Source organism: Notamacropus eugenii, chromosome 5, assembly GCF_028372415.1.
Source record: "Notamacropus eugenii isolate mMacEug1 chromosome 5, mMacEug1.pri_v2, whole genome shotgun sequence".
Lineage (NCBI taxonomy): Eukaryota > Metazoa > Chordata > Mammalia > Diprotodontia > Macropodidae > Notamacropus > Notamacropus eugenii.
Genome location: NC_092876.1, coordinates 191,559,787 through 192,526,052, shown reverse-complemented (window position 1 = coordinate 192,526,052; position 966,266 = coordinate 191,559,787). Strand labels below are relative to the sequence as shown.

Genomic DNA, 966,266 nt, shown 5'->3' with positions numbered 1-966,266 from the left:
CCTGGCACTATGCTAAGTGCTGGGAATACAAAGAAAGGCAAAAAGATAGATCCCTACCCTTGAGGAGCTTGCAATCTAATGAGAGAGATAAAAATATGTACAAATTATATACAAGATATATAGGAAATAATTAACAGAGGAAAGACATAATTAAGAGAGGTTGGAAAATACTTCCTGTAAAAGGTGGGGTTTTATTTTTATTTTTTTTTAAGGGAACAAAGTTATTTATTGTCACACAGCTTTGTGTTGTTAAATTGTAGTGTACTTTACTATAAGGGGGAGCATATTTTTGATTTACAAGATGTTAATAAAAGTCCAAGTCCAAAGTTTCTTACAAGGCAATGCAAGCACTTTTCCCAATGATTGTTCATGGCTCAGCGTAAAACAAGAGGTGGGATTTTAGATGGGATTTAAAGAAAGCCAGGAGGCAAAGACGAGGAGAGAAACGTAGGGAAACAGCCAGAAAAAATGACCATAGTTAAAAAATGGAATGTCTGGTTTGTGGAACAGCCAGGAGGCCAGTGTCACTAGATAGAAGTACTGAGCTTAAGGAGATTGTAGTGGTAGGAGAGGGTTGAGTTATGAAGGGTTTTGAATGACAAACAGAGGCTTCTCTAGTTGACCCCAGAGGCTTTAGGGAGCCACTGGAGTTAATTTGATTCTTTGATCTCAGTCTTGGAGCAAAGGGGCTTTGGAGTTCTGACATTGGCTGTGTTTTCTATGAGACATGATCGAATCCTTCTCCTTTTCAGCCATATTAGTGACGATTTGGATTGACCCTGTGATACTTTTGAAAGGATTGCTAGTATAGTTAAAAATTCCACATCAGCTTTACTGAAGTCTGGGTTGTTTTTTGTTTGTTTTAAATTTTCCTTCACTCAGAAATGCTTACATGCCCCGCCTCCCATACCCAAAATGTTCTCCCTTCTCATCTCTTGGCTTCTGTGGCTCACACCAAGTTAAAATCTGACCTTCACCAGGAAGCCCTTCTAGATCCCACTTCATTCTAGAAGTTTTCCTCTCTTGATTATTTCCAATTTATCCTACATGTAGCTCATTTATATGTAGCTATTTGCATTTTTTCCCTTATTAGATTGTGAACTACTCAAAAGAAGGAACTATTTTTTTACTTTTCTTTTTATCTCTCCCCCTTAGCAAGTGCCTAACACATAGTAGATGCTTAAATAGATGTATATTACTGATTTAGCAGTATGATTTTGGCAAGTTATGGAGTTTTTTAATGTCAATTTTATTAGGTTTTGTGTGGGTTCATGGTTATAACCATACTGGTCAGATTCAACATGAATTCCTGCTCTCCCTTCCAACTCCCCAGTCTATTCTCCTCCCTAGCTGACATCATGTAGCCCTTTTTAGGTTTACAAAGCATGTCACATACATTATCTCAATTTGAGACTCCCTTGTGAGGTCAGTACTGCAGTTATCACTATCCTCATTCCACAGATGAGAAAACTGACTTGCCCATGGTCACAAAACTAGTAAAAGTCAGAAGTGAAACTCAAATCTGTGTCTTCCTGAGAATTCCATGGTATCTTTAGGAAATCTGTCGTTTCTGGGGTAGGCTTTTCACCCTCAGACTCCTAGGGGGGAAGGGGGAGCAGGAATCTTCTTACACTGAACTAGTGGAGGGCAGGGAACTAAGGGAAGGAAGCATCCCAAATCCAATAGAATTCCTCTATCACCCATTACTGATTATCAGCTCAGCCAGCCCAACAAGGCAGCTAGTATGATAGAATAATCTATTGAAACCACTTCTGGCTAGCTTGATGTTAACTGCTGGCAGGCAGCCAGCAATAATGGTATTTGAAGAAGGGGAGGAATAGTTTTCTCCCACATTTTTCAGTAACTCTAACTTTCTGTGGTCCCAAGAGCACAAGATGCCTACAAATGACTTCAATGGAATTCTTACTATTACAGCTAGGTGGTGCATGGATAGAGTACCAGTACAGGAGTCAGGGGGACCTGAGTTCAAATCTCACCTCAGACACTTGACACTCACTAGTTGTATGACCTTGGGCAAGTCACTGAACCCCAATTGCTTCATCCTGATGAATATCTGGTCACTGGATTTAGATGGCTCTGCAGAAGAAGTGAGGCTGGTGACCAGCACAGCCCTCCCTCACTCAAAAACAAAATCAAGTGCGTCATGTCATTTCTCTGATGTCATGGTCTTCTTCAACAACAAAGGACCAACACATACATCCAGTTCATTTTACAGATGAGAAACTGAGGCAAACAGAGTTAAGTGACTTGCCCAGGGTCACACAGCTATCTGAGGTCAGATTTGAACTCATGAAGAGTAATCTGATAACTAATAAAATGAAACACTAAAACTGTCCTTTTTACTGATTTACATGATCAAGGATCCACTTGCCCAAGAAACTTTCTATCCAAATTTTCTTTAATTCAATGCAATAAATGTTGATCAAATATCTAAACCTAGCTACTCACAAACACTATGAAGCACATTAAAAATAGAGACATGCACCCAACCTTGTATTTGGAAATGTTTCATTTTTAGAGACACTAAAATGAAATGCTACTTAAAACATTAAATAATAAATTGCTGCTCATTAGAAGTATTAGTTACTGCTGTTCCTGATTCTTATTACCTCCTATTACCCTCAAAAGATCAGTCAGCTGTAAGGAGACAGTCAGGATCTGCTGACCAGTTATATGAAGGATATATAGTCACAGTGTTAGAACCACAATATGGGTCTTATAAAAGGAAATATATACCACACTACTGTTTCAGCAAAGTCCCAGCCAAGCTTCACTTTACTTTCTCCTTTCTAGCTACGCCAGACCTCAGTTTCCAAACCTGGAGGAACTTTCACCCTTTGTCTCCCTTCTTTCTCCGTTTCTTCTAGCTCTCTTAGTTCTGAAACCATGAACTATAATGAAATCAAACTTGATGTTTTTCCTGGAGAAACTGTATCAATTTATTTCCTTTTGGCCTCATGAATCTTCTAATTTTTAGACCAAAGGAATCCTCTTTGGCCATCATTTGAGCTTCGCACATTATGTGGCTCACAGTAAGTGCTTAATAAATGTGTATTGACAAACTATGTCCGTTGTTTTCTCCTTTAGAATTTAAGTTTCTTAAGGGTGGTTATTGTCTTTGCTTTTGTACTTGGATCCCCAACACTTAGCACAGTTGTTGACATATAACAGATGCTTAAGAAATGTTTTTTCATTTGTTTATTCATCTTATTCAAAATATAGAGGTTGCATCAGTTAATAAAAACAAAACTTATATTAGTGTAACATTTTTGTCAGAGAGAGAGAGAGAGAGAGGTGTAAAAATTCAAGGCCCAGAAGAGGTTGATGGTCTTAAAGATGGGAGATGTATATTCTTTCCATCAGAAGATCAGAAGAACGTTGTCCTGACTCTGTGATTTTCCTACTGTGTATTTTGCCAGCAGTTAAAACTTAATATAAAAGATACTAGTATAGCTCGCAAAATGACTCGATTGGTAAAATGTTTTTAAATGAAACTCATTTAGTTGAGACTGGGAACTGTCAGTTAAAATCCTTCTGAGCATATCTATATCACAAAATCCATCAGCATGTCACAAGTTGAATCTATTTCTTTGTTCTTCTCAAGAGTCAAATAAGATTTCTACTAAGTTAGTCTCAATCAATCAATCTATCAATCAAACATTCACCAAATATTTATTAAGTGTCTATTATATGTCAGGTACTATGCCCTGGACACTAGAACTAAAAGACAAAGAAAGACATAGTCCCTATGGTCAAAGACCTTATATACTTACTGGAGGAAACAAAGTGTGTGTATACATATTCAAAATCTGAATTAAAATGAAAGTAAGTACATAATAATTTTGGTGGTGGGGAGAAAGCACTAGAAGCTGAGGTTTCAGGAAGGTTTCCTATAGAAAGTGTGTGTTCAGTTGAATAATTTAAAAGAAGTTAGGGATTCTAAGAGGCAGAGATCAGCAAGAAACACATTCTAAGCATGAGAGGTACAATCTGCACAAAAGCCCATTAACAAGAGATGGAAAGTTGTGTGTGAGGAATTTCAAATTAGCTGATTAAGGCTGGATTGGGTAAAGGGAAGTCCAGTCTAATAAGCCTTGGAAAGGTAAATACAATGCAGAAGATTATGAAGAGTTTTAAATGTCAAACAGAGGCAATAGAATTTTATTGAAGTGGAAATAGAGAACTACTAGAGTTTTCCGAGTAGGGGAATGATGTAGACAGACTTGTTCTTTACTAATATCACTTTGGCAGGGATATGGAGAATGGATTGGAGAAGGGAGACACCTAAAGCCAAGAAGGCCTATCAAGAGCCTATTGAAAGATTGAAAGTGAGAAGCATTGAGGGCCTGAACTGAGGTGAAGACTGTGAGAGTGGAGAGAGTATGATAAATGCAGAAGATGTCATGGATATGTAATTGACAAGACTTGTTATATTTGGGGAAGAGGGAGAGTAAAGAGTTGAGGATGATGGCCAACTTGAATAACTGGAAGTACAGTGGTCTTCTGACAGATATTGCTATACAAGATGGCAAAGCCCTCTTATAAAATTTTAAAAGTTTATTTCAGTAGTATGGTCTATGAATCACAAAAGCTTATCAGTCTTTGAGAATAAATAAGCTCATTTATTAGTGCTAGGGAAGACTACACACGTAAAAGTGGGCAGTTTACAATGGAATATTTTGCATGCTTCAGAACCTGATGGAAGAAAAATGGAAGAGATCTATTAATATGTATGTATATTCATTAGGACAGATGGTGAATTAAGAAAGGAGATAGCTGTAGTAGGAAAAGAGATGAATTAGGTTATTAAAAAATCATCTAGTTGATATAAAATGGAAAGTTACCGTGGAATACAATGTTTGATTTGATGAGAAGTGCAATATTCTCCAAGTCAGTTCTGAAATAATGATTTGCCTTTAGATATCACTGAATTGCAAATATTATTGCAATGAAATAAAGAAACTGAGTTTCATCCAGACAAATAATTTATTTAGAAGGCATGCAGTTGCAGAAACAAATCGAGCACTTAAAAACATTATTCTGAGGTCCATTAGATCTGTGACACACAAAAAAGTTAAGAACCCCTTAGCTAAGATGATCTTTACCCCTAATTAGGGGTAGCTGACACAAGATTATGTGATGACACAAGATTATGTTATCTTTATGAATCATTTAGAAGCACTTTTAGGTATGGCTAACTGAGTTTTACTAACTACTATTTAGCCCAAGAAACTTGCTGATGTCCTTGTAGCTTACTTTCTGCTTTATGCTGGCATCCTACTGTGATGAATGAAACACCCCAAGAGACAGTTCCTGGGTAATTAATAATCAATTTATTAATTAGACTAGCTAATAACAAATTGATAAGTAGTTTGTCTTGATAAACAAAGACACGTAATGGAGACACTGAATCCCTTAATTTTTTTTGAAAGGGAATGCCCCTGACAGGAGAAATCAATTCTGGTTGGTGGACTTTTTAAGAATGAAGTAGATTAAAAGTCTTCATCTCTTCCTGCTGAGAATGTGACTTGGTCATGAGACTCAGCTACCTCCAGCAATCTGGACAGAGGAATTCTTTTCCATCCACACCACTCTGGTTGATTTTTTCCTTCATGAACTAAGTCACCTTAAACTCCAGTGGAGAGGTGCAAGGACATGAGTTTATTTACTAAGGGTAAGAATTCACTTAGATTAGATTCTGTTTACACTGAAAATAGAAATAAATTCTCTTCGCTGGGCAGGGTCCAGACCAAAGTAGAGGAACACATTTCCTGAGGATTAGGGCAATCTCTTCTATCAGTCATGACCTTAAGAGAGTGACTGACTCACCTGTGGGGGCTGGTCCCTGAATGAGGAAATAAAAACTTAATCCTAATGAAATAATTGGTTGCTAATATATTAGCAAAATAATAATTTCTCTCACTACCCTTGGAGTAAGGAAACTTTGGAGCTGGGCTCTGTGAGGCGTACAGGTCAACTACCCCATTTCTTGGACTTGCTTGCCCTCTCCCTTAATTAGCTGTGGTGCCCTACCAAATTTATCATCACAACTATCTGACTTTGAGATCCAAGAAAGGCAGCTCTTGCTTCCTTGGGGATGACAGAGCAGTTCTGGCCAGGGTCCTGCCTCTTTATCTTTATTTCTTCCACAGTTTTTGTCTATGTTTAAATTCTACCCCTAAATCTCCTCCACACTTCCCTTTCAAAAAGAAAAGAGAGCAGTACTCTGACTTCTTTCCCCAATAGTCACCAAAGTTTACTGTGGCTGTTGCCATGGTATTGGTAATGCCAATCATACATTCCCCTCTGACTCCAACTTGGGTTGATTAACACACACACACACACACACACACACACACACACACACGATCCTTCTTCAACCCTGCAAATTTTGAAGTTGACTCACTATCAGTTAAGCTGCTTCTACATATAGTATTCTTTAAAAGATCAACCCATTTTATTTTTAATCATTTAAAACACAACAGAAATTTTTTTGGCATTGAAAAGACATAAGAACCTGCAATTTTATCAGCAGATTTCATCCATCTATTTCATCCAGATTTCTCCATCCATCACAGGCTCACCTATGAACTAAAACCAGAATGACATTATTAATCAAATATTTCTAGCCAACTTTGCTCCCCTGGTGCTCTCCCCATGCCCTACTCTTTCTGCATTGATTCTCTAACATATCTTGCAACAAAATGATTGTCAATGATTTTTGGTGAATCTTGAAGGATGGGAGAGGTGCTGCAGACCTAGAGATGAGAGAATACCTCAGTTTTCTAAAAGGAGAAGGAGGTGATGAATTCTGCAAACTATAGCCTGCTAAGATTAAGGCTAATTCCAGAAAAATCCACAGAGTATTCAACAGATAACTTGTTAGCACTTGGAAAGGGAAGCAGCAATAAAATGAAACAATTAGGATTCACCATGAACAAGTCATGCCAGACAAATTTCATTTCCTTTTTTGACAAGGTTACTAGCCTGATTGATCAAGGCCATACCATAGATATGGTATACTTGTCTTCCAAATAAGATATTTGACAAAATATCACAAAAGTACCCTTGTAGTTCAAGATGGAAAAATGTGGGCTAGATAGTAGTTTGGGATGAGTTAAAAAAAACTGTAGTCAAAGAGCATTGATTAATGTATTGGTATTGATGAGGACTAGGGGGGCGGGGTGAGACAAAGACCAGAGTATGAGGGGCAGGTCACCTGCAATGAATTCATGGACTCAAGCATTGTTGAGGTCAAGGTAAAGATTAATTATATTTTTCAGTGGCCAAGAGTTCTTAGGGAACCTGCAACCTTAGAAGGGTACAGGTAAAGTTTATGTAGGATATTCCACAGTAAGGCATGTGCCAAATATGGTAAGTGTTTTGGGGTAGAATTAGGGAGTGATTAAGGAGTGGTCACTTCTTAAAAGAACATGCACTTTTGGTATCTACTGCGCAGGTATTTTACCCAGAGTTCATCAGGAAATACCCCAAGCCGGGGGTGGGAGGGGTGGGGGGGGGAGGCAACCTGGAGGTGTGGTTTTAGGCCTGAAATGTCACTAAGTCAACTGGTGGTCGGGACTGACTAAGGGTTGCTCTAATCAATGTCTTGTTAGACAAGATAAACGTAAGGGAGTATTTGTGTATCTAAGTCTAGGATACGTAGGATTGGTCAGTGAGTAGTAAATATTGTTATGACTCAGTGCCCAGACAGTTCAGCCAGTACACAGCTGGTTCAGACTAATAAGTTCTATAGGTACAGCTGAATGCTTTAGCAGGAAGGGAGATAACGGTTGTTGCTAGGGCAGGCTGTGTCCTCGGGCTGGAGAGAAACTGCCTGAGATAGTGTTTTGAGGCTGGGGAGAAATGTGACTTTTAAAGAGAAATGTGATTTTAGAATTGAGGTCCAAGCACATGTACAGCACCCCACCAGTATCAACTGCTCTGTCACTCTACTTGTTGCTGACATTCGTCAACATTCTTATTCACTCACCTTACCCAACGCTCTTCTCAACTGGTTCCCATATGGTCTTTTTCTTTTACTCCATTCCCTATAATCATCCTTACGGATTTCAGTTTCAATCCTGATGATTGTTCTAACTCCCTTATCTCACATTTTAAAAATCCATCTCTTGTGATCTCTTTCTCTCTCTGCTGCACCTCAGCCACACACTGGGAATTACACATCCTTACTATGAAGTGAAGTGTGAAGCAACATGGTACACTGGCAATAGTACTGGGTTTTGAATCAGATAGTCTAAGTTCAGAGTTTGATTCTGTTTCTATCCATATGATATTGGACAAGTCATTTCGCCTCTCTAAGTTTCAGTTTCCTCACCTGTAGCATAAAGAGGTTGGAGTAAATGCTTTTGGACTAGATGTCTCCACATTCTAAATCTATAATCTTATGACTACTTAGAAGTCTACCACTTCCAGAAGACCTGAATTCAAAATTTTATTCTCTAATCACAATTTTCTATATTTCTACCTCTCACACTCTCTCCCTCATACTAGACCTGGTTTTAACAACTTCATTGTAATCTCTGGTCCCTCTATACTACTATATATAGCTAGTACATGCTGACTTCACTTGCAAAGACAAGTTAGCCACTTCAATAATTCACAAATTGGTTTTCTACATGCTCAACACTCCCCTTCCCCTAACCCCCATCTTCCACCATTCCTGACCTATTGTTACTTAATCCTATGTCATCTTACCCATTTAACCAAATTGTGCTCTTGCTGCTGGTTTTCTGATTGCTGGGAAAAGTAATAGAATATGGAAGAAATCTTAGAAACCATCTGGTTCAACCTGAATCTAAACAAGAATCTCCACTACAACAACTGTCAACAACTGTATTTGAAGACCTGAAGTGAGAAGGAACACAGAACTTCCCGAGGCAGTTCAGGGAGAGCTCTCATTCACAGGAAGTTCCTCCTTCCATTCAACCTAGTTTGCCTCTTTGCAATTTCTACCTGTTGTTGCTAATTCTGCCCTCTGAGGTCAAGCAGAGCACATTCATTAGAAAATTCACATGACAACCCTTCAAATAGTTGAAGACAGTTATAATTTCCCCCCAAAAGTCTTTCCTCTTCCAGACTAAATATCCTAAGTTCCTTCACTTAGTCCTCATAAAGCAAGAATGGCAGATCGATCATCATCCTACTTACTTTATTCTGGATACTTCATAGCTTATCAATGTCCTTCCTAATTGTGGTACCCAGAACTGAATATGATATGCTCACCAGGGCAAAGTACGGTAGTATTATCACATCCCTAGACCTGGACATCATGTTTCTCTTACTGTAGTCAAATGTTGCATTAGTTTTCTGGTCTAAAATTTTACACTGTTGATTCAGATCAAATTTAAGGTTCACTAAAACCTCCAGATTTTTTCCAGACAAATTGCTATTTAGCTATGTCTCTCCAATCTTGAATTTATAAAGTTCATTTTTGGAATCCAAATGTGAGACTTTCTTTACATTTCATCTTGTTCCTTTCAATTGTAGGCTTTTAAAATCTTGACTGTGTTATTTTGAGTGTGAACTATCTCTCTTAACTTCTTGTCATCTGAATCTTTATTCAAATTATTGATAAAACAGGCTGCCTTGGGATGAGTGGTTATCTATTACTGCTCATTTGCCAGTAGAGGTTGAATGCTTTATTTACTTGAATGCTTTAAAGTTAAGCCAGATAGCCACTGAGTTCCTTCCTACTTCTAGATTCTGTGTTGCTGGATCATTGAACAAAATTATCTCCGTAATGATATTTGTTATGGAGTATCATATAACTTTAAGTGTGTTTGTGAAAGGCACCTGTTTTGAAGGGATATATTAAGACTTCACTTTATAATCCTGAGTCAAATGCTTTTTAAAAATTGTCACAGAATGGACATGGTGATCTTTTGTTATTGATGTTCTGGTCTGCTATAGAAGATTGTTTACAAAACCTAGTGTGTTCACTCGTATTTTTTCAAAGTATACCCTTGATGCAAGCCTAGGTCTTTCTTATAAGGTTTTCACAGAAATGAGAAAGCAGGCATATGGGCCACTAGTACCTTCATTGCTTCTTGTTGTTGGTAATATAAAAGCACCATCTGTGACCTTTTCCATTCTTTTGGATCTTTCTTCTTTTAAAGATGTCTTAAAAACTGATTCCCAAATGTCTTTAAAATATAATCAGTTTCAGCATGGGTTTCTTTTCTGTAAATTTGGTCTGGTCCAGCTACTTTTCCTAAATTTCTCTCCTTGAATTCCTTAACTACTTCTTCACTTAGACCATTGGGTATTGGCATGGTAGAGACAAAATATCATGCCTCCACTATCTTTGCTGATGAAAACAGATCATGATGAAAATGCCAGAAGAAAGGTGCTCCCTTGGTTGGTTGTCATCCTTTTGTTTTCATTGACAAATGCCTTCAAAATAACTGGTTCCCACACCAAACTCTGCAAACCCTTTTTAAAACCAATGGCTCCTCACCCCCCATTTAGTGAGAAGATGTTACTTGTAGTCTTAGTTCCTCCTTCTCTATAATATTTTTCAAAAGAGTCCATCATCTACCATTGTTACAATTGGTTGATTTGTTAATGTTAAGCTGGGGATACATGCACCAAAGCTTTCATAATAGATAAAGCATTTAGCTATGCCCTTGTATATTTATATCCCTCACTGTGTGGGAAGTTTCCCCTAGACCTTATAGGCTTTACTCCTGAATCCTTTCCTTTCTTTACTTCTTCACTGAAGGTGGGATCTGAAGTATCTGAAGGATCTGAAGTATAATGTATCCACCAAATGATCCTAACTCTCCCCTATGGAAAGAGGAAGGAGATGAGTTCCTTAAAAAAAATCTTTTGAGGTACCATAATGCTGCTTTGATTGCAGTGGGAATCAACTCAGTGGATCATGGAGTAATGAGAGGTAGTGAAATATAAAGGAAAGAACACTTGGTATAAGGAGAACAGAGTTCTATTCTTGACTCTGATCCAGGTGCTTTAACCAAGACACTTTACCATTTTGATTTCCATTTCATCATCAACAAAATAATGATCAGAATTATTACTCTGCCTGCCTCACAGAATGACTGTGAGAATCAACTGGAGTACCATGGAAAGTGCTCAAAAAACTTACAAACTCTTGGAAATGATAGAACTAAAAGAAATGTCCTGTATTACTTAATCCTAAGACCTGGTAAGGAAACTAAGGAGCAGAGATACTGAAAGAATTGCCCCCAAGTTGTACAGCATGACAAGGCAGTGTGTAGAGGTAGGGGTTGATCAAATCAATCAGTCACCCCACTTAAATTAATTAAAAAGATACTCTAACTCTGATAACTTTATCAGTTGAGAACACCTCTGTTAAATCAATCAATCAAAGGCATTAAACTATTATGCTCTCATACATGCCTTATGGTCCATCTTTAGAACAGCAAACCAGTTTGGAACCCAGAATTTGTGGTTCTGGTGATGTAGAGGGAAAAGTAGTCCAAACAAACCCCTGAGAAGGAAAGTTATGGGAAGAACAAGATTCTCTATCTTCCCCCTACCCCTCTAGACCAGAAAACACTATGAATTTCAAAAGATCAGAGGATTTGGGTTTCTCAACAGTTGGTCCAGCAATGTCTCCAAAAGATCTGACAGCAGTGTCAGCAGTGGGAGCAAAGGGCCAATTAGACAGATTGAGGACAAGAAGCTACAAGGATCCCAGGAGAAAGCTCACTTTAGGGTGAGCTTTAAGAGGCCTCACGACAGCTCCATGAAGGAGAGAAAAAGATTTCCAACAAAAGGACTTCCAGGCACTGGTGAGTCTCCTTTGTTTCATATTCATTCAGGTCCTGCTCACTAACAATGGGTGTCCCCTGGGTCTGTCCTGGACCTTCTCTTCTTCTAAACTATTTTACTATGTGATCTTGTTAGCTCCAATAGATTCAATTATTATCTCTATGCAGATGATTCTTAGATCCATTTTTTCAGCCTTGACTCTTCTGCTCACCTCCAAACTGGAATCACTGTCAGACATCTTTAATTGGATATTCCATAGCCATCTAAATCTTAACATGTACAAAATGGAATTATCTTTCCACCCAAATCCTGCCCTCTTCCAAACTCATGTTTTTGAGCACTATCATCCTTCCAGGCTCAAAACCTAGGGGTCATCCTCAATCTCTCACTCACATCCCATATATATACATAAATCTGTGGCCAAGTCTTGAGGTTTCTACCTTCATATCATCTCTTGTATATTTTTCCTCTCCACTTACACAGCTGCCACCATAGTGTAGCTCCTTATTACTTCATATCTGGACCATTGCAACAGCCCACTGGTCTCCCTCTCTCAAGTTTTGTGGTTGTTCGGTCATGTCCAATTCTTTGTGACCTATGAACTATATAGCACACTGAGTGCTTCTATCCTCCACCATCTCCCAAAGTCCATCCAAACTCATGTTCATTGCTTCCATGACACTATCTATCCATCTCATTACTGCTATCCCCTTCTCTTTGTGACTTCAATCTTTCCCAACATTAGAGTCTTTTCGAATGAGTCCTATTATTTCATAATATGGTCAAAGTATTTAAACTTTAGATCTAGTATTTGTCCTTCTAATGAATAATCTGAATTCATTTCTTTAAGTATTGGCTGATTTGATCTCCTTGCTATCCCAGGGACTCTCAAAAGTCGTCTTCTCCATGGGGTGGAGGCAAGATGGCAGAGTAGAAAGATGCACATATGCTAGCTCTACTCCCACAGCCCATAAAATACCTGTAAAGAAAGACTCTCAACAAATTCTAGAGCAGCAGAAGCCACAGAACAACAGAGTGGAGGAGATTTCCAGCCCAGGGTGACCTGAAAGGCCACCAGAAATGCCTGTTGCACTGGAGGCAGATTGGAGCCCAGCCCAGCCTTGGCCACCAGAGGCTCTGGGAGGAGGATGAGAGCAAGCCTTGGGGCAGAATCCCCAGCTGCAGTAGCAGCATTCGCAGATCCCTCAACCCACAGGTGCCAAAGGTCAGTGAGAGAGTTTTTTCAGCTGACTGAGAAGGGAGAAGGGACTTCCCATAGCTCCTGCCTCAGGATACAACCCTCAGAGATCTTATCAGGCAGCCTGCAATAGCTTCCACAGCAGCCCCTATAGCAGCCAGCATCCATTGTTGGATTGTAAAACCCCTGGGGGCACTGAGCAGCTGATTCTTACCTCAGCCCTGTATAGAGGCCTTGCCCCCACCTAATACTCCTGAAGCGTTTGAGCAGCTGATCTTTATCTCACACTGAATGGTGGTCCTGCCCCTACAGCTTATCTGAATTTCAGATGGTAGTGCTGTATTGGCTAAACTGGAGGTGAGATGGTTGTGAAGACAAAACTCTATTACTCAGATTCTGGGCACAAAAATTTCTGCTTGCTCCCAGACCAGTGTACACACTTGATTGTACCACCTTGGAGGAACTGAGATCTTACAGACTCCCAGAGTATACCCTACTCTTGACAAAGAACCCAAAGGTCAAGTAACTGGTTGGGAAAATGCCCAAAAAAGGGGGAAAAAATAAAACTATAGAAGGTTACTTTCTTGGTGAACAGGTATCTTCTCCCATCCTTTCTGATGAGGAAGAACAATGCTTACCATCAGGGAAAGACATAAAAGTCAAGGCTTCTGTATCCCAAACATCCAAAATAAATATTCAATGGTGTCAGGCCATGAAAGAGCTCAAAAAGGATTTTGAAAATCAAGTAAGGGAGGTGGAGGAAAAATTGGGAAGAGAAATGAGAGAGATGCAAGAAAAGCATGAAAAGCAGGTCAACACCTTGCTAAAGGAGACCCAAAAAATTACTGAAGAAAATAACACCTTGAAAAATAGGCTAACTCAATTGGCAAAAGAGGTTCAAAAAGCCAATGAGGAGAAGAATGCTTTAAAAAGCAGAATTAGCCAAATGGAAAAGGAAGTTCAAAAGCTCACTGAAGAAAATAGTTCTTTCAAAATTAGAATGGAACAGATGGAGGCTAATGACTTTATGAGAAACCAAGAAATCACAAAACTCATCCAAAAGAATGAAAAAATGGAAGATAATGTAAAATATCTCATTGGAAAAACAACTGACCTGGAAAATAGATCCAGGAGAGACAATTTAAAAATTATGGGACTACCTGAAAGCCATGATCAGAAAAAAAGCCTAGACATAATCTTTCATGAAATTATCAAGGAAAACTGCCCTGACATTCTTGAACCAGGGGGCAAAATAAATATTGAAAGAATCCACTGATCACCTCCTGAAAGAGATCCAAAAAAACAAATCCTAAGAACATTGTGGCCAAATTCCAGAGTTCCCAGTCAAGGAGATAATATTGCAAGCAGTTAGAAAGAAACAATTCAAGTATTGTGGAAATACAATCAGGATAACACAAGATATAGCAGATTCTACATTAAGGAATCAAAAGGTGTGGAATATGATATTCCAGAAGTCAAAGGAACTAGGACTAAAACCAAGAATCACCTACCCAGCAAAATTGAGTATAATACTTCAGGGGAAAAAATGATCTTTCAATGAAATAGAGGAATTTCAAGCATTCGTAATGAAAAGACCAGAGCTGAAAAGAAAATTTGACTTTGAAACACAAGAATCAAGAGAAACATGAAAAGGTAAACAGCAAAGAGAAGTCATAAGGGACTTACTAAAGTTGAACTGTTTACATTCCTACATGGAAAGACAATATTTGTAACTCTTGAAGCTTTTTTCAGTATCTGGGTAGTTGGTGAGATCACACAGACACAGACACAGACACACACACACACACACACACACACACACAGAGCACAGGGTGAGTTGAATAGGATGGGATCATATCCTAAAAAAAATTAAATTAAGGGGTGAGAGAGGAGTATATTTGGAGGAAAAAGGGAGAAATGGAATGGGGCAAATTATCTCTCATAAAAGAGGCAAGTAAAAGACTTTTCAGTGGAGGGAAAAAAGGGGGAGGTGAGAGAAAAACATGAAGCTTACTCTCATCACATTCCACTAAAGGAAGGAATAAAATGCACACTCATTTTGGTATGAAAACCTATCTTACAATACAAGAAAGTGGGGGAGAAGGGGATAAGCAGGGTGGGGAGGATGATGGAAGGGAGGGCAATGGGAGGAGAGAGCAGTTAGAAGTCAACACTCTTGGGGATGGACAAGGTCAAAAGAGAGAATAGAAGCAATGGAGGGAAGGATAGGATGGAGGGAAATATAGTTAGTCTTACACAACACAACTATTATGGAAGTCGTTTGCAAAACTACACAGATATGGCCTATAATTGAATTGCTTGCCTTCCCAATGGGGATGGGTGAGGAGGGAAGGAGGAAGAGATGTTGGAACAACTGTTGAGTATTGTTCTTGCATACAACTAGGAAATAAGAAATACAGGTAATGGGGTATAGAAATTTATCTTGCCCTACAGGACAAAAGAGAAGATAGCGATAAGGGAGGGGAGGGATGTTAGAAGGGAGGGCAGACTGGTGATAGGGGTAATTAGAATGCTCAGTGTTTTGGGGTGGGAGAAGGGGAGAAATGAGGAGAAAATTTGGAACTCAAAATTTTGTAGGAATGAATGTTGGAAACTTAAATAAATAAATTTTTTTTAAAAAGTCTCCTCCAGCACCACAATTCAAAAGTATCAGTTCTGTGGCACTCAGCTTTTCTTATAGTACAACTCTCACAGCCATACATTACTACTGAAAAAACCATTGCTTTGACTTACTTGGACCTTTGTCAGCAAGGCAATATCTTCTTTTTAGTGTATGTCCAGATTTGTCATAGCTTTCCTTCCAAGGGGCAAGTGTCTTTTAATTTCATGGCTATAGTCATCATCTACAGTGATCTTTGAGCCCAAGAATATAAAATCTGACATTCATTTCTTCTCCCTCTATTTGCCAGGAAGTGATGGAACCAGTTGCCAAGATCTTAGGTTTTCTTTTTTTTTTAATGTTAAGCTTCAAGCCAACCTTTATACTCTCCTCTTTCACTCTCATTAAGAGCCTTTTTAATTTCTCTTCACTTTCTGCCTTCAGAGTGGTTATCATTTACATATCTGAGACTGTTTATACTTTTTTGGGCAACCTTATGTTTGAAGGCTTTTGATTCATCCAGCCTGGAATTTCCTGTAATATGCTCTGCATATAAGTTAAATAAATAAATCTCCCCCCCCCACTTAAATTCACCCTCCACTCAGCCTCCAAAGGTATCTTCCTAAAGCAGAAATCTAACCATATTGTTCCTCCTTCTTTCCCCTGGCTTCCTTAAAGATTTAGCTTAGATCCCAATCTCAGCTAATGCCCTACTTCTGAGATTACCTCCTATTTGCAGTGTATATCTCTAGTACATGCATAGCTGTTGGCATGGATCAGTTCCCATTAGACTGTAAGCTACTTGAGAGCAGGGATGATATTTTTACCTTTTTTTGTATTTTTGTCACTTAGCACAGGGTCTGGCACATAGTACATGCTTAATAATAAATAGCATTTATTATTATATAAATATATAAATTTATTATAAATATATATTTAATATAATATACTATATATTATATAATAATAAATTACACTAATAATATATGATATAGATATGTCATATAAATATAGAATATCTAATTTAATTTAAAATAATTATAAAATTATGTAAAATTGTATAAATATAAAAATAAATTGTATGAATAATAACCATAATAAAAATAAATAGCTAAAATAAATAATAATATTGCCTGCCTGACTCAGGAGCTGAGTTACCACATGTGCTCTAAGCTTGATTCCACTTTCATCTGGATTCTGTGTGTATTTTTGTGAATGTGACACATATGTTCTAGTGGATGGGGGAGGGGAGATGTTTATATCAAGTTTGTTCTTATGATTCAACTAAATACTTGTTTCTAAAAGTTAATTAATCCTGGATGGTTAATTGATATCATCTGAAAATGAAATTGAGGAAGCCTACTGGTGGGAGCTCATTAGTCATAGCATTAGAAACCCCACCTTGCAGAGTCCCCCAGAACCATGAGGTGAGTCATAGTAACTGCCCTCTGGTGATCTGACTTTCCAATGTGAGTGAGAGCCCCTCTGGGACTACAAGTTTAGAGGGGGTTTTGGTATGTGTGTATTCCTCCCCCACCCTCCACCTATGATTTCATTGGTTTACAGATCTCAAAGATGAGTAAACTCCTTCTACCAAAGCAGATTAACAACTAAATTCTTTAACTTATAGTCTTAGAGAGTTGCCTGGGGGCACTGGGAGGGTAAGTAAATTGTGCGGGTTACAGCCAGTATTTGGGGGAGGTGGCATTGGAAGCCAGAGCTTTCTGATCTCAAGGTTTGCTGTCTATTTACTATGCCATGCTTCCAGTCAGGAGTAATGGACCACACAATATAAAAATGGTATTAATATTTCTTTGTAAAATAATGAGATCCTATCATCTACCTTTCTATCCTTCTGTGACTAAAGTTTTTTCTCCAGCCTATGTTCAGTATTACCAGATCTTTTCTGTACAAAGCATTTTGTGATTTCTCTATTGCCTCCTCCACTGTAATTCTTATCATATTCTTTGTGTGTATATTGATATGTATGTTTTCAAGGCCTCATGCTTCATTGGGGGTTTGATTCCATTTATTATTTGTCAGTCAAATCTCAATCTAGTTATATTTTTCGTTGTAACAAATTGTCTCCTGGCCATTGTACAATCGCTTTCTTTTCATTAGCCCCTGTAACAGAGCCACAAAGCTGTCTGTTGTAATTTATGATGGATGTCAGAAATCACATCCCCAAACAGGTTCCCCACTGGGACTTTGCTCCAGGTTTAGGTTTTATTTTCACTTTATTTCATGAAGCACTTACTCCTTTGCTCACCAGTCCCTGTACTCCCTCCCCTATAGCCTTGTTTCAACCTCTTGCTTATCTCAACGATGACCATTCTCTTTTCACAGGCTCAATGGCTACACTCCCTGTCTTCAAAACACAGTTTGGCTCTCATCTTCTCCCAGAAGGTTCCAAATCAACTGAAAGAGAAATTGGATTTGTGCCAGAACCAATCAGATTAATGGTCATCCTTCTTTCCTCTTTTATCATTGTATGACAAGTATCTAATCTTGTAAGATATCACACTTTCTGTTTTGGGATCTTGTTCAAACCAGAATAGATGTTCCTTTAAGTCAGAGATCATATCTTTGATTTGTTTTGAATTTCATGTTCAGAGTGTCTAAACCAGTTCTTAACCTTTGTTATATCTTTGATCCCTTTGGCAGCCTGGGGAAGCCCATGGATCCTTTCTCAGAATAATGTTTTCAAATGCATGAAGTAAAATACCATAGGATTACAACAGGAACCACTGATGTTGAAATAGTTATAATTTTTTTGGACCCTAGGTTGAGTCGATAGAGCAGTGTTACACAGCCGACCTTTGCTGATACCTCCCCAAAAATGTATTTGAATTATTTATATTTTTAGTTAAGTTTTATGTCTATGTCATTAGAGAATCTCCATAATTTAGGAGAAATAGGAATTTGATACTATGAGGTTTGCTCCTGGCTTTAGAAGCAATGGTGGTTCACAAGTTTACAAGGTCCTAGTATTAAATTATTTGTTGTTACTGAAGCAGCAAAAATGCACCCAAGCTATCGTTCTCTAAGATAAATATGTAGTGATAGCACTTTACATATTGGTCCAAAAATAGTTCATGCCCTCCAAATGATCTCTCTTCAAGAGGGAAAAAACAGATAGGTACACAGTAAAAAATTAAAAAAAAAAAAAGATGATAGACTGCATTGAGGTTTTATATCAACTCAGAATAAGTGTGTAACATACATATATGTACGCACACAAACACTTATAGGGGCATGTAGTATGTGTGTATCTGAGTGTTTTCCAGGAAGCCAGGTATAGTCTTTTTTTATTTTTTCATTTTTTGGGGATGCAATTGGGGTTAAATTACTTGCTCAGGGTCACATAGCTAGTAAGTGTCTGAGGCTGGATTTTAATTCAGGTCCTCCTGACTCCCGAGCCAGTATGCTATCTACTGTGCCACCTACCTGCTTCTCCCCCACCAATAATCTTGAGTTATTCCTATACATTGATTTATGTCTGTGACAATCTCAAAATATTCCGGTTTTTTAAAATATCCTTTGTTTCTTTTTGCTTATTGTCTACTTGGATTTCTTAAGCCACCCAGGCTCTGGAAGCATCACTAACAATCAGGTAATTTTGCTGCCATGTTAGTGGTCCAGGCTGAAGCCCTTCATCTCCTTCCAGGAGATAGTCCTACATTTGAGGTACAACTAAAGAAAAGTGGGGAAGAAGTCATATGAGAGTAGAATGTTACGAGTCTAATCAATGTGGCAATGCCTTAAGCTTGTTCTTAAAAACCAAATCACTGAACAGAAGTTCACAATGTTTTACACAAACCTCTTTTTCTTGAATATTGAAATGTTAGTGGTAAATGATTAAGTTCCCAAATAAAAAAAAAATTTCATTAAAAAAGAAAATATTCCCCAGCTCAGAGAAAAAACAAACCCCAAAACTTTCACCATTTGCTTTGATAATCCCTGAAAATCTACAATAAAAGCTCATTCCTTCAGTTAGGAAAGAATAATGCTTTAAGTCTTATATGCTAGTACAAATAAGTTTAACATATTTTATGGTGAGCAGATTTTTGACAGCAACAGAGTGGGAGAAGATTATGAAGATGTTGGAAGTCCAAAGGAATGGAAAGAAGGTACTGGAAGAGGAGACTTAGGGTACCCACAAATAAAAAAAATAATTCCATAATCTTGCCTAGAAGCAGTCCTAGATGGAGTTACCAAGTGAATGGCTGATGTGTTTGCATATCCACTAGACAGGAAAGGGACAAATTGAACTTAAATATGTAGTACTTTATTTTTACAAAATTATTCTGGGCCAACACTATCCTAAAACCACAGAAACATATAATTATAGGAATTCAGAAGAGGCGGTTTTACATATTGGAAAAAAAGAACTGTATTTAGAACTAGAGATCCTGGTTTCAAACCCTGGCTCTCTCATTTTTTTTTCTGTGTGACCTTGGGTAAGTCATTTAATGCTTCTAGACCTGAGTTAGTCATTTGTAAAATGGGATTTTTGAACTACATGGTCTAAAAACTTGTAAGAAATAAAACACTAAACAACCTCTCCCTGGAGTATATAACACTCAACACTTAACTACTGTCATCTTTTAAAACTAGAAAGGGGATATGTTTTCATAAGGTTGTCTTTGTTTTGCTGTACGAGTATGGAAGTAGTGAATGATTCCACTTTGGCAGGTGGAGTTATCAAAGAAAAATCGTTTCTTTTACTTCAGAACTCTAGTTGGTCCTTAGAAAGTATAACTGATGATACTCTAAGAGAGGCTCCTAAGTTTGGTTGTGACCAATTATCCCAAAAGGAAAACCTGCAGAGTTGAATAGATCCTTCTGTGCTTTGGATCTTATACACATTCCCTAGGAGCTTAATTCTAGTCGTGAGAAGTGGCCTTGGTCCAATTTAATAGATCCTATAAATCTCATGGCAAAAATGATTGAGGAGAATAGACTGATCAGAACCTTCTCCATCTTGTAAGGCCTTTCATAAGTGTGGGAGAAGGATGAAAGGAACAGGTATTGAGGTTTTATGCTTTTTGTGATTTAGCAGAACTGACCATGGAGTGATATAATTGAGCAGTGAACAATCTGGCAAATCATATTGCCTAATGATCTCCAGTAGTTCATGTCAGGTCACCTTAGCTACCCAGTTCACACTAAACATTTGCTTGAAGGTAATGAAGCATTAGGTTGAAGTAAGATCCCTGACCCCGGATTCCTTAAACTCAACTGTAGACCCATTGTCAATGTAGTTCCATAATGAAAAATGGCAGTTTTGGCTATTTGTGTATTAAAGATAAGTAGCATAGCACTACAAGAAGTATTTGGATCATTTTGAGGAGTCTGCCATAATCAAGAAGTTGGAAAGCAAGGTGTTACCATAGTGCACAGAGAGGTGGCCCTAGAGTCAGGAAGTCCTGAGTTCAAATCAAGTCTCAGATACTTGTTGGTTGTGTGATCTTGGGCAAGTCACTTAACTTCTGTCTGTTTCAGTTTCCTCATCTGTAAAATGAGGATAATAATACCACCTACCTTCCAGGGTTGTTGTGAAGATCAAGTAAAATAATAATTGTAAGGCTCCTGGCACAGTACCTAGGTACATAGTAAGCATTATATGTGCTAGCTATTATTACTTTTATTATTATTAGCTATTATTTTTCCTCTGGAATTGTCCTGCCAAATTAATATGGATTCTTCACCCAGATTTCTTGATCACTTCCAAAAGAAAAGCAGATGCTTTCATTGTGTTGTGTTAAGTAGCCTGGCTTGCTGTACTCCTTTACAGGTTCTTTGCTATTGTTGTTTAGTCATTATCAGGCATGTTTGACTTTTCATGACCCCTTTTGGGATTTTCTTGGCAAAGATACTGGAGTCGTTGGCCATTTCCTTCTCCAGCTCATTTTACAGTTGAGGAAACTGAGGCAAACAGGGTCAAGTGACTCACCCAGGGTCACACAACTAGTAAGTATCTGAGGTTGGATTTGCATTCAGGTCTTCTTGATTCCAGCCCTAACACACTATTTACTACACCCTCTGTCTCCCTTGTACAGGCTCTATGATATAAGAAGCAAGTCTAGGACATCAGGTACATCTTCTATATAGCAGTTCAGTAACACCTAAGGGCACCTCCCCATTCCTATATGAGTCCCCCAGACAAGGTTTCTCCATTTTCAGAGTATTCTATGGGTCTGTATCCATTCAAAATCCTGGTTTGTGATCCTCTACCAATGTGTCTACTTCTATTAGTCAGAGAACATTGAATTCAAATCCAGGCATTTAATGAAACAGCATAGGAAGAAGCACAGCAGCAAAGCATTTCTTCCAGCGTCTTAGAACGTACATCTCACAAATACACATTAGTGAGAAGGGTCACCTTCATTGGGAACAATGTACATGAACATGGAGAGGAGTCCATGTAGACTATACCTGGAATCAGGTTGCCCTTGTGGAGGGGTATGCACAAGGAATTTGTGGGTGCAGGATGCATACTTGGAAGTCAATATTTCATGTCACCAATGCTGTAGGGACACTGATCTTCTTGTAAAGTCATCGTGCTATTCTCTGGGTTTGCTTCTCTAGCAGTCTTGCATGATACAGGGTCTATCCTGGATATATTTACTTTGTGGGATACATAGTCTTTACCTGACTTTGCTCCAAATGCTTTCACTCACCTGTATTTGCCAGGTGTAGCTGCAGAGGGCAAATGGTTGTAAAGGGCTTCTCTACTTGCAGCTTCTTGTTTTAGATAGAATCCTAAACTGGGCCGCTGTCTCTTCCTTGTGGGAGGAACAGACTTTTAGTATCAAGTTTTTCCTCCTGCAGCTATTTTTAGAAAGGAGAACACTGAGTACACCCAGTAATTGGACTGGGAGAGAAAAAAAAAAGCCTTCCTAGGGAAAAGCCCTCTCTGGCTTTTTCCTCATGAGCAAGTGGCGTCTTTGTTTCTCAGAATGGGTTTTCTTCTCTAGATGGAGATGCTGTGCCTCAGGCCTAATTCTTTGGGACACTTGAGTCAGAGTCAGTTCTGTATTCATATGAACAATATTCCAGATGAGTTGCTTATCATGTGGCCAGAATAATTTGATAACTAAGCTTTGGGAACAATAACATGTTTTGTTGTTCAGTTGTGTTTGACTCCTTGTGATCCCATTTGGGGTTTTCCTGAGAAAAATCCTGGATTGGTTTGCCATTGTCCTCTCCAGCTCATTTTACAGATGAGGAAACTGAGGCCAACAGAGTTAAGTGACTTGCCCAGGATCACACAGTTAGTGTCTGAGGTCAGATGTGAGCTCAGGAAGATGAGTCTTCTTGACTCTAGGCTTGACACTCCATCCACTGTATCACCTAACTGCCACATAGATTTTTATATTTCAGGAGAACTAAGGTATTGGTTGTTATCTACCATTGTCCAGCTTCTAGCTGTCTCCCATGTTGAAATGTTCTCTACTTCTCAGTCTATTGAAATCCATCATAACCTAGCTTAGATGCCTCTTCTGTCTTGAAACCTTCCCTGAACCATCCCCAAACCCCAGCTGAACATAATCTCTTCTTCCAATTTTTCAACTAAGTGGGGAAGGGAATAACGATTTATATATAACACCTACTACGTGCCAGGAAGTATACTAAGTATTTTACAGATATAATCTCATCTGATCCTCACAACAGTCATTAGAGGTGTTATTATCATCCCCATTTTATAGTTGAGGAAACTGAGGCCAGCAGTGGTTAAATGACTTGCCAGGAACACAGCTAGTTATACGTCTGAGGCTGGACATGAACTCAGGTTTTCTTAACTCTAAGCTCCAATGTTCTATGTACTGTACCACCTGATTACACTTATTTGCAAAGTCCTCATTTTTGCCAAATAAGAGCAAGAGCTAAGCGAGAGAGGGCAAACATGGCCACCTTAGGGAAGGATCTATGTGATTTGGGCTTCAAGTAGAATATTAGGCACTTGCAAGCTTCTTGAGGGCAGTGACTATTTTGGTTTTGCCTTTGTATCCTGAGTACCCAGTGCTGTGCCTTGCATTTACAAATCAAATTTTAAAAAGTAATTAATTGACATTCAGTAAATGTGAATTGTAGCATAAGTAGTGCATGAGCAAAGGTACGCAGGTTTGAAATACAACTGGCTCATTTGGGAGGTGATGGGGGCACTGAGTCACCTGGAATTGAATTGAGAGTAATGAGAGATAAAGGTGGGGTGGTAGCTCATCTTGTAAACACTCTTGAATGTCAGGCCAAGGAATTTGGACTTAATTATATTTTAGATAATGGTGTATCTTTAAGGTTTTTGAACAGTGAAATGAGGATGAAAGCAATGTTTAAAGAAGAAAAATCTGGTAGTACTACATTGGTGGGATTTGAACAAAGAGGTCTAAAGGTAGATGGACTTATTAGGAAGCTATTGTAATAATCCAGGCACGTAGTCATAAGGGATTGGATATAGGGCTATAGCAGCAAGTTTGGAGAAAAAGGAATGGACGTGGCATAATGCAATCTTTGATGATGTCTATGGTGACATATTTAAATATTGTTCCCAATCCCCCTTAATTCTATACCTTTCCTCTGTTGATTATTTCCCATTTATCCTGCATATAACTCACTTGCAACATAGTTGTTTGCATGTTGTCTCTTCTGCTAGATTGTGAGTCCTTGAGACTATCTTTTGCCTGTCTTTGTACCCCCATTGCTTAAAACACTGACTCCCGGCACATGCTGTTATTGTTGCTGTCATTCAGTCCTATTTGACTCCTTGTGACCCTGTGGGCCATACTCTCCATGAGGTTTTCTTGGCAAAGATACTGGAGTAATTTTCCATTTCTTTCTCTAACAGATTAAGGCAAACGAAAATTAAGTGACTTGCTCGGGGTCACACAGCTAGTAAGTGTCTGGGGCAGAATTTGAACTCAGGTCTTTCTAAATCTAGGCCTGGTACTCTATCCACTAGATTCACTAGGTGCCACCTAGCTGCCTCAACATTTATTAAGTACTTACTATGTGTAAGGCTAAAGTTCCCAAAGGCATTGACCTTGAGTTTGCAGCTCTTTTGAAATTCAAAGCTTGGAGTGGACTGGGAAGTAAGGTGCTGTGAATATAAGAAGGAAAAACAAAAAGAAAATGGAATGGCTAGTATTTTCTCAACTAGAGAAACAATGCAGTAGAATTGTTTATCCACAGGCATCAATTTAGCCTAGAAAACTATACAAAATGTAGCTGGATTATTTTTGTATCCTTCTGAACGAGTATGGGGGTCCATACTACTCTTCTTCCGATGCTGGGCACAGTGTTAACTGGAGATGAAGGGAAATTGGAAGCGAGGGAAATCTGTCTTAGGAGCATAGAGTTAGAGGTCCAAGTCTCTTATTATATTGATGAGAAATTTGAATCCAGAGAAGTTCAGCAGTTTACCCAAGGTCACCCAGATTATAAGAAACAGCCAAGATTTGAACCCAGATCCTTAGAATTTTCCATGTTATGCTGCCCCCATCTGCTCAGTGTTGAAGGTAAGCCATCACAAAAAGTGATAACCTGATTAGAACTTCCTCTTAGATCTCAAACTAGAATGAAAGAAAGGACTACAGGAAGAATCCATCTCCTGCCTGAATTCTAGCCTTTGAGGGACAGGAAATCGTGAGGAGTGCTCAACGAATACAGACTTCAGGAGAATGGGATATAGGGAAACACCACTGATGTTGTGTTGTTCCTTCTATCCACAAACAGTGACAGGCTGAAAACAGAATTGTATTGGGCTATATTTTGGCATCCAGGGCAAGCTCCATGAAACCTATAGGCAAATAAATGTTTTAAGAAAAGTTCAGAGAACAACTTTGAGCCACCAAGTCATTCTGACTATTATAAATACCCAGATTAACCTCAAAGATCCTATAAAGGGAAGATGCTATTTGATGAAAATGATGAGCTGGTTGATTTAGAAAAACATAGAAAGACTTGAACTTACGAAAGAAGATGCTATCTTCAGAGAAACAGATGACAAATGGTCTTACATATTTGCGTATGAGTGTGTATGTCTCTGTTTATAGATACCTATGTGTATGTATGTATATACCTGTGTATATATGTGTGTCTCCATGCTTGATTGTAGCCTTCTTGGGGGAGGGGGCAGTAATGAGGGGAAAAAGAGTGCACAGCAGACAACACAAGAAAACCAGCAGGGAGGCAAAGAAAAGATGGACAGCTCTGAAAACAACATGTAGTATTTATTATATAGGTTTTCTTGATATGGAAATTTACTGTTTTATATTGAATCCTCCCTTGTGGTTCTGCTGTGTACATGGCAATTTTTTTTTTCCTTTTCTCATTTTGTATTTAAGTGGAAAATAAAAAAAAAATTAGAAAGAAAAATTCAGTTGAGTGGAGGGAGACCTTAGGACATGACCACATTATATCCCTTTAGAGGCTACTGGCTGGGTTGGAAGACAAAGCCAAGGATCTCCCAGAGGGCAGCCCCTGGGGGAGGAAGCCTGTTACTTGGTAGCTTCATATTCAACAAGTAATTTTTCCAATTATGTCCCAAACTATTTTGTTTCTGTGCTGTGGAAATTTTACAAGGGCTGTCAACATCTTCTAATTTCCAATGTCCTGGGAGCAAGTCTAGTTGCCCCACACTAGTTATGGCTCTGATCTAAAGGATATTGAAAATCAAGGTACCAGGTACCAGATTTTTGTAAAATTTGGCTGCCCATTTATGGTAAGAACAAAGGACCCTTTGAAGGAGGTATGTGTAGCTGCTTGCAGATTTTTTTTAAAGCTTCTTCCATTTCTGCATCTCAATAAAATAAAACATTATCTCAAATGATAGCTCAATGGGGACTTCTGTTCCCTTTGCCAATATCTTGAATACTGTTGACAAACGGAAACTTGGGAGTACTTAGCTACTAACGCAGCACACAAGAAAATAATGCTGGAAAGACACAATTATTTTTTTTTCTAAATGTTTCTGCATACATTCCCATGAAGTATGTACTTCCTGACTCAACCAGAAGGCAAGAGCTTTTAGCTCATAAATAGTAATTGACTAATGAGTTTAAATCAATAAAATTGCTGCAGTTCAAAGGGAGAACAGGCTTCCCTGAGGGAACCAAACCTGGAGAGTAAAACTGGAGCTATTGTGTGAGATTAGATGAGTATTTTTTACTGAGAATTGAAAATTCTCCTGAGAAGGAAAGCTGTGGCAGTGAGTGGGGGGCACCAGCAGGCAGTTCAGAGAAACAGCATCAGACAAGCCCTCCAGGGGAACCTTCAAGGCTCTGCTTTGGAAGAGGCTAGAACTGAAATAACAAGCCAGTTGCAGCTCTCCAGTAAGCCAAGAGATTTAGCAGAGCCTGTCAATTTGCTCAAATGTGTGTACACTCTGTAAGCAAAGACAGGGTTGGTAAAAGCAGGGTGACAGCAGGGAAGGGTGGGTCCATGTTGGAGAAGACAGTGTTGGAGGCACAAACAGGCCTGGTGTAGTGCATGAATTTTGTGGGCGCTCCATTGTGTAACAGACATTAAATGAATTGGATTGAAGCAAGGGATTCAGGAAATTCTGAGGGGAGAATGAATGTACAAACTTAGATCATGAGGATGTGTAGCAGATATCAGTAAAGAGCTCAGCATCCAAGACACGTTAAGGAAACTGGAACTGGGCTCTTCAACTGGTAACTTACAGACAAGAAAGAGCAAAGCTGTTTTAGGCATTTGGGAAAGCTCAGCCATGCTACTTGGTCTTCCCCTCCCCCACTGAGGGAAGCTCTGAGAGCCCCCTAATGAGGCTCTTTTCAGTCAATCCTCACTATTGTCAGAGCCCCAGGATTTCAGAGCCCACTGGCTCTGCCTTGTCAACAACCTCCTCTTTCTAACTCATTCTATGGGTCAAGAATTATATGACTGAATCAGAGACAGACAGAAAGAGAAACAGAGAGACAAAGAGCCAGAGAAAGAGAGAGACAGAAAGGAGGGGATGAGGGGGAGAGAAAAAGAGACAGAGACAGAGAAGGAGAGGAAGGGGAAGAAAGAGAAAGACAGAAAAAGAGAGACAAAGAGAGATAGACGCACACATGCACACTCTCTCACACACACACACACACACACACACACGGAGAAAGAGATTTCTGAGAATTTTCAGTATTTGATGACCCTGGGCGTATTTTTTACATCATGTGATGAAACGTCATTGTGAAACTGGTATCTGGTGGGCAATGGGTTAACCCAGAGGTGGGGAACTTGCAGTCTTGAGGCCACATGTGGACTTCTAGGTCCTTGGGTGCAGCTTTTGACTGAGTCCAAGTTTTACAGAACAAATTCTTTTATTAAGGGGATTTATTCTCTGAAGTTTGAATTCAGTCAAAGGACCACATGAAGCCCTAGAAGGCTAGATGTGACCTGAAGCCACAGATTCCCCACACCTGGGTTAACCCTTGAATACAGAACTTGAAGTCCTTCTTTCCCTTCATAATGACACAGAGATCAGGACTTAGATTGAACCTAATCATATTTAAAAATATCTAAGGGACCAGACAGACATAATTCTAGCTAGTTACCCGCCTCTCTCTGAGGAGAGCAAAGTAACCTCTGGCCCCAGCCTCCTGCTTCCCCTTCTTGCAAGAATGAAAGCCTCCCCTAGAAAAGGGTAGGGAGTGAAGAGGCTACCGATGTCCATTCTGTCCCCATTCAAACCACACAATGACACCCCCATCCTACACACAGGGCCTCACCACATGTGAGGTTTTTCATTACACTAAAAATAGAATGCAAAGTAAATCACAAGAAGAAATAGTGTGGTGTAATCAATAGAATCCAGATCTTAGAGTCAGAAAGGCCCGAGTTTGAATTCTGCCTCGGATGCTGGCTAAACATAGAACTCTCTGGGCAAGTCAGGTATCTCTTCTAGAAATCAAATTTCATCATCTGAAAAATGAAAGGGTTGGATCTAAAGACCTCAATAGTCCATTTTAGCTCTAAATCTATGGTCTAATGAGTAAGAATAAGCAGTAGGCATTTTTAGCCCCCATGCTATGTGGCTGTCTGCTTCAGATATCAGCCAGGTGCACTAATCTGTTCCCCAATGAGTCATTCATCTTGTATCCAAACCACATCAAGGATATCACAGGTTAGCTTTGGTAGGAGCATCATCACTCTGAGGGATTTCCTGTCCTGTCTCATGTACCTGAGGGTAGGCAGATAGTCCTAGCAGGTTCTCAGATTCCTCCCTAAGGTTGTCTGGGGTGGACTATCTAGCAAGAACAAACTCCTTCTTTGCTGCTGTGTCTCAAGTTCCACCTGGTTGTGTTTTCATGAATCTAAACACTGCTAGTATTTCTTCCTGCCTTCCTCACATCTCTCTCTGCTCACTCCAGATTCCCTCTAGTTCTCTTCTCAAAAACCTTCTGCACTTTGGCAATATCCCTGTTTGCACACTCACATGCAGAACCCTGGGACCTCTTGCATTAAGAGGAATCTTTCTAGGCTCAAAAGCATCGTGGAAACATGGTAGTCCTATGGTGAGGTTTGTGGTGGATGAAATCTGCTACTACCATACTTTGTAAGACTTAAAGTACTACAGAATCATGAGCTATTATCATCCCACATCATTACCAGACAAAATCTAAATTCTTTAGGATGACATTCATGGCCCTCTATAATATGACTACAAACCACCTTCTTAGCCATGTTTTACACTACTCTCCCATATCTCATAGTATTGCCAAACTAAACTGCTCATGGGTCAATAGACATGCCCTATGTTTTTTTCCTCTCTCTTTACTTATGCTATTTGTTTTTTGGCCTAGAATGTGATGTCCCAATCTTTTTTAAATGAAATCCTACCCATTCTTAAAGATCCTATTCAAATGCTTTTTTTCCTCCGTGAAGCTTCTTACGATATTCCTAGACAGAAGTGAGTTGACTTGACCTCACTTATCACATACTGCCTTGTATTGAACTTAGTTGTACATGTGCATTTTCTTCTACTGTCCAATATATGGACAGTGTTTATGTCTTTCTGGGTTCCTCTAGTTTGGACTTGTAACTTCATTGTTGCAGGAAATTTCTAGTAAGAAAATTGTTTCTGATAATATAGACCATCTCTGCAGATGATTCTTAGATCTATGCATTGAACCCTTGTTTCTCTCCTGAACTCCAGGATCATCATTAGACTGTAAATTAGACTGTCTTTTGCCTCTTTTTATATGCCCAGTTCTTAGTACAGTGCGTGGCATATAACAGGCACTTAATACATGTTTATTGACTGACATGGCCAGGTGCCTATTGGACATCTCAAACTGGATATCCCATAAATATCTTGAACTCAACAGGTCCACAACTGACTCATTATCTTTTTCCCCCAAACCCTTCTTCACTCTACTGAACTTTCCTATCTCTGTTGAGGATACCACCATTTTCCCAGACTCAGAGTCTCATGGTCATATATTTCTCCTCACTTGCAAACACCTCTTATTTCCAGTCTGTAGTCAGATCTGATGTTTCTACCTTCATTGCAATAATCTCCTGGCTGATGAAGATCAGTTGCCAAAAATTTCTCCCCCCTCCAGGACGTGCTCCAGTCAGCCGTCAAAGTGATCTTCCTAAAGCACAGGTCTGGTCAGGTCATCCCCCTACTCAAAAAATTCTAGTGGCTCCTTATTAACTTCAGGATAAAATATAAAATACAAATGTTTGGTTTTTTATAGCCCTCCACAAGCTGGCCCTTTCTTCCTTTTCAATTTTCTTAGACTTCATTCCTTTTTATATACTTCTCTGTCCACCCTGATTTCCTGTTGTTTAGTTGTTTTCAGTTGTGTTCCCATTTGGGGTTTTCTTGGTGAAGATATTGAAGTAGTTTGCCATTTCCTTCTCCAATTCATTTTACAGATGAGGAAACTGAGGTCAACAGGGTCAAATGACTTGCCCAGGATCACACAGCTAGGAAGTGTTTGAAACCTCTTTTGAACTCAGGTCTTTCTGACTCCAGGCCCAGCGCTCCATTCACTAGCTGCTGGATACCAAGCAAATAAATAAAGATAGTCCTTTTGTTCTGGGTCCTCTTCCAAGCCTAGCTGAAGTTTCTTCCCACTTGGCTTGATTTGCCTTGCTTCTTTTTTCTTGTTATTAAATTGTCAGAGTAGTCACTCACAAGTTGAGTGACAGAACAAAGCTTTGGATTTTTGAATCTCTGACTAAATCTTTCTGCTGTGCCAGTAAAAAAATATACATATTAAATGGTTTACAAAGGAGCTGCAAACTGTTAATAAAGACAGTTAAACAACAAGCATTTATTAAGCACCAATTATGTGCCACCACATGAAAAGATGCTCAAACTCCTTTATAATCAGAAATGCAAATCAACACAACAATAAGGTGCAACCTCAGGCCCACCAGAATTGGAAAAATAGCATAACATGATGCAAATTTAATGTTGGGGTTTTGGCAGAGCTGAAAATGCATTGCTGGAGGGATTGCAGCCTGGCACAAACATTTTCAAGGTCCATATGACGGTAGGCATTGAGTCACAGAAGTGATCATAGATTTCAGTCTAGGACTCCATCTGAAAACATCATAAAAAGAAGAAAAGAACCTAGCTGTCTAAAAATATCTGTGGCTACTTTATTTGTAGCCACCACAATGACAACAACTGGAAACAACCTATATGTCCAACAATTAGAGCATAACTGAATAAATTATTGTTTTGTCATGCTCTGATAAATGATGGTGCTGCATTCAGTGGTAAATATGAAGGACACAGATATCTGGGGATATCTCTGCTGGGTGATGGGAACACCATTAGAAGAATAAAAACTCCAAACATGTTGACTACAAATTTTTGTTTTTAAGGTAAAAAAGAAAGAAGGAGGGAAAACTGGACTTTTCCCATCCTGTATTGGTCCAGTTGATTTTTTTGAATCAAAGGGTAGGACTTAGCATTTACCTCTGTAACTACAATGTGTTGTTTTTGTCCATAAAGGTTAAATGTGTCTACATGGTTCTGTCTAGAAGAGGCAGCTTGCAAGGAGGCAAGAACAGATATTTCTAAAATCTCTTTTTCCCACCCTTCTCCAAGGAAGACTTTGATTTCTGCCAGGACAGAAAGCCAAAGACTGGGGTAAAGATTGGCCAAGATGCTACTCAGAGAGAGGAGTAATTATATCTGTCTGCTCCCTTAAATATTGCTAGCCTAGGGGACATAATTTTTAGGTTCAAACTGCGCTCCTGATTACTATTCTTTAATCTGAAAGAAAGGTCCCAAGCTATATATCCAAGTCCCTTCCCACCAGATGCCAATTTTACAGTGAATAAACCTTTTTTTCTAATCCAAGTCTATAGCCAAATAGAAATCAGAGAAACTATACACATGAGAATATATACCAGACAATACAGATTGAATGAGGTCTTTCAGGAATGAGATAACTCAGTTCCACTGAGAGAGTTCCATATTTCACCCAAAGGGAAAATTCCACTAAGTCTTTAGTATAGTAAACTGGAGATAGGGACATTATGAGTTGGCTTCCTCCCAGACGTTTTCTCTCTCCCTTCAGAAACCTAAAAAGGGTTTGGAATAGCATGTCTTCTCTCCCAAAGTTGGGAAGCCAAAAGAACCAGGATCTCTTTTCTTTTCTGCTCTCACCAACCTCATACAGGGTTGGGGCACTGAGTAATCAAGCTCTACCAATCAGGAGAGAGTAACATAAAATTAACCCTTTAAGCCAAAGGTTATACCTCTATTAAATTTCCCCTTATTAGATTCAGTCCATTTTTCTATACTACAGAGATCTTTTTTTGGATACTAGCTGTGTTGCCTAGCTAAGTCCTCCCAGTTTTGTGTCTCTTGCAAATTTGGTAAGTATGGTGAGCAGTATGGAATATTATGGAAAAAAGAACATTGGAATCTGGAGGCCAGAGTCTGAAGTCTAGTTTTGTTGCTAATTTGCTGACTTTGGGCAAGTCACATTATATCACTTGGCTTCAGTTTCTTCATCATAGCAGTTTAGTACAGTGGAAAGAGTCTAAAAACAAAGGACCTAGGTTTACATGTCACTTCTGATGCCTAATTCCTGCACCACTTTTCTAAGGACCTCACTTTCCTGACTTTAAGATAATGGGATTGGACTAGACAGCCTTTTAGGTCCTTTCCAGTTCTAAATCTAAGATCTGTAAAATTGGGGGGTGGTGATTTCTTTTAAAAATTATTTTATTTGTTTTCAATTCCAATCACTTCCACATATCTTAGATTTTTTCCCCCTCATTCTTCCTCCCTCTCCAAGACAGCATGCAATTTTATATAGGTTCCACACATACATTCTTATTAAATACATTTTCACCTTAGTGATGTTGCATAGAAGAATTAAAATGGATGGGAGAAACCATAAAACAAAACAAAACATAACACAAGAGAAAATGGTCTGCTTCATTCTGCTATCCAGTTCCATAGCTCTTTCTCTGGATGTGGAAGGCATTTTGCCTCAAGAGGGACATGATTTTTTAAAGGTCCTTTTCAGCTTGAACAATCTATAAGCCAATCCACTTCTACTCTTAAGAAGCCTGCAGAGGTCTGTTGGAGAGAAAAAGAGGGATGGAGAGTGGAGATAGAAAGGAGAAGATAGGAGAGAGAAATCATCAGGGTTTGACTGCTCTACAAGGTAGACATTCATTTGTCCAGTGAACAGTGGAATAATTTACATTTTTTGTGAGGAAAATGAGAGCTTCTCTGACACACTTCTCTATATATTAAATGTGGATACTTATAGAGCATAAATTAAAGATCATTCAGAGGACAGAACGAGATAACGTACGTAGAATGCTCTACATTGATGTATGTCAGCCATGTATATTGTGCAATTTTGCTGCTAATAGACAAATGGCTATTTTGTTTTGCTATTATTTTTGGAAATACATACAACAGAAGGCAGGCTTTTTAAGATTGGAGAATAAGTTAGCGGGCCTTGAGCCTAATTCTGAATCAAAATGTCAAAATGGAAAGGCAGAGAGGGGTGACATTTATACATCCACATTTTTGTCTTTTTGTTAGCTAAAGTCACTAGAGGACAGATCAGGGTGAAAAGAAAATAATGCATAATGGTCTCATACCAGGTTTCTTCCCATCCTGCATATTAAACTTTTATGATTTTAGGCAGATGTCAGGAAGTCAAAGTTTTTCTCTGTAAACACACCTGGAGCCTCTAATGTAGTGGCTTTTGCTCTTTTAATAAATGAGCTTAATTATTTGGAGGTGATTCAAATAAAAAGTGTGGTCTTGCCAATTTTGTGGACACAAGTCACCAGAAGATGGCAGCAAGACACTATTACCCTGAGAGTCTACTGGATATGTATGTATGTATATATGCATGTGTGTGTGTGTGTGTGTGTATACAGTATATATATATATATATATATATGTATACGTATACATGTATATGTATGTGTATATACCTGCGTGCATATATGTGTGTATGTGTGAAGATAGATATATCTTTTAATTTTGTTTTAAATATAAAGCTTTTGCTGTTCCCCCCCCCCACTCAAAAAGACAAAATTAAGGGGCATTCCCCTTTTAGGGAATCCATAGCAGAGGAGTAATAACAAAAAAGATTCTTTTCTATGCTATCCCTGGGCCATCCTAAGGTTGGAAGAACTACTTTCTGCTGGGCTGGGAGTTGGACTGTGGGGAGTGGCAGAGGGGACAGGGCACATCTGCCTTTCTAGAAAAGAGCCTCACTGAATAAATGGGAAGGACCACAATTGTATTCAACAAGGTAAGTAGCAAACAAAATTTCTGAATTTTTCTATTTAATGCAGGCTTTAGATTGAGAACTAGCCTGAGAAGATGGGGTGTCTCAAACAAGGGCTCTCCTCTGGGATAATTGGGGTGTATAGGTGGTAGCAATTTGAGGATTTCATTTCCTCCAAGTAAGGACTTCACATGTTCCTTTTACTCATGCAGACTGAAATATGAATCTCACTGTTACGCAGAAGGGCATGAAATAGCTTCTAGTTTTAAAAATGCAAGAGCAATTCATGAAATAGAAATGAATTCATCCAGACTTAATTCACAGCAAGGTAGCATGATGTTTGTGGGAAGATTCCCTGGTTTGGGGGTTAGCTGTGTGACCTTAAGTACCTCCATTCATTTCTATGAATCTCATTTTCTTCTTCTTTAAAATGAGGGAATTGGTTTAGATGAATGGTATCTAAGGTTCCTTCTAGCTAGAATGATCTCTGATTCTATTTTCAATTAATCCCATACATAATGAGCATATGGGACCAATAGATTTCCCAAGTCATATTTTAAAGAGTAAGGCGAATCAGCTTCTAGTGACTGATAAGTGACAACCAGAGAAAGCATATCTGTAGCACACAGCTCTAATTACCAGGAGGGTACCTTGTGCCAGCAGAAGCTGCTGACTGATGAGAAGTGACTATGGGATCAATGCCAGGGCATTGTGTCTACCTGTACTTTCTCACAAGGGTGTGGTAGAGAATGGTCTGTTAAAATTGGTGAGTGCTTTGATGAGGGCCGTCTGAGAATTCTGAGGATTCCAAACAAAGACTTTCCCAAGGGAAGCTAGCTATTCACACTTCCCCAAATGCAGAAGTTTGAGGATTTCATTTCCTTCAAAATATGCCAGTGCGACTTTACACTCTTTTTTTTGCTAATGCAGATTGATGGAAGTGTGAACCTCACTATTGTATAGAAAGGCATGAAATATTCTCTAGGTTTTAAAAAAGCAGTAGCAATTTATGAAGTAGAAATGAGCTGTTCTAAGCCTAATTAACAGAAGGAAGGAATGAAAGGAGGAAAGAAGGAAGTAGGCAAGAAAGAAAGCATTAATTAGGTGCCTACTATGTGCCAGGCACAGTGGTGAGTGCTTTACAAATATTATCTCATCTGATCTTCACAACAACCCTAGGGGATAAGTGCTATTATTTTCTCCATTTTGAGGAAACTGAGGCAGACAGAAGTTAAGTGACTTGCCCAGGGTCACTCAGCTACATGTCTGAGGTCAAATTTGAATTCAAGTTTTCCTGACTCTAGGTCTAGTACTCTCTCTGGTGTACGCAGAGAATTAAATGCTAGAAAGATGTGAGAATTACTGTTAATAGTCCCCAGAGTGCAATGAGTACTTTTCTAACAGATGTAGGAAGAAACAGGATTTTTTCTGTTGGGATGCTCAGAACCTTATTCTCAGCAGCAGTGACCAAATCCTTTGGTCTCTTCTTGCAAGTAGCACATAAAGCTTTAGAGGTATTTATTTTGACTAGTTTACAAGAAGACACAAAACATTGCTCAAAGCAAACATATTTAATAAAATAGCACTGCAAGAAAAGTAGTCATGGAATCTTTCCTCCGTAAACCTGGGCCACACTGTCCCATAAATAAGAGCAAATGCAACTAGGAAACAGGTGTGGAGAGATGACCTTCCTCATATCTCTGACTTCTGCAACACTGCCATTGTCTTCAGGTGATGCTTTCACCCTGATAGAACTGCTAAGCACCAATCTCATGTTCACTGCTGGGTCCTGCTCTGCCTGACACATAGACCAGAGATCTAGAAGTGGAGGGACCTCAGAGGGAATTTATGGAGCTCTTCTGTGGTTCCAGATTCTGGCTTCAGCAAGACTCCTCAGAAGAGGAATGAAATCTGACATCTCTTTTAGCTTAGAGCCTAGAAGCTTGTTGTCGTTCAGTTGTTTCAGTTTTTGTGACTCCTTTTGGGGTTTTCTTGGCAAAGACACTGGAGTAATTTGTCATTTTATTCACCAGTTCATATTACAGATGGGAAAACTGAGGCAAAGAATGTTAAATGACTTGCCCAGGGTCACAGAGCTACTAAGTGCCTGAGACTGGACATAAACTCAAGTCTTCCTGACTCCAGAATCAGCACTCTATCCACTGTACCACCTAACTGAGGTCCAGTTTTTTCAGTGAGAAAAGGTAGCTCTTTACATACTCAATCTCAAACTAGAAAAAACCTTCAATTGCTTATCTCCCCATTGGAAAAGTTTGCAGTTCTCAGAATCTTGGCATTGTAGAGTTTTTCTTTCCACTGGAGGAGCCTGTACCTCCAAAAGCCAAGCTTTTTGGAACATAGAGGAATCAGTTGGTTAAAAAGAGCCTCTAGAATTTAACCTGTCTTCTAAAATTCCTGGTGTTTGGGGCTGAATCCCAGACAACTATCTGATGGAGCTAAAAATTCCCAAGATCCTTTGGCCTCCTACGCAAATGAGGGGAATGGGAAAGCAATGACAAAAACAAAACAAAAAACAACTCTTAGGTGGAAAAGCTGAAGCTATGATCCTCTACCTCAATCCTTAGTTCTAAATTCCTGCCTTTGTGGTGAATATGTGGCTAGTAACTAGCCTTCAAAACTGGAGGCATCCAGGCATATTCTTAGATTAGATGCTAAGAGATGGGAAGTTCAGCTGAATTCAATTCAACAAACATTTGTTGAGATAATAATAACAATAGCTAGTATTTATATAGCCCTTTAAAGTTTGCCAAGCATTTTGCCTATGTTATCTCATTTAATCTCCACAACACTGAGATATCTGAGAAGGGGGAGAGCACAGATATGTAACTTTTCCATGAAAAATTTAGGATTAAGATGATGTCTCTTTGATGTCTCTGGGGATGGAGAACAGTAATTTCAGAAAGAAAAAACTATTGGAAAAAAGAAAATCCTGAAAGATATTTATTAAGAATAGAATGCCTTGCCTAGTTAGTCAGGGTTACCTGGGGAAAGATGAGGAGTGATAAAGCGCTGACTGATTAGCTGTTAGAAGGATATAGCTTATCAACCAAGAAATCATTTGGCAATCAAATCTCTTGTGTTTCTCTCTCAGCATGAAAAAAGGTTAAGTCTACAGATCTAGTAGTTCAGTTGGGAAATTACTGTCTTGTAGCTTTCAGTTCAAACTATAGAAATTCCAAGAAACATGGCATGTGTTTTAAGAGGCCCCAGAGTGCAGAGTTTTAATGCATCTCTTATGTGAGTAGCCTGCAACAAATACAGCTTCTTTAAATATTGAACAAAAGGATCTTGCCTGTCTCTTTACAACTGCCCAAGAAGTCTTCACGAAAAGTTTCCAGCTGGGTTTAAGTCAATCTCCCATAGTGGAAGGGGTGGCTGCAGAGGTAAGGGGGAAGTTTGGGGAAAAGGAGGGGAGATAGGCAATCCATTCTTGCTAAAAGTGCCCCAAGCTTAAATGAAATAAGAATGTGGAGCATACACATCTAGAGACTGCAGTTTTGTTTCGGCATGATTATGGATGGTAAAAATTCTGTGAGCATGTGACAGCCTCATGTATGCATGCATTTTAAAGAAAAGCAAGTTCCCATTGCTTGAGACAGTGTCGCCTCATTTCGGGGATGGCAGTATTGTATCTTGTGGAAATTATTATCTACAGCATCTTTTTAATTGGTGACAGAAAAAGAGAGTGTCCTCAAGGATAGAAATAGGAAATAAAAAGCTACTGAGCAGTGAGCAGATCTAACAATGACAAAAAGTTTTTTTTTGTTCAGTCATGTTACAGTCATATCTGACTCTTTGTGACTCCATTTGGGGTTTTCTTGTCAAAGATCCTGGAGTGGTTTGCCATTTTTTTCTCCAGCTCATTTTACAGATGAGGAAACTGAGGCAAACAGGGTTAAATCAATTGCCCACGGTCTCATAACTAGTAAGTGTCTGAGGCCAGATTTGAACTCAGAAAGAGGAGCTCCATTCACCGTGCCACCTAGCTGTCCTTGACATAAACTTATTGAGAGCCAATATCTTAAGTGTTTGCGTGGCAAAAGAGATGGAGACAGGGTCCTTGCTTCTAGGAATTTACAATCTAGATGGGGAGAAAAAACATTTATATATATTATATGTATAATATATATATACACACACACATACACACATGTGTATATACGTACATAGATGTACACACATATACATATATACATAAATGTACACATAAAATAGGGTAGGACCATAGGTCACAGGATATATAGGATAGCATGATAGTGTGATGAGTAGAAGACAGAACATTGGACGTTAAAAGAGAAAGACATGGGTTCAAATCCCTCTTCTGACACTTAGTTGTTTGACCATAGAAAATCACTTACCTTCTCTCAGCCTCAATTTCCTCATCTGTAAAATGGAGACAATGATACCCATAGCATTTATCTCACAAAGGGCAGTTTGCGGTAGTGGATAGAGAGCTAACCTCTGAATCAGGAAGACCTGGGTTCCAGTTTCACCAATAACACATGCTGCCTATGGGACCTTGAGTAAATCACCTAGGTGAGCAAGGTAACTCATTAAGAATATAAGTTTTGGAATAAATGTTTATCTGCCTTAGTAGTATGAGTTTCCTGTTATAATGAAATCAGAAGTCCCTGATTTAAACACTAACTAAAAACTCCCACCTACAAAAAGGTTCTCTCTACAAAAAGGTTTCCATAAGCACAAATGAAATAACTGTGAGTAAAAAAGTTTTTCAAACTTGAAAGGTCTATGTAGGTATCAATTATTATCCAGGCTTGCTTTTCATTATTCAGCATTTTGTACTATTTCTTTGGTTTTCCTTTTGAAATTGGATTGTTGTTTTAAAAAAACCCACCACCAACAACACTGCACACATTTATAGATTACTCTCCTGTAACAAAGCAAAATAGTTAAATAGAAGTTATTTCTTCTATACAGTCACCTCACCGGAAAAGTTCATATCTGCAATAGCTCATACAATACTTCACACTGTAGCAAATCCTCCCTCCCAACTCTCTATTAAAAAAATAACAGAAATCTATTTTTCTCCTTCCAAACCCCTATACCATTGAAAAGAAAAAAAGAAAAACAAATTTCTCCTAGCAAATGTTCCTTGCCAAGCAAAACAAATTCCCTCAAAGGTTGTATATGTGCATGGATGGATGCATTCAAACATACAAGTACACACATAAATACATACATGTACACATGCACGTGCATAGTGTATGTCTCATTCCTTACCCTAAATCCATCTCCTCTTTATAGCAAGTTTCATTATCATTCCTCTGAAATCATGAATGGCCATTGTACGCCTTCCCAGTCACCAATGGAATGAAACAGGGCTGTATGCTTGTTCCTATGCATGATGTTTTCAGCCATGTTGTCAAATGCTTTCAATGAGGATGAACACGGCATCAAGGTCAGGTACCTCACTGATGGTAAATTCTTCAATTTGAAAAGGCTACAAGCCAAGACCAAAGTGGAAGGAGGGTTGGTGTATGGTTTTCTATTTGCAGATGATGGTGCACTCAGTGCAGTCTCTGAAACTGATACAACGAAGTATGGATCAGTGCTCTGCTGCTTGTGCTAATTTTGGCCTAATAATTAACACTAAGAAAATAGGTGCTCCCTCAACTACCACCATACCATCCATACGTAGCCATCAGTTACAGTAAATGGGAAAGTTTTGAATGCTGCGTTTAAATTCACTTACCTTTGTAGTGTACTTTCCAGGGACGTACACATTGACAATGAGGTTGACACACGCATTGCCAGAGCTTGCTCAGTGTTTGGGAGGCTACGGAGGAAAATATGGGACTACTTAACAAACTGTAGGCCCACAGAGCCGTTGTACTGACCTCGTTTTTGTATGCCTGTGAAACATGGACAGTCTAGCAGTGCCATGTCAGGAAATGGAATCACTTCCATTTGAGCTGTCTTAGGAAGGCTCTGAAGATCCCCTGGCAGGATAAAGTACCAGATACTGAGGTCCTTACTTGAACTAAACTGCCAAGCATTCAAACTATGCTTCAGAGAACACAGCTCTGATGGGCTGGCCATGTTGTTTGAATGCAAAGTATATGCTTGCTAAAAGACTATTTTATAGAGAACTCACATGGGGCAGGCAATCACGTGATGGTCAGAAGCAATACAAGAACACTCTCAAGGTCTCCCTCAAGAACTTTGGAATTGATTGTGTGACATGAGAGACCCTAGCACAAGACCGCTCAGCAGGGCATACCCACATCAGAAAGGGTACTGTGCTCTATGAGCAAAGCAGAATTGAGGCAGCACAAAGGAAACATAGGATATGCAAATTTAGAGTATCCACCCCAAATGTTCACGTGGACTATCTGTGCCCAACTGTGGTAGAGCATCCTGAGCTCATATTGGTCTTTATCATAATGATGTCATTTTGGCCCTCTTTGAGAACGAAGGACAACAACCAACCAACCAACCAATTTTTATAGCTTTCAAAGTTGTTTGTTTTTAAAATATATTATTATATCTTATTTTATATTTCTATTTAATATATTATATTTAATATAATTATTATTTATAAATTTATTTTAATTATAGTTAATATATTATTAAATCTTATTATAGAACTCATTCTCCTAGTTCTACTCATTTCATTTTTCATCAGTTTATGAGAGTTATCCTTAATCACTATAAAGGTTTATGGTTTGTAGGGAAAATTGAGTTCTACTTTATAATCCTTCAGAAGCCCTCTGAATATTTGTGTCCAGGTGGATGGATGTACAGTAACATCTCATTTTTCTATCATTGTCATACAATGAAACGTTCCTCTTGATTAACTTCTCTGGATAACAGAAACATGCCCCTTACCATGATGCAACTTTTGTTAAATCTAGACCTGAAATGTAAAATGTATTTCCTTTGTATTTTTAACAGCTGATCAGTGTGTGTGTCAGTGTATGGAAGACTTTATAGCCCTTTGAGAATACTTTCAAATTGCTCTATAGAGTTGTTGAATCAGTTCTCAACTCCACCAACAATGCATTAATGTCTCATTTTTCCTAGAACATTTGTCATTTTCCTTTTTTGTCCTATTAGCCAATCTAATAGGTATGGAGGTAGTATTTGAGAACTGAAATAAAGTGAAAAATAGAATGCTTCAGTCTGTATTCAAACAATTTAAGTTCTTTCTCTGGAGGTGGATGGTATGTTTCCTCATAAGTTCTTTGGGATTGTTTGTGTATCTTGTTTTCATGGTTCTGTTTACTTCAATCTGCTTGAATTCATGTTAGGTCTTTCCAAACTTCTCTGCATTCATCATTTTTGTGTGACATCTACTTTGGGAGTTCAGGGGCTATTATGAGTATTTTTGAATTTTCTGCTGTGTTCCAGAAAAGGAAGCTTTCAACAGTGAGGTATTACTATGATAGTGTGGGATAAGTTGGGCCTAACAACTAATAGGGACAGTTAGATGGCACAGTGGAAAGAGTGCTAGGCCTGAAGTCATGAAGACCTGAGTTAAAATCTGCACTCAGACACTTATCAGCTGTATGACCCTGGCCAAGTCATTTAACCTGTTTTCCTCAATTTCCTCCTCTGTAAAATGAACTTCAGCAGAAAATGGCAAACTTTCTAGTATTTTTGTCAAGAAAACCCTAAATTGGGGTCACAAAGACTCATTGCTGTTGTTTTGTTTGTCCTTCATTCTTGAAGAGAAGCAAGACATCAGGGAGGTGATGCCATGACAAGTTGGTGAATTGAATTTAAGTGAGGCAGGACTGTGCAAAGTCACCAGCCTCACTCTCTCCTCCTGAGCCATCTGGGTCCAGTGGCAAGATATAAATCAGTATGACCGAAGAAGGCTCCAGATGCAATGGGAGATCTTGGCCTTTTTAAGCTTTTTAAGTTTGCCTGAGACAATGCCCCTTCAGTGATTAAGGTGCAGTTTAAACAACTGAACACTCAAATGATTCCCAACACACTGCATGTTGGCACATAGCATACTTTGTGGGTACCATATAACTAACTGACTCACTCTGAATTTCTCCCACCAAAACTGTATATATTTCATTTTACAACTGCCTTGCGGTCAGAGATTGCTAAAAGAATCAAAACTTTTTATTCTGAATATTTGAAATTCCTAAATAAAAAAGAAAACACAGGTCTTAAACAAATCATACAGAGTTTTTGTCATAGCCTATGAAAAATGTTATTATCCTAATCTTTTTTGGTTCAGGAGATAATAATCATAGCTCATATGGCATTTTATTATCTACAAAAGCATTTTCTCCTAACAATACTTAAGGTCTAGTACTCTTGGGTTTATTCTTTTCAAGGGCAGATCCAAAGTATCTGGCTAAGAGAAATAGATAAGATTAGTAGAACTAATTCTAACCTAATTTGAAACCAAAGGGGCAGCTACATGACACAGCCCTGAAGACAGGAGGATCTGAGTTCAAATCCAACCTCAGATACTTATTAGCAGTGTGACTTTGTGTAAGTGATTTAACCCTAATTGCCTCTAAAAAAAGACAAGAAAAAAGGAGTTCTTAACCCTTTGTGTGTCATGGACCTTTTGGTGGTTTGGAGCCTATGAACTCCTCAGAATGTTTTCTAACTGTATAACATAAAATAAATAGAAATACAAAGGAAACCAATTACAATGAAATATAGTTATATTTTTAAGAGTTCAAAGATGCCAAGTTAAGCACTCCTGCTCTAAATAGATTTCTTGTTCATCCTTTATTTTTCCTGTGCCTACTTAATAAGTATTGATTGAATGAAGCTAGTAGGATCCTTTGACCCTTAATGCAGGAATTTCCAAAAGATTAGGGAGTGGCCTAAAAGATGGTGACCTTGTGGTACTGCTGGAAATCTTCTAGTACTTTTATTCTGGTTTTGGTTCATTTGGTTTATTTTTATTTTGGTTTTGGTTCATTTGGTTTATTTTGGTTAGGCAGTTCAAAGCAGAGCCTGGCACACAAGACTTCCTCAGAGATACATAGAATTCAGGACAATACAGAGACAAAAGGAAAAATGACCCATGGTCATTCTACTCTGCCACAAAGAAGTCTCACTTGACTCACTACGTCTCCCTCCTTCAATGACAAACCATTCTGTACCTATGACAGTCATCTACCTTGACAAATACAAGATCTGAAACTGTGTTTCTGCTTTTATCTGTTTCCTATAGGCTGTCTCATAGGAGGAGAAGTGCTGGTTCAGTCCTCAGCCCTATATTATCCAAAACGGGCCGTGTCTTAGTCTCATATAGTTTCATTGTACTGACTTCCTTGCTAGTCTAATGATAGTATCTTGCTCATAGCAATGTTCTAATTTACCTAAATAAATGGATAGTTTTGATGGGATACAGGAGAGAAGGGAGGGAAGGAGAAGAAAAGGAAGGAAAAAGGGAAGGAGGGAGGGAGGAGTGAAGGAGGGAAGGAAGGAAGGAAGGAAGGAAGGAAGGAAGGAACGAAGGAAGGAACGAAGGAAGGAAGGAAGGAAGGAAGGAAGGAAGGAAGGAAGGAAGGAAGGAAGGAAGGAAGGAAGGAAGGAAGGAAGGAAGGAAGAAAAGCCAGGCAACAAGCCTATAATAATTTGATTAATTCTCTTCTCTTTTTCATTCCCTTTTTGTTGGGTTTTTGTGGGAATCTGGTACATTGGGGGAACAAATCAGTGAATTTGTTGCAGGCAGCCCCCTGTGTTCTCCTGGCCTAATAAAATGGATGGGAACAGGAGGAGAAGGAGGGCCTGACCAGGTGCACCTTGGCATTAGTAAATATGGGCAGAGACAATGTAAATTTGGCAGGCTATGTAGACTTTTCCAACTTATTATCTTTGGAAGATTGTCAGAAATTACTTTTAAAAGACATTTAGGATGGAACAGTTCATTTTTTTTCTCTAAAAGACTAATTCAGTGATAAACTCTCATTAACCCAAGCTTCCTTAGGCCATCTGCCCTGTACTGTAGCCAGCCTTCTGATCTGTGCCCTGATGTGGATACTGGCACCAATGACAGGGAACAGTCCAGGTGGGTACAAATGCTGATGCTTGTGCAGAATTCTGGTTTGCTGCAAATAACATCTTAATAAAATTTCTTAGAATTTGACTATGATTCTCAGCATTCTGCTGAAATTTCTTCTGTCCTTTTCATTTGTAACATTCATGTTAGTACATTAAATTTAGTCTTTGTGGTAACTTCAGGGGAAATGTGCATGTGTGTATGTGTGTATGTGTGTATATATGTAATATATATGTGTATACATATATAATGTATACATATATGTAATATATGTGTGTATACACACACATACATACATACATATACACATACATATATATGTATATACATATACATGTCTACATGCATGTGTATACACCACAACAGCTAAGGTGTGTTTATTTAATGTAAATCCAAATTCACTTATGTAGACAGAATATGCCATAATTTGAGCCCCCAGGTTTGTTTCTTGGACAATCAAAGTTTTCCACATCATAGAGGCCTTCATTTAGGATCCCAGTCCTCTGGTTTATCACTCCCTTGAAGATGGTTACTTAACAGACTTGCCACAGAGATAAACAATCCATTGCTTCATGTAAAGAGGGAAAATGATTTCCAAGTTCCATATTCTCTTTCAAATTATATCTAATCATGCTTCTTGCCTTTTTGAGGGGTGAAAGAGGGATGAGAGTAAGGGAAAGAATTTCGAACTCAGAACTTTTAAAAATGATTGTTAAAAGTGTAATTGGGAAATATTTAATGAAATAAATAAAAATATATTTTAGAAATACATCTAACACGTAAACCAACAAGGATGAATGAATGGAGGCAGCATTTATTAAGTGCTTGCTATGTACAAAGCACTGGGGATACAAATAGAAATGTAAAACAGTCCCCCCTTTCAAGAAACTCATTCTTCATTCTAATAGGGGAACACAATGCATATGGATGGTTCAGCTGAAAGTTTGATGGAAGGTCCAGTGGTCTTTAGGGTATAGTGGCAAAGGAGAGAGCAATGTCTCTTAAAAAATAAATCCATTGATTCATCAGAACATTATGATAGCTCTTTGTAGAATGAAGGCTCCATTGAGGAAATAGCTTGTGATTATATTTTTCTGGGTGCTTAATTGTCTGTCTTAAAATGGACTGATTGACTTCCCTGGTTAATGCTTTCTGAAAGACAGAGGAAAACATCCAGGAAGTGACAGGTGACTCATCATTTTTCTATCCTTACAAATAGCTTTCTAATCTGACCTCTCCATTAAACTTCATAATAAGTGATGATGAAAGTAGCAACCCCGATCCAAATCGATATGCCCCTCATTCAGATCCATGATACCAACAACAATAATATCAACCAGCATTTGTTTCATTTTAAAGATTGCAAAGCACTTCATAAGCATTATCTCATTTGTTCCCCCACCCCCCACTATCATCAACAGGCATTTTGAGTACTTACAACGTATAGACAAACCTGATTCCCATGTATTTGGAAATTTTCTGTGGATAATTTCCACATACAGAGACTAATTGTGTGGGTGTGTGCCTGTGTGGATCTGTGTATTTCTATGTCAATAGGCGCTGGTTTATTGAGGCAGTAAATGCGCACCTTTCGTGAACATTTGCTTTGGGATGGAGGATTTGCCATCCTTCTCATAACTATCTATGATAAAATATTTTGGAACTGATTTGCCAAAAGAGCTGACCGCTTATTGTATTCCTCTGGGTGGTAGAATCCTGTGATATAATCATACTTGACATTTCCTTTCTGATAAGATGCCAAAACCTTGTTGTGGGACCCTTCCACCTCTCATTTCTCAGAGGACAGGCATGTCACTTAGTCTGGCATGGGCTTCCTTGGGGGGGACTCTAATTATTACCCATCACATGTCAAGTGGGTTGGCCCCATAGCTCTGGTAGCTGTCGCATCCTGTTTGTACAATTAAACAAGCAGGTTCAGAGGAATCCTACTCAGATCACATCCTACTTCCCTCTGGCCCCACCATTCAGCCCCCTTCCCCCCATCTCTACCCCCAATGGCTCAGACCCTGTGAAATGACAAGTTCTGCTTAGCATCTAATGAAACTGTTATTCCCTGAGGTAAGAGAGAGTAACTGCCTAAGGAAATCTGGAGAGAAAAAAGGGTGGGAGGGTTGAGAGCATTAGCATCAGGCCTGGCCCTGAGGGAAATGTAGATAAATCTGTTTGAGGCAACCCCCAGGCCACACACTCTCTCTATCCTCCTTTCCTCTAAGCACATTTATAGATAAATTCTTGTCAAAAAGCTCACTTTCAGCATACTAATTTACCCCAGGTTCCTAGCAGATTGTAATTAAATACTCCTTGGGCTTCTCTGTTCCTTCTCTTTTCTGTCTCTCTGTTTTGCTGGGCCCTTTTCTCCTCCATTTTCCATCTTACATTCTCCACTCTCTTCCTTCCCTCACCTTTCTTCCATTTTTTTCTCACTTTCAACTTCTTTTCCTCTGGCTAATCCTAGTCACGGAACCTACTCTACCTTTCACTTTCCTGAATTTTCTATCAGGTACTTTAAGACACCCTCTTGTAGTGGTCACTCAGTCATTTCTGTCAAGTCTGATTCTTCATGACCCCATTAGAAGTTTTTTGCAAAGGTACTGGAGTGGTTTGCCGTTTCCTTCTGCGGTTCATTTTATGGGTGAGAAACTGAGACAAACAGGGTTAAATGATTTGCCCAGGGTCACACAAGTTTATAAATGTCTGAGGTCAGATTTGAAATCAGGTTTTCCCGACTCCAGGCCCAGAACTCTATCCACTGCACCAAGCCGCCCCTTAAGATCCCTCCTTCAATGCCTTTTACATGCTAGTGAGATTAGGCCTAAGGATCTGAACTGGCCACCACTGGACATATGCCTGTATCTAACTTCTTCTTCTATGTCCCCCTCTTTTCACTCCTATTCAATGTGTGACTATGACATGATGATTCATTTTCTTGTGCCTTGTAGAATTGGTGCTATTAATTAATAGTCATATATAGTCTCTTTCTTTTTCCTTTCTATTTTCCAACCTTCTTTTTCTCCCCCTCTCCCTTTTTTCCATCTTCTCCCAATGTCCTTCCTTCATCTCAGTTAACTCTACACTCATCTAACCCACTCTTTACCTCACTAGTTCCTCTGTCCTAAATGTTTAGACCCTGTCATTGTCTTCCAAATGTCAACGACATTAGGCCTAGAGGTCCAGAATTAGGCCTTGATTCACTCTAGATCTGTTAAGACGATGCCCAATAAAGGAAATTCATGGAAAACAGAGTCAAGTTAACCCTGGCTAGGAGCTAACAGTTCTGTTTAGAAAGCAGGATACACCTCTCTCAGGATCACCAATGCAGAGGCCAACCAGTGGGCACAGAAGGGAAGAGCCTAGTTCCTACAAAAACATCTTCACAAAAAAATTGTCCAAGTGCTGCTTCTCTAAAGAAATCCTCAGAGGGGTGAGGATTAAAATGAGAGTGTGAGTTATGTGTCAAATTTTCTGCTGTTTATAGTCTGAAACTTGTATGGGACACTGAGATTAAATGATTTACTCAGGATTACACAGACAATATTTATCAGGGATGGGACTTGATTTTAAGTCTTGCTGTCTGCAAGGCTAGGGCTCTCTATGGACCCATGCTGCTTCTCATAATTATTCATACGAATTTACTGTTGCCCCTCAGTTGTTAATCTATGAGTCTTACATCTAACAGTCCTTTTTTAAAAACTTTTAAACATTTCTATTTAAAGTTTGAGTTCCAAATTCTAATCCTGCCTCCTTTTCCCTCTCCTTTAGACTATAAGCAATGAGATATAGGTTTTTAATGTGCAATTGTGTAAAACATTTCCTATCAGTCATTTGTACAAAAAGATTCAAAGAAAAGAAAAGAAAGAAAGAAAGTGAAAAGTAGCATGCTTCAGTCTGTATTCAAGCAATGTCGGTTCTTTCTCTGGAGGCGGATAGTATGCTTCATCATTAGTCCTTTGGGATTATCTTGGATCATTTTATTGCTGAGAAAAGCCAAGCTGATTCACAGTTCTTCATTGTATAATATTGCTGTTACTATGTACAATGTTCTCCTGGTTCTGTTCACTTTACTATGCAACAGTTCATGTAGGTCTGTCCAGGTTTTTCTGAACTTACCCTGCTTGTCATTTCTTATAGCACAATAATATCCCATTATATTCATATATTACAGCTTGTTGAACCATTCCCCAATTGATGGGCATTCCCTTGATTTCCAATGCTTAGCCACCATGAAAAGAGCTGCTATAAATATGTTTGTATAAATAGGTCCTTTTCTCTTCTGTTGGATGTCTTTGGGATATAGGCCTAGCAGTGATGGTACTGCTGGATCAAAGGGTATGCGCAGTTTCATATCCCTTTGGGCATAGTTCCAAATTGCTCTCCAGAGTGGCTGAATCAGTTCACAAATCCACCTACAATGCATTAATGTCCCAGTTTTCCCACATCCCCTCAGACATCCAAATTTTCCATTTTTTGTCATATTAGCAACTTTGATAGGTATGAGGTGATCCCTCAGAGTTGTTTTAATTTACTTTTCTCTGATCAATGGTTATTTAGAGGATTTTTCATATGACTATAGATAGCTTTAATTTCTTCATCTGAAAACTATCTGTTCATATCCCTTGATGATTTATCAGTTGAAGAATGACTTATGCTTTTGTAAATTTGAATCAGTTCTCCATGTATGTGAGAAATGAGACCTTTTTCAGAGATATCTGTTTCAAAAAAATTTCTCCAGGTTTCTGCTTTCCTTATAATTTTGGTTGCATTGGTTTTGTTTGTGCAGAAACTTATAAATTTTATATAATCAAAATGATTTATTTTACATTTTGTAATGTTTTCTATATCTTTGGTTCTAAATTTTTCTCTTATCCATAAATCTGACAGATAAAGAATTCCATGTTCTAATTTGCTTATGGTATCATCTTAATGTGTAAATCATGTACCCATTTTTACCTTATCTTGGTACACAGTGTGAGATGTTGGTCTATATACCTAGCTGTCAAATAATGAGTTGGGTTTTTTCCCCAAAAAAGCTTAGATCTTTGCATTTATCATATACTAGATTACTATGGTCATTTATTATAATGTAATTTGCACCTAATCTATTCCACTGATTCACTGCTCTATTTCTTAGTCATACCAGATTATTTTGGTAATTACTACTTTATAATGCAGTTTGAAATCTGGTATGACTAGAACACTTTCTTTTGCATTTTCTTCATTGATTCCCTTGATATCCTCAAGCTTTTGTTCTTCCAGATGAATTTTGTTATTATTTTTTCTTACTTTATAAAATAATTTTTGATACTTTGGTTGGTATGGCGCTGAATAAGTAGTTCAATTTAGGTAGAATTGTCATTTTTGTTATATTGGCTCAAACTAGCTTTGAGCAATTAATATTTTTCCAATTGTTTAGATCTGACTTTATTTGTATGAAAAGTGTTTTATAATTGTGTTCATATAATTCTCAGGTTTGTCTTGGGAGGTAGACTCCCAAGTCTTTTATATAGTCTACAGTTATTTTGAATGGAATTTCTCTTTCTATCTCTTGCTGTAGGACTTTGTTGGTAATATATAGAAATGCTGATAATTTATGTGAGTTTATTTTGTATCCTGCATCTTTGCTAAAGTTGTTAATAATTTCAAGTAGTTTTTCCTAAGTATAACATCATATCATCTGCAAAGAATGATAGTTTTGTTTCCTTATTACCTGTCCTAATTCCTTTAATTTCTTTTTCTTCTCTAATTGCCACAGTTAACATTTCTAGTACAATATTAAATAATAGAGATGATAACAGGAGTCTTTCCTTCACTCTTGATGGTATTAGAAAGGTGTCTAGCTTGTCGCCATTACAGAGAATGCTTGTTGACAGTTTTAGATAAATATTACTTATCATTTTAAGGTAAGCTCCATTTATTCCTACATTCTCCAGTGTTCTTAATAGGGATGGGTGCTGTATTTTGTCAGCATTTATTGAGATAATCATATGATTTCTGTTGGTTTTGTTATTGAAATGGCCAATTATCTTGATAGTTTTAGTTGGTTCTAATATTGAACCAATCCTGTATTCCTAGTATAAATTCCACCTGATCACAGTGTATGATCCTTGTGCTATATTGCTGTAATCTCTTTGTTAGTATTTTATTTAAAAATTTTGCCTCAACATTAGAAATTGGTCTTTTATTTTCTTTCTCTGTTTTGGCTTTTCCTGGTTTGGGTATCAGCACCACACTTGTGTCATGAAAGAAATTTGGTATGACTCCTTCTTTTCCTATTTTCCCAAGTAGTTTACATAGTATTAGAATTAATTGTTCTGTAAATGTTTGATAGAATTCATTTGTGAATCCATCTGGTCCTGAGAATTTTTTCTTAGGAAGTTCATTGATGGTTTGTTCTAGTTCTTTTTCTAAGATTGAGCTATTTAAATATTTTACTTCTTCCTCTCTTATTCTGGGTAACATATTTTTTTAGATATTCATCTTTTTTATTTAGATTGTCAAATTTATAGGCATGTAATTGGGCAAAATAGCTTCCAACAATTGTCTTAATTTCCTCTTCATTGGTGGTGAGTTCACCACTTTCATTTTTGATACTAGTAATTTGGATTTCTTTTTTCCTTTTAAAATCAAATTAACCAATGGTTTATCTATTTTATTGTTTCCCCCATAAAGCCAGCTTCTAGTTTTATTTATTAGTTCAATGGTTTTATTATTTTAATTTCATTAATCTCTCTTTGGTTTTCAAAATTTCCAATTTGGTGTTTAATTTGGGAATTTTTAAATTGTTCTTTTTCTACTTTTTTTAGTTGCATGCCCCATTCATTGATCTGCTTTTTCTCTATTTTATTGATGTAAACAATTAGTGATACAATTTTCCTCCTAAGTACCACTTTGGCTGTATCCCACAAATATTGGTATGCTGTCTCATTGTTATCATTTTCTTCAATGAATTACCATTTGTTTTTGTGATTTGTTCTTAGGATTGGAGTATTTAAATTCCAATTAATTTTTAATCTCTTTCCATTGTCTGTTATTGAATATAAGTTTTATTGTATTATGATCTGAAAAGCATATGTTTACCATTTTTGCTTTTCTATATTTGGTTGTGAGATTTTCACGTCCTAACACGTGGCCAATTTTGGTATAGGTGCAAAGTACTGCTAAGAAAAAGGTATATTCCTTTCTTTTCTCATTCAGTTTTCTCCAGAAATTTACCATATCTAACTTTTTCAGATTTCTTTTCACGTCCTTAGCTTCTCTCCTGTTTATTTTTTGGTTAGATTTATCTAGTTCTGAGAGGGGAATGTTGAGGTTCCCCACTAGAACAGTTTTATTATCTATTTCCTCCTGTAACAAATTCAACTTTTCCTTCAAAAATTTACATGCTATATCATTTGGTGCTTTCTTTGGTAGTTTCTTTCTTTTGTCTTTCCACACTGCTTTCTTTGCTTTAGCTGAAGCATAAAAGATTCTGCTTCAGCCTCTTACCTTTAACCTGTGTGTCTCTCTTTGCTTCATATGTGTTTCTTGTAAATAACATATTGTAGGATTCTGGTTTTTAACTCATTCTGCTATCTGCTTCTGTTTTATGGGTGAATTCATCCCATTCACATTTATAATTATGATAATTGTATATTTCCCTCCATGCTATTTTCTCTTTTTTATTCCCCTCTGTCTTTCTCTCCCTCCCTACTCACAAATGTTTTACTTTTGATCACTACCCTCCCCAATATACCACCCTTTATTAGTTCACCCTCCACCTTCCATTGTCTCCACCCCTTTTTATTCCCTTAAAGGATAAGATAGATTTCTATATCCAGCTGAATGTTCATGTTATTCCCTCTTCAAGCCAATTTTGATGAGAATAAGGTTTAAACTTTGCCTGCCACCCTCCACCCCCTTTCCTTCTTCTCCTCTGTTATAGTAGCTCATTCATGCTTCTTTTATATGGGATAATTTACACCCCATTCAATCTCCCCCCTCCTTCCAGTGCAATTTCTTTCTCACAATTTTATTTTATTTTGGGGGGTATCATCTCATCAAGGTCATCTTGTATCCACACCCTCTGTCTACATATATTCCTTCTAATTGCTTATAGTAATAAAGTTGTTGATAGTCACAAATATTATCTTGCCATTTAGAAATAGTTTAGCCTTATTGAATTTCTTATGTTTTCTCTTTCTTGTTTCTTTTTTACCTTTTTACGTTTCCCTTGAGTCTTGTATTTGGAGGTTAAATTTTTTATTCATATCTGGTCTTTTCATTAGAAATGCTTAAAAGTCCTCTATTTTACTAAATGTCCATTTTCCCCCATGAAAGATTATATTCAGTTTTGCTGGATGGGTGATTCTTGGTATAATCCTAACTCCTTTGTCTTCTGGTATATCATATTGCAGACCCTCCAGTTCTTTAATGTAAAAGCTGCCAAATGCTGTGTAATCCTGACTGTAGCTCCACAATGTTTGAACTGTTTCTTTTTGGCTGCTTGCAATACTTTCTCTTTGATCTGTGATATTTGACTATCATGTTCCTGAAAGTTTTCATTTGAGGATCTTTCAATTTCTATTTTGCCCTCTGGTTCTAATATATCAGGACAGTTCTCTTTGATAATTTCTTAAAAGATGTTGTCCAGGGTTTTGTTTTTATCATGGTTTTTAAGTAGTTCAAAAATTCTTATATTATCTATCCTGGATCTGTTTTCTAGGTCAGTTGTTTTTCCAATGAGAAATTTCACATTTTCTATTTTTTAAAAACTTATTTTATTTTATTATATCTTGATATATCATAGAGTTATTCATTTCCACTTGTTCAATTCTAAGGAATTATTTTCTTCAATGAGCTTTTGTACTTCCTTTTCCATTTGGCCAATTCTATTTTGTAGGGAGTTATTTTCCTTAGTAAATTTTTGTATATCTTTGCCCATGCTATTGATTCTTTCTTTATGATTCTCTTGCATTACTCTTATTTCTCTTCCCAATTTTTTTTACTTTTCTAATTTGCTTTTTAAAATCTTTTCTAAGCTCTTCCAAGAATTCTTTTTTGGGCCTGAGATCAAATTACATTTTTTTTGATGTTTCACATGTAGCCATTTTGATACTATTGTCTTCGTCTAAGTTTATGTCTTGATCCTCCCTATTGCCATAGTAACTTTCTATAATCAAGTTATTTTTTTCTCACTTCTTTCTTTCTTTTTTGGTGACTTAGTGTTGTTATGTGAGAGATGGGCTATCTGTACTGGTCCTGTACTATCCCACACTGGGGCTCTGAGTCTTACTGCTGATTTTCACTGGGCTTCAGGGCTTCGCAGGTTGCTTTCTCTGGAGGATAGGCTTCCACTCTGACTTATGCTGGGAGGTGGAGCCTCCCCATTGGCCCCCTGTGGGTGTAGGGTTTAGTTACTGGCCTTCTCCAGGGGTGGGGCCTTGCTACTGGGTTGTTATGGTAACAAAGTTTTCCTGGTGACCTTCCCTGGAGGATGGATTTTGTTGCTGTTCTGCCCCAGTGGTGGGACTTTGCTATAGGGTGGCTATGGAAACAGGACCTCTCTGCTAGCAGGCCTGGGAGGAGTAGCTTTACAATTTTGTTGCTGGTCTGTTCCAGGGGTAGGGCTCTGCTGCTGGCTTGCTATTGAAACAGGGTCTCTCCACTGGTAGGCCCCAGGCATGGGGTCTTGCTGTTGGCCAGCTCTGAGAGTAGACTCTTCCTGCCAGGCTGGTAAACTGCTTCCCTGATCCTACATTAATTCTGAAGTGGTTTTCTAGTTGTTTGGAGAGGGATTTGGGAGGACTTCAAAGGGTTCCTTCCTCACTCTGCCATCTTGGCACTTGAAATCCCTATCTAGCAATTCTAATAATGATTGTCATCAATGATCCTTCTCGAATTCTAGGTTCTTTTTAGAAGAGAGGCATTTTGTTCTCAATTGTGTACTTAAGGGGTGGTATGAATTTCTTAGGGTTACATTGTCAGACCTCCTTACAGCTAGATAGAAGAAAGTGACAACTAGAGAGTTGCATGTTCTATTGGAGGGACCCCAGTATCAAAGTTGGACCCATTGGCAGATTAGATTCTCCATGTGTGCAGGGCATTGGAGGGCGGCTAGCCCATGACTGGTCATCCTTACTATGGCCCCCATCCTTCCTTTTCTGCAGTGATGGAATCAGAGTGGCAAAAAAGAAGGCAAAGGGTATGAAGAGTCAGTTTTTAAACTGTCCACAAGAATTCATCTAATTTTTAAATATTCTAAATATGTGATTTGTCCTATCACCAACAGTAGCCATACCCCTTGAAGAACTGAATCGCATCTGTATTGACATTCTCACTAAAAATGAAATTAGAACACACACAAAGTGACTCCAAGGGTGGAAGATGTGTTGCTGGTCATGTTTGCATGTGAGAAATATGGGGATTTAGAACAAAGGCTAAGCAAAGTCACCTTGTCCTCTGAGTTGTAAAGGAAGGTGTTCATACAACCACATCAGCTGAAGCCAGTAGGTGGCAGCAGTGTACCCAGCAGGATGCCCTGGGGGGAGCTCTGGAGATAAGAGTACCCAACTGGAATACAGTAGATGAGAAGCCTGGAGAGGAGAAGGTCCCCCAGAGAGCAGAGCAGCCCAGTGACATTGGGAGAGAGACTGAGGGTGCTGCAGGGTCAAAGCTGCCTCTCCCCAACAGTGTGCTGACCTACATGTGGTCACCACATATGCAGTTTTCCACAGCAATACCCTGGCCACAAATTCCTTTTAATTCTAGTGCTTTCCCTCTGTTAATTCTTTCAATCAATGAGTTAATAAGCATGTATCGAGTGTCTACTACATGCCAGGCACTGTGCTGAGAGCCGGAGGTACAAAAAAAGACAAAAGTCGCTTATCATCTCATGGGAGAGAAAACAGGCAAACAGCCATACACAGATCAAGCTATCTTACAGGATGCCTAGGAGATAATTAACAGAGGGAAGGCACTATTTCCTATTTCTCCTGTATGTAACTTGTTTGTACATAGTTATCTGTATATTGCCCCCCTCCATTAGATCATGAATTCCTTTGGGGAGCAATTGTCTTTTGTCTTTGTGTCCTCAGCAATTTGCATAGTTCCTGACACATAGTAGGCGCTTAATATGTGCTATTGATTAAGTGAATCATGTTCTCTACATTTGAACTCCTTATATATTCACTATTCCCAATGATTGTGTATATTTGTGGGATAATATGTCCCAGTATCACAAACGTGTTTTTTTTCTACTTTTTTTCATTATCTTATTTCATCAGATACCTTTACTTTTAATTAATTTTATCCTTTTAACTAAATGGCTAAAGTAAATATACCAGCAGGTGGGGTGAGGGGTTTATCTAGACAGATGGGGGCACAGTGGATAGAGCAACAGACTTGGAGTTGGGAAGACAAACTGAAATCCAGCCTCAGAAACTTACTAGATGGGTGAACCTGGGTGAGTCATTTAATCTCTGTCTACCTCAGTTTCTTCAACTGTAAAATGGGAGTTAATACATCTAGGATAGTTGTGAGAATCAAATGAGATAATATTTGTAAATGTAATGATATAATATTGTAATTTACATTAAAAATATAAAAATGTAAATGTAATAATATTTGTAAAATGCTTATCGTGGTGCTTGACACATAGTTGCATTTAATAAATGTTTATTTCCTTCCTCCCTCCCTCCCTCTCTTCCTTCTCTCCTTCCGTCCTTCCTTCCTTCCCTCCCTCTTTTCCCCCTCCTTCTCTTTCTTCTTCCTTCCTTCCCTTTTTTCCTTCTTTTATTACTCCTTTCTTTTCCTCCTTCTTTCCTCCTTTTCCTCCTGCCTTACGTCCTCATGAGCAATGGGGGGCTATGGGTTATAATGCATAGAGTATCTTGAACTTGGGATACCTTTTCTGGGAAAAAAGGCAATGGTATGCTAGGAGCTACACACATATGACAAAAAAGTGGGCCAATTGTATAATAAGAATGAAGTATAACAGACGGGGACAACTAAGGTGTTGCCCTGGCATCCATGACAACAAAGACAATTAGTGGAAGGCATCCAGTGCATTGGGGTGATGTTTCTGTAGCATCTAAAGGAAGATATGCTCTAGAATCACTCCAGAAGAGAAGACACGGATGTGTTTGTGATGGGCACCAGCAGTGATGAAATCCGACAACTAGTCAACAACCATTTACTAAATCCTTACCGACGACCAGGCCCCATGCTTTAGGCAACAGCACGATCCCCCAAGGATCTCACCTTGCAACATGGGAGATGATGTACAAATAACTATATAAGTAAAAGATATAAATAGATCAGGTGAAAAGTTTCTCCTGAGAGAAGGCATTATTAGTAAGGGAGATTGGGAAAGGCCTCCTGCAGAAGGTGACATTCAAGCTGGGACCTTTAGGAAGCCAAGAGCTGGAGGAGGAAGGGAAGAGTATTCCAGGCCAAGGGGGCAACCAGTACAAAGGCAGGGAGAAGGGAGATGCAATAGCCTGTTCAAGGAAGTGCAGATAAACCAATGTGGCAAAGAAGAGGAGGAGAATTAGAAAGTGAAAACCAGTGGAAGTTTTTTTCAAGTATTCTAGCTGAGGAGGAGAGGAAAGAGAGTGGTTGATAATTAGCAGGGATGGTTAGGTTTGTAATGATGGGGTAAACATCAGCATCAGGGAAAAAACCAGTAGATGTGGAGAGATTGAAGATGGGAAAGAGGATGAGGACAGTCTGCTGGAGAAGATGGGAAGGGGTGAGATCAAGGAAGTAGATAGAGAGGTTTGTCTTGCAAAGAGAAGGCCACTTGTTTGTAAGAGACAGGAAAGAAGGAGGAGATAGAGAGGTTAGTTCTCTGAATGATGTCACAAGAAGGAAAAGGGGGGAACTCTCAGTAAATGGTCTCAGTTTTTTTTTCAGTGAAGCATGAGGCATGGTCCTCAGTTGAAAGAGGGGAGGGTATGCCATGGGAGTTTTGAGGAGGGATGAAAAGGTCTAGAAAAGCTGGTGAGCAGGATAATAAATCAATTAGGACATTGTCTTGTGGCAGTGAGGGCCCAGTTGAGATAGGCATGATCTGAAGTATAAGCATGTCTGCTTTAAGAAAACCCAATGTAAAAGGAAAATCCACAAAATAATTAAATATGTGGATATTATATTAATTCATAACTGTTCCTTCACTTTATAAGAGTGATCCACTATGGGATTCTTTTAAATAGAATCATAGAACTGGCAATAATTTAATCATTTTGCAGGTGAAGAAACTGATGCAATGACCTGTCCTAGTCTGAATCCAGAGTTTATGACTGTTAGCTAGAGTGTTCCCTATTGGACCACATTGTCTAGGGTACATCCCTACATTTCAAATAGGATTAAGTTGACAAAAATTCAATTTATATGCAACTTTTCTGGAACACATTTAATACACAAAGTAGATATACTTGTAACAAACAAGTGCTAACCATGAGTTCATCATTACCAATTTGCTATGAAGGCCTGTGCCTCATTACCAAACGTGGCATATAAGTTCATAAAGCTTAGTGAGAAAATTCTAGGTGCAAATGGAAAGTGGACTCATAACAATATGCTTTTTTTTTTTTTTTTTAAGCAACACAAATGGTGCCCATGTGGGTTGGGCTGGGATGTTAGACATGGCAGCTCTCCATCAATTCATAGAGCACTTGGGAGCTACTCTTTCATTCTTATTTCATTTTCAGAGTTCCAGACCTTAGAAACAATGGGATCGCCATGCCTTGTGACATTGAGGCATTTAAAATACAGCTAAACCAGACATCAGAAGGTAATTCCTGCTGAATAGACTATATTTGCTATGTGCCTTTTTTATTTTTCAGAAGATTGAGCTGTTGGTGATAATCAAACAATGTATTATGTGTGACAATTCCATCCCAGTAGGAACATGGACTCAGGAAGCTTAATCAAAAGATTTTCTTTCCCCCTTCTCAACTGTCTTTGATTCCTTAAATATAACAGACGATAGTCAGCAGGTTGAGGCACCAAAGGGCTCAAACCAGGGGTGTAGGGAACACATAAAAGTCAGACACTTCATATTGTTGTTGTGGTAACCCCTTCCCCTGAACGTACCATCCTCCAATCCCACACAATGACCGTTATATCAATTGATAGACCAAATGATCTGAAGAAGCAACATCTTGTCTAGTATTTGTTAGTAAATAAAAGATAAGTCAGGTTCTTCAGGAATTGGGCAGAAGGCTACCGGGTTCTTAAAGCAGGGTCTTTCAAAGAAACAATAGAATGGTTATATAAAAACAATCCCCCTTGCAAAAAAAGAACAACCAAGTACACATAGAAGAATTAAAGAGAAGCCTGAGAGTCCAGTTGAAGATACATTTTTCTGTTTCATGATGCTATGTCACTTTGTAACAAAATTTATTAACTTGTCCAAATGGTCAAGTCCAAAATGCACATAGACCAATGTCAAACCAGGGCATGAAAGACAGCTTATGTGGAAACTCACAGACAATGAATAGAAAGAGAATCAGGCTTAAGGCTATTCTCATCCATCAGAGTCTTGTCAGTCTGGTTAGGGACTGTAGAATAAATGTGTCTAATCACATTTTGTTAAAACAAAGGTTACAACGGTGTTCTTTGATTACACTGATGATCTGTTCTCTGCAGCTTGGGGGTTGGAGTGGCAGACTTTATCCATCCTTTCTGTCCGCTCTCCCTCTCCCTCTTTCTCTCCCTGTCTCTCTCCCTCCCTCTCTCTCTCATCTAAATGTACATGATATGTTATAGTGTGTGGCTAATTACCTGTTATTGAAAATAAACTTTACATGCATATTGAAAACATCTTTCAGATGTCTGCGCACAGCAGTGACTGGTGTAATTCTCATGGATAGAATGAATGGCAGACAGTTTAGTGAAGGCAGCCAAGGATAGATCAAACATAAATGCATTCTATATTAGACAAATACACCTGTTTCAAGCTAAGCCTGGTCTTTTGGAAATAAGCTAATTCTTTTATCCGGGACTTTTTGAAGGTGCACAGAGTTTTCTCACTGCTAGAAAACTGAGGAGCCCCAAATAATTGTTAGGTTGTGCTTTTATTTCTTCTTTATGCATAAGGAAGACAGTGAATTTTATAAACATTAGGCACTGAATACTCACATCCTCTTTGTACGTAGGACTTGGCATGAGAAAACCTACATTTAGATAGAGTTCAAGCTCTGACACTACCTCGGACAAGTCACAACCTTTCTGGGACTCAGTTTTATCATATACAAGATGGGATAATTAGGCAAGTATTATGTATTTCCCAGGTTTATTGAAGAAAGAATTTTGTTCATCTTAAAGTGCTACAAAATATGACTTATCTATCTATAATCATATGAAAAAATGCTCTAAATCACTATTGGTTAGAGAGATGCAAATCAAAACAACTCTGAGGTACCACATCACACCTATAAGATTGGCAAACATGACAGAACAAGAAAACGATAAATGCTGGAGAGGATGTGGGAGAGTTGGAACACTAATTCATTGTTGGTGGAGCTGTGAGCGCATCCAACCATTCTGGAGAGCAATTTGGAACTATGCCCAAAGGGCTACAAAAATGTGCATACCCTTTGACCCAGCAATATCGCTACTAGGACTATATCCCCAAGAGATCATAAAAATGGGAAAGGGTCCCACATGTACAAAAATATTTATAGCAGCACTCTATGTAGTTGCCAAAAACTGGAAGTCAAGGGGATGTCCATCAATTGGGGAATGGCTGAATAAATTATGGTATATGAATGTAATGGAGTACTATTGTGCCATAAGAAATGATGAACAAGAAGACTTCAGAGAGGCCTGGAAGGACTTATATGACCTGATGCTGAGTGAAAGGAGCAGAACCAGGAGAACTTTATGCACAGCAACAACCACAGTGTGTGAGAGTTTTTTCTGGTAGACTTAGATTTTTGTAATAACACAAGAACTTCTGAAAAAAAAAAATCCCAATGGTGGACCTCAAGGCAAAATGCCTTCCACACTCAGAGAGAGAAATATGGAAGTCACTCACATAATGTAGCAGATCATGTTTGTGTATGTGTATCTGTTTGTGTATCATGTTCTGATTTGTTATACGGATTCTTTCATTTATCTTAATCTGACTACATAGCATGACTATAGTGAAAATATACTCAATAGGAAAGTATATGTAGAATCTATACAGAATTGTATGCAGTCGTGGGGAGGGAGGGAGGTAGTGGGGGGTGGGTGGGGAGGGATAAAATTGCAATTGTATGGCAGTGATTGTTAAACATTAAAAAAATAAAAAAAAATAAGAAATAAAAAAAAATATGACTTATTTTTATTATAGAAAATATAGGGACTACCTGGAGTTCTTGGTCCCAGGACAGAATGACAGGCCTGTCCCTTTCTTTTCATTCTCCTCCCTGCAGCTGATTCAGATCTCTCTTGACTTCTTTTCTTCTTTTCCAGGTAATCATCCCCTGTAAGAATGGTAGCTGGTCATCATCTTCAGGGCATGTGACTCTTGTCTATGACTGAAGTATAGGAACAGATGGAGAGAGAAAATCTCCCTTGGTGGTCCAACTTTTTTCCCTGTTCCCATTAGTATAAAAACCAAAAAAAGGTTCCACAATAACCATCAACTTCAAGCTACTAGTGTGAGCTCCATGAGGGCAGGTTGATTTCATTTTCATCTTTGCATCCCTAGTACCTAGCACAGTGCTTGGCTTATAGTAGGTACTTAATCAATGCTTCTTGATTGGTTGGTGGTGAAGAAATGTTTATCCTTTCCCTTAAGTTCTCATTGGATACACCTCCACACTCCTCCAACTGTGCTATAAACAGCTCAGCTGAGATGTTGTCCTGATTTAGTGTCCTTGTTGCCCTGACCAGAGTGCAAATAGCATCCTCCTTCTGTGACCCAGTAGTGGAAGGTCCCTAAAAATGCAAAAAGAAAAACACAACAAAGTGAAAGAAAGAAAGGAAGAAGTAGGAAGGAAGGAAGAAAAAAGCGAAAAATAGTATGCTTTGGTTGGTATTCAAAAGACATCTAGCCTCCTATGACATTGTGTTTAAAATTTTTGGGTTGATATTCCTTTGGGATATTGGTTTTTAGTATTCTTTTCTTGTTTTATTTCTTCTCCCTCTATTAAAATGAAAACACTTCATCCTTTCATACTCTCTTTGGTTTAAATACATTTTCCTTTTTGTATTTCTCTTGACTCTTTTATACTTAAAAATTTCTACTCGAGTATAGTTCTTACATCAGGAATGCTTAGAAGTCATCTTTTTCTTTAATAAACCATTTTCCCAATGGATTATACTCCATTTTTCTGAATTAGTTATTCTTGGTTGTAAGTTTATATCTTTTGCCGTTTGGAATATTGTATTCCAAGATCACCTTAGGTTTTTAGTAAAAGCTACCAGATCTTTTGTAATCCTGATGTAATTCCTTAGTATTTGACCTCTCTCTTTCTGGATGCTTGTAGTACTATTTTCTATGATGGAGAAACCTCTGAATTTTCACTATAATATGACTAAGATTTTTCACTTTAGAGTTTCTTTTAGAAAGTGACTTGTGGATTCATTTTTTCACTTTGCCTTCTGGATCTAATAGATCTGGACAGTTTCCATTTATAATATCTTGAAATATGGTACCCAGGGACTTTCTTGATCATGAGTTTCAGTTTTTTCTCCTTTCCATATTTTTCTAGGACAGACATTTTTGATATGAAGTATCTTCTGTTTTCTTCTGCTTTTTCCTATCTTTTGACGTTGTGTTTAATATTTCTTGCCTCATTGAGTCATTAATTTCTGTTTGATCTATTCTAATTTTCAGTGAATATTTTGCTTAGGTAACATTTTGAGCCTCTTCTACTAAACTCTTAGTTCTTCCAAGTCTTTCCTCTAAGCCTTTAATTTTTTCTCTGGTTTGCCTATAGAGATCTTATGCCATATATAATTTTTTCAATTCTCGCTTCATTTCTTTCTAGAATTGTGATTGACACTGAGACCATGCTGGGGTGTTTTGTTTGTTTGTTTTAGGTTTTGCTTGTAGATATGATGTTCTCTTAGTTTGTGTCTTGGCATCTTGGCTTAATAATAGTTCTTTAAGTATCTTTTTATTGTTTTGGTTATTCATTTTTTCATCCTTACTTCCTGAATTGGGACTTTGTGTTAGGGGCAGGCTCTGTGCCCCTATGTAGAGAATGCTGGGGATTTTAGTCTTGTTTTGTATCTTCTGGTGTCCTGATGCTGATTTCTTAGGGTTGAATGCTATGTTCTTCAAGGATTTCAAGGGACACCTCTGGACAGGTTACTGCAATTTTCAGCATGCCCTAAGTAGTCTGTGGTAGGGTAAAGTTCGGTTGCTGCCCTTCTAGACTAAACTTTTCAGGATCCTTATTACCCTGGTTTGGGTTTGGGTGTCACAATTGTGGGCTTGCTCTTGATTGGAGCTCTAGTAGAAACTTGCTGGCTCCAGCCTCTGTCAGCTGGCTGGAAGGCTCTGCAGATTCAGGACAGAACAATAGGCTTGCCCTTGGTCTGATTTCGTTGAAATAGTTAGTTCTGGGAGAGAGCTGGGATGTCTGGCTTCCATCCACTCTGCCATTTTTGCTCACTAGTGATAATTGATCTGATTAGTTTCCAAAGTAAGAGGTGGAAAGACAAAGGAGACTGGTCCATTCACAATGACATGGTAAGAAGATTCTGTTAAGCACATTCTAGTGGATGGTGACGTCCTAGATATGGCACATTCTCCCCAAAGAATACAACAGGGCCCTGCACTGGGGGTGGCAATTTATAATCAACAAAACTCATAGTGGTCGGCACCTAATGACCCCTTTTTGTGAGTCGGCAGCCTAATGTGCCTCTGTAGCATCCTGCTTTCTATAAGATCCCCCTCAAATTGCTAAGAATTCATCTTTAAAGTGCTTGTAATCTTCTGCTGAGAGAACCACTGAATAGAGAATTGATCATACTAATCTTTCTATCACATAGGCCACCTGCTCCTTATCAAGCTCCACGGCATATAGCTGTGCGATGGAGGTTAATTGCAAAATGAGTCCAGAGAGGCCAGTCAGCTCCTGATGTCCTTTTGAAGATGGATGGTGATGCAATAGCATATTTGGGAGTCGGGAGAAGGGTACTGTAGTCATCTGCAGACAGCTAAAGTGACATGAATGGGCTGATCCTGATGATGCGAGCACCCTAGCAGTGACCTCCTATCACTCATGCAGCTGCTCCCTGGGTTGATGCATGATATACTCTAGGACTGCTAGTGAAGTCAGTGAGGAAGGAATGGAATCTATAGCACCAGTAATATTGTTATTTCTGGGGCTCTTGAATCACCCCCTAATATGTTTAGGGTAGAGACAGAGGTCATATTAGAGATGCAACCATGGGCTATTACAGAGGATCTCATCATCATTGCCTAGAACAGTGACAGACTCCCAGGTAATGGGTGCCAAGTATAGCCATAGTACACAAGATGTCCAGGACAAGGGGGAAAGACAGACACAGTTCCCTGGGCTGCTTTCCTTGAGACTGGCATTCTGGAAGAGACCCAGAAACATGCTCAAGAAAGAGAAGTCTCCTGGGGTTTGTAAGAAAGCAGCTATACCCTTCCCAAATCTTAGGGCCTAAGGTTAGCCTAACCTGAGTCAGAGCTATCTTCCAAAATGGCAGCATGGCTCTACAAGAAGAGTTGGTTTGAAACTAGTGATGGAACAAATATATGGTACTTGTTCTTTAAATCTCTCACTGGATACTGCTCCCACATTCCCACAAGGCTAGCATAACACATCTCAGTGGCAGGTTTCTTGGCTGCTGTCCTGCGTAGGCCCTCGTCATAGCCCCTGTGCAGTGTTAACAACTTGACAGAAGAAGGAAAATGGAGAAATGTGAACGAGAGATCAGGGACAGATGTTGGAACTAAACCTTATCTCTTGCTGTCTTTCTTCCACAGTGTACCTCAGTAGTCTCAGGCCACTGATACAAAGTAGTTTGGACTTTAAAAATAAACAGATTTGCCACTCTCGTGGAATGCTTTTGGCTCCCTGTTGGAATCACCTCTTGCCCTTATGCCAGCTAATTACTGCCAGGGCCCTCCTGCTGACAGATGCTGGATCTGAGTGCTGGGGAACAGAAGCCAGAGAATTCTGTGGCAGATGATTATCATTGGCAGGCCCCTTTCCCTTGTGGTTGGACAAAAGCCAAGTGTGCTAGTTTCTTTCAGGGCATAGCATAAAGTCTGGTTGCTTTTTGTGAGAACCTTCCTTCCATGTTGGAAGGAGAGGGCAGGAGCACTTGTACATCAAGGAGCTCCAAATGATCTCATCAAGGTTGCTATCCAAATATAATTTTTAAAAATAGCTTTGGTTTCTTCTGTCTTTATATCACAGTCATTTCCAGATCTCCCTCCCTACAATCTTTTCCTTGAAGCAAAGAAATGAAACCCACTAAATAAAAACAACAAATACAGCACCTGTGTCTGACAGCATATGTGACATTCCATAACCATCGTCCCCCACCTCTCTGGGGAAAAGAGGGAGATGCAGTTCCTCATCTCTCTTCTATAGCCAAGATTGGTCTTTAAAATTATACAAAATTCAGCTTTGTTTGGTTTTTCTTCCATAGACATAGTTTGTCATTATTTCTATTGTTTTCTTGATTTTGCTTACTTCACTCTGCATCACTTTGTCCAAATGTGTAATTGAAGATTTGCTCAATAAGGCAGTAATAAATTAAAATATAAAAATTATAGATTTTTAGAGTGAGAAGATCTAAATTTAGATCTTCTTACTGGACTAGACTTTTTTTAAGTGATTTTTTTTAACTAACAAGATTTGTTTTCTCCCACTCCTCCATGGAAAAGAACAAAGACAAAACCCCGGTAGCAAAGATGTATAACAAATCAGCAAAGCAAATCCCCACATTGTCTATTGGAATAGATGACCTTAGAGATTGTATATTCTAACCCTTTCATTTTATAAATAAGGAGACCATACTTCCCAAGAGGTATAACCAGTAATGCACAGACTCCACTAGTAAGTGGTGGAATCAAAACTACTTGAGGCAGAAAGAATGCTGGGCTTGGAGTCCATGGACCTGAGTTTGAATCCCAGCTCTACTGCTGACTTACCTATATGACCTTGGGTGAGTCACAGCTTCTGTGGACCTTACTGTTGTGTGTCCTTTGTTCTCAAAGAGGACCAATAATATCAGAGGGTGATGTATTGACTTGGTCATGAATTGGATTTAAGTGAAGAGGAACTGTGCCTCACTCTCTCCTCTGGAGTCATCAGAGTCCAGTGGCAAGATAAAAGTCTGATGATGGCCCATTCTGTTTGCTTTAATCCACTGGAGAAGGAAATGGCCAATCACTCCAGTATCTTTGCCAAGAAAATCCCACATACAGCATGGATGCAGTGTGATTCACAGGGTCACAAAGAGTCAGACACAACAGAACACCACCAATCAATAAGTATTCATTACTTGCCCCCTATGTGCTAGACATTGTGCCAAATGTTAGGGATACAAAGACAAAAGTGAAACAGTTCCTGTCTGCAAGGGGCTTATATTCTAACAGGCAACATGTACATTCAGGGTGACCTAAAAATCTTAATTCAGTTTAAAGGTATGAGATGATGTTTATAAGAAGCATTTAGCTCAGTGCCTGGTAGTGAGACAAAAGTCATAATAGATGCTATATAATGCTAATTTCCTTCCCTTTTCCTTATTGTTAAAATGAGGGGATTGGACTAGATGATGTTTAAGGACTCTTGCAGCACTGAAGCAGTAATATGGATATGATATAATTTTGTGGCAGTCATGGTCATGCTCCTACTAACACTAGGATAACTCAGAGCATCTGATACAGATCAGAGGAAACCTGAGTGAGCTGATTTCCATATCTTTAGTTAGTTCTCTGTTAACTGAGCACTAGATTTCATGTTATACATGGGTTTCAATGACTTCCATGAGATTTTTAATTATGTGGTTTTAAAGAATGAACATTTCTTCAAGAAAACATGCAAAATGGGCACTTTAATAACTATTGGAGATACCACCGTGGCTGTTGATATGGAGAAATAAAGAATTTCCAGGATCACTTAAGATCACAGTCTGATAGGATCAGCCACACCAAAGCGCACACGCGCACACGCACACACACAAACACACAAAAACACACAAATGTGGTCAAAAACAAAAACCAGCATCGAGAACTGACAAGTTATTGCTGTAAGAGAGTTTAATTAATCCTCAGAAAACAAGAAAAGACTTTCAGAGGAACCTGACAGCTAGAGAGGTTATTACTGATACTTGGCAGTGCAACATAGGCTTCTTGAGTTTGGAAGAAAAAGAAGACCAGTGAAAAAGAAAAGTGGCTAACATTTACTCAAAAAAAAAAAAAAGAGTTTTTGTCATGGACTAGACAATACACAGTCTGGAACACTGAAGATTTGAAAAGGGTCATTTTTACTGACAAAACTACCTTTTCATCTAAAGCTATACCAAAACCATTGTGAGTGAGCCTTTGCACCTGGGCATCTTTATCAAACTGTAAAACATCTACTCGGAAGATATTTTAGGGATCTTTTTCCCAGTGGCCTCTGCAGTCTTGTTGCCCTTGAGGTAATGATAAACTCTGAGAAATATAATTGATGTACTGAGAAGTAGAATTATTCTGGAATTAAAGAAATTCCCATATGGAGATGGAATATTGAAAGACAACCTTGCCACACATCTAGAAAGGTTAAGAAATTCATCTAAGAAATGAAGAAAAATATTCACTGCTCTGAACTCACCTGGTTTACAATAAAGGCTAGACTTGAAAGAATACACTATTACTCAAAAGTATGCTTAATATCCAGGGTCATATTAAATCATGATGGAGAATTAAAGAATATCTGTCAAAATCTCACAAACTCAGTACCATTCATGTAAAATTAGTGATTGCAGAAAAAGAACAAATTGAGTATCAAAAGGTTTTTTTTATGGATGTGGATAGCTGTAAGATTTTTTGTACCCATCATTTGTTTTCCTTTTTTGTTAATTGACATACCACTGTATTTGCTCATGCCTACAGATTATTAGATGATTTTGCAGTTAAAAGTTAATAATTGCTACCCTTAAAATAGTCCATTATTTGATTTGTTCATTTTTCTCTTCTCATCCATCTCCTGTCACTTACCCTGAACTTTTCTTTGAATTTGAAATGTATTTTCTTTATTTTAAAAAATAGATTCTACTCATATCTTTTATACCAAAAGGATTTTAGGGAAGGGAGGGAGATATTAATATATTAAAACACCAATGTAACTCATTGATGTGGTCAGTTTCATCTTTTCATGCTAATGAAAAATAAATCTGTCAAACTAGTACTCATGTTGCATTGACTAGTTCCTTTAATAGACCAATGATTTCATTGGTCTGAGTACTCCCTCCAGTGGTGTACATCACAGCCCATCTGTACCTTCTTATCCTTTGAGACTTATATCTGTGAAGACCCATAGATCCTCTAAAGTGGGGGGTAGGGAGTTCAGGCAGCATACAGGGGACCTTCCTCTTATCTCTTATCCATTGCAGAGGCACCATTTCAGAACACAGGCTATCCATTGGTTGTGCCCACTCCTGTCATGTGATTTGCCCACCTCCTTTTTTGGTCCTTCACACTTCTCTTTTGCCTGTAATTTGCCATTGGTAACATGCCCCAGCCTATAAACACTCTTTATGGGATTCTCCATGGACTTTTGGGTGATGCATAATTTTGATTCTTTGAAGATTGTGGTGTTTATTCTATAGTTCACAGCTGTATATCATCATGAGAAGAATCAGAAACATGGAATTCTGTTTCAAGGAGAAGTTGGCAATTGAAAGCATAGTGTATTTCTAGCCCCCACTACAGTCTTCTTCCTACTCGATTTTTGACCCAACCGAATGTCCAGCTATAGTATCTATTCAGGATATAGGTATTGATAGAATAGTTTGATGGGCTATCAATCCAGCTTCATAGTCATTTGTAATTCATTTGGTTTTTTCCTATGTAGACAGGCCAAACTTTTGCCTGATTACGTATCCCACAGAGGGGGTTCTACACTGGTCTAAGATATGATGCAATCAGCACAATGTCAATTATGAATAGAAGAATATGGAGGGACTCACCATCTATGGGGTTGGCATTTGCACTCCACATTAAGCATCCTCCATTACAATGACAAACAATTTTTGTGAGAACATATTTTCCTACTTTATGCCTTATTATGCCAGAACGTTGTTGAACAAAGCTGCTGCGTGTTATTCAAGTAATTTTTATAATCTTGACATCTGCATGAGTGATAGCTTGTGGGAAGAGAGCCTTTAAGTCTGAATTTTGCTCTATCAAATAAAATTCTTTACAGTCAATATGCAATAAGAACTTTGAGATCTGTACTTTTCAATCAGTTATGTAAAGACATGATCTTTGTTTTTTTTAAACAAAAGTCTTCCTTCTCATGTTTTCATCAAGGATATCCTGGATGTATTTGTAAAAGATTTTCATAATAATGTTGTAGATATGAGAAAGTAAATCTATAGAGTTCTCAGAATAGAGTTTTAAAAAATTATAATTGAAGGAAATGGTAAATTTCAGGTAAAAGTTAGTGGAATAAATAAAATTATATTTTTCCACCTACGTTGAAATCTATAGGTTAAGAACACCAATTCTATAGAGTAGATTTTTAAAAATACAAATGCAGAATATTGTATTTATCTCTACTAAAATTTATCCCATTTACTCTAGCTAACTAGGTGGCGCAGTGGACAGAGTGCTGGGTCTGGAACCAGGAAGACTTGAGTTCAAATCTAGCCTCAGACATTTACTAGCTGCTCAAGTCATTTAATCTCTGTTTGCCTCAGTTTCCTCAACTATGAAAGGAGATAATAATACCACCCACATTATAGGGTTGTTTTAAGGATCAAATAAGATGATATTTATAAAACAATTCATATAGTGCCTGGCGGATGGTACACATGATGTGAATGTTTATCCCCTTCCCCTTCCTGCACATTATTCCAGCCTATTAAGATCTTTTTGGGTACAGATTATGCAGTAAATGATCTCTTCCTCCCAGCTCCATGTCCTAGCAGTTCTCTGATCTCCTATCCTCTCCCAAGCCCATGCTTTACGTGGAGCACACTCTCTCTGTATTCATACCTATGGAATTCTTTCTCTTACTTCAAGATATAGCTCAGTTACCATCTTCTCAATGAAGCTCTTCCATCCCCTAGCTCAAATTGCTCTGTCTATCCTCAGTGGCCCTTCCCCATTAAAACCATCTGTGCAGATGGGCTAAACCAGACTGAGGGTAACCAACAGACCTTAAACCCATCAGTGAGTTGGGGGGAAGCCTACCCCAGGCATGTGAAGACTTCCCCCAGCAGAATGGGTTGATGAGAACAACTTGTTCCAATGGCCATGAAGGTAGCTGAAGTAAGTGCTCGATCAGACCTCAAAGACACCAGGGTCATCCAGTGCGTCCTGGGTCATTGCCACTCATCTTGATTTTTGTCTTGACACTGGATTTCAATGACTCTGGAAGAATGAACCTGACAACTTTGAGAAACTCTGCTTCCCTTCAATCCAATTCACATGCAAGTCAAGACATCACCCCATGATGTCATTGGTCTTCTTGAAAAAAAAAAAGGATAAACAATGAAACCTGTTTTCATATTACTTATAGCTTCTTATCTAGATGCAGGGGTGGGGAACTTGAAGCCTTGAGGTCACACGTGGCCCTCTAGATCCTCAAGTGAGGCCCTTTGACTGAATCCAAAGTTCACAGAGCAAATCCCCTTAATAACAAGATTTGTTCTGCAAAACTTGGAGTCAGTCAAAAGGCCACACCCAAGCACCTAGAAGTCCACATGTATCTTCAAGACCATAGGTTCCCCACTGATCTAGAGCTTTCCTTTGTTCTAAGCTCATTCTACCTTCTATGATACTCATTTCTCCCAAATTTTCTTTTTTTATTAACTTGACGAACATGAACAAATATGAACATTTCTATACAAAAAAATCGTATATGGAATCGTGCATCTTCATTAGGCATCAGTTATTTCTTTTCTTTCTTATTTATCTGATTTAACAACAGCAGTACAAACACTACTTGTCCATCCTCTTCTGAATTTTATTTTGCAATCTTGAATGTATTTATCATATTTATTTGTGCATGCTTTATCACATTAACAATGTTGATGCTGGGCAGCCTCTCTTCTTATTAGTTTAGTAGGAACTGTGTTGTTTTTCATCATCGAATTTCCTTCAATGCCTAGTCCTGTGCATTAAAAAGTGCAGAGTAGGTGCTCAGGAAATATTTGTAGACCTTCATGAAACTATTCAATGTCATCAAACTGGATGAGGCTCCAGTTGCCCTCTACTGTCTAGTTAATTCTTTCTCCCAAAGGAACTAAGCCGATGGTTTCATCTTCAAAGAAAAAAAAGTTTCATTTTTTAAAATATCTAAAATTATCCCCATTTGTAAATCATCCACATGAACAATTGCCCCACCCACAAATCTGCAAGCCTCAGCCAAGCTTATAGAAGCTTTACCTTTTAATTGGGTTTTTGTTTCCCCGTAATATGACCATTTGGAACAGATGGTTACAATTGCCTATAATAGGCAGCTGAACCCATCAATTAACACCAGCAGTATTTGGCAGGGTATTCAAACATCTTGCTGTGTGTTACTGAAAAAAAGTGAATACTTCAACATCAAAATGCTATGGTAGGTATTCCATAAAAGCTGGTGATGGTTTAAAATTTTAACCACAATGTAAAATCAATGCAGCCAAGTCCCAGCTCCCAAAAAAGAAATCAAAAGAGCGATTTTGTTTGGCGGTTCTTCCAGTTCAGGCAATGTTACTAATGACACAGGGAAGTAGGCTATGCTGAATTAATAATCTATTTAAAAATGATCACAGTTGCAGATGAACATATTTTACTTAAGAATTTTATCAGGGAATTTAACCTTTTAGGTCATAATGAAAGAACATTTCAAAGCATTAACTTTGTGCCAAGCACTGTGCTAAGTACTAAAGATACAAATTCAGAAGTAAGGCAGCCACTTCTCTCAAGGAGATTACCATCTAATAGGAGACAATTGATATGTGGGAGTCTACATGGTGTAAGTGGTGTCTGGAAAAGAGAATGTCTGGTGAGTCATAGGGATGATGAATTGATCAGTAGGGGCTATCAATTGATATGCCCCCAAACAAGAAACAGAAGCAACTGGGGATACACATTAGAAAGATGGATGGAAAGATGACCAGGTGGATAGAATGTGAAGCTTCTCTGTTCCAGTGACCTGAGAGAGCTACTTTATTCACACGTTCATCAGTCTAGAGAGCAGCCTTCTCCTTCTTAATCAGTCCTTCCTTCCCTTTTCATTGCAAAAACAACTGATTTGGAGAACAAATTGAGGAGAGACAATATGGAAATTGTCAGACTACCTGAAAGTCATGATTAAAAAAAAAGAATCTGGATGAAATGTTACAAGAAATTATTAAGGAAAAATGCCCTGAACTGCTAGAACAAGAAGGTAAAATAGAAACAGCAAAAAAAAAAAAAAAGGTCTACTATTTGCTACCACCTGAAAGAGATCCCAAGAGGAAATCTCACAGGAATGTCATAATCAAGTTTCAAAACTCCCAAATTAAGGAGAAAATATTACAAGCAATAAGAAAAAAAAAACTATTTAAATACTGCAGAAACACAGCCAGGATTCCACAAAACCTAGCAACTTCTATAGTAAAAGACCATAGATCTTGGAACATTTTATTTCAAACAGCAAAAGAGCTGGGGTTGTATCCAAGAATAACTTACCCAGCAAAACTGAGTCTTAATCCTGAATGAAAAAAAATGGATATTTTGATGGGGTACTTGGGTGCCTGTGCTTGGACCCCAATTCTAAAATCACATTCTCTCTAAAATCACATTTCTCTCTAGCCTCAAAATACTATCCCAGGCAGTTTTTCCCCAGCTCAAGGACAGTCTGCCCTAGCAAAACCTTTATTTCTCTTTCTGATACAATAGGCAACTGCACCTACAGAATTTATTAGTTTTAACCAACTGTGTCCTGGCTGAACTGGCTGTGCACTGGGTCATAAAGATATTCACTACTCACTGACCAATCATATGTATCCTAGACTTAGACATGCATATATTCCCTTACATTTATCTTGTCTAACAAGACATTGATGGGAGCAGCCTGAGCATTTCTCAGTTAGCCCTGACCATTAGTTGACTTAGTGACATTTCAGTTCTAAAACCACACCTCCATGTAGCCACCCCACCCCCTTAGGCTATCTCCTCATGTTTGTCCTCCATTGCCAAAGAAGACCATGCCATCAGAGAAATACTGACATGACTTGAACTTGACTTTGTTTTGAGTGAGGGAGGGCTGTGCAGGTCACCAGCCTCACTTCTTCTCCAGAGCCATCTGAATCCAGTGACCTGATATTCCTCAGGATGAATGGAGATGACCCAGGATACACTGGGAGATTTTGGGACCTTTAGGCCAAGGTCTTTGCAGGTACTCACTTAGGGTGAGGCAATGCCTATTCATTGAATAGGCCTCTAAAGCTAGTGGGGTCCAGGAGCCCTTGGCAGGGGCCCCTTGGAGTCCCAGTTTCAGAGTGCAGTAGGTTTAAGGTTTTGGGAGAGGATAGAGGTGCAGCACGGCAAGGCAGAAGAACTCTGGTAAAATACCTTCCCAGTAGATACCAAAAGTATGTGTTCCTTTAAGAACTAATCACTCCTTAATCCCTCCCTGAATCCCCTAGTTAGCATATTTGGCACATGTTTTACTATAGAATATCCTATATAAACTTTAACTGTACCCCTCTAAGTTTGTAGGTTCCCTAAGAACTCTTGCCCATTGAAAAATGTAATAAATCTTTTCCACCTTGACTTCAAGAATGCTTGAACCCACGAATTCATTCCAGGCGAGCTGCCCAGTACTCTGGTCTTTGGGGGATCTCATCCCTCCCTTCCCAACCCTCATCAATTTGTTTTTTATTTTATTTTATTTTTATTTTTATTTTTTACTTATTTATTTTTTTAAATTTAACTTTTAACATTTATTTTCACAAAATTTTGGGTTACAAATTTTCTCCCCTTTTATCCCCTCCCCCCCCCAGACCCAAGCATTCTAATTGCCCCTGTGACCAATCTGCTCTCTCTTCTATCCTCCCTCTCTGCCCTTGTCTCCGTCTTCTCTTTTGTCCTGTAGGGCCAGATAGCTTTCTTTACCCCTTAACCTGTATTTCTTATTTCCTAGTGGTAACAACATTACAGTTGATCCTAACACTTTGAGTTCCAACTTCTTTAGCTCCCTCCCTCTCCACCCCTTCCCTTTGGAGGACAAGCAATTCAATATAGGCCAAATCTGTGTAGTTTTGCAAATGATTTCCATACTAGTTGTGTTGTATAGGACTAACTATATTTCCCTCCATCCTATCCTGTCCCCCATTACTTCTATTCTCTTATGATCCTTTCCCTCCCCATGAGTGTTGACCTCAGATTGCATTCTCCTCCCCATGCCCTCCCCTCTATCCTCCCCCCGACCCTGCTTGTGCCCTTGTCCCCCACTCTCCTGTATTGTGAGATAGGTTTTCCTATCAAAATGAGTGTGCATTTTATTCTTTCCTTTAGTGGAATGTGATGAGAGTAGACCTCATGTTTTTCTCTCACCTCCCCTCTTTATCCCTCCACTAATAAGTCTTTTGCTTGCCTCTTTTATGAGAGATAATTTGCCCCATTCAATTTCTCCCTTTCTCCTCCCAATATTTCTCTCTCACTGCTTGATTTCATTTTTTTTTTTTAAGATATGATCCCATCCTCTTCAATTCACTCTGTGCACTCTGTCTCTATGTATGTGTGCGTGTGTGCATGTGTGTGTGTGTACTCCCACCCAGTACCCAGATACTGAAATGTTTCAAGAGTTACAGATATTGTCTTTCCATGTAGGAATGTAAACAGTTCAACTTTAGTAAGTCCCTTATGACTTCTCTTTGCTGTTCACCTTTTCATGGTTCTCTTCATTCTTGCGTTTGAGAGTCAAATTTTCTTTTCAGCTCTGGTCTTTTCATCAAGAAAACCTGAAAATCCTCGATTTCATTGAAAGACCATTTTTTTTCCTGAAGTATTATACTCAGTTTTGCTGGGTAGGTGATTCTTAGTTTTAGTCCTAGTTCCTTTGGCTTCTGGAATATCCTATTCCATTCCCTTTGATCCCTTAATGTAGAGGGTGCTAAATCTTGTGTTATCCTGATTGTATTTCCACAATACTTGAATTGTTTCTTTCTAGCTGCTTGCAATATTTTCTCTTTGACCTGGGAATTCTGGAATTTGGTCACAATGTTCCTAGGAGTTTCTCTTTTTGAATCTCTTTCATGCGGTGTTCTGTGGATTCCTTGAATATTTATTTTGCCCTCTGGTTCTAGAATCTCAGGGCAGTTTTCCTTGATAATTTCATGGAAGATGATGTCTAGGCTCTTCTTTTGATCATGGTTTTCAGGTAGTCCCAGAATTTTTACATTGTCTCTCCTGAATCTATTTTCCAGGTCAGTTGTTTTTCCGATAAGATATTTCACATTATCTTCCATTTTTCCAATCTTCTCGCTATGTTCTGTGATATCTGTCTTTCTCATAAAGTCCTTAGCGTCCATCTGCGCCATTCTAGTTTTGAAAGAACTATTTTCTTCAGTGAGCTTTTGAATCTCCTTTTCCATTTGGCTACTTCTGCTTTTGAAAGCATTCTTCTCCTCATTGGCTTTTTGAACCTCTTTTGCCAATTGAGTTAGGCTAGTTTTCAAGGTGTTAATTTCTTCAACATTTTTTTGGTTCTCCTTTAGCAGGGAGCTGATCTGCTTTTCATGCTTCTCTTTCATCCCTCTCATTTCTCTTCCCAGTTTTTCCTCCACCTCTCTAACTTGATTTTCAAAATTCTTTTTGAGCTCTTCCATGGCCTGAGCCCATTGGGTGGGCTGGGACACAGAATCCTTGATTTCTGTGTCTTTGTCTGATGGTAAGCATTGTTCTTCCTCATCAGAAAGGAAGGGAGGAAATGTCTGTTCTCCAAGAAAGTAGCCTTCAATAGTTTTATTTCTTTTCCCTTTTCTGGGCATTCTCCCCAGCCAGTGACTTGACCTCTGAATATTCTCCTCACACCCACCTCACCTCCTGGTCCTCCCAAAAGCCTTAGGGCTTTTGGCGGGGGCAGGGCTGCTATTCAGTGTGAGAATTAAGTTCAGGTGGTCAGGGCAGGGCAGGGCTGCCTCTCAGGCTCAGTTCCCTCAGGGGGTTTATGTACAGACCTTCCACAATGGATCCAGGCTCCCGCCCGCTTGGGGAGCCCCTGTCTGCAGCTGCCTCTCAGCTTCTATCTCCCGGGGGGGCCCGAGCCATGGGGGCACCCCACTCCCCTCTCGACCTGCCAAAGAGACTCTCTCACCAACCCCCGTCACCTGTGGGTGGAGGGGCTTGTGCCGCTGCTGGAGATCCCGTCCCCGTAGCCCGCTCGGATCTTTTCCTCACGGTGTCGCAGCCGCTGCAGGGCTGCCCTCTGCTCCCAGTCCTGGCGCCCAGTCCGCAGTGGGAAGGACCCCCCGCGAGAGGTTTGCAGGTCTCTCCGGAACAGAAGTCTCCCTCGCTCCAATATTCCGTGGCCTCTGGGTGCAGAATTCACTGTGAGTTGGTCCCCTCTAGCTGTCCTGTGGGTTGTGGGTTCGGAGCTACGTGTATGTGCGTCTTTCTACTCCGCCATCTTGGCTCCGCCCCCCCCAACCCTCATCAATTTGACAAACTGAAAGATCTTCAGGTATTTGTAACAAAAAGATCAGTCCTTCCTTCCCTTCTGAGTCCTACTAGTAAATGAACATTCATCTCAACCTATCGTGTGGAAACTTTACAATCTCCTATCCTCCCTTTCATCTTCCAGGGAGAAGGGTTTCCCTTCAGCACTCTGGTCTATTTTAGGGATCCCTCAGAATGAACACACACACACACACACACACACACATATATATATATATTAATATGTATGAGTATATATATATATATATTACCCATATCAATAAAGGTTATATAAGCACCTCTCTTTAGCATATCATTGCCTCTCTGGGGTCCTGAGGAGAAAAAGAGAATGAGAAAGGCATCATAGACTCATCTAGCAAGAAGGGGATCCAACGTTCTTTGATGAATCATTAAGGCCTGAGAACACTACAAAAAGAAGGAAATCTTGTGAGCATTCAATACAAGTAAATAAATGGTTAAGTGCATTGGTTATCTGCTGGGGAAGAGAAAAAACTTAAAAAAAGCTTAGTCACACCCCTCAAGTATCTGATGGTGTAGTAAGGAGATAAGAAACAAAAACATGACTATAATAGGGAATATTACATAATAAATATGTCAACTACAAAGCAGAGTACTTTGAGAAGTCTGAGAAAAGGTCATTACTCACAGGAAGGATCAGGGAATCTGCAGAATCACAAACCTTCAGTCGTAAAGGGGCAAAGAGGTCATTGAGGCCACCTCACAGTGCACAGAAACAGCCCTTCAGTGATAGGAAAGTTACTACCTTGCAAAGCAGTTCATTCTACTTTGGAGCAGCTCTAATCATTGGGAAATACATCCTTCCAACCTGTCAGAATCTGTAATTATAATCTCTGCAATTTCTACTGGAAACTCCTTGAGGTCAGGGACTGTCTTTTGCCTTTCTTTGTGCCTGGCACATAGTAGGTGTTTAATAAATTCTTGCTCATTGATTGCTTAGTTTGGGCCTTAAGATAGGGAAGAGTGTGTCCTTTATAGTTGAAAAACATTTTCAGGAAGAAACATGACAAAAGACCAAGTGAAGTGTAATTTCTTTTTTTAAATAAATTTTGATGGATGGCTTTTTTTTTTCATCACCATGGTTTTCCCTAGGGTCCTCTTCCCCCTCTTAGAGAGAACCAACCCTTTTAACACACAGTGATTTTTAAAGACAAAAATGAAAAAGAAGAAAAAAATCGGCAAACTGAGTAATACATTGAAAAAGTCTGAAACTGTATGTAATGAGCAGCACCTGTGGGCTGACCCTTCCGCCAAGGGCGTGGGTTGAAGGTTTCCCCTCATATCTCTTCTTTTGAGTTTCACTTATTCTTCAGAATTTTTCAGCATTTGCTTGTGTGGGTATGGTGGCTCTTTCCATTTACAATGCTACAGTCATTGTGCATATTGTTTTCTTGGTTCTTCTTTATTAAGTATATTTTTTAAAGAAAGGAGATAGGAGGAAACGCAATGCTCAGATTTAAGGACATTTGCCTCCTCCCTTTTCTACATCTCTCTATTCGCCCTGCCCTCATTGACCAGTCCTTCTTTCCCATCAAAAGTGACCTGGGTCCAAAGAGCCTGGACTACAAAAGGCCAAGCCATTCCCATTAGGCTCATTAACAAACAACCTTTTTTATTGACTTTGCTTTAGCTAATGAGAGCTAAGAGAGGACCAGACTGCTGGAGATATGGGTTACAAATGTTATGTTAAATTTCCAAAGGGAATTTTCTGTTTGTTTTACTTATTCATTCATGCATGCCTCCAGACAGACCCATCTCTTATTCTCCCCTATAGATCCTACTCTTTCTAGCCTCTGTATCTTTGCCTCAATTCCTTCCTGTGCCTCTGATCTTCTTTTCTCCACTGATCTCAATATTGCACATTCTTGAAAGGTCAACATAAGTCCCTTAAATTGCTATAAAACCTTTTGCAACATCCAACTCAATAAGAATTTATTAAAAGCCTATTACATACATTATGTTCAAGACACTATGTGGTTAGGATATAAACACAAAACAAAAAAACAATCTCTACCCTCAAGGAGGTTATTGTCTACTAGAGCAATACAATATATACACAGACAAGTAAATACACGATTACTTGAAGAGGCAGAATACATGAACAGCTAGGGGGAACCAGGGAAGGCTTAGTGTCAAAGGTGACTCCAGCTGAGTCTTGAAAGAAACCAGGGATTCTAAATAGAGATGAAGAAGAACTATGTGCCACACACTGGGGAAAGCTTGTGCACAGTCAGTGAGGTAGCGGAGATGGTAAGTGAAGTTTGAACAAGTTGGCCAGTTTGTCGGAAACACAGAGGTCTTAATGGTGGGCAATATACAATAAGTTGGAAAAGCTATTTGGAATCTTATTCTGAAAGGCTTTAAAATATGAAGCTGAGGAGTTTGTTTTTTAACATAGGGACAAAAGGGAGTCATTGACAGTTATTGAGCAAGATTATTGTGCTATTTATAAGAAGGAATGATTAGCAAAGGGAGTGGGAGGTCATTAAGGACATGGTTGCAACAACCTAGGAAAGATGTAATGAGGACATCCTCTAGCACAATCTCCTCCAATCATCCCCATTCTCGTATACATCTTTAATCCTTCTTTCGCTCCCCAACATCTGATTAAAAGCATGCTCAGGTCTCCCAAACCTGAAAAGTCTTCTCTTTGACCCTTTTACAGCAAAAGTCCAATTTCCTACCTCCCATTCACTGGTATAAGAAGACTGTAAAGGTTGGAGGTGGAGGATGGATTAGAGAGGGGAAAGATTATTTGTCAATGTCATTTTTAAAATGTGGTACCAGAAATACACACAATACTGCAGAAGTTTTCTGATCATATTAGTAGGACTCTCACCTCACACGTTCTAGAATGTCTGCCTCTCAGTGCAGCCTAAGGGCATATTTGCTATTTTGACTACCATCTTGTAGTGCTGATTGTAAAGTTCACTCAGATCTCGAGATCTTTTTCATATAAACTGTTGTCTAACCATGCCTCCCCCGTATTTGTACTTGGACCATTGTTGTTTTAAACTAAGGCACTGGATTTTTATTTTTATTAACATTTATCTTATTAGATTTGGACTAAAGGTTTTATCTATCATGAATTTTTTTGAATATCACCTCTGTCATCCAAAATGTTAGCTATTCCTTCTGGCTTCATTTCAGCTATAAATTGTATGAATATCCTATCTATGTCTTCCTCTACGTCAGAGAGAAAAGAAGTATAGTTGCCCAGGGCCAAAGGCAGAACCCTGGGATGCTCTAACAGGGACTTGTCTCTGGGATTTGGAGTCAGAGGACCTATTCTTGAATTTGAGCTCTGCTACGTTATTTATGCAACTTTGGACAAATCAATTAACCCCTTTCAATTTATTAAATGAGGTAGTTGGAGTAGATGATTTTTCTGGCTTTAAATCCTGTGTTCCTATATTAACCTCAGCTTTTGGCTTTTCTTTGGGTCCAGTCATTCAACTAGTTTTGAATTTGCCTAATATCTAGTTCACATTTCTTTTTCTTATCCATAAGCATAGCATGAGAGACTTAGTAAAATGTTTTGCAAAACTTGGAGTATGCTGTAAATATCTTTTTCCCCTCTCATTCAGTCTAGTATCCCTGACAAAAAAAAAAGGAAACAAACTTAGTCATATCCTTTTCTTGATGAAGCCATGCTAGCTCCTCTTAGTGATCACTGCTTCTAGTTCTAAACGTTTACAAACTATCCATTTAATAATATCCTAGAACTTTGCCATGAATTAATGTCAAACTTGCAGGCCTAGAGTTTGAACATTGTATTCTATTCCACTTTCTGAAAAAGGGAAACATTTGCTCATCTCTAACCCTGTAGCACCTCTCCCATTATTCACAATTTCTATAAGATTGTCAATGACTCCGCAGATACATCTGACAATTCTTTTAGTAACCTGAGATCTAGTTCATGCACGTCTGGCGATTAGAACTCATTGAGATAAGCTAGCTGCTGTCTTATTATCTCCTCACTTATCTAGGATTTCAACTTTCTTTTAACCACTTTTTTTCCCCAAGTGAGAAATTTATTCTCCTTGTAGGGGAAAACACAAACAAAAAATATTGAGTAGTTCTGCTTTTTCTCTGTCATCCATTATCAGCTTCTCATCCCTTCTTTTATCTTCCTCTTGCCCAAAATATATCTAGGAATGAGGCACTTTTGTTGTACTTGGCGATCCCTCGTTTGTATGACCAGCATTTAACACAGTCCCTCACACATAGTTAGTGCTTAGTAAATTCTTATCAACTCAGCTTTGGTTGACTCAGCTTTTTCATTGACAATTTCAGCTCATTCTGTGCTTTAGCATTTTTGGTGTTATTCTTCCAGGAATGTGTCATTTAAAACTCTTAATCCCCCATTATCATTCACGTGTCTTTTAAAAGTCAAAGTTGGTTGATGAACTGCATGTCATCATGGGATCTTCAGACAATTCCCTTTCCTACTGCTTTTATTTATGTTGTTATAATTTTATTTTTGAGAAAAGCCCCTTCCATTTGAGCTAACTTCCTCTGCAAAATTTTGGAAAATAATTTTATGATAAATTTTGGATCATGGGATGCTACCTATGAGTAGGTGGGGACCACTCTGCCTTTGCTAGTAGTTTATTCATTTTGGGGTGCCACAGTTTTAAGGTCATTGAAAAGCTGGGAATTGTCCAGAGAACATCCACCAGGATTGCAAAGTGGCCTGGAGTTGATGACAAATGAGGATCAGTTTATTTAGCCTGGAGAAAAGAAAATAGCTGTTTTCAGCCATTTGAAGGGATGTTTTGAGGAAAAGGAATCAGACTTGTTCTGTTTGGTATAGAAGGATGGAACTGGAAGCCATGGGTAAAAGTTGCAGTGTGGTGAGTGAAGGCTTAATGTCAGGAAAACCTAACCAATTTGAGTCATCCAGAAGTGCACTAGCCTATCTCAGGAAGTACTGAGCCTCTTCTTATTGGAGATCTTTGGTTAGTCTTGGAGTCAACCAACTGTCAGGTATTTTGTAATAAGGTCTCTGGGTTGGACTACATGGCCACTTAACTTCTTTCTAACTCTCAAGCTTAGTGATTCTATCTTTTCTCTAGATTCTCTGAATTATACTCCCTCAAAATCTAGGTTGCATTTTAGACTATGACTGGCTTTTATTTCTTTGTCTGTTATGAATCCTAAGAAGGAATGGCAGTTACTTTTCAAAATTCCCATAATTCCCATTTCAACAACTAATTCTTCCATGTTGATAAGAATGAAATTTGTAATACCAGTTCCTTTTGTTGCTTCCTCCATTCTTATAAGATAAAAGTATTACTAAATAAATCAAGCATTTATTAGTTGCTATATTTTTGGTAGAGAGAAAAAGGTCAAAAAGATTTCTGGATAATTGACGTCCCCCATCATTGCTATAAAGACAGCTAGATGGAACAGCAGAAAAAGTACCAGGCCTGGACTCAGGAAGACTCATACTCTTGAGTTCAAATCCAGCCTCAGACATTTATTTGCTGAGTGATCCTGGGCAAGTCACTTTACCCTGTTTATCTCATTTCCTCATCTATAAAATGAGCTGGAGAAGGAAATGGCTTTAGTATCTTTGTAAAGAAAACACCAAACAGGATCCGAGTCAAACATGACTGAAAACAACTAAACAACAATAACCACTGCTACAGCATGTTTCCATGTGATATTTATGATTCCAGCAGGGCAGCTTAAAGTTCCAAGTCTAGCTATTAGCAACATAATGGAGGTTTCTAGTGACAGGTTTTGTATTTAGACTTAAGCTACTTAATATTTTATTGGCAACATGAATGAAACAATGGCATGATTATAAAATTTTGGAAGGGATAGCCAACATATGAAAATCAAACTAACAGTTGGGAAAAATAGGATGAATCTAGTCAGAAGAATATATTTATTAATACTTAATGACAGGTTGAAAAAAACCCACCAACTGTACAAGTAGATATGACAAGAGAACAGCTTATATTAGAACTACTTCAGAAAAAAAGCAAAAAACACTTTCTATTTTTACATGACAGGATTATTTTATCTATAAAATCAGAGACTTAATAAAATTAATTGATATGATAAATGAGGTACCATGAGTTTAAAAAATCCCCCCCAGATGATCTTATTACCAAAAAAAAAAAAGCAAACTCCTGGAAATCAGTAACTACCAAACCATATGCCTATTTTCTTATCTCTGTAAAATCTTTATGAGAATGCACTTCTCAAGGGTAATCTTAATGAAAGTGTGAGAATAAAACAGACAGACTTTTTAGTAAATGATTTTCTACAGCAGGCTATAATCTTCATAGTTATACAGTTGCCTGAATAGTAGAGGCAGTATAAAATCCTGCTGGGTTTACTGTTTGCTGATTATAAAAATGTATTTGGCTCAGTAGAACAAATTCAATAAATTAAAGGCTCTTCTCTAGCAAGGTGGCTCCCATGCATGTGCTAAGATCATGGAAGGTTCCTCCATGCTTTTGGAAGGCAAAGACTAGTCTTGGTAGTTTTCAGAGTTATTTTGTTGGGCTAAAAATGAGCAAAAGGAGTGATTTATTGAAGAGAAGTCCTAAGATATGAATTCTGACCCATGTGGACCAACAATTTAGGAAAATTTTTAGGAAATTTAGGGAAAATGGTTACATACAGTTTAGAAGTGGTGTAAAAATTAGCCAAGAAATATATGATGGGAAAAGGAGGTAGACCAATCCCATTATGAAAGCAAAAGTGATAACAAATGAATAATCTGAGTACTATGCTACTGCCCATGAAATGCTGAAAGATTTTGAGGAAGGTATCTAGCATATCGGGTACCCTTCCTGGAAGACGTGGATGAGAGTAGCATGAGAGGAGAAAGTATAGAGGATTCTAAGCTTCACCTTTGGAAGGAGCACCTGTATCAAGAAGACCACAGATGCCTTGAACTAACAGACCTATAGAAACACCTGAAAATCTATGATTGACAATGTGATGTGATACATTCTTGAGCAACATTAATAGCAATAATAGTTGGCATTTATACAGTGAGTTAGGGTTTCCATAGTACTTTTCAAATATTATCTCATTTATTACCCTAGTTTTATAGATGAGGAAGTTGAGGTAGATAGAGATAAAGTCACTTTCCCAGCATCAAACAATTAGTAAGTGTCTAAGGCCAGATTTGATCTTGGGTCTTCCTGCCTCCAGGTGCAGAGCATTATCCACTGCACCATTTAGCTAGATGCCTTAATAGAAGAATAATGTTTAAACAAGCAGATAGTAATCCTGCTCTAATTTGCACATCTCAAATGTGGTATTTACTTCCACGTACTATACCATGGGGAGGACATTGGCAGGATGGAGTATGTGCAGAAGAGGCTAAGCGTGATGGTTAGGGGACTCAAAACCATAACAAATTATCGTTGTTTGAAGGAATGAGTCATCAACTTAGAGAAGAATTAGTGTATATATAACACTCTTCAAATATTTGGAGCCATCGTGGGGAAGAATTGGGCTGTCTTTTGTTAAAGAGTACCGAATTTGAGTTCACGTGCAGAAGTTTTAAGGTTTCTTAAAGTTTTAAAAAGTTTTAAGATCTCAGTTCGATGTAAGGAAAAACTAGCAATTAGGTATTTCTGAATATGGAATGGGTTACCTGGGTAGATAATGAGTTCTCCATTACTGGAGGTTTTTGAATGGATGACCACTTGTCCAGTATGTTACGGAGGCAAACAATACTTTAGGTGTCAGGATAGTTCATTTCTAGGGTCTCTTTTAACTCTAAAATTCTCTGAATCTAATTAAATGTGTCATTGTATCCTTCTCTAGGACAGCTAGGTGGTATGATGAAGAGTTCCAGGAAGACCTTGCCTCAGGCACTAGCTGTGTGACCCTGGGCAAGTCACTTAATCCTATTTGCCTTAGTTCCTCATATGTAAAATGGGCTGGAGAAGCAAATGGCAAATCACTCCAGTATCTTTGCCAAGAAAGCCACAGATGGAATCATGAAGAGTCAGACACAACCGAAATGACTGAACAACAAAAATCCTCCTCTATATTTACTGTGTATGTATATCATTCACAGCTCTTTGATAGTGCTAGGTACCAGCAAATATCTGTAGGCAACAAGTCGGAGGGAACACAGTCAAGGCTATCCCTGAAACAGGTCCCAAATTCTCCCCACCCCGGGTTACTTCTCTATTCTTTTGCCTAACTATGTGCCAATATATAGGTCCCATGGCTCTGTTGTCTCCTTCTAGCCTTGATTCTTCTATCTCCCACCATCTACCTTCTGTAGAACCCTTCTGGTGAATTTTTAGGTTCTCCTCTGCTCTTCTGAGCCATGGGAGTAGCTTGAATCCACACCTCTTCTGCTCCCTTGATTCCCTCTCCAGGAGGTGATTCATTCATCAAATACCTACTATGTACCAGGCACTGTGCTAAGTACCAGGGATACAGAGGGGAAATGAATCAGTCACAGGATCATAAGATCCTGGATTTAGACCTGGAAAGGACCCTAGAGATCATCAGGTCTAACACTTATTTTATAGAGAGGAAAAATAGTTTATATTTTATTGAAAGAATACAACATGCCCATGTACCTATTAGAAAATACAAACTATCTGCAGAATAAATACAAAGCTATTTCAAGCACTAACAACTGAGGGATCAGGAAATGACTTGTGTAGGAGATGGCTCTTGAAGGATGTAGGGATTCTAAGAGGCAGAGGTTAGGAGGGAATGCATTCCAGGCATGAAGGATAATCTGTACAAAAGTACAGCAACAGGAAATAGAATGACATGCATGAGGAGCAACAAGTAGGGCAAATTGGCTGGAATATAAACTGCTGGAGGGAGAATCATGTATAGTAAGTCAAACTGTCAAGAGATTTAAATGACAAAAAGAGGATCCTTAGGCAATAGGGAGCCATTAGAGTTTCTTGACTAGGTGAGTGATGTGGTCAGATCTGAGCATGGCCAGAACTACTATAGAACTGGGGGAGGGGATGAGAAGGGATATAATAGAAGTAAAATGATGGTGGTGACAGCAGCAAGAACATATAACCTGAGATAGGTGGTACAGAGGAGACAGTGCTGGACCTGAAGTCATGAAGATCTGAATTCAAATGCAGCCTGGATCTTACCAGCTATGTAACTCTGGGTAAGTCATTTAACTTCTTTGTGCCTCAGTTTCTTCATCTGTAAAGTGGGGATAATAATAGCACCTACCTCCCAGGGTTGTTGTGGAGATAAATGAGGCAACATATGGACAGGTTTGTAAACCTCACAGTATATAAATATATATGATGTAGTATGTAAATATATGTGTAAATGCTACCATATTACCAATGATTACTAATAATTAAATATTACTAATAATATTATTAATAATAGTAATAAAATGGTTTCTAAAGATTACACCACAGCAATTATGCATCTGATCTATTTAGACAAATAGACTGAAATGTATGGATTTTTGCCTCCTCTATATGATTCTTAAAAAAAAAAACCCCATAAGCTCCTGAAGTCATTATCAAATATAACTGCCTTCAAAGCTGCTAGGTAAGATGACTGATTAATGAAATCAGGACCTGGAATCTGGCTATAAGCATTGGCAATAGTATCCTGAGACTTGGCATAGTTTCAGTATAATCAGGCACATCTGTAAGCCTCTTTGAGACTACATTGGTTGGATGATTTTTTTCCCAACAACCTGAACTTACCCGAGTCCTGCTTGAAAACATAAAAACACCTTGGATGCCTCTTTCATATCCTGCTTTCTGAACACTTTTTGATTTTATGGAAAATGCAATGGAAAACATACACATGGTCTGCTTCTGTTAAAGCTTCTTGAAGAATAAGACCCAAGTACTGTATTTTAAAATGCCAACAAAATTTAAGAACATTTCAGGAGAGATCTATTTCAAAACTGCAATAAAAAGATACAGAGCAATGAATTCTGCTTTATATTTTTATAACTCCTACTTTGTTCAGGAAATAAATATTTCTTAGTGGATTATGCACCCTAGTATCCATTTATATTCCACTTATGTTCAAGTGAATTCTTAAAAGTCATCCATCAAGATTTCAGAGAATGATTCCAACATGTGATTTATCAATTTCAGAAGCTAGGCACTAAATATGTTCACAGGCAAGGGGGAAAAAGTCTGTTCAGTCTTAGTGCCTTTTAAACATGGGGTCCCAAGGTAATTGTAATGGCTCTACAGTAATAAGCTTCAAAGTGCTTTTTCCTTGCAGGAGAGCCAAATGGTTTTCAGCCTTCAGGAACAGAAAACACAAACTTCAAAGTGACTAGTCATTTTCAAGGGCTGAATGTAAGTCAGCTGCTGACACCAGTGTGCTGAAGCAGAGATAAAGTGAAGATTTTTCTAGGTGGAACTGTCAGTCTGGCACATTTCTTATCCACTCAAACTTCTTACATGAAAACACTTGTAGCCTTTCAAGAACACTTAACGCTTATGGACTGCTTCCTTTCATTATGCATATGGGGAAAATAGATTTGATATTTATCAAAGGTTCCTAGTGTTGTTGTTTTTTAAACATTTTATTTAAAGTTTTGAGTTCCAATTTCCATCCCTCTCTGCCTCCCTCCCTTCTCCCTCCCTGAGACAGTAAGCAATCAGATACAGGTTATACATGCACAATTATGTAAAACATTTCCGTATTAGTCATTTTGTATAAGAAGACTGGAAGAAAAGAGAAAAGAAAGAGAAAAATAGCATGCTTCAGTCTAGTCAATCAATATCAGTTCTTTCTCTGGAGGCAGATAGTATGCTTCATTTTTAGTTCTTTGAGATTGCCTTGGATCACTGTATTGCTGAGAAGAGTTAAGCTATTTACAATTCTTCATCAAACGATGTTGCTGTTACTGTGTATGAGATTCTTCTGGTTCTGTTCACTTCACTATGCATCAGTTCATGTAATTCTTTCCAGGTTTTTCTGATATCATCCTGCTTGTCATTTCTTATAGCACAATAATATTCCATCACTGTCATAGTAAAGTTTCATAACGGTTTTAAATAGCTATGTCTTGTAGGTGTTAGAAACACTCCTAAGAGGGGACCAGATTGGATGGTACCATTGTACTTCTAGAGATTGCCTTGGGTCTCAAAACTCTCAGTTCAGAGGCTTCATCACAAGGGACTCAAAGTCAAGAAGTCAAGCCTAAGATGCAGATTGCTCAGGTTATCACCTGGAAGGTTCAAGGGAAAATCTGAAAGGCCTGATCTTAGCATTGTATATAAATCATGGTGTGTATACCTAGAGCATTGTTCTCAGTTCTAGTCAACAGTTTTCTCTCTATATATCTATAAACATATACATAATATACACACATAATATATTACATATATAATACACATATTTATATTATGTATATATATATAAAATACGTATTATATATACATAATCCCCCTTTCCACTTTTACTCTCTTTCTCTCTCTATAGCTATATATATATAAAATACATAGACACATATTTATATGTGTCTATATGTAGATATACATATATATTTCTCTCTCTATATATATGTATATCTACACACACACACATACAGAGAAACTAAAAATGACCAAGGGGACTCTCTTTAAGGACAGATTAAGCACAATAGAATGCTTCAGTTTGAAAAGATAAAGGCTAGAAATAAAATCAGAATTCATAACATCATTACCATGTATGTAGAGTAGAGACTTGTTTACCAGTTTCAGTAACTGACTCACAAAAAGTTAAAGCATAGAAGCAGCTCAGTTCAATTTCTGCTTCCTCTCATGTTACAGATAAAGTAACTGAGGCCCAGAGGAGTAAAGTGAAATGCCTAAGGTCCTACAGCAAATCAGCGGTGAAACTAGGGCTAGAATTCTGGTCTCAACTCTGGATTCCACTCATGTGTGTACTGGAGCCAGCTCAAACTCAGTCTCAAGAGCTGATTATTAAATTTTCAGTCTGAGTATTTACACCTTAGAAATTGGTAATTAACACAAATCCAGACTTGATTTATTGTTTTGCTGATTGTCAAAGGCTTAAGAAAGTAATGGAGAAAATGTTAATGATGAAGATTAAACTTAGAAGTGTGCATACATTTCCCCCCCCCAATAATTTTTAAACATATATTAGCATATTACTACTGTACTTTCAACTCTACCCCAGTTCTAGAAGTATAAGGCTGTGTCACCCTTCCCCTATCACACCCCCATTTTAAAACTCAAAGAAGCCAGTATCAGGATAAAAATATGCATAGCTATGTTTAGATGATCTTCACGGTTTCACTAAATTTTAAATTCTATGATCCTATGAATATATGAAACTGACTACTTGAAGAGATTGTACAGGATAAAAAGACTCCAGGTACAGCATTCTTTTTGATAATTTCCCCAGGAGTTGAATTTAGCCCCACAAGGCTATTTTTTGTTTTGTTTTGTTTTTGAAATAAGAAAAATACCTGCCCATCTCCAGTCCCACAGCACACTTCCTTTTGGTAGCTTAGCAATTACATTTGACTTTTTTTTTCCAGTAGTTCATCCAGGCTTGAACTCAGTGAGGAAAGCTAAGTACTCTGTTACCATCACCTGTTACCATCTGATATCATCTTTGACTATCTCAGGCTCCTCCTTAGTTATTTTTATTCTGTACTCTTCTATCCTATGATCATTCTCCTTGGCACAGAAAACAGAAGCAAAATGGGAATTGAGTAGTTCATCCTTCTTTTCATTATCATCATTTAGTCAACCTTTTAACAGTTGTTCTTTTCCTTCTTGGATCCACAACATAGAATTTTTTAAAAAGATTTTTGTATTCTTAACATTCATTATCTGTCTTAGACCTTTCTCTTATTTTTTTTCATCCACATGTATGATTTATTTTGCATAGGGAACTTCCAGTGTGGAAACTGTCTTTAGAGATTCAGATATGATAACTGTTCTGCATTTTATGGTCTTCAAGAATTGCCTGGTCCCCTGAGAGATTGTGACTTTCCCAGGGTCACAAAGCCAGTATGTATCAAAGACAAAATTTGAATCTTGGTCTTCCTCACTCTCAAGACTACTCTCTAGATAATCTCTAGCCATTTTTTTGCCTCATTTCTTACCTACCCTTAATCACTGAGCGGGCATTGCCATAGACAAACTGAGACCTGGGAAAGACCTTAGCTTAAAAAAACCAAGGTCTCCCACTGTATTTAGGGGCCATCTCCAGTTGTCCTGATCTATATCTTGCTACTGGACCCAGATGGCTCTGGATGAGAGTGAGGCTGCTGAATTTGCACAGCCCGGCCTCACTTAAATCCAGTTCACTTACAATCATGACCTCACCTTCCTGATGTCATTGGTCCTCTTCTAGAATGAAGGAAAAAAGTAACAAGAAAAAAATATGATTAGCCAAAAGAAGGACTAAAGCAAATTAATAGATGTCAACACCTTAATGGATCTGGAAAAGGGAAAGTAGAAAAGAGAGGTCACTGAAATTGTGTTCCTATGGATAAAAGCAAATAAATGATTAATTTCAATTGTAACTAAGGGGTAAATTGTTCTAGTTTAGTCTTGGACTGTTAGTAGTAGATGGATTGTGCTGGATGACTGAGACAGGCTGAGAACCTGGAACTCATCTATATTCCTAAGTGGAGCTGCCTCTCAAGAGCTCTAGCTTTTTCAGTTTCTATAAATAGAGCATGGAAATATTAGTGGGAGGAACAAAGGTTTCTTGGTTTTGTGTTACTTGGGAAATTGACAGACTGGGGGAGACTAAGACTTATCCTTTGACCCTTATTTTAAAACAATATACAAAAAAACCCCCATTTTTCAATGATTGTTTTCACATCATAGTCTTTTCCATGTGCATGAAAGCTATATAGATTGAACCATCTCTTGGAACAAAGGAAAACAAAAAATGTATATGGCACATGTTTAATAATCTGTGCAGCATCCTGCCCTAGTAGACCTCTGCCTCTCTGCATGAGGAGGTAGGTAGGTTTCATTAGCTCCCCTCCTGGACTATCATTGTTCTCCAAATTCCTTTCAGTGATCTTTTCATTACATTATTATAGTTACTGAAAGTCCCTTGGACAGCATGGAGATCAAATCAGTCAATACTTAAAGAAATTAATTTAGCCTATTCCCTGTAGAAGGTCAAATACTGAAGCTGAAAGTTAAAAACTTTGGTTACATAACGAGAATTTGGATCTCATTGAAAAATACTCTGATGTTGAGAAAGATTGGAGGCAAGAGGAAAAGGAGAGAGCAGAGATGGATAGATAGTGTCATAGAAGCAATGAACATGAGCTTGGAAAGATTCTGAGACATAGTGCAGAACAGAAGGGCATATGGAGTCACATAGAGTTGGACACAACTGAACAACTGAACAAGTCAGTGTATGTTGTTCTCTTGATTCTGCTTATCTGACTCTGCATCAGCTCATATAAATTTTCCCATGTTTCTCTGAATTCCTCATATTCCTCATTTCTTAAAATTTCCACTTAATAGTAATCTGTTACATTTATTTACCAGTCTGTGCTATTTGGTAAAAAAAAAAAAAAAAGGTCCTTCTTTGAAAAAAATTATTGTTAACGTTTCTTTTTTCTTATCTTAATTTCCTGGTGTCTCCCTTTCCCCACAAAGAACCCTCCCCTGAAACAAAAATATCAGTCCAACAAAACTCACTGAGACTGGTCTGAAAGAGTATTCACCCTTTTCTCACAGGTAGTAGCCTACCTTTCTACCAAATCAAAGGAAATGTGCTTCATTATCTGTCCTCTAGGACCAAGGCTAGTCAGAGTATTTAACAAAAGGGCTTTGCTTAAGGAACATACAGGTAAAGGTCCAACAGGGCAAGACTCTTCAATTTTTTTACTCTCTCCTCACATCCCATTTATTATCAAACCTTATTCTTTCTTCATAGTGTATCTTAGATCTCCCCCTCATTCTCTATTGTTCCTGGGACTGCCTTATTCCAAGTCTTCATCATTTACAGACCTACATTAGTGCAGCAGACATCCTTATATGGCTCCTTGTTTTCAGCCCCTCCCTATTCCAGTCCTTCCTATAAAGAGATGTTAAGATAATGTTACTTGAAACCCATTTTCATCATGTCATTCTGTACCCATAGACCTACAGTAGTTCCCCAATCTTCTCAAATCCAAGTTCCTTTGTCTACTATGCAAATCTCATTAATAAACCAGTCCCTGATGTTCTATCCCTCTATAAAGATTTGCAAAGGCCTCTGGAAGCAGAGTCAGGGCTAAGGGTGGGCAAGTTAGACAGTTGCCTAGGGTATAACACAGAAAAGGGACTTTAAAAAAGTTTTTGATATATTTTGTTTTTACATGACTTTTATTTACAAATGTCCCTCCTCCCCATCACTTATGCATTGTTATTCTTTCTTATTTTGTAGGAAAGAAAAGATCTAAATAGAAAAAAGAGAAAATAAGCTATACAGCGTATTTCCACATCCTTGCCTGCAGCCTTTGACAGTGTTGATCACCTTTTGTTTGGTACTCTCTTCTCCCAAGTTTTCATGACAGTTCTCTCTCTGCTGATTCCCTTCCTACCTGTCTAACTTCTTTTCTGTCTTCTTTACTGGGTCTTCCTCCATGCCATCCCTGCTAACTCTGGGAATCTGACAAGCCTCTGTTCTAACCCTCTTCTCTTCTCTCTCCATACTCTTACAGTTGGCGATTTCATTTGCTCCCATGATTCCAATTATTCTTTCTATGCAGATGACTCTCAGACCTATTTGTTCAGTCCTAACCTTTCTGCTGATCTATTAGTCTCACATCTCTAATTGCCTACCAGACATCATGAACTGGGTGTTCAATAGATGTCTCAAATCTAACATGCCCAGAACTGAACTCATTATCTTTTCCCCTCAAACCCTCCTGTCTTCCTAACTTTCCTGTTACTGTCAAGGGTACTACTATCATTCCAGTAACTTAGGCTTGAGGACTGCCTTCATCTATGTCTAGCCACTGGACTCAGTTGGCTCCAGAAGAGAAGATGAAACTGGTGATTTTGCACAGCCCTGCCTTACTTAAATCCAATTCATTTGCATATCATAGCATCACTTCCTCAATGGCATGGTCCTCTTCAAGAACGAAGGACAACGCAGGCTATATGTCATCCTTAAGTCTTCTTTCTCACCACCCTCCCATTCAATTTGTTGTCAAGGCCTTCATACCATTTTTATCTTCAAAACGGTTCTCACAAATGTTCCCTTCTCTCCTTTGATACTGCCACTAGCCTCTTGTAGGCCCTCTTCACCTCATGCCTGGACAGCTGCAGTAGCCTACTGGTTGGTCTACAAGCCACAAATTTTTCCCCATTCCAATCCAGCCTCCACTCAGCTGTCAAACTGATTTTTCTACAGGACAGAACTGACCATATCACCCTCTAATTAATAAGTTCCAGTGGCTCCCAATTATCCCTGGGATAAAATATAAAATCCAGTGGTATTTAATTCTTCAAAACCTAACACCTTCCTCCTTCTTCAGTCTTCTTACATCTGGATCCCCTCCATGTACTCTGTGATTCAGTGATACTGGCCTCTTTGCTGTTCCTTGCACATATCACTCCATCTCCTGACTCTGGACATTTTTATTGGCTGTCCATCAAGGCCTGGAACCCTCTCCCTTCCTGTCTCTGTCTCCTCGCCACTCTGACAGTTTCACCTAAAGTCCCCCTTCTATAAGAAGACTTTCCCAGTACTCCTTACCTTAGTACCTTCCCTCTAATACTACCACCAATTTATCCTGCATATGACTTGTGCATAGTTGTTGTCTCCCCCATTAGGCTGAAAGCAGGGACAGCTTTTTGCCTTTCTGCATATCCCAAGGACTTAGGCACAGTGCTTGGCACATAGTCGGTTGCTTAATAAATGCTGACTAACTCCTACCTCAATAATTACCAGGAGCTCAGACTTTTAGTACTTCTCAATTAAGACAATCCATCAGAGGTATCAATTAGATGTGAACAAGATCTAGTCATTTCTACTCAATCAAAAGCATTAGACTGAGATATAAACAATCTAATTAATCAAGTGGAGGAGTACAGAGAACTTTGGACCATTGGATAAAATGTAGTGACATTACATTGACCAGTGCATCAGAAGTTCTCAATTTGTGCTTTACCCACTTTTGGTGACTTACATGTTTTCTCTTGCCAAAGGATATGCATGACCAAAGGTCATTGGTCCCTTGGTTCCCATGATGGGGCTGATGGGGGAAAGGAGCTGTGGCAAAAAGGATTGGCCACTAAGCCTGGGGAAACTACAATTTTTCCCTTTTTCTCTTCTTTCTCTTCTTTTTTCTATGTATTAGATTATAAGTTCCTTGGGTTCAGGGACTGTCTTTTGCTTCTTTTTGTATCCCCAGCACTTAGCAGAGTGCCTGACGTACAGTAAGTACTTAGTAAGTGTTTATTGACTGACTGATGGTATGACTTGGAATGCTGATAGCTGTCCCTTGGATACTTTAATGGGAGAGAGGCCTCCCATCACCAGAGGCCAGTCCTCACCAGAAGTGATAGTGGTGACTGCATACATACAGTAGAGAATGTATGTGTTAGACTGGGTGAGCCAGAAAATGGCTCTCCAGTCAATCATTGCCTTTTCTGTTTTGTCTCTTTCCTGAGCGTAAGATATCAAACCACAATCCTGAGCTGGATGCTCCTAGTGTGGCTTCTACCTTATGAATTCCAGAGGTCCAAAGTCTTTGAGAGATTCAGGTGCTGCTTTCCCAAAGGAAGACTGTGTTTCTCAGAGGAGAAGATGACTTCTGCCCGGCAGAATGGTGACCAGAATATATGGACCTTGAGTTAGTACCTCAGAGAGCGTGACTCTGGGCAAAAGGGAAAGGTCTGGTCAGCACTACCACAAAGTATTTCATGTTTTAAATATCATCCTCTGAGGAAAGGATATTAGGAGTGATGGGATACTATTACATGTTATAAATATTTGTCAGTGTGCATTTATTAGTCTTTTGTGTTTTGTGTTGTGAAAGAAGTAAATAACTGTCCTATACCAGATACCTACTTCTCAGTAATTGAATGACTTTCTATTCCTGGTTCCTCCCTATTGCGGAGACTCTAGACATGAACCAAATTTGAATTTTATTTAAGAGATCTTCCCTGGGATCCTGGGCTGAAGGAATAATGACCCAGACAGTATGGGAAAAAAATCATTATCCCATCTACCTAGAGATCAGGCTTCCCTAGGACTACATGAACCCAGAGCTAGAGCCCCTTTGTAGGAGAGGGGATTCTCTGGGCTGCAGTTCTTTACACCAAGACTGGTGTTAAAAAGATGAATTTTGTGTTAGGGAGTAGCATGGTATTATTAAAAGAAATGAATAGTTTCTTAGATATAATCCAATATAATTTCTTCTTCCTTTTCTACTCTGGGCCCAGCTTATTGTTCTTGTATAATACTTGCCCTAAAACTGCATGTTTTAGTCTGGACCACAAAGCATTTTTTTATTCATTCGTATTCCTCTGTATGGGTTGTTAAGAGGATGCCAGTCTCTCTTGAGTGGTCACATATCTCACCGAGGAGATTCTATAACATTCTGAGGCATGATGTATTTGGGCTGATGTCCTCCACAAACAGGAGCACTTCTCCAACAACAAGGAATTCTTCCTTAATGTGGATTCTGCGCAGGAAATTTTCATGACAGAGGGGAACACCTTTGATAAGCATAGGTCTTCTTGTTTTTAATGCCTCTCTTGATAATAATCAGGGTTGTTGAACGGAGTTACCCCTGTGGTGGAATCTGTCATGGAATTTTGTAGATCTTAGCTCATGCATGACAGATATGGTGCTAGACCTGAGCCTTTAAGGCTCATATTACCCTCCCAATGCTTTTAGAGTAACCAGTAATGGTAGCATCATGTATTCCTTACACCTTCAAGTCAATTTCATTGTTTGTGAAAGTTTAACGGTTCCCTTTTCATATTTGAATTAAGGATACCCTCCATATGTGTGTAAGTCATTCTCAACAAGATTTTTATAAAGATGGGAAAGTAGGAGTTAGTAGTTATTAGTAGCCTTTTAACCGTAATATCATCTGTTAGTTTCTCTACAGATTGCTAGTTATGGATCAGTTACAGAGTTATTTTATTTTTCTTACTTATTTATTTTCAGTGTTCCACAATCACTACCACACAACCTAGATTTTTTTCTTTCCTTCCCTCCCTCCTCCCTCCTCAAGATGGCATACAATTTTATATAGGTTCTACACATACATTCCCATTAAATACATTTTCACCATAGTCATGTTGTGTAGAAGAATTAAAATGAATGGGAGAAATCATATAACAAACCAAAATGTAATACAAAAGAAACTGACTACAGAGTTATTTTAGAAGAAGGAAATATGAACATCTGAGAAGATCTCATGTAGGAGATGGAACTTGAGCTGAACTTTGAAGGGAACTTCTTTTTCTAAGAATGGAGAGGGAACATGGAGGCAGGAAGGTAAGATGACTGAAAAAAGGAAGGTTCTCAGTCTCTTGCAGGTTAACAAGCCATTTTGCTTTGCTTGGGTCCTAATAGTTCCTGTTATTATTGACAAGTGGAAAAGAAGATGAATTTATAGTGTAGGTCAAAACAGGTAGTTTGTCAAGTTGTATATGGAAATGTGGAGGGGAAATGTTTGTGGTGCATGAACAAGGCATAACACAGCTTTTGAAAACTAGTGACCTAGGAGTTCGAGAATGCTGAAAGTGGTAAGAGAGCTAGGCTTTGAAAGGAGCTAAGGATTCTGAGGGATGCTCGTAAGAAAGGAGTACATTATAGGCATAGGATAATATTTGTTCAAAGGCAGGAGAGAGAATGCTGGGTTCAAAGAATAGTAATTAGTACAGTTTGGCTAGAATATAGCTATCATGATAAGGAAGTAACGTGAAAATAAGTCTGTATAGGTAGGCCGGAGACAGATGGGACTACTAAATAGTTTGCCATTTATCCTAGAGACGAGAGAGTCTTTGGAAGTTGATAAGCAAGAGAGTGACATGGTCAAACTTGTGCTTGGGGAAGATTCTTTTGGTGACTGCGTGCAGGTTGGATTGGAGAGAGCAGAAAGCCAAGATAGGAACGGGAATCCTCTCTCCAATATTACTGACAAGTGGTCACGTAGCCTTTACTTGAAGATAATTCACTGGAAGGGAATCCATGACCTACCAAACTGGCCCCTTTCCCCTTGGGACAGTTCTAATTGATATTTTTAATTTGACCCACCCTTAGTAAGGAAGATGAAAACCTGTCATGCCTTTAAATATCTGGACTGGGACTTTGGGGGGAATGCCCTTGTATGACATTGGAGCAAATTGATTACCCTTTCTAGGTCTCAGTTTCCTCATCATAAAAGTACTGGACTAAAGATAATCTCTAAGATCCCTTTTAGCTCTGAATCTATGATTCTTACCTGGGGAAACAGAAAGTAGAGAAGATACAGTCTCAAGGGTAGCACAATGAAGCTTCCAGTTTCCATTTGAACTGAGCAAGGGCTTTTTACCTATCATTTGTTTCATGAATAGTTTAGAACTTCGCTGACCTGGGCTACCAAGAGAAAATGCAGCTACTAACTTGAGCTGCTGCAAAACCTTTAGCAAGCAAGGAAGCAAAATCCCCCAGCTGGGCAGATCTGGAGCTCTCTAGGGAAGCTGTCCTTACTCAGGGAGACCAGAACTCTCGTGCTCTTCAGAATCATTGTCCTATACAGGTCCCTTTTGCAGGCTGCCCTTGGCTTGACTCCTCCCTGGTGAAGTCAATACCCTGTAATGTCCCTGAATGTTCAACTAGGAGACACACTGGTTTGCACAGAGAATATTCCCCTGTGGAACCCTGAAGGGCAAAGAGGCAGAACGACTTAGGGGCTGTTTCTCCCAGCATTCAGGGCCCTGCATGTTCTAAGATAAATATTTATTGAGTATGTACTATTTCCAGTGGCCACAGAGAGGAAAGGATTGTAAATACGTTCATGTGTACGTGGTCGTCAATTAGTCATACTTCAACTGGAAAACAATAATCACATATGCAGGCAGTATGAGGTTGGCATTAGTCTGAGATGTTTGCAGAGACATAAACAAATCTATTAAAATAAATATAGTGTACTACATCCTTAATCCAAAAGGGTTTGCTAAAATAAAAAGAAAATAAAGATAAGAATTCATGTATATAGAAAAAACTATTTTATATCTTATATATGTATTATATGTGTGTATATATATGTGTATGTATGTGTGTATGTATATATATGTATATACACATACATACACACAGCAAGAGCTAATATATATGGCAAGAGTCCCACCATCTCCTATTGAGTTCTCATGATGCACATTAACAGAGATGATCACCACATTGACGGCACAGATATTAAATTCTGGCAATGACAATACGCTCATGCCCTGGCAGATGGTTCTCTGCTGTTCCTGGAGGTAAATTCACAGCTCACCTGTCCTTCAGATGAATGAGCTTTACCCCCAGCAGAGAAAACCTGATAAAAGTCACCTAATATTTTAAAATCCATTGAATAATTTGTTAGAAAAAAAGGGATTTTAAGTCAAGGTTAATGATTGGTCTATTAGAGCATGTAGACCACTTTGATGGATTATGTCAAGGCATTCAACAGGTAATAATAATTAGAACTAATATTGGTAAAGTGCTGTAAGTATCACAAAAATATTTTTGTATGTTATATTCTAATTTGAGCCTCATAACAACCCTGTTACAAAAGTAATATATGTGACCCTCATTTTACTGATTGAGGTAAATGGGACTCAGGTTAAATGGCTTGTGTCTGTGTCACACAACTAGCAAATATCAGAGGATGAAGTGAATGAATGAAAAAGTATTCATTAAGCACTTACTATGCACCAAGCACTGTGTTAAACAAAAAAATCAAGATAGTTCCTACCCTCAAGTTGCTGATTCTCAAATTGGGAAGAAAACATATAAAAGAAAGTTCAGGTCTAAGGCAGATGGGAAGGATCAGAAGTCTCAAGGGTTCAGTGGTGGAGTGAGTGGTAAGGCTCAGGCACAGGGGCTCTTAACTTACATAGGTAGGTATGAGAATAGTGCCAGAATATTGGAAACTGAGCCAACTGTATAAAAATAAGAGCCATTACCCAATTGATAAATGGTTAAAGTATACAAACAGGCAGTGCTCAAAAGAGAAATCAAAGCTATCAATAGTCACATGAAAAAATGCTCTAAGTCACTGTTGGTTAGAAAAACGCAAATTAAAACAGCTCTGAGATTCTACCTCACACCTTTCAAATTGGTTAATATGACAAAACAGGAATATGACAAATGCTAAGTGAAGTGGATGTGGAAAAATTGGGATACTGATGCACTGTTGGTAGAGTTGTGAATTGTTTTGAAACTATGCCCAAAGGACTATAAAACTATACATATATTTTGCCCCAGCAATACCCCTCCTAGATCTATATCCAAAAGAGATCAAAGAAAAATGAAGAGGACCTATATGTACAAAATATTTATAGCAGGTCTTTTGTGGTGGCAAAGAATTAGAAACTGAGGGGATGCCCATCAATTGGATGATGAACAAGTTGTGGTATGTAATTGTGATGGAATACTGTTGTGCTGTAAGAAATGTTAAGCAGGATGGTTTCATAAAAAACCTGGGAAGACTTATATGAACTGATATTAAGTGAAATAAGCAGAACCAGAAAAATATTGTATATAGTAATAACAATATTGTAACATTGATCAACTATGAAAGATCTAGCTACTCTGTTGAATACAATAATCCAAGACAATTCCAAAGGACTGAAGCATCAAAATACTATCCACCTCCAAAGAGAGAACTACTGAACTCTGAGGACAGGTTGAAGCTTATTCTTTGTTTGCTTCTTTGTTTTTCTTGTTTGAAAATGTTTTGTGGGTTTTGTTTATCAATATGCCTAATATAGAAACATTTTGCATGATTTCACATCTATAGTGGGTATCCTATCTCCTGTCTTCTCAGTGGGTGAGGGAGAGGCTGGGGAAGGGAGGGAGAGAATTTGGAACTCAAAAAATTTTTTTTTTAAATGAATGTTTAAAATTTAAAAAGAAGCAGCAGAAGAAGGATAGTGCCAGGGAGACTACAAAGCATAGAGACAGGGAAGATGGTAAGGCCTGGTAGTCCTTGATCTCATTACAAGGAATGCAGTTGTTGACTTCCATCTCATCTCAGCCCTATGAGCAGCCTTGGCAAAGGGAGAAGGCAACGTGGGAGGGTGACTCTAGGGATGGCTTTTCTCTGGATTCTGGGACAACTCAGGGACAGATGAGACATAGGAGAAGTGGAGCAAGTCTAGAATTTTGTCTAATATTCCACACTTCCTTTAGTAGAAAGAACTCTTCAAATAACTCATTGGATCAGAAATGAGAGCTATTTTTAAGTGGATCCTCTTGTAGGGAAATGAGAAGTATAAATAAGAAAGAGAAACTTTGCAAGTCATTTTTAAACAATGACTATTGTCCTAAAGATACATATGACCTCAGGGATTTGGGGAACTGTAGTTCCATGACCTACTTACCAAGGCAGTCATGTAATGGATAGAGTGCTGGAGTTGGAGTCGGAAAGGTCTGTGTTCAAATCCCACCAGTGATACTTTACTATCTGTGATTGTGGGCATGCCATTTAACCTCTTTGTGACTCAGTTTTCCTATATGTAAAATAAGGATAGTAATATCTATAGGGCCTGCTCCATTGTTTTGAGGCTTAAAAGGAAGGAAGGATATAGGTATTTATTAAGCATTTAGTATGTACCAGACACAGGGCAGCTAGGTGGCACAGTGGATAGAGTACTGGGGTTGGAACTGGAAAGACTCATGTTCCTAAGTTCAAATTCGACCTCAGACACTAGCTGCGAGTGACGTAACTCTATTTGCCTCAGTTCCTTATCTATAAAACGGGCTGGAGAAGCAAATGGCAAACCACTCCAGTAACCTTACCAAGAAAACTCCAAAATGGGCTCACAAAGAGTTGGACACAACTGAAATGACTCCACAACAGAAATAACCATACTGTGCTAAGCACCAGGGATATAAATACAAGCAAAAAGCAAATCCCCAAGGAGCTTACATGTTTTTTAAATCAGAGAAAGACAAGAACTAAACTGGAAGGAGGATGAAAGCCATCTAGTCTCAGCCCTTCCACAAAAAGAGGCTCCAGGAAGAACTCTCAAAGAGGGATGGGCCTTTTGGAGGAATAGTCTATGATGAGGGGACCACAGGGTGATAGGCTGTTGTGCTCATCTTTTGTTTTCGAAGAAGACCATAACATCAGAGAAATGATGACCTCACTTGCATGTTAGAGGGTAGAGAAACCCCAAGTACTGAGGGAAACTCTTGGATGAGCCAGTATGGTGTCAAGGTGATACCCACAGGAGCCACTATGGATATGCATGCGTATTTCCAAGGTAAATTTGCAAAACATAAACTCTTTTCCTCAAAGACAAAACCAAGATATTTATTCAGATACCAGAAAGTCAATTCCACCATAGTAACATCGAAGTTTGTACACATTACCAATAGAGGGAGGATCGCCATCCCCAAGCCTTCTCTCCATCAGACCTTCCCACAAACAAGCTCCCTTAGGCAAAATGCCCCTCTCTCACTCAGGCTAGCTGCTCTGCTCTACTCTGCCTGTTGCCCATCTCTTAGTCCCACCACACTTTCTCTTCCTGTTGCACCCATTCAGCAAGCTCCTACCACCATCTGCTCCATGTGACTCAAGCTGTACGCTGGACCAAAGCTCAAAGCAGATCACATGGGCCTATTAAGGGGCAGGGATGATCTTCAAATTCCCTTGTAGCCAGTCACAGAAGGGGTGTGTGTTAGAAGTCAGAGGACATCAGGACCTGGACCAAGAACAGAATGAAGACAGGCCAGCCTTTACAGAAATAATACCTTCTCTTTCAATGGCTGTGTAGAAAGTAATTTGGTGGGAGAAAGGCCCAGTTCCCTAGAAAGCAGCAGAGGAGATAGAGATTGTGATGAGAGATACTTCATACAAAGCAAATAAGACAAAAAATGACAGTATGGAATTGTAATGCGTCCCAATGATTTTCATGAGTTTTATCAACATTATTCTGATCTACCCAGGAACTACCAAGGTTTACACATACCATATTATGCTAAAGGTAAGACTGATTTAAATCACTCTGAGAGCAAAGTTATCCCAGCATTGCAGGAAAAGAAATAAAAGTCTATGCAGCTCTAGGTGTGACCCTATAGGATGAACTGTATTTTATGAGATTCTATTTCTGTACTTGGGAAGCTAGGTGGCGCAGTGAATAGAGGGTCTGGAGACAGGAGGACTCAGCTTTCTGAGTTCAAATACAACCTGAGACACTTACTAGCTGTATGACCCTGAGTAAGCCACTTAGCCTCTGCTTGCCAGAGTGTTCTCAATTGTAAATGAGGGATTCTAATATCACCTACCTCCTAAGGTTGTTGTGAGTATCAAATGAAATAGTATTTGCAAAGTACTTAGCATAATACCCGACACATAGTGAGTGTTTAATAAATTCTTGTAATTTCTCTCCCTTCAAGATCAGACTGACCAACCTATGACATAGAGTTGTCTTGGCCCCTGCCCCTGGTCGACCTTTCTCTTACCTCCATCATGAGCAAAGCTAGAGAACATAGAACAGATTGCTCTGGTGAATGGGTGAAGCAGAGGAGAGAAGACCCACAGGGGTTGAATTTTAAAAAAACTGAGGAAGAGCTAATCTCTAACATGGATTTTGAAGTCTGTGAGTAAGATGGCAAGGGACATGTTTTGATTTACTCCAACACTCAAAGATTTGTGATTTTATGGATATGAAAACTTCCCCTCATTTCCATGCATGTTATTAACTCCACACATACAAACACATGGTGATAATAATGGTAATGATAATTAATAGTAGTAGTAATAAAAGCTTGCATTTGTAGAATGTTTTAAGGCATGCAAAAACACTTTACACATATTATTTCATTTAATCCCCACAACTACCCTATAAGATTGTGCTATCTTTATCCTCATTGTAAAGATGAACAAACTAAGGCTGAACAGAAGTTCACTAATTTATACTCTTATTAAGTGTCTGAAACAGGATTCAAACTAAGGGCTTCCTGGCTCAGTCCAATTCTGTTGCTCAAGTGCCAAACCTCAAATCTCTCTCCACTCCAGTCCATTCTCTACTCAGCTACCTACAGGGAACTTCCTAAAGCAAAAGTCTGACCATGTCTCTTCCCCTCCCCCATAAACTACAGTGGGTCCCTATTACTTTCAGGACTAAATAGAAGCTCATTTATTTAGCTTTTAAAGCCTTTGTAACTTGACCCCTTCTCACCTTTTCAATTTTCTCATATTTTCACATGCGCTGGACAATCCAGTGACCCTGGCTTCCTTGCTGATCCTCACAAGAGACACTCTAATTTCTGACCTGAGGCATTTGTACTGACTGTCCCACCGTACCTGCAATGCTCTCCTTCTTCAACTCTAACACCTGGCTTCTCTGGCCTCTTTCAAGTCTCAGCTAAAATCCTACCTTATGCAAGAAGCCTTCCCCAATCCCCCTTAATGATAGTGCCTTCCCTTTGTGATTACCTTCTATTTACCATGTATACATCTTGTACATACAGAGCTAAATGTATATGGTTTTCCCCATTAAATTGTGCCCCCTCCTTGGCAACATGGACTGTTTGTTTATTTAATTTTTCTTTGTATCCTCAGAGTTTGGACAGTGCCGGATATACGATATGCACTTCATAAATGCTTGTTGATGGTTGGCTGACTGGCTGACTGACAATATCCAGTATGTCACCTGGTTGGATGGTTTTTAAGAGTTGCTGTGGCTGAGAAATTACACTGTAGATAATTTGGTGATGAGCCTCTCCAAACACGTCCAAAGCTACTCCTCATGTGATGAACACATTTTTTAATACAGGGAATTCAAATATATTCAAAGAACTTCATTTTGAGATGCAGGTACCATGAACTGCACAGGAAACGTAATTCTGGAAGGACATTTATGATAAAAAGGAGTCTCTTCTATCAACTGCATGTCAGGATGAACTATTTTTTTTCTGGTATCTGAGTGCAACTGTTATAAATTCTTTGCCCCTCTTTACTTGTTGACCAAAGGTGGGAGAGCTGTCTAATTGGCTTGAGATTTAGCTTTGGGAGGAAGGGAAATAAGCATTCATATAGTGCCTACTATGTGCTAGGTACTGTGTTAAGCACTTTTTTTTTTTTTACAAATATTATCTCAATTTATTCTTATAACAATCCTAGGAGATTGGTGTTATTATTATTATCCCCATTTTATAGTAGGGGACATTGAGAAAAACAGAGTTTAAATGACTTATCCAGAGTGACACAGCTAGTGTCTGAGGCCAGATTTGAACTCAGATCATTCTGACTCCATACGGAGCATTTTATCCACTGTGTCACTAGCCATTTCATGGCACCAGAAACCCACCAGCAATTAGCTTTCTGATCACTTGAGAATGAGTTTGGGACTGTGAGTCAATAGATAACCTTGGTCTAGAAGGACCAGGGTGGTGAACTAAGTAACATGTTATCACATGGCTATTGTGGTATGAAAGATGGCATTGTTGGGGAGTGTAGAACAGGGACTGCACATAGGGGCATTCACTTCAGGGTTAAGCAATCACACATGCCATTTCAACTTGGATGGTTGGTGTTCCCTGATACCTTCACCAAGCTCATCAGCGTGGTTCCTTCTTATTCTACTCATAGAGTCTCATTCATAGACTAGAAATCATTTGCCCCAATTCCTCTTGGTGCCCATCATCCCTGTACTATGTATCCCAGGGGTCTCTTTGAGAGCAATTTCTAGTCATCTGTTGTGCCTTTTTGTGGTGTCTGACTAGACTATATTTCCCAAATATTTCTAAAAGGTAGACTTCTAGTTGACAGCCATCTTGTCCTGGGGATCAGAGCAGAAGTTCTTTGTGTCTCATCCTGAGCTTCACTCACCCATTCCACCTTCACTCCCAATATTCTTTAATACAGTCACATTGCTCTCTTTGCTGTTCCCAGAACAAGATACTCCATAGCCTAAACCAAGGCTTTTTCACTGACTGACCCTCTTGCCTCAAATTCTTTGTTTCCTAACATCCTAATGGGAAAAGACAGCAATTTCACTGGGAGTTGAAAAACACAGGAAATATAGAGGTAGAGGCTTTGCTGACACAAAAATGGTCACTGGGGTGGAGGTCTAGAAAAAGACAACTCATGGACCTTCTTCTAGACTTCCACCCTAGTGGCCATTTTTGTGTCAGCAATACCTCTGCTTTTATAGTTCCTGTGTTTTTTTTTCAGCTCCCAGTGAAATTGCTTCAGGAAGGTAGGTGGTGCAGTGGATAGAGCACCCATGCAGGAGTCAGGAGGACCTGAGTTCAAATCTCACCTCAGATGCTTGACACTCAGACGTTTGACACTCACTAGCTGTGTGACGTTGAGCAAGTCACTTAACCCTGCTTGCTTCATCCTGGGTCATCTCCAGTCATCCTGATGAATATCTGGTTACTGGATTTAGATGGCTCTAGAGGAAAAGTGAGGCTGGTAACCTGCACAGCCCTCCCTCCTTCAAAACAAAGTCAAGTGCAAGTCATGTCATCATTTTCCTGATGGCATAGTCTTCTTTGGCAACGAAGGAAGAACATACACACACACTCATTCTTTCAGGTGAGACCTCTCCTCTTTTTCCCTCTCCTCCTACCCTAGTTCTTGATTAGCCCTTTTTGTATATATTAATGTTCAATTAAGAAGTATTATATAAATGCTATCTTAGATAGGTTTTATTTCCACCCTTTAATAACTTTTATCTGTCTTTTTAATGTCAGATCTCTCTTTGAACAAAAAAGAAAAAAATTAAGTCAAACTCATCTGAAGCAATTGTTTATGATAATGTGTCATTCCATTGTCCCCCATTTCTCTTTCAAAAGAAGGGAGGTATTTTTCTGTCTCTTATCTCTGGGACCAATATTTGTCAATTCAATTGAATTCATTAAGAGTTCATTAAGCACCTAGTATGTTCCTGGAATTGTGGTAAGTCTGGTGGATATGGAGATAAAAATGAAGCAGTTCCTGCTTTCACAAATCTTACATTCTCCTGGAAACAGCATAGATAAGGGGCAAGATATATGCAAAATAAATATGAATTAACTTTTGGGAGGAAGCACTAAAAATGGGAGAGAGTAAGAACATTTCTCACATTGGTGGTAGTTTTTAAATTGATCCTTGAAGAGAATCAGGTAGGGGACAACCTGCATAAAGATACAGAAGCAAGAGATGTAGTGTCACATGCAAATAATGCAAATAGATTTTTTTTAGCTAGAATATATAGTTGGTGAGAGGAAGTTATTGGAATTAATCTGGCTTCATTAGATTTTTGGACTTGTTTTCATTGATTATTGCAGTCATTATGGATTGGGCAGCTAGGTGGCACAGTAGATAGAGTTCTAGGTGTGGAGTCAGGAGGACCAGAGTTCAAACCCAGTTCCAGACAATTATTAGCTGTCTGAACTCTATTTGTCTCAGTTTCTTCAAATGTAAAATGGGGACCCTGGAGGAGGAAATGGCAACATATTTCAGTATTTTTGCTAAGAAAACCTCATAAAAATGGAATCTGGAAGAGTTGGATATGACTTAACAACAATTAAGAAACAAAAGAAACAAAAAACCCCAAATCATTCTGAATATAATTCTCTTGGTTCTATTGTCTCATTCTGCATCATATTTCTACAAGGCTTTCCATATTTCTCTGAATTTTTCATAATCATTTTTTATAGTATAATAAGTGTCTCATTACATTTATATGAGATACTTTGTTGGGCTATTTTCCAGTGAATAGCCACCCGTTTTGTTTCCTTTTGTTTCTTTTTTTTTTTTTGCTGCCTTAAAGATAATACCTTGAATAAATGAATGAAAAGGTATTTATTGTATATGCCTGGAGCACTGAGTCTCATCTCTGCCTCCTAGTTTCCCCAGTCTCCCCCACGTCTCAGTTAAAGTCTCTCCTGCCAGAAGCCCTTCCCAGTCCTCCTTAATCCTGATGCTTTTTTTTCTGAAGTCATCTCCAATTTATCTATCAGTTTATCCTATATATATCTTGTTTTTGCGTAATTGTTTGCATGTTTTCTTCTCCATTAGACTATGAGCCCCTTGAGAATAGGCATCTTTTTTCTTTTCTTCGCATCTCTAGCACTTGGGTACAATGCCTGGAACATGGGTAGGAGCATAATAAATGTTGGTTGATGGATGACTGACTAATGGGAAAGGTAACATGTACAGGTGAGGGGAAGGTGTTTTGATCTGAATAACCACAAGGATAACAAATGGAGTCATAGAGTAACTGGTATTTTCCAGGAATGGTGGTTTTATTTGATTATCATTGCCAGAACTAGATTAGAAAGCTGAGTGGTGGGAGGGGATGGGTAGAGGTGAAGTTGGAAGTGGTGATATCATTGGAAGATGGCCAGAAGGATGCATGGTAAATCTGGGTTCCAGAGATTTGGAGAAGTGGAACCAATCAGGAGCTAATCCTAAAGTGGGCACTAGATTAAGGAAGCAGAGCATGAGCGAGCATGCTAGATCTTATCTAAGTATTTTGTTACTTATGGGAACTTTCTTTTATTTTAGTTGACTTCGGGATATACATCCAGTAATGTGTTGACTGGGTCAAAATGCATGGTTAGTTTAATTGTTCTGGTTATTTAGTTTTTTCAGCAGTATCTGACTTTTTGCCACCCCTTTCTGTGGTTTTCTTGGCAAGGACATTAGAGTGGTTTGGCCTTTGTTTCTCCAAATCATTTTACAGATGAGGAAACTGTGGTAAACAGGAGTAAGTGACTATCCCAGGGCCATACAATTAATGTCTGAGGCTTCATTTGAACTTGATTCTTCCTAATTCCAGGCCCATTCTATCCATGTCATTTAATTACCTTTTCTTATTTAATTCCAAATTGTTTTCCATAGTGGTGACTAATTCACAGCTACTCAGTCTATTAGTGTGCCAGTCTCCCCATAGTTACTCCAACATATACTGTTGCTTTTTTAAAATCATCTTTGCCAATTTAATGGGTGTGAGGTGAAACCTCAGGGTTGTTTTTCATTTTTTTACCATTATTATTACCATTATAAACATTCTTTCATATGGTTGATGATAGCTTACATTTCTGCTTTTGAGTACTTTTTGCTTATATTCTTTCACCATTTTATTTATAAATAATATTAGACTGGAATCTAAAGTTTACATTTGAATGAATAATGTAAAAAGTATTTATTGAGGGGCAAGCCAGGTGGTACAGTGGATAGAGCACTGGCCCTGGAGTCCAGAAGACCTGAGTTAAATCTGGCCTCAGACACTTGATACTTATTAGCTGTGAGAGCCTGGGCAAGTCACTTAACCCTGATTGCCTCAAAAAGAAAAAAGCATTTATTGAGCACTTACCATGTGTCAAGCACTGTGCTAAATGATGAGGATACAGATAGAAAAAGCAATCCTTGCTTTCTAGGGATAGCTCAGAGGGGTAGATAAGACATAAAAAGAGAATTCAACTATAAGGTGGGTGTAAAAGGCCAGAAGTCCTAAGGATTCAGTGGAGGGGCAGATGCCAAGGTCCAGGAATCCTTAGGCTGCATCAGCAGGTCAGAATACAAGGCCAGGAGACTTTAGCACACAATGGCACAATAGATGGTAATATGGCTGGGAGTTCTACTGCTCACCAGAAGGATTAGTGTTGGTGACTCCAAACTTACATACAGACAGTCTGAACAGTTGCCACTCTTTACTGCATGGATGCCCTTGGGCTTGGAAAAAGGGTAAAGGGAAGACAATGGGGGTAGGGAGGAAGGAGGATCCTTGAGGGTAGGTTTTCCTGCCATCTGGCTGCACTTGACTGAGAAGGGACAAACAATTTTCCAAGGAGTAATTGAAAGCTAAAAAATGCTCACGGTCACGGACAAAAGCGGAAAGGTTACCTACTTGGTCAGAAAGTCTTTCTTGTTGTTCTTACCATTATATTAAATAGTAAGACTAGATGAGTTTCTGATGATTTCTTCTCTGAAACGACTTTCTTAAACTCTTCAGAAATTTATAGGATAGAAAATAAAAGCAAGGTAATTATTTTCTTGTGAAAAAATGCATTTCAATTTTTTGTATTTTGAATGTGCCTTTTGACACCTCTCAGTTTATGTAAGTCTCGAATGTACCTGGCATAACTCCTGGATTCTCTAGCCCCATGGTGACGTGAATGCAGGGGTAACAAAGTTGTTAGGGAAAACATCTTTACATAAATCCAAAAATGTAGATTATTTAGGATTGGTTATGGGCCATTTTAATTCAAGTAAATAAATGGACAAATGACTGATTAAATCTAATAGATTTGAAGACATCAGAGAACTCTGTGAATTTTTGTAATTGTTTCCTCTGAGAATGAGGAATTCTTGGTACCTGACCTCTCCAAAACACTTATGGAAAACAATGCCCTAGTGTAACTATGAGCGTGTAATTAAAAGTTGTTGATACATCCAGGGATCCCCATGCAACTTTCTTTGCTCTTTTCAGGCACTAAAAGAATGGTATGAGTGTTTGCATCCTTTGATTATATGTTTGCGTGAACAAGATCTATATTATGTTTTTCCTTATGGCATAATTTAGCAGATTGCACTTTAAAGATTAATGGATTTTATATACATTATCTCATTTGATCCTCACAACTCAGGGAGGCACCATGATTATCATTATGATCTACACTTTACAGATGAGGAAACTGAAGCACAGAGTTGAAGCCACTTGCCTGAAGGAGGTTACAAAGCTGCTAAATGATAGAAGTGGGATTCAAACCTACATCTAGCCAACACCAAGTTCAGGACCATCTATTATGCCACACTGCCTCTTACCCCCTCCCAGAGATCTGGAGAAATGTAACCAAACATGACTCCAGGCACTGGAGGGAGGAAGCAGACACCAATATTTCAAGAGAACAGCACGATGGATCTTATATGGAAGTTTTTCTTTTATTTATGGGAACTTTCTTGTAAATTTTTAAGACAGTGTTTATTGCTTCATCTTCAAGAAATGGGAACAACAAAAGTGTTGAAAAGAATTGTGCATCTTTTATGGGCAGAGAGGTCTATGGCTGAAGTGAGGGGGAGAGTCTAATTTAAATGCTTTTTCACTCAAAGTTCTCTTTTTTGTCTATTTCTCTCTTTTAAAAGGATTGCTCTGCATCATTTTTCCAGTTTACTTCCTTTGGGTCCTAGTGCCTTGGAGGATTAAAGGGATAGAGACTGGCTCCACCTTTTATTGAATATGCAGCAACTGCTGAAGAGGGGGTTGGGAGAGAGATGAATAAGAAACTCAACCTGCCTCTGAATGAAACTCTGGATCTGGCCCTGCAACCCCCCAGCCTCCACCCCACTGCCTTTTAAAAAACAACACAGTCCACTGATGGAGCCCAGGAAGCAGAAAGGAGCTGGGGGCCAGCCCTCAGGGATTTTTAGCCTCTTGTGAAGTTTGACCTTTGGAGGTGCCCCAAAAAACCTACTTTGGACTCTGACTTGGAAGAGATATTTAAGTAGTTTTAGCGCTCCAGGAGAAAGTTTCCTCCAAACTTCCTAACCCTTTTAATATGCAAATGAGGGTCCCGACTGTGGCAGACCCAGAAGATACGATCTCTGAAATTTCAGAGTTTAGCAACTGATGTCCCCTTTCTTAGTGGGGGTGTTAATGTGTTTTTCCTCCGATGCTAAAGCCCAGCTGGGATGGATAGTTAATTCGCTCCAAGGATCTACCCTTTAACCCAAGAAGAATGCTGAGAAAGGTAAGCCGCCTCCCCACCCCCTCCTCTTTTGGTAGCAGTTGGTAGGAGGGAGGTGGAGAAGATTAGACCGGACTGCCCTTTAGTTCCAAGCCGCTGGCCAGATGTTTGTGCAGAAGAGAGTTGGGAGGGAGGTGGTAAGTGAGAATGCATGCAAAGGAGAGAAGACCAGAGAGGCGGAAATGATGGTGGGATGGAGGTTAAGAAACCCGGCTCTAGCAGGTGCACAATGGGCTGCGGGCTACAGCCCCTCCTCCCGAGGCTAGGAGAGCTGCCTGCCGCTCCACAGCCACAGCCTCACAAAGCTCTGGCTCTGAGGAGCCCGCCCGCCGGTTGCCTTGGGAACGGAGGCAGGGTGGGAGGGAGGAGGAAAGAAAAGGGAGTACTTTGAAACTACCAGCAGAAACTTTGTTTCCTCGCGAACTCCCTGGAACAATTTAACTGGTTGCCAGGTGACTAATGGCGCTCTCCAGGGCTGCTAAAGGCTTTGGGAATTCTTCAGCTGTGTTACAGCTCGAACCTCTAGCTGGATGAGCAGCAAAAAGGCTTCTTGGAACAATCGTCTCCCTCACCCTTAGTTAGCTCAGAGGAGACACATCCCTTTTGTGTTTGTTGGTGGATATTCATGCTTTGCACCATTTCCTGAAGGCTGCTTTACTCTACTTGGGGAAAATCTCTGGTTCTCTGGTGGAAGGTGTGAACAGCTTTTTTTTCTTTTTTTTAAGCCTTTCATTCCACAGGGATTTTTAAGCCCCTGTTAGGAGCCAAGTACTTTGCTAGGTGTGGGACTTGCCATTTTAAAGTCTTTTTATATTCTATCATCTAATTTTTCAAAGTTGCTTTATTTTTGAATATACAATAGAGGCATATTCCCAACGGAGACTTAACCATTTTTATTTGAGTTATCAGGAAGAGTGGCATATTCAAATTCTGACATTTTTCTGCTTATTGCTTAAGAGATTCCAAAATATTTAGGAAAGATCATAAGGCCAGAGGATTAAAGATGTAGAGATGGGAAAGTATTTTAGAGTTCATCAGATCCAACCACTTCATTTTACAGATAAGAAAACTGAGGTTTCAGAGAGGATGTGATCCATGTTATCTTGTAACCAGCAGTTGACAACTGCATCAAAGCCGAAAGACAAATTTTTTTTTTTACCATAGTAGATATAGTCTTAAGTGTAAATGAACTTACTAATGGTTATCATTCATTTTAGACAAATCTTGCATAAAAAAACAAATGAGGGTTTTTATGTATCCATATTTTCATCTATCCATTTGCTTGCTATAATCTTTTTAAAAAATGATGATTGAAAGTTGCAAATTATTGTTTTATTCCTTTGATATTTGTCCAGGACAAGAAGAGTCATTGTGGCAATTTGATTTAGGTTTCTTTAGGTTAAAAAAATCAGGTCAAGCTCTAGCAGGTGCACAATAGGCTTTGAGCAGCAGCCCCTCTTAAGGTGGAAGAACTTAAGTTTGTTAAAGATGCTGCCTTTGTTTTAATGAGGTACTTTCTTCACACTCCAAGTCATTTCCACCTCCCCATCCATTATCTTTAATACCATCAAGGTAGTCAGAGCTCAGACACTGCCAATCATTCTCAGAAACGTAAAACTTCTCTTTTCCCATGTCACTGTGGACCAGAAGTCCATTCTGTACATTCCTTACAGTCATATATGCATTAAAAATAATTTTGTGGTTTCTCCTTGGTCAGAAAGTTTTTGATCAAGCAGCAAAGGAACACTGATAATTGAGAATTTCTTTTATAGCCTCAGACTCCTGCCATACCTCTACCTTGTTTTATATAGTAGATACAGACTACTTAAGTATCAGGATGTAGATAGGTTCTTGAAAAGTTGTGGGAAAAGCAAGGCTTTCTAAAACCAAGTTATACTTTGAATGCAATATAAGAGAACTTTCTCATTAAAGGACTCTGATTTATCTCTTTAGTAAATGTTGATATTCACATACAGTATCAGGTTGGTTTAAAGTGAGACAGAGCTCTCTCATTCCATTTTATTTACCCCAAGCCTTCTTTCAGTTGAATTCTTAAGCTTTGGAGGGCAGTTTGCTGCATGAGAAATTGCCCTTAACTTCCTGTGCCTTCTTTCCCCTAACACCCTCCCCCCCACACTGTGTTGGTCTCCTCCTGTTATTCTCTTCCCATCCCATTAATGTCTGTGGCTTATTTGAGCCTTTGCTGTGGCCTGTGGTATTCTGCACTCGGATTATTGTTGTGGGTAAAGTACATTTTTTAATATTAACTTTAGGTTCAGAAACTCATGTGCATTGTGTTTTTCTCCAGCTAAATCATGAAGTTTTTGAGAACAGAAGGTCTTTTACCTGAAGTCTTTCATATCCTGTTCTCTGCTCCAGTTGCTCCTCAATGGATGCACTTAGGCAGAGGTCCCTCTAAATACTATTTTTCAAAAAATATTATTTAAGGAAAAACACCACACCAGGCCAATATAATGGAAAGTAGAACTAATCACTTATTGCATATACATTTATATTTCTTTATAGTTGTTCATTAATATTAGCTAATTATCTGCATTTATTATTTCCTTCTAAGATAGATGTACATTAAACCTAATATGTCCTTTTCCCAGATGGGAAAATTGAAACATAATGAATTTTTCCTAAAATAAGGCAGTTATTGGTAGAGCTCATAGATTTCTAAACATTCCTTCTTTTTCTGAAATGAAATGGTGATAAATTATCCCTAACAACTTAGCATAGTGTTTCCCACAGAGAAGGTATTTTAGTATTTGTTGGATTGAACAAAATTGAATTAGAAGAATTCTCACCCTCACCCTTGCCTTAGTCAATTAAATATTTATTGTGCTCCTATGATGTACCAGGCACTGTGCTAAATGCTGGGGATAGATATAAAAAAGACAGCCATTGCTCTCCAGGAGCTCTAACGGGAGAGGGAATAAGCATTTATATAGCACCTAGTGTGTTTCAGGCCCTGTGCAAGGCATTTAAAAAATTATCATCTCATTTGATCCTCACAACATCCTTACAAAGCAGGTGATATTATTATCTCCATTTTACAGTTGAGGCAACTGAGGCAAACAGAGGTTAAGAGAATTGCCTGGAATCACACAGTTAGTAAGTGTCTCAGGCAGGATTTGAGCACAGGACTTTCTGATTCCAGGCCCATTGACCTAACTGCAACCAGCTGCCCCCAGTCGGAGGCAAGCAGTTATGTAAAAGCAAGATGATTTCTACTCAATCAAATGTGATAATATATGTCAAGTGCTTTGCATACCTTACAGCTCTATAGCTGTGGTCAGAGCAGGTAAACCTTCTTCCCTTTCCGATCACTCTTTTGGGGGCTCAAGCCCTAACTTGATCCAAGTGATCAGAAGAAAGAAGATGAAGTTTTCGATGCAGAAAGGAGGCTCTGGCCTCTTAGACTAAGTTAGATGATGGTAAAAGTTGAGGAGACCCTAATATTAAACAAGGACTGTAAGGGGGAAAATCCAGTAATGTAGTAAAAATCTGTAGATTCCTTCTCTGTACTGACAGTGAAAATAAAATTTTAGTTTCAATGAACAGATTGTCAAGCTATATCAATACTAAGTACAATTCTTTTTCTTCTTTACTCAGAGATATAAAAGTTTAAGAGTTAATACCAAAGGCACAGTTTTCACAATCATTTAAATTAGGGTGTCATTAGTTTTAACTAGGACATATTTGTAACACTTAATTCCAACAAAATGAAACTAATAGTTTTAAAAATTATAATTGAGCTAGTATATAGTGTTAGAACTGTCAAGCTATGCTGTAAACTTCAGAGGGGAGGATTAAAACTTAGAGAAATATAAGAGTTTTGCCTATGAAGAGCTTATAGTATGTGTAGGTGTATATATGCAAATATACATAGATATACCTGTGTGTATACACACACATGTTTGTGTATATATAAAAATATACACATAGTATATACATATATGTTTATGTATGTATATATGTGCATCTATCCATACATATGTATACACATATATACACAGAGAGAAAGAGAGATACACATACACACAAAGCTTTTGGATACAGAAAGGGCGCTGGACGACATAGCGAGAATTATGGCTTCGTTATGGCTTTCCAGTTTTACTAAGAATATAATCCTGGGAAAATCAAAAGCCTTTTCCCTTATCTTTAAAAGGAGAATGTTGATCTACATGATTTCTATGGTTCTTTCCAACTCGAGCATCCTACAATTCTTTCTTCTTTTTTTTTCATTTATTTACTTTTATTTTCGTTCATTTTCTATATGTAAAGGCAAAATGGAAATTGAATTGATAAAAAAAAAGAGACAACAATTCAGAGAAGGGAGGAATGTAATTGGGGAAGGGCTGAGATCAAGCAAAATGAGGGATAGGAAAAATTTTGAAATAAAGGAACTGTGAAGGAGCAATGTGGATGAAAGGAAGTAGGGAACTATGAAAAGCAACCTTTCCCTGGAATCATGAGAAAAATGAAGACCCTTGAACTTGGAAGTTCTGTCTTACTCTCCAGTTACTGCTGCTGGCCTAACCCCATCCTCAGAGCATGCTTCAGGTTTGAGAACAGTGAGCAGAGAGAGATGAAAGCTCTGCTCTCCAGCCCGTTGCTTCCTGTTTCTTTGGCCCTCTTGGAGCTGTGGAATGATTTGAACCATATTAACCACCAGTATGGCATGAAAAGGTCTGATAAGGAATGAAATTGCAATGCCTCAAGGAGAGCGAAGCATGCATTGTTACAAGCCTCAGTCATTAATTTAGGATGGGGTAACCTGCCTGGCTGGCATTTCCAGGCTCTTGTTTAGCTACAGACATCTTCATTATTTGAGGATTCTGGAAATTAGAACCAGTCATTACTGAACACTCTCCTTGAAGAACTGAGCACGTGAAGAAACAAGCGATGATCAGAATTTGTAGCAGAGCCTGAATCTCTCAGAAACGCATGATGGCAAAGTAAGCCAAGGACTGGAAGTGCTTCCACAGGTCATCTCCCTGTAAGGAGTGGGCATGCCTCATGTTCACTTGAGTATGCAGTTCACTTAATGACATTACAGAGCCTTCAAACTTTGTGTAGCTCTAGTCAAAGTATTGTTTTTCAGCCATTCTCTGCTCTTCACTCGGGGTTTTCTTGACAGAGATATTGGAATGATTTGCCATTTTCTCCTCCAACTCATTTTATAGATGAGAAAACTGAGGCAAACAGGGTCACACAGCTAAGAGTTGAAGTCAGATTTGAATTCAGGAAAGTGAGTCTTTCTGACTTCAGGTCCAGCACTCTCCTCACTGTGCCACCTAGCAGGTGTATGGGATGTTCTGGGAGGACTAATACACTCGGCTGTGAGAACTTGCTGAGCCCTTTTCAGGGCTGCTCATCCACTTTACGTCTCCATCTTTACCAGCTCTCACTCACCTGTGGTTCCAAGAAGCTGTAGCATTCAAAGCGGCCACGCCCCAACAGGCCTCAAACCCCAGGCATGTGATGACTTCCCCCAGTGGAAGGGGTGAATGTGAACTGTTTGTTCCAGTGGCCATAAAGGCAACTGAAGCAGGCGCAGAGGCATAGAGCTCAGTCAGACATTGAAGATGCCAAGGTCGTCTACTGCATCCTAGGCCATCACCAATGGTCCTGACTTTTTGCCTTGCCACTAGTCTTTGATGACTGTGTAAGAGAGAGTGAGGGGACTGGGTGCAGCTCTGCCTCACTTAGATCCAATTTATACCAAGTAAAGATCTCAACCCTGTGATGTCAGTGGTCTTCTTTGAAAACAAGGGATGAACAGCTCTGCTGAGGGATGTAAGAGGTCTTCTGCTACTCTCTCCTCCTTTATCCCCATCTCACATGATGAGATGGCCAACCACTCTACTTGTCCATTCCATCCAGTCTCCTCCAACAGACTACCCTCTCTGCCATCCCCACCCTTTAACTTATTTTCAATTTCTCCCTCTCTATCGTTTCATTTCCTACTGCCTACAAACATGGCCATGTCTCCCCTATCCTGAGAAAAACTACAGCCCTTCCTTGATCCCATTAACTATCATCCTACATCTCTTCTGCCTGTTAGAGCAAAACTCCTCAAAAAGGCCATCTATAACAGGTACCTCTACTTTCTCTAATCTTACTCTCTTAACACCTTATATTCTTACTTTCAACCTTACGATTCTATTGAAACTGCTCCCTCTAAAGTTATTAATGGTCTCTTAGTTGCCAAATCCTTTTCTCAATCCTCTCTGTCTTTAACTTCTCTGTAGCCTTGACACTGTTGATCACTCTCTCCTCTTTCATGCTTCTCTCTAAGTTTTTAGGACAGCAGTCTCTTGAGGTTTTCCTTCTATCTATCTGACTACTCTTTCACTGGATCCTCCTCCAGATCATACCCTCTAACTAGATATCCTAAAGATTCTGTCCTGGGTCCTCCTCTCTTCCCCATTTATAATACTTCACTTGGTGATCTCATCAGCTCCCAAGCATTTAATTACCATCTCTATGCTGATGATTCTCATGTCATACCTTTCCTTATACCTCATATCTTTCCTGCTCCCATCTCTCTGCTGATCTCAAATCTCAAATCTCCACCTACCTTTCAGACAGTTCTGACTGGATGTTTAGTAGATATCTTAAACTAATTATGTCCAAAACAAAACTCATTATCTTTCCCTCTAAACCCTCCCCTTTTCTTACCTTTCTTGTTACTGTAGAAAGCAATATTATCCTTCAGGGATGGGGAACCTGTGGCCTTCAGGTCACATGTAGCCTTTTAGGTCCTCAAATGTGGGCTTTTGACTGAATTGTTTGTTCTGTGAAGTTTGGATTCAAACAAAAGGATGCACTTGAGGATCTAGAGAGCCACATGTGACCTCAAGATTGCAGGTTCCCCACCCCTGTACCTAGTTTCTGAGGCTTACAACCTAGGAGTCATTTTAGATCCTTGAGTATTTCTAACCCCGCCCCCCCATCTGATTTTACCCTACAACATCATTCAAATGTTCCCTCTTCTCTCTTCTAATACTACCACTACTCTGGTCCTCATCACCTCACACTTGGGCTATTGAAATAGCCTACTGGTGGGTCTACCTGCCTCAAGTCTCTCCCCATTCCAATCCCTCCTCCATTCAGTCAGTAAAGTGATTTTCTTAATCTGCAGGTCTGGTCATATTGCATGCACACTCCCTTCAATAAAGTTCAGGGGCTCCCTATTCCTTCCAAAATCAAATACAAAATCCTCTGTTTGGAATTCCAAGTCCTTCTTAATCTAGTTCCTCCTGCCTTTCTAATCTTTGTTACCCCTTAGTCCCCAGTGTGTACGCTTTGATCCAGTGACACTGGCTGTTCCATGAGCAAGATACTCCATTTTCTTGGCTTCAGGTACCATCTGACAACTCTCTAAGCTTGAAACACTTTTCTTCCTCTGCTCTACTGACCTCTTTGACTTTCTTTAAGTCCTAACTAAAATCTCACCTACAGGAAGCCTTTTCCAACCCTTCATAAATCCATAATTCCACAATGCCTACCTTCTGTTAACTATTTCCTATTTATACTTTATATAGCTTGCTTTGTATATGTTTGTTTGCATATTGTGTCCCCATTAAATTGTAAGCCCTTTGAGGGCAAGGGTGGTCTTTCTCATCTTTTTTTTATCCCCAGATAACACCTTAGCACAAGCTTGGCATTCTGTGGGCACATAATAAATGCTTGCTCGTTCGTTTGATTTAGGAGGTTAACTGGTAGGGTGACTGTTTGCATATAAAAGGACTGCTTAGTGCAGAGAGAATGACACTGTCCCTAAACATGTATCTAGCCTTTTGAAAGCAGAGGAACTCACCCAACTTCATTCAAGCCTCTAGAGTAGACTGAGAAGAAAGGGGATGAACTCAGCCCTTCAGTTCTACTTTTCACCTTTTTTCTTGTTCCTCTAGATTAGTGTATGGGGGCTGAGGAAGTTTCTCTCCTTTCCTTTTCAAACTTCCTCCCCCACTTCCCTATTCAGTAGTGTCATCTTGCAGTAGAAGCAGACTCTAGCATCCAGTGGAACAGGGGGTCCAAATATGGAGTCAAGAGCTGAGATCCTACTCAAGGATGGTAGACCTCAGAGTTAAGACTGATGTTGATCCAAGAATATGTGGGTTCTGCTTCTTTTCCAAAGGGCAAAGAAATACTCTAGGCTAGGATTTCAACAGAATCCAAAGTTGGAGATGGTGAAGAATACTGTGGTGACTCACCCAACCCAGGAACCGTCCTAGGGGGCCAGATTCAATGACTCACCCAGCAGAAACGCTGCAACACACAGAATCACAGTACTGAAGGCACCAGGAAAATACATCAGGGGTTCATACCAAAGGTGTAAATTGCCTTTTCCACATGTGTTCCTCATTATTTATGAACTTTCTGAGAGTCCACACTTTTTCTCATAATAGATGTATTTGTGGGAGAATCCATTTCAGATTTGGGGGGGGGGTGTTATTCTTTTCTTTTTTTCTTTTTTTTGCTGTTTTATTATTACACTATTTCAGTAAATTCCTTTACCTTGAATTAATCATATCCTTTTGCTAACTGTCAAAAGGGTAACACAATTGTAGAGTTTGCTATCTCTAGCTGGGGAATGGAGTCCCACAATCTCTAGATTTAGGCTCAACTAAAATCAAAGCCTTTGTTCAGTCATGTCTCACTCTTCATGATCCTGTATGAGGTTTTGTTGGCAGAGGTATTGGGGTAATTTGCCATTTCCTTCTCCACGGGGTTAAGACAAGTAGAGGTTAAGTGATTTGCCCAGGGTCATACAGCTAGTAAATGTCTGAGGCCAGTTTTGAACTGGAGTTGCCCTGACTCCACTGAACCACTTAGCTGCCTCCTCTGATGCCCTTTACTAGGTACAAATGGGCCACTCAGTCTGCAAGGGGTACACCCTAGTCTCTGTCATTCCTTGTTTCTCTTACTGGCTTTTCATATCCTGCAAATGTCAGAAAATTCTAGAATTTCATCATGAGGATTCAAATGAGCAAGGATTCATCCCCTGATCCACACTGCTTTTTCCCCTTTCCCCCACCCCCAGCATAGACAGTTTCTACTGTAGGACCACACAGTCTGCTTTGAAGGGTATTCTACAATCTCCCTTATGGAGTATTTGTGCAATGATCCTGTTTCACCAAGTTTTTCTTTCCCACTTATATTTCCCATGATCCAGCTCAGTCCTGTTTATTCTTTATCTCATAGTCTATTCTCAGAGCAGATGGGCAGCAATTGCTCACATTTCTTCATATGCTGTCATGTATTGTAGTCCAATGGTGTCAAGGAAATCATTGAAAAAGATGGTCTGGTCACATGTTGAGATCAAGAAATAACTACTGATGGATACCTAGCCTCTTGCTCTGGTAACCAGATGATATCAAGAGAAAGTGAGGAAGTCCTCTTCCTACTGTTAGGTGACCTCCCTGTGGTAAATTTATGGGAATATGTGGTCAAGAGGTTCACATGTGGAAGGGTTGCTATCTGCACCATGGGAGGGCTCAGGGTTATACATTGTTGGAGCAAAGAGGTACTTTTCAGTCTTCAGTGGGTTAAATCCAAAGTCTGGCTAGAGGACTGTGAAATTACCTTCAGCTATACTTTCATTACCAGTCCTTCTCACCTTATACTTATTCAGTTTTATGTTTGACTTTGTAATTGCTTTTCTTACATTTTTCCCTCTTTGAAAACTATTCTGCTCTTGACTAATCCCTGGGTGGTGGGCTATAATTTGTTACATCTCCTCTGGCAAATGCCGCCCAGTCTTCTCTGGTGAAGCTTTTTAAGGGAAATACCAAAAGATGTTACAATGACTCTTTGGACCTCACCCAACAGCTTTGCAGTGAGGGTAGTTTCAGAAACAGGTCCTTGTGTGGATCAACTAGCGTCGTCTCTGCCAGCAAAGGTGCCCACTTCTCAGAGAAATGCATAACTAATTAGTGAGGAGGAATGGTGCCAGAACTGGAAGTTTTAAAAGTCAACTTTGAAAGCCAAAGCAAAGAGTTCCCTGAAGGGCAAAACTGTATATATCCAGGCAGTTGTTTAACTGGTCAGTTATGCAAATAGGTTGGCACTGGTGCACAGGGCGTGTTGGTCTATTCAACTCCTGCTTCTATGATCCCTTTAATTAAAATATTCACCTTAGATGCACTCTTTCTAGATTGAACGGGAGAGCTAAACCTAAATATGTAAAGGATTGGGGAAAGCTTCAGGCTGCTCAGTTTTGGGATAACTAGTGAAATGCTGATCATTTTCCTGACCTAAGGAAAGCAGTGGCATTAAAAAACTTTCAAATGCACTTCATTCAAAAGCATTTATCAAAAGTAATTACTATATGACAGACTCTGTGGAAAATGCTGAAGATATAAAGACAAAAGTGAAACAGTCCCTACCCTCAAAGCCCTTACATTCTATTAAAGAAAGACACATTAAAAATATTTATTAAATTTCTACAGTGCTAAGTATTGTCAGGAATGCAAAGATGTATACAACACAGTCTATGACCTTAATCATCTTACAATATTTGAAGGTTTGAATATTTGCGGTATTTGAATATTTAAATAATAATAACAGCTAGCATTTATATAGCATGTGAAAGTTTGCAAAGGACTGCACAAACGTTCATTTGATCCTTAGAACAACCCTAGGAAGTAGGTGCTATTTTTATCCCCATTTACAGATGAGGAAACTAAGGCAAACAGAGGTCAAGTGACTTTCCTAGGGTCACACAGCCATAAGTGTGTGAGTTGGAATTTGAACTCAGGTCTTCCTGACTCCAGGTCTGGTGCTTTATCTACTATAATGCCAGCTGTTTAATAATAATAGCTACTGTTAATGAATAATAATAGCCAACCTTTGTATAGTGCTTGAAGGTTTGTAGAGTGATATATACATATATATATACACACATATACATATACACACATATAGTTGGGATAATCAAATGAGGTATTTTAACTATATAAATACATTAGTGTATGTTAAATCTCATTTGATATTAGCATATAATATATTATACTTGCTCATTTTATATTGGCATGTATAATACATACACGTGTGTATATATGTATATGCACGCATACATATTAAATCTCATTTGATTCTCATAACAACCTTATAAGGTTACAGATGCTAAAACTGAGGCCAGGAGTGTTTAACTGGTTTGCCTAAAGGTCGGACAGGATTCCAATTCAGGTTTACCTGACTCTAAGATATCATAGTTGGTAGAGTGCCAGCTTTAAAATCAAGAAGCCCTGAGCATGAATCTTGCTTTTGACACTAGCTGTGTGACCTTGGGCAAGTCAAGTCATTTAACACCTCTTTCTCTCTTTCTGTGTCTTTTTCTCTTTCTGTCTCTGTCTCTCTCCCCTCAGCAGTAAAATGGAGATAATACTTCCACCTACCTCTTGAGATACCATATGTTAAGTGCTTTGCAAACCTTATTACGTAAATGCTGGCTATTATTAACAGGCATTTATAAATCTGGAATTTCATCAATATAGGAATCTCCTTTGGGAACTCTCCTGCACTGATGCAGACTGGCAACTTGTTTATAATTTATAGTAACAGAGAGTCCAAAGGACTCTGTAGTGGATAGAGAACCAGACTTGGAGCCAGAAAGATGAGTTCAAATCCCTGGCACATACTTGCTGTGTGAACTTGGGGAAGTCACTTAACTTCTCAATCTTCTAGACCCTACTCTAAGAATACAAGTTGTAGAGAAGGCATAGACCTGCAAATGTTTCCACTTCTTGTAGTTCTCTATATTAATGAAACCACATCTCTAGTTCCTGACCTTATTCCTGTCCTTTTCATTTCCCATGAGATTATCTGCTTGGTTTCCATTCCACCATCATCTGCCTCTCCCCCCATAAACTGATCACCAGGGAGATTGCTTCAGCTTTGGTACTCATACCTCCTTATTGTCCTTAGTTGCCTCTGTCCCTCTGATGGGAGGGCTGGAGTGTAGGATCATAGAACTCCTTCCAAGTCTCCCTTTAAAGTAGGTGCAGAAGTTCAGTCAACTCTTCATTTCCCATCAGTTGCTTTGCTTAGCTTTCACTTCATCCCATCACCCCCATCCCAAGTATGCTGTACCCCAACTCCCAGCTTTTGTGTGTAGCCTTGCATTTTTAGATTTTAAGCTCCTTGAAGTTGGGGACTTTTTTCTATTTGTAGTTTCTGTGCCTGGCACTTAGTAGATGCATAATAAATGTGTATTGTATTGTATATTGTCCTACCTTAAACAGGACACGCTATTTAAGTGTCTGTCAAGTGTCCTACCTTAAATAGGACACTATTTAAGTGCACTATCTGTTGGGGCACAGAAAAGTGGTTTACCCAGAGATTTGTTGTTATCTGACTCTTCCTGCCCCTCTTTGAGGTTTTCTTGTAGTGGTTTGCCATTTCCTTCTCCAGCTCCTTTTACAGATGAGGAAACTGAGGCAGAGTGAAGTGACTTGCTCAGGGTCACATAGCTAGTAAGTGTCTGAGGCTGGATTTGATTTCAGGATGATGAGTCTTCTTGACTCCAGGCCCTGCACTCCATGCACTACACCACCCAGCTTCCTTACCTAGGGATTATACAGTGAGAAAGTGTCAGAGGCCAGGCTTGAACCCAGACCATCTTGATTCTGAGAAAGCTCTTCTATCCATTACACAATGCTGCCTATCATGGAAAAGGTACACAAATAATTATAATATGAGAAAGAACACAATATTTGAGGGCTAAGGGAGAGAGTGATGGGAGTTCTAAGGAAGAAGATATAGATCCAGTTGGGGAAATCAGAAAATGGTTCATGAAAGAGGTGGCATTTAAGTTGACCTTTAAAGGTTGACTAGGATTTCAAAGAATTCAAAAGCTTTTCTTAAACCTCTCTCTTTGCCTGTTTAGTATCGGATTATTCTCATAGTCTCCTGTGAGATTGGGATAAAGGAAGAAAATATTGGTGAAGTTTACTGAGGTCTTTCTCGATGATAAAAGTATAAGGTGGAGATTGAAATTCCCTTGGCTTTACTTCACACACCCTTTCTATTCACATGGTTTTATAGCAAAAGAAACATTGGCAGGTGCATCCCATTCACGTAAATGGCATCCTTTTGATCATCTCTGCCTTTAGCACTTTCTTGGCTGGATATTCTCCTTCTTAACCTTGAAAAATACTTCAGTGCTATGCAAAACAGCACTGTCTCATGGTACTGTGGAATGAAGGCCTCTCTTCATGGGAATATGCCACATTATCATATTAATATGCCTAACTTGGCCATATTATTTGAATTTATATAATGTAGGTAACCTAGAATCATAGAGTAGTGAAGGAGGGGAGGAGTGGAACATTCATTAAGTGTTTACTATGTGCTAAGTGCCTTATTATCTCATGTGATCCTCATAAGGATCCTGGAAGGTAGGTGCTGTTGTGATCCTGTTTTACAGTTGAGGAAACCGAGGCAGGCAGAGTTTCACAAGGTCACACAGCTAGTGTCTGAGACTGGATTTGAACTCAGATCTTCCTGACTCCAGGCACAGTGATCTATTATCCACTCTGCCATCTTTTGAAGGTAAAGCTTGTCAGGAGAAGAAAGTCTTGGGAATTTCTTCTCTAGAGAAAAGTTAATCATTGTATTATCACTATTAGTTCTGAAAAACTCAGACTGTTTTTCTAGCAAGTGTTCACAGTCATCTCTTTTAGGCTATCGACCTTAGACTCAAACAGTTATCATTTTCTGAAAGATTCATATTGCCTATGACAAATAATAAACGTTTAGGTTTACAGTTGAATTGTTGACAGATTAGAAGGAGGAAAGCTTCACAGTAAATAATATTAAGGGGTTTTCAGACTTTTGAGGACTTGATGATTCAAAGCATCAAGACAATTTTTTTCAATTGGTAAAAGATATGAGATAAGGAAATTCTGGTTTCTCATGGCCTGACCAGCAAAGACAAACTTCCAACTGTACTGTGTAGCATGAAGAGAAATAAGCAGAAAGAACTCATATGCCACTAAGTGGGAATATTTATTTAATCCAGGGGTACGGAATCTTCAACCTTGAGTCACATGTGACCTTTTAAATCTTTAAGTGCAGCCTTTTGACTGAATCCAAATTTTACAGATTTGTGATGTGAATTTGTAATTTAAATTGGTAAAGTAGAATTTGGATTCAGTCAAAAGGCTTCACTTAAGGATCTAGAAAACCACAAATGGCCTCAAGAACACAGGCTCCCCACCCCTGAATCTATCTCAGTAGGCATTTATTTAGTGGTAGGTGAGGGACTGTATTAAAATCCCTCCCCTCAAAGACATTCAACTGACAGTTTAAAATGGCAATTACCCTTTGAAAAGAACTTGTTCTTCTGAAGTTGGAGGTAGAAGAATTGGGAGTGGGGGGTTCACAATATGGAGCACCATATATATTTTCAGATTTTTAAAATGATTGATTAGTTTTGCTATTTATTTTTCCTCTTCTTCCTCTTTTTCTTTTAAGATTATTCTATAACATTACGACACAACAGAATTGAGAAGAATATAAGGGGAATTTTAAGCAATGGAAAAACAAAGGATATCAATTAAACTATTACTTTAAATGAAAAATTATGGCTGTAATCAAGGGTAGACTTGCAAACATGGGCTATTTGCCAAAAGTGTGCTTAATATCCAATGTGGTAAAAGATTGGTTGCAGGATGAAGAATTAAAGCATATGTGTTAAAATCTTGTGAACTCAATGTCCTATCATGTCAAGCAAGAACTATGGCAAGAGGAAGATACATTGCATGTTAATTATTTAAAGATATAAAACGTTGTAAAGTTTATTGTATATTAATATATTTACTTGTTTTAAAAATGAACTTATTCTATGTTCACATTCTAAAGTAGAGGAGAGTTAGTTTCCAATATGTTTTGAAGAGTGAAAAAGTTTCTCATAATGTATAAGTCTATGGTCTATGTCTTGGTATTTGATGGCTGGAAAGGTGTGATATTCGTTAGAGGATCTCAGAATTCAGGGTTAGAAGGGATCTCAGAGATCGTCTAATTCAACCTGTGTCTTAACAGGAATTGTCTCGATAACTCACCAGGTATCCAACCCAGCTTAAAGACGTTAAGTAAAGGGGAACCCAGTGGTTAGAAATTGCAAAGAAAGAGCTGTTTAGGTTTGATGTTAGGGTAAAATTTCCTATTAACTGGAGCTGTTCAAAAGAGGCAGGAGCTGCCTTGCAGTAGTGGTGGATTCTCCCTCCATGGAGGTCTTCAAACAGGGGCTAGATGACTGGTATTTTATTATGACAGGTATAAAATTCTAGTGGGAATTCTTTCTGGCTATGGGTTAGATTGGAGGGCTATTGATGTTACTTCCAGCTCTGAGATTCAGTGATTCTGTTATCCTAAAGCGACTCCCCCCACACTGTTCTTAAAAGACAGCTCTAGAAGTTAGGCCATCTTTCATTACGTGTGGTAGCCCTTCAGATACTTGAAGACAACAATCATGCCCCTCTCCCACTCTCAGTCTTCTCCAGACTCAAAATCCTTAGTCCTCCAGCCCATCCTTACATGACATGCTCTCTGGTCCCCTCCCCTTTCTGGTCTTCATGCTCTGGAAGACATCTAGTTTGTCAGTGTCTTCCCTAAATGCCCTTTCACTGACATGGATTTTCTTCAGTTTAATGCACTTAGATAGAGGAAATAAGCTGAAAATGCTTAAATGCATGATTTACAATCATAAGTCACCCAAAGATCCAATATGGAAAGTCCCTCTCGTATCCTTGAAATCTAGACAGAGGGGGAGGGGAAAGATTTCCAAGGGAAGTAATTATACCAGAGCATCATTATGTAAGTTTGTTTTGGAAGTACTGTCTAAAATAAAGCTGTGTAAATATTTGACACAGTGAAAACTTTCCTACCAGGACTTAACTGCAGACATTTTTATTTGAGTTAATTTAATGAACCAGGCTTAGAAAAAAAATGAAGAAAAAAAAGTCTTAGTTGACAGGCATCATCTATACAGGGCATATAGTTACCTGTAGCATGAAAAAAATCCACGTTCCCAAATATTCCTTCTTTCCTGGTTATTGTTTAGTGCCTCTGGAATTATTGTCCACTGATTCTCTTTTTTATGTCATACCAGTGAGATGTACGTGGGCAATTTTCTTCTTCCCCTTCTATTTTCTGTTAAAGTTTCCTCTCTCAGATCCTTAAGTCCCTAGGTAAATATATGCTTTCCGGTTTTTCCTGGGTCAACTCCATCACTAGCCAAGATCCTATCACTCCTGTAGCTTAAGCACTGATACAGAAATCTAAATCCTGTTCTCTGATCCCATTTTAGAAAATGAACTATTAAATTTCCACATCTCTCTTTAATCTCCAAAACCTCTGTGCTCATTTTGCACTGTTGATAAAAGTATCACCTGTGCCCCTGAGATCTTCAGACGAATGAATTTATATAGATTATATGTTTGTGATCAAGCAAAGACATAAAAATATAAATAGATATTAAGTAATATAAAGATATAAAATATAGGTTTGAAACTGTCAAGTCTCTTAGATTTTGTTTAGTTCAGTTTCTTCATTTGACAGATGACCAGACATACTTGGAGAGGGTAAAAGGCCAAATGTCAGTTACACCGAGTTGGGACTAGAACTGTTGTCTTTTGATTATATGATGTTCATTCCAACACACAACAACATCCTGTCATGTAAATAAATTGAAGCAGCCACTCACTGAAAATCATCTCCTTGAAGTTAACTTTCTCTATGTGGGCAGACTATTCCAGAGTTTTTAATTAGTAGCTCTTCCTGGTTGGATATGTAGAGAGGTATGAGCGTAGAGGGGATTGAAAAAGGAAGAGAGGGAGGGAGAGGATATGAATTTTTATAGCACTTACTATGTGATAGAAACTGTACTAAGCACTTTGCATATATTCTTTAATTTGAGGTGAGAGGCAAGAGGTATGGGAAAAATCAGGGCAGAGCAGTTCACAGGTAGCTAGATGGTAGAGGGGACAGAGCGCTAGGTAGGACTGGAGTTGGGAAGTTGTTCAGTCATTTCAGTTGTGTAGGACTCTCCATGACCTCGTTTGGGTTTCTTGGCAAAGATACTGGAGTGGTTTGTCATTTCCTTCTCCAGTTCATTTTATGGATGAGGAAATTGAGGCAAACAGGGTTAAGTGACTTTCTCAGGGTCACACAGTTAGAAAGTGTTGAAGGCCAGATTTGAATTAAGGAAGAGGAGTCAGTCTTCTAGACTCTAAGCATGGCATTTCATCTACCATACTACCTAGCTGCCTGAAGTTGGGGAGTTCTGAGTTCAAATCTATCCTACATACTTATTAGCTATGTGACTCTGGGTAAGTCCCCGTTTGCCTTAGTTTCCTTCACTATAGAATTGAGGACAGTAATACTATCTTTCTTGCAGGGTTGTTGGGAGGATCAAATGAAGTAATGTTTGTGAGGCATTTGGCACAGTGTCTAGCACATGGATACTCTCAGAGTAAAGAGCTGGTGTAGTGCAGAGTAGGACTGGTTTTGAAGACAGAGGCTCTGAGTTCAGATGCTAACCCTGCTGCTGACTACATGTGTGACCTTGGGCAGGTCACCCAACCTTTCTAGACTTCAATTTCCTCATTTGTAAAATGAGAGGATTGAACTGGAGAACTTTCTAAGGCGGCTCCCTAATCTGCAACTGAATATAGGAATGTTATACCCCAACTGCTTCCTTTACAGATGGACAAACTGAGGTCCAGAGAGGTTAAGTGACTTGTCCAAGATTGCACAGATAGTGATAGAGGTAGAACTTGAATCCAGACCTTCTGACTGCAAAGAGAGTAACTTAATGGCTATTTATAGTCTAGTTGGAGGTTTACATTCTCAGTTTCTACAAAATGACATTTAGTTTTCAGAACAACTTTTTAATTGGGGGAAATAATGGAAATAATATCTTTGTTGTCCCCTACTTTTCTTTTTGATGCTCATCCCTCTCTATATATCTGTATAGGAAGAATTACTAACTAAAAATCCAGGAACATTCTTCCCACATAAAGAAGGAAAGACTTCAGGGAGGCTGATTTTCAGTGAATGAATACTTCAACTTGTGAGAAAAACAGTTGTGGTAGGGTGGAATGAGCCCCAGAATCAGGAGCCCTGCATCCTGGCTCTGATCAGAGAGAGCTGTGGGATCTTTGGCCTTTTAACGTCTCAGGGCTTCAGTTTCTTTATCTGTAAGATGAAAGGGGCAGGATGCTAGAAGTTCTTTCATCCCTATTTACAATTTCTAATTTAATGCTTTGTTTCCAATTGGATAATGGTAATGTTTCCTCCAGGCTTATTAATTCACTTTTCCTATTTAAAAGGAACTCTTTGAGGGAGGGGCATATTCAGAAATTCATGTAAGGTTAAAGCAAAAGAGCAACCATAAAATGTAAAACAGTGAAAGTGAAGTTAAGCAATTTGAAAATGTGGATTTTCAATGTATTAGTCTAGGGAGATATTTTGCTAATGATAATACTTCTTTGGGAAAGCAGATGCAAGCTGAGCCTCCCTGTAATTTTGTAAGGCTGTGCTTTTGTTTGGAAGCCCAGATGCAGCCTCTTTGCTGCAGGAGGCATTGGAAATCCTGCTGTGAAGCAGGGCCTTTGTTTGAGAATAGTGAAACCTGTATTACAACACCAATGACCAAATATTGGCCCAGTCACAGTAAATTTTATAAAGGGGATCAGCTAAAGTTGCATGAGACCTCAGGGGTTTTACCAAGACGTACAGCCTAAAGAAAGAATATCATTGTGTGGAAAAGTGCTTTTTTTTATAAAAGGACAGTCTTACTGAGCGCCCCTTTATTGTTAGGTTGGATTTCCCCAAGGTAGCTAACAAAATCAAGTTTGTAAAGTCATGTCCACAGAGAATTTAGGATTAGCTGATGAAATAATAACTTTTAAATAAATATATAAAACAAATGTTAGTTATAAATAACTGCATAGAATGCACTTGTATATGTGTGTGAAAAAATATATATAATACTTAGTGTATATATGTATATGCTTTTGTGAGTGTATGTATATAAATAAATTAAATCTCAGACTCAGAAAAGGAGTTATTTCTTCAAAAAGCTTTATTTGGAAGGTCATTCCCAGGTATTATATTTTACCTCTAATAGTTGCCACTAAGCCAAAAACTCTGGCAACTGGGTGGTACAGTGAGTAGAGTGCTGGATTTGGAATCAGGAAGACCCATCCTCATGAGTTCAAATCTGACCTCAGACACTTACCACGTGTGTGGTCCTGGGCAAGTCACTCAACCCTGTTTGCCTCAGTTTCCTCATCTTAAGATGAAAAGGAAATGGCAAACTATTTCAGTCTCTGCCAAGAAAAACCCCAAAATGAGGTCATAAAGAGTCAGACATGATTGAAACGAACCAATGACAACAAAATCCAAAAACTCAGAGACCCGTAGTAAGCTAGGGACAAGCTAGGCGACAACGTAGTGTTCAGAGTGCTGGGCCTGGAGTCAGGAAAACCTGAGTTCAAATTTGACCTCAGAAACTACAGTTGTGTGACCCTGTGCAAGTCCCTTAACCTGTGTCTTAGTTTCCTTAACTGTAAAATGGGGATAATAACACCTACCTCCCAAGGTTATTGTGAGGATCAAATGAAATGATGTTTCTGATTCTATAGTATCTGGCTTGTATGAACAGTTTTCCCCTTCCTCCATTTTCAGTTTAAAGCTCTCATGAGATCTGAATGTCCTTAGGTAAACATAATTTCATAGTCTGGAATTCTACAGCTAGCCTGTTCACCCGGACCTTCTGTGCTATGAGTTGTGTGGTAGCATCATATCTGTCGTGACAATTTACAAACATCTATTGATCCTGTGCTAGGTGTTGTAGGTAGAAAGAGATAGGACATAGTTCCTGCCCTCAAAGGGTTCACAATTAAATCAGGAAGACAGGCCATATGTAGGAGTATAATGGACTTGAATCCCAGTTCTGTCACTTACTAACTGTATAGTTATTTGAACTGAGATTCCTCATCTGTAAAATGGGGATAATAATACTTGTAGTACCTATCTAATAAAGATAAAATGAATGTTTGTAAAAGGCTTTGTGAAACTGAAAATGTTTCATAAGGGAATACATTCTTAGGACCTCTTTTTGCAAGAATGTAGCAGGATAAGGGAAGATGCCCAATGTTGGCAAGGAGTGCTCTGGGATTTCACCTAATGCCAGGTAGTGGTAACCTCTCAGTAATGTCATCAAATGCCAGGTAGGGGTGATCTCTCATGGACTTGGGATCATTTTGAGGGGAAGATTAATTCTCTTGCACATGTAGCTTCTTTGACTTGAGCCTCCATTCTAGCTCAAAAACGAACTCAGGTCTAGTATTCATGTTATCACTACACTAACAGGAATCTAGGCAAACAACAGCATAAAATAAGTAAGAACAAAAGCATTTTATTGGAACAGAAATGAACATGTAAAACAATAGAACTGTTCTTAACCCCCATTGCTCTAATGAGTACTGTCCTACTGTCCTCTTCCCCAGCGTAACCCAGAGAAAACTACAGAAGCCTCTTACTTCCCACAGAGACCCAGGGGAAAGTGTTGGCAGCCTCGAGCTTGATAATGAGAGGTAATCACTCCACCTAGAATGCAGCTTTATGAAACCTCTGTCCACCATTAGCTTACCTTGGCAAGGTTGGTTTTGTTTTTTTTCAAGTAGGATTGCTCACCTCCTCATGGTTTAGCCTGTCATTTGTCACTCTATTTATGTTTGACTTCGTGGGACTCGGTTCCTGCTTCTTTCTTCTCCCATCTTCTCACTAAGACAACACCCCCTCCCCCCACTACCAGCACAGTATTTCATGGGAATTCAGAATCTTGGCTCACCTTATGGGAAGTGAAGCTTTTAAATCAATGAACTAGTGCTTGCTATATACACTATAGTGTATATAGTACACTATATAGTCTATAGTACACTAGAAAATGTTGCTTTGTTTTCATCCAACCAATTGTTGACCAAACATAACCTTTCTCTTTTTTAACCTATGCTCTTAGAACAGAGGTGATCAACACTAACCAAGGTCCCCTAGCAGCGGGGAACATTCCTGACTGCTTCCTGAACCATATTAAATTGTCATCAAGAAATATTTAGTAAAATAAATAAAAATATAATCAAATAGATAATGGAAATTTTTGTTTGGTTTGGTTTTTGCCGACATGGGCTCAGCATTATGTAAGGCTTAGTGACCTGTTTCTGTTGAGTTTAACACCCTATCTTAGGACACAAAACAGTAGAAAGGATCACATCTAGGCACAATAAAAACAACTATAATAAGTTAACATTTATATAACACTTAGTATATGCCAGGCTGTTCTAAGAACTTTACAATCGTTATCTCATTTGATCTCATTTGGACAAAAAATTATTATGAATAAAACTAGATAAATAGAAATTAGAAATAGATAAGTAGAAGTATAAAAACCCAGTGGATCTATCAAAGGGTGGTCATAGAGCATTCCAAGCAGATTCATATTGACATGGAAGATCAGATTCTATGTATAATACTTTATACCTGTCTAATACATTTCTAGACTATTGTTTAGTTCAAAAGGAGTGAGTATTGTGAGGTCAGTTCCTTAGTATTTGCAGCATAAGATAAAGAAGTATTTCCCTGTTAAGCTTTGTCTTTGAATAAAGAAAGAGAAAACACTTTAAGGAGTTCTTAACCTTTTTGTGTGTGGACCCCCTGGTAAAGTTTATAAATTCCCTTCTCAAAAGAGTGTTTTTCAATGCATAAAATAAAATAAAATACGTATGATTAAAAAGGAAACCAATTATATTGAAATATAGTTATCAAAAACAATATATTAAAAAAACCCACAAGTTTACTAACCCCAGGTTAAGAACCTCTATGACCTAAAAGGACCTCTTGGCAGTTGTCCATTTCTTATCCACTGCAGTCTCAACCCTATTCACAGTAAAGATAGTTTTAACAGCTTATTAATAAAGTAGTTAAATGCTCTAGTAGAACATTTAGTTGGGAAAATTACATAAGGTTACAGATATTGTCATTGTTTCACACAGGCATCCTTTAGCTGACCAACCCTGAAAGAGTTGGCAAAATGGTACTGTGAAGAGAACGTTATGCTTAGAGTCAAAGAGCCTGGGTTCAAATCTTGCTTCTGATGCTTCCTACCTGTGCCATGTTGGACAAGTCACTTAACCACTTGGGCTTCAGTTTACTGGTTCTTAAAATGAGGGGTTTGTACTATATGTTCTCTGCAGTTCCTCCCATAGTTAGATCAATGATCCTGTCACTTAGGAGCTTTCCATTCCACTACTGAGAATGAGAAGCTTTACCCAAACCAGCAAGTTCCTTTCTTCCAGATAGTAAAGGACCACTCTAACTGGGAGATGATAACAGAAAGCCATGGAGGGAAGAAATGGTAGCTAGAGAGAAAGTTTGTTATTTTTTCTGGTATATCATTCTTCTAGAAGGAAAATCTATAGGTGATCTAATTATGTTTAGAATTTTGTTTAAACGAAACATGGTTCATTGTTCACTCATTCTTTCATTTGTTCATTCGTTTTTCTATTTAAACACACATTTTAATGTATCAGATTCTCAAGATTCAAGTTTTTAGCCTGTGATTGGATTACTTTATATTTATTTACTAATAGAACGTTAGCTCAGGTCCAAGCAGAGAGCAAAATAGACACCCACTATCGCTACTACAAATCACTACTATTTCTATTGAACTTTAAGATTTACAAAGCACTTTTGATATATTTCTTAATTTCATTCTCATAACATATCTGTGAAGTTATATCTTATTTGCCTTATTTTACATATGAGGAAACTGATCATCAGAGAGTTTAAGAGACTGGCCCATAGCCACACAGCTAATAAGAATCAGAGATATTACTCAAATGTAGATCTCTCCTGCCTCCAGGTCTACAGCTGCTTCCCTTTCACAGTACTATAATTTCTAGTGGGATATAAATCTGTCCACCTTATCTCTATTAATATTTTTCCTTTTGAGAGAAATGGTGTCTATTAGTGATGGTAGTATTTTCATCTTTATGATTAAAAAATCATCTTTATAATGAATTATGTTGTACAATCTAGAGGGATTAGATTTTTTTCTCCCAACAGCTGTTGTAATAGCTACATGAAAGGTGGAAAAATGTAGAAAAGGGTATTAATTAGTGTATAACTGGCACTTGAGAGACTAAGACCAAGTGTTCTGAGTCTTAAAAAAAAAAGAGCTAAGGGAAAGTAGAGAGAGGAGAGGAGTAGGGAAATATATCCATTGTCAGGAGGGATAAAAGGAAATTTTAACCTTTTGGTAATTAGTATTTCCTGTTATAGTGAAGATGTTTCCTCTATAAAAGGGGCATAGTTCAAAGAGGGTTTGCAGATCAAGCTTAAGCAAAACTCCCAAGTGTGGTCCCAAACCAGATGAAAATCTAATTGGGAAATATTTAGCAAAATAAATAAAAATACAGTGTAACATAGATAATGTTAACGGGGTTTTCTAGTCACTGGTCTAGAGAAGTGGTGTTAAATTCAAATAGAAAGGTAGCATGTTGCCTTAACCACAAATTAACATTATCTACATTGTATTATATTTTTATTTATTTTGTTAAACATTTCTCAATTATATTTTCACCTAGTTTCCTCCATAGGCACTAGGGAGTTTTGCTGGTTCTTTTAGCCCAAGTTTGACCCCCTATGGAAGAGCTAGGTGGTACAGTGGATAGAGCAGTGAGACTGCAGTCAGGAAGACTCCTCTTTATGAATTCAAATCTGGCCTCGGATACTTACTAACTGTGTGAGCCTGGGCAAGTCATTTAATCCTGTTTGCCTCAGTTTCCTTATCTGTAAAAATAAGCTGGAGAAGGAAATGGCAAGCCAGTTCAGTACCTTTGCCAAGAAAATCCCAAATGGAGTCATGAAGAGTTGGGCATGACTGACCAGCAAGGGTAAAAAAATCCTCCCAAGTACCAGTGCTGATCAGACATTTAATTTCTGGGCTGCGTATTTAATGTAAAACTTGAAGATGATTCACTAAAGAGTCACAAAGATGATTGAGCAGCTAGAAATAATACCTGCTGCCTGTAAGAAATATTAACAAAATCAGGTTATTTAGTCTGGAAAAGAGAAGGCAGGATCCAGCAATGAAATTAGCAGGGGAACATGGTGTAGGGGGAAACATACTAGATGGGCCAAAGACGTTTGATGTGAATCCCAGCTCTGCTGCTTACAGGTTGTCCCTTGAACTGTCTAGCTTCAGAGAACTGTAAAAAGGAGAGAATAACCTGCTCAATATCCATCTCCCAGGTTGCTGTGAGGGACATTGACTATATAAAGGTGACCTGCTATTGTTATCTCTTCTCATCTTGTTTAATAGAATTCTCATAGAAATAGTCCTGGCTGGATGGGCTTTTCATCTATGTTTTATATTGCACTGGTGGATTAAATGATTGCTTTTTGTAATCAAATAAAATTGTTGGGATGAACACTCATCTTGGGTAGGCTCACTGTAAGCATTCTGGGTATAGGATGTCAAAGATGATAAGTGATTCATCCTGTTCCTACAATGTTTCAGTTTCTTCAGTTAGGTCTTTATATTTTGAAAGCTTTTCATTTCAAGCAGCTTAGAGATTAAGAGTATTAGATCTGTTGACATCCATTAAAAACAGTTCTTAAATTTTTATGAATCAATATTATGTCCAGGCAATTGTGGGAAACACTTTGGACTGCAATAATGTTCTAGTTCCAGTATTATTTTATTGTCGTGTGGTATATATTGAAAACATTCTTAAATTTTTATAGCTCAATATTGTGTTGGAACGATCATGGGAAACACTTTTGTTGGTGATAAAGGTCCAGGTTTAGTGTACGTTATTTGTTGAATTCTCAATATTTTGGAGCATGTAGTTGGAATACAGGGATTTATTGCCTGTTAATTTACTTAGGATAGCAAATATGATATAGAATACCAACCACTTGGTCATGTCTTTCTAAGTGTTCTGAAAGGGAAGGGAATAAACATTTATTAACTGCCTACTATGTGCTAAACATTTTCATTTGATACTCATAACAACCCTGTAAGTTGGGTGCTATTTATATCCAAATTTAACAGTTGAAGAAACTGGGGCAGTCAGAGGTTAAGTGGCTTGCCTAAGGTCATAAAACTAGTAAGAGTCTGAGACCAGATTTGCACTCAGATCTTCCTGAGTCCAGGCCCAGTGCTCTATCCATTGCTCCACCTGTTTGGGAGGTTCCAAGTTCTTGTAATCTATAGTAATACAGTAATATGTAGTATTATCCAGTAATATAGTGATATAGTTTCTAATATTTCCTTGTGAAATTTGTACAGAAGCGCAACCTTCCTGTAATTTCTGGTGGCAATGATCTGGTCTTCATTATTTTTATTCTCTCACATGTTTGATTCATTAATCAAGCAATAATTAATTTTTAAAAAATTTATCATTTTAAAGTATGGAAAATCAAGACATTGTTATCACTATTAGTAATAATAATAGCGCTCAAGAATAAGAAACATCCTTAGACTCAAGTTAGTAACCATTTTCGTGGAAGGAATTAGGAGAGAAAGTGAATTTAAATTTTAACACAGTGGAATTATATGAGATAAGCTTTCTCAGCCTATACCTATAAAATGGGAATAATCCACTGCTTGCCTTATAGGATTGTTATGAGGAAAGTACCACGTAAAATACTAGCCTGTTTAAATGGTAGAATGACTATTACTATTCCCATTTTACACGTGAGAAAACTGAGGCACTAAGAAGTTAATTGACTTGTCCAAGGTCACATAGCTAATAAATATCAATGCCAGGTCTTGAATAGGACTCCTCATGACAAGTCCACCATCCATTCTGCTACAACATATTTTCCTCTCTGCAATTATGAGTTCCTGCTTATTTTAAGGAAGAACATATGGAAAATCTATCATAAGAATTAATAAATATTGGAATGACAGTTGATCATCTCTCTGGGAGGAGGATAAATGAAGTCTAGCTTGTTGGAAGTCAATGCTCTCCCAAGATGCCTTCCAATCTCTTGCAAGTCAATTCATCATAAGCTACCAATCAATCAATAAGCATTTATTAAATGTCTACTGTGCGCCAGACACTGTGCTAAGCACTGGGGAAATCAAAAGAACAAAAGTCATTCCCTACCCTCAAAGAGCTTACAGTCTAATGGGGGAGACAATATGAAGCAAATATGTACAAATAAGCTATTCATTGGATAAATTAAAAATAATTAAAAGAGGGATCCCACTAGAATTAAGACAGGCCTGCAGGATATTGACAGCATTAACAATGGCATGCTACATCTTCCTTTGCAGTGTTTTAAGGGATATGGGTTTATTATTTTCTTCGATTTTTGCTTTCTATTACTTTGCTAGACTGGGGACTGACATCTGTAGAAAGACATCTGTTTGGCCTTTGCCCTGGAACTGCAGGCATCTCTCAGTGATAGTGCTCAGCAATGGAAAGTTCAGGGCTTTGAGACATTGCTTTTCCTTTTATAAATGTCCTCAAATCATGCTTTAAGGATGAGCCAGGGTTTTCTCATCCAATCCCCTCTGAATCAATCTATTTTTACTTGACTCTGTTGTAGGTTAAGATTTCATTCTCTCCACCCCATTTCCCTGCTCCCCCCACCCCAATTTTTTTAACATCACAGCAGATGGTTCCCAGTTCATATGCTTGCACAAAGCAAAGCTGGAACAACTCTTCCTCCTTCAATATTTATAGGCCAAGTACCTGACTTGTTACTATGCCGTCATCATCCTGCCAAACTTTCAAGAGGGGAAAGTGGGCCACCCTTGATGAGTAATGACTGGCTTGACACAGAAGGCAGGTGAGGAAGTTGTTGAGTACCTAGTTTCTCCATGCCACCTTGTATAGGCTTGAAGCTGATGAGGGAATGGAGCTTTGCTAGGAGGGCAGAGAAATGGCAAAGCCTCTCTGTAGTGCTGCCCTTAATCTCTTCTCTGGGATCTATTGACATCTTTGGAAAAGGCAGCTCTCTAAAGAGTTCCCTCTACCTTGTTTGAATATTGGCTATTGAGTCCATCACTTACTTGGATGGCACTTGAGTTATTGTTGCTGTGATTCAGACTTGTTATTTGTGTCTGATTCTTCATGATCCCACGGGCTATAGCATGTCAGGCCCTTCCGTCCTTCACTGTCTCCTGAAGTCTGTCCAAGCACATGTTCATTGGTGCCATCACACTAGTTGTCCATCTCATGCTCTGCTATACTCTTCTCCTCATGTAGTTTTCATTTATGATTTCTTGAAATATAGCTCTGGAAAACCAGGCTTTGATAAAACCCTTTGGGATTCAAATGGAACTACTTGAATCCAAATCACTCTGGCTCTCACTGATTGGCCAATAGTTCAGAGTGAATGTCAATAACAATTGTTTCTATTCCGGCCAAAAACACTGAGGACCTTCCCCCTCTCCCCCCGCCATTGATTCTTTTGTGAAGACAAACTAGGTCACCTTTTTCCTCCATTTTTACCTGTGTGCTCATCCTTCATTGCCAAAGAAGACCATGTCATCAGAGAAATAATGACATGACTTGCACTTGGCTTTGTTTTGAGTGAGGGAGGGCTGTGCAGGTCACCAGCCCCACTTCTCCTCCAGAGCCATCTGAATCCAGTGACCAGATATTCAGCAAGATGGCTGGAAGTGACCCAGGATGAGGCAGTTGGGGTTAAGTGACTTGCCCAAGGTCACACAGTTAGTGAATATCAGGTGTCTGAGGTGAGATTTGAACTCAGGTCCTCCTGACTCCTGCACTGGTGCTCTATCCACTGCACCACCTAGTTGTCCCTACATTTTTACTATAATTATGTGTTTTATATAACTATAAATATAGAACTTAGAGGACTAGCTATCTCTCCAAGAAATTAACCTTTATTAGAACCTTTGGTTTGGACTTTTTGCATATGTCTTTGAGTATGACTAAGTGTCACTTCCCTGCTAATATCTTGTGGGAACCAGGCGTAAGGAAGTGGAAGGGGAAGGAATACTCACTCTGGAGTCAAGGGACCTGGATTCAAACCCTGTCTCAGATATTACCCCTATGACTTTAGACAAGTCTTTTAGACTTGTTAACTCCGAGAATGGAGTTGAACTAACTGGCCTCTGAAATTTCTTTCGTCTCTGGATCTATGAGCCTATAAACCTGACCAGAACTAACTCACTTCAGATGTTTGCTCCATCATACTATTACTGTGAGTTCCCCGAGGGTTCAGCACACATTTTTCAAGCACTCCTTAGATTTCTCACTTGTTCCTGTCCTCTGTGTTAAAACAACCACAACCAAAACCCACTCCTGGTTATGATTCAGATGAGAAAAGACAAAGATGGAAATATATAAATATGGAAAATGCTCAATTAATTAATCTTGATGTTTTATTAATGGGTATTTCACTAAAACTAGTAACTCAATTTCATTACCAAACCTTGAGATACCAGCTGTTTTTCAGGGAAGGTTGTAAGTCATTCTTTGAAGAGAATGAAATTATAAGTAATAAGGTTCAGATAAAAGGGCCAATAATATTTGTATACAGGAAAAATACCAAATTTAATTCATTTTACCTGTATAAATATCCAGAAAAAGACATAAGGTTTGTGAGAAGGCTTTTTGTTGTTGTTTTTAGGGGTTTTGTTATTGTTTGCATTAGCCCAAAAGATTTATTTAAAAAAAATAAATTACTAGAGGCATTTGGTGGCCACAGTGGAGATAGGAAGCTGGAATCAGAGTAAAATAGATGGAAGTTCAAATCCAGCTTCAGATGTTTACTAGCTTTGTGACTCTAGGCAAGTCACTTCATCTGACTGCCTTGGTTACCCCAAGTGTAACATTAGGATAATAAGAGTGTTTACTTCTCGTTGTTGTGAGGATCAAATGAGATTTTTTTTTTAAGAAAAGTGCTTAGCACAGTGCTTGGCACATAGTAAGCAGTATATTTATTCACTTCCTTTTTTAAAGATAACACATAGATTTAATTAAATTTTAAAAATCATACTAAAATCTTCAGTATGCAAGCTGCTGCTCATCACTTGTTTCCTTGCCAGTTAGCCAATACTGTTCCAGTTAAATACAATCATTCCTTTTGTGTTTCTTTGGAAAAAACAAAATGATTTTTTTAAAGGCCAAAATCTTTATTTCCTCCTTATTATTTTAAAAGCATTTAGCATTTTCTACTGTCTATGACATTAAAATTTATTTTTAACTCCAAATAAAATGTTTATGAGATGGATACTTATTATCTATTATTGTTAGACTGACAGTAAAATTATTTGCCTAGCTTGTCCAGATCAAATCATTTGTAGCTAATTAAAAGATTTTTCTCCCTTGATTTAAAAATTAGGATATTGCCTTTTGATATAATTATGCAGTGGATTTAGAGGAAATTAGTAAAAACAAAACAAACCAAAAACACATATACATGCAACTATCCTCAAAGTATTTTACCTGACTTTTATATATCAAGATAGTGTTCACAGAAAACAAAACACTTTACCAAAGAATTGCACTTTTATCTGAGGATCATTTCACAGCCCAAAGAACTAGGTAACCCAGGATTGAAAGAAGTAGGACCAAAGGTCTCTCTCCTGGTAGATCTAACAGAAGGGATAAGGGGGAAGCCATGTTGATTTTGAGATCAGTCTTATCTTTGACGTCTATATTGTTAATAAACATTATGCTCCCTATAAGAAAGAGATTATTTGGTAAGTGCATGTGACATATATAGTTATTTCTATAAATATATAATATGAGTTTTGCTATATATCAGATGAACTTGGAAAATGGTAATTGTTTTTACTTTATAGCAAATCTAAGCTTTATTTATTTGAGTTCAAATCCCTTCTAAGTGGTCATCTGGTTTGTGCTTGAAGACTTCTTGTGTGGGGGAATGTGCTACCTCTTGAGAGGTTTTTCAACTTTTAAATAACTGAGTATTAGCAAGTTTTTTTTTACTTTAAGCTGAATCTGTCTTTCTCTAACTTCCACCTACTGGAAAAGAACTCTGAATCAGGAAGATCAGATTCAATCTCTCCAAGGCACTAAGATTCTAAATTAAAAATTAAATTATGCTCTCTATATTTACTGCATCATAAATTGCAAACCATATTATAAGCCATTTTAAATTCTCAGCAACAAAGGTTAACTTGGTTAACAAGCAAATCAGATTCCCAAGAACACACCATTTCAATATGTTCTGGTTACTGTGAGTCTTTATAAGGAGACAATGAAACAAGGAGATATTGAACTATTATTCCCATCTCTGCCTGACACCATCAATTACTAGTTAAACTTGTGTATTGTTCAGTCATGTCTGGTTCTTTGTAACCCCATTTTGGGATTTGCTTGGCAGAGATACTGGAATGGTTTGTCATTTTCTTCTCCAGCTCATTTTATAGATGAGGAACTTGCCCAGGGTCCCACAGCTACTAAAAGTGTCTGAGGCCAGATTTGAATTCATGAATCTGTCTTCCTGATTCCAAGCCCAGCCCTCTATCCAGTTTTCCACCTAGCTTCCCAAAATTTGTGTAGTGGCAGAGGTTTCCAAAGTGGGTGAAACTGCTCCTGGGGATGGTGGTGGGGTGCTGGAATGATCCAGAGGGGTGGTAGTAGTCTTGGGGAAAATTGGGGGGCATTGAATAAAAATAAGCAGATAGTGGAAATATGATGAAAGAAGAGAAGAAAATTTTGACAAACTATTTGTACATGTTTCATTTTGTTTTGTAACATTTAAGGTTGTAGTGATTACATTGTTTTCCAAATAAACACACAAAATGCAAGTTATAACTGATCAGTGATCAGGTCCCCTGACAGGTCTTAACAAGCAAGTGTTGACAGGCTAGCATGTTGTGCATTGTTGGGAAGTCCAGCATGCATCAGCAGGAATATGTGCACATAGTGACTTATTTACAATACAATACTACATGGTTACATGACACAATATTGCATCATTAAAATTTCAGTGCAGGAAAAAACCTACAAATTTACAATAAATTATTAAATTTAAGATGTATCATTTAAAAAAAGTTATGTATTTTTTGAAAGGACACAAATTTTAAAAAGTTAAAGGGTTAAAGATCTTCAGGGGAGCGCTCAGTACTTTTTTTAAAGGGGGTGATAGGCCAAATAAGTTTGGGAACCATGGTAAAGGAAATCATTCTTCTGCTCCTAAGATTGATAAAAATCTAAATGAAAAGCTAGTGACAATTTAAATGTTTTTGCTTGCCTTCCAAAGAAAGGACAACTTGAATAGAGTCTTCCATTTTAAAAAATCAGTCAACATACATTTATTAAACACCTACTAGGTATCAAGTGCCATGCTAAGTACTGAGAATACAAAGAAAGGCTGAAAAAAAAAATAGTCCCTGTTCTCAAGGAATTCAAAGTCTAATGGGGGAGATGACATGCAAGCGATTACGTACAAACAAAATATAGACAAGATGATTTGAGATAATCTGAGAGGGCAAGAACTAGCATTAAGAGTGTTTGAGAAAGACATCTTTTAGAAGGTAGAATTTTAGCTGGGACTTGCAGGAATCTTGGGAGGAAAAGAGAGATAAAGAGAAAGAGAATTCCAGAGAATGCTGAGAACATTCAGATTTTTTTCCCCAGAGGTAATCGAGTTAAGCAACTTGCCCAATATAACTTGCCCAATTTTCTAAAAATTACATACTTATTTCCCCACTTCTGTCTTAGGCTATAAATACTTGAATAGGCATTATACTTTCAATCCATTCTAGAGAGTTTATGATAAGTCCTATTTATGACAAATGGGTTATCATTATGTCCTATTTATAGATGAAAATATGGAGTCTCAGAGACACTAAATAAATTGTCAAGATCTGGTAAGTCCTAGAGGTAGGATTCCATTCTACATCATCTGTATGATGGATAACCTCCAACACTTACCAGTTAGGGAACTATGGGCAAGTCAGTTAATCTCCCTGTATCTCAGTTTCCATATCTACAAAATGAAGATGTTAATACCTATGGTAGCTGTCACATGGGAATATTATGAGATTCCCATCAGATAATGTACATAAATCGCTTTATGAACATTGAGATAATAGGTATTTGTCAACTTAAAAATAATATTAATGATAGTAATAATGTATACCATACTATATGCTGAATAGTCTTAATTTTGCTTGTTAAGGGCATATTTCCTGACTTTTCCCTATGTATTATTACTCTCTGCCCCTAAGACAAAAGGACTATGTAGGAAATTGTAGTTACATATGGATTGAACTAAAAACGTGCAAGAGCAGAATATGGCAGTTAGTAGCAATTGCAAAATGACACATTCAGGCTTAATGTCAGGTAGAAATATTGAATATCTAGAGCTGTCCCAAAATGGATCAGGTTGGCTCTCCCTCCTTGGACATCTTCAAGCAGAGGCTGTGCCTAGGGAGTGATCACTTGATGGATATGTATAGTGGGAATTTGTTTCACATGAGCTAGACTCATGACCTTTCTGAGTCTCAACTTCTAGGATTCTGTGATTGAGGTCAGCTGAAAAAAATTCTGAGACATTATCTAGTTCTGGAGTGTTTAATCTTTTTTATATCTTGGACCCTCTTCTCAGAAATATGATTTGTAAGATCATAAGGTAAAATGTATTACAACAGAAACCAATTATAATGAGATGCCATTATCAAAATGTTTAACAGCAAAACAAAACTGAAGTTCATTGACCTCAGGTTAAGAATCCCAGTCTACCTACAAGGAAGTAAAGAATATACAATATGGAGTATTTGTTATATAGGTTTTCTTGAAATGGAAATTTATTACTTTATATTTTGAATCCTCTCTTCAGCAGTGCACATGGCACTATTTTTTTTCTTTTCTTATTTTGTATTTAAATTTTAGTATTTAAGTTTGTTTCTTTTTTCTCTTCTTATTTTGTATTTAAGTTTAAAACAAAATAAATTCACAAAAAAAATGCACGTATATTTTGGACATTAAAAAAAGAGCCCCAGTCAAATCCAGCTATCTTCTTTTTAGAAAACAAAGGCCCAGAAAGGTTCGTTGATTTGCTCAGGGATTTGAAGCTACTTAGTGGTATAACCTATTTCTCTTTACTAGTACACTTTTCTGCATTACACCATGACCAACCACTTATTTTGTAAGTGATTAGATTTTTGTTTTTGTCTGCAGATGGGAATGTTGGAAGGGAACTGCAAGAAGCTGATTGAGCGTATCCAACTTAATAAAGTAGGAGAGGTCAGTTGTTTATAGTTCAGCATAATATGGCTTATGCGCTGTGTTTTTTCATTGCTTACATCCCATTAGTCAAAGAAACATCAGGCCACTTAATGTCCTTTTTCTGCTCCCCTAGGCTTTCTGTGTTTGCTTATTAAAATTACCATATACCTTACTATCACAATTTGAAATACATAAAATTGTTCACACTAGGGGACCCTACCCTACTTTAGAGTTTGGAAGGCAGTACTAATTTTTCTTTTTAATTTAAATGTTGAAAGTTTAAGAAAATATACTGTTCATAAGACTCTCAAAGTTAGTCTTTGGATCTGAGGGATGGACAAGGGAAACCAATTATCATAGTGGATGAATGCTCTTGCTAAATAATTAGATCAGGCTGTCTTCTGGAAAAGAATTTTCTTTAAATTTTTTTTTATTTTGTTATTTCCCAATTATATCAAAATTTATTTAACATTCATTTAAAAATTTTTTGAGTTTCAAATTCTCTCCCTCCCATCCCTAACTACCACTTGAGAAGGTAAGCAATAGAAAATTAATTTCTTTTTTTTTTACTCTCTGGCATCATTTCTTTTGAAAAATGTATTTATTTTTAATTTTCAACATTCACTTTCATAAGATTTTGAGATCCAAATTTTTCCCCACCTCTCTCCTTCCCCCTCCCCAAGACAGCATGTAATTTGACATAGGCTCTACATATACATTCATATTGAACCTATTTTCACATTAGTCATGTCATAAAGAATTAGAACCAATGGGAGAAACCATGAGAAAGAGGAAAATGAATTTTCAAAGTGAGTGTGAACAGTAGCATCTTTTGACTTGTTTCATCCAGTGATGGCTGAAATGTTTCCATTTGGTTGTGGGTCATCAGCCATGAGTTAGATAGGAGAGTTGCCAGGTCACTTAAGTGACTAGATCTACCCTGAGACTTATAAGTCCAGCTACATTTTAGAGATAAATGTTTAGGGAGGTTGAAGAATTCCTTTTATGGAGTGTTAGTCTTTGGTAAAGGGACAGGTGAGGTCTAGATGGACCCTTGCAGCCTTTCTGCTGTTCCCTAGTCCTGGCATCATGGAGAGAGAAGCTTGCTCACTGAGAAGGAACGTAGTCTAAGATAGCTGCCATGAGGCCTGACAGGGGTTTCAACTTTAAGCAATCAAACAGCAACAGCTGAGAGAAAAAACTGTCATATAGCCATCAGAAATGGGCTGGCTACTTTTGATGCAGACTATGAGATAGAGGCTGAGCTACACAAACATTGACTATCACTGCTAATCATCTTATGATATCTTTAGAAGGCAGAGTGTAGTACTGGAAAGCATACTGGATTTGAAGTCAAAAGATATGAATTCAAGTCTTGCCCTTGCTACTTATTATCTTTGTGACCTTGGACAAGTCACTTAACCTGAATAGACCTCAGTTTCCTTATTTATAAACTGAGGAAGTTGAACTAGATGACTGCTTCTCTTAATGTATGATCCTATAATCACACCTTTTATAATAATAATCGTTAACATCATATAAGTGAACATTATATAGGTAGTGCCATATGAGTGCTTTAAGGTTTGTAAAGCATTTTACAATTTTTAAAATCTCGTTTTGTCTTCACCACAACCCTGAGAGGTAGGTGCTATTTTTATCCCCATTTTACATATGAAGAAACTGAGGCAGGGGAGGTTAAGTAACTTGCCAAGAGTCATACAGTTATTAAGTACCTGAGGCTTATTAAGTATCATGTCTTCCTGACTCCCAATCCAGCACTCTCCACTGTACCCCTGAGAAGCCTAACCTGCAATAACACAAAAGCACTTAAATACTTTGATAAATCTGTCATCTCACTGATTTGAGCATGGATCAGAATTCAGCCATACTTTCTCATCCTGAATATTGATGTTAAAAAGACAGTATCAAGAAGAAGGTTGGGTTCAGTAGAAGAAAATGCACAATTTACCAAAGGCTTCCAAGCCCGTTCCCCTTGCAAAAGGAGAAAGGACTTGAGGTCAACAGAAAGTCAATTTACACTAACACAGTGTACATGACTCATTGTGCTAGTGAATGGCAAGGTTTGGATGTGTTACTCCACATCACAGTTCTGCCCCTTTCTAGTTCTTTACTCTGGTTCCTATTTAATTGTATTGTGCAGAAATTCCTCCTTCTCCTTTTATGACACTTGGTTCAGTCATTTGATGCCATCCAGGAACTCTTCCTCTGCATACAGGTAGCCTGCAAAAGTTGTTCTTCCGATGGTTCTTTTCCTAGGAACTCTTTCAACTCATATTCTAGGATACCTGGCTGAAATAACTTGTTTTAGAAAACCCTTTCTTTATAATGCAAATGGATACCATAAAGATTTCAAGGGTAATATTTTCAAATACATAAAAGGATAAATATCCTATTGAACTAATTAGAGCTAGCAGAGACCTTAGAAATTACTCATGCCCATCCCTTTTCCAAGGCAGAAAGAGGCCTACTGACTTTTATAAGGCTAGAAAGTGAGTTGAAACACTTTAGGACTAGAATCCAGACCTCCGGATTACCAGCCTCTAGCTGGATAGGGTTTCTTACATATAAATAGAACTCTTGGACCCAAGGTATGTGTAAGCAATTAGTGACTATCATACATTTTTCTCTCTGTCTAGCCTTTACTTAGAAACCCGACAAACGTATCTTTGGTATTCCCTACTAGCAAATGTAATTCAACTCTCCAAAGAAGTTACAGTAACAATGACTGTATGGTACCATCTGCTAATGTAATATACCACATGGTTTCCAGTGCCCTTTTGAAGGGCCAAAGCAGTTCTCTTCTGATATGGTCATTCTACTCAGTTACTGACTTTTTAAAAAAAATTCAATGAATTTTTTTATGTAGAGCCACAAAATTGGTACTCTTCCTGGTACTGTTGGAGGGAACTGGATTGTCTAATAGGATGTGTTTACTAGGTTTCTGAGAAGAGGCTAGAGAGAGAGGTATGGGATAGAGATAATCTCTTCTCTTATTGCCCCCATGTGCCTTGGGTGAAGTAGTTATGTATGTATGTAAGTAGACTTGTCCAACCAGAGGTGGGGCATCAGGAGTCCTTCATTTTTCAGAGGGCTACAGCTCAGTACAGATGCTAGAGAGTACCAGAAAAGCTGCTTAAAGAAGCCCTTCCTGATCCAGGTGAGGATATAATGCCTCTCCTTCCTACAGATGTGCTAGATTGTAAGTTGCTGAATTGCGATCTTTTGGCACCTCCTGGTAACATCTCTTTATATTCCGATTTTCTTTAGATGTCATAGGAAGGCACAAAGAATTATGAGAACTAGAGCTATGGTTTCATCTTCAAGAAAATGACACATTTTCTCTTTCCTAAAGCAACTAAGAGGTCTTTGTCTCTGACCCTTTATTCTCTTAGAGTGTCCTTCACCCTATTCCTATTCTCAGAAGTCCTTCAAAGAAAACAGGTCATCCTTACTCAAAGGACCAGAGTCTAGCAAGGGTGGGGAACTGTGGCAGCAAGCAGGGTGGGATTTGTTTGTTTGGAGTTGTTTTCCAGGCTCAGGCTAGATTGTGAGTACCTCAGAGTTCAATCTCCTTTGAACCCTGATGGTTCACAGCTGTGCTGAGTCGTGTGGGTTTCATGTCTGCTGAGTCTAAGCCAATCAGAAGCCAAATCTTCATTATATATACTGGGAGGTTAGTATTTTACTCTGGGGGTTTGCTTATGAGAAGGATCTTGTGATTACCTGGTCGAGACCCTGAGTGGCTGTATGTTCAGACTCCCGACTGCCCAGATGTATAGGTTCTCTAGATCCAGGGGTGTATATAAATTGTATAGCAGTATTGCTCTGATTCAGGCAATAGAGCCCTGTCTGTTGACTTTGATAAAGATAAAAATGTTGTTTGTTGAATAGATGGAAGACTTGGTAACTTTGGGAATGTAAAAGATAAAAAGGTATGTCTAGAAGCATTTGTTTGAATTGATCAAAGTGATTGTTGACCTCTCAAAAGTTGCCTTTCCTTTTATAAATGCAGATTTAAGAATCTGGGATAGGCGCCCCTGTGTATGTTGGGGTGCTTACTGATACAGACACCTGTGGCCTCAAGGCTACATGTGGCCTTCAAGCCCTTGGGTGCAGCCTTTTGATGGAGTCCAAGTTTTACAGAACAAATCCTTTTTATTAAGGGGATTTGTCCAGTGAAGTTTGCATTTAGTCAAAGGGCCCCACTTGAGGATCTAGAGAGTCATGTGTAGCTTTGAGGCTGCAGGTTCTCCACCCTTGGAGCTTCTCAGGGCTAGTCAGGGCATTTGATCCTCAGTTTACTTCCATGAGCCCTTGAAGCATACTATGGAAATTAGACATGCATAAGGAATGATTAGACCTCATGGGTTACCTAAAAGACACACTACCAATAATTCTTACATAGTAATTAAATCAAGATTTTTTGAGAACCTCTATTAAGCTCTTTCTTTGTTAACCTAGTTTGAGTTACTATATGTACTTGAAAGTAATACAATTGTACTTATTTAAAACCATTTATAATTCCCCTTATGTTTCTCCTTAGTTGGAACAAATTGCTGAGGCTTTGCTCTATAAGGAAAGAAACATGATCTCTGTGCCCTAGAAACTTTCATTCAAGTAGACATAATGGGGAAAAATTTTTTTTTCTTCTGAGGTTAGGTTTTCATTCTTCTAGAGTGACAAAGGGAATGGTAATTGGCTGGCTATTTTGAGAGTGAAAGAATCCACTCCTTTCCTCTAGTTCATTCTTTCAATTATCAAATACAAGTCCACGTGGGATGGTTAGCTCTTTATCTATTTTAGGCACTATGAAGTGGAAATGTATAAAGCAGAAAATCTCATTAATAAATAGTTCACATTTCCATACACCCTTAAGGTTTACAAAACACTTTCCTCATAAACACTCTGTGAGCTTGAAAATGTAAGAATATTTTTCCCATTTTACAGATAAAGAAACTAAAGGTCTGAGGTTAAAAAATTAGTGAATGTTGGAACTGGGACTCAGTTGGAGGTCCCAGACTACGTTCTTTCAACTTATGTAAGGATATGTTGTTATTGTTCAGTTGTTTTCAGTCATGTCTGACTCTTCATGACCCCATTTGTGGTTTTCTTGGTAAAAATACCAGAGTGATTTGCTATCCAGGAGGAAACTGAGACAAACTTAAGTGACTTGTCCAGGGTCACACCGCTAGTCGGTATCTGAGCCCAATTTGAACTCAAGAATATGAGGCTTCCTGACTCCAGGCATGGCATTTTATCTACCAAGTCACTTAGTTACCCTTATCACTATATAGTGGTACAGGGCCATCCCCAGTCATCTTGACTCTTGTTTTGCTACTGAACTCTGACAACTGTGGAGGAGAGAGTGAGGCTGATGACTTTGTGAAACTCTGCCTCACTTAAATCCAATTCACTTGCCACTCAAGACATCACAAGACTCACAATATAATGTCTTTGGTCCTCTTTGAGAAGGAAGGGCAAATAACAGTGTTATATGAACTGCAGTAAACTACAGTTGATGTTGTTTTCTCTAGATTATCTTAACATGAAGATAACTACCTCAAGACTTTTGAATTAGCTGCATGTACAGGATATTCCCTAATCTTACAACACTCTGTAAATTTTGGAACATCCAGAATACACTCTGAAAGCAACATGAAGTAAGATGTGCTCTTTCAGTCATGGGATCAGTCTTAGGTCAAAGGGATGTTTGAGGCTATCTAATGCAACCTCCCCATTTTACAGATACGTAAACAGAGGACAGGAAGGAAATGATTTACTCACAGTCCCCCTGGCAGTAAGGGTTTAACTGTAGGTCCTCCTGCTCCAGAGGCATCTGGGTGGTTAAGTAAATAGAGCACTGGGCCTGGAGGAGGAAAGCTTGAATTCAAATTTGACCTCAGACACTTATTAATGAATGTGACTCTAGTTATGTTTCTTAACTTCTGCCTATCTCGGTTTCCTTAATTATAAAAAATGAGGATAATAATAGCACCTGCCTCCTAGGGTTGTCATGAGGATCAAATATTTGTAAATTACTTAGCCCAGTACCTGGCACATAGTAGTCACTTAATAAACGTATATTCTCTTCTTTCCCTCTCTCCAAATCTAGCACTGTCTCCATGACATCGTGCTGATCTCCTATAATTCATTCACTTGGATAATTTCTATTTCTTCTTCTCTCTCCCTCTGGAACTGTTAATCCAATATAGATGTGATGGACAATGGCCCTAATGCATTGATACATGTCAGTTACTAAAATGGATCTGTGTTTAAAAGAAGTGTGTGTACGGGGAGGAGAGGAGGTCCATTTAATTAGAGGAAAGCTTCATGAAAGGGACTAAGATGAGCTTTGAAGGAATGAAAAGGATGGGAGAAATGTGGAACAAAGCAGTGTGTGTCGAGAGAGGAGTTAATTTATTAAAACATCTGTAAAGAGATGGTGATTCTCATTATTTTTCACAGGAGTGGTTGCTTTTCAATTATATCCTTATAAGCTTTTTAGTTTGGGTCACAAGGCTTAGTAGCCAGTTAATATACAGATGTTTAGTTGTTAAAGTGGACTTGAAATCGCCAGGAACTAAGGGTGAAGTCATTCATTTAAACTGCCTTACCATGAGATCTGAATAGGACAACTTCATACAGCCATTTGAGTTGTATGATTTTCCCTGTTCTAGATAAAAAGCTGGTATTATGGAGGAACATTTCAGTAGGTTGAGATGTAGCAGAGCTGAGTTTGAAATGCAGGTTTAGTTATGAGTGCCCTACCTCCACATGTCTTTGGACTGACTGTTCACTTTTTTTTCCCCTTCTTTTTTCCCTTCCTTCTCAGAGCTTGTCTTCCAGAGCTGTCAGTGCTCCAGATCTGGTAAGAATGGTTGAAGATTCCCCTTCCCCCAAATGATGAGCCCCTTTTCTTTTCTGTAAGTAGTATTTAGCATTTCAATCTGACAGATTCACACTTTGCTTTGGCTCCACAATTGTACCACAAAGACAATGCATGTTGGCTGGCATCTTCCTTTCTGAAGCTAGCCCTCCTCACACCATAATCTTGGAGCATAAATTAATTGCAAAGATCTTTAATGAAGACATGCTGTACCATTGTCACTGGGTTATGCTTTGATAGGTGAAGTAGATTTCTAGCTTCTTGGCTAACTGTAAATCAATTGTGTTACATTACAGGAAAATCAGTTCTGATTTATAATTTTTTTGTCCATATTATATCTGTGGAATATTGAGTTTTATAATTTTACCTTAGCATTTTAACATTTCCCCTCCCATTTTCACTTTAAAACCCTTTTAATCAATTCAGCAAGTGCCTGGCCATCAGCATTCTTCCCAGGACTCCTGAAAAGTAGACCAACCCTCATTAGGAACCCATCTTTTAGGCATCATAAGCCATGACTCTGAAAAATCAAATCTATATCCCTTTGTAGCTGTAAAGTACTACACAAATATGTCATACAATTAATGTAATTCAAGGATACAAAGGGCTCTTAGATGCCAATCAATGACCATTTTTACTAAAGATAGAATTAAAATAAATGGGAGCCCCATGCCCATAGATGTTTCTGCCAGGAAAAAGCAATAAAAACAGGCATGGAAAACCCCTCTTTGGGGAGAGACATATGGTGGCTAGAAGCCTATCAGAACAGTGTTGCTGGGGAGAGGTTGTTTGATATGATAAGGACCCCCAGGAGGATGAAAGGAAGGCATCACAGGGGCACATATGTCCACATCATTGTCAGCCTTGGGTGGTCTATCATTCTTTTCTTTTCGTGGTGCTTTGTCTTCATGGTGCTCCACTACTTTGGGATTTGTGATGATTTTGTTCTCTCCGTATATAATATTTTTCCCTCTTATTTTCATACTTTTACTACACTGGTATTTTTATGTTATTAGACAATAATCAATTTCATTTGATCTAGCATTTAAGTGACAAATCTATGTTTGGTACAAGGGACACAATGGCAAAAATGAGATAGACCACGATCTCAGTAAATACTGCTCAGTTAAATTTTTTTAATATGCTAAAGAAGCTATGATCTCATCAGTGTTGATATGCCCTCCAGCATAGAGGTCATCATTCATCCATGCCTTCCCATCCTGTTTGATACAAGTCCATGTCTTCCTAGGAATCTGCCTATCTGGCATGTGTTGGTCACTCTTGTTCACTCCCATCTTTTGTGGGTCAAGCTACTTGTCCTTTTGAGTGTAGCTTTCTTTCCACCCATTCCCTCTGCCCCTCCCATGCTGGAGGAATAGCTTTCCTTTCAAACCAGCCAAATAAGATAGCTGCTTGGCTAAGATCACTCTACATATTGTTAAAGGATAAAAAATGTAATTGTAGGCAACTTTGCTATGTTGCTCCTTGACTCCTGCCCTCCCTCTTCTATATCCTCTACCCCAAAAGTATGAAATCTATGACTATATTGTTTCCTTAACACTTACTCACATGAACATAAGCATGTAATAGAAGCTTCCACCAGGCTTCTGCTAATGGTTTCACAGAAAATGTTTACAAGTATCTGGGATTTTCTTTTTTTATGGTTTTTCAGAAGGGCAACTGATTATGAGGAAAGATTGTTTCCTGTTTTCTTTTTGGGTAAGTGGGTAATGGGAAGCCTGGTTCCACATAATCCAGAAATGCAGGGAAATGTTTCCTGAATTGGATAAATCTGGAGGTACAGGGGATCGGAACTGGACCTGTGGCCTCATGGATAAAGGGAACTCCCAGATGAAGTAACTGCCTCATAGTCTTACAAAATTGTTCGGAGAACTGAGATATTAAATGACTTATCATACATAGCATGTTCCCCTCCTACTCTTCTGGTATTCTTAAAACTTACTTCCCTGAAGCAGCTAGGTAGCACAATGGACAGAGCTCCAGCCCTGGAGTCAAAAGGGCCTGAGTTCAAGTTTGACCTCAGATTCTTACTGGCTGTGTGACCCTGGGCAAGCTGCTTAATACCTATTGCCTCCCCCAAAATAAAAATAAAATTTACTTCCCCCCACATTCTCCTGGATTCAGTGACTCTGGTCTCCTTGATGTCTCTCACATAAGATGCTCCATCCACCAACTCTGGGCACTTTCTGACTCTCCCCTATGCTTGGTTTGTAATTTTCTCCCTCCTCCTCTCTGCCTTGTGACTTCCTCAGCTTCCTTCACATCCCAGCTAAAATCCCAACGTCTTCAAGAAGCCTTTCCTGACCCATCAATGCTAGTGCTTTCTTTCTGTTGATTATCGTTAATTTATCCTATACGTGTCTGGTTTGTACACAGTTGCTTGTACATTATCTCTCCCAGGAGACTGAGCTCCTTGAGAGGAGGAACTTTTATTTTGTGGCATTTCTTGCATCCCAGCACTTAACACATTGCCTGGTACATAGTTAAATGCTAAAAAAACAAAACAAAACATGCTTGTTGACTTGTTGTCACACAGCTGGTATCAGAAGTGGGATTCGCACACAGGTCATCCTGATTTCAAGGCTGGCGCTCTCTCTCTCCAACACACTGTTAAAAATTCCATTACCTAGAACAACCTGAAGAAGTAGAAGGGGTATGCTAAAACTTTAAAAAGTGAGTTAGGCTGGGTATGTTACTATCTTCACTTATTCTTTTCTTGACAATGCCTGAAAACTCAGAGTGTGGTACTAAGGGAAGCACAGGTCCTGTAGTCAGAGACATGGATTCACACTGTGCCTCTGTCACTACTCCTGTGACCTTGGACAATTATAAAACCTAACATTCATATAGTGCTTACGATATTCCAGAAACTGCTTTAAGTATTTTATAATTTTCATCTCCTTTAATCGTCACAACACCCCTGGGAGGCAGGTGCTATTATTGTCCTCGTTTTACAGACTAAGAAACGGAGTCAAACAGAAGTTAACTGACTTGCCCAGGGCCACACAACTAGTAAGTATCTGAGACTCCCTCATATCATGCTTTGAAGCAGAGGGACCTCTGACTGTCCTCTCTTAATGTTTAGGAACTAGATCAAAACCATCTCAGAGGAAATAAACTCCATCCATTTACTTAATAAGTACACCCACTTCATTTGATCTGTATACAAACATCATCTTGGCTCCCTTAACCTGCTGGCCTCAGTTCAGAGTGTTAAACCAGCTAATCTGATTAATGAGGTGGGGGAGGAGGGAAGATGACCAGTTCGTCTGGGAGATGGAACATGCACAGTGTTTTTCAGGGCATCAGCATCCAGAGACATATTTTATTCTTGCTGATTGCCTGGCACAGAGCAGTGCACCGAACTTGTGCTCAGGCATGCACAAGGGGAAGAGGCTGCTGATCCCTGACTTGTTAACTAGATCTAACCCCAGTTGAATTGGAGCTCTGTTAGGGTCACAGCCATCCTGCTGATGGAGAGTTACCCTTATCCTGGTTGTCCTCTGTTTCTCCACAGAAAAGGTAAGTACTGTAGTTTGTCACCTAAGATAGCCCAAAGATCTGTCTATCTGTGCAAGAAGAAATGTGTTCAGAGCAATCGGCTGGACTTGAGCAACTCAGGAGTTATTTAAACCCCAAAGTTTGCTTTTTCTAGCTGATAGGGAAATCTGTTTATTACATACGACGAAAGATGGCATTAGGTGATGCCCAGACCTTACTTAGGCAGCAAGGTGGAACTTCCCCACCTTTTGGCTGGTTTTGAGGACTTGACAATTGTCATTTTTGGTTGTGTGGCCTTTCATGGATAGTTCTTTAGGAACTAAAGCCATGGGCTGATGCTTGAGCCCTCTTTCCACCCTCCATAACTCTTTCCGGAAATTTGGGATTATCAACTCAGCAGATGTTTAGAAGAGTGTTTAGGCTTCTAGAATGAATGATGTTAGGAAATTCCAGAATTTATGGTCTCTACAGATTGTGAAGGGAATTATTGGGCAAGAACAGATGTCAGGGAAGAAAATAGGAAGTCTCCAAAGCTGGGAAAGTAAGATGCTGTATCAGTCTAACATTCAAATATGTGAATCTCCTATATACAACATACAAAAATACTGAATAATTCAGCCATTTTCAATGGAATAGCCTGATGGAAGAAAAAAAAAGTTTGTTTTACTTTAAATTCTCCAAATTTAAATGTTTTAAAATAACCCATATAAGCAATATATTTGCCATTGGATTAGAAAGTACCTGGGTGAGTAGCCATTACTAGTCAGAGTGCATTTTCACTTAAATCTTTGATACCAAATGCTCATTTGGGGCTTACTAATAGGTGATGCAGTAGATAGAGTGCATGGCCTGAAGTAAGGAAAATTCATCTTCCTGAGTTCAAATCTGGCTTGAGACACTCACTAGCAGTGTGACTCTGGGTAAGTTACCTATCCCTGTTTGCCTGAGTTTCCTCATCTGTAAAATGAGCTGAAGAAGGAAATGGCAAACCATTGTAGTATCTTTGCCAAGAAAACCCCAGATGGGGTCACGAAGAATCAGACATGAATCAACGACTACACAACAAAAAATAATGCTATAGCTGAATGTTTACTGGTACTAATCAGTCATGCTAGGCAAAGTGAAGCAAAGACCTTGGTTGATTGTGTGACTTCACAGTTTAGGCTTTGAAGACCTGGTGGGTCATGAGAACTATGTAATACACTGGATCACAGGGCCTAAAATTTAGGTGAGAGAAAATGAGAAACAGGCTTGGAGAACCATGTGCCAAGGAGATAACTGCTGCTGTTACCCCAGATTCAGCAGGACTATGTTCATTTCAGCCGCATCAGCTGTGATCCTGTTAGAATCGACACTGTTTTTCCAGTATTTTAGAGGAACTCTTCAAGTGACATTAACTGGGTTTATCTTTAGAACTTGCTGTCTGCTCTAAACCAGCAAAACTCATTTCCTCAGAATTAAGACCCAATACAAGACTCTTAAAATAAATGAGTAAATGGTCTCACTTGATGCCCATCAACTGGGGAATTGTGGTACATAATTGTGATGGAATACTACCATGCTGTAAGAAATGATGAGTTCAATGATTTTGGAAAGAGTTGCATAAAATAATAAAGAGCAAAATGAACAGAACAAGAGAATATGTATACAGTAAGAGCAATATTGTTTTAAGAAAGACTTCAAGTGAATAAGTTATTTTAACTATTATAAATTCCCAAATTATCTAAAAAGGCCATATGAAGAAAGATTCTATCTGTATTTAGATAAATAGATAAACTGATAAATAGAGGTATGTCTAGAATAATTTTACATATATACTTTATATATACCTATTAATATCTCATGGTAGCCATCTCTAGGGGGGAAGAAAAAAGAAATTTCCATGATAATTATTGGAAAGGAATAGCAAGTTGTACATAGGAGATTTGTAGTTTCATGCGCAATCTTTTTAAAAATTGCACTGTTATGGGAATGCTGGTTTTAATTAAATTAAATTAAAAATAAAAATTTTTAAATGGTTTCAGAGGATCATTGCTCTAGATCTAGAAGGGACTCCAACCCTCTTATTACATCATCAAGAATACTGAGGCCCAGAGAAGTTCAGTAACTCACCCAAAGTCACACAGCTAATATGTGGCAAGTATGGAATTAGAACCTAGGCTCTCTGACTCCAGATCCAGGACTTTTTGTCCATTTACCGAGATACTCAAAAATTAATATTGAATCTACATAATTGTTTTCTGCTGCTGGCTTATTGTCCATATTTTAATTTTACACTGTGTACCTAGCAATAGAGATCAGAGGTATGGTGCATTTTATACATAAAAATGTCATGGAAATGTTTTATTTGTTGGTATACAGATAGAGGGCTGTACAACAAGTTCTACCTTTGACAGTACTGGTTATAGTAAACTGTCCTTCCACTCTGCTCAGACTAAAAGGTTATTATAGTTTCTTCAGAAAGTTTATTTCAAAGAACACAGAGATCTTGGAGAAAATTGTTTTGAACTGAAACGATCTCAGTAAGAAAACATTCATCTTGGTCAAGTGAGTGGAGATCCTTGGACAAACTATATTATCTAAATCTAAAAGGATTGTCCTGTTCAAATATTCCAGGAATTTAGGTAGGCTGAAGTTTAGAGTATGCTATAAAACAAAGAAGGAAATGAACAGCATTCATTTTTTCCCCTTCTGTGGTCTTTTTTTATAGCTTTTTATTTTCTCTATAAAAAATTTGTGTTTAGAATCATAAAAATGGAAAAAAAAAAAAACCCCAAGTTTTGAGGAATGCAAAATAGACTGGAACACAGAGGGAACAAAGTTCAGTGGAAAGTGCACCAGATTTGGTATGAGAAGACCTCAGTTCAAATCTGTGCTCTGCTACTAAGCTTCCTCTATGACCTTGGGGAAAGAAGTTCACCTCTCTAGTCTTCCATACATGTTGTCCCTCCCATTAGAATGTGGGCTCCTTGAAAGCAGGGCCTCTCTTACTTTGTGTTTTGTACCCTCAGCATGTAATAAGTGCTGAATACATTCATTCATTCCTCAGTTTTCCTTATCTGTAAAATGACTGGATTGGATTAGATGAGTTCTAAGGTCCCCTTCAGCTCAAAGTCTATCAGCTATAGCCACCCATAAATTTGGAAAATTGTTATATTTCTCTCTCTGTTTATTCAAGAAGGTTAGTATGAACTGCAAATACTGGCAGTACCATCATATTGTGTAACAGATATGGAGACATGGGGGTCCCAAATCTCAGTCCTGTTTTGGATTAGTGTTGCAGCTTTGATTGGAACTCAGATTCACTGTCTTCTCTAGATCTCTAGCCATCTGACCTTAGCTACTGGGGATGATCTTCTCTCAAGATTTATTGTGGAACCAATAATAATAATATTATCAGTGTTAGAAAGCCCTGGAGCAGTTTACTTAGGGATATGAACTATAGAATTTAATCCAAATGAGATACTGTCTATGAAGTTCATTGTAAACTTGTAGTGCTATATTAATTTCAGGAGATTTTTCAGAAAAATATGAGTAACTCTAATTCAGGGATAGTCCTTCCTAAAAGCAAGGGATAGATTTGGTATTAGTTTGAGATCCCCTCAAGACTTTTCATTGTAGAGGTAGCTTATACAATTTTCTAATTTCCCTAACATCTGGAGTCCTTCAGTTTCTTTTGAAAATTTTAAATTAAATTTTATTTTTTCAATTATCAGGGGTTTATTTTTTCTCCCTCCAATCTCCTCTCCCAAGAGAAAAAATAAAAAAGAAAAACCTGTGACAAATATCCACAGTGAAACAAAACAAATTTCCATATTGGCTGTGTCCAAAAATGCATGACTCATCGTGTGTGTTTAGGTTATCTGTGTCAGGAGGTAGGTAGCTTTCTTCATCATCTGTCCTTTTCAAACATGTTCAATCATTTCATTGATCAGAATTCTTTGAAGTCTTTCAAAATGTTTCATTTTTATAGTATTATTTTCCTAGTGTAAATTGTTCTGACTCTGCTTATTTCACCCTACCTCAGAGCATACAAGCCTTCCCAGGTTTCTCTTAAACCATCTTTTTCATTCTTTTTTATGTACAGTAGTATTACATTACATTCATATACTACAATTTGTTCAGTCGTTCTCCAATTTATGGGTACCCCATTAGTTTCCAATTCTTTAGCATTACAAAAAAAGAACTGCTATAAATATTTTTGTATATATAGGATCTTTTCCTATTTCCTTGATTTCTTTGCCATATAGGCCTAGTAGTGGTATCATTGGGTTAGAGGATATGCAGAGTTCAGTAACTTTGAGATATATTTCAAAATTGCTTTTGAGAATGTCTGGATGCAGTTTTCAGATGAAGAAATTAGAGCTATCTATAGTCATATAAAAATGCTTTAAATCATTATTGGTTAGAGAAATGCATATTAAAATAATTCTGAGGTACCATTTCATAGCTATCAGATTGATTAATATGACAGAAAAGGAAAATGGTAAATGTTGGAGATGTGGGAAAATTGGAATGTTAATGCATTGTTGGTGGGGTTGTGAACTGATCCAACCATTTTGGAGAACAATTTGAAACTATGCCCAACTGGCTATAAAACTATGTACCTTTTGATCCAATAATACCACTATTATGTCTGTATCCCAAAGAGATCATAAAAAAGGGAAAAGGATTCATGTGTACAAAAATATTTATAGCAGCTCTTTTTGTGGTGGCAAAGAATTGGAAATTGAAGGGATGCCTATCAATAGGGAAATGACTGAACAAGTTGTGATCTATGAATATGATGAAATACTATTGTTTCATAAGAAATGATGAGCAGTCAGATTTCAGAAAAACCTGGAAAGACCTACATGAACTGATACTGAGTGAAGTGAGCAGAACCAGGAGATTATTATACCCAGTAACAGCAACGTTGTGTAATGATCAACTACGATAGATAGACTTAGCTCTTCTCAGCAATGCAGTGATCCAAGACCATTCCAAAAGACTCATGATGGAAAATACTGACCACATCTAGAGAGAAAATATTATGCAGTCTATATGCAGATCAAAGCATACTATTTTCATGTTTTTTTTTTCTCATAGTTTTCCCTTTTGTTCTGATTCTTCTTTCACGACATGACTAATGTGGAAATAATGTTTAACATGATTGTATGTATATAACCTATATCAGATTGCTTGCTGTCTTGGGGAGTGGGGAGGGAAGGGAGAAAGGGAGAAAAATTTGGAACTCAAAATTTTACAAAAATGAATGTTGAAAACTATCTTTACATGTAATTGGAAAAAAATACTATTAAAAAAAGAAAAAAAGCAAGCACCTGCATGAATGTACAGCTCTATCAACAATACATCTGTGTGCCTATTTAACTATAGCCCCTAAGTCATTTTAGTCATTTTCCTATTTTTTGGTTAACTTTGCTAATCTAATGGGTATGAGATGAACCTCAAAGCTACATTAATTTTCCTTTCTCTGATTATTAGTAATTTGTGGCATTTTTATGTGGCTGTAACTAACTTGAATTTCTTCTCTTGTGAAATGCCTGTTCATATCCTTTGACTATTTGTTAATTGGGGAATGACTTTAATAATTGTTATAAATTTGTATCAGTTCCATACATATCCTGGAAAGGATACTTTTATCCAATAAGTTAACTACAAAGATTTCTTCCCAGTTAACTGTTTCCCTTGTAACCTTAGCTGAATTGAATGTTTGTGCATTTTTAACTTAATTTAACTTAAATTTTAAGTAGTTTAAATTGCCTGTTTAATCATCTGTGATCCTTCCTGTGCCTTGTTTAGTCATGAACACTCTTCCATTTATAAATCTGAAAGGCAATTTCTTCCTTGTTCCTCTAATTTGTTTATGATGTGATCTTTTATATCTAGGTCATATATCCATTTGGAATTTAGCTTGGTATATGATGTGAGATGTTAGTCTAAATGTAATTTCTTCTATACTGTTGTCCAATTTTTCCAGCAGTTGTTGCCCAATAGTAAGCCTGCCCCGACCCCCCTTCCCCCAATACCTGGAGTTTCTGCTAAGTTAATTTGTTTAAATATGTTGTATACCTAAACTATTCCATTGATCAACTTCTCTTTTTTTTTTAACCACTAGAAAATAGTTTTGATGATTAGTGCTTTGTCTGTCACTTCCTGCTGCCACCTGATTTTTAGTCCGTTCAGGTGAGAAGCAGAGCCAAACCTCTGACCACAGGTCCTTGAGTCTTTCATCTCCAGTTAAGCCCACAGTGTCCTCTGAGTGAAGGTGGCAAGGGGCTGGGCCAGGTGGCTTCCATCTGCTCCAAAAAGACTTCCCTCTGCACAGAGAATCTACTACTTTCCACTTTGGTCTGCTCTCCTACCTTCTCAAGCTGGTCTTCCACATCCTTCCTATCCTTATTATCCCCCATCTCCCCTACACACACACACACACACACACACACACACACACACACACAGAGAGAGAGAGAGAGAGAGAGAGAGAGAGAGAGAGAGAGAGAGAGAGAGAGAGAGAGAAAGAGAGAAAGAGAGATCTGTTTCATCACTGGGTAGCCCTTTAGGAGCTTGTTTTATGTATAGCTTTCCTTCTTCAGATTTAATTATCTCCTTTATTTCTACTTGTTTCATGTAATTAGGGTTTAGGAATAAAGTTATTACTTATCATTGCCCAGCATTAATCTCCGAATAGGGAAAGAAATGGCAAACCACTTCAGTATCTTTGTTAAGAAAATCCCATCAACAGTATGGTCCATGGAGTCAGGAAGGACAACTGAACAAGACCAAGCAAACAACAGTCTATAATATGTTCATGACAGGGGTGTTGCTAACCTGTCAGTGGATAGGCAGGTATGTGTCAATCTCTCATCTTTCTGTGTTTCTTGCCACTCCCCAGCTTCTTGTGGTCTGAGCTAGTCCTTCCTTCAGGGAATGACTTTTTTCCTAGCTATTCCCTCAAACTCTCCCCTTATGGAAAAACAGATTTCCTTTCAAACTAAGCTAAGGAATGAGCAGATGCCTATTTCAATAGTAATCTAGTCCACACTACTTGTTTATTTGCCTAGAGTAATCCTGGTAAATGTATTCCCTCTGCCCTGGGAAGTTGTTTGAAAAAAATAAAAAGAAATTAATAATTTTGTTTTCAGCTCAGATACCTCAGTCAGAAATCTGTCTGGAAAAAAAGAAATCTGTTTTAAAACTAATTTTCTCCTCTGCATGGTTTTGTTAATCATACTTCTCAATATTGCGTTCAAGCAATAGCACCCCTGTTTAACAGTGGTTAACAATTTTGTCACATTCTATCATATTCCCAGCTTGAAATCAAGAAAACATTTAAACACAAAAGACCAAACAAACTTTTAAGAAATAAGGGTAAGCCTCCTTTGTCATATCACCACTTACAACTTGCCAAAATTCAGCCCTGCACTACTACTCCCACTATCTACCTTCTCACATGCCACGGAATGGACCCAGAAGTCATACAATCTGATGACTGGCCATACTTAAAATTTGGGATCTAATCTCAACTGGTCCTTTACTGCAACTAGACAATCCTTCTATTACTAAATATATTTATCCCTCCCACATTGCAATTTTCCCCATTGTGGTTTCGATATATTGTGGGTCAACGGAAGAAATTAAATGAGAATTTTGGGAGCGTTTCAGACAACACATGAAGGCCAGCAGACAGAAAAAAATTTAGAAACTCAGACATGCATAATGTGTAGTATTGTATAATATCAACATATTTTATCTTTTAATACCATAATAATTCAGACTTCTTCTCTGGTATAAAGGGAGAGCCCAAAAATTTTACATGGATTTTCCAGATCATGGGGTGCCACACCCCTACCCACCCCCCTCCTCCACAATGTGAAAGGCACAATTCTCTATCTAATTCCCCACAGGTGTTCCAAGTCTTCTATTCTCCCTTGTAGTCTCCCGTAGCACCCCTCCCCATCCTCTCTTAGCTAAAGACCTTGCTTCATATGTTACTAAGAAAATCAAGGCTCCCTTTTTCTCCTCATTTCACATCCCCTTGACATTATCCTTGAACATGTCCTTTGCTCCAGTCTCTGAAGAGTAGTAGCCATGATCTCCGTCCTCAGGACCCTCTGTTTCACCAGAGAAAGTGAATCTGTCCTCAGTGGCTGGAAAACAGATGGTATCTTTGACTCCATCCTTTAGTGAAAAAGTCCTGGTAAATACAGACCTAAACAGGCAGCTCAGTGACTTAGGGCAGGGATGAGGAAGCATTCTGGTGTCAGGGATCCTGTTCTCATACATTCTTTGTCAGGGGATGAGAAAAAGGGCCATTGTTTACAGTATCCCAAGCTGACACTCAGGCAAGAAAATCAGAATTGCTTTCCTGGTCATCCATCTATAATCAGTGACCTTTCATTTCTTGGTATCAGTAAGGATAATGAATAGAAAGTTCAAGGGGGGGTGTGGTCCCTGGGTTTCCATCCTCAATGCTGTTAATTCATTTTCTTCCCATATCCGAGGAGCCCCAGAGCCTCTAAGTTGGGGGAGCTGGAGTTGGAGTTCTGCAGCCCCCCATCAGCGGCTGCCTCTTTGTCTGTCCTCCTCTGTATTCTCCTCATTTAACAAACTTGTTTTGATGGCTCCCCCTTAAGGACTCTCCCTGGTGGGAGGAAGGCTGGAGGGGGTGGAAAGATTGCAGAGGGAAAATGCATTGCACTGCCATTCCCAAGAGAACACATCTTTTTTTCAGTTAACAAAGATGTTTCACAGCATCTTTAGAGTTTAGGGATTTAGACAAAGGGGAGGGCACAGAGAGCCCTCTTTGTAACACTCTTGGCTCAAACCCCTCTGCCCATTATAAGCATTCAGCCAGGACTAAATTTCTGGACACTTGTATTTTACTGGGACTTGGAGGAAGCCAGGAAAGCCAAGAGGTGGAGGTGAGGGAGGAGAAGCCAGAGTTGCAGAGATCAGAGTCACTGGATTGCACAGGATTTGGAGAGGAGTAAGGTAACCGGAAAGGTTGGAAGGGCTTACAAAGGGCTTTAAAACATTAAGCAGAGGATTTTACATTTGATCCTGGAGGTCATCTGGAACCGCCAGAGTTTGTTGAATAGGGATGTGACATGGTCAGATCTATGCTTTAAGGAAGATCAGTTTGTCAGCTGAGTAAAGGATGAGCTGAAGTGGGGAGAGACTTGAGGCATAGAGACCAACCAAAAGTCTACTGCAATCGTCCGTCTCCGTGGCTTTGTGCCATCACATCCCCACATCTAAAATCCTCCTTTTTTCTCACCTCTGCCTCTGAGAATCCCTGGCTCCCTTCAAGACTCAGGTAAAATGCTTCCTGGTCCCTTTCTCTTTCTCCACCCCACCACCCCTACCCCTCCTATGTGCCCAAACCTTCCCTAGTAAGGTTACCTTCCGTTTACTCTGTGTATCTTGTATGTATCTGTTTATGAATGGGGGAGGGTCACTTCCACAATGTTTCTTTTTTCATACACAGAACTAAACAACTAAAAGGGCACAAGGTGGTGCGGTGGATAGAGCGTAGGGCCTGGAGTCAGGAAGACTGTCTTTGTGAATTCAGATCTGGTTTCAGACACTTACTAGCTGTGTGACCCTAGGTAAGTCACTTAGCCCTGTTTGCCTCACTTTCCTCATCTGTAAAAATGAAGTGGAGAAGGAAATGCCAAACCCCTCCAATATCTTTGCCAAGAAAACCCTAGATGGGATCACAAAGTGTCAGACATGACTGAAACAAATGAACAACAATAAAAAAAAACAAGCACAAAGCCACGATTGGGGTTAGAAGCTGGCACTGGTGAGAGTTGGGGGTGGGGCAGGGAGAAAAGAGCTGGGGCTATCAAAGGGAAAGGCAGAGTCATCATCAAAAAATATAGCCACCCCCCAGCTCTGTTCCAGGATGGGGTGTGTGGGGGACAGTGATTGTTTCTGCTTTGACCTAAGAGCAGTGAGATCCAAAGTGATTCAGAAAACCAGAGCCATAGATATAAGGGGAGGGGTAAGGGAGAGGGTTGGCAAATGGGAGGCAGGATTGCCCTCCTGCTGGGTTTGCTTTATTCCCTCTGTTTTGGCAGAAAAGGGGCAGCCTGCTGCTCCTCCCTCCTCCCACCGCTTGGACACATCAGGGACCACTTCAGCTCCAGGCAAGGGGCTCCCAAGGGCTCCACCTGCAGAGAGCTCAGCAGCTCTGCTGGGGTTCGGCTGTCCTTCGCTTCCTCATAGCAGTTTGCTTGTAATCTGTGCTTGATCCTTCTCACTTTCTTCTTGATGGGATCCTGGGAACTAACACAGATCATTCTGTGCCCAGAAGGTCCTCTTTCTTGCTCTCTTTGGTCTCAAAGGTGGCATCATAGAGGGCGTACTGGCAGTCCTTGTCTGGCAGCATCTTGACAGAGGTGGCTTAGAGGTCATCAGTTTGCTCTACCTCACCCCAGGGATCTTTCCGTCCTCCTGCAGCACAAAGTTCTTCTTGTGTTCAGTCAGGCGGAATAACACAGCCTTTTTGGTGTTCTTTTCAAAGTCTGGCACACCTACCTGTTGTTGAATGCCTTAATTACCCCATCTGAGACATTCATCCCAGGGGCTATGGTGTGGAAAAAGAGCAAGCATGTGAGTGGAGAGAGGGACACGCTGACAAAAGAACCTGTCCTTACCTCTCTTATAGACCTTGTGGAATCCCACCTCATACTCTAGTTATTTGCATATTTTTCTTGTCTCCTCTATTAAATTATAAACCAGATCATCTTCTCTACTAAATTATAAACTATCCAGTAGCAGAGGCTACTGTAACTTACTGAGTCTTTTCTCTTCTGGGGCCCGGGCACCATACATTGTAAGTAATAGACAACCAATAAAATTTGTTGACTTGTACCAGCTGGGAGGGACCGAAGGGCTATAAAATTATTGAATCATATTCTTTTTGTTGATTTGGTTTGTTTTTTTGGAGACTGAGTCTTCCTACCTTGTCTAAGCTAGAAACACGGTGGTTGATCATGGCCTGATTCCGCTTCTGACTGGCAAAGAAGCTTTGACCTACTTTGTTTCCAACTTAGGCCTCTTCCTCTCCTTAGATGACCTAGTGGCCCCTCACACCCCCTCCTTCCCATTCCCAGGAGTCACCATATTGCTATAAGACTTAGTGTGGAAAACATACCAACTTTAGCCTTATTGCAACTCAGAACTCCTGAGATCAGACAATCCACCGACCTCACCTGTCCCAGGATCAGGAATAATAAGCATACTCAACCATGCTCAACTGGAATCATATCTTAAAAGTCATAGAATGGAAAAAAACTCATAGAATGACATCTTCATCAGAGAATCACAAGAGTTGATAGTAGATCATAAGAGTTGGGAAAGAAAGGGGTAATTGCTGTTTGTGATAACTTGGAATAGTATTAAATATCATTTAACCTTGTTAGGTTCTATGGTTAAGATCACTCTATTTGTGCAGATAGTGGTTGTAGGCATAAACTAAAGGATTTGCAGAATCTCAGAGTTGGGGATGACTTCAGAGTTCATCTGATATGACCCATACTGGGACAGGAAAATCTACTACAATATTCCTGACAACTAGTCATCCAACATCCACTTGAAGGCTTCCAGGGAAGGAGAACTGTAGATTATAAATCAATCTTTCAGTAGCTCCCACGTGAGATAGCAGCCATCAGAGATAGTTTTCAGATCCACAAAGTACCCAGCAAACATGTATTACATGCTTACTATATACAGGACACTGAACTGAGAATTTTATCCACATATGTGAGGGATAGCACTATGAAATGTATGAAAGCCATCTTTGCTCATGGCCATGGGAGCTTTATAGGATGGAGCTAAAATGGAAGTAGAGCTAGTATCCTGAAAATGACCTAGAGCAACCAACCCAGCTTGACTCAACCCAATTTAAACTCAAAATCCCACTGGCAATTTACATGCCTGTTTCATGCTCTAATTTGTGAGGATACCAATAACATTATATATACCATGTTGGTTATTTATCTGGGAAAGAAGGAGGTTGGAGTAGGTAACCTCTAGGGTTCCTTCTCATTTTAGATCTGTGATCCTTTACTCCTTGTTATCTTTGTCTTAGACTATCGGGAATCAGATACTATTATCTACTAAGGCTAGTAGAAAATATACTCATTCAGGAGAACCACAAAGTGCCTCTAATTTAGAAATGATAAAAGTCAACCAGTCAACAAGCTTTTATTAAGGGCTTACTACATGCCAGGTCCTATGCTAAGTGCTGGTGATACAAAGAATAGTTGAAAAAAAAATCCCTGCATTCAAGGAGCCCCCAATCTTACCACTAAAAAGGGGAACTCAAAAAAGTTTCTTTATTCTCTATCAAGATAAAGTTTCTCTCACAACATACACTAGTCTAATAAAAAAAAAACACCGTTACATCAAAGGAAATTGGAATTCTGCAAATTCTCTGTCTAAGAGACCCATTGGCTCTAGGCAATACATGTGTATTCTGAACTGTATTCAGTCTCAGGTACCTGATATGCCTAGAAAAGTCAGATTCCTTTTTTTTACTCTTTGGCACTTTATTCCTGTACCCTGAAACTTAAATGTGTTTGCTTTTGAGCAGTCTTCCCAAAGAGGAGAAACAGAAAACCACTCAAAGGACAATATGAATCAGCTATGTGACAGCTTTTTATTTCTTACACACAAAAATGTTTACCATAAAAATTTTCTCCTAAACACATATTGACAGAAAGTTCAAACAGAATTTAGTAACATAACTCCTGTTATACTGCACCAAAAGGTTGAAACTTAGAAGGGAACAGGCACTTGATTAAGTGCCTACTATGTGCCAGTCATTGTGCTAAGTGCTTTAGAAATACAGTTTGCAAATACAAATGATTGCTTTTGACTCATTAGACTTTGAGGTCCTTGAGAGCAAAGACTGTTTTCTGGCCTTCCTTTATACATCTAGCATTTGGTTTAGTGTCTGGTATATAGTAAGTGCTTAATAAATGCTTGGTGACTAACTGAAAGATCAGAACATGAACCAGTTTGTATGTTGAATAGGAATTGTTGTACTTCACCACAGGCCTGCAGTATCTAAACAGCTCCCTCCAGGTACCTTCTGGCAAGCCAGGCCAGGGCTTAGGGCACCTCCAAACAGTGGTCATTTTTTCCAAGAAGTGTCCTAGTAGTTGGCATGTGTTCGATAGTGTAGCTTTGGGTTACTGAGAACCCACTTCTCATGTTGAGATTGATGTTCTATCAGTTGTAATTGGGCAAACAGAATAGGAGAGGCAGCCAGGGGCTCAGGCTTTCAAGGTCATTTAGTTAAACCCCATTGCTGTAACTGTATGGAAGAAAAGTTGAGATGCTTCAAGACAAGAGAATGTTGACCCCTTCCCTCCATCATGGGAAGTCCTATTACATGATGAAACCTAAAAGGTTTAAGGGAGAGAAACAGAGACATGACAGAGTCACTACCTTATTTAAAGATCTACTGAGTGATAACCTCTTCCTGCTCAATGGCCAATGAAAGGAATTGCTTCATCATCCCCAAAGCACCTGCCAGCTCTGAGCCACATACAGCTAGCTGAAAGCTTCCAGGGTCTAATCAGTCAACAAGAATTTATTAAATGCCAACTATATGCCAGGCACTGGGGATACAAGTACAAAAATGAAGCAATAGTTATTTACAAAGAATTTCCATTTTAATGGGGTGAAATAAGTGCATATTAAAATACATAGCATGAATATAATGTTAATAAATACATACACAAAGTAGTTAAATATGAGGAAGTTTGGGAGGGAGTGCACCAGCAGTTAAGAGGGATCAGGAAAGGCTTGATGTAGAACACAGTAACCAAGATACATCTAAAAGGCAGCTGGGTGGTACAGTAGATAGAGTTCTGGAAAGTCCTGAGTTCAAATCCAACCTCAAACACTTACTAGCTGTGTGACCCTGAGCAAATCACTTAACCTCTATGTCTCAGTTTCCTCAACTATAAAAATGAGGATAACAACAACTCCTACCTTATAGGGTTATTGTGAAGATCAAATGAGATAATATTTGTAAAAATTGGCACATAGTAGGCATTATTACAAGTGCTTTCTCTTCCCGTTCTCTTAAGGGAAGCATGATCTATGCGGTGGAGGTAAAAAAAATACATACATTTCAGGAATGGAAGATGGTCAGAGCAAAGGCACAAAGGCAGGAGGTAAGGGTGTAGTGAGTGAATAACAGGGAGAAGACCAGTTTGTCTAGACTGCACATTCAATGAGGTTGCAAAGATGGGTTGGTGCCAGGTTGTGTAGGGCTAAACAGTGGAGTTTATAGTTTATTCTAGAGGTGAATGAAGTCACTGGAGTTGACTGAGTAGGGGAACGAGCATACATGGTTGGTTAGAAGCAGGCAGGACAGAAGAATCCTGGTTTCCTGAGCTCTTGATTTCAGAGTTTATGTACAAAGGTGTAAAAAATATTGTAGATGCAGATAAACATGGATCCAGGCCAAATGTCATACTGTTATTTATGGATATTTTTTTCTGTTGTTCCTGTTTTTCATTGTTCCTCTGTCTTCATTCCCCAAACCTTAAGGGAAATGCAGGGTGTCCCAAAAGTCTTAGTTCTTAAACTTTTGGGATGCGCTGTATATCTGACAATGAATTAGAGAGTAAAGCAATGAAGGGTTAGTTGTTGTGATCAATTACAGAAGGTTGGATTCATCTTCTATTTAGGACAGCAAGGAAACAGCTCATTCCACCCTCTTTGGGAGTCTTTTCTGAGAATGTGAAAAACATTGTTAACTCCAAATATCTTTCTGAGGAAACTCCAAGCTAATTTGGATCATACGGATTAAAATTTCAGTTATTTCCCAGGTAGTCTGTACTTCTTTTCATTATATTGCAGTTTCTGATTAGGAAATGTGACATGATCTTTCTATAGTGTCAAGATAATTTTACCATCTTATGAAAAATGCCTTACTTCAAGGCTGTGGTATAAGTTTATGGTAGTATTTGTGCCTGTCAAGTTAGTGTGAATAATGACTCAGCTAATGGAAAGCAAACTAATAATGATGACAATCTACATTTCTAGAGTTCCAGGTTTATAAAGGACTTTTCTGACTATAATCCTGAGAAGGGGAGTATAAATCTCCTTTGTCTCCATTTTACAACTAAGGAAACTAAGGCTCAGAAAAATGAGTTGTGACTTGATCAAGACAATTCAGCAGGCTGGAAGGAAGATTCAAACCTAGGTCTCCTCCCTCCAAATCTAGCATTCTTTCTACTTCACCACTCCCTCGGATCCTTCAAAAGTTTGGAGAGATAATGGAGCCTTTTGTTTAACTCTCATGTGTTGTGAAAGAAACCGTTCACTAGAATCATAGTTCTGAAGTTGGAAGGAACCTTAAAAATCATCTGACCCAATCCCCTCATTTTCCACATCATTGATCTGAAGCAAGAAGGAACTTCAAAGGCCACCTAGTTCAACCCCCTCATATACAGAGGAAGAAACTGAGGCCCAGAGAATCTAAGAGACTCTTTCAACATCTCATAGGGAATAAGTATCATGCCAATTACTCCCATGCTAATGCGTCCCTCATTTATCATACTGACTTATCTCTATTTATTTAGACAAAAGTTTCTTAATCTGTGTTCTGTGAAGTTTTTTTTAAAAAATGTTTTTGTAACTTTATTTCAATATAATTAGTCTCCTGTACAACCCTATACATTTTATTTCATACGTTTAAAAACATGATTCTGAGAAGGAGTACAGGGCTTCATCAAACTGCCTGAAAGAGGCATGAAACCAAAAAGCCAGGATCCACTGATCCAGATAGAGGGCACAAAGAAACTTTTTTGTGACCTTTTTTGTTTTTATTATTAATTCCAAACTCTGAAGACTTCTTTAAGGCTTCTGTGTAATGTCTATGAGTATCAGTGAGATTTTCAAGGCCTTGCCGGATAGAAAGAGGGGTACGGGAAATTAATGAAATGAAGAGTACAGATGGGCCAGTTTGGGATTGCCCATTCCTTCCTATCAGCACAATCCACAGACCAGCTTCTTAAGTATTTCATGTTTGACTCTTTGGTCTCCAAAACAAACCAGCTGCCTAGGCTGAGCTACTGGTTGTGATCCACACAGGTCAGTCAGGTCATGGACTGTGAAAGAACTTCTAAGTGCCATACTCATTCATGATGTGTTGGGTCTGTTGATGATAAAGGAATAAATAAACATACATTTAACTCCTAGAAGCCCAGACTCCCAGATGGTTCATTTGATTTGACTGTAACTAGTCCATATATACTCAGATCATCAGAGTGAAAGTTCTGCTGTTCAGTAGTGTCTAATTCTTCATGACCCCATTTGGGGTTTTCTTGTCAAAGATCCTAGAGTGAGTTACCATTTACTTCTTTAGCTCATTTTACAGATGAAGAACTGAAGCAAACAAGGTTAAGTGACTTGCCCAGGGTCACACAGCTAGTAAGTGTCTAAGGTCAGGTTTGAACTCAGGGAAATGAGTTTCCTGACTTTGAATCTGGCACTCTGTCCCCTACACCACTTACTCCCCTTTTAAGATGAGGAAATTGAGGCAGGCAGAGGTTAAATGACTTGCCAGAGTCACACAGCTTACAAGTGTCTGAGAATGGATTTGAATTCAGATCGTCCTGATTCCAGGTCCAGGGCTCTATCCACTGTGCTTACTGTAAAATGAAAGGGTTGGACTAGGTGACCTATGGAGTTTCCTCTAGCTCTAAATCTGTGATCTTATGATCTAACAGGAATGAAATCATAGTTCTTGATCAAAAAAGATGGATGAGGGAGGAAGAAGGTGAAAGTTATTCCACATATATTTCACTTCACATCAGATTTAGCAAAATCTCCAACATATTTAGCACGTGCTACTCTACTCTGCTAATCTTGGTTACTTGATACCACATGAATTATCTGTGCCTTTTATTACATGACACTTTTCTTTTAAAAGAGACTAAACACTAGAGATGCTTTTCTGCCCCATACCCCTGCCCCCAACCTTGTCTCTGAAGCTTGGATAATTCAGGTGACCCTCTCTGATGGCTTCCCTAAGATGGAATGTCTAGATAGATAGAGTGTCTAGAATTAGGTATCTCCTGCACATCCTGGCCTGAGGGTGGGGGGTAAGGGTGAATTCTTTGAAAAAAAAAATACTTGGGGCATTGTGATGCCTACAGCGGAATGCTTTATTGTGGTCTGGTCAGAGAAGAAAATACTTTTCTGCAGAACAAAGTACATACTGAAATGTTCTTTTCCCAAATTGCATCTCGTGGAACTTTGAAAGGAGTGATGGGGAGGGAGAGCGGGGTAGAGGGGGAGAAACTCTTCTGTTTACAGCCTTTTGCAGTGAGGGGAAGTACAGAGCATTGGGCAATCACAACCCTTATTGAAAAGGTCACATTTTTTTGTAGAATATGTCTGTAATTCATTACTGACTCACTACACATTGAGATTTTCTAATAAATGTCTCCCCTGACAAAATTGGAAGGAACAGCAAGTGGAACGAATGAAATCACCCTCAAAACAAGGGCTACAATGAGAGGGGTGGGTGACATGCCGTCAACAGCTTCACAACCCTCTTCTTATATTTGCCTCTTCTTTCAGCTTTCAGACTAATTGTAATGATGAAGTAATTAACACTGGAAAACCTAGTCTTTCTCAATAATTTCTAGTGCTCTGTTTGAGATTCAATAATGAGTTTGCAGAGCCTGGGTGACGACAAAATCCTTGTACTGTCCTTTATTTAAAAGTCATGTGTATTAGTTAATAGGCTGTTATTCAAACTAATTATAGTATTAACCTCTTTTTTAGCCTACCTTTTCTCTTCATTTTCTTCTCTTTTGCCTTTTAAAATTTGTCTTCCAAGTGTAAACTCCAAGAATGTTTAATTTAAATATGCTAACCTCCAATGATGCATATAAGGAAACTGAGGCCCCAAAAGATGAAATGACTTGCACACAACTTCTAAAAGATCTTAATCTCCACTCTAGATCCCTGATTCTCAGGACAGGGTTCCTTACTCTTTATGCCTCTGATACTGAAGAGGAGAACCTTCATCGGGGCATTAACATTATGAAGTAGATTGTGATTCACTCTCTGGCCTTCCAGTGCTTCTTAAATTTCTTGGTCTCAGTTTCTCTTGAGGCAAAAAGCGATGACTAACAACGCCAGATGTTTGAACAATGCTGTGTGACCATTAGGTGGAAATGTGTGGATCATGTAATACAAACCAGCAACATTACAAAGATGTCTTGTTAGTGGAAAGAAGTACATCATAGGAAAAACAAAAGACAAAACTGGACAATGTTTGAGTTGAATGGAATGAGCAAGGACATGAAAACTGTTTAAGATTGGGGAAGGCTTAGTAAACTCTTCACCTAACCCTACCTCCCCCCAGGCTGGAGGATCTTTAACTAGGATCGTAGCTCTAGCACCAAATGTCATTTGGTCTAAAGGCTTAGAAAGGACAAGTGGCCTAGACAAACTCAGAAAGCAGGATTAAAACCCAAGTCCTTTGAATAACTCCAGAGCCATGTGCTCTTTCCATAGTACCACGCAACTGCCTACTACCAGAGGGTGTAGGTCTCATGGTGGCAAAAAAATCTGGAAGTTACTTCTCTGCTTATGGAGAGAAGGGGAAGCTCAGTTGTGTAGAGTTGAACTCCACACTGAGGGTCATGTAGTTCAGCTCCAATACTCACCTAGGAGGTTGGACAATTTATAGAAGCTCTCCTTACTATACTGTCCCCATGGAGCCAAAAATGAGCGATATTGGAACCATGAATGAAAGGTACAGGGAACCAGATTTCATTTGAGGGTAAGAAAGTCCTTCCTAATGATTTAAGCAGTATAGATATTGAAAACTGCTATCCTCCTGATACAGTGTAGACATTAAATGTTATCATCCTAATAATGTGGAATGGTGGAAAAAATGATGAACTTATAATAAAAAGACTTTCCTTGAATACAACTCTGCCAATCACTACTTCTATGATCTTGGACAAGACATCTTATTTCTTTGGGCCTTAGTTTCCTCGTCTATAAAGTCGAGGGGATTGGACTATATTGCTTCTAAGCCCCTTCCTGACAGTGGATAGAGCACTGGGCTTGGAGCCAGGAAGATCTGGGTTCAAATCCAGCCTCAGACACTAACTAGCTGTGTGACCCTGGGTGAGTCATTTAACCTCTGCCTGCCATACTTTCCTCATCTGTAAAATGATCTGGAGAAGGAAACTCTTCCAGTATCTTTCCCAAGAAAAACACAAATAGGGGTCACAAAGATTTGAACCGGACCCTTATGGCTAAACAATAAGACCCTTCCCAAGCCTATTATCCCAAATTTTCCATAGATTTCTAAAGTCTTTCCTTCACATTAATCCCATGAGGTAGATATTCACCTCAAATACTTAAATGGGTATTATCTCACTTATTTGCAAATAAGATGCAAATTGCATCTCATCTATGACAGTGCCTGGCACATAGCAGATGTTTAACAAATGTTTATTGACTGCTCATCTTGGGCAGTCCTTTGACTTGTTCTTCCATTAGTTGGCCATAGGAGACATCCACCCAATATGCAGGAGGTGTTCCTTACCTTTTTGTGACATCACAAGGGTCCCAGTGGAGCCCTATGGCTGTCTACCTCTTGTTCCTCCCTTTGCCATACTATCACTGTGATTTCTCTTTCTATCATACAATTCCTTGATTCTATGTTTTCTTCCTGTTCTTTGAAGTTTGTCAGTAGTTCTTATGTTTCAGGCATATTAGTTATGCGGATACCAATGAAGCATGTACAATTTGTATGTTTAGTTCCATTATATGGATTAGGAAATTGAGGCTCAGAGATGTTAAGGGATTCACCTAAGATCATACAATTAGTAGATATTAGAGCTTGGAAATGAATTCAGATCTTTTAATGCCAAAATTAAAGATATCCATTATTGGAAATGTTGAAGAAGGAGCTGATCCTACTTATCTATGACATTGGCCATAAAGTTAGATTAGATGACCTTTCAGGTTCCATACAGCTCTCAGAGTCTATGGTTCTAATAATTTTCTTAGCATACCTCACTTGAATGTTATTTGAATACATTGGAAAGTATTTGTTAAAGTATTTGTATTATTAGAGAGAATATCTCTAGAGAGAACATGGGAGTTCACCTATCAAGATACATACAAAAACTATGTGAATATAACTATAAAACACTTCATAGGAAAAGATATAACTAAATAAATGAGGAGATATTAATTGTTCCTAGTTGGGTCATTGTTGATATAATAAAAATGACAATGTAATCTAAATTAATTTACTTAACGTTGTGCCAGTAAACCTACCAAAGGATTACTTTATAGGTCATCATCTGAAAGGACAAAAAGTCAACAATCTCAAGAAAGATGATGAAATAAAAGTGGGAAGGAAGGGAATCTATCAGTATTAGATCTCAAATTCTGCTACAAAATAATTACCATTAGAACCATTTGATACCATTTCAAAAACAGCAGAGTCAATAAGTGGCACAGATTGGGTGGACAGCATGTAGCACAGTGTTTAATAAACCCAGACACTCCAGTTACTGGAAGAGGGGCTCACTAGTGAACAAAAATTACTGAAAAAACTAGAAAGCAAGATGGCAGAAATAAGGTTTAGACCAATATCATACACCATATACAAAAGATAAGCTCAAATGAAATCCAAATATATGACAGATATTAAAGGTCACATCAGAAACAAATTAGAGAGGCAAGGAAGGAAACACCTTTTCCATCTATGGATAGAGGAAGAATTCATGACCAAATGAGGAAAAGGAGGATCGCAGAAGACAAAATGGGCAAATCTGACAACATAAAATAAAAATGTTTTTCCACAAATAAAACCAATAAAGCTAAAATTCAAATAGAAGTTATTAATTGGGGGAAAATCTTTGTAGTAAGGTTTTCAGATATCTAAGATTTTTAAAGAACTGATTTAAGTACAAGAGCCATTCTTCAAAATAAAAATGGTCCATGAACAGACAAAGTAATAGGCTAAAGCTATCAATAAGCATATGAAAAGTGCTCCAAATTAATAATAATTAGGAAAATGCAAATTTAAACAACTCAGAGGTTTTACTTCAAATTTATCAGATTGGCAAGGATGATAAGAAAAGAAAATGACAGTTGTTGGACATTTTCTACCCACCATGCCATACTGCCTCTTAATATATCTATGTTGCATATTAGAAGGTCATGAAAAGTTTATTTTTAGTTAGTGATGTATAGAAAATAGAAAAGACTAAATTGTTTTCAGTGAGTTTCAGTTCCTTGAAACCTGATAATGTTCATGGAACAGGTGCTTAGAGGCAAGTTTACCAGTTAGACCAGTTTCTTAATGAATTCAAATATTACTGTTATTAAGGAAAGAAGGTAAAATAACTGAACTATTGGGATGCTTCAGGTTGAGAATGACACTCTGCAGAACTTTCTTAATCATAGTTCAGGCTTGTTATGTGGACCCAGGGAACAAAGGAACCTGCATCACTGTGTCATAAAAACATAGCTAGGAATAGGGAAGACAGGGAAGGAGAGGAGGACAGGCTTTCATGGTGGAGCAGTCCCTAAGACATATTTTTGATGTCCAAAGGGGTCCAAAGGGGAACTGAATCAACAGAGCATTTAGTCATTTTCTATGATGAGCCCAGATATTGGCTCATGTGCGAGCCAAAATCTTGAATACTGGGATGCTGAAGTGTTTTCACCAATTTATCTAGAATGTGTGGGAAAAGGAACTCAGAATGAAACATAACTTCTTTACATGCCTGTATGCTACTGAGGTAAAATGAATAATGAGGAAGAATCTATCCCTAAGAAACAAGTTAATTCTGAACTTAACATCAAATGAAATGAGCATTTCTATATACATAGTAGGACGTCTTGTACTTGAAACTATAAATGTCTCTTGAAAACACCATATTTTATTAGTTTCATTAACTTGCAGACTACTGACAGTGAGCCAATGTGTGTGCCAGGCATTGTGCTAAGTGTTTTGCAAATATTATCTCATTTGGTCCTTAGAATAGCTCTGGGAGATAGGTGCTATTATTATCCTTATTTTTTATTTGAGGAAACTAAGGTAGACAGAAGTGAAGTGACTTATCTAGGGTTCCATAGCTAGTGTCTGAGGTCAGATTTCAACTCGAGTTTTCCTTGCTTCAGGTCCTGCTGTGTATTCACTGCATCACTCAGTTGGCTAAAAGAAGAAAGTTTAGTTCAATGGTACCTTAATGCTCTGGAAGAGTTTGAACACATCCCTAAAATGTGCTTGCAAACTTTCTCAATTAAGCATCTGAAATGGGTTTTTCATCATGTTCCTATGCTTTATTTCTGTCCATGTTGCGAGTGATTGGCTCCCCCTCACCTTCCCATAGAGCATCTGCATTGATATCTTTGCCAATGGTTTTCTTAGAGAAAATGTGTCTCACTGAATGATTTTTAGCACTGACTGAAATCTGATTGGTGACTTGGTTTTTCTGTAAAATGTTAATTACAATATGGTGTTTCTTATGAAACTGCTATAGAAAGTAGGTGATTTTAAGAGGCTTCCTTGAATATCAATGGGTTATTAATCATTAGAATCCATGGGTACAGAATTGCAATTGGAAAAGCACATCAGAAGGGGATAAAGCTGTCACATAGCATCTACTCCACGCCAGACATTGCGCTAAGTGCTTTACAAATATTATCTCATTTGATCCTCACAGAAGCCTGGCAAGGTTGATGTTGTATTATTCCCATTTTACAGTTTAGGACACAGAGGCGAACAGAGGTTGTAACTTGCCCTGGGTATTACAGAGAGAAAGAGACTGTGGTCAGATTTGAACTCTGCTCTTTCTGACTCCATGCCCAGTATTCTGTACCACCTAGCTGCTTCAGAAGATGGTTGTTGTTGTTTTTTTAAATCCAGCTCATACAAAAAACACATCCCATTTACCTATCATTTATTCATTAGACCACTGACTCCCAAGTAGAGAGTTCCCTTCTCTTAAAATTTCTATTATATGTTTTATAGAAAATTTGTGTAATAGGAAATTGGGTGAATATTAGCTGAGTTAAAGTTGAGGAGTGGAATCATTTTTAAAGCAAGACTCCTGGTATCACTGAACACCTGGTATCTTGAACACAGAGAGGAGGGAAGGAAGGAAGGAAGGAAGGAAGGAAGGAAGGAAGGAAGGAAGGAAGGAAGGAAGGAAGGGAGGAAGGGAGGAAGAAGGAAGGGAGGGAAGTAACTGCATTGCCCACCTGGAGCTGGCCAGCAGCTACTACTGCTTAGAGATTACTTATGGTTGTTTCTTCTTCATTCTTGAAGAGAACCATGACGTTGGGAAGGTGATGGCATGACTTTCCAGTGAATTGATTTTAAGTGAGGCAGGACTGTGGAGAGCCATCAAACTCACTGTCTCCTCCAGAGCAATCTGGGTCCAGTGCCAGATATTGATCAGGACAACTGGAGATGGCCCCCTAAAGTATGAGCACCAGATCATGGTCTATATACACCAGCAGGTGGTTTTGTTTAAATGTTGTTCTTAGTTACAGGGAAGGCTTCAAAGTGGAGGAATGTTAAGGGGAAATGGCCGCAATAAAAAGAAAAGTCAACAAAACTTTTTTAAAAAGAGGAACTGATCTTATAGTCAGACTATGAATGAACAAAAATGAAGCTCAATGGATATGCACAGTCATTCTCCATTAGACTGTGAACTTAAGAGTCTGGTTTGTCTTTTGCCTTTCTTTGTATTCCCAGCATTTAACACAGTGCCTTCCTTGCTCATAGTAGGCAGTTAATAAATGTTTATTGGCTATCATTCAAAAACATGAATTTAACCAGTGAGTAGGCCATGGAATAATGTTTCCTCACCCCTTTTCCCAACTGAAGGAATGTTGACAAATGAAATAGACTAGTACTGAATTAAACTCTCTTAACCTAATAGAACATGAGCTTATCATTTAATTATAAGAAACAGCTTTCATAGGAAAAATCAATATCTAGTGGCTCAATCCTACACCGCACACAACTTTCAAATGAACTACAAGAAGGCTGGAAAACAAATGGCAATCCTATGTTAGGCTGTTCCTCAGCTCCTACTTGTGTCCTTCAAAAAGCCCTGATAGCTTCTGACTTTATTATTGGAGGATTTGAGCTCTGGGACTTTCCTTGTTTCCTGTGAAAAACCATTCCACTGATCTTCCTGAGAAGTATATGGATGCTCATAACTTTTTTCTCTATCTCATTTGATGACTTGTATTCTTAAATCTGCGGAATTATCATTCCTCCCTTCTTTTTCTTTGAAATACAAAATAGAGATGCTTTCATCCTCCAGCTGCATCTTGTTTTAAATTCACTAGACTTCTCAGTAGTCTATGGAACAAAGCTCTATTTACCTCTGGAATATTTGAATTTCAGATATAAAATTTACCAAGTCTGTTTGCTGAGCCAAGTATATTTTATTCATTTGTATTTTACGAGTATAACATTAAAAATGTATTTTGGTTGAATTAAATCACATTGAGTTGAAGAAGTAGAGTACTGTATATCATATTTCTTTTAAGTCTGATGATGGATTTTATTTAGACTGCCAGTCATTTCTTTTAGAAGGCTGGGAACATGGAACAATGTATAGCCGACTTGAATAGTTACTGAAGTATTTAATATTCCATATTCATGTGTACATATGTCTTAACAACAAGAATGTTGGCCTTTGAGTCAGGAATAAAGATGCAGATTCACATCCTACATGTAACACTTACTAGTTATATGACCATAGGCAGGTCACTTAACCTAGATGATAGGAACTGTCATCTAACATAGATGATGGAACTCTAACCAATAGTTCCTGCAACTCTAACCACTACCTAACACAGATAATCTGTGATCTGTGTAGAAGGAATCTCCACACCTGGAGTTACTCCATCAAAGAAAACATCGGCACATAATCTGTATTTGTGTTCATCTGTTTATTGGTAACACATAGGGTTTCTATTAGTTAGAAATAGTTTCAGTTCAAAAATCATTCTCATACCAGGGATTCTAAGATTTCTTCCTACTATAAAAATTAATGGTTACCATTTCTACTCTTTGTTCTTATTCCACTAGACTATCTTCTTCAAACAGGCTACAGAGCTTATGTTGCCACACAATCACAGAGTACTACTCGCTACTGGTATTTGCAGAGACTTGCCAGACCATCCTCTCCCATCGCTGTTTATCTTTTTATAGTCTTTTTTGTTTTTGCCCCTCCCTTCCTAAAATGATTTTTAAAAGTCTTTGACGATGAATGAACTAAATCTAAAAATACACTATGAAGTAGTCATCAAAATCATTCAATATTGGTTAAAATTATAAAAGTTGATCAATGGAGTAGAGTCGGGTACACAAGCAATCAACTACATTAGTGTAATATTTGATAAACACAAGGACACTAAATAGTAAGATAAAGACTCTATTTGGAGAAAAATTGCGGAGCAAATTCAGAAGTTACATGGCAGAAGTTAGATTTAAACCAGTCTCACACCATATCCCTTAATAGACTCCAAATGGATGCAAGACCTGGTTTTAAAATGTCATACCATAAATCATTCGTTTTCTACCTTTTCTCCAGGGGCAGAATCTTTCAGTTTAAACAAAACTTTGGCAGAAGTCTTACAGCAGAATCCTTTAAAATTATACTTTTTAATCCCTATTAATAAATAGCATAAGTTTCATTTTTCAAAATTGAGGTGTTTCAGGATTCCTTGCCACACAATTTGAGAAACACTTGCATAAATGAATTAAGAGAAAAGGAAAAACCTGTCACAGTCATAGATGGGGAAAAAGTAGTCAAAGAATTTGAGCAGGCATTCTTCAAAAGAAAAAAGACAAATGATCAACAATCACATGAAAAAATTATCCAAATCACTCATTACAAAGCAAATAAACATCTATAACTATCTGGGTGGTATAAAAAAGAAAATACTGAGTCTGGAATTGAGATTTCCTGAGTTCAAGTCCAATTTCAGACATTTAATAGCTGTATGATCCTGGGCAAGTCACTTAACCTTTATTTATGTCAATTTCCTCCACTGTAAGATAGGGATAATGGCACCTACCTCCCAGGTTTTTTTGTGACAGTTAAGTGAGATAATATTAATAAAGAGCTTTTCATGTTGTCTGGCACATAATAGATGCTTAATAAATGCTTATTCTTTCCTTCCTTCCTTGAATACCTCTGAGGCTCTGTCTTACAGCAGTCAGATTGGCAAAGACAATTCCTTACGCAAAGCAGATACTATATAATAAGACACACAATAATGTTCCAGTTTTCCCAGTAAGTTTTGTCAAATAGTGAATTCTTGCCTTAATATCTGGGATCTTTGGGTTCATCAAACACTAAGGTACTATGCTCATTTACCTCTGTATATTTATTATATACCTAATCTATTCCCATAATCAACTACTCTATTTCTTATCCAGTAACTAATTGTTTTGATCATTACTGCTTTGAAATGTAGTTTGAGATTTGGTATTGCTAGGTCCCCTTTCTTCATATTCCACCCTTCCCCCAATATTTCCTTTAGCATTTCTGATCTTTTGATCCTCCAGATGAATTTTGTTATTATTTTTTCTTGCTCTATAAAGTAATTCATTGGTATTTTGACTAATTGGCACTGAATAAGTAAATTATATATATTCCCAGTTCCCAAATAGTTTTTAACATTTGGCTTTTTTTTAAGTTTTGAGTACCAAATTCTGTTTCTCTTTTCCTCCTTCCCCTGTCTCCTCCCTGAGACAGTAAGCAACCATGTGCAATCCTGTAAAGCATTTCCATATTAGTCATTTTTTATAAGAAGACTCAAATAAAAGAAAAATGAAAAAAGAAAGTGAAAAATAGCATGCTTCAGTCTTTATTCAGAAAATACCAGTTCTTTCTCTGTAGGCAGTTAGTATGCTTTATTGTTAGTCCTTTGGATTGTCTTAGATCATTGTAATGCTGAGAATAGCTAAGTCATTCACAGTTCTTCATCGACCATTATTGCTGGTATTGTGCATGACCTTCTGGTTCCATTCTCTTTATTTTGCATCAGTTCTTGTAAATCTTTCCAGGTTTTTCTGAAATCATCCTGCTTGTCATTTCTTAGAACACAATAAGGTTCCATCATAATCATATGTAGCTTGTTTAGCCATCCCCCAATTAATGGGTATCCCTTTGATTTCCAATTCTTAGGCACCACAAAAAGAGCTGCTATAAATATTTTTGTACAGTTAGATCCTTTTCCCTTTATCATGATCTCTTTGGAATATAGACCTAACAGTGGCATTGCTGGATCAAAACATATACACAGTTTTATATTCCTTTGGGCATAGTTTCAAATGGCTCCCCAGAATGGTTGGATCAGTACACAGCTCTACCAACAGGGCATTAGTGTCCTAGTTTTCCCACATTCCCTTCCACATCCATCATTTTCTTTTATTATCATATTAGCCAATCTGATAGGCATGAAGTGATACCTCAGATACCTTGCATTTCTTTAATCAGAAGTGATTTAGAGCATTTTCATATGACAACAGATAGCTTTGATTTCTTCATCTGAAAACTTCCTGTTCATGTCCTTTATCAATTGGGGAATGACTTGAATTTTTATAAATTTGACTCAGTTTTCTACATATTTGAGAAACTAGGCCTTTATCAGAGATACTTATTATAAAATTTCCCCCCTAGTTTTTTGCTTTCTTTTTAATTTTTGTTGAATTGTATTTTTCTGTGCACAACCATTTTAATTTAATATACTCTTACATTATATAATACTATCTATACTTTCTCTGATCCTAAATTCTTCTCTTATCCTTAGATCTGATAAATAAACTATTCCATGCCTTCCTAATTTGCTTATAGTATAACCCTTTATATGTAAATCATGTACTCATTTTGACCTAATCTTGGTATGCTGTGTGAGGTGTTGATCTATACCTAGTTTCTGCCATACTGTTTTGTTTTGTTCATTTATTATGCAAAGTGGGTTGGTTAGAGGTTAGTGAAATTACAAGGTGTGGACCCAGTTGCTGCTATTTTAAAAAAGTTATCTTTTGTTTCACTACCGTACTATTGTCACCAAACCTCCAAGCTCTCAGAATTCCAGTTGGGAAGAGCAGACAATAATTACTGTTATAACATCCATCGCACATGGAAGATTTCACCTCTAGTCTTAGATATTCATCAGAACAGTCACTCCTCAGCGTGCTGGGGTTTATAAGCAGTTCGAATCCAGAAGCATCAGGATCTGGAGCTATAATGGAGAGTGAGTAATTAAGGGAGACAGAGGGTTGTTGTGGGTGATGCAAGAGCTCTGAGTCATGGGTTAGGACTGACTTTCTCATCACCTTGCTAGTTGACCTTGGGATAATCATTTATACTTCTTAAAACCTGTTCAACCACAGCCTTAGACAATTCCTAGCTGTGGTGACCCTGGACAAGTCACTTAACCTTTGTTTTCCTCAGTTTCCTTGTTTATAAAACAGGGATAATATCACCTACCTCTCAGTGTTGTTGTAAGGCTTGAATAAGATAACCTTTGCAGTGCATTGCAAATCTTAAAGTGTGTTACAAATGTTAACTGTTTCATCATCTATAAAACGAAGTCTAAATAACAGGACAATCTTCCTTACATTGAGCTAAATCTTCCTTTTACTGGTCCTGACTTTCCCCTCTGGGATGCATTGGAACAAGTCTCATTTTCTTTCCAAATGGCCAGCCTTCATCTTCCCTCTCCATCTCCATCCCACCATTTTGGTTACTCCCAGCATGTTAGAAACCATTGGGTTCCATGACACTTTCATTTGACAAAGGAGAAGGCCAAGACTCAGGGAGATTGAGGACCTGCCCAGAGCCCTATGACTTGGTTCTCCTTCATCCTATACAGACAGCCTTCTTCACTGGACCATGCAGTCCTCTGGACATAGTCCAGTCTGTCAATTCCAAAGGGGCACTCAGGATGGAAAACAGAATTGCAGATAGCCCTTGACAATATTTAATAGATACAGAAATAAGGACCCAGATAAAGAAAGTAACTTATCTAAGGTCACAGAGATAGTAAGAGACTTCTTATTATGATTTGTACAATGAGTGTGTTGTTATTATTGTAATTATTATCGTCAGTATTAACTGCTGTTGCCACATTGTTGACTCAAATTGACTGTCTGGTCCTCCAACTCTGAGGGCTTTTCTTTGTGTACTGTTTTCCAATTTTGCTTCACCTTGCCCATTCTGTACCTGCTTTCCAGTTTCCCCAACAATTTTTGACAGTGAGTTTTTATTCTAAAAACTTGGATCTTTGGGTTTATCTTAACTAGATTACTGTGGTCATTTACTATAATGTAATGTGTACCTAATCTGTTTTACTGATCTGTCACTCTATATCTTAGCCAGGACAAGATTGCTTTGATAATTACCACTTGAAATCTTGTACATTGCATTCATATAATTCTATATGTGGCAAGTAGGCTCCCAAGTATTTTATACTGTCTGCAGTTATTTTAAATGGAATTTCTCTTTCTTTGTCTTCCTGCTCAGTTCTGTCAGTAATATAGAGAAATGTTTATTTGTGTGAGTTTGTTTTTGTAATGCAAAGATCTTCCCCTTCCCATTAATAGGCCTCAGGTGAAGCCCATGAAGGGAAGCTTGATTAGGGGAGGCTTGTTTTATAGGAAGGCCCACACCTTATGTTAATTGCTAGTGAGGTGCTACACTCTGAAGTGAGGTTTTGTTTAGGGACTTACTCTTTGGAAGAAGGTTCAGGAGACTCTGGGTAGCCATCAAGAACGCCACCCCCCCCTCACTCCCCTACTTTGAAAACACAGGTGTTGTTTCTCTCTGGTAACTATGTGTGTATATAATGGTCAGATAGTTGGATCTGTTTGTTGATCTCTAATGTGTGTATTACGTACAGTCAGACAGTTAGAAGCCCTGTCTGTTGGTCTTTATTTCTCTGTTTGTATTTTCTCTTCTGGTGAATGTAATTAAAGAAGAATGTTGACTCCTCAAAGTTGCTTTCCTTTTAGAAAAGCAGATTTAAGAACCTGTACTAGCAGGCCCTTCTATGTATTCCACGGTGCTTGCTGCTACAATTTTATATCCTACAACTTTGGTAAAGTTATTTATTGTTTTGACTAGTTTTTTTAGTTGATTCCCTAGGGTTCTCTAAGTATGTCATCATATTATCTACAAAAAATGATAGTTTTTGTTTCCTCACTATTTATTCTTATTCCTTTTATTTCCTTGTCTTGTCTTATTGCTATCGCTAGAGTTTTTAGTACATATTGAATAATAATAGTGATAGTAAACATTTTTGTCTCACTTCTAAACTTATTGGAAAGGTTTCTAGTTTATTCCCATTACAGATGTACTTGTTCTTGGGTTTAGTTAGATACTATTTATCATTTTAAGAAAAGCACCATATAGTCCCATGCTTTCTAGTGTTTTTAATGGGAATGGGTGTGGCATTTTGTCAAAAGCTTTTTTCTCAATCTGTTGACATAATGATATGATTTTTGTTATTTATGGTTATTTATGCTTACAGTTTTCCTAATATTGAGCCAAGTGTGCATTCTTGGTATTAATCTAGCCTGGTCATAGTGTATGTTTTAGTGATATATTGTTATAATCTCCTTGCTAACATTTCATTTAAAATATTTGCATAAATATTCATTATGGAAATTGGTCTACAATTTTCTTTCTCTGTTTTTGCTTTTACTGGTTTGGGTATCAGCATGATCTTTGTGTTGTAAAAAGAAATTGGATAGGGTTCCTTTCCCTATTTTTTCCAAATAGCTTATATATTATTAGAATTAATTCTTAATGAAATATTTGGTAGAATTCCCTTTTAAATTCATCTGGTCCTGGATCCCCCTCCTCCCCCAGGGACCTTATTTATTGCTTCTCTGATTCCTTTTTCAAAGATAAGATTATTTAAATATCTTATTTCCTCTTCTATTAATCTTGCCAACTTATATTTTTGTAAATATGCATCTATTTCATTTAAATTGTCAGCTTTATTAATGATATTTTAGTAAAATAGCTCCTATTTTATGCTTTAATTTAATCTTCATTGGCTGTATATTCACCCCCTTTTCATTTTTTTGATACTGATAACTTAGTTTTCTTCTTTATAAAAAAAATCAAATTAACCAAATTATCTATTTTATTGTTTTCTCATAAAACCAGCTCCTCATTTTATTTATTAGTGCAGTGGTTGTTATTGAGGTTTTTCTTAAACTTTAAATCTCATTAATATCTCCTTTGATTTTCAGGATTTCTATTTTGATGTTTAATTGGAGATTTTTAATTTCTTCTTTTTCAAGTTTTTTTTTTTTTGTGGCACACCCAATTCACTAGTCTGGCCTTTCCCTTTTTTTTATTGATGTAAGCATTTAGAGATACAAATTTCCCCCAGGTACAGTTTTCACTGAAACTCCAAAATCTGCGATGTTGTCTTATTCTCATTTTCTTTAATAAAATTATAGACTTTTTATGATTTATTCTTTGACTCACTCATGGTTTAAGATTAGATTATTTAGATTCCAATTAACTTTTAATCTGCTATTCAAAGGTTCTTTATTGAAGAAAGGTTCTTTATTGATTTGGTCATTATGCCCCTCAAAAGATGAATTCAGTGTTTCTTCTTTTCTGTATGAGATTTTATGCCCTCACATGGGGCCAATTTTTTTGTCAAGGTGTCATGCACAGCTAAGAAAAATGTATGCTGTTTTCTATTCCCATTCAATATTCTCCAGAGATCTATCATGTCTAACTTTTCTAAAATTCTTTGCATTTTATTAACTTCTTTCTTATTTATTTTATGGTCCAATTTATCTCTCTCAGAAATAGATAAATCTAAGTCCCCCACTACTATAGCTTTAGTGTCTATTTCCTCCTGTAATTCATTTAATTTTTCTTTTGAGAATTTGATACTATGCCATTTGGTGCATTATATATTCAGTACTGCTATTTTTACCTCATTGTCTGTGCTACCTTTTAGCAAAATGTATCTCCTTTATCTTTTATCTTCTCTTTTAATTGGGTCTATTTTGTTTTTGTCTGAGATATTGTTTGCTACTGCTGCCTTTTTGCTCAGCTGAAGTATAATATATTCTGCTCCATACCCTTATTTTAACTCTGTTTATGTCTTTTTGTTCCAAATATATCTCTTATAAACAACATATAGTAGGATTCTGGCTTCTAATCCATTCTATCTTCTTCTGTTTGGGGGTAAATTTATTATCCCATTCATTCACCTTCACAGGTGTGATTACTAACTGTGCATTTTCCACCATCCTATTCTCTTCTGTTCTCGTCTCTCTCTCTCTCTCTCTCTCTCTCTCTCTCTTCCCACTCTGTTCCCTCCTCAAGTCTCTTTTGCTTCTCACCACTTCCTCCTTTAATCTACTCTCCCTCTCATCGCCAACCCCTTTCTCTTAACTCCTTCTGTCTTACTTCCCTTTTGGGCAAAATGAATTTCTGCACCCACAAGCATTGCCTGTTCCCCTCCCAACTTACCCCTCCATTGTAAAAAACAAAACAAAACAAAACAAAAAACTCTTCCATGTATGCCTCTTTTTTATGAGATAATTTTCCCCAAACTTTCTTTCTCTGCTCCTTCTCCTACAGCATCCCTCTTTCCTCACTTTTCCATTCTTTTTTGAGATCATCTCAAGTTAATACACTCATACCCATGCCCTCTGTCTAAGTAGACTCTTTCTAACTGCTCTAATGATAATATAATTTTTAAGGGTTATGTTTACCAATTTCCCATATAGGAATATAAACAGTTAAACCTTATTAAGTACCTTATGATTTCTCCCCTATGTTTACCTTGAGTCTTGTTTCTGAATGTCAGATTTTCTATTATCCCTGGTCTTTTCATCAGGAAAACTTAAAAGTCCTCTATTTCATTAAATTTCCATTTTTCTCATTGTGGGATTATGCTCAGCTTTGCTGGGTGATTTTTTCTTGGTTGTCATCCTAGTTCCTTGTCCTTCTGAAACATCATATTCTAAATCCTTTACTTCTTTACAATGTTGGTTTTGGGTTGTTTTAATTGTGTCCAACTCTTCATGTTCCCACTTTCAAGTTTTCTTGGCAAAAACATTGGAGTTGTTTATCATTTGCTTCTCTAGCTCATTTTACAGATGACAAACTAAGGCAAACAACATTAAGTGACTTGCCCAAGTTCAAACAGCTAGTAAGTGCCTGAGGCTGGATTTGAATTCATGAAAAATCTTCCTGATTCTAAGCCCAGCGGTCTATCTGTTGTACCCTGATAGTAGCTGCTAAATCTTGTGTGACCCTGTCTAGAGCTCCATAGTATTTAAATTCTTTCTTTCTGCCTGCTTGCAATATTCCTGGGAGTTTTCATTTTGGATTCTCTTTCAAGAGATGATAGGTGATTTCTTTTAATTTCTACATTGTCCTCTGGATCCAAGATATTTGGACAGTTTTCCTTTTGTAATGTCTTGACATATAACATCTACCCTTTCCTTTTGAATCATGGCTTTCAGGTAGTCCAATAATTCTTAAATTATTTCTCCTTTATTTATTTTCCAGGTTAGTTGTATTTCCTATTAGATATTTCACATTTTTTAAAAGTCTTTTGACTTTGTTTCTTGATGCCTTTGGAATCATTAGCTTCCACTTGACCAGTCTTAATTTTTTAGGAGTCACTATAGGTTTTGTACTTTTTAATATTTGGCCAATTCTGACTGTGAAAGAATTATTTTCTTCAGTATTTTTGATATCTTTTTAAAAAAACGATTTGGCCAATTCTGATTTTTAAGGAGTTTTTTGTTATTATTTTTGTGCTCTTTTTCCAGCCTGTTAATTCGAATTTCAAAATCTTTCTTCATTGCTCACATTTCTTTTCCCAATTTTTCCTCTATTGTTTTTATCTGAGTTTTAAAAAAATCTCTGTTTTAAAAAATACCTTTCCTTGGCTCTTCTGGGAATTCTTCTTGGGCTTGTGTCCAATATGCATTTTTCCTTTGAAGCTTTGCTTGTAGCTGTTTTCATGTTTTTGTCTTCCTCTGAGTTTGTGTCTGGAGCATCATATCAGCTTTTTATGGTCAAGGTCTTCTTTTTTGTTCTTTGCTCATTTTCCTAGCCTATTTCTTGACTTTGAACTTTATGTTAGATTTGGGCCCTGCTCCCCTCTGGAGGTACAGAGCTGGGATGATTGGCCTAAGCTTCTTACTTTTATATCCTTCTGTTGTTTTCACAGGTAGGTCTCAGGGCCTATAAATTATTTGGTGAGTGGAGAGGTATTATATATAGGAGATATTCTGAAGATAAAAATTATAAGCTTTCTACAGATTGAATATATGGGGTAAGTGAGTATGAGAAATTGAGGATAAAAACAGGGTTTTCAGCGTGGGTGACTGGGCAGATGGTTGTGTCCTTAGTCATAAAAGGGAAGTTCAAAAGAGAGATTTGTGGGAAAGATAACAATTTATGATTTGGACTTGTTGAATCTGAGATGCCTAACAGACATCTAACTGTGTCCAACTCAGGGGATAGACTAGGGCATGTTGTCAGTGAATAGGGAGGTGAGAGTTCCCTTGTATTCTGCCATGGCCAGAACACAATTGAAATCATGTTCGGTTCTGTGTGCCCTGTCTAAGGAAGGACATTGAGAAGCAGGAGAGGATAGAAAAGAGGCTGTCCAGAATGGTGAAGGGCCTCAAATTTATGCCCTATGATGATCAGTTGAAGGAATTGAGATGTTTTGCCTAGAGAAAGAATGGCTCAGGGCCTGGGAGGCATGATAGCTGTCCTCAGGTATTTGAAAGGCTAACTTTTTTGTTGCTGTCTTTTTATTTTTATCTTTATTTTTTTTCTTTTAGATTGAGTTTATCTAGCCCAAGCTAGAAGTGCAGTAGCTACCTCTACTGTTGATTAGCATGGAAGCTATCTATCTATCTGTCTGTCTATCTATTGATTTTTATAACTCTGGAGGGTATAATAAGGGGATTACAGACACATGCCACCATGTCCAGCCAAAATACTGTCATGTAGAAGAGTGATTAACTGATTCTCTTTGGCCCTAGAGCACAGAACCAGGAGAAATGATTGGGAGTTACCAATGGGAAAATGTAGACTTAACACAGCAAATATCTTAACAATGAGAATTATCCCAAAGTGGAATGGTCTGTCTCAGTAAATGTTGGTTTTTCCCCTCATTAGAGGCCTTTAAGCCATTGGTTGAGTATGTTATAATGTGGATCCTGCTTTGAGCATGAGTTGCACTAGATGACAGATTAGGTTTCTGCCAACTCTGAACTCCTGCAACTCTGCTGAAGCATCCCTTTTCCCTTTCTTCTGAGGCCTTCTAGTAGCTAAGGAATCAGGGGAAGAGAAATAGCTGTAACTAGGAGCTACAATGTTCTCTTTCTCCATTCATTTCATCCTGCCTTACATGTAGCATATACACAGACTCATGTAGACTTACTCTCATAATTCTACACTTAATCACAAACCACCTAGAGCTTATCTCACAAACCACTCTTGTGATGTATTCATGCCAACTGAAAAGGAGATAGGAATGAGAGCGCTCAGTGCTTCACTATCAGTGAAATGATAGAGAAAATAAGGGAAAATACAACATAGACGAAACCACCAGATGAGGTAAAAGAAGGCAAGGCAATAAGGTGACAAGCACTTATTAAGGGCTTACTGTGAGCCAGGCACTGAGCTGAGTACTAGGGATACAAATACAAGCCAAAGAGAGATAGTTGCTCTCCCCAAGGAGCTTACATTTAAATGGTGGAATACAACACACAAAAAAGGGGGCTTATAAGGGGGAAGAAAGGGGAAACATGTACGTGGGGGCATGGTATCAAAATCTGGAAAGTGTGAAGTAGAGCCAGAGGGGAATGTAAGTTAGCTAGCCTGGGCCCCTCTATGGAATGAATACTCTGGGAGAAACTTTAGCTGTTTAGAAGAAAATGAGAAAGAGTAGGAGTAAGTAAGCAGGTCAACAAAAGTGAGTGATCAGAACAGGAAAGGAATAAAGAAAATAAAGGAGTAGATAGATAATAGGAGAGAGAAGGAAAAGGGAGAAATAAGGAAAATGTTGAAAGAGTAGACACTGACTTTATAATATTCAATATTTTATTCTGAGATATCCTGCATTATCTTCTATTTCATAGGGGCAGCTAGATGATACAGTGGATAGAGCCCCAGGCCTGGAGTCAGGAAGACTTGAGTTCAAATCCAGCCTCAGACACTTATTAGCTGTGTGATCTCGGGCAAGTCACTCAACCTTCTTTGCCTCAATTTCCTCATCTGTAAAATGAGCTGGAGGAAATGTCAAACCACTCCAGTATCTTTGCCGAAAAAAGCTCAAACAAACAAGAAATAACCCAGATGGGGTCACAAAGAATCAGACATGACTAAAATGACCAGAAAACAAAAAAATTATTTCATATACTTCACTAGCCCAGTGCTAGGCGCAATAAAAATATTCAGGAAATATGTCCTCAATTGAATTGATTTCCACCTACCCTGCCCTTTTTTTCTAATCTAAGGAAAAAACGAAGGAGAATGACAGATAAACATTAGGTCATACGAATGGTAGATTCAGGAAATTATTACTCCGGAAGGCATAAAAAGGGGAAATCTCAGTGAAGTAAAAACACTGAAACTTTCAATGCATCGTAAGTATTAGCCAGTTAGCAATTTCTTTATATCATATGCCTGGTTAGACAAGTTTGTTTCTGGCTTATTAGTTGGTAGATAGAAGAGTCTAGAGCCCAAGAGTGACTCAGCCACTAATAATGCCCTTAGCATTCATGGCTTGGGGCCACTCATTTCTGAGATTCTGGCTTCTCCTCATGAAATTGGAGGTGGGGTGGTCTAGGTAATGTTCGTGATCCCCAGTGGAGCTAACCCTCTGTAGCTGAACGAGTCTAGAAAAGGCCAAAGGCTGAAAATTTTCATTCTGCTGTTCTCTCATTTCCCACTAGATGTCCCAGGAGGACACAACCTCACCATTCTCTAACAGCGTTGGGAACCTCACCATACTCTCCAGAGTCGTGGAAATCAATAGACAGAACACCTCTATGGTCCCAAGCGGGTTGTTCCTTCTCCTGCAAGGGCCATGTTCAGTTTGTTTTGAGTTTTGCTTTGGAAATTGTGGGCGTCAAGAATGTGAGAAAAGTCCTGTTTTCTATTCCGTGCTTGCATTATGTGGTGGCTGGTGACTAATGGATTGTTTTCTGTAACAGAGACCCAAATGAAACTTTTCAGAGAGACCAGAATAACTCCTTGACCTTTGCCTTGATGTTGGAAGCCTGACTGGAAGCTTCAGCTCTTAGGGATGATTCTTTCTCTTCTTGTCTTGCTTTCTCTGCTGTTCCCTCATCTCCACTCCCCACCCCACCAGGCTCTAACGCTTACTTTGTTAGGTTTGTGGTTATCTTTTATGTTATGTGAGTTTTTCTTTCCCAAAAAATTAAACTTATTCCTAAAAAGGAAAGCATATTACACATTTATCTATCCTAAAATGTGAAAGTTTCTTTAAAAATAAAACAAAACTACAAGTCATTGGCTTATTTCAATTACCCGTAGAACTCTAGATGGCCAGATGCTCTGTGCCCCAGTGCTGCCTTGGGCTGTGGAAAAGTAGCTGAGAAGATGCTGTGAGTTAGCTATCTGTAGCTCCTTATTATTCACCCATTAAATTCACAAGCTTCTTCACCTGATTATTTAAAGCCCTGTACAAGCTAGCTTCAACCTCACCTTTCCAGCCTTATTTCATGCTATTCTCATTTTTATTTTTTAGTATAACGAGATTACTAATGGTCCTCCTATCTAATCCTGAACTTTCTTGTCTTTGTACGTCATGGACCTGCCAGATGGCAAATGGGTAGAGTGCTGGGTGAGCCTCAAAGAAGGAGGATCTGAGTTCAAATCCAGCTTCCTGTGCTTATTAACTGTGTGACTGTGGGCAAGTCACTTAAACCTCTAATTGCTTCATTTTCTTTAATTGTAAAATGTGGATAATAAAAGCACCTACTACCTTTCAGTTGATTGTGATTGTGTCATTGTAAATGACATAACATTTGTAAAGTGCTTTTTAACACAGCACCTGCCACATAATAGGTGCTATATAAATGTTTATCCTCTTTCCTCTTTCATTCCTTTAATTATCAGTTCATTTAATAAGCATCTATTATGGTTCAGACACGGTGCTTATAGAAGGAATTGATAACTGAAGGAATGAAGGGGGGAAGGGAATAAGTATTTATCTAGTGTCTATTGTGTGCTAGGCATTGTGAAAAAGGTAAACCATCTCTGTCTTCAAGGAGCTTACCCTCTTCAGGGGCATGCCTTTGACATACTTCCTCCAATATCTACTTACTGAAATCCTTATCTGCCTTTAAGTCCTAGTTCAGGTTCTCCTTTCTGCATGAATTCTTCCCTGATCCACCCAACCAAGTTGGAAAGAACATCTTTTAGCTCTAATTTTCTTAAAGTCTTTCCTTTGCCCTAATTACATTCTACTGCTTAATCCCCTTATTGGAACACACATGGCATCCTTTCTATTAGATACATCATGGTAAGCACCATGAGGGCAGAATCGATTATTCATCTTTGGAAAACACAGGGTCGAAGGCAGTGTGTCTTCCTTGCATGTGTTTCATAGAAGCATAATAGCAATGGAATGGGCCTTGGAGTCAGAGAACGTGGGTTCCAATTCTGCTTCTCTTACTGCCTTGTGACCTTGGGCAAATCACTTAGTCTTCCTATGCCTCAATTTCTTTCCATCATCTATAAAATGAGGGGGTTGGACTTGGTGGCCATTAAGATTTTTTCCCAGTTCTAATTCTATGATTCCATAAATGGAATAATAGTTAGTTTAATTGTTCCATCCCCTATAGACACTATTTCATTGTACAATAGAATGAAGCTATTGTATGGCACTGGATAAAATGTCTCTTGGATGGAACAGCCTTTGCAAAATTGAAGCACTTGGGGATATTTAGGTGGAAAGGAACTATAAAAATAAAAAAACATTAATAAAATTTAAGTAGTCTAGTGCATATACTAATAATCTCTCCGTACCCCCTGCCCCGTTGATGTGATGGCTCTCTCTCTGGAGATAACAAAGTCTTCTGAGAGATTCGTTATTTTATCATCCTCTCAGCAGGCTTGTGCTCTAGGTAGGGAGAAGCTTCTGTTAGGCTCAAGATCTCTCAACCAATCAGCTAGAAAGCTGAGACTCAAAGGAAAAAAACTGGAGAATAGAGAAAGAAACTCACAGAGGGATGTTCAATTGACTGAGCTTTTCTTGAAGTGCTTCAGGGTCCTTTTAAAGTCATTCTGGGGTCTTTCAAAGGACCTGTAAGTTTAGATTCCCACCAGCAGTTACACAAAGCTTGCCAACCTAATTAAATAAGCCAAGAGTTCACAAACCTGCTTAGCCAAACTGCAGATCCATCCATCTTGAGTCTCTCCTGACAAATAGGGGAGGGAAAACAGTGCTCCCTTGGTTCCTGATTCCATGTGAAGTCATAAAGCTTAATTAACTTGGGTGTTTAACAACATGATGTGACAAAATGCACATCAGGAGTGGGGGAGAGGTTTGGGAAAATCGAGATAAAAACTCATTTGGTGCCCAGAGAAATTCTGAGTGGGAGCAAACAATTCCTCCAAATAACATTGAAAATAATGACTGAAGAATGCAAACTCAGGAAAGTGAGGGTAGTCATAGGGCCCTGGAAGAAAGCCCCCATGAGTCACATATTCTCAGAAATTACTCAGAAAGCAAAGCTGCCCTCATTAGTTTTGGAGGTTCCTAAAATGTATTCCTTGATGACTGTACTTATAGCTATGGATGCCATCTAAACAGTCAGTGGGATGATGAATGGTCCAGTCTGGGGAGGGTAGGAACGAAGGAGAAAGAAGCCCCTGCCTTCAGACTTTAAAGAGGTTTAAAGGGAATGAATAGGCAGAGAGAACTTTGTGCTTCATCTAATTTGTTTTAATTCAGTTCAATCCAACATACATTTATTAAATGGATCTTCCTTGCAAAGCACAGAGGTAGACAGCCTTGGAAGAGTGGGAAAAGCCCTGGATGTGGAGTCAGAAGATAGGCTCAATTGCCAATCTCCTACTTACTAGCTTGGTGAACTTGGACAAGTCCCTCCACATTTCCAGTTCTGAGTTTTCTTATCTATTAGATGAGGAAGATGGATTCAATAACCTCAACGTTTCCTTCCATTTCTCCATCTGTGGGTCCTATAATCCCAAGAATTGAAAGGATATGTTATACAATAACTGCACAAATAACTATGGTACAAAATAATACAAATGTGATTATGGTCTGGACCTAGGACTGGAAGGAGCATCAGAGGCCATCTAGTCTAACCTCCTAATTTTACAGATAAGGAAATTCAGATCCAGGGAGGTTGTGATTTGCCCAATGTCATATCCCTAGAATGCATAAGAAGTGGGATTTGAATCTGTGTGCTCAGACTCCAGAGCCAACGTTCCTCCCCCTGTATCATGTATGGAAGAGAGGTAGGAAAATAGTGCTATTCCTGGTCCAAGGTGGGAGAGGTCATTAGTCATTGTTGCCATCAGGGAAGGCTTCCTAGAATAAGTGATTTGAGCCTATAGATAGGCTCTACTTAGGTTAAGTATCTACTTAGGTAAGATAGGCTTATTCTAAGGATAGAGTAAGACTTTAAGGAGAGATGGAGTAGGTCAGGACATTCCAAGTATAGGGAAGGGTAGAAGTAAGGACTTGAAAGTTGGAAAACTTGAATCAGAAAGTTCCTAAAAAGGTAACTCTAATGTCTTGGGAAAGTAAAGGTCACAAATTTATCCCAGATAATAACAATCACCATTAGAATTTAGTCAAATTAATCCCTTAATAATAGCCGTGATTTTAATGGAGTAGAAAGCTCCTTTTACCAGGGTACACCTGTGACATTTTTAGTCTTGGAGGCTTGTGTTGGATGGAGGGAAGTGGGGGGAGGTGGGTGAGGAGGGCACTGAGAGATTAATTAATTTTCCCAGAGTCACACAACCAATATAAATCACAAGAGAGATTTGAACAAAAGTCTTTCTGATTGCAAGGCAAACCCTTTATTGACTAATCTAGCTCACTGCCTCTCAGAGATACTGATCTTTACATAGCAATACACAATTTGCAGTGTGCTTTATAGGAATCTTGTGAAACAGGTACTCCTTTGACAGATGAGGATGTTAGAGCTCAGAATGGTGAATTCACTTTCTCATGGCTCTACAGCTGGTGTCAGAGGTGAGAACTGAACCCAATTCCCCAGCTCTAAGTCAAACACTGAAAGTAAGGTGCGTTGGTGTCACCGAGAGGAGGAGGAGTCTTATTTTCCAGCTGTTTCTAACTGATTAGTCTGTTTGATTATGTTCCTGCTCCTTTCAAGGCTTTAATGAAAGGTAAAGCATTAGCCTTTTCAAGGGAACCACAAGAGTGACAGTGTCCCTGGAGAAGAAAGCCTTATAGCTTTGGAAAGTTGTATTCCAACTGGCTGCACAAACACATGGTAAACCATGGACCGAGGTGAGCCAGCTGCCAGTTGACTTGCCTTCTCCAGCCCAAACCCACTTCTACCCAGGTTATAGGGCAGTGCTTCTACATGCTCCAGTAGGTCTGTATTTGGGATAGGGTGGAATGAGGCATGGAAAAGCAGCTGAGGGTATCTGATAGGACCTTCAGGCAGAGAGGTGGACAGGTGGATGATAAAAGGAATATTGTTCCAGATTCAGAGGGTTTGGGATCAACATGATAACATATCTGCCTCGGTTTTCTCAACTGTAAAATGGGGATAATAATAGCATCCACCTTCCAGGGTCGTTGTGAGAATCAAATGAGGTAATACTTGTAAACTGGTTAGGGCAATGCCTGGCATATGGTAGGCACATAGTAAATGCTTGTTCCTTCCCTTTCCTACTTGTGTGATCTTGGACAAATTACTTAACACTAAAACTGCTCAAGTATTACCTTTTACATCGACACCCCCCCCCCCCAATTTGCCTCATATTTATTTTACATGTGCTTTTTAATGTCTATATTATATCCTCTCATATAAAGTCAGCTCCTCGAGAACAGTGACTGTTACGTTTGTGTTTTGTACTCTCCGGGCTTAGCAAATACCTAGTATGGAACAGACGCTTAATAAATGCATGCTGATTGATCAGTTGCCCAAGACCCTGAACCCATAAGTCTTGGGAATAACAAGGCCCCCCAAACCATCCACATTACTTCCACCCCCATCCCTGAAGCCATCACTGAGAGCAAAGATCTCTGTGGGGGCAAAGCTCACCTTACTCATCACCACTAATAGCAACAGTCAAGCAATTGCCACCGACAGGCACATAAACACGAGAGCCTGGTAGCACCCCAGCCCACCATTTCTGCTTCTAGCCCAGTTCTCACAACTATCAGCCAAGGAAGCAGCTCCTGTGGAGAAGGGGCTGGCCATCTTCAACAAGTGCTAACCAACTGCCACCTACAGGGCAAGCCACCCTAGCTGAACAGTATGGTATCTCGAGGGAGAGACAGGAGGCAGCCTATGCCAGGTAAATAAATCAAGTCACCACCTCCTTAACTACTGTCTCCCTTTAGGCCCTGATGGGGATAGTCTAGGACCCTGAGCCCCAATGCTTTGGGAATAGCAGTACTTCTAGATCGGTGCCTGCCGCTATCATCCTGGCAAGCAACTCTTATGGAAATGTAGCTTGACCACCACTCCTACAGGTACCACAGCTGTAGTTTACTGATGACTCAGAAAATAAAGTTCTTACCTACAACATCCTTGGTGCTATCAAATGGTTCAGCATCAGAAATTGAAATGATTTTATCAGTGGCAATTATACATTAAAGAAAAGGCATTGCCCTCTGCTTTGCACTACATGCTAAGGACCAGAGGACATCTCCATGTGATTTTAAGTAGAGACCTTCCATATGTATTGTCTCCCCCATTAGAATGTGAGTCCCTGTAGAACAGACTGTCTTACTTTTCTATTTGTATCTCCAGAACTGAGCACAGTGTTTTGCCTGTGGCAAGCATTTATAAATGCTCTTTTCATTTGTTGATCATTTGTACCTCAGTTTCTTCATCAGTAAAATGAAGGAGTTGGACTCAGTGACCCATATACATCTTCCAGATCTAAGTCAATGATTCTAATCTGCTCTGGGGAAAATCCCAGGTTTCATTCTCTAATTGCCCTGCAAATAAGAATTATGCTGTGAACAGTGTATCTTTATGTCAAAGAAGGTTCTTGGAGTTCTTTCTTGTATTTGTGGGTTTTCCCACAGACTCTGGGTGAGGGTGGGATGACACCTGCCTCAATGGAGTCACTTGACTCCTCTTGAATCCCCTGGCATCCTCTTGGATGCATCCCACAAGCAAGAGGTATTTGTCCTTCTCCTTTAAATTCCCTCTCAGGCCAAGCTGTAGAGGTCTACAACATTTCATTTTTTGTCAGTTTCCTTCTTTCTTTCTTTCTTTCTTTCTTTCTTTCTTTCTTTCTTTCTTTCTTTCTTTCTTTCTTTCTATCTTTCTATCTTCCTTCCTTCCTTTCTTCCTGCCTTCTTTCCTTCCTTCCTTCCTCCCTTTCTTTCTTTCTTTTTCTTTCTTTCTCCTTTACTGGAAGCTTTCAAATGGAGAAGCTCTTAGTGAGACCTGCCTGGGCAGACCCATTATGTAACATTTTATTCTTTCCACAAATTTTACATGAAGCTGTCAATAGTACTTGGCTAGAATTTTTTTTTCCTTCTGGATCCCTGGCCTTTTGACTCAGGGCAGAGGATTAACTTATAGAGTGGCAAATAATGCAACTTTTCACACTGAGGTAGGTGGTGGTAATTTTTGTATCACTGATAATTTTAGGTGTTGAAATATCTGCTTCAGTGCATGGAATTGGATGCATCCTTTTTGGATCTGGACTCTGTTTCCTTGACCCCTTCTTTCCTCCCAACAATTTTTTACTTTCAGTCTTGAGACTTGAGCTTTTTGGTCTTTTCAACATTTTATCATTTATTAGACATTGTAACTCAGCCCTCTTCTATAAATGTAACTCTGAAATGCCCTTAAGCCAGTGTTGGGAGTTACAGCCTCATACTAACCCTTTGGCTGTCAGGGCTAGGAATGATGGAAGAAGTCAGACTGCTTCCTGTCCACAATTGGCACTTCACCTGCTGTTTTCTTGAAATCTCAGTTCCGAGACTGAACCAACTAGTGTTCCATCTGCCAAATGCTGTCCATCACTCTTGCTGAATTCCACAGAGAGTTTGGCAAAGGGCAGGAAAAGACAGAAAGGAAATTTTCAAGGTCAAATGAAAATGTATTTCTTACCAAAAAAACCCCCAAACTACAAACCTTCACCTCTCTGTAAGATTAGTCCACATAATTGCATTTCACCAGCATATTACAGACCAATGGCTACTTTTTACATAAAATGTTTGTACTTACATTTATATCTCTTCTTTAAATGTGATTCTGTAGAACTTGCATTTGATTGATTATGAAACAGAGTACTTGAATATTGACTGAAGGACTTTAAATTTGATGGATAAGTGAATCAGGGTGGCTTACATTTATGTAGGCAGCTAGAAGCTCATGTGCATCAGAGGATCTATATCTGTGGGGTTTTAGTAATAGATAATGATGAATGAAGGGATTGGCTGAATTCTTAGGGCTGGGTCAGACATTGAAAACATCAGTCATCCTGGGCCATGACCAGTCATCTTAACTTTTGTCTAGCCACTGGACTTTGATGAGTCTAGAAAAGAGCGAGGCTGATGACTTTGCACAACTCTGCCTCATTTAAATCCTGTTCACACTCAAGTCAAGACATCACCCATCATCCACTCTTTTCTGTACCCTGACCCAACATCAAGATATCACTGGTCCTCTTTGAAAATGAAGGCTGAACAACAACAATGATGATGGTGAGAAATAGTAATCATCTTATCACAGAGGACTAGGTAAGTCTGAGACAAGTGACCATGTGGCAAGTGTTACATTCAAGTGTAATACTGGTCAATGTACTGATTAGCAAAAACAATCTGATGGAAGAAAAGCAAGGAGAGGGGCAGAAGGGAATAAGAAAGAGACATTCGAATTGTAAGACAATCTTGGAGAGAGAGATTCTTCCTGCTCCCAACCTCATTAGATGTAAGACCCACTCCTATTCTCTGTGACCCAACCAAACAGATCTTCTCTCTTATCACTGGAAAGCATCTCATTCTTTCTTTAAGATGCAGCTCATGAAAAAAAAAAAAGATGCAGCTCATGAACCATATATTACATGAAGCCTTTCTCATCCAACAACCATTAGTGCTCCAACAACCATTAGTGCTCCAACAACCATTAGTGCCCTTCCTTCCAACTATTTTGTATTTAACTTACTGTTCAGTCATTTCAGTCCTTTCTGACCCATTGTGACCCCATTTGGGATTTTCTTGGCAAAGATACTGCAATAGTTTACCATTTCCTTCTCCAGCTCATTTTACAACTGCGGCAATTTAAGGCAAACAGAGTTAAGTGACTTGCCCAGGATCACACAGCTAATAAGTGTCTGAGGCAGGATTTGAACTCAAGATAAGTCTTCCTGACTACAGGTCTGGCACTCTATCCCCTGTGCCTTTGTACTTAACTATAGTTATTCTCTTATACTTGTGCTTCATATAGTTACACATTTACTTGTCTCATCAGTTAACAGAATGTAAGCACCTTGAGGACAAAGAGTGTTTCATTTTTTTTGTCTTTGTATATTTTAAATCTCTAGAGCCTAGCATAGGGCTTGGCATACGCTAATTACTTTATAAGTGTATGCTAATCAACTTATTGATTATAGTCCTATATAACTCTGATCTAGCCTCCATTTTGTAACCAGAGAAAAATGTCTCATGGATTCGATATTACCAAGGACTACCAAATTACCAAATCTCTCATAGAGATTTCTTTCTGCCAAAAAGTCAATCATGTAAATTCAAAAGCAAACAGTCAATGACCATATACAATAACACTAAATCAAGCTTGGATCCTTCCTCAACAACAAAAAATAGACTGGTTCCCAAGTGTGAAAACTGTCATTGGAAGTAACACACATTCTTGGTTAAAGGCCTATAAGAAAACCTATGACAGGTTGAATTGTTAGGAAATAGGAGTGTTAGCCTTAAAGTCCTGTCGCAGAAATGGTAAAAAAAAAAAAAAAGACAGACTTTTTAAAAAACATATATCCTTGGGATGAAAAGGCTTTTTTAAAACAGTTCTTCCAAGGATAGTTAGTCCTCTAAGGCAAAAATGACTTACTTGCTTCAGGGAAGATTTCTGATGATCCTTTTCATGGGCAGCTCTTTGCTGTGTTTCCATGAACCCATCATCCCCTCTCACCCCTTACTTGAAAAAACATCAGCTTTGCTGCTGATGCATTAAGGGCTTTAGACTGGATGTGCTTCCCAAATTGATCAGATTCTCTGTGACTGAAATTATCAATGTCACATGTCAGTGCCAGCTGTCAAAAATCTATTCTGCACAGACTGAATTCCACTGACTTTAGAAGCTCAAGTTCATCCATACCCAAGAAGTCACTGTCCCCAGATGAACAACATGTGAAAGGAGAAGAAGCAGGACATTATAATGTGTATGGAGGGGAACTGAAGCAGCCTCAGGGACAAACCTCCATTCCGAGCATGTTTGCTAATGAGCTATTTTCAAGACAAGGTATTGTCAGAGGGAGTCCTTAAGAAAAAAATCTTAAGTAGATGAAGTCTGGGGTCTTTATGCTTTCTTTCCTTGACTCTCTGAGATGTGCCCAGCATCTCCATGCTGACTCTGGCTATTCACAACCTGTGATTGTAGACCTGTATGAAGAAATGCTCCTGGGATGCTAGCAATGCTAGATGCTAGATGGTACCCATACATGTGTTGGGAAAGGGTCTGGTTTGTATCAGAGGTGAGTCAGTAAGAAAGCATGAGTAGATATAGTCTAAGCACAAAACCAGATTCAGAGGTGGCTAGATGATATGAGTGCTGGGCCTGGAGTCAGGACTGAGTTCAAATCCAGCTTCAGATCACTAGTTGTGTCACCCTGGGCAAGTCACTTACACTGTTTGCTTTAGTTTCCTAATCTATAAAATGGGAATAATAATAGACTCTACCTTGCAAGGTTGTTCCAGGATCAAATAATAGAATAATTGGAGAGTGATTATCATAGTGCCTGGCATATAACAGGCGCTATATAAATCTTAACTACTGTTATGGTTATCCAGGAGATTAAATAACTGGTAATGATTAATAATAATAGGAATAGGAACTAGACTTGTGATTCAATGGTATAGGAAACTCCCCCAAAGGAGGAAATTTCTACAGCCAATATAGGCTGGGACCTTCTTTCCACTAATAACATAAACCACAAGCCTTTCTGTAGCACTTTTAAGGTTTGCAGAGTGGGACATAAAGTCTCTCATTTGATCTTCACAACATCCCTGGGAGACAAGTGCTGTTATTATCCCCTTTTTACAATTGATGAATAGAGGTTTTTAGGTAGCTTGCCTGATATCACACAGTTAGTGTCCGAGATCAGATTTGAACTCAGGTCTTCCTGACCAGGAAGTCCAGCATTCCATGCTGCCTAGAGCACTGAGAGGTTAACCAGGATTTTTTAACCAGGGGTCTATAAACTTGGTTTTTAAAAATATTAATGTTTGTATTTCAATATAATTGCTTTTTTTATAATCCTATATATTTTGTGAATTTAAAAACATTCTTCTGAGAATGTATTCACAGCTTTCACTGGATTGCCCAAGGGATCCATGACACAAAAAAGATTAAGAAACCCTGGGCTAAGTGACATTTCCAGGGTCACACAGCCAATGAATGTCAGAAGTGGAACTTGAATTGACTTCGAGGTCAGCTTTCTAAGAGGAAGACTTAGATTCAGGTCCTACCTGTGGCTGATACTGACTGTGCAGCTAGGGGCAAGTCATTTGTCCCCAGGCAACTCTCTAAGCCCACCTGAATGATTAAAGTGAGGCTCTTCAGTGGGAGTGCCCTGTACCATTGAAATGATAATCCTGTCCATAAAATATAAAATTAATAAGAGGCATTTATACAACACTGCAGCTGGCAAAGCTCTTTACGAGCTTATTTGAACTTCACAACCACCCTGTGAGGTAGGTAAATGTTACAGGTGTTGTTTTTCCCATTCTACAAAAGGTGGCACGATCCCAAAGTGAAAATACAAATTACTAGGAGATGCTAGCCTCAGGAGTTGGGGCAGGAATACCAGTCTGTGTTCAGGGGCGATGAGAACAAATCTAGAACCCGCTGCTTCCACTACTGCTGCTGCTACTACTACTACTACTACTGCTGCTGCTGCTGCTGCTTCTACTTTTACTACTAGTAGCTGGCATGTTTGTAGAGTTTTATGATTTGCACAGAGCTTTACATATATTACCTCATTTAAGCCTTACAGTGATCTAGTGACAGAAAGACAGGAAGATACTCTCTCTCTCTCTCTCTCTCTCTCTCTCTCTCTCTCTCTCTCTCTCTCTCTCCCCCCCCTCCCCCCCCGCTCCCCATAAAGATGCAGTACAGCTCTAAGCTTTCATGGTTTAAACCTGAACCAAGACTTTTCAAATACCTTGTATATATACCACTATGCTAACACAAAAGATACAAAGACAAACCTAGTACACAAGATATGCATGCAAATAAATACATTTAAACTACTTGAGAAGACATCATTGACAACTCAAAAGATCAGGGAAGGCTTACAGGAGGAGGTGGGGTTCTTACAGATCCCATGGAGGAGAGCCCTGAAAAGTACATATTGGACTAAATGACCTTCGATACCCTCTTCAAACTCTGAGATTCTGTGATTCTGTATCAGCTACAAATTACATAAGACTGTCATCTTATTGACATCATGGATAACAATGGCAAATGCCTTCCAGGGCAAGGACAGGTTCCCAGGGTATGCTACTGGACACTGCCTTCTTGGGTGACATTGACCCATTAATGATTCATCTAATGATTAATCTTCCACCAGTTCCATATTCAACTAACTGGGGTATCTAGGTGGTGCAGTGCATGGAGAACCAGTGCAGGACTCAGGAGGACCTCAGGAGTTCAAATCTCACCTCACACACTTGACACTCACTTGCTGTGTGACCTTGAGCAAGTCACTTAACCCCAATTGCCTCATCCTGGGTCATCTCCAGTCATCCTGATGAATATCTGGTCACTGGATTCAGATGGCTCTGGAGGAGAAGTGAGGCTGGTGACCTGCACAATCCTCCCTCACTCAATACAAAGTCAAGTGCAAGTCATGTCATTACTGCTCTGATGGCATGGTCTTCTTCGGCAACGGACAAACACACACAATTCAATTAACTATACTATTATCTAACCTATGTCTTCCCTTCTTCTCCATAAGGGTAGCAAGATTGTTAAAAATTTTCCAAAGTCCAGTGTGCTGTGTCTGCATCATTCCCCTGATCTGTCAGCCTACTAACTCACTGAGTTCCCCTATTCTAGATGAAGCCCTAACAGCTCCTATCCTCCATCACTACTTCCCTTTTGCTGGCACTCTCTGCTGTTCTCAGTTAAATGCTCAGCACCTCAAGTGTTTCCTTACTTCTGTACCTGGATTTCTTTATATAAGTTCATATCCTTAATATCCAGTGTTATTCCTCCTCTGCTTTCATTTATGCTACTCCTTTGAAAATAGTGGTATTTTTCCATCATGAGTTCTACCCCATCAAGTTTCCAAGATATGAGACCAAATTTTCTTCTTTCCTGTTAGGACTTATAGTATACCTTTATTATCCATAATTTGTACATTTGTATTGATACCTGATATTTTATTGTTTCTTGTACATTGTTCCCTATGAATGACTGGTACTCTGCTGCTATTTTCCATTTGTACCTCTTATCCTATATGGCATCTGACTTAGTAGATAGATATATGTGGGTCAATGTCTTGCGGTCTTCATTCTCAGTTTAAAGTCTCTTTATCAGATTTACAAGACTCCAGAAAAATATAGACTTACCAAAGTGAGGTGTACTCCATCCCTAACTGAGAAACTACAATTTCTACATTTCAAGCTGTGGTCTAGAAACCTAAGTCTTTTCCATAGATATTATCTTACTCATTCAATTCAACATGCATTAAATGCTCCTTTTTCAAGACTCTGCTAATTACCGTTCATACAAAGACAAAACCCAAAAAGCCCTTTTCCTTAAGGAGCTTATATTCTACTACAACATCTACATAGATGAGTATATTACAAAATAATTTGAGAAAAGATAACTAGGGGTATGAGGTAAAGCTTCATGGAGGAGATAGTACCAGAAAAAGTAAGATAGCTTTACATTAAATGAGAAGCTAACTAGGAGGCGGGGAAAGAATGGTAGAGAGCATTTGGGTAAAAATCAATGCAGGCAGAAAAAAGAAGAAATATTGTGGTCAAAGTGTACTAGGTATTACTTGAACGGAAAGAGGCTATAGATAAAGAATTCAGGAAATCCCTTATTGATGATGTAACACTTCACTTATTGGACAGACCCTCAAGCTTTCTCTGTCAAGCAGCTCATAACTTCTTGACTTATTTTAATGATTATGTCCTCCTTCCAAAGGTAAAGGAATCACAAGGGGAAATTTTTTCTAGATCTGATTCTCACCATCAGGGAGGAACTAGTTCCTGGGATGGAAATGATTGGAACCTTGGAGAGAAGAGGGATGATCACTTCATAGGATCATAGATCAGATTTAGAACTCAGATGAAGATCCCAAAGGAGTTAAGTGACTTCCCCAGTATCACAGAGACAATAAGTGACTGAGTTTTGTCTACAGAAGAATGCTACATTCTAACACCACCCTAGATTTTAGGTTCAGAGGAAGAATGGATCAGAGCCTACTCACTAAAATTCTACAGGTAACGTCAGGGCAAAGGGAAGGATAGAAAAATTTCAAATGTGAAATCTGAAGACACAAATTCCACCACATAAAAACACTTCAAGAGTTAATTGGGGTTCATCTCATTGGTTCTAATTCTCTTTTACAACATAACTAATGTGAAAATGGAAAAAAAAGTTAATAGGCCTCAGAATTCTAGCACAGAATGCTGGTGTTTTCAAGCATGCCTGTTAGACATCCCTCTCTAAGGAATTTTCCTTCCCTTGCTAATAGTGGCTATGGGGCTTCTTGGCAGGGAGTTTTGTTATGACTTGATATTTCTGATTTTGTTAATATGGTTAGTAGATAGTTTTTGCTTGCTAGATTAATGGCTCCATTCCTATTGCCTTCTCTCAGTATTTTTGAAGAAAAAATAAAAGAGCGCATGATATATTAATGAAGAGTAAATTGGAGAGATTTCAAGATTTGAAAGAAAAATGCATGAGAAAAAGAGGCTCTATCACAGAGTAAATGTTTCTTTTACAATCATAGAAAATCATTTGTAACTATCCACAGAAAAGCAAAAACAGCCAATGATCCTAACACAAATATATTTTTTTAAGGCCCCTAGCTCTTTGCCAAATGTTCTTTTTTTCTGTCATTTATTTAAGTACCCATCTGCCCAGCTAATCTGAGATGAAGTTTCCTTCAAAAATCTTTTGAGAGCACTGTGTCTATATAAACATAATGGTGGTTTTGGAGAAAGACAGATAATGACAACACTTACATAGTGCTTTCAGGTTTACAAATCTCTTTACATTTTTTCTCATTTGACCCTTACTACAACCCTGTGAGGATGAAGCTGTTATTATCCCTGTTTTGCACATGAGGAAACAGAGGCTGAGATAGTCTAAGTATCTAAAATAGGATTTGAATTAAAGTCTTCCTGACTCCCAGACCAGTGCTCTATCCTCTATACTACCCAGTCACTTGTCTGCTCAGCACAATGATGGCAAATGAGAAGCTTTCATTCTAAGATGTCCTTAACCTGTTTGTGATAATTATAATAATCATTATAGGAACAATAATAGTGGGCAGGAAGGTGGTACATTAAATAGGGCGCCAGAACTAGAGTCAGGGAGACGAGTTCAAATCCAGCCTCAAACACTTACCAGCTATGTAACCCTAGGCAAGTCACTTAAACCTGTTTGCCTCAGTTTTCTCATCTATAAAATGAGTTGGAGAAGGAAATGGCAAACCACTCCAGTATCTTTGCCAAGAAAACCCCAAATGGGGTCATGAAGAGTCAGACATGACTAATTGACTAAACAGTAATAATAGCTAGCGTTTATTAACATTTTAAGGTTTGCAAAGGCCTTTATAATTATAATTTTGTTTCATCCTAATAACAATGCTGGGAGGTAGGTGCTATTATTAAACACATTTTACATATAAGGACACTGAGGCAGACAGAGGTGCCCAAGGTGATTCAGCTAGTGTCTGAGGTCAGCTTTGAACTCAGGTTTTCTTTCAGTTTGTATTCATGTTCAGGTTGAAGATCAGTCTGTGACCTTCCATTCTGGAAGGTTCAATGTGGAAGAAAAATAAGCTGGAAAATGATTGCCTCACTTTGGGGCAGAGAAAAGGGCAGTGAAAGAAGGATAGAGGAAAGAAGAAACAAAAGAGAGAAAAGACAGAAGGCGGGATATACTCCCCAGTGCAGCAGAGTGATCTTGACTCCCTAACTGGGACAAAGGGGAATGAATGTTAGGACACCTAGGCTCCAATTTACTTTGCTGCTCTATCAGGTTAAGGTTTCCTTTATTAAATGAGAATTGTCGCACAAATGAATGAAGATTGCAAGCCAGGACCATACAAACCCCGTGACAACAGATATCCATAAATAATTCAATGCTCCCTGTTAGATATACGTTTACACCAAAAATGAAGACAGCAGAAGAAAAGAAAGGAGATGAAGTGGGGTGGGGGAAAGGAAAGGAGACCTGTGCAAATATGGCATCAGCTTGCTGAGATCAATTTTAAAAAATAGTTTGACAAAGCATCTCCAAAGTATAATAGAGAGTGCTACTCTTGGTTAAATATAGATTCTCAAAGTGTTAAAGGCCTGAAGCAAGGTTCCATCTTAGCATTAGAATATCAGTCAAGCAAAAACGTCTTCAAACTTTAGCTGGAAATGAAATCTTCTAAGTATGTTAGTGACATTATGTCAGCATGTTTTGGGGAAATTCAAAGAATACAATTAGTCTCCAACCTTCTGCTCAAAGTTTATCATCTAAAAAATACTCTTCTTCCATAGACAGATATAAGGACCTAGAAACAAAATGACATAAAACTGAGGTCGAATTAAAGTATAAATATACCTGCTTAATTCTTATGTTGAAAAATGTGTATATTTAGCTTTGGGGAATTACATAGGGGTAGAAACTTGTTCAGTAGTGTTCAAGGCATTTTTGTGTTTTAGCTTATCATCCCTGTGCCCTCCATAATCCTATATCTATGCTTCAGTTTCCGTGTGTGTGTGTGTGTGTGCGTGTTCCAATATTCTACCTCTTCTTATTGGCTCACCCACACAGCCTGAACTAACATTAATAGTTTGGGTCTTCCTCAAACATACCATGGCTTCTCTTGCTTCCATGCTCTCAGCTGACAACTTTGCCTCATGTTTCTTTGGGTGGAGTTATACTACTACTACTACTACTACCCTTACCATTATTACTGTAGCTCCAAAGCCACCAGTAAGCTAGCTGCAAATGAACAAATCAACCAGCTAACTCAAGTAATCCTTAACAAAAGCATTTACTTGAAAAGTAAAGAAGGAAAAATTATTATCCATCATTCCATCCAAAAACTTGGGGCATATTCTTCCATCACTGTACACAGTATACAAGGGGGGAGAGAGGAAGTGTGTACAAATTTAAGGTTATCATGATGGTGAGTAGCATGTATAGAGTGCCCACGTGGCCAGGACAACTTAGAACTCTAGAAATGCTAGCCTCATTGTCCTTTGTCTTTCTCCGGGAATATCTTCACAAAATGTGGCTGATGGGTGTGGCTTCTCTGTTGGATGGTTGATTCTGCTGCAAAACTGGGGTGCTATTTAATTGTTGGACCGTACCACTATTTCCCTGGTGAGCCAAGCCTTTTTGCTACTAGAATAGTGCTGCACTCTTTCAGAAAGTACCCAGAGAACCTGTACCAAGAGAACCTGAGCCTAAGATTTGCAGAATCTTCTCTAGTTCTACTCCCTTGCCTGGGACTTGAGGCATTTCTACATCTAAGCAAGTGGCAGGACAAAGAAGTGTAATTTTATTCATACTATGCTCTGAGGTCTTTTAAAAGGCTCATCTTCTTAGTTCAGGGCACTGGGTTATCTCAGTGCAAGATTTCACTCTACCTTATGGTTATTAGCCAGTGTATTATTAAACGTTCAACTCTTCTGGCTAAGCCCAAACAAGGCAGTATACTGGGTCATCTCCAGTCATCCTGATGCATATCTGGCCGCTGGACCCAGAGGGCTCTGGAGGGGAAAGTGAGGCTGATGACCTTGCACAGACCTGCCTCACTTAAATCCAATTCAGTTGCAAGTCATGTCATCATCCTGATGTCATGGTCCTCTTCAAGAATGAAGGACAAACCATAACCACACACAAACAAGGCAATATACATTTGTCTCAAAATTACAAAATATTTTTGGCTTCTGAATTTTCTAGTTATTAACTCTGAAGTTATCTTGTGGGTTATACGCAAATAAGCGTCTGAGAATCCAGGAATTGAGACAGTCTTTATCCTAGGGAAAAGCATTGTTTCTTCAGGATATTTCCTTGATGTTTTTCATATGCAAATCTCACATTTGTCTTTGTTCCTTTCAGTCAGTTCCATTACTACAGTCTAAAGATAAATCCCTCTACAAATTTAAAAATGGGGGGTTGGATTAGATAATCTCTAAAGTGACTTCCAATTTTAATATTCTGTTTTCCTAAATTCCAATTTAGGGCAGATATAAATTTTTTAGTGCTTTTCTATAAGTCTTTTGTCTTAGACCACAGAATTCCAGAGTTGAAAACATTTTTAGGTCATCTAGTCCAGCCCATACCCAACAAGCAATTGCCACTATAATACAACCATCAAGGAATTTTCCAACCTTTGCTTGAATGAGGGGGTACCCACTACCTCCTAAGAAAGCCCATTCTACTTTTGGGTATCCATAATTGGTGGGGTTTTCCCTTCATTAGACCTAAATTCACTTCTTTGCTCCTACTGCTCATTGTTCTTAGTTCTGCTTAAGAGGATAAGCAAAACAAATTTATTTCCTCTTCCACAGGATAGCCCTTCAAATACTTAACAATAGGGTGATGTTCCCCCTAAATCTCCATTTTAGATTAAATAATCCCATTTGCTTCAGTTGATCTTGGTATGGAGTAGACTTGAGGCCCCATGCTCCCTGGACTCCCCCAGTTTACCAATAATACCAGTTGCAACAAAAAATGGGGGTAGAGGAAGGGTGTTCTTTAATGTTCTGAATGAAACCTGAAATAACTTTAGAGGGCTTTTATAACAATGAAAGTATAACTGAAAAAAAATCCAACTCTGACCTTGATAATAAGGGGATTTAAAAAGTCTTCTTGTCCTATGTGATTATTGTCCCATGCTGCTAAATTTATTAATATTTTGGTACAGATGGGGCCTTTCTGTCTTTGAACTCTTTTGAATATATGCTCAGTTAGAGGAGCATATTGAAAGCTGGGTGATTTCTTTTTACTACTTTTACTACTTCTTGTGCATGTCATTGTTGGTGTGTGTCCGACTCTGCACTCCCCTCTTCAACTTCTGGTGCAACGGATCATTCAGAATCTTAGGTTCAAATAATTAATCTCTTAAATAAGACATATTTAGATAAAAGTAAAAGTAATTCTCAGGCTCATTAAAAATTGTTCACAGAAAGATAAAAGCAGATAAAAGTCAGACAAGGAGACTAAAAACAATGAACAAGGAAGTCCTCTGGGGTCTTAAGGGTCAGAAGAGCCTACTGCCTTTAGAGTATTTTAGAGCTGACTTTATAGCTTCCTTAACTAAAGAGACCACAGTGAGCTTCTAGATCAGTCCACATGAGAGCAAAGTTACTTCAAACTGCCCCAGGTTTGTTTCCTGAGTTCTTAGCTCACAACAGTCTTGACTGGTCTTGTGGGAAAATGGGGGAAACTTGTCTCTCCAGTTCCACCATTATTTTGGCCTAGAAGAGCTGTTCATAAGCTACTTTCCACTTACTCCCACCATATGTTCTTCTGTTGACCTCTAGGTTATCTACAATTTTAATTCTTCATTGATCAGTGTTCCACAATTTAGTCATATAGCGTCATTAGAAGGATATTGATATTTAAAAAGATGGGGTTTTGCTTCAGAGATCAGTTGGGATCACTGAAAGCATTGCAATTTCCCAAACGCAATCCCTCCCACTCTTTTGTTCCTTGTGCATCTGAGGAATCTGACTAAGAAATATAAATTGATGGAACAGCTCGATGAGATCTCCATCCAAGTGTATATTATAGTCTGAGCAACATGCATACTTTATCTATTGGACTTTTCCTCTGTGGATATTAAGGTCAAATTCTTAAGATGGTAGATCTCACCTACAAAAGATTTGTAGTGCTCTGGGGATTGATGTAATTAACGTCATGCCATCTGCAAATGGTAGCATCTGGAGTACCTTACCATCTGCAAAATAAATAATCCCACTTCCATTTAGACTTGGTACTGAACATCATCCATTGCATCACAAAAACTTGGGTAAGCACTTGAGTATCAGGAGAGGATTGTCCCACACAATCTCTCTCTATTTAGCCAGGCTGGACTTTTTACTACAGACTCAGGTCATTGCTGGCCATTCACTCAGAACCTTTCCAACCTAATGTGACCTGGAGGAACTGATATTTGATTTAGCAAACATAAAATTCCCACCACATGCAAAGATTAAAAAGTGAAAGTCCCTGAAAGAGCTTCCTTGAGCAGTAGACACCTGAACTGGACCATGAAAGATGGAGGACTGTAAAAGAGAGAGATCAAGAGGGTATATTCATAGCTTTCAAAAAGATATGTGTATACATACATACATACATACATATGTGTACTACATATATATGGTTTGTGCTTTATATATGCATATATATCTTAAATTAAAAATGGGACTGTATCAAATTAAATGTTTGTAACTCACTTTGCAGAGCTTAAAATACATTAGTTATTTCTTATATACATATGTACACTTGTATATACATTTATACATAGATATCTATAGAAATAGAACCTATGAATATATGTTTATATGCCCACATACACAAACACATATCTATATGTATATCTGCATATAGATGTGTTTTCTTCTCCCCATAAATTTTTCTATTAGTGAATAGTAGAAGGACAAACCTCCATTTTTTTCATTTCACTATTAATATAATGTGTATTACCTAGTCTCTGTGCAAGTTATAGAATGTTTATTTGGCTGGAAGAAAACTCAGATAGGTCTTAGTCATGGAACATTTTCCTCTTAAATTCTTAAAGTTACAAAAAGCATCAAGTTCTTTATAAATATATCTGTGCTTCATTGTAGGCTTCTTGGGGTGTGAGGAAAGGGAGGAAAAGAATAAAGTGCACACAGCAGAGAACAAAAGAAAACTTAAAAGGAAGGAAAGAAAAAATGGACAGCTCTCAACACAACACATAGTATTTATTAATAGAATTTCTTGAAATGGAAATTATTTGCTATATATTTTGAATCCTCTCTTCCCTTCTGCTATGCACATGATATGCCTTTCCCCCTCATTTAGTATTTATGTTTCAATATTGAAGTTTTGTTTCATTTTCTTTTCTTATAGTATATTTTTTGTAATAAAAAAAGGAAAGAAAAGAAAATACATTAAATCAATTTTTTTTCATCCCAGAAGACAAGCATCATGAAACCTCTCTTCTCCCCATCACACTTATGCAAAGGGTATCTTTGCCTTCCTAGATAAGCTTTCTTAATTCACTGCTAATATATAGAGGTTACTACCCCTTCTCAAATAGGGAGTCACCAGGAAAGATCGACTGCCTTCATAATGGATCTATTTCTAGTTAAATTTCCTATAGAAAGGGTCTGTTTTGTATTCTGTTTCACCTTCTTAGCCTTCAAGATTCCTGTTATAAATCTCAAATGATGGTGGATTAAGATAGTAACTCCTCTCCTAGGTAGCTGTCACATTTGTGACTAGTCTTTTATAGATGCTCTCTCCCTCCTTAATTAGCCTTAGTTTTTATTTCCTTTCAAAGCTGCCCAATTTACAGTGTGCTTGAGGGATTCCAAAATATCTTAATGCCCAGGTAAAACTAGCCTTTGTCATTTTTCGTTCTTGTTGCTTCCATTCTAGAAATAGGGAAAGGACTTGGCATTGATGGAGAGGGTCTGCGGTTACAGCAGGGTTATAGGTGCCAGTAGATCAGACACAGAGAAGTCGGCAAACAAAAGGTATAGACCAATTACTTGAGCCAGCCAGAGGGTGCGTAAGTCAGAGAGTGTACAAATATTTGTGATGAAAGCAAAGCAGTGGGTCAGAAATCAGGAGACACACAAGTGTCAAAGTCCCAAGGTGAGGAGGTGGGGAGGCTGTGAGTGGAGTCACAAAATAGGCCAGCAGTCAAAACTACAAACACAAAGCAGAAGGAGAGCTTAAAATAGAAATAACTCTTGCCTCATCCAGGAACTGTTTTATCTGCCTCCTGCTAGAACAACAAATTTTTCAGTTCCACAAGTACTACTATATATGCAAAACACCGTGTTATTTGCTGGGGATATTTAAATGGGCCTATAAGTCCTTCCACTGATGCAGACTGTAACCTGTCTGTGTCTGGCTGTCCTATGGGTTAGGTCCTCCTATTATGTGACAGCGGATCATGGAGACACCACTGGCTTCAATGGTTCAAATACCCCTCTGAGGTTCACCACCTGTATGACCTTGAGCAAGTCACTTAACTACTTGATGCCTCAGTTTCCTCATCTGTAAAACAGTGGTTGAATTAAATGGCCTCTTTGCTCATGTCTAAATCTAAATGTATTATCATATGATTCCATGAGCATCTCTTGGCCTCAGTTTGCTCACATGTAAAATGAAGGAGTTAGACTAAATGGCTCGAGTTCCCTCCCTGCTTTAGGCAGATGATACCATAATCCCATGATCTGTTGGATAACAATGAAGCACCTGGTCTGGTTATCACCACAGTTTGACACCCTTCAGAGGATTTAGAGCAGGAAGGGATCTTGAGAATCTGCTGTGTTTACACTCTTTTTTTTTAAAGGGATGAGCACACAGTTTCAAAAAGGTTAAGTTGCCCAATATCACACAGGAAGGAGAGTGAGCAGCATGGCCAGAATTCATGCCCAGGTTCTCAGATTCTAAGTCCACAACCCCTCTTCCTCCTGTATCCCTTTGAGCAAATCAAGTTCAGCTCTTGGGGCTTCCGTTCCTCATCCGTGAAATGAGAAGACTGGAATGGATCAATGTCAAGTCCTGTTTCATTGGCTAAGATACTGTCTCCAAGAGCATTATTGGACAGATAGGGGAAGGGGGAAGAGAAGAGACTGAGCACACAGTCCTATCAGTTAAGGATGGAGGAAATAGAAGGGAGAAAGGCACAAGAGGAAACCTCTCATATATGTAAACAAGGATAGATACTGGATTTGAGTCCTAAGTCAGTCAGGCAACAAGGATTTATTAATCATTGACTACTCCAGGTACTGTGTTAGGTGCTGAGGATAAAAACACAAATGCAAAGGCAACCCCTATCCTCAAAGAACTGACATTCTTTTTTTTTATTGGTTAATTTATTTTTATTTTTCAACATTAACTTCCATTAGCTTTAAATTTTCTTCCCCTCCCTCCCTCACTGGCATTCTTTTTAAATTTTTTATTTATTTTATTCTGAATTTAAGAACTAAAACAACAATTTCTATAACGTAGTAGAAGAGAAAAAAAGGATTGCATAGGAAACTGCAAATCTATTATATACAACTTGCTATTCTTTTAAAATAATTTATCGTGTAACTTAATTTTTTTCCTTCCCTCCTCCTCCCATCCTAGAGGCAGCTATCATTAGACACAAATATGTATATCTGTGTAAAATTCCTCTATATATGTAACAGTAAGCGCCCTAGCACACCCAGGATGGCTGCTAATGTGGGTTCTTAGATCTGCCTTAATAGGCAGCTATTTAAAATTATATTCACTAGTTCAAGGGATAAGTCAGCACTCTGAACTTAAGGGAAAATACAGAGAAAATATAAGCAGAGGAAAAAGACCAGCAGAAAGGGTACTACTGCCTGAATCAAAGCAGTATTGCTGTACACTTTACATACATCCATAGATCAAGAAAGCTTTTACATTTGAGCACTTGGGGAGCTCTGAACATACAATCACTCAGAGTCTCAACCAGGGAATCACAAGGCCCTTCTCATAAGTGAACCCCCAAAGCAAAATACCAACTCAGAGTATATATACACTTCTCAGAGCCAGAAAGCATCACAACCCTTGTGACTCAGTGTCTAATCAACTTAGTACCAAAAGGTGTGCAAGTCTTTCTACAAGCAAGCCTCCCCTAAGCAAGCTTCCCTTAATGGGCTCCACACGAGGCCTATTAATGGGTGGGGAAGATCTTAAATCCCATTAACACTACAACATACTTCTATTTATCAGCTCTTTCTCTGGATGCAGATAGCATCTTCCTTCATAGGTCCTCTTTGGTTAATTTGGATATTTATGATACCCAAATATAATTTATAACAGTCAAATTGACTTTAGTCCCTTGAAGTTGTTCTTAAAACAATATTGCTCTTACTATTACATTCTAATAGGGAAGTAACATATAAATAAACAGATACATAGAAGAGCAAAGAGTAGAGGGAAAAATTTTAGAAATAAGCCAGGGATTCTCATAGACAGAGGTAAGAAGGAAAGAGGTATAGGGCACAGACAGTGCAAAGTCATAGAGATGGGTCTGGAAAATTACAATAGTCTTTTGGTTGATATTCGTGCCTCAAGCCTCTTCCCACTTCAACCCATCTTCTACTCAAATTGATCTTCCTTAAAGCATAAGTCTGACTATATCACATCCCTATAAACTCCAGTGGCACCAGCTGACCTCCAGGATCAAAAGTAAAATCCTCTGTTTGGTATTCAAAGTCTTCTATAACCTAGTGCCCTGCTACATTTCCAATCTTCTTAAACCTTACTCCCACAGGCATACTCTGTGATCCAGTGACTGGCTTCCTTGTTCATCCTCAAACAAGATACTCCATCCCTATATCTGAACATTTTGACCAACTATGCCTCAGGCCTGGAATTCTCTCCCTCTTAATATCTGCCTCCTGCCTTTTCTGGTTTCCTTAAAGTCCCAGCTAAAATTCCACCTTCTATAATAAGGTGGTCTCCTTTCATGCTCATACCACCTTCTAAGATTTTCTCCAAATTTATGCTGTTTGTACACAGTTTGCTGTTCTCCTCGTTTCCTCATTAGATTGTTGAAGAAAGAGACAGAGAAAACCCTAGCTGGGGTTTCTGATTCAGTGTAGAAATCCCTTCCATTGGAGTAGTGTTAGGTGGTACAGTGGACAGAATGCTGGGTCTGAAATAGAAATCAGAAAGAAACAAGTTCAAATCCAGCCTCAGACACTTACTAGCTATGTAACCCTGGGCCAGTCACTTAGCCTTTGTCTAATTCAGTCAATTAAGAGATACTAAATTCCAGGCACTGGACTAAGTATTGGGGATGCAAATAAGAATAATCAAGATTGTCCCTGCCCTCACAATCTACTTAAAATCTAATGGGGAGAGATAACATAAAAGATAACTGAAAAGTGGGTGGGGTGGGGTGGATGGGAAGGTACCAGGCATTGGAGCATGATGGAGTCCAGTCCAAGGGAGTGCATCTAGGTAGGAGAGGAAGAAATTGGCCAGCTAGCTTGTACACATTTGTTTGCTATCTGCCCCATTAGATTGTGAGCTCCTTGAAAGCAGGGATTGTGTTTTTGTTTTTCTTAAGCACCATGACTGGCACTTAGTAGATGTTTAAAAAATGTTTGTTGACTGACTTCAAAGTGAACTTTAAAGTCCCTTCCAGTTCCAAATCCTGTGGTCCTAAGTCACTGTCACTAGATGGCAATGACAAGTAGAAACAAGAGGTCATTTCTTTCCAGAATGTTTCTGAACATGATCTGAAAGTGAGAGCAAGGGCACCTGAGAAATTGAGTTCTTGAATCCCTTCCCTAAAACAGACAAATACAAAGCCTGAGAACCTTCTAACACCAAAGTCATTCTTACCTCTACAGCGATCTGTCCCCCTTTACTAACTCTTTACCAAAGCAGAAACACCTGGAATAACACACTTCAAAAGACCCCATAGGTTTTATTGCTATAAACAAATACTTCAGTGATGCAATCCAGGGCTCAACAAATTGGAAAGCCTCCTGCTATGGGCTTAATGGGATGAGAATAGATTAAGTCTGTGAAAAGTACTTGTTAGAAATTGACAGCACAGGATTTGACATGCAGCCTGAGAACTCTGTTTGGCCACCGTCTCAAGCTTCGCTGCTTCAGAAAGAAGAAAACAATAAAACAGCATGTTCTTCTCGTCGCTTAAATCTGAAAGTCACTGTGTACACACAAGTGATACACAATGGAAAAGCATCTTCTCATCTTGTAGACATTTGTGTTTGGGGTATTGTGAACCTGAGAGCAGACAGGCAGGAATCTCCCCCTGTCTCCCCCCAAATACCATTAGCTTTGACGTGCCATATGTCATTTTGGAAGGTAATTTCCTGAGATTTGCAATTAGATCTGGGATTTGACCCATGACCTTGATGTCATGGAGTATTAATTATATTGCATGACTTACTGGGGATCGGACCCTGTAAGTCACTCAAATAGGGCCTACATTATCTGCTTTTACATCTTGTACTGTTTCCCCTGCCCACAGAATGGAATATTTGTCCTACACATTTTATCCTTTGATGATCATGAGTGAAAGTTGTGTCTTGAGATTTCTTCTAACTGTTTGGTGTGTCTTGTTCAGAGATCTGGATGCTGCCGTACCAAGAGGAAGAAGGCAGTTGGTGAAGCTTAGGCTGGCAGATTCCTACCCAACTTCATGCCATTTTTGGGAGGTGGAATACAGGGAGGGGTGGGAGGACAGTGCCTAAGGGAAGGAAGTAGTAGGAAGAGGGCTGCTGTATGTGGCACTAGGGTGGTTTGGAAGCCAGCCAGGGTGTGGCAGAGTGCAGGAGAGCAGAGACAGTGCTAGCATTGAGTCTCTGGGGTGTGTCTTCCAGTAGGGAGCAAGGTAGAATCTGGAATCCTGAGTCTGGGCTTGTGTGTTTCTGCAGTGGCCTGGGGGGCTGAATGTGGGGGCTCAGAGTCCTGGGTGTCAGCACCTTTATTGTAGACTCCTTTCTTCTGTATGGTTATCATGGCATATGTACAGGAGGAGGGCTTGTGACCTGGTGGACAGCATCTCTCATCCTCCCCTCCATGTGTGCAGGTATGTTGGGACCAATAAGAAAAGCTGTAAGATCAGATTTTTGTGTAGGATTTCTCATGTTCATCTGGAGCAGCTGACCTCCCTTATAGGCATCTGTTTCTGAAGGAAAGTGATTATTTTCCCCCCAAAACATGGACATTGTGATGTCAGGAATTATGTCAGATTCCTTTTGTATCTCTGATGGGGAATGATCAGCGAGGCAGCTAGGTAATGCAGTGAGTGGACTGAGCACTGGCCTGGAGTAAGAAAGACCTAAGTTCAAATAAGGCCTCTCTCAGACAGGTACAACTGTGAGCAAGTCACTTACCCTCAGTCTGTTGTTATTGTTCAATTGTTTTCAGTCATGTCCAACTCTTTGTGACTCCATTTGGGGTTGTCGTATCAAAGATACTGGAGAGGTTTGCCATTTTCTTCTCTCATTTTACAGATGAAGAAACTGAAGCAATCAGGGTTAAGTGACTTGCCCAGGGTCACACAGTTAATAAGTGTCTGGAATTGGATTTGAACTCAGGAAGATGAGTCTGCCTGACTCCAGGCCCATCACTCTATCCATTGCACCACCTGGTTGCCCTTGCCTTAGTTTACTCATCTGTAAATAACAGCACCTGCTTCCCAGGGTTGTTGAGAGGATCAAATGAGGTAATAATTGCAAATCATTCAGCACAGTGCCTGGCACAGAAATAAGCACTGTATAAATGTTAGCTTTTAATATTTGTAGACAGCTAGGTGGTGCAGTGATTGGAGCTCCAGGCCTGGTGTTAGGAGGACTTGAGTTCAAATCTGGCCTCAGACACTTCCTAACTGTGTGATCCTGGGTAAGTCACTTAATCCTGTTTGTTTCAGTTTCCTCATCTGTAAAATGAGCTGGAGAAGGAGATGGCAAACCACTGCAGTGTCTTCACTGAGAAAACCCATGGAGTCACAAAGAGTCTGACACAACTCAACAACAATTAATATTTGTAAATCATTTTGCAAATCTTAAAGTGCTGTGTAAATACTATTATTATTATCAGAGATTTAGAAGTAGAAGGAACTTTAGAGGTAATCTAGTCCAATCCCTTCATTTTACAGATCAGGAAACAGAGACCCTGACAACTCAAGTGACTTGACCCTGGTTACACAGAGAGTAAATGAGAGAGCCAGTCCTTTGACTCCAAAGTCTGCAGGATTTCTCCTGTTTCTTCCCAGCCATCAATTTACAAAAACTATCAGTGCATCAATAATCAATCATTTATCTGGCTAGAATTCATAAATCAAAACCTTACATGTCACCAATTCTTAGGAAATTTCATCCAACCGATATTAAATGCTAAGAAATATTTTATTGCTTGTGTTGTACAGACAGCGTAGCACAATGAGTAGAATGTTGACCTTGAAGACCTGAGTGCAAGTTTTGCCTCTGACATATACTGACTATGTTACCTTAGGCAAGTCACTCAACTACTCAGTGGCCCATGACAATTCCTTAGGACTATAAATCAAAAATTACCTGCATTGATAAAGGGAATTTCTTTACTGGGGAAGTTCCTTCTTGTTCCTGTTCCCATTTCTCATGTTTGCTCTGACATTAACATGACAAACAGAGAAACAAAAACACTTACAAGCTATCAAAATAAGTTTTTAACAACAAATTACCAACAAACTATAATTATTACAAACCCTATCAAAATTATAATTATTACAAACCTATCAAAAACTAGTGTTTGGAGTAAAGATATGTTAGTTGTTTGGAGAAGCATTTTAAGACAGAATATGACAGTGATGAAGAAAGGGAGATTTCTGATAACTTTTCAGGATCATGGGGATGGGAGGAGAGCTAATCAGGAAGCTACAATTTAAATCCAGTCTGTTTTCTAGTTGAGCCTTTGGTCAATCTCATTCTTCACACCAAGGACTGATCCACCATTGGCATGCTGAGGAAACAGAGAAAGGGGGATAAAGGACTCCTTAACTGGGTATGCTGATTCAGTATGGAAATTAGAGCACTTAGGTGGTGTTCAGTGGATAGAATGCTGAGCCTGAAGTTGTCATCAAATTTTGTCGTCAAAAAGTTGAGTTCAAATCCAGCCTCGGACACTTCCTAGCTGTTTGACTCTGGGCAAGTAATTTAACCTCTCTCTACCTCAGTCAGTGCAGCACCTACTATGTGCCAGGCACCATAATAAGCATTGAAGATACAAATAAGATAATAGTCCCTACCCTCACAACCTACTTAAAATCTAATGGGAGAAGATGAGACATAAAAGGAAGCTGAAAAGTGGGGTTTTGGGGAGGGAGAAGGTACCAGACACTGGGGTCATGATGGAGTCCAGTCCAAGGGAGTACATCTGTGTAGGAGAAGACACCAGCCAGCTAGTTTGTACATATTCATTTGCTTGCTACCTCCCCTGTTAGAATGTGAACTCCTTGAGGGCAGGGACTGCGTTTTTGTCTTTCTTTTATCCCCAGCCCCTAGCACAGTTCCTGGCATGCAGTAGGTGCTTAATAAATGTTTATTGACTCTCTGGGAGCCCTCTTTAAATGGAGACCCTAGGGGGAGTTCTTTGATCCACCTTTAGAACTCCAATCAGAAGGGCAAAGGGTACTAATGAGGGGTGAGTACCAAGGCTTGCAATATTGAAAGATGGTGAATTTCTAGATAATGAGATTCCTGAGAGTAAGATGGAACCCAATCCAAGGGAGTGCAGTTGTGTGGAAAACGAAGTTTCCTCAGTTGTAAAATGTGTATTATAATAATAGCACCTACCTATTGTTGTGGGGATCAAATAAGATAATATCCATAAAGCCCTTAGCAGAAGGCCCAGCACATAGCCGGTGTTTAATTAATGCTGGTTCGCTTCTCCTTTCAAGGTAGGCAACTTGTCTGTGATTTATGGTTTCTCAGAACACTGGGAAGTTCCATGACTTTTCCATGTTCAATGCTGAATGACTTTTTCAGTGACATGTCCCTAAGCCAGTCTATGTCTCAGGCAGAAATTACATTCAGGTTTTTCTGATTGTTAGACCCACCCCCACACTCCCAGCCACTGCAGAAACAAGCCACCTCTCTAGGACATATAAATCAACTGATACATTAATTAGAGAAAAACCATCTCTCACTAGAAATATTCTCATAGGACTCCTATCCCACATTGAATGGAATTTGAAACACTAATATAGTCTAATCTTTTTCTTTTGCAAATGAGAAACCTGAAGCCCAGAGAGCAGATATTAACAATAATAATGTCAATAACAGTATCTGTAATTAACAATAATAGTGTCATCAATAACACTAGCTATAATTATATCAACGTGAGGATTAGATTTCAAATTAGAGACCTGGGTTTGAGTTATGGCCCCATCACTTACTGGCTGGGTGGCCTGGGGCAAAACCTTTACCTTCTCCTTACCTGTGGTTTTCTCATTTAGTAATATTAGGGGGTTGTGAGGAAAGTGTTTTGTAAACTTTAAAGCACTCTGTGAATTGGAACCATTTTCATCATCACTCAGATACAGTATTTAAGTGGCAGAACATTGAATTGGATGAGATTCTCCGATTTTGCTTCCAGGGCTCATTGAATGAAAATATAATCTTATTCTAAAAAGTTTTAGCAGCCAGGTGGTGCAGTAGATAGAGTGTTAGGCCTTCAGTCAGGAAGACCTAAATTCAGATTTGGCCTCAGACACTTGTTAGGTTATGTGACCCAAGGCAAGTCACTTAATCTTGTTTGTCTCAGTTTCTCCATCTGTAAAATGAGTATAATAGCATCTATCCCCTAGTGTTGTTGCGCAGATCAAATGAAATAATTCTAAAGTATTTACTTAACACAGTGCCTGGCACATCATAAGTTCTATATAAACGTTAGGTATTATTATTATATACTAGACCAGGAGTCAGGAAGAACTGAGTTCAGATCTATCTTCATATATTTGCTAGCTGTGCCGTTCCAGGCCAATCACTTAGTCTCCCTCTGCCTCAATTTCCCCATCTGGAAAATGGAGCAAATAATAGCACCTACCTCACAGGGTTGTTATAAGGGTAAAAAGAGGTAACGTTTGTAGAATATACCTTAAAGGACTCTATAAATGCTAGCTGTTATTATTTGTGTTGAAAGGAGATTCTCCTCTCTGTAGACTGGCATATATTATAGTCAGCAAAAGCTAAAGCAGATTTTTTTTCCTCCTGGAAATCTTTGCTGAGAGGTCCAGGATTTAAACTTGTGTTGCTGTCATTATATCAAAGGTAGTTTTCAAGTGTCTAGAGCTTTCCAGTGACAATGAGGTAGGCTAGAAATTCTCCTCCCCACTCAAGGGTGAAAAGTAATAGCTAATAACTAGCATTTATGGAGTGTTCTAAGGTTGGCAAAGCACTGCAATTATTATCTCATTTGATCCTCACAAGAAACCTGTGAGGTGGGTGCTATTAGGAAATTAAGACCCAGAAGGGTTATGTAAACTCACCCAAGATCACACAGATGATATATTTTTGAGGCAGGATTTATAATCAAACGTGGATCTCTGATGAGATGGATAGGTGAGGAGTCACAGATACAACCAAATGTAGCTAATTTTGAGGGGTTCTAAGTATCGATAGCCCCCAAAGCCTTTTGAAAAGGTTGTAGGGAAATCAGTCACACCAGAGCCATTCTGTGTGAGAAAACTGTGACCTGTGTGTTAAGAAACAAAGGAGCCTGGGAAGTGCTCAGGGAGCTCAGCTCTGGTCTCCAGCATTTCTGTTGTCTTGGAGCAGAGGGGTTCCAAGTTAGAGCAACCCATGGAGGAGTTAATTAAAGAAAATGAATTAAGGTTTGGGACTAATCTTGAAACAAAGATGGTTAACTCTTTGTGGGTTTGGGGAGATGGGGATTAGTGCTATTTCTTTAAATTTCCTTAACTTCTGTTTCTTATTTGCCACGGAATAATGTTTCATGTATACGTGGAGCTCATTTTGTAGCATGCATGTTTCTTCTACTCTGCTTGGGACGTCAAAAAGAGGTGCTTTCATTGGAACAGAAAGACAGTTATCATAGATTTGAAATATTGTATTCCAACATCATTTAAGTGATTCCACTGGCTAGCTTGCGGTTAAAGTCATACAAACTACTTGCTTTCTGTCTTTCCCCTTGATTAACTCAAGACCTGAGTGTTTTCTAAGATTTTTTTTTTCAAGGTCCAATTAAGATGGTAGTCAAAGGTCACCACTGTGAGCACAGAGAGGTGTGTGGGTAATGAACAGTCATGGACAGCAAACAGCTCTTCCAGGTCTAGGTCCCACCCTTTCATAGCTGACACTTTCTAAAATTTTCACTAAAAATGGAAAGGTTTCCCAGGATGCAATTTGAAAAACACTTTCCTCCTCCTCCCCTTGGCTCTTCCACCTCTCCTACCCCCTCCTCCTTTGAAAATAAGAGAAAAAAACTGTGACTAGAATTCTAATGAGCCAGCCTCTCAATTGATGGTTTCCCTAAACCTAAGTTTAATTATTCACTGTCACTTAGCAACACTTTTGATGAGAGAAGAAAGGAGTTCCAGGGTCTTAATTCATCAGGCTGCATGGGAGTTTGGGGTATAGGAGCAGTTGAATTTCAGGACTATGTCCCTGAATTTTCATTTAGGGTTAGTGGTGAAAGTATAGCTGCTCCTCTGCCCCCTCCCCTTCCTCCAGTGGAATAATGTATACCAGGAATGGAGGTATTTGTGAAATGGGAGAAAGATTCCATATGTGGTCTGAATGAAGTTTTTATGCTTCTCTTGAAAAAGAAGGGAGACAAGAGAAGCTGGTATTCTTAGCAAAATAGAAATGATGCATGAGGAAGGGGCAATGATCTGTGGAATATCTTGGTAACTTAGATTACATAAAGGTAGGATTTTGCACACTACCACCAAGTAATATTTTTACTTGTAATAGTATTACTTACTAGTAATATTTTAGTAGAAAGGAAATTGGCTGAAAAAATGCAAGGTATCCTAAAAATCTTAGTGCAGTTTTAAGCTTATTAAAATTCTTAACCTGTTAAAGCTTAAACTTGCACTAAGACTTTTGGGACACCCTCTATTTGCCATAAATCTATCAGATAAAGGTCTAATATCCAGATTATTTAAGAAGTTGACATATAAGGATAACAATAATTACATACTCCGTAATTGAGGAATAGGCAAAGGATATGAAAATAATTTACAAAAAACTGAAGAAAAACTCTTAATGACCACATTAAATTCCATGGTAATCAGAGAAATAATTAACAATCTTCACAATAGACCCACTAAGATGGCTAAACTACCAAACCTCCCCCAAATGTAAACAAAAGTCAGTATTAACAGAGCTGTGGGGAAACAGCCATCCAAGTCCTCTAATTATTAATCGTACTTGAATACATTATTGGTAGGTCTGCAGACTGTTTGGGAGAACAATATGGCAATGTGCAGTGAGTCCCAAAACCGATCATAGCTGTCATCCAAAGTGATGCCATTTATAGAAGTCTATTAAAAAATGCTAAAAGGAATTGTTTACAAAATATAAAAAGAACCCTAGGAAATAATTCATGTCTAAGAAATTGAGAGACTGAAAAAATTAAACATGTTAATTAAGGGAATGTTATGGTGCTATAAAAAAGATAAGTATACAACAGAATGTGGAAACACCTATAGGAGATAATGCAGACCTAGAACTGTATACATATTATTTGCCACCCTATAAAAAGGAAGGAAAAGAAAGGAAGGACGAACACAGGCTGGGAATAGGTTATAAAGCCAGAAGCATTGTCTTTGATTATTTGTTGTTTAGTGGAATGATCACTTGCCTTGAAGATTGGAAGACCTAAGGTCAAATACTAAGACACTAACTCATTATATGATCCTGGGCAAATCACTCACTTAATCCTTCCTGACTTCAGTTTCCTTAGCTATTAAATAAGGGTAACAGTTCCTTCACAGGGTTGTTATGAGAAAATGTGTAAAAAACTTGCAATATATCAAAGCAATATGTAAATACTAGCTATTATCTGTTTGTTTATACCATGTTAAAGGTTATGGATTTAGTGTAAGAGCATTTTTTTGGTATGTTAATTTAGGTGTTTTTTGTTTATGGTTAAATTTATGATGAAATTTTCTTTAGAGGAATTTCTAGGCCCTAGCTTAGCAATTGGAAAATGACAAGTCCAGCCTGGTTAACTTTTGTCTTGTCTAAGAAAAGTCATAAAATCATACCTTTTCCCCACTGTTGCTTCCAACTTCTCTCTCTCTCCCTCTCTTCCTCTTTCCTCTATCTCTTACTCTCTCCCTTCCCTTCTCTCTCTCTCTCTCTCCCTCTTTCTCTCTCTCACTCCCTCATCTTGTCTCTCTCTTTCCTCCCCCTCTTTCTCTTTCCCCCCCCTCCTCTCTCTTTCTCTTTCTTCTCCCCTCTTCTCTCTCTACTTCATCTCTCTTTTCCCCTCTTCTCCTCTATGTCTCTCTCTTAAAAACTTCTGAAAGAAAAGCTATATCTGGTGTTTTCCTCCTTTTGTCTCTCTCTTTTTAAAAAATAGATTTAAGATATATTTCAACAATAACATCAATTTACAAGCCAAATTTTTCTTCTTGGCATTGAGAGAGAAGACTTACCATTACTCTGAACATTCTGCCTCAAAGTCAAAGATCCTTAAAGGAGACACTATCTCCCTAGTGTGATCTTGTCAAATGGGTATCTTTCAATGTCTTTGTCATAGAATGCCAAGTATTTTATTGTAGCATATAGTCTCTGAGACTCTTGGTAGTATCCTCTGACTCATCTAAATGCTCAGAATCTTAAAAGTCCTGGAGCTTGTCTCATTGCTACACATGGCAAAGAAATCTAGTTAATACCTTAAAAAGTAAATCAGTGATCACAAGAAGCTAGCATGGCTTTATCAAGAACAGGTCATTCCAGGCTAACTCTATTTGCTTTATTGATAAAGTTACTTGATTGAGAGATCAGGGGAATGTTGTAGACTCAGTTCACCCAGATTTCAGAAAAGAATTTGACAAAGCCTCTTACGCAATCATTTTAGGCAAAATGATGAACTGAGAGTTAGATGATTAGTGGATTCCAAACTGGTTAAATGACCATCCCCAAAGAAGTAGAGTCAATGTCAACTTCGATGGAGGCCTCTAGTGGAATACCCCAAGGACCTGTCTTTTGCACTATTCTACTTAATATTATTGTCAGTAACTTTGACAAAAGTACCATGTTCATGAAATTTTCAGTGAACCAAGAACTTAGAGGGTTAGCCCATATATTGGATGGTAGAGTCATGATCCAGAAACATGTTGGTAGGCTAGAATGTTGGGTCAAATATAATAAGATAAAATATAATAGGGATCTATCTCAAGAAAGGTCATCACTAAGTACATATATATGTATATGCATATATTTGTATATGTGTGGATGTGTATATATGTGCTATCTATATCTATTCAATATAGATAAGCTATTCTTACTATATATACCTACTATGTGCTAGACATTGTGCTAAGTACTAGAAATATGAATGCAACCAGAAAGACAGATAGTCCCCGCCCTCAGACAATTAACATCCTAATGGGTGAAGACAATACATTAAATAAAGGTTGACAGGGGAGGCAGGGGAGAAGGTACTTGAATGGGAAGATGGTTGAAGAAATCCAGAGAGTGAGGAATGCAGCCTGGAGAGGAATGAAGTCCTGGCTGCCCTGTCAGGAGCCAACTGATCAGAGAAACACCAGTAGGAGCTCAGAAGACTCTACCACAGGTCAGGCATGATATAGGTACATGTAGGCCCTATGTAAATACTTATTCTGTTCTCTTTCCCTCTCTAGTCAGTGAGACCTGACTATGTCTAATGACTCCAAAGGAGGTAAGGGAATTCAGAATAGAGTTAGAGAAGAAAGAATGAATGACAGAATAGATATATTCAGAGGCATGCTGAGGTGAAGATGAAGGTGCAGAATGGATTATTCAGTGGACAGTGTTAGTCTTGGAATCAGAAAGACCTGCATTGGAATCTTATCTCAGATACTTCCTAGTTATGTCCCTGAGAAGTCACTTAATCTCCCTCAACCTCAGTTTTCTCTTCTGTAAAATGGAGATAATAGCTTACAGGGTTGTTGTGAAGATCAAATGAGTGTTCTATAAATCTTAGCTGCTATTATTATTATGATTTTTCATTATGATTACATGAGGAAATTTCTATGAATGATGATGTGGGTTATCTTTAGTCTCTCTCTTTGGCCCTGGCTCTGGATGCCTGGGAATGACTTGTTTACAGAGCTGTGAATCTAGCCTTTTGGGCATTAACAGTAAAAGGGAATAATACTGAAATTCCTGGCAATGTGAGAACATTTGCAGTGTGTTGTTATCCATTGGATCTCAACAGATTGGGGGAGAGGGAAGGAGGGGCCAGTAAATGGGACATTGGAATCCTCAGAGTCGTGGAATGAGTTCTTGTACCGGAGCCACTCTCAGAGTAAGCCATGCAACCTTGGGGACTTTCTAGTTCCCAAATGTTCTGCAAAACATCTTAGTGGCAGGACCTATTGACATGGCCCATGGCTTACCCCATCACTGCGACAGTATTTGGACACAAACCTGATGGATAAAGCTGACCTGGTTTTGTCTCAGACAAAGACATTGCAAGTAATTTGGAGTTTGCTCCTGGCCCTTGGCCAGAGATTGCATGCAATTTAGATGTTGTTTCATTTATAGGAAGTACTGCTGGGTCCTGGAGCCGTCTGGTGGAATCTATCAAGCAATTTTAAGAAATTCCAGCAGGATGTAAAGGCTATAAGGGTGATAGTCCATCTTCAAAGTCAGTAAGTTGTCAGAAATAATTATTAATAACCAATAATTTGGAGGGAAATTCTGAACTCTCCTCTTCTAAAGTCCTTTAAAAGTTCAGTCTGTAGGAGGACGTTACTGATAAAGAGATTGAATTAACTCTCCTGGGGACCCCACCCAACCTTACAAGGAATTTAATCTAAGGTTGGGAAACCCATTGTATTCTACTCAAGCTTGGGTGGAAATAGATCCTTTTGTCTAAATAGCCCAAGGCTTCCGGTGGTCAGAGATAGTTTCTCTGTCCAAGGGTGACTTGATGTCACTTGCAGCCCCTCATTGAAAATCTACTTTTTCAACAGTATATAAACCGTGAGCCTGCCACCATAATTTTCTTTGGTCAGTTGTCTTTTGGTCAAAGAGACGACCAAATGACCATCCTTTTATTAATCATCTACCAGCCTTATAAATAAAAAGATTAAATTACCCAGCTACCATGTCTCTTGAACCTTTTTAAATGTCACAAAGTGAATGGCTACAAAAGTAAGAACTATTCTTATTGAAAGTTGGAGTGTTTTACTAAGTTGCAAAGAGGGTCTTCTAGCCCTTCTTCTCTTTCCCTTTCTCCCTCTCCCCATTAGAGTAATACTCTCCCGACTTTGGGTACCCTGGAAAGCTCCTTGATCTCTGTCTTGACAGATCTCCTAACTACCTGAGCACCTGGAGTGATCATCTCGCCTTCCCCCATTCTTTTTCCTTTTCATATCCTCTTTACCTCGGAACTAGATTGTACATGATATAACTATAGCTAGAAAACAGTAGGGGGAAAATCACGATGAGCTGACTAGACTTCACCAGATGTGCTCACTTTGGAGACATTTCCAAATCCAAAAGACAGCTGGAATCTCAGACAGTAAAATGAGAATTTTCTCATTCACTCAGTTAATCCAACAGAACATTTATTAAGACATTAAATTGGCCAAGGACTCATAGCAGAAGCTGAGTGATGCCAGGTTTTCCTCAAACTTCTAAAAAAAGCTCACTGTCCATATCTTGCATTGCCTTTCCAATGACATAAATTTGTATATGCATCAAATATTTTATAATCTGAACTTCAAGTGCCCATTCTTATATTTCTGGCCTTGTACCCTTGATTCACTGTGTGTTATTCTAATGCAATACAAAGGCATGTAACATGGAGTCATGGTGCTGTAATGCAAATTTCCCTACCTTTTGTTTGTTACAATGTTTGTTACAGTTCGCCATTGGAAAGATGGGGGCACATTTTAAAAAATTTTTTAAATTAAAACATTTAGTTGCAGATATCCATTCAACAAACATGTGAAATAATTTTTAAGTGCAAGGCAAGAAGCAATTGGTGTCATGGATAGAGGATCAGATTTGTCAAGAAGATAGGAGTTCAGGTTCTGTTTCTAACATGTACTAGCTATGTGACCCATGGACAAATAACTTCACCTCTCAAGTACTGTAATGTATATAATGGTTTCTGATTTGCATCAATGGAAAGATTTTTCCCTGAATTCACAAATCCAGACAGAAAGAAATGTATAAGACTTTGGGTCAGGGGCCATGGAAAAATATAGCCCCTGCCCTCAGGGACCTTACAATCCAAGGGTAGAGGGCAGGGGAAGGGAGAGGAGAGGACAGACACACCAGTATCTATCATAGAAAACAGAATATGTGAAGTGTCCAGAATGTTCTAAGCAAAGACCTCTGATGAATGTGAGGAGATAGAAGATATTGATCAAAACCTTGTCTATCCTCTAAATAGGGGGATTCACTTAAATAAAAGGTAATAAAACTCTTTTTATACAGCTTCATTTCTTCCTCTTCTCCCTTCCCCCCAACAATTAAATGAAAAGTCCCAGCTCAGAGTCTCTTCATTTCACAATGAAGTACCATAGAATTTCTGTGGTGATTTGCATTCTGCACTTGGTTTGATTCCGGGTCTCCAGCTGTTCTCTTCCCTCTGCCAACGTTCCCCCAGCTGTCTCTCTGTCTGGCCAGGAGCATGTAAGGCGGGGTTAGCACAAGGGAGCACATTCGATGATGTACATATGCTCATTCATTCCACAGGAAGCAGCCTTGAAGGGCTCTAAGAGACCAGTCTCTCAAGATGGGGATATTCACTGTCAGGGCTCTGCTGGTTTCCTAAAAACAAAACAAAACAAAAAACAATGGGCTGGAGTAAGTATTAGGAAGGGGTAGGAAATGTTGCTTACTAAGTTTGGAAGCTACAATATTCTCTTTTCCAGTTCAACACAACCTGGCTTTTCAGAGGCCAGGACATCTGGTGAATTAATAGGGGCCCAAAGGATCCAAATGGCACCAATGTATGAATACTGTGCATGAAAAAAAGATTGCTCTAATACACACAGTCAATTTTTCTCAGGCTTACCTTAGTTTTTGTTTTAGTGATGCTACGTAAAACTATATACTGCTGTGGAAACATAGATTACTGAACAGGTACTCCAGGCAGTCTAAAAGAATCTAAGGACTTCTGAAAGGTTCTCATTAATCCAGAGGAAATTGCTTAATGATTCAGGAGGATATGATTCATTCTAAAAAGCAGTCATAACCAGGACTAGGCAAGTGTCCCTTGCCTTGGGTACACAAAATTAAGGAGTGCTGAAAAAGATGTGAAATATCCATCTACTTGCCCATCGATTGGGGAAATGGCTAAATAAATTGTGGAACATGAATATAAAAACATATTACTCCTCTGTAAGATGATGGATGCAGTGAATACTTAGGCAATCAGTAAGTATTTATGTAGCACCTACTATGTGCTAGGCACCGTGAACTGCTTTATATAAGAAGTAAATTTGCTTTGTATAAATCTCTCATTTGATACTTATAACAACCCTGCAAGGTACTTGCTGTTATCCTCATTTTAGAGGAGAGGGGGAAACTGAGGCAAATAGTAGGTGACTTGCCATGGGATCACACAGCTAGTGAGTGTCTGAGAACTCATCTTCCTGACTCCTGACTGAAAGCTCTAGCTGTCTCTTGAACAGGGTCATAGGATTTTAGAACTGGGAGGGAACTTGGAGATTGTCTACTTTAACCTTTTCATTTTACACATGGGGAGACTGACTCACTGGGGAAATGACAAGATGGCAATTAGTGACTGAGGGGGAATTTGACTCCAGGGCTTCTAATCGAAAGGTCAGAACTCTGAAACCTCACTATTCCAGAATTTCCTTAAGGTGAAATCCAGCAAATACTTTGAGACAAGTGCCATGAGAGAGAAATGTTGTTTCAGTCCTCCTGGGCAATCCTGACTTTCCTTATTCTAAATAAAATGCCTGCCTAGCGTCCCACATTTTTAAGTGTAACTGAGAATGATCCAGGGCTCCCACACATTTTTAACTGTGACAGGAGAGCTTGCAAGATGTTATTTTAAACGCCTTCGTCTCTGTCTCTTTGAGAGAAATGAAGAAAAAAAGTCACATTGTGTTCTGAAAAATTACATGAAGATCACATTACATTTTTCTGTTCTGATTTCTAGAAATTGCTAGTGTTTAAATGACTTCCCCCGCACACACAGTCATGGTTTTATTCGCAGATCAAGGTAAATGGCTGCCTGAAAGGGTTTTGGATCCTTCAAAAAGTAAGCGGACTATGGATGTAAGCTCAAATGTGCGCTTTTCTATATATTCTACTCTTTAAATACCAGGAATTAAGGTCACTGGGAAAGTCTACTGCCAATGACCCCTGGTCATGGAGTGCTAAGTCTCTGAGTAGCACAAGAATACTGGCAGTGTTCTCCAGGGGGTTAGAGGTTTAGTTATAATGAAATTTGCATGTAACAGGATGAATTTGTGCATGTACACACAATAGTAATGTTGTTCAGTCATGTGCAACTCTTCACAACTCCTGTGGATCATACTCTCTGTGTTGGTTTTCTTATCAAGGATGTTGGAATGGTTTGCCATTTCCTTCTCCACTGGATTAAGGCAAACAGAGGTTAAGTTGCCCAGGCTCACATGGATAGTGTTGGAGGCTAGATTTGAACTTGGGTTTTCCTGACTCCAGTTCTAGCCCTCTAACCACTGAGCCATCTAGTTTCCTTCTGATTGTTGTCTTTCCTTTTGTTTCCATTGATTCTGACTCTTCTATGACCCCATTTGGGGTTTTCTTGGCAAAGATACTGGAGTGGTTTGCCATTTCCTTCTCCAGCTCATTTTACAGATGAGGAAACTGAGGTAAATAGGGTAAAATGACTTACCCAGGATCACACAGCTACTAAGTATCTGAGGTTAGATTTGAACTCAGGTCTTTCTGACTCCAGGACCAGTCTTCTATCCATTGAATTACCTAGCTGCCCTACAGTGGTAATAGCTTCCATTTATGTAGCTCATTAAGGTCTTCAGAGTTCTGTACACATATATTATGTCATTTGAGCTTCACAGTAAATTTACAAACCAATGTTACCTTGGGCAAAAAACTTAGCCTCTCTTGGCCTCAGTTTTTTCATCTGTAAATGGAGATTATCTCTATGGGCTCAGGTCTTGTATGATACACAAACAAAATATACTTGGCATTGGTTTTGTCAGACAAGGATTCTTTGAACATATTTCAGGGCAGGACTAAATAAATTCGTAAAAAAAAGAGCTGTTTCGCTAAGAAGTCTGTTCTCTCACAGTAAAATAGAAGTTCCTTGAGGATAGGAATTGTTTCATTTTTGTTTTTGTATCTTCAGAACCTAGCACCTTATGTGGAACATAGGGTGCTGAATAGGTTTGTTGAGCTGAATTGTTTAAAACAATCTTCAGGGGATTTATTAGAATTCTATAGGTGTTCTTTACAGATATAGCTGTGTTCCTTATCATAGATTAGAACCATCAGAACGATGGAAAGTGTTCTCTGCAACTCATTCCACCATGGTTCTGGAGGGCAATGATGGGACAGAGGTCCTCTCTCTGATCGAAGGACAAGAATGCTAAGACAGGTTTCCTACCCCAAACCTGGCACATAGTAAGGATTTAATAAATGCACTCTCTCCCCCCCTCCCTCTCTGTCTCTCTCTCTCTCTACCCCCCCCATGTCCTTCTGTCACTTTCTCCCTCTCTTGTCCCTCTCTTTCTCTTTTCCTCCTTCCCTCTCTCTTCTTTTCTCCCTCCCTACTGTGGCAGCAAGCACCCTGACAACATCCAGGATGGCCTACTAGCACAGGTTCTTAGATCTGCTTTTCTAAAAGGAAAGCAACTTGTGAGGGGTCAACAGTCTTCTTTAATCACATATACCAACAGAGAAAATACAAATAGAGAAATAAAGACCAACAGACAGGGCTTGTAACTGTCTGACCATAAGCAATACATACGTTACAGATCAACAGACAGGGCATCTGTCTGACCATAAGCAATACATACGTTACAGATCAACAGACAGGTCCATCTGTCTGACCATTACATACTTACATAGTTACCAGAGAGAGAAGCAGCAACATCTGGGTTTACAAAGTGGGGTGAGGGGGCCTAGTCCTTAATAACAACCCAGAGTCTCATCTGGCACATGAACCTTCTTCCAAGCCCCCTAAGCAAAACCTCATCTCCAAATATATGTACACTTTTCAGAGCCAGAGGGCATCACAACCCTCATGACCGAGTGCCTCATTAATTAGCAAAAGGTATGGGCCTTCCTACAAAACTAGCCTCCCCTCATCAAACTTCTCTTAACGGACTCCACCTGAGGCCTATTAATGGTCAGGGGAAGATCTTTAACTCACATTACATTACATTACCCTTACATTCCCCTTCTCTCCCTCCTTCCCTTCCTTTACTTCTCTCCCTCCCTCTCTACATCCCTTTCTCTTTCTCTCACTTCCTTTCTCCCCCTCTCTTCCTCCCCTCTCTCTCCTCTCCCTCTCCCTTTCCATTCCTATCTCTCCACTTCTCCATCTCCCTCTTCTTCCCTCTTCCTCCTCCCTTCCACCCCTTCTTTTCATTTACTCACTCTCTCTGGGTAGTGCAATGAAATACATTGTTCAAATTGGGAGTTAGGAAGACTTCAAGTAAAAAGTGATAAAAATAAATGAAAAACATAAAAAATAAATAAATAAAAATAATAAAGCCCCTTATTTTCTCTTTCCTCACCAACAACCTTCAGCCAAAAAAATGAAATCCAGCCTCAGACACTTGACTATGTGTGATCCTGAGCAAATTATCTAACCTCTCTCAGCCTCAGTTCCCTCAGCTATACAATGGGGATAATGACTCCTTCCCTGGATTGTGGTGAGAATAAAACAAGACAATCCTTGTAAAATGCTTTGTCGACCTTAAAGTACTCTGTAAATGTTATCTATTTATTAGTATTATTATCATCATTATCTAAGCTGCTGCATAATCTATAGTTCTTGCTAGTGATGAGATTAGAGTAATTTCATCCTCTCTGAATCCACTTCTCTAAGAAATAAGAGAATTTCAGGCTTAATTTTTTTCTAGATCACTTTCTCATCTTGTCCTGGCCTTTTCAAGTGTCTTCAAAGATATTACTTTAACCCAAAGGTTAAAGGACCTGATTCATTTGACCATATACATTCCCTTGGGAGAATAGTCCCAGAATTCACCTGAACTTTATGGGGCTCTGGACCATAGACAGCTTCCTCTGACCTGAGTTCCTTTGGTAAAAGCTGAGTTGGCATCCTACATATTGAGGGCTATTTGGGCAGCAACTGGCTTCCAAAGGGTTCCGCATAGGCTGTTACTCATTAGAGTTTGTCCTCTTGGGTTTTCTTACTTTTACTTCCATTTTGAACCTTTATTTCTGAAGCAAGGTAGTTATTTTGTAAATCTCAAAACTTCTTTATTTCCAAAAGCAATGCACTCTACTAATGGTTGAAAACTAAAATTGGGGCTCTCATCCCCATTTTTCTGTATCTTTTCTTCCCCACCCCCCTTCCCTTGAGAACTGTGAGGTTCTACAGATGACAGTATAGCTAGCAATCTCTATTAAGATTTATTATTATTGCATGAGTAGAGTCAGTTGGTTTATGGCCCAATACCCGGAGGAGCAGGGGCCCCCTCTCCAGATGATGAGCCTGTATGCACAAACAGTCTCTTTCATCACGAATGACATCTAGGGGCCACCCACAGGGATTAAACATAAGCTCTCTCATAAGAATCATCAACTGAATCATCTATTATGCTTGTCCTATGGATGTCCTTACCCCTTCTTCAGCTTGTTGCATCCTGTGGAAGGTTGTGTGGTGTTTTAATCTGTATCTAAGTCATGCAGTATTTAGCCCTTCTAAAGAAAACTCTAACTTCCATAGTGACTTCATTTTATTAATTTAACACATTTTTCCTTCTTTCAGATGATTTCCTTGACAACCACCCAATTCATTGTTGGCCTACCGTAACCACTCCTTCTGAAGCAGTTTGTTATTAGGGATAGAGTACTGAACCTGAAGTCATCAAGACCTCAGTTCTAAAGCTGACTTAGCTATTTTCTAGCTATGTCACTTCTCAGCCTCAATTTTCCTCATCTGCAAAATGGGGTAATAACAGCATCTTCCTCACATGGTTATTACAGGGATCAAAAGAAACGTATTGAAATTGCTTTGCCAACCTTCAAATGCTCTATAAAAGTTAGCTTTTCTTATTTCTTTCCCACAAATGGGCATTTAATTACATTCCAGCTTTACCATTTATTCTTGGATAGAGAAGGATTGATAGGAAATAAGGAAGTCATTAGATATAAATTGGAATCAGGAACTTGAAACATTCAAGCATTCCTCAACCCAAGTGTTTCTGGCAAGTTGACAGGACTCAAAACAATCAACAAGTATTTATTAAATATTAGGTGCTAGGTACTGAGGGCAGATACAAATATAAAGAGTGATATGGGCCCTGCCCTCAGGCAGTCTACAATCCTTCCTGGACTGTGATGGAGTAACTCCTATGTAAGGTGGAGTTGCCCCACCTCCAATCTTGGAGTCAGTTTTTCTGTCTGTGCTGCATCATTGTCCCTCTTCTGCTTTCAGTCTTGAAGAAGGAGATGGATTTCAGTTCCAGACAGTCCTGGGCAAATCTTTGGTTTCTCTTAGTTCTTAAGTACAATAAACTTCTCAGTATATTCTAGAGCAGGGATTGGTCAGCTACTATTCTGTATGGTTCCTGAACTAGTGCTTAAATACCATAATTTTATTTAAAAATATAATACCACTCTTAGGTCAGAGACTGTACAAAAATGGACAGAGCCATAGTTTGCCAACATCTGATGGACAGAGTGGTCAGTGTGGTTTGGGAAAAACTGGAATAGGGGTTCCAAGACCTGGATTAGAGTCCCAGTTCTGTTGCTAACCAATTGTTTGACCTTGGGGGAGTGATTAACCCTTGAATGCCATGTCCTCATCTCTTAAATGATAAGGAGTGTGACTAAAAGTTTTCTAATATCCCTTCTAGCTCTAGTAATACATAAGCCCTCAACATATCCTTAGGCAGCAGCAGGGAGCATAGTCTAACTTGAAACCTGGTGGTGTGTTATGATTTGTCGGATATTCCTCCCACAAAGTCTCAACAAAGATCTTCAAAATAAGCTGGGAATTCTGTTGGCACACCTTATAGTTTATTTGAATGTCATTCAGTGTTGAAGGTGAGCATATATGATAATATATAACCTGGGGCACGTATGTGCATGCACTAGAGATTTTCAGACATTATGGCAGCCTGAGGGTTATAGATTTTGAGCTGGAGAAGACCTTATAGATTTCCAGTCTAACACCCTCATTTTACAGATGGAAAACCAAGGTGTAGGGAGGGTAGGTGATCATCTCAGCTAAACATCTAGTGTGTGTCAGAGGCCAGACTTGAACCTAGGTCTTCTTGACTCTGACTACTACTATGTGATTGCCCTAAGAGAAGATAGTGGCATTTACAATGCAATTCTTGAATAGACCTTAGGATCATAGATCTTGAGCTAGAAGTGACCTCAGAGGTCATGTAGTCCAGCCACCTCATTTTGCATATGAAGAACCTGAACCCAGGCTACCCAGGTAACAAACAACATGCTACCCAAATGTGTCAAACAATCTAGATCCAAGTGGTCATCATCTACAAATCCCCAAGAGTTTCTCCTCCGTTACTCAATGAGTTCAATGCCTGGTTCATATTTTCCTCTCTACCCAAACTCCTGTCCTCATACTAGGGTACTTCTACCTACATATTGTTATTTATTTAATTACCCTAGTTTCCCAGTTTCTCAGTCTACTCAATTGCCATGACGTACTACACTCCACTTTAGTTACACAAAGAGATGGTCATACCTTTGCTCTTGCCACCACCCATCACTCACTTTCCATGTTCATGATCAAGATCTTTTCATATTCCATCTTTCTCTGTGCCTTTTGGCTGATAACCTTGTTCTTTATCCTTGTTGTGACCTCCAATTAATTCCCGATCCCTCAACTCCAACCTTTAGTTCTTTCTAAGGTCGTTACCCTTATGCAGGCTGCACTATCCTCCATTTTATAGCTCAATCCATTGGTGAGTAAGTTCGACTATACTTGAATTCCTTGCCCCCAGTCCAATTGCTGATCACACCTTGTCAAATCCAACTTGGGGTACTCTGACCATCTGCTTCCTTCCCTCCTCTTCATGTGCTCCTGAGCAGAGGTAGAGAAGAAAAATCACAAAGTTGTGCTGATTGGGTCCACTACAGATTTAAATGACCTCATCCCAACTGGACTCTAGACAGTCCTTTTACATGTCCCTAATCAATTTACTCTTTCACTCACCTAAATGTCTACTTCAAACCTTTTCATTCCTCCCCACACTTCTTCTAACACCTCCTGCTCCACCTTCTAGCTTTCAGGTGAGGACATTGTTTCACACTTCACTGAAAAACACTGAGGTCATCAATGGGCAGAGGAGTGATACAGTCTGACATATGTTTTAGAAAAATTATTTGGCAGCTGTATTGAGAATGGAATGAAGAAAGGAGAGAGACAGGGAGAGACAAAGCAGACAAGGTCAGTTCGGAGGCTACTTCAAAAGTCCTGGTGAGTCAACAAGCAATCGTAGGGTTTTCCCTATACTTTTGAATCTATTATTATGTGAGTATATTGATGAGACTTGCCATAGAGAACCATTTGTAAAAGCCTACCTAGTCCCTTTTCATACCTTCATCAAGGATGTCCTCAGCAGGTATATAGATTAGTCTCATAATAATTTTGTAAAGTTGAGTGGATAATTTTTTATAATTTCTTAGTCACTTTTTTGGGTGATAATAAAGTCTTTAATTTTTTTTCCAAGTATTTGACATCTCTTCCAGGTGGCTCAAGTAGGAAAATACATGTAGAGGACTTTACAAAACTCAAAGTGCTCTGTAAATACCATCGTCATCATTATCAGACAGAATTGATCACTTAAAATTTTTAAAATTATGTCAGGTCCAAGTAATCATATTATAGCATACATCCTATATTGTTCCTTAATTCATCTATATGATGTGGGTAAAAGGTGAGAGACAACTAGCATATAATATATATATAATATAACATATACTTCAGGGAAGTAAGTTATATTACAATGATCTACAGGTAGAATATGGGGAAACATTCTAGAATGAGTCAAAGAAATATTTCTTTTTTTTTTTCCCTGTGATGAGTCTGAAATTGTCTTGGACCCTCTAAAATAGTCTCCTTCAGCTTTTAATGCTCAATGGAAGAACAAGGCTCTATGGGACAGTTTGTCTTGAGACACCTGAACCAAGTGAAGGAATCAGTCAATTAATGAAGAGACTCTTTATGATAGTCTCCCCTCCGCCCTGCATCCCCTTCCACAAAGTTGAGAAATAAAGCTACCTTCTGAGCATCCAGATTTATTTTTGCTCTTTAGTCCATGCCTAAATATAAGGAAATGTCAGCCAACAGTTTAATACACTTCCATTAGTCATCCTCCAAATAGGGCCTCCAGAAACTTTGATTGGAAGGCTTTAAGCCTCTCAGCTTGGTCCTGTTTGGGACCATAGAGCCTCCTCTTTGCTCCCCACATACAACCCTTGTTCTGCGAAATATAATCAAATCAATACTGCCATTACTTTTGGAAAGGGCATAGCAATGAACTGCCTTCTTATTCCACTTGTCTTTTTCACTTTTCATACCACAACTCCCTTCCCTGGCTACAATTCCCTTGTGTATTGACTGCCCCATTGGAAAGTAAAGTCTCTTGCTATTATATTTATATCTCTAGCATTTAGCACAGTGATTGGCACGTAGGAAACATTTAATCAATGCTGTTCATTCATTCAATCAATATGCAGGGTGTTCCAGAAGTCTTATTGCAGCATTGAATTATTTGGGATGCCCTATGTTACAGAATATGCAGCCTTTAGCTCTTATCTGTTTCTGATTTTTTTAAAATGCTGATTATTCTATTAGCATAACTTGTGTTGTTCCACTGAATTTTCAAAAATACACTAGTCTGATATTGTCTGATATTCTAAAAAAGGCGCCACTTGATAACTGAGAATATTCTCTGACATACTGTTTCATATATACTAAAAAAAAGTCCATTGAAGGAAAGCAAAATATATCATACATTTCTTCTTATAAAACAAACCATTGATGGATGACACAAAAGTTAAAGTCATTTTTAGTAACACCAAGCCAGTGAAGTTGACCATGAAGTTGACTTTAAATGGTTTACTGTTCTCTCTGCAACCATAAAGCCTGTGGTTTCCTTTTAAGCAGTCTCTGTTCAGAAACAGTGCTTAGTAATTAATCTGGTTTTCCAGGGCATCATGGTAAAATAGTACCAGTGATCTCACATAGTTGAGAAGGTTACATTTTATTTGAACCATTTTCCAAAGCAGTAGACAATCAATCCATTTTCCCACCTGACCTCTGTACACAGGCGCTGTGTTTCCCAGAGTTAAAGGGTCATTTCTACCAACCACATTACTGGGAAGCAACTCTGTCTCTTTGTGGCTGAGCCCGGGTGCAAATCAATTTCACAAAGGATAAAGAGAAAAAATCTTTTGGAGCTTTAAGAAGATGTTCACCCTTTCTGAATGAACTGAATGAATCTCCCGAAGCTTTGAGTCTTGTACTCTTAGCAGCTGCTGCTGGCATCCTGCTGCCTGGTGTCACTGGGGACAATAATCCAGTAATGTGTCTATTATAAAGCAGACTTTAGTGTTAGTGAGCCAGGTCCTCCTCTGGACAAACTATTTTCCTGTAAGTGAAGCTGAGTATTTGGAAGGAAGAACTTACCTGATGTTTCCCTCATGGATAAGACCCTTCTCAAGGATCTTGCCTCTAATACTTCCTGTATGTGTGCTGCTAGTTAAATTATGGCTAGGTGGTGCAGTGGATAGAGTGCCGGGCCTGGAGTCAGTAGGATTCAAGTTCACATCTGGCCTCAGACACTTCCTAGCTGTGTGACCCCGGGCAAGTCACTTAAACCTGTTTGCCTCAATTTCCCCATCGGTAAAATGAGAAGGACATGGCAAACCACTCCAGTATCTTTACCAAGAAAGCCCCAGATGCAGTCCCAGAGAGATGGACACGACTGAACAACAAACTCTTGAGTGGTGGTAATTAAGGATCCCTGTACCTGCAGGTTGACTCAGTTTTTAAAATGTAATGTTATTTATTTTTAATTGAATTTTATTTATTTTGTTAAATATTTACAAATTACATTTTAATACGTTGCAGGCAGCACTGGGAAATGTTGTGGGCCACAGCTGTCCTTGGGGTCTGTGTTTTTGACATTTCTGCCCTATGTAGATGCTCGAAATTACCCTGACCTTTAGGATAGTCAGCGTTCATAAACCTTCAACAGAGCTAACCTTGCAATCCTCATTCAGTCCTGTAAACTTCACCTAAAGAAAAGCCTCTTCAAACAACTATTAGGAATTAAAGAGTAGTCTCCTTTAGAGGAAATCATTCTCTTTTTGAATTAACAGAAGGAAGAACCTGAAGACGACAAACCGTGATTTGACCACCATCATCAAAGGTACATAAGGTGGAGGCAATCTTAGCTTGTATCTTGCCTCTAAGTTAATAGTTTCCATATATGGAAGATGGAAGATTTGTCCCCCTGCATTCCATAACTGTTCATATATTATAAAAGAATATACTCAATCTTTTTTCAGTTTTTGACATCCATTCTTCTCTTCTACTGAATCTCATTTTCTTTCCATGCTTTCCTCTATCTATCCTGAATATCACGTTTGCTGTGGTATGTTGAAAGGAAAATGGATTTAAAATGAAAGAGGTTTTAACACTCCCAAATGTAGGATGATTGGGATAGCTGTTTAGTAGTGATATTCAAACTATGTAAGACAACAACAAAAGAGAATGCTCTTATGAGCTTTTAAAGGGCAGAGGGATATTTAACCATTTTGTGGAAATACAAGTAACAGACTTTTAAGCTAACTCTATTCGGCTAACTTGCAGATGCATAGTATGCACTAAAGGTTCTTATTTAGGGAAGATGTGGAAATAAATGTTAAAAAAAAAAGAAGTAGTAAAGTCTTGCTTTTATCTGAATGTATTTAAATCTACTGCCTCCCCAATGTTTTATAAAGAAAAGTGGTATGTTACTTTGATCTCTCATACTAACTCATGCTATTCAAGCTAAGGGCTTACTTATTCTACCTCCATCAAAGTACTAATCAAATATACCTACAATGAGCTGCTTCCAGCCTTGCATACGGTGGTTTCATGGTCTATTGAATTGAATTATAAAATCATAGAACCTCAGAATTGGGAGAGACTTCAGAAACCCTTCCTGGCTGAGAATCTCCATTCTAATAGTAATAAAGTAAACTGAATTAAATTGAATTGCTTTTTTGCTATTTGTTTTCTTTACGTCATAAGGGAGATGCCTGTTAAGTAACATTAAGTAACATAAAGAAATGTTAAGTAACATTTCACATTTTAAAGGATATAATAATATTTCAAAACAATATATAGATTATATCTCTTATTTTTAGATATGCAAAATTGTTGATCAGCTTTATCTATCTCAGAGACGCACACTGAGTGCTACATGAGAACAGGTATTTTTTTTATCCACTTGGTTTTTCTTGTATAGATAGTTAGGTCAAACTTCTTTGAGTGATTATGGATATCACTTAGGAAGTTCTACAGTGCTCTGAGGCGTGATATAATCTGAACAAGGCTGTGTGCAAAGGAGAGCATTTGAAGATGTTACCATACTGGACTGTGATGTCAATATTGCCCATGATGATGCCAAACACCTATGGTGAGCATATATCTTCTTTTTTATATACCTCACTTGATATTACTATTCAGAAGCACATCAAAGTTATTTGTCTCTGTTGCTTCATCTTTCAAGGGTTCATAGATAAATTTTAATTTAATCACAAGAGACAACTTGTTGGAGGAGAGCTATCATGGTGGTATTTTCATCTCCCATTTCAAATGCTTTTTCATAGTTAATAGAAATAAGCACGATGAGATTTTGTAGTCTCTACAAATGCAAGATCTTAAAGGTGTGGTTTGCTGGAGAATATCATTTTCAAAAGCCTGCTTGTTCCCTTCTCAAACCTTTATTAAGTATGTCCTTGATATGTGTGCAGGTGATTCTTATAAAGATTTCTTCAAGACAGGAAGTAGGCATATGGGTTAATAGGTTTTAAAAATATCTTCTACGTCACCTATTTTCAGTAATAACAAAGTCATTGACTTTCACCACTCTGTTTATATATCCCCTATTTCAGGTAAATTGAGAATCAGTCTGTCAGCACTCTTAAAATTGTGTCACTTCCATCCCAGCATAAACACTTCTTCGGTTTACCTGGTTTACTTTAGTTCCTTTTTCATCACTGTTTTCTTCAGTGCCTTCTCTATGTCCCCGTTTATTCCTCATTCATTGCTGGGAATTGTGGTATTAGGATCCATAATGCCATGACTCCACAGTCATTTGTGGAAAAAAAAAACTTCTTGTAAAAATATTGATAGATGGGTTCCATTTCTTTGTGGAAGTGTTCACTTGAAGGATGTTTCCTCCAAGTTTACTACTGACAGACTTTCCAGATCACAGAATCCTAAAATTGAGGAGTTCAAAGGGAACCTCAGTGACCATCTAGCTCAATCCATGCCTGAAAAAAATCCCACGTGCCCAACAAGTGGTCATCCAAATCTTTCTTGAAATTTTCCAATGAGGAGAAATCCACTATCTCCTAAGATAGGCAATTGGTTGGTCAATAAGCATTTCTTGAAACAACTATTATGTGTTAAATATTGTGCTAAATTCTGGGGATACAAAGAAAGGCAAAAGACAGCCCCAGCACTCAAGGAGTTCACAATCTAATGGGAGAGACAATATGTAAACAATTATATTACAAGTAAGTTATATATAGGATAAATTAGGGATAATAAATAGAGGGAAGGGACTAGAATTAAGAATGATTGGGAAAAGCTTCCTGTAGAAGGTAGGATTTTAGCTAGGATTGGAAGGAAGCCAGGAAAGCAGGGAGGTGGTGGGATAGGGAGAGTTCCAGGCATGGAAACTCTCAGCCAATGAAAACTCTCAGAATGTGAAAATGGAGTGTCTTGTTTGTGGAACAGCCAAGGGGCTGGTATCACTGGATGGATCATCCATTCAAGATTTGGATTGTTAGAAAATGTTTCCTTACATGAAGCCCAAGTTTGCCTCTTTATACCCACTGAACCTTGTTCTATCCTCTGGAGCCAACCAGAACAAGTTTAAAGGCTCTTTCAGTGAATAGATCTTCGGAAACTTGAATATAGCTATCATTCCCCTCTCTCCCAAGTCTTTTCTTCTCTGGGCAAAACATCCCTAATTTGTTCAACTCATGCTCACATTGTATAAACTCAAGGCCTCCATTATCCTATTCTGAACTGAAAACAATACTCTAGATATTTGATCAGGGTAGAGTATAACAAGACTATCACCCATCGTTTTTGGAAGCTATGCCACACAGCCTAAGATTGCATTAATTTTGAAGGCTGTGTAATCCCATGGTTGGCTCTTTAACAGTCCCCTAAATAATCTTTTAAATAGTCCTCTCAGACTGCCAGATCTTTTTCAGATGAACTGGTAACTAGCATCCTCCATCTTGTATTTGCAGAGGTGATTTGTTGAGTCCAAATACAAGACTTTACATCTGTTCTGATTGAATTGCTTCTTACATTTTGTCTCTTTGAATTGGATTGCTTCCCAGGTTTTCTAGAAACTTATTTTTTCACTGTTTTTTTGTTTGTATTTTAGGAGATAATATTGCTCAAGATGTCCTACCATCATTTTTTTCCATAAGGTTTTACCAACAAGTTTATATTCTAAACCATTTTTGCCCTCGTCTGCCCTTGTGCCTCTGTAATCTACACAAATCTCCTCCTTCTGTTCAATTCTTGGCCCAATCCATTTTCTCCTGCACTGTCTGTACATGATAAGTATATAAATGCACCTGTACATCTAGACTTGGCAAAGACAGCAAGAGTTTTAGCCTCTTTGAATCTTTGTATTGTGGTGATTTACTTAAATTAGTTAAATTTTCTCAGGAAATGGTGATAGACTGAATCAATCAATATCAATTCTTTCATCAGCTTCCTTTTCTAAAAAATATTCAATAGCTTATTTAAGTCAGTTGAGTTAAAGTTACCTCAGTTGGACACTATGTTTTTTCATTTATATTCTTTTTACTTGATATCAGTTTTATTCTTTGCTCTAACAAAGCAATAGTCTCAAATAGTAACAGATCAACTGTACACAGCTGATTTAGAAATAATTCCCACATCAGTGCCCAGCTGTTTGCTGTCTGTTGGAACATTTATTTATGTATTCATTCATTCATTCAGTTATTTTTTGATTGGGTTGCTTATTTGGTGTTCACCATGTTTAGTATCTCCTGATTCTCTTCTTAAAAAAATGGCACCCATAAGTACATCTTTTGGGATTATTTTGTGTAGGGAAAAATTGCACACTTCAACAGGTCTTGAGGGTATTACAATTATAATAGTATAATTATATGGTCCTTGATAGTGCCCACACTACTCCCCAAGGAAAGTAACACATTTTTTAAACCAAAGTTATTTCCTAAAATACTGTCCCTATTTCCTACCAAAAAAAAATCCAGAAGACTAACAAAATTTCTTTGAACTACAGTACATACAGTTTAATGAAAAGAGGGAGGTGTATATCCTTGGGATAAATATTGATCACTGAGTTTGACTGCCTTTTCATGTTTCCATTTACGTTATTATAATTATGTATGTTATGATTTTATTCCCTTTGCATTAGAGTATTCAAAATATTCCCTGGTTTCTTTGACCCAGTGCACTCATTGTGTCTTGGCACAACAATCTATACATTCCTGTGCCATAATTTATTGAGCCATTTCTCCAGTTTGATGGGTACTTTCTATTCCTTTGATATAACAAAAAGTCCTACTATTAATATTTTTGTACATATGGATTCTTTACCATTTTATGTCTTCGGGGGTATGAGCCTAATAATATAAATTAGGTTAAAGTGTATGCATGGTTTAATGGCTTTGAGAATATAGTTCCAAATTGCTTTCCAGAATAGCTGAGCCAATTATAGTTCCTTTCAATAGCTGGCAATCTCTGTGTAGGTCAGAAACTAGAATGCATCAGTGTGTCTGTCCTCCCACAGCCCTTTCAACAACTATACTTTTCCTTCTTTGTCATCTTTGCTAGTCTGATAGGGGAAGGTAGAGCCCCAGAATTGCTTTAATTTGTATTTCTCTAATTATTGGTGATTTGGAAAATTTTGTTTCACATGGCTATTCATGATTTGGATTTCTTCCTTTGAGAACTGCCTGTTCATAATATTTGATCATTTATCTATTGGCAAAAAAAATGGCACTCATGATATATGTGTGGGGTTTCTGTGTAGTCTTTATAGCCTTTGGCCTCTCTTGTGTCTTGTTGCTAAACCTTGCATACTTAAGAAACATAATGATAACAACTAACGTGTAGTGTTGTATTTATAAAGTGCTTTCCCCACAATTACGTACATTGGATTTTTTGGGGGGGCAATTCCAAGGCTCTGCCAACTTTATTGTGGTCATATGGTTAGGCTCCATAGAGGTAGCACCCACTCGCACCCCTCTGACTGGCCTTCCTTCACCTGATGGCCCAACTAATGCAAACCAAGAGGTACAGCTTCAAAAATAGAGTCCCTAAGGAGCCAAGGTCAAGATGCCAACACTAAGACTCTGCTACCCATTCGGCAGGCAGGCAGCCAGGAAGGGAAGGAACCAAGGATAGGCCAGCCAGGGGTCAGGGCCTGATAGGCACAGGTGTCTATCCTCATTGCCATTGTTTGCTCCTCCTTTCAAATCCCTTCTCATTTAAGCTCCAGTATGGTTTGTGGCCAGAGAAGCTGTAAGCAGAGGAGGAAGTGAAGGTAGTGGTGATATGGAGACAATGAGAAGATGAGGGTGGTCTAGAGGAACAGAGGAAAGCGAATTGAATGGTCTATCCAGGTGGCAGTTGTCCTGCTGAATGACTCCAAAAGTGGCCCTGCCTAGTGGCCAGACTGGGACACCCAGCCTGGCATAGGGGGCAGAGGTAAGGGACTACACCAAGTGCCTTAAGTTCTTGATCGTGGCAGAGAATGGCTCCCTTTTTATAAATTCCAATCAGTTCTTTATACATATTGGGTATGAGACCTTTATCAGAGAACCTAGCTGCAAAGGTTTTTCCAAGTTAACTATTTCCCTTCTAATTTTAACTGTTTGATCATGAATTCTTTCCCTATCAATAACTGTGAAAAATGTTTCCTTCCTTCCTCCCTCCTCTATTTTGCTGATAGTGTGATGTTTTATATTTAAGTCATGAATTTTGTTCACTCATTTTTTCAGTCATGTTTGACTCTTTGTGACCACATTTGGGGTTTTTTTTTTAGCAAAGATACTGGAGTGGTTTGTCATTTCCTTCTTCAGCTCATTTTTCAGGTGAAGACCAGAGGTAAATAGTGTTAGACTTGCCCAGGGTCACGTAGTTAGTAGATATCAGGTTGAATTTTAGCTCAGGTCTTCCTGACTGTAGGAATGGCACTCTGTCCACTGCATCACTTAGCTGCCCCAAGTCAGTGTATTTATTTGGAGTGTTTCTTGGTATGTGGTGCAAAATGTTGGTCTTAACCTTATTTCTGTCAGACTGTTTCAGTTTTCCCAGCGTTTTTATTGAACAAATTAATCCTTACTTCAATATTTAGATCTTTGAGTTTGCTTTATACTATAATATCTTTATTGGCTTTTGTATGTTTTACATCAGATATGTTCCACTAATTTACCTCCATTTTTTAACCAAATAGTTGTTTTTGGTTTGGGTTTTTTTTTTCTTTTTAGTGATTACTGCTTTGTAGCATAGTTTGAGATCTAATATTGTTAGACCCTTTTCTTTATCATCTTTTTTTTAATGGTATCCCTTGAGATTTTTTGTTCTTTCAGATGAATCATCTTATTATTTTTTCTAGCTTTATACAGTAATCCTTTGGTGTTTTGACTGGTATGCTACTGAATCAGTAAATTAATTTAGATATTATTGTCATTTTTATCATATTGGCTCAGCCCGTAATAATGAATGTTTTTCCAGTTATCAAAATCTGTCTATTTCTGTGAAGAGTATTTTGTACTTGTATTTATATAACAAATGTGTGTGTCTAGCAGGTAGCCCTCAAATATTTTATATACTCTGTAGGTTTTCTTCTTGTATGGAATTTTTCTCTTTCCACTGGACTTTGGTGGTAATGATTTATGGAAAAGCTAAATAATTTATGTGAAACCCACTCATTTTATAGATGAAGAAACAAATGCTGAGGCAAGCTAAATGTCTTGTATAAACACTTCACTGTGGCTAGTTAATGACTGAACCAAGATTACAAACTAGGCCAGTGATCATTATAGTCCCTCATCTAAATGTGCACATAATTTCTTTGTTATTACTGCATATTGTCTCTATGAAGCTAGCATAATTCAGGTGAAGGGAAGAAAATTAAATTTATTAATTCTTCTCAAAAGCTTTGGTGAAAAGAAAACAAAGAAAAGCCTCCCTTGCCGCTTCCACAGTATCTCCTTAAATTGGAACTTGACATTTGGGCTTCAAGAGAAAACTGTTCTCATGGTCTGCACATCTGCCAGAGAAAAATAACGGGAAATGTTAGAGCAGGGGTGTGGAATCAACTACTGGACTCTTAAGGAAAAAATACATGCTGTATCCCCACTAGACTCCAACTTTTAACAGTGCTACATGTATTAGGAAGCTAGTGAAGAGACTATATCATTATCATCTTCTTTATCATCGATCATTATCATAATAATCTTTAATAATAATAGTAATTTACTTGCTTATTGTTACCAGAAATTATAGGAAGATGATCCTGGAGGAGTCTGGATGTATTAAGCAAATTATTCAGTAAAATGATGGAAACTATAACATATCACTGCAGGCTGCAGAAATTTAGCATCAAGCAGGTATTTCCAGCATCAAGGTGGCACAGTGGATAGAGCACCGGACTTAGAATCAGGAAGACTCATCTTCGTTCAAATCCAGCATCACTCACTTCCTAGCTGTGTGATTTAACTGTTTGCCTCAGTCATTCATCTGTATAATGAACTGGAGAAGGAAATGGCAAACAAGTCCATTATCTCTGCCAAGAAATTCCCCAAATGGGGCCACAGAGTCAGACACGACTGAACAACAAAAAGTTGAAAAGACATGAGCAGGTGACTAGAATAATGAACAAGATTATTAGCTTTTATAAACTAACAGATCACAAATCTTCGTACTACAACTGTAAGCCCCATAATATCCTTGATAATTCAATAGATTGTACCAAGACCATAATATCATTACAGATAGAACCGTTGCCTATATATAACAATGATCCATAAAAATTAAGCCCCATAACATCCTTAATAATTCAATACATTGTACTGAAACCATAGTATCTTTTCAGATAGAATCATTCATTGCCAGTGCATAACAATGATCCATAAAAATTTTATAGCAATGTTATCAATAGATGTTACCATACTAATTATTCATAATCTCCAAACCACATGAAATGAAAAGCTGTCAAAATATATGGATCTAGGGGGTGGCATCATGTAGAGTTATCCCAAACATGCTTTTGTGACTGTAAAGAACATGGGTTTAGGTTCCTAATTTAGTTACAAAAAGTTGTCATTTTATTCACCTATACTATAGTCCACCATGATCCAAGAAGCTCATTATTGGAAAAATTTCATGATCCTATCAGCCTTCACATTATCACTACTCTCTGGCCCTCTGATTGAAGTGTAGAGCCATAAACTCAACACATTCCCATTTAAAGAGGGATCTCAGCTCAGTACATTTCCTCATTTCTCACATGGATACATCACTCCAGAATATTTCCAACTTCTCCACCATGCCTCCCATCAGATTCTTCTCCCTGCCCCCCACCTCCCGACTTCCTTTTGTGAGTTATCTTCCTTCATTAGATTGTAAGGCCAGGAACTATCTTTCTTTTTTTATATTTGTATTCCCAGCGTTTAGAATAGTACCTGACACATAGTATGTGCTTAATAACTGTTTATTAACTATTGATTATAGTTAACATTAAGTATAAAAGGCTAATAACAGCTTATCTTTGAGTCTCTGCTCTCTGAACCCTATCAAAACAGACAAGCTAGATAACATTGATGATGATAGTAATACTTTTATCTTTATTAATAATAATATGATAATGTAGAGTTTTAAGGTTCATAGAATGCTTTCCTCATGACAGCCCTATGAGGCAGTCTCTTGGTAGTACTATCCCACAGGTGCTTCTCAATGGAAGTAACAGATACTTCTTCTTTCTTCTCCACCACACACTATTTGTTCTTATAGATTGTCTCTTAATGAATTTAAAACAATCAGGATCCAAATCATTGGCATTTCTACATGAATTGAAAGAATGCTGGGCTTAGAACCAAAAATCAGATTTCAAACATGGCCCCAGATTTGCTAGCTGAGTATCCATAGGCAAGTCACCTGAGCTCTCTTACCCTCAGTTTACTTACTTGAAAAATGGTGGTAAGAATTCTTGGACTTTTTCCCTCACAAGAATGTTATAACTAGCTTTCTAATACTATTAGCACTTTTTAAAGGTCATATAGGGATTATTATCCCCATTTTTCAGATGAAGATGTGAATAAGGATTAATATTAAATGCCTTGTTTGTAGTCATTCGTCTAGTAAGAGGTCGAGTTGGAGCTTGAATCCAAGTCTGTTAGCTCCAGGTCCAGTGTTCTACATCCAGTTCCTCTACATCAAACTCAAATTAAATAATCAATGTCTCAAGCGTTTTGTGAACCTTAAATGCAATATAAATATCAGCTCAGTGGATAGAGTCAGAAAGCCCTGAGTTCAAATCCTGCTTCCAACACTTAGTATCTTGGGCAAGGTACTCATTCACCACCTGTCTTGGTTCCCACATCTGTAAAATGGGGATAAGAATAACTCCTCCCAGGGTTGTTGTCAGTATCAAATGCTTATAAAGCATTTTGCAAAACTTGAAGCACTATATAAATGCTATTATTTTATATATGATTATTAATTCTTAGTGTTTAGGATGTGGTCGTGAAACTTGATTTAAGACTCCATGGTCTGACATAGAGAAGGTGGGACGTGAGGAGAAAAGGGAATAAGCAGTTATATAACACCCACTATGTGCCAGGCAGAGCAGCTAGATGAGGCAGTGGACAGAGCACAGGGCCTGGAGTCAGGAAGACCTGAGTTTAAAGCCAGCCTCAGACACTTACTAGTTATGGGCAAGTCACTTAGCCCTCTTTGCCTCAATTTCCTTATCTGTAAAATGAGCAGGAGAAGGAAAAAGCAAACCACTCTAGTATCTTTGCCAAGAAAATCCCAGATGAGATCATGGAGAGACAGAAATAACTGAACAACAGCAAATATGCTAGGCATTTTACAAATAATATATCTCATTTGATCCTTACAACAACTCTGTGAGATAGGTGCTACTATTTTTCCCATGTTTACAGTTGAGGAAACTGTGGCAAATAGATGTTAAGTAACTAGTCCAGGATCACACAGGTAGTAAAATATCAGAGGCGGAATTTGAACTCAGGTCATTGTGAGTCCAGGCCCACTGCTCTATCCACTGTGTCACCATCATAGAAAAATCTTTGTGTGTAGAAGAGCCTATTCATGTCCTTTTTCCAGAGGCCTTCAACCCCAATATATTTTGCACAGCTTCCTGAATTCCCATTTCTGTGTGACTTCAGTCAGTCAGGCTGTAGAGGAAGTGATGAATGCAGTCCACCTGTGTCCTTGCCAGGCTGTTCACCAAATAATCCCACTTCCCTCATTTATTAGACTGGAGGAGTAGAGCTGCCTTTCTTAGGGCTGACTTCAGCATTTTGCCATGATTACTTGCTTATTTTCTTCAACCTTTTTGCTTTAAGTGACCTTAATATAGATTTGCTATATTAGAGAGCACACAGGAAGTGCACCTCCCTCTTAGAGTACATCCTGCCTCAGCACTTTTGGTGGGTGTTATTTCTATTGCTTTACTTTTCTCAGAAAATCCCAAGGCAGGCAAACTTGGTGAAGGGAAGCTAACACTGAGCAGATTCTTTTTGTAGGACAGGCCCCTCCGTCTAGGGCTTCTGGGCAGAGAAGCCCCAGGTGGCAGTACTGGGGGTGGAGGAGAAACCTGGCACCAATGAGGGGGCTCCAAGTTCAGCCCTGTCTTTACTTTTTCTAGCCCAGTTTTCTTTCCAGTTTTAACAGTGTTGTACCTAAGTTGTCTTTTTATGAGCCTGAGGTCCTGACATATATCAGGGATTTGGGTCACAGTTTCTAGTTATAATTAAATCAACTAATAAGCTAGCTATTAAAGTAAATAACATTCCAGTTCTTCTCACAAATCATGCTTATTTTCAGTTTTAGTCCTATTGGGTGCTGGCCAATAATTAATTAGCTCACCTGGTTTAAAACAAAAGCTGCTCATTTAACAACCTTATTATCTTCAGAGGAACGACTAGGTGGCACAGTGGATAGAGAGTCAAATCTAGACATAGGAAGATTTGTCTTCCTGAGTTCAAATCCAGCCTCAGACACTTATTAGTTGTGTGACCCTGGACAAGTCTTAACCCTGTCTGCTTCAGTTTGTTTATCTGTAAAATGTACTGGAGAAGGAAATGGCCAACCACTCCAGTATCTCCACCAAGAAAACCCTAGGTGAAGTCACAGAGAGTCAGACATGAAAATAACTGAACAACACTACCTCCAGACACACATTCTCTTGGTGCTCAATACCTGACACTATAGTTATTACTTGTAGGTGGTTTGTGGTTACTGATAGTTTTCATCCAAATGAATCTTTTTATCTAATGTCAAAGTTACTGCTATAAAAAAAAAATTGGTGTAGTTGTCCACAAAATATAGTTGAAATAAAAGTAAAAGAATGATATTGATCAATTTGCTCATTTACTAGAAATTTCCTGTAAGAAATAGCCAAAGGGGTAGTGGGTTTAGTGGACAGAGGTCCAGCCTTAGCATTAGGAAGACCTGGGCTGAAGTCTGGCCTCTTATATGTACTTGTTGAGTGACTATGAAATGAATGAACAACAAATTCATTGGCAGACTATTTCTGTTATACCCCATTCTTGGGGTAGCATAGTTGCTAGTCTGATCATTCAGAAGTACTCAAGAGGAAACTGGCAATTAGTCACCATTGGTGCCCTACCCTCTTCCTTAGCTTCTCTGCTGCACAGAGACCATCTAGGACCCATCTGTAGATGCCAGGCAGCAAAAAGACTTGCCACCACTGGGGGTGCCCTTCCAGCCCCCTTGCCTACTCTCTTTTACCTGGTCTGCTTGGCTGCTCACAGGCCTTGGATGAGGTAGGACTTGACAACTTTCTTCCTTCTTATGGGACAGAGGGCTACCTGACTTAACCATCTCCTTTGTAACTGCCTCTTAATATCTTCTAGCCCTTACTGCCTGCCCTGTCTCTATGTCCTGTGGCTCCTACCATTTTTGCCTGACTTACTTCTGTAACCTAAGGAACTCTGGGACTTGCTATTTGCTGTACTATTGAACACTGAGGACTTTGGGGCCTTCATGTGTACCCTGCAGATGAGAAGAATAAAACAGAAAAATTCCATGGCTAATGAAGGGCAATAACTGAACATCTCTCATAGAACTGGCTGAATGAAGTCTAGTGTGTATAATTCCATCTAGACCAACTCTAGTGGAAAGACTGCAGAGAGAAAATTCTGGAAGGGTAAAAAACAGGAGATATGTTGAGTGGCTACCAAAATGCTGGGCTTTCAGTGTAAAGTATATAAGATACAAGGCAAGAGGCATTTTTAGGGATGGAAAGAGTGATGCTGTGATGATGGCATTCAAGGGAAAAGTAGGACACTATCCAAGATCAGGCTTGAGTTAAATAATATTTAAGGGACAATTTGTCACATTCAGCAAGATGAATTTCCTTGAGTCTTGCTAAGCCTGGATCTGTTCCCCTCTTCTTGTTCCCCTGAACATACTTCAGTTTAATTGCTAAGTTTGATAATTTCTTCTTGATTCTCATTTTCTTTTATCTTTCTACATCATTTGACACTGTTGACTACCCTTGGCTTCTATGAACTTGTTCTCTCCTCCTTCTACCTCTCTGAAGATTTCTTCTCAGTCTCCTTTACTGAATTATTAACCATCATCTACCCCTTTAGCTTGTGTGTACTCCAAGGTTGTGTCCAGGGCCCTCTTCTTTTCTTTGTCGATAGTTTTCTATTGGTCATCCCACCTACTCCCATTGGCTAATTATCATCTCTTTGAAAAATATTCCAAAATCTATATATACAGTGCTAATCTGTCAATTGGAATCCAAACCATACCACCAACTGCCTGTTGACATTTCCACTTGGATATTCTGTGGGCATCTCAAAACAAAATCCATTCTTTCCCCCACTAAACCTATATGTCCTTAAATGTCTTCATTTTCATTGAGAGTACCATTATTCCTTCATTCATTCGTTTGTACCCTAGAGCTGTCCTTGACTCTTCCCTCTACTTCCATATCTGTTCCATCCATCCCCTTCTCTTAACAGACTCTGCCACTACCTTAATTCAAGTCCCTTCTTGCCTATAAAATTGTTATAGACTCCTAACTCTTCCTTTTCTTCCTTCTCCAATCCATATTCCACACAGCTGCCAAGATAATTATATAAGGCACAAGTCTGATCACGTCACTTCTCTATTCAAAAATCTTCAGTGGGTCTTTGTTGCTTTTTGGATAAAATAAAATACAGACCCTTCAACCTGGTGTTTAGGGCTCTTCACAATCTGGTACCTACCTATGTTATGAGTCATATTTTATACTATGTCCTTTTCCAAACTCCATTTTGAGCAAAGCTAGACCAGCAGTGTCCTGAATTTGACATTTTATCTCCTACATCCATACATTTGCACAAGCTGTCCCCCAAACCTGGAATGAAATAGCAGTTCTTTTCTCCTTCATAATCCTTGACTTTCTTTAAGGGTCAGCAGAGGGACTGCTGCCTCCTCATGCCTCCCCTCCCCCTTTCTTGTGCCAATCAGGAGCTAGCAGCTGAATCCCGCCTATCATCTGACTCTCTTGTTGCCCATGTCTTCACATAACTCTCTCACGTTGGTTTTTCCATCCTCTCCTGTTTTTATTCCCCTCCTCTGTTCTCTCCTCCTTGTCCCTGACCACTCCAGTCACCATCAGTGGCTCAGATCAGAGCATATGGGTACTATGATGGGAATCACCTTTGCCTTATGCAGTTTCTTTAAAAGTCAGCTGAACTCCCCTTTTTCTTTTACCTGTAAATCCAGTAGTCCTTATTAGTCATCCCATTGTCTTCAGTTGTTTAATCATCACTGAATTCTAACCTCTTAAGCCTTAAAAACAGTTACATGCAAGCGAAATTAAAGAACCACAACGCCCTTCAGGCTCAGTTGTTTCTCAGCCCTGTAAATGGACCTCTTAACAGTCTGTGTCTTGGGAAACTTTATTCACATATGTATTTTGTAGGTTTTTAGAATTTAAATATTCTTTCTCTGCCTCTTTTAGCTGCCAAACTGCTTATACACAAAAGGAACATCACCTCATATCCTTTACAAGGTAATTTCAACCTTTGTTTTTAGACAAAAGTCTACTTTTTACTCCTTTTTCACAGTAAGGTTACCTATATCCCATATGAAAACTGTTTCTTTGCAAACAGATTTTAAACAATTTTTTATTAAACAAAAGTTTATATTCTTCCGCTTCAGCCACCAAAGTGTTCACCTCTAAAAGGATTTTACCTTACATTTTTCATAACTTCTTTATTACAAAGTAATTTTCTGGCTCTTCAAGCAGCCACATTAGTCATCTCTTAAGGGGACAGTACCTTATCATTTTATTATATTTATTTGTGTATATGTTCTGTCTTTCCCATGGGATGTCAGTTCCAGAGGAGTTACATATTCAGTTTTAAATAGGAATTTTTACCCCTGAAATGCCCCTTGTAGATGATTGTAATTAGGGAGCTGCCCTCAGTCTGTAGTTGGTACCTAAACTATCTTCCCTAGAGTCAAATGAGTTTTGAGAAAGTCTCTGAAGAACTCAGGTCTACCAGTGGTGGCCTCTGCCCTCTTACCCCCCTCATTGAAGAACACTTTGAGATAGATCTACTTCCACCTCCCTCTCATCTTCGTATGCTGGGCCCCACTCCCATGGTACTCCCTCCCACTTTCTTCTTTAGAGGACTACAGATGCTTTCAGAAAACCGTTTAGTTTCCTGTTCTAGAACAAAGCTCCATTCACCTCCAACCTAGTTTTGACTCTGTATACATGACATAATTAGAAAGAAATTTGAGGGTTCTCTGTAAGCAAGTATCTTACAGCGTGGTATAGACCACATACATGAGCGCTGAAGGAATTCAGATAAGGCAGAAGATAATTGTGGGGTGAGGTTAGTCACTAAGTTTCATTAAATAAACAAGTTTGGAACTGAGCATCATAGAAGAAAGTATGTGTGCGGAATAGAAAGAAATTAATTTATATTCATAAAGTCCCTATTTAATGTCATCCTGAGATAAATCACTTTGTAAAGAATCACTTTTATAATGTATGAAGTTTTTCATACTGATTTTATTGAAAATGGGGAACACTTGTATTTGCAATTCCTCTAGTAAATATACCTTCCTTAAAAGAAAGATGTTATGCCTGTATACCCTAAGGAAGCATCTTCTTATATATAAACATCAAATGAGGAAGATGGGCAGCCAGGAAGGAGGTGACAGTGGGAAAAGCCATCAACACTAGGATTACTTTATCCATCTTCCCTTCCCCACAGGTCCCCTCTCAACCTTGGGCTTCCTAGAACCCATCTGGGATGACTGAGCATGGGGAAGAACTACCACCACCAGGGGAATCCTAACCTCTTGTCCTTCTTATGTCCTGTTGATAGACTGCTCACAAGAACTTGGAACAGTTTTTCTTCCCATGAGATGGAGGGCCATCTGACCCTCTTACCACCTGCCCTGCCATTGCCCCCAGAGCCTTTCCATCGGCCCTGCTGTCTCTCAGAACTGTCATCTTAACTATTTAAGTAATTGAGGACCTTTGTGCTTTGCCATACCCAGCACCACTGCATCCTTAGGACTTCTGGGCCTTTCCATTTGTCCTCCAGTTCAGCTTTTCTCTTATTATTGCCTATCTCAGTTAGAGTGTGAGTTCCGTGAAAGCAGGGACTTTTTCTATTTGTAATGCTAGTAATACATGACCCATATGAAGTACTTAAACTGTGCTTTTTTTCATTTGTCCATTTAACAAAAGCAAAATGAGCACCTGCCATGTAGAAAGTATTGTGCTCAGTGATAAGTAACACAAATATGAATACCAATAAAAGATGGACGAAATATGTTTTTTTGTAAAATGAGGTAAGTATTATAGGAGATGTAAATAAAAGATAAGGTACAATGGAGGGCTAGCCCTTGGAGTAAGAGGACTAGGTTCACATCCCAGCTCTGACACTTAACATCAGTGTGACCTTGGGTAAGTAATTTAATGTCACCAGGCCTCTATTTCCTCATCTATAAAATGAGATGGTTGGACTAGATGGTTTCTAACCAGCTCATGATCTTACTTTGGCATTCTAGGAGCCATGTAGACTAAATGCCTGCCTTCAAAGAGATTACAGTCAAGTTAGAGAGACAGATGAAGCCTTTCAATGGTATCATTCTAATTCTTCATCTTGGTATAGTGGTGACTTCTGGTTCTCAAAGGCTATGTAAGTATAGTGTGAGCATTGGAAGGTTCTACCAAGATTGAGAGTCTTTAAATATAGAATGCTAACAGATTGTGTCTGCTGTCCCAGAAGTAATTGAGCTGAATATAGAGAGGGTCATCACCCATAGATTAGCCACCACTAATAATATTTTTGGCCATGATGATCCCACAGGCATAGTAATTTACAGATAATATATACTCAATAAATATTTGTTGAATGAAGATAATATGTGTATATATATGCTGAAATGAATACTACCAAGAAGTAGAAAGAGCACAAGATATCAAAGAGACGCAAGCTCTAGTTTTTCTTCATTTATTCAAGAATTTATTAAGCGGACACTGAGGATAACAAGACAAAAATTAAACAGTATGTGTCCTCTTGTTCTGGTTGTTCATTCATGTCTGACTGTGATGCTACTTGGGATTTTCTTGGCCAAGATATTAGTGTGGTTTGCCATTTCCTTCCCTAGCTTATTTTACAGATGAGGAAACTAAGGCAAATAGGTTTAAGTGACTTGCCCAGGGTCACACAGCTGGTGAGTGTCAGAGACTGGATTTGAACTCAGGTCTTCCTGACTGTGGGCCCCTTATCCAATAAGCCATCTAGCTGCCCTTGTCCTCTAAGAACTTATATTCTTTGGAGAAGAACAACATATACTCAAATAAATACTAAAGATGTACAGAATCAATAAAAAATAACTTCAGGGATAGGGTGGGGTTAAGGAGAGACCCTAACTGATGAGGCAATCAGGATCAACCTAGTATAGATGGCAGCATTTGAGCTGAGCCTTGAAAGGAGGGAATCCTAAGACTTGCGGAGGGAGGGCATTTCAGGCATGGGGGATGGTCTGTGCAAAAAGATGGTGATGAGAGATGGAATGTCACATATAGGGATTAGCAATTTACACAAGGTTGACTGGAAGGTAGTGGATTGAACAGGATCATGAAAGGATTTAGATGTCAAACAAAGAAGATTTTACTTTATCCTAGAAGCAATAGGGAGTCATTGGAGTTTCTTGAGCAAGAGTGCCATGATCAGACCTGTACATTAAGGAATGTCAATTTAGCAGCTGAACTAATAGCATGAAACTGCTTTGTTTACCTTGGGCACCTGGCTTCAACTCTCTGAAACTCAGTTTTTTCATTTGTTATTGAAAACACAAATTATTTCACTTATGAAGTCGTGGAAGAATCAGGAAAGATTATCTAGGTTTTTTTTTTTATCCTTACCACTTGTGTTCTTGAAATACTGTATGTCCTAGATGACTGAATATTGAGTTCTCTTCTGTACCTCGTCCCAGTGGCTGATATAACATACAGAACAGATACCCACATTGTATTTCTGTGGGTCTAAGAACCAACAAGAAATCCAATCATTGTTTATTTCCAATATAGATCTCTGGGGCCAAGGCTGGCTTAGTTGGCTTTCACTCTAAAGCAAGTTCAAGGTTAAGGTCAGGTACACTTAACAGGGATCCCAGGTTGCAGGCATAAAACTAAGAACACGTTTTAAGTCACTGGAATAACAGTTAATCTTGTCTGAGAAAAAGCAACAAAAGGAAAACCATGTTCCTTAGATCATTAGAAGCGAGAGATAAGGCAGATCAAGTGAGCTTGAACAAATGTGGGAACGTGGACAGAGAGACCTGTCACTGGGCTGATGTCTGTGGACCCTGCTCAACATTTTGGGAATTGACTGATAGGATTTTGGTTGTATTTCCTCTCTGAAAACTATATTTCTGGGAACCTTCAGATTAAGTTCAAGCCTGAAGGGGGAGATAAGACAGTGAAAAGGGAGAATGAATCCATGCTTGTCAGAGCAGCTAAGGAGAATAAACAAAGCTTTTAAAAATATATATCAGAGGAAGGAAATACTAGAAAAGAGGTAATATACTAAGTAAGGGAGGAGAGTGAAACATGAGGATTGTCAAAATGGCTGAAATACCAATGAGCTTCTTTGAAGTCTCCCTTTATCAAGAAAAATAAGAAATAGCTGCTTACTGCAAGAAAAGCAGGAGGCTTCATAAGATTTCAAGATGGAAAGGACTTTAGAAATCATGTAATCTTACCCCTTCATTTACAGATGAGGAAACTGAGGCCCAGTTTCTGCGGGGTAATTTAGGCATCAATATCCATTGACAGGTAAAAACAATAGGTTTGAAGAAGTAATAGAAGCCTACAGAGAAATAATAATAGTGGCTAAAATTCATATAGTGCTTACTCTATGTGAGGGCAGCTAGGTGGCACAGGGGAGAGAACACTGGCCCTAGAGTCAGAAGGACCTGAATTCAAATGTGGCCTGATACACTAGCTGTGTGATCCTGGACAAGTCACTTAATAACCCTATTTGCCTCAATCCCTTATCTGTAAAATGAGCTGGAGAAAGAAATAACAAAGCTCTCTAGTATCTTTGCCAAGAAAACCTCCTCAAAATGGAGTCATGGAGATTGGATGTGACTGAAATGACTCAGCAATTATTGGCCAGGCACTATGCTAAATGCTTTATAATTACTGTCTCATTTGAGTTTTATAACAACCCTGGGAAAGAGATGCCGTTTTACAGATGAGGAAACTGAGGCAAAGAGAGGTTAAGTGATTTGGCCCTCACACAGCTAGTAAGTATCTGAGACTGAATTTGAAATTGGGTCTTCCTGACTCCAGGCTCAGTGGTCTAATCACCGTGCCACCTAGCTGCCCCTAAATAATATGAATGATATCTTAAGAAGCATGCATCCTGGAAGCTGATCTTCAGTAGGGTGCCCAGAGGATGTATCTTTGGCATGATTCTGTTCAAAATTTTTATCAATCATGAAAGTAAGATCTATATCAAGCTTACCAAATGTATGGATGGTGAAAAGCTGGGGGAGAGAGAGAAAAAAAAGGATGACTGATAATGTAAGGATTGGAAAGCAGATACTGACAGGCTTAAATGATGGGCTCCAAACTTTAAGATGAAAAAATGGAAAGTCTTGCATATGAATGTAAAAAAAAAATTATCTGCATAAGAACAAGATAGAGAAGATATAACTATATAATTGTTCACATGAAGAAAACCTGAAGGATTTGGCAGAGTGCAGGCCCAATTTAAGTCAACAGTGTGATGTGATAGCCTAAAAAAAGCTACTGTCATCTTAGGTTACATTAATAGAAGGAAAATATTCAGATCAAGGTAGGTGATAGTCTTCCTGTCCTGTGCCCCGGTCAGAGCATAGCTGGAGTATTGTGTTCTATTCTGGGTGCCACGTTTTAGGGAAGACACTGATAAGTGGGAAAGAGTCCAGGAGGGAGTCACTAGGATAATGAGAGACCTAGAAACTGCCATGTGAGGACTGGCTGAGGTTATTGGGGTAATTAGCTTGGAGAAGAGATGGTGAGGCCACTTTCAACTGTGATCCTATGATGCTGTGATTTGGAAAAAAATTTGGCAATCAATAACTCCAACACTGTATATTCCTAGGGAACCTGAGGTAATCAGTTTACCAACTGATAAAAATCTCAGAGACCTGGGGGAGAAAGAAATCAAAAACAAATATGTTCAGTAATTGATTTGAATGAAGACTTCCTCTCCTAAAAATGAATACTACCTCTTCTGGGGTTTGAATAACTCTAAGATGGAAGATCCCTGTCTAACCCTAGGAATGACATATTTTGTGCTGATATTTAATGGAGATTTATTCAAAAATCATGGGCTAATGAGTTCCTTCATTTCTAGAGTTAGCATTAAAAGACATGAGTTCAAATATCACTTCTTATGCTTACTTAATATGTCACTTTGGGTAAATCATTTAAAGCCTAGGTCCTTATGAACCTCAATTTCCTCATCTGTCAAATGAATCAGTTGGCATCTGAGGTCCCTTCCTGCTGTAGCCTTTTCTTTATTCAATCTTTACTCAATACAAAACAAAACCAAGAATAATCATAACATTTACTCAATAGAGCACGGAGCAGGAAGAATTAAATTGTAACAGCCCAGCCATAAACTTCAATCACACTCTTCCACCACTGGACAGAGCATCTGTTGGGGAGACTGAACATACATGGAAATCTAACATGGCATCATATGAAGAGGAAAGCAAGGTATTGTTATAACTCACACCCCTGGACAGCAGGCCTTGATGATCTGGATCTTTACAGCCAACACCATGCCTCATCTGCTAGGGAAAATCATTTGTCTATTTCTTGTCTCAATATCACAGCCCTTCTGCTTGGCAGAGCCACTTGTTCACTATCCTTGTGCTACTCAATTGAGTCTCTTTGATTGCATAGCTGTCTTTAATAGAGTGCTGAGAATGTGTTGGGCTCTTTTGATGACAATTAGTACCCTTAAGCCAAAGAAATCCCAAATTACCGTGGACCTGTGATGATATACTTTCCAGGTACCTATAGAAGGCATAGAGAATACCAAGAATTGAGAACAACAGTTGTTTCTCACCCAAAGTGAAATACTCCCTGAATACACCCTCTACTTGTTTTTGTTCATACTGGACTCTATACCAAGAACATCTTCCCTTCCCCACCTTTGCCTTTAGTAATGGGAGGTTGAGGGCAAGGAGTTCTGGTTCAGGCTAAATTTTACCCTGTCATTCATTCAATATTGAACCAATACTTGTTAACTATTATAGGCAGCTAGGTGGTGCAGTGGATAGAACCCTAGGTCTGCAGTCAGGAAGACTTTAAGAGTTCAAATTCAGCCTCAGATGCTTACTAGTTGTATGACTCTAAGCAAGATGCCTAACCTCTGTCTGCCTCAGTTTCCTCCACTGTAAAATGGGGCTTAAATATAGCACCTAAATCCCAGAGTTGTTGTGAGGATCAAATGAAATAATATTTGTGAAGCATTTAGCACAGTACCTGGCACATAGTATGTGCTTAATAAATGTGTATTTCCTTTCTTCCTAAACATCTGTCTTATGTATGATGCTGTGTTAGGACCTGTTGATTCAAAGATAAAATAGGATGCAGTCACTATTCTCAAGGAGCTCATATTTAACAAGAAAGGATATGACATATACATGAATAAGTATACAAAGTAGGGAGTCCTAGAGTCAAGTAAAAGATTCAAGCAAAGAGCTCCATGAAAATTAGAAGAGAGAAACAGAGCATTTTCAGTTGGGAAGAAAATTGGAGATGATGCAGCGCCTTCTGCCAAGCTCCTTTTCAGCTCTTTTTTGTGTACCATGTTCTCCTATTTGATGAAAAGTTCTTTGAGGGCAGGAACTATCTTTTTGCTTGTATTGTATCCCCAGTGCTTAGCACAGTGCCTAGCTCATAGTAAACACTAAATAAATGTTGCATCATTGCCTTATCTTAAAGGTGGAAATAAGGACATTGTGTTTTCTAGACTTAGGGGATGGACTAATCCAGTACCCAGAGGTGAGGGAAGGCATGTTAAGTTCTTGGAACACCAGATAGGCCTATTCTTCTTGATTATAAAATGAATGAAGAAGAACAATGTGAAATAAGGATGGAAAGTTGGGTTGGAATACCCTTGCAGAGGGCCTAGTTTAATAGACAATTGGGAACCACAGAAATTGGAGAGTGACATAGTTGAATCTGTACCCCATGAAGAATATTTGTGCAGTTGTGTGAAGAATGGAACAGAGACACAATCAGCCATCCTCAGGAAGATCATCTGGGAGACTATTCCAGTATCTAGGTCCAGGATGATAAGGGTCTGAATGAGAGTGGTGGCCATATGAGTGGAGAGAGGAATAAATGCGAGATATCTCATGGAAATAAACTTAATCAGACTTGGCAATTGATTGAAAGTGTGTGTGTGATGGAAAGAGAAGAGTAAAAAGGCTAATGTCTCTAGGAGGATGGCGATGCCAAATTCAGAAATGGGAAGGTAAAGGGAGAGTTATTATTACAAGAATTTAGTTTTGGACACGTGGAAAGGGACATGCCCATTACACACTGTGAGACATAATATTGTATTCAGGAGAGAGATTAGGGTTGAGAATTTCAATTTGGAAGACATCTGTATAGAGGTGATCACTGAATCTGTGAAAGCTGATGAAGTTACAGATGGTGACAGTATAGACATAGAGGAGGGAAGGGAGGGGGAGAAAGGAAAAGGGCCATGACAGAGTCTCGAGAGCCATCTAAACAAAGGGAATGGGATGCAAATGTAGGCAACTGCAAGGGAAAAGTTAGGTAAGCATAGAACTAAGAGATAACTGTGTCACCAAAGCCAAGAGACAAACTATTCACAAGTCATGGCCAATAGTGTCAAAAGTGACAAGAAGGTCGAAGAAAATAAGAACTGAGTAAAGGATTCAATAGGTGGTGGGGGTGAGGATAAAGGAGAGGACATTCCAGGCATTGGCAAAGAGATGGAAACATACAGTGAAGGGTAGCTGTAATCTGCTCTAGAGCATAGAGTCTATAGAAGGGAGCAACTTGGCATAGAAATGGAAATCTAGCAGCAAATTGTGGAAGGCTTGGTGACTAGGCTAAGTAGCTTTGGTATAACACTATAAATAGTAGTAGATCTTTGGAGTGTTCTGGCTAAAGAAATATATCAAAGAAATATCCATGGCCAGATTGAAGCATAAGAATGAGTCTGATGGCAATTCAAAGGACAGTTTAGAGAGAAAGCTGAAAAGCATAACCTTTAAAGCAGAGTGTTGTGTGTCCTCTGGGTAAATTCAGGTTTCTTTTGAAGCAAGGAAGTGGGTAAGTTTGTAGATGTTGAGGAGTTTGTAAATTATAGACCAGATGTGCTCAAGAGATGAGTTTGTATTCACATCATCGTGAATAATGTTACAATCAAATATAAAATATAGAGCTACTCCCTCTTTTTCTAATCAGTATTATAAAAAAAAAACCTGAGGAGAAGTAACTTCTAATCTAACAAAAAGATCGATAATATTGTCTAAGCAAGAAATTTATTAACCAAAGATTCATTATATTGGTTTGGCTTTCTTAAAAAAAAGAGAGAGTAGGCTGCTCTATAAAGAGTTTACCTTTAAATCATACTTATAAGGGGCCTTTATGTGCCTAGTACTTACAGGCCCCGAACAGAACCCAGAAAAAATACCAAATTATGCCAAATTTGCCCCTGTTGAGTCTATAGTGGGAGTTTAAAGTAGAAAGTATACCAGAACTTATGTTTGTTGTTCAACCATGTTTGATTCTTTGTGACCTCATTTGGGATTTTCTTGGCAAAGATACTAGAATGGTTTGCCATTTCCTTCTCTACTTCATTTTACAAATGAGGAAACTGAGGCAAACAGAGTTAAATGGTGTTCTCAGGGTCTCACAGCTACTAAGTGTCTGAGACCAGATTTGAACTTAGGAACATGAATCTTCCTGATTCCAAGCCCAGTGCTCTATCCGCTGCACTACCTACCTGCTCTATCAAAGCATATAAGTGCCTTCTATTCCCACCTGAATTTAAAATGTCTGACTAAAGATGAAATCCTTTTCTATAGTATACCTTTTTTATTTTGGATAGAAGGGACATATTGCCTGATTAGTGTCACTCTGTTAGGAAAAGGTTCTTGAGAGATAGGAGTTAATTTGTTTCTTATGATATGAAATAGAGTTAGATTGTTGAAGGGACATATAAATGAAATTTTATGGATAAAATAAGTTCCAATTCATTACACTGTTGTCATACTGTGAAATGGCCAGAGATGCCAATAATTTTAAGCAACAGTGTATGTAAGTACCTAGTGAAAAAACACGATTAGACCTAAATCTCATCATTATTATTATCTTAATGAGCTAGAAGGAGTAACATGCAATCCTTAAAGTCTTTCCAATTTAATTTGGCAAACTTGCCTCCTTTGTAGGAGTTATTATAAATGCCAGGGAGGACCAGAAATTATAACAGTCAACAAACAATGTTTATTGAATATTGTCATGGGTTATATAAGAAAGAGAGTATGTGCCTTTTTTTTTTCCTGTGAGAGACTTGATAGCTGATGGCTGAGAGAGAATAAACCCATAGTCAGACAATAGTTTTATACAAAGAGATATATAACAATTCACATTTCTGTGGCTCCTTGAAGTTTTAAAAGCTTTTTTTCCTCACAAACCTGTGAGCTAAGTAGTGAAAGAATTATGATCTCCATTTTACACCTACAGAAACTGACACAGTGAGTTTAAGAAGTAATAGCATTTTCAAAAGAGATACTGTCAAAAGATATTGACAAGACTTGCAAGAATGATAAGGAGGTTGTTGGTTTGGCTGAAACAAGGATTTCAAAGTGAGAAGTAGTGGATAAAGAGGTTAGTGGATACCAATTTAAAGGTCTTGGAGACAAATTTACATTTAATGAGGATTAATTAGAAATTAAGTTGACTCCTATGTTGTCCTATTTTGTAGTAATATTTACCTGTGAATATATCTAATCTCTTCCAATAGAGCAAAAGATCTTAGAGAGCAGATTTACATTTATTATTCCCCCATGGTGTTTTTTTTTTAACACAATGCTTTGCAAATAGTAGGTACTTAATAAATATTTATTGAATGAATTAATGATCTGATATGAAAAGCTAAATATTAGAGATACATATGTTAACATTTCTACCAGCCTGATTATTTTTCTTCAACAAATGTTTGGGTTTTTTTAAGCATATACCATTTTCAAGATAGTGGGACAGCAAGGTGGCTCAGTGAATAGAGCACCAGGCTTGGAGTCAAAAAGACCTGCGTTCCAATCCAGCCTCAGACACTTACTAGTTTGTGTGAACTTTCTTTGCCTCAGTTTCTCATCTGTAAAATTCGTTGGAGAAGGAAATGACAAACCTTAGAGATCAGATTAAATCCAGTCATTTAATAGATAAATAGGCTGTATTCTCTGTTTAAAAAAAGAAAATATGTGTGTATATATGTCATATATGTACACACACTATATATATATGTACATATGTACACTATATATTATGTCATATATTCAGTGTTTTTCTCTGGAGTATATGTATATGTATATATCCCTAGTTTCTTTAAAAAATGCATATTTTTTCCAACCCTCCCCCCCAGCCTTTCCCTTTCACGTCTCCTAGAGAGTCATCTTTTATAACAAAGAATTTTTCAACCTGGAAAGACTTACAGGAGCTGATGAAAGTGAAATGTACAGTTTATAAAGTAATGGCAATATTGTGCAATGATCAACTGTGAATTACTTAGCTATTTTCTGAAATACAATTGTCCAAGATAACTGAAGGATTTAGGATGAGAAATGTTGTCCATTCTCAGAGAAAGAACTGATGGTGTCTGAACACAGATTGAAATATGCAGTTTTTTTTAACTTTATTTTTCTTGAGGTTTTTTCTCTCTCTGTTTTCTTTCACAACATGTGGAAATATTTTACATGACTACACTTGTATAACTTATATCAAACTGCTTACCTTCTCAATGGGGGGAGGGCGGTAGAAAGGCAGAAAGGGAGAGAATTTAGAACTCAGTGTTTAAAAATGAAAGTTAAAAATTGTTTTTACATGCAACTGGGGAAAAATACTAAATAAATAAATTTTTTTAAAAAAGTTGTTTTGGAAGAGGAAAAAAAATCAACCAACCTGATAAACATATAAAAAGAGCCTGATGTTTTATGCAATGTTTCACACTTGTGGACACCCTCCTCTGCTAAAGAGCCAGGGAGGTATTTTCTCATATCTCCTCTTTGGGACCAAGCTAGTTCTTTGTAATTTGCAATATTCATTTTTTTATTGTATCATTGTTGTTTCTGTTTACACGGTTGTCATCGTTGTGTCTGTGGTTTTCATGGCTCTGTTTATTTCATTTTGCATCAGTTCACATAAGTCCTTCTGTGCTTCTCTGTATTCATCATGTTCATTTTTTCTTACAGCAGTTCTCTCTCTTGTCTCTTAATCTTAATTCTTGTCTTTTTCTAGCTTCATTTTCCTTACTTGAGAGTTTTGACCCTACTGTGTTTAACTACTTTATCAATGTACTCTCCTCAGCTCTTAAAAACTCTCACTCTCTTAAACCTTATGTTTCATTAGCTACTCCTCTTTTAACCTGTGTTTGTGTATTTACACAGTCTATCTGCCATACTAGGAATGGCCTCCCTTTACCTTGCTACTATTGCATTCTTAATCACCTTTTAGGGCCCAGTTCATGAAATCTTCCATAATTCCCCTCCCATGCATGCACACCTTAAAAGGGCCTCACTTTTCTCAACTTTTTCATAGTTCTGTGTTTGGACCTCTTCTCAGCACTTATTATTTTCTTTCTATCTTGGATTGTACTTATTTGTGTACATGTCATTCATCCATTAGACTATAAGCTTCTTAAGGGGTAATGATCAAGATATTTTGCCTCTTTTAGCTATAATACCTTAGCACAATGCCTAGAAACTATGAGGTACAGTGGAAAGAGAAAGGGTGGGATTTTGTAGTCAGAAGACCAGGTTTAACTCCCAGACCTGACACGTAACTTTTCTATACCTCATATTCTTCATCTATAAAATAATAGATTGGATCAGATGACATCTCAGGTCCCTTCCACCTCTAAATCTATGATCCTGTGAACACTGTCTTGAATATGTTCCTTTTCAGTTGTTTTGTCAGTCACGTCCAACTCTTCATGACCCCATTTGGGCTTTTCTTGGCAAAGATACAGGAGTAGTTCGCCATTTCCTTCTCCAACTCATTTTGCAGATGAGGAAACTGAGGCAAACAGTGTTAGGTGACTTGACCAGGGTCACACAGCTAGTAAGTGTCTGAGGCCAGATTTGAACTCAGGAAGATGAATCTTCCTGACTCCAGGCCTGGAACTTAACACATTACCTCCTAGCTGCCCCCTTGTAATTAAAGCTTTACAAAAGAGGAATGGGATGCCTCAGGAGGTAGTAGATTTTGTACTAATTGGAGGTCTTCAAGCAGAAGTCCTGAAGAAGGGATTCTTCCTCAGGCATGATTTGGATTAGAAGTCCATTGATGTACCTTTTAACTCTAAATATTGTGATTTGTTACTGTGACAGCATCTTAAAGCCTCAGTTCTGCAAACACCTGTAATACCTACCTCACGAAGTTGGGGATAAAATAAAATTTGACTGAATAAAAAAAAATAAAGAGAGACTAGGGAGTGACTAAGGGTGCAGAGGTCCCCATGAAAGTGAAAAACAGGTTCAAGAAAAGTCTATAGGTAAATGAAGAAGGAAAGGAGTTTATGATCAGTCAGGGGAATTTCAGAGTTCATGTCCAGAGGAAACTTTAGCTCAGCTCTCTTAAAAGAAACCTTTAAATGAGACTAAACGATAAGCTAGTTATGTGTTTATAGTACATCAGCCCAAGGAAAAATACAGTAAGGTGACTTTGAGTGCACAGTGAGATACATAAGATCCTTTCAGCTTTTGGAAGAAAGATATTATTTAAATACAAGTTTAAACAGTGTCTATTTTTACTATTGTTGTTGTTAAGGCAAGGAAAAAGGTCCCCCTTTATATAAAACTTTCTAGTGATTGTACCAAAAACCTGTCATTTGGGCTGGCCCACATCATTATTTGGAAGATGAGTGGAAGGGTGGGAGCATGAAAAACCCAAGAAATGAATAACTCACAGGCTACTGAATTTATTTCAATGTAATTAAATTCAACAAACATTTAGTAGGCTTCTATATGTATCTGGTTTGTCGATCCCATCTGTGAAAATGAAGTAAGAAAATGAAACTCTCCTTGCCTTCAGGAAATTTCTTGCCTTCTCTGAAATGTGAGGAAACGAGAGACATTGAGTTGTAAACTTATTGATATCGTTTTGGTTTTGCCCTTCAGATCGCCAGCACCTAGAACATAATAGATCTCCAGGTCTGGAACATAGTAGACACTTAATAATGCTTGTTGGGAAAAAAAAAATGTTTATTGGATGGATGAATGGATGGAAGAATAAATAATATACAACTGAGATGAATCATGACTTAGGACCATTACAAAATCTAGTAGTTTTACAGTTGGCAGGAATACAATAAATATTGCATGGTAGATAGATATATTCCAGGATAAAAACAAGCTCTCAGAGATGGATGTCCTAAAGGACATTCCCCTAAAATTACAAAGTTTGCTCAATGATATTCATAATAATATGAGTGACTACTCTAACCATCTGCCCTAATCTTTTACAATAGTTTTGGGAACTCAGAAGGCCTACTCAAAAGAGGCAAACTGGCCAATACTTTAGTGTTCCCTATTTTAGTGCCTTCTCAACTTGGCTTCTTCCTTATCTTTAGTCTTTAGTCTCTTTAGGCCTTACTCTGCCCACTCCACCCCACCCCATAATCTGTGATCTAGCAATACTAGCTTCCTTGCTGTTCCTTGCCCAAGGCATCCCATCTCCAGACTCAATGAGATTACCTGCAATTTACTTTGTAAAGAATTTGTATATACAAAGTTATTGGCATGTTCTCTGTTGTGGTTTGTTCTTCATTCTCAAAAAGGACCGTGGCATCAGGAAGGTGATGTGTGTAAGTTTCTTGAGGATAGGGGCCTTTTTTTTCTTTCTTTGCATCCCCAGTATTTAGTACAGTGCCTGGAACAGAGTAAGCACTTAATAAATGCCTCTTGGCTTATCTTGACTAAAAGCATCAGGGCTTTATTTGACTTGTTTTAACTTGCACAAGGAAAGGTTGAGGCTTAAGGGCTCCCTGTGGGAGGCAGAGGCTGCAAGAGATGGTAGGAGAAAGGAGGTTCAAAGATGGTCCTGTCCAAAGCTTCTCTTCAGCTTTGTTCAACCCAGCTTCCACTTTCAAGTCATACCTCCTAATTTGTGTGGGATATGGGCAGGAAATTGTCTTCTCCACCAGAGCACAGCTTGTCCACACCCCCGCCCCCCAGCACTAACCTTGGAAGCTGATGCCTCCAAAGTTGGGTGAGTGGACAACTACATAAATATGAGAAGGGCCTAAAAGCTACGGCAGCCTAACCACTGGGGTGCAACAAAGTCATCCAGGATCCCGGGTTTTATTGGGAGAAGTGAGGCTTTGTCCAGGTGCGTGTAATTGGATTTCCATCTTTGGTACTGCAAGAAAGAAGGCACAATTCATAAGGTTGTATAGGGTGTGCAAGGCTCTTTAGCGTGGAAAATTCCAGATATGGAGGGTTCTAGAAACAAGTGTCAGGAAAGTGAATGAGGGTACCTGGAGCAGGCAAGGGTACCAGAAGCCTGGGGCAAGAAGAGAGGGATCCAGAAAACTAAAGAGATTTTCTGATTGCCATATAATTCATACTAGGAAAACAAAGTGGATAAAAAAGGCATACTGCTCAGATTGTAACATCCCACCGGACAAGCAACTTGAGGAATTAGTCCATTCATATATGTATTCTCTAGCATATATACATATACATATATATATATATATACACACATATATATATATGTGTGTGTGTGTTCTCTAGTATATATATGTATATATTAATATGACATATATGTAATATATGAAGGGCCTTAATCTCTATGACAGTCAGTTTCTTCATCTATAAAAATGAAAAGTTTGGACCAGCTGACCTCTTCCAGCCATACATCTATGATCCTATAGATAGAAAGCAATTGGTCTGAATGGTATTTGAAAAATTGCATACTTTCAATGACCCCAAATAACTTAATGCTGAAAAAAAAGGTCCCTCTCTTTAAATCCAAAACTCTCCTGGTAATGTTGCATAACTATGAGTCTTGGGACATTGCAGAATCCAAACACTTTTAATGACAATTTTGTTTAATTTTAAAAAATGCCTTAAGTATTTACTATCAGCAAGGCCCTGTGGTGAGGTTACAAATATGATAAACAACTCAGTGCTATGCTGAATCAGGGATACTGAGATATGTATATGTATATATCTATGTACATATATTTATGCATATGCATATATATGTATGTATGTGTGTGTATAAATACCATTTAGAACATGACTGTGTAGGAGAAGTCAAAGAGGCAGCATGATATAATGGTAAGAGCATTAGACTCGAGTTCAGGGGAAACCTCAGTTTGAATTCCATCTGCAACGTGTACTAACTGTAGGTAAATCACTTCTCTGAGCTTCAGTTTCCTTATCTGCATTAAAAATAGATGGACCTATCCAAGGCTGAATACTCAAAAACAGAAGAAAAGAAATACTCTCTGCATGTGTGTGTGTGTGTGTATGTGTGTGTGTGTACAGAGAGGGGAGAGGGACAGAGGGAAAGCGGGGGGGGGGGGGGGGGGGGAGAGGGAGAGAGAGGGAAAGAGAGAGAGAGAGGGAGAGAAAGAGGGAGAGAGAGACAGAGAGAGAGCTGTAACCTGACTGGGATGAATGGAGCTTTTTTCCTATGGCACCACAGTTTACAGGACATTAACAGCATTTAGATGCCTTCCCCAGCACAAAAATAACTGAATTTAGAGCCTAGTTTACAAAAGTAATTAGGTAAAAGAGGAGACCAACATGTGACCTGCTTCTCCCCACCACTGCCACACCCCTTCTGTGGCCACCCCACAGGTGAGCTCCTCCCTGGGCCACACTCCCACAACCCTTTCCTAGGTGCTAGCCTCTCAAGAAGTGGCCTTATAGTATCCCAAGTTCTCCACTCATGGGGCTAGTGTCCTGGAGACTTTGTCTCTTTCTAACCTAGAGGTATCCTAGGGACTCTGCCCCTCCTCACTGAATTTGTCTTAAAAAGTTAATACAAGGACTTGTTTTGTGCTGCTCAACCTGGGCATCAAAATTGCAAGTTCACGTTCTGTGCACGTCCAAGTTACTGTTTATGGAGCATTTTGCTAAAAGCATTGCTCTACAGAGCAGAGTAAACTGCTGAAGTCCTTAGTCACTGGGTGGGGATCTGAGAGAGGAGGGGCAAAGTTAAAGAAGAAGAAATTAATCATATGAGCCCTGAGTCAGAGGTATTTAACCCATTGGGTACTAGATTAAAATGAAGTGAATTTGAGCCACCTGCTTCTACTGTGTGCCTTATATTTCAACAGGGTAGTGGCCAAGGTACATAGGAAGTATGAGGAAAACAAATCTGTTCTTTTCAGCTCTGGTCAGTTTTTATTTGCTATACTAGGGCACAGGCTCCATAAATAAACTGAGAGATAGTGATCTTAGGGAAGGGTCAGAGCTGAGACTGGATGACAGTCTTCAAGTGGACAAAGGCCTCTTTTTTACACAGAAAAACAAGAATGGTTGCTATGCATCGCTGCATAGGATGAAATAAGCAGAAACTAGCTAAAGTGACAGCTTGGGGAAGGGTCTTATTTCCAAAAATCAAAGCAGTAACTAAAAATAATATGATTTCTATAAACTTCTTATCACTGAAATCAGAAATATGTACAAGCAAGATAATTATAGAAAAGTGATCTGAGGTCAGTATGAAAAAGCATGATGAATGGTGTTATGCAATTTGTTTGGATTTTTTTTCTTATGCTCCTGTTTAAAGCATCAAGTTTGTTTTTCGAATGCCACATATGGCTGTACACACCCATACACAAATATTGTTGGTCACATGTAAAAACAGTCAGACTGCTAAATGTACCCCTTAGTATTTGCATTTTAATGGATTCTATTATAGTCTTTTGAAACAATCAGAAGTCTTTCAGTGAGAAAATATTCAATTTCCAAATAATCCTTTTTCCTTAAAATGCTTCAATACAGCAATGGATCTATGATCTCATTTCCCTCCATTGGTACAGACAGCTATTCATCCATGACTTACCAACCTGCCTGACTCTTGTCTATATGCCCCTTGAATCTTCCCCAAGTAGACATCCAACTGGAGCATGATTGTTACTGTGAATTTAAGCTCTAGACATCCAAGCAAAAATTACTCTTATTTGCAAAAGAAACAATTCCCTAGTGAAGATTAAAAAAAATACAAATGTGTATATGTAAAAACATATCCTCCAAAAAAAGACAAATAAACATACTAAATAGATCATTAATTGGACATAGAACACTGAACACTTAGTAAACTAGAACAAATTGAATTAGTGGTCAACTAAGAAATAAAAATCATGTTTGCTTTGTGCCCCTATCCCAGTCCTTCCAAAAACCACTAGCCTGGACTTTGTTCTATTTCTTTTCCTTTAAAAATATATTTTTCAATATGTATACATATATATTATTCTAGATTTTAAGTATACACATGTGTATATGGAAGCATGTACATATATGTGAATGTGTGGGCATATGTGTGTGTAAACACCTACATATACAATCTTGAAACATGCATAAATATATGCACATACATATACATATATCAATACACAAACCGTTCTAATTGTCTTGGTCTCACTCTATATCTGTATAAATCTCTGAGTACAATTCTTGTATAGTTCAAATTTAGAAGATGGGTAGGTGGTGCAGTAGGAAGTTGGTGCAGTGGATAGAGTACTGGATCTGCAATCAGGAAGACATGAGTTTAAATCCAACCTTAGACACTAATTGCATGACCCTGGGTAAGTGATCTATCCACTATCTGCCTCAGTTTCCTCATATGTAAAACAGGGGTAATAATCACACCTACCTCCATGTTGCTGTGAAGATAAAGTGGATAATATTTGTAAAGCACTGGTAACTATTAGTATTCTATTTCCATGAAGCTATCTTCCTAATATTTGAAATGAAAAGAAAATGAAGACCCTTTCCTCTTTCTTTGGTCTCTATTGGGTTTTGATCTAGCAAGCGCTATACCTGGGTCAAAATGGTATGCAACATTTAGAAACTTTTTTCTCCAAATTGCTTTTCAGAATACATACATCAACAGTCCATAAATGTGCCTATTTTCCCATAGACCTTCTATCACTTGTCATTTAGCTTTTTTATCATCTTTGCCACTCTGATGTCTTTATGTAAACAAAAATTTATAGCAACTCTTTTTGTGGTGGTAAAAACTTTATAAAGAGAATGTCTTACAATTGAGGAATGACAGTAGGTTGGGACGTGAATTTTATGGAGTACTATTGTGCTGTAAGAAATGAGAAAAGATTATTTTTAAAAGACGTGGAAAGACTTAGGTGCACTGATGCAGAGTGAAATAAGCGGAATCAGAACAATTTGTATTATAACGTCAGTATTATGAAAATGAACAATTGTGAGAACTTTTATAAGCTAATGAATAGAATGAGCAGAACAAGGGGAATCATTTATACAATAACAACAAACAACTTTGAAAGAGATAAGAACAAAATAATGTTAAAAGGATTTTTATATTTATTTTAAAAGCCCTTCTTTGGTCACTGATCATAATTCACAAAGCATTTACTTTTGACTCATTAGGCTCAAAATGCTGTTTTGTGCTAAGACAGCATACTTAGACATTTTCAAGCAAAGAGCTGTCATGTACGTACCTTCTAAAATACTTTTAAGTAAAAAAGTTTTTGGACACAGAAATATTTCTTCAGCTTCTTTACATCATTGAATGAGCATTACCCAGAAGACTTATGTGAGTGAACTACTATATACTATTATCTCAAAGTCAAAAGTAGAAGTTTTTTTTTTAAAGAATTTTTTAAGTACACCTGTTGCTATTTTAAAAGTCACAGCTATCTCACAAAGGATAAGACCGTGCAGCTATGTTCATTTCCAGACACCGCTGCCATCATTATTGTCAGCATTGCTGTTGACCATTAAGCATTCCAGAGGACAGATGATGAAATGAATTTAGAGTGCAGAGGAGACATGGATAGTTTTGTTTACAGTCATTGGGAGAATTTGCTTTGCTTGACTAAGCATATTTGTTACCAGAAATTTGTTTCTTCCCAAAGAGAGTGGGAGGGAGACAAAATAGATTTCTATTAATGCTTTTAAAATAAGAGGAGGCAAGGAGGTGCTACAGATATGAAATACTGCATGGATTTTCAGATGGATTATTTGCTTTCTTAACTTCTACTTTGCTACAAGAGACAAGGATTGATCACAATGTAACCTGTAAATGTGTATAATCTAAAAACAAAATAGACAAAACTGAGAGTGACAAAGAAAGGAAATGGAAACAAGAAAAGTACATAAATACTTGCCCAGGGTCTGTAAACAGACAATGAGGATATAAAGTCTCACTGAGGATCCAGGAGAGAAAGATCTGATGTTTTCTGTAGATGACTTAAGTCATTAAAATACTTCTGAGTGTAAAATTGGATGGGGGAAGTAGTTTGTTTCTCTCATTAGCAATTTCTAGGGAAGTAACCCAGGGTGGATAGACTGCATAGATTAACACATGCAGATTTCCTCTGGTTTTATAATTCAGATTTTCTGAGAATTGAAATAATGGCCCTCCAGAAGCAGCTTTTCACAAATACTTAGGCCCTAAAAGATCACTCTGCATGTGAATCATGATTGTTTCTGTTCTGGGTGGCCTCCACCGACCAGTTTGGGAAGCAATGATGAATTTCCCTTTTGTTTTCTTGGATTTACTACTGACTGAGAGATGAGAGTTCAGTTCTATAGGTTTTATTCAGTGGTAAATGCCTTATAGCATATTTTGTAAACAACCTGTGAGTTGTTACGACTGCACGAAATTAGATTGGACCATTCATTCCCACTATTTCACCTCCATCCCCCAACTTGTTACGTCCCCTGATTGGCTGGCTGTTAGATAATGGCCCACCAGGGAAATCTTCAATTCTGTTACGATACAGACCCCTCTGGAAGTCAACACTTTCTCTGTCTTTGTTTGCTTCTCTTTCCCCACTTCTGTACTCTCGCATCAACTCCTTTCTTGGCTCTGTTTCTTCTATAATCCAGATATGTTCTAAGTAGTATTGCAGGAAAGGACCTGGTATTCAATTTGATTTCTCTTTCTAACCATTAACTCTTTTGCTTTTGGTCCTGAGTATAGCCAGAACCACATTAAAAAGTAATTGGGAAATATTTTTAAAATAAATAAAAATACAATAGAACATAGATAATGTTGGTACGTAATTCTCTGAGACAATATGCAGCCTAAAGGGATCCTTGTATACAATTTAGTGGCTCCATCTGTATTTGAGTAAGGCATTGAAGCAAGTCTCAATAAAATAAATAGAACTTTGAATACTTGAGGAGGACTAGGAAGTCCATGGACTCTCAGGGATAGCACTCATTCAAAGCAAACATACAAATATGCTGAAAACAACTTCCGTAAATTTGAAGTATAATTTTTAGCAACTACTAAGAATACAGACATTCCTGCAAAGAGGACTGAATTCTATTCAATACATACTTACTTAGTTCCCTGTCTATGCAGAGTACTGTTCTGGATGCTGGGGATATACAATTCCTCAAGGAATTTACAGTTTAATAGGGAGATCTAATTCAAAGAAAGATGATTACAATATGCAATCCTGCATGATAAATGAATCACAGAAAGGTAAAACCAGGTGGTATGTGAGGTGCTTTCTGCTTTTTTAACATCAAACAGAGCCTTAAAATTTTAGTTTGATCTTTGCCATTCCTTTTGTCATTGTTCAATTGTGTCCAACTCTTCACGACCCCATTTGGGGTATTCTTGGCAGAGATATTGAAGTAGTTTGCCATTTCCTTCTCCAACCCATTTTATAGATGAGGAAACTGAGGCAAACAGGGTTAAATGACGTGCTCAGGGTCACAAGCTAGTGAAATGTCTGAGGCTGGATTTGAACTCAGGAAGATGAATCTTCCTTATTTCAGGACCAGTGCGCTCTCCACTGTGCCATGTAGCTGTCTCATTTCATGACCTCTTGACCAGTCAACCAGATTCTTGGTGAAGCCTCCTAAGTGTTCTCTCTCTGCTTCAATTCTCTCCCCCTTTCTATCCACTGTCCCCACAGCTTCCAGAGTGATATTCTTAAAACACAAGTTTGACTTTGGTCACTTCCTTATTCAGAAACTTGCAGTTATTCCCTATTGCCTTTAGGATCAAATGTACCCTTCTCTGTTTGGCATTTAAAGTCATCTTCAGTTTGGTCCCAGCTAACCTTTCTTTGCTTTTTACATATTTCTCTGGTGTATGAACTTGATGATGCAGCTAATCTGGCCTTCTTGCTGTTCCTAACACAGGATACTCCATCTCTCACTTCCAATCAAGGGGGAATGAAGGCCCCAGGTATTGGCTGTGTGAGTGGAAAGAAGGGGATGAATTAGAGAATTCTGAGAATTCAGAGCACCCTACTTTGTTCATGAAATAATATTTGTAAAGCTTTTTGGTGCAGCACCTGGCACATAGTAAGTACTTAATAAATACATGCTCCCTTCCCTTCTTAATAACAGAAAACTATAGTTCCATCTAGTGATGTGACCCATCAACAAAGTCCCTTTCTTTGAAATCCTACTTTCTGGTTGGAGTCAGTAGAAGGGAGGGACAATTATTCCCCCATTATGAATTTCTAGAAAGTGTCCATTGATGATTGTGATATTAAGGGAATCCTAACAAGTATAGGGTAGAAATTTAGGTTCTGCTCAGGGAGTGATGGAGAGATTCCTTACAGTGAGGAGAAGCCCTCAGGAATGCTGCCAGTCAGCTCAATTGTTGACTCCATATCCAAGAGCATGTCCAGAGAGTGTCTCATGGGACTATATTTCCTGTGAAATCTTATGGCCAAGATACTTATATGTCCATTGACATCTTTTGGCTGTACTATCTAGTTTGGAGAGGAAAAGGATTTAGGGTACAACAGAAGTAGGTCATAGCATTTCCCTTCCACCAATTACAGACTTAGGGGTAGCATTTTTTTTATGCAGTGGAGCCCTATTTTATTCATGGTCTTGAAAAGCACAATCAACAAATTAATCAATAAACACGTATTAAGTGCCTACTATGTGCCAAGCACTATGTTAAGTGCTGGGGATCCAAAAAGAAGCAAAAGACAGTCCCTGCTCTCAAGGAGGTTATAATCTAACGGGGAAGACAACTTGGGAATAAATACATACAAAACAAGTTTTATACAGGATAAATAGGAAATAATCAATAAGGAATTAAGAGGGGATTAGAAGGCTTCCAGGCAAAGAGGGGGTTTTAGTTAAGATCTGAAGGAAGTCAGAGAGGTCATTAGGTAGAATGGAGGAGGGAAAGTGTTCCAGGCATGGGGGACTGCCAAAGAAAATGCAAAAAAATATCTTTACTATGGGAAAGGCAATGTTCTGGTTTCATCATTTTCAGTTATATCTGACTCTTCATGACTCCATTTGGGTTTTCTTGGCAAAGATACTAGATTGGTTTGCCATTTCCTTCTCTAGCTCATTTTACAGATGAGGAAACTGAGGCAAATAGGGTTAAGTGAGTTGCCCAAGGTCACATAGCTAGTAAAGTCTGAGGCTGGATTTGAACTCATATCTTCCAGGCCTGGCACCCTAATCACCTCACCACCTAGCTTAATGAAAACAGTACTAAAGTGGACATCAAAGGATCTAGCATTCAGTTAAAGTTTGCTACCCACTAGCTGTGTAATCTTGGGCAAGTTACAAGTCTCCTAAACCTCAGTGTTCTCATTTTTGTAACTGGGAGTAATTAGCCTTGCCAACTTCACAAAAACTTCTGAGAGCCTTAAATGAGATAATGAAAGCACTTTGAAAAACTTTTCAGCACTATTACCATTGTGCCAATGAAAGGTATTATTAGAACCCATTTATGGCAGTAGTTTATAAAAATTCCACCTGTCATATGAGTGACTTATTAATGATGGTAACTGACATGGTTTGTTCAGACTCCGAGAGTATTTTTGAGCCTTTTTAAAGTAAGAAGCCTGAACTCAAGAAAGTTTATAATTACATAAAATTGATAGCAAGAAAATGGAGTAGTGAGTAGAAGGTCAGCCTTGTAATTGGGATGATCTGGGTTCAGGTCTGTCTCTGACAAACATTGGCTATGTGGACATATCACTGACCTTCTCGTTGTCCCAGGCAATTCTCCCAGAGAGTTCTTAACCATTGTTTTATATGTCACGGACCCCTTGGGCAGTTTGATGAAGAATATAGCTCCTTTCTTAGAATAATGTTGATCAGTTCATAAAATTAAGTACGTAGGATTACAAAGGAAACCAAAGGTTAGTGAAAGTAAAGAAGTTCACAGAAATCTGAAATCTACCTACAGGCCCCAAGTTAAGTTACAAAACAATTGAAAATTTGCTTTGGTAGAGGGAGTTCCCTATGCAAATAATATTACTTCTCTCCCTACTCACCAAAGAGAAACAAAAAAAACCGGACAGACATGTTAAAAAGGTATGTGGGGCAGTGGGGTAGAGGGAATCTTTTATTCTATTTCATCAAATAGGGACCATTGTTTACAGCCTTTCTGTTAGTGAATGTTGGTGACTTCTTACCAGGTCCTTACCAGGGCTAAACAAGGAAAGGCTGGAAAAATTGAAAGTTTTACTTTTTTTCTTTGCTTTTTTCCTTCTCTTCTGTGAGAAGTAGTGTTGTATAGTAGATAGAGTGCTGAGCTTTCATACAATCAGGAAGATCTGGGTTCAAATCTTGCCTCAGTTAGAGGAAATAGGGAAGTCACTTAACTATCAGCTTACTGTATGTTAAATGAAGGCAGTAGGGCTCAATGAAAATTATACTCTCTCCGAGGTCCTTGGACTGCATTAGACTGTAAGGTCTTTGAGGGCAGGGACTATTTTTATCTTTCCTTTTACCCCTAGATCTTAGGACAGTGCCTGGTACAGAGTAATCCCTTAATAAATACTTACTGACTTGACCTGTCACTTAATCTTGAAGCTCAAATGCAATATCTGTGTGACCTTGGGCAAGTAGTTTAACTTCCCTCAACTTCAGTTTGCTTCTCTGAAAATGAGAGAATTGGACCCCACCAGATGGCCTCACAAGTCTCCTTCCAGCTCATCGAGATTAATGATTGTACTCTCTGTATTATTGTTGTGAGGGTCTGACTTTGCATACTTCAACATGAAATATGAGAAACAATTGAGCTTGACACCAAGGGGCAATAGTATTTGCTGATTTTGCATTTGCCCCTAGTTGCTGCCCAAGCCAAATGTCTTTTGACTCAGCAGGCACTGAGAGATTTCTTGCAGATGGGGGCATCTCTAAGAAAATTACCTCCACTGTGATGTTACAGCAGCAACGCTTTTAATAATCTCAAAGCTCCAACAGAGGTGAATTTATATGATAACCTTTGCATGAGTGTCAGCAGTTGCCATTAAAGTAAAGACTGTCTGAAGCCTGGGAGATTACTTGTTCACTGAGAAGAGAAGCCTGCTCTAAAGATCTTTCCCCTCTCCCCAGCTATTCATTGCATTCAGTTTAGCATCAGAACTTTGTCACTAGCCTTATCTACTGGTCATAACAAACAGTTTTGCACAAAGTTAAAGTGTCTGTCCTACCTTCAGATAACAAATAGTCAATAGCCTGGCGGTAAGAAATTATAAAAACACAGGCAACTGAAGTCTATTTGGAGGGCACAAAAATCGAATTCCACCATGTAGACTTGGCACAGTATGGTTCCTTCCCACACTGGCTATGGTGTTTAGACACAGGGTTTCCATTAGCCATACTTCTAGGAATTTAGTGCCAGTCAACAAGCGTTTATTAAACAATAAAGATAGCTATATAATTGAAGACACACAAAGAAAAACCTTGTCTCCAACTCGTTCAAGTGAAGCATACCCGGTTCCTTTCTTTTCACAATCGGGAAACTACTTTTAAGTGTAAGGTTGCACGCAGGATCTGTGCATTCTCAGTCTTTTTATCAGTTGCAATCACTCTTCTGTGTAATATTACTTAACTGAAGTTGGGTTGGGCTGTGTGTGTGTATAAATCTTACAACTGCATTGAAATTATTTGTTTAGTATTTGAATATTGGAGCACGTATGACTAGTAGGTAGATATCTGTGGTCTTTCCATTCAAGAAACTTAATGTCTAAGTGAAGGAACAATTCCAAGTCAATAAGTGGCTATCCTTACCGATATTTGTAGATAGCTAAAATGAAGATTATTTACACAACTGATTTTTTTCTAGCAAATATTCTAAATATTTTACATCTAAATGCTACTTCATAATTTTTTACCTTGGAAAAGTAAATTCACTTTTGTGCCCCTCATTTTATCATCTTTAAATGGGGGAAGGGGTATGAATTAGCCAGTTTTCAAGGTCCCTTTCCACCAGGAGTATGCTGGTAAGTGTTTAACAACTCATTCTTCAGGTAGGAAAGTGTGTGTGGGGGGGGGGGCGCGTGTGTGTGATATAATATATACAGGCACACACACATATTAATACATATATTCATGGGACTTGTAACTTTAATCTGCATTATTAACATTTTCCCCATCACTTTCTTAAGCTTAAACAATGAACAAAATAATAAATCAGGCCTTAATTTGTCAAACTTTTGCCAGTTTCTGATACATAAATGCTCATACTGAAAATTTAACAACCAGATCCCCTGATGCAGTTCAAGCTGATTATAGCACATTCCTGATTCCAGTTCTCGCATTCTGTGATTCCAAAGGTCCTGGAAAATCTCCCTGTAACTGTCCATGAAAATACGTATTTACCCCAAATCCTCATGAATCAGGTCCTCTAGGGTTTATGACTGTTTTGTTATAGACTCTACTCCATAGATCCAAGCAAAATCCTCCCCACTGACTTCAAAGAAAATTCTAGGCCCCCAAAGAGCCATGTAGCAAGATTGTATTCATCTTCTACAATGCCATTTATAGTCATTTATGAGTGACTGTTAATTAATTACATGCTCACTTTGTAAGCAGGAAAAGCAAGAAGCTTTTAGAGAGAAACTCATTCAGAAAGAACAGTGGAAGAAGTTAAAGAGACTTTTTTCTTAAAAGTTTATTGACTCTCTTTTCTTCCCAGTGCCTTCTACCACCCAATGAGCTCTCCCTTGCAATAAATAAGTTACTGTTGTTCAGTCATGTCTGACTCTTTGTGACCCCACTTGGGGTTTTCTTGGGAAAGATACTAGAGTGATTTGCCATTTCCTTCTCCAACTCATTTTATAGATGAAGAAACTGAGGCTCAAAATTGGGTTAAGTGACTTACCCAGGTTTACACAACTAGTTAGTATCTGAGGCCAGACTTGAACTTAGGAAAATGAGCCCTCTGACTCTAGGCTGGGCCCTCTATCTGCTGTGCCACCTAGCTTCCACTAATAAGTGCAGTCAAGTAAAACAAATCCATAGGAAGTAATGAAAATTATTTGACCCTGAATTGGCTATGTCTGAAATTATATATCTCATTTTGCCACATCTATAGTCCACCCCCCGTAACCTTTTGGTCACTGAATTGAAACTGATTTGTTAAAGGACCACATTAGGCCCTTCAGTCTTTCTTATTTTATCTGAATGGGTAATGAACAATTCAAAAGAATCACCTAAACATCTTTGAATCTCCTTCTCCTTAAAAGTAATTCCTAATATTCAATTAATTCCTGTGGTTGGACAGAAAGTCTGGAAGGAAAGACCACAGATGTTATGACCTGACAATCAATTGCTCTATATCAGAGAACCCAAATTTAACATGAAGCAGTCGTCAAAGAATCTCCCACAAGACTGGAAGAGTACAGGTAGGAAGGCTAAAGAACGGCTCTTAAATCAACCTTTCAGCCTTGTGACATGAACAAAAGATGAGTGCCCAAGTGAAAATATCATCATATGCCCCATTTTCCTTTCTCTACTCCTTAACCCAGAATATTTCAATTTAATCACAATAAATATGATGATGATGATGATGATGATGATTTAATATTTGTTACTGAGCAATCAGAGATCAGTTGGTTGGAACATGCTAAGAAGACTATGGTCTGAGAGTCTCTTAAGATCTGGCTGTTTTATGACTACCAGCCATTGGACAGTCCTCTGAGCTGCCACTGCTTCTCCTCAAAATTCTTGCCCCAGAGAAAGAATTACTAGCCATAGCTCGGTTTACCACCTTGTATAATATCGTTTTGAACAAAAAAAAAAATTCATTTTGGCTCTATTTTCATCACTTTCCACAGTCTTCCACAACTCTTATATTTTGAACTCCCTTTGGCTGTCTGCAGGGAAGCACTATGTCCAAAAAGAACATAAGAAGGGAAGAAAGAAGAGTTTAAACATTTCACATCACGGGTTCTTCTTTAAGATTCCTTCCCATAAAATCATTCCTAATGGCCCCATTGAAAGTGCCTTATTTGGAGGAAGAATAATTAGAATTTCCTTAAACGTTCTACAAACCATATTCACACCACCACTGGATGACTAAGAACTAGAGGGAAAACATATGATCCATATCATTCTTTTTCATGTCCCAAAATGGATTAATTTCATCTAAAATGAAAACCAGAATATTTGCCCATGGACCAAGCATTCTTAAGCACTGAAGACACTGTTTGGCGTGAGCTGCCCTAAGCTTCAGGGCAGTATTTGTTATGAATTCCATGCTGGAGCCATCCTTTTGTGTAATAATTGTTACTGTAAAGCCTTGGTAGATATAACTTAATCTGGCTGCCTCAAATGCTGCTTATATCTGCATGTCTTAAACTGCACTCTATAGAAGAAAAGAAATCTCACAGCTTTCTTTTGTTGTTATCCCAGCTGCAGTGAGTAATTGTCAGATGTATAGAGATTTATAAGCAGCATTTGTTTCATTTAAAGAGTGGGCCTGCTGGTGACTTCTGAATGGTGGAGGTGGAAATCTGATGTCTGGGTGGTATGACTCAAAAGAGGTAATAGCTCAAAAGTCAAGCCCCAAGGTTGTGCTTTACCAGGATCCTAGTGGAAAAGCTTGGGGTCAGGAGCACACAGCCAATGATCAAAGAACTAAGAGATGTGTTGGTGTAGGAGGGAGGGAAAGAAAACCAGGTCTGACTTTAATCCTGAAATTCCCACGCTTATTCCTCTAACCCTCTGTTTCAGGGGTAGGAAGGTGGCTACAAACACCCTTCTGTATAGATATTGAGAGATGATGGATAAATGAGGTTAACAGGAAAAGAGGATAGTTTAAGCTTAAAGCCAACGAACTCCTCTCTTGGTACTCTTGATTCTCTGTGAAAAAGGAGTTCCCAAGACACGATGGACCAAATAGCTTGGGGGGTAAATGTCTTAGTCTGAATTTAGAAATGTCTGGCTTTGCAGGGTTAGTTTTTTAAATTGTTATTGTCATTGTTTGTTGTTGTTTAGACTTAACAGTCTTCCACATCACAATCTGTTTTCACTGGCTTTTCTCTAAAGCTAGATTAGGTAGGTAGGACTTTTTATTTCTCTTATTTCAGTCTTTTATTTATGTATTAAAGGCATTCACAGTCAAGGACTGATCAGAGTTAGCTTGAACCAGCTCCTGAGAGCCAATTATTAAATTTTCATTGTGAGCGTTTACACCTTGGTAACTAACTAATTCTGCAAAGCAGAACTTGATTTATTGTTTTGTTAATTGTTTAGACTTAAGAAAATTATGGAGAAAATTATTGTCATTATTAATAACACAGATTAGTTTTAGTGATGTAGATTAAACTTAAAAGTATGTTGGTGCATGTTTTTTTTTTTCCAGAGAGCCAGTTGCTAAAAGTTTCTTAACACACCCTTGTTCCACAGATGACCAATGGATGTGTTTATCATTCAAAACTTAAAAGAAATAACATTTGTCTGGATTGGGAAAGCATATGTTCAAAACTTTCCCACAGAAGCAGTGGGGTAGAGAGTAGTGGTAGATACATCCCTGTATCCCCACCCCTTTCTCCCTCCCTGGCATACCCACCACTCAATTCCCCACAGTAGAGAGGAAGGCGGGAGCATCTGTCTGCCTGGCACAGACCGACATCAAAATTCTTTAAGTTTCCCATGCTCCCTTGCCAAAAGCTGAGATAACCCTGGTGTTCTGGCCCTCTGCTGTACGTGACCTCTCCTGAAGCTTTCTCTTTTGTCTTTCCCTACAACTGTGGTTCTCTCTCAAAGAGGCCCTTGCAGTAAAAAGAAGTGAAGATAATTGGATCTCAGGGTTTCGAGCTAAAAAGCACCTTAAAGATTATCTACTAATAGTTCAGCCTCCTCATTTTATGCTTGAACGATGTGAGGCTTAAGTATTGCGGGAAACACTTTCTGCTTGTAGAGAAAGCTCTTTTCTCATAACCCCATGAAGTTTAGGCATCACTGAAGTATAGAATTTCAGTTGGAAGGGATCTAAGGGGTCATCTACTCATGCCCAAAAGATGACCTCCTCCTAAACTTACCTACCAAGGGATCATTCAGTTTTTACCTGAAGATTTCTAGGGAAGGGAGCTCATTACCTTCCAAAGCTGCCCATTACACCTCTTGATAGCTCTGAGTGGTATGAAGCTTTTCTTGACCTCAGATCCACATTTTCCCATGTATGATTTCTTCCCTTTGCTACTTTTTTTTCCCTTCTGGGGCCTACCAGAACAAGTCTCCTCTCTGTTCCCTGTGACAAGCCCTCCAAACACTTGAAAACAGCCATCATGTCCCCACTAAGTGTTCTCTTCTGCAGACTAAACGTCCCTAGTGCTTTCATTATCCCCATTTTGCTGATGAAGAAACTGAGGCTTAAAGATCTGCCCAAGACCGAACATAGGAGAAAAGAAGCTTCACATTCATGTCTACTTCATATTCAGTTACACCATGCTACCTGGTTTATGTTGACATAGAAATAGAAAGTTCAGTTCATCAGTCCCCTTGTAAGGCTCAACATGATTGAAAGGATTCTTGTGTTGTTCTATCTGTAAACACAGAGCCCTGTGCTAGTAGAACAGTAACATAAAAATGAAGGGGCCCTAGGCCTAAGAGATTGTGTGTGTTTGTCCTTTTTTGCTGAAGAAGACCATGCCATCAGAGAAATAATGGTATAACTTGCACTTGACTTTGTTTTGAGTAAGGGAGGGCTGTGCAGGTCACCAGCCTCACTTCTCCTCCAGAGGCATCTGAATACACTGACCAGATATTCATCAGGATGACTGGAGATGACCCAGGATGAGGCAATTGGGGTTAAGTGACTTGCCCAAGGTCACACAGCTAGTGAGTATCAAGTGTCTGAGGTGAGATTTGAACTCAGGTCCTCCTGACTCCTGCACTGGTACTCTATCCACCATACCACCTAACTGCCCCTAAGGCCTAAGAGATAGGAGGCAACTAGGTGCTATGGTGGATAGAATGCAAGGTCTGAAGTCAGGAGGATTCATCTTCATGAGTTCAAATCTGACCTCAGATACTCACTAGCTGTGTGACCTTGGGCAAGTCACTTCACCCTGTTTGCCTCAGTTTACTCATCAATCAAATGAGAAGGAAATGGCAAACCACTCTAGTATCTTGGCTAAGAAAACCCCAACTGGGGTCACTGAGAGTTGGACGTGACTGAAATGACTGAACAACAAAGGGCCCAAGAGTTTGCAAAGTCACCAAATGGTGCAAAGAAACTCACTTCACCACCAGCCAGGCACTATTCAGTGTTGTGCATTTTGTAGCCAAACTACAAATTCATTCCTCCAGCTGAGTTATTCATGGATTAAAGAGGCTGCTTCGATGTTTTTGGAAGAGGAAAGAACTCAGAAAACATAAATCGAGCCGATGGCCCAGGACACAGTAAGCATGAGAAGAGACATGAAACTAGAGCAGAGAGAGGAAAAGCAGAGATTTGGGAGGAAGGAAAAAGGCCAGAGACAAAGACAAAAAAAACTGACCTAAAAACTCTAGAAGTGCACGGGAGGAATTTCAAACATTGTAGGTTTGATGATTTGCTATCTGAGTTCTGCTTTAGTGCTGACCCATTCCGGGGGGGGGGGGCTGTTTTATCAGGCAAGATGAAAAAGCTCAGATTTTCAAAGGTGGTTAACTGCAGGTGCCCATTTTGCTATCTATTTGTGCTAAACATATAAATTGATGCAAATCAGCATTGCCATAACTGATGGCCCGTTAAGATGGCAGTGGCTTTTGAAGATAGAATCCATACCAAATGCAAAATGTCAAGCCATGGATACTTGATTCATAAGAGATAGTAAAATATATTGCTCTTAGACCCAACTTTGTGCTTTTTTGGCTTTTTGGTCTCTACTCTCCTTGGGTTCTATAGAAGATAGAGGCATTATAGTAGGTTCAATGCGTTAACGGAGGAGACAATTGTCAAATGTTGCTGCTGAGTTCGGTTGTGTCCGACATTCTGTGACTCCATTTGAGGTTTTCCTGGCCAAGATAATCAAGTGTTTTGTCATTTCCTTCTCCAACTCATTTTACAGATGAGGAAACTGAGGCCAACAGTTGCTCAGGATAACACTTGCCTTCAGACCTGGCACTCTTTCCACTATAGTATCTAGCTGCCCTGCTATGTGCTAGATACAATGTAAAGCACTGAAGATACATTGAAGATACCAAAAAAAAAAAAAAAAAGGCAAAAGACAGTCCCTGCTCTCAGGGAGCTCACAGGAAGGCCACATCATGCAGACAACTATGTACCAACAGGAAAGAAAACTTTCCCACCTACAAAGTGTCATGTGATTAACCAAAGGAGTTACTTATGACATTCTGTGATTATGCTATTGTCTCAGCTGGGTCACACAAGTCAGCAGCCTTTCAGAATGGCTTTACAGTGCAGCTAGGTGTCACAGATAGAGCACTGAGCCTGGAGTCTGGAGGACCTTAGTTCAAATCCAGCCTCAGACATTTGGCACTTACTAGCAGTGTGAACCTAGGCAAGTCACTTAACCCTGATTGCCTCTCAAAAAAACCAAGAACAAAACAAAACAAAAAATGAATTGTCAAGTTTATGGTTCTTGTTCTTTGGCAAACATATGACTGAGTTAGTAAGGGGCAAGGAAAATCACTCTCCTCAAAATTGTTTCTCCCATACATTTTACCAGCTACAGAGTAATGTGAATTTAAAGTTCCTTTTAAAAAATACAGATGAGATGGTAAAATCCCATCACTCTAATGACACATTCTGCAAATCTAGAGGAAAAGGGAAGAGGAGGAAAGAATAGTTTCAAACTTGGGGCACTTTAGAGGAAAGGCAGCCTTGGTGGGGGTCTCTGAAGTTGGTAGGCGTGGTAAGGGAGGAGGGTTTGGGGAGAGGAGAAATTCAGCAAGGAGGTACCAGTTACCCATGGGTGTCATGGATCTGGGAGAGGATCCAGGGAAGGGAGGTTGGGTGCCAAAGAGAGATTATCCCTGCTTTGTAATTTCACCCAGAGCTCCTTACCTTGGGCCACTTAATGTGACCCTGAAAATGATCTCTGCCCACCTTTGTGGCAGCAGAAATTACCCTAGGCTGAGCTTAGTAACTGCCTGATGCTAGGTATTCTTTGGAATGATGCCTTTTTGACTCAGAATTGACTAGACGCAAATCTTTAATCACGTGGAATTATTTTCCTAATGGTTTTCCCTCCTCACTTGGCTTGGCTTGGCTTTGTCTCTGAGAGACAAAATAAATTCAGTGTGAGACTGATTTTCATGTGTAATTTACAGAACCAGGATCCTTCATGTAGCATTATGCAAACTTTAAGTTATGATATAAATGTGAATTCTCATTATTATTACATTATCATCATCGCTTATGTACCTAAAACAACCAGTGGACTGTTAAATATATACAAGGGTTTGCTATTAGTTTAGATTCTGAAGTACAAATATAAAGGGTAGATCATTTTAGAAATTAATCAGAGAAGGCTCCTTGTAGAAGGTACATCTTGAGTTGAATCTTGGAGAGAATGTGGCATTTTTTTTCTTTTTACCTCCAAGTAAGTGTAGGAGGAGAGAGGAAAATATTTCAGGTGGAAGAAAACATAAACACAGACCCAGAGGTAGGGATAGGTATAGTTCCACTTTTGAATACACGATCAAGCCAAGATTGTCCTTGATAAGAAATTCTTTTGGGGAGTACTGAGGAAAGAAAGAGGCCTAATCAGTTCTGGGATTGTGAGGTATTAGAAGAAATGGAGTCAAGTTGTTGGAGAATTTAAAGGTGGAGAATTTAAATTTTAAAATTTAAAATTTAAAGAGAATTTAAAGAATTTAAAGATGCTGAGGCATCATAGTGTCCAATGGCACTTGAACATTCCTTTAACTTAGACTTATATTTTGTTTTGTGTTATAGTTATTTGTATGTTTGACTTCATTTCCCTTGTACATAATGTGGCTCTTAAGAGCAGAGAATGCGTCCTATTTATCACTTTATTTCCTTCAACTGAGATAATATCTGTACAGCACTCACAATGCCTGGCACATAGTAGCAATTAATAAATGTTTTGTTCCTGCCTTCTTCTCTGCATACTCTAGCATAGTGTCCAATGAGTAGTAAGGCCTTCATAAATGCTTATTAAACTAAACTGAGAAGTTTTATCGTTCTGAAAGGCAATAAAGAGCCACTGGAGGCTCTTGGGGATCTGGTGGAAGAGAATGAATTGATTTACAACAATATGGGGGTTGTAGCCAAATAACAGTAATAATAATCATTATCATTTCTATAGCACTTTAAAGTTTGCGAAGCATTATCTCATTTTAGCATTGTAATCACTCTATGACACAAAGAAATTTGCGGATGACAAGCTAGGAGATAAAGGAGGTTAGATTGACCTAGAGAGAAAAGTTTAAAGGTAGAGTAGGTATCAGAATATCATTTTTTTGTTACACAGAGTCATAGAGTGAGAACTGTTTTAGGGTTTGGAGGACTATGGGTGACATGGCCTCTAAAACAGTAAAAAAAAAAAAAAAAAAAAGGATTTTGACTGTAAAATCAAGGCTACTTGAAAGGAAGGAGAGCAGAAGGAAGAGAACCTAGTAGGGAGGTGGGGCATGGGGGAATTTTGATAGTCCATTTGCTATATGGGATTGGGATGAAATTGTAAAGAACAGAACACTGAAGCAGACAGTGTGACTGGAGAAAAATATTGAGGTTTGGTTTGCTGATTTTATGTGTTATGGCTAATAAAGATTATGAGCAGCTTTGTTTCATAAAACAAGAAGTAGTAGAAGGAAAAACACTTCTACAGATATCTTGGCAAGAAACTATAAGCAAAATTGTCCTTATAGTAATTAAGGATGAAACTGGGAGGACAATGAACAAAAGAAAAATGGAAAAGATCTGTCAATATTTCTGCAGCGATCCATTTCCACCAATAATAAGACACTTTATTTGGAGTTGCCCAGGGCTGTACAGAAAGCCTTTTCCATTCCCTCTTGGTTCTACTGCCTTCCCTAAGCTAATTATTTTGTATTTATCATATACATGACCTTTTTTGTACATATTTGTGGTTTTCCCTATTATACTGTAAACTCCTTGAGGACAGGTACTGTCTTTTGAGTCCTCAGCATTTTGCACAGTACCTAGTACATAGTAAGCTCTTAGCAAATTCTTGTTGCCTGCTTCTAGGATAAAAGGAAAACTTCTCAGCTTGATACATAAAGACCAATAATTGGGCTCTAACCTCCCTTTCCAATCTTATTTCATATTATTCAGAGTCATTCTTAACTCTTTATTCTCCCTCACCCCATATATCCAATCACTTGTCAAGTTTTGTTATTTCTCCTATCAATTATCTGTTACATCTGTCTGCATCTCTTTATTCATTTAGCTACCCCTCACCTTTAGCCCCTTACCACTACTTGCCTGGAATATTACAATAACCTACTAATTGGGCTTCCTTCCTTGACCCTCCTCTCCTCCCATACATCCTTTATGCAGCAATAAAAGTGATATTTTTTTGTGCAGATCCAATCATATCATTCAAATACAGAATCCTCTGTAATATATTTCATCCTGATTTGCACCTCCTAGGATGCCTAGCTTCCTTCAAAATTCATCTTAACTTCTTGTTCCTACATTAGACCTTTCCTGATTCTCACCCTTCAGTGCTAGCAACTCCTTGCCAAAAAAAAACCCCAAAATGAAAAACCTTGAATTTACTTGGCTTATTTGTTGTATATACTTCTATGGGTATGGGTTGTTTGTTGAGATAGAATGTATACTCTTCAAGTTAGGGATTTTTTTTTTTTGTCTTTATATCCCTAGTACTTAAAAGACAGTCTGGCATACAGTAGGTTCATAATAGATGCTTGCTGATTGATTGAATGAAAATTTTTTCTTAAGTATATGTCTTGTCACGTCATTCCTCTGCTCAGAAATCTTCAGTTGCCTACTAAGCAGAGTTCCTGCTCTGTTCAGCATTTAAGGACTTCCACAGTTTGGCGTCCTTCTACCTTTCTAGTCTTTTCTCATATTACACCCTAAGCGAACTGGAATGTCCTCCTGCTTTGGAGACTTTTTTGTTTAGACTCTTACTTCTACCTGGAATTACTCTACAAAGCCTTTCTTGATTTCATCTCTCTTCCTTATACAAATTACCTTAAACCCCACCCCCTAATTGCAATCTTTGTTCTCAGAGGTCATGTAACACTTTTTGGGGTGGGGGGGGTAGGTCTCTCATGTATTTGGCACAGATTATTAAATCATATAGTTGGTGTCTCATCTCCCTACTAGACTATAAACCTGTAGAAGGTAGGCAGCCTGTCTTGTCTAAGCTTTGCCTGTTCCCAGTCATCTAGCACACAGGGTTTAAAAAAAAGTTCCTTATATTATACTGTGTTTCTTAATCTGGGAATGCTTGGTAATATTCAAGGTAAGGGACATTATTATCTATATAAAAATCCCATGGGCCTGCCTCCCTTAGCAATGCTCTAGGCTTGGGAGTAGGTTTGGCCTTAAATGTAGGCAGAGTAACATTGGCTAGGGTACTAGGGTTTCTGACAGTTCAGTCAACTTTTTCTTTCAGGAAATTGGCAGGAAAGATAAAAGACTGACTTTTTAAAAGTGGGCTTTAAAAATGGATTTAAGGGGAGAGAAAATGTTTGTCAACTTAAAAAATTAAATTTTTTAGATGAAGTTAAATGTCTGTCTTAAATGACATGAGAGCTATTAATTCATTGTGAGAAATTTCCCCAGTAGGGTCACTGACTAATTTTTTAAAGGCTTTTATTAAGGATTAATTATAACTAACATTTAGATAGTCAATCTTACTCACAGTCCCAGCTGTATTTCCAAATTCAGTTAATCATTTTGTCCAAGTATGATCTATTTACTAATCCCATCTTTAAACATTTTATTAGATGACTGGAATGATAATGAAATGCAAATATGATTTGCTAAGAGTACATATGAACTTTGGGAACCTCTGGAGTAATTCCTTTGCCCAGATCTTAAGCAGGTTTGTCTCCTGGGGAGTTTGCAAATTTAGCAAAATCTGAAAGAAAGTGGGGGCTGGGCTTATTTTTGTGACTAATCTTTTGATCTCATGAAAACAGTAAGTTCTGTTTTCTCCGCTGAACTAGGAAGTCCTTGATTCCACTTTAAAGAGTTGGACCAATCCTTAGAAGTTGTTCAGAAAGTGTTTATTAATGTAGTTGGGGGAAATTAGAAAAAGATCTTTTTTTCCCTCGCAGCATCTGAATGTCCTTTCACAGCTAGTCCACAATGGACCCCATTTTCCAAGGAAATGCTAAAGTGACAAAAAAATAAAGATGAGGTGGTCAATGATTGGACATATTCTGATTCTAGAATTTCAAAGTCCAGTGTTCTTTCTATTTTAAATTAATGAGACTAAGACAAATAGAAAGTTGCTTATCCCCTTAACTTTTGATAGAAAATATTAATGGGCTTCTCACCTGAGGGAGGGAGAGAGGGCTGCTTTGGAATTTATTTATTGTCATTATTTTTATTATTATTTTATCATTATATTTATTATATTATGGCATTCTATTAACTGTTAATATATTATTATATCTTTTATGATATTATTACAATATATTATATATTTATATGTATAATTTATTGTTTGGATTTACTGACTCTGTGAGTCAGTATGTCAGTCAGTTAATCAGTAAGCATTTATTATGCTCTTACTATGTGCCAGACACCATGCTAAGCACTAGGGATACCAACAAAAAAAGAAAAAGGCAAAAGACAATCCCTGTCTTCACGGAGCTTGCAATCTAATGGGAAAGACAACAGACAAACAAATGTGCAAACAAGCTATGTGTATAGGATAAACAGAAAATTTAACTTAGGGAAGGCAGTAGAATTAAGAGAGATTGGAAAAGGCTTCCTGTATGACTCCACATAAGACACGTTTCCGAACCTCAAGTTTCCTCATCTCTAAAATGAATGGGTTGGACTATGCAGCTTTCAAGGCTTTTTCCAGTTCTAAATCTATGATTCATGATTGTCTGACTTGGTTTATTGTACCATTTGGTGTCACTGAGCTGTACTCATGGAATGTTACACTGGACTTCTCTCCACCTAATTTTTCAAAGCCAAGATGAGGAAAAGTCTGATGAGTGTTTTTGTACCAACCAACTTTTTAAGTTTAAAATAAACCCAGAGTTATAGAATGAAAATTATCTTTTTAAAAGCATCAGTAGGGACACAGGCAACTCTATGGTTTATATTCTTTATGGAAACTGGAGATTTACCTTTTAAAAAAATTCTAAAAACACTGGGAAGAAACTTGGGACTGCTGAGATATTTCTACTCTGTAATGAATTCTGTTTAGGAAAAAAATATACATATATACATACATATAGAAATATGTGTGTGTGTATGTGTGTGTGTGTGTGTGTGTGTGTGTGTGTCTGTGTGTGTGTGTGTGTGTGTGTGTGTGTGTGTGTGTGTGTGTGTGTATAATAAAACACTTGAGACAGGCTAAGGAAAGATGGAGATAGACTGGGAAGAGAAAAAGGTTGAAAAGGGCACTCTGTAAACCTACAGCCTGGGGAAGGCCAGAGGGCAAGTGACATGGCCAGGGAGGAACAGCTGACCCACTGCCCTCACTATTGTTTTATGGAGGACAGGAAGGTCTGTTTTTCTAAACATTATGTTGATGATTTTGAGAGGGAGGAGAGGCAACACACTTTTATTGTTTACTAAAAAGATTTGATCTTCATTACAGCCCTGTATATGTGTTGGTGTCCCCATTTTACAGATGAGGACAGTGAAGTTCAGAAAGGTTAAGTGACTTGCTCAGGGTCAACCAGTAAACATTTATTAATCACCTACTATGTGTCAGGCACTGAACTAAGGGCAGGGGATATAAAGTAAGGCAAAAAAAAAAAATGGTCCCTGCTGTCAAGGAGCTTAATAGGAGAAACACCATCCAAACAACTATGTACAAACAAGCCATATATGGGATGAATTGGAGATAACTAATAGAGGGAGGGCACTAGAATTATAAGGGATTGGAAAAAGCTTCTTGTAAAAGGGGACATACTAGCTGGGACTTGAATGATGCGAAGGGAAACCAACCCAGGCAGGACTTTTGACCTCAAATTGACTGGGCTTTTTGGTTTTGGTTTGGTGTGTTTTGGTTTTTTTAAAGTATCGTGACAGTGATTCCCAGCTGCTTGTGTTAGAGCTCAGAAAGTTGTAAACAAGCCAACAAAGCATCAGAAAGCTCTAAACAATATTCAAGCATCTTCACCCAGCATGGAGTAGAGTGCAGAACTAGTCCAGTCTCTGACTCACTTTGTGACCTTGGGTAAATCATAGAAACCCTCTTGGCTTCAGTTTCCACATCTGCCAAATGAAGGACTTGAGTGATCTGTAAAATTCGGTGATTCTTAAGAGGACTTCTAGGGAAACAAACTTTGTAAGTGCCTTTCTCTACATGATAGATTACCCTAACAAAATTAAGCTTGAGTAATATAAAACTTGGGTAAAGCACATTCCAGTGCTTTGCAAGTATCTCAGCAATTCATCTATAAACTGACAAGTCTGGGTCCCTTTTAAACAGAGTTCAGACTGACACTCATGTCCTCAGATGCCATCCTGCTCGTCATTAAGGAGCACTAATACAGATTCAGTATATAGGTTTTGATGTTATTTATTAAAATAAGATTTAGCCTGTTTTTAATTAGTGAGGATGCTAAGTAGGTGGTTCCATTAGTTCACAGGTGAAAAGTTTGAAGAATATATTAACTTCTTAGAAGTTATTGAGACACAGAGAACTGTGGGTACAGGATCATGGAGTTTGGGTCTAGAAGGGACCTCAGAGACCAACTGGCTCCTCACCTTCATTTTATAGATGAGGAAAATGAGACCTATGGAGATGAAGTAATTTGCTCAAGATCACACAAGTAATAAGTTTAAGAGGCAGGATTTGAACTCACACCGTCTGGTTCCAGAGCTTGTGCTCTTTTAACTAACTATACCATATACTGCCTGAGCTTCAGGGAAATTTGAAAATAATAGGTTGCAGATGGCCAACCATAATTCCAAAGAACCAGTCATGAGGCGTGCTACCCACTTCCTTACAGAGAGGAGATGTACCCTTTGTATAGGATGAGGCATATTTTTTTTGGACATGACCAATAGAGGAATTTGTTTTAACTATGCATATTTATTTTAAAAAGTTTTGTTTTTCTTTCAAGGGAGGGAGATGGGAGGAAGATAAAAGAGATTTTTATTCATTAAAAAAATTTTGTTTAAAAAAGAAAAAAACATTTGCGGCATTCCCTAAAACTGACATTTCATCTTGTAAAACTGGAACTTTCATTAACTTGGTTTTCCATAAAAATTTCATGTGGCTCTTTTCCTTTTCTTACAACTGCACTAGTTTATTGAAATTCATGAAAGCCAGGTGTAAAACATTAGGAAGGCAGTTTGGTACAGTGGAAAATGTGTTGGATTTGGGGTTAGAAAATGTGGATAGTAGTCCTAGCTCTGCCCTTTAGTAGATAGGTGACAATTGGCAAATTATTTAACTACAATTCCTTTATCTGCAAAATAGGGCTAATAATATTTCCACTGCCCACTTAAAGGTAGAGTACTCTTGTATATATATGAGCTATTATTTATTCAGGTGCTCCAAGAGTTCTTATTTCTTCCATGTCTTTTTGTTGTTGGAACAAAGAGAATGGTTTAAAAGTATTTAGAAAGGACGTTGATGTTGAGAACCGTGTTTGGGATTCTGCCTTGTTATTGTGAGTTGGCATTTATAGAAATCATCTTCAAAGCTTTTTTTTTTAACTTATTGGGATAGTTGGACTCTAAGGCTCAGAGAAAGTGATGTCATCCATAGGAGTGGAGTTCCTTAAACTGGGACCTACCAACCATCCCTATGCATTTGTGTGCATGTCAGTCCTGGATCTCCCAAGGCAAATTTCTGTAGTTTCTAAAAGATACAGGCCCCAAAATGTTCTCTCTGTCATTTGTATGAGTTTACTTGGCCCAAGTGAAAGAAAAGAAAAGATAATGGGCCTAATTCCCACATGTGTCGGGAGTCCTGACTAGAGTCTTAGTTAAATTTTGAATTCCTCAGACATTTGTTCTGCTATTTCTGTCTTAAATCTTCTGAACTTCAAGGTAGTAACTAATAACATTTAATTATTCTACAGCACTTCAAGGAGGTCCAGTGAAAATTGATATATAGTACTTCTGAAGTGTCTTTTAGACTCTAATAAAAATTATTATTTATGCTTTAATTAATTTAAAAATAAACTTTTAATGTTATAATGATTTCTGGATTTTAAACTCCTTAATTTCTGTTATTGAATGCCCTTGCAAAACAGATATGCAAAACCCTTTGACATAATGACTGTCTGACAATGTATTCGATATTCGGTATTGCTTATCCCCTATGTCTTCATAGAGGAGGGAGCCATGTTCATTATTTGTTCTCAGAGGTGAAGATTAGTCATTGAAATAATTAATCTGAGCCTGACTGCCTTTAATATTGTCTCCATGTTCGTTACTGTAGTAATTACACACAAATATGTATATATATATATGTGTATATATCCACATATTTCCCTTGGTTCTGATTTTTTAGCTCAGCATCAGTTCATAGAAGTCTTTCTATGTTTCCCAGAGTTCCTCATATTTATTATTTCTTATGACTTGATAACATCGTGTTGACATTCATATACTATAATTTTTTCAGCCATTCCCCATTCTCTAGGTACCTGCTTTGTCTCCAGGTTTTATTACCATGAAAATGTTGCTTTTGTTGTGTATGTATATATGCATGTACGTACATGTGTGTATATGTACATATATGTATTACATATACATGTGTGTGTACATACATGTATTTGGAATGGTCACTTTTAACAAACAAACCTTGGCTATGACTTTATAGAGGAAGTAGTGCAACCTGTAGAACAAGGACTGCTTTGAGTATCCATAACCATGAACTTCAGAAAGATGCAGAGAGATATCATTAAGTGAACACTGCCATTTGTTCCAGTTCATGAGCAGTGATATGCTGTTTCAGGACAAACTAACTATTACTTTGAAAGTGTCTGGTAGTTTACATCACTCCCAAACTAACACTTAACTAGGGTCTGAAGAGAGGATGTCAGCTCTCAGTGTAGCTATTTACCCATCTCTGGCCAGGGTATCACAAATGAAACAAGACCGTAAGAATAGTGCTTCTAAGAGTGCTCTAAACATGATTTAGAGATTACTGCTGGGGTTTCCAGCCATAGTGATTATAATAAGGAGCTGAGTCAGTATGTATTTCTTTTTACCAGCAGCAAACCATACAAATGTTTTGTTTTTTACTGTCTATTTTTCAATCATACCAATCGTTTGTAGAATGGGAATTTGGAAAATAACCAAACTGATTTCCTAGGGGAAAGGAGGTTTTGACTTTTTGAAACAATGCTTAATATTTACTAGCAGTCAGTTTAAGAGGTTCTGCATAGGATGAGGATGATCTAGTATTGACTTATGGTGAATGGTGTCTATCAATGAGGAATTGGGAGTAGGAAACCAAGTGAGTTAGATTGTTTTCCTACCTGTGTAGAGTAGAATGTTTCTGTTAAATGGAAATTATCAGATGGGAGAGATGGAAGAGAGGGGTTGGAGAAAGGATAGCAGTAATTGTCCTGTTCTCCTTTGGAAAGCCAATTCCCTTCTCCCCACTTTTAAATAGCAGTACCCGCTCTCTTCTCCTTAGTTTCTTCTCTGTCTTTTTACATCTTCCTCTTCCCCTCCCAAGTTCAGTGCAGAGGGTTAGGGATGGGCAGAGCATTGTTGGCATTGCTAAATATAGAACAAAAAGGTTTGTTTTTAATTCTGAACTTCACAAACACACAAAAAAGCGAACATTTCCATTTACAGAGTCAAAGACAAAATTCTACATAAACCATGACTTTTTATTACTAAAACTTCCTTTTTAAAAAAATGACAAAGGCACCATAATACTTTCAAAACTGTCCTGCCTGTCTGTTTCCTTTGGAATTCCTTCCTCTTCTCATCTGCACATTTTAAAAATACTTCAGTGATCTTTACAATCCATAGCAATACCTATGAATCCCAGTGATAAATGGAGTAGATTGTGTTTTTACTATTTTACCAATTTACTTTGCTTCATCAAGTGCTCCATCACTTGGACTTTCTCTCTTGTCTTTTCTTATCCTAGTTTCAGCTACTGTGGTAGATTCTTTCTTCTAATTGCTTGAATATTCATTTCATCACCAAGGGACACTATTTGATTCTGTAAAACTAGAGCTGGTAAAAGCAATTTAAGATAAACCTAAATTTAATTGTTGAACATTTCAAGTGATTGTTACTAAGTTATTTTTAATTTATTTAGATCATTTAAAATTTGAAGGTTTGAGGGGGAAAACAGATTTTTATATTACACTTACCGAATGGATTAATGTTGAGAAATAGAACTGTTGCATTACTTTAAAATTTAAATTTATGAAGATTGTTTTACTTTGAGTTTATATACTTCACACTCAACCACAGCAAGCAATATGTTGATGCAGCCGCTTTCTGTCATCTGCCTCCACCAATGGAAGGTGATCCTGGCAGATCATACCTATGTCCAGGTTCGACATGTTCCCATTCAAACTTGACCTTGTCTGTGTGTATTCTGTATTAACTAATGACGGTTCTGTATCCACTCTCATCTGGAGAAAATTCACCTTGTTTTTTCTTGCTTTTGGTGACTTTGAAGGGGAGGGGAAGGAAGGGAAAGAAGCATTTATATAGTGCCTTCTCTGTACCAGGTGCTGTATCATTCCATTTGGTTCTCACAAGCTCAGAACTAGATGTTATTATTATCTCATTTTATAGTTGGGGAAATTGAGGTAGAAAGAGGTTAATCTTTGTGTGCTTTGGATCACACAGCTAGTAATTATCAGACAGTAGTTGCCTCTGGAAAAAATATATTTGTGTGGGAGATGAACTAAAACATATTCAATAATTTTGGCCATTGCTTCATGTCCTCTCTGAAATAGTCTGGGTAGTGGGTACAGCAAACTCAACAGTTTGAAATCTGCCTTACATTGAGTTTACTTGGTTTATATAAAAACTGCTCTTTGAAGGAGGGGGGGAAGAAAATAAAGTGTATTCCAGACCATGGTCTTTAACCATACTATAGCAGATCATAAAGTTTTGGGCTGGTAATGGTATGCTTGATGAAACAAGCTGATGCCTCTATTGATAATGCAATTTTTGTTTTAGTATAATCAAGTGCCTCTGATTGAATAATGTGATTAAAGAAGAGCTTTCCCACCCATTAATGGGCCTGGGAAGATTTGTAGGAAGGCCCACACCTTTTGTTAATAAGGCACTGGTTCTCAAGGGTTGGGATGCCCTCTGGCTCTGAAAAATGTACAGTACTCTGAGGTGAGGTTTGACTTTGGGGCTTAGTTTTGGAAAAAAAAGGTTTGTGTGCCAGATGAGACTCTGGGAAGTCTCTAAGCAGTCCCCTGAATTTGAAAACTCAGATGTTAGTGCTTCTTTCTCTGGTAACTATGTATGTATGGTCAAGCATTTGGATCTGTCTGTTGATCTGTGATGTATGTCAGGCTTATATCAGACAGTTGGTAGCCGTGTCTGTTGATTTTGATTTCTCTGTATTTTCCCTGAAGTTCAGGGTGCTGACTTTCTCCCCTGAACTAAGTGAATGATACTTGTGCTTGATTAAAGTGATTATTGACCCCTCAGAAGTTGCCTTTCCTTTTAGAAAAGCAGACCAAAGAACCTGTACAGCAGGCCCTCCTGTGCATGTCTGGGTGCATTCTGTTACAATGCCCCAAGGACATCTCTCAGGGACTGAGTGTACAGCAATTACTTTCTTCTCTTTAAGCAGGTAACTTCTTTCCCATACTTCTGCTATCCATTTCACAGTTGGTAAAGACTTAAAAAGTGCCTACCCACACTGAAGAGAATATACAGTAAAGTGGGCATAGCAAACGGAAGAGCCAAGAAGTTGGACCTACTGGGTCCAGGATATACAAACATGAGATTAGGGACCAAGTTGGGACATAAGGTTAAAAAAAATGAGCTCTCATTAATGATTGTGACATAATGCAAAACATTATAAATGTGGGAATAGATGGATAGACAATGCTTTAATCAAGGGCAGCTAAATCTCTCCCTCTCTCAGAGAGTTCTTTGGACACTGCAAATGTCTGCAAATATGCACTTCAGCTCCCTCCCTGTTGTGGCATGCCAGCCAGCTGCTTAGACAGAGACAGCCAAGTTTCCTAGATTTTAGCCAATGTACTTATAGCTCTATTTTACTAACCCTAGGCTGGAAACCTTAGGGGAATATATTGTTATATTCGCAAGACTAAAAGGTTCCTTAGAGGTCATCCTATCTGAAGTCTTCATTTTCCAGATGAGGAAAGTAAGACCCAGAGAATTTAAAGTCACTCGCCCAAAGTCACATAAGTAGTAAGTGGCTCAGATAGAATTTGAACCCAGATCTTTCAGACTCAAGATCCAACATGCTATCAAACATACTGAGCTGCTTTTCTAAGGATGTCGCAAACACATGCTATTTGCTGGTACTTCTGATGAAGTTCCTTTCCTTGTGTTCCTACTCCTACACTTTCCTCTCTCTGGTGTGGTAAAGTTATAAACAGCTGCACTTAGGAGATTAAGGATGGACTTTTTGGTAGTGATCATGGCTGAGATGGTAACAAGGACAGCAGAATACCCCTGGTGTCAGGTGTTAGAAGGTGAAAAGGCTTGAGAGTCACTGACTAGAATGGTTCACAATGAAAGTGGGAACCTGATCATTTCTGAGAGGACAAGACAAAGATACTCTCCTTAGTCTCTTCTCAATGACATGGAAATCCTGACTTGTGGGGAGGTGAGGATCAGTATTTGTTTCAAAAGAAAATGAAAGAGGCAGCCAGATGGCACAGTGGGTAGAGCACCTGCCCTAGAATGAGGAGGACCTTCATTCAAATCCACCCTCAGACACTTACCTAGCTATGTAACCCTAGGCAAGTCATTTAACCTCAATTGTCTTCAAAAAAGAAAGAAAAGAAAATGAGGAAGCTCAGCAGCCCTCAGACAAGTGAAAGAATTTAAATGGTTTTTTAAAAACCCACTGGAATACTACTGTGCTGTAAGAAATGATGAGCTGGTTGATTTTAGAAAAACATGGAAAGACTCACATGAAATAATGAATAGTGAAGTAAGCAGAATCAAGAGAACATTGTATATATGCTCAAAGAATCATTATGAACAATCAAGTTATTCTGAGTACTATAAATATTCAAATCAGTTATAAAGGCCCCATAAAGTAAGATGCTATCCATATCCACAGATGGAACTGATAATAGAAGTATGCAGAATATGATTTTACATATATTTATAAATCTGTCTCAAATGGTAGCCTTCTCTAGTGCTGGGTGGGGAGGGAGGGAGATAGTTCTGAATATAAAATGTAACAAAAACAAATAAATTAAATTCAGTTTTAAAAAGAAGAAAACACTTCTTAAACGAACCTGATTTTTGACAAGTATCCAAACATGTCATCTTAATTTCATACAATCCACAATCAACTGCCCATCAAGCATTTTTTTAAAAAGCACCTACTGTACACCAGTCATTGTATTAGGTGCCAGAAATACAGAGACAGAAATTAAGCAATCATTGACCTCAAGGAGCTTACATTCTGCTGAGGGGTGTGAGGCGGACAAAACATGATCACCAATAGGGAAATATAGGATATGTACAAGATAGAAACAAAGTGATTGGACAGGGATGGAGCTAAAGAATCAAAGACTCAGGAAAGGCTTCTTGGGCAACAAGTTCAGGTTCATCTGTGGCCTCCTGAGTGACTATGACTTATGTCTTGCCACTGGACTTTGGTGACTGGAGGAGAAAGTGAGGCTGATGACTTTAAGCAGCTATGCCTCACTTAAATCCAACTCATGGACAAGTCAAGACTTCAAACTCTTCATGTCACTGGCCCTCTTTTAGAACAAAGGACCACCACCACTACCAACAACAGTTTCTTCAGTGGGCCAAGAGGTTGATGGAACTTCAGGGCCTCAGTGGAGAAAGGGGCAGGGGCTAGACAAAACCCAAAGTAGAGAGAGGGTGCTGCATGTGTCCCTTCTGTGCCGGAGCGGGGAGTGCAAAAGTGTCTAAGATGGCTACAGACCTGAATTCATTGCTATGGATTCCAAGGAAAGCTATGGAGCAACACCAAGTTAGACACAGATGACCCACTTTGAGTCCTTTATTGTGGAGTCTGTTCATGGCCAACAGAACCCTCTAAATATACTGTGAATGTAAATTGTTGTTAAATGTAGGCAGTGGCTGGAAAAAAATTTTCCGAATGAGTTTACAAAATTCACTGTAGAAAATTCACCCAAATGAGAATCTAGAATTGGGAAAGGTCAAGCAAGGAAGAGAAGAAGAAAAGAAGAGAAAGCAAAAGAGATAAACTGACCTTTAAAGAAGCACAAAGATCTTTTTACTCTTGTGGGGCCTCATTTACAGGAAGAATGAAATCATCATTCAAGGAGGCTTTTCTTGTTGTTGCTGACTCTTCATGACCCTATTTGGGGTTTTCTTGGCACATGTACTGGAGTGGTTTGCCATTTCCTTCTCCAGCTCATATTACAGATAAGGAAACTGAGGCAAAGAGGGCTAAGTGACTTTTACCCAGTGTCACACACAGCTAGTAAGTGTCTGAAGTGGGATTTGAACTCTGAAGTTGAGCCCTCCTGATTCCAAACCCAGTGCTCTGTCCATTGCCTAGGGAGATTTTACAGATGACATTATTGATGTACTTCAGGTAGTTTCAAAAACAATGTGTAGTATTGATCATATAGGTTTTTTTTTCTGAAATGGAAATTAATTGTTTTATATTGAATCCTCTCATGTTCTTCAGTATACATGAAAATGTTTTTTTTTCTTTTCTCATTTTGTATTTAAGTTTAAAATAAATTTTAAAATTACCCAAAAAGTGGCCCAGAGGCAGATGATCTTGGATAAGAAATTGTTATATCTATAAATAGCAATATCTATAATAAAGCTGCAGACTACCCCTGTCCTTGATATTTTAGTGATTTCACTGTTCTATAAAAGGCTATTTGGGTTTTTGCTTTTTATCTTATTTTGAATTACCAAAATCTGGGAGGAATATGGAATAAAGATTTAGCTAAATAAAAGATATTTATATAGATATAAAATAAAAATAAAATGGCTTTTGAAGGAAATGGCACTTAAGCTGAGCATTTGAATCTCCCAGTGTTGGCACAAGGCACAGGCTGTGTTAGCCGTCTAAGTGACTGTAGTAACAGATGATCCTCTAATTTCTTAAACAACAAACCAAAACAAGACGACCTCTCACAAGATCCTAATTAGTGCTGTTTCTATAACAGTCACAGAATTGCACAATAAATTCTGGTAACTTCAGCCAAATGCTGACCTTTACAAGGCTTTCAGGACAAGATTTGGAACTTGTCTCTTCAGGGAAAACTAGATTGTTTGGGGAAAAAAAAGATGGTAATGTCTCCTATCCAGCTTGTTTCTTTGGGATTTTTGGATTTTTGTCACTACATAGGTAGCATTTATAGAGCACTTCAAAGTTCGTGAAGCACTATACGTGTGATATCTCATTAGATCTTCATAACAATGAGGGAACTGAGGCAGACAAAGTTAGACAACTTGCCCAGAATCACACAGGTAGTGTCTGAGACTGTATATAAATTGACATCTTCCTGACTCATAGAGACCAAGATTTCATGAAGTTGCCTTAGATATATGGAGTATAAAAACATTAGCAAACCATTAATGGATACACACACATACACATATCTTAAAAATGACCCCAGTCTTTAGCACCGAGATGTACAATTTCAGTGCCTTGCTAGAGCCAGATGAGTAGTAATTGTTTATTGAAATGGAAGAATTTTCTGAGGATCAAAGTCTGAAAAGAGAGAAGGGGTTATCAAATACTTCTACTATTTAGTCTACATCCTGATTTTACAAGTCAGGTAGCAGCTCTGGTAAGAGCTTAGGAGTAGAATTCACATCTCTTCAATTCAGTCATACACGTACTATACTTAGGAAATAAAGAAAATGTAAAAAAACAAAACAAAAAACCAAAAATAGATCCCTGAGGAATTTTCAATCTAGTCAAGGAAGAAGACTGATGAAAATGACAACACTAAATAGTTCAACAAAGTACATAATTGTCAGGATGCTTAAACAGACTAACTACTGTAGGAATTCCATATGTGTGAATGAAATTGTTTTTGTGTTAAGTCTTTCCCAGTCCCCCTTAATCTCAATGCCTTCCCTTTTGAGTACCCCTAATTTATTCTGTCTACATCTTGTTTCTAATTAGTTCTTTCTATGTTGTCTCCCCCATTAGAGGGTGAACTTCTTGAGAGTAGGGACAATTTGTCTTTTGCCTTTCTTTGCATCCCCATCATTTAACAAAGTGCCTGGAACATAGTAGGTGCTTAATAAATACTATTCAACTAAATGATTGAAGTAGGTTGGTATAATAGATAGAATGCTGGACTTGTAGCCAGGAAGACCTAGGCTTCAGTCCCATCTCAGACACTCAGTAGCTTTATGACCCTAAGCACGTCCCTTTATCTGTTTAAGTCTCAGATTTCTCCTTTGTAAAATGGTAACAATACAATTGATAATAATAATAGCTGTGGTACATAATTAGCAGGGCAGCTTTAAGGATCAAATAGGTCATGCAGTTAAGGCATTTCATAACGCTCAAGGTACTATGTAAATATCGTGTTGTTTTTGAAAGAAAGAGAAATAGAATGGTGTAATAAGTAGAGTCGAACTGGGAGTCAGAAAGACCTGAATTTGAGTCCTATATCTGACATTCCTGGTTTGAGACTGAATATATATCATTTAGCCTCTTGGTGCTTCCAGACAACTCTAAGACTATTGAGTCCAACTGAGTCCCCACTCTAATAAAATCTCAGTAGCCCTGAAAGTGAGGTAGAACAGTAATATTACTGTCCCACATTTGCAAATGAGAAAACTGAAGCTCAGAAAAAATGAAAACAACTTTGCCAGGGTAACACAGCTTCAAGTGTAAGTTTTAGAACTGAGGGCATAGTCCCTGCCCTCCAGGAACTTATGGTCTATCTAGGGACACATGTTTGAGACATAAAGCAATTAGAGATCAATTAAGTAGTGAGAATACGTACCATAGGAGTTTGTGAAAGAAGTTTGGGCTGGAAGAGGCAGGTTTCATGGAGGAGGCCAGAACTGAGTTGGGCCTTGAAAGCTTTGTAGGATTAAGATAGATCAAAGAGAGATAAGACATCATTCCTCTTAAGGAGAATGAAATGAAAAAGACTTGGAAATAGAAACATGAAAGGCAATATAACTGAGAAATTGCCTAGTTACCTGAGTTTAAATGTTGCAGAGAAGAGATAAAGTAGGATAGATAGAATGAGACACATTATTGTGCAAGGGTCCTTAAGCTGGGGTCTAGGAACTTAAATTGTTTTAGAATAATTTCAATGTAATTGTTTTCCTTTATAATCCTATATATTTTATTTTACACATTCAGAAACATTCTTCTGAGAAGAGGTCTGGATATGACACCAAAAACGATTAAATAGTCCTGTTACAGAGGAACTTGAAAGCCAGATAAAGAGTCTGAAATTGATTAAGATTATTGTGCAGTTAGAAATAATGAAGTGGAATTCCCAGAAACATGGGAAGATTTGCAGGAATTGACATAGAACCAAGTAAGAAGAACCAAGAGAACAGTAACTACAATGTAAATGAATAAGACATGAAATGGAAGCCAAACTCCAGTGAGGGTTCCAGAGAGCAATAGTGATGTATGTCTACTTCCTCATGAATGGAGGTAGAAGAAGGTGGAAAGGGGTGACCCGTTTGGATAAAATATTGTTTATAATGTCAGATGTAATCATTATTATGGATAGTCTTGCTTATTTTTTTGCTTGTCACAGACTGTGGGTAGGCATGACCGTGACGGGAAGACAAAAGGGATCAATAAAATACACTGAAAATTGATTGTGTACATTTTGGAATGAGGAAGTGATATGCTATCAGTGGTAATGGCATGCCAGACTGATAGACATGAGAACAAGAAGGAAAGTGTTGGTGATAATTCTGGCATAAAGAAGATGCAGAGGACCTAAACTAGACTTATGGTGTTGGAAATGAAGGGGAGTGGATCAGTGGATCAAAAAGATGACCTGATTCAGTGAAGTGGCACCATCTTGCTCAGGGTCTAATATTGAAGGGTGAGTTTGATTTTGTTAGTACTGGTAATACCCTACCAGTTGGGTCAACCATTTTCTTGTGTGGTTGTTGCTTTAGGGGGCATCTAGGTGGTAAGGAAGACTCAGCAGACAAGTACTATCTGTGTGACCCTGGGTAAGTCATTTAACCCCATTTTCCTCAGTTCCCTCATCTGTAACATGAACTAGAGAAGGAAATGGCAAACCGCTCCAATATTTTTTACCAAGGAAACCCCAAATGGGGTCACGTAGAGTTGGACATGACTGAAAAATGACAGAACAACAATAGTTGCTATAGGTAAATCCTAATTTAATTGAAGGATTAAAGAACTAAAGAAACAGAATCAGCGTTATAAAATCTTGAGCTTTAAAGGATCTCAAAGGTCATCTTGCCCAACCTCCTCATTTTAGAGATAGGGAAACTGAGAATTAGAAAGGGAAAGCAATTTGCTTAAGATCACCCAAGGATAAATAACATCATATATTAACAAGATAGGTCAGTAAAAAGTAACTGAATCACAGGAATTGCCAGTTAAATGAGAAATTTCACTAGGATGACCATTCCAGCTTTCTTGGAGAGGCACTAAAAATAAAAATTATTTTGAGCCCACTATGGAAGAGGTGGGACCTGATGATTCAATTCACTTCAACTCAAGAAGCGTTGGCCTGGGAGCTTCCTATGTGGCAGCTTCTATAATCAATGCTGTAAGTATAAAGACAAAAGACTAACACAGTCCCTGCCTTCTAGAAACTTACTGCTCTCCATTGTACTTTGGTTCAGCGACAAGAGTTCCTTGGAACAAATTGTAATATCATATAATAATACTTATATAATATTGTTTATTGTGTTATAATGTTTAAATAATGATTTCTTAAAAAAGAAGAATGCATGTAACATCTACTGATGCCTGGAGTCATGGAGAACTGACTTCAAATCTGGCCTCAGACGTTTACTTGCTGTATGACCCTGGGCAACTCATTTAACCCTTGTTTGCCTCAGTTTCCTCATCTGCAAAATGAGGATCATTATCCTATCTCCCAAGGATTGTTGTAAGGATCAAATGAGATAACTATTGTTAAGTGTTTAGCATAGAGCCTGGCACATGGTAAGGGCTATATCAATGTTAGCTATTATTATTGTTAATTCTTAGAGTAAGCTATTGAAATAGTCAGTCAACAAGCATTTTTAAGGGCCTCCTATCTGCCAGGCACTGTTCCTTAACACTGGGAATACAAAGAGCGTCAGAAGACAATCCTGAAGGGGCTCACAGTCCAATGGGGAAGGTGAGTGAGGTACATTTTAGGGAGCGGAGATAAGAAGATTTCAGTCTTTAGAATTCGCCCCAGTAGTCCTGAGAACTTCATAAAGCTTCATATCTGATTAATATTTGCAAGGCAGTCACTACCACTGATTTCCTGTTTTCTGACAATTTTGAAAATAAGGTCAAAAGCCCCCAATAGTGTTTTAAAACATTGTGTTGCCTTAAGGGGCAGCTCTGTAATGTAACTGAGAGTCTTTTTTAAATGAAATTGCCAGTAGCCTGAAGTCACAATTTATAAACACACCAGCATTTGCCAGAAAAAGCAAAATGAAACACAAATTGTCCATGTTTTTGCTGGATGGGAACAGAAGGCTTGCCATCTGAGACAAGCTTCTGGAGCAGTCTTCACGCAGTGACAGGGTTGGGGGACGGAGGCAGTATTCCCTTCTCTGTTATCCTGCATAATGAGTTTCTTTGTTTCGTGGATTCAGATTTAAAGCTGGCAGAGGTCTTAGAGATTATTCAGCCCAACTCATTACAAGACTTTGGGACTCAGAGGGTTTATGGGTGTTGTTCACAGCCACATGGCGAGGAAGGAGCGGAGCTGAGAGTCAGACCCAGGTCCTCTGATTTCAAATCCAGGGCTTTGCACTTTCATGGGTTACAAGATGGAAAGCTTTTTAGAAATTGAGTCCAACCTCTTCATTCTGATAGGAACAGAAGCTCAGAGAGGTTAAGCAATTTGCCCTGGGTCACACAGCTAATACATAGATAGAATTTGAACCTATGTCTTTCACATTCCAAGTCCAGTGCTTTTCCCACTGTAACATACTGCCTTTTTTGTGGCTGAAGAGAGCTCTGGGATGAAGTATAGACTAGGACAACCTACAAACTGGTACCTGCCTCCATCCACTCTACATAATATAAGATGTGAGTGTGAGTGTGTGTGTGCATCTGCGCACGAGAGCACACATGTCCCAAAAGTCTCAGTACAGATCTCTCAGCACTCTTGGTCACTGGGAAAGTAGATTTTCTGTTTGACCTTAAACCCTCAATTCCCTCCCAGATGCTCCTTATAGCTGCCAACACTCTGAGTCAGTGGTTCCCCTAGATTGTGCCCACAGAACTACCTTGAACCAGTGTCTCCTTTTTTGGGGAGCAAGTGGCTTTTTGGTAAACACCCCTGTGCTATTCCTGCTCTAAAACGTCTAAATTCCTCTTTAAAAGCTTTTTCTTCTCCAGGTTTCTTCTCAAAACTGCCCCTGGGTCATCATCCTGGAGTTTCCATTCTCCTCTCCAAGCCTACTGTGAATCTTTTCATTATGTCATAGCTAAACACTTGTTAACTATTTTTAGGAACTGCTGTTGGTCTAGTACAGGAGCTGAATAATGACAAGAGCCCTGGTTTAGGAATTAAGGATCTGACCCTCAGTTTCCTCAGCTGTTACATGAGAGTGTGGACTAGATTATCTCTAGGATACTTTTCCAACTCTCAATTCTAGGATTCTGGATTACAGGATCACTCATTTTTTGAGACTTCCATCTTTACGCTGGTGATATTTCTAACACCCTCAAAGATTCCAAGGTCATTCACTGCATTCTGGGCCATCACCAGTTGTCCTGACTTTTGTCATATCACTGGACTTTGATGAATCTGGAAGAAAAAATGAGGTTGATGACTTTGTGCAGCTCTGACTCACTTAAATCCAATTCATGCATGAATTAAGATATTACCCCGTGATGTCAATGGTCCTCTCTGAAAATGAGGGACAAACAACAATTTCTAACACCCTGTTCTGAGAGTTTCCTGAGCTCCTCAATTTCTATAATCTCTGTCTTCACTCTGTTTCAGCCACCCACTAGGGCAATCATACCCTACATCTTATCATCACTTGAAAATATTCCATCTCCAATACCATTGAGAAATTATGAAGAGAACAGGTTCAGAAAAACCTGAGAAAAACTATATGAACTAATGCAGTGAGGTGAGCAGAACCAAGGGAGTAAATGATATACTTACAAAAATATCATAAAGACAAAGAAAGGCTTTGAAAGACTTAGAAACTTTGGTTAATTCAGTGACCAACCATGATTTTAGAGGACCCTTGATGAAGCATGCTACCCACCTCCTGACAGAAAGAAGTACAGATTGAGACATTATTTTCTGACATGGCTAATTCTGGAATTTGTTTTGCGTGACCATACATGTTTAGAGGTTTTGTTTTTCTTTTTTTTTTTACTCTGTGCTAGGGGGCTGGAGGGGTTGGGAGAGAGAGAAGGCAGATTTTTGTTGATAAAAAAAATCAGTTTTAAAATTTTTATCTCCAAAATCATGAACTCTGAAATGTTCTTTACTATAAGCTCTTGTTCTACTTTTCTCTTTCCTTTCCTTTTTCCAAATATGTTCTTCATTGTCATTATGACCACCAGATTTTCAATCCCTCTCTAATGGCATCATTACCTTTCTCTGGATTCACTTGCCTCTCTACCCAGTCAGTCATTTAAGGGTTATACTTTTTTCTGTCCTTGAATTCCTTTCCTTCTAGACTTTTCCGTTATTCCCAACCCTAAGCAGGTTACACAATCCACGTGGACTAAGTGATGAAACTGAGTTGAATGAATCCTCTAAAAATTCATGCTACTTCACCTCAAATGAACCCTCACTTCAGTATAGCAATCCTTTTATACAATCCTTATTTATAAATAAATCAATAAAAGCAAAAAATCAGGTTACCAGAAATGGTAGGATAAAATGAACAGAATATGTTACAATGTCTCTTAATGGAAAGGAAGTTGGGAAGAAAACAGACAATTTCTTGTACTTTTCCTCAGTCTTTGAAACAGCAGGTACAACTGGTAATACCTTCTGCTTCTCTCTTTCTCTGAGATGCCTATAGGGGTTGTTGGTCCTCTTATATCTCTCCCTCCTTTGCCACAACCCAGTCCTACATTTTCTTTCTCCTTTCACGTATTGCCCTTGCGCCACTGATTCTTTCCCTCCTTCCTTTCTGGCTGTCTCTCCAATCCTTTGTGTTTCTCTTTAAGATCTCAAGAATTTAATTCAATTCTACCTTCTGGCTCAGAAATCTCCATAGTCTCAGATTGTTTCCAGGGCTGAGGGAATTTTTATCTTTTTGAACTACAAATCCCATGATGCCCTTCATTTCTCAAAGCTCTATTATACGTGTACTATATATCTGATCCATGACACACTATCCTTCTGTTGTTCTGGCCCATCCTAGACAAACATAGATGTAAAACAAATACAATAACAAATGTATGTTAAGATAGAGAAAACAGACTGAAGACATTAACAGTTATATGCATTTCTTAGAGCACATGCTCAATAAGACGTATACTTTGTAGGAAAATATGCAGACGAATAAAGACATCCTGAGTCAGCTATAAAAGGGTAATATTAATCAAAAAGAATAAAATGCAACTAATGGAGAGAGCAATATACTAAAACATGCATTTTCTCCATTTTGGTAGCTGAAATCCTATATAATCTTCAAACTACATAGGAAAAATCTCCTGCTCTCTGGATATCTTTACTGGGAAAGAACAATCAGAAAATGTGAAGGCTGAGGTCCTAGGGAAGTGATTGTTGGCTGTTCATTTCGGCTTACTATGTGTAATTATCATTAATTCTGAGTCTGAAAAGAGGACATTTTATAAATCTGAAACAATGCAATCAATCAGAGGAGTTGCCATATTCTTTTCTCAAGCGCACTGGAAATCTTGCTGTAGCTTTGGTCAGGGGTAGCCTTGCTCCCTGCTTTTTTTGAACGTAAAATAGTGCTATCCTGACTTCTTCCAAAAGTTCATTCTTGTATCACTTTCAAGGTGAGTGAACTACACCTAGTTCTACAGATTTATTTGGAGGATCCATTAGTGAATGATCCAGTTTGTAATGGGCTTTGAAGCTTAAAACCTCTGTTTTAAGTGGCACTACCATCTGATTGTTTGTAGTACAGATAACTAAATGTGTTCTCCATCTCTAGACATCCACTTGTAAGTAAATAATTAATCACCTTTTTCTATCCTAGTCCTCTCCTTTCACCTTTAAAGTCAGCAAGAGCTTCTGTAGAGATAGGGGAACAGGACGAATGGATTAACTAAGTCTTCAGAATGATTGAATATGGTCACAACTGAAAGCCAAGTCCACCCAACTTACCGGTGTGAGTCAGTCATTTTTCAGGTTAACGCAGAGCTTGATTATGTCAAAGAGGTATGATATTGCTTTACTTGACTGGGCTATTTACTAGGAGAGGGAACCAGTCAGTCAATAAGCATTTATTAAGCACTTACTATGTGCCATATTTACTGAGTTAAGAGCAGGAAATACAGAAAGAGTCAACAGACAGCCCTTCCTCTCAAGGATCTTATAATCTAGTGGAGGAAACGGTAAGTAAACAAAATGTAAAAACAAGCTACATACAGGATAAACAGGAAATCATTAAAAAAGGGAAAGAATAAGAATTAAGAAACTGGAAAAAGCTTCCTGTACAAGATAGGATTTTAGTTAAGACTTCTAGGAAGCCAAGGAGGTAAGATGAGGAGGCAGAATTATCTAGCCATAGAGGATAGCCAGAGAAAATGCCTAGAGCCAAGAGATAGAGTATTTTGTTCATAATAGCAAGAAGACCAGGGTCATTGCACTGAAGAGCGCCAGGAGGTAAAATAAAAGAAGGCTGGAAGGAGGGGGAGGGGAAACAAACCATGAAGGTCTTTGAATGCCAGACAAAGCATTTTGTATTTGATCTTGGAGGCAATAGAGAGCCACTGGAGTTGATTGAGAAGTGGAGTAACATGGCAGAAAGTATGCTATAGGAAAATCACTTTGGTGGCTGAATGTAGGATGAATTAGACTGGAAGAGACTTAAGGCAGGCCAACCCACCAACAGCCATCCAGGTAGGAGGGGATTAGGGCCAGCATTAGAGTGGTAGCACTGTCAGAGGAGAGAAGGGGGCATATTCAGGAGGTGTTCTGAAGGCAAAATCAACAGGCCTTGGCAACAGATTAAATATGACTGGAAGGGGGGGGTGATGATCAGGGATGGGGAGGGGAGAGGTAGTGAGGAGTTGAAGAGGACACCTAAATTGCATGCCTAAGAGACTGGGAGGTTGGTGTTGCCCTCTACAATAATAGAGAAGGTTGGGGGAGGGATGGGACAAAGAAAATGAAATACTGAGTTCAAGATGTCTATTGGACATCTAGTTCAAGATATCTGGAAGGCAATTAGGGATGTGAGATTGGAGGTCAGCAGTGAAGTGGGGGCCGGATAGTGAGAATCATCAGCATAGAAATGATAATTAAGTCCATGGGAGCCAATGAGATCCCCAAGGGAAGTCACTTGGAGGGCACAAAAGACCAAGGACAGAACCAGGGAACCTAGAGTTAGAGGGGGTGATCTGGGTGAAAATCCAGCAAAGGAAACTGAGGAGTGGTCAGATAGATAGAAAAGGAGAACCAGGAAAAAGTGGTGTTCTGAAAACCTAGAGAGAAGAGAGTATTGTGGAGGAGACGGTGATCAATAGTGTCCAAAACTGCAGAGAGGTCAAGGGGAATGAGGACTGAGAAAAGACCACTGGGTTTGACAATTAACAGATCATTGGTAACTTCAGCAGAATGGTAAGATTAGGAACAAACTATGAAGTACCAATACAATAATAAGGTGCCAGAATTCATGCCAAGGGCTTAATCCATTTAGAATAGTTTAGAACAGAAGTCGGGAACCTATGGCCTTGAGGCCCCAGGTTCCCCACCCCTGGCTTAGTATATAAACTTCAGGATTGTAGGAATTGTCTTTTTCCTAGTTCTTTGTGATGCCTAATATATTTTGGGGACAGAACATTAAATAATATTATTATATTATTTAATATTTATATTGTCAAATATAATTTTATATGTATCTAGCTATAATTAAAAAAAAAGCTGATCTTGAAGGACATCATCAAGAAAATATATGATCTGGAAAGGACATGATCTGGTCATGTGAAAGGAATGAGAGATTACAGATGGGCTGTCTGAATTCTGCACTGGTATGCCATTGTGAAAAGCCCTAGATGAAAGGTGTGTTGAGTAGGACCTCTATGGAGAATCCATTCAATAACATGGGTAAAAATCAGATAGGATGAGAAAGTTTTGGAGGCTGCTTCTTCTTCTTGTTCATTGTTCATTCTCAAAGAGAGCCAATGACATCAGGAAGGCAGTATCTTGACTTGCAAGTAAATTGGATTTTAGTGAGGCAGAACTATGCAGTCATCAGTCTTATTTTCTCCTCCAGAATCATGGAAGGAATGCCTAAGTAATCAATAAATTGAAAAATACTCATTTGACAAATATGACTATGTGTCAGTCATGTGCTAAGTGCTGTGACTATAAAGACAAAAGTGAACATTCACTGTTCTCAAGGAATTTTTACTGTATTATGAGGAGGATAACATGTACACATACATATATACAAAATACATGTAAAATGAATCCAAAGAGTTGTTATTGTTCAGTTGTGCTGACTCTTTGTGAGCCCATTTTGGGGTTTTCCTGGCAAAGATCCTGGAGTGCTTTGCCATTTCCGTCCCCAGATCATTTTACAGATGAGGAAACTGAGGCAAACAAGGTTAAGTGACTTGCCCAGGGTCATAGAGCTAGTAAGCATCTGAGGCTGGATTTGAACTCATAAAGATGAATCTTCCTGACTCCAGGTCAGGTGCTCTGTGCATAACCCCTAACTGTCCTATTGGCAAAGAGAAATACTAGCAGTCAAGGAATGAATAAAGGTTTCATACAAAGGCAGTGAATCCCACCTCTATTGCTTTTATCTGCATGATCTTTGATAGATCACTTTGCCTCTCTGGGCCTCAGTTTCCTCCTCTGTATGAGGAGAGGATTGGACTTAGATGGTCTTTGAGGTCTCTTCCAATTCCTTTGTTGTTGTTCAGCTGTATTTGACTCTTCTTAACCGTGTTTAGGGTTTTCTTGGCAAAGATACTGGAGAAATTTACCATTTTCTTCTCCAGCTCATTTTTACAGATGAGGAAACTGAGGCAAACAGAGTTAAGTGACGTGCCCAGGGTCACACAGCTACTAAGTATCTGAGGTCAGATTTGAACTCAGGTCTTCCCGAACCAGGCCTGGTGTTATATCCACTGCACTACCTAACTCCCCTCAATTCCTTTCATGTAGAAGGTGAAGTTCATTCTTTATATTAATGACCACAGAGGGGAAGTAATGAATAAAAATGCTTAGAACAGGATAAGGACCAACTAAATAAAAGGGTGGTATTCCAGCATATGCTTCAATGAAGAAAGGAAGTGAATGTGATTTAGGGAAGTATGGTGGTGGTATAGTGTGATGTGCTCAGTGTGTGTGTGTGCATGTGTGTGTGCGTGTATGTCTTTCTAAAATTCAGTTTGAGAAAAATCAACAGGACAGTGCAGCAAAAAGACGGTTGATTTTGGAGTTGGCAGATTTGGGTTTGAGTTCTGGGTTGGTTGTTTATGACCTCTGAGCCTCTGTAGGGTATCTCATCTATGGTCTTGAGATGAGGTGGGTTAATAAGACAGGCTCTGTATTGCTTCCTGTTGCTGTTATTATTTTTTAACAGCATAACTGTTACAATCTTTGTTTTTTTCAGATAATAATCTGGCATGGAGGTGATAGTCTGGGTTCTTCTACTCTTGCCAGGAAAAGTAAATCACCACAAAAATCAACAGGGCTGCTGTTCTCTTGCTGGTTTCATCTCTCATCTATACTCCCTCTCCTCCGAGCCTGCCACCACTGTGGTGCAGAACCTTGTCACCTCACACCTATTGCAATAACCTGCTAGTTTGTCTCCCTGCCTTAAGTCTCTCCTGATTCCAGTTCCTCCCCCAATCAGCTGTCAGATTAATCTTCCCAATATGCAGATCTAACCATGCCACTCCCCCTTCCCCCACTGAATAAACTCCAGTGACTCCCCATTAACTCTAGGATCCAGTATAAAGCTTCCGGCTTTCAAAGCCCTTCACACTCTGGCTCCCTCTGACTTCTCTTATTCTTACAACGAATTCCCCACAATGTACTCTGCATTCCAGTGACCCTGGCCTCCTTGCTATTCCTTAAATATAACATCTCCTCCATTTTAAAGATGAGGAAACAAGGCTCATTGAGGTTAAGTGGCTTGTCCAAGCTAGTGAATCTCCGGAGGTAGGATTTAAACTGTATTCTGACTCCAAGTGCAGTATTCTTTTTCATTGTACCATGCTTCCTTTTAAGCTTATAGAACTAGGTATTTCCATCCAAGTTATTAACCAAGCCCAACTCTGTTTAGCATCTAAGATTAGATGAAATGAATGAATAAACAAATGAACAGAAAAGCATGTATTAAGTACTTACTGTGTACCAAGCACTGTGCTAAGCACTAGACTAAACAAGAAAGTCCTTTAACCTCAAGAATTTATATTCCAGTGAGGGAAGATGAAACATAAAGGGGAACTTAAAATAGAATGCCATCCTAGTGGTCTAATTTGTAAATACCTAGGAAACTATTGTGGTCTGATTCTGGACAAAATGAGCTAGAGCTTCCCTACCATAGCCCAGGGTCCCAGACCAGAATGCAGGTTCTGATGGGAACCACATGAATAGAATCGACAGAATACAGGTGACATAGTTTAGAAGGACTGGTAAGTGGTACCTGAGGTCCAGGTGGTAGGACTGTTGACCAACCTTTTTGGCACAGTTATATAAAAGGAGCAACAATGGGCAGTGTTAGTCTATCATAACAAAGAGTAAGAAAAGATTCTTGCTACTTTATAGATTTATATAGACTGATCAGAGAATTGGTCTTGTTTCCATTATACAGACAGATACCTGTGTACTTCCCATCCTAATAACTTAACAATTTTGTTTGGCCATTTTCACTTATATACTGCATGTAATTTTTTGTTTTTATAAAAAAGTTTGTCTACTTTAGAAATAACTAAAAGTGACACAGGGCAGCTAGCTGCTGTAGTACCAAGGTAGACTGCTAGGCCTGGAATCAGGAAGACTCATCTTCCTGAGTTCAAATCTGGCCTCATATGCTTACTAGCTGTGTGTCTCTGGCCTCAGTTTCCTCATCTGTGAAATGAACTGGCAAAAGAAATAGATCCTACTCCAGGATCTTTGCCAAGAAAATCCCAAACCTAAGAGTTTACAAAGAGTTGGACATAACTGAAACAACTTGAACAAAAAAAAATGGCACAGGAAACATTTCTCAGAGTAGGGGAGTAAGGGTAGGGGCAGTTTCCAAAGTCAATTCTCTTATCTCCTTGTTCTTTGAACCTTGTAATTAGCATAAATGTATCTTCTCTTTTAAATGCTAGGTTCTTATTGCCCCAAGGGCAGCCAGAGCTATTGCTCAGGGAGCCTCTACCTAGAATCCCACTCAATCTTCCCTTCCTCTCACCTCATTACTCTAGGGCATCTTTAATACATCCTGAGATTGAGGCAACATGGGTATACATAATAATGCGAAAATAATTGCCGGGTACTCTAGTAACCTGCTGTCACCTAGCCTATGGCCCATTGTGCGTATCCTAGGAGGTTCTGTGCCTTCTGGGGGTACCATGGTGTGAGAGCAGATCATTAGTGATCCCACAAAAGCTGTTCTGGACCTTTGCTTGCTGAACATGTCAAGGATTATAACCAACCTGATTTTAAAAGGGCTTCTCATTTAATTCTCCTAACAACTCTGTGAGGCAAGTAATGAAAAAGAAAACCCAGTTTTATAGGTGAGAGAATGAGGTTAAATAATTTGTCCAAAGTTACGTGGTAGAGTTGGGACCTGATTCTCTTTTTGAGAGGAGACCCGGCCTTTGAAAAAGCCTCTGACTTGGAATTAAAAGAGAGCTGTGTGATGGTGGGCAAGTCACTTAACTCATATGAGTCGGTTTTCTCATTTAGAAAATGGCAATAGATAGTATTATTAGTATACCCTCCTTGCAGAGGTTGTGAGCAAAGTACTATTTAGGCTACCACTTGGAGTTTCTCTGGTTTACCCAAATTCTGCAGTTCACACGTGGTCTGGGGAAATCTTCCAGTCCCACAGCCATCACCTAAGTTCAGCCTCTAATTATTGGTTTTTTATCTTTTATTTGCCTAGCGCTAGAGCAGAAGGTTCTTAACCTGGGGTCAGGGAACTTTTTTTTTTTTTTTACTGTTTTTATAATTGTATTTCAATTCAATTAGTATTCTTTGGAATCCTATGTATTTTATTTTATGCATTTAAAAATATTATTTTGAGAAAAGGTCTCAGATATTTTAAGACTGCTAAAGTGGTTTTCGACAAGATAAGTAACAACTTGTACCCTAAACTATTCTAGTAGTCTCTTAATTTACCTAGCCATTCCAGTCTTCATCGTTTTATATACTGAAACACAGTTATTATTGTTATTGTTTTTATTATTAACAATCTCCAGGTAAAGAAACCCTAGTGGATGAACTCCAAGGTCCCTTCTTTTTTTTTTTAATGGTATTTTATTTTTTCCAATTACATGTAAAGATAGTTATTAACATTCACTTTTTAATAAGATTTTGAGTCTGAAATTTTCTTCCTCATTCCTTCCCCTCTCTCCTCCCTAAGACAGTAAGAAATTTGACATAGATTATATATGTGCAATCATTTTCATCTTTTCTAATCCATTTTAGAAAATGCCATCATTTTCCTAAAAAAGACTTCTGATTTTTTATTCCACTTAGAAATCTTCAGTGGCTCTCTGTTGCCTACAGAATAAAGCCCAAATTACTCTTCCTGTCATTCAAGGCCCTGCCTTGGGCTCTCCCCAAGCCCTTCTTTTCATTCTTATTTCTCTTCTCTCTTAAACATACCCTACACTCCAGTCAACTTGGATTAGTCATTCCCTGAACACACTCCATACTTTCTGCTTTGGGATCTTTGGTCAAAATTACCTTTGTCTGGAATGCCCTCTTCTCTACTTGTTAAAATCCCACTTAATTGTTGAAGAATTGGGAACTGAGGGGATGGTCATCAATTAGGAAATGGCTAGATAAGTTGTGGTATGTGATTGTGATGGAATACTATTGGGCTATAAGAAATGACAAACAGGATAGTTTCAGAAAAACCTGGGAAAACTTATAAATATTGATGCAAAGTGAAATGATCAGAACTAGGAGAACATTGTATACCAAAACAGCATTATGGTAATGACATCCACTGTGAAAGATTTAACTACTACGGTCAAGATAATGATCCAAGGCAATTCCAAAGGACCCATGATGAAAAATGCTATCCACCTCCAGAGAGAGAACTGATGAACTCTGAGTGTAAAGTATGATTTTTTTTACTTTAATTTTCCTGCTTTTTTTCCAATATGACTAATATGAAAATATATATTTACATGATTTCACATGTATAATTAATATCATATTGCTTGTTTTCTTGATGCATGAGGGAAGGGTTGGTGGGAGGGAGAGAATTTGAAACTCAAAAGAAATTTTTTAAAGTTTAAAATAAATAAATGATACGTTAAAAAGAAAAATCCCACCTGTTTTGCAATTCACAACTTAAACACAACTATTCCCATGAACTTTTCCTGTGTCTCTCCCTACTTTCCAGTCATCTCTCTTGCCTTTGACTTATGTACTATTTCCCTTCTAATTAAATTTATCACATTTATCTCTATACTATCTCCCTTTGTGTCACTCTGTAAGGGCAAGCATAATTCCTTGTTCACTTCTATTTCCCTATGGTTTGATGATCCACTGAATGATTTAATAAGTAAAGAAAAGAATGGGGAAAAAATAACTGCCTGGATGGTAATAGTACAGAATTTCAGTTTTTGTGTTGCACATAGTAGGCATTTATTAAATACATATTGTATTGAATTGAATTTATCACATGGTAAGTTTTTGAGACAGGATTTGAACTCATGATGTATACAGATACTATTTTAACTCTAATCTCTATGGATGCAATCCTTAAGAAAGTCATACTAGAGATGACTGGTTTATAGAATATCTATGATCTCAGAATATTTGAACTTGTCATTACTTGCCCACTGAGGAGGAATAATATCAAAATAAGTTCATCAATTTAAAGGAGAAATTCCATTTGTATTGATTGTACTAAAATTTTTTGCCTCAAAAATTATCTCTATGCAAGTGACTTCTAAATCTATAACTCTTAGCCCCAAACTCCCTTCTGAGCTCCAGATATTCCAGATATCCCAACAACATATCAACTTCTGTTCTGTACTCTAGTATTCCAATGGATCAATGAGCTTATCAGTGTGGGTACTCTCTCCCATGGTAGAGGTTTGAGTCTACTTGCCTACTCATTCTATGCTGCTCTTATCCATATCTTCCCATAAATCCACCTAGTATGCTGGAGACTTTCTTTATATTCTCTTAATGCTGAACCCAGATGCCATTGGAACATGTGGTTTGGTTTGTCACTATATGACCAGTTGATATTATTCTGTCATACATTTCTCTGATAATATCCTTTATATCATTTCTTCTACTTAATTCCTCATTCATAATGTGCTGTAACCCATTTGTGGTCTTTGGGCATTCTTTAATTTATTGATATTTTATTGCCCCAATTACATGTTAAAACCATTGTAACATTTTTTTAAAATTTTGAGTTCCAAATTCTATCCCTCCTTCATTCCCTCCCCCTTCTCTGAGATAGAGGGCAATCTAATATAATAATCTAACATAATAAGTCTATTATTTATATGTAAGTCTATATTATTATATGATAAATATAATAACCTAATACAATAAGTTCAAACCTCTTTGGTATTCAAGGCTCTCTAATGTCCGCTATCACCCTACTTTTCCAGAGTTATATTAATACTCACCTCCATCAAATGTATTCTCTAGCCAAACTGAACTATTTTTTGCCATCCCCCTCCTTCAAATCTCCCCAAACACAATGCATGCCTGCATTCTTACCCCTCCATCCCCTTGTTCAGCCCATTCCCTATTTCTGAAATGCCTTCCCTTCCTCTCTTTGCCTAGTTTTAAATCTATCCTTAAAAGTCATATTTAAAAGACACCCATGAAGCCTTCCTGGGATGCTAATAGTTAGAAACCATCTCTTTGTTTAAGCCGTCATGTAACTTTGCTTTAACTCAGTAAGGCACATGTGCATTCTCTCCGTTGTAGCTATCTATCTCTGTTGTTTCCCTACTAAATTCAGAGGGAGCAAGAATCTTAAGCTTTGTACCCTCTCTGACATTCAGCATGGCACTCTGAACACAGTAAGTGCTTCATAAATGCTGTCTGTATTGAATTGCAGTGTGCTATTTCTGGCTGTGGGGCCAACCTTGCACTTCTTAAGTTTGTTAGAAGGTTGTTTCTTTATCTGATAAATTAATCAGTTGGACTAGATTGGTTGGTTTTTAGCCTGGGTTCTTAGGCCCCCCAAAAGATCTGTTGATAGATTTCAGGGAGTCTATGAAATTGGATGGGGGAAATATATATGTATGTACATATACATATGCTTGTGTATCCTTATTTTCACTAACCTCAAACTGAAAAGTAGCATTTCTGGCATTTTATTTATTACTTATATTTTAAAACATTGTCCTGGGAAGGGACTCTGTAGATTCCACCAATGGGGTGCATGATGGCATAAAGGTTAAGAACTCCTTGGACTAAAAGATTTGCGTTCTTACAGTCTCTTTGAGTCCTGGCTGACAAACTAATGAGTCAGTGAAGAAGAGAAAGGTCAGTTTCTTTTAATAATAGGTGTTTGGGACTTTGTTGTTCTTATTCAAGAGAAGTTCTTCAAATCACACCCAGAAATAATCACCATAGAATATTAGACATGGAAAAGATCCTAGAGATCCTTTAGTCAACTTTGTTTTATAATTAATTTTATTCATTGTATTTATTTATTATATTTATTCATTATAATGATATTTGATGTAACTTATCTAAGGTGACAGCCAGGTGACAGTTAAACACAGACAATAATCAAACTATCTTGACTCTTACTTTAATAATCCTACTGCTGTACAGGCAAACAGCCACAAAGCCACTAAGAGGCAATGTTAATTATTCGTATTGTCCAGCACCAATATGGATCTGTGTTTTGTAGTGTCTCTCCAATAATGCAGGTTGCAAACCATCATCATACTAAAGACAGACCTAGAAAGGATTTAAAGTCTATCATTTTACAGATAAAGAAACTAAAGCTTACAGAAATGAAGGACCTTGTCCAGTGTCACCTATGCCTGTCTGTGCTATGTGAGTTTCATCCATTCCTTTCACAAATCTATCACAGGGAGCCACCCAACCTGTTGGGAGTCTCCCTTGAGTTCTCTTTAGATTTCATGGAACATATGGGCTGCCCCTTAACTGTCCCTCATTCTTACCCCTTTCACTCAGTTCTCTGATGAATGTTTGTGAAATTTGTGAATTTCCTGGTTTGCAACATGCACCTGTTCACATGTCTCTAACATGCAGCTTGCTCACAGATGCTAGTTGCCTCTCCATTGCCCGTTGGGTACAATTCCTTTACTGGTCTGTGAGCCATTCTTCCATGAAGTTATAAATTACTTTTGTCTTCTGGTTTTGTTTATAGTGAAAAATGTCAAGACTGATAAAATTAATTTCTTCCAGTAGTATGTCCACGGTGTACTGTGCTAGGCACTGGGATAGAAAAAAAAAGACAGACAGGACAAGGGGTCAGGTCTCTGGAGTTTATTCTCTACTAGACAGATTGATCATGGCTCCCAAGTGCTCTTTAAAGGCAGATAAAGCAGCCCTGGAAAGAAATGAATTTATATTTTTGCATTTAAAAAAAACACTTGGCCAATCAATAAAGGTTCCAAAGAATTGTTAAAATTATAAACAATTAAGATCTCAATGATTGTTTAAAATTCAGTAGATTGCCATGTAGAAATATATTTTTTAAGTTCAAAGTGCATACCAAACTAGGTATTTGAAGATACATGTTATTTCCTTAGTTTTTGTTATTCGTGATAAACTTTTTAGATAATTTAGAATACTATGCTTCATATGTATGTGTATGAATATGTAATAGGCTTATTTACTTATTTTAGACCTTCTTTCAGGCACCTAGATGATTCCTTCCTGATTCCTCCTCAGCTGTTGTTGCCCTCTATCTCCAAAAATACCATGTATATATTTTGTATAAATTTATGTATATGCTGTTTTCTTGCAAATAATGAAACCCCTTAAGAATAATGTCTCCTCCTCTTCCTTCTTCTTTTGGCCGGTGTATCCCCAGTGCCTGGAACAGTACCTGTGCTTTAGTAGGTAATAAATGCTTTCTAATTAGATTCACTAGAATTTGTGGGATCACAAAATATATTGTGAACGATAGAGAACATTTTGCTTAGCCTCTCTGTGTTTCTCTATCTCTATTTACCTTTATTTCTATAGATATAAAAAGGATATATATTTATCTATATATCCATACACTTACATTTATCTGTATATATGCATGTGAATACACACAAGGAACCTCCATATACACTACATTCATGTACATGAATGTATTCTTTAAATACATAAATATGTATAGGCATGTGCACGTGCCTATGCATTTACACATTTGGATTTGTTATGACATGTACATGTATCTCTGTACGTATATACATGTGCATGTACACCCAATATGATTTGCCATCGCCGATCCCAGAGAAGACTCAGAACTTTGGATCAGAGAAAAACTCCAAACAAGCCTCGGTCCTTGGCCGTAGGGAAAATCCGCAGATTTAAACCTACCCACCCTTTCCTTTTCCCCAGTTGCCAAACAGGCAAAGCCGAAGGAAAGCCTGGCCGTGCTGCCTTGGCCTGGAGTGAACTCCCCCCTCAACCCCCATCCTGAAGAGTAGCTCGGGTACAAGTTAGGGGCGGTTACTATGCCAACGCGGGAGGCTGGCTCCTTTTCTCCTCCCTGCGGCCGCGAGCGCGGGGGCCACCAAATCTGAGGGCTGCCAGTTTCTTCTCCCTCCCGCTCGGCCCGGCTCTTTCTTGGGCAGCCGCCCCGCCCCCTGGCCGGCGTGGGGAGGCTCTGAGGCCCCTGATTGGTGCTAGGGCGCCCGGGCCCCGCAGGCCGCCCAGCATTCAGCTTGCAGCATTGCTTTGGAAACCCTGAGCGATAGTCCTGCGCCCGGGCTCGGGAGGGGAAAGCCAGCCCCGGCGGCGCCCGTGAGTGCCTTCGGCTGGCATGGCACCGCTTGGGACATCTTCTGCCTTCCAGAAACTGCCCTAAACGTTAAGATCGTGCCCCGGTCTGTGCGCTCTGGTGGGAGTTTCTCTGGGGGCTCTGCGAAGAGGTAAGGTTGAGCCAAGAGCGGGTAATTCATCCCTGTTCCTCCTCTCCAGGAAACTGACATGACCAGGCTGTGTCTGGGTGGCTGTAACTGACGCCTTGGGGCATGCCTCCCTTACCCATTCATGCACTTTCACTTAGACTCCGTCAGATATGGACTCTGAGGGACCGAGGAGAATTAAGACGGTTTAGATCGAAAGATAATGGACATGCTCCACCCTTCCGGCTGCTTGAAGGTGCGGTCCGGTCCTCCGGACCACCTGTTTGGGGGGCAGGCGCTTTCCATCTCCCTTTTCCCCGGTAGCCGGTAGAAGTCTTGCCGGAGCCGGGACTGAATTTGTTTGCTAGGCTGGGGAGCGTCGGCTGGCTCCGCGACTTGGTTGATTGCTTAGCTATTGTGATAAAACTTCACTCCCCAATTCAAGTGTGCGGCCATCCAGAAACTCGGGCCTGGGGTGGTGCCTGGAGGCGTGGGGGTGAGCATGAAAACTTCTCCAGATTTTCTCTAGTTGCGGCTGTTTTCTCCCCTTTGTCTTCTTAGTGGTGGGAAACTGGGAGAAGAAACAGACCACTTACTGAATAACTGGGGTCAGACGGGCCTCCCTCAGTACCGGGGACCTCAGCGGTGTCACTACTGAGATACGTGGGAGAGGTTGGCTGCTAAAGTCAATGTCCCCTCCCCCTCTCCTCAGAACTCTAGTAAGTCTGGTAAATTTCAGGAGAAAATAAGGCGGACAGGGGACATACTCTTCCTAACATCCGAAGAAACTAAGTTAGTCCAGTTTTTCTCTGTAAGATGAGAAGATTGCTATATAACCCGAAGGAAAATATCAAGCTTAACATTGCCTCCAAGGTCAGGGGGACCTCAGGTGATCTGCTGGCTGAGCAGCCACTTGACTGTGCAAAGTTAAATCGCCTGGGACCGTGCCCAGAACAAAACAAAATAAAAACCTTGCTGGTAGGAGTTAGTTTTTAACGCAATAATTTTGGAGTCAGGAAAACTTGACTTCAAAGCCTGCCTCTCAATCTTACTAGCTGTGTGTGAACTTGAAATTATAAAATCACAGCTCTCTAGAGCTGGAGGGAACCTCAGAGGTCATCCAATCCAATCCCCTCCCCTTGTTTTACAGATGAGGAAATTGAGGCTCAGCGAGATTAAGTGACTTCCTAAGGTTACAAGATGCTTCAAGCAACTCCTTCCCAGGGTTGCATCCGATTTGGTGGAAGAGAATGCTTTGATGAAGTTACTGACCCTTTGAGTATTTCACTAATCTGATTTTTTAAAAATAGTATCTGTAATTTCATCCAGATCTGGAGCTCCTGGTAAGGAGCTCCTTCTACTAATGTAGATGGGCACCTGTTTTGTGACTTCCAGTCTTAGAATTTCTTGAGAACACTGAGAAGTCAAATAACTTGCCCAAGGTCACACCACCACTGAGTCAGAAACAGGACTGGAACACAGGTCATCCTGACTCTGGGGCTCTCTATTCATTATACTGCATTTGCAGCGATGGTGACAGATGATGATAAAAATTTGAATTTATTTTCTACTTTTTCCACTACTTGGCATGCTTACATTCATGCCTTTGTCCTTTACTATGCTCAATATTTTTCTCTTCTACTTCCTTGGCACTTTATGCAATTCTGTTGTTGTCCCTTTATTCCAAACACAAAATCCATACCCATTGCCCTTCCATCCTATAGTCAGTTCCCCTCTGCTGCCCCCACCCTGCTGTCTTTCAGACATTCCCATTACATTATGCTCCACCCTCCTCCCTTTTAATTAAGTGCCCCCTATGTGTGCTGGCTGTTCCCTTCTCTGTTCTATCGTCCTTCTCTCCCCTTCCCTCCCATGAACAGTGTTGTCTCCCCCATGGCCACCCTTATTAGTCTTAGTACATCTTTCTGTATCTGCCCCTCTATAAAAATGTGTTTCCATTTTCAATCGATTTCCTATTTGCTGCCTTTGATGTCTTTCCCTCCTGCCCCCAGTTTAACTGTTCTTTGGTCCTGCTACCCACACCATGGTTTCTCTGCTTCCTCCTCCACCCCGATTACCTTTTCCCAAAAGGACCCCCCTCCCCTCAGTCCCTTTCATCTTTTTTTGCTTACTCCTCCCATGTATTCCTTTACACTGCTTACCCTGTTGCTTTATCCTAAACCACACCTTGTTTCAATATTTTCCCTACTGGTTTTTTCCTTCTCTCTGTTCTCTCCCACATATCCTAGATTCCTGGCTCTCACTAACCCCTTTCCAATCAGTCACCTATTTTCTTCCAGATATCTATTTAGGGATTTTGGTAATGCTATATGAAACAGAACATACTAAAAAAAAAAAGCCCAAGGTATTTGTTTGCAATTAACCCAGTAGTGTGGCTGTCAGGCCCCCTCTGTATCCCACCCGCCTTCCCCCCCCAAATTTTAATGCAGTATCTTTCTTCCATAGCTTAGAATTGCTTAAGTTAGGGAGAGCTAAAATTTAGCTTTGCTATGCAATAGTTCTCCCCTCCCCCCCAAAAAAGGTTATTTGTTTACCACAGTTTTAACTAATCAGCAATTTGCCATCCTCTTTTAGTTCTCTTAATTGAAATCTTGGAGGTCCCAGCTTCCACTGGGATTTCTGGGAGATAACATATGCATTTAGCCCTTTCCTGGGAGTGGGGAAATCCGAATGCCTGGTATCTCCAGGAAGCCCCAGGGGGCACAGGCTAAACTGACTGTCAATTAATCAAACTTTTCAGTTATCTGCTACTTCCTCATGGACAATATTGCCCCTTCTGGCCACTGGAAACAAAAGAGAGACAACTCTTTATTGGGCTTTACTGGGTTAGAGAGTCTCTTAGGAGGAACTGGCTATGGTAACTGAGCAAAGAAATTATAGTTTTTAAGAGGCAGCCTGGGGTAATAGACAGAGAACTAACCTCAGAGTCAGGGAGGCTTGAATTTAAATTCCGTTAATCATACGTATAGACTGGGTAACCAAAGCAAGTCATTTAAATTCTCAATAGTGCCCAAGTAACTTGAAGATTTTAAGTTATAAGCAACTGCAGATAGAGGGAGGGGCAGTGGATAGAGTTCTGGGCTCAAGTCAGGAAGACTCCTCATCCGGGGTTCAAATCCAGCCTTAGACACTTCTTAGCTCTATGACCCCCAACAGGTCATATTTAGCCCATTTGTCTCAGTTTCCTCATTTGTAAAAACAGCTGAAGAAGCAATGGCAAACCACTCTAGTATCTTTGCCAAGAAGACCCCAAATGGGGTCAAGAAGAATCAGACATAACTGAACAACATTGGACTTTCATCCAAGGGAATGTTATATGTTGAAATCATAGTTTGAGTCCATAAACAGGTGCTTTAATAGTCATTTGTTTGTTTTGGAAAATCCTTAGCATTTTGTATTAAGTCCTAGCAATTAGGTAGCATTTGATTTCCATTTTGTACTGTGACTATGGCCTTCAATAGCCCTATTCCTTTAGGAATCCTAAGATAACAACAGTAATTATCACTAGCTTTTATAAGTGTTTTAGGATTTGCAAATCACTCCTCACAACAACCATGGGAAGTAGGTGCTAGTATTATCCTCATTTTTAATGTGGGGAAACTGAGACTCAGGACAGTTATGTGATTTGATGAAGGTCACACAGCTGGTAAGCATCTAAGACTTGATTTGAATTGAGGTCTTCCAGACTCCAGATCACAGAGTGATTAAGTGATTCACCTAGGGTCACAAAGCTAGAAAGAGTCAAAGGTAGGATTTGAATCCAGGCCTTCCTGACTCCCAGTTTAAAGTTCACCTTATCACTTCACTCTGCTATCCATAGTAGGGTGATAAATGAAACCCAGTTTTCCCAGACCATTACTTTAACCTTGGAATTCAATATGTTCACTTTGTGCCATATGAGAAATAAAAACTTTTGCTTCAAGAATTCACTGAATTGAAAGATTTTTTTTGGTGCCTTTTGCTAGGTTAAAAAAACAAAAACAAAAATACAACATGGTTTTTAGGAGTGCTTTTTGAGACAAATCTTCAGACACAGGAGCACAAAATTGCAGGAGCAAAATACTCTAGAAAGAAAAAAAGGGAAAAGGATAAATTTATATTGCTTTCCATAGATAACGCACACATATTGGTGTATATATATATATACATACACACATACACATGTATATATATATATATATATATATATATATATATATATATATATATACACACACACACACACTTATACCTATACATGTGTATATATATATACACACACACACATATATACATACATGCACGTATACATATGAATAAACTTTAATTTTAAAATAAGTAATATGGAGAATTTGAATTGTATTTCTTCATTTCAGGGGATAGATATAGCTCCTTTATGCCAAACTCCTCAGTAAAACAACAGCTGTCAAAACAGGGGAGGTTATGCTTCTGCTTTATCCTCAAGCATTCATTTGATTTGGATATTGATGAAAATGAATAAACTTTAAGCACATAGGTTAAGGGTCTAGTCCAGGGCTGGGGAACCTTCGGCTTTGAGGTCACATGTGGCCCTCTAGGTCCTTGGGTATGACCTTTTGACTGAGTCCCAAGTTTTATAGAGCAAATCCTTTTATTAAGGGGATTTCTTCTGTGAAGTTTAGAGTAACTCAGAGGGCCACACTTGAGGATCTAGAAGTCCACATGTGACTGAGAGGCCACAGATTCCCCACCCCTGATCTAGTCCATTTCCTTTCCTATCACAGAGTCATGCTTGGTGTATGGACAACTCACTTAGACTTTGTATCCCAGAGAATGCTTGAGGGGTTTGGCAATAATGGAACAGAATAAAAAAAAAAAAGAAAAGGATTCTGTACCTGTCTGTATTGACAAACTGATACAGAGGAGAGATGGGAAGTCAGGAAGACTTGAGTTCAGATACTGCTTTAGATTCTGCTTAATAGCTGTGTGACTCTGGGCAAGTCATTTATGTTTTGGTTTCAGTTTTCTGTCACCTGTTAAATGGGGCTTATAATAGCGCCTACTTCTGGGGTTGTTGTAAGTATCAAATGAAATATTATTTGTAAACTTTAATGCAAACTTGTATGCAAACTGATGGTGGAAAGAACATGAATTTAGAATAAAAGGATTTCACTTCAAATTCTAAGTCTTCTGCTAGTTTGAGCCAGTCACTTCATCTCCGTGGGCCTCAGTTTCCTCAGCTATATAAAATGAAATTTGATTAAATGTCTTTAGAAGCTAGGTTGCATGGTAGATAGAGTACTAGACCTGAAGTCAGGAAGACTTGAGTTCAGTCTGGCCTGAAAAAGTAGTTATGTGATCTTGGGCAAGTCACTTAACCTCTATCTGTCTCAGTTCTTTCATCTATGAAATGGAAATCATAATAGCACTTACCTCCCAGGGATATTGTGAGGATAAAATAAGATAATATTGTATTTTGCAAACATTCAAGCATTATGTTAAATGTGAGCTATTATTATTTATGGTCCTTTATATTCTAGATCCTGAAATTCTATGAATTTAAATGAGAATGCATATATAGTGAAGCTTGCTGAAGTCATATGCAGGATTGAAAGATGGTCAGAGCTCAAAAAATTATCTAGTTCCACACCTTCACTTACTGATGGCAGCCATGACTTACAAAGTTGCCTAGTTTCTAAGTGGCAGACCCAGAATCCTGACCTAGGTTTGAATCCTCAATGCTTTTTCCAGTAGGCCACACTTCCCCATTGCCCTTCCTTAGATTCTACTTCTGTATTTCTCCTGTGACTATATTAAACGTCTCTTTCAATTTTAACATTCAGTGACTATAAATCTAAGTCAGAGAAAACTCTTGTCCCATAACCCAGGCCCCTATAAACTTCTTATGGGAAAGTTATAGATCCCTTCATAAGCAGAAACTAGACATGCTCTATGGGTAGATGGTGAAGTGAACTATTAAAGTGTGGAAACTGGATAGCACCATCCTTGAAGTCAGGACGCCTTGTTTCATATGCCAGCCCCAATATTTACTGGTTGTGTGATCTTGAACAGCTGTTCATTAATTTGAGCCTCATTTTCCTCATCTGTAAAATGGCAGTAATATACTATGTTATAGGATTTTCATGAAGGTGTTTTGTAGGCTTTTATTTTGAAAATAACAATGATCAAGCAAATGGCTACACACCTGCTATAATTTGAGTAGTGTCATAAGGTCCTAACTCCTCCCAAATTCATTCCCACTAGTCTAACTGCATCAAAATCCATTCTTATGTCGACTGAAATTTTCAGTCATTAAGATCACTGCTTTGGGTTATATTTATGGGCAATATGTATGCATCTTTCCTGGGAGAGATGGAGGAAAGAGTTAGCCTCTCCCATGAACTTATCAATACCATTAACATACTGGTACAGCTATCTTTCTTTCACAAGCTAGTTGCCTTCATTCATTCATTTATTAATAATCTATTAGACTCTGCTATGTGCATGGCCCTATGCTAAGCACTTAGGGAGAAACAGTGGCAAATTTAGGATATAAATACTAAAGTGAGACAGTCCTTACTTACAAAGAGCTCACATTCTGGGGAGATAAATATTCATGATAAATACAAACAGGATAGATACCAAATAAATATATATTGACTTGAGACAGCTTTAGAATCCCTGGATTCTTTTCTGGCCCAGCTCAAATATCATCTTCTACATGAAGCTTTTCTTGACCCCCCCCACCCCATCTGGTGGTCCTTTCCCCCAAGATTATCTTGTTTCTTTTTTTTGGTACGTATTTTATTTGTGCTCCTATGTGTACATGTAACCTCCCCCAGTTACATTATAAATTCTTTAAGCAGGGAATGTTTCACATGGGTCTTTGTATTCCTGAAAGCTGGGCACAGCACCTGGCATGTAGCAGGCATTTAATGCATTCTTTTTAATTGATTATTTAAATTTAAAGTCTTATAGGGAAGTTGACATACATGAGTTAGGGGTGCTCTTCCTTGGTACCAAAGAAGTCTGAAATTTTTATTTTATGGGGTGTTTGCAGTACCTTATTGTAAAATTTGGGTTAAGTATTTGGTCATAAGCTCTGTGTCTTTTCCTGGGCTTCTCGTGTCATCTGCAGCTTCCACAAAACTCTCCTCAAAATTCCCATTTAATTTCTTATGCTGACCCATGATATATTGAAACTGTGATGGGGAAAGTCAAGATGTAGGAGGGAAAACTGCAAATGCCTAGGAAGCAATAGGTGAGTTTGTAAGGAAGGAAGGATGATTTCTAGCTGAGAGCATCTGGGAAGATTTCATGAAGGTGGAAGCATTTGAGCAGGACTTTGAAAGATTGGAAGGATATCAACAGGCAGGCAGAGTGGTGTAGAAGAGGGAAGGGGGTATGTGGCATTTCAGAGTTAGGGAATGGCATGAGCGAAGGTGTCAAGTGGCAGAGCACTGGTTGCTATTGGAGGGTGTGTGGTATGGGAAGCCTCAAGTCACTTTGAGAGGACAAGGTCCAGAGAGTACCAATCAGGCAGTGTTTTGATGAAAGGTGGGAACAGGAAAGTTTCAAAGCAGTGAGTAGGGAGATGCTTTCAGAGGAGGAACCATGGGGTAAAGGGTGTGTGTGTCTGCCTGTGTGTGAGTGTTAAAGTAATGCTTGCTGTCGGAGGACAACATTATACGTTTCCTAATTCACTGGTCTGTAATCTTGAAACTAGAATACAATTTGGGAAAAAGCACCTTGTAGAGAAAAATCAATGCATCAACAAACAGTTAGGCTTTTAAAATAATTTTTAATTGATTTATTTTTATATTGCCTGATTTTCCCCTTAATCCTTCCCTCTACCCTCCTAGAGAACCATGTCTTAGAAAAAAAGATTTTTAAAAAGAGAAAAAAATAGCTCAATCACTGCATTGAAAGAAATCTGACATTCTATGTAACGTTTCATACCTGTGGATCTCCCACCTACGCAAAGGAATGAGGAGAGGTGTCTTTGCATAACTCATCTTTGGGGCAAAGCTTTCTGTTAGCATTTTTAAAATGCCTACTACGTGCCAGGAACTGTGGTAGGTACTAGGGATCCATATACAAAGGATAAAATAATCCTAATTGTTAAGAGCTTATATTCTGTTGAGGAAGACAAGTACATACATATATGCAGAAGAAATATAAGTAAATATAAAGAAACTGAATACAAGGGATTTTGGGAGAAAGTGCACTGGCAGTTGTGGGTCTCAGAGATGGTTTCATGTAGAAGGTGGTGCTTGAGCTGTGTTTTGAAGGAAAAGAAGGATTCTGACATGGAGCTAAGGAAGAAATTCATACCAGGTGTGAGTGGTAGACTGGACAAAGGCTTGAAACCTGGAAATGGAATGTTGTGTGTAAGAAAAAGAGAGAACCCTAGCTTGGCTGAATCTCAGCATGTAGGAGAGGGAATGATGTCTAACGAGGGTAGAAAGAGAGGTTGTGATTGTCTTTAAAAGCCAAACAGAGGAGTTTATATTTTGCCCTACATGTAATAGATAGCCGCTGGAGTATGTTGAATAGGGAGGTGACATGACCAATCTGTGATTAAGGAAAATCACACTGATATCAGTGTAGAATATGGTTTTGCCTGGAAAGATACTTGAGGCAGAGACCACTTAGGAGGCCAGATGCAATTATCTAGGTGGGAAATGATGAGTCCCTGAAGTAGCTATGTGAGTGGAGAGAAGAGGTTGAGTAGGGGTTGAATAGAGAGAGGAGTTGAAGAGATATTATAGAGGTAGAAATGAAAAGATTTGCCATTTGATTGGTTATTGGGATGAGAGAAAGTGAGACATCATAGATAATATGGAGGTTCTAAACCTGGGAGACATAATACCTAGGTTACAAAACTGTCCACATCTCAAAGAGTTTCCTCCTATTCACCTTTTAGCTGGTAAGACAGGAAGAGGTCCAGAAAATCTGTAGCTAATGAACCAGGAGTCAAAAGGCCCAAGTTCTGATCCTGGTTCCATTACTGAATATCTGTCAGTCAACAAGTATTTATTAAGTTCTTACCATATATCAGGTCTGATGGTAGGTGTTGGGAATATAGAGAAAGACAAAATAGACCCTTTCCCTCAAGAAACTCACATTCCAACTGAGGAGACAACATGTAAATAAATAGGTGAATGCTAGATACACAGAGTAAAAGGATTGGTAACCTCAGAGGGGAAACCTCTACCAGCTGGAGGGACCAGGAAAGACCTAGGGATTCCAAGAGGCAGAGGGGAAGGAGAGCATTCTAGGCATGGGGGATTACTAGTGCAAAGGAAATGCTGTAGAAAGTTCATTGTGCTGGGGGTCAGGAAATCTAGGTTCTAGTTCTGACTTTTCTATTTTTTACCTGTATGACCTTGGGCAAATTCCTTAACCTGTTTAAGTCTCAGTTTCCTTGTCTGTCCCAAATGGGTGTTGTGTGATCTCTAAAATTTTTTGTTTTGTTGGTTGTTGTTTAGTTTGAACATTCTTTGATTTTCTCTGTGATTTTGTTATCTTGTAAAATGGGAGGAGTGAGAAATCTTTCATTTTAGGAAATATGGAGGGGATCCTGTTTAGATCTGGATTGAACTAGAATGCTAGATAACTTCTGACGTTCCTTCCAATTTTGGATTCTGTGAATTCAATAGTTTCTCCCTTTAATCAATACTTAACAGCTTGTGGTCCTTCCAGGGTGTGCTTCCTTGTCCTGTAAATGAGTGCACATTGAATTTATAGATTCCTTTTCTTTAAGTATTGTGGAATCTGTGGTTTTATGTAGTGTTATGTCTTTTCTTCCTGACTATAGGGTATAGCTTCAAAAAAAGGTTTGCTGTGACCCAGCCCATGCTCAGTTAATTTGTGTGCTAGAAGTTTGTTTGTTTGATGCTATTATGGGCATCTTAAAAATCATCGTGTCCAAAATGGAACCTATCTTTGCCTCTTCCTAATTCATCTGGCCATTCAGATTTCTCTGTTTCTTTTGAGGTCACCACCATCTTTCCAGTCACCCAAGTTTTCCACCTCATTTCTATGCTGTTGGACTGGCTGGGTTTGAACTTGTTGGTGATCCCATGTTCCTTCACAAGACGTGAAATAGTAATAAGCCCAAAATTGTCTTAGAGTTTAGAGAGATGTAAAACATAGTACTATAATCAGAGAACAGTCCAATATCATGTTCTCAACCTTTCCAGCATTTCTGCATAAAACCAAACCTTGAAGTAAACAAGGAAACACATAAGGATAACCTTTGTTGTAAAGTGATCTAGCAGTCTCTGTTTTCTTGTAGTCAGAAGGTGTCTTCTTGAATCATGATGACCTTGAATGCGCATTTCCTAGAATATGCACATAAACATAAAGTCTAGAATTTAGAGATAAGATTTTTTTCAAGCAACAGATAAATCTTCGAGAATGTAGATGTCACTAACTTTTTCTCAGTTATTCTTTTAAAGAGTTTTTTATAGTAGAAAAATCTTTGGAAACCTTATCTTACTTCAAAAATAGGTGCTTCTAATCACATAATTTTGTAGTTCAGAATCAGTGATTTTGTTGATGTGGATAATCCCTGAACTGATGCAGATAATAACTCTCTTGTCACTTAGTAGATGTTCTACTAATATGCTGTGGCCAAAAACAAAAACCTTTGATCATTTTATGGCCAGTCTTATGAGGAGTTTCTCTTCATTGACATTCTCATGGATTTAAAACTGGAAGGGAATAAAGAGATGCCCTAGTTTGGTCACTCTTTTTTAACAAATGAGGAAACCAAAGCATAGCAAATGTAAGTGGTTTATACAAGGTCACACCACTATAAAATGGCAGAGCTGAGATCTGAACTCAGGGATTCTGATTTTACATCCAGAAGTCTTTCCACTGTGTTACACTATTTTCTGAGATTCAGTTGGGCTGGTCTCTTGGACAGCAGACTTGTAGTCCATTGCTGGGCTCATTTGTGAAGCCTTTCCAGGTTGTCAGACCCTGCCAAACTTATACTTTGCTTTGGACAATCTTCTGAGATTTCAGGGTCACTTCACTGCCCTACAGAAAGAAATTAGAGGAGGACTATGATGTAGGGTCTAATAAAAAGAAGAAAATTTCCTGCATTCACATTTAGGGACTACATTTTAGCCCAACAGAGATTTGTTAACTCAAACACCATTCAACAATGATTCTGAATGACATTCATACTTGAGTTACCAAATTCAATGAATGTGGGAGTTAGACTTAGCTAATTTGGAACAACATAAGCCTTTTTTTCATTTTTAAAAACTGTGGGAAAATTACGACATTAATTTTTTGATCTGTAGATTTCATTTTTTCTTTTCCACATCAGACGTTAGTATGATCAAATTAATTGTACAGCCAGTTTTTTTTTTTAATGAGATGCATGTTAAATTAATAGAATAGTTTTTTCCCCCAGAGAAGAAAAAGTAAGCTTGTGGGTTTTTTCCTTCACCATTTCATAGTGCAGCAAAACATGCAAAATAATTAATTCTCACTGTCTGATTTTCTCTAGTGTTTTTAAATATATACTGAAAGCATGAAAGAATGAACATAGTGTATTTATTTTGCCTCCTAATTACTAAACTAAAATGTACCATTAGGAATCTTTTTGTATCTCCAGCATACAAGTAGCTAGTATTATCATAAAGACTGGCTGCCATTGTATCGCCTTACCACCATTACTCATGTTACCCATGGGAGGATATAAGCTGAATAGGTTTAGAAATACAGCCATTCAAAGGAATTGTTCTTGCTCAAAAGTTCCATGAATGTTTCTGAAATAACATCCCTCCCTACTTCTCTTGAAGGAAGAGGGAAAATGGTCACATTAATGCCTGTAGCTTCAAAAATTCTGAAACCAGTTATGTTTCACAAATAGAAAAATGTTTTTAAAATGGGGAAATGTATTTTATTCTGAAAGGAATCAACTAATTTAAAGGGTAGACTGGAAAATTATGTGCAATATGCTTTGAACTAATATGTTGCATGATTTTTAGAACCTTCAGGGGCTAAATTTAACTTTTGATTTCCCAAACTTGTTCTGTGGCCCCCACATTTATAAATTATCTCATTTTACCATTAAAAAAATGTTTAGCTCTAACATCACAGGCTCTCTTTTGTTCCGCTTATCACATCCCATCATTTGCAATAGCAGGCTTGCTCCTCTCATCTTTTCCTTTGTGGATTCTTGGACTTGTGTGCTACATTTCTATGGTTAGGAAGAAAGAAATCAACACCTGGAAAGAACCTTCTAGAGGTCTCTGATCCCTGTACCTTTGCACTGGTTGTCCCCCATTTCCTCCTCACCTTTGCCTCTTGAAATCTGGTTTCTTTCAAAATTCAGGCAGGTGTCATCTTCTGCATGACATCTTTCCTGAACAGCTTCCCCAGGTGCTAGCGTCTTACCCACCCCTCCCCAAAGACCATACCTTTATTATGTACATGTTCTGTTTATATGCTTACGTTGCCACCCTCATTAGAATGCAAACTCCTCAAGAGGAGGGAATGTGTGTCATTTTTGTCTTTGTATCTGCAGTGCTTAGCATGATGCCAGCACAGTAAGCAACTCAATGTTTATTGATTGATACATGTATAGAAGAAGAGTACATCATGCCCTGTTTGTATAGTAGTGTACCAGTTTCACTTGAAAAGTAAGTGCTGATCAAAAGTAATATACCTTGAAACAAATGAAACAGCACTGAGAATGAAAAAACGTACCCTTCAAAAAAAAAAAAAAACCCCGAAGTCTCCTGAAGTCCTCACTTTTCCCAAGGCAATAAAACCCTGTAGATAGTGAAATATGCAAGGTAATCGATACCTGCTCTGCTGCCATATAGTTTATATGAATGTAAACCACATGCATATTTTATATTTCTATTTAGGACCAAGAATACAAAATCCTTTACTTAGAAAATGCCTTATAGCTGCAAAGAGTATTCAGCAAATATTTGTTGAGGCATCCACTCCATGTCTTAGGAGCTGATTGGAATATCTTCCATAGTAACAGTCAAGAATCAGTTTTTCCTGATCTATAAAGTAATTTGTCCAGTTCTTTCCCCTCCCCCCCCCCCCCCCCCCCACAGCTAGCCAACCTCATTGAGTAATATAAACTGGCACAGGAGCATTCCCAGAGATTGTGTGTTCCAGGAGATTTAGGGCAATCACAGTTTCATTTTTGTCTCTATCCCCAGTGCTTTGAACAAAGTAGTCAATGTTTGTTGAATTTTACCAGCTGACAGCAACAGTGACAATTCTGATATGAGGGGGACAGGCTAGTAGATAACATTGACAGAGGGGCAGGGCAAGGGGGTGCCATAACTGGATGACCACATTTTTGGTGACTCCTGAAAGACAGGATAGAGTAGCTTTGTTTGTTTAAGTCTGTACAATAAACTAGCTTTGTTTTTTCATTTGCATCTGGAATTAGAAATCTGTGCAGAAAGGAGGAAGGAATTTTATTAGAAGACAGAGCAAGTAACAAGTTTTCTAGATTTTCCTGGAAAACTGTCTTTGCAGAAATTTTAAGAGCTATCAAGTGACAAGTCTCATCCCTTCACACAGAGCCCCTCTGTTGCCTGGGGAGTGGGTATTTTAAAGAAAATTTTATGTTAAATAGACTGCTTTCCTGAAAGGAAGATAATGGGTATCTGTGCAGATCAGCTTGGGGAAAAGAGGACATTGTGCAAACAAGACCTGGTCCAACAAGAGGGTTCCTAGGCCCTTGTAATGCTGAATAGGAACAACTGTATCTGTCTGGTTTTTACTTCCATGTCAAGCAAAAGGATTTGGGAAACACTTTAATCATTGTTAAAAGGGGATAAAAGAAATCCCTTAAACCCAGAGCTCACTGTTTCTTCTAAACAGAAGAGTGTGGTTTTTGTTTAATTGCTGAAGGAGAAGATGCTTAAGTATTTTAGCAGTGGATTTTGCAGAAAGCTTCATGATTATGTGACCAGCTGTAAACACCCCAAGGAGGCAATTCAGTCTTTCCTTTCATTATATGAACTAATTGACTGTTTGGATTCTAGATGAAATTGTCTAGAAGCCTCTTCCTTTTTTTAAAAAAAAAATATTATTTTCTTAAGATTCTGAACTTAAACTCCAAATAAAACATTTCCATATACATAGTAGAACAGAAAAAAGAGGATTGTGTATGAAACTATGAATATCTTATATATAACTTGCTTCTTTTAAAATATAAAATAAATCCAATAGGTAACTTTTTTGGGGGGGGGAGAAGCAAGGTAGTTGGGGTTAAGTGACTTGCCCAAGGTTACACAGCTAGTAAGTGTGCCCAATGTCTGAGGCCGGCTTTGAACTCAGGTCCTCCTGACTCCAGGGCCAGGTGTTCTACTCACTGTACCACCTTTCTGCCCTAAGAGGTAACTTTCAAGGTTGTCCTCATTGACCTGCACTTCTCTCTGACCTTCCTGCTCTTCTCATCTCAATGCTTCAATGACCTTCTTTTCATTTTCTTCATTTTTAGATGACTATCCCTTCCCCCCATTTCTGCCAGATTAGAACAAAATTAAAACAAAACTCTGTAACAAATATACCTAGTCAAGCAAGCCACTAGGTGATACAGTGGTTAGAGCTGGACCTGCAGTCTGAAAGACCTGAGTTCAATTCCATCCTACTTGCTGGATCTATAACCCTGGGCAAGTCACTTAATCCTCTTTGGTTCAGTTTCTTCCTCTGTAAAATGATCTGGAGAAGGAAATGACAAACCACTCCAGTGTCTCTGCCAAGAAAATCCCAAATGGAGTCCCAGAGTCAGACAGGACTGAAACTACTGAACAGAAATAAATCAAGCAAAACAAATTCCATAGAAAAGTAGTGTCTTACTATGCATCTTAAGTCTATTGCCTCTCTGTCAGGAGGTGAATGGTATATTTGGTCATCAGACCTCTGGAATTGTGGTTGATACTTGCATCTATCCAAATCAAAGAGTTGTTTCTGTTAACTGTGGATGCTTCTTTCTAGTCAGTACCAAATTTTCGAGGCTCCCCCAAGTTAACAAGACTTAAGGCAAGAATAATTTCTCACCCTCATCTAGCTGCCTTGATGGTTCTTGAACCCTTGCCATGGCACTAAGGAAGATAAAGGGCATTTATGTAGTCATTAGCAGTAGAGTTAAAGACAGGTTATAACACAAGGAAACTGTCATTAGGATTGGAGCTTCTAGAGCTGTCTTTACAATTAACTAGCTCTGGCAAGTCACTCCCCCTTCTTGAGCCTCAGTTCTTTCATTTGTAAAATAATAGCATTGGACACATTTATTTCTGAAAGTTGTTCAATTCTGACTTCCCATATTTTTTAAAAAAATTTCATAAACCAGTGTTGTAATGCAGCTTCAATTTTGAAAGTGCCGCAGCACCTGGTGCTTCTGTCCAAGATGGGAAGAGGGTAGCAAGGCTAGATTGGCTAAAGACTGAGCTTTATCACATGTTGTTTTATAACGCATAATAAGATCCATATCCAGCCATTTTGCTGGCTGCATAGCAAGCAGCAACAATGGGAGGCTTACAAGGATGAAGTCCAAAAAATGCTTTGGTGGAAAAGGTGCAAAGTGCTGATGATTATAAACAACCCGGGGTGCTCACTGATTGGGGGGAGGGCAGTTTATTGGGGAAGTCAGACATCCTGGCTTCTGTCCCTGGCTCTCCTGCTGATAGGAGAAAGTCACTTATCCTCTCAGTGTTTCCGATTCTCCTATCATAAAGCAGGTCTAATAATTACCCCCAGCCTGTAGTAGGGTTTAGGTTTGAGTACTTGAGAGAAAATATCTGTTAGGAGAGTTTTGAGCCCCCACTGAAAGATCAAACACATGAAGAATAAGCCCCAGCCAACTGAGAGGAAAAAGGAGTGGTGAGGGAGAGAGGCATGGGAACTTAAGACTTGTACTTTTGGTTTCATAGTGCCTCAGTTTCTCCATACATACTCCCTCTCCCAACTAGTCATCCTAAAGAATGACAAAAGAGAGGGGAAGGGGAAAGGTAGTTCAGCAAAACTAACCAATACATCAACCAAATCTGCCATTTATATGTAATGTTCCCTACCCATGTTCCCACATCTGTGCAAAAAAGGGAGAGCATATCAGCGTACCACTTCTTTGGGGCTTAGCTTGGTCATTGTAATTTCATAGCATTCATTTTTCATTGTTTTGTTGTTGGAGTTCTTTCTATTTGCATCATTGTAGTTGCCACGTATGTTGTTTTTTTTGGTTCTGATTACTTTGCATCAGTTCATAGGAAAAGCTGTTGTTTTTTAAGGAGATGAAGTGCTAGGGAAAGGAAAGGTGGTACGGTGGTAGGGCAAACTGTTCTCATTGACTGGTATACTGTTAATAAAAGGATCCACATTGGGCATGAAAAATGCCAAGAGAAAGCCTTAGTTGTCCAGTAAGAGAAGAGGGATTAGAAGTTTACTGTGGTAAGGGATTGCATTTATGAAGAGGCTTGGTTTCCTTAGACCTAGAAACTGAAGAAAAGGAGTTTTTACCTTACAAAAATGAGGGAGATCCACCAAACCATAGTTCTGGCCAATGTGGGGGGAAAACCGGTTTAATATTGTTTTTTTCTGATTGTTGGTGAGTATTTAATGTATTCATTAATTTGAAGTTTATCAGGAAAATAGTTATTCAAGCATTAATTTAATTAGTCCTAAAGCATAGTAATGGATTTCTGATGAAAAAATCTAGATTATGTGACTTGTTTCACTTTAAAGCACAAGTTTGACCAGAAGCAAAAGTGACTACTTTAAAAGGTAGAATACCTTTAAAAGGTAAAAGTAGAGGGCTTGACAGTGAATCCAGTCAGAGGAAAATATATAATATAATTTTTAGAAACTGGTTGTTATTGTTATTCTGGTTGTGTCAATTCTTTATGACCCGTTTTTGGGTTTTCTTGGCAAAGATATTAGTTTATCATTTCCTTCTCCAGCTCATTTTACAGATGAGGAGACTGAGACAAACATGGCTAAGTGACTTGTCCAGAGTCACACAGCTTGTAAGTGTCTGAGGCCAGCTTTGAACTCATGAAGATGAGTCTCCTGACTCTAGACCTAGCACTCTATCTACTGTATCACCTAGCTACCCCTTAAGAAGAATATTAATTTTAATTTCTAAATATTTGCTGGAATGAGAATACTCCTTAAGACCTTATGATGGATTCAAATTGGTTTCTAAGTCCAATTTTCATAAAAATAGAAATCAGAAAAGAATTTGTATAGTTCTTATGTCTCATCCTAATATATAAAATCACAATCTAAAAGACAGATCCTTGAGGAGGTGACTATTAGTGCTACAAAAGGGTAGTCAGATCTCTTCCAAAGAACAATTTCTTCATTTCACTGAAAATTTGATGTGCAAAAATTAGATTTAAACATAGTTTTCTAGCTATGTGTATTTCTTAAAGGGAAACATACTTATGTAGGAGTCATGTTGAAATTAAAACCATGGTGATCAAGGGTCAATAATAAAGAGACTTTATTTTCACTTTGCAGAAAAAGAACACTAGGGTTTATCTGGTTTTGCTAATAAAACATCTGAAAGGTAGTATTATGGTAGATAGTGTTCTGAGTTTAGATAACAGTTTAAATGCTTTCTCTGCTACTTAATACTGGCATGATCTTGGGCAAATCCTAATTGCTCTGAGCCTCATAGTTTCTTCAACTCTCAAAGGAGAGCTGGAAACTGCAGTAGTTGCCCTCCGTAGTCACCTCCAATTCCAAAGCCTCTGACTCTGGATAACAGAACCCAATAAAGCCCAGGCGTAAAGGTTCCCTGCAAGTCAGGGTTACCAAATACAGTACACATTAATTTGTTGCTTCAGTATCTCTCCATGACATCACTGTTTCCCTTTGATATCTATTCTTCAGATCACACAAACATGTTATTTTCCCAGGAAACCCAGTTTGGTTGATTAATTGAGCTAAAGAAGTCCAAGGACAGTTTAAACACACTGGGCATTGGCTCAGTTCCCAAATGTGACTTCAGTTAAGTGTGCTCACCTCACTGTTGCTTAACTTTAATGTTTGGATGGAAGTTGTCATTCTTTTAACATATTTCATCTGTATTAAACAAATATATTTTTTTATCATGCACAGATGATAAGCCCAAGCTATATTCCAGATTGTCCCTTGTCCCACCAACAAAGAGTATGTCAATTACAGGTCTTACTCACCATTCACTTCTGTTATTGTAGGATTGGATTTCAGTGCCATAAATGCCCTGAACTCTTGAAGTGCCTCCAATCCTTAGCACAGTGCCCAGCATATAGTAGGCACTTAATGAATGCTTGTTGTCTTCACTTGACTCTAAGTAGGTGTCTTTCATTTTGCTATTTAAACCTCTCAGTTACTTTAATAGGAAATTTTTAGAATTACTTTCAGTTCCCAAGATTCTGACTAACTGCTTGATCCTTGCCATGCCTCTGGCGCCTAAAAATGAACATTTTTCGAATTTGTCAGATCTTTTTATCCCAACACAGTGTCTTCCATATAATGGACATTTATATAATGCTTGCTAAATAAATATTAATAGCATTTATATAGTACCTGTATACTGTGATAAGTGTTTTAAAAATATTATTTCATTTAACCTTCACAACAACCTTGAGAGAGAGGTGCCCTTATCATCCCTATTTAATAGTTGAGGAAATTGAGGCAAACAGAAGTTAAGTGACTTGGCCAGGGTCATTCAGCTGCCCTGAGCCTGAAACTGGATTTGAATTCAGGTCATCTAGCTCTCCAGGGCCCAACACTCCAGCCACTGTAACACTTAGCTGCCTCTAACTGGAGTCTGAATCCCCTACCTAGGATTTAGACAGCTGCTTATTAGGCAGCTCGGTGGCATAATGGATAAAATGCTGTACTCAGGAATTACGGAAGCCTGAATTTAGTCCTACCTCTGATACTTGCTAGCTGTGTGGTTTTGGGCAAATCACTTAAGTTTTCTTGGTCTCTGTCTTCTCAATTATAAAATGAAGGAATTGGCCTGTAAGGTTCCTTCTACCAGTAAATCTATGATCCCCTGTTTGGAGATAAGATAAAATATAGATTTTGGTTTTAAAATTCCCCTAAATTCCCAAAATTGAAAGATGAAAAGTCTTTGGACTTCTTTCCTCACTGACCCTTAAAATGGATATTTTCATCCACTTTTCACCTTTCTATGTATTGTCTTCCCCTTTAGAGTGGAGGGTCCCTGAGGGCAAGAACTGTCTGCCTTTTTGTTTCTCTTTCCCCAAGGGCAGTGCACTGTAAATAATGCTTGATAAACACTTGTTGACTTGAAACAGTACTTGAGTTAAGCTAACCATAACTTCTATAGTAGTTTGCAGGCATACCTCAGCAATATTACAGGTTTGCTTCCAGGACACCTCAATAAAGTGAGTCACACAAATCTTTTGGTTTCCCAGTGCATATAAAAGTTATATTTACACTCGACTATAATCTATTAAGTGTGCAATAGTATTATGCCTAAGATAACAATGTATATATCTTAATTAAAAATACTTTATTGCTAAAAAATGCTAACTGTTATCTGAGTCTTCTGTGAATTGTAATTTTTTTTTGCTGGTGGAAGGTCTTGCATCGATGCTGACGGCTGCTGATCAGGGTGGTAATGGCTGAAGATTGGGGTGGCCATGGCAATTTTAAAAAATGACAACAATGAAGTTTGCCCCTTTGACTCTTCCTTTTACTTGCACACTTAGAGGTCATTGTAGGGTTATTAATTGGCCCAATTTCTATTATTGGGTGGGGGGGAGAGAGAGAGAAGGACACTGGTTGGTGGAGCAGTCAGAATATACACAACATGTATGGATTAAAGTTGCATCTTACATGGGCACCATTTGTGGAGCCCAAAGACAATTACAATGGTAATGTCAAAGATCACTGATCATAGATCACTAAACAGATATAATAATAATGGGAAAAGTTTCAAATATTGCAAGAATTACCAGAATGTGACATAGAGAGACCATATGACATATGCTGTTAGAAAAATGGCGCCAATAGATTTACTTGATGCAGGGTTGGCACAAACCTTCAATTTGTAAAAACTACAATATCTGTGAGGCATGTAGAGCAACGTGGAATCAGCTGCAGAGTAACATGGCATCAGTTGAAGAGTAGATGCCTATTTATGTAGGCAGTGGGAGTTTCCTCGCTAGCTTCTCTCTTATATAAAGGAAATCATTGGTTCAGTTAAAAAAACAAAACAAAACCAGAAAACCAGTGTCCTGACATAATGGTTTCTGGTCATTCATGTTTATTGACCTTGCCTTCCCAACTGGACTGTAACTTCTTTGAGAGCAAGGGCCAGTTATCATACTTAGCATCATACTTAGCAGAAGCTCACTAATGCACCTGGCACATTGCAATGATAAAAATCATCAGAATTTGTTTTAGTCTGTTAACCAACTGGATGATAAAATAGAATAGAAAAACCAATAGAATAATAAAACTGAAAGACATCTTAAAGATCGTAGATTTCAAGCTTAAGGGAACCTTCGAGATCATTTTTCTCATAGCTTGCCCTAGAATCTATAGTTCAACCCACTCTATGTTATTGGTGAAGAAACTGAGGCCCATAGAGATAAAAGTTAGTGGCCATATGTCATACAAATAAAACCAGATGCTCTAATTTCAAATCCAGAGTCCCTTCTTCCTGTTACCTCCCTCTCTTCTGTAAGTGAGGCCCAGAGACATTTTATAGTGATTTACCTTAGATCACATAGCTAGTTAAACATTTAAGGGCTCTAAAAAAATTTCCCTCTCAGATTTCTGCTCTTGATCTGAAAATATTTACCAGTGTTCATAAATCTAATAAATCAGGTGATAGCCTATTAATTTTTTAAAAGTTTTTGACTTTTCCTTGAGTTGTCTTATAGAATGGATCAGTGTTATAACAATTATAAGGAGAAGCTTAAGGTAGTAGATTTTCTGGACATCCCTTGGATAAGAAATTAGGATTCTTGAGTATCCTAAACTGAGCTCTGGTTCTGCTACCATCTTTCTGTGTGACAAATCATTTTTCTTCTCTGGGCCTCGGTTGTGGGACAGACTCAACCAGTAGTGGTGTCAAACTCAAGTAGCAATGGGGGCCTCCAAATTGTATATAAAGATCCCTGCAGGCAACATATTGGTTTAGAAAACCACATGCTAACATTCTCTGTGTTCTGTTGTATTTTTATTTATTTTGTTAAGTATTTCCCAATTACATTTCATTCTGGTCCATGCCACATTCAGGGATCTAAGGCTATGTATTTGATACTAGGTAATCTTTAAAGGTCCTGTAAGGTTTGACATTCTATCATTATAGACTTACTTGGGGCCCTAACATTTTTCATGTTAGATTCTTCAAGGGAATTTATACTGAAGGCCTGGGTATAGAAGGGTTGCCTATATGGTGTATGAAGCTAAATGAATGAATGAAGAAGCATTTAAGCACCTACTCTATGTCAGTCTAGAGGCATTGTGCTATCCTTGGGGTACAAATGCAAAAGTGAAATAGTTCCTGACCTCACGGAACTTAAATTCTAATAGAAAAAGAACCACATATAGGGGAGCAGGGCCAGAGAAAGGAATTTTGGTTTGGAGAGTCATAAGGAATATGAGAACCATAAAAAATATGATTGTAGCAATCCACTTTCTAGAAGCAATTAATCAGATTACTGTTACTAGAGCAAACAAGGAGTGGAGAGGCTGGCTCCCACATTTGTACAGTAAGCTGTACATTCCTGATGTAAGGTTGGGGGGAAAGATGGGAGTATAATCTGGAGCCCAGTAGAGTATAGGATAACAAATTCGGAGCTGTAAGCAACCTGAGAGATCAGCTAGCCTAGCCTCCTTATTTTACAAATGAGGAAACTGAGTCCCAGGGAGGTTAAAATAGTAGTAAATGTTAAAGTTAGGATTTAAACCTTGGATCTCTGACCTCAGAGATACTATTTTTCTTTTCTACTGTACTATGTTGCATCCCATAATATAGCAGGTGAATCCCTCATTCACTGGACAATCTGGGTTCTAGAGTCCAAGTTTTACAGAACAAATCCTTTTCTTAATGGTATTTGTTCTGTGAAGTTTGGATTCAGTCAAAGGACTGCATTTGAGGACCTAGAGGGTCACATATGTGGCCTTGATGCTGCAGATTCCTCACCCCAGAAGACTGTTCTGTAGGATCACTATTTCGGGGCCTGAGAGACTGGGGACAATGCTGGCTAGAGCAGGGTAGATGGTCAAGATGTCCTCGTGGAACAGTCCTGTTTTCCCACTGGACTAGATTAATTAGATAACCTCTTAAGTTTCCTTCAGTGCTAAGATCTTATGGTTATGTGTTCATCCAGCACTCAAGTGTAGCCTTTAATTTCTATCTTCTCTACCTCTGATAGGGTTAAGCATATTTGACTATTCTGATTTTATCTGCTGTAGAAACTTACTGTGTTATTCCACATCATTAATCAGACCAGGTAAACAAAGCTGAACCCATTAAATGAAACCGGTGAATCCAAAATCAAATATTACCTACTGTGCAGATGAATGACATCAGCAGGGAGCTAGCTGGCAGCCTGATGGCTTCACAGCTGACTGATGGTACATCAGGAACACTTATTTTCATAGATGCCTTTGGGACAGGCATCTGTTTCTTGGTATCCCTTGTGCATATAGAAAATGAAGAGCTAAAGCTGGAAGGAACTTTAGAGGCCATTTACTCCAAACCCCTCATTTTATAGATGAGGACTCAGTGACTTGTCTTAGATTTACAGGGAGGACATGTCAGAGGCAAGATCTAAAACCAGAGCTTCTAATTCCAGAGCCAGTGCTTTTCCCACTCTACCAATCTACCTTGCCGCCATATCCTGCCATAGAATTTAGATTAATTATTGTCAGTTGAACTCTTTTAAACTGAGACCCCCAAGAAGTTACATGAGACGTCCAAGGCCAAACAGGAGGTGGCAGACACTGACTGTGTAACTATCAATAACTCAGGTAACCTCTCAACCTCAGTTTTCTCATCAGTAAAATGGGAAAGATAAAATCTACACTAATCAGCATTATATAGATTTGCTCTACTGGTATTCTTTTCATTAGCTAGTTTGCATCTTAGTTATTTGTATGGGTATGTTTTTAGATAAATTATTATCAGCAAAGCTTAATAGTCTTTTATTAAGGATGTCGTCATAGGCCAATCCAAAAGGGATATCAAATCCACAGTAGGGTAGTTTTATTCTAAGGCTATTTTCTTTTGGTTGTTTCTTGTGGCTTGACTTTTAAAAATGAATTGTACGTCTTTAATTGAAGATTCTGTAGAGGTTCTCCAAGTCTGATGACGTGTTGTGTTTTTGAAATGTAAAATTAATTACGTTGAACACAAACTTCCTGGTCTACTTCCCTAGAAACTGCCCCTTAAGCCAAAGGAAGTTGGAACTGCAAAATGATACCTGGCAAGGCCTTGCAGGGCAAAACAGCAAGAAATGAACATATCTCAGTTTTCCAAACATGTGAGTGTGATTTTTAAAGAAGGTTTTCAGAATGTCGGCATTTATAAGAGACAACCAGAGAGGACTGACATCATTTTATGTCATTCTTCACACACAAAAATTGATGAAATGGGTAGAGGTGGGATTACCAGTCTGCTCCAGTGTGGCTAAAACACAGGTAACACATTAAACATGGAGGAAATTCTAGTCCCAAGTCTGTCATAGGTCCCAGTATGCTTTTAAGTAAATTGCCCAACCTTTCTATAATAATTATCATTTATATAGATAGGACTCTAAGGTTTGCAAAGTGTTTTGCATCATTAGCTTATGCCAGATGTAGTTAGGTGTCACTGGGGGTAGAATGAGGAATTGTGAGTCAGGAAGACCTGAGTTTGAATCCTGCCTCAGACTCACTGTTGACCCTTGGAAAGTCCCCTAACCTCAAAGCCACCATTTCCTTATCTGAAAAATGGGGATAATAATAGCACCTTCCTAACAGGACTGTTGAAAGTTCAAATGAGATAGCATGTACACAGCTTAGCAAACTTTTGTGTGCTATATAAATCCCATTATTTTTGTTTAATCTGCGCCACAACCCTGTGAAGTCAGTGTCATGGTTATCTCTGTTTTATGTGTGAAGAAAAAGAGAGATTAGGTTATTTTCTCTATGTAAACATCTCAGGTAGAATTCGAACCCAGGTCTTCCTGACCTTAGGTCCAAGGCTTCATCCAAGGTCTGTGGTGCCTCTCCTCACCAGCTTCAGAAACCTTAAATTAAGGATAGGCATACTGACTTGCTCTCTGTGGACTTTAGTAGGAATTCCTATGAACGATAGGGAAAGTATTCATTGCTAAATAAATAGTATCATAAATTAAGTGTACAAGTGCTATGGTTTCATTGTATTTTTTAATCAACCTGAATAAACAAAGATTTAGTATCCATGTTGGTTAAGTGATAATATATTTCAAGTCTTAGTGCAGTTTAAAGCCATTAAAAGTTCTTTTCATTACTGAAATTCTCCATAAATAATACTCTTGAAATCATCTTTTTGGTATTCTTATAGGGCCTGGAGTCAGGAATACCTGAGTTCAAATCTGGGCTCAGACATTTATTAGCTGTGTGACCCTGAGCAAGTCACTGAACCCTGTTTGCCTCAGTTTCCTCTTCTGTAAGATGAGCTGGAGAAGGAAATGGCAAACCATTCCAGTATCTTTGTCAAGAAAAACCCAAATGGAGTCACGAAAAGTCAAACACAACTGAAATGACAACAAATTCCCATAGGGCTACCAAATCACCTTTCTTTCCCATCTTGTAAAACAATCAAGTAAGTGGCTTACACAGCCAAAGGTATGTTACTTTGTTCTTAATCTGTTGACCATTTGGGGCATCAGACATGATAAGCGAAGTCCCTTAGTCTGAAAACTGAATGAAGATCACTGAAATTGACAAACTAAAGCATTTTTGTAAGAGGAGTTCCAAAAGAGGTTGACTTCTTTTGCCCTTTTTAATTTTTCTAAGTGGTTGTTTAACTGAAATGATTTTTTCTTTTCTCTGGTGTGTAATTGTTGTTATACATTAACTTAATGCCAGGCAACAGTCAGCACCTGCAAATCACACTGGTGGTTTTTGTGTTCTGTGGCAATGGGGCAAAGTTCGGAGCCCTGATAATGTCATGCTCTGGATTCCACTCCCACGAACAACCTAACTTAGAAAATCATACCGACTACAATGTGATTTCATTAATGGCTGTGGAAAGATCTTAAAAGGTATTGTGTGTGTCTTTGTGGTTCTTTATGAATCCATTAAGTGTTTTACTTGTTTTAAGAAGTTCATGGTTAAAGAGGAATCTATGAACTTCTTGTGATAGCAACTATGGGAATGCTTAAGAAGAGATTCCTGCTCTTCTTTAACACCTTGGAAATGTCGACTTTTACCAAATTGTTTCCTAGGCTGGGGATTGCCTACTGCCACCTTTAGAAGTAATATGTCTGATATTTTTGGAAAAATGGTGAATGTTGTTTTAATTGCATTGAGGTATCGCTGCTGCTGACCTTGAACCGGTTTTATAATTTCATTTCTATCAGACTAGGCTATGAAACCTTTTCAGATGAGCAGATGGATAATAGACATTCTTAGTAAATGGAGATGAAGGCACTCAGCTGTTAAATGTGTCTGCAACAAAAAGTAAATGTGTTACAGAATTTAAGTCATTTAGAATTGTCTTCATTGGATATTTTGGTTGTGGTTAGTACTCCTGTCTCTTTTTGATGGAGTTGAGGGAAGAGAGAGATGGTGGAATTTCTGTAATCCTGATGCATTTGATTGAAGTTTGTTAACATGGTGTTAATACTCCCTGGAGAGCCATTTTACAGGAAATAAACTTTTGCACAGAAATTAAGGGAGTGAAAATTTTAAGAAGCCAAAACAAATTAAGGTTTTTGCACTGCTTTTTTGAAATCTCTGGCCTTTGTGGACAATGAATCAATGTTAACAGCATTAGGTGTGTGATTACATATATTGATATTTTACCTTAAGTAATGTCAATTTCATTTCAGAAGTTTTAACCATAATTCTCATTTAACGCAATAGTTGACCTGGGGTTTTTTCTTTCATTAGAGAAAGAATGGTTAGATAATTAAAAGTTAATAATTGGATAGATTTACATAAAAAGAAATTAATAAATGAGATTTTTCTTGTTAATAATAGCTAACATTTATATAGTGCTTAGTATACGATTATTGTCTCATTTGATCCTCGCAAGAACCCTGAAAAGGTAGGTGCTTTTACTGTCTGTTTTTCTGATGAGAAACTGAGGCAAACAGATGAAGACAAATTAAGTATTGCAACAGATTTAAGTGAATTGCTGAGGGTCACATAGCTAAAAAGTGCCTGCGGAGAGATTTTAACTCAGATCTTCCTCATTCCAGGTCCCATGTTTTGTTGATGCACTCCAACTATAGCTGTACTGCAAGCTAGTTGGCCAAGTATCATTATTATTATTAAAATTATAATGAATCATAAAATCTTTGAGTGGAAAGCTCCAAAACTTTCTACATTTTCCAGAAGTTCCCCTGGGAGATCTCTTGTCCAACACCTTGATTTTACATAAAAGGAAACTGATGTTAAAAGTGACTTAGCCAAGGTCACATGGCTGGCTAGTGTAGTGGCAGTGCTAGGATTAGAATGCATATCTCTCACCTTTCTGTCCAGTGGTCTTTCTGCTACATCTGACTGCTTTTCACTATGGTATTATCTGGCTATCTAAGTTCTTGTGCAGTGTGAATTGAGTCCTTGAGTGATAGTGTGCTCAGAACTTCCAGTGATGATTGTCAACATCACAAGTTCCAGTCTTTGTTACTGGCTCTAGAGACAGGAGACCTTCCTGATTATTCACTCCACTGGTAAACAGGGTATAGAGAAAAAAGAGGCTTCTCCCCCTTTCCACTTCATTTGAAGAGTAACCTAATGTAGGTCAGACATGTAGGTGTAAGTTTGTGCAAAGGCAGTTGAGTCATAGCAACAAAGAGACTTTTATCCACTCTTTCCCAGCAAAGGGGCTATTCTAGCCAAAATTGGGATCGATGTTCTGTCCCTTCATAAGGAAACCACTTGTTTTCCCTGAAGTAGCACATATAAGGAACCAACTATCATGCTATAAACGATGTGCTGCCATCCTCAGGATGGATTAAGGATGATTAAACTATTAAAAAACAACAAAAACAAACCTCCTATTATTTATCTCCAAGATGGGACATTTAACTTATTAATAGCCTAGTAGGGTGCTTAAGAGAACCAGGGATGGTTTAGCCTGGAGGTGAAAGATTTGGAGAAGAGAAGACATGAAAACTATCTTAAAGTACTTGGAAAAGTCACTTGGAAAAGAGAAAAGACTTGTTCTGCTTGGTCCCAGAGGACAGAACTGAGACCAATAAGTTTGGCTGAAAAGATGTAAATTTGGATTTGATGTAACATTTCCTAAACAATTTCCTAAACAATTACAATCACTTTAAAGGGAAATAGGCTTCCTTGGGAGTTGGTGGCATCCTCCTCAACGGAGGTCTTTAAAAAAGAAAAGTTGAATGACCACCTGCTGGATATGTTGTAAGGGGCATTCTTATGGTTGTACAGTTTGAACTGTCTGAACTCTAAGTTCTCTTCTATCTCTTGAGATTTGATGAAGGTGATAAGGAATGGGTAGTGTATTATAATCATTTTGCTAATACAGAATCATCTCTCCTGGCATTCTCAGTCACTGGTAGAGCCAGATCTCTAGTACCCAGGGCTCTTGGTTGTCCAGTGACTGAGTTCTAAGGATACTTCATGTTATATTTAACTCTAAAATGTCTTTATCAATATGTGACTAGTGGGGGAAGAAAATGGTCGGAGAAAAGGCACTGAAAGGTCCTTTTAGAAAAGTGGGGTTTCAAGATAATTAATGGTCTTCAGCCAGCTTGAGGATGCTCCCAAACACAAGCTCTTTAACTTTAGCAAGCATTGGATTTAGAGTTGGAGGACCTAGTTGAATCTGAGCTCTGATACTTGCTATGATCTTGGGCATTTCATTGAATTTCCTCATTCCCTTCTCACATTAGCTGTTAGGATATTCTGTTTACTGAGAGCTGTGTGCCAGTCATTTGTTCATTTGACAAAAAGATGAGTAAGAATCAGTTGTTGCCCTCAAGGAATTTATAGTCTAGTATAGGAGAGGTAAGGCCAAGTCTACTTGGCAGATTTACTTGGCAGATTACTCGGGTAATGTGTGATAAATGCCACAAGACAGGTCCAAGCAAAATGCTTAAAGCACAGGTCTGACCATGTTATTGCCCTGCTTTATAAGCTCCAGTGGATCCCAGTTATCCATCAGATCAAATCCCAACTTCTCTGGTGGGCATTTAAAGCCCTTCACAACTTGATACCCACCTACTTTCTTATACATTACCCCCTTCACAGTCTAGCTAAACTTCCTGTCTTGTCGTTCCCTCCGGCAGCTGATATTCTATTGGGGACCACAAAATGGAAGCATATGAATTAAAAAGATAAATGCAAGGTAATGAGGGGAAGGGGAAGAGAGGTTCAGAAAAATTGCATGTTGAAAGTGGCGTTTAAACTGTTGGAGAAGGCTAGGAATTCAAAACAGGGGAAAAGGAACCGTATTCCAGGAATAGCAAGAGAATAACCTTTCAAAGACATGGAAATGAGAGATTCTCTAAGGTAGCGGTTCTCACCCTTTCAGTGGTTCTTTGAGGTCAAAACTATTTTTATAGTAATTAAATTAATGACTAAGATGGTTTAATTTCTAATATGTCAAACATTGATAGCCAAACCCCACATATACATAAGCTCATTGAGGGGCAGGTCTTCAATAATTTTAAAGATTATCAGAGGGTCCTGAGGCCAAAAACGTTTGATAAGTGTTGCTTTAAGCCTGGAAATGTAGATAGGAACCAGATTGTGAAAGGCTTTAAATGCCAAACAAGAGATGTTTGTATTTGAATCTAAAGTTGTCCCCATGCCTAGCACAGTCCCAAGGAACACAGTAGGTGCTCAATAAATGCTTATTGTTTGATGGTGCAATTTTCGGATTTTATTCATTTTGTTGTTCCAGTTTGGGTGCTTAGGATAGAACATTTTTTTCTCGTGGTGTGCATTTTGGTGAAGAAGCTTTGTAACATTTTGGGGTTTGGTGCAACTAGTGCAGCATTGTCTGAAAATAGTCACATTTGAGGAATCTTATTGTAAATAGGCAATATTTTTCTTGGGATTTTATGTAAAGCATCCTCCATGGCACCAGTGGCACCTTAAGCTGAACATATATCTCCCTGTAGTCAGTAAATAAGCCGTGTGCCCTGTGGGCCCCTGGAAAATACTTCCTGGCTGACCAGTCCTGCTAGAAGATGAATGCCAGCTGTATTCATTTCAAGTGGGAATCAAAGTTGTTGATATCTGAAATCTGAACTGTATTCTGGCCAAATAATTTGTACAATGGGAAGAAAGCAATGTAATCAAGGACTTGGTAATTACCACTGCCACCCCGCCCTTGATTTCTACAATAGTGTTTTCAGCAATATTCTCATTTATAAGCTCATTAAGAGGAGGAATTGTTTTATTACTTGTATCTGAATGCATGATACCTGGAACATGGTGGGTACTTAATAGATGTTTATTAGTTGACTTTTGCCTTTGTGGAAGCCTACCTTTTATATTCTGAAAAGGAGCCATCAACCATCTATACCCTGAGATGTGAAAGGGAAAATATCCATGATAAAGATGACTTCTGCACTGATAGGGATCCAGTGGAGCCAACTGGAAAACCCAACATGTTCATTTTTTACCAGACTTGTCTTCACATAGGTATAGGGAGTTCTCCATGAGAAATTTCCGTTGCCAATAAAGATCAACACCTCATAGTCTTAGAGTTTCCTGGACCACTGAGAATTTTAGATGGCTTCTTCAAGGTCACAGAACCAGTATGTGTCAGAGAAGAGAATTGAACCCGAATCTTCTTCACTCCAAGATTGACTCTCTCTGCATTATCCTATGCTGTCTCTCCCAATATAGCTAACTTTCCTTTTTGCAGGCATCGATTACTGATTGAGCATGTGGATTTTTCAGGACTCTTATTTCTTCTCATCCCTCCTGTGCCTGCCTTTTGCTTTATACATACATACATACAGACAGACAGACAGACATACGTATATATGTATATATTTGTATCTTCACTAGAAGGAAGGTAAAGGAAAGAAACTAAATTGTAATGTTCCCAGAATCCTAGGACAGTTTGAAGCTTTTGAAGCTTTGGGAACAACCAGAATGTTAAAGCTTCATTATATCTGTGGGCTTATCTGTGTGGGTACTCCCTCCATTCTTGCACAGATTCTGTCTATACCTTCTCCTACATGATTTTGGTCCCTGTCCTCTCATATTTTCCTTTTAAAATGTTTTGCTGATGTTTTTGCTTTGTATCACTGTAATTTCCCAATAAACCCACCAAAGAAAACTTCCCTTGTAACAAATAAATATGGTCCAGCAAAGCAAATCCATTCATTGAACATGCCTTTTAAGATATGCCTCTTCCTGTACCTACTGCTGAGAGAGTAAGTGTAAATAGCAATTGTTTCTGTTTTAACCAGAAACCCTGAAGGTCTTTCCCCCTCCCTGACTGATTTTTTTTTTGAGCAGGTAAAAGAGGCCATTCTTTGCCTCATTTCTTACTTAGCCTTAATCACTGAATGGGCTTTGCCTCAGTCAAACTGAGACCTGGGAAAGACCTTAGCTTACAAAGACCATGGTCTCCCCCTGTGTCCTGGTCTATCTCCATTGTCTTGATCTATGTCTTGCCGCTGAACCCAGGTGGTTCTGAAGGAGAAAGTGAGGCTGGTGACCTTGCACAGCCTTGCCTCACTTATGTCCAGTTTACTTGTCATGGTCCTCTTTGAGAATGAAGGACAAATGACAACAACACCAATCTATCAACTTTGCATCTGCTGCTCTGCCTGGTTTCAACTCCAAGATTGCCCACCTAGGATAAGCATATCACTTCTAATCTTATCACTGTGCAGCTGTGCAGCTCGAATGATAAGCCTTGATTGATACCATCTCCCTTAGTCTCCTCTGCTCTGATTAAAGCTCTGGAGGGTGGAGTACCAAACTCCTCCCAATGCCTTCCTTTATAGAAGGCAGAGACTGGACTCAGCTCACTTCACTTTACATCTATTATTCTTCCTGGTTTTAACTCCACAGAACTATACGCCCCCCCGAAGTACCCCATGGTGTCCCATACTGTTCCCTCCTGCTTTTTTGTGTTTCCTTTTTTGTGTTATCTCTACCCCCATTAGATTTAAAGTTCATTGAGGGCAGGAATTGTCTTTTTGTTAATTGTATCTCCAGCATTTACCCCAGTACCTGGCACATGGCTTTTAATAAGTGTTTAGCGGACTGGACTGGATTGACTCCACAGAGAAAGCTTGGAATGAATGATTTGTCAGCCTGGGAGTTTAAATGACCAGAGTTCAAGTCCTTCTTCTGACATATATTGGTCCTGTGATCCCAAGGAGTGGGGAGGCAGCTCTCTAAGATTGTAAATCGAAGAGCAGTTGACAAACTGTGTAGATTGAAAGACTTTCCTCACCTAGAATTCCATAAACCAAGGAGATCACAGGTCCAGTACAATCATGAGTCCCCTCCAGCTCATTAGCTTTACTTAAGGTCTGCAGACATGTTAAAGTAACTTGTCCATTGGTTATTGTGTTGGACTCTTTGTGACCCTATTTGGGGTTTTCTTGGCAAAGATACTGGAGCAGTTTGCCATTTCTTTTTTCTGGCTCATTTTACAGATGTGGAAATGGAGGCAAATAGGCTTAAGTGACTTGCCTAAAGTCACACAGCTTCTAAGTGTAGTGAGCTTCTAAGAGTAGTGTGTCTAAGTGTCTGAGGCTGGATTTGAACTCTGGTGGTCCTGACTCCAGGCTCAGTACTCTATTCAAAACTCCACCAAGCTGCCTGTTTGTCCATGCCAAATGATTTAAATAGTTACAAATTGCCCCTAATCTCATTCCTCCTGCCCCGTGGACCTTAAATAGCCTTTACCTTTTTGTCATGTACATGAAAGATGATTCTCTGTGCCCAGGCATTCTGCAGGATTCATCGATTCTCTCAGTGTTTCTTACCTCTATTGGATTCTTGACAGTATCTTAATAATAAGTAACTAATGACTTTTATTGAAGGCAGAAAGGAGATTTAGGATTGAAGTATAAAAAGTTTAAATTCAGGTATTTGAAAATTTGGAGATTTGCAAGACTGAGAGGATGTCCAATAAGTCAGTTGTATGGGTTGGAGTGAGAGCTAGGTGGAACAATGGATGGAATGCTGGACCTGGAGTCAAGAAGACCTGAGTTCAAATCCTATTTTATACAGTTACTAGCTGTGTGACTTTGGACAAATCACTTGACTTTAATCAGACTCAGTTTTCTTATTTGTAAAATAAGGATAATAATAGTACCTACCTCATAGGGTTGTTGTAAAGATAAAAAAAAAATCTGTAAAGTATTTTGTAAACAAACCTAAAGCACTATGGAAATGCTAGCTATTTATTATTAGGAGTGATTTGGGGAGAATAAACAAGAGAAGAGTTAGACTGTGGGTGTCAGTAGGGAACTGATATTTCCTCTTAAATAACTTTAATATAACTCTTAAATAACTGTTTTTACCTCTTTAAAAAAAAGTTTGCTTTGTCTAATTATCAACAATCTGCAAGCAACCAATGTTTATGAAGTACTTTCTATGTGCAGAGGACTGTGCTATGTAGTAGGGGCAAATAAAAGAGCTTAGTTAACACAGTCCTTGTCTTCTAGGAGTTTATAGTTTGGTAACTGTATAAAGGGTCTGGTTTGTAGACAATATGAAAATATTCCATACAAGCCTTTAAGCATTCAATATCTGTTATAGAGAAATTGGTATAGTGAGATAATTGAAGGAAGAGACCATTGATGGGATAATTACAATAAAATCTTTTTCAGTGAGATCAATAAAAATGAGAGAATATTGAATAATGGAACGATGGTTATGAGATATAGAAGTCATAGAAATGGGGCATTTTAAGTAACATTACTTAATTTCAAGTAAAGTAAACAACTTTGAAGCAGTAGTAGATGTATAGAGAATGGAGAGAGAGGAGAGAGAAAAATACAGAAAAGGAAGCTAGGGAAGAGGGACAGGCAGAGAAGCAAATCCTTTCATTTAAGTTTTAGATGAGATAAGACTAGGAGATTATGTATTGATACATCTATTCAGTCCATTAACAGCTATTTATAGAGAGTGTGCTACATGTACCATATAAATTAAGTGCTTTGGAAGATATGAAAGAAATGTAAGCTCACAAGATAGTAAGGAAGAGAAATCTAATACATGAAACAATAAGTATAACAATTGAATGCTAAATTATTTGTAGTTTAATAATTTTTAAATTATTAAATTGTTAGCATCAAAGGGAAGTTGAAAAAAATTTTTGGTTATGTTTTGCTTTGAAAGTTAGTTTTGGGAAAGTGAATTAATACTGGCACAATATCACTTTATTACAATCAATAGACCTTTTTTCTTTTTAGTATTCTAAGAGTCTTTCATAGATAGTTATGAGTTAAGTAAATGAATCACTACATGGGAGACAGTAGTAGAAACAAAGGCATGATCACTGATGGACCAGTCAGCCATAGCTAAGACATACTGGCACATGTAAACTATTGGGAAATTAGAGTCCTAAGATGAAATTCTATGAGACCTCAGGAATCTACAAACTCTTGGAATATTAAAATCCTGGACAGTTCCTAGCTCCTGGATTCTGGTTCTAGACTGTTACTTTTGGTCCATTGAGAGTATCCAGGGAAGGAAGAACTCCAGTGAGATGTTTTCTGCAGCAGTAAAAGTCTCATGTGAAACCAACTCATCCTGCGCTATATCTCAGAAACTACTTTATGCTCTAAATCCTAAAATTTGTATTTTGGAAGATTAGTTCACAGAGTACTTTTCTTGCTCCTGAATCACGATAGAGGTTTGATTTGCCGAGAAAGTACATCTCTTCCTAGTGCTTGATTAGGCATTTGGGCACAGGGTATATAAAGTCTTTAGCAATTGATTAATTAATGGCTATATATGTAATTTTTTTTAATGAAATTTATAAATGTGGAGTAAGACCATCCATCCTCTCTATGAGAATCAGAGTTAATGAGGCCATTGTACTCTTTTCCTCTTTTCATAGATTTTCCATGGGGGTGAAGACGGTAGGGACTGGACAAGGGGAGAGAAGAAGTACAGTATATGTACCATATGCCAGCAACAGCAGAATTTAACTAGTTAGGAAGAGAGGATCTTGAGAGAAAGCTGCATTATATAGAAGAATGTACAAAGAATGAAGTGTGTTTCTTGGCATCTTTATGGGTTATTCTGGTTTTAGGTCATACTTAACCTTTCTTCTCACTATAAATTCGGTTCTTAAAAAATAGAAGCCACTGTTTGTAGTGGCGGTAGTGGGGAAGGCGGTGAGAAGGAGAAAGGGAGAGGGGTCTGTTCTCTGTAGTATAATTAATTTTAATGACTTGACAAGGCACAGTAGTCTTGTAATTCAATAATCCCAGTAGGGCAATGATTAAAATCTGACACAAAATGCATCCATAAATAAGAATGACAGAAGCACACCAATGTGAATGTTGGCATTAAAATCTGGTTCAGCCTACAACAGTCAGTAATGAACCATGCTTGACTTTGATCTAAAATCATTGTTTCCTAGCAGAGTTCTAAAAAGGGTCCAGGTTTTTATCTTAAGCTGATAAATTATTGGGATTTTCCCCCCCAGAAGAGACCTTCGATATCTTCTAGTTTAACTTAGTCATCTGATGGGGAAACTGTAGTATAGTGGAATAAAGTGAATTCAGCTCAGATTAGATAAAAGAGGGAAACAACAATTTGAGAGATCAAGGACAACAGTATAAGGAAAGAATGTAGGATGGGGTCCCTTTTCAGCTTTCTGACAGCCTCCTTTCCTCCTTCCCACAGTGTGGGAGTATGGGGCAGAGAATTAAATTTTTTACACTGATAATTTTTTTACCATCAGTGTCATGTATTAGATAGAAGACCTGGGTTTGAATCCCATCTCAGGCACTTAGTAGCTGGGTGGCCTTGGACAAATGACTTATCCTTCTGAGTCTCAGTTTCCTAATCTTTAAAATGGTGATGGTCATAGCCACCTTCCTCAAAGGATGCATGTGAAGAGTTTCACAAAGCCTGATATCATTATGTATATGTGAGTTATTATTACTATTAGAGATAATAGCATATAAATAGATTATATATTTTTTATATAGCAGATGACTGATACAAGGCATTTAGGCATGATATAAAGAAAAAACTTCCCAACAATCAGACTTATTCAAAAATGGAAGGGCTGCCTCATGGGTTTCCCTCACTGGAACTGTTGTTACAGTCATTCATGTCATGTCTGACTCTTCATGACTTCATTTTGGGGGTTTTTTTATTTTTGGCAAAGATCCTGGAGTAGTTTTCCATTTCCTTCTCCAGCTCGTTTTACAGATGAAGAAACTGAGGCAAATAGGATTAAATGAGTTGCCCAGAGTCAAACAGTTAGTATGTGTCTGAGGCTGAATTTGAACTCAGGTCTTCCTGACTCTAGGCCCAGAGCTCTATCCACTGCACCGCTTAGCTGCCCAGGTGTTATTATGATACCCATTTTACAGTTGAGGAAACTGAGGCAGATGGGTTAGGTGATTCACTCTACGTCACACAGCTAGTGTGTGTCTGAGCCTGGATAATTATAATAATGATAGCTAACATTTATATAGCGCCTGCTCTGTGCCAGGAGCTGTGGTAAGTACTTTTTACAATTATTATCTCATTAGATCCTCAGGACAACCCTGAGCAGTAGATGCTATTGGTATCCCCATTTTACAAATAAGAAAACTGATGCAAACAGAGATGGAGATGAAGTGACTTGCCCAGAGTCACACATTGAATAAGGATGAGACTGGATTTGAACTCAGGTATTCCTTCGTCTTCCAGGCCCAGGGCTCTGTCCCTTTGTGCAGTCTAACTTCCTGGAATGAGTCATGAGCTTTTCAAGGAGGTAGCAACTGATATTCAGTCTTAGTATGTAACTAACATCGATATAGAATACAGATATGTTCATGTACTCACACATATGTGTGTATGTATGTGTGTACGTATATGTTTGTGTGTGACAGCATCATCAGAGAACAATGATAACTGACACGTGTAAATGGTCTATGTCAATGTCTGTGTCTATTAAATGGTCTGTGTCTATCAGTATGCATCGTCATTCGCGAGGCATCGTGCTAACTTATTGCCACTTGTCTTGGCGTTTTGGCTAGCAAAAACTCTCTGAAGTAGATCCTCAACCCTGAAGAAACAATGGGGATCCCTCCCCTGGGCGGACTTGGGTCAGGAGAGCAAATTCTGCCCCAGCTTTGCTTTCTTTCAGCCATTAAACAGTCTAGACAAGCACACAGTCAGACAAATCCTTTCCAATTTCTTCTTTGGCAATTAGGTCAGCCCTGGGGGTGATGTCACCCCAGTTTCTAATCCCATTAATACTCAGGGATCCCTTTGGAAGTCCAAGGGACAGTCCATCTCTTTCCTAACCCTTTCTGCGTCTGGCATTGTGCAGCTGGGCCTGCTGGATGAGGAATTTGAAAGCTGTTTTTTTGCCTCAGGATAAAATGTTCATATAATTTACACATTTTCTTCTTAAAAGCAGACCTGTTGTGTTGATTCTTCCACCTCACAGCTTCCCACTTTCCCATTCTCATTATCTCTTTTCCTTATCCCAGCTCCTAGTGCCTCCATCCATCCCTACTCCCTCCCCTATAGTATTTTGTATTTCTATTGTGTGCCTCCCCTCTGAGATTCCCTCTGATTTTCCCAGTATATGTCTTCATCTACTTAGTAGGTTGAATGTCTCCCTCTGTAAGACCATGCACTCCTTTGAGGACAGAGACTTTTCCTCTGTCTACTTAACACAGTACCTGGCACATAATAAACATTGATGGCACAGTGGATAAAGCACCAGACCTGGAATCAGGAAGACCTAAATTTGAATCAGGCCTCAGACACTTAATAGCTGTGTGATCCTGGGCAAGTCACTTAATCCTGTTTGCCTCAGTTTCCTCATCTGTAAAATGAGCTGGAGGAGGAAATGGCAAACCACTCCAGTATCTCTGCCAAGAAAACCCCAAATGGGGTCACAGTTGGATGTAACTGAAAACAACTGAATAACAACAACAGAAATGCTTGTTGACTGACACAAACTGGCTCTGTAACCCTGGGGAAATCACTTCCCCTTTCAGCGTTCTGGACTATTTCTAAGACTATTTGTTGCAAAGATTGTGCTGACCTGCATTGGGAGAGGAAGCTTCCTCGCTGGGAGCTCCCTATACCTATGAAATCACAGGTCGGTTTTTATCCCCATACCTGTTACTTATCTGTGTTTCCCTCAATAACATGTATACTGCCAGAGGGCAGGCACTGTTTTATTTTCATCTTTACATGTATAATGCTTAAACAAAGTAGTCACTTCAGTATTGAGATAGCTGGTTGATAGAGCACTGGTTCTGGAGTCAGGAAGACTTGAGTTCAAATCTAGCCTCATGATTCTGGGCAAGTCACTTAATCACTGCCTGTAAAGGGGTGGGGTGGGTTTGATGATGCCAACTACCTCCAGGAATTGTTGTGAAGATCAAGTGAGATAATATTTATAAAAAGTGCTTATTGAGGTATCTGGCACATAGTAGGTGCTTTATAAATGCTTCTTCCCTTCCCACCTTCCACCCTCACACAGTACCTGATGGGTGATAGGAACTTAATAAATACTTGTTTCTTCCCATAATATGTTTGGTAAAATGATTGTTGAGTCAATTGTATAGTTTATAACTCTTCAGGCTTTTGTCTCCTTTCCCTCTCCTCTGCTGTATTAACTGATGACTGTTAGATTAGCCGAATATCACTTTCATTAGACAGGTCAAAGAATGCCAGAATGATCTAATAAGAAACTGTGGAAAGAGCATGAGAATGATAGACTCACATTCTCATTCTGGCTTAGCTACAAACTGAGCGATTTAGGGCAACCTTGGTAAGTCTCTTGGCCTCAGTTTCCTCATCTGTGAGATGAAGATACTGGAGCAAATTACACTGAAATTCTCTTCCAGATTTAAAATTTTGCTTCTCTTGCATACTCCATATAACATCCTTTGCTACTGAAACTTCTTCTGATTCATTAGCTTATTTAAACAGCAATCCCTAGTCCAAATTGAACCCAAAAAACCTTATCTGGTTCCATTTCAGAGAAGCCTAGGGATAGGGATTATGATTTAACTGATATGTGATAAACTCCTGGATGAGGAAATTCTGCCAAAGTGGATTGGTAATTTCTCTTCAAATTATAGATGTAGAGAGTTCCCTAAAACACTGTAAGAGTCTTTTGCTTTGAATCATACAGATAATATGTGTTATCAATGGGATTTAAACCCAGTCAGGGTTTATTGGCTTTGAGGCCAAGTCTCTGTCCATTAACCTGCACTTTCTCCCTCCCTGATTACTGAGAATTCTGTTTATTCATATGCTAGTTCAAGTCAGTTGTTGCAGTTAATGAATATGGTTTATAGATTGACTGGGAGTTCTATTACCTAAATCCTAGAGAATGGGAAGAATGTGGGGCTTTGTTTTTTTTCCCCCAGACACTCCCCACATACCCTACTCCCCCTTGGATCTCTACCTGTATCTGTAGAGAAAGTTTCTCACCAGGAGCTCCCAATACCAAGTTATAAATCCGATCACTGTTTCACCCCCAAATATTTATATAATGCATTTAGGTTTACAATGTATTTCCTTGCAGCATCTGTGAGGTAGGTAATGCAAGTATTATCTTCATTTTACAGATGAGAAAAGTGAGGCTTAAGGAGATTAAATGACTTGTCAAAGACCTTTAAGTTCTTCTCGGGGTCTGTTTCCTCACCTGTAAAATGAGAGGATTAGAATAAATGATTTCCAAAGTCCTTTCCAACTCAAAAATTCTTTGATTCTAAAATGTTGCTGGACAGAAATAGGCGAAAGCTTTGTAACTGACCTAACTGTAACTGGAATTTATGAATGTAGGTAGCTGTGATGTCCAGCACTATAATAAAATAATGTTTGACTTTAACTGTAGACTGAGAGTGTTAAGATCAGATGAGTCACTGCCAAAGAAAGGCAGAGAGGAGTGGACATAGGAGCTTATCTCCAATCATAAGAGCATAGTCTAGAGCAGGGGTGGGGATCTGAAGCCTCAAGGCCACATGTGGCTCTCTAGGTCCTCAAGTGGGGCTCTTTGAATCCAGACTTCATAGAACAAATCCTTTTATAAAGTTCTCCGGAGAGAACACCAGCACACATTTCCAAAGAAATCCTTTACTTCATAACCCTTTATGATAGTACAAATGACAGGATTTGTATCAGCCATTCAGCTAGTGGCAGCTGGGCCATGAAGCCACTCCAGATCCAGTGTTCTTTATATTGTCCCATGGCATTTCCCCAGAAAAAGGCCCTAAATCCTTTAGTTGATGAAAGGAGTTAAGTGACAAATATTAGAAGCCTTCTATTTTTAGAGTACTTAGCTAATGTTCATTGCCAAAAGTCATAGAAGCAAAGTGTAAGAGCTAGATTTCAGAGTGCCTCTACTTGTGGCAAGGTACACAGACACTCCACTGCAGGAGACCAGTAATTCTCAAAGTGTGTGTTGGAGAATAGAGGCAAGGGGGAATGGTCTCCTGGGAGGGACCATAATCCTTTTCAAGGGGTCCTCTAGGTCAAAACTATTTTCATAATAATACTACAATCTTATTTGCTATTAAAACACTCTTTCTTCCCACTACATTATCAGTGTGAGGCCAGATTTTCTTCATATATTTCAATCACAACAACAGATTGCAACAGTTTGAATGCAGAAGCAGATACTAGAATCCATCTGTCTTCTATTAAGCCAGACGTTAAAGAGGTTTGCAGAAATATGTAAAACGATGTCATTCTAACTAAATTTTTTTCTTTTGGATAAGATAGGGGGTTTTCGTTTTGAAACGTTATTTATGTTAAAGTACAGTGGTTTCATTATTGCCATTCTACATGAATTAATAAATATTTTTAAAATTTATGGGTTTCAGTTTCTAATATGGTAAATATCTATATCTATCGATCTTCTATCCCACATAAAGAAGAGCTCTTGGGGGAAGTTCTCAGTAATTTTTAAGATGAAACAAAGAATCTTGAGAACTCCTGGGATAGACCCTGGAGGTCCCCTGAAAGAACACTGTATTGGAAATCAAAGGACCTGCATTTAAATCCCAACTTTTCTTCCTATTGTCTACCTTTGTGACCCTCCTCTGGATATCAGTTTCTTCTTATGTAAAATGAGAAAGGTTGATTAGATGATCCTTAATGATCCTTCTTCCTTTAAATACTATGAGATCTTATTTATACTATACACATAAATAGTACCCTTTCGAATCTGGGAATATAGACCAACACATGTCCTTGTATTTAAGTATTCTTTTCTCTTTAACATGAAAGCTAAGTATTCCCTGTCCCTGTTCATTTTGAGAAAAGCAGTATATTGGGACGAGGGGAGGGGCAGCAGCCATATAATAGAATCCTAGTGTATCCTCTTTACCTCTTGCACTGAGAACAGTAATCAAATCAACACTAACATTTCCTCTGGAAATGACAGCCCTATTTTCTCATCTACCATCTTTGTTACTTTGTTTCTTCTCAACCCTTAACTCCCTTCCCTGGTTACCACTCTCCTCTGTGTTATCTCCCCCTTTAGAATGTAAACTTACTGAAGTGAGAGATTGTCTCGTTTTTGTATTGTATACCTACCACGTAGCACAGTGCTTGGCATTATTAATAAATAATTTCTTTATTCCTTCATAATATGAGAATCTTTTTTAAAGCAATTACTACAATAAGTGCTATTAAGAATACAAAAGAAATAAGATATGGGTTTAGCTCTTGAAGTTTAATTATGAAGATACTGCTGGGCCATCTTAAGTCATCCTGATGTATATCTGGCCATTGGACCCAGATGGCTCTGGAGGAGAAAGTGAGGCTAGTGACTTTGCACAATCCTGCCTCACTTAAATCCAATTCACTTGCGTATCATGACATCACCTCCCTGGCATTATTGGTTCCCTTTGGAACAAACAACAAACAGCAAAAACCCTTTCTTATCTAAGATAGGGAAATTTGACAATTTACCTCATTATTCTTCACTTCAACAAAGACTGATTACTAGTAGGCACTTAGTGGTTCAGTAAATAGAACACTTGACTTGAGTCAGAAAATCCTGTCTAAAACAATTAGCTGTGTGACCCTGGGCAAATCATTTAACCATTGCCTGCTTCAGCTTCCTCATCTTTAAAATAGGGATAATAATACCTACCTCCCTGTGTTGTTGGGAGGATAATATGAGATAATATTTGCAAGCCTTAAAGCACTGTGTAAAAGCTAGCTATTCTTGGGTAGCTAGATGGCTTGGTAGATAGAGTGCTAGGTCTCTAGTCAGGAAGACTTATTTTTCCTGAGTTCAGATCGGGTCTCAGACCCTTATTGGCTGTGTCACCCTGGGCAAGTCACTTAACCCTGTTTGCCTCAGTTTCTTCATCCTCCATGAGCTGGAGAAGGAAATGGCAAACCATTCTCGTATTTTTGCCAAGAAAACCCTAAATGAAATCATGAAATGTCGGACGTGACTGGACAGCAGTAAAGTTAGAGATACGAAGAGAAGAACTATTGTCTCTCTCCCTAGAGAGATTATTTTTACCAAGTTTTATCTTTTCTACCTTTACAACATCTCTTCTTTACGTTTCCTTCTCTCCACTCCCACAGACCCAGATTACACTCTAATCACTTAATGCCTGGGCTGTGAAAGTAGCCTGCTGGTCTCCCTGTCTCAACTGCCTCCCCACTCTAATCCATCCTTTATTCAGTTTTAAAAACTATTTTTCTATGGTGCAAGTCTGAAAATGTCATCTCCCTTCTCTCAATAATCTCCAGTGGCTGCCTATTACTGACAGGATCAAACAAAATTCTCAGTTTGGTATTTAAAGTCCTTCACAATCTGGCTCCTTTCTATCTTTCTCTTCTATCTTCTTAAATTTTACTTATCTCTACAGACTATGATCCAGCAATACTTACTTTCTTGAACATAATAGTAAATCTTTCAACTCATGCCTTTCCATTGACTGTCCTCTCCTGCCTGGAATTCTCTCCTTCATTACCTCTGGCTCCTGGCTTCCCTGATTTCCTTTAAGACTAAACTTAATTCACACTTTCTACAGGAACCCTTTCTTGCTTCCTCACCTCACTCCACTGCTGTTAGTAACTTCTTCCAAGGTTACCTCTCATCTTTGTTGTTGTTGTTCAGTTGTTTTTCAGTCCCATGTGACTCTTTGTGACCCCATTTGGGATTTTCTTGGCAAAGAAAGTGGTTTGTCATTTCCTTTTCAAGCTCATTATACAGAGGAGGAAACTGAGAGAAAAAGGGTTAAGTGACTTGCCCGGGGTCACACAGATTTGAACCCAGGAAGATGAGTCTTCTCGACTCCAGGCCTGGCACTATCCACTGACCAACCTGGCTTCCCTACCTTCGATCTACTCCATGTATATACAATTGTTTGCATCTTGTCTCCCCCATTACACTGTGATCTCTATGATTCTAGGGAATGTGTCTTTTCCTTTAACTACCAAATGCTTAGCACAGTACCTGGTATACATTAATCCCTTAATAGAGGCAGCTAAGTAGTGCAATGTATAGGGTTTTGGACCTGGTGTCAGACCAGAGTTCCAATCTGGCTTCAGATACTTACTAGCTCTTTGACTGAGGTAAGTCACTTAACCTCTGTTTGCCTCAGTTTCCTCAACTGTAAAACAAAGTTAATAATAGCAACTACCTCCCAGGGTTATTGTGAGAATCAAATCAGTTGATATTTGTAAAGCACTTAGCATTGTGCCAGGAATCTAGTAGGTGCTAAATAAGTGGTTGCTATTATTATTGGTAAAGGTTTTGTTAAAAATTGATAGCTGTGCTTCAGTGATCATATTCACCAGTTTTTCCACTGCCCTGATGTAGTTCACCCACATCTGCTGACTAGAACTCATTGATAGCAATTAAGGACTCCCTTATTACATTCTTCACCTTGAATTAAAATTCTCTGTCAGTCATATTTGTTTTTTCCCTCCCAACCCCAAGATCATTCTCCTTGCTATTGAAAACATAATCCAACTACAAATCAATAGTTTGGGCTTCTTTTGCCCCCATTACCCAGGCAAATTATCTATCTGGGGAAAGAGCCTTATCTTGAAATCCCCCAAGGTAGACTTTGGGAAAACCTACTCTACTGCAAGTAACTAACAACAGTTGACTGATATACTATTAGAAGAGATAACATGTATGTACATGCATGCACACACGTAGACAAAGCAGACACAAGGTGATTTTGTGATAAAGGGGCTAGAAGCTGAGGAGATGGCAAGGCTTCATGTAGAAGATGGCACTGAAGCTCTTTTGAAGGAAATGAGATTCTAAGACATGGAGGTGAATAGGCAATGGGTTACAAACAGTGAGAATGGTCAAGGCAAAAGGCACATAAATAGAAAATGGAGAATCTTGTATGAGGAACAAGTAAAAGAAAACCAAATTGTCTTGACTGAACATACATAAAGGAGAATCGTATGTAATTAGACTAGGTTGAGGCCAGGTTATGAATGGCTTTAAATGCCAAGCAGAGACATTTATATTTGCTCCTCAAGATCACAGGGAGGTACTGAATTTTAAGCAGGAGATTAATACAGTCAGATCCGAGCTTTAGGAAAATCACTTTGGCAGCTGTGTAGAGAATGGATTGGTCAGGGCCACCAATTTGGAGGCGAGTTTCATAGTTTAAGTAAGAGATGATAGCTTGAATTAGATGATAACAGTGAGTGGAGAACAGGATAGAAATAAGAGATGTAGAGTCAGAACTGAGAAGAATTGTCAATTGCTTACCTATGTAGGCTGAGGGAGAGTGAGAAGTCTGAGCACTTGGCACAGTGTTGGGCACATAGCAGGTGCTTAATAAATTTTTATTGATTGATTCAATCAAAGTTGAAAACTTGGATTACTTAAAGGATGCTGGTGCCTTTAATAGTAACAGGAAAGCTCAGAGGACAAGAGAGTTGGGAAAGAAGGAAAGATAATCAGTTCTGTTTTGGACATGCTGGGTTTGAAATTTCTACAGGTGGGATGTGTTGGAACTAACCAGCTGATGAGAGATGACTGTTAAATTTTTCATGTACACATTTATGCCTCAGAAACCCAAGGTGTAAGTGTAAATGTTGACTTGTTGTTTCATTGCTTTCTAGATTTAAGTGGATGAAATGTCAATAATATACTTGGAAGCTGGTTATGGGAGCACTTCCCCTCCCCCCCAAAAGCTACTCATTTATTAAACATTTACTAGTACACCTCAGCCTACAAAATATTCGGTTTGCAACTTTCAGTGGACAGTTAGTGAAGCCATGACAGGGGGAAGAGTATGGATTTGATAAAGAAGGCAATTTAAAAGTCTTTTAGAGTAATAATAGAAAAAAATGTAAAGATAGAATTCCTTTGCTGGGATTTCTTCAATAAACTGAGGATGTATTGCAGGACTGGAAAAGAATAAATATTCCAGATTTTAAAAAAGAGAAAGACTATGTTTGATAAACTCCTAGACAAGTGCTTGACTTAAAATTTGGCAAAATTCTCCAACGTATAAAGGATAATTAATGACCTTTTAGAAAGATAAGCCTTGATCACAAATAACATGCTTGACTTCATAAAACGTAGGTCATGTCAGACTAACGTTATTTGCTTTTTGCCATGGTTATTAGATTAGTAGAGTCAGGAAATATGCTTAAATATCAGTGAAACATTTTACAATCCCTGTCTTTTTCACACACACAAAATTCTCCTCGTTCTGCCTTTGTGTTATTTGTACCTTTGTGATATTTGTACCTAGACACAGGATTCTTCATGTCTCTGCATAACAAGTTATTTTTATGTGTAAACTAATAAATTAGGAAAAATGTGGGTTTCAGTGACCAAATAATTTTATAATTTTACATGTGATGTAAGTATATAATTATAAAATCATTTTAAAAACAATTAAATCTCGATTGCTTTAACTATATTGTGTGTTCCCATATGCTTTTCAGAATCCTCCTTAGAGCAAATGATAGTGTAGGATTATGTCTCACGGTTGCAAGTTTATTTTTTTATTCCCTTCAGGATTTCAGTAAGCATGGTACAATGAATGATACTTTATACTGTTCTCCAGAAGAATTTCATCTTTCTGTGATAGAGTCCCACAGTCAGCATTTGTGTGAAGAACAACATAGCTTCCCTGTATTTATGGCACAAAGATAGCAAATATTTTGTCTTTCATTATAATGGGAAATTGGCCATTATGGCTGCAACATATTCTGCTTAAGGATAATAATTTGATCTCTTTTGTCTTCTCAGAACCTTGTGATTAGGGGAGTATAGAGGAGGGGAGGGTTGGTGGGAATGAAGACATCTAGCCAATAGAATCTGTGAGTGGCAGACGCCTCAGTTGGACATAGAGCACTGGACTCTGAATCAGGAGACTTAAGAGGCCATCTCTCAACTCAGCTTCTTAGTTGTGGTATGGTACTGGCAATAAGAAATATTCTCTGACTTCCCATTCTTCATTTTTCTACCAATAAAATACAATGAACAAGTAAAGTTTAAAGTTGTCAGGCTTGATTGGAAATCTTAACTACTGCTGCTACTGCTATCATACTTCTCCTCCTCCTCCTCCTAAAGTCGCATTTATGGAGCATTTTAGGGTTTGCAAAATATTTTCCATATGTAAACTTACTTAATCTTCATAACAACTCTGTGGGGTTAGTGCTATTATTACTGTTTGCATTTTACATTAACAAAACTAAGGCTGAGAGAAATTAAGTACCTTGTCTAGGGTCACATAGCTAGACAGTAGCTGAGACAAGATTCTGATCTTGAAGAAAAATAGGACTTATACTTGTTTGAGGCATTTCAAGCACTAGAATTGGAATCAAGAATATCTGGGTTGGAATCCCAGAAATAACTGGTTTCCAATCAGACATTTACTATTGTACTATTATACTGGGCAGGTAGGTCACTTAGCCTCTCTGAGCCTTCATTTGTTTGCTCATCTATACTTTGGGGTTAATAATAACACCTAGCTAGGTGGTGAGATGGATAGAATATTGAACCTGGGGTCAGAAAAACCTGAGTTCAGATCTGTCCCCTGACATTTATAATGTGTGACCCTGGGCAAGTCACTTAATTCTTGTCTGACTCAGTTTCCTCAACTGTAAAATGGAGGTAGTTTTAGAACTTAACCTTCCAGAGTAGTTGGGAGAATAATGTGAGAAAACATTTGTAAAGGATTTTGCATACCAGAAACCACTGTGTAAATGCTTCTTGTTATCATTATTACTTCACAAATGAGGAAGCAGAGTCCTGGAGATAAAATGACTTGCCCTGAGTTTATACAGTTAATAAATGGTAGAGCTGAGATTGAAATCCAGGTCCTCTGATGACAAGCCTAGTGTACCTTTCCACTATACCAGGATAAAGTAAAATATCAAAGAAAATAAAATAGTTCATTGGCTAGTTTAAATAGGGCAAAATATGTATCTTTTTTTCCTTCTGGAAAAAATCAATAATATCCCAGACCCACTGAAGCAAGTGCTTTCTTGAGTGACCCAGACTAAAGCCAGTTCAATCCTCAGTGTCATGATACGTGACTGACTTTCTCCATATTCCTTGTAGGCAGTCCATCCAGAGGGCTGGGGACCTTTCTTCCAATTCTTTTCCTTTATCTTAAAAACAAACAAACAAACAAACAACCCTACCTCCCCCAAAAATACCTTATTTGTCATGGTGAAAAAATACTTTTCATTATAAAGTTTATAAAATATTTCATTATAAAGTTTATAGAATACTTCAAAGACAGAAAACATATGAGGAGATTTTTTTTGTTGGTGGTAAAACATCAAATGATTCAAAATAAAGAGGAAACACTGAACATCTTTGCCTTTTTCTGGAGGAAGACATTGTCCCAGGTAGTAACTGCTTGTTGAATAAATGGAGATAGGAAGTGATAAGGTAGTTGATAAAGATATTGTCCTGAGACTTTTGACTATGTAAAACTCTTTGAAGAGCTGACACTGAATTCAGGCCTGTTTTTAAAACTCATGCATTTATTCACAAGCCATCCAACAAACCTGTTTGGCATGTTAAGGTGATATATTCAAGGAACAAAATCAGTGCCAAGATAACTAGAATTTTTTTTTCTGGAAAGGAGGAAATGACACAAGAATAAAGCTCTTCAACCTGCCTTTCCTATAAGTTCCACATAGAAAGACGTAAGAAGCTCAAAGGCACACACACGAAAAAGGTTGTTAGAGCTAAAACCTGGTTTTCTCAATCATAAATCACAGTTGAAGTGTTGGGAAAAGAGCCAAAACATCAACTTTCCAACTGCTTTCAGTGTTTTCTCATGCATGGTTAATGAGCATTAAGGGGAAAATATACAATCAAGATTATATCTACATATATAATCATCCACTGGAGTGTGTGTGTGTGTGTGTGTGTGTGTGTGTGTGTGTGTGTGTGTGTGTGTGTGTGTGTGTGTGTACCCAGATCTAGGCTTTTTTTTTCCCCTTCCTCTTCTCTGTCAAACCATAATAGTTAAACCATAGCCCAAAGCTTTTCTCTGGATGTTACCTACACTCAAAACCAGGAATGGGATGTCAGGGAGAGAGTGGGACATCCTAGAAGAATGGGGAAACTGAGGAAAAAGCAATTCTTCTCCAAATAATGTTTCATTTAGAACCTTCACTGAGGTACAGTATGGTAAAGTGGAATTTCATATTATTGTTTACTTTCCTACCACGGCATTACGCACTCTATGTAACCTGACCTCCTCCTGTTCTTTCACCCTAGCCCCACTCTTTCCATTTCTCATGAGTCATGGCAATTTGCTGAATGAATTCTAGTGCTCATCATTGAGTCTCTTTGCCTCCTCACCAACTCGATTAGTCATGCAAATATAAAGCACTATTTTTAAAATGTCAGATATGAATGACTTACCAAAAAGAGATTTGTCACTTACCATCTCGTGAACAGTCTTCTTCTCTTCCTTAGTCAGACATTCATATTTGGAAAACAAAAAAACAAAAAAATCCCTGTAGTTTTCAGATTTGTTACTATGAATAGAAGCAAAGCAGGAGACCCTTTCCCTGATTTGTATTTCATCTCCAGCATTTTCTGATCCCAAGCAAAAGAGGATTTACATATTTTACTGTCTCTAGTAGGGGGTTGCTAACAGCAGGGAGCAGGGAAGAAGCTAAGGGAGGCAAAGTTTCTCCACAGGAAGTAGTTAGCACCTTCACCTTAAATTGAATTCAAGGAAGTTATCTCCATAGGAAACATTCAACCCACTGTCAGATTTTTTAAAAATACTGTCACATTTCTAACATGAGGTTTGGAAAGCATGAGGTCAAGGGAAAATTGAATTTCATATCCCCCTGAATGTGTTAGTAACAACTCAGGCTATTCCAAGTAACATAAGCATCCACCTACTTTACTAGTTTGAGTTTTCAAACAAAGACAGAAGCCACAACAATAGTAAAAATGTAAAAGAAGCTTTTTAAAAAAAACTTTTCAGGGAAAATTGGGGAGATAGGGAAATAGCTCACTTTCCCTGCAAGTAGACAGAGGAATGAAAGAGGAACTTGACTTCAATTTGTAAAAGTCAGTGTTGTGCCATTCTGGAAAGTAATTTGGAACTGTACTCAGAAAGTCACTAAACTCTGCATATTCTTTACTACTTTACTACTACTTAGGTATACATGCCAAAGAGATCAAAGGTAGAGGGCAAGGATCCCTATATTCAAAAATATTTATAGCACCAGTTTTAAAAAATATATAATTAATTAATTTTTAGTTTTCAATATTCTCTTCCATAAGATTTTGAGTTTTAAATTTTCTCCCCTTCCCTTTGCTCTACCTCCCTCAAGACAGCATTGTAGAAGCAATTTTTGTCATAGCGAAGAACTGGAAACAAAGGTAGATACCCATCGGCTGGGGAATGACTAAACATATTGGGGCATGTGATTGTAATGGAATGTTGTTGTGTTAAAAATGGCAAAAGGGGCAATTTAGGGAATACATGGAAAGACCTGTAGGAACTGATGCAGAGTGAAGTGAGTAGGACCAGGAGAACAGTTTTTCACAATAACAATACTGGAAAGAAAAATAACTTTGAAAGACTGAAGGACTCTGATTAGTGCAGTGACCAGTCCTGGCTCCTGAACAGCAATGGTGAAACCTGCTTCCCACTTTTGGCAAAAGGTGATTGATTGTTGGTACAGAAGGAGACGTGAATTTTCAGATAAAGTCAATGTGTAAATTTGTTTTGCTTAACTATACTTGTACAAGGGAGGTTTCTTTTTTTGAAAATAACATTTTATTTTTTTCCCCTATTACATGTAAACACAATTTTTAACATTCATTTAAAAAAATTTTTTGAGTTCCAAATTTTCTCTCTTCCCAAGGGAGGTTTCTTATGGACAGGGGAAGGACTGATCGTGGAAAATAGGGCATAGTTATAGAGAAGTGAGAAAGAAAAGGAGGAAAAGTATCAGTGAAACATTTAAAAATACACAAAGGAGCAGAAGGAAGTTCAGAAAGAGACATAAGCAAGGACAGAGTGGAGTCAAATTCCATATATATGTAAAAAAAAAATCTATATTTAATAAAGATTCACAGTTTTATGGATAATTCTTTCCCTTCTTTGTATGTGGGAATGTTTGTGTTTATGGATGTTTACAAAGTTCTGAATAAAAAAAATTGGGAGGGAAACAAACAAAATAACCAAGTCAGTGATGTTGACTTGTAACATTTGTAACATCCTGTAATACTTTCCCTCTGCATCTCAATCTTCTCTGCCCTTGTCCCCCACAGAGAAGTTGTGTAACTGTTTATTCTATCTGCCTTTCCATTAATTTTTCAGTACTAGGCATGGCTCGACTTTCCTCATGCCTAAATGTTTTCTACCATAGAGGAATGGAGTTTACAGGCTCTCTGTGACTCATCCAGAAACTAGTTGGTTTATGGTTGTTGTGTTTTCAAGGTTTTCTGCCTGCTCCACCTAGCTATCTGTGTCTCTACTGCTGCTTGTATCCTTTGAGCAGAAGGGCATCCCTGGTGTGTGATGACAAATGTGAGACTGTCTGACATCCTTGACATTCTTTAGATCACCACCTAGGACATCAGGTCTAGCCTTTCCTACTATCACTGGAGGCAACATGTTGCTGTTGTCAGTCATTTTCAGTTGTGTCCAATTCTTTGTGACCCCATTTTGGGGTTTTCTTGACAGAGATACTGGAGTGGTTTGCCATTGCCTTCTCCAGCTGATTTTACAGATGAGAAAACTGAGGCAAACAGGATACAGTGACTTTCCCAGGGTCACATAGCTAGTAAATATCTGAGGCTGGATTTGAATTCAGTAAGATGTATCTGACTCCAAACCTGATGTTCTAGCCACTGCACCATCTAGTTGCCCTGAAGGCACCACGGTGCAATTCCAAGAGTGCTGGATTTGGGAAGTTAAATGACCTGAGTTCACCATGTAGGACCTTGGGCTAAATCACTTCACCTTCCCAGGTCTCAATTTTCTTTTCCATAAAATGAAGGGGTTGGTCCTTTCCAGATCTGGGTCTGTGGTCCTGGACCAGTCAAAAGTTGAAAAGTAAAAGCTGCAACAGTAACGCAACAGTACAGCTTCAAGTTAATTGGGTTTAGTGCAACTGAGGGGACTTTCCCAAAGAGGAAAGGATTCACCAGGCTAGAAGCTGTGTGCAGGTTCAGTCAGTGTAAAGACATCAAAGAAAGTAGATCCCGCTTGAGGAGAGGGATTCCTAAGGATCTCACGTTCCCGAATGCTTCCGTCCAGTCTCCAGACATTTTTCCCCTAAGATCCCCTGGCCACTGAAATGCTTGGTAGCTCTCATTTATTCCTGCCCCCACTTGGGTCAGACTGAGCCTCAGGCGTTTTCCTCCCTCTCTGACAGCAGTTTTCCACCCCGGTCCGGATTGCTCTGGCATTTCCTCGCCTTTCTCAGCTCACTCTCGCCTCGCCCCAGGATTTCTTTGTTTTGGGTTCCAAGGCTGGTTTCCTCTGCCTTTCACCTGTGGTCCAGCTGGGTCTGGACGAGCTACTAGTTATTTATTTGTAAATGACCCGTTTGGTGCTTGGGGAGGTGGCAGTGGAAGTAGCAGTGCTATCTCACTGCACAGTGTATGCAGGCTTTGTCCTTGATCCCATTCTGGACCTTTCTGCAGTTCCCTTTTGTAGTTAATGTTGGAAGTTATTTGTATGTGAACAGGCCTTGTGGTATAGTAGAAAAAGCACTGGGAACAGAGGCAAGAGAGACCTGGGTTCCATCTTGCCTTTGAAACTTTATGGTTGTGAAGCCACTGGCAACTTACTGATGTTCTCTGAGATTCCATTTCCTCATCTGCAAAAAGTGGGTTTTTTTAATATCCTTGTGAGAACCCTTATTAGTAATCTATTTAAACCACTTCATAAACCTTAGCCCCCAGGTGGCCCAATGGATAGAGCACTGGGCATAGAATCAGGAAGTTATTGTTCAGTCGTTTCAGCATGACCCCATTTGGAGTTTTCTTGGCAAAGATACTGGAGTGGTTTTCCATTTCCTTCTCCAGCTCATTTTTACAGACAAGGAAACTGAGGTGAGACTTGCCCAGGATCACACAACTAGCCCATGTCAAAGGCTAGATTTGAACTCACAAAGATAAGTCTTCCTGATTCAAGGCTCCACACTGTATCCACCGTGCCATCTAACTGCCCCTTGGGGATGCATTTGGATATGACTGAATGGACATTTCTGGTAGTATTCCTTAGTGGGCAGGAGACAAATGGATGAGAAACTTCCTAAAATGATTGAGGATCATCCCTTCTTGAGTTGTTGGAAATTCTTTTTAGGGCACAACGGTAAAGAGACATTAATGCATACTGAGAAATGTTTGACCCTTCTTTACTTCTTTTTCCTTCGTGATATTTTACCTCTTTACCAGTATGCTTGGTCCTTTTGACCAATTTACTTTTCTCATTTGTTGGATAGGATGAGGCACACAATTTCATTAGCAACAAGGAGTTTTCTGATTACCCAATGATGCTAAAGTCCTCTGTAGAGTCCTCTGACTTTCTTCATGTTGTGCATGTATAAATAATGTCTCTTGAGGACAGGAGCACCATAATAGCACTAAACTTTAACACAGTAGACTATAAATAATGTTTGACCTGACTGAATAGCTTGACATAAATGGGTGGTGAGTAAGGGGAGCCCTAGACTTGAATGAGTTCCTGGAAACCACTTGCTTTTTTATTAATGGCATCATTCCATGCTCTCCTTGTGTGTTGCCCAAACTAGGTTTCTGTGCCAAACGTTGTAAAGGGACCTCAATGAAATAATATGTAAATGTCAGTTCTACTAAGAGAAGACATTTTAAATGAGAAAAATTTAAACCATCTCCATGCCTATTCTCACATTCTAAAACTGTAAATCTAAATGGGAAGAAGAAAAGAGATGCAGTATGCCCCCCAACTAGCCAAACCATAAATTTATTGTTGGAAGGGACCTTAGAAGTTCTCTAGAGTCTACACTCTAGAGTCTAAACTGTAGACCAAAATCCTATTTTATGAGTAAGGAAACTATGGAAATTATGACCCAGAGAGGGTATATAATCTGCCCAAATCATACATCGAGTAAGTAGCAAATCCATGTGTGACCTTGGGCATGTCTTCTTGACTTCTCTGGGCCTCATCTGTAAAATGATGGTGTTAGATTAGATGAACTCTCGTGTCTCTTCCAGTTCTAAACCTAAGGTCTTATGAACCCATATCTCCCGTTAGGTTCTTTTGATGATAAAATACTATTTCCTTTAGAGTCCCTAGGAATCATCTCATCTAATGCTTACCTGAGTATTTCCTCTCCTCTCTCAAAACCCTCCAGTTGTAGGGAATTAGGGAATCTGACCCTAATTGAGCTCCTAAACTTAACAGATGGGGGACTGTATCATTAGAAGGATAGTAATAGTGGTTTACATATCTATAGCTCTGTTGTTTACAAAAGACTTTCCTTACAATAACCCTCAGAGGTAGGTAATGTCAAATCAACAAGCATTTATTGATCATATATTATGTGCCAGGCACTTTGCTAAATACTGAGGATACAGTGAAAGACCAAACCATTGTATCTGCCTTCATGGAGCTTACAGTCTAATGGGAGAGACAAAGCACATACAACAGACAGAGAGGATGTTGTTAGTTAATTGTGTCCAACTCTTCCTGAGCCTATTTGGGATTTTCTTGGTAAAGATACTTGGGAGTGCTTTGCCATTTCCTTCTCCAGCTCATTTTATAGATGAGGAACTGAGGCAAACGGTTAAATGCCTACTGTCACACACTTAGTAAGTGTCTGAGGTCAGATTTGAACTTGGGTCTTCCTAACTCTAGGCCCAGTGCTGTATCCACTGTGCCATCTAGCTGCCCTGATATACAGGATAAACTGGATATAATCTCAGAAGGAAGGCACTAATATTAAGGAATCTTTGGGGAAGTTTTCTTATAGATATTGGTATTTTAGCTGAGTCTTGAAGGAAGCCAGGAGATAAGAGGAAGAAAATTCTAGGCATGACGCAAACCAGAGAACATTCATAGAGTTGGGTAGATGGAGTGTTATGTAAGAGGAAGGGCAAGGAGGGCAGTGTCATGATCACGGATTACATGGAGCAGACTAAGAAGAGTGAAATAGTAGGAAGCCCCCTGGGTATGGAGGACTTTAAAAACCAAACATATTGAAGAAATATATTTGATACTGGAGGTAATAGAAAGCCACTGGAGTGGATGAAATTGGACAGTGACATGATCCAAGCATCTGAGATGATGTAGGCTTTTAGCGAGGGTAGTGGCACTATCAGAAGAGAGAAGATGATGTATATGTGAGATGCTGTAAAGGTAGAATCAATGGGATTTGGTAACAGATTGGGCATGGGGGCAGGGTGAGTGAGAGTGAGGAGTCGAGGATGACACCTAAGTTGTAACCCTGGGTGACTGAGGGGATGTTGGTCATTTTGGCAGTGAGAAAAGTTTTGAAGAGGGGAAGTTTTGGGGAAAATACAGTAGGTTAAGCTTTGGACATGTTGAATTTAAGATATCTTCTCAACATCTAGGGCAGCTAGGTGGTGCAGTGGATAGATTGCCAGGCCTGGTACCAAGAAGAGTCATCTTCCTAAGTTCAAATTCAACCTCAGACACTTGCTAGGGCAATTCACTTAACCCTGTTTGCCTCAGTTTCCTCATCTATAAAAGAAGGAAATGGCAAACCACTCCAGCATCTTCACCAAGAAAACCCCAATGGAGTCACGAAGAATGGGACATGACTGAAACGAATGAACAACAACAACAGGTCTTCTGGTTTGAGCAGCCCATTAGGGTGTGAGACTGGAGATCAGAAGAGAAGTTAGAGCTCTGTAAGCAGATTTAAGAATGATATTATCTCCATGTTTACAGACGAAACTGAGACTCAGAGATGCTCAGTGACTTGCCCAGAATCTTGTGGCAAGTAAGTGTTAGGCCCAGGTTCAAATCCAAGATTTCTGACCCTAAGTCTAGTACACCATGATTTTTGATCCTTTGATGATAGAAATTTTTTATCTCTCCTCCCAGCGTCTCATTTTGTGTAATCTGTTTGAATCATATATTAAATAATCTCCTTCTTTGTCACATGGACATTAAACCTCTTACATTCATGGGTTTAAAGTTCTAAAATCAATGTTTATTTTTTTTTAAAATCTGCAATAGTTATTTTCAAAAAATTCTCCATGCCTCTAAGAAGCCTTTCTATAGTCTAAAATTCATAGCACAGTAAAATCCAACTTTCAGACAATCTACTTCTTTATATTCCCATCTAAAATTCATTCTTGTGGTTCCGTGTGTAGATTTTTCTGGCTGGTTTCCCATAACTTACAGAACTGACTACACAATTACTGATTGAATTATGGACCTCATTATTTAGAGGAGGTCAAAGGATTAGTTTTGAAAATGGAACATAGGATGTTATTCAGATATTCCAGTAAAACTACTTCTTGGCTTTTTTTTTTTTTTTTTTGGTTTCCTTCTTCAGCATTCATGATGCTAAGCAAGATAAACTGCCTAGCAAATAACTAGTGTTTCTTAAGGTAATTTGCCCTAATTAGGAACTTAGAATTTCTGAGTTTGTTTTAGTTAATCCAGCAATTGAGAAAATGATATCCTGAAAAAAATGTGGAAATTTGTAGAATTACTTGGGCACACAAATGAAGACTACCTGTTACCTTTTAAAGCTGTCTTGCTATAGACTGAGATGAGGAGAGGAGATCTCATCCCCATATCAACCTGCCTGAATTGGGTTGTCTTGTCTTGTCCCTGAGGTTCCCCTAAACATCTGCTATTAAAACTCCATTGCAGGAGGAGAACGAAGGTAGGCCCTCTTCTTGCCCTCCCCTTTGGAAATGAGCTATCTTCCAAAGTGATTGACCCCACTCACCTGTCTTTCTGAGACTACTGGTCTAAGATTCTCTTTCTGCTCTCAACGTCTAAGGTTGAGCAGGGAGATTTTGTTTCTAAAGACCATGGCCCCAAGTATACCATCTTTTCCCAAGTTGTGTTCTTCAGTGATTGCACTCCTTTCTCTATACTGTCCATCCAATCAGTCAGTCAGCATTTTTAAGCACTTAACATGGGACAGAGACCTTACGAGGTGCCAAGTGTGCAGAGAAAAAAAATGGCACAGTTGCAGCTCTCTGGAGCTTACATTTCAATGGGAGTGACATTGTATACTTGGGGGCATAGTGGATAGAGTGCCATACTTGGAGTTGCGAAGACCTGAGTAAAAATCCCACCTGAGTCACTTAATAGCTATGTGAACTGGACAAATCCTTTGCCTCTGTTGGCACTCCTATATAAAATGGAAATAATAATAACACCTCCTTCACCAGGCTGTTGTGAGGATCAAACGGAATAACATATGTAAAGGTTTTGCAAACTTTAAAATACCATATGAATGTAGTTATTGTCATTAAAGAACTGTATTCAGAATAAATACAAAATAAATACGGAGGCAGGGGTCAGTAGCAGTTGTGGAGATCAGCTTCAGAAAGCAGGACTTGAGCTGAGTCTGACTGGAAATGAAAGATTCCATGAAGCAGAAGTGAGAAAGGAGAGCATTCCTGGCATGGCAGTCTTGTCCATGTGAGATCAGCCAGTTCAAGTGTATGATAAATCTCTTACAATGAGAGAAAAATTTATGTTAAAGCTACCATTTTTCTCTTAGTTGCCCAGTTATCTTTGAATCCTCTGTTTCCACTGATTGCCATATTTAATAAGTTACCAAGTTCTGGGGATTCTTCATTGTAATAATATCTTTTGCATTTTTCACTATTCTCGTCGCCACTCCCCTCATTTGAGTCATTACTCATGGTTGGCCTGTTGCAGTTGCTTCCTAAATAGATTACCTGCCTCTACTCTTCCTCTTCCAATCTGTACTACAAAGTGTTGACTTATTACTACCGATGATGATGATGATAGCTAGTGTATATACAATACTTTATGACTTACAAAATACTTTACAAATATTATTTCATTTTATCCTCACAACTATACAGGAAGGTAGGAGCTATTATTATTTCCATTTTGAAGGTAATATGGAATATTATATATATATTATGTCTATATCTATAGGCGTTGATATAGATATAAAATATAGTATGGAGTCAAACAGAGGTTAAGTGACTTTCTCAGTGTCACATAGCTAATAAGTGTCTGAGACTGGATTTGAACTCAGGTCTTCCTGACTCTAGGTCCAGTACTGTATCCACTATACCACCTAAAATATTTTTCTTATCCTAATACCAGTTATTCATTCAGACAACATTTAATTAAGCACATTGATAAAAAAAACCATGTTACTAGGTATTGGGGAGATACAAAATTTAGATAAGAAGCCGTTTCTGCCCCTACAGCCTCATAGAGGGATGAGACCTAAGGACAGGTTGTCTTCATATATGACAGTACATTTTTAGGAGACTAGAGTAATGCAAAACAAGTGATATTTCAAAAATAGCAAGCAAAACAATTCATTCTGTTTTGCTGCAAGGTGTCCAGTGGAGGAACAAATGGCTAAATTCTGGCTTTTATTTTTTTTTAATATAGGTGGTGCCTTCTACCAAAGAACTAAGTAGACGCAATCGATGTGAACATGAGGCATCAGGAGGTGCCAGTGATAAAGGACCGGCGCATTGGGCAGCAGCTGAAAGTTGGGATGCGGATGTGAGTTATGATGCCCCCTCTCCACGTGCCTGTAGCCTTGAGAACATGACAGCAGTTCAAAATGGCTTTGAGAATAGCCCTGCTACAGCTTGTATAGTTATGGAACCAGCCGAGACCAGAACGATTATTAATTCTTCCTGTCAGAATGGGGTGTGTAAGAGCAGTAACAACAGTGATTCAGAAACCCAGGAAGATAAACTCAGCCCTTCCAAATTCATGCGTCTTTTCTCTGCCACTAGGAAGACGAGTAGCCATAATGCAGAGAGGCCCCGCTCCATGATTTTGATGGGCAATTCCTCCACCTGGAATGCTCTGTCTTCTTTTAGGAAAATGGGATCATTTAAAAAACTGAAGTCCTCGGTTCTTCAAGGCATTCAGGGTCGGGAGGACCCAAATGTCTTAAATGAAGATGCTTCTAAAAATGACTTGGGAAAACCCATTCCCAATGGTTCTGTGACAGGAGTCCAAACTAACAGGTATTCTTATGCAGGGCAATTGAATGATTTCCACAAGGCAGTGGATGGGGGGGTATCGGATTGCTCTGACCCAGAAGAAAATGATGATACCTTCCTGAGAAATACTCACAGGTCAAGGAGCATCAGGAGAGCCTATGGCATCGGCCGAATTAACTTACTGGACTCTGATAAGCATTCTGGCCCTCAGCTCTGTGCCAGGCCTCTGTCACCCATCATGCAGGAACCCCAAATCTGTGAAATTCTAGTGAAAAACTCTGAAAATAACCGTATTATCTATAGGAGAAGTAAGAGTACTGATAACTTGAACTTCCTGAGGAAAAGTTCTTTCAAGAGGAAGTCCACCTCAAACCTCACAGACCTCAAAATGACAAATGAGAAACATGAAATTCAAAGGACGTTAAGTTCTCCCTCTGACTCTGATAAAACCAGAGGGTTGGAGAGGAGGTCAAAACGCTGGAAGAGTCCAATAAGAGCCAAGGATTTTGATCGAGTTTTGAAACTTGTAAGTAACGTTGCTGACGTTGCTTGGAAGAGAGAGACTCCTAAGAGTGGGGCACCATCTCCTGGTGAGCCAAACCAAAGAATACAGCTCAATAGCCAACTCCATGACGATTACTCCCACCGTGTTTCTACCAATATGGAACAGGACCAAAAACGGTGTACATCCCCAGTATGCAATGTAGAGTCTTCCTTTACAGTAATTCCTAGCCTCAGTCCAACCATTTCTCAGGGCACTGATACAGATATTGAAACAAAGGTATCTCCTCTCAAAGCCAGAACCCCCCAGACTTCAGGAGGTGTCCGTCAGTCTGCTGACAGTTCCTCATCAAGCCCCACTGCCCTGAAAGCATTTATCAAAGACTCTGATAAACCAAAAAATACCAGCCAGTTTACGTGTGAATTGGAGCACCCTAGCACACCTCCTTGGCCTACTGCCCCCAAACCTCAGAGCCCTGTTTCAGAAAATGCCAAGTACAATATTCATTTCCGTTGTCCAAACACTCATAGCACATTGTCTCTGAGCTCAATGGAAAGTGAAGAAAAAGCAGAGGTGCCTGCCCTGAAAGGGAGAAGTCCAGTGTCCTTCCAGGAGTCAGTGAAAACGGTGTATTATGATGATGGTAATGAAGACAGTGGTATCAGCAGCCACTCACAGCTGAGCCTCAACTTAGCCATTGGTCCCGAGGAGAGGAAGGAAGAGGTAAGAAAAGAGCAGGGTTGGTTTTGGAAAATGTCACCTGACTTTTGCATGGTTGTCAGTGGTTTTACATACTGCCAGCTGGCTAACAGAGCAGCTTCCATTTGACATGAAAGAGGATTTTCTGAAGTCAGTGACTTTGTGCTGATTTTGCATCTCCAGGGACATTTATTGTGGTAACGGCATTTGCTAACTTATTTTCAAATATCAAGCTGTTTATTAGCATATTAGAGAAGTAATTCTTTGTCTCCTGTAAAATTGCTCACTGAGGAATGAAATAACTTATAGTAACATTTACCACACTCTTGATACTCTTTAAAAAATTTATTGGTCTTTTGTTTTTTTATATTACTTTTATATCTCATATGGTCTTTCCTCTCTGATTCTGAGAGCCATCCCTCATGCAAAGTAGAAAGAAAGTGGAAAAAAAAAGTCAGTTCAGCAACATTAATCAATACATCAATGAAGTCTGCTTGTGTAGGTTGTATCCTACCTTCTAAGTCTCCCACTTCTGCAAAGAAAGGAGAGATTTATATTCTCTTAGTTCTTCTTAAGGGCTGTGCTTGGTCATTATAATTATACAATATTCCAATTTTGTTTTTTGTTGCTGTTTTTTCCATTTACACTGGTGTAGTCGTGGTGTTTTCTTTTCCTGGTTCCTCCTTCAGTTGTGTCAAAATATTTAAGATATCCCATGCCTTCCTGTATTCTTCAGATTCATCATTTGGCATGGCATAGAAGTATTCGGCTTCATTCGTGTACCTCAACACACTTAGCCATTCCCCAATCAATAGTCATCTGTTTTGTTTTTACTAGTATGGAGTATTTCTATGAATATTTTGGAATATATTGGATTTTTCTTTCTATCGTTGACCTTCTTGTGGAATGTGCCCCACCATATCATCCTTTCAGTCAAAGGATACAGAACTTCAGTCACTTTCTTAACATAATTCTATCTTGCTTTCCAGAATGCTTGGATCAATTCATAGATCCACCAATAGCATTTCAGTCAACTCAACAAACATTCATTAAGCATCTACTGTGTGCCAGGTACTATGTTAAGTTGGTGGATTAGTGTGTCTTTCTTTCCACATCTTCTCTAAAAGTGATCATTCCCATCCTCAGTCGTCTTTGCTAATTTTCTGGGTGTGAGGTGAAACCTCAGAATTGTTTTAATTTGCATTTCTCTTGTTATTTGTGATTTAGAACAGTCTTTTATGTGATTGTTAATAGTTTACAATTCTTCTGAGAACTGTTCACAATTGTTGACACTAGGAAATGATTCTTGGTATCACATATTTGCTTTACTTCCCTACATATCTTTTCTATCAGATCCTTATTAGAGATATTTGATGCAGATATTTTTCCCAGTTGACTGTGTCATGTATTCACACATTTCATTTCCTCATCTTTTTTATCCTCCCATCTCTTTAGACTTATCAGATGCTATGATTTTGAGCTGAAAAGCGTTTTAATTCTTTTTCCCCAGAGAGATTAATGACATATATTGCATACAATTAAAAACCTGTCAGTTACTGGCTGAGGTTTTGGAAGAAACTTTTATAGTAATTTTGCTTATTTTGTGGTTAATGTAGAGATCACTTGTATTGTTTCAAATATCTGTCAGTTCTGCAAAATATATGTTCTTTCCAAATTCACTTTAGCCGAACAATTCAGCCCATTCTGGCAGCATCACTATCACTTTGCCAAATTGTATAATTTTCACATTGAAATAAATATGCTCAGTAATACTTCTTTATGTAGCCAAGAAACACAAAAGTGTTACCATGCATGTATACTGTATATTGTTTTTCTCTGTCACTGTAGGATCTAAGACAGGCAGGCAGGTTTCTATCATGGAAAAGACAGTCTACAAAAATGTTTTCCTTTCCATTGAATCCTAGAAATTGTTCTATTTTGTCTCATCTCTAAGGACTGTATGTGTAAATAGGGAGACCATTCTAATCAAAGGTAACTCTAGAAGACTTAAAGTCATCCCTAGGGAGTCTCTGATGGGCCAGAGAGGTTGTGAGACCAAACTGAGAAAGCCTGGTTCAGACTGCAGTCCCAAGAGAACATTGGGATTAATCTGTGCTTGCCACGAAAATGACTTGGCTTGTCAGACGTCCTCCATACTGAGGATAGCTCAAGACTTGCTAAGGCCTCCTGTGAGTTTCTTTTGGGGAATGGCCCAAGATTCACCTTGCTTATACCAAAAAGCCTCCTCAGAGTGGAAAACAGGTTTTGAACTAATTGTCACAAAGCAACCAGTGAAAATTCTGAAATGCTAGAAACCAAAGTTTACAGGTCAGTGCTGTTGCCTCCCTAATTTCTCTACATGTGAAAACTTCAAGTTAGCCAATGGGAGTAATGACCGTATTTTCTGAATCAGAAATCAGGACCATAGTCTAATAAAAGATAGTCCTTTTTACACAGTTTCATGAAAAGCACATTTCACTTTCTTGAAATTGGGAATATCTTGAAAAATCAGAGACATATTGTCCCAGTCATGGATTCCTAGAGAAATATCCCTTTATTCCCATGTTGAGTTTACTCCTAACATGGGAATTTTGACCCTCTTAATCCAGTCACCCCATTTGCATATTTCTTCATGAAAGGCTACGAAGGTGAATGGAAAGGAGACTAGGAGATCCGAATAGTAAATCTAGTTCTGCCACTCATTCACTGTTCTAGTTCCCTTAAGTCCTTTGGGGCTCAGTTTCTTTGTCTGTGAAATGAGATTAAATTGTTCCTGTCCAGCTCTAAAATCCTACAATTTTATATCTGGCTGACAGTATAGAGCTTTGTAACTTACCGTACATGCAAACTTGAGCAAGTCACTTTTATGGTCCCCAGTTTACTTCGATGTAAAACAGGGGAGTTGAACTTACAGATCTCTAAGGTCACTTTGAGGTGTAAAGCGATGATCTTCTAGTACCATGGATGTCAGTAGATAAATTCATGTTAGTCTCCTGCCACCTAGTGGGAAATTGTGTTATTAGAATAGTAATATGAATTATTTTTCACAGCTGCCTTCATTATACTGCAAATGTAGGAACCGTGATTTTAAGTTTTAATCTTGACTTTCTTCCTTATTATTATTCATGGGGCAAATCACGTATTTTTTTGCATAAGAGAAAGCATAAGACAGTCTATAATCACTAAATTTGGAACCAGTCTGAGTTCAGATACCAACCCTGGAAATTTATGATAAGTATGTGACTTTGGGAAAATCACATTATCTCTGCGGACCTTGGTTTTCTTATCTGTAAACTGAGAAGGCTGGAGTAGATCATTTATAAGGTCTCTCCTCGCTTTAAATCCATGAACCTGCTCCTAAATCTAGGAATCTTATTCACTGACAGAGAGAAACTAAACTTACAGGTGTTTTATATGCATTTAGTAGTTAACAATTCCTAAAACCCTTGGCGAATCCAAAGTATTCTAGAAATGCTGGGAATGACTCATCTCTCTCTCTGTTCTTTGGCACAGGGCAGATGTTTAGTCTTTCAGCTAAAGATTTCAAGTTTGGCGACCTATATTCATCCAGATGAGTATAGTAGCACTAGAGCTGGGTTTCATTCCTGGCTCAAACATTAAAAAAAAGTGCAATCTTGGTCAAGACAGACCCAGCCTCAGTTTCCTTACTTGTAACATGAGAGGAAAGGGCTGTTTCATTCTTTGTATTTATATCCCTACTATCTGGTACATTGTAGGCACTTAATTAATGCTTATTGATTGATGTGATGACCTCTAAGATTATTTTTGCTTTTAACATCCTTTGCCCCGTTGGCCTTGCTTACTATTGACTCAGAGACCAATGATTCTCAACACTTGTTTCCCATTATGTATCATCAGTCATCTCAGGGAACACCACAAGATTCACAAAATAATTTGGATGCATTTTAATATAAAAAGCAATTGAATCCTGCTATGAGGCAGCTTCTTATTGTACTCATTCAACAAATATTTGTTGAATACCTACTCTATTTATTCATTATTACCATGGTGGCAAGGAGGAGACAAAAGTAATAAATTGGACACTCTACCCTGAAGGAGCTTACAGCCTAGGATGTGGATGAAATATATGCACAGATAAGTATAATTCAATGCAAAATGTGGTAAATGCCTGAAGAGAAGCATGAATACAGAATTTCTGTTTTTCAGAGATCACTTTTTATCAGAGGATAAGAAAAGCTAAACTTTCTTGCAGAAAATAACATTTTATCAGGGTAGAATAAGCAAACTTTTGAGAGATGGCTATAGGGGAGCGTGTTCGAGGCAATGGGGCTGTGATGAGCAGAGGTAAGAAGAGAGAAAAGCATGAGGTGTGTTTAGATAAAAGTTTATAGTCCAGTTAGACTTGATTTCAGGATACTAGTGGAAGATAAGACTGATAAAGTGTGTGTGTGTGTTCATCCTTTGTCGCTGAAGAAGACAATGCCATCAGAGAAATGATGACATGACTTGCACTTGACTTTGTTTTGAGTGAGGGAGGGCTGTGCAGGTCACCAGCCTCACTTCTCCTCCAGAGCCATCTGAATCCAGTGACCAGATATTCATCAGGATGACTGGAGATGACCCAGGATGAGGCAATTGGGGTTAAGTGACTTGCCCAAGGTCACACAGCTAGTGAGTGTCAAGTATCTGAGGTGAGATTTAGACTCAGGTCCTCCTGACTCCTGCACTGGTACTCTATCCGCTGCACCACCTAGCTGCCCTAAGACTGGCAAAGTAAATAGGGATCAGACTATAGAGAGCCTTAAATGCCAAGCTATACTTGAGACTTTATTTGGTAGACAGTGGAAAGCCGTTGAAGTTTTTTGAACAAGAGAATGACTCATAGTCGTGCTTTAGGAAGACCAATCAGGCAGCATTGTGTAGAATAGGTTCAAGAAAGGAGAGATTAGAAGCCAGGAGACCAGACTGAAGACTCCTGCCGTATTCCAGGAAGAGATCATTCAATTCAAGAAACATTTCTTAAGTATCTTCTGCGTGCATAGGATGGTGGGAGGTTCTGGTAGAGTCAGATAAGTTTAGATAAGACATGGCTACTGCCCTCCTGGAACTTAAATGGGAATTAGAAGAATAAGAACCATGATTTATCAGTGTGGCTATATTCCCTCTGCCAATACAGATCTCAGCTCCCCTCATGCATACACACTAGTTTTCTGGTTTCCTGAATTGCTGTAGTTTAAGAAAAACATTACCACTTGATGACCAACCCCTTTGTCTCTCCAAACTTAGTATGGTTGATCCTAAGAACCTTAGATCCTAGGATTCTCTTTCCAAACATTAATAATTCCTTACCTTTGGGAGTAAATGTAGGGTGATGCCAAGGTACTTTAGATGTAAGTGAAGTCATAGCAGTAGAGGAAATAAAGGAAATGTGGTATCATTAGCTATTGTCTTTCTGATTTGATCAGTGTGCAGTTTTGGCTTCTAAGTAGATGAGATTATAATCCTATTGTAATCTGCCCTGTTGAGATCAAAGCTCATCTGAGGTACTGTCTTTAGTGTAGGGGCATGACATTTAGAAAAGACATTCAAAATGGAGGATGTCCTGAGGATAACCATTGAAAACATTGAGTTTATACTATAGTCAGGTGGGTAGTCAGTCAGCCAACTGGCATTTATGAAGGAAGTCTCCGATGTGCCAGGCACCATGCTATATTATAATACCTATATGACTTTAGGGAAGTCATGTCCCCTCTCTGGGTCTCAGTTTTCTTATTTGTAAAATGAGAGGGTTGGAATAGATGATTTGCAAGGTCACTTCCAACTTTAAGACTATGGTTTTGTGATCCTTTGTTTAATTGTTGGCAGAGGGTAAACTACCTTTATAGATATGTTATGTGCTAAGATGACAAAGGAAGATTCAGGCAGCATGTGGTAACTGTTGTCAAGAACTTAACAACTGTCATGTGGAGGAAGGATTCCACTTGTTCTGTTTAGCCCTCTCACCCCCAGAAGACAATGCTAGAAGCATCGAGTGCAAGTGGCAAAAAGGGCAGATTTAGGCTTGACACAAAGAACAACTTCCTGATAATTCAAGTTGTCCAAAGTGTAATTGACTGGCCCAGGAGAATGTGAGTTCCCCGTTACTGGAGAGTTCCGAGTAAAGACCTCCTGACTGATGTGGTGTAGAGTAAATCTGAGTGGGTCAGAACAAGTGGCGGCTGAGGTCCTTTCCAACTCTAAAGCTGTAATTTAGTCAGGCATTCAGTAGGTGTGTATTAAGTGCCCATTATACACCAGCTCTTGGGATAAAAGGTGAAAGCAGTCTGCATGTTTGGAGCATTTTGTTATCTTTTTTAGACTTTAGTTTCTCAGGCTCCGTGGCCATGGCAATGTCTAGTTTACAGGAGCTAGAGAATAACTCCCAGAATAGTTCCAAGGACCCTAGATAGTAATTCCTAGGATCATAATGACAGACAGCCCTACTGAGGCTGCGCCATGAGATAAGGGGTATCATAAGGTAATATTTACTACGCTTGCACAGAATGACAATATTGCTAAAGTTAACTTGTGAGCTTAATGTTGGCAAGATGTCCTCTTTGTCTGTTGCCCTATAAAGCAGGTGGGTACGGTCAGTGAGTGGAGAAATCCATGGAGAAAACCATGGGGAATCCAGAGGGGAATCCATGGGGGGAGCCAGGGGTAATGCATGGAGAAATGCATACATCTGCTTCGACCGGCCCCCATTGAGGCTTGAAGGATTTAGGGGAGTGTACTAGCTGTGCTTGTCTCGATTGACCCCATCGAGATGTAGGGGCAGTTGCCCCCTTCCCCCCCTCCCCTTCTCACTGGCCTCTGAAAGAAGGGTGATTAGGGAATTCTGTAGGAGTTAGTACTTCCATTATCAGGAACCTTTCTGAGAAGACTAGACTAGAATAAAGTAAAATTGTTAATCCCTCTGAAGCTGCCCTTCCTGTCTGAACAGATCAAGAGTGAACCTGTTAGAGGTTGGAGACTGAACCTTCCAGTGCCTGCTGTGTGTTATCTGTGAAACACAGTCCTTGCCCACAAAGCACTTAAGAGTATAGTTGGGAAGAGCTACTCTCATCTATAGTCATATGCAAAATAGACACAAAGTGATTTGGAGGAGAAGGAATTAGCAGCTGAGGCCAGGGATGGGGAAACCTGAAACCTTGAGATCACATGTGGCCAAAGGTTCCCCACCGCTGCCTGAGCAATCCAGAAAAGTCTCGTGTACAAATGGCCTTATTTTTATGGCTTGAATTATTTGAATAAAAAAATATAATTTCTTTGAAAACTTAAACAGAAGTTTCAGAAAGTTTCAAGAAAGTTGAAGCAAGTTTCTCCAAGAAAGTTTCATACCTTTGGTTCAGAGTTAGCAAAACCAGAAGGAACCAAAGTACGTCTAGCAATTCTCAAAGACCTTCTCTCAGAAAGATTGCCCAGGTCAGTGTCACTATAGAATTCTTTTTTTTTTAAATTAAAAAAAAATTTTTTTAAGTATACTCTTTTATTTCATGCCCTTTCTTTGGGAAACCAAAGTTTCTTTTTTCTAAAGGAACTTAATCATCTGTTCTCATGACTTCCTTTCAGAAATGTCAGTGTTTTGCAACATTTCCTATAGCTCAACCCAAGAGCAGGGTTGCATAAGACATAGGTCTCCTTTCACAGTATGGTTTACATATGATTGAAAATTAATGGACTATGTACCCAGCTTTCTTCCAGTCTATATTTTGTTTTTATTATTATTATCAGATAAAGTCACAGTCACAAAGGAAAAGGTCTGTGGAAACCTCAGTTCACCATAGGCTAACCAAGTACCTAACTCAAGTTGAAAAGAGTCATCATCTATCTTCAAGAAAAATATTTAATTACCATGAAGTATTTGATCTCTTCTGCTTCATATTTTTAAATAATGGTCTATTTGCTGCGACAATGTTCACTCGGTATTAGGGCAAGAGAGTTTCTTTTTCCAGTGGAAAAGTGAAAGGTATTTTTATTTTGGAGTGCAATAGTTATGACCTTTAAAAACACTGAATGCCAAAAACATTGAAACTGACACATTTGCACATTCAGAGAAGTAAAGGAAAGGGCTGTGGATTTGGAGCCATGGGACTTGAGTTCTAGTCTAGATCTATGTGATCTTGCACAAGTCATTTACTCATTCCAGGCTTTGTGAAAATGAGAAGTGTCACTAGAAAACCTCCAACCTCCCAGCTCCAAGTCTCTGATCCTGTGAACCCAATGGAGAGGAAATGTTTTAGAAGAACATTTTTTGTTCTCTTCTCACATTGTGCTTTACCAAGTTGTCTTCCTGGAGATGGGGACTGTATGTTGAAATGATGCTGAATCTAATTTCCTATGGGAAGCTGTGTTATAGGAGGGGATTATTTTCCTAACCAAGAGCCTAATGCCCAACTTTTTATAAGAATAATTAGCACATTTAATCAACTAGAAGTGATATACCACTAAATGGTCCGAAGTTATATGAAGTATATATAAGTCAACCTAAGTAAGAAAATCACTGTTTGCTTGCAGTCGTATTTGATGATACAATATCAGTATGCTTTGTGAAGTTCATATTGTCTTTATAAAACCTGCATTACGTTGTAGACTGGAAGGCTGAAGAAAATATTTTTTTCGGCTTGTCATTTTAAAAATTTTAGTAGTATTTTATTTTTTCTAATTACATGTAAAGACAATTTTCAACATTCATTTTTCATGAGATTTTGTGTTCCAAATTTTTCTCCCTCTCTCCCCTTCCCCTTCCCCAAGAGGGCAGACAATTTGATACAGGTTACTCATGCACAATCATGTAAAACATGATTAGTATGTTGTGAAAGAAGAAAGAGAATGAAAGGAAAAATCCAGGAAAAAAATAAAGAAATGGAAAACAGTATGCTTTGATCTGCATTCAGACTCCATCAGGCCTTTCTCTGGATGTGGATAGCATATTCCAGGAGTCTTTTGGAATTTTCTTGGATCATTGTATTGCTGAGAAGAGTTAAGTCACTCATAGGTGATCATTGTACAATATTACTGTTACTGTGTACAGTGTTCTTCAGGTTCTGCTCACTTCACTCAGCTTCGGGTCCTTTTCTCAAATTAGCCTGCTCATCATTTCTTATAGCCTAATAGTATTCCATCACAACCATCTACCACAACTTGTTCAGCCATTCCCCAGTTGATGGGCATCCCCTCAATTTCCAATTCTTTGTCACCACAAAAAGAGCTGCTATAAATATTTTTCTTCATGTAGGTTGAGAAAAATCTTAATTGTCTTCTTACACCTTAGCCTCCTCTCCTTCATACACTCTGCAATCCATTAACACCAACCTCCTTGCTGTTCCTTGGAAAGGAAATTCCATCTCCCCACTCCAAACCGTTTTTGATGGCTGTTCCCCAAGCTTGGAATGTTCTCTCTCCTCATCTGCACCTCCTGGCTTCCTTCAGGTCTCAGCTAAAGCCCCACTTTCTAAAGGAAACCTTTGCTGATGCCCCTTAATTCTCTTGCGTGCTGATTATTTCCAGTTTATCCTGTCCGTGACTTGTATATATGTGGTTGTTTACATGTTGTCTTCATCTTTAGAATGTGAGCTCCTTGAGAGCAGAAGCTATCTTTAGCCTGTCTTTGTAATCATAGTGTTTGAATTTCCTATCCCTGACAGTCACAATCTAAAACCAAATGTATGCTGACCCTGATAAACTCAACGTATGAAAAATCAGTCACCAAAATTTATACAGTTATAATTTAGTTTTAAATATCTTAATCCCCTTTATGTTACAAATATTTTAGATTTTCATGAATAGTACCACTTCTTTACTCCCACATTGGACACAACACACACCACAGCAAGTGCTGAAATGTTTAACTCTGCCAGTGACGATTTATTGACTGACAGTGGAACATTCCTCTCTGAATCAGTGACAGCACCAAAGTGGCTTTGTGTGTCCTCAAAACTCTTCTTAAAAATATCAGAAAGTTTCTAAATTCAGTCTAGCAATTAACATTATCTACTATGTGCTAGGTATTGTGCTACGTGCTAGGGACACAGAGAGGTAAAAAACAATACCTGCTGTCAAGAAGCTCATAATCTAATGGAGCAGATCTATACAAACAAGTCATATAGGACTTGTCATAACATACTAGTCATAAATAGGAAATAATTAACAGAAGGCATTAGAATTAAGAAGGACTGAGAAAGGTTTCTTGTAGAAAGGTGAGATTTTACTTGGTATTTGAAGGAAGTGGGGGAAGCCAGGAGTCAGAGATGTGAAGGGAGAGCATTCCAGGCATGGGGGATAGCCAGAGGAAATGTCTGGAGCCAAGGGATAGAATGTCTTGTTCTTGGACTAGCAGCGAGGCCAGTGTCACTGAATTGAAGAGTACATATCAGGGAGCAGGCTCCACAAAGACTGGAAAGGTAAGGGTGGGAAGGGGTAGGTTAGGAAGAGCCTTGAATGCCAGAGGATTTTTGTGTTTGATCGTGAAGGTGATGAGAGTCAGGAGGAAGGGAGTTTATTGAGTAGGAGGGTGTCATCATTTGACCTGCACTTTAGGAAAGTCACTTTGGCAGCTGAATGCAGTATGGGGGAGAGTGGGAAGAGACTTGGGGCATTTTTGCTTTAAATGTGTCCCATGTCTTTTTGCCTATTTTCAGTTCAGACTATTTTGAAACAGAGGACAGAAAAGTCAAGTTCTTATGTTCCTTGGTGTTAATAGTAGACTACAGCTTGCTTTGTAAATAAAATGATGTTGGCTTTGAATCTGACCAACCTTTGTGACAATACTAATACAAAAAACAACTTACATGGATCTCAGGGGGTTTCTTTTTGTTGACTGAATTTCATCAGGTTTAAAAAGAGGTGATAAACTTCTATGTGACTAGTAAATATTTTCCTGAAAGAAGGACAGAATGTAAAAGAAGCCAAAGGTCAGTATTTTCTTAAGAGTCTTCTTCTTTTCTATTTCTCCTTCTCAAACATCAGTAAATTTTTCTTTCTTCAACCTTTGCCTTTTCTTCCTCCTTCAACTATTCTACATGACCTTTGCTCCCTTCTTTGGGTTGTGTCTTAGACAAGTGTCTTAAACAAGCACTAGCTAAAATGTAGACTTAAAAAAACCAGTGGAGGTAATTTGAAGAGAGAAGTATAAAGATGCCATCATTCCTCATGCACTGTGTAGAAATTCAATAATAGAAATTAGATTAGAGGTTGGGGAAGAGGTTAGTTCTTAGGGATTGTCTCAACCAGTGTTGTCAAATTCAAATAGAAATGGAGACTACTAAACCATGCATAAGGATCCCTGTGGGCTGCATATTGACTTAGGATGACTACGTATTAACATCATCTATGTTTTATTGTATTTTTATTTATTTTGTTATATATCTTCCAATTACATTTTAATCTAGTTTGGGCACACTCAGGAATGTCATGGGTCCCAAGTTGCCAGTGTGCCACGTTTGGCAAGTCTGATCTACTTCAACCACTCATTTAATAATAACAATAATTCACATTTATAGTCTTCTAAGGTTTACAAAGTAATTTACATGTATTATCTCATTTAAGTGCCCAACAACCATTTGTGGGAGCTGCTATTATTGTCATTTTTTTGCAGATGAAGAAATTGAGACTTAACAAGGTTAAATGTCTCACACGGGGTCCCAGAGGTAGTAAGTGTCTAAGACAGGATTCAAACTTAGAACTTCTTGATTCCAACTGAATCATTCTGTCCATCCACTACCCCACATAGCTGCTTGAACATACCTCCACATCTCCTGCCTTCACTACCGTATCATCCTGCCAAATTCAGTTTATTTAGACCTTTTTAGAACCATATCTACTGCATTAGTAGGACCCAAATATTTGTGACAGAGCAACTGACCTTGAATCTAGGCACCCTGATAATGGGAGATGGGATTGGAGTTCAAATGTATTCAATCAGGGTCTGGAAAAGAAAGAAAGCCTGTATGTCTTTATTTTATTTTCTTTCCTCCCCTTTCATGTGGTGTAGGGGTAGGAACTCCCTTCCCATCCTGGGACCAGCTGAGATGGCTACCTTTTGCTAGTTTTGGAATGAGCGTCAAGGTTCAGAATTGTTAAGAAACTTGAGAAAATTCATTTTGTTGCTTACACTGTGTCCACAGGAGCTTTCAGGTCTTGGTGGTGTAGCAAACAATTAGCTACTTGTTTTAACAACTTTGACATTCACTTTTCAATCTCTACCAAAACCGAATCCCCCCTTTCTTATTTCCTCCTGTGCAACTACAGTCTTCTCTTCTTCACATCCTTCTGCCTTCCATGAAAAGAGCACAGTTTAAATCATTACACAGACATTCCAAAGGTTCTATGCATGTATTCAGTTAATCATCAAGCATTTATTAAGCACCTACTTCATGCCACATGCTCTGATAGGTGCTAGGGATGGAGATTTAAAGTCAAAAGCAGCAGTTCCTGTCATCAAGGACCTTCCATTTTATCAGGTGAAACAGCATGTGCACATATGTAGATAATTGACAATATATACAAAGTCATTTTTTTGCGTCAGGAATAGCAGCAGGGGAATCAGACAAAGAAGAGTCATTTGCACTGAGTTTTAAAGAAAGCTACACGTTCTAAGACATGGTGGTGAGGAAGGAGTGTATTCTACCCAGGGTGGGTGGGGTTGGGGTTGAGGAGGGGGAGGGTAACAGTGTTTGAAGAATAGCCAGTAATCTGGTGTAGTAGAAAGTAGAGTAAGTGAGGGAAGGGATATGTAATATGCTTGGAAAATCACACTGGAGCCTTATGGTGTATTATATCCTAGAATCCTGGCTATCCTATAGATATCTTAAACTCATTGTGTCCAAAATGGAACTCCTCTTTCTCCCTCAAACCCTTCCCTTTTCCTAAACTTCATATTACTACTGAGAGTGCTACCATCTTTCAAGTTACCTGGACAATCTATGTGTCATCCTCAACTTGTCACTCTTCCTACACACACACACACACACACACACACACACACACACACACACACACACACACACTCCCATATCCAATCTTGCCACATCCTGTCTTTACAACATCTCTTCTGTAGGGCGCTGCACGACTTCATCACCTCGTGCCAGGACCATTGCCATAGCTGTCAGCCTCTCCTCAGCTACCAGGGTGATCAGAGTATCAGAACAGGTCTGACCATATCACTCCCCTATTGAGTAAACTCCAGTGGCTCTTTATTATTTCCTGAATCAAATACAAAATCATCTCTTTGACTTTTAAAGCTCTTTATAACCTGATTCCTCCTTACTTTTCTAGTCTTTTTATTCCTTTCCACATAATCCATAATTCAGCAACACTGGCCCCTTTCTTCTCCCTCACCCCTTGCCCCTGCACACAACCCATTTTCCAAATGATGCCTTTTTTTTTCTATTTGTCCTTTACACTTGGAATTCTCTCTTTCATCATGTCTGCCTCCTGGCTTCCTTCCATTCTCCTCTAAAAACATACCTTGATCTCCTGATTGATGACAACACCTTTCCTCTGAGATGATCTCCAGTGTATCCTATATATATCTTGTTTGTACATAGTTGTTTGTACATGTTGTCTTCTGCATTTGTCTCTCTTTATATCCCCATTTAGCACAATGCCTAGTACATAGTAGGTGTTTAATAAATGCTTGCCAACTTTAGGTAGTAGGAAATCACTTGGAGCTTTTTGAGCAGGGGTGTGGCATGGCCATATGCTTTAGGAACATCATTTTGGTAACTATGTGGAAGATGATTTGGAGAGGGGAGAGACTGGAGGCAAAGAGACGTAATTAGGAGCAATAATCTGAGCAAGAAGGCTTAATTTTTTTTCTCCAATGACATGTAAAAACCATTTTAGACATTAAAAAAAATTTTTGATTTCTGAATTCTCTCCCTTCTTCTCTTATCTCCCCGTCCCAGACATGACCAGCAATTTGATATAGGTCATACATGTTCAGTCATGCAAAGCAGTTTGTATTGGTCATTTTGTGAAAGAAAACAGAAACAACAACAACAAAAAAAAACATGAAAAAAATAAAGTAAAAAATGCTTCAATCTGCATTCAAATTCCATCAGTTCTCTCTCTGGAGGTGGATAGCATTTTTCATTCTAAGTTCTTCAGAATCATCTTGGATCCTTGTATGTCTGAGAATAACTAGGCTATTCACAGTTGATCACTGCTCTTAGGGTGTACAATGGTCTCCTCATTCTTAGGCAAGGATTTCTGAGGGCTTGATTAGGATGGTGAATACATGAGTAGAGAGAAAGGGGTGAATTTGAGAGATATTGGGAAGGTGGAATTAACAAGATATGCCCCTTAATTGAATATTGAGAGGTAAAGGAGAGGAAAGAGCTAAATGTGTTTAAAGTTGCAAATCTGAGTGAAGAAAGACAAGAGGACCCAGGACAGAACCTTGGACTACACTTGTAGCAAGTGCTAAAAAAGCTATGACTCACCAATCATAGATCCATCAAAGGAGATTGAGGAGTAAATAGATAGATAACAGAGAAACAAGAGAGGACTGTGCTGGTAAAACTCCAGAGAGAGGTGGTCAGCAGTGTCAGCATATTGTATGAAAAATGTGAGTTAAAAAGAATGAATTTCTGATGCATTTAAATTTTCAAAAGTTGTTGAATATTTAACTTTTTAGTCATCTTCCTAAGAAATTTGACTGTAGAAAAGAAATAGCAATTAAAGTGTAAGTTCACCATACTTTCTCCAGATTTGTTTTATAATCAATTAAAATTCTAATAATAGAAGAGGACTTGGGTTCATCTACAATGGCCCCAGTCTTCCAAACTCTGAGACCAGCTCTTCATCTCCTATGCTATAATGTTCAATAAATGCTAATTGAATTCAACTGACTTTTCTAGGTACTCATTTTCCAAAAAGGTAGACCTTTTCAGTGCCTTTACTATTTTTGCATTTATAAGTAGGAGGTAACTGTAGAATATCCAGTGGTAAATATCTAATAGGTGGTTAATTATTCTGGAAATGCAACTCTGCGCACAGAGAAATCAAGGTAAGAAACTTTCAGGCTTGATACTTTTAACCCTCAAGTATTATGTAGGGGCTTGAGATCTATTAATTCTCTGAGATCTTTTGTTAACTAATTGGTATCTAATTTTGAGTTATTCATAAAGCAAAGTATACCCATAATGTAGAGCAAGACTAATCATTTTGGGATTACAGTTCTTGTGAGAATAATGCCAGTGAGGAGAAAGGCACCTTCCTTTAAGTGGCTAATCTTTGATGAGTCCAGTACAGAGTTTTTTTCCTAGACTTGAAATTACCTTCATTGTATTTTGTTCCCCAAAAAAGCACAACCATTTTCCAACTCATTCTGAACTCAATTTAAGTATATATTTAAAAAAGCCTACTAGGTTCCTAGCACTGTGCTGAATGAACTAAGGATTCTAAGCATGGCCGGACCATTTGCGCTTTTGCTAAGTGGCCCAGTTACACAATATAGGATTCATTTTTAATCTGTCCTTATGCCATTCAAGGACAATTGAAGAATGTGATGCCATTCCTATATTTTCCAATTATTTATAGAAATGGCTTAACTTTGCCTCTGCCAAGAGAGATAAAAACATTTACTGTCCAAGCATTTTTAATAAATGACTCATTACTCCTTAAACAGATGATTCAAGGCCATAGCCTCCCTGATTATAAAACTTTATTGGGTTGTTTGGATTTTTTTTTTTTTTTTGGTTTCTTGGAAATCTGAAAAAATAACACTGAAAATATTTCTACTAATAGGTAATGTTATTCACATGAGACCTAGAGGAGAGCTTTTTTTGTAATTCTAGCAACACAAACTGTTTCAATTCAGCTAGAATTCATTGAAAGCCTACTATGTGCCAACAACTATCCTCAGCAGTAGAGGTAGAAAGAAAAAAAATGAACCAGTTATAAGATCACAGAGCTAAAAAGGGTCTTAGACGCCATCTGCTCCAACCTGTTGATTTTTACAGATGAAGAATGAAAGCCTAGGTCAAATTTGCCTAAGGTCAAATAGGTAGTAAGTAACAGAAGCAGGATTTGTTGACTTCAAATCCAATATTCTCTCCACTGTACTACACCCTAAAAGAACTTACATTCTAGCTGGGGGGAACCCTATTGTAAGTATAGGTAAAATGTGTATAGATTACGTACCGAAAAGCAAAGTTCTAAAGATAAAGCAAAGGGCTCATAGCCCAAATCAGAGACGCATTTCAATTTTAGAGCACCTTCTGTGAAGTAATTTTTAAAAACCTTAGCTGGGCTTGAGATTCTTCTGTGCCTATATGCTATAAGATAAAGATATATTTCTGAAAAGGGCGGGGAGCTAGGAGGCACAGTTGATAGAATGCTGTGCCTAAAGTCAGGGAGACCTGAGTTCAAATCTAGCCTCAGACACTAGCTGTGAGACTCTGGGCAAATCACTTCACCTGCTGTTTGCCTCAGTTTCCTCATCTGTAAAATGATCCGGAGAAGGAATTGGCAAACCACTCTAGTACCTTTGCCAAGAAAACCCCAAATGGGATCATGAAAAACAACAATTTTTGAAAAGACTTGTTTAATTTGGGGTCAGTTAAGGGTCATGAGAATGGACCTGGGAAGGCTTGATAATGGGATTCATTTCTAATTCTGGATGACCCCTGATCTGAAGGGAAAGCGTTATTGATCAGGGGACCAATTTAATCAGTCATTGAATATAGTTTGACTATATTGTGAGCATAACCAGTTTGTCTTTGGGGGAACATTAATGAGCAACAGGGCCTGTTTTAGCAGAGTTTTATTAAGATTTAGTTTACTGCCCTCCTTACTCTACCTCCTTCCATCTGAATATTCTGTTAAATAAGCCTATTAAAGACTTTTGTTGTTTATTCATTTCAGTCCTAACTCTTCAGGACCAGATTTGAACTCAGGAAAAGGAGTCTTCCTGACTCCTGCACTTGCCTTGCTGCCCAATCTTAAAGACTATTCATCTCTATTGGAAAGTTGCTAGGATCCTAGGGGTAACTAAGCAGTACAGTGAGTGGATAGAATATTGGGCTTAGAGTTGGAACAACCAGAGTTCAAATGTGACCCTGGGCAAATAATTTATTCTCTATTTACCTCAGTTTTACCATCTGTGAAAATGGGGATAATAATAACATCTGTGACTCTGGGTTTTTGTGAAGATCAAATGAGATAATATTTGTAAAGCACTAAGCACAGTTTGTAGCACATAGTAGGTGCTATGTGTTAGCTCTTTTTATTATTTTTTTTTTTTATTATTATGCACTTAAAAAGTTCTGGGTTTGGGAGTCAGGAGCCTTGAGACATACGTAGTACTAGTTCTGCCACTAATTAACATTAGTCATAACCTTAAGCCAGAGATCAGCACTGAACTAAGGATTCACAACAGTTATTGTAATTCCAGTTGTACTACTTGCTGTCACAGGTCACTTAACCTCCATGAACTTTAGTTTCCTTATCTGCAAAATAGGAGCAGCCATGCCTATTGTGTCCTGGCAACCTTGTAGAATAAATTTGAGTGGGGAAAAAAAAATGAGACAGTCTATGTGAAAGTGCTTTATAAATGACACAGAGGCATTGCATTTTGTGTTTCTTCATTCACTCAAAAGTATATCCTGAGCACTTTTTTTCCTTAAAAGCATTGTGTTAAGTACTATGTTGGATATTCCTTAATGTTATCCTTAAGATACTTGTAACCTAGGATGGTACATAAAACATACACAGATAAGCTTAAGTTTAAGAGAAGAAACTTAAATATAAGAGGAGGAAAACAGAGGAAAGCGATGAACTAGACCTTAATAGAATATTTGCTCACTTGTTTATGAATGATCACCCAAATGAATTAAGCATAATGCATAGTAAAATGATAATGATTATATTATAAGTATATAAAAAAAGTGCAAAATTTTATTTGCGTTCAAGTATCATTGCCAACTGAGAGAAATCGGGGCTAATGTCATGGGAGAAATAACTCTTGAAGGATAAGATTTCCCAGGAGGCTAGGCAGAAGTTGTAGGTAGCAAGGAAGTATTCTGGGGATAGGGAATGATGGGATAAATAAAGATCCAGAAACAAAAACAAAATGTGAGGTCTGTTTTTGAAGAGAGGGTCAAGGGAACACTTATGGACAGGATGATTCCTCTCGTAGCATTCTCTGGGATAGATTGGATGAGAGAGAACAGTTACAAGACTATTGCAGTAATCCAGGTAAAAGGTAATGAAGGCCTGTGCTAGGATGAGGGGAGTATAAAAAATGGAAAGAATGGCATAGATATGGGAGAGATAGAATTGACAAGACTTGACAGACTCATCTCAAGGAGCTCACATCCTTGTGGAGGAGACATGTAAATAACAGTGCACATGCTAATATTTGTATATATACCTATGTACATATACATACATACATACACATATATCTATATCTATCTATCCATATATGTATATATATGCACATATATATAAAGAGAGAGAGGGAGAGTGTAAATGGAAGGCAATCTCAGAAAAGGCACTAGTAGCTGAGACAGATACAGAAAAACCTCCTGCTGAAGGTAGGATTTGAACTCAGTCTTGAAGGAATCCAGAGAACCAAGACAGTGGAGGTGAGAATGGAGAGCACTGCAGGCATGAGAGACAGTCACCATATAGGCAGATTTCTACCAGCATATTATCTTGGGAGTCGTTTTCTTTTTGTCTATAATAATAATATAATATAATATGATATAAAATAATGTAATATAATATAATATATTTATAGTAGTAAGTCTATTACTACTGCCATCTTGGTCCAAGCCTTTGTGTTCTCGCAGCTTCCTAACTAGTCTTTCCACTTCTAGCTTCAACCTGCTCCAGTCCGTCCCATACATGGCAGATAGTTAACCTTCCTAATTCAAAGTTTTTGATTACTTTCTTGCTTAAAAATCATCACTTGTTTTCCTGTTGCCTAAAGAATCATACTGTCACAGAATTTGAGTCAGAAGGGAACTCAGCAACCATTGGACCAACTCCGAGCTGAAAAGGAATACACTCTACCATCTAGCCTATACTTCACGACTTCATGACCTCACTACGTTATGACATAACCCATTCTAGTTTTAGAAAGCGCTGGTTGTTAGGATGTGTAGGCCTAAATTGACTTCTGTACCTCTCGCCTATTACTCTTAGTCTAAACAAAATAAATCTAAATCTCTTCCATATAGTAAACCTTAAGGTACTTGAAAACAGCTTTCATGCTCCCCCTGCCAAAAAAAAAAATTTCCCCTAGAGTAAACATCTCTACTTCTTTCAACTGATCCCCATAAAAGTGGAGCTTAAGGACCTTTGCTGTGATGGCTTCTCCTTTGTGGATGAAGTCAGGCCTATTTGCTTGAATTCATCAAAGACAGATATACTGTCTTACTATCTCCCTTCTAATCTTGGGTACTTTTAAAAATCTATTTTTGTGCTGTTTCTGTCTTGTCTTTTCTAGTCAAAAGATCATTCTGCTTGGCAGAGAAAATGAACATAATAAACGAGCGGCATTACCTCCCTCTCAGCCCCCACCCACACATTGTCCATTATCATTGCCCCATTCATGCCAAGCAGTGAGCCTATTTTTGGAGGATGTATTCCTAAGTCCCCGAATTCACCATCTTGGTACATTCTGGCACTTTTAGAAATGTGATGGCCAGAACTGAATGTAAGATGGCAGATGTGGTCTGACTGGAGCATAGGATTTCCTTCTTCTGAACATCATATTTCTATTAATTTAGCTTAAGACCACATGAAATCCCAGATCTTCTAACAGTGAAGTTTTGAAAAATTATTTTCAGTTCATAAATAGCAAAAATGTTTCCTCATTTGCATCACTTTAACTCCTCTCTCTTGTAAATATTTGCTGTTTTTCTTTACAACAATGATACATTTGGGTCACAGTTTAAGAAAGTCATTTTATATAAAAATTCATTATGTAAGTAACCTTCTAGGATGAATTATGAGTGGTTCTAGGCTTTTTGTGTGATAGCTAATCCCAGATCACTTTTCATATTTTTTTTTATTTTAAAGCAGGGGTTCTTAAAGCATTTGGAGGGTCACAGTTCCTTTTGGAGGTCTGTTGAAACCTATTTACCCCTTCTGAAGTCAAGGCAGGAATCACTTATTAATCTCCTTCTATGTGCCAGGCACTGGACTAAACAGAGTAATGTTTTAAGTGCACAAAATAAAACGCATAGCATTATACAAGAAACCAATTATATTGAAATTTAAAAAATGTATTTTTTGCTATCCAAATTCATGATTTGAATCTGTCCATGGATTCCTTTTAGGGGGTGGTCTGTGGATCCCAGGTGGAGAACCCCTGCTTTAAAGGAAGATACTAGAGTTGATGGCCAACATAAAGAGAAATCCCAGTGGACAGAGACCAGTAGAATGAAAATGAATGAGAAGAGTGTGCTAAGACTGGTCAAGCAAGAGTTAACAGGGCAGTGACTCCCTGGAGAGGCTGTTTACAAAAGTTTATGGCTTGGGTGTGAATTGGCTATTTAAGAGTGGGTCTATGCTCTCCTGAACTTCTCCCCAGAGCTGCCGGGAACCCTGTCAAAGGACCCAGCCAACCATGAGAGGAGACCTGTTTCCATTCTCAATAGGATTGTTTTAAAAGTAAAAGAGCTTTATTTTTTTTTAAGCCTCTAAAAATATGGTTGTGATCAACTGTTTGCTCTTCCAGTGTGTATGTGGACAACCCTTGCCAGTGGCAGACTCAGAGGTAGGTCGATTTGGCTTCTTTGGGGGAAAGGTTTGTTTGTTTTTCTTTGACACCCTCCAAGGAGTTCAAAGTAGAATCAAGAATGGAAGACTTTGTCACTGACATTGGATTTAGGCAGTTTTCTTTATTTCTTTTTTGTCCTGAGCCAGATAAAGTTGGCTAATGTTGATTACTTTTTGAAAATAGTTCAAGGTTCTCATTTGTCTTCCAGGCCTATCTCTTTCTGACGGGACTGAAATCGTTAGTGCTAACTGAAATCTGAGTGATTTCTTCCCTCCGTCCTTGGGTCAGAAATTAAACAGACTCTTCAGCCTAACACGTATTTTCCCAAACTAATGTTGCTATGGGCCCTAAGACCCTGCGCTGTGTATTTCCCTTTGCTGCTGTAGTCCGAGAAGTTTGCCGGAATGAGCAGCAGGTTAGGGCAGAGGCACCTGTGGGTGGACAGTGGCCGAGATTGGAGGCGCATTGCATTAAAAAGATTAATCCAATCACTGTTGCTGGTGGTATGTGATTTCCCTGCTTTGGGGAATACGTGGAATTACTGAGCTGAGATCATTTCCTGGAATGTGTTTGAGTCCTCCGGAGGATTTGTTACCTGCACAGCTAAGCTGGGCTATTGTTTTCCCAAATCCATTTCCTTATTTTTCAGCTTCAGTGAAGAAAATCTGGCTCCTTTTTGCATAAGAATAAGAAAAAAGTAAATTCATCATCCGTTTGGGCTGGCTTTGGTGGACCTTGCCCAAATCTGATCTCTGGGGCCTCTGTCTCTCCTCTCTCTCTCTCTCTCTCTCTCTCTCTCTCTCTCTCTCTTTCCATCTCTCTCTTCATCTCTCTGTCTCACTGCCTAAATGATTTAATCTTGAACCAAAATTGGTCAAAAAAAATAATTTTCAGGGAAGAAAAAGAGTTGAAATATCTACCATTTCTTAAGAACCCCCTGTTTGTCACAGTGTCTGTTGGAATAATGATATTGAATTCTGGATTGCCTTAGGACAGATACAGGCAGTGGGAGCAGTTCATACTGTTAAAGGTTAAAAGTGTTTTCTCCTCATCTTATTGTTCATAGATTTTTATTATTGTTATGAGAGGCAGTGTGTTGCAGTGCATAGAGAGCTGAATGGAGCATCCTGGAATCAAGAAGACCTAGGTTCAGATCCTGTTTTTGACACATACTGGCTGTTACCCTGAATAAGTTACCTGAACCTCTCTTTGCTCTGGGCAACTAACTCCAAGACTGTACATGGCAGAGAAAGTGTCAGCTTGCATTAGTGAAGGGAATTTCCTTTCTTGGGAGGTCCCTATAACAAAAAGTAACAAGCCCAGTCTCTTTACTATCCCTTTTCATGATATGTTAGTTCTGATGAAGTAAATACTTCCAAGTGCTTTTGAGCTTTAATATTGACCTACAAATTTCTCTTCTTCCTGCTTCAGTTTTTCCATTCTAAAAACTGGAATCTCTTTGGGAGAGATTTACCCAGGATACATTATGAATGGCAGACTGAGACAGAGCACAAAGAAAAATCAGACATTTGTTTTAATATCATTTGTTTCATTCCTGATGGTTTTAGAATCTCTGAGTTTCTCCTGCAGATTATAAGCAGATATGGCCGCTGAGAAAATGGGGTAGACTTCCATGGTCCTGGCCTTTGAATACCATTGGTTGATTTTTTAAAAAAGTTTTCTTAGTATTTTGAAGAGGAAAAAAAGCAGAAAGGTAAACTTGTAAATCCTGCTTAAGTTGCTATCTTTTCTCAGTCTGGGGCCACTCATTACTCTAAGGTAGCCAGGGCTGCTAAGTTTGGTAATTTATCACAGTTCTATCCTTTGTTTTGGGGAAACCCTGGCCTAGGGAGGGCTCCTATAAACCCTGTTCCCCTCTGTCCACCATGTAACTTACTAGCTGCTCTGTTCCCTTCCCCCATGTCCTGGGATAGATCTTGCCCTTTCATCCCTGTTTTATATCTATGGAAGTACTAGGAAGGAGGCCAGAGAGACATGTCCGTGTGGCCGGACACTTATTTAAACTCGCTGTGGACTCCCTGATCTGTCTTCCTTTCACTACTGTTGTGGCTGCCATCTCTCATTACTTCCCTTATACAGCCAACTCACACTCAGCCCTCACATTGCAGGAGATACGTCTAAGCATCATTCATTGAACAAACAATTGTTGGTTGCCTAGCCTTATGCCGAATGCTAGGAGAAATGCAATATTTCTATTACACCAGCCCCTACCTTTTTGGAGGTTACAGTCCTGTTGGAGGATGAACTAAGTACAGATAGCTGTAACATACAGTATTATATAATGAGTGCATTAGAGGGTGTGATATAAGGACATATTTCAGGTTGCTTTTCTCTAATGTGTCTATTATAATAAGGACAAGGCCTTAACTCTAGACAGAGGCAGGGGCAGGGGAAAGATTGTAGATTTTGGCATCCAAGGCCTTAGGTTGGAATGCCACCTCTGCTGCTTACCACCTGTGAGACCTTTGGTAACCCATTAATCTCTCCACAACTCCATTCCCTCATCCATAAAACGAGGGGGAATGGAATGCATAACCCCCGAGGTTCCTTATAGCTTTCAGTTTATGAATCTATGAACCTGAGACTTTGTGGAGGAGTCAGTACTTTAAAGAGAAGTAAAAATCATGTCCAGAAGCAAACCTATGAACTTTTGAATTATACAGGCCAATCTAGATTAGGGCATACTCCTCGATAATAGTTATTCTATCTCATCTTTAAAAGGATCAATTAATGTGAATGAAGTGCTTTGAATGTTTAGGAAATTATTACCTAAGAATCATAAAATATTGAACTGGAAGAAATTTTGGAGTTTATGTTTCAAATGCCTGGTTTTGCTGATGAGGAAACTGAGAGTGAGTGACTTTCTGATGTCACCCTGCTATTGAGCAACCACTGATAAATGCATTCTACAATATTGACCCTGAAGTAGCCTTGCATTCTTCTGGTCTGCACCTGTGATTTCACAGGGATAGCAATGTGGATCAGCAGCACTTCTTGCAGCAACTGGAGGTGCAGTGGATAGAGTGCTGGATCTGGAGTCAGGAAGACTTGAGTTCAAATCCAGCCTCAGAAATTTACTTTGTGACACTGGGCAAGTCACTTAACCTCTGCCTCGATTTCCTTATCTTTTAAATGGCAATAATTATAGCACCTACCTCCCATTTTGGTGAGGATCAAACGAGATAAAAATTGTAAAGTGCTTGACATCGTATATTTAGCATGTAGTAAGGACTGTATAAATGTGAATTATTATTATCGTTCTGAAATCTGTTACTTGAGTTACTTGATCATTAGGAAGTTAAGTGAGTTGCCCGGGGCTACACAACCAATGTGTGTCAGAAGTAGGACCTTGAATCCAAAGCTTTCTGACTTAAGAACAGCTCCCTATCTACTTTGCCATACTGCCAGTGCTGGGTTTAAGCTTCTTGAAAAACACCTTCAGTTTCAGAGTAGCCTATATTTTACCATAAGAAAATACCTCAGAATAGCAAAGTATTACGTTGTAAACTCATTTCCTTTACCAGCTATTTCCTTAGGCTAGTCTATTGTTCCATAAATTTAGTCTGACCACTGTAGCAGGATAAATGATGGTCCAATCAGCATCATATTAACATCAGTGCTCTTTTTTTTAAAAAAAAAACTTGTTTTTTATCACAGATATAACTGACTAGTCCTTCCAGCAAAATGACTCTAAGTTAAGTTATGGTTTTAATTCAGTCTGGAACTAAAATTGGATTGATTTATTTTAGTTTGTGTCTTAGTTAAGTCTTTACTTTCCAGTAGCAAAATAAACCAAAGGTTCCTTAAAGGAGGGTGGATGGCATAGACAGGGGGTTGGAGCTGTTGTTTCATTTTGTTTTACATTTCTCTAGACATTTAAGCTCACTTAACTTGTTCACATTTGAAAAGGTTGTTACTGATGAACAGTGGAGGAAGTCTTCCTCCCAGGATGAGGAAAAGACCGAGCCACAAAGAGTCACAAGGAGGAGATGGGGTTCTGGAAAAAGATCTCGACCTCGGCCCCTTTCTGATTATAGTCAGTTGACAAGCAGAAGCTTCTCCATTCCTGAAGACTCTGTTGCCGTGGAAACCCAAAAACTGGACTATGTGGATGGAGGAAACCAGCAGAGTGTGGCCTCCTCTGACACCTCGGACCAAAATGTTTCTTTGGATTACCCGAGAGGATGCCGAAAAAGAAGACCCATCTCTGTGATAGGAGGGGTCAGTTTCTATGGGAACAACCAGACGGAAGAAATAGAAAATCTTCTGACCCAAGTAAGATCTGATGTGCTTCTTCCAAAGTCCACAAGCCCCAGTGTTTCTTCAGCCTCCTGGCCTTTGTCTTCGAGCTCTAAAATAAACAGGATACTTCTCCTTTCTTCTCTTTTCCCCAAGTGTGATGTCAGCTGCTCTCAGTCTTTTCTTCCTGACTTTGTCTGAAGATATATTCTAATTCAAACTAACCAATCTGACCTCTGGATGCTTTTCACTAATGTACTTTCTCTCTTTGGGGTAGTAAATCGTTTATGAAGCATGTAAACAGGGAAAGTTCTGTAGTCTATGATGTAGTGATAAGTAGTTTGAATCAGAACTGGGGGAAAGTGACAAGAAATAAAGCTCTTAATGGAAGAAAAAGTTGTTCTTCAGTTTTAATATATATAGATGGAGAAATTGAAGACAGATGAGATTTTCTTTTAAAGATAGGAAATAGAATTTTCTGGAATATATTTCCTGGATCACTTCTCCAGCCATATTGCCAATTAAGTGGTTAAAATTCTACTATTGGTCCTTTTGGTGAATATCAGAAAACCATTCAGCAGGATTGGATACCCTAATTGATTAGACCTGGGCTAGGCATTGGGAGAAAGGCAGTAAATTATAAGGTATGCTCCTTCTCCTAGATGCAGGGATGGGGAACCTGCGGCCTCCAGGCCATATATGACTCTCTAGGTCCTCAAGTGCAGCCCTTTGACTGAATCCACACTTCACAGAACAAGTCCCATTAATAAAAGGGAATGAAACTTGGATTAGAGGGCCACGTGTGACCTCGAGGCTGCAAGTTCCTCACCACTGGCAGTGAACAAGGACCGACAGAGATGAAAAATTCTGAAAAGAATGTAACATTTATTTTTGTTAAGCCGATTATCTAATATCATTAATTGTGATTAACCTTGACTTGGAAACTTTAAAATTTAAATTCTTAAAATTGAGAACTTAAAAAAATAAGGTGAAAAATTTGTTTACATTGAAATCCTTAAGACATATTTAAAAGTTTTGCTCCCAAAGAGGCAACATGGAATAGTGAATAGAGGGGTCCTCTGAGGCAATAAAGCCTGAGTTCAAGTCATGCCTCTGATGTGCTAGCTGGGTGACCCTAGGCAAGCCACCTATCATCTCAGTACCCCAGGCTATTCTCTTAGACTGTAAATTCCAGAGCAGTTGCCAAGTCATGGTTCCTAGAGGGAGTTTCCCTACACCAATGAAATAATAGAACTGGTCAAGATAATACTAATTTTGAAAAAAATTTTGTATACTAGGTGGAATATTAGATAATTGGAAGCTAAGCCTACTTTAAATATATACATATATGTAGATATATACTGTATATATCTACATATGTGTATATAAATATATATGTGTGTATCTGTGTGTGTGTGTGTGTATATATATATATATATATATATATCTGCATATGTATATGTGTGTATGAGAGAGAGAGAGAAAGGGAGAGAGACAAAAAGACTGTTAGGGAGCTCAGTATTGGGGCAATGAGATGAGTTTATTTAAAAATTTTCTTTGAATTTGTCCAATTTGGGAAATTGGGAGGCAAAAAAAGGAAAGGATAAACTTGCCCTAATTTAGTGTGTATTTTAAAATCAAATTAAATATGGCAGATCTGGTTAGCAAAGACAGATTCCAATTGTTTGCTCCCATTTTAAATAGACTTCATGTCAGCAGAATTAATTTATGTGGAAGAGGAGACATGGTATTGTAAACTAGACTATCTTCCAGATAGCAGAAGAAGCTTTTTTGGTGGGGGATGGGGATGGTGGAAAGGTCCTTCTTAAAAAGGTATCTTAACTTCTTTTACTGCATTTATCTGGAGGAACATCTTGAGAAATCTACAAGCTTCCTTCATGGACTTCTCTTTTTCTGTTCTCTATAATACTTTGGCTTGGTATTACATACAATTGACAAATGTCATAGACTGTATTCATGTTTGAAGGATGATGGAATATAGGCAAATGCAGACTGTAAACAACTGAAGAAGTGAGACTTTTAAAGTGCTACTGAGACTCAGTACAAGCTGAGGTTTTTGACACCATTTGATAGAGGATGTTTGAAATCTGTAATCAGCTTCAGGGTGAGAACCTTGATCTTGGCCGTATTGTGTGAAAAGGATTACAAGAACTGTAACTTCTGAGAATCTTTGATTATAACTAATAACAACCTTTCATTTTCTTTTTGTAGCCAGTAACAAGGCCCCCAGTTCCAGCTCATCAAGTGCCACCATATAAAGCTGTTTCTGCCCGGTTACGGCCATTCACATTTTCACAAAGCACACCCATTGGGCTGGACCGAGTTGGACGCAGACGGCAGATGAGAGCATCTAATAGTAAGTTTCTTGAAGCTCTTAGAGATCATCATAGGAAACATCAGGAGGCATCTTTTTTTCAAAGTATTATGATTTTGCCTTTTATATAGCTTCACAAAAATGTAAAAAATCTTATCTGTCTAAACTTTTATATTTAAAAAAGGTGTTTTGATGATCATTTGGGTGAAATGGACTAAACATTAGACTTGGAATGAGAAGATTTAGTCAAGTTACATCAATAATGTGCTAGCCACTATGCTAAGTGCTGGTGATACAAAGAAAAATAAAAACGTTCCCTTCTCTCAGGGAACTCGCATTCTGATGGGGAAGACGATATGCCTACAACTATGTATTTTTAAGATTTCGAGTAAAAGGAAGGCAATCTCAGAGGGAAGATATAAGCACTGAGGGGGACCAGGAAAGGTTTTTTGCAAAAGGTGGTGTTTTAGTTGAGACTTAAAGCATGCCAGGGAAGACAGGAGGCAGAAAGAAGGAGGGAGGGCATTCAAGGCATGAGGTATAGCCAATGTAAAGGTGTGGATGAAGTGTCTTGATCAAGGAAAAGCAAGGAGGCCAGTGTCACTGAATCACAGTCATGGAAATAGAAAATAGAATCATAGTCGTGGAAATCATACATAGAAATAGTCAAGTATAAGATGATTGGAAAGGAAAAAAGGGCTTAGGTTAGAAAGGGCTTTAAAGTCTTATCCAGATATTTTGTTTTGTTTTTGTTTTGTTTTTTAAATCTCCCAAGTTAGAGTTGATTTCTAGAGTCAATTGATAGTTAGATAAGGGAACAGCTATCGATACCATATGTATGAAGAACTTGGCTTTAAATCAGAAAATTCTACCTTCAGTTACTTGCTTATCTTTGCCTTTGAAGCTAAGCACCATGGTATAGTGGAAAATGCACTGGGTTACAGATGATGTAGTTTTTAATCCAAACTCTTCTTTTGACTAATTTTGTGAATTTAGGTAAGTCATTTAACTTGCTGGTCCTCAGTTTCACATTCTCAGACTTGAAAGGAATCTGAGGCCATTTATTTAGCTTTCAAAAAAAATAGAAAGAATCATAGATGTAGGACTGGAAAAGAGCTTAGAAGCCACTTAGTCCAACCCCTCTCACTTTACAGATGAGGAAACTAAGGCCCATAGTGGTTAAATGACTTGCCCAAACTTAATAAATATCAAAGGTGGGATTTGACCTGATCTGCTGTACCATACTGCCTTCCTCAACCCATACTTTTATAGAAATAACCTCTTCAAAATTCAAGTCAATAAACATGAAATTATTATTAGCTTTATTATTTATTTATACATTATATTTATTTATATAAGTTTATTATTAAATTTATTATTGTTTATTATTAACTAGGTATTGAGTACTGTGTACTCTTCTCAGACCTAGAAATATAAAGATAAAAATCTCTTGACTTCAGAGAGTTTACTTTCCACTGGGGGAAAACAGTATGTATACAGATAAAGAAATACAAATTAATTTGGGGGTGAGTTGGAGTGAACGCTAAAATTTGAGAGAAGGAAGGACATCTTGTACCGTAGAAGATGGGAGTTGATCTGGACTTCTACTCCATTGATAGGGAATATCTGAGGCTGGATTTGAACTCAGGAAGTTGAGTCTTCCTGACTCCAGACCCAGTGCTTTATCCATTGTATCATTTAGCTGCCCAAGATTTATGTTTGCCTCTCTGCATTTTCTGCCACTGCTCTGTGCCCTGGTCATTTAACTTCTCTGGTCTTCTATTTTACAAACTCAGATTTGGAAGGAATTTTAGAGGCCATTTAGACCAGAATGTCATAGATCTAGAGCTGGAAAGAAATTCAGAGACCGCCTATTCCAATCTCCTTCATTTTACAGATGAGAAAACTGAGACCCAGCAAGCTGAGTGTTTACTTGGGCCTCTAGGGCCAATTAGAACTAGTCTCATCTGTCTTCCACATCGCAGCCTTTCAAATACCTAAAAACAGTCCTGCCAGGTCTTCGTCTCCAGGCTCAACATCTCCATTTCCATCAACTAATCTGTGTGGTACAGTCTTGAGATCCTTCACCATCTCTCTGCTTCTTCTGGATGTCCTCCAGTTTACTATGTCCTTCTTAAAAATGTAGAACCACAAGCAATACTCCTGGTGTGATTTAAATAAGGGAACTATTACAACCTTAATTTTGAACATAATCCCTCCCCTCATATGGCCTGTTGCGTTGGCATTCTATGTTCCCATATTGCTCCGTTGATTCATCCTGTTCTGGTCTGGATCATTTTCAAATAAACTTTTATCTAGTTGTGTCTCACCCATTTTGCCCTTGTCAAGGTGATTTTTTGAACCCATGTTAAAACTTTACATTTATCCCTATTAAATTTCATCTTAGTAGATTCAGGCCAGTTTTCTGTCTTGTCAAGATCTTTTTGGATCCTGACGCTTATATTTCTTGTCTTTTTGTTACCAGAAAATTTGAAAAGCTTGCCATTTTATGCCTTTATCCAAATTCATTGAAAAAAAAAATTAAGTAGGTCAGGGCCAAACATAGATCCGTGGCTTACTCAACTAGAGACCTTCTTCCAAGTTGATATTGAACCATTAATGCCTATTCTTTGAGCTTACCACTTCTAAACCCACCAAAGTGTGTGACTAGCCCACTTCTCTCTTTTTCCACATGAATACAGGGAAACATTGTCAAGTATTTTGCTAAAAAACTAGGTTAAATATGACTATAGCATTCCCCTGTTCTACCTGCCTTTCAAAAAAAACCTAACTAAATGTGGCATAATCTGGCCTTGATTAAGTGGTGCTGGCTCTTTCTGATCTCTGAACCTTCTCAAGAGCTTCACCAACTATTCCTTTAATAATAGATTCTATAGTTTTGCCAGGCATCAAGATTATATTCCACTGTGGGTTTTGTTCCCCCCTCTCCCTTTTTTTTTTTTTTGAAAATTGGTACATTTTCTCTCTTCTAAACCCATGGTACCACTTCTATTGTCCACAATCATTCAAAGGTCATTGATGGTAGTTCAGCAATCACATTTATCAGATTTTTGAGTACCCTTGTATGGAGATCACCTGCATCTGTTGATTTGATTCATCAAAGGCAGCCAAGTACTCACTTATCATCTTCCTATTTAGCCATTTATATTTTTCCTTCCCAGTCTAAAGATCATTCTCCTTGGCAAAAGAAACAGAAATAAAATAAGAGTTAAACAGGTCTCATCATTCATTGGCTATTATCATTATCTTCTCCCTACCAAAGAGCAATCCTACTCTTCTTAAAATCCCATTATGTCTGTGTGTGTGTGTGTGTGTGTGTGTGTGTGTGTGTGAGACAGAGACAGAGACAAAGATGCTATATGTTGGTTGCTATGAGTCGTTGATTAATACTGAGCTTGCAGTCCACTAAAGCTCCTGTATCACCATATGTATGTATGTGTGTGTGTTCATCTTTTGTTGCCAAAGAAGACCATGCCATCAGAGAAATGATGACATGATTTGCTCTTGATTTTGTTTTTGAGTGAGAGAAGGGCTATGCAGGTCACCAGCCTCACTTCTCCTCCAGAGCCATCTGAATACACTGACCAGATATTCATCAGGATGACTGGAGATGACCCAGGATGAGCCAATTGGGGTTAAGTGACTTACCCAAGGTCACACAGCTAGTGAGTGTCAAATGTCTGAGGTGAGATTTGAACTCAGGTCCTCCTGACTTCTGCGCTGGTGCTCTATCCACTGCACTACCTAGCTGCCCTCATATCACCAGAACTATTAACTGGCTATATCTCTATCATCTTGTATTTATACAGTTGATAGTTTTGAACCAATATATGGTACATTTATTCCTACCAAAATCTATCCTATTTATTCAACCCATAATCTGAACCTGCCGAGACGTTTTCTTACTGACTCTGCCACTTAGCAGGTTATTCTGCATCATGTTGTCTGCAAATTTGATAAGCAAGTTGTGTATACCTTCATCTCACTAACTGATTAAAATGCTGCTTTGCACAGGGCGAAGGGCAGATCTTCTGAGACATTTTACTAGAGATCTTCCAGATCATTGATCTATTCATTTGTATTCTTTGGGTCCAGTTATTCTTGAGTTCTGAAACTCACTTACAGTAATGATACTGTCAGAGTCAGCTTTTCTCTCCTCTCTGTCCATGAATATATCTTGAGATACTTTGTCCCATTTTGGAATTCAAGGACATATAACCACAACAATAATAGTAATAGTTATCATAATAATAACATTTATATGGCACTTTGAAGTTTGCAAAATGCTTTCCAGTGTGTGTATGTAACTCACTTTGCTGAAGGTCAAAGGATAGTTCACCATTTTTCACTGCCAAATAGGTGTTAAGTCATTATAATCACTGATGACTTTCATTAAAGTGATCTCTCATCACAACACAGGAATTTAATCTTGGACTTTCATGGATGAGCTCAGAGAACAGTATGCATCATAATGGTAATAGTGTGGTTGAAAATATTACTAAAGCTGAACTCTGGGCTAGAGGGCCTGGGCTGAAATCCTTCCTGCCTCTTGAGGGACCTTGCACAAGTCAGTTTCAATTTTTAAATGAGATGGTTGGACTGAGTGGCCCCTGAGTGTCCTTCAGGTTCTAGAACTATGATCCTATGAGAACAATAGATAATAGCCCTGGAGAGAAATGCAAGAAGCAAAGATTCCTCCCCAAGTAGTGTGAAGGGAACCACGGGCAGAGTATTTCACAGTCGGATGAAGTCACTACATCTGGTATTGGTGCTTATTTGTTTTTCTTTCTTATAAAGGAGGATTCATTCTGTAGGAGAATAGATATTTCTAAAAATGACTGTAAAATTAAAAGGCATCAATAATCTTTTTTAAAAAGAAATTTAATCTTATAAAATATACGTGAGAGTGCATATTTTTTCATAATATCATTCTCCTATGAGGAAGGGACCATGGAGGTCATGTAGTCCAACTCCCTTATTTTGCATATGAGGGTCTAAGACCCATCTATCTAAGGAGAGTTATTATATAACTTGTCCTAGGCTCCAAAGTTTTATTTGTTCAAAGTTTCTTATAAAAAATTACCTCGCCTTTCTCTTTTTTTCATGCCTTTATTCCTATATTGAAAGTAGCTTCTCTAATCCTAGGCCTCCAATTCCTGATTTTCCATTTCCTCATTTACTTAGGACTTCTTTGAGTATCTAATTTCTCTCCTCCCATCTCCATTTTCTCTACAATATATGTTATCTCTGAATAGAAATAAAACTTGAATACTATAGGCAGTACGAAGCCTGTCTAGTCATCTTTTCCTTGTTCCTTTATCATTCAGTTTCAATCTCTGAATTAAATTCAGTGATTACCTTATGTTGTAACTAGTTCTATAGAGAAGCAGACTGTCTATATATCTTTATTAGTCCAAAAAAAAAAAAAAGAAAAGAAAACCCAAACCTCAAACTATTAAACTGTGTAGAAGAGGGGCCCTGGAAAGCCGTAAATTTCTCTGTCGCAGTTTCCTCGTCTGTAAAATGCAGGAAGGTGAGAGGAGGGGATCTAATGATAGTACCTACCTTTCAGGGTTGTTATGAGGATAAAATAAATTAATATTTGTAAAATACTTTGTAAACCCTAAAGCATTATGTAAATTCTAGCAACGTTGAGACTGACGATAAGAACTGAACACAGGCAATTGCATTCCCACCTCACCTCCATCCCTATCACACAAGCAACCAGGCATTGTGTTTTAAAATTTGATATTGCTTCAATAGAGAGATAGAGATAGGGGCTAGACCCATGATTTCATTATTATAAAGACCATAGCACCATCTTTGAAAGTCTTAGAGGGTGCCTAGAGCAGTGGGGTCAAATTCATATAGAAATGGGGACCACTAAACTGTGCATAAAGAGCCCCACATATTGACTTAGGAAACCACATTTATGTTTTATTATATTTTAATCTATTTTTTTAAACATTTCCCAATTGCATTTTAAGACCACACTAAGGAATGTTATGGGTCACATATTTGACACCTCTGTTCTAGAGCACCAAGGGTTAAATGACTTGCCCAGGGTCAGATGGCCAGGATGTGTCAGAGGCAAGTCTTTAGCCCCAGATTTTACTGACTCTGAGGTCAGCTCTCTATCCACCAGACAGTTAGATGGTACAGTGGATAGAACTTTGGATCTGGAGTCAAAAAGGCCTGAGTTCAAATCAGCCTCAGACACTTACTAGCTGTGGGACCCTGGGCAAGTCATTTAACTTCCTTCTGCATCAGTTTCCTCTCCTGTAAGATGAGGATAATAGCAGCACCTGCCTCCTAGGGCTGCTGTACAGATCAAACGAGGTGATATTTGTAAAGCATTTTGCAAACCATAAGGTGCTATGTAAATGCTAAGTATGATGATGATTGATAATGATACCATTCCGTCTCTCTGTCATCAGCAGAAAATATCAGAATCTGAAATACTGAAAAAAGATGGGGAAAAAATGAGAAACCCTTTCCCTTTTGATGTGAAAACCCAGAGTGGGTGGTGTAGGTTGTGTAAACCTTTGTGTATCCCTTTTTATTCTTAGCATCATCCAAATAATTAATTGGTCTCACTGTGAAAGTTTTTTAAAATTCATTTTTCAGTCATGTCCAACTGTTGGCGACCCAGTTTTGCGGTGTTCTTGGCAAAGATACTGGAGTGGTTTGCCATTTTCTTCAGTTCATTTTACAGATGAGGAAACTGAGGGTTTAAACAATTTGACCAGGGTCACACAGCTAGTAAGGGTCTGAGGCCAGATTGGAACTCAGAAAGATGAGTCCAACACTGTATTCACTGGGCCCCTTAGCTGCCCCTGTATGAAAAGTCCTAATTAAGATAGACTCCCCCCATCCCCCAGGTCTCACACATGGTCACTTTGCCTTTAAAAAATGTTTTAAGCACAGTGGCTTTTCAAAGACCTTTCTAGTGCTGAAGAAAAATAATCCTGATTGTTAAAATTTTGGCATTCTGATTAATGGGTAGCACTCCTTTCCATATTTACAGCTTGCTTTTCTGTGGCTTGATTTTATCCTGACATACAGAGAGAGTATTGTGCATTGTTCATAGACTAAAGTTATTTTGCTGATTTAAGAACTAAATATCAGTAGGGGACCAGTGAATTATTAGCTTTAACTTACACGTGGTTGCTCCAAACTATTGGGGATGCTCTTGCACACGAAATCAGAGAAACACTTCAAGGTTAACATTTCAGGAAAGATCCAAGATATGGAAAAACAAAAAAAACAAAACAAGAGGAAAAAAGCCATTCTCCGGCTTTGAATAACTTTATGAAGACACTGCCTCAAAGATGCTTTTGCTTTCTGGAGTGAATGAAATGCAGAAAGGTATTTACTTCATTGTACCTAATTCATTTTGTTATTTCTGTCTTGTGCCTGGAAGTGATCATAGAAGTGATTGTTGCAAGGTCACATTCTTTGTGAGGTGGCGGTGACTTCTATAACTGGCAACAGGTGCATTTAAAAAATCATTTTTTAAAAAAGAATTCTACTTTTGACTTTGAAGTAATAGTATGTAATAGCTTGTTCACACTGGTCTTTTGGGTAATGCTCATTCAATAATGTAAAGAAGTTGAAGAAATATTTCTGTGTACTAAACTATTTATACGTAAAATTACATTAGAAGGTACATTCATCAGATGGCTCTTTTTCTTGAAGATGTCTAAGTATGCTGTCTTACTCTAGCCTTTGGGGGAAAGGTACCTCACGTTAGGTGAAGGAATTTTTTTCAAAGTATAAAAATATTTTTTTAAATAGCATTTTGAGTCAGATGAGTCAAAAGTAAATGGGTTGCGAACTATTGTGAATGGTCATAGTATATTCTGTGGAAAGTTGTCAATCAACAAGCATTGATTAAATGCCTCAGCTCCATCATTTAGTAGAATTAGTTAATTTCTGAAAACTTGGGGATGGGCATTTATATCTTTTCTACTAATTTTTTTTAATGAGATTGTTACTCCAAACTTGACAAACACTAACAAATGCAGGCATTTCCATATATACCAAGGACCGAAAAAAAGGATTGGACTTGAAACCATGGATCTCGATTATATATGCTTTTTTTTAAAAGAAGTGTGCTATACATTTAGCTAATTATTACATAACTATTCCGCTGTTGAAACATTCTACATACCTCCTGATATTAAGGTAATGTACTTAGGGTGCAGAATGAGACACCTTTTTCGGATGGAATGAATGCAGAAATTTGTTATGCTTGATTATGCATATTTGTTGCAAGAGTTTTGTTTTTCTTTTTCAATAGGAAGGGAGATGGAAAGGAGAGATGGGATTTTTATTGAGAAAAAAATTTGATTTAATTTAAAGCTTTTCATGGCAGATAGAACTACAAAGATAACTTTTTTCAGTGACTTGCTGCTAAGTACTGATACAGAATGAGAGATGCTGAGCAAACAGATGATAGCTGGAGTGGATGACACTTGTTTAGGATGTAACAAAAAAAGGCTGAGCTACTCTGCCTTTTATTAGTTAATTATTGTGCCATCTATTCCTAAATAGTCGCCTTATGTCTTCCAATCCAATTCAGCAAGCATTATTGAAGTCCCTATTATGTAGAAGGTGCTGTTTTAGGTGTTTGAAACAAAACAGTAGCCCCTGTCCCCAAGAGGCTTATGTTCTTTGGAAGGAAATTCAACATCAGAAAATAATTTAAAACAGGTATATGCATGGTATTAAAAACAGATACATAGAAGTTTGAGGAGAGGTAGAAAAAGGACTACCTAAATTAGGGAAGAATTTCCTAATGTAGAAAGTGCCACATGAGCTTAGTCTCAGAGAAAATCTAGGATTCCAGAAAGGAAAGATGTGTATGGCTCACATTCCTGTCATGGAGAATAGTCTGCGTGTTGGAACAGAGACAAGGGACGGCATTGCAAGTTTGGGGAACAGCAAGTAGGCTAGATTGGCTAGAACATAGACTATGTGAAGGGAGTGGGGTGAGACAAAATAAGTCTGGAAAGGTAGGCTACAGCCAATTGTGAATGGTCTTAAATACCAGTCTAAAGAGTTTATACTTTATCCAGAGTTGCACAGTGACTAAAGCTCTGGATCTAGTGGCAGGATGACTTGAATTAAAATCCAGTCTTATACACTTATAAGCCATGTGATGTTGAGCAAGTCACATAATCTCTGTCTCAGTTTCCTTCAGTATAAAATAGGGATAATAATAGCACTTATCTGTGAGGGTTGCTGTGGGGATCAAAGAAAATAAAAAATATTTGTAAAATGTTTAACATAGTGCCTGGTACAGAGTAGACACCATATAAATGCCAGTTCTTATTATATTTACTTATGGGTGTCATATTATAAGGGAGATATTGACAAATTTAACTGTGCCCAGGAGATAGTGACCAGGATGAGAAAATGATTCCAAACCATGGCACAAATGAGCTTAAGGCCACATCACTTGAGAATGCAACAGTGTAGCCTTAGAGACAGGCACCGGAACCACTTCGTGGTTATCATCGTAGTATTCTGGGGAGTGGAAGGAGGGGTTCTCACAGCATTTCTCAAACTCTAACTCCATTTCCTGTATACTGTGCTTGATATAGCTCCTCCCTTTTGTGGTGAACTGTGGTGAACGAGTATTTGGTGTTAAATTAAGGGCCTGCCTTAGCCACTCTCTGATGGTCAGATCACCTAGCTCAGATGGCTGGCATGACTAGGTGTTAATACAGTATTTCAAAACTGCTGTTTCTTTTCTCAGATGTTTAATATTTGTTGAGTGAAAGGATAAAATGATCATGGTATTGTATACACTGGAAGGTGATAGGATTATAGATTTAAAGCAAGAAGGAGCCTTCGAGGCCATTTAGTATAACTCTAATTTTACAGATGAGGAAACTGAGGTGCAAGGAGATTAAGTAATTTGCCCAAGATTATATAAGATAGTAAGTAATAGAGTGTGTGGGCTTTAATAATAATGACTTGATTTTTTTAATGTTTCATTGCTCCCTGTTGGTTATACATCACAATAATTCCTGGTTATATTGGCACAGTAGATAGAACACTGGGTGGGCTGTGAATCAGGAAAACTCAACTTCCTGAGTTCAAATCCAGCCTCAGACACTTATTAGCTCTGTGACTGTGAGCAAGTCAGCTAACCTGCTTTGCCTCATCTGTCAAATGAGCTGAAGAAGGAAATGGCAAAGTATTTGTACCAAGAAAGCCCCAAATGGGGTCAGAAGGAGTCAAAGATGACTGAAAAATGACTGAACTGAATATGTTGTACCCTTAAGAACTGAACCATCCCTTATAAGAAATAAGAATAGATAAGTGAGACAATCAGTCTTCACCACATTCTGCCCCTGTAGTCCCCCTCTCTGAAGAGGTATATGTTTCTCTGTTCTTTAGGAACAAAGTTGGTCCTTACTGTTGCTCACAATTTGCATTTCTTTTGGGGCTTCTTTTCATTTCCATTATTGTAATTATTTTGCATATTGTTCTTCTACTTGTTCTACTTATTTCACCCTGTATTAGCTCAGATTGTATTTTGATTGGCTGCAGAGAAGCTTGATGTAATAGATTTATTCTAACATGAGAGAAGGTAGTCCTGGAGGTGCAACAAATCTTTGGAGTGCTCTGCCCCAAGAAAAATTCCTTGCCTAGATGCTATCTCACTAAGTAGCTAGGGGGTATGGTGTGGGAGCAAGGGACTCTACTGAGAGAATAGGAATATTACATTCCTTGTAGCTATGGTGCTGGTCAATCTAAGTCCCATTCTACTTGGTAGCATGAGAATGAGTTGCCAAGAAGTTAATCTGGAGTCTGAGCACCACAGTTCAAATCCCACCTCTGGTACTTATTGTCTCTGTGACCAAAGTTAAGTCTGGGATTTATGTTCCTTATCTAGAAAAGCAGGGAGTAGAGATTTCTTCCAGTTCTAAATCCTGTAATTCTAGAAATAAAACTCCTGTTCTTCTAGCAGAGCCTTCAACTAGCCCAGCTACCATACTATTGTTGTTCGGTCATATATGACTCTGTGACTTTATTTGGGGTTTTCTTGAAAAAGACACTGGAGTGGTTTGCCATTTCCTTCTCTAACAGATGAGGAAACTGAATTAAGTGACTTGGCCAGGGTCCTTCAGCTAGTAAGTGTCTGAAGTCAGATTTGAACTCATGAAGATGAGTCCTTCTGACTCCATGCCTGGCCAGATGCTTTATCCCCTGTGCAACCTAGCTGCCATGCTGCAGCCCTAAGGAATAGACCAATAGCCCTAAATATATTTGAAAGGGTCAAGCTCCCTCTGTCTTAGGCAGCCAGATAGCGCATTGGATCTGCAGTCAAAAAGCCCTGAATTCAGATCTACTTCCAGATCCTTACAACAGGCTGTGTGACCCTGGGAAACTCATTTAATCTCTTAACCTGTTTCATCTTGTGAAAAATGCATATAATAACACCACCTACATCCAGTGGTTGTTGTGAGGATTAAATGAAACAATTTTTGTAAAGTACTTTGCAAATCTTAAAACAATATATATATATCTATAGATATAGATATATATCTATAGATAGATATAGATAGATAGATATATATAGATATATATATATATATATAGCTGGTGTTGCTAATTATCCAGGGAACAATTTAGGACAGTAAGACCTCTTTCCTTGTGGCAGGAAGTTTTTTTTTCTGCTTCAGCAATGGGAAGGGGAATTAGTTAGGTCATTGTAGCCACAGACTCAACTCCCCAGGCACATGGAGTGCCTGTGATGCCAATTATCCTTCTGTTGATGATCAGGAAATGACCACATGTGAAAATGTACTTACACCAGATTGTACTTAGAATAATAGAATCATGGCATTTCAGAACAGGAAGAGACCTTAGAAATCCTGTAGTGCAATCTCATGTTATATATAGTTAAGGGAAATGTTTGGAGTTCTAGCTCTCCTGGTATCTTTTTCTTCTCAGATGGTTTCAAAATACAATACATATGTAAGTGTATATGTAGGGGTGTGTGTGTGTGTGTGTGTGTGTGTGTGTGTGTGTGCTTACCTTGAAAGACAGGGCACAGAATATGATATAGGACTGCTTCCCAGAAAACAAAAGAATTAAAGTTTTACACCTATTGACTGACAATGTTCATTACAGTATCCCATGTACTTTTGGCATCTAAAAACAAAGTCCTCTCTGATTTCTAAATGTATGGCATTAATGCATAATTTGGATCTTCCCAGTCTCAGATGGGACTGATCCCTTTGCTTCATTCACACAGCGTTGCCAGCAATCAATGCTGGTATCTTCACTGTCCCTGCTGATGTAATGTAGTGCTATCTTATCCAGGGAGAGTGTCTTAATTGAGAAAATACCCAGACTCCTTTCACCCAAGCCGAAGATATCATTTCAGAGCTCTCAATAGTGATCTGATAAAATCTAGAGTTCAGTTAAAAAACAGAATCAAAGGGCTTTATTTCTCATCCCTGACGTGCTTCATGCTAGATAATGGTGTATTTCACAGCCACTTTTCTCTTTACTTGTCAGAAGAGAATTATTGAGATTATGTCTAATTTAAACCATTTTTGACTATGGAAAAACCTCCTGATTTTCTAAAAGAGCTCTTTGCCACAAGACCTTAAACCTTATAAGAATCTTATTTTGGTGCTGGAATGACATCTCTGTTTCTAGTGGAGCCTCTTAGACAGAAAAACATGCCTTCTCTACTTTCAGCCACAGAAAAAGAGAATGCTCCTGTGAGGGGATCTTACTGATCCTGTTGGTAGTTTTCTTCTTTCTTAATACGTCTGCTCTTTTACATGAACAAGACAGGAGGAAAGACATGTGGATGATCTTCTATACCTACACATGCCTACAAACTCTCAGGGTATGGTCTGAAACAACTCCTCACAATGCAGTCTCAGGATGAACCACTACGGGACTCTCTAAGCTCAGGGCTACCAGTGCCTGACCTCATTTTTTTGCACATGCACGGACACTTAAGGTATCTGTCTGCATCTCTGCTCATGTGCTAGGAAGCCTACATAATTTCATCTGTGCTTGCTCTGGAGTTTAAAATATAAACTTCTCAGCATAAACTTCATCAACTTATCTTACTAGGCATGTGACTCCATTTCCATTTAGATTCTTATCTCTTGAGCAACAGTGAGACCAGAAAGAAAGCGCTCACATTGTACATTAGTGTATTAAAATTTCTTGAATGAAGTCAGAATTTAAAAATATCAAAACTCCCAGTAACTCCAGTGCTTTCGTAGAGATCCAGAAAAGTCTCTACTTCTCCTATCTCTGTCTTCATTTGGATATTACTAGCACACCTGAGTCACTTTTAAAGAAAATCCATTTCAGTGTGGTGCTCTATTTGCAAAATTAATGAGGGGAAAAGAAATTTTCTCACCAGCATTCATCCACTCTGTCCCCTAGACTCTGGGAAAGCAGGCTTTCAGAGGATTCAATGTCAGGAGCAGCTTTGTGTCTCCAGGGGAAATTTTTCACTCTTTCCTCCTTCCTTTACTCCTCTGTCCAATCCTCTGCTTTGTATGTCTGCCTGCTATGACAGGTAGTCTATGTGGTATTAAGGCGGCCATGGCCTCCCCAGCAGCTCAGGCACTGCTGGTCCATGTCCCTGGACAGCCAAGGGAAGGGAGAAGGTCTCTGTCACAAGAAGAGTCTGACCTTTATAAGAAGTCCCATTATAAGAGGCTCAGATTCCACACTGTCCTTCTTTTGAGCATTTGGGACTTGGTGTGCCCGGTAGGTTTGTTGTAAAACCACCCACTTTTAAATGGTCCAGTCAGCATGACTTTTAAGAGTTCCAAGGAGTCTGCTTCTGGCTCACTATGTTTCCTGGCCTACGTGTGGCCTGTCCCAAGTGGGAAAATACAGAGGAATGCTGAGGGAAAGATGAGCCTGCATAAGCAAATACTACAATCCATTTGAAAACCAGCAGTGTCAGTGATAGGAAATTTTAAAAATTGATTCATTTTCTTTTCATATAGCAGATACTTCCCAACAAATACCCCTAAAACCATCCTCCCCCAATTGTATTTCTACCAAAATAGTTCAGTTTATTGGTGATTCACAGAAAGGAAGGATATATTCTTTAACTTGTATGGCATTAGAAACTGGTGGTAGGAGTTTTAAGCATTGATAATCAAAGCATTTATGAAGTTCCTACTGTGTGCCAGGAGCCATAAACAAGAAAGTAAAAGAATTAGAAAAATCTGATTTTTTTACTGCTAGAATTTAAAGTTGCTTATGGAAGAAATATTTTACAGGCGTTCTCCACTTTCATCACATTATATTTCCCAGTCCTCAACTCATCACTCTCCAGGCCATTCCACACGGCCAAATAAGTACCCACATTTTTCTTCTCACTATCTTTACTCACCTTACCCACTGTTTCTAGCAGTGTATGACAAGACTGTGGTTCCCGTGAAGTCAGAATAATATGCTTGGTTAGAAGAGATGCATTCTCCAGGAACATAAATTTATCTGCGAATGAGAAAAAACAGACGTATCCCCCCCCAATCTACTCCTACTGGTCCAACTTCCAGCCCTATAGGGATGATGCAATAGTCCTCATCCCTATGGCCCTGGAAGTTGCTTCTGCAGTTGCTAAGGCCCCCAGCTCCTCAATATTCACAGTTACTGAAGACCCAGAATTGAAAGCTTTTGCCACTAAAGGACAATCAGATGATTCACCATCAGAAACCTGTATGATTTTATCATTGGAAAAGAAGGTGCTTTGTTGCTGCACCCTAAGGACCAGGGAACTGTTCCCATCTGACTTGAGCTGAAACTTCCTATATGTTGTCTTTCCTTATTAAAATGTGAGTTCCTTGAGAGCAGAGGTTGTCTTTTCTATCCTTGTCCCAGTGCTTAGCATGTAGTAAGCATTTAGTAAATGCATTTTCATTCATTCACTGAAAGGAGCATTTACCTGAACCATGCAGAGAGGCCACAGTGAAAGACATCTCCAAAGGCTGACCTGCCTTTTTGTTTATTTTCATGCATCTCATTTTGCCACACTCAGATGATGAGGTACTTCAGTCAAATACCGTACTTATTTAGGTGAACTGAGGCATCAATCCCCTCATGGACTTTTTCTCAGCAGGAAATAACGGCAGACTTCACTGACTGAATGGGAAAAGCTATCTCCATAGCCACAGGTTTTCAAAAGCTAGTGCAGCCTGGGTTTTAGCAAATTGTCAGCATTAATATTTCATGGAAATATTTATCTTTTCACTCTGAAGCAGTACTATGAGAAGCAGTATGATTTCTGTGGGTGTTGTGTTGTTATGTACAAAAGTGCTTCAGGGTTTTTCTGAATGTGTCAGCACTGAAGAAAAATCCCTGAGCAGGAAGAGCTAAATTAATTATTACTATTGTTTTCACATGTGATAGGGGAAAAATAACAGTGAGGTGTGTAGGTCATTTTTAACATTACAAGGGGAGAAAAATAAGGGTGAGGAGATCAATATTAAAATTATTTTTAATTGTAAGCTTTTAAACACAACATAAAATTTTCATTTAAAAAATAATTACATGAAATTACAGTTTGCACATCATCATCGTCAGGACTGACTTTTTTTGTTGTTATGCCATCATGTGAAATCTTAACTTCTGCTCTTGAACTAAACACCCTTTGTTGTACTGAACTCCTGTGAAACGATACACCTGTTTTAAAGCTCTAACTCAGGCTTTAGAGTTGTTGTTAAAAATACCAAATGTGTTTTTCCAACACCACAAACCAAATCTCTCCAGAGTTGCTAAATACCTCTGATCAGCTTGTGGGAATGTGTTGTCATTTGGTATCTGTAGATTTTGCCTCATTTTGGAACTTCCTCCCTGAGGGTACCCCATGATGTCACCGGAGTCACTCAGCTCCCAGCTACACTGAACAGTGAGTGAGCTGTCAGTTTCTAAGTAGGCTCTGGCCTGGAATGCACACATAGGAACTCCAAGCAGTGAAGAAGCTATTTCTGCAGTTTCACTAGCTAAAAGCCTTTGTGATTCTCCGTGATCCTTGTAAGACTGAGGTTCATCTAGTAAAAACCGAGCAGCCCTTCTCCACATGTTGTATGTGTTTTTCAAGCAACAGGATGGTAGCCAGAGGAGAAATAGCACGCTTTTGGAGTCTGGAAAGCCTTCATATGGGTATGTGTGAGTAGAGTATGACGTATATTTGTTGTGACGTTGTTGGTTAAAATGTGTTTTCTTATAGAGGTGCATTCTGTCTTGTTTTCTTGTAGAAGTTTTTAGATTCGGCAAAGAAAACCCATCCCTCCCTGAAAATGTTTACCCTAAGTAGTGAGCAGCAAGTATTGGTGAGCATAGAGAACCAGAGGCATTGATTTTATTTAGTTTACAATATTGGTAATGTAGTAGGATGAAATAGGAGACACTAAATATCAGAACTATACAGTTTTCATTTATAGATAAAAGTTTTATTATCATGATGTTTACTGTACACTGTACAAAACCCCTTTATGCTTTTTATTGCTGAGATATAAAAATATGGTACTTGAAAACTGGAGATGTCTAAGGCTGTTGTTTAAAATTTAATTTTTAACACATTTAACATTTTCAAAAGTGATTTCATTTGTATTCAGTTATTGTAATATTCCTTTCCATCTCCTTTTCAATATCTTTAACCAGCATTATGATTAAGACCATAATTTAAATGTTGTCATAAGATATTACTGGTGGGGAATGTATTTTTTTAAACAAGATATTTTAGAATCTTGGGAAAGAAGCATTAAGCAAATTGATTCTTTTCTTTTTAACTATCTATTAGATTTCATTAAGTTCTCTCTAGTGGAAATAAGTGAGAGTTCAACATGACAACTTAAGGTCCGAATCAGGCTCTCTTGGAGGAGTCCAGTTTAAATTATATGCTTTCTTCTCCTCTTTGATTGGTCCTCTGTAGCCTGATTGATGAAAAAACACTGTCTAAGCAGTAATATATTCCATATTCACTAAGAAGTTTTCTGCTTGTCTTTATAGTTAAAATCTACATAATGGTTATAACTTGGCATTGAGATTTAAGGTTCAAATTATTTAAGTAATATGTGAATTCATTCTTAATCTAGTTTAAAAATTTATGGAGATCCCTATAAATTTCGACAGATTTATTTTTTTAAGTGGAGAAATTCACACTGTTCTTAGAATATCATATTAAATCTCTTTTTGGTTGTATCTTACCAACATCATTTGGTATGAATTTTTTAAAAAACTAAGTTACAAATAAATTTAACTTGTTAGCTGGGTCTGAGATCTTAGTTACAGAGCTTAGGAGATCTTTTATGTTTTAGAGTACTAGAAGACTATTGATTTCACTAGCTCATCTAGTCACTTTTAAGATGAAAGCTGAAAGGGTTAATTTTTTTTATCACAAGCCTGACTTACACCCAGGAAGTAGCTTCTGATTTTTCTGTCAATAGTTCTTGGCTCAATGTGTTTAACCTTGGTGTCCTAGGAGCTCCTACTGACTCATACTCAGCCAGCTCATTAAATGAATAATATAAGACTGTTCAGCACTTATGTATGGAATCTTTTTATCTGAACTGAATAGAATAGAGGGAAATGATACTGCTTCTTCTTTTTGCCAGATAAGCAGTGACCAGACTTGCTCTAAAAGACTGACTCAGTTATTGTAAGAGGTTGTGTCTCAGTGTGTGAATATGTATATGTATATATGTATGTATACATGTATTTTCTGAAAAAAAGAGATTAAAGTTCTTTGGGTATTTAAGGAAAAAGTTGACTAGTCATTTTGATTAGCAGACTCTTATCCTGATGTTTTAAAAAAATTATAGACATCTTTCATTTCTACAGGATCAACATTTCCAAATATATTCTTTTCCCCTTTTCTCCCCCTGCCCTACCCCCACCCCGGTTATAAAAGAATTTCCCCTTACAGCTCTACACACCTCTCCACTGCCTCAGCAGGAATGGAAAATCTTAAAGATAAAATAGAAATCCGTTTGCTGTTCAAATAAGGCACCAGAGTGACTTAAAAGTTCCGAGAGCTTTGGCAGAATTAAGTATCTATAACTGTAGTTTAGTATAATTGGTTTTCTTTGTAAGCCAGTGCATTTTGTTTTATGCATTTAAAAACATGATTCTTTTGCTCTTCTCAACAACCTATGGTAGGTAACAAGAATAAAAAACAGGAAGAGAAAAAAATCAGCTCAACAAAACCAGCCTGTCATTCAATTAACTTTGACAGTATGTTCAGTATTGCACACCCATAGGCCCCCACCCTTGCAAAGATTGTAGGAAAATGCATTTTCTGTATTCTTTTAGGCCAAGTTTCTTTGTCGTTATAATTTCTCACCTGTTCTTTGTTCTTAGAGTAATCGCCTCTGCTCCCTATAGGTATAGTTCCCATTTCCTTCCAGATACTTGCTCACCTGGCAAAACAAACAAAGGCTTGATGGATAAATAAATAAATAGAAGTTGCTGATGTACTTTCTATTTCTAAGGGACTGCTACTGTGGCTTCTCCTAAGAGAACGTAGGAGACACTTCATAATAAATCTTTAGTCTCTTGCTTTGTATGCCTTTAGTAAAACTGGTTGGCTCTCTAGAGTACCCTTCCCTTTTGCATGGCAAATCCTTACACATAACCCAGGGCTTCCTTTGTGTTCTAAAGAGTTCTCCCAGTGATGACTCCCCTAGGATTACCAGATGAGCTGTAATTCTTTGTTTTTATACACTGAACTTTCTCAAGGCCAGTGTATTTTAAAGACTATTGACCCTGTTGGGAACCCTATTTGGGGCAGATAACTGGCAGATATTGCTTTGGATAGTCTTCAGATTTAGAGAAAGTTATATTCCTGGAAAAACTGTCCTTGGCTGATGTGAATGTAAATTGTATCTGATTTTCTCATGGAAACAATGTTATAATAGAGTGTAACATTTTCTGCCAAGGGCCTGGTGCCTGATTGTTTATAGAAATGACCACAAATACCTTACTCATTTAACATCTAAAATTATACAATTATATTCTGTTTATAGAATGCTTTCTAAAGTGAATTCTTAAAAAAAAACTAATTTGATTTGTATTGAAGCTTTCTGGGAGATGACCTGTCATAGTTTAGGGGGAGGGCCTAAGGGACTGAAGGAAATTTTTGGAGCACTCCCAAGAGAAGGGCCTTTGTAAAACAGGAACCAAAAGGACTGCTAGGCAGGGGAAAACTCAGTTGTTTAAGAGCAGGACTTGGTAGATGAGAGGTGAGGAGGCTGTAAAGAGATAGAGGCTTATGGGCTTGATCATATCAGGAAATAGAAGGACTGGCCAGTCTGGTTTGTAAATCCCTTGAGGCTAATTGGCAGTGCTATAAACGTGAACCCCTGTTAAGTTAAAGATTAGTTGTCGGTCCATTTTACAGAGGAGTATCCTCAGGCATTTGTGTTATGTTACACACACACACACACACACACACACACACACACACACACACACGCACACACAAAATATGTGAGAGAACAAAAAAAAGACCAGATCCTGAGTAAGTTTAACTTCATACACAGAGGTCCTTAACCCTTTTTGTATCATAGACCCTTTTGGCAGTCTGGTGAAGCCTACAGACTCCTTCTCAGAGTAAATGCTTATAAATGTAAAAGACAAAATACATAGACTTGCAAAGGAAACCAGTTATATTGAAATAGAGTTATCAAATATCAAAATATAGCTTTCCGAGAATAAATCAAAACTCTCAATGGTCACATTAAATATGCTCTAAATTTCTCATTATTAGACAAATGTGAATTAAACAACTCTGAGATACTACCTCATACTTATCAGATTGGCTAACTGACAGAAAATGACAAATGCTAGAGGGGATGGATGTAGAAAAATAGGGGCACTAATGGTCTTTTGGTTTAGTTGTGAACTGGTCTGACCATTGTGAAAAACAATTTTAAACTGTACCCAAAGGGCTATAAAACTGTATATACACTTTGATCCAGTAACACCACTAACAAAGAGATCAGAGAAAAGGGAAAGGGACCTATTTGTTCAAAAATATTTTGAACAGCTCTTTTTGTGGTGGCAAAGAACTGGAAATTGAGGAATGGTTAACAAGTTGTGGTATATGATTATGAAGGAGTAAGACTGTGCGATTAGAAATGATGAGCAGAATGGTTTCAGAAAAACTTGGGAAATCTTATATTGAACTGATGAAAAGTGAAGTGAGCAGAATTAGGAGAATATTGTATACTATAATAGCAATATTCTAATAGTGATCAACTGTGAAAGACTTGGCGACTCTGATCAAGACAATGGTACAAGGAACCATTGCTCCAAACCATTGAATTCCAAAGAACTCACTGTGAAAAATTCTATCTGCTGCCAGAGAGAACTGATAAACTCTGAGTAGATATTGAAGTGTACTTTTCACTTTATTTTTCTTGGTTGTATGTATGTGGGTGGGGGTGAGAAATATAGTTTCAAAATGTATATTTAAAAAATTTAAGGACCCCAGGTTAAGAATCCCTGCTGAGTCTAACCCAAAGAGGTTGTAAACTTGATCATAAAAGTCTTCATTTCATATAAAGGGAAAAAAAAGCATTAAGGGCCTTGGTCTAAAAGTTAGGAAAAGTACAAAATTTATGAGGTAAGCTTGGGAAAAGGGCATACATGTGGTTAGATCTTGGAAAGGCTTCTCTCTCTAAGGATTGTTAGGATAGGGGACAGAGACATCAGTGATTTCATTAACTCAGGAAACTTTTGTTGAAGAAATTCCTTCCACCAATGAAGCTAAGCACCTTCTCTGCAGCTCAAGAGTCTTATGGATTTTTCCTGAGAGGTTCAATGACTTACCATGGGTCATATACCCAGTATGTGTCACAAATGGTATTTGAACCCAGGTCTAACTGACTTCCAGGTCCCTCACCATCAACTCCATTACACCACCTAAAGGCCTATCAGACACTGTTAAAAGACAATAAATGTAGGTTATGGTATTTTTTTTCACCTCTGGAATTCTTTAAGTATCATTGTTATTTTTAAAATTTGTGTTTTAAAAGATTAAATGTGAAAGGTGTTAGAGTTATTTACTGAATACAAGAGATTGTGGTATATTATATATTATTATATACTCCAAAGATGGTAATGACCAAATCACTTCATCTTTTTTGAGAACAAAACTTGATTAAGTAGATCAAATGGAGAGATTTTAAGCATTAAATTTAAATTTAAAAATGAATTTTATGACAGATTATTAAACCTTAGGAAAAGTTAGACTACTCAGAGTATGGAAGAATAATGAAGCATAGAAATTTAACAACTTATGTATGAGATCATGGAGTCTTGATAATTGAAAGGTAACGAGGTAATAGAAAGAACCTTGGACTTGAAGCCAAGAGAAACTTGGCTGACACTTTGTAGATGTGTAAATCACTTTATATCTCTGAGCCTCAGTTTTCTCTTCTCTAAAATATGAGTAATAATACCTGTAGGGCCCACCATTCTAGGTTTTTGTGAGAATCACATGAGATAATGTAGATTAGATGCTATATAAAGATCAGTTCTTATTAGAGGTAGCCAGGTGGTATCATGGATAGAGTTCTAGACTTGGAGTCAAGAAGACCTGTATTCAAATCCTGCTTCAGACTCTTACCGGCTTTGTGACTTTGTGCAAGTCACTTATCCTCTATCTGCCTCAGATTCTTCATAGGTGAAATTGGGATAATAATAGCATCTACTTCACAGGGTTGTCCTGAGGATAAAAAAAAAGACAGTATTTGTAAAATTGCTTTGTAAATCTTTGTTGTTATTGTTCAATCATTTTTCAGTTTTGTCCAACCCCCTGTGACCCCATTTGGGGTTTTCTTGGCAAAGATACTAGAATCATTTGCCATTTCCTTCTCCAGTTCATTTTACAGATGAGGAACTGAGGGAAACAGGTTGAGTGACCTGCCCAGGGTCACACAGCTGGTAAGTGTGTCACTCGCGTAAAGCAGTGCATCATTAGTGAACATGCGAGTTCCACACCTCCATTATGTTAGGAGGTGCTATTTGTTTGTTTGTTTTCCATATCTAGCTTTGTTTTAACACCTAGAGATGTTTTATACCAGTAATTTCAAACTCAGATAGAAATTGATCCCTGAGGCCACATATTGACTTAGAAAACCACAAATTAACATTATCTATATTGTGTTTTATTTATTTTGTTAAACATTTTCCAATTACATTTTAATCTGGTTAATTTGTTAACTGGAAATGAGCTTGATAACTCTGCTCTCTATACAATGTGGGATTATTTGTCCAAAAATGTTCAGTTATATCTTCTTGATTGCTATATAGTAATAACGAGTTCATATTTAAATAGTGATTTAAGGTTTGCAAAGCATGATAGATAGACAGCTAGATAGTAATAGATATATATATATATATATAGATAGATATATATATATATATATATGAACATACATATTTATGTATAGTTTCATAAGATCCTCACACAACTCTTACAGGTATGTGATATTATTTCCATTTTAGAGATGAAGAAACTGAGACTCCAGTGGGTTAAGTGACTTGCTCAAAATCACACATTATAAATGTCTGAGACAGGATTCATATGCAAATCATTTATTTTATTATGATTTATTATTTTATTATGATCATCTGCTTCACTCCCTTCCTTTACTATTCACAAAATGATTTTGTGTGTGAGTGTGGCAGTTTGTCTCTGTCTTACATGGGACCCCCATAAGAAGCATGCTGACTGTAGTTTCCAGATGAGGAAATTGAAGTACAGTGATTTCAGAGAGTACATGAATCATTCAGTAACTGTCTATTGAGGGTCTATGAGATGTCCTTTGTGTGTGTGTGTGTGTATTCGTCTTTCCTTGCCGAAGAAGACCATGTTATCAGGGAAATGATGACACGACTTGCACTTGACTTTGTTTTGAGTGAGGGAGGGCTGTTCAGGTCACCAGTCTTACTTCTCCTCCAGAACATTTGAATCCAGTGACCAGATAATCACCAGGATGACTAGAGATGATGCAAGATGAGGCAGTTGGGGTTAAGGGACTTGCCCAAGGTCACACAAGCTAGTGAGTGTCAAGTGTCTGAGATGAGATTTGAACTCAGGTCCTCCTGACTCCTGCACTGGTGCTGTATCCAGTGCACCACCTAGCTGCCCCAATACCTGTTTTACTAAAAGACAGGTTATGTATTGAGGAGTAGTTTTATACTACTAGGGTGTAGGGTGGTCTTTTTTTTTTTTTTTTTTTTTTTGCCATTGTCTAACACAAGCCTGGGGAGTAGGCACTTAACAATAAATACTTGAATAAATGAATGAGGCGTGAGTGAGTGAATATATGAATGAGTGAATAAACAGGATGGGTGCACATTGTAGAAAGTCTTAAATGCAGACAGAAGCCTTTGTACATGATCTAAGAGGGATCCACTGTAGATTTTGTTGAGAGTATTATGATGAAAGTGGTGTTTTTAGGCTGAAAAAAGAATGCAGGGTGAGTGGGAAGGGAAGTAGTAGAATCAGGGGGCTCATTGGGTGATGTTTGGGTGTCCTAGATATGAGGTAATGAGAGCTTAGATTAAGAAGTAGCAGATGGTGGGAGTAGAATGGAGAGGAAAGGGTAAATCCCAAAACATTTGATAAAAGAAGCAATAGATGAAATGGCTACAAGGAAAGAAATAGAAGGGAGTATGATTCTTAGCCTAGAAAATTGAGAAAGTGGTGGTAACCCTGACAGAAACAGTAGAGTTTGAAAGAAGATCCAGTTTATCAGAATTGGGGATGGATGAGAGAGAGGAAAGGAAGAAAAATAAGTTAAGCGCTGAACATTCTAAGTTTGTGGTGACTTGTAAGGCCTCCAAGTGAAGATGTCCTATAGTCAGGTGAAACTGCAGACACAAATAAGAAATATAGACACAATATATAGACACAAACTGGAAATATAGATTTGAGAATCATTTGTATAGAGCACTGAGGTATGGTATAGTGCTGGGGTGGGGAACCTGCAACCTTGAGGCCACTTGTGGCCCTGTAGGTCCTCAAACGTGGCCCTTTGACTGAATCCAAACTTCACAGAACAAATCCCCTTAATAAAAGGATTTGTTCTGCAAAACCTGCACCCAGTCAAAAGGCTGCACCCAAGGACTAGAAGGCCACGTGTGGCCTCAAGGCCACAGGTTTCCTTGATGTAGTAGAAAGAATGCTCAACTTGAGAGTCAAGAGACCTGAGTTCAGCTTCTGACTCTGATACTTCATCTCTATAAACTGTAGGCAAGTCACCAAAACTCACTGTGCCACAGTTCCTTAATTTGTAAAATTAGAATAGCAATACTAACTTACTTCATAATGTTGCAGTCCCTGAAAAAATTCATTTGGAAACTTCAAAGTATTGTGTAAACATGAACTGTTATTACTTGCTTGTTAAAGCCATAGGAATGAATGAGCTTGTTGAGGTATTCTAAATTTGAAAAGAACCTGGGCAAGGTAGGTGTGTGGTGGGTAGAAGAGAATTATTAATTATTGGTTGATAGAAGAGGACCAGCAAAGGAAGTAGGGAATCAGAAATACTATATAAAATATATAATTGTACTGAGAATCAAATGAACGTAAAACACTAATTTTTTAAAAAATTTAAATTAAAAAATTTTTTAAATTTGTTGAATGGTCACTACATTTAATTGATTATGTGTTAGGCACTAAGATACAAAGACAAAAATGAAAACAAGTCGCCCTCAAAGAGTTTGTGTTCTATTTAATATGCTATTATGTATAATATGTATATGATATTTAATATTTTGTTATTTGTTGCACTGGGCAGTTGTTTCTTTAAATGTAAATTCTTAGAACTATCCCCATGAACTAATAATTACAGTACTAATACTTAAAAATTGATGATGTAAGTCCTTTGAAGGAAGGCACCTGGTCTTACTTTTCTCTGTACGTATACCCCGTTTCCTAGGACAATGTCAATGTATAATCTTTTATTAAGTGCGCTTAATTCCCAGCACTAGGCTAAGCATCAGGGAGGACAAAGTGAAGCAAAACAGTCTTTATCCTTATGGAATTTAGAGCCTAATAGGGGAGACAAAATGGCAAAGAGATAAGTACATGCAAGATATCTATTGGGTAGATGGAAGATGGACACTTAATAAATGCTAATAAGTATAAGCATGAATATATATGTATATATACGTGTGTGTGTGTGTGTGTGTGTGTGTGTGTGTGTGTGTATGAGAGAGAATCCCAACATCTCAGAAGGTGGAAGGAACCTCAGACGACATGGGGTCAAACCAAGCAGCCCATGAACAGGAATGTACTGTGCAACACCCCAGCGTATTGTCTCCAACCTCTGCTTGAGAATCTCCGGTAATGGGGGACTATGACAAAAATGTTGGACTTTTCGTAGTCTCATTCTTGATTCTTCTTAATCAGAGGCATTTTCCTGATTGTATTTACATATCAGCCCAGTGAAAGTATAATGTACCACATTGGCCTATAAGAATTTGCTACTGTGGTGGAGCACCATATTTGTAACTCCTTAGAGTTACTCCTTAGAGTAATTAGGGCACCTCGAAACCATAGACCCTTTCATCTTCTCATTGGTGGTAAAACCGTAAGCTGATTTTATGATGTCCCACACAGCCATTCTGCCAACTTCTTCGCCAGATGGAGAAACAAGGAACAATGAACCACCCCACGGCTGTGTGGTGTTTGCCTTGCATGTGCAGGGTTGGAGGAGAGCAGACTTGACTCTCCTTCCTACCCTCTCACTTCCCTACATGACCTTTTCTAATGATATGTGGGCACACAATTATACAGCTATTTCTTTTTTGCTGCTGCTGAGAGTTTCCTTGGCAAGGAGCTGGGGCAGCTAGGGTGGCACAGTGGATAGAGCACTGGGCCTGGAGTCAGGAAGACCTCAGTTCAAACCTGGTGTCAGATACTTACTAGCTGTGTGTCTCTGGATAAATCACTTAACTTCTATCTACCTCAGTTTCCTCAACTGTAAAACAGGAATAATGATAACAGCACTCACCTCACAGGGTTGTTATGAGGATCAAATACAATACTATTTGTAAAGTGCTTAGCAGAGCGCCTGGCACATAGCAGGGACTTAATAAATGCTTGCTTCCTTCTTCTTCCCCTCTTTCTTCTGCTTAAGCATGAAGGTGTTAGGAGCAGATCTTCTCCCTTGCTGACACCAATGATCAACCTATGCAGAAAGGAAAAGGAATCCTATATGGTCTCTCCCTCACTGTGTATATGGCATAAGTCAAGGCCATCCATTCAGCCTGGTTCAGCAATCATAGGCACTCTTCTGTGCCCCTTTAACAAATTAATATGAGGATTTATTTTAGGTTTGTGCTATACCAGGTACAAATTCTGTGTTAGGACTTTGTGTCCATAGCTTCTAAGCATCTTCATCTGCCTTTTAGAGGGAAAAATGAGACATCTGGAGACAACATGGGCCTGTGCAATCAGCACTGTACATAGAAGTAGAGGAACCAGGTTCAAATTTTGCTCCTGATACGTTCTTCCTTTGTGACCTTGGACAAGTCATATATCTTCTCTAAATCTCAGTTTCCTTGTCACAATGAGGTATAACCTCTAAGGATGGCAAGATAACCACTAAGATCTCTTCTAGCTCCATAATCTTAAATTAATTTGGTCATTTGATTTCTTGTGATTGACATAATTATATGTGACTGCCTCTAGCTTTTTCTCCCTAAAAATTTATCTATCTACATACATATGGACTTTTCCAAAAACCAGTTTCTGTGGCGACATCCCGTAGATTAAATGGTAAAGAATGAGACCTTCTCCTGGGGAAATGGTTCTTGGAGGGAGAGAGTCACATTCAATGCTTTTACCTGTAGAAGGAGGCACAGGCTCTGATTTTTTTTCCTGAGCTTTCAAAAGGTAATATACCCTTGCTTTAACTGCTACTGAAATATGATAGGGAAAGAACTTTTGTGCCAGACAGTACAGAGCTAGGTTTACTGAAAGTTAAAAGATCCCAGCATTTTGTGCCCCCTTTACGGAGCGAGAGTGCCAAAATAGACTCCTAAACCAGGGCACTGAGAATTTTTTATAGTTGTTCTAAAGACTCAGTATGCAGAATGAGCCACACATTTTTGGACATGGCCAAAGTGGGGATTTCTTTTGCTTAACTGTGTGTATTTCTTTCAAGGCTTTCCTTTTCCTTTTCCCCCCCTTTAATGTAGGGTGGGTAGAGGAAGTGGCAAGAGGGAGAAAAAATAAATGCTTATTAATTGAAGAAATTAAAAGTAATTTAAAATAGTTACCCCATGCTCTTGAGGGTAACTATTAGGGTTTACAAACAACAATAGAGCCTCTGTTAGGTAAGACAAAACTTACTGCTTCAGTGCTTTTATTCAGGTAGATTAAATGTTTATACATATTTTCTGTCTATGAATTTATATAGGCAGCTAGGAGAATTAGTGGGTAAAGTGGTGGACTTGGAGCCAGGAAAACCTGAATTCAAATTCCACCTCAGACATGTAGTGTATTGTGACCCTGGACAAGTCATTTAACCTCTGTCTACTTTAGTTTCCTCATCTGTAAAATGGGAGTGACAGTAACACCCACTTCCAGATTTATTGTGAGTATTAGTGAGATAATACATGCATTTCACTTTGAAAATCTTAAAGTGCTACATAAATGCTAGTTATTATTGTTACCATATTATCCCCCTTCTTTGTAGAGGAGATTTTAACTGCGGCTTTGTGTCTTTCCACAGTCCATGTAGTTTACTTGGTCTAAATTCTTCATCACACACTCTCCTATCTGCGTGTGGCAAAGTGTTTTAAATTCTGGCGATGAAAATCATCCCACTGTTGTCAGTGGTGTTCACTGCTATTTTGTTAGTAAAAATCTCCACTTTTTCCATTTCTTCCCAGTTTTTTGTACTCTGAATTCCAACAACTTCAAATGTGTTTGCCTTTGAAAGTTGGTTGGGAGAATAGATGCATCCTTCTGTGAATAAAATGACTAGAAACCTGTTTTCCCGAAGAAAGCACTACATTTGGAGCAGTACCTACTACTTTCAGGGTGGGACAATACCTTAATGCCCTTCTGAAAATATCAGTGTGATTTTTCTGAATTAAAATAATGTGGAGAAAGGAGGTACGTGGAGATAACCAAGACTTGCTGAGACTGAAGTGGCCTTTTCGGTCTCCCTGTAGGATATAGGGCCTAGATCTGGTGGATGTAGCCAGAACGCCTCTCCCAGGAAGGAGGTGGAAGGAAAAGCCCAGATTAGCTGGCCCAGGTAGAACAGAGAGAGGCCAGCAGCTTGAACCAATGTAACTAAAGACTCCTGTTTTTTGTAGCAGGAAAGCTTTCGGTGGGAGTGGCCTACCTCCCGCAGTAACAAAATAGGGCACTACGCTGTGAAAGTGGGACAACCAAACATCCTGCTTCAGTCCTTTGAAGATAGCAGCAAGACTTTCTTGAAATGGTGGCGTAAGCCTAACATTAAATCTAGACCTTCTCATTTGGATTAACTCTTTGAAAATGACAGCCAGCCAGCCAGCCTCTTCCTCTCAGGTGGTACTCACTCACTACCTTTTTAATCTTGGGAAGTCTGTAACCTTTCAGTATGATCTGAATCAGAGCACAGTTTTGTTGCCTGCCAATATCTTTGCTTATTTACCTAAAGCTAAATAACATATTACTTGGAAATATTACTCTCCACATTTGGATTTCATTAGATCTATTTGGGGCTTTATCTGTCAAGCTCTCTCATATAATTTCAGGAAATTTCTTAATGCACAGAATAAACCTTTTTTATAATGTCAGATGTACTACCTGAAATGGTGCAGTTCTCACAAAAGAAAACTGTTAGCATCAGTTCATATCAGAAATTGTGACCTTTGCTTAGATACAAATCTAGCCTCAGATACTTACTAATTATGTGACCCTGGGCAAGTCACTTAAGCTCTGTTCGCCTCACTTTCCTCAACTGTAAAGTGAGGATAATAATGAAGCTACCTCAAAGGGTTTTTGTGAGGATCAAATGAGAAAATATTTGCAGAAAGAGCTTAGTTTAGTGACTGACTTTCTAAATGCTTGTTTCCTTTCCCTCCCTCCCCCTCGCCCCACAGCATCAATCAAATTTTCTTATATTTTGAGTTATAGATAAAAAAAAAACCGCAGTTTATTTTCCGTTGGTAGAAACTTCATGTATCTGATTTCATGTTATTGCTTACTTAGGTGAACCATTCATTCTTTTTTTGCAACTTTTGTTTCAGTTTCTACAGATGGAGCTACAGAGTCGTCTGTCTTAGTTGATGACAATGGAAGCGAGGAAGATTACAGTTACGAGGAGCTCTGTGAAGCCAGCCCCAGATACTTACAGCCCGGGGGAGAACAGCTAGCCATCAATGAGGTACGGTGAGGAATCTTGTTCTTTAACTGGCGAGTTCTTCTGTTTAAGATTTCAGCATCAGTTCAGAATCTTACTTTCTCCCGCACTGGTTTTTGTAATGATGACGACAAGAAGGTTTCTAAACAACTCCTGAAACAATGATACTTCATTTATCTGCCATGGCTGAGCTGTGGGGTAGATGTTATTATGCTTAGGGGAATTTTCTGGTTACCTAAAGCTTAGCCTTTGAAACACCAAAGAATGTTTTGTTTGTTTGTTTAAACAGATTCTTATGAGATTTTTCCCAAGAAATAATACATACATATTTTAAAAATTGAATGTACTTAGGGAATGGGAGGAATGAATAGAGCACTGGAATTAAAATCAGGAAGACTCAACTTCATAAGTTCAATTCTGCCCTCAGACACTTAGTAGCTGTGCAATCCTGAGCAAGTCACGTAATCCCATTTGCCTCAGTTCCCTATCTAATAATTTCAGAAAATTTCTTAATGCACAGAATAACCTTTTTTTATAATGTCAGATATTCTACCTGAAATGGGCCAGTTCTCACAAAAGAGAGCTGGAAAAGGAAATGGCCAACCACTCCAGTATCCTTGCCAAGAAAACCCCAACTGCGGTCATGAAGAGTCAGACACAGCTGAAACAACTGAACAGCAACTTTGGGGGGGAGACCCAGAGTGGACTGAATAGAATTAAATCTTTCCTTGATGATGAACAGCATTTATTGTACTGTGCATGCCCTGGTAGTACTGGGGATGATGATAATGATGATGATGATGATGACGATGATAGCTAGCATTTTATAGCACTTTAAAGTTTGTAAAGCACTTTGCAGATATTATCTCATTTTATCTTTACAACAACCCTGAAAGGTAGGTGCTATTATTACTCCATTTTACAAATCAGAGATAATACTAATAATAAACAATTATATGATGCTCTAAAGTTTACAAAGCATTTTGCACATATTATCTTATTTGATCCTTACAACTTATCCCCATTTTACAGATGATTACTGATTTTTATAACATTTTTGGTTTCTTTGCAATCAGGTTTTCGAGCTATCTTTTTTCTTTTCTTTTTTTTAAACTGCTATCTGCCAGTGCAGGTACCCCATTTTAATGTATTAGGGGTTAAAATACCAGGTGACCAAACTTATTAAAATATTGAACCGTATTCAATATATGTTAATTAATGCCTGTGGAGAACTTTTGTGAGTAAAAGGTGCACTCTTTGGTACGTTATTACACGTGGGCGTGGACTTTGTTGTATCTGTTTTGGAGCTCCAGCACCATTTTTGTTCACCTCCAGGTTTTTCATCGTGTTTAAGATAATCAGTGTCCCTAAGTCAATGAGATTTTCTGTTTGGGGATTTATGAATCCTTCAAGAGAGTATGAGAAACTCTTCCTGGTGTTATTTCTGCAATCTTCTGTAGTATAATTATCTAATGGATAGTCAGATGGACATTGCAATCCTGTTTTTGACTCCCACTGGCTCTGAACCTAGGGAAATTAATTAACTTTTTGCTGCCCTCAAGTGATTCTCTAAGACAAACTTGTGGAGCAGTTTTAAAGATCTGCATTGGTAGAGAGCAGTTTCCTTACCAGGAGTTGGTTACACCAATAAAATTACAGGTCGGGACCAAAACAAAAAAATAAGATCTCAAATCCTTTTTGTAGACCCAATCACCAATTAGGACATCTACCACAGTGGCAGATGACTTGGAAGATGTAAGAGAATTGTAGGATGTGATTCCAATACTTAGGGAACTTATAAGTGCTTTTACACTTAAATGTGTGGTTGTGTCTTCTGTTCAGCTGATCAGTGATGGCAACGTGGTCTGTGCAGAAGCTCTGTGGGATCATGTGACCATGGATGATCAGGAGCTTGGCTTCAAAGCTGGAGATGTCATCCAAGTACTGGAGGCCTCTAATAAGGACTGGTGGTGGGGCAGGAATGAGGATAAGGAAGCCTGGTTTCCTGCTAGTTTTGTCAGGGTAAGCATATACCATTTTCTATCTTTGGATGACAGAACTGGGATAATAGATTTCCAGAACTGAAAGGGACCTCAAAGGCTATCTTTTACTTCAACAAGAATTCCTCTGCAACCTATGCAACAAATGCTTATCTGACCTTTTCTTGAAGATCCTCAGTGAAGGTATACCAACCTACTTCCATATAAGGCAGCCCTTTGCCCCTTTGTATAACCCCACTTATTAGAATAGGGAAGACTTCCAGTGTAGTTGCCTGTAGCAACGGAGTCAGAATAGATATCTCTAGCCTCTTCTCATCCCACCTTTCTCCAAGGGAGACTTTCATTCCTGCTAGGAGGGGAAGCAGGAAGTTGGGGCCAGAGGTCACTCTGCTTTCCTCAGAAAGACGAGGTACTGGTTTAGAATTATATCTGCTCTTAAAAATTATTAGTCTGGGGGATATGATCAGACTCAAGCTAACTTCTAATTATTTTGTCATTATTTGGGACAAGAAGGACCCCAAGACTATATTGAGGGCTTGACCCCTTTCTGATCAAATATCAGTTGCACAATGAACACCTAGCAAATAGCAAAGAGACCCATTTGTGCAGATCATAGCAAGACAGAAATCAGAGAAGATATACATAAGAGAATATATGCCAGACAGTACTGAATGAAGGAGCTTCCCTATTGGATGTGAAGTAACTCAGCTCAACCAAGAGAGAAAATCCTAGGTCTCACTCAAAGGGAAACTCTCTGGTGGCTGTAAGTGTGGCAGTCTGGAAGAGGGAGGTGGAGACTTCCAGCTCCTCTCATGTCTTTCCAGAGTCTTTTCCTTCAGTGACCTGAAGTTGGGTTGGCCTCTTCCATCTTGGCTCTTGAAGCTGGAAGCCAGGAGCCTGAATCAACTTGAATCAACTCAAAGCTCTAAGAGTCCTGAAGAGGACTGAAGAAGGCTGCAGCTCCCCCATGGTCTCCAACTCTGCCCTGCTCCTCGCACTAGGCAGGGAATTCCTCTCCACCAACAAGGAGAGAGTCCCATACCAATGGGCTTTGGGACAGAGCTTATATTTGGAAATATTTCCTTAAATTGAGTCTAACTCTGCCCCCACTGCTCATTCTTCTGCCCTTTTGGAACAAATCGAACAAACCTAATTCACCTTGCACTTGTCTTCTTTGTTTTTTTCTCCCCTAGCAAAATTCAATTCTTAGCAATGGTGGAATTTTCTTCTGTTTGTTCTTAGCCACTCCTGAAGGACCCATAGATCTAGGGCATGAAAAGAAATTAGACTAGTAACATAGAATCTTGCACCAAGCAGGTCCTTAAAAATGTTTAAATGAATTGAGAGGTAGCATGGCATAATAAATAGAGAGCTGGCCTCAGACCCCAGGCTTCAAGTCCCACTTCTGACACACCATGGTTTTGTGACTCTGGATATCATTTGATCTCTGAATGATCCAGGCAAGTCCCCAAGACTATAAATTACAGAGAAGGAGCTAAACTATATTGGTAAAGGGAACCTCTTATATAATTGAAATCACGGGTCCAGACCCTATGCTCTATTTCTTAAGTGAACTGAATGAACTAAACTGAGTTTAAGGTAAAACTCAGAGGAGAGTAAGCCCCATCAGAAAAAATAAGAGTGATGTGAATATGAAATTCAGTGGAGGTAACTGAAGGGATCCATCAAATAAAATGTTGGAGGAATTACCTCTTAGCTTCATTAGTCCCTGTTAGTGATCAAGAGGAGATATATCTGTCACTCGGAATTTGAGAAGCACTGTAAAGATTAAAGAACATTTTGTCATATCTCATTGTTCCTAGGATTGGATACTTTCTAATTTATTTATTTTTAATAATTTATAATCCATAAAATTCATGGAATTAAATAACAACTATTAATTTAAAAAATGTAGGCAAGTAAAAAGTATAATTATACTAGAAAATGAGACACAGATACTTAGCAAGTATGTACTATGTGTAATAAATTGCTAAGGACTGACATATGATGTGGGCCTTAACTTCACACTACCACTATATTTCCCTAGACTGTAAATGCTCCTGATATTGATCATACTATCATTATAACATAGGTAAAAACAAAAAGAACTGGGGAAAACTTTGCTGAGTATAATGCTTTCTGCCAATGTTCATAAGCTATTTTCACTCTGATAGAGAAATAGAAGTTAAATGGTTCTTAGTTTTGTAATATCCTTTTCCTCTAACTCAGCTGTTCTGTTTTGATGGCAGTTACGAGTCAATCAGGAAGAACTCTCAGAGAATTCCAGCAGTACTCCAGGTGAAGAGCAAGATTCTAATGCTGGGAAGCACCGCCAGAAACATTCGGAAAACAAAGACCAGATGAGGACCAACGTTATACAAGAGATCATGAACACTGAGCGAGTGTATATCAAGCATCTCAAAGACATCTGTGAGGTAGACTAGCAGGCCCCATTGAATCTTTCAGACTTAAGTTTACATTAGGCAATTGGGCAACGTGTTGCCATAAGATTCTTGCTTTGAGGGATTGTCTCTTTTATATTGGCATTACTCATCAATCTGTCTTAGAACTAGACTCCTAAAATTACTCATAGGGTCATAGGATCATGACATTTTAAAGCCAGAAGGAACCTTAGTCATCTGCTAGTCCAACCCCTCCTTTTACAGAGATGAAGTGACTTGTTTGCCAGCTGAAATGATCCAGCTGGCCCATCTACAATCTGACTTACCTGCTGCATAAAATGCTACTTAGCTGGTATTTGACCTGCTGATGAGAAACGGTTTTTCTTTATAAATGATTGGCACATGATCAAAGAGCTTACTATAGTTATGGATTTGAGAAGGGAAAATGTAGAGAAAAATGCAGAGAAAAACAAGCCATCATAAAGTAATACAGTTACTGTGAATAAGTGGCAGAGTGAGATCTGAAACCCATGCCCTCTTGATTCCAAACCCAGGACTCCTTCCTCTTGAGTGAATGGATTCGCAATGGGCAGTATTCTTTTTAAAAACTAGTCAGTGATTTCTTAAAAATGGAATAGTTTGATTTCAAGTACCAAATGTTTGCTACCATCCACTGATGAATCTATTCATTTCACTTATTGACGGGATTCTAAATCAGTCATTAGACCACTTCCAAATAAGTAGGTATAAATGAGAATCATTTTATCTAGGAAATAATATAATATAATGGTTTTTATTACAGCACGGCATAATGAATCTTTCTTTAAAGCCTTAGCCTATTTCCCTGTTCCATATAATCCACTCAGTTACCAATTTTTTCCACTAATGGACAGGTTTTTCATTTTTTATTAGGCTTTGGAAATCTGGTCAACTTTAAGTTGAGTCTGCACAATTAAAATAATTGGTCCATATAGTGAGCTCATATCTGATCGTGTCAACCACCTTAGCTATTGATGTGGAGCACCACATTGTTAGTCCTGCAGAGACAATTCACTCATGAAAGACAGCTGAGATGATCAAGTTGGCCCATCTACAGTCTGACTTACCTTACCTGCTGCATAGAATGATACTTAGATGGTATTTGATCTGCTGATGAAAACAGTTTTTCTTTATAAATGATTGGCACATGGTTATAGAACTTACTTTAATTATAAGTTTGGGAATTGAAAATGTGGATTGCAGAGAAAAAATAAGGCATCCTAAAGAACTACAGTTAGTATATTCTTTTTTTTGAGGGGTGAAGGCAAGGCAATTGGGGTTAAGTGATTTGCCCAAGGTCACACAGCTAGTAAGTGTCAAGTGTCTGAGATCAGATTTGAATTCAGGTCCTCCTGATTCCAGGGCCTATGCCAAATTCGCTGTGCCACCTAGCTGCCCCTAATGTATTTTTTTAGGGATAAATCTTTCTTCCTTTCTTCCTTTCTTCCTTCCTTCCTTCCTTCCTTCCTTCCTTCCTTCCTTCCTTCCTTCCTTCCTTCCTTCCTTTCTTTCTTCCTTTCTTTCTTTCTTCCTTCCTTTCTTTTTTTCTTTCTTCCTTTCTTTTTTTCTTTCTTTCTTTCTTTCTTTCTTTCTTTCTTTCTTTCTTTCTTTCTTTCTTTCTTTCTTTCTTTCTTTCTTTCTTTCTTTCTTTTTCTCTCTCCCCCTCCCTCCCTCCCTTCCTTCCTTCCTCCCTCCCTCCCTCCCTCCCTTCCTCCTTCCTTCCTTCCTTCCTTCCTTCCTTCCTTCCTTCCTTCCTTCCTTCCTTCCTTCCTTCCTTCCTTCCTCAAAACCTTAAACCCAGTTCACTCTGAAGCTAATAGATTAGACCACAATAGCTCCCTGCTCTACTAGTGATATTGCTGGTCAAAGGATTTGCATGGCTTCATAGCCCTTTGGCCAGATTTCCAGATTGTTCTCCAGATACCTGCTTTCATGTTTTAATTCTCTTATTAAATGAATCAGCTAACCTCTCTAATATCTAATGTCTAGTGCCTTAGTGTCATCATTTTTAAAATGTGAAGGTGTTGACCAAAAAACTGAGGTCTTCTCCACCTCTAAAAGTCAATCTGTAACTCATGAGAGAAAGAGAAGGAAGGAAGGAAGGAAGGAAGGAAGGAAGGAAGGAAGGAAGGAAGGAAGGAAGGAAGGAAGGAAGAGGGAAGGAAGGAAGGACGCAGTTCTTTCTTAAGCTCAGACTGGACCACAGTAAGTCCCTGCCCAAGCTCCACTTAATGGCTGTATTTTGGGCCCTCCAGGCTTACAGTGAATATCAGTGGTAACTGTTTCTCTTTGGAACAGCAACCCTGAGGGTCTTCCCATCCCAGCTGGATTTGTTTTTTCTTTTTTCTAATTAAAGGGGCCATCACTTGACTCACTTCTTAAAGAGGCCTATTCACTGAATGAGAGTTACCTCACTCCAAGTGAGTACCTGAAAAGACTCTAGGCTAAAGGGCCAGGGTCTTCCATTGCATCCTGCACCATCTCCAGTCATCTTGATGAATATCTATCTGACCACTGGACCCAGATGGCTCTGGAGGAGAAAGTGAGGCTGGTGAACTTGCACAGCCCTCCCTCACTCAAATTAGTCATCTGCAAGTCATGTCATCATTTTCCCGATGTCATGGTCCTCTTCAAAAATGAAGGACAAACACAACACAAAGGATAAATATTAAATACCTGAGAAACAGTGTTGCATATAGCAGATTAAGAATTGAACTGAAAGCCAGGAAAACTTGGGTTCTAATGCTCTCCCTGACAAATATGGGCCATGTGACACTTAGGCTCTCAGTGTTCCAGGTCTTTATTCTTAAAGATCTATATTTGTGCTATAAAACAAACGATGTTGGTACGTTATGAATTTAGTGATGGAATAATTGGACATCATCTATTGGATACCCTTAGTCTTTTCATTCTTTTTGGCTGTCATGATTAGTAGTGTGTACTTGAACTGGCTCCTTAGCAAGGGAGAATATCCTATATTCTGACAAATTTTCTAGTCTGAAATAGTATTAGAAATAGAAGACTGGTGGTCTGAGCAATTCAGAGAAAGATGACAATAGAAATTGTGAGCTTCCACCCCGGAAGTCAAGCAAATTTAGGGATTTGACCTGGAACTTTTATGTTCCTTCTTAAATTATTTTCTTTGCTTTTTTTCATTTCTGTAGTTTCTTGTGGAAAATTTTTAAGAGCTCCCTAATTGAGGACATAGTATTATCATAGTAGAAACCTAGAAAAGAGATCCTGGTTTTCCCCTGAGCCCTGAAGAGGTCGAATGTTCCAAAGGGTCACTTAAATGGAAGTGCTTTTCAGACTAATCAAAAATACATTATTTCCCCTCAGGGCTATATTCGGCAGTGTCGCAAACATACAGGAATGTTCACTGTTGCACAATTGGGTACCATTTTTGGAAACATTGAAGAAATTTACAAATTCCAAAGGAAGTTCTTGAAAGATCTTGAGAAGCAGTACAATAAAGAAGAACCTCATCTGAGTGAAATAGGATCCTGCTTTCTCCAACATGTAAGTCACTCTTTAGCTAATTAATGTAAGATTAGTAGTTTGCCAAAAATTTGACTCTATCAAGAAAAAAGACCTTGTTCATTTATGCAGATGGTTATGTTTTTATGGCATCTAGCTACAGTTTTTAAAAATACAATTGTTAGTATAAGGTACAATTGTAAAAAGTACTTTTTTTGTAATCTAATGAAATATTCTGAGTTCATTAAAAATAAATAAATAAAAACCTTTCCATCTTAATGGATTCAGAGATCATAGGGTTACATTAGGAATAATTTCTGTCAAATAGAATTATGCAATGGTTACGTCCGAATATTTTCTCTAAGAAGCATGGGGTGGGTCAATATTTAATCATAAATTACTACATTTTGGTATTGGAGTCTCTTCCTTCTGCCTCATTTCAGAAAGCATCAAAAATCCTAGAGGTTTAGCTTGCCCCTGATACACAGGTGTATGATTCTTCCCTAAACTTAAAGGACATTTTATCTCTATATGAACTATAAAAATCTACTTCCGAAAACTGTTTTTAATGTACTTAAATAATTTATTATCTGGCTTATCCTTTTTTGGAGGTGGGGTAGGTGGACAATAATCTGCCCTCCCTAGCTAAAGAGTACTGTGATACTTGCTCCTCACTCCCATCTGAAAGATTTTACCTTGACAATACTTGGTCATCAATTACTATTTGAACTTTTACTTGTGTGACCTTAGGTGAGGGTCTTAATCTTTCCAGACTTCAATATGTTCAACTGAAATGAGGGAGGCTGAATTAGAATGGTTGGGTGTCAAACTCAAATAGGAACAAATCCCTACCAGTGACATATTGACTTAGAAAACCACAAATTAACATTGTCTATGTTGTATTGTATTTTAATTTATTTTGTTAAATATTTCTCAACGCCATTTTAATCTTGTTCTGGCTTTGGGTCACTCTGAACTAGACAACCTCCAAGATACCATGCAATTCCAGATCTATGGTATATGGAGGGGTCAACAGGGTAATGACCTTGGAATCAGGAAGATGATTTCAAATCCTGCCCTGAATATTTACTAATTGTGTGACTCTGGCAAATCACTTAACCTCTGTGCCTCAGTTTATTCATCTGTAAGATGATAAGGTTGGACTGAGTGACCTCCAAGGCCCTTTCCACCTCTAAAGCAAGAATGCTTTTATCCTCAGATTGGTTGTAAAATAGTTAATCAACCAACAGATTGAGCACCTCTGTGTTTTTTATGTACTGTGGGGGCTGTGTGTGTGTGTGTGTGTGTGTGTGTGTGTGTGTGTGTGTTCGTCCTTCATTTTTGAAGAAGACCATGACCATCAGAGAAATGACATGACTTGTACTTGACTTTGTTTTGAGTGAGGGTGGGCTGTGCAAGGTCACCAACCTCACTTTCTCTTCCTGAGTCATCTGGGTCCAGTGACCTGATATTCATCAGGATGATTGGAGATGGCCCAGGGTGCAATGGGAGACCTTGGCCTTTTTAGGTTGACTTTTTCAGGTACTCACTTAGAGGGTGGTAACACCCATTGAGTGAATAGGTCTCTTTAAGAAGTAGTCAGGGAATGGCCCTTTTAATGAACAAAAGAAAACATAGCTAAATCAACAGACACTAGTTACTAGTTACTAGTAATAATCATTTAATAACAATGTTAATAACAAGATAACAATAAAAATGTTACTAGTGATAATCACTCTAAGGCAGCCATTAAGTAGAGCTTGGGCAGGTCCAGCCCATAGGCTTCAGAGTGCACTGGATTTAAGGTTTTGGGAAAAGGAAGGAAGGAAAAGAAAGGAGAGGAGGAAAGACATCTAGCCAGTAAACCCCAAAGCCCCAAAGGTAGGGGAGAGGGAGACAGAAGGGAGAGGATGAGCTGAGTTACCCAGCTGGCTGGGTCCCCATTCAAGTTGCTCAGTCTACTCACAGTCTGTGCTTGTCCTTCGTTTTCGAAGGAGACCATGACATCAGAGAAATGATGACATATACTATAGCAGGTACTATGAGAGAGGAAGGTCCTTGTTCTTAAGGACTGTATAGCCTAGGTACCTATTTGCATAGAAAGATCACTTAAAATATGAAATTAAAATGTAATAATATAAATATAAAGTAATATAAATAAATGAACATATATAAAATTATAAATAATAGGTGTCAAACAAGTGGTATAAGACAATAAATAATTAAAGGGAAAGGAGCTCAATTTGGGCTGATCAGAAATTTTCAAGGGGTAGGTATTGTTGTTATTCAGTCTTTTCACTCCAGTCTGACTCCTTTTGATCCCATTTGGAGGTTTTCTTGGCAAAAATACTGAAGTGGCTTGCCATTAAGCATGCCTAGATAGGTGGAAAGATCTTCTCAAAGCTCTACAGGTAGCAAATGAGATAGTCAGGTCTTTTCATTAAATCTAGTACAGAGTTTGTTTGTTTTTTCAATAGAGAAATCTTCACCTAAATGTTTTGAGATGAGTCTTAAGAAAGACAGTGGGGATTTGAAGAGCTGGAGGGAGTGAGGGTGAGGGAGAAATAGTCAGAGTGAGTTTAATAATATAACTAGAGGCATACAGATAAGAGAGAAGACATACCATACATGACAAATCAGGAGACTGTGATAGACTAGTTTTGAGTGGAGCAAAGTCCATGTAGGGGAATAGTGGAAGAAAACACTGGAAATAGATTGAGGCAAAGTTAGGGAGACCTTCAATGGCAGATTAAACAGTTCAGACTTTATTTGGTAGATGATTAAAAGTTGTGGAATATGGGGTGGTGATCTATTGATAGCAGTATTTTAGGAAGATTAATCTGATAATGGTGTACATGATACATGAGACATTTGAGGCAGAATAAGCCTTTAGGAGGCAATTCCTTTAGGAGGCATGAAGAGATGAGGGCCTGACCTAGAATGATAACAAGGAAATAAACAGGAAGAGATGTAAAAGATATTTGAAAGTAAGAATCATCAAGGTTTGACTAGTTGACTATCAGGGGTAAAGGAGATGAGGGAATCACAGATGACCCCAAGGTTTTAAGAGTAACTTATTAGAAGAACAGTGGTACCATTGACAGAGATCAGGAAGCCAAGAGAGAAATCAATTTTTAAGGGAAAATGAAATGTTTACTTTTAGACATTCTAAGTTTTATGTGTTGGCATTGCTTTCAGATAGTAATATCCAATGGAGGTTTGGACAGATGTCAGGATAGAAGATATGGGAGTTATCATTTTAGAGGTTTATAGTATCCTACTATTTAGAATTGAAAGCATCTAGTATTTAAAATTGAAAGAATTGAAAATTTGGTAATTTTATAAATGAGAAAACTGAGACTTGGAGAAGGAAATTGGCTTGCTCCCAGCTCACACGGGTAGTAAATTAAAGAGCCATGGTTTCTTGTTAATTTTTTTCAGTTATGTCCAACTCTTCATGATCTCATCTGGAGTTTTCTCAGCAAAGATACTGGAGTAATTTGCCATTTCCTTCTCTAGCCCATTTTACAAATGAGGAAACTGAGGCCAGCAAAGTTCACTGACTTGCCTAGAGTCACACAGCCAGATAGTGTCAGAGTGTTAGATTTTGTTGGTCATATGTGGTAGGTCTTCTCTCTTACCTGTATGACTCTAGTTATATTACTAAACTCACTCCAACTATTCCTCCCTTACCCTCACGTACTCCAGCTCTTCAAATCCCTACTCTCTTACTGACACAGTCATTAAGTGTTGGATTTGAACTCACAAAGATGAGCCTTCCTGTCTCCAGATCCAGCACTTTATTCACTGTGCTATCTGGTTTAAAGGACTAGCTGTACCCACCAAAGGCATCTATGTAGTCACCTCATTCCTCAGCCATTCTGTCAAGTACCCCAGCTTTGTACTCCAATTCTACTCTTTTTTTTAACAGCAAGAAGGCTTTGCCATCTATTCTGAATACTGTAACAACCATCCTGGGGCCTGCCTGGAGCTTTCTAACCTGATGAAGCAGGGCAAATACAGGCATTTCTTTGAAGCATGCCGCCTGCTTCAGCAGATGATTGACATAGCCATTGATGGATTCCTCCTTACTCCCGTTCAGAAGATTTGCAAATACCCTCTGCAGCTAGCCGAGTTATTGAAGTACACCACTCAGGAACACAGGTGAGGAAACCTGAAAGACTGGGGAAGTTCATCAGGAAGAATCATTGATGGGTCACTTATTAGAGGCAGTGAGGGGGCTGAGTGGATAGAGTATTGGGCCTGAAATGTTGAAGGAAAATCTGGCTTCAAATCCAGCCTCAGATAATGCATTGTATAACTACTTTCCAGTGTTGTTATGAGGATCAAAAAAGCACTTGGCCCACCTTGAAAGCACTATATAAAAATCAGCTGTTATTATTATTAATTATTTTTGGCATTGTTAGATTTTGTTGGTTGTCATTGTTGTGTCATTTTGCAATACTGTCTGTGACCCCACTTGGGGTTTTCTTGGCAGAGAAACTGGAGTAGTTCTCCATTTTCTTCCCCAACTCATTTTGTAGATGAGGAAATTGAGGCAAACAGGGTTAAGTGACTTGCCCAGGGTCACACAGATAAAAGATAAGTATCTGACACTGTATTTGAACTTAGAGGAGTCTTCCTTACTCCAGGCCCAACACTCTTATCCACTGCACCAACTAGATGGCTTCAGATTTTGTTGGACCTGTGTCCAAATCCAAGGCTAATGAAAATGTCACTGCAATCCTGTTTGTACTTGAAGATCACTGTTATTTATAGGAAATACATAGAACAAGAAGAAAAGAACTTAAATTGCAAGAAGCGCTTTAGAAGTCTTTGTAGTTGTTAAACATTGTGAGGGCTGGGGATTATTACAGAAGACATGAAAGGACAGAGTAGATCAATATCATGTGGCTCAGTCTCCTGGCCCTTGCTCCTTTTCTCCTGTACTCTGAATATAGCAACGCATTCCTACGTTAATCCTTGAAGATTTTAAATTTTATTTTAATGTTAATAAACAACATTCACAACAATGTTAAGAAATAAACTAAATATGAGTAAATCTCCAAGTAAAACCCTAAAATCTAAACCACTTACAGTTTTTTAAAAAGATGTTATTTTATTTTATCAAAGCAAAAATAATACATTTATGTGTCTATTCCTAATATGTCTTTGTACTTTCAAAAAATTTCTGTTGATGTGTTTCCTTTTTACATTGCAAACATTTACTGGTTACTCCTACTTTGTATGAGGCCTCTTGAAACAAAGTAAAACAGTTAAGTAAAATTAATAATAAAGTGACCTCATCTGATAGTATGTGCAGCATTTCGCGTCTGAGCACTCCCCTCACCTCTCTATTTTTAAAAATGAAATGTATTTTCTTCCCATCCCACCCTGCCTTATTGGAAAAAAGAAAAAAGTTCTTGTAACAAATATGCATAGTCAGTATCTTTGTACTTGTGAAGATCTGTTAATCTTTTTTTCTTTAAAAATATAATTATAGGCTGTCTGTGTTCTGGTTCTGCTGACCATGTATTGCTTATGTCTCTCATGTTTCCTTATATTCTTCATTTTCATTTTATGGTGCCATAATACTTTATTATAATAATAATAATATACTATGATTTATTTGGTCATTGCCCAATTGTTACAGTTTTTTCTCTTAAAAGTTAAGAATGTTTTCATATAGCTAAGTCCTTTTCTCTTCGTAAAAAAAAAAAAGAGCTGTACTGATACAAATTAACATTTTAAATTGTAATAGTTTCTCTATATTTTCTCCCTCTTCTTCTCCCCACTCCGTAATCAATTCAGCAGCCATGTCTGCTATATTCAACACCTGTAGTCCTGTCTTTTCTCCCTTTCCCTCCCTCTCTTCCCTTATCCCATGAGAGAAGAGCATTTTATTTTCTATCCTTTGGAAACAGAATTGTATTCATATTGCATCTTAGTCTTTGCATTTAATATGATTTCAGCTGTGTTGTTTTCATCCACATTATTTTAGTTATTGTAAATACTGTTCTCCTGATTCAGCTTTCTTTACATCAGTTCACCTAAATCTTTCCAGTTTCGGTTGTGCATATTCATTGTTTCTTATGGGACAACAATATTTGCCTATAGTTACATATCAAAATTTGCTCAGCCATTTTGGAATCAAGGGCGACCCCCTCCCCCCCTTTTATTTTCAGTTGTTTTCTAGCCACAAAAAAATTCTGGTATTAATGTGTGTGTGCATGTACATATACATATATACACACATACATATATGTATGTGTGTGTGTGTGTGTATGAAACTCTTTTCATCCTTGACTTTCTTGGGTACATGCCTAATAGTAGGGTTGTTAGGCCAAAGAGCATAATCACTTTTCTTTCAAAATTCCATAACATTTTTTCACAAATGGTTGGAGCAGTTCATAATTCCACTGAAAAGGTATTTTTTTTTCTGCCATTCTAACAATATCTTTAAGATACAGTCCCAGCAAAAGGCTTATTGGGTCAGAGGGTATGAGTCATTCTTATGACTTATTGTTTATTGCAGCTTATTCTGCAAAAATTTGTACCAGTCTATAGTCCTCACAACTATCTAATAGAGAGACTATTTTCCCACAGCCCCACCAATCTTATCAGGTTTTACTCTTTTTTGTTTATAACAATCTTAATTGCAATAAACCTTACTTATCATGAATAATTGAGGTTTTATGAAGGTATAAACTATTTGTAGATAAGCAATTAAAGATATATGAAGTAGATACAGAGTCTAAGTTAGAACATATTTTTCTAATATTTAAATACCTCTGTCTGGCCACCTGAGTCTAAGCTATTCCTAGTTCAAGATGATTATGGCTGTCTTCCTGAAAAGTATCTTTCTAGCACTAGTCTGCTTTGATCCACACAGTCTAGCCTTCCTGGTTGTCTGAGAGCTTTCTGGACTCTCTGGTTCTCAACTTTTATTCCACTCCAGGCTAAATTACTGACTGAGCTTTCCTGGCTATTTAGGAAGTCCATATCTTCTGATATTCAGTTTCTGTTGAACTTTAAAATAAGCCTACCTCACACACTCTTAAAATTTGTCTTCTGTTTCTGCCTCCCCCTTGAGTCCCTGGAGTTTTCATTGTTCTTTTGGACTTAGAATCTTTTGATCCCTCTTAGAAGAGCTAAAGAGATATGTCTTGTGAACTAGTAACAGTAAATTTTTTCATGTCTATATAGAAACCACAGACATGATTATAAAAAAGGTGCTGCACCAGTAGGAACCTGAAATGGAGGACAGTTCAACACAGTGGGACATGAGTTTTACTTTGCCTCCAAGTGCTAATAATGGGTTAATTTTATTGAATCATACACATGTTTTCTCCTGGTTCTCCTGGCAAGCCACAGTACACATTTGTAAGATCATGATATTTCAGAGTTAGAGGAAACTTCAGTTGGACATGATGTCCAACTGATGTGGCTAAACAGAATTTTTGTTGGGAGGAGGAGAGTGGTCAAATGTCTGTCTTTGGTTTCCCTATCCTTATGCTTTGGCCAACAAATATAACTAGGCGTTGACAGCATAGCCTCTATGGCTGTGGTAAAAAAAAAAAAAAGTGGGAGGGGAAGGTTTGTATCTGTAGGATACTTACCTCACAAAAGCATAGTAGCTCTGGTTCTGAGGGACTATCTCTAGCAAAGCAATCAAATTAACTACTGTCCGTGCATAGTGTTGCCGGATACAAAAGAAGGGATTGACTCTTTATCTTCTCTCTAGCCAGGCTCTCCTTGAAATTAGATTTGGGTTGAAGGAGAGCTGTAATAGAATATAGCACAGTGGACTCAAGTGAGAGTTGATGTGAAAATGGCTTAAAGAACATGAAATAAGGGAAGTAGTGTGTTTATATATAGCAAGAGAAAGAGGTCAACCGCTATTTTAAAAAAATTTTAATTTGATTGATTTTCAATGAATAAAAATCTGCTTTTTTTTCTCCCTCTCTTCTCTTCCCCCAGTAGGGTGGGGGGAAAGAAAAAAAGAAAGACAAAACCATTGTCACAAAGATTCAGAATGAAACCAAACAGATTCCTCTGTTGCCTCTGTCTAAAAATATATGTCTCGGTAGTCTATCCTTGATCAAGACTGATCATGGAATTGGTTGTTGTTCTTAAATCTTTCAGAGCTGTTTGATTTTAACATGTTGTTGTCAGATATATTGTTCATTTATTTTTTTCCTTATGGAAAAAGAAAACAAAACTCATTGGTGGAAAAAAATAGGAAATTCTCAAATAAATAATAAATTGGGGGGGGGGTATTAAGGAAGTTCCTGATTGGCTAAACTTTCATTGTTTAAACTTTTCCAGAATGGCAAAGTAAAAGGAAACTATAGAAAAGATGCTTAGAAGGACGTAGTAAGTTGATAGGAGAAATTCTGGAATATCTGCTACCAAAACTGAACAGTGGAATACTTAGTCCTCAAGTGAGAAAGGGAAGAAGTACAGAAAGTAGGAAGCAAAGAAGGCAAGAAGAAGGCAGGCATTTGAAAATCTTGCCTCTGAATCACTTAGTATTGTGCAGTGTTGACTAAATTTTAAAATTCCATTTGGAAAAAAAGTGAAAACTTTCTTCTCTTAGAAGGAACTCTACTGTCATCCATGACCAAGTAACAGACCAGGCAGTTTATCTGTCAGTATCGTCAAAAAAGACTGAACTTTGCTGCTTTCTGATCTTAGGAGGGGTTTGTGGATTGAACAAATGAAGATGGTAGGGAGACATGAATCCTCTGCATTTTTATTGCTGTAGAAAAAACCCCTGGATATTTTTTGGCTGCCATTTGTCTTTTTGTTTATAATTTCCTATTTCCTTGGTCTTGGTCTCTGAGTTCTTCTGTACTCTTGCTGATTTTCACTCAGAAAAGTTATCTTGACAGCAGGGCTTGCTTTGTGTGGGAAAGGGGACTGGGATTTCCCAGGAGCTGTGCTGTTTATTGTGTTTGTAAATAGACAATGGAATCTGCTATCTAGCTCCCCCTCCTCCCCTCCACCCAACCTCCCCAGGGCTTCTAGTCCCTAGGAGGAGGCTAGGGGCTGTGTCTGTACAATCTGAAAATGTTGGAGAACATGTAAAACAGCCTGTGTGCAGACCAGAATTAAATTGCCCATTCTTCTAGGACCTATGCTCCTTCTTCATAAAATGATCTAAATGAAAAATGATACTAACTCTCCAGTATTACAAAAGGCTTTTTCCTTACAAGCCTGTGAGATGGGTCATACAAGTGTTGTTACCCATCCCCCCCCACCCCAATATTGCTGATAAGAAAGCTGAGGCTTAGGGAAGTTACCCAGATAGCAAATGTAAGAGCTGGGACTGAAACTCAGGATTCTTACGATTCTCAGATTATTGGCCTTTCCAGTCCACCATGCTGCCAAAAGAAGTGGAAACTGGTGGGGGAGAAGTCAGTTAAGTTTCATTTGTCTTGACCAGAATGCTCAAGAGACGCTGTAAATGAAGGCTTGCAAGGAGAGTCAAATGAACATTTGTATTTCTGTGCCAAACTGCAGAAAGCAATCTCATTCTTGTGGATCAGTTTATCTGTTACTTGCTGATGCTGAGTGTTGGGTTTTTCAACCCTAAAGAATTGAAGATTTTGAAAGTATTTTGCATAATTGTACAGAACTGAAAGAACAGAAAACCAAAACAAAACAGATTTTCTTTCTTGAGGAGAAAAATGCATGCTTGTTGGGAAAAAAAGCTGATTGCTGGGTGGAATTCACTTTCATTCATGTGGCTTTCTGGCTAATGAATGAATACATTTTGTGGGTGAGGAATTGGAATTACAGTCCCTCACTCAGCTCACTTAATGTCTGCAGACTATAGCCTATTCAGGACTGACCACAAAACAGAAAGCAGTAACTGTTTATTTGCCATTTCCTCCAAAGTCTCGCTGTGACTAAACCTCAGTGACTTAGGTGATTATCTTAGCAGCTGTTGTTTTTTCTTGGCATAATATTATGTTACTAAATCAACCTCCCTTTTTCAGTGATTACAACAATATAAAGGCAGCATATGAGACCATGAAGAATGTAGCATGCTTAATCAACGAGCGTAAACGCAAGTTAGAGAGTATAGACAAGATAGCACGCTGGCAAGTGTCCATTGTGGGCTGGGAGGTAAGTGCTAATCCTGCCCCCACCATTTGCCCATATCCCCTCCCCCTGTCTATTTTTCTGATGATGTACTTTATATTCTATGATTTATTCTTAATATATGGTATTCTTATGATATAAATATTTTAATAGCTTTTTATTGAGTTGTAGGAGTCAGTTGCTTTATTTGCATGAACTTTGTCCCTCTGCTCATCCTAATCATTGACTCAGTGAAAACCATAGTCTGAACTGGCAGACAGGACTTTGGAAGTGCAGAGATGTTGCTTGAGGGAAGATCAATCTGATACCCCCGGCACTGTTTTTAGACCAAACATGTTTTATCTGGCTTGGAAATTTTGAGACCGAGATGGGCGAGAATGACTTCTTGATTGGCCTTTCATTCCTGTAATGGAAATGGGCCTTCCCAACATAGCTGACAGAATCTGGGAATCACTGATAGTTAGTCTTCTGCCTAAAAGAGGTTCTGTTAATGGCAACTCTCTCAGGCATTCAGGTTCATAATGTGGGTTTCATTCCTTCCTTCCCCTCCTCTTGCCCTAAATCAAATCAGTTTCCAGGTTACCTGCAGAGCATCACTAACATTCAGGTCCCACAGGCCATCACCCTATTTCAGTGTCTTCCCTTCCCCTGCCCAACTACTCCATCTTGCACATTTCTACCAGTTTCTTTCCATTACTTCAGCAGATCTCTGATCTCATCAATGTGGGTATTTCTTCCATCGGTATAGACTGTAAACCCTCTGTGCCTGGCCAGCTTCTGTACCTCTCAGCCATGTTCTCCTGTAATTCCCCTATAGATGGTCTTCCCAGCACATTAGTGTCTTTCTTTAGATCTTTGGACATTTCATGAATAGCAGTGGAGAACACTCTCATTATATCACCAACCCATTTCCATCCCTCCATCAAACATTGCTCTAATGACATCCATTCTCCTATGTAGCTATTTGTTTATAAACAGACAATTGAGGCTTACCACTTGCCTCTCCATTGTCCTTTGGATGACCCTCAACTTTAACTTCTAGAAGACTCTGGCCTACCATTACTTTTAGCCATAAAGCAGCACCAGAAAAATATTGTTTAAAAGATGGATTTTTTTGCCAAGGATATGCTTGCCAGAATAGTCTAATGCATCCTTCCAATGGTGCCAATCCTTGTTCATATACCTTCTACTCCCATCATCTACCAAATAAAGTCCAAATCCCACTAGATTAGTAGTCGACATTTTTTACAATCTAGCCCCAACCTATCTTTCCAGTCTTAGCTCCTGCTACTCACTCTATTTTCCACCCACAAATGGATTTCTCACTTTTCCCCGAATATGCCACATTTCTCCATATTTACTCATGTTGCCTGCAGTGCCATCACCATGTGGTGCTCCACCTATCTATCCTTTAAGCCCCCTTTGAAGTGATGCTACCTTTTTCAATAAGTTTTGTCCATATTCCCTATCTTTAATGTTTGTGATCTCTCTCCTTTGTAACTCCTATAGTACTTGGTACTCCTTAGATTGTATTTTGCCCTATAGTTATTTGTATGCCTATATTATGCTTTGTCCTATATTATAAAGTCTTAGACAGCTAGAACTGTGTTCCACTTATGGTATCCCTCATAACATCGGGAATAGTGTCTTATATCTATGAATAACACAATGAATATTAATTGAATGGACAGAATTCCTAATATACCCTGATACATGGAAGTTTCAAATTGTTCAAATTTGGACTTGTGGCATTGGAAGGGACTTTAGTAGTTTTCTACAGGATACCTCCTTCCCCCAGTGCCACCATCTTTATGCAGATGAAGAATCTGAGAGAAGTTCAGAATCATAAAATCTCCAATTTGGATGGACCTCCAAGGTCATCCAACAACCACTACAACCACCACCACCATAAATATCATTTATCATAGCTCTTGAAGGCTTACCAAGTGATTTTATCATGTCAGTCCTGTGGAGTAGGTAGTGCAGATATTTTTATCCCAGTTTTACAGATGGGGTAACTTGGGCCCAGAGAAGTTAGGTGATTTATCCAGAATCACGTACTTAAGTGTTGGAGTTAGAGTTTAGATCAAATCTCTCCTCTCTAAATGTATTTCCACTATACTATTATGGATCAGGTCAAACTGTATATCCAGCACATGAATACCTTCTCCAACAGAGGGATCAAACACACATGGGCTAAACTGCAGCCCACAACACTCCCACATGGGGCCTGAATCGGACTGAAATGTAATAGGAAATGTTTAACAAAGTAAATAAAAATACAGTAAAACACTGACAATATTAATAGGTGGTTTTCTAACTTTATGTGACATGGAGGGCCTCTGTTTCTCTGTTCTACAAAATCCTCAACCAGATTTTTAACTCTAGATGAAGGGTCTTACTGTCTCAAAATCAGCCCTTCTTTTTCTTTTCTCTTCTTTCTTTCTTTTTTTTTTTTTTCAGAAAGTTGGGAATTCTTCCTTACGTTGAGCTGAAATATGTTTGTGTTCATCAGTTTTAGGTGAAGTCAGGTTAAGAAATATTCATTAAGCATCTTCTATATCTAAAGTAATGTGCTGGTTGCTGGGGAAAGTACTGTAGAATACCTCTGATTCAGGATGGGCCTAGTAGTTCAAGATTGGGATTGAAGCAAAATGAGGCACTCCTACACTGTCTAACACAGGGTGGGGAACCTGTAGCCTCAGGGCCACAAGTAGCCCTCTTGATCCTCAAGTGCAGCCCTTTGACAGAATCCAGACTTGATAGTTTCAGTCAAAGAGCCTCACTTGAGGACTTAGAGGGCCACATGTGGCCTCTAGGCTATGGTTTCCCACCCCTGATCTAAAAAGGAAGTTAAATTGGCCATAGCATGGAAAAGAAATTTCCATTCAGCAAAGGATACTGGGTTGATTCAATAAGCATAGTTTCCCTGCTTTTGCATTTGCCATAGGGGCATGGCAGCAATAAGAAAAAAGCTCCTAAACCTTCTCGGTTGGGTTTTGTACTTAGGCTACCAGGAAGCCACTTGGTGGTTCAAGCCCTAGTCTCCTGGGCCAATTAAGCCTCAAGGATGCTTGCAGTAACTTTGAAGGAACACTAAGTCTAGCCTGTGGCAGGGTCTTAAGGAAAACTAGCCCAGCTTACTTATCTACCCTTGCATAGTTGCAAAGACAAAAAAAAGAATTCACATTCTTCTAAGGGAAACGTACACAGATCAGCATTAATGCAAAATAGCTGAGGGGAGAAGAAAGTTCTAGCAATGGTGGTTATAGGGGGTGTGGGGAGGATCAGGAAAGGCTTCACTAAGGAAGCAGCACCCAAGCAAACCTTTGATAGAAGATAAGGATTCTGAGAGGGAGAGTTAAAGAGCAGTATATAACAGGCCTGAGGGACCGACAGTGCAGATAGGTGTAGTCTGGAGGAGAATGTTGTGTTTGAGGAGCAGCTGGTAGTCTGGTTTTCCTGAAACTGTACAAAGTAAAATGAGGATGGAAAGGCAGGTTGGAAGCACGTTGTGAAAGACCTGAAACATCAGGTGGAGGAGTTTCTATTTCATGCCAGGGCTTACCCCACTTTTCCTAATGAGAGGATATTTGCAAAGCTTTTTGCAGACCTTAAAGCACTGTATAAATGGTGGTTATCGTCATCGTCCTTACCATTTCTTATTATTACAGGCAGCTATGTCTGGAGTCAGACCTGAATTCAAATCTGGCCTCACATCCTTACTTGGGTGACCCTGGACAAAACATTTAACCTCTATTTGCCTCAATTTCTGCATCCGTACTATGGGGATAATAATAGCACCTACATACCAGGGTTGTTGCGAGGATCAAATGAGATAATTGTCAAGGACTTAGCACAATGCCTGGTGCATAGTGAACACAATATACATCTTAGTAATTGCTGTCATTGTAATCATTATTGTTCTCTCCCCAGATCATAGATGTAGTGCAGACAGAATGTTAAGAGGACATTTTCCAACCCCTTTCATTTGACAGGAAAGAAACGAAGGTCCAGAAGGTTAAGGGACTTGCCCAAAGATAACCAAGTAGGAAGGGACAGAGCCAGGCCTCAAACCCAGGTCTTTGGCACCAGACACTGTGGCTCTCTCTGCTGCACCACAATGCCTCACAAATAAGTACACATTACTGAAATTCAAAGAGAAGCACTTTTTAATGTCAAGGTCCATTCTAAGCAACTAGGGGAAGTAAAAATTTCACAAAATTTATATTGAATGAAATCCAAACCTCTGAAATAGCATTTTCTGCATTTTCTAAACTATGCTAGAAGTTTGCTCACCTGGCAATAAATTCATCTGGCCACATCATCTTATGAAGATTGGAAGAGTTACGTCCTGCCCTGAGGGAAGACGAATACGTAACACATAATTCTTTTGACTTTCGCTGAGTGACACATTGTTAGCCTTTACTTTTAGATTCATTGACAACTTCTATTATGGCCCCTGGTTCCTAAAACCAAGGTTTGTTTTATTTTTTTTTTTTAATTTTATGCCCTTAATGTTTACCTGGCTTAGAAAATATAGGTTTTCTTTCTTTTTTTTAAAGAAAAATTATTTATGTCTTTTATTTTTACATTGCCTCAGTTTCTCTTTATATCCTTCCCTCTCCTCCATCTCAGAGAACTGTCCCATAGAAAACCTAGGTTTTCTAAAACCCTGGTGCTCTTGTCCTGGGGTTCACAATGACCCCGCCAAGTTTAGGGGCACTCCTCTGTAATCCCTACTACTGAGCCTGGAGACTTCTTGAAATCTGAAATTTTGAGCTACAGCGGACTAAAACCACTTAGGTATCAGCACTAAGGCTGACAATGATATAATGAGTTCCTAGGAGCAGGGCCACCAGACAACCTGAAGTGAGGAACTGACTGGTCAGAAATGAAGCATTTCAAAATTCCAGTGCTGAGATCAGTAGTGGAATCAGGCCCTTCTAGTATGGGCAAGATAGGGAGAGCTAGTCTACATGCATACATATATGCACACATGAATAAATGAACAAACTAATATAAGAGAGAGATAGGTCAATGTGTACACAGATATATACATAGATAGATGCATAGATAGATAGATTTTAAAAAATGAACTCCAGATTTCCCTAACTTCCTTGAGAGTTTGTATAAGCCACCACCCAGTGCTAATTCCCATGTAATATATTAATCTAGTTCCATCTTCATCTAAAGGATTGGTGTATTTATGAATAATTCTTCCAAATAATTTAGGCTCCCTTACCATGTTTTACCATTGCATAAGAAAATAAAATACTTAAGGAAATTTCATATCTGAACAAACAAGACACAGGGAGCTTGTTCCTGTCCCCCAGGGATGTATCCTTTTGGGGATTGGCATTTCCGAGTACCAAATCCTTCACACAAGGTGGCAACCCATTGTCAATAGCCTGTCTGTCCTGTATAAACACAGTCTCAGGAGGGTGATAGGAGTGAAATGGATTAAAATCAGAAGGAAATCTTTAAATGTTTTGCCTTCATTCTAGGGGCTCAATATTTTAGACCGCAGTTCAGAACTGATCCATTCAGGAGAACTGACCAGAATCACAAAACAAGGAAAGAGCCAGCAGAGGACTTTCTTCCTCTTTGACCATCAGCTTGTGTTCTGCAAAAAGGACCTACTCAGGCGTGACATGTTGTACTACAAAGGCCGAATGGACATGGATGAGATGGAGCTGATAGACATAGAGGATGGGCGGGACAAGGACTATAATATCAATATAAAGAATGCCTTTAAAATCATCAATAAATCAACAGAGGAGGTGTATTTGTTTTGTGCCAAAAAACAAGAGGATAAAGTCAGGTGGCTTCAAGCATGTGCTGATGAAAGGAGACGAGTGAAGGAGGACAAAGAAATGGGTGAGTAGCAGAGAGCTAAGGAGTCCCCTGGGATTTTTTTCATTTTTATTTGTGTGTTTCCTTTTACCAATGTACATTATTTTTCTGCCAAATTTAACAAACAGCACGTAAAACGAGCATTTCCACGTATCAAGTAGAAGGAAAAAGAGAATTATACATGAAACTATGAATCTACTACATACAGCTTGTTTTTCCTCAAAGGTCTGTAGTAAATTCGACACATAACTATCCAAGTTCTCCTCCTTCTTTTCTTTCTGGCCTGCCTTCTCTTCTGTGCTTGTTTTAAAGCATGCTTCAGTGACCCTCTTTCATTTGTCTTTATTTTTGACAACTTGATCACTAGTGGCTCTCTCCTTAACTCTCCCCACAACTGAAAAAGAAAGAAAAGGAAGGAAGAAACGAAAGAAGGAGAAAAGGAAATAAGGAAGAAAGAAAGAAAAAGTCAGGCAAATTAAATTCTCACAATTGACTGTAACCAAAACATATGTCTCATTCTGCTCCTTGGGTCCATCACTTCCCTGTCAGGAACCAAGTGCCATGTTTCATTGTCAGCCCCCTAAAACTGTGGTTGGTTATCACAGTGAGAAAAATTCTTAAGTCTGTCAAAGTTGTTTTTCTTCACATTTTTGTTGCTATTGTTTAAGTTGTTGTCCACATTCTGCTCACTGCACACCCTGGGATTTTAAAAAAAAAGCACTTTATTTTTTTTCTTTTCTCTTACCCTTGTTTTCCCATCTCATACACTCTACCCCCACTGGCTGCAAACAGTCTTTATGAAAAACTGTTGTTGAAAGGTAGCATAGCAGAGTAAATAGAAAACTGGCCTCAATCAGAGTCAGGAAGACCTTAATTCAGGTGCTGTCCCTGATGTAGACATACAGGCTTTTTGACCTTGTGCAAGTCACTTAACCTCTTGGTCTTCTCCATGCTTTAGCCCTACCCCCGGAAGTTCTGGAGGACTGCTTAGAGGAGCATTTGTCAATCTGCTGTAGTTGAGAGAATTTCAATTATTCAATTAATAAATATTCATTAAGCACTTGCTATGTGCCAGGCATTAAAAGTACCACTCCCCTTTATGTATGACTCTCCTTTAAATGATATTTTCACAGAGCTCTTTAAAGTTTTGTTTGCTGCACAGGCAGTTTTAGACCAGACCTGTGCACTATCCCATCTCTTTCACTCATGAAGATTAGACCCTATGCATTATATATTACACTTAATGGAACATATCTTCCTTCACTGTTCCCCAGTTACTTTTCAGCCTGTCATCATTTGTCTTTCCTTTGCCTTCCAATTTTTCCAGTGTCTTTTGACTCTGAGGTGGCTGGGTTTTTTAGTCTGAAGCTGCTGTGCTAGAATGTATTTTTTTCCTGGAAGTATTCCACAGGCTTTGAGATCTGGATTTGCTGCAGGTCAAGCTCCCTCAAAAATGAAAGTACAGATCCCTAAGTGGAAACCAGCACCCCATGAGTATAGAAAAAGTCTAATTCTTCTAAGTAACTTACACAATTTGCTGGTGGGGGGCTTCTTCATTGAGGAGGAGTAAATTCAACTGGATGAATATTTATTAAGCCTCTGTGTGCCAGGCACTGGGCTAGACCCTGGAGACAGACAGACAAAATTGAAACATACTGCCAACAAAGAGCTTATACTATAATGAGGGGACACAACCCATTTAATAATAATAAATCAGATAGGGAGTAAAGGGAACAAAAGAAAGATCCAGATGAAACACTCCTGAAAATATATGAGGAATTAGAAATCCCTACTGCATGGGATGAACAGAGAAGACTTAGTGGAGGAGGAGGTACTTGAGTGCAGCATTGAAGGAAGAGAGATTCTGATAGAGCAAAATGAGGAAGGAGTTCTTTTCAGATATGAGGGAATGGATGAGTTGATGAGTAGGTGGGTGTGGGTGGGTAGATGGATGGATGAGTGGATGAATAAATGAAACAACCTTTGTACAAATGTGGTCGACTTTGCTTATAGGCGTTATTAATTCCCTCTGTCTCTCTCTTTCCAAACCAGGAATGGAAATATCAGAGTCTCAAAAGAAACTTGCTATGTTAAATGCTCAAAAACCAGTCCATGGAAAGTCAAAAGGTAAGTTATCATAAACAGATTCCAGACTCCTCAAATGTTATATTGAAAAACTATGTCATACATAATGTATATGTAGTCAGCTTTTACGTGTTTGTGTCAATGGAAGACAGTCTTAAAGATAAAAAAATGTGAAATGATAAATAATCCAAAAGAATAGATCATTTTAAAATCATCTACATTTGCCTTTGAATACACTCCTATTTTTGGATTTCACAAACTCCAACAAAGTAGCGAGGGCACACTCTGCAGAAGCCATCACTCAACAACTTCCCAGCTTCCTCCTCCTGCCGCTGGTTGCTCAGCTTCTGATTTGGTTCAGAAATTGAATGCCAACATTCTCTCTGCTCAGACTGAAGCAAGAGATACTAGGGATATAGTACAGAACACTAGGTTCAGGTGAACTGCCATTTCACTCATTTCTTTTCTGTAGTGAAGAGAAAATCTCGAAAGTTCCAGCCTTCTATGGGTTTATGGGCTATATTCTGATCCATCCCACAAGTAACAGTCTAAATAGAATTAAGTATATAAAAACAAGTCAGTGTCAAGGAATGAATTAAAGAGGCATTAATGTCTTCATACTCTCTTTGAAAACATAATAAGATTTTTTTACATTATATATAATCCACATAATACACCCTAAACAAGAATTGTATCGTATTCCCCTTAAGAGTTCATAGAGACAGTGAAGTCTCAAGGGAAGGTGGGAAAGAGGGAACAAGTATTTATTAAACACCTGCTGTATACACACCAGGCATTATGCTGAGCACTTTGCAAATATCATCTCATTTGATCCTCATAGCAACTCTGGGACATAGGTACTAGGAAAGAGCATTGATCTTGGAATTAGGAGTACTGAGTTCAAATGCCTACCAATGATGCATATTAGCTGTATGACCCTGAGCAAGTCTTGTTACCATTCTGACCTCAAATTCCTCATTTTTATAATAGGGCTAAAGATGCTTATACTGCCTATTTCATGGGGATCTTATGTGAAAGTTCTTTGTAAACATTAAACTTGCTAGAGGATTGAGACATCTTTTGTTCGTAACTATGATAATAATAATAGAAATATGAAAAAAGAATGATGACTTCCAATTGGGCAATAAAGGGGGATCAGGGAATACTTTGTATAGGATATATAATTTGTTTTGGGTCTGGAAATAAAGGAGAAGCTTTAATAGCTAAAGATGGGAATGAACCACTTCAAGCAGGAGCATAAGCAAAGAGTAGTGTGAGCTAATGTTGAACAAGTAAGTTGGTTTTAGATTTGGAATTTTTACTTTATTTGGTAAGGCTACTGCTAAAAGAACTTTTTTTTACTGTACTTGGTAAAGTCATTACTAAAGATTTTTAAGCAGACATATAACATGATTAAAGAAATTTGTTAGGAAGATTATGTGAGTGGTGATGTAAACAATGGGATTGGAGAGAGAATGGACAAGAGGGAAACAGACTTCTCAGAAAGTTTTATAAGGTGATATAGTCCTGAACGGATGCAAGCCTAAACTGGTATATTGGCAGGAGAAGTAGAGAGAATGTCAGGGGTGGGGAATGTTCCAACGTATTACAGGGTGATAAAATGGACTTAACCACTAATTGGATATAAAATGAGTAGGGGGTAAAAGTCAGCATTACCTTTTAGGTTACAAACCTAGGTAGCTGAGACAGAAATTGTGTCATTAGGAGAGAAGTTAAGGGGAGGGACAGGTTCATCGATAGAAACGATGAAGTTGGTTTTGGCCACGTTGAATCTGAGGTACCAGCAGGCCATCCACTTGGAGGTCTCTGGAATATAATTGGACTGAAGTTCTTAGTGAGCAGATGAGGTTGGAGTTAGGATTTAGGAGTTATCAGCACAGATGTGATCATTGTAGCAATGAGGATCAATGAGATTTTGGTCTTTGGTCTTTTGGTTTATAAATAATGCTTAAATGATCTTCTCCACGTTTTCCTGCTTTAGGTTATAATGGGTGTTCAGTGCCTCCCCCCCATCAAAGCTTACATCCTATTCACCAACGCCACATCACCGTACCTACCAGCATTCCTCAACAACAAGTTTTTGCTCTGGCAGAACCTAAGAGAAAGCCATCTCTTTTTTGGCATACCTTCAATAAACTCACCCCATTCAAGAAATGAAAAAAAAGTCATCTCCCTGCTGGCAAGGGTTCTATGTAGAGAAGAGACATGGTCTTTCTTTTCCTGTATTTGAAATCCCTCTTGGACCCTGTGCTAAAGATCATCGTTGCTGGGGATCAATGAAGGAGAGAGGATTTCAGCTCACCTTCTGCCAGGAACTTATTGGAGGGTAGAAGAAGGTCATGATGCACAGTCATAAGACAGCCTAGCACAATGCTTGCATTATAGGCACTTAATAATGGCTTGTTGAATTGAAAACCTCCATATTCTTTCTGCTCTGAATTGACCAGACTTAGAGGCTTGTGACATGCTCTAAAGCAAGTGGTGATTGTACCCAAACAAGCATTGCTAATGATGAGCATGTTCATTGGTGACTGGGGAAGCTGCGATTTCAAAGGTGAAGATCCAAAGGCTTGTTCTCTCAGCTCATCCCAAGGCATGACTAGCTTTGGAGGACCACTGTTACATTCCCAGTGTCATGCTTGGTTTTGAGGGAAATCATCTATAGAATTGAACTATTTCTTCTTCTTGTCATGTGTTTAGTGGGATCTTAGGGAAGCTTTAGCTTTCCACTAAGGCATCTGTTAACCTCATCTCACCTATTCACAGCTGCAGAAGAAGACCAGGGACCTTCCTGTTCATTTCTGTACCTCCAAATAATTTCCAGATGGAATTGGGAAATGGTGCACAGCCTCATTCTCTTGCAGGCTAGGAGAAAAAAAGGCTACTGTTGAATCAAATGGCAGCAATAACTTAAACTTGACTCAACTGTTTAGAAAATCCTGCTGCTTTCAAAGAAGAAAGTGAGAAGACCCAGGTCCAGTTGGGTCCATTTTCCCTCAAATTAGCTATTCTCCTGCATGCATTATAGAATTTAGCATGCAGAAATCAGTTCTTGCCCATAACTCAACCTATGAGGCTCCTTCTGCCAGTCACATATACCTGTTTTTATTATAAAAACACAAGTATTTCCATTTTTATGATGATAATATGAATGTGTAAAATATTCATGTGCTTCTTCTAGCAGTTGTTTTTCCTCCCATGCATTCCCACAAAGCAAACTCCAAAATTATACCCATTCAACTAGAAAGGTATAAAATGGCCAAGAGAAACATTCCCTTGGGCCTTCGAAATAGGTTTCAATCTTGTGCCTCAGCATTCCTTCATGAGGGTGAAATTAGATTTCTGAAGATGAATCCTTCTTGACAAAATATAAAACACAGAGAATGGTCAGTTTGGTGCATTTATCTCTTCTTTCCCCTTTTTCCAACTACAGATACATACTAATTGGTATCTGTAGATAACTGTATTAATTTTAATGAAAGTGATTTTTAAAAATATGATAGACTCTTCAAGGGTTTCATGATGCTTGTTACTTTCATTTTCTTAGCGCACTGGAGGAGAGAACCTTATGTTATATAGTTAATGCATTTGTTTTCTAAAAGTGAGTTTGTGGTGACATGTTCTTGTCAGATTGCTCAACTACTTCATAGTATACAACAGATATACTATGAGAATCAAAGCATATTGATTTAAGGATAGTTGGTCTTCCAGAATGTAGCTCTCAAAACCTCCATTTCACTAAGTCTGGCATTCCTGAAGGAGTTCAGCAGGTGGGAAAGAGCAAGCACAGGAAGATTGTATATGAGGCTTCCCTAATGGATCTTTATGATACTTGTGCAAAACTTTGATGAAAAAGCATTTGTCCACTAACTTATTGTGATACTTTTGATGACATGTCTATAGAAGCTCTCATTCACTATTTAGAATTACTGTGGTTAATGACTCTATGGCAGCCTAAGGTAGAAGCTGGTGCTAAGAAAAAGTTATCGGTAAATATCTGTGCCAGTGTGTCTAAAAAAAAAATGTACTTCAGTTTTAATTGTGTTTGTATAATTGGCCTTTTTACTAACAAGCCTTTTTTAAAGAATGTTGAATTTTGAAAACTTAATATGCCTTTGATATACCCATTAGCAATACTGTGGTGATCTGTCTATGCTAAGTGGAATGTATATTAATCAGCAGTTTTTATCAGCTTTTCCATGTTATATGGCAGAATTGCCCTGGGGTAGTCCATGGAATTACTTGATGGTGTTACATTTGTAAATGAAAATTCAGTTTTAAAAAAAGTTTTCTTTTTTAATATCAGAAGTTTAATGAACCAATATGTTGTCTCTGCAAAGCTTTAACACTTCTGTAAGAATTTTCCTGCTGCATCCAAAACACTGACTTCCAGCTTCTCTACCTCCACAGTCTTCCAAAATAGAGAATGCATGCATTTGGGGAAATAGCTTGATTGTCTAGTTTGAGTTCAAATACAGATCTGCTTCCATCTGATAAAGTTATTGTGCCAACTCAAATTCATCCCCAATAAATCTGAACAGGGTATGAATCACTTGGCTGTTTGTTTTCCCTACTGAGATATTCAGGGGTTTTCAAACACTCCCAAAGATTGGTATCTCAAAGAAGAATAAGATGGTGGTTGGCACACTTAAGCCTGGGTTTGTATGGCTTGGATTTTGAATAATATATGCTTGAGTTCTAGAAGCATTGAAAGGATCGAGTGTCCTTTTATATTTGCCAGAATCTCTTCTCTGGATGTCATGTTTTAAATGGGAGAGCAAAAAAGAAAGAAAATAAAAGTCTTAGTATAAGGATTATGTACATGAGTTTCTCCAAAAACAACCCCAGGGGGAGATTCATGGGTAACTCCTCTTTGTGTATTGTGTAGTAAGTGTTAAACGAGATTGACAAAATATTTTAATGTATTTCATTTTATACTGCTCATGAGGAACATCAGCATAGCTGCTGCGTAGTGAGTAGAGAACTGGCCTCATGAGGATCCAAAAAGACTTTGGGTTCCAGTCCTCCTGCCTCTGACACACATTGGCTACATGACTTTGGGCAAGTCACTTAACTTCTCAGTACTCTAGGTCACTCCCTAAGACTGTAGAGAAGATGCTGACCTACATTGGTCAAAGATATTTCCTCACCTGGGAGCCGCCTAGATGGATGAAGTCATAGTTATAGACTATATTATTGTTCAAGTATCTCCAGAACTCCATAGCTAGAAAATTGGGCAGGTCCTTTGATGTGACAACTTTTGGCAGAAAGAAAGGCTTAAAGTAGTATTTCAGAGTAGAAAGGAATCTTTGAGATCATTTCCACCTCCTCATTCTACTGATGAGGGATTCCAGGTCCAGAAAATTAAGTGATTTGCTGAGATAAGGAGCAAGTCAAGAACCTGAGTCAAGAACTCAGAGCTTTTGGCTTCTGCTACTTATTACTTGTATGATAAAAGACAAGTCACTTAGCCTGTCTGGGATCCATTTATCATATTCAAAATATCCAATCACCTTGCAGAAGAATACAAGCGAATGCTCAGATATTTACTGTGATTTCCAAGTCCCTAGTGAGGAAAAAAGGGGTCTTGGTGTGTGAACTGTGAACAACAACAAAAAGGTAAATATAATTTGCCAAAAAACATACATGGAGCCTCCAATAATACAGCTTGAGATTTCAGTAGCTCTGGGTTTGTTTGTTTTTTCTCCTTTCCCAACTTGGTAGCTAAAGCATTTCACTACCATAAAATGAAATTGAGTATTGAAGTGCCTTGTTAAACAGGCAAAGACAAGTTCCTCGTCTGTGGAGCAAATATTAACTCCATGTTGATTTAAAAGAGCAATACTCTTTCATATATAAAGGACTATTCTCCTTAAGTAAATTTTTCTTGTCATGAAACAGTGGCAAAACTATTGTTACATTATATTTAAAATTTTGGATATAGTATACATTATATTCAAAATTTGAAATATATTGCACATTACTGTAAATTCTGTGGTTTCTGGTACTTTAACCAAGTGGGCAATTCAGTGTATCAGCCTTTCTAATGTTCCACAATGTTAATTAACATATCAGTGGTCTCAGAGTAGAGCAGTAATTAGCTGAGGTTTAGGTCAGAATTATTATAGTTGTGTCTTGGTGGTTGGGGGATTTGGGGACAAGGGAAATAGATCTCAGCCTCACAGGGTTTTTATTACAATGATGGTTTCCATTGTCTTTAAATCCAAATATCCCCTTGTAGGTTGAAAGACAAACAGTACTATACTGAAATAGCTGGAGAAACATAACTCCCAGTTTATCAGAGTGTTTGATTAGGCACCCCTCAATCTCCAAATGTGTCAGGTGACAAACTTTTTATTATAAGATTATTCCACAAATGGCTTATAATTTCCCTTGGCTACTGATTTTTTTCTCCAAAAGGCAGTGAAGGAGGTTGCTCAGGATTGAAGAGTAAAAATAAACCATAATTAGTCTTTGCAAAAGACCACTGCTTTAATTTCTGATCCCAAGATCCTTAGGCATGACTAACACGTCAATATCATCTTTGTCCCTTTTCTAGGCATTGGCATTTGTACTGAGGAAATGCCTTCCTTGTAACTGATTTTGTAATTTAGCAACTGTCACTGTGTAAATATTAGCACTAGCTGTATGACTTGCTTCCATAGTTTGCCAAGCATTTTTTGTAACTTTTATCATGTAAATGTTAACTCGTTATTTTACATAGAAGTGATGTTGCCCATGTAAATCAAGTAACAGCTTCAAAACAGATGAATTAGCTGTTGACAGCTAAGGTATGATGTACAGAATTGCTGGAACTTGGTTATATTATTTGAGCTGAAGTGATGTATTATAAAATGTATTTCCTCTTGATGTGGTTTTATGTAAATGATTTCATTTCTTGTAAATGATGCGTGCTTACCATTTCTGTCATTTTGCTTCAGTATGGTAAAATAAAATAATTTGTAACGCTGGTTTCCAGCGATTTTAATAAGATAGAAGTTGTGACTTCTTTCAAAATACTGGGTGAAAATTTTGAAAAGTATTTCCTTGACTTTCCCAGGAACTGCTTCTTTTTCTTTTAGGCACTTCATTTGTTTACATGACTTTTCTGTATGAAGCCATAATAAATAGTCTCAGAAAGAAAGGAAAGTGAAACATGAAACTGCGAAAAAAACTTACTTAATGTGGGGAGAGGAAGAAGAAGGAAAAGAGAGGAAATAGTTCTCACATCCAGTCTTTACTTTCTATTCCTATAATCCAGACACTCATTATCTCCTAACCCAAGTCTTCTTCCATTCTTTACCTCCTCTAATCCATGTTTCTTTTGCTAAAGTATGCAGCATGCAATATTCCACTCAAAAATTTTCTGTCTCCCATTGACTACCAAATAAAAGCATAAATTCTTTAACCTGGCATTCAGAGAACACCCCAATCTGACTCCAGACTGTCTTTTAGCTTTATCTCAAATTATTCCCTTTCATGGATTCTACTTTAAAGCTAAAGTGGACTCCCATGCATCTTACCCTATCTTCATAGCTTTACTCACAACTGGAATGAGCTCTGCCTGTTTTTCATTTTTTGAAATCTCTCCTTTCAAAATCTAATTCAGGTGGCACTCAAAGCAGCTTTCCTTGATACCTCCTTCCAACTGAAAATGATGTCTCCCTCATATTTCCCACAGTTCTTTGAACCTCTTTTTGACACTAACCACATTCTATCATAGTTAACATATAAATATCCTATTTCTTCCTGTTATACGCTTCTTTTTTATATATATTTATTTATTTAACTTTTAACATTCATTTTCACAAAATTTTGGGTTCCAAATTTTCTCCCCATTTGTCCCCTCCCCCCACCCCAAAACACTGAGCATTCTAATTGCCCCTATCACCAATCTGCCCTCTCTTCTATCATCCCTCCTTTCCCTTGTCCCTATCTTCTCTTTTGTCCTGTAGGGCCAGATAACTTTCTATACCCCATTGTCTGTATTTCTAATTTCCTAGTAGCAAAAACAGTACTCGACAGTTGTTCCTAAAACTTTAAGTTCCAACTTCTCTTCCTCCCTCCCTCCCCACCCATCCCCTTTGCAAAGGCAAGCAATTCAATATAGGTCATATCTGTGTAGTTTTGCAAATGACTTCCATAATAGTCGTGTTGTGTAAGGCTAACTATATTTCCCTCCATCCTATCCTGCCCCTCATTGCTTCTATTCTCTCTTTTGATCCTGTCCCTCCCCAAGTGTTGACTTCAAATTGCTCCCTCCTCCTGTTGCTCTCCCTTCCATAATCCCCCCCGCCCCTGCTTATCCCCTTCTCCCCCACTTTCCTGTATTGTAAGATAGGTTTTCATACCAAAATGAGTGTGCATTTTATTCCTTCCTTTAGTCGAATGTGATGAGAGTAAGCTTCATGTTTTTTTCTCTCACCTCCCCTCTTTTTCCCTCCACTGAAAAGTCTTTTACTTGCCTCTTTTATGAGATAATTTGCCCCATTCCATTTCTCCCTTTCTTCTCCCAATATATTTCTCTCTCACCCCTTAATTTCATTTTTTAAGATATGATCCCATCCTATTCAATTCACTCTGTGCTCTTTGTCTGTGTGTGTGTGTGTGTGTGTGTGTGTGTGTGTGTGTAATCCCACCAACTACCCAGATACTAAAAAGTTTCAAGAGTTTCAAATATTGTCTTTCCATGTAGGAATGTAAACAGTTCAACTTTAGTAAGTCCCTTATGACTTCTCTTTGCTGTTCACCTTTTCATGCTTCTCTTCATTCCTGTGTTTGAAAGTCAGATTTTCTTTTCAGCTCTGGTCTTTTCATCAAGAATGTTTGAAAGTCCTCTGTTTCATTGAAAGACCATTTATTCCCCTGAAGTATTATACTCAGTTTTGCTGGGTAGGTGATTCTTGGTTTTAGTCCTAGTTCCTTTGACTTCTGGAATATCCTATTCCACACCCTTCGATCCCTTAATGTAGAAGCTGCTAGATCTTGTATTATCCTGATTGTATTTCCACAATACTTGAATTGTTTCTTTCTAGCTGCTTGCAATATTTTCTCCTTGACCAGGGAACTCTGGAATTTGGCTACAATGTTCCTAGGAGTTTCTCTTTTTGGATCTCTTTCAGGTGGTGATCTGTGGATTCCTTGAATACTTATTTTGCCCTCTGGTTCTAGAATCTCAGGGAAGTTTTCCTTGATAATTTCATGAAAGATGATGTCTAGGCTCTTTTTTTGATCATGGCTTTCAGGTAGTCCTATAATTTTTAAATTGTCTCTCCTGGATCTATTTTCCAGGTCAGTTGTTTTTCCAATGAGATATTTCACATTATCTTCCATTTTTTCATTCTTTTGGTTTTGTTTTGTGATTTCTTGGTTTCTCATAAAGTCATTAGCCTCCATCTGTTCCATTCTAATTTTGAAAGAACTATTTTCTTCAGTGAGCTTTTGAACCTCCTTTTCCATTTGGCTAATTCTGCTTTTGAAAGCATTCTTCTCCTCATTGGCTTTTTGACCCTCTTTTGCCAATTTGAGTTAGCCTATTTTTCAAGGTGTTATTTTCTTCAGCATTTTTTTGGGTCTCCTTTAGCAAGGTGTTGACCTGCTTTTTGTGATTGTTTTGCATCTCATTTCTCTTCCCAGTTTTTCCTCCACCTCTCTAACTTGATTTTCAAAATCCTTTTTGAGCTCTTCCATTGCCTGAGCCCATTGAATATTTATTCTGGATGTTTGGGATACAGAAGCCTTGACTTCTGAGTCTTTCCTTGATGGTAAGCCTTGCTTTTCCTCATCCGAAAGGAAGGGAGGAGATATCTGTTCACCAAGAAAGTAACCTTCTATGGTCTTATTTTTTTTTCCCTTTTCTGGGCATTTTCCCAGCCAGTGACTTGACTTCTGAGTGTCCTCTCCACACCCACCTCACCTCCAGATCCACCTAGCCAGCACTTGGCATCTGAGATTCAAATGCTGCTTCCCAGCCTCAGGGCTTTGGGCAGGGGCGGGGCTGCTATTCAGTGAGATTAAGTTCAGGTGCTCAGGTGGGGGCAGGGCCGCCACACGGGCTCAGTTCCCTCAGCGGGTTTATGCAGAGACCTTCAACAATGGATCTGAGCTCCTGCCTGCTTAGGGAGCCCCTGTCTGCTGCTGCCTCCACTGCTGCCTCCCGAGGGGTCCTGAGCCATGGAGACACCCCGCTACCCTCCCGGCGAGCCAAAAAGACTCTCTCACTCACCCCTGGCACCTGTGGGTGGAGGCCACTGGAGTTTCCATCCCTGAAGCCTGCTGGGATCTGCTCCTCTTGGTGCCCAAGGCAGGGCTGGGCTCTGCTCTGGGTCCGGTGCTCGACGGACCTTTGGTGTCTGTTTTCAGGACTCTCTGGAACAGAAATCTCCTCCACTCTGTTGTTCTGTGGCTTCCGCTGCTCCAGAATTTGTTGGGAGTTCTTCTTTACAGATATTTTACAGGTTGTGGGTTTGGAGCTAGCATATGTGTATCTTTCTACTCCTCCATCTTGGCTCCTCCCCGTTATACGCTTCTTAAGGGCAGTGATTATGTCTTACTTCCTATATCCTGAGCACCTAACATAGCATCTGAGATAATTATTTGATCAGTATTTATTGAATTGAATAAAGAAGCCAAGGTAGACATTGGATTGAGAGAACAGAGGATGATATAAGTGGGAGCTGATCAGCAGAAGGCCCTGGAACCAAAAATGAATAATGAGAATCTATCCAAAAGGGCAGGGAAGCATACTGAAGACCAGCATATTTTGACAGTCAAAGAGAAGAAAAACGTAGTAGCAACGTTTATCAGTGAGGGTAAAAAATGAAGAAAACTTCTACGGTAGATTGTACTAATAGCCAGCAGCTACATAGTACTTTAAGGTTGGCCAAGTAAACTCATCAGGTTGAAGTGAGGGAGGTGAAAGGAGAGTAGAGGAAAATGCCCATCATTCCCATAACAGTTTGCATTTTTCCAGATGCTAGTGCTTGTCTAGGGAATTGCTAATAGGCTATCTGTGCAAAAGGTTCTGCCTAATTCCTTGGGATTGATTCACTTAATTCTAAAGGTGGGAGACATAAAGATCAGTATCTCAGAAGAACTAAGTAAACTGTCCATAGTTTGCCATGAATTTGTGTAGAAGGGTGGGCTCCCACCCTGTGGTATCTTCTAGCTCATGATATTGACTTCCATTTCTAGACCACTTGGGAAAACCCTATGAAGTAGATAGTGTAAGTATTATTAGCTCCTTTTTCTCATGCAGAGAAATAATTGCCCAAAGTCATACATTATGAGAAATTCAAACCTGGGGCTTCTGACTCAGAAGCTACTGCTTTTCATATATTACTCCATATCTGACCGTCTTTAGATTTGGGTTGTTGTTATTCGGTCGTTTTCATCTCTTTATTGACCCTATTTGAGATTTTCTTGGCTAAGATTGTGGTTTGCCCTTTCCTTCTCTAGCTCATTTTATAGATGAGAAACAGAGGCAAACAGGATTATGCGACACACAACTAGAAAGTGTCTGAGGCTAGATTTCAGCTCAGGTGAATTTTCCTGACTTCAGGCCCAGCAGTCTATCCATTATACCTCCTAGCTGCCCATCACAATAAGTCCTAAGAAGTTAAAATAAATTGCCTTTCAAAAGGAAACTCTCAGAGACTAGAGAAGGTGATAAAAACAAAAGGTTCTTAAAGTCAGAGAAGGCTAGAAAGCAATTGAAGTTTTTCCCAGGGAGGTTTTGGGGACATTGGGAACTTGATATTAGGACCAGTTAGCACATACAAACATAAACATGTAAGTACATACTTATTACACATCCAAAACTTTGAGTTCATTGAGTCTAGGACAGATCAATGAAATGTTCCTTAGAGTGCATGACTGGTCATAATTCCCAAATGATTTTCTTCTTTGATAAATGGGAATTGACAAGGCAACTTGCAAATAAATGTTAAATGTGTTAAGTTTACTAAGTCTTGGCGTCTTTTTGTTAATAGGACAATTAATTCACAGGATAATAGATCTAGACTTGGAAGGGGTGTTTAGAGACCATCTAGTCCAACTCTGATTTTTCAGAAGAAACTGAGGCCAGGGGAAATTATAGGACCGTTGCCTAAGGTCACAAAGGATTTGAACTCACTGCAGAGTTAGTGCTCTTGCCAAAAATGACTAGGAGAATTTGAAAATGAGAGTGATTTGATGCCACTGTGATGTGATGCCACAAAATATTTCTGATTATGCCCAAACTTTGTAACAGGTAATCTTCCAGAAATACAGGTGTCTTGGGATAGTGGGAGTGGTGTTGGGTTATGGGAATGGATAGAGAAGTGAAGCTCTGAATCATCTACAAAAATAAGGAATGAGCCACCCTATAAAATCTCAGTTCAAAAGGAGTTCACTCCTCAACTTCATTTTATTTAATTTGAGAATATTTATATCAATGCCTCTTTGGACTTCATCAAAGACTATTTCAATATGGAAACAAATGTTCAGATGGCACATATAAGTTCAAAGAATGAATTGAGAAGATGTAATTGAAAGTAAATAAGGAAGATATAATGACTTGCCTGTTAAAAGGATGTGATTTTGTTCTCAATCAATAAACATTTATTAAGTATCTATTATGTGCTAGATATCATACAAAACTCTGGGGATTCTAAAAGAGGAGGTCCCCACCCCCAAGGAGGTCATAATCTAATGGGGGAGACAACAAATATATATCAAGCAAGCTATATACAGAATAGATAAGTAACAGAGGGAAGGTACTAGAATTAAAAGGTTTCCTATAAAAGATGGGATTTTAATTGGAACTTAAAGGATGTCAGAGAGGCCAGTAGGCAGGTGTATGACAGATAAACAGCACACAGAAGGGCTACTAGAATAGGTTTACTTGATCTAGTCAGACAGGAAAGACACTCAGACAGCTTCAAAGGGTTTAATAATCTTCCTTTATTCTAGTCTAGTTGTTTCAGAAGAGGATGGGTGATAATGGGAGGACAAACTCCTACAGCACTCCCTAATCACCTTCTTGCAGGGGCTGGCTTAAGAGGGAGGGCAACTAGCCCTATGTCTCCATGGGGTCCATTGAGACAAGCACAACTTGTACATTCCCCAAATCCCCTCAAGCCTCAGTGGGGGCCAGCTGAGGGAAACACAGATTCCCCCCCCCAAGTATTGAGGGGTGTCAGTCAAGCATTCTAACTTGTGCATTCAACCCTGAGGGTTCCCCATTCACTGACTAGTGCCCACCTGCTTTTTAGGGCATAAGACAAAGAAGGCATATTGCCAGCAATAGCCTCACAAGTTTACATTACCTCATCCCTATATCTCACTGCGTAGTCACAGTGGCTGTGTATATTATTTATCATTACATAATGCTGTACAAGCGTGGTGGAGATGTTTTGAACCATATTTGTGAGAACTCCTACTTAATACCTGGGAACAAGAGATTTTATGACTATGGATACTGGTAAACTGAACTCTAAGAAATAATAACAAAAATCTACTATGCACACTCTAAAATCCACCTTACACTAAAATCCAACTTACTTACAGTAGGGATGAGGAAGGGAAGCATTTCAGGCATGGGTACAGCCAGGAAAAATGCCTACAACCAAGAGACGTAGTGTCTTGTTCACGTCACTGAATCAAAGATTCCATGGTGGGTAACAAAGTGTAAGAAGACCAGAAAGATAGGAGAGGGGATAAGTTATGAAGGTCTTTGAATGCCAGAAGGAGCATTTTGTATTTGATTCTGGATGTGATAGGGAGGCACTAGAGTTTATTGCATAAGAAAGCGAGAGGGTAGACTTGTGCTTTAGGAAAATCACATTGGTGACTGAATGGAGGGTGGATTGGAGTGGGGAGAGACTTAAGGCAGATACACCCACCAGCAGGCTACTGCAATAGCCTAGGCAGGGGGTGATAAGGGCCTGCACTAGAGTATTAGCTGTGGTTGTTTGTCCTTCCTTCTCAAACAGTATTATGACATCAGGAAGGTGATACCATGACTTGAAAGTAAATTGGATTAAAGTGAGGGAGGGCTGTGCAAAGTCTCCTCTGGAGCTGTTTTAGTCCAGTGGCAAGATATAGATCATGATGACCGGAAATGGCCCCCTGAATATTAGTCATGTCAAAGGAAAGAAGGGGACATATTTGGAAGATGTTATTTACCATGACATGATTTTTATAGACATGATATTATCTCTACTAATGCAGAAAACCATTCTTCAGTGCCTTAGGAGATAGTCTTCCCAATTTGTTGCAGCAGAAAAAAATTCTCCCAGTGGAAAATTTCCCTCTGGTGATGTGCCTTTCCCACTGGGGCTGGCCTCTAGGCAGGACTCAAGCCTTCTCATTTGGCATAGTTTCTGCCTTAACTTGCACTGAGTTGGTTTTACCTGCAAGAACCGAGGGTCACTTACGTACCAACAAATACCAAAATAGTTTTTAGTGGAGGATAAGAATAAATTCATTAAAATTAAGCAGAAGATATAGATAAATTATTTTTTCTTGTCTTTGTTAAGAATATACTTCCTCTTCAGCCTAAATAGCCAGTTTAGGACCTAAGTAACAAAAAATGAATCCAATTCAACTCAGCTCCCACTCATTTTACAAATTATCACCACAAGGGTTAGTTTCTTACTTTGTTATTGACCTCAAAAAGATCGATGGTTTTGTTTTCAAATAAGAAAGCAGACTTATTAACTTTGGAGCAAGGAGATCAATTCAAATTCCAGCTCTGCTCCTCAGATCACACGTATGCATTCTTGCTAAGACATCCCCAAGGTTTCTGGTTTCTCATTTCAGGAAATCCCCATCTTTATAGGCACGGACCATGAAAGTTCCAGCATAAGATATAGATGTCAAATCAACCATCGAGCATTTATTACTATACCCCACCTGTAGTGTTAAATGCTAGAGATATAAAGAAAGGCAAAAACAGGCCCTGCTCACATGGAGCTCACATTCAGATGGAGGAGACAACAAACGTAAATAACGAGGTACACACAAGACATACACATAGCAGAAGGAAAGTGATCTGACGGGGAAGGCATTTGCAGTTAGAGAGGACTGGGAAAGGCCTTTTGCAAAATGTGGTACTTGAACTGAGTCTTGAAGAAACCCATAGAAATTAAGAGGCAAAGATGAAGAGGTACGGGGAGCATCCAGTGCAAAGACAAAGAAGAGTTGTATGTAGGCCAGGGTAAGTGGAAGTTTCTAGAGAAAAAAAATAGAAATGAATCAGTTTGGAGCAGAAGCAACCTACTAGTTGCCAGAGAGGCTTCAAGAATGGGATATTTTGGGACTATATCAACACCTTCTTCATTATTTCATTTGAGTATTTCTCTTCTATTCTCTGACCTTTTTCTTTTTTTGAGTAAAAAAGCTAGATTTTTAAAAAAGAAAAGAAAGTTAATCCTAGATTAGAGATGTTACCTGATTTTACCTCTGTCCCTGATTTTTGATGCTTTTACAAAACATCCTGTACTTAATCTGTTCCCTCCCCTTTCCTGGTAATATTTTCACGGGGGAATTTAGATGACAGGAAGCCTTGATTGTATTTAGCTTGATGACACATTCCTCAGTACAGACACCTGAGGATATATAGCCTGGGACACAGAGTTTCAGGTAAGTGTAGTAAGGTGGTGGTGGTGGTGGTGGGGTTTTTTTTCAATTCAGTTTTAATTTAGTCAGCTGTGTCTAGGCCCCAAAGACCACACTTCACTGCCATTGGATTTGCAAAGTGTTTGGCTTCTACAGGCTGTGGAAGGGAAGAAAGTCGTGCCTGACAGCATCCTTTAACCACTTCTAGGGAAGGAGAGGAGTCTGGGATCTAGAAGCAGAAAGGTGTGTCAGTCTTCCAAAATTCTGTTCAAGTGAGGTGGGAAAAGGGATAAGATGAATAAAGGGATACAAACCACTTTTCAGGAAAACCATTACCTTAAAATGTGCACGTTTACATTCATGGGTACACATTAATTTCCAAATTGCATTGAAACCCTAGTTCCAGATATGTAAAATAAAATATGAGAAATGGACATATAGTTAATTAGAGGGCTACGAACAAGATCTGTGGTTCCTGAAAATATTCTGGACACCTTCTCTATGATTTATGGTCTCAGAGACTAGAACACTGAAACATTAAGTGACTTGCCCAGGGTCACCCAACCAATATGTGTCAGAGGCTTGCCAACTCTCTATTTATTATACCATATTGCCACAATAGAGTCTTCCTTTTGTTGAGTAGTTTCAGTCATGTCTGATTCTTGGTGACCCTATCTGGGGTTTTCTTCACAAAGACACTAGAGTGGTTTACCATTTCCTTCTCCAGCTCATTTTACAGATGAGGAAACTGAGGCAAATAGGATTAAGTGACTTGCTCAAGGTCACACAGCTAGTAAGTGTCTGAGGCTAGATTTGAACTCAGGTCTTCCTGACCACAAGCCTCCCACTCTATCCACTGCACCGCCTTACCTGCCATAGAGTAATCCTTTCTTACAGAAGTCTTTCTCAATCTCCCTTAATGCTAGTGCCTTCCCTCTGATTATCTCTCATTTAACCTGTCTATATCCTGTGTGCACATAACTAATTGAATGTTGCCTCCACCGTTAAACTTTGATCTCTTTAAGAGCAGGAACTATTTTTTGCCTTTCTTTGTATCTCCAGCACTTAGCTCAGGTCCTGGTACATAGTGGGTGCTTCATAAATTGATTTGATGAACAACTTGTTATAGTTTATTCAGTTCCAATATTTGCAGCTGTTGGAAAAGGAAGCAAACTCCCTTCCTAGGATGTTCAGTAAACTAGGTAGGAAGTGAGCAGTGAGATCTGTCCCCAGAAAAGGGAGACATTTGGAAATCCTCATCTTAAGGTCTAAAGAGAAGGAGAGAGCTACTCAGTAAGTTCAGTAAAGGACCAGATGAATCCATGCTAGAGACAACAAAACTGGATTAAATAACATTCAGTATTTGGGGGAGGGGGAAGGAATGAGGTCAGCTACATTTCCCAACCCAGTGGACCATTTCTGGAGACTCCATCCCAGATTGTCTTGGGTAGGAGACCATCACAACTGAAGGCTCACTCATGTTTGTCAGGAAACGTCTTCAAGTCTCTTGGTTCCTGGCACCACCCACTCACCAACCACCTCAATATATTCTTGTAATTACTGTATTTGTTCCTAGGACCTTATCTTATTCTGGTTTTCAGTTCGATCTCTCATGGTAAGCATCTGGAGGGCAATAACTGTACTCTCTTAAATGTGCTCTCAACTAACCTGTACCCAGTGGATGTTCAGGGGAGTCTTGCTAATATGAACTGATTGACAAATGGCCAGCCAACCATCTTCATCCAACTCTCTGTTAAACAGTTCTGATTTCTTTGAGACAGATTAGGATTGGTCTCCAGTCCTGCCTTCTTTCACTAAGTACTCTAGAATTGAAAAATGCAACTACAAGCCTTCCTGAAGAAAGTATTGGGGATCATAAAAGGAAGACAAAGGGTTAAATTGATCCTAATTTACCCTGCAGAAAGTTCCTATCTAATTCTTTCTAGTTCTTTGGCTAAGTCTACTTATCATTCCTACCCCCAACTTCTTTTGTTAGATGTGTGAGGTATGAACAGGAAGCTTAATTCACAAGGATCCATGGGTCACTGAGGGTAAACAACAACCCTAAAATGTGAAAGGAACTATGTAGGTGCACGGATTATACTTGTGTTTCTAATTATGCTGGGTGTTGTCGGACTTTTTTTTGGGCTGGGGAATAGGGTAGCCTTAGTCTTAATTTTACACAGTTATGATTTGGGAGATCTTCGTTATTAATATAAATTTCGTAATGTCTCCTATTTTAAAAAATTTAGAAGGAAAAAGTTGACTCAAGGAAGCTGGTTGATGGACAGATATTTACCTGGTACTGTCACTCTGAGTTAGAAAACAAAGGCTGATGTGGATCATACATGAAACCTGGCTCCAAGAAACTGTAGCCCAATTTCCGGAGTGGCAAATGAGTGTGTGGTTTCAATGGGAAACATCTGTATTTCCTTTAAAAATAAAACCAAAAAAAGGGAAAGAAACAAACTTGTGTCAGAGTATGATTGTTTACATTTGACCTGTCCCTGTTGTGCTCAGCTGTTTCCACAAGGTGGAGCTGGAATCCCTCTCTAAGTAGTTGATTGAGTAAAAAATGATTTAAAATCAAAGATTTAGAGCTGCCAGGGACCTTAAAAGCCCTAAAACCCTACCTCATCACTTTAAAGAGGAGGAAACTGGGGATCAGGGAGACTAAGTGGTTGTTTTAAACTTTTAAAAGACCCAAGATCACACAGCTCTTAAGTATCTATCTTGGTCTATTGTGCCTCTAACTTCAGTGTTCTATCTCTGCACTGCGCCATGCCAGGCTCCCAGTCACTTTTCTAAAGCTGGCACTCTTCTAAAGAATACTGGTCCTGAGGCTGCAGAGGAGCAGTAAGCAGGACCCAGCAAGTGATTTCATTACGTTAGGAAAACAGTCTTCACAAAGTGGGGTTATGAGATATTGAGAGGAAGACCAGAGCCACCTTAGCAACAGCTTTGTACACATCTGTATATTTCACAAAACGTTCGAGTTGGGACTTTAGCAATCACCTATTTCAAACCTTCATTTTACAGATAAGGAAGCAGAAGGCTACAGAAATGAAATGACTTGCCCATGGTCACACAGAGATAGTTCTAAGTGGAAGAGTCAGAACTTGAATCCAATGTTTTTCCCATGTGCACCGCAATGTCATTAAATATATAGCATGAGATCTTCTGCTAAACAACTTCCTTTGGAAGACAACAATCCAAGTGCTTTTTGGAAGAAGGCTATTTTACTACATATGGGGCCCAGTCTTAAACATCACTGAGAAGGTCAAGTTTCTCTTTGCAGAAAATGATTTTCTTTCCACTTTCTATTTCCCCTCATGTCTTATTTACGCCTCAACCCCAAGGAATCTGGTTTCCTCCACAATCACCATACTGAAACTGCTCTCTTCAAGGTTGCCAATAATGTCAAATTGCTAAATCCAAAGGCCTTTTCCACTCTGCAGCATTTACACTGTACACACACACACACACACACACACACACACACACACACACACACACACACACACACACACACACACACCCTTATAACAAGGAAGGCAGATAGTAAAGGCATCCTGCAGGGGTTAAGTTGAAACTTCTCTAGCCTTTCCTCTTTAGATTTCTGAGACATTATTCATTTTTCATTTTCTTTTTACCTGTCTTACCACTCCTAAGTCTCTTTTGCTAGGTCATCATCTAAGTCTTACACAGGTGTATTAGAGAGCTCTGCCTTGGTCCCCTTCTCTCTCAGTCTCTGTCCCTCTGTATACAGTTATCCCTTCTACATTGTAGCTTTCTTCATCATAGTTTCAGTATGTTGTGGGTCGGCATAAGAAATTAAATAAGAATTTTTGGAGAGTTTTGTGGAAGCTGCAGACAACATGTGAAGGCCCTGAAAAAGTTTGGAAACAAAGAAATGCATAAAACATATCTTATAGTGTTATATAATATCAACATATTTTATCTTTTAATAATATAATAATTTAGACTTTTTCTCTGGCATGAAGAGAGAAAATTTTACACAGATTTTCCAGATGGGAGAGACACTGTGCCCTAACCCTTGTGATGTGGAAGGGATAAATGTATGTGTGTGTGTACATATATGTATATACATGCATGCACATACATATAAACATATATATTATGTATTAACTTGTTGTTTAGAGTTGTTTTTCTTTTTTGACTCTTTGCCATTTGGAGTTTTCTTGGCAAAGATATGGAAGTGGTTTGTCATTTCCTTCTCCAGCTCTTTTTACAGATGAGGAAACTGAGGCAAGCAGAGTTAGTTGACTTGCCCAGGGTCATGTACCTAATAAGTATCTGAAGTCAGATTTAAACACAGGAAGATAAGTCTTGCTGACTCCAGGTCTGGTACTCTATCCACTGTACCATCTAGCCTATACAGATACGTACACACAAATATATACATACATATATATTTTTTCTCTATTTTGATAATTTTATATATTTGTTTCCTTTTTAATCTTATATACTTTATTATATGCAGTTAAAAATATTATTCTGAAAAGGGGTCCATAGGCCTCATTGTATTGCCAAAAGGATCCGTGACACAAAATAAGTTAAGAAGCCCTGATCTAATACTAACAGTCACTGAGGGAAAGAGGTTTTCGTTTTTTATTTTGTTTTCTGGATTGGGGGCCTTCCTCTGCTACTGTGGCAGGCCAACCCTAAAGATATACTCTTTAGGACAAACTCATCTCAGTTACATCTTAACTATAAGCCACAAAATTAGCCTTGACCCTGAGCTCTTTGGGCCTTTCAAATGCCATCTGCCAAGTGAGAAGAATAAAGGCTAGAGCTGTGGTCACTGGAGAATAGGTTTTCCTCTGTGTGTAATTGTGTTTGTTTTTTTAGATCACACCTGAAGCTATGAGAATATGGTGGATATTATTGGTGGCTGGAGTCAGCATAGAAGACCTCATCTCACAGGATAGCTGTAGGCAAGGGCATCCTGGCATCCCTGGGAGTCCTGGGCATAATGGCTTACCTGGAAGGGATGGACGAGATGGAGCAAAGGGTGACAAAGGAGACGCAGGTATCCTATTCGCTTTGACAGCCATACTTCCTTGGAGCACAAGGTTTCAGGCATTCTATGAAGCCCACCACAAGAGGAGGGATGTCAGTTCTAACCCCACTTATGTTTCAGTTTGGGTTCGACACTACCTGAATCCCTCTCTATATTTCCTTTACTTTCAAAAATGGAGGAATGAAGAATGCAATATTCATTTTTCAGAATGGATAGCCATGTGATGGCTCCATAGTTTTCACTTGTTCACTTTTTGTTCAAACACATGTGGCCTCTCTTGCTGATTTAGCCCATAAAAATATACTTATTATAACCTTTTGTCAGTAGCTTGATCCTGAAATGAAGTACCTGGGCACACTTTGGGACTCTTCATACTAATCACCCCGTTAAAACCTGGGATTTTAAATATTAAATGAACCCCCAAAGAGGGGCCATAAAAATCACCTATATCTTTAATCGGGCTGATCTTCTCCCACCTTAGGTGGCACCTTAAACTTTCAAGACATGGCACTTCTGTAAGGAGTGGCCATCAACTCTCCTTTACTAACACTCAGGATCACAAGGCATTAAACATAGATCAAGTTTTATATAGCACAGTAATACTGAAAGAACTCCCACTTTCGGCTACAGAAAGACAATTTCTCCCTCTTCTGTCTGTTGGCTATCTTCTTTCCTAAAGAAACTTGTACACTTCTCTAGTCTCATAGAATTACCCTAGGTGCTTTCCCTCATAAGAAGAAAAATATCAAGGTCCCCCTCTTTCCAGTATCCAAACTCTCCCTAGGGACATGCACAGTATTTGTGACTTAGAGTAATGCCCTGGTTAGGGCTCCAATGAAGGCAAGCACCAGGTTAGATTCTTTACACTAAGACCTTATGTATACTCACTGATACTTGGCTGGCATTGTTTTCTTTTCTATAGAAGATTCTCTTCATCTTCATTCCACTGATTCAGTGTAACTGTGCCTTTACCACTCACAGATGCTTGCTGCCAATACCTCTCCATTGCTCTGAATCAGAGGTCTGTTTCTACCACTGCTTTCAGTTTGGTGGTTTTGTTTCAGTTTATTCTTGTGTGTCTTCTCCTCTTCATTAAAGTATTATAGTTAACCTAAAATGAAACAGCCAGGACCAATATGTCTCTGATCCATTTGAAGTTTTCATCTCTATGAAAATGGTGGAGTCGTGTCCCTACTACCTTAGCTGTTGCTTTCCCTTCCTAAACAAGGTCCTTCCAGAATTCTTCCTTCCAATTAAAGTGACTTTGCATACATGACACATCTAAAGTTCAACAGTAGGGAAATAGATGTTCCCCTTCACTAATCTGCAGTACTGATGGAAATGGAAGGGAAATTATGGAAATATTTTGTTTTCAATTATTTGACTACACACTGTCATAGTCCCCAAGAAAAGATTATTTCCAGTTGTACCAATGGTCTAACCATTGCTGCCTACTGCATGAAAGACCATATATAATTGCTATTCTTTTCCTACTTTTCCATAGATTCTTTGTTTTTTGCAAATAATATTTTATTTTTTTCCAATTACATGTAAAGGTAGTTTACAACATTCATTTTTAAAATAAGATTTTGAATTCCAAACTTTTCTTCCTCTCTCCCTTTATTTCCCCTTTCCCCAAGATGGCAAGCAGTCTGATACAGGTTATGCATGTGTAATCATGTTAAACATATTTCCATAGATTCTGTGTTGATGGTCCTTGGGGAAATTATTCCTTCATTTTTATAGTTATTTTATTTCTACATAGCAAAAAGAGCCTGATGAATCTTTGCTTCCATATTTCTGTATCTACATTTCTGGACTATTAGAACATGACTAGACTAAGGGATATCTGTATCTATATAGATGCACAATTACTGACCTATAGCAACACCTATAAGAAAAGTTCAATAATTAGTCCTAATGTTAAATTCCATTTAAGAGACTAACTCATTGCTAAAAGTTATGTGCTTTCTCCCCTCACACAGGTGAAATAGGACTTCCTGGGAACCCAGGGAGAGATGGCATAAATGGAGAAAAAGGAGAACAAGGTCAGAAAATTGTTTTTGCTAGTATGAAAATATTCTCACCCTGTACTCTCATTCAATGCACTTAACACAATACCTGGCACATAGTAGGCACTAATAAATACTTATTGACTATTAGGTATTTGCTATGTATAAGATTATTGTGCCGGGTACTCAAGGGAATTCAAAGAACTTTGGGACAGTCTAATTTACTACATGTGTCAGTTGGCTTTTCTTTCCTGCTTGAAGGAATAGATCTTCATTAGAGTCAATGCTATTTAAAATTCTGAGTATTTGAGTAAAAGGTTAAGAGTTGTGACTTAATCCCAGCAGTACCACTAATTTAGTTTTTCTATCTACAAAAAGAAGTTAAATAAGACTCAAAAACATTTCTGTGTACAGATTCTTACTTGCAGGATCATGTTAATTGGTGTGGCCACCATTTTTCCTCCCATCTGTATTGTGTCAGATAGAAATTCTGCTTAAATATTTCCCTTCCATCAAAGTCCAGCTCAGGTCACCTCCTTCATCAAGTTTTCCTAAAGTATTTTGTCTGAATCTCTTTTGCCCACAATTTGTCACAATATTTTTGTTGTTTCAGTCACGTCCTACTCTTTATGACCCTATTTGGGGTTTTCTTGGCAAAGATACTGAGGTGGTTTGTCATTTCCTTCTCCAATTCATTTTACAGATGAGGAAACTGAGGCAAACAGGGTTAAGTGACTTGCCCAGGATCACACACAGCCAATAAGTGTCTGAGTCAGTATCTAACCTCAGGTCTTTTACCTCCAGGCTCTGTGTACTATCGAGCCACTTAGCTATTTTTGTCACAATATACTTTTTATCATACTTCTCTATGTGTCACATCACCATATTGGTTTATTAACTCCTTAATGATAGGAATGATATCATTTTTCATCTCTACGCAGTCAATCACCCAGTCTCTCTCCCTAATCCCTAAATTTCTGAACTTAAATAGGGTGGATCTGATACTGAAGGCCTCCAAAAATGGCATTTCTCTCCCTATCTCTTTTCCTCCCCCAAGGAATCTCCAAGAATAGCTTAGATAACAGCCCATATTTGGATTTAACCAAATGGAAGTCAAAAGGTCCTTTAATCTTGTCAAGACACTCAAAGTAAAGCATGTATTTCTGTAGGACAGACTTTATTTTTACCCCTCAAAAAATATAACATGAAAACTCATGTGTCCATAAACAAAAACAGAGAACATATAAGGTACTCAAAGGACTCTCAGGTATCCTTAAATAGTATAGAAAAGTTCTAAGACATTGAATAGCCCTTCAACTCTCCTCACAGAGGAAATGAACTTAGGGTTGCCATTATGGCAACCTTTTGACATACCTCTGTATTTCTAGATTTCCATCAGTCTTCCTTCAAGAGTTATTGTGTCCTTTGCAGTTTAGACTTCCCCCATCTCCTAGAAGACCAAGTGATTTTAGATAGGAAGTTTCCTTTTTATTGGTCTTGTGCTGCCTAAATCATTGATGGTAATAGAGAAGATAGAAAGGTACAGAGCTGTTGCTCTACTCCCCAATATTAATTTTTTTCTCTACATAAAGAAGTTCTGAGTGCTCCTCTTTTTTCTCCAGGAAACAACACTGTTCAGGAGATCCCCTTTTCTCTTTCAAGGTCTTATTTTCAAATTGTTTCCGAACTCAGTTTTCCAAAGACAATCCAATCTTCTGTCAAAGGCAATTCCTTCTTTTCAGTTGTAGGTCTAGAGGATTTATGTTTATGTCGTACCTTAAGATTTGTCAAGCACTTTCTTCCCACCCTGGTGAGGCAAATAGTATGAGTACTACTCCAATTTTATAGATGAGGAAATTGAAGCTATGGAAGGTTATATGACTTACTGAGTAGTGTTATAACTAGTAAAGGTGAAAGATGAAATTGAACACATGTCTAGTTCCAAAATCTGTACTCCATTATTGCAACACTGCTTCTAAGTAGAAAAATAAGGATTCTTTTTCAAAAATTAAATGTTTCACAAATAATCCCAGTTTTTTCTTCCTCTATTTAGGAGCAGATGGAAAAGTTGAAGCAAAAGGGAACAAAGGTGAACAAGGGCAGAGAGGATGGCCTGGGAAATATGGACCAAAAGGATTTATTGGTCCCATGGGAGACAAAGGTCAAAAAGGAGAGATCGGGCTACAAGGACGAAAGGGAGCTAAAGGTGATGTGGGTCCAATTGGGCCAAAAGGGATAAAAGGTGAAGTTGGACCACTTGGAGATATTGGTTTGCCTGGCCCTGTTGGTCCTGTTGGAATGCCAGGTCCTGTAGGAGAGGTTGGTCCCATGGGACCAAGGGGTGAGCCAGGATCTCAAGGAATAAGGGGCTGGAAAGGTGATCGAGGAGAAAAGGGGAAAACTGGTGATCCCCCAGTCTTACCAAAAAGTGCTTTTACTGTGGGTCTTACTGTGTTTACCAAATTCCCCTCTTCAAATTTGCCCATCAAGTTTGATAAAATCATTTATAACAAACAGAATCATTATAATTCAAGTAATGGAAAATTCACTTGCCATTTTGATGGAGTATATTACTTTACTTACCATATCACTGTTTTCTCCAGAAATATAAATGTTTCTTTAGTTAAAAATGGGGTAAAAGTGCTATACACTAAAGATGGTTATCATGGTAATGAGGACCAGGCCTCTGGGGGCACAATCCTTGAGTTGAAGCTTGGAGATGAGGTTTGGGTTCAAGTGACTGGAGGAGAAAAGTTTAATGGCTTGTTTGCTGATGCGGATGATGACACAACATTCACAGGCTTCCTTCTATTTACAGATTAGTCAACTAGAAAAGTCCACATTTCCTACCACTTTATTGTGATGCTATGTAGTTTTGGGGTTGACACACTGATTTTTATCTTACTATCTATATCACATTAATTTTTTTCAATTAAGTTTTATTGATGTCTTGTTTTCACATCAGTCTTCCCACCTTTCCCTTTCTCACAGAGCTTCCCTTCTAATATTTAAAAAGCAGTCAACCAAAAATAATAAATGCAGCAACCATGTGTGTATGAGAGAGTACATGCAACCTTCTGCATTTTTCTCCTCCTCCACTTCTACTAAGAGGAGGGAAGTGTGTGTGTTTCAACATCTGTTCTCTCAGGCTAAGATTACTTATTATTTAATCACTCAAAGTTTGGTTGTCTTTAAGTGTTATTTTTGTTTATATTACTGAATAGGAAAGTACCACCATTAAACAAGATCAATGGGAAGCCAATGAACAAGCTTTGTAAAGCTTGGAAGTCTGTCTTCTATAAGTGCACCCAACTGTTATAAAATTTAAGGCATTTTAGCAGTGTATAAAATGTCACTGAAATGCTCATGTGGTCAAGAATGAAGTTAAGGAGAAACACAACAAACACTTTAATAGGTCAGTAATCCAACTGACAGGTTACTATGAAAAATTATTGTGGAGTATTAATAAAGATGAAAGTGATTCATGTTACTGCAATTAACAAAGAGAAAAGAGAAACCAGTGCTTTGAGGTATCCCAGGCTCATTGATAAGACTGTACCAACTTCAAAGCACACTTTTCCTGGAACATTATCATAAATAGACAGTGTTGCAGAAAGATAGAATTCCATAAAATAACCGCAAGGCTCCAGTATGTTTTAGTGATTTATCCTGTATATAACCATATATTGAATATCTAAAGGGAGGTTTCCGCAGGTCCTTTATTATCTAGGGAAAGCAGAACAAAAGTTCTTATAAGCCTTATAAGTCTCTGTCCCACTTGCAAACTGAAGCTGGAGGTGAGGGGATGTTTTCTTGCGCTAATATTGGTGAGTTTGGTCAGACATCAAAAACACCACCAATGCATCCACTGCATTCTGGGCCATCACTAGTCTTCCTGACTGCCGTTGGACTTTGCCATAGTCTTGCCATTGGACTTTGATGACACTGGAAGAGAGAGTGAAGCTGAAGATTCTGTGCAACTCTGACTCAGAAAATCAAGACATCACCCCATGAAGTCATTGGTCCTCTCCAAAAACAAAGGACCACCACCACCAACAACAACATTAGTGAGCAAGTGCGTGCTGATTTTTCAAAGAGATTTTCTCATCACAATTCAAAGAACTGATTGAATTCAAGCCTTAGCGTCTGTGGGCTTTGCTGGTTGGCAGTCTATGGGTCTGAATTGCAATAGAACTGTGGGAGCTCCAGGAGCTATCAGGAGAAAGGGGTGAGATCCTTCTGTGAGGAAAAGGCTGCATGATAGCTGCAACTGAGAGAAGAACCAGCAGGTGACAGCAGTAGTTACGCAGATGATCAAGCTAGGCAGAAGAGCCCTGAAGACCCCAACAGTCTGAAGCAAAGAGAAAGCAGGTCACAATCTGAATTCATCGTCGGATTAGCAGATTACTATAGGAAATCAAGTAACCGAATCATGGGATGGGAGTGAGGGGGAGAGTTCCCAGTGGGGATGCAGCATAGTGTACAAGTGGAGGAGGTATAATCCTTTACCATTTCTTTTTAATTGCTATTCAATTAAATGATTTGCATTAACCTAATGGCACCATTGGTTGGTCTAATGATAGAGAAGCATCCATAGGGACTCATGAGCTGTAATTTTGAATAACTGTTGGTCCCCAATCTCTTGATTCAGAGGTATATTTCAAGCATTCCCTCGTAAAAATGTGCCCCAAGTTACTAGACCTATTACCATGCTTACTGATTGTGAACATTTGATATTTATTGCTATAAGGCCTCTCAGTTCACATACTATTTATTCCCTAACTACTCTGGAGAATGGCATTAACTCTTTCATAACAGATTTATCCCAATGTAAAGGTCATGTTTCATGGGTGAACAGTGGAAATGATTCTTTCCTCTACTTAGACTAAGTCCAGGACGTTGACCTTCTTGGTAATTTTCTACTCCAACATGACACATGTATACATAGTGTGTGTGTGTGTGTGTGTGTGTGTTGCACATGTCGGTTATATGTGTCCACATGGATCTGTCCAGATGTGACATCACATCACATGAGTAGATGTTTCTAGAATCTTACCACTCACTTTTCTCTGAGGGAGATTTTGATTCCTGCTAGGAGGGAAGCAGAAGATTGGGGTCACAAGGCTGGTCAGTGTGCTCTCCTAAGAGAGGGGAAACTGTTAAAATCATATCTGTCACTCTTTCCAAACACAATTTTTGTTGTTTAATCGTGTCCCATTCTTTGTGATTCAGTTTGGGGGTTTCTTGGCAAAGATACTGGAGTGGTGTTCCATTTCCTTCTCCAGCTCATTTTATAGATGAGGAAACTGAGGCAAACAGGGTGAAGTGATTTGCCCAGGGTCACACAGTGAGTAAGTATCTGGGGTCAGATCTGAACTTAAGAAATTAAGTCTTCATTTCAAGCCTCATACTCTGTCCACTGTGTTACCTAGCTGCCCCTAAATATTGTTAGTCTAGAGAAAATAATTTTTAGGTTCAAGCTGCATTCCTGATTTTTTAAGAGAGAAGGAGCGAATAGCTATATATATCCCTGACTTGTCTTGACTCTCTTCCTGTGAATACCAGTTACACAAAGACCACACAGAGCAAATAGCTAATAAACCCATTTATCCAAACCTATAGCAAGCAGAAATCAGAGAAGTTAGACAAATGAGAATATACTGGATAATACACAGAATGAATAAGTTCTCCCACTGGTAGTGTGATATCTCAGCTCACAAGTCAGAGTCCCAGATATCACAAGGGAAATTCCCTAAGGTCTCTAGTAGGGAATCTGGGGACAGAGACATGATCTATGTTCCAGTTTCTCTACATACCAGCATCTTCCCACAGTCTTTCTCTCCCTTCAGAAACCTCTGCCTGAAGAGAACTTACAACTTCGATGTCTTAGATCTCCCTTCTCCCGAAACTCACAGAAGTTCCTTCCCAGGTCAAAGAAGAAACATAAGGTTATAGGAAGAAATAGCAATTGAGTAGAAGAGCCATAAATTTTATTAACAGGGTAGACACACAGTAAGTTTATATATAGAGAGAGACACCCGTTTGTTCCTCTTTTGAGTTCATCCCCCTCCTACTGCATATTTGTGTTTCTGCCTGTTTGAAGTATAGCCAGGGAAGGCAGATTTAGACAGGTCTTTGTTTATATCACCTCTCATTCACTGCCTTCTGTGAAGAGTTACCTGATTTCCTAGAGGAACTGAATCAAAAGAGGGGAAAGTAATGCCCCTCAAAGAGGAGATCAAAAATATTTTTTCAAAGGAGTCTAAGATCAAAAATAAAGTTGACTGCAGGAGAAGCTAACCTTCACTTTAACCATTTGTGTGTTTTTATCTTAACACCCAACTGATTCTAAGTAGCTATTTAAATAATCCATAAAAATGCCTCTGAGGCAAAGAACACCTTGTTAAGCCACCAGCCAATGTAGAGGATGCGTTTTTTGCATTGAACATTTTTGTGAAAAATGTTATGCCACTCAAAACTTAAAGAGAACCTTAAAGGAACATCTAATGGATTAAGGGAAAACACTCACCAACATCTACCTTTTTGGAAGCATCTCACTTTTCAAAAATATATAAATAAGTTGCTTTATTTAAAAAAATTTATTGTTGATTCCTTTTTGTTTTTACATCCTATTCATTTTCAGATAAATACTCTCCTTGCTCACCAAAACAATTAACAAAAATTTATTAAAGCAATTATTCTCTTCCAGGCACTATACTAAGTCCTGGGGATAGAAAATACAAGAAAAAAATTTTAGACTTGCAAAGGGCTTACATTCCAATGGGAGATGCAATATGTGAAAATCTGATCATACAGATAAATACAGAGTAAATAGATAAAAAGATAAATACAGAGTAGAGGGAAGATAACCTCAGAGGAGATGGTGCTAGGGTCTAGGACAGCGGTGCCCAAACTTATTTGGCCTATCACTCCCTCTTAAAAAAAAATTACTCAATGCTCCCCTGGAAATCTACTTTGTTTAACCCTTTAGTGTTTTTTTAAAAAAATTACATCATTTCAAAAAAAATAAAATTAAAAAAGATGCATCTTAAATTTAATAATTTATTGTAAATTTGTGAGTTTTTCCTGCATTGAAATTTTGATGATGCATGTAATGCTATAGTATTGTATTGTAAACAAGTCATTACATACACATATTCCTGCTGATGGATACTGGACTTTCTGACAACGTGCCATACACTTTCCTGCCAACACGTGCTTGTTAAGACCTCTCTGCGGACTTGACCGGTGATTGATTATAACTTGCATTTTGTGTGTGTTTATTTGGAAAATAACGTAATCACTACAACTTTAACTCTGTTACACAACAGATGAAATATGTACAAATGGTTTTTAAGAATTTTCTTATCTTCTTTCCTTATGCTTCCACCGCCCCCTTATTCTTATTCAGTGCCCCTAATTGCACCCCAGTTGCTACAACTCCCCAAATTGCTCCAGGGTCTCCCAGGGAGTGGTATCACTCACTTGGGGAACCTATGATGGGGGACTAGGGACGTCTTCTGGAAGGAGGTAGTGTTTGAACTGAGTCTTAAGAGAAGCCAAGAATTCTAAGAGTTGGAGGTTGGGAGGGAAAGCATTCCAGGCAGTAGAAACAGCCAAAATAAAGCGATGGAGATAAGAATTGGATTTTCCTGTGTGAAGAAAAATATATAGGCTAGAATGGATGGATTGAGAGCTCATGGTAGGGAACAGAATGTAAGAATACTAGAAACGTAGGAAGGAGATAGGTTGTGAAGAGCTTTAAAGACCACAGTGTGCTGGTGCTAACTCAGACCAATTTGCGAGAGCCGATTGTTAAATTTCCGAGGTGTATTTGGCACCTTGGAAATTGGTGGGCACCACAAATCAGGGTTTGGTTTATTGTTTTGTTGCTTGTCTAGACTTAGGAAAGTAACGGACGATGTGTCAATTTTGCAGATTAAAATTAAAAGTATGTGTGTATATTTTCCCCAAGAAAATGTCAAAATGTATTATTATACCTTCTGGTTAAATACCCAACAAAGGGCTTTATATTAATCCTGGAGATAACAGGGAACCATTGGAACTTATTTATCATGGTACTAACATGGTTAGACAGACATGCCTTAGGAAATCACTTTGGAAGCTGAGTCAGAGGATAGGTTGGAAAGTGGAGAGGTATGAAACAGAGATACCATTTAGAAGGCTATTACAAGGGTGGCTAGGTGGTACGGTGGATAGAGCGCAGGTCTTGGAGTCAGGAGGACCTGAGTTCAAATCTAACCTCAGACATTTGACACTTATCAGCTGTGTGACCCTGGGTTAGTCACTTAATTCTGAGAAGAAGGAAGAAGAAAAAAGCTATTGTAGTATTTGAAGGAGAGGTGATGAGGGCCTTGAATAGGGAAGCGGCTGTGAGGGAAGAGAAGGCGTCATATATAAAAGATATGTAGAGAAAGAAATTGCACAATTCTACAATGGATTGGAAATGTGGGTTGAGAGTGATGAGTCAAACAAAATTTAGATGTATAATCCCTCTGGATTGGAAGAATGTATCTCAGATGACCTGCTGATTGAAGCTGGAGAAAAATCACAAAATCATGCTGACTCGCTCCAAACAAATTTAGGTTATATCATCTCAACAAGGTTCTCATTGCAGCAAGGCAGTTCTTTTATAGCTCCCTGGTGGATTTACTGTCCCAGGTTTCACAGAGGCTTTTCCAGACCTTTTCATCCCTCTTCCAACTTCCCGTATTTTCCCTCCATGTCCATCCTTTTCCCACCCTCTTGTCTGAAAACTTTGCCTTATATTTCACTGAAAAAATGAGGCCATTTGCTGCCCTCCAGTCAGAAGGGCAGAAGGTCCTGATGAGATGTGAGTACCAAGGTCCATCCAGTCTTGCAACCTTGAACACTGTTGATCACTCTCTTCTCATTAGGTTTTGGTGACACCGTTCTCTCCTGCTTCTCCTCCAACCCATCTAACCCCTCATCAATCTCTCTTGTTAGATTCTCCTCCAGATCATGCCCATTGGTGTCCCATGAAACCTTTTTGGACCTTCTTTTCTTCTTCCTCTATATTATTTCATTTGATGATCTTATCAGCTCCTATAGATTCAATTATCATATGTATTCTCATGATTCTCACATATATTCATCCTCTCCCAATCTCTCTGCTGACCTCCTGTCTCAAATCTTCAACTGCCTTTTAGATATCTTGAACTAGATGTTCTGTAGATATTTTAAACTCAACAAATCCAAATTGAACTCATTATCTTTCCTCCCAAACCCTCCCACCTTCCAAATTTCCTTATTACGGTTGAGGGTATCACCATCTTTCTCGTTTCCCAGGCTAGCAGCGCCTAGAGGGCATTCTTGACTTCTCATGCTTTCTTACTTCCCATATCATAACACCTTTTGCATAGACCTCCCTCTCTCCTCTAGCACTGCTACCATCCTTGTGCAGGCCCTCATCACCTTACCCTTGGACTGTTGCAAGGACCATCTGGTTAGTCCCTAGCATCAATTCTCTCCCCACTCAAGTTTATCTTCCACTCAGTTGTCAAACTGATCTTCCTAAACATGAATTTTAGCCTGCAACCTCCTCTACTCACACTCCAATGGTTCCCTTCCCCTATATCAAATATAAATATGAATATAGGATGAAATATTAAATCCTCTATTTCTCTTTTAAAGCCCTAGAATATTCTCTTCCTGCCCTGTGCCCCCCATTTCTGCCTCCTGGCTTCTCCAGCTTCCTTCAAGTCCCAGCTGAAATCTACCTTCTACGAGAAGCCTTTTCTGATCTCTTTTAATGTCAAGTCCTTCTTTCTTTTGATCATCTCTAATTTATCATATATGTCCATATACATATATATATATTGCCTGTTTATTATGTTGTACATACTTGTTTGTGTGTTGTCTTCCCCATTAGAGCTCCTTGAGGGCAGGCACTTTTTGGGGGTGCCTTTTTCTGTATTCTCAGGGGTTTGTATAGTGCTTGACTCATAGAAGGTCCTCAATAAATGCTTGGTGATTAACTGATTCTCTCAAGAACAATAGGGAATTTCAGAGAGGGAAGGAAGGAGGTTGGGGGAGGTGAGGAAGAAAATGAGTTCTGTTTTAGACATGTTGAGTTTGAGAAGCCTAGGGGACATCCAGTTTAAACTACCCAACTGGTAGTTGGTATTTGCAGGAGAGACTAGTAGTGGATATATAGATGTAGGAATAATTTGAATAGTGATGATAGTTGAACCCATGAGACTCTGTAAGATCATCAATTGAAAGAGTGTAGAGGGAGAAGCGAAAAAAGCCCAAGACAGAACTTGGGAGAATACTACAGCAGTGGATGTGGACCATGGGCCAGTAAAGGAAACCAAGGAGCAGTCAGAAAGATGGAAGGTAAAGTAGGTGAGAAAAGTGTAATGGAAACCCAGAAAGGACAGAGTTTCCAGAACTTATCTAAAGAGTGTCTAGATAAGTTGAAAAGACTAAGAACTGAGAAAATACTGTCCACTTTAACAATTAAGAGATCATTGGTACTTATTTTCCTTTTCTTTTTTGACCAGCCCGTTTATTTTTTAATATTCTTTTTTTAGTTACAAATTCCTTTCCTCCTTCCAGTGCCTCTCAAGTGATATACCAATTATACATGTGCAGTTATGCAAAACATATTTCCATATTAACCAAGTAGCCAAGAAAAAAGAGGGAAAATAAAGAAAGTGACAAACAGTATCTGCACTGGCTTCATCAGTTCTCTCTGAAGGTCGATAGCATTTTCCCACAAGTCCTCCGAAATTGTCTTGGATCATTATATTGACCAGAGTAGATGACCATGGATCACCGGCGAGAGCAGTGATGAAGTTAAAAGCCAGATTGCAAAGGGCTGAGGAGTGAGGAAATAGAAGAAGGCAGTGTAGACAACTTTTTCATGGAGTTTTTTCTAAGAAAAAAAAAGAGATGGGGATTGAATGGTCTTGTCCGACCCTGCCACCTCATGTAGGGTTTACTTGGCAAAGACACCGGAGTGGTCTGCCACTGCCTTCTCCAGATCAGACCCTGTGCTGGCTGTGTGACCTTGGGCAAGTCACTGAAGCCTGGGTGCCTCAGTTTCCTCACCTGTTAAATGAGCTGTAGAAGGAAATGGCAGACCACTCCGGTATCCTTGCCAAGAAAACCCCAAGCGGGCTCATGAAGGGTGGAACACGACCGAAAGGACTAAACAGCGACGACAGACCGAGGCAGGCAGGTGAAGTGACGTGCCCAAGGTCATTCGGCCGGCAAGGGCACCAGGCTAGGGACAGGAGTCTTCCTGATTCCAGGTTCGGCATTTCGGCCGCAGCACCACCGAGGTCTTGAGGATGGAGGGAATTTGCTCATGTTCGAAGACGGTACAAAAAGTATTTTACTCTAAGCTCTTTGTTATCAGCTCGCAAATCATTTACTCTGACTTCGTAGTCTGGAAAAAGCCCTCGGAACCGAGCCAGGGATTTGTCCCATCCGCGGACAGTTGTAAGAGCAGAGGAGCTTTCCTGTCCATTTCTAACTCCGGCCACACGGGGGCGCGCAAACGCAAGCGCAGAGAAAGAGCACAGGGGTGTTTTTCTCCGCTGACGTACTGACGTCACACGTTGCGACGCGCTCCGGAGCCGGAAGTGGGCGGTGGCGCCGGCGGCGTGCGTTCCGGAGCGCGTGGGGCTGCTGTCTTGGAGACGCGGAGCTGACCGGCAGGAGGGGCCCCAGAGCCAGAGAAGCGTCTGGTCGCTCTCGGGAGGGGGCTGGCGTGCGAGGGAGCCCACCTCCTGGCCCGACATGCTGAAGGCCTGGAAGCTGTGGTGCCTGGGCCCCGGCGGCACACCGGCGGCCTTGCGGTTGCTCCGAAAGAGCCGAGGCGGCGGCGGCCTCCGCGGAGCCCGCCGGGTCAGCACCAGCTGGTCTCCGGTCGGAGCCGCCTTCAATGTCAAAGCGCAGTCCACGCGTAAGGAGCTGTTCGGCGAGCGCCGGGTGAGCGGCCCCCGGGGGCGGCCAGGGAAAAGCATCCCGTGGGGAGTCGCGTCCTGGCTCTGCCACGGGCTGGCTGTGTGACCTTGGGCAAGTCACCTCAGTGGGCCTCAAGTTTTCTCCTCCGCGCAATGGGGCTCTTCTAGCGCTAAGTCTGCTTTTAGGGCCAGCCCTCCCACAGAGCTAGTTGTTGAGGGGCTCGAGAAGGGCCATCGGTCAAGGGAGCCCCCTGCCCTCCTGATGGGAGCGACGTCTTCCCGAGCTTTTCTACCTTTTCAGGAGACCTCCTTGTTAACTCAGCTCTGGGCCCACGTGGGAAGTTGAGAGCGTCCCGAGGTGCTCTGTTGGAAGGTCACGGTGTTTGGGAGAGGGTGACCTCACACGTGGCTCCATGAGAACGATTGAGTGAAGTAACACAAGAAGGGAAAGACCACTAACTTACTGAGTATTATATAGTTATGAAGCATGATCTTCTTCACAGTGTGCTCTCTGAAGCCAGTAGAATGGGTTATTCCCATTTTCATAGATAAGGAAGCATTCAGAGAGGTGACATTTCGGGGGTCACATAACTGGTAAGTAGCCTAGTCAAGCCAGGATACAACATGTTCACAGACCATTAAATATAAGATATGTGCAAAATGAAGACAGAGTTTTGGGATTGGGGGAGAGACATTAGGAGATGGGGGGATTAGGAACGGACTCTTGAAGGAGGTGATATTTTAGCCAAAACCTAACGGATCCTAAGAGTCCAAGGGGGTAGTTGTAAAGGAGAGCATTTCGGGCATGGGGAATTACACTGATGAAAAGGCTGAGAGATGAAATATCACTTATGGGGAACAGTAGCAATCCAGTTTGGTTGGTACCGTTAATAGGATTTTTACTGATCCGGTCTCTAACCTGAGAATGCTCTGAGATGCTTTGGAGTGCCAGTAGAGTCACATAATTTAAGCAGTTTCAAGGAGGAATGTTGTCATAGCTGAAGTAAAAAAGCACAGATTATGTATGTACTTAAATCACAACTGGGGAAGGCAGGGGAGGTGGATTACAAAAAATCATTTAGTGGTTTCCCACTAAACCTTGTAAGTCCCACAATAAAACACTTCTGGAGTCAAGTCTTTGGGGATTGTGACCACTTCCCTTAATGTACAGAACCAGAGTTCTGTGACAGGAACAGGTTATACAATCTTTGATTCACTTCACTTAAGGTCCAGTGATTGTGAGTGTTGTCAAAGTTTTAATTAGTCAGTTTAAGCTGCACAGTGAGCTCTGACTTCCAAGCCAGAGAGGCAGCTCTTGAGAAAACTAAATTATTAGTATATTCATTCCACATTTCATATCGATTAATATGAAAATTAGAAATCCCTTTCTCGGTACTTAGTTCATATGACAAAGGAGTAACATCTGGAATCACATTTTAAAAGGCTTTGAGTATTTTCTCCCAGCTAGAAAACATAGAGAAGAGGGCTAGGAGAAAACCATGGGGCATGCCTACATTTTTCTGTGATTTCCTTTTCATTACTAATATTAATCTCAAGCCATCCTCTCCAAGTCCTAACCTGCTGTCTCATATTGACATTTTTGTGTAGAACTCAACCTGATGGTTTCTTGAAGGCCAGCCAGTAGAGTCCAGAGTACTAGCAGATCTTGGTTAGCTAGGAAAGGTTTGAATGTAGATCTAGTGACAGACCATAAATTGAAGAAACAGCCCAACTCATTGTGAAGAGGCTCATCATCAGTAGTCTGAGTTCTAGCTCATGAATTGTTTTAACCAGTGGAATTTTATGAATTATGTGTGTTAAGGTTGTGATATGATTTGGTGGAGGAAGGACCCTCACAAAGGATAAAATAGCATCTTTTGAGTTTGGAAGTAGGTATCTTAAGTGATTCTTGGTGGCTCAATTTGTAAGAGAGGAATTTCCAGGGAGCTTGTGAAATTAGGATAGAATAGATTCAAATAAGATGTAAATCACTGGTTAGTGAAAGACATGATTGTTGAAAAAAGTTCTTGCCAAATATTGTAAGCTTCATGGGCTTTTTATATGTTACCAAAATTTTTCCTTGCTCCTTGCATTTATCTCCAGATTCCCTTTCTTTGCTCAAATCTACTTTATCACCAATAGCCATCTGATTACTTTCTTAAATCTGGCAAATTTGTAGAGCTATGAGGATTTGGTTCTAGCCACAGCATTTTGCTGAGACGCAACAACTCTGTCAGGACTGATGGATGGATCTAGATTTCCTGAGTTATAAGGACTTCCTCTACTGAATGCAGACCTCTGCAAAGTCCTCTGAGCTTTTTCAAACTGAGGAACTCTGTTGTTTTCTCATTAGCCTTCTATTGAGATCAACCTAATTCAGTAAACCCTTGTTTACACTTTAGTTAAAATGTTGTCTGTGGATAAAGTCATCGTAATGATTGCTCATGTGCTTCTGGATTCTGAGATGCTGTGCCAACTTCAGTGCCAGTGCCAGCTTGTCCTACTTAGAAGGGATGGAGGGATGCAAGTACAGGCCCAGAGACAGATTAAATGTCTTCCTGAGTATCAGTTTAGAAAAGTTCATCACCTGCTTGGATGCAATGTGATTAACTTTTGGCTAAAGCACCACTCAGAAGACCACCTACTGGATTGTGGAGGGCATGTAACATGTACTGGAGGGATGACAGATTCAGACTAGTCTAGTTAGTGCTTTCATATTTTTTAACAAAAGCCTATTGTGTGCAGAATGTAAGGCACTGGGAAAGGTACAAGACTCAAATAAGTCAAAGTCCTTATCCTCAGGAAAAGTATAGACTACAGCAAGGGTTCCTAACCAGGAGTTCATGAAATTTTTTTTTATTTAAAAAAATTTTTTTGATATTATTTTATTTTTCCCCAGCTACATGTAAAAACAATCTTTGACATTTGTTTTTTAAAACTTTGAGTTCCAAATTCTCTCACTTCCTCCTACCTCTCTCTCTCCCCCTTCCAATGAGAAGGCAAATAATTCAATATAGGCTATAGTCATGCAAAACATATCTGTAATAGTCATGTTGTGAAAGAAAACATAGGAAAAAAGAGACCTCAAGAAAAATAAAGTTAAAAAAAGTGTGCTTCAGTCTGTATTCATATACCATCAATTCTATCTCTGGGGATGGATTGCATTTTTCATCATAAATCCTTCAGAATTGTCTTGGATTGTTGTATTGAGAGAATAGCTAAGTCATTCACAGTTGATCATCTTACATTATTGCTGTTACTTTGTACACAGTATGTTTCACTTTGCATCAACCCATACAGGTCTTTCCAGGTTTTTCGGAGAGCACCTGGCTTATCATTTCTTATAATACAAGAGTATTCCATCATAATTACATAGCACAACTTGTTCAGTCATTCCCCAATTGATGGGTATCCCTTCAATTTATAGTTCTTTACCACCAGAAAAGAGCTGCTATAAATATTTTTGTACATATTGATCCTTTTCCTTTTTGTTTTTTTTATCTCTTTGGGAATGTAGACCTTAGTAGTAGTACTGTCAGACCAAAGGGTATATACATGGTTTTATAACCCTTTGGGCACAGTTCCAAATTGCTCTACGGAGTGGTTGGATTAGTTCACAACTCTGAAAACAGTGCATTACTGTCTCATTTTTCCTACATCTGCTCCAATATTTGTCATTTACCTTTTCTGTCCTATTAAATAATCTAATGGGTATTAGGTAGTACCTCAGAATTGTTTTCATTTGCATTTTTCTAATCAGTAGTGAATTAGAATATTTTTTCATATGACTATAGACATCTGATTACTTCATCTGAAATTATATTGGTTTGATCATTTATCAATTGGGTAATAAATTTGACTCAGTTCTCTATATGTTTGAGAAATGAGGTCTTTATCAGAGAAACTTGCTTCAAATTTTTTTTTTTATAGTTAGTGTTGCCAACTGTATTTCCTTCCATCCTTTCCCCCCTGTTTATTCTCTCTCTCCTTTTACCTTGTCCCTCCTCAGAAGTGTTTTCTTCTGAGCACCCCTCCCTCAATCTGCCCTCCTTTCCATCACGCCCTCCCCCCCTTTTCTTATCTCTTTCTCCTCCTACTTTCCTGCAGGGTAAGATAGATTTCTATACCTAATTGTGTGTGTGTGTTATTCCCTCTTTCAGTCAATTCTGATGAGAGTGAGATTCACTTACGCCCCTCCTGCCCCTCCTTCCCATCCCACTGTAAAAGCTTTTTCTTGCTTCTTTTATGTGAGATAATTTACCCCATTCTACCTTTCCCTTTCTCTTTTTCCCAGTACATTCCCCTTTCATTCCTTAATTTTATTTTTTAGATATCATCCCTTCATATTCAACTCACACCTGTGCCCTTTGTCTATATATACTCCTTATAACTCTCCTAATAGTGAGAAAGGTCTTATGAGTTCTAAATATTATCTTCCAATATAGGAATGTAATCAGTTTAACTTTATTTAAGTCCCTTGTGCTTTCCCTTTGCTATTTACCTTTTTATGCTTTTCTTTTGAAAGTCAAATATTCTATTCAACTCTGATCTTTTCATCAAGAATGCTTGAAAGTCCTCTATCTCATTGAATGTCAGCTTTTCCCCCTTAAAGGATTATACTCAGTTTTGCTGGGTAGGTGATTCTTGGTTGTAATCCTAGCTCATTTGCCCTCTGGTCTTTCATATTCCAAACCCTCTGATCCTTTAATGTAGAAGGTGCTAAATTTTGTGTTATCCTGACTGTGGTTCCATAATACTTAAATTGTTTCTTTCTGGCTGCTTGCAATATTTTCTCCTTGACCTGGAAACTCTGGAATTTGGCTATAATATTCCTGGCAGTTTTCATTTTGGGATCTCTTTCAGGAGGTTAACAGTGGATTCTTTCAATTTCTGTTTTACCTTCTGGTACTAGAATCTCAGGGCAGTTATTCTTGACAAATTTCTTGAAAAATGTCTAGACTTTTTTCATCATGGTTTTCAGGTAGTCCATTAATGTTTATATTCTCTCTCCTGGATCCATTTTCCAGGTCAGTTGTTTTTATAGCAAGATACTTCACATTGGCTTCTATTTTTTCATCCTTTTGGTTTTGTTTTATTGCTTCATGATTTCTCATAGTCATTAGCTTCCATTTGCTCCATTCTAATTTTCAAGGAATTATTTTCTTCAGTGAGCTTTTGTACTTCCTTTTCCATTTGGCCTGTTCTGCTTTTTAAGGCATTCTCCTCCTTGGCTTTTTGAACCTCTTTTACCATTTGGCCTAGTCTATTTTTTAAGGTTCTATTTTCTTCAGTATTTTTTTGTGTCTCCTATTTACTCTTTTCTCATGATTTTCTTGCATCACTCTCATCTTCCCAGTTTTTCTTCTGCCTCTCTGACTTGATTTTCAAAATCCTTTTTCAGCTCTTCCATGGCCTGAGACCAATTCATATTTTTCTTGGAGGCTTTGGATGTAGGATCTTTGACTTTGCTATTTTCTTCTGAATGTGTGTTTCGATCTTCCCAGTCACCATAATAACTTTCTATTGTCAGAGTTTTTTTTCCTACTGTTTGCCCATTTTCCCAGTCTATTACTTGACTTTTAACTATTTGTTAAAGTAGGACTCTGCTTCCAGGGTTAAGGATGGCACTGTCCCAGGCTTCAGGGGTTTTGTGCAACTGATTTCAAAGATATTTCTAGGAACCTGTAAGTTTTCTGTTCTTTCAGTCTCTATGCTCTAAGGTGGTATGATCTAAGGAGAGGTGTGTTTACTTCTCTTTTGGCTGGTACTATGGTCTGTTAGTGACCACAAGCATTCTTTTCTACTCTGGAACTATGAGGAGGGTTCCCCCTCCACTGTAGCTGCAAGCTCTGATGTGCTGGGGCTTTCCTCCTTGCCTTGGGATTGCCACCCAGGACTGTGGTCCAGATATGAGTATGAGCAGTGCAACAGAGTCCTGCTAGCAAAAATCTCCTTCTAACCAGTTGTTTGACCCCCTTACTCTCTGTGGGCTGAGAGTTCTGGGAGCAGCTGCTCCCATTGCTGCTGCTGATTTAATCCTTTCCGAGGCTTGCTCCTAGTTTGCTGTAGTCTGTACTCCACTCTTACCCAGGTGGGACAGATTTTTCCAGTTCACATTCTAAGTTCTCCTTGGCGTCTGTGGGCTGAGAGGTCTGGGAACTAGTGATTCAGTTGCCCTGAGGCCTGCTCCAGGTTTTCTGGGGCTCTGGTCTGCATTAACGGGTTATCTCTCACCGTGTTGCATCAGACCTTTCCTCCTGGCCTTCCAAGTTGTCTTGGGCTGGACATTTGTTTCACTCTTTCTTTTAGCGGGTTCTGCTGCTTTGTTATTTGTTTAGAGTTATTTTTAAAGATACTTGGAAGGATTTGGGGAGAGCTCAGGAGAGTCCCTGCCTTTACTCCACCATCTTGGCTGTGTCTCTTGAAATTTTTAAAAAAATATTTTGATAGTTGTACTTTATTATAATTGGTTTCCTTTGCAATTGCATGTATTTAATTTTATGTATTTAAAAATATTTATGAGAGGTCCATAAACTTCAGACTGCTAATGATGGGGAGAGTGTGGTCTGTGACACAGAAACATCACAGGTGAAGAAACTGAGGCAAACAGGGTTAAGTGGCTTGTCCAGGGTCACAGAATTAGTGTCTGAGGTCAAATTTAAACTCAGGTCTTCATGACCCCAGGCCTGGCCCTCTATCCACTGTGCCACCTACTAGCCCCACAGAGGAAATGCAAAGAGATAATTGCAATGAATGGTGTTCCCTAATGAATGCATTAAAGAATTGCAAAAGTGTTGTATGAGGATGGAAGAGATCTAAGCTGAATGCTCATTCTTATTGGAGAGAATGGATTTTTTTCATCTTTCTAAATTTATAGATAATCCTTTAGGATTCCCAGAGAGAACTGGACTGGAAGTCAGAATTGGACTAGGTTTGAATACTCCCTTTGGCATTCTAAGTCTAACCTTGGCCATGTTACCTAACCTCTGTAAGCCTCAGTTTTCTCTTATGTAATGTGTGTAAAAATATAATACACTACTTACCTTGTTGGGTTGTAGTTAGGATTAAGTGAGATAATACATACAAAGGACATTTGTAACTCCAAAGTAATTTATAAATGCAAGCCATTTTAAAGGTCATTATTAGTAATAATGTTGCCCATGACTATTTACTATTAAACACAGTTTTTCAAACGTTTAAGAAGTTTTTGGTTTATAAAACTTTAATAGTAGAAAAGATTACTTGAATGTACTATGTCATTGTTATTTTTCAGAAGAGGAAGAGTGAGGACCGGAAGAAGAGTGGACTTGTTCTCTTTGGCCTTAGAGGGCAGAACTAGAAGCAGTGAGTGGATGCTGCAGGGTCAGGTTTAGGCTTAGTGTAAGGAAAACCTCATTGATAGGTGGGGCTCTTTAAAAGTACTATGGGCTGCTCTGGGTATTAATGGGTCCCCCATCATTTCATCATCAAATACTCATTGGGAATCTTGTAGAGGGGAGCCAGGCAAGGGTTCTCTAGCATAGGGTAATTGTTTTGATATGGGAGACATGATGATAGTGGTTATAAAGTAATGGGATGAAGCAGCTGAAAATAGGATTGTCTTTGGAAACTGAATACTGCTAAAATTTACTTCTCATATTTTAGTCATAAATTGAAAATATTCTTTGAATTTTAGGGTCTATTTGGTGTCCCAGAGCTAAGTTCTCCTGAAGGATTTCATGTTGCACAAGAAAAAGCCCTAAGACAAACTGAGTCCCTAGTAGAGAGTGCATGTGCTACACCACCTGGACCACAAACTGTGTGTATCTTTGATCAGCTGTCAGATGCCTTGTGCAAAGTAGCAGATTTGGTAAGATATATTTTAAGGCTTGAATTTTTCTCTTTAGTAATTTACTACAGGACACAAAAGTTTATCTGGAAAATTGTTTTTGAGAAAAAATATGAGCATATTCTCGGATGGTGTCCTTATGAGAATGTTTGACCTTAGTTATGCAGCTAAAAATATGTTATCAAAAGAAAAAAAATCCAGGTATTTACTCTTTTAAGGGAATTTGATATTCATCACTGCAGATTTACAAAACATCTTTAGGTCTTATTCTCATGACAGAAAGGTCATTCATTGTACAAAAATATCTGAGACAAGTTTCCTTTGTGTAAAAAATTTCCTTGTTACCTTTAAAATAAGATTCTACTTATAAAAAAGTTGACTTGCACACAATTCTTTATCAACATCTTTATAATACCTAGAAATGTAAAGTAGGTTTTTTTGAAAGTAAACGAGTGAACATTTGTGTTGTTAGAATGAAATTTTAAAATCAAATGGACATTTTTGAAATGGTTTCTTGAGCCTTTTTTATTGATGTAGACACATAAACCTTCTTTGCTTCTAATAGTGTTATTCTGACTTAGAATTTACTGGTCAAGACCAAAAAATGTGTTTAACTCTTAATTATTCCTACTTATGGAGGGAAGAAGTGGCATACAAGTCCAGAACAATGGGTCATTTCAGATTGCCTCTATTTGTTCTTGGAGTATGGTGTTTTTTTTTTCCAGTCATTTGAATGTTGCGGGTGTATCTAATGTAAGGACTTGCCTCCGTTTCATAGCATAGCCTTTTGCAAATGCTGCGAGGACCTGCTTAGGAGAGGTTCAAAAGTTGTTTAGCTTCCCCATTCTGTCTGCTTGTTAGCTCTTCCTGCTTCCTCTCATGTTAAAGTTAATATCACCTCTCTGACCAAAGTATATTTGCCTCAAGCCTCCAGGGGTTGGAAGAAATGTTTATACAATTTTTTAAAAAGATCTCCTCCTGAATTTAAAGTGAAATAGATTGTAAGCTCCTTGAGGACAGGGACAGTATTTTTGACCAACTGTAAAGGGAATCAATATTATTAAATGAATACTCCATAGTATCAATGAAACAAATGCTTCTTTCACCTAATTTGCTTATGTTAATAAAAGCTTGAAAGCAAATGTTACTTACTTTAAAATTCCCTGGAGACACTAAAGAGTTGACAGCACTGGTATTTGGTAGAGAAATTGCAACCTTAGGTTTACTGCCTACTAATGACCCCTAGTTGTTTTCCATGCTTATTTTCATAACTTTTCCCAGATGTTTGCTTTTATTTTATTGCGTTGAGGCTCATTTTGGTTCCTTTTTTCCTTATTCTTGTCTGTAGAATAAAATGTTACTTTTCAATTTTTTACCTTGTGTAAATGTCAGTTTTAAAGTATGCAAAATCTCAGAACAAATTTTGATCACCCTGATATTGTATATGATTGTTATTGAATAAAAATTTTTAAATATTTCTATTTGAAGCAGCCAGTGAGATTATCCTAGTTGTAAAAGAGTAGTTTTATTGAACTAGGTTGTTTTCCTTTTCAGTTGTGTTTGACTCTTCATGATCCCATGGAATGCCCACTTCTATCTTAAGTTTGTAATGTACAAGGGGAAATTGTTCCATTTTTCAGGAGTAATAAAACAGTGATTTTGGGGTTCAGATAATTCACTTACCTTGTTTCCCTCACCACTATTCTAAATCGACAGTTTTTTTTCTTTAATGTTAAGTATTAGTTGTGAATTGTGTGTAAGACTCAACCTTTCTGGGCCTCAGTTCCCTCATCTGTAAAATAAAAGGATTGGATTAATTTATAAGGTTTCTTCTGTTTTTAAGAGCTTTCATTCTTTATCACCTGAAGGAGGTTTCATTGACTCTTAGAATGTTCATAGTTGGTAATTAAAAATTACTTTGTAAATTTCTACTTCATTAACATTTTATGTACTTGAATGCTAAGCTGGGTTTATTGTTATCAAAAGAATGTTTGTCATGTGAATTTACATATTTATGTGCATTAAAATATAGAATTGTATCTTGTGTTGATTGTATTTTATATATTTATTGCATGTTTCATTGTCATTGACTTAACAGAGAAGAGCATAACAAAACATTTTGTAGTTATTGAGTTTTTTTGGAATGTTTCTATTAAAAGTAAAATTGTTTTTAGTCTAGTGGTTTCAATTCTTTTCACTTACTGTTTAATTGTAAGCTTTTTGAAGGAGTTAAAAATAATTTAATCAAATTCTGAATATAATCATTATAACCCTTCGTAGCATTAGGAATATGATAGAAACCCCAGGTTGGAAGTGGAGATTCAGCTATGACATGCAAAGTCCTATGTAGAAAGTACTGAGATAAGATTGGAGAAGGTGCATAACTGTACTGCTATATGAAATTTTTTGCATTGAATGTTACCGCAGATACTAATGCTTTGCAAGGTTATTTTGTGGTGCCAAATTAATAGGTGTAAATTAGTGGAGAAAAATGCATACATATGGACAGAGAGAAAGAAAAATTTGGAATACTTAATATTTTTAGAAAAATCTCTAAATATTTTTAAGTAATTTTAAAAAAATGTGATTTGAAAAGTTTTTTCTTTGGAGGAATAAGATTTTTTCTGCCAAACTGAAAATAAGCTCTGAAAATATTTTCTTTGGAGCACAGAATGCTCACTACTAGCCTTTGCTAAACCCATTTAAGAAAAACTGTCACTGGTAGAAATAGATTGGTTAAATCAAATAGAATGACACATTTTAAAATATAAATTTTTATCTGCTTTTTAATCCTGGAAAAGTTATTTTCCATCATATCCCCTCTTGGTTTCTCTTTCCCTTATATTAGGCAGATTTTGTGAAGATTGCTCATCCTGACCCTGCGTACAGAGAGGCAGCAGAAGAAGCTTGCAGAAACATTGGTACCATGGTAGAAAAGTATGTTTTATTCATATTTACTATGATATCGGGCTATACAATAACAAGAAATCATGTTAGGGAAGATTTTTTTCTTTTGTGTTGCCAACAAAAGTGTTGGACCCCATGTGTAAAGGTGTATATTAAATTTTTTATTTTGTCAAAATGATGAATTTGGGTTGCTAGGTTGTTGCTTTTATTTTACGTTATGTGCCAATAAAACACAACAAATATGTCTAAATTTCCTAAGCTTGCAATCAATTACTATAGCCAATAATGTCTGTATAGTTTTGACTTGTTTAACGTCATGTTTAGTGTCCATAAAGTATGTGTGTCAGGAGGAGTGTTAGAGTTGCTTTGGGGATCAAGAAAATTTCCCTGGTAAGGCTGACTGAGGTTGAAGGGTATTACTGGATATTATTGGTCTCTGTTGAGCCTAGTAGTAAACCACAACTGCCAAGAAGTGGATTTTCTTTAAAGTTACTTTAAAAGTAGGTTAAATGTTTTTTAAATTTTTATGCCAGCCTCCAGGTACCTTTTAACTTCATTTATAGAAAAGGATACAGTTACTATTGAAAGTCTTTAAGCACCAAGCTGCATGCCAGTTACAAAAAACCCATTTGATGCTTTAATGTTTACACAGTGCCTTCCTTGCAGTAACTCTATGATTTAGCTAATAAATGTGAAGTCAGCAAATATTTGTTGAGCACCTATGCGCAAGGCCCTGTGCTAGGAACTGGGAATATAAAGTCTAAACTAATCCCTGCCCTCAGGAAGCTTACATCCTGTGGTGATGAAACAGTTACCATTCCTGTCCTTCATGTATTTGCTATCAGAAACCATGACAGACAAATTTTTAGAACTTGCATGTTATAAAGACTTTTGCATTTTTTAAATATAAGTGAAAGAGGAAAGTGTACTAGTTACACATTAGTAGTTGAAGATGACCTTCAATACTTTGAGGTTACATTGTGGCTTGAAGGTGACTCTGGGTTCTTGAAACGTGTGTCAACAGAACACCATCCCTGGAAGGCACTGCTAAGAGTTGAGTGCAGACCAAGAAACAGGCTATTGTCAAATGATCAGCCTATCTAGTAAGGACAGGTTCATTCCCAAAGGGTTGGTTACTGGTAAGGGAAATTATATTCTTTCATATTAATGACCCATTACTAATTAGGATCCAGGCTTTTTTTATTTCCTCATTCAGAGAACAGTCCCCATAAATCAGTTTCTGAAGGATAAGGCTGATTGATGAGATTGACCTAATCCGCCTGGATCTTGGGCAAGACCCCACCCATTTGGAGACCTTACTTCTATTTAGAGTGTAAACAGAATCTAAACCAGGTGAATCCAGCTCCAAAGCCCCATGTCCTTGCACCTCTCCATTGGCATTTAGGTTAACCAAGCTCATGGAGGAGAAAACCAACCAGAGTGGTCTGGGTAGAGACAGATTGCTTTGTTCAGAATGCTGGAGGTAACTGAGTCTCATGATCAAGCCATATTCTCTGTAGGAGGAACTGAAGACTTTTAGCCCACCTCCTCATTTAAATTAATTGTTCACCAGTCAGGATTGATTGTTCATCAGGAGTATTGCCTTTCAAAAAACTATTTAAGGCATTTATTGTCTCCATTAGGGGTCCTTGATTTATGGAAAGAAACTACTGACCATCAATTTATTGATTTTTAGCTATTTGATATATATTATATAATTATTTAGCTATAATTGATATATTGATTATTAATTACCCAGAAACTCTGTCTCTTGGGCTTTTCATTCATCTTAGTGGTCTATTTAATTTTTGACTGCATCAACTCATGAAACCATGAAAAGACTAAAGAGAGATGATGTATTTTGGATATAATCAGCTGATAAAATCATGGATCTGTTGAAGTAGATGAAGATGATGTGTGTAGGCATGTAATAACCATTTTGAGATAGTAAGGACAGGGATTATTCCCATTTTACAGATGAGAAAAGCTGAGGCTCAGGTGGAATGATTTACCCAAGGCCACTTAGCTAGTAAGTGATAGGATTGGGATTCAAATTTGGATCTTCTGCCTCCAAATCCACCTTATACCATACCATATCTATTCCTGAAACAGTCATTAATATTACAGTTTGAGGTTGGAGCATGTCACTTTAGATTAGGAAAGGAAGACTTCTTGGATATGGATAGGGGTTGCTTTTTTGAATGATGGGATATTTTTAGTCTATATTGGGACTCTAACAGTAGTAAATGCCATCATTTTAGGTGTAGTACCAGATCTATATTTAGGCATGACCCTTTTCTAGCAGCTTTAAAGTCTTAATCACTTAAAATGTGCCAGAAATGGTATAGTTGGGATAGGAGGGGTATAGGTGTCTATAAAAGAGTGGAGTTGAAGGTCCATTTTTCCTTTTGAGTACTCAAAAATCTATTATTCTTTATTATTACTATAACCTTGAGTAATTAAATGCTTACAAATTTTCATTTGTTGGGCCTTAATTTTAGTTTTTATCTAGCACTGTGACTTAGCCTTTCCCTTAGTTTTACCTGAGAGGTGGTATAACATACTGCCTTCGTAGGAACTGTTAAAATCAGTGATATAAATGTGTGTAGCAAGCCATAAGGAAATTATGTTTTCCATCAAGTGGAAAAAAAAAAGACTTCAGTTAGATTTATGACAACAATGAATCTAGGTGTGGATTTTTTTTTCTTTTGAGTTGAGATCTTAGCTAAGTTCCAACTAAAACATCATCACAAATTTGTCCATTTAAATTTCTCTTAAGGCAAAAGTCAAAGATTTGCCTTTACTTACTACCTGGGTGACATCGGGCAAGTAATTTAATTTGCCCAACTTTCTGGGCTTTATTTTTCTCATCTGTAAAATAACAAGGTTGGACTAGACGGCTGTTGCTACCTACAGTTTTAGGTCCCTTTCATCTCTAAATCTGTGATCTGTAACTTTTGTTCCTTTCACATGGAGTAGAATCCCAAGAGAAGGCATCTTAATTGCTAATGTTCTTAGTTGTAATACTAAAGGGAATCCTTAGGCAGTACTATCTTGTGGAAAGAACCCCAGAGTTGAAGACTCAGAAACCTGGATTTGAGTCATAGCACAGCTAACTGACTTTGTCACCTTGGGCGAGTCACTTAATCACTCTGAGCTAGTTAACTTTTGGGGCTATGACTCAAATCCAGGTTTCTGACCTCTTAACTCTGGAGCTCTTTCCTTAATGGTATAGTGTAATGTATTCTCTACTTTAAAAGGTAGTTTTTAGGATGGCCTTTTTGTATATTGCATACACGTAAGTGTGAGCTACTATTGATATTTTTTTTTCCATAACTCTTCCTATCGCCATAATGTAGTAGTCAGTAGGATAAAATTTGTGTCTCTGCAGGCTTCCTGGCAATTGCTTTTGAGAATGGCTTTTATCTGAGGCATTAGAGAAATAATCTGGTAACCTTGAAAGGCATTAGAAAATAATTAAAGACACAGATTTGTGAAAGGGAATAAACTACCCTTCTTACCAATTGGAACCTGACCGGAATCTTATCACTTAGTTCTCTTCTCTTCAGTCAAACAGAACACATCTAGTTATTTTATGTGGCAATCCTTCAAATACTTAAAAACAACTATAGTTCTCCCTCTCGTCCCTCAATCTTCTGTCTTCCAGGCTAAACATATCCAGTTCCTTCACTTGGCAAACTGCATGGTGATATGTCCCATTACCACCCCACACCTGTTCTTGTACTCCTGTGACCCAAGAGCAGTTTTTACATTTTAAAATAAAGTTTAATTGTATTTTAAAATCTGAAAACCATGCTTAGCTTACAGGCCATTGGGTAGTCCTGCTCAATGGCATAACTTATAATTCCTTCACCATTCCAAATATTCATTAAAATCACTCACCAAATCATTCACCAAACACTGTTTACTTTCTTTTGGAGATGCTCAAAATTATCACTGTTTTTCCTAAAATATGGCATCCAGAACTGAATGATACTCAGACATAGTCAAGTTCAATAGAACAATTACTTCTCTGATTCTTGATGCTATGGCTCTCAAAATAGCCAAGAATACAATTAATTTTTTTGCCTGCCGTTTCACACTATTGACTCCTGTTGACTATTGAAACTCCAGAGCAGCTTGATGATGCAGTGGATAGAGCACCAGTGCAGGAGTCTGGAGGACTTGAGTTCAAATCTCTCCTCAGACACTTGACACTCACTAGCTGTGTGACCTTGGGCAAGTCACTTAACCCCAATTGCCTCATCCTGGGTCATCTCCAGTCATCCTGATGAATATCTGGTCACTGGATTCAGAGGCTCTGGAGGAGAAGTGAGGCTGGTGACCTGCACAGCCCTTCCTCACTCAAAACAAAGTCAAGTGCAAGTTGTCATTATTTCTCCGATGTCCTGGTCTTCTTCAGCAACGAAAGACAAACACACACATTGAAACTCCAAGATCTGAGCTGTTGTCCAGCCACACTTTCTCTTCCATCCTGCACTTTTGAAGTTGATTTTTTGAACCCCTGTTCAGAACTTTATATTATTTCTTCCCTTTTATTTTTCTCTGATTTGACCCATTATTCTAGCCTGTGCCAAAATCTTTCTAGATTCTCATTGTTGTCCAGCATTTTCACTCTCCCAGGTTCGTGACATCTGCAAATATAGTGAGCAAATGATTTATATGTTAATCCAAGGCATTGATAAAGATATTGAACAGACACAGTTATTCTCTACCCCATAGAGAAGAATGTTGAATAAAGTTGAAACTTTTATGCCTCAGTTTGGAAGGGTTGTTTATCTTAACTTTGAACTTTGACTTAAGTTCTGTAGGATGTCTATCCATGGTTATAACATTCATAGCCTAAATGAGAAAAACCTTGAGATTTATTCATGTACACTGTAGAATTGAACTTTATTCTTTGAACAATAATAAATTAAGAATTTATCTATTTATCTAATCTATTTGTTTTTCACCTATAATTTTTTTCTAGGTTAAATACAAATGTGGAATTATATCAAAGTTTGCAAAAATTATTATCAGATGAAAAACTTGTGGCTTCTCTTGATCCTGAAACCAGGTATTTGTTTGTTACCTTCTGCTTAACAGTTTGTGTGTTTGTGAATCTGTGGGGGCACCAGGAATTATTGGTAGTGGTAGTATTTACTTGGTTTTAAAATAAACTCTCATAATACCAACTATTACATCTGTAAGCAATTAGATCAATTTCCAAGGATTGAGGGGAGGGTCAAGCTCCAGCGATTGATGGAAGATTATTTGGTTTACTGTGATCAACTTAGTATTTTGAAGTTGGATGACTTAATTTCTTTTTTTTTTTTTTTTTTTTTATTTAGCTTTTAACATTCATTTTCACAAAATTTTGAGTTACAAATTTTTCCCCTTTTCTCCCCTCCCCCCCCAAACGCCAAGCATTCTAATTGCCCCTATGACCAATCTGCTCTCTCTTCTATCATCCCTCTCTGCCCTTGTCTCCATCTTCTCTTTTGTCCTGTAGGGCCAGATAGCTTTCTATACCCCTTTACCTGTATTTCTTATTTCCTAGTGGTAAGAACATTACAGTTGATCCTAACACTTTGAGTTCCAACTTCTTTAGCTCCCTCCCTCTCCACCCCTTCCCTTTGGAAGGCAAGCAATTCAATATAGGCCAAATCTGTGTAGTTTTGCAAATGACTTCCATAATAGTTGTGTTGTATAGGACTAACTATATTTCCCTCCATCCTATCCTGTCCCCCATTACTTCTATTCTCTTTTGATCCTATCCCTCCCCATGAGTGTTGACCTCAAATTGCACTCTCCTCCCCATGCCCTCCCTTCTATCATCCCCCCCCACTCTGCTTATCCCCTTATCCTCCACTTTCCTGTATTGTAAGATAGGTTTTCATACCAAGATGAGTAGGCATTTTATTCTTTCCTTTAGTGGAATGTGATGAGAGTAGACTTCATGTTTTTCTCTCACCTCCCCTCTTTATCCCTCCACTAATGAGTCTTTTGCTTGCCTCTTTTATGAGAGATAATTTGCCCCATTCAATTCTCCCTTTCTCCTCCCAATATCTTTCTCTCTCACTGCTTGATTTCATTTTTTTTTAAGATATGATCCCATCCTCTTCAATTCACTCTGTGCACTCTGTCTCTATGTGTGTGTGCGTGTGTGCATGTGTGTGTGTGTAATCCCACCCAGTACCCAGATACTGAAATGTTTCAAGAGTTACAAATATTGTCTTTCTATGTAGGAATGTAAACAGTTCAACTTTAGTAAGTCCCTTATGACTTCTCTTTGCTGTTCACCTTTTCATGGTTCTCTTCATTCTTGTGTTTGGAAGTCAAATTTTCTTTTCAGCTCTGGTCTTTTCATCAAGAATGCTTGAAAATCCTCTATTTCATTGAAAGACCAATTTTTTCCCTGAAGTATTATACTCAGTTTTGCTGGGTAGGTGATTCTTGGTTTTAGTCCTAGTTCCTTTGACTTCTGGAATATCCTATTCCATGCCCTTCGATCCCTTAATGTAGAAGCTGCTAGATCTTGTGTTATCCTGATTGTATTTCCACAATACTTGAATTGTTTCTTTCTAGCTGCTTGCAATATTTTCTCTTTCACCTGGGAGTTCTGGAATTTGGCCACAATGTTCCTAGGAGTTTCTCTTTTTGGATCTCTTTCAGGCGGTGTTCTGTGGATTCCTTGAATATTTATTTTGCCCTCTGGTTCTAGAATCTCAGGGCAGTTTTCCTTGATAATTTCATGAAAGATGATGTCTAGGCTCTTTTTCTGATCATGGCTTTCAGGTAGGCCCATAATTTTTAAATTGTCTCTCCTGGCTCTATTTTCCAGGTCAGTTGTTTTTCCAATGAGATATTTCACATTATCTTCCATTTTTTCATTCTTTTGGTTTTGTTTTGTGATTTCTTGGTTTCTCATAAAGTCATTAGCCTCCATCTGTTCCATTCTAATTTTGAAAGAACTATTTTCTTCAGTGAGCTTTTGAATCTCCTTTTCCATTTGGCTAATTCTGCTTTTGTAAGCATTCTTCTCCTCATTGGCTTTTTGAACCTCTTTTGCCAATTGAGTTAGGCTAGTTTTCAAGGTGTTATTTTCTTCAACATTTTTTTGGGTCTCCTTTAGCAGGGAGCTGATTTGCTGTTCATGCTTTGACTTCATGTCTCTCATTTCTCTTCCCAGCTTTTCCTCCACCTCTCTAACTTGATTTTCAAAATTCTTTTTGAGCTCTTCCATGGCCTGAGCCCATTGAGTGGGCTGGGACACAGAAGCCTTGATTTCTGTGTCTTTGCCTGATGGTAAGCATTGTTCTTCCTCATCAGAAAGGAAGGGAGGAAATGCCTGTTCACCAAGAAAGTAACCTTCTATAGTCTTATTTCTTTTCCCTTTTCTGGGCATTTTCCCAGCCAGTGACTTGACCTCTGAATATTTTCCTCACACCCACCTCACCTCCTGATCCTCCCAGCCAGTGTTTGGGGTCTGAGATTCAAATGCTGCTTCCAGCCTCAGGGCTTTGGGCGGGGGCAGGGCTGCTATTCAGTGTGAGATTAAATTCAGATGCTCAGGTGAGGGCAGGGCTGCCTCTCAGGCTCAGTTCCCTCAGGGAGTTTATGCACAGACCTTCAACAATGGATCCAGGCTCCTGCCTGCTTGGGGAGCCCTGGTCTGCCGCTGCCCCTCAGCTTCTGTCTCCCGAGGGGGCCCGAGCCATGGGGGCACCCCACTCCCCCCTCGACCCACCAAAGGGACTCTCTCACAGACCCCCGTCACCTGTGGGTGGAGGTACTTGTGCGGCCGCTGGAGATCCCGTCCCTGAAGCCCGCTCGGATCTGTTCCTCTCGGTGCCGCGGCCACGGCAGGGCTGTACTCAGCTCCCAGTCCCGGCGCCCAGTCCGCAGCACGAAGGACCTTTTACGAGAGGTTTGCAGGTCTCTCCGGAACAGAAATCTCCCTCGCTCCAATGTTCTGTGGCCTCTGGGTGCAGAATTCGCCGTGAGTTACTTCTTTGTAGTTGTTCTATGGGTTGTGGGTTCGGAGCTATGTGTATGTGGGTCTTTCTACTACGCCATCTTGGCTCCGCCGGATGACTTAATTTCTAAACTATATCAATGCATCGTAAGCACTTACTGTGCTTGATGCTTAGGGAGATACAAGATGATGAGTACATACCTTCCAGGGTCAAGCAGAACAAATGTACTTCTCTTTAAGTCCTGATACTTCCTCTTCTGGATTCTAACATATTTAATACTTGGATAATCTTTTAGAAAAAGTCTATGGATGGAAAAGTAGAGTTGAGGGAGCTGGCAAGAATGCTGCAACTGGAGTTAGGAGATATGGATTGAAATTCTGGCTCCAAAACTTATTAGGTGTGTGACCATAGGCAAGTCACTTAAGCCTCAGTTTTCTTATTTGTAAAGGGGGAATGATAATACTGATACTATCTGCCTCGTAGTTGTTAGAAAAGTGCTTTTTAAACTTTAAAATCCGTATAAATGTGAATTATTATTGTATGATATAGTAGAAAGCACAGTGAAATGGAAGCCATGATGCCTGAGATCTAGTCTTTGCCTACCCACATCTATATGGTTTGGAATAGATAATTTTACCTTGCTAGACTTTACTTATGTGATAGAGTTGGGTGAGATGATTTCTGAGGTCCCCTCTAGGCCTGTGATTCACTTTGTATGAAGTCAATATGCATCTTCTCAAGGAAGTAGGAGGTTATATCATATGCTCTAAGTTTGTGAATATTTACCTCCTACCTTCCTCATTCCCTTCATCTACCTTCTTTCTTCCCCATTTCTCCTTCCTTCCATCTTACTTCTTTTGGAGGCTGAGTTGAACAAAAGAAACAAAAGATAGAGTTGAGAGAGCACAACCAATTAGTGAAATCCCTCTATTTCCATTAGAAGGCTAGGACAGATTCCCTCTTATTTAATTAGATAGTTGGACTAGCTGTGACATTTGGAAGTAGAAAGGGCTTTGTCTTCCTATAGCCCTTGGCTCTTATACAGAGTAGGTATGATTCTATTTTAAATAATTTTGAGTGAACCTATGGTTGTCACTAATAAACAATAATTGGTAAGTCAATAACAGAAAATTATTTTCAAAACAATATATTTAAAGGAGTATTCAAAAGAATTATGTTATTAATAGCATAATTAGGTGAAATCATTTAGAACTATAGATGTATGTTTGATTGATTCATCACAATAATTCTACTTGATTGTAAGCTCTTTGAGGGCATATTTTTAGTTATTATTTTGTCCACCAAAGCACTCAGCAGAGGGCCTTTTTAATAGACGCTTAATAAATATCTGTTGAGTAAGTATATAAATAACTCCTTTCTGTTTTCCTGTTAGAATTCTGATGAAACCAGTGACATGTGGGAAGTAGTTTATTGTTCAATTATAACTTTAGGCTTGAGTATTGTATAACTGGGGGCAGCTAGGTGGTTAGAGTATCAGGTCAGGAGTCAGGAAGACCTGAGTTCAAATCCAGATTTAGATACTTACTAGTGGTGTGACCCTGGACAAGATACTTACCCCTGTTTGCCTGTTTTGTCATCTTTAAAATGAGCTGGAGAAGGAAATGGCAAGCCACTCCAGTATCTCTGCCAAGAAAATCCTAAAAAGGGGTCACAGAGTCAGACATGATTGAAACAAGTGAGCAACAAAAAATTATATAACTAAAATTTCACTACTTTGGTGATCAGCTATTATTACCAGCACTAAGTAAATTTCTGTTTACAAAACAGTGTTATGTGTAGTTTGCCTTTACTGGGTATTATCATTATTATTATTATTGTTTTTACTGTGAAATACATTTACCAAAATAATGGTCTAATTAAAATAACACCAGCCGTTTTAATGGTATCATTCTAAGTGTTTATAGCAACTAACTGAATTGTAACAGGATTAATCTTCATCATATGATTCTTAAATTAAAAAAAAAGAAATTACGTTGATTAAGAAATAGATGTATTTTTCATAGATTCCTTTGTTAAATTGTTTTTTTAAAAAATTGTCTAATAAAGCAATCATAGTTTGAATCTCTTTGAAGGGTCAGCAGTATATGAATACATGGGCAGTTTGGCAGTTGGATCAAATGATTAAAAGTTTTTACTTTAGGTAAAAGTTAATTAAATAGAGGTCCTCAGGTCCTGTTGTACAATTCTGATAACATGCTTCTGTTGATAAATTCATTCTTGTAGTTTAAGAAGGTACTGGTGTCACTCAAAATAGCACCTTGCTGGTACCATTAGATTTGGATTCCATTAGATGGATTCAAAGTACCTTTGATCTTTACAAACTAGGAAGCTTTTGTTATGATCAATAGGAAGTAGATTTTTGTTTCCATTCTGAATAGCTGTGGAAAGCCAGAATAGCACATCAGATGTTCAGTAACCATGATGAATTCCCCTGACATTTTGAAGTGTGCCAAGAGAAAGAGGCATCTTCCTGAGAAACTTTTCAATTGTGAAGAATAAAAGAAAAACAGCTTTCATTAGTTAAGGAGCTGGGCTTCTAGTATGGCTTCAAAGAATTTAATATTCCATGTAGCTGCTGTGATTTGAAAGAGAGACGGGAAATCTCATGTCTGGAAACAGAAATTTTGCCGAAATGCAAACCATTATTATGTTTTTGATTAGTGAATTTCAGATGGAGTTGAAATAGATGTATAAACAAGCACTTTGGTTTTCAGAGATTTGAACTTTATGGATGCTTAAAGAAACTATTAAGTATAAATCATGTAAATCATGTAATAATAAATTTTTTATTAATTTTTTTGGTTATTTAATAATTCATTACCCACTTATTAGCTTCTGTGTACAGAGACATTGAGATAGGCCCTGGCAGAGATGTTATCTTTAGATAAGACTTCATTCTTGTTACCATTATAGACTTACTAAGTTATAGCTATCACACACACCCACACACACCCACCCACCCACACCCACACCCACCCATACCCACACCCACACACCCAGGAATAGATGTGATTTTTATGGTATAGGAGGCTCCATGAGGAGGAAACTTCCTCTAGCATGAAGGTATGCATTATATTTGCAGCTCCTTGTCTTAGAGAGTTGTTCAGGGCAGAGCTTTTTAAACTTTTTTCAGTCCCTTTTCACTCGAGAAATTTTTATGTTGACTGCGAATGTATAGGTGTATAAAGTAGGTATACAAATCAAACATTCACCAATAATAAATCATAAAGAAATTTATTTTAAAACAATTCTTTGGTGCACATATAATCTTACCATTTATTAAAGAGGAAAGTAAATTTGCATAGTAATGAGATGAATATATGTGTTTATTTTTACAGAAGAATTAAATCTTGGCAGAATATTTGATATTTCAGGATGCAGAGTAATTTCGGTGTTTTTCAGAGTTGATGGATATTTTGATTTTATAGTTGTCAAGGCTGAGAGCATCGCTTTGTATAAATATGTAGTGCAAAATAACAGAAGTATATTTATGGCCTTTTCAGAAGTTGTTGGAAATTCTGTCCTAAACCTAACCCAGAATTCATTTAGCAGTTTTGTATGTACAGTAAAAACACTGCAATACATAACATACAATAATCTCAAATATGAGCCAAGGTGTTTCTGGCAGTATTCATTAATGTTGCATGGTGTGACAGCATATCCAATGCAAAATGTGCATCTTGTGTGTTCAGAACCACAGCTGCGGTGAAGTTATGTGATGCAACACGGGCAAGTCCTGCCAGAAACACTTCAGATTCATTATGTGTTTCATTTTGAATTAATTTTTGGTTGTTGTGCATTCAGAAATCTTTTACTATTGCCAAATTTTTTTGCGACCCCTACATTCAGTTATGTGACCTCATCTGGGGTCACAACTCACCGTTTAAGAAGCACTGGCCTAGAGCATCGAGAGATTAGTTAAGTGATTTGCCCAATGTTACAGTCTGTGTGCGTGAGAGGTAGGACTTGCAAGAGGTGTTCTTTCTGAAACTGACTCTCTTATCTGCTGCCTCTCTAGGACACATACATGGATTATTATTTTAAAAAGTATAATACATGCTTAGTACATAAGAAAGGTACAAAACAAAATGCGATGTAAAGTCCAGGGGAAGGAAAAGGGTGTTAGTGATGGACTCAGTGTGCAAGGAGGAGCAGGAAAGCTTTCGTGGAGGAAGTAGCATAGGGTTTTAAAGGATGGACAAACCTTTAAACCCACAAAGAGACAGAGGAAGACACTATTCCAGCCACAGGAAACCACAGAAACAAATGCATGGAGATGAAAAAGTGTGAATACTTTTGGCTCAGATTGGCTGGAATGTAGAGTCCATGACAGGAGGCAGTAGCTAAATAGATGAAGCATAGGTAGCTACCAGTTAATTGAGGTCCTTGAATCCTAGGCAAAGGGGTCTGAACCTTATTCAATAGGCAGTATGATTTTTGAGCAGGAGTGATATGACTAGTGACTGTATTTAATTATAGTGAGATTTACTATATTTACTTGCAGGATATTCCCTTCTCCTATCTCCCTATCAGGGGGCCATCTCTAGTTGTCCTGATCTATATCTTGCCAATGGATACAGATGGCATTGGAGGAGAGAGGCTGGTAACTTTGCATGGCCTTGTGTCACTTAAATCCAATTGACTTGCAAGTCATGGCATCATCTGCCTAGATATCATGGTCCTTTTGAGAATGAAGAACAACAACAATAACCATCACCACCTTCCTTTCAGTGAACTGAGAGGATATCCTTTCCTATTCTGAGATTTATAAACTTATAAACTAGGATCATAGATATAGAACTAGAAGGGATCTTAGATACCATATAGGCTACCCTCCTTACTTTAAGGTAAGGACATTGTGGCTCTAGAGGCCATGTGACTTGCTGAGGTCACAGGCTTAGGTTCAGTGCTCTTTTCATTATACCACAATGCCTTTCATTATGAATAAAAAACCCATATCAGTTATCAATATGTTTATTTGGTTTTTAAGATGCTAAAAACTGAGTGAAAAGTGGAAACTCAGTCATCCAAGTGTTTTAGCACCATCCTTAAGCCAGATGATTGATTGAATTTTGTACCTTTTTCCTTGAAGTTTAGCATCTAATAAATATGCTAGCAAGAAAATATTTTGTCCCTTTCTGAAATAACTTATGTAAAATATACTGTTCTCTGAAATAGTTGGATTACCCAAGTAGACACTGAGGACTCTTTGGAAATAACTTTCTTCTCAAGTTTCTTGAAGTATAAGAGACAGTATCTTATTTAACCTTTATCTTCCTCAGGGCTTAGCTCAGGTCACACAGGTAATAAACACATTAAAGTTAGATTTTTTTTTTGTCAAAGGGAAAGAATTATGAAAGGAAAATATTTATTAATACTTACATGTAATGAGAAAAATTTTATTTTTAGGAAAGTGGCAGAATTATTTATGTTTGATTTCGAGATAAGTGGAATCCATTTGGATGAAGAAAAGGTAAATATTATGTATTTCTATTTTGATATACTACCCTGTTTCACTACAGATTAATTAGTATCTTTGTTATAGGATCAAATTCTTTAAAGTTCTTATATTTCAGATGGTATTGTACCATACCATACCCTTTGTACTAGTTAATTCTTTAGTCTATGAAAATTGCTAAACCTTTCACTAGAATTCACTAACTTCTTCTGTAGGATTATACATATACAAATCTTATTTAAATAGCTGTCCTATAGGCCATCCTTAAAGGAATTAAGTCAACATTTGTGAGTCAGTTTTTTGTGGTTGTTAATGAAAGTAACATAGGAATAAAATATAAAAATTGATGAGCTCTTGGCCAAGGTTGGAATGCACCTAAGGAAAATGAGTAAAGAATATTTTTGCCTAGAGTTTAAAAAAAAATCTAATCAAGATGGCTTTAATATAGATGGAAAAGTACTTATATGTGTCTACTATACTATACTAAAAACTATCAAGGATAGCTAAAATGTAAGAAGACTACTAGTAGTAGAGATGCCCATGGAGTCACAAGACACTGCTTCTAAAAAAGGAGGCAGTATAAAATATGAGGCTTTGTTGTTACATAAGTGCACACAGTAGGGGAAATAGCAGTAACAAGTCTAACTAAAGATCCTAATCCACAGAAGGAAATTTGACATCGTTCTGAGACATGGTAGGAAAGGACACATGACTAGAATATGGCTTTGGAAGAATATCCTTTATTCATAAGAAACAGGTTAGGTGAAAAAAAGGGACAGACTGTAGTATCACAACATTATATATGAAGAAGATTCACCCATCTGTGAAATCTAGTTACCAGAAGAGGAAAGCATGGAGGAGAGCATTTTTATGAATATCTTCAAAGGGAGAAACAAAAGCATAAAATTGTTGTGGCATTGTACTATAGATCACCTAGATGGAAAGATGAAATAGATAAGGTAAATCTAGCATAGAGGTAGGATAGAGAAATGATGCAAAATTTCAGTTATCCAAATATGTCCTGGAATACTGTCTGCCCAGAGTAGAGCAAGGAGTAATTTCTTGGTTTGCCTATATGATTATTTCATTCTTGAACAAGTGGAAGAAACCACAAGGGAAACTTTGTTCAGGGCTAGGAGGAGCTAGTTGCTGGGGTGGAAATGATGGGAATCTTTCAAAGAGGTGACTTCTTCACTATAGATTTTATGACAGAGGTGAGGAAAGCTGGGAGTAGCCTGATATGTTCCCTAGATTTTAGGAGAGGAGGCTCCAAAACTTTTAGAAAAGGGATAAGTAGAATCCCATTGCTTAAATTCTGCAGAGAAACACAACCTGAAAGAGGGGAAGCTCTCAAAAGTGAAAGTTGCTGTACCCCTAAATTCACCTGCTGATTAGCAATGAGCCTTTTAAAATCCAGGTTGGTATTTGGACAACCAACAAATTCCATTACTTAGGCTATACCCATGTTCACAAAAATATGATAGAACATATGCACATGAAAGGGCCAAAGGAATGATCCAGACACTGAGTTCTAAGAAAATTTGTGGAAGGAGAGAACATATGCCCAGAGCCCTAGGATATTATTGATGGAATCAGGAAAAAAATGAATGATTGTTGACTCATAGTTTTGATTTTCTTGTCATCTTCCATGACTCAAGGTACAAGATTTTTGCATAGATTTGGTTTAATCACTTTTCATTTTTTTCTGCTAAAAATGAAGAGGAATTTTGGAACTGTAAGAAAAGATGTTAATTTTTCTGTATTCCTTACTGATTTTTCATTGACTAGATTGTGATTAGTTGTGTCAGATTTTAAACAAAGTGTATAAACTGAAAAGTCGAAGAATGAAAAGTGTGGAATCAATGTAAAGGATATGTTTAACTATGTATTTTCTTATGAAGTTGGCATTTCCAATGAAGAAGTACATTTTTTTGTTTTTAATATAATCTTGGCATGTTGATAGATACTGTTTTATGCCATTCAAGGGAATTTGAATGTTACAAGATTTTATCCTGAAGTTTTATTCTCTATAGATTTTAGTTTTTTTAGGCATAGCTTAAATTTTATTGCTACTCCTTATATTAAATTTAGAAAGGAGCCCAACTGATCCATAATGTTCATTTTTTGCTAAATTATTTGTGAGGAAGTCTTCAATTTAAATTTAAATTTCTGGACACTAAGAAGATATACTCTTTCAGCTATTATCATCATCAACAACAAACAGTTATTAAGTTCCTAATGTGTACAAGGTACTCTGTTAGGTGATGATGATATAAAGAGGTCTGAAACATAGTCATAGCCCCCAGGCACCTACCAATCTGATTTACATTTTATAATATTTTTTATTCTTTTTAATAATATTGCTGACCCCCTATATGTTTCTTCCCCCAAACCCCACTTCCTGAGAAGGCTCTCCCTTGTAATGTACAAGTATACAGATAAGAGAGAGAACTCAATACACTGATCATATCTAGTGGCATAGTCTTATCCTATAATCCTGTTATTCTGCTAGGAGAAATATGGCCTGATTTCTTAGCAAATAGCACCTTTTACAAAGCACTTTTAGATATATTATCCTAATGGAGCTTCAGACCATCTCTGGGAACTAGGCAGCATATTTATATTATTAACCCAATTTTACAAATGAAAATTATTTTTATTTTTTTTTTTAATTTTAAATGTTTATTTATTTATTTTTAGTTTTCAACATTCATTTCCGCAAAATTTTGAGTTCCAAATTTTCTCCCCATCTCTCCCCTCCCCCATCCCATAATGCCTTGCATTCTGATTATCCCTTCCCCCAATCTGCCCTCCCTTCTGTCACACCCTTCCCTTCTCCCCATCTTCTCTCTTTTCTTGTAGGACAAGTTAGATTCTTATACCACATTACCTGTATTTCTTATTTCCTAGTTGTATGCAAAAACATTTCTCAGCATTCGTTCCTAATACGTTGAATTCCAACTTCTCTCCCTTCCTCCCTCCCCATCCATCCCCACTGAGAAGGCAAGCCATTCAATATAGGCCATATATGTACAGTTCTGCAAAAGACTTCCATAATAGTCATGTTGTATAACACTAGCATATTTCCCTCCATCCTATCCTGCCCCCCCATTTATTCTCTTCTCTCTTTTGACCTTGTCCCTCCCCATAGGTGTTTACTTCTAATTACTCCCTTCTCCCATTTGTCCTCCCTTCTGTCATTCCCTTCACCCTATTTGTCCCTTTCTCCCCTATTTTCCTGTAGTGTAAGATAGATTTTCATACCAAATTGAATAAGGATGTTATTCCCTCCTTAAGCCAAATGTGGAGAGAGTAAGCTTCACTTTTTCTCTCTCACCTCCTCCTTTTTCTCCTCCGTTGAATAAGCTTGTTCTTGCCTTTTTTATGAGTGATAATTTGCCCCATTCCATTTCTCCCTTTCTCCTCTCAATATGTTCCTCTCTCATGCCTTAATTTTATTGTTTTAGATATTATCTCTTCTTATTCAACTTACCCTATGCTCTCTGTCTATATAATATGTGTATATACATGTATACACACATATGTATACACATATACATACATATACATATATACACATACATACATATATAGGTGTGTGTGTGTGTGTGTGTGTGTGTGTGTGTGTGTGTGTGTGTGTGTGTGTGTGTGTGTGTGTGTGTGTGTAATCCTCCAACTACCCAGAAACTGAGAAAAGTCTCAAGAGCTACAAATGTTATCTTTCCATGTAGGAATATAAACAGTTCAACTGTAGAAAGTCCTTTATGATTTCTTTTTCCTATTTACTTTTTCATGCTTCTCTTGATTCTTGTATTTGAAAGTCAAATTTTCTTTTCAAGTCTGCTCTTTTCATCAAAAATGCTTGAAAGTCCTCTATTTCATTGAAAGACCATTTTTTCCCCTGAAGTATTATACTCAGTTTTGCTGGGTAGGTGATTCTTGGTTTTAATCCTAGTTCCTTTGACTTTTGGAATATTCTGTTCCAAGCCCTTTGATCCTTTGATGTAGGAGCTACCAGATCCTGTGTTATCCTGATTGTATTTCCACAATACTGGAATTATTTCTTTCTAGCTGCTTGCAATATTTTCTCCTTGACCTGGGCACTCTTGAATTTGGCTACAATATTACTAGGAGTTTCTCTTTCTGGATCTCTTTCAGGAGGTGAGTGATGGATTCTTTCAATATTTATTTTTCCCTCTGGTTCTAGAATATCAGGGCAGTTTTCCTTGATAATTTCATGAAAGATGATATCTAGGCTCTTTTTTTGGTTATGGCTTTCAGATAGTCCCATAATTTTAAAATTGTCTCTCCTGGATCTATTTTCCAGGTCAGTTGTTTTTCCAGTGAGATATTTCACATTATCTTCTATTTTTTCATTCTTTTGGTTTTGTTTTGTAATTTCTTGGTTTCTCATAAAGTCATTAGCTTCCATCTGCTCCATTCTAATTTTTAAAGAACTATTTTCTTCAGTGAGCTTTTGAACCTCCTTTTCCATTTGGCTAATTCTGTTCTTTAAAGCATTCTTCTCCTCATTGGCTTTTTGGGCCTCTTTTGCCATTTGAGTTAGTCTATCTTTTAAGGTGTTAATTTCTTCAGCATTTTTTTGGGTTTCCTTTAGCAAGCTGTTGACTTGCTTGTCATGGTTTTCTTGCATTGCTCTCATTTCTCTTCCCAATTTTTCCTCCACCTCTCCTACTTAATTTTCAAAATCCTTTTTGAGCTCTTCCATGGCCTGAGACCATTACATATTTATTTTGAAGGTTTTGTATGCAGAAGACTTGATTTTTAGGTCTTCCTGTGAAGACCTAAATTGTTCCTCCTCACCCAAAAGGATGGAAGAAAATATCTGCCCACCAAGAAAATAACCACCTATTGTCTTATTCTTCTTCCCTTTTTTGGGCATTTCCCAGCCAATTACTTGACTTTTGATTTCTTTGTCAGGGCTCAGCTCAGGGCTGAGATTCAGCTCAGGGCTGAGATTCAGATCAGCTGCTCAGTTCCCCCAAGGGCTCTAGGAGGAGGGCTTCAAAACTGGAAGCTGACACTGCAGTGGCTGCTGCCTGAGGTGAGATGTCCAGATGGTGCTTCCCTCTCCTGGGTGAAGGAGTCCTCCCACTGTCCTTGGAAGCTATCTGTGGTGTTTGTGGGTTGAGTAATCTGGAAAGTGCTGCTACCAGTGGCTCCCTGAAGCCTATTCAGGGTCCTGTCCCTGTCAAGTCAGGCTGCACTCTGTGCATCCTGGGCTGCACTGCATGCGCTCCATGCTTCCTCAAAGATTATTTTTAAACAAGTAAAGTAACTTGCTTAAGTTCACACAGCTTATATGTGTCGACCTAGTGTATAAATTGTTGCTTGATTAACAGACTAAAGAAAAACTGAATGAATGAATAAAAAAGTATTTCAATCCCAACTGGGTCCTCATTGTGGCAAGGCAATTGTTTTACATTTCTCTAATTGACTTAGTATCCCACTTATTATACACTGGCTTTTCCAAACCTTTTCATTTCCCCTCAAATCTCCAATAATTCTCCCTCCCCCACATCAGCTGATTGAGACCAGTCACAGAGAGCTTCCTCTTTTCCCCTCTTTCTCTTCTCACAGCACACAGATGTCATGCCATGTTATTTCCTTCACCCCTATCTCACAGGAAGTAAGTAGCATGTCTCCTTACAATGCAAATCCTACATATGCAAGTGATTCCCTTCTCTTGGTGATCTCATCAGCTTTCATGGATTCAGTTATCTATAGATTGTTCTTAAATCTATTTATTCATTCCTAACCTCTTTCCTGACATCCAGATTCACATATCCAGTTGTCAATTGGACATTTCTAACTTCTTCAGTTAACATGTCCAAAACTGAATTTATCTTTACCCCCAAACTCTCTTCACTTCCAAACTTGTCTACCAAAGTAACTAATGTCCTGTCTTCTAGGCTTACAACATTGGGTCATCCTAGACTCCCCGCTTTGTCATCTCTTCCCCCATGTCCAATCTTTTGCCAAGTCCTGTTAATTTTACCTTTATAACATCTTTCATATGTGTGTCCCTCTCTTCTCTGACTCTGCCACCAACCTGGTACAGGAACTTATCACCTCATATTTGGACTATTGCAATGACTTTTTGTTTGTTTTACCTGCCACAAGTCTCCCTCCATTGCATTCTCTCATTTAACTATCCCTAAATTATATGCCTGATTATATCGGACCACCCTCGTCTTTGCCTTGCCCCCAATTCAGCAAACTCCAGCGGCTACCTGTCACCTCTAGGATCACATATAAAATCCTCTGTTTGACATTCAAAGCCATTTATAACCTGGCCTCTTTCTATCTTTCCAGTCTTCTTACACCTTACTCCTTCCCATGTGTACTGTGATTCAGTGACGCTGGCCTCCTTGTTCCTCACACAAGACACTCTGTCTCTAGACTCTTGAGCATTTCACTGATTTCCCCCTATATCTGGAATTCTCTCCCTTTTCATCAGTATTTTTTATAACAGTATTTTCTATAAATTTTCCTTAAAGCATTTTACATTTTTTTTTGAACCACAAAATGATCTAATAAATACCCTACTGTGGAAGTCCATCTAGCCTAGTATTTTGTCCTTAAAAGTGTTACTAAGGTTTTTTTTTTATAGGTATTATATTTACTCTACATGATATAATCTTCAAAATTAGAATATAACTCAGACAATAGAAATATTGATTTCATGCAAATCTTAAAACATAAAATCATTGTAAAATTTTAAGAATATTCTTATGTTCTTTTAAGAAACTCAGTATATTTTTAAATTACCATTTATTTAGACTGTAATCCACAAAAGGCCTTATTTTGTTCTATCATCTTTACTGAATTTCTTTAGAAAACTGATTTTAAATGACTAAAATTTAATCAAACTAAATTGTGTTTTATTTCTTTCATATACAGCGTAAAAGAGCAGTGGACCTTAATGTTAAGATCTTGGATTTGAGCAGCGCTTTTATTATGCAAACCCACTTTCCCAACAAAATTGACAAGCACCTCTTACCAGAGCATATCCTCTATAACTTTGCACATGATGGAGACCATGCACTAGTCAGTAGTTTACAGGCAGACTCTTCAGATGATTTGGTATGTATTTTAAAATCACACTTTAAGTTTTTAAAGTTGTTTTTAGTTCTGGCTTCATGTACTGTTTTTAAAATAATTCAGCAGTGCTATAGGAATATCTTTAAATAAAAACTTTAATGTTAGTAAACCTAATAATAGAAATAGCTAATTCTTACAAAAACCTTAAATAAAGAAAATTACTTTCCTCTTTGGGAAGCATTTATTATTGATGTTACTCATAATGTCTTCTAAGGTATAATAAATAAAAAGTTACCTTTGTTTTGCTTCTAATCTAGACTATCCCTAAAACAAAATTTTTTCCCAAGGAGAAAAACACGAAAATATATATTTTTAAATAATTATTTTATTTGTTTTTGGTGTTCTATAATCACCTCCATATATCTTAGATTTTTTTCCCTCCCTCCCTCTCTTTCTCCCCTTTCTCCCCACTTCCTCCCCGAGATGGCTTGCAGTCTTATTTAAGTTCTACATATACAGAGAAAGAACTATGGAATTGGATCACAGAATGAAGCAGACCATTTTCTTTTGTGTTGTTTTGTTTTTTTTGTTTTATGGTTTTTCCCGTTCATTTTAATTCTTCTATTCAACGTGACTGTGGTAAAATTATATTTAATACAAAAATATTTTTGAAAAATAATTTTAAAATTATGAAAAAGCACTCATTTAGAACAAAAATCCTAATTTTTCTAAAGTAAAATTAAAAAGCTTTTGTAATGGCAAATAGTCTTCATGAAAAATTAAAGGAAATTAGGGAAAGTGGAGAACTTTAGAATAATAAAAAAGTACAAAAAGTTGGATTGGGAGGTCTAAGGTATGTGATTCTCAATTAGTCTTCCTTTCTCTGCCTTCTTTTCTCTTCCTTTACTTCTAGGACATTCTGTCCCTCAAACACTGTATGAAATGCTCCACTCTTACTTCCCCTTCCCTGCCTTTTTTTCTTCTCTGTGAAACTGAATTTCTGTAGCTGAACAGCAGCTCTGGTCTTCAGTCTGAAGCTGCAAGTCCCAGGCTGATCTCTGAAACAGAGCAGCTGAACAAGTGTGAATTGCCAGTAGGGATGGGAGTTTGAGGAAGAGGATGGAGTGTATGATTGCTCCTTCAGGGAGGAACCCTCTATTAGAATCAGCTTCAGTCTTATGGATGCAGGGAAGGGAGTGAAAAGGGATGGTCTTTGCACTGAGATTCCATCCCAACCCTTTGGGTAGGGCTTATGCAGGTGTCTTGGACCATGGGGTTCAGCAGGAATCTACTTTCTTTGCCTTGTAGCCCCATGTGCTGGGCATCTAGCACAAATATCATTTCTGGAAACTAGTAGGGTAGTTGTGGCACCCAGAGAGACCATGTGGCTGAAGTATATGGAACAAAGATTACTGGACAAGCTTAGGGTTTATATAAGTCAGATTTGAGGATCAGTATAATAACTTGTAACCTATGGATCTACTTTCCTGAGACTTTCCAAATCAAAATACTTCCCCTTGGCCACCATCTTCCTTCATCTCCAATTAGAATATTAAACTCCTTTCAGTGTATGACCTCAAATACCTCTTAGTCATTTTATATACCGTTTTGGTAAGGATATAATTATATCAATCTTTAGTGCAGCTGTAGTATGATGACATTTTTCCTTTTTTTATAATTAAATAAAATTTAATGTAATGCAATTGATATTAATTACCATTTACTCTTTGAATTTAGGTACGCGAAGTGGCTTACAAGGTTTTTCTTTACCCCAATCCTGATCAGCTGAACTGTTTAGATGCGTTACTTAGCAGTAGAGATGATCTGGCAAAATTAGTGGGCTATTCTACATTTGCTCATAGAGCTCTCCAAGGAACAATAGCTAAAAGCCCAGGTAAGAAGTATATTCATCATAAGTTTCTGTGTGTATGTGTGTGTGTATGTGTGTGTTTGTGTGTATGTGTGTGTATGTGTATGTGTGTGTGCACACGCCTTTTAACTTCTAGTTTAAGTAGGCACTTGGTATGTGGTTTAGCTTGAGAAAAGGGAGGAAAAATGACTAGTCTTTCCATTGGGGAATGGATCAAAGAAAATTGTAGTGTGAATTATGTGAAAATATAATATTCTAAATCATCTCTCCAGAAGGAAGGTTAGTGCTTAGGAAGGGCTAGTGCTAAGTAAAAATCATCTGTTTCCATATTATTTTACATTCCTTAGATTCTGTATTATTTTAGATTCCTATTTTAGATTCCTTGTTGTCTTGAGGGCTTTTGGGTTTATCTTATGGTTTCTGGCTCGGGGCAGCTAGATGATGCAGTGGATAGAGCACCAGTGCAGGAGTCAGGAGGACCTGAGTTCAAATCTCACCTCAGACACTTGATACTCACTAGCTGTGTGACTTTGAGCAAGTCACTTAACCCCAATTGCCTCATCCTGGGTTGTCTCCAGTCATCCTGATGAATATCTGGTCAGTGGATTCAGATGGCTCTGGAGGAGAAGTGAGGCTGGTGACCTGCACAGCCTTCCCTCACTCAAAACAAAGTCAAGAGCAAGTCATGTCATTATTTCTCTGATGGCGTGGTCTTCTTCAGCAATGAAGGATGAGCACACAGTGGTTTCTGGCTAAAAGTAAGAATTTTAGATAATAATAAGAATTTAAATTGCTGATATTCTCAAGTTTTTCAGCATAGAAAACTTAGTAATGTCATAACTAATAACTTTTCTTTCTTATATTCCCATCTCAAACCCTACTCCCACAAACAAAAAATTATAAGAAATCTACCCTTCTTCATACTCCCAATCAGAAAAAAATCAAGAAGTATGGAACGTTATTGAGATAGAAGTTTCATCCATTTTGTAAATGATATTTCTTTTCTTTCTTTTATGGTATATCTTTATATCATTTGGCAAGAGAAAGAGGTGATGGCAAGAAGAAATAAGAATAATATGGATAGTTTAGGGAGGATATCTAGATAGAAGGATGCTGCTGCTGATTGTATTAAAAGTTCATGAGGAAGAGATTGTATTAACTTATTTGCACAGTTTTTGTCGCTTGGATTCCCATAAAGTTTTTTTTTTTTTTTGACCCCCACGTCTTCCTGTCATCCATTCTCACATTAGTTCTTTGCTAATCTAAATTTGAAGTTCTACTTTCTCATATGATATTAAGCAGTTTTGATTCCCCTAATCTCTGGGTAGTATTGGTGGTGATGATCGTTATTAAAAGGCTAATAAATCATAAGCTTAATAGGTGAAATTAAATTAAATTAATAGATTAAAAGATTAAAGGCTAATAAGTTAATAAGATCATTATTAAAGGATTAAATTAGGGAAAACTTCATATTCACGTGGTGAATCATAGAAACATAGAAACTAAGGAAGGATCGTAGACACAAAGGAAGGAAAAAGTTAGGATTCAATTTGGGTATGTTAAAAAAAAACGAAAAATTTCAGTCTATTTGAGCTGCATATCAGTTAATTACTATGTAGCTTAGTGTTAATTCTTCATGTCACTAACTATGGTAGGTTAACTTTACGTTTGTTCACAATTGTGTATAAGTCTGCACTTTGTCTTAATCTGTTATTGCTCATGCAGCATGGTTACCTGTTCACAGCTTTAAAAACTAAACAGAGGCCTATAGCTTCCACACTGGGCGGCTGAATGCTTTGGTTAGGCAATTTTAACAGTGCCCCAGAGCCCACCTTCTACCCAGTCCAACCAACAGTTCTTTCCTTCATTCCCTTTTTCTCTCTTTCTTCCTGGTCACAGTATTATTGGAGGAAGATACGGAATGATGTGGACCTCATCTTCTATAGTTTTATTTTATTCCCTTTCAGTTGGGCTCTTGCCATGGTGACCTTTTTTATTCTGTACTTATACTTCTTCCTTTTTCCTCTCCCTCACTGAAAAAGAAAGAAAATCAAATTACTTTTAACAAATATGCATAACCAAACAAAACAAACTACCGTATTATCCCTCTCCAAAAACTATTATGGCTCCATCTGTACCCTGAGTCTCTTACTTCTTTGTCAGCAGGGTGTATAGTATACTTCAAATTGAGTTCTCTGGAATCATAGTTGGTTTGTCTTAAAGTTGTTTGTCTTTACAGTAATGTTATTGTAAAAAAAATTTCTGCTTCTGCTCACTTTACTCTGTATCAGTTCTTGCAAGTCTTCCCAGGTTTCTCTGAAATCCTCCCCTTCATCATTTGTTACAATATGATAGTATTCCATTATATTTACATGCCACAACTTGTTCAACTATTCTCCCTTCCATGGAAATTAAAGTAGCTTTTCCTTTGAATGCTTAAATGTTAAAAGTTCATTTGGGACAGTATTTTTAGAGCTACAGATATAGAGAACCAGTTATGTGTGAGGAATTCTGTCCTAATGCCAAAGACAAAGAAGCTCAGGGATCTTTTGCTTAATCTTGAATTCCAGTCCCGTTTGCTTTGTCTTATTTAACTTGAATAAAAGATAGTAAAGAGGGAACAATTTACAATTACATGCTGATTTTATCTGGGTAAAAAAAGATAAAATCTTTCTGACAAGTTACATATTTTTCCCAGTGCAATACACACACGAATCCATTGCAAAAATTGTTAAATTCATATTCAGTATTAAAGATTTCTTACAAGAGCAGCCTACACAATTCTGCAGAAGTGAAGAGTATAATAGCTTATGTTTTAAGAGTACTATGTAAAAATATAGTCTGTATCAGTCTTTAATCTTGAATATTCTAGCTTGTCCTATTTATTCATATGGTTGTCTCCTCCTTGAGGGCAAGGTCTATTTTTATGTTTTTTTCTTTCTTTGTATTCCTAGCACTTAGGACAATGCCATAAATGCTTATTGATTGATTATGATTTTTCTGTTTAGGTTTTTGCTTTGTTATTGATAGGGAAATTCCCCCCCCCCCCCATTTTAGTTTTCAAGAAATCATTTCTTTTGGTGTACTAATTGTGTATAAATCAGGTTCTTTTTAATTCTAGGAAGTCATTTTTTTTTTAGAGTTTTCCTATAGCATGTCTTAAACACTTTCCAGTCATAGGTGAAATTATAATAATAGCTGACAATTATATAGTACTTTAAGGTTTGCAAAATATCTTACATATATGAAATCATTAAGCCTTACAACTAACATGTTAAATATAAATTACAGATGTCATCCTTATTTTGCAAATGAGGAAACTGAGGCTCACAGAGATTGTGACTTGCCCATGGCAATAAGTATTGGAGGTTGGATCAGAACCTAGTCCTGAACCTTCCCATTCCACTTCTTGAAATGAATAAAAAATGTAGATTCTTTTGTTTTCCACTGTTTTACTCAGTCTCAAAAAAAAAAAATTCTTACGTATTCAAGTTTAGCCATCTATAAATTTCTTTACCCAAAAAGTGTAAGTTCTGATTGTTATAATTGTAGTTTAGTAATAAAATGCTATTCCTCTAAAAAGATCATTATAATTATCCATATATACTTATTCAGTCAGCAGGGAGTAGTGACTAGAGAGCCTGTCTTGGAGTCAGAAAGGACTAATTCAGATCCTTTCTCTGATATACACCTGCACCATGTACAGTTCATTTAGTCACTTCGGCCTCTTAGTGCCGCACATAACACTTTAATATGTAAGTTGGAGAGGACTGATAAGTTGTATCTGTGGAGAGAGTTTTCACATTGGGAATTTTCTATGTCAACAAAAGAAAGGTTCAGATCCTTCCCCAAGTGACACTATTAAGTTTAGAGTACTGTGCTATGTTTGGGGATTTTTTTTTTCAAAGCTGTGTGATTTTAACACCTATGGTTAGAACATAGACTTGTATTACTATGCTGTTGAACAGTTTACTTTGGCCAAAGTTGATTAGTTCTATGAATACCTATAATATCTTTTAGAAATAACACCAGAAAGAGATATCACATTCATCATAGGGGATTGGCATGCTGAAATAGGAAATCAAAAGATAATTGGAATAACAGGCAAGTTTGGCCTTGGAGTACAGAATGAATCAAGGCAGGGACTAATAGAGTTTTGTCCCTAATGTGCTGGTCATAGCAAGCACTCTTCTTTAAACAATCCAAGAGGCAACTCTACACATGCATATCACCGGATGGTCAATACAAAAATCAGATTGATTATGTAATTTGCAGCCAAAGGTGGAGATGCTCTACATAATCAGTTAAAACAAGACCTAGAGCTGACTGTGGCCCAGATTGTGAGCTTCTTATTTCAAAATTCAGACTTACATTGAAGAAGTTAGGGAAAACCATCAGACCAGACCTTAAAGGTATGACCTAAATAATATCCCACATGAATATGAAGTGGAAGTGATCAATAGATTCAAGTGAATATATCTGATGGAGTGCCTGAAGAACTGTGGATGAAGTTGGCAGTGTTGTATAGGAGGCAGCAATGAAAAACATCCCTAAGAGCAAGAAAACAAAATGTCTGTCTGATGAAGCTTTACAAATAGCTGAGGAAAGACGGAAAGGGAAAGATTGCAGAACTTACTGTAGAATTCCAGAGAACAGCAAGGAGAGATGAGAAAGTTTTCTTAAGTGAACAATGCCAAGAAATAGAAGAAAACAATAGAATGGAAAATATGAGTGATCTCTTCAGGAAAATTAGAGATGTGAAGGGAATGTTTCATGTAAAAATGGGCATGAAAAAAGACAAAAATGATAGTCACTTTATAAAAGTAGAAAAGATTAAGAAGAGGTGGCAAGAATAGATGGAAGTATGTAAAAAAGATCTTAACATCACTGATAACTGTCAGTTATCATGTGGCTACTGATCTACAGCCAGGTATCCTAGAAAATGAAATAAAGTGAACCTTAGGGAGCATTGCTAACAATAAGGCTAGTGGAGGTGATAGAATTCATCTGAGCTTTTGAAAATCTTAAAAGATGATTCTGTTAATGCATTATAAAGTACTTAATATGCCAGCAAATTAGGAAAACTTAGTAGTGGCCAATGCATTGGAAAAGATCAGTCTACATCCCAATCCTAAGGAAAGGCAGTGCCAAGAAATGTTCAAATTATCTAGCAATTGTACTCATTTCACATGCCAGCAAGGTTATGCTTAATATTCTGCAAGCTAGGCTTTAGGAGTATATAAATGAAGAATTACCAGAAGTGCAGGCTGGTTTTCAAAGAGGCAGAGGAACTAGAGACCAAATTGCCAACATTTGCTGGATTATGGAGAAAGCAGGGGAGTTCCAGAAAAATGTTGACTTCTGCTTTATTTACTTTGCTAAAGCCTTTGACTGTGGATGACAACAAAATGTGACAAGTCTTCAAAGAGACAATATCAGACCATCTTATCTCCTGAGGAACCTGTATGTGGGCCAAGAAGTAACAATTAGAACTGATTGTGGAACATGTGATTGGTTTAAGATTGGGAAAAGGAGTATGACAAGGCTGTATATTGTCACCTTATTTATTTAACTTACATACACAGTTCAAGCATTTCAGTCATATCCAACTCTTTGTGACCCCATTTTGGGTTATCTTGGCATACATACTAGAGTGGTTTGCTATTTTCTTCTATAGTTCTTTTTACAGATGAGGAAACTGAGGTGAGCAGGATTAAGTAACTTGCCTAAGGTCAAAATTTGGACTCTGTAATGTCTTTCTTACTGCAGACCCATCACACTATCTACCGTGCCTCCTAGCTGCTGTAATTGGTACAGACCACAAGTGCTATAGGAGTTTAAAAGCCTGACAGGGAAATTGTCTTTGAAAGACTGTTGAGAAGCCTTTCATTTTACTATTGTTGTTGCCCCTATTCCTGGAGCATCATCTTGATCTGTAGAAATTCATAGTGATCAGCTTATATTCATTTAAATGTTAATCATTTTTCTATAATTATTCTTTTTTGTTGTATTTTCCAGAGATTGTAACACAGTTCCTTGAGAAATTGTCCGAGAAGCTTTCCGAAAGGTTAGTTTTTACTTCATTTTTCAAAATATATGTGTATTCATTATTATAAAATATTTAATTTGTAACAGAAGAAAAAACATGAATTATATTCATGGAGTTCTAAGAGTATTGCCATTAAAGCAAATGTGTAGGACAGCATGATTGTCCTTTTGCATACTAAAACATAGAAACGTTCTCAAGTTCATAATTTCTTTTAGTAACCCATTATGGATATGTTATCATGAATTTGCCTAAATTATTTGCCTTGAAGTTATGTTATTGGATTGCCTTACACAATGCACCCTTTACATGGTAGGTGCTCAGTAAATATTTGTGAAATTTAAGTTTTCTTTTTAGTCTACACTTCTTGTGGTGTTTACTATTTGCTCTGTGCAAAAATATTTCTTTTTATTTGTCCTAAAATAAAAGGATCATAGATTTTAAGGATGATAGATTGTAAAGCTGGAAAGGATGTTTGAAGTTATCAAAGCACCCTCACATTTTACTGATGAAAAAACTGAGGCTCATGGAGATTAAATCACATAGCTAAGATTATCTAAGATAAGGTCTTTGTGAATCCAAGTCCAGCACTCTGTGCCCAACATCATACTGCCAGCCTCTTCCCTATGTTTAGTTTTCTTTTGTGATTTAGGGAAGTAATCTCTGTTCATGATGTTACAAATTATCATAGAATTTAGAATTAGGAAGAACTGTAGAGATTATCTACTCCAGTTCTCTTATTTTACTATTGAAACAGACTGAGATCTGAAGAGGAAATTTGTCTAAAGTCATCTTGATAATAATACCTCATAGCCTAAATAGGCATAATCTTTTTAAAATGTTCATATATGGCAGCTTCCGCATCCCTTTGATCATGTTATTTACTCTTTATAGGACTATGACTAGTCTCAGTATATCTTTCTTGAGAAGCTGTGAATCCATGTTTGGGTGCATTAAGGTTTTGTCGTAAAGAAAGAATCTGTTTTATTTTTAATGATATTCAGCATTTTACTCGTCTTTTTGGTGAGAGCAGCACATTATAACAGTTTTCTTTGTAACTTTTAAGTCCCTTTACTGGATTATAATTGATAGCTTAGAGCAGGCCTGCACAACCTGTGGTCCATGGGCCACTTGCAGTATACCAAAGGATTTCGGGTGACCTGTGAAAATGTATCTCTGTTTTTCCTGGGTCATCTGAAAGCCTTTTGTGGGCTGCGGTTGTGCAGACCTGGTTTAGAGCCTGTTATCTTATAATTTGTATTACTTTTCCTGAAATAGTAATATTGCCTTATATTAACCCACACTGGAGTTCTTTCTCATAACAGTGAAAAAGGTTGTATTAATTTTGGTTTCATTTAAAAACTTTTCCTATTTTATTTATGACTAAATTTTTTTTTCTAATCATGTGTATGTATAGCTATAGATTACAATTTAGCTAGACCCTTTGTAATTTCTACTTATATTTGAGAGAGTCATCTGTGATTTGTATGGGACTTAGAATTCCAAAATGTTGACCATTCTTAACCATTGCACATTTGGAATCCTCCTGGTGATTTAAGAGGAAAAAAATCATGAGTTAATTTCTAAATTATAATCCTTTTCTGTCATAGTATTTTAATTTCATCAGTTAAAATGTATTTTAAAAATGTTTTTGATCTATTGACCTTTTTAGGTAGAGCAAAAGCAATACCGTAAATGTTTGTATTTTGTTGTGGTTTCATATTTCTGTAATTCTTATTTTGATGCTTTTACTTTTACACAGGATCACTCCAAAATGATGATTTTTAGGGAATCAGGAATAGGAGAGAATGAGGAAGAATTTGCATGGGTATTTTAATTTGTAGTGAGGTCATTCTTTTGAGTATTTGAAAAGTAATTTGCAACAAGATAGCTTTCTTCGTCAAGCAGTTACAATGACTAATGGTAAAATTACCTTACAGAACTATAAAAGATTTTGAGATGATGAAAGAGATGAAGATGAAACTAAATCCTCAGAATTCAGTAAGTTTTTTTTAATGATTGTACTATTATAATATAAGCCAGTTACCATATTACAATTTGGCTTTATTGACAAGAATGGAAAGTACCAGTCAGCATATGTAATTTGGTTGTTGGTATTTGAGTTTGATCTTTATTAAAGCTTCTGAAGGAATGTGATCAAGGTGCCTCTATCTATCATGTTTTTAAAATCTATTTTTATTCTTATCTTTTATTTTTATATATCTTTATGAAATATCTTTTTATCTTTTACTTTTACAATTTTTACAAAATTTTGCTTTATTTTTTATTTCTTTGTAAACATTTTGTAATTGAGTGTATATAAGTAATGAATTTGCTTTGTTAGATTGGCTCCCAGATATTTTCCTTCTGATGAAATTATACAGAATTCTAACTTTTGGGAATGGGACATACATATACTTCAAAGATTACCTATCCAGGGATGGTTTTTTTTCTCCTTTCAAAACTTTTTAGCTTAATTCATAATTTGAATATATTCAAGCACATTTATTTGCCATAGTAAACAAGTCATTAATTGTAAGATATGTGTAGCTTCTTCTGAATGTTCTCAAATACGGCTGTGCTTCCAGTACCAGAAGATAATGGTTTATTTCAAACCTATCTTCTGAATCAAGGTTTTCTTTAAACATGGAGGGACCTTAGTTATATGAGTGTTAATGAGATAAGGCTATGAGGTCTCTGCTACCACCTTCTGATCACATTGTATCTCATAATACTTTGAGGAAAATTGAGTTGCTTCTAAATGGATTTTTTCTTTAGCTTTTTATAAGTATTGATAAGGATGACCAATGATATTAAAATGAGTAAATTCAGTTTCTGTCTTGTGTATAGTTTATATAAATTTGTGTGTAACAGGTATGTGTTCCCATTATCAGTTTCCTAAGTTTAGTCAGGTAATCTATTGGGAAGCATTTATAAAATGCCTGTTATATGACAGGAATACAAGCACAAAATTAAACTGTCTCTACCCTCAAAGGGCTGACAGGGGAACATACAAAGTGATTGCAAGCTAAGTTCTGGTTGTGAGGTTTCTGGTTCCTGGGGAGGAGAAGGGGGAGGAATTGGGAAAGGCTTTCTGTAAGAGAGGTTGCCCTAATAGAGTTTTGAAGGAAACGGGGGATTCCAAGAGGCAGAAGTAAAGTGGAAGTGCCTTCTAGGCACGGGGGACAAATAACACAAAGGCACAAGAGGCTGGAGAGGGGAACAGTGAGAAGGCTGGTGTGGGTGGGCTTATGTTCATTGAAGAGACCATGACATCAGAGAAATGATGACTTTGTTTTGAGTGAGGGAGGGCTGTGGAAAGGTCACCAGCCTCACTTTCTCCTCCTGAGCCATCTGGATTCAGTGATCAGATATTCATCAGGAGGACTGGAGACAGCTCAGGATGCAGTGGGAGACCTTGGCCTTTTTAGGTTAAGGCCTTTTCAGATACTCACTTAGAGGGAAGTATTGCCCATTTAGAGAATAGGCCTTTTAAAGAAGAAGTCAAGGAATGGCCCTTTTAATAAGCAAAAGAAAACATAACTAAATCAAGCTGAAAGGGAAATGGAAACAGTTACTATTGATAATCACTTTAAGCCAGGAGGGTTCAGAAAACAGTCATTAAGTGGAACTTGGGCAGGGACCTATTGTCCAATCTTCGGGGTAAGGGGAGTAATAGAGCTTAAGGTTTCAAAGGTAGACTGGGGGCAGATGATGAGAGGCGTTAAGACCTAAACAGATGAGTTTCAGTTTGATCTTAGAGATGATACGGAGGTTTGGAGTTTATGAATATGAGAGTGACATGGTCAGATCTGTGTTATTTTGAATATCCATGGCATCTTTGTAGACAATGGAGGTGAGTGGGGAGGTAGGAAAAACCAGGTTAGAGGCTATTGGAATGCCCTAGCCATGAAATGATGAGAGTATGCACCCAGTTGATGTGTGAATAGTGAGAAGGCAAGTGTAGATGAAAAATATTGTGAGGTAAAAATGGCAGTATTTCATTATAACTGGTAATTATGTAACACTTTGAGGTTTGCAAAACACTTACAAATATTATCTCATTTTTATCTTCACAATAACCCTGGAAAATAGAAGCTATTATTATCCCTAATTTACAGATGAAGAAATTTAGGCAGAAAGAAGTCAAGTGACTTGCCCAGGGTCATGCAGCTAAGTGTGTGTCTGAGGCTTGAACTCAGGTTTTCCTGATTCCGCTGCACATCACGAACCTATTCATATTTGGCAGCTGACTGAATACATGGGGTGAAGGATAATGCCAAGGATGCAAACATAGATCATTGGTTTGTATGCTCTTACCTTTGCTAGAAATAGAGATTCTAAGAAGTGTGAGTTCCCTTTTTAAGTTTGGGGAAAAGGTAATGAGTTAAGTTATTGAAGATGCAAATAATAAAAATTTTTGATCTCACAGTATTGAAAAGTTGAATCCTTCTATTGTAGACACTGATGCCTTGGGATCATCCTTATTACAGTGGTGCCATTCGTGCAGAGAGGTAAGTTTTCTGAATTTACAGCAATATCATGAAATAGAATAAACGCTACTTACTGTTCAGTCATATCTGCTTGTCTGGAAGAGCAAAGTTGACATGGTAGTTTGGTCTACTTTTGGTCATCTTATTATAAAGAAAATACTTTATATTTAAATATGAGTTACTGCTCCTTATTTGCAGGCCTGAATGTAATAGGGACCACGGTAGAAATTGATATTTCAATTTATCTGTTAGGACAGATAACATTTATGTTTCCCATTCATCCTCTACATGGGGTCTCCTCAGTTTTTGGACACCTTTCTGTAGGTCCCTTGACATTATGTGATTAGGTTTGAATCATTTGGTCTGCCTACCTTCCTCTTTCCTACCTACCTTCACTCTTTCTACATGGCCTATCCTGTTTGTGCTCATACATGTTTCTGTTGTTGTCTTTTAAGCTGCCTTATCTGTGCAGCCCTTGTTAGGTAAGTTCCAGCTTATGCCTACCAGACTTCTCTCTGTTATCCTTTTTGTGTGATCCACACTTGTTCTATGACTCCTTGCCAAGTAATCTCACCAGAATAGTGTTAATGTTAAAAAAAAAAGGCACTCTAAAAATGAACTACTTTTAGTTTTTGTGACAGATAGCAAAAGACTCTCTCCTTTGTTTCAGGGAGAAGCTTGGGGTCATTTAAAGTGATAGTTTCCCAGAGGCAATCCAGACGGTTTTCTTCCTACCCAATTTTGGAATCAATTTTTCATTGTATATTTGCATTGCCTATCCAGGATATATGTATTGGTGAAGCAGATGTTGCAATATTTGGACATTTCTGTTACCCAGTTCTAGTTTTTCATTGTCTTTCTTCAGTGCCTGTCCAAAGTACATATATTGGTGGATCAGCCCTGTGGATATTTGAAAGAGAAAAAACTGTTAGAAAAATTTTTAGAACTTTTTACCTCTGAAAAAGTACACAAGAAAATAACAGTAACTACTGAGCCATATGCCTCTTCTCCCATTGCTATGAAATTTATATGAGATTAATCTAGAAACACTGAGGACTTTCGTTGGGAATATGAGAAGGAAGTACACTTTTATAAACAAATACATAGTGATTCAAAAGAATGGATAGTAGGCTAGTATGGGGGAAAAAAAGACTGAATTGGAGCAAGAGGACCTGAATTCAGATCATTGTTCTGCCATTTAATAGTAGTGTGTGGTCTTGGACAATCCATTTAACTTCTCTTGGTCTCAGTTTCCTTATCTATGAAATTAAGGGATTAGATTAGGTTATCTTTAAATGTATGATTCTGTGGACTACAGTAAAGGAAAAAGATCCATTTTTCAAACACTGTATGCATTTGGTTGACAACCTATAGCAAATGTACCAAAAATTTGTATAACAGAGGGTTATGGTAAATACCTTTGCTTAGTAGAGAAACTGGTTTGTTTTAATGGTTACTTGACATTTGTGTGGCAACATAGATTCTTAGTGAAATCAGTATGGAAACAAGATTTTTTTTTTTAAACCATACTGCCCCTCCAAAATTTCACTTGAGAGTATTCTCCATGATGCTATTTTGTTATATTCTTTTCTTTATTTCTTTGGCCATTTATGGTGAAGATTGAAAAGGCTTTCTTTTTCTGAGTACTGTTTTCTAAATTGGTCAGTAGGTGGCATTCTGAGCTCATGTCCTGAATAGATCATTCACTTGGTTAATGGACATTCCTTTTGCTGTTTGCTGTCTCCATTATGTCATTGTTCTGAAAATCCAAATCTAATTCCAAGCTTGCTGCTCTCAATAGTAGCATTGTTTAGCTTTAAAATAATAATATGTCAGTCAGATTTTTTATATGCAGGGCATAAGTTCAAATTCTCTAAGTATCTTTATACATATACATTTACCAGAAAACCCTGAGGACAGATATCTTTGTGTGTTTTTTATGTCTTATTTGGAAAAGTAATTATAGAAGGCATCTAGACAATTTAGTGACAATAAACACTGAATTCTGGAATACATTATAATTCTAAAAAGAAGTTATTTAGCATGTATGTTTTGTTGAGACAGCTTTATCCACAGTGTAGTATACAAAATTTTATAGATAGTGGCATTTTAAGTAGTTATAAAGCTACTGGACAATCTATAATAGGGTACAAAGTAATTGTGATTTCTGTTAGAGAAAGTTTCTGTTGCCTTTATGATGTTTTAAAAAAATGTTCATTTTAATAAAACAAAAATTATTAGTGTAACTAAAAGTAATATATAGGTTAGATACGTATGTTTTCCACATCAAGGGCCAATGTGGTATGGTGACTCTGGCCTTGGAAGGCCTAGGTTTAAGTCCTACCTCTGACACACACTGTGAACATGGATCAGTTACCTATGCTTTAGTACCCAAGGCATTTATCTTAGACTATGAATTACAAACTAGTTGTTAAAGTAACCTCAACTTTAAGGGCTTCCCCCACCTGTTTTGCCTCATTTTAAGATTTATATAGTATCCTTAAACTCATTTATTAAATGTTGCTTTTTTTCCCCACCATGCATATTCCCTAGACGAGAGTTTAGTAAATGTTCAACTGTTTACATACTCTTCGTAGAGTAGATATTTAATCAATTATTGAATTTAATTAAATTGAATCTTAATGCTGTGGTGATCTCTAAATACATTGTGAATTGTACTTAAATTTTTTTTACTTTTTTGGTATATTAAACCATGAATCCATATTACTTACAGATTTTTTTTAAAGTATCTATTACATTTGATATGGTAATACCAATACTCTTGTTTCTGAACTTCTTTCTTCCCTCTGTATATTTTTCAAATGTTTCATTGATGCTTTTTTCTTTATGTCATCGTCCATTACAGTAATGTTTCATACGTTGCGTTGAGCACTTAATTATAGAGAGGCAGATTGTAGTAGAGCATTGGTCGTGGAGCTAGAAAAACCTAATTTTGAATCTTTCCCCAAACACCAGCTGGTTGACCAGGGTCAATTAACCTTATTCTTTGGACTTGAATTACATCATCTGTACAGTAATGGAGTTTGGATTCATGATCTCCGAGGTGACTTCAAGGTCTAAATCTATGATCCTTGGATCCCATGATATTCTGCCTTGTGTTATCGATCACTGCTGTGAAATGTGTTAGCTCTGTCTTCCAAACTAGATTATCAGCTAGAAGGCAGGGTATTGACTTATACTTCTCTTTTCCTTGAGGTGCCTACTGCAGCACTAAGAATGTAGTAAATATTCCAGAAGTATTTGTGGATTAGTGATGACCTGAGAGATCTTGTGGTGTGCTAGAGAGAGCAATGGTCTTGTGGTCTGGAGAACTGGATTTCAGTCCCTGCTTTATTCATTGCTAGCTGGATGAATGTGAGCAAGTCATTGACGTTTTGGAACCTCATTTTTCTAATATGCAAAATGGACAAATTAATACTTGTATTACAACCTCACAGCATTCTTATGAGTAAAGAAAGTACTTTGAAAATTGTAGAGCATGTCATAACTGATTTATTATATATTCTGTATATATTTTTTTAAAGTTGTATCAAAGTTGAATCAATGCAAATTGTCTTTTAAATGTATTGGGGAAATTTTGTTATTTAAAGGAATCCTTTACTGAATCCTTTTAAAACTAAATAATCAACTCTCAACTTGTCATTTTTGTAAATCCAAATTTTCATCTGCTTTAATAGTTGAAAGTAAAAGGGCTTTAGAACCCTTTATAGCTTTGAAATTTTAGAAGGAAAAGCTGAAACCTCTCTTATAGATACTCTGTGTTCTAAGAAAAGATTGGACTAGAATATCACTCTATACTCAGACCTGAACTGAGGTGTGGTATGTGTAAATAAAAAAATAAATAAATTCTTTCTAGGGGTTTCAAAATATATCTTAGGAAGTTTAAAAGTTTGATTGGGGGAGGTCATTAAATAATACTGATTGACATATTGGAAGGTATTAATAGTAAAGAAGAAAAAAATACAAAGTAAATTAGCTTGATTTGGAGGGGGGGGTACATTAGTGAAACAAAAAAAACCTTTTTTATCCCCTCTAGATTTATCTACTCTTAGGTGAAGACTGAAATGTGCTTTCTGACAAGTAATGAAAAATATAAGGGGTTTTTCTTGAATTGATTTGTAAATTTCCACCAGCAGTGCAGATTGCAGCCCATCCATGGCTGCCCATCCTGTGCAGCTATTATCCATTTTCTTCCATAAACAAGTTTCACAGCCATGGTGGTGTAGAGGGTGGACCCAGTGTGTTATTAAGATGCCTTCTTCACTTTCCTCTGACATCATGAGGGGATGAATAGGAGAGAGAGAAAGAAAGAGAGAGAGAGAGAGAGAGAGAGAGAGGAGAGAGAGAGAGAGAGTGTGTGTGGCTATCCAGTTATTATCTCTGTGCCTCATCATATGACCAGATCATCTTCTCTTCCTGTTATGCTTTTCTTTATTGACATCTTTTACTTCTATTCTTCTTTGAAGTTCTCTGCTCCTTCTCACAATGTACCTCTATGTTTCTCATTGTGTGATTTTTTTTAATTGGACCTGTGATTTCATCAGTATAAAAGTCTCCCAGTAAAGAATTCCTTTTACCTATGCTAATAAACTTTTCTGCAACTTACAGTTTTAAAAAGTTGCCTGGGACACTATAAAGTTAAATGGTTTGCCCCATAAAGTATGGGCCACACAGCCAATACTTATCAGGACTAGGGCTTAAACCGACAGCTTTCAATTCATATCTCATTACCATATAGCTAGGTAGAATATCGGTGTTGAAGAGACCTGGCCTTTGTTTCAAGAGGAAGCCTGGGATCCATAAAGGAGCTTTGTAGTTTCTTGATCCAGCCTTTCCTCTTCCTATTCAAATTCAGATCCAACTTGTCCTTCTGTACTCTGTCCCAGATCTGTATAATGATGAACAAGCTTTATGAGTTGTCCAAATGAATGTCATCATCTGGGCAAAGAGATTTTTTCATCCATTTGGTCTTTTCTTGGGTGGCTAATCAGGCCAAACTCTTTTGAGGGGTTATATACAGTATTCTTAGATTTAGTGTGACCAGCATAATATAACTCACAAACAGGAGCCTCTGGAATAGATATGATTTGGAACAAAGTTCATTATTACTTGTTGAGCTTATTAAAAAAAAATAACAGAATGTTAATATTTCTTTAGTACTCCAACTTTAAGACAACCGGTGTTTTTCTCTTGAAACACTTTTTTATATTGTTATCTACTTTCTGAAATTTTAATAATCATTGACCTTATTTGATCTTGGTAAAATTATTATTTAAAAGGCTAATATATCTTTATGCCTTTAATTTCTTAGCACATCCTAATTTTCATAGATGAAGTTGATTTCAGTGAACATTAGTGCCTCCAGGAAAGCTAAAGTTCTACTAACATAATGATATTTTGTGAACAGACGCCATAATTCCTGAACACATTTATATTCATGATCATTTTTCATTCTGTTTCCTTTCTTAATGCTTGTTTTCATTATTTAGTTTTGCTTGGAATGAATTTCAATAGACTGGATTTTGTCTATTTTTCTGTTATATACCATAAGTGCATTAGCTGAAAAATTGTCATTAAGTTCATTTTGTCTCTATGCTGGTAAAATAATAATTTTATTTTATTTGAGTAGCATCATACACATATGGAATAGAACTACTGTACATGTGAAATCATTCAAAATTAAAAAAAAATTTTCACTGATCTCAAGGTACCTTCAGAGGAAATAATTATAGCCATCACAGAATGACTTACCCTTGGCTTCTGTTGCGGATTTAAGAGTATTGTTTGATCTATGTTGTTTAATGTTGCTGTATTTACAATGGATATACAGAGAGTCAGATTGTCTGGCTGTTTTAAGCAGTTCTTACAAGGGCTTCTATCTGTTCTTAATGCAGTCATCATAGTACAGGGTCTGGACCTCAGTTTTAATATTTTCTGAAGCTCCATTTTGTCCTTTTTGCATAAGGGTAATCAAGTTCTGAGAAAGTGATTTGCCCTGTGTATTTACAAATCATGATGCAAATTTATTTATAATTGGAAATAGGTGTCAAATCTTACAAAAGTGGAAGGTCAGTCATACTGATTTGCTGTGGTGTGTTGTTTTGTATGCAGTAGACCTTCTAGATTCTCCCTTTACTACTGTCACTCCGGAATATTCCTCTTTTGAGGTTCATTCAGTCTAAATCACCAAATTGTGATCTATAACTGTTACCTACCTGAGCCCTTCCTCAGTTACTGCAGTGTTTGGTTAGCAGTCTTTCTTTCCTCCCCAACTCCTACCCTTGTACTAGGGGATTTTAACATATATATATATATATATATATATCAATATGTCCTCAAACACCTTATGTTCCATGACTTCCACTCTACCTCATGTAGATGCGCAGATGATCATACCCTTGTTCTTGCCATTCACAAGTATTCCATTTCCATGAAATCCGAAATTCCTTCATCTAATCATAATCTATTTTCCTAACTCCTAAGCCTGTTTATCCTTTTCATCGCTTTCATTTGCTTCACCTCTCAGTTCTTTTCTAGGTCAACATCCCTGCACTGGCTACATTCTTCTTCCTTTCCCATCTTAACTACTTGATGAATTCAGTTCCCCATTGTCCACTTCTCAAGTCCCTTGCCCCATATCTTATCACTGATCTTTCCCTGCTAAGCTCAAGCCTTGGATTACTCCCACCATCTCTTGCCTTTGCTCCTACTTGTACAGCTGAACAAAGCAGGAGAAAATCATGAATAGTATCTACCATATAAATTCATGTGACATAATCTCAACTGAATCCCTCACTTAAGCAAGGCAGTTCTCTTTGTTATTTGTTATTTCACTCACTACAGTGGCTTCAGTCAGGCAATCAACATATATTTATTAAGTACTTATTATGTACCAGGCACTTTTCTAATCATTGGGAGTACAAATACAAGTAGAAAGACAGTCATTGCCCTCAAAGAGCTTACATCCTAATGGGGGAAGACTATAAAAGGAAGCTAAAAGCAGGGGAGAGAAGGGAGACAAAAGTACTAGGTACTTGGGCATGGTAAAAATAAAATATGACAGGTCTGGGTACAGTCCTCAGGTTCTCAAATGGATGGTCTAGGGAGAGCCATCCAATCAGAAGGAGAGGCCACAAGGGCAGAGGAAAGAATATTTTCAATGTGTGAATTCCAGGTCAAGATTGATTTTCAGAATGAAGAGGTTTCTGGGGCATGGTATGCAAAGTCTAGCATGGTAAAGGAGTATAACCTGAAGAGAAGTAAGCCCAAATCTTTTCTTCTCTCCCCAGACACCCTAATGTTTGAACATCCCATGATGCCTCCCTCTCTAATCCTTTTAGCTGAGAACTTTGCCTCTTATTTCACTGAAAAAAATTGTGACTTTGCTGAGAGTTCCTTCTCTACTCCTTCTCATCTCACATCATACAGATGTCATCAGTCACTATCTCCTTCTTCATCCCTGACTCACATGTAGATGTGTACCTTTTTCTTAACAGGGCAAAAACCATAAGCACAAGTGATCCTGTTTTGTCCTGTGCTTTCCAACAGATTGCCTTCTGTATTATTCATCTTCACATATTTACTTTCATTTTCCCTCTGTCTGCTCGCTACTTTTATACTATCTACAAACATCCATTTCTTTTTTTATGTTCAGAAAGCCCTCCCTTGATCTGTCTATCCTTGGTAGCTACTGTCTAATAACTTTCCTTCCTTTTTTTTGTTAAATTCCTGTAGTGCTAGTGTAATATTCACAGTGCCTATAGTGGCTATGAATATGCCAGCACAGTTCTGAATCACAAAATATAACAGACTCTCCTCATGGAAGACAGAACCAAAACATTTATTCAAACACCAGAAAGCTGAATCCCAACAACAGAAAACCAAATCCATCATAGCCACAAAGAAATCCAGCATAGTAACCAAGAAGTCTATACACATTATCAAGCCTTCCCCCAAACAGGCTTCCCTGAGCAAAATGCCCTTCTCTCACTCACAGCCAACTGCTTGCTTTCTCTGTCCTTCCTAGCTCTGACTAATCTGACCAACTTCCTCTTAGCTCTGCCTCTTCCTGTTCTACCCTTTCTGCTCCATCCCTTCCTGCTCTACCTGTTCAGCATGCTCTTCTCACCACAGTCTTCATGTGACTCAAACTCATGTGACTTTGGCTTCTGTGTGTCTTAAGCAGGTCACATAGCCCTATTAATGGATGAGAAAGATCTTCCCATTCCATTAAAAATACATTAATAATACAACTCCTTGAGAAAGACATTTATACTTTCCTTTTACTCTCTTCTTAACTCTCCATACTCTGGCTTTTGACTCTCCAACTGAAACTGCTCTCTCTAAAGTTGCCAAATCTAATGGCCTTTTCTCAATCCTCATCCCATTTGACCTCTGTGTAGCCTTTGACACTATGTAAGCATAAGCAAGGTGTAATTTTTGTTTCTTTTTTCTGGAGTTCAGTTTTCTAGGCTCAGGCTAAATTGTGAACATCTGAAGGATTAATATCCTTTGAACCCTGATAATTCACAGCTGTGCTGAGTCAAGTAGATTTTGTGCCTTCTGGCTCTGAGCCTATCAGGGGCTGAATCTTTGTTATATATTCTGGGAGGTTGGCATTTTGCTTTGGGGTCTCACTCATGAGAAGAGCCATTTGATTCCCTGGATTGTACTCTGGGTAGCCATTTGTTAAGAGCCCTCCAGCTACTCAGATGTTGGTACTCTCTTGGTCTGGTGGTGTATGTAGGTAGTTATATTATTCTGTTTAGACAGTTGGAGCTCTGTCTATTGAATTTTTTCTTGGACTACTTATCTGTACTTATCTGTCTGTTAATTAAAGTGAGATTGTTGATCCCTTTAAAGCTGTCTTTTCTTTAGAAAAACAGATCAAAGAACCTGTGCTAGCAGCCCACCCTGTGTGCTGGTGTGGTTGCTAATACACACTGTCAATCAATGTCTTTTCATTGATATTCTTTTCTCCCTGGTTTTCCATAATGCTGTTTCCTGGTTTTCTTCTTATCTGTCTCAAGACCCTTACATCTCCTTTTGTAGATGTTCATCTAAACTACCCTCACTAACCATGAGTATCCCTGAAGGCTCTGTCTTGGGCCCCTTTCTCCCTCTGTACTATTTCAGTTGGTGCATTCTTTAGCTCCCTTGGATTTAGTTACCTCTGTGATGATTCTCAGCACAACTATTAGCCTTCCTCCCAAACTCTTCCTCTTCCAAATTTCCCAGTTACTGTGGAGAGCACTACTGTCATCCCAGGCATCCAGGCTCACAACTTAAATGTCATCCTTCACTCTCTCTCTCTCTCCCCCCTTCCATATCTGAACCATTGCCAAGTCCTGTTGATTCTACCTTTGTAACATCTCTCATATGACCTCATGTCACCTTCTGTCTGCTGCCACTGCCGCTACTCTGGGGCAGGCCTTTATTACCTTACTCTTGAACTATTGCAGTAACCTTCTGGTTTGTCTCCCTGTCTCAAGCCTATCCCTATTTCAGTCCATTCTCCACTCAGTGGTTATCACAGTGACCTTCCTAAATAGCAGATCTATATTTACCCCTTTAAGCAGGTAATTCCAGTGGCTCCTTCTTGCCACCAGGATTAAATATAAACTCCCCTGTCTTTATTTATGTACTAGCTTTATGTACTGACCTTTACATAACACTTGGAAGTTTACAAACTTTAACCATACATTATCTGATTTCATTTTCACAACAATCCTCTGAGAAAGGCAGGGCAGGTATTATTATTATCCCCACATTACAGAAAAGGAAATAAAAACAATATAGTATAGTGTGTATAGAAGTTTTGAATACTAATGAACTCTTTGATCCTTTGTATATTTGAAAACAGGTTAGGAATCTGGAGCTCAAAAAGCTCAATTTATTTATCTAAGGTTGCACTACTATTTTGTAAGTGGAAGAAGTGGGATCAAAACAAAAGCCCTCTGATTCAAAAAAAACCTTTATAGCCCAGAGCTTAAGACCAAATGTAATAAATTAAAATGTATAGGGTAAATGTAAAGTGAAAGTTGGGTTAAAGAAATTCAGCTTAAAGAGAATGTAAGGATAGAGGCACAGTGAAAAAATGATTTAAAATGTTACAAGAGTTTTAGTGGACTATATACTTAATATGAATCAACAATCTGATATAACTGCCAAGAAAAGCAATACAGTCTTTGACCGGATTAATTTATGTGTTCAGGTATAATGAGGTGATAGTCCTACTATATCCTGCCTTAGAACCCATCTGGAAAATTGTCTCCATTTCTGGTACTTCAATTTAGAGAGACAATGCAAAGCTGAAGAATGTTCATAGGGAGTCATTTTGGATAATAAAAAGTTTTGCAACTAGCCTGGAAAAGGCAACCCTTAATGGAGAACATGATAACTGTCTTTAAGTATTGAGATTCAGACTTATTCTCTTTGACCTCAACAGTCAGAAACCAGAATAGCAGCTGGATATTTGCACATAGGCAAATTTAAGTTTAATTCAGAGAAAAACTTAATAACAATTAAAGCTATTCAAAAGCTGAAGGCGTTGCCTTGGAGGTAGTGGGTTCTCTCTCCCTTGTGGCATTTTGATAAAGGGTTTCTGGTCAATTGTGGGATATTTTGTAGAAAATATTTTTGTTCAGGTATTGGTTGGATTAGATGACCTTTCCACTTCCACATTGTCTTTTATCTCTGATTCCTAGTCTGTAGTACTATGGCAACTAATGTAGTACTATGTAAACTAATCATCATGTATAACAATAGCTTTAATGTAGATGTAAAGGGTAAAGGAAGCTGGCATCTCTTGACCTCCTATGTGAGCTGGACAAAGAAGGATTGAAAACACCTGTCACCACCCTGTTACAGGCCCTCATCACTTCACATTTGGACTAATGTAATAACCTGCTAGTGGGTCTGCCTGTCACAAGTTTTCCCCACTCCGGTCCATTTTCCATTCAGCCACTAAGGTGATTTTTCTGAAGTGCAGGTTTAACTACGTCACTCTCCTGCTCAGTAAGCTTCAGTGTCTCCTTGTTACCTCCAGGATCAAATACAAAATCCTCTGTTTGACATTGAAATTCCTTCATAACCTCGCCTCCATCCCAGTCCCTACCTTTCCAGTCTTCTTACATCTAGCTCCTCATCATACTCTTTGATCCAGCGACACTGGCTTCCTTGCTCTTCCTCAAACGAGGTACTCTTTCTCTTGACTTCAGGCATTTTCACTGGCTGTTCCTCCATGCCTGTAATTCACTTCCTCCTCATCTCTGCCTACTGGCTTCCTTTAAGTCCCAGTATGTTCTACAGGAAGCTTTCCCTTTTTTAATAAGTTTCTATTTTTACTATATTTATAGGGCAACCAGGTGGCGCAGTGTATAGAGCGCTTAAACTGGAGTCTGGAGGCCCGGAGAGCAAATCAGGCCCCAAACATTTACTAGTTGTGTGACTCTGGGCAAATCACTTAATCTTTTTTGTCTCACTTTTCTTGTCTGTAAAAAGAACTAGAGAAAGAAATGGCAAACCACTCCAGTATCTTTGCCAAGAAAACCCCAAATGAGGTCACAAAGAGTTGGACATGACTAATTTACTCAACAAGAACAAATATCTTGTTTGTACGTATCTATTTGCTTGTGTCTTCCCCATTAGATTGTGAACTCCTTGAGGATAAGTGCTATCTTTTGCTTTTTTTGGTATCCCCAAGAGTTAGCACAGTTCCTAGTATGTTTCTAATAAGTGCTCAATAAATGTTCATTGACTGACAAGGCATATACATACACACATATAGAATTTTTTGTAGATATTCATCAGACTTAATAAGGATATGAGTACAGACAGGAAAAAGGGAAATGAGATATAACAGGTAGAGTAGATTAGAGTAAGGAATAATCAAAAGCAAAACAAGCTTTGGAATATTGATCATAAAGGGTGATTAAAAAGAGAGAAAGTATAAGAATTAAAGATCAGAGTCTGGGTTTGGAAATTAGAGGGGAAATTCAAAAAGAGTAGGAACAAATCATATAGAGATTATTAGTGGGAATCACTTTCTCCACCTACTTAATCTTTGCAAAGAGGGAGACAGGATGAAAAGAGAAAAAACTCTTAAGTTATTGTGATAAAGAGAAACATGCAACTAATAGTCTTAACAGTGATTGTGATTAGTATGTTTACCCATAAAATGGAAGAGGGTAGCAGAATGGATTAGAAAGCACAATCAACAATATATTGTTTATAAGAAGTACCTTCAAATCAAAGTATTCACAGAGTTAAATTGAGGGACAAGAGTAGAATTTATGATGTTTCAGCAGTAACTAAAAAAAGGCAAACCAATAAACTGGACACTCACATAAGAATTAAGGGAAATTACCAAGTTTCCAAAAATCAAAAATGAAAAAAACATTTCACAGTAAATGAAAATGAAGGAAATCGTTAGAAACCTATATGTGATTATATTATAAAATATAACTGAAATTGATAAATATTTATAAAAATAAAAATATACAAATAGATTAAGAAATAGGAAATTTAACCTAATATCAGAAAAAGAAATTAGATAAATGATTAATAAAAGTCATTAAAAAAATACCAACACCAAATGAATTTCATAGGTGAATTCTGTCAACAATTCCAATATTAGATAAATTATTTGCAAAAATAGGAAAAGGAAGGATGCTCCAAATTTCTTTGATACAGGTATTATCTTGATAACTAAACTAGTGAGAGAAAAAAATCTATAGATGAATATCCCTAATGAATATCACTGCTAAATTGTCCTCTAAAATGTTAGCAAAGAGGTTACAATGACATGTTGAAATGATTACACACTGTGCCTAATTGGATTTATACTAAAGTTCATTATTAGAAACGGTATGCGTAATAGGCCACCATTTCTGTGGGCTTTTAAAATTAATTTTATTTCTTTGTTTTTAGTTTTCTACATTTACCTTCTATAAGATTTTGAATTCTAAATTTTCTCCCCCTTTTTCCACTTCCTCCTCCCCAAGACAGCATGCAATCTGATATAAGCTGTACATGTACAGTCTAGACTACCATTTTGTAATGACAAGAATTATAAGAATTATATGACTATATCAAGATGCGGAAGAGGCTTTTAACAAAATTCAACTCCTCTTTATGTTAAGCACTAAAAAAAAAAATCACAAATAAATCGATCGTTTCTTAATGTGATAAATAGTATTTGTCTGAAAGCAAGAATTAATATTATATATCTGTAATGAAGAATCACTAGAGGTCATTCTAGTAAAATTTGAAATAAATCAAAGCTACTGACTTTTATGATATAATCCTAGACTATGAATGATAGCAATAAGACAAAAAGAAATTGATGGAAGAGCATAAATAAAAATAAGATTATAATTTTTTGCAGATGACCTTTTGACATATTTCAAGAATCTTAGAGAATCCATTAAAAAAATTGAGAGAACATCTTCAGTAAAATAGCAGAATATAAAATAAATCCACTGCCTTTCTGTATTCTTCTAAAAAAGAATAACAAGAAGGCATAGGAAAAAATGACTTTCTTTCAAAATGCCTACAAAATGTATAAACTGTCTGGTAGTTTAGTTACAATTCAGGATGCACACAGAAATTATGCTAATTCAGCTATGAAAGTTGCTTTACAGAAATAAAGGCATACCTAAATAATGAGTATTAACTGCTCTTGGTTAGACTTTGCCAATTAAAAAAACTGAAAGTACTTGAAAAATTAATTTACAGATTCAGTGCCATACCAATCAACTACCAAAGGATTACTTTATAGAATCAGAAAAAAAAAAATGACCATTCATCTGGAGAAATAAATTGTCAGGAATACCAATAGGAAACAATGAAAATATATTGTGATGAAAGTCAGTACTGTGACTAACAGTACCATACCTCAAACTCTACTATAAAGGAGTAATCATCAAAATTGTTAAAGAAAAAGAAATGGATTAAGCTCAAAGTATCCAGAAACAATTGAACATAGTACAGGATTTGATAAATGCAAGGACTCCATATATTGGGATAAGGAGTCACAGTTTGACAAAAACTAGAATAAAATCTGGCAGAAATTAGGTTTAAACATAATTTAAACATCTCACTATATACCATAGTAAGTTTCAAACAGACATAAGATCTAGGCACAAAACTTCCTCTTCCAAAGAAATTAAAGGATCAAAGAAGGGAGGAGATTTTCACACCTATGAGATAGAGAAAATCCCAGAAGATAAAATGGACATTTTTGCTTAAATAAAATTGAAAAGTTTCTGTACAAACAAAGTCAATTTTTGCAGCAAATTTGTATGATGAAGATATGATATCCAAAATGTAGAAAATTGATGCACAAAATTCATGCCCTAATAAATCATCAAAGATGGGACCAAGCAGTTCTTAAAAGAGGAGTTATCAGCAACCATATAAAAAAAGTACTTCAAATGACCTATAATAGGAGGAATACAAATGAAAGTGACCGATGTTTCACCTCATTGTATCTATACATTAAATTGGCAAACATGACAAATGGAAAATCTAATAAAAACATTAAGTTTTTGACTGACAGAGCTACTCCAACACACTGTTGGTGAAGCTATGATGTAGTCCAGCTATTCTAGAAAGCATTTTGGCTCCATCCACCAGAATCATTCAACTATGCAAACCTGTTGACCCACAAATACCACTCTTAAGCATATACCCCAAAGTCATCACAGAATGCAAGGATCCATGTGTATAAAATATTTATAAAAATACTTTTTTGTTGTGGCAAGGACTTCGAAATCAAGTAGCTGCTCCTTAGTTGAGAAATGTATGAATAAAATGTGGTATACATGATGTTAATGGAAATGTTATTATAAGAAATGTTGAAAGAGAATTAAAAAAAGATTTAGATAATCCTATGAGGACTTCTGTGAACTAATACAGGATGAAGTGTACAGAATCAGGTAAACAATTTACCCAATGCCTATAGCCTTTTAAAGAAACATAACTTTAAAAGACTCAAAAGCTATAATGAACCCAATGACAAATTATGACTAGAATGCGGATGATGATTCATGCTTCACATGATTTATAAAGAGGTGGTAAATTATAATTGTTCAGTAACACTTTTTCAGACACAGCTAATGTGTGAAATTATTCTGGGTGACTATGCTTATTGGGGGAGTTTTTTTTTTTCCTGTGAAAGGAGGATAACAGAATAAATGATATTGATGGTGATACTTTAAAAAAAAAAGGAAAAGAAAGAAAACTTAACCAGTGACAGTTGATCTTAAAGAAATATGTTCTTTATTCCTAATACTATATAATTGCAAGAAAGGTTAATACAGTTTCCCAAAACACTCATTTCTTTTATCTTTGTATTACCTTTATTTAACTAGATTAAAAATAACTTTCTCTATGTCTTTTAAGAATATAGGTTAAAAATGCAGTTAATTCAATTGAGCAGGAGAAGGAAATTCAGTAACTGTACAAAAAAACAAATTATATAAAACAAGTTTATAGTATTGTATATAACCTTTTTTGCTGTTTTTTGCATAATGAAACATTCTTTTTTGTTGATTTTGTTATTATATTCATGACAGAAAAACTTTAAATATAAGAAGCTATGGAGATTTGGGGTATTTTTGAGGAGTTAATCCACCTCTTTGTCTCAATGAATTTCTTAGTCACCGTAGATGATTCTTCTGTAGGTCTTGAGCATTTAATCTTGCTTTTTTTTACACTGGTACCATCAGTTGAACTTTTCAGATTTTCTAAGATTTCTTTGTTATTATGATTATTTTATGTGTTTTTACTGCTAATAACAAAAGCATAAGTAGGACAATAAGAGTGTTGTAGGTTAGAGAAAGTCGGGACACCCAACTTATGGTCAAGCCTCTCTTAGCAAGTAAATTCTGAATGCTAACAAATCACTTCACCTTTCTGGACATCAGTTTCTTTTAGGGCTAGGTTGAACTAGGTAAATTCTAAGCCTTCTTCATCATCAGTTTATCGAAGAAAGGTAAATGTTATTTCAATTTTTTAAATTTAAAGACCTTTTCAACCTATATTTCCAGCTTTCTTTGACATTACTCTCTATCACGCACTCTGTAGTCTAGCCAAACTGGCCATCTTGTTCCTCACCCCGTGGCATTCCATCTTTCTTATCTGGGCCTTTGCTTTGGATTTATACATTTCTTTTGTATATATTTTGTAAATGTCATATATTCATATTTTGTTTACCCCAATAGAATGTTTGTAGTTTTTGTTTCATTTTTGTCTTCCTATCCCAAGGCCCAGCCTACTGCCTAGCACATAGTAGGCACTTATTAAATGCTTGTTTTTTTTATTATTCTTGAGTATTTCCATTGAAATTTCTTTGTTGGTACTTGAAGCAGTCTGAAGCACTATATATATATATAATGTGTATGTATGTATGCATGTATATGTATGTATACATGTATGCATACATACACACATACTAGAAAGTGAACTTTCATAATTTTCCTGACAAATTGAGATTAATTTTGTCATTATGTAGAGTGAGAGGATATAAGAGTAATTTGCATTTGGTTCTGGATTATATTAGAGTAAGTACTTGTGGTATACAATATTCAGAACACTGTCAACTCAGTATGTGTTATTGATGAGAACAGCCCCAGGTTTATTAGGCAGTTGATTAGAACATTTTTATTAGGCCAAGTCTCAGAAGCTCTGATGGAACAAAACCAGTGACAGCTGATCGTAAAGAAATACGTTCTTTATTCCTAGTACTATATAATTACAAGAAAGGTAAATACAGTTTCCCCAAACCACTCATTTCTTTTATCTTTGTATTACCTTTATTTAACTAGATTAAATAGTGACTTTCTCTGTGTCTTTTGAGAATATAGATTTCAAAATGTCAACCAACTATTAACATTTCAATTATACTTAGACAATTGTTTCAAATGCCAAAAATTTTTGCTTTTTCCTTTGATAGAGTTTAAAATAGTTTCTTTGGCAGTATAGTCACATACTTTGCTCTTTTCCTCTCTGTAATTTGTTCTTAGTCCACACATGTCCTCTGTCAAGTCTTACTCATTCAGTGATGAGCCTTTCTATAAGCATTTGCCTTTGGTGGATGTGTTTTTTATTCTACTTGTTATAACTTATTGAGTAGGATAAGGTTCCAGGGGTGGGCAACCTGCAGCCTCGAGGGCATATGTGGCCCTCTCGGTCCTCAATTGCAACTTAATTCAAACTTTGCAGAACAAATACCCTTAATAAAAAGATTTGTTCTGTGAAGTTTGGATTCAGTCAGAGGGCTGCACTTGAGGACCTAGAGAACCACATATGGTCTCAAGATTGCAGGTTCCCCACTCCTGGAGACTAAAGACTATATTTACCTGCAATTTCAGCCTGTATTCATTGTTCATGTTTAATCATATTTAATATTTGCAGTAAGACTTCTCTACTTTAGACCAAAACTCTGCTCATCAAAATCAGTCCAGAATTAAACTAATCATCTATAATGGGATTTAAAAATCTTACCTGCCGATTAATAGACCTCAGGTGGGGATATTGAGGGAGGCTTGTTTTGTATGGGGGCCCACACCTTTTCCTGATTGCTGGTGAAGCACTCGGTCACCAGGGGTAGTACCCTCTGGCTCTGAAAAGAGTATATATATTCTGAGGTGAGGTTTTACTTTGGGGCTTAGTTTTTGGAAGAAGGTTTGTGTGCCAGATGAGACTCTGGGCAGCCGTTTTAAGAAGTCCTCGGCTTTGAAAACTCAGATGTTGGTGCTTCTCTTTCTGGGAATGATGTATGTATTGCCTATTATCAAACAGTTGGAAACGCTGTCTGTTGGTCCTGCGTGTAGTTTCTCTGTTGATATATGTGTTTGATTAAAGTGATTGTTGATCCCTCAAAAGTTGCTTTCCTTTTAGAAAAGCAGATCTAAGAACTTGTGCAACAGGCCCTTCTATGTATGTGAGGGTGCTTACTGCTACATCATCCTTCCCCTGCTATAACCTTTCTATATCAAAGTAGTTCTACTGACTTTTCCTTATTTTTATTATTAGTGGTAGTACCACTATCCCAGTCTTTCAAGATTGAAAATCCAGAGCCATCTGTGCTGGCCCTCTCTCTTATTTTCCATGATCAATGAATTACCAAGAAGCCCTTTTGACTCTGCCTCAGTAATCAGAAGTCAATAGCAGTAAACATTTATCGAGCTCCTACTATGTTCAACACTGTGCTAAGCACTGGAAATACAAATAAGAAAAACATAGACAGCCTCTGCCTTCAAGGAGCTTGCCAAAGCTGATATAATCTCTCAGGATGAGTTTCATGGTGAAGAGTTTCTTGGGAGCATGATAGTAGAGTCCAGTGATTAGGACTGGTTGGAAATGAAGAGTTGGCTGGTCTTTCCTTTTTAAATTGAGGCTTTGGGAGGAGTCCTTTGCTGTACCTTCTAGCGCTCCACTTAGACAGGCGGAGGGTATTGGAAAAAGTCTGAGTATCAAAGCTGATATAATCTCTAAGGATGAATTTCCTGGTGAAGAGGTTTCCTGGGAGCCTGATGATGGTGAATTCCACCCCAGGGAATGTAGTTGATATATCTCTAACAAAACCTTGACAGCTTTTTTATTCTTACCCAAGTTATTAGAAAGTAGAGTGCTGATTGCATGGAGCAACGATATATATTAGTCATGGAGTTCTGATCTTAAGAGCACGGAATGTATTCTCTAATGACCTTTGTTATGTTGGGAGGAGCAACATATTTTGGACATATCCTCTTGTTTGGGACGTTGTAACATAAACTGTCTTTGACCGTATTCTTGGAGGAGGATGAAAGCATGAGACTAGGTAGTCAACGTTGCTTTTCCAGTGGGCTTGGATGGGGCACCAACTGGGTTGTGTTTCACCTTTGGCACAGTACAGATGTATATTCTTACCATTCTTTGGCAGAATTACTTGTAGACTATGCTTTTATTTGTCTCCACTTGTAAATGTCGAAGAAATATTCTGTTTGTAGCTTTAAACATATTCATTAATAAACAATTATGAAATGCCTGCTCCAAAGTACAGTATAGTACTGTGGTAGGTTCTAGGGATAAAATGATACAGAAGACATAGTCTGCACCCTCAAGAAGACTTTTTGTGATGTATCAGTACTATTAGTGATTGGCCATTATTAGTATTGTTCACAGAACTTAGACTGCTCAAAAACAGCAGACTCTTTCTAAATTGAGTATGAGTTAAGAGTTTCTCCTTTAAAAATATTTAACTTGATACCAATCTTCATCATTTCAGTGTGTCATTTTTGCCTGATTTCTGAAACCAACAGAACCTTAACCCTTACAGTCTTGGTTGGTTATTGGATGTTGGCATCGCTGTAACTGCACATGGTTCCATTTTTTTAACTTTCATGGAAAGAGGAGAATGTTGTTCTGGTTTGGGTTGGAGTGAATGGCTTCTGAGGTCTCTTCCAGCCCAGAGATTCTGTGATTCTATATACCACACTTTGTTTTAAATAAGTTTATCTGAGGAGAAACTCGCGTAAAGTGTCAGACTTAAACAGCATTTCAGAAAGTTGCCACCTTAAACCATGACTGCAATTTATCCTTTACTTTTTCTGATTATTTGCATCCAAATGTACAAAGCCAGGATTTTACAAAGGAACACATTTACTATACTTTCAGATCTTCAATTTCCAAGTAAAATCCTTTTTTTCTTAACCCTGAGTTGTTTATTAAATAGTGCCTGATGAGGACATGTGTTGCTGTCTACTGTCTGCTTCAATAAATGTTTTTTTAGATTCTGATTTTGCATATTGTATTAGATTGGCATCTGTGCACCTTACCTAGCTTTCAGGGAAATAAAACAAAGAGTGAGGTTAGTTGTCCTGAATATGTCCTGAATATTCAATCAAGATGTTAGTTATTTTTATACTTAAAACATTTTAAATTCTACTTTTTAAAAATGAATTCTTGAAGATTCCTTTGATCTCTTCTTCTCTATGTCTTTTTCATACACACACACGCACACACACTCACGTGCCCAATTTAAAGCTCTGAGACAGTTATTATTTAATTATAGCATTGTACAGTTATTATATACTTCTCATTATTCTCTTTGGTAAGAACTTACCAAAAATTTAATGTTAACTTTTAATTTTTATATTTTCTGGTCAGGTTCAAGTTCTTAGTAGATAAATGATTTTTAAGAAATTTCTCTTGAATAGTTCTTTTAAATTCTCTGAGATTTTGACAGAACTTCACAATGTAGGATAAAAGGCTTTCAAAAGATATGCAGATATTAAAAAAATAAGTTTTTTTAAATAGTATTTTTTAAAATTACACGTAAAAAATAGTTTCCACCTTTTATTTTTGTAAGAGTTTGAATTCCAAATTTTTCTCCCTCTCTTCTTTCCCTTCCTTCTCCCCAAGAGAGCAAGCAGTCTGATATAGGTTATACATGTACAGTCATGTTAAACATATTCTCATATTGTGTTTGTCCTTTGTTCTCGAAGAAGACGATGACATCAAGATGTTGATTTGACTTACAGTTGACTTGATTTGAGTGAGAGAGGGCTGTGAAACGTGACCAGCCTTACTTTCTTCTCCTGAGACATCTGGGTCCAGTGGCCTGATATTCATCAGGACGACTGGAGGTGGCCCAGGATACAGTGTGAGACCCTGGCCCTTTCAGGGTAAGGTCATATCACATTTTCACTTTGAGTGAGATACTCACATTCAATGAATAGGCTTCTTTAAGTTGCTCTAGGGATGGCCCCTTAGGAATGTTGTGAAAGAAGAATCTGAACAAAAGGGGATAACCACAAGAAAGAAAAAACAACAAAAAAGTGAAAATAATATGTTTCACTCTGCATTCAGATGTCATAGTTCTTTCTCTGGATATGATTAGCATTTTCCATCAGGAGTCTTTTGAAATTGGCTTGGATTATTGTATTGCTGAGAAGAGCTAAGTTGATCACAGTTGATTATCACACAGTATTGCTGTTAACTGTGTACAATGTTCTCCTGGTTCTGCTCACTTCACTCAGCATCAGCTTATGTAACTCTTTCCAAGTTTTTCTGAAAGCCACCTGCTCATCATTTCTTATAGAACATTAGTATTCTATTGCATTCATATCCCACAACTTGTTCAGCCATTCCCCAGGTGAAGGGCATCCCCTCAGTTTCTAGTTGTTTGCCACCACAAAAAAGAGCTGCTGTAAATATTTTTATACATGTAGGTCTTTTTCCCTTTTTTATGATTTCCTTGGGATACAGATCTAGTAGTGGTATTGCTGGATCAAAGAGTATGCAAAGTTTTATAGGCCATTTGGCAACAAATAAATATTTGATATTTCTTTATCTGTAAAATAAATGGGTTAGACTAGTGGCCTTCAATTTTCTTTTAACTTAGATCTATGTAAAACATGGGGGAAGATTGCTAGACATGATTTTAGCCTACTGTGCTCTTCTGTCAGTCAGACCTCATCTAGAGAATTGTTTTCAGTTCTGGGAACCATATTTTAGGAAGGAAAGATGGAGTTATAAATTGAAGGAAAGGAAATGATCATTCATTAAACATCTGCTATGTGCCAGTTATTGTGCTAAGCACTTTACGGATATCTCAAATTATCCTGAGAGGTAGGTAGGTGTTATAATTATCCCCATTTTACAGTTGAGGAAACTGAGACAGATCTTCATGACTTGAGACCCTTTATTCTATCCACTGTGTCACCTAGCTTCCTAGGAGATTGCGAAGTTAGAAAGTATCTAGAAAATGACAAAGAGAAGATGGCAGAGTAAAAAGACTCACATACTCTAGCTCTTCCCCCATAGCCCATAAAATACCTGTAAAAAGTGGCTCTCAACAAATTCTAAAGCAGCAGAAGCCACAGAATGGCAGAGTGAAAGAAATTTCCAGCCCAAGGTAGCCTGGAAGGCCGATAGGAAAGGTCTATCTCACAGGTCATGGAGCGGAGCAGAGCCCAGCCTTGGCTTTGCGGTATTGGGAGGAACAGGACCCGAACAGGCCTTGGGGGCAAAATTCCCCAGCAACAGCGACTGTTCTCAGATCCCTCAACTCACAAACACCAAAGACAACTTCAGAGGTCAGTGAGAAAGCTTTTTCAACTAGGTGAGAAGGGAGCAGGGTCCTCCCCTAGCTCCGGCCCCAGGCAGCGACAGTGGAGGCAGCAGCAGTAGCAGTAGTGGTGGCAGCAGCATCCATTTGTGGAGCCCTCAGTCTAAAGCCCCTGGGACAGTTGAGCTACTGATCTGGGTCTCAGCCCTGAGTAGCAGCCCTGCCCTCCATCCAAAGCCCCTGGGGGAATTGAGTAGATGATATGAATCTCAGCCGCCAGGGCCAGGCAGGGAGTGAGGAGGAGTGCTGGCATGGCGGAACTGGAGGTGATTGTGGAGAGGGAATTCTACTACTTGCAGATTCTGGGCAGAAAAGTTTTTGGTTCCTTCCTGACGGTGCACAGGCCAGGAGAGGAGTAAACTCCTGTCCCTTGATGGTGCCACCTTGGAGGAACTGAGAACTTACAGGTCCCCAGAGAATACCCTCCTCTTGACAGAGGACTCAAAAATCAAATAACTGGCTGGGAAAATGTCCCCAAAAGGGAAGAATATAGGTTACTTTATTGGTGAACAGGTATTTTCTTCCATCCTTTTGAATGAGGAAAAACAATGCATACCTTCAGAGGAAGTCAAGGTTTCCAAAACCTCCAAAATAAATATGCAATGGTCTTAGGCCATGGAAGAGAGCTCAGAAAGGATTCTGAAAATCAAATAAGAGAGGTGGGGGAAAAATTGGGAAGAGAAATGAAAGTGATGCAAGAAAACCATGAAAAGAAGTCAACAGCTTGCTAAAGGAGACCCCAAAAAATGCTGAAGAAACACCTTTAAAAATAGGCTAACTGAATTGGCAAAAGAGGTCCAAAAAAGCCAATGAGGAGAATGCTTTAAAAAGCAGAGTTAGCCAAATAGAAAAGGAAAGTCAAAAGCTGACTGAAGAAAATAGTTCTTTAAAAATTAGAATGGAGCAGATGGAAGCTATTTTTTTAATTGGTATCTTTAGCTTTTTATAAAAATTAATTTTATTTATTTTCAGTGTTCTACAGTCACTACCATATAACTTAGATTTTTTTCCCCTCGCTGAGACAGCATACAATTTTATATAGTTTCTACACATACATTCCTATTAAATACATTTTTGCCATAGTCATGCTGCATAGAAGAACTAAAATAAATGGGAGAAATCATATAACAAACCTAAACGTAATACACACAAAAAAATGATCTGCTACATCCTGCAATTGAATTCCATAGTTCTTTCTCTGGATGTGGAAGGCATTTTGCCTTAAAAGACCATTGGGAATTTTTTTAAGTCCTTGCATTGCAATGAAGTTACAAGTCTACCAGAAAAAATCTCTCGCACACTGTGGTTGTTGCTGTGCACAAAGTTCTCCTGGTTCTGGTCCTTTCGCTCAGCATCAGATCATATAAGTCTCTCCAGGTGGATGGAAGCTAATGACTTTATGAGAAACCAAGAAGTTACAAAACAAAACCAAAAGAGTGAAAAAGTAGAAGATAAAGTGAAATATCTCATTGGAAAAACAACTGACCTGGAAACTAAATCCAGGAGAGACAATTTTAAAAAATTATGGGACTACCTGAAAACCATAATAAAAAAAAGTGCCTAGATATCATCTTTCATGAAATTATCAAGGAAAACTGTCCTGATATTCTAGAACCAGAGGGCAAAATATATATTGAAAGAATCTGCCGATCACCTCCTAAAGAGATCCAAAAAGAGAAACCCCTAGGAATATTGTAGCCAAATTCTAGAATTCCCAGGTCAAGAAAATATTGCAGGCAGCTAGAAGGAAATAATTCCAGTATTGTGGAAATACAATCAGGATAACACAGGATCTGGCAGCTTCTACATTAAGAGACTGAGGGACTTGGAATAGGATATTACAGAAGTCAAAGGAACTGGGATTAAAACCAAGAATCATCTGCCCACCAAAACTGAGTGTAATACTTAAGGGAAAAAAATGGTCATTCATTGAAATAGAGGACTTTCAAGCATTCTTGATAAAAAGACCAGAATTGAAAAGAAAATATGACTTTCAAACACAAGAATTAAGAGAAGCATGAAAAGGTAAACAGGAAAGAGAAATCATAAGGGACTTACTAAAGTTGAGCTGTTTATATTCCTACATGGAAAGATAATATTTGTAGCTCTTGAGACTTTTCTCAGTATTTGGGTAGTTGGAGGGATTACACACACACACACACACACACACACACACACACACACACAGAGCACAGGGTGAGTGGAATGGGAAGGGATCATATCTAAAAAATAAAATTAAGGAGTGAGAAAGGAATATGTTGGAAGGAGAAAGGGAGAAATGGAATGAAGCAAATTATCTCATAAAAGAGGCAAGAAAAAACTTTTTCAATAGAGGGGTAAAGGGGGTAGGTGAGAGGGAAAAAGCAAAACTTAGTCTTATCACATTTGGCTCAAGGAAGGAATGACATGCTCACTCAATTTGGTACAAAAACCTATCTTACACTACAGGAAAGTAGGGGAGAAGAGTATAAACAGGGTTAGGGGGATGATGGAAGGGAGGGCAAATGAGAGGAGGGAGCAATTGGAAGTAAACACACTTGGGGAGGGACAAGGTCAAAAGAGAGAATAGAAGAAATGGTCAGGATAGGATGGAGGGAAATATAGTTAGTCTTACACAACATCACTATTGTGGAAGTCATTTGCAAAGCTATACATATTATGTAGCCTATATTGAATTGCTTGCCTTCTCAGTGGGGGTGGATGGAGAGGGAGGAAGGAAGAGAAGTTGAAACTCAAAGTTTTAGGAACAAATATTGAGAATTGTTTTTGGCATACAACTGAGAAATAAAAAATACAGGTAATGAGATTTATCTTGCCCTATAAGACAAGAGAGAAGATGAGGATAAGGGAAGGGATGGGTGTTGGAAGGGAGGGCAAATTGGTGGAAGGTGTAATCAGAATCCTCTGCGTTTTGGGGTGGAGTGAGGGGAGAGATGGGGAGAAAATTTGGAACACAAAATTTTGTGGAAATGAATGTTGAAAATTAAAAGTAAATAAACATTAAAAAATGAAAAGGACAAAGAATTTTGTAGAGTCTTAAATCTGTGCCTTGTAAAGATAAATTGAAGGAATTGGGATTGTTTAACCTGGGGTGGGAGTCATGATAGTTGTCTTCAAATATTTGAATGGCTGTCATGTATAAAAGGGATTAGAATTATTTGATTTAATGGTAAGGACAGAACTATGAGGAAAGGTTGCAATAGTCCCATTTTAGCTTAATATCTTAAAAAAATACCTTCCTTATAATTAGAGCTATTCAAAAATGGAAAAGGTTGACTTGAGAGGTTATGAGTTTCCCCCTTTGGAAATCTTCAGGTAAAGTTTGGGTGACTATTTGCTGGGTATGTTGGGATAGAGACTGTTTTTCCATTGTGAGATATATTAGATGGTCTCTGAGGGTGATGTAGGTGACCAACCAGAAAACTGTTGTCTAGGCATGAGGTGATGAGAGCCTGTCCCTGGGTATTGGCAGTGTCCCAGAAAGATGATGGCATACAGAAGTGATGTTACAAAAGTAAAATTAATAGGTCTCAGCAACAAACTGCATATAGGGATTGAGAGAAATTGAGGGGTTGATGATTACCTCTAAATTGTGAGCCTGAGTAACTGGGAAGGTGATGGTATCTACTACACTAATTGGAAAGTTAGGAAGAGGGGAAAGTTTGGGAAGAGTTTAGTTTCAGGCATGTGGTGTGCTATCTATGAGTTACCTAGTTCAAAAGTACAAAGCAGTTGGAAATTCCTCATGAAAGAGATTAGGGCTAAATAAATAGATCAGAGAACCATCTGTATACAGGTTAATAATTGAATCTATGAAAACTGATGAGATTCCTATAAAATAGTGTAAAGAAAAAAGAGGGCCTAGGACAGAGACTTGAAGGACATTTATAGTTTGTAGGTGTAATTTGGATGAAGATCCAGCAAATCACATTGAGAAAGAGCAGAATCATAAGAGAACTAGGAGAGCAGCATACTAAAAGCCCAGAAAGCAAAGTGCAGTGTGAAACAATGCAGAGCGGTCAAAAAGTTTGAAGATTGAGGAAAAACCATTAAATTTGACAGTTACAGTATCACTGATTACTATGGTAAGAGTGATGAGGTCTGCAGAAAGCTAAGAAGACAGTGAGAGGAAAGGAAATGGAAGCACAGTACATACAAGGGAGGAGAGATGGGGGATGATAGCTAGCAGGATGACCTAGTAAGACGCATATCAACATGGCCTGATCCTGTGAAGGATTTTGAGGACAGGAGAAACATGAGTGTGTAGGCAATAGATAATCATCCAGTAGGCTGAAAGAGATTGAAAATAAATGGAGTGAGAATGCCAAAAACCTGCTGGAGAATACATAAAAATGACATGGAATCACTTGTTCATATAAAATATACATTCTGTCGAAGTTAATATGTTATAGTCAGTTGAAAGATATGATTTCTAAGAAATCAGTTCTTGTGATTTCCTTGGCAAGGGAAAGACCACCTCTTCATGTGAGATGAGTTAGAGGACGAGATAGTGACAATGCATATGAGTGATGTGAGATGAGGAGAATGAGATAAGAGAAAAATATTGACAAGGGGCTTCAATTTTTTTTCAGTAAAACATGAGGCAAGATTCTCAACTAAGAGAACAGGGAAAGAGGGCACCATCGGAGGCTTGAGGAGGAATGAAAAAGTTTGGAAAAGGCACTATAGAGAGTAGGATAGTGAATTGATTGTGGAGATATGAAAGGATTACCTTGCTTCTGTGAGGGTCCAATTGAGATTATCTAACATGATTTTTATAATAGATCAAACCAGGACAGTTTTATTATTTTTCTCCTGATTCATTCAGAATTCATGAGTAGCTACAGAGGCACCAGATGGTGAGAGTAATCTAAGTCTAGTGCTTGGAGATAGGCTAAGGGGACAAAAGACTTGAAAGAAGAGGACAGTATGAAGTTGAACTGGGGAAAGAAGAATGTGACATGGAGTGGGTGTGGGAAGTGGGAAGTGGAAGACTGTGTTGGAGTTAAAGTTGTGCTGGAGCCAGCTAAAATTGACCTATAAGATCCCTTTGTTAAATTTTCAGTGTAAGCATTTTACAACTCAGAAATAGGCAAATGCTACAATTGAGAGCTTGATTTATTATTTTGTTGATTGTCTGGACTTAAGAAAGTAATGGAGAAAATGTTAATGATGTGGATAAACTTAGAAGTGTGTCATATTTCTTTCTCTCTCATATATGTATATATCATGTATATTTGCATTATGTATATTTATATTGGGAGAGAGACAGAGAGAGAGAGAGAGAGAGAGAGAGAGAGAGAGAGAGAGAGAGAGAGAGAGAGAGAGATGTTAAACATTTACCAGCATACCAGTGAGTAGAATGATTGGAAATCATGGTTAGGATGAAGAACAGAGTTTGGGATTGGTAGGCAGAGGTGGGGTGGCAATAGATTGTGATCAGATAAGGGAATTTTAGCGTTCATAAACATGAAAGTTGAACACTTGCAGGTTGAGGGTAAGATAAAAAATGTATGATTATCTCTGTGTATATCTGAAATGAGGCGGAGTAGTAGATTATGAGAAATGAGTACGTTGAGGAATTGGGAAGTTAAGGTGTTTGAGGGAGTATCAGTATGCCTGTTGAAGTCCTTTAATGCAAGGACAAGAGTTGAGGAAGAAAGAAAGATTGTGAATTAGGCACTGAGCTCCAGGAGAAAAGGAGAATGTTATGGAGGATGGTTAATAATGGCTACCAGAATCTTGATTGGGTGATAAATGTATATTGAGTGAATCTCAAAGAAGGAATTTTTCCTGAGTGATAGAGAAAGAGAGTCTGGAAGAGGGCATGGGGTGCTGAAAAGAACTTTACAGAAGATACAAGGTTGTTTTCAAGAAAAATCCTCTAATTCACCTTTAAAAAAACTTTTTGGTAGCAAGAGTAAACAACTTTTTTTTTTCTGAATAAAGGTGATTGAGTTGTAAATAGGGTTTCAGAAAATCAGAAGAATTGCTTTCTTAGAAGTCGTGTCTTTCAACTGAATATGACGTATTAACTTCAACAGAATGCATGTTAACATGCAACATATGCTACCAAATTCAGCATTTGTACCGCAGGTAGGCAGCGAGGCCTGGGATTAGGGTATTTGAAAGGATATTTTGAATAAACTGAGGGTATTAGTAGAACTGAAGGCCTTCAGTTTAGTAGTGCATTTCTCTCACACCTCTTCACATCTTAAATAGATTTTATAATTTGTAAAAATAAAACATAATAGAGTCATAATGAATTTTAAAATAATTCACTAGTCAAGTTGATAACTGGAATTAATCATATATACTTTAAATCATAGATTAATTTATAATTGGGAGAGAATTAAATATACTTATTATGATGACTTTTTGTTCTGTCTTTTTTAAAATAATAATAACTTACATTTATTTATTGGTAACGTAATTATCAGTGTTTTCTTCCTGACAATCCTATGAAATGAGTACTTCAGGGATTATTATCCCTGCTTTGAAACTGAGGAAACAGACCTCAGAGACATTAAGTGATTTGCCTGTTGTCACCTAGCATTGTGGTAGAATCGAAATTCAGTCCAAAATTGTTTTACTTTTTAAGTCATTCATTCTTACCGCAATGTGTCTTGAATATGACATCATACTTAGAGTTTCTTTGAAGATTTTGAAGTTTGCTATTCTAAAACCTAGGGTTACAGGCTTGTTTCTAAGATCATCTAAGATGATCTTCCAAAACTCCCATCTTTTCCACGTCATCAGCTATGTAGTAGTGAGCTTTTGTAACATAATTCACTGGGCCAGGGGAAAAATAATGACTTTTAAGAAGCCAGCCTTACAAGATTATATTATATATTGGTAATGTGTATTTAAATTTATTTAGCACTTTTTTAAAAGACATTTGAACTCTGGTAATCTCTTAACAGAGGTTGTATATGGTCATCTTTTAAGTCCACTAATATTTTAACTTTAGCTGCTCTCTGCTGATAAGATAACATTCTGAGATGTTTATATGAATTATTCATAGTGCTAAATTGGACTTAATAGTTTTTAAAACTCTTTTCTTCTTGCAGGTATAATATTGAACCCAGTTTATATTGCCCATTTTTCTCGCTTGGTGCATGTATGGAAGGTCTGAATTTACTATTCCGTCAGCTCTTAGGAATCTCTCTCTATGTGGAACAGCCAGAAAAAGGAGAAGTGTGGTGTGAAGATGTCCGAAAACTGGTAAGCTGCCCATAGTACATAAGCTGAGTGTTTTTAATTGCAGCCTCTAGTCTGGCAGTTAAATTGGTAGCAGTGGCTGCACTGCCGCCTTCACCTGCCCTCACCTTTCCATCTGCTCTCCATCTGACTGCTATTCTGTCCCTGTAGCCCTACTATATGGGTTGTTTGTCTTTATTAAATTCCAAATCTTTGATTACGAATTTTAATGGGAGGATCTGATTAAAAATGTCCTAAAGCAGAGTATCAAAAAAAGATCTCCGAAAAAAAATTCTTTTTTTGAACAAAGGAAAAGGAAAATTAAAATATGTTATAAAATGCCAATCTAGGAGGATGTACATCATTGCTTTCTGTTTCTTCGTTACTTTTTAATCTTTCATAATTTTCAGGAAATCATCAGAATATCTTGTTACAAATCATTTTTCTGTCTTCCTTTCTTTTGCATTTTTTAAAAAGATTTTTAAACCATTCTCTGATCATGTAAATCCTATCTACTGGTTATTGCTCATTGAGGCAGAGAATGCAAGATTATTGGTCTAGAGCTGGAAGTGGCCCCAGAGGCCATTTAGTTCAACCTCCTAATTTTACAAATGAGGAAACTGAGGTCTCAATTGAACAATTTTCTAGTGACTTCTGTATTTCTTTTTATCTAGTGTTTTATCTTGCTTGAAATAAGCATTTTTATATACCTCCCCCCTTGTTCTTTCTAGTATTTATCTGCTCACTTCCTATCATTAAATCTTTTTTACCTACTTTTGGAGCCCTCGTATCCATTCTGCATTTTTTTTTATGATTTAGTTAACTTTAGCTAACTTGGTAAAAGTGGGAAGTGGGGAAGAGAATGAGAAATTTGGAGGAAGTGTGCTCCATCTGTGTAGTCACCAAAATTATATTCCTGAAGCTGATAAATTTCCTATGCCAGTTTGAAGGATACGTTTTAAAATAAAATGGGCAAGCAAGATGTTTTCCACACAGAAAAGAGAAGGCAGAATGGAGTCATACTCACCTCTCCTCTTGCTTTCTGTCTCCTCTCCCTGCCTTCCCACGCAGGGTTATGGTAGAGTATTCTCATCAGTGATATAAGGGGGACCTAGAAGCTATATTTGCTTACCATTGAATAACACTTAAGAGTTTACTTGGGAAATTATAGCCACATTCTAAGATTTGAAAGGAGCTGATAGTACCACAACACTTGAGAAATTGCAGAGCCATAGCCCTTCTACAATGCCTAGTGAAGGGTAAGTAGGTAAAAGAGAATAGAGTGTTTAGAAATGACCACAAATAGGTGGGATGTCAGATTTTCTTATCTTCTGTTACAAATCCCCAAGCCTAAAAAAGTATATGTGTTTTTATAGAGGAATAGAAGCAAAGGCTTCTGTTTGTGGTTATGCATTTCTAATGCATTCCTAGTTTTGGTATAAGAAGCGTTTGATGTAAAAGTTTTAGATTCCTTTCTTCACTGTTATATTTGAAACTTCTTTCAGGCTGTGGTTCATGAGACTGAGGGACTTTTGGGATACATCTACTGTGACTTCTTTCAGCGGGCAGACAAACCACATCAGGTAATGTGCTGCTTAGAAGACTAGTTCTCCAAGAACTAACTAGTAGTAAGCTGTCAACTCCATGAGAGGTAGAACTCAATGGCATCATGACTTTAAAAAGATGTAATTCAGAAATAAAATTAATTTTTAAATAGATCGTTTAAGTTAGGATTAAGAATAACTGGACTTAGTTAAATATTTTCCTGTGTATCATTTATCTAGGTATAAATTTCATTGAAATCTGTTAAAAATGATAAAAAATATATCCATTTGAAAACTTTCATTGGCCATTTCAATGGGGTAAATTCTGGATATTTCTTGGTTTCTTTTGGTAGAGTACCATACTTAGTAAAAAGTCAGGCAGCTCCTTCAGTAGTTGTTGCTGAACAAAAATGGAATACCAAGCAGGCAGGCTAATGATGTCACTTTTCTTTCATATAGCACTATATACTTTTCATAACTCTTCAATTATTTCACTTGATCCTCATGGCAACCTTTTAAAGTAGGTGGGGCAAATATTTTTATTGTTGTCATTCACTCATTTCAGTCATGTCTGACTCTTCATGATGCTGTCTGGGGTTTTCTTGGTAAAGGTACTGGAGTGGTTTCCTTCTCTAGTTCATTTAACAGATGAGGAAACTGAGGCCAACAACGTTAAATGACTTAGTGTCTGAGGCCACATTTGAACTCAGACAGATGAGTCTTCTTGACTGTAGGTCCAGTACTTTATGCTGTATCTCTTTGCTGCCCAGGACAAATAATATTGTCCCCATTTTTCAAAAGTGAGTTGTACAAGGTCATGAGGATAGTTAGTAGTGGACCTGGAGCTAGAAATCAAATCTTTTGTATCCCACCTAATCATTTCATGATGGCATGCCTGCATGGATTCTGGATAATGGACAATGTTCTTGTGCTTTCCCAGTCACCAGTGGAGTGAAGCAGGTATGTGTCCTTGCTCCCATGCTTTTTTTAACGTGATGTTTTCAGTGATGTTGTCAGACACTTTTAATGAGGATGAAAACAACATCAAGGTCAACTACTGCACTGACAGTAAATTATTTAATCTGAAAATGCTCCATACAAGCCAAGACTAAGGTGGAGGGAGAATTGGTGCATGATTCTTTGTTTGCATATGATTGTATAGTTAATGCAGCCTCTGAAACTGAGATGCAACAAAGCATGAATTAATTTTCTGCTGCTTGTGTTAATTTTGGCCTAATGACTAACACCAAGAAAATAGAGGTTTTCTATCAATCAGCACCACACCATCCATAAATGGAACCATTGGTTACAGCAAATGGAGAAATTCTGACTGTTGTGAATAAGTTTACTTGCCTTGACAGTACACTTTCCAGCATAGTACATATTGATAATATGTACACATTGCCAGAGCTAGCTCAGTGTTTGACAGGCTGCAAAGGAAAGTGTGGGAGAGAAGAGGTATTAGACTGCCAATTCAACTGAAGGTCTGCAGAGTGGTTGTGCTGACCTTGTTGTTGTATGCTTGTGAAATCTGTACATTATACCAGCACCATGCCAGGAAACAGAACTGCTTCCATTTGAATTGTCTTAAAAACAGTCTAAAGATCACCTGGCAAGATAAGGTATCAGACACTAAGGTCTTTTCTTGATCTGAACTGACAAGCATTCAAACTCTACTGCAGCCACTTTAAGACTCTTTTATAAAGAACTCATACAAGGCAGGCGCTCACATGGTGATTAGAAGAAGTGATACAAGGACACTCTTAAGATCTCTCTGATGAACTCTGGAATTGATTATTAGACATGGGAGACACTGGCACAGGATCAACCAGTATGATATGCTTGTATCAAAGAAGGCGCTATGTTCTGTGAGCAAGGCAGAATTGTGATAGCTCAAAAGAAACATGAGATATGCAAATTTGGAGACATTTTCATTCTAGATGTTCATGTGGACCAATTTTAACCTACCTGGGTTAGAGTCTTCCAAGCTTATATTAGTATGATTAGCCACAGCTGGACACACTGTACATGGACAATGTGATGTCATTTTGTTCCTCTTTGATCACAAAGGACAAACAACATCCTGGCAAAGATACTGGAGTGGTTTTTTATTTCCTTCTCCAGCTCATTTTACAGACGAGGAAACTGAAACAAACAGGGATAAGTGATTTGCCCAAGGTTACACACCTAGGAAATGTCTGAGGCCAGAATTGAACTCGGACTCCACACCTGGCACTCTATCCACTGTGCCATCTAGCTGCTCCAACAAAATAAGTTTCATAGATGTGCATTCCATTTTTAAAAATTTCTTAATAGATGGTAGGTGTGATGAATAGGTATAATGAAATGAGTTAGATAATGATGAATAATTTGTTGGTGTGATATACCTTTTTCAATTTTTCTATGCTATATTTGCATTTCAAAATAAAATTCTCCCATTTAGAATTTCAGGGAGTGTACTAGCTGCCAGTAATGGCTTTAACTGAATCATCTTCTGAATTGTTTTTCTGTTGGGAAAAAAGAAACATTCTGTCAAATGCAAATTCATTTTTTGAACTTTTTTTCTGCTTATATTTGTTTTTGCTTCCTTCACTTTCTAGGAAGTAGGAGCTGTTTTATTTTTTGTTTTTTAAACCAACAGTGCTGAGCACAGAGTAGACATTCATATGGTTGTGAATTGGATTTAAGATTGAAAACTTTTGCTAGCATACATCAATACTTTCTCATTCCTTTTAAACATTAGGAATTTAAGAGGAGTAAAAAAATTTTTTTAATGAAAATTGTATAGTAGATAAAAAGGCAAATTCTAGTTGTGTTAAAAATGAGATTTTAGGCACTTGCCTTTGATATAGTTTTATGTTGATAAATCCCTTTGACTTTTTCTTTTACTGAACCTTATTTCTTTCTTTCTGCTTCTGATTATGAAGGACTGTCATTTTACAATCCGTGGGGGAAGATTAAAAGAAAATGGGGAATATCAGCTTCCAGTAGTAGTTCTTATGCTGAACCTTCCTCATTCAACAAGTATCACACCACCTTTATTAACTCCTGGAATGCTGGAGAATCTTTTTCATGAAATGGGACATGCCATGCATTCTATGCTGGGACGTACTCGTTATCAACATGTTACAGGTGAGATGCTAAGAGTTTTATTTAGTACTTTATATTTTCAGTAAATTTTATTTGAAAAGGAAAGCCCTTACTTTAGAAAAAAAAAATGTTCGTTTCATAGCCCTTTGTGCTCATTTCATTGACCATGCCTCTTACTTTTCTATTTCTATTCTTATCTTAGTAAATTTCTCTGCTTAACTCTCTTTTGTTTCTCTCCTCTAGCTATGTAGCCTTTTACTTCACCCATGTACTTCATCCATGGATAATAAATGATATTTTCATGGAGAATTATTCTTTTGAATGGTCTTTGCTTATGTAAATATTCTTATTTATATTTGAGTGTGAATGAATGTGTGTTCTATTAAAGTTTTTTTGAATTGGGTATATGGAAGAAAGACAGGACTACTGAATAGGGTCAAGATCATGAATGTGATTAGCTGTTTATGAATTGTGATGATAATCAGTTTTGCTTGTGATCAAGTTAGCAAGTTCCTCTCTATAAGTTATGGAATTGTGATTTATCATGCAAAACATGCATTTGATATTTGACAAATCACTGAGGCAGATTTATTAATTTTAAGATAATTTTATGTCAGTAACTATAATAACAGTAATGAAAGTCAGAATGGTATGTACATAGAAGGCTAGCCTTACAGTTAGGAGGTCTGGTACCTCTGATATATACTGGCTCTGTGACCATGGCTAGAGGAGACAGAGGATTTGCTGATTTGTGTCTGCTGTGGCTCTGTGCCTAGTCATCATCTTCACTGTTATTATAGTTTTTGTTGTAGAGTGTGTGTGTGTGTGTGTGTGTTTAAGGATGGCCTCTAGCATCCTGGGTGTACCCCACTGCGGTGAACCTGTGGGAAAATATAGATAAGAGCCAGGTGGGATTGGTAGGCATTGATTGGTTTTGATCTGCATTGTTGAGGAGCACTCCAAAATGTTGTGTTTAAGTATGTATTTGTGTGCATTTAGATAGACCCAGAAGATGTATACATACCCATATATATATGTAGACATACACACATACATATATAAACACAGAGAAAATTCATTGTTTCCTTTCTGTGGTTACATGTATGTATGTATCTATCAACACGTGTGTGTGCGTGTATATATATATATACGTATTTATGTAGATGTGCTCATACACAGACATATGCTCTATGTCTTTGAGGGTGAGGGGGTGTGATTCCTCATGCAAATCAATAGATCAAATGCCTCTAGCAGCCTTAGGATGTTTGCTGGGGTGCAGAGAAATCAGATGACTTACTGTTGCTGTCCGAGCTGCTATGGAGCAGAACTTGAACCTCAGTCTTTTTTTTTCCCCTCCGTATTTATTTATTTATTTTCAGTTTTCAACAATCACTTCCATAAGTTTTAAATTTTCTCCCTTTCCCTCCCCAAGACAGCATTCAATATTATATGGGCTCTACACATAGATTCTTATTAAACACATTTTCACATTAGTCATGTTGCATAGAAGAATTAAAATGAGTGGAAGAAACCAAACTAAACAAAATCAAACATAACAAAAGAGAAAATAGTCTGCTTCATTCTATGTTTCTACTCCATAGTTCTTTCTCTGGATGTGGATGGCATTTTGTATCATGAGTCCTTTGGAAATGTTTTAGGTCCTTGCATTGCAGGACTAAGTCTATCAAAGACAGGCCTCCCATACTGTGGCTGTAAGTGTGTACAATGTTCTGGCTCTGCTCACTGCACTCAGCATCAGTTCTTCTAAGTCTGTCCAGTTATTTCTGAAGTTCACTTTGAATCTGAGTCTTCAGATTTCAAAGCTAATTCTGCTGTGCGCTGTGCTATACTGCCTTCTAATGGAACAACAATTAATAATTTGTATCAACAACTGACATATAGCACTTGAAAGTTTTCAGAGTGCTTTACAAAGTTATCTCATTTAAGCCTCATGAGCATAGATGTTTTCTTTAAAAGCTACTTTAAAAGAAAAGTCACTTTGTTGCTTTGTCCATCAGTTCCTTTATCTGAAATGTGGACAATAATACTTGAATCGCCTACTTCTCAGGGTGATTTTGAGGAAAGTGCCCGGTAAACCTTTAAGAATGATAATAGGTTATAATTTAGTTCCCCAAACGTGTGTTAACAGAAGAGTAAAATCAGGCTCAGGGAAAATGGTCTGCCACTTAAGCTTCTCTCTAACTTTCAGAGTTGGGATTGATGTGAATGGGAGTTCCTAGGGGAAGCTCAGGCTTGCAGCTATGGTTCCCCTGGGTTTCCTCCTTTGTAAAGTAAACTGGTCTCTAAAGTCTCTCCCAGCTCTAAACATTGTGTGATTTTTTTTTTCCCTATTGCTGGCCAAGGTCCTGCAGCCCCAATTTCAAACCCTGATTGCAGGCTCATAGTGGGTGGTGGTTCCCCCACAGTGGTGTATTGTAAACAGATGGTCTCTGCCTTGGAGTGAATCTGGAAGCAGAGGAGCTTTTACTGATGACAAAAATAAAACAAAAAACCAAGGGTGTGTTAAATTAAAATTAAATTCTTATAACATTTGCTTATTTTAAAGAATATGTAGTTATATTGATGTTTTATTACTATGCGTTGACTTCTTTAAAAAAGAAAATAAGTTGGGTCAGTGTGAATTTACAACAAAGGAAGGAATAGAAACCATGTTTGAGAATGGAATCCTGTGAATTTTAAGTGAAAATTTTTACTTTAATTGTAATAGCATCTGAATTTGATATATTTAGTACATGAACAGCTTGAATGCAGACAAGTTTGCTTTTAGAGAGTATGAGCAATTTTTTTTATAAGGTACCTTACCCAGCTGTGCAAACGTTTTCTTTCACTTTTTGATTTGAAGTAAAATGCATAGGATTATAATAATGTTTTTTTGCCAATTTGTGCAATTATTTTATAGAAGTAAAATATTGATTTAATGAATTAAAGCTTATAGTTCATCAAAAGTCCAAATAAAGTTTTAGAAGTTCTCTTAAAATAACATTTGTTACCTTAAATTATGCCAATTGTTATTTTATTTCAGGGACAAGATGCCCCACTGATTTTGCTGAAGTTCCTTCTATCTTGATGGAGTACTTTGCAAGTGATTATAGAGTGGTTAACCAGTTTGCAAAACATTATCAGACTGGCCAGGTAGGGAAAAAAAATGTACTTGTTATAACTCTTTATTTTGTAATTAAACTGAACTTAGGTAAAGTTATGAATTTTTCAAAGGAAATTATTCATTTTTCCTTTCACTCACATCATGATGGAGGTAGGAGAAACCTTAACCATTTTGTGAGGAAAATTTACTTTTCATCTTCTAAAGGCCAGTGCCCAACAGTGTAGAATGTTAAAGGGGAGGTGTACAGCAAAGTTCCCAAATCTAGTTATGGTGTGGGAATGTGCTTTTGCACCTTCTGGAAATCCTAATAAAATTAAGAAAGAAGGGAGCATAATATGGGAGGGAGAGTTATGGTGACAACTGGCTTATGATGTTACCAGGAGATACACATTTGCCATTTAAGAGCTCACAAATTAGGCAAATTTTTCCAGCATTTCTTGAATACACTGAAATAGCCACAAACTGCCAAAACTGTCTATTTAAATAGTGTACAATTTGTGTGCTGTGAATTTCATCTTGTTATTGAATTCCAGTATAATTGTGAAGCTATAGTCCTATGAGAAAAATATAATAAGCTCTTTAGTGAGGAGAGATTTGTTAAGGTTGCTGTTATTGTAATATGCTCAGTATTGTGGCACCTGTAGTAAAGGTGTAGTAGTTTGAGAAATTTTTAGTACTTTCCAACACTATAATTACCCCTTGACTTTTGTGCTTATATCCTTTCCCTCAGAACATGGAAATATAGTTCATACAATTTAGCTTCCTCTTTGTTTTACTAGCGTACTTACAGTGTCTTGTAGAATTGAACAGCAGTATTTCATTTCACTAGGTATCATTCTTTTCTCTAAATGATATTTTATATCTACCTCACAGAGTTGTAATGATCAAACAAAATTTTTTATATGTTTGTGTATACATGTTGATTGGAAGTTTAAATTATTCATATATATATACGCACATACTTACATACATACCTACATATATACACACATGTGTTTATCAAATTGCTGTTGATTATAGCAGTTTCCTGAAAAATTCCTCCAATTCAGGATTAAAATCCTATAATATAAAATAATTTGCTTGATTGTCCATAACAGTAGTTATTAAAGGACCAAAAAATACTTGACCTTCATCTTTTTGACTTGTTGAGGTAATCAGTCAGTGAGCATTTATTAAACTCTTATTATGTGCCAGGCACTGTGCTAATCTCTGGGGAAACAGAAGGAAAACAATCTCTGTCTTCAACGAGCCTTCATTCTAATGGAATGCATCAATATGTGCATAATTAATACAAAATGAAAGAAGGTAGTTTTTGGGAGAGAGAGCATTATTAGTTGTTGGAGATCAGGAAAACCTTCATGTAGACTGTCGTTCTTAAGCTCAGTTTTAAGGACGACCAGAAATGCCTAGAGGCACAAGTGAGGAGAGAGTGCAGTATACTGCAGAGCATAGGAGATAGCTAGTATAGAGACACAGAGATGGGAGAAATAGCATCATATGTTTAGAACAGCAAATAGGCCAGTGTGACTAGATTGCCGAGTACATGAAGGGAAATAATGCCATTGTTGTAACCATTTTCAGGTCAAGCTGAAACATCTGTTAAATCATTGAATAACTAATTTGACTGAGTCTAAAAATCAACTTGTTTTGGGAAGTTTCTTGAGGTAACTAGATTTAACAGGGCATTTACTGGTGTTAGGTCAGTGCTATATGAGTGTTAGTTGTTGTTACTACATTCTGTATTCTAGCCAAACTGGATTGTGAGGCATTGCTTGAATTTGATCTACTGTTTTCTGTGTTTGTGTTTTCCTGTGTCTTTCATATAGCTTCTCTTCCTTAAAGCCTTAGCCCAGGTACTACCTTCTCCATGAAGCTATTATATACCTATGAAGTGCTAAGCACTGTACTGCTAAATGCTAGATATAGTGTATAGGGGGCCAGACTTGGAATTAGGAAGATCTGGTCTTCTGTCCTGGCTCACACACTTCTTTGATACTGAGAGAAGACCCTTATAATCTCAGGGCCTCAGTTTCTTTATCTGTAAAATGAGAGAGTTGGGCTAGATAACCTCTGAGGTCCCTTCCAATTTTAATCTGTGATCTCGTTATCTCTGATCCTATATGTTTTCTCCTTCCTCAGATTTTCTAAAAAAACTCTTCATTCCTACAGCAACATACCTTGTATTGTACTTTTCTGTGTATGTTTTGTTTCCTTTCTTCTAGATCAGAAATAATACATATAGATTTTTTCATTTTTGTCTCCCCACTACCCTATATAATGTATTATTGCATTTATTGGGCACTTATTATTTGTTGACTTGATTTGAATTTTGTAGAAATGGGTAGCTTCTATTTTTGTTTTTTAAAAAGGTATATATGGAAATCTAGAAACTTGAGGTTTGCAGCACAGGGAAAATTTTGGATTAGGTTATTAACAAGAGAAATTAAAGTAGTACTGTTGTGGGAATATACTATAGTTTATCCAGATAGAAACTATGATGCTTTCCTAGTCAGTTTCAAAGCTTTTTCGGGGACAAGCAGTAGTAATATTTGTAGGTCTTATAATAGCAGACATCTATATGATCCCCTACAATTTACAAATTTTTTTTCATATATTTTCTCATTTGATCCTCAGAGCAGCTCTTTGAGATTATATAAGATGGATATTTTATCTTTTATATATTTTGAAATCACACTTCATAATTTCCTTTGATGAAATCTTCATCTCTCAAAAGCTAAATGAAGCAACAAAAATAACTTACCCTCGCCTTAATTTTTAGCAGAGAGATAAGAAAATAATCTTAGGGTTTTGGAAGTAATAAGCACCACTGACAAATATGATAATAATAGAATAAATCAAGAGAACAATGGCATGGTCAAACTCCAGTAAGTGCTCTCTGTCCTTGACCTTAGGAACATAGATTTCAGAAAGTTCAGAGCAAAGATAATTGTATTCAATAGGTAGCAACTTCAAAGAGATGGGAGACTTTTACAAAGACATTGTGAGTTTATAATTATTATGAAATGAAAATAAAATGAATCAGTAAGCATTTATTAAGTACCTCCCATGTGTGAAGAACTGTGCATTGTGTTGGGGATATAAAGATAAGGGGGGAAATCGCCAGTATGGCTACACAAATGTTTTCCTGATGATCTTAGGTTTAAAAGATCTTATACAAAAGATGGAAAGAAGAATTAATAACCAAGATTTAAGTTCCAAAGAGCATTGTGAACCTTTGAGAAAAAAATATCAGGGAAGCTAAGGCCTGAAATGGACTGAGCTTTATAAAAAATAGTAGAGAAAACAAAAGAGCTTTCAAAACTGTTTAGAACTGCAAGGATTATTTTGCTTGGGAAAAGTGATGTAATATTACAGGACTAGTCAACTTCGGTTTTACTGCTTACTTTCTATCTTCAGCAAGAAAAATGGCCTTTAAACTAGAAAGTGTAGAACAAGCACTATTAGGAGAAATGCAGCCCATATTAGATGAGGAGATAGGAAGAGAGGACCAATTTGCTCAAAATGAGTCCATGTCTCCATTTTTTTGATGTTTAATCATGTCCGACTCTTTGTGACCCCATTTGGGGTGTTCTTGGCAAAGATACTGGAGTGATTTGCCATTTCTTTCTCCAGCTCATTTTACAAATGAAGAGCTGAGGCAAACTGAGTTCAAGTGATTTTAGCCGTTAAATGTCTGAGGTTGAATTTGAACTTGAGTCTTCCTGATTCCAAATTCAGTGCTATATCCACTGTGCTACCTAGTTGCCATGTCTTTATAGCTGTATGAATTAGCAAATTTCAAGAGAAATTATAGTGAGTGAAAAAGATGCTAGAAAAACATGAGCAAATATTTCAATTTTCAATAAAATAAATAAAATAAACAAACTTGACATCAGTCCTCCACAAAATCCCATAATAGATTATTAAATGGCATTTAAAAAACAATGTTGAAATTATTTGGAGCCAAGTGTAATTTCATTAAGGACAAGTTTTGCTAAACTATGATAATGTTTACCAAGTCGTTAGTACTTGGAATGAAATAGACATAATGAATCTTAATTTTAGCAATATTTTACTAAATTTCCTGTGCTGTCCTTGTTGGATGATAAAATTTGGACCAGATATTTGTATTAGATAGATTCACAGCTGAGTGAACAGCCATGTAAAAGAATGTTGTTTCATGGATTAGCGTTAGCCTACATGGTGATATTTAATGGAACACCACAGAGCACTTGGCCTTGTTCTGTTCATCATTTTTTTTTTCAATGATTTGTGTGGCAATGCAAAAAAGTATGCTTATTAGTTTAACATGTAACACAAAACTAGGAACAGCAACTAATACTGTAAATGACAGAATCTGAATTCAGTCATATTGACAGGTTTGAAACTATAAGATTAAATTTTACACCATTTTCTTTTATGCAAAATCTTACATTTAAATAAAAAGAAAAATCAACCGCATGGGTATAAGTCAGCAGCTTTATAACACTTAATGTGAAAAGCAAATCTGAAGACTTTAGTAAACAACAAGCATAATTAAAATTAGCCAATTAGTCTGAAGAGCTATATTAAGCTATATTAAAAAGGTTAACTCATTCTTAGACTATGTTCATAGAAAGGTGATATCCAGATATGGAAAATAATAGTCCCAATGTAGTTTGCACTACTCCAACTATATCTTTGAATATTCTGTTCAATCCTGTGGTTTAAGATAAGTATTATTAAATTCCACTAATGCCTTCATTGTACCTCATTTTGTTGTTCAAGTTACCTTTATTTCACAAAGGCTACACTCATAAAGTATACTATCTGGAAGATCCTACCAGGCCAGAAGGGCTTTAAGTACTAACCTGTTGGTAGACTCTGTGTCTGTTGTTTGGGGACTAGCCTAAGTTCAAAGAGTTCATTAAGTTCATTAATGAATTAGCTATAGAGTGATAAATAATTTGTTCCCACAAACTCTTGAAGACCATCGAGTAACTTCTAGAGAAGTTGTAATCTGTGTTGGAGAATGTAGTGACCACACCATTAAAATTACAGATCCTTTGGAGTAAAATATCAGTAAGTTAGAGACTATGTAGAAGAGAGATGCCAAGATGATTAATGACTTGGGAATGTTATAGTATAGGAATAGTAAAAAGAATCTGAATTCATTTTGACTGGAAAGAGATTAAGATATGATAGCTCTCTTGAAATATTTAAAGGCTGTTATGTGGAAGAAGGTCCAAAGAATGGAAATATAATCAGATTTCATTTCACCAAAAGAAAAAATTTATAAGCAATTAGGATTATTCCACAGTGGAATGAGCCTTTAGTGCAGATTGGAAGTTTTCAGTCAGAAATTGTATCATCTGTCAGGGACATTAAAGAACATATTCCTGCATTGGGTAGGAGTTTAGATTAATTGACCTTTTACAAATTGGATGAGAACTTAGTTCTGTGATCCTATTTTTTAATATCTTTCCTACAATGCCCGACAGTGTTTTGAATGTAATTATTATTAACTGATTGAACATGTAGCTTGTTTGAAAAATAGTGAATCTTAGATCATGTCATGACTATAAAGCCACAATCTAAACTATGTCATGAGAAAGAGCTCTTTATTCTTGAACATTTCAGCATAAGATTCAGTGAGTTGAGAAATAATTCAACCTTGGCTCACATGAGTTCTTAATCTTTTTGTGTGTCATGGATTCCTTTACTATAAATAAAGCCTTTGGCCCCTTTTTGGATACATGTTTTTATTTTTTTTTTTTTTTTTTTTTTTTTTTTTGCAGCTGTAAGAAAAGGTTATTATTGGAGAGGAGAGTTCCTGAATCTCTAACAGAAATTATGGGTCAAACACAAAATGGGCTCTTCCTGCACTAAATTCACACAAACTAGTGGCCTCCTCTCAGGGACAGCGCAGATATAAGTGGAGAAAGTAAAAAGAAAAACCCTTTCAGAATGTGATTCTTCTATGACTGAGGAACTGCAGTCTATAATAAAACTCATGCAAAAGAGGCACTCAGAAGGATGAGTGTCTGAATCTGGCTTGTTCTACACTGTTGGGCTCTGTGCCCAGGCTACGGACTGTCTTTCTTTATGAAGGTGCACTGAAAGCCACATCCTCAATGATCACTGAGGGAGGAAATGCTGAAGGTAAGCCTTTTAGAAGGAGATGGAGCAGGTGTGGAATCATCAGGAATCTTCTCTGTCTCTTGGGATGCCCTGTGGAATAGTCTTCCTCAGCTTCCTCTGGGGACCTGAGCAACTGTCCGTCTAAGGATGTGTTCACCTTTGCAGGGTGATGGAGCCTTTGGCACTAAGGGGCTGCTGGGGAACAGGCTTGCAGAAGTCAAAGGCCAGGACCCGCTGGGGTTCTGACAAGCATCTGCTTGAGTACTCCCAGAGAGGGTGAGGCTCCGCTTCCCGGGCTTCCCTAAAGTCCAGTGAGTGCTTAATCATATCATCCATAATGTGAACATCAAAGCCTTCACAGCTGCCACATGGGCTTCGGATCCGCCACAGGTCCTTGAACTCCACCACCACCATGTGCAAGGAGGCAGCTTGTGGCAATACTGTGATGTTGTTAGCAAGGTGTTCAGTCACAGCTGTCCTTGCATACCAGAAGTACAGGTTGTGCCATGGCAACAGACTTGTTGTGAAGAAAGGTTCCCCAAGAAGAATAGAGATCTTTCTACCACCCAAATCTGCAGAGGTGAGGAGTTCAGGTCGCTTCTCTATTATGCTAATTTTATCTTCTAGGTGATTAGCCTTAAAAATTTTTCTCATCAGTCGATGTGACACTGCTGAGTTCTCTACTGTGAATACCTGCTCTGCTCCCACACAGTGAGCCAGTATTGGAAGCAGGCTGCCATCACTAATGCAGAGACAAACACTGTCTGCCTTCAATACCTTCTTCAGTGCTTGGGTGTAGTGTTCTCTTCTGTCTGGGTCATTGAGTTCTCCAAATCGTGGCCGGTTCCAGAGCAAATGGGCCTGACATTCACAGACTGGACGCTCTTCGTGGAAGTTACTCTTGCTTCTTGCAATCCTGGTTTTATGAAGGTTGTACCACACACAGTAATCATCACGGTGAGCAGTCAGATAGAGGGATTCACCCTGGACCACTGGCTCCTCGTTTGGCAGAAAATAGACACACTGCATCCAATGATCTCGCCACTGGATATTTTTAGGGTCTGAATGCACCCAGTAAGGTGCCATACTGCACTTTATTTTCCCATCAGGATCCATATCAATATCCCACCATGACAGGACCACCTGTGCTCTGCCAGACACTAGAGGCTCCAACTGCACTGTGTGATAGGTGGGTGAGCTGTTCACTTGCTTGCTGAAGTCCACACTAAACATTGTCAGTACATTACTGAGGACAGTGAAGTCACCCCATGGCATCTGGTTCAGCTGAATATCATAGACCGATGGAGCCCCAGGGCAATTCTCCATTTCTGAGGGAGCAACAATAATTTTCTCAGCATTGTCTGTCTGGATATGAATAGGAAACAACTTATTCCAGGACCACATTCTTCTAGATTCCACCAGCTGGGCATATACAGTTGCCCTGTGAGGCACTGCCTCACAGTTTTCCTCGACAAGATTCTTGTGAGCATGCTCATAGGAGGGCAAGGCACCTTCCCCTATCAGCTCTGTATCAAACAGCTCAGTGACCAGGATGTTTGCATAGCACTGCATGTCACCACCTGGCCCCACAACGACTTCGGTAGAATGTTTATTAATGATCTTAATCTTCTCACTGAAGCCATTTTTCTCCACAATCTTCACAGCAGCATCAGCCATAGGTTTGAAAACCTCAATGGCATAGCAGAAATCAGCCCCAGCACTAACTGCCATCATTGACAGAAGTCCGGTACCAGTTCCAATGTCCAGGACTATCGCTGGCTGTCCTCTTTCTTTCACCCTCTTCACAGCAGCCCGGATGCCCTGATAATATTTCACATTTCTGTCTTTATCATGCAGCATGTCTGCATAGGATGATCTTGCAATCTCCTGGTGATAATCGTAGTGCTCATCCTCCTCCAGCCACTCCACGGAGCCTGTTGTTGGGTTCGCTCGCCCACAGAAGACCTTCATGGTGCCAATTAGACCATCTGGTTTTTAGTGCAGAAAAAAGAGCTCTCTTGAGTTGATTTTAGCAGAGGAACTCGTGCTTTGGTCCACTTATCAGAAACCGTCCTCGCGACCCGCCGCGGCCACCGCCGCCAGCGCCATCTTCTCCCCGCAACCAGCCGGCCCAGGAGCACGTGTCGGGGGGGCGGGGTAAGGGCTCGTAGAGCGATACATGTTTTTAAATACCTAAATTAAAATACATAGGATTATAGAGGGAACCAGTTATATTAATAATGAAGTTATCAGATATTTAAAAAAGCAAGTTCACAGCCTTTGGCTAAGAAACCTTGGCTTGGATGAAGGAACTTAATTAGTCTGTTAGTACTTACAAAAAGAAGAGTAACACGAATATACCTCCGTATTGCAAATGTTCCAATGTTAACATTACAACTGGCTTAAAGAGGTGTGAAAAATGTATTAGATTACCAGTACAGTGTTGACTTTTCAAATATTGTTCCTTAAGTTTACAATCCTGAATACTATAGGAAATAGGCCTGAAAGGATATATACTATGCTTCTGAAGACATTTATTTCACAAAATAAAACCATTTACATTTTGACAGCTATTTTAGAATAGTGAAATTTTGACTTAAGAAAATTTTTATGTTTTTAGTAATGAATTTGGATCTGATTTTCTGCTCTTGAGTTGTGAAATATAAGAAGTTCTTTCTCGTGCTTTTATTGCTGAACTTTTCTGTTTTTCTTCTTGCCAAAGATTTGGTTTTCTGCCTTGGGTTTGTGAAATTAGGCCTAAGGCTTCTATTGCTTATTAAGTTTAAATTACTTCAAGGTTACTTACAGGCTTGTTATGAATTTTCTTCTGTCAGTCTGTCTGAGAGATTATGAATAGAAATTGGAGATAAAACTTGTGTTATGACTAGAACCAAATAAGTTTGGGCATGTTTGTGTAAGTTTAGTATATTTATCATACTGCAGTTTTTAATGCTTCCCTATGGTGTGTGGGTGCTTACTAGCAGCCTGTATTAGGTGCAGATGTGAAGATTATTAGATATTTTATCACATGTATTAAAATATTTTCTAATTTTTAAAAACATATACTACCAAAATCTGATTTAATTCTCAGTTATGATTGCTTCATTGAGTCATTTGTTGGGTAGTCCCATTATACTTTGGTACTTCTAAGGTTCCTTTCATCTAAGGATCTCAAAACACTTAGTTTACTAATTTATAAAACATCCTTGGGAAATAGGTATGTGGCAAGTAGTGTTATGTTCATTTTACACATGGAGACACTGAGGCGATGCTCTGCTCAGCCAAACAAACCCGCTGTGGCTTGGCAAAATTAGTTATTTAGTTTTGTTGATGATTTGCTTGAATCACTGGCCAAGACAAACTACTGACTGATTTTGTCACACTGCAGTCCAGTTGGTTTTCCCTATGTGGACAAGGGCTTTGATTTAATTCATTTGCATTCACCAAATGCCAGTGTAGAAGTCAGATTAAACAGCAGGGCTACTGACTTCCAGTTCAGGCTCCATTCCCTTGGAATCCTGTGCTTCATGCCCTTGCAGTGTTTTCTTATTTGTATTTGACTACATCCCAACAAGTCTTACCTTAATTTCACCATGTTCCTTGGGAAGGTCTGTCGTTTGAATTTTTGGCTTTAGGAAGATTTGGAGTATTACCATACCTGGGATTTCTACCAGGCAATGTCTTAAAACATCGACAACCTTTTTATATAATAAGTATCTAATGACTTTAATAGAGTGATCTTCAGAGTAAAGTGCTTGGTTTCTAAGAATTTAATGCCAAATTTTCAACACAGTTGGATTGTACAGCTGAAATTCTGAAAGGAAAATTAATAGTTATCACATTTACATTTAGCTGAAACTTTGCAAATTAACGTTCAGTGATCCTAAGTAGATATTGCATTGATTTTACTTAATGAAAAGTTGACCGAAGTATTTGTTTCCTTTCACTATTTTTTCCTTTCACATTTTTCATGCAACCTTTCTCTCAATGGAAAAGACTCTCCACTTTGCTATTTTTGTGTGTGTGTGTTTTGTAAGAATAAGCAAGTTGTTCTTGTTACTATCCATTGCATATGTTTACCCTGGAAAAAAAGTAGACTGAAAAAGTACAGCTTCCTTTCTTTAGAAAATTAAATAGGGTATGTCAGAGGCTGTGACTTGAATTTCAGCTACAAGGTGCAAATACATGATTGTGTTGGCGGAGAAAGTGATTAAATTCTGTGCCATCAGTTTTTGTTTTATAACTAGGAATGCTTTAAGTTAGTGAGACAGATTGAGTAAGTAAAAACTTACACAGATAATTGCTTCTTAGTCTGTGAGAGCCTGGAATAGAGGCATTCATGGCTTCACTTAGTTACTGGCAGCAAACCACTATAGCTTTTCAGAGTCGTAGTTCACTCAGTTACATAAAAATGAGAATGGTGCTATTTTTTAACCTTTCCCTTCTCAGCCTTGCTGATTATGTTTATATACACGTTTTGGGCTTCGTACAGTTGGGTACTTTGGAAAATTAATCAATCAGTGTCATTTATTCAAGTCCCTACTCCGAGCCATGCTTTGTGTTAGATGTTTGAGATGGAGAAAAGAAAGAGTATTATTATTATTGCTGTTGTTGGGTCAAAACAAATCCACTTTCACATCTCCAAATTCCCATTGGACATCTTGAACTGGATGTCCTATAGACATCTTTAACTCAAAATATCCTAAACTAAACTCATTATCTTTTCCCTCAAATTCTTCCCTCATTCTGACTTTTCCCTATTATTGTCAAGGATACCACCATTCTCCCCATCACCCACATTCACATCCTAGTGTCATCCTCACTTTCTCACCCCATATCTATTGTATACCTTAAGCCCCTGCAAAGCTTAGCAATACAGAAAAGGGAGAGCAGTCCCCATGGTGTATGAAAAGGACAGTTGTAGATATGATCAAACTGGGAAGGGTCTTTTCATAAAGTTTTGCTTGACTTCACAGAATTTTAACTTAGGTTGCTGAATGAATTTGTGAAATGAATTAGTAGCATTGGCCAAGACAGAATGCAGTTGGTAGAAAAGTGCAGTAACAAGACTGTGGAGCCTGGTTAGTCTTAGGTTTGTTAAAATTAACTTGATTTTTTTTCCCCTTTTGGACACTCTTATCATTTAGAACAGTAGAAATTATTTTGGTTAGGTAAATTCAAGAAACTGCAGATTATTACATCAAAACATGAATTAAGAACCATATCTGTTGATTGACTTTTTAATATGTAACTATTGAGTCCAAAGTTCTCCCTTAGCCTTATTTGTGCATAACACTGAAAACACTAATTGGAAACAGTTCATTTAGGTGTTTTAGCTAATAAATTACTTTAAAATTCACACACTACCAATACCATAAAGAGAAAGAAAGGGGGGAAATGATTATGATAATGACCTTCAGAAAGTTTAATCTTGAATCAGATTTTTCCATTATCACATATATTTCCAAACCTAGGTGACTGTGCTCAACTCTGTACATTTTAAAGAAGTGACACAATGTTGAAAAAAACACATTATAAGAAATAGTAGAGTGTCCTATAGGAAGAAGACATCTGGAATTCTGAAATTAGAGAAGCAAAGAATAAAAGTGATTAGGCCTATTAAAGGTAATAGAGGACTTCAAAAGGGGAGGTGGGTGTTAAGAGTACAGCAGAAGGAAGTAAAACAAGAAGGGAAGAAAAAAGAGAAGGAAATCAGGGAGGAGCCAAGATGGCGGAGTGAAAGCAACGACTCACCTAAGCTCCTGGAAAAACTCCTCTGGATATCTCTGGGGGGAGAGTGTGACCAGACTTTGGAGGTGTAGAATCCAGTGGGTGACGGACTTTGACAGATTCGGAGCCCAGGCTGGACAGGAGGGTCCATGGGAGGGATCTGTTCCGCGGGGGTAAGACCCCGGCGCACAGCGCAGCGCGGTCAGCGCGGCAGGGCGGAGGGGACCAGAGGAGCCCGAGAGTGGCGGGCGAGACCAGCGGAGCAGGAGATAAGCCAGGCCGAGCCGGTGAGAGCCGCTGAGTGCCAGACATCAGCGCAGCAGCCCTTGAAATCTTCAGCCTGAAGATGGACTTCGGTGGGTCACTACTTGAACTTCCAGGAACTGGGATGGCAGAGTGATCAGTAAGTGCTCTCTCCTCCCCCCTGATGACCGTGAGGGAACCATAAAATTCTTCCCCAGATTAATCCTGGATCAGCGGGAACAGCAGAAGGGGGCGGGTGGTCTCATAACACCAGAGGCTGGAAAAATGGCAAGGGGGGATTCTTCCTACTGTGGCGGAGGCGATCTGGAGGGACAGACGACCCAGGGCAGAGAAAATTCGCACTGAGACCCAGGCAAGCCTCAGAGCCGGGAGATGAGCCCCAGGAGGGGCGGGAACACGCGTTAGCTTCTAGGCGTGCCCCAGCCCTCCAGGGGAAAAGGGAAGACAATAGGGAAGCTGGGATCACCATCCCCTGACCTTGCCTTTGCCTCAAGTCAGCTGAGGAGATATCCTGAGACCAGACCACCCCTCCCACACACCTAACAAGCTAACTCCAGGGTTGATCGGGGAAACAAAAAACAAAAGCCTGCTTTTAGCCTAGACACACATCAGCTCAACTTAAAGATCTGTACCTTCTGACTGAAAGAACCAAAAGCTACAACACTCAGCCAACATCATGAATCGGAAAAAGCAGACGAAAAGTGAAAAAACCATAGAATCTTTCTATGGGGATAAGGACCAAAAGAGAAGGAAATCTAACAGCAATTGAAGATAAAATTATCTACTGATCAAAGTTGTTTATCAGTTTTAATAAAAAGCCATATGTCTTTAAAATAAGGAGTATAGAATGTATGGGCGTAATTTAGATCACAGGGGAAAGAAATACATGTAGGTCTGATGGAGGCATCCCTACTTACTACCTGAGTGCAGTCTACCTAAAAGGCAAATTAAGAGCTTGAGTGATAAATAAACTAGAAGAATTGGGAGCTGTCTAAGGGAGTTCACCCTAAGTGTCTAGATTGGTTGCTGTTATTGGCAGCATAATTTAGTATATTGTGAGAAAAGAAGACCTAAACTTTAGAGAGAGACAGTGTCCTGAGTTACCCTAATATAGTCAGTCAATCTATAAACATTTATATGTTCCTACTCTGTCTTAGATTTAGGAGCCATGTATGTTTAGTGAGCATAGGAACTGCCTTTTACCTCTCTTTGTATCCCCAGCATTTAGCACAGGTACATAATAAAGGTTTATTAATTGATTGATTACTATGTGCCAGGCTCTGTGCTAACAATATGAAGAACAGCAAAAGACAGTTCCTGCCCTCAAGGAGTTTAGAGTCTAATGGGAGAGATACCATGAAAACAACTACGTACAAAAGAGCTAGATGGAGGATAAATTGAAAATAATCAGCAGAGGTAAGGAACTAGAATTAAATTGGAAAGACATCTGTAGAAGGTAGGATTTTAGTTGGAACTTGAAGGAAGGCAGAGAATCCAGGAGACAGAGATGGAGGGATGAGAGCATTCCAAGCATGAGAGACAGCTTAGTGAAAATGCCAGGAGATGGGGGGGTTTCTTGTTTGAAGAACAGCAAGGAAGCCAATAAGGTGTACAAAGTATAAGAAAACTATACCTCACTTTATTCCTCCTTTTGGAGTTATACAGATGTTTAAATTTCTTTTGTCTGTAGCATTTACATTTAAAAGGCTGCCCAAATCTAGGAATATAGTTAGCTTTTTAGAATGTCATTCATGGGTGCAAATATTTTTCCCTTACTTTTCTTTGTATTTGTTTTTATCCTTCCTTGTCTTATTACTGATGCATAATCCTGTGTAGTTAAGACAGAATTTTCTTAAAACAAGATTTGTCTCTCTTCTTGACTACTCAATGTTTTATTTTCGATGTGGGAGCTTTGTTGCTTGACAGTCACATATTTGGATTTCTTTCTGTTAGTGGCCTGTGCATTCCAGTAATTTTCCTCTATTTCATATTTTTTTCATAATGTTCTTTTGGAAGACTAATGATTTTTACTTTAACATTTTGAGCTCTATTTTCTATATCAGTCATTTCAGATAATAGATACCTGAAGTGTTCTTTCATTTTCATCATTGGATTTTTTTGTTGATTTTTCTCATCATAGCGTTGAATTTTTGAGTTTCATTTCTTCCATTTTTTTTCTGGGTGTCCCCTGTTTTGCTAAGGTTTTCCTACTTTCATTCCAGGCCCTAAATTTTCCTTTTGAATTTTTCATTAACTCTGTCTTCTTATCTTTTCCTTCCTATTCTGTTTTCTTGGTTCCTAGTTATAGTTATTTAAGAATTCTCTTGTTTTGGAGTTTTATTCAAGGGTTCCTCCATTTCATAGTGTTGATTCATTTTACTAGAAAGTTTTCTTTGTTGCTCATTACTTTATTCTGTCTGCTATTTTTTCTCCCATGTGTCCTTTTAGGATTTCTTTTCTTTCTGGGGGTTTTTCCCTCTGTGTTTATTTTTAGTCTGTTTAGTATAATTCTATCTATTTTGGTATGGTTGAAGAACAACTAGGCTTACATACAACCTATCACTCTCTTTTCTCACAGCTTTAAGAAAATCATCACCTCCTAGCAATTATCCACTAACCTCAGTCTTCATTAAAGTTTTGACTGTATATATTGCCATATACTGGCAATAACTGTGGGGGCATCCATTCAAGAGATTAGCTAAGTCTAGGAGATTTGCTTAATTGGGGCATTTACTCCAGAAAAAGAGTTAGGAGTTCAAATAGCTGAAAGTGAAACCCTTAGACTTATTTGGGGTTGTGTTGTGGTTGGGTATCCAGGTAAGCAGGTGGTTAGCAGTTGATAATCTGGAAAGTCAGGTGCTTGTATCTGAGACCCAGCCATAGAGGAATGGGATTCAAGAAACAGTCCCTGGACAGATCTGAAATGGGACAAAAAAAAATAAGACAAGACCTTTGTTCTTCGGGAATATCAAGTACCAAGATTAATGCAAAGCTTTTAGTAGTTAGAAGCTAGGCATACATGGTCAGATAGGACAGAATTGGGAGAAAAAAAACGAAAAAGCCTGACTTCCTGCAGTATCTTTAGAGAATCTTCTCTTTCCTCTGCCTGTGAGCAGGATTGATCCCAAAGCCTAAGGCAGGACTGAATTTGCCAGTGTAGTTTAAGTGATCCCAACTGAGGTTACTAGACATATTTCAAGACTGGAAGCCATGCTGATCATCAAACTTTAAATAAGGATTTTAATGATATTTTGTCAGTGAATCAGTGATAAACAGATTGATGGGTAGTTCATCCCAAACCTTTTTTCATTTGCTTTTTAACCTCAGGGGTTCAAGTTATACTATTTACGTTACATTTGAAATGTGAAGACTTATGGTATGACATAATTCTTTTACTTCATTTTATTCATAAAGCATCACCAAAAAGTATTAAGATCAGGACCAGTCCTGTCTAGATAGGAAACTCCAGATGAAAGACTCAGTATCTGATGACCAGTTCTTCTTAAAGTGTGCAAAAACGTTTTCTAGAAGTGAGTGAATTGTCAAGCTTTATGAAATATCAGAGGCAGAGAAAAACATGCTCATTCAGCTTGTATTGAAGTGCCTTAGATCAGTTTCCCAACTCTCTTCCATGGAACCCCAGTGTTCTCTACAGTATGAGAGAAGAGTATAACTTCTATGAAGACATTTTTATGCTAACCATATTTTCTCCTCTACAATACTAAGTATAAAAATATATATATCAGCAACATTTACATGCAACAATATTTTCATTATGAAAATGGCTTTTCTGAATTTTGTTTTAAAATTTCTCTGACACGCTTTTTATCCCAAATATATTCCTTATTCTTTGACTCCCCAGACCAGCCATTATGGATTCTGTCAATATATTTCCAAATCCCCATAATTTTCTATGGCCACATAAGTCTAGGAAACATTGTTCTAGATGCTAACAGATAATTTTTATACCCACAATGCATCTTTTTTCTAAAATAATGTGACTTAGGAGATAAACATCTGTGGGGGGGTTAAGGTATTACACTGTTTTGAACCTTGTCCTCCTTTTAGAATATCACAGAGTAGAAGAAACCACTTAAGAAGGCATTTCCATATTCTTGTGGATTGGTGTGCTGGTACTATTGGCATAGAGAGAACGTTGGCCATCCATGAGCCCTATTATCTAAACATCTAGAAAAATACATACAGATAACAGAATAATAAAACCTGAGGAGCATAAACATATCCAAAGTAAGTGCCTGTTAATGGAAAGTAGTGATTCATGGAGAATAGTAATGTGACTTCCATATTCAGGTAGTGTGATGATGACAACTTAAGCCATCAGCTTTCTTATCTTTTATGAAAAGGTTTTGTGGTGAATGTTCGATTTCCAGATATATTTCAGTGATGAGGAACTGATTTGGTCGTTGAAGATTACAGAGTCATAATCACAGAATATTCAGCTTGAAAGGACTTAGTCTAAACTCACTCATATTACACTTGGGGAAAACTAGGGCCCTAATAGATAAATGATTTGTTTATAGTCATACAGCTTGATAGTGGCAGAACACAGAAAGGACCTCATGTTCTGACTCATTGTTCAGTATTATATGCTGCTTTGAGGAAACATCAGATTTTTTCAACTCTTAAATAACTCTGAGACTGCTTTTGATGCCATAGAATTCATATTACTGTATAAAAAATCTTTTGTAAATGAGAAAAAAGGACAATTTAAAAATAGTTGGTATAGCAATATGTCAATTATTTGTGAGGAAGAAATTTGGAAATCGTTGGATAATAGCATTCCCTTCCTTGGAACAGGAAAATTAAGACTGATGTAGAATCAGATAGGTAGGTGGCCCAATGGATTGAGTGCTGGGCTTGGAGCCAGGAAGACCTGAGTTCAAATGTGGCCTCATACACTTACTAGCTGTGTGTCCTTGGACAAGTCACTTTAGCCCTCTTTGCCTCAGTTCCTCATCTATAAAATAAGCTGGACAGGAAAATGGTAAACCACTCCAATCTCTTTGCTTAGAAAATCCCAAATGGGATCATGAGTCAGACATGACTGAAATGACACAACAAAATCAGCATTGAACTAAGCATTGAAAAGTAAGTAGATAAGTGATACTTCCCCAAGGTAGTCAGATATTTTTGCCATACTTATGAGAGTCCTTCATGGTTGTTAGAATTTGGAGATTCTGAAGAATGTGGAAAAGGTTGGAAGAAGGCCCTCAGCCTTACTGTTATGTTATTTAGCGTTTCATCCCTCTACCTTCAAAATACAGCCTCCAAGATAATGTGTTATAATAATGAAGGGATTTACTATGCAATTGTTATGAAATACAAAGAACATTAAATTTGGGAGACTTGATTTCAAATCCTAGCTATGCTGCTTTTTAACTTCATGACCTCAAGAAAGTCTTATCCTTTTCAAACCTCAGTCTCCTTAACATTAGAAGGAGGGGATTGCATTCTGAAATCTCTAAGGCCTCTCCCAGCTCTCCATTTTTAGATTTTGTAACATTAATACCATGTTTAGCTATAGGAGGAATTTATGAGTAACACCTGAGAATCTCTTTGTATTCTGGCTGGCCTGGCTTCTCATTTGATACTGATAAGTGAAGTATTTAAAATGGAGTAACCATGACCATCTTGATTAGGCCCATTGATCAACTTCACCCATTTTAAGCTAGGCCCCGTGCTCTATTGATGTTATTTTCCCTCTCTAGTAAAGGAGGTCCATTTGAGTCAGGGGAATTCATCCTCTTAAACCCTTTTTTTTTTGGTTCAGTTCAATTGAATTAGTTAGGACATGTTGACTTATTTGAAGTCAACCACTTAATTTGTAGGGTAGGAGTTCAATGATAGTCTGGTATGACTATTTCCCTTGCAAGAAGAGTGGATGCTTAGGTTTGCAGGGATGAGTAGAATGCTATCTCTGCCAGAATATTGTTACCTAAAGTAAAATTATTTAGTTACATCTCTTTTTTATGGCTTTGTTCTTTTACTGTTTACTTTTACTGTTACTTACTGTAGAGTAGCCTAGATAGCGGTCATGCCTTGTATACAGACTTTATTGCTCATTGCCCCAAATCAGAATCGACTATATTATTTACTCACTTTACTCACCTTTTTCTTGGCATGGATCACATGCTGCATGTATGTGGATGATACAAACTTTTTTTTTTTTTTTAAAGCTCATAACCTCAGGCTTTCCTTATGGTACCTTTTTTTCCTAACAGTTAAAACTTTTAATATTATTTTTTTACTATTATAAGACCTGTACAGATGGCTATATCTGAAAGCTGTGTTGTATTAGTTTGAAATCACTTCAACACATTATAAAATATAAATCTTAAGTTTAGGAGACTAATAAAAAACATATGTGCTATTCTGTAGACATTACTACTTTTGACATTCTAGTAGGAATTGAGTTATTTGATTACTAAGACTGATCAGTAAAATAATATTTACAGAAGAATATGTTGACTGATAAACAATTTTTCTTACTTTAATATAAATTTTAAACACTAATATTCAAGATTTCACCTGCAAGCATGATCCCTTTTTCAACCTCTATTAGTTTATATACAAACTAAAAAGAAGAGAACAGTTTCTATAAAATTTAGGGTGTTATTTGTGTTACTTTACAATGGAAGATGTTATCTACAGAATGAAAATAATACTGTTTTCCATTCCTGGAGTCATAGTACATTTCCAAATTCCACTGAGCTATCCAACAATTAAACTATGTAGAAATAGCATGTCTTTGTTTAACCTGAAAGATTAACCTGATTTAAACTGGGTGATCTCTGCTATACAAAGGCACTTGCCTCTTTGCTTCCATGTAATGGTGATGTAATAATTTATTAATTTGACATTTGTTCCACCCTACAGTGATCTCTTTGTCTTTTATTAGTTACTTTACTACTCATTTGACCCTTATTCCCTGCCATGTATTATTGAATAATTTTTCATTTATATTATATATATAAGGTTTTCTACCTCAACCAAAGTAGTTAGCTTGTTAAAGGTGAGAGTGACAGGCTATGTACTCTTCTTATACTCCCTATAGTACCCTAAAAGTAAATCTTTTAGCTGTTTATAATTGTTTCTGCACGCATTTTTTTTTTTTTGCTTCTTTCCTTATATTGTCTGCTTCAGATTAAGCAGCAGGAAAATAAGAATTATACCTATTTTAACAATAATGCTTAACAGGGAATACTTGGTATGTAGACTCTGATGTTAGTTGTTATTTTATAGGTTTGAACTTTTAAGGCAGTTCTTTTAAAGATACTGTGTTTATAGTTGTGGTAGCTATCTCTGTGTGAAAATAGATAACTACTTGAATCCAGTGAAAGGATATCTCTAATGGATAAAAGAGAAAAAGTGTACTCGTTCCAGTCTATTTTTTTCTATTAAAATTATTATAACTCATCAATTAACTGCTCAAGTCATCATACTTTGATACAAACTTAAGATGCAATATAGGGCAAGATCGAAAGAGAGAGCCATTTAGGTACCAATGATTGCTCCTAGTTCTGCCTGCTGGATCTTTCCCCTCTGCTATGTTATAGTCCTTCTAATACTTGAAGATATGCATGTTCTACCCCTAAGTATTCTTCTAGCTGCATTCCCAGTTCCTTCAGTGATCTATAGTCCCTTTACCACTCTGGTTATCTTCTACTAAAACTGTTTCACCTTCTCAGTGTCCTTCCTAAAATGAATAGCTTAGAATTGAAGACAGTTATACTGCAGATGTGGGTCTGAGGAGAGGACAGTATGACTATAGCCTCCCTTAGTTTAGATGCTATTTCTATTAAAGCAACCTAAGATTGCATTCCTTGGCTGTCTACTATATGACACTGTTAACATATAATGAAGTTCAAATAAAGGCCTCAGATCCTCTTCACTTGAAATACTATCTAACTATAATCCCCATCTTGTATTTTTGCATTTATTTTTGAACCCAAATTTGGATTTTACCTTTGAAATTTAAATAATTTTTAGTGATATTAGTTATAGTATTGATGATAAGTTACCATTACCAAAGTAACATTTTGCTATTAATCCTTTCCTATTTTCTTATGAATTCTTTTGATCATTCTCTAAAAAATAGTCAAGTTATTCTTTACACTGTTGTTTATTTATGGTATTCCTGTATTTGTAGCACCCAATGCTGCACTGAGACATGTGGTTTCTGGTTTTTCCTAACAAATTTTCATTGTTTTGTCTGTGTCTTCAAGTGGCATTGATGGTACCTTTAATTTTTTTCTTCCTATCCCTTCTCCTCTACTGTACTTCCATATTAATACTGGTTGCCATCATTTATGGTTTTCTTCAAGTTCTAGTGTGCTTTCCTGCAATTTTTACTTAATATCCTGTGAAAACATCAATAATTGACTTATCAGTCTTGTTTATTTCTTATTTTAAGCATAGTTGTCCAAAACAATACCTTTTTATGTTGGTAAAATGATGTGAAATATTAAATAAATGCTAAAGGATTGACATCAATTAACTTGGAAGTTGTTGGTTTTTTTGTTTCAGTTGTATATAACTCTTTGTAACCCCATTTGGAGTTGTCTTGGTAGAGATACTGGAGTGGTTGGCCATTTCCTTCTCCAGCTCATTTTACAGATAAGGAACGGGGTTAAGTAACTTTCCCAGAGTCACATTGGTAGTAGACTAGATTTGAACTCGGAAAGATGAGTCTTTTTGACTTCACTCATGTCTGGTACTCTAAGCACAGTGCCACCTAGCAGGTATAGTTTGGAGATATGTCTTCAACTTTGTCATCTTGTCAACAGAATTATTTAAAAATCATAATTATTTTTAAAGTACAAAATTTTGTTATACAGACTAGATAAGCAAAATATGCTTTCTCAAATCAGTAATTAGTTTATTTCTGAGGATAAACATAACTTATTTAACCTGTTCCAGCATAGAGAATGAATCTTTATTATTATCTTCCTTCCACATGAAGGAAGCCATTAACTATATTAGATCATAAATATGATCCAGTATATGGACCAGTAAATATGCACTTTCATTCTTTCAGGCTGAAAGATAAGAGCTCATTACTATAGTTATTTGAAATTTCAACAGCTCAATTTCAAGTATGATTGTCATTCCCAATTCTAACTTTACTTCTTTGCATTTTGACATTTTAGTCCTACCACAGTTGTATCTATGTGCTTTAAAAAATGATGACACAATGTTTAAATGGACTTCATAAATGATAAAAGAATAATTCTGTATTTATTTACCTTTGAGATTGTAAATGAATTTTTAAAAAGTGTTCCTGAACGTATATACTTCCATTTGACAAATTGCCCCTTTTGGAAGTTAAGTGGAGTGTCTTCAATCTTGTCACCTTGTCACCTGAATTATTTAAAAGTCATAATTAGTTTTGAATTATAAAATTTCATTATGCATGTTATTTCATATGATATATTTTTTAGTTGCTGACTCAATTACAGTGTTGTGAGTATGTTCCTCAACAAGTTACTCAGTACTTAACGATATTTTTTTTTTCAAGGCACTGCCAAAAAATATGGTGTCTCGACTTTGTGAATCCAAAAAGATCTGTGCTGCTGCTGATATGCAACTTCAGGTTTGTATTATATGCCTTTATTCTATGGTTAGTCAGAGTAGTTCTCTAAAATAAACACAAACTTCAGGTTTGCCAATGCTGCACATTTATTAGAATAACATTTAAAATTGTAAGACATGTTTCATCCTAATTAAAGGAACCTTACAGAAATTGACATGTTCATTTCTTACAATGCCCTCATTAAAGAAATTATAAGTAAAATTATTCTTATTTTCACTTTGAAAAACCAAAACATATAAAAGGCAAAAACTCCTTCAAATCATTTTTTTTATTAGTGGCAGGGATAAAAATCAAATTCCATGATTTATCTCCTAAACCTTTTACCTATTTTTATAAATATTAAACATGGAAATTAAACAAAAATTAACATTATTTTCAGGCAGTAAACCAACAGTAAACACTTACTTGAAGTCTGGAAAATTGAGGGAAATACACTTACGTTCTATCATGTTCTCATTAAACCAGGTTGAACATTTACAATTTGGGGTATTTGATGAAGTTTTACTTTTAATATGGAAGTCTATTATCTAGGCATAGTCTCAGTGTCCTCATTTTAAAAGTTCTAGCCGGTGGCATAAACATCTTTATGTAGTTTCCTATTTTTTCCCCAAGACTAGTCCCCAGAGTATAAAGACAGTATAAAGAAATCAACCCTGCTTTTGTTGCATCTTAAATTTTATTTCAGAAATGAAAATGTCTAAGATACATAGAAATAAAAATTAACAGTTTTTTATTTTAAATTTAAACTTTTGTCTGTATGAAATATCCTTTACCTTCTTGTGATGGACTCTTTTGCCAGTCTGATGAAACCTATGGACTCCTTATCAAGATAATATTTTTTTAATGTATAAAATAAAATACATAAGTTACAAAGGAAATCAATTAATATTGCAACATATTTATCAAAATATTTTTTAAAACAAGTTCGTAGACCTCAGATTTAAGAATCCTTGTTGTATATAGAAACAGTATAAGATAAAAATGAATTGTTAAGGACTTTTAAATAGTTTAAAAAGAAAAAACATTTTATGACTGATGACTCTGTCTTTGCCATTATCCATCTGTGGGGATGCTGTCTTCTCAAAGCCCACATTGTGGTTTTCTCTTCTTGAACAAATGTTTTAATATTTTCTTTTAAAAAGGAAAACCATTCTAAAAACTCTTTGCCAGCATATTTTCTTATGCCCAGCTTTTGTATTACACCACAGAAGCTTGTACAGTGAAGCCAAAACAAAGTTGAGAAAGAATAGCCTTATTTCAAGTTTCTAAGAAGTGGGTTTAGAAACAGATTAAACTTTTTTTGAAATTGTTAGCATGCTTTATTTTTTAAACAATGCATTGTTTTAAAATGATCTTTTGCAAGTTTGCAGTCCTGAGATGCATTTAGCATTTCCTTTCCAAATGCAGTCTTTCTATGATATTGAATACAGAATAAGCTATTTAATATCCATGTCATACAGAATAACTTTCTACCAACTTGAAGCATTAGTGTGCCCAATTTATCTTACAGGCCTAATTAGGCTCTGTACTTTTTATTTGGTGTTTATGTGCTTCAATATAAAGTATAATCTTCCTTGAGATATGATACAATTTGCAGTTTTGAGCGTATATATTTAAAGATAATGTCTTTGTCCTTGCCATTTTATCAGCTGAAATGTTTGAGTGATAGTTATTTTTTCAAGTATGGTATAATTTCCGTTATTCATTTCCTTTCATTTGATGTATTTTTCAGTTTCTCAAAAGTATAGGTTGTCCATATATTTATACATGAAGAGCTTTGAATTTACATCATTTATTCTTTAAATGAATTATGTGTTAATTATATTCGGATTATATTTTGAATCTATTGATTTGTACCAATCTTTTGAAAATACTGTGGCAATATGGTGGGTTTACAGAGGTATTTAATGTTTCTGGGATTGGTGAGGCAGTTGTCCTTGCCCTCAGAGGTCTGCTATGCATTGTTCATTCCAACCTTGCTAACATTTGAGACAAGCATGCTTAAAGTACAACACATTATAATAGATTACACAGGTCTTGAAGCTATTAAATGAATTGTAGATACTATGTGGAACCTAGGACCAGTCCAAAAGAATTATCTGTTTATAAGAGCCATGGCTTCTCTGGGAAGATATATTCTCCAGGTTACAGCTGTTATCTAGTCTGAAAATTTCATTTTGTAGAAGAAGAAACTGGGGCCCATGATATTAAATGATTGTCCTCAGTTAAACAGTTGGCCAAGATTTGAACCTAGGTTCTCTCTTTCCACTTCATCATATTATAGAAGAGAGAATCAAAAAGTTTACATTGAACTATACAGTAGCCATTAGACAAAGTCAGTATTTATATTTAGGAAGTGTATTTTAGCTGGTGAAAGCTCAAATTTAGTTTAGACCCATAATCCTATATCTAGATGAAGCCAGAAGCCAGGGGTTATTTAGAATTTTTATTTTATCCATACTAATCCTGTGCCTTTCAAGTTAACAGCTGCACATTCTCTACAAATTCCAGATCTATCTCGGCTAGATAAGGGTCTTAAGCACAATATTTTTATGACAGAATTTCCTTTTAGAATACAAGATAGACTCTTCTACTTCCTTGCCTTAGTGCTACTCTGAGGTTGATAAGATATTTCAGTAAAGAGCATGTTTTCCCAGTTCCAATTTTAAATCTGAAGTGCAGTTTCACAAAGCTCTGAAAACATCAATGTTAATTTTCTTGGGAATATACTTGCCCTTTCTCTACTCTTTAATTATGTTTTAATTACATATATCCTGCCCCTGCTTCTATATTCAGAAGTGGTCATTTCCTTTCTGGCCATCCAATTAAACCAGAATTCTTAGGCAAGTACCTGCTTCCCATGTGACCTTCTAATACTAAGTGCTATTGCACTATTTGCCTTTCTTTGCAGTCTCTTCAACAACTACATCACAATCCTTTGTAACATCTGAAAACTGGACACTACATTGCACCTCTTTCACCTCACTTTCCTGTATTGTCTTTTGACACTGACCACATCAGATGTCTTATTTTAAAAATACTCGAATTCCAGGAAGAAATTTTACAGGCTTTTGCTATGTCCCTTAAGGTCCACAAGCCATAGCTCTGTTTTTGTACACTTTCAAGTACTTAAATATTGGCAAACCTCCAATCTTGTGGTTTAAAATTTATTTTGATATAGTGTATATAAAGAGAATTATAATATTCAAGTTTTGTAATTTATAAAACTGCTAATCTTGAGAAGACTGATAGTGTTACCTTAATCATTAACATAGTACTTATATTTAGCAACATCTATGCACTTATATTTGTGTAGATATTTTCAAATGTTATTTAATTTTTTTTTTTATTCTGCTATCTTTTATAATTTGGTAAACCACAGCTTAAATGTCAGAACTATATGCCAAAGCCAAATATATGTTTTTCTCTGTCTAGGTCTTCTATGCAACTTTGGATCAAATCTACCATGGAAAGCATCCCTTAAAGAGGTCAACCACAGAAATTTTAAAGGAAACACAGGAGAAATTTTATGGGCTCCCATATGTACCAAACACTGTGAGTGCTAGACTTTAATATTACACTTTAAAGGTCTGGAATTTTATTATTAGGACTTGAGCAGAGTGGGTAGGCTGTCATCACCTTCTGCCCCACAAAATCTGAAATCCTTGGATTTCTGGTGGAAATTTTCACTACTGAGGACTCTTAATGGAAAATGTATAGCTCATTTATAAAATTTAGCATTTCCAAAACTTCATGGCAATTCTAAAAAGTCTTTCTGTTTCCTTTATGAATATGTTTGCTTGACTTACTGTAAGACTGACAAAAATTAATCACTAGAGATAATTTGTGTTTTTCTCTTTCATTTCTATTCATTTATTCATGACAGGTAATGAAAAAAGTAGTTCATTACTGATGAAAAGATGAATGGCTTGATCAAGTCCTAATTTTTGTTATTAGTAGTAAGGGATCTTTTTTTTTTTTTTAAACTGTGCCACCTGGCTCTGACCCAATTAGTTGTGTGATTTTTGGGTAAGTCTCTTAACCTCCTGGAAGGCCTCAGTTTCTTTATCTATAAGAGGGGAAGAATTAGATAACCTTTTCCATCTCTTTTATGTCTTGGAGTCTGTTTGGTAACGTTGGATATTGGAATGGATTTTTGTAAGCAAGGTTTAGTAAGATTAGTTTTTAAGTTAATCTGTAAGAGGGGTAGAATTAGATAACCTTTTCCATCTCTTTTATGTCTTGGAGTCTGTTTGGTAACGTTGGATATTGGAATGGATTTTGTAAGCAAGGTTTAGTAAGATTAGTTTTTAAGTTACGCAGTAGTTATTGTGCCTAAAATGTATTAAAATTTATATTGGATCCCAACAATTAGACATTTCATGATGAAGAAAGATTTTATATGAGATATCCATCTTAAATCTTACCTAAAGAGATTTAGTTTTCATCCTAATTCACATAACATTTCTGTACTCAAGAAGTTTAAAGTTTGGTGTGGGAAATCCAACATATATAGAAATAAACATACAAAAATTAAATATAGTATATGCCCTTGATGCCATCCCTTTCCTTCTTGTCCATCAAATTTCTCCCACAGTGATCTCCACTAATCTTCAGTCTTTTTCTATTAACTTCTTCTCTGCTATCTACAGATATTCCCAAGTCTCTCTTTCCTGAAAAAAATCACAGTAGACTCTACCTTTTCAAAGTATCATTTTTTATTTCTCTCTCCTCTCTCAGTCACACTGTTAGGAAAAAATCGATCTGCATATATTTATTATCTTAACTTCCTTTCTCATTTCTCAATCCTTTGTAATCTGACTTCTGCTCTCATAATTCAACTGAAACTGATTTTCTCTAGTTACTTATTATTTTTTAATTGACAAATCCAATGGATTTTTCCCCATTCTTATCCTTCTTAAACTCTTTGCAGCGCTTGACACATTTGGCCACCCTTTTTTCCTGGTTACGTGCTCGTGCGCGTGCGCGTGTGTGTGTATGTGTGTCTGATTTTTCTTGTTTGTTCTTCTCCTCCCTGTCAGGTTGTTGCCTAATTTCAAGTCTCCTTTAATGGATCATCATCCATATAATGCCCTATGGCTATTGTTGTCTCTCGTTTCTCTTTCCTGGGTCTGCTTCTCTCCTTTCAGCTCTCCTGGGACCTTCTTATTTACTCTTATACACACACATACATAAATATATATATAATATTACATAAGTATATAATATTATGTGTGTGTATAACATATATATAGTCATAGACTCTGTCCAGAGCTTCAAACCCACCTCATCATCTGCCTTGTAAATACTTTAAACTAGATGTCCCATAAGGATCTGAGATGCTTCAAATAATTCATTTTCTTTCTTTTTAAACACACACCTCTTTTGAACTTTCGTCTTTTTTGTTAAGGGCACCAACCCTTCTGTTCACTCATGTTTACAACCTTTATGTGTGACTTTCACTCTTCACTCTCATTTACTTCATATATCTAGACAGTTGTCAGATTTCTGCCTCCATAGTGTCTCTCCTGTCTGTCCCATTCTCTCTGCTGTCATAACTGCCACCTTAGTTCGGATCCTCATCACCTCCTACCTGGATTACTGTAATAGTCTTCCTAGTTGGTCTTCATGCCAAAGCTTTTCTCACTTTAATCTAAACTCTGTACAGTTACCAAAGTGATCTTCCTAAAACTCAGGTTGACACATATCACACTCCTGCTCAGTAAACTTCAGTGACTCCTTATTGCTTCTACGATAAGATTAAAGCCATATACAAAAATATAAACATAAATATTTGTTGATTGGTTGAGAGTGAAGGAGTAGCACAGAGTAGCAGATGTCTTTTGAACTGCTTTGGTGTCCCCACAGTATTAGATGATACAGAAGAAGGCTTCCAGTACATTTGACAAATCCTGATGGAAGATTTAAGGAAGCACGTGTAAGTGACATGCAGGATTAGAAGGCATGACTGTGTTTTGATCTCATGCCAGTGAGATTATGGATTAAGATATTTATGCATACTATATTGACATACTTTTCTGGGATGAGATACGTACATACGTACATACATACATACATACATACATACATATACATATATATCTTACAGGGCCTAACATAACTTTATAGGTTATTAAATTCAATTCTTTCATATTGCATATGAGGAGGATTGCATAATAGGGAGCCTCTGGACTTTATTGAGCAGGGGGTGACATGTCCAGACCTATACTTTAAGAAGGTCATTTTCACAGCTGAGTGGAGAATGGACTAGAGCAAGGAGAGACTTCAAGCAGGGAAGCCAACTAGCAGACTATTAAATAGTCCATATTTAGAAGTGATGAAGCCCTGTGCCAGATAAGTGGCAGTGTCAGAGGAGAGAAGGGGATTTATACAAATGATACTAGAGAAACCAAGTTCTTAGCTATGTTTCATCTCTAAACTTAATTGGCATTTAATGTTTTCTTGTTGCCATGTACAGTTTAATTCTTATTATATATACTTACCTTTGCTCTGATCCCTACAACAAAACAGAAGTTAAAGATAAAACAACTTCAGAAGTCTATATGGTCTAGGATACCAAGGAGAGAGAAAGAGACAGAGACAGAGTCAGAAAACACAGGAACTGACATTCGTTGACCCTAAACTTACTAATTACCCTTCCTTACTTCCACGCAACTAGACTGTCCTAGCAGACCCAAGGATATAATACAAGCTTACATTAAAACCCACTTTTACACTCTGGTTCCCCCTCCTTCTTTCCAGTGCTAAAGGTACCCTAGCTGTGGAAGTTTACTCAGGACTCAATAGCTAGTTTGTCCACAACCTTATAGGAGCAAAAGCCAGTGGAGGACTGTAATCCCAGGGTTGCAAAGCTCCAGCCTTTCAATGTCAGGGAAAGCAGTCTCTGAACTGCTGTTTCCAGCAAGTTCTGAACTGCATCTGTTGGGCCAGAAAACAGGAAAAAAGGGAATAAGGCAGATCACCAGGAGAAGACCCTGTACCTATGGGAAACTGTGTAGCATTCGACCAAGCCTAAGGGAAGAGCACAGCACAGCTGGGGCCAGTTCTGACCACCCAGAAAGTCTTTTTGGGGCAGAAACCAGGCTGGTGAACAGTGAATTGCCCAGTATGGGCAGTTCTCCATAGAAACCACAATCAGTGTGGAGTTCAAAGTGAGGATAAGAAAAATTAGGCAGAGATGGAGAATATGGCTCCAGATCTTGTAAATGAGTTCAGGTATCTGTGAATATATCCTATAAAACAATGGGAAATGATACAACACTTATTGAAGCAAAGAAACTTTTTTTAATTTAAAAACTTGAAACCATAACATGCTGTTCCTGATTGGTTTAAAAGAAAAATGAAAATTATGAGAGCAGAATTTGTGTCCTGCACAGCAAAAATAATGAACAAAATAGAAAAACTTAAATCTAAAAACAAGCTTCACCAAAGAAACAGAAGAGAGAACAATAATTCGGGAATACAAATACACAGAAAAGAAAGACATCCTAAAAGGAGAAAAGAAGAAAAACAAACATTAGAAAAAAATGCCTATTATGCAAACAAAACATGGATATGGAACACGAGATGCATGAACCTAAGGATCATAGGACTCCCAGAAGAACCTAACAGAACAAAAAAACCTTAACACCATAATGAAAAAAACAATAAAAGAGCACTTCCCAGAACTTCTCAATATAAAAATATGAAATTCCAATTGAAAGGACTTACAGATTGCCTCCAGGATAACACCCAAAGCTACAAACTCCAAGACATATAGTAGTTAAATCATAGCAATTCAAATCTAAGTCCAAAACATAAATGAATAAATGACAAAAGCTCGACTTCAGTAATAAAGAAGAGTTTGAAAGATTTTTAGAAAGAAAATCAGAACTGAAAAGACTGTTTGCCTCTTGAACACCCCAAACAATAGAATGTAGGAGGAATGAATATTGTAGTAGGCAAGGAAAGTAATAGCAACATAGTGACAACAAAGGAGACTTCTTTCTAAATGTGCACAAGGAGACAGGTAAAGGAGGAAATCTGATAGAGATAACAATGAAGAGATAAACAGGGGCATTATGGACAGAACCTGGTGACACCCTATCAACATGTGAACACTTCTTTTGTAGAGCTATATTACAACATGAGAGGGGGAGAGGGCATCTGGGAGATAGAGTGATGTGCCCAGGGCAAATCAAGGGCTAACAATCAAGTGAAGAGCCCACAGGGGGAGTAGGTGAGGAAGAGGGGGGAAAGATTGAAAAGAGGAGGAAAGGAAGGAGGCCTTACTTTGGAGGTAGGAGGGATTCCACTGATGAATGCTGCTATGGGTAAAGGGACCTACACTATATGAGGCCTGACGGTTCTGGTGCCTGAAAAATCTGTGTGTCCTGGGAAGGGGTAGAATTGGAACCCCTTGAAGCAACTGGTACCAGAAAAAGTTGGTGAGCATTAACTTATTGAAGAGAATTCCAGACAGATGCAGAAAAATAAAGTCAATAAGAGAGGACATAGATGGAGGACAGGGGGAACATGGCACTACTGGGGAACGACATCCTCTCTGACAACTGCAATAATTGGTATTATTCTGAGAGTTAGGCGCAGTGGAAAGGAGGAAACCATGAGATATGCCTTACAAGGCAGTGACAGAAAGTTCCTAGAGTGCAAAGTGTAGAATGGATACCTTGTAAGATTTGATTATTTGAAGGATACAGAGAAAGGAAAGAGTATGGAAGTCATGAATCAGAGGATGAAGGGCTAAAGTAAAGAGAAAAAGATGAAGCAATTGAAAGAAATCTTTTTTTGAAAGGGGCACAAAAATTAAATAAAAAAGGTAATGTAAAAGACTACCTGAAGGGAAAAAGAGGAAGGAGAAATCTGTCTACTGAGAAGAAAAAAGGAGTGGGGGGGGGGGGAGGAGAAGAAATATATAACAAGTTAAAAGCAGGAAAGAGAAACTAATAAACAAAACCCTAAAGGGAAAGAGTAGCAAATGAGAAGAACGGATTAGGGATAAGAAGAGAGCCAGTGGTAACAGGGCCACCTTTTAAAAAAAAAAAATTAACTAAAGGGAAATAATACTGTGTTTACAGCAGAAGAAGGGAAACTCAATGGTTGAAAAAAATAATTTTAGATATAGATGGAGGAAAATATAAATAAACCTCATATCTTTAGATGTAAATGAATTAATTCAATAAAATGAAAAACAATGATAAATTGGATTGTAAAATGTCCTACAATCTGTTGCTTACAAGAAATACAATTAAAAAAAGACATACACAAAATAAAACTGAGGGTATAGAAAAATATTGACTGCGTCAAGTTAATCCAGAAAAGCAGGAATTGCCATCATGCTGTCTGATATAGCAAAAATATACCTCCATATGTCTCTGAAGGTCGAGGTGAGGAAGTGAGCGGCAGATGGATCCATGGGATTCTATGATGTAAGAAACAGAAAACATAAATTAAAATTTTTTTTAATTAAAAAAGACGTCAAGCACAGTGGCACAAAGGATTCAAGGAGGGAAATATCACTCATAAGGGTGGGATTTGTAATCAAGGAAAGCTTCATGAGGAAGTTGGCAGCTGATCATAACCTTGGTGGAGTAGAGAGAAATGGACAGAGAGAGAGAAGAGAGCAAAAGAAAGAAAAGGAAAATCCTTTCCTGGCATGCTAGATAGCAAATTCAAATGCACAGGAGTAGGAGGATGCAGGTAGGTGGGGCAGTGGATAGAGATTTAGACCTGGAGTGTGGAAGACCTGAATTCAAATCCAGCCTCAGATTCTTACTATCTGTGTTATCTTAAGCAAGTCACTTAAACTTCTCTTGGTTTCAGTTTCCATAATAATAGCATCTGCCTCCCAGGGTTATGAGGATCAAATAAGATACTTGTAAAACTCTTTGCAAAATTTAAAAGTGATTATATATGAGCTCAGTCCAATCTAACTGGAGTTTAAAGTACATGGAGAGGAGTATATAATATGAAATAAAGCTAAAATCTAGGTTGGAGCCATATTTTAGAGGTTCTTGAATATCTGATGACTAAGGAATTTTTATTTGATTCACATTAGTTAGTAGGACACCACTGAATGCTTAAGGGCATGGCATAGGTAGAGTTGTTACATTACTAACATTATTTTGGTAGTGGTATGAAGACTGAATTGGGTAGGAGAGGCTGGAAAACTGGTCAGGAGATCATTACCAGATCTTTAGTCCAGGGAAACTGGACCTCTGGTTTCTTCACTCCCTAGAACTCTTCTTTTCTCCAGCTTTTTTCTATCCTATGGTATTCCTGTACTCTCTGTCCCCAACCCTCCACTATTCCTCTGGGAATTCTATTAAGTGTCTGTTGACTGCCCTATCATTCCATTTAGCATCCCTATGACTTCATTGATCAAAACACTTTCTTTGGCTGTCATTTTCTTGTGTGTTCTCTCTGCCATTAGAAGTAAGCTTTTTGAGGGTACCGATTCTTTCTGCTTTTATATTTCAGTCTCTAAGAGATGCTTAGCACAGTGCTTGGTTCTGTTTGTTAACTACCTATAAATGGATTTCATTCATTTGTTAAATTACATTGTTAGTAGTGAGATTTGTAAAGGCAGAGTCTGTCCCGGGTCTGTCCCCGGGACCTTCGAGTGAGAATCTCCCTTCGGTGGGCACCGCTTCGGACGTCTCCGGACCTACCCCGGGGGACACGGCGGCAGGCAATAATCAGGCAATGCGCAGGAGGTTCATAGCTTTATTGCATGGAGGAGTCCCCCGAGCAGTTCAGGGCGTTGTCTTATATAGGGAGGTTCTTCCGGGCTGCCATCCTAACCCGCCCCGAGGGCGAGGCCTACCACCCGATTGGATCCAGCCCACCCGACCAATCCTGTGGGCTCACAACTCCTCTATGGGAGCCGTGTCTCCCTTGGATTGGTGGGCTGCCACTCCCGGGGAGGCCCCTATCCGCCCAGGCGCCTAGGACCGACCCCCGTCAACTCCCCCTTTTTGTTTTATTATAAGGACATCCGCCTTTACCTGCTCTAGGACCCTCTTCCAAAGTTTTATCGTGCAAGAAATAAGGCAGGGAAGCAGCACACACAAGAGTATTACTATCACAACCATTCCAGCAGCAACCCCAATGGTATGCAGAAATGTGGTAAAATCTAATCTGGAAATCCAGTCAGGAAATGTCCCATGTTGTTTCTCCAAGTCCCTCTTATATATCTCAGTTACATTCCTAATCTGTCTTACAATGTCATCTAGGTGCTCTATATAGACCTCTAGATTTCTGTGGTCCTGCAATAGCCGGATCGCATCGTCCAGCTCCTGGCTGGCGTTCAGTCTGAGCGCCGTCATGCACAGGGGCCGTGCCAGCCCGACGTGACATGGGAGTCCCTCCAATATGGCGTTTACTCGTAGGAGTGTCGAGATCGCCTGTACAGCATCAGTCAGCGCACTGAGCTCTAGGGCTACCCGCCTGTTAATTTGCTGTTGCAGTGCCCATGCCCGAGCGGACGTTGCCATGAAATCTGACAGGTCGGCAGCCATCATGTGGACCTGCCGCTGCATGGCAGAGATTTCCACCTGCTCTAAAAGGCTAGCCACTAACCCTACCATATCTATGGCGGATATTTCCAAGCCCCTCTTCTCCCTGACCATCACAGCCCTAAGGAAATCAGAGTCGGCAAATGCCTCATCGGACCCAACAGGGAGAAAGGTAACTGGGGGAATGGATAGAAGTATGACAAAGGTGGTATTGGAATGTACATCATTGGGCGTCAAGGTGTTAGAGAGGGTCCCATTGGAGCAGGATACATTGTATTTGCCCCCTGTCTGAGTAATGTTCCCTTCCCTACAGATTAGAAACATATCAGTCCTTTTCAGGGTCTGGACTGCAAGGGAGAAACGATTGCAGTGTCCAGAGACCTGACCCTCGTGGCAGGTAAATCCTTTCTTCATGATGAGGTCCCACCGTTGGGAGCGGATGGTGTCATTGTCCGTCAGCGGCCCACTATTGTCTGTCATGTGGGTGATGTTTCCAAAGGCCGCTGCCATTTTCCAGAGATGGCTTTGGATGACTACGCTCCCATTTCTCGCCAGGACGTGGGGCACTGGAGCTGCATAATACGGTCCTGGCGCTCCATCCATGAAGTAGATCTGCTGGGTGTCGTTCCACTGCTGTCCCATTACTGCATGCCCTGTGAAACAAACTTGCATACCAATGAACATATTGGGTGTAGGCACGCAAGGGGGTAGAGGGGAGTAGGGGATCTTTCCACTGGGTAGAAAGCTAGATTGAAGCTGTCAGCAGCAGTGTCTGCGGTTGTGATGAGGGCTGCTTCCTCTCTGGGCAGCAAGGTTAAAGCTGTCAGCAGCAGGCTCAGGTGGTGTATGATCCCTCTCCGGGGTCTCCGGGCTCTCCGACATCGGTTCCCACTTACGGATCCTTCTAATGGGAATCCACGCATGACCTTTTCCTATGGAGACACAAACATACCCTGGACCCCATATTAGTATCTTATATGGACCTTTCCATTTCCCTGAGGCCATATCCTTTACCATGGCCCATGTGTCTTTATATCCAGCCTGGGTATTACTTTCCTTGCGGGGTTGTCTTGGAAAAGTCACAAAATGTCTCATAGCTGGAGTAGTATGTGCGCTTTTTGAGACAGCTGTATCAAGCTCTGATTGTATTAGGCCTCTTGATCTTAGCTCTGATTGTATTAGGCCTCTTGATCTTAGCTCTGATTGTATTAGGCCTCTTGATCTTAGCTCTGATTGTATTAGGCCTCTTGATCTTAGCTCTGATTGTATTAGGCGACCTTTTCCCCTTCTTTGTTTAGCGAGGATCGCCTTCAAGGTAAGATTGATAAGAATGCATACTGGCTCTTTACTTAGGTATAGCTGCTGCCAGGTGCTTACAAATGCTTCATTAACATCTGTAAGGAACCTGACTTTTCCAGATTTTTTCTTTATAACAAACACAGGAGCATTCCAGGGTGCTAATTGCTCCTTAACCAATAGTTGTAATGCCTGGAGTTTTTCTGAAGTCAGAGACCATTGCTCCACCCAAATCGGGGTGTCTGACTTCCAATTCAAGGGTGGGGACTCCAGTACAACAGCAATGGCCCTTACTAAAAATTTGATAGCTTCATCCCGAGGCGGCTCATAATGTCCCTTTTTGGAGCTTGTGGACAATTGGAAGGCTTGGAAGGCGGAAGTTAGTGTTGCCACCAGTTTTGGGTCTGCTCCACCGCCCTCATCCAGACACTTATCAACTATTTCATCTACAGAGGGGTCTGCGGGCAGGGTGGAGAGTATTCCCCTCGACTTAGTGAGTCCCTCCTTGAACAGCTGAACTATGAGTTGCGATGAGGGACCTCCCTTCCCAAACCTTTTCCATACCGCTTCCTGCACCCTAGTCATAAATTCCAATGCTGATTCACTCTGTCTCTGCCTTAGGTGACTTATAAGGGTTTGAGTGCGCGCTGCAAGGGCATCTAGAGCCTTCATGGCTACTTCCTGGACAGCTCGAATTATAGGTTCAGGGAGGGCTAACTGCTGTTGGAACTCGGCATAGTCTCCAAACCCTGTGAGCTGATTAATGGTGTTCTCTACATCATTGGGGTGATTGGCTTCTGCATAAATCTTCGCTTGTCTGTTCCAGTAGGCCTTCCAGGCAGTAAACACAGCGGGATCTAGCACTGCCATCATAATCTCATTCCAATCTCCCGGGAGCCAAGCGGCCACGGAGACGGAAGAGCCCAGTAATTGCTTTACATATGCCGACCCTGCGCCATACTTTGCTACTGCGTCTTTCAAATCCTTTAAAAACTTATATGGAGTGGGATGGTGGGTACGTTGTATGGTACCGTCTTGTTGGGTCTGCTGGAACACCGGGAAGGCAAGGGCGTGTCCCGGCCTCCCGGTCCACTCCTCAAAATCAACTTCCTCCCCCTCCTCCGCCGCCTTCAGCAACGCGGCTTGTAGCCGAGAGTGGGCACGGGGATTTCCAGCCGCTGGTTTCGGTTCCTCTAGGGACTTTCCAGCTGCCGGGGGGTGTCTGCGACAGCAAGCACAAGCGCCCTGACACTCGGACGGCAGGGGATTTGTCTGCTTTCGTTTTTGAGAGAGATCTAGCTCCTTATCTGTCTCTTTTGGGGGGGCAGCGCTACAATGTCTCATGTCCTCCCAGGGGTAGAGCGGGAGCGGTAGCGCACCCTCCTCCCCCCAAGGGGGCTCCTTCTCCCCCACCTCGGACCCGCATAGAGAGGGGCCAATCTGTGTACTTATGGCTTGTTCTAAAGGAGGAGGTGAAGGCTGGAGTGCGGAGCTAACCGTGGCATATATAACAAAATCTCTGGAGCTCAGGAATTGAGGATCCTCTTTTTGGTAGGAAGCCATCTGCTGTCCTACTACCCTCCACTTATCATGATCCAAGCCTGTGTGAGCCAACCACAGGGAGACTGTTAGAATTTTCTGCACCCACTGTCTACAATCCTTTATGTGTATTTTTATTCCCACCTGCTTACATATCTTGTACACTTGGCAGGCGAGAACTCCTGCATCCTCCGGTTCCATTCCCTTGGAAATCTGAGAGCCCATGTTTCCTCTAGATAGCCCCGACTATCTAGGTTGCCTGACTCTTCTACCCTTAACTGGGTAGGGTTATACTCACCTCACTCGGCGGGGGCTGCAGTCCCTGTTCAGGCTCCAGCTGTCCCGGGTCTGTCCCCGGGACCTTCGAGTGAGAATCTCCCTTCGGTGGGCACCGCTTCGGACGTCTCCGGACCTACCCCGGGGGACACGGTGGCAGGCAATAATCAGGCAATGCGCAGGAGGTTCATAGCTTTATTGCATGGAGGAGTCCCCCGAGCAGTTCAGGGCGTTGTCTTATATAGGGAGGTTCTTCCGGGCTGCCATCCTAACCCGCCCCGAGGGCGAGGCCTACCACCCGATTGGATCCAGCCCACCCGACCAATCCCGTGGGCTCACAACTCCTCTATGGGAACCGTGTCTCCCTCGGATTGGTGGGCTGCCACTCCCGGGGAGGCCCCTATCCGCCCAGGCGCCTAGGACCGACCCCTGTCAAGAGTCCACTGGGAGAAACCATGAAATGCCAAGATTTTATTCTGGGTGACTGAGAAGATATTGGTGCCATTAAGAGTAAAAGAGAAGCTAGGAACAAATAGTGGTTTGTAAGGAAAATGAACAGTTTTCTTCAATATGTTGATTTTGAGGTATCAGCGAAACACCAGATTGTCCTTCCAGACTCTGAGATTTAGGATGACGCTAGAGAGAGGCAGGATGACAGTTAAACTATAGCTTCTTTACCAGCTTTGTAGGTCACATGTTCTGCCCCTCAAACATTATTTCTGAAATTCCTACATTTCCTCAGTGTAGTTCTCCCAGTTCTATAGTTTGGAAAGGGAATTGATGGAAGACAGAATGGAGTCTGTCTCCATCTCCAAGGCCACTTCCTCACCAAAATAGCTCTTTCATCTCATTGGCTGGGGGGAGGGTGTGTGTGTGTGTGTGTGTGTGTGTGTGTGTGTGTGTGTGTGTGTGTCTTTTGCACAAGTCTTCTTTGAAGACATTTCTTTCCTAAGGTACTGGCTTTCTCAAATTCAAAGTAAAGTCAACTGTCATATATATGTTTGTGTTTATTGTAGTATTTCAACAAATCCCTTAACATTAGAGACCCTCCTTCTCTGGATTCATTTACAATTTTTTGTGCATACTAGCACTACATGCAGTTTTGGTCTTTTTTCCTTTCTTCTTACTCTATGACCAGAAGTCCTAGAGAGATGAAAACTTTTATTTTCAAGCAGCCCCAGAAAAGATTGTACTCTGCTTGAGTTGTAATTTATCTTATTTACCATGTAGTGGGCAGCTAGGTGGCACAGTAGTGCCCTGTAGAGAGTCTTCCTGAGTTCCAGTGGGGCCTCAGATACTTTCTGTGTAACCCTGTTTACCTCAGCTTCCTTTTCCTGGAAAGGGAAATGGCAAACTACTCCAGTTTCTTTGCCAAGAAAACCCCAAATGGGGTTACAAAGAGTTAGATACGCATGAAAAGTGACTGAATGACAAAAAGTGTCAGTATCGACTTTATTTTAGGAGCCTAATTCTTTGTATCTTTGAATCTCTTAAATAATTTCTATTATCTACCTAAAAATTATAGAGAATTTATTTTGTGTAGTGTTTTAAAATAAGAATATAAATTTTCAAATTGTATTTTACTTTTGCTATGCCATTTATCAGATGGTCTCAACAGTTGTAAATACTTACATTTTTGTAGTATGAGTAATGCATCTCTGAAATAATGTTAGAACAGAACCCCTGATAGTCAGGTAGAGCTTTCCTTTCTCCTATAAAGTATTTCAAACTAATTGGGTATTCTTCCTATTTTAATATTTGTCAGGGAATGAGATTTATAGTCTTACTGGCACAAGGAAGGTTTTTTGTTGTTGTTGTTGTTGTTTTTTGTTTGTTTTTTTGCTTTTCAAATGTTTCCCCTTAAATAGAAAACTAACTTTGGTCTGGCTAAAGATCTCAATTATTTTTATGTTTTTGATGTTGCTAGGCAAATGTGATATTAAACCAACCAATACTTATTTGTGTTTATCTCATCTTAAATACAAAGAGCATATGGTGCATATCTAGAAACACCTAAGTGGTTAATTGCATGTAAAATTCCTTTCCTCTTTGCCAGCATAAACAACTGATAAAATATTTACATTCTCTGTCATGCTGAATTTATTTATGACTTTGTAACTAAAACACAGAAGTGTTATAAATTGAAACTTTAATCTTTTGATTGAGTCATTTTCTAAGAATTTAAATAGTTTCAGTTTGTCTGACAGCTGCAGCTTTAGATTCATTGATTTAAAGCATGCGGAAATTTTATCACTGCTTTCGTTTTGTTTTTATACCAAGTCCTTTAATTCCAGTCAACACCTTAGGTTTTGTTTTCATTTTGAAGTCTAGTGTACTACATTTAAAAAGAAAAAAAGTGGTTTGTCATCATTCTCTTCCTAGCTTATAACTCCTTTGGCCTCTGGAGATTATAAGGGACCTTCACACATCTTGCAGAATGACAGAGATAAGTTAGGTACAATTGTAGAAAGTTTTCTTTATGCCCGTAAAATTTCACCTTGTGACACACGAATTTTAGACTTTTTAGTTTATTTTTTAAAAAATTATTATTCCCTATGTCAGACTGTATGCTTTTTATATGTGAAGAATGTATAAAAAAATGCAGAGTAATAAGATTTGCTATAGAACTTACATGAGACTTGAGTTTGGTGAAAAATCACCTATCTATTTGATGACAAAAATAGTCTTCCTTACAAGGTTATCCAGTTCCAGGGACACTGAAGGCAACATTATTAAATAGCATTGGCCTTCAAGTCAGAAAACCTGAGTTCAAGTCCCAGCTTTTCCACTTATCCCTGTTTAATCATGTGCTCTTTACAAAATCTTCAGTTCTCATCTCAGCACAGTTTTTCTCATCTATAAAATGAGAATAGCAGTGCTTGTACTACCTCCCGCTCTCAGTTGGTTTTTAAAAAGTTTTTTGTGAGCCTTAAAACACTATATAAATGTGATGTTATTTCATTTCTTAGCTTCAGCCTGGTAGAAGAGAGACAACTAAGTTGTGCAGTGGATAGAGCTGTAGCCCTGGAGTCAGGAGGACCGGAGTTCAAATCTGGCTTCTGACATTTTCTAGCTGTGATCCTGGGCAAGTCACTTGACTCCAATTGCCTCACCCATCCCCAAAACAAACAAAAAACAGTAGTTTTTCTCATCTATAAAATGAGGAGAGCAACACCTGTACTACCTCTCTCACTGAGCTGTTTTTTTAAAAATGTTTTGTGAGGCTTAAGACACTATATAAATGTGGCATTATTTCATTTCTTAGCATCAGCCTGGTAAAGTGGAGAAGGTGCAAGACTTGGAATTAGAGTACCTGGACTTGAATACAGACTCTGCCATTTACATGTTATGTGTGATTCTCTGCGTGTATGACATCTCCCCATGTCTCAGTTTTCTTATCTGTAAAATGGGAGTACAAATACCTTTATTATTTTCTTCTCAAGGTAGTTATGAGGAAGTATTTTATGAGTTATGAGGAAGTATTTTTAGTTATGAGGAAAGTATTTTATAAATCTTAAGCCACTATATAAGTGGCTATATAAGAACTATTATTATCAAGGAGCTTAGAGTATTTATACCATTATCTCTTCAGCTAAGTAGTGCAGTGGAGAGAGTGCTGAGCCTGGAGTCAGCAAAACTCGTCTTTCTGAGTTCAAATCTGGCCTCAGACACTTACTAGTGTGACCCTGAGCAAGTCACTTAAATCTTAGTTTTCTCATCTGTGAAATGAGTTAGAAACTGACAAACCACTTTAGTATCTTTGCCAAGAAAACTCCAGTGGTGTCATGAAGGATCAGACACAACTAAAAGGACTGAGCAGTCATTATCTCTATTTAAAGATATAGTCAGGTCCTGAGATTCTTACTAACCCTTTCTTCCCCTACTACTCTCACTCCATTACCAAATAGGATAACTCATTTAATCATAACAGTTTTAACAGTTACCATCTGGTTACAACACAGTTCTAAATAATCACACTGGAGACCACTTAAGAGCCTTACTCTGTATAAACTAGAGATGAGATGAATGCTATATTTATATTGGCTTTATTTCACAAATACTACCCTTGATCCTTTATTTGAATTGCATAACAAGTGGTCTGTAGATATTGTAAATAGTCAAATGATGATTCTGGGTTTGGGAACCTTATTTCCATCTCTGGAGAGATTTCTTTATATTGAAGCGTTAAAACACCTTTAGCACTGCAGAGATTTCTTTAAAGACAGAGTTTTTAATCAGAATACTATGAAATTTAACAAGTAAAGGTAGTTCTCCATCATCCTTCTTGGTGAGAAAACTAAAACCTCCTGAAATGAAATGATTTGTTCAAGGTCAAATTTTGTTGTTCAATCGTTAAGTTATGTCTAACTCTTCATGACTCCGTGGACCATGAAATTTTCTTGGCAGAGATACTGGAGTGCTTTGTCATTTCCTTCTCCAGTAGATTTAGACAAACCAAGGCTGTGATTTGTCCAGGGTCGCACAGCTATTAAATGTCTAAGACCAGATTTGAACTCAGGTCTTACTGACTCTAAGCCCAGCACTCTATCCATGGAGCCACCTAGCTGCCTCCTCGAGGTCAAACAGCTGGTCATAATTCTATGAAATAAATGTTTGAACTAGTCAGCATTCATATATTTATGTTTAGGTGAATACTTTTAATCCTCTTATCTGTTTCAAGGATATTTACATTTAATAATATATTAAAAAAAACAGGAATATGCCCTTTTAAAATATTGGGTAGTTTTTACATGTTGTTGTGATCAGTAAGATAGGAAAGCAAGATTAGTATTGACAGTTACTCAAAATTCAGTACTCCAAACATGAGAACAGCTCAGTTTTCCAATCCTCTTCCTATCTCTGTCAGAAATTTAAGCAGTTAAAGAAGATTGTTAACCCCTCAATTGGGAAGTATTTAAATAAATTGTGGTACATAAATATACAAATGGTGAATGTGAAGAATTAAGAGAAACACAAAAATTATATGAACTGACAAAAGGTGAAGTAGCAGAACCAGAAAACAATATATTCAATAACTAGACAGTGTGAGTGAGTAGAACAACAACACAAACTGAACAGTATGGTAATTATGATGGCCAGGCTTGGCCCCAAAAGTCTAAGGGGAATATGTATCTGTGAAGAATACCCTGTGAAGAAGTAGGAGAGTATGGGTGTTGAACATTGCATCTACTGTCAGTCCCAGTTGGTGTATTGGTCAGTTTGGTGAAACTTTTTCCTCTCTTTTTTATTCTTTGTTATGAGGGATGGCTCCCTGTGTAGGGGAGGAAAGGATAGAGAGATAGATTGTATTTGGGAATAAAAATGGTGTAAAAAGAAAAGATATTAATAAAAATATTTGAAAAGAAGATTTGCCATTCTGGGACTCTGGTAGTATTATATTTATAGCTATCTCATGTTAGACATGACTATTACTGAAGCTACAATACCTCTTGCAGCATTAGCAGTCTTCACAGTACAGTGCTAGTTGCAGATAGTCCTTTAGGAGAGGGAATTTAACTGAGAACTTTCCAAGGTAATTACTGACCCCATAAAAGCAACAGTGTTTTGATAGTGGATTGGGGTAATCAAAAAATAGGGGGCTGGAGGACTTTGGAAGTGTTAGACTCACAGACAAGATCCATAATTTCATTGGTGAAAGTACTTCCTAGACTAAATGCAGATTCCCATCCTGTTGTGCCTTAGTTGATAGTGTTCTTTAGTTGTTGTGATGAACAACAATTCACCAGATGACCGTTAGTCAACTGAGCTCAGCAGGTTCTTAGATGGCAGGCATACCAGTTATCAGTGAGCCCTCACCTAAAAGCCTTTCTAACTTGCTAGAACCTGCTGGAACGTGTGATTTTCCGATATTAATTGTGAGATCCCAAGGTCACCCTTAATACACAGTCCCACATATTGATATAGTTAATTTTTAAACCTGAGTGCTATGTTTTATTTTAATTACCAGTACACACACACACACAAACATGTCTATGTATGTGTGTGTGGGTGTATGTGTGTGTATGGCATTAAGTTGGAAAAAGATTAAATGAAAATTAACAGATGATCCTGAAAGATAGAGAGACTATAACAATGTAAAGGTAGGGCTAACTTAAGAAAATGTATTCATGTGAGGAAATCTAGTAAATACAGGCAAAGCAAAGTGTCTTTGAAGGATATACATTCTTGTTGGGAGACAGAATATATGACCAACATATCAGGTGGAAAATCAGCATTTTTTCAATCTGAGTAGATGCTTGAAATCAAGTTAAGTTATTGAGAGAAAGTTTGTGGAATAGAATAGTTTTCAACAAGTTTTGAAAGGTGACATATATAGGTTTTTAAAAGTAAGATATCCAAGGGGAAAGTAGTAGAAAATTCAAAATACAGAATTAGAAATGAATGACTTCTGTACAAAATATAGGTGGTTTGTCTGTATTTACATATGGGAAAGAGAAACAAAGTTGGTAAAATATGGGTAGAAGACAGTTGATAAAAAAACTTTAAAGGCTGTATTGATGTAAGATTGAATAAAATACTCAGAAGTCCAGCACAGACAATTCTTTAAATAGGGGAGTTACTCTATGAAAATGGTATTTGTGGAAAATTATTACAACACTTTTGATAATTGGAAATGGACTAATAAAAGGTCAATGAAGGAGAAAATCAGATAGAACCTCTCAGAGTCTTCAAGATGCCCCTTTAAACAAATAGAGATCAAGGTTTGGTTTTGTTTTTCCACAGAGGCTGTTTTTAGTTATTTGCTTGACCACCAGGGGTTCTTCCTGAGAAAGCTGGCTAATTTCTTGCACTATTAGGGGCTTTCTGAAACTTTGGTGCCATTTATATACCTATGTTTATAAAGTATATGTATTAATCAATTGTAAACAAGATCACCCAGTAAATTACCTTTTTTAATATTCATTGTCTTCAGATTTCAGACTTGTGGATCATGTAGTTGTTCTTGTCACATGTGTGTTTTTGTGTCTAAAGGCAGCTTTGAAATAGTTTGGTGATTCATAGAGAATGAAGAATGAATCAGACTGTCATAGAACATTTAGAAAGATTCTGACACTTAAACCAATAATCAAGAAGTATTTTAAATGATTTATACAATTATTGTAATAACTTTTTTCCACTCAAGCCAAACTGCAGTTTGAACAACCATTTCATAGTACTAATTTCATTAAATGAAAGCAGTGAATGTCTGTAAGTCAAGTCATAGTTTATATTTGTTCCATAACCACTTTTCTCAACTAGTTTTCCCTCTCAAAACATGGTATAGCCTTCTAAAAAGCTTAAGCTGAATCTTTTCTTAAAGGTAGGATTCAGATGAACACAGAGATAAAAAATATATTGAAAAGAATACAATGCTTTCATGCATGTGTTAATTATCAAGAAAAGTACAATGTCCAAAAGAAGTAGGATAATTCTAGATTGAAGTCATTAGTTGCAACAAGAGAAGTCAGATTTGTTGTTATTTAAGTTGGGATATTAAGAAAGAATGGATCTTGAGATCAGTGTGGTGGTTCACTTCAAAGTCAAGCTGTGGTTAGATATGAATTTGAGGCTTTAGAAACTGAATTCTAACCCTGACTAATAATTTTTCATTGCTGATCTTAAGAATTCCCAAAGTACTAATTTTTAGAACTATTTTAAAGATCTCTAATCACTTATTATTAAACTACTTTATTCTTGAAATAGATTGTTGCCTTTCTTTTTAGGAAGTGGTACAAACAATGATTGATGTGCATTACTCAGGCTTATAATAGTCTCTTTTGCAATGATTATGTGAACATTAAAACATACTAACTGACCTTCTTGAATATGATAAAATTAGCTACATGAGGCCAGCAAGACCAGGAAAACACATTATTTTGATAACACATACTTTATAAATGTTTTAAGTTCAAGCCTGTCCTCCTGTATTCAGCGCACTAATGTATAAAAAAACCACGTGGGCTCATTTTTTTCCACTGTGCAGGTCAGAAGTGTCAAACATGTCTAACAACACTCTCAACAGTGGCCCAAACCAGATCAAAATATAATTGGAAAATATTTAACAAAATAAAAATTCAATAAAATATAAGTAACATTACCTTTTTTTCAGGGCTCTTAAGAGCTCCCTCTTGCTCACCCAGCACAGACTAACTTCTCTAGGGCACATGGCCCAGGAGGGCATCCCTCCTCCATCTGTGCTGGGACCTGCTCTGCCGCTACAGCTCAGTCTTAGCCGGTTCCCAAGCGCCTCATCCCCTACTGTCATTGTTCCATAATCTCTTCAGGTTCCTAATGCCAAACCCTGCCCTGCCCAGGAGCCCAGTCATATAAGGTAAATATTCTGGGTTCACTTGGGAGCTACACAGGGGCAGCTTGGGTGCTTCTACCCCTTCCTAGATGCTGACAAAACCCTCTCAACCTTTTTAATAACATTACATTTTTAAACTGTCAGTATGTGCAGGGATTCTTAGGTTTGGATTAGTGGCCTCCATTTCTATTTGAACCCCTGGGACCCACTGTATGAAGTCATTGTGCTTCAAAATTCAGTTTTCTTATTTTCTCCTAAATAATAGTCAGACTTTCTTGTCATAGAGCATAAGGTCATAGATTTAGGTGTAGATCATGTCATTGGATTTATACTTACACATGCTTATTTCTCATGCCTCTTATCATTTAAGTTCCACTTCCTACATGAAGACTTTGAGTTACATAATAAAGGCTAAAAACTCATAATTAGTTATTAGGTACATCAGTTCCTATCACTGCTCTCATAGTTTCATGAGAAAAGTAGTCTTATCTAAGTTTTTTATTTGCATCTACAAGTTCCCTTAATAAATGCTTGTTGAATTGGATTTATTGAATTAATAGTAATGCCATTATCTCTCCCAAAACATGAAATAGGTTTCTATAAATATGTACATAGTTTATAGAAATACTGGTTAAAAGAATCAAGTGTATCTTGGAATTACTTGTATAATTTTATATTTTGTTTAGTTTTTTTGTCTATTGACACCAATGATATTGAACTCTGGATTTTAATAGCCAGACCTAATGATCTTTTCTCAATCCTCATCCCTCTTGACTTCTTTATAACCTTTGACATTGCCAATCACCCTCTTTTCCTAGATATTCTTTCTTCTCCAGCTTTTTGCAGCACAGCTCATTCTTGGTTCTCTTTTTACCTGCTTATCTGACTACTCTTTCAGAGGCTCTTTTGCTGGATCTTTTTCCAGATTATGCCCATTAACTGTGTCCCCAACAGTCTTTCCTTCATCTTTTTCTCCTTCTATACTATCTCACTTGGTAATCTCATCTGCTCCCATTGTCTATAGCTTCTCCAACTGCCTATTGGACATCTCGAATATGTCAAGATCTTCAACTAGCATGCCCCAAACAACTTTCCTATTACTATCAAAGACATTACCTCCAGCCATCCAAGGTCACAACTTGGATATTATCCTTAACACTCTTTACTCTGTCAACCCCATGTCCAGTTGGTTGCCATACTGTTGATTTTACCTTCATATAACATCTCTGACCCTTTCTGTTCTGTAATATTGCTATTCCCCTGGTGCAAGCCCTCGTCACCTCTATTCCTGTATGTGCTTCTGTAGTGGTCTGCTAGATAGCTACTGTGCTTCAAGTTTCTCCCCTCTTCAGTCCATCCTTTTCAGTAATACTTAGGTGCTGTTTAATACACTGCACCTGCATATTAAAAATGGTGGTGATGATTTATATTGCCTAGCTTACTTGGTTACATTAGGGACTCTTCAAGACTGCTTAGGTTTTCCATAGATTTCAACCAAAGTTCTATAAGATTTTTTTTCCTTGCTAATAGAAATGGGGAAGGAGAAGAGGAGGAACACTGTTGCATGAGGAATTTTAGAAATTTTTCAGACAAGATAATCAGGCAAGATTGATGATATGTTGATAGAAAACAGGCAACTTTAATAATTTCATTGGATCAGTTACATATCTTATTTATGTCAGTTATACTGTACAAAACACAGGCTGTAACATGACTTGCAAATGACATATTAGTATAAGCCCTGGGCTACAGAATCTGCAGCTATTTAATAAACTTTTGGGATGTCTTCATGAAACTTATAGAAAAGGTTATGTTCCTAAAGTTAAAGGTGTTTTAGCCTTCTTCATTAACTTAGTTGTATCTTACCAACAATATAGCCTTTAGAGAGATATATTTCCTAATTGTGTATGTCTAGGCAACTTTAAGGGAAAGTTAATAGCTAGGATTTAAAAATTAAATTGAAGACATCTTTCAGCACAGAAATTAGAAAATGAGTTTGAAATGCAAGAGCTTTCCAAGCTAAGGAAGTTAAGAAAGTACTGTTTTTTAAGTTATTAGGTGAATATTTTTTCTAAATCAACTTAAGAAGTTACTCTTCCCTTTATCAAAGATCATAAGTTATCATACTACAAAGAGAATATGAGAACTAATGACTTATATTTTACTCCAGTTATTAATTTTTATTTTTGCCTTCTTTCAAACATTAGAATCATTTACCAGATTACCTATAGTTCTCCCCCCTCCATTGAAATCTGCTTTATTACACACACACACACACACACACACACACACACACACACACACACACACACACACACACACTCTCTAAATCCAACTGAGAAAGTTGTAGTATTTGGAAAATATATTCAGCATTCCTTTTATTTTAAAATATATGTCGTGACTTGATCTTGTAAATCCTTAATAAATAGATCCTTAATAAATAATAATAACCTTATTTAAAAGTTACTTTATCACTAATTTCAGAAGTTAAGAACCATATCACATATAGTCAGCTCATTTGCATTTTTTAGTTTATGTATTTAAATGTTAGTCTTAGTAATTATTAAAACTAGGGACAGAATAACATATATATTGCTTGTTAAAGTTTTTCTAAGATTTTTATTATCATCCCTACCCTAAAGCACTATTTCCATGCCTTATTATGGCGAATGAGTGACTTATTCTTTTACACTTTTCCTACCATGGGAAATCTTCAGACAGATTCTGCCAGTCTAAAAATATTCTCAGTTGAAAACCATGCATCCTTACTCCCAGAGAAGTTAGTCAACATTTTTAAGTGCTTAGTCTCTTCTTGGTACTGTGCTAAATATTGGAGATGCAAGGAGAGGCAAAAATCATCCCTGTCTTCAAGGAGAATATAATCTAATGGGAGAGAAAACATTTAAGATAACTAAATTCAAACAAGATATATACAGAGTAAACATAAAGTAATCCGATGGGGGAAGGCACTAGTCTTCCTAAGTTCAGAGAGGTTTGTGACCAGAAAATCAGTTAACAGGCGATGTGCTTTTTTGGGGGAGGGGGGACATAGAAACCCACAAAACACCAAAAACTCAAGCTGGCCCTAAACTTTGTGTGACCAATTTCTACTTCCACAGTATTATTGAGAAATTGCGAAGAAATACACTCTTTTTCCTCCCAAATTTTTTAATTGTTTTCAGTTTTCAGCAATCACTTCCATAACTTCCAAATTTTCTCCCCTTTCCTCCCTTCTCCTTCCCTAAGACAATATGCAGTCTTATATGGGGGTTTTACACATGCGTTCCTGTTAAACACATTCACATTAGTCTTGTTGCATAGAAAAATTAAAACCGATGGGAGAAACCATTAGGAAAAACAAAACCAAACATAACAAAGGAGAAAATAGTCACTTCATTTTGCATTCCAACTCCATAGTTCTTTCTCTGGATGTGCATGACATTTTGCATCATGAGTCCTTTGGAAATGTTTTAGGTCCTTACATTGCTGTGAATGGCTAAGTTTATCAAAAACAGTCCTTGCACACTGTGGCTGTTACTGTGTATAATGTTCTCCTGGATCTATTCACTTCACTCAGCATCCATTCATGTAAGTCTTTCCAGGTTTTTCTGAAGTCCTCCTGTTCTTCATTTTTTATAGCACAATAGTATTCCATTACATTCATATACCACAACTTGTTCAGCCATTCCCCTATTGATGGACATCTTCTCAATTTCCAGTTCTTGGCCATCACAAAAAAGAGGTGCTATAAATACTTTCATACATGTGGGTCCCTTTCCCGTTTTTATGATCTCTTTGGGATACAGCCCTACAAGTGATATTACTGGGTCAAAGGACATACCCATTTTTATAGCCCTTTTGACATAGTTCCAAACTGCTCTCCAGAATGGCTGTATCAGCTCACAGCTCCACCAGCAGTGAATTAGTGTTCCAGCTCTCCCACATCTTCTCCAAAATTTTATCATTTTCCTTTTTTGTCATGTTACCTAATCTGATAGGTGTAATGTGGTAGCTCAGAGTTGTTTTGATTTGCATTTCTCTAATCAATAGTGATTTAGAGCATTTTTTCATATGACTGTACATATCTTTAATTTCTTCCTTTGAAAACTGCCTGTTTGTATCCTTTGACCATTTATCAGTTGGGGGAAGGAAATATACTCTTGATAGACCATCTGTAAAAAAATAATTTAACTTGGGATATTCTTAATATGCATCCTTTGCCAGATGACCAGTAGTAAGTTGACACATTATGGCAGGAATTCTATCAAATTTGCATTCTATCTTCTGGCTAAGCTGAAAACATAAGAAAGTTGTAGTAAAATAGAAGGGTAGCTCATAGTTAGTTTTTCCTTATAGAGGTGAATAAAAAAGTTGAGTGAGTTGCTTTCACATGTGTTTTGAAAGGTCTTAAAGTATTCATGATGAATATAAGCACTCCACTACAGAGTTAACTGCGGCTTACACACCATTATCTGTAGCATAAGCTAAAGAAGTAGAAACAATTTCATGAGGAATTTGATAAGATCCTCCATACTAGGTCAGCCATACACCTTGATAGTCTCAGGGCCTTCAATGGAAAATTGAGCACAGGGGAATACAACTGAAAACCATGTTGAGAGTGCGCAGTTTGTGGTTTGGAAATGAAAGATGCCAAAAAGGTTTGAAGATTACTGAAAAATCTCATCATTTATATATGTCACAAATACTTTTTAAAAGAAGTGAGTTGGAGAGAAGTTGGAGCTCAAAGTTTTAAAAATGAATGTTAATTGTTCTTACATGCAACTGGGAAATAAGATATACAGGTAATGGGGTATAGAAATCTATCTTGCCCTACAGGAAAATAAAGGGGATGAGAATTAGAGAAGGAAGAGGTATGATAGAAGAGAGGACAGATTAGAGGAAGCGGTAATCACAGTGCACTCTGTCGTGGGTTGGGCAGAGGGGAGAAAAGGAAAAAAAATTTGGAATTCAGAATCTTGTGGAAGTGAATGTTGAAAACTAACAATAAATAAATAAAATGAAAGGACTTTTCAAAAAAAAAAAATGAGTCAGAAGAAGCCAGACATGGAGAACACTGAACAACATCATAAAAACAAAATCAGCTGTGTATTATTAACTGTCAGGGAACAAATAGTTACTGGCATAGACCTATCCTTGTCAGTTTCTGTAAGTGTATGCAGTCCTGTTGGCATGGTAGAACAGAAGTCAAAATAGATATCAAAGGAGAACAAAAAAGAGGTATGAGAAGAAAGTGCTATACTGTTGCACCAGCTCTGACCTGACTTGTTTAAGTAAGCTGTTGACTGTGGAAGATGGAAAATTGGACATTTAGAGATGTTTAACCAAATGCCAAGTAGTCACAATAATGCAAAAGCCAGAGGGGCTTAGAAGAGTCTCCTTTTCAAACAAAGAGACATAGCAGCCAAGCTAGCTCTGACTTGGTGCGTCAGTTGTTTTGCAGAATGCCAAAAGGGTAACTGAGGCCCACAACTAGTATTACCTCACAAAACCACACAAAGCCATTGAGGCAGAAAATGAGCCTGCAGAGAACTTGGCTGGAGCTCTGAGTCAGATCGTTCCACATACCTGCTTCTCAATAGCTTAGGGAAGATCTTGATGGTGCTACATTGTCTTCTTGTCAGACTGGTCCCTTCTGTGCTTTGAGTCTTAAGTGACAAATCATCTCATTTAAAGGCTTCCAGAAAGGCCTTCCTGAGCAAAAATATTTCCTCTGCTACTCCCCTGGTGGATCTGTGGGGTTGACATGTATATCTAAAGAGTACTCTGTTTTTATGAAAATGTCTCTGGAAGAGAAATTTTTAATGTGTTTGTCAGTCATTAATAGCATGGGGGAGATTCTTTTCTTTTGTGATTGTTTTACACTGTGACAATTATCTGAAAAATTATAAACTACACCTTGATGAAGGGAAGGAAAAGTTTAAAACATAAAGTACAGAATTAGAAAGGCCTCCCTTCTAATTTGGAAGGGCACTTAAAGGGACTGAAAGGAAGGTGACATGGGCAAACAATGCTTCATTCCCAACCCAGCCTAATACTGTCTGTGCTTTGTATTGTGCTAATTTTTTTCTTTTCATACTAATATCTCTTTCCTTACTGTAATGACCCATCAACAATTATTAAATGTCTACTATGTGCCAAAGTAATTGATGGTATAAACAAACTATTTACTTTTTTGATGCTCCATTAAGCCTCATGCCTGGTAAATATTACTACTAACTGCACAAAGGGAAATTGTCAGGTTGTCAGAATGATTTTTATCATTAGTTTGAGTACTCTCTTTGAGACAGTCTGCATACTTCTGCCTTTCTCTTAGAGAAAGTCCATTAATAAACATTTATAGCTTCTTTAATTTTTGTGATCTGGAGCTTACTAGTATTTGAAATACATAGAGAAAAGGACATGACACTCTTGAAAAATGTCCACATTGTGCAGAGCATTGTTGCCTTTGAAAATAGAACATTGGCTTTCCCTATTACTCCTTGAATAAGTATTTTCAGATAAAAATACTTGTTTTCTATCTTATGTTCCTATATATTTGCACAGGGATGGTTATAATTAAGTAGGAGAATTGAAGGTATTAGGTGTAAACATAGTAATGCTACTTAAAACTTTGTTTTTGAGCTAAGTAATTTGAAATCAAAATGTATTTTTCAAACTGAGAACATGGAAACATAATATAGCTGTTACTGAGGATGTTCTTTATACGAAGTAAATTCTCTCTGGACAGATTTCCAAGTAGAGTTTCTAATTTTTGGCAAGGTGGTGATATTCAAAACTAAAAATCAATATTAACTAAAGTAAAAATCAAGTTTCTGAGCCCATCATTAAAATTTGTCTGGTATTCCATGGATGTTTATTTTTTAGTAAAATTCCAGTAGAGTCTTTTGTTAAGAAATCTAACCTAAGCATAGGGAACAGTGTAAAAGTAAAGTAAACAGTGTAAAAGTAAAGGCACAGTGGCAAAAAAAAAAAAAAATCTCCCTCTACTTCTCCACTTCATTATCATCACTAACATTTATATAACATCTACTATGTGCCAGACACTGTGCTAAGCACTTTACAATTATTATCTTAATCTGATTTTCACAAAAACCCTGGGAGATAGATGCTGTTATTATCTCCATATTACAAATGAGGAAACTGAGATGGACAGATTTGCCCAGAGTCACACAGACAGCAAGTGTCTGAGGCAGAATTTGAACTCAGGTTTTCTGGACTGCAGACCCAAAGGCTATATCCACTGCTGCACCACTTAGCTGCCCATAAAAACAAACAAATAAATAACAGCAACAAAATCAAACTTTAAAAAGAGCATTTCAGTATTCACAACGGAACACAAAAAGAAGATTCTATGTAAAACCATAAATGTCTATTTCATTTAACTTACTTTTTAAAAAATTATATCATAAATTCAGCATTTCTTTTTTCCAAAACGGTCCTGTTTGTCATTGTGGTCCTCTGAAGTACTTTATGCTTTTCTCTCTACATTTGCAGTGACCCTCTTTTTTTTCTTCTTGCATCACTATTGCTAACCTAACTTCTTTGAAATAAAGGTTACACTGGCCCTCTTTTTTTGCGTCACTATTGCTAAGCCAACCCCTCTTAATTCTAGTACTTTTTCTCTCTTAGTTATTTCCTACTTATCAAACTGTGTATTGTTTGTACATTTTGGTTTATTATTTCTCTCATTAGATTGTGAGCATCTTGAAGATAGGGACTGTCTTTTGCCTCTTTTTTTTATCTCTTTTCTTGAAGGGCAAGGTGGATTTCTATACCTCATTACCTGTACTTCTTATTTCCCACTTATGTGCAATAACAATTCGCAACATTTGTTTCTAATACTTTGAATTCCAACTTCTCTCTCTTCCTCCCTCCCCACCCATCCCCACTATGAAGGCAAACAATTCAGTACAGGCTATGATGTGTCATTTTGCACAAGACTTCCATAATAGCCATATTGTGTAAGACTAACTATCCTCCATCCTACCCTGTCCCCCATTTATTCTATTCTCTCATTTGATCTTGTCCCTTCCCCAAAGTGTTTACTTCTAATTACTCCCTTCTCCCATTTGCCATTCCTTCTATTATCCCCCTCACTTTACTTGTCTTCTTCTCCCCTCCTTCCTTGTAGTGTAGGCTAGATTTTCATACCATATTGAGTGAGCATGTTATTCCCTTCTTAAACCATATGTGACGAGAGTAAGCTTCACTTTTCCCCTCTCACCTCCTCCCTTTTCTCCTCCATTGAAAAAGATTTTTCTTGTCTCTTTTATGAGTGATAGTTTGCCCCATTCCATTTCTGCCTTTCTTCTCCCAATATATTCCTCTCTCACCCTTAATTTTATTTTTTATAGATATCATTCCTTCAACTTGTGCTGTGTGTGTGTGTGTGTGTGTGTGTGTGTATAATCCCTATACCTACCCAAATACTGAGAAATGTCTCAAGAATTACACATATTATCTTTTCATGTAGGAATGTAAACAGTTCAGCTTTAGAAAGTCCTTTATGATTTCTCTTTCCTGTTTACCTTTTCATGCTTCTCTTGATCTTGTGTTTGAAAGTCAAATTTTTCTCTTCAGTTCTGGTCTTTTCATCAAGAATGCTTGAAAGTCCTCTATATCATTAAATGACCATTTTTCCCCCTGAAGTATTATACTCAGTTTTGGTGGGTAGATGATTCTTGGTTTTAATCCCAGTTCCTTTGACTTCTGGAATATCCTGTTCCAAGGCCTTTGATCCTTTAATGTAGAAGATGCCAGATCTGTGTTATCCTGATTGTATTTCCATAATACTGGAATTGTTTCTTCCTAGCTGCTTGCAATATTTTCTCCTTGACCTGGGAACTCTGAAATTTGGCCACAATATTCGTAGGAGTTTCTCTTTTTGGGTCTCTTTCAGGAGGTGATCAGTGGATTCTTTCAATATTGATTTTGCCCTCTGGTTCTAGAATATCAGGCAGTTTTCCCTGATAATCTCATGAAAGATAATGTCTAGGCTCTTTTTTTGATCATGACTTTCAGATAGTCCCATAATTTTAAAATTGTCTCTCCTGGATCTATTTTCCAGGTCAGTTGTTTTTCCAGTGAGATATTTCACATTATCTTATATTTTTTCATTCCTTTGGGTTTTGCAACTTCTTGGTTTATCATATAGTCATTAGCTTCCCTGAACTCCACTCTCATTTTTAAAGAACTATTTTCTTCAGTGAGTTTTTGTACCTCCTTTTCCATTAGGCTAATTCTGTTCTCTGCAGCCTTTTTCTTCTCATTGGCTTTTTGGACCTCTTTTTTCCAATTGAGTTAGCCTATTTTTAAAGGTGTTATTTTCCTCAACATTTTTTGGGTCTCTTTTAGCAAGCTGCTGATTCACTTTTCAAGCTCTTCCATGGCCTGGGCCCACTGTATATTCATTTTGGAGGTACTGGATGCAAAAGTCTTGACTTCCTCTGACAGTATGACAGCTTTATTCTTCCTCATCCTAAAGGATGGAAGGAAATACCTGTTCACCAAGAAAGTAACGTTCTTTGGTCTTATTTTTTTTCCCTTTTTTGGGCATTTTCCCAGCCAGTTACTTGACTTCTGAATCCTTTGTCAAGAGGAGGGTCCTGGTGCTCCTCCTTCCCCCAGTACCATGTTCAGGGCTGAGATTCAGATCAGCTGCTCAACTCCCCCAGAGGCTTTATGCTCCAACAATGGGACAATGGATGCTGGCTGCTGCCTGCCTGCTGTGGCCAGAAGCTTTGGATGCCCTGCCCCTGCTGCCTCCCTGGGCCAGGGCCAGGGATGAACTCTGCTCCCTGACCTTTGGCACCTATGGGTTGAGGGATCTGCAAACAGCAGCTGCTTCCAAGGATTTCATCCCCTAAACCTGCTCCTCCCAGAGTCACGAGGCCAAGGCTGGGCTGGGCTCTGCTCCACATCCAGTGTGACAGACCTTTCCCTTTGGCCTTCCAGGTCACCCTGGACTGGAAATCTCCTCCACTCCATCTTTCTATGGCTTCTGCTGCTCTAGAATTTGTTCAAAGTCTTTCTTTACAGGTATTTTATGGGCTATGGGGGAAGAGCTAAAATATGTACATCTTTCTACTCTGCCATCTTGGCTCTGCTCCCCCAAGTAATTTTTAATGTTTTAATTTCCTCCTTATTAGAGGTGAGTTCACCCTTTTCATTTTTGACATTGGTAATTTGGTTTTCTTCTTTCTTTATCAATTTTATTGATTTTTTTCATAAAACCAATTCTTAGCTTTATTTTTTAGTTCAATAATTTTCTTAACTTCAATTTTATTCTCTCCTTTGGTTTTCAGTATTTCTAATTTGGCATTTACTTGGGGATTTTCAATTTTTTCAGCTGCATGCCCAGTTCATTGATCTCTTCTTTCTCTATTTTATTCATGTAGGCATTCAATGATAGAAAACTTCCCCTAAGAACCTCTTTTACAGTATCTCATAAGTTTTGATAGGTTGTCTCATTGTTGTGATTCTCTTGAATGAAGTTGTTGATTGTTTCTATAATTTGTTGTTTAACCCCCTCATTCTTTAGGATTAGATTATTTTGTTTCCAATTAATTTTTGGTCTATGTTTCCATGGCCTTTTGTTACAAATAATTTTTATTGCATTATGATCTGAGAAGGATGCATTGACTCTCTCTGCCTTTCTTCACTGGATTGTGAGGTTTTTATGCCTAGTACATGGTCAGTTTTTGTATATGTGCCATGTACCACTGAGAAAAAATGTATATTCCTTTCTATCCCCATTCAGTTTTCTCCAGAGATCTATCATATCTATCTTTTCCAGAGTTTTATTCATCTCCTTAACTTCTTTTTTGTTTATTTTGAGGTGAGATTTATCAAGTTCAGAGAGGGGGAGGCTGAGGTCCCCCACTAGTATAGTTTTGCTCTCTATTTCTTCCTGTAACTCCCTTAACTTCTCCTCTAAGAACTTGGGTGCTATACCACTTGGTACATATATGTTTAGTAATGATACTGCTTCATTGTCTATGGTGCCTTTTAGCAGGATATAGTTTCCTTCCTTATCTCTTTTGATTAGATCTATTTTTGCTTGCTTTGTCTGAGATTAGGATTGCTACTCCTGCTTTTTTTACATCAATTGAAGTATAATATATTCTTTTCCTTGTGTATCCCCCTGTTTCAAATGTGTTTCTTGTCAACAGCATATTGTTGGATTATGGTTTTTGATTCATTCTGCTCTCTCCCTCCATTTCATGGGAAAGTTCATGCTATTCGCATTCACAGTTATGATTACTATCCGGGTCTTTCCCTCCATCCTCCTCTCCCCTGTTTATGCTTTTAGTTCTTCCTTCCTTTCCACAATAGAGTTGTAATTTTTGACCACTCCCTCCCTCAGTCTTCCCTCCCTTCTTTCAATCGCCCTTCCTTTTACTCCCCTTTTTCTTTACTACTTCTTCCCTCCTTTTTAGCCTCCCCTCCCTTTTCTTTGCCCTTTTCCCTCCTACTGCTATAGAGGTAGTTAGATTTGTATACTTAACTGAGTTTGTTGTTCCCTCCTTGAACCAAATCAGATGAGAGTAAATCTCAAACAATGCTCATCTCCCTCTCCTCTTTCCCTCTACTGTCATGTTTTTGTGCCTCTTCCTGTGATGTAATTTACCTTTATCTGCCTCCTCCTTTTCACATTTCCCATTACAATCTCTTTGCAACCTTAAATCACATTTTTATCATCACATCACTTTATTTATACCCACTCCCTCTGTCTATGTATATCCGTTTTAAATATCATAATAAATATATAATTCTGAAGATTAACAAGTATCATCTTCCCTTATAGGGAAGTAAACAGTTTGCCCATATTGAATAACAAGTGTTTTTTTCCCCCTGTTTACATTTTTATGCTTCTCTTGAGACTTGTGTTTGAAAATTAAATTTACTGTTGAGCTCTGGCTTTTTCATCAGGAAGGTCTGGAAATCTCTTATTTCATTAAATGTCTATCTCCTTGCCTGAAATATTATGCTCAGTTTTGCTGGGTAATTGATCCTTGGTTGTAGTCCCAGTTCCTTTCCCTTAAAGGATATCATATTCCATTACCTCTGATCTTTTAATGTAAAAGCTTCAAGGACCTGTGTGATCCTGACTGTAGTTGCTCAGTACTTGAATTGCTTCTGTCTGGTTGCTTGAAGTATTTTCTCCTTCATTTGATAGTTCTGGAATTTGGCAGCAGTATTCCTTGGTGTTTTCAGTTTGGGATCTCTTTCAGGAGGTGATCAGTGTACTCTTTGAAAGATTATTTTGCCTCCTGGATCTAGGACCTCTGGGCAGTTTTCCTTGATGATTTCTTCTTTTCCTCATGGCTTTCTGGTAGACCAATAATTCTTAGATTTTCTCTCCTGTATCTATTTTCCAGGTCAGTTGTTTTTCCAATGAGATACTTTACACTTTCTTCTATCTTTCATTCTTTAGATTCTGATTGACTGATTCTTGATATCTTAAAGACTCATTAGTTTCTACTTGCCCAATTCTAATTTTTAATAGTTTGTTTTCTTCAGTTACCTTTTGCATCTCCTTTTCAGTTTGCCCAATTGTTCCTTTTAAGAAGTTATTTTCTCCAGTTAGGTTTTGCACTTCCTTTCCCATTTGTCCAGTTTTCCCAGTTATGTTTTGTGCTTCCCTTTCCATTTGTCCCATTTTCCTTTCAGATTCTTCCTGAATTTCTTTTTTTCATATTTTTAAGACCATTGGTCACTTTTTCTTCTACTTCTCTAATTTGGCTTTTAAAATCCTTCTTGAGCTCTTCCAAGAATGCTCTTTGGGCTTGAGACCAGTTCATATTTCCTTCTGAAGTTTCAGATGGAAGTACAGTCTCAATGCTGCCCTCTTTGGTGTTTGTGTTTTGGTCCTTGTCCCCATAGAAAGATTCTGTGCCTTTTCTTTTCTGATTTGCTTCTTGCTCATGATGATCACCCTTTTTCCAGGTTTTTAAAATGAATCTCTGCTTCTAAGGCGTAGGGGGCTCTGTCCCACAGTTCTGGTGCGTAGGACTTGAGGCTTTGTGTATTGTGGCCTCTTTTTCTTTCAGCTAGAAGCTAAAGTGCTACAGCTTACCTGGTGCTGAGCTGGCTGGTGTGCCAAGGCAGAGGCTAGGTGAAGTCTTTCTGAGTTTCCCTGGATTTACCTTAGAGCACACTAAGTGTGGGGGAGGGGTAGTCTGGCCATAGGAGGTCTTCTCTCCTGAGCTAGAGCATAGGCAAGCTCAGTGGTCACTGAACTCCATCAGCGCGAGTGTCTTCCCAACACCCCTACCTGTGCTGAGGCATGCCTGGGGTCCTGGTGTTGGCACTTATGGGCTCCACACTCCTGGAACTCAGGATCTCCTCCTGGTTAGCTGAGGTGGGGCTGTCTGGGGCAGCTCCAGTCCTGCACTGGTCCCCTTTAGCCACAGCAGGAGGAACCCCCCCTCCTTTGCAATTTTCCTATCCTCACAGGCTAAAAAACTGTTTACCCCTTTGGCTGATCCCACTGTTCCAGGATGCTTCCTGGGGAAATATTCTCTGGGTTTTTCAAGGTCGACAAGGGCAGGGGGATATCATTTACAGATCACTCTGCCATCTTGGCTTCCAGAAGTTCAAGTTGGTGACTTACAGACATTTTATCTGCCAGCTGATAATCTCAGGAGCGGCTGCTACAGTTACTTGGGGTTCTGCATTTCTCTTTCACTCAGTTCTGCTGGATTCCCATCCTGGGCTGGATACATTTGAGAATCCACAGTGCTGCTTCAGACCGCCCAGGGCTTCCTACTCGGCCTTGCTATGACAGGGTCTGCTTTGGTACAGCCCGTGTACTGTGCGCTCCTCCATCCCCATGCAACAGATCCTTCCTATTGACCTTCTAGTCCGTCCTCGATTGTAAATCTGCTACACTCTGTCTCATATTGGATTCTGCCACTCTAAAATTTGTTCAGATTCTTTTTTTAGAGGTATCTGAAGGAGTTTGTTTTAGAGCTTAGATGAGTACTTGCTCTCACTCTGCCATCTTGGCTCTGCTATTAGTGTTTTCAAAAAACCAACTTTTGAGTTTTGTTATCAATTCTGTTGTCTTCTTCCAATTTATCTCTTCTTCCTTTAATTTTCAGGATTTTATCTTTTGTACATTATAATCTTTTATCGTATGTTTATTTTGTATTAGTTACACATTTGTTTATATATCATATTCCCAGTGCTAGTTTGTAATAATCTATATGTATGTTAGGACCATGTTTGAATTATCTTTGTATGTCCTCCTCTGCAAAGCGTGTTACTTTGCACAGAGTGATACTTAATATCAAGTTATTTAATGAATCAGCAAATTATACTACCCAGAAAGTATTAAACAAACAAACAAAAATGAGCTGGAAACCTAGACATAAAATAAGATGAGATACTTAACTTCTTCCTGCTCTACTATCTCACAATAAGTTACACCAATTATCAGAAGCATAGTTATCAACAAGTGGAATTTTATGAGCTTGCACAACAAAGTGAGCCAGTTGCTTACGGTTTTGGCAGTTGAAGAAGTCTATAATCCTATATCAACATGCTCTAGGCAAACCTTGCATATCCCCAAACTGGGAGGCTGAAAATAAAAAAGTACCATACCTGCTATTTTGTACTAGTAATCAAACAAGTATAAAAATGTGTCAGCAAAGCCATTGTATTTTTTTAATAGACAAAAAAGCCTGCCGTCCAATTAAAAGTCTCTGTAGCACAGTAATACTTAGTGAAGCCCTTTTGGATGGCAGTGATGATATTATGGAATTTAGAAAGGAAGTGGATGTGATCTCCATCCTCAAGCAATTTACAATCTGACCATGGCTTTTAAAAACATTGCTAGGAAAGGGGACAATATAGGATATTGGAATCTTAGAGTTAGAAGGAACTTTCTAGTCTAAATCCCTTGTTTTCAGATGAAGAACCTGGAGCTGGGAGAAGTAATTTATAGTAGTAGAGCTTATCCTCATTCACACTGCCTATGACCGTTAAGAGTATGAAGAATTATAGAGATGACAAAAGAAGTTAGCATGAAGGACCAAAGGTGGGAATAGCAAAGTCTCAATGGCAGTTATATTGCTTTTGCTGACTATCTGACCAAGAGAAGATCAATGATATGGAAATAGGAAGTCTGTGAGGAAATGGAAAAAGGGCCGGGTCTCCCTTTCTCTGTAAATTTTTGCCACTGTGATTTAAAACCAAGATGATACCCATAAGTCAAGGCAAGGCAGCCAACATTTATTAAATGTTTATGTTTCAGACACTGTATTAAGCACTTAGGATACAAATGTAAGCACCTCACCCTCAATTAATTTCTATTCCAATGGGGGAAGGCAGCATACAAGGGAACTTAAAAGCTGTGGGGAGACATGGGCTGCTTCTCAAATGGATGTTCCAGGAGGAGCTCACACGTGGCAGAACAGGACCAGCATAAGCCAGGGATGTTCTAGGTGAGATTGAAGATGAGATCTAGAGATAGAGTAAATTCACAAGTCCAGCTAGGGGAGAATTGAAGGTTGGCAGACCTAACACAACCTCCCCTCTCCCCCAAATGGAGGTCCCAGGAGGAACTCACTAATGGGAGAAGTATATTGTTAAAATTGCCTTCCTTACATAAGTAAGTTTTGTTGCCTTCTGTAAGGAAGGGTTATGAAGCGAAGTTACTTTGAAGGGTTTGTTGTTCTTGTTGTTGTTGTTGTTTTTAGCACAAACCAAATACCACTCTCCAAGTGGGCTGATTTTCTCAGCCATCATGTCCCAAAGGTTTATTTTATAGTTGTGTAAGACGATGATGAAGGAATTTGAGATTTGGACTACATAACCTTTCACTTATCTTCCACTTTGGAAAGGCTTGTTCATAATGTTGAGATTCTAGTGACTTTTTTTTTTGTTTTAACCAGAACCATGATTTCATCAGTACAGGGAGTTGGAAGTTAAGGACTTCATCTATGGGCACATATCAAAACCTTCTCTGACATAGTCTTAGAGTTATCTGGGGTTCTGAGAGATTCCTTCCTTACGCTCATGCCACATGGTCTGTGTCAGGGGCAGTACTGCCTCCTCTTGTGAAAATAGAAGGAAAACAGAAGTCCTTTTTTGCCATCTTTTAGAACATGCCTTTTTTGGAGTTAGACTCACAAATTGTCTCTAAAATGAAAAGTCAAAACTTCTCTCCAACCAATGGACAGAGAAGAAAAATTCTATATATTATTAAATTATTATTCTTCATGAATGAAATAGTTAACATTAACATGGACTAACAATCTGTGTTATTAATAATAACTGACAGTCATATGGTACCTTATGAGCTGGTTGCAAAGTGCTTAATGTACATTATCTCATTTGATCCTTGCAACAATCCCATGAGTAAGTATTACAGGTATTCTTAACCCCATTTTTCAGATGAAGAAGTGGAGAAAGACTTAATGGCAGTTATATTACTTTTGCTGGTCTTATTTTAGAGAGCCTTATTTGAAAAAGAACAGACTTTTAGGCTTTAATTCCCTATAAATATATCAAGTCCTCCAAATAGTGGTATCATATAAATGTAATTCATTTACCACAGGCTTAGTATGTGGAGAGATGTGTGATACAAAATCTAAACCTATAATTAAGCCTTTAGTCATAACAGTGTGCCTTCTCCTGGACTATGTATACGCTTGGTAGGTTATTAGGAAAAGACAGCTGCCCTGGCAGTTCAGGAAGTGGGCCTATCTCAATATTATATACACCCTAAAAGTCTCTTACTGCAGTTCTGAAAAGATCTCATCTTTAATGCTCTGTTTATTTGGGACCTCAGCTACAGACTTATGAATTTAAGTCACTTTAAAATTTCATAGCACAAATCAAATGCAGTTCTTGAAGTGTGACAAAATAAAATGGTATTCAGCTCAAAACCAAACAAAATTAAAACTCCCTGCCCTGTGCTGCAGAGGCAGCCAGACTAGTTTTGGCATATTACCAAGGACAAAAGTTACAAAGAAGAGCCCTGAAACAAAGTGGTATGTTAGAACATCAGAGATTTATAATCCAGGATACAGCTAAACAGATCGATCAGTTGATTCTTTAGTGTTACATTTAGTAAGAACTATAAAGTCATGTGCCAGTTCAAAAAATAATATCAACATCCCAACTAAATTGCTGTGTGACGAATTTGCCAAAGTCCCAAAGATTTCAAATAATATTTGATAATGTAATTTCAGTACTGCAAAAGAACTAGCATAGCAACTTCGAGTCTATTATAGTGGAATTTTATCTGTAGCATTTTCTAAGCTATTGGGTTCAGGGTTGTTTGTCCTTTGTTTCAAAGAGGACCAATGTTGTCACAGGGTCTTGACTTGTATGAGAATTGAATTTATGTAAGTTAGAACAGCACAAAGTAATCTTTGAGTTCAGGGTTAAAGGGCGTTTGGATTGTACCAGTGTTCAAGCACTTTCCTTCTGCCCCTACCTCACCTATGAAACGGTCATGATGGTACTTTCCTTACCGGCAGAGGCAGCTGGTGGCTCAGTGGGTAGAACACTAGGCCTAGAATCAAGAAGACCTGAGTTCAAATCTGGCCTGAAACTTTTGTAGTTGTGTGACCCTGGGCAAATCATTTAACTTCTGTTTGTTTCAGTTTCCTGAAGCGCAAAATGGGGATAATAATAGCTCTTATCTCCTAGGAGCATTGTGAGGATCAAATGAGATAATATCTGTAAAGTGTTTAGCACAACTGCTGGCACATAGTAGACACTGCTTATCTCTCCTTCCTCCCCTTGACTGGCTTCACAAGGTTATGAGGAAAAGATTTGATTAACTTTAAAGCTCCAGATGCATATGAGTTACTGCTCCTGTCACCCTTATGTTATGGATTGCCAACTGCAGTTGCCACATAACTCTTGCATATGCACCATCTCTAAGCACCACGCTGGACCACCTCCTCCTTGTTCTTACCTCATGACACATTTAGTTACAACCTATTTCTCTAAATCAAGGCAAATAAACAAACTCAGATACATGGTACAAGACTCTATCCAAGGCAGTAAAGTATGGAGAATGGTGAGCCATAAGTTCTGAGTTTTGTCCCTCTGCTTTGAGAAAGTGATTCTCCATTTGTTAAATAGAGAAAATCTATTGATGTAAATCGGTATTCTTTGTGAAGGTAATCTGTGGTTTTATATCACTTTACTATCCACAAATGAGAAAGGAAGGGCACTCCTTAGGCAGAAAAAGGAAGACCTTGGTTCTCTTCTTTCAGAAAATCTAGATAAGATGTCAGGTACAGAACATGTAGGAGAGAGGTTTTCTTTACATATAGAAGAATTCATGAATGTGTCTTTGGTGTGCTTTTATTTTTATAATCCCATTTTTTTTGTTATGTTGTTACAGGGAGTAGGCTTGTGTAGTTATACTTAGAGAGGGTTACTGCTATTAATAAATCAGAATGTAGGTGTTTCCAGCTTTTGTGTTTAGAAAAAGAATAGTTTTTAGTGAAAGAATTCTCAAATAGAATGTATATTTTTGTATGAAATATATATTCTCATCAAGTAAATCCTTTTTTTAGCAAAGATGATATATTTAATATATATTCAAAGTTTGAATTTATTTATTGAAATATTGAATTTATTTTTTGAAATAAATTTATTGAAACTTAATTTGACATATACTATAAGCATTGAAATATAGAAACAAATCAAAAGAAAGGAATACTGAACAGCATAACAAAAAAGAAAATTATTATATGAGATCCTACATGTTTTATGACACAATAACATTCTATTAGATAACATAATTTTTTCCAACCATTCCACAAACATCAAAAATTTGGTTTTAGCTTTTTGTGTTTCAGTTAATGTTGCTGAATTTTTAAAAATAATCTTATTTATTGATAGATTTGTTGCTATCCATCAGCTCATTGATATAGTACTAGTAGGGAGACTTTTGAGTCAAAGGTTATGCTTATTTTTACGATCCTTTTATCAGCTCTATATTTATTTCTAAAAAGTTTGAAGCTGTTTTTTAGTTCTGCCAGCAATCTAGATTACTTGCCTATTTTTAAAATACATAACCACATCATCTTTTAATTATCTCTGTTAATTTGATGGGTATCAGAATCTCAGACTTATTTTTGTTTTGTTCCACTTTTTTTATGTTTGTAGAATCGATGCAGGTATTATTCCACTTCTGCAGATTATTGCCCATTCATGCCTTCTTATATATTCAACTGCTATCTGATTCTTGACCATCCAAGACTTTATGTACAAGTGTGATTATGTAGATACCAGCAGAAAATGTGGGCTGCTCATCCATAATCTTTCCCTATCATTCTGGAATTTACCCATTCTCTCTTATATGATATTAGTATCCCATTTCAAGGCATATTGTCAGTTTTTTACTCTGAAGATTATTGCAAAGACTTATACTCTCATTATCTAGAAATTGTTTTGTGTTCAGTTCTAGGCATCACATTTTAGTAAAGATAAAGTGAAAGCGTATCTAGAAGTTAACTAGGAAAGTGAAGGGCCTTGAATTCATACTAGTTCATTGAAGGAATTGGAAATGTTTAATCTAGAGAAGAGCTTTGGGGAATCATGATAACTGCCTTCAATTTTTAAAAAACTATACAGGACTTTTTATTTTTAAGAATACTACATATCAAGACTAAGATTAGACTTTTTTGGCCAGGCTTTAGAGGACAGCGCTAGGAACAGTGTTTGAAAACTGCAGAGACCCAAATTTGGGCTTGATTTCTAGAAAAAACTTCCTAGGGTAAGTTTTATATATATATATAAAATAGTTTACAAAGCACTTCACAACAGCCCTTTGATACAGGTAGCATGAGTATCATTATCTCCATATAACAGATAGGAAATTAAGACTCAGAAAAGTAAAGTATTTGGCATAGTCATATGGCTTATATAGGTGGCAGAGCCAGGACTACCAACCCAAACACATCATATGACTCAAATCCAGTGATTTTCCCATGGCACCATGTTACCTCCCCAATTGTGCTCTATATATGGTGAAACCTAATTAGATTTCAGTTCCTTTAGCCTCTGATAGGAAGCTGAGGTGAATAAATTTGAGGAGAATAAGGTAGCTTTTTTACTGTCTTACCCCTGACAAAGAAGAGTTGGTTGTCAGGACATTAGAATTTGACCCTCCCTAGAAAATTTCAATCCCAGATCACTGTTTTTTGTATTAGTAGTAACTCTGCTCAATTTCACTTACTTTCTCTTAAGTGGTGCTGTTTATATAATTTAAATGTGGCAAAAGCAGAGGAAGTATTAGAATAAGATGAATTAATCCACATGAGAAATGACTCAGTATTAAATATTGAAACTATGTTAAGCTAAATATTTTATCATTTTTATAGATCCATATTAAAATAAGGAATGTAGACATTTCATCTATTCCATATAAATAAAGTCATGAAATAAAAATTTTCAGAATTATGTTAAATTTATTTAGTCAAAAAAATTAACAGTGAATATTTAGGAAAAAATAACTATCTGTAAAAGATCAAATTCTGTATTTACATGATATAAAAGAAGTCCTTTAGAACAGAAAAGGTTAAAAAACATTAATTATAGTGATTGACTTTTCCCTCTACGGTACAATTTAGAATAGCAGCATTTGTTGGAGGTTTTTATTTAAATACTTCCATTTTCTTTTTAGTACTTTGTAATCTCAAACATGGTACTATTTTTTTCTCTCCATTGCAGGCCTGGCAACTGAGATTCAGTCACCTTGTAGGATATGGTGCCAAGTACTACTCCTACCTCATGTCTAGGGCAGTAGCCTCCATGGTTTGGAAAGAGTGTTTTATGCAGGACCCATTTAGCAGGTAAGAGAAAATGTATCACTACACATGTATAACCTATATCAAACCATTTGCCTTCTCAAGAGGGAGGGGAGGGAGAGAGAGAATTTGAAACTCAAAGTTTTAAACATGAATGTTGAAAATTATTTTTACATGTAACTGGGGGAAAAAATGAAATAATAAAATTTTTAAAAAAGAAAGAAAAATGCATCAAGCATCAGTATCCTCAGTTATAAAGACTCTACTTGTCTGGAGGTCTCACTTTGGACAACCTTGGTCATAAAGAATTAAGTCCCAAACTTGGGAGTGGGTCTTCTTACTGACAAATAACTATTACAAGTTAGTACAGTAACTATTACAGTGCAGTTTATGGCATTTAAGAGACTGAATGACTTATAGGATTCCTCATTCATATCATTATTGCATAAAATCTGGTAGCTTATGGGAATCATTAGGACACACTGGCAGCAGAGCAAAGTGACAGTTAATAGCACATGGAAGAGGCAGAAGAACAGCAAAAAAAACAGAACAAAACTCTGTAAAGTTAGAGTCATCTGGGCAATTCAGCATATGTAACAGCAGACAGCTTTCATTCACCAATAGACCTGTGAATCACTGTGTTTGTACTGCATAGTATATGGTACTTGGTCATGATAAAGACCCAAAGGCATCTATTGAAGGTGAAATTGCATCCAGTATACTTTGTTTAGAATTCCTATCATAGTAAATTCTTAAGGTAGGAGTTTTGCTCTTCAAAATATGAACTTCATTTCTATGGAAAATTAACTTACCTCATTCTCTGGTAATTATGGATGAATGAGGACTTCCACTTAATTTTGGAAATTAAATTTCAGTGACTGTAGTGCTAGCCAAAAGGAAGCTCAGCACAACTCCTTCCTACTTTTCTTTATGAAGTTGTATACTGCCCTCCCTCTGCGTCTTCTCTGCAATTTGGTGCTAGTTTGAAGTTAGTTAACCCACAGAGCATTGAACTTGGGGTCAAGAGGCCTGGTTATGAATCCCATCTCTTACCTTTACTAGCTGGTTGAACTTGAGCAAGTCACTTAATAGCTTTATCTTCCTTACCTGTAAAATGGGGACAGTAATACTAGCTGGCATTTTATGTAGCACTTTACAAATATTTTCTCAATCCTCACAAGAACTGGGGAGGTAGGTGCTATTATTATCCTTCATTTTGTATTATGCTAAGTGCTTTACAAATATTATTTCAATTGATCCTCACAACGAACCTTGTGAAATAAGTACTACTGAAGTCCTCATGTTGTAGTTGAAGAAACTGAGGCAAACAGGTTAAATAATTTACCTAGGGTCACATAGCTACTGAGTGTCTGAGGCCAGATTTGAATTCAGGTCTTCCTGACTCCAAGCTCACATACTCTTATCTGCTGTGCCACTTAGCTACCCATCGCCTTACTACAGTATGCTGCTCTTTACATAACTGCATAATTTTGTCAGTTTTGCACATTTCTATTTGGGGTTCTTAGGGATAGAGCTGTGGTACCATTAAGCTTAGCTAAGGAGATAGGTACCAGGTAGCTAAGTAGATGGATACCTAGAGTTGGGAAATACCAGTCCCATTTTCCAGAAAATGTTGAAAAAATACCAGATAGAGTAAAACATTAGGAAAGAGATTTTCTTTTGATGATGAGAATTGACCACCCAGCGATGATTTCTTTTTTTAACCAAAGCTTGTAATGTACCACGTTAGAGGTGATCTTCTTTCATCACAATGATACTGAAGCATACAATGGGTTTCCAAGAGAGAAAGGGAAGGCAGTAACAAAAGGTGGGAAGGTTTAAGAAAACATTTTTGCCTAAGACTAGTGGTCTTACTTTTAAGTTCTCCCTTTAAACAGTCTTAAGGTTGCACCTGAAGAGGAATTGACCACAGTTACAGCATACCACAGTTATGACCTAGTACCATAACCATTGCTAATGTTCTTAAAATTCCTAGCTTCTTTCAAAGCTCAGTTCAAATACAACCTCCTCCATAAGGCCTTTCCAGATTCAGTTACTAATCCTTCCCCCTTACTCCTACCAATTGCTTTATATTTCTTTTGTGTATATTTTGCATAGATCTACATGTATACTTGTTATCTACCCCTTAGAATGTAAGCTTCTTTAGGGCAGGGATAATTTGATTATTGTCCTCGCATGCTTACATTCTAGCTTAGTATCTGGCACAGAATAGCTGCTTAATAAATTCTTTTGTTTGATTGTTTAAAATGTATTATTTCCCTGTTAAGTATTCCTTCCTAGAGGAACTTTCTGATCTCCTACAATAACATATTTCCTAACTGCCTTAAGTGGGGGGAAGGAAGAGAAGGAAGAAGAGGAAATTTGGATAGTGCTTTACAGTTTTCAAAACATTTTTTGTTTTGATTATTTCACTTAATTCTCACAACTTATCAGGTGGCAAGGGAGGTCCAGTTACAGATAAGAAAACTGAGGCTCAGAGAAGTGTCAGTGGCAGATCTGGAAATCAAATGGAAGTTTTCTGATTCCTAAACTAGGAATCTTTGTTACATTACACCACATTTTTCTCAGAGAATTCACTGCAACTTCAGATTGTGTTTTCTTCCACATTCCATGACCCTTTATCCAAATTCATTGACCAAAACTTTTTTTAATGTATTACACGAACTTGATTTAACATAATGTTAAAATGTGTTCATGGTTTGCCACCAGCATGTTTATTTTCTATATACTCCTTTGCAGACTGCAACCAGATGTCTTGTTTGTCTCATTTTGTTATTTTCAAAGCATTTAAAGCCATAATTTGACTACAAAAGATAAACTTTTGGAGATGCAACTCAAAACAGCTGGGAGATATCCTTTTGATATAAAATAGGGAGAAGAAAATTTTCTAATCTAAAGAAAGAGGTTACTAAAATTTGCCTTCCAGTGAATATGTGCTGTTCCTTTGCTGATGCTTATTCTGTTTCTCTCTGATATGATGCTTAGCTACATGCTTATTAATAGTGTCAAACTAAGTGCTTTTGTAATACATATATAATGTGAATATGTGGTCTCATCAGAAACACAACACACTACCACATTTCAAGTTTGGAGTTCCAAGAGTCTTTATTGCCTCTGTTGTTCCCAAAGGCCACAAGCTAGGTAAGTGAAGAACTACATCCAGCAAAGAGCTTGTGGGAGATTTGACCAGGAAAGGCAATGGAAGCTCAAGCCCAATAGTCCTAGGTGCATCCCCAGTATTTCCTGAACTGTACTTCTGCTGCTGTCACTAACTGCAAATGCATATCTCTCCATTACCTGCTGAAAGCTGCAACTTTTTTCTCCTCCTACCTCCTCCATGCCTTAGCCTGTCCTCCCTTCAGGGCCTTCTCACAAGCCCAGAATGTTCTTCCCCTTTACCTCAGCCTCTTAGAATCCCCTGTTCTCTTTAAGGCAAGGGTTCTTAACCATTTTTGTTTTGGGCCCCTGTGGTACCCTGGTTAAGCCTATGGATTCCTCTCAGAATTATATTCTTAAATGTACAAAATGCAAAGTACTGCAGAGAAGACTAATCATAGTGAATTACTATCGTTAAGTTATTTAAGAAACAAAACAAGTTCATTAGCTCCAGCATAAGAACCTTGCCTTAAGTGTTACATCTTTTCAAGTCTTGTCCTTTTTACCTTAATTGTTAGTATTTGCCCACATCCCACAATGACTTTGTATTTACTCTGTATATATTTGAGATATATTTACTTTTGTATGTATCATTTTTTATAGTAAAATATAAGCCTTTTGAAAGTTAAGACCTGTTCCATTTTTTTATTTATATTGCCAGGGTCCAAGACAATGCCTGGCATAGTGTAGACTTTTAAGAGATGATTGTTGAATTAACAAAAAGTTGCTAGAATATGTATCTTGTAAGTCTTGCCACACTCTGTCCTTGTTGCCTAACTTGAGTAGAACTTTATGACTGGGGGCCTTGCTTTACAGACCACTTAGCCTATAAGGCTAAATAAATGTTAAAATATTACACTGAAGGCATTGGTTTTAAAAGTTAACAAAGTGAATCAAGCAGTTCAGTTTTGCTTTTTCAACTCTGTCATTCAGAGTCCTTAACCTCACTCCACCCCCCCCACCCCCACCCCCTTACAAAACAAGGTGATTATTGGCTCTCCTTTGAACCACATTTTCATTAACTGGAAGAATTTTCATCTCTAAGAATTTTACGAACACAGATTCATACCTTTTTAAAGGATATATTGTATTATGTGGAAGTTTGTAGTTTGTTGTATTTTTCCTTTTGATGGTGCATCCTCCATTACAGTCATAGTGTGGAGGGGACCTATGTTCTCAAAGGCAATGCAAGCGGAGCAAAGTTCCTGCAGATACCACCAAGCTAGAAAGGGTTCTGAGTATCTACCTAACAATCATATTTCTATCGTGGCCAGGTTCAGGGAGGCTCATTACAAGAAGGTTACCTGGTGAATTTTTTGGCCATAACAAGTCATAACAGCACCTATTAAGACATGGAGTGGTTGCGATCTACATTGATAGAGTAATTAAAAGTCTGTTGTCAATTGAATGTTATTCATGAAAGATAATGCATGGCAGACAAAATAAATTTTTAATATGTACTGCATTTGGATTTATTTATTTTGATATAATTGAAAATCTGAATTGGATTTTTAGAAACGGGAAAAGAATGAAGACAGGAATTGTCTCAAGGTGTCTCAAAGTAAATATTACTTGTCAGTTCATTTGGGAAACTTGAGACAGCTGTGACTGGAAACTGAACATGTTACAAATGCAGGTGGCTGTAACCTTATTTGTCTGTCCCTCCAGGGCTATGGGGGAACGCTATCGAAGGGAGATGCTGGCGCATGGTGGTGGCAAAGAGCCCATGCTCATGGTTCAAGGTAAAATAAAATTAAGATTATTTCATTTCCTTGATCTTTTCCTTTTTAAATAAGTTTATACATTTTGGCAGGCCATCAACACTTGGGATTCCATTGAACTAAAAATCTTATAACCTATTCTTAGGTCAAATCTTTCACTTAATCAAGGTTTCAGAGTTGTTTGACATCAATTGAGTTTATACACAATTGGAATTATTATGGTAGGGCTTTAACATACAAAAAAAAAGAAGAAAACAATATCACTAGTCAAGAGTTGTGTTTTATAACTTGTGCTAGATTTTATCTAAAGACAGAAAGCAAGGTCATATTGCAATTCTTTTAAAAATTAGAAAAAGTTTATATGAAGTATCTTATGGAGAGTGATTTTATAAATATGTTTGTAACTGACCTTGTACCACCATCATGAATACCTGTTTTCTTCACCCATCTTTTTTTTTTCTAAAATTACTAATGATTTTGTTGGGTGCTTTGTTCTTTATGTACAGGCTATATAAAAGCCCAATTAAACTTTTTTCTCCCTTGGATTGAAAGAGGCATATTAAACTTATGTGCATGACTGTTAGTAGTATTCATTTAGATGCTAGGAAAAAACTCATTTTTTTTCTCTCAATTTCACTACCATTTAGGAAACCGTATTGAATTTTTGCAAAATTGTGTGTGATTTAAAAATATACATGCTTAAGACTCAACTATTCCAGCGGATCTGTGATCTAATCAACTTTGGTGCAGCCTGTCTATGCCTGCCCCTGTGTAACACTTTTCTGTATCCTCTCAGAAGTGTGCTACTGGGAGCCCATCCAATATGCTGGACCTTCCTGGCTTTCTAGTGATGTTACAAGAATATGAGTAGAGTACTTGCTATCCTTGGGGCTGTTCACTGCCATCCTTTTCCCTCACAATATAGAACCAGCATATTTTCTCTTCTCATCATATGTTTACCGTATGACATCTTTTATTCCTGTTCTTCAAAGTTCCCCACTGATAATATTGTACAGAGTGCTCATACCCATATCCCTCTCCTTTACCCTCTTTGTGATAGCGATTTTCAGTTCTTTGGAAACAATTATGTCCCATGTTTTGCTATCATACAATGAAATATACAATTTGAAAAATGGTGATTTAGAATCCAGTAGTTCACACGGGCTTGTTAAACAAAAAAGCTCTTTGTTTGCAATATATTTTTATAGCAAAAGCTTTAATATTGCATGTTTGTCAGAAATCCCTCAACACTAAATTATACTGTTTCCCCATTGGAAATTTAGAACATAATTAAAACTTCTTATGGCATACTATAATGCTTACTTTGACTTTAAATTTGCTATTTTTACAATAATACATTGAGAACTAGAGCTTCAGTCTTAAGTCTTATAAATTATGTTGCTTAAAATTAGCTGTTATTGCCCTAATGTGTTGTAAAATCTCTCACGATAATCACTCTGAATGTCTTATTTGTCAGTTATAGAATATAGAAATAGCAGAGTATATAGTATATAGAAATATAAATAGCAATAAAATTGAAGGCACATTCCAATTTCATCTATATCTTTTCTAATTTGAATGCCATTCTAAAAATCTCCTTATAATTATACTTGTTTTTCTTCTAATACTATTCACTTTTAGACTGTGAGATGGAGTTTAGTTTAAAATGTAGTGGCCCTTGCAACTTTTTTTACTTCTGACTCTCTGCCTCTCTCGCCTTGATCCCTTCCCTAAGGCACTATTAATTATAATAGATAATTAAGTTTCTGTGCCTTTGAATCCCTCGAGGTTTTTTGGTTTGTTTAAGTGCACTGACTCTTATTCTGTTGAAATCAAGTCAATGCAGCTCTGAGAAAATTATTTCAGTAGGTAGATTCTCAGTTTGTTCCCATTGAACTTGTAGCATTTCTTGCACAGCATCAGAAGTGATATTCTACAAGCCAGATAATGAGTTATGTTACCTCTGCTGTAATCTTAACTTTAATGCTCATTTGTGTTTCTGCTTGGGTAAATAACATAAGCTCTTTGTGAACTGAGTATTTCCTCTTATAAAATTTTTAAGAAGTTTTAGTATGAATGGAATAATTTTAAAAATAATTCTTATCATCATATCAAGCAAAATATAACTTTTTGCTTTTTTCCACCTTTTGGAGAAACTTTTTTCTGCTACTTGTAATAAGTGAAAATTTTAATTTGCCAACTACCATTACTCTACACCAGATCAGATTGCTTTATGTGCAAATTATATGTATTTTGTAGTATTTGACATTTTTTTCTGATGATTAGATAAGTTGTAAGGATTAGATTTGGTTATCCCTTAGCACATGTATTTGTGGTTTTTCCAAAGTATTTTAGACATTTTTAGCATGTTAAAGTGGAATCCTTTCTCTAATGCTGTGTGATATTGGGCTTGTTATTTTAAACTTCCCTGTAACATGAACTTAATCTTGCTAATTAGAATATTCATGAGGAATTAATTAATGGTATATGTTACTAAGTTTACATTTAGGAAGTTCTCAATAATTTACTAAGTGCTTTCTTCACAACTTTGTTAGATGAGTAATAAGCAATTATTTTTATCTCCATTTTTACAGAAGGAAACAGAAAGGTGGTAAGTTGACCAAAGTTGTTTAGCTAAGAAATGACAGAGCTCAGACGTGAACTCTTAACTTGTGATTCCAAGTACTTGTTCTTTCTTGTACTTCGTGCAGTCTTAATGCTTATTAGATAGGTGCCAAATAGCAATAGCATCTGTCTGTTTCCTTATTGCCACCTCCCTTGTCCCATCTCCAGAAATAGATCTGCCTGCCACTTTCACTGTGAATGCTTCCTCCATAGTTAACAAATTTGCTTATCATCTGAAACCTTTTCCTTTTTCACTGCCACCATTTTCTGGTTCTCACTGAGACTTGGTTTCTTTCTGATCACACTGCTACCCTTCTAGTATTGGTTGCACTTTCACTTACAGGCAGCAACTTCCTAGTCATGGTGGAGTAATCAGAATACTCTTGGCTTCCCACAGACCCTTCCAGACTGCCTTGCTACAACTAACCCTTTGAGGTTCATTTAAACCTAATCAAGAGACTGGTTGCTGTTACCTCCTGATTCCTAGGAAACTGTTCCTCAGTGATTTCGGTGCTTAACTCACAGTCTTTCTCTTGGCCCAGTTACTGCTCTCACACTAGGACACTAAAACATGTATATTAATACTCCCTCAAATACCTTAACTTAACCCAGGGGTGGGAAACCTGTAGCCTTAAGGTCACAGTTGGCCTTCTAGGTGCTCAGGTGTGGCCCTTTGACTGAATCCAAACTTCACAAAACAAATTGTTCAGTCAAAGACTGAACTTTGACTGAAAAGTTAAAGACACTTCAGGATCTACAGGCGAATTTGTGTGTGGCCTTGAGGCCACAGGTTCCCCACCCCTGAACCAGTTCCTCAATCTATTTAATTCCTATGGCCTATTCCTTAACAATACCTCAACTACATTTAGAGATAATCTTGATCTTTGCCTCCTAATGTTATACTTCCATGGTTGCGAATTCCAAAATTCCTTTAGTCATGATTTTTTTTCATTCTGTCTTTTCCTCTGTTCTCACCTGTGTCTTCAATGTGATACCCAAAGCAGCTGCTATGAATATGCATATGTATTTCCAGGGTTGAATTGCAGAATATAACAAACTCTTCCTTAAAGATGAAACCAAGATATTTATCCAGATACCAGAAAGCCAGTTCTACCATGGTAGCTAAGAAGTTTATACACCTCACCAATCCAGGGAGCACCCTACATTCCCAAACCTTCTCTCTGTTCCGCCACAAACAAGCCCCTCTAGGGAGAATTCCTCCCTCTCCCTCTCTCTGTCACATTAGCTGCTCTGCCTCAGCTCTGCCTTGCTCTCTCCCAATTCTGCCTCATTCTCACTTCCTGCTCCACCCTTTTTGCAAGTGCCTCCCACCATGGAATCCATGTGACTCGGGCTCCATCACAGCAGTCAGCTGGGCCTGAGCTCAAAGCTGGTCACATAGGCCTTTTAATGAGTGGGAAAGATCTTCCCATTCCATTAACATTACACCACCCTAACTCTTCTTTATCCTTAAAGTAACCTCCAGTCCCTCCTCTTTCACAACTGGATGGTATGTTGGATAGAGCACTGGGCCTCGAGTCAAGATGATTAGTTGAGATCCAGGTTTAAACATTACTATCTGTGTGACCCTTGACAAGTCAACTTCTTGTTGTTTGCTCATTCTCAGTTGTGTCCAGCTCTTCATGACTGCATTTGTGGTTTTCTTGGCAAAGATACTGGAGTGATTTGCTATTTCCTTGTCCATCTCATTTTTCAGATGAGGAAACTGAGGCAAAGAGGGTTTAAATAACTTACAGCTAGTAAGTGTCTGATGCCAGATTTGAACTCAGGAAGATGAGTCTTCCTGACTTCAGGTCTGGTCTCACTTAATCTTTATCTGCCTCATTTTCGTCAATTGGAAAATGGAGAAATTAATAGCATCTGCCTCACAAAGTTATTGTGAGAATCAAATGAGATAATACTTGTAAAAATACTTAGGATGTTGCCTGACACACAGTAGTACTTAAATATTTATATACCTTTCCCTCTTTCCCAAGGTTCACCCCTTCATTGGCTACAATCTCCTCCCTTACCTATCTCAAACCTTTGGTGAATCTGTTGAAGTTTACACTATCCTCTATACCAGTGGTGTCAAACTCTAATAGAAACATATCCCTGCAGCCCACTGGAGTTTTGTGGACTTCGTGAGTTTGACACCTTTGCTCTGTACTCATATCTCTTGCCCCTTTATGCTGTATTACTGATCATGGCTTGCCAGGTCCCAACCTTGGATTACTCCTACCATCAGCCACTTTTACTCCTGTTCATGAGTTGCTAAAGAGAAATAGAGAATATTGGGAAACATGCTGATTGAATCCACTGTAAATTCATGTTACATCATCTGAGTGATGTCCTCATGGATGCAAGGCAGTCCTTTTGCACTGCCCTAATCAATCAGTTTAACATCTCACAACATTGGCTATTCTAAACCTTTATATCCCTTCTCAAGCTTCGAATTATGCCCCTTCTCACAACTCCTCAGTTGAGGACATTGCCTTCTACCTAACTGAAAAAAATAGAGGCTATTCACTGAGAGCTCCCTTTTCTCTTCATTTCATCTAACTTGAATATTTTCCCCCACTGTTTTCTCCTTCATCTTTTCAGAAGAGTTAAGCCTTTTCTCTCTATAGTGTATCACTTAGTGATCTCATTGGTTCCTCTGGGTTTAATTATCATCTCTGTACAGATTCATCTCAGATCGTTTTATCCAGCCATATCTTTCTCCTGACCTTTCTGTCTCTCATTAATTGTAAAGGGTACCACCATCCTCCCAATTATCTGGGGTTATCATACTTGACTCCTTACTCTTATTCATGGGATATATATTCATATCTTGAAGTCTTACTATTTCTACCTTTACATCTCTCCTCTCTTTCCCCTTCTCTTCATTTACACAGCCATCACTGTGATATAGGCTCTCATCACCTAGACTGTTACAGTAGCCTTCTGGATTATTTCCCTGCCTCATGTCTTTGCACACTAGCACATTCTTTACTCAGCTGCACCTCATCTAAAAAAATCTCCCTGTTACCTCCAGGATCAAGTATGAAATCCTTTCTTTACTTTTTAAAAACCTTCACAAGTTGGCTTCTTCCTACCTCGTTAGTCTTCTTATACTTTCATTTCCTACATGTTCTCTTTGATTCAGCAATATTAACCATCTCTCTGTTCCTCTAACTGGACATGTTATCTCCAGATTCTATGCCTTTTCACTAGCCTTTCCTGTGCCTGGAATGTTCACCCTCATTCCTACCCCCAGCCCCAGTTTCCATGGCTTCCTTTAAAACTTAGCTCAAATCCCACCTTAGACAACAAGGCTTTTCTGGTTTCTCCAACTGCTAAGGCCTTCTTTCTAAGATTACCTCCCAGTTTTATTCTTCATGGTATCCCAAAAGTCTTAGGGCAGTTTGAAACTGTTAAAGTTGTTTATATTTTGTATGTAGGTAGGTGCTTTTGTTTTACATTTCTTTGTTTTCCCTGTACTTAGCATAATGCTTGGCCCATAATATGGACTTAATAAATGCTTGTTGATAATGAGATGATAACATCTAAGTACTTAAGTGAAAAGTCAATTGAATTGCCCAGGAAATAAATAACTAAGCAATAGTATAGTATTGCTTAGAAGAGAATTTTAGAAAAATTAGATATGATAGATCCCTAATCATTAAGAACGGAAAGGAGTATGCATATTTTTTAGCTGCTCATGGCAGCATTGCAAATAATTGACTATGTACTGGGGCAAAAGAACTTAATGAGAAAATGCAAAAAAGCAGAAATATCAAATGCAATTTGTACTGACCAGAAATACCCTAAAAATTATAATCAATAAATATTCTTTGAGAAAAGGAGTCAAATGTGAATAGAAAATAAATCATCTGATCTTACAGAATCATTGGTCAGAGAACAGATCACAAAGACAATAAATGATTTCATCAAACAAAATGATAACAATAAGACAACTTGTTGAAATTTTGGGGATATAGCCAAAGCAGCCCTAAGGGGAAATTTTATATCTCTTTCAGCAGCAAAAGAGAGATCTGTGAGTGCTAATTAAAAAAGCAACAAATCAAAAACACCAAAATATAAATTCTGAAAATTAGAAAAGATATTACAAAATTGAAAGTCAAAAAAACCTCCCCTCATTGAATTAAGCTTAAAAAAACTGACTAATTATATAAATCATTAACCAATCTGAGTAAAAAGAGAGAAAACTCAAACTTCAGATATCTGAACTGAAAAAATTTTAAATGAAGAAGAAATAAAGGAAGTTATTTTAAAATTTATATGCAATATGCCTTGAAAACTAATAACAAAAAATTCACAAAAAATGTAAAATACCCAGATTAGGAGAATAAGAAACAGAAAATACAAACAACTCAATCTCAGAAAAAAGAAATTGAACAGACCATAAATGAACTCTCAAAAGAAAAAATGACCAGATTTAAAAGAAATTCTATCATATATTTAAAGAACAATTCCAATACCACACAAACTGCAAAAAATAGGAAGAGAAGAGAATCTGGCAAACTCCTGCAAAACCAGGGAGAAACAAAGCAGAGATAGAAAATAAAAGTTCCAGGAGGAGTTACTCAATCAGAAACTTAGAAAGGTGGAAGCTGTTTCCAGTGTGTGAAGGAAGTAACACATAAAAGTGAAAATTAAGGTGGGAAAAGTTAAAGGAGGATAAGGTTCTATAGTCCAGAGGAAGTCAGGAATAGGCCCTTGCAGAGGGTAGATTCATAGTAAGTGAACTTGCAGGTTGTGTATAAGTGTGGGGGGTGGGGAGTGATGAGAGAAAGAGAGGGAGGGAGAGAGGGAGGGAGGGGAGGGAGAGGAATAGGTTATTCTAGGACAAAGGAGGCCCCAGGCACTGAGGGAAGTTTCAAGATGAAACTTGATTGAAGTTTATCTACTGGTTCTTTATCTACTGCCTATAAACATGACCATGTCTCTCCCATCCTTAAAAAAACCCCTACTTGATTCTTGTGTCCCTGCTAACTGTCATCCCTTTTCTCTTCTGCCTTTTGTGGCTAGCCTCCTTGAGAAGGCTGTCTACCATAGGCACCTCTACTTCTTCTCTTCTTTCTCTCTTCTTACCTCTACAATCTGGCTTCCAGTCTCATCATTCAACCATAGTTATTCTTTCCAAAGTTAACAGTGATCTCTAAATTGTCAGATGCCATGGCCTTTTCTCAGTCCTCATCCATTTTTGACCTCTTTGCCTCTTTTGACACTGTTGATCAACTTCTCCTTAGGTTTTCAGGATGCCATTTTCTCCTGATTCTCCCCTTCCTGATCATTCTTCAGTCTCCTTCGTTGAATCTCTATCCAGTTTGTTCCCCCTAAGCAAGGGTGCCCTACAAGGTTCTATCCTTACTCTTCTCTTCTCCCTCTATGTTTATTTGGTGATTTCATCAGTTCCCATGAATTTCTCATCTTTATTCTGATGATTCTCAGATCTACCTATCTTGCCCTAATCTCTCTGCTAACCTGCAATCTCACATTTCCAACTGCCTTTCAGACATTTTGATATGCATGTCCTGTAGACATTCTTAAACTCAATATGTTATGTTGCCAAGGCAATAATCATGGCACCAAAGGTGATTGAATATGCCAGTGTAGTGCTGAATTGCAAAGTGTAACAGATTCTCTCTATAGAAAGCAGAAGAAAAACATTTATTTAGACACCAGAAAGCCACATCCATCATAATAACCAAGAAATCTGTACAGATTAGCACTGCAGGGGACAATGCCATTCCCAACCTTGCCCCCTCCCTTCCCACAAGCAAATACTCGCAACACTAATTGTGTCTGCCTCTGTCCTCTCTCCTCTGCCCTAACTGCTCTCACCAACTTCCTCCCAGCTCTGCTCCATCCTTCCTGTTTCATCTGTTCGACAAACTCCTCCTACCACATGTGACGTAGGCTTTCATGTGATTTAAACAGGTCACAAGGGCCTAATAACAGGTGGGAAAGATCCATTAAGCAAAACTGCATTAACAGTACAGATGTCCAAAACTGAATACATTATTCCCAACCCCTCCCAAATCCTTCCCTCTCTCCTACTGTTACTATCCAGGACTCTACTATCCTTCCAGTCCCCCAGACTTGCAACCTAGGTATCATTCTTGACTCCTCACCATAAAACTTACCCTCCATATCCAATCTGTTGCCAAGGCCTGTCTATTTAACCTTTGCAACATCTCTTCAATGTACCTCCTTCTCTCTTTGATACTGCCGCCACCCAAGACTCTAGTGCAAGCCATCGTCTCCTCACACCTGGACAACTGCAATATCCTTTTGGTGGATCTACCTGCTGTAAGTCTGTCTCCGCCCTAGTGTTTCCATTCAACTACCAAAGTAATTTTCCTAAAGCCCTTTATAACATAGCCATCTCCTCTTTTCAGTTTTCTTACATACTAAACCACCTTTCCCCTTCCTTCTGTTAATTCATTTGCTGTTTATCCTGTATATAACCTATTTGTACAAAAATTTACTTGCATGCTGTTTCCCCTATTAGGTTATCAGCTCCATAGGGGCAGGGAATTATCTTTTGCCTTTCTTTGTATCCCCAGCATTTTGCTTAGTGCATGGCATATAATAAGCAGCCATTACATACTTATTAACTTAGTGCTTTGTGTAAGGTAATGTAATACAATTTGTGTCTTATAAGAAGCATTCATCTATTAATAAATATAGCTTGAAAGGAGCATGCGTGGTATAGCAGAAAGAGCAATAGAAGTAGTTGAAGTTAGAAAACAGGGATCCAAATAATTTCTTCTCATTGGGCTTCATTTTCTTCATCTGTGAAATGAGATGGGAGCTCATGATATTTGTGATTCCCGTGGAGGACTCTCATTCTATGAATAAATGCTTCTGGATTGGTCAGATATTTTAATACTCTCAATGAGAGGATAACAAAAGCACAGTTCAAGCTTTAGGTGTGGTTGCAAGAAACATTTATGTACTGTGGAACAGACACTAGCAGGAGGTTTGTTGGACTTGAGAAGAGGCTCGGACTGCATTTGTAGTTCTCTGGGAATACTAGTTGTCAAACATAAAATTGATTTAAAGCCAAATAGCTTCTTTGTGCTTAAGTGAACTTTGCTGGATGACCTTAGGCAAGTCATTAAATCACCAAGGTTCTTGACAGTGTAGAATCTATGACTGTTTTATCCCTGCTATTCTCCAAGACATAAAATTGCAAATTCATTCATTCTGGACCTTTTCTCAAGGTCAGAAAAGCTTTTAAGTCTTTTTGTTTCTCCAAGCAACAGTTATTTCTTATTTCAGGAGGTTCAAAACTCACTGAAGAAAATAGTTCTTTAAAAATAAGAGTGGCGTTCAAGGAAGCTAATGACTATATGATAAACCAAGAAGTTGCAAAACCCAAAGGAATGAAAAAATATAAGATAATGTGAAATATCTCACTGGAAAAACAACTGACCTGGAAAATAGATCCAGGAGAGACAATTTTAAAATTATGGGACTATCTGAAAGTCATGATCAAAAAAAGAGCCTAGACATTATCTTTCATGAGATTATCAAGGAAAACTGCCTGATATTCTAGAACCAGAGGGCAAAATCAATATTGAAAGAATCCACTGATCACCTCCTGAAAGAGACCCAAAAAGAGAAACTCCTACGAATATTGTGGCCAAATTTCAGAGTTCCCAGGTCAAGGAGAAAATATTGCAAGCAGCTAGAAAGAAACAATTCCAGTATTATGGAAATACAATCAGGATAACACAGATCTGGCATCTTCTACATTAAAGGATCAAAGGCCTTGGAATAGGATATTCCAGAAGTCAAAGGAACTGGGATTAAAACCAGGAATCACCTACCCACCAAAACTGAGTATAATACTTCAGGGGGAAAAATGGTCATTCAGTTATATAGAGGACTTGCAAACATTCTTGATGAAAAGACCAGAACTGAAGAGAAAATTTGACTTTCAAACACAAGATCAAGAGAAGCATGAAAAGGTAAACAGGAAAGAGAAATCATAAAGGACTTTCTAAAGCTGAACTGTTTACATTCCTACATGGAAAGATAATATTTGCAACTCTTGAGACTTTTCTCAGTATTTGGATAGGTGTAGGGATTATACACACACACACACACACACACACACACACACACACACATACATACATATAGACAGAGAGCACAGGTTGAGTTGAATTAGAAGGGGTGATATCTATAAAAAAAATAAAATTAAGCTTGAGAGAGGAATATATTGGGAGGAGAAAGGGAGAAATGGAATGGGGCAAATAATCACTCATAAAAGAGAAAAGAAAAATCTTTTTCAATGGAAGAGAAAAGGGAGGAAGTGAGAGGGAAGAAGTGAAGCTTACTCTCGTCACATATGGCATATAACTGGGAAATAAGAACTACAGGGAATGGAGTATAGAAATCTATCTTGCCCTACAAGAAAAGAGAGAAGATAGGGATAAGGGAAGGGTGGGGTGTGATAGAAGGGAGGTCACATTGAGGGGAAGGGGTAATCAGAATGCAAGGTATTGTGGGTTGGGGGAATGGAAAAATAGGGAGAAAAATTGGAACTCAAAATTTTGTGGAAATGAATGTTGTAATTATAAATAAATAAATAAAGATCATTATTACCATCTTTTTTTCCCTGTATCACATTTATTTCCAAATAATCTCTCCCTGCCTCAGAACTCTCCTCTATAACAAAGACCAAAATAAGAAAGAGAGGGAAAAGAAAAGGCAATTTGACAGTACTAATTAATACACCAATTTCTGACATTATATGCAGTGTTCAACACTCAAGTCTCCTCTTCCCTGCAAAGAGTGGAGGAGTCACATTTTCTCCAGCACCAAGCTTGGATTATTATAATTACATAGTATTCACTTTGAAGAAATGTTTTTGTTATTGCTAATGCTCAGGAGAAAAAGCCTATGGAATTATGCTCTGTGGGTGATTCCTTTCCCTGTGGTAATTCTGCCTCTGGCCAGGAAAATCTATCCCCATGAAGTGGCTGTGGCATTTGGCTTTAAATTCCAGATCTTCAAACTATTCAATAATTCTCTAGTTTACATTTATCCCATACCTACCTTTAACAGGTTTTTCAAAAGTAGAAAAACAAACTGAACAAAAGCAAACAACCTGGAATGTTGCCAAACACTTCTTAAAAAACCTAAAATCCATTTTCCTTTCTGGACACCAACAGTTTCTTAAAACATTTAGGGAAAGAAAGGAACAAGTATTTATTAAGAGCCATTAAGGAACTGTGCTAAGCAGTTTATAAATATTTACCCCACTTAATCCTCAAAACAACCCTTTGAAGTGGGTGCCATTATTATTTTCATTTTCTAGTTGAGGAAACTGAGGCTGGATTTGTACTCAAATCTTTTTGACTCCAGGTCCAGTTCTCTATCTTTTGTACCTGATTTTCCTCATAAGAAGTAAGGCATGATTTAATTCCAGTTTATTTCAGCAAGTATTTATTTAGCCTTTGCTGTATATAAGACTGTATTAGATGTAGTGAGGACATAAAAATGTAAAACAAATCAGACCCCAAACTTAAAGTGTCTGCAGTCTAGTAGCTGGTCATCAAGAAGGAAAAGGAATGAAAAATACAAACTACTAGATGGCGGAGTAGAAAGACGCACATACACATAGATCCGAACCCACAACCCATAGAACATCTGTATAAAGTAACTCACGGCGAATTCTGGAGCAGTGAGGCCACAGAACAGTGGAGCGAAGGAGATTTCTGTTCCAGAGGGACCTGCAAACCTCTCGCAAAAGGTCCGTTGCGCTACGGACGCGGAGCCCAGCCCAGCCCTGCCGCGCCCGCAGCACCGAGAGGAACAGATCCGAGCAGGCTTCAGGGACGGGATCTCCAGCAGCTGCACACGTCCCTCCACCCACAGGTGACAGGGGTCGGTGAGAGGGTCTCTTTGGCGGGTCGAGAGGGGAGTGGGGTGCCCCCATAACTCAGGCCCCCTCGGGAGGCAGAAGCTGAGGCAGTGGCAGACCAGGGCTCCCCAAGCAGGCAGGAGCCTGGATCCATTGTTGAAGGTCTCTGCATAAACCCCCTGAGGGAACTGAGCCTGAGAGGCGGCCCTGCCCCAACCTGAGCACCTGAACTTAATCTCACACTGAATAGCAGCCCTGCCCCTGCCAAAGCCCCGAGGCTCGGGAGCAGCATTTGAATCTCAGTCACCAGGCTCTGGCTGGGAGGATCAGGAGGCGAGGTGGGTGTGAGGAGAATATTCAGAGGTCAAGTCACTGGCTGGGAAAATGCCCAGAATAGGGAAAAGAAATAAGACTATAGAAGGTTACTTTCTTGGTGAACAGGCATTTCCTCCCTTCCTTTCTGATGAGGAAGAACAATGCTTACCATCAGGGAAAGGCACAGAAGTCAAGGCTTCTGTGTCCCAGCCCACCCAATGGGCTCAGGCCATGGAAGAGCTCAAAAAGAATTTTGAAAATCAAGTTAGAGAGGTGGAGGAAAAGCTGGGAAGAGAAATGAGAGACATGAAGTCAAAGCATGAACAGCAGGTCAGCACCCTGCTAAAGGAGACCCAAAAAAAATGCTGAAGAAAATAACACCTTGAAAAATAGGCTAACTCAGTTGGCAAAAGAGGTTCAAAAAGCCAATGAGGAGAAGAATGCTTTCAAAAGCAGAAGTAGCCAAATGGAAAAGGAGATTCAAAAGCTTACTGAAGAAAATAGTTCTTTCAAAATTAGAATGGAACAGATGGAGGCTAATGACTTTATGAGAAACCAAGAAATCACAAAACAAAACCAAAAGAATGAAAAAATGGAAGATAATGTGAAATATCTCATTGGAAAAACAACTGACCTGGAAAATAGATCCAGGAGAGACAATTTAAAAATTATGGGACTACCTGAAAGCCATGATCAAAAAAAGAGCCTAGACATCATCTTTCATGAAATTATCAAGGAAAACTGCCCTGAGATTCTAGAACCAGAGGGCAAAATAAATATTCAGGGAATCCGCAGAACACCGCATGAAAGAGATCCAAAAAGAGAAACTCCTAGGAACATTGTGGCCAAATTCCAGAGTTCCCAGGTCAAGGAGAAAATATGGCAAGCAGCTAGAAAGAAACAATTCAAGTATTGTGGAAATACAATCAGGATAACACAAGATCTAGCAGCTTCTACATTAAGGGATCGAAGGGCATGGAATAGGATATTCCAGAAGTCAAAGGAACTAGGACTAAAACCAAGAATCACCTACCCAGCAAAACTGAGTATAATACTTCAGGGGAAAAATTGGTCTTTCAATGAAATAGAGGATTTTCAAGCATTCTTGATGAAAAGACCAGAGCTGAAGAGAAAATTTGACTTTCAAACACAAGGATGAAGAGAAGCATGAAAAGGTAAACAACAAAGAGAAGTCATAAGGGACTTACTAAAGTTGAACTGTTCACATTCGTACATGGAAAGACAATATTTGTAACTCTTGAAACTTTTCAGTATCTGGGTAGTGGGTGGGATTACACACACACACATGCACACACGCGCACACATATAGAGACAGAGTACACAGAGTGAATTGAAGAGGATGGGATCATATCTTTAAAAAAAATGAAATTAAGGGGTGAGAGAGAAATATATTGGGAGGAGAAAGGGAGAAATGGAATGGGGCAAATTATCTCTCATAAAAGAGGCAAGCAAAAGACTTATTAGTGGAGGGATAAAGAGGGGAGGTGAGAGAAAAACATGAAGTTTACTCTCATTACATTCCACTAAAGGAAAGAATAAAATGCACACTTATTTTGGTATGAAAACCTATCTTACAGTACAGGAAAGTGGGGGATAAGGGGATAAGCAGGGTGGGGGGGATGATGGAAGGGAGGGCATTGGGAGGAGGGAGCAATTGGAGGTCAACACTCATGGGGAGGGACAGGATCAAAAGAGAGAATAGAAGCAATGGGGGGCAGGATAGGATGGAGGGAATTATAGTTAGTCTTATACAACACAACTATTATGGAAGTCATTTGCAAAACTACACAGATTTGGCCTATATTGAATTCCTTGCCTTCCAAAGGGAAGGGGTGGGGAGGGAGGGAGGTAAAGAAGTTGGAACTCAAAGTGTTAGAATCAACTGTCGAGTAATGTTCTTGCCACTAGGAAATAAGAAATACAGGTAAAGGGGTATAGAAAGTTATCTGGCCCTACAGGACAAAAGAGAAGATGGAGACAAGGGCAGAGAGGGATGATAGAAGAGAGAGCAGATTGGGCATAGGGGCAATTAGAATGCTTGGTGTTTGGGGGGGGGCAGGGTATAAAAGGGGAGAAAATTTGTAACCCCAAATTTTGTTAAAATGAATGGTAAAAGTTAAATAAATAAATTTAAAAAAAAAAGAAAAATACAAACTAAATCTAGTTTAAGTTAGAATGCATATATATTAGAGATTAAATAGGAATGAAAAACTTCTTCAAGTAAAGGATCACTGGAGCACTAGGATCGAAGTAGTGGCTGAGCTGGTTCTTGAAGGAAGGGAAGGATTTCCTGAGACAGATGTGAAAGGAGTCTGTCCCACAGATGACGTTTGCTACCTACAGAGTCACAAAGATACTAGAGAGAAGACTGACATTAGCAGATGACTAATAGCATAGTGCAGAGCTGGATATGTTTTAATTCAGTTTAACATGTATTTCATAATCTTATACTGTGTACAAGGCACTGTTCTAGATTCTGTGGCTACAGAAACAAAACTGAAATAGTCTCTGCCTTCAAGAAGCTTAGATTACTTGGGAGTAAACAGATGTGTCTCATACAATTAGGGAATGAAGTGAGTAAAGGAAAAATTAGAAAAAAATGCTCTAGGAATATTTGATAAGGAAGAGAACACAAAGACTGTGGAGAAAAGGCTTTATGAATGAATTTTTAAAAGAAGGAAAGTAAATCATCTGAAATGCAGAAGCGGGGGGAGGTTAGTTTTGAGTCTGAGGCTTGGGAGCAGAGAAGAATCATGCAAAGTCAAAACAGTGGGGAGAGAGCCAGTAGAAAGAGAAATTGGCTATGAAAGAAAGATCTGATCCTTGAAGAAGGAAGGCTGTGGCAGCAGTAGGCAGCAGTAGGTAAAGGCCCTAGCCTTGGCAAGAGGGAGAGTTATCTCCTCCTTTGAGACCAGAGGGAACAGAAGACAGATGAAATTAGAGATTTTTTTTTAAGCATTCTGGGGGAGATAAGTAGTCTTTAAACAAAAGCTTCTTTTTTACTTTTTGCATTCATTTTATGTGATTTATTATAATAATTTTATCATTGGTCATTCGTCATGGTTAAATTACTCTTCTATCAGGAGAGGAAACTACAAACTTGGAGAGTTAATCATTGACAAAAATACAAATTTCAATTTCCTTTCCAGGCACATAGATTCTACCCTAGTTTATATGCTTATCACCTCTTGCCTTCACTACTCTAATAGCTTTCTAAGAGATCTCTCTGTCTCTAGTCTCTCTCCTTTTTACTACATCCTCCACAGAGCTGCCAGAGATTTGACCATAGTACAAAAAGCTTTAACGTTTTCTATTGCCTCTAGAATTCAAAAAACGTCCTTTGTCTGGCATTTGAAGCCCTTCACATTCTGACTCCAACAAATCTTTCCAGACTAATTGTACATTACTCCCCTTAAGATCCTTACTTTCTAGCCAAATTGGCCTACTTGCTTAGCCTTGTGTACCTCATTCCATCTCCTGCCTCTGCCCTTGCATAGCATGTTTCCCATGTCAACAATGACTTCCTCCATCATCCCTACCTTGTAGAAACCATAGTTCTTATCAAAGTATAGCTGAAGTCGAGAGCTTAGAGAAGGTGTTTGCTCATTTCCCTAGTTGTTCCCTAGTTGTCTTCTCCCAGTCCTGAAATTACTTTGCATTACTCTGCATATGTTTGGTATATATTTACCTATGTTCATTTTGTTTCTGCTCCACTACCCCCACCCTAATGCAATGTAAGTTCTTTGAGGGAATGGACCATTTCATTTTGGTCTTTGTATCCCTAGTTCCTAGCACTGTGCTTGGCAAACAGTGGTCACTCAGTAAATTGAATCAAATATGAAAAATAGCTCTTTTCTAATGACTATAAGCCACAGGGTGAGAATGGGGAATTAGTTCATTTCCATCACCACCATTTTTACTGTGGGAACAACGGAGTAGCACAACAGTCCCTGAATTAGTCTGAGTACAATGGGGTGCATGCTGAATTATGAACAAGCTGAACTAGAATCCAAATGGAATTGAGATGAACCTAAAACACCAAGAAACCCAGAATTACTCCAACCACATAGAGTCTCATTGAATAGATCAAGTGAATCTGCCATTCTTGTCTTCTAGAATTCAATCCTTCTTAGTGTATAACTCGCCTTTTGTTTTAGAGCTAGTTTTTACTTCAGATTTAAAGAAACAGAGGCATCTTTCATTGCTTTGTTTTCTTTTTACTTTTATGGCACTTATAAACTCTGTCTTGATTTAAGTTAGTTGTGGACTTGTCTTAACCTACACTGCACATTTTTTAAAGGCAGAAACTATGACCATGCCTCATCTATAGTAGCACCGTGTACTTATATAATGTTGTCAGCAAAGATTTGCTACATTGAATTCAATTGAATTTTTCATCTATGAGCCACACAATTTCACATCAAGTTTCCACTTATATTAAAACTTCCCTAATGTCAGTAGAATATCTTGTATTTTTTTTTTTGTTCCCTTTAAGATTTTACAGTAAAACTATAGTTAAGTTTTAGTCATATTTGGACATTGTGGTTCTGATTAAGACATTCCCACCCTAGCCAAATGAGTATGACACACTAGTTCACTTTTCTATTTATGCCTCTGGTTATGGCATTCCTTATGTTCTCACCCTTCAACTTTTGAACAAAGGATTTTATTGGGAAGGGGAAAGGTTAAAGTCCAAGATGTTAGCATTCCAAGAGGTCATTTTAAAATGTCAAGCAATTTTGTTGCTACAGTCTTTTTCTTTTTTAAGGAAAAAAAAGTTTGTTATCAAAAGCAGTCAAGAAATAGTGGAAGAAAGTAATAACTTGTCAAAGTTTCACCTAAAACCAGTCATCAAGATAACAGCACTGAGAAACATTGCCAAAAGCAATACTAACAGAATTCTCAAGAATAAGCTGCTTTCTACTCAACTGCTTATTATCACTCTCAAGTTCTTCCAGTTATAAAAATGCTACTATATATCTCTGGAAAGCTTTGTAATTTTCAAAGCATGTTCACATATCCCATGACTCTTTTTAGCTTTGCTTTTAGTGTTCTTATATGAACCCCTACATAATCTCTTTATACTTTAGTTACTGTAACGAATCTCTGGTTGTCAGGGATGCAGAACACACCTCATCTACACCATCGAGTCCTTTGTGCTTCTTGTTCATGTATTCCTGTAATTGCTCCACACGCAGCTTTCATTGTGTCTCTGGGGATTGTGTACATAGCTGTAGAGTACTTGAACTTGCTATCACTCTCATAACTGAGCATTACTTTTTTGGATGATCTCTTTAATAACTCTTTCCTTGTGCAGTTGTGCTCATTGTCCATGCAACATGTCCATTCAAGACATATGTACCAATCAAACTGCATGTCATAGTCTGGTCAGCAAACATTCTTTTAAAAAAAAAAATTCTGAACTTAAAAAACCCCAATGAAAATGGGCATTCCATATACAAAGTAGGTCAGAAGAAGAAGATTGTGCCTAAACATACCAATCTCTGTTACATCCAGTTTGCTCTTCATGTACGTCATAAATTGAGCATCCAAGTTTTAAAGTTGTCCTATTTGTTTGGCTTTGTTTGCTTCTGAACTTCGTTTTGTTCACTTCTGGGCACTTGAAAAAAAATTTCAATAACCTTCTTTTCTCTTTTGTCAACCTCTTGGATAACCCCTGTCTCTACTACCTCACTGAAAAAAGAAAAAGAAAACCCTTATAGCAAATATGTACAGTCTAGCAAAACAAATTCTCACATTGGCCACCTTTAAAAATGTATTCTTCATTCTGCACTTTGAATTAATCCATCACCTCTCTGTCAAGAGTTGTAGCTTGCATCATCATTGATTCCCTGGAAGGGTGGTTGCTCATTGCATTGAACAGAGATCTTAAGTCTTTATACACTGTTGTCCAGGGTCACACAGCTAGCAGTCAGTGTCTGAGGCCAGATTTGAACTCAAGGAGATGAATCTTCCTACCTTCAAGCCCAGCATACTGCAGTAGTCTTTTCTAATTGGAAAAATTTGCTCAGTCATTATACTGCTCTTTATTGTTTTTGATAACCTTTCCTTCCTTTATTTTTTATTTTCTTTGCCTCTTTATATAATAGTTTATAAAAGAAGACATTCTCAGCAACTAGCAATTTTTTTACTCTGAAATAATTTCGTAAGTATATAGAATCATAATGAGTAAATATGACATGTGGTATTGCTTTCCATAAAATGGAAGCAATTTAGTCATCAGTCATTAGCCTTTTAAATTTAGAAATGAAGCAAGAAAAAGATTGAATGTGCTAAAAAGATAACAGTGTATAGATAAAAAATGTTTATAGGAGATTTTGCAAAGATTTTTTGGAGGTCTAAGTTTTCTTGGTGTAACTAAAAGACACCATGTCATATGCATCCGAATTAAATTCAACAAACACTTATTAAACACTGTCAGGCTGCTGAAGATACAAATGCAAAAATGAAGCAGTTCCTACCCTCTGGGACTTTAAATTTTCCCAGAAGAATAGAGCAGGTATGCAGGTTAGTAAGGACAAAGTACTCCAATGTCTCTCAAGAGGAAGAGAGTACTAATAGCTCTGGAAATTAAAAAAGACTTCAGGTAGGAGGTAGCACCTGAGCTATCCTTTGAAGAAAGCTAGGGATCCTAGCAGGGAGCTAGAATGCAAAGGGAGTGTCTTCCAAACATGGGGGATCACCTCTAGTCAGTGTGTACATTTATTAAATACCTTCTGTGTTCCAAATATAAATACGAAGACAAAATTAGTTTCTGCCCTTAAATAGCTTACATTCTCTTTAGGAAAACATGTACATAAGTACGCTTGTACAAAATAAATATAAATTGATGGGCAGAGAGGGAAGCATTAGAAACTAGAAGGATTAGAAAAGGCTTCATGCTTGAGCTTCATCTTGAAGGAAACTAGAAATTCTGTGAGGTAGAGGTGAGGTGGGAGAGCTTCCCAGGAATGGTAGACAGACAGCGCAGAGACATGAAGATGGAGTATTATGTGTGTGGGACCATAAGAAGACCAATCTAATTAGACTAAGGAGTATGTAAAGAGGAATAACGTGTAATAAAGCTGGGAAGAGGAAGAGGATAGGTTGTAAAGACTTTTAAATGCCCAAGAGGAGTTTATATTTGATCCAAGTGATAATAAAGAGCCACTGAAGTTTATGGAATAAGGGAGTGATATCATCAGACCTGCACTTAAGGAAAATTACTTTGGAAGCTGTATGTAGAATGGATTGAAATGGAATTGGGGGGAGGGGGAATCTTGAGATGATTGTTGAACATTCAGTTCAGAATATTCAATAAGCAGTTGATGCTGGACTGAAGCTCAGTAGAGAAATTAGGGATGGATATATTTAGATCTGGAAGTCATCCGCTTAGAAATAATAATTAAATCCATGGGAACTATTGAGGTCAGGTGAAGTATAGAAGGAGGCAAAAAGGCCCAGGACACCCTTAAGATACATTCACAGTTAGGCCATTGTGATATAAATGAGTAATAAAGGGAACAGAATGAATTCAGATGGAGATAGCATGAGAACCAAGAGAAAACTGTCACAAAAACCCAGAGAGGAAGTCCAGTATTCTTTCACCAAGGGTGATGTCATTGGTCTTCTTCCAAAACAAAGAACAAACAACAACTCCTTTGTGCAAAGCTGACCAATCAGTGAGGCCACCAATTTGAACAGGGCAAGGGATCAGTAGTAAAGTTCAAAAATAGGTTCTAGATCCTGGTCCAGGATTTATTTTAGAATTAACCTGAACTATTTTGGATTGTTGGAGCAAATACAAGACGAAGTGGCTTGAAAAAAGATGGTGGTGATCTAGCATCAGCATCTTTTTTTAAAAAATTTATTTATTTAACTTTTAACATTCATTTTCACAAAATTTTGGGTTCGAAATTTTCTCCCCATTTCTCCCCTCCCCCTACCCCAGAACACCGAGCATTCTAATTGCCCCTATCACCAATCTGCCCTCTCTTCTATCATCCCTCTCTGCCCTTGTCCCCATCTTCTCTTTTGTCCTGTAGGGCCAAATAACTTTCTATACCCCTTTACCTGTATTTCTTATTTCCTAGTAGCAAGAACAGTACTCAACAGTTGTTCCTAAAACTTTGAGTTCCAACTTCTCTTCATCCCTCCCTCCCCACCCCTTCCCTTTGGAAGGCAAGCAATTCAATGTAGGCCATATCTGTGTAGTTTTGCAAATGACTTCCATAATAGTTGTGTTGTATAAGACTAACTATATTTCCCTCCATCCTATCCTGCCCCCCATTGCTTCTATTCTGTCTTTTGATCCTGTCCCTCCCCATGAGTGTTGACCTCCAATTGCTCCCTCCTCCCAATGCCCTCCCTTCCATCATCCCCCCCCACCCTGCTTATCCCCTTATCCCCCACTTTCCTGTACTGTAAGATAGGTTTTCATACCAAAATGAGTGTGCATTTTATTCCTTCCTTTAGTCAAATGTGATGAGAGTAAACTTCATGTTTTTTTCTCACCTCCCCTCTTTTTCCCTCCACTAAAGTCTTTTGCCTGCCTCTTTTAGGAGAGATAATTTGCCCCATTCCATTTCTCCCTTTCTCCTCCCAATATATTTCTCTCTCACCCCTTAATTTCATTTTTTTAAGATATGATCCCATCCTCTTCAATTCACTCTGTGCACTCTGTCTCTGTGTGTGTGTGTGCATGTGCATGTATGTGTGTGTGTAATCCCACCCACTACCCAGATACTGAAAAGTTTCAAGAGTTACAAATATTGTCTTTCCATGTAGGAATGTAAACAGTTCAGTCCCTTATGACTTCTCTTTGCTGTTTACCTTTTCATGCTTCTCTTCATTCCTGTGTTTGAAAGTCAAATTTTCTTTTTAGCTCTGGTCTTTTCATCAAGAATGCTTGAAAGTCCTCTGTTTCATTGAAAGACCATTTTTTCCCCTGAAGTATTATACTCAGTTTTGCTGGGTAGGTGATTCTTGGTTTTAGTCCTAGTTCCTTTGACTTCTGGAATATCCTATTCCATGCCCTTTGATCCCTTAATGTAGAAGCTGCTAGATCTTGTGTTATCCTGATTGTATTTCCACAATACTTGAATTGTTTCTTTCTAGCTGCTTGCCATATTTTCTCCTTGACCTGGGAACTCTGGAATTTGTTCCTAGGAGTTTCTCTTTTTGGATCTCTTTCAGGCAGTGATCAGTGGATTCCTTGAATACTTATTTTGCCCTCTGGTTGTAGAATCTCAGGGCAGTTTTCCTTGATAATTTCATGAAGGATGATGTCTAGGCTCTCTTTTTGATCATGGCTTTCAGGTAGTCCCATAATTTTTAAATTGTCTCTCCTGGATCTATTTTCCAGGTCAGTTGTTTTTCCAATGAGATATTTCACATTATCTTCCATTTTTTCATTCTTTTGGTTTTGTTTTGTGATTTCTTGGTTTCTCATAAAGTCATTAGCCTCCATCTGTTCCATTCTAATTTTGAAAGAACTATTTTCTTCAGTGAGCTTTTGAACCTCCTTTTCCATTTGGCTAATTCTGCTTTTGAAAGCATTCTTCTCCTCATTGGCCTTTTGACCCTCTTTTGCCAATTGAGTTAGCCTATTTTTCAAGGTATTATTTTCTTCAGCATTTTTTTGGGTCTCCTTTAGCAAGGTGTTGACCTGCTTTTCATGATTTTTTTGCGTCTCTCTCATTTCTCTTCCCAGTTTTTCCTCCACCTCTCTAACTTGATTTTCAAAATCCTTTTTGAGCTCTTCCATGGCCTGAGCCCATTGGGTGCGCTGGGATACAGAAGCCTTGATTTCTATGTCTTTCCCTGATGGTAAGCATTGTTCTTCCTCATCTGAAAGGAAGGGAGGAAATATCTGTTCACCAAGAAAGTAACCTTCTGTCGTCTTATTTTTTTTCCCTTTTCTGGGCATTTTCCCAGCCAGGGACTTGACTTCTGAGTGTCCTCTTCACACCCAGTTGGCCTCCAGATCTGCCCAGCCAGGGCTTGAGGTCTGAGATTCAAATGCTGCTTCCCAGCCTCAGGGCTTTGGGCGGCAGCGGAGCTGCTATTCAGTGAGATTAAGTTCAGGTGCTCAGGTCGGGGCAGGTTCGGGGCAAGGCCGCCACATGGGACTCAGTTCCCTCAGGGGGTTTATGCAGAGACCTTCAACAATGGATCTGGGCTCCTGCCTGCTTGGGAAGCCCTTGTCCGCGCGGCCCCCTCTGCTGCCTCCTGAGGGGGCCTGAGTTATGGGGACACCCCACTCCCCTCTCGACCAGCCAAAGAGACCCTCTCACCGACCCTTGTCACCTGTGGGTGGAGGGACCTGGGCGTCCACTGGAGATTCTGTCCCTGAAGCCTGCTGGGATCTGCTCCTTTTGGTGCTGTGCGGCCAAGGCAGGGCTGGGCTCTGCTCCGGGTCTGGTGCGTGATGGACCTTTTGTGTCAGGTTTTCAGGGCTCTCTGGAACAGTAATCTCCTCCACTCTGTTGTTCTGTGGCTTCTGCTACTCCCAAATTTGTTGGGAGTTCTTTTTTACAGATATTTTACGGGCTGTGGGTTTGGAGCTAGCGTATGTGAATCTTTCTACTCTACCATCTTCTAGCATCTGCATCTTAACTGAATAACCCCTTTTACTCTATAACTTAGCTTGGAGAAACTCATGCAGCTTGGGCTAAAATTGGCATCAGCCCATCAGTCTTGGCATGTTGTCAAAGAAGCATACTTATTATTGTGTGATACCAGGGTACTACTTGGCCAGGTGCACATCAGACACCTGGGGGTCTGTAAGCAAGAGGAAATGCAAAGATTATAAAGTAAAGGGGCTTACCACCCAAGGCTAATACTCCCAGAACTCCTAAATATGAAGGCCAAGATAGTTCCTACCTTCAGGAAGCTTGTATTTGAATGAAAAGACTATACACATAGGAGTGTGGTAGCCAGGGAAGGGTCTTGAAAATTACTATGATGAGTTGAGCCTGAGGGAAGTAGGTTAACATACCCTATCTAAGGGTTAATTTGTTCATGGTTTCTGAACTTGGGGGATGGAGAGATTGTCAAGAAGATTCCTGAGAAGGAAGGAATGAAATGAAGCATGACTGGGATCTTCTTGATATAGTGGACCAAGAGAAACAGTTGTTCATCCACACTGTGGGGCCTCACTGCAGCAGTGCTAGAGATCAAAGTGGTAAGGCTATTCCTAGGCTATTATAAAAATGATGAGGCAGGCCAAGAAATATAAGACTCATTAAGGAATCAGAACTTTCTCCTGGACTTGGTGGAATGCAAAGGATATGGACCAGGGGAGAGATTCTAGGAACCTGTTTGTAAATTGGAGATGGGGCTGGGAGGGGAGGGTATGTCCTACGAGAACTAGACTCTATCTTGCATAGTGGCTCCCTTGTGGTGGAGAATGGTATCTCCTACTGCTCAGTCATAACTCTTTCCCATGAAGAAAATGAAGGAGCATAATGTAATCATCAGGTTTAAAGGTCACAGATGCACTCCCCTTGTTCAGTATAATAAAGTATTTGTAAATTGTTGACTTAAGCTCTTTTTGATCACCTTACTTCTTTGAACCTAACCTGGGCCTGTTTTCTAGCTTGTTCTTTGCTGTTTTTTTGCTCTATGTTGTCCCCAAATAACATCTCTTACCCTGTTTTCCATTTCATTCTTGCTATTCCATTAACTAACCTTTCTGCCTTGTCTAGTTTACATTTTGCTTCAGGTCTCTACCAAACTAAGATATCCTTTCTATGAACTTTATTAGCTCAAGCTGGGTGGGATATTATTTGTACAGTATAGCTATGCCAGCAGTCAGCTAGCAATAATTCCTACCTATCACCAAAGGAATAATTGACATTTGTAGAAAGAAAACTAAATAAACAGTCATTGTTTGAGATGACTAACTGGATTAATTTTCGGTATTGTCAGAATGTGTTCTGAGTGACTTGAAAAGGAGGCATCATGTTAAGGACATTTATGGTCTTAAAAATTGACAGAGAAATATTTTAACTTCATATATTTCCTTTTTCTTCCTTGGGGCTCAAAAAGGCCTCAACAAAATTTCTGCATCTTGGTATGTAGTTTCCCCTCGTTTTTTTGTTTTTGTAGATGGTAAATGCAAACTAGATAGTGTTGAGATGTTATCTTCATATTAAAAAAAAAAACTATCCTGCATTGGATTATCTATGCAAAAGTTTAAATGAAAATCAGGAGTCTGATTTGGAGTGATTATTTTTTGGATTTGGAGTGATTATGTTTACTTTGAAAATATATCCCTTTGCTTTTTAAAAAATTTCTAATGAGTGTAATTTTCAACAAGGTGTATAAGCATTAACATATGACCGGTGATGCTTGCTGCCTCAGCCAATATCTGCATCTCCCTGGGAGTGTTGAGGCCCAGGAATAAATAAATACTGAAATAAATGCTATAACATGCCTAGAGAATTTGTGCATTGTGCATAATGGGATGTAGCATTACATTTACAAGTAAGTTATGAGAATTCCTTCATTCTCCTCCTTCTGTCCCCTCCAACCCATTCCTTAAAAACTTATTAGACATTTAAGGATAAAACTATTAGAAATACCATGCCAAATAGAACGGTACTGTTAGAAGCAGATAATTGAGACTAGGTTACATTTTGCTGCAAAATAGATGCACTTTTCATTACTTAATATGTTACCTTTTCCAAACCTCACCTTTCTCATTGTCTCAATTTAATGGAAAATTAAATCTGCATTTCCAGTTTCAAACAAAATTAAATCTGTATCTTCAGTTTCAAACACACTCAGCTCATTGTATTTTGTAATTGATTATAATGATTAGGGATTTTGATTCACTTTATATATGTCTTCATGATAGAAATATTTTCCAAGTGTTTTGAGGGCCAAAATATTTTTGGTACACATAAAACAGATGCAGCAAGCAAAATACTTTGTGTAATGGCCTTGGTTTTAAGATAACTTCGATTAACACACGTACATGCATACACATACACACACGTTTGTCCTTCCCCAGAAGACATGATAGTGTATCATTTTGGTTGACAGCATGTCATCTTTTACTCATAGTATCTCTGATACATGTTTAGTTCCCAACCATTCAGTCCCATTCACCCTAGGATCTTTGCTGCTTACCTCATTGCTGTTCGCCATTATTTGGTCCTAAGTGTTCCTGTCCTCCTTATCTAGGGACAGCTAGGTGGTATAGTGGATAGAACACCAGTACAGGAGTCAGGAGGACCTGAGTTCAAATCTCACCTCAGACACTTGACACTCACTAGCTGTATGACCTTGGGCAAGTCACCTAACCCCAGTTGCCTCATCTGAATCCAGTGACCAGATATTCATCATGTCTGGTCACTGGATTCAGATGGCTCTGGAAGAGAAGTGAGACTGGTGATCTGCACAGCCCTCTCTCACTCAAAACAAAGTCAAGTGCAAGTCATGTCATTATTTCTTTGAGGGCATGGTCTTCTTTGGCAAGGAAGAACAAACACACACACACACACACACACACACACACACACACACTTTCTTATCTAAGAACCCTCTTAATCACTTTGAAGAAGCTTACAATTTATATTCTTTCTTTAAAATGTTATTCAAGATTTTTGTATTAGTGTCACATTTATTTCCAAATATATCTCTCCCCTCTACCCAATGTTACAAAAAAAAAAATGTAAAAAGAAAGGAAAAAAAATTCAGTTCAACCAACCAACCCATTAGCCAAGTGTGGCACCACATGTAGTATTCTACCCCTTTTGCCCCCCTTTGTAGAGTTGAGAGGGAGTTGCATTTTTCTCAGTTCTAGCATTGTTAGAGGACTTTAGGTGTTGCCAAGTGCTTTGTAAATATTACCTCAGTTTATCCTCAAAACAACCCTTGGGAAGCTGTTGCTGTTGCTATCTTCATTTTAAAGATGACGAAATTGAGACAGATTAAGTGACTGGTCAGTGTCACATAACTAGTGATTGTAGGAGGTACAAGTTGACCTCAGGTCTTCCTGACCGGAGGGTCAATACTCTTTCCCTGGGCCACCTAAGTATTAAGCTTTGTCATTTTAATGCTGTTGCTTAGTGCTTATTGATATCGTTTAGCTTCTTTTTTTGTTATTGTACTTTCTGTTTACATTGCTCTAGTCGTTGTTCATGTTGTTTTCCCAGTACTATTTACTTAACTTTGCATCAGTGCATACATGTCCTGCCATGTTTCTATGAATTTTTCATAATCATTTTTACATTACAGTTAATACCACTACATTCATACGCCATAGCTTGTGTAGCCATTTTCCATTTGATGGGCTTCTGTTGTTTTCAGCTCTTTGTCACTACAAAAAAAAGATCTGCCGTGAATTTAGATATAGATATGTTTGATTATGGGAGCTTTCTTTCTTTGGCTAGTGAGGTTGTATGCCTAGCAGTAGGATCCCTGAGTTAAAAGGGTGTGAATTTTTTTTTTTAGCATCATTACAATTTTTTTTTTCCCAGAATGATTATACCAGTTCATAATAGCTTCCTTTCTTTACACAGCTCTTCCAGCATCGACTATTTCTATCTTTTGTCATCTTTGTTAATTTCTGGCCAAAAGAAGAGGACTCAGAGTTGTTTTAGTTTGCATTTCTTTCATTACTAGTTATTTGGAACAATGTTTCATATGGTTGTTAATAGCTTGTAATTCTTTTAAGATTTATTTTTTCATATCCCCTGAACAATTAAGCCATTGGGCAATGTCTCTTAGTCTTATATGTTTGTATTCATTTCAGCATACCCTATATACCAAGCCCTTATCAGAGATATTTGATGCAAATATTTTTCCCCCAATCAACAATTTCTCTTCTTAGCTGATGTTCTTTTCTTTAAGTTAAAGAAATCCATATGCTTTTCAAGTGTGGTCATTATCATTCGTCTTTCATTCTCAACGAGGACCAATAATATCATGGGATGATGTCTTGACTAGTGAGTGAATTGGATTTAAGTGAAGCAAAGCTGCACGAAGTTGTCAGCCTCACTCTCTCCAGTTTGTCTGAGGCCTATGGTAAGGGCAAAGAATACAGGCTAATATCCTGAGTACTCTACAAGTATCTTTTAAAAGAAAGACTTCAGCAGATTAGGTCTGCCCCTTGTGTCTGACCTATAAATGTTGCTTTGAGCAAACGTGGATGGATTGTGATGTGCATCACTGGATTTAGAAGTGTTCAAATTCATTTGAGTATATTAGTAATAAGTTTTGTACAAGCTATTCTATTTTTGGGTTATGCTATGTAACTTCTTGTGACTCAATTTATTTTTTCCCTTGTGAATTTATATACTTTGCTATGTGGAGAATAAAAGTTTAATATTGACATTGTTTTGTTGTCTATAGTTGCTTTAAGTATAGTTTAATTTCCTTGTTTATATTGTGAGTTTTTGTTTTTGCTTCATCATCTAACAAGATAATTGACAGCTTTAAAAATTCACCGAACACATATTAATTTTGATCCAGTCTAATTTTTTTCCTATGCATATTTTTGCTTTTTGTATGTTTCTTGTAGACAACAGTATAGAGTTTTGTTTTCCTTTTCAATCTCTCACTTCTTTTAATTTTAGTGCAGTGTTTAATCCATTCACATTTAAAGTTGGAGAGTTAAGTTCATATTTTCCTCTGTGTTTCTAATTTTGTTTTGTTTTTCTCCTTAATTAGGTGTTCCCCCCTTCTTTTAAGTCAGTATTTTGTACCTGTGATTGCTTTTGTTTAATCTACTTTAGGGCAACCCTTCCTCCACAAGGAATTCTCTCCTACAGGGTCTTTTCCCCTACCTTTAACTAACCCCCTTCACTTTGGTCAACCCCTTTCCTAGTTTTGGAGTTTTACTTATATTCTACATTTCTTTTTATTTTATTGTTATCTAATTCTTTCCACATTTCCCTCTTATTTTTCCCTCTCAGTTAAATGGTTAATTCATAGTCTCCTCTTTTCTTATTGCCTTCAACTTCCTTTGGTTTTTTTTAGCTTGTCTTTGACTTTTTTAAAAGAGGATATTTTCATCTTCATCTTTTCGTTAATTCTCTTTTCTGTCTGTTCTGAACTGTTTCTTTGTTCATTTGGTTTGTATTATATTCATAGTTTTATATTGTGTTTTATTTGTACTTGATTTAAAGCTTCTAAAATACCAAACTAAAATTTCCTCTTCTAACTAATTTTTGTTATTTCCTTTATAGATTTTTCCATCACCTTTTTCTTCCTCTTTTACCTCACTCTTAGTATCAGTTCATGGGGGACATAATGAAGAGAAAAGCAGTGCCCCATAATAAAAATTCCTCCATGTCTCAAATAGTGTGGTCCTCTCCTACTCCTGACTCTCCTCATGATTGTTTTATTTGCAGTTTGCCATAAAATCACCCCTCTCTGGTTCTACACTCTCTCACCCTTCTGAATGCCAGTTACCTCAGAAATTCCAATTTCCTTCTCCTGAGGCATGATGTTGTCCATGGAGCATAACAGTCTGAGAAAGTGTTCTTCCTTATGCCCTATCTCCCTGCATAATGAACCCCAGTGTAAGATCCCCATCTCCCATTACAGAATACACCTCTTCACCCATGACAGTTCTCTTCAGTCAGACACAGTCTCCTTATTAGATTGAGACTACCCTCTTTCTTTCTCCTTGTTTCAGTCCTTCCTGTTGGCACTTCATTCATTCTCTAGTAGCCTTCTTCTTCCTGAGAGACTTCGAAAATAGATCTATATTACACTTTCCCTTCTGCTTTTAGGTTTCCTCCAGTTCTGTAATTTAATGTCATAAAATATGTTACAATATACACAAAATAATATCACAAAATACAGTGATTCATTTGTAGGAATGTTTGTGGAGCTGGATCTGTAGTATTTCAATCCTATTCCTCTACTGTCACTTCTGTATCTTTAAATTCAACTTTTTAAAAAATGTATCCCCTTGTGTACTTTTAAAAAAGAAAATTCTCTTAACTGACCTTCTGTATTTTACTAAATCAATTGATGTCTTTTTCTTTCTAGTTTTTTTTTGTAGTCTAGTGATTGGATAATTTATTTCCTTATTTATTTTTATTGATGCTTGTATTTACCTCTTGTGGTGTTGTTGTTTGACGTGTTTGCATGTCAATAATCTGCCTGTACTTTTGTGTTTCTTGTTTTTGCTTTTGCCACAAATCTTCAGTCTCATTTATCGAATGACCATCTTTTTTCATTGATGATTAGGGTCAGGTTTGCAGCGTGTGGATGAATTTTTAGGTTGCAACTTGAGCTTCTTTGCTTGTCAAAAGATATTACAGAACCCACAGAACGGCTAGGAGGGACCAACCCACGGTGAATTCTGCACCCAGAGGCCACGGAATATTGGAGCAAGGGAGATTTCTGTTCCGGAGAGACCTGCAAACCTCTCGCGGGGGGTCCTTCGCGCTGTGGACTGGGCGCCGGGACTGGGAGCTGAGTGAAGCCCTGCTGCGACCTCGGCACCAAGAGGAAGAGATCCGAGCGGGCTTCGGGGACGAGATATCCTGCGGCCACGTGGGTCCCCCCTCCCACAGAGGGACCTGCAAACCTCTCGCAAAAGGTCCGTGGCGCTGCAGACGCAGAGCCCAGCCCAGAACTGCGGCGGCCGTGGCTCCGAGAGGTACAGATCCGAGCAGGCTTTAGGGACGGGATCTCCAGCGGTGGCACAAGCCCCCCCCCCCCCCCCCCCCCCCCCCCCCCCTCACAGGTGACGAGAGTCGGTGAGAGAGTCTCTTTGGCGGGTCGAGAGGGGAGTGGGGTGCCCCCATGGCTCGGGCCCCCCCGGGAGATAGAAGCTGAGAGGCGGCTGCAGACAGGGGCTCCCCAAGCGGGCAGGAGCCTGGATCCATTGTGGAAGGTCTGTGCATAAACCCCCTGAGGGAACTGGGCCTGAGAGGCGGCCCTGCCCCAACCTGACCGTCTGAACTTAATTCTCACACTGAATAGCAGCCCTGCCCCCGCCAAAAGCCCTAAGGCGGGAAGCAGCATTTGAATCTCAGTCCCCAAACGCTGGCTGGGAAGACCGGGAGGCGAGGTGGGTGTGAGGAGAATATTCAGAGGTCAAGCCACTGGCTGGGGAGAATGCCCAGAAAAGGGAAAAGAAATAAAACTATTGAAGGGTACTTTCTCGGAGAAAAAACACTTCCTCCCTTCCTTTCTGACGAGGAAGAACAATGCTTACCATCAGGCAAAGACACAGAAATCAAGGCTTCTGTGTCCCAGCCCACCCAATGGGCTCAGGCCATGGAAGAGCTCAAAAAGAATTTTGAAAATCAAGTTAGAGAGGTGGAGGAAAAACTGGGAAGAGAAATGAGAGGGATGAAAGAGAAGCATGAAAAGCAGATCAGCTCCCTGCTAAAGGAGAACCAAAAACATGTTGAAGAAATTAACACCTTGAAAACTAGCGTAACTCAATTGGCAAAAGAGGTTCAAAAGGCCAATGAGGAGAAGAATGCTTTCAAAAGCAGAATTAGCCAAATGGAAAAAGAGATTCAAAAGCTCACTGAAGAAAATAGATCCTTCAAAACTGGAATGGTACAGATGGACACTAAGGACTTTATGAAAAAGACAGATATCACAGAACATAGCGTGAATATTCGAAAAATGGAAGATAATGTGAAATATCTCATTGGAAAAACAACTGACCTGGAAAATAGAATCAGGAGAGACAATGTAAAAATTCTGGGACTACCTGAAAACCATGATCAAAAGAAGAGCCTAGACATCATCTTCCATGAAATTATCAAGGAAAACTGCCCTGAGATTCTAGAACCAGAGGGCAAAATAAATATTCAAGGAATCCGCAGAACACCGCATGAAAGAGATCCAAAAAGAGAAACTCCTAGGAACATTGTGGCCAAATTCCAGAACTCCCAGGTGAAAGAGAAAATATTGCAAGCAGCTAGAAAGAAACAATTCAAGTATTGTGGAAATACAATCAGGATAACACAAGATCTAGCACCCTCTACATTAAGGGATTGAAGGCAATGGAATAGGATATTCCAGAAGTCAAAGGAACTAGGACTAAAACCAAGAATCACCTACCCAGCAAAACTGAGTATAATACTTCAGGAGAAAAAATGGTCTTTCAATGAAATAGAGGATTTTCAAATTTTCTTGATGAAAAGACCAGAGCTGAAAAGAAAATTTGACTTTCAAACACAAGAATGAAGAGAACCATGAAAAGGCGAACAGCAAAGAGAAGTCATAAGGGACTTACTAAAGTTGAACTGTTTACATTCCTGCATGGAAAGACAATATTTGTAACTCTTGAAACATTTCAGTATCTGGGTACTGGGTGGGAGTACACACACACACACATGCACACACGCACACATACATAGAGACAGAATACACAGAGTGAATTGAAGAGGATGGGATGATATCTTTAAAAAAAAAAATGAAATCAAGCAGTGAGAGAGAAATATTGGGAGGAGAAAGGGAGAAGTTGAATGGGGCAAATTATCTCTCATAAAAGAGGCAAGCAAAAGACTTATTAGTGGAGGGATAAAGAGGGGAGACAAGAGAAAAACATGAGGTCTACTCTCATCATATTCCACTAAAGGAAAGAATAAAATGCACACTCATTTTGATAGGAAAACCTATCTCATAATACAGGAGAGTGGGGGACAGGGGCACAAGCAGGGTGCGGGGGAGGATGGAGGGGAGCGCATGGAGAGGAGAATGCAATCCAAGGTCGACACTCACAGGGAGGGAAAGGATCATAAGAGAATAGAAGTAATGGGGGTCAGGATAGGATGGAGGGAAATATAATTAGTCCTATACAACACAACTAGTATGGTAATCATTTGCAAAACTACACAGATTTGGCCTATATTGAATTGTTTGCCTTCCAAAGGGAAGGGGTGGGGAGGGAGGGAGGTAAAGAAGTTGGAACTCAGAGTTTTAGGATCAAATGTAATGTTCTTACCACTGGGAAATAAGAAATACAGGTTAAGGGGTCAAGAAAGCTATCTGGCCCTACAGGACAAAAGAGAAGACAGAGACAAGGGCAGAGAGGGAGGATAGAAGAGAGAGTAGATTGGTCACAGGGGCAATTAGAATGCTTGGGTTTGGGGGGGGGAGGGGATAAAAGGGGAGAAAATTTGTAACCCAAAATTTTGTGAAAATAAATGTTAAAAGTTACATTAAAAAAAAAAAAAGATATTACAGCTTTCCCTTCCGATGAGTTCAGAATAATCTTGCATTATTTGAGTTTACTTTCTCTTATATTTAAATTTCTTTTACCTGGTTGCTTATAGAATTTGTTGTTTGTCGTTGGAATTGTTAGATTTAACCACTACACATATTTCTTGGGATTTGAAGCAATTTAGTTCAATTTAGTAAACATTTATTAAGTGTCTACTGTGTTCCAGGCACTGTACTAAGCTCTGGGGATTCCAATGAAGAAAAAGAGACAGCCTTTGCCCTCAAGAAGCTTACAATCTAATGGGGGAAAATAACACACAAAAGGAAGCTGAAAAGAGAAATGGAGAAAGTGAAGTGAGGGGTTATATTTTCCCTGGAGTCGATGCCCAGCAGAGCACCTGATGGAAAATAGAGTTATCAGGAAGGTTGTGAATCCTCTGTAAAGTGAAGCTTTGGGAAGGATTTAGTACTCTCCCCTCCAGTCAGAGGGGATGGGCGACTGAGAGTGAGTTCAGAAAGTGCAGAGTTTCAAAACCTGAGTCATTCTTCATGGTGATCAGCTTATTCTAGGTGGATGGGGCTTTCAGAAATGAGGAGGGCATGTTGTTCATTGGAATTGAAGCCAAGCTGAGTAGCTGCTGAAAATGGAGTTACCAAGAAAGTTGTGAACCCTTTGTAAAGGAAGACTTTAGGATAGCATAGGGCTTTTGTTTTGGAGGCAATCAGGATTCTTTCAATTAGCACTTTATTTTATGAAGCTCTTAGCAGTTTTCTTGTATTATTTCTTACATTATTGTGCTTAGGTTTTTTGAATTGTCATTGTAATTCTGGGAGGCCTCCGATCCTTGGGTTTTCTCTGCACATTCCGTCTTCCAGACCAAGGTATTTTGCTTATATAGAAATCACATGTTCTTTTAATATTATTATTATATTTTGCTTCTTTTTTTCAGACTGTCTTTCACTTTGGTATATTTGTTTTCTGAAGTCCAATTCTCTCTTCTTACTTGCTTCTTTGAAGACAGTCCTGTAGTTTCAAGTTTTCTTATTCTTTAAATTATTTCCATCATGCAAGCCATTCCACCCATTTATTCTATCTGTCATAGTTTGATTTTTCTCTTAATCCATCCTGTGATGATTCCATGCCCTTTTGGAAAATCACTGTGTTTTTTATGTTCCATTAGGCAAGTGCTGATTCAATTTTTATTGTCTTTAAATATTTGTTTTGAGAAGTTGGTAATCTTTTGGATGTTTTAACATTCATCTTCCCTTCTAATTCCAGTATCTTCTCTCTTGATGTAACTGTTTATACTCTAGGTTTTTTTCCATTGAATTTTCTTCCTTATATTACTTTGTCTTCCACTTTCTTAATCTTCCCCTTTTATAATGGGATTTTCCCCCAGGGCTGGAACCCAGTGCTATCTCTGCCTCCTTCTGTACTGGGGAATTTTCACCAACCTTGGCCCTGGCTCCAAGTAGATTCTGAAGAGATAAGACTGGTCCACACTTGTGGTTATACCAGGCTTCAAGTAAAGAAAACTAGAATCCATTCAGACCCAGTCCTACTCAAGTTTGCACCATTCATTAGTCCTCTGGCTATCCTAAGTTAGCATCCTCAGCTTTTTGCAGTGTTGGGGGGAAAATAAAGTTTTTATTCCAGGCAGAGCTTCTGTAGCCTTGGGAGTTCCCAAACTAGATGCTGCCCTAGGTAGAAGGGAAGTTCCCCCTCCCCAATTCCTCCAGGTGGCAGGGCATAATCAGTGTTCACCACATGTTGTAATAGGATGAGGAAGGGCAAGAGAGACTGCAGTAGCAGGGAAATCTCTGATTAGTTTCCAAAGCACAAGCCTGTGAGTTGATTTGTGTGTCCTTCTAAAGTATAGAAGCTCATAGGAGTTGGGTACTGAGAAAGAGCATTAAAGTTTGGTGTTTTCCACTACTCATCCATAAAACTGTTATCCCATTTGGAGTTCCTACTTTCTTGTCCTGTGGATATAACTGTAATGGTTCTACCTCTGGCATATAATTCCACTCCTTTTTGGCAGAGAGGGTAGTCTGGAAGTTAATGGGGACTCGAGAAAATTCTAGTCATTTCATCTTGTTGGTTCCATGACCTGGCCGTCCCTACTATGCCTTTTTCCCCTGCCTTCAAGATAACGTGCTTTTTGACAGTGACTTGCTAGAGATCATGCTTGCTGCCTTACTTTATTCAAAGAACTTTGGAGATTTTTTTTATTTGATCACAAATACAAATTTAAAGTTTGCTCTTAGTCATACCAAGATAATATCTTTGAAAGCCCTTCAAATAATCTTACTCCAGCCTAACTTTCCATGCTTATTGCACATTGCTACATTGTCCACATACTCTCCACTCCAGGCAAACTGACACACTTGTTTTGGTGCCTTTGTGGAGTCTCTTCTCCATGCTGGAAATGCACTTTCCCCTCACCTGTGCATCTTAGAATCTTCAATTTCAAAGTTCATCCCAGGTACCATTTCCTGAGGAAAGATATACCCGGTTTCCCCCTAGTTGTTGCCCTCCTCTCCAAATTAACATGTCTGTATGTAAGTGTTTGCATGATCTATCACTACCTCTCCCCACCAGAAGAATGTCAACTCCTTTAAGACAAGGAGCTGTTTTTTAATTCGTCTTTGTGTCAGCTGCATCTAACATAACACCTTATACAAATTAGGTACTTTATAAATGCTTTTTAGGTTGAGATGGATTGGATTAGGCTGATTTCCTGCCGACACACTTGTAAGGTGATGTTTCTTAGAGTATCATAGCAGGTTTTAATACCAGAGCATCCTCTTTGTTGGATGAAGAAGCATTTTTCTACTATTTATGTGGTAGTTATGACACCGAGTCCTGTGTTTGGCGTGGCTTCAGTATTACAGCACTGTTTCAGTACTACATATAATGGCAACACAGAATAATAGCCAAGTAAATGAAATTTCTAGCTTGTTTAGTTATTTACCTAATTTAGACTTTGAAATAGCTCAGAGCTCTTTAAAAGAATAAAATGGGAGAGAGCACCTGTGTTCTCAAAGTTAAGACCTCCCTTTTAGAAATGTACTGATTTTGTTGAGAGGGTGTGTATATGTTTAGTGTATGGGTGTGGGTATAAGTTTATTTAAGAAAGACATTGAGCTTCAAAAGAAAAATGTTTTGTGATCCAGAATGTAATTTTAAATGGAAATTACTCAATCCCACAATGAAATTAAAATAAACTAATATATAAATGGAGAACACGTGTGTGTTTGTGTATATTCTCTCTTTCTGTTTCCCTCTCTCTCTCTCCTGTCTCTCTCTCACTGGATCAACATTTATGCTAAGTGTTCCAGATCTTTCATTTAGGAAATCCTAACCTCAGCCACAAGGAGATTACCTTACTTAAGGACAACTAACTCAGTCTAGATAGACTGTGATAGTAAAGGTACCTGTGTGGGAAGGAATGTCATTTTCAGGCAGATTATCTGATTTTCCTGATTATTACATGTGATAGAAGATCCTTGGTAACTATCTTTATTAAAAGTATGGGTAACCCAGCATTCTAAATAAGGAAAAAACTTCAAAGAAGAGATGAGCCATATAATTGCCTTAGGCTTGGGAGTGACACATACCTGGAATGAGAATACTGATTTCATAAAATTCACTCAAGAGTTTTACCTACTTCCAGGCTTGTCTTTGTGAATTCAATTTGAAATCAGTCTGATCTCAGCTTGGCATATATGACTACTTTAACTTATAAAATGCTCTTTAAAGATACTGGTGGCTATAATGGAGGGAATTCCAAAGTGAATCTAGTTAGAATGAAGAGTTTTTTCAGGTGCAGAGAGCTCTTCATTATCTGAGAAGGGGAGCTTTCTTATTTATCTGTTTGTACCCCAGTGTTTAACACAGTAATTCGCACATAGCAAGTGATTAATAGATTTTTTTCCATTCATCTATGGTAAAGAAAGATCAGGACATCAAGTTACTTCACTTCTGAGCCTATTTGCCCGTATATAAAGGGATGATGTAATATTTGCCTTGCCAACCTCATTGGGTTGCTGTGAGGATGAAATGAAAGCACTTTCTGCTTTGTAAATCATTTATAAAACATACACATAAAGTATGATATGTTATCATAACACAGTAGACTAGCGCATTTTGAGGCTTTGGTTTTCCAAAATCTTTGCTCCCTCGTTGTTTATGAGGTCAGGAGCTTGAGCCAGAAGTTAGGAAGGTGCATTCCTAAGACAAGAAAAGAGCCAAAAGATAGAATAGCAGGAAGTGGATGTCAGTAGGCCCCATGGAGTCTCAAGTGCAGCTCCAGTTTGTCCTAGATGGTGTTGCTGCTGCAGTAGCAGCAACTGCTCTGACTCTTACTAACCCTATCTGAGTGCTCTAGTTTGCTTTGCCTCAGCCCTCGCCTGACGCTGAGGTCTTGCCACAGGCATAGAATGTTTTCCCTCCTCACTTCATCAGCCTCTAAGAATCCCTGGCTCCCTTTAAAGCTCAGACACTGACAGGAGATCTTTCTAGAGTCCCTTGTTTATTGGGTTCACCCATCCAAAAAGTAAGATTTGTTTTTTGGCTTTTTGTGTTTTTTTTTTTTTTTACTGTTTTTTGTGGGTCAGGTAGTGGCACAGTAGAGAGAGCACCTGGCCTGGAGTCAGGAGGAACCAAATTCATATCTGACTTCAAACATTTAACCCTGTTGGTATCAGGTTCCTCATCTGCAAAATGAGCTGGAGAAGGAAATGGCAAACAGTTCTAGAATCTTTGCCAAGAAAATCCAAAATGGGATCTTGAAGAATTGGACACAACTGAAATGACTGAACAGTAAAATCATACTTTTTTATGAAGAGGCCCAATGGCATAGTAGATAGAGACCCTTCCTTAGAGTCAGGAAGACCCAGGTTCAAGTCTTCCCTCTGACACTTAATGGCTTTGTGACTCTGGGCACATTATTTAACCTCTCAGGCAGTCCGTTAACACTTTGAGTTGCAATCTACATTAGTAGAAGGACTTTCCTATCCCAAGTTTCCTATGCTAGTCTCATTCAGCAGTTTGTATATGTTCCTATGTACACCCTTTTTCTCTCAAAGTAGAATGCAGTAAATCTCCTTGAGAGCAAAGACTGATGATGAGAAGGTGTGTTTTGTTTTTGTCTTCCCAGTCCCTCACACAGTAACTAGTACATGCTAGGCTTTTAATAAGTGCTCGTTGAATTGAACTATATAAGTGTGAGGTTTTTTCATTTCCCTTTCTAGCCTGCCTTTTAGAGAAGTTGCTCAGCCATTGCAGCCCCTGTGCTGAAGATCCTCCCTTCTGGGTGGTAACAGGACTAATCCACGTAGTTAAACTTTATTCTGAGTGTGAAGTTCAACAACAAAAAGGATGGTGATAATAGAGAGGCTTTCTTAAGATTTTTTTCTTGTAAATCTTTTAAATAGAATCAATTACTATTTCCAGAATAGTTCCCATGAAAATGTGTATTCTTCTCTTTATACTGAAACTACCTCCTTGAAGCCTCCAAAGTTGCCCCCTGTTTTCTAGTACCTTAGAGCTTGCTGAACAAATCTCCGTTTGTCTTCACCCTTCATGATTTTATCAATTGAGATTGTATTAGTTGTCAACTGTCATTTTCTTTTTCAAAAGCACCTGAAGAGGCCTAGTTATTTTAGCCTGTTTTCATCCTGAAGCCATTCTAGCCTCTTGGTCATATATTTGAGTTCTGGCATTTCCCCAGCTCCATTAAGTCACTTGAGTTGTGACAAACAAAACTTCACACCACTACCGGAAATACCATGGTTTTGGATAAGGTCAAGGGGATGCTTCCTATTTTATTGGTAGTATCAAATTTTTGTTTCATGGAATAAAACAACAGTATAAATCTGCCTTGCTTATTAGCATTTTAACTTGTATTTACCTTACATAGTAATCAAAGAATCTTGGAATTGGAAGAGACCTTAGAGGTCATCTAACCAAACCTTTCTATGCTATCACTTAACAAGTGGTTATCTCAGACCCTCCTCTTTCTCTTGGCCCCTCTGCCCCACCCCCACCCCCACCCCCAAAAGTTGTCATCTCATCTTTGAACACTTCCAAGCATTAGGGTACGTACTACTTAATAGATAGGCCATTCCATTGTGAGATAGTTATAATTATTGAAAGATTCCTCCTTACAGTTATCCCAAAAATGGCTTGGTCTGTCTTTGGAGTCAAACAGAATAAATCCAATTCTTCTTCTACTTGAAAGCTCTTTGAATATTTGAAGACAGGCATTATCTCTCATTGACTTCTTTTCCTTAAACTAAATATCGCCTATTTTTTCCACCTCTACTGATATGATGGAAGTGTTATCTACCAAAACACAGAAGAAGCTACACTTGATTTCCTAGTTATTTTAGGGGATCATCTTAACACAACTCCTCATGTCGTGCCACATACAAATAGTAAACAGTCTTTGGTATTGATGATGTTGCCCATGGCACTGGCACATGACAGGCAAATTGAGTGAATGAAACCATAGAAGTGTTCCTGGTAATTTCAGTTAATAATTTCAACTCAGCTTAGCAGACACTTACTTAACACCAACCATGTATGAGGCTCACCTTTATATGAGGTATCCCAAAAGTCTTAGTGCAGTTTTAAACTATTAAAGTTTTATTAATGAATTTATTTAAAAAATTTAATAACTAATTTATTTAACGTTTTGGTATATGTTTGGATATACAACTGAGGCAGTATAACCCTGAATCAATCTCTAGAGCTTTAGATAGTTTAGACCTTGCTTTAATCCTGGGTTTTTACCAGCTTTAACGTAAAATCCTTAATTTAACATTTTTAATACGAAGCTTTAGTAGCTTAAAGCTTCATTAAAACTCTTGGGACACCCTATATAGTGTTTTCCTCCTAGCAGTCCATCATGGTTAGTACTAGTGTTACTCTTCTTATTTTGAAGATGAGGAAAACAGAAGGCCAGAAGTGATTTGCTCCTGTTAAACAACTAGTCACATATTGGAGCTAGGATTTGGATTTGATCCAGTCTCTTCTCTCGAGGTTTCCTAGTATAGCATCCATAAAACTTTAAAGTTTAAAGAGTCTTCTCTTCTTCCAACTTCTTTAAAGGAGGGAATGGTAGTTTCTTTGTTTTGTTTTACCTGTTATATCCCTAGCACCTCATGTAGAACCTAGCAAACTGCTTTTTAATCCTTGCGTAATTTGTCTCTGCTTTCATTATAGTCATTAGTATGGTACCAGTGTTTACCTGAGCAGAGGTCATTGATGTAACTGAACCACTTCCATTTGGTTACCCAGGCAGAGTTCACTGTTAAATTTGGGGCTCGAAGTAGTGCCAGTTAAGGTATCAAAAAAAAAAAAAAATTCCCCTCCTTCTCAAGAAAACCTAAAACTGCCTTATTTCTTTTATTTGTTTCCTTTTAGCTAAATAGCAAATCTGTGGACAAAATATTCATTTCCTAATTTTTCTAGTCTTAGTGATACAGAAAGCCTTCTCACCTCAAGAACTGATAAAACCTGGGGATAAGTCATAATCATTATCAGGATCCAAACAAGAAAGGTCTGACTACCTAAGGCCCTAAAGATTGATTCAGAGCCATACACATGACAGCTGCCAAACACTGGGCCTCATTTGTATATTCAAACCCATACTCAGAAGGTTAAATAAATTCATATTTACAAATGTGTTGCTATCTAAATGTGAGCCCTGTGAGATTATATGTTGCAGAATTGGAGAGGGTGAAATTAAAAACCATGAGAAATTTGAAGTGTTATCACCTTGTTACCTATATTGAACCTCATTCCTGGGTTGGAGAGAATATTTTCCTGGTGATACCATTGAAGTATGCATAGTTAGAAGACCCTTGAACATGTAAGGACTTCTGTAAGTGAAGCATTAGCACAGATACCTGGAGGGCACTCAGAAAACATCTTAAGTACAAATCTATTAGCTGCCAACGTTCAAGTTGAAGCCATAGCAAGAACCCTGCAGCAACAGCTTTGTTGAGCTCCCACCGTCTGCCTGGCTCTCTACTGTGTAATCCAGAACACCCTCAACTCATGTTTTTCCAAAAGTACCTGTCTGAATGTTGTCCTGTTCCACATACTAGCTTGTTAATACTAGCTTGTACTCCTTTTCAGCAAAAGCTTTCCCTTTATCTCCATCCTTCATGGCCTGTAAATACTGCTTTGTTGACTACTTATAGAATGAACTCTGTAACATTGATTTAATTGGGTAGTACACCTGAAATTAAAAATTGTAAAGTTGTACTGGCATGAATGACAGTGATTTAAGCAGTGTCTTTATGACATACATAAAGAAAAGTTTAAGAAGGGTATGAGAAGGTGCATGTGGCATTGGAAATCAGCTTGACTTACTTTTCCCACTTCACCATTTGTGACACATCAAGGATCAGTTGATTCCCTAATAACAAAAAAATGAAAAGTGAACTGTCTTCCAAGGTGTCAAGTTCTCATACTCCCTTTTCTGTAACTTAATCTCTATTTTAAGTTGACAGACATTGCAAAAAAAAGCTTAAAATTCTTTGAATATCATCATTTGTTTTGGTCAGCCCTCAAACACTTGCCCTGACACCTCAGAGTTATGAAAATTGCATAATTTGAACAAAATGAGCAGACTACAAAATGTATTAATTCACAAAATTTTTTGATTAACCCGGTTACCACTCAGGTAAAATGGGGAGAGAAATAGAGGAAATCCTCAGTCTTTCCACTCCCTTTGCTTTGTATACTGTTCACTTCCTTATATTAGGTAAATAAATAACCATCCTCATTTGTTGTGGTATTTCCTTCTTTTGAGTTAGTATTTCAAGATAAGCATAGTACAGTTTTGTCTTTCTGTGTACTTGCTATTAATAGTTTCTGCATGTTTGCAAAGTAGTTTTCTTCAGCTCTCAGGATTATGGATAGAGGGAGTTTCTTCTTCCTATTTTTAATGATTTCAACAGTTGAATCTTTTTTAATCTCCATTCACTGTGGAATCCAACATCTGCATAATTTCTGAGTTTTTCTTCCAAAACAGAGAGTCTTTAGCCATATTTAATAAAGCTCCAAAGCCAAAAAAAACATTGTCAACTAGATCAGGGCCTACAGATTCCTTTTTACCACCCTCCCACATAAAAATCAGCTTTATTTTTCATATTTTTAATACTTTGTAAGCATTGAGTTTTTCTTTTAATTCATGAACTGTCTTTAATTCACAAATCTCATGTTGATTCTTGCAGAACATATTTAAATCTAATTAAAGTCAGAATACTGTGAGAACAGAGCAAGGACTTTCTCCCAATTGCCTCAAGTCTTGAGGTATTTTCTTGCTGGGTTTTTTGTTTTTATGAACCATCATCTTTAACCATTATGTTACATGCACAATCATAACTAAGCTGAGCCAGTTGGCTTTAGCTAGACTATATTAAAAGGAGACAACAAAAGTATTTTTCTTTCATTGTGCCTACTATTATTATCATTCTCTGAGAAAAAAGAATAGTTTGAAGACATGTAAAACTGGAGAAGGAGGTGCTTTAGGTGTGTCTGTGGAAGAGGGTAGGGTAAGGTCATATTTATGTTGGCAGTTTGGTGAGTTGAAAATGAGCCACTTCAAAGAAACACTAAGGTTATACTTAACAGTAAGGGTTAGCTCTGAATGAACTAGATTTAACTCATGACAATTCCTGAAACTAGTCATTTCACCATAAAAATATTTCAGATATTAAAAGGAAGAAAAACAGGCTAACAAGTCAATGTGTCTTGTTATAGTGCAACAGCTAAAAATAACTTATGCCCTCATGCTGCCACAGAAAACATGTTTTCTCTGTAAAAAGTATAATGGGTTATCTACTACTAATTGAAGTACCAAATTCCAGTCCTTTTTGTTTTTTCTCTTTTCAAAAGTCTTTCTGACTTATAATCAGACCAAGTTTGCCTGGTTATGTATTCAAAGCATGTGTTTTAATTTACTATTTATACATTTACCTATTTTAATTAGAAAGTATCAAATCATCAATGATAGCTGGGCTAGCATGACTGGGCTAGCAAATTTGCTTCTTTAGAAATTATTTGTCCTGTAAGAAAATGGAATTCTAAATGTTATTGTCTGAAATGAGTCAAGTAGAACTTACATCAAAAGGAAGATTTTTGGATAGCTCTAAAATCCAAATGAGAATGTTTGCCTCAGGAGGTAGCAGGTTCCTCTCACTTTTGAGTCTTTTAGCAAAAATAGTTTTCGGTATTTTTCATACTTATTTATAATTCTTACAAAATTTTGAGTATGTAATAGAAGAGTGAGAGGTGGCCTTTTTTTCCCTGTAACAATGTTGGATGTTCTGTTATATAGTCTACCCTTGTAGTTTAATGCCGTTAAGGATCTGGTTCAAACCTTGAAGTGTTCTTGGCCTTCTGGAATTTGGGTGTGGCAACAGGGTTAATTTCTTGAATCATTCTCCAAAGGATGAGTGGAGAGAAAACAATAGTCTCATCTTTTGTGAAGCTTCCGTCCGCCCATCCCTCCATCTGTCCCCAATCAGTAAAAACTTTTCCCCACTCATACCTCACATATCAGTTTGATTTTTGAATCCCTCTAATGTGCTTGTTGTATCAAATAATATATTTATAAAGAGCTTAGCACACTGCCTAGCACATAATAGGCACTATATAAATGCTCTATTCCCTTCCCTTTCTAGGTATTACTATGTATAGATATAGTCTATATATTTTTCCTCCCCATACTCATAAGTTCCATCAGGGCAGGGTATGTTGCTTCCAAGAATTTTGTATCTTTCCCATCACATAGCAAGATACTAGCCAAAGATAATTATAGATTCACTGAAATGAATTATTGGTGAATTGCAACCTGGAAGAAAATTTTTAATGGCAGACTCAATGCTTAACTGATAATATATGAAATGTCATAAACTATAAATCCTAAACCTTAGCAAAATTAGTTGAAAAATCTATAGAGTAGTATAGAGTAATGTCAACAGATTATGATATTTCCAAATATAATAGTAATAACAGTAGAGTACCACATTTGGGCCTTTGAGTATTCTTGCCAGAAATGCCAATCCAAATGTTAAAGTAGAAACCAGAAATGTAAGAAAAAACAGTTCATAACCTTGCAGTGTTAAAGGGAGATGGGGGTATAGTAGATAGAGGACTGGGCCTGGAGTCATGAAGACCTGAGTTCAAATATGGTTTCAGCTACTTACTAGCTTTGTGATCCTGGGCAGGTCATTTCACCTCTGTTTGCTTTGCTTTCCTCAAAATAAAATGATGATCATATAGCGCCTACCTCACAGGATTGTTGTGAGGATCAAATGAGATAATATTTGTAAAAGGTGCTGAGCACAGTGCCTGACACATAGTAGGCACTGTATTAATGCTTATTCTCTTTTCTTTCCCCTTTTCCTTTCACAAGACTGGACAACCTCTAAGTTTGATCTGATCTATAATATAATGATTCAGTTCCTAAAAATTTCATGATATTTTTTTACATAAATAGATAAAAATATAGATTACCTCATGAACATTTTCCCTTTTATTCTTTCAGGTATGCTTCAAAAGTGTCTCTCCATTGAAGATTTTGTTGGTGCTCTCGTTTCAGACTTGGATATGGACTTTGAAACATACTTTATGGACTCTTGAATGATGTGGAAATATCCTGTTTATTTTCATACAAAATCATGTGGTTTAATAACTACATTGGAAATGGCCTAGCTTTGAAAACTTGTTTCTTATTTTCAGTGTTCATTTTTATTACATAACAGCTTCTGTAAACCCTTATTAGAACTTGGAATAAATAGTTTGACCTATAATGAATAGTGACACTGACTTTCATCTTGATTGGCAAATTTCACAGACAAACATAAATCTTAGTCTGTTTGAAGCTTCTGCTGTGTAACAAGAATAAATACAAACAATCTTTAAACATGCAGCTGTTAAATTTAAGATGTGGGCATTTCCTTGGCATATGTCTTTAGTACAGTAGTGCTGTCCCATTGATCTTTAATTGTTTAAATTGGTGAGCTTAATTAAGAACAAAACTTTTTAAATAGTGACTTAGACACAATTTTACTACTCTGTGGGAGGATTACACATGTAATTTTCTCAAAAGTTGGCTAATCCATTGTACCATACATCTAAAACGTACTCTTGAAAGTTCATTAATCATACAGCAACAAAGAAAGTGAGTTGTGGTTTTCAAATCAAGTGGAATGCTTTTTGTTTTTTTTTAAGTTGGGTACAGTAACTTAACATTTGTATTTTCAGACATGTCAAAGAATAAACCAAGTCAGGATGGTAATTTTAATACATAATTTCCTGTTGAGTTTATATTAGTAATTATCTTTTAATTATTGGTCCTCTTGGCTTTGAGAAGTCTCTGAAAATGACAGATGTTCAAAGAACAGAATGTAGAGTATGACTTTAATTTATTGTTTTAAAGTTGTAAAGTAGTTTATACTGAAATACAAAATTAAAGTACATTCTTTACAACTTAGAAGCTTACAGAAACATTTTTGCTTAGAATTCAGTGGAAAGACTTGAAGTTTAATAATGATAATAATAAATAGCATTTAATATTAGTATTAATAGTATTCTAAGATTTGCAAAGTGACGTGTATATTATGTCTTTAACCAGTGTGGTAGGTAGGTGCTGTTGTTGTCTCTACTTTATACCTGAGAAACCTGAAACAGAAGTATTGACTTGTGCTGGGTCACACAGCTAAGTGTCTGGGGCCATATTTGAACTCAGGTCTTTCTGATTCCAGGTCCAGGGCTCTATCTCCTGTGCCACCTAGCTGCCATCTAATAAGGTCACTGAAAGTGTGTAAACAGTATGGATGCCCATATGTAAAGATACCACAGATGCTATGTTAAGTTGTAATTAAATAGGAAGTGAGACTGACAAGATAATCTTTTATAGCCTTTCACAAATCAGTCTTAGAGTGAGCACGCCCCTCAAAGGTCATCTAGTCCAACCTATATGTGATTAAGAAAGCCTTCCACTGTATCGCTGACAAGAGGCCATCCACTCTGTACCTCAAGACATCCACTGAAGGGAACTCAGTACATCCTAAAGCAATCCATTCCATATTTGGACCATATCTTTAGGGGAGCTTTCCCTTATATTAAGCCAAAATCTTCACTCCTTCAACTTCCATTCGCTGCTCCCCATTCTTCTTTTGGGACTAAACAGAATAAATGTAATCTTTCTTACACGTGCTAACCCTTCACATCCTTGGAACCAGAGCATATTAAAGCTGTAAAAGGTAAAGCAAAACAAGCCTAATCCCTCTTCCACCTTTAGTAATTCCTTACTTATTGAGGACAGCAATCATACCCCTTTTTAAATCTTTTCCTCTCTAGGCTAAAATATTACCATTTTCTTCAACCAAGCCTTGTTGTGCATGATCTCCAGTCCTCTCACTTTTTGCAGTCATTATTCTAGACACACTCCAGTTAGTCAATGTTCTTTCTAAAATGTGGTCCTCAGAGCTAAACACTTTAATCCAGATGCTGATACTATGAAAGTATAGATTAGGGTTAGAATCGATTATTTTACTTTTTGCAACAAGTATCCAACTTAATGAGCACTTAATAAATGTTGATTAATTAATTGACCAGACCACATTCTTTGTCCTTAGTTCTGGATATTATAATATTAATGCAGTCTAAGAGTCTATTAATATTTTGGCTGCTGTCTCATACTTTTTATTCATGTTAACCATGTGGTCCACTGAAACCCCTAGGTCTGTTTTCTGTTAACTGTTGTCCAACCATACCACTTCCATACTCTACTTCTGTAATTGTTTTTCTTCAGTCAAAGTGTATAATTTTCTGTTTATCCATAGTAAATTTCATGTTCTTAAATTAAACTTGCAGTATCTTTGGATCCTGATTCTATCAGCCAATGTGTTGCCTGTTCATCTTACCTTTATATAATCTTCAGTTTTGATAAACATACCATCTGTGCCCTTCATCCAAGTCACTGAAAAAAATATATTGAGTAGCACAAAACCAAGAAAAGATCCCCTGAAAGACTACACTAGAGATCACGGTCAGAGTTGACATTGATAATCCTTTCGGTCTGGTTATCCAGCTACTTCTGAATCCATCTAGCTATACCATGGCCCAACTTGTATGTACATCTTGTTCACAAGGATATAGCATAAGGTACTCTGTCAAGGGTTTTGTGGAAATTCAGGTATACTATGCCTATCACATTCTCTTGATCTCACATTCTGGTATCCCTGTCACAAAAGGAAATATGGTTAGTCAGACATAATTGGTAGTAGGCAGATAGGTGGCATGCTGGATAGTCAGTAAGCACTGACTTAAGTTCCTGCTATGTCCCAGGCGCTGTGCTATGCTCTAGAGACATAAGAATAGCAAAAAAAAAAAAAAAAAAACAACGAAAACAAAACCAGCCCCTGCCCTCAAGGTACAATCTAATGGAGGCACACAATACATAAAAAGAAGCTGAAAAGGGGTAGGAGAGAAGAGGGAGAGTACTTGCCCAAGGAGAGGCATGATTAAGTCCTGCAGCCAGGTGAGAAATGATGAGAAATGAGTCCCCTTGATAAATAGAAGATCTGAGAAAAGTTTTCCACCCTATACCCTTTCGAATCAGAAGGAGGGAGAGGCCCAATGGGGAGGGACTACCGAGATACGAGTTTCAAAGTTGATGTACTCTTACAGGAAGATGAGTTTCTGGGATACAGTAATGAAGTCCAAGTGAGCAGCCAAGTGGGTATGAATATAGCTTTGGACCTAGAGTAGTTGAAACCCAGCCTCAGACATTTTTCCCTTCCTTCCTTCCTTCCTTCCTTCCTTCCTTCCTTCCTTCCTTCCTTCCTTCCTTCCTTCCTTCCTCCCTTCCTTCCTTCCTTTTCTTTCTCCCCTCCCTCTTCTCTTTTTGGAGGTTTTTTGATAGGATGGCTTTGCAGGGGAAAAAAAAACACCCCACTATTTTGCCAATTCAAATTGGGTTTTTCCTCCACTGTCTCTTGCTATTTTATGAGGCAATATTACTTATAATCTTCCACCATCATTCTCTGTAAGATTTTACAAACAAGTTTATAATCTAAGTCAGTTTTACCCTCTGGCTACTCTCCTCTTGGCAAGTAGATCAAGAGTTTGTTAAGAAGATTTTTAGGCTATTTTGGTCTCTCTTTATGGCAATTGATCCACATCAGTTCAGACCTAAGTTGTTTTTCTTACAAGTCATGTGTCTTCCTCCTCCTCCTCCTTGTTTACCTCTACTTACCTCTCCTTTTCCACTCTTCCTCATTTTCCTCCTCCTCTTCCTCCTATCTTCATATTCATATTGGTCTTGATCTTCTAACAAGTCAGTAGTCTGTACACACACAACTAATTCAGTAATGACTACTGTATCAGTAACAAGGCACTTTCTGATTATTTTTCTTGGAGTATAAGCCCAGTGGTAGAGTTCCTGAGTCAAAGAACAGAGTGAGTTTAGTCATTTTGGGGGGTATAATTTATGGACCACTTCACAGCTCCACTGACAGGGCATCAACATGTATGTCTTCCCACAGCCTCTCCAACACAGATTATTCCCATTTTTGTCATCTTTGTCAGTATACCTGGTATGAGGTTAGACCTCAGTATTGTTTTAATTCTCTTTGCTCATACTATTCATGATTTGGAACATTTTCACGTGGCCATTTGTAGTTTGCAAATATTCTTTTGTTCCTGTCCTTTGATCTTTTCTCTATTAGAGCATGACTCTTGGCCATGCTAATTTGTGTCAGTTCCCTATATATCTTAGATATTTGACCTTTCTTGGTGATATTTGATGTGGATCTTTTCCCTGTTTTATGATTTGTCTTCTTATTCTACATTAATTGATTCTATTTATGTAAAATTTTTAAGAATTTATTATATAGTTGTCTACTTTGTTTTATGTAATCTTTTCTATCCTTCCCCTTACCTGATCTTATTCTCTTCCATTTTTTCTTTTTATGATATGACCTTTTCAATTTTTTTTTTTCAGTTCAGGTGGCATATCCATTTTGAGCTTATACTAGTTCAAAGTACAAGTTGTTGACTTGAGCCTAATTTATGCTAAGTTGTTTTCCGGTTTCCCCATGAATTTTTGTCCAAAAGGGAATCTTTTCCCCAGTCATTTATATTCTTATGTTCATCGAATGGCAGACTCTGTTTTTAGTTGTTTGTTTCTTTTTCATCTAGTAGCAAGTTTCTATGATCTACTATTATCTAACTAATACCCAATGGTTTTGATGACTGCGGCTTTATATGTACTTACTTTTAAAGCGTAATAGCTGGTAACTGTTTATGCACATTTTTTTTCATAGATAGAAGAAGCACAATGGAATGGGAAAGCATGCTGATTTGTGTTCTCAACCATGCATAAGGGAAGCTCGATCATACAGCCACCGTTTCCTGGGTGGCAGCTTGCTTGATTGAGCAGGGATAATCAAAGAGAAATTAAAATAACTTCTGGAAGGCAAAACTTCCAGAGCCAAACCTCAAAAGTAAGAGAAAATACCAGAGCATTAAAACCCTGAAAGCTTCACCTGAATGTCACTACCTAGGCAGAACACAATACACTAAAAGACCCAAGTATAAAGTGGAAAGTGTCAACTAGGTCCTTCAGGAGCCATGTGGCCCTGCTAAGAAATGGTAGAATATGATAGCAGATAGACACTGACCAAATTCGTGGGCCTTCCTCAGAGACCAAGTAACTTGTTTAACGAAGGCCTTTGGAGGCTCATAAGAGCATAGGACTTAGAGCTTTGGGGCCTTTTGATAGCATTTAGTCTCACTGCCTCATTCTATTCATGAAGTTCAATAGAGGTTTGTTGTTCTAGTCATTTCAATCATGTCCACCTCTTTGTGGGATTTTCTTTCACATTTGGGATTTTCTTGGGAGAGATATTGGAGTGGTTTGCCATTTTCTTCTTCACCTCATTGTACTTGCCCATGGTCCGAGAACCTAGGTTCAAATTATGACTTCAATATTTATCTGTGTAACCTTAGGCAAGCCTTTACCTCTAAGAGGGTAACTAGGTGGTGCCTTAGATAGAGTGCCAGGCCAGAAGACTCATCTTCCCGAGTTCAAATCTGGCCTCAGACACTTACTAGCTGTGTGTTCCTGGTCAAGTTGCTTAACCTGCCTGCCTCACTTTCCTTATCTGTAAACTATTGATAGTAATAGCACTTACTTCCCAGGATTGTTGCAAGAATCAAATAGGTTAGAGGTGTGAAGAGTCCTGCAAATCTTAAAGCACCATATAAATGCTAGCTATTTTCTATTAGTTTCTGTTCTATTTCTATTCTTCTAATAGTTTTCTATTAGAATAGACTTTTCTATTCTATTTCTATTTTCTGTAGAAATATTTTCTATATTTCTAATATATTAATACTAGAAATAATATTTCTATTAATATTTTCTATTATGTTCTATTTTCTAATAGGAAATTAATATTTTCTATTAATATTAATCTATTAGTGATTATAAGGGTTTTTTTGTAAACTGTTTGTTTGTTAAACAATACTATCTATGCCCATGCAAACACATGATCGTCTCAGGATTCTAAGTACCCCTTTACAATTTAGGTTTAAAAGAAAAAAATTATTGAACAAAATTTTAAAACACAGTTGACTCCCAAAAGGTATTCTTCTACTTGCCAAAATTTCAGATGTGTTGGGGTGTAAGCTCAGTTCTCACATGAACGGTTTCGGGCAGGTAAAAATGAGGGCTTCTTGATTGCGAGCTCTCATGAGGCCCCCCAGGGAACAGCTGGGAATTGAGTAGTGAGACTCCAGCTTTCTTGTTTCTCCATCTCTTCTCAGTGGAAACTTGCTGGGGAGAGCATCCCACCCTTGAGATTGGTCCGTGGTCTGAGCACACCTTTTTGTTGATTAGCTAGGGGCTGAGAGCATGCACGGTATCCACGGGCAGACTATGCGGCTGAGAGAGCTTAAGTGGGGGCAGGAAAGCCTGAGGGGGGTCCCTCCCAGGGAGTCCCTCCCCTCTTCCGCCCCGATTCTCTCGCTGTATGATCCTTGCTCCTTAAAAGAGGAGGGGGGTTTCTTTCTCCTGGGGAAGAACTCGCCTGCATATGGACATGTAACTAAGATCCTGAATAAAGCCTAACCCTTGTTTGACTCTGGAAAGTCTCTTCTCTTCATACGTTTATCTGGCTGGCCACCGAAGACCTGGACTAAGGTAAGAAGACTTGGGCAGCCCACGGCAATTAGGCCAGGACACAGATGAACATATTAAACACAACAAGGAAAAGAAAAAAAATCTTTCTTCCTAATTAATGGAAGTTGGGGAACAGAAAACATACTGCTGGCTTCTTGGGAAATTTAGTATTATAGCTACATGTTACATATACTGAGAAAACACAAATGCTAGTCAGGGAAGGCTTCTTGGAGGAGGTCTTTTTTTAACTTCCCATGCAGTTGTAACAATGGAGTGAAGGAGGGCTGTGCCCTTGTTCCCATGTTCTTCAGCATGATGTTTTCTGTGATGTTGTCAGATGCCTTCAACTAGGACAAAAATGGCATCAATCTTAGCTTCCGTAATGGTAAGCTATTTAACTTGAAAAGGCTACAAGCCAAGACCAAAGTGAAGGGGGAATGGATATGCAACTTTTTGTTTGCAGATGATTTTGCACTCAGTGCAGCTTCTGAGGCCCAGATGCAATAGGGTATGGCTCATTTCTCTGCTGCCTGTCCTAATTTTGGCTTGCCAACACCAAGAAAACAAGTTCTCCACCAGCCAGCAACACACCATCCATACATTATCTGTTGACCTCCCCTCTTCTCTCAACCAGTTCATTCTCTTTTTCCTCAGTGAGTTCAATACCTAGCTCATAATCTTTTTCTTCTCCCCAACTTCTGCTCTACTACTAAGGGACATCAACACATATATTGATGACCCCCTCAAACATGCTAACTTCCCAGTTCCTCTATCCAATTTCTATAACCTACTCTTCCACTCTACCTCAGCTACACATAGCTACATATGATAATAATATTCATGATTATGTCCCACAAGTGTCCAACTCCCATGTTCATGAATTCCAAAATTCTTTTGTTAGTTCATAATCTTTTATCATCTTTTCATATACCTTACAACCACTAACCCTGTTTTTTATCCATGTTGTTCCCTACATTCTCTGTCTTTGTTCTTTCCCCAGCCATAACCCTTGCACTAATTACACTCTCCTTCTTTTCCTTTCTGATTTCTCCTTGACCTTTCTCTAGTCATTGACACTGTCAGTCAACTTCTTGATATTCTTTCCTTTCTAGGTTTTCATGACACTGCTCTCTCGGTCTTTCTTTCAATTGCCTAATCACATCTTCCCACTTATCATTTCTGGTTCTTCATTCAGATCACACCCACTGTAACCATAGCCCCATGATCATTTCTATATAACTGATTTCCAGATCTATATATCCAGCCCTCTAGACTCTCCCCAGAGCACCAGCTTAGCATCACTAATTGTCCTTTGGAAATCTTGAACTATATATCCCGTAGGCCTCACAAATTCAGCATGTCCAAACAGAACTTACTATCTTTTCCCACAAACTATCTTCTGTTCCCAACTTACTATTAAATGTTGAAGACACTTCCTCCCAGACACACAGGCATGTAAGCTCAGAATTATCCTCAACTCCTTACTTTCATTTATCCCACATTCCCAATTTGTTGTCAAGTCTTATTGATTCTCTTCTGTATGTCCTCTTGTCTTCATTCACACAGCTACCACTGAAGTTCAGGCTTTCATCGCCTCACTTCTGCACTATTGAAATAGTCCTCTAATGGCCACAGATATCCTTTTACTCCAGGAATATCAATCAATGAGTCAACAAACATTTATTAGATATTACTATATGTCAAGCATGGCCGTGAAAAAGGCACAACAAACGTGGTCCCTGCCCTCAAAAAGTTTACATTCTAATAAGGGAGACAAAAGGAAAGTAACTACATACATGAAATATACAGGATGGCCCCAAAATCTTGGTGCCATTTTAAGCTTTAGGTAGCTAGTTAGCACAGTGGATAGAGCTCCAGACCTGGAGTCAGGAAGATTCACCTTCCTGAGTTCAGATCTGGCCTCAGACCCTTACTAGCTGTCTGACCCTGGGAAAATCACTTAACTGTTTGCCTCAGTTTCCTCATCTGTAAAATGAGCTAGAGAAAGAAATAGCAGATCATTCCAGTATCTTTTCCAAGAAAATGCCAAATGGGGTCACAGCGAGTTGGATACAACTAAAACAACTAAATGGCAACAAAACTTTAGTAGCTTAAATAAGTTGCTGGGCCTAAAGTTAGGAAGACCTGAATTCAAATATTTAATAGTCTTTCAGTTTAAAATTCAATTTAGTCTTTCAAAATAGTTCTTGTGTGTTAGTCCTTCATCCATCATGGCATGGTCTTCTTCGACAATGAAGGACAAACACAATCCTGTGAGTAGATGGAGCTGGCTGAATGCTAGCTAGGTAACTCACCTCCACCTCTCCTGTCTGACTCCCCCTCCCCTTCCTTCTCCTCTCCAAGGGAAGGCAAACTTGGATGGCCAAAAGATGCCCAGTTGACTTGGGTTTTATCGGCTCTGTGTGGGATGGCTCGGATCCCTACTTAAATTAATTACTCAGAGGCCTCTCAAAGTGATGACAGAAAGATTTATTCGATTCTCAAGAAGCGGGGCAATCCCTGTACCAGTTCACCTGGAGCAGGAAAAGCCAAAAACAAAGGAGAAGCAGTGATATTTGTAGACTCTAATGCAAGACCCACCTCCCTCCACTAACCATTATCCTCATTGGCTGAGAATATGATCTTACATTCTAGATGCGAAATCTAACCAATCCCTTTTGAAATGAAGACATCGAAGAATTATGTAAATTTCATCCAATCATTGAGACCCTAATGTTCTACACAGTTTTATATCCTTATATGGAATTATTCCACTCTAAAAATATTGTAACCTTGAGCCTCTCGGTCTTACCTCACCCCTGGGAGAAGAATTACAATCTGAGAAGTCTTCACTAAACCTATTCCACTCAGTTCCTTTCCTGTTTCCTCTCCTGTCCTCTCGTCCGTTCTCCTGTCCCCTGTCCTGTTCTCTCTCAAAACCTTAAACCTACTGCTCTCTGAAACTGGGACTCCACTGGGGCCCTGCCTGATAACTCCTCTGGACACTCCTAGCTTGAAAATGATTATCAATTGTAACTGTTGCTGTTTCCCTCTCAGTCTGATGTCTTTCTTTTCTTGACCCCATTAAAGGGGCCATGCTCTGGTTTCTTCTTAAATGGGCTATTCACTGAATGGGCATTGCCTCACCCTAAGTGACTGCCTGCAAAGACCTTGACCTACAGGGCCCATGATCTCTCAGTGCATCCTGGGTCATCTCCAGTCATCCTGATGAATATCTGGTCACTGGATTCAGATGGCTCTGGAGGAGAAGTGAGGCTAGTGACCTGCACAGCCTTCCCTCCCTCAAAACAAAGTCAAGTGCAAGTCATGTCATCATTTCTCTGATGGCATGGTCTTCTTCAACAACAAAGGACAGACACAAAGTTTTTCAAAAAGTTATTAAATAAAGCTTAAATCTGCACTAAGATTTTAGGGCTTCCCTGTACATATAATGCAAATGGAAGGCACTAGCAGTGGAAGGAAGGGGAATGGGAAGGGAACAAGAATTTATTAAGTGCCTACCATGTGTCAGGCACTATGCTAAGCACTTTGCAAATATTATCTCCTTTGATTCTTACAACAACCCTCCTAGGCATGTACTGTTATGGTCCTATTTCACAGTTGAGCCACCTGAGGCAAACAAGTGATTTGCCCCATGATTACATAGCTACTATTTTCTGAGTTGGATTTGAATTCAGCTCTTCCTGATTCCAGGCCCAATAATCTATTCGCTGCTTCACCTACCTAAGCTAAAATGGGAAAGGTCACCTGCAGAAGGTAGAATTTGAGTTGAATCTTGAAGGCCAGGGAGCCAGAGAATAGATATGGAGAGAGGGAATTGACTGTCATGTGCAAGGAATATCAAAGCCAGTGACAGTGAACCATGAGGTACATAGAACTGAATAAAGTATGAGAAGATAGGAAAGGACTGGGGTTATGGAGGACTGTAAAAGCCAGAGGTTTTTAATTTGTTTCTTGAGATAATGGGGAACTGCTGGAGCGTATTGAGTAGGGAGTGACATGGTCAATCCTGCACATTAGAAAAGTCCACTTTGAGTGGAGGCTGGATTGGAGTGGGGAGGGACTTGAGGCAGGGAAACCAACCAGCAAAGGCTATTGCAGTAGTCCACACATGAGGGCATGAAGGTGACTATTAGTTGAGCAAAGATGTTGTGAGATGTTGTAAAGGTTAGAAATAACAAGGCTGTACAACAAACAGATTGGTGATGTTTGGTGAGCACAAAGGAGTAACTGATGATGAGGCCGAGATTGGAAGTCTGGGCAACATAGGAGTTTGGTGCTCTCCACAGTAGTAGGAAAGTTGAAAATAGGGCAGAATTGGGGGGAAAGATAACTTTGAAACATCTGCCAGACTTCCAGCTTCCCAGGTGCTAATTTTCCTAAAAAGCAGGTCTGACAATGCCACATCCCCCCACCCCACACACACACATTCTAGAATTGATTTGAATAACTCCTTGTTACCTCTAGATTATGTTTGGCATTTAAGAGCTCTTTACAAACTGGCCCCTTCCTACCTTTCTAATTCCCTCCCACTCCATACCTCCTTTTTCTCTTCTATAAAGGGAGTTAGACTAGACAATTTCCAATATTCTTTCTAGCTTTAATGGTCCAAAATTCTTCATGGATGGATTGGATTATCTGCTGAGTGTGAAGTGGTTTTTCTGTGGGAGTGAAAAATTATCAATCTTTAGTTCATTAAAAAAAACAAAGATCCAAGTGTCTCCAATGATTTTATAATGAGATCCAAAGAAACCAACTCTGGGAGACCTGCAAAACTCACTACACAGTACAGATTTCAGTAAAAAAACAACAACAAAAAACTATTGTGGCCACCTAGCCTCCTGTGTCACATATAGCACACAGTGGGTTTCTTCTTTGCAATGTGATTTGGGAAACTGAAGCAGCCATCTAGTGAGAAGGAATGCTGGAGTGATGAGCACAGCTAGGTAGCACAACAAAAATAGAACACTTAGCCTGGAATTTAAAGGCTTGAATTCAAATCCCACCTCAACACTCTGTGACCCAGGGCAAGTCACTGAACCTCTGTCTGCCTCAGTTTCCTCATCTATAAAATGAGGATGATAATAATAGTACCTGCCTCCGAGGGTGGTTTTGAGGATGAAATGGAATGTTTCATAAACCTGAAAGCTCTATGTAAATGCTAGCCATTATTATGTAGGAGGTGCGTGAAGGAAACTGGGAAGAACTATACCATTTTGAAAACCTGAGCCCATTCTCCCTACTTTCCTTGACTGATCAAGACCTTCTTTCCTCTAGGGAAGAACCATTATTACTATGAGGGGGACAAAAAAACCAAGGGGGACAAAAACCAAGATCCAAGGCCCTGGAACCTGGAAAGAAGGATTAATCTATATGCAGAGATCCAGAGAGAGGTGATGATGATGATGTAGAAGTCTCTGAGAAGTGGGGGTGGGGAGGAGGGGCCAGCAGATATTTCTGAAGAAAGAATGTGCATTGGAAGGAAACCAGAAGTGCCCACAGTGCCTAAAAATGCACCAGCTGTCCTGGCTTTTCTATCTAATTGAGACAAAGAATGCCCAATCCCAAACCAGGATTGCAGCAGAGTAAGCATGAGGCTGCCTGATTCCCACAGATGGGCTTGTCCAACCACCCTGAGAGATCTCTGTTTCCTGAGGTAACCTTTCATGGCATGGTAAACATTGGTGCATGTTCCAGGCAAATTTGTTTAATCTTTTTCTTCGGGGAGGGGGTGGGGTGAGGGGAGAAGGTAGGCTCTCCATTTTCTGTAAGGAATTTTAAAACCAAGTTTGCATAATCACGGAATGATAGGCTGGAAAGGGACTTTCAGAGTTCATCCAGTCTCTCCCCTGCCTGGAGGCTGGGCCACACCCAAAACACCCAGACAGATGAGCATCTCTTCTATTTTTAAAGACCTTCTGAGAAGGAGGTACTACAGCCTTTTTTTTTTTTTTTACTTTTTCTTCTTCAGTAATCCAGTATTTAACACCCTTTACTAATGAGAAATGCTCCCCTTACTTATGGGAAATGCTTTCATCTGCCCCTCACTGATGGGAAATGCTTCCATGTGCCCAAACTGATCCTCCAGTGTACTTCCAACCGTTCACCAAGTGGTGAAGAATTCACTGCTTCTTATTTAGAAACAAAAAGTCTGTTTATTCTTTTCTACAGGTTGAATGACTCTGTGTCTTTTAACTTGTCTTTCTAGGCCAGAGTCTTCCTCCTTCATTGTGGGGCATGAGGCTGATAATGGAATTGTTGTTTCCCACATGCTTTTCAACCAATTTAAAAATTTTGACCTCTTATAAATCAATAAATCTTTGACCTTTCTGAACTTTGGTTTCCTTGTCTGTACGTTGAGGTTTTTTACACTGTTTACTTGGCAGGATTGGTAGGGTAAGGTAAGGAAGGAGTTTGTAAACCAGTAAACATTTTCTTACTAGGGGCTATTATAGTCATTTCCCAAGTTCATCTCTACCAAGTTCTTCTCTAGGTAGCAAAGGCCCAAGGGAAAGGGAAGGCAAGCCTTTTTCTGTCAGATTAATACTGGGTCTCCCACCCACAGCAATCCTTTATCCCTAGCCCCAGGAAACAAACAGGAAGGAAGGAAGGAAGGAAGGAAGGAAGGAAGGAGGGAGGGAGGGAAGGAAAGAAGGAAGGAGAAAAGAAAGTTTTAAGATCATCTTGAATTCTATGTCTAGTAACCCTATATGAGGGGCAGCTAGATAGTGCAGTGGATAGAGTGCCAGACCTGGAGTCAAGAAGCCCTGAGTTCAAATGTGGCCTCAGACACTAGCTTTGTGACCCTTGGCAAGTCACTTAACCCTGTATGCCTTAGTTCCCTTATCTGTAAAATGAGTTGTAGAAGGAAATGGCAAACTACTCTAGTATCTTTGACAAGAAAACACTCCAAAAAAGGATCAGAAAGAGTCAGATACTACTGAAATGACTGAACAACAACAACAAACCTAATGGGCTGGCTGATTCAAGCTTTTTCTTTTTCTTTTTTTTTTTTTATGGGAAAGATTTATTTTATTTTATTTTTTTTTGCATTGTATTTTTTTTAATTTAACTTTTAACATTCATTTTCACAAAATTTTGGGTTCCACATTTTCTCCCCTTTTGTCCCCTCCCCCCCCAAAACACTGAGCATTCTATTTGCCCCTATCACCAATCTGCTCTCTCTTCTATCATCCCTCTCTGCCCTTGTCCCCATCTTCTCTTTTGTCCTGTAGGGCCAGATAATTTTCTATACCCCTTTATGTGTATTTCTTATCTCCTAGTGGCAAGAACAGTACTCGACAGTTGTTCCTAAAACTTTGAGTTCCAACTTCTTTACCTCCCTCCCTCCCCACCCCTTCCCTTTGGAAGGCAGGCAATTCAATATAGGCCAAATCTGTGTAGTTTTGCAAATGACTTCCATAATAGTCGTGTTGTATAAGACTAACTATATTTCCCTCCATCCTATCCTGTCCCCCATTACTTCTATTCTCTCTTTTGATCCTGTCCCTCCCCATGAGTGTTGACCTCAAATTGCCCCCTCCTCCCCATGCTCTCCCTTCCATCATCCCCCCCACCCTGCTTATCCCCTTATCCCCCACTTTCCTGTATTGTAAGATAGGTTTTCATACCAAAATGAGTGTGCATTTTATTGCTTCCTTTAGTGGAATGTAATGAGAGTAAACTTCATGTTTTTCTCTCACCTCCCCTCTTTATCCCTCCACTAATAAGTCTTTTGCTTGCCTCTTTTATGAGAGATAATTTGCCCCATTCCATTTCTCCCTTTCTCCTCCCATATATTTCTCTCTCACTGCTTGATTTCATTTTTTTTTTTTTAAGATATGATCCCATCCTATTCAATTCACTCTGCGCACTCTGTCTCTATGAGTGTGTGCGTGTGCATGTGTGTGTGTAATCCCACCCACTACCCAGATACTGAAAAGTTTCAAGAGTTACAAATATTGTCTTTCCATGTAGGAATGTAAACAGTTCAACTTTAGTAAGTCCCTTATGACTTCTCTTTGCTGTTTACCTTTTCATGCTTCTCTTCATTCTTGTGTTGGAAAGTCAAATTTTCTTTTCAGCTCTGGTCTTTTCATCAAGAATGCTTGAAAATCCTCTATTTCATTGAAAGACCAATTTTTCCCCTGAAGTATTATACTCAGTTTTGCTGGGTAGGTGATTCTTGGTTTTAGTCCTAGTTCCTTTGACTTCTGGAATATCCTATTCCATGCCCTTCGATCCCTTAATGTAGAAGCTGCTAGATCTTGTGTTATCCTGATTGTATTTCCACAATACTTGAATTGTTTCTTTCTAGCTGCTTGGAATATTTTCTCCTTGACCAGGAAACTCTGGAATTTGGCCACAATGTTCCTAGGAGTTTCTCTTTTTGGATCTCTTTCAGGAGGTGATTGGTGGATTCTTTCAATATTTATTTTGCCCCCTGGTTCTAGAATCTCAGGGCAGTTTTCCTTTATAATTTCATGAAAGATGATGTCTAGGCTCTTTTTTTGATCAAGGCTTTCAGGTATTCCTATAATTTTTAAATTGTCTCTCCTGGATCTATTTTCTAGGTCAGTTGTTTTTCCAGTGAGATATTTCACATTATCTTCCATTTTTTCATTCTTTTGGTTTTGTTTTGTGATTTCTTGGTTTCTCATAAAGTCATTAGCCTCCATCTGTTCCATTCTAATTTTGAAAGAACTATTTTCTTCAGTGAGCTTTTGGACCTCCTTTTCCATTTGGCTAATTCTGCTTTTGAAAGCATTATTCTCCTCATTGGCTTTTTGAACCTCTTTTGCCAATTGAGTTAGCCTATTTTTCAAGGTGTTATTTTCTTCAGCATTTTTTTGGGTCTCCTTTAGCAGGGTGCTGACCTACTGTTCATGCTTTGACTGCATGTCTCTCATTTCTCTTCCCAGCTTTTCCTCCACCTCTCTAACTTGATTTTCAAAATTCTTTTTGAGCTCTTCCATGGCCTGAGCCCATTGAGTGGGCTGGGATACAGAAGCCTTGACTTCTGTGTCTTTCCCTGATGGTAAGCATTGTTCTTCCTCATCAGAAAGGAAAGGAGGAAATGCCTGTTCACCAAGAAAGTAAACTTCTATAGTTTTATTTCTTTTCCCTTTTCTGGGCATTTTCCCAGCTAGTGACTTGACTTCTGAATATTCTCTTCACCCCCACTTCGCCTCCTGATCCTCCCAGCCAGCGCTTGGGGTCTGAGATTCAAATGCTGTTTCCCAGCCTCAGGGCTTTGGGCAGGGGCAGGGCCACCTCTGGGGCTCAGTTCCCTCAGGGGGTTTATGCAGAGACCTTCAACAATGGATCCAGGCTCCTGCCTGCTTGGGGAGCCCAGGTGTGCTGCCACCTCCACTGCTGCCTTCCGAGGGGGCCTGAGTTATGGGGGCACCCCACTCCCCTCTCGACCTGCCAAAGAGACCCTCTCACCGACCCCTGTCACCTGTGGGTGGAGGGACCCGTGCGGCCGCTGGAGATTCCATCCCCGAAGCCCGCTCGGATCCGCTCCTCTCAGCACCACGCAGCGACTGCAGGGCTGGGCTGGACTCCGTGTCAGCAGTGCAACGGACCTTTTGCGAGAGGTTTGCAGGGCTCTCTGGAACAGAAATCTCCTCCACTCCACCGTTCTGTGGCCTCTGCTGCTCCAGAATTCGCCGGGAGTTCTTTTTTACAGATGTTCTATGTACTGTGGGTTCGGAGCTATGTGTATGTGCGTCTTTCTGCTCCGCCATCTTGGCTCTGCCCCCAAGCTTTTTCATCCATTAAAAAAAATCCACTAGTTTTGTAAGTACCTTAGGCTGGTTAATCCTCTAACATCTTCCATTAAATAATTTTACCTACTCATATTCCTCTCTCTTCTAGCTACCATGTCTCATAATCTTCTCTTAATCTAATACTTCCCCAATTCCTGTCATCCAGAACTACACATGAAGAAGCACTTTCCTTCCTCCTATTCTCACATTCATATTTAACTTAGTCCTCTAATCTGCCTTCCTCTCTCTGCCTTAATACTAGCCCCTTGTACTAGGTCCTTTGGAACACTCCTTCGTAGATCTTTTTTCTCAATATTTCTCCTCTTTCCTCATAGTAGCTCAAGCCTGACTTGCCCCAAGAACACCATGCCTTCCACAACCACCATTCCTTTTCTTCCCTATTTATGAGGTCAAAAGGAGTTCCCTCCTCGATCCTGGTAGCCACTTCCAAGTCTATGCCCTACTACTAGAAATTAGCAACTCTCCTCTTTGAAAGTTCATGCTCTCTAATTACACCACCTGATGGGGTTCAGACTCTGTGAGCCTCCTTGACCTCCCCTTGAATCTTCCCACTTAATCTGGCCTTTCTTACTCAAATCTAATCTTCCCATTTGTTCGGGCAGTCTTTGGAAGCTCATCAAGATCTGTATTCATTCCCATACAGTCCCTATCAAGATCTCTGGATTGCCCCACCTGCTTCCCACCCAAACCCTCCATTGTCTGATATCTCCTGATAGCCTCCAACTGTTTCCAGCCTTTGACCCTCCTTGGATTCCCTCCTTGGGCTTCTCCTCAAGACCCTTCCTAAACCCCTCCTCCCATCACCCTGGACTACCAGATCACCCCCTGCCCCCTGCCCCCAGATCCCTCCTATACTCTTTTCTGTATTTAAGTTCCATCTTGCCTCCATGCAGGCGCTCAGATTCATTCCAGCTCAGACTCTGTCTAGCTGGGATTCTATCTGGCCCGCTTGTGAATACAAGTGTTACAAATGCTTAGGTTCCTTAAGAGGCAACCCAAGATGGCGAATCTTTAATAAACTTTGTTTTCTTTGGCTTTAAGAAGGCTTGAGTCGTGTTCATTCGAGCATGACCTGGACTGTCAGTATCTTGGTGTCCACGATCACCTCTCAACCTCATCATACCCACTGCATCCTTACCACTGTGATTTACTGATCTCCAGTGTACCTTCCCACTTACCCTTGGGACCCACTTCAGTCTCCCTCTTCTCTTCCATAATATCTGATCTCCTCAATTGGAGGTAATTTCTCCTTTCTCAGCTCTTTCATAACTCTGAAAGTCTTAGGATATCAGTTAGAAAGCATTTGTTGTTAAGTGCTTAGTATATGCTAAAGGGGGTAGGAGTATTCAGGGAAGAGTAGTACTTCTTGTGTGAGGCCTGCTGAGCCCTTTTCAGGGCTAATTTCTACTTTTGATGTCCACCTGATCCACCCAACTCTCACCTGTGACTCCAAGAAGCTGTAGTATATGGAACAATCACACCATGGAAAACCATTTTGGCAGAGAGGCTAAATCAGGTTGAGAGTAACCAAGGAGTCTCAAATCCATTGGTCAGTAAGGGGAATGTCCAGCCCAATCATGTGAAGACTTTCCTTGGCAGAGCAGGCAGATGAGAACAATGTGTTCCAACAGCAATAAAGGCAATTGAGGTGGGTTCTGTGGAGTGCTTAAAGCTTGATTAAGAATTTAATGATGTCATGGTAATTCACCTCATCCTTGGCCATTGACAGTTGTTTTGACTTTTGTCTTGCCACTGGACTCTGATGACTGTGGAAGAGAGAGTGAGGCTGATGACTTCACACAACTTTGTCTCACTTAAATCAAAAGATGTCACCCATACCATTTTACCATTTTGACCTACCTCAAAGTCCTGTGGTGACAGGCAAGTGATGACACAGCAGGTGCAGATACACTGGAAGCTGTCACAACCCTACACAGGCAGCCCAGGCCATGGGATCATCTCACTGGACTGAAGCAGCAGTGGGATTCAGCAGCCCCTTGGGTGTCTGAGCAGCCCTTTTAAAGAACCGCACTGCTCATTCCCTGGGGTGAGGAAGGGGCCAGAATAAATGCCCTAAAAATTTTCTGTTTCACAGACAAATCACCTGGTCTGATTACCAAGGCAGGCAGGAAGCTGACCTCAAGACCATAACACAAAAAAAAAAACCCACAAAAACTTTTAAGAAGAATCTACTCACCACTGGTATATGGAATGTATGCATGCTAATGGACAACAAAAAATCCAATAGACTTGAAAGATGAAGAGCTCTTGTGAGAGAACTTAGCAGATGTCACTTCCAAAGAGCAGCCCTGAATGAAACAAGACTGACAGATGAGGCCCAGCTTATCAAAATCTGAGCTGGATACACGTTTTCCTGGAGTAGCCTCAGTGATGGAGAGTGCTGTGAAGCTAGTGTAGGTTTTGCAATCAGAACTAATTTAGTCAACAAACTTGTTTGCCTCCCAAAAAGAGTGAAAGGCTCATTACAATGTGATTGCAGGAAAGCACCATGTGATTGGTGCATGTGCTCTCACCATAATGAACCCTGATGAGGTCAAAGAAAAATTTTATGAAGACCTGGAGATTCTCATTATCAATGTACTGAAAAAGATTATCATGAAACACCAAGTGGGTGCTGGGGAATAGTGGGAGATAAAGTTGATCTTTCCATTGACCACAAATGCACCAATTAATGCTCATTAACTCAAAAATTTCCTAATCTAATTATAATCTGTTGTCATTCTAAGATCACTCTGTTCTTTTTCCTCCAAGTGACCTCCGATTCTCCTACTCCTTAGTTCTTTCCTAGGCCATTTCCTCTATTCTATATTGCATTTCCCTTCTTGCCCCTGTGCTGAATCAGCTCAACTCCACCCTATCCTCTTCTCTCGAGTCCTTTGCCCCTTAATCCTATCACCAATCTTTCCCTGCAAGCCTCAGCCTTGGATTACTCCCACTGTCTTTGCCCCTACTCGTGCTATTGAAAGAAACTACAGAAAATCATGAAAGTGACTGGGTCCACTACAAATTTATGTTACATAATCCCAACTGGGCAATCTCTGTAGCAAGGCAATCCTTTTGCACCTCCCTAATCAGTTCATTATTCAAACCCCTTTTCCAAATATTTTCATTTGTTCTCAAACCTCCTGTGATCCCTCCACCCACCCACCCTCCCTCTCAGCTAAGAAACTTGCCTCATATAAGTGTCACCAAGAGGCCCTTCTTCTCTCTTCCTCAGCTGACATTACGAGATCCTTTCTCCCTCATGAAGAGAGAGCCAAGTCAAACCCCTCTACATGCACATGTGATCACATGCCACCACATCTTCTCGAAGAGCTAGTGTTCCCACTCTCTCACCTTCAGACTCTCCTTGTCTAGTGACTACTTCGTGAATGCCTGCCTACATGTATACCCATATCTCCCTTCACTTGATCTATCCCTCCTTCCTAGCTATTGTTCTCTTGTCCTTTTTCATGGAGAGGCATAAGATGATTACCCCATTCCTTGAGGTCATCTATAACTGATGCCTTTCATTCATTTCCTCTCTCTCTTAAGTCTGCAGTCTGCCTTCTAACCTCAGCATTCAGTGGAAACAGCTTTCTCCAAAGTTACCGATGATCTCTTTTCTCTTTGCTCCGATATATGTTTGAATTCAAAGTGAGTCTTGACAGCGATGCACCAGAAATTATTATTTTTGACACCAAAATAGTCACTTGCAATACCTGCTTTTTGTGACAAAGTACAGAAGGCTTGGTCATGAAAGTCCTTGAGAACTAGAGAGAAATACCATTGCAAACTCTAAGTCACATTACAGCCATAATTTTTTTCCCCGTCTTTATTGTAATATTACACAGTGCAACTGCTACATGACAAACTAGTGTAGCATAGAAATAAGAGCAAACCTAACCAACCAATGAGAAATAGAAAGGAAAGGAGGAAGGGGGAACATGAGGTGACAGGGAGGCATGGTGGGGGAGAGAAACAGAGACAGAACAAGCGAGCCACAAATCTACGAATTGTCACACAGGTAACCTCACAGGTAACCGTTAAAATTTGGTAATCAAATCTACATCATTGGCCTTATTCAAACAATATTTTCCTGTAGTGTGATTTAACTTTTACATAACAAAAATCAAGTTAAATTAGCAGTAGAAATTTAAAACATTAAAATCCAAAGATTTGACTGATACAATAGCATATCTGATTAAACAACCTGAAAAAATAAAAATTGATCAGGAATTTTTATAAAAATGAGTTGCAAATTAAAAATTGTATGCAAATAGGCAACTTTGTAGTTACACAGTGTTTTATTTAAAAAGGCATTAAAACCAACAAAAAAAGTTTATAAATATTTTAAAGAAGGGTAATATTTTTTCCAGAAGTTTTTTGAAAATCCATTTGCTTAACTTAGATAAAAGAATTTCCAAAGAAATTTGCATTTCTTCAAAATGCAAAAGATTCCCATGATTACAATCCATAAAGAGTAGCATACTTAATTGAGGGATATCTGTGACAAATGTTATAGTATGATAAGGCAAAGTTAAGGTTCTGAGTTTACTTGTAAGTGTAACAGCATCACATTGTAGCTTAAAACACAGAAAAATAAAATACAACAGAGTGGTGAAAGCTGCATGGCCCCAACCAAAAAGAAAATAGTTACTGTTGGTGTCCCCAACACAACCGTTGCCAGCAATGGTTTTTGCTTTGAGAAAAATCTGATTCCCAAGACCAAGTGGCAGAAATATCAACAATCTGCGGAATTATATAAATAAAAAAGACTGTGAAGGCTTATGACAAGTTTGTTTAAATTGTTTCTTGCCTCCTTGAGTTTATGCTTGTTTACACGTGTAAATTACATTTAAATTCATCTCAGGCTACTCATTTTTCAAAGTTTATTTTATATACAATTACCAATGATCTCTTAATCACCACATCTAATGTCCTTTTCTCACTACTCGTCCTTCTTGAATTCTCTGCCTTCTTTGACACTGTTGATCACAACTTCCCTTCAATACTTTTTTTCCACTAAATTTTCATGCACTGCTTTTTCTTAGTCCTCCTTGCTACTTCTCAGTCTCTTTTGCTGGATCTTTATCCAGTTCCTATCTACTACACTTGGGTATCCCCCAAAGTTCTGTTCTGGGCCATCTTCTCCCTTTATTTTATTTTGTTAACAATCACATCAACTCTCAAGGATTCAGTTATCTCTAGGCAGATGATTCTCAGATCTACTTATCCAGCCCTACCCTTCTCCCCTGACCTCCAGTCTCACATCTCCAACTGCCTTTTAGGCCTCTTTAACAGGATGTCCCATTGTCATCTAAATTTCATCATGTCCAAAACTGGATTCATTGTCTTCCCTACCCACCCCCTTTCCCCTGCCACTAAGCCCTCCCCTCTTCCTAGTTTTCCTATTAGTATTTCCTAGCACCACTATCTCCCCAGTCGCCCAGGCTCACCACCTAGGTGTCATCCTCTGTTACTTAGTCTTTCTCACCTTCCATATCCAATATGGTGGCAAGGCCTGTAGATTTTCTCCTGGTAACATCTCTCACATATGTCTCTTTCTCTTTTATGACATTGCCACCACCCAGGCCCTCAACACCTCACACCTGAACTACTCCAGTGGCCTGATGGTTGTCTCTCTGCTTCCAATTTCTCCTCAGTCCAGTCCATCTTCTGGCTGTCAAATGTATCTTTCTAAAATATAGGTCTAACCATGTTACTCCCTTCTTTAATCAACCCCAGCAGCTCCCTATTATTACCAGGATCAAATATGAAATCTTCTGTTTTAGCTTTTGAAGACCTTTATGACCTGACCCTCTTCCTGTTTTTTAAGTCTCCTTACACCTTACTCTGTGATCCAGTGGTACTGTCCTCCTTTCTGTCACTTGAACACAAGACTTCGTTCTCTCATCATACTCTAGGCCTTTTCACTGACTGTCTGTTCTTCATACTTGGAATATTCTCCCTCCTCATCTTTACCTCCTGGTTTCCCTGGCTTCCTTTAAGTCTCAGTTAAAATTCCATCTTCTATAAGAAGTCTTCCCCATTCCCCTTACCTTTACTCTATGATAATTTCCAGTTTATCTTATATGTATCATGTTTGTACATAGTTGTTTGTATGTATGTTGTCTCTGTCATTAGATTGTGATCTTCTTAAAGGCAGGATCTGTTTTTTGCTTTTCTTTGTGCTTAACACAGTGCTTGACATATAGGCATTTAGTAAATGCTTGTTGACTTGATTTGGAAAGGTAGGTTGAGCATTAGATTTATTCTGACATAGGACTGTGTTCCTGGACAAATAATACTTATGGTTCCACCCCTACCCTCACATACCAACCAATGATCTTTCCTTCCAAGAGGAATCCTGTAGACCTATGATGAACCCAGGGCTGGATTGAAATAGGACTGACCAAGGGGAGAAAAGATGTGAATGAAGGCAAAGATTGGGAGGTGGGCAGAGAAAGACTTACTTCATGAAAGGATTCCTATGAATTTTATTACTTTGTTTTAAAGTTCACAGCAGTATGCATGAGTCCCTCCAAAGACATTTTTCTTCATTGTGTATGACTTCCTGGGTGTCTTTTTCAAATCTCAATACCAGCAAGTTATACAGTCTTAAAGGTTACCTGGTAACTTGCCTTGGAAAGTTAAGAAGGAGAAAAAAAAAGTGCAACCAGAGGATTCCTCCCTAAGAAAATGAAATTAGAGGAGAGGTTTAATAAGTAGTCTGTACAAGATATTGCAATTTATGGGATTCGAAAGCCTCCAGGTACAATTATGTTTCATTTCTGTATGGCTGCGTCACCTGCGTTGACTGTTTTAATCTCCCAAATGAAGAACGGAATGTGCTCCTTCTCCAGGCTGTCAGATTTGTGTATTTCCTAAGAAAGCTTCATTGTCCCTTAGTTACCAGCCAACACCATGCTCCACAATAAAGGCCATTTTGAAGTGTTGGACAAGAAAAGAGCAGCTTGTAATCAATAGCAGACTTTTAAATAAAGGTCATAATAAAGGCCTTGTCTCTGAAGATAATGGCAAACCAAATTGTCTTGTTGGCCCTTGTCTCTGGATGAGTATGATGGGAATTTGGGAGTGCTGATATGTCTGCAAATTCTGTGGCATTTTTGAATACTTGTCTGCCAAAACAAGAGGTTGATTTAGAGATGCTGCCTTCTTAGGCCTTCTTCTTTTTAATCTCAGGTTAGAAAACACTGTTCATAGCTTAGGGATGCTTCAACTAATCAGTTAACAAAGAAGTTAAAGACGTTGTCCCTATCCCTCCAGAGCTTTCCCACGTAGTTGGATAAATCAAACAAAATTAACATAAATCAAAGGAGACAATGATCTGATTTGAATTATAAATAGATGACTATAACTCATATTACATGAGTTACTATTGTACTCTTATTATTTTTTCTATGAAGATTGATTATGAATGTATAGAGTTTATTTTGCAATCAAATAAAATAATGCAGTAGTCTTTATGATGCTTGGACGTTGCTTACAAAAGGCAAATAGTTCATTACTTGTACACAACCAGACTAAAATTTCTTTCTTCCCGTCTTGTTAAGACACATCTATTACTTAGGGTCTATATTTTAAATAATCAAGAAACTATGAATGTACACTTCCCCCAGTGACGTATAAGGTCCTTAAGGGCAGGGGCTTTTTTTTCTCCTTTCTTTTTATCCTGAGCATTTAGTACAGTGACTGGCATGGAGTAAGAGCTTAATAAATACCTGTTGATTTATGTAGATGTCAACCCTTCCCATTTTGTTATGACTAACAAAAATCCATCACTCAGTGGCCAGCTTTCTTATGAGAAGACTTGGAGCTTAGCTATACTAGTCCTGAAATGATCAACAATCCACTGCCAGTTCCATACTTGATGCATTTCTAGTTGAGGAGGACTTGCCAGAACTTGGGCTCACTCCACTGGTATATAGTCTATATAGCCTTTGAGGACTCAGGGTCACAGCTCCACTACAATGGAACATAAATGTAGCATATTAGGGAGGTAAATTCAGTGTTTATAATGAATATAAATGGCAAAAATGTGCCACGGTATTCGTCATCCCCACAATACATGTACACACTCACACACACACACACACACACACACACACACAGAGTGAAAAAGTTCTAAGTAAAAATGGTGCACACCATGCCACGTGTCATGGAGAGAGCCTGGCATGAGATGTCAAGTTTAGAATAATGTGTGACATCAAATTTCCCTACTGGGTATTTAGAACCACCCTTAATAACTGACTAGTGGATCTGTGTAGAGGTCATTGTGTCCAAGACTCCACCAAATCCCTCCAGGGATGGATATATTACAGTTTCATTGACACCATGGAAACCACTCCCTCTTCTGCTATGATTCTGGAAGGCTTGGTACAAGCTGTTCCCAGGCTCTCAGAGCTCTGCATGACTTGCTAGCTGTGATTACTATGGTGGTATCATTGAAAGAGCGGTCTGTTCATAACACATAGTGGTAACCACTACAATAGTGCAGCTGAAATATTTGCCCCCACCCCCACCCCTCTAAAGGCTTGTAAAGGCCAGTAGAAGAGAACTGAAGCCAGAATTAACCAGTATTTTACAAAATCATAGAATCTCAGAATTGGAAGTGACCTTGGAGGTCATCTGGTCCAAACCATACTGAGCAAGAGTCCCTTTACATGGTTCCTACCAATTGGGACTTGAACTTTTTCTTGAATGTCTCTAGTGAGATGGGATCCACTGTGTCCCAGGGAGGCACACTCCATGTTTGCATAGCTTTAATTATCACCTTGTTGGTTTTTTTCTTGCTTGCATCAAGCCTAAATCAAGTTCTTTGCAAATTCTTCCCATTTTACCTAGTTCAGTCTTCTCAGAGAAAGAAGAACATGTCTAATCCCTGCTAACATAAATATCCTTCATGTCCTTGAAGGTTGCTCTCATTTCCCACTTAAATTCCCCATGCCCTTTAACCTATCCTTGTATGACGTGGTCTCCAATCTCAGCATTTTGGTCACCTTCCTCTGGAGGTTTTTGCCAATGTCCCCTTTCGCCATCATAGGGATTGGTAGAATTGAGAACGTGATTAGTCTTATGAACTGAGTTCAGGGAGAGGGTACAGATGGCTCTCCTTACCTTTGGTACTGTCTGAAGGTGATTTGTGTCTTAGCCCCACCCTAAAACAGGGGTCAGCCTTCAAATCAGCCCAGGGAATCCACTTAATAAACTAGAAAATTAACTGTAAAAGAGCTATGGTGAGATTTTTTTCAACCTGTACTCTCCTTGGATATTCTTAATTTGCATTTACCCTCACAGAGTAGGTCCTCAGGGAATGGCTGCTAATTCAGGGTCTGTACTGTTAAAACAATATAGCTTGCAAGCCCCTAACAATCAGCCAGTAGACATAATTCGCTCTTGGAAAAGGCATTTACTAAGATGACAGTAATTACAAAACATTCCTTTCATAAATCTGGGGTTCATTCCCCCACAAATAAACACAGCATCTGTGGAAAGTGAGTACAAACTTAAGAGTGGAATAGTAGTAAAGCAACTCTTCTTGATTCCATTAATTCTGTTAATTATTTCCTATTTATCCTATAGAGAGTTTGTTTGGTATATATTTGTTTGCACATTGTGTCTCCCATTAGCATGTGGACTTCCTGAGGACAGGGGTTGTGTTTATACCTCTTTTTGTTTACCCAGTGCTTAGCATAGTTTTTGTTGTTTTTGTTGTTTTTTTATTTAAGGGGCCATCCCTTGACCCACTTCTGGAAGAGGCCTATTCACTAAATGGAAGTCATCTCACTCTAAGTGAGAACCTGAAAAGACTTTAGCTTAAAAGGGCCAGGGTCTCCCATTGCATCCTGGCCCATCTCTAGTTGTCCTGATGAATATCTGGCCACTGGACCCAGATGGCTCAGGAGAAGAAAGTGAGGCTGGTGACCTTCAAGCCCTCCCTAACTCAAATCAAAGTCAACTGCAAGTCATGTCATCATCTCCCTGATATCATGGTCCTCTTGGAGAATGAAGGACAAACACAGCAACATAAGCACAAAGGAGACATTTAATAAATGCTGATTAATCAGTTGATATGGCCAAGGCAATTCACTGCTCTGCCATCACAAGGCCTCAATGTCCTTTCACTCCTTTCACATAAAACTGTACCATAAAATTGAGTGCAGCATCTCTGATGATAAGTTGTTCATCTGGGCAATTTCTCTAAAGCTTAAGTTTTGATTGCTAGGGCTAACTCTCTTTTGAACATACTGGCTCTCTTCTCTGCTACCGCAGGTAACACTTCTTAGAGCTACTTCTAGCCTCAATTGACTATCCCTGTATCCATGTATTCTGGATTGTGTGTCTCTGCATCCTCAACTATGACTCTTCAAATACTGGAGGGACACCTCCCAGGCAAATAATTCCACTTCTAAATGTCCAATAGAGGGGAGAAAAGAGGAATTGTAGCCCCCCACACACACACTCCCAGGATCTCTTCCATAGAAAGCTCCTGGTCTTTATACCCACAAACTGTTGACTTCTCAAACTGCTGGTTGGCTAGCTTTTTTATATAGATTTATGGGACATGTCTGTTACCTTTAATCAATGGCCAAGTCTTTCTAATCCTCTCAAGTTTTTTGGCATTTCTTCATACCTTGTTGTTGCCATGCAAATAAACTCGAGAGCAAGACCAAAAAAGGCTGTATGGAGTTGTTCAAGATGATGACCTTCATACTATTCCTCCCCAACAAACAAAATTGTTGTACTGCCTACATACGCCCCTTCCAGCCAACCACCAGGCTGCCTCCAGAGAAATGAGCATATGCCAAGCATCACCTAGGGTATGTCCATTTTGGATACAGATCCACAGAGGTTTGGGTCTTACATGTCTATTACTTTTCTAATTACTAAGTTAATTGTCATACACACTCTGTGTGTGTGTGTGTGTGTGTGTGTGTATGTGTATCTCATAACACAGAAAGCAGAAACCTGGAAAACTGGAGGTTCTGCAGGCAGAAAATAATTCTAACCTAAAGATCCATTTTAAGTTTGGCATAGCACCGAATAATTAGATAATCTGATATTTATCTAGTTAATTTATCAGTGTAGATGGCCAAGAGGATTATTTCAACTAAAAGAATCATTTCAAGTCTTGACTTTTATCATCATAGCTTTAGGGGGAGGGAATTAACCAACACTGATAAACACATGAGAGAGTAAGTTAAAGCTCTTCAGACAGTTAGAGGGGATAGGCAACAGAAAGAGTCAGGGGGAAAAACCACATAAATAAAAGTAACCAAAGAATTATAGATCAGCAATGGTGAAAGAACACAGTATTTGGGATTGTGGTGGACTTGTGCCTTAGCCAAATGAGCCTGGAGGGACTGTGAATGAGCCAATCTAGGCTCAGACAGAGTTGGGATACATGAGCTAAAATGCTAGGAGAGTTTTCCAGTTGTAGCTTTATTCTAAATGAGCAAGACTGGCTTTGCTAATGAAATTATTTTCTGTGAAAATGCTGCTCAACCAAAAGGCACAGAGTTGTAGCTTAATGTACTAAAACCCTGTGATTATCAAACATATTTAAGGAGGTAAAGGTAAGCTTTGGGTTCCCCTTTCCCCCTTTTTAACATGGTAGACTTGACATTTTCATACCATTTCTAATTTCAGTTTGGGACCTGGAAGAGGGCCATAAGCTGAATATAAGTGACTGCTATCCCCTTTGCTCTTTGCCAAAGCAAGCTCCTGGCCCCCTTTTAATCTGAGCTAAAAGCTCAGCTTTTCACTGAAGTCTTCTCTGACTGTCCCCTTTATGTGCCAGTCACTCTGTTAGCTGCAGTTTCATGGGATTATAGATTTCAAGCTAGAAAGCAACTTCAAAGATCATTTAGATTATATCTTCATTTTATAGATGATGAAACTGAGCTATAAGAAAGCGAGGGGATTTACTGTTCCAAATTGGATGTCTCAGAGCTATCTCAACATTAACCACGTCCCCTAAACTATCCCTTCTTCCTAACTTCCTTCTTTTGGACCAAGGCATCATCATCCTTCCAAGGTCCCAGATTCATAACTTTGGCACTATTGTCTACTCCTGATTCTCCCTTGCCCCATATATTCCATCAATTGCCAAATCTTATTATTTATAGTGCCACAACATCTCTTACATCCCCCCTCTTCTCTCACACACCTAAGCTACCACCTTATTACCTCTATCCTAGGTGACTGCTACACTCTCTTATTTGGTCTTCTTGCATCAAGTCTCTCCCCATTCCAAACCATCTTCCTCATTGCTGTCAAAGTAATTTTCCTAAATCACAGATTCAACCCTTGACTCCGCTATTAAACCACCTCCAGCTCAAGTACCACCTTCTCTATGAAGGCTTTTCTTGATGCCCTCAGTTACTAACATCTTCCTCCCAAACTACCTTGTTATCATTTATTTTCTATATGTTTGTATTTATTCACTATATATTTATACACATATATGTATATTACACATACATATATACTAATAAATAAATAACATATATGTATATTTTGTTGTTGTTCGGTTGTGTCCAAGTCTTTGTGATCCCTGATCCATAACACACCAGGCCCTTCTATACTTCCCTGTCTCTCAAAGTCTATCCAAACTCATATGTGTTGCTTCCATGATACTATCTATCCATCTTATCCTCTGCGGTCCCCTTCTTTTGCCTTCATTCTTTCCCAACTTCAGGGTCTTTTCCAAAGGGTCTTGTCTTTTCATTATGTAACCAAAGTATTTAGGTTTCAGCTTCAGCATGAATAGCCTGAATTAATTTCTTTAAGTATTGACTAATTTGATCTCCTTGCTGTCCAAGAGACTGTCAAAAATCTTCTCCAGTACAACTCAAAAGCAGTGATTCTGCGGCACTCAGCTTTGCTTATAGTCCAACCCTTGCGGCCATACTGGAAAAACTACAGCTTTGACTATGCAGACCTTTGACAACAAGATGATGTCTTCGCTTTTTAGTATGCTGTTCAGATGTGCTATAGCTTTTCTTCCAAGGAGCAAGTGTCTTTTAATTTCATGACTACTGTCACCATCTGCAGTGATCTTTGAGCCCAAGAATATAAAATCTGACACTACTTCCATTTATTCTCCCTCTCTTTGCCAAGAAGTCATGGAACCAGTTGCCATGACCCTAGTTTTTTTGATGTTAAACTTCAAGACATCTTTTACAATCTCCTCATTCACCTTCATCAAGAGGCTTCTTAATTCCCCTTCACTTTCTGCTATCAATATGGTATCATCTGCATATCTGAGATTGTTAATATTTCTCCTAACAACATTAATTCTAGCCTTTGAGTCATCCAGCTTGGTATTTCACGCAACATACTCTGCATATAAGTTAAATAAATAAAGTGACAATATGCAGCTTTGTCATATCCTTTTCCAATCTTAGACTAATCAGTTGTTTCATTTTTGGTTTTACTGTTGCTTCCTGACCCCGTCCTCAGAAGACAAGTAAGAGATCTGGTATCCTGAAGTAGATTTTTTTCTGAAACTCTCTTGCTTTCCCCCATAATCCACTAAGTGTTGACAATGTAGTCTCGAGTTCCTCTGCCTTAGTTCACATATTACTACAGAAGCCTAATTTGCACAATGTTAAACAGTTTTTCAGCAATTTGAGCATTCTTTGGCATTGCCCTTCTTTAGGATTGAGATGCAAACAGATCTTTTCCAATCCATCGGCCACTGTTGAGTTTTCCAAACTTGCTGCCATGTTGACTGCAGCACTTTTAACAGCATCATCTTTTAGGATTTTAAATAGCTTAGCTGGAATCCCATTACCTCCACTATCCTTATTGTTAGCAATACTTCCTAAGCCTCAGTTGACTTCATTCTCCAGGATATATGACTCTAGATCAATAACCACACCATCATGGTTATTGGTGATGTTAAGATCTTTCTTGCAGACTTCTGTGTATTCTTAAACTATTACTTCTGTTAAATCCCTACTATTTTTTGTCTTTTATCATGCCTGTTTTTGTGTGAGACATTCCCTAGGTATCTCTAATTTTTTTGAAGTGATCTCTTGTCTTTTTCATTATATGGTTTTCTTCTATTTCTTGCATTGTTTGTTTAAGAAAACCTTGTTTTCTCTCCTTGCTAGTTTCTGAAATTCTGCATTCAGGTGGGTATGGCCTTCCTTTTCTTTATTACCTTTTGCTTCCCTTCTTTCCTCAACTATTTGTAAAGTCTTGTCAGCCATTTTGCTTTCTAGCTCTTTTTTTTCTTTGGAATTGTTTGTTGTTGCTGCCTCTTGTACAATATTATCAACCTCTATCTATAGTTCTTCAAACATTCTATCTACTAGATCTAATCCCTTAAACCTATTTATCACTTCCACTTCATATTCATAAAAGGTGTTATTTGGATTATACCTATAAGGTCTGATGGTATTTCCTATTTTATTGGTAAGGGAATTTGAAGATCTTCTCAGCCCCTTAATAGACCCATGTAACCTGCTTTGAGCTTTGGCCCAGCCCACAGTTTGAGTCACATAAAGCCCATGGTGGGAGGAGCTTGCAGAATGGGTGGAGCTGGAAGGGTGCAGCAGAAAGAGAGATTGAGGTGGAGCTGAGAGAGAGAGGAGGCAGAATAGAGCAGAGGAGCTAGCAAGAGTGAGAGAGGGAGTGATTTGCCTCAAGGAGCTTGTTTGTGGGGAGGCCTGATGGAGGGAAGACTTAGGGATGGCTGTGCTCCCTGCATTGATAATATGTATAGATTTCTTGGTTGCTATGATGGATTTGGCTTTCTGATGTTTAAATAAATGTCTTGGTTTTGTCTTTGAGGAAGAGAGTTTATATTTTGTGAATTTACCCTGGAAATACTCATGCATATCTATAGTCACTGCTGTGGGTATCACATTGGTGTTACACCTGCTTTCTTCAATTTAAGTCTGAATGTTGCCATAACAAGCTCATGATCAAGCTACAGTCAGTTCTAGATCTTTTTTTAACTGTCTGTATAGAGCTTTTCCACCTTTGGCTGCAAAATAAATAATCAGTCTGATTTTGATATTAACCAACTGATGATGTACATGAATAAAGTCACCTTTTAGGTTATTGAAAAAACTGAAAGTTAAAAAGTTAGAAACTCACTACTAGGATCAGTGAGTTATCTTGACAAAGCTCTGTTAGTCTCTGCCCTGCTTCATTTTGTACTCCAAGGCCAAAATTATCTGATATTTCAATTATCTTTTGATTTCTTTTGTTAGCATTCCAGTCCCCTGTGATGAATGTGACATCTCTTTTTGTGTTATTCCTAGAAGTTGTTGTAGGTCTTCATAGAATTAATCAATTTTGACTTTTTCAACATCAGTGATTGTATTACTGTGATCTTGAATGATTTGTCTTGGATTTGGAGAGATATCCTTCTGTCATTTCTGAGATTGTACTCCATGATGGCTTTCCTCACCTTTTTATTGACCATGAGGGCTACTCCATTCTTCTAAGGAATTCTTGCCCACAGTGGTATATGTAGTGATCATCTGAGTTAAATTCACCCATTCCCATCCATTTAAGTTCATGGACACCCAATATGTCAATATTTAGTCTCTCCATCTCCTGTGTGACCACATCCAGTTTACCTTGGTTCATAGAGTTTTCATTCCAGATTCCTGAGCAATATTGATCTTTATAGCTTCGGATTTTCCTTTCATCCCTAGATGCCTCCACAGCTGAGCTTGCTTTTGGCTTTGGCCCAGCCTTTTCATTGGCATTGGAGCTACTTGTAGTTGTCTACTCTTCCCCAGTAGCATGTTGGACACCTTCCAACATTATCTTCTGATGTCATAACTTTTATCATTTTAATACTTTCCATGGGGTTTTCTTGGCAAAGATATCAGAGTGGTTTGCCATTTCCCTTTCCAGCTCATTTTACAGATGAGGAAACAGAGGCAACCAGGGTTAAGTGACTTGCCCAGGATCACAGAGCTAGTAAGCATCTGAGATTGGATTTGAACTTCTTGATTCTATCCACTGTGCCACCTAGCTGCCCATGTATATATACACATACATACATACATATACACACATGCACTAATTTTCCCATCCATTAGAATATAAGCACCTTTCCAGTGGGAAATGTTTTATTCTTTGTTCTTGTGTCCCCATCACTTACCTAACCCAGGGTAGGCACATGCTAGGCATTTAATAAATGTTTGCTTGATTAATCAAAGGCACACAGGTTATAAGTGTCAGAGGGGGAATTTCAATCTAGATTCTCTGACTCCAAACCCAGTGCTCTTGCCACGCTTCCATCTTATCTCTGGAGTTGTGCTGGCTCTATTTGTCACTTGGTATAGAGGCAGAGGGCCTTCTGCTTGTCTTCTCCTAACCACTCTGATTAGATTACAAACTCCTTGAGGACAGGGCCTATCTCAGAGTACTACAATTGCCCAAAGACCTTTATGTGACTTATTAGGAGAGTGACCTGGAGCCAGGCACAGAAAGACCTCTGTTACTGGGAGCCCATGATAGTTGCACTACCTCTCTCTCATCATTGTTGCAAGGCAAGCATTTTGCAGGCTGTAAATCCCAATGTAAACATGAATTGTTCTTCTGTAAACCCATCGAGTCCCACAGGAAGTTCTCTAGCTCTACAGGTACTCAGCCAAGCAATGCCCTTGAGTGACTCATGGCCTTTTCTCAGGGAAGTATGCACATACCCTGGCCACCCCTCTCAGCCAGAGTGGAGCCCCATTGTCTCTCAGACAGACCAATGGGGTGGGTTGATGTTGCATCACCAATGATCATCTATCAAAGGCTTTGCCTTTGCAAACTTGCAGTCCTGGGGAATACAGAACAAACCGCTGTCTTTCATGTGGTCTCTGGCAAAGTCTCAGCCTGTCAGGGAAGGGTTAGCTGAGAATGTGTGGGCAGAACCAACGCTGTTGTTGGAACCAGAGTGTAGAGTTTCCTGACCTTTGAACAATTTTTTTTCCCCTTAACTATTCCCATTCTAGCCACAGTTTTTCTCCTCCCAGAACTCTTCATGGCTTTGGAGCTGTCAGGTCATTTGCTTAGAAGCTGCTAACCTGGCCAGTCTTCATTTAGACTCCTGCACTTTTCACTATATTCACTTTCCACAAACCTCTGCCTTTTAAGAGGTCTCAAGAATTTCCAAACATCACTTGACAAAATAGCTTATAAATTTTATGAATCCTGAAAGAAAAGCATTTCAGGAGAGGCTCTGGGGAAGTCCCATCAATCATGAGTGAAAATGCTGAGACATTTATTGGACTAGAGGCCCCTTGTTATTTATTAACCTTTAGGGCCATTTACCAGGGTTTAGGCAAAAGTCATTATGGGCATGTGGTAAGAGACCTCTTGCCCCAGTCCTTGATAGAATCCATCACATAACCTTTTTCCAATTCAAAATTTTTCATCACAATTGTTTCCCACTTCTTAAAAGGCTGGAGAGTCTGATTTTGGATTGTAGCAGGACTGGCAGATGGAAATGCCCTAGACTAATATGTGAAATGAGAATGTGAAAGAAAGCTGGGTTGACCATGATATAGGTCCATGGTGGAGGTGCTAGTGCTGATTCCTTCAGCAACTATTGTCTACTGTGACTTTCCTGTCACTAAAGTTTTTATTGGTGCTGAGGAGAATGTGATCCATTAGAGGGGAAGAGGCTAAGGTACCATATACAATAGTTTGGTGTGCTGCCCTACATGGCACATGCTATAGGTTGCTAGCTCATTAGCTTCCCTGTTTGTGGAGAAGCAGCATTTGGGGAGTAGAAGCACAGTGGGTAAGATATGTGGGTGAATTTCCACATTCTGGGCTAAGGAACCAGCTGAGAATTCAGAACTGGGGAACTCACTGTCCAAGTGGGAGATATTGACACTTGTCTATCTGTGGGATTGTGACAAGGGTCCAGGGAAACAAGTGAGCCTCTGATGCTTGATGGGCAAGAAGTCTCCTTAAGGGTGACCCTGGATTTCTATCCTGAGCCACTCTACAGGCTACATTATTTTCCTATTATACCCCCAGAAGACTAGCATCCTTGGTCTCTACTTTAGAGCTTTGTCTGTGATGTAACTATCATAGGATTATAGGTAGAGAATAACAAGAAACCTTAGAAATCACCTTGTTCAGCTCCCTCATTTTACCAACGAGTAAGTGGAGGACCAGAGATTAAGTAATGCCTAAGTTCATGTCAGTAGTTGGAAGGAATTTCTTGGTTTACTCCATTATGAAATGCTTAGTCCAATGTAGTTTACAGTTGAGTGAGGAGTCTTTTTTGGGGGAGAATAGTTTTGGAGCTAATTAGCCTTTATCCTTGCTCTTCAATCTTTTACTCTAATATGGCAAAATTCTTGTTCTAGCTAGGATTAGAACCCAGGTACCTCTGATTCCAAATCTAGTCCTCTTTTCCACTTTATTACTCTTCCTCTCAGGGGATACTCAAATCATTCCTGATTATAACCTATTTGTCCTTTCTTTAGCTATTTCCCATCAACCTCTGGCTATATTACTTCTTCATACAGTCCCATAACTGACCTGACCCTTTCCCTTGGCATGCTTTGAGCTAGAAGCAATCCTTTTATCTTATTCATCATTTGCTTAACCAAATTTATTATTTTTAAAATTTTCCCTCCATCTCTCCTCCAAAACCAACCCCTTCAGGGCCTTTGCCGTTCTGGCTACTTTTCTTCCACATCCCTGTACTTCATCAGAATCTTTCTGGTGTCAGAGAACCCCAAACTCCACATAAGGTTCAGTTGTGGTCTCCTTAGGCTCATCAAGAGAAGGGCTCTCACTTCCGTGGCCTATGACTTGGTGCCTCAGCTATGCAATTTGGAATTACATGGGTTTTGTGTGGTGGCTGCTGCTGTATCGCATTGCAAACTTGTATATAATTTGCTGGCCCTTGTTCATTCCCCTTAGATCTCTTTGACTGTTCGTATTTTCCAAATGTTCTATCTCCTTCCCATTAATTGCTGTGTTTGAAATTCTTCTTCACCTCTGCATCATGGCTTGGATTTTTTCCTTGTTGGTTCTCACTTTACCTCATTGCACTTTAATTTCCACCTTTCTTGGTATTTGTACCCTGTGTTCATTCTTGAGGAGATGGCTGACTTATTTAGTGAACAGCTGCCCTCTTCTCTTGACAAGAAGTAGGGGAGTTAAGAAGGCCCTGGAACATGGAGATGCTAACCTCTCCTCAACTTAATAATATCATGCCACATCGAGAAGCTGAGCCACAACTAGACATTTTTGCTCTTAGGGCAAGTGGCGGCTTGGTGGGGTGGCTTGGCTTACCCTGATTGCAGTTGCCAAAGGGTGAAAGCACTCTCTGGTCCCTAGGTTTCTAAGCTGCTGGAGATGAATAACAACTGCCTAGATGATTCTGCTGCCTTGGAGGCAGGGCAGTTGGGAGGAGTGAACCTTGCTACAGTGCTCTTGTTGTTGTTCAGTCTTTTTCAGTCATGTCTGACTCTTCGTGACCCCATTTGGAGTTTTCTTGGCAAAGATACTGGAAGGGTTTGCCATTTCCTTCTCTAGTTCATTTTATAATTGAGGAAACTGGGGCAAACAGGGTGAAGTGACTTGGCCAGGGTCACATAGCTAGTAAGTATCTGAGGCCAGATTTGAACTCACAAAGATAAATCTTCCTGATTCCAAGTCTGGAGTTCTATTCACTTTGTCACTTTGCCCAACAGATACCCTTGAAATGTCTGATCCTGACTGTACTGTTCTAGTTAAAGTTCTATTTATGAGTAAGCTAGACCCATGATGGAAACTATTGTAAGGGTTAGGAGAGAGGATCTGTGTCAAAAGGTTTGGGACACTGGGATTGCTTAACTAAGCATAGTGGCTAAATTTCAAGTTCAACAAACCCTAGTTCAAACTCTGTCTCAGACATTTACTAACTAGCCTGTTTCCTCATCTATAAAATGGGCATAATAATTGCACTCACCTCACAAGATTGTTGTGAGGATAAAATGAGACAATGTACAAAGCACTTTGCAAACCTTAACATGTGCTGTAAATATGATCTATTCTTTAATAATCTTCTTCCTAATTTCAAAGAATTACAATATTCAGAATAGTGTCCAGGCGTTTCCGATCCCCATTAATAACAGCGCAAAATAAAAAGAAGCTTAAATAATAGAGGAAGGGAACACAAACTAAAGAAATATTCCATAAGATTAAGGATCAATAAACAGCAGGATGATTTTTGGAGTGAATAATTTTCCTATACAATCTTTAAAGATAATGGAGAGAGATTTGTCCATTCAGAAGGGGCCATACCCAGCCCCAAAACATTCAGTTCTATAAAATACATATCAAGTTCCTACCATGGGTAAGGTTTGCTATAGAAACTGTCATTCCTTAAGATAGTCAGGCTTGAAATATAAAATGAGGACCTCATATGAAATCTCTGGATCATCTCTTTTTTCTAGGACTCAAATATTTGTCTGGCCCTGTTTCCCTGGGGCTGTTCTGGTTTGGGATATGGTATTCCTATTTTTCCCAGGCCCCAGCAAATACTTGATGTCCTTAAAGTCCTCTATTACTTATCATGGTACGTCTCCCCAGCTTCTCACTTCAAAAACTGGTAAAGCTGATTCCTGCTTCTCAGGTACCCTTCCCTCTACCTCTTCAAGTTTTAGGGACAACTTTGACAACTTTGTCAAAGGAGTACTCTTCCTTTCCTTTGATTCACAGGACTGATAGAAGGGGCTGGCCTTTTTTAATCCTCCCTCTTCATGCTGCCTGGGCTTTCTCATAAATAGACCTATTATTCCTGTTTCTAGAATCTTACTTATGCAGCAGTCTGTGACTCAGGTCATATGTCCCAGAAAGGTTCCTAAGAAACTTGAAAATTAACTGACTTGTCCATGACTAATAACTCCCAAAGGTAGGATTTGAACCCAGGGTTTGCTGACTCCACATTCAACATTCTAGCCATGACATACTGCCTTTGTCCATAAAGAGTGAGAGAGGGTCAAATTGTCTCAGTGGATTGACATCAGGTTAAGAACTGGGAGGATGAAGGCTACTTGTATTTATATGGTCTCTCTGGGTATAGGTGAGTGATAGAGAAGGGGCATTGCCTGACCATGGCCCAGCTTCTGTTTCTCCTCTATGTTAAAAGGCATAGTCCTGGTTAGTGAAGACTCCCTTCCCCACATGGGCTTGTTATGAATAACTGATGTTTGTAAGGCACTGAGCAGAAATACCAAGCAAGCATGTTATTCTTAGGTAATCATAAATCTGCCATCAGATAAACTGGGGTAACCAGTCCGACTTTTCCTTAAATAACCCAAAGTCTCTGCATAATAAATGAGGCCTCTTGAATTGCTGACAGTGATGTATGGAGGAAAGGTTAGCTCAGCCTTCATTAGGCTACAGAAGTGGTACAGATCCTGTTTGTTAGGAGAGTTTCTACTTTTCCCCAGATGATGCAGCATCAACACTTTGAAGGGGTTGAAGAGGACTGAGGTGCTTTAAAAAAGGAAAGTGTAAAGACAAACCATGGTGCTAAATTCAAATCTCAGCTGTGCTAATTATTGCCTGAGTGGCACTGGGCAAACCATTGAACATCTCTGAACCTCAGTCTTCTCCTCTGAAAAATGACAGAATGGGACTAGATGACATCTACGTTCCATTCCATCTCTCAATCCTATTCTCCTATGATCCCTGCACCATAAAAAAAATGACAAATGTGAGGAATATAAAGAGATATAGAGTGATTCATCCCAAAAGAATGGAAAGAAAGTGCTCCCTGGGAGGAGATACAAAGTTGAGAGATACGAGGCATAAACAATTTACTATGGGAAATGGTAAGGGGTAAAGGGAAGACATGGGTAAGCCTCCCACTGGACTCTGTCCTGCTCAAAGTGTTACATTTAGTGGGTACACATTTAAGAAGGGCAGTAATGAGTGTGCTGATGAAGGTGATGAGGAGGAGCATCAGCGGTGCAGAAGCAGCAGCAGTAATAGTAGGCAATATTTATATAGCACTTTTTATTTATTTTATTTCATTTCTTTTGTTAAGTATTTCCAACTGCATGTGATTTTTTTAAACAATCATTTAAAAATTCCAAATTCTCTTCCTCCGTGCTTTTGTGCCCCTCCACCCTCCTTGAGAAAGCAAGCAATTTCTATTGATTATATTACATTATTATATTGACTATATTATGTGAATGTATTATATTGATTATAAATGTGAGGTCATGCAAATGTCCATATTTGCCATGTTGTAAAAGAAAACACAGAAAAAATGAAGCAAGAAAATCAAGTTTTGTTTGTTTTTTTAACATGCTTCAATCTGTATTCGAAATTCATCAGTTCTCTCTCTGGAGGTTGCTAACATTTTTCATCATATGTTTTGGAATTGTCTTGGATCACTATCTTGATCAGAGTAGCTAATTCCTTCACAGTTAATCATCTCTACAATCTTGATGTTACTGTGGACAATGTTCTCTTGGTTTTGCTCACTTTCCTTTTCATGAATTTGTGTAAGTCTTCCCAAGATTTTCTGAAAATATTTTGCTCCCATTTTTTACAGCACAATAGTATTCCATCATAATCGTATACTACAATTTGTTTAGCCATTCCCCAATTGATGGGCAGCCCCTCAATTTCTAATTCTTTGCCACCAAAAAAAGAGCTGCTATAAATATTTCTGTACAAATAGGTCCTTTTCCTTTTTCTTTGATCTGTTTGGGATACAGACCTAATAGTGGTATTGCTAGGTCAAAGCAAGTTTTATAGCTCTTTGGGTGTAGTTCCACATTTTTCCCCAGAATGGTTGAACTAGTTTATACAATCACCAACAATGCATTAGTGTCTCAGTTTTTCCACATCCCCTCTGCCATTTGTCATTTTCTTTATCTGTCATGTTAGCCAGTCTAATAGATGCGAGGAGATATCAGAGTTGTTTTAAATTGCATGTCTGTAGTCAGTAGTGATTTAGAATATTTTTTTCATGTGACTTTTGATAGCTTTAATTTCTTATTAATTTTTTTTTTGGTATTTAATATTTGATTTTTTGGCTATTACATGCAAAAACAAATTTTAACTTTGTTTTTTAAAATTTTTGATTTCCAAATTCTTTCCTTGCCTTTTCCCCAGTCTCCATCAAAAAGGCAAGCCATTTGAGATACGTCATACGTGTATGGTCATGCAAAGCTCATTTCCAAATTAGTAATGTGAAAGAAAAAGTAGACAAAAAACCCAAGAAAAATGAAGTTAAGAAAGTATGCCTCAGTATGTGTTCATACTCCATCAGTTTCTTCCTCTAAAGATGGACAGTATTTTTCATCATAAGTCCTTTGGAATTATTTTGAATCATTTTATTGATGAGAATAGCAAAGTCATTCACAGCTGATCGTTATACAATATTGCTGTTACGATGTTCTTTGGGTTCTGCTTATTTCACTTTGAATCAATTAGTGTCTTTCTAGATTTTTTTCTAAGAGCTGTCCTTACAGCACAATAGTATTCCATCATAATCATACACCACAACTTGTTCAGCCATTCCCCAATTCTTGGATATCCCCTCAATTTCTGACTTTTTGCCACCACTAAAAGAACTGCTATAAATATTTTAGTACCAATAAGTCCTTTTCTTTTTTGTTTTTTATATTTTTGGGATATAGACTAGTAATGGTATTGCTGGGTCAAAGGGTATGTATAGTTTCATGGTCCTTGGGGCATAATTCCAAATTGCTCTTTAAAATGGTTGAACTAGTTCAGAACTCCACCAACATTAGTATTTCAAATTTCTTACATCCCTATCAACATTTGTCATTTTCCTTTTCTGTAATATTAAACAATCTGATAGGTATGGGATGGTACTTCAGAGTTGTTTTAATTTGCATTTCTCTAATCAATAGTCATTTAGAGCAGTTTATCCTATGACTGTAGAGAGCTCTGATTACTTCATCTGAAAACTGCCTGTTCATATCCTTTAACCATTTATCAATTGGGAAATGGTTCTTATTTTTATAAATTTGAGACAATTCTCAATATACTTGAAAAATGAGGCCTTTATCAGAGAAACGTTTTTCACAGTTCATTACTGAATATTTCCTTCCATTGTCTTTTTCTCTCTGTTTATTTTACTCTCATTTTCCCTTTCTGTCCTTAAAAGTGTTTTGCTTCTGGCTACTACCTCTTCCAATCCACCCTCCCTTCTATTGGCCCCCTTTCCTTCTCTTATCTTGTTCCCCTCCTATTTTCCTGCCAGGTAAGATAGATTTCTATATACCCAACTGAATGTTTGTGTTATTCCTTCTTTGAGCTAATTTTGATACGAGTAAGGTTCATGTGGTCCCTGCCTTTTCCCATATTTCTCCCTCTTCTGTAAAATCTCTTTCATGCCTTTTTATGTGAGGTAACATTCCATTCTACTTTTCCCTTTCCCTGTCTCCCAATGCAATCCTCTTTCTCACCCTTTTATTATTTTTTGAGAATCATCTCATCATATTCAACCCACACCTATGCCTTCTGTCTATGTATACTCCTAACATAATAATGAGCAAGTTTTTAGGAGTTACAAGTATTATCTTTGCATGTAGGATTGGAAACAGTTTAACCTTACTAAATCCCTTATGATTTCTCTTCCCTAATTTACCCTTTTATACTTCTCTTGAGTCTTGTATTTGAAAGTCAGATTTTCTATTCAGCTCTGGTCTTTTCATCAGGAATGCCTGAAAGTCTTCTTTCATTGAATGTCCATTTTTTGCTCCTTTGCCCTGTGGAATATATTCCAAGTCTTCCTATCCTTTAATGTAGAAGCTGCTTAATATTGTGTTATCCTGACTGTGGCCCACAATATTTAAATTGTTTCTTTCTAACTGCTTGCAATATTTTCTCCTTGATCTAAGAGCTCTGGAATTTGGCTATAATATTCCTGGGAATTTTCATTTTTGGATTTTTTTTTAGGAGGTGATCAGTGGATTCTTTCAATTACTATTTTACACTGGTTTTAGAATATCAGGGCAGTTTAATTTCTTGAAAGATGATGTCTAGGTTCTTTTTTTGATCATGGTTTTTAGGTATTCCAATAATTCTTAAATTGTCTCTCATGGATCTATTTTCTAGGTCAGTTGTTTTTCCGAAGAGATATTTCACATTTTCTTCTATTTTTTTGTTCTTTTGATTTTGTTTTATTGTTTTTTGATGTCTCATAAAGTCATTAGCTTCCACTTGTCTAATTCTAATTTTTAAGCAATTACTTTCTTCACTGAAATTTTGTACTTCCTTTTCTGTTTGGCCAATTCTACTTTTAAAGGAGTTCTTTTCTTCAGTAAATTTTGTACCTCTTTTCTCATGTAGTTAATTATGCATTTTAAGGAGGTTTTCTCTTCATTGGATTTTTGTATCCTTTTATCATTTAGCCTATTCTTTTTTTAATGCATTATTTTCCTCAGTGTTTTCTGTGCTTCTAACAGAAGCTGTTGTTGCCAAGCTGTTGACTTGTTTTTTCATTATTTTCTTGCGTCACTCTCATTTCTTTCCCTATTTTTTCTTCTACCTCTCTTACTCAGTTTTTAACATCCATTTCGCCCTCTTCTATGAGTTCTTCTTGGACCTGAGACCAATTCACATTTTAATTTGAGGCTTTGGATGTAGCAGTGTTGACTTTGTTTTCTTCCGCTGAATTTGTGTTTTAATTGTCCTCACTATAGTAACTTTCTATAGTCAAGTTCTTTTTGCTGTTATTGTTTGCTCATTTTTCTAGCCTATTTCTCAACTTTTAATTTGGTGTTAAAGTTGGGCTCTGCTCCTGGGGTGGAGAGGATGCTGTCCCAAGTTTCAGGATTTTTATGCACCTTTTTTCAGAGCTGGTTCTGAGGGTCTGTGAGTTTTCAGTTCTTCCAAGGTGGTATGATGTAAGGAGAGATGAGTTTACTACTCTCCTGGCCTGTACTGTGATCTGTGAGTGACCACAGATACTTTTTTCTGTTCTGAGACTGTGACCCCAGAACTGTGACCAAGATCCATATTTGGACAATGTAACAGAGTCCTGCCTCCAGTGCCAGCAAAGGGAACCTTGTAATCTCCATCTGACCAGTTGTCTGACCCCCTTACTATCTGTGGGCTGAGAGCTCCAGAAAGCACTGCTGCTGTGCTGATTCAGTGACCCCCAAGGCCTGCTGCTGAGTTGCTGGGTCTCAGCCTATGCTGGCTTAGCCTGCATTGGATGGACCCACTCTAACCTATGTGAGATAGATCTTTCCTGTTGACCTCTTAAGTTGTCTTGTGCTGGAAAATTGTCTCACTTCATTTTTTTTGTGGGTTTTGCCACTCCAGAATCATTCTTGAGGTGCTAAATTGTTTGGAGGGGAATTTGGGAGAACTCAGGCAAGTCCCACCTTTTCTTTACCATCTTGGCTCTGTCCATTTCTTCTTTCTTTTTTTTTTTAAAAATCAAATTAGCCAATGGTTTATCTATTTTATTGAGTTTTTCCCTCATAAAGTCAGTCCCTAGTTTTATTTATTAGTTCAGTTTTTTTTACTTTCAATTTTATTAATCTCTCCTTTGATTTTCAGAATTTTCATTCTGACATTTATTTAGGGATTTTTAATTTGTTCTTTCTCTAGGTTTTTTTAGTTACATGCCCAATCCATTGATCAGGTCCTTCTCTCTTCTATTGACATATGCATTTAGAGATATATATTTTCCCCTAAGTACTGCTTTGAATGCATCCCATGAATTTTTGAATGTTGTCTCATTGCTGTCATTCTCTTTAATGAAATTATCGACTTCCTATGACTTGTTATCTGACACACTCATCCCTTAGCATTAAATGATTTTGTTTCCAATTAATTTTTAATCTTTGCATCGTAGCTCTTTACTAAATGTAATTTTATTGCATTATGGTCTGAAAAGGATAAATTTAATATTTCTACTTTCCTGCACTTGGATGTGAGGTTTTTGTGCCCTAATACAAGATCCATTTTTGTGAAAGTTCCCTGTGTATCTGAGAAAAAAAGTATACTCCTTTCTATTACCATTCAGTTTTCTCCAGAGATCTATTGCATCTCACTTTTCTAAGATTTTATTCATCTCCTTGACTTCTTTCTTATTTATTTTATGGTTAGATTTATTTAGATGTGAGAATGGAAAGTTGAAGTCCCCTACTAGTATAGTTTTATTGTCTACTTCTTCTGGTAATGCAATGACCATTTCCTTTAAAAATGTGTTTGCTACACTGTTTGGTACATACATGTTTGGACTAATATTACTTCATTGTCCCTTGAGCAAAATGCAAGTTCCCTTCTTAAGTTTCCAAAGATTTTTACAAATATTATCTCATTTGATTCTCATGATAACTGTGGAAGGTGGATACTACTATTATCTTCATTTTATAGATGAAGAAATCAAGGCTGAAATTACGTGACTTTGCCCAAGGTCACACAGCTAATAAGTATCTGAGATTAGATTCAAACTTAAGACTTCCTGAGTCTGTGCTCTCTCCAGTGTACCATCTAACTCTGTGTGCGTGTGCACACACACATATGTACATATATAGTCTATATGTACAAATCTTACTTATCTATACATTATACAAATACAGTTACTTTCTGTATATAGTGACAATTAATATATCTATACACTATGTCTTTTTGTTTTTGCTTTTTCTTTGTACTACTTGGTAGAATTTTTTCTATATTTCTTTATATACATCATTTTTAATGGTGCATAAAATCACAGGACTTAGAACTAGAAGGCATCTTGGAGGTCATCTAATCTAATTTGTCAAATGTGAAACTGAGGCCCAGACTTGCCTAAGACTATATAGGTTACATAAATGTACATATATGCATATATATGTATATATACTATATGTACGTGTGTGTACATACATATATGTATGTATGTACACACACACACACATGCTCTTGTGTTCAGTCTTTTTCAGTTATGTCCAATTCTCCATGACCCCGTTTAGGGTATTCTTGGCAAAGATATCGGAGTGGGTCACATAGCCAAGACTACTTTGAATTCAGATCTTCCTGATTCTAGAACCAGAGTTCTATCAGTGGCAGTTGGAAGCTACTGGAATTGGTTGAATAGGGGAGTCACACAGTCAGCTTTGTGCTTAAAGAATTTACTTTGACATATACATATACACATGTATATAAACATATGTGTATACGTGTGTCTAGGTGGCATAATGGATAGCATGTTGGACCTATAATCAGGAAGACTCATCTCCCTGAGTTCAGATCTGGCCTTAGACACTTGTGATCCAGGGCAAATCATTTCACCCAGTTTGCCTCAGTTTCCTCATCTGTAAAATGAGTTGGAGAAGGAAATGGCAAACCACTCCAGTATCTTTGCAAGGAAACCCCAAGTGAACGATGAAGAATCGGGCATGACCAAGATGACTGAATAGCAATAACACATAGTTGTACTTGTTTGCTTTATACTTCTGTTGTATATGTTGACAATTGTTCTTGATGTCCCTTCCCCCAATTAGAATGTAAACTCCTTATCATAGGATCACAGATTTAGAGCTGGAAGGGAACTGAGGGAGCATTGAGTCTACCCTCCTACTCCCATTTAACAGATGAGGAAAGGGAAACTGAGAAGGAGAAGTTGTTTGCCTGGGGTCACTAGTGTCTGGAGGAGGAATTCTAACTTTGGGGTCCTTAACTCTAAGTCTAATACTCCATCCCTTGTGCCACCTAACTCAATAGTCAATAAACATTTATTAAGTTCCTACTATGTGCCAGGTAGGGACTGTGCTAAGCTTTGAGGATGCAAAGAAAGCCAGAAGACCCTGCTCTCAAGGAGCTCCCAGTGTAATGGGGAGATAACATGCAAACAGTTATGTACAGTGTGAAAGTTTAATTGGAGATAATCAAAAGGGATTTTAATTAGGACTTGAAAGGTTTGTTTCATTCTTTGTACCTGAATCTTTATCACCTAGTACAGTACCTGGGACATAGTAAGCACTTAATACATTCTTGTTGATTGATTGGTTGTTGATTTGGGGTGAAGGAACTGGACCTGTGATTTCTTTAGTATCAGGGATTGTCTGGTGAAGAAACTCTTCCAGTCTGCACTTGCTCTGAAATTTAGGATTCTAGGAGCATCTAGAGATTAAGTGACTTCTTTAGGGTCCTACAACCAACTATGTGTATGTATGTATATAAATAATATGTATTATATGTATATGTGTGTATGTACATGTATATTTATACACACATATTTTTTATATATGCACATATATGTGTGCATGTGTATTGTGTTTATCTGTGGAGAGAGACATGTAAAAGGACAAAAAAAAAGAAATAAAATCAGGGTCTTTTAAAGTTTGAAGGGTAAGACCATATTAATGCAGCCCCCAGAAGGGATGAGACTCAAAATCTTAACAATCAGTAGCATAAAAATAAGTTATTATTATTATTAGGGTATAGTCTTCAAATTACAAATACCTCCCATGATTTGGTGAATCTCCAGATTTCAGAATCTCACAGGACAGCTCACTCAGTAAGCATAAGCATTCTCTTCAATCCTTATTGATAGTGTCAGTAAAAGCAAAAATATTCACCCAGGGTTAGGGTGGGGTAAGGAAGGGAAGGTGAGAGAAAGGGAGGCAATCTGGAGAAACAAATGATGGGGCAACCCCTCAACTTTCCATAAATAACTGGCCTGCCAGAAGCCACGGAAAGGAGAACCTCCATGTGCCCTTTGTCATCTCCCACCTCTGCACATACTACGGTATCCAAAGTTTCTTCCTAATCCCATCATTCACCAAGGATGTTAAGAGCAGGCTCAGCAGGCAAATCCACTGCTATTATCCATCCTCCCCCACCCGCCATCATGAGGCAATGTCTCTGCTGCTTTGGGATGGCCAAAGGAGGTTTGGCCAACTCGTGTCTAAACTAAATATGGATTAAACTGCCCCCTGGCAGCACAGAGTGCCCATTGTGAGCCTTTGTTATGCTGTACACAAACCTGCTCTCCAACACACACACACACACACACACACACACACACACACACACGGCTTTCACTAAGACCTCTTTGTTTCGACTGAAAAATGAAGCACTGTCTGCAAAGGAATGTTCTGCAGGTAGTAATCTAAACTTCAGTCCCCCAAGTCGGGGAGAGGGAGGATTAATTGAACACACACAGGGGCTGTTGCTTGGAGGGACTTCATAGGAATGCAAACTTTAGGCCCTCAAAGCACCCACAACAAAGGGGGAATTCTTCCTATCTCCACCTCATGCTAAGATGATTGGTATCAGATGAATCACGCCATCCTACCTGCTCAAAAGAGATGGGCTGCCCCCACTTCAAGGGCACCAGGAGGGCAGAAGGGCTCCCCTGGGCTGCTGTTCTATACTGCTAATGAGATGTCATGGCCTAATTTGTGTTTGGGTTTGGGAGTGATAAGTGACACAGCTGAGACTTCTTTCTGTTTGGGGGTGATTCTCAAGGGGACCTCACTGACACTGGCACCTTTAACTCTTTGTGGGTCCTTTCCCTGGGCCCCCTCTATCCCTTCCCCAAATATATGAGTGTTCTCCCCCTATACCTGAAATGAAGATTATGTATCTATGCTGGAAAGAACCCCAGAAGTCATCTAGTCTAAACTACTCATTTTTCAGATTAGAAAACTGAGGTCCAGGGACAAGTTAAGTGATTTGCCCAGTCATGAAAGCAGTAAGAATCATAAATGGCATTTGAACCCTACACCTCTGACCTATGTTCCTTGCTCCTGCTGCCTTATATACAATTTTCATCTTCTTATCTATATCTGTGTATATGTTGTATTTCTATCCCTCCCCTACTGAGCAATAGAATGGAAGCCTCTTGTAGGCAGGGACTGCTAAATTTTATTTTTTTGTATTTCAGTACTTTGTACATGGCAGACATTTAACCTGAATTGTAATAGGGAGTGGACTGAGACCAGAGTTCTGGACCTAGACTCCCCAGAGGTGTTGGTGGCAAAGATTCCAGAAACTTCTTCAGCTGGGGGCCTGAGCAGGGAACCAAACCTTGTCTGTTACCCACAAAATTTCTCATGTAGTAGTGGAGGTGGCGATAAAAGGAGTGGTATTAAAATCACAAGGCTGGAGGTAGCATCTCAGCTCTGACACCAGTGGTGTGATCCCGAGCAAGACACATTTTTTCTGAGCCTCAGTGTCCTCATCTGTAAAATGGTGTTAAAGTAGTTCCACACCCTCACAGGATGGTGTAAGGACTGTAAACCTTAAAGTTCTATAGGAGCATGGCTAGTATTATTTCCTGATGTATCACAAATAATTTTTTAAAAATCTGGCTTCTAACCAAACTTTGAATGGGCCTTCTACTCCCCTCTCAGTACTTCTCGAGCTAAAATTTGTTGCCCCTGTGTAGACTGTCTCCCTGTGGTAGTGGGGAAAGGAACTAGGGGGATGAAGTAGCTCTCTGCTCCCTTCAGTGGAGCCCCTTGTTTCCTCGTTCTTACTGAGGGCTACTAACCTCTCTCTGACCTTGTCTTCTAGGACCTGTGCTGCTCCTTCCACATTCGTCTGACTTCTGTTCATCAAGAGACCAAGAGTCCACCTTCAAGGTGCTGCTGGCTTGATCTGAGTGACTAGCTGTGGGAATGAACTAGAGTTGCCCTAACCCAGGGGGGTGGGGGTGGGTGAGTCTATTGGGGGTGAGTTCTTTGACCTCTCTTTGTGGGCCATATTCACAGACCTAACGTCCTGACCATCAAGACATAGCCTGGCTGCTGCTTAATGTACTTATTCCTTTTCCTGTGGCACATCAGGAAAACCCCAAGTCCTGGAGCCAGAAGCCCTGGGATCATTTCTAACCCTGCCTAGTTATGTGGCATGGGATAGTTGATGAATCTATCAGATTGTTAGTTTCTTCATCTGCAAAATGTCACTAACATAAAGACAGCTAGGTGGTATAGTGGATAGAGTACTACACCTGGAGTCAGAAAGAACCAAGTTCAAACCCTGCCTCAGATACTAGTTGTATGACCCTGGGTAAGTCACTTTATGTCAGCCTCACCCAATTTCCTCTTCTGTAAAATGGGGATAATTATAGCACCTACTTTGTAAGATTTCTTTGAAGATAAAATGAGATATTTATGAAGGGCTTCACATACCTAAGATGTGTTTGTCCTTTGTTGCCAAAGAAGACTATGCCATCAGAGAAATAATGACATGACTTGCACTTGACTTTGATTTGAGTGAGGGAGGGCTGTGCAGGTCACCAGCCTCACTTCTCCTCCAGAGCCATCTGAATCCAGTGACCAGATATTCATCAGGATGACTGGAGATGACCCAGGATGAGGCAATTGGGGTTAAGTGACTTGCCCAAGGTCACACAGCTAGGGAGTGTCAAGTATTTGAGGTGAGATTTGAACTCAGGTCCTCCTGACTCCTGCACTGGTGCTCTATCTGCTGCACCATCTAGCTGCCCCTCCACATATCTAAAAGCTCTATCTAAATGCTAGATGTTATTATTATTCCTATTACCATTATTATTATGTACTTCTCAGGGTAGTCTGAGGAGAGTGCTGAGAAAATCTTAAAGTCTTGTGAAATATGAATTATCATGGCCTGCTTTGCTTTGTTGTTCACAATCTGAAGTGTTCTATGATTACTGTCTAGCTTTTGGGTCAACACTGTTAGCTGTTGTCTTTCCATCTGGACATTATTTTATGATTTAAAAACTTATATGAACAATAAAATGAGATATCTCTCTATCTATCGATATATTATCAACACATCATCAACACATCTGTACCTGAAAGGGACAGTCAAATATAAGCAGGCCCATGCTTAGTTTTGCTCCCATGAGTGACCCAGTTTTCTAAATATCCCAACCTTATAGAATTTCAGACTTTGAAAGGATCTCAGAGTCCTTCTATTCTACCTTTTCAACTCATACTTGAAAAAGAATCTTTCTACCACATTTCTGATGAGTGAGCATCCAGACGTCTGATGAGGAAGAACCCACAACCTCCCTGGGCAGCCACTTCCCCTGGGGATACCATTAGTTATTAAGAAGTTCTTCTTCAGTGGAACCTAAATTGACCTCTGACATCCATCCATTTTTCCCAGTCCTGCTGGGAACCAAGCAGAAGTCTGATTCCTTTTCCAGGTGAGAGGCCTTCAAATACCTCAAATGAAGGCATATCATGTCCTGAGACTTCTCTCCATTCCAGACTAATCTCATCCTATGACTAGTAATCAGTTTCTGGTCTCTAATCATGACCATCAGACAACAGAAATAAGTTGATGTCCACTTGGAAAACATTCCCAGTTCCTCCAGCTGATCTGAGTATGGCATCAACTTGAAGTCCTTCACTATTCTATTTATCCTCTTCAGGTTAAATGTGTTCTGAGCAGGGCACAGTCCAGTAGGAGGATCAGCTATGTCTTCTCTTTACCTTCTCTAGTTTCCCATAATGAATTGCTTATGTACCATGTCTTTGAACTCCATGAGAAGTCTTTGTAACTCCACCAGTACCTAGCACAATGAATGCTCTGAATGAGATGGACATTTAGTAGATGCTTACTGAAAGAAGCTGAATGGGATTTCTCATAGTGTTCAGGAAATGAATATAGCCATACTCTATCCTATACCCAACATCTCCTACTCCAGAACTCAGCAACAACTTCAGTATCATGGGGGTTGGGCTAGTGAGAATGGGGGAAGACATCCACATCCGTGAGTGCCCTTGACAGGGCTAGAAAGAAAAATTGTACAGAAAAAGAAATAGGCAGAGAGGGAGGGAAAAGAAATAAAGAGAGTAGGAGAAATATGAAAAGAAAGGGTGGAGATTGGAGGAGTGTCAGCCATATCAATCATTATTACTTCAAGTCCTGTTCAGTGGCCTCTGTGCCAGATGTTACCCTCTCTTCCTTCCCCTTATCCTTCCTTATGATCTGGTAAAATCCTGTTTGATTTAAGCTATGTTCCCCACCTGAGGGCTCATCTGACTACTTATCTTCTTTCCTCTCCCTTCCTCCAATCCAGGTGTTTTCCTAACCTGTTGAGATAATTATCTGAAAAAGGCATCTCAGCAAAGGAGAGATGAGCCCAAATGGAAATCTTTCTAGACTAATAATTCCTCTCTGGTGATCAGTTTCTGTGATCATCACCAGAAGACCATATAATAAATCAATGTACACTTGAAAAATGGGTCTGTTTCTCAGGACTCAGGATTGGATTGGGATTCATTTCATCTTCTCTCCATAAACCAGCTCCTTTTCCTGAATCACTCTGCTCTGTTGATGGCATCACCATTCTCCCAGTCACTCTGGCTGGAAAACTTGGATCCTTTCCCTTTCTTTACACATCCAAGAGACAACTAATTGTCAAGATTCTACATCTGTAGAATCTCTTCAAAGCATCCATTCCCAGAGTCACTACCCTAGCTCAGGGGCATCATTACTTCTTACTTTGGCTATATAGTATCTAAATTATTCTCTTAACCTCCAGTCTCTCCTGGCTATAATCCGTTCTGCATTCTGCCACTAGATTAATCTTTGTAATACTCAGCTCTGAACATGTTTCTTCCCTATTCCAAAATTCTTAGTGATTCCATATTGGCTCTGGAAGCAAGGTGTCCGAATGAATAAAGTACTAGACCTGGAGTTAGGAAAGCCTGAGTTCAAATCCAGCCTTAGGTAATTACTCCTTGTATGACCCTGGGAAAATTATGAACTTCTTTCTGCCTCAATTTCCTCATCTGTAAAGTGGGGATAATAATAGCACCAAGGTTTTTGTGAGGATAAAATGACATAATATTTATAAAGTGCTTTGTAAACCTTAAAGTGTTGTGTAAATGCAAGTTATTATTATCACCTCTTTATCTTGACACAAACTAGCCCCAATACACACTTCTCACAAACTATTTCCTTATAGGTGTTCCATTAAGTAGGTTTTCAGTTGTGTCTGACTCTTCATGACCCCATTTGGGGTTTTCTTGGCAAAGATGTTGGAATGGTCTGCCATTTCCTTCTCCAGCTCATTTCACAGATGAGCAAACTGGAATAAACAAGGGTAAGTGACTTGTCCGGGGTCACAAAGCCAGTAAGTGTCTGCTGCTATTTGTCCTTCTTTCTCGAAGAGAACCATGACATCAGGGAGGTGATGCCATAACATGCAAGTGAATTGGACCTACATGAGGGAGGGCTCAGGAGGCTGGATGCGAACTCAGGTCTTCCTGACTCCAGTCCCATGGCTCTATCCACTGTACCCTAGTACCCTAGCTACCCTCCATAGGTTCTCTATAGTTTATACTGCTGCAAGAGTGAGCTACTACTCACCTGATGCCTAAATTTCCCCCCTCCATTCTAAACCAATTCAAGAATCAACCAAGAATCAATCAATAAGAATATATTAAATACCTACTTTGTACTAGGTACCCTGCTAGGCACTGGGAATACAGAGTCAAAAAATAAACAATCTTTTTTCTCAATGAGCTTGTATTCTAAAGGAGAGAAAACCTAAACATTTAAAACATACAGAATACACACGTGGAAAGTAAACACAAAATAATATGACAGATTTAAGGCAAGTAGCGAGGGAAGGCACGAACAGTTGGGAGCATTGTGTGCTTCTTGAGTCTTATCTTGGAAGAAAGTTAGGGGTTCTATATGAGCTACAGGGGAAGAAGGAATGTATTCTAGGCATAGGGGGCAACCAGTGCAAAGGCACAGAGGTGGGAGATTGAGGAACAGACAGAAGGCCAATTTGACTATACCATAGGCTACAGGACAGGACCCTCATTGGCCAGTCCTCCGTTGCATATAAACAGAATGGTTTGAGGAGGGTGAGTGTACTAACAAGCAGAAGGGATCAGGAAAAAGCTTCCCTCAGAAGGAAGTATATAATGAATTAAGCCAAGGATCCTAAGAGATGGAGGTGAGGAGAGAATGAATTCCAACCATAAGGGACAAAAAACTTATGCAAAGGCAAAGAGGAAGGAGACAGAATATCAAGTCTAGAGAATGGGGATTGTGGTGAAATGGAAAGTGTTCTCTGTTTGGAATTATGCGTTTGAATTCTGACTGTTTTATTGCCGGTGTGATGGTGAGCAGAGCAGCTAGGTCTCTAGCAGCAGGGGATAGAGGGCCAGGCCTGGAGTCAGGAAGATCTGAATTCAAATCTGACCTCAGACACTTACTAGCTGTATGACCCTGGGCAAGTCACCTAACCCTGTTTGCCTCAGTTTCCTCATCTGTAAAATGAGCTAGAGAAAGCAATGACAAACTACGACAGTATTTTTGCCCAGAAAATCCCAAATGGCGCATGAAGAGTCAGACACAACTGAACAACAACAAACACGTTATATGAAAGATCACTTTCAACTTAGGGGACCAGGAAAAGTCTAATGGGGGTGTTGGTGTTTGAACTGGGCTTAAAGAATAAGCAAAATTCTAATAGGCAGAAATAGAGAAAAGACATTAAGAATGGCTTTGTATTTTTATATTCAACTTCCTGTATTTATTAGTCTTTAGTGGTAATTATTGGTAGAAAATTCTATAAAACTAATATGTAGCCATACACCATGCATCAAAATCCTTGTCACACATAAATTGACCATAACAGACCCTGCTCAAGAATCTTCAGTGGCTCCCTTATACTTCTTGGATCAAGAACAAGTTTAACATTGAAAACCATTTACAGGCTGACTCTCACCTGACTTCATTCTTGCTTCATATTATTCCCCTCCAATCACTCTCTATTCCAGCCAAACTGGCCCATCTAGGATTGTAGATTTGGAGCTGGAAGGGAGCTTAGAGGGGCTTCAATTCTAGTCCCCCCATCTTAAGATGAGGCATCAAGGCCCAGAGAGGTTGAGGAACTTGCCTACAATTATGTGGTTGTTCATTTGTTTCAGTCATGTCTGACTCTTCATGACTCCATGTGGGTCTGAGCTAGGCAGCTCAGAGGATAGAGCACCAGGCCCAGGCAGGAAGACTCATCTTCCTGAGTTCAAATCTGGCCTCAGACACTTACTGGCTGTGTGACCCTGAGCAAGTCACTTCGCTCTGTTCGCCTCAATTTCTTCATCTGTAAAATGAGCTGGAGAAGAAAACGGCAAACCACTCCAGTATATTTGCCAAGAAAACCCCAAATGGGATCATGGGACATGACTGAAAATGACTGAACAACAAACAACAGGCATTTATTAAGAACTTACCATGTTCCAGGGCTTTCCTAAGAGCTTAGGATAAGTCAACAAGCATTTATTAAACACCTACTGTGTGGCAGCAATTACTGGCTGAGAGCTGGAGAAAGAAAAAAGAAACAGAAATAATGCTTCAACTTATGCTAATTGGGGAGGTAAATATATGCATACATATATATACAAGATAAATTCAGAATAGATATGGAATAACTTTAGAAGTGAAGGTACTTGCAGCCAGGGGGAACCAGAAAGACCCCTTGCAGAAGGTAACATTAGAGCTGAGTCTTTGAGAAAGCCACGGTTTCTAGGAGGTGAGGAGGGAGGACATTCCCAGCCTGGAGGACAGCTATTGAAAAGGGACAGAGAGGGTAGATAGGGTGTCACGTCGGAGCTAGAGTACATCAGGATAACTGGACCTTAGTTCATGGTTTCCAGGCCATGCTTTTCTCAGAGCCACTCTAGATGGTCAGTTCCATTTGGGTATGGTCCCACGTGAGATCAAGATCTAGTTTGGAGAAGTTCTGGGAAGTTTAACATGTTTTTGTCTGGAGGGGTTGGGTGTGTGGATGGGAAGTGGAGCTAGCTCTCATCTGGAGGAGAACCCAGAATGTCAGATATTGTTCTGTCTCTTACTTAGGTTTGGCCGTATGAAAGAATTTGTGAACTGATTTGGGGGTCACCTCAGGACAAGACATTCTGAGACTGCTCCCTACTGGAATCCCTTCTCCAAATCTCTCTAAGATTTTCCTCATTTAATTCCAAGCACCCCAAAGGTGAAAATTTTGTTTGTTGTTTACTCTAAGGGGTACTTTAAGGGGTCACAAGACTCCTGGAGGCACTGAGAGACTTCTGACAGCCTGTCCTGGAACCTCAAAGCAGAAGGAGTCAGATAGTAAGTATCAGAATATACTCACTGACGTCCCCCAGCTTTGTTACCCACTTCTCAGCACCACACCTTAGCCTTTAAGCTCCTCGGTAGAAAAATGAAACTGAGAGGATGGGAGAGAGGACCTGTTTCTTCTTCCTTGTCTTTAACATTCTGCTAAGGGTTAAAGTTTGCCCACTGGCCTTTCTGGTAAACTCCCTGTCTTTGAGGTAAATTCAGCCCTCTCCAGCTAACAGTCTTAATAAACAGCAGCCACAGTCAATGATTCATCCTAATCTTTGCCTGGAGCACAGGTGATACAAGAGGCTCCCTCTGGGGTGCTAATGACAAATGGAGCCAGTGAAATGGCAGCTTCTGCCATTCCCTCCTGGGTGAGCTCTCTCCCCTCCCTTCGCTACTGCTTTTGCCTCAAGATTGTACCTAATTTCCTTCTCAAACGTCTCTTTTTTCTAATGTCACCATGGCTGCTGATGGCACCACTATACACTCTCTCCTTGGACTCTCTTTCTTGCTTTCCATATCCATTCAGTTACCAAAACCCTGTCAATTTCACCTTGGAAATCTCTCACCTCCCTCAGTCAGTCAATCAACAAACAATTATGTCTTATTACTTTTATTATTATTATTTATTGTTACTGTTCAGTTGTTTTTTAGTCATGTCTGACTCTGTGACCCCATTTGGGGTTTTCTTGGCAAAAGTACTGAGGTGGTTCACCATTTCTTTTTCCAGTCATTTTACAGATAAGTAAACTGAGACAAACAGGGTGAAGTGATTTGCTCAGGGTCACACAGCTAGTAAGTGTCTCGGGCTGAATTCCTAACTCCAGGCTTGGTGCTCTATCCACTTTGCCACTCAGCTGACCTATCTTAGGTCATAATTCTAGCTTAATTTGTCTTTCCATTTTCCAAGCTCATTACGAGCTCTCCTCCCTCAGTGCATTTCCTCATCCTGTTCCTTGTGTCTAAAATGTCACACTCTTCCTGTCTCCCTCCCTGCTTCTTTGTTTATTAAGCTTTTGTTCATCCTTTAAAATGTGTCTTCTTGAAGTCTTCTTCGCCTCTCCCGGTCAGTATTGGCATCCTATTGTAATTTAAAAAAACAAACAAACTTCTAATGTGATATTATGTATTCAAGTCATTTGTTTTGTTGTCAATTAAGTGCAATATAATTAAAGCCAGTTAAATTAAAACATATTTAAATATTTATATTTAATTATTTAATAAATATTTAAATAAAACACAAATTTTTAATAAATGCTACTATGTGTAAGACCCTGTGCCAGGTTATGGGAATGCAAAGACAGAAAGCAAATACGTCTGACCTTCTCTGTCCTCATCTCTGCCTCTTGGCTTCCCTTGGCTTCCTTCAAGACTCCACTCAAACCCCACCTTCCACAGGAGTCCTTACCCGGGCTCCCTGCTGCTAATGCCTTTCCTCCTTCCATCGTACACTTTATCAATTTTATATGTACCCAGTTATTTATATGTTGTCTCCATTAGAATATAAGCTTGCCAAGGTCAGGAATCATGTTTTAGCCTTTCTTTTTATCCCCAGCTCTTAGTATAATGCATGGCATGAACTAAGTGCTTAGTAAATGCTTGTTAACTGATTGAAGGAGAGTGAAGACAGTAGGATCTGAAGTCTAGACCTGGAAGGAGCCTAAGAGGCCATTTAATCCAAGCCCTTCCTTTTACAGATAAACAACAATAACAACAACAATTTAGTACTAGTACTACTACTACAAAGTGAAGCCCATGGAGGTAAAATGACTCGTCTACACTTACACAGATAGTAAACATCAGAAATGAGATTGAAAGTCATACATATGAACATCTCAGTGCTCCCTGAAGGGAATCACCTAATACTCCCCGACTCTTTTTTGGACCAGATTCTTCTTCTGCTGGCTACTATGAATGATCACCATCATTGGTGGAGGTCAATACACAATGGTCAGTAATCCCAATTAGGTTAGGATTCTCTTCAATCTCTTTGGATTGTTTTTCTTCTTAAAGCTTTTATTTCATTAAAAAAAAAAATAAACAAATTTCAGAACTGTTTGAATGACCTGACCCAAAGATTAGCCATTAAATTAATGCGATCCTGAAAGAGGAGTCTCTGACAGAGTATCCCGCAAATGTGATCTTGTTCCTGTGCTGTTCAACAATGTTATCAATTCAAAGGAATGTCATGGTTATCATAAAACTGGCAAGGTGAAGTCATGGTTGACACAAAGCTGGAAAGGGGAAGCAATTTGCTGTATGACAAGATGAGTATATGCAAAGACCTAAACAGGTGAGACTAGCAGTTTGGACTATTATAGGAAACCTTAATAGGAATAAATGCAAGGTCCTATGTTTGGGTCCAAAAAATCAGCCACACAGGTACATGATACAGGACAGTGTTCAGTGATCAGCAGAGGACTTTATATTTTATCTTAGAGACAACAGGCAAGCCAATGGAATTTATTGAGGAGAGTGATATTATCAGATCTACTCTCAAGATAGATCTTTCTGGCAGCTAAGGGGAATCTAGACTGGAGCAGGCAGAGATGTGAGTCAGGAAGACCAATTATGGGACTAAGCATTGTAAAACTTACTCCAGGTAAGAGGGGATGAAATTCTGAACCAAGATGATGACTCTGTGAGTATAGAGAAGTGGGCTGGATTCAAAAAATGTTGAGGAGGTAGAAATAGCAAGCTCTGGCAACTGATTGGATAAGTGGGATGAAGAAGAATGAGGAGTTAAGAATAAAGCATAGCTGGAACATGGGAGATGAAGGATGGTGATGACTAACAGAAATGAGGAAGTTAGAAGGGGGTAAATTTTGGGAGGAAAGATGAGGTCTCTTTTGGCCATGTTGTATTTGAGATGTTTATAGGTCAGGAATATATCTTACATAAACTTTCTATCTCATTGTACATCTAGTACATTGCTCTGTTGTAGCAAGCATTTAATAAATGCTGGTTGGATAAATGATTTATTTTAAATTTTTTTTTGTTTTTACATTAGTCATGATGTAAAGAAGAATTAGAAGTAATGGGAGGAACCACAAGAAAGAAGAAACAAAACAACGAAAGACAAGGAGAGCAAACAGTTTGCTCCCATCTACATTCAGTCTCCAAAGTTCTTTCGGTGGATGTGGAGAGCATTTTGCATCATGAGTCCTTTGGAGTTGCCTTAGGTCCTTGCCTTTCTGAGAAGAGTGAAGTCTATCAAATTCAGTCATCAATTACATGACATTTAATTCCTTTTATTTTCTTTCTCGTCATATTGTTGTAATCATCATGTGGATTGTTTTCCTTCTGCTTTCTTCACTCTGCCTCAATTCGTATAAATCTTTCCTATTTCTCTGAATTCATCATAATCAACTTTTTTATGGTAAAGTCATTTTCAACTACATGCCAAATCATAATTTGTTTATCCATTCCAAAATTGATGTCATACAAAAAATGACTACTGTTTTTTCAGAGATGGTTTAATTTTTTTTTTAGAGGCAACCAAGGTTACATGATTTGCCTAGGGTCACACAATTAGTAAGCATCTGAGGTTGGATTTGAAGTCAGGTCCTCTTGACTCCAGGACTGGTGCTCTATCCTCTGCATCCCCCTCCCCAAATAACTACTTTTAAGGAGACCAATGCTTATTGCAAATTACAATGAGGACAGGGGTTACTAATTGCCTCAGTGCCTATATGTCATACAGGGGATACTAGTTAAGTCTTTGTTGAATGAATGAATGAATGGATTTGTATATGTACATTCTAATATGTTTATTTTAAAAAGTTTCATTATTTTATACACAGCCCTGAGGAGTCAATGAGAGGGTCTGTTTTTGAGAGATAGTTTTATCTCAATAGCCTGAAGACAGCCCAGGACCTGGGCATTTTCCGAATCATTTTCCTTCCTGTTCATGGCATTACACTTGACTGTGTGCAGTAGAAATTAAGCAGACTCAGGCCCTGACTTTTAGCGCTAATAATAATGAGGACTGAGACACTAAGAGCTTTCATTAATTAAACAAATCCATGAAGTACTGATTCATCAAATAGCAAATATTCATTAAGTGCAGGACATTAGGCTCAGTGCTAAGGATACAGCTATAATTATGCCTCTGAGAGTCAGGGTGGTACAGTTGGGAAGCTAGAGTACTAGACCTAGAGTCAGGAGATTTGGGTTCAAATTCTACCTCAAACACCTGTTTTGTGTGTGTCACTTAAATGTGCTAATTGCTAAGGATCCAAAAGAAGTAAAAAATAGTCACGCCCCTGCAGTAGCTTACCTGTAATAGAATCTAACATATTTGTGTATAGTATTATTTCATTAATATAGTGTTATAAGCTATAATATTAATATAGAAATGTATACTATATAATAAAATTTATTATATATTATAAATGTAAAATCTTACCAACAAATCAATATATAACGTAACAAAATATAATATAACATAAAATAGTTGCTACTTCTTTTATAAGAGGCAATGAATCACTGTTGTCATCAATCAGTAAGCATTTATTAAAAATCTAAGCTTTTCAGTCAGTGTACTTGTTGCCTTTGTGATATGTATAAGACAAGAGTGAGTGCATTTAGTTGGATGGGGACCAGTGAGAAGGTCTGAGAGTAATATACTAACATGGAATTTCTGGTTGTGTTTGTTTGAAAGATATAAAGGAAGGAATGTAGACAAGATTAGAAAGGAAGGAGAAAACTGGGGGAAATTTTTTTATAGAGGACTTTGTCAAATTTACAAGAATATGAGTCATTCCCTAATTGATAAATGGTCAAAAAATATATAGACAATTTTTTGATAAAAGAATCAAAGCTATATTTCATCATATGAAAAAATGCTCTAAATCTTTTTTGATTAGGGAAATACAAGTTAAAATGATTTTGAGATATAATCTCGCACCTCTCAGATCAGCTTGAATGATAGAAGGGAAAAATGACAAATGTTGGAGGGGATGTGAAAAAATTGGAATGCTGTTGGTGGAATTGTGAACTGATCCAACCATTTTGGAGTGCAATCTGGTATTATGCTCAAAGAGTTATAAAACTGTCTATAGTCTTTGACCCAACAATACCACTGTTAGGTCTTTTCCCCAAGGTGTAATCAAGGGAAAGGGAAAAGAACCTATATTTTCTAAAGTATTTATAGCAGCTCTTTTTTTTGGTGACAAAGAACTGGAAATGATGGAGATGCCCATTGATTAGGTAATGGCTGAACATATTGTGGTATATGATTGTGAAGGAATATTATTGCACTGTAAGAAATAATGAGCTGGTTAATTTTAGAAAAATATGGAAAGAAGTATGAAATAACGAAAAGTGAAATGAGCAGAGCAAAGAGAACATTGGATACGGTAACAGCAATATTGTTCAAAGAGTAATGTGAATGACTAAGCTTTTCTGAGTATTATGAATATTTAAATCAACTACAAAGGACCTATAAAGGAAGATGGTATCCACCTCCAGAGAAAGAATTGATAATCAGAAGTATATACAGTACGGTTTTACATTGTGTAGGGGTGTGTGTGTATAATACACACACACACACACACACACACACACATCTGTGACAAATGGTAGCATTCTCTAGTACAGGGTAGGGAGGGAGGCAGGGAGGCAGTTCAGAACTTAAAATATAACAAAAAAATTTAATTAAAAAAAAGAAATATATGGAGGAAGGAGCTTGGGGGGCTGGGACTGAATGGCTAAGGAGTGAACTCCACCTGGAAGCAGCAATATCTTTGGGCAGGTTGTAAAGGAGATGCTTGGGCTGAATGGTGTCTGAGGCCCCTTCCAACTGACATTCTGTGATTCAAATGTCTTCAGAGACACTTGAGATATCAGAAAGATATGGCAAGCATTTCTGGCTAAAACATCTATCAGGCTGGCGATGTCTTCTAATATTCAGCTTTGCCTTTGTCACACATCTTGGAGTCATTTTCTGGGAAGAAGGCGTGCTGAGGCCTTGAATGAATGAGATGCTCTCTGTGAGGAAAATGTGGAACAAGTGAGGCTAAAGGAATCTTGCAGGGCCCTGGGTTATTGAAAAAAGGCCAAGTGGTCACCCAGTGACTTCAATCGGTGTAAACAGCTAATCTCCAAAATCAGAGGTCTCTTACCTCCTTTGTCCTTCAGCACGTTGATTTTCTTCAGAAGAGTCCAGATTCGGAACTCAGCTCTGCTGTCATTGGTTGTACTGATTACAGTCTCTGACAGGATACAAGCCCTGCTTTCTTGTGAAGGGGAAGGCCTGACTCAGGTCTAGCTTTGAAGTGATGTTGCTTCTATGAGCCTAGGATGCCTCAGCCAGCGGTGGGGAACCACATGTGACCCTCTAGGTCCTCAAGTGCGGCCCTTTGATTGAATCCATGCTGAACAAGTCCCTGGCTCTAATCTGTGGGGTTAAAGGCAAGAGAAGAGGGCACCAAGCCTTCCGATTTAGAAGGATGGCCAGGAGGCTGCATGTTGAAGCGGGCTGAGGGATGGTGCTTGTACCATTTGGTGGAGGGAGGACTAGCATTTATTATATACCTATTTGACTCTATGCTAGATGCTTTACAAATATTATCACATCTTATCCTCAAGTGCATACTTAGTACAGTACCAGGCATATAGTTATTCAGTTTCAGTTGCATTCAATTCTTTATGACCCCATTTGGGGTTTTCTTGGCAAAGATACTGAAACGGTTCTGTTTCCTTCTACAGCTCATTTTACAGATGAGGAAACAGACAAATAGGGTTAAGTGATTTGTCCAGGGCCACACAGCTAATAGGTATCTGAGGCCAGATTTGAACTGAGGTCTTCCTAATTCCAGGCCCAACACTCTATCCAGTGCTCCCCCTCGCTCCCCTGGCACAGAGTAAGCACTTAATAAACATTGATTGAAGTTGGTGCCATTATTATCCCCACTTTATTGAGGAAACTGACATACAGAAGTTAAATAACTTGCTTAGAGTGGCATAACTAACAAATGTCTGAGGCTGGATTTGAACTCGAATCTTCCTTACTTTAGGTCCTGTGGTTTATCTACTGTATCACAAAAACTACTACTCCTTTCTCTTTCCCTTCCCTTCCCTTCCCTTCCCTTCCCTTCCCTTCCCTTCCCTTCCCTTCCCTTCCCTTCCCTTCCCTTCCCTTCCCTTCCCTTCCCTTCCCTTCCCTTCCCTTCCTTTCCCTTCCCTTCCCTTCCTTTCCCTCAAACCTTAAAACTAATGCACTTTGAAGCTCATACATTGGAGGATACCAGGTCCATGCCTAAGGACTGGCTTCTGGACCCTCCTGATTTAATACTGATTATCAGTAGTAACTGTTGCTGTTTCCCTCCCAGAATGATGTCATTTTTTTCTATGCTGCACTAAAGGGGTCATTCCCTGGCTACTTCTTAAAGAGGCTTATTCACTGAATGGCTGTTACCTCACCCTAAGTGAGTTGCTGAATAGACCTTGGACTAAAGGGGCCAAGGTCTCTTATTTGCATCCTGGGTCATCTCCAGTCATCCTGAGGAATATCAGGTCACCGGATTCAGAGGCTCTGGAGGAGAAGTGAGGCTGGTGACCTGCACAGGCCTCCTTCACTCAAAACAAAGTCACGTGCAAGTCATGTCATCATTTCTCTGATGGCATGGTCTTCTTCAGCAATGAAGGATGAACACAACAGCTTCATATAATCCTAAAGTTGGATTGGACTCTCAAGGTCATCTAATCCAAGCCTTCTCTAAGGCATCAATCCTCTCTACTACTCTACTTGTCTCTTTCTGGAGACTGTACCTATGATTTCGTCGGTATAGGGAACTCCTACTGAGGAGATTCCCTTTACCAAAGCACTGAGGGTTTAAAGGAGTTGTTCGTGGTCACTCAGCCTGCATGCGTCAGAGGCAGGGCTTAAACTCAAGTCTTCCTGATCTTGAGGCCAGCTATGCAAGACTACTTCTCAGCTGGTTTCCATTACACATTCAAAACAATCTGGAAATATAATAATTCTGCATAATTAACTTCACCCGATATGTATTTATCGTTATGTTTTCTTTAAAAGAAATCTTATTTTAAGGAAATGACCCTATTTAATGGTTACCTGGCTTTGTACCCACACAGGCACAATGGATAGAGTGGTGGACCTGGACTCAGGAAGACCTGAGTTCAAATTCAGCCTCAGACACTCACTTGTGTGACCTTAGGCAAACACTTAAACTCTGCTTGCTTCAGGCTCCTCATCTCTGAAATGGGGATAATAATGGCGCCTACCTTCTAGGGTTGTTGTAAGGATCAAATGAGATCGTAATTGTAAAATGCTTAGCACAGTTACTGGCCCATAATGAATACTATATAAATGTCACCTCTTAGCTATCATTATTATTATTTCTCTTACTAGCTTAGCCACTTATATTCTCCTTCTCTTCTGACCTGTCTTCCCACAAGATGTACAGTGATGGTCTACACTCCACCCAGGTCTTATATAAATCAGTACTTTTTACTGATTGCCATTCTCCCCATGCCTCGAATGCTCTCACTCCTTACTCTGTTTCTTAAAATCCCCAGTTTCCTTCAAAACTTAGCTCAAGCTCTGCCTTCTACATGATGCCTTCCCTGATTCATACCCCCAACCATGGAAATCCTGGAAACATCAGATTCTGTCTTGTTTTGGTCTCCCTAAAGGACTCTTTATTCCTTTGCAAGCACTCAGGCTTACAAGATATGAAAAAAAGGTTTTATTTAAACAGCAAAAACACCAAAAAAGACACATAGTGAGCCCATACAGTCAAGAAACCTCTCACATTCCCCATCAGGAAAGCTCTCAGGGACACTAAAAATTTCAACGTCCCTCTCTGTATCTATGTAGTCCAAATGACTCACAGTACCACAGTACAAAGCGTGTGTGGGGGGGGGGGGAGTGGGGGGTGTGAGGTGGAGGGTTGTATATGTTGCTCCATAGTATTTTTGGTTGTGTTGGTTATCCTTTCTCCACCCTAGCTCCTTGCAGAAGAGGCCTCATTTGAAACTCTGTCTCCTTGCCTCTTTTTCTCATGAAGGCTTGGTGTATGCAAGACAGGAATGAGGGGAAGAGAGGCACAGTTCATCTCTCTTGATCTAACCAGACCCTACTTCCAAGTCCAAGCAGCATGCTTGCTCTCCCCCTCTTTCTCTGTTAAGCTTTCAGCACCTCCATTTGACACTTGGTCTTCCAGTGGATGTCATTCCTTGAAGGGATGAGATGGATACATAGGCCTCTCACTCCCTATCTCCAGCATGTGATCTGAGGGTTCATTTGTAGTTTGTGTTCCCTCTTCTATTCAGAAGCATGTGCCCAGGAGGTAGCATAGAGGCTTACCTGTATTCATGATCACTACAAAGGAAATCATAGGTTGCTTGATTTTTGTCCTTTTTCTCAAAGAGGACTCAAATGACATCACCATGTTGGGGTCAAGGTACAATATGTCTGTTTGTGACTGATCAGACCAATATAACCTTGAAAGGCTTTACCATGGGTTGAGTACAAATAGTCCAAATGAGCACTGGGAACAGATTCTTCCTTCTGGTACAGTTTGCCCTAGATGACCCCTAAGAGGTCCTTTCCCCATCTGAGATGCAATGATTCTATGATTGGGAGCATTCCCTTTATTGTTCTGATAGTGGGGGCTATGGTTTGTGAGCTGGAGCCCCATTCCAGAATATATACACCTGATATCCAGCAGTGGTCAATCCAGAGGGTGCAACATATGAGTAAAATGCCCTGGAAACCAACATCACCAGAGCTGTTCCTGTCACCATCATGGTCTGAACCTTCAAGGAATCTAGCAGTTTGGAAACTTTAATAAAATAATCTTGTCAGAGAGAAGTCATGTGACATGATGGAATTAGAAAGTGAACCTGAGTCAGGAATCAGGAAGTCAAGTCAAGTCAAGGAGTATGTATTAAACTCCTTCTGTGTGTCAGGCACTGTGCTAAGCACGAGGGAAAACAAAGAAAAGAAAAAACAGTCCCTACCTCAGAGCTTATACTCTAATAGGGAGACAGCAGGCAAACAGCTATCTATAGGATAAATTAGAGATCATGTCAGAAGCCTGGCACTAGCATTAAAGGTGACTGAAAAAGTCTTCTTGTAGAGGAGACTTGAAGGAAGCCAGGAAAGTCAGAAAGAAGATGAAGAGGGAGAGAAATCAGTGCATTTGGGGACAATCAGTGAAACTACAGAGAGTTGGGAGATATAGTGTCACATTCAAGGAATAGCAAGGAGACCAGTGTCATTGGATTGTAGAGGACATGGAGAGAAGTAAAGTGTAAGAGCACTAGAAAGGTGAAAACGGGCCAGATTATGGAGGATCCTAGGGGGAAGAGGGACCTATTGGAGTTTATTGAATGGAGGAGTGACATGACAAGGTCAGACCTGTACTTTAGGAAGATCCCTTTAATAACTGAATGGAGAATGGACTGAAGTAGAGAGAGACTCGAGGCAGGAGACCAATCAGATGACAACAATCTACAATTGGACTGAGGAGGTACTGCATCAAGATGGTGGCAGTGTCAGAGGGAAGAAGGGGGCTTATAGGAGAGATCAGTCAGTTAATTCAACAGATATTTATTAAGTTTTTACTGTTTGCCAGGAACTATACTAAACTCTGAGAATACAAATAAAAGGAGAAAGGCAAGGAGATTACATTCTAATGAGGAAAATCAACACATAAAAGGAAGCTGACAGAGAAGAGGTCCTCAACTCAGGGGACTGATAAGGAAAGCCCTGTGTGAAGAGGAGTGGATACAAAGTTTGGTTATAGTGGGATGGGAAATTGAGATTGAAAAGTTGGGGAGTACAAGTCTTGCCTTGACCTGGGCCTTTTGATAAGTCACTTGATCTCATACAACTTTCTTACACTATGAATTGTACAACAGTGGTTGAGTTGCATTGGTGAGGGAGATTCTCTTTTGGGGAGCTCCCTCCCCCAATTAAATCATCATGAATTTTTTCCCCTTCATTTCTTCCTCTTGCTTCTATCTCCTCCCACCTTCCCCCAAATCCTTCTAGATTGAATGGTCTGGGGAGAATTGGAATCAATTTAATATCTTCAAATTCATGAAGTGGTCTCAAATACATGGCAGCATTGACTGAGGGACCCAAAGCTCCTAAACCTGAAGCGGACAGAGTGCCAAGACAGTATTTCAGAGATTTTATTTCATTTATACTGTCAACAAAGAACAGAAGCCTAAGAGGAAAATCCCTCTGCTGAGCTCTGCCTGGAGTTAACTTCAACCCCAACCCACCGTACAGAACACAGCCATTCCAGTCTTAAGTAGGGATGACTGGTTAATGCCATGAGAAAGTTTCTTAAGTTCAGAGCTCAGTGTATACACTGACTAATAATTTGATTTCTAAACAGTGGAAGCTGCTTGTGGAGACCACCCATGTTTCCACAGAAAAGCTGTTGCCTGCCTGATTGGTTCTGAAATGAAGGTTCTCTTAGCTGAATTTCATCCCTTGGCTTCTTTCCCCTGTTTCAAAAAGCAGGCCAAAATGAAATAAATGTGGATGTCAGGGGCAGTTTAAGAGATGTTATGATACAGTTTCTTCATGATCTTGAGGGGAACCGAGCTCACTAACTGTGGTCCAATTGTGGCTAAATGGGCACTATCATTGACGTACCAGCTAATGACGCTGCAAACCAAAGACCCTGTTCGTAGCATTTATAGAGCTATATAATGGTAACCTGTCACCATATACTAAATTTTACCAAGACCAACTAAGAATTAAAGACAATTTGCCTACTTAAAAGCTCATAGGTCACCACTGGGTTTCAGGATGGCAGAATGAACCACCAATGGAATTTCAAAGTGTATCTAGGTGTCATCAGTATAGAAATCCATCTATCAACAAGTGTTTCTTGAGCACCTACTTTAAGAATAACAATAATAACTGACATTTATTTACTATTTTAAAGTTTGCAGAATGCACTTACATATTTTATCCAGGCTCTGTCACTTACAACCTGTATACTTAATCTGTCTCGGCCTTAGTTTCTTCATCTATAAGAATAATGGTCCTGTGATCTCATTTAAGCCTCACATGAACTCACATGAAAATACTGCAAGTATTTTTAATTCTTGATGTTCAGATAAGGAAACAAGGCTTGGAGGGACTATTAAATGACTTGCTCATGATTTTAACTAGGCAGAGGCAGGATTGACCTAACTCTTCCTAACTCCAAGTTCATCACTTTATTTCACTATGTGCCTCCCTATGTGCCCAGCACTGTGCCAAGGGTATCCAGCGATACCCTGTAAGTACTGTCTAACACATGATTTCTACTTTCAAGGGAATTATTAGTTGGTTGGAGAAAATTAAACGTGAAATATGTGGTGTTGGCCCTAAGTAGAAGAAAGATGGTCAGTGTATGCTGGAAAGGTGGAGAGAAGACACATAATGACCTTGAAGGATGGGTAGATTTTAGAAACATGCAAACAAAGCACAAGGCACTACTGGTAGGGGAAGAATATTTGGGGGAAGAGAGGCAGACAGTAGGAACAAAGGGCATAGAGAGAGGAAATGAGTGTGTGTGTGTGTGTGTGTGTGTATGTGTGTGTGTGTGCACATATTGAGGTTGACAACCTGACTCTGCCATCCCAGAGTGATACTGTAGAAAGAGCAGTCACTATGGAGTTAGAAAACTTAGGGTTCAAATCCTGAACTTGGGAAAATTATTTGAGACCCTTTACCATCCAATCTGGTTCTGACCAACCTTCCAGTTTTATTTCCCTTTGCTTGCTGTCACATGTGCTATGCTCCAGCTCAACTCTTCTGGTTGCTTCTTGATCTCATCCTCCATGTTTCCTTCCTCGTTGCATTTGAACAAGCTCTATCATCCCCAGAATGTGGCTCTGTTGAAATCCTCTTTCTTCAAGGCGCAGATCAAGTCCATTTTTCCACTATGATGTCTCTCCTCATTCCTTCACCTTAAAGCAATTTCTCCTTTCCTATAGTTTTAGAGCTCTTCCTTTAGACCTCCTCTTTGCCCTTATTATTTTTATCTTGTTATCACACTTTTTTGTGTATATCATATAATCTCTATTATGCAGGGTACCATAAATGTGCAGTTCTAAGTTGCTAAAGCTTAAATTAAGGTTGCACTAAAATTTTTAGGTTACTCTGTATTGTAAGCATCTTGAAGGGAGGGATCATGTTTTTCACATCAGTGCCTAGATTATTAGCTGTGTGACTCTGGGTAAGTCACTCAATTTTGTTTGCCTCAGTTCCTCATCTGTAAAATAAACTGAAAAAGAAAATGGCAAACTATTACAGTATCTTCACCAAAAAAACCCTAACAACTCAAACAGGGTCACAAAGAGTCAGATGCAACTGACTTCCCCAGTGCCTAACAAGGTAATAGGTATTTAATAAATATTTTTAAGTTGATTAGAGAATACCCTTGTGAAATTGTGAATACACAGCTGAACCATAGAGAGAATACAGAATCCCACTTTAGAAGATTTGTTGACCATAAAAAAGCATTTGATATGCTAGACAAAAAAGCCATCTTAAACATTTCTACAAGGAGTCCCCAATACACATATCAAAATCATACAAGATTCTTTTAAAGACATAACAACAGAGATAATTTTGATGACCTATGATTACTGATATCCAATGAGGCATACAAGAAGAAGACATATATGCTTGCCAAAGGTGTTAGCTACTGCCATGGGGCAGATTCAGGGCATTTCCCCATAGAGAGTAAAGTCATTTAGATATTCCTGTTTTCACATGACATTGTACTGATCATATAAAACCCCAAGAAACTGCGAAGACTCCTTAAAAGATCCACAAGCACTCAAAAGTATTTGGCTTAACTATCCCTAGGAAAAACCAAATGGATGAATAGTGCCTCTTATTAAGATTATGACAAGAATTTAGATGGATAACCTATAAAGCTCACTTCCATGGACAATGAGCTGTGTTCAAAATGGAATGCAAACAGGAGTGTAAATTGGATTTTAGCTGAGAATTTGCAGAGATCTTTTAATGTCCTCAAGCTTCTCTATGAAAAAAGGTCCATATTTTTAACACAAATATTCTTCTCATGATGTTGTATGGCTACAAGTCATAATATGCTCGAATTTCTGAAGAACTAAACTTGAGGCTCACCCAAAGGGCAATGACAGTATGCCATGATGAAAGGTACAAGCCATGGCATGTTGAAAATGAAGTCATGAAGTAGTGTGAGGTAAAGGATGCCATTGATAGGACTAGATGATGAGAAAAAAGAATGAAAAGGTCATATCACAAGAAGGCATGGATGGCTCACATGCCTTGTTGATAATAATCACCTAACATCAGGAGAGCTTGAGGAAGAACCCCACGCATCACTTTGAGTGGACCCCTTGTGGCAGATTTATGGGCAAACATTCCAGGATGGCATGAACAGGATGGAGTACCCAAACTGATGAGATCACAGGTCTGTTATGGTCATGAAGAATATCCTTATTTTTCTTTATAGTATGTAGAGGGAGGAAAAAATATTGCATCCAGCTAAAAATGCATGCATGGTGAAATGTAGAGTAAAAGATTTGAACTCAATGGACTTGAGTTTCAACATTGACTCACCTTTGTAAGCCTCAGCTTCTTCATCTATAAATGAAGGGTTTGGACGACATGACCCCAAGGGTACCTTTCAATTCTAAATCTATTACCCTAAGAACTACATATCTTTCCCCTTCCAGCTTTAAATCTTATCATTCCATGAAAAGACTTCTTCATTGGACACACAAATAAGAACAATTTAAGTAGCAATTTTATTCACAAATAAAAAAAAAGCATCACACAACTATTTATACAAGAAAACTATAACTTAGAGAATATTTTTTTAAAAAGTCTCAAATGCAAAAAAAAAAAGCAATGATGCAAACTAAATTTCATTCAAGCTGACTCCCTTAAAATGTCAGTGGATGTCTTCTACTGGCACAGACCACAGTGCTTGACCTAAGCAACATAAACCATAGCAATTCAAAGTAGAAAAATCTAGTTTTAAAAAAATATGTACAATTTACATTAAGAGGGAAGGGGGAAATCCTGTGCTTTAATTCAGTAATCTCAATAGACACTTCATTCTTTGAATGAATTTCATACATAATAATGTTCAGGGGTATACTAGTAAATGTTTAACAACCAGCTCTCCAAAACAAAAAAAAAGTATGCATGACTCTCTTTTAAGTTTAATTTGCATTATCAACATATCCTCCATTGATTTATTAAGTCTAGATAGATAATCAACAAAACAATAAATCAAACCCTAAATTTTAGCATTTGCTGATTTCCAAGGTGTAAATGCTGACTCTGAAAATTTAATAATTAGCTCTTGAAAACTGGTTCAAACTGACTCCAGCATACCCCCAATCTCTTGAACTAAAATGATCACACTGACTGTAAAGTCCAACAGGCTACATGCTTTAAATTACGAATTATCTGAGTTCCTTGGCACACATATGCTGAAAGGTCAACCTGTTGACTGCTATGCAACATTCCAATAATATCTTTAGGAATCTGAAGTGTGCACTGCCTTTCTCTAAAATATTAACCAAGTTTAGAGGGTCAGCAGAACATTATCGTATACTTCTTCAGCACGTGGTAATGAAATGGCCTTGCATTTCTCTACTGATCAGAAGTGATGTTTTGAGATCCAAGGCCAAAATTTCATTTTCACATCATCAAGTATTCTTTTACAAGTGTCTGTCTTTGAAGTCAGTATGAGTTCTTCACGTGGAAAAATAATACTGAGAGTACACAAGGGTGTTTTTAAAAAGCAAACCATTCCACTACTCTTTTATCCTAACAAAAGTAGCAGAGCGTAGGGAGAAAAATATTGGATTGGGAATCAGATGACCTGCCCTCTGCTCTTGCCTATGTCACTGGTTAGCCATGCAACTAACCTTGGGACTCAGTTTCCTCAACCATAAAATAAAAAGGTTGGATCAAGATGATTCTAAAGTTCTTTCTATCTTTAAATCTCCAAGGAGATGGAAAACAATTGGAATCAATTACACGTATGTTATGAGTTAGAGTAAGTCATTCAAATGGATGCTCCTTACTATACTTTCTTGGAGACTTTCTCTTTGTTGACCTAAATGCAGTAAGACTGGCTTGTGGTGAGACTAACTACATTTTCAAAAATATTTATAAAGAATCTGTGGAAATTGTCCATGAAAAAGGTTTTCCTGAAGGTGATTTTTCATAAAGGTGTTCACATGAGTAAAATGAGCTTAGACTTTGATGAATTTCATAATATCCCCAAAGCGTAGTTGGTTTAACATGAAAACCAAGTTTCTTCTTATGACTGTGCTAATAGTGTTCCTGTTAACTTTTGATTAGCAAAGTGTCCTGCACAATAATGCATACTGGAATTTCTTTTTAGTGGTATAATGTTTTTCTTAACGCTGCAATGTACAAGATTGTTCTGATGCAAATATTTGACTTAACTGATAGTAAAGTTTATGCTTAAAAAAATTCAATTCTGTTTGCTCACGTGGTAGACATGGAAGATTGTAGACTATGAGAAACCATGTAATTTCCTTTTTCAGCTGGAAGGAAGTGAGGTAATGAGATGGGGGAAAAAAAACAAGACAAGCTAACAAAATGTACCTCAGACCTTACACTGACTGGACAGAGGTAAGGGAAGAGGACACACTACATTTTCCACTGTTATCTAACCACAGTGTACAAAAAGGGAGGGGAAAAATCTAATTGAAAAGATTTAAGGCTTTAAAAGGCATGGTGGGATAAATGAATGTCAGTTTTAAACCTTAAATATATAAAAGGACTGGAAAAAAAAGGGACAATGCTGATGAGATAAAGATCAATGTTTAAAAAGTGCAAACACGGCCAAGAGTTAACAAGAGGAATTGGTTAAAAGACACAGGGCAAACTTGATTGTGTAGGCTCTAGCAGTGAGAAGGGGAGCCCTTTTTAACTTTTCCTCAGTCACAGGAAAAGAGAAAGAACTTTAAAAACATACTAGGCACATTTCTTTTTCACCCTGACAGGGCTATTTTTTCCCCAAGCAAATCACTTCAGAGTATTCAGTGCACAAATTCAGAGGCAATAGGGGATGGAGTGAACATCTTTATGACTGTCCTATGCTCCTACAGGCAGGTAGTAATTCTGATGAGGGCAGGAAGAGGCTTTAGAACCATAACATACTGGTACTGGTCAAGACCCCCTTCTAATGTAATTACATACTGCCAGCCTTGAATACTCTTCTGGTTTTAATGTACTGCGGAGTTTTGTCAAAGGCTACTAACGAATTCTCTACTCTAATGCTGGATGAACCTGCTATGTTACAGCTTATTAAACCTTCAATACGAAAGGCACTATTTTTAATAAAAGCTCTTTATCCTAGAAATACTGTTTAACTATGATATAGATATTTCTGAGCATTGGAAGCTCAGCCTTGGAAACATGTAACAATAAAAATCTTCCTCATCAATACATACGTGTGTGTATTGTCTGTTGTACCCAAAGATGATCTACTGATGGTAAGGTGTGTGCATTGTTACTTTTTTGTTTTTTGACAGTAACGGTGATAGATGACATTGAGACATCCACTCTCTTGTGCACTCTCCATTATAACCAAGAGCATACATTTATCAGTTTCCTGGTTACTACTGGGGATGCAGTCTATGTATCTTTGTGAGATGCTGACCAACTTGGGTAGAGATCACCCTAAGCCTTTGACCTCATTAACACTTTAACCACTGGGCTAGGGAGCTTAGATTATCAAAAAAGGACGTTTGACCCAGCAGAAGAACTTACTTTTGAGTTCCTTCTACATCAAAACTAAACACTCCGATGTCTAGTATGAAACAAAATGTGGATGTCCACAAATACCTCATGTCTTCAGTCTCATGCAGCCACTTGGCGGAGCAATATAAGTCCTAACTCAATTCTGTTTCCAGTTACATGGACATAATCTCTTTAGCTTCAAGCTCAGTCCTTCAGTCTTTTCAGTCACACATGTAGCATGGAAACTGCTTGTTTGGAAGAGATACAAAATACCATGAATCTGCCTTTAGTCTTTTCTCAAGTTATGCCCTGGGGTTTCAGCTCCCAGCTGGTCTGGCTCAGACACAATTGACTGAAAGACTTGAAATATGGCCAGTTCAATTCAGCTTTGTTAGAAACCATCCAAGGTCCAGACTGAGTTCGGTTCCCCAGTGTTAGCAGAGTGGCATTAGGGTTATGTACACTTCCATTCCTGGTAGAAAAGAGTCCTTTAGGCTTCCTAAAATTGCAACAGAAGAAAAAAAAGTTTATTAAATGCAAACTAAAGGAAATGCAAGGTAGATCATAGACTCAGGAAGGGCAATTTCATTTTCAAATGTCCCTTGTGCTAAAGTTTTGTGCTGTTGTCTTTTAACCAATTCCTCTTGTTAACTTTTGGCCATGTTTGCACTTTTTAAACATTGATTTTTATCTCATCAGCATTATCCCATTTTTTCCCCAGTCCTTTTATATATTTAAGGTTTAAAGCTGACATTCATTTATCCCACCATGCCTGTATGAACAAAAGGACCGCTGCTAGTTCTCTGATGTTGGATGACATAGCTTCAAACAGTGAGCAGTATAGAAGTCTAGGAACATAGCGAACATTTTCAGAGCTACAGAAGCACATCTAATATTTGCAAACTCTATTACTTCATACACAGTGAGAGATAGGTGTGGATTTTCTCTCTCCCTCCAAACAAATGACATGAGCCATATTGCATAAATTCATAGACTCTCTAGTCTAGTTGTCTGGTCGAGGTGACAAAAACATTAATAACAAGAGCTAGTATTTACAGCGTTCAAAGATTCACAAAGTGTTTTACAAATATTATCTCATTTTATCTTCACAACAAACCTGGGAGATGGATGCTACTATTATCCCCACTTTACAAAAGAGGACACTAAAGCAGATAGAGATGAAGTGACTTGTCCAGGGTCACACAACTAAGCATCTGAGGCAGGATTTGCCCTCTGGTCTTCCTGACTACATCCAGTGCTCTAACCTTGCCTCCTTACTACTTCTACTAAGCCACCTAGGGGGTAACATTGCAAATAGATGGTACTTATCATTCCTGTTTGCTGACCCTTAAAGTATTTAGGTCGTATTGGAGGGAGGAAGGGTTATACATTGTTTATTCTCCATAGAAATAGAAAGGAGTCTGTGTATAATGCCTTGACAGACTGGCTGGAAGATACCACCATCAATTAAGCAACAGAAGAAAGTCTGCAGATAGCTGTGGGGGATGAGAAGCCTTTTTTTTCTTTTTTCCAATTGTCTCATGGGAATATGCACAATCAGCCTCTGACAGATTTTCCTAGCAGGAAGGAACCTCTGACCTCCTGAGGGCAGTTTGAGGAATAGGCACTTTAGTCAGAAAGAAAGTATTATATATGGCCTTCTCAAAATAGGACACTGACTTCCGGAAATCACAAAGCAAGGCCAAAAGGAAAAGCATACCATAAAAAAAAAAATCAAACATACTAACTGCATTAGGTATAGTAAAACGACCTGAGTTCAGATACTGCTAATGTGGAATCTAGGATGGTTCAGGCAAGACTTAGGCTGAACATCACCTTCTCTTCAATCTATAAAGAGACCTGCTGACAAAATAATAGTGTGAACGAGAATGAGAGGAAAATAGAAATAGGTGTTTTCCAAGTACTGGGGGTTATCCTGAAATAGCTGGTTTTCTTAAGTAATTAAAGTTATTGACAGGGTGATTACAAGCCAGTCTGATCTGCTTATTAAGGTAAATCCTTAGAGGTATATACTAGCAACACTGGTAGATTAAGTTACCATAGGTATGTGAATGAATAAAAATAATAGTAAACATTTATAGAAGGCTTCAAGGTTTGCAGTTGTCTTTACAAATATCATTTCATCTTGTCCTCAGAAGAACCCTAAGAAGTAGGTGTTAGTGTTATGCCTATTTTACAGATGAGGAAACTGAGAGGGAGAAGGGTTAAGTCACTTGTCTAGAATCACACAACTATTAAATGTCTGGGGAAGAATTTGAATTTAGGCTTTCCTGGCTTCAGGTCCAGGACTCTGTCTAGTCCATCACCTGTGAAAGTAATAATTGATCATATGGGAGGAAAAAGGAAAAGATGAAATATTACCTATCATTCTGATTTTCAATTGATTCATATAAATTAATAAATTTGATAACCAAGTCAACAACCCTGACTTTCTCTGAAATTAGCACAAATCAGTGAGGTTTTACATCTTTAATATTTTCAAAAGATTTTTCATTGGCTTGGGGGGGGGGGGGGACTCCATCCCCTGACACAGAACTCCCTCGAAACTGTATCAGATGATTTGCTTGCCACAAAAGACAAGTCCCTAGGTGGTGATGAGCCTCTGGGCACTCAGCTGGCCTGATCTGGAGGGGGTCCATCTGTTAGACGGTCTGTTCTACTCAAGGCCTTTTCTGTTTGATAAGACTTGCCAAGGTTTGTGCTCCCTTAGAGATCTGGGGGTCACTTTTCACTCCGGGATGAGGTGCTGGAGGAAGAGCTTAGAGAAGGAAGTTTACTCTGCAAATAAATTCAGCCTCCAGTAATTTGGATTTTAAAGAGCTTAACTGGGCTTGACTGGAATATACTATATAAAGAGAAAATAATTTGCTCACTATATTAACCACGGTAAGCAAGATTCCAAAGTGTATGCCTAGCCCATTTAAGGGAAGGATGTTTAAGAACTTTTTTATATTGTTTGAATGCTAATGGGTACTATTAAATACAAATGAGGTGTGGGTTTTTCTGGTCGTAAAGGGAAACTCATTATGATCACAATAATCCCATTACCATAGATAAATGAGGTTTGCCTTGACTATTCTTTTTTGATTTCTTCAAAAGCAAATGAGGAAAAGAAAATGTGTGATTTTCTAAGGCCTCTGAATCAAACCTGGTGGGGGGGGGGGCGGGGAAATGCAAAAAATGCAGCTCTTCCTTATTGTGCCTCGGTTGGTACCTTTCATCCTATTAGCTATCCATGCATCTTGTCAATCTACCAGTCAATCAACAAATATTAACAAAAGGTTTCTATCTGTAAGGCACTACATAAGTAAACCTTAAAGGAACAGATGGGTCTGGAACAGTATTGAGAAGACCAGCATACTTAGATCTTCATGGAGAAGAAATACTCTGGTAGGCCTTTATCAGGCAACATGCCACAGTGGAATAGAATGCTAGACTTTGGATTGGGAAGACCTCAGTTGGAATCACATCTCAGACACTTGCTACCTGAATAACCCTGGACAAGTCATTTAAAAACTCTTTGTGACTCAGTTCCCTCAGCTATAAAATGAAGGCATTGGATTAGATGACTTGAGGTCCTTTCTAGCTTTAAGTCTATGATCTTAAAATATTTACAAATTACATGTAAAAGCCTTTTCATTAATAATACTTATTACCTGACTAATAAAATATTTATACATAAGATATAATGTTATCATTACAATCAGGTCTATTATTGTTGAAAGTTACGTCCTCTAGTACTAATTCCCAGAAGCAGCTAGGTGGCACAGAGAGCTAGATCTGGAGTCAGGAAGATGTAAGTTCGAATCTATCCCCAGAAACTTACTGGCTGTGTAATCCTGAGCAAGTCACTTAACCTCTATCTACCTCAGTTTCCTCAAATGTAAATGGGGATAATAATAGCAAGCATCTACCTCAAAGAGTTATTGTGATGATCAAATAAGATAATATTTGTAAAGTGATTAGCACAGTGGTTGGCACATCATAGCCAGTGAATAAATTTTTCCTTCCTTCCAACCTCCCTCCCTCTTTTTTCCCTCCCTCCCTCTCTCCTTCCCTCCCTTCCTTCCTTATTTCCTTCTTTCCTTCCTTCTTTCCTTGTTTTGATAATTTTCTTATTTTAGTAGGGGTAAATTAAAACAAAAAAACAGTGCCCCATTAATTGCATAGTATAAGAGTAATATTATAAACTAATTAAAAAAGACCTTGACAATCACAAAGGCTATGCCATTCTTTCATACCATCACCAGGAAAATAACATGAAAGAAAAAGGAGACAAGAAGCTCATACAGAGAGGACTTTTCACTGAAATATGTCCTTTCTGGAATCCTTATAGAATTAAGTCGAGGTTAGAACATGGAGAGTCCCCACAAATATTACCTCAAAATATCTGAGGAAAGGCCATGAAATGATTGATAACTAATAACTTCATATACTGTCAACACACTTGGTTAAAAAAAAAAAAGCTCAGCTTTTTAAGTTCTATTTAAGTTCTACGGGTAGCATATACTTGTTCTAATTATTCAGTCTCTTCCATAACAATGGTTGACAAAGGGAATAACTAAAACCTGTCAATAGAAAAATCATAGACTGATAGAATTTAGGGCTGGGAGGGATTTTAGAGAACATCCAGGTGAAACCCTTTATTTCATAGCTTAAGGAACAAGGGCCCAATGATTTGTTCATTGCCATACCATCAACTAGTTAAAAAGAATCACTAATGGAGATTCAATATATTGAAGGTAATTTTAATAACTAAAAATTCGGCTGATGGAAACTGAAAGAGTTGCAATTAGAATTGTAGGATTTAGAGATGTAGGGGATGTTAAAGACCTTCCATCTAGGTCAGTCTTCTCATTTTATAGACTAGGAAATTGAGGCTAATAACTTGACCAAGGTCATACTGATAGTAAACAAAATAGCTAGAATTCAAAACATAGGAATTTTGATTTTAAGTCCTCCTGGTATGCTAATATAGTATAGTTATTATGCAAATTTAATTTTTGAGTATCATGACTCGATATCAAAAGCCTGGAAAAAATATTTACATATGTCACACAGGGTCTTTTTTTTCTCTCTAAAAAATGCATGTTAGATGGGATGCTGAGTACCCTTTTGGATTATCGTGTGCTGCTTGTTCTCAGTAGCTGGATTCTCTCAAAACACACATTTGGTGAATACAGGGAAGGCATTATATAAACAGGCTCAAGTGGCCACTGGGTATAACTCAGAGAATGTGGGATGAACTCACTTTCTGGCCCCACTCCCTTCTCTGGCTCCCAGCTGGGGGAAAGGGCTCATCTGTTCTCTTCCACCAATGTGCTGATCATTCAAAGGCCATTCAAAGACACACTTTTTCCCACCCAGTAAAGGAACATACACACATACACACACACGTTATTCTAATTCATAAACTATTTTCATTCAGCAAATATTGATTAAATGCACTAGAATCAAAGGCTTTAGATCCAAAAGAGATGTTAAGGGATCATCTAGTTTGATTTACTCTTTTCACTCTTTATGCAGGACCCAAAGTGCTTTATCTGCAGTATCTCATTGGAGCATGTTATAAAATTGTTATCCCCATTTTACAGCAAGGAAACTGAGGCTCAGGCATTAACCAGTCAGATCATGGAGCTGCTAACAAGAGGAGGTTGTATTCAACCTCAAACCTTCTGGACTCTAATCCCAAAGTATTCTGTAATCAGTACTCTACCCCCACCCTACCTCAAAATACTAGATAACACATTAGCCTCTTAGTACAATCAGAGCCCTATTTATGACCAATACAGGATTTTCCAGTTTGAAATAGGATTTTAGTAATGAAGGGCTAATCACTGAGGTTATAGAATACATTATGAATTTTTTTTATGAATTTTTGTATACAGGAATTTAATATACTCAGAACCCTTCCAGAAGCCAATTCCCATTAACCATTTTTTTTTAAAGAAGCAGAATATTAAATTTCTCATCAAGTGTACTCTAATATCTGAGTAAACACCATTTCCCAATTACTAACCCAGGACCAGAGTTTTCATTTCAAGGTCGATGCAGATGCTAAGTAAGCACTGATATTTATCATCTTCTCTTACCTGGAGGGAAGGTTGGGGGACCATATTCATGGTATCCTCATTCTCTTGCTCCAGTTGGTTTCTAAAAGATAAAGTCTCCTGAGTTAGTGGTGGGTCTGTTGGGGTGTTTTGTTGAGACCACTCAGTAGTTTCTGCCAAATTTTCAGGATGAGGTGGAAGTGGAGCCACTGAACCCACCAGGTCCTGGCTACTGTTTGAATCCAAAGTGGCTGAGTTTTCAGTTTCCAGGTTGAGTGAATTTCTCTCTCCTCCATTCAGTTCCAAGTAAGATTCAGAGAGAGAGAGTGTGTCACTGCAAATGGGATTCTGCATGAGCGGCCAGGCATCTGAAAGCTCGCCGCAGGTAGAGTGGGAAATGGAACCAAAGAATGTTGGAAGCATTTCTCCCACTGAACTTGCATTCCTGAGAGGGCAACAAAGCAAAAGTAAAATTAAATTTAAAAAGGAACATCAGTAAAAACTGAATGGAGAAAACTTATAAAAGATTGATGTCCAGAGACATGGGCCCAATGATTACCAAACTCTTCGAAGAACCTGTTTACAGCTCTCTGAACTGCAATGTTATGCTGCCTGCTGTCCTAATTTACTTGTCTCACTAATTTAAGCTAAAGTAGTTCATTTGCTTTAAAACAGATCAGTTGACCAATCAGTGGAGTAACAAACATTTCTGAAATGCCTACTATGTGTAAGGCACTGTACTAGGACCTGGGGATAAATGAAAAAGCCCCTGCCCTCAAGGTGCTTATGTTCTATTGGATGTCCATAAAAACATCCAAACCAGATAATCACCTGAAAAATCCTTTTCCAATAAAAACATATCTGTGCTTAATTCAAAGTCTTGCATAGGGATTAAGTGCATTCACTTGGTAGAAATCATAAAGGTACAATGGAAAAGTGCAAGCGGAAGGTAAAAGCTAGAAAGAGTGCTGGATTGTAAAGCAGCTCTAAGGGAATTTGCCTAATATGGGGACATTTCACAGAAAAGTCATTAGTACGTTACACATAACTTCTCTTCTTAAATTCAGCATATGAAGACAGGTCTATTTTGGTACTGGTAAGTCAATCAATTCATTGCTTGTCCTTGGAGATGTGAAATACCATGAATGCCTAAACTCACCTTTCGTGAAGGGTGGTCCTGGAGTGGAGAGCACAGCCCCGAGTGCCATGATCCATGCTACAGGTCTCATCACAGCACAAGGAGGGAATCAAGTGAACTGGCCCTATGAGGAATATAAGGGTTTTAAAAATGGGTCATGACTAATGTGGAAATATGTTTAATATGCTTGTACATGTATAGCCTATATCAGATTGTTGTCTTGGGGAGAGGGGAGGGAAGGGAGAAAAAAATTTGAAAACTAAAATAAATAAATAAAATGTAAAGGTAAAATAAAATGAAATAGGATTGTGAGATTGCTTCAGGTGAGTCCCATTGCAACATCACTCAGTTCAACAACTCAACGTGCACTTCTTAGGGCAGTGGGGCGGCAACAGCAAAATACACATAGGAAGTTTGAAAGGGATTCAATATGGACTCAAGAAAGTAAATACTAAAGATATACAGCACAATACAAAACAATTTCAAGAAGGAGAGAGGGTTAATAATTGGAAGGATCAAGAAAGGCAGCAAGGGATTTTATGTGGTAGAGGATTAGAAGGGAGTGCATTCCAGATATAGGAAACTCCATATACAAAGGCATAATCACAAGAGATGAACTGTCACGTATGGAAAATAACCTTAAAAATTTGGTTTTATTTTTTCTAGGATTTTTTCCTTCCCCTCCCCACCATCAGTTCAAAATGTACGTGCAACCCTGAGTCTAGGCGGCAAGCCAAAATTGGGCCCCTCCCCAACCACAAGATACGGCTTTTTATTTCCCAGTCTTTGCACAGGCTGGCTACCATGTTTGAAATGTGCTTCCCTTGCCTCGGTCTCTTAGAACTCCTAGCTCCCTTGCAAGAAATGTTTAAGGGCCACTCAATTTCCCAGATTTTTCCTGATTCTTTTACAATTAATTATCAGTGAACATGTATTTCAATGAAACATAAACTCCTTGAGTGTTGGGACTGTCTTGCTTTTGCTTTGGAATCTGTAGCACTGAGCACAAAGTATGACACATAGCAGGCCCTTAATAAATAATTCTTGGTTTACTGACTTATTTGGTTCTTACAATAGTAGTTGTTTTCTTTAAAACAACTTTAACCATTGAGAATCAAATGCAGACTTGTGTACCCTGCTAAGGCTGCCACCCACTATTTCTTTACCTCATCAGAGCATTTAGAAAAGGCAGTGGTTCTTGAACTTTTTGGTCCCAGGAGCCCTTTGTACTCTTACAAATTATTGAGGACCCCTGAAAGAGCTTTAATTTATATGGCTTATATCTATATTTATTAGAAATTAAAATGTGTTAGTATTACTATGAAAATAATTTTGACCTTGAAGATTCCCTTGATAAGAATCTTAGAAGATACTCAAGGGTCCCCAGACTACGCTTTTGAGAACCAGTGGATAGGAGATAGGGACTTCACCTGTAGTTTCATCATTATAGGGAATTTCCAGGTAAAGAAACTACCCCTATCAATACAAGCTGGTGCCTTCTCTGCACAAATGCTAGGACATGATTTGCTCAGGGTCTCACAATGATCACATATCAAAGGTGGGACTTAAACCCAGGTTTTGAGGCCATCTCTCTATCCATCTTGCCTTTCTGCCTCCACGTAGAGTGGTCACCTGCACATATAGTGTTGTGGCACTGACATCAGGCTATCCCTGAGTCTACCTGCCATTCATTCATACATTTGGTCATTGTATAAAAATAACTGAGCATATGCTCATTGTAATACCAGACACCACAGAATATAAACAAAATTCCTAGCTTTATGTGCAGCATGCATTTATTAAACTCATTGTCTTGTACTGAAGATAATTGCATTTAATTTCCATTTGTGAGCAAATGAATAATCTTCTTGTAGGAAGAAACTGAAATATTTAGAAAAGTCATTTCCTCACATTTTCAGCTTTATGCATATAATTTTGTTGTGCACAAGTACATTCTGTAAACTTTGTTCTCTCATGAACTTCAAATAGCTCTTTTAATTCTGTGCATCACATTCTGAATCCTAGATGAGAGCCCATAAAAAGACTTTTCATTTATTCCTCTGATTGAAGCAAAACTCAATCTTTTGTAAAAACTCAAAATGCTTGAACTACCAGCCCCTTGGGTTATCTCCTTGTCATGAATATGATTTTGGAGACCTATATCCTTTTTCTAGGCTCCTTTTGGTTGCCTCAGTTGGTATTACTGATAACTACCATTGATACAGTGATTAGAACTCTTGGGAGAAAACATTTTTATGTGGAGACTTCTAAAAATCATTTGATTTCTTCAAGGTTTTCTAGGATGAAGGCTCATGCACACAGTTCCTGGATTCAAGGCCAACAGATCTCACATATCAATTTAACTGTCAACAAATGAACTCTCACAACTACTTCATAAGGAAGGCAGGAAACAAACACTTGTCTAAACAGGCAGGGTGTCAGGTTGTTTAAATGAAAGCTCTATTGACCCCAAGCAATGAAGAGGAACTCGCCCAGACATTCTAGGGTTTTAATGAGGTGACAATTTTCTTTTAACACTTAAAATCAGAACCAAACCATCAGAGGGGAAGGAAGGATAATATGACAATATCATTTTTAACTAGGAGTTAAAGTAGAGCATCTCAGATCCTAGGTAAATGTACCCAATTCCTTCTGTTCCCACTTCCTTTGGTTTATTCTTATTCCTCTAATATGCTCGTAATGAGGCCTTACTTACCACAAGTCTGTGCCGAATCTTGATGGCATTGACAACAAGTTCTGTGAGGATATTCATTAAGCCGAGGTCTGTCAAAACATGACAGCTCCGACCCGTTGTACTGAATGTCCTGTGATCTCATAGACCCTGTTGGTAAAGAGGGAAGAAGGAGAATGCATCAAGCTAACTCTTTGTTTCTGCACTTTCCTTTATGAAGCATAAATTAACATGAAAATGTGGAAAATTCAAAAATAACCTCTTCTAGTTTTTTAAGATGAGAGATCTAGCACTTTTAATTACTGGTAGGTTTAATCTTAAAATGAGATCATTAAACATGGAAAACCATTTGTCAAGGAATCTAGAGAAGTTGGTAGGACTCTCAGGTTACAAAGAATTTCAATGTTCTTTTTTATCTGGTGGCATTAAGATGTTTCGTACTTGTCAACATTTCTATAAAAATGCCATTCATTCTGAACCTCCCCCTTCTCCCTGTCGTCGGGCCTCCCTCAGACTAAAAGACTATAGGGTTTATTTTCATTAATCTCCGATTACTTTAACAGCTCGTTGGTTCTCATTTTAGGCAGGTTTCCTGTCAAACTCTTTAATAGCCCTGGTGATAATTCACTTCTCCAGTTTCTTACTTAGAAACAGAAATAAAGACTTACAGCGGGGCTTCTTCTCCATGAACTGCCTCTTACAGTAGATAACACAAAGGATGAGCAGGGCCAAGAGAACAGTGGCAAGCGCACTACAGATCACAGCTGCCAGAGCCGTGTCTCGTGGACTGGAGGTGGTAGATGGGATCTTCACAAGGTTTACTTTGGTTGTACCTGAAACAGAGATGAAAGATCATCAGTATTAAGTATCATAACAAGTAGAACAATGAAAGTAACTCTATGGTGCCTAATCATACTACTGATCCTCTGCTGTGGTCAGAGCACATTTGAAACACTGGATTCACTTATTGGTGCCACATGTGAAGAAGGGCATGCATAAGCTAGAACCCAATCAGATAGAAAGAGACCAAGATGGCAAATGGCCTCAGGATAACGCCACCTGAGGATTGCTTGAAGGAACCAGAGATATTCAGCCTCGAGAAGACTCAGGGAAGCACATAATAATGTGCTGTTGGGAGTCAAAAGACCTCAGTTCTAACCCCAGCATGTCCTTTGCTAACTATGTGGCCTTGAACAAGTCATTTGATGTCTCTAGCCTTTACTTTCTTCATCTATAAAGTGGGTATGTTGTATAAGAAAACTCTAAGTTCTCTTCAGCTTTGTAGCTATTGTCCAAATTATATGAGGGGCTGCCACACAGAAGGAGGGCCTTCTCTGAAGTGCCTTCTAGCTCTGAGACTACGTGATTCTGAGATTAACCATTGAAAGCAATGTATGAATAAAAAGGAAGACTATATATTTCCAAGTGTACCTCATATACAATAAAGTTAAAAAAGGGAAAAAACCTTCCTGTCATATTTTGCAGGACATGCTGAGAGAAACACACATTTTAAAACCAGAATAAATTAAAATTCTTGGATCATTCTTGATCCCAGAGAGCAACTGAATGAGTTAAATATCCCAACTGCTACACTGGTCAGTTACAGGAATGCCTCCACTTGCTGAATTTTGGAGAAAAGACTGTCATAGCATAGAATGATCAACATAATAAAACCCAAGTAAACAATATTATCAAGTAAAAGAAACTGTTTCTAGCACAGCTAAGAAACATCTATATTCCTCCATAGTCTATCTTGTACTATATTTATTTCTGGATGTCATTCCTCTACCTGACTATGAGAATAGATTGTAAATTCTTTGAGGATTTATGGTGTAGGTGACACCAAAACTCTACTAAACATAACTTTACATTGTTTGCTGAGTGAACTTTGGGAAAGTTATGAGAAGGAAGGAAACAAGCGTTTGAAGGACAAAAATAAGCAACTTCTATGTGCCTGTTACTGTGCTAAACACTTTACACATTTTATCTCATTTGATCCTCACAACAACCCTGGGAGGCAGATGTTACTATTATCCTCATTTTAGATAGGAGGAAACTGAGGCAGAGGTTAAGTGATTAGCCCAGGATCACACAGCTAGGAAGTGTCTGAAGCTAGATTTCAACTCAGTTCTGCCTGACTCTAAATCCAGTACTCTTATTTACTGGATCATCTAACCACCTCTAGCAGCTGTCATAGTCAATTCACTGTAGAGGTGTTTAACAGAGAATTTCTAAGAATTCTATAACATGGAGTTTGCTATTACTTTCAGTACCTTAATTTAGATACTCTTCCATTCATGTGTGATGGACAAAACAGATTTTTTTTTAAGGACCAGAAGAGATCACTTCCTTTAATGCTTATTTAATGAGTTCATCTACTTCAATTTCCTCTTTTCCAACAATATTAATGAATGATGAAAATATATTGGGCTTTTTTACCTTTGAAATGTATTTAAACTAAGGAATTAAATCTGTTTTTTAAAATGGGCAAATGCTCTGGTTCTGTTCATTCGTGCCATATAGAGGATCTCAAAATGTTATAGCTAGAAAGAATCTTAAAGATTGAGTTCAGTTCTTTACTTTATTGAAGAGGATCCAAGGACTTGGATGATTTTGTTGTTCAGTTGTTTCACTTGGGTCCAACTCTTTGTGACCCTATTTGAGGATGTCTTGGCAGGGATACTGGAGTTGTTTGCCATTTCCTTCTCTTGCTCATTTTATAGATGAAGAAACTGAGGCAAACAAGGTTAAGCAATTTGCTCAGGGTCACACAGCTAGTAAGTGCCTGAGGCCATATTTGAACTCAGGTATCCTTGATTGCAGGCTCAGTGCTCTATCCACCATGCTACCTAAAGTCATATCAAGCTGGTAGAAAAGCTCAGACCAGGGCCTAGCCCTCTTGATTCTTGGCCTGCTATTCTACATAACATTGGGCTAATTCCACAGGTGAAACATAAGAGACAAGGCCATTTCATTAGTTCAGACTTGATAGGATCAATACTTCAACAAGTATTTATTAAGCTCCTACTATGTGCCAGGCACTGTACTAAAGGTTGGGGAATACAGATAGAAAGAATGAAAAAATCCCTACTCACCAGCAGCTTTTATTTTCATAGAAGAGACACACACATAAGTAAATATAGATACAAATATAGATATAGATATGAATAGGGACTGGACCTGTGATTTCACTGGGGAACACTCTATGGAAGTCGTAATCTAGTCTTCAATCTTAGTCTTAGTTACCTAGAACTGAGAGAGATTGTGACTTACCTACCCAGTGTCAGATGACTGGTACATGTCCAAGGCAGGACTGGACCTCAAGTCTTCCTGGCCCTGAGGCCAGGTCTATGCACTATGCCACACTGCCTCTTGTATGTATGTAAGTATATACAGAATAAGTATAAAGAAAATAAACGCAAAGATAATTTGGGAGGAATGGTGCTAGTGGTAAACTAAGAAAGGCTTCATCAAGAAGGCTGATCTTGATAAAACAAAGAGATTCTGTGAATCAGAAGTGAGGAGCAAATTCATTCTAGGCACAGAAATTGGCCAATGCAAAGTTCCAGAGATGGGAGCTGGAGTGTCACAGATGAAGAACATGAAGAAAATGTGAGACACAGTCAGTTGACTGGATGGTAGAGTATGGGAGAAGGGTAATGGACAATGAAGCTGAAAAGACAGGTTTGGGCCAGGTTGTGAAGGGCTTTCCTGGAGGTCTGGAGGACTTAGGGAGTAACTGGTGGCTATAGAATAGGGAAGTCACATGGCCAGATACAAATATTAAGGAAAAATGCTTTGGACTCAATAGGATGGATTGGGGTAAGGAGTAGCTTGGAGTGGGGAGACCCATTGGGAGGCTGTTGCAATAGTCCAGGTGAGGGGTGATTTGGGCTGTGTGAAAAGAGAGAGGGTGTCATATAAGAAATGTGGTGGAGGTAGAAACAGCAAGATTTGGCATTTAGATATGAATGAGGGATAGTGGGGGTGGGGAATCAAGAAAATGCCAATCAGACCGGAAGGATGGCCTCACCTTTGAGTGAAGTGGGGATGTTTGGAAGAGGGAAGGGTTTGGGGTGGGGGGCAGATAATAACTTATATTTTGGACATTTTGAGATGTCCAGGCAATTGATACAGTGAGATTGAAGCTCAAAGGGTGGTAGTGGATTAGGGTTAGGGCTGGATACATAGATATACGAGTTTTCTAAATAGAGATGAAAAACTCAAGCTCAGGTAACTAAGCTGCTGGGATTTTTTCATTCTTTCTATCTGTATTCCCCAGCCTTTACTACAGTGCCTGGCACATAGTAGGGGCTTAATAAATGCTTGTTGAAATATTGATCCTATCAAGTCTGAACTAATGAAATGGCCTTGTCTCTTATGTTTCACCTGTGGAATTAGCCCAATGTTATGTAGAATAGCAGGCCAAGAATCAAGAGGGCTAGGCCCTGGTCTGAGCTTGAGCTTGAGCTTGAGGTAACTAAGGGCCTTGACGTTTAGAACCTAAATATTTATTTCCCAAGATCTGATGTCTCTTACTGTGGTAGAAAGGAACTGGAATGACAGTGATTCCTAGAATAATCCAGGCAAATCTCACTTGGGTATCCACAGTAACGCTGCTAACAAGTATTTTAAATAGCATTTACTTCCAAGTATGCCTTGTGTTTACAAATGCATTTTATCACTTAAAACCCTGTGGAAATCTCATCATCAATAAAAAAAACTTACTAAATGCTTATCTTTGTATGGTGCAAATTGATCAGGCATTGTCCCTGACCTCTCAGAGATAGAAATCTATAACAGCTTATGTCAGTGTAGACAGATGAATAAAAAGATATATAGACATTGTGGCAGCTGCGCAAGGGAAATGAAATGACAACCAAAATTTACATCCAATTAAAACAAATTCTATTATGGGGTTGAAAATGAATGGGGAAATGTGAAAGTGTTACAAATGGTGCTTGGTAGGGTTTAGTGAACTCTCACTCCGGCTGGATGAAAGTAAATTCTACTCCAGATTAATTAGTTATCTTTCCCAAGAAAACAAAATATCTTAGAAATAGCTGGTTTGGGGGAAAATAATTGGGTATTTTTTATATTGTTAGTTGTCAAACTCAAGGTCAGTAATCAATTATGTCCTAGTTATCAATTGTTTACCAAGCATTTATGAAGTTTTGACGATGGGCCAGGTACTATGTTGAGTGATAGAGATATAATTAAAAAATGAGACAGTCTCTGGCCCCAAGGAGCTTATATTGTACAGGGGTAGACACGGTATTAATTCTCATTCTAAGATCACTGATCGTCTGTAATGAATTCAGTAAGACTGAAATTAAGTGGAACACAATGGGAATGGGGAATGTTCTAATTGAATTTTCAGACTGAATATTATTAATCGTGGAATGTTAGGGTCAAAAGGGACCTCAGATATAGAATTCCTACATGCTACAGATGAGAAAAGAGGCAGCAAAGTGGCACAGTGGCTAGAGTGCTGGGCCTGGAATCAGAAAGACCTGAGTTCAAATCTGACCTCAGATACTTCCTATCTGTGTGACCCTGTAAGGAAATGGCAAACCACTCCAGTGTCTCTGGGAGAAAACCCCATACGAGGTCACAAAGAGTTGTACATGACAGATGAAAAAACTTAGACTCAGAGAGGTTGTAACTGGCACAAGATCCTGGCTATAGCTAGTAGTGTTAAATCAAGGGTGACCAGAAAACCCTTTTCAGTTTGGCCCTTGTTGGAAATCTAACGCTTATAAATCAAACATTTGTTAGCTTATTTTTTTTCTGAAGTAGTTTAATAAATATAATTTGATGTATCTTTTTTGATTATTTATGGTCTTTTAGGCTCATTTAATAATGTTTTATTTAATGCTTTTTGTTTTTATTTCACAGTCATTTTTGGATATATCCCCATTCACCCACTCATTGAGTTTCCCATCATTACAAAGAAAATGAGGTAAGCAAAACCAATGACCCCAGAAACTGCATGTAACGTATGTATCAATACAACAAGCTAATTATTTCGAACGTCAGTTCAGACCCAATGTGTGCCGGCCTCATAACACCCCCAGAAAGTTGTTTCTTAAGATAAATCCTAAATATCAGCTTGGAATCTTGGCATACACTGCTTGGGAAGTCAAGTACTGGGATAGCATATGGAGTAGAGAGTCTGGAGTCAGCAGGACTCAAACACTTACCAGCTGTGTGACCCTGGGCAAATAACTTTACCCTTATCTGCCTCATCTGTTAATGGGGATAATAATAATAATAATACTTTCTTACTTTCCAGGGTTGTGATGAAGCTCCAGTGAGGTCACTGAAAGCACTTAGCAAAGTGCCTGGCACATAAGTGCTATATAAATGTTATCTGTTATTATTATTAATGGGTTGAAGAGTCTGTATATGCAGAATTCTGATTATCTGGTTGTCTGTTGTTTGTGTAAGTTGGTTTGAATCAGAATCCTTTAGGAAATGGAACTGAGACTACCTCATTTACAGCAAAAATCAAGCACTGTTTTTCTCCTCTGTGGGTTCCAATTCTTTCACCCTAAGAGATACCAGCCACACACCTCTAAGTTCCCTACCAACATTTTACTGGGTATCTTGGATACCTCTAGTGATTTCTCCACCACCCCACCTTCAAACCCTCTGTGTTTTATTAGGGTTCTGATGGTGCTTTGAAGGGACAAGGTATGTGAATTTGTACATCCTTTGGAAAGTTTTACCTTTACCACAAATGATAGTAATCTTTTGATTAAACAATAATTGAAGGCCTATGCAGTGCTGAGCACTAGAGCAGGGGATATGGGGATATACTTCTCAACAATAGATAGAGTTCATGCCCTCACAAATTCATGATCTAATCATCTGAGCAGGTAGAATGAGGGCATAAAGATGAATTGGAAGTAACTGGCAAAATACCAGCAATTCCCTGTATGTTCGATTTTTTTTGTACCCGATACATGGGATTAAAAAGACACAGAAATCCAAATAATAGATATGCCCCTCTCTCCAGCCAACTTCTCCCTTGCCCATTAAAAAAAGCCCAGGCATGCCAACCATATGTTTACTCTCACTCCCTTTAATCCCTGGTTACGTAGACAATCAAAACAGAATTGGAAAAATGTGGCTTGGGACAAACAAGGAGTGTGTCTAATACTGAGCTTCGTATGATGGAAATGTCATTGCGAGTGAAGGTCTCCACCTGCTGAAATCTTACCCATCCGTTAAGACCAAAAGGCTACACCCTCAGTAAACCTTGAAACACATATAAATGTGTTCGCTTAAAGCCTGGTCTGGTTGCTCAGAGCAGAACTAGGTAGTCATGGCATCCTACGATCACAGACATAGGACTGAAAGAGACCGCGAGAGATTTTCTAGATTAATTCTCATATTTTACAGAACTAGAAACTGACACTCTGGCAGGCATCTTTTCCCAGCTCTATGCTCATGGCACTTTGTTCTTCACTCACAGGACAGGTAAGTGCCCCAGGCTGAGCCTCATGTCTGGACTGCACGTTATTCTCACCTCTGCCTCTTTGGGTCCCTCGTTACTTTCAAAGCTCAACTGGGGCATCACCTCAGTTGGGACTTTTCCTGATCCTACTTCCTGTTGTCCAATGAACCACAGCACACCAGGCCCTTCTATCCTTTACCATCTCCCGAAGGCTGTCCAAGCTCATGTTCGTTGTTCCATCACAGATCCTCCCTCACCCTTGACCCAAATACTTTACGTATATGTACATGTTATTTCTCTGCCCCCCTCCTCCACAACTCCCAAAGAATTTAAGCTCTTTGAAGGAAAGGAAAATTTTATATCTATCTCCCCAGAACCTAGCCTTGTACCTGGAAAATGAGAGCCATGCCTTATCTTCCCCATTAAGTTCCTTGAAGGCAGTGAACATGTTTTGTATGTGTTTAAATCCTTCCCCTCATCAAAACCTAGCACAGTACCTTGCCTATAGAAGGTTCTCAATAAATATCTTCTTGGTTGTGAAAGGATACCACTATTATCTCAACAAATGATTAGCTTTGAGAACAGAAATGCAAACAAAATGTACAAATCTTTGAATTTTTTCTTTTCTAAAGTTCTTTATCTCTTAAATCTAATCTATTTCATATAAATTGCAATTAATTCTTTGATTTTTAATCTTCTTCCAGCATAAAATTATATTTAATGAAAGTTCAAGAAAACTGAAAAACTATTTTGACTGACATTTTTAAGTGGAAATATTAATGAATAGCTCTTTGCAATATCAAATGAGACAAAGATGCAGTTTTAGAGTGGAAGAAAGCCTTTTGTTAATCCACACTGGTTAAACAAAAATGTCTATGGTAACACTAAACATATGAAATCCAGATGTGCCACTAAGGAGTTGCCAATAAACAAAAGAGTTGGATTTTTTCAGTTGATTTGTACCAAGTGCACTGACACCGGATAAATCTAAAATGAATGCCTTCCTCGTTTACTGCATTTTCTCAAGATTTTGGTCATAAAATTGTGTTTTGTAGTTTAAGAACTTCTGGAAGTTCTTTGCCTAAAATGATTTTTTTTGAGGGCTAGTCTATCCAAATGTAATCATTTCAGTTACCTCTCCATGCATCAACAACAGATGCCTTATTATTAATACAATGGACTGACAAACGGAAGGGAGTTTTCTGATTTTTTAATATAGTAGAAAAAATCGATGCATTTTTTGTATAGAGACTAGGTACCAACAACACCCAACTTTAACAGAGAGGGAAGAATTCACTAAATGTTTTCTACTGTAACTGCTATTCAGCTTAGAAGAGTAGCTAGGTGGCACAGTGGATAGAGAACCAGGCTTGGAGTCAGGAAGACATGAGATCACATCTGGCCTCACACATGTACTAGCTGTGTGACCCTGGGCAAGTCACTTAACCCTGTTTGCCTCAGTTTCCTCATCTGTAAAAATGAACTAAAGAAGAAAATATCAAACCACTTCATTCTTTGCCAAGAAAACCCCAAATGGGGGTTTTCAGGCATGACTGAAATGACTGGACAATAAAATTCAGCTTAAAACTAAACAATTTATGACAAATTTTAATGACTCCAATACAATATTTAGTAGTATGAAATCACAAACCATTTTAAGAGAAGTGAAGCTTAGTAACTGGTAAACTCTCTCAGCACTCATCATTTTAACAAGATAAGTTAATATAGGAAAATACTGTTTTTTCAAATGACTAAAGAATTTAGACAGATATTAATAGTAATGGGATAAGGGTTTTTTTGGTAAAGAAAAAACAAATGTATTCAGTACAAAACACATTGGATTCAGTCAGAGGATCTTGGATTGAATTTCAACTCAGTTACTTAGTGGATAATCTTGAGTAATCTTGAATATATTTTGTATAACAATCTTCCTGTGTCTTAGCTTCTACACTGGTAAAACGGTGATGGATTTAAGTTCGGGAATGGTGATGAATTGGACAAAGTACTTTTCAACTCTAAATCTATGATCCTGTGATAATTTCTAACTCTAAAACCTGTGATCCATTACCATCTTGACCCCATTTTTTTTTTTTAACAACCCACATAAATGATTTTCCTTTTTATCCTGATGTTTGCTGATAGGAGGTAAAGAATTATTCTACATTACAGTAAACACGGGAGATATTGTCTCCTAACATCTGCAGCAGACGGTCAGTTGCATGTATGGCCTAGATCCAAAAGTTCATCATGTCAGACCACAGTTTTCAAATATGTTCCAAGTGCTGACTTTGAAGCATTAAGTTTCCCAGTTAATGCCCTATAGTGTTTTCAGGAGGATTTTTTTTAACTTAGAACTTTTTTTTAAGTGCAGCTATGCAAGTATCTTTTCATTTGTTTAAAAATCTTGCAACTGTTGTTTATAAATACAGGACTTCAGAGCTTGATTTCTTCTTTTCAAGTACACTGCTTTGACATAGTTATAATTACTGGCACTTTGATGGTTTAAATTTAAGTGAATCACCTCAGAGCCTGGAGGTAGTCTTCCATTTTCATTATTTTAACACTAAAAGTGAAGATCCAGACAGTTACTTTATTATGAGCAGAAACTCCCCAGGGAGTATGTTTCAATGTCTTTGATTTCCATTTGAACTTGAATTTGCTCATCATTCATTTCCTCTCTTAAAGTTTTTCCCTGGTGCTCCATCAGGGCAAGGCAATGACCCTGACTTTTTGAAGATTGTGCCAGGGAAGTGTGCAAGCTCTGACAAGTCCAACCAAGGGGCAAAAGGCTTCAAGTCTGGGCCTGGTGACAGATTGTAGGTCTGCTGTCTGAGAGCCTGCCTGACTCAGTTCAGAGAGATTCAGCACCAAATTGGCCACAGGGCAGTGAATTTTTCAACCACAGAAACTCTCAAGGAGCAGCTACTAAGATATAAAAAGGCTGTGATTGTGGTCACTGAAGATCTGATGAAACCATAGCTCTTTGAAGTATTAAATTCATTCTCATTTTATTATGTCTTAAAGGTTGAGCATAGAGCATTGAGCACTGATGAGTTAGGACAACTCATCTTCCTGAATTCAAATCTGGCCTTTGACACTTATTAGCTGCGGGACCCTGGGCAAGTCACTTCACCCTCTTTGCCTCAGTTTCCTCACCTGTAAAAATGAGCTAGAGAAGGAAATGGCAAACCACTCTGGCATCTTTGCCAAGAAAACCCCAAATGAAATCCTGAAGAATCAGACATGATTGAAATGTTTGAACAACATCTTAAAGATCAAACACTGACTCAATAAACTGAGGCAGTATCCTTGGAGTGAAAGATATCCACTTAAGATATACGATTCACAAAGACTAGTGAAAACACCGCCATTATGTGGCAAGCAACTTCTGGTTATTCACTATATTATAAACTGAACAAATGATTGGATCCTTGTGATGTCTCCCCCAAGTCTATATCATTAGCTTCTTTTAGGGCAGGCCTGATACCGCTAAACATGAAGGAGGGAGGATCTCAGAGTAGATTAGGTTCCAACGTTTAGTACTTTCTTTCTTGGATGGTCGTACCATCATCACCCACAAGTATTCCACTTCCATGTTCAAGAACCAGAAAATTGCTCTGATTCTTCTTATCATTCCATCTCCCTGTTACCCTTCCTATTATCAAACTCATTCTTCTTCTTTACTGGGACCTCTAACCCCTCCACCCTTTGGGACTTTCTCTGTCATCACCCTGGCTCTGGTTATACTGTCCTCCCTTCCTCGTCATGACCCCTTGGTGAACCAGTTCACTTCTGCATTCTCTTTGTCAAACTCCATGAGTCCTCACAATGCCAAGTATGGTCCAAATCAGACTGAAGTATAATTGGAAAGTATTTAACAAAATAAATAAAAATACAATAAAATATAGATAACATTACATTTTAAAAACTCAGTAAACCTGCCACCTACTGAGATACCTATGTGTGTAAGAGTGGCCCCCATTCCTATTTAACACCTCTGGTTTATATTGAAATCTCTTCCTTCCTGGTACTATCACTACCGCACCCCAACCCTAGATCACTCCCACCATTCTCTTCCTTTACTCCTATTCACATGGTCTGTCTGTGTTTGTCCTTTGTTTCTGAAGAAGACCATGACATCAGAGAAATGATGACATGACTTGCACTTGACTTTGTTTTGAGTGAGGGAGGGCTGTGCAAGGTCACCAAACTCACTTTCCCCTCCTGAGTCATCTGGATCCAAAGACCAGATATTCATCAGGATGACTGAAGAAGGCCAAGGATGCACTGGGAGAGGTGTTGAAAGGAACTAGAAGAAACCACCACACAACCATGTTGACTGGGTCCCCTCCAGATTTTATGTTATCTAATTTCAACAGGGCCCTCACTGCTAAAAGGCAATCCTTATACTCTTCTGTAATTGGGTCTCTTTTCTACTCATCACAAGGACTATTCTAAACTCTTTCTTAGGTCTTCCATAGAGCCCATTCTTGTATTTTCTCATCTGAGGACTTTTACCCATATTTGCACCAAGAAAATAGAGGTCATGCATAATGACCTCCTTCTTTTCTCCTTTTTCTCATCTTCCATCCATCCCCTTGGCATTATCCTTCATGGTCTTCCTTCCTACATTCTCTGTTGAAGGAGGTCCTTCTGTTTGCCAAGATCAACATCTCCATATGTACCCTTGATCCCAACTCCTCTCAACTTTCTGATAGATTGTCTCCACTGTTACTCCTTCACTATCTAATTTTCAGTCTCTTCCTATCTACTTGTTTCTTCTTTGTCATCTACAAACACATCCAAGTCTCCTTATCCTTAAAAAAACCTCATTATATATATATACTGCCACTGTTGCTAGCTTTTGTATCATCTCTCTCCTCCCTTCTCTACTAAAATCCTTAAGAAAAAACATCTGTAATTGATGTCTCTTCTCCCCTTCTTCTCTTTTAGGTAGTCTATAATCTGTTTTCCTACCTCATCATTTAACTTCAAGTGCTTTCTCTGATAATATCTTAATTGTCATATCTAATTTTTTCTCTATTCTTCCACTTCTTGACCTGTCTGGTGCATCTGACACTGTGGTTTACCCTCTCCTTCTGGACACTATTTCTTTCTCATTTTCATGACATAGCTCTCTCTTAGTTCTTTCCTTACCTCTTTGATTACTCTTCAGTCCCCTTTGCTAGAGCTTCATTCTTTGGCATGCTTATATAACTCTGGCTATCCTCCAAGGCTACTTCGTGGCTCTTTTCTCTTTTCCCTCCATATTCTCTTACTTAGAGACCTCATTCATTGCCATGGGTTTAATGATCATATCTATGCAGCTGACTCCCAGACACACATATATATAGCTTTTTATTGTTTATAAAATACTTTACAAATATTATATTCTTTTATCCTCACAACAACCACGGGAAGTACAGATGAAGAAACTGAGGCAGACGGAAGTTAAGTGACTTGCCCAAGGTCAAGAGACAGTAAATGTCTAAGGCCATATTTGAAATCAAGTTTACCTGATTCCAGGTCCAACATTCCATCTACTGCTCCACCTAGATGCCTAGTCATATCCAGCCATAGTCTCTCTCCTGAGACCCAGGGTCTGCATCATAAATAGAATTAGACATCTTGCAGATACTTCAAACTCAATATATAGAACTCATTATCTTTTCCCTCAGAACTCCTTCCTTCTCCAAACATCCCTATTACTAAGGCAATGCTACTCTTTTACTTATCCAGGTTCACAATGTTAAAAATCAGCCTTGTCTCCTCAATCACATATCTGCTTTCAGACACTTAACCATCTGTGTGACACTGGGCAAGTCACAATCTCTGTGCCTCAGTTCCCTTATCAGTAAAATGAAGCCTTCAATGGCCTTCTAGGTCTAAATCTATGATCTTGAACCTATGAGTAAAGTATGTAATATGTAAATAGATGTTAAAATGTAAAATGTAAATGTAATATGTAAAGAGATATCATACAGCCAAGGAGCTATCAGGAGAATTTTATAAAGGCCATTTCCAATGTTTTAAAAGGTTCACATTTTGAAGCTAAAATGCTGGATGTTTAAAATAAAACCTTCTATTTTATTTCTGAACACCCCCAGTTCAATGTGCCTTCTAATAAGAATCTTTGGTGTTTTAAAATTTCTAGTAAATTAGAAATGTCTGACAAAATGAATTATTGTAAAATTTTATAGAGTTTCTCTCATGAATGACAAGCTATTTATCTTCAATTTCCATCTGACACATTATCTACGTTGTTAGAAAACCTTAACTAAAGTCAATAGTTTTAACTGACCCATTTTTTCAATGAACAGCACATTGTAAAATAAGGCAGACAAAGCATAATTCAAGTGTGGTAACTGACTAATAATAGGATATGTACAGACTGAACACTCCTGAAAATCAATAGTTTAAAGATAACAATGCTGTAGTAATACCGTTTATATAATAAAAGGGATAATCTCCACTCTACTTTTAATTAATGATAAGCTAGAAGACACTGCTGCTTGTCTAATATTAATACACCACCAGTATATAATGAATGTCTATATGGCATACATCATGAATGACTGCATGATAAATTCCTTATGTACTAAAAACAAATTAAGGCTGAGTTTAGCTGAAACTATCCGAACCAAGGGAGTTTTGTCATACACAATACCAAGTCATACAGATGTTTTATCTACATATATACCCAGCAAATTTTCTAAAATGGAACTGACTCATTCTGCTTTGGTTTTAGTTTATCACAGACTGAACTGGGACATTTTAATGAATAATATTATTTCTAATCACTTTTCTCACATTTCTTTTGAAGACATGCAGATTTGATTTTCGAAAGTTTGATGTGAGGGCATGCCTACATTGGCCCAATAAAGTATTCTTTAAAAATATCTTTACATGGTTACATCCAAATAATCTGATTGTATGAGGCTCACTCCACTACTCCAGCAATTTCATGCAGTTAATTTGGTTGACTTTCAAAAGTGTAGTAAAAATATAGACTTGTCTGGGATATTCCTTTAGATAGCTAAAATTATCTTAGCAGTGGGCATCTAACTATACTGCGACTACAGGGCAGCTTGGGAAACCAAAGGTTCTTTAATGAATGAGCATTATTTGCTGTTTAAATCTGGTCATTCATTTTGATGTCCTTATAATCCATATCTATGTGATCTGACATTAAAGTAGAAATAAAAAAGGCTAAAACATTAAGTTTCTCTCCAGAGAAGGTTAAATTCCACTTCTTCTAGATAGATGGGTGTCTTTTTTATGATTGCTAGCTTTTATTGACAGAGTACCTCACATACAAAGACTCAAAGACTCTTCATGTAGCACAGCGTGAGAGTGTGCAATATGAGAGAGGCAATCGCATAGCGGAAAGACCACGGGACTTGGAATTTGGGGACCTGTGTTTGAGTATGGGGTCAGATGCTTACTAGTAAGCATGAACCTCAACGGTAGAATGGGAGCAGTACTTGCCCTATCTACTTTACAGGGTTATTGGAAGGAAAATCTTTTTTGTAAAACACCATGTACATTTGAGTTATTATTACTACATACTTTAAAAGACCCATGACTTTGACGGGGCAGGTATTTCTTCCAGCAATCTTCCAGATCTTAATCCATTCACACCTGAGTAGTTGTCTTTATGAGTTGTTCCGACCAAAAAAAATTGATCTTTTGAGTTGCTAATCTTTTGGTGCTGATCCTATCTTGTGTAGTATATAAGTAGTGGGTGGTAAAGCCCATTGAGTTCAAACTTAGTTATTCTAACTCCATCTCAAGATTCTTTCCAATACATCACAACTTTTACATATGTTCTTTATTTTTAATTTGTGTATTTATAATAGGACTTATTTACTCAAGGTTGTTCTTAAAACAAGTTCTAGATAACTAACTGCTAGTAGCCAATGAGACTTCACAGAATTTTTGCTTCATGACCTATGTATATGTATGTACATACACACACACACACACACACACACACACACACACATATATATGGTTTTCGATTTTATATAGAACTTCAGATTAGCATCTTTAAAATTCTTATATGGAAAGAAGAAATAAGAAAGAAAGGTAGGAGATTCGTAGAGAAGGTGGATCAGTACACGACTTAGGAATGAAAAGTTCCTGGGACCTAGGGAAAATCTACATTTTCTACTATGTCTCTACTTTCTCTCTTTCCTTTATTCTTTATGTCATATACTCACTGACTTTTAAATCCAACTCCTCTTTGATGAAGAAGGGGAGGAGACCAGAGAAGGTTTGTCCTAAGTCATTCTGCTAGGTAGTAACAAAGCTGTGATGACAACCTAGTACTTCAGGCAAGGTCTTGGAGTGTAAGGAGAAACTGCCATTTTCCCACTGCAACCCTTCTCAGAAGCCACTGGCTTCCATACCATGCTTTACCAAAAAATCTTAGCTGATCAAAATGGTTTTCCATCTGAGACAGTGCTACCCAGTACTTGGTTCCTCACAAAAAGAGAACAGTAGTATAACATAAATAAAAATTTAAAACCATAAAGAAACTGGAAGCTACAACTTTAACACAAAGCAGTGTAACTGTAACTCTGTGGATTTGTTCCTTAAAAAACAAAAACCCCAAACTCTCAAACTGTCATCATCATTCACTCCTGTCTATAGTTAGGAGTGCTTTAAATTTAAGTGGACAATCAAGTGCGATTTTTAAATACCTTTTGAAAATACAATATAATCTAAACTCTGTGGAGACAGAAGCTGATTCACTTGTACATTTATATCCCTGGCACCTAACACAGTGCCTGGCATATCATAGGCACTTTGTTGATTGTTTAATAAGAATAAACATATGGGTAGGAAATGGTCTCATTTCTTTTGAATCTCCTCTCCTCCCCAGCAATGGCTTGCATATAGAAGATGAACAACAGATGCTAATTGATGGTCTGACCTCAACACTCTTTTCATATGCTATCTTAAGAACTAAACTAAGAAAAAAATAGGAAAAAATTAAAGAAATATGAGATGATTTGCATGCAAGGTAAAGAAAGCAAAACCAAAACCCAATATTCATAATATTCACCACGAATAAAAAAATATAGGGATAACGTCAATATTGAATGGCAAGTAAACTCTGGTTAAATACAATGGACAAAATTATTAAAGTTAAATCATATGCCATTCCTTTCTTTTATCAAGCCATAAATGACGTAGTAAGATACGAGCTCAGCTATAATATAACACACAATGACTCTTTTATGCTGTTCTGCTTAATTGTTTTAGAGGACTACTTTGGCAGGTTCAGTTTAATGATGAAGTTTTGTTTTTTATTTTCGGTTTGTGTATTGCACCCAAACAAAATTCCTCAATTAAAAAAAAATTTAGAATGTTGTCCCTCTCAAAACTGTCCCCGATGCCTCATGGCTAGGAATGTCCTCTCCCTCCTCAGATCTGTCACTCCTATATACTCCTCATACTCCATTTTGTATTATAGGTATTTGTGTTTCTACATTTAATCTCCCTTACTATAGGGTAAGCTCCTTGAGGTTTTGAACCTCATCCTATTCATTTCTGTATCTCTCCCAGCATTCAGTAGAATGTTGTTCATAGTAGGTGGTATTTAATAAATGGTTTATTCAGATTGCGCTAGCTCTATTATGGTAAATTTACTAGGACATTGATTCTCAAGTTTTCCAAGAAATATTAAAGGATATCCTTGTATATATGGTGAGCTCATAGAACCACATTAATTTTGCCTTGTTTTGTGAATCCTTGAATTCATAAAAGAAGATCTGGTGGAGATTTTAATATGTCTCAGGTTCACCAACAAGTTAATTTTTCTTTTGCTTATAATCCTAATATTAAATCAAAATGAGTTGTTTCACATAAAGAGGACTTAAAACATTTTTTGACAGAGACCCAAACCTAGTGTAGCAGCACACTAGTATTATTGTTATTTTGTTTTAAGTAGGTACTTTCAGATTTTTGTCATAGCTGGAAAAAGGATAAAGAGTAAGGGAGTTGCAATACCCTCTTACTTCTCCCCTAACAACACCTTGCCTCTTACATACCTCATCACTTTCCCCAACCACGGTGAATCCTTAAAAGAACAAATCCTTTTATCAAGGGGATTTGTTCTGTGAAGTTTGGATTCAGTCAAAGGGCTGCACTTGAGGACCTAGAGGGCCTCAAGGCCATAGGTTCCCCACCCTGGTTAGTAGATAGATCACCAGAACTGGAGTCAAGAACACTTGAGTTCAAAGTAGATCTCAGATGCTTAGAAGCCACATGACCCGGGCAAATCACTTAACCTCTCTTTACCTTAATTCAGAGGAGAGTCTCATTAACTGATTTCCAGGTCAGCTCTCACTTCTAGACTGGAGATAACCCAAATCAGTTATTTCAAGTGTTACAACAGATTCCTAATGAATTATATGGGATCTGGGAAATGTGTATAAGTTAAGGAAAAATAAGCTTTCTCTTCTAATTGCTCATCTTTTTTTTTTTTTTTACAATCAATCCACAAAACCACATATTTTATATGTAAATGGTCAAAGGATATGAGAAGAAACCTCCAAACTACCAACAGATATATCCAGAAATATTAGATTACTAACAGTTAGGGAAACACAAATTAAAACAATAAATGTGAATTAAAACACCTCACACCAATCAGACTGGGAAAGATTATCAAAAAAGTAAAACTGCATACAAACAATGCAGATGGTATATTTCTATTGATTAGTTTTGACCTGTAATGTTAAGTACTAGGTACAATGCTGATTTCACTTGCATTATGAAAATCAAGTCCTTCTTAATATTTTAACATACATAAAGTTTTCAATTTTGACCATTTAGAATATTAAGAGAAAGGAAAGGGACCCATAAAGTACAAGAAAGATAGGTCTTTTAAGATTAAGATTAGTTAAGATAGACCTCTTTATGGTAGCACAGAATTGGAAACTAAGGGGATGCCTGTCAATTGGGGAACAGCTGAACGACCTGTGTCATGTTAACAAAACGGAATATTATTTCACTCTAAGAAATAATCATATGGATATTTTCAGAGAAACCTGGGAAGACTAAAATGACCTGATGCGCAGTAAAGTCAGTAGAACCTAGAGAACAATTTATATAATAACAACAACGCTGTTAAAACAACCTTTGAGAGACATAAGAACTATATTCAATGCAATGATCAACCATGATTCCAAAGGATTAATGCCACTCCTGCTTCCTTACAGAGAAGTACATACACTTTTAGATATGTTCAATGTGGGAATTTGATTTTCTCTCCTATATGTATTTGTCACAAGCTTGTTCTGTTCTGTTTTGTTTTTCTTCAGGGAGAGGAGATAAAAGGAAGAGAGAGGGTAGCACTATAGGTGAAAGAAAGAAAGAAATAAAGGAAAGAAGGAAGGAAGGAAGGAGGGAAGGAAGGAAGGAAGAAAAGGTAAGGAACATAAGAAAAGAGAGTGATTAAAACAATTTAAAAATGCACAAAAGAAATAAAGGAGGGCCAGAAGGAAACATAGATAAGTAGGATGGCTTTGAAATTTATATATTGAAATTATTATATGCTTAAAAAGAAAATAAGCCATACACAAGAGAGATTCATGGTTCCATGTACACTCCTTTTTTTCAGTTCCACTTTGCATATAAAAATGCTCATTTTATTTGGTGCTTGTTGAGTTCAGGATTTTATACACAAACATTTACTCATGCACATACTTTTCTGCTTCTTTTGCATTTTTTCCTGCCTAATTAGTGCTATCTAAATGGTTCTGTTGTCACTTTAACCCATACCTGTCCTTCATTTGCACTGTTTGACCCAAGGCTGAATTGGGTGTCTGACTATGTAATGAATACTAAATACTTCATCCCGTAGTTACTCAGCCCACATAGGGTTCTTTTTCTTGAAAGAGTGGAAAAGGCAACACAATAGGTTAGTGACTATCCCAGATAGGAAGTCTACCTTTCTGCAAATATTGACTATATAACTGATGAAAGTTCAATTTTATATAAGCTGCAATAAAAAAAAAAAAAACTAGGGAGAAGAAAGGATCTAATTCCAATTGAAAAAAGATATTATTTTCTTAATGTTCTAAATAAATGTCAAAATATTAAGGACTTGATTTTCATAATGTAAATGAAATGAACTCTATCCTTAGTACTTCACATTATTAAATGGAAATGTGTTGCCTACATTGTTGTCTTTTTTTAGCAAGACGAGAACTATAAAAGCTTTCTTTTCTAGTTCCAGGGTTTTCATCTTTTTATTGTGAAAGTCTTCACAGGACACAATGCTGATGTTTACTGACTCATGATGCAATGGAGCTTCTAAAATTTGACACCAATAAACTAAAAAGGCCATTTAACAGAACCCCAGCATTATGGCCTCTTCAACATCTGTACCGAGGGATGTGCTAGCTCAAAAAATAGTTTTTGTGTATCCACTGGGACCAACAGACAAGACTGCCAGCTGGGAGTTAGAACAAAGATACGGAACTTGGGCTTTTGCCCTTCTCATTTCTGTGTCCTGGCTCTCCTTAACCTTTTGAATACCAGAGCCAGCCCGTACAGCTGCAATCTTTTATACTCGTGATGGGCAAACGACCTTGTTGATAGTAATCTATAGATATTTTATAGCATGAACTTTGAGATGGAAAGCTTATCACTGTTAGGTGCCCTATTAGACGATTTTTACTTAAACCTTTACGATTTCTCATAAGATGATAAATCTATAATTATCATTGTCTAACAACCTCTCTCTGAAAAAAACAAGGCCTGGCATTTAAAGTCATATGGATGTGCTACTTTGTACCATATTTTTGGAAGCAGATAAGAGAAAAATTTAAACTCACTTTTCATTCAATTTCCTCTTATTCAAAATTAATGCTACCCATTCAAGAAAGTGTTATTTCACTGCTGACTAAATCTTTGGTGACAGCAAGAGCTTTGGGAAGAACTGGAGGGAGTAAAAATAACCTGAAGCAAAGAAATATTTTTGAAGCATATTCTTGATCTGCCTATTCTCTGTCTAGCTTTGTCTAAAGTCACCTGGCTCTTTGAGTAAAATGACTATTTGGCTCCATGGGGGCAGGAGAAATGGCTGCTCGATTCAATAAAAGACACAAACCACCAAAATGAACCATTCAGGCATTCTGATTTCAGGTCAGTTAGGAACGGCCACTCCAACGTGGATGTTGACGCATTCAACTGCTCCACTGCATGAGCATGGGTTACCTTCAGCTCTGTTCCCTAGGCTCAGATCCTTTTACTTGGACCTCCTTTGATTGGTATCTGAACGTGTCTAAACTAGGCCATTCAGCCCACTATATCTACTGACTGGCTAAAGACACCAGGTCATGCTTCAGTTTCCCATTCCATCCAGCCATGCACGCAGGCCGTCTCCCCACCTGCCTGCTTCAGAGTTTGTAAACATCCTGCTTTCTACTTTTCCAGAACAAAACTCCCTTCCTTGGCCTCTTCTTCCCCTATGTGTTGCCTTCCCTTATGTAAGCTCCAAAGTTAGTGGTTGTCGTTAAAAAAATGTATTTCTAGCTCTCAGCTTCGTGCCTGGCATACGGTATGCCCCTAATAAATGCTTTATCCTTTACTTATTCTCGTAGGAAAGTTTTTATTTATTTTAAACATGGAAACAGGGTACAGAGCAGATGTACTAGCCCAAGAGAAAATGACTCAACATGCATATCCTAAGTTAGCTCAGTACATATAAACTTAGAAAAGTGATGGCTCTTCCCCACCATCTATTTAATTTCACTTGATTCCTCTGGCATAGAAACTAAAAACTGCCCTGGCTACCTCAGATTTTTTTCAGATTTTCTGAGGTGTATCATAACAAAATAACTTGATGATATGATAAAATCTGTGAAGTAAACTTCTACATGTTAAGTATTTGCTTACACTGATTGCATCCATATAGAATTAACAAGAATTAATTACTTCTGAAAGTTGCTTGTTAGGAACTCCACAGGAAATGGAGAGAAGTATACTCTTAATATCTAGGTTTGGAGTCACAAAGATTGCTTATGAGGCTTGTTCCTGTTGTGACCTTGGGTAAATCACTTTATCTCTCTAAATCTCAGGTTTTTTTATCTGTGATATGAGGATCAGAATAGCTACATCTCAGAGTTATTGCCAGGCAGAGGCTTCGCAAACACTAAAGTTGCCTATGAATGAGTTATCATAAAGCATTTTAATGGCTGACATAAAAACCTAAGATAGTGGGAAGTCTGCTATTCAAAGCTTTTGAATATTTTGAACTAACAGCTAACAATGCTGTGGGGAAAAAATACACAGTGTATAGATAATTAAGTACCTTTAAGAGTTACTTTACAATTCTTAATTTTCAAAAAATGTATCTAAATGGTATCTAATCCAGGTCTGTATACACAGAATAGGCATTCAATAAAATGCTTTTTGGATGAAAAGAATAAATGGATGTTGTACATCTTAGTCTCATGCATGAAAAAATAAATGTAATTAGTCTCATGGGGGCTGGGGGTAGGGTATACTGATATGGGGTTTGAGGAATTTTGGCTTTATACAATTACCTGATATTTTAAGTTTCAGAACCATTCGTACTTTGCAAGAAAGCATGTGCTATTGTTTTGTTGTTGGCAGTTATGCCCAACTCTTCTCAGTCTCTTCTGGGGTTGTCTTGACAGTTGTTGAAGTGGTTTGCCATTTCCTTCTCCAGCACATTTTACAGATGAGGAAAATGAGGCAAAAAAGGTTAAGTGACTTGCCCAGGATCACACAGCTAGTAAGTGTCTGAGGCTAAATTTGAACTCAGGAAGATATCTTGCTGACTCCATGGCCAGAGCTTTATTCGCTATGCCACCTAGCTGCCAAAGAAATAAAATTCATGCCACAGCCTTTTGAATTCTTGAGAAATGTAGTATCAATGGAAAATACTCTCAAAGACAAAACGGGGACAAAAGGAATCCGCAAGAGAGCTGCATGACTTTTGAGGTTTACGGTCTTGCAGATTTTTCATAAAAACAACATTTACAAAGCCACTACACCTTAGTTAATGCTGAAGGAAATTACTCTCTCCCTCTTATTCCACTTCTGTAATTCTTGAAGAAAAAATATTTGTCATGTTTAGTTAATAAATATGACAGACAGTCATAATTCTTAGACTGGTACAAGTACCTGTTTTTTTTCTTCTCTGTTGGTCAAGCACACAAATGAAATGCACAATCTAAAAATCTTTCAACAGCACTGATAAATGGTCCTTAAAAGTTGACCTTAAGGATCCATCTTTCCTTGGTACAATCTCAAATTATACTTTCCTAATGTCTTTTCTTTTTTTATTGCTTGTTCACACATCTGTTAGGTGTCTGAGACTGGATTTGAACTCACAAAGGTAAGTCTTTCTTTACTCCAGGCCCGGCACTCTATCTACTAAATGTCTTTTCTACCTTACAAATTATGTTCTATTATTTTCCAGGCAGGGTAAATCAATGACATTCCATTTCTGATTCCAAGCTTTTTAGTGTGCTTCTCCTACACATCCCTTCTTCTTCTGCAATGTCTTTTCTTTCCTTAAAGTCTACCTCAAGTTCCAAGTCTTTTCCCAAGTAAATGAAAGTGGAGGTGAGGCAGACCCCTATTATTAGCACATGTTAATGCAAAGAGAATCCAAACCAATCCCTCTCAACCCCATCATTTGCCTTAGAATGGGAACTCCAAGAGGTGGTGGTGGGGGGTCTTCTCTGCATTTGTTCTCTATGGTCATAGGCACAGTATGGGAGTTCAAATATTTGGCTTTTTGCTGGGCTGGGCTCTCAACTCAGACTAGAATGCTTCTTGACATTACAGGGTCTCCACTTGCAACGTTTACCTACTTCATCACTGTTTGTATTTATTTGTTATAACTGTTAGAAACAGGTGAATGCACTTCATCCTTTCTTTTGTAAAATTTCACAAGAACAGGCTGACCAGACTTCATTTTCTTTTTTCCAAACCTACCCTACTTCTCAATATAAAATATTTTAAATTCTGGGATGGCCTTTCATAATCTACAACCTGTTTCTTCATAAGTAAATATTTAAACCCAGTCACCGCTTTAAACATCTACAAGAGACAGAAGATAAAAGCCAGAGGAGGTCGATTTATGGCTAACTAGGTAATAATCCACTGCTGCTAGTTCTCAGAGGTCCTGATCAAAGTTTCAAAGCCTCACTATGAGCAAAGGAAGCTCATGCCCTCCTGCTAACGCTCCCAGGCAAACAAAAACTTTGCAAAGCATCCTCCGGATACAAAGGGTAATGCCGATTTACTGAGGCGAGACGTTTAAACTTTTCCTTTTCACCTATAACAGTCCAAGAGAGCTAATGGCCTGCAAATATTTATATTCTTTCGTACTGGAAGTAAAGAAGAGCAGTCCAAAAAAACATGATGCAACTCTTTTCATTTCTGGGAATTTTTACACATCTCCCCAATAGTGATGGACAGTCGTGTTAAGTAGGAGATCATGTTTGGAAATGTAAATGATCGCAGACATTGGTAATTTAATTTAGAGTGCCCCTTCCTTCCAAGAGGTGGAAGAGAACACAGAACATTAAAAATCTACAACTACATGTGAGATATCAACAGCAGCACCTATCTTACAGGGAGCTTGTGAGGATCCAATGAGATAATATATGTAAAACACTTTATAAGCCTTAAAGCGTTACATAAATGCTACTATTGATGTAATCATCATACTTACTATTATAGTTACCTAGGTGGCATAGTTGGTCACGTACAGGAACTAGAGTCAAAAGGCCTGAATTCAAATCCAGCCTCAGGTACTTACTAGCTATACTTATTAGTTGTATGGCCCTGAGGAAGTCACTTAAATTCTGTCTGCCTCAGTTTCCTCATCTGTAAGATGTGGATAATAATAGCACCTACTCCTCAGAGTTGTTATGAGGATGGAATGAGATGATATTTGTAAAGCATTTTGCAAATCTTAAAGGGCTATATAAATGCTAGGTAGCAGCAGCAGCAGGAAAGAGGCAAGTATTGGATAGAGGACTGGGCCTGGAAACAAGAAGATTCATCTTCCAGAGTTCAAATCCAGCCTCAGACACTTACTAGCTATGTAACCCTGGGCAAGTCACTTAACCCTGTTTGCCTCAGCTTCCTCATCTGTAAAATGAAAGGGTGAAGAAAATAGCAAACCACTCCAGTATTTTTGCCAAGAAAACCCCAAAAGGGATCATGGAGTGTCAATAAGGACTGAAAAGATTGGTCAAAAGTAACAACTATCTTGAACATTGTATTAAGTGCTGCTGATTCAATAAGAGGCAAAAGATAGTCCTTGCACATTGCTCTACGGTACTTGTTTTGAACAAAGAATTACCAAAGTTGTCATTCAATATTTCAGTGAAGACTCCACTGTCATGTGAGTGATGGAACATTTCAAGAATGCCATTTAAAGCTTATGGTATACCCATAACATTCTAGGTATTACATAGCATAAGGAAACAGGATGACTGCCTGTAGCAGTGAATAGAGAGCTAGCCTTGGAGTCTGGAAGGCCCAGGTGCAACGCCCATCTTTGACACATACTGGTTGTGTAATCCTGGGCAAGTCCTTTAATCTGGGCAGGTCTCTAAGACTGTAAATTGTAAAGAATTTGACAGTGTGCATTGATACACCAATGAAATTGTAGGAAGAGGAAGGAAAGAAGTTAGAAAAGAAGGGAGACAGGAAGGAAGGAAAAGAAAAAGAAGGAAGAAAAATACATACTCAAACTAGTAAATCTGAGCGACTTCCATGTTGGTTAGAGTATGATGTTAATGAGATCACCAACACAGATTCAACGTCTACAGTTTTATTCTATTTCCAAGATAACCTCTTTAACATTAGCTAGCCACTTGATATTACATGGCTCTTGGGCATAGGCAAGTATGTTTGACTAGACTGGCAGAGCTCCAAAATCAAACTCCACTGATTGAGGCAATAGCAGCATCTTTCAGTTTGAAGGTCTACACATTACTGAACCACAGAAACACTATTAGAAGAGCTCTGAAGGCCATGGGAAGGCTTGGGGTTCAGAGTACAGAGGAAGGGTTTTACGTCTAGGCTGGACAGAAATCTACTTCTCTGCAGCTAAAGTAAAGAATAAGAAAACATCTTTGATGTAGTGACTTTGGTGGGAGATACAGGGGCATTCAGTTCTGTGATTTTGATGAGGTGCTTGGGTGCATGTGCTTGGATCCCAATTCTAAAATCACATTTCTCTCTAAAATCACATTTCTCCCTAGCCTCAAAATACTATCCCAGGCAGTTTCTCCCCAGCCCAAGGACACAGCCTGCCCCAGCAAGAACCGTTATCTCCCTTCCTGCCACAGCAGCCAGCTACAGCTATAGAACTTATTAGCCTGAACCAACTATGTACTGGATTAACTGGCTGTGCACTGGGTCATAACGACACTTACTACTCACTGACCAATCATGTGTATCCTAGACTTAGACATATGTATACTCCCTTATCTTCATCTTGTCTAACAAGACATTGATGAGAGCAACCTGGTATTCCTGAGTCAATGCTGACCATTCATTGACTTAATGTCCTTTCAGGTCTAAAACCATACCTCTAGATAGCCCCTCCCCCCCTACCTTGGGCTATTTCCTCATGAATTTTGGGCAAAATACCCGGGCAGCAGATACCAAAAGTAAAAGTTCCTTTAAGAACTGACCACTCCTTAACTACTTCCAAATCCTATCCCAAAACACCTAGTTAGCATATCTGGTACATGCTTTACCATGGAATATCCTATATAAATTTTATCTGTATTCCTGTAAGGTTGCAGGTTCCCTAAGAACTTTTGCCCACTGAAAAGGGTAATAACTCTTTACCTTGACCTCAACAATGCTTGAGTTTGCGAATTCCTTCCAGGAGACCTGGCCCTGGTACTCCTGTCTTTGCGGGGGTCTCACCCCCTCCCCCTTCCAGCCCTCATCAATTTCATTAGTACAGAAAACTATCAATGTGAAAATTCCCTCCACTGATGAAGACCAGGAGCTCCTTTGTAATTTAAGAGTGTTGGAGAGTAGGCAAGAGCAGTGGTCTCCAAACTTGCCTCATTGTGTACTCTATTAGTAAATAATTCTCTGAGCATGTACCCCCAATATGTACATATTTATTTATAAAACTTACACAAAACTATAAGTAAAAAAACCCGCCAAGATAAAGCTGAAATATATTTCATCCTAGAATCTATGGGGAGGCACTGAAACTTGGTGAATAGGGCAATAATGCTGTTAGATCTGTGCTTTAGAAATGTCAAGTTGGCAGTTGTTTGGAAGATAGATTGGTATAAGGATAGATGAAACAGGGAGACCAAGTAATAAACTGTTGAAATAGTTCAGGAAAGTGGTGATAAAAGACCCGAATGGGGGTGGTGGCAGTGTGACTGGAGAGGAGACAGATGTGTGACAGGTGTTCTGGAGGCAGAATCATTAAGACTTTGTAGCCAGATATATGGAGTGAGGGAAAGGGAGGAGTCAAAGATGGCCCCAAGGCTGTGAGCCTGGGAGACTGGAAGTGTTGTGGTGTCCTCTATAAAAATAAGAAGTTTGGAAGAGAGATGGATTGTAGAGGAAAGGCCATGTAATGGATGAGATATTGCAGGCACAACACAACCACCCTGTTGATTCTTTGCTGCTCATTTGTGTCTTGCTGTTGCTGCTGTTTGTCAGGAAGGTGATGCCATGGCAAAAACAAAAGGGGTGGGGGTAAAGTTCTTACTCATTATCCACTCCTTACGAATGCAGTGCCTGCCGTGTTGAAACCATAGGGTGATCTGACAGGCTGTGTATGCCCGGGGAGGGCAAGGAGAATTTTATCTGTGCAGGTGCCTGGGTCACAGTTAAGTTGTAAATGTTCTAGGGACCAGTGCCCAGAGCATAAAGGAAGAAGTTGGGAATTTGTATAGCCATAAGACGCCAGCAAAGGGAAGGGTCTAGAGAAGTCTTGGGTTGCAATGGATAATGGAAGGGATGGGATTAAGCTGAACACAAGCTCTGTAATTGACCATGGTGAGGATGGTGGAATGTGACTTGTCTTCTCACCTTCCCACTGAGTATCCTGTGGGGTCACGCTATAGCCCACTAGGGGTTTGGTGTCCCTATTTCCTTGGTGAGGCCTTGACCATTGCAAGGTTAAATGAGAAAGGATCCACTCTCCCTAACAAGTAACTCCTTGAATTGACACATAAACAGTAAGAACTTTAAGTCACAGAATAATCATCAAAGTCAGTTCTCCTTTATTGGTCCTTCAGTGCTGTTATCTTCCACACCAACACAGAATAACTAGCTTATAATTTGTCTCTATATTTTTTAATATTTTTCTAAATCTTCAACTTCAAATACCTCTAATTTTAGTAAGATGCCTCAAATTAAAAGCAACCCTTCCTTTCCTCAAACAAATGAAGAAATGCAAAAGCAAAAATAATAGTAATAATCAATATAGTCTTCCATTCTTAAAATGATTACACCAGTGTCAAAGACTTGTTTAGGGTCACTGGCTCTCTCCGGCTGTTTTCAGACCACCCTGGCACTGTGGCAGTGGATTACACCTGGTTGACCATCCTGGCCAGAGACAGCACACATGCCATGTCCCCATACATCTAAGTTATCTTAATAACTCCTAAGTAACCCTGACTAAACAAAGAAGGAAAGAAAGAAGGAAGGAGAAAGAAAGGAAGGAAGGAAGGAAAGAGGGAGGGAAGAAAGGAAAGGAAAAGAAAAGAATTTTTCAAAGAAAAGATTACATGAGGATCAAGTGACCCAACTTATTTCAACTGCAGATCTAAACCTATACAAAACAGGTTCATTTTCTTTGCAGCCAACTGAAACTCTTTCACTTATCTCATATTATGTGCTTTGTAAACCTTAAGGCAAACAGTTGTTATTGTTGTTAATTACATAAATGTCAGTTACTATTTTTCTTATTTAACATACGCACATTCTGGAGAACTATAATTTGCTACATTATTATGTTATTATTTATTAGAGGTTACTAAAACACACAGTCTTAAATTATTCATTTCCCCCTCTCCAGTTACTCGAAATATTATTGGTCTTGCCTTAACATAGGCTTAATTCTTTTTAATTCTCAGAGTGTTTGCTTTTTAATTGATTGCTTTTGTTTCTTAATTGGAATGAAGAAGAGTGCTGTCAAATCTCCTAAGATTATTATAGCCTCATGCCAAGACTGTTCATTCCTGGTGCAAAGAACTGCTGTTTTCTGCAGTATTTGTTTAAAAGCCAGCATCTCTTCTACCTCCCACACATATGCTTTATCTTCTTTCTTATCGATTTAGGATCACATGACTGGTTTTACAAAATCCCCAAGAGAAAAGCAAACATTTAAATTAAATGCACTTAAATAAAGTCTGACTGCTAGAGATAAAGTTTCAAATTTTTTTAGAGCCTATTTTGTTTCATCACAGTTTGTTCATGTGCCTAGAAAAAATGATACAAAAACTTCGACAACATAACAAATAGGGATGTTTTTATCAAACCCATCCTAATGACTGTCCACATCATATAGAGATTTAGGTTTACAAATACTTGTCCTTGTCTTTCCTTCTCTTAATGGAACTACATTCATTCATTCATTCATTTTTACCATAGTTAATAATCATCAAAGAGAGACCACATGGAAGAATGCATGAAAAGCCAATCCTGGAAGATGTGGGTTCTAATCCTGTAACTGACACATACTAGGTATCTGACAGCAAGTCACTTAACCTCTCATTCTCCCTAGGTAATCCTCTAAGACTAGAAGCTGACAGCTCATCTATATCAGTAAAGGTAGTTTCCACTCTGGAAATTTCCTGTTCTGAATGGAATCCACAGGTCCAGACCATGCAGTCTTCCAGCTCTCCCCACTCCCTACGCTTCCCATCCCTCCAAAAAAATTCCACTGGTGTAAGTGAAACCCTCCATGGACATGTGATAATGATGCTACAAGCCTAACATTCACAAGAAATGCGCTTTGGGCTGTTTATCCCAGGATTTGTACTAAAAATAGATGTAGCCACATTCTCTTGCCTGGTTCCCTTACAGGAGCTAACATTTGATCTTTAAGACACCTGCCTAAGGCAATTAGGAAATGACAAGTCTAAGGAGGAATCACAGGAGATTTGGAAGATGTCATATTGCTCTCCAACACATTCTGTTCTCTTGCGAATACGTCTCAAAGAGGCACTGTGATGCCATTCACAAGAGACAATTCAAAATCGGTATCAAATACCAAACTCTGAAATATAAGCATTGGTCTTAGAATCAGAAGACCTGGGTTCAAGTCTTGGTCATGCCTCTGAATAGCACAGTTATTAAAATACAAAGGAAAACTATGTAACAGGCAAATTCCTTGGTACTTGGAGAGTTATACATTAATAATAATAGTTGACTTTATATAGTTCCTTAAGGTTAGCAAACAGCCTCAAAATACGTTATCTTGCTTAATCCTCACAATAGCTCTGGGAAGTTGGCACCATCAGTATTATCTCTACTTTACAGATGAGGAAATTGAGGCACAGAGAGATTAAGGAGCATGTCTAAAAGCAACACAGGTAAATGGCACAGGCATATTCAAAGTCAGGTCTCTCAACTCCGAGGTCAGTGATCTTTACGTAACCTTTGTGCATGTATAATTAATATGATAGTTAAGAAGAGTCCCGAGGGCAGGAGGGGAGGGGGAAGAGAGACACTGAAGAGGTCACTTTCAGTGAGTGAATGTCAAAGTATAAAGTAAAAAATGATCATTCAAGCTGTGCCACATCATTTCCCCTAAAACTCTCTACATTTTATTGGTTGAGAGTATCCTTGGTTTAGATCTGGAATTATTCCTCAGACTAAGTCAAAGACAGCATGTTTTTCTACGTGGAGATAAGAACTACTGCTTTCTAAGGACCATGAAATCTGTAGCTTGGTGAACATGTTCTTTGAAAAGTCAACAGCTAAATAAATTGTCTCAATTTTGATTTTGCCAAATAAAGTATTCTTTACTATGTGAAGACCTCTAAGTATAAACCATCCAGGAACCATTATGAATTACTCATTTTAATTTTCCATGTTATAAATCAGAAAAGGCCTTTTGAGACTAATTTTGACATGCTCATATATGCTTTCATAAAAGATGTCAGTATTTTGGATACTACTATGGTTCTCTTTTATAAAGAGACATGTCATTTTCAGATCAAGGTCTTGTTATACTCTTTCCCTTTCCTTTCTTTTCTTCTTTTCTTTTCTCTCCCATCCTCTTTCTTTTCTTCTCCTCTCCCTACATTCCTCTCTCTTCCTCTTTCACCACAACTGCCTCTCTCTTCCAACTTGGACTGTGCTTTGCCCCTCTTCTGTTAGCCTGTTAGCCCTCTGCTTCTAAGGACTCACTATATTATTGCCAGAGTTAATGCAGATATCCAGTTGGCTTTAACCCTACTGCAGCTCTGAACTCTCAAGCTCAAGGGATGTACTACCTTCAGCCTCTCCAAGAGCAGGAGCTACAGGTATGCACCAGCATACACAGCAAAATTTTTATTTTTCAAATGCTGTGTCTGTATACATATATCCATATATACACTCACACACGTGTGTATTTTGTACATATACATATATACACAAAGAATGTGGATTTTATCTGTTACATGTCTTATCTCATATATATTACAATATAACTAGGGAGATGGACCACAAATCTTTTTGAACTTTGATATTTTTTCATGCTTAGCTAGAATTCTGATAGCAGAAGTTTCCCTAGTCTGGGACTCCTTGACCAGACAACATTAACTTTAAATTAAATTACTGGAAAAAAATCAACTCTTTTCCAGCTGCAACCTAGATAACATTTTCTGTGTAGCTAATAAGTAATAGCTACATACAGCAAGTAGAGATCATACTTCTTTTTTTTTCATCTCTTTCCACTAATGTACTTTCTCATAGGGGTTATATCTTACATTTCATTCTGAATGAGATTAGTCAATTTCAGCTCTGATAGAATATTTGGAAGATGTGATACTGCTCTCCAATACATTCTGTTCTCTTGTGAATTATACATCATAAGGAGGTAATCTGATGCCATTGATATAGAGACTATTGAAAATCTGTATTAAATACCAAACTGTAAAATAAGCATTGGCCTTAGAATCAAAAGAACTGGGTTCAAGTTCTGGTCATGACACTTACTAGTTACATGACCTTTGGAAAATCTGTTCTTTGGATCCTACTTTCCTCCATTGTATTATGAATGGGGTAGCACTAGATGTGTTCTAAGAATCCTTTTAGCTTTGACATTCTTAAGCCTGTCAATACTAGGGGGAAAATGACTGCAATATAACTACCAAAAGAGGATGACTTAGGTGTCCTGATTTTCTTTGGGTACAAGATTATATTTTATAAAAATGGGGGCAAGCATGAAAAACTATGAAAGCTAGAAACTGTTCTCCTTTGGTTAATTTTTTTCATCATAACAAATGAGAGCACATAAGATGCAATTTTTTCTTTGTACAAGATAATACCAAAAAACAAAAAATTAAAAGACTGCATTTTGTAAAGCGTCCTCTGAAAAAACCAAAAAATGACATGTGGCTTCATCTATTAAATGTTACATTGCTTTTTAATGAAATAATCCTTTTATAAAGATCAGGAAAGAGGTCCTGTGACATAAAAGAGAGACATTGTAATAGAGGAGAGTAACGGTAATTAAGATCTAGAACCATATCTCAGCTCTGATGCATCGTAGCTTTATGACCCTGAGTCTTCTTATCTGCAAAATGGATATGATAGATACACATACTGCCTACACCTTACATGGTAATTGAAAGGAAAGTGTTAGGCAGCCTTTTAAGGGCTAGATAAATGAAAGGTTTTTAAAAAAATTATTGTAAAAGAGTACACAAATACATAACTTTAAAGTAAATGGGCATATTAGCTAATTGTCCTGTTCCTGTTTGGAAGTGAACTAGCAACACATGAGTGGAATAAACCTTTACTTTTTATTCTCTTGAATTCTTCCCTTTGATCAGAGCCAGTGATTAGAATTCTTCTCCAGTTGCTAGTGGCCTTCCCAGCTGCCAACAACGGAACATCTTTTGCTCCTTTCACATTCTGGCACCACACGAAAGATCCGTCAGGATATGTAGGAGCCAATACGCCCCTTCCAAGCATATTGGCAAGTCTATTTCAGTGGCCTTCTCCCTGTCCCATTCCCTATCCCAGTTTCTTTGGAGTCTAGAGAGTTTTCTAAGAAGTTATGTTAAAATAATCCTTATTTATTATAAAATGTGATTAGTTCACCAAATGAGACTTGACTAGTAAGCATAAAACAAAACATGAAATATGAACAAAATACAAATATGTAGAAGTACTTGTGATTTTGTCAGTACGGGGAGCCCTCATCGTGAAACTCTCTTCCAAATGTAGAGTCTCTATTCAACAATACAGATCATAATTCATCTATAATTTAATAGAATTCTAGGAAGTTGTTTACAGTGCACAGAGCTTAAGTGACTTGTCCAGGATTACACATAAAGTATAAGAGGCAGAATCTGAACCCAGGTCTTCCTAACTACAGACCTACCATATTATCTACCATATCATACTACTACACTTGAATGAAACGTAATAGAAAAATATCTTTATGTTTAATTTATGAAATAATATAAGCATTTCCATAATATAACATAACATAATAAAAAGATAATTGCACATGAAATTTCAAATCTATTATATACAATATACAACTTACTATTCCTTTTAAATATGTAATAAAGTTAACCTGTAAATTTATTTTTTTCTTCCCTTCACTCCTCCCCCACCTTGCTGGCTACCATTAGACACAAAAAGGTATATAGATGACAAGTATTCTATGCATATTTCTGTTTATCAATTCTTTTTCTCAGCATCTTTCTTCATATATCCTTTATTTTTAATTTGTGTAGCCATATAACAATAACAAAATATTGATATTCAAGATCCTTATGAATCAAGAAATTTTGCACCCTAAAACATTAACAAATGGAGCATTAATATCCTGGTAGGGAACTTGATAAAAGTTCATGCCTCTGCTAGGTTTCACAGCGAGAACAATTTACTTTAGTTTTCAGCTAGCAAAAGCAAGCATGAAGGTCAAGGGGAGCTCCAGCCCTATTTTAAGCAAAGTTCACTCACAGTGAGGCTCATATGGGGGTGGTGGATCTCCACAAGGTACACACTCCATGTCTTGAAAGCCAACAAGCTTTGTCTTCCTGTAAAATCTAGAAAAGGAAGAAGAATTAATTTTTATAGTCTCTTTTTCCTAAGCTAATAGATGCAACAACAGATATCTATTAGAAAATATTGGATGCTTCTATGACTATTACTTCTGTTACTATTCCAAATGAAAATCAAATTAAACATTAAAACATAATTATATCTCAAGTATCATGCCATCAGGAAAACACAATTCTGACTACACTATAGAGTTTCAATGAGGCTTGCTGAACATGGTTATACAGACTTCATATGTTCAGAATCAATCCCAAATAGAAAAGGAAAAAAAATAAAGAAGCTAATGGCTCCTTGCCTGTCAACTATAATTCCTATCAAACTTATTATGAAGGAAACTTTTGTAATATTCAGAATTTAGGTGTTATTCTCCATAGCGTCAATTACAATGAAGTCAGAAGCACTATCTGATAAATTTGGACAATGTACCCAAAATATGCTTATTTGAATAAAGATTAAAGTTACATTTGGGCCTAAATTGGGTAAATAGCTCATCTCTATTGATGACTGGCAATTTCACTGTGAAAATTTGAAAAAAAAGAAAAAAAAGAAAAAAAATCTGGCCAGTGTTTCACTCCTGCTTTTTTTTTCTTGAGGGGGTGGTACCATGAAAATCACTTCCTGTGCCTCAATTTTATTGTTTAAAATTGGGATTGAGACTTATCACCCACTTCAGAGATGTGGTAAAACAAAAATGTTTTTGTAACAAACTTTGAAAAAACTTTGGATAAAAGCCACGATGTAAGTGCTACCTGCCTAATGCTTTAATGGTGGTTTGAAAAGGACATAATATGAAAAATAATCATGTAATTAAACCATGAAGCTACAGCCAAGCACTTCACTGAAGCAAAAACCTGTGGTTTAAGCAGGGAGAAGAATGAGTTGGGGAATTTTGCATATCTTCACTGTCCTCCTTTTCTCAGGTTATTCAATTTGCCTCGATCCCCCACCCTCTACTTTCCTTCAGCCTCTCATATCTGTTCCATGATTTCTTAAAAACACCACCCAGCTATTCAATAACTCACCCCTCTCATCTGAAAAGCTTCCTCTTCCCCACAATCTGAGTCACCATTCTCCCCATCTAGTGTTTCATATTACACATCTGCACTAAATTTTACCTCAAGTTTTAAAATGGTTAAGGGTAAGGTCCTACATCTACATTTTAAAAGAGAAACTCGTGGCCATGGGTTTGGGGAGATGATCTTTAAATTCGGTCACTTCTAAGGAGGTTGTATTTTTTCATAACCTTTCAATGAGTCTCTAAATAACAATGCAGATAATGGAAAGGAATAGACAGTTGGCTAAAATGTTCATTGAGGAGTGAAGATCCCAAATGAAGAGTAATCCAGAAGCCATATCATATGAGGAACAGGAACTGGAAAGAAAGGGAGTGTCTAATGACTGGTATATGGAATTATAGGTATATGAAAGTAATGGAATACTATAGTACTACAAAATGATAAAGGGTAAGGTTTTGAAGAAATGTGGGAAGACTTACATGAACTGATTCAGATTAAAGTAAGCAGGACCAGGAGAATAATTTATATAGTCACAACTCTGCGAAAATAAAAGACTTTGAAAAAATGAAGAATTCTGATGAATGCAAATATCACCTATGAATCCAGAGGACTGATGGATGAAGAATGATACCTACTTAATGACAGAAGTGATGGATTAAAGATATAGAATGAGATACATAATCTTAGACAAAGCCAATATAGAAATTTGTTTTGCTTAATTATGCATTTGTTACAAGGAATTTTTTTCCTTTCTTTTCTTTTCAGTTGGATGGGAAGTGGGAGGAATTGAAAATAAATGCTTAATTGAAAAAAATTTTCAAATTAGGGAAATAACCAGAAGTATTTAGTCTAGAAAATTTGGGACAGAAGGATGCCATGATAGTTATCTTCAAATATTTGAAAGGAAATAACATAGAATCTGTATTAAACTTGCTCTGTGTATCTCTATGTGAAGAGAGTATAGAAAGGCAAACTACTGAAAAACTAACAGATATAGAGGATCAAAACTTCCTCAAGAGGTGGTGGTTCTTCTTTATTGGAGGTCTTCAAGCAAGGTCTGGATGACCACTTTTCCGAGACATGTAGAGCCTCTTTCTATTCAGGTACAGAATGAACCACATTAGTTCCGAGACCCTTTCTGATTATAATTCTATCTTAACACAGAATTAGTTTGATATTGATATTGTGACTATAAAGTTGTCCAGCTATATTAAAAAAAACATGGGGCTAGGAGTTTAGGAGATGTCGATCTTTGTCCTGTCTTGTTACGCTCTCCGTCTACCATTTTAATCATTTTACCCCTTTAAGGCCTGAGTTTCTCATACATAAAATGAACAGGTTAGATTAAATTCACTCCAGTTTTAATATTTCATGTTTATGAGTCAGACTGAATTCATTACTTACAAGGCATGTACACCATGTTATAATGTCCAATTTCTGAGCTTTTGATATTAGTAAAAATGCAAACATTAGGAAATTTCCAAACCAGTTCAGTCCATGAGGCTTTGGACCTTGCCTTCAAATTGGACTCCACACAACTAAGTTCAAATCAAATGTTGATTAAAAGTCTGTTATAAGCAAGGCACTACTCTAGGTGCTGGGGACACCAGATAAAAATGACAGATCATGTCCTCATAAGGAGCTTATTGTGGGGAAAGGGTGTGTGTGTGTGTGTGTGTGTGTGTGTGTGTGTGTGTGAATACAACATGTACCTGAGCTAAAAACAATCCAAGAAAATTATAAAAAACTGTTAACCAATTGGAAAAAAAAGAGACACAAAATCTTAAGGAAGAAAATAACTTGTTGAAAACTAGAACTGGGCAAGAGGAATCAAAGGATGCTATAAGACACGAAGAAATAGGAGGTAATTTCAAGATGAAGCTAGAACTACCACCTGGTAGAATGAAGAAGGACCTTTTCTAGGAAGTGGAACCTGAGAAGTACTTTGAGGAAGGTAAGGATTCTATGAGGTGAAGGTGAGGAGTAAATTCACTCTGGACATGGAGCACAAAGGGCAATGATTTAGCTATTAAAGTTCAAAAGGACTAAGTGACAAAGCTTCCTCCCTCCCATCCAACTGAAAAAAAAAAAGGAAGGAAAAAAACTTCCTTGTAAGAAATACATAATCAAACAAAACAAATATCCATATTGGCCTTGTCTAAGAGGATGTGTCTTGTTCTATATATCTAATCTATCACCTCTGTCATTAGGTGGGTATCAATCTTCATCCATCTGTCTTCTGGAATCATGGCTGATCACTGCATTGATCAGAGTTCCTCAGTTTTTCAGTCTTTTGTTTCACAGAGTTGTGACGATATAAATTCTTCTCTTGGTTCTGCTTACTGTACTCTGAATCAGTTCATGTAAGGACTAAATGACAAATCCAGCAAATCAGATCAACAATTCTTATTGAGTACCTCATATGTGCAAGGCATTACTGGGGCCTCAAAGAAGTAGAAGACACGGACCCTACACTCAAGGGAGTTATAATCTAATTCACAGGGTCATATTTAGAGCTGGAAAGGAACTCAGCCACCTAATCCAATGCCCTCATTTTATAGATGAAGAAACTGAGACCCAGAGAGGTAAAGTAACTTGTCCAAGGTCACAGAATCTCTGATTTCCTCTCTAGTCCTGTTTACACAATATTTTAATGACACAAAAACATAAGCAATTTAAGAGTTAATATTAGTATATTAATGTAATAATGAATCATAATGTTAAATCATCTAAGAGCCAGTATTAGTGTATTAATTTCATAGTTATATAGTAAATAATCTAAGAGTTACAGTAATATATAAATTTAACAATTTACATAATTCATAACTTTAGTTAATATTAATATTAATAATTTAGTTCATATTAATTTGGCAATATATTGTCAAATACTGACAATAAATACATTGTAAAATATCAACAATATATTGTAAAATATTAACTTGACAAGAAATACAATCTTAAATAATTTAAGAGTTAATATTGGTAAATATAAAATTGAGACTTTTTTTAAAAGGGAGAAATGGTTTTTTAGAATAACGAAAGATCAGGAAAATTTAGCTTACCCTGGTAAGCAGTCCCCACAAACAGCGTCACTGGTGACAGAACAGTTGGCCTTCTGAAATCGGTTCACTAATGCACAATCCAGACAGGGTTTGCATTTCTGAAAGCCCCAGTCCTCCTTGAATCTGTGCGGCCTGCATGTCATGCACTGTGCATCCTCCCCATAACCAAAGCCACATTCCTGCGGGGATTAACAAGCAATAGAAAGCTATTCAGACATTGCAAGCGTGAATAAGGAGGGACTGCTGGGATAAAATGAAGACCTAGTATAATAATTACTGAGGGCAGGCCTTCCTAGATACAAAAGCAGTTCTTTCAGCAAGTTCAAATGTGTCTTCCACTGCTAATAATCTCTCTTACTTCTATAAGTATACTTAGTCATCTACTTTATTCAAGAAACCACTGAGAATTTGAATAATAAAGAGCCGCAAGGGCTCCCACTGGTACATTATTACTAGCTTATGGTAGAATTATTGAGCTTTCTTGTTTTCTAATTAAACCAGTCATGTGAATGTTCAGATGCTAAAGTGAATGGACTATTCAGTAATTCACTAGTAAAGGCATAAAAACAAGTACTTTGATATTAGGTTTCATATCTTGAGTGAGGAAAGACAACGGCATGTAAAATTTCACACGAAATTTGCATGGTTCTAAAAATAACCAAATATACAGTTAATTAATGACTGAAAAAAAGTTACTTAAGTTTTTATTACCTAATTATATTTAGCAACTTAATCAGTTCAAATTTTATTTCATAAGGTATTCACATACTTCTTAAAATCACCCAAACTATACAATTTATGGTGAAAGTTTATTGTAACTAGCTTCTTTAACCTTCTGATCTGGATGCCAAGAAAAGCATTTTACTTGTGCTACATATTATAACCTCAAGAGGTCCAAGGATTACAAGCTGGACCATGCTAAAAATGTGGCCATGGATATGTGGCCAATCTTAGGAGGATTAGGGGTACGGCTTTCATTTAAACTTTCTAGGTCTTAAATTCTTTATCTGCAAAATAAAAGGGGTGGAGTAGATGTCTTCAATACCTTGGAGTTCAAAAATTCTGATTCTATGTCACATATTTACCTTTTCACTAACTTTATACAATTTTATATTTTCTTACATTTTCTAAGTCAAATTACCTAAAATGAATGAATTTTAAAGCAACCATTAAGTGCTTACTACATGCCAAGCAGTGTCCTAAATCATGGGAATACCAACCAATACAAAGGCAAAGACGATCCCTATTCTCAAGTAATTGACATTATTATTGGGGAGAAAACACATATAGAAGCAGTGTCCGGGAAAGAATCATTTCATTGATATTAACCGTATTAAAAATGAAAACTGACAAAATTTTAACATATTTATTAATTTCATTTAAAATGACAGTATTAAGATCATTACATGTAACATAAATAATAGATTTTTATGAAAAATAACCACTTTGAAAAACAAAAAATGTTTAATGAGAAGAGTGGAATTTTTAAAAACTTATTTTTGCAATCCTCTTTAATGTCTGGCTTATTATAAGATAGCTGGATTCTCATTTCTGTTTCTGCTTTCAGTCTGTTGTGATATATTGTTTTGGTTAAAGTATATGAAGAAAACTCAGGCTCACACAAATACATGACTATGCTGACACTCCCTTTATAGGAGAAAGCCATCTAGACTAGGGACCTCTACTTCTCTCACTTTCTCCCTAATCTTCTGCAATCTGGCTTTAGACTTCCATCATTCAATTAAAACTGACCTCCCCAAAGTGACTGATTGGGTCTTTCCCTAGTCCAATCCATCTTTGACTCAGCTACGAAAGCAATTTTTCCAAGACTCAGCTTAAACCCTACCTTCTATGGGAAGCCTATCCTACTCCCCCAGCTTCCAGTGCCTTCCTCTCTGAGATGATTTTCCAATTACTCTCTACATGTCTTCTATGCCCTTACTTATTTCCACATTTGTCTCCCTATCAGAATATGAGCTCATTGATGGCAGGGACCATTTACTTCTTTTCTTTGTGTCCTAATTGCTTAGTAGAATGCTTGGCATATACTTGGCAATACTTACTGGTTGGTAAATATTCATTGACAATGGCAGACTTGAGTTGATCATGGTTCTTGAAAAAGAAAGCAAAGGGCGTGGGGTGGGGGTTGGGGAAAGGAAATAAATGGTGGCTGGAGCCAGGTATAGAAGCAGTGGATGACTGAGGCAACTACCAGTCAGGACAGTGAATCCCAGGCAGGAGTTCAGGGGATAGCAGTGTATGGCATGACTCGGAGTAAGGCAGTTACCCTTTTGGTGCCCCAAGCAACTCTAAGACTATAAATTGTGGAGCAAGTATCAATTGGCAATGATCAAGGCTGTTTCCTCACTGGGAACTTCCTGTACTAAATAAAACCATAATTTCAGTAAAAACCTACTACCAACAAAAAGAGTATACTGCAGGCCAAAATGGAGCACATTTGGACATGATGCATATTTTGCATTTAATTTCATTTAGAGGAAGATTATTTTAATCTAATTTTTATGGGAACCAGGATGAGAATCTTACAAGACAGGCAACAGCTGAATTTCTTCTTTTCCTTTCTTCTTCTCCCTCCTTTCACGAGTTCCTTCAAATGCCTATTTACCATTACACTAAATAGTTCTTTCCTCCTATTTTTTTATGAGTTCTCATATCTGCCTTTTAGATCTTGCTGTTTCCCTATACTCTTCATTAACAGTCTTCCATTTGCTTCTAATCTGCTATGTATGTGTTAAGAAATTATATATCCATGTTTTCAGTCTATGTTTGACCATACTGGATGAGTTCCCCTTAGCTTAATTCAACAAGCACTTATTAAACACCTACTATGTGCTCAGCATTGTACTAGGTGCTGGGGATATAACGAAATAAAAAAACAGTTCCTTCTCTCAAGGAGTTTACAATGTATCAGAGGAGAAAACATGGACATTAAAAAATTGGTACAAAATATAAGGTGAAAATGCACAGTAGAGAACAAAGGAAGACACAAGGAAGCAAAGAAAGGCTCGACAGTTCTCAAGACAATGTGTAGAATTGATTATATAGGCTTTCTTGACATGGAAATTTATTGCTTTATGTTTTGAATCCTCTCATATTCTGCTGTGCACATGTCAATACTTTTTCTTATTTTATATTTGTTTTCTTATGGTGTATTTAAGTCTAAAATAAGAACATTTAAAAAAAAACAAAAAGAAATTTGTTCAAAAAATAAAATAATAAAATACAAGGTGAACACACATGGTAAATTATTAGGAGACCCTCAGAGCTGAGAGGAATCAGGAAATGGTTCAAGTAGAAGCTGATGCTTGAGCAGGGGTTGAAAGAAACAAGGATTCTAAGAGACAGAGACACTTTCCAGGCACAGAGGATGGCCATCCCAAAGGCACAGAGACCAGAACTCAGGTGTCATGAGTGACAGATAGCAAGAGAATCAATACACTTTCCATCAGTATCTGTTCTGAAGCTTCCCGTTGAAGTTAAAGTCAATATTTGTAGTAAATAGCCTTTGAATGAGGGCCTAGGGAATTCTTCTAAAGACAAAAATCTGGGACTTTTAGTATTTAGACTTAGTGACCTCTAGTTTAGTGTCTTCAGCTGCCTTCTTGCTCACTTTTAGATCATCAGTTGAATTCCATGTTATGGACATAAATAATGGCACGACTTTTGGAGAAGTGAGGTGTTAGTCATCCATGCCATCTTTAGCTGATTACTTTTGCTAACTAAACATCAGAGAAATAATGTTTGTAGTTTGGACCAGTTCTAAACTGGCCACATTAAAAAAAAAATTGAACAGTTTCTAGATTTCTGGGCTATGAATGTCTCACATTTGGCCTTGAGTAGCTGGATATTATCTTAATATTTCAGACAAAGTTTTGTTTGCCTTTTTGTTGCCTGTTAGTGGATTTATTTTTCAGAGGCTAGGACTAGGGTTATTTATACCCACTAATTTTCAGGGGGTATTTAAAAAATTTCAAGAAGATGACACTGGAAGTCCATTGTAATTTAAAGCACCACCATAACCACCACTACCACCACTACTACCACTTTAAAAAACATAATCCAGCTGGCAGATCATAAAGTTCTGGGAACTCTATGTAGTGCCTGTTCAAACCAATCCCATAAATCTTGAAAAGACTAGAATTTCAGAGAAGTTGTTTCCAATTATCCAAAGAAGTAAATTATAGTGTGTAGGATATGATTGTTTGGGGCACAAGAAAGAAAACTTATCAAAGCATTTAAAACTTATAGACTTGATCTGTCACATTTCTGATGCATCATAAACATGAGAATCACTGTAATTACTTTAGATGCCTCTAATAAAGTAAACAGCATATAAATATTAAATTGCTTACAATATAAAAATTTAAAACACCCCAATGCCTTCTTTGATATAGTCTCATTAAATTAGGTAAAGCTATTGGTTAAAAGTGCTTTAAAAGTCCTCACAGTAGAGTCAAAAAGTAGTTAGGAGATGTGAATCACAGGAGAAGAAGAGAAATATGTAGGAAAACAAGATTTTAAAAATAGAGTACAAAAAGAAAAAAAAGGAAGGAGTGTATTCTACCCTTTCAAGCAAAGGGGCTCATTCTAAATAGCATATCCCTAACTTTTCCATATAAAATTAGCAGATAAGTAAGTGCAATTCTTGGAAATGGTTTCTTTCAAAATGTCATGATCTCCTTAAATAACCTCTCCCTTTTGGATTTCAAGTCACCACTTTGATGTTAGATTTCCAAAGGTAGTAAAACTTTTAAGCAGAGAGTTCAATCTAAAACTGGCCGGTATGAAACTGATCACATGATACCAAATCATTTATTTGTGTTTCACTAAATTGACTAATTGTTCTGAATTAGAAAAACAGTAGGTTTTCTTAGTGGCACATCAATTGTTCTGGACTGCTTCTGGGAAGCTGGGATAATGGAATGAGCTCAATATTTCTTGGTAAAAGTACTCTTTTACCAGCCCACTGCTGGCTTTTCTGTAAAATAATTTCATACTGGCAGAGATGAAAGGCAGAACATGATGCAGGGTTGGAGATGCAGGCTCTTAGTCATCTTACTCAGGTTTTCTATATATACATTTTCTCCTTCCTAGCCTCTTCTTAGCTTCCTTCAAGACTCAGCTCAAATTTTACCTTTGACAGGTCTTCCCCACCCTTCTCTTCCGAGATTGTGCATGTGCATTTCCGTCTGTCTGTCTGTCTCTCTCTCCCAGCTAGGTGGCTCAGTGGATAGAGGGCCAGCCCTGGAGTCTAGAGGACCTCAGTTCAAATCTGACCTCAGACACTTCCTAGCTGTGTGACCCTGGGCAAGTCACTTAACCCTGTTTGCCTTAGATTACTCATCTGTAAAATGAGCTAGAAAAGGAAATGGCAAACCACTCTAGTATCTTTGCCAAGAAAACGTCAAAAGGGGTCATGAAGAGTCCAACATGATTGAAATAACTCAACAATACATCCATCTATCTATAAGAGACATAGTTATTTATATGTTGTCTACCCCATTAGAATGTGAGCTCACTGGAGACAAAACCAGTGTCTTTCCCTTTCTCTGTATCCGTATCACCTCTCAGAATTCCTGGCATGTATTATATACTTATTAAAATGTTTGTTGACTAACTTCCCATGAGTAGCTTTCCTTTGACATAGATTCAAGAGTTGGTGGGATCCAATTGTCTCATTATATTCTGAACTCCATAACCCACCCAACACTTGTAAGCCCCAACTGGTGAGCTTCCCGCGATAAAATCACTCATTGTAAACCAGTCACAATCACCCCTTGTCTTTTCCCTCTCCTCAAATATACCAAATACTAGTACATAATAATAATGATGTAGGGTTGGAATGGACCTTGGAGGCCATCTATTCCAACAAGCTTACCTCACAGATGAGGAAAATTAGGCCCAGAGAGGGTAAGTAATTTCCTCAAGGTCACACAGGTAGCAAAAGTTAGCAGGGTCCTATGACTAACTTCAGTGCTCTTTTTACTGCAATGAGAGACGTACCTTTCACCTTTCACTATAGGTAAGACTATAGACTACTTGAAAGATCCTTACCAAGTAGCAACAGTCCATGGTCTAGAATTTCAGAACCAGCAAGTGGTCTAAAGTAGTCTTTATTAACGAATATCCTGAAGTAAAGTTTGTTCACAAAATTAAAAAAAAACTCCAAGTCAAGTAATCAATTTCATATTTGGCCTTGGAAAGAGTTATTTGTGGATGGATTTTAGAATATTAAAATGAAAATCATAAATTAGATTCATGTCAGTGGTATTTAGAAATTGGCTCTCTGCCTTTCTTTTAATAAAACAGCCCAAGGAGTTTTCTCCAGCTTCCAGTGTGTAAGATTCTGGAGTTGCTTGTTGTTTTCATTGTTGATACTGCTGGTTTTAGAAAAATGAAGAGCTGGCGCTTGTTAGTATTTGTCAAATATCTTTCAGCTCCGTCAAGTATAATTAAGCATAAGTAAAAATGAACAACACTTTAATTAAATGATGAGAATAAATAGCTTTGATGCCTACAAATTACATTAACATTTTTTTGCATTTTTTCATAGGAACTAAAACTACCTTCAAGAGAAGTAACCTGAAAAAGCACAGAGACAGACATCCACCTCTGTGGGAGAAGGAATGTTGTTGTTTATAAGAGTTAATTTTTCGCGTTAACAAAAGTCATCCAAATAATTGGTTAGAAAAGCTTACTTTGAAAACAGTGCCAAAGACTCAAAGCCCAACTGTTTCCAGTGGTTCGTGCAAAAACTAGTTTCCTGATTTACGGCTGGGAGATGCTCATGTTAAAAGCACACTGCTGGCACTTAAGACTGAAAATGGAATACTTGCTGAAGAGGCACAGTCATGGCTGGGCAAATTCTAGACAGTGAAAATTAAAAGTCTAATGTGGTTACTTTAAGAAAACAATATCATGCGCTCCCACAAATCCCAAAGTTTTGTTTATTTTCTGGGATTGAAAGGAAGTCCAATGGCTTCCTCAAATATACTTGCTGTTTATGGAACAATTTATACATCTTTTCATATTCTTAATCTTTAGATAAACAGAATCATCAGATCTACTTTTACCAAAAAGAAAAAAAATTCTTAATTATTGGTCCTATAAATTATAGTAAACTATAGGGTAGCTAGGTGGCATGGTGGATAGAGTGCTGGACCTGGAGTCAGGAAGGCTCATCTTCCAAGTTCAAATCTGGCCTTAGATACTCACTAGCTATGTGACCCTGCGCAAGTCACTTAACTCCATCTGCCTCAGTTTCCTCATCTGTAAAATAAGCCAGAGAAAGAAATGGCAAACCATTCCAATATCCTTGCCAACACAACTCTAATTGTAAGATATGACTGATAAACAACTTACACTACAAACAGGTGGGAGAAACACTAGTCTAATATGGAATACATTAGGTAAGCTATACTTCCCTTGGCCAAAAATCTGTAATGTATTTTTCTTGTACCAATGGCAAATTAACTTGGTTTATTAAAATGATGTCTTGATTATCACTTTTAAAAAGCACCACCAATTTTTTAGAATCTAAAACCTAGACAAATTGCAGTGAATGGACTTCTTAGAAAAACCTGGTTGCTATAAGAAGCAACATAGTATAGCCAGTCAGTCAATAAGTATTTATTAAGCACTGACTGTGTTCCAGACCCTGTGCCAAGCTCAGAAGATACAAAGAAAGGCAAAAAAGGTAGAAGCTAGAGTGAGAAAAACTGGGTTTTATTTCAGCTCTGACACCAACTAACTGGAAAACCCTAGATAAGCCTCTTCACTTATCTAAGACTCAGTTTTATCCTCTGTAAAATAGGCATAATCCCAGAAAACTGCCTATTTAAAATGGTTACCGTGAAGAAAGTGCCTTGTAAACCTGCAAGTGCTATTTAAGTGAACTATGTATATATATATGGTCTTTAAATATGAAGATATTTAATTATGGAATTATTGTGATTTGGAAGTCCTTTTCTTGTAGAATACCAATTCTGAATTGTCACTGAGCCAGTTTCTAGAGAACAGGTCTTCAGTAAGATGCATCATGAGAACCAGAAGCAACCCATGACCCTTAAAGATCTGCTAAAGTCACATCATCTAAGGGTAGGATAGGAAAAGGCATACAGTGGTTGCAAAACTTTGGATTTCTTTCAGCTCATCACCATCATCATCAACCTGAATGGTCTAAGGATAGATAAGGGTTTTTAACCTGAGCTGTGTAAACTTTGTTGTTTTTTTAACTGTGTATCAACATAATTGTTTTCTTTGTAATGCTACGTATTCTTATTTTATGCATTAAAAAAATTATTCTGAGAAGGGATCTAAAAGCTTCACCAGACTGCCAAAGGGGTTAAAGACACAAAAAAGGTTAGAAACTTCGGGTGTAGGAGAATTTTAAGAGGTAGAGACTATAGTGAGAGGCAGTAAAGAAAATAAGAGAAAATTAGAAATTTCCAAAAGAGGGAAGAAATCATTTGCCCCAAGCAAAATGCTAATGGAGGAAGTCACGCAGGACTTAACGTGTTTCTCTAAGAAATCACTATTGGCAAAATATGAAGACCTCCAACCAATTTTGGGAGAACTTCAAGATTTGCTAAATGATGAGACACCTTTTGAACTCATACAACTGTGCAAGCTGGAATATAAATTTCTTAAAGTACTTTTTTCATAATTAAAAAATGCATTAGAACTAGTAAAGATTAATGATTTAAATGAGCAAAAAAAGAAATTTTGGAATCAGGAACTGCTGTTGAGGCTTCTTGCTACCTAGTAATTGAAAGGAAATGAGAAGAGGTATGGGAAAAACCACTGACCATGAAGGGTAGTGGGATAAAAAAGCTCCCGCTTCCTCCACAGAAGGATGGTATACCAGTAGCACTTAAAATAAAACAAAACCAAAAACCCCCTGCTACTGAGAACCCTAAAGGCAGAGACCCAAGAGTAAGAATTTAATCCTAGACACCTTGAAAGAAAAATAGAGACTTGAAAAACTTCCAAAGAAAATAATAATTAAGAGTAATAAAACCACAGATAGAAATTTTAAGTATACCTAACTCTCACCTGCAAAATGTTTATGATCTATCTTTAAGCTATAGGCATAAATTCTGAATTAAAAAATAATCAGATTATAAGTAATTGTAAGCAGAAAAGCTGATGTTACTATAGATAGAGAAACATGGTTAGGACAAGAAAACGAGGCAAAGAAAATAGCTTATTCTGTAAGCTTTCCACGTTGTCTGAAATGCGCTGTCTTTTTCATGTCAAAGTAGCTTTAGTTGTGGGACTTCAGTAATTGGATCCAGTACTTCCACTTTCCCATAAATTACTTAAAGATGCTGCTGTTTACTGTACTTTTTAGATTCAAAACACTTAGCCTAACCATAATCTCAAGCTTCAATCGAAAGTTAAAAGAGTTCTCTCTTTTTGTACTTCATAAAAAGGAAATAAGAAGACTTCTCTTATAACTACATATTTAGTTTTCTAAGTAAAAATCTCCTTTAGAATGTTATCCATGGAGTCATTTCTTAATCATAAATTTAAGAGATGTTATAAAACTGCTAAGCAAATAAGACTTATTTTTTAGTAAGATGACTTATCCTTTTATACATAAAGCCTAAGAGTAATAATTAACCAAATTAAATACAACTGACCTTTTAAATGTTTTCACCTACATAAAATTTTCTTTTATAAGAAAGTCATGTGCAATGGTTAAAACCATACAGAGAAGAAAAATGAACAAAACCATTAATTATAGTTAAGATTTCTCTTCTTTAGAGTGATTAAGAAAAATCTTTTACCTTGATTTTAGACAACTAGGAAATACAAATGTATTTTGCATTTTCTTAACTGTCTTTGAATTTCACAAGTTTTTCATCTAACACCAGGAAGCAGGGCTCACTCACCATTTTAATTTATGAGAATAAAAACCAAGATAAGAAGTTAAATTTTTTGAAAAGCTGGCATGAAATAATAATAATTTATGTATTCATGAGCTACTTCAGCTTTAACCTTGGCACACACATTTTTTTATTGCTTAATACCAATGATGAAGCCTATGGAATCTAACACTGATGACAAAATCCATAAAGACTTTTTAAAAAAGACACTTCACTATGAAGTATAGCATTATATCCCAAGGAACACATATGATAATATGGAATATATTTGTATATTCCAATAAAACCTAAAATTCAGGTCTTTAAACCTACTACTATTGTGACAAAAATATGAAAAAAAAACCCTTCCTCATCTAATTTATTCTATTCCTTCCAAACACAGAAAATATTAGTAAATATTCCACATCTGTGTCTTTGTCTCTCTCCATCCCTCTCTCCTTCTTTTTGTTTCATGGGTTGATATGACTGAAGAACTCATCACCTAGTGGTCAGCCTATGGTTAAAAGCCTCTCTTGTACTTACTTATCCTTGGAAAGAAGACAGAGTCTATGACCTGGATCAGACTCAAAGATTCTCCAACCAGCATGGTAGAGCCAGTTAGGGCTTTTGCTCTGAGGGTACAACCTTCAAGAACCCAGGATCATTTCTTTCCCATAATGAGGCATTGAAGTAAAACTTGTATCTAGAAATACGATATTAGACAAGTCCCAAGATTTGTAATGGTTTCCCTTACTGCAATTTCTACCCTAAAAATATTACACAACACTGTTTGCTTGCTATTTAAATGACTTTGCATTTTAAACAAGGGAAACATTTAACATGGATATATATTTGATATGAAAATTCTGATCTAATATAAAGTTACTGGGATTTCAGAATTTCATTGTGTTCTTTAGAAGTCTTATGCCAAAGTTTTCTAGAAATGTTTGGAAGTAAAAGTTAGTGAACTTAATTCAAATTCTAAAGGTGGGCTTTGAATTGTTTAGATTTTATTTCTGTTAGCTTTTAAATATCTTAGATATAAAATTCTTATTCAGACATATTTGACACAAGAGATGTCTGTCACAGTCAGTCACTTCCCTTTTTATCCTAAGTACATTGTGTTTGTGCAAAAACTTATCAATTTTATATAATCAAAAGTATCTATTTCATTTCTTTGTAATTGCCTATATTCCCTATTTAGTTAAGGATTCATCCTATAACAAGCGTTTATTAATGGCCTACTGTGTGCCAGGCACTATGCTAAGCAATGGAGTTACAAAGCTCTTGAGCAGCTCACAATCTATTGGGAGAGACAATATGAAAACCACTATATACAAACAAGCTATACACAGGACAAATATGAAATAATCAAAAGGTACATAATAATCTACTTTTCTTTTAATTTCTTAAAAATGATTTAATCTTTAAAATTTAGGCTATGTATCCATTTTGAATTTATTACAGAGTATGGTATAACATTTTGTTTTAAACCTAATTGCTGCCAAACTGGTTTTCTGTTTTCCCAACAGTTCTTATCAAAGGGGGAGTTCTATTCTAGGTAATTTATATGTTTTAGGGGGGTGTTTTGAACCCTAAGTTGTTGAGTTCAATTATTTCTAACTCTTTTTTGTCTATTCTGTTCTAGTGATTTACATTTTTATTTTTTAACCATTACCAAATGGGATTGATGATTAAGGTTGAGGTTTAGAGGCCTGGAAGTGCTATTTCCTCCTCATTTCTGCTTTTTTTTCTTTCATTATTTCCCTTGATATTCTAGATCTTTCATTCCTCCAAATGAAGTCTGTTACTATTTTATCTAATTCCACAAAGTAACTTTTGTAAGTTTGACTGGCATTACACTAAGTTTGTAAATAAATTGGTCATATTGTCAATTTCACAGTCCAATATAGATAAGAACTTAAGATTGGTTAAGATGTTGTTTACTACTTTTAGAAGCATTTTTTAATTGAATCTACACAGTTATTGGGTGTGCTCTGGTAGGATGACTCCCAAATATTTATATATATATATATTATTTTTATAAAATATTTTAATATTATATTTTAAAATATGTATTACAAAATATATTTATATATAAAGGTTTTATATATATATATATATATATATATATTTACAAAATATTTCCATTTTTTTTAGCCAGAATTTACAAAAACCTGATCCCCATAATGTTTTCCTGAGGAAGAGCTTAAGGAATTGGATTCTCAAGTCTTCTCTCTCTATCTGGTAAAAACAAGGCAACTTCCTGATCAAATTTACCCTACAAACTAAGTATGCCTACACTTTACATATAAATCATTTTACATACAACAGCAAAATGTATATCTGAACACATAATTTTGACAATGGAACTTGAAAATTATTTGTTGAAATGGTACTAGATTTCACACAGAGTTCAAAGAACAGATAATTCAAAACCAAATGTAAAACACAGGATGTTTAAATCACCCTTCTTTAACACACCAATTCCAAAGAGGCTGCCTCCCATGAAACTACTAGTTCAATGCATAATTCTTTGTTTCCTGCTGTTTGTAGATCATTGATCAAAAATCTATGAATGACAAAACCAGTCTTTGAACAATGTCAAGCCTGTGGGTAGAGAGCACTTCTCTTTGGAGGAACCAGACTTAAAAACTTTAAACAAAGGGAAAACTCTATTGTTTCTGCCTTTTTGAACAAGAAGACTTTGATGCTTTCTACAACTCAAGAAAATACATCAATGACTTAAAGCTCCCCAACTAGCAAGTCAGTCGCCCAAAGTGTCAAAGAAAAGAAACTAGACCCCATCTTTCTAAAAATGCATCCAGGAGAATAGAGAACCAAAATTCTTTGCTGGTATATATTTTTCTTAAGTATTGTTGTATCTCAAAATTGTCAAAAAAAAAAAAAAACAACAACCTCATTTACAAAATATTTTTGACTTTTAATGAAAAATAATGACAGTAAATATATTTATTTTAAATGATACTATAAAACAACTTGTGAGTTCAGTTGACTTGTTTTTTGTTTTTTTTTGAAATAATAAGATGTTTATCCCCATCCAGTTTGGAGAGAAATACTACTTCCATAAATATAATAATAATTTACTACGTGTAGTTCATATATGTTGAACCTTGTAGCTCACTTGAAGAACATACATTATTTATTTCTCATCTCTACTAACCATAAAAACATTCACCTTAGGAAAAAGGCTGACAATTATGTCACTTAATACATGTCAATATTTATCTTTATTTATTTTGAATTTATTTTAAAGGTTGTGTTTTATAGCACATCAATAAAATGATGTTACCTAAAAACATTACTTTTTAGTCTCTTACAACTTTTGTTTAATGGAAGGGCTTATTTTTCGATTAAAATTGAACTAAAAAAATCTTCCTCCAAAACTCATATCTTGTATATGTTTAATGCACATAGATTGGGAATAAATAATTACTATTCTTAAAGACTGTGGTGTTTGGTTAAAGCAACACAGTGAAGCAGGATAAAATGTTTACATTAATACACATTTCCAGAAGATTTGCATTTTGGGGAAAGAAAACTGACTAAGAATAAAAACATTTAGCTATCACTCTATCATATATAGAATAGATGTACCTTAGACAGCTCCATTCCTGGGCCACATTGTTTACAGGGGATACAGTTTCCAGAGCGATCCCTAAATTCCTGTTGTCTGCAATCTCCTGTTTCAGACATTACTCTATGTGGCTAAAAGAAAAAAAAATACAAGCAAAATTCAAAGTGAATTGTTCACAATGATACATCACACTAAAGTACCTAGAGCTTTTTGGAACAGAAAGTTAAAAAAAAATTTCAGCTATTGTTGTAATAAAGCTGTCTGAAATAACTACTGTCACACCCCAAAATGCTAATTGAGAAAGAAATAAAGCTCATTTTCACTTTTTGAAAAGAGGCCAACTTAGGATGGGTTGAATAAGTCAATGAGCCTAATTCTTCAGGGTACTTGAAGGACCATTCTTTCCCCCCAAACACAGAGGAAGGAAAACTTTCTCTCCTAGGAAGCAAGTTTATTCAGCTCCAGGGCAGAATTGTTACTTTCCCCCCAGACAACTTTCTGACAATTTGGGTGAAAAGTGATATATTATGTCCTTAAGGGCTTTTGCTGCAGCCTAAGGAGAATGCTGGAGCCTAGGAAATGTCTCGGAAAGGAATGGGCATGCAGAGAGAGAGATTCTTTCCCGGCTCTGGGGTTTCAGCATTCTTCAGCTCTGTGAACTTCCAAGTTAACAGCAGTCTATTCTCTGATCTGCAAGTAAGAGGATACATTTGCAAATATAATGAATTTGGATGGCCAGTTACAGAGGATTTTGCAATGACTCATTAGAGATTTCCAAGTGGATTCAATGTGACTGCCATTAGTTTTGCAGGAACAAATTCAATTCTTTCCAAGTGTACAAAGTGCACATTTTACTAAGAACAACATATACTTGCCCTTCTTGGTTTGGGTACAGTCTTTGAGAAATAATTTTTGAGAATTACTGGATAAAATTTGAAATCTGTAAAGTGTTTTAAAGTTTGCAAAGTGCTTTACCCATAAGATCTCATTTAAATCTCACAATAACCTTTTGAGATAATATGCTCTTTCCAAAGATGAGGAAACTGAGGTTAAGAAAATGTTAAGTGACTTGCACAGGATCCCACAGCTAGTAAGTGTCTGAGACAGGATTAGAGCTCAGGTCTTTCTGAGTCCAACTCCAGCATTGTGCACTACTCCTGTCTGTTCGAGCTCACAGAAAAATTATTGGTTTTAAAATATTTTGAGTTCAGAAGATGTTACATAAATATGAAATTATATTCTCATCATTATTGAGTTCTCTTAAATTATTGAGATAAACAATATGTTTAGGGAGGGAGGTGAAATCTTAACTTAAGAAACTTTCTTTCAGTCAAGGCAATGAAGTCTCTATGCCGTTTTCTAAAAGAGGTCTCTGTTAGCTCTAAATCTGTATGATCAAAAATTATTTAACCCAAACTCGAAAGGCTCAGAAAAACTAGGACAACAGAACACTCAGCTATGATATGAATTGCCTTATATTAGTCATTCCCTCAAAGTCAATAATTATTTTTACATTTTTATATTCCTTATCTTACTTTCCCTCCTCAATAAGCCAAATCATATTTAATATAGAGGACATTTCTTCAAATGTATTTTTCCCTTTTAACACAGGATCATGGAAATTTGAAGAGGGCAAGGGCTATTTATGCCTACTTGTTTCGTAATTGTACCACATACAGTGACATGTATAGAAAGGCACTTAATAAATGCTTTTAGAAAGAGGCCTCATGGCAGAGTGGAAATACTACTGGATTAGAAGTCATGTGACCTGAGTACATCTCCTGCTCTGCTACTTAAAACTTCTGTAATCTTGGGCAAATCAGTCTCCAGGCCTCAGTTTTCTCACCTACAAAATAAGCCCATTGGCCAAGAACACCTTCATGGTTTTTTCCAGTTCTCAATCTGTGATCCTATGATGGATGGGCTGTGATTTTTGTCCAAGCCCAAAGTGAAATAGAAACATCTAAACTTAGGTGAAAAAGGCTATGTTTCAAAGATATTCAGAGAAAAATTCCACACAGGCTCCCTTTTTAACTGCTTACACTTAACAGCTTTATGCAAATTTTCCATATGTCTACCTGAATATCTCATTGTAGCTTAACCTCCTTTCTTCATCCTCTGTCCTCCATGGAGAACAGTTACTATCCTCTGTATAATAACCTTTCGTATATTCAAAGATCATCATTAAGCTTTGCTTTAATATGTCTCCAGATGAAATAAATTTTAGTTCCTTTTAACTTCCCTCATAGGGTCTATTTTCCAACACTTTTAATCATCTTAATGGTTTTCCTTTGAACCTTTTCCAAGTTTTCCACAAACCTTATAAGCCATGCAGTCCGGAACTGGAAATAATACTCTAGTCAGGAAGGGTCTGACTCGTGCTGAGTATGGCACATTTCTATGAGCCACAAGATAATTTATCATTGTCATGGGGCTAGAAATGTTGTTATTCCATTTATTTGATTTCCTCTATATTTCAAGGAAAATAATTTAAATAATGCCTTCCAAAGTCAAGATTGGACATTTCTGTCCATTTCTGATTCATTTATTTGTTTTATGGAAGTAAAAAAAAAAGTTGAAAGACAAAGAAGTCTGAGATGACCACATTCTATTAATTACATTTCTTTCCTCACATTCAAATGAAAAAAGTAGAACGAGAAGGATTTACTTACCAAATGTGCTAGTAAAAATGCGATGGTGAATAACAGCTCTTTGGGTGATCTTTTAGATTCCATCTCTTTGGATGAATTATATTCCCAATCTGAAAACTAAAAGTCAAAGAAAATAAAGAAAATACATTAAAAATTTTAAACACAAATAAGTTTACTTCGAATTGCCATTTGAAATCCAACAATGCACTTACATGATTGTTACTCATTATTTAAATGAGATCATTTAAAAAAATCATCAAGGACGCATGACCAAAGTTTATTTTTTAAAACATAGGAGTGAAAAATTAAGGCTTTATCCTGCCAACAAATTTACTTAAAACTCCAGCTGGCTTTAACCTCCCTCATTTTTCATTTTCTATTTGAAATCACTATTGAGTTGAGTATAGTGCGCTCAGTAGACAATCACAGCTCAAACAGGGACAATGAAAACTACTACTGACTTCAAAGGCAATTCATTTCCCATGCAAGGATGAACTTAGGCTATGCCTCTGGGATGTCAGGACAATCAGTTAATGAAGTCAGTGGAGTCAAACAACCAGTCAATTCACTACTGAAAAAAGACCGTCAAACAACTTGTTTGACTTGTCCATTTGGATACAACAGTCAATGAGGTAAATCTGTACATTTGGCATTTGTGAAATCTGATGCACTTCAGATATAGTATAAATGTATTTATTTGTAAGTATATTTTTATTTATTTATTTACTTATAAGTATATTATTTATAAGTACAAATGAAAATTAAGGGAAAATAAGAATCATAGGATAATTGGATTTAAAGCTAGAAGGGACCTGAGAGATGATCAACTCAACCCTTTCATTTTACAGATGGGGAAATAAAGGGACACAGGAAGTTAAATCATTAAGGCATTTGTAAAAATTAGTAAACTGAGTGCTCTCATAGACAACCTGAAGTTGAGACACTGATGTGGATCATTCAGAAAAAGAAAACTCAGTCAAATTTTCTAAAAAAGGAAGGCTTTTTTCCCCCTGTTTTAAAATGCTTAGAAGACTATGCTATAAAAAGCCAATCAAGCTTATTCGTTCACACTGGCAAAGGAAGAAGAGATTTCCTTAAGAAAAAAAATAATTGTTTAATGGGAATTCCTAGGTGTCCATCCAGTTGCATTACTGAAAAGTAAGTTGAGAAAGTCCAGGGTTTCTTTGAAGCAGAGGCTTTTAAAACAAATACATCCAGAAAAGATGATCTTGTGTGTTCCAAAAAAAGAACAAAGTCCACAGCCTCCTCCCAACTACCTTAAGCAAAATATCCTCTCTAGTTCTCTCCCTCCCCAAACAAAGCTAGGTACACCAGCATATTAAGAAAAGTCAGTCTTTTAGCTGTGTTTTTAGCTGTGTTTAGTTAGCCAGGAGGACACCAACAAGGCAGCACAAATTCAGAGAAAAAGGCAAAATCAAATTGGCTGTCTTGAGTCAAATAGATGAACATGTATTACCGATATCAGATTGCTTGTTTGTGTTGGGGAGGGAAGGAGGGAGAAAAATTTGGAATTCAAAATCTTATAAAAATGAATGTTGAAAACTATCTTTACACATAATTAGAAAAAAATGAAATATATTAATGGGGAGAAAAAAAAACACAAGCCAAATAGAGTGGGGAAAACCATTAGGGGGTTACTTAGTTAACAGGCATTTTTTGATCAGAGGTTGAGATAAATTCATTTAAAATAATCTAGTGCTTCTCATAAGAGGCTTTTAGTAATTTAGTAATAGAAATGAATAGGCCATTACCTTTGCATCCAACACTTAAATCTTTATAACTTAAATTAATGTTGTAATTGTTTAACCACCCAGGTCCCTTAGCTCGTGAATATACAGGTATGCAAACAAACAAACAGAACCAAATCAAAATGCCTTAAAACTCTCCATCATGATAATTTACATTTCTTCAGAATACAGGATAACAGAATTATAGACTTAGAGATGAAAAGGACCTTGGAGGCCTAATCTAACCTTTCCTTTTAAAGAAAGGAAAATTGAGGCCCAAGGAGCTTTACTTGTTCAAGGTCATACAAGTAAGGTAGCAGATCCAGGATATGAACTCAGGGCCTCTGACTCCAAGCCCAGGGTTCCTTCTACTAATCCAACAGTACCAACAACAGTTAATGAAGTGATGAATTTTTAACAATTTGACATTTAATTCTGAAAAATTCTCTTAAGAATAAAAACGTTAAATTTGTATATAAAGATCCTAACATCAAAGGACTGAATTTCATAGAATGAGAGAAAAGAATTGCTAAAGGCGATCAGTGAGACAGTCAGTTGAGCATCCACTTTGTGTAGGGTCCATTGGGTTTTGTGGGGAACTGACATACAGCATCCATAGGAGAAAACAATTAAATACTAACAATCACGAGCATTTACATCCAGTTAAAAAAACCTGACTTTGGCCTGTCAGCCCTTGAAAGCTAATGGGGATAACGACACATACACCGCCCCCCCTCCCCACACCCACACTCCTCACTCATTGAAATGATGGCCTATATGGATCCATAAAAAGATTATGTCCATTTTAGATGAGATTTTTCTTTAAGAGGACAAAATAATTTAAAAAACCAGTCTCATAAGAGACAACCTCTCTTATTTCATTAACACATGCCAAATTGGACCAAAATAGAGAGTTGAATGAAGAATTCAAAACTAGCTGTCTCATGTCTAACTTTTTAAGGGGATAGGCATTTCTTCCAAGAAAGAAAATCTTCCAGTAATAGCACTGGAGAAAAAAAAGCAAAACAAAATCCTATCCTATTGTTCTCTGATTCTTTTACTAGCTGTACCCCTCACTAGCTGTGTTATCCTGGGTAATAGCATCTTTATACCTCAGTTTCCTCTCTTTTAAAGAGAAAGGAGACAGCCCTACTTATCATCCCTAATGCACTAGTTTGTAGTGAGGATCAACAGAGATAAGGCATGTAAAAGTATTCTGAAAATTGTAAAGGGCTCTGCTAATGTAGGGTATTATTATTATTAGCACCATCTGGCAGGCAACCAGTAAATTTCTATTCCCAAAGGTATAGGAAATAAAATAGAATCTCAAAGGTGATGCGCTCACCTAAGACTCTAAGAATGAATTTTGGTGAAAGGACATGGGGTCAAGTGGGCTCTGCCACTTAACTATGGGATCTTGGATGAGTCACTCTACTTTTTTGTAGAAGTTCCTTTGTTCCTCGGTTTCCTCATATGTAAGATGAAGGGACTGGATTGGATTTTCTATACTACCTTTTCTTGGATGAGATAGGTTTATTTTAACAAATGCATGAACATATTAGGAATAATTTAACTTTTCGTAAGATAGTCTAAAATCAAGGGACATTTTTGCAAGCGATTCAGCTATGATGAAGTGTTGGGAGTATGAACTTGAATTTCCTGGAATAAAATGAAATGCAGTATGAATTTCTTCGGCATTTAAAACAGGGGGGAAACTGGGCAAAAAAATCAAGCATTTTAAGTAATAATATTGAAAGTTAAAAATGAATTCAATTATTGAAATGTCATTTAGCTGCTAGACATCTCTTTCTCAAAGACTTTTAAAAAATAACTTTCTGTATTGTTCAATGTTCAGTTGATGACATCAAACGTGAAGTTACAAAGAATGCCAGGCTCATGAATGATTGTGATTATGTGGAATTGGGCAACTGGTTAGAAGCACAGTGGTGTGGGTGTACCCTGCTACTACATATTCTACCTGTATGATACCCCCAGCATCAGTTTAGACTCTTTTTGGGGGGGGAGAGGATAGCCTTTGCGGTGGGTAGAGCAGTGGATAGAGCACCGGGTTTGGAATCAGGAAGAACTCATCTTCATGAGTACAAATCCTGCCTCAGACATTAGCTGTGTGACCCTGAGCAAGTCACTTACCCCTGGGGTCTACCTCAATTTCCTCATCTGTAAAATGGACTGGAGAAGAAAATGACAAACCACTCCAGCATCCTAGGCAAAAAAATCCCCCAAAAGGGTCACAAAGAGTAAAACAAGACGGAAACAACTAAACAACAATAATTACTTTTGTGTGGAACCAGTATCATGAGAGGGGGTAGACTAATTTTAACAAGTCAGTTGCATCCAAGGAGTATGCCCAGGGGAGATTGGAAGTGCCAATGACTTAGTAGGTGTCACACATGCCCCAGTCCCTAAAACCCTGTACTTTTATTATTTCTTTATGCCTGAGGAACAGAGACAGAGGTGGATACTGTTGGTCATTGGAAAAACCTTTTCCTTCCTGAAGCAGACCCTTTTGACAATGCTTTGATGCTACTGCTTGTACTTGTCTGCTATTGTACTAAGCAACCACATCAACAAGAGGCCCTCTGAGAATAACTAGAGGACCTGATTTACATAAGCCAGAAAATAATCATAATAACCATCATTTACATGGTACTTTACATGTATTATCTTATTCAATCCTCACAATAACTTTGGGAGGTAGTTGCTATTATTATCTCCATTTACAAATAAGGAAACTGAGGTGGACAAAGGGTTTAAGACTCAGGGTTGGGGAACCTGTGACCTATCTCCACTCTTGGAGTCATTTACCCAGGATCAAAGGGCAAGCTAGATGGCACAGTGGATAGATCTGGAGTCAGGAAGACTCATTTTCCTGAATTCAAATCTGGCCTCTGACACTTACTAGCTGTGTGACCTAGTGCAAGTCAATGAACTCTGCTTGCCTCAGTTTCTTCATCTGTAAAATGAGGTAGAATAGGAAATGGTAAATTCCTCCAGTATCTTTGCCAAGAAAACATTAAATGGAGTCAGGAAGAGTTGGACACAGCTGAAACAACTTATCAACAACAAATAAAGTTGGTGTGCCTCTGAAGTAGGATTTGAACACAGGTCTTCCTGCATCCAGGAAGTGTTCTCTGCACTGTGCCACCTAGCTACCTATTAAATAAGTCATCTACACTGCCCATCTTGATAAGTGGGGTTGATATTGAATCTATTTCCCATTTCCACAGCTTCCAAATGAGAAAAGTCCAAGACATTTTTTACAAAGTACACCTCTAAATCCCTTATCTAAATATACAAATACCTGTAACTCCATGGTAGCCACCCAAGATATCATAAAGAGATGTCATACATGTTTATTGTCTGATCCCTAACTCATGTATGAAGAGCTGAACCATTCAAAAGACAGCAAGGGTCTTGATGCTTAACATTTAAGTTTTTTATTTTGACAATACTCTTTCACTCATATTCCTTTGATTTCATATTTCCAAGAATGAACTGTATGTATAATCTTGCCAAGGACCCAAAATGTGAATCTTAAAAGAGTATTTCGAATAGCCTAGATAATTTTCAGAACAAGTCATTTACTTTGCTTTATTTTCCATCCTTTCTATAAAAACAACTTGATTTATTAGCCACTAGATGCAGCCCATGTTAGAGGTAACCATTTTCATGTAATAATCATATATTAACTTTATATAATGAAGCCATATTCATCCCTTACATTTTTTCCAATATGCAATAACCTGAAATACTTTTTAAAAATCAACTTTAATGTAAACTGGCATGCTCACAATTTATAAAAACCAGGGTTGAGGTAAAGCCAGTGCTATAAATGCAGTCTTTAGTATTTTAATACCTAGACTGTAATCATAAATGGATTAAAAACAAATGTCAGTCTTGACCATCAAGTGATGCAAAATGGATCATAAATATAGGGTATTCCTATCTTCAGGAGGGATTACAACCACCAGCATCTCCTATAATCTATACTCTCATAGTTTAGCTTTCAATTTCACTCTCTTCAGCTATAAAATCTCCTTGTGGCATTGTGTAACTGGCAAATCCATGTGCAGCCTAGGAACTCTTATAGAGGTGTGCTGTATTACACATATTGATGTTGGCCTAGAGATGGATATGATTTTCCTTTTTGCAATCATGAAATATTTTCTACAAGCTTTAAAATTTTCCGCTGCCAAATGCAATATCTTCAAACACCCTAAGTTCAAAAATGTTAAGACCTAATGTCAAACACCAAAAATCATGCCAATTTGGAGAAAAAAATCAAATCAGTACAAGGTTTTTCAAGTTTAGACTCTCCTCCCTATTACCCTATCCCCAGATAATGAATGAGTTTCACGGGTCAATAGGTAGATACCATTTTTATATTATAGGACATACTGGTGTTTTCAAAGTTGTTGCCCAATGATGATATGGTCACTAAAATATCATAAGAATTTATGAACCTGCCTTGTGGACCTATGCATCCTAAATTTGGAACAAACATCAATCTGAATGTGAAAGGGGCTTTAAAAGACCACATTTCCCTTCTTTTGGAGGAAATTGTGCTCCTCCATCCTCCAAAAATAGCTGTCTAAACTATTCTTTTACAATATATCCTGAGGAGATCACAATACCTTCTTTCATAACCCACTGCAGTGTTCATTTCTCCAGGCTAAATACTCACCATTCCTTTAAGACCTAGACAAGCTGATTGAGGAGCCCCTTAACACTCACTCAGGCTGATGAGTGTTCCTGCCACTTAGTTTCATGTATGTGCTGGGGCATTTTTATCTCAGGTAGAAAAAAATTTTTAAACAGTCTACATAGACCCACAGGCATACCTTTCAAGACTCACAGAACACAATATGATTCCATTCAATTATCCTAAATTTTATTGTCAGCATCTCCCAAAAGAAAACAGGCTGTGAATGAACTGTCATGGAAAAAAAATACTTTGCACAAACTGCCTGTTTTTGATTTTTGTCTTCAGCCCTGAAGTCTATTTTTAAGTCTCTAACTATTTAATAATAAATTGCCATTGGGCAAACTTTTTGCAGTTGGTTTTATAATGCAGTCTGATGCTGTGGGAAAAATGCTGGATTTGGAATCAAAACCTGGCTTCCTCTCTTGTCTGTCACTGCCTATGTGACCTTGGGACAGTTGGGTGGTGCAGTGGATAGAGTGCCCAACCTGGATAGAGTGCCCAACCTGGAGTCAGGAAGACTCATCTTTCTGAGTTCAAATCTGGCCTCAGACAATTACTGGCTAGGGGACCCTGGGCAAGTCACTTAACCCTATCCGCTTCAGTTTCCTCATCTGTAAAATGAAGTGGAGAAGGAAATGGTAAACCACTCCAATATCTTTGCCAAGAAAAATCCAAATGGGGTCCCAAACAGTTAGACACAAATGAATAACAACTGGAGGCATTTCACTTCCATTTTCTGACCCTCAGTTTCCCCACCTATAAAAAGGATTTGGACCAGATGACTTCTAAAATTCCTTCCAGCTCTAAGTTTATGATTCTACAGTTGTCTTGTGGAATTAAAAGGCAATCAAGTCATTGACTTGGTATGTATACTTATTCTAAGTAGTCATACTTATTTAAAATGTATTAAATGAAAACAAAAAAATGAACTTTTTGATACAATTTTGAATGTTTTCCTTTAAATATTTAGAAGTCACCAGGTATTTTCAAACATTAAAAAGGCTGTTTGTTATTAGATAATGAGGAGTATAGGTTCACTCCTTCAAACAAATATGAAAACAAGGAATCCAATTCTAGGGTATCAATCTTTATACCTAAATCATGTACCCATTTGGACTTTATTCTTGTGTATGGTGTCAGGTATGGGTCTATGCCTAATTTCCGCCACACTGTTATCCAGTTTTCCCAGCAATTTTTGTCAAACAATGGGTTCTTATCCCAGAAGCTGGGGTCCTTGGGTTTATCAAACAGAAGGTTGCTATATTCCTTGCCTACTGCATCTTGAGTGCCAAGTCTATTCCACTTGTCTACCTCTCTGTTTCTTAGCCAATACCAAGTGGTTTTGATAATTGCTGCTTTATAGTACAGTTTAAGGTCTGGTAGCGCTAGGCCACCTTCCCAAGCATTTCTTTTCATTAGTCCCTTTGATATTCTGGACCTTTTGTTTTTCCAAATGAATTTTGATATTATTTTATCCAGCTCTAGAAAGTAATTGATAGTTTAATTGGTATGGCACTAAATAAGTATATTAATTTGGGTAGAATTGTCATTTTTATTATATTAGCACGGCCTACCCATGAGCAACTAATGTTTTTCCACTTACTTAAATCTGACTTTATTTGTGCAAAAAGTGTCTTGTAATTGTGTTCATATAGTCCCTGGGTTTGTTTTGGCAGGTAGACTCCTAAGTATTTTATACTGTCTACCCTAACTTTAAATGGGATTTCTCTTTCTATCTCTTGCTGTTGAACTTTGTTGCTAATATATAGGAATGCAGAAGATTTGTGTGGGTTTATTTTGTACCCTGCAACTTTGCCAAAAAATTATTTTAAAGTTTTTTTTTTTTTTCCAATTCTATTTTAACTCTAAATCCGCCTCTGACTATTCATGAATAAGAATGGAACTTTTTGCTTTTGATGATAACTTTCCTCAGTAAGCTCTAAGTTCATGAAGTAGAATTATAATTGAGATAAGTAACATTCATCTAGTATGAGCAGTATATGTCAATTACAAATTCTATGTAGTCTATGTACACTACAGATCATAATCATCTGAAGTGATCTGGCTATACGTACCTCTTTCTTTTTAAAGCCTCATAGATATGTAACTCTAGACAATTGAAAGCCATGGTCCTAATGCAAATTTCTTGTATAAGGGACCTTACCAAGTTAAAAAAAGCAAAGACAAATTTTCATGTTCTAAAATTCAGATTCATATGTAACACTAATTCTAAATTTCTATGAAACTTACTTTATAGCCCTTTAATTAATGGAATAAATTACTTCTATGGTTGTCCAGAAACATACAAACAATAAATCAGCTGGCACTTAGTATTGGAAAGAAAGCAATATAAACTCAAGTTATATACTCTATGGAAACAAAATAGTGAACAAGATATTTTCATTAAAGGATAAAGTAAATAGCTATAAGAAACAAACCACTGCTGCAAACGTAGTAATAATGTCACATTACCCTTCAAGGCTAAAGAAAAAATACTTTAAAAAGAATACAAATTTCACATTAAAATGGAATTTGGGTCACTGAAAATGTTTTTTCTTAATAGTATAAATAGGTGCATAGAATGCCAAGAATGGCCATGTAATGTTCTCATATTCTGCATTAATGATAACTGATTAAAGTCATACCACACATGCTTTCTGGAATTAGTTCAACAATGAACTACGACATTAAGCAACCAAATATTTTCCTCTTCTGTCTCATAACATGCTCATTATTTTCCGATCTATACCCCCCACTTATACATTCATTTTATTTTTTAAAACAGTTCTTTGCACCAAGCTACTGATGAACAGTTTGAAGAAGGGTGGTAGCTTTTGGTACTGACATTCAGTTACTTTCAATTGCCAAATCTAAATTCTACCTGTAAACTTGTTAGTGACATGTGAAACCTCGCCTACTTGAGAAGCACACAGAAATAAGGTAGCAGCAAAAATGCCCAAGGTATATAATTACCTACACAAAATAAAAGATGCTGAAGAAATACTTCCCTAATGCAAAATAATCTGCCTCTTGCAAAAAGTATCTGATTATGAAATAACTACATTCAAGTAACTTCTTCAGTTTACGCATATCCTGTTTAACACCAACAGTTGCTGTCAACATAGTGGAATCTTAATCAAGTAAGACTTAGAAGAAAAAGAATTCATCTCAGCTAGTCAATATACATTTACTAAAATGCCTGTTTACTCTGTGCCTTGTCGCTGTCTGGAGATGTGTGAACTTACCCAGTTCTACTGCAGTTAACAAAAACTGAATTCTGTCTGGGGTTTTGTTTACAAGATTGATGTTTTTGTTCATGCAAAAATAAAGGTGATCCCATTAAAGATTTCTTACATGCTAAATACAGACAAGATAAAAAGTGCCCCATAATCAAGGCAGTCCACTCATTTCAACTCATCCAAACCTTCATTACGAAGGTCATAATTAACTCCATGTTATACTTATCTCCATAGAACATCAGCGGCAAATGTAAAAGGACTTTCAGGTTGTGAGAATCAAACCTTGTTTCCCCTTTTAAAAAGGAGAAAGGGCAACCACAAATCTGTTAAGCTTGCTCCACAACATCATTTTTTTTTACATTAAAGTCCTTCGTAAATGTCAACCTTCAATAGAAAGGATAGCATACGTTTACGTCCCATTTATGAGGCTTTTGAAAGCCTCTTCTACCTCTCTCCGCGGCTACAATTCTTTTCTGTAATTGGAGAGACTAAACTTGTTAATATGAGAGGCAGTTTCCAGCTGCTAAAATCAGTAATCAGCTAAGCAATCCTCAATCCTGGATGCCCATAGGAACAAGCACCCTGGCAGCTCTCGCGTGCAGTTATTTGGGGTTATTTCCGAGGTGACCACTCACACAACAGGGACCACGCGTTTGGAGACAGACTAGGCTCTCAATTTTTCTCTGCCTCTTACCCCAATCTTGGAGCATTCAACAAAGTCCTTGGGACAAGTCCATGCTATTAAAGTCGAAGTAACCTTGCCTCACGGAAGAGAAAAAATAGTTTTCCCACTTGTCTCTGGCTCGGAGGTCCTTACTTGTCCTGCCGAAGTTAGAATCCCTCAGTTTCCCCCGTTTTCTGAAAGACTCAGTGATCCCTCCGCCCTCCTCCCTTCCCAAAGCGCCCAGTCATTCAACTCGCGCTCTGTGTGTCCAAAGCCAGCCACACTCACACCTTCTGCAGCACAGGATGCGCTCCTACCCCAGGCGATCGTCGGTCAGCGCCCGCCCCTCACAGACAAGGCAGCCCCTCTCCTCCAGCCCCTGCACAGGAGAGTCGCCCGAAGGCGAGCATAGCACAGCGCAGAGCAGGGCTGGGCAGCAGCCTAAGCGAGGCGCCCATCCCGGGGCAGCTCACCTTCTCCAGTCCCTCCGAGGCCCCTCCTGGAGCGCACTCCTCCTAGCCTGACTCCCTACTTCCCTCCGAGGCCCGCCAGGGTCAAGCCCCATGCAGTTCGGCGCCAGGTTGAGCTGCTCTGGGCTAGAGGGCAGCGGGGCTCGGCGATGGAAGGGAACACTGGTCCTGGGGGCTTGGCCCTGGCAGCTGCTGCTCCAGGATTTAGCCTCCGCACAGCGCCCTCCCGTAGCCCGGGCAACCGCAGCCGCCACTGCCACCGCCTCCGCCTCCCCAGTTCCTCCAGGCAGGCTCACTCTGAGCAGCCCCGCCCTCCTCTCCTGTACTCTCCTGCTTACTCCTCCTCTGCTCTGCAGGCCCAGCCCTCTTCTTCTTCAGAGCCAACCAGCCTCGCCTCTCCAGACACCCAGCATTCACTGTAGGGGCGCCATCGCCACTCTGCTCCCCACTCCCCCTAGCTAGGTTCCGCACCTGCGCTGATATCCTACCTTGCTCCATCCTCACTGATCGCTATGGTGGGGTGGGGGGAGCGAGCAGCGGCTCACCACCGTGGCAACACTGAGGGACCCTTGAACCTCATGCCCTCTTTCATCAGGGTCTAAGGAGGGTTCAACAATAACCTTCCTCCCAGAACGGGGGCAGCTAGGTGGTGCAGTGGATAGAGCAGGAGTCAGGAGGACCTGAGTTCAAATCTCACCTCAGACACTTGATACTCACTAGCTGTGTGACCTTGGGCAAGTCACTTAACCCCAACTGCCTCATCCTGGGTCATCTCCAGTCATCCTGATGAATATCTGGTCACTGGATTCAGATGGCTCTGGAGGAGAAGTGAGGCTGGTGACCTGCACAGCCCTCCCTCACTCAGAACAAAGTCAAGTGCAAGTCATGTCATTATTTCTCTGATGGTAGGGTCTTCTTCGAAAGAACAAAGGATGAACACAACACCTCCTAGAAAGGGAGAGGCACTGGAGTAGGCAACCAAAGGCAGGAGGTAATAACAATGTGACATGAGCTTCTTGGGGGGAGAAAGGTTGCAATGGGTGAGGGAAGGGAAGAGAGCAAGCATTTATTAAACACCTATTAGGTGCCCGGCACTGTGCCAAGTTCTTTACAGACATCTCATTTGATCCTCACGATAACCCTGGGAACTAGGTGAACATCATGAACCTCCTTTTGTAGTCGAGGAAACTGAGGCAAACAGAGGTTAAGTGACTTGCCCTCGGTCATATAACTAGGAAGAGTCTGAGGGTGGATTTGAATTCAGGTCCTGCTGACTGCAGACCAAGGTGCTCCCTATTTCTGCCACCTAACTGTCTCCAGGCAGAAGGCTTCTCTTCTCCTCTTGACATTTTCCCCATTTAATTAAATGTATTAAATGTGTACTGTGTGCAGAGAACTACTGGACACTGGGGGAAATAAGAAAGTAAGGAATAATCCCTGTCTTCATGAAGCTCATAATCTGGGGATAAGACACAAACACAAATAGCTAAGTATAGTTAAAACAGCCCTTTTCCCAAGGTCTAGGTTACTTCTGAAAAAAAAAAAAACCCTCAAATTTTTCCTCGCCAGGCTTCAGATCTCACTACTCTGTTGGTCCTATTCTAGTAGCAAAGGCCCAATTATTGCATTTAAACGTCCTTGGTTGAGGAAAGCCCCTGCATGCAGCGCCATAGGCAGATGTGTGTGCCATGAAGGAGGGGTGGCACAGTGGGTCTTTTCCAGGCCTCCTTGATTCTACTGCTTTCCCTCTCTAGATTATTTACAATTTATTCTAGTCTAAAGGGCTTGTTTGTATATAGTTGTTTGAATGTTGTCTCCCTTATTAGAATATGAGTTTCTTGAGGACATGAACTGTCTTTTGCCTTTCTTTGTATTCTTATGTTTTTCAGTGTCTGATGCATAGTAGGCACTTAATAAATGTTGACTGACTGGATAAACATTTGTTGAGTCACTGGCTGGTTGACTAAAGATGACCTCCTACTATCATACATGGAAATGGTGAGAATTCAGGAGAGACTTTCATAATTATATGGCTTATGAGATCCATTTCTGCCCTAGATCCATGATCTTATGATATAGAGAGACCATTCAAAGGCCAACTAGTCCAACCCCTTCATTTTACAATGTGAGGAAACTGGGCTAAGGAAAGTTAAGCATTTTTTCCAATGCAACACTGATACCAAATATCAAAAGGGAGATTTGAACCCATATCTTCTGTCTCCAGAGTCACTGCTCTTTTCATTGTACCATACTGTCTCGCCTATGTTAATAGCTTACTAAGCAATTTTGAATATGTTCCCATAGTTTCCTATTGTGGAGGACCTGAGTTCAACCTTGGAGATTTTTCAATAAGTATAATCAGTTTGCTTTTACCTCTTGGGGCTCAGAGAATATCTGAATTTGGCTAATTTCTAGCTCTCTAGGTCTTCTTATTTCCCTTTCAAACTCCATACTAACAAGGAATTGAATGCAGAACACATTTATTAATTCAATCATGAAAACAGAAAGGACTTGTACAGAGTCCATAAACAGTTAAGAAAGAGAACCCTGTTAGTGAGTTCCACCTTCTCAAGGGACGCACATCATGGCTGTAGGCTTATGGTGACATCCTATAGTTACTCTCTCCCCACTCCGAATTCCCCCACCCCCAGCCCCAAGACACAGAGAGAACCCTCCCAGACCATCACAGTCTACATCACTCAGTATCAGTTAAGGACATTATCTAAATATGTTCTGCTTTGTGTCTGTGTGTCTCCTTGTTCCAGCCCCTTTTCTGATTCTTGCCTGGATGATCTTTCTTCCTTGTTCCAGTTCATTTCTAGCTCCTGTTGTGAACCAGAAACTCCTCTGTTTAATTTAAAAAAAAAAAAAAACAACTCCCTTATTACTCCACTGCTGCCAACTTGTGTTCCTATAATAAATGATTTTGTCCAAGAACTCACTTTTCCATTGCTTCTGCATTCACCACCTCCTTACATTGCTGCTTTTACCGTTGCCAAGCATTTCCCTTTCCTTTGTAAAATGTTACAGCCAGGGCCAATATGCCTTTGGTCTAGTTAAGACATTTCCATCCCCTTTGTTAGTCAGACTTATAGCTGCACCCAGTCTGTACACATAAAAGCCCCTCAGGTAGCTATGAAGATCTTCATTGTGAACCTACACTCTTAGCTAAATTAAATAAATTCCATTCAACTTTTCTGTGCCTCACAGTACAATGCCCCAATATGATCAGTATCTTTCCAAAAAAAAAAAAATCTTTGAGGTTGGATTGAACACTAAGTCTTTATTCACTTTTCTAGTTCCCATCATCTCTAGGTCCCTCAACTCCTGAGCCAATCATAGTATCCACAGACTTGAAGAAGCCCAAAGAGAGCACCAAGAACCTAGAAGGTGAAGGGGGCAAAGCTGGCAGCCATTTTCATCAAACTTGCCACTATGGCCCAGGTCTGCTTCGTCATTTCTCATGACCTCATTTAATCCTGACAACAATCTTGTAAAAGAGGGGAGACATTATTACCTCCAGTTTGCAGAAGAGAAAGTTGGGGTTCAGGGTGGACAGGTAACTTGTGGAAAGTTATAACTGGCCAAGCCTGACCTAGAGGCTAGGTTTTCTGACTCTGTCCTTTCTGCCATATTCACTCTCCATTTTGGTCTGAGTAGTTATATAGTCAAATATATGCATAGAGAATGTTTGCCTGGCATAAATTGTGAAGGACAGATTAAAGAAGGAAATAAGAATTTATTAAGTGCCTAATCTCTGCCAGGCATCGTGCAAAGAGCTTTAAAATATTATCATATCACAACAACCCTGAGAGGAAGGTGCTGTTACTATCCCCATTTTACAGCTGAGGAAACTCAGGCATACAGAGAGAAAGTGACTTGCTCAGAATCATGTCATTTAATAAGTATCGGAGGTCAGTATTTGCAGTCAGATTCTTCTGACTCCAGCCTCAGATCTCTACCCACTGCACCATCTAGCTGATGGGAAACAAGTGAAGGCAAGCCTGCCTGGGAGAAGGTGATTGCAGGATTACAGGTGAGAGGTAATGAGGATCAGTACTAAGTGTGGTAGCATTGGGAATGGAGAAGAAGGGACAAATGCAAGGGATATAGCTCAGGTTGGATTAAAAATAAATGAATAGGAGAAGTATGAGTCAAAGATAGCCCCAAGGTTGTAAACATGAGAGATTGGATGGATTAATGGTAATGCCACTGATGAAGTCAGAAGGAGGTACCACTTTTAAGGAGAAAATAATAAGGTTGGATTTTGGACACAGAGCAAGTGAGGTGTGTTGGTGATAGAATCAAGGTAGAAAAAGTAGGCAACTGGAAGTGCCGATGGGAAACTCAGGCAGATAAAATTTGGGGATCTTCTGCATAGAGGTTGACAGCTGACACCATGGCAAATGAAATTGCCAATGGAAAGAAAAAATAAGGACAGAACTTTGGGGAACACTCAACTTGAGGAGGAAGAGGCAGCAAAGGAGACAGGAGAGGGCCAGAGAATTAGGAGGAGAAAGAAAAACAGAAGAGAGTATCCAGAAAGAGAGAATCATCAAGAATTTAAAAAATGCTGTAGAGAAGTCATGGAAGAAGAATCTGGTGAGGACAGAGAGAATGTCATTGGATTTGATGATAAAGGGGGAGTTTTGTTAGTTGTGGGTGCAGAAGCCATATGGAAATGGGGCGAGGAGAGAATGGGGAGTGAGGAAATAGACACTGAGTATAGATAAACTTTTCAAGAACCTTGCAGTGGAAGAGAGAAGAAATGCTGGATGGTAACTGAATAAGGTAAAAATGTTAAGGGAATGTTTAGGATAGGGAAACCTGACCTCGTCTATAGTCACATGCTTTGCCCCATTCAGCTGGGTATCTTCCCTGTTCCAAACCATAAACAGACCATGATCATTTTTACATCTGTGCCTTTTGGTTCATACTTTTCCCAGCTTGAAATAAATCTTGGTCCTGCCTCCTCCAAGACTCCTCTCTGATTTTTCAGATCCCATTGATCTGAATTCCAATTGTACTTATAATTATAAACACAGCTTAGCAATTCATCTCTAATTGTTTCAAATGTGCTCATTTTGTCTTTCCCTAGAAGACTGGAAGCTCTTTGAAGGCAGATCATGCCTCATATATAATACCATCAAGGACAATACCAGGCACCTAGAAATAGATGTTGAGTCAACACATATCTGTTTAGTCATTTCAGGAGAGTCTGACTCTTTGTCACCCCATCTGAGGTTTCCTTGGCAAAGATTCCTTTGCCATTTTCTTCTTCAGCTCATTTTTACAGATGAGGAAATGGAGGCAAACAGGGTTAAGTGACTTGCCCAGGGTCACACTGCTAGTAAGTATCTGAGGTCAGATTTCAACTCAGGAACATGTCTTCCTGACTCCAGGCCCAGCACTCTGCCCACTGCACTACCCAGCTGTCCCAACATTTATTACATAATTAAATGTAAGGTAATTGATAGCATGAAGTTAAAATTTCTACATTATTTAGAACTCATCTTTTAACAGTAAAATATGCTCAAAGAAAAGGGCATTTTTGTGTTACATACAGATGATTAGCCTTATATAATCTTGAAATGCCATGTTATTTGTGGCAATACTTCTCTACCAAATTATCTTACATGTTATATCTATGGATGGTTCATATTTAAATATTGTTTTATATATGTATACACACATACATATGTATATATTATACAGATGATTTACCTAATCCATTCATTCATTCATTCAACAAACTATTGAATGCATTGTGCCACAGTGAATAGAGCCCCGAGTCTGGACTCAGGAAGATGTTTAACTTTGGCCTAAGACATTTACCAGCAGTCTAACCCTGGACAAGTCACATAACCCTGTTTGCCTCAGTTTCCTCAACTATAAAATGTGCATGATAACAGCACCTAATGGCACAGTCGTGAGGACCAAATGAGTTAATAAGTGTAGAGCACTTAGCACAGTGTTGGGCATGAAAAGTAACATATGCAAATTTTCGTTTTGCTAAGTGCTAGGGATACAAAGGTAAAAATGAAACAATATCTACCCTAAAGTAGCTTACATTCTAAAGGAAACAATACATCCTCTTATAAATAAATGCAAAATAGACACACAGTAATGAGGGAGGAGCCTAGTGAATAGGGAAAATAGGAAAGGTTTTCTAGAGGAGGTGGATAGTGCTTCAAGGAGGCAAAAATGAGGGAGAATGTTCCATGGGGGCACAGCCCATGCACAGAATCTGGAGATGGAATGTTGTCAGGGACTAAGTACTAGGACAGTTTGGCTAGAATATAGAGTGCATGAGAGGGAATAATATATAATAAGCCTGGAAAGGCAGATTGGAGAAATACTGTGACTGTAACCAATGCATTATCTGGCCAGGTAGACACATACACATGTGTGTGCAAGCACATGTATGCATATGTAAACATGCATGTGTAGGTACACAAACATATGGGATAGGGAAGCTGTTTTGACATCATACTTTACATATATGGTGTCTGCTAAAATGATGCAAATAAATGTGTCATAATTTAGAGCATATTGCTAAGAACCTTTTGTTGTTGTTCAGTCATTTCAGTTGTATCCAACCTTTCATGTCCCCGTTGGGGGTTTTTGTGGCAAAGATACTAGAGTAGTTTGTCATTTTCTTGTACAGCTCATTTTTACAGAAGAGGAAACTGAGGCAAACAGAGTTAAGTGACTTGTCCAGGGTCACACAGTAAGTGTCTAAGGCCAGATTCGAACTCAGGAAAATGAATCTTCCTGACTTCATGCCTGATATTCTATCCACTGTACTACGTAGCTGCTGAGAAGCTACGCTCTTTAAAAAAAAAAATCTTTGCCCCAAGCATTCCTGTATAGTAAGTTCATGTACCTTTTATATGGAAAAAGGAGTTTCAAACGCAGTTGGTTCTACTTTTTCTGCCGCAGAGGAGTTAGAAGTTAGAAAAAGATAGACTGGAGTCATCTTTAGTTCAGAGGTTAGAAAAACTTCCTGTGCTTCCTCCCTTTTTCTCATTCTTTTCCCCTCTTGCTTCTCTTTTTCTAATCCCTGTCTATTTAGAGGAAGGAGTATGAGGTAGCAACAGAAGTCTGTGCTACGAATGTGAATAGAAATTGTCCTCTCTGGAAGTTCTACCTTCCTTTCAACTCTGATAAAACCTGTTTCTCTATGTTTCACTTTGGATTGAATGAATTCTTTCAAAATCACTTCTTTCCCTTCCTCCATCAGAATGCCCCAGGTGTGAACTATGTGTTTTTATATCCTTGTGGATACCTGTAGTATCTTCATCTCCTCTTGGGAGACCTCTCTTTCCCTACTCATGGGGAATGAATCAGGTCAACAGAGCGGCCTGACCAAGGTATTCTTCTGCCCTGAAAAAAGGGCAAGTAGATAGACGTTTAAACTCTAACTTTGGTGATGTTTGTTAGACCTCACTTGTGTCCTATATCTGTTCTTCAAATATAGAGATGCCAGGAGGCGCTGAGAGGTTGTCAAGGAGGAGGTTTGTACATGCACAAGAACTTGGACCCTGGGCTTCCTGCATCCTTGAGGCCAACTCTCTGTTCCCTGTACCACTCTGTCTCTGAATTGGGTGATAACTGGCAGAATTATGGTACCCATAATTATCTGTTATTCAAATATAATACCCAAAAGTATTTTAAGAGATCATTAAAAGAGAAGATGTGAACTAGGCTAATTTTTGAAAATAAGCTTGTTGCCACTTATTAGTACCTTTAGTAAAAATAGAAATTATTGTCAATCTGGAATTTTTCTTGAACTCTATGTGATCCTTAGTAATAATCAAATACCAGTTGTGGATGATGACTGTTTTACCAAGAAAATGTTGTGTATAGGTCTTATAAATTAGAGTTAGTAAGCAAATTACCCACATTGCATTAACTGGCACTGGCAAGTACCTTAATACATTCCTTATCTGGAATATTTGTTTTTTCTGCTTAGGCATTTCATTTTCAAGGAAGAAAAAAGTAGGAAAGGCTAGTGAAAAGCATTCTCAGTAATGTGGAAAGTGATTTTAAAAAATTAAAAGTGCTTCCATATATGGAACAAATAATGAGGTTAGTCCACAGTTGTCTCACGGTAATATCAATGGGAGTTTTAGCATATGCCACCAAAACTTTAAGCTAGTACTAGAGTGTTTGGGGAGCTCACTGGAAATATGTACAAAAACTCCAAATTCTCCTTAAAACAGAAAGTTGACTAAATACTATTTCCCATTAGCGGCATTTAGAAAATTCACAAAAGCTATTTTAAATGTGGTGCTAAATCACCATAATGATAATATTTTTAGAAGGCATACTTTTACTTGCCTTGCTAATCCTACTAACTTGGTGTATCTGATACTCCCTGGTAGGAATGTAGAAACCAATTCATGTGGTAGAGATGCAAAAAAGGGACAGTTGAGAAGCAATTTGGAGTTACTGTGTTGATAGACAAAAGTGTTTGACATAGCTGTCTCAGTAGCAGAAAATGCATGCCAGGGGAAGCTACTATCTTTATATCTCAAAGACTAACATTGTTCTCCAGTAGTCTACACAATACACTTGTTATAACAGTTGTTAGACAGTTAAGCTGCTCACTATGGGGGTATGTGCTCTCTGGTACATTCACCACTGCCACCACCACAACACACAGTCAGGGGAATCTTTGAGTGGTTATTAATCATGGTATACTTTTGTAACTGAGAATTGCTAGCTCATTGACATGGAAACCTATAATTAAAGTTCTAGCCAATTGTTCTTTTTTAAACATTGTGACTTGCTTAATTTCTCAGCCTAAGGCTGTGTCTATACAAAGTCAGCAGTTATTTATTTAATTTAATTAATTCAGGTAAAATGGATTGGGGAAGGGGAGACCTGAATTGCTTGCTCTGGCCCTCTGGTCTGAATTAACCACATATTTGCCAACTATTTTTTTTTTCATTTTGTTCTGCGTAGACAGCTCAAGTTTGTTATAATGAGATTAACAACAGGATAAATCACTATGTGAAAATGAATTAAAAGGGAAAAAATGACCGAGACAATTCTGGGGGCCAGGGCAAAATATGTCTTCAGCCTTCTTTCTCAATTGTTACTTCATAGCCCTTTCTTTGAATTTGCTTTGCATCCTAGTGTAGTCTGAAGTATATTAAATGCACTATGTAAAAATACAACGTGATGCTCTAGGAGGACATGCTCATAATTTGTTGCATTGTTAGGATTTAAATTTAAAAACCTTTCCTGGCACCAGTAAAAGCAACAGTTAAGACTGGAAGATTAAATTCTTACTGACAGCCCTTTAAATCACAGTCAGCTTGGCATGGTCTTAAATAACCTCCACTGACAACTATCGAAGTAGGAAAATCAAACCTACAGTGCTAATTGCCCTCCTCCTAATATCAGACAGCTGCTTTACAAAGGAATGCAAATTAATTGGTTTGGAGAAATTAATGATAGATGAAATCAGGCCTCATTAGGCCATACTTATTTCATCAGAATGTCAGGGTAAATCGTAACTGGCCCCATCACCATTCAGCATTATCTTGGGTTGTTTTTTTATTTTAGCCAACACAAAATAGAGTATTGTTTTGTTAACTGAATATTCTGCTCAAATAAAACAAGGACTGGGATGGGGGAGATGTTTTTTAATGAATCAGTGTGAAAAACCCCGATCTCTCCATTATTTCATACTGCTTTTTTGTGGTTATGTTCAAAATGAAAAGATTTCACATATTTTGGTACTTAGTCAACTGATAAGGTGTTTAAGACTGTCTTATTTTGCTAATAATTAACTTTTCCTTTTCAAATTCAGTTCATTTGCATGGATTAGATCTGCCACAGTGTACCTTAACTGAGCTTGAGTGAAACTCAAACTTATATTTTATGTGAAATCCTAAGTGTTGACATTCAGTTAATTTTCATAAACAACTGGCAAATTTTAACTGGCAGCAGCTATCACTGCATTTGAATGCTAATTTGGTAATTAGTATAAAACATTTTTTAAATCTTCTTTTGAATGGGCCTTGATCTTTCAAAAGGGTACATAATATCTGCACAGGGCTTCCAATGAAGTTTAGGGCAACCAGGCTTCACTTAAAAAGAAAAAAAATGATATTTAGTTTTACATATCAAAAACCTGAATAAATTTTTTTCAAAGATTCTCAGCAAATACAGGAGAACATAGAGTTGTAGTGTTTATATGTATATATGCATAAATATTCACTTATATATTACATATGATGTGTGTATATGTGTGTATACAAAAGCACCCTTGAGCAAAATAGTTTATGGAAGAGATAGGATTTGCTCTTTTATACAAGAGGGAAGTCATTTGTTTTAGGTAAACTTTCTATGCATTAAAAAAAAATCAGATCTTGAGATTTATAAACAAAAAAGCTAAAACGAACAAAAATCTTTAAATCTACAAATTTAACCTACATTTATGTATTTATTTAAAACATCTACTCATTGTGTGAGGTATTCTACTGCTTCTGCTGCATGCTCAAGTTGTCACAGCCATTTACTTTGGCTGGCAGAACTTGTCTCTTCTGCTTGCTTGCAAGTAAATTTTTCACAGCAAATTGTGCAAACATCCCACTACAAACAATGCTTGCTGCACAAATCCACTATTACATTTCCTCTGACACTGTTAGTTAGAAGGGTGGCGTTGCGTTCGACAGGCACATTCTGGTTCGAGTGGGTTAAACTTATTTGCTCCTAACACACACATTCTCTCTCTCTCTCTCTCTCTCTCTCTCTCTCTCTCTCTCTCTCTCTCTCTCTCTCTCTCTCTCTCTCTCTCTCTCTCTCTCTCTCTCTCTCTCTCTCTCCATAATAATAATAATAATAAATACTACTAATAAAAAGCCTGCAACAAGATATAAAATGCAGTACCTGCAACGTGCTGAAATCTCTCCAGTCTCCGCCCTTTCAGTAATTTAGTTTCACACTGGCACCACTTCTGTACCAAATGCTTCTTCCTCCCCCAAAAATGTGTGTCAGCACAAGCCCGGACGAAACTCCAAATCCAGGAAAATAAAATTAACCGTGCAGATCAAAGGCAGACGAGCACGGAGACCAAATGCCTGTAATCTGATCAGTGATCAGATGCCATTACATCAAAGGCAGTGCTAAGTTGTTTGGGCTTTTTTTCTTTTTAAATATATGTTAAAAAGAAAATTCCCTTTTCAGCAGGTAGTTACCTCCCCGCCTTCTGGTCCTTAAATGGCTTTGTTAAGAGTTGCTCACTTTGGCTTCTTCCCTCGTTTCTGGGCCGGGAGAATGCGGAGGATTCCTTCCTGGCTCCCCCGAGTTGAGTGGCTGGATCTGTAGCTTTTTCAGTTCCCAAGCTGTGTTGTGGATTGTGTGTTGGGAGTTTTTCCTAGTGCCAGCGGGTTGTGCTTTATCCCTTTCATCTAGGCGAACTGCAGATCCCATGACATCATTCAACGCTGTGGGACTGGTAGGAGAGCTATAATTCAGCCTGTGGGGGAATACAGCGAGCAAGCGAGAGAGGAACAAGAGTTTGCAAGATTTCTAATCAGGTTAGTCCATTGTGACCAGCACAGGGCTCATTTCAAAGTTCCTGTTATCTGCTTCCTAGGGAGAAGGGAGAGAGAATACAGCTAGGGCTTTTATGTGTGATAAGATCCCCGATAAGTGCCAAATAAGAGCATTTAAAAGCTTATCTTTGACAAAAATCACCGTTCCCACAAAGACAAGGGTATCCGACATTCAGAACAATTTAACATAGCTGCCAAGCAATTATGAAAAATGCCTCCAAATCGCCAGATGGGCTGGGTGAATGGCAACGGTGCCACCCCAAGTGAATGAGAAAGAGTTCTCTAAGAATTCAAGCAAATTATCCTCTTCTCAAAAGTCAAAATGGAAGAAACCCATTATCCATTAGAGAATGGCATTCAAAATTAAAACGGGGCTGTCTGAACAAGTAATTAAATCAGCAGACAACAGTCTCTTGAATTCTGTTCTCAGATCTGCCACCAACTCGCTGGGTGACCCTTGGCTAGAACTCAAGCTTGTTTTTGCTTTAGTTTCTGATATTGTAAATTAGATCTAATAATAACACCTCCTTATACTCAGATTAATTAGGCTTAATTCATTAACGCTTGTTAAATATTTTCAGATTTTCACATGATATGTAAAGGCAGAGTACTTTCATGCGCAGTGATGGTCTAAAAACATGTTTTCATTGGTCTTTCTGGGATGACGTTACAGGCACGCATAGGTAAAAAATAATGTTGTTGAGTCATGTCGGTCTCTTCTTCGCAAAGGAACAGGAGTTATTTGCCATCACCTTCTCCAGTTCATTTTGCAGATGAGGAAAGGAAGGCAAATGGAGTTAAGTGACTTGCCCAGGGCCACACAGCTAGTAAGTGTCTGAGGTTGTTGTGCCACCTAGCTGCTCTTTATTAAATAAATTTACTTATCTAAATGCAATTAATTTAGTGATTTAAAGTTTGCAAAACTCTTCTCAAGCATCTCATTTTTTCCTCATAACTCCCCTAAATGATAGGTGTTATAATTATTCCCAGTTTCATAGATGAAGAAACTGAGGCAGACAAAGGGTAATTAACTTGTCCAGGACACAGCTAAAAGTGTCTGAGGCAGGATCTGAATACAGGTTTTCTCAGGGCTGGTCTTTCTATCTATTGCACCACTTAGCTGACAATTCTCCTAAACTACATCTAGAACTTTATCATCAGAGGCCTTTAATAAATGAAAAATTAAACTGAATACCATACTTAAGTTCAATTCTCCAGTGCCGATCTTGAATGAGTATCTAAAATGCTTGCACATTCAATTTTTTCCCCTTTTATTTATTTCTTATAATCTGAACAAAAACTCCTGATGGCCTAATTTGACTTTTCTTTGTGGTCAAATATGAAATGAGATAATGTGGTATTGTAGAGAATCTAATTTTTTTATGGCTATGTTTTCTTTTGTAACACAGTGCCAGGCAACAGCAAATTGTGTTTTGAAGATCATAGGGTCATAGGATTGAGAGCTGGAAGGGACCTGAGGGGTCATCCAGTTCAACTCCCTCATTTTACCAGTGAGGAATTGGAGATCATGAGAGGCGATTTTTCTAGCTCTCTCTCTCTCTCTCTCTCTCTCTGTCTCTCTCTGTCTCTCTCTCTGTAAATCATAGAGGGAAGGGAAATTATTTTGGTTAGCAAAAGAAAAAATCCAACTTTAAAAAATTCATTAATGATATTTTTGCAGAACTGAAAGAGAAAAGTAGAATTTGATTCTTTCCTTTTTGAAAGCAAGACTTATGCCTTTCGTACTATCACTAGGGTGTACCAGAGTTCTGGGCACATAGTGTGTGTTTATGGACTATCTTTCCTCCCTCATAGATCAGCTTTTTCCTTTGTAGAATCTAAAAATGAAAGAGATCTAGTTAAATCTTCTCCTTTACAAATGAAGAAATTGAGGCCCAGACATGTAAGGTGACATGCCTAATGTCAAACTTGTGTAAAGTAGTAGAATTGGAATTCAGACTCAGGTCAACTGTTTCTCAACACTCTTGACTTTTCTTTTCCTTACAAGGTACCCCTTTCATTATATAATTTTAGAAGATGTAGTTTTTTTTAAAACGAGGTAATGTTCCAAATTTCCATAACTTTAAATGAAATTCTTTAAAATTTTTTTAAATCCATTCATTTCTAAATCTATCACTCCTCCCCTCTTTCCTGGAGAGCCATCCCCTGTAAAAAAAAAAAAAAAATTAAAGAGAGGAAAAAAAAGAAGCAGTTCAGAAAAACTAACCATGATTCTTCACTTCTATCAAAAAGGGAAGGAGGTACATTTTCTCTTCTCTTTTTTTGCTAAGTCTGAGCAACATAATTAAATATAATTATTTAATATATTTCTTATTATTAATATAAACATTTAATATATAATATATAATTTAATGTTGTATATAAATATATTTAATACATAATAAATACAATTTTAAAGATATGAATTTCTTTGTTGTTGTTATTGTTTGCATTTACACTTCTGTTGCCATTGTGTATGTTGTTTTCTTGGTTCTGCTTGCTTCATTTTGCACTTGGTTCATACAAACCTTCCCATACTTATCTGTATTCTTCATTGTTTCGTATGGAGCAGTAACATTCCTGAATAAACAGGCATCTACTTTGTTCCCAGTTCATTACTTCTACCTCCAAAAAGTAATGTTATAAATATTTTTGTGTGTGCAGAATCTTTCTTTCATTTTTTGAGGCTATATGTCTACAAGTAGGATCTCTGAGTCAAATATATGTGCATTTTGGTCATATTCTTAGCATAATTCCAAATTACTTTTTGGAATGGTTTGATCACCTCACTACTCAGTCAGAAATGTATAAATGTTCCTTTTGAAACAAATTTTAATAGCACAAGTTAATTCAGATAATCAGATGTACAGCTGGAAAAAGCATTGAATGTCATCTAGTCCAAACCCTTCATGTTACAGATGAGGAAACTGAGACCCAAAGAGACTAAATCACATTATAAGTAGCAGATCCAGGATTCAAACCCCAATCTTCTGACTCCAAATTTAGCGCTGTTTCCGCTGAACCACATTGCCTTGATTGGTGCAGTATAATTTATGACAAAGATATTTTGTTTTCCAACTTTGTTTTTTATAATACATCTATCACCATGTCCCAAGGACATCTGCTTTGAAAAGACTTACTGTCTTAAACAGGGAATCATGCTACCTTCACCAAGCATTCTAGGCAGACTTTCATGATGTCAGGTCACTAGGTAATTTCCAGGTGCAGTAGGTCTTGACATTTACCAAACTTCCCATTACCTTTTCCCTGAAGCCCATCAAAATATAGAAAGCTTCAGTCCTTCCATAAGCTACTAAGCCCATATCTGGTTCTCTGTATCTAGCTTAAGAAAGCAGGACTCTGTCTGTAGTATTGAAATTCCCTCGCACACTTTCATTCCAAGTTGAACACTGTAACATAAGGGGCCTTAATGTCTAATAGATATTACAGGCTGAGAGTCAGGAGGACCTTGGTTCAAGGGATACCTCTGATATACACTAGCTGTGTGACCCTGGGCAAGTCACTTAAATTTTTAAGGTAGACTCTCAGCTAGAAATTACAGAGTGGGTGCCATCTGCATGGAATAAGATTCCTCATTGGGAGGTCACTGTACCAATGAAATCTCTGGTATGAAATTTAAAAATACACATTGTATTAGAAGGGAATGGCCATCATATACTATGAGCCTCTTTGAAGCTTTGGAAAAGAAGTTTTACCTTTAATACACTGTAGTCTTGTCAAAGCCACAAATTAAATTGGGTAGATGAACTTAGGATTCCTGAAGTTCCACTAAGAACAGTTTGCATCCTCAGAATAGTCTTTTGAAAGCAGGAACCCAAATGAAACCTAGACATAGGATGATCCATCTGATCCACACTCATACACCACATCCACACTCACACACCACACCACACCACCTCACCCCACACCACACACACACAACCAGAGGGGAGAAAAAAAGTCTTTCAATACATAGTGAGAAACCCAGTATTGTTTGTGGTGTAAGAGTTTATTTTCAAAGTAACTTGAAAAGCTAGCCAGCCTTTCCTTGTGGACATAATGTAACACATTCACAATCAGTGTGTTTTCGGAGTTACTTTTCATGTACGATGATTAATGGTTTGATGGCTAATCCATCTGCGTTTAATGGCTTAATGCCCCTTGCAACCAATGATGAACATTTCCAAGATGGTGGTAAAGTTTAGAGCTATAATTTTTTGGCATAAAATTGAATGAAATTAGAAGTCTGTCTTACATATGCAGGGAGTGAGTTTATGACTAGCCTCATTAGAACCACATTCCAAGCCAACTGAACAGACCCATTGTTGGGATGCTGCTGGTCTGTCTCATTGCTATATATGGTGCATTGCAATATAAAGAAGACCTGGGGAAGAAGTTGCCCTAAAGTACCTTAGATGAGCTAAATTCTGTTGGATAGCATGGTGATAACTTAATAACTTAATGGAATAACTTAAACACTGAATACAAAAAATTCCCCCTTTAAAAAAAATTGAGTTACAGTCTCAAATTGATTGCTTTTAATTTTCTGTTGTCTTATAAAATTAACTTCTCTTTCTCCCTTCGGTAAGTTGTACTTTGGCTGCTAGGCCTCCACTTTCTGTGCTAATTTCTCTTCAGAATTGGAATACACTTCTGCCACCTCTTTACCTTAACATGTTAGAGGTCATGTGAATTACAGTGACAATGAGTTAATGGTTCAGGTTGTACAAGTTATTTTGGTATTGAGTTTCATCGTTCATTAAACTCACTGTATCAACTTGTGAATAATGTGAGGTCCTATTTTCTCTTTCCTAAGGATGCTTTATGGATTCCATGACAAAATACTTGTGTAATAGGAGACTGGCACATGTACAGAGTACATCAGTGTCAGCTGATGTAATTTCCTCATGTGGGAGAGGCTGGAGAGCTTGCTTCAGGGGAAGTCATGGTTGTATAATACCTTGGAGAGATAGTGGGACATGTACAGATGTTCTGTAACTGGCTCTGGATGGCTTCATATGTGAATATGAAGTTCTTTGATTGGCTGTGGAGACATGCAAAAAGGCCAGAGTCAGTCTTGGCTTGGTATCTTTGATATTTTGTGTGGCAACTCCATCTTGATGGATGTTTTTGAATCCTTCACTCATGACATTCAGTGAAGGATGAAGCTGTAATGGAAGAGGACTCAGGGCTTCTTCCGAGGTCATGTGACCTTGTGAATATAGGTTTGAGTTTTTGGTTGAACTCAGAATTTGTTTTTTTTCCCATTTTAGGTGAAAGGACAATGGATTATGTAGCCATCTCCACTTTGATGTACCAAGGATCAAGGGAGTAACTTCACAACCTAGCATAGTGGTAGCTGAGACAAAGACTCTGGTGATGCCATATTTTGATGTGAACTTAGTGGGACCAATGCTGTATATAAAAGGATCACTTTCCCCCAAAATCTTTGAGAGGTGAGGACAGTGTGCCCTTGAGGTAATAGGAGGAAATATCTGTACTTTTCTTATTGCTATCTCTCCAAGATAAATTTTTCTTTATAAAGATTAATTGAAAGAAAAAGACTAATTGATATTAATTTGTTAAATGGGGAGGAGTACTATGGGTACCTAATAGTCAGTAGAGCATAGTCAATGGGCACTCAAGCCAGTGGTAGAAGAGAAACCTCAAAACCCTCAATGTACCCCAGAATCCTGAAAGGGACTTATAACTTGTCTGGCTACATAGAGATAAGAATAGTCATATCAGAGAGAACTTGCTATACTTGCAGTGGTTATTTTTAAACTTGCTACACTATTCAAACATTTTTTTCTATGGGATTAGAAGGACATTAGAGAGAATATCAGAATTTTTTTAGGGAAGTCAAACTTGCATATGCAGTTCATAAGATCATATATTTGGAACTGGAAGGAGACTTAAAGGCCTTCCAGCAAGACCAAACTCTCAAATTAGAGATAAGGAAACTGAGGAACAAAGAGACTAGATGCCTGGAAGACCTTGAGATCCTTTAACTTTGCACTAACGTGAAATTTTACTTACTAAGCAACTCAATGAGAAAAAGATTTTGGAGAATGTACACATGACAAACTTTTAAAATTCCTAAATTACCAGACAATTTCAATTTTCATCTCCAACTTTAATAAACTTTTTGACCTTTGACAAGTCAAATGGGAATAATACTACATGAATCCAAAAATTAGATTCTACCTGCAAAGTTAGAAGTAATCTCCAGGATATTTAGTCCAATCATATACTAATCATGAATTCTAATTAGAATACCTACCTAGTTGGTTATTGTGCCAAATTAGGCTGTATAAAATACTTTATAAAGGAAAGATATATATAGATAGTATGCTATGTATGTGTGTATATAGGCATATATGTATATGTATATATACTATCATATATATGCATAGGCATACATGCATATATACAATCATAATATGTACTGTAATACAATGTAAAAATATACAGATATGTATGTATTTATGTGTATGTACATATGTACTCATATATACATACATATATGTATTGTATATTGACATACGCACATGCATACACTGTATATTTGTGAGTTTAACCAATTGGGTGAGCTACTACTTGATTACTTCACCCATTTCAATGATGAAGACCAGCTTGCTCACAAGAAGTTTGGGGGATTATCCCAAATTTACCAAAGTAGTTATTTGTTCTACCAAATATAGGGGGCTCTCTGAGATTCTTAGAGAGTTCCTCCCTTTACGCCCTAGCTCTTCTGCAAAATGTGGGTGGCAACTACTTGTCTCATTAGTTAAGAGGATCTTGTCAATGTGGATTCATCTGATTAACTTCTTGGTTCCATGAAGGAAATAGCTCTCCACTTTTTGTGCTTTGTTTCAATGGACCTGTATCATGTGAACATGATATAATGGTTATGATCACACAATCAAAGATATAGTTCTTTCCTCATGACTGAAGAAGTAAAGGAAAAGTAATAAAAATAAATATGTATTAACATAACCACTGTACCTATAGTAACTGTGGAGCTAGCTAGCATTTAAGTCATTTATAGCACATCCCCAATGCAAGAATTCTTGGACATAATTCATACTCTGAGACCCAACTGCTCCTCATCAGTCACTCACACTGGGAGCTAAAAAGTGTCCTCAGTGCCTACCTAGACAAATGTAATTTTCTGCCCCCCCCATCTGATTTTCTCTTTCAAAGCTTCCTGAAAGTCCCCACATATCAGAGTTACTTGGGAACCAGGACTACTTCCCCATGTCTCTGCTTCTCAGATGTAGGCAACAACTTCCAACCCTTCCTTCCCGCCATTTCTCTCAGTGTCGCAATCTCATGGGCTTTACTGTATGGGACTTTGATTGATCCTGGAAGTGTGTTTATTAAGAGTGTCGGCCATGCCGGCTAGACTCACATAACTACCATTCCCTTTGTCTCTCTTTCTCTCTAAGTTCCCTCGGGAGCTGTTGCTTTCTCATGCTATTTCTATTTTCATGTAATTTTGATTCTTTCTTTTTAGCAATTGACCTAGAACAGAACCTACAACTCATCAGATGGGGCAGAGTTAGATCTTTTTCTTATTTTTAACTGGAGTTCATCCATAGGATTATTTATTCCCATTTTCAAGGAATAGCTCAGGAAGCCCATCTCTTGATTAAGGAGATCTGATTATGAAGAGAGTAGAGTAAAAATTTTCTTGTCCCATGCCTTAGAACTATACAGGATTTTTGCACCTGGAGAAATGCACCCTGTTCCTTTTGTGGCAGTTGGGTGGCACGGTGGATGGAACACAAAACTTGGAGGCAGAAAAACCTGAGTTCAAATGTGGACTCATACATGAGCTCTGTGACTCTGGGCAAGTCACTTAACCTCTGCCTGCTTTAGATTCCTCATCTGTAAAATGAGCATAGTAATAGCCCCCACCTCCCTGGCTTGTTGTAAGGATGTAATAATATTTGTAAAGCATTTTGCAAACCTTGAAGCACAATATAAATGCCAGCTATTATTATTATCCACTGGTGCATTCTCAGAGCAATGGGTGGGGGGAGCACCGTAAAATTTAGGTTTGAAATAAGGAAAGAAAGTCCTGATAATTAATAATGGTGGAAGAAACACAGCTTCTTGGGAAGGCTCGTCTACCTGAGTTCAAATCTGACCTCAGACACTTACTAGCTGTGTGATCCTGGACAAGTCATTTAACTCTGCCTCAGTTTCCTCATCTATTAAATGCGTTGAAGAAGGAAATGCAAATCACTCCAATATCTTTGCCAAAAAAAACCCGTATGAGTCATGAAGAATTGGAAATGACTGAAAACGACTGAACAACAGCCGCAACGACAAAGATGGATGTAGCTTCCCCTCCTTAAAGGTATTCAAGCAAAGATAGATGAATACTATATATTGTAGAGGGGGCTGTTGTTCAGGTACATGGAGGACTAGACCTCCAAGGCCCCTTACCCATTTTGAGATTCCAACACTTTCTCTTTCCTGCTTCGCTGAAGAAGGCAGGAAACAGACTCCTGTTAGTTTTCACATGCCTCCAGTTCCTTTGTAAGTAGATTATTTGAAAGGCCACATTTTCCCATGGAAACATTTTTCAAACAGTGGTTAGAATCTCAGGCCAACCCACAAAAAAACAACCAGTCCCCCCTGCCCACCCAAAAAGCCATTTCACCCACAATGTGCCAGAAATGTATTACTATTTGTGCTAAGAGTATTAAAGACCCTAAACATCACATTCTTCCTGACTAAAAACTGAATGTGACAATACTAACCAAAGCAATTTGTGGAATGGAAAATGAGACAAGAAAAAGAATACCCTATAAATCACATTCATGAAATGGGAACACATGGAGAAACTTCAGGATAAACCTATTAATGCATATTGGAAATGTCTTGACTTCATTAGAAACTTGAATCTGAAGTAGTTAATTCTGAGCTGCTTTGAGAAGTACTGACCTTAATTAAAATTATTTAAAGATGAAATAAAGTGTTTAATTGGGGTAGCTTGAAGTACATTGTTGATGTACATATAGTAAATAGTGAACAGAGATAAAAGAGGGCAGACATTTGGGAAAGAAAGAATTATAAAAAAATGACAGGAAAAATTATTCTAAATACAACTACTCATCAAAAGAGGGAAGGTTGGATACGTGGCTGATCATTTATGATTGGCTCTTCATGAATAAATTAAAGAGACAATTTATGAAAATAACTTTCTGATCATATGCTATAGCAGAAAAAGGATTGGACTTGAAATTAGATTATGATGGGCAAGTCACTTACATCTCAGAGCATCAGTTTCCTCACCTGTAAAATAGAGACAATAATTATACATGCATTACTTAACCCCACTGGGTTGTTGTGAGGATCTAATGAGGTGGTACATGTAAAAGAATTTTATGCCACATAAATCTATGTTTACCATGATTATTGTTCTCTTTTTCATTCATATCTAGTTTGACAGCATTCAGATATAAGATAGTCCTAAGACAGATTCTGCTACGATTTTTATTTACGGTTAGTGTTCTGTGGATTGCTGCACAGGCAGATAAAATGGCTTTTCCCCCCCAATTCAATAAGACTATAAATTCATCTTTTGTGTATTCACAGAAAGGGTTCTCTGCAGAGCTGCAATAGCAGACAGCATGATGGGGATGATATGTACTTCGTCTTGTTCCCAGATGGTTTCGATTTCTTCTGATTAGTCTTTATATTATGAAAGTTCTCATTCCAAGCAGATTGAAGATTATGAGTCCTTGGAATGTTAACATCTATTAAAAATGTTCTTAAATTTTTATGGAGCAATGTTATCTATGACCAGTTGTGGGCAACAGTTTTTATATGATAGTGCTGTGGTTTTAATACAGTTTTATTCTCATGGATATTTTGAGGTCTCTGTAAGGGTGGGACTCAATTAAATCAATCAATCTAATACTCCACCCCATTTAAAGTAAATGATGTGATAACATGCCCAGATACACCCAGAGACACATCAGGCAAGAACATGTTGCAATCAATTGATCCATACCTTTAAATTCAGCATGAAAAGTTCTTGAATAAATTGGTATGATATTGATAGAAACTATGTCCAGATTGGTTGAAGAAATTTGGTCATGTCCTGTGGGTCACATAAAAGATAAATACTAGTTTATAACCATAGTTTTTTGAACTTCTGATGGGAGAGAGATATTTGAAAAAGAGGAGAGAGAGCTAGCAAAACCCTTGAGAAGGCGAGCACCTCAGCTTTGGCCAGAAGCTTGATCTCCATCTCCCTACTCCTTGGCTGGGGAAGAATCGTATGAGATGTGAAAGGTTCAGAGGATTTGAGACTTCCCATTGACATTCATGTAACTCTCATTCTCCAGGACAGCAGTGACTGCAGGCAGTGTCAGCATCAGGAGCCAAGAAGGGACAATGTGATATGAGAAGGCAGATTGGCAGCATCATAAGGAGTCTATAGCAAAAAAAATGACACCATGCCAAAGGGGAACATCTTGAGCACACTACAGAGGGGAGAAGAGGATTCTCAACAATCAAGACAGGCAAGATACCTTTTTACTCCTCGTGTTCTCTAAACTTGAGCCCACGTCTTTCCAGACTCTATATGTAATCTGGGAGAGTGGGTCGAACTTTTGGGGAGAATGTTTTGTATCAGTTTTTCTTATTACACCACCTTAGTTAAGCGCCACTTTCTAAAAGCTAATTGGATCTGGCTATCTAAACAAAATGAACCAATAATCATTGTGGGGAGCAGGGGAGTTAGGATGCCTGCAGAATTCATGAGATATAGCATTGGAAGGACCCAGTCTTACCTCTTAGGGCTATCCCTAGAGTCCTATGGGGATGCAGTAGCTACCTTCTGGGTACCCACTTGGCCTATGCCAGTAGAAGTTGGGACAATAAGTCTCCCAACTTACTGAATGATAAATTTCTAGTGTACAATTCCAGTGTAAATTCTAGTGTACATTCTAGCTGCCCATTTGTTTCTTATCAGGTATTTGATAGGTGCTAAATTTTTGCTGCTGCCTGAAGTGATATATTGCGCAATTTACCTTTTTTTTGCATAATCAGCATTGACCAATATGTTCTTTAATTTTTGATGATAATAACATGATCCTAAAGCACTATCATAAACCCTTCCAGTTTTGTAAACAAATCTGCATAGCCTAACTATATGTCCAAGTCTTTTTTGTTGATGCATTTTTGATTGAGTTTATGTGGATATTGAGAGAGCTTATTGATTCCACTCATAGTAGTAGTTAACATTTTATAGTTTACAAAGCACTTTTTATACATTATATCATTTGATCCTCACAGCAAACCCTGTGAGGTAGATGCTCTATCTGATACACTACCTAGCTGCCTTAATACAGAATATAAAAAGTATAAATTTTTCAAAAGTATTTTATGTTGAAAATAGATTTTATTTTCAAGTTGTTAGTAGAAACACAAGTGCTGCTTTTATGGTAAGAAGCAGTGTAGTATAATGGAAAGTGAGCAGGACTTTGAGTCAGGAAGATTTAAATGCAAATTCTATCTCTGACATTATTAGCTTTATGATCATGGCCAACTCACTTACCCACTCTGAGACCTAGTTTCCTCATCTGTAAAATGGGGATAATGATAATGCATTGTAGTACTTACCTCACAGAGTGCTATGAAATTCAAATAAAATAATCAGTGAGCATTTATTAACTACCTACTCTGTGCTAGGCACTGGGGACACAAAGATAAAAATGAAAGTCTGGACTCTCAAGAAGCTTATATTCTATCAAGGAAAACTATATGTACATACGTAGAATTGGTGCAGTGAATAGATTGCTAGGCCTGGAGTTAGGAAGACCTGAATTCAAATGTGACCTCAGGTACTTACTAGTTGTGTGACCCTGGGCAAGTCACTCAACCCCACTTGTTTCAATTTCCTCATCTGTACCATGAACTGGAGAAGGAAATGGTAAAACGCTCAAGTGTCTTTACCAAGAAAACCCCAAATGGGATCACAAAATGTGAGACATGATTGGAACAACTGAACAATGCATGATATGTGAAAAAGTGGGAAAAAGGCACTAACAGCTGGTGGGGGATAAGGAAAGGTCTCATGTAGGAAATGTTGCCTTAACTGAATTTTGACGGAAAGTCAGCATTATAAGTGATAAAGTGAGAGAAGGAAGTGCATTCCCATGATGCTAGGTACAGGTGACAGCTTATGCAAAAGCATAGATGTGGAAGATGGGCTGTCATATATGAGGAACAGCAGGTAGGCCACTTTGAGTGGTTTGCAGATTTGTGAAGGGGATGAATGTATTATTTGGTTGGAAAGGTAAGATGGGGTCACACTATATAGGGCTTTAAATGCCGAGCAGAGGCATTTGTGTGTGATCACAAAGCCCTTTGCAATCCTCAAGGTGTCTATAAATACAGCTACAACAACATGCATAAGTTTTTGCAAATATAAAATTATAACAACTATAATTATATCTTAATATAACATAGTATATTAAGTATAATATAATTGTTATAGCACATAATTACAATAAATTAATAAAGATTATAATATATGTAAAAGTAAATTATCATTATAATTTATATTTATGATTATAAATTTCTGAGTATATGTTACATATAAATATACAAAATAGAAATACACATATCCTGAACATTTAAATATGCCTTGGTTCTGAGCAACTCATTAATATTTCTAATGATGAATGAAATTTGTGTTCAAAGTAATATTGATGTTTTGCCACTTACTTTTAATAATATAAAAATATAGTTTTTATTCTTTATAGACTGAACACCTTTTGCTATGAAATCTTGAGGGGAATGGAACATTATAATATCACCCCAATATTTTTTCTCTTCATTTAGTTTAAATGCATGTGTATGTTTTTTTTCCTGGGGAGAGTGGGACAGTTTATTTATTTTGAATTTTTCTTTCATTTTTGCCCAGTGGGATAACACTGTTTTGAGAAAAGCTCATTTTTTTTCCTGGAGCTTTGCTAGGTTTCTTTCTTGTCTTGACAAATAAGCATTTCATCTTCCAATCATTCACCTTTGTCTCCTGTGGAAGTTCAAAAGTAAACAAAACTATAAATGCTAAAGCCCTTACTTTGATGTGAGGCTCAAAAATCTTTTCTCTGTGATGCTGAAGTTTAATGATGATATACTCAGAAACCTTCATCACTGTCGAATGTGAAAAAGAAGGACTCAATTTTTTATTGGAGAAGAAAAAGACTATACAAGTCAGATGGAAATCCATCGCTTTCTCAAAGTAACTCCATGATTCCAAACCAAAGAATATTTAAAAAAAAAAAAAGAAGAAAACCAAATACTACCTTAGTTTTAATACTTCTTAGTTCTTGTTGGCTGTTGTTTCTGAAGGGGACCAATGACAAAATAGTTCGATGTCTTGATTTGTGTGTGAATTAGGTTTAAGTGTGACAGAGTTGGGCAAAGTTTTCAGCCTCACTCTCTCTTCCAGGGGAATGATCAAAGTAGGGATGACGTGATACAGCCCAGGATGTGATGGATGACCTTGGCATCTTTGATGTCTGACCAAACTCCAAGTGCTCCATAGCCCCTGCTTCAGCTGTCTTCATGGCCATTGGAACAAACTGTTCTCATCTGCCCATTCTGGGGAGGTCTTCACATACTTGGGGCAGACATCCCCTTAACTCACTGACAGGTTTGAGGTCTCTTGGTTACCTTCAACTTGGTTTAGCCCATCTGCCAAGATGATTTTTTACCAGGGTATGGCTGCTGTGTATCCACAGGTGAGAGTTGGGTGATAGGTGGGCATCAAAGGTGGATGAGCAGCTCTGAAAAGAGCTTGGCAAGCTCTCATACCAAAGGTGCTAATCTTCCCTGACTATCTCATTCATAATTTTAAGGTATTGGGTAAAAAGGATAACATATCTGTAGATAACTCCCTAAATCTAACGTGGTAGATTAATTTCACAGAAGTGTAAAATTACATGATTAGAAAGATTATCATGTTTATTTCCTTTGATTAAGCGTCCATTTCATCCATCAGCATCCAGAAAAGAGTCCATCTGAATGATCCCAGACAAATGGGGAGCTCTCTCATTTTTAGAGAACTGCAGAGAAGGTTTATAGCTTTCTGAATAACATATTCTCATGTTTAACAGCTTTCCCTCCCATGAATTCTTCTTTGATCTATCTGATGTTGTAAGAGCAACAACTTATGCCCATTTCCTTTTGTTCTGACTTCATTGGAGATGGAGATCATCTGATTACTATCATCTGTAGAGTTTTGTTTATTCAGGATGGACATAAAAAGTATTGTATCTCAAACTTCTACCCAGTGCATTAATTCCTTTTATAACCCCACTTATAGATGGTGATCCAACTTACACCAGAACACTCCAAAAAGTGGGAAATACAGTATTGTAAATTGCATGACATTCCAGTTCTACTCTGCTACCAAATAACTTCCACCATTGGTTCTGCCTATTACCTGTGTGTATGTGTGTGTATGTGTGGGGAGGTGGGGGGGTAACTAAGCAACCCAAGCCTCCTTCTGGGAGTACGCACAGGGGACTCTTCATAAGTGGGGTCTGGAGAGCCCATGTACTTCTCGAGGTACATGATAATGTACAATGGAGAGACCTCCCTGAATGAGAGCATGTGTTTCCTATCCTCTTAATGAGAGGACGTTTAATTGGTTGCTAAGCCAGACTGAGTATGAATATTAAATGTTTGTAACTAGTTAAATGACTCCTTCCTGGTGGGGATCAAGGTAGGACCTTCAGTAAACCTTCAGGTAGGGAGAGAGGTAGATACTTCCCCCACCCATGCTGACATATGTCTGGGATGACTTTGTGATCTTTGAAAGATCAGAAGAGAGCTGGGTGAAGAGATAGTCAGCAGCTCCAAGGAGTGTCCTTGGAATAATAATAGAGTCTTGCTAAGCGATTGCTTTGAAGACAACAATCTACTTTTAGAAATATACATTTTGGAATGTTGGTTTTAAAAGGCAAACCTCATTACTAAATCATGTTCCTTATTGAGTCATTTAGTCTATGAGAAAAAAGAAAAATGGTGATTGAGTAAGGATTGCAATCTACAATAATAAATAAAGTGAAAGACTTAAAACTGCAATGGAAACCCCTTTTACTTTGTGGATCCAGGATCAAACACTGCTTTGTATCTTTGTTTTAGAGATGGTTCAAGCCAAAACTTTGAGGACTTGTTATATTGTTAAGTAGCAATGTGGGGAAGAATCAAAGGACAGAAAATCCAATGCATATAAGAGTTAGCGTATGCATTTTAAAGGCAGAGATGTCTTGTACAACATCAAGGTGCAGGGAAAGTGGTGAGGGCTATTGGGCAACCTATGAAAGCAGAACAACCTTCATGTCTGAAGCCAATAGAAGACTCCATGACTGGATCTCTCAGGTCTGCTACAGGGAGGTTTTTAATGAGAGCAAGAAGGCAACAAAACAGACATCTATGGATCAGATCCTCAAAAAACTATCAGAAGTTTCTGTTTCCTTAAAAGATAGCCCCAGATGTCTAAAGCTCCCAAAAGAAACCCTCCTGAATTTCACAACCTGGCTGAAGGACTGAGATTCATAGGAGTGAATATTGGCAGGAGTTACAGAAAGTCAAAAAAGATTTTCTGTGACATACATACATATTTTTTATGTGATTAACTAAACGTAGATCAATTACATATTTGCCTCATTTAATTGCTTTTTTAGATAGCTTTATACTATTTTTGTGTTATTTGTATTTGTATAAATGTACTCTATTCTTCACATATTTGGGTACATAAAATACTTTTTGTCTTTTATGATGAAATCTGATTCAACTCCCACAATTTTTACTTAAAGCATCTACATCTAGAAAAAACTGCTTATTTGTACATGTAAGAACATCTAACAGGTGTCTAGTCTACTTCACAAGGTAGTGAGCTTTCTACCATTTTATGTATACAAGCTGAATTAGGAATTTTGTGGGAAAGATTCCCTTATCCAGAGGGAGGCACAAGTAAATCACTTCAAGATCACAGAATCAGAGGAGTAGCTAGGTGGTCCAGTGGGTAGAGCCGTGGCCCTTGAGTCAGGAGGACCTGAGTTCACATCTGACACTTGCTAGCTGTATGACCTTGGACAAGTCACTTAACTCCAGTTGCCTCACCCATCACATAATCAGTCATTGGAAGGGATTGTAGAGGCCCAGTCTAACCTAAAAAGGAGCGATCAAAGTAATCACAATATTTATATAGTGCTTTAAGGTTTGCAAAACAACCTTTACATATGCAAATCTTACTGTAATTTTGAGCTTTATGAGTTTAAAGATAGAGTCTTTTGGAACACTCTATATTGTGTATGTGTAAACCCCCCCAAAATTCCAACCTCTTAGACCATTTATTTAAGGATGCAAGGTGGAATAAAATATTTCCCTAGGCAGCTCTTTCATCTTTGGGAGAGCTCTAATTGTTAGGAAGTATTTCCTGATATTAAATTGAAATTAACTTCCCTGTACCTTCCAATGATTGTCCCTTGTTCTATGCCATGGGACCAAGCTGACCAACTCTAACCCCTCTTTCACATGATAGTCCTTTAAATACTTGAAGTTGGTATCTTTGTCCCATTCAAATCTTTATATTTTTCAGCCTGTCCCTATTTAGTAACAATAAATTGTAGGATTTAGAGTTAAAAGAGACTTTGGAGGTCATCCAGTTCAACCCCTTTATTTAAAAAATGAGGAAACCAAGACCCAGAGCTCCTTCAATGTATCCTGGTCTTCAACAGTATAGTCTCCAGTCCTCTTACCATCCTGGTACCCCTCAATTGCCTGCCTAAGGTACAGTTCCTAGAACAGAACACAAAATTCCAGATGTAGTCTGACCAGGTTAGGGTGCAGCAAGGCCATTACCTCCCTTGTTCTGGACACTGATGCAGCTCAACCAAAATTGTTTTTTTTTTCTGGTTGCCCTGTCACAGATTCTTCTCACATGAGCTCTAATGCCTCTTCCACTTAAAGATTGTTTAAGTCTATGCAGATATTTCTAAAAAAGACTAATGAATTATTATATTACAGGAAAACTATTCTTTGGTTTGTTGCTGAAACTGCTATTTGTAGAACTTGGCTTTGTTTATGACAATCTTAAGATTCATGTTTTTCCCCCCTGTGGCTTTACTTAAATCAATATGATTTATTTTTCATTACAGCAGGTAAAAAAGGACAGACTTTATATTTGGGCAGGGGAAAATGTATATGGCGATCTTCTGCTGCTCTGTCTTTTGTAAGTATCTGTGCAAAAAGCCAAAAGATAGATCAAAATTTGGCAAGATCTATGTTTTGTAGAATTTGAAAGAAGATAGGTTTGATTTATTTTTTGGAGGTATTGCTGTATGACATATTGCAGATCTGCAGAATGAAGAAATCCCATCTGAGTTGGGAGAGTTTCAGATGGAATCATGTTGTGCATTGGAGTTCCTAGAAGGGCTCCTGTTAGAAGGATAATCTACTTTTTAAAACTCCTCTATGACATCCCAAGTGACCATCTCCAATATGAGAAAGAAAGAAAGGAAGGAAGGAAGAAAGAAAGAGAAAGAAAGGAAGAAAGAACAGAGGCATTCAGGTGGTTTTAAAATGAGGAAATTAGTAACCAGGCATACAAAATGTGCAGCTTAGCCATTCCTGTCTTTGAAAACTGCCTTTACTATTTTCGTTGCTGGCATTCACAGTTCAGAGAAAACAGATAATAGACAGAGGCTTCTGCCAAGGCTTTTCTCCCTTTTCTCCTTCTTATTTATTTAACCTTATGTTTCATATCTTCAGTGCTACCCATGTGTGATGTTTAATACATGAAATATGTTGCTTCTGTCTTATCTAACAATTGAATCTATATGCAAAGTTTTATATAATCAACGACACTAACAATGAGTTCTTTTATTTTGCTTTCTGAGGACAGCTTTGTGCTCTGGTGGAAAGACTGCAAAAAAAAGAGGCTGTCTCCAAATGAGGTCCCTAAGAAAAAGATCTTTTATGTTGGAATTAGAATAGGATATTACACCAATTCCTCTCTAAAGATCTGACTTAAAGAAAGAAGCCTGGTGGGGTGATCTTCTAGAAACATTTTCCTTCTTTTTCTTTCTCCTTCCTTCCTTCCTTCCTTCCTTCCTTCCTTCCTTCCTTCCTTCCTTCCTTCCTTCCTTCCTTCCTTCCTTGCTTTCTTTCTTGCTTTCTTGCTTTTTTTTCATGGTCTTCCTTCCTTCTTCCTTTGTTTCTCCATTTCTGAGTCATTGGGAGAGTCTACTGAGTTGGAGTAGATGATTTCTAAGATCCTCCCAGCTCTGATCTTAAGTACAGATAAGCCATTGGTTCAAGCTGTAGTCAGCTCCTCTTATTGGTCTATAAAATGAAGACGATATCCCTTGCCATCTTTCTTAGCATAAAATTGAACATTAATAAATAAATGCTTAGAAAGGATTCACAGTTCTTTAGACCAAAGATACTCCTGAAGTGATAAATGTTCTTTTTATTACTGCATTGGTTACTCTTAGTATGTTTTTTACTATTGCTATTAGGGATAAGAATAGGGACTGGACATGTGATTTAAATGGTATAAGGAACTTCCAGGTGAAGACACTCTCTGAATCAATGAAGGCTGGAACTTTCTTTGCAAGTCACAGACTTAAGAAATTGCCTAGAACACTGAGAGATTAAGAAACTTGCAGAGAGTCACACAGCCAGTATGTATCTGAGGAAGGATTTGAACACACTCTCTTTCTGTTGATATCATAATTATTGTTCTTGAAATAATAGTAGAAATAATAATAACTCTAGTGAGACAGTATGCCTCACTAGCTGATAGACTGGTAGTCTCTTTGGGAAATCCACATTCAAGTCCTGTCTCTGACATGGGTATAACCTAGACATGTAACTTAAACTCTCGGTGGTCCAGATAATGAATTAAGAAGACAAACTGCAGAAGACTTACCTTTCCACATGGGGAAGAGGGAATTCCCACCACCAGTGCTACAGAACTCAAATTAAAATAGGGATCACTAATTTGTTCACAAGGATCCCTGCCGGCTACATAGTGACTTTGTTTTAAAACGTGATTTTTATCTGTGTTTTATCGTATTTTTAATTTATTTTATTAAATACTTCCCAATCATATTTTAATGTGGTTAAGAACTCTTGGAGGTATTGAGGCCTGCATGCGGGCAGCTTGTTTGATACTTCTGCGTGTACCAATGGCATCACACGTCTGGACCAAAAAAAAAGTCTTACTTGCCTATTTCATGCAAGAGTCAAATAAGTAAGGGAGTTCAAAAGACAGGCAAGCCTTATTCATTAGGAGCACATTTCCTGAGGTCTCACAGGCAACCTAATCCTTTTGTCCAAGCTGAATGATACAGGGAAGCTGGAGCAGGCTGAAATCACCCAGGAGCCTTTAGCAAAGAGGAAGAAACTAACAAAGCTTTCGGAAAAAAAGGCTCAGAACAAGAAAATAGACATTTCAGCGGCAACCTTCAGAGACTGTGGAATGAGAAGTAATTTCTCAAAGAATTGTTGAGGCAATTCAACTTCAAAAATATCTCTGGTCCATGAACCAATTAATTAATTTGATATTAGCACTTTATCTCAGATTTTAAAAATGGTATAAACTGAATGAGATATTTAGGAATAAAGTGCACTTGAACAGAGCAAAGTACACTTGAAGAAGAAGAAGGACTAGATGTTTCTAAGAATGAGAGCTGATATCAAATTGTTTATGTAAATCTATCAAGCCAGATACAATAGAACAATGTTTCTCAAATTTCTCAGTCTTAGGTCCCTTTACAATCTTAAAAAATTATTGAGGACCCCAAAGTACTATTTTTACGTAGGTTTTATATATACATATATGTGTATATATAAATAGTTACCATATGAGAAATTAAAACTGATAATTTATTTCTTTATTTAAAACAATTATAAACCTATGTATGTTAATATAAATAGCATATTTTACTCATGAAAATAACTGGATTTTCCAAAACAAAAAAATTAATGGAAAGATTGGCATTCTTTTACAAGTTTTTGCAAATCACTTTAGTATCTGCCTTAATAAAGGATAATGGGATTCTCATATTTGCTGCTGTATTCAGTCAGTTATGATATGTTATTTTGGTTGAAATATATAAAGAAAACCCAGCCTCACACAGATCTGTAGTTGGGAAAGGAAGGAGCATATTAATAGGCAAATAATATCTTAGTTTGAATATAGAAATTACTTTGTCTGTGCATTCTGAGAGTGTCTTAGGGCCCTTCAGGAATTTGCAGACCACACTTTGAGAACTGCTGTCATAAAGAGTAGTTACAATGTAGGAAAGATAGTTATAGGGCCACCCAAAAAGTTCATGGGAGACAAAATCCAAGGAAGAAGAATCCTGTGCTCCTGTCATTGTCTCATAACCCCTTCATGTAATCTCAGTGTGATGGACCTCAAAGGCAATTTAATGCATCCAACTGAACAAATATCTTCACTAAATCATATCTAGCAAGTGGCCCTTACTTGAAGACTTCCCAAGGAAGATTTAATTTTGGATAATTCTGTTAGGGAATTTTTCCTTACATTGAACAGAAATCTCTTTTTCTATAACTTCTAACCATCATTCCCAGTTCAGCCCTCTGGGGACAAACAGAACAAGTTTAATCATCTTCCACCTGACAAGCCTTCCAACACTTGCAGATAGCTATCGTATTCCACTTAAGTTTTCTCTTCTCGAAGTTAAAAACGATGAGCTCCTTCAAATGATTCATTTTTTTTTTTTAGATGAGGCAACTGGGGTTAAGTAACTTGCCTCCCTTGAGTGCGCAGCTAGAAAGTGTCAAGTGTCTGAGTCTGAACTCAGGTCCTCCTGATTCCAGGGTTGGTACTCTAGCCACTGAGCCACCTAGCTCTCCACTTCCCCTTTTAAAAAATTAATTTATTTTAAACTTAAATACTAAAACTTAAATACACAATAAGAAAAGAAAAAGAAACACTTTATAAACTTAAATATTAAAACTTAAATAGAAAATAAGAAAAGAAAAAAAACATTGCCATGTGTACAGCAGAACATGAGAGGATTCAAAATATACAGCAATAAATTTCCATTTCAAGAAAGTCATATAATAAATACTGCACACTGTGTTCAGAGCTGTCACATATGTATAAATGTATATGTGTATATATATATATATATATAATGCACACATATATGTATATATAAGAATACATATGCACACATACATATATACACATATATACATGAACAAATATATCTACGTATACACATACATATCCTTGGATATCTAGAATCATACTCATATGTAGATATATACATTCATATGCATCTATGCAAGACCGTACTATTCTTGTTTGCCCTCTGTTTCTCTGTCAAATGATTCTTGTATGGCTTATACTAACTCCCCTTTGCCATCCTGGTTGCCGTTTTCTGGAGTCTTTATAGTTTCTTAATGACTTTCCTAAAACGTGGTGCCAAGACTTCAACATAACACTTCAGATGTGCTCTAATCAGGGAAGAGTCACATGAAATGATCCCAGGTTCTACAGGTCTATGGTGACTCTCAAAGTAGCCTTAGGAGATGTGAACTTTGGGAACTGTTGTGCCTCACTGGTGGTTTATGGTGAACTTGAAGTACATTAAACACCCCACTTCTTGGATATCTAAGATGTTGTCTAATTACCTATCCTCATCTTGCCCTTAGAGTTGATGTTTTTTATTATTATTATTAATTTTAATTTATACCTCTTCAGTTTCATGTTATTAGTATCTGTATTCAATTTCATGCTGTTAATCTATTTTTTTAGCTTGTTAAGATTTCATTGGATTCTTTTTATGACTCACATAACATGCTAACTTTCTCTGCCAGATTTTATCATCTGCAAACTTGATAAGCAGGGTATCTGTGCTTTTATCCAAGTCATCAATCAAAAGATCAAAATCATCAAAAAACCATCAGAGAGCCAAACGCAGACCTCAGGGATGCAGATCAGAGACCTCATTCCAAGCTGTCAGGTAGCCATTAAAGTCTGCTATTTGAGTATGATAGTTCAACTAGTTCTGAATCTACCTTCTTGTGTTATCCTTTAGGCCTCACCTTCTCATCTTGCCTAGGAAAATAGTATGAAAGGTTTTAGTCAAATGCTTACCGGAGTCTAGGAAATGAGATTAATCTGACAGGATCAGTTCATGTTGACAACATGCTGACCTATAGCAACTAACTATTTATTTCCTACATGTTCACAATAACCATACCTCCTAGGTTGTACGGTGGATAGAGAGCTGGTCCTGGAATCAGGGAGATTCTCTTTCAAATTCAACCTCAGATATTTCCTAGCTGTGTGACCCTGGACAAGTCACTTAAAACCTCTGTTTGCCTTAGTTTCCTCATCTGTGAAATGGGGATAATAATAGCACCCTGAAGAGTTGTGAGGATCAAATGAAATGATAATTATAAAGTGCTCAGAACAGTATCTGACGCATAGTAGGTGCTATATTAATGCTTATTCTCTTCCTTTATCACTATTAAGTTCTAGAATTTTGAGTGTGATTCAAGTCAAACTCACTAGTCAATAGCTTGCATACTTTTCTCTCTTCCCTTTATGGAACATCAGAACTTCATTTTTCCCTTATCCACTTCTGCAGCAATTTCCCCTTTACTTGCAATCTTCCAAAAATCACAAATGGTGTTCCAGCCATCATACCTTCAGTACCTCCCTTTTACCTACTAAGAAAAGTTCAAACTCTTCTCCTGGCATTCTGGCACTGCGTATCATACTCCCTTTCTGGGCTTATTCCATTTTATTCGCATTCCAAGTACTCTACACTCGAGTCAAACTATAACACTCTGCTCCTTAACACACTCTAGGCTTTCATGCCTCCATTCCTTTGCTTAGGCTATTCCTATTTCTATAATGCCCTTCCTCCCATGTCCAGTGAGACCCTCGGACCCAACAATTGCTAATGACCTTCCTCTTCATACCGCATATCACATTTTGCTCTGTAACTCTGTAATACATTTGTCATGTAATATTATGCATTATAGATTTTGTGTTGGCATGTTATCCCTCTACTAAATTGCAAACGACTTGAGGGCAAGGACTGTATCTAATCTAAAAACATTTATCTGTCCCAGTGCTCACAGGTTGTGATTTGCCCTTGGTTTTTAGAGGGCATCAGGATGATGATGGTATGACTTGCCAGTGAACTAGATTACAGTGAGGGAGAGCTGTGCAAACTCAGCAGCTTCATTTTCTCCTCCAGAGCCATCTGGGTCCAATGGCCAGACATAGATCAGGATGAAGTTTAGAAATGTTGCACATAATAAATGTTTGCTGTTTTGTTATGACTGTTGCAGTAGAACCACTACAGGGAGGTGTACCTACTTTCTTTCTGCTGTTGTTGTTGTTGAGTTGTGTCCGACTCTACATGAGCTCCTGTCCATAAGGTTTTGTTGGAGTAGTTGTTGGAGTAGTTTGCCATTTTCTTCTTCAGTGGGCCCCCCCCATTTTACAGATGGGAACTGAGGTAAATAGGGATTAAGAGACTTGCCCAGGGTCACACAGCTAGTAAGTGTCTGAGGTCAGATTTGAACTCAGATTTTCCTGACTAAGGGGCTCATTTATTTTGGACCCACAAATGAGGTCCAGATAAGGTTCAGTCTTAGCGGAATCTAGCATCTAATAAGAGGGGGTAGGCTTCATTTTTTCCATATTTTTTTGGTTCATTATGTCCTCTACCCTGATATCCTATAAAAAATTGCTTTAGGCTTAGATTTGGCTCATGTATAGTTTTCCCATAGTAGGGAATAAAAAATCCTTAAAATAAATCATATATGGGACAGATATTTATTTCCTATACACAAAACAATTGCTAAACACAAAGCACAAGGACACTTTGACAGAGAGTCTTAATTGAACAAGTGGCAGTACAATTACTGCTATACTCTGCTCAGTATAAACCTCATTAGAACATAAAGCAATCTGCAGGACTGTTAACAGGCATTACTCCATTTCACCTTTTGCTTGACTCTTTAAATCCAAGTCTACTGATGCTAGTCTAGAAGCTGGGTTCCTCTCCTTGATCCTAGTCATCCTCTTTCATACAGACATTTGTCGTGCTGACAGTAGCCAGTTCCATCCTATGAACCCACAGCCATTGGCCCTCTAACTCTAGGGTGAACCTAAGCTTGGACATTCCCATATCAAAACCAATATTTGGTCACCTCCTGTTCAAGGAAAGGAAAAACAAAATAAATGAGGCAGCCAAGGTCCCAGACTCAAGTTCATCTAATTGAATTTTTTTCTTCTCTCTGCCATATGGCCTGTGGTGGGGGAAAGGGTGCTATACTTTCCTCTATCCCCTCACAAAAAGTCTAGTGAGAGGGTGCTGCTTGACGCATAAGAAAACTGAAGAAAACATAAAGGATATACCACTGCAAGGTCTATATTCTAAAAACATCCACCCAAAAGAAAGAAAAGAATCTGTTTGTACAAAAATATTTGTAGCAGTTAAGAACTGGAAATTGTGGGGGTACCCATCAATTGAGGAATGGGTGAACAAGTTGTGGTATATGAATGTAATAGAATATTATTGTGTTATAAGAAATGACAAGCAGGATGATTTCAGAAAATCTGGAGAGACTTACATGAACTGATGCAAAATAAAGTGAGTAGAACCAGGAGAATGTTGTACTCAGTATTATGTGTTTGTCCTTCATTGTAGAAGAAGACCATGCCATCAGAGAAATAATGACATGACTTGTACTTGTCTTTGCTTTGAGTGAGGGAGGGCTGTGCATGTCACCAGCCTCACTTCTCCTCCAGAGCCATCTGAATCCAGTGACCAGATATTCATCAGGATGACTGGAGATGACCCAGGATGAGGCAATTGGGGTTAAGTGACTTGCCCAAGGACACATAGCTAGTGAGTGTCAAGTATCTGAGGTGAGATTTGAACTCGGGTCTTCCTGACTCCTGTACCGGTGCTCTATCCACTGCACCACCTAGCTGCCCATTGTACTCAGTAACAGCATTATTGTAGGATGAAGAACTTTGAATGACAGCTATTTTCAGCAATACAATAATCAAAGACAATCCCAAAGGACTAATGATGCAGCATACTATCTGCCTCTGGAGAAAGAACATATTGTTTGAACATAGACTGAAGTATGCTATTTTTTACTTTCTTTTATTTGTATCTTCTTGTACAAAATGACTAATATGGAAATCTTTTACATACACATACATACACATATATACATACATTTGTATATATATGTGTATCTATCTATCTATCCTATATCTGAGAAGGGGGAAGAGGAAAGAGGGAGGGATAGAATTTGGAACTCAGAATGTTAAAAAAAAAACCCGACTGTTAAAAAATTGACATGTAATTGGTGAAAAAATATATTAGAAAAAATAGAGTTGTGGACTGAATTACTCCCCCTTTAAAAATTCATGGAGTCTTTAGCTCTCCCCACTCTGTAGCTAATAAGGACATTTATTTGTCATCTCAGTGTAGAAGCACTTCGGGACTGAGTCACATATAACCAGAAGTAGTGAGGGACAGTTTGCCCCCAAAGGACTCATGTACTGAGTCAGTAAACATAGTCATTCAGAATCAGGGCTCTGCATATGCCCCATTTAACCCCTGGTTATAGGTAGAGGCTCTTCAGAGATTGCTATGTTACCCTCCTTCCAAATCTCTCCCCCCCGCAAAAAAATCCCTTGATAGTCAACCTTCTGACTGTGAGCCTCCTCTTAGTTAGCTAGGCTAGTCTGTTGCTGGCCTGAACTTGTCACCTTTCCAACTTGATAGGACCTGCCAACATTTGTGTTCTGTTGGCACAGCCTACCAGAACCCAAGGTCACCTCCAAGCCACCATTCTCTGGCATCAGAGTAAAGAGTAGCTCTTTAGCAGCAGAAGCGTTGAACATCGACCAATAGCGATGGTGTTGTCTTACAAGTATGTAGAATGTGACAATTTGCTTAGTGTTTTCATTTCTAATTCACTTAATCCTCATAGAAGTCCTCGCACATAGTAAGTGCTTAATATATGTTTGTTGAATTGCTAGGTTGGTGGAGCAGGTATCATTGCTCCCACTTTTCAGATGAGAAAACTGAGTCAGAAGGTTTAGGTGACTTGCCCAAGGTCATACAGGCAGTAATTGGCAGAACTTAGGTATTTGAATGAAAATCTAGTGCCCTTTCCATCATTCCAGACATAGTGGCACATGGTGCTTTGCACGTAGTAGACAATAGTTATCCAGTGAGACGCTTTTATGCAGTGAGAAGACCACCATTCCAAAGCAGAGAGAACTGAAGAGTGTCTTCTCATGGAAGAGTCCTCACTAGAACTCATTACAGTCAATGCTTCAGTTCTTGGACACCCGGAATCTTAAATCAGAACTCTGTGACAAATACAAAAGCATCAGGGAGCCCAATTTCATTATGAAAAGTTGTCATGGAGACTGCCGATTTTAGTGAGAAGAGTGCTGAACCTGGAGTCAGAATGTCTGTCTGAATCTCAATGTTGGGGCTGTTTAGTTGCGTCACCTTAGGTAAGTCATTTAACTTCTCTATGCTTTGGTTCCCCGCTTAGAAAACGAGGATAATGATAATGCTTTGCCAATATGCTTTCATAAACGATTATTAACTGTCTCATGAAGTTGTTCCAAGGATCAAATGAGATAGCACATTCAAACCCATTTCTAACTGTAAATTGTCATTGAAGTAGAATCCATACAGACCAAATAAAAATTGTCCTGGGACAATCTTATAAACAAAGGGCAAACACCAGTATTAGTTAATTATTCTTTGTTTAGACAAATCATTTTAGAATGACATGCAAAGATAAATTGGCTTTTAATATTTGAAGGTAAAAGGTATTGCCATTGGATGTGGTTATTAGTGTTCAGAATAATTCATTACACTATTAAATTATCATGATGAAGAATGAAAAGCACTTTGTGACAAAATGTATCTAACCATCACAAAATCCTTTTTTACCTGCTCTAGAGCTGTAAGGAGTCTGCCTGAGTGGGAGTCGGGAAAACCAAGTTCTAATGCCTGCTCTGACACTATCTGTGCCACTTCCTTCGTCTGAGCCTCCGTTTCCCAATCTATAAACTGAAGAAGTGAGCCTGACATCTCTAAGGTCACATTCAACTCTAAAAGTCTATGATTCTAGTTATAGTTAGCTGGTTGATTAATAAAGAGTACAATGTTAGTGAACATACACAGAAGTGGCAAATATTTCCAAATTTTATTATCATTTTAATATATAATACATACATTGTGCTAAAACAAAGAACATTCTTTGTCCTTAGAATCTTACCTTTCAAGACAGGCAGCTAGGTGGTACACTGGCTAGATGTGCAACCCTGGTCAAGTCACTTAACCACAGTTGGCCTCAGTTTCCTCAGCTGTAAAATGGGGATACCACAGCACCTACTTCCTAGGGTCATTGTGACGATAAAGTGAAATAATATTTGTAAAGTACTTTGCAAACCTTAAGGTGTTATTAAAATGCTGGCTATTATTATTATTATTATGAGACAGATATTTTCTCCTAAGACAAAACTCACGATGAAACAACAGTCTAAAGTAGGTACATTATTTTTGGAGAAAATAAGAAGTATAGAAATAGGAGTATGGTTGAATATAGAATTAGACTGATCATCATAAAAAGCAGCTAGAGAATGAGAGAATTGTATAGAAAGTTCATACTGATTGGCTGGTCTAATCATGTATAATATGGATTTATTTTTTAATAGTAGCAGTAATCTTTCTCAGAAAAAAATTTCATGCTATTTAGGCTAAATGTTCCTTTCTTTAATTGCCTCTTTTCTGTTGCCAGCTGTGTGCCCTCTGAGCAGGCAAAATCAGCAACTCTCCCTCATTGGTGTTAACACCTTTTAAATATTTGTAGACTCTTATCGGTACCCGTATATCCCCTCTCCACCATTAGTTGGCCACCCTACCGGACCAAGGTCTTTTGATCTTAGTACTTAAGTCATTCCCTTTGATCACTATGGTGCCTGGGATCTGGACCCCCTCAGATATGTCAACTTACTTGTTATCAGATATTGTCCTGATATAAAAACAGAGCATTCCAACTGGTCACTAGAGAAGTGGATAGTAAAGGAAATGTTCCTTTAATGTTCCATGATGTAATTCCTTGGAGAATTTGACCCAACCTAGGACCTTTCTCTCAAGCTATTGCATCAAATTTCAGAGTGATAGTTAATTTGTTAGACCTTTTCACCCACCTAACAGGCAGGGGCAGCTTCATGAATGGAATAATTGCAGGGAGATAGGAAGGTCTCCTGTGCCTCTCCTCCCATCCGTCATACTCTTTACCCCAACCTCCAGCCAAAGTCTTCTATTTTTAGCTGTTGCTTGCAATTCCTTTGATCAGGGACAAAGCACTTTATTCCAACATTTGCAGTTCCTATCTTTATTCATCTGTACTAGCTGACCCCCATTCCTGGAATGTTCTGCCCCCCCCTTCCATCTCTTAGTTTATCTATCTTCTCTGAAAATTCAGATCAATGCCCACCTTCTGCAGAAGGTCTTTCTCAAATTTAATTAACAATTACTTCTCCCTTCAATATGAACATCCATCAATTCTGAATACATCTCTGTGTACCTTGTGATTTGTACTGTTTCTCTAACTAGAATTTATCTTCTGTGAGTGAGGGCAGGGGCTTTCCCCTCCCTCCCCCCTCTTTTGCCTTTCTTTGTATTGCCTGGCATGTAGTAAGAGTTTAACACTAACATGGCTTTCCTAAAATTCAGGTTCAATCATGCCATTTCCTTACTCATTGAACTCCAGTGGCTCCCTATTACTTCCAGAACAAATATGGAATATTTACAATGTTCAGCATTCAAAGTCCTTCATAACCTAGTCTGCTCCTACCTTTCCAGCCTTCTTCTACTTTACACCCTGATATACTCTCTTTGATTCAGTTACACTGGCTATTCCCTGAATAAGATACTCCACCTCTTAGGTCCTAGCATCTCCTCTGGCTATCCCTTATCCTGGAATGTTCTCCTCTCAGATCCCTGATCTCATTGGCTTCCTTTAAGTCCCAAGTAAAATTCTATTTTAAAAATCACTGGTCAGTTTTTCTTCTATTTTTCTAATCTGGGTTTTAAAATCCTTCCAGAGCTCTTCCAAGAAGGTTCTTTGTTCTTCTTTCATATTCCCTTCTGAAGTCTCATATGGGAGTACAGTCTCAATGCTGACCTCTTTGGTATTTATTTTTGTTTTGGTCCTTGTCCCCATGGAAAGATTCTATAGTCTTTTCTTTTCTGCTTTGCTTTTTACTCATGATAATCACCCTTTTCCTGGCTTCTAAGGCAGATCTCTGCATCTGTAGCACAGGGAGCTCTGTCCCACAGTTCTTGTGCCTAAAACTTGAGGCTTTTGGTGTTGTGGCCTCTGGTTCTTTCAGCTAGAAATTAAATGCTGCAGCTTACCTGGTGCTGAGCTGGCTGGTATTTGAAAGCAACTGCCCAGTTAGGTCTTTTTGGGTTTCCCTGCAGCTACTCTGGATATAGCTCTTTAAGTGTGGGGGAAGGGTGGTCTGGACACTGGAGGCCCCTCTGATGAGCTAGACCATAGGCAAGCTGATTCCACTAGGATGCTGAGGCACACCTGCAGTCCTGGTATTGGCAATTGCTGGTTTCACCCCCCCTGAGGTTCAGGATCTTCACCTGATTTGTTGAGGTGGGACTGTCTGGGACAGCTCTGATCCTGCATTGGTCACCTTTGGCCACAGCAAGAGGAGCCCTTCTTAGTGTTCCTTCTAGCCTCCCAGGCTGAGAGTCTGTTTACCCCTTCTACTGCTCCCACTGTTCCAGTGTTTTTTTCCAGGGAAATAATCTCTGGGCTGGTCAAGGTCAACAAGGGGAGGGAGGTAGCAGTTATGGATCACTCTGCTATCTTGGCTCCCAGAACCAGAGACCCCAACTAAAATCCTAACCTCAACCCAATGCCTTCCCTAACCCTTTATTGATCATTATCCTATTTATAAATATTAGTATCCTATTTCTCCTGCATATAACTTGCTTTGCATACATTTTGCTGTTATTGTCTCCCCCTTTAGATTGTAAACTCCTTGAGGGCAGAGACCATCTTTTATCTCCTTTTATAGCCCCAGTGCTTAACACAGCCTGATACATAGTAGGTGCTTTTTGTTGCTGGTCAGTCGTCTCAGTTGTGTCTGACTGTTCATAACCCCATTTGGGGTTTCCTTGGAAAAGATGCTGCTATCTCCTTCTCCAGCTCATTTTACAGATGAGGAACTGAGGTTAACAAGATTAAGCATCATAGTTAGGAAGTATCCAAGGCTGGATTTGACCTGATGAAGATGTCTCTCTGATTCCAAGCCCAGTTCTCTGTACGCTGTACCACCTAGCTGCCCCAATAGGTGCTTAATAAATGTTTATTGATTCTTTTTTCCCAAAGTATTATTTTGTAATATGTAGCCTCTATTTTTATTCCTTCTCTGAATTCTTTTGTATTGTTTTCCTATTATGCCTGCTTTTTATAATGCCTTGTAATTTCTATTGCAAAATTTAATAACTTAATGGCTCCTCCTACTTCAAATCATTCCAAAGAGAGAGCCTCCTCTTTTTTTTTTCTATTTTGCAGACACTCCTATCTGACATCTCCAAGATACTGCTGAGTGGTTCCTACATGAAAGTGTTCTTCAAATTTAACTATTAACTTCACAGGCAACTTCCTGTGTCTGGATCCCTAAAATTTAAATCTGTATCATCATTAACAGAAGCATGTTTAAGATCTTAATTGCACTGACAGGGTAAAAGAGAGTTAAACAATCTCAAAGGTAATTGTTTCTCAGACAATGTAGAGCTTTGTAGATTAAAATCAGTCTTTTTGAGTCAGACTCGGCAACATAGAGGAAATAGCCATTATAGACCACAGACCACAGGTGCAACACTCTGCATGATCAACTCCTCACAGCAGACAGACTGTCTCTGAAGTTGCCAAGTCTGCTGCTCATGAGAGTTGATTCTCAAACTGGAAAGGACAAAGGCCATAGTGGTCTTTATCATCAAGAACTTTTATTAAGCTCTTACTGCATGTCAGGCACTATGCTAAATTTTGGGAATGCAAATAGAAAAAAAAAAGTTAATTCTTACCCTCAAGAAGCTTACATTTTAATGAGAGAAGACTGTTGTCTTCTTAACTGAAAACTGTGTATGTAGTGGGGAGAAGGTATCAGAAGAAATTCTGAGAATCAAGAGTGTATCCTTGAGAAGAATGAAATACTGATTATAGCTAGCACTGGCTCCTTTTTCAAAATGGAGCTTCTTAAAAAAAAAAAAGAAAACTGAACTATTAGGGGCAGGGGGCCACAGGATTAGGAGGATTTCAAGACTTAGAAGTTTGTCTTTATTAAAGACTATTGAAACCACTGAAGAAAAAAAGTTTGTACTGTTTCACTCAGAACCTTGACTAATCCAGATCTCATAGGATCATGGATTTAAAACTGGGGGGGGGGGGAATTTTGTGGCTTATCTTATCTTTCATCTTATCTTATCCCTTATGTTACAGATGACAATGAAGTCCAGCGAGGCTGTCATGCAAGTACTAAGTCCTAGACAGAGGAATTGAACACAGGTCCTCTAACTCCTGTTCTAACACATTTTGCACGGTAACTATCATCTTAAATCTCACTTTGTCCCCATTTCCAGGTATCCAGTAAGAAGAATATTTCTATCAGACATGTATTACTGTCCTTGAGAGAGCAAAGTTTGCTTTGAAAATCAAATACGGCTTGCTAAGAGCTGATCTCCAACCAGTCTGTTTTCCTAGGTAGTGAGGAAATGATTGGTGTACAGGCACTTTTCATACGTGGTAACCTAATTTTCTCTCTTCTTGCTATAATGATTTTCTTTTCGACTTCCTTTCTCTGTTGCTTAAGCAACGATTTCAGTTTGGTTGAATTTTAACTGTATTGTTGTTCATCAACCGTAGCATTCATTTCCTCTCCTGTTTCTTCTGTGTGATCTCTGTATTTGAGATGCTTTTCAGAACAGTGATCAAATGAAAAAAAGTTATTTTTTTCTCTCTTTTCCTCTTCCTGAGTTGATGAAGTAAAGAGTTTTCTTAGCTGTGTCCAAAGAATTGGCTTTGCACATAAAACCAGAAACAAAAATATTTATCCTAACATAAAAGTGTTTATGTTCTGGGTCTGGCTTGGATTTGTGATGTACCTCAATCACATGTTTCAAGAAATCTGCTCTATTCTGGTACAATCATCATAAATATCTTCTGTCAGTTTCTATAAAAGTCCCTCGTCTAAGACATGGAAGTGTCTTCTAGACAGAGAGGTCTGCTTACATCTGTGACCCTCATTGCCCAGATACCTTCCTAAATGTTGACTGAATTTTATTTTATTTTTCACATTGTCTAAAACTTTTACTAATTCATAAGAATTAGAACAAGTTTTGTTTGTTTGTTTTTTAAAGAAAATATGCATATACTTCTGGGATCCAGTAACAGGCTACTAGATGGGCAGCTAAATGGGGCCAACAGTCAGAAAGACTTCGAGTTCAAATCTGACCTCAGATACTTTCTGCATGTGTGACCCTGGGCAAGTCATTTAACCCCGTTTGCCTCAGTTTTCTCATCTATAAAATGAGCTGGAGAAGGAAATGGTAAATCACCCCAGTATCTTTGCCAAGAAAACCCCAGTGAGGTCATAATTATTGAAAAATGAACATGAACAAGGAGTTCTGACTCTACTACTCTCATTTCTTCCAGAGGGGAGCCAGAATCCCTGATTGACTTCAACCTTTATACCCCCTGTTACCTGCCCATTGGTGATGAGCCAATACCTTCTAGGCTTCCCATTGTGAGAAGGAGACACTTCAATACATCCTAAGAACTATTGAGCTTTGTCACCCACAATACAGTTCAATCTTCTTATATACATTATATATTCAATTAGAGTGTAAGGTCCCTGAGAGAAGGGATTGTCTTTTTTTTTTTTCTGTTTGTTTGTTTCCTCAGTGCTTGGCAGTAAGCTCTTAAAATTTTTTTTTCATTAATTTAAAGACAAACTCATAATTTTGGAGAGGCTTACACACACATATTATTTTTTATGCCAAATATTGTCTTGAAAAAAGTATCCCTAGTGATGGCTACTTTTTAGAATTTATAAATTGTGGTTTTCTGAAAAGGCTTGGGTTCTAGTCATGACAGTCACCTACTATCTCTGGACCTTGACTTTCTCACTTGTAAAATGAAAACAATGGTGAATTAAGTGATTTCTAAAATGTATTCTAGCCTTGTGATTGTACTACCTCTATTATTTTATGATTCCATTCCATGTATAGTTTTGGTCATATTGAAATTTCTGTGGATCTCATTTCCAACAAGAGAATCAACTACACTCCAGGTGTAGATATGTAAAATGAAGGAATTGGGCAAGATAACCACTAAATTATTTTAGTTCCAGAATCCCATGGTTCACAATTTCCTAGATTTTTACATGATCTCCAGTGGAAGTATTCTCTATCTTATTCTTCAGATGTCTATTCTACTCTGCCATCATTACTTCAACTTCTGAGTAAAAACAAAGCTTTCATGTGAAGCTCCATCCATTTCTTCTAGAGATCACATAATTCATTCCCTGAACAAGTATTTATTAAGATTCTATTACATACAAGGAACTGTGCTAATTTTTTTTGGAAAGGGGTTATATGAAAACCCTTTTGGAAGGAGGTGGAATACAAAAGCCGTTACGTAAGTAAAATTTAGTTGTAGGTTCCACCCTTGTCATCTATTATCTACTACTGTGAGGCATAGACAAGAATAGATAGTGAGCCAGGTGTGGCAGCAAACTCAGCCCATATGCTGATGTGGGAAAATAAATAGATTTATGAATATTTAATAATAGTACTTGTAATGACAACACACATATAAAAAGAAAATATTTCTTTTTCCAACCAGTGGATCATCCCATTTTTGCTGAGAAGAATCTTACCTCTTTTCTAATGATAACTGTCAAATATATCTTAAGACAGAGTATGTCAGAGTTGGAAGAGACCTCAGAGTCCATCCCATGCAATTCCTACCTGATGTCAGGAATCCCTTTTACATTTTGAACAAGTGCTCATTTCATCTCTGCTTAAAGATTACCAGTGATGAGAATCTACCGTATGAGGCAGTACATTTTTACTGGAAGACACCTCTGATTGTTAGCAAGTTCTTCCTTAAATCAAGCTTAAATCTCTCTGTGTCTCTGTCTCTCTGTCTCTGTCTCTCTCTCTGTGCCTCTCAGCAATAGGGGTAAAGTGACTTGCCCAGGGTCATGCAGCTAGTAAGTGTCTGAAGTCAGATTTTGAACTCAGGTCTTCATGACTCCACGGCCAGAGCTCTAGCCACTCTACCACCTTGCTGCCCCAATCAAGCTTAAATCTCCTTCTTTGTGACTTCTGTTTGTTGCTCCTAGTTCTCTCCTCTCAGGACCAACTGAAGAAAATGGAATTGCCCTTCTATGTGACAGAAATTCTCTTGCATCCAGGTTAAATATTCTCAGTTTCTTCAGCAGATTCTCAGATTACAATGTCAACCCACCCTTCTGGTTGCTCTCTGGAATCTTTGACTTATCAATATCCTTTCTATAGTGTAGCCACTTCAAATGGTAGAAATGGAAGAAACCTACCAAGTCAGAGGTTCTCAAATGTTTTTTGTTCACAGCAGAGTATTCTTTACCATAAGGAACCCCAAAACACCAAATGTTTACATTGGCAACACTGCAGGAGAATCAGGAGATTTTCACATGCACATTTTCCCACTGATAAGAACAGTCATTTTTGTTCTTCTTTGTACTTCTTTGCAAGTTCAAGATCTGATGTGTTTTGAAATTATTATATATATACATATGTATGTATATATATGTAATAAGACATTTTATTTAACTTGTGTTTATATATTTATATATGTAAGTAAAATGTATAGAGTAAGTAAAATATATTGAACAAAATATTTATAAATATCATTTTATCTGCAGTGGCATAACATGCAAAGTTTTGTGGCGTACATAGTGTCACATGACATCCTTCACTTTTCTAGTCCAAGCTGTACTGGAAATACTAATTATTTACAGCCTTGCCTGACTAGATGACTCCTAATTTCACCAACAACCCTAAGTTTCTCCACATCTGGTATGGTGTAGAGATAATTCTTTATATCCTAAAGTATTTGTCTTCTTGGGAATTTATTTCTCCTTCATCCAACCTAGCAGTAGTTTACAGAGTGAAAAAATAGGGAGTAATTGACATAATGGGAGGGTATAACTATATATGCCTTTTAATCTTTTTGGAAACACAGGGTTTAACCCTAAATGTGGATTACTGTTTGCACTGAGTTATAGAGCTTTTAATATTTCTTTACAGAATCTCATTTTTGCCCTCCTACTGTGTTGAGCAGGTTAAAACGTGCTTAGATAAACTCACTTGGGAGAATTTAAAGTTTAATGTCTTCATTGTGAAGTCTACAATTTAAGTTATAATGGATAGATATAATACATCTTACTTGTAATGATGACTGTAGTTATCAAATTAAATGATATGCTCCAGACTATTACGGTCTCTTTTAAGCCTGAAAGCTCAGGGAAAGATAAAAATAAATGCCTCCTTCAAGTCAGTTCAAGAAAAAAAATTGGGAGTAAAAAAGGAGAGATGATAAATCCAAATCTCTAAAGTTATATTATTTAGACATACCCTTGAATCACCTGCTATTTGCAAAACATTCTCTCAAGCTATAGAGATAGCAACATATAACAGGCAAAAATTTACCAAATTATCAAAATATAAACCATATCTACACAAATTTAATTATTTGGAGAATCATAATAAGGTTTTGAGTGACGTGGAGTCATCTAGTTGGGCAAGATTTCAATTTGCCTTCCCAAGTTCCTATCTGTTCTTTTATTTGAAACGTTCTCTTTACTATAGACGAATCTTATTTTATTTTTGATTATTAACTTGAAAAGCATCAATAAACATGAGCATTTACATATACAGTGAAGAAAAGAAAAGAGGATTATATATAAAATTGTGAAAATCTGTTTAGTACAGCTTGTTTATTTGTTAAGTATAGGTTAAATTCAACCCAGCAGTGACCACATACCCTTCATTGGCAATGTCCTCATCTAAATTTTGTTCTGCTTCTTTTATGTATTTTTTAAAGTTTCAAATCTGAAATTATTTTCTTTCATTTATTTTTCTATCACTATTACCCTACCCCACTTCTCCTACAACTCTTTCCCACCCTCCAGATAAAAGCCGCCCCTTATAACAAATAATATAATCAAGCAAAAGAAACTCAGACATTGGTCAACTCTGAAAATGTGGATCTCCTTCCAGATCTAAAGGGCAACACCATTCTTTGAAGAGTTGGGAATGTCCTTCATTATTGGTCATTTGGAGTCATGATTAGTCATCTCATCAATCAAAGTTCTCATCTTTCAAAGTTGTCCTCTTTTATCACATTGTCGTTGTATGAATTATTATCCTAATTATGCTTGCTTCTCTGTAGCACAACAATATTTCATTGCATTCACATAACCATCATTTGTTTGACTTGCTCTCAGTTATTACATTTGATCTTACCAAAATGCTTTCTAGAAAGGGTAGATCAATTCACAGCTCCACCAAAAGTATAGTAGTATATCTGTTCTACCATATTCTTTCCAGCAATTTTTTTTTCTTGTTGTTGTCTTTATCAAACTGCTAGGGGTGAGATGACATCTTTTAATTTCCATTTCTCTTCTTATTCATGATTTGTAGGATTACTTTCATGTGTTTTCTGATTCCTTGCATTTATTCTTTTGAGAACTGTCTGTTGCATATCCTTTAACCATATATCTTTTGGGAAATGACTGTTTGACAGACTTGAAGGCCAAAAAACTATTCCTTAGAGCTAATCTAAAATCTCTTTAGCTGTAATTTAAATTATTTTCTCTGATTTTTATTATCATCACTAAAGAAGTGAGGTTATGTTCTTCAGTACTTAAAAACAGATACTAAATCCAGCTGTCTCCTTTCCTTTCCTTTCCTTTCCTTTCCTTTCCTTTCCTTTCCTTTCCTTTCCTTTCCTTTCCTTTCCTTTCCTTTCCTTTCCTTTCCTTTCCTTTCCTTTCCTTTCCTTTCCTTTCCTTTCCTCTCCTCTCCTCTCCTCTCCTCTCCTCTCCTCTCCTCTCCTCTCCTCTCCTCTCCTCTCCTCTCCTCTCCTCTCCTCTCTTTCTCTCCTCTCCTCTCCTCCTCTCCTCTCCTCTCCTCTCCTCTCCTCTCCTCTCCTCCTCTCCTCTCCTCTCCTCTCCTCTCCTCTCCTCTCCTCTCCTCTCCTCTCCTCTCCTCTCCTCTCCTCTCCTCTCCTCTCCTCTCCTTTCCTCTCCTCTCCTTTCCTCTCCTTTTCTCTCCTTTCCTCTCCTTTACTCTTTCTCCCCCTCCCCCTCCTTCTTTCCCTTCCTCTCCTCTTCCCTTTCATTTTCTTTGCTACTCCCCAGGTATCTCACGTTCCACCTCTCCCTCAGGGCTCTTCAGACCCTTAAAAGATTTTGGGTTATCTATTCTCCACTGCTGGCTCAAGCCTCTACCAGTTTTACGGATCATTTGCACACCAGTTCCATTTAACCATTTAAGTCAGATTAGCTTTTATAAAGGAATACATACTTTAAAGGCATAGAAAGAATATACAAATATCCCCCTCAACACCTGGGGGGCATAATTTCCCCTTATACCATCTCAGTCTCTGGGGAGGGGAGGTGGATTAGGTCTACACCTTTGTAGCATGGCCCTACTGAATTCTAAGTCCAAAGTATCCCTGGGCTTGCATCTCACACCCAGGCTTCTCAGAATTTACTGGAAGCAACATCTGGCCTGGGCTCCTGCCTCCAAGGTAAACATGGTCTCCTAGCACCTGCGCCCAGAACTGAAAGGTTCAAATGAAACAGATCCGAACTTGAAATATATTTCTCAGGGCTACATGGCCTAAAGTGGAGGAGGGGCAGGGAAGGTAAGTCTTTCCCTCCATCAAGTTTAGTTCAGAGAGCCCCAGTACTGCCAGAAAGAGAGAGAGTGAGCATCCCGGTGTGGTAGCTTTAAAGATGCAGTTTGGTCTGGCTGCCTGCTCGCAGCCAGGGAAAAGGGTTGTTCCAATCCATGTGGTGGCAGAATGAAGAATGTCTTCTTCCAGAAGCATGTCCCTGCCATGCCCTACATTGGTGCCTCCATCTTAGGTGATCTGGGCATGTGCAGTAAAGCCTTCTTTACTTTAGATGAAACAATCCCAAATCATGTTCCCCCTCCTAGGAGACTTTATTATTATTTTTATTAAACTTTAGTATTATTAGTGTTAGTGTTCTCTTTCCCTTCAAATTATGTTACACATATTTCTTGAAAGTAGATGGTCCTTTCTATTTTTTTTTGTATTTTCAGCACCTTACATAGTCTTTTACAATAGTAGGTGCTTAATAAATGCTTGCTGAATGGATGGATGAATAAATGAATGCTGAAGAAATACTTTCCGTATTGTTGTTATTCAGTTGCATCTGACTTCATGACCCCATTTAGGGTTTTCTGGGCAAAAATACTGGAGTGGTTTGCCATTTCCTTCATCAACTCATTTTACATATGAGGAAACTGAGGCAAAGGGGATTAAGTGACTTGCCCAGGGTCACACAGACATTAAGTATCTAAGGCCAGATTGGAACTCAGGAAGATGAGTCTTTGTGACTCCAGGTCCAGCATCCAATCCACTGCACCACTTAGCAGTCAAATACCGTCCCTGCTTCTATTTTTATCCATTAAATTAGAAGCTAACTGGAGTTTATTGATCATCTTCTAGTCTAAGCTTTTCATTTTTTTTAGATGAAATTGATGAAATAATAAACTCAATTTAATCAACAAAGGAATTATTGTTAACTAAAACTTTGAAAATAGTACAAAGTGTCTTCTAAATACAAGATGTTTTATTACCACTACTAACAAAGTTAATTATTTATTAATAATTTTCTAATGATGTCTATGGGACATCCGGTTCCAGATGCACAACAGTTAGTTGGAGATTCCAAAAGGCATAGGAGATGCCTTTTACACTATGTTTCAGGGTTTCCAAAACACTTTATGTACATCATGTCATTTGAGTTTCACGACTTCCCTATGAAGTTAGATACGGACAGTTCTGTTACTGACTCTTTACTGGAAAGGAAAGTGACACTCTGATGGTGTGACTTTCTGGACAATCAGAGAGCAAATATTGGATGTGAGATTCAAATTCAGGTCTTTCTTAGTTCAGCCTTCTATCCACTACTTCTATCCACTATCCACACTCTGCTTCAGTAAGTCAAGTATTTTTTTATCTCCATTTTATTAATAAGGAGACCCAGACTGAGACCATTTGAATAACTTGCTCAAGGACATAAAAGTAATAGATGACAGAGGCAAGACCCAAACTCAGGGTTTTCCAAGTCTACTTCTCTCTGTACTAGGTTCATCAGAGATATTTTTGTAAAAATAATTATATTTTATTACTATTAAAATTATGATAATGAGGCTTAAGTATTCAGAGCTCCGTTTACTTTTATTTTGAAAATTCATATACAATCTGTAAGTCTGAAAGTTAAGTCAGCCTACTTATACTGTACCTGAGTGATTTTTTTCCTCCTAGTGCAGACATCTCTTCATAATTATACATCATTTCATTCATCATTTTTATTGTTGCTAACATTTTTATAGCACCCACTGTATATAGTGAATAGAATTCTGGGCCTGGAGTCAAGAGGACCTGAATTCAAATGTGGCCTCAGACTTACTAACTGCATGACCCTGGGCAAATTATTTACCTCTGTTTTCCTCAGTTTCCTCATCTGTAAAATGAGCTATAGAAAAAAAACCACTCCAATATCTGCCAAGAAAACCCCAAGTGGGGTCATAAAGAGTCAGACATGACTGAAGATGACTGAACAATAATACGCACATAGATATGTGTATATATACATATATGTGTGTGCATTTATGTATACATTTTTGTGGATATGTGTGTATGCATAGATAGGTAGGCAGGTAGATAGCTAGCCAGTTAAATATAGATTAAAAACCAGAATATCAAAATATATCCATAGCCTGGAATGTTGAGCTAAAGCTAATGAGGTAAAAGTCAACAGGCATAAATGTAAAGTAATACACTTAGGAGTAAAAAAATCCAATTGGACTAGTACTGCTATGAAACAGATGAGGATTTTAGTTAGATGAAAGCTTCTTCTCAGGTATAGGTGATCTGTTTAGATGATTTCAAGAGATGAGAATCTTCCAATTCTGAAATTCCATAGTTCTGTTTCCCAAATATTTCTTGCCTGCGTGTGGTCTCTACTTCTTTGTTCTATTTCGGCATGTTGTTTCTGAGTGAATGCCACTCACACAGTCATTTTACAAGCCCAAGGATTTCTGGACTGGGCACAGCAAGAGAAAGTGTCTTTAACCAAAGTGATGGCAAATTACAGAAAAGTCAGTAGATTAAAGCAGTGCAAAAGATTAGACATCCCATAGAATAATCACACATTAAAAGAAATTTTTATAACCCTGAGGCTGAATTTCATTTTCATGACAATAGGGGAAGCAATATGCTGGCTAATAAGAAGTTCTGAGAAAAATTCTTCACATGGTTTTTCCTATTTTTCTAGTGGTGTTAGCAAATCTCAAGTTATTCTCTAGAATCCTTCATAAAATGCAATAACTGATTTTATTTAAAGGAGAAAAAAGTGTTTTGTTTTTTTTTATAGGATACCCAGGGCATTCAAATCTAACTCTGAAAAACTGAAGTATTTATCCATTAATGGCTCCAGGGTGCTGACTAGAAACAACAGGTAAAGATTACAAAGAAATAAAATTTCCTTGATGTGGGAGAAAAATTTCATCTTCTTAAAATAAAAAATCACATCTTATTCCCCTCCCCTAATCACAAGTGAAAACAATTTTTAACATTAATTTAAAAAAAAGTTTTGAGTTCCAGATTCTATCCCTTCCCTCCTCCCTCCCTGAGAAAATAATCAATGTGATATAGGTTATACGTGTCCAATCATGTAAAACATATTTCCCTATTAGTCATTTTGTAGAAGAAAACTCAGGAAAGAAAGAAAAAAGAAAGGAAGACAGAAAGAGAAAGGAAGGAAGGAAAAAAGGAAGGAAGAGAAAAATAGTATGTTTCAGTTTGTATTCAAATACCATCAGTTCTTTCTCTGGGGGTGAACAGTACTTGTCATCATGAGTTCTTTGGGATAGTCTTGGGTCATTGTGTTACTGAGAATAGCTAAGTAATTCATAGCTGTTCATCATTCACTGTTGCTGTTACTACGTAGAATGTTCTTCTGGTTCTGCTTACTTCACTCTGCATCAATTTACATAAGGCTTTCCAGGTTTTTCTGAAATCATTCTGTTCTACAGGAGAAAAACTTAACAATGAGGATTATCCAGAAGTAGAAACCTTGGGAGACAGTAGGTTTGCTTTCACCACAGGGCTTCTAGTAAAGGGATGTAGTCCCCAGTTTGAGCAGTCAGGGTAGCTGTAGGAAGAGGGGTTAGGGATCAGTGGAAACAGAAACAAGAATAAAGCCTGCAGAGAGTGCTAGGTGACTAGAGGCTCAGTGAATCCCAGTGTAAGCTGGGGCTGCTCTGGGGAACAGAGGGATGATTGAGTTGACTAGAATAACACAGGGTTGTGAAAACTGATTAGACAGTAGAGTAATACCAGTATACAAACCATAGGATCAAAGAATATTAGAAATGCAAGGTACTTAGAAATCATAATGTCCACTCTTATTGAAACTGAAGCTCAGAGGTGACTGACTTGCTCATGGTCACTCATAGTGGCTGAGATTAGACCATCTACCTCTCTCATGATCTTCATGCGTCACAGCCTACCCCCTTTTTTGGTTTTTCATGTCACTTCTCCTGCTCTAAGTCATGGTTGATAAAATATTGTAGTTTGCTTATGCCCACTATTTGTGTAACCTCAGGAAAATCACTCAATCCCTCTGGGCCTCAGTTTCCTCATTTTAAAGCAAAGGGATTGAACTGGGTGAACTCAGAGGTCACCTTCCTGCTCTTATGAATCTACGGGCAAACATCTTTTTGGGTTGTGGTTGTTTCTTTTTCAGGGATAATCAGGGAGACTCCTGCTTTGATGGGGGGAGGCACCGGCAGATCAAGGGGTGGATGACTATCTCTTGCATTTGTAATTTAAGTGTGTCCCAAATTGGTCAAAAATACATCTTCAGTTTGAAAGGGATCTCCTGGAATAAGTCTGTCATGATTCTTACCTATCTCTTGTCCCTCTTCTTTCATGGTCTGGGGGAAACTCTAGAAGGAACTGAGAGGACTTAATTTTCTTCTGGTCTCTCTGCCTTGAGAATTCAGTAAGATGTTGGCACCAGAGAAAGTTTCTCATACTAGAATCTGGCTTTACCTTGATAATATGATTTATATAAAGAAAATTTAGGCTGATGGGGTCTCTAAACCAGGATATATGAGGCTCAAGTCCTGGAGGAATTGGGTATGTTTAGTCTAGAGAGGGAAGCAAAGTAGTACAGGGGAAAGAGCACAGACTTCCCTAGTTTCTTCATTTGTAAAACGAAAGATTGGACTAGAGGACCTTTTAAGGTCCTTTCTATCACTAAAACAGAAGGGTTCAAAACTCAGAATAGCAGAATGCTTCATCTGTAAAGTCACCTTGGAGTTGATCTAATTCGACTTCCTTTTCTTGTAGAGGAGGAAGCTGTAGCCTAAGGGAGAAAGTGATTTAATGGAAGTCACAAAGCTAGCAGCAGAAAATAAAAACAAATACTTGAAGGGCTGCCTTGTAGGAGAGATCGGGTTTACTCTCTTGGCTCCAGAAGGTGGAATTGAAGGGAATGGTCCAGGAAACTAAACGGGCTACTTTGTGGAAGATGCAAGCACGGGGTCAGATGAGCACTTACTGGGGGTGTCATGGAGAGGACTGACCTCATCCACACTCCAACTCTAAGATTCTGGGATTCACAGAATCAAAGACAAAGCAGTAGTATCTGTTTTATGGATCGTATGATCACAGAATCACAAACACCAGAAAGAAACTTAGAGGCCGTATCATCCTGCCCCTTTATTTTTCAGAAGAGGAAAGTGAGGCTTCGAGATGGTAAATGACATGCCTCTAAGTCATGAAGGTGGCCAAAGGCAGAGTGAGCATTCAAACCCAGGTATTCTGACCACACAGATGAGCGTAGGAGGTCCACAGAGGGTAAAAGGCTAGACACTGTGGAAGGAGGACCAGACCCCATCTCTCACCTTCCATCATGGTAACTGCCCTTTGTATTATGCCTAACTGCCTCTTTCTTAGCGGTAAGACATCTTTCTGACGTTGAAGTTTTTATTTAATGTACTTCACTTCCCCGTGTTTACCAAACGATGGCCATGACCCAGTTTTTTCGTTTTGATCCCAGTCTTTAAGGGCTGTCATCTTGGTTTCTCTGCCTGCAGGAGCCAAAACAAACAAAAATTCTCTCAAGCAAGCCACTTCAGGGTTTGCTGGAATCTGGGCTCCTGGTAGGACTTCAAAAGATCACTGCCCATGGCAACTATGTTAATGTGCTTTAATAGGTATTGTACTTAAACTGATGAAAATCAGTCAACAAAATCTAGCCCCTGCCTGCTTGGAATGGAGCAGGGGCTCTTAAAGAGACAGTAGCACCCTTACATGAGTCATCAAGCTTGAAATAAATGAGTGAACTCAGTTCTACTCTACCAGCTACTGAAGCAGTTGAATACGCACTCTGGCAGCTCAAATGTTCAGATCTCATGGAGTCAGTGAGAATTTCCAAGAACAACGAATTAAGCTCCAGCCTCAGTAAGTCCACTGCAGCCTACTGGTCAGGCTACTTGGAATATCTCTTCCTGCTGTACTTTTGCAAAGGCTGTATTCCCATGCCTGGCATGTTTCCTCTTGAATTCTTGACTCCACTTAGGGATGCCATGAGGCCTTTCTTGATCTATTGAGTTTTTGGTGCTTCTTTGGGTTTATTTTGTGTATACACACACACACACACACACACACACACACACACACACACACACACAGACACAACATGCTGCCATGCACGCAGGCACGCACACAGTGTCCCCAAAGCCTTAATGAAGGCCTAAGCTTTCATATTATAATGACTTTTTGCTGTATATTTTGTTTCTCTTCAGGGGAATGAAAGCACACTTGTTTTTGTCTTTGTATGCCTAGCACCTATGGCAGCTAGGTGGCCATGGATAGAGTACTGAGTCTGCAGTCAGGAAAACCTGAGTTCAAATACAGCTTCAGACACTTACTAACGCAAGTCACTTCACTCTGTTTGTTTCAGTTTCCTCATCTTTAGAATGAGCTGGAGAAGGAAATGGCAAACTCCTCTAGAATCTTTGCTAAGAAAACCCCCATGGGGTCATGGAGAGTCTGCTGTAATTGAATAAGACTACGCCTGGCACCCAGAACAGGGCCTGACATAAAGCAGATGATTAAATGCTTACTGAGTGAATAACAAGAAAATGAATAAATTATGTGGTGCATTTTATGTATGTATTTGTGTTTGTATATATGCACATATATGCACATATTTAGTGTGTGAAAAATAGGGATTGACTCTATTTGATGGATTTCTTTAAGAAATTTGATGGAAAAAATGTGTGTATTTAGACTAAGAATGACAATGACAAAACAAAATCAATAATAATTTTACAAAGCACACTATACACCTCTCGATGGAGCACTTTTTGTATTTATCCTCGTTGCCGAAGAAGACCACGCCATCAGAGACATGGTGACATGACCTGCACTTGACTGTGTTTTGAGTGAGGGAGGGCTGTGCAGGTCACCAGCCTCGCTTCTTCTCCAGAGTCATCTGAATCCACTAGTAATATGGTGTAGAAGACAGAGGACTATTCTCTCAGAATCAGAAAAACCTGGATTCTAGTCTAGGCCTCTGACACGTCCTAGTCATATAACTTTGGGCAAAATGATTGAGCATTGCAATAACCCTGGGAAGGGGGCACTGTAAGTATTCCCTTTATTCCCTTCCTCATTTTACAGATGAGAACACTGAAAAGTTAAGTGATTTGCCCATTCTTACACAACTAAAAGCGGATAGTAAATGCTATTCTCTAATGAAGTAGCTGAAGGATGTTGGGGAAAAAAATGTTTTTGAGAAGGTATCTACAAACATAAGCAAAATAAGTGGGAAAATGTGATTCAATATACCCAAATTCACTTTTATGCAACTTTTTTCAGGATTGCAAAATGAATCTGAATTTGTATTTTAGAGATCGAAGATTTTAAGAACAGTTAATTGTGGATGAGAATTTGGGGTGGGGGGTTTGGATATTTCTTCTGGAAAGTGAGCATAAAGAAGCAATGTATTTCAAATCTAAAGTGTAACTTGGGGAGAAAGCAATGTTGGAACTCAGATGATTAGACCAAGAAAACATAGAACAAGTTTGCCCCAAGAGGAGTGTAGGGGATGGGCAGGAATGTAGTAAAAAATAAGAGAAGTGATGTAGCCTCGAGGAGCTCGAGTTAGAAGGCTTGGAAACAGAAAGTGAAGCTCTTGGCTACCATCCTCAATGTGGTGAGGTCATTGGCAATCTATGTAAGATAACTGAGCATTTCTTGGATTGTATTTGTCCTTTATTGCTGAAGAAGACCATGCCATCAGAGACATGATGACATGACTTACACTTGACTTTATTTTGAGTGAGGGAGGGCTGTGGAGGTCATCAGCCTCACTTCTCCTCCAGAGCCATCTGAATCCAGTGACCAGATATTCATCAGGATCACTGGAGATGACCCAGGGTGTACTGGGAGACCTTGGCCCCTTTAGGCCAAGGTCTTTGCAGGTACTCACTTAGGGTGAGGCAACGCCCATTCATTGAATGGGACTGTTTAAGAAGTAGCCAGAACATAGCCCCTTTAATGAGATCAAGGAAAAGAAAGACATCAGGCTGGATGGGAACCAGCAACAAGCCAGGAGGGTCCAGAAGAGCCCTTGGGCAGGGGCCCATTGGTGTTCCAGCTTCAGAGTGAAGTAGGTTTTGGTTGTTCTCACCTCAGAGTGACACTATGATGACAGAACTATAGAAACCAATGAATCTATTACCACTGCACTAACTACTTCTGGGACTTAAGTGACACTATTTTTATTTCTCTGGGATGCTTTTGTCCCCATCCACACTTCAAGTATTCAGTTCAACAGACATTTCCTAAGTAGTGACTATGTGCCAAGAATCATGCTAAATATTGGGGAAACCAAAACAAAATATATCCTCATCCCTTCAAAGAGATTGCATTCTTTTGGGGGAGGTGGAGGGATAAAACAAGTTTACTAAATGGAAATCAAATAAAAGCAGTACAAGGTAATTTGCAAAGGGAGTAAGCTTTAATACCAAAGGAAATGAGGAAAGGTCTCCATGTAGGTTGTGGCATCTGAGATGTGTTTGCAAGGAAGCTAGGGGTTCTCTGATGTGGAGGTGAGGTGCAGGTACATTCTAACCACTTTGAGCTTCTTACCTTCCCTCTGTCTCCATGTTTTCCCTCCTATTGGGTAGTGCCTCTTAGAATCTCTCTTTGAGGAAGTACTCCAACTAGCTATGCTCAGTTCTAACTCAGCTCTGCTGCTTACTCTTTTCTACATTGCCTCCTCAAGATTACCACCCCTCTTCCTGCTACCTTTCATGTGCTATCTTTCCCCATTAGAATGTAAACTCCTCAAGAGTACGGCCATCCTTCTTTTTGTTTTTATTTGTATTTTAAGTGGTTACTTAGCACAGTGCCTGGCATATAGTAAGGGATTGATAAATGCTTAGTTGAATCTAGTCCAATCTCTACATTCCAGTCACAGATAAACAGTTGTACAAAGGCAAGTTAGGAGATGGAAAATTGTGTATGAGAGCAAACTGGTTTGATTAGAAAGTAACAAGCATGAAGAACAGTAAGAAATGTAACTAGAAAGATAGGTAAAAGAAAGAGATTGTAGAGGGCTTTAAATTATAAGTTGAGAAGTTTGTATTTTCTCCTGTCTTTCGATAGAAAAGCATTTGAATATGCGTGTGGTAGGATAGATACAATCAGATGTATATTTTAGTAACAGAACAGCTAGGTGGTATAGCAGATAGAGTACTAGTCCTAGTGTCCGGAAGACTCATGTTTGGGAGTTCAAATCTGACCTCAGATACTTATACCTGTGTGACCCTGGGCAAGTCACTTAATCCCATTGGCCTCAGTTTCTTCATCTGTAAAATGAGTTGGCAAAGAAAATGGCGAAACACTCCAGTATCTTTCCCAAGAAAACCCCAAATGGAGTCATGAAGAGTAAGACATTTCTTTTTTTTTTTTTTTTGTTTTTTTTTTTATTTAGCTTTTAACATTCATTTTCACAAAATTTTGGGTTACAAATTTTTCCCCTTTTCTCCCCTCCCCCCCCAAACGCCAAGCATTCTAATTGCCCCTATGACCAATCTGCTCTCTCTTCTATCATCCCTCTCTGCCCTTGTCTCTGTCGAGTAAGACATTTCTGAAACAACTGAATATTGTAGTAACATCAATTTGTCTATGTGGAGAATCGATTTCAGAGACAAGAGATGAGGAGACCAATTAGGAAGTTATTACAACAGTCTAGGAAAGAGGAGATAAGGGCTTGAACTATGGTAGAGACCATACAAGTGAAGAGGAGATTGATAAAAGGTATGCTTTGGAGGTAGAACCAATGAGGTTTAGCAAATGATTGGTTATGGGGGTAGAGAAAGAGGGAAGAATTAAGAATAACTCCAAATTTATGAGCCTGAGTGACTGGAAGTTTGGTGGTATCACTAAAGGAAATGGTGAAATTTGGAAAAGGGTTTAGTGGGGAAATATAATGAATATGTAATTTCACTAATGTGGGTATGTCCTCTTGAAGTTCAGATCCCAATTCCTTTATGCCTAAGGAAACAGTTTTATGAGTAGTTGTGGTTGAGAAAATTCAGCTCCTGGAGGCCAACCCTTTGATTGTGAGATTCCCCAAATTTACCTAGGCTGGTCTTCTAAATTCAAATGTCTAGACTATTGCCAGGTCTGTACTTGAAGCCTTTCCAGCATGGTAAGATCTGCTGAGACTTGTACTCTGCTGGCTTGGTCTTTGAGAATGCAGAACCATCTCCATGCCACAATGAGGCATCTGGAGGATGTCAGTAGGAAGTTATGGTTGAGTTATTACTGCAGGAGCTTCCCAGAACTCTAGAGACTACACCCCCCCCCTCCCCCCTCCTCAGGGGCTTCTAATATTCCTTCTGTCCAGATGACTTCCACATCTTTATTTCTAATCAGATTCCATCTGGCTGTCCAATTGGAACTTCAAATTGTACATATCTAATGCCTAGCTTATCTTTCCCCAAACATCTGTTTCTCCTAAAGATTTCACCATTTCTATCACTGACACCATCATGCTCACAAATTGTCATTATCTTCAACTCTCTTTTCCTTTCATTCACATCAGTTACTAAGACTTGTTGATTCTCCCTGTAGACTTTTGCAATACATAACTTCATAACCCAAGTTTTAATACTCACTCTCTCCACCATATTGCCCAATCCATTCTTTATACCCCTGCCTCATGAAGAAATCTGATAAGTCATTCCTCTGCTCAGAAATGTCTAGGGGCTTCACATTGCCTATTTCACAATATCCACATTCTTTCAAACGGCTGTTCAAGTCTGTCCATAATCTAGTGCTAATTGGTCTATCTGGCTTTGTCTTATGCTGTCTACTTCTCTCCATGTACACTGTGCTGTAGCCAAACTGAACTACTCTCTGGAACCCATAGAAACTCCCTGCCTCACTTTCCTGCCTTTGTATCTATGCCTAGAATCTCCTCTCCATCTACCTGCTGAATTCTTCCCATTCGTACTTTAAAGACACCACTTCAAGGAAGTCTTCCCCATTTCCCCCTCCGCAGCCTCAAAACTCTTTGTAACACTTTGCTTTTTCTTATCTTATGCACATATAATGTATTGCTTTGTTTCATATTCATCTGTGTATGTCATTTAACTTCAAGGGGATGCTGTGTCCATTCAACACCAGAAGCAAATATGTAAGAATAAAAGTCATTCTCTAATAAATAAGTGGTCAAAAGATTAATAGGCAGCTTTCAAAGGAAGAAATCCAAGTTATCAAGAATTACATGTAAAAGTGCTCTAAATAATTAAGAGAAATGCAAATTAGACATTTCTAAGGTTTCCCCTCATACCCATCAGATTCACCGGTATTACTAAAGATGAAAATATTAATTGCTGGAAGTTGTGAGAGGATAGGCACGCGAACATAGGCTACACATGATGGGCATGTTAATTGGTCCAAGTTATTCCGGAAAGCAATTTGGAACTATGGACAAAATGTCACTAAATACACGTCTTTTTTCTGAATATCTTTTGACACAGAGCGTTATTGCTACTAGGTATATATCCAGTTCCTCCAAGCAGGACTTCTGTCTCATATGCCCTAGTTTAGAGTCCCCCGCAGCCTAATCACTCTTTATATAAATCACTTTGTCAAGGAGGAAAGTGAGTTAGGGATCCTCCTCCTCCTCCTCCTCCTCCTTCTTCATGCTATTCACCCATGCCTGAAATCTACTTTTTTTTCTTACTTTGGCCTCTCAGACTCCCAGTTGCCTTCAAAGTTCACCTATTATATGAAGCCTTTTTTAATTACCTCACTCCCACACCCTTCTTCTGCTCTCCCCATTATCTTGTATTTATTTTCTATGTGTTTATAACCATACATGTCTACCCTGATAGAATGTAAATTCCTTCAGGTAGGGACTGCTTCATTTTTGTATGTATATCTCCAAAGCTTAGCCCAGTGCCTGGTATGCAGTAGGCACTTCATAAATGCTTGTTGATTCAGTGGTATTGAGAAAGTCACTTCATCTCTCTAATTGGGATTTAGTACTGGAAAGAACTTTAGAGATCATCCCAAGCAACCCTTTCCCTTTAAAGGGGAGGAGGTTCAGAGAGTTAAGGAACTTGGCTGAGGCCAAATGGATGGTAAATGGCAGAGCTGAGATTCACTCAGGTCTTCCAATCCCAAATCCAGGGCTTGAAGACAACAGGGACTTCCTCTTTGTTTCATTTGCAAGACAAGGGACTTGGACTAAGTGTTATCTAAGGTCCTTCTGCACCTAAAATTCTGAGATTCTCTTTATGCTGAAAAGGATTGAAGAGTTTTTGAGTAAGAATGACAGAAAGAAATAAAAAACGCTACCTGTCCTGCTGGTCTTACCGAGTCGTGAACATCAAGTGAAATAATGTAGTGTAAAGCTGCAGAGGACAATTCTTTCAAAGCCACTGATTTCATCTATGTGTGTATTGTTCTTATGGATACAAACTATTATCCCTCCATTCCTGTGTGTGGTTACTGTTCAATCTTTCCAGTCATGTGTGATTCTTTGGGACCCCATTTGGGGTTTTCTTGGCAGAGGGACTGGAGTGGTTTGCCATTTCTTTCTCCAGACCATTTTTCATATGAGGAAACTGAGGCAAGCTGGGTTAAGTGAATGGCCTGGGGTCCCACAGCTGTTAAGTATCTGAGGCCGGATTTTAACTCAAGAAGATTAAGCTTCCTTACTTCAGGCCTGGCACTCTGCTGTGCCACCTAGCTTACCCATGGGTACAATTTAGGTTTTTAAACAAACAACTCTTGAAAGTTAAAGAGGATTGATCAATGAAGGTTCAGTCCTTGCAGCACATACTTGCAGATATACTCTGCTTGTGACCAGTTCACATGTAAATTTTGGGGAGCTAGCTTTCAACCATGATGACCTAGGTTTGGTACTATGTGAGCACAAAAAGTCTTCTAATTGTTTGAGGACAGAGAAAGTGCCCGCAGAAAGATGTAAAAAGACAGCTGCTTCAGGATGATAGTGACTTTATGAACTGTGACCTCTCACGTTGGAAAGAAGTACTAGCTGTGGAATCTGGAAAAGCTCCAGCTCTCAGCAGAGCACTACATCTAAGGTGAAATTCAAGAGATTTTGGCCAATGTAGAAAAAAACTACCAATGCTGTGAAGGGTGAGTTAATCCATATATCTGATACTCAGGTAACTCACTGCCATTTAAATTTAAGCCCCTTCTCTTCAGGAATCTTGTGTATTCCAGGGGAGACTACACCCCTGGTAACTGGAAGATTGGTTTTTTTTTTTAACTATTTCTTTTCTAAAAGTTAATTGAAGTTACTAGCTCATAATCAACGTTAAGCTCACAGATGGGGGCTTGTGAGTAACAATAGTAAAAGCCTTAGTTGCCCTCAGGGTTGCCCTTAAACTCCTTAAGGTACAACTAGTCAGCCACTCTCTGGAGAACTTAATCTTGGCAGTGCAAATGTGAGTTGAGAGAGTGAGTGCTACACTGTGAGGGAGTTGTCTGAGATTGATTTAAGAAACCTTCACATTTCAAAGCCCTGTCAGAGGCAGTCTTTACCCAGGACTAAAGGTGTTTGATACCAGGGTCTTGGAGATTGGAGATCATGGTGGATAGTAATATTTGCTGTTTGGCAGTGCTGAATACAAGAAATTAGTTCTAATGAAGATCAATAAAAAGTTATAATAGAAGTACCTAGGGGAGGGGAGGTGGAAATGAATTCCCAGCCTGGACCTGGTAGTCCCTGAATAGAGCAAGGCCCCCAATAAACCCAGTGTAGTTATGGTACTGCTGTTTGGCAAATTCATTGTAATGGGGCCCACACTTTTCAGTTGCTCTCTTAAATGTCTAAGATAATAGAACCAGTATCCCCTAATGGATAGAGTGCTAAGTTTTCAGACAGAAAGATTTAGCTTTAAATCTTCTCCTCTGACACTTAACCCTGGGCAAGTCATTTAATACTCTGTGCCTCAGGCAATCCCTCTGGGTCACAATTTCTGTCACAGGAGGGTTACAATCTGTTGGTGGAGAGATGTCCCACATCACAAACTCCTCTCACTAGAAAATCATAGATCCTTTGAGTGTTTGTGTTATATGCCTACTAAAAGACACTGGAGCTTTTCATGACAAATACTATTTCAAATTCCAGATGCACATAAACAAAGTAAAAGATTCTACTATTATTGCACCCTTTTCTGCAAATGAATAAACCGAGGCAGACAAAGGTTAAATGACTTGCCTAAGATTACATAGGTAATAAGTATGTGAAGCTAGATTTCACCTCAGATCCTCCTAATTCCCAGGGTGTGCTTGCTTCAGTGTTCTACTTAGCTAAAGCCATCACCATCTTTTTTCTCACTTTGCCTACTCCTGGTTCAAGAAATCAAGTAGGAAATTTCTAAAAATGAACTCTAAGGGAGGGGTATATAAGACAGTTTGAATTCACAAAGAATTGTTAAAATTCGAAATTCATTACCTTTATTAAAGATGATGTGCTAATAGGGACATCCAGATGAGAAGACTTGGTTTGAAGAGCTAAAGTCAGTCTGAATGCCCTGCCTAAGAGTTACATTTTGGGACAGAGTTTGATTTATGCCAGACAGATTGCTTATTTATCCCCTCTCTAAACTTCATTGTTAGCAAACAAATAGCTGACTCAGATTCTTCTGTTAGATATAAAATAGTGATTCGGTCTTTTTCTCTTATCTAGAGGGAGGGGAGGAAGGCAGGGCCAATGGAACTACTCCCTCTTTTCCCCCTCCCCAGCTTTCTTCCTTCAAGTTCTTAGATGGTGAAAACCAGCAACACTAAAGCCTCTGGCTAAGTAAGAAAACCAGAGTGACCTCTACTGTTCTCAGCTGACCCCAATCCTACCTAACTTAGAAGGTCAGGAAGCTTCTGTCCAGAATGAACTCTTGTCTTTTCAAACAAACCTCACTACATATTTGTGGCATAGTCTCAGTCCACATCAGAGATCCCCTTCTGGGGATTTCACCTGCTTCTGCATGCCCAGCCTTGGATGATTATTACAGAAGGGAGAAGCAATTTAAGGCATCTTGCCTTAAGCTCTGCCCAGATTACTGGGCCATAAACTTGTCTTACAAAATGCACATATGTTTTCTGGGTGCTGCTTTAATACTTGTTGTGGTCCAGGGTAGAATTAGGGCTGTGATTATAATATGCCCTGTCTGATGGTGCTTATAATTTAGACTTTTTTTTGAAAAAAAAAAAAAAAAAGCTGATGGCTGGAAGAATGAGATGATGTGGTCCCTGCTACATAGGACCACAGTTTTTATCCCTCTTTATTTTGAAAAAATAAGTGAGATCCTGGGTAAATTATTTAAGCTCTGATAGATTTGGAACCTTAGAACATATATTTGTCTTTAAAGGGTTTTGCTATTATCAACTAGCATTATTAATTCCTAGCGCATACAATGCTTTTATAAACACAGTACTTGGATGCAAATTGGCCTTTCTTTTTTCCCCTTCCTTCTTTCCTTTCTTTTTCTAGGTGCAGAGATGTCGTAAATAAAAGAGCAAGGATTTTGTAAAAATAGAAAATGCAATGAGACAGATGATTGGCTCAAGAATTAAGTTAATGACATGGGTTTTGTCTCTACTGGGTGGAAAAGTTACATTATTCACAGTAAAGTTGTTTTTTTAAAGGTACCATGCAGCTGGAGTTCTGTTCTTAGTCTCCACTCAATGGCAAGAAAAGAAGAGACTTTTACAAGTGCATATTTCTTTAAATATATATTTGGATACTAACAACCATTTTGGACCCGAATTGCCCACGGTATCACAGAATTTCATGTTCATCCATATCTGAATGGGAATTTTCTCTATAGCATACTAGAAAATGGCCCTCTAGCTTTTGCTTGAAGACATTCAAGTGAGAGGGAGCCCACTACATAGGGATGACTCACTATTTTATATCTAATAGGGGAATTTGAGTCATTGATTTGTTGGCTAAAAGTTCAGCCAAATTTAGAAAGACAAGAGCAAATGGGTAATCTGTTTTGGGTAATCAAACTCTTCCCAAACTCTTAATTCTCAGCAAAGATTTCATGCTGACTCGAATACTACTTTATGACTGAAGATGATGTTCTGATTTTTCCAGAGCCTGGATACAGATTAAGATGGACTCTACTTGCTAGGACCTTTTTCTTTAAAGCAATCCAATTCAAAATCTGCATCTTTTGCAAATGATATGCTGTTCTGCCTTCTGAGGTTAAATGGAACAAATTCCTCTTCTGCCTGACTGCTTTCCAAATCCTGGAAGACAGCTATCATATCCCCTCTGACTCTTCTCTTTTCCAGGCTTTGACAAAGACAATTAATCTCCTCTTCCCTTTGTGCAGGGCAGCACCGGTTACTCTTGCTTTCAGTGATTCTGATGAGATTTTAGAAGATTCTGACAAGGAGAGCTCTGGTCAGATGGGTGTTATCTGTATATGAAGCTGTGATTTTCTCCATTTGCGTTCTCCTTGAATGTTAACAAGATGTCCCCTGTGGGAAGGCTGATTGGTTAGTTAGAAATGGCGCTACTCAAATAAAGACTAGGAATTGGATATCCACATAAGATAGGAACCTCTGAAGATCACACTCCTAACTACCAGCCTCTATAATGTGTATCTTTGGTTTCAAAGAGGTGGAAACAAAAACATAGGGATGGAACTTCAAAACTCAAAGCTGCTATAGAAAAAAAAAACAACCCAATAATTCAGAGTACATTCTATTCATAGTTAGTTATATTTTCTTCTCAGACGGACTAATATAATAAACTCCTAGAGGCTCCCTGTCTCCAGGCTCTCCCGTTTCCAATTCATTCTTCACCCAACTTCCAAAATTAGCTTTCTAAGGCACAGGCTTGATCAAATCAAATGACTTCTCTGCTCAAATTTTTGTTGCTTCCTGTGGTCTACAAAGCAAACTCCCATCGCTGAGCTTATGCTTGAGGCATTTCCATCTTGGTAGAATTTGCCTACATTTGTGCTTTTCTGGAATTCACTTGGAGGATCAATCAATTAATAAACATTTACTAAGTGCTTGTTGTTGAGACTTTTCAGTCCTTGTCTGATTCTTTCTTGTCTTTGATTTTTTTGGTAAAGATAATTGCTATTTCTTTCTCCAGTTCATTTTATAGATGAGGAAACTGAGGCAAATAGGGTTAAGTGACTTGCCCAGGATCACACAGCTAGTAAGAGTCCAAGGCCAGATTTGAATTCACATATTTCTGACTCCAGGACCAGTGTGCTATCCATTGTATCATCCATTGTTTATCATGTTTTAGGTGTTGGATATACAAAGGAAGGCAAAAAACAAAAATAGTTCCTGCTCTCTGGAGGCTTATATACTAATTATAGACAAAGCATAAAGAAATAGGTTCATAGGTAGGAGTAGAAAGAAGGTAACCTGCGAGGGAAAGACTCAAGCGGCTAGGAAACCCTGGAAGGTTACCGGAAGGAAGTGGTGTTTGAGCTAAATCTTGAAAGAAGCTAGAGATTTCAAGGGACAGAGCTGTAGAGGAGAGTATTGCAGGCAGGAGAGACAGTCATTATTACCAAAGCCAGGAGATGGGAAATAGGATGTTGTGTGTGAGGTCAGTATTGCCTCACTGCTATGTATACAGTAAAGGATAGTAAGGCATGAGAAGACCAGAAAGGAAAGGAAGACCTGAAAGATCTACTTCTTAATTCCTTTGCAGCATCTATTCCTGACTTTTTGTGGTGTAGTAGTAGAGTATTAGACTTGGAGTCTGAAGAACTGAGTTCAAATCCTGCTTCAGACACTTAGTAGCTGTGTGATCCTGGGCAAGTCATTTAATTTCTATCTGTCTCAGTTTCCTGACAAGTAAAATGGGGATAATAATAGTAACTAGACATCAGAATTGTTGTGAAGATCAAATGAAGTAACATTTGTAAAAGTGCTTTGCAAACCTTTAAGTGCTATATAAATGGTATTGCTCTAATGATAATTACGCCATGGCAGCCTTTTCCTCCTGGAAGTTTGCACCGTCCCTGTGCCCTCTTTCTCTGTCTGGTAGTTCTTTCTGGAGCCTCTATTTTAATGCTGGTTTCCAGGCCAACCATGTTCACTCCTTTATTCCTTTCCAAGCCTTACATTTGACTCTCCAGACTTCTTCCTCCACCTGCCCTGTGCAGGGACCTTCCTTTCTTCTCCCCACTCCTTTTTCAGCTTTCTTGTATGTATTGTCTTCCTTCTTTGGAGTTTAAGTAAGCTCATGAATGCTGGGACCTTCTGCTAATATTTGTATTCCTGGCACTCAACACATTGTGTGACATACATTGAGCACTTGATAAATTCTTGTTGACTTGTGAGGAACCTTAAATGTCAGGCAACTTGATTTTTGATTCTAAAGGTAAGTTTGGGTAGAACCACCATGGCAGAGTACCAGGAAACAGTTTAGCTGAACTCCTAACTACAACTGCTCTGCAAAGATCAGGAAAACACATCAGACCAAGTCCTGATTGGGAAATCTAAGAAAAAACCATGAGTCATTTTTACAGCCCATGTCAGCCCAGGGAGACAGGAGGGGACCTGCATGGAAGGTTGCTGTTCCAGATTGAGGAGCAGTTGTGAACAGCAGGTTGTGTACAGAGCAAGGAACGAGTAGGTTGTGTAGAAAGCAAGGAATCAGAAGGAAGCAACATCTGTATGTTTTGGACCCTAGGAGCAGAGCAGAATCTCTGTTCCAGTTAACCATCCAGCCTGAAACCTGCAGTGGGATAACTAGGGCAGGAATCCAAGACCAGGTGGGAGCCTCAGTTGTGTCACTCTATGATATATTTTCCCAACAATTCTATCACTGTTATAGAACAGCAGAGCTTTCCAGATGTTGAATAGTGGGTGAAATATTTATCTAATAGCAACATATTAGAACTCAAACAAGCGAATGATAAGCCTGTTGCTCAGATTCAAAACCAAGTGAGGAATTTGTAGAGCTCTTCCCAAGAGGGCAGAAATCAGATTTCAGTCTGAACTGGATCACTTTGGGAGCACTGAAAGCTTGCAGGTCACTAGTTTGATTGGCTCCTGAGATCCTGGGAATACAATATTCAGTACTTCAAGAAAGCAGCAGCAGGTTCATCTCAGACATTTCCTCCAAAATTACATATAAAACTGACTCTTAACAAAAATTAAAAGTTAAGAAGCAGGCTGAAAGAATGAATAAACAAACAAAATCCCACCACAAAAAGTTATTTTGGTGACAGGCATGCTCAAGACTCAAACTCAGAAGAGTCCAAAACATCTACAAGCAAAGCCTCAAAGAAAAACACAGTTTGGGCACCAGTTCAACTAGAGTTCCTGAAAGAGAAGAAGTAAGAGGTTTTAAACAATTTAAAATATTTTTATAAAGTAAATGCAATCTGTAGAGGAAAAAATTAGAAAAGAAATGAAAACTGGGGAAGAAAGAATTGGGAAACGACCCAACAGCTTTGTATAAGAGGTACAAATCCATTCGTAAGCAATAAACTCTCTGAAAATTTAAATGAACCAAATAGAAACCAATGAGTCCATGAGACAATAAAAAAAATTGTAAAACAAAGTCAAAAGATTGAAAAAAATAGAAGAATAAGTGAAGTATTTATAGAACAAACTACTGAGCTGGAAAATAGATCACGAAGAGATAACTTAAGAATCATTAAAGTAGATGAAAGCCATGATAACCCCCCAAAATGATATTATATTTCAGGAAATCATAAAGCTGCCTAGATCTCTTAGAACCAGAAAACAAAGTGGAAATAGAAATAGAAGGTGGCCACCTTCTGAAAGAAACTCTACAATGAAAACTCCAAGGGGAAATATAGCCAAAATCCAAACTGGTCAGAAGGAAAGACTTCAAGTACTAAGGATTCCCAGTTAGGATTGGCCATGATTTGGCAACCACTGATATGAATGAGCAGTGAACTTGGAACATGATATTCTGAAGGCAAAAGATATACTTAACCATAATAAGTTAACCAGAAACACTTAACACAATCTTTCAGGAGAAAATGGATCTTGAATGAAATAGAAATTATTTCAATAATTCTTGATGAAAAGTTTAGAGCTATGTAGAAACTTTGAAGTGTAAACACAATAGTCAAGAGAAAAATAAAAAGAAGTTCCCCTCAATCAGGGAATGGCTGAACAAGTTATGGTTGGTATGATAGATTACCATTTTGCTGTAAGAAATGATGAATGGGGATGGTTCCAGAGAAACTTGGAAAGACTTGTATGAATGGATACAGAGAGAAGTGAGCAGATTCAGGAGAATAATTTATAGGATGAAAACAATATGGTAAAGAGAAAGGACTGAAAGACTTGGAATGCAAATTAGCACAGCACAGCAATGACTTCAGATGACTCTAAAACATTCTATCCGATTCCTGATAGAGAGATGAAGGATTCAGAGTAGATATTGAGACATATTTCTTTTTGGGCATGGCCAATGTAGAAATTTGTTTTGCTTGACCATGCATTTGTTATGGGGTTTGCTTTTCTTTCTTTTTCTCTCAGTATATGTGGGGGAATTGGGAGAGAGAAGATACATTTTTGCTAATAGAAAAAAATTACTTAAACATTTCTAAAGGTAACAGGAAACAACTAGTTTTTTGGGGAGAAAAAAGGGTAATATGGCTTATGCTCTAGGGAGACCACTTTAGTGGGATCACATTAATGGGGAGAATGGATTGAAATGAGGAAAGACATGATACAATGAAAGAAATTAGAAGGCTATGGTAAAAGTCAAAATGAGAGGCGAGTGAGTAAGAGTGGAGACAAGGAGAATCAAGAGATTATGAAGCTAGAAGGGATTAGGTGTGGCAATTTATTTGATATGTGGGGTGAGAATGAGGAGTCTAAAAGACCAACAAGTATATAAACCTGGGAGACTGGGAGGGTGGTGGCACCTTCGACAAGAATAAGGAAGTTTGGAAGACTGAAGTGTTTTGGGCCAAGGATGAGTTCTGTTTTAGATGTGAATATTCAGTTTGAAGTATCTGATAAGTAATTGGAGATGTGAGATTGGAAGTGAGAAAGACTAGGACTGAATAAGTAGATCTGAGAATCATCAACACAGAAATGATCATTGAATCCATGAGAGTTGATGAAATTACCAGGGGAGACGAGAGAGGAGAAAAAGGGAAAAGGGTCTAGGGGACCCCCACAGAGAGTAGGTATGACCTGGCAAAGAAGATTAAGAAAGAGCCGTCAGAGAGATAGAAAGAAAATTCAGGGTCACCCTCATCATGTAATTTGCATTTCAATAGAAATAATCTAGTTCTCTATGCCATGCTGCCTGTCAAATGCTGCTACCAACATTTGTTTAGAATGTGATGAAATAGGTTATAGTTTTGTATCCAGGAAAACTAGCCTGTACTCAGAATTAAAAATTCTACAAAGCAGCATACTGAAGAGGTAGAAGTATTGCACCCAAGGTTAGGAGATACAGGCTCAAATTCAGGTGCTTACATTTACTAGCTGTGTGACCCTGCACAAGTTACTTAACCTCACCTAACCTCAGTTTTCTTATCTCTAAAATGGGAGTAATAATACTTGCTCTTTCTGTGGCACTTCACAGAGTTGTTATAAGGAAAGCATTATGTAGACCTTAAAGAAATCATAGAAATGAGCAGCTGTTACATGATTCTATGCTAAACCAGTTGTATGAGGTATGAAAACTGAGTTCCAGAATACCAATGTGCCCTTGATCACCTTATTCAGGGCCTTAGAAAGGAGGAGAGAAGGACTTTTAAAAAGTATCAAAAGCTAAAATTTCTAGATTGTGAAGCATTGGATGAACATGAATTTATAGTTTGTGAGTAAAATCCATAAACGCTTACATTCCAGTGGGAAAAGATAATACCCAAAGGGAACTGAAGAGCAGTGAGAGAGGGAAGTAGGTACCTTTTGGGGGCATGATATGAAAGTCTGGAAAGTCAAAATCAGAACCAGAATGGGAAGGAAGGTTGACTGGCATGGGTCCCTTCTCAACATGGCGGCTTTGGGAGAAACTCAGGAATGGAAGAAGACTGTTATGATGAAGGCACATTCCAGGTTGAGAAGGCCACAAGTGCTGAGGGAGAGAGTTGCTTGGGACACTGCAAGGTTAGGTGTCATAGAACCAGTATGAATCATAGCCAGGACTTGAAGGCCAGTTCTCCTTATCTGGAGCCTAGTCCTTTTCCCACCCTACCACATTGCCTCCGTTATGGCATGATTATAATAGGATTACAAAAGCACAGACCTAGAAGTTAGCCAGAATTGTGAGTAAGATCTTGGCCACTTTGAAAGCTGAATGTTGAATGAGTATCAGATACAAAATTGGACAGATGAAGTCTTTAAGTCTATCAATTCTTGCAGTATTATCTCCGTGTAATTTGTTGTAGAGCTCTTAGGTCTTGGAAACTTGCCCAGGAAGCTATTTTAAGTAGCTCTTCTCTGTTGTAGTGGGTTGTAATATCTGAAAAAAGTAGAGATGCTACCTTGGGAATATGTACATTTATTGGAGAAGCTCAGCATTTCTTTGAATGTCTGTAGCCTCTCATCCTGCAAGGGGTTGTCCAGTCATTTCCAGGGTGTCAAGAAATCATAAAAGATAACTGCCTCCTCTCCAAGTGCTCTTCTTGACTAAAATGGGGGCAAACTCTTTTTATCTGTCTCCCCCTCTTTTTTTTTTCTGGCAAAGCACTGAGATTCCTGTAGTAAATCCAAACAGATGGGGAGTAGAATACCCAACCAGTTGTTTCAGGGCCAGATTCTTGGCCGTGTAATTTGTTTTTTTGTTTTGTTGCTTTGTAGCAAGCCGACGTTCTTTCTGTTCTTTTTGAGTTGGGATACCAGTTTCCTCTTGGTACAGATGTTTTCTTGCCAGCTGCACTAGTGATGATTTTCTCCCCTAACAACTTCCTTCAGAGCTTCCTCTCTAGTCCGTGGTATGACACTAGGAATGCACATCCCCTTCAGATTGTTTCTTTACTTAGGAAAATTTACTAATTCTTCTTCCTCAAGGAGCCAGGTCAAGAATTTTCACTCTCTAGGGACCCAGCTAATCTCCTTCTTGTAATCAGAAGTAAATTGGATAATAATCAAAATTGGCCTCAGTTCTGGCACCACACCTTGTTATACTGGAACAAGTTCATTGCTTACCAGGGATAGAAATAAACAATCTATGGCATGATTTGTTCTTGTGTGAAATAATTTGTGGTTAGGCACAACCATCAACTTGCCTAAAATAATATGTATTTGCATAGGACTTCCATCAAAGGTTTTTGAAAGTGACTCATTATATCTGTTAAAGGAAATACGTGTCAAATGATTTTTCTTCTTGTACCTTGGCTTTTCCCCCCATAAGCTACCATATTTAATTTTTTATTTTTATTTTTCATTGCTATGTTTAACATTATTAACTCTGGGTATTGTCAATGGCTGCATGCCAGGCACAGATGATGGGAGCTGGGTGGAATGACCAGAGGCTTCTGAGCATCAGTCATTTGCAAAGGAAGTCAATCCTATCCTCTAGCTACTGAGGGAGCAACTGAATTTGTAGCAGTTTGTTAGATGTCTGGTGGTGGTCCATGGTCTACTTCTAAATGGTCCTTACAGAACTGATGAATGTCTGCAAGTCCATCTACCACTTTCAATGTCTCAAGTAGTGATCTACTGAAGATATAAGACACTAAGGAAGAGAATGATTTGCTAAGATTGTGTGAATAAAACTCTTTGCTAGATGAAGGAATTGAGCTGTTAAAGAGGGTTTTTGGGTCAGTATATGCTTTCTGGCCAAACATCATTCTAGATATGGTATGCAGTGAAAGAGGTCTCGCCCCAATCCCTATACTCCCATAGCACTCTTCTGATTTACTTTTCTTATAATCCAAGAGTTAAGAGGTCTCAGGAAAAAATGGATAATTTATTCATTTAACAAACATTTATTAAACCCCTACTATGTGCCAGACAGTGTGAGGCATGTTGGATACAAATATAAACAAGTTTATTGTTTGTAATTTGATTGTAAATATTGTTAGTAGCTCAAATCATCCTATGGGCAGCAGGGAGACACTTTGGGCTCTATAGCCTTGTTTTACACTCAGTTATTGTCATCGGAGCAGGACAGTCATAACTGATAAGCCCAAGGTGGGTTGAGGACACAAACAGTGATTAAAATAGTTTTCATCATCTGCTATCTCTACCACAGGCAGTCAGTCTAGAAGTAGGAAATATCTCTTCATTTGGTGATCAGATCAGTCATGGCACCTCCAACCCTTGTATCTTACCAAGTCATTCTCTTAAGTAGACTTGAAGACATCCACCACTTCTGTGAGGACCATTTAGAAGCAGGCCTTGAACCACCACCAAACACCTGACAAACTGTTGCAAATCCCTCAGCAGTTCGAGGATAGGACTGACTTTCCTGGTAAATGACTGATCATGAGACGCCCCTGGTCATTCTACCCAACCCCAAACATCTGGAACCTGACCCTTCCCAGTTTGCTGGAAAGTTACCACAAAATGAGACCTCTGTGTGAATATCTATTACGAGGAAGCTCATGTAGAATTGTTTAGTCAGAACAAACTTTTCCAAACAACATTGAGTGTCCCCCCCTTCCCAAACCCCCAACTGGTTTTCATATGTGTTTGTGTTCTTCCTTCTGGACTTGAGTCCCCAACTCTATCCTGAGGTAACTGTACCTTGTTTTTGTATTTTAGGGAGAGTGTTTTTCTATTCCCTGGGAGGGAGAACATTTAACTGTGTTTTTCAAGGGCCATTTGCCACTGAACCATTTGCTAGAGACTTCTGTTTACACAGGCAATTCTAAAACCATCTTCCCTATTGCAATACCATACATAAACCTCACCCTCTCACCGCCACCAACGAAGAACACTTGAGAGTAAACCTTGGCGGTCCTTTCTCCTTACTTCAGCACTTAAGGATGTGTTTTGAATGATTAATGTTACCCGAAGTCTCATTATAGAATAAGGCAGGTGTGATTGTACTACTGAAACCTATGGAGTGCAAGCCATCAGTATTGTTTAATAATTCTTTTGTAGAAGATGCAGCTGATGTTGACAATCCAAATATACGTTTGTTGTTGTTTAGTCATTTTTCAGTCATGTCTGACTCTCTGTGACCCAGCTGGAGTTTTCTTGGCAGAGATACTAGAGTGGTTTCCCTTTCCTTCTCCAGCTCATTTTTACAGATAAGGAAACTGAGGCAAAAATGGTTAAGTGACTAGACTAGGATCACACAGATGGTAAGTATCTGAGGCCACATTTGAATTCAGATCTTCCTGACTCTGAGCCTGGCACTCAACTGTGCAACTGGCTGCCTCAACCTGCAGACCTTACATCAAATTAATAACATGGAGTTTGTAATGTTGCACAACTTTTACTCATTTTCCCCATTCTACAAGTTATTGTCTTTCTTTCCCAATTCTAAGTCCTTCCTGTACAGTATATTTTGGAACTTTGGCATATCATTAATTTCTCTGGTGTGGGTACTGTCTGATGTACTGATGCACTTTCACACTTTCTCATCTTGTCAATCATTATCTGTACAGTATCCTTTTCCCCCCTTTAGTGAGACTGTTTAGACTGATCTTCTTTTTGAATTGCCATTAAGAGAATTTGTGGTATTCTGTAGCTCAGCCTTGCCCTCAGTAAGGGATCCCTTCACTTAGATTTTGCACAGGACAGTTTGCATGACCCTAGCAAACACCTCAGATGATGTGGGTAGGTAGTTTCTTGTTTGGCATTTTGCTGGACTTGAACAATCAGTAGATCATTGAAGAAAGTTATTTACTCTGTCTTCACAGAATTCTATTAAATTTTAGCATATGCCCAGTGTTTGAGGAAAGGTTTAAACACTACCTTTTGTTCTATGAGATAAAATCCTTTTAAAAACAGTATTGGAATTTAGTTCCTTCTCACTTCCACCTATTAGAAATACTGGTTTCCCTTGAAACACAGCTCACATGCCCCCTCCTATGTAAGGCCTTGCATAGTCCACCTCTTCTCTAAATTGTTAATATTTTCTCCCCTTAAAGTCACTTCATGTACCCTTTGTATTTATTTATCTTTTTTGTTAGGGGCACATTAAATATGTTTATGTTGTCTCCTCTCTCCCCACCCTGAATAGAAAGTAATCTCCTTGAGGGCAGGGACCATTTTTCCCCCTACTTTTCATCCTCAGAACCTAGTACATAGTCACTCCTTAATAAATGCTGAGGTTATCATTTGGCTTTTCCTGGACACCTTCAGATCTTGGCTTATCTTGGATTTGAGAGGATAGTAGTAATCAATAATTGAGAGTTTCTTCTCAGTAATTTTTTTTGGGAGGGTGCGGTAAAAGCACCCTCTATCATTCTCCCCTCCACCTCCATTCTTTTGGAATCTTTCCCTTTTTTGAGAACTTGAATTTTTTTTTTCTTAATGTCTTTTAAGTTGTGTTTATTCCAACATGACTTTCTTCTGCACATAATTTGATTAGGTCCATTTATTATTCCCAATTGTATCATCAGATCCATGACCCCTTCTTCACATTGGATATTGAAGTGGTTAAGTCCAAAGTGGAATGATTTCACTAGTGTGGCCGATAAAATCATATCACCATCAAAATGCTAGCAGATCTGTTATATTTTGTGTCTGCTTATTGTCCTCCTTTTGGTTTCATCTACAAATATTCTCAGGATGGTTTGGTTAAGCTGGATCTCATGCCAGCCTCTGTGCAATCTTGTTTTCTCAACAGCTTTTTGGCCTTTTGTGAGATGCTTCTCATAATCTTTGATCATCCTCCCCAGTAATGTTTTGCAGATGAGTTTGTACTCTAAGCTGGTGTTGCCTTTGGCACTATGTATCTCTACTTGGCAAAGAGATCAAATATTTGCTGGTTAAAACAGTGTGGGTGCTCTTTTGGCCTCTTTTGTGGTAACTTTTACATTAGCTAAATTTCTCTAGGAAGTGGTGATGGAATCAAAATCTTTACTTTTCCCATATTTTGGAGTTGATGGCTTGTTTAAACAAGTTGGATTGGAACTTCTGTAATTGTGTGCAATGTATTCTCATCTTTATCCTTTCTTCTACTTCACTATTTACTGTGGCCTTTGGGCTCCCCATTCTATGATCTGACTGCATGCAAGCAACTACTTCTGGAATGACTGATACATTTTATCTTGTCTTTTATAATATAGTCAATTTAATATAATATATATTCAATATAATATATATAATATAGTCAATTTCCATTTTTTATTATGTTTAGTGCTTACCACATTTTGCACTTCTCTCCTTTTTTTTTGATGAAAATATTCCTAAAGTATAGGCATAAGACATCTTAGAGGTCTTCTAGACTTTGATTTCCTTAATTTATTTTGAACAGCATTTTCAATATATTTTTTGATATCCTCTTCTGTGTCTACTTTTACATTGAGTATCAAGTTATATGTTGACTTGGTTGGTAGGATCTTGTAAAATTCCTCATGGAATTTGGATTTCTGTATTTCTTTATCCTCCGTGTCATGTGTTGGCAATAAGCTAGAACTTTCTTCATGGTGATCTATTTGTTTACGTTCTGTGAAGACTGTAGTGCAAGAAGACATGGCACTTCTTTTTACCTTTCAAGATGCAGTGGAATCAACTTTGCCAAGTCCTTTATTTGGCTTATTTCTTCTAAAATTGGAAATGTTGATATGAGTATGATTCAGAGTGTCAATTCATAGAATCTCAGAATTTCAGAGTTAAAAGGAACCTCATCAACCATCTCTTCCGACTCACTTGAATACCTACCATGATCAGTGATCATTCAGCTTCCATTTAGAGATCTCTAGTGACAGGGAACTCACTACCTTCCAACTGTTAGGAAGGTTTTCCTGATACAGTATAGATTTTTTCAGCATGCATTCTGATCATCCCTTCCCCCAATCTGCCCTTCCTTCTCTCACACCCTTCCCTTCTCTTATCCTCAGCCCCTCTATTTTTATGTAGGGAGAGATAGATTTCTATACCCCATTTCATGTATATCTTATTTCCCAGTGGCATTTAAAAATAATTTTTAACATTTGTTTCTAAAACTTTGAGTTCCAGCTGCTTTCCCTTTCTCCCTCCCCATCCATCCCCACTGAGAAGGCAAGCAATTCAATATAGGTTATACATGTGTAGTTATGCAAAATACTTCCATTACAGCCATATTGTGAAAGACTAACTATATTTCCCTCCATCTTATCCTATCCCCCCATTTATTCTATTCTCTTTTTTGACCCTATCCCTCCTCAAAAATGTTTACTTTTAATTACTTCCTCCTCCAATTTCCACTCCTTCTATCATTCCACTCAGTGCCCTTCTTCCACTTATCCCTTTTCTCCCTACTTTCCTGTAGTGTTAGATAGATTTTCAAGCCAAATGGAGTGTGCATGTTATTCCCTCTTTAAGCAAAAACCAGTGAGAATAAGGTTCATTCTTTCCCTCTCACTTTCTCTTCTTTCCCCACCATTATAAAAGATTTTTCTTGCCTCTTTTATATGAGATAATTTGCCCCATTCCATTTCTCCTCCCAATATATTCCTCTCTCACCCTTTAATTTGATTTTTTTAAAGATATCATCCCTACCTATTCAACTCACCTTGGGCCCTACAACTACCCTAATACTCAGAAAAGTCTAGGGAGTTACAAATGGGATCTTTTCATGTAGGAATATAAAATAGTTCAACTTTAGTAAGTCCCTTATGATTTCTTTCCTATTTACCTTTTCATGCTTCTCTTTATTCTTGTGTTTGAAACTCAAATTTTCTATTCATCTCTGGTCATTTCAACAAGAGTGCTTGAAAATCCTCTATTTCATTGAATGACCACTTTTCCCCCCCTGAAGTGTTATACTTGGTTTTGCTGGGTAGGTGATTCTTGGTTTTAATGCTAGTTCCTTTGACTTCTGGAATGTCATATTCCAAGCCCTTCAGTCCCTTAATGGAGAAGCTGCTATATCTGGTGTTATCCTGATTGTATTTCCACAGTACTTGAATTGTTTCTTTCTGACTGCTTGCAATATATTCTCCTTGACCTGGGAGCACAGAAATTTGGCTAAAACATTCCTAGGAGTTTTCCTTTTAGGATCTCTTTTAGGAGGTGATTGGTGAATTCTTTTAATATCTATTTTACCCTCTGCTTCTAGAATATCAGGGCAGTTTTCCTTGATAATATCTTGGAAGATGATGTCTAGGCTCTTTTTTTGGTCATGACTTTTAGGTAGTCCCACAATTTTCAAATTGTCTCTACTGGATCTATTTTCCAGGTCTGTTGTTTTTCCAATGAGATATTTCATATTGTCTGCTATTTTTTCATTCCTTTGTTTTGTTTTATAATTTTTTTGATTTTTCTTAAAGTCATTAACTTCCATATGTTCCATTCTAATCTTTTTTTTGAAAATTAATTTATTTGTTGTCAGTTTTCTACAATCTCTTCCATATATCTTAGATTTTTCTTCCCCTCCCTCCCTTCTCCTTCCTTCCTCCCTTCCCCATCTCTCCCCGAGATGGCATGCAATCCTATAAAGGTTCTACACGTACATTCTTAATAAATACATTTTCACCTTGGTCATGTTGCATAGAAGAATTAAAATGAATGGGAAAAACCATAAAAAAACAAAACCACAACAAAACACAACACAAGAGAAAATAGTCTGCTTCATTCTGCGATCCAGTTCCATAGTTCTTTCTCTGGATGTGGAAGACATTTTGCCTCAAGAGTCCATTGGGAGTTTTTTTAGGTCCTTACATTGCTGTGAAGGACTACATCTACCAGAAAAATTCCTTAAACACTGTGATTGTTGCTGTGTACAAAGTTCTCCTGGTTCTGCTCCTTTCACTCAGCATCAGTTCATATAAGTCCTTCCAGGTCTCTCTGATGGCTTCTTGTTGATCATTTTTTATAGCACAATAGTATTCAATTACATTCACATACCACAACTTGTTCAATCATTCCCCAATTGATGGATATCCCCTTGATTTTCAGTTCTTGGCCACCACAAAGAGAGCTGCTATAAATATTTTTGTACATGTGGGACCCTTTCCCATTTTTATGATCTCTTTGGAATACAGTCCTAGAAGCTATATTGTTGGGTCAAAGGGTATGTGCAATTTTTTAGCTCTTTGGGCAAAGTTCCAAATTGCTCTCTAGAATGGTTGGATCAGCTCACAGATCCACCAACAATGAATTAGTGTTCCAATTCTCCCACTTCTTCTCCAACATTTATCATCTTCCTGTTTTGTCATGTTAGCCAATCTGATAACTGTGATGTGGTACATCAGAGTTGTTTTGATTTGCATCTGACTTGTAATTTCTTGGTTTCTCATAAAATCATTAGCTTTCATCTGCTCCATTCTAATTTTTAAAGAACTATTTTCTTCAGTGAGCTTTTGAAACTTCTCTCCCATTGGCTAATTCTGCTTTTTAAAACATTCTTCTTCTCATTGGCTTTTTGGACCTCTTTTGCCAATTGAGTTAGCCTATTTTTAAAGATGTTATTTTCTTTCGCATTTTTTGGGTCTCCTTTAGCAGGCTGTTGACTCATTTTTCATGATTTTCTTGCGTCTCTCTCATTTCTCTTCCCAATTTTTCCTCCACCTCTCTTGCTTGATTTTCAAAATTCTTTTTGAGCTTTTCCATGGCCTGAGCCCATTACATATTTATTTTGGATATTTGGGAAGCAGAAGCCTTGACTTTTATGTCTTCCCCTGATGGTAAACATTTTTCTTCCTCATCCAAAAGGATGGGAGAAAATACCTGTTCACCAAGAAAGTAACCTTTTATAGTCTTATTTTTTCCCCCTTTTTTGGGGCATTTTCTCAACCAGTTCCTTGACTTTTAGGTCCTTTGTCAAGAGTAGGGTACATTCTGGGAACCTGTAAGTTCTCAGTTCCTTCAAGGTGGATCAAAGGATATGAGTTTACTCCCTGGTCTGGCTTGAGGCTGTGATTTGGATGAGCTGTTCAATTCCCCCAGGAGCTTTAGGTAGGGTCTGAGCAGCCACTCATGGTTGAGGTTCAGAACAACTGCTCAATTCCCCTAGGGGCTTTAAGCTAAGTGCTCCAACAATGGAGGCTGGCTGCTACCTGGCAGCCACAGTAGTCGCCACCTGCTGCTGCTGCTGCCACCTCCACCTAGGGCTGGGGCTAGGGGAGGAAACTGCTCCCCTGTCACCAAGGTGAAAAAATCTTCTTACTGACCTTTGAAGCTGCCTTTGGCACCTGTGGGTTGAGGGATGTGAGAACCTCTGCTGTTGCTGGGGATTCTGTCCCCAAGGCCTGTTCCAATCCTGGTCCTCCTGGTGCCATGAGGCCCAGGCTGGGCTGGGCTCTGATCCGTATTCCATGCAACAGACCTTTCCCATCAATTTCCAGGTCACCCTGGGCTGGAAGTCTCCTCCACTCCATTGTTCTTTGGCTTCTGTTGCTCTAGAATTTGTTGAGAGTCATTCTTTATAGGTATTTTATGGGCTGTGGGAGAAGAGCTAGAGTATGTGTGTCTTTCTACTCTGCCATCTTGGGTCGGCCCTGCATCTGTCTAATCAATGGTGATGTGGAGCATTTTTTTTATATGACTATGGATAGCTTTGATTTCTTCCTTTAAAAACCCCCTGTTCATATCCTTTGACCATTTATCAATTAGGGAATGACTTATATTCTTGTACATGTGACTCAGTTCTCTATATGTTTTAGAAATGAGGACTTTATTACAGGTACTAGTTATAAAAATTCTTTCCCAGTTTTCTGCTTCCCTTGTAATCTTGGTTGCATTGGTTTGTTTGTGCATCTATTGAGATAATCATATGGTTTCTTTTAGTTTTGTTGTTGATATGATCAATAATGCTGATAGGTTTCCTAATATTGAATCAGCCCTGCATTCCTCATATAAATCCTACCTGATGTATGGTATTATTCTCATGATAAGTTACTATATTCTTTTTGCTAATATCTTATTTAAAATTTTTTTTTATTTTTAAAATTAATTTATTTAACTTTTAACATTCATTTCCACAAAATTTTGGGTTCCAAATTTTCTCCCCATTTGTCCCCTTGCCCCATCCCAAAATGCTGAGCATTCTAATTGCCCCTATCATCAATCTGCCCTCTCTTCTATCATCCCTCCCTTCCCTTGTCTCCATCTTTTCTTTTGTCCTGTAGGGCCAGATAACTTTCTATACCCCATTACCTGTATTTCTTATTTCCTAGTAGGAAGAACAGTATTTGACAGTTGTTCCTAAAATTTTGAGTTCCAACTTCTCTTCATCCCTCCCTTCCCACACATTCCCTTTGGGAAGGCAAGCAATTCAATATAGGCCATATCTGTGTAGTTTTGCAAATGACTTCCATAATAATTGTGTTGTGTAAGACTAACTATATTTCCCTCCATCCTATCCTGCTCCCCATTGCTTCCATTATCTCTTTTGATGCTGACCCTCCCCAAGAGTACTGACTTCAAATTGCTCCCTCTTTCCATTGCCCTCCCTTCCATCATCCCCCCCACCCTGCTTATCCCCTTGTCCCCCACTTTCCTGTATTGTAAGATAGGTTTTCATACCAAAATGAATGTGCATTTTATTCCTTCCTTTAGTCAAATGTGATGAGTAAACTTCATATTTTTCTCTCACCTCCCCTCTTTTCCCCTCCACTAAAAAGTCTTTTGCTTGCCTCTTTTATGAGAGATAATTTACCCTGTTCCATTTCTCCCTTTCTCCTCCCAATATATTTCTCTCACCACTTAATTTCATTTTTTAAGATATGATCCCATCCTATTCAATTCACTCTGTGCTCTGTGTGTGTGTGTGTGGTTGTGTGTGTGTGTAATCCCACCAACTACTCAGATACTGAAAAGTTTCAAGAGTTACAAATATTGTCTTTCCATGTAGGAATGTAAACAGTTCAACTTTAGTAAGTCCCTTATGACTTCTCTTTGTTGTTTAGCTTTTCATGCTTCTCTTCATTCTTGTGTTTGAAAGTCAAATTTTCTTTTCAGCTCTGGTATTTTCATCAAGAATGTTTGAAAGTCCTTGATTTCGTTGAAAGACCATTTATTCCCCTGAAGTATTATACTCAGTTTTGTTGGGTAGGTGATTCTTGGTTTTAATCCTAGTTGCTTTGACTTCTGGGATATCATATTCCACACCCTTCGATCCCTTAATGTAGAAGCTGCTAGATCTTGTGTTATCTTGATTGTATTTCCACAGTGTTTGAATTGTTTCTTTCTAGCTGCTTGCAATATTTTCTCCTTGACCAGGGAACTCTGGAATTTGGCCACAATGTTCCTAGGAGTTTCTCTTTTTGGATATCTTTCAGGCAGTGATCAGTGGATTCCTTGAATACTTATTTTTCCCTCTGGTTCTAGAATCTCAGGGCAATTTTCCTTGATAATTTCATGAAAGATGATGTCTAGGCTCTCTTTTTGATCATGGCTTTCAGGTAGTCCCATAATTTTTAAATTGTCTCTCCTGGATCTATTTTCCAGGTCAGTTGTTTTTCCAATGAGATATTTCACATTATCTTCCATTTTTTCATTCTTTTGGTTTTGTTTTGTGATTTCTTGGTTTCTCATAAAGTCATTAGCCTCCATCTGTTCCATTCTAATTTGGAAAGAACTATTTTCTTCAGTGAGCTTTTGGACCTCCTTTTCCATTTGGCTAATTCTGCTTTTGAAAGCATTCTTCTCCTCATTGGCTTTTTGAACCTCTTTTGCCAATTGAGTTAGCCTGTTTTTCAAGGTGTTATTTTCTTCAGTATGTTTTTGGGTCTCCTTTAGCAAGGTGTTGACCTGCTTTTCATGCTTTTCTTTCATGTCTCTCATTTCTCTTCCCAGTTTTTCCTCCACCTCTCTAACTTGATTTTCAAAATTCTTTTTGAGCTCTTCCATGGCCTGAGCCCATGGTATATTTATTTTGGATGTTTGGGATACAGAAGCCTTGACTTTTTTGTCTTTCCCTGATCATAAGCATTGCTTTTTCCTTATCAGAAAGGATGGGAGGAGATATCTGTTCACCAAGAAAGTAACCTTCTGTAGTCTTATTTTTTTTCCCCTTTTCTGGGCATTTTCCCAGCCAGTTACTTGACCTCTGAGTGTCCTCTCCACATCCACTTTGCCTCCAGATCTGCCCAGCTAGTGCTTGCGGGCTGAGATTCAAATGCTGCTTCCCAGGCTCAGGACTTTGGGTGGGGGTGGGGCTGCTATTCAGTGTGAGATTAAGTTCAGGTGTTCAGGTAGGGGCAGGGCCGCCACTTGGGGCTTAGTTCCCTCAGGGGGTTTATGAGGAGACCTTCAACAATGGTATCTGAGCTCCTGCCTGCTTTGGGAACCCTTGTCTGCTGCTGCCTCCACTGCTGCCTCCTGAGGGGCCTGAGTTATGAGGACACCCCACTCCCCTCTCAGCGAGCTGGAAAGACCGTCTCACTGACCTTTGGAGCCTGTGGGTGGAGGGACCTGTGCTGCTGCTGGAGATTCTGTTCCTGAAGCCTGCTTGGATGTGCTCCTCTCGGTGCCATGTGGCCAAGGCATGGCCGGGCTCTGCTCTGGGTCTGGTGCACAATGGACCTTTCCTGTTGGTTTTTCAGGTCTCTCTGGAACAGAAATCTCTTCTACTCCATTGTTCTGTGGCTTCTGCTGCTCCAGAATTTTTTGGGAGTTCTTTTTTACAGGTATTTTATGGGCTGTGGGTTGGGAGCTAGCATATGTGTATCTTTCTACTCTGCCATCTTGGCTCCTCCCCCCTTATTTAAAATTTTTGCATCTATATTCATCAGAAAAATTGGTCTATAATTTTCTTTCTCTGTTTTGGCTCTTCCTGGTTTAGGTATAAGAACCATATTTGTAACATAAAAAGAATGTGGGAAGACTTCTTCTTCACCAGTTTTCCCAAATAGTCTATATAGTATTGGAATTAATTGTTCTTCAAATATTTGATTGAATTCACTTGTAAATCCATCTGGCCCTGAAGATTTTTTCCTAGGGAGTTAATTATTGGCTTGTTCAATTAAGTTTTTCTGAGATGGGGTTATTTAAGTATTCAACTTCCTCTTCAGTTAATCTTGACAATTTATAATTTTTAAAATATTCATCTGTCTCACTTAGATTGTCAAATTTATGGGCATATAGCTGGGCAAAGTAATTTCTAATCATTGTTTCAATTTCCTCCTTGTTGGAGTTGAGTTCACCCTTTCCATTTTTGAAATTGGTAACTTGGTTTTCTTCTTTTTTTAATCAAATTGATCAAAGGTTTGTCAATTTTATTGTTTTTTTAATAAAACCAACTCTTAGTTTTATTTACTAGCTCAATAGCTTTTTTTATTTTTTTAAAATTAAATTATTTTATTTATTTTCAGAATTCGACAATCACTTCCATATATCTTAGATTTTTCCCCTCCCTCCTCCTCATTACCCTTTTCCTTTCCATTCCTTCCCTGAGACTGCCTTCAATTTTATATAGGTTCTACACGTACATTCCTATTAAATACATGTTGCATAGAAGAATTAAAATGAATGAGAGAAACTATAAAACAAAACAAAATGTAATACAAAAGAAAATGGTCTATTTCTATTTGTGATCCAGTTCCATAGTTCTTTCTCTGGCAATTTGTCTTGAGTCCACTGGAAATTTTTTAAGTCCATGCATTTCAATGAAGTTCTATGTCTACCAGAAAAATTCCTCAAACACTGTGATTTTTGCTGTGTACAAAGTTCTCCTGCTTCTGCTCCTTTCACTCAGCTTCAGTTCATATAAGTCTTTCCAGGCTTCTCTGAAGTCATCCTGTTCGTTCTTTCTTATAGCACAATATTATTCTATTATATTCATATACCACAATTTATTCAGCCATTCCCCAATTGATGGGCATTCCCTTGATTTTCAGATTTTAGCCACCACAAAGCCATTGCTGCTATAAATATTTTTATGCATGTGGGATCCTTTCCCATTTTTATGATTTCTTTGGAATACAGTCCTAGAAGCTATATTGTTGGGTCAAGGGTATGCACCTTTTTGTATCCCTTTGGGCATAGTTCTCCAGAATGGTTGTATCAGTTCACAGCTCCATCAACAATGAATTAGTGCTCCAACTCTCCTACATCTTCTCCAACCTTTATCAACATCCTGTTTTGTCATGTTAGCCAAACTGATAGGTATGATGTTGTATATCATAGTTGTTTTGATTTGCATCTCTCTAATCAATAGTGATTTAGAGTATATTTTCATATGACTATAGATAGCTTTAATTTCTTCCTCTGACAACTGCCTGTTCACATCCTTTGACCATTTATCAATTGGGGAATGACTTGTATTCTTGTACATTTGATTTAGTACTGTATGTATTTTAGAAATGAGGTCTTATCACAGATACTAGTTGCAAAAATTCTTTCCCAGCTTTATGCTTCCTTCCTAAACTTGGTTGCTTTGGATTTGGTTGTGCAAAAACTTTTCAGTTTTATGTAATCAAAATTATTAATTTTAAAGCATTTATAATGCTTTCTATCTCTTGTTTAGTCAAAAACTCTTCTCTTCGGGAGGAACCAAGATGGTGGAGTAGTAAGATACACATATGCTTAGCTCTTACCCCACAGTCCATAAAATACATGTAAAGAAGAACTCTCAATAAATTCTAGAGCAGCAGAAACCACAGAACACCAGGATGGAGGAGATTTCTGTTCCAGAGAGACCTGAAAAACCAACGGGAAAGGTCTGTTGCACACTGGACAGAAAGCAGAGCCCAGCCTTGCCTTGGCCATGTGGCACCAAGGGGAGCAGATCTGACCGGGCTTCAGGGTGGGAATCTCCAGTGGCAGCGCAGATCCCTCAACCCACAGGTGCCAAAAGTCAGTGAGAGGGTCTTTTTGGCTGGCTGAGAGGGGAGTGGGGTGTCCCCATAACTCAGGGCCCCTCAGGAGGCAGCAGCAGAGGCAGCAGCAGACACAGGCTCCCAAAGCAGGCAGTGGCCCGCATCCATTGTTGAAGGTCTCCTCATAAACCCCCTGAGCAGCTGACCTTAATCTCACACTGAATAACAGTCCAGTCACTGCCAAAAATTCCTAAGGCTTGGGAGCAGCCGGTTTGAATCAGCCCCCAAGCACTGGCTGGGCAGAAAGGGAGGCAAGGTGGTTGTGGAGAGGAAACTCAGAAGTCAAGTAACTGACTGGGAAAATGCCCCAAAAAAGGAAAAAAAATAAGACCATAGAAGGTTACTCTCTTGGGGAACAGGTGTCTCCCCCCATCCTTTCAGATGAGGAAGAACAAGGCATACTGTCAGAGGAAGTTAAGGCCTCTGCCCCCAAAGGGAACTTAAAATGGGTTCAGATAATAGAAGACCTTAAAAAAAATTCTCCATAAATCTGATAAATACATTATTCCTTGTTGCACTAATTTATTTATGGTATCATTCTTTATACCTAGATCATGTACCCATTTGGACTTTACTCTTGTGTATGGTGTGAGGCATTGGTCTATACCTAGTTTCCACCACACTTTTATCCAGTTTTCCCAGAAATTTTTGCCAAACAGTGAGTTCTTATTCCAGAAACTTGGGTCCTTGAGTTTATCAGACAGTAGATTGCTATATTCATTGACTACTGTTTCTTGATTACCTAACCTATTCCACTGGCCTACCCTTCTGTTTCTTAGCCAATACCAGGTGGTTTTGATAATTGCTACTTTATAATCCAATTTGAGGTCCAGTAGAGCTAGGCCACCTTCTCTAGTATTTCTTTTCATTATTTCCCTTGAAATTCTGGACCTTTTGTTCTTCCAGATGAATTTTGATATTTTTTTCCTAGCTCTACAAAATAATTATCTGATAGTTTGTTTGGTATAGCACTGAATAAGTAAATTAATTTAGATAGAATTGTCATTTTTATTATATTGGCTCCACCCACCCATGAACAACTGATGTTTTCCCACTTACTTGGATCTGATTTGGTTTGTGTGAAAAGTGTTTTGCAATTGTGTTCATATAGTCCCTGGGTTTGTTTTGGCAGATAAACTCCCAAATATTTTACAGTGTCTACCATAGCTTTAAATGGGATTTCTGTTTCTATCTCTTGCTGTTGGACTTCTTTTTGGTAGTATATAGAAATACAGAAGATTTGTGTGGGTTTATTTTGTAACCTGCAACTTTGCCAAAGTTGCTTATTATTTCAAGTAGTTTTTTGCTTGATTCTCTGGGATTCTCTAAGAATATCATCATATCATCTGCAAAGAGCGATAACTTAGCTTCTTCTTTGCCTATTCTAATTCCTTCAATTTCTTTTTCTTCTCTTATTGCTACAGCTAATATTTCTAGTACTATATTGAATAATAGTTATGGTAATGGGCATTCTTGTTTCACCCCTAATCTTATTGGAATTGCATCTAGCTTATCCCCATTTCATATCATGCCTGCTGAAGGTTTTAGGTAGATACTGCTTATTATTTTATGGAAAATTCCTTTTATTCCTATGTTCTCCAGTGTTTTCAATAGGAATGGGAGTTGTATTTTGTCAAAAGCTTTTCCTGCATCTATTAAGATAATCATGTGGTTTCTGTTAGTTTTGTTGTTGATATGATCAATAATGTCAATAGTTTTCCTAATATTGAACCAGATCTGCATTCATGGTATAAATCCTGCCTGATCATAATGTATTATTCTCATGATAATTTGCTGTAATCTTTGTTGCTAAAATCTTATTTAAATTTTTTGCATCTATATTCATTAGTGAAATTGGTATATAATTTTCTTTCTCTGTTTTGGCTCTTCCTGGTTTAGGTATCAAAACCATATTTGTATGATAAAAACAATTTGGTAGGACTCCTTCTTCCCCAATTTTCCCGAATAGTCTATATAGTATTGCAACTAACTGTTCTTTAAATGTTTGATAGAATTCACTTGTGAATCCACCTGGCCCTGGAGATATTTTTCCTAGGAAGTTTATTGATGGCTTGTTCAATTTCTTTTTCTGAGATGGGGTTATTTATTTTTTTTTTTTTTGCGAGGGAAACAGTATTTTAATGAAGAATGCTACAAGTAATGGACAATAATTAGTATTCATCTTTCTTTTAAAAAAAAAAAGATTACAGAAAACATTTTACTGAAATTTGTGGCTAAAAAGAGACCTTGAGGCCTTTCCTCCAGGGTGTCCGAGAGAGACAGACAGCAAGCACAAAATACAGAAGTAGCTGGAAGGAGTGGGGAGCGCCTGCGAGACGACACCAACCTTAAAAGCACAAGGGGATTCAAGCATCTGCAAACATCTCACAAACTAAAAACAGAACTAAGAGCTATATTCAGGATTCTTTAAAGCTTCCGGAGTCCAGAGCAGAAGGGGAAAGACTAAGCTCACCTACAACACATAATTTTACAAAAGGAAAAAAACCCACCCCAGTTCAGCCCCATGGGAATCAGGGCTCAAAGCTGCCTCTGGCCCAGGAAAGAACCGATGTCACGGCCATTTAGGGGCCCGGGTGGATTGACCTTGATGAAAACCTTCTTCCATGACGGACACAACTCTCTTCCACCTGAACTCATGACAGAGGACGCTCCTGGACTCGGCTTCAGCTACAATTCTGCCTGGGAGCCGTTTCTACTGACCAACAGGGGTTTCAGTTCTGTTTTAAGCCACACGAGAAAATGGATGCTGACTGCCTCCTGGTCCTCCTCAAACTGTGTGCCTCAGTCATTCCTTCCGAGAAGGCTGGGCTGGGACTCTCCTCAACTCCATATGCTTTCTGACAGCCCAAAAATGGGATAAGGGCCTTCCCACGCAAAGAAGCAGGGTGCCCAGCACTCTCATTACCCTAGCCCAACTTCTGGAAGAAAGCAAGGAATAGAGGGCTATTATTTGAAGACATGCCCCTATTAACTTTGAGAAAATTAAAAGTTTTCAGTTCATTCCCAGTTTTTTCATGGTCCGCCAACGGTCCTTGATCATCACAGCTGTTCGGTTCACAAAGGGGAAGTTTCTGGAAATAGCAACCCAGTTTCCTTCCCCATATTTTTTCACTCCAGCCTTGACCCACTCACTCTCTTGCACAGTCCATTTCTGCTTTTTTATTCCACCGGCTGAACTGCTGTTTCCATCTGATCCCTGGACGTGAAAGAGTTCCTCCTCCTCCAACCAGGTATCTTTTTCTTCAAGCCCATTAGGGCTGCTCCATTTGTCTTTGTGTGCTTTATGACTCTTCTCCCCAGACAGGGGCTGATTGTGCAGCTTCAGGACGGTAGAGTTGGAATCTGAAGACACAATGGTCTCTTGGGAGGAGTCTGGGCTGTCACTCTGCTCACTGCCCTGGCTGTCATGCTCCAAAACCAATCTGCTTATTGTCATACGCTTATTCTTGGGCTGCAGTTCAGAGTTATCTGTAGACTCTGAGGCAGAACTTTCATCTTGTCTCTGTCTCTTGTTTCTGAGGGCTGCTGAAGGAGACACTGGCCTGGGAACTATAACATCCTTCTGGTCCAATTTAGTGAAAGCCGCTTCAGGGTCTTGTGAATCAGAAAGGCTCTTAAAAGCTCTCTTCAGAGTCGAAATCCCAAATGTGGAAGGACTTTCAGGTAACTCTCTCATGGGCTCTTTGAGTGGCTTCTCTACGGGCTCCAGGGCCAGCTGTTTGTCTTCCTTCATATTCCCAGGACCTTCACCCAGAGTAGCAACAGCAACATTAGCTGTGACACTGGCAGGGGGAGCTGGAGCCACAGCGGCCACAGTAGATGTGTCAGCTGTGGCAGCAGGAGCAGACGATGAGGAAGACGATGGCTCAGATTTCAAAGCCCTCTTTGCAATCGTGAGGAGATAAGGCTCGGCATCATCCATGTGGCTCTCTAGGAATCGCAACATCTTCTGCTGGAAGGTCTCATGGGAAAAGTTCTGAATCACTGGATGTGTGACATTCCTTTCACGGATAATGCCTAGCAGATCATGTCTCAATTTCTGAGTTGTAGGATCCTTGGTCATATGTTTTTTCAAAATTTTTGAAGCCTTTTCAAATTCTTTGTTTTTGATACAAATGATGACAGCAGTCTCCTTGACCAGTTTTCTACTGGATTCTACCACTGCCTCTGTGAGAGTAAACTCCGTTTTAATGGTCTCCAGCACATTGATAGCGGATTCCAGAGGTGTGAGTTCAGCCTCCATATCAAAGGAACAGTCCCCGTTGAACACCGGCTTGTGCCTGGCTAGGGCGTGCCTGCTACGGTCCTCTCTCTCAAACCTGTCTAGTCTCCTGAGATGGGGTTATTTAAGTATTCAACTTCCTCTTCTGTTAATCTGGGCAATTTATATCTTTTAAAATAATCATCCATCTCTTTTAGATTGTCGAATATATGGGTATACAGTTGAGAAAAGTAATTTCTAACTATTGTTTTAATTTCCTCCTCATTGTAAGTGAGTTCACCTTTTTCATTTTTGTTATTGGTAATTTGGTTTTCTTCTTTCTTTTTTTTAAATCAAATTGACCAAAGGTTTATCAATTTTATTGTTTTCTATAAAACCAAATCTTAGTTTTATTTATTAGCTCAATAGTTTGCTTAATTTCAGTTTTATTCATATCTCCTTTGGTTTTCAGTTTTTCTAATTTGGTATTTACTTCAGAATTTTCGATTTGTCCTTTTTCTAGCTTTTTGAGCTGCGTGCCCAGTTCATTGATCTCTTCTTTCTCTATTTTATTCATGTAGATATTCAATGATATAAAACTTCCCCTAAGAACTGCTTTTGCAATGTTCCATAAGTTTTAGTAGGTTGTTTCATTATTGTCATTCTCTTGAATGAAGTTGTTAATTGTTTCTATGATTTATTGTTTAACCCACTCATTCTTTAGGAATAGATTATTTCATTTCCAATTAATTTTTGGTCTTTCTTTCCATGGCCTTTTGTTACATATAATTTTTATTTCATTATCATCTTAGAAGAATACATTGACTATCTCTACCTTTGTATACTGGATGATGAGGTTTTTATGCCTTTATGTGTATGTGCCATGTAGCACTGAGAAAAATGTATATTCTTTTCTATCCTCATTCAATTTTCTCCGGAGATGTATCATATCTACCTTATCCAGAGTTTTATTCACCTCCTTAACTTCTTTCTTGTTTATTTTGAGGTTAGATTTATTAAGTTCATTCCAATTTTTAAGGAATTATTTTCTTCAGTTATCTTTTTGACTTCTTTTTCCATCTGGACAATTTTTGCATTTTGGGGCATTATTCTCCTCATTGGCTTTTTTTATCTCTTTTGTCATTTGGGTTAGTCTATTTTTTAAAGTTATTTTCTTCAGCATTTTTTAGGTCTCCTTTAGCAAGCACTTGTCTCCTTTTTCATGATTTTCTTGCATCATCCTCATTTTTTGCCCAATTTTTGCTCTACTTCTCTTACTTAATTTTCAAAATCCTTTTTGAGCTCTTTCATGACCTGAGACCAATTCATATTTTTCTTGGAGTCTTTGGATGTAGAAGCTTTGACTTTGTTGTCTTCTGTTTGTATACTTTGGTCTTCCTTGTCATCCAAAGTAAGATTCTATAGCCTGATTCTTTTTCTGGTTTTTTGCTCATTTTGCCAGCTATTTGACGTTTGAGCTCTTTGTCAAAGTAGTTCTCTGCTTCCAGTGGCAGTGGGAGGTGTACTGTCAGCTGTTCGATCCCCCCACAGTCTGTGGGCTTAGAGTGCCATAAGCAGTTGCTGCTGCTGCCCCTGCCTGACTCCTCTTCAGTAGGCTCTTCCACTGCCTCCATTGCCCTGGGGCTGGAGTCTAACCACTCTAAACTTTCACACAGATCCCATAGAGTTTTTCCACTGACCCTCCAATTTGTTGTTGGCATTTTGGGGTCATGAAGTATGAAAACCTGCACAGGTGCACAAGATCCCTCAAAGGCCTGCTCAGGTCCCATCTGTGCCAGTGTGGCCCATACTGGACTGTGCTCTGCTCCCAGTGGGTCATGATAGAAACTTTCCGGATACCTTCCAGGCTGTCTTGGGTTGGAAATTTGCTTCACTTCATCATTAGGAGGGTTCTGCAGCTCCAGAATTTGTTTTGTCATTTTTTATGGGTAGTTGTCTGGGTTTGGGGAGAGCTCTAGAAAGACTGTGCTGTTACTCTGTCATCTTGGATTCTGATGGTCCCTAGGATCTTTTAAAGACTAACTGCTCTCTTACCATGATCCCTCCCTCTGAACCATTTTGTAGTTGTGAAGTCAATTCCTTGTGCCCAAGTGTAAGACTTTCTATTTATTCCAGTTACATTTCATTTTATTAAGTTTAACCCAATGTTCTAACCTGCTAAGATCTTTTCAGATCCTGGCTATCATCTAGTATTTTAACTATCTCTCAGTTTTGTGTCACCAGTAAATTTGATAATGATGTTTATTACCTTTATTCAAGTCACTGGGAAAAAAGGTTAAACAATGAAGGGTTAGGCAGAAATACTTGAAACACTCCAACAGGTGTTTTCTTCCAGGTTAATATGGAACCATTTACTATTACTCAATGGCTGCACTTTGAGGTTAACCATTCAGCCAGTTTTGAACTAGTCTAATTATTCCATTATCTAGTTCCCATCTCACCATCTTGATGACAACAGTAGTATAAGACATAATCAGATGTTTTGCTAAAAATCTAGACAAACTATATCAACAACATTCTCCCAATCTACCAGTTTAGTAACTTTATCAAGAAAAAAACGTTGTTCTGGCATGATCTGTTCTTGAGGAAGCTATGCCAGCTCTTTGATCACTGCTTCCTTCTATTTCTAAATGTTCATTAACCATCTCTTTATAAATAGAATTCTAGAATTTTGGTCAAAAATTTAATTAAGTTTACTAGTTCATAGATTGTAAATTGCATTTTTCTCCTTTATTGAAGATTTGGACATTTGCTCTTCTTAAGTCCTGTAGTACTTCACTTCTCCATCACTGATCTTTCAAATATCTCTGATAGTGATTCAGCAATAACATCCTCCAGCAGCCAAGGATAGAGGTCATCTTGTCCAGGTAACTTGAATTTCTCATCTGACTTTTCTTCAGTATCAACTCCTTATTATCCATTTTTGGTATGTCCTTTCTAGTTCAAATGCCATTCTCCTTGACAACAAAAACAAGCAAAATGGTAATTAAACAGCTCTGTCTTCTACCTGTTGTCAGTTATCATCACTCCATCTACCCTGAGCCGTGATTTTATCCTTTCTTTGGCCCTCTGCTTTTATACAATTTAAAAAACAAACAGAACCTTCAGTCTCTTTTCCTATCCTTAACTTTACTCATCAGCTTTAGCTCATTCTGAGCTTTTAACATCCTTTTACGGTAATGTTTGTATTCATCTTTTGATGTTTGCCTTTTCTTCCATATTTGGCACATATCTTTAAAAAATTCACATCCCTTGATGAATTCATTCATGTAGGCATCTCACTGGTCCCCAGACAAGATGACATATTAAAAGTATAGAGTTAAATTTATGTTTATTAATGGCCTAAGAATTGAATAATTCTTAGAACCTTTTTTTCTGCTCTTCTTTCTTGATGACCTGCATGGAAAGGTAAACACACACACACACACACACACACACACACACACACACACCCATAAATAAGCCATATTTTTAACATTTATTTAATCATAAGAGAATAATCCTGTCTAAAAAAAACAAGCTGAATTTAGTTGCTATGTACAAAAAAGAATTCATTATTTCACCTCTCCTGCACTTTCCCGTACTGTCTTCTATTTCTTTGAAGGGAAATACCATTCTTCCAGATATGTTGCCTCTAGTTCTTGGAAATCTGGGCAGTTTTTGTTTATAATTTCTTGAAATTTGGCATCCAATTTTTATTTTGGTCATGATTTTCTGGTAGCCTGATGATCAATTATCTCTCCTTACTTATTTGCCAGGTCAGTTATTTTTGATAATATATATTTTGTAGGGTTTTTTGCTTTTTAAAAATCTTTTGATATTTAATATTTGTTCTCATGTTGTTTTCTATTTGACGCATTCTAATTTTCAAGGAATTCAATTTTTGAATAAGGTTTATCACCATCTGTTATAAGGTATGAATTCTCTTTGCCATTCTTTTATCCCATGTTATTCCATTTTGTATTTTATGTTTCATTTCTTCCAGATTCTTTTGAAGTCCTTGTGCCCAGAACAATCTTCTCTCTAAAACTGTACTTGGACTTGTTGTAGAGGTTTTTTTCTTCTTCTCGGTTTACCTCCCTAGTTTTCTCTCAGTTCAAGGTATTTCTTTTTTTTGTTTTTGGAATTTTGTTTCCCTATAACTTCATCCTCAGTTTCCAGATTGGGGGCTTGTACCTAGGTCAGACTCTACTCTTGTACTTGTGGATGTTGTAAGTATTTTCTGTTTGGCCTTCACTGGCTGAGATGAGACTCCATCTTCTGGGATAAGCTGGCCTTGTCTCCTATTATGTTTCAGGGGGATGTTAGGTAGATGCTGGCTTGGCTCTGCCTCTTGCTGTGGATGAAGTTCCTGGATCAGCCCTGCTGGATATTGTTCTAGCCTCATCTCTTACTTTGGGACTGAGTTATTTTGTACTTTGCTTCATTATTTTACTTATTTTAGCTTTTTTTCCACTCTGTACTTCTAGCAGAGTCTGGCTATTTTTCTTTTGTTTAGTCTTGAACAGAGTGGAGGATTTTGTAGCTGATTTTCTTTGACTTTCTTAAGAATTATTCTTTCTGGTACATTTTTTGAACTTTACTGAGTTGTTTGTGAAGGTTCTGGGCTCCTCTGGGCTCCAGTGCAGTCCTCTAGGACACTTACCCACAATTTCTTCATTCTTTTCTTTTTGAAAATCAGACCATTTGTCAGTCTCCAATTGTATGGCACCTCTCCCATTTGCCCCGAATTTTTAAAGATCATGGACGGTGCTCATATCTACCAATTCTTTCAGCACCCTGTAATTTAATTTATCCAGGTTTGGTGAGCCAGTTAAGATACTCAGTTTAAGGAAAGTACCATTTAAGGTACTTGCCAACTCAGTTATTTTAATTTTCTATTCCCTGTTTCTTAGCCTAGAAACAGTTTTCCTTGAAAAAGAAAACAAACAAAATAATAGGTAAGTAGCTCTGTCTTCTTTCTTGCATCCATTACTATTTTAAGGACCCATGTAGAGATGTTTTTCTTCTCTACAGATGTATGTGGGAAATGTATGTAGAAAGACAGGTGAGTAGGCATACTATGCTCATTGTTTCCTTCTCACAAGAGTAGGGTCACTTGTCTGGATCTCTTCAAGTGTGATAGGAAATGCTACCAGCTTCCTAGTGTCTTCCTGAATCTCCATCTCATCTCATTTAGCTTAGTGTTAAAAAAATTTTTTAAAAGAAGTTGTCATTAAGCAATAGTTATTTTCTCTTCATCCCCCCAGAGAGGCATGGGGAAGAAAACGAAGACCCTTGTAATAAATATGCATAGTTAAGCAAAACAAATTCCACATTGTCCAAAAATGCTTGTCTCAATATGCATTTCACCTCTCTGTTAGAATTTGGGTAGCATGTACCCTCCTCAGTCCTCTGGAATTACCTTCATATATTTTCTTTTGTTTTTCTTCTTTTAAAAATATTTATTTACTTTTGCTACATTTGAATTCTATGCTGTTTCTATCCCTTCCTCGCAACTTTGCCTTAGAGAAGGCCAACATGTAACACAGATGTTTCTTTCTATATCTATATGTATATATGTGTATATATACACAGACACACACACACACATATATAAATATACACACACATACACATATATGGGAAACTATACAATACATAATTCTGTATGTCATTTCTTTCTCTAGAGGTGGATAACATCTTCCTTCATTGGTCCTTCGTAGTTGATTTGAATATTCAAATAACTCAGAATAGCATAGTCATTCACATTTTCTCCTTAAACAATAATGCTGTTCCTTTATACTTTGTTCTCTTGGTTTTGCTCATTTCACTCTTCCTTGTTTCATTATTTCCATGTTTTCCTAAAATTAACCTGCTCATCATTTCTTACAGCACAGTAGTATTCCATCATGATCACATACCGCAACTTATTTAGCCATTCCCTAATTGATGGGCATTCTCTTAATTTCCAGGGCTTTATTTTTCTAAATTAAAACAAATATGAGATACCATCTCATTAATATCAGATTGGCTAAAATGATAGAAGAAGGGGAAAATGACAAATGCTTGAGGGGATGTGAAAAAATTGGGACACTAATACACTGTTGGTGGAACAGTGAACTGATCCAACCATTTTGGAGAGCAATCTACAATTATGTCTGAAGAGTTATAAAACTGTGTATGCCTTTTGACCCAGCAATACCACTATTAGGTCTGTTTCCAAAGATGATCAAGGAAAAAGGAAAAGAACCTATATGTTCTAAAATATTTATAGGAGCTTTCTTTGTAGTGTTTAGAATATACAGCAGATAATTATACAATATTTGATAATTTTATAAAAAATTGGCCTTCACTTTCCCCATTTCTATTAGAATTCTCATCTTCTCTCCTACACTTGACTCACCTTTAAGATAAAAATGCTTTTATTGAGTGGAATCAAAACTGAAAAGATACTCTAAAATTGTCATCATTCCAATAATAGCCTTGAATCTCCACCTTCCTCTCCTGAGCCTTCAGCCAAGTATTCTTAGATATACTGGAGTAACCCTTTAGAAGAGTATTTTTCTTTGTACTTCTTTCAGAGTCAGTTGGGGAAGGGGAAGAATCTTTCACTAATATTTACAATTCTTCCGTATTTGTCATTAAATATGAACATTATTAGAGTGTGATAGGAATCTGATTCTTGACTTGCTGATACAACCTGTAGCCAGAACAATTATCATCTTCAAAAGGGCCCAAATCACCTTCAGTTGTTTCTGTTTCATTTGCATCTGGGGGAACTTGGTGACTCTTTTTGCTCATGGCATCCAATGAGAGATCATGGGGTAAGGAAGAGAACCTCAGGGCCTCCTTCCTCTTCAGGACTGTTGTTGAATGCCTTCAAGGAGGACAAAAACAGCATCAAGATCAGTTACTGCAATGACATTAAGTTATTTAGCTTGAAACTAAATAGTTACAAGCCAAGACCAAAGTGAAGGGAGAGTTGGTAATGGACTTTTTGTTTGGAGATGATTGTATGTTCAATGCAGCCTCTGAGGCTGAGATGCAGCAAAGTGTGGATCAATTCTCTACTAATTGTGCTAATTTTGACCTAACAATTAACACCAAGAAAACAACAGGTTCTCCACACTATCCATACATGGAGCAATAGGTTACAACACCATGCCAGGAAACTGAATTGCTTCCATTTGAATTGTCTTAGGAACATTCTAAAGATCACCTGGCAAGATAAAATATCAGACATAGACATTGAGATCCTTTCTCAATGGTAAATTGCCAAGCATCAAACCTTTTTGCGGAGAATGAACTTCAGTGGGCTGACCATGTTGTTCAAATGCCAAATGTATGTTTGTCTGAAAGATTATTTTATGGAGCACTCACACAAGGCAAGTGTTCACATGGAGGGCAGAAGAAGCTATACAAGGACACTTTCAAGTCTTCCTGAAGAACTTTCGAATCAATTATGTGATGTGGGAGACACTGGCCCAGGACCTCCCAGCATGGTGGGCCCACAACCAAGAAGGCTCTGTGCTTTACGAACATAGTAAAATTAAAGTAGTTCAAAAGAAACGTGAGATGTGCAGATTTAGAGATATCTCAACTCCGAACATATGAACTAATTGTATCCAACCTATGGTAGAGCCTTCCAGGCTCATACTGGTCTGATTAGCCCCAGTGGGACACACTGTACCTTGACCTTAACATAGTGATGTCATTTTGGTCCTCTTCAAGAGCAAAGGAACAACAACCAGCCGTACACAGTCTTTCTATTTATAACCAGACTCCATAAAGAGACTAATCTATTTGTTTTCATAGAGGAAGTAAGTTGAGAAACTTTCCATTCAATTCATTATAAATCAGCCAGATTTTTTTCTTCCATTCTATTAGGTTATTTGTGACTTTAACAAACAGTTATGATTGGATGATTATTTAAAGAACTTTTTTTAAAAAGTTGCACAAGAGGAAGAAAATGGAAAGGGCAATTGAAGGACTGGGTGAGGGAGAAGTTTGGAAGGCCAAAGAGGGATTGTCAGTGACAGCAGCAGATGCCTGGAAATGAGCTATCCTGAATGTTTGCATTCCAGGACTTGTTCTGATGCCAGGATGGTTGCCATGTATACAACTGCTCTTCTGAAAAACAGGAAAAAGAATGTCTGCATGCCCTAGGCTAGTGAATGTGCCCAGGAGAGCACCAAGCTCCTATTACTTTGGATTTCCCTCAGAGGCTCAAGGACAAAGAGAGAGATCTTAAACCCCTCAAAGCAAAGAGTGTTATTATATTGCAACCAAAAAACAAAGGAAAAAGAAACCTCCAGGAAGAAGAACCATGGACACTCATTGAACCTTATTCTTGCTTGAATCTTGTTTTATTTCTTCATAAATATCAAGACAACAAAGCTTCGGATATTACATTTGAACTGTACTAAATGGTTACCTTCTAAGAAACAGAATATATTCAAAAAGAATATATATTTTTTAAAAAATTATGGACTCTTTACCATGAAGAACTTCATCATTTCAAAGCAGTTTGAGATCAGTCCACTCATTTCCTATGTGAGCCGAGCCCTTAACACAAGGCTTGGCACATAGTATACTCTTAGAGTTCATTGTTGTTGTTTCAATCGTGTCCAACTCTTCATGACCCCATCTGGGGTTTTCTTGGCAAAGATACTAGCTTGCCATTTCCTTGTCCAGTTCATTTTACAGATGAGGAACTGAGGCAAATAGAGTTCAGTCACCTGCCTAGGATAACCCAGCTAGTAAGTAAGTATCTGAGGTCAGATTTGAACTGAGATCTTCCTGATTCCAGATGTGCTTAATACACTGTGTCACAGAACTGCTCATTGTGTTTTTTGATTGACTGATGAATGTAGACAGATAGGACTGGGGTTTACCGATGTTCCTGGAAGGAACCTGCGGTAGACTTGGTAACAAGAGAGTCAGGCTGCTTCCTTTCCATGGAGTTGTTCAGGAGAGGTAGATAATCTTTCTACTGGCCTTTATTCACTTCATCATGCTTCTGTGGCTTCAAGTGTATCACAGACACATATCCTGCACTAAGCTGTTTGTAGCTTCCTAGGTGGCAACTGGATTTTCTGGAGACATGAAAAGGAAAAAGCTTCTGGCAGCGGCATTGATCTTGCCAGGGTGGAGGAGATGGCAATATGTTCTCCAGACCACAGAAGATTTACCTTGAAATATTTGTGGAAACTTTACCTCGCGTAAATTAGGGAGTCAGGATTATGTTATTTAGTCATTTCAGTTATGTCCGACCAGTGACTCAGGCCAGATTTGAACTCAGGAGAATAAATCTTGCTGTTTCTTAGCCCAGTGCTCTATCCACTGCAGCACCTAGCTGCCCTGGATTATGACTTTGTAGTTATTTGAAGAAAAGGGTCTACTTAGTGCATAAGAACAAGAGGAATTAAAAATGGCAGCATTTTTCTGTCTAGGCAATCTGTTTTTGAAACATTTCCCATGACGTCTGAAGTAAAATGCAGCTTATATACATTTTTTATTAATTAATGTATTTGTTTTCAGTTTTCAACAATCACTTCCATAAGTTTTAAATTTTCTCTCACTCCCTCCCCCCTCCCTTGCTGAGATGACATGCAATCTTACATGGGCTCTACACATATATTCTTATTAAACACATTTTCACATTAGTTATGTTGCATAGAAGAATTAAAATGAATGGGAGAGACCATGAGAAAACCAAACCAAACCAAAATATAACACAAGGGACAATAGTCTGATTCATTCTGCATTCTGATTCCATAGTTTTTTTTTCTGAATGTGGGTGGCATTTTGCATCAAGTCCTTTGGGAATGTTTTAGGTCCTTGCATCGCTGTGAAACACTAAGTCCATCACAAACAGTCTTCACACCCTTTGGTGAAGGCTATATTTTAAAAAATCATATAGTGAAGGGGTTGAATTGGAGCCCACTCCACGGAGCATGCTTGAAGATGGCCCTTTGTGAGAGGAGTCAACCATTAAATGGAGCACGTGCAATGCTGTGCTTGTGATCTGGCTGCTTCTGGTGAAACAGGGGCTAACTGATCTTTGTGTGCCACCTCTAAGGGGCTGTGTCAAAGAGTGTAGGCCACTCAGGAAACTTTTAAAACTATATTGTTATTTATTTCATTAAATATTTCCCATTATGTGTAAAAAAAATTTAAACATTCATTTTTTAAAATGCTGAGTTCCAATTCCCTCCCTCCCACCAGCCCCTCTCCCACACTTGAGAAAGCAGGCAATAAGATATTGATTAAACATATGACGTCATGCAAAACGTATTTTCAGGAAACTTTAAAGGGAGAGACAACCTCTTCTTTCATTCTCTTCTCCCTCTTTCCTAAATATATGGCTTGAGAATTTGTATAGCACTTCCTTGAAGTTGTTATGTGAGGAAGAGAGGGTGAACCTTTAGCTTTAGGAGCTGCTTGTGAATGGCAGCCAGAACATGTGATCATTTAGGTGAGTTTGAGATTGGCGGCTCCAACTGTCTTTGTTTGTGTTTCTTTGTGTTTCTTTCTCTTGAGCACAGGTGACCAAACAGTGATCCCGAGATATGTTTCCAGGACTGGTGGCTACCTTGGGAATTCAGGAGTTTGGGAATTCCTAGATTCCTCAGTTGGAGCTGACTGGCATCAATACGAGTTTTCTGCAACTACACCATTCTTGGAGAAGTTGTCTACTCAAAGGAGGATGATTCCAAGCCTTGCCCTGGCTTGCAAAAGACGTGGACCTGGAGGGAGTTTGGACAATACAGAGCTGAGATGAAGGTGGAACACCTATTTAACAATCCCTCAAAGTATCTCATGTTTTAAACTTTTAAGTATCAACATGCTAACAGAGTATAAGAGGAATTTGGGGTGACTGGTTTATATTTTAATTCTTTAGTGATATGTGATCATGAGTATTTTGTGTTTAAAATACTTCTGTTGTGGTAGAGGAAATAAATAGCTGCCATATCTGTCCTCTGGATATTGAACACTCTTTTAGGAGGGACCTTTACAATCTCTTTGGAGAGACTCTATCCATGAGCCATACCTAAGCTTTATTCAATTTTCCTTAAGGTTCTGAGGGGCAAGACAGGAAGAGGGTGAAAAACTCTAGAGACATTAAGAAAAAAACAAAATAAAACTTAACCCCTTTCTTTAGAGTCCAGGGTCTCCTGATATTGAACTTGATCTGTGTGAATACAGAGGTGGAGCATCTTAGCAGGAAAGAGTGTCCCCAGCCTTCCTGGCCATTGAGTGGCTATTACAATTATAGATGTAAGTCCAAATGCAATAGCAATATTATTCATAATACCATGTAATAAGGCATAGGAGAGTTGGACTGTTCACCAGAGAGAGTTGAATATATGATGAGATCGCAGAACCTGTGAAGTATTGAAGTAAGAGTAATAACAATACTGAAAACAACAATAGCTCTAGCTCACACTTACAAAGCATTCTGTAGTTTACAAATGGTTTTTCCCCCAATAACCCTGTGAGGTAGGCAATACAATGAGAGATGTTAATGCAATTTTACTAATATTCACCTCTAATACACTCTTTCTCCAGGCCAGTCAAAAACCATGATGCCAGCAGATCTGTCTGAGTTCTTCATGGCTGGCTACCACCCAAGAGCAATAATTGACTGAGCAGCATTTGGTTTTCAAATATATTCATTTGTTCAGCTTTTTGTTTTATCCAACTAACTTCAGTTCTCTTTCCAAATGACAGGGTAATGTTTTAACCTGCTAATCAGTAGCATTGACTTCATGAAATTACTCTAGGCCTTTATTTTCAAAATTAAAGAAATAGCACAGGGGAAAGAAGGATTAAGTCATCTCATTTTTCCCCTGAGGGGATAACATGGGGTTTTCCCCCAAAATATACTTTCATGTTCCCTTTCAAGCCTAACTTTGAGTATCTGGACAATAAACACCCTGAGGTGAGTGAATATAAGGTTCTCACATGTTTGCTACCATTTTCTTCACTCCATTCCCATTCCTACCACTGTTATTTCTAGGTTTCTGTTTTTTCCACTGTTCCCAGAACATATCTCTCTCTTTCTCTCTCTCTCTCTCTATACAATATGTGGATGTCTGTATATGCATGTATATACATGCATACATATATACATACACACACACATATTCTTGGAGTAGTGACCAAGATTAGTGAATAGATGGTAGTAGGAACCACAACTGTCTTCAATACCTTAAACACTCTTCGTTGACCCGATGTGCAAATCTAGGGTCTGTGAATCTTCAACTCCCATGGAACTGTGACAAGGGAAGGCAGGTAGTTTCTGTACACATAGACTGAGCCTATTGCAGAAATGGAGACGGCACATGGGAGAGATCTGTGTTAATTCCACTGTCTTTACATTTGAGATATTTGGTTCAAAGGGCTTGGCCTTAGTGCTGGTGTATTTTTACTTTGTTCTTTCATGTTTAGAAAAGCTGTAAGGATTATGTGTCTACTTGGCAACACAGGACTATTAATACTAATTATTATTATTACTGCTATTAACGATAGCACTTTCTTTTTTATAAGCAGTCCATGTCTGAAAGCCTCTAGCTACTTTACAAAACAAAATTGAAAACAACTGACAACCCACGCAATCTCTAGCAACCTTCTGCTAGGATATGTTGGTTACTAAATCAACAAATCTTGCTTCATGTGGTTTTATTTCCGAATAAACCACAATGTTATTGGAAATCCCTAAAGTTTTTATTTTTTCCCTAATCACAGGCATTAGTCCCTCTTCTGGTGCCATATTGGATTCTCTCACATTTCTACCCTGTCTCTTCAAGAAAACTATGTCATAAGGCTTAAAATAATAGCATATAGATAGTTACTTTGGCAGTGGTCTTATATAAACAGATGGATACAGCTGATAACATTAACGACTTTACATGTCATCTCGTTTTCCCAGTACTCTTGCTTCCCTGAAAATTATATCTGTTTGATATCTCTTAACCCATGGCAACCACTTACACAGCTGTACTCAGTGTTGTTTGTGAGATTGTCAGTTGCTTTTTCTACATCATCCTGTTCTATTTTGGTTGTGGTATGGACTTTGAGCTATGTCTGATTGAGCTGCTACATCCAACAAGCCAAGAATGGAAGCTTGTAAAAAAGAGAGCCACTTGGGAGATAGAGCCTTAAGATGTGTGTGGGTAGGAAAGAAAATTTGCTGACTTATTCAGTTACATAGCCATCAGAAGAAGGACAAAGTTAGACAGTCTTGTATACAAGGAATTGTTTTTTGGGATCAAGAAGTTATTTTAAAAGTATGAGTTATTTCCCTTAAAAATACACACAGTCAATCATAAATCAGAAAATGTTACATTTAGAATAGATCTTGAAGACTATATGGTCCAACCCGTTCATTTAGAATTTGAGGAAACTGAGGTCCAGTTAAGTATAACACAGTAAAAAGGCAAAGTACAAAATGCCCAATAATGATGATGAATTTGTACCTTCAGAATGACAATGAATTGCAATAACTTTCCAAATAATTATCTCAAAACCAAACCAATTTTTAACCATAATTATCTGGATATATTAGATAAAAACATTGTTTTGGCCTCAATATCCAGCAAAATAGTTTATATCACTTCTCATGTATAGACATGGTCATGTGGTTCTGTCCTTACACCAATTTATTATAGGTCATATGTGGAAATTAAACTATGTACTTATGCACAGGTACATAGACCAATTTGCAAAAAGACTTTTACAAATTCAGAAAAGCATCATAGGTCATTTGCAAACCAACTGAAATACCAAAAAAGTTTGTAAGGGAACTATTAGCTACAGGAATAGTTACCTAAAATTATAAGTATAAAAAATGAAAATCCCATCATAGGAAGTGTTTCTCAAAGATTCTTGATTCTAGTGACATTCTTTTGTTGATTATTTCATTTTTATGTTTGTACAAAGCTTTTTGCATGTTATCTCTCCCATTAGACTACGAGTCCCTTAAAGTTATCTCTCCCATTAGACTACGAGTCCCTTAAAGACAGGGTCTGTCTTTTACCTTTCTTTGTATCCCTGGCGCTTAGTAGCCGATTTTTTAATGCTTATTGAATCACTGACCATTAGAAGGCCTTTGTGAAGAATTTAGGATCTGTTAATTTGTCTTTAATAAATTAGGAAAACAAAGACAGATAACAGAACTGGAGCTTATTCTCTAAGGCTTTTAAAAAAATCCTTTTTATCTTAAAGCAAATCCAACAATATTAATGATTCTGAATGATCTAAAATAGAGCATGCCTCCAAAGTCTTAGAGCAGTTGAAAGTTTTTGGTACTAAGATTTTTTTATATGTTCTTCATTTCTCCATATTTAGTGAGGACTAGTTTCTATATACAGACAAAAAAAAAACCAAGGTCCTTAAGAGTTGCAACTATTTCATTTTTGTCCTTTTATTCCAGTACTTAGCACAGAGCCCAGCACGTATTAGGCATTTTGTAGATGTTTGGCGACTGAAAGAAATTTCTCTGTGCTTCTGATTTTTCATTTTCAAAACTGGAGTTACATGTACTAAAAATTACCTTTCAGCTAAACAACTGTCAGATGTTATTTCATATTGTTCAAGCTATAGTATGGTTATCTTCTGCACAAATGGGCAGATGGACTTCAGCATACATATTAATAATTATAATAATGGGTAGCATTTATATAGTTCCTACTAAGCAACATTCACTGTGCTAAGCACTTTACAAATATTACTGACATTGTCTCATTTGATCCTTGCAATAACCCTGATAGGTAGGTATTATTGTTATCCCAATTTTACAATTGAGGAAATTGAGGCAAATAAAAGTTAAGTGTCTTGCCCAGTGTCATACAAGTAGGAACTCAGGTTTTCCTGACTTTAGGTCCAGCAATTTCATCAATGTGCCACTTGTCTACCTATATGTCTCAGATGGTATCTGAACCCACATCTTCCTGACTTTTTCTGCAATAGGTCAACATTTATCCTTAGATCTCTATCCACTTTGCCAACATTAGGTATACTTATGAAAAATCAAACCTATTTTCATTTTTGATAAGTACAATGATTTTAGTACAACCCCCCCCCCCCCCCCCAACAGGTGATCTTAAAACTTTACCTGGAATTGCCAGTAAGCTGAGGAGGTAGATTTAGCTAGAAGTCAGCAGGGGGGGGGTGCTGCATTCCCACTTCTACCGTCACTCAAGTGGTAAGTAGAGGCCAGTAGAAAAGTCATGGGCAGGTCTCCATCAAGCAAAGATGCTTGATCCCTGTTCCAATTAATCATCAGAACCTTGGCAAAGTCAGAGCTTTGACAACAGAAGTGTAAACAGAACCACAATAACAATTGTACCAATTGTTCTTTTTGACTGACACTCTAAATTTTAGTTTGTTTATGATTTTAAATGTGGAAATATATTTATAATTACACTTTTTGTGATATGAAGCTGTGTAGTTAATGTATAGAACTGTAGATCCAGGGAAGGGTCGATACAATGGCAGTTATGAAAGTCTCTGCTGTGATTCCAGGTGCAGCAGAACTCACTTCATTGAGTGTACGGCTTACTCTTCTCTGTGTGTACTCAGTGTTACATACCTGACTGAAAAAGGATTGTCACTGATGAGAAACCTGCCTACTTCTCTGTTCAAAAGATTATTCCTATGTGGAAGGCTGCCAAATGGGGATTACAATGAGTCAAGTGAGGAAGTTCTTAGGAATCCATTAGGGAAATGGAAGGTTCCTGAGTGGAGATTTGCTGTTTGGTACCTTTTTGTTCACACAAAAGTATTGCTCATTCATTTGCCCTTAAATAAAGATGAGAGAGAGAGAGAGAGAGAGAGAGAGAGAGAGAGAGAGAGAGAGAGAGAGAGAGAGAGAGAGAGAAAGAGAGAGAGAGAGAGAGAGAAAAGAAGAAGAAGATGATGATGATTCTAGTATGTATTATAGCTATTATTATAAGCTTCTCTACTGTTGGCAGAGAAAGGACCACATACTTTCTCCATCTAACTCAAGATTTCCTCACATGAGCATAGCTTCTTAGTATATAGAGCTCTCTCCTTTGCCCCTTCTTATACTCTACCCCTTTTGAAGTCCAGAACCACATATCAGCTATGCATATCATCCTAACAAGCCTCATTGAGGTCTATGGGCTCAAAGTTAACAACAATAGCTAATATTTATATAATATTTACCATGTGCCAGGCACAATGCTAAGCACTTTACAATTGTTATCTCATTAGATTCTCACAACCTAGGAAATAAATGCTATTATCATTCTCACTTTACAGATGAAGAAACTGAGGCAAACAGAAGTTAATTAACTTGGCCAGGGTCACACAGCTAGTAAGTATCTGATGTGAGAGTTGAACTTGGTTGGGTCTTCTTGACTCTAGACCCAGTGCTGTGTTGACTGTGCCACCTCGCTGCCTTTCAACGGGCTTTCTAGTACACGTTAACATGTTCCCTGTGCTTCATATACAAAGTGTTGTAAAAGACTCAGGGCACTTCTAAGCTTTAATAACTTCAGAAGTGTAATTGTGACTAACTTCTAAAAAAAATTGAAAGGTTATTTAAAAATGTAAAAAAATGGTGTTTCTTATTGAAATTCAATATACTCACAATATCCCTCCAGTCAATTTTTCCTCAGTTGTTGCTCTGTGATTGAAAGGATTTGTAATCTTAGTCTTAATATCACCCAAAAAAGGAGGTTTCAATGAGAACATGACAGTTTTGACTTGGCCCCACCAGAAAAAGTCTCTGTAGATGTATCTGGTGCCTGAGGTGGCCAAGCAAGAGAACTATCTCTTCCTATCAACAGGTTGGAGAAAGTCTCATACTGAAACTGAGCTCCATGCAGTACATAATGACAAGGTGCCCCATCACATTAAAATTTAAGTGAAAAATATATTATTCAAAATTCAAATAGCTAAATGAGTGTAAAGGAAATTAAAACAATTAAACTTTCAAATAATCCTTTAAAAAAGTTGGTTGCATTTATATTTCTGAAGTTGTTCAATCTTTAAACTGCATTAAGATTTTTGGGACTTTTTTTTTTAAATAAAAACCCACCTGAGGCCATGGCTTGATTGCTGTCTCTTTTCTTGGATTTGTCTACCATGAATTTCTGTATAGGCATACCTCAGGGATATTGCAGATGGCTCCAGACCACCGTGATAAAGCCACTATCATTATAAACCAAGTCACAGAGTTTTTGGTTTCCCAGAACATATAAAAGCCATGTTTACATGTCCTACCATGAGTGGAAAAACTGTGGCCTTGAGGCTCCATGTGGCCCTCTAGGTCTTCAAGTGCAACCCTTTGAATGAATCCAAACTTCATGGAACAAATCCCCTTAATAAAAAGATTTGTTTGGATTCAATCAAAAAATCACTCTTGAGGACCTAGAGAATCACACGTGGCTTAGAAGCTGCGGTTTCCTCACACCTGCCTACTGTAGTCTATTAAGTGTGCAGTAGAACAATGTATACACTTTTAATTAAAAATACTTTATTGATAAAAAATGTTAACCACCATCTGAACCTTCAGTGAGTTGTAATCCTTTTTCCAGTGGAGAGTCTTGCCTCAGTGCTGATGGCTGCTAACTTATCAGGGTGGTGGTTGCTGAAACTTGAGGTGACTGTGGCAATTTCTTCAAAAATGACAACAACCAAGTTTGGCTCATCGGTTGACTCTTCTTTTCCCTTGAACACTTGGAGGCCATTATAGTGCTGTTAATTGGCCTGATTTCAATATTGTTCTGTCTCAGAGCATGTGGAGGCCTGAGGAGAGGGAGAGAGATTTGGAGCAGTCGGGACACACAACATTTATGAAGTTTGTTGTTTTATCTGGCCATGGTTTGTGGTGCCCCAAAACAATTAAAATAGTAATACCAAAAATTATTGATCACAGATCACTGTAACAGACATAATAATAATGAGAAAGTTTGAAATGTTGTGAGAATTACCAAAATGTGACACGAGACATCATGTGAGCACATGCTGTTGGAACAGTGCTACTGATAGATCTGCTCTATGAAGGGTTGCCATAAACCTTTAATTTGTAAAAAGAAATACAGTATCTGTGAAGCACAATAAACTGAAATGCAATAAATTAAGTATGCCTATAGTACCTATCTCACTGAAAATGGATAATTTTCTCCTTTCAAATTTCCTTTTCAGTTTAAAGCCATTTTGATTAGATTTTTAAAATTCCAGGGAAAACATTCTTGCCTGTTTCTGTCAGATATAGTCTATCCTTAGCTAGGAATCCATTGATCCTATAGTTTAAGACATGATCTAGATATTAAAAAGTTGAGAGTGGAAGTCGGATCATTCTCTGACTGGCTGAGCAAACACCCCTTGGGGTTGTCCCTCCCACATGAGGGATTGGATGCCCACTTTGGAGACCAGTGACTTAGAGGGGAAGCAACTATTTCCTTTTCCTAAGGTCTAGATCCTCCCTCTGAGAAAAAGCCTTATGTATCCCTTAGTGCCAAGGGCATAGTTGTCTTTCTTCCCTCCCTCTTTTGTACTACATTCTCTCACCATCTAGCTTCCCGTCCTTCTGCATCTTCAGATGTCTTTTCTGCTTTGTTTCATTGTCTCTCTTTTTTTTAAAGTGATACTTGATTCTCCCTGATAACCTGGAGAATGGAGAGGCTGCTTTATCTTCTCCTCTGAGCAGGAGATCAACTGCTACTTTGATCACAGATAATAGTCACTTTGCTGTGACAGAAAGACAAACATTGCAAATTCTGTGCAGGTCACTACAAAATATGTCCATTTGTTCTAAGTGAGATTCTCAGTCCTTTGTCGTTCTTGCTAGAATATCCACCTGTAGGTATTCCAATACTGTTTATTAGTTGATTGGTGAACACCCCACTTCCACTCCCCCCTGGCAGAAAAAAGGGGCAAAAGGTGTCATCCTGAAGTACATTGTATAGCATTCTCTCTTGAAGTGAGAAATGGGGGGGAGAGAGAGAGAGAGAGAGAGAGAGAGAGAGAGAGAGAGAGAGAGAGAGAGAGAGAGAGAGAGAGAGAGAGAGAAAGAAGAGAGAGAAAGAATACATCCTTTTGTATTGGCATTTTTTAGTGTTGATTTGGATGGAGCCATATAAACAAGCCATATAAACAACGGGAGGGGCAGCACAGAGAAAATTTGAAGCCAAATTGGCTGAAATGATTCTTCTAAATGCTCATTTTACTTCTGAACCACCACATTTCTCACTGCATTATGCCTTTAGATTGAAGGCAGTGTACAGCTGTTCAAAATTCAGTCCAGGGGAGAGACTGTGAAATAAGACTGGAAGACACATGCACGAAGTCTGTCTTCTGCATTCATGAAACAAGGGCTCCAGATGTTGTGCTCTAGCAAGCTCCATCTTTGTGGATGAGAAACCAAAGAATGGCATAAACTGCTTGTGAAAACCAATTCATCATTTCCAATCAGAGATGATGAATTCTCTAATAGGCTCCTGTTTAGAAAAGTAAGATTTGAGTTTGACTAGTGATCAGGACCATCCCTAAGCAAAGTTATTAGGCAGGTGAGGCTTGCCTTTGGTACTGCCTCTTCTTTTATTTGATATTTTCTTTCCTCCTATGTCCTTCCCTAAAGTGCCTCCAGTTTTCATGCTGATACTAAGATTTTACTGGCAATTTGTCTTCCTCCCTCCCCCTCTCTCCTCCCCTCAAGAAGCACAACTCAAAGGAATGAATCACTATAGTAATTGGGTGGAGGAGATAACTTAGGGAGGAGTATCTAGAGCCAGATGGGAATTTTGTGGTCATCTAGTTCACCCTCTTCCCCTTATTTTATAGTTGAAGATACTGAAGTTCAGAGAAGTAAAGACATTTGCCCAAGTTCACACATATATTAAGTGGCAGAGCTGAGATTCAAATTCAGGTCCTGGGACTTTTCAAAGTTCAGTGCTCCAAGTTCAACACACTTCCCACTACATCATGCTTGATCTTCTCAAAGTCTATCAAGTAATGCCATGTAGATTGTTGCTTATGTTGTCCACCCACAAGGTTAGTAATGCTAACTGCTCTTCCTGGGGTTCTGTCTACCTCCTTGGTGAGAGTTCACCATCCCTAGGTGTCCTCAGCCCCAACACAACCTATATCTTTCTGACATGATGCTACATCCCAAACCTTTCCTCTAATCTTCCTACTCTTATCTCCTGCCTGAGGTCCTGTGTATCTAATTAGTGAGAGTTCACCATATCAAAGCATTCTGAGATCAAACCACAATGGACTCAAGCCACTCTCCTGCCAGGCAGGGGTATAACCAACCCCCTCATTTCCCAACCCCCACTTTCCACTTCTTGCTCAAATCAACACTATCATTCTTGAAAAGGCTAGAAATCAGTTGTCTTTCTCCACTTGTCATCCTTGCCACTTTCCAGACCATAACAACCATCCCTGGCTACTACACCCTTTTATGTGTTGTTTTCCTCTGTTACAATGGAAGGTCTTTGGCATTTTGACCCTCAATGCCAAGTACTTGGCATTCTTTAAGCCTCCATAAAATACATTCATATTCATTCACCCAATAAGAGACTCATACACGTAGGAATGTAAAGAATCGATGTGTTTATACAGAATGTTAGCCATTCACTTGATCTACTACCAAATATTAAAGACTTTTTAGTGGGTTCATTTTACTACGGTCTTCAGAGCTGAACTGTATGGAACAGATTGAATAAATATAACAACTTGAATAACATGAAATATAAATGAAAAACTGCTGTTAAAAGTGTATAAATTCAACATATGAAGATAGTAAATCCTTTAATGAGTTTTCACTTCGAGAGACCTAAGAAAAGAAGGCCTCTCTTACACAAACCAATTTTTGTGTCATTTATTTTGTTTTATTATATTAGGACTGCCTTAGTAATAACAGGAGCCTTTAACTGACACTCTCAAGTACAGGATTTTGCTTTGGAAATTGTATCCGGACTAAAAGATGTATCTATGATAACAAGGACCCTAAGACACACTGGACCAAGACATGGCTAATGATGTTTGCAGTTAGAGCAAGTAACCCAAAAAATGTGCCTGCACAAATAGCATGAAATAAATCCAGGCCTGCAACAAGAACTGTGCCCTTGGATAGTATTGGGGAAAGGGGCAGGAAGTTGGCACAATGCATTGATTGGGTCATTAGGCTAGGAAAGGTCTCAGCTCAGTTGAAATGTTCACATGCCATCTGGTAGCTGCCCCATTTTAACTAGTTACCCTTGCTAACTTGGTCCAGAGGTTATCTGTTTCTAAACTACTAAAGACTGCAGTTCTGTAAGTGTTACAAGTGGTCCCTAACTAGCTGGGAAAGACCTTGGAGATTAGGTAGTCCAGCTCTCTCATTTTGTAGGTGAGGAAACTGGTGCCTAGACAGGTAATATGACTTACCCAGAGTCACACGGATAGTAGGTGGTAGTTAAACCCAGGTACTCTGCCTTCTAAATCAGCACCATGTGCCTTTTTCCTGATAGATAGTCTGATTTCTCTAGGGTCATAGAATCATAGGTTTTTCTAATACCATCCTATCCACCCACCATTACATAATACCAAAAAAAGGCATACAGAAGATAAATAAGGTAGACAAAAGAGGTCACTTTTGGATATATTAAAGAACACATTAAAAAAAATAACAACCAAACACTTTTCTTTTTATTACCACTAAACTTTTAGGAAGCTCAGCCCACATGTGATGTGATTTCATGGTACCATGAGGCCCTCTTGTGTCTGAAAACTATAGAACAGATCACTTATGAGCAAGGGGGCCCCTCTGAAAGTTCTTGAAATTAAAACTCCACCGAGATGAGAGCCAATGGAACTTGAGAGGATGAAAAGTTACAGGAAAATGTCAGCTCACCCAGAAAGTCCCTACTAATATTCATGTGCTTTTATGGGTTTTTTGAAATAATTTTTTTCTTTTAAAATACTTTCTCCTAATCTTTGGGCTCTATTGTAATAGCTAACATTAAGCTTTGCAAAATATTTTACAAATACTTAATTTGATCCTTACAACATCCCTAGGAGTGGTGGTATTATTATCATTCACATTTTAAGATGAGGAAACTGAGTCAGGTAGCAGTTAAATGACATAGCTAGGGTTACATAGCTGGTAAGTATCTGAGGCTAGATTTGAACTCAGATCTTCTTTAATGAAGTCCATTATCCTATCCACTGTACCACCTAGCTGCCTCTCAGAGATCATATGCTTTTGAAGAGGGAATACTCTGCAACATGGAGTGTCAACCAGTCAACACATTTCTTAGACACCCACTGCTTTCAAGGAATAATTGAAAGCACACAAATAAATGTTGTTACCCTCTGACCTCCAGTCTTGGTTCTGGAATGCCCAGGTCACCACATCCCATCAGTCTCCCATTGTGGATGCTCAAACCATATAGACTTTTTAAGGTCTGGGTCTCTCCATCTCTCAGAGTAGAAGTCTAGGGAAACCAGGAGGCAGAGGTGAGGAGGGGACAGCCAGTGTAGACGAAAGGGGTTGGGATACAGACACTATTTGTGAAAAGCAGCAAGATGTCCAGAGATACTGGATAATAGCATATGTGGAGGGAAGTATAAAGTAAGAAAACTAGAAAGGTTAGAAGGGATCTGATTGTGAAGGGGTTTAAAACACAAACAGAAGATTTCAGATTGATCCTGTGGGGTCATAGGGAGTCACTGGAATTGGGATCAGTATGGTCAGACTTGTGTTATAGAGAAATCACTTTGGCAGCTGTGTTGAAGATGCTTGGTATGGGGAAAACCTTGAGGCACTGAGAGCAACCACCAGGCTATTGTGCAGTAGCCCAAGTGTGTGGTGTCCTAGACTAGTCCAGGGTGATGGCAGCTATATGAGCAGAGAGAAGAGGACATATAGGAAAGACATTATGAAGGTAGAAATGACAAGGTTTGGCAACAGATTGGGTGTGTGGGATGAGTGTGGGTGAGGAGTGGGGGATGACACTGAGGTTGGAGGTCTGGAACACTGGGAGGAAGGTAGTGCCCTTGATAGTAATACTGAAGTTCAGAAGAGGGGAAAATAATTCTGGATGTATTGAGTTTGAGATGTTTATGGAACATCCAGTTTGAGCTATTTAAGAGACAATGTCAGCTCAGGAGAAAGACTAGAGTTGACTCTCTAAATCTGGGGATAATCTGCATAAAGATGCTAGTTGGTCTCTTGGGAACCAAAAACTAAGTATTACACCTCGGAAGCCCCAGAACCTAGCAGAAGAACTCAGTGAATGTTAGCAGGTAATCCTGGCAAGGAGAATCTCATAACATTCTGAAACTTTCCAGGAGAAAAGGAAAGGGACAGTGGATTGTGAGTTCAGAGATATTTTCTTCTTCTGGGTAGTTAGATCTTTCACTTTGGGAATGCTTCTGATAGATGTAACAGAGAAGAGTGTCTCATAAGCCCATAAGGCTCTGAACAGCGACCCAAATGATGTGATTTTTCAATCCATTAACACTTACTGACTCATTTGGTGACCAGTGCCTCACTCATTCATTTTATAACTGCTTCCATCATCAACCTCAACAGAGAAGACTGAAAAATGCTCCTCTTTCTATCCCTAAACAGCTTTTGTTAATCAATCAATCAACAATTCTTTATTAAGGGCTTGCTATGTGACAAGTATAAACCAGGAACTAGGGATACTAGTGCAAAGAATAAAACAATTCCTACTCAAAAGAAACTTCTTCCCCCCACCTCCCACTGCCCCTCCGCCTAGTAATAAAACATTTACTAGAGCAAGAACAAGGGAATGTACAGCTGAAAGAAACTTTTAAAAGTGTCACAAAATCTGGTATTTCTGTATCCTTTTGTATACAATATGAAAACAAATCATTTCAGCGAAGATTATTATGGCAAAAGTTAAAGGAAAGATAATATACAATGAAATCAGATTTTTAAAACTTCTGAGGTTTATTTTAAATTCAGAAACATCTTAGACCTAGGGAACAATTTTCATAATACTTTCTAATCACTGGCTCTGGGCACAGCAAGTCAAGGACAACTTCCTGCTCTCTCCCATGTATCTGAAAGGTCCTAGATGAGAAGCCAAAGTACTGCTTGCCAAATGACATACCTACAGTCACATCAGAAATGTAGGAGACTCTTGAAAATGCACAATCATGGAAATAACATCACTCTGTTTTCTATTTTCTCGATATCCTTCATGTCAGAAATACATTCTTAGACCAAGTGATAATCCCCTAATTCCATGTTACAGAGAGAATCTTGTCTGGTGTTTGTTGACTGTGTGGCTATTAAAATAAACTTTATAAGAACTGATGAGTTCTTTGTTCTGATAAACAGTTTACAATTCTTTCTTTTTAAAAGTCATTTAATCTCATGCCCTTCTCTCCCACCCTTTCCTATCCCTTTCCTTTCTTTGAAGGTTGACTCAGAGCAGTGTGGGTTTTTCCATGTTTAGTGGTAAGCATATTCTATTTCACACACTATCATTGAATGCATTTTCAAAAGGGAATGTTAATCCTTCTTCAATAGTTGTGATTTTTGTCAACAGCAAAACAATAGGATATAAGCAATCTGAGGGCAAGAGTTCATTTTCTCTGATGGTGCCCAGTAGAGTACCATAAATAGACCGGAGCTCATGAAATATTTTATGGCAGTGGGAGAAGTGTTTATAAAGGTTGGTGGCCTGAAAGGGTGAAGTAGAGCAGGAAGGTAATACTTGTTGCATAAATGAGGGATGCTTTTCTCTTTGTGGTCCTTTGTGGTCCTATGGTCACATCCTTCAAGAAACAATAATGACCATGATTTCCAAAGGAGAGTAGTGTTGCTCCTGTAGAATAGCTTATGCTAAAAAACATAAAATATTTTTCATAACCTGGATTTTCTCTTCTCTTAAATGAAGGATGAGTAACTGGAGCCAAAGTCTAGAGGATATTGGGCACTTGAATAGACTTTGAGATGACCTACACCATTATTCTAGAAGATAAGGGCAGTGTTAACCAGAGGCTGTGGTCCAGGGGCCCTCCATATTGTGGGCTACAATGCCATAAAGCCAGCCTGGGCTGAGCAAGATAGGGTGTGGTAGAAATATCTCAGTTCATGAAGAGCTAGAGACGAGAGGTTATAATTTCTTTTAAAGGAAAAAAAGGAATCATTTATCTGAATGTGTATAGGTTACCAAACAAATCATGACCTGAGATAGGAGGCATGGTTTGATTTTGGGAGACTAAGTCAGCAACGTGGCAGTGATGGAAACCAAAGAACACGTAGAAAAGTAGAACAAGGTGAGGCAGAAATTCAAGACCCCAGGTGGCCAACTGGGCTTGAGTTTATACAAGTAGTTAGTATATGATTTGATTTGCACATCCTGGGGTACTGTATTGGCATCCTTTTGAGACTTCACCTTTCCTTGTTGCTCAAAACAAGTTTCAGTTGTGGATGGCTTCTGGCTCCTACTAGCATTTCCTCATATGGGAAACAGATATGCTTGAGGGGTGACCTGATATAAGCTGTACATTTTAACATATCTTCAGAGGGCAGGGAGCATTACTATTTGGTTGTTGAATTCTCTCTTTTTTCTGGTCCCACCTCAACCCTTCCTTATATCACAGAAAATAGTACGATTCTAAGATGATCCCATAATGGCAAGGTATGATGAGAATTTGCTAGATCTTACAGATGGTGATATTCTGAGGTGGCATAGGAGAGGACAGAATCCAAATTTGCATTCTTTTGCAAAAAATTTGTGAAGATTATGATCACAAAAGTTTAGAGGTTCAAAAGACCTCAGATACTGTATAGTAGAATTCACTTAATTTACATATGAGGAAACTGAGATCTGGAGAAGCTAAGAGAATTACTGACAGTCATAGGGCTTCATTAGTGGCAGAAGTGGAAGAAGAAAGTTCTGTTCAGTTTTCTTTTTTTACTACACCAGGCTTTTTGCTTGTCAAGTAAAATTATTGAAATATTTTCCTCACACACATTTATATGACTATTTTTTCTTATTTTTCTCCTCCAGGGCTGTGATTTCATTAGAGCATTTATTAACTGCTCATTATGTGCCAGGAATTATGCTAAACACTGGGGACACAAATACAACCAATCAAGATAGACTCTGCCTTTAAGAAGATTCCATTGTAAACGGGGGTGGGGGGGGTGGGGGGTGGGAGACAGTATATAAAGGGAAAAGGTAGGTAGTATTCACTCGGAGGCATGGTGTAGAAATGGATGGAAAGTGATGCACATGTCTGGTTCCAGGCAAGATAAGCAAAGCTCATACTTCAGAGCCAGGAGTCCCAGGGAGCAGTGTCCTTAATAACTCACCTACAGCTTATACTAAGGCAGCTAGGTGATGCAGTGAAGAGAGCACTAGATCTGAAGCCAGTAAGACCTGAGTTCAAATATGGCCTCAGACAGTAGTTGTGTGCCCTTGTGCAAGTCACTTAATCTTATTTACCTCAGTTTTCTCATCTGTAAAATGAGTTGGAGGAGATGGCAAATCACTCTAGAACCTTTGCCAAGAAAACTTCAAATAGGGTCACGAAGAATCAGACACGGACTGAATAACAACAAAACAACTTATATTATTAGAGGTTGTACTGGCCACTGAGAAGTTGCCAAAAGTCACAGTGCTAGGATGTATCAGAAGATTCAATTCAATTCAAGAATCAATAGGTTCAAATCCAGGTTTTTCTGGCTCACCATCTCTTCCCTACGGAATTCTGTTTCTCCTCGTGCTTGAGTGTTTATATTGTTTGCTTTAAAATGAAGTTTAATATTTTTCTACAGATTAAGTGCAATCCTTGTGGAATATTATTCTCTTCTCATTCCTTCAACGTACAGGAGGAAAACTGGCATCCATTTATATACATACATATATACATATTATATGTATATGTGGGGGAGTATGTACATATACACATAAATATACTATACACACACACACACACGCACATAATGGGAATGCAGCTGCTTAGAATTTCATGAATCTAAAATAAAAAAAGAACTCTTAGCTCAAAAGTTTAGATCTCAGTTCTAAATGTAGAGTCCCAAATGCCTGGGTAGGTTCTAAAATTGGAAAATGAACTTTCCGTGTCCTCTTAGGGATAACATTCTTCTCTTCAGACATTTTTTCCAGTGCCTTACTTTCGTTTTTTCTATTTCAGGCCTCTTGAACTTGTTTCAACCAGCTGGCCCCAGAGGAGGAGGACCTAGGATATGGTGATGGTTTCAAAATTTCAGAATGAGACTTGACAAGGCCAAGGGTCAGGGAATAAAGGAAAGAATCACTATCATGAAAGCACCATTTGAGTATTCACTGGTAAAAGGGTAGCAGAGTCATCACAAATCCCAAGCTGAACACAATCCCACAAATTAGTATCTTGGAAAGGACAATGACATCGTTCTGGCAAAAGCAATATGACTGCACCTGGTGGCCATGGAAGAGCAGTCTTTGGAATGAAAAGAGGATTCTAACCACAGATGTGAACACAGATCTAGTGTGGAGACTTTAATTTCATCAGCCAGATGTGACTTCATCTCTTTGATGGCAAAGAATATTACAGAGGAGATACCTGCTTTAGGCAAGTAGGTGTCCCAGCAGAAAGTGTGCTGTGCTTGGAGTCAGGAAGATCTGAGTTCAAATATAGCCTTTGACACTTACTAGCTGTGTGACCCTGGGAAAGTCACTTAACCTCTGTTTGCCTCAGTTTCTTCAACTATAAAATGGTAATAAAAACAGCACCTACCTTGAAGGATTGTCATGAGGATCAAGTGAAATAATATTTACAAAGGGCTTATACATAGTTGGCAACTAATAAATGCTTGTTCCCTTCTTCTAATTCAGGGAGGGATTAGATCAAATTCCCTCTAAGATCCTTTCCAACTCAAAAATGTATCATTCTGTCACTCTGATTCTGTAGCCAGTCTTGCCAATTAGGAAGAGGGGACTCACCAAAAAATGTGAAGACTCCAATTTAAATCCTCTACTAGCCTGTCATACAGCTTGAAATTTCACCAGATGATTGATTTTTGTTGGTTAAGATATTGTCCACTTGCCAAGTACAAATATTCTCTGGAAGGAAGTGTTTTCTAAACCTTAAGGCACTACATATGATTTATTGCTCTTTGTTAATACACTAGCCTATCAGTCAAATTTGATAGTAATTGGCTTAATGGATCCTTTCCAAGAGTGTGGGAGAAATTTGATAAAGTGAAATGTAATATGGATAAATGTTAAGTCTGCCACTTGGGTTCAAAAACTCAACTGCCTAAATGTAGAATGGGGGAAGCTTGCCTAAATAACACTTCCCATAGAAAGGATCAATGTAAAGTCAACAATTCCAAAGCTCACTTGATCTTAAATAGCATTGACAGACACATAGTGAGCTAATTACTAATTACTAATTACACGTTAATCAGTAATTACTCAAGCCATCATCCTTGCACTGGTTATAATCTCCTTCCTTCAGTATCTCAACCTCTTATTGAATTAACTCAACACTATATTAACCTCTACTCTTAATGCCTTGCCCTATAACCATTTTCATCTTTGCCAGACACCAACTTTGGATTATTTCCGATATCTCCTTTCTTTCTACTTTCTTTGTTTCAATTAATTAATATGTTTTGGCAAGAAACAGTATGGGGGTATGAGTATGCTAGAATATAGGGATCACAGAACTATAGATTTAGATCTGAAAGGTACCTAAAAAGTCCTCTAGTCCAAATCTTTCATTTTATAGATAAGGAAATGTACCAATTTCCATGTTCTTTTCCCTTCCAAAGGAAGTCCAAATTCTAGTACCATAGGCTAGAGATTTTATATACATCTTTGAAGTAAAAATAAAACTCACGAGGATTGCCATCTAATAGCCCTTAAACTTGTTTTCCTTCCAAAGAGTGTCTAAACATGAGGTTGGAGGATTGAATAGGGCCCTGGGGAAGGATTGGGTTCACTGTAGAAGAAAAATTATATTGATTGCCTTGGGACACAATAGATCCTTTACTTTTTTATGCATCTTCTGTGAGGTAAAACGATATGCACTGTTACCCTGAGTACTTGCATAGGAACTAGGAACTCTGTCTCTCATTTGACAATTCTGTATGCTTTCTGAACTTGATAAGTGCAAAACAGACCTCAGCATCCTTACCCCCTCAAAGCCATCCCCTCTTGCTAACTCTTCTGTTTCTGCTGAGGACACCACTATCCTTCTTGTCACCTGACTTTCAACCTGAGTCATCTTTGACTTCACTTTTTCTCTGCTTAATATTCAATCAATTGTCAAACCTTAACAAATCTACTTCCCCAACATCTGTTACAAAAAAACCTCTGCACTCACATGACCTCCATCCTATTTAAATCTTTCATCACTTCTCATCTAGATTATTGCAATCTCTCCCTAACTGTTCATGCCGCCTCAAATATCTCCCCTCTTCCATACATTCTCCACACAACTATGGAAGGGATATTCCTAAAGCACAGTGTAGCAAGATAACTGTCCTGCAAAAAAAATATCCAGTGGCTCCCTATTGTCTCTTGAATAAAATAAAACTCCTTTGTTTGGCCATTGAAGCCCTCCAGAGTCTGTCTCCAGTCACATTTTCAGACTTATTAAATGCTGCTCCACTTCATACATTATACAGTCCAGCCAAATTGGCCTTTTTAACTCTTCTTCAAAGGCAGCATTCTATTTCCTGTCTCTGTACCTTTGCACAGACTGTTCCCCATACCTGAATTGCACTGTGTCCTTTTAGCATCCTCATCTCCTTTGGGAGCTCAGTTCACATTCCACTTCATCCATGAACCTTCTGCTGGTGCCTTCCTAAAATTACTTTGTACATATATTGTCTTTATTTAGGATACCGGATCTAGAACAGGAGGACACTTTAGAGGTCATCTAATTCAAATTCCTCAATTTACAGATGAGAAAACTGAATTCCAGAAAGCAGTGACTTGACCAAGGTCACAGGTTGAGAGATGGTTTGACTCCCAAGCTAATGCTTTGTACCACTTTTCCCTGTAAGTTTCTGGTTTTTTTTTTCCATTTATAGAAAATAAGTTCTTTGAGGGCATGGGACTGTTTCATTTTTCTTTGTATCTTAGCATCTAGCATAGTATCTGGCATATAATACGTACTAAATAAAGGCTTATTGATAGATTGATCTGTGAAGATTTAGACAGGAGCTATATTTGCCTTTTTTTTTTAAGATTTCTCAGGAGCAACTCAAGGTAGGGACAAAGGGATATAATTTGGTGGTTTGCCCTAAGATTCATTCAACCATTTGATAAACATTTGTTAAACACCTACTACTATACTCAAGGTACTATGCCGGGCAATATTCCGCTTAGTCCATGTAAACTCAAAACTGGGTTATATTGCTTTTTACATCAATGTAGTTTAGATCAGTGAGACATAAACCAATCCACCAAGTATTTATAAAGCACCAAATTTATTTATCAAGGGCCAAGCATGTTGTGGGCACTGGTGATGCAAGACAAAAGTAAAACAGGCCCTGCTCTCAAGAAACTTACATTCTATTTAAGGAGACAATATACATACATACATATATATGTATATATACATATATATATACACACATTTATAAGAATATATAACATGAAGAAGTAAATACTAGATAGCTTGGTGGGGGCAAAGAGGGGATAAGGAAAGACAACTTGTAAGAGGTGGTATCGAGAACAAGGGCAGAAGACCAAGAGGATAACAAGACAGAGATGAAACTGCCTTTAGAGATTACTGAATCCACTCTGTCCCCCGGAATATTTGTTTTACAGATGAGAAAACTGAGGGCAAGAGACATTAAATGACTTGCACAAAAAGAATAACAGGAGGGTGATGTTTAGAAATTTCACTATGTCAAATTCTTCAATTTCTCAATCCATAGAAATAGCAAATGTGACACACTGAGTCTAGTTCGTGAATGAACTTGTAAAAACTCTCTACATTGATTTACTAGAGCCCACAGCTCTATGGGAAATGTGAAAGTGACTTTCTAAAGTGAGCATCAGCTCAGGATCTGCTATTCCTTTTTAAATAGATACATACCATTTTCATGACTGCAAGAAAAATATTATCTGTGAATGAACCAAAAGGCATTCCAGAAATCAAAGGGACACTTTTGTCTCCAGATGTCATTCCTGATTAATGGGAAACAGGTGGCATAATAGGACTGGATAGATACTCATCTGTCTTGGATGTTTTAGATTTTAAGCTTCCCTAAAGGAGTGGGGGAGGGGATAGTCTTTGATGACCTCTCAAGGTTCCCTGGGGTTTATGAGAAATTTTTTGTATCTTGACTCTCCCAAGCTGCATATTTCACCCTTTTTCTGCATGTGAGAAGTTGGCAAATAGGTTATATAAGGTAAATTCTATGCTCCTTTTAAAAGAAGGTGTCACATGGCATTGATTATAATTAATTCTACATTTTGTCTTCTAAATTCTATTTTTAAGAGTCTGTCATTTTGTTGAAAAAAATTTGTTTTAAATAGAAACCTGGAAAATTTCAGATCATAAAAAGGTTTGTATTTCTTGGGAAAAGCCATATTATTTCCATTTTCTTTCCAAATGAGCAAAATAGCACTTTATTGATATTAATTTTCTTTCTCTAATCTTAGATATGGGGAAAGGTCAATCATAACATGGTGTTAAAGGCTTTGACTTGGAGTCTAAAGACCTGGATTTGAATTCTATCTTTCTATTCACAGATTTTGGGACCTTGGCCTTTTCATTTGTTCTCTTTGGACTAAATTAGGGGTTCTTAAACTGACCTTAGGAAAAAATGCATCTTTTTAAAAGGTTTTTTTTACTAACTCTTAGTTTCCTTTATAATTCTGTGAATTAGAAAAATATTATTCTGACTAGGGGTTCATGACCCTTATAAAATGATTAAGAACCCCTGGACAGGATGATCTTTGTAGAGTAGCTATATGGTACAGTGAACAGAGTCTTGGTTCTGGGATCAGGATGGCCTGAATTTAAATCCAGTTTCAAACACTAATTGTGTAACTCCAGGCAAATTGCTTAGTCTCTGCCTCAATTTCCTCACTTTTAAAATGGGTGTAATAATACCTCATATCCAGTTGTAAGAATAAAATGAAATAATATTTTTAAACCTTATTATTAATATTACTCTTTATAATCTTTTCTAATTTTCATAATATATAGTTCAGTTGAACACTGGCAAAAACAAAGCTAACACAGAACTCATTGTAGTACAATGATTTTTGCCATTAGAAATAATAGAAATATATTGGCCCACTGTTAGAAATTTCTTATGTAGTTTGGAGCATTTTTTTTTAACTATATAATTTAATTGTGTAGCAGGCCTCTGTGAGGAACTTCTATTGTTGCAGATTAGTACCTTTTTCTGCATTTCATCTTGGGGAATTTTCTAGAACACTGAGAGTGTAGACGTGTGTTTGTGCACACACACACACACATTCATACACACAAGCACCTCATTGCAAAAATTGTTAAATTTATATCCAAAATTTAAGAGCTCCTCTTGTATCAGAGAATATAACTGTACCACATTGCCTTAATAAAGAACATAATAGTTTATGTTTTTGACACTTGAAGCTCTATCAAAAATAGAACTTATATAAAAATCTTTAATCTCAAATTTTCTTATTATCTTCCCAATTTCCCAATTGTCTTCTTATTTTCGTGTTGTCTTCCCAATTAGTATGTTAGCTACTTTGAGGCAGGGACAATGTTTGTATTTCTGTCTTTCTTTTCATTTCCAATGCATAGTACAATATCTGGTTCCTAGTAAGCACTTCATAAATACTTCTTGACTGATTAGTTGAGAGTCTAGATGACTTGCCCAGAGTCTCACAACTACGATGTGAACACAGGACTTCTTGATTCTGAGGCTAGGACTCTATCCGCCATACTATGCTTATTCTTGTTGTCTGGAGAATTTGGAATTTTTAGCATGAACTCCACAAAGTCCACAATAATGCTTCATAAAGGAGTGTAAGGGACCCTGGATTATGGAAAGCTTTGTCAGTGGAATGAGTACTGTGGGAGATTCTACCATCTTAGAAAAAATTTTAATATAGTCCAAGCAGTAGGCTATTTCTGCTTTTTCAA

The 966,266-nt window shown here is 38.2% G+C and overlaps 6 protein-coding genes and 2 long non-coding RNA genes across 17 annotated transcripts; 5 read left to right on the top strand and 3 right to left on the bottom strand.

Annotated features, from left to right (window-relative positions):
* The first annotated feature begins 109,593 nt into the window (after positions 1 to 109,593).
* SPATA13 (spermatogenesis associated 13) lies at positions 109,594 to 472,130 on the top strand. 6 transcript variants are annotated; one of them, XM_072611736.1, is made up of 15 exons: positions 109,594 to 110,070; positions 150,196 to 150,231; positions 380,616 to 382,409; positions 403,102 to 403,140; positions 407,074 to 407,439; positions 409,636 to 409,780; positions 439,037 to 439,173; positions 440,992 to 441,171; positions 443,399 to 443,584; positions 446,930 to 447,109; positions 450,999 to 451,231; positions 457,072 to 457,201; positions 462,685 to 463,057; positions 465,086 to 465,160; positions 467,121 to 472,130. In XM_072611736.1, the coding sequence occupies exons 1-15, from the start codon at positions 110,059 to 110,061 to the stop codon at positions 467,294 to 467,296; spliced, it is 4,062 nt and encodes a 1,353-aa protein (XP_072467837.1). In that variant the 5' UTR covers positions 109,594 to 110,058; the 3' UTR covers positions 467,297 to 472,130. The 6 variants fall into 6 exon arrangements, with proteins under 6 accessions (XP_072467837.1, XP_072467840.1, XP_072467838.1 ...); XM_072611739.1 differs by lacking the exons at positions 109,594 to 110,070; positions 150,196 to 150,231 and adding an exon at positions 153,229 to 153,792; XM_072611737.1 differs by lacking the exons at positions 109,594 to 110,070; positions 150,196 to 150,231 and adding an exon at positions 323,015 to 323,247.
* An 8,554-nt stretch (positions 472,131 to 480,684) lies between these two features.
* LOC140505599 (uncharacterized) lies at positions 480,685 to 492,351 on the top strand. 2 transcript variants are annotated; one of them, XM_072611734.1, is made up of 4 exons: positions 480,685 to 480,763; positions 485,612 to 485,792; positions 487,769 to 487,831; positions 489,849 to 492,351. In XM_072611734.1, exons 2-4 carry the CDS (start codon positions 485,627 to 485,629, stop codon positions 490,616 to 490,618), a joined length of 999 nt encoding a protein of 332 aa, XP_072467835.1. In that variant the 5' UTR covers positions 480,685 to 480,763; positions 485,612 to 485,626; the 3' UTR covers positions 490,619 to 492,351. The 2 variants fall into 2 exon arrangements, with proteins under 2 accessions (XP_072467835.1, XP_072467836.1); XM_072611735.1 differs by lacking the exon at positions 480,685 to 480,763 and adding an exon at positions 483,790 to 484,018.
* Positions 492,352 to 499,416: 7,065 nt separating this feature from the next.
* Positions 499,417 to 695,736, top strand: MIPEP (mitochondrial intermediate peptidase). The gene is made up of 19 exons (XM_072611732.1): positions 499,417 to 499,777; positions 507,428 to 507,601; positions 510,429 to 510,517; positions 515,481 to 515,567; positions 523,900 to 523,963; positions 530,873 to 531,055; positions 532,751 to 532,907; positions 538,902 to 538,950; positions 540,870 to 540,930; positions 543,391 to 543,443; positions 572,631 to 572,784; positions 574,266 to 574,343; positions 577,232 to 577,436; positions 580,438 to 580,547; positions 602,171 to 602,245; positions 605,681 to 605,800; positions 645,926 to 646,047; positions 650,848 to 650,921; positions 695,472 to 695,736. The coding sequence occupies exons 1-19, from the start codon at positions 499,586 to 499,588 to the stop codon at positions 695,564 to 695,566; spliced, it is 2,142 nt and encodes a 713-aa protein (XP_072467833.1). The 5' UTR covers positions 499,417 to 499,585; the 3' UTR covers positions 695,567 to 695,736.
* On the bottom strand, positions 586,297 to 588,805 carry LOC140505598 (protein arginine N-methyltransferase 7-like). The gene is made up of 2 exons (XM_072611733.1): positions 588,708 to 588,805; positions 586,297 to 588,626 (listed from the first exon to the last, which is right to left on the bottom strand). Exons 1-2 carry the CDS (start codon positions 588,745 to 588,747, stop codon positions 586,792 to 586,794), a joined length of 1,875 nt encoding a protein of 624 aa, XP_072467834.1. The 5' UTR covers positions 588,748 to 588,805; the 3' UTR covers positions 586,297 to 586,791.
* Positions 695,737 to 764,735: 68,999 nt separating the features above from the next.
* TNFRSF19 (TNF receptor superfamily member 19) lies at positions 764,736 to 853,902 on the bottom strand. 4 transcript variants are annotated; one of them, XM_072611728.1, is made up of 10 exons: positions 853,714 to 853,902; positions 831,629 to 831,724; positions 828,977 to 829,087; positions 815,469 to 815,647; positions 811,292 to 811,377; positions 778,311 to 778,475; positions 777,667 to 777,792; positions 774,972 to 775,074; positions 773,855 to 774,257; positions 764,736 to 768,240 (listed from the first exon to the last, which is right to left on the bottom strand). In XM_072611728.1, exons 1-10 carry the CDS (start codon positions 853,900 to 853,902, stop codon positions 768,232 to 768,234), a joined length of 1,467 nt encoding a protein of 488 aa, XP_072467829.1. In that variant the 3' UTR covers positions 764,736 to 768,231. The 4 variants fall into 4 exon arrangements, with proteins under 4 accessions (XP_072467829.1, XP_072467832.1, XP_072467830.1 ...); XM_072611731.1 differs by having other exon boundaries at positions 853,668 to 853,757; XM_072611729.1 differs by lacking the exon at positions 853,714 to 853,902 and adding an exon at positions 853,360 to 853,615.
* A 26,448-nt stretch (positions 853,903 to 880,350) lies between these two features.
* LOC140505594 (uncharacterized) lies at positions 880,351 to 897,438 on the top strand. The gene is made up of 6 exons (XR_011967572.1): positions 880,351 to 880,623; positions 881,081 to 881,219; positions 884,724 to 884,919; positions 885,651 to 885,750; positions 894,889 to 894,972; positions 897,254 to 897,438. It is a non-coding gene; the product is annotated as an uncharacterized lncRNA (long non-coding RNA).
* A 33,598-nt stretch (positions 897,439 to 931,036) lies between these two features.
* LOC140505592 (telomeric repeat-binding factor 2-like) lies at positions 931,037 to 933,274 on the bottom strand. The gene has a single exon (XM_072611727.1). The coding sequence runs from the start codon at positions 933,195 to 933,197 to the stop codon at positions 931,947 to 931,949; it is 1,251 nt and encodes a 416-aa protein (XP_072467828.1). The 5' UTR covers positions 933,198 to 933,274; the 3' UTR covers positions 931,037 to 931,946.
* Positions 933,275 to 936,124: 2,850 nt separating this feature from the next.
* LOC140505593 (uncharacterized) lies at positions 936,125 to 944,138 on the top strand. Its single transcript, XR_011967571.1, has 2 exons — positions 936,125 to 941,921; positions 943,706 to 944,138. It is a non-coding gene; the product is annotated as an uncharacterized lncRNA (long non-coding RNA).
* Positions 944,139 to 966,266: the final 22,128 nt, after the last annotated feature.

What these genes read in the sequence shown, in the direction of transcription:
- SPATA13 (XM_072611736.1), top strand. An exon ending in GCAGATGAGAGCATCTAATA is followed by an intron (nt 409,781 to 439,036) that starts GTAAGTTTCTTG and finishes CTTTTGTTTCAG; the next exon opens with TTTCTACAGATGGAGCTACA. An exon ending in GATCCTGCTTTCTCCAACAT is followed by an intron (nt 447,110 to 450,998) that starts GTAAGTCACTCT and finishes TTTTTTTAACAG; the next exon opens with CAAGAAGGCTTTGCCATCTA.
- LOC140505598 (XM_072611733.1), bottom strand. Translation starts at nt 588,747, where the DNA reads ATGGCGCTGGCGGCGGTGGCCGCGGCGGGTCGCGAGGACG. An exon ending in CGCGGCGGGTCGCGAGGACG is followed by an intron (nt 588,627 to 588,707) that starts GTTTCTGATAAG and finishes ACTAAAAACCAG; the next exon opens with ATGGTCTAATTGGCACCATG.
- MIPEP (XM_072611732.1), top strand. Translation starts at nt 499,586, where the DNA reads ATGCTGAAGGCCTGGAAGCTGTGGTGCCTGGGCCCCGGCGGCACACCG. An exon ending in ATTGGTACCATGGTAGAAAA is followed by an intron (nt 510,518 to 515,480) that starts GTATGTTTTATT and finishes ATTTTTTTCTAG; the next exon opens with GTTAAATACAAATGTGGAAT. An exon ending in TCTCTTGATCCTGAAACCAG is followed by an intron (nt 515,568 to 523,899) that starts GTATTTGTTTGT and finishes TTTTATTTTTAG; the next exon opens with GAAAGTGGCAGAATTATTTA.
- TNFRSF19 (XM_072611728.1), bottom strand. Translation starts at nt 853,902, where the DNA reads ATGGGATCTGCAGTTCGCCTAGATGAAAGGGATAAAGCACAACCCGCT. An exon ending in AAACGAGGGAAGAAGCCAAA is followed by an intron (nt 831,725 to 853,713) that starts GTGAGCAACTCT and finishes TTTGACTTTTAG; the next exon opens with TTTTCAGATTGGGAATATAA. An exon ending in CATGGAGAAGAAGCCCCGCT is followed by an intron (nt 777,793 to 778,310) that starts GTAAGTCTTTAT and finishes CTTTACCAACAG; the next exon opens with GGTCTATGAGATCACAGGAC.
- LOC140505599 (XM_072611734.1), top strand. Translation starts at nt 485,627, where the DNA reads ATGAGAATATGGTGGATATTATTGGTGGCTGGAGTCAGCATAGAAGAC. An exon ending in GGGTGACAAAGGAGACGCAG is followed by an intron (nt 485,793 to 487,768) that starts GTATCCTATTCG and finishes CCCCTCACACAG; the next exon opens with GTGAAATAGGACTTCCTGGG. An exon ending in TGGAGAAAAAGGAGAACAAG is followed by an intron (nt 487,832 to 489,848) that starts GTCAGAAAATTG and finishes TCCTCTATTTAG; the next exon opens with GAGCAGATGGAAAAGTTGAA.
- LOC140505592 (XM_072611727.1), bottom strand. Translation starts at nt 933,197, where the DNA reads ATGGAGGCTGAACTCACACCTCTGGAATCCGCTATCAATGTGCTGGAG.